The sequence below is a fragment of the Rhineura floridana genome, chromosome 15, assembly GCF_030035675.1.
Source record: "Rhineura floridana isolate rRhiFlo1 chromosome 15, rRhiFlo1.hap2, whole genome shotgun sequence".
Taxonomy (NCBI): domain Eukaryota; kingdom Metazoa; phylum Chordata; class Lepidosauria; order Squamata; family Rhineuridae; genus Rhineura; species Rhineura floridana.
The window spans coordinates 20028592-21182024 of NC_084494.1; the positions used below are offsets into that span (position 1 = coordinate 20028592).

Below are 1153433 nucleotides of genomic sequence, written 5' to 3' on the forward strand. Positions count from 1 at the left end.
ATCTTATTTTTTATGGCAAAAAGCAGGCCTGAATTTGGAAACTATAAAGATTAAAACGGATGAGGGGCAACTTACCCAAAGAGAAAATCTGATTTAGATGATTATTTGATTGATATATGTCTGGGACTACTTTTTCTTGGACTACTTTCTTTAGATGAATCTGCTGTTCGTGTATGTTACTAATTGTTCGGCGCTGTGAACCAAATTTGTTTTGCATTCTTGGACGTGCGGGAGATAAGAACTGTGCTGGCCAGATGTCAACAGGCCTGGAATATTAACTCCCTTATTGCTGGAAAAAGAAGCAAATTACTCTTTGCTTGGGAATTGTGGCTATATTGGAAATTTGAAGGGTTTTTTTTTTTCAGCTTTAAGAATGACAATCAAAGAAGTGGCAGAGACCCTGGATGTACCCCTGGAAGGGTTTTCCCCTCTGGATATGTTTCAGAAGATAATGGATGAGATTAAGATAACGAAACAAGAACTGGGACAGAGTAGACAAGAGATGGCAACTGAATTTGGTAAAGTGAAACAGGAGTTGAAAGAAATAAAGGATTATATGAGAAAAGAAGCAGATGGACAAGCAATAGAATATGAAAAAGAAATTAAAGGGAAGGAGCAAATTCTGGAGATTGGATCAGATATATCAAATGTGGAATTGGAAAAAGATTTGGACTTTATGGCAAAAATTGAAGGGAAGATGCAAGTCCTGGAGATTGGAACAGATATATCAAGTGTGGAACTGGAAAAATATTTGGAGTTTGTGGATCCTGGAGATAAAGATTACTGTTTGGAATTCGGCGTTATCCCTGGAGAAATTGATGAAGATATTAGAGATAAAGCTATCAATGTTTCGATGGAATTTCTGGACTGGAATGATTTGATGGAACTTGAAATAGAGAAAATTTATAGAATTAATTCCAGATATGTGACAATGGAAAAACTCTTAAGAGATGTGCTAGTGCATTTTGTAAAAAAGAGGAACAGAGATATGACTTTACAACAATATTTCAGCAACACATTCAGAATTGATGGCAAGGAAATATTTGTGATGAAGGAAATTCCCATCAGACTCTTACTATATGACTATGACAGCAAGATTATTATGGGTGCAAGGATGGAAGTTGGAAGATGGAATTAATACTGATAATGGAAAAATGGCTATTGAAATTACTGGTCCTAGTAGACTTGATGAGATGGATTAATTGACATGTTTATTTGAAGAAAAATCGAGGGATATATTTCTCAAGGAGTGGAAACCTCTCTTTGACTTTTTGCGGAAAGAATAAAGTGATGTTAATGAGATTTGATGATTAATTAAGATAACTACTGGAGGAAAGTGATTTTGTAATATATTAAGAGACAGGTTTGTCATATATCATAGACCTATAACTGATCTGCGACAAATCGGAAGTCAACATTTTATTTTATTGTTTAATTTGTTTCTTTTTTGTTTTGTTTTGTTTGAAAATTTGAATAAAATTAATGATAAAAAAAATGACTAGGAAAGATCTAAAAGGGGGATATCTCTTCCCCCACCTCCAGCTAAGGATGATGTGGTCCAGACACAGAGGAATGAGAGAGACAGACAGACAGACAGACAGACAGAGCCAGACAGACAGAGCTGAGTTTGGCTTACATAAATATCTTAGGGTGCTGACTGCAGAGATTCTGACGTGGAAGCAGTGATTGTCAAGTTGAGTGTTTAGCCTCCACCTATCCTCAACCTGTATATTTGTAAACATACTGAGATATTACAAAAACAACAACTCCTAGTGACCTTTTTCCAAAGGAAACCAAACCTCTAAGCACTGCATCCTTCTCACCACTCAGGGAAGTGGGGTGACTATAACAATATCTTTATTTCCTGTACAGTCCAGATAACGGATGAACCCTTCCTGCTGTTTGTTGGACTACAACTCATATAATCCCTGACCATTGGCCATGTTGGCTGGGTCTGATGGGAGTAATTGTCCAAGAATATCTAGAGGGCCACTTGTTCCCTAGCCCTGGTCAAGATGGGACCCAAACTAACCTGTACTGCTGCTGTGGACCAAATGGGGATGCATCACTCCTTATCACTCCGCTTCACTGCCTCCCTTTCGAGCTCTTCCAGTGAGGAAAATAGATGTATTGTTGATTTAAAGGGAATGAAATAAGTAAAGGCTGATAATTAGTGCTTTGTTCTGTAATTAAGGTTTAGAAAGCCATAAAAAGATGTTGGAAGGAGAACTTCCATGGAAACTTGCTGCAAGATAATAACATTGATGCAGTATTAACACATATTAAAATGAAGAGAGCAGAAAACAAGACGCAAGTCTGATTTCTTCCTGTACAAGTTACATAATGCTGTCATCTAAATTTTATAAGGGAAATATGAAATTCCATATATGCCTCACTATTAATCTGATAACTTTGAACTTTGCTTGTGTTTTGATCTCAAGCCAAGATGCTTATTTGGAAATGTAAAGTATCCTTTTATCTAACACTGGTTCACTGGGAATTTGCAGGCTTTCCCTCCCCCCTTTTCAAAACAGATCTCTATTTTTTTAAAAACCCATTGCTATCTTGTTTAATAAGCAAAAACCTGGCTATTGGCAAACCTTATTTCTCTCTTCCCCAACACTCAGTGACACCATTTGCTAGTCTGCTGTGATGTCATTAAATGCTCAGTCACCAAGCTCAGGGCAACCTGGTTTGTGGTAGACTATTGGCAAACTGGACTACTTCTTGACAGATTCACCCATTCCTAGCCAGGGATTGATGAGAGCTGTAATTCAAAACAGCCAGAAGGTACCAGGTTGGTGAAGGCTGGAACAGGGCATCAGGGCTAAGGTTTGGTTCCAAAGAGTTCTTGGAAAGAGTGAGTTTTGAGGGGAAATTCGAAAGAAGAAGAAAGACAGGTGGTTGCATGGAGATGTTCTTCGAGGATGTTCCAGGCACAAAGGGCAGTGAGGGCCCAGTTGTTTCAGGGAGCAGGAGACCTGATCTGAGGATGGTGCATCTGGCTGAGTGGACTCAATGACCTTACACTATTCTATGATTCTATGAAGGTCACAGGAAAGAATCTGAGTGCTTGCGTGCTACAGATATGGCCTAACGTATTCTGTCTTCCATGCTTCAATAGGGAAATTTTAAGTAGCCTAAGGGAATTGTTAAAAACACAGAAGAACTGTGCTGGATGAGACCAAAGGTCCCTCGAGTATCACATCCTCTTTCCCCCAGTGGCCAGCCAGATGCCTATAGCAAGCCTACAAGCAATACAAGAGGGAAATAACCCTTTTCCGCTATTGTTTGGCAATCTGATATTAAGGCATTCTGCCTCCCAGAGGTAGTATATACCATCATGAACAATTTTTATTTTATTTTATTTCATACAAACTGATATTCAGTCATTTGTTTCAGCAGAAATTCAAGCTAACTATCAAAAACAACAGGTAACCTAGTAGCTATCAATAGCCATTTACTCCACGAACTTGCCTAATCCCCTTTTAAAGTTGGTGGCCAGCACTGCCTCTTGAGGCAGCGAATGCCACAGTTTAACAATGTGTTGTGTGAAATATTTCCTCTTTTCTGTCCTTTTGTCTGAACATCTCCTATTGTTCAGCTTCAGTGGATGACCCCCCCCAGTTACTAGTATTATAAGAGGAGCAAAGCTTCTTCCTGTCTGCTTTCTCCATACCATGCAACATTTTATACATCTCTTATCATGTCCTCCCTTACTTTTAAAAATCTAAATTGTAACAGTCACTTGTAGGACAGTTGCTCCAGTCTGCTAATCATATTGGTTGCTCCTTTCAGCATCTTTTCCCACTCTACCACATCCTTTTTGAGGTACAGTGACCAAACCCATGTATAATTGCATTATAAAATTGTATAAAGGCATTACAATAGTAGCAGATTAATGAGGAAGAACTTTCCATTGGCCACACCTGGAGGATCAACAGTTTGATCTGCCGATCAGTTGCAAAATCTCTTTGAAGCGAATTAAAAAAACTTACTCGAGCTGATCCCACCACATTCTACAGTAAAAAGGGGCAGGGTTTGACTAGTGTTGTGTGCCCCGTTTTCAGAAAAAAAGAGGTGGAGATTCACTGGAACCAGCAGAACAGTAGGTGTGGCTCTACCCAAAGAGTAATGGTTTCTTATTACTCAATGGTTAGATCATCTGCCTTGTATGCAGAAGGTCCCACATCCAATCCCTGGCATCTCCAGATAGGGCTGAAAAGGGCTCCTGCCTATAACCCTGGAGAGCCACTGGCAGTCAGTGTAGACAATACTGAGCAAGATGGAGCAATGATTTGACTTGGTATGTTAATGTAGCCTGACAAAGACAGATCCTTCACTCACAATACTCACATCGCTCTGCAAGCCTCTCCCTTCTCATGGCGCCACAGGTGTATGTCTCCCATTCTTCTTCATGATCTGATTTATTAAGCATGCTGTGCTGCAAATGATGTAAGTGGCAGGGTAGAACTGGGAGACAATGAGAAAAGACAAGACTGTGAGAACAAATGGAAAAGGTACTGGAACTCTGGAAGGAACTATTTGTGTTTGTCCCAGAGATAATAATTGCCTTACCTAAGTTGTGATGTAGAGTCACTTCCAAGCAGGGATGGAAAGATCTGCCTGTTTTGGTTCTCTCAGTTTCTCATTTTCCCAATGTTAAATTCATTTACATTTCTACAGTGATCTGCAATTTTTTTTAAAAAAAATCCTCATGAAAATCCTCCACTATTTTAGTGCGAATTTCTCCACATAAACACATTTTTGTAGGCAGTTTTGACAAAGGTACACATTTTTGCAAACCATTTCTCATTTCATGCCTTTTTGCATGTTCTGTTCACTCATGTATTCATTTTAATGCACACTTTCCCCTAATATATGCATTTTTGTAAACTTTGTTTAGTTGGCGAACTGCATCCCAAAATTCTAATAAATGCGAATTTCAAAGGAAGGCTATGTTTTGGTTCTCATATTGTTTCAGAAAGTGCAAATTTGATAAATTCTGCTTGAAATGTGAACTGAATCGAAATTCTCACCCATCCCTACTTCCAAGTAAGTCGTACTGATCTCAGTGGCATTTCCTTCAGAGGACACATATCCAGGATGTTATAGAAATATATATATGCAGAGATACTCAGCGGTCTGAGCTGTGTGTGTGCCAGTGTGTGTATTTACCTTAGAAGCAGGCTTTTACCCTCCATTTAGATCACTGAGACTTAAGACTTCGTAAAATAAGAAAAGCTACTTTATGTATAGAAATACATAGTAGATAGGAAATGCATACCTAGTTCTAACTAACTAAGTTGGAGGTGCAATGCCCAGACTTGGATATTGCCCTCATGGCTCAGGAGAGAGAGTAAAGACAAAGATATCTCCTCTCCTTGGACAGTCGAAGAAGAGAACAAAGGAAGGAAGGGCAGGTCAGCATATCAGTTTACAACGGAAGGAAGTTAGGTAGAGAACAGCACAGGCAAATGTAGGCAAGCCTAGCCAGCTGGAGGACCCTAACTCTATCTTCCTTCTGGAATACAAACAAAAGAACCCAAACAGGAGTTGTTCTTGCTCCACTTCCAACACAGGAGTGGGATGCACCTTGCATTTTTATCCCAACATATTTCCAAGGCGGTACCAGTTGCAGTGGTGGCTGGTGCCCACTGGGGCTGGTGGGGCCAAAGTCAGGGAGGCCAACCATAGGTGGAGCCAGAGCGAATGGCAGGCAGAGCCAAGGAATCCTGGTTTTGTCCTCCTCCCTGTTGAGTTCTAGAAAGGCAACCCTGTGACTAAGGAGGAGGAGGAAGCTCACAGCCAAGGCCACCCCATAGACTGGTTATAAGGAAGGAGGTAGGCAGATGTAGGCTGGCTGAGGGTAGACAGAGCATGGTGGGGCAGTGCCCCACTTGCCCTAATGGAGCAGCATCTGCCAACCAGTTGTAATCCAGAAAAGCCAGTTTCCCCTTCAGTGGATAGAAATAAAGTCAGCTTTGTACCACAATGAGCTGTTTGCAGCCCGTTAATCAAAGATGGTTTGGACAGCTCTGTGCTTCTTTTATTTCTGCAGTGAGGTTTTCCCTTGGTTGGCTTTGCCCCAGCTGGCAAATACAGATTGTCTCTTTAGATAGAAACCAAAAGCCATTTTTGGCACTTAGGAATTGAGTATTCTAGAAATTGGTGCACAAAGAGCTTCCCCCTGTCAATCATGATCATGTCCAGTCATCAGTACAAACTAAAAACATCCACAGATTTAACATATTTCAGCAAACTCTTAACCAAGAACTCCCACAAGAGCTATCAAGGAAGCAATGTCTAGACATTTTTTTTGGGGGGGGGGATCATTCCATTTTGGATAAAAGCCACAGTTGCTGCAGGCCAAGTTCGTCACGCCAAGGCCAAGTTCATCAGAGCCTATGGATGCAGATTATCTTTCAGTAAATAAGTAAATAAGTTATTCTAAGTTATTCACTTAGCACTTTGGTATTGTCTCCACATTTCATTTCTTCCAGAATCGTGTACGTATGATGTTGGAACAATGTGCAAATCTGGAAAAGAAATCATCATCGTAATCAAGAACAACAATAGAGAAATAAGCGACCACAACATATAAAAAGAAAAAATTGGGGTATTTTAAAGATATGTTTACCATGTGATAATGAAATCCATCACAGGTGTAATATTTCCCACAGGAAAATTGTCTGTCTCTAGATGTTAAAGAATAGCCTGGGCAGAAAGTGGTCAGAGACAGTAATGTAGTGGCAAATTCAGAAGAGCAGAGTCCTTTCATGTTAGTCACAGCCACACCCTCTTCTCCTTTTTTAGCAGACTGAAGTGCCCAAGTGGACACATATGGGGTAAGGTGGTCCTGCAAGTAAACCCAAGCTGTTAAGGGCTTTATACATCAACAGTAACACCTTGAACTTGGCCTGGTAGCAAATCAGCAACCAATGCAGATCTCTGAGCAGAGGTTTTCTATGCTGATAGGGTCTCACTCCTGTCGGTAAACTGGCTGCAGCATTCTGCACCAGCTGCAGTTTCTGGGTCAAGTGCAAGGGAAGCCCCTCATAGAGTGCATTGCAGTAATCCTGTCAAAGTCACTGATGCTTGGACTACTGTGGTCAAGCTCTCCCGGACCAGGAAGGGTCATAGTTGACTTACCAAGCGCAACTGATAAAAGGCACTTCTAGCCAGTGAGACTACCTGGGCCTCCATTGACAGAGTTGGATCTAGAAGCACCCCCAGACGATGAACCTGCTCCTGCAGGGGAAGTGCAACCCCGTTCATCACAGGCAATTGACCAATTTCTTGGACACAGGTGGTGACAAGATCTAGGGCCTTCTCAGTGGTGGCCCCCGAACTGTGGTGGCTCCCGAACTGTGGAACAGTCTCCTCGAGGAGGTGCGCTTGGCGCCAATGCTGTTCTCCTTTCGGTGCCAAGTTAAAACCTTCCTTTTTTCCGAGGTATTTTAATTTAAATTTATCTAAGTTAATTTAATTGTTAAATTTTGTCGTAATTGATTTTGGACTGTTTTTATTGTTACATGTTTTTGCTGTATTATACTGTGTGATTTTACTGTATTTTTTATGTTCACCGCCCAGAGAGCTATTGCTAGTCGGGCGGCATATAAGTCTAATAAATAATAATAATAAATAACAATTACATGGAGCCAGTCCAGGAGGATACTTTGGTCAATGGTATTAAACACTGCTGAGAGATTGAGAAGCAGGAACAAGGTTGCACTCCCCCATCCTGCTCTCTGTAAAGTCACCCATCACAGCCTTTAGATAACCTGCCACCTTATTTAGACACATTCCTCTGTAATCCAGAAGGCTAGATTTATAAAAAGATAAAATTGGGATTCTTTTGATCATATATTGTTAGTTTTACATTTAGTTCTATGTACATTTTAGATGTTTTAGCACTTAACCATTTTTCTCCTGTTGATATCGTATTGATATTGTTTTGATACATTTTTTGTGTTATTGGATTGAAGGGTGGGGTTTTTTTTGCATTTTATTGGTTTTATGAATCTTATAAACTGCCCAGAGAACTTGGTTGATGGGCAGTATAAAAACGTCATAAATAAATAAATGTAATAGCTAAGCACATTTCCAAAGCTTCTGACTATAGGATAAGAATATAAGAACATAAGAAGAGCCTGTTGGATCAGGCCAGTGACCCATCTAGTCCAGCATCCTGTTCTCACAGTAGCCAACCAGATGCCTCTGGGAAGCTTGCAAGTGAGACCTGAGAGCAAAAGCCTGCAGAACATGACCAGGTTCTAGAACATCAGAAGGGATGGAAGAGAAAAGTGAATGTATGTGTTGAATGCAAAGACTTCTTTCTCTGTCTTACACTTTGCAGAGCTATTCAGAGTCGACAATACTAGTCTAGATGGACCAACAGTATTTACTCAGGCCGAGGCAGCATCATGTTTTCATATATGATTCAACATAGTAAGCTCTATTCTGCACCAATGTCCTCCAAGAAGACTCCCCTTAAATATTAGACAGACACTCTCTGTTGTCTTTTGGGCACCTGCTGAAGACATTCCTTTGTCAACAAGCCTTTGAAGGACAATCTGCATCTGCACTGGAAATTTTAAAGGATTCTTAAAGTTGTTTTAATTGTTTTATCACTTCTTTGCCACCCTGGGCTCCTTTTGGGGGGAAGGGTGGGAGGGATATCCACTTAAATAACAGCAGCAGCAGCAGCAGCAGCAGTAGATTGTCCCAACCTCACCCAGCATCATTCACATGGCCATTTTCAAGCCTGGTCTAAATTCTGATGCTTGTGTATATATATATAAACAAAGTGTATATACTGCTTGATTGTAGGAAATCTCTACGCAGTTTACAAATGTATGGCTTGTACAGGCATACATTCCAGCTGTCACCATTTACTAGGAACACTCCCTTTCCTTAAAGCAGGGGTGGGAAATGTTTTTCAGCCCAAAGGCACATTCTCTCAGGCAACCTTCTGGGCATCACATACCAGTGGTGGGTGTAGCAAAAGTGGGTGTGCTAGACACACACCATTCTCCACCCTCCATCCAGGCAAAAAAGAAGAATATAGTTCAAGGACACATTCCAGCCAGGTAAAATTATTAGAGGTCAAAGTATGAGAAGTAGGGAAGTGACGTGGGAAAGAGGCATGGCCAGAGCAGTCCAAGCACCACATTCAGCCCCCAGGCCTGAGGTTCCCCACCCTTGCCTCCAATAACTGTTCCTGTTAAAATACAAGACTGTGTTTTTTTATCTTTTGGGGGGATTCTCTACTAGATCTTTGTTAGCATTTGTCTTCCAAATTCAGCTCCCTCCCCAGGGTCTTTCAAAATTAAATCTCTAAGAGATGCACCTTCTCTCTAGTGAACTTGCACAAAATGCACATGCATGAACACTAAGATGCCATGCAGAGCCCAGTTTGCTACTTCACACCCTGCTGCCGTTGAGATGTACTTGGAATTGTTGATAACAATCATTGTATGATGACAGTGTTCTAGAGAACCACAATGTTGTCTCTCAGGATCAGGCTCTTAAGTTTGTGTGCGCGCTCAGCAAGAAAAATGGAAATGGACTGCCTTCAAGTCGATCCCGACTTATGGCTACCCTATGAATAGGGTTTTCATGGTAAGCGGTATTCAGAGGGGGTTGACCATTGCCTCCCTCTGAGGCTAGTCCTCCCCAGCTGGCTAGGGCCTGTTCAGCTTGCCACAGCTGTACAAGCCAGCCCCTTCCTTGTCCACAACTGCCAGCTGGGGGCAACTGGGCTACTTGGGACTATGCAGCTTGCCCATGGCTGCACAGGTGGCAGGGCACATAACTCCTGAGACACTCACTGTGGGGGTGATCTTTAGCTGGCCCTTGACACCCAGGAGACACTAGCGGGGATTTGAACTGGCAGACTCTGGACTCCCAGCCAGGCTCTCCTCCCCACCAAGCCTGTCAAACTACCAGTACTGCTAGGAGAAGGCAGGGAGGTGAGCAGAAGCTGCTGCTACTCACCACCACCACCGCTTTTCTGATTGAGCAAGTTGTGGACACCCAAGTAGTGCCAGGGAGCAGTGCTCAGTCATCGGTAGCGAGTTCTTCTGAAACACTGGTGCCTCATGAACTATCTGAGGATATTGCCCTCCAATACTGGCCCTGCTGCTTCTATTTCCACTGTTAAGAACTACAAGCAGTATAGGTAAGACTGATGTGGAAGAGTGATGCCAGTGCACTAAGATGAGGCCTAGACCTGAACAAAGACCAAAGAAGCTCATGGAGCAAGCCCAAGTCAGAATAGGCATTTTGAAACAATGTGTTTTATTCACATCTTCAGAACAAAGCAAAGATGGCAAAAAAGCAAGACGTTTCAAGGCCTTAAAAAAATAAGCAAAACAATTTTGAATGCAAAAATTCAAAATTCCACCAATAGCTTCCCTGCTTTGCACGAATCTCTTATTCAAGTAATAGGATGTTTCAAAAATAAACTTGCTCATTATAACATGATGGAGAATTTGTCAGAAATATTAAAGCTTTCACTGGCATATATCTCTTACCGGGGCATGGAAGCAGCACACATGAAGTCTCACAGCCAAACTTCCTTATCCCACAGGCTGAATATATTTTTTCTTTGCTTGCAATGATTCAGCTATCACCATCACCCAGTGTTCTGTGCAGCTTCTAGTATGATTAATTACCCTGAGCTGAAATCTACTACTTTCGGATTACGATGATAGTTTGTGATGGCATGGCCATTTTTTAACTAAGATTCCCTGATGAGAGGGAATTTGGGGGGGGGTGTAGAGGAAAAAACCAAATTTGGCTTTCTAAAACAAAGCTAGAAAGGCAGAACACAGCACATAAATTACAGCAATATTCAGAACTGAGACCTTCTCTCCTTGCTTTGCTAGTTCATGAAGAGCAGTCCTTAAACTGTGTCATTTATGGAGTGATAAGACATCATAGTGAATACATAAAGATTAATAAAAATGGTTGTTCTTTAAGACAAATATCCAGTCTGACTGAAATGAAAACCTTAGAAACAAACAGCAGCAGTTTTTAAAAAGAACTCTTTAAGGTCTCCCCAACCTTTCTTCAAAGGAGTTTTAAAGCAGAGACATGCAGTCTAATTATATTATTCCAGAGCACAACTTACATAGGATTGGTAGCATGTAAGGAACTAAACACTGCAGTAATTGAAATGGTTCCTGTGTAGCCATTGGACTTAAGAGGTAATGTGGCAACTTACTCTCTCTAGTGACTCTTGGGAGTTTTTTTTCTGCTATACTACATTAGAAGTGTGCTGGAAGATCTCCAGCCTAGAGCAGTTATAGCAAATATATGAGTTAATTTAATTCTATACTGAAATGAGCGGAATAACAACAAAAGAATAGATTGAAAAAGTCTGACTTTGCAAAACTATGGCCAACAGCAGAGTAGAATACCGCAATACCCTTCTGGGTCCTTTCCTGCTTGGCTTTTCTTTTCCTCTGCTGTTCACCATCCTGCCTTTTAATTTGTTCAGCATTGCAGCACTCGGGTTTTCTCCTACTCTGCTTCCATAACAGCCTCCTCCTGTTTGGTGAAATTTTATATCTAGATTCTGGCCGCTGCATTCATCACTCTTTAAAGATGTTTATGCCTTTAAATGCCATCACATTTGTTTTCTATATAAGCTCAGTGCACACTAGTTTTGGCATGTAGTAGTTAGAAAAGACAGCAAGCACAGCCTTGAGCCATAGAACCTGGATTTCATTTTTATGGCATGAAGCTACACTGCTGTGATTTCATCAGGGTAACTGCAAAAGGGAGACAGGATGTGTCCCTTAACCTGAAGCCTCCCTTTGGTGGATAATTTGACACTTGTCTCATGAGCCTTACAAAAATACATACTGGATGATATAATAATAAAAAACCACCTTGCTCACATCTATGCAGAGATGTTGGAATATAATTATTAGCACATGGGAAGTAACTTGCTGAACCATGCTGAATCCAGTCAGACATGAATGCAGTGGAAATGTAAGGGTATCAAGGACTGTCTTTCTCTTGGATTACAACATAGGGGTGTTCCATCTGATCACGCTGGGAGCAGCTTGGCAGTACTCACATTTTTTCTTAACAAATATTTCCATGCTACATTTCCAAATGCATGAATGATCTGTGGGGGTGCTCCTGTGTTTAGAAACTATAATGTGTCAAGTTGTCTTGAGAGTTAGTTCAAGAACTAGAGAACACCCCACCCCCTGGAGGCTGCTTCTACATTTCTTGCTTGCCAATCAGCCTGAGTGCTTGCCTCAAAAGTTATTTTGCAATGAACAGAAATCCTGAACTGTTTTACTGCATGAATGTGCTACTTGCAGTTGTAATTTGCATATATGTGACCTTCATTGTTAAAACATTTTGTCCTACAAAAAATACCCATTGTTTCTTCTCACCTGCCAGAGAAAACTAACGATGAGTATGTCCTTTGGCAAATAAACTTACTTATCAAATTAGAAATATATATTTCAAAATACTTATGTTACACGACACCATAAAGCTTTATGGAATATCTATTTTTCTGCAATAGTCTATGTGGCATCCTGTCTTCTGTTGTCTCGAGAGACGTAGCCTCAAGTACCAATAGAGATTCTCTCTATTACACTTCTTCAGTGATGGTTCTTCTGTGTAGAAGGCTTAAAACTCCTTAACTTTTTATACAAAAATAGACAGCTATGGGACGTATTGCTTCTGCAGATTTATTCAACACTGTTCAGACTCAGCAGCCTGGATTGTGCACTGTTTACAAGTCTTATGTCATCTTGACTTCAGGAAGGTTACAGAAACTCTTGAAAACTTGGGAGATTAAAAGTAGATAGATGTATGTGAAGTGGATGTAACTGAAAGCTCAACATCATTCTTCACAGTAATGTCACACATTTGCTTATAAGGTAAGTTAAAAGATTTCTTTTACAAGAAGACATTCCACGACTGACCAACAGACGTACATCCTATGCCAGCTTACATTCTTCCTGCTAATGATGTAAGACACTAACAATAGAGCAGTATTCTTGCTAGGCCATATATCCAGAAGTGCCCTGTCACTCCCTTGAATTTAAAAATACATCAACCCTACCAGTGGCTTTACATTAAATTAATAAAAGGCTTGGTTAGATTAAGATGAGATACTGATCCAAGGAACTCTATTGTTTGCCAAATACCAGGGCAGTGAACAGGTGGCAACTCCAGTGAGCATGTGGTGGGGAGGATTATGTGACAGAGTTCATAAGCTCCTTCACATCTGAAGGGAAGATGTGAGAGCATGTCTTCCTCCCAAATTATACTGCATTTTGAGGAGGGAAGATGAGGAGAAGTAGAAATGTTTGCCTATATTACAATGTTATTGTACCTTGTGGGTAGCTACTTAGAGAAATATGGCCAACACCTGCTTCAGCCATAAAAACATCTTCACGGACAAACTGAGTTTATTTTCAGAATCTGTCTTCCCCATTGAAGATCTCTGATGGACTGCTCTCTTTTCATATTCTTTTGGCACCTTGCATCCCCCCATTTATTTCTCCATCCACTGAAATGGCCCTGTGCATTTCAACAAAAACTCCCACAGAAGGGTCCACTGCACAGCAAAGAATGCAGATATTGTTCTAAAGACTAAGAAAACAGCAATTCAGGGCTGAATCTGTCCAATCTCCTTCAGCAACAGGGCATGTTGACTTCTTCATGTCCACTCCACAGACAAAATTTGAAGGCTGCAGGCTTGGGACATAAAGTACTACTGCTGCGTTGACTCCATTTCAATAGGGCTTGGGAATGTTTCCATAGAAGTTCTACTGAAACTGAAAGGAAGATGGAAGGCAGCAGTTCTTAGTGGCTTGTACACTGGGCTCATATGTGCTAAACATTAGAAGATATCCACACTGAATATACCTGTGAATAAACCAGCTGTGCTTTCAAAACAAAATGCCTCTGAGTGGAAATTTCATGTTCTTTCCAAGAATTCTTGCCAGGAAAAAAAAAAGTATAACTGCAGAGCTGTATGTGCCTCCACACCATCCCTGTATCTTCCTTGACCTGAACCATTTAAAAACATAGCCTAGTAGTTTTCTTATGGCTTTACAGAATTTCCTACAGTTCAGTTAGGGGACCCCTTCTCCCATGTGATTGACTTCTGTTCTGTTGGAGCCATCTCCAGTAGCCTTTATTAAACCTATTTTCATTTCACCTCTTAAACTCTGCAATTACACAGCTTGCAGTACAAGTGTAATAGTTTGACAATCAACATACATGGAGATGGACTTCATATGGACCTCATTCCTGCCACTCCCCTTTCCCTGTCAGAGGCTGCTAGATAAAAACATTAACTGTCATACTGGAATAGATGGACAATAAGAAAGAACAAGATTTAAAACTAGCTTGGAAAAAAACATGTTTGATGAAGAATTCAACACCATTGCTTTGAAAAATCTCCCTCTTCCCTTGTTCTCTCAAAGCCTACTCCCAAATTTTGCACACACAGAAGCTGTCAAGTACTCCGGTGAGAGCTTGGACTCTTTTTTAGGCACTATCAACAGGTTAGTCAGTTAGAGTTTGGCTCCCCACCAATAGCAATACTCGGGATTCCTCTTATAACCGGAGGCATAATCAAGATCTTCACAAAGATCAATATAACCATACCCATATTCAATCAGAAAAAAACATAATCTCTTCCTAGAAGGGAAGCCACTATATCCATTCCAAGTGGCAGAAGGGATTTTACTTCTTTGGGATCCTTTCAGCAGGTTCCACAGTCTGAAATGCAATTAGGCCACAGCCTTTCCAAGTTCCCAAACAGTATTTAGTAACAAAAGCTCTCTGCTGCTGAGCTGTTCTTTGGATATCATTCCCACTTCTGATCATTTGGCTCAGCCTGGTCTTGGAGATGCTGTTTCAGTCTTCTTCTGCAGTCTTGAACATGAGGATCGCATTGTATATTTTAAGTGCAGGTCCCAGTTTGATACTCAGAATTTTAACAATGTCTGACTGGTTCAGAAGAAGGAAGGCTTCACCATCAATCTGCTGGTGGATGGAAAAAGAAAAGTGGAGTCAATGTGATGGCTGGGAAAATCTAGCTTCAGTACACTTAAAATTAACACAGCAAGAGAACGGCATTGAGACTGACAATTGATAGCATCATCAGTTACATGTTTGGTAAGCTTTTTATATGAAGTGTCCTTTAGTATGCCTCCAACCTTTTGCTGGTGGCCCCTTTTTGTAAGAGAGGACAGGGTTATGGACTCCAAACACCTGAAAGGAAACTTCTACTTTAAAAGGTTATCTGTAATTGTGAGGAAGGGTCCAAGTCTACTGTTAGATCACATGCCTTGTTGTCCAGAAGACCTAAGATTCAGTCCCTGGCATCTCCAGCTAAAAGCAGCTGAAGAAGAAGGGTTGGGAAAGACCTCTCTCTAATCAGGGACCCCAGAGCGCTGCTGTCAGAGTAGATAATACTGGGTTAGATGAACCAATGGCCCCACCATTGGGGCTTCATGCCTTTCTTGGTTTGTGCTGAATAAGAACAGAAGTGAAGTCTAAGGAGCCTTTGCACTTTACAGTTCAACAGAGAATCAGTTTCTTCTTTTTTAAAATAAAGGCTTATGGTGAAATAGTTTGAAGGCCAGGAAGAGGGGACGGACTATTTTCAGTTGCATTCCTTTCAGGACAACCTTCTAGAAGTCCTGTGCCAGTGGTGGGCGGGGCCAGAGGCAAAAGCTGGTAGAGCAACATATGTGAATTGTACAATTCTTCACTGATGAAGAACCCAAAACCTGTTCTGATATTAGCGTATGTGCTGCTAAAACTCTACATTTATGATGCTGATTGGTGCTTTCAATGTATAGTTGATAGGAATGTTGCCTATGAGGCACTCTGTGAATAATGGATGGCTGTAGAATTGCTTAGGACTCCAGGGGAATGGTTGCTGCCTTTGCTACATTTGTCCTTCTTGTAATGTTAATTTAAAAAGCCTTTATCTTTTTCCAGATGCAAACTATGGAACCTTTCGTTGTTAGAGCAGAAGTGTAATATGCTTTGCCCATGTAGTCCAACAGGTATTGAGGAGCCTGCCCATGTATGAATTGTTTTGCTTCTACAAAAGTCCTAGTAAGGAATTGCTGGATCCATTTTTGAGCCAGAATGGGAGGGCTGACCATTGCTGTTTTAAGTTTACATATTTGTTAAATGATGTGGACGAATGCATAATTTTCAAAGCGGCTTAGTTTGCTGTTTCAGTGGCTTATCTTAGAGAAGGACTTTGTAAACAGGAATGCAGAGTAGACAGTAAGAGTGATAGTAAGAATACCAAAGTCCTGATGTTTTTCTCCCACCCTTTTTTGTTTTCAACTGTCGCTAGTAAAATATGTATATATGATGTGTTTGATGTTATATTGTGAAGGCTTCTTGCTTACAATAAACTACTGACTGGTGTATAATGTTGCTAGTGTGCTGTTGAACTGTTCCTGAGTAAGCATAGAACAATGACTAGAGTCTGCCATCAGTGGAAGAAGCAGCAGAGTGGTAGTGGGCTCAAGTTAGGACATAGGATTAGGCTACCATAAGAAAGTAACAGCCCCGCTGGATCAGGCCAGTGGACCCACCTAGTCCAGCACCCTGTTCTGACAGTGGCCAACCAGATGCCTATGGGAAACCCAGAAGCAGGACGTGAGCACAAGAGCACTCCCCCTTCAGTGGTTTCCAGCAACTGGTATACGGAAGCATAATGCCTCCAACCCATGGAGGCACAGCATAGCCATCATGGTTAGTAGCCATTGATAGCGAATTTGTCTCATCCTCTTTTAAAGCCATCCAAGTTGGTGGCCATCACTGCCCCTTGTGGGTGTGAATTCCATAGTTTCCTCACATAGAAGCTATTATTCCAATGTAGGTTCACACTTGTGACAGCTTTCTCTTTAAGTATGAAAACTGGTGTCAGAATCGTAGCTTCTGTTAAAGACTGAGCCTATAGTCTAAGCAAGTTAGGTGCCCCTGTGCTGGGGCTTGGACTGGTGGAACAAGGACAGGTTAGACACACACAAGAATGAGTAGAGAGGTACAACAGAATAATCTCAACATTATTTCATTTAACACAGAGATTACGAACAGTTACATTCAAAGATTGCAAATTTAACACTGGTGGTGTGCAACTGGGGACGGTTGAGCAGGACCAACTGCAGATAAGTTGCCTGCTCAATTTTCCATCTATATGTGGGAAATGGGAAGATGAACATGGGAAGATGCAGGGATACTGAGGAAATCAAAGGCACATTGTAAAAGACTAAAAAGTAGTGATGAACATTCACTATATAAGAACTTATATAAAATATTAATATAAAAATAATTATCACTACAATTGTTGTCCAATACAGACACACAGTGAGAATCTACTGCAGCTCAAGTAGAAGGGGTTGCAAAGCATGTGAGAATGGTTGACCAAATTCTACCCATGCTGAGAAAATTCTGCAGAAAGCTTTTGGATATATACTTTCATTCCTACTAATTCTTATTTCAGAGAGACCTCTTCTGACTGAGGCCTCAGATACAGGCATCATTCTCTGGTAATAGATCACTAGCAGGTTTGCTCAATCCACTTGGATTCCTTTTTACATAGCTTGCACAATTTGTTCTCACTTCCGCCTACCCTTTCTAGAATTACATACCTAAATATGGTGTGTCTGGGCAGCTTAATTGCTGCTAATGGATTATTAAAGCAGACTTCAGCAGTTCTGTCACCTACACCTTTTTCCTAGCCAGAGTGTAGCAGAGAGGGTATTTCTTTAAATTGGTTTAATTTCAGCCTGATTATCCACTACATGTCTAATGTGGAATATAGAGACTAACAGCCCATATCCTGGATTTCTGGAACCCGAAAGACATTTTCAGTAAACTGTTCCCCCCATTCATGAATTATTTATTTGGTAGGTTTATGTATTGCTCTATCCCACAGGCCCTCTTCCATTTCACAAAGGATATTTCATTCAGAAGGCTCCAGTTTTCCACTAGAAGTATATAACTTCTTACAGACAGTCACTTATAGTGCTTTTGCTATTGCAAAGATTTCCATTTGCACAGTGAAACTTCTTCTCCCTCTCCTCTCCCTGTGTGCCCCCTCCACACATCTGCTCGGGGGGGAGGGGGACCCAGACCAGATTTAGTGGATGCATGGAAGGAGGAGAACTTTCATTGCACAGCTAAAAGTCCTTGTCCTAGTGGAAGAACTTGGTTGCATACTGCTCATTGTGATGTTTTACATACACAGTCTATAAGACTATCTAGGGCAATGGGAAGCAGGGGGAGAGGCCCCAGTAACCAGGCTCCAACACCTTACCTCTTACTTCACCGGCACTCTGACCCATAAGCACAGCAGACTAAAGTTCTATGCTTCAGTGGTGTAATCTAGACAACTGCTGTTTAAAGCCCTGAGTACTCTGCCAGCTGGGCCATTCCCTGTTCACCAGACCCCGTAAAGTGGTAGTCTGAAAACTTGCTCCTTGGTGTGAGCAACTCATTCAACACAGAAGGCTTTGTTGGGCTAAGCTCCTTATAGAACCTAACACTCTGCCTGACTTGGATTGTACTTCTTGAATTTGGCCCTCTGCTTAAAGAACTGGACTTACTGTTCATCTTGGACCAAACTGTCTGTCCTCTTTGATCTTCAATTGCTGCTTCTGGAACTTGACCTATGCCCACCTTGGACCATGTTACTTGCTTCTGTCCCCTTGGATTGACAAGCAGTACCACCCATGGATCCTGAAATGTTACTACTTAGGGGCCTGACCTCCACCTTGCTCTGAAAGATTGGCACCTGAAGCCTATGGCCTTGCTCTGGTGAATTGTTCTGCATTACCAGTTTAACATTGTATTTTCTAATGCTGCACCATCTGTTAGAACTAGTTTGTATGAGAGACAATTCCTAAGAATGAAAACATATGGTATTGATTGTTTTTCTAGTAATGTTTATACATTTGACAAAGGTTTCCCAGGATTCAATAAGAACTTATGGGTAGCCATTCCCTGCTTTCCAAGATTAAAAAATGAGAACGCCAGTAAGTATTTTCCCACTTTTGACCACTGTGCAGTGTTATTGCTACTATATTTTTAGACTGATTAAAAATAACTCCATTATTTATACATCACTGGGCCCCTTCTCATGGACTTTCTGCAGATAATAACAAATGTATGATACTTTTTCTATAAGGTCCCTAATGCTGGTTGCTACAGAAAGAGCACTAAAGTTATAATCTGAGTAGAAAACAGAAGGTATAACCAGAGGACATACATGACCCCCAATGGCACTTAAAGGATGGGAAAAATTTACTAGTGGGATGCTTTCTTACTCCTGCTCTTGGTTTTGAATAATTTTCTCCTGCTTCCACAAATGGTAATAGTTGTTGTGGAGTTAGATGGCTTTTATGGATTACAGGCACCATAACAATTTGAGGAAGGGCTCAAACTTTAGAATGAATTAGGGAAGATTAGGAAAGAATTAGGAAAAGCTACAACCTACTAAGAAACAACTTATTTAGCCCATCAGAAAGATATCCCACTGGAGCAGGAAAGGTTGGAGTCGTTTTTTATTGTGGCTTGTTTGAAAAAGCTGCTACCTCAGTGGCCATGTTATCTGGCAAACTTATGGCCTAGCTGATGGCGCCATGACCTGCTTGAGTATCATCTGACAGCGGTACAAAAGTGGTCCTCCTCTGTAGTGGCGCCTAGCTTCTGGAATGCCCTTCCCTGTTATTCAGAAGACACTGACTGTCAGGTGCTTCTGTCATTTAGTAAACTCATCTGTATGTTTGGGCTTCCCCCAACCACTGACATTACCCCCTTCTTTATCTATGATTAGCTTTTCTGTTTTTAAATTGTTTCAGGATTTATCTTACTTCTGATAAACTGCCTTGAGATTTCTTTTAATGTCAAGCAATATAAAAATACAATGGCATAAATAAAATATTTTGGGATTGTGTTGAACTATGTCCTACTCAGAGTAGAAATCATGCCCATTAACTTCAATGGATTTACTCCAAGTAGGACTAGCATTAAATATCACCCTTGGAGTTTAAGTTTTTAAATATTTATTGGCAAGCACATTGATCCAAGAGTCAAACAGAGGCTTCTAAGGGACCATAATAGTGCCAACTATTTGAATAGGTGGGGCATAAATAATAATGCACAATTATGATTATCTGGTTGTGATTCCTAAGGTTGTTGTTTGCTGTTGCTTGGTAGCAGGAAGGAAATATGGGATATTGGTTGGACAGATGAAAGGGAAGGTGAACTATGGAAGTGTGTAAGTCTTCCAATACAAGGGAGATAAATAGCAGATGCCATTGTGAATTCCATGGGAAAGACCCTCTTAATGATAGTGGGAGATTAATTCCTCTTTATCTGGGGGTGTGACAGCAAGTGAACCTCCCTGAAGGGCACAGAACTAAATGGACTGCAAATGAAACAATGTGACAACTTGACCAGGCCATCTCTTTTGTCTTCAAAGTAACCAGCCAACCAACTTCAGGTTGACAAGGAACACTATCTTACTGTATTTTACTTTTGACTTGTTCCTCAAGATGGGCATTGTAAGATTTTGAAATCTCCAAGCTTGAAAACTATTATATCGGTCCAATAAAATGAATAATTTTAACCTATTCCATATCTCAAGTAGAACTCAAAGCAGAATATCCAATCAAAACTCCTGGGGGAATTTAGGAAGTTAAAGCAACTGAGCAAAGTAGAAATTAGATATTGGCTCTCCCAAAATGTCATGGGAATCTTAAAACTGTCATTCTTTAGCTAGGCAGGGTTCACCTTGGGCAGTACACATTCCATGACTTGTCATGAGCCACAACGTACACACATAAAGTGCTATAGGTACAAAATCCAGCATCCTGGGAATTTCAGCTTTCATTTTTAAAACAAAAAGCAATTTTCTAGTCCACATATTGCAAAGATAGGTTTGAAAGTTTGTGCAAGATGGATGGTAAAATTTCAGAAGCCATAGTGGTGACTGAGTAAGATTTGCAATGGTCAGGAGCAGGGCATCAATGCTCTATATCAGGGGTAGTCAACATGGTGCTGTGAGGATGCTGTTGGATTCCAACTCCCATCATCCCCTACTAGCATGGTCAGGGGTGGTCGGAGGTGTTAGTCCACCAACTTTAGGAGAGCACTGTGTTGCCACTATAATGCCTCAAGCTTCAATGAGTAATGAAAGCAGAATCGTAAGAAAAGCAAGAATATGCAAATTATTTAATTTGCATAATAAAAACACGACAGCAAGATGCTGTAGCCTGCCATTAGCATTACACAGACAGAACTGGCTCACCTCTTGTCGGAAAAGTGCAGCTTGATCTTTGCAACCTGGAAGACGCTGGACAAAGCCAGCCACCTAATGAAGTGTTGGAGACAATAGACAGAATTATTAAAGGGCTGTTCAGAAATCTACCAATAAAAGCCCAGTCTGAAAAACCAATTTTTCCTTCTATTTGGTCAACCATTTTTCATTCATTTGAACAAAATATTGTAAGCATTAAGATATTTATTTCCTTGTATCTAACCAAGAGAGGGTATTTAGTATATTTATTTTCATAAAACTTTTAAAAACACACTGTAGTTTATTGAAGTTTGATATATAAATAAGCATGGTGTAGCAGAGGACAGACAAGAACTGTAACACTAAGGAAAGAGGAGCCTTGAGGGTGGGCAAAATTAGGGCCAGTCAACTGGACAAGTATCATGGGTACTCACCAGCAAAGCAGCATGCAGTCCAAGAAATGTGCTCCTGGATCCCTTGCTTTCTCGCAGAGGATGCTGGGACACATGTCTTGGATTGCAGATGCTTGTAGATTCAAGTTAACTGCAACACAAAGAGAAACATAACAAAGATGAGTTTAAAAACAACAGAATGAATTTGAACCCACGAAGCAACAAAGCCTTCTACACCCAAGAACAACTGGCCTGGCTTGCACATGCAGCAGAATGAGGCAGGATCCTGAGGTGGCAGAATGGACTTAAGCTGAAGATGAGGGGGCAGTGGGAGAATGCCAATTTTAAGTGCTCCTCCATGGAAGAAACTCCTCATAAATAATATTTAAATTAACCAAGGAGAAAGGGTTTAACCCAGTCTGCTCTCTGCTTTGCTACTTTCTATTTGTAGGGAACTTTCTCATGGGGTGCATTCAGAACTAGTATTCCCCACCTGTAGCGTGAAAGAGGAGAGTTTATTCTATCACATCATTCTGTTGCATGTGTAGACCAGGCCATCTTCACAATGGTATTGGGCTTACGTGACATGAGATGAAAGAGAATGGAATGAGGGTACAAATTTCATCCCAACTCTCAACTTTCATAGCTCCAAAGAGAGAAAAAACATGCTCTGATCAAATAATTTTTAAGTACCTTGGTGTTCCCTGAAGGGATTAACTCTGTTTTACTAACCCTGAGCAGCTACAAATGTGATATTCCTATCACCAGTACCAAAGGACAAATAGTTACAAGGGGTCACTGTCAGAAACAATTTCCTGCTTTATAAACTCTTGGTTATCTAACTCCTTGCCTCTAAGCTTGAATAAGAATCGTATACTGCCCTTAAGAGAAGAATTTAAATTCCTCTCTTTTGTGTCTTTGCACAAGATCCTAACAACATCCCAGAAAGCAGGAGACAGTAAAGACCTACAACTCATGCTGATCTACTAATGTTAGTAATACGGGATCATTAAACGTAGGAAGCTATCTGACACCAGGTCAGCCTATTTGTCCATTTAGAATTGTACCGCTGACTGTGACTCTCCAGAGTCTCATGTAGGGGTCCTTCTCATCACCTGCTCCCTGATCCTTGTAAATGAGAGGCCAGGGATTGCACTGGGATCTTCTGCATGCCGGGCATGTGCTCTGTCTCTGTTACAGTCCCTCCCCAAGGACTGCACCAAAAGTTGCCACAGCTGTCCTCATACGAATTGCAACGTGCACAAGGAAAGAAAGAGTGATCCCAGGAGGGAGGCCATGTAGGGAACAGAAGTGGTACAGCTGTAAAGTTGGTGGGGGGGGGAGCAAGATTAGATTTGATTCAGATAGATAAGGGCAATTTCCAAAACAGTCCAACATATGCCCCATTAAGATATGTTATGGTCAAATGTGACAGGCAAACAATGGTTTAAAGAGTGGGGAAGTGAAACCTGTGCATTTGGCCTTGTTAAACACAACCCATTCTACTGCAGATGGTGCTGCTATCATTAAAAGGTTTCAAGTCCATCCAGTAAATGTTTTAAATGAAGTTTGTTTGCAGTAAAGGGGGTTCTTTAACTGCACAAAAGAAAGTAGGATTTGACATGGTCTTCTTGAAATTTTACAAACAGAAACTAGCCTTGCTAAGCTTTGGATTGGATTCCCATCCCTGCATTAGTACATCCTGCAGGATTAACTAACAGGGAGATAAAACTGTCACACATGATACAAATTCAGCCTCCCATCAAACATTTAGAAAATGTGTTAAGAAGCTTTTGACAAATAATCAACACTCAAATGACAGTTCTCACTAGAGGGAAAGAATCAGTGAGAACAAGGCTTCATTTGAGGTCTTGAGTGGTTAAAGATTGTTCCAGATGCTTCCAACTTGTGAAAATTAAATTAAAAATAACCTATTTGGTTTCATTTGTGGTGCTACTTAGTTAATGTAGGGGCCTCTTTTCCCCCCTTTTTTTGTACAGAGGTTGTGGGCTCCTAGCTCTAAGCACTCTTGGACTTCTAAATTCATAAACAAAGTTACACCCTGTCCATGTTTCTTTCCCTTTCCCTTGTCTAGCTGATGACTGAAATTGCAAAACTACTCTGCTACTTCCTTGAAAATCTAAATTTAAGTATGAAGACAGCTTCAAAAATGCAGCCCTTTTTAGTGACGCACAGGTTGTAATCCTATACATACTTAAAAGGGAATGGGTTCCCTTGAAAGTGCTCAGACTTCCTTCTGAGAAAGATGCATAGGACTGTACTGTTAAAGGCACAGAATTGCAAATGATCTCATCAAACCCACTGTGTAATGAATTTCCTTTGCTTTCAGTGCCCCGTATTTCCCCTCCATTGCATCAGGAGAAGTTATTATATTTAGAGTTTCAAATTGTACCATACATCCCAAGGATGGAAAACTGTGCACAGTGGCTCAGTTTCACCATTTTGAAAAAGATAAGATTAGCTCATCCCTACAGGTAAGGCACTAGCACTATGACACATTTGATAACCAAACACAGATGTGCACAGAACTGCAGCCTTTGCCTCTTACTTGAGAGAATGCCATTGAACTCAGTGGGACTTTATTCTGAGTAAACATGCATAGGATCAGGATGCAAACCTGGCAGCTCCTCAACAATTTCACAGTACTGTTCTGTCTAAGCATAAGGCATTTGTGATAAATAAATCAAATGTCACATACAAAGACATTTCACTTCCTATTCCAGGATGATGATTGGCTAGGAAATCTCTGTGCAGTCAGACCTACTAAGTAGTAGTGCTACAGCCAGGATGAGGGAAATTGGAAAAAGTAAATACAGATAAATTCAAATATATTTAAGAGGAAGAAAAGAGAACGAATCATGACCATGAGTTTAATCGACCCCCCTCCCTGCAAATACTACATAAAATAACAAATTGAACTAAAGCATCATGGTGGGCATAAAGAATACCACCATCGGGAATCATCAGACTAGTAATTTAAAGAAGAGCTCACCTATTTTATAGTGTTGAACCCTTGTCTAGTATTCTGAATACAATACATGCTTCTCTCAGAATAGTTGAAGAGGATCTAAGCTGGACAAACAAGTGTTCCCCTGTCCCACTCCCAATCAAATCCTCCAAGCTCAGTCACCTTGCTCTCTTTCTCCAGGCCAGAATGAGTACCACTATGCAACTGGTAAATAACAACAACAACAACAACAGTGCAGCATCTGCACCTGGGGTGCTTTATTTTTGGCAGTGCCCAGCCACCTGATGGGTAGAGCCTTGGGCCCAAAAGAATGCCACAGTACTACTGCAGCTGCCTCTCTTTGGATAAAAAGGGCTGAAAGGATATTCTTGGCAATTACTTTCTGGCCTAGGAAAGAGAACTATGACAACCAAGAGTAGAAAGAGGTACTGCCTATCTATCTGTAGATAACTGCGAGCAGGTAACTTTGCTCAAACATAGAGTTTTGTTTTTGCACACTGCCCAGTAGATTGGTTTTAATAAATCATAGTTAAAACCAGGAGTAGCCAATGTGCTACTCTACAGATGTTGTTGGCCTCCAAGTCACATTGGCCCCAGACAGCATGACCAATGGTCAGGGATAACAGGAGTTGCAGCCCAGCAATATCTGGAGAGCACAATGTAATGCTAAACGAAAGCCTATGATCCCCTCCTCATGGCTGTGGTGGAGCAGGAGAAGGGAAGGGGGAACGCTTGAACTCAAGGTCTGTTCATGTAATGGGAAATCATACTGTAACATATTATTATATTGTTGTTGTTGTTGATGATGATAATAATAATAATAATTTCCATCCCACCCTAAAGGAGCCCTTTTTATATCCAAACAAGGCCTGTGTAAGGCAGCTTCAAATGTTTGTATCCAGTATAATAAAAACCTTTTGAGTTTTACAGCAGTGACATTTAGCTCAAACTTTTAAAGTGTCAGTCTTTCATGATGTCATAATCAGATCATCAAGCATCTCCAAATTTTCAGGCTTAAAACAGGGAAGGCATAATAAACCAATTTTACAAATAAAAGGACTACTACCATTACTACTACTACTACAAAGCATAAGTCTTAAAAACTATAATTTCTAAGCTTTGCAAAACAGGGCCAAGTAAGGGTCAGACCCAACGCACCTACTTTCTCTGTGGCATAGCAATTTCTAACTCCCAAGGCAATTGGTGCAAATGCTGATGTATAACATGCAACTCAGATATGCTGTGTCATTCAACACCTGACTGCAGGAGAGGCATCTTGGCTTGTATCAAAGCATAACCTGAGCTTTGACTGAAAAACCATAGCCTTGGGAGAATGGGTCTGTCTGTCAGCAATCATGTCACACTGTGGGGATATTTTGTGACACAGTCATGCAAGCATGCGCAGGACAATTGCAATGTAAAGTGAGTCAGCAGCAGAGACAAGCATAGAAAAGACTATAGTCAGGAGAGGCCCCAAAGGGGACAGCTAGTAAAAGTGGCATGATTGCACACAGGATTAATGCAAATTTATCTATTCCGGGTATTGCTCTAAACTTCTGGTTGGACTGGCATCCCCCAGAATTAGCCACAGCTGAAAAGCATCACTGCCACTATACTGAAAATGCTTTCCAATTAGATTAAAGAAAAGCAGAAAGCGCGACTTACCTCTTCCACACTCCATTTGGCCACATTCTTGGCGGTAAGGCCAGAGACCTCTGGCAGCAGCTTGCAGTGTTGCTCCCAGCAGAGATGGAGGCGGTGGGTAGGGTTTGTGGAAAGAGAAGGCATGAAGACAGACTGGTGGAGGGCCTGCTGCAAAGCAAATGCTGTGTCTGGGGAGGGAGGGGGGGAGGGAAGGAAGGAAGGGGAAAAGATGAGTCAGTCCTTGTTCAGGTGCAATTTAAAAGTGCAGGCACTTTGTTCCCTGGGCTGGTTGTGCTGACAGCATCCTCCCCAAAAAGGTAAAGAAAGCCCTGTGCTGTTATAGATGCTCTTAGGGAAGAGATGCCCTGATGCTAATACAGGAGGAGTTGCCAGCATTCTATTGCCAAGGAGGAGGAGGTTGAGTAACTGCATCTTCAGTTGGAAATTAATGGCACCATTCCAGCCAACAGTCTGTATCAGCCTGCTAAGAGCGCTGCACACTAGATAATGACAGGCACTGGGCACCTCCCTGGAGAGAAGACTCCAAGGTCAGGAAGGTTGGCAGTTGCTTCCAGACGTCAGTATCAGTCTCCATTTGTCAAACAATAGAGGCATTAAGAACAAGCAAACATCTCCTGCCTGCCTGCCTGCCTCTACCCACCCTCCCTGTCCCTCCCACCCAGACACATATACAAGATCATTTGGTTATTGCTATGTCATGGTGCAGAAAGGATCTGTGGCTATTTATACAGCATATACTGCAGCCACTGATTAACATGGCATAGCACAATTTCTTTGGTTAACAACATTAGCAAGATTTCTTTGGTTAGCAACATAACATAATTACATTTGCCACTCCCCCTCCTCCACCGGGATACATGCATGAAAATAAGGTATCTCAAAACACTGGGACCTTTCGAGTGATGGTTATTGGAAAGGTCTGTAGTGCCATCTAGGGGCATCAGCAAATAACTAAGCTATACTACCGATGGGAGAACAAGCACTGAACAGCCAACGAATTACTGTGCTTCAAAGTTCAGCTAGAAAGCAAGACTTCAGAGATAAATGGCCTGATCCTTATATTTGTTGCACCAACGCAGAGCCAACAGAGCAGTGACACAACACTGGTAAGCTTATAGAACAATCACACGATTAGTTTGGGTTATGATTGATCAGAAGTCCATGAAGCTATCACAATAAAGAACAATGGATTGTATCCAAAGGTAGTTCTAGTCAGAGACCGACTGAAATTTATGGGCATGACTAACATAGCCCTATTAATTTCAGTAGGTCTACTCTGAGCTCACTAGATATATGATCAGTGGACCCCAGAAACAAGGAGTGTGGAAGGTAGCTGAAAGGTATATAGGAGAAGGAAAAAGGGTAGGTGGCCTGCTCAAGCCCATAACAGCTAACTGTATTCTGGAGGGGAGCATAAGGCTCAAAGGAGATGCTTATGATGAGGTTATACAACTCCCTCCCCTCCATGTGTTTAACAGGCAGGTTGACAGGGTAAGGGGAGAGAAGCGCCCACCCATACATAGCAATAAAGCCCCAGTGCTGTATAGCATAGCTTTTGGAAAGATGAAAAATGGAAAAGCTGTACTTTTTCCTTTCCCACTTCTGAAACCTCTCCTCTGCAAACACCAGATAGTGCTATAAGCTAGATAGAGCCCTAAAAATGAGCATTTAAGCACTGGGGATACACAACTATCTTTTTTTGTGTGTGTCCTCATTTTTTTTATACCGAAAACAAATTTGTAGATTTTTCTGAATTCAAGGAGAGAAGTCTGTCTAGTGAAGACAGCTCTATCTGGGGATTACATCTGTTACATTGACCAATGGACAGTGGAAAGAGACGAAACATTTATGGCTCTCCAGTGAGCAATCTGATCTTTGAAGAAGCAATTAAAATTTACTTTAACAGGGTTGTGAGAGGAAAAGAGGGAGAAATGTAAACTGCAGGAAACATAATAAATGGTTTCACCTTATCAGCAAAAGCTATTAAGCACAACATATTATACTTATTTCCAAAAAGCCAAGAACTCAATCATTTTCAAAAGCACAAACACCAAATTAACCAACCTCTTCCATTTGCATCCTGCTTCACTAGCTGGAGCTGTATATAGCTATGTGAGCAACCAATCCTGAAAACACAGATTTGGGTGATAAGACAAACAAGTACACATGAGAGACAAAACTGTTTCTCCAAAGAGAGTTTAAATTAGAGCATAGAACCATTAAAAACTTTAAAAGAGTTGTGTGGCACCTCAAAGACTAAAATATTTATTGTGGTATAAATATCTGTGTACTAGAGCCTACTTTGTCATATTTAATCAGCATTTAATACAATGACCACTAGTTTACAAAAGTGTATGCCACAATACATGTCAGTCTTTAAGGTGCAACAAGATTCTTTAAGTTAATGCTGTAAAAGCCTAACACATCTACCCCTCTGGAATAAAAAAGCTTGGGTACAGGATAATCTGATGGTAATTTTTAAAACTGGTTTGGAAATGGAGTCAATCACTTTGAACCAATTTTGAAATTGTTCAGATACGTTTAAGGGTATTCCATGAATTTGTTTAATCCTACTTTAAAGCTACCCCCTTCCATCTGTAACCAGTATCCCAAGGTTTCTTCCTTCACTTCAAACGTAACTTTTCCAAGTGAGAAACTTTATCACTAGTAGGTTCAACAAGTTGAATAGTTTTGCTTACCCCATTGATTTGATTTTGGTAACAGCAGACGATTCCCCTTCTACTGAGTCCTTCTCTTGGCTGGTTTCAGACTGGCCAGACAGACTGTGGACACTGCTTCGCCCTGACCTCTCCCCATCTTGTGTGGATGATTTTCTACTAAGAAAATTATATCTATAAAAGCAACTTTCAAACCTTCTAACTGAAAGAACTAGAACCCAGGACAAATCCACACAAATTAAGAAGTGTGGTTGTGCAGGTATAGGCTGGTTAAGATCTCAGGATGAGATGTTGCTGTGCAGATAGGACTGGTTTAGCTGTCAGTCACTCGCATGAAGTTTCTGTGAGGCAAACTAAATAAGTTTCAATCTCAGATGCAGGGGTACAACACACAAGTTTAACTTCTCTCCAGGCACTAGGATTACCCGTGGAAGGCCCCAAGTTCAATGCTCAACATCTCCAGTTAAAAGGAATAGGTAGCAACCAAAGGGAAAGTGGTTTGACTGAGACCCTGCAGAGCCAGTGCCAGTCACAGTAAACAATTGTGGGTTAGATGGACAGTCTGGCCTGGAATGAGGCTGCTTCCTATACTCCTATGAGCAGGGGACAAGGTTAGCCCCAATGACAACGGCACTTTTTCTTCCGCACAGAAATCAGTCACAAAACAGAAGAATCTTTCCTCACACAGTAACAAGGTAAACACAAACTACTATAAAAAAACCCAACCCAAAACTAACACAGTATCAGTGCCCAAATGCCTAGGAGAATAGGAACATCTTTACGTGGCAACAAAAAGATCATAATGTCGGTGCCAGCCAAGCCTCTCTAGATGTAGCATTCCACAGATTGGGGGGGGGGACAATTACTGAAAAGGCCATTCTCTCACTGCCACTCTCCAAACGTCCCTTGGAGGTGGCACCCAGAGAAGATCCTTAGATCATGATTGCAGGGTCCAGCAGAGGTAGAATGGAGCTGGGGCAAGCAGGAAAAAGGACACAGCCACAGCAGCAAGACTAGCACAAATGAAGTTTAGTAAATACGCCCAAGATTATACTAGGCCTTAAGGTTTAATCTAAAACTTCACCTGGACTGTGGAGAGTCTTCCTGCAAATCTGTAAGTCGTGCAGAAGCCTCCGGTTTCTTGGGTTTCTGAACACTGATACTGGGTGAAGGTTTTTCTCCACCAAGACGATCTTGTAAGGAACTTTCCCTGTTGCGATTGATTTCGGAATATGGGCAGCCAACTAATCTACATCAAAAGCAGAAAAATGTTTCCACAAGAAAAATACTATGCAACCTAATTATTCCACCTTTTCCCTCTGAGGGCTATATTAACTAGCAAAACAGTATAATTCAGTCACTCTGCAAGAGCAAAAAACAGCAGGTATGTAGAATGAAGGCTCTTGGGAAGTAAATGCTTAGCAGCCACAGGCTAAAGCAGAAATTCTGCGGAGAGATGCAGTTTTCAGGCAGAGAAGAATGGAAGGAAATCAGCTGCCAAAATGACTCTGATGTTCAATAACAATGAGTAGCTGAATAAGCTTGGGGCACTATAAATGAAAGTAAAATCTTGCCCAGAATTCAGCAAACAGGACACATAAAAATGTAGCCAGAGGCAAAGAATATGGAGAGCTGGCTTGAGAGAAGAGTGACTAAATGTCTCAATTTTAACTGCCCTTCTAATAACTGTTAATGCTGTTGCTTTTGTTCATTTTGTTAATTTTTGATCACTGTATACATCAATTTATGATGTTGTGAGCCACCTTGGGTGGGCTATGCCCCCAAAGGCAGAATATAAATAACTTTACATATAAATAAATATAAATAAAATTAGAAATAAATACACATCTTAAATAGGGAAGCAAAATGGGCAGGAGGGGATATGAGCTGGCACAAACACAGAAGTACAATTGTGAAATGGATTCTAGCCTTTGTCACAACATACAGAAAATACACTTCTGTTACCCTTTCAGTAGCCAAGATTCTCCAAGGCTGATCTAGTCTTCCAATAGAATCACATTACTTGTTCTGAGTGCTGGGCCATGTAATACTAGTATGAGAAGACGTACATTGGTGATCTTTTTTCCACCCCTGCCCCAAATTCAAATTGCTAGTTTCAACCTTTAAACATTCGTTTTTGCTTAAACATTCGTTTTTGCCTATCTGAAGGAACACCTCTTTCCATATCCGGAATTCCATCCACCTTGAGATTTGACAGGCATTTCTGTTGATGTTATTCTGAAGACAGCTTAAAACATATATGTTTACAAAGATGTTTGGGAACTGTGACTTATTTTATGCTGACCTGGTTGTTTTATTGCTGGTTTATGTATCCTGCTTTCTATTGGCATCATTAATTATTGAAGGTTAATTGTCCCTCACCCTGAGATCTTTGGATTAAAGGGCAGGACATAAATATTTTAAAATAAAATATATAGCCCTCCCCCACTGTGAATTAATATTATCAGGGAAGACTCTCTTGCAAGTGCCTTCCCCATCTAAAGTGCAGCAGGTGACTACAAGATATAGAAGATTTTCAGTGGTGGTACCTCAGCTGTGGAACTATCTGCCCAAGAAGTTTCACTTAGCACCCTCCCTGCTGGCTTTCAGGAGACAAATGAAAACCATTTTTATTTCAAAATGTTTAAATATAACTCCATCCAGAGAGCTTTGCTGTGGAGCAGTATATCAAAATAAATAAAATCAACAACACAACACTATTGCCACTCTGAAACATATGCATCATTTCAGGCATGTTTGTTCCCTCACATAAAAAGCTTACTGCACATAGTCAGCTAGCACATCAAGGCAGAAGGCTAGGTGAAAACAAGACCAAACTCCTTGCCCCAATATGCTAGTGTTTTATATTCCAGGAGTTTTTAATATGAGGAAAGATTCTAATATGCAATCCCCTACTAGCAATCTTAGTGGGATAGAACAGGGAAGAGCACCTTGGAGGCCTTTAAGAACCAGTCACTCATGAGGAAGTAGGCTATGAATCTTCTCTTTTTTATCTAGGAAATATGAAGCAGAAAGCAAGATGCAAAGCAGAGGAGTCCATGTTAACTTGTGTTTTTAATTTTTGCACCTGGGCTGCACAACATGCATCCCAGCAGAGCCCAAAATCTGCAGCCAGCTATTTTAACAGGCAATAATCCCATAGTACAGCTTGGTTTCAGGTCCATGTTTAAAAAAGCCTATGAGAGTGTCCCTGCACTATACACACACACTACTGCCTCTTTTATTCCTTGCACCCAGCAAGTCAATGGAGAAATGTCACACATGCAATGTCACTTTTACAAGTATCCAAGGTTCTGTTAATGAAACTGGGTTCTCAGTGTTTGCTCTGAGCGATGACAAGCAGGATGGGGAAAGGCTGCATATCCCTTTCTCATGTCATGCACCGTCCCTTAAATATATGCATTCAGAGCATCCACTTTAAGGTGGATGGCTTCAAGGCACAAGAGTGAATTAAAAAGAAGACTACCCTAAGAGCCCAGCTACACCTTGCAGCTGCAAATTAATCAAAAGGAGTATGAACAGCTCCATGCCTGAGACAGGGAGTCCTGCTGGCTGCTTTTTTTTTTTAAACTCATCTTATTGGGTTTAGGGAGCAGCAATTTAACAGCTCCTCACCCTATAAACACTGGAAGACTGAAAATAAAAAAATAAAGACAGCCAGCTATGAGACACAACTCAGACAGGAAGCTATTCCCTGCTCCTCATGTTCCTCCTGGGTAGGTAGAGAAAGTTGAGAGAGATATCTCTTCAAGCCACTCCAGGTTTCCCTTCTTGTTTGGCAGTTTGGGGAATGAAACCATGCGATTCGAAAGAGCTAGAGCTGCTTCCTCCCACGTGAATAGCAGTAATGCGTAGCCAGGTTCTGATGCTACTTTTCTGTGGTGTCAGTATTAAGCTTGTCAGTGAAGCCAAATACAAAGCACAAGAGGGAGCTACAAGCACAACATTTTAGAATGAAGACACACATTCATATTTGTAGTTCACTGAAGCTGCATTATTTGAAAAACAGGAGCTGGGCAACTGATACATATTGCCCTAACAATCCGCTGGGAATTACCCCATAACTCTCGGGCACACGTACGTGTAATGCGTTCCATATCTGGGTCCCCTGACATGACCCAATCCCTGACAACCAGGAGTAGGGCATCCCTGTCCTACTGCCCCTGATGGGTCCGAAGTCCCTGGAAAAACAAAACTTGTTCAGGTATAGATTTCAAAGTCTTGTTTTAAATAATTAGGTAAGGAGGGGAGGAAAACAAATACAACGTTATTCTTCATCTCACCTGGTGGGAGTTGCAAGGCATGTCCAGATTTTGCACACCAGCCCATGGGGTGAATGTCTGGACTGTCTGCATCAACCCAGAAATCAAAACTATGGTCCCAGCCATCAAAGTGTATCTAAAGAAGAGGAAACACATATTTGGGGGGGGGAGGGAAGAATTAAAGCTGTGAGAAAATATTTCTTTAACAACTCTAAGAGCCATTTACACTTGCGTAACTCCTCTGGGACTAGGGCTGCTACAATCTTTTGGGCAAGCCTATTTAGATATTTTGTTGGGTGAACCAAAGGAATCCAAGTCAAATTGGGTAACACAGAACCACTGGTCCATCTAACCTGGTCCTGTCTACATTGACTGGCAGTGACTTTCCATGGTTTCAGACAGGAATGTCCCTACTCCCTGCCTGGACATGCTATAGGGCCTGAATCAGGGACCTTCTGCATGAAAGTGCTCCACCACTGAGTTATGGACCTTTGCCAATATGATATATGCTCCGACTAAGGAAATGGGCTCTACTTTGAGAGAATGAGTTTGGAACAATCCTGGTGGATATCCATGTGGATATTTAGGAAAAGAGTTGGGTAGCAGGATCAAATACTTGTTAGCTTCTGCTTATGGAATTTTCCTGAAAACCCCATGGCAATCAGCATTCTGGAACTAATGCTTTCTGTTTGAATTTCTCCACAGGAGTATTTCATACAGGAGTCCTGTGGAGGAAAATATGCCAGAATATGCCATCAGAGTCAGCTTACACATTGATCGATGCCTCAATCAACATCAAAGTTCTCCTTTGCAGACAATTTGAAAAAACGGGCTACTGCTATTTCTCAGCAAAAACTAGCAATTCTGGGGTCCACAAGCATAAGCCCTCTTCTGTTGTTCCTCCGCAGCAGCTGGCATCTAGTGGCATACTGCCTCGGAAACTGGAGGTTGCATACAGCTATCATGACTAGTAGCTATTGTCTTCCATGAGAATAAGTTTGAATTGCTTTTGAATCACTTTATAAAACAGTTTTATAATTTTGTATATTGAATTTTAAACTGTATTACTGTAGTAAACTGCCTTGAGAACATTTGTGTGAAGAGGCAGCACACACGTGGAAAACTAAATACACAAACCAACCAACCAACCAGTAAATAAAATCTCACACAGCCCTCTCCCTTCATGACTTAAGATTTGATCCTGCACACTATGTTTTGAACCAGAGCAGGGTTAAGATATTAAGGATGTGGGAGAAGGTGGCAGAACTGTTTCATGTATCCTTTTCATAGCCCCAATAGAATCAAATGCATGACAACAGTGACTGCTGTTTTCCTTAAGACACTGGCTGGAAAAAGATTTGGATGACAGTTAAACCACAGACACAGGTTCATCATTTTGCTTACTATTCTTGCTATGGTGAGTGTTCCATGATAGCTACAGTGAGCTAGCATGATGAACCCAGGCTTCCTCTCAACTTTCAAACTGGGAAGGGAGGTTGTTCCAACAGTTGTCCTGTGTGTTAAACATCTTGGCATAATTGCAGGGGTGGCCCCTGCTCATTCCCCCTCACCAATTGCAAGGATGACAGAAAACATCGAGAGGGATTGGTGCTCCACGTCCCTCCAAGGACACCACGAAACCAACAAGCTCCAGCTTCTCTCTTCAGCTCTGAGCAAACCCACTGTCTTTCCCAGCCTAGACTCTGCTGTTCTGAAGAATTTGAGACACAAAGCCAAAACAACCTCCCACCCCACAAGCTTGGAGTGGATGGCAGAAGTGCTAGAACTTGTTTACATGATGGCTTCTACACAGTCCCAACCCATACAGAGGCCCGGAGAACAGTAACAAGATCCAGGGCCTTTTCGGTGGTGGCCCCCGAATTATGGAATGCCCTCCCAGATGAGATACGCCTGGCGCCTTCCCTGTCATCTTTCCGGCGCCAGGTAAAAACCCACCTCTTCACCCAGGCATTTTAATGTATTTTATGCTTTTAATCTTATTTATTTTATTTCTAGTTTTCTTTTACTTTGTTTATATAATGTTTTATATTGTTTGCGCAATACACACTTGCTGTATTTTAAATATTGTGGTTTTATCATGTTGTACACCGCCCTGGGAGCTGCTAGCTATAGGGCGGTTTAGAAATGCAACTAAATAAAATAAATAAATAAATAAATAAATAAATAATAAATAAATAATTCCAAGGCCAATCCCACAACCCACTTATCAGCTCCAAGCATGGAGCTGGGAAGGAAAGTAAGGAATTTTTCAAAAGGTGCAGTATTTTCCATTGTTATATATCCATTGTCATTCCATTCTTTATATCTATCAATAAGGTGCTTCTGGTTTTAATATTTGCAGTTGTGTATTTTGCATCATAGATAAACATTTATTGGAATTCCAAAGTGATACCATCATCTGATATTGAAACCAACAACATAGTTTTACTGGGTAATTACATCTTCATTTGTTTTGAGCCTAAAATGGATTATAGCCTGCAACTAGAAGCACATGAGAAAATTATGCTCTATAAACCACGTATCAAGTCATACTTCCATGAGATTTGGAGAGCACTGTTGGAACTCTTCACAAAGTAATACTACAACAAGCAGAAGAAATGGAAGGCACAATGCAGGGATAGAAACCTCTGGAATGTAATGGTTGGTAATCTGGGATCCAACACAGCATTGACATTCATTTATCTGAACCCTTATCGGAGCATGGATGTGAGCCTGAACACTATATAACATGGCTAACAACTGAACATTAGAAATGAAAATGCTGTAACTAAAAAAAAAAGACACAAGGGCAGAGGAAGGCAGAGGAGCTGGAAGGGAGGCTGGGGGGGCATGGAATAACGGACTGTGCTGTTTTATTGTAATAATGTGACACCCCTAATAAACTATAGATTAAAAAAATATTAAATAAACCACAGTAGATGCCCAAATGCAGACTCTCAGGTTTCCTGGTCTCTTGTATGCTTCCTTCCAAGGCATCTTGAATTAGCCACTCTTAGAGACAGAATACTGGTCTATGTGGAAAACTGCTTTGACCCAGTAAAAAGCTGTATAGTCTGAATCCAATCCTGCTAAATAAAAACTGAAGAAGACTACTAAAGCACATGGAGAAAATTCACTGCCGCTTCACCTATTTCATGAGCTGACGGAGATTTTCAATCTTTCTAGCTGACAAGCCTCCATTTTATACAGTGTTGAATGCAAAGTTGATGTTTTTATGCGCTCATTACGGGATAGTGAGTAGAGGTGTTCAGCATAAAAAAATTGAGGTTAACTTGATGTTGAGGTTCCCATTGCAAGTCACCCTCAACGTATGAGAGCTCTAACATGGCAAATTTATGTTAGATTCATACAGAGAAATTGCTCAAGGGGAAGAAAAATCAATTCAGCAAATGTCATTCCAGAATAAGCGACATTGCAATAGCATCCAGTAATATTGAGCAGGAATACTGCAATTCACGGGGGAACTAAGATCAAGCTGTCATATTAATGCTGAAGGTGCTTGCTTTCTTGAAAGCTTAAAAATAATGCTATTTTCATACCTTCAATGAGGAGAATTCTTAGAGCAGTACTGTGGCTTGTTTAATGCACATACCTTGACACGATGGTCATCCTTATCTATTATAGTTGCCACTCTAATTAGCATGGGATTTCTCTTGTCTACAGCCTCTAATTTCATGTTAGCCTGGAATCCATGAGCTGGACGCTGTAAAATAATGTATTGCAAATGCAGACAAGCATTACTGAGGGTAAGGTGATCATATATCAAAGGCCTAATTTGGATGTAACGCTAAACCATAGTTTAGTGTTACACAAATAAGGCTGAGTACAATTCACACTCTCTTTAATGCATGGCAGAGGATGTCGTAGGAAGCAGCTTCCTGGTTAACTAACCACAATTTGTCATTACATGTGAACTAACTGCAATTAGTTTAAACTATGGTTTCTAATGACAGCTTGTGTCAATAGACCATAGTTTAAATGAAGCACAATTTGGCCTGCTTCAGATGTAATAGGCTGCAGTTAGTTAGAAAATGAATGTTTCTAAATCTCGTCCTGCGGCACATACTGAAGGAGAAGAGGGAAGAGGGTAATGCTCAGTTGACAGGTTCCCCTAATGCTAAGCTAGAGTTTAGTATTAAATCCAAAGCAGGTCAAAACATATCCACAAGTTCACACGCTTTTACTGCAAACCAATTAATAACATCCACACTTCTGGTTCTGTGATTACAGTCATTTACAGCAAATCCAATACTTAGAAAGTAAGTTCCATTATTCAATGGGGTTTACTAAGCAAGCCTAACACAACTGTGCTCCTTTCTCATTCTTTAACCAGCCAAAGTTTGAGCAGAAATACTGGTCTGGAGGGCATGGATTAATCTAGGTCTAACTAATCTACATTAAAACAATTGTTTAGATGTTGAGGTATGTCTCAGTCAAATTGCGATTGGAAATAACACACCAGTGGGCTCCTACTGGGAGAAAGGGTGCGATATAAATCTAATAAATAAATAAATAAAATCTTAGCACAATGCATTTTTGTGCTGTATTCTTGACATTAAGATTTCCCATACTGATAAATCCAGTGCTATTTACTAGCTGTAAAATCTTACTAGTACCTTAAAGAATTCCAAGTAATCCACTTAGTTTACCTAGATCATGATTTCTAATGCATCTTGCACCCAATATTCCATAAATAATTCAAGTAGTAGTAGTGACAATAATAATAATAATAATAATAATACCACCACCTACAACTAAGAGCTGCACGAAAGCAAGATTATAGATTTTATTGTTGTGGTTCACCAATATAAAACCAGAGAAGATGTTGACCAACCAGTTTAAAAGCTCTTGCTGGGGCTGCCTGAGAACCAGTTTCCTCCAAGTATTTCTCCCATGAGAAGCTTTTGAAATCTTTGTATTCTGCAGAAAGATTTAGGAATATTCTCAGTCTTCAACTGCAAGCCATAGTATGTGCGGATTAACCAAACAATGCATGGCTATGCAAGAGAACTGAGTATTTGTGATAGCTTAAATAAGAAATTAAACCACTTGTTTATTTTTAAAAATGTGTACAAAGTTAGTGTAACCTTCCACTTGAGGTTACATGCATAGGCTTGGTTCACCTCTAACGCTACATCAAGGTTTGTTGTATGAGCTTCTGAGTCATGTGCTCTTTACTTCCCTTGTGAACTCCAATACTTTCCCTTTCATGGCAAATTGTAGTTTATCATTATATCCATACTGACAAATAATGCTTTGTGCTTGAAAATTCAAACAAAACTGCAAATTTTGATCCTGGTTTGTAATTCTGGTATGAAGGAGAAGCACAAACCATAATTTGCTAGTGTTTGCATGGCAGCAAGCTATGGCTTGGCACAAAACTAGTGGTCTGGGAAGGTGCAAGGGAAGGAGGAACTATGCAAACCAAAACCAGCTCATAGACTTTGATATGGAGTCTTAACATGAAGAAACTAGTACGGTTTATTTCTTTGTTGCACACTAAGTTGCTGGTCTCTTGAATAAGGCAGTAATGAGCCAGTAATGACTAACAGAACTGACATCACCAAATTCATTACTGACAAGGACTTTCCATTGTTGCCTAACTGTGGGAAATAGATTTAAATGAGAAAATAGAGCACTGACAGCTCTTGCAGTCTCAGAAAATTTACTAACTGGCACTGTCCACATCATAACAATGTCTGCCACATCGGTGTTTTCTGTATATAAGGTAACTTTCAAAGCATCCTTATTCCTTCTAAAACTTTACAAGATGAAATTCCATACCCCTGGAAATTAGTCAAAAGTAACCTCACTGACACAAGTGAACACTGACAGCTGCCCTCCAGACTTGTTAAGCCAAGATCAAGACATCATGGTGTCAATAAAGAGCTTATTTTGTCACCCAGCTGATAGTAACCCTTCTGATAATGGAATTGACACATGACCATCCATTCAAAGGCAGGGGGTGGATCTCATTCTGCAAATCAGAAATGAGGAGGAGGAGGAAGAGGAGGAGCCTGACTCCAGTAACAGTTCTAAGCCAGAGTACTGTGTTCCTTTAAACCCTTTACTGATAGGTGTAACTCTGGCAGTCAGCAGGCCCTTCTTGGAGATATAAGGATTGGTCTTTGGACTTTATAGGATTAACTTCTTGCTTTTCCCTGGGAGATACCCAGGTCCTACACTCCCTTTGTCTGATCAACCCTGCAGGTCAATTTTTACTCGTTGCTGCTGGACCTTTCAGCTACTCTAAATAATTTCCACAAATGTTGCCCATCACTTCATGGGCTCGCAGCCTGGCCAGGACAGGAGGAATTCTGAAAATATTCAACTGCCTTTCTATGAAGAATGATGCATTACAAGTAGAAACTGCTCCTCTGAAGCTCTCCTTTGTTTTCCCAGAATTTATTAAGCCCCACTGAAATAGGCCTCAGATCAAGTGAGTTCCAAATCACAAGGAGCAGATCACATCTTATAAATATGTTCAATGCAACAGGAAACTATGAGCTTTCAACATACCAGCTGGTGTTGTTAAGGGAGTTCCAGTTTCTTGGCAGTAACCAACAGGTCGAATATATGGGCTACTAGCATCACACCTGAATCAAAGAGAGACAACCAGATCCAGCCTCATCCAATACACAAAGGAATGAAACTATGTAACTTCGGTCTAAATGTTCTTTGCTGGCACTGAAGATCATACGTGGTAAGCTCCCTTGTTTACATTTATAAAACTGTATTTTCAGGAAGACCAGAACACTGGTACTTACAACAAAGGTTTCTTCTTTTTGGATATAAAAAGGTATCAGGGTGGGTTATAATCCCTCCTGGTACTCAGAAGGCAGGAAACCATGTGATTATAAAGGAAGCTTATGTAGCCTGTTTCCCTTGCTGGAGCCTCAGTTCTGCTCCATAGCAGAGAACAGACAGGCACAGGAGGCTGAGAAGAACATGAAAACAACATGACAGGGAGAACAAAGAAAGACCAGAAATGGTGTCTGGCCTGATGCTGGATGCCAGGGTTCCTGGAAAAGGTAGGGGAAGTGTGTGCCTACAGCAGAAGAGGCAGCTATTGCTAAGTGTGTGGTCTTGGATACTACCTTAAGCCCAATAAGCCTTGATGCAAGTACCAGTGCTTCATTCTCAGTTGGCTGTAGGAAGTATCCAAGTAAGATATTCTTCACTGACATGGAATTGGGTGGGAAGAGAAAGCAGCCGCCTAGGAAGGTGGGAGGACATGCTGGAACAACCTCTGTCCAAAAGCAGCCTTGGCAGAGGTGCAAACATCAATTTTGTAATGGGGTGCAAATGATCATGTATTAGCACAGCAGCTTTTGTTTATTGGTGCCTTGGAAGAAAGGAATGCCAAGGTGATACCCACCATGGTAAGCTGGGCTGTGACATACAGAAGTCTTGGCAAGTACAGAGGTTATTAGGCCTTTATCCACCTAGCAAGAGTGGAATTGGCAATGTCTGCCTAGTGTGGTTGGATGAAAGGAGACAAATAGTGTGTTGGTTTGCATAAAGTATCGGTAGAGAACCTGCGGCCCTTAAATGTTGGATTCCAAATCCCATCATCCCCGGCCAGCAGGGTCAATGCTCAGGGACGATGGGAGTTGTAGTTCAGTCACAACTGGAGAGCCAGATTCCCCGCCCTTGACCTAAAGGATTGCATGTGCCTGATGTAAATTTTGAACACCTCTCCAGCATGTGCCACACCGGCTTGGTTGGGTGAGATGGTTTCGACAGAAAAAAGACAGTATTAATTCTTGCTGTCTGTGGAAAGCTGAGTTAATCTTGGGTAGGAAGGTTGGAGCAGGCAGGAGGATAATTATGTCTCAATGCCCTATGGGCTATGCACAGTGGGCTGATGTGTGATACTCCCCATAGAAACCTCTTAGGGAGCGGGATTTTGGACTGGACAGGACAGAGGACATCAGTCTCCAGGTGGCTAGCTGGAGCCCAGTTTGGTCTGAGAGTAAAAATGGCCCCTGTGACAGGTGATTTAGCTTTATCAGTAGAAACCACACTGGGGACTCTGCAAGCTGGAGAATCTTGGAGAACCAGAGGCAAAGCGCCTTTAGAGCACTCTGAATGTGGCCTTGCCCGGTTGTCATTTCCCTGGTGGGACTTGCTGCCAGTTCAGCCGGTTCATTGTAGTGTTCATTATGCTGCTGCTATGTTCTGCCATCAGGGATGGAAGATGAGCCACATGCCACTCCAGCCAGTTGATGCTATGTGACATTTCTGAGGTTGGCCATGTGCCTTGGACTATCTGGTTATTGCAGTGGACTCCTCAGTGCATAAGTCTGGTATCTGTAACAATGGGATACTTGTTTGGCACTCTCTGGGCCAGGTTGGAGGTAATATTCCACCAGATGAAGGACTGCTTTAGGTGGTTGGAAAGATGGATGTGCTGCCAAAATCTGTGAACTATGGCATCCTGATGTAGGAGAGCCAACCAGAGGGGTCTGGAATGATGCCTGGCCCAAGGAATGATGTCTGTATAGGAGATCATAATCACAAGTGTCTATGTCAGCATCATGATGTCAGCTGACCTACTGGATGCTAGAGACTAAATGACTCATCAGATCTTCTCAATCTATTTGAGAGGGAGCTGGTGCCACAAGTGGTGCCTACTAGATGAGGCCATCCAAATATGGATAAACACATGCCCTCCAAAGCCTGAGGTGTGCCAACACAGTGACCATGAGCTTTGTGAAGATTCTGGGTGCTGAGGCCAGGCCAACCAGAAGTGCTCAATATTGGAAATGTTGCTTTTTTTTTTTGTGAACTGCAGGAAGCACTGGTGCATCTGGTAGATATGGACGTGGAATAAGCTTCAGTGATTTCTATTAATGCAAGGAGGTCCTGATGATATAAAGTTTCGCTGATGGAGACAAAAGTCTCCATCCTGAATTACTGGTATGTCATGTGTGCTTGAGAGAGGGGTCAGTGCGGCTTTTAGTTGCGTCTTTCAGAAGAGAATCTCCATCTTTATGAAGGATGTCTCCTGGTAGAAGAGCGGCAACTACTTCTACAATGTATCTACAATGGGGACCTAATGTTCCATAAACTATTGATCTAAAGTATAAAACGTAGCAAAATTGTTAGGAGTTTTTATTGTGTAAAAATATGGCCCATTCTGAGTTAACTACATTTTGAAAAATTACAAGGAAAAGAATCACTCTTGCTGGAGTCTTGAGTTCTGAGAGCACTGTGGCTACTCAAGTGGCTGATGGGGCCGGATTTTGCATTGCTGGGCATAGATCTATGGAGGACATTTCTTACAGAGGTAAGAAATCAGTATCATTAAATAGTCTAGTGTCAGAATAATCGCCCTTCTCACAACCCTCACTCATTTGCCTTCCTCTGGGTCTGATGGGTGTGGAGTGCAGTGCAGGCTAAGCTACTGGCTGCATAACTGATTGCTGGGTATGAGATTTTAAGGGTATTTGAATGATATTCAGATAGATCTCTGATGGTAGGGGTGTCTGATAAATTATCTACCTGATGCTAGGTAATAATTTCTGCTGGTGCTGCATTCTCTGTTATAGCCTCCTCCTCTAATTTGAAATTCTTCTATTTCGGTTGCAGTTTTTTGCGCCTCCTGGTGTCCCAGTTCCAGTACTGTGGCAGATACTGCGAGCACTATTGGCACATGATTCTCTATGCTGTTGAAGAGCTGATAGGGAGCAGCCACATCTGTTTTGGTTTCTTCAGTGAGTGGGGGCTGTCCACAGAGGGAGGTACGGTGGCAGGGTAATCTTTAGAACCCTGGTTGTAGCTACAGCCATGCCAACTGTGACCTGCCTGGGAGCTTTTTGACCTATGGATCTGCCCTGTCACTGGGGTCATCTGAAAGGCTTGCTGCAGCTATTGCCAAGCTTGCTTATGACGTCTGGACCATCTGCATGTGCCCAGGCAATATCTTTGCTGGTTCCGTGCTGGACGGAGCCACTGGAAGGGCAGATACAAGCAGAGAGGATTGGGGGGAAAAAGCCCAAAGAAACATGAAGCAGGAAAATAGGAATGGTTTTTTAAAGATAGCATACAGACATTGAGGACAGACATTGGGACAAACAAGGAAGAACAAACAATAGAGGTAAACAGGCCTAAGATGAGAAGGAAAAAACAATGGAGGAGAGGTATCCAAGTGGTTCTACTCTGAGCTAAGGCAGGAAACAAACTAAGGCACCATTCAGGGCAAGAGAGATTACATCAGCTTCCTTTTAATCACGTTTCCTATCTTCTAAGCAGTAGGAGAGATTATAACCTTGATACGCACAACTGAGAAACTAGATTCGAGACCTTTGTTCATTAAACCAAGACTTAGTGAGTGAGTCACAAATCTGAACTTTTGCCTGAATTTGAAACTAGAAGCAGGTTTATCTCCCCTTCTTTCAAAATGAATTATACAGAATTGTTAGTTGGAGAGAATATCTGAAGATCATATAGTCTACTGTGTTCTATCTGGAATATTTCCATGAGGATTCTGAATAAATTAACTCCCCTGGTTCCACAAGGTTTTTTGTTTTGTTTTTGCTTAGAACCTGCCTTGAGTTTCATTTGAAAGAAAGGTAGTGTGTAATTAAAAAAAACAATAACTTGGAATCTAGTACATGCAGCATAATTTGGTATGCTGGTGTTCTCAGTGGTCTTTTTCTCCAAGCATTCTTCTAGTACAGTGGTTCCCAACCTTTAGGAGCACGGGACCCCTTTTATAAGCTGAAAAAAATTCATGACCCCCTCCCCCCAGGGAGGCAGGCTGGGTGCCAGGAAGGAAGGGGGAAAGCAGCCTTGCTTCTTTTTGCTTCACAAAAAGCCCTCTCCTCTCATTCTAAGCAAGCGAGTTGCCAGTAGCAGCAGTGCAAGGAGACGGGAATCAGTGATAGTAATTCCCTCTTCTTCCTGGTAGCTCCACCCTCAGCCTCCTTTGGCATCTGGCATGTATTTTATAGGCAGATGCCTGCCCTTAGTGCGCCTGAAAGATGCTCTGGCGCTTCAGCAAAAGGCCTCCCCTCTCGTTTGGAGCAAGAGGAAGGTGTCATCTGCAGCGCCAGTGGAAAGCAGACAGTGTCCAGGGAGTGAAGACTTTTTTAAAAATAATAATAAATAATTCATTTCTTTACTGTTCACGGCCCCCTCTAGATTACTTCACGGCCCCCCTGGGGGTCCCGGCCCCCAGGTTGGGAACCACTGTTCTAGTACACAAGGTTACAGAAGACTTGAAATGGATATTCACTGAACAACCAATATATCCTTCTCACTTGTCAACTCCTCCCTAATCTCCTAAACCTTATGACAGAATTACACATTGACACAGCAATCAAATGTTTCCAAACTCACAATTACTAAGGGAATGTCAGTGCATGGGTGTGAGAAACATTTGTAGTTAAGCACTAAGGAATGTGAGAAAGGAGTGTTTAAGCCTTCACATACCTGTCAATTCACCCCTGTTAATGTCTCCCACAGCCATTTTTATATTAAAATCGTTAAAATAACTAATTAAAACATAATGATAAACAGTAAACATGCCTAAGTTTGCAAGTGAAACAATTATTTTTCTCTGGATTTTCAAAAAAATGTCAGCATGTGGCCTGCATGTAGCCCAACATGTCTTGATGTCACAAGGAAACTATTTGGTCCAAACATATTTATTTGGAAGCAGAGTTACACAGACCTTAATGTGATTTTAAGTGTGTTCAGGCTGGGGTTCAGAAAATTAAGAAGTGAGTAAGACCTGACATCTAAATATAAAACTACAACCTCACTCAACATTCAGGAATGGAGCCCCCACCATCCCCTCCAAACACCACTCTAGTTGGGTGAATACTGGAGATGTTTCTTTTCTTACCAGTAATCGTAACTTTCATTCCAGTTGTCAAAATGAACTAGCAGCCGATTATCCAACATATCTGCAATGGTTGCTACACACATTAAGGAAGGGTTCTTTTTGTCTACTGCCTCTAACTTCATTCCCACTCGAAAACCAGAAGGTGTGACTGGCTAAGGAATAGGAGAATAGAGAAGACATTGCAATTAGCCAGATTACTGAAACTATATGTTCATTAGTAATTATCTGGGTAATGTGAATAATGTATTATTTCAAAGACCTCACTTTCCAATGGAGGTTAAAGCCCAGAATTTGATTTATGCCAGTAAATTTCAAAAAAACTGCCTTATATCAGATCAAACTAATTTGTTCATATAGAGGTTGGATTAATCTGTCCATCTATAGAGCCTCAGATGTATATCCTTCACAGCCATAATACCTGAGATTGTTTTAAATGGGCATATCAAGGACTGAATTTGGCAAAGCATGTGCTGCAACACTGAGCTGAAGGATTTCTTCATCCAGAGAAGAATCTTTATATCCAAATCTCTACTCCCTCCTCTCAACTATAATCCACTATAACCCTGAGACAACAGAACACAAATACTATTTTTCACTTGAATCAAAATTCAGTGTTAGAGAATGAATCCTATGAAAATTCTAATACAGTAACAGCAGGTTCTGGCACATTACTGGACAAATCCTCTGAGACACAGCAGATGTTTCCCATAAACCTAGACACACTCAACTCATTCAGGTATCTGAAACTTCTCCATGCAGAGCGACTCTGCAGATGCAACTATGTGAAAGAAGTAACATTTTAGTTAGTGTATCGACAAATACAGTCACTGCTTCCTGACAGCAATTCATAGCTAAAAACGGGCTGGTTGCTCTCATGTAAAATGCTGCTGGGAAGCAGTTTCTGCATTCACTGAAAAGCTGGGTCAGATCTTACTTTCTCCATAAGGCTGCTCTGCATGGAAGCGTTACAAACGGCCTACTAATTTATCGAAATCAACAGAACTTGACAACCATTGCCAGGCTACAGATTGGACAAGATGCTATGCAAATGAACAAGCAAGCATACTTGACAGAGTGGAACGAGAAGCGAATTAAAGCCATTAAAATATGCTGGAGGTACAGATGGGGAAGATGAATACTTTTGTTCATATGAGCAGAAATGTGTTTGACGGAGGCACATGTATCAATAAATATTTTCCAGCCAAGGACTGAGCAAGTACTGGATATTGTGATAAGTGCAGCCAATGTCAGAGAAATGGTTTTAAAGACAAGAGACGTGCCATTATGTGTCAAATCATTTTGTTTTCATTGTGTCTTATATGTTTTGTGATTTTATTATTATGATGTATGTATTTTATCCTATTCTGTTTACCGCCCTGAGAGCTACTTGCTATGGGCGGTATATAAATGTAACAAAATTAATAAATAAATAAAAAATAAATCAGATGGTGAGTAGTCAGATGATAGTTGCTTCTTTGCGTGGATACTTCTCTGCTGTGTGTACATAAATACAAACACAGGCAATAAAATCTGTATACTAAATGCAATGTGAGAAACTAAATAGGTTTCCTATTTCACATCTGATTTTTACATTTCTTAGGCATTTATCTTCTGTTCCAAGCATTTGAAAAACGCACAATATCTTAGTTAAAGCTTTAGTAATGGCTTGAATTTAAAAAGAGTAAAAAAATCAGGACTGCCTCTTACTGCATTCAGGGCCTTGAAAAGAGTTTTTGGGGCAACTTGAGCTTTGCAGTTCTTCAAATATGAAGCCCAATTAAATTCCCCTTCCTTGTAACCTACAGAGAGAAAAAGAGAGAGGGAGAAAAAAGCATTGTTTTATATAGTGGCTGCTATGTTCAGATTGGTTTTTCAGAAATAGAAATGATGTGGGAAGAATTTGAACTTTGCATAATAGCTGCCCCTGTGAAATAGGCAGGAGTTACAGGCTTCAGTTAACATATTTCTCACATTCTTCTGTATTTAACATACATTATTGCAATTGCTAATCATTAATGTGAAACTTCAGAAGTCTCTAGGAAACAAAATAATAGGAAGGGAAAGTAGTGAACACATTTGCTAAGTTGCACATTAGCGAAATAAGTTCTAATTACTTTCAGATTTCCATTGCTTGACTCCAACAAAAACCCCCCAAACATTGTATTTTATCTTATAATAAAACTGCTTCATAAATTACACTAAAAATGAGTGCACTCCTTTCTGTCCTGTAAGATGTAAGATTGACTACATACACATACATTCCATTGCAAAAATACACAGCTCCCAGTAGCTTATTTTCATGGTGTACCCATGGTGAAGACATGTTTATTTATTTATTAGATTTATTAGTCGCCCATCTGGCTGGTTGTCCAGCCACTCTGGGTGACGTACAGAATAAAAACATACAAATACATTAAAACATTAAAATCTCCAACAGTAGTAATAAAACCTAACCCACCCCAAAAGCCTGTCTGAAGAGCCAGGTCTTTAAGGCCTGGCGGAAGTTCATCATAGCGGGGGCATGGCGGAGATCGTTTGGGAGGGAATTCCACAGAGTAGGAGCCACAATTGAAAAGGCCCTCTCCCTAGTCCTCACCAGTCTAGCTGTTTTAACTGGTGGGATAGAGAGAAGGCCTTTTGAGGCTGATCTTGTTGCGCAGCATCGTTGATGAAGCTGGAGGTGCTCTTTCAGATAGAAAGCCATCTCACATATCACAGGCTAGATTACATTTAGCATGTACCCATTTCTACTGTGTGAAATGGCCATTAGTTTGGATCTGTTATTTCTAGCCATTTTAAATAATTCAAGGTGTATTTAACACGAAATGATGCTAAAACATTTAATTAAGGTAGGTAGTCAATGGTTCAGACTCAATGTTAGTGCTATGGGAATGAGCCTTGGTGAGCCATGGGCTCCTCCTCACTTCTCTTCTGGAATGGCCACAAGGAAGACATTGGTTCATTGGCACTTACTGTGAAGGTGTCTTCTCTGGTGGATGAAGGGAGCCAGTCATTGATGGGTTAATGTCTCCAACTAGCCTAGACAGGAAACTCCTCAAGCAATTTTCATTAGTTCCTCCTCCTCTCTTCCAGGAGACCTCAGTTTTGTTTCTGGCCAAGCCTTGGAAGTTCGTTAAGCAAAACTACTAAACCTCATTAACAATCATAACTGAATACTAAAACCTTTAAAGAATAAAGTGAGACAGAATTGAGAAGAAGAACAGAGTTTCCAGTGTTGTGTGTGAGCAGCTTGCCAATGACTGGCTGCCTTCTTCCACTAGAGAAGGGACCTTCACAGTAAGTGCCAATGAACCATTCTCCTGATGGACTCAGGAGCCAGTCACTGATGGGACCTACCAGAGCTTGAATTTGTTGAGCGGGCAAGCCTAGAACCACTTACTAAACTTGAAGAACATTCTGAAGGATGAACCAGCCAAAGGCCGCCTCAGCAGAGGCAAAAAGGTCCAACTTACAATGACATTTGAAAGTTGAAGTGGAGGCCCAAATGGCTGCTCTGCAGATTTCGAGTACACTGGCTTTTGTGGCTAGAGCAGCTGGAGTGGCTGCTGCCCTAGTCGAGTGGGCTGTGACGTGGCCTGGAAAATGCTGAACCTCATGGGCCAAACAAATACATGTCTTAATTCACTTCATAATGGTAGCAGACAATGCCTTCTGTCCCAGGATGGAATGAAATGCAGAGACTGTGTGAGAGTCTGATGCATCTAGTCCATTTTATGTAAAGTTTTAATGTCTGTAATGACATCCAGATTGTGCCAGGCCTGCTCCACAAGGTGAACTGGTGAAGGACAAAAGTTCTTTTGCTCTATGATATAGAGTGTTCAACTTAAGAATGAAGGCCGGATCTGTCCAAAGAACCACTGAGTCTTCATGGAAAATACAAAGTTCTTTCCACACTGTTATGGCACTGAGCTCTGACACCCTCCTGGCAGACATGAGGGAAACAAGAAAAGCCACTTTTGAAGACACAATCCATAGAGAGACAGCCCCCAAGGCTCAAAGGGCAGCAGGGTAAGAGCCTGTAGCACTGCATGTAGCCTCCTGGAGGAGAACCTGTGGACCAGTGAAGCCGGGAGAGTTGCCCCTTTGAGAAATTGCTTAACCGGAGGGTGAGCACTGATTTCCTTGCCATCCCGTTATAAGAAGCACAGATCCCAGCGCTCACACCTGGCATTTGACCGGGAAGGTTTGAGGTCCTGAGCTAACCCATCTTGAAGGAATTCTAGAACCCGCTGGATAGAAGGATTTAGGACATCTATGTGTTTGTGATGGCACCAGTGAGAGAACGCCATGTGGCTTTGTAGATGCAGACAGTTAATTGCCTGCAAATTGCCATGATGGTCTTGGTGGTCTGCTGAGATAAAACCTGCCCAAGTAAAGTTTTCCACTCAATCTCCAGGCAGCTTGTTTGAGCTATGCTATGTCTGGGTGACGAATGGGACCCTGTGTGAGAATGTCAGCCTGCCCTTGCTGGACCTTCTTGAGTACTCTTGAGCAGGGGAAATGGAGGGAAGGCTTACAGTAGGCCCTTTGGACATGGGCTGTTGAGTGCATCATGACCCTCGCCCCCAGGTCTTCACCTGATGAAGACCCTCGGTGTCTGAGCATCCTGTGGAGTGGCAAAGACGTCCACTACTGGAGCACCCAGAGCTGCCTTTATGAGACGGAAGGTTGCCTTGCTGAGTACTCACTTCCCTGGATGTAGTTAGGAATGGCTGAGGAAATCCGCCTTTGTGTTGAGTTCCCCCTTGATGTGCTGTGCCATTATGGAGGCCAAGTTCTGTTCTGCCCAGGTCATGAGGCCCTAGGCCTCCTTCTGTAGTGACTGAGATTTTGTGCCCCCTTCATTGTTAATGTGGGCCCGAGTTGTGATGTTGTCTGTGAGGACCAAGACATGTTTGTGTAGCAGTCTATCAGAGAACCAGGGAGACTGCCAGGAAGACTGCTGTGTTTGAGTTCTGCAGGACTCCACTGCACTTTGGCAGTCAACTGCAGACAGTGTGTCTCACTGCCCAAGAGAATAGCATCTGTGGTTACTGTGATTCTCTGAGGGAATCAAAAATGGCATCCCTCCTGTGAGGCTGCAGGTGTAGAGAGCCACCACCGCAGGGAGATCTTGACTGATTTGAGTTGAGAAATTTGAATGTGATATCTGGCTACTACGTCATTCTGCTAGGCAAGAATAAGTAGGTCCTGGCCCAGGGTACTAGATCTATACAAGTTAAGAGCACGCCCAGCAGCTGCAATAGGACCATTCAATCTGCTGTGGGAATAGACAGAATCCGCAACATGTGGGACTGAATTTTGTCAATGTGCTCTGGAGCAGGAGAGGCCAGAGCCTCTCCTGTGTCGACCAGGGTGGCCAGGTGGAGAATCTGTTGAGATGGATACGGTTGGCTTTTGGCAACACTGATAAGGAATCCACGCCTCTCTAGACACATTGTTGGTCTTGGCCAGGTCTGAAACTACTCTGGAGATGGATGGAAACTGAATCAGAATGTCATCTAAATATGGGTAGAGGTGGATGCCTTGGAAGTGCAGGCAGGCTAGTAGGGCAACCATCAGTTTTGTAAATACTCTGGGAGCTGAAGCCAACCCAAAAGGCATTACCCTGTACTGGAAATGTTTTCCTGCCCCCAAACCTAAGAAATCTGTGGCATGGAGGGAAAATACATGAAGATAGGCTTCTTTTAAATATATGGAGGTTAGAAAATCTTGCAGATGTAGGGCCAAGGTCTCCATCCTGAATCTCCTGGAACAAATAAACAAGTAAATAATTTAACACACCCCTCTAACTCTTTTCATTTTTTGGGCACAAGGAACAGATGGGAGTACGCCCCTCAGTTCACCTCTGATCAGAAAAAAATGTTGGACTGCCTGTTGCAGTGCCAAGGCCTTCTCCGGATCCTTGGGTACAGGGATCAGGTAAAACACATCAGGGTGGGTGGGTGATGTTAGCTCCACCTGCAATCCCTCTGCTATGGTCTGAATCCCCCAGGCATCTGATGATGTATTATGCCAGGCCATCTTGAAGTCCTGTAGTCTGTCCCCATTTTTGTTTTCCTGGTGTCAGAACTGTTTGGACTGGTGAGGTTGAGATGGTTGCAGTCTGAAACTGGAGTATGTTGCAGGTCTAGTGAACTGTGATCTGTCCCAGATGGGCCCGGATGTGCGCAAGTCTCTGTAACGAATTGCTCCTCAAGAGGGCTGAAAGGAATTAGAAGGGTGCCTGTGGGTTCACTGCCTCAGTAGAGAGGGCCCCCTGAGACTCCCTCTCTGAAACCTCAGAAGAAAGCTGGACTATGGTCTTGAGTTTGGTCTTGGTCTTGCCTCATCCTTTCGAATCCAGTGGGGGGGGGGAGAATAAGAAAAAGAATAATGATGCCTGGGGCCCTTCTTTATATGCTTGCATCATTTGGCTTTATCTATGGGACTCCCCTAGATAAGTGAGGTCAAAATGGCGGGAACAGCCTGTTATGATTGCTGGTGATGTGCTATTGATAATTGGGATGCTAAGAATTGCTCTGGGTAAAGAACAGGGTTGAGCAAGGGACTTTATTGCACACTCATGACGTCCTCTGGCTCTCCCTGCTGGTCATTCTCAATATTACACTCCAGCTCTGAGATGGAAAAAGAATGCTCTGCTTTGCTTTGCTCTGCTCTGCTTTGTTGGAAGGAGCGTGGGGGGAAAAACTCTTCATGGGAGTTTCCTCCAAAGCAGTTCGCTGTGTTGCCTCTGAGATGCTGTGGACCATGAGCAGTTCCGATAAGGGTAGTGCCTATGTGTATAGTCTGTAGTCTGAGGCCACTTGCCCAGTTACAGGGTCTTTGCACACTTGCGTTGAGTGGCCTGCTTTTTGGAAGCAGCAGCAGACTGCTTAACTGCTGAAGTTGTTCTGCTCACGTGCAGGTGAGAAAAGAAAATAGCTTTCTTCCAAAGCAGTAGCTGAGCACCAGAAATCTGAGGGAAAAAAGGCAGCGGGGGGGAGGGAGAACTAGGGAGGGGCTGGCCGAAGCCAAGCCTCAGGAAGGAAAAAAGTTGGTTTTGCTTGTTTTCAAGGGAAAAGCAAAGAGGGTAGAGACAGAAATACTGAAAAGTAGGCAAAAGGAAAGAATTTTTCAAGATAGGCAGGAGAGAGAAAGGATTGCTAGAAAAGAAACTGAGGTCTCCTGGAAAAGAGGAGGAGGAGATAACGCAAATTACATAAGGCATTTCCTGCCTAGGCTAGTTGAAGACTTTAACCCATCAGTGACTGGCTCCAGAGTTCACCAGGAGCATGGAAGCATCCACTTCCATTTTTGAACTAATCACAATCAGAAAGGACATATTGTGGCAAGTTTAAACTATGGCTTGTTTCAACAATCCTGCTTGTTTCAACAAGCCAGAGTTTAAATTAAGCAAAGTACCCAGTGTGAGTAATACAAGAAATTCAAATCAGTTTTAACTAGGAACTGGATGCCTCTAATCTTCTCTTCATACCCATCCCAGAAAGAGGGGAGGGGGAGCGTGCAAGTCCAAGCCTCATCAATGCTTGCTCCCATAGTGCTAAAATATGCTTTAGTATTACATCCAAACCATGCTTGTATCTAGCAAACGTGGGCTCCTGCTGGGAGGAAGGGCAGGATATAAACCAAATAATAAATAAATAATAAATAAATGTGAAGATTTTATTATTTATTTAAAATAGTTCTATCCTGCCCTTCTACTCTACATAGGGCATTTAAAATAAATAAACAACATACCTTTTGGAGGAAATAGCTTGTGCCCTGTTTTTTCACACCATCCAACAGGGTGAATGTCTGGGGAATCAGCATTAACCCAAAAGTCATAGAACTCGGAATAACCATCGAAATGTAACCGTACTCTGTACCCTTGCACCTGGAAGCATGAGGCAACTCAATGTTATCTTTTTTGTGAATCAAACAATTAAAAAATGATCTTCACTCTGGACTGATTCTTTCACCTTATGTTAGCATTTAACAAAAGATACTAAAGTTTAAAAAGAGGGCATATCTATCTATAGCTGGAGTTGCAAATCCACAGGGCCTGTTCTTACGCTTATTGTTGCAGTGGAACTCGCGTCTCTGTAGCAATGGATGTCAACGGTCACAGGTGCAGGAATATATAGGATTGAGGCATCAAAACATATTCAAGTACACACCCAAGAATAATATAAAAAACAAACTGAAGATTGTCTTGCTTGATAATACCCTTTAAGACTACCAATATTTTTTCATGCTTTAAAACCAATTAAACTTTAATAAAAATGGTACAATCTAGACAGAAGATATTTTTAATTAAATGAAAAGTGAAGTGCTATCTTTAGACATCGTTTTAACTCACTGATCCAGGGCTTGCCCTATATCTTCCCTTTTAACTAGGAACTGGATGCCTCTAATCCCCTCTTCATACCCATCCCGGGGGAGGGGGTGCATGCAAGCCTGAAGCTCATCAACGCCTGCTCCCATAGTGCTAAACTATGGTTTAGTATTATATCTAAACCATGCTTGTATCTGGCAAATTTGAAAATCTAGTGCATCACCATCCAACAGGGTAAATGTCTGGAGAATCAGCATTAACCCAAAAGTCATAGCAGTTGGAATAATCATCAAAATGTAATTGTACTCTGTACCCTTTCACCAGTAAGGATGAGGCAACTCAAAGTTATCTTTTTTGCGAGTCAAAAAATTAAAAACTGATCTTCACTCTGGACTGATTCTTTCACCTTATGTTAATTTTACTATGGTTTATTTTTTCCCTGTAATCCAGAAAAAAGTTTAATAATTGGTTTCAGTACAAAGAAAGGCAAATACCTCGGCAACAGAAAGAACACAAAATAAGGATGGGTGTTCAGGATCTAGGCCCTCTAGCTTCATTCCAACTTTAAATCCGTTTTTGTTTTGTGGAAAGGACTGAGACTGTAATGGAAAGAACAGAGGGGAAACATTATTTTACACTTAAACAAAGAACATTGCAATAAGAGATTAATAGTCTATGGAGAAAATATTAAGAAAATGAACTACAGTTGTCAAGTGTATTCCCTTTTCCATAACGAAACTAACTTCAGGCATTGCTTACTTTGTACCTTTTTATATTGAGAAACAGAAGTATGATTATATCTATATCAGAATTTAAATATATTTGTTTAAAGTCTCTGACTGAATCAGAAGAGGCTTGCCTAGTGGGGCACAGCTTCAATGCTAGCTTCCTGGTAGTAGCATTGCTGCCACTTACCAGGAGGGAGAGGGGCAAGGCATTGGGGAGGTCAATGGAGATTGGGCACAATGATGGGAGTGCCAAATTAGCTCTGCTGGTGTGCCCACCCAGCTTTGACCTTCCCACCCCTCCTGGTAAGTGGTAGTGATGCCACTGCAGGAAAGTGGGCAAGTTGTTTCTGGGCTTAATGCAGACATCACTTTGCATGAAACCATAGTTAAGCTAAGTCTTAGCTGAGAAACCATGGTCTGTGACCAGCCAGCAAACCAGAACTGGAAACCATGAAGTGAATTTGCAAAACATGATTTGAGCTAACTATAGCCTGAAAAATGTCTGCATTGACAAACCATAATAATGGCCATCTCCAGAGGTTGTTGTTCTATGGAGGCAGGAGGAAATAGACAATGATTTGACAGTTGTACATTGGGAAACTCAGTTCATTGGTTTGTTCTAAATTATTGTGAGTGCAAACCTGACTTGGTGTGACATCTAAATGGTAACGTTGTGTGAGAGCTGAACTGAGCTGCTACGTCTGACTTTTGTCAGCTTGAGACCAAGAATAAAGTTTTGAGCTTTTACATAAAAAATAAGGCCCAGCAATGAAACCCTAGCTAAGAAAAACTAGATAATTAAAGGGAAGCTGATCTTTATTGACAGAACTGATCAAAACCTAGAGGTGCAACTGAAAAAATCATTCCCAATGTTCCAAGGTGCTATTCCATATCAGTGGAAATTGAGGCAATACAGCATCAGACAGGATGTGTGCTATATTCACACATTCTCTAGGGTTTGGCCTCTTGCATATTTTTAGATATGGCAATTGGCTACAACTTGTACCCTCGCTTGTAATGATTAGTTTTTAATAAGATAATCTACAACTTGCTAAAAGTCAAGGATCCAATTAATGTCAACACTACGCTAATTAGCAAAGTTAAAGCTGGCTTTACACATTCATTGGATAAGATATAATACCAGCGCTGAGCAATTTCACATACTTAAGACACAAATTAAAACGGGTTGGGTTCAAAATTAGAAATAATACAAGGATTAAACTATCTCTGAGGGATGATTCACATATTACCCTTTCAACAAGAGAACACGTACAAATGAAGCCCTCCTCAGTTCATTCTGATTTCCTTTCCTGGCAGCCAGTACAGAGAGCAACTGCTGAAGGTTTCCCAGCACTCCCTCACAATGAGAAAGCCCAAGCCAACCGCCATTCACCTATCTCTTTAGCTGCTCTGGGGACAAGCACTATGCTGGAACAACTCTATTCACTCTGTAGTGACTGTCTTTCCCTGACCAAATGGGCAAACTCTTCCTGACTACTCAGGAAAGAACTGCTGCTGCAGAAGGAATAAGAAACAGAACAAGGGAGTTCCTCTGCCACGTTCTTCCTAACATTAAAACAGGCAGACCTGGGACTTGATTACACATATCCACCTTAATTTTCAACAATGCTAAGGCCTGGCATCCCCATTATTTCAGTGGTGTTGGGGCTGCAGCATTGCACTCCTTCCCACACCAATGGGTAACATGAAAAATTGAGGATCATAGAGAAGCCCACTCTGCAGCTCCTCTCCTGCAAATGTTAATCTAGTACCAGGATTTACGTTCACATGGGAAGAAGCTGCGCTAAGGAATCCCAGTGGCATGGGAAGGAATGATGTACCAGAGTGACTTTGAAGACCCAAATAAGTAAGATAGTTAGACACTGCACCTCCACATTTTGAATGAAAGACTTCCCCTGCTCCCTAAACTATTTGTTTAAAATATAATTAATCTTTAATTAATTTAATAATGTCACTGAGGCAAAGAAAGTTTTATTTTCGCCTTCTTAGGATAGATTCAGATGACCTGCCAATAAACCATTCATGTGGTGATCAAAAATCAGGGATAGTCCCATAGCTCAGCGCTAAAGCACAGGTTTCGCATGCAGAAGGCCCGTGATTCAATCCCCTACATCTGCAGGTAGGGCTGGGAGAAGCACTTGTCTGAAATGGTGGGGTGCTGCTTCCAGTCAGTGTAGACGGTACTGGCTTACATGGACCAATGGTCTGTCTCAGTATAAGGCTTCATATGTTTATATTATTTTTACATTTATTGATCACCTACACAATCAAGGCAACTACCTTCTTGAGTGCCTTATCCAAAAAAGTGTTTGTGACAGGGCAGCAGTTGTCGAGAACTTCAGGGTCCAGGAAGGGCTTTTTCAGAAGTGGCTGTATTACCGCCTCCTTCAAGGCATCCAGGCACCACCCTTTGCACCACGACATGTTAACTACTCCCTGGATCCAGGCAGCCAACAGCCAACCACCAGTTCATCCAATCCTGGATTCTGTGTTGCAGCAGCACAGACTACAGAAAGCTACCCTGTCTGGTTCCTCCCTGTAGGAGAGCTCTTTTGCATTCAGGGTCTCTAGCCTGGTAGAGAAGATGACAACTCTCCTTCTACTGTACCCATAACAACATCTGGCTCTTGTCTCTCCCCTGCCCCCCACCATTCACGTGTAATTAATATGAACAAAATAAGTAAAATATCCAAAAACTGCCAACCTCTTTGAAGAATTTCAGTGGAGCAGGTGCCATTTGTTCTTCTTCTAAGTATGAGATCCAGTTCCATACATGCTTCTTTCCAGGAGTAACTGAGCAATCAAAAACAACATGAGGAAAAAATGTTTCTGCAGAACAATTGAAGCAGAGAGTCACACACATGCTCTTTCATTTGCTACATGAACAGTTCATTGGGTATCCAAAGGTAAACCTTCCTTTTACAATAGCTGCATAGCAGCCACCCCTTACTAGAGCACCTAGTATGGAACCAAAACAACAAGCAAAACTATCTGCTATTAAAAATTAAATAAAATGAAATGCAGGAAGAATCTGGTTCCTGGTATCTTTTTTTCTTTTAATTACAAAGATACAAAATGCAGGTATTTAGACATAATTATTTTTCTTTCTTCTAGATAGCTTGCAAATAGTAGAGTGGTCAAACAAAACAATAAATTCCCTTAGTCCTTCAAAATATCTTGAAAAAAGGGACAAGACAAGCAACCAGTAGCAGCAATGGAGCAAATCTAAAAGAAATTGAATGATCAACCAAACAGATCATGAAGAATATGAACAGGCTGCAATCTTAAACCTGGGAGTAAGTTCTACCAAACTCACCGGGGCTTACTTCTGAGGAGAAATGCACTGTAAATGACACAGGCTCTGGTTTTAGTACGAGAATTCAACAAATTACAGTAGGGCTCCGCTTATATGGCGGGTTCCGTTCCAGACCCCCGCTGTAAAGCGGAAATCAGCATATGGTGGAACCCCATTGACTTTAATGGGGCGCATCGCATGAAAATGACGCAAAATGCCGCATAATCGGCAAAATCGGCTTTTAAAGAGGGGAGGAAAGCCGCCGCATTAGCGGAACGCTGGTAAGCGGGGCCCTACTGTAATGCAAAACATGAACAATATTTGAGGATATTATTTATCTTCAAGAGCCCATAATTCATTACCAGTTTTATTCCAGTTTTATTTTACCAATGCTTATTTTAACATCATTTATCATACTTAGCTTGTTCATAGGAGGCATTCTAGTTTGATCATACCAGATTAAATGTTCCCATTGCCTTGGGGCGACGTGAACATGTTGTTAGATTGTTATTCATAACCACTGTTCTAGATATATTCCAGCCTTATGGGTCACAAAATTAAACACTATACAATAGTTTTTCAGGATTAAGGAGTGAAAGATCAAGTCTTCTGCCTACCTTGCTTTACTGGTTTAGCACTTCTGCGGTTTTTCAAATTCAATTTATTCTTTTCCTAGACATAGATATATTTTAAAAAATAAATGAAAATACACTGAGATTTTCATATATATGAATGACATTTTCATTCTTTTGCAAAATTGTAATTTGTTTTAGCATTTTAAATTGTAACCCACCATAGGTGCCTTTGGGTACCTAGGTAGAAAGGCAGAACTGCAACAAACAATTTAAAGTGCATAACCTGCCTTTTAGTTTGTATCTCACCCCACACACAAAAGAAAGCCTTTTAAAGCTGAAGTGTGATATCATCTGAACTTAAGTGTCTAATTAAAAAAAATATCAATATTTACATGTTGACACAGATTGTATTCAGGATGCTGTCAGCATGAGGATTATTGTTAGTGCAGTGGGACTCCTCCTTCCCCTGCATGCCCCCTAAATCTGTTCTAGGGGTTCCTCTAATCCTCCGGGGTAGATTTAGGGAAGGTGAGGGGCACACACAGGGCAAAGAGAGGGGAGGAAAGTCCTGTTGTGCAAGTGCTAAACCTTGCACTGATGGGATAAGTTAGTTGAATACTGCCCAAAGATCACTGCCTGACTCAGTGTAGGCTCTTGGTTACAAAACCAACTAAACCTGTAATACCTCATCATTATCTGCATTTTCTTCCTCATCTTCAGAATCCAAAAGCAGCTTCCTCTTTTTTCGTAGGCGCTTGGAAGGTCTGTCAGTTTCATAAACCTGGCTGCTATTTGTCTGTTTTCCATAGTCTGCTGCGGAGTCCTTAGAGGCTCTACTAAAAGGCATAAATTAAAATAAATGCAAAATATCTGTGTGAAGTAATAGTTATCCTTTCAGCCAGTTATTAATGGAAACGTGTCTGGGCTGGCAGCTTTAAAAGGCAATATGGTCTAGGGCTAGGATACCTCAAAGACCAGCTTCTTCCATAAAAAAACTACTTACTCACTTAGATAATCTTCTGAGACCTGGGTCTAGGGTCTCCCCTCCATCTGATGTATGATGGGTGGCTACACAAGACATGGGCTTCTCAGTAGTAGTGCTTATTTTGTGGAGCCGTTTTCCAAGGGTGACTAAGAGAGCAATTACATCCAGGAAGCTGGCATAACTTAAAGGCACAATCCTATAGGTTACCTTCAGCTGTATTAAAGTATGCCAGATCCTAACTCAGTTTAGGAGCCCTTGGGAGGGGAGAACACCAGCTGAGCAGGCAGAGCATTTTCCCAGCTTAATTTATGCCAGGACTGAAGGTCACATGACCATTCTGAATGGAAGTAGGACATGGTGTAAGTCCCCCTCCCATTGGACCCACCCCCTCCCATTGGTCCCACCCCACACACACCCAGAATGCACGTTTTTTGGGACTTATGCCAGACTCGGGTGAGCTGGCTGAGCCAGAATGAGGAGCTTATGCCAGTGCAGCCCAGCTGGGCCGGATCTGCCACATCCCATATCCCTTCAGCCTACCGTTAATACTAGTAGGATTGTGCCCTTAGTCTACATAGTAGATTAAAACATTTCTGTTATAGAAGGCACTTGGGATAATGGATAATGAACTGGCAATGATATGTTCCTTTCACTGATGCCAATTCTGCAATATTGCAATTATTTGCTTGCATATTATTGTTATGACACCTTGTGGGCCTGAAAGAATGGAAAAGTAGGATATAAATGTTTAAATGCATCAATTAAAAAAAAGGCAATGAAAGATACTGAATAGCTGGATAGCAAGAAACAAATGCTTATTTAATCTCCTGAACTGGTTCAACACTGATCCTCTCTGGGTGCGAGACAGGAGGGATCAGAAGTGCCCTGTGTGAAAGTACTGAGTGGGTCTGACTGTTCACAATTCCCTCAGAGGCCTACTGGGATAACTGGTTCAGGTAGGTATTGTTCGTGGGCTCTTGTGCCAATATCAGGTGTTTAGGAGGAGTCTTAGTAAGGAGGCACATGGGTGATGCCACCCCAATTCCAGTGATCATGGATAGAGGGAGGTATACCGATAGGGAAGTGTTGAGCTACCACAGAAGTTGAAGGCAAGGCTATCTACACCTTGTTCCTCACTCCCACTCCTCCCATGGACAGGTTTCTCATTGCTCATCTGCTACACCCACTGGCCTGTGTGTGCTGCTGTTTAACGCCAGATTGGTACACAATAAGACCACACTCATCCATGATTTGATCATGGACGAGGGTGCTAGTTTGGTGTGCATTACTGCGACCTGGGTGAGTGCACTGGGAGGAGTTGATCTGACCCAGTTTTCCCCACCTGGATACTTGGTGCAACACCAGCACAGGCTGCAGGGACAGGGGGGAGGGGTTGCTGTAATCTACAGAACTTCCATCACCAGGAAACCACTCTGTCTTGGAGCTGGCTATGAGGACCTGCACCTGGTGTCGGGCCAAGGAGACAGAAAACTAGGGTTGCTGCTGGTGTACTGTCCACCCTGATGCCTGGCAGCTTCTCTGACCGAGTTGGCAAAGGCCGTCTTGGCTGTGGTACTGGAGGAGCCCAGAATGACAGTCCTGGGTGATTTCAATGTCCAAGCTGAGGCTGCCTCTAGAGTTCTGGCTTGGGACTTCATGGCCTCCATGACAACTATGGGGCTGTCTCAAGTTGTCACTGGCCCGACGCATAGGGCAGGACACACTTTCGACTTGCTTTTTGCACTTGATAGAGTAAGGGGTGGTCTGGAGATGGGGGGTAATGGATGTCACTCCATTGTCATGGTCAAACCACTTCCTGGTAAAGTTTAGACTTACGGCTCCGAATTTCCTCTGCAGTGGTGGTGGACAGATTAAGATGGTCTGCCCCCAGAAACTAATGGAATCTACTAGATTCCTAATACCCTGGGGGAGTTCCCAGTAGACAGAGCAGGTGGCCCTGCTGAAGCCCTTGTCACACTGCGGAACGAGGCATATTGGGCTCTTAACACAGTTGTCCCAGAGCACCCTCTCCAGCATTGTGGAGCCCGGTTTGCACATAGGTGCACCAGTGAACTAAGGGCAATGAAACAGGCTGGATGGTGGCTAGAGCGCAAGTGTTGAAAGATGTGCTATCGGGCTGATTGGGCATGAGTAAAACATCATACTGTGATTATGCCTACTGTGTACCATGCCTACTGCGTGGTGGTGAGGGTAGCAAAGGCGGCCCACTTCTCTACCACCACTGCATCCTCAAGTAGCCATCCAGTGGAGCTTTTTGGTACTGTCAGGGGTCTGTTGGTGTCAACTCCATGAAATAGAGTTTTAGACCCTTTGGAGGCCCACTGTGAATTGTTTGTAAGGCTCTTTGAGGATAAAGTGTAGTGTAGCCCCAGTGAGATGTCCAGTGCAACGTCTGCTGCAACTTCTTGGGATCAGATTCAGTTGATGTGGCCTGATGATGTGGCCTGATGATATGGACAAGGTTCTTGCGATGACGCAGCCAGCAACATGTCCTCTCGACCCTTGCCTTCTTAAAGCTTGCCAAGGGGATTTGACCAAGTGGATCTAGGGTGTGGTCAACGTGTTGTTGTGGGAGGGAGTGGTTCCAGCCACCCTGAAAGAGGCAGTGATCTGAAAGCTCCTGAAAAAGCCCACCCAGGACCCACTGATTTGTGACAACTACCGCCTTGTTGCAAATACCCCCTTTTTAGGGAAGGTGATTGAGAGGGTTGTGGTGCAGCCATTTCATATACTCTTGGATGAAACAGATTATCCTGACTTATTCCAATGTGGGTTCAGGCCTGGTTATGAGTCTGAATTGGCCTTGGTCACCATGATGGATGACCTTTATCGGGAGAAGGGCAGGAGAAGTGCGACCCTGTTATCTTACTTGATATCTCGGCGGCTTTTGATACCATTGACCATGGTATCCTTCTGGGCTGACTTGGTGAGATGGATATTGGAGGCACTGTTTTAGAGTGGTTCCAATCTCATCTCCAGGGTCATTTTTAGAGAATGGCATTGGGTCATTGTCTTTTGGCCCAATGGCAGTTGTGCTGTGGAGTGTGGCAGAGTACCATCTTGTCCCCCATGCTGTTTAACATCTATATGAAGCCCTTCGGAGCAGTCATCAGGAGATTTAGGGCGAGGTGTCAGCAGTACACTGATGATACCCAGCTCTATTTCTCTGTAATGTCTGAATCGGGAGAAGTTGTGCAAGCCCTGGACCAGTGCCTGGACTTGGTGATGGGCTGGATGAGGGCCAATAAACTGAGTCTGAATCCTACGAAAAGGAGGTACTGTGCGTTAGTGGTTCCCGAGTTCAGAAAATTAGACAGTTGGCTGCTTTGGATGGAGTTATACTCCCTCTGAAAGAGCAGGTCTGTAGTCTGGGGGTACTCCTGTATCCACCTTTGTCGCTAGAAGCCCAGCTGACCTCAGTGGCTAGGAGTGCCTTTTACTACCTTCGGCTGGTAAGACAGCTGTGGCCATTTCTGGATGGGGATAGACGGACCACTGTTGTCCATGCACTGGTAATCTCCATGCTAGATTACTGTAATGTGCTTTATGTGGGGCTGCCCTTGAGGTTGGTCTGGAAGCTGCAGTTGGTGCAAAATGTGGTGGCACAACTGCTCATTGGGGCAGGGTATCGCCAACATGTCACCTTGATGCTGAAAGAATTACACTGGCTACCTGTTAGCTACCGTGCTAAGTTCAAGGTTTTGATGTATAAAGCCCTATGCAGCTTGGGACCCGGATATCTGAAAGATTGTCTTACCCCTTATGTACCCAGTTGATCACTAAGCTCTGCAGGTGAGGGCCTCCTGCAGGTACCATCTTATCAAGAGGTCTGTTCGGCACAACACAGGAAGCAGACCTTCAGTGTTGTGGCACCTACTCTTTGGAATTCCCTCCCCTTAAATATTAGACAGGCACCATCTCTGTTATCTTACTGGTGTCTACTAAAGACCTTTCTCTTTCAACAAGCCTTTTAAGTATAAACCTTAACCCAGTCTGCGTCTGTGTTGCAATTACTTTTTAATATATTTTTATTTTTTTTAAAAAATATGTATTAAAGATGTTTTGTTTTAACATGTTTTTAAAGACATTTTAATATATTTTAAATTCTATTTTTATAATGTTTTAGAGTGTTTCTAAGTTTTTGTTTGCCGCCCTGGGCTCCTACTGGGAGGAAAAGTGGGATATAAATTTAATAAATAAATAATAAATAATTTTAAAAGCACAGATAACAGTATTGGAAGCGCCCTTGCATCACTGTGACTTACAATACAATCCTATGCATGCATACTCGGATATAAGTCTAACTGTATCCAATGAAGCTTACTTCCTAGTATGTTCAGAACTGCAGCTTTAGATAGCTATTACTAATTGGCTCTTTAATTGGCAATTAACTAACGTTAAAGACATCAAAACCATGTCTGAAAATGACCTCTCTTGAAGTACAGGTCAACTGCATAGCCATGCAGATTTTCTTGATGCTAAAGCTTCAATCATATTAGGACAGAATACTTCGTATCAAAGAAAGATCTGAAAGCAAAGTAGAAACAGTGCTTGCATATTCATTCAATGTGAGTCACTTGGTTCCCCTTCAGAAAGACTCTTGTACATGGTTTTTTATTCTGCAGTGTGGCTTTCTTATGCTTTAGACATACAACCTACTATTCTAATATTTTCCTGTTACATCCTGCTTGATGACAGTTTTCATTTTGTTTTTGTTTTTATAAGGAACAACAATACTTCTTTTGTAATAGCCTTTGGCTATAAACAATAAACTCAACAAACTCAACAACAACAACAACAAAGCTTCATTGCGTATAGCCATAGGCCTTTGCAAAGTACAAAAAAAGTTTTACAATAAAAGTGGGTTAAAACATCAAATAGACTAAAATAGGCCGGAGTTAGAGGGAAATCACAGGATATTGTGGGTCTTGATGTGACTCGCTTGCAACTTCTTGGCAGCCAGCGCAAAATTAGCCACAGAAAGTGTTACTTGTTTAATGTTGTCACCTAGGAGTTCCACTATCAGCTCCCGGGAGCAGTTACCAGGGGGCAAGTGGATGTTTTTATAAGGAAACTGAAAATGTATTAATTTTTCTGCTTAGGCAGGGGAAGAGTCTTGTGAGGTGAATAGGAATATGCCCTCCTCATTTGAGTGAAAGGTTTGTTATCTTTCTATTAACTTTTATGGGCTACTTCAATGTTCAGCATGAACTTAAAATGCAAACTGGTGTATAAAAGGTGTGGTAAGAATCATTTGAGGTGGTAATACATATAATGTATAGTTAGAAGATACTAAATTAATGAAACTTTTTTGTATAGTAAGCCATCTGTTTAAAACAATCCAAAATATTTGAAATTGAGACAAATTAGTTATTTATTTATTACATTATAAACAAATATTACATTATTTATTTATTACATTTGCTTATATCCCACCTTTCCTCCAAGGAGCTCAAGGTGGCATACGTGGTTCTCCTCCCTCTCCATTTTATCCTCACAGGAATCCTGTGAGGTAGATTAGGCTGACTGGCCCAAGGTCACACAGCAAGCTTCATGGCTGAGTTGGGATTTGATCCCTGGTCTCCCAGGTCTTAAGAAAACACTCTAACCACTACATCATGTGGTATGAAGCTAGATGGGAAGGGTGCACAGTGCATTCAGATGATCAGAGGGAGAAAGGATGGAGAATTAATTTTCAGCCACACTGAAAGAAATGCTTTGAATGATGATCTGATCTTTTTAAATTTAGCAAAGGATATTGTTTAGATTAAAAAACCAACTGCGTTTTGAAGAATGTTAACTGATGGAAAAAATCACTACCTCTCTCAATCTGTCTTGGCCAGTGCCATAGCAAAACACGAGCCCAGCCTCTGCCCCAATTCCTACTATTGCTTCAGAAGATTATTTATAGTGTAATTCTATACACATCTACTCAGAAGTAAGCCCCACTGAGTTCAATGGTATTTACTCCCAGGTCCCAGGTATATAAGACTGCAGCCTTACTATTTAGTTACTCTATCAGCAGCTAGCCATTCTGCAGTTTAGGAAGTGTAGAGGAAGCAAAGCCATTTCCATCAGCCCATCTGTCTGAAGTACTAAATGATTCCTACCTCTTTTAGGCTCCAGTAGCAGTTACCTACTCTGCCTGGGATGGAAGGAGAAACAAACTCTTCCATTGGCTTGTTTTTATTCACCCTGGCTTTCTTCCCTAACATGTTGTGTCTTTACCTTTAGATCATAGCTTGAGGATATGGCCTGTATTACCTCTACATTTTCTACAACACCTAGCAATTTTAAGTGCAATCAGCACAGACATCATGCACGTACCATTACCAAGCAATCTCTTGGGCTTTTTGTTTTATTAGATGGAGAGAACAGAAGTCTCTCAGCTAAAGACATACCACTGAATAATTTCCTTATCTTCTTTTCTTACCCTCTTTCCAGTTTTCCAACATTCTTTTCAAAATATGGACATCAGATCTGGAGGCCAACTTTCACTCATGATCTCCCAGCAATAATTTTGTGGAGAGGTCAGAGACTGAGATTCTGAACCCGGAAACCTCTTATCTATTTTAAATTTATCCTTTCCAGCACAGTGTGGGCTACACCACCTGTACTGATCTTAGAGATGGGGAAGAATTTTGCTTGCTCCACATTTTTACGAAAACTGACCTAATTCACACTTCCTGGACTAATAAATGGAATGAAACAAGATTAACCTTCAGATTTTGTACTTCTCAAAATTTTGCAATACATCTCTTGGCTCAAAAAAAGTACCACAATACATGAAAATGTGTATTTTAGAATAGAATATATTTAGAAATATGTACTTTGAGATAAAATATGTACTCATGTATTCTGTGATTAAAAGTAAGTATTTGAATATCATCTAAATACAAAATTTCATATATATTTTTTTTAAAAATAATTCACAGATTAATGCTGATATAGGACAGAAGAGACTTATGAATAAGCATGAGTGAAACTGACACACACTGGAAATAGTCTGAGCCATGATACTTGCCCTTTTAATAAAGATAAATGTATACAGATTCCACTTGTGCCCCATAAGCATATTTGTGATATGGCATTTGAAAAATAATGAAACAAAGGAGGAGACCAAAGATGTTACCTGTCTTTATGTTCCTGGTGGGAATTCTCAAAGCAGTCCATTTCCTCAGTGTGTCTGTTACTTTCAGAAGTTTGGAGTTCTGATCTAGGAATGTTGCCTTTGCCCCCTGCAAAAAGGGATGATTGGCAATGATTAATTAAAAATAAAAATACTTTGGACTTGTAACACCTTTTAGGGAGTACTCGCAACACTTTTTACAGTCTCTCATTAATAGGATTTCATGACCTCCTGCAAGGGAACTGAACACCAAGGACCAGGTATTTAAAAAATGCCAGAGCCACAAGCCTCTGTGGGTATTTTTATTGTGGGTGAACTTTAGAGATGAGAAGAATAGTGCTTGGAATTTTGTTAAATGTATAGGCACCTGCTCCATTAAATTATTATTATTTATGATTCAGTGAATTTATATCCTTCCTCCTGACAAATGACAAATCCAAAACTTCATCTATATTGACGAATTCCAGAAGAGGAAACTATAGTTGTACAAGAACAGCCAAAAGAATCCACAACACCATAGACTAATAATATGAATTGTGACAAAAAAGGTATGGTACTATACACATATCCATTAAGGCCACATTCAAGAAAAGAAAGTTTTTGAAATATGATGACATAATTAAAATAATGTATTTTCTGCCTGAGAGAAACTTACGCGAGATTTGTTATAGCTGAAAAGAAACCAAAATTCAAGGCCATAAATGCCATTATGTCTATGTGTATTGAAATGGCTTTTGAATATATAGACTAGTTATATGCACCCTGTTGTTTTTACTTTGTGTACAACTTTATTTAATTTTTATTTTATCCATTGATAATGATGATGAAGTCTTGTAATAACCTAATTATTTAAACAATAAAGACTGATATTGATCTTATATGATAAATACAGTATACATACAATATACTGTCTATATGAACATCAGTGTTTTCTAACAGGCTCCTTCTGGGAGGCAGGACAGGCTATAAATTTAATAAATAAATAAATATGCTTCTGTTTTTAAATCTTAATATGGTGTACACATGGTAAATATATGCAAACAACAATGGCTTTATAAATAAACTATGCCTACAGCTAAGCATGTTTTAATGTGTACCTTAACTGGATTCAATCGCCTGGATCAAAAATCTTCAGCAACAATGTGTGGACAAAATAGAAAATTGTATCCAGCTAAGATAATACTCAACTATGCTTAGGGAGAAATGTGGAACATTACATGGTTAGTAATCATACAGCATGAGTTCATACTTGTTCATAAACTCTTGTAATATCCTGAAATTTGGCAGCTCATTGAATATCTCCAAATAGCAGCAGGTTAACTCTGATGGGAGGAATATAGGTTTCATGAGTGGCCAGGAAAGTAAGGCAGTCATGGGTATGGCTGCAGCTTACCTGGACAATGAGGGGGCAGAGTGGCAGCAAGGTTGAATCTACACAGGTATACCAGCAGGAGTAAGCGGCAGTGATGCCAATGTCAGTGGCTCTGCCCCATCAACTCCTGGTAACTTAGATAAAATTAAATGTTTTCAAACAGTGTGCTCATTCCCATGTATGTTTACTTGCGTTAAATGGCCCTAACAATATCTTGCAAATGTAAAAGTAGCAAGAACTAGCCATAAGAAACCACATCTAACCACCAGAATATCAGAAAGTTGCCAGCTCATATTCTCCTATTTTCTACTGAAAAATTCAGGATTGCTAATATAAGTTGATGTTAATGCATTCCTTAATTACATAAAATATCTTAGCCCAGCAAGCCTGTTCCAGAAACAATGTTTTGTCCTTAAGATTCCCTCTGGCACAAGATATCAGGCAAGAGACTGACATCATAAATAAAATTGTGCATTCCAGGGTTTCCTTCTGTCTGGGAGAACACAAGAGGCCGTCTTATACAGAGCCAAACCATTGGTCCATCTAGCTCGGTATTGCTTACACTGACTGACAAAGGTTCCCTGCCAGGATTGAACTTGGGACCTTCTGCATGCAAGACAGAGGCTCCACCATTGAGTACAGCCTTTCCCCAATAGTAGTCCTGATGGCTGAACCACAGTGTTTCAAAGCTCAAAGTAGTCCTACCATTTTATTATTGCAGTTCCTAAGGACATATATATGACTGTTAATAACGCTAAATGAGTAACTACTAGCAAAAATAGTAAGAATTTATTCTATTGACTAATTTTTAAATATATATATAACCAGTCTAAATGTTTTGTCATATAGAAACCTACTGCAAAACTCTTACCTTCCACATATCACTGAAGTTTTTTTTTTAAGTCAGCCTCATGCACTTGTTCCATTATGTATTCTACTCCTAGTCTAAGGCTCACCTTCAGAGTCACAGGCAGTTACGGTGTTGGACACAGAAGAAGTAGATAAGTTAAGGGCTGAACTGGTATTTATTGAGGATGTGGAGAAAGCTTTTGTAGCCTTTGCTTCAACTTCAGTAATGATTTCCAATGTCCCAAACTCAGTTAAACGAAACTGCAAGAGGGAAAAGTGAATGGAGTTAACATGTAACCACAGAGATTTTGGAAGGAAAGGTGATAGTATATGAGATTTAACATCAAATCAAAGTCGATTGGAGTAAAAAGGCACTATTGGCGAAGAAACATGCATTAAATACTGTGTTGATAACAATTGCTAGGGCATTGCTAGTAAAGAACAGACAGAGATTACCCATGGGTATTCGTTTACTTCAGTGTATATACAGAAAGCCATCATTTGTATAACATGAATCAGACATATGAAACTTATATAAATATACATTATACACATAGTCCATGATCTTCAAAACTATAGTGTTATTTGAGTGAGAGCAAGCACTCCTTCATAATGCCATGTGCTGGAAACCAACATCTAAAAAGAGAAAACCATGATTATCAGTATCTGGTGCCTTAGAAAGGTGTATCAGCAGGTCAAGCTGGCACTGTTATACTAATACTTTCCTACAGTTCTAGAGCACCATCCTCCTAAAGAGTATATGCAGTGATGACCTGTACATTCTTTTACTTCTGAGAAAAGCAAGGTACATGGGTACTAATAGACATTTCTGCTGTATCTCCCATTGTGTATTTCTTCACACTTATAACACTTAACCAGTATCTGCCACAAGTCACCAGACAGGGTATAATCCAGTCAACGGTAAACACCAGGGATGATATCTAATGGTAGACATACTCATTGAAATCAATGGACTGAAGCTCAATTGACTTAGCTGAATATCACCCTCAGTCCCTCTGAAGTCAATGTAAGATATTTAAGCATGTGCCAAACTGTCCAACTGAAATCACCGGGACTCAAAAGGGCTTCTTTTTGATTGGATGCTGCTCACAGTACACCTGTTTCAGTAACAGAAACCTGCATCTTGAGGAACTGAGACATTCACCAATTATGGAGGCAGAACAATATTTCAAACATGCAAACAAGATTGTAGGAATCCAAGTTCCTTGGAAAGCAAGTGAAGATTTGTTAAGCATCCTTAAGCACTTTATAAATAAACCTTTTTATCACTTGTTTTGTAATAAAATGGATTCATCATTATAAATCCCAGGACAACAGAGCATTGTTTTGACTTCTCTAAGAAAAAAATGCAAGCTAGCAAACAGGTTGATGAATAATTATAAACTGTCACAAAAAAAGAATAGATTATTAATAGAAGTGTTGTTTAGAAACACACAAGGTGGGTTACAATGTGAACCTCACTACAGATATTATGTATCATTAAAGGCAAGCAGATATCACATACTATTCATACTGATGAAGAAATACTGATTGTTTTATTAATGTATTACCATGTAAATTGTCTCTTTTAAAGTCATACCAAAAGTGACACTTGATCAGGCATTATTGTTGTATTGCAGTGTCATACACTATTAATTTCTGAAAAGAGGTGCTAGAATTCAAAACAACTTTAAAATCACACCCCTGGACTATAAACTCACTCTTGAATCCAAGAGGGAAAGAGAAGGAAAGATCAGGGATAAAGAAAATGCATTCCCCGTATGATGTAACCTGGTTATTACTTCACAGGATCTGATCCCTTAGAGCCATGTATCATATTAAATCCTTCAATAGCGTATAGCCCATTGAGATTTTAAAAACACACTTAGTACATTTTAATAAATATCATGGGTGAGATCACAACATACAGGTGGGATGCAGATAAGTCCATAATGGAAACAGTCTGGGTATAAGAAGCAGCATTCCAACAAACCATCTTTGCTGAGAACCATGTCAAATTAAATGCAGATTAACTGCAGAGCTGAGCTCTTCTTTCATCCCCAAAGGTGGAGCTAAGGCCCTGTTCCTCAACAGATGGCCCACAAGCAACATCAATCTTCAAGACCAGCCTCTCTGGTCAGCACACCCAGCCACAGTTTCTTCTGCTCTCCTTCCTATTGTCATCATATACTTCTGTTATTCCTCTTGGCTGCCAGCAACCCTCCTGGGTTACAAGTTTTCTTATAATGCATAGATGCACAAGGAAACCTGTTGGTGGGGGCTTGGGTGCCACCAGGTCCAAAGGACCAGGTAGCACAGTTCTTTTCTCTGTGACAGGCGGACGCATTTATTATTCCACTATCTAATACTGGAGAGCTAACTGACGAGTCAAGCCTGCAGAATAGAGCTTTCCTCTGCCTCACAAATTAGTTATAACTGGGTGTCCCTCCTTAGCAAGTGTACTCGTGTGGCTCAAAATAGTGAAACTAGTTCTCTGTTTTGGTGCATAACAAGTCAGTCACACTTCTTAGCTGACATTTTGTTTCCAGAAACTCCAGATTCACTGCACAGCAGGAAATAACAAATAGCTAAATCGGCAGGCATCCATAAATCTCAGCAAAATTTCACTTTTTTGGTGACAGCACCTCAGTTTGCTTGTGTCACCACGGCTGCAATTCATGTCAGAGGACAATACATTTCACAAGTCTTTTCTCTACCCTGACAAAAGAACATTTGGCAACTGTTACTAAGTTAGGGCCTTTGCTTACCCTATCCCTTTTTTTTCCTTACTTGTATGTTGCTACCCGGCAAGGTGGCAATGCCGTCTTTCCAGTCTAAGGCACCCATTACATCGAAGTCTGCAGTCTGGGCGATGGCTGGTTTTTTCTCCGAGATATTCTGTTCCATCTTTCAGCTTAGCCTTTGATTTATTTTTAAATTTTAAGAAACAAAACTAGGCTTGAAAACAAAACAAAAAGGCACAGAATCAACATGCCAGCAGTGTACATTTCATGAACCATTTAAGAGTGATGGTTATGCTTTTGGGGGAGGGGGCTTTCAAAGATGAAAAATTGTCAACTCCAACAAGGTGCATCTTCACATTGAAGCAATGGGTGCTAAACAGTGTTTTGTGACTTAACTGCATTATTTATTAAATTCATATCCTGCCCTTCCTCCCAAAAGGAGCCCAGAGTGGCAAACAAAAACTTTAAAACATCTTAAAAACAAAAGACTTTAACATATATTTAAACAGAACTGCGTGCTGCCTGTCTGCATATTTGCACAGTTTTCACATTATTGTGGGAGGTCTCTTCATTTAAACTTTTAGGGAGAAACCATGACTTTAAGATAAATCACAGGCTTTGTACAGAGAAAGCCCTTGGCATTCTCATAGGAAGCATAAGAACATAGGAAGCTACCTTATACTATGTCAAACTATTTGTTCATCAAGCCCAGTATTATTTTGTGTCATGAGCTGCATTATTCTAGAGTCCTAGGCAGAAGTCTATCATATCACCTGCTACATGATTCTTCTACGTGGAGACTAAGGGATTGTACCTGGAGCCTTTGACAAGGCATGTACTCTATCACTGTGCTATGGTCCCTCCCAGAGTTCTACTTAAAAGGCTCTCATGTAGCAGGCCTGGAAAAGAACACTGCCTATTACTCTAAAGTAATAGGTAGTGTTCTTTTCCAGTCTAAGAAAACTGCTGTCAGTCAGTGACAATGCTGGACGAACAGCTGGTCTTACTCAGTATAAGGCAGATCCTTATATCTCTATTTATTGTTGTTGTTTCATTTCAATACCTCAAACATATAAAATATATATCTACGCAGCATACAGAATCTCAATTAAAACCAAAATATGGCAAATAAAATCAAGCAGAATACATCAAAGAAACAGAAATACAAAAATAGATCAGAAATGGGTTACAAAACTAAATCATTTTCATAAGAACGCTTGATGAAATAACCAAGTCTTAAGTTGGTACCTGAAGTTCATTACAGACAATGCCAACTTGCTTTCATTAGGTAGAGAGTTCCATAAGCCTGGTGCCACCATACTAAATGCAGAATCTCTTGTTGTGGACAGTCTGACACTGGGAGGCACCATTCAAGCTGCCTCAGTGGCAGACTGCAAAGATTGGGTTGGGGTATAAGGAATCAGGCAATATTAAGTATAATAGCCCTATGTTGCTTAGAGCTGTATATACTAATAGTAAGATTTTGAAGACAGCTTTGTAGCATACTGACAGCCAGTGCAGTACCCTCAATACAGATGTTATAGGTTGAAGTTGCCAGCATCCAAAAACAGCACAACCTGCAGCTTCTGAAACTGTCCCGATTGTAGCCCTACACAGAGAGCATTACAACAGCCTATAATTGAGGTTATACATTCTTGAACCCCTATAGCCAAGCTATCCCAATCCAGAAATGGTTGCAGCTGATGCACTAGCCAAAGCTGGTACATAGCTCAATGCTAAAACATCTGGCTTGCATGCACAAGGTCCCAGGTTCAATCCCTGGCATCTCCAGATCAAGCTGGGAGACAGCTCAATCTGAAACTCTTGAGAGCCATTGCCAGTCAATGTAGACGTTACTCAGCTTTATGACCAATGGTCTGACTTGTGATAAGGCAGCTTCCGATGTTCCTAAGGTATTCCTACCCAAAGCTGGATCTACAAGTACCCCGAATGTGTACCTGCTCCTTCAGAGAGAATGCAATCACATCCAGAACAGGCAATTGGCCTATCTCCCAGATATGGGAACTGCTTGACCATAACATGTCTGTAATTCCCAAACCATGCAATGATAAATAAATCAAGAGTTCTGTGAACTCAAAGCACCTGTTTACCGAGAACACTCACTCCATCTCTAAATAAATCAGTGACCTGGTCTTCCATACAGCATCGCTGGTGTGGGTAATTCCACCATTTCTCAGCCTTGTGTGCAACTGAATCACTTGCCACACAAATATGCAACAGAATTATCCATCCTCAAGAAAGGCTTGCTGTGGAGGTGTCTGAGTGAATCACTTCTCTGAGCATTATCTCCTTTTAATTAGGCGGCACACTCAAAAGTGACTGCACAAAAACACAGAAGGTAGGCTCCTCTAATGATAAACCATACTCTTGAATTCTTTTCAGGTATGAGTCCAACTTTAAATGGGGATGGGGAGAGAATATTTCAGCTTTGGGACTTTGAATACTCTGATCTATATTTCATATTCTTGCATGAACAAAGCAAGAACTTGTGCAAGTTTGCACAAATTTCAATCCTAGAGCTCATGGACCTAATTGTGATGTGTGAGGAGCTTGAGCTATATTTCTACTTACACCCACTCTGCTAATGGCCTAATAGCTGTTTCATGATGCAGAATAAAGGCCCTCTGAACATATAATCTAATGAAAACTCTTGTTGCATAACTGTAATAGTAATTATATAGCTATTTCAGGAAAATAAATTAGGGAATACTTCTTACATTTAACAATAAGTCTAAAAAAAATCACCACCTTTGCAAGGAGCTCTTAACCATTTTTTTCTTGAAAACTATGTTAGACGAATCTAGGCATGAAAATATTGGCAGTCAATTCAGTTCCACAAGTTGCCTTGTGGAAATCAGAGTGCCATTTCACTTGTATGGTTCCTTTTTGTTTTTAACTATCCACTGACATAACTTTATGCCATTCAATTTAATAAAAGAAACCTTTTGAGAGGCAATAAGTCCTTCATGATATGATTCAAGCTGCTATAGGGAAACTCTCTTGATTAATGCTTTTACACACACACAATTAAACAGTCATAGCAAATAACACCTGAAGAAGATTATGACCTTTAGCAATGCCAGTACCCAACCTGAGGGCAGCACAACCCATCCTGAGCTAAGTTTCTCTAGGGTAACTTCCAGGTGACCTGTTTATTACACATTCATCCTAATTTGTTTGCACAAAGCTTGCACGGAGATTATGTGATGTCTGCTGTTTATTAAACATTCATTTTGATTTGTTTGCATTAAGTTTATATGACTTTCTGTCAATTGATTACCCAACATTTTCTAGTGCAGTTTCCTTACCACAGAAATCCAGAACTCTTTAATCTACTTTAATAGCACAAACCTAAATTTGCTGGTATGTGATTGAATCTCTTTTGCAAAATAGTTAGTCTGAAAGCAGCCTAGATTCTCTATTTTAAAAGGAACATACAGTTGCCTTTGTAACATCCAATAGTTAAAGAAACAAATGCTGCTTCCTTGAACCATCATGAAATCTTGTTATTTATAGCCTGTATTAAGGACTTTGATTGCAATCCAATACATGCTTACCTGGGAGTAAGTCCCATTGAACCCAATGGAGCTTACTTCTGAGTATTGTAGTGTACTGGATTGCAGCTTTAGTTTTAGATTTTACATTGCAGCCACTCCTCTGTCACCTCCCCAGAATGCCCCTTTTTCGGGTCTTCCGCTGGCTTCCACTGGTACCACTTCAGCTGGGCTGGGCTTCCTGGCTCCGGGACCCTGTCGGCTCAGCCAGGGTCCACCACATCCAACTTCCCTCAGCCTGGCCTAAATATGATACTGCACCCTAAGTTTATAAGGCTACCTTCCCTCCTGCTCTTTCATAGTATTTTGTGTTTTATACCCAAAATGTTAGAACACACTACTCAAATTCATCTTTTAATTGTTAACTAGTTTAATAGTTGATAAAAATGATGCAAAATGCCAGTATAGACCTGGGCAGATTTTTTTAAAATAATTTTTAATACTTGAATTGCATTTTTAAATTTTTAACTTATATTTAACTTTCTTTTTTGTAATTATTAATTGAACTTGTGTACCACTTTATATTTCAAGAATTTTCTAAGTGGTAGTAACAATATTATTATTGCCCATTTGCTACTGGTCCAAGTTCAAGGTTTTAGTTTTGGTGTACAAAGCCCAATACAGCTCGGGACCAGGATACCTGAAAAACCATCTTACCCCTTATATATGCAGTTGATCACTGCACTCTACAGGTGAGGGCCTCCTGCAGATACCATCTTATCAGGAGGTTCATTCTGCACAATATAGGAAATGGACCTTTAGTGTGGCAGCACCTACCCTGTGGAATTCCCTCCATTAGGCAGGCACCATCTCTGCTATCATTTTGGCGCCTTTTGAAGACTCTCCTCTTTCAACAAGACTTTTAGGTTGAGACCTATCCCAGTCTGTGTTTGCGTTATAATTGCTTAATATGTTTTTTAATGTTTTTCACCCTTTTTTAAAGTTGTTTTTTTTAATGTTTTTAATGCTGTTTTGTTTTAATGTATTTTAAGATCTGTTTTTATGATGTTTTAAAGTGTTTTTCGCGCTTTGTTTGCCGCCCTGGGCTCCTGCTGGGAGGAAGGGCGGGATACAAGTTAAATAATAAATAAATAAATAAATAAATAAATAAAATATAGCTATTTTCAGGAAAGTAACTAAATTAGGTAATACATTTAACAATAAATCTTAATAAAACTAGTCAAAGCCACAATTCACTGCAGCTTTCTGTTGAATATAATAAGCCTGAATTAGCTTTTATGCAATGTAGACAATGATTCAGACACCTTGGGTTAAAGATGCCCTACTTTTCTAAACAACAGGAATAATATCTTCTTATATGGCACAAAGTGAAAGTTGGACAGTTAAAAAAGCAGATAAGAGAAAGATCAACTCATTTGAACTGTGGTGTTGGAGGAGAGCTTTGCACATACCATGGACCACGAAAAAGTCAAATAATTGGGTGTTAGAAAAAATTAAACCAGAACTGTCACTAGAAGCTAAAATGATGAAACTGAGGTTATCATACTTTGGACACATCATGAGAAGACATGATTCACTAGAAAAGACAATAATGCTGGGAAAAACAGAAGGGAGTAGAAAAAGAGGAAGGCCAAACAAGAGATGGATTGATTCCATAAAGGAAGCTACAGACCTGAGCTTACAAGATCTGAACAGGGTGGTTCATGACAGATTCTATTAGAGGTCACTGATTCATAGGGTCGCCATACGTCATAATCAACTTGAAGGCACATAACAACGATGTGGCACAAAATATGTACTTCATTTATTACGACTTGATACTGAAATCAGATAAGCCAGCACCGGTGTTGGTTTCTAACCTCTGGGTCCCAAACTTCAGAACAATTGCACTTATCTGGTTGGTTTCGTACTTCTGTTCTATACCTCCTGTTACCTAAGCTCTGTAACTTGCTCATTTGTCAAGAGTATTAGGCTCCACCTGCTGCAAAGGGTCCTGTGCTAGGCCATGGCACAACAACCAAAGGGCTTCTGCTCCTTCTGTTAGGCTATCCAGCAACCATGCCCTAGGTAAAGGCCATAACTCAGCAGCAGAACATATGCTTTGCATGCAGAAAGTCTCAGGTTTAATCCCTGGCACTTCCAGTCAAAAGATTAGGTAGCAGGTGGCAGGAAAGACTTTTGCCTAAATCTCGGGAGCTGCTACCACAGACTAGATAATACTAGGATGGATGGACAAATAGTCTGACTTTGTAAAAACTAGCTTCATATACTTCCTATGTACACCTTAGTCCCACATGTTTTTCTTCTCACTATGGACCAAGAAGAAACTTTAAGTGAAATTAATTATTTTAAGTGCACACACTGATATCAATTTTGAGACTGCAAATAAAAATTTACAAGACCAATTAAAAACAGGTAATAGGTTTGAGGGTCTGGAGGGAGAAAATGGTAACTGTGATTATAGAGCCACGAGAGTGGCTGTATACTATAGCCAGTAGAGATTTTTCACGTTCTACCATGTTAAATGAAAATACCACACACACCTTTCTGGTGCTTTGTATAGTTCCAATTCAAAACAAAAACTTACAAGTCTTATACTGTTGGATTCAGAATTGCTTGCTCTACAACTCTGAAAGTTTTCTTGGTGATATGCAACCCCCCCACAGAGAATTCACAGGTTAAAAGTGAAAAACGCGAGAGAAAAAAACAAGAAGCCGTTTCGACTTTTTTCTTAGAAGTTCTCATAATCTGTTGCCGTTCATTAAAACTCAGAGATGACTGTAAGGTATCTCTAATCAAATCCCTGAGCTTGCCCCAAACACAGAGCTTCATCTTCAGTAGGTTTAAAGTGAAAAATGGCATGGTTTGTTTTTAATTAATAGATTAAAAAATACATTACTGTGGGTGATAACGTCACACAGGCGCAGTAGAAACCAGGAGTTCTTTCGTTTCACTCCCCCTCCCCCCTCCCCTTCCAGTTACTTGGAGGAAGCAGGGGAAGTCTTCTGCTCCTGTGATTGGTGGGCAACAGACATGTGACTCACACTGGCCTTCTGCTCCCCGTTGCTCTTCCTTCGTGCTCTGTGTGAGGAAGCACAAGGGAGGAAATGGACAGCCAGACGGTCAGGAGAGAGAGAGAGAGAGAAATGGACGGCGGAGGGAGAAAGCCAGAGGGCAAGGATGACGGAGAAGGCAGCAGCAGAATGGAGGTGAGTGAAGGTGATGTGTGTGTGTGTTCCCACCCTCGCTGTCTCCCGCAGCCTGCTCTTTCTGCTGGCTCAATTGCCCTGCCACCCCCCACCCCCTATCCTTAAATGGGTTTATAAATGACAAAAGCTCAAATACTTTTTGTTTGCAGTGTGTGTGGCTGTTTGACCTGTGCTCATAACATTGTGGTAGTTATTTTGAGATTGTATGAGACTCTTTGTAACACTTTAATCCTGAATTTAACTCTTGGTTCTTAAATCTCTCTCTCTCTCTCTCTCACACACACACACACACACACACACACAAGAGTAATATAGCCTTCCTTTGCAACACTGCTGTTGTCTGCTACGATTTAATTTTAATCAGTATTTTCCATACTGTGGACAATGTGACTCTTTTCAAGTTTAAGAATCTCAGAACACACAGTTGCTTCTTAAGTGTATAATCTGTCACAGTGAACCCTATGACTGGCATTCAGAGATTAAAGCAGAAGAGATAGTAACTGCTGATACTTTGCAAAGTAATATAGATTGCAAGATGCACAATGTTTAAAGAAAGGGTCTCAATCATATTTCTTTGTGTATCCCCTGTATAGGAAACATAGAAAGCTGCTTTATACCAAGTTGGACCATTGGTCCATCTGGCTCAGTACTGACTGACAAGGTTTCAGATAAGGATCTCTCCCAGCCCTAATTGGAGATGCTGGGTATTGAATGTGGGGACTTTTGCATGCAAAGCATGTTCTCTGCCACTAAGCCATGACCCTCTTGTAAAACTAAAGGCATTCTTGATGGTAATATAACATTTAAAATACACTGCTGAACTATTTCTGTTACTGCTGGTGCTAACTTGCGCAGGATCCCATCTCTTACCTCCCGGATTAAAAAGCAGGGAAATTCACTAATAGGCAAAAAACCTTGTGGTTTAAGAATGTACCACATGTTACCAAATTCTTCCAAGCTACACAGGAAGTGGATTGGACTGTGAAAGACCAACCCAAATGGTGTTTGCATTTTGACCAATTTGTAGGGCAATACAATATCTCAGAGAGGAGTTCAGGTCTCCTGCTCCCCTGGTGCATTCACTATAGTGGCCCAATTTCCCTGCTTTTTAAAGTTTGATAGAAATAGCTGCGGGCTATAGGTACATTCTTAAACCGCAAGGTTTTTTGCCTATTAGTGAATATTCTTTATATTATTTGCTGATGAAGTATTGTGGATCTTCAAATATAATGGGAAGTTTCAATAGTTCTAGATAGATTGAAAGATTAGATGAATAAGACACAGAGGAGCAACATTATCGTTTACAGACAATACGTTAACTTGTCTGACCAGTACAGATTCAGCATGCCTTCAGATTAGGCCTTTAAAAAGAAAAAAAAACTACTGAGAGCAGCAAAATTAAAGTACACAATGATGGGTTAAAGAATATTATTCAGAAATCTTGGAAGAAACAAATGTACAAAATAATCTAAAGTTCTCATCTTATCTCATCTCCTGACATGGTCAGAAAGCATAGAGTATCCTATAAACTTTTGCTTTGCAAAACAAGCTTGGATGAATCAGATGGAAATTCCCTTTTTAAAATGTATTTATTTACCTATTAGGAAAGTTGCCCTCTGTATATGTTAGGAGCACACACTGGACCAACCCTTCCTCTCTGAAGTGACCAGAAGAACAAGGAAGAATACAAACTACAAAAAACCTTTTTACAGGTGCACACTGTGAAAAATACAATCAGTGCAGTGGCAAATTCAGAAGTGCAGGGTCCCTTCGTGATAGACACAGCCACCTCCATCCCTCATTTTTGCTGCTGGGTGTGAATTAGATTCTTGTTAATGCCTTCTCCCACAACAACAGATTTCCCGAGGAGCCAATAAACACAAAACGGGGGACTGTTAGCTACTGAAAAGGTTCTTCTCAGTGGCTGACTCACCTCCTTTCACTCTGACTGGCTCCAGACAGCAGGCAAGGACAAGCAAGCATGTCAGAAGACTCTTCTCAGTGACTAACACATTTCCTTTTCATGGTGATTGGTTTGTAGGATGCTGGAGACATATGGACACTGCTGGGACCCTGCTCCCAAAAAAGTAAGACGTCTAAGACCCCTTGAGATCCCGGACGACTACACCTCTGAATGCAATATTAAAACTATCTAACATTGTAGGCTGAAGTGATATTGGGCCTGCTTCACAATCTACTTGAAAATGCCTACTGATTAATTTGACCATAGACATACTGGTTTTTTAAAATAAAAATGTAAGATTGCAAACATGAAATTCTAATCTTATTTTCTGTTTGATTTCACTGTAATTGTTTTTAGACAAGGCTTCTTCCAGGCTTTAATTGGAGAAAAGACATGTTTTGCCATTGTTCCATGGCCTTTCCCAGTCACTTATTCATATTTCTTCAGCTTTCATAAATAAAAATATTTTTGGTGATGCCAAATCACTTTAATTTCAATCAAACTATCTTGATCTCGACTCAACTGTAGATTCATTTGAAAAACGAGAAATGTGATTTTTTTTTACCCATTATACATTTTGCTGGTGGACCTACACTTATTCTTACACTAATAGCTTAGATAACTATTCCTTTTGTATTCACTTCCCACCTGTAATATATTTACCATCCGCTATGGTACCTATTGAGAATAATAATCTGTTGAGAAGAATGACCTAGCCACAGATTTAAATCTTTTAAACAAATGAATGAAGTAGTGGCCTTTAATTTACAACAGTACTATTTAAAAGCAACAACATTCATGCAACAAAGTTAACTCCAGAGAGAAAAACGCACAAGCATCTGTCACATTAAAATATATCTTAGAAGTTGTGAACACTTTTAAGCTCGACCCTATAAGTTAACCGTGCCAACCATCTGTTCAGTTGAGCATCATATGGTACACGAACTCTACATGCGGGGGCTCCTGCTGGGAGGAAGGGCGGGATATAAATCTAATAAATAATAAATAAATATATAAATAATATTCATGTATAACCCTCTGTTCTGAAAAAGGCAATTCATATGCAGAAGCCTATTTTTGTGCACAGGTTGCCCTTGATGGGTATGGTGCATCTTTATATGCAACAAAAGAACAGAAAAACATGTTAAAATTTGAGTATTACCAAGTACTCATTATACAATATAATCCAAACATACGAAACTACTGCTCCAAACATACGAAACTACTGCTATACTTAATCAAGACCACTAATCCAGCTAAAGGCCAGTATTATTTTCCCCATGTGCTGGTAAGATCAAATGAGGGCAGCCCATTAATGCACAAGCCTTCAGACAATGAATTTTCTGCTACACTAAAAACATGCAAAGCAAATTATTAATCATAGGAGCTTTAAAAACTCCCTTTCTCACCTTCTACATCATCTTAGAATTACACACACAACTTGTTAAAAGCGGACCAAACATGAACGCTTCCTCTTACCTCTCTGCAGGTAACTCTATGCCCTAGGATCAGTACTATGTAACATTGCCATCTCACCCTTGGAGTAAAATGAAGCACTGATAAAGAGAGACTTATTTGCATCACCATCAGTTTAGGGACTTACTGTGTTATTGAAGAAATCTACAAAGCAATAGTGGACTCCTCTTTCTATTCACAATGTCTAAATCACAGGAACCCTGAAAAATGTCCCTTAAGGCAGAAGGCTTATGCTATGATGATCTGGGCTAACAGCCAAGGTGGCATATATGGAGATACTACACTGTGATATCATAAAGATAACATGCTTTCCCCCCATATTTATAGGCTATGTCTCTACTATGGTAATGTGTCATCTTTATGCACGGTAGCCATTGAATATTGTCAAAGTCAGGACCTCTCCATATTTTATAGAAAAAGTTGCCATGGAGTTTCTGTCAAGGACAATATACTGAAATGATGCCTGCAGAATCTATAACAGAAGATTGAAATGGAACAATCATTCTTTAGAGACAAGAGACTGCTGTTTGAAAGATAAAGATATATTTAATGGAATTTGGTCTATGTCTATAAAAGGCACCAGGCTCTCTGCATGAATTACACTCTACCAAATTTAAGTGTGTTTCTAGAAAATCTCCCTTAATTTTGTTTTCATTCTCTTCCTTTGCACTCTTCTCTTCAATAAAGCCAGGGGTCAAAATTTTGCCCCAGTGCAAATAGCAGGTATTTTAAGCCAGCTGCCCCCTCTCCAAGAATTAGCTTGCCTCAAGGCAGAAATAAACAATTCCTGGTGTAGTGGTTAAGGTGTTGGACTACGACCTGGGAGACTAGGGTTCGAATCCCCACACAGCCATGAAGCTCACTGGGTGACCCTGGGCCAGTCACTGCCTCTCAGCCTCAGAGAAAGGCAATGGTAAACCCCCTCTGAATACCGCTTACCATGAAAGCCCTAATCGTAGGGTCGCCATAAGTCGGAATTGACTTGAAGGCAGTCCATTTCCATTTTGTAGAAACTTTGCATGCAAACAACAATGCTTTCTTTTCTAACACCTCAGTAGGGTTATTTATCTAGTAGCACACTGCCTGTATGAACTTGAGATCTGAAACAATCCATCTTTTCAAAAGCTGAAAAACTCATTTTCTATACTATCCAAGTCATCCCTCACAGCCTCTACTTTGAAAAAATGGGAGTATCAAGTATTTTAAAAATATACACAGCGTCCAGGGCACAGGAGAGAGATAAAAGAACTTGTTAGTGCAACCGATTTTCACATTTTGCCACTAGAAAGCCAACACATCACAACTTCTTTAATTGCTGAAAAGGAGGTAGCATCTAAAATAGTCAGTTTGCTAAAAATGTTACTTCCAGAAGTCCTACTGCTTGAGAAACCTTCTCCAGTCGGCAGCCATACTCACACTTATTCTAAACTTTGGTGTTGCATCAGAAGTAGTTGTTTGCACACCAACTGCATCTGCATAATTCTGTAAGACAGAGGTGGAGAACCTCAGACATGGGGACCAAATATGGTCTTCTAGGTTTCTTTATCTGATCCCCAGGACTCTCCCTTGGCCATGCATCTTCCCAGATCACATCCCTCACCAATCCTGCCCTGTGATCTTCTCAAATGCCTGGCTGGAATGTGTCTTTGAATTGCGATAATGTCTGCCTGAATGAGGGATGGAGAGATGTGTGTAGGTGTAAAAACCTTGACTTTTACATGGCTGGGATTTATCCTACTGTACAAAAATAAAGAGTCATAGCCATTGCTCTACCCACATTTGCTTCTGCCTATGACTACCACTGGCATGCAACCTTGGAAGATTTCCAATGAAGGAATGTGGACCTCAGGCTGAAAAAGGTTTTCCATTCCTACTATAAGCATACAGATCTAAGTGAGGCTTTTCAAGCCCTTAAGAGTCAATGCACACAGAACTGTATATTGGGCTGCACACAATTACTGTGACGGGTGATTTGGGAATCAGCCCTGAATGCGAAGCGTAGTCTATACACTTCATTGAAATTAGTGGTAGTTGGGAAAAAGTCCTGATGGAATCAAGTAATCCACCATTAAGAAGGCTTCACACAATTATTGTTTCACTCTAGTCATTATCATTTCAGCATAAAATGCAGCTTAAAATGTAAGTTCAGAGAATGGCCAGTTGATTATTATGGTGGGTGTTTCAGTCAACAATAATCCCCTTAACATTGTTTAATTACCACAATATTTATTACAAAGGCTTTGCCTTATTCCTAAAATTGTATTTTAAATAACTATCACAAGTGGATAATATTTATGCATTGCGGTACATAAGACGTTACTGAACTGACAGGTGCTGATTTTGGTGAAAACTGCAAACACCAATAGAAAATATCCTTCCAAACTTGCCATCTCCCATTTAGACTTTATTATAGCTAAAAGATTATTGGGATGTAAATCATCCATAAATAAAAAAGACGAGATTAATTCATTAGCTTGTATCGTAAGGGTGGTTAATTAAAGATTAAGAGCGCAAAGTGACTGTAGGAGTGGAAGGAGCCACAAGATTCCATGGCAGTGGGTCAGCAGTTAAGGATAGGAACTTAACCAATTGTTAATGCCCCGAATGGAAGCAGAACTGAGTTTGGGAATTTTTAGACCAAAACTTGAGCACTGCAGAAATGTGGTTTGCTATAGGAAGCAGTTTTCTTTAATGCTTATTGTAGTGTGATTAATTTGTAAGCCTAATAGCCACTATATTTTGGCAGTATCTTAGTACTTTTGTTGGTAAAAACACAGGATATATATGCATTCCCGTGCATACTTCTCTACCCTTTATTTTTTAATACCAACATACTTAAAATGCTGAAATTAAAATAGCATTCTTTGATGGGCACTGGGCTTCTTCAGTTTCCTTATCAGAAGTAACTAAAACATCAGGAATGAAGTTCATTTACTAAGATACTTCAGAAACAGACTGAACTTAATATGGAAGCAAATTAGCAACATGAATGTCTGTTTCTTCCTAGACAATAAGAACTTAAGACCAGGGGTGTAATCATTCAGGGTCTTGGGGTGTGTGTGTCTTAGGTCCCTTACTTTTTTGAGAGCAGGGTCCCAGCAGGGTCTCTATGTCTCCAGCATCCTATGAGTCAATAAGCAGGAAAAGGGAATGTGTTGATCACTGAGAAGAGTCTTCTAACATGCTTCCTTGTCCTTTCCTGCTCATTGGAGCCAATCAGAATGAAAGAAGGTGAGTCAGCCACTGAAAAGACTCTTCTCAGTAGCTAAAACACTCCCCTTTCATTCTCATAGAAGGTTATTTAATCTTAGAAAGGGAGGTGGCTATGAGGGGACATGGCTGTGACTATCATAAAGGGACCCTGCACTTCTGTATTTGCCACTATATTACTGCTTAAGACTGCAGATTTAAGCATGTCTAAGCCCACTGATATCAATGAAATTTCACAAAAGTCAGGCATAGGAAAGTGCTACACTACACCAATATCCACAACCATGGGTGAACACATATCTGAACACCACATTTTCTTATTATTGCCTCAAACTGCTCTGCTAACATAACCTTATATTCTTATGTTCATTCCACTTTAGAATTATAAATTGTCCTTAGCAGATCATAGTTCTTTATCCTGAGTTCAAAATATACTGTATTATTGTGAGTAAGGGCACCAAGTTCTTTGCTCTACCCTTAGGCCAGAAAGTCCTTCTGACCCTGTATAACTATTGCCTTTGGTCTGCCTTCTCAGTCAAACTATCATGTTGCTCATTATAGAATGAGCAACTTCAGGCTACTTAGAAGTCTTTATTGAGCCTACTAAACCATCAGCCTGCTTCCTAGCCACCAGTAATGACCATTTATTTATTTCATCATACAGAAATGAGTAAAATATCCAGATACTATAGAAGCCTTAATAATATAACTTAGTAAAGAGGATGTGGGCAACAAGTTTCAAGGGAGAAAGATGTTTATTGTCCATGACAACAGCTGGCTGTAATGTGCTCTCCTGTACATTGCCATTCATCCAATTTAAATTAACACTGTCACTTGCTGTGACAATTAAAGATAATAATATTCATAAAGTAAGAGATTCATGCTAATCAGAGCAAATGAGAAGCAATCTGCACTTTGACAAGAATTTATACTGGAATTCTTTGGAGTTTCAAATATAAAAGCCAGTTTTGCCGCCTTGATTCTTATCTTACAAGAAGCCCATTTTAGTGGAAAACATTTGAAGTGCGAGAGATTACTCAGTTCAATGATGTTGGAATACATGTTAGACAGAGCAGGATTACAGCACCAGTGGCTGAGCTGTGTGTGTGTGTGAATCTGCATCTGAAGTAACACACCTTTCCCTGGATACAGTCACATTCAGACTCTAGGCTCAAGAAAATAAGAACGCTTGTTTTATTATAGGAAATACACACTTGATAGAAAAATAGTTTTAGTTCTAACTAGCTAGCCAAGTTGGAGGTGCAAAGACCTCATGCTGCTGGAGAGACAGAGAGATAGACACAAAAGGAATATGTCTCTTCTCCTCAAGAGAGAATGAAGTAGAAGCAGGAACTGGAAATGAGCTCAGCAACCCTAAGAGTATTGGTCTACACTGAAATATAAGTCAGCATCGAAATCAAAGGACAGTGAGACAGCCTAGGAATCTTGGAGGCCCTTCTCTATCTGCTGTAACCCCATGCAAACCCACCCAAGTTTGAATTGCATTCCAGCACTTCCACTATATCCCTCCCCCGCCAAATCAAGGAATAAACTAAATTATTTCTGAGAAAAAACTGACACTTCCATACTGACAATGATGGTTGGTTTACCCATATACCCTCTTCTTTTGAGTTATATTTGTAATTATCTGGCTAGAATTCTCTCACTAAGTCCCAGGCAAACTCTTGACAATTTATCATTTGTAAATTTGAAGCAATACCCCTGTCAACAGATAAAACATGGCTTCTCCTGGTCACATAATCAGAAGAAACCTGCAGCATTTAAACTTTGAGAAGACAAGAAAAGGGGAAAAAATAACAGTGAACCCTGAATAGGAAACATGAGCTCTTTATAACAAATGTCCAAACGTATCACGTAACAACTTACACCACTGTATACTTTTCCATTTTTGCTTGTTAATAAATTGAAGGTATTGATACAATAGCAGTCTACTGTTACATTAGAAACAGGACACACAGCCTCTCTTTCAATCCTAGTGTCTATGCATGTTAACTAGGAAATAATTCCCACTGTTGTTCAATGGAGCTTACTCCCAAATAAATGCATAAAAGACCAAGCTGTACAGCACAATCCAATGCAAGCGTATCAGAAATCCAAGTTCAATGAGACTTCCTCCCAGGTAAATGCGTATAAAAACTGCTGCCTCTATCTTTCAGCTACTACACCAGGGATAGTTAACCTGTAGTCCTCCAGATGTTGTTGGATTCCAATTCCCATCATCTCAGCCAGCACAGCCAACCATCAGGGATGATGTGAGCTGTAGTTCAACAATATCTGGAGGGCCACGGGATCCCCATCCCTGTACTTTGACAGTGTCAACAAGCGTATAGAGGTGATCCAGCTGACATGGCTTTCAAAAAGCTTTTGACAAGATACCTCACCAAAGACTTCTGAGTAAGCTTAGCAGCCATGAAATAAGAGGAGAGATGATCTTGTGGATCATGACCCGATTAAGTAACAGGAAGCAGAGAGTAGAAATAAATCCCCAAGGACTGGTATGGGACTTGCACTTTTTAACTTGTTCATAAACAATCAAGAGTTAGGAGTATGCAGTGACATAGCCAAGTTTGCTAATGATTCCAAATTGTTCAAGATGGTTAAAACAAAAGGGGATTGTGAGGATGGTTAAAACAAAAGGGGATTGTGAGGAGCTCGAGGATATCTCCAGAAAGGGTCGATCAAAATGTTCAAAAGATTCAAGCTATTCCTCTCTAAGGGCTTTTTCATGTTGTTGTTCCCTATTAAAGCCTGTGTCCATTGCGCCTTGCTTAATTTTTGGGGATCTATAAAAAATGCCCCAGCTAAGCTAATTTTGAAATCCTGTTACGACATAGCTTCTACGGATAAATTCTTGTCATCCAGACTATCTAGTTTGTATCATCTGTATCATGTCTCTGCACAGATTTCTAACCTCACCAACTCAGCAAGGTTGCACGAGGCAATCTTTCAGCATTGTGCGTGGATAGATTGGCTACTATCAACTCCAAATTTTCCAAGTGGTATGGAGTATTTAAACAGGACCACTTCAGAGCAAGGTATCTGGCTTACCCTATATCGATAAATCTTATACAAGCTTTTACTGCAATCAGATTTCAAATGATGCCAAATGCAGTCCTGCTCGGATGCTACAATCAGGCCCCATGGTGTCAGCGGTTGTGCACCTGTGGCGCTATGGTAGTTGAAGACTTGCCCCATTACCTGTTGGAGTGTCCTTTGTATATCCACCCCCGGATCAAATTTTTGAGTGGCCTGTTAAAGCAGGGATCCTCTCAGGATCCACATACTATTTCTTTTCTCTTATCCGATAAGGATTTAATGATTACGTATAGGGTCGCCCATTTCGCCCTTGCAGCGCAAAAGCTCCGGGTGAGGCATATTGCAGAGCAGATGGGCAATTGTCCGGGGGTTGATCAAGGGTAAATGTCAGGTATTGCCTATGCGCTGGGTTATCAGAGCCTTGTTGGTGCTAACGCTTTGTATTTTATGTATTTTTTAGTATTTTAACCTGAAATTTTAAACTGTCTGTAGGTGTTGTTTATGTTCATGTGATGCGATGGTCTACGGCTATGCAATAAAACTGACTGACTGACTGACTGACATGTTGTTGTTTTTAAAAGCTATTAACGAGGGATATGATAGTGGTGCGTAAGATTACTCATGTTGTGGAGAAAGTGAATAGGGAAAAGCTTTTCTTCCTCTCTCCTATTACTAGAATTCAGGACCATCCAAAAAAGCTGAATGAAGATTTAAGACAGACAAAAAAGTATAGTACTTGTGCACACAGTGCATAGTTAAACTATGGAATTTGCTCCCATAAGAGGTCATCAACTTGGAGGTCTTTAAAATTGGATCAGACAAATTCATGGAAGATAAGACTATTTATGGCTACTAACCATGATGGTTATGTTCCACCTCCATTGGTGGAGGCAGTATGTCTCTGAATATCAGTAGCTGGGAACCATAAATGGGGAGAATGCTGTTACACTAATGTCCTGCTTTGTGGGCTACCCACAGGCATCTGGTTGGCCACTGTGAGAACAGGATGGTGGACTAGATGGACTTCTGGTCTGATCCAGCAGGGCTCTTATATTCTTATGACAGACAATGAAGGCCTTTCCTTGGTTCTCAGTACTCAGACCACCAGGGGCATTGTATATCTTCCTCCATTCCTACAGAATCAGCTTGTAGGGTTGTGAGCTTTGTTTTTTTCTAGCAAATCCCATTTGCCTTTAATGGCACTATAACAAAAATAAATTTAGCTGGTAACGCTTTTCCCAATCATAGCAATAAGTGAGGAGGAAAGCTTTATCTACTAATTTTTTTGCTTGGCGTCCAACTGTGAAAGACAGAGGAGCCCTGCCAAGAAACAAACAAACAGGCAATAAATAAACTGTTTCTATTGGCACAGGCCATTCACATAGGCAGAAACAACACTGGAAATTGAAGGGTGGAAATAACGTCCTGCTAGAATGGCCTTTGTTCCTTGCTTTTTTCGCTATACATTTTTCTCTACCAGCTGCTCTAATTCTTATTCAACTATTTCCCCGCACCAGATCTTCCTCTATTGCAAGAGTGAAGTTCCACAGGATGAGAGTAAAGTTCAAGAAAAGTTTGGTACACCTGATTTATATCATATTCCTATAACTACCTGAGAGAGAGTTCCAACGGAGGCTCTTTAAGAATAAATGGCTACAATGAAGTCGCACTCTTGATTTCTGTGGGATTTTAGTGTTCATAAATGCTGCCCTGGGCTCCTGCTGGGAGGAAGGGTGGGATATAAATCAAATAATAAATAAATGTGCACAGGAGCTTCCGTTGTAATTCTTTTGCAAGTAGTTATAGGACTATGGAACTCTATGCTGGAATGCAGCCCATTTCAAGACACAGTATGATTTTGGCTGAAAACATACAGCTCCATAATTGTTAATAACAATATTTGTGAGCAACAAAACAGCTTTTCTGGCTTATCTATTACTTCAAAGTAATTCATTTTAAATGTACACTTAAGTATTGTAAAGGTGCAGTTAACGTTTTTATTCAGCTATATATTAACTTCCACAGGGACTAGAATGATTTCAGTGGAGAAGGCTGAAGATTAGTCTTCTTCCACCAAGAGTCAATAATTCAGCCAAGCCAATGCCTCCAACAGTCTACTCAGTAAAGAAATAATACATAGTACACTTTAAGCACTTAAAGTGCTTAGAATATATTAACTCAGTTATCTTTAGAATAGATGTGTACGGTAGACCAGCCTTATAGCGCAAGAAAGGCGCTATAATAGTAGCTTACATAAAACCACCAAATAAGTTCATGGCTGGTGAAATTTGCACCTGTGGTTTTGGGGCTTGCATTAATACCACCTCTCTGTGGGATTATTTGGCCTCTCAATAGAAGAGATGGGAATGAGAGAAAGCACTACTTTCCTGGGATTCAGAGGTGGTCAGTGGAGTTGGCACAGACTGCGGGAGACAGGCATCCAGGATGTACAGCCCTCCTCTAGGGCTGAGACATCTTCAGGGACAAATTACAAGTTATATTTTTAAGGTGTATATCTAAAATGTTTTGAGCTTACATCTAATGTAATATGTGAATAAGACAAGCCCATGTTTAAAACTACTTGTTTCATATCAGTACAGTTGTCAAAGAACCATACAGGATAGGCTAGTGCTTCCTATAGGGTGTACATTTGTGGTGAACAACAGAGATCTTGTGGCAATTTAAAATAAAACCGGTGTATTTTGGCACAACTATTTGTGGCCCCAAGCCCATTTTGAGGTGGCAGATATACATATATATGGGTGTAGAGAACAAAATGGTAAACAGCGGAACCATGAAGCATCAGAGGTACAGTCTGTGGTATGTATACTTTTGAGCAAAGCTTGGAAAAGTTACTTTTTTGAACTACAACTCCCATCAGCCCAATCCAGTGGCCATGCTGGCTGGGCCTGATGGGAGTTGTAGTTCAAAAAAGTAACTTTTCCAAGCTCTGCTTCTGAGCTACGCAAAGAAATAAGGTCTGCCGATTGGCCCCATTGTTTACCATTTTTTTCTCTAAAGCTCTACACAAGTCAGACCTTGTCTGAAGGACTGTTTCAGGACACTGCAGTTAAGAAAACAACTCCTATCAGGAAAGGTAGAAGAAACTAGATATGTTTAGCTTGGCGAAGAGAAGATTGAAGGAGAGAATGATAAAACTCTTCAAATACCTGAAGGGCAAGACTTGTTCTCTGCTGTTCCAGAAGGCAGGAGTAGATCTAATGGGCTCAGTTACAGGAAGATAGGTTTCAATTGACCATTAGGAGAAACTTCTTAATGGTAAGAGCAGTTTGATAATGGAACCAATTGCCTAAAGGGCTGGGGAGCTGTCTCTTGCTGGAGGTGTTCAAGACTGGACAACCCTCTGTTGGAGATGCTCTAGCTCTGGATTTCCTATAAACAGAAAGATAGACTAGAGAATATACAAGATCCCCTGCATCTCCAGGCCCATAGTCAACTTAAAAGTTTTTTTGGGGAAACAAAAAAAATGGGGGGGGCAATTCTGTAATAAATTTAATTCTTTGTTTTTTGTAAAAGTTTTAGGAGGGAGGAAATTTTTTAGGGGAGTGCCCTCTGCCCCCTCAGCTACAGGCCTGTGCATCTTGACTGTTTTGTATGTGTATGTGTGCAACATATGCATTTTATGCACATAAGCAGGGGAGGACGGAGCACTGCTCAGCGACAGAACAAAAGCATTGCATACAGAAGGCCCAGGTTTCAGTTTCTGACATCCCGAATGAAAAGGATCAAGAACCATGTGATAGAAAAGGTTTTGGACAGAGACCCTGGAGGCGCTGCTACCTGTCAGAGTAGACAGCGCTGAACAATAGCAACATATAATCTGAAGGCAACTTCCTATATTCCTGACGTCACTAGGCCATGAAATGCAAGAGATACTGTTTGCAACACTTCCATATCACAGGCAAGCCAGGTATAAACATTCTCTCTTGCACATTTTCTCGTACTCACACATAGACATAGCTTTATTTCCAGATATATTTTACACACAGAATGACATGAGGGCTAATACTCCACAAAGTCAGCTCTAGTCCATAAAAAACTCTTGCCACAATAAATTTTAAAAGGATCTGCAGGATTTCCCCCCGTCTTTTTTGTTTAAATAGTTTAACAGTACAATCATAGATATCTCTAATTTAGAAATAAACGCCAGTGAGTTCGATTGGACTTACTCCCAGGCAAATGAGCATAGGATTGCAGCTTAACATGGCTAACTCTCTAGATTTTTTATTTTATTTTGGGAAGGGAAAGGGCAACTTCATCACACGCACCCAAATTATGGGATGCGGCGGGTGGGAGAGGGGAGGAGAGTTCAACATGACTTACTCCCAAGTAAGAGAGTATAGGATTGCAGCCTAACACAGCTACCCCTCTAGATTTTTATTTTATTTTAGATATATATACTTAAACCAGGATGGTGGGAAGGGATTTACTCCCAGGCAAATCAGCATAGGATTGCAGCCTAAAATAGCTACCCCTCTAGATTATTTTATTTTGGGGAGGGAAAGGGAAACTTCATCGCCCCCAAAATCATGAGATGCAAGAAGATGCGGCGGGTGGGAGAGGAAGAGGAACAGTAACTTGGCATCCTCCTCCTCCTCAAACTTCCCAGCCAGACTTCGGGAGCGCGACGACTGGAGCGATGGGTGCCCGCTGGGGAAGAAAGAGAAGAGCCGCTCCCGAGCCCCAATGAGGAAAGACAAAGAGACTTTGGGCTAACTCACTTACCTACCTACTCCCTCCGAATTGTGGGGTAGGGGGAGCACACTTAATGAGACAACCCCCTTCCTCCGCCTTCTCCTTCTCACTATTGTCTCAAAATGGCGGGAGGAAGCGCAGCCTAACGGTGTGTGCAGCGCACGCAAAGGGGAGGGCGACAAAAGGGGGGGGGACAAAGTGTTCCTACATTTATCCTGTTCCCGTCCGTTCCATTCGCTAAAGTGAATTTGAACTGGTCGAAGTAGAAGGACCGGCGACGGGGGGGGCGCGGGGGAGTAAAGCCCCCCTACTTTCCCCCTCGCTGGCTGGTTTGCCTGCCCCTCTCCCCTTTCTACTCACCTCCTCCCCTCGCTTGACTCTTCTCCTTTAAACTCTTACAACAGCCCCCCCCCGTTACCGGAGCGGTGCTTGAAAGGGCAAGGCGCATGCGCGGCGTAAGCGGGGTGCGGGCCGTTCCGGCCGGCTTCTGAGGGAACCAAAGGGATGAGGCCCGGCTAAGGGGGGGGCTATGGCAGGAGGAGGAGCGCGCGAGGCTGCAGGAGGGAGCGGGCACATTGGCGGCCTCCGGGGGGGGGAGAGCAAGGGGTAGTGTTTGGGCGAGCGACTTGTGAAGGACTTTTTCATGACACAAGTTACTACACGTTACACACACACAGAGGATCATGTGGCACTTTAAAGGCTTAGAGCAGGGGTTCCCAAACTGTGGCCCCTGGACTACTAGTGGTCCGGGAGCTTCGTCCAGGTGTTCCGTGGCTTGTCTGTGAAGAGCGCTTACAATGTGAACTCTGTAGAATTCTCTGGAATTCAAATGGTAGTACAACAAAATACAATGTATAAGAAATATAAGAAGCAATTACAATCATACAGCATCTAGCACAGTGCACTACAATCGCTGCAATAGGCAGAAAAGTGTAGTGGTCCGCCAAGACTCTCAGCAATTGGTTTAGTGGTGGTGGGGATTTGGGAACCACTGGCTTAGAGAGTTTGGTCTTTAAGTCAAGGATGGCGAATCCTGGCCCATCGGATGTTGCTGCTCTACAATTCCCATCATCCCGGACCCTTGTGGCCATTGACCGTGCTGCCTGAGGCTGCTGGGAGTTGTAGTCCAGCATCCTCTGGAAGGCCCCAGGTTCTCCACCCCTGCTTTAAATAATCATAGCAATATTATTATAATTCCTAGTTATTTAACATGGCAACAGGATTATTGTATTGTATTAAGACCCCCGTTGTGTTCACCACATACATGTCATATGATTACACTTGCAAGTTCTGCAGTATTACATGCCTGTTTGAAGTGTTAGGACTTGGAAGACAGTTCAAAAGATCCGAAAATGAAGAAAACAACTCAGGGCAGAGGAATGGTTTATTCAGAATCCAGATCCAATACCCTTGCCAAGTTTATGCTCAGGGCTTTTCTCTGATACACTACAGCTTTCATGATTCAAGAAGTCTGACATACCATCATGATTGCCTTGCCACTTTTAATGCGTAGTATTTTTGTTATATTTCCATTAGCTTAAATTGTTTGCCTCCATAATTGGAAATGCTTTATTGCTCAGTTATGTTTGAATGCTAAAACAACAATATTTTTTCTCCAATAAAATGATTTTTGTAGTTGGAGTTGTAGGATACATCTATAACCCAGAGAAAAACAAAGCCTCAAGCAGGCCTGAAGCTGCGACTATTTCAATGAAATGGGATCAGAGGAAGATGATAAATGAGGTTAAATGGTTCACTTGAAGTTCATGTACAAATAAACTTGATTGGTAGAGTGATGTACTTTTAAAACCAGCTATTAAAAGTCACTGAAAACAAGCACATCTTTTGCCTAATCTGCATGTCTGGTGTGGTGATAAGACCCTGACTGTGCAAATAGTTAGGCAATGTGTTTGTACATTTAAACTGCAATCCTATACATACTTACCTGGGAGAAAATCCCATTGAACTTAATAAGAATTACTTCCAAGTAGACATGCATAGGATTGCATTGGTGTATCTCATATAATACACATTTATGTGCACACATGTACAGCTTTAAGCCCCAGGACTTACAGGTTGTGCTGTACATGTATTATACATTTCGTTATTCAAATATGTTCTCAATAGATTTGTTATTGGCAGTCATCATCAATGTTTTTCAGTCAGGGCCAGCAAACTAGGCTATTATATCCCTGTTAAAGCTGCTTTTTTGTCATTCAGTCAGACTGGGATCTGCCCAATTCGGACAGTTTATACCATTTTCCTGTTTCTGTGTGTTTTGTTGGTTTGTGTCACTTTCCATCACAGGACTCTGAGTTATGTAATGCAAAACTATGCCTTGTGCTTGCATAGTCATAGGAAAATAGGAAGCTGTCTTTCTTATTTATTTATTTATTTATTTATTTATATCGCCCTTTTTCTCAGTAGGAGCCCAGGGTGACAAACAAAAGCATTAAAAACACTTTGAAATGGAAATGGATTGCCTTCAAGTAGATCTCAACTTATGGCGACCCTATAACACATCATAAAAACAGACTTTAAAATACTTTAAAACAAAACAACCATTAAAAACATATTAAAACAAAACATCTTTAAAAATGTTTTTAAAAAGCTTTAAAAACATCTTTTAAAAAAAAAAGCTTTAAAAACATGTATTTTTTTTTTATAAAAAAGGTTTAAAAACATATTAAAAAGCAATTCCAACACAGATGCAGACTGGGATAAGGTCACTACTTAAAAGGCTTGTTGAAAGAGGAAGGTCTTTAGTAGGTGCTGAAAAGATAACAGAGAAAACTCAGTCTTATACTGAATTAGGCAAAGGGGGAAAAAAGTTTCACTAGCCTTAATCAAATACAACTTGAAAAGAACAGAGTTAAGGTAGAATATACCTTATGGCTTTGCACTGATTTTTGAAAACTGTCCCGATGTCTACATTGGAATTCCAGTTTGAAATTTCTCCAAAGAAGCAGAAGGACTAAATGTTTGGTCACTGAAGAGGATAAAAATGTTGAAACATGTCTGGCCGTTAGGAGCACTTATTTTTAATTGTCAGTATATAAGTGGGATATAGAAGTGCTTTCCGTATATGTATTCATACTGTTTATTTTGTTCTGTGGAAAATTAAAAATCTATATTTATATAATTTATAATTTTATGTTATACGTCCACTCTGTTCTTATACTGAGCCAGACCATTGGTCCACCTAGCTCAGCATTGTCTATACTGACAGGCAATTACTCTCCAGGGTTTCAGGCATAATAATAATAATAATAATAAAATTTTATTTTTGAGTCGCCTATCTGGCCGGATTAGCAGCCACTCTAGGCGACGTACAACAGCACAATAAAATACAATATAAAACCACAACAACAACATTCAATAATTAAACTGCCCACTCTTAAATATAATCAGCAGCATTAAAAACTAACCCACCCCAGAAACCCCATAGGCCTGCCTGAATAGCCAGGTCTTCAAAGATCGGCGGAAAGCCATCAAGGAGGGGGCATGGCGGAGATCTAAAGGAAGGGAATTCCAGAGGGTGGGGGTCACAATTGAAAATGACCTCTCTCTGGTCCGCACCAGCCTAGCTGTTTTAACTGGTGAGACCGAGAGAAGGTCTTGTGTGGCTGATCTTGTCAGGCGGCATAATTGGTGATGCTGGAGGCGCTCCTTCAGATAAACTGGGCCGAAATCGTATAGGGCTTTAAAGGTTAATACCAGCACTTTGAATTGGGCCTGGTAAACAACTGGTAACCAGTCACTTCCGGGAAGGGTGACTTAGCCTGTGCCTGCTTTTGAGACGGGCTCCTGCCTCAAAAGAAGCTTATTCAGATATATCAGTCAGTTTTTTTTTTTTTTTTTTGACTGATTAAACTTCTCCCGGGTAGGGAGAAACGAAGAGATTAACCTCAAAGCCTATTTTTGTTGGGACGACCAGATCTCATTAATTTATGGGACGAGGTCCAGCCGACGAAGGTGGGACGGATTTTCAACAACAAGCTCTATCTGATAAAGCGAACGTTCATCTTATCTTCTAAGAGAGAACGCACTAACAGGCAAGCACCCTTCTTTCTATATTTTTCTTTTACTTGACTTAAATTGTTGCTGTTTAAAAGAGATTTGCCAGATTGATCGGTTTTTGACATCTCACTGGGGAGCCATAACTTCTCTCTGCTACTCACTAATTAATAGCTTATCTCTGTTTTTGTTGCAAAAAGCTGTCCTGGATTTGCATTCTAAAGATATACACAGAAGAGGGATTTCTATTCCAGATTTTTATTTTGAAGAATATTATATTGTCTGAGACTACTCTCTTTTTGGTCTATTTTATTTTGACGAATCTGTTTCCTGACGACCGCCATTAATTGTTTCGATCCTGGGAACTGCATTTTGTTTACTTAAGCATGGAGAGATAAGGCTGTCTGCTCTGTTTATACTGTGATGTCACCAAGTTTGGAGTATTAACCCAATTGTTGCTGAAATAAGAAGTGGTTTTCCTATATTTTTCTTTTAAAATGGCAATTAAGAAAGTGGCTGAGAATCTGGAAATAACTATGTTTCAGAAAATAATGGATGAGATTGAGATAACGAAACAAAACCTGCGACAGGGTTGTAAGGAGCTGAAAATTGAATTGAGTAAAATGAAGCAGGAGATTAAAGATATAGGGGTCCCTGTGAGAGAGGTGACCCTGGAAGGGGTCCCTGTGAGAGAGGAGACCCCGGAGATTGGAACAAACGTGGAACAGGAAAAAGATTTGGAGTCTATGGACTTTAGAAACAAAATCTATTGTTTGGAGACACAGGAGATTAAAGACATAGGGGTCCTTGTGAGAGAGGAGACCCTGGAGACTGGAACAGGGGTCCCTGTGAGAGAGGAGACCCTGGAGACTGGAACAGGGGTCCCTGTGAGAGAGGAGATCCCGGAGATTGGAACAAACGTGGAACAGGAACAAGATTTGGAGTCTATGGACTTTAGAAATAAAATCTATTGTTTGGAACTCAATGTTATCTCTGAAGAAATTAATGAAGATTCTAGAGATAAAGTTATCAATGGCATGGATAATCTTCTGGACTGGAATGATGTGATGGAGCCCAATATAGAGAAAATCTATGGAATTAATTGCAGCCATGTGACAATGGAAAAACTTTCAAGAGATGACCCAGTGTATTTTGAAAAAAAGAACAGAGATATGATTTTACAGCAGTATTTCAGCAACCTATTCAGAATGGATGGCAAGAAAATATTTGGGATAGAGGTAATTCCCATCAGACTCTTACTATATGACTATGGCTTTGACAGCAAGATTATTATGGAATACTGATAATGGAAGATTGGATACTGAAATTACTGGACTTAACAAGACTACTGAAGATGGAAGATGGAAAATGGAACTAATAGGGATAATAGAACAATGGCTACTGAAATTACTGAACCTAACAGATTCTGATGTGATGGATTAATTGAAATGTTTATTTTGACTATGGTTATGACAATAAGATTATCATAATTAGTAATGAGATGGATTAATCGATATGCTTATCTGGAAAAAAAAATTGATAGATATATTTCTTAAAGAATTGAAACCTCTCTTTGACTTTTTGTGGAAAGAATAAAGTAATGTTTATGAGATTTGATGATTAAGTAAGATAACTACTGGAGGAAAGTGATTTTATAATATGACTTAAGAGACAGGATTGTTATATATTATAGACTTATAACTGATTTGATCTTTGACAAATGGGAAGTCAATATTTTACTCTTTATTTTTTATTTTTGTTTTTTTTTTCTTTTTTTCTTTTTGTTTAACTATTTTTGATTTTGTTTTTTGTCTTTGAATGTTTTATGATTTCGTCTTGTATGTTTTATGAAAATCTGAATAAAAATTATTGAAAAAAAAAAACAAAAAAAAACTGGTAACCAGTGAAGATCTACTAATACTGGAGTGATGTGATCACAGCGACGGCTGTTATTTATCAAACGTGCCGCCGCATTTTGTACCAGCTGTAGTTTCCGGACCGTTTTCAAGGGCAGCCCCACGTAGAGCGCATTACAGTAGTCTAAGCGAGAGGACACCAGGGCATGTATCACTTGTGGGAGAAGATGGACAGGAAGGTAGGGTTGCAGCCTCTGTATCAGATGGAGTTGATACCAAGCTGCCCGGCTCACTGCTGATACTTGAGCCTCCATAGACAGCTGTGAGTCAAGAATGACCCCGAGGCTGCGGACCTGGTCCTTCAGGGGCAATCTTACCCCATTAAACACCAGGTCTATATCTCCCAGCCTTCTCTTATCTCGCACGAGCAACACCTCGGTCTTATCAGGGTTCAGTTTCAGCCTATTCCGTCCCATCCATCCACTAACGGCCTCCAGGCACTTGGACACGGTATCTACAGCCAACTCTGGTGAAGATTTAAACGAGAGGTAGAGCTGAGTATTATCTGCATATTGGTGACACTGCAGCCCAAACCTCCTGATGATAGCCCCCAGCGGCTTTACATAGATGTTGAATAGCATGGGGGAGAGGATAGAACCCTGTGGTACTCCACAATTGAGAGGCCAAGGGTCTGAAACCTCATCCCCCAATGCCACCCGTTGGTGCCTGTCTGAGAGATAGGAACGCAGCCACCGTAAAACAGTGCCCCCTATTCCTAATCCCTCCAGGCGATCTAAAAGGATACTGCAGGGTTCTCTCCTAGTCCTACCTGGAGTAGAGTTGCCAGGTCAGAAGGATCCCAAACCCTGAGATTTCAGGGGCGGGCCCTAGTGATGTCACAGGGGCGGGCCCTAGTGATGTCACAGGGGTGGGCCCTAGTGATGTCATGGGGCAGGTCTTAGTGATGTCATTAAGCATGATACATTAAGCATCAACCACAGTTGCTTAGAACATGCCACTCAAACAAACAAAAAATTCTCTGATTGGAAATTAAGATAGAAATCTTAGCTAAATGAAGGTGTTCCCAGGTCCAACTGAAGTGATAGGATCATTCCTTAGGGAGACTGGGTAGGGAACATTTAATCTAGCCTACGTACTTCTGGCAAGAAGGGTTTAAGTGCCTTAGGCCAGGCCAGTCACCAGAAGGCCACTGCAGGAAGAAAGGAGTCTAGTGTTGTGGAGATGTTAGATGGGAGCACTCAGGAGTAAAGATGGATGCCCCTGAAGGCTGCAATTCTAAACACACTTACTAAGGGACTAAGCCCCATAGAACTCAACAGGAGTTACTTCTGAGTAGATATAATTACGATTGTGATGTTGCTGAGGCTTGACTAGGGATCCTCTGCAAAGAAATTGATATCAAAGCAGGGTTGGCAACCCCCTGCCTGGAATGCCCTGCCTGCCTTTTAACATGGCTGCTTCTAACTTCTTGACAGACTTGACCTTTCACTGTAGAGAGAGGTCTGGGAAATGAGTAAGAGTTAAGAAGATTCTCTACCTGTTACTGCCTACTCTGTGGACTGCTATAAACTCACTTTGACAGCCAACCTAATTCCAGTGAGTAATAATTGACAGAGAGAAAATACCTTACCTTCACAGGCAGTAAGATGGGAACAACAGAAGTTGAAGTCACACTTCCCAGTATGTGAATTTCCTTTTACTACTATTGAGCAAGAAATAAACCATCATGCAAACAGCAAATTGCATCACCAGTGAGTTTAGGGGGGTTGAGCTGACAGCATGGAACCACTGTTGTTGCTTCTATGGATATAAGGGAGTGAGGTCAGAGATAAATGAAATGCAAATAGCAAAAAAACAAACAAAAGACAGTGATGATTTCCTAAATGCAATACCATACCAGCCACAAGATTCCTATGAGTAAGGCAGAAAACTCAGCATCCCACAACCAGTCAGGGTTCCTAACCCAAAACCGAAACTGACAAAACCAGGCAGCCAAGGTCAAAGAAATCCCCATGCAGCACACCTAACCTGGGGGCTGTAGTTAGTGCAAAATGCTGTGGCACTGTTGCTGACATGAGTGAGACTTTATCAGAACATAATATCTCTGCTCTGAAATCTGTACTGATTATTGATTTGCTATCAGGCCAAGTTCAAGGTATGCTTTCCATGTTATGGGTGCCACTAGAACTTGTTCTGCTCTTGTAAGAAATGGATCCTTTAGTGGAACTCCGTGACTATTGACATTAGGCAGTGACCCTTGGGTCTCTTTCCTCTTTTAGGAACAAAGGAGTCTGCTTAATACCGAGTCAGGCCATTTGGTCCTATCTAGGTCACTACTGATGACATGGGCTAGCATTGTCTCTCCAGGCTTCCAGGCAATAGTCTTTTCCAGACACTGAATTTTGGACTTTTGCATACAAAGAATGTGCCCTACCACTGAGCTACACTCCTTAAAAAAGTATATTTTAAAATTGTTATTTTCAGTGCATTAATGAATGCACAGCCATACCTAGGGCAAATCCACACCACTCATTTAAAGCACATTCAACACACATTTGAAGCACATGAATCCCACTGCAGAATCCTGGGAACTGTAGTTTGTTAAAGGTGGTGGGAACTATAACTGAGAGGGGAAACGACACTTCCTGCTATGCTCTATGTTATTGGATCTGATTGCTGTACAGGGAAATTGTGGATTCCTATGTTCATCTGACACGAAGGACTCATACATCTCTCTATGGAGAAAAGCTCTGTCACAAAAGATCTCTTCACTTGGCCCTTCTATTACAGAGTTGTGTAGGCTTAACAGCTTGCATGCTCAATTTTTGGTCAAGCAGAGAATTCTGGATATTGTCAAACCTATAGCCCTAGTACTAAATGTTCACCCTAGCAATTTCATCAAACAATCTGTGCCAAAGTATAGGAGAGCATTTTTTTCTGGCTAGGGTTAATGCCAGAATGATGATGAAAAGACACACCCCACAATCAGAGACTGTGTCCATGTGGTTCTGGTTCTGTGGAGTCTATAGTACATGCTTTTGTACTATAATTTTTATAAGGATGCAAGGGACAGGCTGCTGCATCCCATTTTGGAAAGCTTTCCTGGTTGATCTGATGGAGTTCTTTTGAAAGTATGTTTAAACTGTAATAGTCCCTATGCCATTTTAAATGTTGCCAAATTTTTAAGCATTGTTATTGACACTAGGGCTAAAATGCTTGCTGATTGGAAGTTTATAGAGCAACTGGTTTTAATGTTTGTTCAATTGTTTGTAATGGTCATTGGCTCAGTAAACATATTCAACTCAACTATATAAATAAAAGAAGCTATAAAAATAAAACTTAAAATGATACATCATCTAGCACAGTGCATTACAATTGCATTTCCAGATAGGGCTGGGAGAGGCTCCTACCTGAAACCGTGGAGAGCTGCTGCCAGTCAGTGTAGACAGTACTGAACTAGATGGACCAACGATCTGACTCAGTATAAGGTCGTTTCCTATGCTTCCAACCACAAGCAGAAAAACCATTAAGTGGTCTGCCAAGACCCTCTGCAATTTTCAAGTGGTCCATGCGGGAAAAAGTTTGGGAACAACTGCTCTACTTGGAAAGTTCACAAAGTGTGGAACTTTGGCACAGCTTTGATAGGTTTTCAAAGTGGTTTATCTTAATTCGAGATGAAAACTTTAATTTGGCAAGGTATCTGTGTGATAATAATTTTGTTCAAAATAAGCCATTATAGATCTTCTGCAAGGTGACAGCTTTGTGGCTAGTACAAAGCAATGAGCTTGTTGAGAAGGTATCCAGTAGTGTAGCAACAATGCTGTTGGAGATAATTGCTCCCATATATCTTCAGGCTCCATCTTTTAAAGCTGTGGTGTGGTGATAAGAGCTTAGCATAATGCATCCAAAATGATGGACAAGGCAGCTCCGCTCACCTCAGTTGAAGCCACCAGAAAAATCCTTTAATTAAGTATCACTGAATTAAAAGAAGGAGCTTCCTTAAGGAGTCTTTTTTTTTAAAAGCAAACTTCTTTGCCCCCATTTTCCCCAGCCAATTGATTCCCAAATGAGTCCTGTTTTTATTGGAGAGACTGGAGCTGAGCTTCCTTTACATTTTCTTTTGTGACAAAAGTTAAAGGATCGGGTGTAAATGGCTGTTAGATAATTGAGCATTTCTGGTGTCATACAAGTGCGTCTGTAGATGCTGTGAGATTTTATTCAGTTATGTGTATTAAAATATTTGTGTCCTGCCTTTCTGTCCCATTATGGGTTGATCAAGTTATCTATAGGGAATAATTTGTTTTGGTGGAAGAAGATACAAGATGTGTTAGGATACAAGATTTAGTTATGCATTTATTTCTGACAGCCATCACTGTTCTTCAGGAACATCCTCCAGACTAGTATACATGTATTTATGCTGAGTGCTCTTGGGGCCTTCCCAGCTGAAGAACAGAGTAAAAATGTTTTCAATAAAATTATTTAATAAAAAAAACCACATGTAAGTATGTTACATGTATATCCCACTTTTTACAAAGTGTTGAGGTGGTAACTATTAGATACCAAAAAAAGTCACCCTACAACAAAATATTTCTTTTGCTGTGCCTGTTGCCTTTTCAGTGCCTACTGAAGACTTCCCTCTTCCAACAAGCCTTTTAAGTAGAGATCTTTCCCAGTCTGCATCTGCATTGGCATTGCTTTTTGAAGTTTTAATTGTTTTTATCCTTTGTGTACTCTGTTCGCCACCCTGGGTTCTTTTGGGAGGAAGGATGGGATATACATTTTAACAACAACAACAACGACAACAACAATAATGCTGCAGAATAAAAATAGCAGCAAATACCAGAATTAGTAAAACAAAGCAAATGCAAGTAAAAACCACTAACCACCTAATAGACTGACTCCAGGCGGGAATTCTATCATTTAGGTGCCATCACTGAAAAGACCTTCTTCTCCAGTTCCCACCCATCTAACTGCAGAAGGAAGGATCTCTCATTACGATCTTAATTGCTGAGAAGGTTCTTGTGGTTTGGCTTAGCAGTATGCGCAAACTGGGTCACTGTCTTATTCCAAAATTCTACTGCCTTGCTATGAGCTGAATTCCCAGCATATGCACACAGGCAGAGAGACCTGTCAGTGGTGAGAAATAAGAATTCAAAATGAATGGGATCTGAGCTGCAGACCACAGGGAGATTCCTTATTCCAGATCAAACACCTCCATGTAACCCGATACAGTTTGCTCTCACTGGGTTTTACCCAATACTAGTTCTTCCCAGAGTGTCCCAGAGACACATTGAAGTGAACAGACATGACTAACTTAGGCTCATTAATTGCAATGAGTCTACTCTGAGTAGAACATCATTGGAAAGAACCCACCTGGCAGACCACTCTTCAGGGCAGGGGTGGGGAATCTCAGGCCTGGAGACCAAATGCAGCCCCAAAACCTCTCTGTCTAGTCCATGGGACTCTCACTAGGCTTAGCCCATTCTCCCCAGGCAACAGCCCTCACTGGCTCTGCACTGTGCCATCCTGAGACACCAGAAGGTCAAAAGCGAGGATGCCTGCTGCATCTCTGCATGGCACCAGGCATGGGACCAGTGACACTACATGCCCGACTTCTGCTTGATGCCAGTTGGGCTTCTGTAACATGGGGGACAACTAACAATGCTCCTTCTGATGATCTCACTGATCGAGCTGGGAAACAAAGACACAGGCAATCCTTAAGGTATCCTGGACCCAAGTTGTTTAGTGCTTTGCATATCAACATGTGCAATCCTCTTTCTTGCCCACAGCAAGGGTGGGCGGAGCATCTTTTGCACCCGGCCCATCACTGATGGGTCATGAACCCATACGGTCAGTTGCAGATTTTTAGCCGGCAGGGGGAAGTGTGAAGAGCCAGCTTGTTTTGCCCTGCCTCTTTCTCCTCCCCCTTTATCTCAGATTCTAGGCAGCACCTTCCTCCCCTCATTTTACTGTGGGTTTTGCCACTTGCTATCCAGTGTGGTGTAGTGATTAAGGTGTTGGACTACAACCTGGGAGACCAGGGTTCGAATCTCCACATAGCCAGGAAGCTCACTGGGTGACCTTGGGCCAGTCACTGCCTCTCAGCCTCAGAGGAAGGCAATGGTAAACCCCCTCTGAATGCCGCTTACCATGAAAACCCTGTTCATAGGGTCGCCATAAGTTGGGATTGACTTGAAGGCAGTCCCATCTTCTGAAGCCACATAGGATTTTTTTTTCTTTTCAGGGTCCTAATTGGCCTTGGACTTTATTGGGATGTTTTGTCACATACATTACAGGGATGTTGGGGTTGGATTGGTAGTAAATACTTTTTAATGTTGTTTGGCAGAGTCATTTTGGAGTTAGGAAAAACAGGGTTAAGAGGAAAACTGGTGAGCACCTTGAGACACCTTCTAGAAGATGAAGGTGGGCTTCTTCAGACCTACCCATCAATGCCTCAAGACTAAAGGAAGGGGCCAGGAGCCCACCTTCTGAACAGGCAACTGGCCTATCTTCCAGACATGGGAACAATCTACCCACAGAGCTTCCTTCTTCCCAGGATTCAAACTCAGTTTATTGGCCCTGATCCAGTACACCACAGCATTAAGGCACTGGTCCAGGGCTTGCACAGCCTCTCCCTATTCAGATGTTACGGAAATGTAGAGCTGTGTGTCATTAGTGTACTGATGGTACCATGCTCCAAGGTTTATGGAAATAACCCAGGGCATCTTCAGAGTAAGTGGCTAGTAGATTTCTTCTCAAGGTGTCCAGATACTGTTGTCACTTGAACTTTAAAACTGCAGACTGTGCATTTTTACAGGAGCAATTAAAATGGAAATGGACTGCCTTCAAGTTAATCTCAATTTATGGAGACCCTATGAATAGGGTTTTCATGGTAAGGGGTATTCAGACGTGGTTTATCATTGCCTTCCTCTGAGGCTGAGAGTCAGTGACTGGCCCAAGGTCACCCAGTGACCTTCCTGGCTATGTGGGGATTCAAACCCTGGTCTCCCAGGTCATAGTTAACCACTGTAAAGAATTCTGAAGAGGAGGTGTGTGTTTGAAACAGTTCCCTCAAATGGTTTGCCTAAGGTCCTGAATTAAATTGATGGCAATGACAGAAACTCTTCTCCCATATGGAAATATTTCAAATCATCCCTATGGGAAAACCAAGACAAACAGCTCTTTCATATACCAAGTTATGTCAGGTTTTAAAAAATAAAAATAACTCCACAGCGAAGTATTTCTTGCTGCTTTTTGAAGGCACAGGATGAACAAAAAACATATTTATTTATTCTTTTAAATGAAGATTAGTTACCCAGTAGGTAGATATAGAAGCAAAATGATGATTATTTTGCATCCCCCACCCCCTCCTTCCAGATTTGCTCTGCTTTGTCAAGGAACTGGGGGAGAAATCCTTTTACACTTGGCTACAGCTGCACTGCTGCACCTTCCGCACTATCAAGAAAGCACTTTCTCAAGCAATATTTTTTTCAAAGAGGAATTTTTGGAGCCAAGAGATAAGGGGTGTACTTTGCATCTATCTATACATAGGCTATTAAATTCTTATCACAGATTGTTTATAGGCACCGGGATTTGGAGCACATAAACAGGCAGATGCAAATGCCCTCCAAGGTTCTTGCTCTCCAGGGAGCACTGGGGAGACCACATTCTCTTAGATTTGCAGCCCATTCACTACCTTTCCACTCAGGTCCGACAAAAGCAGATGCATCTGTTTTATAATTAATATGTGTTCCCCATAAAGAGTGGAGGAAAGCTTATTGGCGTTCGAATGTAGGTGAGAGCAGTGCTAGCACTCCTTTCACAGCAGGAGCAATGATGTCATCTGCCAGAGTGCTATTTGCTAATGTTGTAAGCTTGAGGGGTTGGAGGGCAAGTCTGGCTTGGCCCACGAACCCTTGATTAGGAGAAACATAAAAAGAGCCTCCTTGATCAAGCAAAAGGCCCATCTAGCCCAGCATCCTGTAATGTCAGCTGACTGACAGTTAGGCATGGTTTTGGGGGAACAGCCAAAATTGGACCCTCCGGCAGGCCAAGACTGGTCCGCAGATCAGAGATTCCCTGCCCTTGTGCAACAAATCCACTATTAACAAAATGTTATTTTTTGAAGTTTGGAAAGTGATGGGGAAATGCGTTGAAAAGTGTGGAACAAACAAATGATTAATGAGAAGATGTGTAAACACCTTGCAAGCAAATAAAATGAATGGTCATTGTCATATAACCTTTCCATAAACAAACCATAACAAATGCTCATTAAAGACTGGACACAGTCTAATCACCACACAAGCTTTCTGCAAGCAAATCAGGATGAACGCTCAATCTGGAGGAAACAGAGGTTCTCCTCAGAGGAGACCCATTGAACTTAATGGACCTAAGTTAGTCATGTCCATTAATTTCAGTGGGTCTTCTCTGAGTATGACTAACACTGGACACAATTCAGTACTTTATTTTCCACTCACTAACATTTTCTTGTTGCTGTGACTCCTTTTACCTTATTTATTTTAAATCATTTCTGTACCGCTTTTCATTTAACAATAAATCCCAAGACAATTTACAACAATAAAATAATAAGAACAATAGTAGTAAAACATAACAATAAAACACTATCATAACTACAGTACCAGGCATCAATGGTTGGGAAACATTCATCTATTTATTTTATTTATGGCTTCAGGGAGGATTGGCCCAATCCCCGCTGGTGTAACAGCAGTAGCATCTGCACTGTAGAGATGGGCAAGTATGTCTATTTCAGTTTCACTCAGTTTCTCATTTTTCCATTCTTAAATTTATTTCTCCACATTTCCACATCATTTTTGAAAAAATCCCCTTGAATTCATCGGTATTTTTCTGTGACATTATCCTAATATACACATTTTTGTGTGCAGTTTTGCCTAATATACACGTCTGCAAAGTAGTTTCTCCTAATGTATGTTGCACCCTTTACCCAGGGCCAGTGCTATCAGTAGGCCAACTAGGCAGCTGCCTAGGGCGCAGACCTCAGAGGGGGGCAGTACTGACCTTTGAGGGGCACAGTTTTATACAGATTAGTTTTTTTAACCCTTGGAAAAAATGCAACTAAAATAAATTTAGCAGTTTCAAGTTTTGTGCTTTTCATTTTTTCTACAATACATCTGTTTTTGAAAATTGAAGTTAGCAGTTTTTTTTGGCGGGGTGCAAGTAGTTAGCCTTGCCTAGGGCGCAAAATAGCCTGGCACTGGCACTGCCTTTACCCTTGCATATGTGTTTTTGTACACACTGCTTGACTGGAGAACTGCATTGCAAAATTTGCAGAAGTGCGAATTTGAAGGGATGGCTGTGTTTTGGTTTCTGTGGTGGCCAGTGGCTGCATGTCCATGGGGCAGTGAAATCCACTCTCGGTTTTAATCTGAACTTTCAAGGAGCTGGCCAAGGTGTGTGCTGGCCACCACTGTTTGGTTCATGTATTGTTTTGGTAAATTCACCTTTAAATGCAAACTGGATCAGATTTCTCCCCTCTCCCTACTGTGCAATCCCTATCTTGCATTGTTTTAAAGATCAAGAAGGTGTTTGTTCTTCAGTTCATTCTGAACAGTCCAAAATAAGGCTCACTGCTGTGCAAAATGGCTGGCAAATGCATGCAAATGTACAGACAAGATGCAGCTGACCCACTCATTCAAAGAATGACCACACTAACCCCAACCCGAAAGGCAAAAAGGGGGACAAACAAAAAGGGGCAAGTGCCAAGGACAGGGTCCCGAATATAGGGACAGTTGAATTATACAGCCAATGTGGTGTCCTTCATGTGTTTTGGACAACAATTCCCACCAGCCCCAGCCAACATGGCCAATGGTCAGGAATTATGGGAGTTGTAGTCCACGATGTTTGGAGAGCACCATGCTGGCTACCTTTGACAGGTGTGGGGAACTTTTGGCCCTCTGGATGCTCCTGAACTACAATCATAGAATAGAATCATAGAATCATAGAGTTGGAAGGGGCCTTGTAGGCCATCGAGTCCAACCCCCTGCTCACAGCAAGAAGTCCACAGCTAGAGCATCTCTGGCAGATAGCTGTCCAGCCTCTGCTTGAAGACATCCAGCGAAGGGGATCCCACCACCTCCCTAATAGAATCATAGAACTCCCATTAGCCCCAGAAAGCATGAGCAATGGCCAGGGATGATGGGAGTTGTAGTTCAGGAACATCTAGAGGGCCAAATGTTCCCCACACCTGACATAAAAAAGTGGTACATGCCCATGATGGGGAACATTTCTACCATTAGATTTACAGAGACAATTTACATTGACATAATATCATAAGAACATAAGAAGAGACTGCTGGATCAGACCAGTAGCCCATCTAGTCCAGCATCCTATTCTCACAGTGGCCAGCCAGATGCTCATGGGAAGCCCGCAAGTAGGGCCTGAGTGCAACAGCACTCTCTCCTCCTGCAACTTCCAACAACTGGTTTTCAGAAGCATGCTGCATCTGACTATGGTGGCAGAGCACAACCATCCTGGCTAGTAGCCATTAATAGCCTTGTCCTCCATCACTGTGTCTATTTTTTTAAAGCCATCCAAGTTGGTGGCCATCACTGCTTCTTGTGGGAGCAAATTCCATAGGTTAACTATGCACTGCGTGAAGAAGTACTTTGTTTTGGCTGTTCTGAAACTCCAACATTCAGCTTCATTGAATGTTCACAAGTTCTAGTGTTATGAGATAGGGAGAAAAACTTTTTTCTATCCACTTTTTCCATGCCATGCATAATATTATACACTTCTATAATGTCACCTCTGTCTTGCCTTTTCTCTAAACTGAAAAGCCCCAAATGTTGCAACCTTTCCTCATAGGGGAGTTGCTCCATCCCCTTGATCATTCTGGTTCCCCTTTTCTGAACCTTTTCCAACTCTGTAATATCTTTTTTGAGGTGGGGCGACCAGAACTGTACACAGTATTCCAAATGCAGCCACACCATAGATTTATGCAACAGCATTATGACTTCAGCATCTTTATTTTCAATACTTTTCCTAATGATCCCTAGCATGAAATTTGCTGTTTTCATAGCTGCCCACACATTAGGTCAACATTTTCATTGAGCTATCCACTACGACCCCAAAGTCTCATTCCTGGTCAGTCACTGCCAGTTCAGACTCCATGAATGTACATCCACTACGACCCCAAAGTCTCATTCCTGGTCAGTCACTGCCAGTTCAGACTCCATGAATGTACATGTCAAATTAAGATTTTTTGCTCCAATATGCATAACTTTACACCACCTCTCCATTCTCATATTCTCCACCAAGGGGCTTCTCTGACCAAGATTCATTCATGGAGCCATAGAATAGTAGAGTTGTAAGGGTCTATAAGGCCATCAAGTCCAATCCCTGCTTAGTGCAGGAATCCAACTTAAAGCATACTCGGCAGGTGGCTGTCCAGCTGCCTCTTCCTTCAAAAAATGGAAGCCTTGTCCAAATGAGGAAAATAAAAAGGAACACAAACTCTGGCAAAAGCAATGCAAGAAGACAATAAGGGACGCTAAAAAGCATTTGATGAGCACATTGCTAAGAACATGAAAAACGGAAATGGACTGCCTTCAAGTCTATCCCGACTTATGGCTACCCTATGAATAGGGTGTTCATGGTAAGTGGTATTCAGAGGGGGTTGACCATTGCCTCCCTCTGAGGCTAGTCCTCCCCAGCTGGCTAGGGCCTATTCAGCTTGCCACAGCTGCACAAGCCAGCCCCTTCCTTGTCCACAGCTACCACCAATTACCTAGCACTTGAGGCATTCAAATGGCAGCTGGATGGCCACCTGTCAGGTATGCTTTAAGTTGGATTCCCGCATTGAGCAGGGGGTTGGACTCAATGGCCTTATAGACCCCTTCCAACTCTACCATTCTATGATTCTATGAATGAACTCTGGACAGAGAAGCCACATGGTGGAGAGTATGAGAATGGAGAGCTGGTTGCTTTATCTGGCCAGGATTAAGTTTGCCAAGCTGAAACTCTGAATAACAAAGGGATTACTTTTATTTTGAAATAATTCAATGCAAAGCTGGAACAGAATGAAATTGCACACAAGGTATGGGACTGGAGATAAATTGTGCCGGGGGCGCAAGCCTGTAGAGGAGCAGCTAGGGAGCGGGGGGGGGATTAAAAGATGCTTTGAATGGCTTTGCTGCATAAAGCAGAAGAGGCCAAGGAAGAGAAAACTAATGATTTGGGGTGTGTGTGTGTGTGTGTATGTATGTGTGTGTCTTAAAAACTTCTATGGAATCTTTAAACAGAAAGCAACAAAGCCTTTTATGTGCTAAATCCTGCTTGGAGATTTGGGCTGCTAATGCTGTTCTTTATTTTGCTTCTTTGTAGCAATCGAAGAGAGCAACGCTCTGAATGGCATAAAAGACGGAAAGGTTGAGACCCTTTAAATACACTTAGTTATGGTATTTTGGCAGATCTTTTGGAAGCGTTACCTTTTCATCCTTCTCCCCCCCCCTCTATTTTTTCTTTGGAGAGATAAAAAATTCTGTTGATGTGAAGGGTACACATCTAAGGGATTAGCAGGTAAGCCCCAGACCAGCCTTTTTTGACATGCTTTGATCAAAGCACTGCAGTGTCCTTTTTTTTTTTGCAAACAAATGCATCATCCTTTTGGGAAAAAACATAAAACAAAAGTCAAACTCATTGAGCTATATCAACCTTTCTTGGATCTGGACCTAGAGACACTACTGTTGAAAGTCCCATCTCATTCACAATTTTGTATCTATTGATATACTGCTCTCACATGGTTGTCTTCCTATTTGTCTGATATTTCTCTGTTTTCTGGAGGAAGCTCTTCCTCTGCATTCTCTCTCCATGTAGGGGTCCTGCAGGAACCTGTTCTTCCTTCCCTGTTTTCCTGACTTGACATGCTATAGCTGAGTGACCTCATTGAATCTCAGGCCTTCCAGTGCCACCTAAACCTGGGGTCACATTCACAGTACAGGAAGTAATATAAGATATAGTGAGTCAGACCGCTGGTTCATCTACCTCCATATTGTTGCGTGCCTCCCCAATTTCTGAGTGGTGCAAGACTTCCAGAGGTTCCAGTGCTTTCATGGGTTTGGTTTTCTTGGAAAGAAGGTCAGAGGAGACTGGTGTCCTTTTGAGATATGGTTTATTTACGCATATACGCAACCTGAGCTTAAGATAGAGGGGTTCATAGCATTAACAGTCCTTCAGATCCCAAGTGTGTGGCTTGAGAAAGAGCATTCTCCATGGCAGCCCCTAAGTTGTGGAACTCCCACTCCACAGAGGTGCACCTGTCAACTTCCCTGTATAGTTTTCTGGAAATGCATCTATTTACCCTGACCTTTGGCACCTGAGATGTATATTTTTAGGACCTGTCCTATTTGGGGGGATCGAATGTTGTTTTGTACTTTACAGTGTTGTAACCTACCCTGGGACTTCAGGGTAAAGGGCAAACCACAAATTAAAATAATAATAACAAAAATAATTTCCATAATAATTTGCATTTGCGTTATTGGAGGATTTTTCAAGGTATTTTTATGAATGTATTTAAATTGTTTTATGTTGTTATTTTAAACTTAGGGCACATCACCCTGAGCTGCATGTGATGGAAGGCTGATGCAAAGATGCAACAAATAATATTTAATATTATTTAAAATTTTAGATTTAATATTTAATGCATTAATAGGAAAGAATTCCTAGAAGCCTTACCTAAAACCTAGTTCAGTTAACAGGAATACTGAAGCAAGAACCATCATTAGTGAAAATTTCTTGCCACCTCTGTTCTCCCTCTTGAAGGAAAGGGATCACAACAAGGAGGGATGAATTATCCAAGTGAGATCCTCCATACCAGGGATGGGGAACCTCTCGCAGAATGAGGGGCCGCATTCTCTTCTGGGCAACCTTCTGAGGGCCACATGCCAGTGGTGGGTAGAGCCAGAGGCGAAAGTGACAGGAGGAATGAAGGTAATGTTTACCTGAGTACAGTATTCTACACACACACACACCTTTCATCAAGGCCAGGGATGGGGAACCTCAGGCCTGGGGACCAAATGTGGCCCTCCAAGCCTCTCTCTTTGGCAACAGTACTCTTGGCAGGCCACACCCCCTCTTCTCAGGACATGGTCCTCACCAGCCTTGCTTCACACCCTCCTGGAGTGTTTTTGCCTGGCTAGAACTCTGATCATGCCTCTCGCTTGCCTGGATGGAGGATGGAGAGGGGTGGGTCAGCATATGTAGAAATTAGCTTAGTGTAGAAAGGTACAATTTACCCTTGCTACTCTGCCCACTGCCTTCTCCCGAAGGGAATGTGGCCCTCAGGCTGAAAAACTTTCCCTACCCCTGATCTAGGCAATCAAGAAACACCAAAAGTTCAAGGGCACATTCTGGTCACGCAGAAAGCCTCAAGGAGTGTGCAAAGTGGGGCCAGCGAAGGCTCTCCCAAGGCGCCAAACAGAGAGGCCCGGAGAGTCAAATTCTGGGCCCGGGCCTGAGGTTCCCCACCTGTGCCCTAAATTGCACAGTAAAGCCTGGTAAGAGTGTCCCAGCACCATGTTCTTCTCCGTACTTTGTAGACATTTTATAGAGAATAATCTGAGCTGGTGTCAGGATTTGGATCATTGGGAACCGGCTGAGGCCCACACCCCTGCAAAGGGTCCACTGCCGACATCCAGAGTCCCCTAGCCCTGCTGCTGCTTTTAATTGTTGCTCTATGCCCCCTCTGAGCATGAAAGCAGTCTCAAGACCAGGGAGATGGTGCAGCATCCTTTGCTTGCCTTCTCCCCTCCCTCTGGATCCTTGTATGGAATGGGCTCCGGCAGAAAGCGGAAATTAACAGCTAGAAGTGATACTGGGGAGGAAAGGTTGAGCCTGCTGAGGGCAACTTGTCCAAGGGCCCAACAGAACCGGAAGCTAAAAACAAGAGGAAACAGCTAGAGATATAACTAGGCTTCAGGAAGCAAAAGTAGACTGCCTTCAAGTCGATCCCGACTTATGGCGACCCTATGAATAGGGCGGTCATGGTAAGCGGTATTCAGAGTGGGTTTACCATTGCCTCCCTCTGAGGCTAGTCCTCCCCAGCTGGCTAGGGCCTGCTCAGCTTGCCACAGCTGCAAAAGCCAGCCTCTTCCTTGTCTGCAACTGCCAGCTAGGGGGCAACTGGGCTCCTTGGGACTATGCAGCTTGCCCACAGCTGCACAGGTGGCTGGGCACATAACCCCTGAGCCACTTCCTGTGGGGGTGATCTTTAGCTGGCCCTTTATACCCAGGAGACACGAGCGGGGATTTGAGCTCACAGATTCTGGACTCCCAGCCAGGCTCTCCTCCCCACTGTGCTATACCAGCTAAAGTATATGTAATGCAATGAGCGAAGCGGGTTAGATGGGGTGGGGTGTAGTAGAGTTGCACGATGACCACAAATTCTCAAGACATGCGAGAATTAAAAGTCCCTGTATGCAGTATGAGAATTTGCCCTCTTTCTCATATGCAAACATATAAGGATTCAAGGTAAGTCAGTGTTGCACTAATTTAAGCAGCATGGTAGCAGTTCCCTTTGTGGAGTCTTTCTCCCTGCAGTGTTATCCATTGCTTTTATCCCCACATTGTAGGCTGGGCTGAGAGAGCAGTATGCAAGGGTGTGCAGTGACCACAAGGTTTACTGCGTATCTGTATCTGTAGTGTTTGGATGCAACTGATCTGTTTTTCAACTGCTCTGTGTCATGACAGCCAGTGTGGTACTTTAGAGCAGCCTTTCCCAACCAGTGTGCCTCCAGATGTTGTTGGACCACAACTCCCATCAGCCTCAGCCAGCATTGCCAATGGTCAGGAAAGATGGGGATTGTGGTCCAACAACATCTGGAGGCACACTGGTTGGGAAAGGCTGCTTTAGAGTGTCGGACTGGGACCTGGGACACCAGAGTTCAAGTCCCCGTTTGGCCATGAAACTAACTTGGGCGAGTCACGGTCTCTCCGTCTAACCTACCTCAGAGGGTTATTGTGAGGATAAAATCAGGAGGGGGAGAACCATGTTTGTATGCCACCTTGAGCTCCTTGGAGGAAAGGGTGGATATAAATGTAATCATAAATCAAAATTTCAATCTGCTGTTTTTGGTCCAAATCTGATCTGTTCCATCTGAAGCTGTTTCATGTATATTGTCTACAATGGGGAATCTAAAAATGCTATCACTTTGGTTTCCTTTTCATTTAAGTGGATGAAATTTGCAGGCAAAGGAATACCTCCAGAGTAGATTAAGCCTGCCAAATTTCAGGCAGATTCATTCAGGTCTATTAATTCAGAAACCCTTTTTAAAAAAGTTTTTTAAAAAATAATTTTTTATCTTCCACAATTGGATGCAAACTGCAGGCAGAATAATCCATTTTAAGGGGATGAAACCTGCCAAATTTCAGAAAGGTAGGTGTAGTGCTTCTCTCTCAAAACTTTACCATTTTGGGATGGAAAAATAGAAATCACATTTCCTCCTTTTTGCGGGGGTGGGGGATCAGTTTGAAAACTAGGGACATGAGGGAAGTGTCAGTGTTCGGACAAATAAGTCCAGGGGCTATCATGCTAGGTGATTTTACCTTCGTTATAACAAACTGGAAAAGTGGCATTTTTTTCTTGTTGCTTACCCCAACCCCTCTGTTCCTGGCCCTCCAAAAAGAAAAAAAGAGAGACAGCTATGATTTTCAATTGTTTGTTCAGTAAAAAGAACAACTGGGAAAGAAGCATGCCATTTTAATAGTCTAGCTCTGTAACTTGTACCTGCTCTCAGTCAAAATTTAGAGAATGGTGACCCTCATGAAGATCAGCTCTGCTAATTAACTTCAACATCCCTCCCCAAAATTATTGTGATTTGAGTGTTCTCAGAAAACAATCACTTGGACTAAAGCTAAACTTGTCAATTAACACAAATTATTCCCCACTTTGCCTCTCGAGCTCAAGGAATTTCCTCAGTCAGCTTAGTTTCATTTCTCTGAAAAGGAGGGAGGAAAGGGTGCGTGCTTTAACTTTTTGGAAAAATCTAAGCTACAAAGCAGTTCCAAAGCTTGGGGGTCCCTAATCCACCTCGTCTTGTTAATGGTGTGACCTGATTTGGGACTGTAAGGTCATGACCCAAATCACCCCGTTTTGCGTTGTTATTCACATCTCTGCTATGCACTTATACCCCTGTTGTAGGTAGGAGGGCAATGCCAAGGAAAAATAACTTACAGCAGCCCTGCAATGTAGTCCACTGTTAATATTACAGGCCAGAGATGGGGCTCCTGAAATTGTCCCTCAGACTTCATCCCAGGCTAAATCAAGCAGTTAATTGCACTGAGAAGCCTCATGTTCCACTGACTTGGATGCAGACTGGTTGCATGTATAAATGTTCAAAAATTTAAAAGGTTCCCACTTATGGGAGAGGAGAGAGAGGGACAGGTAGATAAGACACGCACATGGTAGTGCTGATGTTCAGTCTTGGTATTAAGAAGATGCAGGGTTGGGCCCAAGTGTCCCTAGCCATGGATAAAATGTTCAATGATTTTAAAAACAAAACTAGCTTTATTTCTGAAATGTAAGATAATTGGTCTTGTATTTCACACTCAACAGATTGAGGGAAATCAAACTGCTGAGATGAAAATAGTACAAAAAGCCACAGAATGTCAAAGACCCATTCAAGGAGTTTTACAAACAGTTGGCAATTCTTTTTGTTCCTGATGCGGCTCTGACCTCCTCCAGACTGGTGCGTGTGTGTGTGTATTCTGCAACATGCCGTTGAGACAAGAATAATGTATTTAGTGATGGATATATACTGGATTGTCCGCATATCAATCCATTTTATTAGATGTTCTGTGATGCTTCCCCATCGGGACTGCATTATTGCTGGCTGGAGATTAATTATTGCATGATAGCATGACAAAAGTGGGACACCCCCTCCAACACACAGATCATTTGCAATATGGAAAGTTACAGGATTTCAGGAGGAAACTACAGGACATGCACAGATTGGAAACAAAGTTGTATATTTGCCCAGAAATCTTTGCAGGCACCAATAGTATTGAAAGGGGGATCACATATAATTGCCCTAATACCAGTATGAGCACAAATCAGTATCTGCAACATGCACAATAAAAAGGGTGTCTGACAGGGCCCTCTGTAAAATGAACCAGCTTTCAAACAGCGCTGAGTGAGCAGCTTGAGGCATTTCCAGGAGGGCTTGTCATGCAAGCAGTTTCTTTTATATATATATGTGCAGAAAAACTATGAATGGAGAGGGCTAGGTATTCTGTATACTTTATAGAAAAATATGAAGATTTGGCAAAAAGTAAAAGACAGCCAACTGGCCCATAACAGGGCTATCCAAGGCAAAGGATGAGATGGTGCCCTTCGTCCTTTCTACACGCAGAAACTGGCTAAAGTGGTATAATTAAATCTTGCTTCAATACTGACAGAGAGGGCACTGCCCTCCAAGACTGAGGGAAATCAAACTGCTGAGGTGACAATAGTACAAAAAGCCACAGAATGCCAAAGATGCCTCACTCTGCGAAATGGTTAGAGCCATTTCTTCTGGACCAGAAGAAAACAAAATATCCAAAATACACACTAGGGGAAGAACTTTATTAGGCCAACCAGAATATCACAAAATAGCAGGCAAACTTTTGAGTTCTCCAGAACTCTTCATAAGGCTAAATGGTAAACAGAGCAATAGGGGTGGGGGGAATCGAGAGAGAGAGAAAAATGAATTGATGTTGAAGCCAGGAGCCACAGTCTTAAGAAGGAATTGCTGGGTGGGGGTGGAAAGAGAAGTAGCAGGCATTCAAATGAGGCTATTTAAGGTCAGGAGTGGGGAATTTCTGGCCCATGGGCAATCTTGGCCCACCGGGGAGTCCAATTTGGCTTGCAAGGGCATTTCCCCCAAACTGCACCTACCTGTCAATCAGCTGAGTGACAGGACAGGTTTCCATCTTGCTGGGTGCACCTTCACCAGGTTTCCTAGAGAATATCAGATGATTGACAGGTGCAGGGCCGGTGCCAGACATGACTAGGCCCATGGTCACCAGCTTGCCCTGGGCCCGCAGCACATGTCTGCACACCCCACCTACCTCTCCCATCACTTCATGTGAATGCCGTGTGCATTGCACGTGCATGCCTAACATCAACCAAGATGGCGACGGGGCTTCCCCAAGGGGCTGATGCATCCACCACCATCTTGGTTGATGGCATGCATGCGTGCTATGCTACACACATGTACATGCCTGCCATCAACCAAGATGGTGGCAGGGGCGTAGCACGTACAGCATTCACTGCAATAGGAGAGGTAGGTGGAGTGTGCATGCAGGTGTCGCAGGCCTACGCGGTCTGTATGGGGGGGTGCCTGGGTAGGGTTGCCATATTGCCCGGATAGCCGGGTTTTACCTGGATTCTATGCATGCCACCCGGCGCCTGGCTAGCCCCTTACGTGGCCCGGATTCTCAGCTTTAATTAAAAAAAAAAAGTTTCTAGGTGGTCCGGTTCTCAAGATATACATAAAAACGTCAGCCACCCCCCTCGACTGTTAAATCTTTCTTTAAACAGTACTGTACTATAGCACTTTGTAGCTTTAACCCCGCCCATTCAGCATTGCAGCCAATCAGGGATTGTGTTTCAGTTTCATTGACCTCAGGCAGTGTCTAGAAAACAAAATGGTGGTTTCACACACACACACACCCGGTTTATCTGAAAATCTCATAAATTGGGTAAGTATATACATTTCAGTTTTTTTTCCTCTTGTGTGCAGGAGTCAGAGCTTGGGCAGTGTTTTGAAAACCTTCCCAATACTTGTTTTTTGTAAAAGCAATGCTAATCCCATATGCCCAAAGTAAATCCCATTTAATTCAATAGGACTTACTTTGAGTAGACATGTTATTAATGTGCTGAAAATCAATGGGACTTTGGAGTGAATGTAAAAAAGAATTATGTTTGTGTTCTAACTCTTTCTGTTTCCAGTCCAATTTTAAAGCAAGTACGCAGGGCTTACTTAGGTATTACAGTTTTTATTCTGTAGGAAAGTAATACTGATTTTTTAAAAACTAATACTGATTTTTCTGCAATGACCAACTGGTTTGACAATAAACTATTATATGGGCTGTATGTATTTATACATCTGCTGTGTGTGCGTGTGCGTGTATGGAGTCTTTCCAACACCCCTGTGAGGTAGGGTTGGAAACCAATGTAGCTCCCAACAAGAAATAAAGCCATTTAAAATCCAATGACCATAAAACAAGTATAAACAGTTGCAAAACAGCGTGAAGTGGCATGATTCGGAATTTTGGGTTGTGTGAATGAAGTTGCTTATCACTTGAGGTTGCAGTTCTGTCCCTGTTTGAGTAAGCCCCACTGAATACGCTGGGACTTGCTTCTGAATAAATAAACTTAGGATTGCACTATAAATATCTTTACAGTTTGTGTAAATATTAAATATATTTGATAGTCATGCTTATATACATATTTCTTCATTTATCATATTTTTGGTTTTTGGTTAGGAATCCTGACTGGTTGTGAGATGCTTAGTTTTTTGCCTTACTCATAGGAATCTTGTTGTGGTTGGTATGGTATTACATTTAGGAAAGTGTTACTGCCTTTTTTTTTTTTTTCCTATTTGCATTTCACTTATCTTTAACCTCACTCCGTTACAGCCATAGAAGCAACAGTAGCATATGCAAGATAATTAACTCCCATTAGTGATAAGAACAAGAATTTATAATTATTATTTCAATTAAAACAAGAGGCTTATCAATACTTTGAAGAGGACCAGATATTTATTTTCTTTCTGAGCCTGGGACTGGGTCTTTCATGATGCCCGGGGAACAGGAGAGTAGTCGATAAGACAGACATCCTGGCATGGTAATCTAATTAGCAAGGTATGTGTGGGGTTGTTGCGCACTTCCAGGCCCAGTTTCATTTTGAGTATGGAGGTGGAACCTGTGTAGATGTGGTTGAGAAATTTTGAGTTAAGCAGAGCTCTGCTTTTATAAAACCTAAGAAACATACAGATACTTTGAATGTCTGAGTGCCTGCACCAGTGGAATACTGGAGGAACTTGTAAAACTTGCTGCAACAGTATTTAGAACTGAGCATGTGGTGTGAAAGACTCCTTTTCCTAACATTTTGGCTTGTTTTTCTCCACTCACCACCTCTCTGAAATATATTGTGTATGTTATGGTTAACCGTGCTGCTGCCCTGACTTACTTTATGTTTGTTGCTATTTTGTGTTTTTATTATGTTTTGATATTGATTGTGTATTTTTATTGTTTTTATTATATTTGTAAGCTGTGCTGAGCTCTGTTTTTAACAGCAAAAGGGCAGGATATAAATTCTCTTAATCAATCAATAAATACTCCATAGTGTTGGAAACTAGAGTCTAGGCATTTAAGGCTGAAACTGTTGCTTAAAAAAAAAAGATTTCTCACATCTTTCCCCAGTTTTTGGTGGTAATTCCTAGGCACAAAAACAAAACAACTGGACAATCCAAATATTAATATGCAAATATCGTTCACCCCCAAGCATGCTGAGCTGCTAAGTAGCAGAATGCCAGAAAATGAATGAGTGGAAGTTCTACCCCATTGAATTCTACAAATATTTCATTTGCTTGAAACTCATTTGGCCTATCCCTTTTTGTCTTTCACAGAAAGAGAGGCTTTAAAACGCTAGATGCCTCACAGCCTGCCTCTCCTAACATTGCAAGCCTTTTTGAAGTACTGCCACCACACTGTCACATGACGTTTCAGTGGGAAGGACTGGGGGGCAGTGAGGGTTGAGGGCTCCTTCTTCCTTTGCATTGCCTTCCGTCTCGCACACACCCTTCCCTGGTGAGTAGCCCCACTGCAGTTTCTCCATCGCACTATACCGAGCTCTCAAGTGCAGTCACGGGGAGCACATCCCACCTAGCTGTGGGTCTCCGTTGGGACATCATAGGACACTTCCTTATACTGAGACACCTTGCTCAGTATTTACTCAGACGGGCAGCGGCTCCTCGAGTTTTTTGGCACGAGTTGCTCAGAGCCTAGAATCGTCATGTAATCCCTCAATCCATTGAGCAATTGTGGCGTAGTGGCTGGAGATTCTGACTCCAATCAGGGAAACTCCAGGTCAGTTCCTTGCTCAGTCACAAAGCTTGTGGGGTGCCCCTGAACCAGTTACTCTGTTCCAGGCCAGCCTACTTCACAGGACTGTTGTGAGGCTAAGGGGACAAGAACATGGGCACTACTCTGAGATCCTTGGAAGAAAGCCAGGGTAAATATTTTACTCAGCTTTGTATTTAAGCATTAGTCTGGTAGCCACGGGTGACTGGAATTGCATACAGGCAAGTACATAGAATTCCATACGAGTAAGTGGACTGGCAAAGGAAGGACAGAACACTGGGGCTTTCCTCTGTACCCAGCACAGAAACAAACTGGACTACTAGAGAAAAGCCTCTTGCTCCACACTTAGCATAAAACTGCAGCTCTGTCTGTACTGTGCCATCCCATTGACATATTTTGCAGGCTAGTAAGTCTGGGAACTTAAGTTACAAGGCTGATGTTAATAAAAATAATTAAAAAATCCCTGGTGGGCTATGCAGTACAGATTTGGCATATGAACTACAACACAATGAGCAGTAGGAAGTTTTATTTTTGAACTGATCCACAGACAGGCATGTAATTCACACATATCCCTTCCAAATATTCTGTTGCTGCAGTCTAAATATACAGAGCTGTAGATGGAATTTGCTTCCATTGTAGCTCCAAGCAAAGATGGGCAAGTGTCAAGGGTGGTGGTGGCTGGCCGCACTTCTTCAAGCAGCTTGTCTGCATCCTCAGGCTGCAATAATCAAAAGTGATACAGTACAGAAGAAAAAGACAGTGCATTGTATACCCCCACTGGACTTGCTCTTAACTGCTGCAACTCTGAACCATTTTGTCCGTAAAGTGCCTTGCAAAATTGATACAGAAGGCTGCTGAGGGTGCCAGAGTAACGCTCTCTTGGTCAGATGACCAAAGCCCATTCAGAGCTCTGCTGCACAGATGCAATGGTGGCAGGTAAGCTTTTTTGTGACCTCACCTTTGTTCAGTTAGGTTCATAGTGAGATTTACACCACCTGTGCCTTAGCTTTCAACCCTCCTGGAGGGTTTGGTCATCCTACATTTCTTGCCACTTTTTTTTTTATCAATCTAAACATCTGGAGGGCCACAGGTTTGCCATCCCTGATCTAGGCGATATACTAGATCATTCAAGCAGTCTCCTCTAAGTCCCTGTTCATGTGATGTGTCAAACTATCTTCTGTCAGCAGCCAGATCCCATCTGTTCCTAAGAGGACAGCCAGCCTATTTTCTGTATAAATGTGAAGAAAGCACACACGTTTATGTCTTCGCCTGAAAAGGATTCAAGGCCCACATGGCTTCGATCAGGCGGCTGGGTTTAAAGAAAATTCGGGTGACCTTTACAAAAACAGGGACACTCGCAATGAACATAGATCAAACACTCACCTAGTCCAGATATAAATTTAATAATAAATGTTCTCAGTGGCCTATCAGACGTCCAAGGGAAACCTGCAAGCAGGTCGTGAATGCAACAGTGCTCTCCCCATTTGTGATTCAAGCAACTGGTATACAGAGGCACACTATCTTCAACAGCGGAGGTAGAATACAGCTTTTCTGGCTAGCAGGCATTAACAGCCCTATACTCCATGAATTTGTCTACTCCTCTTTTAAAGTTATCCAACTTGGTCGACATCACTACCTCTTGCGGGAGAGAATTCCTAAGTTTAACTATGCACCGTGTGAAGTACTTTCTTTTGTCTGTCCTGAATCTTCCAACTTTGTTTCACTGAATGACCCCCGATTCTAGTATTATGGAAGATGGAAAAAAACTTGTTTTCCATACCATGCATAACTTTATATTACCTCTTTATCTTATTCCCACCTGTCTCACCCTTATTCTAAACTAAAAAGCCCCAAGTGTTATGTTTCCTCATAGGGGAGATAGTCATTTGTTCTGGCCATTCCACATTTCTTACCAGTGTGTCATCAATCTATACTTGAAGACCGAGTTCTGAATAAAGCAGGAGCCGCTTCTCTAATGGTACGTTACTGCAGTTACCATTTGCCTGTGTACACTTCAATGCATCAACTGACAAATAAGAACATCAAATACCCTCGAGATCCACTCCGTTTCTACGTATCTACTAAAAGCTTCAGGGACTACGCCTGCCACGCCCCCTGCCACATTGACTGTATAATTATCAAGAGATTTTGTTGCTCATCCTGATGCTATATGAAAAACGCAAGTATGAAAATCTGTAAACAGACTCCTGGATGGTCTTCGACCGAAATAAACTTATTTCCATGTCAACAGACTTTTAGTCTTGTTCATTGCTAGTAAATTATATACAAAATATTTTTAAAGAGTGTCACAATAATGGCTCATATATCCCTGTGTGTATGTGTGTGTGTCAGATCAGGGATGCTTGCTTTGCTTTGATCAAAAGTCAAGCAGTGGAACACCTTGTCGGCACCTACATATAATACAATGAGGTCTGGATACTAAGAGTTTATCAGTTGGGATGCTTTTTTTGATGGAGATCTCGCCTGAATGGTTGGATTCCATGACCATCAAGTTCTTGATCTCCTATATTAACAAGCTTTTGAAACTTATGACCATCTCTATAAAGGGACAAATCAGCATAACTTAAAACCATTACAACGTGTGGTCAAGCAAAAATAGTCTTTATTCAAATTTAATGGAAACAGGGCCACTGTACTTTGCAAGACGGGGAAAAATAAAAAAATATAAAACAAGGATATTGTCACAATACCAGAATGTGGAATTCTACTTTTTTTACCTTCCCTTCCTATTGTTTACTGTAGGTATCTATTTTCCTGACTGCAAGTCCAAGGTATGAAACGAAAGTAATATGAAATTTAAGACTCTGCACTTTTCACTAAATGGCGTACATCAAAGGGCATCAATTTAAGGGCAAATTGTTGAAGTTACCATACCTACCTAGGAGTCATCATTCCAACCTTAGAAGCCCATCGAAATGCAGTGCTCATTCTCTATGGCTATTCTGGAAATACAGGATGATTATCTGTAGGGGCTCTCAGCCTCATGTACCAGAATGTGCAACAGAGAGGGAGCGCTGGACTAAACACTTAAGACACACCATGGGGGGAGGGTAATTAAAAATGTACAGCAGTGACATGTGTTCTACTCCAATCACTTGTGCTACAACTACCAAACATGTACAAAAGACTTCTCATAGAGCTCTAAGTGTGGTTGCAGCAAGTTTAGGATCTGGACCGAGACCTTGATCTAGATCGAGAATGCGATCTAGAGGCGGACCTCGACCTAGACTTGGACTGGGATCTTGGTTTTGAAACAGATTTGGATCTGGAGCGAGATTTTGATCTGACATTTTGTTTAGAGTTGGAATTTGACCTTGACCGGGATTTACAACTGGTGTCCATTTCTTCACCCTCGTCTTTTACTTCCTTTGTGTCGGGCTCTGCTTTTATATGCTCTTTTTCCTTGGACAGAGATCTAGACCTGGAACGCTCTTGGTCTTCTCTCTTTTTCTTCTTGCTACTAGACTTGCTGTCACGTTTACTCCGCCTCTTGCTTCTCTCACTTCTGCTGTGACTCCTGCTCCTGCTCCTGCTGGCATCCCTGCTCCTCTTCCTACCTTTCCTCTTGTCCTTACTTTTGCTACGACTCCTGCTCCTGCTCCCCTCTTTGCTCCTGCTTCTAGCCTTGCTGACACTTTTCTCTCTCTCTTTACTCCTACTGCCCCTCACACTTTCTCTCTCCTCTTCTGCTTTCTCTTTACTACCACTCCTACTCCTGCTTTTACTCTTACTCTTTTCCTTGCTGGGACTTCTACTTTTTGCTTGATCATCATCACCATCATCATCATTATTATTCTGAACCACATCCTCTGGCTTGTCTATACTTTTACTTAGGGACTTTTCTGCACTTCTGCTGCGGCTCCTGCTTTTATCATCTTTACTTGGACTCCTGCTTTTTTCCTTCTGGCCTCGACTTTTGCTTCGGCTGCGGCTCTTGCTTCTGGAATGAGATCTAGACCTAAGAAGCAAAACAAAAAATGGTATAGGAACGGTTATATAAATTTTCTTGCAATTAATGGCAGTGTTAAAATCAAGCCTCTGCGATTTGTGCAGCTCAAAACACAAGATTACAAGCGTTGCCATGTTGAAATAACTGAATTTGTCAGTTTTGTTCTATATGCTCAGTATGTTCCTGTGATGTTCCTATATATTAGTGTATATATGGTAAGTGCTGGTTGTTTAGAGTATACATGGTAAGTAGTGAAAGAGGAGGGGGAGTGAATGGGTAATAGAATGCTTGATGATTGGCTGAATGTTTAAAATGGCTGACAGTATAAATGAAAGGTGACAGGTAAATCTGGGTAAATGTGAGGTGGTGAATTGTGGAATCTGGGGGGAGAAGAGGAAGAGTGGATTGCTTGGTGGGGTTTGAGAGAGTTGTTTGCCAGGAGAGAGTGAAGAAGGAGGGGGGTGGAGTTCAGATTAGTATTGAGTAAAACCATATGCTTATGTGCCTTAAGAAGAAATCTTGTTAATCTTGTTAGCTTTGTTATCTTTAATAAATACTTAATTTGGTTTACCAAAGGCCTGATCCTTGGCTGGGGTTTCACAGACCAGAAGGGAGGGTAAGGTAATGACCAAGGCTGAAGGGGAACTGTAACAAATGGTGGCAGCGGTGAAGAGAGTAACAATACCAGTATTCAGAGTCTCTGGGAATACTAGTATTGGGACGTTACTGGTGGTTGCCTAGCAGGGGGATCTGTTGAGATCTGTGCTAGAGCGGATAGGTAAACCATAAGAGAGTGCGGTCCGGACTGGTGGAGTCCCTGGTGGTGCCTAGAGACAGGCAGTAACCACGAGCAGGTAGGAACCTGACAGGGAGAGCCAGGGAAGGACGCCTCACAGTTCCCTCTTTGCACATTTCCTTGTAAGACATTCAGTGCCTGTTCACATTTTAAGAACTTTCTATCTGATTGCTGCAAACAAAATTTGACTAACTTGTGTAACGCTCAAATGCATATTATTGCAAAGGAAGCAACATTCACAGCCATTAGCGATTGATATCTCCTGCTAACAAGTGAAACACACAGGAAGGGGTCAGAAATAAGACAGCTACAGATCAGTAACTAGATTTTAAAGCTAATGAGGATAACAACAGGATCTGGATTCCCAGAAAATAATAGAATGTATTTAAATGATCAATTTGATAATCTTTAGTGCGGCCATGTCTCCTGAGAAGTTTGCACAAACCAAATGGCTGCTCCAAGATGAAGCAAAAGATATCCTCGTCCCCCAGATAATTAGGAGATCTTAATTTGTCTGTCTCATATGAAATAAGAGTATAACCAGCAAACTGGCTATTTTTGTAACATGCAATGCAAGTCAGGGACCTAAGATGACAAATTAGGTTTGTACATGTGCTTTACATTTTGTGCCTGAGTAAGCAAGGTTTGTTATGTTGATATGGATTAACAAGACTCAATCACTATCCTCTGAAGTATATTGAAAAGTAAATAATGCTAGTTCACTCTACCTGGATCGTGATCTGCTCTTTGAATGGCTGCTTTTACTACTGGCACTATGACTCCTGCTTTTCCGAGAGTGTCTGCTTCGAGAGCGAGACCTGAAAGGAAAAAAAAGCAAACACATTGTTGCAGCTATAAGTCTCTATGGACTTTTGGGAGAATCCTTGAGCATGGCATAACAAATGCCTATCAAATTGCCCCAAAAAAGCACTTCAGTATTTGTTAGAGCCTGAGAGCATTTTTCAGGTAGTACAGTTCCATATGCATTTCCTAGAGTCCCAACAGAACAAGTGTATAGTTTCTCTGAAACTGTCAGATCACACCCCTCAAAACTGTTTTAATTACTGGGGGTAAATGCAAGCAAATCAAGTAAGGAGAAAGCAAGTGGAATCACTGGGAAACAACACATTAATCACTTACTATAAAAATGTATCAAAGTGACTTACAATTATAAAAGTATTCATGATACAAAATTTAAAGCACATCAAAAGAAAAACATTAATTGACTAAATAGGCTCATCTCACAATAACATAAAAAGGACAAATTCTACCTCACCCTGCTAAAAGATGAACACTAATACAGGTTTGAGTACAATCATATCATATGACCTCAATTAAGACCCAAATGTTTGGGTGAACAGGAAAATCTTGGGGCATTCCACAGCCAGGGAGCCACTACAGAGAAGGCCTGTTCTTGTGGTGCCACCCTCTATACCTCCCTCAGAGGGGGCACATGAAGAAGGGCCTCAGATGATGAATGTAGGGTCTGGATAGTTCATGTGGGGAGAGGCGATCCCTAAGGTATTCAGGTCCTGAGCTGCGCAAGACTTTTTAGGTCAAAACCAGCACCTGTATGTATAGGTGGGGAAAGAAGTCAGAACTAACATCTAAGTGTAGGGATTAGGGGGAAGAGTTGCTTGAGTGAGTTGCTCTAGCCATGACAGCACACACTAAAGGGGCACAAAGCTTTGATTAGTGATGACAAAGCAAGACAAGTAGTATACCCAATTCTATGCTGGCACAGAATGGTGAGAGAAGGACTGGACACACTGGTTGACTTGCTTTGCTCAGACCCTCTTAGGTGCTGAGATCAGCAGAGGGAGCCCTTTTGGTAGTTCCACCACCCTCAGAAGCTTGGGGGATGGCGGCCCAGGAGAGGGCATTCTTGTTGGAAGTGGGGCAAGAGCAACTCCTGTTTGGGTTCTTTTGTTTGTATTCTAGAAGGAAGATAAGAGTTAGGGCCCTCCAGCTGGCTAGACTTGCCTACCTTTACCTGTGCTCTTCTTTGCCTAACTTCCTTCCGTTGTAAACTGATATGCTCAGGGAAGCTGACCTGCCCTTCCTTCGTCTTCCTCATTGACTGTCCGAGGAGAGAGGAGACATCTTTGCTCTCTCTCCTGAGCCATGAGGGCAATACCCAAGTCTGGGCATTGCACCTCCAACTTAGTTAGTTAGGTAGAACTAGGTATGCCTTTCCTATCTGCTATGTGTTTCTATAAATAAAGTAGCTTTTCTTATTTTACTAAGTCTTAAGTCTCAGTGACCTAAATGCAGGGTAAAAGCCTGCTACTTAGCTAAATACACACACTGGCACACACGCAGCTCAGACCGCTGAGTATCTCTGCATATATATACATATTTCCATAACAATTCTCTGTGGCAGCCCCTAAGCTGTAGAACTCCCTCCCCACAGAGGTACATCTGGCACCATTACTAAACAGCTTTTGGGAAATGCTGAAGATGCACCTATTTACTCTGGCCTTTGACACCTGAGATGTATATTTTTAGGACCCACACTATTTTTTGTGATGGGATTTTAGGTTGTTTTCAACTGTTTTTAAAGATGTTGTTGTGACCCACCTTGGGACCTTTGGGTGAAAGGTGGGCAATATAATAATAACAATAACAATGAGGAGGAGGAGGAAGAGGCAACCAAGAAAAATTAAATGCATCTGTATTTTGCTATGCTACAACACAGGCCAAGAGTTCTTAAACTTTGTCAGAGAAGACCTCTCAATTGCCAAAGCCTACGCAAGCACAAGAAAAAGTTCTGCTTGTAGCATTCTCTTGTTCTGGGCTTGGAGCAAACAAATCAGTACGAAGGAGGCATCAGAAACCTTTTTGGGAAGGGAGATAAATGGATGCCCCACTACTTATTAGCATTTGGAGTAAGCACAAAAGGCACTAACTTCTGGTCCATCAAAATACACAGTAGGAGTGTTTCTCTGCACCTAACTACGGAAGCTCACATCGTAGTCTCAGAGGTCTACATAGGAATATCACCCAAGCAAAAGATCATCTCTCATGCATAACCTGTATATTGGATAAACAGGCACTATACTAAGGAATTCTGACCGCTTACTACTTACTTAGAAGTACTGCACAAACAATTATACATTTATATTCTAAATGCCACTGAAGTAATTATTCCTATTTTAAAGATAGAACTAAGGAGGGGAAGATATGGCTGTCCCAGGAATATTGCTACGATTCTCTTCTAGAACTGTAAAAATTGTGTCTCTCTGAAGTGGTTCAGATGCAACATCAAGCCATACTTTTTTTGGGGGGGGGTTATTATGGGGACTTGGACTTGATATTGATATGTGTGATTTTAATGGATATATTTTTATTATTGTTTTGTGTTGTAAGCCCCCTTGAGTTTCTTTGAAAATTAGGTGGGGCATAAACATGTCAAAACACAAAATAAATAGGTTGGTATTACATGAATGAGCAATCAGAAACTTTCAGCTGGCTCATATCTGCACTCCCTTCCTCCACTTGTGCATAATAATTCCTTGCCTCTGATCCTGGCTTGAGGCAAACCCGTACGGAGCGGTTTTGTTCAAGCTGGCAAACTACAGGACCACGGAAATCTGCTTTAGATCAAGTCAGACCACTGGTCCATCTAGATCAATAGTGTCTGCACTAACTGGCAGCATCTTTTCTACTCTTACTGTTGAGCCTTGGCTCTCCCTTCAGGGGCAGGAAGGGTGGAGGCATGAGTTGCAGGCGCCTCAGCAGTCTGAGGGCGCGGAAGAACCAGCAATTATTGAGTCTGAGCAGGACCTTGGGAGGGGAAGCGAGCCTGAACTTGAGCCAATTCCCACTGATAGCGGGATCTCAGAAGCAGAGAGTGCGCTGCCCCCAGTTGTCGCAGAGGAGCTGTTGGGGGAAGTTCAGGAGACTCTGCCAACTCCTCCCCGGCCAAGCAGTTCTCAGGATGCCAACAGCGTGATGCAGCCTCCTGACCTCGAGCCTACTCTGGAGCAGGTGTCTTCCGACGAACCGTTGGAGACCCGCCCCCGTCGCCTCACACCCGCCGCCGTGAGAAGCGGACAGGGCAGAGACAAGACTTGCGAAGGAGTCAGAGATTACGCTCGAAAACGTTCCCTACTTAAGCTGGCAGCGCACGAGGGGGGGTTGCTGAGTCAACTTTCTTCACACGTCGTAGAGCATGTGTAGAGTGTAGCTAGGGATTCCAGTATAGGTGTTTCTTATGAAGTGCAATGCCTTTGATGTATCCATTACTTTAATAAAATGAGATTTAATTGCACCCGTGTTTCAGTCTCTTGGTTCCGGCTCTGGACGGGACACTTACCTGGAGATGTCAGGGATTAAATCTGCATGCAAAACATGTGCTCTGCTCCTGAGCTACAGCTTCATCCAGGTCACATTGTGACTTCCAATTAGGGTTCGTAGGGCACAAGCGCATTGCTGTCTGCTGACTTGGATGAAATGGCTAGCTATGGTTTGCCTTAAACCAAGATCTGAGGTGGAGATTTGTCATGAGCAAGCCTAACTACCTAACCATTACGTTTAAATCACTCCTCTTTCTGACCCACCAACACAACCCATCAAGAGAACTGCAAAGTTCTGCAACTCTCCTCTGTTCCTGCAAGGACAGCAATGTGCGAGTGTGCTACATTATTTTTCAGCAACTGTACAAAATACTGACCTGCCAAGAAGTGCTATGAGCAGACGTACCTTGAATGAGTCCGACTTCTGGAATAGGAGCGGCGGCGCCTGGACCCAGGTCTGTCTTCCACTAGCCTTATCTTTCTACCATTTACTTCTGTCCCATCCAGCTTTTCAAGGGCTCTTTTCATGTCAGAATAGGATTTGAACTCAATCACACCTTCATTCTTTCTTCCTTTGTGTGCGTCAGCATACGTCACTTCACCTGCCTGACGCATATAATCCTAGAAGACAGAGCATTGCCTTTGAATACATCTATGCTTTCATTCTGATGTCCCTTATCATCCCCTTGGATGCTGCAACTGAAAAGCAAACCTAATTTTATATTTTTTTAAAAGTGCGCATGAGAAAGTTTAGCTTATTGAAGCCATCTTGATCCCCTCTCAGATATGCAAATTTCTAATAGAAATTTCTAGTCATCATAAACAATGGACAGTTTGGCCTTCAAAGTAGAACATCAAGGTACTAGCATTTTAGGTCGTCACTAGAAAATGACTGCACAGTACTCCAAGCCTCATCTATGGTCTAAAATACAGGCAGTACAGTGGCCTATTACCTAGACAATTCTAACCTCAGACATTCTGTTTGAAGACCATACTGCTGGGCAGGCAAAGGAGGAAAAATATGGTCCAAATTAGTAGTGAAAATGGGCAGAAAGGATGAGGCAGACATATACAGAATACTAGGACTAAAATAAGTAGGTGAGTGCCCCTGCACTTATGTCCTACTTGTAAGTTGTAGGCATTTGGTTGCCAGGGTTAGAATACAATACTGGACCAGAAAGGTCTTTGGTCTGAACCAGCAGGGCTCTTATGTTCTTACAAGTCACAAAGGCTGGGAATAGGATAAACATACAATAAAAGAAGGTTTGATGATCTAATGGAGCGGGGGCAGGAAGAGAGGTCAAAGGGTCTTTGTGGGAGTTACAGATGGAAGAAGGTTTGGAGATCCAAGTGGTACCCAGGCCAGGAGCCTGGGATAACTGGAAAGATATGCATGTTTTGAGAGAACATGAAAAGTGTGGGTCATTAGATTACTTGTAAAACTCATAAGCAACCTTGCAAGTGAAAATAACAGAAAACTGCTGTCAGAGGAGACAAAAATCCAGATCAGTAAGAAAAGAATTGTATATGGAACAGTCACCATTATGAATTGGTAATTCAGTAATGAATTGACACTACTAATTTATACAACACTCCCAAATTCTCACTTCCAACACTTTGGTGGGGCCAGGAAACTGAGGAAAGAACTTCTCAATCTCAACCCCACCCCGCCTGTTTGGCAAGTTCTCAAAATGCATACCCACATGTGCGATTAGGTGCATAACTATTACTTCAAAATAATTTATTTTCATTTAAGAGCATTAAGCATCTGAAATAGCAACATATTTAGTATGCATAATAAAAACTCCATAGGCTGTAGCCTCATGCTCAAGGAGCTTATCGCTTGTATTGTTCTTTATTGAGCTTAGTATGCTTCACTAAACGTTAACACAGTATCAGAGCTATACTGGACAGGGTTTCCATGAGAAATGAGTAATTATTGTGTGGACCAAAGGCCAAGAGTTAAAGCTCAGAACGGACCCACAATTTACATTTTCAAACCTTTATCAGCATTGGCAGAGGCACAGAGATTGCATACCTTCAAATCCTGCCAACTGCAACGACTTGACAGATTTTCAACGATCAATCTGTATTCAGTACGGGTCGGAGGACCGTACTTATCTCTTCCACTTCTTCTATAACCATATCCACCTTTAGAGGTGATAAGCAGATGCAATACTTCAGGAAAGGTAGTGGAGCCAGATGATTAATCTACACCCCCGAAAAAATAAAAACTAGTCTATCCAATAGCCAGTAAATACATTTAATTCCCCCTCCCATTAGTCTAAACTACAATCTCCATGTTTAAAATTTTATGTTAACAGCCAGACATTTAATAAGGTCTATATACGTATGTCTAGAACATTAGCACATAATTACAAGTCTGTACATTTTATATTCACTATTAAAATTAAACATGCAACTAAGTTTAAATTAATAAAAATTAACATTTTTGAAAACAATATAACCAAATCACTATAATCAGTTACTAATGTTACTTACATTGTTTTAAAGTTTTCTGAATATCTGACATGAATAAAGGTTTTCAGGCACCTATTTCAGTTTAATCACATCTGTCTCTAACCCTTGGGGTCCTCACCACCCAGGTCTAATGGGAAAAGGTTGCGGTCGTCACATGGCTTCCTTTTTGGGTCAGCCAAGGGCCACAAAGGTCAAAGAGCCACTCATGGAAAGGCAACCCAGGGTCAGCAAATGGAACAGGCAGTCATCTTAGCCTCAAAGGACTCTTAATTGAAACATTGAGGTCTTTGTTAAGTCTATGTTAAACAATCACATTACAAATAAACCATTCATATATTTACAAAATAAAATAATGAAAATTAAAGCTCATTTAGTTAATTACATTTTAAAAAGTTGAATACAAATTATTATCTAAATAATATTACTTTAATAAAAACTACAGTAGTCAAATTTTACATTTTTTAAAAAAATTACTTTTTAAATGCTGTGTTTTAAATAAAATTTTAAAAAATCACCGATACAATGGTATGTTAGTGCTTACTGCGTCCAGAACCATAACTGCTGTCGCGGCGAGGCCCCCGGGCATGCTCAACTATTACACGCTCCCCACAAAGATCTTTGCCATTTAGCTCATAAACAGCGTCATCAGCATCACGCACATCATCAAACTCAACAAAGCCATACCTAAGAGGAGACAAAAGCAGCTCCAGAATCAACCATGTCAACAATTTCCTCAGCAATTCCCACTGGCAGTGGCATGGGCCTTGACAGCCTACACTACATGGGAGCTGTTTACTTGAGCAAGTATCTCTCCCCACTTGTAAACCTAGAAAATCAATGGTGGCAAAAAAGGTATCCTGTACAGCCATAGGATAGTTGCCAAGTCTCCACCCCATAGGACAGAAGGGGTTAATATACCCTCAAGAAATGCTTTGTTGCAGTAAGATGTAGAAAACAATGACAGCCTCTCATAAAAACTTAAGCAACCACAAAAAGGAAAAGCACTCAAAAGCATATTGTTCTAGTCTTTTCAAGACTTTACTTTTCATTACCAGTTATTTGAAGTATATTATAAGGAATGTAAGTAATTTATACATGTAAACGGCTGCTTCCTTCATTTTTCAAATTTAAAAGGCATCATTCCCTTAGATAAAGCTGTGTGAGGATAGTAATGTAACTTTCAGTTAGCAAGGGCCTGTGAGCGCTAGGCTAAGCGATTCTTTAATTTTTAAATGTTATTTTTTACAGAAACAAAACAAACAACAACAAAATGTATACAACCTCTTATATTCTAGTTCCCCCCCCAAAAAAAGCTGAAGTTAATTATTTAAAGAAAGTGAATTATAGGGTAGGATATTATCATCAATTTTCTCATTCAAAAAAGGTATAAATGTTTTTCTTTCTATACATTTGTCTTCTTGAGGTTCACAAATTGTGTTTTTCATAAGTCAGCTTACTTAGCAATGCAATCTCCCATACTTTCCTCACCCATTCAGTTATCAGCCAAGAGTCGTTATTTTTCCAATATTGTACAATGCACAATTTTGCACAAGTCAAAAACAATTATAACCATTTGAAGGTCTACTTTTCTTGCTTCCATTTGCATCATACCAAGGAGAATAGTTTTCCTATTTTGTTGTACCCTATGATTTTTTGTACAGTATTCAGCTGTGTTTCAAAAAGGTTTTGTTTTTGCACAAGACCAGAATACATGCTTAATGTCTGCTTTTCTATCAGGGCTGTGGAGTTGGTACGTCAAACCTTCGACTCCTCTATTTTTTGACTGTCCAATTCAGACTCCTTCATAAATGGCAAATGTATATTAATTTATTAATATTAATAAATTAATATTAATATCAAAATGTTAAATTTTATTTTGAAGCCGGAGTCAGTACAATTCTACTGACTCTGACTCCACCCAAAATTGCTTCCGACTCCAACTCCACAGCCCTGTTTTCTATTACTTCATCGCCAACATGTCATATTACCACTCTGGGCTCCTTTGGATTGCAGTGAAGGGGGAGAAGTAAATTGAATAAATAATAATAAATATTAATTTGATACATTTTACTTAATTTGGAAGGAGTAAGGTTCCATTCAATCTTCTTTAAAGTTGGTACTTAGAAAAGATAGCACTGTTTTGAAAAGGCAAGTCCATTTGTCTTGTAATATGGGAGGACTGTAACTGGTTAGGTCTTTCCCACATTTTTTAAAAAAGTTGGATGTAACTGATTTTGCTTAATTTTTGATAGAATTTATTAGGTTTTACTAACTGATTTGTTTCAGTTAGGATTAAGAAAGACTTAAAAGGTACATATGTGAGTGGAGATCCTTATTTTTTCTTAGTTGTTTGATGTGTCTCAATTTAAAAAACTGGAAAGGTGGAGACTGTTAGATCCATTTGTAGTATTGCTTGTACATAAGATATTATTTGTCCATTTGTACTGAACCAACTAGAAAAGCACAGCATCCTTTTCTGAGACTAGACAGACATTTATACTATGTATTGATCTTCCTATGAATTCATTTAGTAGAGAAAAAAGAGGGGCAGTGTTAGGAGCCAGTTTTTGTTGAAATTTGCACCACACTTTCAAGATGAATTTGGTTGGTAACAATTAGTATCAAGAATATATTATCTCAGCTTGAACCACAATTAATTCCCATACATGTAGTGTAACAGATCTTGTTCAGCTTTGAATACTTTGTTTTCAAACGAACTACTAATAGTTACTAATTTTACTGCTAAATAATATATTGTAACATCAGGAATTCCAGGTCCCCCTTTATTGGCTTTTTAAATAAAGATTCTTGTTGGCAGCTCTACATGGTTTGCAATTTCCTTTTAGAAGTTTATTATATTCTATTTCCAGAGGCAAAGTTCCCAAGAACAGAATTTTTGGGAAAATAACCCTATTAACTGCAGCTGTCGCTCCTGACCAGAAAAGTGAATACTGTTGCAAATGTTCCAGATATTTTTCTATTTGTGGTGTCAATTTTTTGCAGTTGTAACCTGTTGTTATTTGCAATTTTGGATGCAACCATATTCTTAAGCATTTTATTGGAATAACTTTACCACTGTAGACGGCTGAATTTTACCATTATCTCTTGCAAATCTTGATATTAGCACTGAGCCATTCAGGGTTAGAAGTGTTAATTTTGTACCCATGTGCTTTACTATATACATATATTAAAATGCTGTATTTCAACACTAGAGTTCTCAGGATAAGTTAAAGACAATACAGTGTTGTCTGCATATAGTGAGATTTTAAATTCTACACCAGTGGATTCTTGAAATATTTTTATCAAGTGGTGAGAACAAGGCATGTAGCATAATTGTTTTATGCCAAGTCCTGAATAAAACTAAAGTCTTACTATTACAAGGAACTTATCCAGCAAGATTTGCAGGAAGTGAAAATCGTAAGATTTCCCCTCAAAGTCTAACCATTAACAACTACAGTTACCTTGCAACTTGAAATGTATGATTGCTTGACAACATTAACAGGCAAGAAATGTTCAACAGTCTCCAAAGACAAACAAGAGGAGGCAGCAAGTTTGCAAGTGACAGTCCAAATATATAAAATATAGGTTTAGCATTAATCCCTAGCATAAAGAAAGTGTAGCAACAGAAAACAAGATGAAATGGTAAGATGTGTGTACAGAACACCCTTCAGTTTTATAGGATAGTTCAGTTCATTGCCAATTCCAATAAGGTACAGTACAAATGCTTTCCATAAGGTGTGCACAAATTCCTTACATATGCAAATTAGTTCCAGTTTCCATTTGCTACAACTAGCCTTTTAGGCCTTCACTCTGACCTAATGCACTATATTTTCCAGGATGAAATCATAGGTCTCCTGTAGATCTCTGAGGAAGCCTGTTGGGCTAAATGCAAAAAGAGATGTGTCTCCATTCTAAGTGTCAACACCAGCAGTCTCTCCTGGATGCTTTATAACTCAAGTTACTACTCAGGCTCACAACTGGAAAATACCACACTTAAGTTTCAGATAACAAGACATTTAAATTGTAAGAATAACAAACCAAACTGTAAGGAACAGACATAGGATGATCATCTCTGCAGAATCCATCTGTTTTTTGCCCCTCTCCCAAGCTCTTTCCTCTACCTTCACCTCCTTTCCCTTGGTGAAGCTTTGCAGCCACCTGATTGTTTACTGCACTATTACTATTTTCTGCCCTCTGAACAGGGGGTAAAAAAGCAATGGCAAAGCACAAGGCAATGCACTCTGGTAGTTGCTAACCTCTAAACAGCACCACTGGTCCCACCTGGGTCTGTCCATGCTTGCAGGCTGGATAGCATGTAGATTCTACCTTCCACATTAACTCTACAGTGGTGTGTTCACATGTCACACTAAGCCAAGCAATGGGTTAGCACAGAGAGGCGACTGTGGTTGCTTTGCTCCTCCCTAATTGTTTTGCTGCTGTGCTGAGCTAAACTATTGTTTAGCTTGGCGTGTCATCCATATCTGGGCTTGTGGTTTAGCCCTCTTCAAATCAACCACAAGCTGTTACCAAGGTTTGTCCGATGGTTTACGACTCACAGTTTGCCTGAGGTTTGGATTAGTACGATGTGTGAATCAGTAGCCAGATGGTGCTGCTGTCATTGCTCTGAGGCAACCAGTCACTGAAGCAGTTTACTACACACTCCACTGAGAGGGCTACAGGGAGGCTACAAAATGCAGGATGCTTTAGCAGCTGCTAGCTTCTATATTGTCTTTATTGCTAATAGGACAGAGAAGTTACAACACTGCCCAGCCACCTTATAGTTCAAGGGTGGGAAACCTTTTTCAGCCCAAGGGCTGCATACCCTTCTGGGCAATCTTCCAAAAGCCACATGTCAGCGGTGGGCAGGGAAAGAGGCAAAAGTGGATGGAGCAGCAAATGCACGTTACCATTGTACAGTAGGCTAATAGTTTCTTCACACGCGCACTTTCTTCACACGCGCACACCCCTATCTTCATCCAGGCAAGCAAGAAGCATTATAATATTTCAAGGACACATTCCAGCTGCTGCCCCCCCCCAAAAAAACCTCAAGGTGTGAAGCAGGGCCAGTGAGGAGGGAGTGGCCCGTGCAAAATTCCAGGGGCCAGACAGAGTCCCAAAGGGCCACATTCAGTCCCAGAGCCAGAGGTTCCACACCCCTGTTATAGTCCCACCATATTTCCTAGCTTAGAAATATGACAGAGCACTCATCTCAGGAAGCTGTTAGCCTCTCCCTTCTCTGTCCTTTTGCCAGAAGGCTAAAGAGAAATAATAATGGGCTAGAACCTGTGCACAATTCTGCCTCTTTCTTCAGAATGCTGAATGCCATTTTTGCCAGCTAGGAGATGGGAAAGGCAGGCAAATCCACCTGCGTGGCCCTTCCTATCAGACTCACCAACCTTGAAGCCTGTGAGTTTTGTCACGACTAGGAAGGGGAAAGTAACCCCAGCTGTGGCTTATTGACTGACTTTCAGCCTAGAGATTCCTATTAAGGAGTGTTGCCACAGGCCCTTCTTCTGAGGATGCTAAATGCTGTTCCTACTGGCTGGTAGAGAGGTGAAAGGCAGAAGACGCCAACAAATCCATCTGCAGTTTTGTCCATAGCAGCTTTACTGACCTGGAGGCCTGTGAGTTTTGTCAAGACTGGGAAGACGAGAGCAACACCAGCTGTGGCTTACTGCCACCCTTTTTGTCTTTTGTGCATGTCTTCTGCTGTGTTGCTACTGTGGACAAAGGGTGGGAGGCTCTTGCTGTGGGAGGCTTGTGGGCAATTCATGCCACTTAGGGTGACAGCCTGGATGGGTATGGGTGGGTGAACGGTATTAAGCTGCTCAAAAGCCAATAGAATGAGAGCCTATTGGCTCAGAGTATAGCCCTCTTTGTGTGAGAGACAGAGGGGGAATGAGCACGTTGCCACAGGTGAAAAATGAGGTGGGAACTGTTGCTAAGACCATTGGTTGTTTAATCTTAATGTCCTGCATTTGGGGTTTTTTAACCTAGGTATTTAGTTAAATTGGAAATTCTAACTTTTGTCATGGTAGTTTTGCTTGTTTGTCTTATGACAATTATGTTTACTGCACCTGCTTATATGATTTTTTAACTTTTGTATATTGTTTACATTTATTACTATGTTAACAACTCTAGGATTGAAAATATTCAATGAAAAGCAGGCTATAAACACTTTAGAAAAAGCAAAAACAAATATAATTATTGCATCTTCTGGAAGGCTGGAAAGAGAGCCCTGGCATGCAACTGCCAGAATACAGTCTTGTTTAACACGAACTGGCACTTGGAGGTGGGGCTCAGGAATGTTTCATCCCTGCCTTCTGGAAGAGCAGCCTCAAACACAGCTTTTAAGCTGTTGAAAGAACCAGCAAGTTATTTCAAGACCAGAAATGCTTGCCTGACCATCTGGGGAAATTCTTACTTGCCACAGCTGACCAAGTGAGCTGATGTTTGCAAGCACAAGCTATAATCTGTGTGATGCATCACCTCTATTAAAGCAAACATTTTTATATCTGCTGAGGATAAATCATATATGCTTGGGAGGATGCTGAGGATTTGAGACCGGAAATGCAACTTGACCAAGTCTACCTTAATATTTTCTTAATTTTATTAGAAAGAAGACTAGGACGAGAATTTATAGCTGGAAGCTTCATCTTGCCAAATTCAGTCTTGCAATATGTTCCATTTCTAAAAGGATGATCACTCACTTCACTAGCTCCAGAATGAGGTCTAGCTCACAGAAACAGCAATGGTAATTATGTTTCTGGATTGTACCGCTCCAGATGATAAGGGGGAGGGAGGAGAGAAGAATCGCATGGTTGAACATTTTCCTATGAAATAAATTCCCTGCATTTCCAAAGGTACCACATTAGGGAGAGGGCTGGCCCATTAACTCTTCTCCCTGTCATCTACTTTTCTATATGCAACAAGTTTAATACAGAAGAACAGTCAGGTCCCAAATCTACAGTTTGAAGTGGTACAGCCCAGGAACTTCATTCTTATCTATAAAGCACCAAAGGATTTCTAGGAACTGCACAAACATTACTGAAAAACAGAAGTTCTGCCTGCAGGCTTGCAATCTACAGCGATAATAACAAAGGGATAGGGAGGGAAGAGGAGAACAAGCCATATTTCAATGGCCACATGAAATAACCATTGAGTAAGGCAGTTCTGGCTGGGGAAGAACCAGTTGGTTTCATCTATTCTTGACTTGCGTGTCACATCTGTATATTTAAAATATTGAACTGATAATCTCCTGCAAAGTGAGCAGTTATAATCCCCCATAATGGAGAACACAAACTGAACATACGGTCTGCAGTTCATTTTTTTTCTTTTGTTGTATTTGAATAAAACTGATACAATAACTTTGCTCACAAATCATTATGAACAAGACTGAACCAAAGCAAAACAAAACAAGTCAAGGCAAAGCAATCTCCCAAGATTCCAAGCTTAGATAGATTCAGTATGAAAACTGAATCAGCTTTATTCTCTACCAGCCAGTTCATGGCTACAAACCTAAATATTGTACAGTAAGGGGAACAACCTTTAGAAAGAGTGTGCCCAACTAGAGAGCCCTCTTGTTTCATATCAATATCCTCCTCCCTTCGTAGGAATGTTAAGTGTAATTATATTAGCCAAAGGTGAACAAACCATGAAGGAGGAGACTTGTGGGGTTCAGTCGTAAATCTAATGACGTAATACCAAATTGGAACAAATGAGTTGTTCTTTTTTTTGTCCTGCTGCTATTTTCCTCTTTTCCATCAATTTCTCTATAAGTACTGTCTGCCAGACCTGGGAATGTCAAACTTCCAAACTGAGTCCTTTCAATGATGGCTCATGCTGCATATGACTAATCAAGTCTTTATTTTAAGTCCTTGTTCTGCTTTGTGTAAATATTAAGGAGCGCTAGCTGGGACGAACAATCTTCTGTATTTTGAGGAAAACAACCTGGAATACTTGAATCTTTTGACATAGCCACCACATATGTAGATAGGATCCTGTATTCCCACACCCCCTCTAGCACAGATTGGATGTCATATTAATGAGAGCTTTTGGGGAGTCATATACCACCTGTGGACCAGCCTTAAATTTTGACTTCTAATTTGAGTAGAGTTAGATTTAAAGGGTGGTTTTGTCCACAAAGAAGACCACTGTTCTTCCTCAAACTCACAATCTCGATCCTTCTCTCATTGTGATTTTATCTTAACTGCAATGACTGTGTCCAAATTTATGAGAATTTTGGAAAGCTGGGAAACATGTCATCTATCCTATTCTTTAGAAAATTATGATCCCAGGCTGTTGAATTTTGAGTTGCCATTTTTTTATATGCCATGGTAGTAGAGTAGGATGTAATTTTCCCTTTATTTCTGGTTCTGTGAGCTGCCTGCCTTCTTTATAAAAATATCATAATGTATGAAGACATTTATTCTTCCAGCTATCCAGTTCAAAAGTCCGATGAATGCAGTACATTTTTATTGTTTACTAAGCACTACTAAAAAAGGCAGCCAGATCAAATAAAACATAAGTGATCTTCAGAAAAGGCGAAGTATTATTCTAGACCTGAAAATTGTTCAAGTTATTGAAACAACGCTGCTATATAAAAAAACTAATAGAGCGTATATAGCTGCAGTCTTAGACCTAAGCCAAATGAACTGTGGCCTGTTCAAAATTATTTTTAGATAGATAAAGAACATACACACAGAGAGAATGGAAGATAACTTCAGAATTCTACATTAAAGTTGGGATCAATTTAAAATTATTACATTTAGTACTGGTAAGGGGCTCAAAGATCTGGAGCTCATATTTTACTCCCAGCACTGAGATGCTCTGTACCAAAATAAGAATGAGTTTAGCTCAGCAGGCCGCAGAAAGGAAACAGGAGCATGAGAAGGGCTTTGTGTCAACAGTGTGCTTGTGAGACAGAGAACCATATTATAACAATATAGGTGGTTTAGGAAGTGAACTCCACCATGTTATCAAGAAAGCAAAATTAGTCCTTAAGTTGCCAGCCAGTGGGGGTTGGGGGGCATTAGGGTGCAGCAGAAAGCTTCTTAAATTTAGATTTGCTGCTTTTGCCATAAACATACCTATCAAAATGCTTACATGCTGTGCAAAGGCTCTGGCAGCTAAGGGATATGTTGCCCATAGATCTCTGAAAATGGGAAGGAGTTGTGGGAGGGTCACAGGGACTATGGGGTAGCAGCACACACCTGCTGGAGGCTAAGCAACCCCATTCTACTTAGGCCAGTGACAAGCATGCCAGAAATTGACACCAAGACACCGACAACAATAAACTGCATGTTAAACACTTTCTGTTCCACATGAGGATCTATTAATGAACTCTTTAATCCTACTATGCCATTTGTTTTCTGCCCATATATAATTAACTGCATGAACTACAGATCCATCATACTTACCACTGAAAGGACACATTACTTGGCTGTGCAGTAGTCGCTTAACTAGCTTTTCAGCATCTAAACTCTACATATATTCTTGCCTGAGAAACCTGTACTCTTCGGCAAATTATTAGGAAGTGAAGAATGGCCTTGCTGGATCAGATCAAGGTCCATCAAGTCTAGGATTCTGCTTTCAACAGCTGCCAGTCGAAGCCAGACAATGTGGCCATAAAAGATCACATGGATGTTTTGAACATAGAAGGTCCATTTAGCTATCATGGGTATTAGTATTAGCTATCTGTGAATTTGAGTACTCCTTAATGGCACTGTCCGCTACACAGAATGTCTTTCTGCACTGCAAGTTTTCAGTAGTCTTTCCACCATGACCCTGATATTCAGTAGGACAGTTTTACACAGTACAAAGTTCTGCATATCTCAGCTAATTCAGATCCATCAATACACTTTGTGCCTTTAGAACATTTTATTACCCATTTACCCAGTTTGGAGACATCATTCTGGAGCTCTTCAATGACCACCTTCAGATGATAGTATATTGCAGGGATGGGGGACCAGTAGCTCTCCAGATGCTCCTGAACTCATCACCCCTGACCATTGGCCATGCTGGCTGGGGCTGACGGGAGCTGGGACCCCAACAACATCTGGCCACAGGTTCCCCATCACGCTGCTGAATAAACCAAGACAGGAACAAGCCTTATGACCATGTACACAGCTCCTTTGCTTCCCCCTTCCGGCGAGCCAGCAAACAAGCCAGGAAGTTTTCCATTAAATATAGTTTCCCATGATTGACTATCTCACTGTTCAACCCTAACCCTAACTCCAGATAAATTATGAAGGAATATCAGGGCAGAAGCCTCTTTGATATATGTCAGAGCAGGAGTCTGTTTCATTTTCTGCCAGTTGTTAGAAACTTACGAGTGAGCAAGCATGGTCTTAATTAAGTAGGAAATTCCCAACCCAGGTAACGTGTGTGCCATACTGCAACACTGACCTTCATGCAAGAATTGTTTATATTTAGAGACAAAACGTGCAAAGGTCTTCAATATATAGGATGTTCCTGTGATGCAAAGTTCCTACAGGCCCTTTGAGTGAGGATTTGTACCAGTTGCTGGGAATTATGGGGTGGAGTGGGGTGGGGTGAAAGAGTGCTCTTGTGCTCAGGTCCTGCTTGCAGGTTTCCCATGGGCATCTGGTTTGCCACTGGGCTACTGGCCTGATTCAGCAGGCTCTTCTTATATGCAGTACATGGAGACTAATCAGAAAATCTGGGCTTCACACATGCTGGGATACCTATCACGGTTTGGGAAAATATCCCTAGATCAATTAGTTGCTGTAGCAGACTCTGAGAGCCAATTTCTTCCTTTGACCATCTATTTGAAGCAAGGATATCTGTACTCTGCTTCACTGCGCAAGAGTTTCACTACGTGCTTTTACAGCATTGCTTCATTCTTTCTGCAAGGAAATGCAGCATATAAAATTGTTCTGAGGCTGCAACCCCCTGCACAATAATAAACCCAAACGAACTCATGGGATTTATGTCAGCGTAAATATGACTTTTATAACCAAGTACATATGCCTAGGACTATGTTGTAAAGCACAGCAAAATCTTATATATACTTCAATATGGAGTCTAACTGTGTTTAACACAGTGTATTTAAGATTACAGCCTCAATCTCAAGATTTAGACTGCAATCCTAAACAGTGTAAGCACAAACACAGCAGGTCTTCTAAGAAAACATGTATGAAATTGCAGTGCTTTACAGAAATCAAAAAAGTATTTCAAATTCAAACTTGGCATTTGTGTTAAGGGAAGTTTCATAGCTCGGTGGCAGAGCAAATGCTCTGTGCGTTGAAGGTCCCAGATTCAATCTCCGGCATCTCCAGGTAGGGCTGGGAAAGATCCATAGGTTTCCCTGGGAAACCACTGGTCAGTCAGTATAGACAGTGCTAAACTACATGAATCAAAGGTCAGACTCACTAAATGGCAACTTCCTGTTTGCTGTAAATTTAGAAAAAGGGTCCTAAATCAGTCATAGAGCACATGCTTTGCATGCAGAAGGTTCCAGATTCAATCCCAGCACCTACAGGTAGGGCTGGGAAAGCTTGTCTGAAATCCTGGACAGCTGCTGCCAGTCAGTGTACAATATGGAGTTAGATGAACTGATGGTATAAAGAGGCTTCTTATGTCGTTGCAGGGATGAGCAACCATCTCAACATGGGGATTTCATTTTAATTTAAGGAAGAAGAAACTACTTCTTCCCCCATATGGCAGACCTAGACATGAGATAAGCGAGAACTTCCAGGCTTCAGGCATGCTTGAAACTCCCCTCTACAGCAGGTCCTCTCCCGCTGCCCAGCTAACCAGTCTAAGGGGTCTCACGTCAACAGCACAATCCAATAGCAGCGATGTCGTGTCGAGGCCCACCCAGAAGGGAGAAAGTTATTTTTTTGGGAGGGGGGAGAATGGGAGAAGCGCGCGCGGGAAAGGACAGAGAAAGGGCGCGCATGCGCTCTGAAGCCTGGCCGAGCTGACGGGATGAAATGAAGGATCCCCGGGCCGGGACTAGGCCTGGCGGGGGCGGAGAAGCCGGTACGCCTCACCCGTTCTTGAGATCCACCTCGAGGATTTTCCCGTAGCCCTTAAAGAACCGCTCCACGTCCCGCTCCCGGGCCTGGTGGCTGAGGCGCCCGATGTAGACCCGCGGCATTTCCCCCTCCGGCAACCTCGCGAGGGCCTCGCGCCGCGGATGACGGCGGAGGCGGCCTCAGTCACTGGATCCCTTGCTGAGCTCGGCGCTAGCGGGAAGGGAGGGGCCAAGAGAGAGTCTGGCAGGGGGAGGGGCAGGCGAGCAGGCAGGCAGAAGCGGACTTTTTTTCTCTTCCCCCTTCTTTCTCGCCGGCGTAGCACACGCACGCAAGCGCGTGCGTTCTGACGTCGGTGCGTAAATGACGCCGCGAAGTGAGCGAGCGGGCGGACCCGAGAAGCTTTTGCTGCGGTGGTTACGAAGTTCATTTAGGTCTCGGGATGCGCGGCGGCACGCCTTAAAGGAGACGCTGGGATTTGAGTTGACTCTGCATGGCATCTCTCTCTGTCAGTATGATGAGGTTGGGGGAGAGTCTCTCTAAGAGGTAGAAATCCAACAGGTGCGGTTCTCCCTCGTATGCGTTATGGAGAAAGCTTCACTGGTTTAATTCTTTGCTGACATATGTTTTTATTATATGGGTGGCAAAAGGCGTAGATCATCCTTTTTTATTGCTATGCAGCCAAGGGATGGCCCTTCACTGGAGTGCAATGCTAAGCAACGTTACTCAGTAAGCCCCACTGAGTTCAGATGAACTTGCTCTGTAAAAAGTGCCCCTAAGATTGCAGTCTACAGTATTGTTGTTATGTGCCTTCAAGTCGATTACGACTTATGGCAACCATATGAATCAGCGACCTCCAATACTATTTGTACTGAACCACCCTGTTCAGATCTTGTAAGTTCAGGTCTGTAGCTTCCTTTATGGAATCTATCCATCTCTTGTTTGGCCTTCCTCGTTTTCTACTCCCTTCTGTTTTCCCCAGCATTATGGTATTTTCTAGTGAATCATGTCCTCGTTATGTGTCCAAAGTATGATAACCTCAGTTTCATCATTTTAGCTTCTAGTGATAGTTCTGGTTTAATTTGGCCTAACACCCAATTATTTGTCTTTTTCGCAGTTCATGGTAAGCGCAAAGCTCTCCTCCAACACCACATTTTAAATGAGTTGATTAACAGTATGATCCTATGCTACAGTTCTTCCCCTAAACATAGGACCATGGAAAGCCTCCTTATACTAAGTCAGAATACTGGCCCATCTCACTCAGGATTGTTGACTGGCGGAGAATCTGCAGGGTCTCAGGATGCCAGGGATTGAACCTGGGATCTTCTGCATGCAAAGAAGATGCTCTGTCTCTGAGCTGTGGCTTCTCCCTTCATCAGCATGTTTATTCATTTTGGGTTTTGTTTTTTTTTACTCTGCTTCTTGGTTTTAAAAGACATCACAAAACATGGATTTGCACTGCTTTCTTCAACCACCAGAAGGCTCTGCTGTCTTGCCTCTCCCTCTGATCGCAACTGGGATTCCAAAAAGGCTCCATCTTATTATCTTCCTCTTTCCCAGTCTCCGTGCATCCATATTACTTATGGGAAGGGGCTCCACGTGGAGTCTCATTCCACCTGCCTGCATTAACATGTACTGTATGTGCAAATGTAATAAAATTCACATTGGTTGCCCTGCCCACTTGTGCCTCTTGCCCCACCCACCAGTAACACATGGCCCATAGAAGGTTGGTCAGAAGTGAATGGAGCCCTCAGGCTGAAAAAGCTTCTCCATTCCTGACCAGGAGCAGTATATTGTCAGAAAGGGAACACAAGGGAGAAACTTGCAATTGCTACAAGAGTTTGGAGAAGGGCCATAGCTCAGTGGCAGTGCATCTGCTTTGCATGCAGAAGGTCCCAGGTTCAGTCCCCAGCATCTTCAGGTAGGACGTGAGAGACTCCCTGCTTGAAACCCTGGAGAGCTGCTGCCATTCAGTGTGGACAATACCGAGCTAGATAGACCAGTCTGACTCAATAAGGCAGCTTCATTGTAAATGTGTCAGCCTGTGGATTGTGGTGGTCAGAGGGCCTGACTTGGTCTGCCTTTAATAGTTGTCTGCATCATCATCATTTCAATGCCTAAATTCAAAAGAGCCATTTTAATGTTTTACCTTCAAAGCTTCTGGATAGTAGATTTGCTAGAGTTCCCTTTAAAGAAAGATGTTGTCGCTTTAATCCCGTTAAGGGGAAAACGATTGTGCCGTGTGTTCTTTTCCTGTTATTACCAGGAGGGTAGAGAACATATAATCTAACCTCTCATGAGACTGTTTCCAGGCCAGTCTTTAAGGATTTTTCATAAGGGGCCTAATATTTTCAGCACTGAGCAGGTGGCAAAATTTTAAAACGTGTCAGACATGTTATGATTGCTAGTTCATAATGTGTTGTTCTTTATAATCAGCTTTAGTAAGGCTGTGAACTTCTGTTTTAGATTATTGGTGGGTTGACCGCAATATATGTTACAAATATTAATATTAACATTTCCTCAGCAACAATGATCTGCTGATGGAGTGATTCTGCATTTTCTAATGCCTATATTAAGGTAAAGGTAAACTTGCTAAATGTGATTGAAACACTAGCATCCAGTCAAGTTCTTTATAGATATTTGCTTATTTATTTAAAATTACATTTATATCCCACCTTTCCTCCAAGGAAATCAGAGTGACATAACTTACTTCTCCTCTCCCCATTTTATCCTCACAACAACCCTGTAAGGGCAATTAGGCTGAAAGAAGGTGCCTGGCCTAAAGGAACGCAGTGAACGTCATGGCTGAGTGGGGATTTGAACCCTGTCTTTCAGGTGCTAGAGTGTCCAGTCTGATACTCTAATCACTACAAGCTAGCACTTCTAACTACTATATGTGGTTAGACTACTACTTCCCTTTCTTTCTCTTCTTCAACATAAAAATAGGAAAGCAAACAAACCAAACATAATATACCTATCTATTCTTCTGCGTCTTTACATCAGTGATGGACAACTTGCAGCCCTCCAGATGTTGTACTGCATCTCCAATCATCTCTGACCTTGGCCATGTTAGTTTGGGCTTGATGGGCGTGCAAGCCCAACATCATCTGGAGGGCCACAGGTTCTCCGCCCTGCTCTAATTAAATCAATATATTCTATTAATTTTATTAATTTCAAGTCATAGTTAACATCTTAGAATACAAGTTCTAGGAATCCACTTCTGTCTTTAAAAAGTATAGCCTTTCCCTGCCCAAAGATGCTAACAGTGGGTATGTTTATTCAACAAAATGGTGACCCAGAGTTTTTGGCCTCAACTTTCAGGGATGGTACTTAGCCCATTTCCCATGCTTTCATCAATAAATGTCAAGCAATTGTCAACATAGATATCAACATCATAATGTATCCTTTTCTTGCTTGGCCCTTCAGGGGATTCCTAGGGGATACCACTAGTGAGGGATTTTGTACTTTACAATATTTTTGATATTGTGTAGACTCTACAGTGTAGAATGTCCTTCAAGTAGTTAACAAAACTACATTCTCTTCATATATGGGCAAATGATCATCTGGTGATTCAACAACATGGGCAGAAATCCAAAACATTCTAATCAGTTTTACATGCCATCTGTGTAAAAACGTGTACATTTTTTTTCTTTAGATGCTCATCCAAGGTCAGGAAACTGAACCAAATCTTCATATCATATCAGGCTCACATAAGAAACAGGGAAGCAATCTTCACTGAGCATTAGCACTTGCTCTCTTGAAGCTCATGGCAAAGATGGTTGTGGAACCTCCAGATGTTGCCAGACTATAGCTCCCATCACTCCTGACCAGTGGCCATGCTGGCTGGGGCTGATGGGAGCTGGAGTCCAACAACATATGGAAACCCACATGTCCCCTGTCCCTATGGTAGAGTCCTCAGAGAACTATGCAGAACCAGCTAAACTCCAGAGTTTCTCTCGCTCTTCATTTCCAGTCTTCACACAAAAAAAAATTTCTTCTAGCTTGACACATTGACAGCATTGGGCCCTGAGCATAGATTGCGGTGCTTTCTGTTGACATGCTTAAAAAATTGATACGATGGGAGAGGGGGTGCAGTGGGAGCAATCTGGACACAGTTATTGTGGGGGAGGAGAATGGAAGGTCTATTGAAATAACTATTTTCTTCATATGTAAAAAAATTCTATCTTTTCATAAGGCCTCAGGCTACTAAGCTTCATTAGCTACAAAGCCAGGGACATATATTCCAACTAAAGATATTTTCTCAATTTTACTTCTTTTCCTATGCTGTCCTCTAAAAAACAACCTAACACTTTTTTGTATGCATTTTCCCTAATATACACATTTTTGCAAAACAATTTCCCCCAATATAATGCTTCCTATTCTTCCCTTAAAATATGAGTAATGCATAAAAGGTATTTTTAATGATTACTGATCGTTTTTATCATGCCTTTTTATTGCACTTAGATTACACATTGAATTCTTAATATGATTTATTAATATACATACATAGTTATAGAAAAGTAAATAAAATGAGATTTATTATAAAATACTAGTGTGATCCTTGAGCTTGATGAGTTTTGGCTAACTTCACAATATCTGGAGTATATAAATCCATAAAATACACGCAAGAAACAAATTGCAGATATAGGAGTTGTTTCTTATTTCACAAATCCTAAAAACATAAGCAAAAACTAATTAAGTCCACACAGTATGAACCAATAGAATACACTGTGTTACTTAACAACAAACTCATTCAGTTTACCGGCATTGTTTCGTTAAACAAGTTCATTTAAACATCACAGAAACAATGGGTAGCGAGTGTGTCCCATTCCTGAAGAAAACCAGCGAATAACTGACTGTCTGCGTCACCCATTTGCACATGGAACTCATCCATTGGAAGAATGCACCCTCCACCAATACACCCAGCTTATCAAACACTCTCTCGTGATTGGTTCCAACATCCCTCAAGACAGCATCGGAACATTACTTAATGCCGGGGCGTGGCTAATATCCCCATTCCTTGATATGACACTGGCCGCTATTCAGAATTTCTTTACTAAAGAGCACACACTATTTATAGTGTTATTTCCATGAATTGAGACTATTAAATACATTCTAACTGGGGACAAAACAGTTTAAAAAATAATGATTTGTGTATTAAATAAAATTAAACTTAAATGCTTCAACTGTTGCATCAGACGGCCAAATGTCAACGCCCCCCTAAAGAACCCAAACGCCCCCCTAAAGTTTGTAGTCACGCCAACACCCCCCTGAAAGGCTGTAACGCTCCCCAGGGGGGTGCTACCGCCCACGCTGGGAATTGCTGCCTTAGCATCTTCCATAAGCATTCAGTCTTCATGTTGCTGCTCCCTCTGTGTGTATGTATCCTTTCCCACTCTACACCCGACACAATGCCTAATTACAGTGTAGGCCATTTATTTTAATTTCCCTTTAACTTTGTGCTGTTAGAAAACACATCTGACAGCAATTTCCTGGAATTTTAGGGGTTGTATCCAACATTAGTTATAGTCAGACTATAGCCACTGAAATTAAGGGACATGACCAACCTAGGTCCATTAATTTCAATGGATCTACTCTAAGGATGAACGTATCTGCCAAATTAAGTTTCTCATTTTTCAGTTCCTCACATTTCTAGATTAGTCTGTGAATTTCTTTTTTTTTAAAGTCCTCATGAACATTTCCAGTATTTTAGTGCACATTTGTCCTAATATACACATTTTTGTGTGCAATTTTCTCAAATGCAATGTGTTTCTGTATGTTATTTTCACAAATACTTCCGTTTTTATGAATGCTTTCCCCTAATAGATGCATTTTTGTACACATTTTTGGTTGCAACATTTGGAGAAATGCAAATATCAAAGAATAGATGCATTCTTGTATTGCTTCAGGATGTGCAAATTAAAATGTGAATGAATTAACATCTCCCCATCCCTTGTTTACACCGAGTAGGACTAATGTTGAATACAACCCTCTATATTTTATTGTTTGGTTTTTAAAAAAATCTCACCTTTTAGGGTGTTCATCCTCCCAGTGTGGCTTACAATATAATCAGGAAAACAACAAGATAATAATCGTAATCATTTCTTATTTATTTAATTTCACATACTTAGACCCTGCTGTCCTCCTCCACAAAGGAAGAGTTGCTCAACTAAGTGACTTAGTTGTTCTGGGTCAACTATGGGGATTGAGCTATGATGGACTGTATTGCAGTGGTTTCAGTCCTTCTTGGGTGGACTGTTATGGCCAATAGCCTCCCAGGTTCTACAGGGATTCCCTATGCTGTTTAATATCTACATGAAACCATGGGGAGAAGTCATCCAAAGGTTATCAATATGTTGATGACAGTCGGTTCTACCTTCCTCAGTGCCCAGGGAGGCTGGCAAAATGCTAAACTGGTGCCTGGCAGCAGCTCTGGGATGAGTGTGGGCCAACAAACTGAGTCTGAGCATGAGCAAGATGGAGGTGCTGCGGGTAGGGAGATCCCCAGCTCCAGAAGGTTGACTGCTGGTGTTAGATGGGGTGGTGCTCCCCCTGAAAGACCAGGGCTGCATAGACCATGAGGGGAGAGTTTTTTTTGTGCTCAGGTCCTGCTTATGAGCTTCCCATAAGCACCCATAGGTTTAGAATCAATCTAGATTGAAAAGAACATGTTGAGGATGAGCATGAATGATCCCTGATTGAGAAAAACTACATTTATCCGCTACAAACAGGTTACTGTGTATGCAACCTAAGTATGTAGTTTGGGAATGCTCCTGGATTCCATGCTGACTGGTGAAGTCTGTGGGGTCAGTGACTGTCACCCATGCTAATTTGCCCACCTGCCATAGGCCAAATTTGACAGGAGGGCATGGCTCCCCCCTCCAAAGTTCAAAGGGGCTCACTATAACCACTATTCAGGTGATTGGCAGTTATAGAGCGAGCCCCTTTGAAGTCCGTTTGCAGGTGTGGCTTGAACCTTAGATCTGAGGGCCAAATGTCACCCACCAGGTCTCTCTCTGCCCGTCAGGACTCTCCCCAGGCCACACCTCTTACCAGCACTGCTCTGCACCTCCTCAAGTCCTTTTGCCTGGCTGGAATGAACTACAATAATACCTCTTGCTTGCCGGGATGGAGAAATGGGTGTGTAGAAACCTGTCACTGACTGCAATGTAGCCTACCATACAAAGGTAAGAGTCAGATCAATTCTCCGTCCATTTTTTGTTTCTGTCTTTGTCCATCAATGGCATGCCATCCCCAGAGAGTTGCCAATGAGGGAATCTGGACTTTGGACTGAAAAAGGTCTTCTACCCCTAATTAAATCAACGAGCCTTAAAAAGGTAAAGGTGAAGGTGTCCCCGCACTTGTAGTGAGAGTCGTTTCCGACTCTTAGGGTGATGTCTTGCGATGTTTACTAGGCAGACAGTATATATGGGATGGGATTGCCAGTTCCTTCCCCGGCCTTTCTTTACCCCCAGCATATGCCGGGTACTCATTTTACCGACCACGGATGGATGGAAGGCTGAGTGGACCTCGACCCCTTTTACCGGAGATTCGACTTCCTCCTTCCATTGGAATCGAACTCCGGCCGTGAGCAGAGCTTTCGGCTGCGTTACCGCCACTTACCACTCTGCGCCACGGAGGATTTACTTCCTAGTAAATGCTTAGGATTTAAGTGATTATCCATCAGTGACAGATAGATTTTTGACTACCCAGGTTGACTCCCATTATTGGTTAACTGCCCAGCCTGGCAAGAGAGCAATGATCTGTAATAACTTTCACAGTCAAACTGTCTGGGGAAGAGCATACTTAAGCCTTCAAGGTTACTAGATGGCTTTTGTCAAGTCATTCAACCTGACAAAATTGTTGGGAGGATTAAAAACAGTAGATCACTTTGAATAGTGAAAAGTCGTCAAAGTAATAAATCACAGTTACATGGAACAAGCAGAACCAGCAAGAAAATGAGCTTCTTTTCAGGGTTCTAGCCAGCCAGCCAGCCATGCCCTAGATCACTCCACTCCATTCTCTCCCCACCGCCAGGGAGATACATTGGCCAGTGCTGATTCAAAAACATTCTCTTGACATAACAGGCTGGTATTGATTTGAGTTTGTTCTATCTCAGCCGCTGCTTTTACTGATCCGTTTTTCCCCTTTCAAAAACGTTAATACTGATATTTTAAAAGGAAATATTTATATTTTGAAAGGAAATATAGATACATGAAATATTGATAAAATTATCATTCTTAATATTGATATTTTAAAGGTGTTTTTTTTTAAAAAAAAATCCTTTTTCAATAATAGCCTCAGAAAATCGCTACACAAAAATAGAATCCGCAGCAATAGAGAATAAACGAATTAATGGAAAGTTTAGTACCAAATCTGAATTGGGTGGAATTCTAGCACATCCCTACCCTCCCAACCATTAGTCACCTTTTTTCCCCGACTGAGCAGTCCCCTGAGCTATTTTTAGGTGCCTCCCCTTAATATTTTTCTACAGTTGTTTTGTACTTCTGCACACCTTCAGGTTCCTCTGAGACTGCTGCTCCTTCCCTCTTGTGCACAGCCTGTAACCCAAGGGCAGGAAACCTTTTTGACCTTGAGGGCCACATTCCTGCCTGGGCAACTTTGGGGGGCCACATGCCAATGGTGGGTGAGGCCAGAGGCAAACATGGACAATGCGGCGGCCAGATTGCTGACAAGGACCAAGCGGTCCGAGCATATAACACCTGTTCTGGCCAGCTTGCACTGGTTGCCAATATGTTTCCGGGCTAGATTCAAAGTGTTGGTATTAACCTATAAAGCCTTATACGGTGCGGGACCACGATACCTTGCGGAACGCCTCTTCCGATATGAACCGGCCCGTGCACTACGTTCTGCTACGAAGGCCCTCCTCCGGGTTCCAACTCACAGGGAGGCCCGGAGGGTGATGACAAGATCTAGGGCCTTCTCAGTGGTGGCCCCCGAACTATGGAACAGTCTCCCTGAGGAAGTACGCCTGGCGCCAACTCTGCTCTCCTTCCGGCGCCAGGTCAAAACCTTCCTATTCTCTGAAGCATTTTAAGTTATACTGATTTAATTTTAAAAATGTTTACTGTGTTGGATTGTTGCTTGTATTTTAGTATTGTTTTGTTATTTATTGTATTTTTATGTTGTTTTATGTTCACCGCCCAGAGAGCTATTGCTAGTCGGGCGGTATATAAATTTAATAAATAAATAAATAAATAAATAAAATACATCATATGTGAATATTATTATTATTAATTGATTTATACAGTATGCGGCTTATATGCTGAAATGACCTCTTTGCTGTTTACTGCATAAAATCAATTATAAAATACATTCATAATTAAAATATCAAATTACAATGAACACTTCCTTAATAAAAATATACAATAAAAAAAAAGAAAAACATGACAATAAAAACAGTTAAACCTTTTTTTTACATTTGCACAGTAGGGTAGTTTCTACGCACTCTTCTATTCAAGTAAGCAAAGAAGCTTTATTGGAGTCCAGGGACCTGTTTGAGGCAGACAAAAACACTCAAGGAGAGTGCAAGTAGGGCTGGCAAGGGGTGTGGCTGCAAAGAGAGTATGGCCAAGGAAGAGTCCCAAGGACCAAATAAAAAGACCTGGAGGGCCAGATTTTGCCCTGGGTCCGAGGTTGCCCATCCCTGCTGCAACCTGATACATACATGGAAGCAAGCCCCAAGGAATGTAATGGGGCTTTCTTTTGAATAAACATGCAAAAGACTGGGCAGCTAGCGTACTGAAGGTGCTTCACTATATTGCCTTGTTGCAATCCTTACAATGGTAATCACAATGATTATCCTCAGGGCTGGGAGGAAGCTGAGAGGTGGCTTGCCTAAGGCCACTCTTGGAGGGCCAAACTGCATGGTAAGTTAAATGCACAATCATATTTAACGTGTCTTGGCTTGCTGGTTGGTTGTTAAACAGCAGATGGAGGTGAGTGTGTGTGAGAGAGAGAGAGAGAAAGAGAGAGAGAGAGGCGGATCATGCAGGGTTGAAGAGAGCTTTACCTCCCCATCCCCGTGCTCCCAAGTAAAAGTGTACCCCCTAAATTTGCTATTGCCACTAATAGTTCATTGCAGAGTTGCAGTTCCAACTCTTAGCTACGTACCCTTGGAAACACAATGTAGGATTAGATGGACCTTGCTCTGAAATATATATATTAAAAAAACACGATATCTGAATGCAGTCCCTACTGCATTTCATCTCAAGTTCTTTCATCTTCTTTCCAGGCTCAACAACTTTGGCACGTTAATCCCTTTTGAATTTAAAACGGAGCCATCTTACTCAAATCCCAACTATCTGGGTGAGTCTTGGTTTCAAGAGAGATCTTTAAGGCTCACATAGGTGGAACTGCCATTAGGAGATGGGGAGCATACAGGTATGAATATGATGCAAAGCAGAAAACCAAAAAGGAATGACCTCTGCGTAGAATAGGGTTGCCAGGCCGAGCCTCCAAGAGGTCTTCTGTATCTTTAAAAGTTGTGGAGGCGGGAGGGAGAATTCCACCTTGTGGTTTTTCCCAGTACAGAGTTGCAAGAACACCTGCACTTGGGTGACCTTCTCTTCTCCTAAAGATACAGGATCAGTCTCAGGCCATGGACCTGGCAACCCTAGATGGGACCAGTGAGAAACTTTCTGTTCAGGCATCCTTACTTCCCGCAAAAGATAAGCGTTTCTCCACCTCTGTTCTTAGACTGTGCAACATTTAAAGCTGCCTTTGGCAACTTGGTGCCCTCCTGATATTTTTTATGTATTTGAAAAGCTTTATAAATTACTCACATTATAAAACATCAGAGCAGTCTACAAAAAGCCAATTATAAGGGTAAAATTTACATCAGAAATAACACTAAGGGCACAATCCTACTGGTATTTGTGCCGGCTGGGGGGATACAGGATGTGGCAGATCTCTGCCTGAGCTGACTGGGTCAGGCTCAGCCAAGCTACACCAGCATACGTCTCTCATCTTGGCTCTGTGAGGGCACTGCCAGCCCAACCCAACTCAACTAGCGCTCAGCTGAGGCTGGCATAAATTAAGCCAGCGTAAATCCCCCAAAAGGGGTGTTCCAGGGATGTGACAGGAGTGGGACTTGTAACATATCCTACTTCCATTCAGCTTTGGCATGAGACCTCCAGTTTTGGCATTAGTTAAGCTGGGGAAAAGGTTTGCTGGCTCAGCTGGAATTCTCCCTTCCCAAGGACTCCTGAACAGAGTTGGGATCTGGTGTCCTTTAAAATGGCTTAAATTAACCTATAGGATTGTGCCCTTAAATTATGCTGGCTTCTTCAATGTAGGATTGCTCCCTCAGCAGTTCTGGCAAGCCTACCCTGACATATAATTTGGTTACATGTATCTGTTTGAAATTTTTCATTCACTGTATCTTTGTTTTTAATTTTTAATTCAATTTATTTTATTTATTAAAGTATTCATAAGCCATGCTTTCATGAAAGTCCATCAAGGCGGCTTAATTACGATGGTTTGTATGTATATTGCTTTTAACTGGTTTGTGGATTTTAGCTGTGTGCTTTACTGACAATTTTATTTGTAGACCACATGGAGAGCTCTTTGATCAAGTGTATAAATTTTGTACATAAATAAATAAAATACAGTTTAAATAACCATACAGCACCAGAAGATGCTGTGCTGGCTGGGGCTGATGGGAGTTGTAGTTCAAAACATCTGGAGGACACTAGGTTGGCAAAGGCTGATTTAATTATGTATTCTTTCCTTTCCTTCCTTCCCTAGCAAATGTGCTGTCGATGGAGACCACCTTTCTCACCAGCGGCCTTCTCTTTGCTGTGCTGTTGAAATGCTGGGTCTGGGATTATGCCATTACGGTCACCTTGGCCCATGTGCTGTTGACTTTTGCAGGTGAGTTCAAGCTATCAAGTGCCAAATGGGAGGGACCCTTAAATATATTTGGATGTTGTGTATCAATAATCAGGGGTATAGTCATCTAGGGTCTCAGGGGGTCTTAGATGTCTTACCTTTCGGGGAACCAGGTCCCTATGTTTTCGGCATCCTACGAGCCAAACATAGGTGTGTCAGCCACTGAGAACAGTCTTCTAACTTGCTTCCTTGTCCTTATCTGCTCGTTGGAGCCAATCAGAATGGAAGGAGGTGGGTCACCACTGAGAATACTCTAGCAGCGGGTAGATAAATGTAAAGACACTGAATTCAGTAATTCAAGCAATATCTCTGACAGTGAGAAAGGACAGTGAAATGGTGACAGTGATAGAGAAGCAGAAAGCAGTATTCAAACCTGGCCATATTCAAACCTGACCAGATTATTTTATAATCATGGAAGGTTGTATAAACTTAGAAGGGGGCATGGCTGTGATTATTATGAATGGATCCTGCACTTCTGAATTTGCCACTACACTACTGTGTGTCATGGTTTCTTTTTGAGGTTCTTAGTTGTTTTGCTTAGTATATTGTTTTAAATAAATCTATTTATTTATTTATGTTACTTACAATGTGGTGTTATTATGATGATTAGTAGTACTGTTTGGTACTGAATGCAGAATTTGTATTGTGTTGATTCCTATTTAGTGGGATTTGTAAAGTACTTAGAGCAGGTGTGGGGAACCTTTGGCCCTCCAGATATTGTTGAACTACAACTCTCATTGGCCTTGGCAAATATGACCAATGGTCAGGGATGATGGAAGTTGTTGTTCATCAGTATCTGGAAGGCCAAAGGTTCCCAACACCTGGCTTAGAGATTTTGGCTGAAATATGAAGTGGTATGTAAATTAACTACAGCTGGTATAGCACAGTTCGGAGGAGAGCCTGGCTGGGAGTCAAGAGTCTGTGAGTTCAAATCCCCGCTCATGTCTCCTGGGTGTCAAAGGCCAGCTAAAGATCACCCCCACAGTGAGTGGCTCAGGGGTTACATGCCCTGCCACCTGTGCAGCCATGGGCAAGCTGCATAGTGCCAAGGAACCCAGTTGCCCCCCAGCTGGCAGTTGTGGATAAGGAAGGGGCTGGCAATGGTAAACCCCCTCTGAATACTGCTTACCATAAAAACCCTATTCATAGGGTAGCCATAAGTCAGGATCGACTCGAAGGCAGTCCATGTAAATTAACTAAATAAAATAAAAATATGAAGCTGGGCACTGTCTGCTCCACTGTACTGGTCCATGAAAACCACTGCCAAGTGCAAAGGTTGTTTCTTTTTCCAACCTTGGTCTGGAGGGGCCCACTAGATAAACCTTGGAGAAATATCCAACACTATTTCCCTTTGATCATATAACATAGCAAAACAAAAAAGGCTGTGGGATTTTCTCTTTGAGAACCTAAGCCAGGGACAGGGAACCTTGTGACCTTCCAACTCCCTCCAATCTAGCCAGCATGGCTAGTGGTCAGGGAAATGGTGGGAGTTGAAGTCCATCTGGAGGGGCCACAGGTTTTCCACTGCTAAGCATTCAACATAGGAGACACAGCCAACTCTTCCACTTCTTCCCATAGCCACTCTACCAACCCTTTCGAAGAAGAAAAGCTAATGATCCTACAAAATCAAATTTGGAAACAGCTATAAAGCAAATATTAACATTACCAAGGAACAGAGAGTTATTTTTAAATGGCTTGCATCCGCCTCGTCTCCCATCCCCTTGCCTTTGCCTCCTCTGTTGTTCTGTCCCATTAATCCCTGTGCCATGTGGGACCAACTTTCCTTCTCTCTCATCATGGCAGCAATGATAACAGGGAAGAGCCTTTCATTTCTCTTGCACTACAACTGCAGCAAGACTGTCACTGCCATCTGCAGTCTGCTGGTGCTAATGGACTGGAAAGAGAGTCCCATCACTTCTGTGTCACCAAGAGAGGTACAGCGTGTCCCCCGCCCCCAGCATTAGTCAGGTTGCTGGAGGGTGTTTATGGAAAAAACTAATTGCTTATTCATAAACAAAGCAATTTTGCTAAAGGGGAGACAGACACATGCACTTTAGCAGAAAAGATGGTGTTGCTTCCGAGCCAGAGTTATCTTGCGCTTTCCTATTAGAGCCACTGCTTCAGCCTCCAACATGGGGCATGATTTGTGTGTGCTGGCTCGGGGATGATAAACTGCTGCTGCTTCTTTTGCAAAGCAAGCTGCAGTCTCTCTCTGTCTCTCCTCTCTCTTTAAATGGTGACTCGGGGAGAGGCAAACTTCTGTGCTCCAAGATTGAGATGGATGGGTGAAAGGAGGAAGATAGTCAAATTAAGAGATGATTGATGAGCAAAGCAAGGAACGGGGAAGAGTTGCACAAAGAGATGAATGGACTTGCAAACAGATAGATGAGACAGGATTATTGGATTTGCCATGCCGGAACTGTGCAGTACCCACCTGCTTTAGTGGCCCAGTAAGTGTGCATTGAAAGGAGCTCAACCGCTGTGTTCGAGTATGCTAAACTGGAAGGCAAGAAGAGAATCTGGACCCCAATAAACTAGGACTGGGGAACCTCAGGCCCAGGGGCCAAACTCTGGGCCTTGGGACTCTCCCCAGGCTGCCCATCCACTTGAGCCATACCCATTACCAGCCCTGTTTTGCACCCTCAAGTGTTTTTACCTGGCTGGAATGTGGCCTTGAATTCGGATTGTGCTTCTTGCCTGTCTGGAGGGAAGACAGAGAGCAGTGTGCAAATGTGAGCAGAAGCTAGTGGAGTAAGAGGCGAAAGGGGGCAGAGCAACAAATGTAAATGTTACGCTTGTACATCTGTTGCTTTGCCCACTTTCGTCTCTTACTCCGCTCACCACCAGCATGTGGTACCTGGAAGGTGATGCAGCTCAATGGTTTCCCCATTGTTGCAATAAGCAGCGGTGGCTGCTGCCAACTGGGTCTGGTGGGGCAGAAGGCAGGGAGCCCAAGTGAAGCCAGAGCCAATGAGAGGCAGAGCCAACTAATTCTAGTTTTGCCCCCCCGTCCTCCCCCCTGCTGAGTTCTACAAGGGCAACAATGAGGCTAGGGAGGAGGAAGGCATCAGGCAATGCCACCCCCTGGACTGGTGGTAACTGGTTAGTAGGAAGGCAGGCAAGCAGGCAGGTAGAGACTGGCAGAGGTTTATTTATTTATAAAAATATTTGTATACCGCTATTGTAAACTGGTTTTAAAAAAAATTTTAAATTGTGTTTTTAAATTGTTTTTTGTGTTTTAAAATTTGTATATTTGTTTTTATAGTTTTTAATTGCTGTAAACCACCCAGAGAGCTTCGGCTATGGGGCGGTATATAAATGTAATAAAATAAATAAATAAATAAATATTTTGTGAAGAAAACATCAAAGCTGTTTGCAACGTTTAAACAACCACCACCATAGAATAAAAACACATTAAAATACAATAAAAGCAAAGGTCAATTGTTGAGAAAAAAACATGTTCTTGATTGCCTGCATAAGTCTGGCAAAACAGAAAGGTTTTCAGCAGGCACTTAAGAGTTAAAACAGAAGGCACCTGCTGAAACTCTGTTGGCAGAGCATTCCAGAAAACTGGGCCGATGACCCTGAAGGCTTGATTTCGTGTGGATGTTAAATGAGCCTCCAGGCGGTCCCTGAGACACAAGGACAAGGGCTTTCTTGACTGAAAGAACTGGATATTTAACCTGGAGAAGAGAAGACTGAGGGAAGATATGATAGCACTCTTCAAGTACATGAAAGGTTGCCACACAGAGGAGGGCCGGGATCTCTTCTCAATCATCCCAGAGTGCAGGACACAGAATAATGGGCTCAAGTTGCACGAAGACAGAGTTCGACTGAACATCAGGAAAAACTTCGTGTTAGAGCCATACGACAATGGAACCAATTACCTAGAGAGGTAGTGGGCTCTCCGACACTGGGGGCATTCAAGAGGCAGCTGGACAGCCATCTGCCGGGAAGGCTTTGATTTGGATTGTTGCATTGAGGAGGGGGTTGGACTTGATGGCCTTACGGACCCCTTCCAACTCTACTATTCTATGATTCTATGACACTGAATCTGGCTCGGTAGCAGATGGGCAGCCACTGCAGATGTTTTAAAAGTAGTGTCACATGTCTGCGATGTGCTCCCATCAGCATTCTAGCCACCACATTTTGCACCAGCTGGAGCTTCTGAACCAGGGCCAAGGGCAGCCCCACATAGAGCACATTGCAGTTATCCAGCCTCGTTGGTAGAACAGTGCTACATGTGCCCTAATGGACCAGCCTCTATTGCTTCCTTTTGTTATGGGTTCCCTACCCATGAGTGGGGTTTTCGGTGTGGGTTGCCTTAAGGAAATCCTGGCCAGCAGCTCAGCCTTGACCAAATAGTTTTGATAGCCCATAATATTCAGGTGGCATGTCTCCATGGAGGAAATAAGATGGCCCAAGAAGGTCAGGTAGTGATTGAAGGACATGATACTTCCCTGTATTGAATTGATAAAGCTGTCTTTGATTATTTTATACTTTCAGTATTGTATTTTAGATTTGGGCTATAATTTTGATGTGTTTTTAAATTTACCTAGCCAGCCTGTGCACTATATGAGGAACAGCAAGATATAAGAAACAATGATAATAATAATAATTCCTCCCTCCTGGGGAGAGAGGGCAAGTTAGATCTGTGCGTGAAAAGAAATGAGAGCCAAAACTGCAGTGTTCACTCAATGTGTGTATTTTTAAATAAGCATACTATTAGGAAATTCCAACAAGCCTCCAGCACTTTCCTTCCAAAGGGAGGAAAGCTGCATCCCTGGAAGTTCTGGCTTCATGGAGGAGTGGGCAGAGGGGCATAAGGTGTTGTTTTGCAGGATGACCTGCTCACTGGAGCCAGAATCCTTTGCTCCAGATATGGAAGTCTTTGATCCTGTCTTGCTCAGAGGCCAGCACTTATCCAAGTCACCAAGCTCCTGGATGAGGTCGGCTATAATTAGGGATTGGATTTTAATGTAGCAAATTTCTGAGGTTACTTTTGGAAACTGACCTTTATTAAAAAAAAAAAATCCACCTCTAAAACATTGATAAGAATCACAATTTACAAATATAAATGCAATCTTTCCTGCCGTATTAGTTATCCCTTGCAGTATAATCATGTTGGTACTCTTTCTCCATCGTTTCAGCTGACTTTTCTGATCTGCTTTTTACAGTGATTAAAGAATTTTCCCCAGTCTGGCAGTGGTGGCTGGCACTTGGTAAGATTTTTAGAAGTAAACTCTACTTCGAAAAGGGTGGCATAATGACTGCAGTACTCCAAGTCAACACAACATGCATTTCTTCGGTTGGGAGTTCATAGTACTGTGCTCCTGGTACGGTTACTGAGGGCTGAGCCAAGCTGGCCCACCTTCACTATGCTCCCACTCATTTTGTTGATTTTGCAGGAAAGGGTCTGAAATCATGTTTCCTGTCTTCACTCTGCTTTGGCTTCATGCCGCTACCATATAGCTAATTCTCATTGGCTAGCTATGTGATTATGTCTGAAGCTAAATCACAGTGAAGGTAATACTCCCCATTCCTATTCTGCCTTCCTTTGGGTAAGAAAAGATGGTGGCCAGAAGTAGTGGATTTTCTATCAACAGGTGGCAAGGGAAGTTATATATGAGCAGAGAAGGGACTTTCAGAAAACTGTTCCCATCACCAACCCTTCTCTTTCAAGCTGAAAAGGTTAGAGAACATTTTGCTCAGACTTCAGTAATATTTACTGATCAGTCACCACTGCAATAGTCAAGAATCATAAGCTGTCCAGCTGCCCAAGAGTAGGTGCCCCACCCAATAAAATGTAGACATGGTGCTTCTCAGCTCTGGTTGTTAGATAGCTCCTCTCCACTAGAAGTGGGCTACTTTCCCTGTGGCCATTGGTGGGCTTTGAAAGTGCAGAAACTGGTGCAGCAGCACTAATATTGTTGTTGCCCTACTGCAGGGGTAGACAATGTGATGCCTTTTGGACAACAACTCCCACCAGTCCCATGCAGCATGGCTAATGATTAGGGATGAAAGCTGTAGTCCAAAACATTTGGAGGGTACCTTGTTGTCTACTACTACTCATTGCTTCAGTTGTCATTGCTGTGGGGGAACAGCCAACAGCCACATACTGTTCAGGTGCTCAAGAGGAGTGCTCCAGGCCAAAGGACAAAAGTGTATTTGTGAGAGAATTATTTGCCTGTGGTCGCTTAAAGAGCAGCAGCTGGAGCACAGTGCCTCTTTCAGCCACCACTGCCTTTAAAAAAAATCTTACGTGTTGTGTGCTATTATAAGCCACCCTGGAAACCTGTTATCAGTCAGAAAGGGGGGATATAAATAATCTTAAATAAAATATTAGCAGAGGATTACAGTAAATTAAGACAATATTTCATATACTGATTTATCTTCCCTCTGCAGCCAGTAGCCTCGTCATGATTTGCAGCAGAGAACTTGTGACTTACCTCGCTTGCTCGGACGTTGACAGCCTTTAAGTGTAATGGAGCCTCACATCTGCACACAATGCAAGACAAGCAGGTCTCCAAATGTTGACAGCACTACCCTGCCATGGGAAAGGGACCATGGGTTGTATTCAACTACTACTCCGAAGAAATACATTGAAATTAATGCACATCAGGCCCATTAATTCCAATGGGTCTACTTTGAGTAGAAGCAGCATTGGATACAACCCCATAGCCTAGCGCAGCCTTTCCCAGCTAGTGGGCCACCAGATGTTGTTGGACCACAATTCCCATCTTTCCTGACCATTGGCAATGCTGGCTGAGGCTGATGGGAGTTGTGGTCCAACAACATCTGGTGGCCCACTAGTTGGGAAAGGCTGGCCTAGTGGTAGAGCACATGTTTTGCATGCAAAAGGTCTCAGGTTTAATTATGGGCATCTGTAGTTAAAACAGAGATGGGGAACCTGTGACCCTCCAGCTGTTATTGAACTCCATCAGCCCCAGCCTGCATGTCCAATAGCCAGGGTTGATGGGAGTTGCAGCCCACTAACTGGAGGGTCACAGCTTTTCCATTTCAGAGTTAAATGGATCTCTGGTAGATGTTTATGTGAAAGGCCACCACTAAAGACCCTGGAGAACTGCTTCCTGTTGAAATAATTATACTGGCCTACATAGACCAATAGTCTGACCTGGTATATGGCAGTTCCTTCCTACGTTTGTTTTCAAAGAGACAGGCTGACAAAGGTGGAGCAGGCAGAAATTAGGTCTGAAGCATATAGCCGATAGTTGATTAAATATTTCAAATAACAAGGTGTCTTTGATTAATCAGGCAGATGGTAATTTTGCAGTAGCTAAAGACAAGGCACTCATTAAGAACTCACTGTATAGTTAAGTGACAGTACAATGATATAAATGTTTATTCAGAAGTAAGACTTTGTGTTTAATGGGGCTTACTCTCAGGTATGTGGGTACAGGATGGCAGCCTAGGCTTTGATTTAGGGTTGGCATTGGGGAAAACAGGTTTCTTGTGCCTTTAACAGCTGTATCGCCACTCTCATTTTGTGTTACACCATGCCCCCCATGTTGTTATGCCACACTGACATGGCAGCTGTTTTTTTACTGTCACCCACAGTACTCTCTCTAAATTCAAAGTGTGCCTACCAGTCCAAAAGAATTAGCAATCCCTGAGAGCATGGGGTATGCCAATATTGCAGAGTAAACCAGTGCTGTTGTATCCATTTTTCTGGGGGGTGGGTTATAGTACTACATGCCAGCTCTGAAGTGGAGTCCAGTGTTGTTTATCCTAGTTTTTGTTCCTTGGAGGGAAACACAGTGAGAGATGGGCTGTAAGCTTTATTGTAGCAGTAGTGCCATTAATTAAGGGCTGGAGGGAAAAAAAGAAATCATATGGATCATAGAATAGTAGAGTTGGAAGGGGCCTACAAGGCCATCGAGTCCATGCTAGGTGTATCTGTAGAAGTAAGCAGCAGGTCTGTCAAGAAACAATGGAGGGGTTGACCTAGAATATAAATTTTTCAGAGGCCAGGTCTACCTAGGCCTTGCTTCTGCTCAGTCACCAGATTGAAGAGAAATTGTTCTCTGATGTTAGATATGTACTATATATACAGTATTTGAATTATTTGTTCTGCCTCCCCCCAAATTCTGTGGACTCCCCTGAGAGAGAAGGGCCTTTCCTTCTGAAGTTAAAGAGTAGGCAGGTGATGCCTAAAGTATTCTGGACTTAAGGCATTTAGGACTTTAAACACTTTGAATCAAGTAATACTTTTAAGATTAAAGAAATCTTCAGCTGATTTTGCTAGGGCTGTCACCAATTTCTCTCTGGGCTTGAAATCTTTACATTGTTCTCTCCAATCTCTGTGGGACTGATCTGTCACTTCATCGCAATTAGCCCATGCACTGATACCTTTCATCAAAGACCAGCATAGCAGTTTGCATTTTATACTTCCATGTGTGCATATGTGCGCACACCCACACTGTCCTACACAGCCAAAGTCTAATGTCTGAAAGCACCATATAATCTATTAAAGTAATACCATGAAATATCCCAGAGGCTGACACAGCAACACTACCTGACTGAACAGCTTCAAGGATGCCATATCCTGTTACTAAGCTCCAGCAAAAATCTCATCACTGATCAGAGCTAGAGAACTTTATTGGAAATGAAAATCACTGGCATTTCAACGGCCATTACACGGTTCTGCAAGAACAGGTTTGCAATCAAATACTATTTGCCTTTATTTCAGTTACAACCATCTTGCTATAAATAACCAATTCAAAAACCATCTTTTCTATGCATTATATATACAGATTAGGAACAGGACAACTCTTCAGGACCACAGGCTACATCTGCCATGTCAAGGCTCAGACAATGTAGCCCTGAAACTCAACTGCAAACTGGCTACTCCAGGGGAACAGCCTTAGTGGACGAGACACAACCCCTTATGTTGCCTGCCTCTAACAGACCAATAATTGAACTAGGAGGCACAAGATACTATTAAGAGGTCTAGTAGTTAAGCCTCACCTTCCCTGAAGTCCTGACCAGATCAGCCTTCCTACATAACATTTTATGGCACTCATTTCTTGGCACTCTATGGCACAATCTCTTACGTGTCTAAATTTGAATGATGGGTGCATGTTACAACTTCTTAAAATAGATGTGTGTTTGATGAAGACACAGGAATGGCTTAGATGTAACAATATTTTGGAGGTGGTAATGTAAAGTTGGCTGCATCCTTGCAACACTTGTAGATACAAGAGTGACCAGGCAGAGCAGGAAGTGGAGAACAAAAGAAAAAAGAAGGTTCTGTAGGAAGCTGCCATAGATTTTGCTGTTAATGGCTCAAAAGCTATTTTCTGTCTAAAGTGGGGAAAATACCTTCTAGTTACATAGTAGTGATTCGGTCTAGAAAATGCAATCTATCCACATAATCAGGTTTCTGTATATACTGTAGATTAACTGTGCTTAACTGCAGCCAGCAAAAGTATGCTATAGGAAGAAAGAAAGTGACCCATCGCCAGGCAACTAGTGAGACATGTGCACACCAAACACAGTTCTACAACCATCTTGCGTCTGATCACAAGCTTTGGCAGTAAGTACTCTGAATGCAAACACACAGCAGCTTGCGTGCACCTACTTCACTGAAAACCTGAATCAGGGTACAGAACTGCTGAGAGCAGGATTGCCTAGCTTATTCTGCACCCATCTTTTGCTTGTGTTTCTTGGTTGTATCGAAACAAGAGCATTAATCTTCCATCACATTATGGCTGGACAGTGATAAAGTCTTGGCTATTTCCTTCCCACAATTCTGCCTCTCCCGAGTTATAGACATGGAACCATGAAAAAGTTCAATTCTCTAGTCCTGGAAGCACTCAGGCCAGCTGGTCCTGAACTCCTATCTGAACCACCTGTATACAATTTCCCATTGGACTGGTTTCACATGAGGAGGATCTGTTTAGTTGATACATAGGGTTTCATAGAGGCTTCCAAAGCAGCTTGGTAGTCTACCAATGGGACCTCTTGACAGGCTGGAGCTGTGAGTTGACCCTTACGAATGAGACTGCACAGATCTGCAATCATTCCTCTCAGTTCCTTCTTGTCTGTATATGGGAAACAAAAGCGGAGAGTACATAGTAAGTATTCTCAGAAACAAACAAGTTTAGATTAAAAAGGTCCTAGCATGAGAATGAAAATTCAATGATGCTAACAATTCTACTGCTACTAATAAACAGATTTCAGTTGTATAGAAGTGGACAAGTCAACAGTGAAACAAGCAACATGCAAACATTCAGTGCAGAGGTATTATTTATTAGTCACATTTTTCACTCAAGTGCCTCAAAGCAACCTACATGGTAAAACAAAACAAAGACATTAAAATCAGATAAAAACAGCAACAAAAATACTCACCTGACAATATATTTAGTCCTATATACCCCACTTAAAAGATGAGCACAACAAAGGCCACTGACGTATCTAACTTACCCTCCCAATTAAAAACCACAACTCTGGGTTAATGAAAATATTTCTGCCTGGCACCTAAAATAGACAGCGATGGTGGCAGGCATGCTTCCCTGGGGACAGCATTCCCCAAATGGGGAGCCACCACTTTAAAAGGTCCTTTCTTGTGTTGCCACCCTCCCTTGGCGAGGGCACACGTAGAAGAGGGAATTCCAACCCAATTTGGGATGCCTCTTTTTTGCACTGGGTAGGGCAAGGGTGGTTGGCTTGTTTTAAACTAGAACTTGGTGTTCACTGAGTCAGGTGCATAGTAGTGGCTTGTGAGGTGCCACTGGTGGCTAAAGGGGCAGAGCCAATCTCCATAAGATGCCAAATGGTGGCTCATAGGCAGAGCGAATTATCTACAACTTTTTTTTTTTTTTAAACAAAAAAAAACTTGTGGACAAGGATAATGCATTATAAGCATTGATTGCAATAATTCATTGGATACTGTATTATATTCAATTCATATTGAGAGCCAGTTTTATAGCCATTGAAAAAGACACTGTGTGTCGAAACGCGTCTGGCTGGACCATCTTGAAATGGCTAGACCTTCTTGAAAATATCCTTACAGCATAAGAATTTGATTAATTATTTCTGTTCCACACAAGAAGACAATATTCATATTTATATATTGTTCTTGTTATATACTTTTGTAAAAAGTTTTTTCATGATTTCAGCAATATTCTGTTATATTGATATATTTTTGCTTTATTTTATTCTATAATAAATACTTTCAGAATTCTCCCCATCACTTGCTATCCAATTCTTTCGACTGGCGATGCTAGGGATTGAACCGGACTAACCCTCACCTTCTGCAATGCAAAGCACATGCCCTGCTGCCAAGCTAAGGAACCATACCTCAACCAAGCTCTTTTCTCCCTAACTCAGTTTCACCACTGCACAGTATTTTCACTTACTCTGGGCATAGTCTCTTTTCCACTGGGTCATCCAAAAGCCGCGAAGTTTCACATCCTTAAAGATCAGTGCACTCTGTAGAAATAAGCAGTGGAATTAACAATTTGTGAAAGTCTTGCAGTACGTTTTCTTTTGGAACATATTTCAGATCAGAACATGGACTGACAGTAGAATGGTTCTGCCCTAGAGATGCTAAGAATGTGGTGCTCTGCAGAGGAAAAAGATAGCTCATTGCAAGAACCTTGGACAAACACAATAGGAGGAAGCTATTGCTCCCAGTCAAAAGGAAAAATGCACAAGAAAAAATGAAGTAGAATGCAGAAATCTCATGGCTACTCACCACAGGGACTGTCACGGGCTGCTTTGACATCCCCCCATAGGTAACCATGGTCCCTTTGTGCCTATAGGAAGAGTCAGCAATGAGATTAGAAGGTTAAATGACCAGGTGTTCCCATTTCCAGACAGCAAGCATATTGTCTTAGTTCAGACCTCTGGTCCACTCTCTTGGGCCAACTTTCTTCATTTCCTTTTTAGCTAATGTCACCAGGCTTAATTTGTAATAGTTCACCCAATAGTTCACTGCAAACAGTATTGCACAAACACTAGGATGCTGCTTTTTGTGAGAGTTCATAGTGTCTAAATTTAGAGCAAGCAAAATCCTGGCAAGCTGGGCTAGGGCAGAAAAGTGCATAGGGCTCCTTTTAAGAACATACGAGCCACTGGTTTAGGCCAATGGCCCATCTAATACAGCATCCTGTTCTCACAATGGTCAACCAAATACCTGTGGGAAGCCCACAAGCAGAACGAGTGCAACTGCACCCTCCACCTGCGAATTCCAGCAACTGAGATTCAGAAGCCAACCTGACTATTGTTTAAAGTCTGTCTGAGATAATTCTGTCCCTTTTCAGAAAGAAAGCCTGCAGGTTTGTGGCCCTGGTCAATGATCTGCCTTTAAGCAGTAGGGTGGCTTTCAGCAACATGTCTGCAGAACCTGGCAGGCCTTCAAGGTATTATCTAGTGGTTAAACTAAATTGTGGAATGCAAGCTGACTTTGATCTATAAAGCTCTGAACTTGTGAGGTCCTAATTAGGATACCAATCCCCTTCCTGTGTTCAATCATGAAAGCTAGGTTTGCTCAAGAGTAAAGTGAATACCATCCATGTTCTGTGTTTGAATGGCTACAGGGCACAGGAGTGTTTTGCGGCTACACCAAAGCTAAGGAACTCAATTTTTTGGAGACTGAAGCTCAAACATGTTCAGGAAGCAGCACAGGAGAGCCTTCAGCCTTGACTTGCATTTGGCAGTCTGTCAGCTGAGCAAGTAAGGTATTCTGACTTTTTGTATCTTTTAATTTTTCTCTTAAATTATACCCAAACTGAACCTCTGTGATAGTGATCAACATAACTACAATCAGGACTGCTAGGAGCTGGAATCTTGTATCCCTGGGAAGATATTCTTTTTACACTTAAAGTATTCCGTTCATCCACAATCTTGTTTCTTCAAGAACAGAAATATGAGGGCATATACACAGAACAGAATTTTGTGAATCTGCACGGCTAAACAGAGGATTCCAGCAGCAAGCAACACCGTTTAAATATTTATTCCAGAGCAGTTCGCAATACAAGTTAAAATTTAAAAAGATGAAATATACAAACAAACATTTAAAAACAGTAAGCCAAGGCAATTTAGCAAACAATTAACATTCAAACCACCAACAAATAGTGGAACTTACTGCAGGTGACGCAGCAACTCAGTTGCACTTTTCCCTCCTACGCCATTCAGAGCTAATACGGGCCTAGGAATTTTCTGGAGAACAAGAGATTGTGCAGAAAATAAGCTCTTTCTTGCACTGCCTCCCCCAAGTGTTTGCTGCTACTTGAGCTCCAAGATTTCTACCTCTCAGGACTTGAATTCTTGCAGTGTGGAAAGAGATGAACACCCTTTTCCTAACCCATTTTGTGTCATTCAATACAACTACAATCAAGGCTGCTAGGAGCTGGAATATTGCATCCCTGGGATGTTAAGGAAGTAGGGTCACAATTGAATGCATGAGATTCAAGGAGGCAAACACAGGTGGGGCAATGGAAGCGATTCTTTGTATAGTAAGCTATATGTCAGCCATGCAAAAATCAGGGGTTCCAACCAGGCATGTGCACTTCAAGGAGGGTGCAAGAGGAAGGCCAGTGAGAGAGATGGCCTGGGTACACTCTGAAGGACTGGGTAGAGGTCTGGAGGGTGGCATTCAGTCTCCAGGCCAGAGATTCCCCACCCCTGGTTCAACAGAGAGCTTCTTTGAAAAAGCAAAGAGGTTAAAACAAAGAGTGGCTGGGTAGCCAGCCAGATGAATGACTAAGAAATCGAATAAATAAAAATAAATTAAAGCAAGGTCTTCATATCAACACAGCTCTTGTATGCACTGCTATAAAACTATCAGGGCCACGAGTCAGATTAAATCCAGAAGTTAACTGATGTAAAATCTTAATCCATGTTTCTGAGAGGAATCCAGCAACCACTCAAAAGATGTTCTTATCTTCTGCCATATTTGCATCTTTCTTTGAGGTATCTGCCATGGCTGAGCAACAGCCACTTAGCTAGATGATCCGATTCACTGTGGCAACCCACATTTCCTTTGCCATCTCCATCTCCCAGAAATTGGATTCTCACCTATACCTTAAACAAGTCTTTTCCTTCTGGTTTTCTCAGCATCTCCTCTGTGATGACGTGGTCTGCTCCAAGGGACTTCAATCTATCTACAAGCTCCTGGAGGTTGGGTCTGGGAAGGAAGGACAAATGAAAAAGGGGTCCACAGTTAAAGTTAACATTTGCTGTTTGCCATGCCACATTGCACTGTAGTAAGGGAGGACATTTCATTGGTCTCAGAGATTATTGCACTCACTCTCACATGAACCCAACGATATAAGGAAGAGCCTCTCCTACCCTTCTGCAGTCAGTCACTGAAGCAGTTTCCTCAGAATAAGTAGCTTGGGGAACCATTTGCCAATTGCTCAGAGACTTTAGCCTTTCCTCCCCTGGGTTCCATCGTGCCTACTGGTGTTACCTATGTGGGGTCCTGTTTTCCATCTACTATCTAAACTAAGCATTTCTGGGGACATGTGGAACCATGAACCTATAAAACAGTTACTTGTTTTGTAAGTACAGAATTAGATAGATTTGTCAGATAGATTTGTTGTTTTGTTTCGTGACTGAACTCTCTGTATTTTACCTGGCCCCTTTGGGTGTGGGATTTAGAGAACCATTTTGCTGCTGTCTTTGTGCACTTACATTAGATTTAATAAAGCTACTTCGTATTTACCAGTGTGTGTTCATTTCAGGAGGAGTGTGGCTCTGAGTCTGGTACCTTGGCGATTTATCCACGGACTACCGTATATTTGGTTATTTGTCTACAGCTCCAGGACAAGGAGAGTAACTGTGGCTCTTGTCTTTGGAATCCTTGGCAGGTCTACTTCTGGCACTTTGGGCTTCCCCTTGGCCCAGGGTGGTTGACCAGTTTAAGGGGTGGTGGCAGTCTACCTACCTTGCAGGGTTGTTGTTAGTTACTCAGCCCTGGTAAAGGAGGCATGGCATGTGCCTGGCCAAAATCAATTGCTTTGGGTTTGGGAATTGAGTCCTGGGATGAACCGGGCCAAGTTTATGACAGGTTCATGACAGCACTTATTAGCAAGGATTAACAACTAACCTTATACATCTACAGGAGCTTAACTTTGTACACAGAGGTTGCCAGATGAACTAAAGTAGTCATAGTCAATGACTTTGGTAAGATCAGCGGTACTCTAAAGAGGTGAAACAGATGTAGAAAATGATGCATGGTATGGAGAAAGCGGCTAAAGGGAAGTTTTTCTCCCTCAGAATACTTAAATCCAATGAAGTTGAATGGTGGGAGATTCAGGATAGAGAAGAGGAAACAATGAACACAGTTCACTGAGAAACTACGGAATTTGCTACCACAAGATATAGTGATGGTGGCTAATTTGGACAGCTTTAAAGGGGGATTTGACAAATTCATAAGGCTACCAATGGCTGCTAGTCATGATGGCTAAATATTACTCAACTATCAGAGGCAATATGCCCCTGAATACGAGTTGCTGGGAATCATAAGAGGGCAGCATGCTACTGCAGTCATGCCCAGATTATGGGCTTTGCATAGGCATCTGGCTGGTGACTGTGAGAATACAACACAGGACTAGATGGGCCTTTGGTCTGACCCAACAGGGCTCCTCTTAAGTTATTTGTTTACTGGGGGGAGGAAGGGAGCCTTTGACCCTTTCCTCATGCTGCATTAACTTCACTGAAGAAAAAAGATACCTAAATTGTGTCTGTCTTTTGCCCCCAGTGGGGCTAACAGCAACCAGGATAGTAGATGGGGATTTCAATGGGGAAAAACAGCAGAGGTTAAAAGGGTTGTCTTGCCCCCTCCCAATTGTTATTATTTGCATCAGCATTTATATCCCACCTTTTCACCAAGAAGTTCACAGTGGCATATATGATCCCTCTCCATTTTATCCTCACAGACACCCTGTGAGCTAGGCTAAGACTCAGTGATTGGCTCAAGGTTAACTAATGAGCTTCGTCGCTTCATCTGAATCTTGGTCTCCTAGATCCTAGTCCAACCAACCACTATGCCACTTCAATTTTAAAAAAAACCTGAACATAAACAGCCCCCTGTGGCAATTTAAGTGTGTGTTTTTTTAGGTCAGGAATAATTTTTTAGGTCAGGAATTTGATCATGGGTCTCTTACATTGCACTTAGATTTGCCCTAGCAGCTGCAAACATTTGTAGAACAAACCAGCGTCTTCAATGCAGCTGAACAATCATCAAAAGGTTAGAAAGCCATGTATGTATGAGCGCCAATGTGATGCAGAGGCACAAGCTCTGGGTTTGAACACAAGATAATCTAGTTCAAATTCCCATTCAGCCACTGGATAACTATGGACAAGTCATTCTCTTTCTCAACCAGCCCTACCATACAGGGTTGTTGTGAGAACAGGAAGAGAGAAGAATACAAAGCACGAACTTCACTTACTACATTGTTAGTGTAAATTCAATTTCACTGCAAATAAATTCACTGTATGTACCTGCTGAAAAGTTATTTTTTTTTAAAAAAAAGTGTAGCCATTTAAACTACATTAGGATCATGTTGCAGGTCTATAATGCATTTACCTGCTAAAATGTAACTTTGGGAATTGCCTCCAGGAGAATCTCCTCTCCTGCCAAATCAAGCACAGCAGTAACTAAGGAAGCTGGTTGAGCCAAAGCAGAAGACAAAGGTTTTGAGATGAGATCAGAAAGCAGTTTCATTGTACACTCACCTATCTCTGACCACATTTATTGTTTTGATACCCTTGGCAGCTGCGATCTGGATAACAGCCTGACCCACTCCACTATTGGCTGCATTCTGGATGACTGAATCTCCTAAAGATAAACCGATGCATCTCTGGTTAAATTTTCCCTTTTCTCCACCTTTGGTGGAAGTTGCTACCTTTCACTACTGTCTGTTACAGAAATGTAAGAGGAACCCTGCTGAATCAGATTAAAGGTCTATCTAATCTACTATTCTGTTCTCGCAGTGGCCAACTAGATGTCTATGGAAAGCCCACAAAGCAGGATGTTAACTGCAACAGATTCTGAGCAGTCACAATCCATATTGTTCCCAATACTAATCCATCACCATCCTTCAGTCCTAATTTAAAAGGTGAGCCCTAGAAATGAGAAGATAGTAAAATGCCTGACAATTTAACTAAGGTTTTAAATGCTAATGCTTGTTATTTCTATTCCTATCCACTGATGGATTATAACAAGACCTGTTGGATTATAACAAAGGTCCACAGAGTTTTCCCCAGTGGCCAGCCAGATGCCCCTGGGTAGTCCACAAGGTTATAACTTTTGGTTTTGACGTCTGTGCTAAATTACTACCAGCTGAAAATAAATGAAACGTAACAGACACAGGAAGTGGGGAAGATAATGAAATGTGAACAAGGAAAAAGTCCGCAAGTGGCCATGCAGAGGTGCTTGGGGCATGGCAGCATGACAAGAACCATACAATCCCAGTCGCAATAATCCCATTATGCCATTGAAAGTAGTAGCTCTCTTTTGCTGGTCTATGTGTATGTATGTGTACACAAACACACATGGAAGACAGCAAGAATGCTGCGAGTGATTAAGGGAGTGTATAGGGGAGACAGAATGAATAGGCCAAATAATGTATGGGCGAAACCAGCATATATGAAGCACCTGAATTTTCTAGCTACAAGTGTACGGCAGTGCCCACTACTAAAGCTTAAAATCTGGCTCTGTCACAAGAGGTGATAAATTACTCTGCAGGTCAATCAAGTGTTGTTGTTAGGACCAGCAAGTCTCTGCAACTTGAACCAGAACCCAGAATAAAAAAACCCAACTGTCAATTCCCTTTGCCACTGAATACATCTGCTGTAGCTATATGGGCACCTAGATAATGAAATTAGGACAATTTATGATTTTATTCTATTTTATTTAAAACATTTATATACTGTTCAATCATTTGCATTTCTAAGTGATGAACATAAAAACATGCCATACATAAAATGAAACAATAAAATAATCATAAAACCAAACGCTACCTTAAAATAACTGCAGGAACTCATGCACCTGAAGTTCAGCAAGGAGGGGCCCTGTCTAATCTCAGCTGGAAAGAAGTTTCACAGGTTTGGGCCCACTACACTGAAAGCATGGCTTCCAGTTGTTATGAGCTGTGCATCTGACAGCAAACTCTTTTGCAAAGGATGCACTGCTAGTAAAATTGGCCATGATGTACAAACACTAAAGAGCATATCATCAATATTTACCTGGCTTCAAGGCCTCAAAGTCTGACAGCATCCGATAAGCTGTGCAGGGGTTGACACCCAATGTGGCAGCACAAGTCAGTGGGATATCAGGAGGCATTTTCAGCAAGGTTTCTTCGCCAAATATTGCCTCTGTTCGCCACGTTCCTATTGGAGAGACAAAAAAAAGGTCCAATTCAGACTATGAGAGCAGCTAGAAATAGGCAGGTTAAGTTAGAAGGTTCCAGCTCAAGAAATAGTTCAAACGTTACACATCAAATGGCTCGGAAAATAAAATTCCTAAAAGCCAGTGGTTTCAAAACTTTTGACATGCCTAAAAATAGTGAAAGAAAGAGGTTGAGTTTCTGCCTGCGTGCTAGGTCCCAAACATTTTATTTAGAAGAACATCAGGGGGTATTCTTTTAGGCCAAAGGAGGTTGGCATCATGAGACAACTGATTGGACCTCCTGCTTTTTGTAGTTGTTCAAGAGGTAAACATACTATGGGGACTCATGAAGCAGAACAGGGCAACAAAACCCTAGAAGCTTCTCTTTGTCCCTAGGGGAGGGAGGAGATACAAGCACTTATGCTTAAGGTCACATAATACATCCATGGCTAAGCGAGTTTCTGAAATCAAACACGCTATCCACTGAATACATGGACATAAATTCTCAGGTGATTGATGAGAGCAGGTTGGCACTACCATATATTCAGCTGAGATTTTCAAACTGAAATCTTTATGGATGAGTTGCTGGCAAAAGTGTAGAATAAGAAGGCTGTTTATTAATCTGGTGAATGAACTTCTGTCCCTTAATGAATGTTTCTTTTTCCTTCTTACCTTATCTAGTTGCGGAGCCAAGGTTTTTTTTTTATGGCCAATTTTTTAAAAAAAGTTATTCAAGCTCACCGAGCCCTGCATCAGCTGGGATCACCAAGTCCCCAGGCTTCAGAGAAGCCACATGGCTCCCAGTTTCAACCACTTGTCCAACTCCTTCATTCCCACCGACTGCAGGCAAGTCAGTAAGAATAGCATAAGTCCCTGCAAGACGAAGAGAGGACTATGTGATAAAGCATCCAAGCAGTTATTGGGAATAAGCTAATGTTCAGACTTCCTTTATTTTTCTTTTGATGTTCAGAAACAAGATCCCAGCATGCAACATGCACATGGGGATGTTATAGACCACCTTTCAGTCAAAACAGTTTCTAAGATTGTTTATAATAAACACAAACCAAAAGACAATTTACAATTTAAATAAATGAAAAATGATAAGATAAATTTGTTGCAGCAGCAAGTGGAACTCTCTCTACGTTACATCCTTCTCTCAGGTCTCTAGTTCAGGAACGAGAAACCTCTGTCCCTTCAGAAATTGTTGGGATTCAAATTCCCATCAGCCCCAGCCAGAATGGCCAATGATGGGAGTTGTAGTCCAACAACATCTGCAGGGCTACAGGTTTCCCACTCCTGCTCTAGACATTTTGGCTGCTGCCTTATCTTCTTCATATCCCCCATGTGTACCTAATGCAACATACAGGAGAACTTTGCCTTGCACCAGAAGCCCAAGGACTAGTTATTCCACAGTCCTTTTATAGTGCTGCTGCTGCTGGTGCACTCCCAAACCGAGAGTGGCAGCTGGAGCAGCTGAAAGGCAACTGGTGCCTCCTAGAATATCCTACTCTGTCAGCCAGTCAGGCTCAGTCTGGGAAGGGGGCATGTTGGGAGAGAGCCTAAAAGGTTGGAGAGCACAACTCTCCCTGCTACTTCTTACCTTAAGTAGCCTGGCAGCCTCCAAATTTACATGGGTGGCATCATTTATGAAGAACGCGTATGAATATTTGCATACTTCATGGAGCTTTGCTGCTTATATGTATTTAGCAGTCAAAACATGCAAAGTATTTAGACTTGCAACATTCATAACTTGCATGACACACAGGCATTTTCCATGCAGCAATCAGTTTCAAAATAATTTCTGAAGTAGCCCTAAGAAAACATTGTTTCTAGAGATGCACAATAGCCCAACCTGACTTGAACTGGTGAGGGTGCAAGAAGGAAAGCCAGCCCTATACACACTGTGTGCAATCTCATGAGGGCATATTATTGCATTCAGACCATCTATTTTGCCTTATTGCCATTTGACAGCATTATATGAAGGAATGATATGGGGAGCAAGAATGAAACAGTCTGCATGGAAGCCAAGGTTACCTTGAATCATGTTGATGTCTGATGGATTGATAGGGGCTGCAATCATTTTCACGTAGACTTCAGAATCACCCAGCTCTGCCAGATCTATGTCCTTTAGGCTGGAAGGAAAGCAGACAAAATGCAATGTTATGCTTGAGGCTCTCTCTCATCCATGTGATTCTTAAGCATTTAAGCGGAGTTTAATCTATCTTTTGAGGATTCATCCATCTGGTCCAACCTCTCATATAAAAGAGAAAACACATCTGGACTCATTTAACTGCCATTTAAACCATCTGTCAGTATCCGAACAACTCCTCCAGGATCAGCTGCGGGCCCTTTGTAGACTCTTAACCCACCAGCTGGGAAACCAGTTTTCTAAGTGACTAAGGCGCTTCTATACTGGGAAGGACATTACTAATTCATCTGGATAACTGAGTGATGTTGCTAACCTGTTACATTGTAATGTTTTCCATGTTGTTCTTCCATATTTTTTCTCACCCAATTTGTGGCAATTTCTTGCTGTTTAAAATGTTCTTGTAGCACCACCCTATCATGTACAAACTGGCAAAATACTATTGTGGCTTTGTAGGATACTGTCTCTTTAATTCAGGGGTGGGTAACAGGATCTGGCCAGCAGGCTGGATCCTGAGTTTGATGGGTGGGTGGGTGGGTGGGGGGCTGACCATTCATCAATCACCTGTTATTACCCTAAGGACAGATAATCCATTTCTCCTTGAGTTTAAGCTGCACCGCAAAGAAAAATCCCAGCCAGTCCAAGTAGGACTTGTAGTCACTGTAGATCAGCTGATTGCTGCAGTCTTCAAGCTCCATTTTTGGCAGGGATTGTGGCTACACAAGAACTCCAGTTGGAGCTCCTGAGTGGAACTAGTTCCAGCAGAGTTTGCATTCATCACCAAATCTGAAAGGCACCAAATACAAGCCCTGCTTACCAAGGAACAATTGGGAGCATATTTTAAGACTTCCGGTTTTTCTTTGCAGCTGTGTTTTATCTGCCTCACACCTGATGTCATAGATGACAACTCTGGAGTGGGTAGGCATGGCTTGGTGAAAATAGCCTTGCGGGCCTAATTAAGTCTGTGGGCTGGAAGTTCTCCACTGCTGTTTTAATTTGTCAGTTCCTCCTTGTCTCTTTTCACTCACTTGGCCATGGCATTCCTGAATTGCCCTTAATCAATTCCTGCTTTAAATACTGATTTTCTTTTTACACAGCAATGCACTTTTTAAAAAAAATAAAAAATAATTTTCAATTTCTCAATTACCCTCAAAAAATAAATGTTCCAGCTATAAAGAGAAAATCAGTAAATTAAAGCACACCCACCCACAAACTTTGTAGTGAACTAATTAAGGGGAATCCAGGGATACGACAGCAAAGAAACCAGACAGGAAGAATTGGGTTCCAGGGGCAGAAGTTGCTTTAAAAGAAAAGCAGCAAAAAGGAAAATTACTCATTAAAGGGAGTGGCAGGGAGAAGCGGCATCTTTCCTGAATAGGACTTACTTCTGAGTAAAACCACAGTAAGATCTTGCCAATAAGTCTGGGATTTGATGGATTTTAATGGGGAAAAGAGTGCTGCTTTAAGTGCTGTGTGGGAGCACTGTTATGATTCCAGCTGACTTTCCATAAGCAATGCCTCAGCGACAGTAAGGTGCCATAGCATGGAAACAACCAATGTACATCTAAAAAATGCACATGGAAGACCTAAAATGTGCCACCTGGCATTATTTTGATCCCTGTGCAGGCTTTGGCTGCCTTACACCCTTTGAAAAAGGAAGCCTTGATTTCCAGCTGTTTTCTCACAGTGGGCAGCCAAATTAATTTCCTAGATCCCCATGAAGGCCCTGCCCAACACATTGGGTTGATGACACACAAATCACACACACACAAACAACTGCTACATCCCAATGAAGTATTGGCGCAGCATCTGACTTGTCAGCAATTCTGTTGCCACCCCAGAGAGGAAAATGGAAAAGTTCAAATCTTTTGCCATCAAGTGAGACCGAAGCATCTCAATAATTACAGGGTAGATTCTAGAACACAATAATGAAAATTAGTTGCAGCTAATAAGGGACTTCCCCAAAGGCTTTGAAGAGTTGTCATGAAAACCCATCAGCAAAAAGTTCATCTATATTTAGATTTTTTTTACCCTGCTTTACAGCCCTAGAGCTTTCAAAGACACTTATAGCAGGAATATCACACAATAGTGTAACACAGCAAAAATGACCATACCACATTAAAAATTTCAAACCAGATTATAACAGTTTGAAAAAAGCGGCCACATCACACCAAGATCATCCACCTCCAATACCATAAAATACATGTTTCCAAAAACTGCTTGGAAAGGCAATTTAGAGAGCAAGTTGAATCTCATATAACTAGAGCAGGATGACAAACCCGCAGGTCTTCAAACATTGTTGCATTCCAACTCTCATCTAGAGATGTGAAGGCCCAGGAAGAAAACCAGAAAAATTAAGGGGGAAATGCTTTTTTCCAAATTTTCCTGTTTTTTTTCCTGGGCCTTCACATCTCAACTCCCATCATCCCCAACCAGCATGGCCATTGGTCAGGTTCCCTCCTCACTCCGTGAGCATTCCAGAGTACAGGTGCCACCACTGAAAAAGCTCTGTTCCTAGAAGACGACAGAAATCACCAGTAGTGATGTAGAAGCGGACATTTTTATCATTTCCACCCCCCACCTCCTTGTCCTCTTAAATTAGGCCTTCCTGCCAGAGATGCGGACAGTATGCCTGCTCAGGTGAGATGTCCTGCTCCCCAAGGACCAAAACATCTGGGTGATTTCTTAAGCAAGCACACACAAAGCTGACCAGGTTTTACTTGAAACTTCTTCTAAAGAGTAGGACCTTAATTCCTGTTGGGGATGGAGGCACAAGTGGGAGAATGCAATGAAAAATGGACTCTTGTTTATCTTATATCTCACTGGACCAAACCATATAGCAAGGAAGAGTAAAAATGAAAGGAAGTGTGGCATAGTGACTAGAACATTGCAGGTAGTTGTGGGAGATGCAGGTTTGTATTCTGTGTATTAGTGGCATGGGACAATGATTTTCCCTCAGCTAACCTACCTAAGCATAATGCTGATATGAGCAAACTGGAGGAAGGAAGGAAAAACAAATGTAACTAAGTACAAATATATATATTTAAACAGCCTCTGCTTTTCATGAAAGGAAAACTGAATGCTACTGCCTGCCCATGTGTCCAATCCAGAGATACAGAAGACATTTGACAAGATATGTAAAAGAGATCCCTATCAGGATGACTAGGAGTAATCCATAAAGAGTTTTAAAACAGCAGGATAATTTTAAGGTAGACTTAGAAGTGAGTTTCAGGATGACTGCCACAAACACTACTGTATCCTGTTCAATGTAACTCTTTGAATTTAGCTCTTTTAACAGAATGAGCCAGCGTCCTAAAATTTATGGTACCTAAAAGTAATTTTTGAAATAGACAGCACAAGTTGCAAGCGTTCAAGACTTAAGCACTTGGACATTAGCATTCTTTGATCATGCAGTTGAGGCACTCTGAAAAGATGTGTTGAGTCTCTAGCAAACAGAGGAGGAAAAAACGTGTCCATTCACCCTAAGTCCTTTATTGTCCCTGAAGGATTTCTGGCTGAATGCTGGGTAGTTCTGGACAAGGTTTCCAAGCTCTGACTATGCTTAAGAAACTTTTACATACACTCTAACTTTTTAAACCAGGAGTTACCCCCTATTTTCTGGTACCTGCCCCTGGTAAAACACTTCTGGGGATTTTGACTTTTAACTTCTGAGTTAATACGTCAGGGTGCAAGTGTTCATTCTAAAAAACAAGTTCACACCAATGCAGGACAGGCTATTGCAGAGTAAACCACTATGGTGTATAATAGACAGAAGCCTTCAGCAATGCTCAATGGGGATGAGGAAGAAAAGTGATATTTGGAGTGAGCATAGGGATGTTAATAATACATACTATTTTCAATGGTGACATGTTGAAAAGTATATTCTCATATAAAGAGTATATGAAACGACAGCCAATGTGGCAATGTGGTTAGAGTGTTGGACTACGACCTGGGAGACCAAGGCCCAAATCCCCACTTGGCAATGAAGCTCACTGGTTGACCTTGGGCCAGTCACCGCTTCTCAACCTAACCTACCTCATAGGATTGTTGTGGGGATAAAATGGAGAGGCAGAGAACCAAGTATGCCACCTGGCACTTCTTGGAGGAAAGGTGGGATATAAATTTAAATAAAATAAATAAGATTACGAACAGTACAGGCCTTTCTATATTGTCGCAAAGAATCACTATGCTCATAGTCCCTTCTCATCTAAAACAGGATATTGACTTCTTTATACTTTTGAGAAGGAAAACAAAGGGGGGAAATACTTTTTATTTTTCATTATAAAAACACCATTGCTGAAATGTTAAATTGGTACCATGCATTACCATAGAGTCTTGTACTATGATTCTCCAAGTTCTTCCTAAAGAGGTGGGGGAAAGTTGCAGAAGCATGCCCTTGCAGGAAACAGTGTGCCCACCCTTGTGCTGAATTCAAGGTAGCAAGCAGTATGATCAAGAGCATAGGTCATTTGCTGTGTGCATCAAAGGGAAAATCCTTTTTTTAAAACACAGAAATTTGAAATAATGCTTTGGGCCATGTGGTCCTGCTCCTGGTAAATGTCACCAGTCTAGATGAAGGCAACAGTTGCCATGAGGAGCCCATTTTAATAAAAGAGCTCTGTGTGGCATGCCATCTCCTTTATGGGACCTACACTGTGAAGCATACCCTTGTACCACATGTGGCTTTTTCCAGGGCGGTGGGACTTTATGGTGGGGGTTTACAAGCCCATCTGCAATACATTCACATAAACCTGCCTATCAATTCAGAATCCTTAGAGGCTCTTCTCCATATGCCAACACCCTCTGAAGTGAGGCAGATGTCTTTGAAACAGTTACCCTAAACAACTTGGGATCAAGATACACAGCTGACTGGCTCCTCTATTATGGATCAAATTGACCTTTACAGTCAGAGGAGATCCTGCTGGCCATATGATGGCCTGTGAACTGCCATCTGGAAACGTCTCAGAAATTGTCCTTTTCAGTTATAACACCAATCCTCTGGAATACTCTCCCAAAAGAGAATTCAGGAAGTTCCATCTGCTGAATGCTTCAAATGTCTCCTAAAAACTCTATTGTTTGATCAGGTCTATTTGGATGCTTGAGAGTCTTATCTTGTTTGGTTGCAGACTTCAGTGATAGACTTTTTTGCAACGTATTTATTATATTTTGATCTTCTTGTATTTTGTTGCATTTATTGTATTTTGATTTTATAATTTCTATAAACTGCTCAGAAATTTTTGTCAAAATATTAACTGGTATATACATTTTCTAAAAATGTTTAATTTATCTGGAAAGATGATTTTTTCTGTGGTGTCACCAAAGTTATGGAACTCAATCCCTAGCCATATTAATCTGGCACCATCTTTGTTATCTTTTTAGGCTCCAGACAAAGTCTGCTTTCTTCCTCTTGCTTAGTGGTGTCTGAGATCCTTTTTAATGATATTTTAGGTGCTATTTTTATTTTTAACCATTTTATCTGTTGTTGTGGCTGTTTTTATCTTGCCGTCCAGTTGTTTAGAATAGTATTTTATTATTGCAAGCCACTATAAAGTTGAGGTTGATTTCACTGCAAAAGGCAGGAAATTATTCTTAACAAAAATAAAATGTGGAAGGCAGTTCTAAAGTTACAATAAGACAATCAACTGCAACTCTCAGTGGAGGCCGATGTACAGGGCCCTATATATAGGGTATGGGGAAGGTACACTCCAAACTATGAGCCTTTAATCTTAATATTACATACTTTTAATTCATTTTCCCACATAAAATCATAGGGATCAGATTCTGAAACATGCATTTACAGGCTATAAAATCATTTTTAGGTTCAAGATTCCCTCTACAACAGCCTTTGGTACATCTTAGACAGAGTGAAATGTTTGCAACAATGCTATCCATCACCAAAGACCTCTAGCAGTGATAACATTGTTTATTTTTTTTCATAATGAGAAAAGCCACACGCAGCTGGAGCTGTTGGAATTAAAATAGGTTTGGCTGTTTCAACAGAATTGTTCCTGCCATCTCCTCTGAAAGCCTGAAGTGCTCTTCTTTTCAAAGGCTTTCCGATCCTGATGGTTTAAACCAACTGATCACAAACACAGTTGCTAATTTGCAGCCATTAATGTCATGGGAATTTTTGTGCAAGTACAAATACCGAGGCCCTTGTTCAAGTCCCAAGTAGCATCTGTGCTACAGTTAGGGAGACTTTATGGCTTAGCTCACCTTGGAATTATTGCTCATCTGTTTTGACTTAATTGGAACAGAGTTATCGATTATCCATGTGGCTTAAGTGGTCATATTCTGTTCACATCTAAGACCTTGCACTAAAGTTACAAACATAGGATATTTTACCTGCATGTTATTCCATCCCCCTCCTCCCGCGAAGAGCCCATCTCATTTTGCCTTCATTGATAACTGATACTCCCTTCTTTATAGTTGTCACACAACACTTTGGATGCTCTTTGTACATCTAGAGGTTTGTTGCTCATTCCATGTCAGTGACCTTCAACTAGTCCAGACTCGAGACTCACCTCTGACTTCCAACCAACAACATGGGATCCACTTTCACTTTTAATATTTAATCTTGCAACTAATGCACATTATTAATCCTAAAATGGCAATTCAGAAGAATATACATAGTGAGTTGTATTCAGCTAAGTTTTATTTAGAGTAGATGAAATCAATAAGTTAGCCATGCCTATTAACTTCAGTGGGTCTACTCTGAGCAGGACTAGCATTCAGTATCACCCCAGTGTTACTTAGGCATTATTACTATATCAAAACGAGTGATATTCTTAAAAGATTCACTCACAATTTCAGTGGGACACCTGGGCATATTTATTCTTCCAGATTTCATTCTAGTGAGGAGTGATATTAGCAAGGCTCACTTGCAACTCATTTCCTACAGCTAATCTTTTTGTTTTACTTTGAGGAGCACCATTCTTGAGAAGCCTTGTTCACAAAGATAGGTGTTACCAAATGGCAGCACACGGATGGTAGTTTCACTTGCTAATTGAAGACGTATGCTTTAAGTCAGAGTTTGAATAAAGTTTCCATTATGACTTTCTAATTCTGAGCTTCCCAGGTTTGCATAGCTTTACTCACATTAAAATATCTTGCCAGTGCCAAGCATAACCAAAGTGATTACAATCACATCCTAGCTGTCCCCCAAACTTGGGGGGGACACACACACACTGGAATTTAAAATGGTGGTGGATATTCTCAACTGAAAGGAGTGGTAGCTTTGCTGCAGCAGCCTACTTTTTAAGTACATGGGTGCTCAGGGATAGCACTCGGTGTGAAGGCTTACTCTGTCCCATAGTGTCGTGGAAGAAGAATGCAGGGGAGCATAGCTCTAGGACTTTCTTCTTAACAAGAGCGATGATAGCATCTGCTGGACAGGCAATGTAATTAATGGACTCTCCTTGCTCTGGCAGATGAATGAGGTATTAATGAGGATTTCAGGTTTGTTTTTAGCAGATTAGCATACAGGAAGTCAGAGAATAAGAGGGGACAATTAAACAGACTGGATACTTTTGTTTAATGTAGTTTCTACTACACACTAGCAGTTTAAATACCAATGTGTCTTTGCAAGATTGTTTTGTGTTTCTAGTTACCCTAATAAATTTGGTATTATGCCACATACTGCTGTTCTCTGGTGTGCATATATGTGCATGCATGCATTTAATATATATATATATATAAAATCGACAAAACTTTCTACATTTTGAACTTGTTTGGGAGGCATGGCTATGAGGGCTGTCATGATGAGCTCCTGCACTTTAAAATTTACCACTACACCACAGCTGTCATCCCCAGTCTTGGGGAGGAGGGGTGGGGAAGAACAGGATTTTTATACCCCACCTTTCCACTACCAAGTCTATTCAGGAAAATACAAATGAACATTAGACTAAAACCATCCAACTATAGAATCCTGCAAAAGAAATAGCAGTTGTGGTAAGAAAAAAAATCAGAAGAGTGGGAATCATGTACTGAATGCTATAGATATAAAATGAAACACAGTTCTGACTGGGGGCCTTAAAAATAATGAGCAGGTGCCAACCTGATATTTGAGGAGGGTATTCAACAAGCAGGGTGCCACCACAGAAGAGGCCTTTCCCCTGGACACCACTCCTTCAACTTCTGAAGATTAGGGTACTTAAAACCTCAGAAGAGGACCTTAAGGAACAGGCAAATTCATATGGGAGAAGGCCACTTCTCAGACTGTCAGGAGAATATGGCCCTTCAACTGCCTTGCCAACTGCAGTCCATTTGCTCACAGAACTCACCACGACTAACTGAAAAGAAAGCCAACTTCTCTTTGCACAATCTTGCTCCTTCCCCGCAGACCCGTATCTGGTGAATAATGATGTGTGAATATGCATGTATGTGTGTGGAGCGTTTGTATATTACCCAGTATACGCAGGAGTCTTTGTATCTCGACACACTTTGCACACAGAGAAGAAACGCTGCAAGATCCCTGTCAGCCAAGATGGGACCATCTGGTGTCAAGGTGGATGGGAAGTGCTATCCTCACCATTACAGCATCCATGAGTGCACCCATTCATTACTAAGAGAGAAAGTAAAGAAAGCCAGTGTAGCGGCTAACGTGCTGGACACAGTATGGAAAGACTTGGGTCAAATGCCTGCTCAACCATACAGTTTGAGCACAGTACATCCTCTCTGTCTAACCACTGTACTGTACTGTACCACCTCTGCTAAAAGAAGATGGGAACAGGGCTGCAACAGGCAACATCCAGAGAGAAACTGTTCTCTTCTCTCCCCCCACCAACCCATTCCATCCTTAAGAGGTACTGTCTTTGTCTGGAAGAGAGAAATAATATAACTCACACTGCCTCAGTAGTCAAGCATAAGCAGAACTCCATTACAGAGGCTATGAACAGGTCTTTGTCTCCCCTCTAATGTTAAAGCAGTGGTGCTAAACTTTTATTGACCTGAGGGCCACATTGACTGAAGGTCAATCCACTGGAGCTCCAGTGGGTGTGGTGAAAATGTGTGTGTCTTCTATAATCTACAAGACATCATTGTAATGGCCACACATGTGGTTCTTTCACTCCCCAACAGGGGAATTGTCAGATCACTACTTTATCGTGACTAAAGGCAGGTGGCTAATTACAAATCTCTCATGAGCTGCTGGATGAGTAGCTAGTCTGGCTGCTAATGAAGAACTTGAACAATAAAATCCAGTAGAGAAGATGGTTCAGTCTGAGCCCTTGATCTCAACATTTCTGCATGGACCAGATTTTTTTCTAATTTATAGCTCCCTTGAAAAAGTGATGTTATAATGGAAATGCTGACAGACCATTAATTATCGTATTGCCAGCAAAGTATAGCAGGAACCTAATCATCCAAATTTGCTCAAATGTATTATGCCATTCAGCTGAATAATGGTCACTCGCCTCAACTGATCAAGTAACTTGTGTAAGAAATCCATTGCTTAATCTACAAGATGCTGGACAGGAAATTTTATGGCCAATTGTCATATCTGATTTCCTTTCATGACAAATTAAATATCGCTATGGCACTTTCAAGAAGTAGCACCGGAATCAGAGAATAGGGCACAGAATCTAGAGTGAAGGAGACTTTGCTTTAACCAAGTCTCCTTAGCAGCACGTTCCAAAATCTTTACATCAACAGAGTGAGACACAACAAGGATTGTCTCCATCCTCCACTACTTCTCTCCATAGCCTCTGCTACCACCATTTCTCCCCACTGATTGTCCCAAATGGTTTTCTAGCCTTCTCCATCCCTAGCCAGACCACTGCTCCTCTCTTCCTGCAACAGCCCATGATCACAACTCGAGCTGAACCCTAGCTCCCTGAGATTGCATTATCAGCAATATTTCCTCCTTTGGGGCTTGATGCCCCAGCAAATGGGAAGGAAAATACTTTTCTGCTAAGCCCCTGGAATGCATGTATAGTAAACAAGTACTATCTCTTAAAGTTTATTTCTAGTCCCTTTAATTGTCTGGTAGCCACACGTGACTCATAAGCCATAGTTCCCTCACTGGATAAAATACCCTTCCATAGCTCGGGTGGGGAACTTGATTCGGCCAGTGGGCTTATCTTCCCCTGCTCCCCATGAGACAAATATGACAGGTGGGTGGAGTGATTCATCAGCCAATCACCTGATGAGTCCCCAAAGGTAACTCAATCACACAGTGATCCTTGCAGAAAAGAGGTTTAGCAGCCAGTGACTTCAAGCCTGCTTTCTGCAGGGATCAGGTGTGTGATCACATTCGCCATGGGATACTCACTCATGTGGCTGATCCAGCCATGTATGACAGCAGATTGGTGTGGTTTGGGGAAATCAGTCTCATGAGCTAAATTGGGATCTGTGGCGGGTCAAATCTGGCCTGCAGGCTGGAGGTTCCCTACCCCTGTTCTACAGGAAGCTGTCTCATGCAGTGTCAGACAAAGGAGTTACTAGATTGTAGTGGCAACACAGTTACAGCAGGGCCAAATGTTAGGCTTGCCCCTGAGGCCATGAGAGTTGCCCTGACCCCTTAATCAATGAGGAACAGGGAGAACGCACGTGACTTCAGTGGCAGGGCTAAGTGTGTGGCTCCACTGTACCTGTGTTGCCTCTTAAATCCAGTAATGCCTGAAGAGGGATTATTTATTTATTTATATATATCCCATCCTTCCTCCCAGTAGGAGCCCAGGGTGGCAAGATTATTTCTCTATCCAGGCCAGTATTGTCTACTCTGACTGGCAGCATCTCTGGCACAGGTCTTTCCCATCATCAGCGGCTAAAGAGACAGACTACAAATCAGGCAGTCCCCAGTCTGAATCACATCTCTGTTGTGAACTCACTAGGTAGCATTAGGCAAGGCACACTCTCTTAGCCTCAGCCCCTACATCTGCAAAATGAGGGAAACTTCTATCAGCTTACCTTAAAAGGTTGTTATAAGGATTACTACTAGGTAATGCACGTACCATCCTTTGAACAAAAAGCATTATAAAATGTTAAGTATTACAACTATCATCAATATCATCACTTGATACCAAATCTTGTTAGCTGGTGATGACAGGAGTTGAACTTGGGATCTTCTGCATGTTAAAGCATATACACTACCATTGAGCAATGGTCTGTCCATGGCCATGTTCAATATTATTATATTACACATCCTTCACCAGAATACAGTATGCCAAGTCAAATTTCAAAGCCCAATAGGCTTCTCTTATTGAAGGACAAGCTACTGGTGGCTTTCAATCGCCCATTCCTAGCTCCTTATTTTTTTTACAAGTCAGATCATGGTAGCACAGCCTTATAAATAAGCCCACAAAAATTATGGGGTTTACTTCGAAGTAGACATTTATAGGATTGTTGCCATCACTACAGCCAAATCGGCAAGGGGAAAAAAATGGGGGACTCTGTTAGAACCGGTTCCATGGCAAACAAACGCTTAGACCAGTCCATCTTCCCTTACTTTAGGACCTGAGCCGGCTCTCCATGCTGCTCATAGACCAGCCCCCGAGGCCGCGCCCGGCTCACTGCTGCCGCTGACAGAGCGCGAAGACCGGCGTCCAATAGAGGCCGAAACGGCCGAGCACGACTCCCTCGCGCTGCCGCCGCTAAACCCATAGCAACCATCACCGCAATTTGCGAGCGCGGGATGATGATGATGATGACATCTCAGCGTCCCGCAGGCCATACCAATATGCGTCATCAACGACGAGCTTTCCTCCCACGCACCGCCTCCCTCCGGTGAGAGATCTGACGGGAGGGCACGTGACCGGCTGGAGCTCTAGCATCCACGTGGCTCTTTTAATCACAAGGGCGGGAAGACTAGGGAGATTTTTCTCCTTTCCTTCTCTATTCATAATAGGGAGGATTTCAGATTGGAGAATCTGCAGGAGAACAGAAGTATTAAAGGGTTGGGAGTGAAGATCCGCTTGCCTTCTGGGCAGAGCTCTCTAGAGAAACCTTATTCATATTGACTCATTTATTTATTAACAGCATTTTTATTTGTTTATTAATTACATTTATATCCGAGCCTTTCTCCTAGAAGGAGCCCAGGGCGGCAAACAAAAACACTAAAAAAGCTTTAAAACATCTGAAAAACAAAAGACTTTAGAACATATTTAAACAAAACTTTATTTATTATTAATTTAATTTATATCCCAGCCTTCCTCCCAGAAGGAGCCCAGAGAGGCAAACAAAAACACTAAAAACATCTTAAAAACAAAACATCTCTAAAACATCTTTAAAAATAATCTTTACAACATATTTAAAAATAAATAAATTTAAAAACAATTCCAACACAGATGCAGACTGGGATAAGTTCTCGAAAGCCTTGTCAAAGGAGGAAGGTCTTCAATAGGTGCTGAAAACAAATTTAATAAATGTTTAATAAATTTATATTCCCCATTCAGCGGGGAAGGGAAAAAATCATCCTATATTCCCCCCAATAACCAAGTTCTCACAGTAACATAAAAATGAAAAATATTTATTTATTAATGTGTTTCTTTACAGCATTTATATTTTATTTATTTACAACCAAATTCTCTGGACGGCTTACAATAACATGAAAAAGGAGGATATATATAATACAGTGGGGACACACCAATCCCAGCAGCAGCAAATAAAAACAACAGCCTCAAACTCAAGCAACACCAATGATATTTTATTTAAATTAAAAAAAAACAACCCAACCCCTGTCCCACTGAATTGTAGTACCTCTTTAACAGCAGGTACTGAGCAAGTGGCTGTGTACAAAAAGCATTGCCTTTCAGGTGGCTTTTTGGATGTAGTTTATAGTGCAGGAAGAGTGTTTTGTTTTTAACAGATTTTATGTTTACAATGTCATCTGCAATTCATTTGGCCTCTTATCCTGCAAAGCACTTGACAGGGTAGAGTTAAGTGACTGTGGGAGTAACCAGCCTGTTGGGGAATATCCAAAAATAGTTTTGCAAGTTGCATTTTATTTAAAGATGCATATATCTTTAAAATTCATTGATACAATTTTTCAAAATTGCTGTAAAAAGCCCTAAAGGCAGTTTACATCTACAGTTAAAGTCATATATGTCAATAGTGAAGTCAGGTGCTGAGTTCTATGTTTTCTGTATAAATATGCTTTTGTTGTGAGACACCAAAGTATAACTAAGGAATGCTTGTAGTTCCTATCTTTGCTTCCATGGTGTGTGTTGTTTCTGAGGCGGTGAATCTGCAGTACTTTCAAGTTGATATCTCCCATTGTTGATTCAAGTATCTTTACTAATGTTATAAAATATGTTTATATTGGAAATGTGTAACCTCATATTGGGTATGCGTTATTTGTTACAGTTACTGAGATTATACTAGAAAGATGTTTAATTTCTGAAGAAGCTCCTGTTGCAAAAGAGGACTACACTGGGAATCAGGTAAAGATCTATGTTTACACCAAAATTCACATTAACATCTCTGTACACGTTATGTACACGTAGCATATTTGTATATAGCATGTTTTAAACTTGTTGCCTCATTGTGAGATTTTCATTAGCGTTTGCTATGTACGGTTCGGTACTTTGCTGGTTGTTTACTTTTCCCTATATTGTACAAATCCTACATTTGTGTATATGTCATTCTCTAGTTGTGTGCTTGTTAGCATTGGCGTTTTTGTTTTGTATGCATCTGGTGCCCCATTTTTGTTGTTAGTTGTAGCTTAGCAACATCTGGAGGGCCACAGGTTCCCCACACCTGCCCTAACCAGAGCTTGGAAAAGTTACTCTTTTGAACTACAACTCCCATCAGCCCCAGCCAGCATGGCCACTGGATTGGGCTGATGGGAGTTGTAGTTCAAAAAAAGTAACTTTTCCAAGCTCTGGCCCTAACCACTACACTGCACTGCCTCATTCAGGCAGCCTGTTATGGGTGCCCCATCCTCCTGCTCCCCCTTTCCCTTCCCTAGACCAATATTTTACTGTTTCACACATTTGCATGAATATATGCTGCTGGATCAGCTCGTTATACAAAGAAGATGAGTTATTGCTGTGGTTACAGTCTTTTACTTAGCAATTTCCTGAGTTATTTGGGAAAAAAAAATTAATGACCTCTTTTGCTTCTAAAATCGGCTCATAAACACATCATTTTCATAATGCTCCTAAATCTACTGCATGTTAATGCACTGCTTTCTTTGGGCCAAATGAGAGCCATTAGTGGAACACTTAGCACCCTGCCATAAGAAGAAGAAAAAGTTGAATGACAAGAAATATATATATTTTTAAATGTTGAAATCTGGTTTGCTCTTCCGCATATAGAACAAAAATGGTGCAGAGGAAGGAATTTCATATTTAACGCAGGACACTTGGCAATCATTTTAAAAGGCAAAGGCTTATTTCAGGATATTGTGCAGAGTTCTACTCAGGGGAAGATTCCAATTCATGCCTTGACAGGATGGGTCCTAGATGCCCTCTCTTAAGCGGAGCCTGTGCTGCACAGGTCAGAAACAGCTGAAGTGAAACTGGTGCAAATATCGCCATGATGATAATCAGACACGTGCTAGAGGGCATGATTGCATGGTGGTGAAGGTGGCAAAGAATGTTTTCTCCCTTTACTTGTCCCTCAGGTAGCAGAGTGGTGTGTGGACTATTAAAGACTGCCATTATGAATAAGAACACAAGAAGAGCCTGCTGGATCAGGCCAGTGGCCCACCCAGCATCCTGTTCTCAGAGTGGCCAACCAGATGCCTGTGGGAAATGCACAACTGGGACCTGAGTACAAGAGCACTCTCCCCTCCTGTGGTTTTCAGCAACTCAGATTCAGAATGAGATGCTTGAAACCTCAGATACCTGCTGTTAACAATTTACCATGCTCTTAGAGGGCAATGCTAATCTCAGGACCCCAACTCTACCTCTAGTAGATATGAACTGACTTAGACCCTTAGATCTTCATCTGAGGTCCTTCTCCGAGTCCCCCCCTCTGAGTGGGGCTGGGAGGATGATGACAAGGGAGTGGGCCTTTTTTTCTGTTACATCATCTGTTCTGTGGAATGTTCTCCTCAGCAAAGGCTGCCTGATGCCTTCACTAACATATTTTCAGTGTCAGGTAAAGACGTACCTGTTTCCCCAGGCTTCTGATTGAGTTCATGTTTTGTTGTTAGTGGGCTGCCAAAGCTTCCTGTGGCTGACTGTGCATGCATATGTATGTATTGTAGGTGTTTTGTATGGATTAGTTAACATTTTGTGTAATTGGTTAATAAATATGCATTTATGTGTATATTGTTAAATGTGTTGTAAGTCACCTACAGACCTTCGGGTAACAAGGGACTAACAAGTCTAGCTAATCATTATTGTCTCTGCCACAGACACTATGCTTGAGACAGCTCCTAATGAGGTATCCAGTGCAGATCTGGTCTGATACTGTGGAATCAGTTCCAGCTTTTGAGGCCTGGAGATGTGGTCTATTTATTTATTTATTTATTTATTACATTTATATCCCACCTTTCCTCCAAGGAGGTCAAGGTGGCATACAAACATGATTCTTTCCCTCCCAATTTTATCCTCACAACAACCTTGTGAGGTACATTAGGCTGTGAGACAGTGACTGGCTCAAGGTCACCCAGTGAGCTTCATGGCCAAGCAGGGATCTAAAACCTGGTCTCCCATGTCCCAGTCCAGCACTCTAACCACTATACCTCACTGGCTCAAGGTCAAGGTGTTTGGTGCTATCCAATTGACTACTTGTCCTCTCAAGTCTTGCCCTGGGTGTATCCAGGGTGTGGTGACTGCATCTTTGCATGGCACTGTAGTGTCTGCCATCCTTGAAGAAGATGGTGGAGTGCCCATTTCTCCAAAAATCCACACTGGACTTAGGCGTTTGCAATAGGTACTGCCTAGTCACAAAGGTCCTCTTTGGGGGAAGGTTCTCAAAAGGATTCAGGTCCAATTGCTCTTGAGAGAAACAGACCCACTGCAATTTGGTTTCAGGTGTGATAGATGATCTTTATCAGGAAAGGGACAGGGGTACACGGCCCTGTTGATTCTCCTTGATCTCTTTGTGGCTTTTGATACCATCAGCGAGAGTACCGTGCTGGATCAGCTCTGTAGCTTGAGAGTTGAAGGTACTGTATTACACTGGTTCCATTCCCACACCCACGGCCATTTACAGAAGGTAGTATTGAGGGGAGGATGTCTTGGTCCCATGGCTTTTATTCTGTGGGGTTCCGCAGGGTTCCATCTTGTCCCTGATGCTATTTAACATCTGTATGAAGCCATTGGGAGTGGTGGTTAGGACTTTTGGAGCAAGTTGTCACTAGTATGCTGATGACACTTAGCTTATGTCTCTGTGTCTTCACTTCTGTCAAATGAGGTTGTGCAGGCCATAGACTAGTACTTGGACATAGTGCTGGGCTGCGTGAGGTCCAGTGAATGTATAATTATACATAAGTGTTTAAAGAGCAGAATTGGCTTAAACTCTCTAGCAAAGCACCAGTAGTGGCTAGTGGCTCCTTGTCAGTGGAGCAGTGGAACCCGCTCTGGGTTTTAGTCCAAATTTTCAAGTAGCTGGCCAAGGTGGTTCAGAACCTTGGACAGCTCCTTGAAAGTTTGAACTAAACCCTGGAGTGGGTTCCACTGCCCCACTGACATAGAGCCACCAGCCACCACCACAAAGCACCCTGTTGCCAGGCTTAATGCCAAATGAGCAATTGGGAGTTGTCTGGCCTGCAAGTGCCAAAATTATCTGAAAAACCATGTAAATCCAGAAATGGGTCAAGGAAACAACCTGTTGGTATGTTAAATGCATCCAAGTTTTTTTTAAGTGTTTTGAGAGCTCTAATTAGCTTCCCAAAGGTTAATTAACAATTCGAATTGTAAATCCAAATCCCTCTGGTTCTGTTCGGCATTCATCAGAACACAATTCCTTTCAATGGTGTGGACTTGCAGAGGCCTCAGACAGTTTGTTTTTCCATCAGGCATGGCTTGGAGATCTAACTCTCAGCTCCCTCTGCTCATCAGAGATAAGTTTGCTGCCTAAGCATATCTCTTGACCTCTAAGGAAGGTTTCACACTGCCGTGGAGCTCTACAAAGAGACAGTGTTATGCAGTTTTTTCCTAAAAGTTCTTTTTGAAGTTTGGATGATGGGACAATTCAATAGTTAATTGAAGGAAGTGGTTCCCAAACTTGTTTTCCCACAGACCACTTGAAAATTGCTGATGATCTTGGTGGACTACTTATGCTGTAATCCAATACATATCTACTTAGAAATAAGATCTGTTGGGTTCAGTGGGCCTTGCTCCCAGCTCAGTGTGTGTAGGATTGCAGCCTTAACGATTTTTCTTAAGTCCGGTTCTCCACATTTCTACATCAGTTTGTGAACAGTTTTTAAAAAGTAATCTTCATAAAAATTAGCATTTTATTGCTGTTTTCTCCTAAAATACACATTTTGGTGTGCAATTTTGCCTAATATAGATATTTTTTGGAAGTAATTTTTTCCAGTATGTATTTTTGTATGTTATTTTCACAAATACATGCACTTTAATGCACACAGTATATTAATTTTTGTACATATTACTTGGCTGGAGAACTGCATTGCAAAATTTGGGGGAGTGCAAATTTTGAAGAATGACTAAATTTCGGCCCATATATTGTTTTGGAAAGTGTGAATTAGGGAGATTCACCTTTAAATGTGAAGTGGGTCAAACTTCTTCTCCATCTCTAAATATGATGGTAGACTGAAATAAGAAAACTGAATGCGTTTATGAAAATTAAAGGATGATGTAACTGTCAATCACAGATAACATCAAGAACTGGAAACATTTAGAAAACAGTTAGCTGTACCAAAAAAAAAAAGAATTTTGGCATGGAGATGGTGTGTATAAAGGATTGTCATCTGCTGGTTTGTGTAGCTGCCTCTTTGCCAACTCTCCTCTTGCCAGCCACTGTGAGGACTTGTTTTTGCAATTCCTCTGCAATGACAATGGAAAAAAACACATTTGCTGAAGCTCTTTGCTTCCATTTAAGCATCTGGAGGCATGCAAGGCATTTTGTCAAGAATGCGCAGCACCTGAAAGCTCCCGTCGCGACATTTATGGCCAGATTGCCCTGCTGAGCACTACTGAAATGTGGCCACTACACTCAGGTTCCTAAATTACAGTGGAGTGCTGTGTGGGGAAGTGCGGGAGGTAGAGAAAAAAAAAGACAAAATCAGTCCTGTCCTTTTGGGCACAATTCACTTCTTTGAAAGATGTAGATAATACATCCCTGCCTTCAAGTGGTGATGTGGGACTTAATGATTTGGTAAAGTCATTCAGGTTGGTCTAATGACCAGAGCACACACTGAAGGAAGCTGGAAGAAGGCCTATGCTGGGCCTTTCAAGCTCACCCTCAGAGAAATCCAGCTACATACTATGCCAATGGGTGGACTGTTAGGAGAAAAAAACAATAATTACTCTTTTTAGTAAAAAAGCACATTTCTATGCATTTCTTCTTCCTTCACGCTGGGTTTGCACACAAATTACAGTTTCTAGGGCAAAGCTTTTGTTTTCTGACTTGGACAAAAGCACACCTCCCTTTTTCTTTCATTCTCTGGCTGCTCATGAGGCTGTCCATTTTCAGTTTGTCTGAGAGACCTTTTAAAACATCCCGGGCGTTGTTAAACTCCGAACTTTCAAGGAGCTGTCCAAGGTGCATTACTCGAAACTTTCAAGTTCAGACTAAAACCCATAGCAGTTTCCACTGCACCAAGGTTTAACAAAAACTATTAAACTATCAGGACTCCCATAACAATGGTGGGGAACCTCAGGGCCAAATGTGACCCTGCAGGCCTCTACTTGGCACTTGAACTCTCTCCTCAGGCTATGCCCCTTAATGGTGCTGTTTCACCCCCTAAACGTTTTTGCCTGGCTTGAGTATCTCTGTGAGCTCTGATATTGCATCTTCTTTATCTGGATAGATAGAGAATGGTGCTGTGCTCCAGGTGGGTGCCCTCAGGGGCTAGGGCCTCAGTCCAAAGAGGGTGAAGCTTATCGTCTGAAGAATTCCACAGTACAAAATGGAACAGTGCTCAGCCTCTAAAGAAAAAAGTAACATAATCACACTATTATTAATAACACATTTTTAAGGTCACAAAATGCCACAGGTATCAGGGACAAGTTGCCATTTTCCCCCAAAGTGATGTTATAGGTATTAGCCAATATGTAGCCATGACACCTGTGCTTCCACAGTTGAAAATGTATCAATTGCCACAACAGCAAGATGGCAGTGCAGGGAATGAGAAGACTGATTTGCCAAGGACGAAAAATGGTTTTGGAGTGGCATTTCCCTATGATACCTGCATTTTCTTTATGGAAGATGCCTGCTTTTTTTTTATCATAACTGAGTAAGAACAACACATTTATCACATATAAAGGCTGGATCAATTTCAGTTTCTCTCCATTTCTCATACGTTAAATTCAACTCATCAAATTTCTGCAATATCTTGCTTTTTTTTTTTGAAGTCCTCACAAAATTTCACCTGCATTGTAGGCGCACATTTGTCCTAATATGCACATTTTAGTATGTAAAAGATACAGTTTGGGTTGGAGAGCCCTGCTGAACTGCTCAGACTAGTTCTTTTCATAAGGTAATAATTCAGGCCAGACCAGTTTGTGAGTCAATGGGCCTGTTAAGTGGCTGATCTACATGCCAAAGGATGCTATAGGAACTCTGCCAGGAAAGCAGTGTGTTGCCATAGGAATGAGGGTATCCCTCCCCCCTCACCTGGCTGGGGCAGGAGGTTGGTTTTGAATTAGTCTGATGAAAAGCTGGGAAGCTGGAACAGACACACAGAGAGGACTGTTCTCTGTGCTCAATCCCAAAGCTGTGGCTTTGGGAAACTCCCCTAGAAACTGGATGAAGAAACGGTCTGTTGGGCTTTTAATGCTGAGAACCCCTTTATCTTACACTCAAGTTGTTCATATGTGTAAATAAACCATATATCCTAAAAATACCATCGTCTCACCTGACCTTCATTCCAAGAAAACCAAACTGAAACCAAACCCTGGATAAGTGCAGGAACCCCTGGAAGTCTTGCACCGCTCAGAGACTGGGGTGCTGCAACATTATTCTTGTCCAGAGACTTGGCACTGAGCTTGACAGAGTATTAACAATTAAAGCTGCTTGCTGTTAAATTATTGATTTTGAATCAGTGTTTTAATCTAATCACAGCAATAAAAAGAGCATTTTAACTGTGTTTAAAAGGCTGAATTTCAAATGCCTCCATTTCTTTTTTTAAAAAAACTTAATTTGTTGACTGTGGGACATTAGTGCTCTTGTAAAGACTAGAAAAGGAATTCATTCCATGCAAGCAAGTGTGGAGAGGCCATTGTTTTGGTCACACCTCCTCTGGAGAAGTAAGGAATAGTTCAGACACACAATTTCCTGCGTGAGAGGAAATGTTAAAGCTGAAGTTATGTGGGCAATATGCTGGACTGGTTCTTTTGACATAGCAGGAAATATTTGAAAATCCCAATAAAATGACCCTGTCACACTTTCCAGCAGCGCTCATTCTCAGTTGATATTCCAAGCAAATCCAGCTATACCTTAGCATGCTTCCAGAATCCAGACTCAATAGCAACTCTGCTTCCAGACATCTATTATTCTGTAACCGAGTGGGCAGTTCCCCTTTCTCCATCTCCAAATGCTGAGGGAGGAGCAATTTGCACTGGGATTATTGTGTGTGGAGAAAAAAGTGAAATACTCTCTCCCCTCTCCCTCCTTACACTCCTCATCATGATTGCCCCTTCCTCCAGTTGCAATTGCGGGTTTTTTTGGGAGGGGGAGATAAATGGAAATTAAGGCAATACAATTTGGAAAAGGAAGGGTTAAAGTGGTTGAGTGGATTCTTAGAGCCAGACCATGAAGAAGGAAATGGCTAGAGCACAAGCTAGGATATGGCTAAGCAATCTATATAGGCCACAAGCTGACCAGATTAGCATTGGGATGGATCACCTACCACTCTGGAAAGGGCACAGCTATTCCATTAAGTTTTTTCTTTTTTTAAAGTAGGGCTTTCTGAATTATGGGGGGAAAATAGGAAGCTGAACAGCATGAACTGGCAGAACTTGGGCTGTGGCTTTGAGTCCACTGCTCTGCTCTTTCCCAACCCCACTTTGGAACTGCTGTGCCCATCTGAAAGAGGGTCAGGATGGCAAAATACTAGATGACTAAGACAAATGCCTTCCTGAACTACCTGACTAAATTGGGGATACTAAAGAGGGACCAGCCCTTCGAGACATATCTTTTGAAAGTTCTTGGTTTCCAGCCATTTCAAAAGGACATCAGCCACACGTTCCCCTGAGCTTTAAAGCAGCTCAGGCTCATGGCAGAACATTGCTACTTAAATGCTGGGGGAATACAAAGTATCTTCAGTAAGGGTACAAACACACTCACTGTTCTGCCGGTTCCAGTGCGTCTCCACCTCTCTTTAATGAAAATGGGGGCACACTACACTAGTTAAACCCTCCCTTTTTACAGTTAAACCTGGTGGAAGCAACTTGAGCGCATTTTTTAAAAAATCACATCAAGGAGATTTCGCAACTGATTGGCAGATCAACCCGTTCCTCCTCCAGATGTGACTAATGGAAACACTTTGCTCTGGTGACTAGTGTGCTCACAGCTTTAAAGTGCTACTTTCCTCATTGCATGTGGTTAGACTGAGTTTTAGGAACATCCTATTAGTGGGTTATTTTAAACTCTGGATCTAGGCTGCATGCACACCATGAATTTAAAGCACATTTCCCCTTCAAAGAATCCTTGGAACAGTAGTTTGCTAAGGGTGCTGGGAACTGTAGCGCTGAGAAGGGGAAACAACTAGGATTTTTTGGGGGGTGGGCTATGCCACAGCTTCCCCAACCCTGCTATAAAAGGTAACATGTATTATTTCACCGTCTTACCCCAAATGTTTTAAGCCGATCACTGAGATCGTCTGAGGGAGCATTATTAGTGGTCTGTCATGGATCAGAAGCCCAACTCATAGAATCATAGAATAGTAGAGTTGGAAGGGGCCTATAAGGCCATCGAGTCCAACCCCTTGCTCGATGCAGGAATCCAATTTAAAGCATACCTGGCAGATGGCTGTCCAGCTGCCTCTTGAAGGCTTCCAGTGTTGGAGAGCCCACCACCTCCCTAGGCCATTGGTTCCATTGTCGTACAGCTCTAATAGTTGGGACGTTTTTCTTGATGTTCAGCCGAAATCTGGCTTCCTGTAACTTGAGCCCATTATTCTGTGTCCTGCACTCTGGGATGATTGAGAAGAAATCCTGGACCTCTTCTGTGTGACTCATGTCGTGCCTTCAGTGTGGTGGGCCCAACTCTATGAAACTCCCTCCCATTTTAAATCAGGCAGGCACTGTCCCTGCTACATTTCAGGTGCCAGGTTAAAAGGATTTATTTCAGGAGATTTTTGTACTATGCATGTTGCTCTAATGTTTTCTATTTTCTCATGTTTTAATCCAAGTGTGTGGAGCTCAGATGTTGCTGAACTACAACTCCCATCCGCCTCAGCAAGCATGACCAATAGCCAGGGATGATGGGAGCTGTGGTCCAGCAACATCTGGAGGGCCAAAGTTTCACCATACTTTTGAAACTAATTTGTATATTTTAGGGTTTCCCCTCCCTTGTCTGCTGCTTAGAGACTTATAGTGAAAAGCAAGGTTTAAATTTCTTAAATAAAATTTCTCTTCAAAAAGTGGTGAGCCAGCCCTACGCTTGGGGCCCCTCCGTATTCTACTGGGGGTGGCCCTGGACCTCTGCCCAAATGTCCTATCCTGATGGTATTATGGCAGCCTAGGGATCTCTGCCAGACATCCCTTAATTTCATCTCAGGGAATTGAGATATTTGATGGAATGCTCCTGTTCCTCTGCTTCCCAGCCTTCCCCATTCAACAACGACGTGGCATGCATTGATCAGGATCATTGCATGCAAAAAGCAGAACACCCACTCTGTGCCCTTCCATCTGCCATCTGCTTCTCTTCCCCCCCCCAGAAAGGGTTAAAGAGCTAATTACCCTGGCAAAATGAGATTCTCTCGCATATCGGTCCAGACGTATGTGTTTGAAAATCGGGACTGGCAGACAATTTATGATTATTTTGTTAATGTTTCTCTCTCTCTTTTTCCCAAACACAATTTCCCATGATTAAGAGCTTTTTCATCTCTTGAAGCTACAATCTTTTTTTAAAAAAAAAGGACACACAAATCATGTTTGTGTTTCTTGTGGGAGGCTTTATTACTTTCTTTCTTTCTTTTTTTAGGTTAAAGAAAGGCGGAGGAGCACGACTCTTCAAGCAAAAGCAGCATTTCACGGCTTCATTAGTAACCCCTCTCCCCCAGCAGAGCTGCCTGGCCGGAAGGATAAATGAGCCTGTTTGCTCCTTTCTGTTTTGCCTGGCTAATAACCATTATTGTTAATTATGAAGCCATGATTTATCATGCTCATTGACTGATTTAAGTAATTCCTGCATGTCCTGCAAGCAAAAGTGTTGCCAATATGACATTGGATCAATTTATTATATTATTATTATTATTATTATTATTATTATTAAAAAAACCTGTTAAGCAATTTTAATGCTGGTAAGTTGAGCTAGTATGACAGAGCAATGAATCGGACTCCTTAATCTATGGTGTGGACAATGAAGCATCACACTGGCCTCAGCAATGCGCCAGGGTACAACCTGCCTTATGAAGAACTTCACTCTCCTTTCCCCAAGGAACACTCTGCTCCTCTGTCTCACTCTGATAGTAATCTTGGAATTTGTCAGGCTTCCACCCTGCCCAAACCTGGGCCAGGAACATAAGAGGAGTCCTGCTGGATCAGGCCAAAGATCCACCAGTCCCGCATTCTGTTCTCACAATGGCCAACCAGATGCCTAGAGGAAGCCCACAAGCAGGACCTGAGTTTGTGTTCCCCAGTAACTGGCATTCAGAGGCACACTGTCTCCAACAGTAGAGGTAGAACATAACCATTGTAACTCGTAAACATTGATACCCTTATCCTCCAAACCATCAGGAACTCTAAAGAGCCATTGGATCCTCCTGACATACCTGCCTCAGGAGTGGAGTGGAGGTCAGCATACTACCTGCCTGGGTTCCTGCCTGGCTCTTGGACCCCACTCATCTTCTCCAGGGCTACAAGAACAGAGGAGATAGTCAACATGGCATGGAAGATCCTTACTAGATCAGGGCCTATCTGAGAGACTGGAAGGGCGGAGCCTCCAGTTCCTATATAAGCTCCCACTCTCAGCTGCTTTGTTGCTGAAGGTCTAAAGTAGACAAAACTCTAGGGCCCACTCAACAGAGATGGCCGCATTTGTTGGAGCAACATGAGCTGCTGGGGGAAGGAACGTATTTATTTATTTATTTCATTTTGCACGATTGATATCTTGCTTAATCAAAAAATATCTCCAAGCTGTTTACATAACAGAAGGCATGAGAAGGAAGCAGTAAGGTGCTGGCGGTGGGGAGGTTTCAAACCAGGGCCCCCAGCAGCTAGGGTGACTATGATTCCTACTTAACAGAGGATTGTCCACTATTTGAAGGGCTGACAGAGGGCAGTCCTCTATTTGAGGTAATCCTCCATTTCAGGTGTGGGGAACCTTTGGCCCTCCAGATGTTGCTGAACTACAACTGCCATCATCCCTGGCCATTGGTTATGCTTGCTGGGGCTTATGTAATTCAGCAACACTGCTGCCCTTTGGGAGGAAGGGCAGGGTATAAATGTAATTATTTATTTATTTATTTATTTATTTTATTTTCATTTCTAGACCGCCCATAGCTAATAGCTCTCTGGGCGGTGTACAAAACGAGATTAAAATACAATATAGAATAAAATCAATAACAAAGAGGAACACATTAAACTAAAACATTAAACATTAAAATGCCTGGGAGTATAGCCAGGTCTTAACCTGGCGCCGAAAAGAAAAAACCGTAGGCGCCAGGCGTATTTCCTCCGGTAAGCTGTTCCATAATTCGGGGGCCACCACAGAAAAGGCTCTAGATCTAGTAACAGTCCTCCGGGCATCCTGGTGAGTTGGTACCCGGAGGAGGGCCTTAGATACTGAACGAAGTGAACGGGTAGGTTCATAGCGGGAGAGGCGTTCCACAAGGTATTGCGGTCCCACACCGTGTAAGGCTTTATAGGTCAACACCAGCACCTTGAATCTGGCTCGGAAACAAATAGGTAGCCAGTGCAAGCGAGCCAGGACAGGTGTTATATGCGCGGACCGATTGGTCCTCGTCAACAGCCTGGCTGCCGCATTTTGCACTAGCTGAAGTTTCCGAACAGTCTTCAAGGGCAGCCCTACGTAGAGCGCATTACAGTAATCCAATCTAGAAGTTACCAGAGCGTGGACAACAGAGGTGAGATCATCACTGTCCAGATAGGGGCATAGTTGGGCTACTAAGCGAAGGTGGTAAAACGCATTCCGTGCCACCGAGGCCACTTGAGCCTCGAGCGACAAGGAAGGGTCAAAAAGGACCCCCAAACTACAAACCTGTTCCTTCAAGGGGAGTGTAACCCCATCTAGAACAGGATAAACATCCACCATCTGGGCAGGGAAAGAGCTCACCAACAGTGTCTCAGTCTTGTCTGGATTGAGTTTCAGTTTATTAGCTGTCATCTAGTCCATTATCGCAGTCAGGCAATGGTTCAGCACATCAACAGCCTCACCTGAAGAAGGTGAAAAGGAGAAGTAGAGCTGCGTGTCATCAGCATACTGATGGCAACGCACTCCAAAACTCCTGATGACCGCACCCAGAGGCTGCATGTAGATGTTAAAGAGCATGGGGGACAAAACCGACCCCTGAGGGACTCCACAATGGAGAGTTCAGGGTGTCGAGCAATGTTCCCCAAGCACTACCTTCTGGCGATGATCCGCTAAGTAGGAGCAGAGCCACTGCCAAGCAGTGCCCCCAACTCCCAACTCCGCGAGCCTCCCCAGAAGGATACCATGGTCGATGGTATCAAACGCCACTGAGAGATCAAGGAGAATCAACAGAGTCACACTCCCCCTGTCCCTCTCCCGACAAAGGTCATCATACAGGGCGACCAAGGCTGTTTCAGTGCCAAAACCGGACCTAAAACCGGATTGAAACGGATCCAGATAATCGGTTTCATCCAAGAGCGCCTGGAGCTGGCCAGCGACCACCCGCTCCAAAACCTTGCCCAAAAAAGGGACATTCGCCACCGGTCTATAGTTGTTCAAAACATCTGGGTCCAAAGAAGGTTTCTTTAAAAGAGGTCTTATTACTGCCTCCTTGAGACTGCCAGGGACTACTCCCTCTCTCAAGGAGGCATTTATTACCTCCTTGGCCTAGCCGGTGGTTACAGCCCTGCCAGTCTTCACCAGCCAAGATGGGCAGGGGTCCAGAGCAGACGTGGTCGCCCTCACCATTCCAAGCACCTTGTCCACTTCCTCGAGCTGCACCAACTGAAATTCATCCAATAATAAAGGACAAGGCCGCGCTCTGGACACTTCAATGGATTCATCTGTCATAACATCAGAGTCTAAGTCCCGACGGATGCATGCAATCTTATCCTGGAAGTGCTCCGCAAATTCGTTGCAGCGGGCTTCCGATGTTTCCTTAGTATCATGAGGGCCAGAATGTAGGAGCCCTCGTACCACCCTAAAAAGCTCCGCTGGGCGGCAAAGGGATGATCTTATGGTGGTGGCAAAATAAGACTTTTTCGCCGCCCTAACCGCTTTTATGTACAACTTAGTGGAAGCACTTACCAAGGAATGATTACATCCATCAGGAGTTCGCCTCCACCTGCACTCTAGCCTCCTTCTCTCTTGCTTCATCACTCTCAGCTCCGGGGTATACCACGGTGCTGTATGAGTTCGGTACCAAAGGGGGCGCGCGGGAGCGATCATGTCGATGGCCCGGGTCATCTCCATATTCCACAGGTCAACCATGGCCTCAACAGGAGCACCAGTGCTATCAGCCGGAAAAACTCCCAGAGCCCTCTGGAAAGCTACAGGATCCATAAGCCTCCGGGAGCGGACCAACTTAATAGGTCCCCCACCTCTGCAGAGGGAAATGGCTGTCGTGAGTCTAAAACTCAGCAAGCGATGATCTGTCCATGACAATGGAGTAGATGAAAACTACCCCACCCTCAGATCACCATCTCCATGACCAGTGGCGAAGATCAAATCAAGAGTATGTCCCGATACATGTGTCGGGCCAGTAACAATTTGAGACAGCCCCATGGTTGTCATGGAGGCCATGAAGTCCTGAGCCACCCCGAGCAAGGTAGCCTCGGCATGGATGTTGAAATCCCCCAGTACCACGAGTCTGGGGGACCTCAACAATACCTCCGAGACTATCTCTGTCAGCTCAGCTAGGGAAGCTGTTGGGCAGCAAGGTGGGCGGTACACCAACAGTATTCCCAGTCTGTCTCCTTGGCCCAGCACAAGATGAAGACATTCCAAACCAGTCGCTGTCTGGACAGGGTGCTTGGTGAGAGAGAAAGAACTCCTATAGACCACAGCAACCCCACCTCCCCGGCCCTCAGATCTACCACAGTGCTGCACCGAGTACCCAGGTGGGCAGAGCTGGGAGAGAGCAACTCCTCCCTGCTCACCCACCCAGGTCTCGGTAATACACGCAAGATCGGCACCTTTCTCCACGATCAGATCGTGGATAAGGGGGGGTTTATTAGCAACCGATCTAGCATTTAAGAGCAGCACCTGGAGATCCGAGAGCTGGCTGACAGTACAACCAACAATCCTGTGGATATGAGGAGAACCGGAACAAGGCACAGACACAACTTGTCTGGGACGAGTTCCCCTTACCTGGCACGTTCTCCTCCCAACGCCATACCTCCCATTACCCGTCACTACGTTAATTGGGCCCCCCAAAAATCCCCTTGCTAGGGCCAGAGTATGTTCTCCCAGGCACATCTTAAAATAAATCTAATACGACAAACACTAAAACAACAAACAACACAAATACTCACACACATCCACTCAATCTCATTCACACAACAACCAACCAACAAACAGCAACAATTAAATACAGCCAAAGAACAACAATGAACAACAACATTAAAAGCCCTCCTCCATAACAAGCCTTGTCTACAGGAGATATCGTCAACAGTGCTGGAAAATAATAAATAAATAAGCATCTGAAGGGCCAAAGGAGCTCCACACCTGCTCTACAGTTTTAACAGAAAGAGCCACATCCAGTTTTAACACAAAGAGCCATAAGAAGAGAGAGCAGCAGGCACCTTGGAACTGCCCATCCGTGGGTAGCAACACCTGGATAGCAGACTAAGCCGGCACACGCAGGCCACCTGCTCCCTACCATGGTGAGATGCACTGTATTTCTCTTTAAATTAAAGCAATTAATTCTAAATGTACATTATTATTATTATTATTATTATTACATTTTATTTATACCCCGCCTTTCGGCCAAAGGCCCTCAAGGCAGCTTACAAGAAAAATAAACACAGGTATAAAAATTCCATAATATACAATATAAACAATACAATATACAAAAATTAAATTAAATAGAAGCAACATCTATGCAGGGAAATTACTACATGTAAATTCTCAGCCAGGGGTTTCCAGATTGTGGTCTGTGGACCACCAGTGGCCTGCAAGCTTTGTTCAGCTGGTCCACAGCATCTCTGTGGATTTGAGGTTGAAGACAGGAGGCAGATCACACTGAATAGTCATATTGATTTTTTAAATTGTACTTTAATTGCTTCTTTTATTTCTTATATTGTATTTTATTGTAGTTCAATCTGAATTCCGTGGAATACAATGACATACAACATATAAGATACACACACACACACACAATTAAAAACCATACATCTATCACAGCATGTTACAATTGCTACAACAGTCAGAAATACCATCATGTGGTCTGCCAAGACCTTCAGCATTTTTTGAGTGGCCTGTTGGGAAAAAGACATTTGGGACAAAGCATGCAACACACATCTCCTTCATTTTACTAAACAAAAAATAAAAATTTAAGAAAGAGCTTTTTAAAAAATGTGGTAAGGTTGTTACTGCATGCCTGTGAGTTTTAGGCATGCTGGTACAAGGGTACACAACATACATTTAAAGCACATTACATCTCCCAAAAAATCCTGGGAGCTGCAGTTTTTTAAAGGGTGCTGGGAATTGTAGTTCTGTGTTCTCAGGATTTTTTGGGGGGGAAATAAGGTGCTTTAAATCTATGGTGTGTATGCAGCCTTAGGTGCTTCTCTGCTTTACCTTGGATGCATGGAAAAAGCTCATGGCTCAGATCAGATACCCCTTCAAGATTTATATAGGAATCAGATCTTTAGTGCTGTGGCACCTACCCTTTGGAATTCCCTCTTAAATATTAGACAGGCGCCATCTCTATTGTCTTTTTGATGCCTACTGAAGGCCTTTCTGATCCAACAAGCCTTTTAAGTAGAGTATCCCAGGCAGCATTTGTGCTGGAATTGTTTTTGAGATTTTTTATTGCTTGTTTGTTATTTGCTGCCTTCAGCTCCTTTGGGAGGAAAGGTGGGATATAAATTAATTAAATAAATAAGGGGTAGGCTTTCTGTTTGCCACTCAATTATAAAAATGGAACAGTTTGTTTCCTTTTTCATTGCACATGTCAATTTCTGTACAGTTCTGTTTATGCCTTGCTAATTTAGCCACTCCAATGGGGAATGGAGTGATCGGAATCCTGAGCAGCAATGCTCCTGACTGCAAAATTTTGTTGCAGGTCTCACTTGTGATATTTATTGTCAGAGACTGAAAAGGTACTTGATCTACCACAACATTTTGTTGTAGGTCTCACCTGTAATACCTGTTGCTGGAGACTGAAAATTGTCTCAAAATATTACCACATTTCATTGCAGATCCCTCCTGTAATATCTATTCTCGGAGACTGAAAGGCTACTCAAAATATTGCAACATTTTGATCTTGATCTTGCTTGTAATACGAGAGTGAAAAGCTCCTACGCAGCACTAGGAAAAATCAAAATCAAAGCTAAAGTTTGGAAAAGCAGAAACCCACTATCCTCTCCTTCTCCCCACACCTTTTTTCACAAGAACAGAATCTGAAGAAAAGCGACCCCAGTAGTATGGGCAAGCATTTCACAACTCCACCCTCTAGATGGCAGTAGTGCCCCAGAGCCCCTTGGCTGACATCTGCACCCTCCGGGCCCTGGAACTGTAAGGACAGCTAAATGAAGCTAATCCAAGTAAGGAGATTAGTATAGCAGAAGAGGGAGCATTCAAATCACATAAGCTTCTCACTAAAGCTCTTCCTTCCTTCTGCTGCCCCTCTTCCTGCACACCCCCGCCCGGTTTTCCTACCAGTGCCCTTAAGGGCCGCATGACAGAAAGGCAGTGATGGTCACTTGTTTACTGGTAGGTACATAACCACTAAGAAGCAATATCCCCAAATCCTGATCTGATCAGTGTAACCAACCAGAGGAAATGCCCAGCAGATAACCTTGGCTAGGAAGGTAATTGCTTTAATCCAGTTACATTCTGACAGGTGATGCTCCTGCGTGAGCCATTTCCATGGTAGAGCCCTCCTGGGATAGTATCGCTTCAGGTGGCAGCCAAGGGAAATTTGTTTGAATGATCCTTTGCCTTAAAAGTAAAACAATATAACCCTCTGCCAGTTTATTGGTCTATGGCATGGGTGGGGAACTCGTGGCCCTCCAGATGTTATTGGACTCCAACTCCCATCAGCCCATCCAGCATGAATAATGGTCAGGGATGATGGAAACTGTAGTCTTGCAACATATTGAGGGCCACAGATAGTCCACCCCTGATACCCTGATAATGCATTATGATTAGTACATTAACATATGGCCAGTTTAACTCAGGGGTACTTACTAACCTTTGGCCCTCCAGAGGCTGCTGAACTACAACTCCCATCAGCTCCAGCCAGAATAGCTGATGGTCAGGGATGCTGGGAGCTGAAGTCCAACAGTGGCTGGAGGGCCACAGGTTCCCCTTCTGTGTCTACAGGTTGGCCTATGGCTTTGGGAAGGGTCATAGTTCAGTGGCAGAGCATCTGCTTTATATCCAGTAGTCCCCACTTTCAATCCCTGGTATCTCCAGATAAGGCTGAGAGAGACTCCTGCCAGAAACCTTGGAGAGCCACTGCCAGCCAGTGCAGACAGTGCCGAGAGAGATGGACCAATGGCCTGACAAGGTATAAGGCAGCTTCCTATGTTCTCTATGTTGGGACTCAAATGTCTGAAGGAGTGCCTGTTGCCATATCAGCCTACTCCTGTCTTGACATCTTTGGTCGAGGTGCTTCTCTGACTGCCTTCTTTAGTGGATGTTTGTTGTGAATGTACAAAAGAAAATGGCTTTTCTGTAGTGGCACACTTACTTTGGAAAGCCAAAGGGATTCAACGGACATTTCAGCCTTTTCAGTGCCAAGTATGGATGAACAAATCTGTCAATTTGGGTTTCTCTTGGTTTCTCAAGGTTCCAATCTCTGCTTCTGTGCCACGCATGCAGCATGATCCTCTGTGTACTTTCATGCATTCAGCCTCCGCTGCAGCACTGCAAGTGACCCTAAGTGCACACTTTCCCAATCATATCCTGCTTCATGTACCTCCCTAAAACCATTGGCCCCCAAGCAAGGATGGGTGAACCTGTCAATTTTGGTTTTCTTGTTTTTCCAATCTTAAATTCAGTTCTCTACATCTCCTCAACAGTCTGTGATTTTTAAAAAAAGTCCTCATGATATTGGCATTTTAGTACAAATTTCTCAATATACCTGTGTTGGTATGCACATTTTTTGAAAAGCAATTTCCCCTAATATAATGCATTTTTGTATATTATTTTCACTGATATGTGCATTTTAATGCACATTTTACCCTAGTATATGCATTTTTGTGCACATTACTTGGTTGGAGAATTGCCTTGCATTATTCGGGAAAGTGTAGATTTCAAAGGATGGCTGTGTTGAGGTTCACATCTTGTTTTGGTAAGTGCAAATTAGGCAGGCTCGCCTTTAAATGCAAGCTGTTTTGAATTTCTCTGCCATCCCAATCCCCAAACCATCGCTTGGGATGTTTGTGAGATTGGGGGAGGAGATCTGAGTAAAATACTCTTTATCTGGAAATGTAGTTAACTTTTCAAGGCTGTTCTTCCTCACTTTCTGTAAGAATGATTTCTGTATTCATACTATACAGAAAGCTACCTCTTTCTGGAGTAGAAGAAGATGACTTTGTCATATCATCCTGTTTGGATACCTCCTGCCCAGGATAGAACTATGGCAAGATCCATGTGATGACTGCAGTCAAGAACATAACAACATAAGAACATAAGAAGAGCCTGCTGGATCAGGCCAGTGGCCCATCTAGTCCAGCATCCTGTTCTCACAGTGGCCAACCAGGTGCCTGGGGGAAGCCCACAAGCAGGACCCGAGTGCAAGAACACTCTCCCCTCCTGAGGCTTCCGGCAACTGGTTTTCAGAAGCATGCTGCCTCTGACTAGGGTGGCAGAGCACAGCCATCACAGCTAGTAGCCATTGATAGCCCTGTCCTCCATGAATTTGTCTAATCTTCTTTTAAAGCCATCCAAGCTGGTGGCCATTACTGCATCTTGTGGGAGCAAATTCCATAGTTTAACTATGCGCTGAGTAAAGAAGTACTTCCTTTTGTCTGTCCTGAATCTTCCAACATTCAGCTTCTTTGAATGTCCACGAGTTCTAGTATTATGAGAGAGGGAGAAGAACTTTTCTCTATCCACTTTCTCAATGCCATGCATAATTTTATACACTTCTATCATGTCTCCTCTGACCCGCCTTTTCTCTAAACTAAAAAGCCCCAAATGCTGCAACCTTTCCTCGTAAGGGAGTCGCTCCATCCCCTTGATCATTCTGGTTGCCCTCTTCTGAACCTTTTCCAACTCTATAATATCCTTTTTGAGATGAGGCGACCAGAACTGTGCACAGTATTCCAAATGCAGCCGCACCATAGATTTATACAACGGCATTATGATATCGGCTGTTTTATTTTCAATACCTTTCCTAATTATCGCTAGCATGGAATTTGCCTTTTTCACAGCTGCCGCACACTGGGTCGACATTTTCATCGTGCTGTCCACTACAACCCCGAGGTCTCTCTCCTGGTCGGTCACCGCCAGTTCAGACCCCATGAGCGTATATGTGAAATTAAGATTTTTTGCTCCAATATGCATAATTTTACACTTGTTTATATTGAATTGCATTTGCCATTTTTCTGCCCTCATTTACCAATCCCCTCATTTTTGTGAAGTTTCCTCTTTTGAAGTCAAATGTGACCGTGTTGGATTTTCTTGGCAATTGGCCATTTCGAGCTTGCTGGATTCAATGCCTTCTTTCACGTATAGAGCGACTCCGCCACCAATACGTCCGTCCCTGTCCTTTAAGTCTCCCTTAAACTGATATAAGAAAACTTAAGCAATATAATTATCTAGACCAGCCTCCTGCATCCTGATGCCCTTCAGATGGTTTGGACTGCAACTCCCATGAGCCACGCTGGCTGTCATGATGCCTGAATTTAGCAGCGATCCAGACATGGAATTGGAGGCTGTAGGGGCATCAGATGGGCTCAGAGCAGGCTGCTGAAGATAAGGAGAACACCATACCTGAGGCTGTCGGAAATGAGCGCCAGAGGAATCTCCCAGACCACCAGAGCCTGTACGACCGGAGCCTGGACCTTCATGGGCATTTCCCCCTGAGCTTAAAAACCCAGATGCCTCCTACCGCACATCACCAGTCTGGCTGTGCAGGGAGTGCACCAAGCTATGGAATGAAGGAGAAGTGTCCATTTTCAAGTCAGATAGTTGGTCCTTTTGGGCTCTGAAGTTCTCTATGAGGAGGTGGAGCCTGGAGGAGGCAGTCTGCAGACAGAGGCTTAAAAGGCCTCAGTCTGCTCCCAACCTTTGGCAGAGCAAGTTGATCACCTGGAGTTGTCCATGGTCTGGCAACCTTTGACCAGCTTCACCACTTTTATCTGTGGGATCTGGCATTGGATGAAAACATGATACTGGCTGGGGTTGATGGGAGTTGTCCAAAACATCTGGAGGCTATCAAGGTGGGGAAGGCAGATCAAGGTGTTAGATCCCATTTCTGCGGTGGATGGCTTCCTGCCAGAGATGGTCCTACCACAAAGCAGGCACTTCAGGCAAAAGATTCCAGGCAGGGCATCATCTGGTTGTGTGCAGGAGCCCAAAAGTACATTTGGCTCCCCAAATATACTTGTTATGGACTTGTGCTTCTTCCTATAAAAGGTAACCTTGGAATGACCAACGCTACGAACTGCATTCTTGGTTACAGGCATTTTCAATTTATATCACAGTGGGCTCCCTTACATAAAAGGAGAAAAAGTCTTGCTTGAATTTCTCTATGTATATATTATGGTTATGTGTGTATGTGTTGTCATCTGTGTCAGATAGCAAAAATGTAACAAGAGAATAAGAATTCAAGCATATAAGATCCAAATTTACTAATTTTCATCCTCTATTGCACATGGACACATACAATCATAATCCAAATGCAGATCTGATTCTCACTGAAGTCTGGCCTGTGCCCCTTCTGATAGGGGTCCATGTGATGGAACAGCCCCCTCCCCAAATTTTACATATAGAATACTAGACTTTCAGGGAGAAGGCTAGATTGGGACCCTTCTCCATGTTATTTTAATTTTCTATGTAGATCTCTAAACTTTATTTTATTTTCTATGGAGGAACATTTTGTCTTGTGAGCCCTCACCTGAAGTCTGAACAGATCCAGGTCAAGGCATTTTGCAGCCAAAGGCAAAGACGCTGCCTCTCCTGCCATGTATAGAAGCCAGCTAGACTGGAAACTGAATCTTACTTTAACATTGGTGATGGGACAGTACAGATGTAAGAAGGTGCCTTTTCCCATTCTACTCGGCATTCATTGCATGCATCACTGTTTCTGTTCTGCTGCAGTTTGTCTTCCACCAAACTGCCTGCTGTGGGAAAAGCATGCAATTTACATAATTAATTTACATAATTATATAAGTTACGTTGTCATTACATTATTCCATCCCATTCATTTCAGTATAAGGGAAACACAATGCAAGTGGGGGAAAAGTAATCAACTACATATTGTTTGTAGACTGAAAGCAACAACAACAGTGAATACCGATTGTAATCCCTGATTGATTTCCGTTCTGCACGTAGGACAAATAGTGAACAGCAGCAGTTTCCTCTTCTGTTTCTGTTTTCATTGGAATTCTCTAACTGCTCCCATAGGACAGCATCCTCCATTGCCCTTGAAGGTAGGGATGGAAAGGTCTGTCAATTTCAGTTCTTTCAGTTTCTCATTTTTCTAATCTTCAATTCAATTCTTCCCATTTCTATAGAATTTTTTTTAAATCCTCATGAAAATTCCTCAACATTTTAGTATGAATTTCTTACAATAATCACATTTTTGAACGCAGTTGTGACTAATAAACACATTTTTGCAAGCCGTGCGTGTTATTTTCACTAATACATCCATTTTAAAGCACATTTCCCCTTAATATGTGCATTTTTGTAAACATTCTTTGGTTGGAGAACTGCATTGCAAAATTCAGATAAGCGTGAGTTTCAAAGAATGCCTGCATTTTGTTTCTCATGTTGTTTCAGAAATTGCAAAGTTGATAAATTCAGTTTTAAATGTGAACCAAATCGAATTTCTCCCTCATACCTATCTGAAGGCAGTAGATCCACCCTCCAAGCACTTCTGACTCTGCCTAACAACAGGGCTGACTCTGAGTCTGAAGTGACACAGTCTAGATGCATTGACCACCTGCTAGGGAGCAAGGCCATAGTTTATTCAGAGGCCTAAAAAGCTACTTCTTCCTTCTCTGCTCTGGTACTCAAATCAATGCATTTTTTCTTTGACTTCAACCGCAGGTAGCAAAGGAGCAAAAGGAAAGCAAGACCTGGGCTCTTGACATTTAAAAACAGAATAATGCACAACAGAAATAGTGACACTAAGTGGTAATGTAAATCCATTTATCTGCCTTTGGTTATGCAAGAGTGCTCAGAACACAGCATGCAAATGGAGGAAAAGTCCTAGAATTCAGAGTGCAGAGCATTTTATGTAAAAGTTTCCATCTGAAGTAGCCAAAGTTTGGAAAGTTCCTTTTGAAAAGGAAATAGTACAAGTTCCAAAAAGGAACCAGTTCCAGTTCATGCACATCCCTTTACAAAACAAACTAGTCTGGTTCATGTTCAGTTCATAGTTCAATTCAAGTTCATCCAAATGATCCCTGACCATTTTTTCACCAGCATTCAGAATGTTACAAGCTCCTGGGCTGAATCATAAAATGTACTTAGGAAGATCAAGAAAACATCGAAACACACACACAGGAATATAAATTGTTCATTTTCCCCAACAATTATGGACTTTAAGCTTAAAGGCCCAAAGATTCTAAAGAGTTAAAAAAAAAGTAAGAGAATGATCTTGAAGATGAACTAGACATCATTCCAAGTTCTACCCAAAGACACACTTAATTCATGTTTAGTTCATCTGGCAATTATGGGAACTGATTTTAGGTGTAGTTTAGAGGGTTTTTTCCCCCTAACGTAGTAAACTTTGTTAAACAAAGCTACTTCGTTCCAAGCACTGGAAGTAGCATCACTTCGTTCTTCATCTACACAGAGGTAGTCGTGTTAGTCTCTTGCAGTAAAAGCAATCTTGAAGGCTAACAAATTTATTCCAGCATCAGGTTTCAGAGACTCAAGCCCACTTTGTCAGATGGTAAGGAAATATCAAGAAGAGAATTGTAAGGTGGGAGTTGAATGGCAATGAGATGCAAAACTTACAATCATTGCCATGTTCATTTTTCACAATGTCCGTGCTGTTGTGTTGCTCCAGGGTATTGTAACATATGTAAATAGCAACAGCTCACAGAGCCAGCTGCCTGGTGCTCTTTGGAGCCCCATAACAAAACATATCGTTGCGTGCACTCCAATCTCTGAGCAATGTAAGGTTTCCAGGGGTTCCAGCACTTACTCAGGGTTTGTTTTCCTTGGAATGAAGGTCAGTGAAGACTGGTGTTTTTATGATATTTGGGCATATCTATCTATGCTACATATTTAGACCACTTTCATATTTAGATGCCTGTTTTACATATTTAGACCAGTCTGTTTTACTGCCAGGATTCCCTTATCAAGGAGTCTTGGGAACAACTATTTTGTTAAAAAATAGGGATCTCTAACAAATGTTCTCCCCAATGCTGTTCCAGACTACCGTTCCTAGGACTTTTTAAATACATGCCATGATAAACAAACTGGACTCATTATGTTTAATCCACCTGTTGTACAGGAGTGGTCAAGTGAGATCTGCAGTAAAATGTGGCAGTGACAAGTGCTCCAGTACAGTGTGCAGCCACCTAGCTAGCCATGCCCTCTTTGCCATGCCCTCTTCCAAGATATTCCATTCAATTCCCCTCTCCTCCTGGTTTTCCATTTTTGTCCTTAAGAAGTACAGAAGTACTGAACATGCCCAGTCCTCATTGGGGTTTGGAATGTGTGTATGTTTATCCCTTAGGTCTTATTTTTTAAAAAATATTTTTGTTCTTTTGCAAACATTGGGGTTCCCCTAAACCTGCTGATACCTCCTTCTTGTGCATGGGTGGTGACTTATTGTCTGTATAAGGAACGGCACTCATAGCCTGATGACTGGACATAGAGAGAAGGATTTAATGTTATGGGCTTCACCTGACAGATGATGACAGGCATTGTTGTATCTTCTGCCACAAGGAGCCGTATGCAGAACCTCCACTTAACAGCTGTAAGATGCAAAGCAGTTCTGGATGTTTTTGTGCCTGTGTGAAAGGCTGTATTTTTTTCATTGATAAGATGTGAAAAGGATACCCCCCCCCGTAATATTCTGCCATATATTTCCCAGTAGAGCAGCCCAACTTCTCTTGTGATTCTTTTTAAAACCATCCTGATATCAGGCTGTCAAGATGGAAATTGCTCAGGCTTGATTGTGATTTTATTTTAATTAAAGGACCTTTGAATGCAGCTGCACAGCATGACTGAAACAGCTGAATGACATCACCCTGGCAAGAGCTCCTGTTGTGCGGAGAGCATTGTTGAACGGCCTCTATCTGGAGTTGCTTGGTAAACAACAATCCCTGTTCCCCATAACCAGCATGGCTTGCAGCACATGCTTAGTATTTGCCTCCTGAAGTGGGCATCTCACTCTGCCCAATGGTAGGGCTGGTCCTGAGTCCAGCATTTATCTGAGGGTCACGTGTTGGAAATGTTGGACAGGGCCTTCTTCTCTGCTATATTCAGGGTCTGGAATTCCCTGCCCTGGGAGATTCATTGCACTTCCTCCCTCTTTTGCGTACCACATTTTAAGAAGGAGATGACAAAGAAGCAGTGGTGGCTGGTGCCTGTTGGGACCGGTGGGGCGGAAAGCGAGGTGCCCAAACAGCAGATGGAGCCAGAACCAATGGCAAGCAGAGCCAACCAATCCTAGTCTTGCCCCTATCCTCCTTCACTCTGCTGAGTTCTACAAGTGGCAACACTGAGACTAAAGAGGAGGAAGGGGTCAACTAATGTCACCGCCCTGGACTAGTTGAAAGTAAGAGGGAAGGCAGGTGGGGGGTAACTGGGGGAAGAGTGAGGTTGGTAGATCAGCCTCTACTGCAAATTAGAGTGTGTCCAGAGGAGAGCCAGCAAGATAGGGTTTGGAAACCAAGTCCTCTGAGGAAAGGTTGAAAGGGCTAGGTATGTTGCCCGGAGAAGAAAAGATTAAGGAGAGACAAAGGAATACTTTAGGCCGAGTGAGAGCATTGGTCAACCTAGCTCAGTACTGTCTATGCCAGTGGTTCCTTTAAACTTTTTTTTCCCCATGGACCACTTGGAAATTGCCAGTGGTCTTGTCAGACTACTTTCTGTTTTTTCTGCCTGTTGTAGCAAGTGTAATGTGCTGTGCTAGATGCTGTATGATTTTAATTGTATTTTTATTGCTTCTTTTGTTATTTTTATTGTATTACAATTTTTACCCCCCAAAATCCAAATTGTCGCAGCATAAAAAACAATATAAGGGATCAAAGATGCAATGAAATGCAATTAATATCAATCTGAATATTTAATGCAGATGTGCTGCGGACCACCTGAATGATGGTTGCAGACCACTAGTGGTCCATGGACCACCGTTTGCAAATTCTTGCTCTATACTGATTAGCAGTGGCTCTCCAGGGTTCAGAGAGGATCTTGCCCAGGCCTACCTGGAAATGAATCTGAGACCTTTTGCTCTACCACCAAGCCATAGCCCATCATCAAGACATGGGAGTTGTGTTCAAATAAAATCCCCAAATGGCCATCACGTGGAAGATGGAGCAGATTTGTTCTCCATGAGGGCAGGACTAGAACTGATGGTTGGAAATGGCAGGGAAGCAGATTTTGGACAAAACCTTAGGGAAAATGTCCTAATGGTGTGAAATGTATGACAGTCAGACTGCCTAAGAAGCAGTAGTGTAGTGGCAAATTCAGAAGTGCAGGGTCCCTTCATGATAGCCACAGCCACACTCCCCCACTTTTTTGCTGCTGGGTTGAGAATAAGATCCTTGTTCATGCCTTCTCCCACAACAATAGTCCCTAGGAGCCAATAAGCATGAAAGGGGGAGTTTTAGCTACTGAAAAGCATCTTCTCAGTGGCTGACTCACCTCCTTTCACTCTGATTGGCTCCAATCAGCAGGAAAGGACAAAGGAGCATGTTAGAAGAATCTTCTCAGTGGCCAACACACTCCCCTTCCATGTTGATTGGCTCAAAGGATGCTGGAGACATAGGGACATGCTGGCACCCTGCTCTCCAAAAGGTAAGGGGTCTAAGACCCCCCAAGACCCCAGTCAACTACACCCCTGCTAAGGAGGTGGTGGCCTCTCCTTTGCTGGCGGTTTTTAGGCAGAGGCTGGATGGCCACTTGTCAGGCATGCTGCAGTTGCCTTCTACATTGCGGATCCTTGCACTCAGAATGAGGTTGGATGAGATGACCTCCAAGATCCCTTTCTCCTCTAAAATTCTATGATTCGTTGTCTTTTGTTAGGAAGGCAGTGACTGTCCTAAAATCATGAGTAGGGAACATGAGTAGAAAGTTCCAACAACAATGGAAATGGGAGCAGAAATTGCCTAGATTTGCTTATTGGTCCCATTCCCAAAATGGAAATCAATCTGGTGAATAAGATCAGCATTCACATTTGTTATTTTCAGTCCACAAATAATATGTAATCAATTCAATTTCTCCCCATTTGCATTGTGTGTCCTTTGCATTGAGATGAATGGAGTGGAGTAACATAATGGCTACATAATGATGTAATTAATTACATAAATTATGTAAGCCCTGTAATTTCACTACAGTGAGACAAATAACATAGTTTTTGGAGGAAGGTGAACCGCTGTGGAATGGAAACAGTGCTGTAAATGAGGAATCCATGGAGGAATGGAAAGCAATGCCTTCTCACATCCCTAATCACGAGTACCTTATTGGGTAGTGCCTGTGAGAACCCCAACAAATCATGTTTAGAAAAGCCCAGGAGTTTAGAAAAGAAGCTCTCTCTCCCAGTTTTCGTCCTTTCCCCATATTTTCTGCACAGACAGTGCACTCATTCTGTCCAGCATTCAGGCCTACATTTTTTTTTAAAAAACCCGCTCCCACTTCCTGATTAGCTAAAGCCAACTGCTATAGGCTGCCTGCCCTGTGCAGGAGGGAGGGTGAGGTCAACCGTTCTGCATTTCTGGCCTGAGCTGAAATGCTGTTATTAAGGTTCCAGAGGAACATTCTCAAGCAAAGAATGGAGCTGGAGAAACACTGCTATTCAGAAAATAAAACAGAGCTTTAAGATCAATTGATTTTTTTTTCTTTTTAATAGGCATGAATGAATTTTCTAATAAAAGATTACATTGTGCTTAAAGAAGTACTTTCCCTAATCCGCGGCTTATTCCCGAATCCACATTTAACACCTCTTAAGGTGTTGGACAATCCCATAATTTCTTTCACCTCCGAGGTCATTTAGCCAAAGCCTCTCCACCCACGCATGGTGCTTCTGGTGCTGCTCACAAAAAATGCCAGGCTTTGTACAAAAGTCACTTCAGGGACTCACCGAACTTTGCTTTATTTTTTGAAAGTGGTGTGTTACAAAATGGCTATTTGCAACAATGGCTAAACAGAACCTCCAGCTTCAGAAGCAGTATATTGCTGAATCAGGATGGGGGAAGCATTCAATTCAGTTTGCATTTAAAGCTGAATCTATCAAATCTACACTTTCCAAAACAGTATGAGAACTGAAACACAGCCATCCTTTGAAATTCACACATATCTGAATTTTGCAGTGCAATTCTCCAACCAAAGAATGTTTACAACAATGCATGTATAACGGAAAACTCTGCATAAAAGTGAATATATTATTGAAAATTCACTAATAGGCAAAAAACCTTGCAGCTTAAGAACGTACCTATAGCCCACGGATATTTCTATCAAACTTTAAAAAGCAGGGAAATTGGGCAGCTATAGTGAGTGCACCAGGGGAGCAGGAGACCTGACCTCGTCTCTGAGATATTATGCTGCCCTACAAATTTGTCAAAATGCAAGCACAATTTGGGTTGGTTGTTCATAGTCCAATCCACTTCCTGTGTAGCTTGGAAGAATTTGGTAACATGTGTCTCTGAGCATATGGTGAGTGGTGGCAATGATGTGATATGGGTGGGGGTGCTGGTAGGTGTAGCCCTGTGTCCCCCCCCCACATGCACTGGATGTACTTGTGGAGGGATCATAAGAACATAGCAACATAAGAAGAGTCTGCTGGATCAGGACAATATCTCATCTCGTCATAAGGAGCACAAGAAGAGCCTGGTGGATCAGGCCAAGGACCCATCTAGTCCAGCGTTTTGTTCTCACAGTGGTCAATCAGATGCCTATGGGAAGCCCACAAGAAGGAAATGAGCACAAGTCTCCATTTGTGACTCCCAGCAACTGATATTCAGAGACATACTGCCTCTGACAGTGAAGGTAGAACATAGCCATTGATAGCTTTATCCTCCGTGAGGATAATTAATGTTGAAATATTTAAAGAAAGAGAACCCTTTATAGTGCCAGGCTTGTTGCAATGCTGCCTTTCCCCCTTACTATGTGAGCAATGCAGAGCAATGGAATGTCACAGTACAATGATCAGTATTGGAATTGTTATTCCATTTGCATGACTAAGATTGAGGTTGAAATGGGTAAAAGAACAGATTCTTGACAAGGATATTTGTTAGTGAAGTTCTGTCTGAGTGTAACAGGTGTTCTTGTTTATGATGTGTCTCTCGTTTTTTCCCCTGATCAGTGACTGTACACTGTAATTACCATCTTTTAAAAAAAACATGCATCTTTATGTTTCCCAATTTAGTGGAAGGACACTTATCTTCTGAATTTAAATGGGAAGCGTCTTTGTTTGCTGTAGGGCCAGCCCAAGGACTTTTGCTGCCTGAAACAAAGGACAAAGCGGCGCACCCTCCCCCATTCCACACACAGAAGCACACTGAATTGGCAGTTCAGTTTTACTTCAGTGTCATCAATGGGACAGAGTCCTCCACCACACTGGAGGGCAACAGTTTGCTGGGGGGGGGATAGGGCAGGTACATAGCATGGTTCACACAGCTCTGTCTTCCAATATCTCACCACCATTCCCCATCCAACAGTACCTGCCACCTGAGGCAGCTGCTTCACTCTGCCTAATAGTAGGGCTGGCTTGCATTGACCCTGGTGCTGGAGTGGTAATGTTTGACATGCAGAAGCTCATCACGACAATCCACAAAGCCACATAGTCCACAAAGGAGAGTCTAAAAAGGTAGGTGGCTCTCTTTCAACCCATTACACAAGCGGCAAGGAAACGTTTTCACCCCGAGGGCCATATTCCCTCATGAGCAATCTTGCGAGGGCCACATGATGGGCAGGAACAAATGTCAAGGGTTTTTTTGGGGGTGGGGGAGTTGGGACACAAAATGTAGAGCTGGAAAAAACTGTGCAGTTGGAAAGTTGATAATGTGCAGTCGGAAAAATGGGGCGGAGAATTAGACGTATTAGGTACATATGTTAAGCGCTTAAATGACAGATAAGGTCAGCCTCTACAGAAATTATTTAAGGGTAGAATGCATTCAGTTTCCATACTTAAACAAACTGTCCAGACCATATTAAAATACCTTCTTTCTGGACAGAACATCCTCTTATTCTCCTTCATCTTTGGGCATGTAACACTTCATTGCGTCCTTGTAAATACCCTTAAATCACTCCTCTTTTTTGTGCACAGTAGTTACTGAACTACTGTAAGGGAGATCCCTTAATGAATCATCGCTGTACAGTAGAGAAGAACTCCTGATTCTTATGGAGAAACTGCCACAGATACAGCAAGGAGCCAAGCACACGGAATTATTCATCCAGTCTTTTTTCCACTTCTTCATTGTGGGGTGTCTGATGGGGAATCTATGCAGTCGGAAAATCTCCTTTAAAAAAAAGTCCAGCAAAAGTGGGCAAGGCAATGGATGTGACCCTTGCCTTTATACAGCATGTTACATTTCAGCCCTGTAAAACCTTTCCGTTTCTCTACACGCAAACAAAAGACGCACATTGCCACCCTCCATCCAGGCAAGCAAGATGCATTGTCACAGTTCAGATAGGTGAAAGCACTCGAGGGGGCCAGTGATGACTGGTGGCTCCATGTCAGTGGGGCAATGGAATCCACTCTGGGTTTTAGTCAGATCTTTCAAGGAGGTTGGCCAGCTCCTTGAAAGTTCTGACAGATTCCACTGCCCCACTGACATGGAGCTACCAGCTGCCACTGAAGAGGTCATGGAGCAAGGCCAGTGAGGGGAGGGTCCTGGGAAAAACCTAAAAGGCTACATAGAGAGGTCTGGGGGGGTCACATTTTGCCCCTGGGCCTAAAGATCAAACAGAACTTCACCCACGCTTACTCTGGATCCTTATAAGGATTCCATTAATCACCTAAAAACATATGCACGTAATTGTGATTGACAAAACAGAGGTTTTTATTGTTCGGAAGCGGAAACGTTTTGTTAATCACAATTACATGTATTACACACACACATACAAAGAGCAGCAGTGCATGGCATACAACTCTGAACAGTCAGTTGCTGGATTACAATAACCAGATTAAGGGGTCATTTGTGTGGGTTTTATATGGTAAGCAGCTTTGAAAGCCAACCTTGGCTAAAAAAACAGGTTGATAAATTTATTTAACATAAATGTGAGCTTCCTGCATTGTAAAACACCACAAGGCATCCTCATGCCAAAGAGAACACCTCCCTTGTTGTGTCTTTCTTCTCCTGGGAGGAATCCTGTGTTGGCTTTCACTGGTTTGCTCACTGCGCTGCTTCTTGAAGTCTTCAGACACATCCAGAAAATATATGGCTTGCCTTAGCAATATTCTAGAACGTTACGTCACGTCACTGTTTAATTTGAAATATTATGCTGTTGCTTGGGAGAATTTTCTTGTCAATTTCAGAGCCCTGAAACTGGTATTGAAATTGATGAGACACACACTGGGCAACATGGAATTGCAATTTCAATCTTGGGTGGCACCTTGGCTAAAGGCTTCCGATGTATCATGTCACAAAGTCAGTGGATGAACAGTTACCCTTTGGCCTTCTTGCAGACTTTCATTTTTAATGATTATTTTTTGCTTCAACCTATTTTTTAAAAACTCTGTTATCGCATGGGAAATGCAATGCTAGGAATCCATCCATTCACATCTTGAGTTAAGAAACTCTATCCAGCTTGTCTATGGGCACTGCATTTTCTTTGTGAGCTTTTTGAATTCTGCAGTGCTGAAGAATTGAAGAGCCATGTTGTATCAGACCAAACGTCCATCAAGCCCAACATCCTGTTTAACACACTGGCTGACTATCTATTTATTTTTATTTATTGAACATGATTTATATACCACTTAATCATCTTAACACAATATAAAATATGAATTAAAATACAGGTAAAATCAGATGTAAAATGAGTTGACCTACAAATTTCCAAAATATAAGTAAAATCAGCAGGGTTTTTAAAAAATATATACATGTCTGCTTTAAATATTCATATTTATTTTAAATTGAATTTTCATTGCTTCTTTTCTTATTTTGTATTTTATTGAATTCTATACAATGCAAATGGGAGTATAATAAAATACACTGGCACCCAGTGTTCCCAGGTGGTTTCTCATCCAAGTACTAACCAGGCCTAACCCTGTTTAGCTTCTGAGAGCAGACAACATCAGGCATGTTCAGGATAGTATGGCCATAGCCATAATAGGCAGAAAAATCATTACACACTCCACCAAGATCATCATCAATTTTCAAGTGGTTTGGGGGGGGAAGTTTGGGGACCACTGAGATGAGATGTGTTTCTTCACACTAAGGATGTGTACACACACTAATCCATTTGTAGTGGACAAATGTTGTTTTTCTCAGTCTGGAATTATTCATCCTCATCCTCAACATGCAGCTATCAGTCTAGATTGATGTCTTGTTGTCCTATAGGGATGGGGGAGAAATTTGATTTTGTTTGCAAATCTGTCAAATTTGCACTTTCTAAAACAATATGAGAACCAAAACAGCCATCCTTCAAAATTCACACTTTTCTGAATTTTGCGATAGAGTTCTCCAGCCAACCAATCTTTACAAAAATGAATATATTTTGGAAAAATGTGCATAAAAATTAATATATTAATGAAAATAGCATACAAAAATATATTATATTTGGAGAAATTGCCTGCAAAAATGTGTATATTTGTCAAAACTATGTACAAAATGTGTTTAGTAGGATAAGTTTACACTAAAATGCTGGCAATTTTCCATGAACATTTTTTTTTAAAAAAATTGCAAATTGCTGCAGAAATGTGGAGGACTGAATTTAAGATTGGAAAAATGAGTAACAGAGAGAACCAAAATTGACAGAACTTTCCATCCCTACTGTCCATTGACATGGGTATGATTACTTGATACACATGTGAAAACCTCCCTTTGATTAGTTAATCCACACTTTTCCTCCCCGTTCATGCCCCAGATGAAAGAAGAAGGAAGTAGTGATGGCAATCTTGGTATACCCCACCCTGAATGTCATTGGGTAGGTGTGGATACACACACACCCCACTGCTGGGACCACCTAGATCTGCTTTCAAATGGACACACTGCAGGGTAATGCAGAATTAATCTGCAATTAGCTTTTAGTTTCAGAATGAAACCAGTTTTTCAAGAAGCGTTTTTCAGGGTCAACTAGACTGTATGGGGACAACGTAGAAAAAACAAGTAGTCTCCATTGATTCTGGAATAAAATGGCTGTGGAGTCCAGCAGTGACCTGGGCACTGAATCAGAGATGCTACAGGGCTGAGGGACTGGGCCAGGTTCCTGACTTTGAGCCTGATACTGGTGACTAGGGGTCCTTTGAACTGGAGGCAGCTGAGCCAAATTATACAGCACCCATAGAACCAGTGCTGGGACCTTCACATTCACCTTCTCTTAGGCCTAAGAAACCACATGCCTCCCACTTTATCCTGCCAGTCCAATGGTGCATGGAGCATTCAGCAGGTAGGATGGAATTGAGGGGAAGCACTTGTCTTCAGGCCAGAATGTTGGCCCTTTAAGAGTTTGCCCAACAAAGGAGGATGGAACATCAGAGAAGTGGACCACAATCAGTGGTTCCAATGCCTCACCTCCACTCGAGCAAGTTGCTCACTCAAAGCTCTCTACCTTGCTGCACTCTGTGGGCTCCTCAGAACAAGAATAGCACTCGAAGCCTATTCAGGGCCCAGTTGTGGTGATACTGCCATTAGCTTAGACACCTTTAAAAAGGATCAATTGAGTTTGTGGGTGATAGGTCTATATCAATAGCTGTTAGTCATGATGCTTTGGAACCTACGTGCTCATTGGCATATGACAGGGAAGGGAGGGTTGTAACCTCCATGCCCTGCTTGGAAGCTTCCCAGAAGCATCTTGCTGTCAGCTGTTGGAAATGTAATGCTGGACTTAGGGATGGATGAATCTGTAAATTTTAGCTTCTTTTAGTTCTCTCAGTTATCTCTGGCTCCATCCATCACGAACCCTGTTACCACTCATCATCGGCATGTGGTCCCCAGCAGGTTATGTCCGAGAGAATACAGCTCTCAACAGAAAAAGGATTTCCATTCCTGAACTGCAGTGTCCTTGGCAAATGGCCTTCAGACTCCAGGGCATACTCCCATGGAGGACCACTGACCAGCTGATACTGAAGACCTGGCCTGTGTATACACCATACGTTTAAAGCACATGGCTTCCCCTAAAGAATCCTGGGAACTGGAGTTTGTTAAGAGTAGTGGGAATGGTAGCTCTAGATTGGGTAAACTACAGTTCCCAGGATCCGAGGAAGTAATATGCTGTAATTGTGTGTTGAATGTGCTTTAAATACAGAGACCTGATTGATATGATCACAGGCTCTTTCTTTTTAAAAAATGCATTGATTACACATCTAGTCTTCATTTAAAAATTCCATATGGAATCAGCTTTGCCACTTATTTGCTTGTATAAAATATTTTTATCCCACTTCTCTTCTGTTCCTCTGAAGCAGCCCACAACAGCATAAACAAAGCACAGACTGTCTCATGAAAACAGATTAACATCTGTTAATAACATGACAGCTGACAACAAAGCAACAGAATCATCTGTGAGTTGGTGTACTATAGTATCTATGAAATGGAGCAGGGGAATCCCTTGTTCAGATTTCACCATAGCCAGGACTGGCCCAAGACACTTGCTGCCTGAGGCAAAGGACAGGATGGCAACCCCTCTCCCAATTCCATTTTCAGAAGCCAAATGGACTTGATGATGAATCTAGCTTTAACAACACAGGGCAGATCCACACCATACATTTACAGCACATCCAATGCACATTTAAAGGACGTGCTTTCTCCCAAAGAATCATGGGAACTGTAGTTTGTTACGGGTGCTGGGAATCATAGCTCTGTGAGGGGGAAACCACAGTTTCCAGGATTCTTTGGGGGAAAATATGTGCTCTAAATGTGCAGGGTGGATCTAAGGGCAGCTGTATCACTTAGAGGGCACAGAACAGCTCTCTCCTTCAGCACCTCTCTGCTGATATTCATCCCCTTGCACCTATCTGAGCCAGCTGTTCCATTCTGCCTGAAGGTAGGGCTGGTCCTAGTCCATCATCTCCTCACAGCGCTCTTGGGCAGCTGCTGGGACCCTAACACCCTGGCTGGGCCCCCATTTACTGGTGCTCTGATCAGTCCCACGCATCTGCAGCATTTAATTTTCCCACAATGCTCCTGCTGTAGCATCACTCCAGGGCATTGTGGGAAATGCAAATAGTGACATCTGTTTAGAATCCTACTGCTGCTGCCACTAAGTAATCCCAAGGGGGCCCAATGATGTGGGACAGGTCTTATCAGAAGGCACTTTGTTAAAAGGTTCCCTGAAGCCTAGAACCAAATGTGGCCAGGAGGAGCTCAATCATGCTTATCCATGACCTGGGGCCAGATATGGAGTCCTCAGAGGATGAACCAGACATACTCCACAGGTCAAGGACCTTGAGGAGCAGGCAGGGCCCCCTGAATCCAATGCTGAGGATCCATTCCAGGTTGATATGTGATGAAGAACCCCTAGAACTGTCAGAGGACGAGGAGCTGCTCCCTCCCCATCGTTGACAGCACTGGTACCAACAGCTGTAGATCCAAGCCACAGAGCAACGGCACAGTATGTGTCTATAGACTCAGTCATTGGTCTGCTTGTGAGTAAGGGTTATGAGTAAGCAATCACTGATACTCCACTTCCAGCAGCTGTGATTGGGGTGTGGTTTAAGAGGCCAGAATACATAAGACCTTCCTCTGAAGCTTCCTAATAGCTGGAAATAGCATATGTTTCTGATTCCTAGTTTTTGGGGGTCTTGGTCTAGTTGCCCTTCCAAGCTGCACCTTGCCCGAACTCCCTGAAATATTGACCCTAGACTGCTGCCTGATTTTCTTTTTGGATCATGTTTGGACCTGGACTAGTTCTCAGTACTTGACATGTGTTTGTTTGGACTGTGCTGTATCTGCAACTCTGTCCTCATTGGTGAGTACTTTGCTGAACGCTTATTTCTTCTATAACTAGGATCCTAGTTCCTGAGGGCATCTCCTGGAGCATGATATTTGCCCATATTCTTTGCATCTCTGTGGAAGGGGGTGGGCTTGGGAAGGATTGGTTAGATCATGATGTGCACATAATTATATCCTTTGAGGCATCGGTGCCTTATGTACTAGACCTATATAACCTGCAACAAATTGCTGCAATGGAGAGTGTGCATGTTCAGAATACTCCATGTCATTCCTCCTCCCCCCAGTTTTTTATGCACTTCCCTAATAGTCAGTTAGCACTCCATAATAACTAAGCCTGATCAGTGATCACTGAGGGGAGGGGGCATCCAGTCCAGGCATCCTTTTTATTGTGCATTCATGATGGCTTGTGCTCATGATGATATCAGGCAATTATATGCAATCTTACTTTCAATATTGTTTGTGCCTGTAAAAGTTTTGGGGCGGGCATACTCCTTTGTTTCCAATCAGTGCCATAACTTCCTGCTGAAATCCTGTATCTTTTGTCATGCCACTGTATCTTGTCATACCACAAGTGTTCCAGTCTTTCGTTGTTGTCCTGCTTTTGTTGCGCTACAGTGCAAGAGTGCCCCTTTGGATGACAATAATGCAATAACATTCACAACAGAACAAGTAACAAAGGAGAATGATGTGTGGATGGTCCAGTATAAATCCACCACTCATAATCTATCATTGCATCAGTGATGGGGGGGGAGGAGTTGCTGTGGTCTCCAGAACTTCCATCTCTGTCACCAGGAAGCCACTGTGTCTTGGAGCTGGCTGTGAGGGCCTGCACCTGGTGTCGGGTCAAGGAGACAGTAAACTAGGGTTGCTGCTGGTGTACTGTCCACCCTGCTGCCTGGCAGCTTCTCTGACTGAGCCCGCGAAGGCCATCTTGGCAGTGATATTGGAGGAGCCCAGAACGATAGTCCTGGGTGATTTCAGTGTCCATTCTGAGGCTCCCTCTAGTGTTCAGGCTCAGGACTTCATGGCCTCCATTATGACCATAGGGCTGTCTCAAGTTGTCACCGGCCCGATGCATAGGGCAGGGCACACCCTCAACCTGTTGTTTTGCTCCAGATGGAGGAAGGGGTGTTCTGGAGATGGGGGGGTGGATATCACCCCATTGTCATGGTCAGACCACTTCCTGGTGAAGTTTAGACTTATAGCTCCGATCCTTCCCTGAAGGGGGAAGGTAAACAGATTAAGATGGTCTGCCCCCAGAGACTAATGGAATCCACAGGATTCCTGTATGCCCTGGGGGAGTTCCCAGTAGATAGAGCAGGTGACCCTGTGAAGCCCTTGTCACGCTGTGGAACAGTGAGGCACGTCGGGCTCTTGACACAGTTGCCCCAGAGTGCTGTCTCCGGCATTGTGGAGCCCGGTTTGCACCTTGGTACACCAGTGAGCTAAGGAAAATGAAACAGGCTGGACGATAGCTAAAGTGCAAGTGGTGAAAGACGTGCTGTGAGGCTGATTGGGCATGAATAAAACATCATAACCGTGCCTACTGTGTGGCGGTGAGGGCTGTGGTGCCCCTGTAAATGTTGTACAGTAATTATGGTAAGTGTCGGTTTTGTAGGATAAATGTGGTAAGTAGAGTGAGTGAGAGGGGGGAGTACATGGGTTGGAATGTTGAAGAATGCTGAGTTGTGATTGGCTGAGTGTCTGGGTGGATGGAGGTATAAATGAGAGAATGACAGTTGGTTAGTTGTTGGTTCTGGGTTTTGAAGGGGTAGATTTGTGTTTAGGCAGGTAGTGAGGCAGGTTTTAGGACTAAGAGATATAAAGAGAAAACGATTATATGTAATCGCACTCATGTTGACTGAACTTAAAGTAATCTTGTTTAGTACTTGTGTTAATAAATAAATAGTTTTGGTTTAACATCACTCTTGATCCTTGGCTGGGATGTTACAGACCAGAAGGGTGGGCAGAGCAAATACCAAAGCTGGGAACAGCATCAATGGTAGCAGCGGTGAAGGGACAGTGTAACAGCAGCAGGTATCCAAAAGCAACCCAGGGCTGTAATCTTTAAAGGCAGAAAGATACAGGGGGGTTGTGGCCTGTAAGTGCACCCAGACACTACGTAGCAATCGGTGCAGGAGACTAAGGCACAGTCTCAGGGCAGTATTGCGTTACAGAGTGTCAGGTGGTAGCGCCTAGTAGTGGGATCGTGAGAGACCTGTGCTGGGGCCAGTGTGAGAGATCCGTTATGAGACCAGACCCTGAGTAGGGGTCTGACAAAGGCAGCAAAGAAGGCCCACTTCTCTGCCACCATCACATCCTCAAGTAGCTGTCCAGTGGAGCTTTTCCTTATTGTCAAGAGTTTGTTCACATCAACCCCAGGAAATGGAGTGTTAGACCCTTTGGAGGCCCACTGTGAATTGCTTGCAATGCACTTTGAGGGTAAAGTTGCTTGCCTTTGTAGCAATATTGATGCCCCATTCACATCTACTGTAGTCCCCAGTGAGGTGTCCAGTGCAAAGTCTGCTGCAACTTCTTGGGAATGGTTTCAGTTGATGCGGCCTGATGTGGACAATCTATGTAAACTGGGAGCTTCCACAGGACAGAGGTTGAATACTTATGCAAGCAACATATTTCAGTTGTTTATGTTTCTTACAAACATTTCCCAACATAAAACCAATATCACCATACAATAATTGATGTTGAGTTTCAGTGATTCAAAATAAAATATCATACGGAATGAAATTACAATGTACCATTTGTAATTCAGTGATATGAGAGCATTGGTCAGGGGTCTGATTTCTTTTGCAAGGCACTGTATATGGTGTTGCTGCTGCTGTGGGAGTGTACATTTATTTGTTCATGATCTTGTGCTCTTATAATTGCAGCTATATTTTATGGGTTGTGGTAAACTAATTCTTACTCAGAATAGACCTATTAATTTTAATACAACCCTATGCTCTGTTGTTTTTTCTATTTTATGTTGTGTGTGGCCTTTCTTTTATTATGGTGGGATACATTTGTTTAAAAAAATTGAATGAACAACTTTAAATGAAAATGGAATGAAGCTAACCTGCCAAGGTTTGCTTACATTGTCCATATAACACACACACCTCTGCTCACGGTCCATAGTGCCTGAGAGGATCACCTGAAATACAGGAAGAAAACTGCTGCACAACTAGAAGGATCAGAACCAAATCTGGCCCAGTGGAGCCAGCAGACTTGATTTTGAACTTGAACTTGGCCCAACCAATTCCTGAGTGTAGAGAGTGGAGAAATTTAATTCAGTTCGCATTTTTTTTAAAATTGATTTTTATTTATTGAAAAAGTACAGTACAACTTTTATCCCATAACCCTCCTCCCTCCACTTTTCCCCACCTCCCCGGTCTAATCAAACAGATTACATAGAGAGGATTATAATCATCCTTCACTAATGTTCAATTCCAAGCGATGCAGATACAAACTTATAATATCTTCAAGAAAGCCATAAATGGATTAATGCCTGTGGGGGAGCTCTGTCATGTTCAGCTAAGTTTACAAGCTCAAATTTCCACCAAGTAACTGAAAAAGTGTCCCTTGTTCCTGTCCACAAGCCATATGTAGCTTCTTCGTCAGTTTTTCCAGGAGTGCTAATTGACAAACTTTCTGATAGTCAATCATGGCATTTGCAAAATGTTTCCAAAACTGAGCAATGGCCTGTCTAGCAGCAGTTACCAGATATGAGATTAAGTCTTTATGTCAAAGCTTGCATTTATAAAGGAATCTACCTTATCTAAACTTTCTGAAACACTATGCAAACTAAAACATAGCCATCCTTCGAAATTCACACTTCTCTGAGTTTTGCAGTGCAGTTCTCCAGCCAAGTAGCATGCACAAAAATGCATCGACTAGGGTGAAGTGTGCCTATAAATGCATATATTAGTAAAAGTACCATACAAACATGCATTATAGTAGGGGAAATTGCTTTGCAAAAATGTATACATTAGGCAAAATTGCAGACAAAAATGTGTGTAAAGAGGTATCCACATTAAAATGCAGATGAATTCTCATGAGGACTTTTTTCTTTTTCTTTTAAAAAGCAAATTGATATGGCAATGTGGAGAACTGAACTTAATTTAAGACTGGAAATGTGAGAAATTGAAACTGACATATTTGCCTGTCCCTATGCCAGAGAGATAACAATTATCATTCCTTGACTAGAAGAATGAACCAAGAATGGTTAATAGTGGGGCTGAGCTGGCTTCCCTTTCAGTTCTGTGGTTTGCATGGCAGAAAGGCATCATTCTCAAAATGACAGCCAGAGCACATGAGGGACAGGCATTGACCTGTCCAAACAGGGGCAGCATTTTTGCTCAAACAGCATTGCTGTCATCACAGCAAGGTCAGCTATTAAGATACAATTGCCAGGCGGTCTGTAATCACACACTTTGCCTTTGAAAACATTTATCCTTGGAATGGAAGTGACAGTCTTGGAGTATGGAGCATTTGCAATCACTGAGACGCCTATATTTTTCCTCCAAATTACTGTACTTGGAGAGAGATTACTTCATTTTAACTTGAGTGGGTTTTTTTCCTTGTGTCAATGCTGATCCTGCCTGGGGAATAATGAGGTGTGGGAGAAGTAGCACTGGAGGAACCTGATTCTTTACACTTGATCACAGAGCTGGAAATGACTTCAGAGGTCATTTAGTCCAACCCCCTGAGCCATGCAGGAAATCCTTTGCTACATGAACCTGGTAGAGCACAGGTCAGCCTTTACTTAAAAACCTCTATGAAGAAGAGTCTGCCACTTTCTAAGATGGTGTGTTCCACTGTCATAAAACATCCTGTCAGGAAGTTCTTCCTAATATTTAGCTGACATCTCCTTTGTTGCGCTTTGAACTCATTGGTTCAGGTCCTCTGGAGCAGCAGAAAACAAATTTGTTTATTATTTATTTGTTTATTATTTATTACATTTGTTAGTCACTTTGCTTTTCCTTACAGAAGTGATCAAAGGCAACTTACATTAAAACCAATTAAAACAAACACAATCAATTAAAACCTAAAAGTACATCAATCCATATAAAGGACAAGTCTACAGATCTCAACCCACTAAAAGAAGCCACAAATTTCTAAAATCCTTATGGGCCAAAAGCCTGGGTAAAGAGGAAAATCTTTGCCTGGTACCTAAAAATAAATATTTATTTATATCCCGGCCTTCCTCCCAGTAGGAGCACAGTGCAGCAAGCATACCACCCTGGGGAAAGCATTCCACAAGTAGGGGCCACCACTGAAAAGGCCCGTCCTTGTGTTGCCACTCTCTGAATTTCCTGTGGAGTAGGGTCTCAGCTATTAATTGCAGGGTTTGGGTCGGTTTGTCAAACGCAGGGGTTCACAGAGGCATGCAGCTAATGAACAGATAAGGCCAGACCATAAATCTGCCAGGCAGGAGGAACCAGGGCATCAGCCAGCATTTGGGAAGTGTCGAAGGAGGAGGCAGAGAAGTCCTTAAGGGAGTCCAAGTGTCCAGAAACCAGATCTGATCAGGCAGGGCAGGGTTCAAGGCATGGGTTTAACAGGAGAGCTGGAGTCATGTCTGCAGCAAGGCTTGGCATTGACTCTAGCAAGGAGTCCCCCTTGCCTTCCAGCCTTTTGTACTCTGCATGCTGGCCCAGGTGCTTCCAATCAGCCTGTGTTCTTGCGAGTTCTCCTGCTTGCCTTCATTGCTGCAACACCTGCTGGTGTCTTCTCTCTGCTGGGGAAGGGGCAGCCTCCTGATCGCTTCCTGATTCTGGCAGGCAAGCTCCCTCAAGGGCTTGTCTCTGGTCTGGTGAAGGGTCCTGGGCTGTCTCCCAGCTTGTCCCCTCTCCTGGGTCTGCAGTCTCCCATTCCTCTTCCTCCTCGGACGAGTCCTCTGAGGGGGGCCTGACACGGTTCATGTGGAGAGACGCAAATTAAATTCACTTATATGCCACTCATAATTTAAAAAATCTCAGAGAGGTTCACAAACCACACTGTCAAATACATAAAGCAAAATGACACTATAAAATCATCTTCAGCCTCAAAAGAGGAGCAATGCAACAATCCTACAGACGGTTCTACAAATCAGATTTTTCCTGAGCCTAAGTGGCAACAACCTCAAGAAGGCCTGAGTGAAGAGGTATGTCTTCAAGCTCTGACAAAACTAGGATGGAGAGGTAAGAGTGGAAGCCATTGCTTCACCCACTTTTTGTCAGTGGACACCCTTCCCCATGTGCCTCTGGTCCTGCGCGCCACTGGCCTGTGACCCTTGGAAAGGCTTCAGGAGTTGAATCCAAAAGATATGCTCTGTGCATATCAGTGTTACATTTCACATTTCAGGCACATACCCCCAATTAGTGAAAGGGCTGGAAAATCCATGCCCCCCTCCCCAGCTTTCCTATGCAACTTTGTTAAAACTGGAGGTGTTACACTGAAGATATTGCTATGCAATATTAGTCATTGGGCAGTGAACGTTGAAAAGAGAGCTACATGGAATGCACAGCCCCGTGTGTATGCGTGTGCGTAGTTGGTGGGCCGTTCTCCAGTTTTTTTAAAGCAATCGCACAGGCTCCACAGGCACTCAGCTTCCCAACTCTGCTTCATTACAGTGCAGGTTTATTAAAATGTTCATCACGACAGGCCCACTGAGCAAAGGAGGGAAACACAATTAAAAATCCCCAGCACTTCATTAAATTGCATTCCAGCAGGAATTGCAGGAGAAATATGACACGTCGCTACTGTTCCTGCCACCAGCGCCAGGATGGTTACAAATGGGCCCGAGATCTCTTAGGTAGGCCATTCTTCCCCACCCGCTAAACTCATCAGCTGCATGCAAAGTTGAAGTCAAGCTTGTGAGCCTTGCTGCAGCTGCTACATAGGGATGGAAAAATCTGTCTGTTTTGGTTCTCGCAGGTTCTTATTTTTCCAATGTTTAATTCAGTGTTTTACATCTCTACAGTGATCTGCGATTTTTTTTAAAAAAAAATTCCTCATGAAAATTCACCATTTTAGTGCGAATTTCTCCAAATAAACACATTTTTATAGGCCGTTTTGACAAAGGTACACAGAGGAAGAGGACTGGGATCCTGGGAAGGGGCCTGGTGGTCTGTAAGATCATACTAGTCTGCTTGACAACAGCCCCACCCCTGAGGTACGGGCTGCTGGGCGTGAGACTGTATGCTCAGATTCAACCACTCACCTCAGGGAAGCATGTCAAATTGTTGTGACGATGTCTTCACTTGAGTAGCCATGCCTTAGAAATGCCTTGTAGAGACCAAGAGACCTGTGCTATCTGTAGTCTGATCTACGCACTGCTCACGTGTGAAGTTTCACATTAAAGGTAACAGAGAAAGACGTGTCAATGATCCTGAGTCCGATTCCAAGGGGGTTAGCCAGAATGCTTAGCTTGAATTCGGCACTGGAAACAATATGTTTCAGGCTCCTGTGACACTGTTCATACCTGGAATTGGGCTTTCATTTACCTCTGCAGCTTGAAGGACACCAAAATTAGCTTTAATAAGCACTGGAACTGATCCCAACAAAATGTGTGTGTGTATGTTCAATTATTTATTGAGCATCCATAGTGATCTAGGCATTTAGAAAAGATGAATCGAGAGACAGGCCTTGCCTACAGGCTGTCAGTAACCTTTCACTCCTGGGATAAAAATAACTGTCCTCAGTTGTGTCATTCATTGACTTGGGGCATGCCTCTTGCCTCTGTTAGATCAGCTGTCGCTGAAGAGAGTCGTGACAGATCCCTGTGCTCTGCTCTGTCCTCGCAGTCATCTTGTGTTACTGTCCTTCCCCACCCAGCTCTCACTTGTTCAGCTTCCTTATTGCAGTGGCGGAAAAGCCACTTGCTGGCTGCAATGCACCGAGGCTGAAAATTGCAGCCTTTGTCAATTGAGATGATTTCCTCAAGAAAGGAAGCCAGTTTCTCTCTCCATTGTTCTTCATGTTGCAATTGGTATTTTTGGTGCCTCACTGATGGTCCTCCCTTTTCTGAAGAGATGAAAACAGCTTCTGGTGCTTGCCTAGGCATCCCCTTAGTACAGGGGTGGAGAACCACAGCTCTGAGGGCTATCTATCTCCAGACCAGTCTATCTGACTCTTAGAACGTTCCCCAGGCTGCACCCTCCAGCGGGGACTGGCAGCTCCGATGTCAGTGGGGCAATGAATCTGCTCCAAGTTTTAGTCCAAACTTTCAAGGAGCTGTCTACGGTCATGAAACCCATTCCTAAAATAGGTTCAGCACTTGGACAGGTCCTTGAAAGTTCGGACTGAAACCTGGAGTGTATTTACTGCTCCACTGGCATTGGAGCTACCAGTCTCCATGCAGTCCTCATAAACCCACCTTCACACCCAAGTGGTTTGTGTAGCTGGAACGGAATGCATCCTTGGAAGGCTTCTTGCTTGCCTGGTTAGAGGACAGAGAGGAGTGTATGAATGTTTGTAGAAACTAGCCTACTGAATAAAGGTAACTCTTATGTTTGTTTCTCTGACCCCACCCACCTCTAGCATGTGGCCCTTGGAAGGTTGCCCCAAAGGGAATGTGACCCTTGGGCAGGAAAAGGTTCCTCCACCTGTTGGGTGGTATTAAATGCTAGTCCTACTCAGAGTAGACCCATTGGACATGACTAACTTCATTCTTTTCAGTGGTCTACTCTGAGCAGGTCTTGATTGAATACAGCCCATTGAATTGTATCCAACTGAGTTCTGCACAGAGTAGACCATGAAGTTAGTCATGTCCATTAACTTCAGTGGGCGTACTCTGAACAGGACGAGCAGTGGATCCAACCCACTGGCATTTCAGTATTTCTTTTCATATTGCTATCAAAATTGGGGGGATGTTTTGGAGGGGGAATTGAGTACGGAAGCCATATCAGCCCCCCAAAAAACTGGGGTTTAACCACCGTACAGGTCCTGTGCCTAGCCAGAGGCCCTCCACTTGAGGTGCCAGAATTTTCTGAAAATAAAAGTTGGCCAGACTAAACAATACATTCGCTCTGCATCTTTGTATTGAAAGCAGAATCACATATGACTATCCCTGTCAGGACAGACAAAAGACACAGTACTTCTTCACCCAGCACATAGTTAAAATATAGAATTTGCTCCCACAAGAGGCAGTGATGGCCACCAGCTTGGATGTCTTTAAAAGAGGATTAGACAAATTCATGGGGGAAAAGGCTATCAATGGCTACTCACTATGATTACTATGCTCTGCCACCATAGTCAGAGGCAGCATGATTCTGAATTCCAGTTGCCAGAAGCCACAGGAGGAGAGAGTGCTCTTGCACTCAGGTCCTACTTGAGGGGTTCCCAAGGGCATCTGGTTGGCCACTGTGAGGACAGGATGCTGGACTAGATGGGCCACTGGCCTGATCCAGCAGGGCTCTTCTTATGTTCTTACCTCATAGTGTCATGAGCAAAAATAATCAGAATAAAAAGAATGTCTGGAGGGGGCCCTACATTCCTGTCCCTAAAGTGAGAAGCTAATGCCAGAATTGCTTCTTGCTTCTTTCTCCCTTTTTCCCCTCTGGCATAAAGGTGTCCCCGCACTTATAGTGCGAGTCGTTTCCGACTCTTAGGGTGATGTCTTGCGACATTTACTAGGCAGACCGTATATATGGGGTGGGATTGCCAGTTCTTTCCCTGGCCTTTCTATACACCCAGCATATGCCGGGTACTCATTTTACCGACCACGGATGGATGGAAGGCTGAGTGGACCTCGACCCCTTTTACCGGAGATTCGACTTCCTCCTTCCGTTGGAATCGAACTCCGGCCGTGAGCAGAGCTTCGGCTGCGTTACCGCCGCTTACCACTCTGCGCCACGGAGGGTCTATTGCCAACATAAGCGCCTTTTAAATTGCAGTTAAGAAGAGAGAGTTAAGCAATCTCCTGTGCTGCAAGGTATAACACCGCAAGACATTTCATTGACAGAAAAAGAGGGACACGGCTGTGCCATCCCTGTTCTCCTATCAAGGTCCTCTGCCCAAGGTCTCCCTCCTGCCCAACTCCATTTCATATTGCTGGAGGTTCTACTCGAGCAGCTGTAAGCAGTGGCGGCTGGTGCCCATGGGGGCTGGGAGGGCAGAAGGCAGGGAAACCAACAGTAGGTGGAGCCAGAGCCAATGACAGGCAGAGCCTGTCATTGTAGGTAAGAAGGCAGGCAGGTGGGAGATGATTGAGTGGAGACTGAGGTTGGTAGGGCAGTGTCCCATTTGCCCTAATGGGCCAGCCTCCACTTGCTGTAAACTGCATTCATTTATCTTTCAAGAGCCTGACCTCAAGCTTACTCATAAAAGCAGCTTATAAATATTTTTGATAAACAATAAAAGAAAATAAACTCTAGGAATTTAGAATTTTTTGTTAAATTTGTTAGTCGCTTTTCTGTACACATAGGTGCACTCAAAGCGACTTACAGTTAATAAAAAATTAAAATAAAAAAGTAAACGATTTTTTAAAATATAAACAGTTAAAAACAGAACAGTAGATAAGGCAGTGGTGCAACCCTTCTTAAAATGACAAAAATGTGTGTAAACAAACAAGAGGAAAGAAGCAACTGCGGCAAAGAGCACAGGCTCCTATTCCAGAATGAAGTTTAGAGATTCTATGAGTTAAATCAGAGTGGAATGCAGGCAAGAAAAAATGACAGTGAGTGAGCTTTACTCCTAAAGGAAGCTTATAAATAGCTGTAATAAACAAATAAATAAATAAAATAAACTCTGGGAATTCAGAGTAACAAAAATGTATGTAAACAAACAGAAGGAAACCAAAACTGGACCACCGTTTAGAAATTCTGCGAGTTAAACAAGAAGCAATGACAGCGGAATGCAGAACAGAAGTGGGATGCAGGGTAGAATGAACCTGAGGGCCAATCAAAAGATGGAGTGGAGACACATCCTCTCATTCCTAAGATGGAGTGTCTGCAATATGTTATCTTAATGGCTGGGCTTTCTTACTATTGGAGCCTGCCCAGCTCAGCAGCAAATGCCTCCTTTTTCTTCTTCCTGCTCTTCCTTCCCTGCAAGGGAATAACTCAAAGTAGGAGCAGATTGCTGCAGCCTGGAACATCCTTCAGTTTTTGTTAAGCCTGCCTGGAAATACACTCTTATGGGTCAAATCTCTCTATTAATAGCCCTGGCTTGTAGACAGCCTCGGGAGAGAAAAGCATGGAACGTATGGAGCATCTCAGAAAATGCTGCTTGGGGGTACGAATAAAAAAAAAAATCTAATCTGGTCCCGGGAAGAGCAACTGCACTTTCTCTCTCTCTCAGTCCTCCCACCCTTTAACAGCCAGTTTTATTAATAACCCTAACGAAAATGTGAGTGCATCTAGCTGGATGGAGACAGAAGGGAGCAGCCTGTAGACTGCCAAAACATTTAAGAGAGAGAGAGAAGTTTACATTATAATTTCGCTCATGACTTTGATTCTGTTGCAAGAACTTTCCTTGCTCTGGGCAATTCAACCACTCTTACAGGTATACACTTTTGACAGAAAGAGATAGCAAAAGGCCCCCTCGATACAAGTAGCTTCCTGCGTAGTTGGCCAATTGCGAAAGAATCACATGGGTGTAGGGGATCCACACGTGGCAGGTTCTTTGGCTCCAATGTGGTTTGGGTGCTGATTTCATTCACGCTATTGAAAATCCTCTTTTGGGAAAATGGGAACTCAGGACACGGCCTATGTTAGGGTGGGGAACCTTTGGCCATCCAGATGTTGTTGGGCTACCACTCTCACCACCTTTGATGATCAGCCATGCTGGTTGCAGTTGATGGGAGGATAAAAGTTTCCCCAGCCTGGCCTATGTAGATAGGGTCATGATCAACCAGAGGCAAGGTGCAGAATTAGCTCGGATCCCAATGATTGCAGCTGTAGCTCAGTGGTAGAGCATTTCCTGAAACCCTGGAGACGGGCTGCCAGTCAGTGTGGATATTGAGCTAGATGGACCAGTGGCCTGAGTTGATATAAGGCCTTCCCATAGGCATCTGGTTGACCACTGTTAAGAAGAGGATGGTGGACTAGATGGAGCAGTGGCCTGATCTAGTAGGGCTCTTCTTGTGGCAGATGCTCTCCCACTGAGCTACAGCCCTTCCCTAACATGAGGGAGATACTCCATAGTCCCTGAATAATGACACAAAAGGGACTCCATCACTTATTTACCTATCTCCTTCCATTCAGTGCCTTAGCATGGTCAGCAGCTGAGCTCCTCAGATGTGGCTGTTGTCCATCCCATCCCAAATGAAGCTGCTCTCACCAAGAATTAAGATTTACCTTCTTCAGGCTAAATCTAAGGGTCTCTTTCCAGTTGGCATTTTCCTTAGGAATGTGCTGCTTTTTAACAAGCCAAACTCTTGCTAGTAGACAATTTCATAATGATTTATTGTTTTGTTGTTTGGTTTTATGTATGGTTCGTTTTTATGTACGCTACTTAGAAATGTGATTGATTAAGCGGTATATAAATGCATTAAATAAATAAAATAAATTGGTCTGCCTCGCTCAGTACTGTCAACACTGTCTGGCAGAGGATCTCCAGGGTTTCTGACAGGACTGTCTCCCAGATCTACCTGGTGATGCCGGGGATGATACCTGGATTATACCTGGGACCTTCTACATGCAGAGCAGATGCTCTACCACTGAGATATGCCTCTTCCCCCAATGTGATGCCCTACAAGTGTAAAGTACAACTTCCATCATCCTTCACCATTGGCCATGCTGGCTGCTGATGGGTGCGGTAGTCCACAAATACCTGGAGCTCACCATATTGGCTATTCTTGCTCTACTCTGCCAAACCAACAGCACTTTGCTACTCTTGCTACATCTTCTTGCCTTTCTTTGGTTGGACACATGAGCATAGGAAACTGCCTTACGCTGAATCAGACCAGCGGTCTATCTAGCTCGGTAGTGTCTACACTGAACGGCAGTGGCTCTCCATGGTTTCAGGGAGGGTTCTCTCGCAGTCCTATTTGGAGATTGCAAGGATTGAACTTGGAACCTTCTGCATGCAAGGCAGATTCTCTACCCTGAGCTACAGCCCTTCTCGAGATATCAGATGGTTCCTTTCTCTCTGTCTTTCTTCTCATTTCAAAAGGAATACAGGAAGAGGCAGTAAATAATTAAAACACACAGAGCGTATGGCAAAAGCACCAAATGTACCATAGCGATGTCAAAATCTAAAGCAGATGTGGGTGCTTTTATTCCCTGAGATGTGTGCTTATCGTATGAGTGTGTGTATATGTAGGGAAGAGTTAGTGGGGAGTTGTTTGCAGGCTGGAAATATTTCTTTCAGTTCTGTGTTTTGATGGATTCCACCCCACCATCACCCTTGGCTCATGACAGCCATCATTTCAAGAGTTTGAAATGGGGAGAAGAAAAATAATATGCTGTGAGAAGTGCATCTATAGGTGAAAGAAAAGTATGCCATGACTGAAACCACGGGTTCCTTGCTCATCTGCTGTGCCCACTGGCCTGTGTATGTTGTTGTTTAATGCCAGATTGGTACACAATAAGACCACTCTCATCCATGATTTGATTGCGGATGAAGGTGCCGATTTGGTGTGCATTACCGAGCCCTGGGTGGGTGAGCTTGGAGGAGTTGATGTGACCCAACTTTGCCCACCTCGATACTTGGTGCAACACCAGCACAGGCTGCAAGAATGGGGGGAGGAGTTGCTGTGGTCTACAGAACTTCCATCTCTGTCCCCAAGAAACCACTCTGTCTTGGAGCTGGCTGTGAGGGCCTGCACCTGTTGTTGGGCCAAGGAGACAGTAAACTAGGGTTGCTGCTGGTGTATCATCCGCCCTGCTGCCCGGCAGATTCTGTAACTGAGCTGGTGGAGGCTGTCTCAGCTGTGGTGTTGGAGGAGCCCAGAACGATAGTGTTGGGTGATTTCAATGTCCATGCTGAGGCTGCCTCTAGTGTTCCAGCTGTGGACTTCATGGTCTCCATGATGACCATGTCTCAAGTTGTTACTGGCCCAACGCATAGGGCAGGGCACACCCTTGACTTGGTTTTTGCTCCAGATGGAGGAAGGAGTGGTCTGGAGATGGGGGGGGTGGATGTCACCCCATTGTCATGGTCAGATCACTTCCTGGTGAAGTTTAGACTTATAGCTCTGATCCTTCCCTGCAGGGGTGGTGGACAGATTAAGATGGTCTGCCCCCGGAGCCTAATGGAATCCACAGGATAGAGCAGCTGACCCTGTTGAAGTCCTTGTCACGCTGTGGAACAGCGAGGCACATCAGGCTCTTGATACAGTTGCCCCAAGCTCCCTCTCTGGCATTGTGGAGCCCGGCTTGCACTTTGGTACACCAGTGAACTAAGGGCAATGAAACAGGCTGGACGACAGCTAGAGCGCAAGTGGCGAAAGATTTGCTGTGAGGCTGATCGGGCACAAGTAAAACATCATAACCATGCCCACTGTGTGGCGGTGAGGGCAGAGAAGAAGGCCCACTTCTCTGCCTCCATTGCATCCTCAAGTAGCTGTCTGGTGGAGCTTTTCCATATTGTCAGGGGTCTGTTGACATCAGCTCCAGGAAATGGAGTTTTAGACCCTTTGGAGACCCACTGTGAATTGTTTGCAAGGCACTTTGAGGGTAAAGTTGCTCACCTCCATAGCAGTCTTGATGCCCCCTCCACATCTACAGTAGTCCCCAGGTATCCAGTCCTTTTGAAGACTTTCCTCTTTCAACAAGCCTTTCAAATTGAGACCTATCCCAGTCTGCATCTGTGTTAGAATTGCTTGTTGATATGTGTCTTTTTTTAATAATATGTTTTTAACCCTTTTTTAAAGATGTTTTTAAGCTTTTTTAAAAAAAATGTTTTTAACGTTGTTTTGTTTTAATGTATTTTAAGGTCTGTTTTTATGATGTTTTAAAGTGTTTTTAGCATTTCTGTTTGCCGCCCTGGGCTCCTGCTGGGAGGAAGGTCGGGATATAAATCAAATAATAAATAAATAAACCATTATTGTCTGCTGGATTTGCACAGGAAGGTGAGCATCACTGTAAATGAGGCAAAGTTCGCTACATGAAATTGGACCCACTGATCAAGTGGATAGAGGACTGGTTTTGAGAAGTGAACTCATATCTAAGATTGTCTCATCTTCTTCACACAGCGCATATAGTTAAACTAGGGAATTAGCTCCCACAAGATGTAGCAATGGCTACCAACCAGGAAGGTTTTAAAAAAGGATTAGACCAGCCTTTCCCAACTAGTGGGCCACCAGATGTTGTTGGACTGCAATGTCCGTATTTCCTGACCATTGGCAATGCTGGCGGAGTTCTGCTTTTCGGCGGGGGTCTGGAACGTAACCCGCCGTATGAATGGAGCCCCCCCTCTCTCGCGCGCGAATTTGTCTAATCTTCTTTTAAAGCCATCCAAGCTGGTGGCCATTACTGCATCTTGTGGGAGCAAATTCCATAGTTTAACCATGCGCTGAGTAAAGAAGTACTTCCTTTTGTCTGTCCTGAATCTTCCAACATTCAGCTTCTTTGAATGTCCACGAGTTCTAGTATTATGAGAGAGGGAGAAGAACTTTTCTCTATCCACTTTCTCAATGCCATGCATAATTTTATACACTTTTATCATGTCTCCTCTGACCCGCCTTTTCTCTAAACTAAAAAGCCCCAAATGCTGCAACCTTTCCTCGTAAGGGAGTCGCTCCATCCCCTTGATCATTCTGGTTGCCCTCTTCTGAACCTTTTCCAACTCTATAATATCCTTTTTGAGATGAGGCGACCAGAACTGTACACAGTATTCCAAATGCGGCCGCACCATAGATTTATACAATGGCATTATGATATCGGCTGTTTTATTTTCAATACCTTTCCTAATGATCGCTAGCATGAAATTTGCCTTTTTCACAGCTGCCGCACACGGGGTCGACATTTTCATCGTGCTGTCCACTACAACCCCGAGGTCTCTCTCTTGGTCGGTCACCGCCAGTTCAGACCCCATGAGCGTATATGTGAAATTAAGATGTTTTGCTCCAATATGCATAATTTTACACTTGTTTATATTGAATTGCATTTGCCATTTTTCTGCCCATTCACTCAGTTTGGAGAGGTCTTTTTGGAGCTCTTCGCAATCCCTTTTTGTTTTAACAACCCTGAACAATTTAGTGTCATCAGCAAACTTGGCCACTTCACTGCTCACTTCTAATTCTAGGTCATTAATGAACAAGTTGAAAAGTACAGGTCCCAATACCGATCCTTGAGGGACTCCACTTTCTACAGCCCTCCATTGGGAGAACTGTCCGTTGATTCCTACTCTCTGCTTTCTGCTTCTTAACCAATTCCTTATCCACAAGAGGACCTCTCCTCTTATTCCATGACTGCTAAGCTTCCTCAGAAGCCTTTGGTGAGGTACCTTGTCAAACGCTTTTTGAAAGTCTAAGTACACTATGTCCACTGGATCACCTCTATCTATATGCTTGTTGACACTCTCAAAGAATTCTAATAGGTTACTGAGACAGGACTTTCCCTTGCAGAAGCCATGCTGGCTCTGCTTCAGCAAGGCTTGTTCTTCTATGTGCTTAGTTAATCTAGCTTTAATAATACTTTCTACCAGTTTTCCAGGGACAGAAGTTAAGCTAACTGGCCTGTAATTTCCGGGATCCCCTCTGGATCCCTTTTTGAAGATTGGCGTTACATTTGCCACTTTCCAGTCCTCAGGCACGGAGGAGGACCCGAGGGACAAGTTACATATTTTAGTTAGCAGATCAGCAATTTCACCTTTGAGTTCTTTGAGAACTCTCGGGTGGATGCCATCCGGGCCCGGTGATTTCTCAGTTTTTATATTGTCCATTAAGCTTAGAACTTCCTCTCTCGTTACCACTATTTGTCTCAGTTCCTCAGAATCCCTTCCTGCAAATGTTAGTTCAGGTTCAGGGATCTGCCCTATATCTTCCACTGTGAAGACAGATGCAAAGAATTCATTTAGCTTCTCTGCAATCTCCTTATCGTTCTTTAGTACACCTTTGACTCCCTTATCATCCAAGGGTCCAATCGTCTCCCTAGATGGTCTCCTGCTTTGAATGTATTTATAGAATTTTTTGTTGTTGGTTTTTATGTTCTTAGCAATGTGCTCCTCAAATTCTTTTTTAGCATCCCTTATTGTCTTCTTGCATTTCTTTTGCCAGAGTTTGTGTTCTTTTTATTTTCTTCATTCGGACAAGACTTCCATTTTTTGAAGGAAGACTTTTTGCCTCTAAGAGCTTCCTTGACTTTGCTCGTTAACCATGCTGGCATCTTCTTGGCCCTGGCGGTACCTTTTCTGATCTGTGGTATGCACTCCAGTTGAGCTTCTAATATAGTGTTTTTCAACAACTTCCAAGCATTTTCGAGTGATGTGACCCTCTGGACTTTGTTTTTCAGCTTTCTTTTTACCAATCCCCTCATTTTTGTGAAGTTTCCTCTTTTGAAGTCAAATGTGACCGTGTTGGATTTTCTTGGCAATTGGCCAGTTACATGTATGTTTAATTTAATAGCACTATGGTCACTGCTCCCAATCGGTTCAACAACACTTACATCTCGCACCAGGTCCCGGTCCCCACTGAGGATTAAGTCCAGGGTTGCCGTCCCTCTGGTCGGTTCCATGACCAACTGGTCTAGGGAATAGTCATTTAGAATATCTAGAAACTTTGCTTCTTTGTCATGACTGGAACACATATACAGCCAGTCTATGTCCGGGTAGTTGAAGTCACCCATTACTACCACATTTCCTAGTTTGGATGCTTCCTCAATTTCATATCTCATCTCAAGGTCTCCCTGAGCATTTTGATCAGGGGGACGATAGATCGTTCCCAGTATTAAGTCCCTCCTGGGGCATGGTATCACCACCCACAACGATTCTGTGGAGGAGTCTGCCTCTTTTGGGGTTTCGAGCTTGCTGGATTCAATGCCTTCTTTCACGTATAGAGCGACTCCGCCACCAATACGTCCTTCCCTGTCCTTCCGATATAGTTTATATCCAGGGATAACCGTATCCCACTGGTTTTCTCCATTCCACCAGGTCTCCGTTATGCTCACTATATCAATGCTCTCCTCTAAGACCAAGCACTCCAGTTCTCTCATCTTGGTTCGGAGGCTCCTAGCATTAGCGTACAGGCACTTGTAAGCAGTGTCTCTCTTCAAGTGTCTTTGGCACTTGTGGTTAGGCCTGTGGTAATTTTGCTCTTCTGAATTTATATCCTGTGCCCCTGCTCTCACAATGCCTACTTCTAGGCCTACCCCTTTTAAAATTTCATCATTTCTTTGGTTTTTATCCCAGGGGGGAGGTTTATTCTGAACCGGACCTTTCTCAGCTCCTGTCGGGTTTCCCCCCTCAGTCAGTTTAAAAGCTGCTCTGCCACCTTTTTAATTTTAAGTGCCAGCAGTCTGGTTCCATTCTGTTTCAAGTGGAGCCCGCCCCTTTTGTACAGGCCCGGCTTGTCCCAAAATGTTCCCCAGTGCCTAACAAATCCAAACCCTTCCACCCGACACCATCGTCTCATCCACGCATTGAGACTGCGAAGCTGGGCCTGTGTGGCTGGTCCTGCGCGTGGAACCGGTAGCATTTCAGAGAAAGCCACCTTGGAGGTCCTGGCTTTCAGCATCCTACCTAGCAACCTAAATTTTGCTTCCAGGACCTCATGGCTGCATTTCCCCATGTCGTTGGTGCCAACGTGCACCACGACCACTGACTCCTTCCCAGCACTGTCTACCAAACTATCTAAACGACGGGCGATATCCGCAACCTTCGCACCAGGCAGGCAAAAACACCTTGCGGTCTACATGCCCATCACACACCCCACTGTCTATGTTCCTAATGATCAAATCACCCACTACAAGGATCCCTCCACCCCCTGGAGATATATCCTCGGCACGAGAGGATAGCTGCTCATCCCCCAAGGAATGGGTCCCTTCTAAGGGGTCGTTTCCGTCTTCCTCAGCTGGATGCTCTCCTTCCCCGAGACCATCGTTCTCCATGATAGCAGGAGAGCTATCATCGTTGGAGTGGGACACAGCTATAACGTCCCTGAAGGCCTCCTCCACACACCTCTCTGCCTCTCTCAGCTTTTCCAGGTCCGCCACCTTGGCCTCAAGGAAATGAAGTCGTTCCCGGAGAGCCAGGAGCTCATTGCACCGAGAGCACACCCACGACTTCTGTCCAACAGGCAGATAGTCGTACATGCTGCAGGCGGTGCAAAACACTGGAAAGCCCCCACACCCCTGCTGGCTTCTTACCTGCATAGTTTTGTTTAAGGTTTATTACGTCAATGGGTTGGAGACTGCGGTTTAGTTGAGGTCAGGGAACAGACGGGCAGAGTGGGGGACCCTGGCCTCCTCGCCCTGCTGCCGAACTTGCTCTCCTGCTTAACTCGCCTTGACGCTTCGTCAGCTGGGGCTCCCTCTAGATCATGGAGCAGGCTCCCTCGCTAGGGTGCTCTGACTTTATATGTGTGGCTGGTTCCTCCCAGCTACTGCTGCCAGCCAATGATGTGTTACTTGAGGCTGATGGCTATCAGCTGAGGCTTAACTCTTTAGTATTCTCTCAGGCTTCCTTCCTGAGCGAGGGGCGGGGCTGTTTAAGCTTTTGGCTGCGCCTTCCAGGCAAGTCTTTTGTGTTTGTTGTTTTCCCACCTAGAACAGCCTGACCTTTCTTTAACCTAGGGAAACAGAGCTTGTGGTTGTGTTCCAGGAAGGCTGAAGCTGCCCTTTTTAGCAAGGACTGAGCTGACTCTCTCCCTGTATGTATCGGTGGAGTTTCCTTTTCCCCCTTCTCTCTGACTGGAATTTAGCCTTGTTTACAGTGTCCCCTGAAGCTTTCCTGCTAGGGTGGTGTTGAAAACTAGCTTTCTATGGGCTTCCTTCTCCTAGGATCTGTCTCCTAAGATATAGGTTCTTTCAGGATTTGGCTCCTAGCTCAGGGTGACCTTGGGCTGCCCTTATTAGTTATTGCTCTGAGCTGTTTTACTTCAATTAAATAATGGAATAAATGGGAGCTACTTACCCTCTTTTCGCTCTGCTGCTTAACTCGCCTTGACGCTTCGTCAGCTGGGGCTCCCTCTAGCTCGTGGAGCAGCTCAATCTCCTCCAGGTGTGGCCAATGAAAATGCTTTGCTGTAGGCACCTAGTGTGCTCACAGCCTAAAGTCTAATCCAATTTAAAGGGTCTGCCATTGCACCTTGTGTCCACCTTTCACTTTTCTTTTTGCCTGTTTTGTCAAGTGTCATCCAACATTAGATGAAACTAGATGACTTTGGCAGTGGGGATCTGGTATTGCGGGGGTGGAATCTATGATACTCACTTTCTCCATGCAATGCATAATTTTTTTTAAAAAAAACCCACTCTGTCATGTTTCCTGCACTGACCTCTTCCCTGCTCCCCACATGGAAAATGCTTTACAGTGCAATCCAAACCCAAGATCCGCTGGGATGAGTGAGTAGATAGAACTTGGGCTGTCCTGGATAAGCTATGTTTTATCCAGGGATACACTTGCATAACTTCCTCAACCTGCTGGAGCCAGTGCTGTGCTGACTCAGCTGGGGCTTAGCCAGAGGAATTTATGCTCGCTTAAGTCCCCTAAAAGGGGTGTTTTGAGGGTATGGCATAGCAAAGAGAGATTTACACCTATTCCAAACCTTTTTTAGCTCAGCCACATGATTTGGCACCACAGCAGAACTTATGCTGGCAAAAGGGTGTTGTTAAACCCTATTTTAAATGTTTTTTAACTCCCCCTTTAAAAAAAAATGTTTTTAACTTTTTTTTAAAAAAGTTTTTAAAGATGTTTTGTTTTAATATATTTTAAAGTCTGTTTTTATGATGTTTTAAAGTGTTTTTAGTGCTGTTGTTTGCCACCCTGGGCTCCTACTGAGGAAGGGCGGGATATAAATCAAATAAACAACAACAACAACAATAAAGGCATATTTTCCCTCTGCCAAACTTGGGCCAGCTCAGTTGGCAGTACATAAGAAGAGCCTGCTGGACCAGGCCGATGGCCCATCTAGTCCAGTGACCAACCAGATGCCCATAGGAAGCCCACAAGCAGGACCTAAGTGCAACAGCACTCTCTTCTCTGCAGTTGCCAGCAGCTAGTATTTGGAAGCAAACTACCCTGCTCCTGAACAAGTTGGAAATAGGGGCAACTCTCACTGACTTAACCCAAGCTGGCATAAGTTCCACCGCCTTCCTATACATCAGATTGCTCTATCTGCCTTTATTTTGGAGGGAAGATGCTCCAAATCCTTGATTATTTTGGCTGTCTTGACTTTTTCTGCACCATTTCCAGCTCTACAATTGGCAAGCGAGGGGCTCGCTGCATGCCTACCTTTGCTATCAGATGAGCAATCAAAAGGGAAAGTGTCTATGCCACTTACATAAGAGCATCTTTGAGTTCATGGAACATTTGACAATATTTGGCCAACATCTAATAATAGGCAGTCAACTGACAATGTCTCACTGGTCAATTGACTGGTGTCTCAGCACTATTTAAAATCCCCCTTCAGCCATGTACTTGCTGAGTGCCTTTCCAAACGATTTTTTTCCCCATGCAGTGACTGCGTCATGCTTAATCAGCTGCTGCATGCAATCTGGATAACTTTCTCCCAATTAATAATACCCACTGGGAAAATAATCACATTTTCACAAAACATGAAATAGGCATGGGTGGATCTGTCAATTGTTTCTTTCAGTTCTCATTTTTCCAGTCCCGAGTTCAGTTCTTCACATTTCCACATCAGTTTGTGATTTATTTAAAGTCCTCATGAAAATTCATCAGCATCTAGTGCAGATTTCTCCTAATATACACATTTTTATATGCCGCTTTGCTTAATATACGCATGAGCCCTGCTGAATTAGTCCAAAAGCCCATCTAGTCCAGCATCCTGTTCTCAAAGGAGCCAACCAGATGCCTATGGGAAGCCTGCAAGGAGGACCTCAATGCAAGAGCACTCTCCCCTCCTGTGGTTTCCAGAAACTGGAATTCGGAAGCATACTGCTTCTGACCAAGGAGGCGTTTTTGCAAAAAACCAATTTTCCCGAATATACACATTTTTGCATGCTATTTTCATCAATTTATGCATTTTTATGCACACTTTACCCTAGTATATGTATTTGTGTACACCTTACTTGACTGGAGAACTCCCTTGCAAAATTTGGAGAAGTACAAATTTTGAAGGATGGCTGTATATATGTATGATTTTGGAGGATTGGTTCACTGAATTAGGTAGGTTCATCTATAACTGTGAACATAATTGAATTTCTTCTTCTCTCAAATGGCATTATGGAATACATTTGTCAGCCAATTCCTGTGTTCAGCTCCATCCTCCCCCAAGATCGTGAAACTATTAGAACTGCAAATGCAATGTGAAATGTGGGTGTTTGCATGTTATGATGGTAACATACCATTAGGATGGTAACATCAAGCATCTGCAAACACCCATGCCTGAATAGGGAGACCATTGCCACTCTCAGTAGGAACTGGGTCCTCTCTTCCTCCTCACTGTTGTTCTGCCTGTTCATCTGCTTTCTTAGATGTCAGTCACTGCTATGACTTCATTGATTGGCTAAAGGCACTGATAAATGGGAACAGGTTAGTTTCCCAGAAAACCAATGGGCAGAATAGTACCTACACATTTTGCTTTGTATCTCTGATTCCATGAGGGGTAGAGACTTGCTTTTAAAAAAATAATAATTAAAAAAGGAAGTTGGAAATCTGGGAATTATGGCTTATCTGGGAGAGACAGCTTCTCCCCTCATAGATGCCCATAGCAACCTCTGCACTCTTTGACATCTCCGGTGGTATGGATCAGGCCCAGCGGGATAAGAAAGTGAATGGGCAACAGTGGCGAGGAGAAGACAGTGAGCATACTCAGGAGGGGGGCCGACTGAGAGCATTTCTTGAGGCCCCCCCAAAAATCTATGTGACAGGTTCTAGACAATAGATAGTATCACTGATGACTGGTGAACAGGTACAGTTGGAGAGTGTGAAGTAGCATAGGGATCGCCAATCTTTTTGGGCCACTCGACAAATGTGGAGTTCTGAGACAGTGCCGTGGAAACCAGTGACAATGTGGCCACAATAACACAAGATGGCTCCCACATCTGAAAGAGCAGAAGAGACAAGATCACAACATGGGGTGGTCATGCCCTCCTCAGTCCTCCTCCCAATGGGGGAAAAGGCACCAACATCAGCCATCTGTAGGCCACCACACTCTGTTCAGAACTGATGGGAAGATGAGCGTCCAATTCTGGCATCCAGTGAAATGTGGACAAATTTTAGGAGGCGTGTTCAACTTTGGAGAGGCTGAGCCAGGCTGAAACAGGAAATGAACCGGAAAAGCAAACCGTCTCTGACCTGTTGTGGTTTTTGAGAACATATTTACTGAGACCTTCCATGGGTGCCATAGGAGGTACTGGGGGGTATGTTGATGCCTGTGGGGACTGCATTGGCAACTCCTGGAGCAGCAGTAGGACAAGCCTCAAATGGAATAACGACCACAGATTGGTTTCCAAAAAATCCCTTAGATTCTTTAATTAAAACAGGCATTCCTGTTCAGTCTGTATATTGATATGCTCAGTGACAGCAACAGCCAGTAACAGAGTTTGGCACCAGCGTGTATACCTATTTTTTTTTCCCTATTACACATTGTTAAATATGCCCTTCATTCAACCCAGTCTATCGATTTCAAAGCAACGAGAGTTAATAAAGTAGATGGCAGAAGGTAAAGGGAGGGGAGGGTTATGTAGTCACAGTCAGCTATAATGAACTGCTTTCATTCACCCAGTTAGGCAACTGCCTTGTTAGTTTAGAAATGTTTAAAGTTTTCTTCTCTCTCCCCTGTCCCTTAAAAAAAACAGTCCCGTCAGCACACAATGAGCAAGAATCAGGACAATCAAGTACAATCTTGCTGTGTTTGAGGTTTCTTTGGCTTCTTATTAATTACCTTCCCTGCTTGAAATGAGAAGTCTGCTTCCTACACCAACTTTATGTTTTACATATGATCAGGAACCCTGTCCCCAAATCTGAAGATCTGTACAAAATGCATCGCTTATCAACAGAACTGTAGCAGCAAATGCATAAGTACAGGATCCCTTCACAGCCACCTCACCTTTTTTTTGCTGCTAGGCTGAGAATGAGATCCTTGTTACTGGCTTCTCCCACAACAACAAACATCCCTAGGAGCCAATCAGCATGAAAGGGGAGAGTGTTAGCTACTGCAAAGAGTCTTCTCAGTGGTTGACTCACCTCCTTTCACTTTGATTGGCTCCAATCAGCAGGAAAGGACAAGGAAGGATGTTAGAAGACTCTTCTTAGTGGCTACCACACTTGCTTTTCATGCTGATTCCTCCTGGGACCCTATTCCCAAACAAGTAAGACCCCCTGAGACCCTGGACGACGACACTCCTGCTTATCAACAAAACATGCATGGAGAAATTATGAGGCAAAGGTCTTTAGCTCCATCCATACTATACATTTACAGCAAATTTAATGCCCATGGTTTCCCCCAAAGAGTCTTGGGAACTATAGTTTACCCCTCACAAAGCTACATTTTCCAGCACCCTTAAAAATTACAGTTTCCAGGCCCAGAGGGATGAACCTTTAAATGTGTGGAGTGGATGAGACTTCTAACTCCTCCCCTTTGCTCAGAGGCATTCTGGGGAATGGAAAAGAAGTGGGGGGGCAGCTGGGGGGGGCAGCCTGCACTTCTGCTTTCAGCCAGATCAGCCACTGCCAAGGGTAAAATAGGGGAAGGACTTGGGACTGGCAGGGGCAATGGAGACTGGTGGCTCCAATGTCATAGGGCAGTGAATCTGTTTTGGGTTTTAGTCTGAACTTTCAAGGACCAAGTTTGGACTAAAACCTGGAGTGGACTCACTGCCCCACTGACATTGGGGTCACCAGTCTCCACTGAACAGGGTGGGTACTGAGATGGGTGTTGTCTGGGGGCCTTGGGGATCCCAGATCTTGGGACAGAGAGTGCTTCTGGGTATTAAGGCCAATTGAAGAGGATGAGGTTGAGGATGGTCAAAAGGAAGTAGTTACTTACACAGCACATACTTAATTTATGGAAGTTGCTACGGGCAGATGTGATGATGGGCACCTACTTAAGATGTCTTTAAAGCTGGATTAGATAATATGGGGGTAGAGTGTAAGGCTACAATTCATGATGATGATATGCTGTCTCCAGGATCAGAGGCAGAGTGCCTTTGAATACTAGTTGCTGGGGAACAGCTATGGGAGAGTGCTGTTGCGCTCAGGTCCTGTTTGCGGGCTTCCCATAGGCATAGTTGGCCACCGTGGCAAGAAGGATGCTGAACTAGACAAACATTTGGTCTGATCCAGCAGGAGTCTTTTTATGTTCTCCAGGATCAGAGCAACAACCTTTAGGAGCCAGCTGCGGATGCATTCCAAGATGGAATTTGGAGTTCAAAGTGGAGTCTACGTCAATGGGCTTAGTCAGACACAGCCGAGGCAGTCACCAATGGCCTCCACGTCAGCTACGTTACCCTTTTCTCATCCCAGCATTTGTGATTATTGTTGACATTTCTGCATTGCTCTTGAAGTTAGTCAAGAAGGGACTGAGGAGTTGTTTCCAGCATGGCCCTAAGGTGGCCATTAGGGATGGAAGGGTCTGTCCAGTTTGGTTCTGTAATTTTCTCATTTTTCCAGTTCTCCACATTTCTGCAGCAACTTGCCATTAAAAAAAAATCCTCATGAAAATTCTTCAACATTTTGGTATGAATTTTTCCTAATAAACACATTTTTATTATTTATTTATTATTTGATTTATATCCCGCCCTTCCTCCCAGCAGGAGCCCAAGGCAGCAAACAAAAGCACTAAAAACACTTTAAAACATCATAAAAACAGACTTTAAAATACATTAAAACAAAACAACTTTAAAAACATTTTTAAAAGCTTTGAAGGCTTTTTTTAAAAAAGGTTAAAAAACGTATTATTAAAAAAAGGCTTAAAAACGTATTAAAAAGCAATTCCAACACAGAAGCAGACTGGGATAAGATCTCAACTTAAAAGGCTTGTTGAAAGAGGAAGGTCTTCAATAGGCGCCGAAAAGATAACAGAGATTTATGCAGTTTTGACTAATACATTCATTTTTGCAAGCAATTTCTCCTAATATATTGCATTTTATAATGTTCACTAATATTTTATGCACACTTTCCTCTAATATATGCATTTCTGTAAACATTATTTGGTTGGAGAACTGCATTGCAAAATTTGGATAACTGCCAACTTCAAAGTGCAAATTTGTTAGATACGGTTTTAAATGCAAACTGAATTGAATTTGTCCCTCAAATTCATGTGCCCTACTTTACAGAGGACCATATGGAAAGGACTGTCCTCCAAGTCTGTCTGAAAGATAAAAAACCCGTGTCCTTTTTTGTCCCTTTTTGTGGCATTGCGTAAGAGGCCATTCTACAAGGTCAGTCAAGCCACCTTCTCCTGTTCTAGGGGAGTCTTTGTCAATCCTGTGCCCTCCAGATGTTTTAAACTACAACTCCCACTAGCCGCAGCCAGCTGTGAGAGTTGTAGTCCCAAACATCTGGAGGGCACAAGGATGGCGAAGGCTGCTCTAGGGGATCTATCGAGTTCTTATCTTGGCCCCTCCTGGCAACCCTCTTCTTCCTGCCCAAAATTCCAGGAGTCTTTAGAAGGGGTTGTGACATTCCTGTGTCTCTGAGATTACCACCTCCTGTTTCCCAAACACCTGGATCAGGAAATCCCCAGGAAGTCCACCTCAGCCTGGGTTAGTCCACCTCAGCCTGGGTTAGATATGTTCTCTAAACCACAGGCTTCAGCCCCATCACCTTTTCCTCAAAAGGTGACCACTGGTGTTATCTGTCTGTAAAAATGGTATAGGTATAGGTATAGAATAGGTCCTTAGTTGGGGAGCACGTGTGGGATTTTGAATCAAACAAATAAACTTTATTATATACAAAATGTTAAATGTGATAACAGAATAAGGTATTGTTCCTACTCTACCTACCTCACAAATCCCAATGAAATCATCTCCCCAAACCCCAGCCTTTCTAACTAGATGTTTTCTTCTGGACCCATAATCCTATCTAACTCTAACTGTCAAACTCCAACAGTTTTTCTCTTAAAAAATCCCCCAGGAATTCTCACAAATCCCCTGTCAGCCACACATAATCTGCACCTACTAACATTCTATTAACACTTTCCTACCAGAATACCATTTCAATATAGTTTTAAAGATATAAGTAATTCTGATTTTATTTATTTATTTATTGCACTTGTATACCACCCCATAGCCGAAGCTCTATGGGCGGTTTACAGCACTCTAAAACATTAAAACAAATATACAATTTAAAACACATATTTTAAAAACAATTTAAAACACAATTTAAAAATTTAAAACAATATAAAAACAATTTAAAACACATGCTAACATGCCTGGGAGAAGAGGTATGGTTTTGTTACAAGGGCTTCTTTCCTGTGTTGGCAACTAACGTTAATCCCAGTAAGCAAAACAAACATGAAAAATCACATGGGGCAGAAGGTAAGGCTTAGTGAGAGGGTGGACTATGAAGAGTTATTTCTCTAGTTACTGATCTCGCAGAGAAGGAGAGAGAAAAGCAAACCTGCCCCTAAAACAAGATCCATTGAGGTCGCTTCATACTGCTGATCTCAAGATTTATCTAATGCAGAGGTCATCAACATGGTGCCCACCAGTACCTCCTGTGATGCCCGAAAAAGGTTTCAGTAAATATCCCCTCAAAAACCCACAATGCATTAGAGACTTCGTTCTTCCTGCTGAGTTTGTGTTTCCACTGGTTCGGCTTCTCCTTCATTGAACACGGCCCCTTAAACATGCCCCCATTTCACTGGATGCCAGGATTTGGCACCCATCCTCCTATCTGTTCTGAACAGAGGAGAGGTCCAAAGAGCAGTAACTGGGTGCAGCAGTGGCTGATGCAGGTGCCATTCCCACACTTGAGGGGAGCATACCCACACCATTTTGCAATCTCTCTTTCTGCCCTTTTAGGTGTTGCAGCCATTTGTGTCCTGTCACACCCCCATGACAGCCATTTTGTGACTGGTGCCCATAACGCTTTCTCCAAAATTCCAAATGTGCCCACTGGCTCAAAAAAAGGTTGGTGACTCTTGATCTAATGGGTTGGGATTGTTGAATGGTGGGAGGTTCAGGTGAAACAGAAAGAACGTGCTTCTTCACACAGCACACAGTGAAACTATGGAGTTTGCTACCACAAGAGGAAGAGATGGCCACCCCACTTGGATGGCTTTAAAAGATGATTAGACAGATTTTGGGAGGATAAGGCAACCAATGGCTAGTCAAGATGGAGGTACGTTATCTCCAGGATCAGAGACAGCATGCCTCTGAATACCGGTTGCTGGGGACCATGAGCAGGAGAGGGCTAATCTGCTTATGCCCTGCTTAGAGGTTGCACAGAGGCATCTGGTTGGCCACTGTAGGAAAAGAATGCTGGGCTAGATAGGCCTTTGGTCTTTCCAGCAGGGCTTTTCTTATTTCTTGCTTATGGGACTTTCCCCCCCTTTAGTCTGAAATGTTATTTTTAGAAGTTATTCTACTGGTTTTTATGACTCTTGAGTTTTCCCATGGATAAGTTAAGAGAGCCTACTGCTCCAAGTATCATTTGATTTAGTTAGTGACGTTCCGTAGCTTCCCAAGTAAGAAAAAGAAAACAGTTCATTTTTTAAATGAAGCCGGGAATGATTAAGACAGTGGCAAGTGTCTTAATAGGAGATGGTTGTGAGCTGGTAGACTTGGGCAAATCTGCCGAGTTTGGTTTCTTTGTTGCTTATTCTTCTAATTTTTGATACTCCACAGTTTTCATTAAAATTCAGCTGCATTTTAATGCAAATGTCTCCTAATATACACATGTTTGTGTGGAATTTTGCCTGTTTTCTGTGATGTCATTTAGACTGTTTTAATTATGTTTTTAAAACTGTTATAACCTGCCCAGGGACCTTTGGGTGAAGGGCAGGAAATAAATAAATAAATAAAATGCCCATTCTTGCATTTGCTCCTAAAATAATACACTCTTGTATGTTATTTTCATAAGTGTATGCATAGTTGTCAGGGCTGGTTCTAAAGGGCGGCCAGGTGGGGCACTGGCCCCTCAGTGGCCCCTCCGCTCCCCTTCTGCGATCCGTGGCAATCCATGGCGATCCACAGCCCCCCCATGCCCCCTACTTACCTGTCTCTTGCCTTTTAGTATTGCCTTTAATGAAGATGGCGGCCGCAGTTTCCCTAAAGTACTGAAGCCCCTGCCGCCATCTTCATTGATGGCAGAGATGTGTGCACATAGCACGCATGCGTGCCATCAACAAAGATGGCAGCGGAGGCTTCATCCCCTTAGGGAAACCGCGGCCGCCATCTTGGTTAATGGCAATAGTAAAAGACAGGAGACAGACAGGTGGGGGTGTGGGGAGGCCATGCGCGTGTGAATGTGAACGCTCACACATGCTGGGGCCCAGGGCAAGCTGATGCCCAAGGGCCCCGGCATGCCTGGAGCCGGCCCTGATAGTTGTGCACACTTTACCCCAGTAGATGAACTTTTGCACACAGTACTTGTCTGGAGAACTGCATTGCAAAAGTTGGAGAAGTGTGAATTTCAATGGATGGCTGTATTTTAGTTCTTGTATTGTTTTTGAAAGTGCGGATTAAGTACGTTTGTCTTTAACTGCAAACTGAATTGAATTTATAGAATAGTAGAGATGGAAGGGGCCTATAAGGCCATTGAGTCCAAGTCCATGTTCGGTGCAGGAATCCAGTTTAAAGCATACTCAACAGACGGCCGTCCAGCTGCCTCTTGAATGCCTCCAGCGTTGGAGAACCCACCCACCTCCCTAGGTAATTGCTTCCGCTCTAACAGTTAGGATGTTTTTCCTGATGTACAGCCAAAATCTGCCTTCCTTTAACTTGAGCCCATTAGTCTATGTCCTGCACTCTGGGATGATCGAGGAGATATCCTGGCTCTCCTCTGTGTGACAACCTTTCAAGTACTTGAAGAGTGCTATCATATCTCTCAGTCTTCTCTTCGCAAGACTAAACATGCCCAGTTCTTTCAGTCTCTCCTCAAAGGGCTTTGTTTCCAGTCCCCTGGTCATCTTTGTTGCCCTCCTCTGAACCCATTCCAGGTCGTCTGCATCCTTCTTAAAGTGTGGTGTCCAGAACTTGAGGCAGTAATCAAGATGAGGCCTTACCAGAGCTGAATAGAGGGGAACGACTATTTACTAACTAGTAAATAGAGGAGAACTTCAAGGTTTGCAGAAGTACGAAAGAATCTTTTGAGGAAAAATGCTGCGGTGGTGGGAATGAACCTCAAGACAGTCCAGTGAGGACTAAGCACACTCAGTGACCCCAGAATACTGGCAGTGTTGTGGGGCAGAACTGAAAAATGGATGGGAGGGGAATAAATGGAATTGCATGGAAAAGAGCACGGCTGGGTGATTGGAATACTGAACAGTGGCCTCTGCACCACAACATACTATTGCAGATTCCAGCAGGGCTGGCCAATACATTTTGCTGCCTGAGGTAAAAGACAAGATGGTACTCTTGCCTAGGGTTGCCATATTCCAGTTCCACAAATCTGGGCATGTTAATTTGCATATTATGCAAATTATTTGCATATTATGCAAATATTTGCATATTAATATTTGGATTGTCCAGTTGTTTTGTTTTTGTGCCTAGGAATTACCACCAAGAACTGGGGAAAGATGTGAGAATTCTTTTTTTTTAAGCAACATTTTCAGCCTTAAATGCCTAGACTCTAGTTTCCAACACTATGGAGTATTTATTGATTGATTAAGAGAATTTATATCCTGCCCTTTTGCTGTTAAAAACAGAGCTCAGCACAGCTTACAAATATAATAAAAACAATACAAATACACAATCAATATCAAAACATAATAAAAACACAAAATAGCAACAAACATAAAGTAAGTCAGGGCAGCAGCACGGTTAACCATAACATATACAATATATTTCAGAGATGTGGTGAGTGGAGAAAAACAAGCCAAAATGTTAGGAAAAGGAGTCTTTCACACCACATGCTCAGTTCTAAATACTGTTGCAGCAAGTTTTACAAGTTCCTCCAGTATTCCACTGGTGCAGGCACTCAGACATTCAAAGTATCTGTATGTTTCTTAGGTTTTATAAAAGCAGAGCTTTGCTTAACTCAAAATTTCTTCTCCTTTTGATCAACCACATCTACACAGGTTCCACCTTCATACTCAAAATGAAACTGGGCCTGGAAGTGCGCAACAACCCCACACATACCTTGCTAATTAGATTACCAATGCCAGGATGTCTGTCTTATCGACTACTCTCCTGCTCCCCGGGCATCATGAAAGACCCAGTCCTGGGCTCAGAAAGAAAATAAATATCTGGTCCTCTTCAAAGTATTGATAAGCCTCTTGTTTTAATTGAAATAATAATTATAAATTCTTGTTCTTATCACTAATGGGAGTTAATTATCTTGCATATGCTGCTGTTGCTTCTATGGCTGTAACGGAGTGAGGTTAAAGATAAGTGAAGTGCAAATAGGAAAAAAAAACACAGAAGGCAGTAACACTTTCCTAAATGTAATACCATACCAACCACAACAAGATTCCTATGAGTAAGGCAAAAAACTAAGCATCTCACAACCAGTCAGGATTCCTAACCAAAAACCAAAAATATGATAAATGAAGAAATATGTATATAAGCATGACTATCAAATATATTTATTATTTACACAAACTGTAAAGATATTTATAGTGCAATCCTAAATTTATTTATTCAGAAGCAAGTCCCAGCGTATTCTGTGGGGCTTACTCAAACAGGGACAGAGCTGCAACCTCAAGTGATAAGCAACTTCATTCACACAACCCAAAATTCCGAATCATGCCACTTTACGCTGTTTTGCAACTGTTTATACTTGTTTTATGGTCATTGGATTTTAAATGGCTTTATTTCTTGTTGGGAGATGCATTGGTTTCCAACCCTACCTCACAGGGGTGTTGGAAAGACTCCATACACGCACACGCACACATAGCAGATGTATAAATACATACAGCCCATTTAGTTTATTGTCAAACCAGTTGGTCATTGCAGAAAAATCAGTATTAGTTTTTAAAAAATCAGTATTACTTTCCTACAGAATAAAAACTGTAATACCTAAGTAAGCCCTGCGTACTTGCTTTAAAATTGGACTGGAAACAGAAAGAGTTAGAACACAAACATAATTCTTTTTTACATTCACTCCAAAGTCCCATTGATTTTCAGCACATTCATAACATGCCTACTCAAAGTAAGTCCTATTGAATTAAATGGGATTTACTTTGGGCATATGGGATTAGCATTGCTTTTACAAAAAGCAAGTATTGGGAAGGTTTTCAAAACACTGCCCAAGCTCTGACTCCTGCACACAAGAGGAAAAAAAACTGAAATGTATATACTTACCCAATTTATTAGATTTTCAGATAAACGGGGGTATGTGTGAAACCACCATTTTGTTTTCTAGACACTGCCTGAGGTCAATGAAACTGAAACACAATCCCTGATTGGCTGCAATGCTGAACGGGCGGGGTTAAAGCTACAAAGTGCTATAGTACAGTACTGTTTAAAGAAAGATTTAACAGTCGAGGGGGGTGGCTGACGTTTTTATGTATATCTCGAGAACCGGACCACCTAGAAACTTAATTTTTTTTTAAATTAAAGCTGAGAATCCGGGCCACGTAAGGGGCTAGCTGGGCGCCGGGTGGCATGCATAGAATCCGGGTAAAACCCGGCTATCCGGGCAATATGGCAACCCTACTCTTGCCATTCTTTGGTTCATGGTCAAGCCGGCAGCTGTGGTTCGTGTCTCAGCAGGGCCAGTGCAATATATTTTGCCACCTGAGGCAGAGCAGCAAATGGCAGCCCACTCTCCCGTCCAATCCTGATCCATAGTTAGCAATGATGGTCAATTTTTGCACCGGAAGCAGAGAATCTTACAAGTGGTTCTCCTCCTCCCCAGCAGTAAAAAAACAGTGATATATTGAACATCACACAGTGTGCTGCCCTTTTATGTTAACCCAGATTCAGCTGCCTGAAGCAATTACTTGACTCTGCCTAATAGTAGGGCCGGCCCTGCCAAAGATGTGTTACTTTGGCCTGCCTCAGCATCTCACTAAATGCACGGTGTGGGTGTAAGCCACATTTCTAATATGTGGCAAAGAAGGCGGCAGATAAAAACTCTCAGGGCTTGGAAGGCAGATCTTTTAAGACCAGCTCTGTGGGTGGAACGTGATGCTTGTAGTTCCAGGGTGAGGAAGCTTTCTTTCAGTCTGAGGGCCACATTCCCTTCTGGACAACCTTCCCAGGGCCACATGCCAGTGGTGGGTGGGGCCAGAGGCCACAGGGGCTGGAGCAACAAATGTATATTTTTACCTTTGTATAGGAAGGCTAGTTTCTACACACACACATGCTCACTCTCTCTATCTTGCATCCAGGCAAGCAGGCATTATCAGAGTTCAAGGACAGATGCTAGCCAGCCAGAAACACTCAAAGGGGATGCAAAGCGGGACCAAGGAAGGGGTGTGGCATAGGGGGAGGAGGTGTGGCATAGGGGAGGGGTGTGTGACCTGTGGAGTGTCCAAGGGCCAGAAAGAAAGGCCTTGAGGACCACATGCGATCCCTGGGCCTGAGGTTCCCCATCGCTGGTGTAGTTCTTTAATTCGTTTGTGGACCTTTCTCTACCATGCAGTTATTAAGGCTGCTATTTTAGGTGGAAGACCAGCAGGGAGAGGGGCTGCTTCACTTCTCCCCATTGCCCCCTTTCTTTGCTGAAAAACCTTACCCTTAGCCGCTTCTATTCCTTCTAGGGAAAGGATACAAGTGAACAGGTTTAGGGAGTTCCTCTCCAAACTCCATGGCTGAGGACAGCTCGAGAGAATTTTGCTGCCTAAGGCAAAGGGCAATATGGTGGCCCCCACCACTCCATGAGCAGAAGTTGACGAGAATGGCAGATTAAACTTACTTATGCGATGGCATCTTCTAGCTAGCAGCAGGCTAGCTTAGGCGTTGTATTACAGGTCTATGGCACACGTAGCTCTGATCTCCAACTATGGGTGTTGAAAGAAATGAGAGTGGAAATTGCTGATGTTTGCTTATTCATCCAGTGTCTGGAACAGAAATCAATCCATCAATAATTTATATAGTGCTTAATTGCCCACTGGCTTCTAAGCCGTTTATAAGTACAAAACCAATTATATATATTCTGAATTTGCCACTTCACTGCTGTGTGGATGTGTATTTTAAAGTTTTGATGGATTTATTATATTGTGTATTATTATTGTGTATGTGTATTTATTATTAATAATAATATTTATTAGATTTTTTTCAGGATAAAACTCAAAGTGACTTTAAAAAAATCTCAAAAACATATACGGAATAAAGATCACAGTACCAAAACAAAAAACAAAAAAAACCCAAAACAGTGTACCAAGCAAAACTCAAAAAACAATACAATGAATAAATAAATCACAACACAATATGCAATACAATTTATATACAGTATAGCATACATTTAGGAGTATGTGTATAGACAGATAGACACATCATTATCATAATGTAACAAGCCCATCAAAACTTTAAAATACACATCCACACAGCAGGGTAGTGGCAAATTCAGAAGTCCAGAGAGCCTTCATGATACTCATAGCAGACGCCATCACAGCCGCACCCCTTTTCCACTTTCCCTCGTTTCCCTTGCTCTTCCTGTCATCTTGCAAGTCCACACTCCACTACAACAGATGTCCTTAGGAGCCAATCAGCATGAATGGGCAGGCTGTGTTAGCTACTGAGAAGAGTCTTCTCAGTGGCTGACTCACTCTGATTAGCTCCAATCAGCATGTGCAATAAAACAAGCCCATTAAAACAAACATTAAGTTGAAATGGGAATCAAACAGGAGGTCAGGGAAATGCTTGTCTAAATAAGTGTGCTTTCAGGAGCCGTTGGAATGCCAATACCGATGGGGCCTTTCGTATTTCAGCAGGGAGAGCATTTGACAACACTGGTATTCTGTTCTAACTGGGGGAACATAATGCTCCCCAAGCCTCTTATCTTTTGTAGATTCTTGAACAACAGCTTCTCCTCCATTAAAACATTCCGATCAGTTTAACCCATCCCTTGCCATGGAAAATTCAGAATTGTGGATGCAGAATTGTGGATGTGAATTGTGGATGCCGGTTGGCAAACCTTTGTTAAGCAGATCACTTGCTAATGGTCAGAAATAATTGGCTGATATTTCCTTCATGGGCATATTGGTGTTTTAAAGGACATTAATCTGCCTTCATGGCTGCAGAATCTTCTCTCCTCTGCTTTTAGAGGGTGACACTTCTCCAGCTGATAGGGATGGGTGGGCAGAAAAACTGTTTAAAGTCACCTGAGTTTGGAAAGATAAAGGAGACAAGAGTTTGCAGGCTGGGAAGTTTTAACTAGGATTTGCAGAAACAAAGGAAGCTACCTTTAAAGATGGGAGAGACATTCAATTTGGTTCACATTTAAAGGCAAATCTGCCTAATGTGTACTTTCCAAAACACTTTGCGAACCAAAACACAGGCTTAATGGGATTGTTAAATGATATGGAATGGTATTATGAAAGAATATTGAATTTATAGGAAATAAAACATGTAACTTGTTTTATCTTAAGGCAGGGCTTTTTTGTGACATTACTCACCGGTACAGAGTACTGGCACCTCTTTTTTGGCTGCCTATGCCAGCCATTTTATGCTGGTTCCCATGGTACTTTTATGAAGATATGAGTACCGGCATCTCATTTTTTAAAGCAAAAAAAGCACTATCTTAAGAGAAGACATTTGAAAATAAAGCAACTTACATAGGATGAAATTTAAAGCAACTTAAAGCAATTTGATATAATTTGCATAAATTAATTAATGGTTTGGTATAAACTAATAAACAATATTGACAAAATGGTCAGAGTAAATAACACATTTTCCTCCAAATTCCCTCCAGCCCATATAGTTATAAAATAGCTCAAAGTTCCCTCGCATATTAGATCAATAATATTCATAGCTACCAATGCAGGACAGTAGGCTTACCCCAGGTGACATTCAGCTGAGCAAAGGACATGAAACAAAGCAGGTAGCAGACAGCAAGCAAGAAAGATCCATACAAACTCCCCACCCCCAGAAGAACGAACTAACTAAATTTTTTCAATAAACCTTTTATATTGAACAGCATCAGGACCAGGGGTCTGGATTTTTCCATTAATTTCATTTCTCATGTGGGGGGACCATGAACTACCACCATCTATCTGGGAAGGGGAAAAAAGAGTAACTGGGGACCCTGTTTCGTCAGTGATTTTCCATGCAGGTGCCTTTGACACACTCCGGCTCTGCCTTGTCAAAAGACGTTATGCTCTCACCTTTGTTTTGGCTTCATGGCTGTTGGCTGAGGCCTTGATCATGATGCCAAGCTCTCCATTAGCTTTGCCTAAAGCAGCAAAAATATGCATAAAGGTCCAAGCAGCTTACGCAGAAGTGACGCAGACATGGCAGAGAGTAATCCGACTTGATCCATCATGGCTGCTGTACCGTGTGCATTAAGCTTGTCATACCTTCTGGGCATGATCTCATTGGATATGTCGGCTTGCAGCAGTGCGATAGCTGAGTGTATACCGGCCCCCACTTTATTAGAAATCATTAGTCCAATAATGTGTGCTGCAGTGCTGGTGAGGCTGAGCATGCAGCATTCAGATTTTTAAAAAAAAAAAATCAAGGGAAAATAGATTTCCCCCCATAAAGGCTAAATGTCTTTGCAAGCATCCCCTACTTTTCCTTGTGCTTAAAGAGTTGCAGGAGCCCCCCCCCCAAATCTGAGAATAATGAAGAATAACCTGCGATCTCTAATTTGTCAGGGGGGAAAGTACCCTTAAAAATGAGGTACAAAATGGTATGGGAATGAGAGAGGGACTTGTGACAGAGTGATGGCACAGGCACTGTCTAATAAGTGCCTGTGACAATCTTGCAGCTGCAATCCAAACGATGCTTGCAAGTGCAATTGTTATTGTGTGTGGGGAAATTGCACTGTCCTAGCAGTTCCACTTTGCTGATTGAGTGTTAGTGAAATGCTGTTTTCCTACAGGAGATAGCTGGATGGAGAAATGTCACGTGGATCGTGCACAATAGTTTGGCAGCTGTAGGGGAGGAGGGGGGGAGAACTGCGTTGTTTTTCACCAAGGCTCTTGCAGGTAGGGATGGGGAAATATGCCACTTTCGGTTTCTCGTTTTTCCAATCTCAAGTTTTCTCATTTCCATATCAGTTTTTTTTGGGGGGGGGAGTTAAAAAGTCCTCATGAAAATTTATCAGCATTTTAGTGTGGATTTCTCCTAATATACACAATGTCATATGCAAATTGGCCTAATGTACACATTTTTGCAAAGCAATTTCTCCTAATACAATGTCCTTTTTGTATATTTTCAGCAATACATGCATTTCTATGCACGCTTTTACCCTAGTATATACATTTTTGTACACATGACTTGGCTGAGAACTGCACTGCAAAATTTCAGAGGAGTGCAAATATTGAAGGACAGCTGTGTTTCAGTTTGCATATTGTTCTGGAAAGTGCCAATTAGGCAAGTTCACCTATAATGGAAACTGAATCAACTTTCTCCAGAATTGGTTGGGTCAAGTTCAAGCTCAAAGCCAAGTCTGCTGCCTTCACAAAATTCAGAGTTGTAAAATTCAGAGAAGTGTGAATGTTGAAGGATAGATGTGTTTCGGTTTCTGTTTGTTCTGGAAAGCGCAAGTGAACTGAATTGAATGTATCCCCCATCCCTGCTTGCATTACATTTCCAACCCCTCTCATCTCAACTGGCATCTTTCATCAGCCCCTCTTTCCCCCTCAGCATCTATCTTGAATTGATGTCTAGGTGGTGCACCCACACCACCAGGGGTGTAGTCGACCAAGATCTTGGGGTGTCTTAGACCTCTTATTTTTTTGGGAGCAGGGCCCTTAGCATCCTGCGAGCCAATCAACATGAAAGGGGAATGTGTTGGCCACTGAGAAGGGTCTTCTAACATGCTTCTTTGTCGTTTCCTGCTGATTGGAGCCAATCAGAGTGAAAAGAGGTGAATCAGCCACTGAGAAGACTCTTTTCAGTAGTTAACACTCTTCCCTTTCATGCTGATTGGCTCCTAGGGACTTCTGTTGTTGTGGGAGAAGGCGTTAACAAGGATCTTATTTTCAACCCAGCAGCAAAAGGGGGGGAAGGAATCCTGCATTTCTGAATTTGCCACTACATGAGTGCATGCTGTATCTCCTTGCCCTGCTCCCATCAGCCAATCCTTCTCCCTGCCTTCCTGTGTTTCTCTGTGCCATTTAGATCACTTTCCACCCCATTTCTCATCAGACAACAGGAGGTGGAAGGAGGACAGGAAGAAGAAAATCATAGGTGGAGGTAGCAGTGGTGGAAAGGGAGGGAGCCACTCTTTGAGAAAGAGATCAAAGACACTCCTGCCTACCAGTGAACTGATCTTGCTTCTCAAAGTGGCTCTCTGCCTATCTGAATCTCTCAGCTGGGCTGGATAAGATGTTGCCTGCAATCCTGGTATGTGAAGCGCCTGTGAAGAAGTGCCGTCTGGTTGCTGATCCCTTCCTCCCTCCCTCATTTTCCATTCCAAGGCGATGGAGATTTCCCTCTTTTGGTCAGCCCTGCTCTTTTCTTTGCCAGCTCCTAGTTATTTCTGCTTTCCTGCATCTGTATCTAATGAACACCAGTCACACGTCTGTGACACAGTGTGTTTGATTTCTTGTGCCAGCTTGTCACACTGTTGAGTTTGCATAGTACACGATTGCTGTGCACATCTCTTTATGGCTTGCCCGCGCCTTTCACCCCTCCTCTGCTTCCCCTCTGTTTTCTTCTCCTTCCAGCGATTCCTTTCTTCAGTGTGTGTAAATAGACTGTGTCCTCTATCTTCTTAACATGACACTGAAAGCCTGGACAAGCATCATTAGGGGGAGGGAGGGAGAGAGAGAGAGAGAGAGAGAGAGAAAATCAACCTTAGCAGTAATGGGCTGTTTTGTTTCTTCCCCTCATCCTTGTCTATGAGGAAGAAAAGCTTAGAAAATGATACTTGCTGAGCTAAACATTCCAACACAACATCCTCCTGTTTGTCTATCACAGTCTCAGGTTCCTTCTATTATTATTATTATTGTTATTAATTAGATTTATTAGTCGTTTCATGCCAGAAGGTCCCCAAGTGACTTACACAATGGTAAAACAAAAACAAATAAGACACACTATAAAACATATATATATATAAAACATATATATATATATATATATATATATAAAACAATAGCAATAGCACCCTCATGCAGCCACTGGAAGGTTTAGCAGCAATTAGAGAATTATGCCCCTCAATTCTTATAGAAGCCTTCCTCAGCCTGGTGAAGGGTCATAGCTCAGTGGAAGAGCATCTGCTTTGCACATATCTCCAGGTAGGGTTGGGAGAGAAATCCTGTCTGGAATCCTGGAGAGCCTCTGCTGGTCAGTGGCTAGATGGACCAATGATTTATTTATTTATTTATTTAGTTTCATTTATAAACCGCCCATAGCCAATGGCTCCCTGGGCGGTGTACATCAAACAATAATACAATAAAACAATAAATCAACAAAATCAGTCAATATAAAATACAAATACACTAGACAATATAAGAAACAACTAAAGCAATAACACATTAAAATACATAAAAATATATTAAACATATTTAAAATGTATTTAAAATGCAGTTAAAATGCAATTAAAATGCCTGGGAGAATAGGAAGGTTTTAGCCTGGCGCCGAAAGGATAACAATGTAGGCGCCAGGCGTACCTCCTCGGGGAGACTGTTCCACAATTCGGGGGCCACCACAGAAAAGGCCCTGGATCTTGTGATTACCCTCCGAGCTTCTCGATGACTCGGTACTCAGAGAAGGGCCTTAGATGTTGAACGAAGTGCACGGGTAGGTTCATAGTGGGAGAGGTGTTCCATCAAGTATTTCAGGCCCACACCGTGTAGGGCTCTGTAGGTCAATACCAGCACCTTGAATTTGGCCCGGAAACAAATTGGTAACCAGTGCAAACGGGCCAGAACAGGTGTAATATGTGAGGACCGACTGGTCCTTGTCAATAATCTGGCTGCTGCGTTTTGCACTAGCTGCAGCTTCCACACCGTCTTCAAGGGCAGCCCCACGTAGAGTGCATTACAGTAGTCCAATCTAGAGGTCACTAGAGCATGAACAACTGAGGCGAGGTCGTCCCCGCCAAGATAGGGGCGTAGTTGGGCTACCAAACGAAGATGGTAGAACGCATTCCGAGCCACCGAGGCTACCTGAGCCTCGAGTGACAAGGAAGGATCGAGAAGAACCCCCAAACTACGAACCTGTTCCTTCAGGGGGAGTATAACCCCATCCAGAACAGGATGAACATCCTCCATCTGTGCAGAAAAGGCACTCACCAACAGTGTCTCAGTCTTATCTGGATTGAGTTTCAGTTTATTAGCTCCCATCCAGTCCATTATCGTGGTTAGGCAACGGTTCAGCACATCAGCAGCCTCACCTGAAGAAGATGAAAAGGAGTAATAGAGCTGCGTGTCATCAGCGTATTGATGGCAACGCACTCCAAAACTCCGGATGACCGCACTCAGAGGCTTCATGTATATGTTGAAAAGCATGGGGGACAGAACCGATCCCTGTGGGACTCCACAATGGAGAGTCCAGGGTATCGAGCAATGCTCCCCAAGCACTACATTCTGGAGGTGATCCGCCAAGTAGGAGCGAAGCCACTGCCAAGCAGTACCCCCAACTCCCAACTCCGCGAGCCTCTCCAGAAGGATACCATGGTCGATGGTATCAAAAGCCGCTGAGAGATCAAGGAGAATCAACAGAGTTACACTCCCCCTGTCCCTCTGACTTGGTATGAGGCAGATTCCTATGGTGCTTTTCAGATGTTCTTGGACTACAATGCCCATGATCCCTGGCCATTGACCATTGGCTGGGACTGATGGGAGTTGGAGTCCAAAACATCTGGAAGGCATCAGCTTGGGGGAAGTCTTCTCTATACGTCGGGAGAAGCACACCGGAGGATTGTCCTCCTGTAAATTGATTTCCCCCATATTTTAGCCCCTCTGTTAGTTAAAGCCAAATGCTTTTGCATAGCCACAGCTCATTTATTTATCATAGTTGTATCCTGTCCTTCTTCTAGGGGCCCAGGGCAGCATACAGCCTCACAACAGTCTTGTGAGGTTGGGTTAAGGAGAGAGAATGATAGCTGAGCCAGGATCACCTGGTGCATTTCATGGCTGAGTGGGGACTGGAACTGAGTCTCCCTCTTGTCCTAGTCCTAGTCCAATGCTCTGACTCGAAAATAGCCAAGCTAATGTGGGGCCTCTTTGCAGAGGCTGCCACCTGCCTCTCTCCCACCTCCCATGTCCGCCCCTTAACAGCCCTGGATCTCTTTGTTGGGCTTAAATGAGACAGAAACAGTTTAGTAGTTTCTCTTAGCAGAGTATTTTAGCAAAGCAGAATGAGAATTAACCAGCCCACCTTCACCTCATACAGACTAGCTGAATAAAAGCAACAGAGACAGTCTTCTTCGAAGAAAAGTATTAAAATGTTTACTCAGGACCTTTCATATGTGCAGGAAACATAAGTAGGTAGTAGATTTAGTCCAGATGATTGGGATCATCTGGCAGAGAAGCCTGTAGAGGCTTCTCTGTCCTGTGGTTTAATGGGGATTATGCATAAAAGAGAACAACAACTCTTAACAAAGAAGAGGAAGAGAAGGGGGAAATAACACCTGGTCAACAGGAAGTTACATCACAGTAAACAAGTGTAGAGGTGTCCCCAAATCTAGCTAGAGGGGATATTTCCCTACTAAAGCATGCAAGCTTGCTTATCCCAACACACTTTGGGTGGGCCTACCCAAGCTGGGGTGATCCAGGGCTCTATTGATCTGGCCCAAGCCTGGATCACCCAAGTTGGACAGATCAGTTCAGGATTCAGGATTCGGCTAGATTTGGTGCATAGCCCTAATGGATACAAAGGCTTCCTGCTACATGCAGTCACCTTCCATGAGTTGGAAGCAGTAACTGGGTGATGCAGCTTGTGTGTGTTGTGTGTAAAAATACAACAACAGTTTATTATTGCTGTTGCACCAGTCTATTGTTCCACTAAAGGGTGACACACAAATATGCTGTTGGACTCCAACTCCCATTGGTTGTGCTGGCCATTGGTTGTGCTGGCTGATGCTGATGGGAGTTGGAGTCCAACATCCTTTAGAGGGTCCCAGGTTCTCCCGCCTTGATCCAGCCCAATATTGCCTATTCCATCCAGGAGGGCCTTGGGCAGAGCTTGTTACCCATTACCTACTACCTGATCCTTTTAACTCAGGGTTGAAAAACTCAAGGCCCTTCAGAGGTTGTTGGACTCCAATTGCCATCAGCCTCAGCCAGCATGACCAATGACCAGGGATGATGATGATGATGATGATGATGATAATAATAATAATAATATTTAATTTGTTTGTTGCCTATCTGGCAATTAGCCACTCTAGGCGACGTACATTAAAATGAGATAAAATACAAAAATTCAAATGCAATCACATAATAACAATAAATAAAATATTGGACAGTCATCGGTACATATAAAAACAGTTATAATAGCAGCATACGACAGATGACAAAATCATGGAGATTTACCCATCCCAAGGACCTCATAGCCTGTTGGAATAGCCACGTCTTCAGGGCCTTGCGGAATACGTCTAGGGAAGGGGCATGTTGGAGATCACATGGGAGGGAGTTCCAGAGAGTGGGGGCCACCACAGAAAAGGCTCTCTCCCTAGTACCCACCAACCTAACTGTTTTGGTTGGCGGGATTGAGAGAAGGCCTTGTGTGGCTGATCTAGTGGGGCGGCATAGTTGGTGGCGGTGGAGGCGCTCTTTCAGGTAAGCAGGGCCGAAACCGTTTAGGGTTTTAAAGGTTAATACCAACACCTTGAATCGGGCCCAGAAGACAACCGGCAGCCATTGTAGATCAAGTAATACTGGCGTGATGTGGTCCCGGCGGCGGCTGTTGGTAAGTAAGTGCGCCGCTGCATTCTGTATAAATTGTAATTTCCGGGTCGTTTTCAAGGGTAACCCCACGTAAAGCGCATTACAGTAGTCTAATCGAGAGGTGACCAGGGCGTGTACCACGAGCGAGAGCTGTTGAACAGGGAGGTAGGGTTGCAGCTTACATATAAGATGTAATTGATACCAAGCTGCCCGGCTCACAGCCGAAATCTGAGCCTCCATGGACAGCCTGGAATCAAGAACAACTCCGAGGCTGCGGACCTGGTCCTGTAGGGGCAATTTCACCCCATCAAACACCAGGTCAACATCTCCTAACCCTCCCTTGTCTCCCACAAGTAGTACCTCGGTCTTATCCGGGTTCAACTTCAACCTGTTCCTGCCCATCCATCCACTCACGGATTCCAGGAACTTGGACATGGTCTCCACAGCCCTCTCCGGTGAAGATTTAAATGAGAGATAGAGCTGAGTGTCATCTGCATATTGGTGACACTGCAGCCCAAATCTCCTGATGATCTCTCCCAACGGCTTTACATAGATGTTAAATAGCATGGGAGAGAGGATAGAACCCTGTGGCACACCACAATTGAGAGGCCAAGGGTCTGAAACCTCCTCACCCAATGCTACCTGTTGGCGCCTGTCAGAGAGAAAGGAGTGGAACCATTGTAAGACCGTGCCTCCCAATCCCAAACTCTCCAGGCGATCTAAAAGGATACCGTGGTCTACGGTATCAAAAGCCGCTGAGAGATCCAGGAGGACAAGGAAGGTGAATTCTCCCGTATCCAATGCCCTCCTCATATCATCAACCAGAGCGACCAAGGCTGTTTCAGTTCCATGTCCAGTCCTGAAACCCGATTGGTATGGATCAAGATAATCCGTTTCATCCAAGTGTGTCTGCAACTGATTTGCCACCACTGGAGTTCAGAGCTTGGAAAAGTTACTTTTTTGAATTACAACTGCCATCAGCCCAATCCAGTGGCCATGCTGACTGGGGCTGGTGGGAGTTGTAGTTTAAAAAAGTAACTTTTCCAAGCTCTGTGGGAGTTGCAGTCCAGCACATCTGGAGGGCCACCTGTTCCCCACCCCTGTTTTAACTGGGCTTGCCCAGGGATTGAATCTGAGACCTTGGGCATTCAAAGCAGGTGTTCTACCACTGAGCTGTGATCCCTCCCAAATCATAAAATACCAGCTAAGATTCTTCCCCCACCAACTTATGCTAAGAACCCCTTTTAAGCCTCGGTACTCTCACAAGTGATTTCTGTAATATGAAGCAAGTTAGAAGGCTAAAGAGAGGTAGTTTCAAATTGAACATATATTCTAGCTAGGGATCAATTTAGTTTGGTCTGAGTTTTTAAACGAACAGAGCTAATTTGCATCTTTTAGACTGACCATGGATTGTAACATAATTACTGTATCCTTCAGATTTTGCAGTGCTCTGAATTTTGCAATACACTTCTCAGCTCAATATATATAAAATAGAATATATGTAGAAATGCATATATTGGGATATGATACATATTGAAATCTGTATTTTGAGTAAAGTGCATATTTAAATCTGTATAATTTATAGTCTATAATTATATATATATTTAAATATGTATTTAAAACAATTTCAATCTTTGTGCATAAGTGTTACACATGTGTTTATACATAAACACATGCAAAATCGACATGGATTGAAAATAGATGGATCTCCCATCTCTAATTCTAGCTGATGTTGGTTTTGCATTTGAATGATAGATGGTTGCTTGTGAAGAGCAGTTCAAGAGCTGCTTGTGGAAATGACTTTTAGAGGGGCGCCAACTCGCTTGCATTGACTTGGCAGCAACAACAACCGTGGCTGTTGGTCTGTCTGTTTCCTCAGAGGAATAGGAACGTGTATGTTCCTGAACAATCAAGTGTTTGGATCAGACGGTGACAAATTGGGAAGCTTGAAACCTACAATGTGCTCATGTGACCTCCTTGTGGAAACAAAATAATACTTACCATAATATCATAACTGTTTCCTTTGTCTCTGATACCACTTCGGTGTTTACATTCATATGTTTGCAGCTACTCTGGAAAGGCCATGACTCAGTGACAGGACAGCTGCTTTGCATGCAGAAGGTCCCAGGTGCAATCCCTGGTATCTCCACATAGGGCTGGGAATGTCCCCTGCCTGAAACCCTGGAGAGCTCTTGCCAGTCAGAGTAGACCAGGGGTGAGGAACCTCCAGCTTGTGGACCAATATTAGCCCATGGGGGCGTTCAATTTGGCCCGTGGGACCATTTCCCCCAAGCAACATCCTCTCACCCGATGTCAGTCACGAGCAGGAGGGCAGGGTTTAGTCCTGCACAGGAAGATTTTCAAAGCCCTTTGCCACTTGAGGGATTTTGACAGGTGGACCTCACCTGTCCAAAGATGCCTGCAAGGCGGAACCTGAGACGGGTCTGGGTGGTGGAGCCAAAAAGGTTTCCTACTCTTGGGGTAGGCAGGACTGAGCTAAACAAACCAATGGCTGGACTCAGTATAAGGCAGCTTCCTTACACGACGGCGGGCATTGGTGGCTATGACTGCGACTCCTTGCAGGACTCGGTGGACTTTGACATGGGCCACTCCAGCTTCATTTCGTGCCACCACCTGGAGCTTGCCTTCCGCGCCCCACACTTCTACCTACGCTACCTTGGCAAGAAGGGTGTCCTTGTTGGCGGCACCTTCCAGCACAGGGGTGACCCAGGCCTCCAGCTGCCCCCGCATCCTTCTGTTTACCATTTTTGGGATCCCCTGGGAAGCTTGTGAGACTTTGGGGGCGATTTCTGTGTGTTGGACCCTGGGTGAGAGCCAGGGTGGATGGGTGGAGTCCTGGGTGGGAGCCAGGAGGTTGAGAGTTGTTGAGTGGAGAAATGCCAGGCAATTGTTTTAATATTTATTTGTTCATTTGTATTATGTGTGCATTTATATTGTGGCTTTATTGTATTTTTTAAATAATATTTGTTACTGTTTTATCTTCTGTACACCACTTAGAGATTTTTGTTGGAATAGGCAAATCTGAACAATTTTTATATAAATTAAGCAGTATAGAAATGGCTTAAATTAATTAGTTCATTAATTCCTGTGTTTCATCCTGCTTCCCCACCAAGGCCACTGGGGCCATTTTGCTGCCTGATGACAAGGATGGTGTTCTCCCTGCCCCTTTCTGCATACAGAAGCCAACCAGCCTTGCAGCTGAAGCTTACTTCAGCTCTGGTAATGGGCCAGCATCCTCCACCACACCTGGGAGCAGTGGGTGAGCTCGGTGAGCTTAGGGCAGGCCATGTGCAGAGCTTGGAAAAGTTACTTTTTTGAACTACACCTCCCATCAGCCCAATCCAGTGGCCATGCTGGCCAAAGGCCCATCTTGTGATGAGCCCTGAGGTTCTGACAAGGCCTAGTCTGGGGTGGCAGGGTTTGACCAGCGAAGAGGCGGGAGCAGAGGGTTCTAGTGAGCTGGGACCAAACCAGAAGGGAGGAGGAGGCCCCAGTCCCCTTGACTCTGGATGTAGGGGCAGCAGAGGCTCCGGCTCTCATCTCCTTCCTACCCCTAGAGTGGGATGCTTCACTGGCAACCAGGGAAGTCATTGACCAGTCTGAAGGAGCAGGAGGTCACTGTTTCATTGTCAAGGATTCGCCGCTGCCTTCATCGTTGCAAGCAGTTGTAGTCCCCTTGCAACAGCATCCGCCTGCATATGGAGTGTTCCCGTATGGGATGAGAGATGTGCAAGCGAGCTTGCTACACGTTGCTCTTTTAAAGCAAGGCGGGAAGGGTTTAGCTACTTGTTGGGACATTTTCATTGCTACTGCCCAGTCTTGAACTCCAGACCCTGCTCTTGGACTCTAGTATTTGTAACCTGAGATTACCACTGAACCTGTATTGAGCAGTCTTGAATAAAACTCTCCTTGTAACTTGGAAGAGAGTGCCTTTGTCATGACGCTTTTGGGATGGTGAGCCTGGACACATCTAGGCTATGAGCACGCTAGTCACCTACAGCAAAGCGTTTCCGTTGGCAACATCTGGAGGGGCAATGGGTTGATCTGCTGATCAGTTGTGGAATCTATTTGAAGCTGAATTTTAAAAAAATGCTCTTGAGCTGATCCCACCAGGTTTTAGAGTAAAAAGGGGCAGAGTTTGACTAGCGCCATGTGCCCCTGTTTTCAGAAAAGAGAGGTGGAGACACACAGGAAGTGGCAGAACAGTAAGCATGTCTGTACTCCTAATCTAGCATCCTGTTCTCACAGTGGCCAACCAGATGTCTATGGGAAGTCCACAAAAAGGACCTGAGAGCAGCACTCTCCTCAGTGTGGTTCCCAGCAACTGGCACTGAGAGATATACTGCCTCTGAGAGTGGAAGAACAACATAGCCATTGTGGCTAGTAACCATTGATAGCCTTATCCTCCATGAATTTATCCAAGGCACTTTTCAAGCCATCTAAGCTGGTGGCCATACTACATTTTGTGGTAGCAAATTCCATAATTTAACTATGTGCTGTGTGAAGAAGCACCACATTTGAGACAGGCTGTTCATGTAACCCAACAGAGCCCTTCTCGTGTTTATTATTATTATTTATTTATTAAATTTATATTCCTCCCTTCCTCCCAGAAGGAGCCCAAGGCGGCAAACAAAAGCACTAAAAACACTCTAAAACATCTTAAAAATGGACTTTGAAATATATTAGAACAAAACATCTTTAAAAGCATCTTTTTTAAAAAAAAAACTTAAAAAATATCTTAAAAAGCAATCCAACACAGACGCAAGCTCGGATAAGGTCTCAACTGAAAAGGCTTGTTGAAAGAGGAAGGTCTTCAGCAGGCGCTGAAAAGATAACAGAGATGGTGCCTATCTAATATTTAAGGAGAGGGACGTCCAAAGGGTAGGTGCCACAATGCTAAAGGTCCACTTTAGATATATTAGTATATGTTTAGATATATTAGTTAATTTATACCCTGGCTTTTCCACGATGACAGAAAGCAGATGTGAGGCTTTTGAATGGTCTCCCCTCCAGAGGCTGACCAGACCAGACCTGTCCCTGCTTAGCTTCAGCAAGATCGCTGCATCCTGTACCTTCAGACCATGCCCTGGGACCACTTTCATAGTCTTCTGCCGAAAATCCTATATGCCCTCTTCTCAAGCAATGCATCTCCAGTCCACAACCTTTTCATGCCACAGAGATTTCTGGTGCTGATGGTGGCAGAGCAGAAAAGGAATGCATTGCACAGTGACAACAAAGTCAAAGATCAGACTGTGGGGGAAGTGGCACGCACAGACTTTGCCCTGGAAAAAAAAATCCTTCCAAATGCAACAGGTGTGTGCCAAAACCATCTTTGCCATACTTTAGAACTGATCTCTGGCTTTACCCTAAGAGCAGGAAATGGCTGCAGGATGCATTTTGTCCTAGGTGTGACAGAGCAGGGCAGCTAACAGTGCAACCTTATATGAGGAGAAGGATGGTTGCACTTGGGTTCTTCTGCTTCCAGATTTCCCATAGGCTATGGTCTGAAGGCACATGAAGCCACTACCTTGCTGAAGCTAAGCAGGTCTGGGTCTGGTCAGTGCCTGGATGGGAGACTGCCTGGGAATCACATGCAATATCTCCGTGGGTCCTATGATGAAAGAAAGGTGGGGTATAAATGTAATAAATAAATAAATGATAAATACGTGTCTGATTGGCCATTGTGAGAACAAGATACTTGACATTGCCAAGGTGGTTGTGTTTTACCTCCACTGTTGGAGGCAGTAAGCCTCTGAATGCCAGTTGCTGGGAATCACAAATGGGGAGAGGTGCTGTTCCACTCAGATCTTACTTGTGGGCTTTCCATAGCCATCTGGTTGGCCACTGTGAGAACATGATATTTGGACTAGATGGGCCATTGGTCTGGTCCAGCAGAGCTTTTCCTATGTTCTTATGTCTGCTCAGAAGTTAGCTCCACTGAATTCAGTAAACAATGTTTACTCTTTGTCTTGAGGGTGTGGAACTTGTGGCTCTCCAAATGTTATTGGACTCCAACTTGCATCATCTCTGACCCACTGGCTGTGCAGTTATGATTTGATGTGTTTATGAATTGCTGTTCCTACTGCAGAGCCCAGAGTGATGTACAACAAAGGGTAACAGCAAAATGGCATCCGTGATAAAAATAAATGCAAAAGTAATCTATTCATAGTGTGTGCGCATGTTATGTGCTTTCAAGTCGCTTATGCCTTATGGTGACCCTATGAATCAGTGACCTCCAATAGCATCTGTTATAAACCATTCTGTTTAGATTTTGTAAGTTCAGGTCTGTGGCTTCCTTTATGGAGTCAATCCACCTTTTGTTTGGTTTTTCTCTTTTTCTACTCCCTTCTGTTTTCCCAGCATTATTGTCTTTTCTAGTGAATCATGTCTTCTCACGATGTGTCCAAACTTTGATACCCTCAGTTTCATCATTTTAGCTTCTAGTGATAGTTCTGGTTTAGTTTGATCTAACACCCAATTATTTGTCTTTTTCGTGGTCCATGGTATCCGCAAAGCTCTCCTCCAGCACCACATTTCAAACGAGTTGATTTATCTCTTATCCATTTTTTCCACTGTCCAGCTTTCACATCCATACCCAGAGATCAGGAATACCATGGTCTGAATGATCCTGACTTTGGTGTTTAGTTATACATCTTTGCATTTGAGGATCTTTTCTAGTTCTCTCATAGCTGTCCTCCCCAGTCCTAGCCTTCTTCTGATTTCTTAACTATTGTATCCCTTTTGGTTAATGATGTGCCAAGGTATTGATAATCCTTGACTAGTTCGATGTCCTCATTGTCAATTTTAAAGTTACGTAAATCTTCTGTTGTCATTACTTTAGTCTTCTTGATGTTCAGCTGTAGTCCTGCTTTTGTGCTTTCCTCTTTAACTTTCAACAGCATTCATTTGAAATCATTACTGGTTTCTGCTAAGAGTATGGTATCGTCTGCATATCTTAAATTATTGATATTTCTCCCTCCAATTTTCACACCTCCTTCATCTTGGTCCAATCCCACTCTTTATATGGTATGTTCATTTAAACAAATAGGGTGATAAAATACACCTGTGTCTCACACCCTTCCCGATGGGGAACCAATCGGTTTCTCCATATTCTGTCCTTACAGTAGCCTCTTGTTCAGAGTATAGGTTACGCATCAGGACAATCAGATGCTGTGGCACCCCCATTTCTTTTAAAGGACTATGATACTACTTTAAACAGTCATGGCTTTCCCCCAAAGCATCCTGGGAGCTGTCATTAGCTGAGAGTTGTTAGGATGCAGAACCCTATTCGCCTTGCAGAGCTACAAAAGCCCTGTGAGGAGAGACTGAAATAACTGGGCATGTAGAAGAGAAGACTGAGGGGTGATATGATAGCACTCTTCAAGTACATGAAAGGTTGTCACATAGAGGAGGGCCGGGATCTCTCCTCGATCATCCCAGAGTGCAGGACACGGAATAATGGGCTCAAGTTGCAGGAAGCCAGTTTTCGACTGGACATCAGGAAAAACTTCCTAACTGTTAGAGCCATACGACAATGGAACCAATTACCGAGAGAGGTAGTGGGCTCTCTGACGCTGGAGGCATTCAAGAGGCAGCTGGACAGCCATCTGTTGGGAATGCTTTGATTTGGATTCCTGCACTGAGCAGGGGGTTGGACTCGATGGCCTTGTAGGCCCCTTCCAACTCTACTATTCTATGATTCTATGAATTCCCCTGGGAAGAAGGAGTGACTGTTAAACCACTCTGGAAATTGTAGCTCTGTGAGAGGAACAGGGCTCACAGTTCCCAGGATTCTTTGGGGGAAGCCATGACTGTTAACTGCTTTAAATGTACATTGCAGATGGGGTCAAAGTCTATGAATCTAATATTTATATAAAATAATTCATTGCTTTAGCACACAGACACACACCTTTTCACTGTAGACAGGTAAACAACAGAAGTAGGTCAGGATTGTATTCCTTTGTACGTTTGCTCACCCCTCGCCTCGCGTTCTGCCTGTCCTTCCTCGTTTCGACCAGCAGGCGGCAACCTCTGCCTTTCCAATCCTTGCAGTCGCCTCCTGTACAGAATTGGCGTCCACCAGCTCCGCTTTTATGCCTTCCCTTCTCTGGAAGCCTGACGTCAGTTTGGTGCCTTTTTTTTTTTTTGGCGAAGATTTTCGGTTCCAATCAAGCTCCTGCTATTTCAGCTGGAACTGGGGAATCAATGGCTTCTCGCGGCAACTTTCCGGCGCGCCTCAGAGCAAAAGAAACGCTTTTCTGAAGACTTGGCAGCAGGATTTTTTTTTAAAAGGAGCGAAGGGGGGGGAAGAGAAGAGAGAAACGGGGGAGCGCCAAGAAGATTGAACGAAAGAGAAGAGGAGGAAGAAAAAGAACTTTTTTTGGGGGGGGGGTCTTTCCGCATTAATACAACATGCAGAATACCCGGGCTTTGATTTTCATGTTAACCTTCCAGATCTGTTCCTTGGAGACCGAAACGCCTACAGGTTAGCACACCGAGACCCTCGGATCTCTCACTCTTTTTCTCTCTGTCTCCCCTCCTCTTTTCTGTCGCCGGTCCTGTGTTTTTAAAATCCTGTGTTTCCTGGAGAGTTTAGCTAAGGCGTTCCGCGTGTGCTTGAGCGTGCGCGTAATTCTCATTGCTCAGCTTGTTTGTGCTCTCAGCCCCTCTCTTCTCGCTAACTTCGGAGGTTTATTCAGGAAAGGAGTCCAGGAACTCAAGCTCCGGAGGCAGCGGCTAGCCGGAGTCTGAAATTGACATGTTTGCCTTGTAAATTTCCTCGCTGGCTTTCGTTGTCTTTTGGCGTGTCCAGGGAAGACGGTGGTAGTTTGTATGTGTGTGTGTTTAAATTCCTGTCCGCCCAGAGACTGTAAAGTGAGCCACCGGGAAAACTCCCCCCCCTTCCATCTCCTTTTGCCTTCCCTGCTCTCGCTTCTGGGTCTGTCGAAAATGATTTGAACTGCCCGAGAGCCATGGATTTTGCTGACTAGTAATGGCACCGGGTCTATAGAGAGTTGAACGTGAAAAGAAATCCTTCACCTCCTAGACTTCCCCCACTTCTCCATATCCCCGCTGGCTTCCCAAGCTCTTTTTAAGATGCTGAAGAGCTGATGATTTCAGGTTTTATTTTTCTCTTTAAAAAAAAATTGAGGGTTGTTTTTTTTCCCCTTTAATCTGCGTTTCATCGACCCCCCTCACTTTTTTTCTTTCTCACTTTATCTGTGGTGGTTGACAGGGCAATCGTAGGCACGTTTGTTTGGAGGTAAGCCCCACTGCGTTCAATGGGGCTTACTCCTAGGAAGGGCTATGGAGGATCCTAGCTGGAGTCTTGTGTGTTAGCGAACACTTGGAAACGGTGTTCCGCGGGAATGAGGAGCTGACAAAACAAGATACGGAGGACCGATTCGCTGATGCCCTCAGTTTTCTCCCCCAAATATACGTTTGTGTGTGTGGTTTGAAAAGAGGATACCAGCGAGCGATGCTTCTCTTTCTCCTGCCCAGTGATGATGATGATGATGCACCTCTTGGTTGACCTGGATGAAAAGGGTCTCCAGGACATCTTGGCATTCTAAGTACTTGGCTCACAGCTCCCAATATTCCCTGTCTCCTTGCAATAAATTCTGGGATACACCTCATGGAGGATCCTGTTGCATGGGGACCTCTTGAAAATATCACTGCCCTAAGGGATCACTCCTGCTGCTTGTAGTGTTCAGCCAGCCCGGAGGCTCTTGTGCCGTTTGAGGTGCTCCTCCTGCGCCGTGCATGCTGCCCAAGTCCTGACAGCACTTTGTGGGGTGAGAAGTATCAGGAAAAGGAAGGTAGCTGGGTAATATGTTTTCTGGATTTAGCGTTATTCCCAAAGGAAAATCATTTCTGTAGAAAGAGATGCTCCCAAATGGGTCAACTTTCTGCCTCCTCCAGGCATTGCTGATGGGAAGAGGCAAAGCATGTAAAAGGCTGTCAGAAGGCAAAGGCTGGATTTTATTTTCCCTGGGGGCCTTTGAAGTCTTGAAAAAAGCAGCTGGAGATATCCACCTTTGACACATCAAACTTACCTTACCTCTCATTCACTAGGAATAGATCTGTGCTCTACATAGGTAACTTGCTGCGTTGTTGACCTGTGAACATCCAAACTTGCCTAGCATGATATTTGGTAGGCAGAGATGCGTGTTCACCATAGATGACTTTCTGTGTTCTTGACCTGTAAGCACCCACTTCAGTGATATTTGCTAGGAATAGATCTGTGCTCGCTATAAATGAATTACCATCTTGTTGACCTGTGAGCAGCCACTATGTGCCTTTTCTCTCTGGAATGAGAGTCATGTCCTTTCTTTTCAAACCAACAAATCAAAGAAAGAAACAAAATGTTGAAAAGTTAATACATTTTTAATGACACTCTAATTCTTAAAATTCCCAATATTGCATGCTCAACACCTGGCTTATGTGATGTTTTTGAAAATACATTGCTTGCAATAAAACCTTTAGGACATAAAAAGCAGGGGGATTTTGGAGATTTGTTTGCCTCTCCCTGAAGTGCTACATTTTAAAAATACAGTTTTTTTAAACTTTGTGAGGGTTTTTGGCTAGTGTTCCCTGGTGAAGGTTCCTTCTGGCTTGATGTTCAGGTGTATTTGTGAAATGCGTCTGGAAGGCTATAAATGTCAATTGACCTGATTGTGGGTGTCGCTGGGGAAGAAGCCTCGCATCCTCAACAACCTCCTGATTGCTGTGTTCTGGACGTACTTGCTTCCTAAGCCATACCTAGTTCGGCTGTTTTTTTCCCCCTTGTATAAATGCACAATGTTCAGTTTTGCTCTAAGAAGCTGCCTCTGTGATCTGAAATGAACGGGCTCTTCTTGTGACGGATGCCAGAATAGTGGATGGGCTCGGGCCGAAAGGGTTTGGCTGTTTTGCTTGTATAATAGTCCCAAGGGGTATTGAGAGATGCAGAGAAGGTGGGCCAGCTTCTGGTGGTTTCACTAGGATCCTTTCTGCTTCTCATTACTGGCAGTAGCAGGGGGAGAGTTGCTCCAGATGGAGCACATGGCTCTGGAATGCTGTTGGGGGGGTAGTGCATGCCTTATTGCCACCTAGCCGTTTCTCAGCTGTGACATCTGAATGAAAGAGAAGGGAGATTTTGCAGTCGAGGTGGGATCTAGTTCATGGAAAAACTCGTGATCTTTCAAATCTCTCCCCCCCCCCACTAGCAGAGAGTCCAATGTGCTGGCTGCATCGGTTTCTTTTCATAGAGCTCCTTTTCCATTAAAATAATACATAATAAACATTATGTTCTTCTTCTCTGGAGACAGGCTGGAGTTCCTAAGAGAGTTGGAATTGGACTGAGAGAGGCTTCCCTTCTTACGATGTGCACATGTGCTCTTTTGTTGTGCTAGTCCTATTGTTGCCTGTGGACACTACAGGTTTTTGAAATGCTGATAAAGTCTGCACAACACATTCGTCAAAGTGGGGTTTTGTACACGTTGCAAGCAGAGTTTTCTTTTTCAGACTGGTTCTCTTGGAGGATGGGGTGAGAAATTTGTCTCTCTAGGTTGAAGCACAGTTGTGGGGCTGGGGCAGGCCTTGCATAAAGAGGCCCCCTCCCCAGACTAAGATCCCCTGCCCCAGCAGTATGTGAAGCAGGCATGGGGAAACGGTTGCCTTCCAGATCTTACTGGACTCCCAGCAGTGGAGACAGTCGCTCCGATGTTAGTGGGGCAGTGAAAGTGCTCCAGGTTTTCGCCTGAGCTTTCAAGGAGCTGCCCGAGGCATGCACCTTGGATGACTCCTTGAAAGGTTTGACTAAAACCCAGAGTGGATTCACTTTCCCACTGACATCGGAGCCACTGTCTCCACTGACTCCCAGTTCCTACTAGTTTCGTTCGGCATGGCCGATGATCAGAGATGATGGGCAATGTAGCGCCGCAACATCTGGATGGCCCACAGGCTAAAGAGTGTTGTTAAGGTATGTCTCAGTGTGTGAAATGGTTCCAACAGTCCTGCTGTCTGAGAGGAAGCAATGTTTTTGCACAAGCTCCACATGAAAACACAGTCTCCTGACTCTTGCATCATCTGGCCACTCTACATTCTTCTTGTATTTCCTGCGGAAAATTTGCAGTGGAATTTCCCTGAATCTGTTTGATTTGGAGCTTTTAACTAGGTTGTTAAAGGGCCATAGCTCAGTGGCAGAGCAGGCAGAAGGCCCCAAGTTCAGTCCCTGACATCTCTGTGGACCTGATTCCAGTCTGAAAGCCTGAAGAGCCACTACTGCCAGTCAGTGTAGACAGTCCAGAGCTAGATGGATCCATGGTCCGACTCAGTATACCTTCCTCTTTCAACAAGCCTTTTAAGTAGAGACCTTATCCCAGCCTGAGTCTGTGTTGGAACTGCTTTTTAAGATGTTTATAAAGCTTTTATTTTTAAAAAGATGTTTTTAAAGATGTTTTGTTTTAACGTGTTTTTAAAGATATTTTGTTTTAATATATTTTAATGTCTGTTTTTATGATGCTTTATAGTGTTTTTGTTTGCCTTCCTGGGCTCCTTCTGGGAAGAAGGGCGGGATGATTAATAATAATAATAATAATAATAATAATAATAATAATAATAATAATAAAAGGCAGCTTTCCAGGTTCCATTTTTCATCTGTTCTTTCCTTGTGTGTTTATGGCTTTTCCTTTTCCTCTGACAACTGCAGTAGGGTTTTCTCAATGGCCTTTTTTCCTTCAGTTGTGCATGTCCTTTCTTGAACCGAAGGAAAGACACACATCCCTGACACTCCCCTCGGGCATTCAAAGACCCCAGCAACATTTAGAACACAGGAAGCTGCCTTATACTGAGTCAGACCACTGGTCCATCTAGCTCAGTATGATCTACAGTGACAGGCAGCAGCTCTCCGGGGTTTAAGACATACAGCATTTTCCTCAGCTCTACCTGGAGATTTTGTTGTTGTTATGTGCCTTCAAGTCAATTACGACTTATGGTGACTTTATGAATCAGTGACCTCCAGTAGCATCTGTTGTGAACCACCCTGTTCAGATCTTGTACGTTCAGGTCTTATGGAATCATTAAGTTATGGAATCAAGCTGTCTCTTGCTTGGTCTTCCTCTTTTTCTACTCCCTTCTGTTTTCCCCAGCATTATTGTCTTTTCTAGTGAATCATGTCTTCTCATTATGTGTCCAAAGTATGATAACCTCAGTTTCATCATTTTAGCTTCTAGTGATAGTTCTCGTTTAATTTGTTCTAATTATTTTTCTTTTTCGCAGACCATGGTATGTGCAAAGCTCTCCTCCAGCACCACATTTCAAATGAGTTGATTTTTCTCTTATCTGCTTTTTTCACTGTCCAACTTTCACATCCATACATAGAGATCGGAAATACCATGGTCTGAATGCTCCTGACTTTAGTGGCTGGGGACTAAACTGGGAATCTTTTGAGTGTGAAGCAACATGCTCTACCATTAGGCTGCAGCCCTTCCCTCGGGTGGTGGTGGTGGCATTCCCATTATATGAGCTTTGGTTATTCAGATGCTTCTAGTTATACAGCTCTGCAGTGTGCTTTCCTCCCCCCACCTACTACTCGCATGAGCATACATTCTGTGGCTAATGTTGTTTTGAATCCCCCGCTCCAGTGTCTGGATAAAACGGACGCTGCTATATGGCAACAGCCCTTCCTGTTCCCTTCTTGTGATTTAGATAGGTTACATGAAATAAACCATCTGTACCTATTAACAGATGCTGCAAACTTGTTCCAGATTACAGCTAGTTCCATCAAGCTGTAAGTGTACCAGGCAAGGAGAGTTGGACCTTCTTCTGAGGCTGTTTTTTTGCTTTATATATCAAAACATGGCATGCTGCCTTGAACTGAATCAGTCCATTAGTCCACCTAGCTTAATACTGGTTGCACTAACTGCAAGTGGCTTTTCAGGGTTTCAGACAGGGATTGAACCTGGAACCTTCTGCACTAGAGATGTGAAGACCCAGAGAAAGGGGGCATTCTATCCTGAATTTTTCCATTTTTTTCCTGGGCCTTTGCATCTCTGTTCTGCTCGTAAAACAGGTGTTCTACCACTGAGCGACATCCCTGCTATTGGAATGAGTTAGGTTCTCACCTTGAATCTTTCATAAGCCCCTGCTGGTGCATTTGTCACTTGATGATTGCAGACGTCACCAAGCAATGACTTCTGTGTAGGGAAAACTCCTCCTGCCAATCACAGACGAATTCAGCCTTCCCCAACCAGATGTTTTGGACTATGTTAGTGATGCTCCCTAAATATTTGTGTTGTATTTCTTCTAACTTCAAGGTTCCTTGACACCTCCCTTTCCTGTGTTTTTGGTGCTGTTTTGGCCCCATAAGCAATGGCACTCATGGTCCAAACATTACGAGTTGAGGAAATGAAATCTTGTTGAGTGATGGTGGTTGAAATGAGATGGTGTCCACTGGTTCTGTCTTCCATTGGTTGATACGAAGGACTGCATAGAGCCTATAAGCTGTGTATGCATAGATCTGCTTATAGCAGGACGGAGAGCCTTTTTCAACTCAGAAGCCACATTTCCTTCTGGGGAACCTTGGGAGGGCAATGTGCCAGTTGTGTGTGAAGCCAGAGTCCAAAGTGGGCAGAGCGAAATGTGGTGTTGTTTTTTTACCTTTGTCACAGATCCTTGTTATGCTGGTTGAGGTGGTGGTATAATTTTTATGAATGTATATATTTCAGCATACCTAGGGAGTCCCTCCAAATGTACAAACATCACTCCCTTGTGTTTGATTTGCCTTATTTTGCTTTCAGATAGGTACTTAACCACCCAAACTGGCTATTAGAAGGAAATAATAACTATGATAAATATTGTTATTTATGGCATTTTATAAAGTGCAAGAGGACAGAGTTCCTATCCCAAGCAGGATTGTGACATTTCATCCTGAATTTGTCACGTGTAGCATTTTTTCTGTCCTGCTGTTCTGCCAAAAAGTTGTTTTTGCTGTCTCCTGTGGCAAGATTAAGTAACATATGTAATTAATTACATTAATTATGTAAGCTACATTGTTGATACATTGTGCCCCCATATTACTTTAAATGTAAAGGAAACACAATGCAAATGTAGGGGGGAATGTAATCAGTTACATATTGTTTATGGACTGAATGCAACAAGAATAGCAAATACTGATTGTATTCACTGGATTGGTTTCTGTTCTGGACATGGGACGAATAACACAACATTGGCAAATTCTGCTCCCGTTTCTGTTTTCATTAGAGAATTCTCTGACATCCCGAGATGATGTGCTTCCTAAGAAACTTACAATCTAAAATTTGATGTGGGGAAAACAAACGGAGGAAGGGAAAGCATATGAAGGCAGTAGTAAAACATGAGTTTATTTCAGCTGCACGTAGTTGGGCTGCAATTCTGCAAATGCTTAATGTCTTAATAAGTCTCATTGAGCTCAGGGGATCATCCTCCTGAGTAAACTTGTATAGGATTGTGCTGCACATCACAGTAAGGTATGGGGACTAAGAGCTTACAGTTGGCTCTTTTAAAACCTGCAGATGCCTGGCCATTCGGTGGAAGCGAAGGTGAAACTGAGTTCCATGTAGAAAGTAGAGGAAGTTTTGTAGTTTTTAACCGTTGGACTCAAAGGCAGGTTACCAATTCTAAATGGAAGCCATTCCTTTGGTTGCACCCACCCTATTTATTTCTTTATTTCGGGTTGTATTCAGCTAAGTTTGACTCAGAGTAGACCCAGTGGAGTGACTGGACCTCAGTTAGTTATGCCCATTAACTTCAGTGGGCCTACTCTTAGCTGGAGTAGTTTGGATACAACCCTCTGGGTTGAAGACAGTGAACAAGTGTAGCGTCGTCCGCTTGCACAACAGAACTTCCTCCCCATCGGTGTGCACCTCCACACGCCTCCCAATTGTCTCTGGAGGTTGGGAGACTCCCCCCAGAGCAGGTGGAGGGTTCAGGAGTCACATGGGAGGAAAAGAGAGAAGGGATGTTTTGTTGGTACAAGCGGCAGTTGTTCTGCCCACACAATGACTTCATTGGCATGCAACCTGATTTGTATTTGTACCCACTCATCACCAAATGGCCCTTGGGCAGGCTGCAAAAATCTAACAACTAAAGTAAGTGCAACGTATGATTTAAAATGCTAAACTAAGAGGCACAAAAACAACTAATATGGGAATAGTGTAGCTCACTGGTAAAGCATCTGCCAGGCACACAGAAGATCCCAGGCTCAATTCCCGGCATCTTCGGGGAGGACTGGGAATGTCCCCTATCTAAAGAGCCTCAGCCAGTCAGAATAGGCAATACTGAGATGGTCCAATGGTCTGACCCAGTATAAGGCATATTCCTATGTTCTCCTGTGTCCTAACTGCAGTGCGCAGCAATGGTTTTTATGTTAGGAACTCCTCTCTATGCATCCTGCTGTGCCACACAGCCACATTATTGGGACAGCGCAGCAAGCGTATACGATGTGCATTGCATATCTGTATCACTGCAATATGTGTGATATTGCAGAGCACCTCCACAACCCAAACAGGAAATGAAATCCTGTTCCATGCATGGATGTGTTCCTTGTTTACCAGGACGGGAAATGGGGAAAACCAGCCAAGGTCTAAACACTCCCGGAGATGATGGATGTGCTAGAATAAACAATGCCATATTTCTGCAGTGACGTTCCTCAGACTCCTGCTGGGGGTGGTGTTAGCCAAGTCTTCTCTGGCTAATGTCACTTGGATGCAAGTTATAAATTCAGTGCCTGGGGTTGACTTTGGACTCGATTCAGGATTTGGAGGAAATGTGTGTTGGAGATTATGAAGTCTGCTCTAGTTTTTCATTGGCAAATTGTCGTCTGTGATCCATCAATCACCTTTACATTTCTATCTGGAGATGCCAAATTACCCCCCACCCCCACAAGAAGGGGCCATAGCTCAGTGGCAGAGCATCTGCTTTGCATGCAGAAGGTCCCAGGTTCGACCACCGGCATCAGCAGGTAGGAAGGATCTCCCCTATCTGAAACTCTGGAGAGCTATTGCCTGTCTGTGTTGTGACGATTCAGAGCTAGATGAACCTCCCGTGATTTTGTCTAAGGTGCTATATGTGTTGCTAGTTCAAACTTAAATCCCATAATAAAGTGTTAGGAGAGAAAAATTCACTCTTACATTGCAACTTGGCTCTTAATAAACCCCCTAAGAAAGGGCCTTGTTTTTCAAATAAACACATTTTATTTCTAGTCCTCATGGTTTTAGTCTTATACTTCAAGATCCTATATGTGACGGGTTTGGAGACAAAAATGTTTTTTTTAAAAAAGTAGACTAGATTTACTATCTCGCTCAAAATGTGTGGCGTCTAAACCCATACCCCTCAGTGTTTCACAGATTAAATTTGGGATTTGCTTGTACCAATTATATTCTCCAAAACGGGGACCACACAAGGCTTTGATGTACCAGTGGGCAGTGTCCAGAAAATAGGTACAGCTGGTGCATATGTGAACTCCTTCACAACTTCTGTGGAATTGATTCAATTTTTGGTTGCAAAGCAAGCCTATAGCAGAGTATGTCCAATTCATCCCCCAGGTTTGCACAAAAGACTGTCTTGCTGTTGCCCTTGAGTTCTATAACTGTTAGTTTCACACTTCTCTGTAAAACAGGAATAGCAGAGACTTACCTGGCAGCGTTGTTGCGAGGAGCCAACAAGGTACCAATTGCAAATTACTCTGCAGATTTCTTCTTCTTCTTCTTTAAAAAAAGTACTTTAAAGTCAGGAATTTTTTTATGACATTTAACTAAACATTAAAATTGGCAGCAGCCCTGACTCTCTCCCGGCTATGTTTCCAAGGTGCAGGAAAGCAGAGAGGAAGGCACACCAAATGCACCGCAGACAAGGAGAGAGGAACCCTCAAAGTGCTGAGCCTGCAACCAGCCAAAATGAAAATAATTGTTTATTGCAGCCCGACGCTTTTCGGGTATTGAAAGACCTTTTATCAAGGGCAATCTTGTGCAAGGAACACACTGCTGTCTCCTTGGTGTAAAAAGCTAAGCTTTTGTCTGCGGTATGTTTCCAAGGCGGCCTATGACCATTGCGCCCCTCCTTGTGATAGAACAGTGGTTCCCAACCTGGGGCCCGGGACCCCCAGGGGGGCCGCGAAGTAATCCAGAGGGGGCCGTGAACAGTAAAGAAATGAATTATTTATTAATTTTTTTAAAAAGTCTTCACTCCCTCGACACTGTCTGCTTTCCACTGCCGCTGCAGATGACACCTCCCCCTTGCTCCAAATGAGAGGGGAGGCCTTTTGCTGAAGCGCCAGAGTGTCTTTCAGGCGCAATAAGGGCAGGCATCTGCTTATAAAATACATGGCAGATGCCAAAGGAGGCTGAGGGTGGAGCTACCAGGAAGAAGAGGGGATTACTATCACTGATTCCCGTCTCCTTGCACTGCTGCTACTGGCAAATGCGCTTGCTTAGAATGAGAGGAGAGGGCTTTTTGTGAAGCAAAAAGAAGCAAGGCTGCTTTCCCCCTTCATTCCTGGCAGCCAGCCTGCCTCCCTGGGGGGAGGGGAGTCACAAAAATTTTTCAGCTTATAAAGGGGGTCCCGTGCTCATAAAGGTTGGGAACCACTGTGATAGAACATTGTGTGTTCTGTTTGAATGAACTTCTCTTGATTGTTTGGTCCTAATTAGACCATTGTTGGGGAACACCAGGAGGCTTTTTCCGACATTCCCGAAACAATGTTGGTGAGGAGACAGAAGCTGCCCCCTGCTAGGTAGGAAGAGGGTTGGGAAGGGATTCTGAAATGAGAGCCCCATGTAAAGAGGCAAGCAGCTTCACTTGGGAGACGACAGCAATGGGAAGGAGGCAGAGAGAGAGTGAGAGTTGTGGCATGGTGCGCTCCAGCTTCCTAGGGCATGATGAGTGGGTGTCGAGAGCTAGGATTGGTTTGAATATTAATCGGGTCAGTCACCTTTCCAGATGTGGCTAGAATGGTGGGTGCTCTAATTAGGAAGCCTGCTGAGATTCCATTCATGTATAAATGATGATCATCTCTGTGAATAGAATAACAGCTTCTTCTTTACTTATTTTCAGTCTGGTGCTTTTAAAATGCACTTAGTAAAGGGAGCAGAGAATGCAAAAGTCTTGTTTTTAGAACCTGAGGGATGCAAATGAAGACAATGGGGGGCGGGTTCCACATGGAGAAAGGAGTGCTCTGATGAACTGTTTATTCCTGTGCCAAGCCTAACAGTCTGATGTTGCTTGTCCTCTCACCCCCTACCTCAAAATGGCCCATCAAAATCCTCCACATTCCAGCATAATAAATGGCTATTGTGTAGCAGACCAGGTTTTTTTTTCTCACTCATCTTCGACCTCTTCATATCCAGGACTGTGGCTCAGCTTCAGCACATAGCATCCTTGGGCAGGTGCCGGGAGGCCAGTGACCTGGAAGGGCCCATTGCTATTTATTTTATTTATAAAAATATTTGTATACCGCTATTCATAAAAAAAAAATCACTGTGGTGTACAACAGTCATACGTATATACAATAAAAACCATGTACCAATTTAAAATCGGAGATCGTTAGTTTATTATTGCAGAAAGATATTTTCTTAATTGCCTGCATGTGCTTGGTGGCATAGAAATCTTTTCAGCAGGCATTTAAAGGTTAAAGCAGAAGGCACCTGCAGAGCATTCTACAGGACTGGGCCAGGAACACTACAGGTTCTATTTCTTGTTGTGGTCAAATGAGCTTTGCCAGCTTGGGGGGTGACCAGTGATGCTCCTGCAGATAATCTCAGTGACTGAGATGGGATATAAGGGTTTAGGTAGACCTAATCTATTCAAGGCTGTGTAAATGAATACAAGGACCTTGAACCTCCACTGTTGATGGTGGTCCTGGATCAGCTGTGTCAGCTGCCTGGGAAGTGCCATTTAAAATTTCCCCACATTGTCCCAGAGTGATGTCAGAGTTGGCCCACAGGGTGGGAGCAAAAATGAGTTGGGGGTTTGACCTGGCTAAGCCTCCCCCCCTTCCTCCCCCCTTTAGTCCTGGCTAAGGCTTCCTCTGTTTCCCCACTCCCACCCCCTTTAGACCTGGCTAAGGCTTCCTCTGTTTCCCCACTCCCACCCCCTTTAGACCTGGCTAAGGCTTCCTCTGTTTCCCCACTCCCACCCCCTTTAGACCTGGCTAAGGCTTTCTCCGTTTCCCCACTCCCACCCCCTTTAGACCTGGCTAAGGCTTTCTCCGTTTCCCCTCTCCCACCCCCTTTAGACTTGGCTAAGCCTCCTCCCACCCCACGAGGAGGAGGCAAGTGAGGGAGGGAGACAGAGGCCACTGGCCTAGGCAAACTATGAGACAAACTCAGGACAGTCTGGGGAAGCTCCTCTGAAAGCAACCTGCTGCCTTCTGCTTCCCTCCTCATCCTCCGCCACTGAGCCTGCAACAGTGTCATCGGCGAGGCAGGCAGCAGTGGTGTGGCAAAGCAGGACAGTAGTTGTGGAGCTTCCCTCACCTGTCATGAGTGTTCCTCTGCAGATTGCCTGTGCTGCAGCCCTCCACTGCCGCCCTTCTCTGCTGCTGTGGAGCTGGGGAAGCTTCCTTGGGGCTGGGGAGGGAAGCTGCCTGGAGGGAAAGGAGGCCTCACAGTAGCCTACCTGGCTAAGCCTACGTTTCACTTACCCACCCACCCCTTACCTGCTTTAGAACTGGGTAAGCCTCTTCCCCACATGAGGAGCTGGGAAGCGGCTGAAGGAGACAAAGGGGAGTCAGAGGGAAAACTCAGGACAGGCCACCTTCCTCCTTATCCTCCACCGCTAAGCCTGCAACAGGGTCATCAGTGAGGCAAGCAGCAGTAGCGCAGCAGAGCAGGACAGTTGCTGTAGAGCTGCCCTGGCCTTTTATGAGTGTTCCTCCATGGTCTGCCTGCATTGCCTCTGTCACCTCCCTTCTCTGCTGTTGCGATTAGCCGGGAAGGTTTTCTGGTGATGGCGATGAGGCAGTGGGATAACTCTTCCCCCTGGAAAGGAGGCGAAAGGAAGGCTTTGTGTGACCGACCTCAGGATTGCAACCCACGGGTTGAAGACCTATGGTGTGGACAATACTGAGCTAAGATGGACCAGTGGTCTGAGTTGATATTACGGATGGGTGAGAATTTCAATCCAGTTCGCATTTCGAGCAGAATTTATCAAATTTGCAATTTCTGAAACAATATGAGAACCGAAACACAGCCATCCTTTGAAATTCGCATTCATTAGAATTTTGGGATGCAGTTCGCCAACTAAAGAACATTTACAAAAATGCATATATTAAGGGAAAGTGTGCATAAAAATGAATACATGAGTGAAAAGAACATGCAAAAAGGCATGAAATGGTGATAAATGCCTTGCAAAAATGTGTACCTTTGTCAGAACTGCCTACAAAAATGTGTTATTTGGAGAAATTCACACTAAAATGGTGGAGAATCTTCATGAGGATTTTTTTTTTAAATTGGCAGATTGCTGTAGAAATGTAGAGAACTAGATTTCACACTGAAAAAATGAGAAACGGAGAGAACCGAAACAGACAGATCTTTCCAACCCTAGTTGATATCAGCACCTTCCTATTTTTCTTGTCATTTGGGGAAGGACTGGAGCCTGTTTTGCTTTTTAGGTAAAAGCAGCTTCGGCCCCTCATTCAAATCCGCCTTCCTGAGCTTGCTGCTCGGTGTAGCCTTAATTGATTTCAGCGGCGGCTAACAGCTACCTCTTAAAATTTATGAATGGAGACCCGGTAGCGATCCAAATAAATAAATACCCTATTATATCAAAGGGTACTTCTGGGGAATGATGGATCACCGTAAAATGAAGTAGTCAGGCCTTTTAGCAACAGGCAACCTGCTATTTAACAAATGTATGTGTATTGGAGAGGTAGACTGAGAGATTAACAATGTAAGAGTGACACTCCTGGCCTGGGAAGTTATGTGTGGTGGCTGGAGGTTGAAGAAGCATTATGGGATGGGGAACACTGCTTGCGGCTGGGTTCATTGGCTGAATCTGCTGCTTAGCAGACAGTGGGCTCTTCATTTTGCTTGCTGGTCTCTGGCTGTTTAACTATTAGTTTTTGTAAAATATTTTGTCTAAACCACCTTTAAGGGCACCGGCAGGAGATCACCAGCCCATGGGCATAAATGACCCACCAGAACTCTTCCCCCGTTTGCGATGCCGACTTGCCCTACACTTGACATCACATATGTCAGGTGTGGGGCAGGTAAAGATGCAAGGTGGGGCAGGTGAAGCTCACAGAGGTGCTCACAAGGGCACAGGGTTTTGCAAGCACAGGCAATTACCTGATTGCCAGTGCCTGCAAAACACTGTGTCTTCGCCCAAAGTTCACAAACAAAGGAAAATGGAACACCAGACATAGGAAGAGCCCTCCTGGATCAGGCCAAAGACCCACCTAGTCCAGCGCCCTGTCTCACAGTGGCAAACCAGATGCCTGTGGGAAGCCCACAAGCAGGACATGAGTGCAACAGCAGTCTCCCTGCTTGGGAGTCCCCGGCAGCTGGTATTCAGAAGCATGCTGTCTCTGACAGTGGAGGCGGAACATAGCCATCATGGCGAGTAACCATTGATAGCCTTATTCTCCATGAATTTTGTCTAATCCTCTTTTAAAGCCATCTAAGTTGTTGTCTCTTGTGGGAGGTAGTGACATTGTGATGTCAGGTGATTGACAGCTGAGCAGCCCCATCCATCTCTCAAAGATGGCCCATCGGGGGTGGAGGAGGTAAAGATTGGGACCGTCGACTGGGTCCAGTCCACCCCTACCCATGTTTTAGGGTGACTGCATTCACAAGGTGACTTCAGTACTGTTTGAAAATGCAAGAAAACTGAGGATGGTATTCAAGGAATCAGACCCCAGTTCTAGGGGGAGATGGTTCCAGAGTCAAGGCCCCACTACAAAAAAGGCCCTTCTACATGCCTTCTCTATGAATCCTTGTGAGGTCTGCAAAATGGAGTTCAGCAAGTTGGAGTTCAGCTTCCCAAAGAACTATAAACCCACTGCAAAATCAACACACTGTATGGTTTTATTTTTGCACAGGAAAGGCCCTTCTCCAAGACCTAGTTATGTAGTTACACAGCTCAGAAGCTGAGATCTCTGTATATAGCAGAGGGCTTTTTATTCTCTGGGTTGTGGCAGGTCAACATGTGGCTGGGTGACTGACCCGAGAGCCAGGCAATCCCTCTGGGAAATGCCTTGTCGTTGACACAGAGGACTATTGGGAATCTGAGGGTTTATTTTTACACACACAGAAAAAATAAGATAACACCAGCTGTTTACTTGGTGATTATGGGTGGATCCAGCTGTGTCTCTTCTCACCCAGCTGTGTGACTTGGAAAGCATCTCATTGTGCTGCTGTTGTAGAGACATTGCATGCTCCCAAGAAGAAATGGTTGACCTCCCCATCCTGGGCTTCTCTTCTGCCTGCCTTCTGGGCATGCAGGTCTTAGGTAGCCTTTGGGAAGGTTGGAGATGGGGCCACTGATGGTCCCTTTAGGAAACAGGTGGCGAGCCTTTTCCAGCCCAAGGGCCACATTTCTTTATAGGCAATCTTCTGTGGGCCATATGCCAGTGGTGGGCATGGCCAGACACACCCCACTCCCCATCTTCCATCTAAGGCAAGTGAGAGGTATTATCACACTTCAAGGACTCATTTCAGCCAGGTAAAATCATCAGAAGAGGGCACAGAGCAGGGCCAGTGAGGGGTGTGGCCTGGGGGGCCATGGCTTGGGCAGAGTCCTGAGGGCCAGGTAGAGAGGACCAGAGGGCCATATTCAGCTGCCAGAGGGGCCATATTGTGGTTCGCCACTCCTGCTCTACAAGCTAAAGGTTATGTGCTTATTGGCCTGGACTTCCTGCTTTGTGACGTTTCCTGCACACCCACCCCTTGTGGCATCTCTAATGAGAAGTGACCCAACTTCCATCCTCCACCAAGCCCGCCTATATCGATTCTGGGGTATTATTTTTAAAAAGTTCATTTTTCTATTTTAAACTCTGGGCAAACTCTGGCTTCAGTACTTCTCTGTCCCCCACAAAAGTCTAAAGCTGCAACCCAACACATCTACTCAGAAGTAAGCTCCACTGGGTTCAATGGAACTTACACCTAGGTAAATGTGTATTGGATTGCAGCCTCAGGCCATTTTATTTAGTTAAAGTACTTACATTTATTTATTCATTTTATTTAACAAAAATTGTATACCGCTTGAATGTAAAGACCTTTAAGAGGTTTACAAAATGATTAAAATTATCAATGAAACAGTTAAAAACGATTAAAATAGCTATTAAAAGATTAAAGCTGATCAACATCTATGTGTCTGTTTCACTCAGGCAGGCTATCCAGTTGTAAGCAGGTGTCAAAAGGAATACAGTGAAGATGTCTGTGTGATGTCAATAGGCAGGGAGTTCCAAATACTAGGTGCTGTCACTCTAAAGGAATGATTTCTTCCAATTGCAGAACAAGCATTACATGGCACCTGTCACAGTGTCCCCTTTTGAGGCAAAGTCCTCCCAGGGTAGCTCATAAAAGATATTTGACTTCATATATGTGGCAAGAGTGTTATGCTTCCAAATAATTTACAGGGTAATCCACTTGCAACGTGAGTCAGGTTCCAAAAAATCTAGAGGAGAATGGGATGTGCTTTTGATTTATACTATTTTTAACACCTTTATTAGTTTGTTTACATTGTGTGTGCGTATGTATTCTTTTGTATACATATCAGTTGAATATGTCAAAATGACTGTTCGTTATGTTGTGGCGGTCTATAGCTTTAAGAAATAAAGTTTCATTCATTCATCTTCACTTGCAATGATTTCTGGACCCCCAATGATTCACCTGCGATCCTTTCTGCCCTGTCTACGCACCAAAGTTGTACTCCAGGGCTGGGGAATCTCTTTCAGCCTGAGGGCCACATTTTCTTCTGGGCAATGTTCCAGGGACCACATGTCAGTGGTGGGCAGGGTCATAGGCAAAAGTGGGTGAAGCAAATAATTAAAATTTACTTTTGAACAGTAGGCTAATTTCCACACACACTTGCATACCCCTCACTTAGAATCATAGAATGATAGACTTGGAAGGGACCTGTAAGACCATCAAGTCCAACACCCTACTCAATGCAGGAACCCATCTTAAAGCATACCCAGCTGTCCAGCTGCCTCTTGAATGCCTCCAGTGTTGGAGAGCCCACATCGCCCTTTGTAACTGTTAGTTACAAAGTTTATCCTGAAATTCAGCAAAAAATCTGGCTTCCTGTCGCATAAGCCCATTATTCCGAATCCTGCACTCTGGGACGATCGAGAAGAGATCCTGGCCCTCCTCTGTGTGGCAGCCTTTCAAGTACTTGAAGAGTGCTAGCACATCTCCCTTCAGTCATCTCTTCTTAAGGCTAAACATACCCAATTCTTTCAATCTGTCCCTATATGACTTTGTTTCCAGTCCCCTGATCATCCTTGTTGCCCTCCTCTGAACCTGTTCCTGTCTACTTGCAAAGGGAGACATTCCAGCCAGGCAAGAACACTCAAGGAGGCTGGTGAGGGGTGTGGCCTGGGGAAAGGGTGTGTACCTGAGGAGAAGTCATAGCCTGAGGATACTCTTGTTGTTGTATGTGCCTTCAAATCAATTACAACTTATGGCAACCCTCCGATTCGGCGACCTCCAATAGCATCTGTCATGAACCACCCCATACTCATGTCTCATTTTGGATAGTCTATTCATAGGGTTTTCATGGTAAGGCATCAGCCTCTGGGCTTCCTTTCGGTGTTGACCCAGTGGTGTCATTAGTCACAATGCTACTCGTACTTGTCCTTTGTTCTTCCCAAGTAGCTCGGTGAGTGCCTTCTGACCTGGGGGTCTCAACTTCCAACACTATCTCATGTTGCATTGTGGATACTCTGTTCATAGGGTTTTTGTGGTAAGAGGTATTCAGAGGTGGTTTACCATGGCCTTCCTCTGAGTTTGGATGCATCTTAGTCTGGTGTCTTAGCTGTGACCATTCTGCCTTGGGTGACCCTGCTAGGAGTCTAGCGTCTTGGTCTAGACTTCTGACGGCATTGGTGTCAGCTTCTTCGACACTCTCAAGCCCCCTCACCACGTTAAGGTGTGCAGCCTAGAGGCGGGAGGAGACTCTTAAGGACCAGATAAAGAAGCCTAGTGGGTTGCATTCAGTCCTTGGGCCTAAGACCATCCAATACTGTTGCACACAAGCCGGATAACCCCCCCCCCCAATCTGATTCCAACTCTCTTTGGATGGTCCGATGCCTGCATCTGTGAAACTTTGTTGTTAATTCTGGAAATATTTTGGTATTTGAAGAGCACACCATTTCAGGTATGGGTTAGACCAGCGTAGGGATGGGTGTGAAATTTGATTCAGTTCACATTTTAAGCTGAATCTATCCAATGCACACTTTCCAAATCACTGTGAGAACTGAAACACAGCCATCCTTTGAAATTTGCACTTATTTGAATGTTGCGATGCAGTTCACCCACCAAACTATGTTTACAAAAATGCATATGTTAAGGGAAAGAGTGCATAAAAATGAATATAGGAGTGAAAATAATATTGAAAATGAATTATATGATGAGCAAAATGCATACATTAGTCAAAACTGCTTACAAAAATGTGTTTATTAGGAGAAATTTGCACTAAAATTCTGGAGAATTTTCTTGAGGATTTTTAAAAAAAAAAAGAAAAATCACAAATTGCTGCAGAATTGTGGCGAACTGGATTTAAGATTGGAAAAATGAGAAACTGAGAGAACTGAAATGGACAGAACTTTCCATCCCTAGACCAGGGCTAGTTAATGTGGTGTCCTCTAGATGTTGTTGGACTATAGCTCCATCCATCTCAGACCATTGGCCATGCTACCTGGGGTTCCAAGGTCCTTCATATCTGCGTGGCTGGTAGCAGTTCAGTAGGTTATGGAGCTGGATTTAAGCACTGCGGAGGGGGTTGCTTATTTGTCTCCCTCTGACAGCTTCAGCAATTACAGCTGGTAGCTGAAGGGAAGGGGCACTCTTGGCTGAATCTGGATCTAGGCACAATGGGAAAATATTTATGAACAGGCCTGAGGACTGAGCTACAGTTGGTGTTTACATGCAGTGGTGTTTCTTACACTCAGCTTGTGTGTCTCTCGTGAGTGCCCCCCCCCCGATTCACTGACTTGGAGTTCATTTCTCTGAATCTATATTTGTATTTTCCAGATTCTCTGATAATCACATCTATAATCCATTATAGCCTGTTTATAACGGGCTCATAAAAATATGATGATGAAAAAGATTTGCATCCTTACCATTGTTCAGAGGGTGGTTGAGGCGGCAGCAATACATACGAGGTGTGTGTGCACGCTTATATATGCCTACATCCGCTCATATGATATATGGCTTGTTTGCCTCCCTCCACCTGGGCACTTTTAAGTCAGTGGAGCAGAGCATCTCTTGCCCCACCCCTGGATCTTGCTGGGAGAGATCTGCATACATTCGGGGTGATGGAGTCCTTTGCCCCACACCCACTTGGGTTTCCCTTTGTAGGGATAGCCGCAGCAGCTGGTAAGGGCTGGGGAGAGACTTTCCCTGTCATATCGTCCTCCAGAGGTTGCCTTCACTCACTGCTGCTGACCCACGAACTGAGACCATTGGCTGAAGTAGGGGCAGAGTGCCTCTCCGTCGCCGGTAGCCCTGCCACTCCGTAAAGCCCTGCTGAGCTGAGGGGGTCAGGGAGAGCTAAGATTGCTCCCTAAACAATGCTTAGATAGTGCTTCTCCAGTCATTCCCAGCTGGAAGCGACCTGTGTTCTAGTTGTCAAGCCTTTTTTTTCGCAGCCAGCCAGCTTTGGTCTATGCATGCAGATGAATCAATTCAAAGTCAATTGACTGGCTGCACCATTTCAGAGTAGGAATGAGGAAGAAATTTGACTCAGTTTGCATTTCAAGCCGAATCTGTCAAAATCAGCCTTCAAAAATTGCATGTATGCAATGAAGTTCTTCAGCCAATGTATCTACTAGGGGAAGGTGTGCACAAAATGGATATATTAGTGAAAGTAACATACAAAATGCATTACATTAGGAGAAATTGCTTGCAAAAATGTGTACGTTAGTCAAAACTGCATACAAAAATATGTGTTTTTAGAAGAAATGTGCACTAAAATGCTTAAAATTTTTAATGATTTTTTTAAAAATTGCAGATGTGGAGAACTGAATGTGAGATTGGGAAAAATGAGAACCTGAGAGGGTGATACCCAATTCTAGTCCTACTCAGAGTAGACCCATTTACAGACTAACATTGGTTCATTAATTTCAATGAAACTACTTTGAGTAGGACTTAGCTGAATACAGTCGCGGGAGCTGAAATTGACAGATCCTTCTATCCCTATGTCATAGTGCAGGTGAGGTGTACCATTTTTGATGATCAGTTATCAACTCTGATGGGAAATGCACGTTTGGTGGAACTACCCAGGAACTACTAACATTTGTGTCTCATTGTGATAAGTTGAGGAAATTGAGGAAATAACACAATCCTGCTTTTGTCCTTTTGTTTGCAATGTTTGTCTTCTCCTCCCTTCCTGCCTCTTCTGAGTATTGCACTCATTGATTCATGTTTGTTACCTCTTGAAAAAGCAGGAGCTGTTCCCACTGGAGAGGAGAACCTTTTTAGGCCATGAATGGGAAGGTCCATGTGGCGCAGACCTGTGTCAGTTACACAGTGTGTAGAAGTATGCTGCAAGTGCAGAACAGATCAAGAAACCTTGGCCACTTCTGCCCTGCGCAAACATGACATTTTCAGTGCATTCATGGCAGTGGCACTGATATTGTCAGAGTATGGGGTACAGTTCTGGGATCCTGCACCCCTGGAGCTGCCTCCAAATGACTGTGCCACAGAGGCAGTCAACAGGACATCTTTTATTTTATCTCTTCTATCCCTCTTCTTATTTTTCACAGACGTACACGGCTGCCATAAGAGTGAAGCTCTCTAGACCATTGCTGAGAAATCTCAGCCTGAAGGCCAGATGTGGCCCTCCAAGCCTCTCTATCCGGCCCTTCGGAGTCTCCACACGCTACACCTCCTTCCTGCCATGCTTTGCACCTTCCTTGAGTGCTTTTGCTTGGCTGAAATGTGTCCTTTAATTTATTTATTTTATTTATTTAATTAAGCTTATATACCGCCCGACTAGCAACAGCTCTCTGGGCGGTGAACATTAAAAATACAATAAAAATAACACAAAACTGTACACAAAACTGTACAGTCTAAAATCAAAATATAATAATTTACAATTAACAGGAATTAAAATGCCTCAGAGAAGAGAAAGGTTTTAACCTGGTGCCGAAAAGATGATAGTGTCGGCGCCAGGCGCACCTCCTCGGGGAGACCATTCCATAGTTCGGGGGCCACCACTGAGAAGGCCCTAGATCTTGTCACCACTCTCCGGGCTTCCCTATGAGTCGGAACCCGGAGGAGGGCCTTCGTAGTAGACCGTAGTGTACGGGCCGGTTCATATCGGGAGAGGCGTTCCGACAGATATCGTGGTCCCGCGCCGTATAAGGCTTTATAGGTAAGTACCAACACTTTGAATCTGGCCCGGAAGCATATTGGAAGCCAGTGCAAACGGGCTAGCACAGGTGTTATATGCTCAGACCGCTTAGTTCTTGTTAGCAGTCTGGCCGCCGCATTTTGCACTAGCTGTAGCTTCCGAATCGTCTTCAAAGGTAGCCCTACGTAAAGCGCATTGCAGTAGTCCAGACGCGAGGTTACCATAGCATGTACCACTGATGGGTGGGCCTATTCAATGCCTCTTCCTTCCCTGGGTGGAGGATACAGTGTTTGCGAGTGTGTGTGTGGAAACTAACCTACTCTAGAGGTACATTTTACAGTTCATTGTTCTGCCCACTGTTGCCCCTGGCTCTGCCCACCGCTGACAGAAGGGGCTGTGGCTGTGGGGCTGAAACAGGTTCCCTAGCCCTGCTCCCTTCTTCGTTTCTCAGAGTGCCTCTGGGCTCCAGAATGGGAGAGATGAGTGCAGCGATGGGGAACCTGTGGCCCTCCAGATGTTGCTGAACTCCAACTCCATTTGTTCCTGATCACCGGCCATGCTGGCTGGAGCGGGTGGGAGTAGGAGTCCAGCAACATCTGGAAGGCTACAGCTTCTCCATCCCTGACTATCAGTGGCTCTCCAGGATTTCAGACAGGGGACATCCTGAGCCCTAACTGGGAGGTGCTGGGGATTGAACATGAGACATCCTGCATGCAAAGCAGATGCTCTGCTGCAGTGAGCTATGGCCCTTTCCCGTTGGCAACCATTGATCAATCAGTGGTGTGTACATGTAGGTTTGAGGATCAAAGCTGCCCTGCAATAGGCTGAGAGTCAAAGATGCTGTGGGGTGGCTGGGGAGAAAAGAGAACTGCTAGTTTGAGCCTGCTGTCCTTTCCTAAAGTTGAAGTGTGTTTGCGGTAATGTATTCTAGGCAGCCATGGTTAATTCATCCTCTGCCCTGGCCCCCATGTTGGCTCTGCCTCTCTCCTGCTGATAGTGCTATTGTCTGGAATACAGAACAGGCACGTTCCCTCTTTGAATGCCTCCTTGGGATTGGGGTCAGGGATTGGAACAAATCGGCTTCAACCTGCCAGATGCACCGCCTTTCCCAACCCTTTGCATCTTCATCAGAGCAGTGGAGTGTAAGGGTTGGTGGACGATGGGCGGGGAGGGGGAGGGGGAGAGGAAAGAGGAGGGGGGGTCCTGCCATGAGAGGGAAATTGCTCAGGAGAATAGAACTGTGTGGGATACGACTCTTCAGCATTGCTTCCTGCTTCCTATGATTTTTTCTTCTTTGCACCAGGAGGATTTGTTTTTGGTGTGAGTGATAAATGTCCGGTGAGACTGTGGAGGTCTCCAAAAACTATGCAGCTGGCTGCTCAAGACTCCCATAAATGTTATGCTTTCTTTACCCTGGCCAGGCCTGGCAGCAGCAGGTGGCTTGGCAAATGCTGGTCAAGGGCCCCTGCAGCCCAGAAGGGCCCCTTCTTAGGCTGGGAGGATGCAGCTCTCACTCCACAATCCACGCCAGCGTTGGGTCGCAGGGACCAGATGCTGTCATGGATTACAGAGTGGGAGCTTCACCCTCCTGGGAATCCCCCTTGCAGGCGGTGCAGGCTTGAATAGGCCCACCCACCCAGCTCCCACGTTGTTGCATCAGTGCGCTAGCATGCTCTGCATGCATGCCTACCATCACCCAAGATGCCGGCGGGATTGATGTGGGCCTGGGGCAATCTGGTCCCTGACCCTGGCCCCATCTGAGCTATATGTTTAAAGCACTATCCTACCACTTTACACAGTCATGGGTTCCCCCGAAGCATCCTGGGAACTGTGGTTTATCAAGGGTGCTGAGAGCTGTTACTGGGGACCCCTTCCCCCCCACAGTTACAGCTCCCACAGTTCCCTGAGAAGAGGGGTTGATTGTTAACCCACTCTGCGAATTGCAGCTTTGTGAAAGGAATAGGCGTCTCTTAAGAGCTCTCAGCACCCTTAACAGAAACTTCAGTTCCCGGGATGCTTTGAGGGACACCATGACTGTATGATAAGGCTTTAAATGTAGAGTGCTGATGGGGTTTTATAGGCTTGTTAACAAATGCAAACCGAGGAGCAAAAGCCATATAGGAATTTCTCTTGCCTTTGTACGTGCATGTCCCAACGTGTCCAAATGATGACGGACCTTACTTTCGGTAAGACGCCAAGAACACAAGGAGGCTTTGCCGCTGAACAGCCGATGTTAAGAACATAAGAAGTGCCCCACTGTATCAGGCCAAATGCTCACTTAATCTAATCCAGCATCATGTCCTCACAGTGACTAACCTGATGCCTGCTGGAAGCCTGCGAGGTCAACAGCGCTTTCCCCCACTTGTGATTCCTAGCAAGGGGTGTGCAGAGGTATACTGCTGTCGTGGCTAGCAGTCATTTATGTTGGGTTAATGACCTATCCAAGTTGGCAGTGGGCATCTATGGAACTGCTTCTTGGATGTCGGTGTAGAACAGCTATACAGTGATTGTATATTGATGGCGGCACCTACCCTGTGGAATTCCCTCCCCTTAAATATTAAACAGGTGCCGTTTCTGCTCTCTTTTTGGTGCCTATTGAAGACCTTCCTCTTTCAACAAGCCTTTTAAGTTGAGACCTTATCCCAGTCTGTGTTGGAACTGCTTTTTAATGTGTTTTTAAACCTTTTTTTAAAACAACAACAACAATGTTTTTAACCTTTTTAAAAATATGTCTTCAAAGCTTTTAAAAAAATGTTTTTAAAGTTGTTTTGTTTTCATGTATTTTAAAGTCTGTTTTTATGAAGTTTTAAAGTGTTTTTAGTGCTTTCGTTTGCCCCCCTAGGCTGCTGCTGGGAGGAAGGGCAGGATATAAATAAGTAAATAAATAAATAAATAGTGACTGAGGGCATTTTCTCCCAAACAAACAAACAAAAGCTGGATACTTTTTAAACAGGGTGTTTAAATTTCGCAGTGGATCTGGATATACTTATCGGATGATTGTGACTCGATGGAGGAGAATCCTTTTCAGCCTGATGGCTGCATTCCCTTCTGAGCAACCTGATTGCTGCAGGCCAATGGTGGGTGGAGCAAAACCGGGTGGAGCAATTGATGCAAATTTTACCTTTGTATGCTAGGCTAGTTTCAATGCACATTCACCCTCTCCTCTCTCCAGACAAGCAAGAGACATTATTGGAATTCAAGGTCACATTTCAGCCAGGCAGAAACATCTGAGTGTGGCCTGGAGAGAGGGGACCTGTGACCTGGCTTGGGGAGGGTTTCAAGGGCCAGCTAGAGAGGTTTGCAGCCATCCACTGGGCCTGAGGTTTCCCACCCCTCTTCTGTAACTTATGAGCAGGCATCCACATTCAAAGTTTCCTGTCTCGATGGACAGTTATGGGTGGGATGCAGTAAAGTGGCGATTGGTGTTGATGTGCGTGCTGTACCACCATGTGTGTCCACAATGGACTGTGTAATATGAGTCTTGGGGCTGCATCCTGGAGCCTGGTAAGCCTATTCAGGCTTCTGAAGGCGGAGTAAGAAAGAGAGGGAGGAATACCTAAAATGCTGGCCAAAGCAAACTTTGTCCACGCAGAGGGGAAAAATTCCATGCACTGTTCCTTTCTTTCTGTTTTCTTTGCAAGGGTTTGGCCCTTGGGGTGATGACAGCTTTGGTGGCGGTTGCAGGCAAGGAATGGCAGTGGAAGTTCCCTTGGGAGCTGTTTCAGAGGCCGCCACCTCTGCTCCTTTGCAGGTCACTAAAGCGTCACTAATGCCCATTGATTGGGGATCATGTTGTGTTTTCTCCTTGACTGTCTTGTGGGCCAGCAGGAGATTTGGGTTGTGAATCTGTCAATTTCGGCTTCTCTCTGCTTCTCATTTTTCTTGTCTTAAATCCAGTTGTCCACATTTCCACATCAGCATTTTTTTTAAAAAAAGTACTCATGAAAATTCATCAGCATTTTAGTGTGAACTTCTCCTAATATACACATTTTTGTATGCAATCTTGCCTAATGTACACATCTTTTGCAAAGCAATTTCCCCTAATAGAATGCATTTTTGTATGTTGCGTTCACTAATTGTGCAATCATATGCACACTTTACCCTAGTATACATTTTTGTGCGCATTACTTGGCTGGAGAACTGCATTGCAAAATATGAAGAAGTGCCAATTTGGAAGGATGTCTGTGTTTCAGGTTGCATATAGTTTTGGGAAATGCTGATTAGGTAAATTTCCTTTAAATGCAAACTGAATCCAATTTCCCCTCCCTCCCTCCCTCCTCCCTCCCTCACTGGGTTATCATAAGGATAAAACAATGTTTTGGACTACAATTACCATCCTCCCCAGCTGGCATGGTATGTAATTGGCTGCTCTAAGCAACACACTGTACTGACTGGGGCTCATGGAACTTGTAGCTCAAAATTTCTGGAGGGCACTGTGTTCGGGAAGGTTGATATAATCACACCACAGGCTGGAGCAAGATTGTTGTGATTCAAATATAACCGAACATGTCATCATCCCTGATAAGGAAGCTTTGGATTCCGGGGTGACCATACCTTGTTTGTTTCTCCAGCGGTCATCTCAAAAGACCAGCTTCCTTTCTGAGGTTTTCTGACGAAAGAAAGAAAGAAAGAATCTCTCTCCTTCCATGCTTCAAGCTCTCTTCTTTTTTATTGTTTTTATCTCTCATTACAACCATTGCTAATGGCCTCAATTAGTCTAATCCCTAGGACTTGTCAGTTCTTTTCCTCCAAGGGTCCTCTTGTACCTTATAGATATGGATGCGCACTCCCAAATTACTGTATTACTGGTTACATATTTTAGCTTCCTGAGAATGTCAACCATCTTTAAAAACAAAACAAAGCTATGCTAGGGGAGGTGTTGATGAGGGGGATTTGGATCAGGGCCACAGCACTGGAGGAGAGGATTATTCCCCCCCCCCTTCAAGCATAGTTTTCATGGCTCAAGTAATCCAATCCAGATACTATTATCTGTGTGTGTGCATGGGGTGGGGGAGATTATTTGTACCTAGGGATGGATGAATCTGGAAGTTTCACTTTCTCATTTTCCCAGTCTTAAATTCAGTTCTCCTCATTTCTATATGAGTTTACTAATTTTGTTTGTAAAAGTTCCCATGAAAATTCACCAGCATTTTAGTGCCAATTTCTTCCCCTAATATACACATTTTTTTACAGGCAATTTTGCCTTTTTGCACAACAGTTTCCCCCAATATAATTTGTATTTAATGTTTGTAAAGATAGTTATATGTTTCATCTTTTTTTCTTTAATTACTTTTGATTTGTATTTAATATGGGTTTATTATGTTAATCTCACTTTTGTTGTATGTTTAAATTGTTGATTTGATGATCAGGTGGTTTTTAAATTGAATGTAAATATATATTTTTTTATCCAATGTACACCGCCCAGAGAGCCTTGCTATGGGCGGTATAAAAATTGAATTAATTAAATAAATAAATAAATAAAATATAATGCATTTTTGAACACATTACTTGGCTGGAGAACTCAACGGCAAAACTTGGAGAAGTGCAAATTTCAAAGGATGACTTAGCTTCGGTTCTCATATTGTTTCGGTTAGGTCGGTTCGCCTTTAAATACGAACTGAATCAAATTTCTCCCCTATCCCTACTTGTGCCTATATTATACCTGTCCCCCTGGCTAATAATAGTGTCAGAAGGTTGATTCATGTTTCGTCAACAACCATGCAAGGGAAAGGGTTAAGTCCCCCCTTCGCCACCACTCTGGTTCCCTGATTCAGAAGGTAATCCAGCAGATGCTTTTAGGCAAAGAGAAACCTTTTGGGAGATCTAGTCATAGAGTTTGGTCTAATTCCCTTTTCACTCTAGAAACTCTATAGCCAAGGCATCCCCAAAAGATAACTGTTCAGCCTCTACTTGATGCCCTCTATCAAGGAAGAGGCCATTGCCTCTCTAGGCAATCGTTTCCATTTTTGATCTGCTGTTACCATTAAAAAGGTGCTAGAGTAGCCGGACTGGTCTTTATCTCCTGGCAACTGCAGGCTTAGTGGTGGTTGTAGCACAAAGAGCCAGTGTTGTGTAGTGGTTAGAGTGTCAGTCTAGAAACTGGGAAACCAAGGTTCAGATCCCCACTGGGCCATGAAGCTCACTCGGTGACCTTGGGGCAGTCATTGTCTCTCAGTCTAACATACCTCACAGGGTTGTTGTGAGGGATAAAATGGGGAGGGGGAGAACCATGTTTGTACACCACCTTGATCTCCTTGAAGGAAAGGTGGCATATACATGTAATAAATAAATATCCATGTCTATAAGTGTCCCTCCAATTTAGCATTTACAGAATTCTCACAGTGTGGCTCCTATAGCTTTTTATAGTCTCTTCCTAGCCTGTAGCCTGTATATCAGAAAAGTACTTCCAGTTGATTCAGCGCACTCCTCATTCTGCATTTCTGATACCATGTAATGGTTCTGGGCCACAGACTAACTAGAGTGAATGAGGAATGGCTTGAAAGTACTTTATTCTCCAGAGCCTCTAAGACAAAACTTGTGCAGCAACTTCTAGGTCTTTGGAACTGCTTAGATCGTGTGACCCTAGGTCATCCTCAAATGACCTACTTAATACTGCAGGCATATCTCAATCAAAGCTGAGAAACTTTTGGCCCTCCAGATGTTGCTGAACTCTGGTTCTCATCATCCCCAATCATTGACCACGATGGCTGAGGCTGATGGGAGTTGGAGTCCAACAATATCTGAAAGGTTGAAGGTTTCCCAGCTCTGTTCCAAATGATAAATTCCATCATTACAGGTACTTGACACCTTTTACATGAGAGATGGAACACCATTTGCTGCTCAGCCTCGAGCAGTGAAATATTTGGAGCTGGCCCTTCCCGTGTAGGCTGCCAGTGAAGGAAGGTATTGGCAAGCTCAGAGGAACCCCAAGGTTTACAGAACTTCAAAAAATCTCTCTGTGTGTGCAGTAGTGCAGTGGCAAATTGAGAAGTGTAGGGTCCTGTTTTGCTCCAGGTTGGAGGGGAAGGCTTTGAGGCACCAGATGCTGACATTGAGGACTGGGAAGACGAGGAGGGGACAAACAGCAATGATGGTCCTCAGAGCACGCAAGTCCCGGTCACTGACACTTTGACTCCCCCAATCCTGCCCCCCTGCTGAAGTGCAACTGGAACTGTCAGAGGCTGCCCCTTGGATGACTGTTCCGTTAGACACACACCTCCCTTGCCTGCTCCTACAGCGAAGGCGCTGCCTACTTCACCTGACGCTTCCCAGAAGGGTGCCCCACGGGTTCCCACAGTTGAGCAAGTTGGTTGCTCATCACTCTCGGAGGGGGAAGCTGAGAGCCAGGCCCCAGGCAGAAATGGGAGATTCATTACGGAGGAGCCAACGGCTTCGTGTGAAAGCCAAGCCTACTTAAGGGGGCGCAGAGGAGGGGTTTGTTGCTGAGTCAACATCGTAGCGCTGTGGAGTCATACTTAGTCAGAGTTAGTCAGGGAAAAGTTCCTAGAAAGCGTAGTTAGGTTAATGAGGCTCACTGCTTTTGATGTCACTGTAACTTTAGGAGAAAAAAATCACAGCCGCGTCTGAGTCTGGATCTCTCGACATTGGGCAGGACAGGTCCCTTCACGTTAGTCACAGCCACACACCCTCCCTTTTTTGTTTTTTGTTTTGCTGCTTGGTTGAGAATGACAACCTTGTTCATGCCTTTTCTCACAAAAACGGGTGTCCCTAGGAGCTAATCAGCATAGCTGATAGCTCCTTTTACTCTGGCTCCAGTCAGCAGGAAAGAACGAGGAAGCATGTCAGAAGACTCTTCTCAGTGGCTAACAGACTCTCCTTTCGTGCTGATTGGCTCATAGGATGCTGGAGACAGAGGAAACCTGCTCCCATAAACGTAAGAGGTCTAAGACCCCCTGAGATCCCGGATGACTACACCCCTGTGTGTGCGTGTCGTAACCCTGGGATTAGATTCCTCTTTTGTAGAGGGGATGAGAGAAAGGGAATTGCATGCTGCCCCAGCCCCAGAAGGAAGCCTGTAAGATGAGCCTGTGCTACTAGTGCCCCTTAAGCTTCAGGATCTCCTCTGACTCCGGAGTCCATCCCAGAAGCCCCAGTATAGCCATAGTCTGTGCTGCTCAGAGCAGCTGGAGCAGGCTGGGCCCCGTTACCCGACGAAGCATCTTTCACTAAAGGCGGAGTTTACAATTGAGACAGAGCTGCTGCTCCTACGTGAGGCTCAGTCCAAGGTTGACTGTTGCTGAATCAACATCGGAACTCTGCTCTTTCATAAGCATTTAGCATGGGCACTGCATCAGGCCTTGCTTTCAGCAAGGTCCATGCTTGCATAGTAACAGGGACCCACACAGTTGCTCTCATGGCTTCCAAACATGGTGGGTCACTGCCACTGACCAAGTGGGACAGGAAATGCATGGGGAGCTGGGCGCACTGCAATAAGGCCAATCTGCTTCTCCCCCCTTGATCAGCGGCAGGAACTCGCCATGTTTGGAAGATGGGAGAGCCACGAACAATCTAATGAGACTTGAGATGGTTCAGTGGAATTCTGACTGACTGTTGGGGAGTTGGGGATGGTAAACGGGGGAGGGGGAAATGGAACAGACTGGCTTCCATCCTGAACACTCCCACGTTGCAGCATTTTATTGTAGCTCCCACTTGCTACTTAAGTAATTTTTGCAGTGGGGATTCTGCATTCTTCTCATGTGCATAATTCCTATGGATAGGGGCAGTCCATGTTTCAGATGAAACTGTAACCTGTATTATGGAGACTTGACGCTCTTGTTTGCCTGCTAAGAGGTAGGTGGGCAGGAGATTAAGGCTGTTAAATACGTAGCAACCTAACCATCATGTTACACGCGTAATGCCAGCCAGCTGCTCAAGCTGGTCCTGTAACACATTTGCTAGAGCCTCTGCTGTGCCAAGCCCCCATAAACCACTTCCCAATAATCCTTTATTAACACACACTGCATAATTGTCTTGTTGGAAGTCTCTGGCAACCTTTCATTTGATTAAATATCAGGTTCCGAACTTGCGTCTGCCACAAGTGCTTAGCCGTTTGCTTTTGTCTTCTCACCTGGTCACTGCTTTTATTTTTTCTCCCATCGGCGAGTCAGTTTCTCATACTGCTGGTTTGAGTGTGAAGGAATTCCCCTTGCTTTTTGGCTTGGTGGAATGAATGCTCTTGCATTGTTGTCATAGGACACGGGCATCTTGCTGGCATTGTTGCAGGAGTGGGCAGCAGACCCAAATCTTTTTTTTAGGGGTGCTGCAGATGACCTGTTTAATGAGGTTTCATCCTGATTTGCTTTCACAAAGCTTATGCAAAGGCTAGATTATAGCTGGTCTTTATTGAGCATTTGTTCTGATTTGTTTGCAGGGAGGTCATATGACAATGAGCATTTATCCTGCATTACTTTGGGGTCATTTAATCATTCATGCTTTTCGAGGCACTTCCCCATCACTTTCCCAACCACAAAAAGTCAGATTCTTTTTTAAGGGCAACAGGGCACTTTAATTGCGTAAACCTAAATTTTCTGGCATGCACTTGAATCTGTGCCCTCTTTGCCCCAAGTGTTTTTTGGGTGGGTGTGGCTAACAAATCTGAGGCCAGATGTATTCAGGAGTGACCTGGATCACTGAGTAGTATATTAATTTGGGGAAGTAACATTCCTTTATCTACAGATGATTGTATTAATTGATGGGTGACTGAACTGGGCTCCTGCTGGAGGGAAAGGTGGGATATAAATCAAATAATAAATAAATGAACTAATAAATAAATAAATAAATAAAATTGATTTGGACAGGATCTGTTAGGCAATTAATTGGGCCTAAATGAATGGAAGAGGAACTGATTTGAGGCAAACTGGTTGTGATGCAAAATAACTGGAGAATGTATGTGGAGTGATTTGGGAGGGAGATTAGTTAGCTTGTTTTCTATGACATTTTAAATTCTAAATCTGCAAACTAGCATATGCAAATTTTATGCAAATGTGTACTGATGTCATCATGCCTCTAATAAGTACTTAGCAGTGTTCCTGCATCATTGTAGTTAAGGTCTGAACATCTTCCCTACCCATGGCATTGGAGAATGTTGCTCTTCTTCTGGGAAACTGTTAGCATAGGCAGTCCAAGTAATGTGGCCAGAAGCATGTGGCAACTTGGATCAACATAGTACTTAATCAATAAACTTGCCCTTCCATTTGCAGTCAGCAAATCTTTCCTCCATTTCAATGATTGTGGCATCGATTTGTCAGTAGCAAATGTCTCTGTGCATTGTGGAAGTTGCTTATAAACAAATAAAATAATTTAAAAAAGAAAAGACTTAGGCCGCTAATGATGAATGGAGCAAGGTGGTCTGGCAGATAAATGTGTTGGATTGGGTTTGAGCCCCAATCAGGCCATGCCCATTATAGCTTTAATTTTCCCTTTCTGTAAAATGGGAATTAACTTGCTAGAAGGTTACCCTAAGGGTGATGAAATTAAGGAAATCTAATTACCTATTTCATGTTCAACTGCCACTCAAAGCCTTGTGGACAGAGCAAGCAAATAATTAAGCCAAGAGTTAAGGGCTAATTACCCATTATATTCCAACTTGGACAGCCCCTGCACTGGAGGGCTGGTTCACATGCCGCTTTGCCACATGGTGGTGATTTTGCTACCATGCATGCAATTGTTGTGTGATGGTTGCAGCACATGCAGGAATTTGAATGTTTTATTTATTTATTTATTTATTTATAAAAACATCTATATACTGTACTCTCACAAAACATCAGAGAGGTGTACAACAACACAAAAACATTTCAAAGCGACCACAAAACAATAGTTAAAATGACTGGTGACTCAAAAAACATTTTAAACGTCAGCAGAAAAACATTTTCAAGAGACGCCTGAAAGTCAAAAGCAAGGATGCCTCCTGAATCTCTGCTAGAAGAGTGTTCCATAGCACGGGGCTGGCAACACTAAATGCCTGACTTCTGCTTGAGGCCAACTAGGCCTCTGTGACATGGGGGACGACTAACAGTGCTCCTCTGGATTATCTTAATGATCAGGCTGGGATATAAGGCCTCAGGTAGCTTAAGGCATCATAGACCCAAATTGTTCAGGGTTTTATATCATCCCATCATTCTAGTGGATATGCGGGTTGACTGTGCCAACTTGATGGTGTTTGGATGAGCTTGATTTACCATTGTGTGCTACAGGGACCATTCAGTATAAGAGAGTGGCTATGTGTTGGAGCAGTCTTCTCCAGCCTGGTGACCTTAAGAACATAAGAAGAGCCTGCTGGATCAGACCAACAGTCCATCTAGTACAGCCTTTCCCAACTAGTGGGCCACCAGATGTTGTTGGACCACAACTCCCATCAGCCTCAGCCAGTATTGCCAATGGTCAGGAAAGATGTGTATTGTGGTCCAACAACATCTGGTGGCCCACTAGTTGGGAAACACTGATCTAGTACAACCCCCCATCAGCCCCATTCAGCATGGGCGGTGGTCAGGACTGATGGGAGTTGTCATTCAGAGCATCTGGAAGGCACCAGTTTGTGGAAGGCTAAGAGAGTGTCTCCTTTGGTGTTGCTGTGCTTTCCAGAATTTGCACACTAAGGTGATGTTGGTATTCTGTGATATGCATTATGGGATAACACTAGGAGATTTCACCCATTACCTTACCTGGAGAAGAACATAAGAAGAGCCCTGCTGCAGGGCCCATCAAGTCCAGCATCCTGTTCTCACAGTGACCAGCCAGAACCCTATGGAAAGCCTCCCAACAGCACCTGAGCGCAACAGCACTCTCTCCACCTGCGATTCCCAGCAACTGGTATTCAGAGGCATACTGCCTTTGACAGCAGAGGCAGAACATAACCATCATAGCCAGAAGCCACTGATAGCCTTCTCCTCCATGAATTTGCCTAATCCTCTTTTAAAGCCACCACTACATCTTACTGGAGTGAATTCCATAGTTTAACTATGCGCTTCATTCAGAAGTACATAAAAGAAAGTCTGTTCTTAATCTTCTAGTGTTCAATTCCATTGGATGTCCATGAACTCTAACATTATGAGAGAGGGAGGAAAACTTTTCCGTACCACTTTCTCCACACCATGCATACTTCTGTGTACCTCTATCATGTCCCTTCAAATCGCCTTTTCTCTAAACTTAAAAAAAAAAAAACACCCAGAAAAATAAGGCATGCACTTGAGATGCCATGTCAACAAGACCAATCTCAGGGTGGTCCTAATTAGGGATAGAACAATGTGTCAGTTATGGCTCTCTCTTGTTTTTCTAATCTTCAATTCACTTCTCAACATTTCTGTAGCAATTTCCTATTTTTTTTTTTAAATCCTCATGAAAATCCTGTAGCATTTTAGTGCAAATTTCTCCTAATAAACATATTTTTGTAGGAAGATTTGACTAAAGTACACATTTTTTTGCAGGCAATTTATGCTAACATAATGCATGTTATTTTCACCAATATATTCATTTTGTGCACACTTTCTCCTAATAGATGTAAACATTGCTTGGTTGTAGAACTATATTGCAAAATTCAGATATGTGGGAATTTTTAAGGATTCCTGAGTTTTGGTGCTCACATTGTTTTGGAAAGTGTAGATTTGATAAATTTCACTTATGTGGATAGAATTTCTCACCCATCCCTAGTCATCACTCATCCACAAAACGGAATCCACATTAAAAAAAGTTCATTGGCTTTGCCAAGACAATATTTCTGGGAACAGGCTTTTGATGTGAACCAAAGGGAGTAGAGCATTTTTCTCTCTTGCTGTTACTTCCCCTATACTGTCTTGTTTAGGAGACAGACAAGGATGTTCTTATGTTTCTCTTCCATGTAAGAGAGGGTTTTGTGTCCCCCCCCCCATTGAAGGATGGATGATTAGAGAGGGAGCTGGCCAGTTCTGAAGTGATGTGAAAACAATACAGTTGGGAGCTCACGATCAAAGGCAGCCAGTTTATGCCTGAGAGCTGTACACACAAAGGCCTGTTTCATATGACCCAAAGATAGCCCAAAGACACATTCTCTGTACAGGGAAATGCTATCGGAAGCCAAAACCAATGGACAGCTGCCTTGCACAGGTTCCTGTATCAAATCACGTACTGCATGTTGGATTTTTTTTAGTACGAGCTAAAAATGCAACGTAGAAAGCAGTTCTACTAGAGTAGCAGTTGATGTTTCTTTTTCCCCTTTTTATTTGATGTTCTAAGACACTTACAAGCCCCCTTCAGACCCTCCTGTTGAATGCACAAAGATTGAGGGGTGGAGGAAGCATGTCCAGTGAATGCAGGGACACTGGGAGCAGGGCCAATATGTACCCTTATGTCTCCATATTGAGCTGTTGCACATTCTTGTTTGAACATCTGACAAGGACTTGTGTATAGATGCATATTTAAGAAATAATGACTATAACTTGAATTGAAATATAATACATTGCATCCTTGTGTGTAAAACCATGACCAGATGATGTGTCTGCCTTCTCAGTCAGCTGTCCAGGTTCTAACACTTCCTGCATTGAGCAGGGGGTTGGACTCAATGGCCTTATAGGGCCCTTCTACTATTCTAAGATTCTAATATTGATGGGCAACTTTAGGTCTCCCTTTTTATAGTTCCTTAGGCAGTATTCAACTAAATCCTACTCAGAGTAGACCCATTGAAATTAATGAAGTTACTCATGTCTATTAACTGTGATGGGTCTGCTCTGAGTAGGACTAACACTGAATACCACCCAGTATCTTTAGTACACACTGGAGAGCCAGTGTGGTGTATAGGTTAGAGTGCTGGACCTAGGAAAGCAGTGTTCAAATCCCCACTCAGTCACAAAGCTCATTGGGCAATTTTTGAGCCAGTCACTATCACAGGGTGGTTGTGAGGATAAAATGAAGAGGGGGAGAATGGCTGTACCCCACCTTGAGCGTCTAGGAGGAAAGGTGAAAAATAAATGCAATTTTAAATGCAAGGCTTGGAGGGTGGTGACAAGGGAGAGGGCCTTTTCAGTTTTGGCTCCCCGTCTGAGAAATACAATCCCCAGTGAGGTTCATCTGCATTGACATCTTTTCAGTGCCAGGTAAAGACTTTTCTTTTTTCACCAGACATTTGGTAGACTAAGATGTTGTTTGTATTAGTGTGCTGCCAAAGCTTTCTGTGGCTGTATGGGGGTTGTTGTTGTTTTATATTTTGTTTTATGATATGATATACTTACTTTCATTTTTAACAGTGTTTGAAGTCACTTGGAGACCTTTGGGTAACAAGCAACTAATAAATCTATAATAATAATAATAATAATAAATCAGACTTGGAGCAGACATCCATTCAAACACGAGTCCTTCCTAGAGGACTGTTCTCTGACAGCCCTTCAAAGAAAGGACTGTCCTCTGTAAAGCAGGACACAGGGGCACCTTAGAAAGGGCTCTTGCTGATGTCTTAAAGCTCAGCCATTGATTTCCTTTCCTCAGTGCTTCAGTGCAACCGCCACGCGATGCAGTAAAAGCAGGAGATTGACGCAGAGCTTGTGCATGTCTCCAGGGAGGGCCGGCCCTGGTAATTAAGGACATTTAAGGAGCTGCAGCAGGCCTGCCTTCCATGCTGAATTAACAGCTGAGAGCAAGACCTTCCCTGTTTAATGTTTAAACAGTGTTTTTCATGTTTATAAAACGGCTTCTGTTCTTGATACTTGAAACATGTTCCTTGCAGGCTTGGTTGCAGAAGGAGCTTTTGTGTGTGTGTGTGTGTTTGTATTGACAACTTCTTGCTGGGACAGTAGCAGAAAACTGCAAATCTATGCCGAACAACCCAACTTGAAATTCTTTATCCCAAAGCAGGCTTCAAGGGATGTTGTAGGCCGACCTGGCCCCAGGCATGCCGGGGCCCTTGGCTGATGGCCGGGATGTGTGCGCGCAGCATGCATGCCTACCATCTTGGTTAACGGCAGCGCTGCGTGCACAGCTGCACAACACAGCCGCGAAAGGTAGGCTGAGCAAGGGAATGGCAGGGGCTCCGAAGCTCCCACGCTACGATATGTGGCAGCGATCCTGCCGCGAATCACGGAAGGGGAGCAGAAGGACCCCTGTAGTCCCAGGGCCCTGGCCTGGCTGCCCTTTGGAGCCAGCCCTGATTGTAGGGCTTATGAGAGTAGACCTCACGAAAAGGACAACTGCCTTACATGGATTTCCTTATTTTGTCATAGCTGAACTCCAGTGCTGGTACTAAGTCAAATGGTACCCCAGGTCAGGAGCAGACCTTGGAAAAGTTACTTTTTTGAACTACAGCTCCCATCAGCCCAATCCAGTGGCCATGCTGGCTGGGGCTGATGGGAGTTGTAGTTCAAAAAAAGTAACTTTTCCAAGCTCTGGTCAGGAGTATCTTCAGTACCCTCCTCGCTCCTTAAACATCATTAATTACCAGGATTGGCCATCCCTTGAGATGCAAATAGGTTCTGTGTCCATCTCCTGCTTTTATTGCATGATGTGGTGGTGGCAGTGTTGGAAGAAAGCGGCAGCTCAAAGAAAATCAGTGATGGAGCTTTAAGACATCAGCAACAACCCTATTCCTTTATTCTCTTCTGTGGGTCTGGCTTGCTCTAACTCACTGAAGGGAACTATGAAAACAGGACCTTAAATCTGGCATTACGAAGTTTGATTTTTGGAATACCCTTTTAAATATAGTTTTTAAATTTGCATTTTGACTGAAAGGGATTGTTCCTGGCAACCTGGAGAGCACTGGATGGAAGAATGGAATGTTTTTCTGCTGTAACTGTGTTTTAGAATGTTTTTCAACTGAATGTTTTCAAACTGTTTTTAGAATGCTTTTCTTTTTGTTGCTGTTAAATTGTTCTGTTATGCTTGCTGACCTGGGTTCCTTCGGACGGAAGGGCGGGATACAAATTAAATAAAGAAAATAATTTGCAGCCCATTTTGCAAGATGCAATTTACGTGCACAATTTATCTCAGTCCAATGGTGGTTGGTGCCCACTGTGACTGGCGGGGTGGAATGCAGGTAGCCCAAACTGTAGGCAGACCCAAGCCAATCAGAGGCAGATCCAACAAATGCTAGTTTTGTCCCCATCCTCCTCCCGGCTGAGTTCTGCAACGGCAACTCTGGGACTAAGGACGAGGAAGCTGACAGCCAAGGCCATCCCCTGGACTGGCTGAAAATAAGAAGGAAGACAGGTGAAGGCTGGCATACTAAGGTTCGTGGGGCAGTGCCCCCTTTGCCCTAATGGACCAGCTTTGACTGTCTTGGTCATATAAGCTGATACATTTTTCACACATGGATCTGACAGCAGTCATTCACACATGCACCATTTTTTTTGAGGGTGCACACTTTCCCACAAAGCGCAAAAAAAAAAAAAGTTAATGCAATGCTGGATGTAGGGATTGTTGGTTGCTTGTACTGCCTTCAAGTCGATCTGGACTTATGGTGATCCTACGAATAGAGTTTTCATGGTAAGCAGTATTCAGAGGTGGTTTACCATTGCCTTTCTCTGAGGCTGAGAGGCAGTGACTGGCCCAAGGTCACCCAGTGAGCTTCATGGCTGTGTGGGGAATCGAACCCTGGTCTCCCAGGTCGTAGTCCAACACCTTAACCACTACGCCACACTGGCTGTCCAGTAGGAATAGATGGACCCAATGAAGTCTGGTCTGTCCTGGTTCTACATGTGGATGGGACAACATCTATCCTGTGAACGGATGAAGAAATGGGAAGTTAAAACAAACTTTTTTTTTAAAAAAAAATTAAAATACTCAGCTGGACTTGATATGACACAACTTCTGTTGCTCTCAGACTTGTTTGGAAAAAAGCATGCTTGCCCCCAGTTTTTACCCAGATAGAGGCAGCACTGGAACCCTTGGATGCCTTGTAAAGAGACTGCAGATTCTAAAGTAGGCTCACAAATAGAGCTGGGTCATGATCTGCCAGGATAGAATCAGATGAGTCCACTTTGGAATCAAGGTTCCGCCAATTCCTCCATCATCCCTAGCTGGCTGTGCAACTCAACTTTTTATACTTTTTTGTTTCAGTAGCTGAACTGAATAGCTGAACACATAACAACCAACATAAGAGGCTGGCTGGATCAGTCCAAGGGCCCATCTAGCCCAGCATCAGGGTCGACGCCAGGCATGACTGGGCCCTTGGAGCCCACCTGCCCTGCCTACCTCTCTCATTGCCTCACATGAATGCACTGCATGCACATTCCAAGATGGTGACAGGGGTGTCAGCCCCTTAGGTAAGCCTCCACCACCATCTTGGTGGATGGGAGGCATGCATGTGCAGCATGCACAGCATTCATGGCAATGGGAGAGGTAGGTGGGGTGTGCATACGGGCTCATTGAAGCCCGCACGGTCTGTATTGGGGGGTGTCTTGGAGCTCCCTCTCTGATCTGTGGCAGGTTTGGGAGTTGATGCTGCCACAGATTGCATAACGGGTGTGCTACCCTCCCACCATATGGAGGGACCCTTCAGGGGTCCCTCTGGGCTGCAGGGCCACTTGGCCAGGGCCCAACCTGGCCACCCTCTGGTGATGGCTCTGTCCAGGATCCTGTTCTCACAGTGGCCAACCAGATACCTATGGAAAGTATGCAAGCAGGACCTGAGTGCAACAGCACTCTCTCCTCTTATGATTTCCCAGAGAGTGGTAGTCATAGGTATACTGCCTCCAACAGTGACGGTAGAACATGGCCATCGTGGCTAATAGCCATTGGTATCCTTATTCTCCATGTATTTGTCTAATCCTCTTTTAAAGCCATCCAAGTTGGTGGCCATCACTGCCTCTTGTGGGAGCGAATTCCAAAGTTTAACTATGTGCTGCGTGAAAAAATATGTTATTTTGTCTGCCCTGAATTTTCTAACCTTCAGTTTCATTGGATGTTCCCAGGTTGAATTAAATAAATAAATAAATAAATAGTATGAGAGAGGGAGAAAAATGTTTCTCTATCAACTTTCTCCACACCATGCATAAATTTATACACGTCTGTCATGTCCTCCACCTTACTTACCTTATCTTGAAATGAAAAAGGCCCAGAGTAAAGTAGATACCAGTCTGGGTGCCTCACAATCCTGGGTTGCCTGCCCATAAATCTGGACCTGGATGAACTTGCCTGGGGTTGGAGGCAAGTGTATGTTGTTTGTTCGACTCTGGCAATCTCAGTGGCTCTGGTTACTGCTTAGCAAATGTGGAAGCATCTCCCATATCAGCTGGGATCATCTTGTAACTGAAGGCACATTGAACCCCCCATAATTCTTACATTCGCTATTCAAACCACAGATGTTGCTCTTCCCCACATAAGCGTCTGATTCTCACGTTGATATTTATGAGCTGTTTGTTCTCCTTTGTACCCTGAGGCCTTGAGTTCCACAGGTGGCTACGTAGGGAGAACGTTTTTGTTTTCAGCCTTGGTTTTTCAGTTGTGTCACCTACAGGATGATATAGTTGGCTCTTTGGAGGATTTCAGGGGTTTCACATCAGGGCAGAGTCATAAATCGGGGCAGGAAAAGCAACGCTGCTGCACCAGCTCAGCTGCTCAAGGGCAATGCTGTGTAGAGAGCAGAGGGAGATTCCAGGGAGAATGGAACTTGCAGTGCAGGACCCTGAGCGGAACACACAGTCTCGGCCTTGTTTACATTGGGTGGGGAATGTGTTAAGCTTTTGGCACAGGTGCAGTAAGGCATGCTTTGGAAAAAGCGCCAGTCATCTGTTGAGTGGCTCAGGGAGCTTTTAATAAATGTCTGCTATACTGAACTGCAGTTCCCTGCACTTACTCTGTTGACTGCAGACTAGGGATGGAAAGTTCTGTCAATTTTGCTTCTCTCAGCTTTTAATTTTTCCAGTCTTGCATTTGGTTCTCCACACTTCTACAGACATTTGTGATTTAAAAAAAAAATCCTTATGAAAATTCTTCAGAATTTTAGTGCATATTTCTCTTAATAAACACATGATGTATGCAGTTCTGACTAATGCACACAATTTTGCAATCTTTTTTTTATAGTATAATGCATTTTTGTTATGTTATAATATGCCTTTTAGGTGACATTGGTTGGAGAACTGCATTGCAAAATTCAGATAAATGCAAATGTCAAAGGATGGCTGTGTTTTGGTTCTCCTGTTTTTTTTCAGAAAGTGCCAGTTCTATAGATTCAGCTTTAAATGCAACCTGAATCAAAATTCCCACCCATCCTTACTGCAGACTCCAGGATGGTTGTGGAAAACACTTGATGTGGTAATGGGTGGTGTCTAGGGATGGGCAAATGGGTCAATTTTAGTTTCTCATCCTTCCAATATGAAGTTCAGACCTTTCCACATCAGTTTGCATTTTTTTAAAAAAAAAATTATCATGAAAACTCATCAGCATTTTAGTGCAAATTTCTCCTAATATACATATTTTCACAAAGCAGTTCCCCGAATATGACACACTTTTGTATGTTGTTTTCACACATACATGCATTTATATGCACATTTTACCCTACCACATGCATTTTTGTACACATTATTAGGCTGGAGAATGGCACTGCAAAATTTGGAGAAGTGTGAATTTTGAAGGATGGTTGTATTTTGGTTTGCCTGTTATTTCAGAAAGTATGAATTGTGTAAGCTCACCTTTAAATGCAAACTGAATCAAGTTTCTCTGCTATGCCTATCTCCAGGTCCCTCCCCACCTTTGTCATCTTTCTAGAGGAGGCAAAGGAGGAAAAAGGTCTCCACCCACCTTCTCTGTACTAGGGTTAACTGAGCTGTGGACTGTAGGCCATATCAAGCTCCTCCAAACATTTTCATGTGGCCCCCGACACCTCCCCATTTTTAAAAATTCAACGTATGCTTTGCTTGATCCTCATCCTCACAGTCATTGGCAGTCCAGGCAGGGCTGGGAGAGACTCCCTGCCTGAAACCTTGGAGAGCTGCTACCAGTCTGTGTAGACAGTCCTGCACTAGATGGACCAATGGTCTGACTCAGTATAAGGCAGCTTTCCCTATTCCTAACTATGCCCGATATTACTCCTTCCTTCTCCCAGCTGCTCAGAGTGGAAGAGTACTGCTGGACATAGAGAAAGAAAGTAGCTCAATGACTGCACCTTAAGGTAGCTTTCCATGCACAGGTTGTACGTGTATAAGCTCTAGGGTAGGGTACCACAGGGGAACTTGTGAGCCTCCAGATGTTACTGAACTACAACTCCCATCAGCCCTACCAATAATGGCCAATGGTTAGGGATGATGGGAGTTGTAGTCCACCAACATCTGGTGGGCTGAAGGTTCCCCACACCTGCTCTCGGGGAGAAGGGCCTCTGGGCATGATCCCCCTCCCCTATACAGATTAACTCTACAGCAGCCTCCACCAACCTAGTGTGTTCCAGGTGTTGTCAGACTTGAGCTCCCATCAGCCCCAGCCAGCATGGCCAATATTCACGGTTGATGGAAGCTGTAGTCCAAAATATTGGAAGGGCACCAGGTTGGGGAAGTCTGCTCTATATGCATGACTATGTACAGTCCTTTTTTCATGCTGACTTGACATCGAGCACCCATCATTGTTGAAATTACTCCAGAAAGATATTGGAGCCGACAGGAAGACACTTCTTAACATGTTTGGATAGTCAGAAATCTTGGGGAGTGATGTGCAAAGATGCTGTGAAAGATACTGTAAAACACACACTGCTGTAACTGAATGAGTGCTAACAGTTTAAAAATTGAATGAGTGCTAACAGTGTATTAATTTCAATGGGTCTACTAGGATTTGCACTGAATACCATCCCCATGTACTCATGCGCTGCGGTCACTTTATTTCTTATGATAACAGTTTCATAGTTGTTGTTTAAAAATGAGCGTTGATGCACTTTAATGCTTTAAGGCAGAATTTTCTTTACTAATTTCTGTTTTTGTAGCTATAAGAACAACAGATTTGTTTCACATAGCATCAAAGTGCAACACCCATTTTAAAACAACAACTATGAAACGGTTATCATAAGAAATAAAGTTACTGCAGCGCATGAGTACATGGGGATGGTATTCAGAGCTAATCCTAGTAGACCCATTGAAATTGATACACATGACTAACTTAGGTTCATTGATTCCAGTATTTCTACTCTGAGTGGGATTTAGTTGAATACAAGCCACACGTTTGTATATCAACCCTGCTCATCATTTCTTCCAACTGAAAGATCCTAGAACCATAGGCTGTATTTGCACTTAATGATACGCCCTGAATAAGCCATACTGCACATGAGGTGCATGCTGGTGGGCACAGCCAGATCATTCCTCCCTTTTGTGTGAGCAGGTAAGCAAATCTAGAAGTGGATAGCCTCTTCTTGTGTCTGAACTGGGGATTGTAGTTAGTTTCTCTCAACAACCCAGGATTTGTAAAAAAAACCCTTTGGTTTAAGGTTGGCAAGCAACTGTGGCTTGTTTCTTTGTTTATTGTATTTGTACCTCACTGTTCAGCCAAAAAGGCTCCCAGAATGGCTTACATACAATTTATTAATATAGGACAGTCCCTGCCTGCAGGCTTACAATCTAAAACACACGACACACAAGGGGAAAGGGCCAGGGAGGGAAGAGGAAAAACGCAAACTCGGGGACCAGTTCTTAAATAGTCATTCTTTTAATGATCAGCGGTCACAGAAACAGTTCAGGGGTAGGAGGTGCCTGATGGAGCTGGTCTTCCAGCAGAGCCAGTGGAACGAGCCCTGCTTCTGATCTCTTCTATTCCCTTATGGGAAAGAAACAAACCACAGTCCTGGTTTGGACCCAAGTCTGTCCCCTTCCTGGTTTGTTTAGCAGCTCATGCAAAGGGAGGAGCGAAGGGAGAGCAGTCAGGCTGTGTGCACCAGCCTGCCATTTGTTCACAGTTTGGTTTCTTAAGCCAAAGCTTATTGTTCCGTTTGAACGTGGCTAGATGGTTACATGGGAACACTTATGACAGAAGTGTCTCCTCCCGTCAAACTTTAAATATTTGTCTGTTCTGCCCACTAGAAGAAAAGGCATTGTTGCAATCAGACCGGAAATTCTGCCTGTGTCCCCAAGTTGGGCTGATTCTAATTGAGGGAAGGGGAACCAGGCCCATGGGCCAAATGCACCCCTCCAGGCTTCTCTGCCGGGCCGTTTGGACTCTCCCTAAGCTACATTCCTTACTGGTGCCCCTTTGTAGCTTTTGTGAATGTGTTTGCCTGGCTGGGAATGTGTCCTTGAACTCTGATCATGCCTCTTGCTTGCATGGATGAAGGACAGAGAGGGACGTGCAAGTGTCCGCATAAACTATCTTGCAGTGCAAAGGTAAAATGCGCATGTGCTGTTCCGCCCACTTTTGTCTCTGGCCCCACCCACTACTGATATGTGGCCTCCAGAAGGTTGTCCAGAAAGGAATGCAGCCCTTGGATGGAAAAGGTTCCCCACTCCTGTCCTAGGTAGATGGTAGTTCAAATTAGCATTGTTGCAGAGTAGAAAGATGTGGTGAAATCAGAGCATAGAGAAGTGTGTGTGTGTGCTCTTATATTATTGCCATTCTGTTCATCACAGCCTCCACTGGTAAGAGGCCATTTATTTATGAAACATGTACAATGAATAAATTTTGCAGAAAAAGAATTATTTCTGTTCCTTTTTGGAATGCAGTGCAAAAACCGAGCCCTCTGCTCTTCCCCGCTAGGGCTTTGAAGGTGCTTCATTAGATAGTCATTTTTTGGGTTTTTTTTGGTGTGCAGATGATTTCTGATGGAAGTGTTCCCTTTTGAAACCCCCTTCACAGAGGAGAGCCTCGTTTGGTGAGCTTTCAAAGAGCTCTTGGAATGAGAAAACAAACAAGGCTTTGGCGTTGACTGATGATTCCAGTTAGGAGAGGTGGTAGGGTGGCGGTTCTGGGCCGAGGAGGCCTCATCTGATGCATTGGCTCTGATGACTGGCAGGTGTCCCTAGCCTAGAAATGGGAGTGGATTATCCACCTGCCACTCTAATAGTTGGTAGGGTGTTGTCCTTATTAGATCCTACATGGGGTGGGGAGCAGCTGTTGCTGGATGGGGCAGATGTGCTTGTGTGATGCTGTTTTTCTTCTTCCCTTTGAAGGTTTTTGTGATTTACTTTTGTTTGCACACTGGGCAGAAAAGCTTTTGATCTCTGTGAGTTCAGAGTAATAATTCCAATCGATGGTAGGCGAGTGCAGGGAAAAACATGGTTTTATAGGCAGCAAAGGGGGGGAGGGAAGGGTTATAGGAGCCATACTAAAAAGAGAGATGTGCTCAAACATGCCAATGGCCATGTGGAAGCATTGCTCCCAGGATGGGCTAACCAAGGCTGAATTCTCACCTGTCTGCTAGCATAGGGATGTCAGACTATTCCAACAAAAATGGAAGTGGAAATTGCTGCAGTTTGCGTGTTCGTCTGTGGTCAGGAATGGAAATCAGTCAAGCAAATATGATTGGTATTCATTCACATGGTTGCTGGGTTGTTGTTTTTTAGTTTGTAAACAATATGTAAATAATTACTTTTCAAAGCAGTCTTTTGGTGTTTCCTTTAAAATGAAATGAATGAATGTGATGCATGTTATGTAAATAGTTACGTAAATTTACGTTAAACAGCAGACAGTGAGATGTGGAACATAGTACTTGGCAGAAACTGAACTGTAGCTGAACAGAAATGGCACTGATTGTGAAGAAGACAGGTTGGAATGGAAATCTTTGCCTTCTTACATCCCTCCTCTAGTGCTCACTTGTGTTCCTCAAATGCAGAGCCTACTCCAGGTTAGAAGGGGGCCCTGGAAAAGTGCCTTGGGGAAGCCCCCCACCCTCTTTGCCCACTCGCCCATGGGCTGAGCTGGTGGTTTACACTGAAACCAATGAACATGCCATGAGTACTAAATGAGTTAATTTTCATTGTTCCATTAATAGCCATTCACCACCATCTTACTTTCTCAGAATGTCTTGCATGCTATTATTCTGTGGCATTCTTGGGGGAAAACCTGGTGGCTGCCAGTGAGGGTCATCATTCCCCCCCCCCCCGAATAAATCTGAGGCTTTCTCGGTAAATAAAATGGTGACTGCCAGGTAACGGTTGCAGTAAAAAGAGAATAGAGAAAGGAGATGATAATGAAGTTGATAAAAATAAATGTCATTTAAATGAACAACTAATTAAACAAGTGTGTGTGTGTTTAAAAATGAATATGATAATGAAATGAAACTCATTTTCTTGCCCAGCTGCCATCACAGACACATGGCTGATGCTGTCTACAATAGGGTCATAGGAACATAGAAAGCTGCCTTATACCAAGTCATGGTCCATCTATCTCAGTATTGTCTACACCAGCCTTTCCCAACCAGTGTGCCTCCAGATGTTGTTGGACCACAACTCCCATCAGCTTCAGCCAGCATTGCCAATAGTCAGGAAAGCTGGGAATTGTGGTCCAATAACATCTGGAGGCACACTGGTTGGGAAAAGCTGGTCTACACTGAATGGCAGCAGCTCTCCAGGGTTTCAGGCAGGATTCTCTCCCAGGCCTACCGGAGATGTTGAGGATTGAACCTGGGACCTTCTGCATGCAAGGCAGATGCTCTGCCACTGAGCTATGGCCCTTCCTTCTGGATTCAACTTGCTAAGTACTGCTGATGCGCAAACTTGATTCCTAAAAAATGGTGATTGCCCAACAGCCCTGCATAGGGCTTCTAAATAGGCTAAGCATCTCCCTTTGCTGCAGCCTGGGGATGTTGGAGAATTCTGATGAAAACAGAAACAGGAGTGGAAATTGCTAATGCTTGCTTATTCACACCATGTCTGGAAAGGAAATCAATCCAGTGAATATGATCTATATTTGCTGTTGTTGCTTTCAGTCCGCAAACTATATGCATTTGATTATGTGTCCCCCCCCCATTTGCATTGCATTGAAATCAGTGGGGTGGAATAATAACCAAGTCACTTATGTAATTAGTATGGGGGGAGAGGGAGGAAGGGCAGTGGCTCACCACACATGGTGGCAGCATACAGATCTGTGTGCCCTCGGCCCCAGAGGTGCCCAATAGCATGTGTTCATCACTGGCACACCCATGATCTGAGGCAGGGAGAATAACTACAAATGGGAATAAAGATACGTCTCTTCTTTCTCATTCTCCTCCAAGTGAATAGCTCTTAGAAGTGAGCTCTGCAGAGCTCCCTACAGCCCTGGGGTTTTGTCTGCGAAATGTGGTTTGTGGTTTTCTCTCTCGGCACGGTCAGATGTATCCGATGGTGTGCCTCCACAACACATGTTTATGCATAACTCAATCCAAACTAAGGTCGATGAAGCCAGATCTCAGCAATTAGTGGCTTGCCTGGCGTGTTTGACTGGGAGGGTTCTTCTTTTCTCCCTTGTCAAATTCCCACAGTATTATCCATCTCCTCACTGATTTCTGTGGCTTTTGTGGGGAGAAGTATTTGTCTGTCTGGGCGTTCTTCATTGGGAAAACTTTTGTTTGCCCTTGGAAGACAGTCATGTGATGCTTTCTGCCAGCCAGAAATGGGGCCTGTTAGACAACACTCTCTCCCTCTCTGTACATAGGATGGGGGAGCAATTCAGTTCAGTTTGTATGTAAAAGTGAATCTACCTAATTTGCACTTTCGGAAACGATACACAAACTGTAACACAGCCATCCTTCAAACTTTGCGCATCTTCGAGCTTTGCAGTGCAGTTTTCCAGACAAGTAACATGTGTAAAAATGCATATACTGGGGCAGTGTGTGTAAAAATCCATATCTTAACAAAAATAACATACAAAATGCATTATACTACAAAAACTGCTTTGTAAAAATGTGTATATTAGGGAAAATTGCATACAACCATTTTAGGAGAAATTTGCGCTGAAATGCTGATGACTTTCCATGAGGACTTTTTTTTCTTTTTTTGAAACCTTTTGCAAACTGACGTGGAACTAGGAAGAACTGGAGTTAAGATTGGGAAAATAAGAAACCGAAATTGACAGATTCACCCATCCCTGTCAATACATGCCTATAACCAGGGCTTTTTTTTTTTGGTGACAGTACTGTTTTTTTGCTGCCCATGGCAGTCATTTTGTGCTGGCACCCACAGCACTTTTATCAACATTGGAATACCGCATTTCCCCCCTCAAAAAAGCACTGCCTATAACTATGCAGTGTGATTTTGTATTTCTTTCAGGCTTGTTGGGGAGGGGTGTCCAAACATGGCGAGCTTTTGACATGGGGCACTTCCAGACAACCGGCTGATTGAGCATTCACCCTCATTTGCTTTCAGAGAGATTAGATGATGCTGGCTTATTTAAGGAGCATTTGTTCTGATTGTGGGGAGGTCAGATGACATTGCATCAAAGCACGCGTTACCCCACATTGTTCAGTGCATTTCCCAGTCGCCTTTCTGATTGAAAAAATCTCTTGAGGAAATGGGGTTGTTGCATAAGATCTCCCCATCCACTATCACTGTGCACCCCGAGTTTGTCAGTGTGTGACTGAAACCCACCAAAACACAGTGACAGTCTGGAAGTGCCCATGTACTATGATGGTATGGCATCGCTGGCCTTTTAACATCATAAAGATACTTTTAATATCATTTAAACATCAGTATTTACACTTCAGCCCAGCGATGGGGAACGTCAGGCCCAGTGGCCGAATGCTGTTTTCCAGATGCCTCTGACTGGCTTAGGGTGTTCACCATGCAAATCCCTGTCTCCCCAGACCACACCCCTCGCTGGTCCTGCTCCACGCTCTCCTCGAGTGCTTTGACCTTGCTGGAGAGCAGTAGCAGCTGGGCTCCATGTCAGTGGGCCAGTGGAATCTGCTCCGGGTTTTAATCTGGACTTTCAAGGAGCTGTTCAAGGTGCTGATGCTATTTCGAGAATGGTTTTCAGCTCCTTGGACAGCTCCTTGAAAGTTCAACCTAAAACCTGGAGCGGATTCCACTGCCCCACTGACATGGAACCCCCAGCCGCTACTGCTGGAGAGTGCCCTTGAACGGTGATAGTGCCTGTTGCTTGCCTGGATAGAGAGGTGTATGGGTGAGTTTATAAGTGCCACACCAAGTTTGTTCTGCATTTGTGAGGAGTCATTCCTTTCGTGTGCTCTGGAACTTCCCGGCTATTGACATTAGGCAGGCACCTTCATTATCCTGTCTTAGGCACCTGTTGAAATCATTTCTGTTTCAGCAAGCCTATCCAGACACAAGCTTTAGTTAAGCTTGTTTTGAACATTTTATTGGGTTGTATTCAACTAAGTCCTACACAGTGGACCCATTGAAATGAATGAACCTTAGTTAGTCATGTTAATTAACTTCAGTGGGTCTACTCTGAGGTTGACTAACATTGAAAACCATCCATTGATTCAAATCTCCCGATGAACTGCATCCTAGAGTATTGAAGGAACTGGCTGAAGAACTCTTGGAACCACTGTCTATTATATTTGCGAAGTCGTGGAGAATGACTGAAGTGCCGGATGACTGGAGGAGGGCTAATGTCCCTATCTTTAAAAAAGGCAAAAAGGAGGAACCTGGGAACAGTCAGCCTAATAACATCAATCCCTGGAAAAATTCTGGAGAAGATTATAAAGCAGTCAGTCTGTAAGCACCTTGAAAACAATGCAGTGATTACTACAAGCCAACACGGATTTATCAAGAACAAATCCTGCCAGACTAATCTTATCTCATTTTTTGATCAGGTAACCTCCCTAGTAGACGGTGAAAATGCTATGGTCATAATATATCTCTACTTCAGCAAAGTGCCCCATGATATTCTGATTAGCAAGCTAGCTAAAGGTGGGCTGGATGGAACAACTATCTGGTGGATCCACAGTTGGCTACAGAATCGTACTCAAAGAGTGCTTATCAATGGTTCCTTCTCAAACTGGGGGGAGGTAACAAGTGGGGTACCATAGGGCTTGGTCCTGGGCCCAGTGCTCTTCAACATTTTTATTAATGACTTAGATGAGGAGGTGCAGGGAATGCTTGTCAGATTTGCAGGTGATCCAAAATAGGGAGGAATAGCTAATACCTTGGAAGGCAAAAACAAAATTCAAAATGATCTTAATAGGCTAGCATTGGGCTGAAAACAAGAGAATGAAATTCAACAGGGATAAGAGCAAAGTTGTGCAAAGTTTTACATCTAGAAAAAATGAAATGCACAGTTATAATATGAGGGTTACTTTGCTCAGCAGTACTACATGTGAGAAGGATATTGGAATTGTTGTTCACAGTGTGCTGTGGCTGCAAAAAGGCAAATGCTATATTAGGCTGTGTTAACAGAAGTATAGTTTTCAAATCAAGTGAAGTACTAGTTGCCCTCTATTCAGCACTGGTTAGGCCTCATCTTGAATACCGCGTCCAGTTCTGGACACCACACTTTAAGAAGGATGCAGACAAACGAACAGGTTCAGAGGAGGGCAGCGGGGATGATTGAGGATTGGAAACAAAGCCCTATGAGGAGAGACTGAAAGAAGTGAGCATGTTTAGCCTTGAGAAGAGACGACTGAGGGGAGATACAACAGCACTCTTCAAGGTTGAAAGGTTGTCACATAGAGGAGGGCCAGGATCTCTTCTCAATCATCCCAGAGTACAGGACATGGAATAACGGTAGGGTTACCATCATTTTGTCATTTCAAAAAGAGTACATTTGGCTTCGATCAGTGAAAAGTAAGAGTATGCTGTTGCACCATCTCAAAAAGAGTACATGTACTCTTAAAAGAGTACGGTTGGTAACCCTAAATAACAGGCTAAAGTTGCAGGAAGCCAGATTTTGGCTGAACATCAGGAAAAACATTCTAACTGTTAGAGCGGTACAACAATGGAATCAATGACCTAGGGAGGTGATGGGCTCTTCAACAGTGGAGGCATTCAAGAGGCAGCTGGACAGCCACCACTTAGGTATGCTTTAATTTAGATTCCTGCATTGAGCAGGGGGTTGGACTTGATGGCCTTATAGGCCCCTTCGAGCTCTACGATTCTGTGACTCTAGGTTATTGTTGCTTTTAATGGTGGTTTTATGTATCTTTGTTCTTAGTTGTATGTATTTTAGTTATGTTTTATATACAACAGGATGTGTACCCCAGCTGGAGATTTTTTTTTTAAGCAAGTGGCTTATAAATGTTCTAAATAAGCAAAAATAGTCTAGACTTCATCTTCTTTCAGTTTTTGAGGTCCCTCTCTTGGACCACTAAATTTTGTATTCTTCCAAACAAACAAAAATCTAAGGCAGAGATGGTAGGTTTATGGGTCTCCAAATGCTGTTAAGACTCCAACTGCCCTCAACTCTGACCACTGGCTTTGCTGGCTGGCTGACATGAGTTGGAGTTTTTACAGCCCCTGGGGAAGACATTTAAACAACAATTGGCCAAAATGAGTTGGGCTGTTCTGAAAATAAAATCCAGACACTTTTTCAGCATCTTGAGACACAAACTCTTTTGTTTGTGAGATGAAGTCCAGCAACATTCAGAAGGCTGTAACTTGCCCACGCCTGAACTAAAGCATGCATAGTGTCATCACTAGTGTCATTACTGGGTGCTTCCATGTTGTCAGATTTTCTTCCATTGCTATGATAGCTCCCTGCACCCTCTTTTACCTATGATCCCCCCATACCACTGGGCCAAGGCCCTTCCCCATTTCCCATTTATAGCCAACCTTTCTTCCATTATGCAATCCAAGGTGGCATATCAGTGGTTCCCAAGCAGTCTCCCATCCAGACAACGACCAGACCCAGACCTGCTTAGCTTCAGCAAAGTGATGACCTCGTGGGCCTTCAGACCATACCTTGGAATTGCAAAGCTGAGTGCTTCAGTTGAGATAATTTTTAGCACATATATACCACCCAATTAGCTATGTCCTTTGGGTATTTCACAAGTTAAGAATCAATAAAATACGGATACAATTAACAACAGTAAAAAGTCAATAAAATACAGATGAAACAATGAAAAACAATCAATATAAAAGCAGCACCAGCAGAAAATTAGTGTAAAGCCATATGAAGTGGCATAAAATCAATAAAGCAGCACTAAGACACAAGAGGGATGTTAGGTTGCTTTTTTTTTAAGGTTTGTCTTGGAAATTGATTGCAAAAAGTTTTATGTATGTGTGTTATTCTTGCTCCTTGTGGCTGTGTCCTGGACCAAAAGTGGTACCAGAGGCGGCTGGTGACTCCATGTCAGTGGGGCAGTGGAATCTGCTCAGGGTGTTAGTCCAAACTTTCAAGGAGCTGTCCAATGTGCCCCTTGAAAGTTTGGACTAAATCCTGGAGCGGATTATACTGCCCCACTGACATGGAGCCACCAGCTGCCATTGACTGTTACTTACGATGCCTTGGTGTATTATGTCTTTTGCATGCCTTTCCTGACATTAGCCTCAGTCTTTGTGTTTTATTCTGCTATAATGCAAGAGCTGAAGCCTATAGAAGTGAGCTGGAAATCCTGGAGAACCACTATCAGTTCAGCGTAGACAATACTGAGCCAGATGGACCACTGGTCTGACTTAGTAGAAGGCAGCTTCCTATGTTCCTGAGTTTACCAGGTAACCGTGCTTATATTGGATGGGTGGGTGACTGGCATGTGCAGCGGTGCCGTTAGGTAGAGTCAAGTGGCAGTGGCTGGCTGGGCGATCAGTGACCATTTTCAATCGGGCCCAGCTTGAAAGGAAGCTGACCTGTCTTGGAATGGGGCCACACATCTTGAGAGAGAGTGTATGTGTGTAATAGGGATGGTATCCCTTGGCCGCTGGTGTTTGAAAACATTCTGTTGACCCAACAGGCTGGTATCGATTCAAGTTGGTTCTTTGTCCACTGCTTTTCCCAATCTGTTTTTTCCTCCCAAAATGTTGATATTAATATTTATATTTTTAAAAGGAAATATCCACAATTTTAAAGGAAATACTGACATTTTGAAAGGAAATATCAATAAAATCATTGCTTTTAATATTGATAGTTTAGACGTGGACTTGTTTTCAAAAATAGCCATGGAAAATCACTACATAAAAATCCGATAGAGAATAAATGAATTAATGGAGCATTTGGTACCAAATCCAAATTGGGTGGAATTCTAGCACATCCATAGTGTGCAGGGGGTAAGGTTTATATGTGAGCTCTGTGCTGCCCACCAGTTAAAGTTTTGCACCATCCCTTGTAGGGAGAGACCATGGAAACATATGAAACAGTTTGGGTGCCTGTGAGTGTTGCCTTTCCAGAAAGCTGTGCCTGTTTTCAGGGAGGGGGGTGGCCGAGATGGAGAATCAGCTGCACTTCTGTTCCCAAAGAGGTTCTGACTTCCTGTGTAATTAGCTGAATAAATGCTCTTGACATAATAACTAGGTGCTGCTTGCGAAGTTGAGTTGGGATAATTGAATTAGTCTATGTGGGTGGCTCTCAAAAGAGTGTATGTATATGTGTATGTGTGTGTGTATCTCTCTCTCTCTCTCTCTCTCTCTCTCTCTCTCTGTATGGTAAGTGTGTGTACATATGGGGTGGATATCCCCTCCATTCGATGAAAATTAAGACCGAAGCCAAACTGCTAGAAACACCTGTCTTTCCAAACTTAGGATGTTGTACAAAGAGGAAAGGGATTCTCTGGACTACAGAAAAGTAGTTGGCACTTTTCCCTTGCTGGCATAGGAACCTGGGCATCTGCTTTAGAGCAGGGCAGGCTTTATCCATCTAACCCAGTTTTGTCTACTCTGACGGTCAGTGGCTCTGCAGGACACAGGCTGAGAAAGGCCTGTCCCATCACCCCCTCCCCAGTTCTTTTGACTGGAGATGCTGGGGACTGAAGCTGAGCTGTGTCCTCTGCCCAAATGGGTCCGCTTCTCTGCCTTCCTTCAAGCCTGTGCCACAGAACTGGGTCAAGGGCCTCAAGGCCAAATGCATCGGTCTGTCGCCAACAATGCCCCAGCACTCGTCCTGTTCTCTGGTGAGCATTGGTGGCAACGTAATTGGAACACTTGACTATACTCATAGAATCCCTGTTCTTACCCCAGCCCACAGACTCTCCCGCCCTCTGTTTGTGTAATTAATTAATTAATTAATCAATTAGTTAATTTTTATCCTGCTCTTCCTCCCAGTAGGAGCCTAGTAGGAGAAACGGCTTGCAAAAAATGTAAGGCAAAACTAGCACAGAAAAATGCATATATTAAGATAAATGCACTCTAAAAAAAATGCTTACAAATTTTTGTAAGGACTCTTTTTTTAATTGCAAACCAAGGTGGACATGGGGCAAATTGAATTTAAGAGTGGAAAAATTAGGAATCTAAATGGACAGATCTGTCCATCCCTAGTTCTATGCGGAAAAAGGCTATGGGAAGGTAAATACTGAAAGAAAGAAAGAAAATATATAGAGAGGGAACAAGAGGGAGAAGATGTTGTAAAGAAAAGGGGGGAAGCACATGTTTATGAAAGCCAAGGAGGGCAAGATAAGAAGTAACCTGTTTGAGCTGTGGCAGAGCAGAATGTGTCCAGATACCAGGAGATGCTACCAAAGCACAAGGATGCATGTCATTTGAAGAAGTGGTAGGATCTCCTTCCCTGGAGGCTTAAAGAAGCAGTTGGGTTTTCATCAAATGGGTCGTGGAGTTCATGCATTGGCAGAGGCTAACCTAGGACGCCTATTATGTGTATGCCATTCCTGCAATTCTTAGGGCTTGCTGAGACAATTCAGTCTGCCTGTACCACATTAGCCTTTGTGGGATAATCATGCTACTAGCCATGATGGCTATTTTCTCCCTCCACAGTTGGAGGCAGTGTCCCTCAGAATGACAGTTACTGTCCATCACAAGTAGGGGGTGTGTTACTGCACTCAGGTCTTGCTTACGGACTTCCATAGGCACCTGATTGGCCACTGTGAGAACAGGATGCTGGACTAGATGGGCCTTTGGTCTGATCTAGCGGGGCTCTTGTTATGTTCCTTATGACTAGATGGGCCTTTGGCCTGATGCAGAAGGACCGCTCTTAAAAGTTCAGTTTCAAAAAACAGCCACCAGAGCCAGTGTGGTGTAGTGGTTAAGGTGTTGAACTACGACCTGGGAGACCAGGGTTCGAATCCCCACATAGCCATGAAGCCCACTGGATGACCTTGGGCCCGTCACTGCCTCTCAGCCTCATGAAAACCCTAGTCATAGATTCTCCATAAGTTGGAATCGCCTTGAAGGCAGTAATTTACATTTACCCCCATTAGTGTAGTATCCGATCCTCAGGTAATGGATATAGATATTGTTGCAGGAATTATTGCTTTGTTGTTGCTGCTGCTGCTGCTGCTGCTCTCTCCCTCCCACATATTCTTTTTGTAACTCTGCATGATGCTTGCTCCAGCAGAAGAAGAGAAAGTTCTCAGTCTGCAATGAGGGGATTTGCAGAAGGCATGGAGCAAAGGGATTTATATATATGTTGGACTCCCAGCTGCTGCCTTTCCTGACACATTGGCTACGCTGGCTGGGGCTAGTGGGAGCTGGAGTCCAACAACGTCTTAGAGGGCATCCAGTTAGGGAAGGTTGATTTTATTCCACCCCATTTATTGGAACAGTTTTCCAGGGTGCCTTGAGTTCATTATAGTGCTGACTCCTGGATTTTGCAGGGTCTTGGGGTATGGCCTGCGAAGTGGTGCCCTCCTAATCTGGGAGAACTGGGACATGCAAACTGACTATTATTTTAGGCTGCATCTTATCTTCTTGGATACTCTGTGCAAAGTAGAAATGATAGCATTCTTAGTTCAGTGAACCCCTCTGCAGGTCTTGGGGCCTTAGCAAATGCCCTGCTTTGCCACCCTCTGAAGGCAGTTCTGAACAAACTCCTCCTGGTTAGGTTCAGAAATGGGCTCTAAAGGACTGAGCTCCCCCCCCCCATACTGGACAATAGTTTAGTTCTTTCAAACCCATTCCCAAGGCTATTTTGGACCCTGTTGCTGGGAACATAGCAGAGTGTGGTCCCCCCTTAAATTTCCATGGGTATCCAACACCCCTTAGCTGCCCACACATCTATCAGTTTTCCACTTCCAGGCCTCTTCCCTCTCATGCTCGCTTGGAATGATAGCACCACACCAGACATGAGACTGGGTACTGGATTAAGAAACCCAGTAGACATGCTTAGAAGCCCCCCCCCCCGGTCAGGACTCCAAGTCAGGCAGAGTTCCTGTTCACGGTGTGTGTGTAAACATGTTCAGGCAGACATGCTTACAAGCAGAACCAGCTTTAGAGGTAGGGTAGAGCCACTATGCTAGCTTCCTAGGAGGTGGGCCTCTGTTGCTTACTGGTGTCAAGATCACTGGGCCCTGAGAAGCAGCTCTTGCATCCAGCAGTTGCTAGCTGACCAGGGCTAGTAAACCCAAACCAACCTTGTAAGGTAGCATGCTGCCACCATTCCTTTTGTCCACAAGTTTGGGCAAAGGAAACTCCCAGACCTTAAATTAATGGACATCCCTGGGATTCCAAAGAAGCAAGTGCTAAAGACCAGACTCTCTGCATCCTGGAGTTCCAAACAAAACAGTAAAACAATAGCAAGTAGCCAAGTTTGGCCAAGATGCTGGACTTAGTACCAAGGTTTAAACCTGAAAGAGCACATATCAGAAAATGTGAGAGGCAGGGGTGTCACTAGGGGGGTGCAGGGGGTGCGGACCGCACCAGGTGACACCATCAGAGGGGGGTGACTCTCAGCTTTAATTTTTTAAAAAATTAAGTTTCTAAGTGGTTCGGTTCTCGAGATATACATAAAAACGTCAGCTGCCCCCTTTAAATCTTTTTTTAAACTACTGTATAGCACTTCGTAGCTTTAACCCTGCCCGTTCAGGATTGCAGCCAATCAGTGAAGTGTTTGTTTGACCTGTGGCAGTGTCTAGTAAACCTCATTGCAAGGCCAGAAAATGGTGGTTTCCCCCCCCCCCGTTTATCTGAAAATCTCATAAATTGGGTAAGTATATACATTTCAGTTTTTTCCCCTCTTGTGTGTAGGAGTCAGATCCTGGGCAGTGTTTTCAAAACCTTCCCAATACTTGCTTTTGTGGGGGTAAAAGCATTGCTAATCCCATATGTCCAGAATAAATCCCACTGAATTCAATAGGATTTACTTTTGAGTAGACATGGTTATGAATGTGCTCAAAATCAATGGGACTTTGGAGTGAATGTAAAAAAGAATTGTGTTTGTGTTCTCTTTCTGTCCCTCCCTCCTCCAGTCCTATTTTAAAGCAAGTAGACAGGGCTTACTTAGGTATTACAGTTTTTATTCTGTAGGAAATGAATACTAATTTTTTAAAAAGTAATACTGATTTTTCTGCAATGACCAACTGGTTTGACAATAAACTATTATATGGGCTGTATGTATTTATACATCTGCAGTGTGTGTGTGTGTAGTCTTTCCAACAACCCTGTGAGGTAGGGTTGGAAATCAAGGCAGCTCACAACAAGAAATAAAGCCATTTAAAATCCAATAACCATAAAGCAAGAATAAACAGTTGGAAAACAGCCTAAAGAGGCATGATTCTGAATTTTGGGTTGGGTGAATGAAGATTTATTATTTGATTTATATCCCGCCCTTCCTCCCAGTAGGAGCCCAGGGCGGCAAACAAAAGCACTAAAAGCACTTTAAAACATCATAAAAACAGACTTTAAAATATATTAAAACATCTTTGAAATATTTTTTAAAAGCTTTTAAAAAAAGAAAAGGCTTAAAAACATATTAAAAAGCAATTCCAACACAGACTCAGACTGGGATAAGGTCTCAACTTAAAAGAACAAGTTCCTTATCACTTGAGGCTGTAGTTCTCTGCACACTTCCCAGTTTGAGTAAGCGCCGTTGAATACATTGGGACTTGCTTCTGAGTAAACAAACATCGGATTGCACTATAAATATATTTACAGATTGTGTAATTCATAAACATATTTGAGAGTCATGTTTATATAAATATTTCTTCATACTGTGTCCCAATAAGTATTTGATTTCACACTATGGTTGTAGATGCTTTTTTCCTCTACATTTTAAGTGTGCCCTTCTTCCTGGGGGTGGTCATGGTTCTCCATTGTTTTCATCCTGAGGGGAGGATAGGCTGAGAGATGGTGAGTAGCACATTTAAGGTCTCTTCACCTCCCCCCCCCTTTTTTATTTGTATTTATTTTATATTTCTCCAATATCTACCACTGGCTGTTTTTATGTATTTTAAATATTTTTAGATTAAATAAATAGGAAATCATAATTGTGAACCTCCCTAAAAGCAATTTACCTATCCTTATGTTTTGGCAAAGTGATGGTGTGGAGGCATGCTGGTAGAACAAGAGACCATGTTTGAGGCATGTTATAAGGTGTTTGAGGACTTTGTCACACATTACTTTTTGAGACCTGTAGATTCATGTTGGAAAGAACACGTGCACTTATTGAATGGAGGCTTGGGTGCTGTTTTTTCAGTCTACGCTGCATGCGTTGGGAAGGGGATACATCATCTGGCAGCTAGCTTCATAACGTGAGAATGAAAAACATTTGGATCACCATTCACTTGTTTACTTTTCTCACTGTTGAGACCACTTCATATATTACTTTTTCATACACAGAAATTTAATCTTTGTATAGGAAAAAGTATTTTGTAAAATGTGAAGGACAGTGGCTGCCCAGTCAGTATAACCACTGTACAAGATCTACTCAGCCACTGTAATTACCTTTTTGTTTTGAGTGCCCTTTTGTCTGGGTTTCGGTTCAGGTGTGTATCCAACTTTGATGTGCTTATGGAAGGGGCGTGCAAGTAGTGCTCCCCCCAAGTTTGGAGGCTTGGACAAACATTGTGTTATGGAAAACCAAAGTCTGTGTGAAAGTACATATTTGGGAATGCCATCAGTGTAATCCTAAACACCCTTAATAAATAATATTGAACTTGCACTTTACAAAATATATTACGGTCATGTCCATAAGCACCAGGAGGGTAGTTGCCCAGGGGATCTTAGTCCCTCTGCTTTTTTGGGAGCAGGGTCCCTATGTCTCCAAGCATCCTACAGTCAGCATGAAAAGGGAGTGTGTTAGTCACTGAGAAGAGTCTTCTAATATGCTTCCTTGCCTTTTCTGCAGATTGGAGCCAATCAGAGTGAAAGGAGGTGAGTCAGCCACTGAGAAGACTCTTCACTCTCTCCACTTTCATGCTGATTGGCTCCTAGAGATGTTTGTTGTTGTGAGAGAATGCATTAACAAAGATCTCATTCTTAATCCAGGAGCAAAAAAGGGTGTATGTGGCTGTAACTATCATGAAGGGACTCTGCACTTCTGAATTTTCTACTAAACAACTGATAATTACCTATGTAACTTTGTGTCTGGAGACTTATTATTAAGAATCACTTTCCATAATTGTAAGGAGGTGTGTCCACACGCAAGCATCCCAGGCCCCTAAATGAGGGGAGAGAGCAGCATAGGGACATAAGCAGGTGTCTTATTCCAGGGGTTCCCAAACCTTTCTTCTACGTAGACCACTTGAAAATTGCTGAGGGTCTGAAAGTATCTGAAAATTTACTATGGGCATATGCAAGATAATTAACTCCCATTAGTAATAAGAGCAAGAATTTGGGCTGTGCGTATGATACTGTAACTTAAAGGTGTAATTTTAATTTTGCTAGTTGTTTATGTCACTACTATTGCCATTACATTCAGTGATATATGGGAATTACGATTTGCGAGTAACATTAGTACAAAAAACATTACTAAGGATTCTGTATGGTCTGGTACGGGAGGAGGTCCATGGGGGTGACACCATGAGTTACCGCACCGGGTGACACCAACCCTAGTGATGCCACTGGTGAGAGGTTGCTTTATTAAAAGCTATTCCTTGTGAAGAAGAGCATAAAAGAACCCAGAACATCCATACAAGTTACAGACATAAAACACCATAATTGAAGATTGTAAAACAAGACAAAAGAAAACTAAGCCTAGCTCTATATGAACCTGCATAACTTAGGAAAGTTAAGGTTCTTGATCCCACCAAGAACAAAAGAAACACATTGGCTCAGCTGAAAGCGCCTTGGACAGCTCCTTGAAAGTTCGGACTAAAACCTGGAGTGGATTCCACTGCTCCACTGATATGAAGCCACCGCCTGCCACTGATCAGGAGGCTCCCTGGATGGAACTTTCTAGGAGTCTTTTTGCCGTGGCGTACATGCATTTTCACAGCTAGCTAGCAGGCTCCAGCTTTGACCTTGAGCACTGCTCTCACCAGATAAAACAGGTGGCTTCAGTCATGAGATAATCTCTCTCCTAATGAGAATAGGCTTTTCTTCCCAGCAACAAGAATTTACTCACAATACAGCATGGCGCAGCCATATTCTTAGACCAGAGAAACAGGATTTCTTGGCAACCCAGACAGAGCAGGGTGAGGTGGTGGGCAAACTAGGCATGGCAAGATCTGTCAATTTCGGTTCTCTCAGCTTCTCATTTTTTCCAATCTTAAATATGATTATCCACATTTCTGCAGCAATTTGCAATTAAAAAAACCCCTCATGAAAATTATCCTGCATTATAGTGTGGATTTCTTGTAATAAAACATTTTTGTAGGCAGTTTTGACTAATGTAAAGATTTTTTCAAGCCATTTGTCATCATAGAATTTATTTATTTATTTACTATTTGATTGATATCCCGCCCTTCCTCACAGCAGGAGCCCAGGGCAGCAAAAAAAAAAAAAAAAGCACTAACAACACTTTGAAAAATGAACACTTTAAAACATCATAAAAACAGACTTTAAAATATATTAAAATAAAACAACTTTAAAAACCTTTTTAATGCATTTTGTATGTTATTTTCACTCATATATTCATTATTATGCACACTTTCCCCTAACATATGCATTTTGGTAAACATTGTTTGGTAGGCGAATTGCATTGCAAAATTTGAATAAGTGCTAATTTGGAGGAAGGTTGTGTTTTGGTTCTCAAGTGCAGGTCTGATAGATTTGACTTGAAATGCAAACTGAGTCAAAATTCTCACCCATCCCTAACCCAGAGACATGGTTGTGGATAGACATAAATTGGCTTGCAAGGTTTGTTTCCAGCAGAAGGGCTCATGTTTTTCAGGGCCTTCCCCTTTCTGGAAAAACAAAATCACCCCCTCCTTAGACACAATATTTACAATATGGAGGAGAAACCGCCCTGGGCCATATCTCGTTTCCATCCCAATAGCTGCACTAGCAGATGCTACTGTTGTTTCTGCTGTCAATATCTCCAGCTTCCTGCTGTGCCTGCTCCAGCCCTGGGCCTAGGCTGCAGGGAAAAAGTGCAAAAACAAGGTAGGCTGCTGTATCCTGTCACAGGAACATCATGCAACGTTGATGTGTGTCAGTGAAGCAACCTAAAGCAAGCCAAAAGCAAAATGAATCCTGGTAGCTTGTTCGTCTAAGAAGATTGGAACGTAGCGAGTCCCCAGGAAACCTTTTTTTAAAAAATATAGTCTGCCAGAGTCTAGGCATCAGTGAATTAAAGACACCACCACTCTCCTGCTCTAAATAGATTTCTGCAAGTGAAGAATTGGTGTCTTTCTCGCACAACAAAACATGCAGTTGTTGCTCATTTCTTGCACCAGAAACAAGATTCAGAAAAACGATAGGCCACAAATCTCTGAAAGGCCGCCTCCTTGAATACAGACCCCCTCGAGTGTCAAGATCACTCTTAATCTTAATCTTAAGGGGGCCTTCTTGGAAGCTGTGTCACCCTCAGAAGTTTGGAGGAGGATGGCCCAGGAGAGGGCATGATCAGTGGCAGCCCCTAAGCTGTGGAACTCCCTCCCCACGCCACCCCCTGATGCGTGTCTGGCACCTTCACTGTACAGTTTTAGGCGCATACTAAAGATGCATCTCTTTACCCTGGCCTTTGACACTTGAAATGTATGTTTTCAGTACCCACCCTATTCCTGTGATTGTAATTTGGTTTTAATTGTTTTGAATATTGATTTTTAAACTGTTGTAAATTGCCCTGGGACCTCCTGATGAAGGCTGGGTGGTGGTGGTAGTAATAGTAGTAATGCAATGAGGGCCAGTGTGGTACAGTGGTTAAGGCAGCCTTTCCCAACCAGTGTGCCTCCAGATGCTGTTGGACCACAACTCCCATCAGCCTCAGCCAGCATTGCCAGTGGCCAGGAAAGATGGAGATTGTGGTCCAACAACATCTGGAGGCAGCTGAGTTAAGGTGTTGGACTACGACCTGGGAGACCAGGGTTCAAATCCCCACACAGCCATGAAGCTCACTGGGTGACCCTGGGCCAGTCACTGCCTCTCAGCTTCAGAGGAAGGCAATGGTAAACCACCTCTGGATACCGCTTACCATATAGAGTTGCCATAAGTCGGGATCGACTTGAAGGCAGTCCATTTCCATTTTCAGTAGTAATACAACTTGTAAGAAATCTTTCTTTTAGTGGAGCAGCACCTACTCATTGGAACTCCCTGCCTATTGACATCAGGCAGGTGCCTTCATTGTATTCTTTTTAGCACCTGTTTAAAACTTTTTTCTTTAGTTAAAATGGAAATGGACTGCCTTCAAGTTGATTCCGACTTAGGGTTTTCATGAGGCTGAGAGGCAGTGACTGGCCCAAGGTCACCCAGTGAGCTTCATGGCTATGTGGGGATTCAAACCCTGGTCTCCCAGGTCATAGTCCAACACCTTAACCACTACACCACACCCTACCCAAAGTCCCAAACACATGTGTTTTAATTTTTTTAGTCCATTGCTGTTTAAATAGTTTTTTAAAATTAATTTCTTGTTTGTATCTGTTTTTACTGATCATTTTAATGTTTTTTTAGAAACTGTTTACAAGTTTTCTACAATCAAGCAGTATATACATTTTTTTAGATAAATAAATAAATGCCCCTTCTCAAGTAAACCAAACTTGCCACTATTTATTAACGCGCTGGCAACATCTAGGTTAGATTATTGTGATGTGTTGTACCTGAAGCCTACCTTGGAAGGCTGTCTGGAAGAAAATTAAGAAGCTGCTGTGCAACAGGTCAGAGTATAATCCTCAGGGGTTACAATGTTGTAATAATGCTGGAGATGTGGAGCCATGCACATCAGTTCCCATCCCCCAACCTTGAATCCCTCAATGGCAGAGGGGGTTTGGAAGCAGAAGCGACTTGCTCGGTGGAGTAGAACTGCCAAGCTAGCTTCCTGGCAAGTAGGCCACTGTTGCTTACCAGGAGGAGGGAGGCGGCAGGGAGGTCCCAGGCGGCAGAGAGGTTAGTGCTGTCCAAATGCACCAGCAGGGCCAATCCGGTTCTCCTGCCAGTGCATTTGTACTAGACATGGGTGAGAATTTTTTTCAGTTTGCATTTCAAGCTGAATCTATCAAATTCATGCTTTCTAAAACAATATGAGAACTGAAACACAGCCGTCCTTTGAAATTTGCACTGATCCAAATTTGCAATGCGGTTCTCCAACCAGACAAAGTTTACAAAAATGCTGAGAACTGAATTTAAGATTGAAACTGAAAGGGTCTTGCTTTCTCCTTACAGAGAGATACAGAAAAAGCAAAGTGAGACAGAAGCTTTCAGTAGTGCGCATTTTGTCCCGTTGCAAAAGCTCCTGGTATTCAAGCAACATCCTCTATGTATTTGTGTTGGCTGCTGTTCAGTCACTGTTTTACACTAACAATGATGTCGTGGCACGCTGCTCATTTGAGCAGGTAAGGTGAGGGAGATCACAGAACAAGGCTGCAATCCAACACACACTTACCTGGGAGTAAGTCCCATTGGATCCAATAGAGCTTACTTCTCAGTAGACATGTACTGGATTGTAGCCTTAATCAAGCCTCCACCCCATCATGGCACAAGGCCTACACCATTCTCCCGGCCCTGCAGAAGAACTGCTGAATAGCAAACCTGCTGGAGATGGCGATTGTGATCAAGCAACAACTGTTGTGTAGGAGTGTATATCCAATCCTAATGCTCTGCTCTATGTTATAAAGAAGCTGGTAGATTGAAGCAGGGTTGTATTTTGTATATCAGACAAATCCTGATCTGTTTCTACAATATTTAAAACATTTATTAAACCACACTGTTTTTAAAATCGCAGTTGCTTCAGCAGCAAGTATGGCCAGTGATCAGGGATGATGGGAGTTGTAATTCAGCCAAATCTGGAGGACCAAAGATTTCCCACACCTGCCTTAACAGTTCTTAGCCATTTTTAAAAGGCAGGCCTCGAGTCTATTTGCTGTATGGAAAAAAAAACATGCAGAAGATATATATCCTGACTTTTGCTCTAACAAAAGGATTGCACAAATGATCCTCAAGGTGGCTCATCATCGATTGTAACAACCCACACAAACGTGCATATCTCCAAACCCCAAACCCACATAACTCAGCAGCCATTAGTCTTCTCTGGCCAATGTATGTGGCCGCAGTGGAGCTTTCCAGCTCCACAGTTAGAAATGTGAAGGCCTGGGGGAGAAAAGAAAAAAATTGGACCCCCAGTTTCCCTCCTGAAGTGTTCTGTTTCCCCCCCCCCTGAAAAATGGGCAACCCACTCCCCAATTTTCCCACTTTTATTCCAGACCTTCATAACTCTATGCAGGGTCTCTGGCAATTGAGAGCTACATGTTTTTTCTGGAAGGGAAGGGGGAAGCAAACTTGATCTTTCTCTGGTCAATGAATGGGGCCAGGTTGCCCTCCCTCCCTTACCATAACATTCTTTCTGGGAAGCAGGAGGTGCAACTGGGGATGTTTGAGAATTCCGACAAAAACAGAAATAGGAGCGGAAATTGCTTATGTCCACTTATTTGTCCCATGGCTGGAATGGAAATTAGTCCAGTGAATATTCGCAGTTGTTGTTGCTTTCAGCCCACAAATGATACATAGTTGATTATGTTCCCCCCCATTAGCATTGTGTTTCCTTTTTGTTGCCCTGCATGGTGTAGAATAAAGTCATGACAACCTAATTTGCATAATTAATTATGCATGTTATATAAATTTGCCACAGTGGACAGGGAAACAAGTAATGTAATTTTTGGTGGAAGGCGAACTGCAGCAGAAAGGAAACGGTGCGGCATGTGATGAACACAGAGAGGAATGGAAAGTGATAGCTTCTTACATCCCTTGGTGCAATCTCTCAATGGTAGCAGAGGCCAGAATGTGCTTTCTTGCATTGTTAGAAAAACAAAAATAAACAATGTGCAAGGCCAGAAGTGCCCAATCAAATCATGACGATAATAAACAAACCCAGCTAATATATTATTCTTCATCAATCATATCAATTACAGAGTTAGTTTAATCATGAGATGCTTATCACAAGCAAATAATTCTAACAGCAATCAAAGACCCCATTATTCATTGTCCATAAGGCATCAACTATCTAATAATCCATTCTAATTCTACTTAAATTAACAGGCATGTAATTAAAACCCAAGGACCAGGAGAGCTGGCATTTCTCTTATTGCTCATTCTAGCTCCTTTCAACTGATTCTTACAACTTGTGACCTGCTTGAATGTACATATTATGGCTGAGCATATACAGGCATTGATATATCTCTTTTTTAAAACAACAACAAATAAATTCTCATCAGTGTAATATTTTAGTGCTGCCCTTCCCCAAAATTCTCAGGATGATTGACAATAGTCAGGGAAACCCCAGAGAGCTGGTGCCAGCCAGTGTAGACAAGACTGAGCTAGATACACCAGCATAAGGCAGCTTCCCACGTTCCTTTAAAAAAACCCACCAGGTAAGAGTAGAAAAAGCTCAGCTGCAGGAAATACATAAATTACATTGAAACTGCGGTCACATCACAGCTTGTTTGTGCCTTTTGGCTGTTCCAGAAAGTGAGTGCCACACCCCATACTGGCCTTACTTTGCACCCTCTGTAAGTGGTGTGGCCTAGCTGGACAGTGTCCCTGAACTCTGATAATGTCTCTTGTCTCCCTGGAGAGGAGGGATGTATGTGAGTGTGTGTAGTAGGACCTAGCCTACAATACAAAGGTAAAATTTACATTTCTTGCCCCACCCACTTTCCCTTTGGCCCTGCCCATCACTGACATGTGGCCCCAGGAAGGTCGCCCAGAAGGGAATGTGGCCCTTGGGCTGAAAAATTGTTTTCCCCATCCATGTTCTACAACCTTTGCAATAGTGTGGTTTTGATATTTTTAAAAAAAATATAACCCTGTTCTAGTATTTGATGGAAAGAAACATTAGCAAAAAGGATGGAGAGGGAGGGAGGGAGAATATTCAAGGGCTCCCCTGGTTCAATATTTCCCCCTCCAAATTAAATCAGAAACTTCCCTCCATTCACTAGAAAACAGGCCCCAGCAAGGTCTCTATTCCTGCTTAACTCCCCTTGCTGCTACTGGCATTTAACTTCCTCTATAATTTCCCAGCTCTCGCTTGTCAGCAGTATTTACTAAACACCACACTCGCAGGGTCGTTCAGTGGATTAGTGTTCAAAGCTAAATTCTACCTCTTGGTCCAATGCAGCAGAGAAAATGTTTCCTCTCTGGGGGAAAAAAAAGAGAGAGAAAAAGGAAAGAAATAAGGCTTAAAAGCTCAGATGCTTGGAGTTTGTTCTGTGTTGGAAATGTTTAAGATCTTTTTAAAGCTTTTTTAAAAAGATGTTTTGTTTAAATATATTTTTTAAGAAGTTTTGTTGTAATATGTTTCAAAGTCTGTTTTTGTGATGTTTTAGAGTATTTTTAGTGCTTTTGTTTGCAGCCCTGGGCTCCTACTGGGAGGATGGGCAGGATAGAAATCAAATAAATAAATAAATAATAAGAATTTGTCAATGAGATTATCAATGAGATGCTGCCACAGGATTCTGAGGGCTGAACAGCATATTTGTGTGGCAATAGAAGAAGCCTGTGTTAAGGGCTCATCTACACGGTGGTTTAGTGTGTGTTTGGTGCTACTCACATCTCCTTTTAATTTGCATAGTTCACATGACGTTACTGGCAAACAGAAGCTATCACACAGTTTCCCCCCTGTAAATCCATACTAACCCAATCCGCTGATAATATGAAAAGTTTAGAACAATACAGCTTCACTCTGCCCTGCACATCTTTGAAGACGGTTTGCTTTGATGGTTTTTAGTGGGCAGGTGAATCATCACTTTCAGCTATTCCCCTAATCCGCCCACTAACTCTCCCACAAATTCCATTTTGTTTCCGGTGGTTTATCTAGCAACTTCCAACTGCTCTGTCCTCCCCCATTCAGAGTTTGCTGCAGCCCTGCCTTTTTTCCTCCCTTTCTCCTCAAGTAAACTTCCTTCACTCCTTGTAACTAGCGATGGGAATTGGCACTGAATTTTATCATTCTTTCTTTCTCATATTCTCTGTCTTTGCAGAGAAAATTTTGAAGTAACATCTCTCCACACCTGGTTTCCGATTTTCCCCCTAAAAAATCTAAAGTGGATTTTTTTTTAAAAAAGTTGCCTTAAAAATATCAATATTGATATTTTCTCAAAATATTGCTATTTTATTTAAAATATCAATATTATATTGATTAGTTTTTCCAGCGGGGAAAAATTAACTCAGAAAAAGCAAGGGACAGTGGAGAAAGGGGAGGCAGATGACCCCACTTCTTTTCAACTGCCAAACTTCAGGAAGCAGTGGGGGCGGAGGGAATGGAAATACTGTCCAGGTCAAAAATATTTGCACATGCTGTAACTGAGCAACCGGACAGAGTAAAAATATAAAATTAGAGGGTGGGGCCACAAGGAAACAGTAATATAATATAATAATAAATTTTATTTCTAAGTCGCCTATCTGGCCGTATGAACAGCCACTCTAGGCGACGTACAAAAGAATAAAATAACATATAAATACAAATGAACAGCAACTCTACATAATCAAAACCCACCCACATCTTTACAGAATAAAACGAGATTACCCCAAAGTCCCATAGGCCCGCTGAAACAGCCAGGTTTTCAGTTCTCGGCGGAAACCTGCCAGGGAGGAGGCATGGCGGATGTTATAGGGCAGAGAATTCCAGAGGGTGGGGGCCACAATCGAAAATGCCCTCTCTCTGGTCCGCACCAGCCTAGCTGTTTTAACTGGCGGGACCGAGAGAAGGTCTTGTGAGGCTGATCTCGTCAGGCGGCATATTTGATGATGCTGGAGGCGCTCCTTTAGATAAACTGGACCGAAACCGTGTAGGGCTTTAAAGGTTAATACCAACACCTTGAATTGGGCCCGGTAAACAACTGGTAACCAGTGCAGATCTTCTAGCACTGGAGTGATATGATCACGGCGGCGGCTGTTCTTAATCAAACGTGCCGCCGCATTCTGAACCAGCTGTAGTTTCCGGACCGTCTTCAAGGGTAACCCAACGTAGAGCGCATTACAGTAGTCTAAGTGAGAGGACACCAGGGCATGTACCACCCGTGGGAGCAGATGGACAGGAAGGTAGGGTCGCAGCCTCTGTATTAGATGTAACTGATACCAAGCTGCCCGGCTCACTGCCAAAACCTGAGCCTCCATGGACAGCTGGGAGTCAAGAATGACCCCGAGGCTGCGAACCTGGTTCTTCAGGGGCAATCTTACCCCATTCAACACCAGGTCAATATCTCCCAACCTTCTCTTGTCTTCCACAAGCAGTACCTCGGTCTTGTCGGGGTTCAGTTTCAGCCTATTGCCTCCCATCCATTCACTTACGGACTCCAGGCACTTAGAAATGGTATCCACAGCCAACTCTGGTGAGGACTTAAATGAGAGATAGAGCTGAGTGTCATCCGCATATTGGTGGCACTGCAACCCAAATCTCCTGATGATGGCCCCCAGCGGCTTTACATAGATGTTAAATAGCATGGGAGAGAGGATAGAACCCTGTGGCACACCACAATTGAGAGGCCAAGGGTCTGAAACCTCATCTCCCAATGCCACCCGTTGGTGCCTGTCCGAGAGATAGGAACGGAACCACCGTAAAACAGTGCCCCCTATTCCCATTCCCTCCAGGTGATCCAAGAGGATACCGTGGTCAACGGTATCGAAATCCGCTGAGAGGTCCAGGAGGACGAGGAATGCATGTTCTCCCCTATCCAACGCCCTCCTCAAATCATCCACCAGAGCGACCAAGGCTGTTTCAGTTCCATGTCCAGTCCTGAAGCCCGATTGGAATGGATCTAAATAATCTGCTTCATCCAAGTGTGTCTGTAACTGTGTGGCCACCACTCGCTCGATCACCTTGCCCAAAAATGGTAGATTAGAGACTGGGCGAAAGTTGTTCAACTCTTGGGGATCCAAGGAGGACTTTTTCAGAATGGGCTTTATTACCGCCTCCTTAAGGGCTAATGGCATTGCACCCTCTTCCAAGGAAGCATTTACCACTGCCTTAATCCCTTCGCTCAGTCTGTCTTTGCAGCCCATAATGAGCCACGTAGGGCAAGGGTCAAACAGACAGGTGGTCGGCCTCACAGTAGAGAGCACCTTGTCCACTTCCTCAGAGGGAAGTGGCTGAAACCGATCCCACCGGACCGGGATGCAACTGGCCGACTCTGGCCCACTTCCTGTATCCACGGCGTACGGAATTGTGTTCTTCAGGCGCTCGATTTTATCAGCAAAGTGTTTGGCAAATGAGTCACAGGAGGCTTTAGAATGTTCCAAGGGTTCCTGTGCAACCGGACCGACCAGGCTTCGGACTACTTGGAACAACCTCCTGGGACAACACTCTGCGGATGCAATAGAGGCAGCAAAGAAATCCCTCTTTGTTGCCTTTGTTGCCACTTGATAGGCAGCTATTGCTGCTCTAACCAGTGTCTGATTGACTTCGGAGCGAGATTTCCGCCACCGGCGCTCTAGTCGTTTCACCTCCTGCCTCAGACCCCGTAAGCGTGGTGTATACCAGGGTGCAATCTGAGTTCTATTCAGGGGGAGAGGATGTTTCGGAGCCACCCGGTCTATTGCCCTGGTGATCTCCCTATTCCACTCTGTCACCAGGGTTTCAACCGGGCGACCTTCTGACGGCTCCAAATCTCCCAGTGCATTCAGGAATCCCTTTGGCTCCATCAGGCGTCTGGGACCGACCATCCTAATAGGTCCCTTTCCCCTGAGGAGGGTGTGCGGCAAGGAGAGGTCCATGTTCACCAGATAGTGATCTGACCATGACACGGGGTTCGAAGAAACAGCCTCCATTTTCAGAGCACTTTCTCCCCCTCCCGAGACAAACACAAGGTCAAGAGCATGACCGGCTACATGGGTGGGCCCAAAATTACTAAGGTGCAGTACCCAGGAAGTCATGGTTTCCATGAAATCCCCAGGAGCTCCTATGAGAGCTGCCTCGGCATGCAGGTTAAAGTCCCCCAAAACCAAAAGGTTGGGGGAGAGAACCCGCACACCCGAGATAACCTCGAGTACCTCGGTCAGGGAGGCAGCCGTGCAGTGTAGTCTGGCAAAACTCAAGGACCTCCGGTAGATGACTGCCACTCCCCTTCCCCGCCTACCAATCCTCGGCTGCTGCGCGTACTGGAAACCGGCTGGACACATGGCCTCAAGCACAGGAGCTGAGGCCTCATCCAGCCAGGTTTCCGTAATACACATTAGGTCTGCGTTCTCATCCACGATCTTGTCATGGATGAGCGATGTTTTCTGTACCACAGACCTGGCGTTACATAACAGCAGTCGAAGGTTGGATGGAGTCGTACATCCCCCAGTTGTCTTCTGGTGGTGAGCAGGCCCGGAACAGGGGATGGATATTATGCATCTATCCCTTGTTCCCCGAAACTGGCCTGGCCTGCCCCTCACACCCCTCCAGCATCTGCCGCCTAGCCTCTCAATATCATGGCCCCCCACCCTCCCCACAGGAGCCCTCTCCGATATGCACATGTCCCCCTCCCACCTGGGACTCGAGCAAAATCCCCCACCCCCAAACAAATCCACGTAAAAGTGTTAAAATGCTTTGTCGTCCTCCTCCCCTCACAGTCCTGTTCTTCTGGAGCAGCCAGAGCAACCGTAGCGACGATACTCTGTCTCCTCCTCTCCTCTGTGTACAAGCTCCAAGGGACAGGCAGCACCCAAACTCCGGTTGTTCTCCGCGGCGTTCTCTCACCGCCGTCGTTCCACGCAGAGGCAAAAGAGGCAGGCCACACCCAATCTCTGGCCGCTCACCGCGGTGTTCTTTCACATTAATTCTTCTCAGAGGAACATCTACTTGTGTGAATGGAAAACAAAGGATTTGAAGACACCATTAAGCATGAAGTGTGGACCTTGCAAATCTGTTACAACGGTAAAAACAGTGTATTTGCTACGAATAAATGCTCCCATGTGGATAAGCTGTAACTCCCAGGTGTAGTTAATTCCTTGCAACCCGATAGGAGCAATCACAGTTGTTTGCATCACTGTACAAGAAAAATGCCTGTTGTTATCATAGGTTGGGTATGTGCAGAGGGAGGATTTCCATAGTTCAGGATGTCCTAGCACTGGGGGAGCCAATGTGGTACTCTCAAGGCTTTGTTGGATTCCCAGCTTCCAGAAGCCCCGGTCAGCATGGGCAGTGATCAGGGATGATGGGAGTTGTAGTCCAGCAACAATCTGGAGGAAGGGTAGGAAACCTCTGGCCTGCAGGCCTGATTAGGTCCTTTTGTTGCCTCAAGAAGACCAAGTGAAGGAAAATATGCCAGGATTTACTGTGAACAGTTTGTTGAAGACTTTGATGAGTGGTTGATCAGCCAGGATGTAAGATCAGCATTGGTTGCTAAATCTTCATCTTGTCCTTAGACCTACCTCTGTGATTCTAGAGCAAGGGGAGGCAACCAGTGGAAGGAACCTGTGGCCCTCCAGATATTGTTGGACTGCAACTCCCATCAACCCCGACCATTGGCTATGTTGGTTGGGCCTGGTGGAGTCCCATCTGAAGGGCCCCAGATCCTCCATCCCTGCTAGAGAACAAATTTTGCTTTGCTGACTAATTCAGCCCTTCGATGGTGTGATGAAAGTCGGGAAACGATAACAGCATTGTTGGCTGTGAGTGATTGCTGTTCCTGGCGGCTAGTGCAGACCCAAGACTAATGAGCCTGGGGAGGACTCAGCTTGTGTGGCAGTTCTTTGCCTCTTATATTGGAAAGCACAAAATGAGACACAAACACAAAATACTTGTTTAATATTGAGAGCTTGTAACGTGAGCTATGGTGTCCCAGGAGAAAATCACTAATGGGCAAAGCATTATTCGTGTGTTAGAGTAGAGGTGGCAGAAAGGAGGAGAAGGATCACTACTCTCTTCCTATCCCATTTACTTTTATTCATATTCGGAAGATAATTGGCACAGTCTTTTCTTTCTCAACCTTCTCCACATTTTTCCTTTTGCATTGCCTGAAGGCCAAATCTCAAAGCCAATGGTGGCTGGTGTCCATTGGAACACTGGTAGGGCGGAAGGCAGGGAGACCAACAGTAGGTGAAGCCGGAGCCAATGACAGACAGAGCCACTCCCTGACTGGTTGTAAGTAAGAAGACAGGCAGGTAGGGGCTAGATGAGGACAGACTGAGGTTGGTGGGGCAGTGCTCTATTTGCCCTACATGACCCAGAGCCATAGACTAAAGGTCTCTCCTGACATATTTTCTCTTGTGATTTGTTTAGAGGCAGTTATACACTATCCTGATTTCAATATTGTTTGCACCTGCAAAGGTTTTGAGGTGGACATACTGTTTTGTTTTCAATCAGTGCATGTCCTGTAATCCATCCTGGATCCATCTTTGCTGCTAGAGGCCTGGGTGACCTCAGTGGCTAGGAGTGCCTTTACCAGCTTTGTCTGGTAAGACAGCTGCAGCCGTTTCTGGATGGGGATAGCCTGAACATTGTTGTCCATACACTGGTAACCTAACCTCCAGACTGGATTACTGTAATGTTGTCTATGTGGGGCTGCCCGTGAGGTTGGTCCAGAATCTGCAACTGGTGCAAAATGTGGCGGTGTGACTGCTCACTGGGGCAGGGTATCACCAACATGTTACCCTACTGCTGAAAGAACTGCAGTGGCTGCCCATTAGCTACTGGGCCAAGTTCAAGGTTCTGGTTTTGGTGTACAAAGCCTTATGCAGCTTGAGACCAGGATACCTGAAAGATCATCTTACTCCTTATATACCCAGTCGATCATTGCACTCTGCTATGTGAGGCACTCCTGCAGATACCACTTATCAGGCGGTCTATTCTGTACAACATAGGAAGTGGACCTTTGGTTGTAGTGGCACCGACCCTTTGGAATTCCCTCCCCTTGAATATTAGACAAGCACCATCTGTGTTATCTTTTCAGCACCTACTGAAGACCTTCTTTCAACAAGCCTTTTAAGTAGAGACCTTATCCCAGTCTGCATCTGTGTTAGAACTGCTTTTTAAAGATGTTTTAAAGCTTTTTGAAAATATGTTTTTAAGATGTTTTGTTTTGATTTGTTTTTTTAAGATGTTTTGTTTTAATATGTTTTCAAGTCTTTTGTTTTTAAGATGTTTTAGAGTGCTTTTAGTGTTTTTGTTTGCCACCCTGGGCACCTTCTGGGAAGAAGGGCGGGATCTAAATTTGAAGAACAGCAGCAGCAACAGACTTCCTGCTGAAATCCTGTATGTTTTTATACTACAAATGTTCTGGTTTATTTTTTGTGCTATAGGGCAAGAGTGCCCCTCCAGATGGCAATAATGTGATAACTTTGGGGAAGCGGAATGATGTGTGGATTGTTCAGTATAAAACCACCACTAACACATGTTTATTGCATCAAGGCACGCTCCCACTGCCCATCACCTGATCAGGATCAGCTGATGGACATTGGGACCATATCTTGGTCCACCATCACAAAGGGGTTTGCATTGAATTCACTGCTGCAATGGAGGTTCCTTCCTCCATTGAAGCAGGGGGTTCTGTGCAAAGCCCTTCATAATCCTCAAGCAAGGTCATCACCCATCACCTGATCAGGATTACACACACACACACACACACACACACATATGACATTAGCTGTGGGGCAGGTGGGGATGTTTTGCCAAGAACAGCCTGGCGGGCCAAATCGAGACCCCTGCTGGGCCAAAGTTGGCCTGCAGGCCAGAGGTTCCCCACCCCTTTTTATTATTTATTTATTATTTGATTTATATCCCATGCATGTAAGGCATGTGCTCCGTGTCCCTAAGCTCTGGTCCAACCAGTCTTACGGTAGTAATTCTTCATTGCGCCTGCTGCCTTACCAGCTTCTGCCTCTCTTTAGAATTCTGTCTGTTTCCTTCCAGCCTGCCCTTGCTCCTGCCTCCATGCCTTAGTGGCTACACCTTAAATACCTGGTGGCCACATTTGAGAAAACAATAGCATATGGTGTGTTGCTCTGCAACCATGTGACATTGCCCCGCTGTGAGCCTAGCAGCTTCAAATTGGCTCTGTGTGAATGCTAGCCCTTCTAAGGTTATTTCCTCTTCTTTGGGGGCAGGCAGGTGTCTGTCTGATACCATTTGCACATCTGCTGAAAGCAAGAGGATGGGATAACTTTATTCATGAGTGCCTGTGTCTGTGTCCTGCTCCGTTCTCCAGGGCCCAGAATTCTGAGCTGCAGGGAAGCACAGTTGGCTCCAGCTGAGAGGTTTTTGTGGGTTGGGAGCTTGTGGGGATTAGCATCAGCAAAATTTTGATTTTGCATCTTCCTTAAAACAATAGTGGCATTAATGAAAGCTAATTAGCATGCCTGGCAGCCTCATCTGAGTGGCACAATCATTTCCTCTGTGATGCTCTCGCTTGATGCCATGTGATACGCCAATGAGCAAAGGGTGGCTGACTGCCGTTCAGGAGGTTTTAGACTGGCAGGCTTGCTTCAGTGAGACTGACTTGATAAACCTTTGCTGTTGGTTCCCCCAGCAAAAGGATGTTAAGCGCAAATGCCAACCCTATTGGTAGCACCTAAAAACTCTTCAAGCATCGTCTAATGGATCTCTGGCATTCCAGATGAGCAGTGAGATCCATTGGACGATGCTTGGAGGGTTTTAGGTGCTGCTGATAGGATTGACATCTGCACTTAACAACCTTGGGCGCCTGCTAGGCCCTGGCAGGGGCCACAGCTGATGCTACCTCCTTTTATTTTGTTTTTTAGCCCAGTACTCTGAGAACATAAGAAGAGCCCTGCCGGATCATACCAAAGGCCTATCTAATCCAATACTTTGTTCTCACAGCGACCAACCAGATGCGTATGGGAAACCTGCAAGTGCCAGGTGGCTGGATCTAACCATCTTTTTAACTTCCCACAATTGTTGGACTTAGTGTTGATCTGGGAAATGTGAGCAATTAAAAGGGAGGCTAGTGATAACGATCCAGTTGCTTGGATCCCTCCAGGGCCCACAAATGGAGGAGGGGGCCTTCCAAAGGCCACTTTGCCCAGGAGCCCCTCAAATCTGGACCCAGCCCTGGCTTACAGATCAGGATGTTGATAGCCAGCTGTAGAGGAGTGTGAGAGGCTGGGGGAAAAGGCATTGGATATCCTGCAGCTCTGTGAGATGGAGGCTGATGTGCATAGAGATGATCCGACTGTAGGTTGGAGTGAAAGATCATAAGAACATCAGAAAAAGCTAGCTGGGTCAGGCCAAAGGCCCGTCTTATCCATCATGCTGGTCTCACAGTGCCTGTGGGAAGCCCGCAAGTCAACATAAGTGCAATAGCATTCTCCCCACTTGCGATTCCCAGCAGCTGATATTCAGCGGCATACTGACTCCAACAGTGGAGGGAGGACATAGCCATCATGGCTAGTAACTGTGAGCCTTGCTGGGTGAGGCCAAAGTTTCATCTAGTCCAGCATCCAAGTGGCCAGGCAGTTTTCAGGAACCCCACAAGTAGGAAGGGAAGTAGAGCTCTTCTCCACTGTTCTGTTCCAGCAACTGGTATGAGTTGCAATACCCTGCCACCAGTGGTGGCTGGTGCTGATTGGAACTGGTAGGGCGGAAGCCCAACAGTAGGGCGGCCAATGACAGGTGGAGTCTACTAATCCACATTGCATCTCCACCCTCCTCCTTGCTGAGTTCTACGAAGGCAAAAACTGAGACCAAACAGGAGGAAGCTGACATGCAGAGCCACCCCCTAGACAGGAGTCTGGTAGGTAGGGGTGGCTGTAGGCAGACTGAAGTTGGTGGGGCAGTGCCCCATCCACCCTAATGGACCAGTCTCCACTGTCTATCACGTCTGACACATGGAGGTTCCCTGTAGCTATCCTAACCAGCAGCCATTTGATCCATCTTCCCAAGGAAGGGTGAAGTATGAAGAAGGTCTGCCTTTCATCTGCCCTGAGTCTGCTCCCATTATATTTCAGTATGGCCCCATGTTTTAGTTGTAGAAGAAGGGAGCTATATGCTGCTGTTGGTGGCAGTGAAGGCTGCAGCCATGTAGGAAAGAACGGAGGAGAAACATAAATAAACAAATCCAAAAATATCCTTATTTGCCAAACTGGCCCTAAACTTTGCACCCCCTTCCATGCGAGGTTTCCATGAACATCATTAGCAGAAATGGTAGGCCACATATGGAACCATACTTTGGAGGGAAAGAGTGGCATAATTCATCTAACTAATTACATGGATTTCCCCCATGAATGCCTTGCATGCAGAAGGTCCCAGGTTCAAACCCTGATGGCAAATCCAGGTAGGGCTGGGAGAGAATCTTGCCTGAAACCCTGGAGAGCTGCTGCCAGTCAGTGTAGACAATACTGAGCTAGATGGACCAATGGTCTCACTTGGTAGAAGGCAACTTCCTATGTTCCTATGTATGAATCACGTATATTAATAGAGATCTCAGTTCTCCAATCTCAGTGCTGGTTATCATGTAGCCAAAATGACTTTAACTGCATGCAAGATGAAGATATCAGCAGCTTAGGGTACACCAGGATTTGCACCCCCCAAAAAAACTATGGCAAAAAAAATCTTAAAGGGGAGGGGACCCCCACCCCAGAGCTTGGAAAAGTTACTTTTTTGAACTACAATTCCCATCAGCCCAGTCCAGTGGCCATGCTGGCTGGGGCTGATGGGAGATGTAGTTCAAAAAAAGTAACTCTTCCAAGCTCTGCCCCACCCCCAAATCAATTAAAGACTGAGTGTGTTGCTGACTGTCCAACTGGGAGACAAAGAGCCAGGAAACTGGGGGTGGGAGTGGGAATGGGGAGTGTCTACAATTCTAAAAGGGAGTGTTGTGTGCTGCAACATTTTGTTGCAGACCCCCCTTTTAAAAATCCTGTTTCTGTGAATGCTGGCATTCTTTGAAGGTTACTGTGTGTATTTCAGGATAGTGTTCTATTTATTATACATAGTTTCACAGTCTGATGTGCAGATATTACCAGGTGGAGGGTAGGATATGGAGGAAACGAGACAGTGCTAATTACTCATCCAAGGTGTGAGAGGGTTGTGCATCCTCTTCCTAGATTTCAAGTAAAAATAACAGAAGTAACAGTGGCCACAGTCTCCCCGCCTTTTTTCGGAGAGTCAAAGTGGCATGTTGGATTTGTAGTCTACTCCTCTCTCTTTCTCTGTGTGTGTGTGTCTCCTGATTTTCCTCTCCCTGTATTTACAACTCTTTGTAGCAGACAGTTTTCTGGCTGCTTTTGCCTGAGCAATAATGTCTTATTGATTTTTACACCCAGTGATAATCTTGGTTGACTTTTTTGTTATGACAATATCAAGCAAGGATAGCCCGAGCTGGGGTTGCCCTAATGTGTCAGGAACCTTCATTTTATAAGTCGCTTTAAAAAAACACACCTAATAACTTGTTGCGAGTGCAAAATTACTCTTTTCAACTGATGGTGGCCATTTTCTCCTGCCAAGCTACAGTGGCAGAACAAAGAGAATGGGGAAGGGCAGTACCTCAGAGGTATGCAGTAGGTCCCAAGTTCAATCCCCAGCATCTCCAGTAGCTCTGGGAGAGACCCCGGCCGGAAACCCTGGAGAGCCACTGCCAGTCAGTGTGGACAATACTGAGCCAGATGGACCAATGGTCTGACTCAGTATAAAGCAGCTTCCTACATTTCTATGTTTCTATGAGGACAGTGAAAGTCCTGGCTTCCGTTGCACCAGGAATCTTTTGCATCTTTGAGGTTCTGTTGGGTGGGAGGATGGATGGGGAGCAGCTGATCAGGGAAGTTGGTTGCGCGAGTCGTATCTCTTCCCTCTCCCCCCCCCCCGGTTCTTCCTAACATGGAGTTTTATTTTCAAATGAAAAGGTAAAATACAGAGAGCACAGATGTAAGATGCCACTTTAGATGCAACAGTGATGCACACAACAAGCCACTGACTAAAGACTAGGGAGGGGTGTGATGGCGAGATCCCCTATACCAGTTACTAACCAACTGTAGGGTCCCTGATGTAGGACCCTCCTCCCCCATTGGCCCTACTAAGCCCCCTGCCCAGCCCTCTGCCCTTACACACACACACACATGTGTGTGTGTGTATATATAAATGTGTGTGTGTATGTATATGCTGTTTTTGCTTTGCTTTTTCGCGGGAGGGTGTTTCTGAGCATCACCAGTTTTTCTTCTGAGAAAGGGGTATTTTGTGATGGCCAGGACAGTTTGTTAAATTTCCAAATGTGCCTTGAGGCCCTAAAAGGTTTGTGACTCTGGACTAATCTCTGGATCATGGAGTTTGAGCTACACCTGCCCAGCCGCAGCGGTCCCTGGCAGCTGCAGGGGCCCTTGGCCAGTGCCCAATCTGACTGCCTGCTGGCGCCAGGCCTATTTATAGACAATTTTAGCCTAATTAACTCTAGACATTGCAGCCCTAATAAAGGAGATGTGGAATACAAGGATTAAAAATGTAATTCCAGAAACAGATTTAGAGGTAGCAATAAATTTATTTACAGCAGCAAAAATAATCATGGCTAAAATCTGGAAGAAAAGTACTGTTCCTTTCTTTACAGAAGGGAATGAGATAATATGGTCTATTGTGGTAATGATTAAATTAACACATTATAAGGAATTAAAAGTTAACCAAGTCAAACAGATTCATTGAAAGATGGCCTTTGTTATGCATGTTTTGGAATGATAAGTATCAAGAAAACATACTACCATATGTTGCTTTTAATTTATTGTATATATATATGAAAAGTACACGTACAATTATAGCACACATGTTATTAATTAAAATTAAATGACAATTTAAAAAATACAGGGGTGAGATCTATTTTACCTGATGCAATTATTATGAAATGTGGATTTTTGTGCTAATTTGTCTGCTTGGATGTGTGATTTGTTGGATCACAGTGAGAGGTGGCACACACCCTGGCCTCAACAGCATGCACAGTTGCCTTGTATCCTGGTGAAATTGGCCTCTACCCCCACCCCTGCTTCTGAAAGCCAGTTTTCAGCTCTTGCAATTCCCATTCTTTGTGATCATCAAACCATTTTCCTAGATGCCATGCTCTGTGGAACTGGTTAACACCATGATTTATCATTAACTAATCCATTAAATCTGCACAACAGTATATGTGAGAAAAGAAAGCCAGCATTCTAAACGAGGGGGGATCATACTTTGTTTTAGATGGTGCATTCATGTTATTATTAATTTTTAAATTATTATAATATATTATTATTTAAAAGATTTTATCTTGCTCTTCAACTAAACAAAAAAAAATCCAAAGTGGCTGACAAGTATAGGTGAAAATGGTGTGGTGTGTGTTTTTATCTAGTACTTACAATAGCTCTGTATATTCTCAATGGCATTCCATGTTACTTAGTTTGGGTTGAGTTTGAGTTACATTATACAGCACTTTGGATTATGGTTAGTGATGAGTGATTATTGCCTAATTTAATAGAGTTCATATGGTGTATTGTATTCTACTTTGTATACTTTTTACATTCTCAGCAACTACTTTTGGTTCATTAATATTTCAGTTTTTTTCTTTTCTCTGTTGCTTTATTGTATGATTGTTTGTGCTTGTATGTTGTACAACTTTTAATTTAAAAAAAGTATCAGTGATAAGACAACCCTTGTTCATAATGTAAGAGACATGACATAAAAGGAAAAGGGACTGGAAAGGAGGAGGAAAGAAAAAAGCAAACTCAGGTTCTAAGTTACAGCGTTCTTTTAGAGACCAGTTGGAATGGAATGATATGGAAAACAGCCAAAAATTATGTTGCAGCAGGCACAGTCCAAGAAGAGGGATTCCTCCTTCTTTTGTCTTGCACAGGGAAGAATGTTTCTTTTAAAATGGTGCCTGCCATATGATGTTTTGATACAGTATTTCAAATAAGAATTAAAAAGGAAAATCTACTGACTTGTGAACCATAGTTTATTCAGTTTTTTTATTTGAATTTGTATTCATTTTTATTATTTCATTATTACACTTCTATCCCACCTTTCCTCCAAGCAGCTCAAGATGGCATACATGCTTTTTCTCCTGCTCCATTTTATCCCCACTACAACCCTGTGATGTGGGTTAGGCTGAGAGTCTGTGACTGGCACAAGCTTCATAGCCGAGCAGGGATTTGAACCCTGGTCTCTCAGGTCCTAGTCCAGCACTCTAACCACTACATCACGCTGGCTCTGATCCAAAGTATTCAGTCCATATATTAAGTGTTTCCCTTCCACAACCTATCTCTTTCTTGTAAAGAAAGTTCCCCCCTTAAGAGTCCTACAACACCCTATCCCTGAGCCACAAACTCAGATGCCCAAACCTCTTAAGACACATTGAACTAAATTAATAAATAGTTAACAGGAATAGTTACATTAATAATAGTTAATAGGAACATAGGAAGTTGCCTTCTACCAAGTGAGACCATTGGTCCATCTAGCTCAGTATTGTCTACACTGACTGGCAGCAGTTCTCCAGGATTCTCTCCCAGCCCTGCCCGGAAATGCCAGGGATTGAATTTGGGATCTTCTGCATGCAAGGCAGATGCTCTACTGCTGAGCTGTGGCCCTTCCCCAAAGGGAAGTCATCTGGGGCCAAACATGGATGTGTGGATTAGCCTCATCTTAGATTTACCTTGCCTCCAACCTGCAGGTATGCAGAAAACATGGTAAGCTTTTCCAGTTTAAGAAAGCCTGTAGAATTTCTAAGCAGGAAGGCCTGTTTTAAGATCTAAGCCTCAGTCCCCTGTGGCGGATAACTCATCACCACACAAGGAAGGGGAGAAGCCAGTCTAGGAAGAGGGGATATTAAAACTGAATTGAGAGGCCAAGTGGGGAAGAGAAAAAAAAGAAGGCAGACTATTCTATTCCTATCAACTGGATCCGTCAGGTTCTCTGTGCTCATGAGCCATCTCATCTCAGCCACTAATGTTTGACGGAGGTGTGCTTGATTTGAATGTGCTCTGCCAGCCTATCTGTGGTGAGCATTTCCAAAATTAATTTTAAAGCACTTTTTTTTGCACCTGGAGAAGTGTGAGTCTTTGATTGTTGCAGTGCACATCACCCCCCCCCCAATAAACGAGCTGTTCAGCACATGTCGCAGCAAATTTGAGAAGGCCATTTTGCAAGTTGACATTATTTTGCCAGGAAAAATAAGTAAAGCTGACAAGCAAGCCCTGGGTTTATTTTGGGGGGAGGCAGAGGCTGAATTCATTTCAAAATTGGTATCCTGTACAGTTAATCTCAAAATCAGTTGATGTTGGGCTATAACTCCCATCTACCCTGACAATGGGCAAAGCTGAGAGCTGTAGTCCAACAATCTTGCTCGAGTCTAGACAAACCACAAGCTATGTTTTGCTAAAAAAATATTTAACAGGATTTGTATACCATTTAATCATCTATAACCTCATCTAAGTGGTTTACAAGGCTTGCTCTTGGTTTGCCACTCATGCCTTGTTGTCTAAGGGAGACAAACCATGAGTCTGGGTTCTGATGTAATACTAAGCCAAACCATGTGACTTAGTATGTGACACAGCAGCAGCAGGGCCGTAATCTTTGCTCCAGAGACTCATACATTTGCTTGTTTGCTCTAAGTTATGGTTTGGCTTACACGTGATCTTGGCCATTGAGTTGAAGATGGCCACATGCAAACGGGGGCATATTTTCACTACATGCTTCTATGTGCTATGCCAATGTCATTCTTCTTCTAAAGTATTCTGGGAATTGTACTTAGCGAGCGATTGTTGGAGATCCCTGACCCTGCTTCAAAGAACCACATTTCCCAAGGTGTACCCAAGGTGGAGAGTATGTTTATTAAACTCCTCTATTCAGCATTGGTTAGGTCTTATCACACTTTAAGAAAGATGCAGGGAAGGGCAATAAGAATGGTCAGGGGCCTGGAAACAATGCCCTATGAGGAGAGACTGAACGAACTAGGTATGTTTAGCCTTGAGAAGAGATGACTGAGGGGAGATATGGTAGCACTCTTCAAGTACTTGAAAAGTTGTCACACAGGATCTCTTCTTGATCATCCCAGAGTGCAGGACACAGAATAATGGGCTCAATTTACAGAAGCCAGATTTCGACTGAACATCAGGAAAAACCTCATAGCAGAGCAGTACGACAATGGAACCAATGGCCTAGGGAGGTGGTGGGCTCTCCAACAGTGGAGCCATTCAAGAGGCAGCTGGACAGCCACCTGTTGGGTATGCTTTAAGATGTGGAGGATGGACTCAGTGGCCTTATAGGGCCTTTCCAACTCTACTGTTCTATGATGCTATGAAACCACTTTAAGTCTGTAGTGTAGGCCAAACCTTAGAGAATCACAACTTGGTACAGAACTAAATGAGGGAGACAGATCAAGGAGATAAAATGACCCAGAAATTCTGGTTACTGGGCTACCTTAGCAAATTATTCCACATATATTGCTATTTGTTTTTCTCCTAAAGGGGAAAAAATTCCTCTCTGTCATAAATTCTTTGGAAAAGAATTTCTTTGCTGTTCTAGTAGTTTGTGATGGTATATTGCTAACCTGCTGCAAAACTGGTATATCACCTTTTCCCCTCCAACAAGACCTTCCTCTTTCAACAAGCCTTTTAAGTAGAGACCCTGTCTCAGTCTGCACCTGTTTTGCAATTGCTTTTTAAGATGTGTTTAAAGATTTTTTTTTTTTTAAAAAGATGTTTTAAAGATTTTTTTTTAGATGTTATTAGTATTTTGTCCTTTGTTTGCCGCCCTGAGCTCCTTCTGGGAGAAAGGGTGAAATAGAAGTTTAAATAATAATAATAATAATAATAATAATAATAATAATAATAATAATAAAAGGGTGAAATAGAAGTTTAAATAATAATAATAATAATAATAATAATAATAATAATAATAATAATAATAATAAAAGGGTGAAATAGAAGTTTTGATGATGATGATGATAATAATAATAATAATAAATAATGGAGTTTTTCCTAAGTCCTTGCCATTTTGTATTGCATTGTGGATGCTCAGTATTATGGTTGTGGTAAGTGGGTGTCTATAAGTATGAAGTTCTTCACTAACCAACTTCATATTTTTTCCATTTTTGCTCAGTTTTCCTTATAGCAAGAAGAGAGAGAGAGAGAGAGAGAGAGAGAGAGAGAGAGAGAGAGAGAGAGTGTGTGTGTGTGTGTGTGTGAGAAATACCCCTTAGCTTGAAGGACCTACCAAATGCTGGGCTGTGAGCTCCCTCTGGTGGTTGCACTTGAACTATTAATTTTTAACCTCCAAGAATTTCAGCAGTTTCAGTGCAAAATTGTAAATGAACGAAAGAGTCTCATTAATATTCAGAGAGGGAAGGAAAATCAATTGTTGACAAATGGCAAAAGCAATCAAAGCATATGCAAACGAAACTTAATTTCTCTGCCAATGCTTGGTGTTAGTGCTTGGAGCAATTGAATGTTGATTTTTTTAAAAAAACTAAAATTTTACAGTTACATGTTCCATCAAATTTTGGGAATAACAAAATTAGTTTTTCAAACAGTCTCTCTCTTTTTTTAATGTATGATTTCTGGATGTGAGAATCGGTGCTGGGGGGGAATGGGGTCTCTGTGAAATGCTCTGCCTATTTTGTGCAGTGAAAAAAGAAACATCTTCCAGTTTGGATCATTTTTTAAAAAAACAACCTATAACCATTCATATAATTTATTTATTTGAATTTACCCTGCCTTAAAAATTCTAAGGCAGTTTTCAACTCATAAGCACTAATGAAACAAAAATAGTCCATTGACATCCAAAGAATAGTTAAATGCAGCAATAGTCATGGTGGCTAGACAATTCTCAATGCCTTTGTGTCAATGACCAGTAAAGTCCTAGATCAGTGGTTCCCAAACTTTCCTCTACAGACAACTTGAAAACAGTTAATGGTCTTGCCGGACCAGTTAATGATTTTTCTGCCTGTTGTAGCAACTGTAATGCACTGTGCTAGATAGGGCTGCCAGATGTGTTTTTTGCCCGGAGACTCTAGATTTTTGGGGTCCTCTCCAGGTCTATGGGTGAGTCAGCTTAATCTCTGGACTCTCAGCTTTCATTTTTTAAAAAATTAAGTTTCTAGGTGGTCTGGTTCACAAGATATACACCAAAACGTCAGCTGCCCCCCCACAACTTTAGTGAAATGATCTCTTAGCTGGCTGTTATAACCACCCAGTAAACTTTATAGCTCATTTCCATTTAAAAAAATTAATTAGACCAGTGTTTTTTTCTGGCTTCTTAGCTGCCAAAGTATGTTCTCCATGTGTATGCCCCCCTGAAGGGCTGATTCATTCATAAGACTAGCAAATCTCCAGGGCCAATGAAAGAGCTGCTTCCATAATAATGTTGTTGGGTTGTTTTCAATAGGCTTGGCTCCTGCTTTTCTGCATAAAAATATTCAAAGGGCTTAGATTTTTCAGCCAAGGGTCGGATTTCCCTCTGGACAACTTTCTGTGGGCTACATGCCAGTGGTGGGTGGAGCCAGAGGCAAAAGTGGGTGGAGCAACAAATGTAAATTTTTATCTTTGTATAGTAGGTTTATTTCTACACTCACTTGCACACCCCTCTGGGTCCTCCACCCAGGCAAGCAATGGGCATGATCAGAGTTCAAGGACATACAGTGCCTTGCCAAAGTAATCAGACGCCTGACCAATGCTCTCATATTACTGAATTACAAATGGTACATTGTAATTTCATTCTGTATCATATTTTGAAACATTGAAACTCAAAATCAATTATTGTATGGTGACATTGGTTTTATGTTGGCAAATATTTGTAAGAAACATAAAAAACTGAAACATGTTGCTTGCATATGTATTCAGCCCCTGTTCTGTGGAAGCTCCCAGTTTACACAGATGAAAGAAATTGCCCTATTGAGAACACAATTACCTTACCATTGGCCTCTACCTGTGAACTATTAAAATTGCTGTCACATTGTCAGGATAAAAACCCCACTGTTAAAGGATCATTGGTCAGGCTGTGGATCTGAAGGAAAATGAAGACCAAAGAGCATTCTGCAGAAGTGAGAGATAATGTCATACAAATGCATAGGTTAGGAAAAGGGTACAAAATAGTATCCAAGTGTTTGCGTATCCCAGTGAGCACAGTTGGATCAATCAGGAAGTGGAAGCTGCATCACACCACCCAGGCACTGCCAAGAAAAGGCTGTCCCTCAACACTCAGCACTCAGACAAGAAGTAGACTTGTGAGAGAAGCCACAGACAGGCCGACAATCACTTTGAGGGAGCTACAGAGTTCAGTGGCTGGGAGTGGAGTAATGGTGCACCAGTCAACCATATCAGGAGCTCTGCATAACACGCCTGTATGGAAAGGTAGCAAGAAAGAAGCTGTTACTCAAAAAGTACCATCTGAAAGCATCTCTGAAGTTTGCCAGCAAGCATGAGAATGCCCCAACTGTGATGTGGGAAAAGGTTTTGTGGTCAGATGAGAGCAAGATAGAGCTTTTTGGGCAAAACTCAAAGCGCTATGTGTGGTGCAAACCTAACACTGCCCATGCCAAGATACACCATCCCTACAGTCAAGTATGGTGGTGGCAGCATCATGCTGTGGGATGGTTCTCATAAACAAGGACTGGGCAACTTGTTAACTCTGAAGGAAGAATCGATGGAGCAAAATACGAGGAAATACTGCAAGAGAACCTGCTTCAGTCCACTAAAAATCTGAAGCTTGGGAGGAAATTCACTTTTCAGCAGGACAATGATCCCAAGCACAAGGCCAAAGCAGCATTGGAGTGGCTCAAGAACAAAAAGGTGAATGTCCTACAGCAGCCCAGTCAGAGTCCTGATCTCAATCCCATTGGGAATCTGTGGTGCTATTTGATGGCCAAACAGAGAGGTTTGGAGGGCTTCATTTGACCTCCTGAGAAGATGAAGGGATGAAGCTCTGTTAGACCAAGAACTCCCACAAACTTATTCAGACAAGTCAAGCAATTGCACATTTCCCTTGCTCAGGACCATAGGAAGATGCCTTATACTGAATGAGACCAAAAGTCCATCTAGTTCAGTATTGTGGACACTGACCAGCAGCAGCTCTCCAGATTTCGGACTGGGATCTCTCCCAACCCTTCCTGGAGATGCTGTGAATTCAACCTGGGACTTCTGCATGTAGAGCAATTGCATTTCCACAGAGCTGTGGCTCTTCACCCACGGCTGTAGCCACAGGAATAGGCAAGGGCTGTAAGAAGTTGGACACCTCAGGGGTATTTGAGCCCCCCGCCCCCCCGTTCAGATTTCAGGTTTTTTAAAAAGTCAATCTCAAGCTGTTTCAGTTGTGGAAATAGGAGGAAAGCTTCCTACTTCCTACTACGGGGCAGGCTGGTTCAAATCCTTACATAACTGCTGGTGCCATGGTGAAGGAGACTGTGCTCTTTGAGTGGGACCATGTCTCAGTGGTGGAGCCCATGCTTCACATGGAGAAGGTCCTAGGTGTCTCCAGAAAGGAGCAGAAGACCCGTGTCTGAAACCCTGCAATATTGAGCTAGAAGAGCCAATGGTGATTGTAAGGCATCTTCCTAAGTTTCTGTGAATATGTTCATGCAGTATTGTACCCCATTGCTCCCTGTGATATAATACAATGAAACAATTTTCAACACATGAAGCTACTAGTATTTATGTTCTGGATGTTCGGCAGTGTTTCCCTGCCGTCGTTACCCCTGAGTCCCCTTTAACTAAATTTCTGGCAACACATCTGTTGGGAGCTTCAACAGTAGCTATGTGTCCTATTTTACAGAGTATAGTCCTTTGTTGGGCTCTTTGGTCCAAATATGGTTTAAAAATAGGCTGTGGGCACACTAGTTGCTTCAACAGCAGCAGGAATGGTTTTTCTGGCTGCATTTTGAAGCAATTCTGCCCTCACACCTTCCTTCCTCACTGCTAATTTTAGACCTTGCAGGACTGTCCACGCAGCAAAGTGTTGGACCAATCACTGTCTCTACCTGAGCCCACAGCAAAATGTTTCTATTGGCCACACCTGGAGGAGCAATGGGATGATCCACCAATCAGTTGCGAAATCTGCCTGAAGCTGAATTAAAAAAACACTCACTCAAGCTGATCTGACCAGGTTTTAGAGTGAAAAGCGGTGGAGATTGACTAGCGTCATGTGCCCCCGTTTTCAGAAAAGAGAGGTGGAGACACACTGGAACCTGTACAACACTAAGTGTGTCTCTACCCATGAAAAGCCATAAAAAGGGAGAGCAGGAATGGCCTCGAAATTGCCCATCAACAGACAGCAGCACCTGGACAATAGACTAAGCAGGTGCACAGGCCACCTAGTCAGAGTCTTCGCCACTAAAGTGAAATGTATTTTTCTTTAAATTGCAGTATTTATTTCTAAGTTTGCACCTATGCATGTACATTAGCATATGGGAATTTCATACAATTCTGTGCCCACTTTTGTCCTCTATTTGTGTGTGTGTGTGTGTGTAGGTGATGCATAAGTAGCCCCATTAGATGCTTCCCTGACCTCTAGCTAGCTTAGGGATTGTGCAGATATTAGGCATCCACCTTCTGTTGTGAAAATTAAAAACACACCAATGGCTTAGCTCTAATTTAGAATGCCAGATGTTACTCTCTGGAAGCCAACTCTTCACACCTGGTTATTTAGCTTTATAGTTTGTTTGTTTGTAAAGTGCTAAAGTTTTCTAGATGCCTTATAAAGATTATGAAGAATGTGCATTCCCTGCCCATGAGCTTGCAATCTTATAGGCGTGATTTTATAGGAAAGGGGGGGGGGAGAGATTACCGTTTGGAGAGGTCCTGGTGGGGACCCAGTTGCAGATCATAGAATCATAGAATAGTAGAGTTGGAAGGGGTCTATAAGGCCATCAAGTCCAACCCCCTGCTCAGTGCAGGAATCCAAATCAAAGCATTCCCAACAGATGGCTGTCCAGCTGCCTCTTGAATGCCTCCAGTGTCGGAGAGCCCACTACCTCTCTAGGTAATTGGTTCCATTGTCGTATGGCTCTAACAGGAAGTTTTTCCTGATGTTCAGTCAAAATCTGGCTTCCTGCAACTTGAGCCCAGTATTCCGTGTCCTGCACTCTGGGGTGGGAAATGGGGACAGGGAATGTGGATGTATGTTCCATTGGCATGCAAAGGGGGGCTTCACTATAATATCTAAGCCAGCTCCTCCCTCTTCTTTGCCTTCTTGTGTCTTCAGTTGGCCCCTGGTTCTTCCTCCCTGGAAGTTTCAATACAGGATTAGCTGGATGCCTTTTTCTTCACAATCACTCAGATTGGCTCTGTAGTGTGGATCTTTTCCTCCCTCAGGAAAAGGGGGTGATAGTTAGCAATGGATGCAGTGATTAAATAGGTCGATGGGTCACTTGGCAGGGATGTGCGGGACAGGTAACTGGGAAGAGGAATAGGTGAGTACCTTGGGGTCCTTTTCAGGTGAATGGGGATTCCTGAGACTTGCACTCAGGGCTTTGAGACCTGTGGGCAGGGTAAGGATCATTTTTTGGGCTAAACTGTGTCACTCACTAGGAGTTGTGGGGAGGGATGTAGAAATGCATTGTTTTCTGTTCTACCCTGTATTCGTTGCATGCAGCATCGTTTCCGTTCCACTGCAGTTCAGGTTCCGCAAAAATAAAGATTATTTGGTTCACTGTAGCCAAATTTAATCATGTAATTGATTATATTATTGTTACATGATTTCATGCCATTCATTTCAATGGGCCTGGGGGAAAGCATTATCAGTAATGCACTGGAAAAAATAATGACAGCAAATTGCAGACTGAAAAGATAATGATGACCGTGAATACCGGCTGCACTCACCTACCTGGTTTCTGTTTCTGTTTGCAGATGGACATGCAAACTGATGCAATTTCCGGTTCCAGTTGGGAATATCCCGTGCCTGAAGCCCTGGAGAGCCACTGCCAGTCAAGTGTAGATAATAGTGAGCTAGATGGACCAAATGGTCTGACTCAGTGTAAGGCAGCTTCCTATGTACCTATGTCATCCAGGGGATGGGCCATAATTTAGATGGGCTCCCATCTGACTCTCTGGAGAGCCACCACAAGTCACTGTTGACAGTACTGAGCTAAGTGGACCAATGGCCTGATCTCCGCATAAGGCAGCTTATGTTACTACTTCTTTGGAGATGGGTTATACCTCACGTGCATTGCCTGCAGAAGGTCCCAGGTTCAGTCCCCAGCATGTCCTGTCTTAAACCATGGAGAGCCACTGCCAGTCAACATAGAGATTATAGATGATGGCCCAATGGTCTGCCAGTATAAGGCAGCTTCCTATGTTAATTCCAAAGAACAATTTATTTGAGGAAGAATGTGACAAGTACATATCAGACAAAGATGTTCCTTCCCCATGGCTATGTAATTTCTTTAAGCCTGACTAACTGGGGTGCCTTGCAGCTTTCCAGCGCAAATATTCAAACTGTTCACTCTCTCTCTCTCTCTCTCTCCCCCCCCCCCACCTAAAGGCTGAAGGATTTCTTTGGCTGTTGGAAATTGACCAAGTCTTGTCCCATCCTGTCAAGTTTCATTGCATTGACCCTTCATTTTCCAGCCACAGTCATGCCCTCTGATTTGATCAAGAAATTAACAAGAGGCCCTTTTAAAAGCTTGATATTTTGTTCTGTATTTATTCCATCCCCCCTTCTCTCTGTCTACTCAAGACAGCTTAGTTTTCTTCTTCCCCAGAAAACTAATAAGTGACACTGTACGGTTCTTGCACAGGTTCATTTATTAACTATGGGACTTTGCTGTGAAGCTTTGGTAGGATGTTTTGAGAGAGAGAGAGAAAGAGAGAACAAATGCTCAGTGCTTGATTTATTTTTCACGCTCGGATGTTAAAATTGGCACTAGGAACCTACATTAACGGGCAACATGTAGAATCCTTCCTTATAAAGTCAGCGGTGCACATGACTTTCCTGAAAGGCGTTTTTGTAGGACTTTCTTTGTTTCCTATACATATTTATGTGCTTCATATTTATATTAATTGATGTTTTCCCCCCTGCTGTAGCCAGAAATTACTTCTGATTCATTACAAAAAAAGTGGACTATTAGCTTGTTTCTTGGCTCTTTTACTTACTTGAAAGGAAGCCTGAGGCTGTGATGCCTCAGTGTGATCCTTGGCTTCCTGCCATTGTGGTTTGAAGGTGGTTCTCTTTGTTTGCTTTGAATGAATGTCCAGATCTTCCTAGATTTTCCCTCCCAGGTTCAATCTTTTATTTATTTATTTAATTTAACAAAAGTTATGTACTGCTTGACTGAAAAAAAATAAGAATCTCTAAGTGGTTTACAAGAAACATTAAAATTATCAATAAAAATAGTTTTTTAAAAGTAATTAGAACAATTAAAAAATTACAACATCAATAAACTAAAAAATGTAAATGTGCTGCCTTCAAGTCGATTCTGACTTATGGTGACCCTATGAAGAGGGTTTTCATGAGGCTGAGAGGCAGTGACTGTCCCAAGGTCACCCAGTGAGCTTCATGGCTATGTAGGGATTTGAACCCTGGTCTCCCAGGTTGTAGTCCAACACCTTAACTACTACACCACACTGACTCTCAATAAACTAAAAAGAGATTAAAACACATTAACATGTGTGTCTGAGTAGGCTTGCAATAAATGATCACACACATTCAGAATACTATGTAAGAGAGGCTCATAAAAAGTGTGTGTGTGTGTGTGTGTGTGTATATGAAGATCACTGTGTACCAAAACCCTGAGAACCAGCTCTTGTAGTCAAACAGCAGTCGCCAGTTTACCAGGGTATAACACCAACCCTGCAAGGTAGCATTCCCTCCCTTTGAATATTACAAAGACACCATCTCTATTATCTTTTTGGCACCTACTGAAGATCTTCCTCTTTCAACAAGCTTTTTTAAGTAGAGATCTTATCCCAGTCTGTATCTGTGTTGGAATTGGTTTTTAAATCTGTTTTTAAAATATGCTTTTAAGATGTTTTGTTTTAATATATTTTTAAGATGTTTTAGAATGCTTTTTGTGTTTTTGTTTGCTGCTCTGGGTTCTTTCTGGGAAGAAGGGCAGCATATGAATTTAATAAATAAATAAAATAATCATCATAAATAATTACATTACCATCACTCCTTTTGTCCTCCAGTCTGGCTCAAGACAGCAGTAAACTAAAAAGAGATTAAAACACATCAACATCTATATGCCTAGATAGGCTTGCAGTAATGATTTGATCTTGCAATAAACAATCACACATGTTCAGAAAACTGCATTAGAGAGGCTCATTAAAAGTATGTGCATGAAAATAATTAGTGTCTCTTCGTCTTGCTTGTGTCTTCAGGAGTGATGCTTGTTTACCTTCTCAAAGAAACATAGGAAGCCCTCCAGGTATTGCTGAATTATAACTGCCATCAGCCCCAGCAAGCATGCCCAGCGGCCAGGGATGATGGGAGTTGTAGTTCAGAAAGAGTTGGAGCACCAAAGGTTCCCCATATCTGCCCTAGCATAACAAATCACTTAAAAAAACCACACAAACTTTTGCAGTTAGGAAAGTAAGAGGAAAATGCATTAAAAAGTGAGGGATGAACAAATGCTTAATGGGAATACATAGAAACAAGCAAATCAGGATGAAGAGTCCCAATTGTCATATTACTGCTTTGCAAACAAATCCGAATCAATGCTCAGTAAAGACCAGATATTGTCTAATCTCAGTATAAGCTTTGTGTAAGTAAATCGGGATGAATCCTGAATAAACAGGTCACCTGGAGAAGCCCACTGGCTCACCTCTCCCCTGGCTGCAGGCAGGTGGGATGGCTGGTGATGAAGACAGTTTTGCATTGAGTGGAGCCAAACGCCATTTGATCCCAAGTGGTCAGGTTGAAGGATGGGGCCTTGCAGTTTTACTGCTTTTGCCAGCCAAGTCCATGCTGTGGCAACTGGGAAAGCACTGACTTCTCACTCACCTGTACTTTGCAGGCCTGAGCCTCTGGATTCTGTCTGTGGATACAAAAAATAATATATGAATCAACCAGCCTTTGAATGCCTCTAAAAGCCACCAACTCATGCATTTTGCTTTCAGATGGAAGCCAGTGCAGGCCAGGACCTGTCATCACCAAACAAAGAATGCAAGTGTTCTTTTTCTTTATTATCCTCCAGATGAAATATGTCTATAAAGAAAACCCTTTGAACTTTACCAGGAAACAGTCTTGGCCTTTGGCCAGGCTTCCCATTGTGGTTTCTTATTTCATCCAAACTGGTTTGTCCAGGCCCGAGAGTTCAGAAGGCATTAAGTTTTGAAGTTCTCTCTCTGAGAGGTGAACTATCCAACTGAGGAGCCACTTTTCCCAGATGATTGCCCCCAACAATTTAGCCATGCTTTTCATCAAAAGGGCAATGGCTCTGATGATGATGGAGCAGGGGAAACTGCCTTCTGCCAGGCTAAAAATTGGTCCTGTTGACACAGTATTTGTTAGGGATGAGTGAATCTGTCAATTTTGTTTCTTTCCATTTCTCATTCTTCCAGTCCTCAGTTCAGTTCTCCACATTTCCACAGTAGCTTGTTGATCCCCCCAAATTTAACAATAAAAGGAAAGAAAAAAGAAAACAAAGAAAAAAATGAATTAAAATGCAATAAATAACTATGTTGAAGGTATAAAAAAGAAAGAAAACTGTGAATATAACTACTAATAACAATAAACCTTTAAAAATATTTTTAGCTTGTGGATTTAAAAAAAATCCTCATGAAAACTCATCACCATTTTAATGTGACTTTCTCCTCATATATACATGTTTGTATCCAATTTTCTCTAATATACATATTTGTTGCCAAGCAATTTCCTCTAACATAATGTAGTTTGGTATGTTATTTTCACAAATATATGCATCTATATGCACACTTCACCCCAGTATATGCAGTTTTTGTACACATTACTTGGCTGCAGAACTGGATTGCAAAATTTGGAGAAGTGTGAATTTCAAAGGACGGCTCTGTTTCAGTTCTGTCATTTCAAAAAGTGTAAATTAGGCAGGTTCACCTTTATATGTGAACTGAATCAAATTTTCCCCCAACCCCTAACCTGGATTGGCAGCAGGTCTCCAGAATCTCAGGCAGTCTTCCTCATTGCCTCCTCCTGATCTCTTCAGCTAGTTATGCCAAGGATTGAACCTTGAATACTCTACATTCAAAGCAGACTCTCTACCACTGAGCTACAGTTCCATGGGCTGAGATTCTCACTCAGTTTTGTAACCTCGAACGCTCAAGGGAGAAGGCTAGGCAGGGCTAATGAGCCCTCCCTTTTGTATGAGAAATAGGTAGGTTGTTATTATGATTCTTTAAAATATTGATACCCTGTCATTTGCGAATTAGCTTCAATAAGAAGCAGTTAGAATAAGCTTGGCTTAATTAGCTTTCGATAAGAAAAATTTAAAATCCAATAAAATATGCATTCCAAACAACGAGATAAAATAAATACACACGATAAACAGAGCAGCAGATAAAAGATATGGTAGATTAAAAAAAAAAGGCACTCAAGAGGGGGAAAAACCCGAGACAGAAACAGCAGAGTCAGATATTGTTAACAGCCTATGGAAGGCAGAAAGAGGATAGAGTTTCCCTGACATGGTGGCGGCTGGTGCCTCGACAGGAGGGAGACACACAGTAGGTGGAGCCAATGCCAGCGACAAACAGAGCCATGCCCTGATTGCTTGTAAGTCAGAAAGCAGACAGGTGGAGCTGGCTGAGGTTGGTGGGCCAGTGCCCCATTAGTTCGAATGGAGCAGCGTCCGCTGGCTTGGCACTGACAAGACAGTGTGGAAGGCTCCAGACCCACATGCCTAAGGAGGGAGTTGCATAATTTTGATGCCACCGCAGAAAAGATCCTGTCTCCTGCAGCCACCTACGGACATGGGAAACTACATGGTACCGAGACCATTGATCTACCTGGCTCACTATTGCGTACACTGACTGGCAACAGTCCCCCAAGGTTTCAGATGGGGGTCTTTTTCCCAGCCCTACCTGGAGATGCCAGGGACTGAACCGGGGACCTTCTCCAGCTAAAGCAGATGCTCTGCTATTTAGCAATGACCCCTTTGCTTGAAGTGGTTGGTATTTTCCATCTGTTCTCTTCAAACCCAGCAAGTCCAGTCGGCCTGTGCTTCCACATAGCAAGATTTAACCTAGATTTTGTGAGGGGTCTACTATGTATGTGTAGCTTTTTTTCTTTTAGAAATTCAGAATTGGGGAGCTGGTTTTAGGATTCCAGTTGTGTAAAGTTAGAAAAAAGCTGCCCTGTATTCTGAGTTGTCAGATTGTGCCTGTCTCTCACTGAAATGCACCTTGGGAACATAGCATATGTTGCGCAATGTTCTTTTTCCCCACCCCTGTGAGTCACGACATCATGTGTCGTGACGGGTCATTCTCTGCAGAGCTTGCAAAAGTTACTTTTTTGAACTACAACTCCCATCAGCCCCAGCCAGCATGGCCACTGGATTGGGCTGATGGGAGTTGTACTTCAAAAAAGTAACTTTTCCAAGCTCTGGTTCTCTGGTGGGCCATCATCGGAGAAGGGTGATCACTCAGTGGCAGAGCAACCGCTTTGCATGCAGAAGGTCCCAGGTTCAGTCTGTGGCATCTCCAGGAAGGACTGGGAATTTCCTCCTGTCTGAAGCTGTGTGGAGCTACTCCTAGTCAGTGCAGACAGTACGGAGCTAGATAGACCAGTGGTCTGTCTCAGTATAAAGCAGCTTGCCATTGTCACGCGTGTGAGTTTACAAACTAACTCGATTGACATGAAGTAACTGAGGGGTTAAAAGTAAGCAACATCTGAGCGGGCACAAAGATGGGAGTGTTTGGCTGCTTCGCCATGCCAGCCATGCATACTGCCCAGATGCAAAGAACAGAGATTAACTCGTAATAAGCTTTGGTTTTAATTATGAACATATTACAGTGTTGGTGTATCCGAGCCAGGGCTCATTATACACCTGGGGATTATGAACAGGCAAGATTTGTAATACGGATCAACTAACCAGAAGTTTCAGAAGCATTACTTTCCCCAACCGTGAGAGGCTAGGGGATATAACATTCCACAATCAATGCTAGCATGATGTCACCCTGAAAATGTATTTATTTGTTTATTATTTGATTTATCTCCAGCCCTTCCTCCTAGCAGGAGCCCAATGAGTGCCTGCTGATGAGTTCCTGCTTGCTTAATAAAGAAAGGAGATGGCTGTAGACAGGTTTGGCATACTTGCCTGCTATACTAGAATTGCTGCTGCTGCTGTGTTTGCCTGTCACTTTCAAGATATGGGGAAGGAGGGTGTGTCTATGACAAGGGCAACACCAAACCTTGCACCATGACAGGCAGAACTGATGTACATACTATGCTTTGTTTTGCTGCTCTTGGATGCTTATAATTTATGTTGAACTTTAAGGAGTTATTGGGGGGGGTTGTTGTGAAGTATTTTACTGTTCTTTTTCTTTGTGCTTGCTGTCCTGAAGGCTTGGATGGGGAAAGCTAGAGTATAAAGCTAGAGAGCTATTGCTAGTCGGGCGGTATATAAATTTAATAAATAATAATATAATAATAATAAACATTTAAAATAAATAAATGGCACATGCACATGTGTGTGTGTTTATAGGGGGTAGTGTATATGTCAGCATATGTGGGGTGGGCAAAGTTATATTATTTTATTAAATATTTATGCATTGTTTGGGACATTGCAAAGTCATACTGTTTATTATTTATCACCAACTACCATCTATCAATCACCATGTAATTCAAGGAATGTCCAACATTGCTTACATCATTCAGAATAATGTCTCTTCACTTTCTCCACCCCATGCATAATTTTCTAAACTTGTATATGACCCCACATAGGCTCACCCCCAAACTAAATAGCCTGGCCCAGTGCTGTAGCCCACAGGTTGTCAATGTGGTGCCCTCAATATGTTGTAGGACTCCAACTCCCAGCATCTTCTTTCCCTTTGTGTGGTTCCAGCCAGTCAGGGATCCTGTCGCAAACAAGTTGATATCACAGCCAAGCATAGCCAATAGTCAGGGATGATGGGAGTTAACACCTAAAGGGCATCCTGTTGGCTAGCCCTGCTTTAGACTTTCCTTGTAGGCAAGCATAATGTGGAGCCCCTTCCTTCTGGCAGTGTTAGACCACAAGAAATACACACAGAGCTGTGAGATGTTTTTCTGCCTGGGTCTGTGTAGTTTAAATTTTAAAGAACTGGAAGAAGCAGATGTAATAGCATCTCAACCTCCTTTTTGAACCTAGAAAGAGAATTGCTACATCTAAGAATCTGCTCCATTTCTCCTGCACTATTTTTTTTAAGGCATGAACAGTCTTTCTTCAATATTGTCTCAAGGTTCTTCAAGTATTTCTTGCTTTCTTGAATCTTCTAGAACAGGCTTCTCCAGTGTGGTACTTTTCAGATATTTTGGACTACAATTCCCATAATCCCTGACTGTTACCTGTGCTGGCTGGGGCTGATGGGAGTTGGAGTCCAACAACATCTGGAAGGCCCCAGGTTTCTCAATGTTGTTTTGAAGCCACTGAAATTAATGGAACTAAGTTCGTTCATGCCCATTATTTTTAATGAGTCTACTCTGAGTAGGACGAGCATTGAATACAACCCCTTTGGTTTTCTTCTTCTGTCTCTTCCCATTGCAAAAGCACATGTGCATGAGAGAGGGAATTTGAATAAAAATATTGAAGCTTGCTAGTATTATTTTTATTATTGTTCATAATTGTTGCACCTTTTACCAGACCTTGTCAGTTATTACTGTGAAAGCACAGAGCCTTTCCTTTCTATAATTAGTAAGTGCTGCTCTAAGTCCCGTTTACTTAGAGCTTCTTATCCAAGAAAAAAAAATCACAAGTGTTAATTAAAGTCTTACAATATCCAGGTCTGGGTGATAAAGATAATTACTTCCATTTTCAGAGTGAAAAGCCTTAGGCTTCAGAGGGACTGGAACAGGGACAGCGAGATGAAGGTGGGGTGTCTGAATGTAAGTTGGAACAAAAGCCAAGCTGGTTAAAACAAGGGAGAACAAAACTCTAAAGTTTGATTTTAATATCCTTGTTCACAACTTCTTGATCTTTTGTCGTCTTCTCCTGTTGGGGATGCAAGGCCTCTCAATAAGAAGAACATAGAAAGCTGCCTCATATTGAGTCACACCATTGGTCCATTGAGCTCAGTATTGTCTGCATGGACTGGCAGCAGTTCTCTAAGATTTCAGGCAGGAGCTTTTTCCCCAGCTCTACCTGGAGAGGTCGGGGATTGAAGTTGGGATGTCCTGCGGGCAAAGCAATTGCTCTACCAAGGGCTACAGTCCTTCCTTGCTGTACCTGTGCAGTTTCATTGGATCATTGTTGCATGTTCCTGCTAGCCATTTTCACCCTGTCCCTTGAAATATGAATTGCCCCAAACCTCACTCCTTTATCTGTAGGACTGGGAGGAAAGGAAGGGTTGTTTGGGCCAAGCTCGTGAGGCTGTTGAAGCAGTGTGTCGTATTTTTCTATCAGGGAGCCTGGCTCCATCTGTAGGAAAAACAATCATCACTTCCTTATCCCCTACAAAAATAAAAATCATAAGTTAACTTTTATAAATACATGCAACTCTGTTTTGAACATCTCTCTCTCGTCTAGCTAAGTATGGCTCCCTTAGCTGTTCAGGTCAGACATCTTAGTTTCTTTAATAAATTTATATGCTGTCTGCTCCACGATACAGTTTCCACAATATTTATTTTACAATAGATATCTATTTTACAAATCTTTCAGTATATAAAATAAAATTATAAAAACAAAAATATACTATTCCCGTAATTAATCTAATGAGTGTAGCAGCAAAGTGTTGCATTCAGAGGCTTGGGACCATTGGAAATAAGAACCTGAACTCAGGGTACACTTATTAGATTAAGAGATTTATCTTAGAGTTCTTTCCTTGCTCACAGTTACTTATAGACCAGTGTTCTCCCAGAATTCTCTTTATGTCCTGGGGTGGACTAGTCTATGGTTAGCCCAGAGCATTCTGGAATCCTGATCTGGATTAAGGAATGGATCTGCCCTAGACATTATACAAAGCAATTTCTTCCTTGTTAAATTGGTTGGTTTTTATATTTGCCACCCTGGGCTCCTTCAGGGGGAAGAGTGGGATATAATTTCAAATAACAACATAAACGTCAAGGACCCACGGCACAAAATCCCCAGCCACTGACAACTGGAGTTCCAAAATGCCAGTCCTTTTAACAAAACTGAGAAAAAAAAAAACCCTGGGGTAGTAGCATTCTGTAAAAACGTTTTCTCCTTGGAAAATACCCCCTCCCTTTCCAGTGAGTTTTGAGAGTTGTCTACAGGGGCAAAAGTGTCCATTGTGTAGTCATGGGAAGAGAATGTGGTCCCACAACTAGGCAATACACCCTCATTTAGGCACGGCTCCCTGGTTTAAGCGGCGCTGTCTGTGGCTGTTTTCGTTGCCTGGTCTCATGCACAGCAAGAGAGGGAGTCATTTGTTTCCCTCTTGAATGTACGGGCAAAGTCCCTCCTCCCACAAATGAGGGCAATGCTGTTGTGTTTGCCCTCAGTGATGAGGTTACATAGCCCAGTGCACTTGGCTGCATAGCATTGTGATGTCAATTTGCTTGCAACAGGATCCCTGACTGGCTGGGAATAAACAGAGTGGAAGAAGATGATGGTACTGGAGGAGAAGCTGAGAGGAAGCTGCCAACAGCTATTCAAAAGAGGAGTGTCTCTTTTATACTCAAACTGAAGACAGATAATAGTATTTTGTGAATAGTTATAATGAAAGATTCCACTAGGAAGGTTTCTCTTTGTGTGTTAGCATTCAATGAGGTGATGGCACTTTCAAACCACCAATGTTGCTTTTTCAGGGCTCTGCTTTTATTCACTCTGTCTGGGACACTTGGCCATGCCTGGCCCTGATGAGCCACCCCACCTCCCAAGGCCTAGACAGAACAGACCTTCCAAGGCCACGTGGAATTTCAGACCTCCTTGCTGTCATGCATAAAACCATAGGGAATGCCTATAGGGAAAGACCTAAGCCTGGTCTCAGTGGTGGCTGGTGGTGCCACGTTCATGCATTAGCACCTTCACCAGCTCCTTGAAAGTTCAGACTGAAACTCGGAGCGGATTCCACTGCCCCACTGACATGGAGCCACCGACTGCCACTGCCAGGTCTACACTCAGTGCAGTCCCAAGACATTTTGCTGCTTGAGGCAAAACTGCAAGTGGAGTACATAATACCCAAGGCTAGACATTGTCTGGCTCCAGAGACAGACAATCTGGCAAGCGCCTCCCTCCCTCCCTTTCTGGGAGTACAAATTCAACTGCACAAAGCACAATTTCCTGCCCTTTCATAATACCCAATTCATTATGCCTAATAGTAGGGCTGGTAAGTAAAATGAAGTGGTAGAGTGGCTGTACCAATTCAGGCTGCAGGTGAAGAGATGCCACTTCCAAATACTCGTCCACGTTGAAAAAAACTAACCACCACACCCTCACATCCGTAGGTAAACTCTCTGTAGGTGAACTTAGTCCACTCCCTGCTCTGTGAGTTTTCTACTTGCAGAGAGGAATTTTGCTTTTTTAATACAGGAGAACCTTTTTGAAAAAAGGCTGATTCCTAGCCCCAATACTGTGAAGCATTATTGCCCTTTTTACCTCTTTAGAATTTTACCACCTCATTCCTGCGTCATTCTACTAAAGTTTTTTTTTTTTTTTACCACCTTAGTTCTCTATCACCTCATTCTACTGTTGTCCTTTGTACCACCTCTGGAATCTTCCACCTCATTCAACTGTAGGGATGGGCAGATCTGTCCATTTCTTTCTCAGTTTCTTTCTAATCTTAAGTTCTTTTCTTCACATTTCCACATCAGTTTGTTGACTTTTATTTTTTAAAAAAACTTCTTTTGAAAATTCAGCAGTATTTTATTATTATTAATAGTAGTAGTATTTTTCTACAAATTTCTCCTAACATGCTATTTTGCCTAACAGACACGTTTTTGCAAAGCAAGTTCCCTTATTGTAATGCACTTATCGTAATGTTATTTCTACAAATATACGCACTTATATGCAAACTTTACCCAAGTGTTTCAGTTTGCATCTTGTTTTGGAAAGTGTGAATAAGGTAGGCTCGCCTTTAAATGTGAACTAAATCAATCCCCCTCCCTATTCTACTGTAGTTTTTTTCACCACCTCAGGGTTCAAGGACCCTGTTCCTGCCTCATTCCACTGTATGTAGGGCAAGTGCTGTAGCTGAGTGGTAGGACATCTGCTTTGCACCCAGAAGGTCTTCAGGTAGGGCTGGGAATGTACCTGGTCTGGACTTCTGATGAGCTGTTGCCAGTCAGTGTAGACAGTACTGAGGTAGATGGACCAATGGACTGACTCGCTTTAAGGCAGCTTCTTATGTTAAGGACATAAGAACTCAAGAACAGCCTGCTGGATCAGGCCAGCGGCCCATCTAGTCCAGCATTCTGTTTTCACAGTGGCTAACCAGATGCCTACAGGAAGCCTGCAAACAGGACCTGAGTGCAAGAGCACTCTTCCTCCCCCATCACAGTTAGTAGCCATTGATCCTGTTATCCTCCATGTATTTGTCTAATCCTCTTTTAAAAGTTGGTGGCCATCACTGCCTCCGGTGGAAGTGAGTTCCATAGCTTAACTATGCACCGTGTAAAGAAGTACTTTTTTCTGTTTGTCTGACTCTTCATTGGATGTCCACTAGTGTTATGAGAGAGGGAGAAAAAATCTCTCTATCCACTCTGTCCATGCCATGCATAATTTTAGGAACTTCAGTCAAGTTACCCCAACTTGCCTTTTCTCTAAATTAAATATCCCCAAATGCCACAACCTTTCCTCATGGGGGTATCACTCTGTCCCCTTGATTGTCTTGGTTGGCCTTTTTTGAACTTCTTCCAACTCGACACTATCCTTTTTGAGGTGAGGCTGCCAGAACTGTACACAGTATTCCAAATGCGGATGCACCATAGAGTTGTATAACAGCATTATGACATCAGCAGTTTTATCTTCAATACCTTTCCTAATTATCCTTAGCATGGATTTTGCCTTTTTCACAGCTGCCACTAGGTCTGCATCTATATTGGGCTGTCCACTATGATCCCAAGGTCTCGTTCCTGGTCAGTCACTGCCAGTTCAGACCCCATGAGCGTATATGTGACATTAAAATATTTTGCTCCAATATGCATAACATCACACTTGCTCACATTAAATTGCATTTGCCATTTTACTGCTCATTCACTCAGTTTTGGGAGGTCCTTTTGGAGTTCTTCACAATCTCGTTTCGTTTTAGCAACGCTGAACAATTTAGTATCATCAGTAAACTTGGCCACCTCACTACTCAGCCCTAACTCTACATCATTCATGAACAAGTTAAAAAGCACAGGTCCCAGTACCACTCCTTGGGAGACTCTACATTCCTCCCATTGGGAGAGTTGTTCATTTATTCCTATTCTCTGCTTCCTGCTGTTTAATCAGTTCTTGATCCACAAGAGAATCCTTCCTCTTATTTCATGACTGCTAAGCTTACTCTGGTGAGGTACTTTATTGAAAGCTTTTTGAAAGTCCAAGTACACTATGTCAGCAGGATCACCTCTATATGCTTGTTGACGCTAATAGGTTGGTAAGACAAGACTTTCCCTTGCAGAAGCCATGCTGGCTCTGCCTCAGCACTGCTTGTTCTTCTATATGTTTTTGTGGGACAGATGTTCAGCTAACTGGTCTGTAATTTCCAGGTCCCCCCCCGATCCCTTTTTAAAGGTTGGAGTTACAGTGGCCACTTTCCAATCCTCAGGTGTGGAGGCAGATCTGAAGGTCAAGTTACATAATTTTGTTAGAAGATCAGCCATGTCAAACTGCGTTCTTTCAGAACTCTTGGGTGGATGCCACCTGGCCCCAGCAATTTGGCAGTTTTATTTTGCCAATTAAACCTAGGACTTCATCTCACACCACCACTATTTTCCTCAGTTCCTCTGACTTCCTTCTTGCAAAAGTTAGTTCAAGTGCAGGAATCTGCCCTTTATCCTCCACTGTGAAGACAGATGTACAGAATTCATTTAGCTTCTCTGCAGTCTCTTTATCCAGTTTTAGCACACATTTGATTCCCTTGTTGTCCAAGGGTCCAACTGCCTCCCTAGATGGCCTCCTGCTTTGAATATTATATATTTTTTGTTGCTGGTTTTTATGTTATGGAGACAATAGTCAAGAAATCAGAAGGCTAGGACTGGGAAGGGCAGCTGTGAGAGAACTAGAAAAGGTCCTCAAATGCAAAGATGTATCACTGAACGCTAAAGTCAGGATCATTCAGACCATGGTATTCCCGATCTCTATGTATGGATGTGAAAGTTGGACAGTGAAAAAGACGGATAAGAGAAAAATCAACTCATTTGAAATGTGGTGCTGGAGGAGAGCTTTGCGCATACCATGGACTGCGAAAAAAACAAATAATTGGGTGTTAGAACAAATTAAACCAGAACTGTCACTAGAAGCTAAAATGATGAAACTGAGGTTATCCTACTTTGGACACATCATGAGAAGACATGATTCACTAGAAAAGACAATAATGCTGGGAAAAACAGAAGGGAGTAGAAAAAGAGGAAGGCCAAACAAGAGATGGGTTGATTCCATAAAGGAAGCCACAGACCTGAACTTACAAGATCTGAACAGGGTAGTTCATGACAGATGCTCTTGGAGGCTGCTGATTCATAGGGTCGCCATAAGTCATAATCGACTTGAAGGCACATAACAACAATTTTCTTGCATTTATTTGGCTAGAGTTTGTGTTCCTTTTTATTTTCCTCATTGACAAGACTTCCATTTTTGGAAGGAAGCCTTCTTGCCTCTAATAGCTTTTTTGACTCTGCTCATTAACCATGCTGGCATCCTCTTGGCCCTGGTGGTACCTTTCCTGATCTGCAGTATACATTCCAATTGACCTTCTAATATTGTATTTTTAAACAACTCCCAAGCATCTTGGAGGGATTTGACCCTCTTGACTTTGTCTGTTTCTTTTTACCTATCCCCTCATTTTTGGGATGTTTCCTCTTTTGAAGTCAAGTGCGAACATGTTGGATTTTCTTGGCAATTGGCCATTTACATGCATGTTTAATAGCACTATGGTCACTGCTCCCAATTGGTTCAACAACACTTACACCTTGCACCAGGTCCTAGACGCCACTTAAGATTAAGATCCACACCAAGCATTTATTCCACTTTAAACAGTCATGGCTTCTTCCAAAGAATCCTGGAAAGTGTAGTTTGTGAAAGGTGCTGAGTGCTATTAGGAAACTCCTATTCTCCTCACAGAGCTCCAGTGGCCACAGTGGTTTAACAGTCAGTCCCTCTTTCCAGAGAATTCTGGCAAATGGAGCTCTGTGAGGGGAATAATGGTCTCCTAACAACTCTCAGCACCCTTCACAAACTACACTTCCCACAATTCTTTGGGGGAAGCCATGACTGTTTAAAGTGGAATAAATGTCTGGTGTGGATGTGGCCAGGTTGCTGTCCCTCTGGTCAGTTCCATGACCAACTGTTCTAGGGTATAGCCATTTAGGAGATCTAGAAATTTTACTCTAGAAATATTCTTTCTTATGCATAGACAGGCTTTGCAGAAGGAATTATTAGGAAGGGCCTTCAGGCGATCCACTTTTTTTAGGCAATTCCTGTACTTGTAACATTTCTCCTCCTCCTCCTCCTCTCTCTCTGTTTGATGTAGTGAGTGCTGCCTTCTCTGTTCCTCCCCCATCTGCCCTGCCCTCTTTTTTTCAGGAATATGTTCCTTTTCTGTTCGCTGCCGCTATGCGGCTGAGCCCCACACCATGTGGGGCTACAGCGACTGTATCAACCAAGTTCCCTTCCTTTAATTACTCTGACAGCCTGCAAACCAATAAAGCCGTCCTGTGTTCTCGGGCCTTGTGAAAAACACCAAGACATCAATACTATGCCACTTCACTCCAGAGTGGTTTTTGTCTTGTAATTTATTGACATAAGCTCAGTGTGGAGTCACAGGGATGTGGAGATCCTGCATGGCGGGCTCTCACCTTTCCTCCTCACCCTTTCCCCGTTTGCATTTCCTTTCTTTGGAAGACTGAGATCCCGGATATGAGACTGGGGTGAGGTGACCTTGGGTGGGGAATCAAAGCTCAGGGGGTAAGTAGCTTTCAGACCATTGTCTTGCTGGTTTCTCCTTGTCCTTCAGGGCTGGGAAAGGGAGATGACAAGCTATAAATGAGACATCTCTCCCTCACCTCTTTGTTCTCTTCTTACCAGTTGTGCATCCATACAGGAGAATTAATTGCCACAACAGGGTGTGAAAATAACTGTGGCTGCTTTTAGAAAGGGCTGGGAAAAATTCCTAGGAATGTGTGTTATGCATTTGCAGGGTTTTTTTCCTGATTTTGGTTGGGTGACAATGACAGGAAGCCAGGATGGGTTCTGTAGCTTTTTTGAGCTGTCTCACACCTTGCATCAGTTCAGATCATAGGAAGCCATGGTTTGGCCCTACATGAATGAATGACGTGCTTATGAGCTCCCTGCTTTCTTTACTGCAGGCTGATACCCCCCCCTTTTCCCATTTAGTGGCAAACCATAATTTACGGTCATAACTGGTAAAACCATGGCTTGCACAAACCATATTCCCCTTCCCTCAAACCAGGATTGCATACCGTGTTTTCAGCTATTACATTCTCTGTGTGTGGGAAGAATGTGACTTTGTACAAATGATAGTTTGCCTGGCTTGTATGAAGTGACAATTGGCTCTAAATTAGGACAGAATTGGAACTTCTGTCTGTGTTTGACAACACAAGGCCAATAAACTGTCAGCTGGGATGGACCATAGCTCCACGGTAAAGCACATGGTTTGCACACACTAAGCCCCAGGCTCAACCCCTGGCATCTCCAGGGAGAAGGTCAGGTAGCAGGTGATGGGAAAGGCATTTGCCTGAGACCCTGGAGAGCTGCTGCCTGTCAGAGTAGACAATTTTGGGCTAGAATTGATGTGTCATGGTGTAAGGCAGTTTCCTCTGGCTGAAATAGTGGTTGGAATTGACTCAGTCTGTTGTTTTAAAACAAATGGTCTCCCAAATAAACCAAGATGAGAAGCTCCTGTTATGCAAAATAGTTTCCCCCCAACAGGTGAAAATCCCTCCCCCTTTTGGCAATGTCTTGAGAGGCAATCTGGCAGTGGCAGAAAACATTCACCTTGTCTACAGTGCTGTGTGAAGGTATTTCTCTCTCCTCTGTTATCCACACAGAGAGTTAGCAATAAAAGGGAGCTTCCATTACTCCTAACTCTGCATTCCTTGAAACATCACCTCTTCCTGCAAAAGTCCCCAAAAAACAAATTCCACTAATTTTCAGCCTAGTGCAATACAGAGTTGTCTTTTGGAAATGATGTCATTTCAGCTATTGTATTGGGACAATTTCCCCCCCTTTTAATAAAAGTATTAATCAATACAATTGATTTTTATCCATAAGAACATAAGAAGAGCCTGCTGGATCAGGCCAGTGGCCCATCTAGTCCAGCATCCTGTTCTCACAGTGGCCAACCAGGTGCCTGGGGGAAGCCCGCAAGCAGGACCTGAGTGCAAGAACACTCTCCCCTCCTGAGGCTTCCAGCAACTGGTTTTCAGAAGCATGCTGCCTCTGACTAGGGTGGCAGAGCACAGCCATCACAGCTAGTAGCCATTGATAGCCCTGTCCTCCATGAATTTGTCTAATCTTCTTTTAAAGCCATCCAAGCTGGTGGCCATTACTGCATCTTGTGGGAGCAAATTCCGTAGTTTAACTATGCGCTGAGTAAAGAAGTACTTCCTTTTGTCTGTCCTGAATCTTCCAACATTCAGCTTCTTTGAATGTCCACGAGTTCTAGTATTATGAGAGAGGGAGAAGAACTTTTCTCTATCCACTTTCTCAATGCCATGCATAATTTTATACACTTCTATCATGTCTCCTCTGACCCGCCTTTTCTCTAAACTAAAAAGCCCCAAATGCTGCAACCTTTCCTCGTAAGGGAGTCGCTCCATCCCCTTGATCATTCTGGTTGCCCTCTTCTGAACCTTTTCCAACTCTATAATATCCTTTTTGAGATGAGGCGACCAGAACTGTACACAGTATTCCAAATGCGGCCGCACCATAGATTTATACAATGGCATTATGATATCGGCTGTTTTATTTTCAATACCTTTCCTAATGATCGCTAGCATGGAATTTGCCTTTTTCACAGCTGCCGCACACTGGGTTGACATTTTCATCGTGCTGTCCACTACAACCCCGAGGTCTCTCTCCTGGTCGGTCACCGCCAGTTCAGACCCCATGAGCGTATATGTGAAATTAAGATTTTTTGCTCCAATATGCATAATTTTACACTTGTTTATATTGAATTGCATTTGCCATTTTTCTGCCCATTCACTCAGTTTGGAGAGGTCTTTTTGGAGCTCTTCGCAATCCCTTTTTGTTTTAACAACCCTGAACAATTTAGTGTCATCAGCAAACTTGGCCACTTCACTGCTCACTCCTAATTCTAGGTCATTAATGAACAAGTTGAAAAGTACAGGTCCCAATACCGATCCTTGAGGGACTCCATTTTCTACAGCCCTCCATTGGGAGAACTGTCCGTTGATTCCTACTCTCTGCTTTCTGCTTCTTAACCAATTCCTTATCCACAAGAGGACCTCTCCTCTTATTCCATGACTGCTAAGCTTCCTCAGAAGCCTTTGGTGAGGTACCTTGTCAAACGCTTTTTGAAAGTCTAAGTACACTATGTCCACTGGATCACCTCTATCTATATGCTTGTTGACACTCTCAAAGAATTCTAATAGGTTACTGAGACAGGGCTTTCCCTTGCAGAAGCCATGCTGGCTCTGCTTCAGCAAGGCTTGTTCTTCTATGTGCTTAGTTAACCTAGCTTTAATAATACTTTCTACCAGTTTTCCAGGGACAGAAGTTAAGCTAACTGGCCTGTAATTTCCGGGATCCCCTCTGGATCCCTTTTTGAAGATTGGCGTTACATTTGCCACTTTCCAGTCCTCAGGCACAGAGGAGGACCCAAGGGACAAGTTACATATTTTAGTTAGCAGATCAGCAATTTCACATTTGAGTTCTTTGAGAACTCTCGGGTGGATGCCATCCGGGCCCGGTGATTTGTCAGTTTTTATATTGTCCATTAAGCTTAGAACTTCCTCTCTCGTTACCACTATTTGTCTCAGTTCCTCAGAATCCCTTCCTGCAAATGTTAGTTCAGGTTCAGGGATCTGCCCTATATCTTCCACTGTGAAGACAGATGCAAAGAATTCATTTAGCTTCTCTGCAATCTCCTTATCGTTCTTTAGTACACCTTTGACTCCCTTATCATCCAAGGGTCCAATTGTCTCCCTAGATGGTCTCCTGCTTTGAATGTATTTATAGAATTTTTTGTTGTTGGTTTTTATGTTCTTAGCAATGTGCTCCTCAAATTCTTTTTTAGCATCCCTTATTGTCTTCTTGCATTTCTTTTGCCAGAGTTTGTGTTCTTTTTTATTTTCTTCATTCGGACAAGACTTCCGTTTTCTGAAGGAAGACTTTTTGCCTCTAAGAGCTTCCTTGACTTTGCTGGTTAACCATGCTGGCATCTTCTTGGCCCTGGCGGTACCTTTTCTGATCTTTTACATCTCGCACCAGGTCCCGGTCCCCACTGAGGATTAAGTCCAGGGTTGCCGTCCCTCTTGTCGGTTCCATGACCAACTGGTCTAGGGAATAGTCATTTAGAATATCTAGAAACTTTGCTTCTTTGTCATGGCTGGAACACATATGCGGCCAGTCTATGTCCGGGTAGTTGAAGTCACCCATTACTACCACATTTCCTAGTTTGGATGCTTCCTCAATTTCATATCTCATCTCAAGGTCTCCCTGAGCATTTTGATCAGGGGGACGATAGATCGTTCCCAGTATTAAGTCCCTCCTGGGGCATGGTATCGCCACCCACAACGATTCTGTGGAGGAGTCCGCCTCTTTTGGGGTTTTGAGCTTGCTGGATTCAATGCCTTCTTTCACGTATAGAGCGACTCCGCCACCAATACGTCCTTCCCTGTCCTTCCGATATAGTTTATATCCAGGGATAACCGTATCCCACTGGTTTTCTCCATTCCACCAGGTCTCTGTTATGCTCACTATATCAATGCTCTCCTCTAAGACCAAGCACTCCAGTTCTCCCATCTTGGTTCGGAGGCTCCTAGCATTAGCGTACAGGCACTTGTAAGCAGTGTCTCTCTTCAAGTGTCTTTGGCACTTGTGGTTAGGCCTGTGGTAATTTTGCTCTTCTGAATTTATATCCTGTGCCCCTGCTCTCACAATGCCTACTTCTAGGCCTACCCCTTTTAAAAGTTCATCATTTCTTTGCTCTTCTGAATTTATATCCTGTGCCCCTGCTCTCACAATGCCTACTTCTAGGCCTACCCCTTTTAAAAGTTCATCATTTCTTTGCTCTTCTGAATTTATATCCTGTGCCCCTGCTCTCACAATGCCTACTTCTAGGCCTACCCCTTTTAAAAGTTCATCATTTCTTTGCTCTTCTGAATTTATATCCTGTGCCCCTGCTCTCACAATGCCTACTTCTAGGCCTACCCCTTTTAAAAGTTCATCATTTCTTTGGTTTTTATCCCAGGGGGGAGGTTTATTCCGAACCGGACCTTCCTCTGCTCCTGTCGGGTTTCCCCCCTCAGTCAGTTTAAAAGCTGCTCTGCCACCTTTTTAATTTTAAGTGCCAGCAGTAGTGCAAAAGCATTATATGGGTGCATATTATCTTTATCTTTATCATTCCAGAATTTAATGACAAGTGACTGCCATTCACAAAACTTATTTGATTGTTCATTAGATGCTTTAGATGCTCTTCTAAAGTGTGTCATCTCAATTGTTACTGTAATAGATCAGATTTTATCAAACCGTTCTGTTACTGTTTAAGGGTTACCTTTCTTCAACTTTTTGGCTATGGAGATTTTCGCAGCTATTATTTCCAGGTCGATTTTGAGCACTTGTTTTTTTTACATAGTTTGAAAGCAAAGGGTTATATTCCACAAGTCCTACTCTGAGGAAACCCACTGAAATTAATGAAGCTCAGTTAAGCGTGTCTATTAAGTTAAATGGGTATACTCTGAATAGGATTAGCATTGAATACCACCCAACTTTTTGGGGTCCAGGGATCATTTCATTGATTGCATTCTAGTTTGTATTTTTTTTAAGCATTCCCAGAATATGTACAATTTTCTTTTTAAAAAAATCTGCCTTTGGGGTGGGATTAGGGATGAACAAGAAATCCAATTCTCTTCATGTTTCAAGCCAAAGCTATCAAATTTGCACTTTCTGAAACAATATGAGAAACAAAACACAATTATTTGAAATTTGCACTTTTTTGAATTTTGCAATGCAGTTGGCCAACCAAACAATGCTTGCAAAAATGTCTATGTTAAGGGGAAGTGTACACGCAAATGAATATAGCAGTGAAAATAACATACAAAAATGCATTATATGATGAGAAATTGCTTGCAAAAAATGGTACATTAGTCAAAACTACCTCCAAAAATGTGTTTATTCGGAGAAATGTGCACTAAAATGCTGAAGAATTTTATGAGGATTTAAAAAAAAAACTTTACAAATTCCTGCAGAAATGTGGAGACACTGAGATCTGAAACTGACAGAACTTTTCTTCCCTACTAGACTCAGGAGCAGGCTTGGAGGAAACGCTTAGGGCCATACCCAACTTTGCCACCACTTGCTACCTTTTGTCCCACATTCTCCAAACGAGGGGGCAAGCAGGCTTGTGGATGGTTTCATGCAGCACAGTTATCATTGGAACTCACTCCCACAGGAGGTGGTGATGGCTACCAACTGGGATGGCTTTAAAAGAGGATTAGACAAATACATGGAGGACAACAGGATCAATGGCTACTAGCTCTGATAGCTACTCTCTGCCTCCATGGCTGGGGGCAGCGTGCTTCTGAGTACCAGTTGGTGAAAACTGCAGATGCAGAGAAGGCTGTTGCACTCTAGTCCTGCTTGTGGGCTTCCCCTGAGCCACTGTGAGAACAGGATGCTGGACTGGATGGGTCACTGGCCTGATCCAGCAACAGGGCTCTTCTTATGTTCTTATGGCTACGATGATAGGCAGAGCTGTTTGTATTCTGCTTTCTATTTCTTCAAGACTTTCTGTATCTAGTTATTAGGGAATCAATAGTTTATTCCCCACTTGGCAGCTGGTGTGCCTGTGTGATTGATTTGCTTGCTTCAGCTAAATTGCCACCTTGCACCTCCTTGTCAATCTTCTAATGTTTTTTCACTTTGTTTGTTTGCACAGCTCTCCCCCTCCCCATGCTATTCATCAGCCCCTCTTCTCCCCGCAAAAGATGCTTAATTTTAGGATGTGTTAGAACCATGCACCATTCCTTACCAGCTGTTTTCCTCTTCCTTAAGGGGAGGAGAAAGGGGGAAGAAAGCTACAGAGAATATCGAGGTCTTTATTGTTCATGGAGCATAATGAGAGCATATGCAATACCACTCTCAACAGGATCAGACATGGTTTTGAACGCCCACTGCTTTTAACTGCAAGCACAGCGTTAAGAAAATGGGGCAGGGGGATGGAATACTGGAATTTAATAAATGAAATGTGGTGGCTGCTTTCAGATACTTAATGTGTGATGGAAAACAGGAGAGGTGTTCTGCGGGTTTTTTTTTGCAGGGGATCACACAGTACTAGGACAGTGGCACTTCAGAGCATAGGTTGGGGTGGGAGAAGGGTTCTAAGATTGGATGGTTCATCCTGTGAAAAACTCTCCAGCAGGAGAATTGTAGTCTAGCCTTCTCCCTGACATGCTAGCTTTCTACATGCAGTGCTCTTAAAAAAAAACAACCCTGAGAAACTGCAGTCATTTAGTCCTGGTATTTTCATTTTTAAAACAAATAAAATAGATGTGTGTTGATGGGGCAGAAGAGTGCTTTGTATGCCAGAGGATTAAAAAAAAGTACAGTGAGAATCAGCCCTAAGACCCTATGTACAGATACAACAGGCATTAAGGCTGCAGACCTCTACATACTTACCTAATGATGATGGATGGAAATGCCTTCAAGTCGATTCCAACTTATAGCAACCCTATGAATAGGGTTTTCATGGTAAGCGGTATTCAGAGGTGCCTTCCTCCTGAGGCTGAGAAGCAGTGACTGGCCCAAGGTTACCCAGTGAGCTTCATGGCTATGTGGGGATTCGTACCCTGGTCTCCCAGGTCGTAGTCCAACACCTTAACCACTACACCACACTGGCTCTCACATGCTTACCTAAAGTCAGTACAAACTTACCTGGGAGTAAGTCCCATTGAACCCAATGGAGCTTACTTCTGAGTAGACATGTATTGAATTGCAGCCTAAGGCCCACTGAACTCAGCGAGGGTTGGTTCTGAGTAGACAGTTGTAGTATTGTGTTGTAAGATGCTGATGTGGGGAGGTGGTTAGTAGTTTAACAGCTATGTTGCTGTTAGGTTCTGTTTCATAACTGTTATTAACTTATGTATATGTATTTATTCAAATATATATTTTACCTTTTAACCTGCAACAACAAATTAAAACAATAAACCAAAAGGTCCAACAGAAGTTCCAGCAGGAAAACACAGCTTCATAATGGGCGTGATCCCAGATGCCTTTGAAATATAACCCTGTCTTCATTTGATGTCTAGAGATTAATGTGGGTTTTTTACTTTTTTATCCCACCCTTCCTCCAAAGAGTTCAAGGACTGCATATGTTTTTCTCTCCCCTCCTACTTTTATCCTCTCAATAACCCCATGAGGTAGGATAGACTGAGAGATTGTGACTGACCCAAGATCACCCAGTGACCTTCATGGCAGAGTGGGGATTTGAACCCAGGTGCCCTGGATAGGAGTAATCTGTCAATTTTGGTTCCCTCAGTTGCTCATATTTCTAATCTTAAATTTAGTTCTCCACATTTCTGCAGCAAATTGCGATATTTTTTTTAAAAAAAATCATAAGAATTCTTTTTACTGCGCATTTCTCCTTATAAACACATTTCTGTAGGCAGTTTTGACTAATGTACACATTTTTGCAAGCAATTTATTCTAATATAATGCATTTGTGTATGTTATTTTCACCAACAGTATTAATTTGCCCTAATTTACACATTTTTGTAAACAGTGCTTTTGGATAATTTGGATAAGTGCAAATTTTGAAGGATGACTGTTTTGGTTCACATATTGTCTCAGCTAGTCTCCTGTGAGTTAAGGAATGCCCAGTCATGGATATAAAGAAGCTGTTTCTTGGTGTGTGTTTGGTCCATCCTCTAGCACCAAGAGATGTACTACCCTCGGGTTTCTGGGATGTGTTATGCATTATCCTAGGGTGGGAAGAGAAAGTTACTTTGAGTAATGATTTTGTTCTTGCATCTTTTAGCCTAGAATGCCTAGTGAGAAATTCAGCATTTTTTTTAGGGATGGGATGGCAATCCAGGAAAAAAACAACAGTTGAGGCTGCTATGGCAACAGCCAAAACTTATGATTCTCAGTCAGAATTGTAGGCAAACTGTTAGAAGAGGTGACACCGCAGATGGGATAGGTCTTGTAAAGAAAATTGGTTGTAAATAAAAGCTTTGTAATTTTCAGATGGTAGATGAGCGGAGACAGGCATCACGCTCTTAGAAGTGGCCACAGCAGTTTCTTCGCCCACCGCGTGAAACCAGTTTTGCAGCTTGCCTTACTCAAATACATGCACACAAGCAGAACTTTGGGTTTTTTTGTGTTGTATATTTTAAAGTGCCATGTATGCATTTATATATGTTTTATCATTTGGACTTTAACAATTATAGAACTGTTCAGAGGATTGATAGTGATGGGGCAGAAGGAGAGGAAAGAAGTATATTGATGACCACACAGATGCTAGCCAGTCAGTGGCCTCCATGTGCTCCACGATGTGCATATTTTTATATGCAGCTTTAATCGATATACACATTTTTGCCATTTCCTCTAATATAATGCATTTTTGTATGTTATTTACACAAACGTATACATCTTTATGTATGCTTTCCCTTGGTATATGCATTTTTATGCACATTACTTAAGGACATACAAACTATCGTCATAGCCGTAAGAACATAAAAAGAGCCCTGCTGGATCAGGCCAATGGCCCATCTAATCTAGCATCCTGTTCTCACAGTGGCCAACCAGATGCCTATGGGAAGCCCACAAGAGAACTTGAGTGCAGCTGCACTCTCTCCTCTTGTGGTTACAGCAACTGGTATTCAGATGCATACTGTCTCTGACTATGGGGTCAGAGCATAGCCATCATGGCTATTAGCCATTATTCTCCATGTCGTCTGGAGCATTGCATTGGAAAATTCAGAGAAGTGCAAATTTTGAAGGATGGCTGTGTCTCTGTTCGCATAGTGTTTCAAAAAGTGCAAATTTGGTTAGTTTGCTTTTAAGGAATCAAATTTCTTCCCCATCTTTACCGGGGTGTGGGCCCTTAGCAGGTGCCCAGCCATGCTGACTATTGATGGCAGCCCTGTTGAATGGCAGTGGCTCTCCAGGTTTGCAGGCAGGGGTCTTTCCCAGCCCTACTCGGAGATGCTGATGATTGAACCTGGGACCTTCTGTAGGCAACCCTTGTGCTGTGCCAGTGAGCTTCAGCCCTTGGACACTTTCTGAGAACAGTTTTCCCAGATGCTGATTCCAGATCACACCTAGGCATTGAGAGAGGGTGAAATGGAGGCACTATCTATCATCTGCTGTGCCCACATTCCTTTCCTACTGTGGCAAATAGGGTTTCAGCTTTGCCTCACAACAGGCAGGGAAGAATGTTTGTTTAAAGAGGCAGGAGCTCTTCTAGGTTTGATGATTGACAAGCCCACCAGAGAGCAAGGGCTGCCCATAGGAGGAGGAGTCATAAGGGAGCAGAACAGGGCTGAGACTCACTGTGCACCCATCTGTCTCTTTGGAGATCTGTCACCCAGGTTCCATGCTCTCCTTTTAATATTAAACATGGCACAAATGTTCATTATTCCCTATCTCTCAGAAGCACACATAAATATCTGGTCAATCCATTTTATATTGTCATGAACTGGTACACTGCTGTCCTCTAGTGGACGGAGTTGGACTGTCTCAACAGTGTCCTCAAGTAAAATTTACCATGGAATTTCTCCCAAAGCGGAACTTTGCAATAGATTTGAGGTCTCTCCTGCAAACATGGGTGGGGTTTTAGAAGACATGTGCTGGGACATTTGGGAACAGAAGACCTGTGAAGTCCTCAAGCCTGCTTGAGCTACGCAACTTCCTTGAACTTGCCTGATCTATGATTCTATAACTCTCTTGAACTAGGCCATGTTGTTGTTATGTGCCTTCAAGTCGATTACGACTTATGGCGACCCTATGGATCAGTGACCTCCAAGAGCATCTGTCATGAACCACCCTGTTCAGATCCTGTAAGTTCAGGTCTGTGGCTTCCTTTATGGAATCAATCCATCTCTTGTTTGGCCTTCCTCTTTTTCTACCCCCTTCTGTTTCCCCGAACATTATTGCCTTTTCTAGTGAATCATGTCTTCTCATGATGTGTCCAAAGTATGATAATCTCAGTTTCATCATTTTAGCTTCTAGTGACAGTTCTGGTTTAATTTGTTCTAACACCCAATTATTTGTCTTTTTCACAGTCCATGGTATGCGCAAGCTCTCCTCTAACACCACATTTCAAACGAGTTGATTCTTACCCGCTTTTATTTAGGAAACCTAATGGGTGGGAATTATTGGGTGGGTGTCCATCATGCTTGGTTAGCCCTCTGGAAAGTCTGTAGATTTTTAGGACGTGGCAGTGGCGCATTGTGGCTCCATGGCAGTGGAAAGAGTGGACAAGGTGAGATGGGAGCCCCAGGTTGAATTCAGCCTAGCACAAAAGGGGGTGGGCTCAACTGGAAATAGGACTGTCCTGTTCAGGTGTTGGTAGATTTTCATTCATTCCATTTTGAACGCCTGTTTCATCCTGAGAAATAGGTTAGTTGGAAGAAGAATAAAATCCATTTGTTTGGAACTAGACTTTGGCTGGAATCCCGAAAACTTTGCAGTGTCTTCTGTTCTCCTCTTCCTTAAGTGCCTTCCTGCATTGCATGCCTAGCTGTTTGATAAAGGGGCCCATCTGGTGCTTCTTGTAGGCATAAGTCCCATCCCCACAAAGCCCCAGACAGGAAAAATTTGGCTAGCCTTCTCCAACATTATGCCCTCCAGATGTTTGTGGACTACAGCAAGCAAGGGCAATGGTCAGGGATGATGGGAGTTGGAGTCCAATGATATTTGGCGGGCACCAGGTTGGGGAAGTCTGATCTAAGCAGTGAAAAGATCAAATCCAATAGACTGGGCTGGTCCAAAGCATTAGAAATATACAATGTGAGCCAGGGAGAAGTAATCCAGGACATGAGTCTGGGAAACCTAGAAAGCTGATTTAAACCTAGTCAGACTCTTTGTTCACCAAGCCTGTTACTCTGACTGGCGGTGACTCTTTGAGGCTTTGATTTGCAAGTCTTTTCACATAACCTGCTACCTGATACTTCTAAATGGAGATGGCAGAGACTGCATCTGAGACCTTCTGCATGCAAAGCAAGTGCTTTGCTCCTGAGATATATGGTTCCTCCTCAAGAGATGAGGAGGGCAGGAGAAGGAGGGATACCGGAAGCTGAAGCAGCAGCTGTTTGATTATTTCATTTATATCCCATCTTTCTTCCAAGGAGGTCAAGGTGGCATATATGTTTCTCTCATCTCTCTGATTTGTTTTCACAACAACCCTGTGATGTAGGTTAGGCTGAGAGATAGTGACTGGCCCAAGGTCACTCAGGGGGCTTCATGTAGGGATGTTGGAGAATGCTGACGAAAATGGAAAAGGAAAGCAGAAATGCCTGCAGTTCTCATGCCTGTCTGTGGTCAGGAATGGAAATCAGTCTAGCGAATACGATCAGCATTCGTTCACATAGTTGTTCTTTTTAAGTCCACAAATGATGGCTTTTTAACATTGTTTTGATGTTTCCTTTACACTGAAATGAATGTGAGTGGCATAAATAGTTGCATAACTTATCTACTTAGACAACGTATGTGCTGCTTAACTATGATAATCTCCAAACGGTGTAATTTATGTTAAATAGCAGACAGCGAGATTAATAGTATTTGGTAGAAACCAAACTGGAGCGGAACAAAAACAGAGCTAATTGTGATGAATACAGGTCAGAATGGAAATTGTTGCTTTCATACACCGCGGCTTCATGGCTGAGTGGAGATTTGAACCCTGGTCTTCCAGGGCCTAGTCTGACACTCTAACCACCATACCACACTGGCTCCCATGCCACACTTGCTCTAAAGAGGTGAGCTGGAGCAGGGGAACAAGGCACACAGAGCAGAAGCATCTGTTGTCCAGTACATTGGCAAAAGCCTCTTTCTGCTTTGGAACCAAGCCAAAGAAGCAACAATCTGGATTTAATTCCCATGATAATCTTCCCCACTGCAGGTGCGGGGCTGGGAGTAAGTCCTAATGCTGGCTTCCTAGAATTACTGAAGCTGTTGTTCCCTGTGGTTATCTCTTAAAACCTGACCCCTTTTGGAGGATCCCAGAGGCACAGGGCTGCCTTAAACAAAGTCCTACTCAGAACAGACCCATTGGAGTTATTGAGCCAGTCATGTCCATTCACTAGAATGGGTCTACTGTGAGTAGGCCTAGCATTGAATACCATCCAATGTATCACACTCCTAAGCTGGCCGCTCCGCAGACAGTTTTTCCTATGGCAGTAGGTGATGCCAGAGATTCTCATAACTGGAGAATGCCTGGGGAGCTGCATGAGAAATGGACTTTGTTTGGAAATGCAAATGGCATTGCTTTACATATTAGAAGAACATAAATAAGCCATGCCTGCTTGGCTTTATAAGCTCTGAAAGGGCCTCAGCGGATCCAGCGCATGTTCGATCATGGAGAATTTAGGCCTGCCACGAAGGTTTTTCTTTTTCTTTTATGGCTTCTTCAAGCGTGTCCCATCACTCATGAACCACGGGCCCAAATTAGCCAAGCTGCTTCCTCCTTCCTTGGGTGCTTTAGTCACTCTTGCAAATGCAGCAGCAGTCTCAATTATTTAGAAAAGCTCTCTTCTCAGCCTTCATCACTCTCCAATTAAGTTCAGGTTCTTAATTCTTTTAAGCCAGGCTCCCTGCTGGATGTAGGGCAAATTATTGAGGGGATGGGGGAGGAATATTTTTATGATATTCAAAATGAACTCACTTTTTACAGTGAAACATTTAAAACTTTTTTCTTTTCCTGTGCAGAAGGCAGTGTTAGCAATACACTTGCCAAAGGCTTCTTATCTCGGGGATGGGGAAACTGCGGGCCTTGAGAGGTTGTTGGACACAAACTCCCATTATCCCTCACCACTGACCATGCTGGCTGGGGCTGATGGGAACTGGATTCTGCAACCCTGTACTAGCCATTTGTTTACTCTGTTTCCCATCTCCTTTGTCCTTTCACCAGGGACATAGTCATTCAGGGTTTCGGGGGGTGTCTTAGACCCTTTACTTTTTTGGAAGCAGGGTCCCTATGACTCCAGCATCCTACAAGCCAATCAGCATGAAGGGGAGAGTGTTAGCCACAGAGAAGAGTCTTCTCACATGCTTCCTTGTCTTTTCCTGCTGATTGGAGCTGATCAGAGTGAAAGGAGATGAGTCAGCCACTGAGAAGACTCTTTTCAGTAGCTAACACTCCCCCCTCTCATGCTGGTTGGCTCCTAGGGGTGTCTGCTGTTGTTGGAGAAGGCTACAACTCAGTAGCCAAAAAGGGTGTGTGTGGCTGTGACTATCGTGAAGGGACGCTGCTCTTCTAAATTCGCTACTACACTACTGCCTTTCACTCAGGCTTCTCTCTCTTTCTCTCTCCTTCACACACTCTTACCTTTGGTTTCTGTTTCACAGTGACTCTCCTATTCTGCACTCTTTCTTTGGTGTCTTATCTCTAGGCTCTCCACCTGCAAGCTTCCCTTCATCCCAGGATTCCTTACTAGTGCTCAGCCTGCTTCACAAAGCTACTGCCCTCCAGGCTGCGTAAGATTTTCATCCCAGACAACTTTCCTTTCGCTTACAGAATCTAGTTTATAAACATTCCCACTTTATTCCTTGTGAACTTAGAATGTTTGTGAACATTCAGTGCCTGGCAAGGGCCGTGGGGAGTCCTACATAACCTGGAGAGCCACAGGCTAACCATCACTATTTTAAAGTGCCTTAAGTTTGCCAGTGTTTTGTGGGAGAGAAATACTGGAAATTTAGCTTTGCACAATTAGAGTGGATTAAAGCATTGTTGTTGTTGTTATTATTTAGACCATTTATATACCTCTTATATTTAAATAAACTCTAAGCGGTGTACAACATAAGTCAAAACATCTTAAAATTCAAAACTCAAAATGTTGCATTCTGTTGCAACAAATCCACTTAAAACACAGACAAACAGACTTTTTGCAGTTTGGAAAGTGACAAGGAAATGGTTAGAAAAGTGTGGGATGAGCAAATGATTAACAGAAAGATGTGTAAATGCCCGTAGTAGCAATGTCCATTCTGCTCCATATTCAATGCATGCAGCACTGCTTCCCTTCCACTGCCAAACCTACATTATGTGTCTCACTGTCTGCTGTGGCAAAATCATATGTTATTCCACAATGTTCATTTCAAAGCAAAAGAAATACAATGCAAATGTGTGTGTTTGGGAGTAATCAGTTAAGTATCATTATGTGTCATCTGCAGACTGAAAACAACAGCAACAGTGAATACCAATCACATTCACTGGATTGATTTCTGTTCTGGGCATAGGACAAATAAGACAACACCAGCAATTTCCATTCCCGTTTCAGTTTACATTGAAATTCTCCAACATCCCTATGCTGCAAGCACATCAGGATAAATGCTTATTCTCATATAACCACCCTGGAAACAAATCGGAACCAATGCTCAATATAAGATTGAGCTCAGTCTAACCACCATGTGAGCTTTGTGCAAGCCAATCAGGATGGAATGCTGAATCAACAGGTCACCTGGAGGAGCCCTTAGGCTATATTTAATTAGGGTCAATCTCGTTGTGATGGGGGCCATGTTCATTGGCTCCACATCAGCCCCATTCATCTGTAAAGCAGAGGGTGAGGTCTACCATTTTGAACTCGGTATCTCTCACTCCACTTGGTTTGGTTTACTGATCAACTGAAGAAAAGGTCTTAACTGCAGTATTAATATTTATTTTACCTTAAATTGGGCTTTGGGCTTGCAGCTGAGAGGAAGCAAACACACCCCTTCTTCCAAGCCCTGCTGTTTTACACTCGGTTGCCCTAAGCCAGGGATAGCAAAGTGGTGCTTTCCAGATGTTGATGGACTATAGCTTTCATCTTCCCTGACCATTGACCCTGCTGGCCAGTGGGGTGGATGGGAGTCCCAACAACATCTGGAGGGCAATGTGTTGGCTATCCCTGCCATAAGCACTTTTCTTAGTGAAAGGGCAAGGCCGTCTGAGAGGAAAGCTAGAGGTTATATAGCACTGGGAGACAAATGGGGAAAGCTCATCTCCTTTCACCTAGAGCCAGTGTGGTGAAGTGGTTAAAATGTTGGATTGGGATCTGGGAGATCAGGGTTCAAATTCCTACTCTGCCATAATCTCACTAGCTGACCTTATTTATTTATTTATTATCATTCGTTTTACCCCGCCCTTTTCCCAAAACTGGAACTCACGGCGGCTTCCAGATAAAAGCACACATATAATTAAAAGCATACAAAAGTCTAGATTAAAATACAATTAAACTATTTACAGTATTAAAACCATTCATACATACAGTTAAAATAATTCAATCTCAGTTTAAAATACCAGTCACTGCCTCTCAGCCTAACCTACCTCACGGGGGTGTATGTGTGAAGTTAAAATGGACAGGGGGAGAAACATGTGTACCCCTTTAAGCTCCTTGGAGGAAAGGTGGAATATCAAATGTAATAATAATAATAATAATAATAATAATAATAATAATAATAATAATAATAATAATAATAAAATAGATTTTTCCATCAAAAGGGGCAGACCCCTCTCCATATTCCACTTTCAACAGCAAAAGGACATATACATGAATGACAAACATGGTTGTCCCATCGTCATATCACATCTTGCTTAATAAAATGGGAACTGTCTCTTGGGAGCAGTGCTGCACTTTGATGATGCAAATGGTGTGTTCTGCAGCAGGTGTGGAAGTCTATTTTGTGTATGTGCATATATGCTTCTGGGAAAACAGGACTAGCCAGATTTCCCAAAGGTAGGTGCACAGGTGTTTAAAGTTTCATGTGCATGCATATTTTACTTCCACAATTTATGTCATTCATCCAGAAAAAACACCAGCATCGCATTGGTGCTTCCTGGAGCAATTCTAACCACTACTTTGTATTTGGAAGGATTGCAGCGAGGGATGTAAGAAGGCATCACTTTCCATTCTGTCCTGTATTCCTTGCATGCAGCACTGTTTCCATTCTGCTGCAGTTTGTCTTCCACCAAAAATGATGTTATTCGTCTTGCTGTCTGCTGTGGTGAAATTGCATAATGGTGTAATTAATTAAGTAAATTACATTGTCATTACATTACTCCACCCTATTCATTTCAGAGCAAAGGAAGGACAATGCAAATAGGAAAAATGTAATCAATTATCTATCATTTGTGGACTGATCCATATTTGCTGTATTGATTTCCATTCCAGACATACAAATAAGAAAATATTAGCAATTTCCACTCCCATTTCTGTTGGAATTCTCTTGACATCCCTAGGAAGCACTGTAGCTCAGAGTTCCTTTCCTTTTATTTAGAACAATGAGGACTGGAACCTTATTTTATTATTACAGGAAAGATCATTGCTCAATGTCAGAGCACATGCTTACATGCAGAAGGTCCTGGGTTCAGTCTCAGACATCTCTGGTGTAAAGGACTGGGGGATGGGAAAGGCCTGTCTGACAGCCTGGGATTGCTGCTGCCACTCAGAACAGTCAATATTGGGCATGACAGATAGTTTGATGTGGTATAAGGTAGCTTCTTATGTTCCTGTTGAATCTGTAAATGCTACCTTCTTGGATTAAAAAGCAATCTCATCAAAGTCAAGTTCTCACAAACATAATAAACTTGTTTCTAGCAGAACCATTTCAGACTGCAGAGGGGACTCATGTGATGAAATACTCTTTAGTATAAAATAAATAAAGTCAAAATCAGCACATTGGGGAGAAGGCTAAGTTATAACCCTTCTCCCTGACATGCTAATTTTCTATGTTGCAGGGATTTTTAATATATATTTATTTTTGTATGAAGGAGTTTCCACTTGTAGTCTATAGTGGTATAAGCAAGTGACAGGTTCTCCACCACAGGGAGATGGAGGCCTATGTCAGATACCATTTGGATCTTGAGCCTAGGTGTGGCTGGGTTCATTCATTTATTTATTCATGGATTCATTCATTCATGGCTACTAGCAATGATGGCTATGTTCTGCCTTTGAATACCAGTTCCTGAGAATCACAGGTGAGGAGAGTGCTGTTGCACTCAGGTTCTGCTTGCGCTGGTTGGCCAGAAATTACAGAATTGGGGCAAAGGCTATGGCTATGGAAACACAAACTCTCCACCTCTTCTCTAAAGTGTTCCGGAAGTCACAATGAGTATTTCAACACTTGCATGGTAAATAATAAGAGCCTATATATGCCCGAAGTAGTAAAGAACTGTGGGAGTTAGGCAGTTATTGCATGCTAATGAAGTGGAAGTTAATTATTAATGTAGCTTTATTGCCAGTTAGTAGCTGGTTAATAGCTCACTGCATGAAGAAGCATGGCCACTGAACAAACAGCACCCCCCACCCCCCAGTGCTGCACCCAACAAGCATCCAAAGCAAGGAAAAACACTCTTGTAATTGGGGATTAGGGCCAATTCAATAGCTACCACATTGTGTTGTGGTTTGTTCCCATAATGCTCTGGGGACATTTGAAAGCAGGAACCATGTGGACATTACCAGTGACGCGGCTCCCTCCCACACAGACGTTATCCAGCAGGGAGGGAGGGAGGTTGGCATCCCAGTTGTGTGGAATTGCATCACTAGCCGTGCCAGTGTGATTCCTGCTTCTAAATGTTACGGGAATGAGGAAGTGGTTCCTCTCCCTTGCAGTAATATAGGTCTCATATGCACTATACATTTAATGCAGTGTCATATCACTTGAAACAGTCATGGCTACCCCCAAAGTTCCTAGGAACTGTACTTTCTTAAAGGTGCGGAGAGTCGCTAAGGGTGCTGAGAGCTCACAGAGCTCCAGTTCCCAGAACAGTTTAACAACCAATCCCTCTTCCCAGGGAACTCCGGAACTGTAGCTCTGTGAGGGGAAGACGGGTCTTCTAACAACTCTTGGCACCCTTCACAAACTATAGTAACCAGGATTCTTTGGGGGAAGCCATGGTTGTTTCAAGTGGTATGATAACTGCTTCAATTGTATAGTTCAGATGGGGCCATAGAGAGCTGCAACTTTTCATCCAGGGGTACCCTAACGTGGTGGCAGAGCTGCGCCAGGGAATTAGAGCTGAGGAACACACAGAGCCATGTCAGGTAGAATCGCAGGCGAAACAGGAAGATGCAGCACTCGGGGCCTGGAGACCTGTCTTGGGAGTAGGTACTTGAACATCTGGATGCTTGCTTGCTCCTCTGGGTTGCTGTCTCTTGAGACAGCTGAGGTCCCTGCTAGGGGCTGCAAGGACTGGGACCCCCTGCCTGACTCTGAATCCAGAGTGAGGCTGCAGTCAATCTTGCAGCCGCTTGCATCAGCTCCTGGCTGGATCAGAGAGCATAAAAGCCCAGCTATCCTTATGGGTCACCCCTTGGGGAGCCCCTTAGGGAGTCCTGAGGGGAGGGCACTACCCCTTTCTATTTTTTAAAAATCAATCAAGAGGAGATTGGTAGTGGCGAGGGTGTAAGGCGATTGTGTAGTTCCTGTGCAGGGTGAGAGCCTGTGCAGTGAACTGAATGATAGGAGAAAGTCGCCACATGCCTTCAGAGTGAGAGTCTGCAACTGGCAGAAGGCTGGCCCTCCCTGGGTATGAGACAGGCAGGGAGTAGATGTGCCCTGTGTGAAAGCAATTGAGTGGGTCTCACTGTTACCAATTCTCTCAGAGGCTGGGATAAAAGGTTTAGGTAGGTTTTGTTGGTGGGCTCTTGCTGGGTTCATATCAGGTGTTTAGGAGGAGTCTTAGTAAGAAAGAACATGGGTGATGCCACCCCAATTTCAGTGATCATGGGTAAAGGGAAGTATAGCCATGGGGAGGTGGTGAGCTACCATAGAAGTCAAAGGCAAGTCTTTGTTCCTAGCTCCCACTCCTCCCATGGATGGGTTCCTTGTTGCACATCTGCTGTGCCTACTGGCTTGGATGAGGGTGCCGAGTTGATCATGGATGAGGGTGCCGATTTGGTGTGCATTACTGAGACCTGGGGGGGTGAGCTGGGAGGAGTTGATCTGCCCCAGCTTTGCTCACCTGGATACTCAGTGCAACACCAGCACAGGCTGCAGGGACGGGTGGGGGAAAGAGGTTGCTGTTGTCTACAGAACTTCCATCTCTCACCAGGAAGCCACTTTGTCTTGGAGCTGGCTGTGAGGGCCTGCACCTGGTGTTGGGCCAAGGAGACAGTAACTAGGGTTGGTGCTGTTGCCTGGCAGCTTCTCTGACTGGGCTGATGGAGGGTATCTCAGCTGTAGTATTGGAGGAGCCCTGGGTGATTTCAATGTCCATGATGACGCTGCCTGTAGTGTTCTGGCTCGGGACTTCATGGCTTCCATGATGACCGTGGGGCTGTCTCAAGTTGTCACCAGCCCAATGCATAGCGCAGGGCACACCCTCGACTTGGTTTTTGTTCCAGATGAAGGAAGGGGTGTTCTGGAGATGGGGGGGGTGTCACCGCATTGTCATGGTCAGACCACTTCCTGGTGAAGTTTGTACTTACGGCTCCAATCTTCCCCTGTAGGGGTGGTGGACAGATTAAGATGGTCCGCCCCTGGAGCCTAATGGAATCCACTGGATTCCTGAATGCCCTGTTGAAGCTGTGGAACAATGAGCTGCATCAGGCTCTTAACACAGTTGTTCCTGAGCACCCTCTCCGGCATTGTGGAGCCCGTTTTGCACCTTGGTACACCAGTGAACTAAGGGCAATGAAACAGGCTGGTTGATGGCTAGAGCCCAAGTGGCAAAAGACTTTCTGTGAGGCTGACTTGACATGAGTAAAACATCATAACCGTGCCTACTGTGTGGTGGTGAGGGCTGCGAATAAAGCCCACTTCTCTGCCACCATCGTATCCCCAAGTAGCTGTCCAGTGGAGCTTTTCCATATTGTCAGGGGGTTGTTGATATCAGCTCCAGGAAATGGAGTCTTAGTCCCTTCAGAGGCCCACTGTGAATTGTCTGCAAGGGATTTTGAGGGTAAAGCTGCTTGCCTCCGTAGTAATCTTGATGCCCCATCCACATCTAGTATAGACCACACTGAGGTGTCCAGTGCAACATCTGCTGTAGCCTGTTGGGATTGGTTTCAGTTGATGTGGCCTGATGACATAGACAAGGTGCTTGTGACAATGCGGCCAGCAGTGTGTCCCCTCCATGGTTGCCCTTCTTGGCTTATTAAAGCTTGGCGAGGGGGTTTGACCAAGTGGATCCAGGGTGTGATCACTGCATCATTGAGGGAGGGAGTGGTTCACTGAAAGAGGCAGTGATCTGACCATTCCTGAAGAAACCCACCCTGGACCCACTGGTTTATGACAACTACTGCCTAGTTTCAAATACTCCCGTCTTAGGGAAGGTGATTGAGAGGGTTGTGCTACAGCAATTGCAAGTACTCTTGGATGAAACAGATTATCTTGACCCATTCCAGTCTGGGTTCATCCCCTTAGTAATGGGACTGAATCAGCCTTGGTCGCCCTAATGGATGACCTTTATCCGGAGAAGGGCAGAGGGAGTGCAACCCTATTATTCTTGATCTCTTGGTGGCTTTTGTTACTATTGACCATGGTATCCTTTTGATCCAACTTGGTGAGATGGGTATTGGAGGCACTGTTTTACAGTGGTTCCGATCCTACCTCCAGGGTTGTTTTCAGAGAACAGCATTGGGTGACTGTCTTTTGGCCCCCTGTCAGTTGTGTTGTGGGGTGCCGCAGGGTACCATCTTATCTCCCATGCTGTTTACCATCTATATGAAGCCCTTGGGAGCGGTCATCAGGAGATTTGGGGCAAGGTGTCAGCAGTACGCTGATGATACCCAGCTCTATTTCTCTGTAACATCTGAATTGGGAGAGGCAGTGCAAGCCCTGGACCGCTGCCTGGAATTCATGGTGGGCAGGATGAGGGCCAATAAACTGAGTCTGAATCCTAGCAAGATGGAGGTGCTTTGTGTTGCTGGTTCCCAAGTTTGGATAATTGGTCAGTTGCCAGGTTTGGATGGAATCTTACTACCTCTGAAAGAGCAGATTCGTAGTCTGGGGGTGCTGCTTGATCCATACTTGTCACTAGAGGCCCAGGTGACCTCAGTGGCTACGAGTACCTTTTACCAGCTTTGGCTGGTAAGACAGCTGCGGCCATTTCTGAACTGGGATAGCCTGACCACTTTTGTCCATGCACTGGTAACCTCCAGGCTGGGTTACTGTAATTAACTCTATGTGGGATTGCCCTTGAAGTTGGTCCAGAGGCTGCAGCTGGTGTAAAATGCAGCAGCGTGACTCCTTGCTGGGGCACGGTGTCGCCAACATGTCACCCTGCTGCTGAAAGAATTGCATTGGCTGCCCATTAGCTACCAGGCTAAGTTCAAGGTTCTGGTTTTGGTGTACAAAGCCCTATACAGGTTGGGACCAAGATACCTAAAAGATCATCTTACCCCTTATATAATCAGTCGATCACTGCGCTCTGCAGGTGAGGGCCTCCTGCAGATACCATCTTATCAGGAGGTCCGTTCTGCACAACATAGAAGTGGACCTTTAGTGTAGTGGCACCTACCTTTTGGAATTCCCTCCCCTTAAATATTAGACAGGCACCACCTCTGTTATCTTTTCAGCACCTACTGAAGACCTTCCTCTTTCAACAAGCCTTTTAAGTAGAAACCTTATCTCAGTCTGCGTCTATGTTGGAATTGCTTTTTAAGATGTTTTAAAAGCTTTTTTAAGAAGATGCTTTATTTTGTATGTTTTTAAATATGTTTTGTTTTAATATATCTTGACATCTGTTTTTATGATATGTTAGAGTGTTTTCAGTGTTTTTGTCTGCTGCCCTGGGCTCCTACTGGAAGGGCAAATATAAATTTAATTAAGTAATTAATAAATAATACCTCTTCCTGCCTAGCAAGGCCCAGTGGTCAGGCCAGGAAGATGGGACTGGCCTATTGGCCAGGAAGATGCTCCAAAGTACAGTTCTAATGTCTCACCACATGGGGCAGATGCACACAATGATGGGAGACCCATTGGCTTCTGACATTAGACTTCATTGGTGCAAAAGGAAAACAAAAGTGTGGTTACTCTGATTTTTTTTAACTGAAGGGTTGCTATTGAACCTCTCATGTTTGCATCTTCACATGGTAAGGTTATTGAGGGTAAATACCGCATTATGTAAATCCTTTGTCTTTAATATCTGGCTGTTCTTCCGACTGGAATCAAATTGGCATAACCCCATGCATTTACTGGAATTGCTAATGTTTACACATTAGCTTCTTTGGTTTAATATACGAGCCTTCAAGTTGCAAATTGATGTTCCTTAGAGCTGAGCAAATTATTTTTCTATTAAATGCAATATTTAAAATGACTTAGAAAAAAGGAAAACAAATGACTGGCACGATTTTTAATATAGCCACTTCCCATAGCCCCCTAATCAGCTTATATCGGCTGCTGGAAACCGGTAATGGCTTTTTAAACATTTCTATTTTACAAGGGGTGGGGGAAGAGAGTAGTTATTGTAACTGGTGCTGCGTATAAATGTCAGGCTTCGTAGGTTTGAAATAATTTTCATTAACCTAGCACCTTTTCATCCTCCAATGTGTGTTATAAATACTAAGTTAATTAAAACTAACTGAAGACCTGCAGCCAAATATTTTGTTGGTTGTCAAAGCAAAAGAATAGGTGAAATTCAGCCAGTGGTCCCTGCTCAACCGTTTCCTTGGTTCAAGCCAGGAGCGGGGAACCTTTGGCCATCCAGATGTTGCTGAACCACAAGCCATCATGCCTGATTATTGGCCATTGTAGGATTATTGGAGTTGTAGTTCAGCAACATCTAGAGTGGCCTTTCCCAACCAGTGTGCTTCCAGATGTTGTTGGACCACAATTCGTATCTTTCCTGACCATTGGCAATGCTGGCTGAGGCTGATGGGAGTTGTGGTCCAACAACATCTGGAGGCACACTGGTTGGGAAAGGCTGATCTAGAGGGTCAAAGATTCCCCTCTCCTGATTAGCTACATGCTGCTCCTTTCCTTGTCCTTAGGCTAGGAGTGGGCTCTCCAGATGTTGGTGGACTGCATTTCACATCATTCTTGACCTTTGGCCATGCTGGCAGGGGCTGATGGGAGCTAGAGTCCCAGCCACATCTGGAGGACTACAGTGTCCCCACCTGTATCTTAAGCCCTATGTCACAGGTCACCAACCAGTGGGCATTAGGGATTTGCTCGAATTCTGCCCAATTCAGATTTGGTACTGAATTTTCCATTCATTTGCTTATCTGTAGTTGCGAATGGGGATGGGTGAGAATTCTGCTGAATTAGGATTTAGCACCAGATTTTTCAGTATCTGTATATCTGCATATTTTCCATCTTTAAGGAGCAATCCTGTTTGCTCTGAACTTCAGTGGCTTTCTCCTGACACTGTCCCCCCCGCCAACAGATATTCCCTTGAATAGCTTATTTTTGTACTGTTTTTACTCACAGGACAGCACAGCATAGCATTACATCGCTCTGTGTCTTTCTCTGCCACCCCCACCACTCCAATAATCCAAATGGCAGGAAAAAAGCCAAGTCTCTACCACGTTAACTCTAGGAGGAGGTGGGAGGGGCGCTGAAAGCTGCTTTCCTCCTCAGTCAGTCTCTGCTTGCTTGCTAACATGAAAACTGACCAGCCTCAGTCACAGCAGAGAAGGAGGAGGTGGCAAAACTGCTTTCCTTTCCTTTTATCAATATTTTCTTTCAAATTATCAATATTTTCTTTCATTCAAAATACTGGTATTTTCTTTCATTTATTGATATTTCCTTTCAATGTATCAATATCTGAAAGAAAATATCAATATTTTGAAAGAAAACATCAGTATTAATATCAATATTTTTGGAAGAAGTATTAGTATCTTTGGAGAGGTGAAAAATCAGACTGGTAAAAGCATCGGAAAGCGGACAAAGAATGAACTTGAATCAATACTGCATGTTAAGGCTTTCGAAGTGGCACCCATCCCTAGTTGCAGACTGGATTTTTTTGTAGCAATTTCCCGTGGCTATTTTTGAACATGGATTTAAGCTTGTGGGAATATTGGATTTTTGTTATCGATGTTTCCTTTCAAAATATCGATATTAAGATCAATGTTTATTGCAAGAAGGAAAATGGATTGGTAAAAGTAACGGCTAGCAGACAAAGAACGAACTTGAATCAATACCGGCCTGTTAGGTCAATGGAATGTTTTCAAACCAGCATTGGCCAATAGATCCCATCTCTAGTGGGCACATTTCAGAAAGTGCCATGGGTACCAGGCACAAAACGGCATGGCTGCCACATCTAAAAGAACAGAAAAAGACAGAGGGCCACAAAATCGTGTGCGCATGTCCCCCATTAGCCACCTCCATCAACTATCACCATGCTTGCTCACAGAAAGAAGCTGATTGCACCCCTAGGCAAAGTCAAGCAGAGGTCAAGATCCACGGCAGTAACCAGGGAAGAGGAGCAGTTGCTCAGAGCAGAAGTCATAACATGTAAAATAATAAAATATGAACTAACAATAACACAGTAAAAAAAGGAAAGGAAGGGATGGGGGTTAAAACATCAGGGCTAAATTAGGAGAAGGTTTGCTGGAATAATATCCACAAGGTGCCATAAGACTCTGTTGGTCTAGCTTTAATGGGCTAACGTGACTATCCCAGTGGGATTTGTCTGCTTTAATGCTGTTTGCCCTGCCCCAGTGATTGAGGATAATGCTTTTGTACTAACCCAGTATTTTCTTGGAAGAGGCCCCAAGGGTCATCTTAGCCACTGAGGTATGGTTAGAAACAGGCTAATTTGACTTCTGGGAGGACAGCAATGAGTTGGAGGGTTAAATAAGGCAGCAGGATCTAAAGCCAAGGGCTTGAAGGAAGAGATGTTGTGAAACTGCATCCGGGAAGACAAACGGAGAAAGCTGGCTCATTATTGAGGCAGGATGGGGCAAGGATTTGCAGGATTGCTGCCAAGGCAAAAAGCTGTAATTCCTGCCTTGTATTGATAGTAGTCTGTTTGGCACGTAATGCTAAGTCAAATCTGCAAGACAGGAACATAGGAACCTGCCTTTTAGTGAGTGTGACCATTGGTCCATGTAGCCCAGTAGTGTCTACACTAACTGGCAGCAGCTCTCCAGGATTTAAGGCAGGGAGTCTTTCCTACTTGGAGATGCTGGGAATTGAACCTGGGACCTTGTGCATGCAAAGCAGATGTTCTACCACTGAGCTACCAAATATAGCTGCATTGAAATTGATGGACATGATTAATCCAGGCCTATTCATTTCGCTGGGGTCTACTCAGAGTACAACTCAGTTGGATACAGCCTATTGTCTTTGACACCTGGCTCTGACTGGTAGATCTTGGGATTCTATTTTTAAAAAGTCAATCCAACAGATCTGAGGTTTGCACAGCCCTGCATTAAACCACAGACTTGTTCTATGGGAAGTTGGATATGGGATCAGTAAACCTGATTTGTTGTGATCTTGGTTCGGGGCAAGATGCACTTGACTGGGATCTCAGATGAGATCAGGTGGGTTTACTGACCACATCTTGTCAGTTTCCTGTAGATCTGTCCCATGGTTGAATGGTAACATGGAAGGGGAGGCAGGAGCCCACCTTGGAGAGGAGTGGCTGTAGCCCAATAACTACTGAAAACTGAGACTGTTGGAATCAAGGTCACATTCACACAGCACATTTAAATCTCTCTTAACTGTCATGGCTTCCTCCAAAGAATCCTGGGAACTGTAGTTTGTTAAGGGTGCTGGGAAGTGTAGATCCATAAGGAGTCTCTTAACAACTTGCAGCACCCTTCACAACAATGGTGGCTGGTGCCCACTGGGACTGGTGGGGTGGAAGGCAGGGAGAGCCAGAGCCAATGACAGGTGGAACCAACTAATTCTACATTTTGCCCCCTTCTTTCTCTATGCTGAGTTGTACAAGGACAACCCTGAATCTAAGGAGGAACAGCCGGCCAGCCAGAGCCACCCCCTGGGCTGGTTGTATGTAAGAAGGCAAGCAAGCTTGGAAGACTCAGCACTAAGCCTGGTGGGGTAGTGCCCCAGTTGCTCTAATGGACTGGCCTTCATTGCTTTGCAAACTGTGGTTCTCAGGATTCTGGGTGAAGCCATGACTGTTAAAGTGGTATAAGCGTGCTTTAAATGGACGGTGTGGGTGGATGTGGCCTGAAGTGCAAATTCACTGACTTGCATCATGATCCAATATATCAGAGGATGTTAAACTGTGGTCTGTAGACCACCAGGGGTCTACAACTTCATTCTGTGGCATATTATTATTATTATTATTATTATTATTATTATACATTTGTATACCGCCCCATAGCCGAAGCTCTCTGTGAAGCATATCTGTGAAGAACACTTACAATATGAATTCTGTAGAATTCTGTGGAATTCAGACTCCAATATAATAAGATACAAGGAATGAAAGGGGCAATAAAACTACCATTCAGGATCATACAGCATCTAGCACAATGCATTAGTAATGCTACAACAGGCAGGGGGAAAATCATTGTGGTCCGTGGGGAAAAAAAAATTGGGATCCACTGCAAAACAGGTGTAGTATGAATGAAGCCCCATTGAGTTCAATGGGACCTACACCCAGGTACGTAGGCTCGAGTGGCTGGTGGGCCACAGGGAGCTGTGTTTGTTACATTTAGGTAACTGCTACTCCATCCATCCAGAAGAGCTTCTGTTCCTGAAGACAGAATGCCTTATCTTCCTTCCACATTCTTCCTTAAAAGAAATTTTGAAAAATCTGCTGCTGAGGTTAACTGTTTCCGTGCCTTTCCAGGCTATAGCGGTCTTGGTTGTATTTTTGATCCTTTCACTCTTTCAGATTTGGTTCATAGCTCAGTCATTTTTCGTTGTTAAAACATCACTAACCTTTTCCTTTCTGTTGACTCTCCCCACGGTTTGGTTCACCTTTCTTTTATTTTGTCTCTTTGGGATTATCATAACACTCTTTCAAGAGTCAGTCTCCCGTATTCCCATGTTAAGCCTTGTGTTGCTAATCATGCATCCTGGCATCTATCTCATTATTATTTCTTCTTCCTATGAAAATGGAAATGGACTGCTTTCAAGTCGATCCCAACTTATGGCGACCCTTATGAATAGGGTTTTCATGGTAAGCGGTATTCAGAGGTGGTTGATCATTGCCTTCTTCTGAGGCTGAGATGCAGTGACTGGCCCAAGGTCACCCAGTGCGCTTCATGGCTGTGTTAGGGATTTGAACCCTGGTCTCCCAGGTCGCAGTCCAACATTCTAACCACTACACCATACTGGCTGTCTTTCTTCCTATGGATAAAAAATATTGCATTATCTGCTTTTGATTTCTTTGCACTGGTTATCTTTTCTATTACACATTAAATTTCAGATAGCTATTTGCTTTTAAATGTATCCATTCTCCAGTTCCTGCCTATCTTTCATTTTTTAATTTGGCCTGGAGTGGGGAACCCCTGGCCCCCAAGACTGCGTACCTCATGTCAGGACCACCTGCCTCACACCCACTGTCATATGTGAAACTAGGTATGCAACAGGTACAGACGTGGGTGCATAAAGTAGGATTGAAACTCTCGGCTCAATAGTTGATGTGCAGGTTCAGCTCTCTGTGGTTTGGGCTTGTCCAAACCCTTCAGAAAGCAGATTTGAACTCCTCATGCATCAGCTGATGTGCGGGGAGGTTAGGAACATAGGAAGCTGACCGACCATTGGTCCATCTAGCCCAGTATTGTCTACACTGACTGGCAGCAGCTCTCCAGGGTATCTCCTCCCTGCCTTTGCAGGCCAACTTTGACAAGTGGGTGGAACAATCCTCTTGTCAGTCACTCCCCCTGAAGGAGCAGGTATGCGATCTGGGGATGCTTTTGGATCCAGCTTGTGTCTGGAGGCTCAGGTAGCCTCAGTGGCTAGGAATGCCTTTTACCAGCTACAGATGATACATCAGTTATGGCTGCTCCTGGACAAGGAGAGCTTGACCACAGCAGTTTAGGAATTGGTGACTTCAAGATTGGATTCCTGCAGTGCACTCTGAGGGTTTTTTTTTTCCAGATCAAGACGTTCAGGCAGCCAGGGAGGCTGCAGCGTACTGGAGGGAACACTAAAAGCAAGCAAGCAAACAAAGCCACAGTCATAATACATTTAAGTCACTGGCAAGGTGCTGCCCTTTTATGTCACCCCTAATAAGTTGTTTGATGCTGTTACCTCACTTTGCCTAACAGGCAGTCCAGTGCAGAATACAAATGAAGGATGGACAGAATCTGTCAATTCTTGGTCCTCACCGTTTCTGTTCGCCCCCCCCATCTTAAAATCACTTCTCCATGTTGCCAGAGCAATTTGCAATTCTGAAAACACTGCATGAAAATTTGGCAGCATTTTAGTGTTAATGTCTCCTAATAAACACACTTTTGTATGCAGTCTTAACTACTACAGGAGTTCCCAAACTGAGGTCCATGGACCACCAGTGATCCGTGGTATACCTGTATTAAATATTCGTATTGATTTTAATTGTATTTTCTTGCTTCTCTTATTTCTTATATTGTGTTATTGTACTGCAGTTTGAATTGAATGGAGTGCAAATTGTAATACGACAAAATACAGTATAAGAAATAAAAAAAGCAATAAGAATACAATTAAAAGTCAAACAGCATCTAGTGCAGCACATAGCAATTGATACAACAGGCAGAAAAACCATGACGTGGTTTGCCAATACTCTCAGCAATTTTCAAGTGGTCCATGGGGAAAAAAAGTTTGGGAATTACTGGACTAAGATGCTCATTTGTGCAAGCAATCTTCCTAATATAATTGTCCAGAGCAGGATCCACGAGGCTGAGACTCAGGTGCAATTAAATCTTGTTTTATTAAAGTAATGGATACATGAAAAGCAGTGCGCTTCATAAGAATCTCTACGCTAGCTCACTAGATAGAATTCCCTAACTACACTCTAGACATGCTCTGCAATGTGTGAAGAAAGTTGACTCAGCAGCTTAAACCGGAAAGCTGCAGTCCTAAGTAGGGAAAGTCTTTGATCGTAATCTCTGACTCCTGCGCAAGTCCGACCTCTGTCCTGTCCGTTTCTCACGGCGTCGTGAGCGGGGTGATAGAGGGCGTGCCTCCCATGGATCATCCGAAAGAACCGGCTCCTTAGCAACAGGCTGTAGGTCGGGGGGCGGAGATGCACTTGGAGGCTCCCTCGAGCCGCTTGGTGAAAGGGGGAGTTAATGCACGCTCAGAGGCAACCTCCGATGGCTCCTCTGATCTGTCTGGGGGTGGCGCGCTCTCTTCTTCGGATATTGCGCCATCTGTGGGAATTGGCCCGAACTCAACCTCACACTCGCTCCCAACGTCTTGTTGAGACTCCACCACTCCTGCGTCTTCCGCGCCTTCTGGCAGCTGAGGAGTCTGAAGCTCCTGTCCTCCCTCTCCCAAGCCCTTGTGGGTGAGCAGAGGCTCAACAATAACACACTTTTTGTATGTTGCTTTCACTAATATATGCACAGTTCCCTCTAGTAATGCATCTTTGTACACTTTTCTTGGCTGGAGAAGCACAGTGCAAAATTTGGAGAAGTGTGAGTTTCAAAGGATGGTGGTGTTTCGGTTTACATGTTGCTTTAGAAAATGTGAACTGGGCGGGCTTGCCTTTAAATTTATTTATTTATTTGTTTATTTATATCCTGCTCTTCCTTCCAGGAATGGGAGCCTAGGGCGGCAAACAAAAATAAAAACAGACTTTAAAAATATATTAAAACAACACATTTTTAATGTGAATTGAATTGAATGTCTCCATCTTCCCTAGTCCAAAACAGTGTGTTCTAGATGGTAGTATAGCAGCAAATTCAGATGTGCAGGGTCCCTTTATGAGAGTCACAGCCATGCCCCCTCACAGCCTTACCCCCTTCTAAGAATGCACCCTTCTAAGATGATAGAGTAATCTGGCCAGGTTTGAATACTGCTTTCTGCTTCTCTGTCTTTGTTAATGCCTTCTCCCACAACAGGCATCCCTAAGAGCTAATCAGCATGAAAGGGGAGCGTGTTAGCTACTGAGAAGAGTCTTCTCAGTGGCTGACTCACCTCCTTTCACTCTGATTGGCTTCAATCAGCAGGAAAGGACAAGGAACCATGTTAGAAGATTCTTTTGAGTGGCCAACACACTCCCCTTTCATGCGGATTGGCTCATAGGAGGCTGGAGTCATAGGGATCCTCCTGGACCTGGCTCCCCAAAAAGTAAAAGGTCTAAGACCAGTAGTGTAGTGGCAAATTCAGAAGTGCAGGGTCCCTACATGTTAATCACAGCCATGCTCCCTCCCTGCTTTTTTTTTTTTTTGGCTGTGAGGTTGAGAATAATATCCTTGTTAATGCCTAGGGACCAATAAGCATGAAAGGGGAGTGTGCTAGCCACTGATAAGAGTCTTCTAACATACTTCCTTGTCCTTTCCTGCCGATTGGAGCCAATCAGAGTGAAAGGAGGTGACTCAAACACCAAGAAAACTCTTCTCAGTAGCTAACACTTTCCACTTTCATGCTTGGCTTGTAGGATGCTAGAGACAAAGGGACCTGCTGGGACCCAGCTCCCAAAAAAAGTAAAGGATTACTTTTACGAGACCCCACACAACTACACCCCTGTCTAAGACTTCCTGAAACCCTGGATGACTACATCCCTGGTTCTAGAAGCAGACATTGGTGAGGATATTCTCCAACGGAGCGTGGATGGTTCTGTAGATAGATATTGAAAGATAAAAGCTATATCTGGCTAATGCCTCTAGTGAACGATGTCTTATTGAATGCTGAATACCTGCGGTAAACCAAAGCCTTTTGTCTGCACAGTACATTGGACTGTGCCTCCAATTTGCCTAATTAGCTCTTGTAAGATTCAAAATGGACACATGTCCCCTCCCAGGCTCTCCAAATCCCACTTAATTATTTGAGTGGAAGACTTGATAAAAGCTTTTAGATGAGAAAATTGCAGTGCCCTGTCATTGCTACATCATGAAGGGTACAGTGATGCATTATGAGCTGATGAAGCTCTCCTCATCTGTGGGCTTTTTGCACTAGACAATCAGATTTCCATGTTCACATAAATGTTCCAGAAGAGTTAATGTTTGTAGCAACTGGCCATTGTAAGGAGCTGGTGTGTTATAGCCAGAGAACAGTGTGATATACTCATGGTCAGTGCTTGGAAAAAAGGGGGGGGTATGTGGATATTTGATATGATTAGGGATGGAAAGATCTGTCAATTTCAGTTCTCTCAGTTTCTCATTTTTCCACTCTTAAATTCAGTTCTTCACATTTCTGCAGTAATTTGAGTTTTTTTTTAAAAAAACCCTCACGAAGATTCTCTAGCATATTGTGTGAATTTCTCCTAATCAACACGAATTTGTAGGCAGTTTTGACTAATGCACACATTTTTGCGAGCAATTTCTCATAATGTATTTTTGTGTGTCCTTTTCATTGATATATTCATTTTTATGCACACTTTTCCCTAAGCATGTGCATTTTTGTAAACATTGGCTGCAAATTGCATTGCAAAATTTGAATAAGTGTGAATTTTGAAGGATGGTGTGTTTTGGTTCTCATATTGTTTTGGAAAGTGCAAATTTGACAGATTTGGCTTGAAATGCGAATTGAATTGAGGGCAGTAGGTGCTGGGGAAGGAGTGAGTTTGAGTGGGTTGAGAGAGTAGGCTGAAGGTAGAAAGAGGCCAGATATCTTTAGTGACAGGACAGAGTACATCGCTCGGTTTACTGTGTCATGCGGACCAGGCCTACACCTTAACTTGATTGCAAAGCAAAAGGAGTCACAGCTAGGTATGGGGAAAAATTTGATTCTGTTTGCATTTAAAGGCAAACCTGCGCAATTCGCACTTTCCAAAATAATATGTGAACCAAAACACAGCCATGCTTTGAAATGTGACAGCTTTGTCTACTCCAAGTCACAGCTGATCTGCCCAGATTAATGCCTGGCAAATCCAAACCTTGTCAGGGATCAAAAGCAGGTGTGGAATATGGAGCCTGTGATCTATGGTTTGTGCAGATTGCCAGCAGGTTCTCCGCTGCTTTTCATTTTGTGGGCCTTGACCTTTAGAATTGCCCCTTGCCTGGCTGAGAATGTCCCCAAGCAGTGCTGCTAAGTGGGAGATCAACAGATGCACTCACTTTTTTTGAGTTTTATTGCCTGAGAATAGACTGCTGGCTGTAGGCTCTCCAGCACAAGCGTTAGGAGCTTTTGATTGATTGATTTAAAGCATTTTTACCTAGGTCTTGCAAGAGCAGCTTACAAAGACAGTTCCTGCTCTCCAGGATACAGTCCAAAGATATGAATGGTATTGCCTGGCTGGAATGTAGTCTCGAACTCAGAGAATGTGTCCCACTTGTCCAGATGAAGGACACAGTGTGTGTGTGTGTATATGTGTGCCTGTGCTTAGAAAGAAGCGTAGTGGGCAAAGGGTTAAATGTACATTTGTTCCTCTGCCCACTTTAATCTCTGGCCCCACCCAGCAAGGGCATGTGGCCCTCATGCAGAAAAGAAGGAAAAAAATTGTGAGTAACCTCTGTCTGAGTCCGGAAAAGGGCAGGCTGAGGCATGCCCCCCTCACACAGTGTGTGTGTGTGTGTGTGTGTGTGTGTGTGAGTGAGAGTGAGAGTGAGAGAGAGAGTGAGAGTGAGAGTGAGATGCTTTGGGGATGGGTAGGAAGGGGAGATTTGGATATAAGGAAGAGTAGAGGCTGGCCCCTTCAGGCTAAAGGGGCAATACCCTATCAACCTCAGTCAGCCCCTTCCTGCCTGCCTTCTTACTTACAACCAGTGCAGGGGGTGACACTGTCTGTCAGCTTCCTTTTCTTTAGTCTAAGCCAGAGGTTCCCAAACTTGTGGTCTATGGACCACCAGTGTTCCACAAGTGTTATTCAGGTGGCTCACGGCATGCCCACATTAACTATTCATGTTAATTTTAATTGCATTTGTATTGCTTATTTTATTTCTTATGTTGTACTTTATTGTATTGCGATTTGAATTCTGTAAAATACAATGTAAGAAATAAAAGAAACAATACAAATTATGCAGCCACGAGAGTGGCTGTATACTATAGTCAGCATGGATTTTTTTGCATTCCACAATGTTAAATCGAAAATACCCCCCTGTGCCATTCTGATGCTTCCCATAAGCTCATTTCAAAACAGAACCTTACAAAACTTATAGTCTTGAACTCAGAAACACTTGCTTAACAACCCTCTAAATTTTCATGGCGATACACAAAACAGAGAGAATCAAGAGTTCAAAGTGTAAAGAAAGAAAAAAACCAGACCCCTTTTGGATTTTTTCTGCCAGAGTTCTGATAATCTGTTGAAAGTAATTAAAAAACATCCATGTTCACAGAGTACCTGTAATCCTATTACTGACCTTGCCCCATACTCTGACCTTCATCTTCCACAGTTTAAAAGTTAAAAAAAACAACAATGCCTGGCTGATTTTTAATTAATTTAAGAAATTTAGCATTGAACTGAATGATGATGTTGGGCATGCTTAGTAAGTGTCAGTGTTCTAAAAGCCAGACTCACAGCTGCTGGGCTTGGCTAATCAGGGGACCACACCCACACCAGACCTTTATTTCACTTTAGACAATCATGGGGATGAGAGGAGACTCCTATTCCCCTGCCAGAGTGGCCACAGTGGTTTAACAGTCAGCCGCTTTGATTAAAGCTCTGTGAGGGGAACAGGGCATCTCCTAGCAACTCTCAGCACCCTTCACTAACTACACTTCCCAGGATTCTTTGGGAGAAGCCATGACTGTCTAAAGTGAAATAAAGGTCTGGTGTGGATGTGGCCAGGGAAAGCTTTGGTTTATATTTGGTTGGGAGGCTACATGTGCCTGCTGTAGAATAACAAGGTGGGGGAAACCCTGAAAAAGTATGATACTGTTCACAGTGTTTTCCTTTTGGAAAGGAAAGGGGCTTCCCCTCTGTCCAGTGCCCACCCATCCAATCTCCTCGCCTCCCCCAGGTCAGTTTCACCTATCTTAAGCATCATTGTACAGGAGTAAATCCCACTGAACTCAAAAAGCATGCAAATGATCAGACCTGCCCTCCCCTCCTCCTCCCTCCTATCCCCTCCCACTTGCCTCTTCCCTCCCCCTTCCTTAACCCCTCCCTCCCCTTCCAACCCCCTCCTTCCCCCTCCTCCTCCTTCCCCTCTCCTTTCTCCCTCCGCCATCCCGCTCCCCCTTCCCCACGGTCAGTTTTACTTATCCTAGGACTACGACCTGGGAGACCAGGGTTTGAATCCCCACACAGCCACGTTACCAAATTCTTCCAAGCTACCCAGGAAGTAGATTGGACTGTGAAAGACCAACCCAAATTGTGTTTGCATTTTGACAAATTTGTAGGGCAGTACAATATCTCAGAGAGGAGGTCAGGTCTCCTGCTCCCCTGGTGCATTCACTATAGCTGCCCAATTTCCCTGCTTTTTAAAGTTTGATAGAAATATCTGTGGGCTATAGTTACATTCTTAAACCGCAAGGTTTTTTGCCTATTAGTGAATAAAATTAAAAATCATACAACACCTAGCACCACACATTACAAGGGCTGCAACAGGCAGAAAAAATCATAAAGTATTCTGCCAAGACCTTCAGCAATTTTCAAGTGGTCCGTGGGAACCCCTGGCCTAAGCATTGCCCTTGTAGAACTCAGCAGGGAGGAGGATGAAGACAAAGCTAGAATCAGTTGTCATTGGCTCTGGCTCCACTTACTGCTGGGCACTAGCTACCACTGGTGAGGAATAGGTGCCAGAGATATGGACGTTCGCCATCCATTGGGTTTATTAGCAGGCCTCCGTATCACAGGCAGGTACTTTCCTAATTGCAGACACGATGAACTTGTCTTGTCTCAGCACTGAAACAATTAGAGAGCCAGTGTCGGCTGCACTTGGCTTCCCTTGTGTGGAAGAAGCCTTGCCTGTTATTAAATCAGAGATGTCCATGGGGAATGTTGAAGAGTTGCTGGCAGCAGGACTCACGTGCTAGGAGGAAGCAGTCCTGCATTTTGTCGCCCGTGTGTGTTTTCCCTCCTGGAGCCATCTGATTCGTAATGAATAGTTGTGGGTTAAACAAGCTGGAAATTGGCAATGGATGCTGCTAGCTTGGCTGCCTGAGGCTGTGACAAAGCAGAGACATTTGGTGCCCTGTTCTCAGTTCCCTGTTGGTCTTTGCTGGTAATTTATTCCTCTACAGCTTGTCTGCCCTGTGGTTTTGGCTCAGAGCTCTAGCAGAGGAGGGGTCTGAGAACTCAGACCTAAAAGGTGTAGCTTGCCTGAATGAAGCAGACTGGATCTGGAAGGAGGCTGTGGAGGCTGAGGGCAGAGGGCAGAGTTTAAAGCAGAGATGGAGAACCTTTTTCAGCCCAAGGGCTGCATTCTTTTCTGGGCAGCTTTCCAGGGGCCGCATGCCGCTAGTGGGTGGAGCCGGGGCAAAACTGGGCAGAGCAACTGATGTAAACTGCATCTTTGTATGGTAGGTCCGTTTCTACAAACATGCATACCCTTCTCTGTCCTACATCCATGCAGGCAAGACGTATGATCAGAGTTCAAGGACACAATCCACCCAGGTGAAAGCACTAAAGGAGGGGGCAAAGCAGGGCCAGTGAGGGGTGTGGCCTGGGCGGAGGCGGTGTGGCCTGGAGAAAGTCCCAAGGGCCCGATAGAGAGGTCTGGAGGGCTGCATTCGGCTCCTGGGCCCAAGGTTACCCGTCCCCAAGAGTAATTCTGTCATGTTCACGGAGGGAGGAGATACAATTGGGTATAGCTGCCACAGCAAGCCAAACCAGCATATCTTCCAGATTTAGGACATACGGGCATTCCTTCCAACTGTCCTTATTTATTCTTAAAGAATGAATGGGCTCCTGCTGGGAGGAAGGGTGGGATATAAATCAAATAATAAATAAATGAATAGATAAATAAATGAACCCATGAAATAGTCAAGAAGTGCTTCACTTCACAATTTGAGTCCTTAACATACGAGATTTTTTTAATACTCGTTTTCTTCCCACTGTAAGGAACCATACACTTGTTTCTTCTGACTGTAAGAAATCAGATGTATTTATATATGTGACTCTGCCCAGACCCTAAGATTGGTATCAGAAGGTCTGTTTGCTGGCTAGCATTTAAGATCAGTCACTAGGGACAGAGCCTTCTTGGTGGTACCCCAACTACAATCTCATGAGCCAGAGTCAGTGTGGGATTATGGGAGTTGTAGTCCAACATCTGGAGAGCACCATGTTGGCTACCTTTGGCCCAAGGGATATACTGCTGGCTCTGTCAGTTCTGACCTTCAAGAGGGATTTGAAGACCTGTTTGTTTTGAATGGCTTTTAGGTGACATGATTCTAGCTTTTGGAGCTGGTTTTAATTTCTTTAAATTGTATTTTAAGTTATGGTTTAATTTTAGGTGTTGCTTAGCTGGGCCTTTGACATTTTTGTAAATACCTTTTTAAAAAAATGCTGGTTTGTTATTAATAATGTGTTTCTTATTTCATGCAAGCTGCCTTGAGAACTTTGTGTCCTAACAAGTGCCCCAAAATAATTAATAAATATATATCTCCTGCAACCTATCCTATTTGCAAGGGATCTTCTCTTTTTGGGGGACTCCTGGTAAATCACTGTACCCTTTTCACTTTTTGTGGAAGCCTTTTTTTTTTTTTTAAAAATGACTCACTAGCTTTCTATCCACAGGGTTCAGAATCTACCCTTAAAAAGGAAACTCTTACAAATCCTTTTACTCATGTACCTTGCTTTTGCAAGATGCTGCACAACAGGCTGTTAAGAACATAAGAAGAAGGGTAGTTTAAAAGTTGGCAACCTTCCCCACAGTAGGCACTGTTTGCAATAAGGAAAGGAGGTGGAGGCAGGTGATGGGGAGATGCTAACCAAGTGACCTTTGCTGTCAGAGCGGGAATTTGACCCCTGATTTCCCCGGTCCCAGTTCAACACTCCAACCACTACGCCACACTAGTCCTCAGTATTCAATATTGGCATGGAGTTTACTGGGTGGACCTGGATGACTTGATTGCATAAGGGAACAGGCAGGGAGGAAGGCATCTTCATATTCCAGAGGTCTTGTGCCTCTTGTACAAGAAGTGAGAACCAATCCTATGTTCAGTGTTAATGAAGGACAGCCAAGGTGTATTCACTACTTTCTTGCCCTGGGTATCTAATACTCAGCTTAGTATACCTCCACCAGCAACATGGAGATTTTGGAATCAAGATGCTAGCAATATGCTCAAAATGGCCATGAAGCAAAGCCTTTTACTAACAATTCAAATCTCGCTGGAGAAACTAACTAGGTCGCTAAATAAATCCACAAATCAATAAAATATGCACACTAAAAACAAAACAAACATATGCGCAAAATCAGATAAGTCAAATAGCAGAATAGTCAAAAAGTCTATAGGTCTGTTTGCTGAATGTTAGATTAATTTGCTCTGCAGTCACCTGTTCTCCACCAATTTAAAAGCTAAGAGGGTGTTTGTGCTTTGGCTAAAGATAGACTAGAAAAAGCATCATTGTCCCACAGTGTTATTAATAGTGCAAAATATACCCCAGCAGCTGCTGTGTGTGGAGTGGCATGTGCACTGCATGGTGTCTTGATGTTCAAAGGCATGCATTGACACCAGAGATGATGCATCTGCTCCCCACTCAGACATTTAATTACTAGAGAGGGGTGGGGTGGGGGCCTCAAACACTGTATAATGACAACTCCAGCAGCTCATGCTAACAACATTTTCACAAGTCTTCCCTTAGAGATGGGTGAGGTCTCAGGAATTTACCTTAGAAACACAGAAAGCTGCCTTATACTTATTATGAGTTTTTCTCCACCTCTGCCTGGAAATGCCAGGGATTGAACCTGACACCTTCTACAGTAAAAACATGTGTTCTATTGCTGAGCTGTGGTTATATGGATTAACTCGGGAATTATCCAAGTTCTTCAAAAACACAAAACACCTGGAAGAACTTGGTGATTTTTCTGTGCCAATTTCAGGGCTCAGAAAAATAAACCCCACCCATCTTTGCCAACCCTCCTCCAGCCCTAAAATCCATCCTGCCAGCCCCCACAACATACTGCTATTCCTTTTTTTTTAAATTACCTATAGTAAGTGAGGACTGTTGGGAGAAAAGAGAAGGGATTTCTGTTGCCCCAACATACTGGTTAACAGCTAGGGATGGAATAATCTGTCCATTTCAGTTCTGTTTATGTTGCATTTTTCCAATCTTAAATATGGTTCTCCACATTTTTGCCTCATGAAAATTATTAGCTTTTAATGCAAGCTTTTCTAAACAAATACATTTTTGCGTGCAGTTTTGACTAATGTACGCATTTTTAAAAGCAATTTCCCCAAATATAATGGATTTTTGTATGTTTTTTTCACGAATATATAAACTTTTATACACACTTTCCCTTAATATATGCATTTTTGTAAATGCATGCTTTGGTTGGAGAACTGCATTGCGACATTCGGAGAAGGGTGCATTTTGAAGGACGGCTGTGTTTCAGTTCTCATATTGTTTCAGTAAGTGCAAATTTGATAGATTCACCTTTACATGTGAACTGAATAAAATTTCTCCCCCATCCCTAGGAACAGCACACCAAGGCATTTTCTCCAGGGCTGTTGCAGTTGGTTTTGATCCAGGCCAGAGAAAAATTGGGAGAGCTTTAAAAACTCAATTCTTATTTGAAGCAGATTTTTTTTAAAAAAACAAACACCAACATATATTCATTTTCCTGGCTGCAGAGGACTTTGCCAGCAACCACAGTCATCCCCAAAAGGCAAAATTAAAGATGAAAGTTAAACAGTGATTTACAAGGAAATAGGAACCGTTGGAGCACATGTGTATCTTACTGAAAGGTGGATTCTCTTGCCTTTGCTCCCATTGCACGGCTCCACTCCCTTCTGTCGGTGTTGGCGTTAGCCAAGTGTGGGAAGGAAGGTGGCCTTCTGTGGAGTAGAAACCTAATCTCCTTCCATAGTATTGTATCTTCTGCTTGGCTCTGCCAAGGTGTATGTTAGCCAGGCTCATTAATGGATGTTTTACACTGTAAATGGGCCATGTGCGCTTCCTTGGCGTTCATGTTATACTCTCTCCTGGAGCAGCAAATACCAGTATAAGCCAAGCAGCTGAAGTTGGGTGTGGTGGGCTCGCCAGCCAAGGACTGCTGGTGCAGTAGCAACTGAGCACTGATCTATTCCCTTTCCCAGTTTTACAAGGATGGGAGACAGGGAAGAAATAAAAGCAGGGCAAGAGTTTCCAACCCCAAATGGGCCCCCAGATTACGGTGGTCATGTGACCTACACCTACTTGACAGAGGACAGTCCTCAAGACATTTTTTAAATAATAGTTGCATGTCCCAATGGACATCCAGTCCTAGCTTTTGGACAGCCAGTGGACACAAACAGGCACATAAAATTTAATCACTGAACCAAGAACACAAATTCAGGTTGGAAGTCACTGAAACAGTGACTAGAGGTATGAAATTTTAGTGAAATTGAATAGAAACAGTGGAATGCCTGGGTACATTACACAATGATTCTTAGGGTTCTTATAAACCACCAGTCTTTCTGAAAAACTTCTTAACAAAATCTCTTTCCCAGTACACTGTGATGTCTGGCCCTCTGTGTCTTTTTTTGGTAAGAATTCTGCTACAGCAGGGCATGGATCATAAGCATCAGTTTTTAATTTTAATTTTCTGTTTAATTCATGTATTTACTGGTGATGGGTGCACAGGCTAGTAAGAATTTTGCTAGGCTACTAACTTGTGTAAATGTATTCACAAGATTATTCACTACCTGTTTTTGACCTTGAACCACTTTCACTTCAATCCAAATGTCAGAGCTTGTTCGTGATAGAGAGGCTTTCATGTGCAAGCCATTTGAATTGAAACTTGGATGCCCAGTAACAATATCTTAAAAAAATGCACTGTCAGTCCTTTATTTGAAGGAGTCCTCTATTTGAAGGGCTGTCAGGTCCAATCATAAAAAGAGAGTGCAGGGGTCTTGAAGTTGCCCTTCGACAGTTGACAGCAACTGGACAGCAGACTGAGCAGGCACACTGACCACCTAGTCACTGTCTTCCCCACCATGGTGAGTGAGATGCATTGTATTTCTATTTAAATTATAGTGTTTTCCCCCTAAACGTGCTTCTCTATATATCTAAATTAGCATATACACATTTTGTTGCAAAACCGTGTCCTTTCCCCTGTTTTTTCTTTTGCTAATTCATTTCTTCCTTTTGCAATGTTAAGTAGCCACCTTACCCCCAGTGCTTGAATTCAGGCCAAGCCATTCACAAAAATGAACATTCAGAGCATGTGATGGGGAATTCTGGGATTTGTTGGACCGGGGGTCCTAGATGAAATTGAAGACACAGGCTTGCAGCAAAGTTAAGTCTTCATTGGTTATGTGTGCATGGTCAGGTCTCCCATGATGTTACTGGAGAGCTGCCCCATAGCACTGCTTGCCTGGGTTTTTATACATTCCAGGACAATAGCGATAATGAATCAGGAGGTTACACATCAGCATTACATAGACATTGCATAGGCATTGCATTGGTATTGCATGGGCATGCCATATCCTTACTGGGTCAGCAGGTTTCCCCTAGCAGGCAAGACGGGTTGTCTTCCCCCTTTCAACCACTCAGCAACATGCACTCACAACACTCAGGCCCGAGTAAGAGTTCAAACAATACCAGCAACAACAGAACTGCAGTAATGAAACAGTAACAAAGAAAGCCCAACAATGCCCCCCTTTCCTCCTTAAACAGTTTGCTACAAGCCTGTATCAATAAAACATAGGAATGGACTCTTACTGCCAGTGAAAATGGAAGCCTGGAGGAACTGGGAGGAGCAGACAGCAAGGAATGAGATTTTGGAATGGATCTCTTACCAGTCCTTTCTCCCTTGTTCCATTCCAGTCTCTGCATTTCACCTGGTGTCCCAGTCACATCCCACTGCTAACACCAAACTGATGGGGAATTCTGGGTGTCGTTGGACCAGGGGTCCATCTAGGACCCCCGGTCCAATGAATCCCAGAATTCCCCATCACATGTCAATAAGTAACAGATGAGCATCACTGCCTTGAAGGGGTAGGACAAATCGCCATATATTGACCAACACTGGTAGGAAAGAGTTGGGGGCCACAGATGGTCCAATTGCTCAGGTGATGTCAAGCTCTGCCCTCTGATGTGTTGGCTATCCCTGCCATAAGCAATGAAGATGAAGAGGTGTGCCAAATGTAAACCCTTGGTTGAGCCTTTTGTGGATGTAGTAATGAGTGACAAGCAGGGACAAAAGCCACCATAGGCACATAACTCCCTTTGCCCAAGCCCTGGCCTATCCATTTTTGGTAGCAGCTAAGGCAGGAATAGCTAAAGTGATGCCTTCCAGATGTTGTTGGACTTCAGCTTCCATCAGTCCCAACCAGCCACCATGGACCAAAATGGAAGACAGCAGTAGAAAGGTCCAGCTCTGTGCAAGGGCAACTCATTTCAGAATTATGGGGAGAGGAAATTTCTGCACAAGCTCCGTGGAATAAAAAAATAAAAATAAAAATAAAATTTAATTTTTGTGTCGCCTATGTGGCTGAAGCCACTCTAGGCGACGTACAAACTAAAATTCAGTAAAATACAATACAATACAGATAAAATACAATAAAGTCAGTACTATCATTAATCACAGCAGCATGAGATCAGTTAGGGCAATCAATAGATAATAAAATATCCCAAAAAAGTTAGCCCTCCCCGGAATTCCTGAAGGCCTGTCCAAAGAGCCAAGTTTTTAATGCCCGGCGAAATGTATCCAGGGAAGGGGCATGGCGAAGATCGAATGGGAGGGAGTTCTAGAGAGTGGGGGCCACCACTGAAAATGCCCTCTCTCTAGTCCCTACCAACCTAGCTGTTTTCGTTGGTGGGACTGAGAGAAGGCCCTGTGTGGCTGATCTGGTTGGGCGGCTTAATCTGTGGTACTGGAGGCGCTCCTTCAGGTAAACTGGGCCGAGACCGTATAGGGATTTAAAGGTTAATACCAACACCTTGAATTGGGCCTGGAAAACAACTGGAAGCCAATGTAGGTGAAATAATACTGGCGTGATGTGATCACGGCGGCGGCTGTTTGTAAGCAACCGAGCCGCCGCGTTCTGCACCAGTTGTAGTTTCCGGACCGTTTTCAAGGGTAACCCCACGTAGAGCGCATTGCAGTAGTCTAATCGAGAGGTGACCAGGGCGTGTACCACCAGTGGGAGCTGATGAATAGGGAGGTAGGGTTGCAGCCTCCGTATGAGATGTAATTGGTACCAAGCTGCCCGGCTCACTGCCGAAATCTGTGCCTCCATGGACAGCTTGGAATCAAGAACCAGCCCGAGGCTGCGGACCTGATCTTTCAGGGGTAAACTTACCCCATTAAACTGTAGGTCAATAGCACCCAACCTCCCTCTGTCACCCACAAGTAGCACCTCGGTCTTATCAGGATTGAGCTTCAGTCTGTTCCTTCCCATCCACCCACTCACGGATTCCAGGCACTTGGACACTTGGCACTGAAGTGTGGAGGCTGAAGTGTGGAGCGGCCACCATGATGAGCAGGGAGTCTCTTACTATAGATGTGAAAGGAAGATGATTTCAGCCCCAGTGCAGTTATGAACTGGTGGTTAGGCAAGAGAGATGCCTGGCTACCTCCTTTTGATAAAGCCCTGAACCCCTAGAAGCAGGGCCTTGAAGTTTCCTTTTCCTTTGTGGAGCTATTGGTAGCTGCTATGGGACAACTGTCTTGGTATTCCAGCAAATGAACCTAAAGTCACCTTTTCCTCTTTGTGGCCAGCAAGGCCAAGATGCCAAAAAGAACTTTTGGAACCGAGAGTCAACCTAGTAAATGAGATTCAGGTTACATCCACGCTATACCTTTAAAGCACATGCCTTTCCCCAAAGAATCCTGGGAATTGTAGTTTGTTAAGGATGCTTGGGAATGTAGCTCTGTGAGGGATAAACTACACTTCCCAGGATTCTTTGGGGGAAACAAGGTGCTTTAAATGTACATTTTAATTTATGGTGTGAATGTGACCTCTGCGGTAACAGTCTGGAAGAGAGAGAACTTTTTAAGAGGATGGTAATTTAATGTTTGATTATGGCATTTACATATATAATCGAGACAGGCTATTGCTTGAGGGATGAGTGTTACATTCCATTTGTATTGGGATCCCTCCTTTGCTGAGAGTCCCTCCAGAGACCCTGAATAAAGAACCTTGATTTGAAAATGTATAAAAGCAGCGTAACATTTTTGTAAAGGGTGACATAAGATGCTTGGAACTTTTGCCAGAGGGAAGTGACAGCCAGTGCAAGACCTTAGCTACTGGACCGACGATAAGGATGCAAAAAGCATTTCTGATAAGGGGCTGGGAAGAACATTTTCAGGTGTCTCAGCAGAAGGTGAAATCCAAACATATCGGTTGTTTTGCAAAGATATGAAATGTGCCTACGTGAGCTATGCAGGCAGGTTGGTCAAAGGTGATGGCAAATTGTGGGGCACCACTAGAGATGGAATGATCTGTCAGTTTCAGTATTCTCTGTTTCTCATTTTACCAATCTTAAATTCAGTTCTCCACATTTCTATAGCAATCTGCTATACCACCCCCCCAAATCCTCATGCAATTTCTTCTGCATTTTAGTGCAAATTTCTCCCAACACACACATTTTTGTATGGTGTTCTGACTAACATACACATTTTTGCAAACATTTCTTCTAATATAATGCGTTTTGTATGTTATTTTCACTGATATATTCACTTTTATGCACACTTTCCCTTAAAATAGGTATTTTTGTAAACATTCTTTGGTTGGAGATCTGCATTGCAAAATTCGGATACTGTATGTATGAATTTTGAAGGATGGCTGTGTTTCAGTTCTCATATTGTTTTGGAAAATACGAATTTGATAGATTTAGCTTTCAGGGCAAACTGAATCAAATTTCTCCCCATCTCTAGACACCACATATCCTCGTAGAAACTCACCACTTACCCTAATCCCAGGAAGATTTCAGACATCTCTGGAAAGTGGAAATATTCTAGAGTCCTCCTCTGGGTTTAGTTCCCTAAATCCCAAGTTAACAAGAATTAGTGCACAATCACTCATACCTCAAGTCTATGTATGCAGGACAACCTGAATAACTCTGAAGTGGTGGTCATATGTTCAGTTATATTTATTTTTATTGATTTAAATAGTTATAAACTGCACTTTCATTTTAAAAATGCAGTAAAGTAGTGTACAAAAGATTAGAATAACAGCGATAGAAACTTCAGTAGAAGCATCAATACTTGCTGGTTGGCAAAAAGAAATTCACACTGCAAAGGCATGCCTGAATAACATTGTGTTTAGAAGGCGTCTAAAGATGGCAGGCACAATGCCTGCCGAGCCTTTACTAGTCATGAGTTCCACAGTTAAGCTATGGAATTCATTCCCACAGGAGGCACTGATGGCCACCAACTTGGATAGCTTTAAAAGAGGATTAGACAAATGCATGGAGGCTAAGGCTATCAGTAGCTACTAGCTATGATGGCTATGCTTTACCTCCACAGTTGGAGGCAGTATACTTCTGAGCACCAGTCGCTGGAAACCGCTTGAGGGGAGAGTGTTCTTGAGTTCAGCTCTTGCTTGTGGGCTTCCCATAGATGAGAACAGAATGCTAGACTATTGGCCTGATCCAGCAGGCTCTTCTTATGCTCTTATGCAGAGGGCAGGCCTTGCCAGATGAAACACCAAGTCCCTAGTAAAGGCCAACTGAACCTCAGAGGCATGGGGCACTGCAAGATGTGCCCCATGAAAGAATCTCAGTGATCAAGGTAGAGCATAAGGGATGCATTCATAGACGTGCTAACAACTGAACGCACAGTAATCCCATATCTGTGTATGACATTGGTTTGTGTGTCATGGGAAGTCAAACTATGGTTTACCACACTGTTCTTCAGCCTTGGGTTCCCAGAAGTTGTCGGACTACAACTCCCATCAACCCCAACAAACTTAGCCAATGGCCAAGGATGATGGGAGTTGTAGTCCAACAACATCTGGGGGCCCAAAGTTGAAGAACAGTGGTTTATCTGGACCATGCAAACATGCTGACTTCCAGAGAGGAGCCTGCGCCCACTTTGCTCCTCCCCTGTCCTTTTATCACAGTACAGCGCAGCCACTAAGCCAAGGTTTGGCTCAGCATTTTGTTCCAATGTATGATCATAGTGAAGCTCTCTCTTCCTTAACCATGATCTGTAGCCAAGAACAATATTAGCTACACTTTTTCTTTTTCTTTTTCTTTTAATTGCATACACTCTGAGACAATCATTTTTGAAAAGACAGGTTGCTTTACAAAACATTAGGCACGAGTCTTTCTGAATAGCAATCAAGGAAGTGGAGCCACAAAAATAGATACAGCCACTCAGTGTAACAATAGGGAAAAATGCAATAACAAAGAACAACAAATCAAAGCAGAATCAATAATCAAGTACACATCTGGCATACATCACAGCACTGAAAACAAAAGAAATATCTAAAGTTCCTAAAGAAAAAGTCCGCGAAACGTTGAAGGAGGTGTGCTTTGCTTTATCATCTGAGGCTTTAAATTGCATTTAAAATGCATTTTCTTTTGATGACGATGAAGTCCTTAAATTGGAGATTTTTTCACTGGAAAATCAAGTTGTTTTATTGGAGATTTTCATGCATTTTCTTCTGACAGTAGGGGAAGAACTCTTCTACTCTGATTGAATGGGGGAAATTCTGGTCTCACTGGGGCTTCTGTGATGGAGTTCTCTGAGTCAGAGGATGGCCATGTGGCTCTGGTACTGCAGGATTGTCTTGCAGAAGTGCTTCTGGGGTTGGCCCTGTGTTCCCTTCTGATTCAGTGTCCTCAACTTCATCTCCTGAAGAAGGAGAATCCGACTCCAGGGTCATGACACTAGGATCTCAACTCTGTAGACTCTCCAGGTCCAACATCTTCCACGGTAGCAGTCTTGAGGAGTCTGTACTGTGTGATCCATAGTGGAACACAAGCTAGTCCTATGTATGTGTTTATGTTAGGGATGGGTCAGAAAATAAATTTTGTTTGCATTTCAAGCCAAATCTATCAAGTCCACACTTTCCGAAACAATACAAGACCAAAACGCAGCCATCCTTTGAAACTAGGACTTATTCAAATTTTGCAATACATTTCACCAACCAATGTTTCCCAAAATGCATATGTTAGGGAGTACGTAAAAATGAATATATGAGAGAACTTAACATACAGAAATGCATTATATAATGAGAAACTGCTTGCAAAAAATGTGTACGTTTGTCAAAGCTGCCTAGCAAAATGTGTTGATTAGGAGAAATCTGCACTTAAATCTGGATAATTTCCGTGAGGATTTAAAAAAAAAATGGAAATTGCTGCAGAAATGTGGAGAACTGAATTCAGATTTGAAAAAATGAGAAACTGAGAGAACCGAAATTGACATATCTTTCTATCCCTAGTGAGGCACAAGCTAGTCCTACATATGTGTTTATGTGTATTTGTGCATGCATATTAGGGCTGTTATGTTTAACTTTTTTAACTGGTAGATTAATCAATTTTTTTTAAAAAACTGTGAATCGCCTAAAAAAGTGTCCCAATTAATCATGCAGCAGATATTTTTTAAACATTTTTTTAATGCAAGTGTTAATAAAAACTGTAGCTGGGAAGCACGATCTTAAAAGAATCGTTAACACGCAGAAGGGAAAGCCTCATTTTAGCTGATGCTTGCTACTGCAGATGTGTGTCATCTAAAAACAAAGAAATGCTCCTTGGTTCAGAAATATTTTTACCCATCTGTAAACTTAACCGATAGATAAATGGATTAGTTGACAAACAGTGCAATCCTATACAAACCTACTCAGTAGTAAATCCCGTTGATATCAGTGAGGCTTACTCCCAGGTAAATGGGTATAGGATTGTAGCCTTAAATTTGTATGATCAATTTGTAGCATTTAATTAATGGAGTTGGAACTTCTCTCTCTGTCTTGCACTCATGTGTGAATCTTGCATATATATAACCATGAAGGTTGTGTCAATTTGTTTTCAGTGCTGTGAAGTGTGTCCAGTCTGTATTTGGTTACTGAATTGGCTTTGATTTATTCTTTCACTTTATTTTCCCCTCTTTGTTAATACTAAATTGTAATATCAATGGTAGTTTTCCTCAGGAATGTAAGAAACTGCTTTATATTGAAAAAGACCATTGGTCTATCTAGTCTAGTATCATCTGCACTGACTGCCAGTGGCCGTCCAGTGTTTCAGACAGGGGACATTCCCAGACCTCTCTGGAGATGCTGAGGACTGAATCTGGGGCCTTCTGCATGCAGAGTAGATGTTCTGCCTCTGAGCTACAGCCCTTCCTTGTTTGCAGGTGTGAGTATGTGAGAGGTAGTATTTTTCCTCTGGTCATTTTATGCACAAGCTTCTCTGGCATCATATTAAAGAAATTGCCCGTTTGCTGGAGATTATCATGGTCTGCAGCACATGGAGTTTGACCAGCAAGAATGAATTGCTATTATTATTACTGTTGTTGTTATGCTTGATTTTTCTGTCCTCCATTTTAAAGCAATCAGACATCATTACTGCTTCCTTTGCTACAAGTCTAGCTATATACGTCAGTCACCTCTTTTCAGCCTTCGCAAGCTACAGGCCTCCCAAGTGGTTGTTGGCTTTTATAAGTATCCCCCCCCCCAAAAAAAGATAGTGTGGCTTAGATGCAAAGGACACTATTCCCCTCCCTGAGGGATGTTGAGGGGTTGGGTGGCATATTAGATATGCCACTGCAATGTCTCCTATTGTATTCAGATTTAAGAAAGTTAATGGAACCAGGCTTGGTGGGACCATGGCTGGGGCTGTGATCTAAATGAAGTTGAAATAGCCGGAGCAATTTGTTCAAAATCAATATCTCAGGTTGAAAAAAAAAGATGCGAGGCTGAATTTCCTTGTTTGTCAAAGGAACCAAATATATGAAACTGAATCTCAAGTGAGAAGAAAAAATACTTTTGTCTCTCAGACATTTTTACAGTTTTTTTTTTAAATCCCTTTTGCCTGAAGACATGCCTGTGCTAGAGCGCCCTTGCTCTTCTTACTCTGTAAACAACAAGCACTTAAAACCTCTTGGCTCCCTCTTTGTTTTTTGCATCTTATTCCATCCAGCACAGGAGTAGTCAGCGCTGACATAGGAACACAGGAAGCTGGTTTATACTGAGTCCTTGTTTTGCTGTTATGTGCCTCCAAGTTAACTACGACTTATGGCGACCCTATGAATCAGTGACCTCCAAGAGCATCTGTCATGAACCACCCTGTTCAGATCTTGTAAGTTCAGGGCTGTGGCTTCCTTTATGGAATCAATCCATCTCTTGTGTTCCCTACACCTTTGCAAGCACATTTGACGCGGACACGAGATAGGGCCTTTTTGGTGGTCGCCTCTAGGTTGTGGAACTCCCTCCCGAGTGAGGTACGATCAGCTCCCTCCTTGCCGTCTTTTCAGCGACAAGTAAAGACTGTTTTATTTCAGCGGGCATTTGGGACAGAGAACGACCAGGATTAATGTCTTTTAGGGTTGGTGATCATATTATATGATTTTATTATTTTAAATTGTTTGCTGTTTTAACTTTTATCTTACAGTTTTTAATTTTCCCTTATAGTTTAATTCTTTTTTAATAATATACTCTGTATGTTTTAATGATGTTGTTTTTAGTTGTAAGCCGCTCTGAGTCCTATTGGACAAGGGCGGGGTAAAAATAAAGTTTTATTATTATTATTGTTGTTGTTGTTGTTGTTGTTGTTTGGCCTTCCTCTGTTTCTACTCCCTTCTGTTTTTCCCAGCATTATTATCTTTTCTAATGAATCATGTCTTCTCATTATGTGTCCAAAGTATGATAACGTCAGTTTCATCATTTTAGCTTCTAATGACAGTTCTGGTTTAATTTGTTCTAACACCCAATTATTTGTCTTTTTCGCAGTCCATGTTATGCGCAAAGCTCTCCTCCAACACCACATTTCAAATGAGTTGATTTTTCTCTTATCTGCTTTTTTCACTGTCCAACTTTCACATCCATACATAGAGATCGGGAATACCATGGACTGAATGATCCTGACTTTAGCGTTCAGTGATACATCTTTGCATTTGAGGACCTTTTCCAGTTCTCTCACAGCTGCCCTCTCCAGTCCTAGCCTTCTTCTGACTTCTTGACTATTGTCTTCATTTTGGTTAATGACTGTGCCGAGGTATTGATAATCCTTGACAAGTTCAATGTCCTCATTGTCGACTATAAAGTTACATAAATCTTCTGTTGTCATTACTTTAGTCTTCTTGACGTTCAGCTGTAGTGCTGCTTTTGTGCTTTCCTCTTTAACTTTCATCAGCATTCGTTTTAAATCATTACTGGTTTCTGCTAGTAGTATGGTATTGTCTGCATATCTTAAATTATTGATATTTCTCCCTCCAATTTTCACACCTCCTTCATCTTGATCCAATCCTGCTTTCTGTATGATATGTTAAATAAATAAAAAGTAAAGGTGTCCCTGCACTTGTAGTGCGAGTCGTTTCCGACTCTTAGGGTGACGTCTTGCGACATTTACTAGGCAGACCGTATATATGGGATGGGATTGCCAGTTCCTTCCCCGGCCTTTCTTTACCCCCCAGCATATGCCGGGTACTCATTTTACCAACCACGGATGGATGGAAGGCTGAGTGGACCTCGACCCCTTTTACCGGAGATTCAACTTCCTCCTTCCGTTGGAATTGAACTCCGGCTGTGGGCACAGCTTTCGGCTGCGTTACTGCCGCTTACCACTCTGCGCCACGGAGGGTCTGATTAAATAAATAGGGTGATAAAATACATCCCTGTCTCACACTCTTTCCGATGGGGAACCAATCGGTTTCTCCATATTCTGTCCTTACAGTAGCCTCTTGTCCAGAGTATAGGTTGCTCATCAGGACAATCAGATGCTGTGGCACCCCCATTTCTTTTAAAGTGTTCCATAGTTTTTCATGATCTACACAGTCAAAGGCTTTGCTGTAATCTATAAAGCACAGTGATTTTCTTCTGAAATTCCTTGCTCCGACTCTATTATTCTATGATTCTATATTTGGATGCCTGCATTGAGCAGGGGCTTGGACTTGATGACCATGTAGTCTCCTTCCAACTCTACTATTTTATGATTCTATGAGTCAGACGGTCCATCTAGTTCAGTTTGTCTACACTGACAGGGCTTCAGGCAGGCTAGAGAAGGGTGTGTGTGTGTGTGTGTGTGTGTGTAGAAACTAGCTTACTGAACAGAGTGAAAATTACATCCATTGCTCCACCTACTTTTGCCTCTAGCCCCCCCCCGGCATGTGGCCCTCGGAATGTTGTCCCGAAGAAAATGCAGCCCTGAGGATGCAAAAGGTTCCCCACCTCTGTCTTCGGCAATCCTTTGCCACAGGGATGGGAAACTCTTGGCTTACAGACCAGTTCCCACCCCCCACCCCCGTTGATGAATTGCATCCAGCTGATGGGTTCCAAGGACAGTCATGCCCCAGCCCACCCACAGGAACATAGGAGGCTGCCTTTTTATTGAGTCTGCAAAATGGTCAGCAAAAATGTATATAATAGGCAAAATTGCGTACACAAGTGTGTGTGTATTAGGAGAAATATACACTAAAATGCAGATTAATTTTTGTGAGGATTTTAAAAAAGAAAGCAAACTGCTGCAGAAACGTGGCAAACTAAATTTAAGATTGGAAAAGTGAGATGCTGAGAGGAACCAAAACTTACAGTTTTGTCCATCCCTAGTTGTGGGCCAGACTTAGCTCCATTATTCATCTCTGATTGCACCAACATGTGTGTGTGCCTCTCTATGTTTTGTCTGCACATGTTTGCACACACATTTCATTCTCAGGAGCTCATGTGGAACATAATCAATCCTGCTAAGGAGCTAAATTTCTCTTAGCCTCTGTTTTCCTGCATAATTAAAGGTTTGGGAAGGAGAGGGCATGATACATTCCAGTAAAGGTAAGGAGAAGTTCAAGTGGTGAAAGGCATTATAGATTGTTGACTTTGTGGTTGACTTGTTCTGCTTCTTTGTTGTGATTGCCTTCTCTGGATAGAGATCTGAGCAAGTGAAAGGAGCCAAAACCAACCAACCAAACAAGGTGCTCTATGCACATATTTGCAGAATAAATATGTGATCTCTTTTCAGAGCTCTGCATTAGTGTTTTTAGGAAAATGGAAACAAGAATGCAGATAAAAAAAACCTAGAAAATAATGGAAGTTGTGTTTGTAAGGTGATTTTGCAAATGAGGTGATTTTGAGTCATGATCAGAGCTGTGAAGGGTTAAACCTCCCCTCCCAAATTCTGTGGTCCCAACAAGAATTCCTCCCACCGCAGTGCTTACTATTGCATTTTTTTTATATAAAAAACACCCAGATGTAGTTACTTTTCACAGTATTAAAGTAAGGTCTGATCTGGCTGACCCTAGGTAAGAGATGATTCCATGAAAATGAAACAAGGAGTGTCTTCAAAGAGCTCTTTCATATGATGTTTTGTGATGATTTCTTAAATTAACGTGGTGGGGTTTCTCTTTCTCTGTATTGATAGTTGGCTTTATTTTGTTTTTATTGCTGTAGCCCACCCTGGGAACTTATGGCGAAGGGTGGGTAAGATATCTAATTAAATATCACCATGCTCACCAAAAACATATGGTACAGTTATGGATCACAAGGCCATCTCCTAAAGCATACAAATGGAAGATCTCATGTTTACATACCACCATCCTTAAAAAAATACTTGCACATAGAAAACTAAGATGTCAGGAGGAGGACTAGGTTACAACCCTTCTGCCTCACACTTTTCCGTCTGCAGGGTGTCCTAGGATGCTGGAGATTTCCCATTCCTGTATATTTGGAAGTGGTCTGTTTCAAGGAGGGCTGTATAGGGTGATTCATCTATAAGTCTGATGGGCTCAATGTGATGCAGCCACAAGCTCTGCAATTCCAGGCAACACCTTTTAGAAGGTTTGTTGATGTCATTCTTCAGCATTTGGTTTGCTGGGCAGAATCCTCCCCCCACCCCCAAAGATGCATTAGGAGTGGGCCAAAGCCCACATTTATTGGTATAGGATGATTGCAGGAGCTTTTGTGAAAGGCCAGGGATGAAAATTTAATCACAGCTGTGAAAGGTTACCTGTATTTGCTTTAGTGGCTTGTCGTTTACGTGGAGGTATTCAGTCTATCAATTGTTCAGCCTATCGGCTTGGGAGAAAACACAGCAAAGACGGGGGCAGTGATGCCAGGAAATGTAGGATGCTCATGAAGCAAGCAGCCATCTTGGAGGCTTGACTGGCGTCAGCTTTCTTTGAGCTACTTTATGTTTAAAAAATATTGGAATCAAGCAAGTTGCCTCTGTTCCTCTTCCTCTTTCAACACTAGCCCTGTTCCCATGACATGCAGAAATTGAACAGAAACCTGACACACAGAAATGTTGTAACGTTCAACCATTTAACCAAAAAATAGGGATTTATTTGCAATAGCTTCTGATGCCCCTGTTGTCATATTAGTAGGATGGGATGGACTGCCTTCAAGTCGATTCCGATTTATGGGCGACCCTATGAATAGAGTTTTCATGGTAAGCGGTATTCAGAGGGGGTTTACCATTGCCTTCCTCTGAGGCTGAGAGGCAGTGTATTAGTAGGGAAACCACTTATGCATCACCCCACAAAATGACAATTTGCATAAAAATTACAGATGCTAATTTATATGTATAGATGCAGATTTGGAAGTTATTACTATAACTGCCATAATTTGATTGCTCAGGAGTACTTTCTGATGGATAGGGTGGCCAATTACGCATTGCCCCCAAAAGGAGACAAAAATGCAACCCAGCTTTGCATAGGATGTGCATAAGCTAATGCATATGGAGAATTGCAGTTTGGAAAGAATTACTGTGATTTAAACAGAAATACGAGGCATCACACTATAGTGGGGGAGACTGTGATCAGAAGATCTTTGTGTCTGCTCAGTCTGCTTAGCTGTATGAATGGATGTGGGCACTAGCTTGCCCGTAGTTCCATCAGATAGAGAATCATCCAAGTCAAGCAGCCTCTGAAGAGTTCCAGAGAGCCTGATATGACTGGTAAACTGCCCAATGGAAATGGTAAGGGAATTCATAATCAGGGCCAGCCCAGCCATTAGGTAGAGTGAGGCAGCACAAGGGCTTGTGTTGGACCTTTCCACAGCAAGAGAAAACAACTTAATTTAGGCTGCAATTCTCTACCCGCTTTCCTGGGTACAAGCACTGGTAGTCAGTGGCTCCATGTCAGTAGAGCAGTGGAATCCACTCTGGGGCTTTCATCTGAATGTCCAAGGAGCTGTCCAAGGTGCAGAACCCTATTCCCAAAATATGGACATGACTAACTTAAGTCCATTAATTTTAACGAGCCTGTTCTGAGGATGACTTATTGGATATAGCACTTTGTAGCTGTCTTCCTGGAAGCATCATATCAATATCCAGCAATGGTCAAAAAACCAATTAGGGCAAGGAAGTAGTACACGAAATGTTATGAACACCCCTGTGTGGTGGAAATGGTTGTTTATAATTGTACATTCTGTGCTGCTGTCTGGGAACATTTTCTGTACATGAAGCTTAAATTGGCTTTGAGCCTCTCCGATGACGTCTGCTAACTTCTGAACAGTGCAGAAGAGGAAGTGCAGGACAGGCATTTGTTCTGTGAAAGACCTTTCTGATCCTTGTAGGTGTTAAGTTTATATTACAGAGCCGATCAAAACAAGAGCACCTCTTTATAAAAATTGCCTTTGGATGTTTCCTTTTAACCTTTGTTCTTTCCCAACCTGGGCGTAAGACCGTGGGAGAGCCCCTGCTTTGCATTCAATCCCTGGCATCTCCATTTAGGGTTAGCAGGTGATGGAGGAAGCCCTGGATAATTTCTACCAACCAGAATAGATAATGGTAGGCTTAATTGAGAAATACTTTGATCTGGCATGAGGCCATCTTCCTGTATTCTTTTGACCAAGGGTGGCTGGTGGCTCCACTTCAGTGGGGCAGTGCAATTGCTCTAGGTTTTCGTCTAAACTTTCAAGGAGTTGCCCAAGGTGTTGAACACCACATCTTTTGGCCTTTGTTAGTGTTAGGGCTGGGCACTAGGCAGCATAAGCCAGAAATGAGAAGCCATGGGACAATGCAGTCATCGGGGCCAAAGAGTAAGTGTGAGCCAAAGGACAAACCAGGAGGCAGGATTGAGGAGCAAGCAAAAAGTCAGGACTGAAGAATAACCAAAGGATACAGAAAGGGCTGTAGCTTAGTGGTAAAACATCTGCTTGGTATGTAGAAGGTCCCAAGTTTGATCCCTGCCATCTCCAGGTAGGACTGGGAATATCCCCTGTCTGAAACCCTGGAGAGCCATTGCCTGTCAGTCAGTGTAGACCATACTGAGCTAGATGAGACAGCTTCCTACTTTCCTATGAATGTACCAGAGCTCAGGGCTAGTTGCTTATGCAAGTCTTACATGGAACAGGAACCCCTCCCACAATCCTTCATGTACAGGATGATTCAGTAGCCAACTGGATGAGGAGGATCAGTCCAGGGCTTGAGGATACTAAAATGAGTTCAGCTGAAACTGAATCCAGACAAGATAGATGCTTTGTGGGTGGCTGGTTCCCAGATCTGGGAATTAGGCACGGTGCTTGTTCTGAGTGGGGTTGCACTCCCTCTGAAGGAGCAGGTACACGACTGAGGTGCTCCCTGGATCCATCGTTGTCACTGTAGGCAAAAATGACCTCAGTGACTAGAAGTGTCTCTCACCAGGTTCAGCTGGCGTGCTATTTACAGCCATTCCAGAAGAGGGATAGCCTGATCATAGTGACCCATGCGTCAGTAAATTCAAGACTTGGTTACTGTAGTGGGCTCTATGTGGGGCTGCCCTTAATGCTGGTTCAGAAAATGCAGCCAGAGCAGAATGTGGTAATGGCTAGGCTGTGGAGTGTGGCAGTCTACCGCAAATACATTTCACCAGTTCCGAAATAACTGAACTGACTATTCATGAACATGTTGCTGCCACAGGAGGATTGCTTTTGATGAGATCTGATTGCCCAGGTTGTTTTCTTGGAAACTGCCTCTTTATCTGCACCCCCTTCACTATGTTATTTATCATGGCAGGCTCCCACTGCAGCCCTCCATTTGCAAATTTTTACACTTTCCAAGAAATGATGCGAAGGCTTGTGCGTCGGGGCTTGCTGCTCAAGGTCGTTTTAGAAGGCAGTTTTGCCTGTGAGGCAGTGGCCTACCACAGCCTGGCAAACAAAACCCTTTTCAGAATAAAGAGGTTCATGGGGTCCAATTAACAGGGCATTGAGCTTCCCTCCAGCACGGGAGTACTTTGAAAAGATGCTTGATACCAAGAGGGGGAGAAGAAGGAGGAGGAAAAAGGCCCATGGAACATTTCCCATGGTGCATTAGCTTAAACAGAAAAGGTTTAAGTGTGTAATTAACTCTGAAGCAACAGACCCACAGACAAAACAGATCAAAAAGCACCAGGCAGACTCCTGGGCAGCCATCCATATCCCTGAGTTACTGTGGAGTATTTAATTAGGCCTCTCTGGCAGCACCAGATCATTCTTTTTTTTTTTAAATTCCTTTCTTCCCACATTTCGTCTCGATGTCTGTCTCTCCCTTCCCTTTCCTTCCTGTGCCATCCCAGAGAGCTTACAAAGAGTCCTCTTTCTTCTGCACTGAGCATGCAACATCTTGGGTTGGACTGGAAAGCATATGTCCAGAACACTCCCCTATGCACATTGGAGGGAGAGCATGCCCCCACCTTGCAAGACATGTGCCCCACATCTGAGAGCGCCTCCAGACTGTCAGAAATTTGAGGAAGGGACTCAATTGCATACCGGGACATTTGGGTTTGCACAATTAAAGGCCCTTGAAGGGCTCTGTTGCTCTAGTGCAACAGGTCCATTTTAAAAAAAAGAAACAGACATTTTGTGGTTAGGAAAGTGAGAGGGAAATGCATTGAAAAGTGAGGGGCTTTGCAAGAGTAGAGAGCAAGCATGCAGAACACCCCAAGGTCCTGTGTTCCATTCTGCCCTGTTTCTATTCTGCTGCAGTTCAGCTTCTGCCAAAAAATATGTTGCTCATCTCGCAATCTGCTGTGGCCAAAATGAATGTTATTAATTATGTAATGAATTACATAATAATTCAATGCATTTCAATGAAAGGGAAACATCAAAAACAGTGCAGAAAATAATGTTTTTTTTAAAAAAAATAGCAAATACTGCTCACATTCGTTTGCATGATTTTTGTTTCTAACCTTGGACAAACATGTAGACTGCTACAATTTCTGCTCCCATTTATGTTTCTGATGGAATTTTCCATCACCCCTAGTCCTGCCTCCAACAGCTGGCCACACATGAGCCCTGAAACTAGAACCCCTATACACACTTTTTCCTGTGTAGGGCAGTCAGAGGCAGCAGCAAGAGCAGAACTATGCTTCTAGCCCTTCTTCCAGTGTTGTATCCCCAGTGCCAGTAACTAGTCTGACAGCAACTCATTTCCCCTAATAAACATATTCTTGTACTCGTTATTTGGTTGGAGAACTGCACTGCATAATTCAGAGAAGTGCAAATTTTGAAGGATGGCTGCGTTTTGGTTCCCGTGTTCTTTCAGGATGTGTGAATTACAGAGCTTCACATTAATATGCAAACTGAAAGGATTTTGTCCTCCGTCTCTAACACCATTGCCTGGAATGGGCTTTTGTGCTGGCACTTGGGACCCAAGACACAGAATGGCCATGCAATTCCACTTAGGGCACGAATGATGTTGAACTGCCTATTGCTCTCCTAACTTGGCAGTTCAGTTCTGTGTCCCCCTCACTCCTGCTGATCACACAGAAGCCATTAGTACCCCAGCTTGTTTAATTGCTTGCCAAGGCAGGCTATCTGTTGGCAGTGCCATTTTTTCTGCCTTTCCCCTCCTTTCAAAGTACAGTTTCGTCCTTGGAGTATCCTTGAAGGGATTAGCAGTCCCTCCAGCAGTTCCTAACTATATATGAAGCAGCAACCCACAGTGTCTTGCAGAAGTGCATGCCGTCCAGGGCCTGCTTGGAGATTGGCATTAGCAGCCTACCATGCCAGGCTGCCCTCTGAGATGTGGGCTGTTTTTGCCAATGAAATAATGCCTTCTTGGTGCATGAGTTTGTTCATTTTTATTTTTTTAACGAAGGACTGTTCCGAGCTTGCAAATGGGATATGTTGACCTGGTGTGTGTGTGGAGGTGGCATTCTGGTGCCTGCTCATGGTGGTACTCAAGGTGGCTCAGTTCTGATTGCTACTCATGTGTTCTCTGGCATGTTGCTTTCTCCTTTGCCATGTTGGGGCTTGCAGGGACAGCCTGGACATGGACAGACAGATCAGGCAAATGGTCAGGACCATGGCTAGCTCACTAAATGTGAGCTAGCTGCATGATAAGGCTAGATAAAGGACTCACTGATAGGCAAGTGGTGTTGTAATGTTGCTGTTAATTAATTAAATTTCTATCCCACCCTTCCTCCCAGAGGACGAAGACAGATAGCAGGACCTTAATTGGCCTTGATGGCCAAAACTCTCACTAGCCTTAGGAATGTTGTGACCTTCAGCTGGTGGGAGGGGAAGAGAAACACCCGTTGCTGTTTGAATTTGGGAGGGAAGAGAGACAGGCAGAGTGAGTGTAGCTGGACTGGGATTTGCAGGGACGTGGCTCAGTGGTAGAGCACTTGCTTGCCATGTGAAAGGTCCCAGGTTCGATTCCTAGGTGTTTCTAGGTACGGCTGGGAAAGACTCTTCTCTGAAATCCCAGAGAGCTGCTGCCAGTCACTGTCGACAGGACTGAGCTAGATGGGCCAATGGTCTGACTGGGTTTAAGGCTTGTCCTATGCTGGAAATGTGAAACAAGATCTGCAGTTGTGCTGTTTGCTTTAGGGGCCTGCTTCCATCCAATATGTGTTTGTGTTTGTTAAGGACATTTATAGCTCATTTCAGTGGATCTCCAGGATATTTTCTTGTGTCAGAGCTGAGCTGTAGGCAACTGTCAGAGAGAGGCTGGGATCCAGGTGTAGTGCCAGAAAGGCAGACCCAAAGATCATGCCCTGGGCTCCTTCTGGAAGGAAGGGTGGGATATAAATTTAATAAATAATACAATTAATAAAAACTAGGACAGAAGTTGCTCAGGCAGAATCCGAGCCCAAATAGGTAGAACCCTTCCTGTCTAAGATGGTCCAGTGACAGCCTGGATGGGCAGGGCCAGTCCAAAGGTTAAGAATGCTTCAATGCCAGGATGATGTCCCATGCTGCACTTTCAATACCTTACTACACAGGGCTACTCACACAGAGCCATTGCTTCCTCTTTCTAGCCCCATTAGTTTCTGACAACATGTGTATTTTATGAATAAACAGATATCACTATTTAGGTCAGGTATGCTTTAAGTTGGATTCCAGAACTGAGCAGGGGTTGGACTTGATGGTCTTGTAGGCCCCTTCCAACTCTACGTTTTATCATTCTATGATTCTAGGTACCAGGCAAAAACATCTTTCAATGGGGTGGAGATGAGTTGGATCATGACTTAATGTTTGTTTTGGTCAGTCACTTTAAGAAGGGCCATAAGAAAGAGCCTGCTGGATCAGGCCAATGGCCCATTTAGTTCAGCATCCTGTTCTCACAGTGGCCAACCTGATGCTTTGAGTTCACCTTTCTGGAAAAAGTGACTAATTGATATAATAACTAATAAATAACAACAAGGGCATTCCTTTTATTTATTTGCAAGATTTACCTACCTTTCACCCTAAGGTCCCATGGCAGGTTATGACAATATAATATACAGTTATAAAAACAGATTAAAACTGTAACAATTCTTTAAGAAAGCCCAAGACTATTAAAACTGTTCTGAATGGAACAGTAAAGTCTAAATTACAATGACACCATAAATCTTTAATGTGCTGTTTCATTACATGGAAGTAGAGACTCTGTAAAGAGAACCATACCTGCAGCGCCCTAATGCTTGGAGGAATGGGGTTGAGAGTGCCCCTTTTATTGTAACAGGATTTACTGCCAAAGAGAATAGTCCTCATGTTTTCAAGGCTCTTCAAATTTCCAGGTTCCGAATTTTTATCCACTGTACACTACAGAGATGTCACTCCAAAGATAAGGAGACCTTATTTTCCTTTCCCATCTGCCAACAGGAGCGATCCCTGATTTTATTTGTAGTGGATGCCACTTGTTACAATCCAAGGATTTTTTCCCCATCTCCCTTTATTAATCTAATTAAAGGCCAATTTATAACACTGCTCTGAAGATATTTTTTTCTCTCTTTTTCATTTTGCAAAGCTCCCCCCCTTCTGCTTGTGTGCTTCGAACACCAGTGAGGACAAATTGCTGGCCACCCCTCCGCAAGCTGTGCATGATAGCACACTGCGTGTTCAGTACTCTTTGCGCTCATCTGACAAGGGGGCTATTTTCAAAGCTGCTTTTATTTTGGGGGATATACAAATGGCGGTCAAATTTGTCATTAAGACGAAGCATCCTATCAGAGGTTGGATCCTCTTTCTGTGACCGACAATGAAGCGGAAAAAAAAAAAAGACTGAAGGCCTTGCACGTAAAAAGCAATAACACTAAATCTGTCCAAAGGGAAGATATGGATTGCCTCAGACAGCTTTGTCTGTGGGTCGGCGAAATATCCCCTTCCACATAATTGCATTTTAAGCTTCCGCTGGTCACTGGTCAAAATTGTTTTATTATGGCAGGGTATTAGAACAAACGGCAGGCTTTAGTAAAATCTTGAAACGGAGACGGAAGACTGTTTTTTTCCCTTCTCCTCCTCTTCTAACACTGAAGGTGGCTTAGGAAGCAAGGAGCAGCGATGATTATCTTCCCAGAAAATGTTTTCAGCCAATAACCTTCTGGTGCCCCTATCTGAGAAAGGCTGCACTTCAGCTTTAAGGGCATTTTGTGGGGAGGGGATTAGTTCTGTGATTTCAGCTGAACATGCATATAAAGCCCAGGTGGGTAATCTGTGGCTCTTAGGCTGCATGTGGTCTTCAGCCCAGTTTCATTTGGCCCCTGGTCTAATTTCTTGTGGGTGGCAAGGAAGGAAACAAAGGAGGGGAGAAAGGGTTAGCAGAGAGAGAGAGAGAGAGAGAGAGAGAGAGAGAGAAAACCACCCACTCTTAGACCTGGCTCTGCGCAGCTTTGACTTAACCTCCACCCACGGCTGATATGGGCCCCACCCACAGCCCCACAAGAGGCAGTGATGGACATAAACTTGGATGGCTTTAAAAGAGGATTAGACAACTTTGTGGAGGAAAAGGCTGTTTCCAGGTAACCCAGGTGGCTATGTTCTACCTCTGTTGTCAGAGCCAATATGTTTCCGAATATCTGTTGCTGGAAACTGCAGGAGAGGAGAGTGTTCTTCCACTCAGGTTCTGCTTGCGGGCTTCCCACAGGCATCTGGCTGGCCACTAGTTGGATCTAGCAGGCTCTTCTTAAGTTCTTATGATATGCATCTCCTGATAAGTTTCCCCCTAGGGAATGGTGCCCTCAACAGAAAAAAAGTTGTTCACCTTTGATATAAAAAGTGCTCAGGATAACCTCAAATTCTCCTGTGAGCAAGTTAAGGAGCTTTAAGAGCATGTTGTTATGTGCCTTCAAGGCGATTACGACTTATGGCGACCCTATGGATTAGTGACCTCCAATAGCATCTGTCATGAACCACCCTGTTCAGATCTTGTAAGTTCAGGTCTGTGGCTTCCTTTATGGAGTCAATCCATCTCTTTTTTGGCCTTCCTCTTTTTCTGCTCCATTTTGTTTAACCAGCATTATTGTCTTTTCTAGTGAATCATGTCTTCTCATACGTCCAAAGTATGGTAACCTCAGTTTCATCATTTTAGCTTGTGGTGATAGTTCTGGTTTAATTTGTTCTAACACCCAATTATTTGCAATAGGGATCTTTCCCATTACCTGATACCTCATCCATTTAACTAGGAATGTCTGGGACTGAACCTGGAGACCTTCTGCGTGCAAGGAGTGTGCCCAACACCAAGACACCTTTTTCAGCTTGAGGGCGGTATTCCCTTCTGAGCAATCTTCTGAGGGCCACATGCCAGGGGTGGGTAGGGCCAGAGGCAAAAGTGGGTGCATCAGTGAATGTAAATTTAACTCTGTAGAGTAGGCTTGCACATACTCGCACACCCAGACAAGCAAGAGACAATAGCAGAGTACGAGAACACTTACAAACCAGAAAGAAAAACTGGGTGTGAGGCAGGGCCTGTGAGGGGTGTGGCCTTGGGAGAATTCTGAGGGCCAAACAGAAAGGCCTGGAGGACCGCATTTGGCCCCCCAGGCCTGAGGTTCCCCACCCTGGGCCTAAGATCTACCACAATGGAAGGAAGGCTTAACCATCTTATTATTCCCTCAGCAGAAACTGAACTTGCTAGGGAAGTCTCTTTTGATGAATTTAAAGAATGGCATCACTAAATGAAAGCAATGCAGAAGTAATCCATGCAGGCTATCTGTTTAACTATCTGATGATTCATTAATTATTGTAATAAAGGACATTTTGTTGGAATCATGCAAATGTCTAATAGTTACTGTTCTTCATTTTAATAATAATAAACAATGTTTATTGATACCATGACGATTTATAATTTCCTGAGATAGTAAAATATTCCTTTTGCATTCTATATTTTATTTATTTATTATTTGATTTATATCCCACCCTTTCTCACAGCAGGAGCCCAGGGCAGCAAACAAAAGCACTAAAAACACTTTAAAACATCATAAAAATAGACTTTAAAATACATTAAAACAAAATTTTTTTTAAAAAAAATTAAAAAATCTTTCAAGACATTTTTAAAAGAAAAGGTTAAAAACATAAAAGGTTTTTTAATTTTTTTTTGTAAAAAAAAATATTAAAAAGCAATTCCAACACAGACGCAGACTGGGATAAGGTTTCAACTTAAAAGGCTTGTTGAAAGAGAAAGGTCTTCAATAGGCGCTGAAAAGATAACAGAGATGGAGCCTGTCTAATATTTAAGGGGAGGGAATTCCACAGGGTAGGTGCCGCCACACTAAAGGTCTGTTTCCTATGTTGTGCGGAATGGTCCTCCTAATAACATGGTATCTGTAGGAGGCCCTCACCTGTAAAGCACTGTGATTGACTGGGTATTTAAGGGGTAAGACAGTCTTTCAGGTATCCTGGTAGTTTCCCCCCTCACAGTTATTGTTCCCACCACCCTTAACAGACGACAGTTCCCATGATTCTGTGGTGGGATTCACGTGCTTCAAATGTGTGTTGAATGTGCGTTAAATGAGTGGTGTGGATCTGCCCTATGTATGATGTGCATTCATTAGTGAATTGAAAAGAACAATTTTAAAAGATACTTTTTTTAAACTGGAGGGGCTGTAGCTCAGTGGTAGGGCATATGCTTTGCATGCAAAGGTCCAAAATTCAATTTCTGGAAAAGACTATTGCCTGGAATCCTGGAGAGCCAATGCTAGTCCATATCATCAGTACCGAGCTAGATGGTACCAAATGGCCTGAGTTGGTATAAGATAGATTCCTTTGTTTCTAAAAGTGGAAAGAGACTAAAGGGCTACAGTGACTCCAAAATTTATTTATGTATTTTATTTACAACATTTATATACTTTATTGTAAAAAACCTCAAAGCGGTTTACAGAACGAATTACAACAATAAAATTATTGGCAAAAACAGTTAAAGACAGGAATTTAAAAACATTCAAAATAATAAAACCAACAGTGGGTTAAAAACATAAAAAACACAGTAGCTTCTGCCTGCTTGGATACTCTTGCCTAAACAAAAATGTTTTTAGCAGGTGCTGAAAAGAGTACAATGAAGCTGTCTGCCTAATGTCAATAGGCAGGGAGTTCCAAAGCTTAGGTGCTGCCACACTAAAGGACTGATTTCTTACAAGAGCAGGACAAGTACCATGTGGCATCCATAACATGGAAAGCACACCTTGAACTTGGGCTTGTAGCAAATCAGCAACCAGTGCAGATTTCAGAGCAGAGATACTATGTGCTGATAGGGTCTCACTCATGTCAGTAATCATGCCACAGTATTCCAAACTAACTGCAGCCCCTTAGTCAAGTTGTGCTGCATGGGGATTTCTGTGACCTTGGCTGACTGGCTGCCAGGATTTCTTTAGTTTTGATTTTGTGTTAGGAATCCTGACTGGTTATGGGATGCTGAGTTTTCTGCCTTACTCATAGGAAATTTGTTGTGGTTGGTATGGTATTGCATTTAGGAAATCATCGCTGTCTTTTGTGTTTTTTCCCCTATTTTCATTTCATTTACCTTTAACCTCACTCCCTTACATCCATAGAAGCAACAACATTGGTTCCATGCGTTCAGCTCAACCCCCTTAAACACACTGACGATGCATCTTGTTGGTTGCATGATGGTTTGCTTTGTGCGTAATAGTGGTAAAAGAGAATTCACATACTGGGAAGTGTGGCTGCAATTGTTTTTGTTCCCAAGCTGCTGTCTGTGAAGATCAAACCATGTGTGTTTTCTCTCTGTCAATTATTACTCACTGGAATTGGGTTGGCTGTCAAAGTGAGTTTACAGCAGCCCACAGGGGAGACAGAAATGGGTAGAGAATCTTCTTTTACTCATTTCTCAAACCTCTTTTTGAAGTGAAGTGTCAAATCTGTAAAGAAGTTCGGAGTAGCCATGTTAAAAAGTAGCAGCAGGGCATTCCAGGCAGGGTGTTGCCAACCCTGTTTGGATAGGGATATCTTTGCAGGAGCCGCAGATCACAGGACAGGAGGAGCTTCCGAGCCGCCCGCCATCCCCCCGCTTCACCTACCTTTCTCTCTGCTGTTTTTTCCAGTGTGCGCAGGGTTGCCATCAATCAAGATGGCGGCTGAGGTTTCCGTACGGGACTGAAGCCTCTGCCACCATCTTGGTTGATGGCAGCAATGCGTGTGCATATTCAAAAAATAATGTTTTTGAAAAGTCGTTCCGTACATACTGTTGGTGGAGTTAAAACCCCCAATAATAATAATGTTATGAATGAATACGGATCTTGTTTACTTGACTGATTTCCATTCATCTGTGATCAGGAACATGTGAATTGCAGCAATTTCTGCTTGCTTTTTTTGTTTTCACTGGAATTCTCTCACATTCCTGCCTGAGGGGCCCATCAACCTAAGAGAGGTTCATCAGAAGGCATTTTTCCTAGAGCCCCCTCAAAGCTAGACCTGATCCGGATTGGGTGAATTTGGATTCCACTCCTCTAATAGGAGGGGGGAGGGTATTCATCCCAGCTTGTTTTAACAATATGTTGGGGGTGAGGTGGGGTAATCCACCCCATTGGGGGGGAGGTGGGAGAGAAAATCAAAGACCTTTCATATGTGTGTGTGGGTCCTACCTTTAATAGGAGGCACCACGAGCTTCATTTTCTCTTCCCTTGTTCTTGGCAAAAGCCTTGCTGTCACTTCACATGGCAACTTGGCTGGCGTGCAGCAGCCTGGCAGCATTCCTAATCAGAAAACCCTAATGGGAGTGACAACACTGCATCATGAATGGCCTGTGAAATGGGAGATTATGCAGCCCAGCATTATTTAAAACTGTTCAGCAGTCGTTCTGGTCGCCTTCCAGCCTCTAAGCTATTGTCACTCAGTGTTAGTGCCTACTGTACAAATGTGAGAGTCACATCTTTTGCCCCTGCCCTCACCCACCATAGGCGTGTGGACACTGAAACATCGCCCAGGTGGGAATGCAGCCCTCAGGATGGAAATAGGTCTCCATCCCTGCTTGAGAGTGACACTAGAATCCTGTACACAAAGACGTCACTCCCACAGGTCAGCTAAATGTATGGAGGGGAGCAGTCGACATTGTTCCCCCAATGTCCACATTGCATCTGAAAAGAGGTTCACAGACTCGTGAACCTGTGTGTGTATAAATAATATGTTTCACAGAACAAATGTCTAGGGGGCTTGTTTATGCGTTGCCAAAAAAGAGGATATCACAAATATATTCATTTTAATGCACAATTTCCCAGTACATGCATTGTTATAAACATTGGTTAGACAACTGCATCACAAAATTCAGCTAAGTGCGAATTTTGAGGCATGGCTGTGTTTCGGTCCTCACTTTGTTTCAGAAACTGCAAATCTGATACATTCAGCTTCCAATGCAAACTAAATTGAAATTCTCCCCTTCCCAACTTCCAGGCAAATGGGGTTAAATTGCAACCAAAGTCATCAACGCGACTTTATGAAATGGACTTATTACTTGGGTGTGACGCCCCTTTTAAGGTGACTGCTGCTCATGTGTGTGTTGCTGCTTTGGCAATCCATTTTAATTCCCAATCGCCAAACCTACAAATGAGTGCTTATTAAGTCATGTAAAACTTGCCTGCTTCATAAATTGCGCCGAAGGTGACATCCAGCCGGCAGGGGGTCTTGCTTAGAAAGACTGAGGCTTGAGTAGCTTTTCTCACCGTGTGGCTTTTTGTCATATTAACATTCCTGACAGACGTTGCCATTTGTAATCCTATCAGAAACACTGAAAAGAGGTAGAGAGGGAGCCATAATGCTCAGCTAGACAAGACCCTTTTCAAAGACCTTGTTTCACATTGTGCTGCAGTGATGCCTGATTTAACAATTGCGATTTTTGTTTTCATGCTTCTTGTTGTAAGCTAGCTGGGCTCTGTGGGTGGAGGCTAACTTCTCGGTGGTGTGAGTGCCACGGCTCAGTGGCAGAGTGCATGCTTTGCTATGCAAAAGGGCCCAGGTCGGGATGGACAAATATGTTAATTTTGGTTCTCCACCATTTTTCCAGTCTTAAACAATTTGCCAATTCTTATTTTTTTAAAAATTTTATGAAAATTCACCACCATTTTGGTGTGATGTTCTCCTAATAAACATATTTTTATATGCAGGTTTGATTAATACACACATTTTTGCATGCAATTCCCCCCAATATAAAACATTTTTCTGTGCTTTTCTTTTACTAATATATGCATTTATATACATACTGTACCCTAGTATATACATTTTTGTACACTTTACATGGCTGGAGAGCTGCATTGCAAAATTCAGAGAAGTGCAAAATTTGAAGCATGGCTATGCTTCAGTTTGCATACAGTTTCAAAAAGTGTGAATTTCATAGGTTCACCTTTAAATGCAAACTGAATCAAACTTCTCCCCCATCTGTAGTCCTAGGTTAGATCTTTGGCATCCCTGCTCAGAGTGAATCTCTGGAGAGCTGCAGGCAATCTTTGTAGCCCAGGGGTAACCAATGTGATTGGACTCCAACCCGAATCAGCCTTAGCAAGGATGGCCAGCTATCAGGAATGATAGGGGTTTTGACATTTGGAGGACACCACATTGGCTAACCATGGTGTAGAAACACTGAGCTAGATAGACTGATGGTCTGATCTGGCATAAAGTAGTTTCCTGTGTTTTGTTCTGATCCTTTCCTTGGGAAGTGCCTCCCACACACCCAAATGTCTTCTCTACACATAGTTCTTGGCAAGCACATATTTCCACAATGGTGCTGTGTATCGTAAGTCACCAGCAGCTAGGGATGAAGGAGAATTTTTTGTTTCAGAAAGTGAGAATTATGAATCAAATACATAGCCTCCTTCAACTCAAGGATTCTATAACCCCTCTGATTATAGTGAAACACTTTTCTCTAAATTGCATACACATTGTAGGACCATTTCCCTGTGTGGTTTCATTAGAATGAAGGTGGGAGAACCTTAAGACCTCCAGAAGTTGCTGAACTACATTTCCCATCAACCCTAGATAGCATGGCCAATTGTCAAGGCTGGTGGGAGCTGTGGCCCAACAACATCTGGAGGCCAAAGGCTCCCCACGTCTGCACCGGAACACGGCTGGTTTTGACCCTGCCTGGTGCTGGCATGTGACCCCCAATAGTTTATCCCTGAGGGAATGTTGCTGTCTTCAGAGAAAAGTGTTGTTCATCATGCTAAAGAATAAGTTTGGTTGTGGGTATGTTTTGTATATTTATAGCAATTTGATTTCAAATAAATGGGGTGTGGCTTCTTGTGTTTCTATGTCTTCAACTGGGGAGAATAATCATTCTAATTTCAGAGGGAAGGAGACACGAGCTGTTGGCTGCCCTGCCCCAAATAGTCAATTGTCTGTTTTACTTTCCCCAGCCACCTTCCACTCCCAAAGTGTTTTTATTGGCTTTGAAATAAGTTGCAATTCCCTATCCCTCCCCCCAAAACCCAGCAACCCCGGGCATTGTGCTAATGACATTTCCCCTGTTCGGAATAACTTCTGAAATGGCAAATGGCCTTCCATTTGAGATGACTGTATGGCCCTGTTTGCCTGAACTTGCTTGGTGCCTTCATCCCAAGCCAATTGAGAGGTGGAAATTAATATACTTGTTTTGCACCAAGCGAGCAAATGACTGACGACGTAAGAGTGAGTCAAAGAGGAAGAGAAGAAGCTGCTTCCTAGGGGAAGTGGGCAGTCATCCCTTCAAAGAATGTGAAGCCAGGTGTCAGTTTGTTGTTGTTGTTGCCAAGCTGCATGGAGAAGGAGAGGCAGTTGCATGCCATTCTCTCCACAGCAGGTGAGGAAAGGTGGCAGAAATTAGAATATGAATTCCTACTTGCTACAGTTGAGTGTGTGTGTGGAATGGAAAGGAATGGAATGAAGTAGCAGAGGCCAAGAGACATTATTCCTGGTGCAGAAATTCCATCTCCTGCCCTGGCTTCATGCTCTTTCCTCCACTGGCTGCTGCGAGACTTCATTGCTGCAGCTGCTGGCGGCTGGATGCAGGAGAGCTCTTGTTCCCCACATTATACGATCAGAGGCTTAAAATGTTCCCCTCTTCATATTACTTTATTTATTTATTTATAAAATTTATATCCAACCCTTCCTCTCAGCAGGAGCCCAGGGTAGCAAGCAAAAGCACTAAAAACACTTTAAAACATCATAAAAACCAGACTTTAAAGATATTCAAACAAAACATCTTAAAAAACATTTTTTTAAAAAAGTTTTAAACACATCTTAAAAAGCAATTCCGACACAGACTGAGATAAGGTCTCTACTTTAAAGGCTTGTTGAAAGTGGAAGGTCTTCAGTAGGCGTCAAAAAGATAACAGAGAGGCACCTGTCTTATATTTAAGTGGAAGGAATTCCAAAGGGTAGGTGCCAATACACTAAAGATCCTCTTCCTATGTTGTACAGAGCAGACTTTCAGATAAGATGGTATCTGCAGGAGGCCCTCACCTGCAGAGTTTAGTGATTGACTGGGTATATAAGGGGTAAGAAGATCTGTCAGGTATCCTGGTCCCGAGCTGTATAGGGCTTTGTACACCAAAACCAGAACCTTGAACGTAGCCCAGTAGCTAATGGGCAGCCAGTGCCTTTGGGTGCTTTTCCAAGTTCTCTGCTTCAAACACTGATTTTACAATGTACTATCATTGTGAACAATAATAATGTATGGCACCATTGCTTAGATCAGCCTTCCCCAACTTGGTGCCCTCCAGCCATTTTGGACTACAACTCCCAGCAGCCCCAGCCAGAGTTGTAGTTAGGGGGTTGTAGTTAGGGAGTTGTAGTTAGGGACGGATTAATATGTCAGATTCAGTTTCTTCCTGTTTCTCATTTTTTCTAATCTTAAGTTCAGTTCTCCACATTTCCACATCAGTTTGCAATTAAAAAAAAAAAAAAGTTCTCCTGACAATTTGTCAGTGTTTTTGTATGGATTTCTCCTAATATACACATTTTATGTGCAATTTTGTCTAATGTAAACATTTTTGCAAAGCATCTTTCCCTAATATAATGCATTTTTGTATGTTATTTTCACTAATATATGCATCTGTACACACACTTTATCCTGGTATACACATTTTTGTACCCATTACTGTATTCAGGGCCGGCTCCAGGCATGCGGGGGCCCTTGGGCATCAGCTTGCCCTGGCCCCCTGGTGTGTGTGTGTGTGCGTGCATGTGCACATGGTCCCCCATGCGCCCCCACAGCCCCCCTACCTGTCTAGTCTTTACCACTGCCCTTAATGAAGATGGCGGCCACGGTTTCCCTAAGGGGAATGAAGCCTCCACCGCCATCTTTGTTGATGGCACACGTGCGTGCTACGCGCACACATCTCTGCCATCAACTAAGATGGTGGTAGCGGCTTCAGTACCTTAGGGAAGCTGCGGCTGCCATCTTCATTAAGGGCAATGCTAAAAAGCCGGCTGACAGGTAAGTGGGGGGCATGGGGGGCGCAGATCGTGGAAGCGGAGCGGAGGGTCCCTCAGGGGCTCCTGTAACTCCGGGGCCCTCGGGCCAGTGCCCACCCTGGCCGCCCTTTAGAACCGGCCCTGACTGTATTGCCAAATTTGGAGATCTGCAAATTTCGAAAGATGGCTGTTTCTGTTTGCATAGTGTTTTGGAAAGTGCAAATTAGGCAGATTTGCCTTTAAATGCGAACTGAATCACATTTCTTCCCCATTCCTAATAGGAATATTTGAAACTGTCTTATGCTGTGCCAAACCACTGGTCCATCTATCTCAGTATTATCTACAATGACTGGCAGCAGATTTTTACAGGAGTCTTTCCCCACCTTAAAGATGCTGGGGATTCAACCTAAGACCAGGACCAGAGTAAGGCTGCTTTTAGACATGGGTCCCCCCCCACATTGGTTTAATGGATTAAAATGATAACACTTCTATTCCAATTTCTAAAATTCCTTTCAGATTGTAGTATCTGTTGTGTTAAAGAATAGTATCTTTTTCAGCTGATATACTGGCATTTCGTGCAAGTGCCTTTCACACGGTTGCAATGAAATCTTTTTTTTCTTCTCTCACCTGTTATACACACATGCACTGTAGTTCCCCACTGTATAGGAGGTCTAAGATCTCATCCCATCACCGTGCAACCCCTCTCCCTTTAGCATCTGACACATATATAGATATAGATATACATATATATTAGTTGTATAGACACAGGTGTGTGTGTGGGGAAATGCTGTTGCTACCTGCATCTAAGCCGGAATACTGGTACAATTTTCATGAGGCAACCCCCCCCCTGCACATCTCAAGGGTGGGAGCGCACTGCATGCTGGCATGCCTGTTATGTGAGCAGGTGCACCTAGTGAAAAACCCTGATTTTCTGGATTCCCAAGCTTGCAAACGCATTATTTCTGGTATTATTTATCACGAAAATTAGCACTAAATTTGCAGTATATTCCACAATATTGTACAATATGTGAAAGACAGATATAATATGCAAATTACCGAGTATGAAATCATCAAAATAATGGAATAAAGTGCAGTGTGAAAGCAACCTAAGACATGCTAAGGCTATAAGCCATGTCAAGATTTAGAGGCCCCATACTATAAAAAAGAGAGAAAAAAGGTGGCGGCGATGAAGGGATTAGCAGCAATGATGCCTAGTGTGGAACGGGACTTATAGAATGTGTTGGTAGGCTAGCCCCCATTGTCTCCTCTTGAGGTGAGAGGTGAGGTTGGGCTCCTTGCAGATAATGCAAGTAGTCCTGCAGCCCTGGAAGGGAAATAGATGGGTTTGGGTGTGGATTGGGACAGGGAGATTAGGCTTCAGAATGTTGGTAGTGGATTTTATATGAAAGGTTATTTAAGCCAAAGCTATTTCAATTATAATAATTGTTTTTAGTTATCTCCAACACATTTAAAGGCCCCTCATAATGTGAAGCCCTAAGCCATGCCTGATTTAGCTTGTTCCTAAACCCAGCACTGCCTGGGACCTTCTGCATTACACAACCCCTGAGCAATGACCCTTTCCTTCCTAAGAACCAGGAGTGATGTTCCACTTGCAGAACAGGAATTTCCTGCTAAAGCTCTTAGCACACTCACCCAAAGGAATATGATCAACCTTCAGGAATGCTGTGGGAGTATGGTACAGGGTGATACAGATGGATGGGGTGTCAACAGAAATCACAGCCCCCATTTGCATGAGCAGAAGCACCTTTCCACTTATACTAGGTACTTTTGGGACCCACACCATAATTCTGTGTTACACAAACTCCTCTGCAGTGCTGAGTTGTAAATATGTCTAATTGAAGTTCTTGGATTAGAGGGCTATAAACTTAAATGAACAAACCAGCAGTCAAGTAGGAACACTTGGGAGATATAAGGAGAACCCATTTGCGGGCCATGTATCATTGCTGAAGCCTTGTTCCTCCACAATCACATTCGGTTCAAAGATAAATTGTAATTGTGGGTCAACACAGCATTTAATATAGAACTTGGATCTTCCATGAACATCCTGTAATGGGCATCCTCACTGCAGAGGTGAAATCTCAGCCTTACAGCGAGAGCCTAGAAATGTTTACTTAAGAGTAGGTCCCATTCAGTGTAATGGGACCTTCTTCCTGGAAAAGTGAGTAGGGTCTAGGAACACAGGAAGCTGCCTTATACTGACTCTATCTCCCATCAGCCCCAGCCAGCACAGCCAATGGTCCAGGAGGATGGCAGTTGTAGTCCAACAACTTATGGAGGGCACCACGTTGGCTACCTCTGCTAGTCTGGCTCACAGTGATAACAACTTTCACCTGCATGGGAAGCAACCTAGTTCTGTTGTTCTTTTGGAACTTCATGAAATGTGATTAACCTCTACTATGATCGTGGATCAGTTTGCTGGCTAACCTGTCTCTCAGTATCAGCACTTCTGGTTCCTTGACTGCTGGCACAGCCCCTTGGGCAGGTGCCAGGTGTTGCATATCAGAATAGGTGCACTCACCTTGTTTCTGGCCATGTTTCTTCCCCCCCCACAATAACTATCTTGTCCTTCCACAAGCGAATGTGTTAATGCACATTCATTTTGCCCTACTGCAAGCTATGTCTTCTTGTGGGCTGTGTTAGCTCGTATATAGCTATATGTGTATAGATATTTATATTTCCAAAATAATTGCTTGACATACAGCACAACAGAAGCCAATAAGTAATGAATAGACTATCGGCTGGAACATACCCAGTTGCCTGTGTCACCCTCTCTATAGGGCTAGGTCGCTTTGATTAGGGCCGTCTGGAGCCAAGTCACAGTGGGCAGATGGATATAACTGAATGTTCAATACATTATTGGGTCAGCTGTGTCCTCTCTCTCTCTCTCTCTCTCTCACTCACTCACTCACTGTGTGTGTGGTTTTGTGTGTGTGTGTGTAGAGTCTAACGGAGAGAGTCACCAACAGGCCTCACCTTTATGTTACCTTTGCTCAAGGAGGCAACATTCAGAGGTAGAGATGGAATGATCTGTCAATATTGGTTCCCTCAGTCTCTCATTTTTCTAATCTTAAATTCAGTTCTCCACATATCTGCAGCCATTTGCAATTTTTCTTTAAAGAAAAGTTGTTGTGAAAGTTCCTCAGCATTTTAATGCAAATTTCTCTTAAAAATACATGTTTTTATGCAGTTTTGAGTAATGTACACATTTATGGAAGCAATTTATCCTAATATAATGTATTTTTGTATGTTATTTTCACCAGCATGTTCATTATGGGCATATTTCTCCCTAATCTATGCATTTTTATAAATATTGCTTGGTTGGATAATTGCATTGCAAAATTCAGATAAGGGCAAATTTTGAAGGGTGTCTGTGTTTTGGTTCTCATGTTTCGGAAAGTGTGAATTGGATAAATTCAGTTTTAAATGTGAATAACCTCTGGCCCTGTAGATGGTGCTGGACTACAACTTCCATCTTCCCTGACCACTGGCCATGCTAGTGTCATGAATCAGCACCTCCATCCTTCAACTGCTGGAAAACAGACCCCAGACAGAAACAGTATCTCAGACCAGGAAGAGGATTGGGTTTGGAAACAGAGCTTGGTATTCCTACCTCTCCAGAACCCCAGTCACCTACTGGGTGACTGACCTACTACCCTTAGTCTCTGAGGATTCCAGCTCTGAAGCCATCATGCTCCATAGCTGCCTCCCCATTGCCATAGTCAAAGGTTTATCGAGCAAATGGGATCAGAGTGAAAGTCTCTTTCATTGTGGGGGCAGAGCCAACAGATTGAAGGAAGCCCAAAGCTTATTTAAAGTTCAGTCAGAGTTGGCTAGTTGCTGGAGGAGCATCCAAGTTCACTTTGTATAAGATCCAGCATGACTTGAAGTGTGTAGGGTGTGCCTACCTCTGATTATTCGAGACTTGATCTCTGCTTTCTGTGGCCATGTTTCTGGAGCCTCCTGGATGCAGACCATCGTGGATACTGGCCTTTTGCAGTCCCTGATAATGGGCTATAACTCTGCTGATCTGCCTTTTTATTAATTAATTAATTAAATTTCTGTCCTGTCTTTCCTCCCAGAAGGAACCCAGGGCAAATTCTCTTTTGGGAATTTGACCGTGGATTGACTTAACTGCTCACCAGATCCTGGATGTGGATTTGATCAGTATTTTGATCCCCTGGAATCAGGACCCACCTGGGCTAGACTCCTTTTCCTAAGCAGGGATTGCTGCTTGAAACGGAACAGCTGGCTAGGCGTGATGGGAGAGTCCAGCCATGTCTGGTGACCCTCAGATTTCCCAACCCTGCTCTTCATTGTCCACAGAGTCTGATGTTGGTTGTTTAATCTCTTTGAATGTCCTGTTTGGTTTGACCTAGGTTAAATGGAAAGTTTTACTTTTTGTCCTTATTATAGTTTTGCCCATGTGCCTTCTAACAGAATGGCTAATTTGTTTACTGGAGTTGTTTATGTAATGTTGGTTTTTTTTTATATATATTTTTCTGTTTATCTTAATTATTTTGTTCCCGTCTCTGGGATTGAAATTATTCAATGAAGAAGAGTGGGCTATAAATACTGTAAATAAAAAATAAAGTTGGCCCACATTATACTGACCCTAAACTAATAATATTGGTCGGCAACTCATTTCCAAGCTCAGTTTGGAGTGCAAGGGTTGACCTTGAAAACTGTTTATCTGAAGGATCTCTTGGGCCAACATGAACTGACTTGAGACCTGAGATTGGTTTTGGAGATCCTGTTCTCTGGGCCATCATTGTGAAGGATTTAATTGGTAGGTATGAGGGGCAGGGCCTTTTTGCTGGTGATGCCATAATTCTTCAATTTTGCCCCTAAGGAGACCTGCTGAGACTCCTCTCTTTCAGACTGATTATGACTGATCTAGACTTTTTTTTTTTAAAAAGCTAGTTCTTGCATTTTTGTGGATTGCGCTGGGTCCTCCATGGAGTCTTCCAACTCTGAGGATGGCCGTGCCACATCCTGTAGCTGGAAGGGGTGGTGGGCACTAACCCTGCAAGATCCTCAGGTAGCAACTGTTCTGGGATGTGCCTTGCATGCCCTTCCTCTTCTGTTTTGGAGTCCTCTGCTTCATCACCTGAAGAAGCCCCTGACATGTCCTCAGTTAAGGTTGGCCATGAGGCCACCCAGTTCCTGGTTTCTTCTTTACACAATACAATTGTATAAATTTGTAAATGTATATAATTCTCCATCATAGTTGGACTTGGATAGCAGCCAACTAATTGTTTAGTGGCAAACTTCAACTGGTTGTGCGTCTCTTTAAAACTTGAGCAGAGGGCCTTTGGGGTAGTAGAGCTGACCGATGAAACTTGGGGTAGGGGGAAAGGATAAATAACTAATTAATAAATAAGTTCTGAGGGTTGGCTGGCCCATTAAGGGAATGTTTGCCTTTGTTCATTCTGCGTGCTCAGAGTTTTCTTAATGTGCCCATTCTTGTCGGCTCAGGGGGCCAGCATTAATTATTACTGAAGCAATGCCCTGCTTGTAATCTGTGGTTTTAATAGAACAATAGGTCAGCATGCGACAACCTGGGCTTTACCAGTTAACATGCCATACAGTTCTCATATGTAGATGTATCCTTAGAGCCTCTGGGGCTTGGCCAGAGTAGAGAGCTGCAGAGCACCCAAAGGTGTCAGGGAAAAGCAGAAGAGGTATGTTTGTGAGTACAAAACATTCACTGCATGAAACCGCATAACTGTGCTGCTAAATCCCGACAGCTTACAGGAAGAGCGTTTGATGGATTTAGGAATGACTTTCCTTAATGTGTCTGAAGCCAAACCATAAAGCTTTCCACCTCGCAAATTGCTATGGGCATTTTCAATCCCCTCCAAAAATCATTTCCTTGTTGCTGATTCTCCCATAGCAGTTTTTCAAAAAAAAATTCCTCTTGGAGGGAAGATGTGCAGCCCAATGAGCGGCGCTCAGGAAATCCTCCTGGTGCGTGGATTCTTTTCAGATTTTATATTTTGTATTCTTTGTACAAAGCCAAAATAGAAGCATGGCTGGCCCAGGACATATTTTTGATAGCATGCCTTACACAATCAAAGATGGGTCTCCCCAAATTCTTTGCAGTGTCCTAAGAGGACATCACGGTGTATGCCAAGTTTTTAGGGGCATCAAACAACTACCCGGATGACTTGTAGGGATCTAAGGAAACAGCCATTTCCCTCCCATCCTGGATTTGTCACAACCAGTGCCATTTTTGTTCCATTACAGTTCAGCTTCCACTAAAACCTACATTATTCATCTTGCTGTGACTATGGCTGAATTTCAATACATTTCAGTAGAAGGGTAACGTCAAAAAATGTCAATAATAATGTAATTTGTTGCGTAACCTTTGCAGACTAAAATAAAATGATAGGGAATACTGCTTATATTTGCTTGTGGGATTTCTGTTCCTGACCTCTGACAAACATGCAAATTGCAGAAATTTCCACTCCTGTTTCCTTTTTGACGTAACTCTCCAACATCCTTCATGATTTGTGCAGCCAAGCTATCCTTTAATACAGGAATGAGGAACCAGTGGCCCTCTAGATGTTGTTAGGCTCCAGCTCTCATCAACCTGAGCCAGCATAGCCAGTGGTCAGGGATCATGGATGCCGCATCCCAATAACCCCTGGAGAGCTACACATTCCCCATCCCTGCTTTAGCAGAAGCCTGAGAAGTCTCATGTGTTTTCCTCTTTTTCTTCTTCACTGTTTTTCTCGCATCCATTCAAGAAAGATTATTCTTGGTTTTCTGATGTTATTTTATTTATTAAATTTATATCCTGCCCTTCCTCCTGAAGGAGCCCAGGGCAGCACACACAAAAATTTAACAACAAAAAAATAATAAAAATAATAAAAAACATTTTTGCAGATAAAAACATTCTTCTCTCTGGTGATAACCGAGTTGCCAGGAACAGTCTCCTCCAGCCATCAAATATCTGAGTAAACAGGGATGTTTTCAGATTCCTCGTAAAAGTTGCTAACATTGGAGACAGATGCATCTCACTGGGGAAGGCATTCCACAAGCAAGACGACACCACTGAAAAGGCTGTGTCATGGGTCAGCGTCAATTGGGCACCCCCAGTGGTGGCATCACCAAGGCATTGTCACTCGATATGACTGACGCTCTCCACAACTTTCAGAATGACATCTCCGACTCTCTTTTCTTTTCTAGGGGATATATCCTATTTCCGAACATTCCTTTTCTGATCTTTTTGGAAAAAGTCAATCCTTGGATCCATTAAGCTCCATGGAAGAAATACTGGGGGACGGGCTATAGCAGGGGTGGGTAACCTCTGCCCAGGAGGCCAAACTTGGCCCACCAAGTCTCCCCATTTGGCCCGCAAGGCCACTTCCCCCAAGCTCCTCTCACTTCCCCGGCACCTGACATCAAATGTGATGTCTGGTGTGGAGCAGGTGGAGATGTGGATGCAGAAAGCAGGAATAACCCCCCCTGTGCTGATACGTGGGGAGCCCAATCCCACTTGGGAACTATCTCCCACACCCCTGTGGGCTAACTTGGACAGTTGGGCAGAACAATATGCCTGCCAATCACCTGGCATCATCATAACATCAGATGATTGACAGGTGGGTGATCCTGCCCACCTGTTGAAATAGGCCCATGTGGGTGAGGAAGAGAAAGATCTGGCCTGCTGAGCCAATAATTTTTCCTACCCTTGGACTATAGCTCAGTGGACATCCAGTGCCAGTCATGGTAGACAATATTGGGCCTGATGGACAAACAGTTTAGAGGAAGGGCTGTAACTCTGTGGTAGTCCCAGGTCTAATGCCTGGCATCTCTAAGTAGGGCTGGGAAAAGCACCTGCCTAAAATTTTGGAGACCAAGCCAGATGGACCAAGGGCCGTGCTTCCTGTGTTCCTACATTCTCTGTTTTATTGGAGGAAAAGCAGATATACTGGGCTAGACAGGGACATAGGAAGGTGCCTAATTGAGTCAGTCCATTGGTATATCTAGTTCAGTATTGTCAACACTGACTGGCAGTGGCTTTCTAGGGTTTCAGGCAGAAATCTCTCCCAGCCCTACCTGGAGATGCCGGGGATTGAATCTGGGACTTGCTGCATGCAAGGCAGATAGTTTCCAACCCTCTGCATGCAAAACAGTTGCTCTACCACAGAGCTGTGGTCTGTCCCTTATGCAAATATGTCCCTAGCTTTACTCAAACTCTTACGCATAGTTCTTTTCAAAGCTCAGCTCTTGAATGCGAATTGCATTCACTTCCCTCCTTTTCATTAGTGGGCTCATTGGTTAAAAAAATCACCATTGCATGAGAAAGCAATGACAGTTGGGTTTACAAATCATGGAAGACAAGCAAATCGCCATCTGGAATATCATATCATGGAGATTTGCAGAGCTGGGTTTAGCAACTTTCTTGCTGCTGTCAGTCAAAGGCTATTCAGTGGCAACAGTAGTGATGGTCAAATGGGGGGGGGGGTTGTAGCCTCTCTGTTTGCTGCTGCAAGTTGGTGCTCTTCTGTCATGATACCAAAACATGACTGAAATGAGACTGATAAAAATCATCCATCCCTCATTTGACAGTTCAGAGGCTGAGTTACAGTGTAAGGATCAAATCTCTACAATTTTAACTTTTTGCTGTTGGGGGTTGCAATCTTATACCTGTTTATTTTGGATTAAGTCCGGAAGCTTCAGCTAGTGCAGAACGCGGCAGCTAGACTATTGACGAGGACCAGTCGGTCTTCGCACATAACTCCTGTTCTAGCTCGGCTACACTGGCTACCTATTTGTTTCCGGGCGAGATTCAAGGTGCTGGTTTTGACCTATAAAGCCTTACACGGCGCGGGTCCGCAATACCTTGTGGAACGCCTCTCTCGCTATGAACCTACCCGTTCACTTCGTTCTGCATCTAAGGCCCTCCTCCGGGTACCAACCCATCATGAAGCCCGGAGGGTGGTTACTAGATCTAGGGCCTTTTCTGTGGTGGCCCCCGAGCTGTGGAATAGCCTCCCCGAAGAGGTATGCCTGGCGCCTACATTACTATCTTTTCGGCGCCAGGTAAAGACCTTTTTATGCTCCCAGGCATTTTAACCATTTTAACTATTTCAATTTTTAATTTTCAATCTTTTTAAATGTATTTTGTTTTTAGTTTGTGATGTTTTGTTTTTCTATTTGTGTCTTGTATATGTTTTCATTTTTACCATTATGATGTATTGTATTTTACCCCTGTTTGTTCACCGCCCTGAGAGCTATTTTGCTATGGGCGGTATATAAATTGAACGAAATAAATAAATAAATAAATAAATAAAGTTCTACTGAATCTAATAGGTTTATTTCTGCTTAAACATTCTGTAGCAGGGGTGAAAAACCCTTTTCAGCCCAGGGGCATCATTTCCTTTAAGGCAACCTTCAAGGGGGGGGTGCGGAGAGGATTTGCTGGTGGTGCTTGGGGCTAGACGCAAAAGTGGAGAGAGCAATGAATGCAAATTTTACTTTTGTACAATAGGCTTATTTCTGCACATACTCACACCCACCTCTTTCTGCTCCCTCCAGGCAAGCAAGAAGCATTCAAGGGCAATTCCAACCAGGCTAAAACATTCAAGGCAGGTGCAAAGCAGGGCCTGTGGGAAGCATAGCCTGGAGAAGAGGGGAATGGCCTGGGGAGAGTCCTGACAGTGTGGCCTGGGGGCCACATTTGGCCTCTGGATTCTCCATCCCTGTTATGTCAAATGCAGCGGCTAAGCTGCAACCGTCTGCACACTTACCTGGGAGCAAGCCCCAATGGAACATATTAGAATCTCCTTCTGAATAAATGTACACAAGATTGCACTTTTCATTTTAGCTTTCCTTTACATATATTTGTGTTTGTTTATGATGTGCTTAGAGGACTTAGAGATTTACATCCCAATTCGAACCACACTTAGGTTGAAGTTCCATTTTAATAAGATTTACTTCTGAAGAAATATACACAGGATTACAGCCATCGGCACATCTTGAAGCTGTGTCTAAACAGCAGCTTCCCCTCCCTCCACAATGATAGTGCTTATTAGGAATGGGTGTTGGGTGCTGCCAAGCTTAAAGCAGGAACCTGTGGATCACACACATTGGTTGCCTGCACCCAGAGGAGCAGCTGGTTAGAGGAGGGAATTACAGGCATACCAGCTGAGGCATATGATCAACACAAACCTAGTGGCTAAATATTGGAAGCAACAACAAATGCCAACAATGCATGGAATGGAAAGGGGATATGTAGCAAAGGATTCCTCTGATGGACAAAATTCTCATTGGAGTTCATGTCATGGACCCAAATCCCACAAGTTTTCTTTGAAATGGTGCTATCCCTTTATAGATCATTGGAATAGGTATGATCTTGGTGAGAATGTAAGAAAAGGTGGAGTGAATGCAGTCTACTTTGCTGTCTGAGATAATGTTTATTTTCTTTCTGTCTTTTGGAACAATATGAACTATATTAGAAAATAGGAAGCTGCTTTATACAGAGTCAGATCATTGCTCCATCTAGCTCACTATTGCCATAAGGGGTTGACTGGGATTAATCAGGGAGTGATTAATGCTTCACTGGAAGAGGGAGAGGTACCATCTGCCTTGAAGGAGGCAGTGGTGCATCCCCTTCTTAAGAAGACCTCCCTGGACCCTGAAGTGTTAAACAACTGTCACCCAGTGGCAAATATCTCCTTTTGGGTCAAGGTGCTTGAGAAGGTGGTGGCGGTCTAGCTTCAAGCATGCATGGAGGAAACTGATTACTTGGATCCATTCCAGTCTGGCTTCAGAGCTGGCCATGGCACTGAAACTGCCTTGGTTTCCCTGGTTGATGACATCTGTTGGGAGAAAGATTGGGGCAGTGCATCACTGCTCTTTCTCCTTGATATCTTGGTGTCTTTTGATACTGTTGACCATTATATCCTTCTGGAGTATCTCAGGAAGATGGGAGTTGGGGGCACTGTACTTTAGTGGTTCCACCTGTACCTCCAGGGCCACTTCCAAAAAGTAGTTATGGGAGGCTGCTGTTTGGCACCATGGGAGCTGTCTTAAGGTGTTCTGCAGGGTTCCATCTAGTCCTCCAAAGTATTTAACATCTATATGAAACCACCAGGAGCTGTCATTAGGAGATTTGGAGTGAGACATCATCAATATGCAGATGACACCCAACTCTGTATCTTTGTTCCATCTGAATTGGGAGAGGAAATTGATGTGCTGGATTGGTGCTTGGAGACAGTGATGGGCCGGAAGTGTGCCAATGAACTGAGGCTGAATCATGAAAAGACAGAGGTGTTTTGCGTCTAGAGTTCTCATGTCTGGGAGGTGGGAAGACAGCCTGTTCTGGATGTGGTTGCAGTCCCCTGGAAGGAGCAGGTTGGCAACTTGGGGGTTTGTCCTGGTTTTTTATCCATTATAAAACAAATGCAGATTCCTATCTGTTGTTCTCCAGGTGATGGCTCAAGAAGGTGTCCGTTCAGAACTGATAGCTCCAAGAGGAGCTGGAGCAAGCTCTGAACATTGCTTCTGCAACAGATAATGCCAGGTGGTGTTTGATTGGCCACAACATATTAAAAACCTCTCTGCCTGGTATTCATAGTATATATTCTAACCCAGTTAGGTGACAACTTTGTGCCTCTAACAAAGTAGTCTCTGCCCATGAAAGTTTAAGTAAAACTGCACCTCAGTCTGAATGGTTAGCATAGTCTCACCCTCCACCCCTTGGAGGAGCTTCTTTAGTTAAAGGAGCTTGGCCTGTTCAACAGCCATAGACTGTTATGGTGCAGGAGAGGTGGTGGTTCTGTTGGAGCTCCTGGACTGGAGAGTAGCAATGGAACCTAGGAAGCTGCCTTCTACTGAGTCAGACCATCAGTCCTTCTAGCTCAGTATTGTCTGTGCTGACTGACAGCGGCTCTCCATGGTTTCAGACATTCTCAGCTCTCTGTGGAAGTGCCAGGGATTGAACTTGGGACCTTCTGTATGCAAACCAAATGCTCCGTCACCAATTTTCTTATATTCTTACCCTTCTTAGGCCAGAAAAGTGTAGGTCAAATCTCTCCTTGCCCTGCTGGAACTTGTGGGGAATTGGGGGCATTTGGGGCTGGCTCTGAGGACAATTCTCTCTTTGGGGGATTAGGTGGTAGAATTAGAGGAAGAACCAAAGAGACAGTTGGACCCCTTTAGGCCATGTCACTGCCAGGATTTTGCTCCGAACACTGTGAATGGATCCCTTCTCAATTTCCTCTCCTTGAGCTGTTAGTCCACTGCTCAAGTGGGGTTCTCCTGTAGTTGGAGCATCCCCGTTACCAAGACTGAATATGCCAGCATTCCATTCCAGAGTATGACCATGGGAAAAGGCTCTTTATTATTTCCAGTGATGACTGATGGTCTGTGAAGAAACTAGTGAGAGGGCTGCCCCCCCCTTTTTTTTGGTCGGACCGAGGGCTCACATAAGCTCCTGTCACTGTGGTTTGTTCTTGCTTTACTTGAGTTCTTCCTGACTTCCCTTGGTTCTTCTCAGTATGAAAAATCATTTTACAATCACTCACATGCCGTTTTTATGTTGCATTTAGACAAAAATATGACTAAATTATGTCTTTAAATCTCTGAAATGGTGCTTAAAATGAGGAAGTTGCTGCTGTTCGTACTAAGTACGAACGTGCACTCTAGAAGCATTCTAGAGGTCTCCCATCACCCAAGGTCTTTTCAGACTAAATTACTTGCACATGGAATCAACATGGGAGTGGAGAGTGGGGTATGTGTGTGCTCCAGCCTCCATCATTGTGAGTTGAGTGCAGGTGTTTAAAAAGCCTATGCATATAGATCTGTATCTACTTAAGCTTCCATATGATTGGGATTCCTAATTGCATAGAGTTCTGAACTGGGTGGAAGTTTACATGCATAGACTTTCTCTTTTCAGATAATTTGTTGTGACTCATGACCTGGGGACCTTACAGTGCAGAGATGAAAATGAGGTTCAGGCTATTTCCCTGGGAAGGGTGGTGAGACAACTATCGGTACCTTATTCAGGGCCCTCCTGACTGGAGGTGATGACCCTGTCACCAACCTCTGATTTAGAGGCTGAATCGCCTGCAGTACCTCTTGTCTACCCAGCCTCACAGAAGATAAAGATTACAAAATGATATGAGGAGCCTTTAACCAGCCAGTTACTCCAGGGAGGTGAGCCTACCACACTTCAGCCCTGGTTGGTCTACATAAGGCTTTGGTTTGTTTCTAGCTGCTTGCAGAGACAACATCTCTTGTAGTTGCCTTGAGCTGTCCAAGGTCCTGTATATTTTCTCTACACTATTTGGTGTTATTTTCCTTATTGCAAAAAGTCTATTTTTTAAAAAGTGAGTTTGTTGTTCAAGAGCATCGACTCTGTGTTAATTACACACCCTAACTTAGTAGTGCAGGACTGAATCTCACCTGCAAAATAGTGACAGTCTGGAAGTGACCTAGGTTTCAGTTGAACATTTACAGTAAAGAAATACCTTGAGGTGAGAGCAGTTTCACAATGGAACCACTTGCTTATTTATATATTTTGGATCATGTACTATCCTGTAACATAAAGTTTCTTACAATAAATTGTGTGTGTGTGTGTGTACAATATAAATTTAAAATGAAATGAGGTGGTGGGCTGACCTTCACTGGAGGTCTTCAGGAAGAGACTGGGCAGTCATATTGTGGGGATGCTGTAGCTCTGCATTTCCTGCACTGAGCAGGGTCTTGACCTAGATGATTCAGAAGCCCTCCTTAAGCTCTTTAAAGTAGGCGCTGTGAGATAGGATCGATCAACCTTGGAAATATCTACAGATTGTATCCTTTGTGTGCTTCCTCTGATGTTTTCTGTGTCCTCTTAAGATTTGTTTTGGGTCTTTCTTTCTGGGCAAATGTACTGTTCTTCATACTGATGTTTCTTTTTGCCTGTCTTCCACAGCTGGCTGTACTTTTGAGGAAGATGGGGACTTAAACCAGTGTGAGTATAGCCAAGGTGTTGAGGATGACTTTGATTGGGAGCTGACTCGGAGCTACCTCCTGCCCCATCTGACATCTGATCTTCCTCATGGTGAGTTTGAACAATGAAGAGTCTTGTGACATCTTATAGGCTAAGAAATGTATCTGGCACAAATTTCATCAGCTAGAGTCCATATATGTGGTTACATGAAGTAGCCACCTAAGGATCAAGGAATTCCACAAGGCTCAAGAAATTCTGTAATAGGTGTATCACAGTGCACTATTTGTTAGTGGCTTGTTATGCAAAGTGACTACCAATACTGCTAAAAACACAAATAAATATATTATACCATAAAACAATAACAACCCCATGACAGCCACAGGAAACTTTTATAGCACATTAATAACAAACAATATCACCTTAGTCTGTCAAAAGCATGGGGGGAAAAGATGTCTTTATTTGGTTCTGAAAATATGTCAACAAAGATGCCAGGTGGACTTCATTGGGAAGCACATTCCACAGATGGGGAGCCACAACTGAAAAGGCCCTCTCCCTCGTCACCACCCTCCGAGCCTCCCTCAGAGGCTATGCAAACAAATACATAGGAAGCTGTCTTATATTGATTCAAACTATTGGCCCCTCTAGCTCAGTATAATTGACACTGACTGGCATTAGCTCTCCAGGATTTTAGCCAGGTAACATTCCCAGCCCTACCTGGCGATGCTGGGAACTGAGCCTGGGACTTTCTGCTTTCAAAGCAGATGCTCTACCACTGAGCTACAGCCCTTCCCCAAGATCAATACAGGGTCAAACCAAATGAATGCAAGATCCCATCAGGATGGGAGTGACCCACAGTCAACTAGCAAACTGTTTTGATGAACATGCACAGCATGATAAGTCAGTGTGCTCACCCTCCATCTTTGCAGAAATAGATTTTAGCTAAAGGTTCTCTAATATTAGAGGTTGTTTGTATGGAAGGTTCTTTTGCATACAGTTTGGTGCTTTGGCTCCAAATCCAGATATTTTGGAGAAATACCCCACAAAAGAGACAATCTGTTCCAGCTAGAGCTGAAATACATCTCTCTCTCTCTCTCTCTCTGTACCGCTCTTATGCAAATTCAATTTTTTACAAGCATCTTTAAATGAAGGTATTGTATATTATTCTCCTCTTTGGATTCCTTGCCTCTCCCATATTCCCAATAAGGGATGCTGTTGGATTTAGGGGTTTAAAAATAAGATCTAAAAGATCTAAAGGTACCTTCCTTAAAATTCATAATGCGTTGTAAGATGTATATTTTTAAAAGTATCCTGTAAAAGTGGATTTTAAATCAAATATGACACTGGTGAGAGTTGTTAGGAGACCTCTATTTCCCTCCTAGAGCTACAGTCTCCAGGATTCTTTGGGAAAAGCCATGGCTGTTAAAATGGTATAATAGTGATTTAAATGTATGGTGTGGACATGGCCTTAGTTTGAAACTGTTTCAGTCTCTTGTAGCACTGTGTTGTTGTTTTTAAATCCTGCATTATACTTTTATCTTCTGTTTTGATATTGGATTTTAATTAGTTGTATTCCTTGTTGTAAAGCCCACAAGCAGGACGCGACTGCAAGAACACTCTCCCCTCCTGAGGCTTCCGGCAACTGGTTTTCAGAAGCATGCTGCCTCTGACTAGGGTGGCAGAGCACAGCCATCATGGCTAGTAGCCATTGATTTCTTTCTGAATTGTTAGTGAGATGCATTAGATCAGCCTTCCCCAACCTGTTACCCTCCAGACGTTTTGGACTGCAACTCACCACTGGCCAGGCTGTGGCTGTTGGAAGTTGTAGTCCAAAACAGCTGGGGGGCAACAGGTTGGGAAAGACTGAATTATATCCTGGTTACAAGGAACAGTTCTAATATACATGCATACATTTTGACAAGGGTCTGGAGCAATTTGCTGCTGCATAAAAGTTTTTCAGATGACGTAAAGGTAGGGGAGATTGGTGATGAATAATGACGAGGACTTGGCAGTCATGCACAGCACTACATGGATTGCTTGGTAAGCTCAGCTTGTTCCAACAATACATGCATTAAGACAGCGAAATGCCAAGGTCATACATCTAGGAATGGCAATGTAGGCAATTTCCTGGGGTGGTGGTGGTTGGGTGGGAACTTTATCTTAAAAAGCAGAGCCACTCTGGAAGGGACTTAATGATCATCAAAATTTGGCATTTACAGAGTTTTCTCCCCCACCATACCAGGCATTTGTTCTCCCCAGCTAGCAATTAGTTTCTTCCCTACATGGGATGCCTTCTTCCATTCCAGCAGGGTTGCATTTGGAAAATGACCTTGGTAGACTTCTACGTTAGAGACAAATGAAGTTGCCACATGCAAGGTCATATTATTTGCCCAACTAGCCCAAAAGGATAGATGGGCCTCTGAAAGGCAGAGACTCTCCAAGACCTTAGGCTACATGGGCCTTTGAAAGGTGGAGATTCTACAGGGCCTTGTGGGTTATGCAAGAGAACCTCTTCAGACAATCTTAAGGGATGGGTAGAGTTATTTGGGAGGTGATGTTCCTTTATATACAATGGTCTGGACATTTATTTAGAACCTTTCTAAACAGTTTCATCTACAACATGGATTCCAGAGTGGTGCACATCAAGCATCAATTCAATATTAAAACATTTTTGTGAGCAAGGGGTGGGGCTGTGACCCCCCTGATGGCTCCGCTTGCCAGCCCTCTGCCAGCTCTGCCTAGTTTCCCACCGTGACAGCTCCCCCCCATTTGAATCCCCCCAATACCCCCCCATTCCCACCTATGCAGGCAGACACAAACATAAGCAGAGCGCTCTCCCTCTCCACCCCCCTTCCTCCTCTTTCCATATCCCCTTTACTGACCTATCCAGAGCTGGCTTGAGGCTGCTGCTGTCCTCAGAAGGAGCACCAAAACTGCAGCGCATGTCCTGTAATGTCTCCCGAGTGCAAGCACATACACACCTGTGCACTCTCTTACTCACCCCCTGGAAAACATCTGAAATGGGAGTCCACAAGAGAGAGGAGGTGGGTAGTGAGCCCACGGTCAGTTTTCTTGTGCAAGATGACTTGTGCACAGGCACGTGCAAAATAGATAAGCAGGCAGGCAGGAGGTAGAGATGTGGAGGTCTGGAAAAAAACCTGGAAAATGGGGAGATCCCTGGGTTTCCCCCCCAGTTTTTTAAAGGGACCCCCCATGGATTTCCCCCCTGTCCTCCCCCCAGGTGTTCATACCTCTAGTTGAGAGCCATATGGGGAGACAGCACTGGCCTTTGCACAAGCATGGTCAAGCTTGGTACAAGGAAGCATGATTACAATCTCGTACAGCTGTGGGAAATCTTTGGCCCTCCACATGCCACTAAACTACAATTCCTATCAGCCCCTGCAAGCATGGCCAAAGCGGAGAGATGATGGGAGTTGTAGTTCAGTGGCATCTGGAGAGTCAAACGTTCCTCACACCCTTCTAGTGCAAATACAGTACAGAGAGAAATCAAGACAATGTAATAAAATTTGAGAAATGTAAAGATTTCAACTGGCTACTGATCAGTTTCCAGGCTCAATTCAAGGTACTGGTTATTACATTTAAAGTAAAGTTAATAATAATCAGCACCTTGGATTGAGCCTGGAAATGGACTGGCATCCAGTGCAGATACTTGGGTCCCAGGCCATGAAGGGGTTTAAATGCCCAAACGAGCTAAGGATGGGCAAATAAGTCATATTTTGGACCATATAACTTTTGTATCTGTTCTTCCCTGTTTCTGCATTTATCTGTAATTATCTGTGATTTTGTTTAAATCCACACAAAAATCCACATTTATATACATTTTTTAAAAATATGCATCTGTTAACCTATTTGAGCAAAGAACTGCAATGGGGCATTTGGAAAGTGCAAAAGCTGGTAGAAAACTGGTAAAGCTGGAATTCTAAACTCACTTACCTGAGAGTAAACCCCACTGAATTCAATAGTACTTACTTCTGAGTAGACATGGTTAGGATTGCTCTGCCAGTTCCAATTCTCATGCCAGTCCCAGAAGTACTTATGTCAGTCCACACTGGAATTTACAAACACTGAATTTTTCAAGCATCTCTAAAACCACTAACTTGAATTGGGTCCCAAGCATACTGGCAACCCAGTATAGCTGACATAAGCCAGACTGGGGGTTGTATTCAACTAAGTCCTGCTCAGAGTTGACCCATTGAAATGAATAAATTAAGTTAGTCATGAATATTAACTACTACGGGTCTACTCTCAATAAGACTAGCATTGAAACTGCCCAGAGTTTCTTGCATTGAGCAGTGGGTTGGCTAGATGACCTCTAATGACACTCTCAGTTCTAAAATCCAATGTTTCTGTGATTCTGTGTGTGTGTGTCCCCATCTCCCAAGATTTATAAGGAGATGATTAGCTGTATTCTGCATTGACTGAAGATTCTGAGTCATCGTCAGGGGTAGCCCCATGTAAAGAAGATTCTAGCAGTCATACTTGGCAGTTACAAAATGCATGCATCAATATAGTGAAATAGCACACTACATGCCAAAATGGAGCTGTCGAGGACACTGTGCTGAATCCACTCTCATGTGGATTTGGCACTCACAAGACATGGTTGGGGAAAGGGAAATGACAGTCCCAAGTAAGCAAATGACAAATGTCCAGCAAAGGGACTCCAATCAGTGCACAATGGATGGTTTTCATAGCTGTAAATCCAGCAGCCTTATAGTCTCTCCATTATTTCTGCGAGATAAGACATCTGACCCAAGAAATGGAACCAAGGACAGCCCAGGATGATAAACTGCATCCCCAGTGATAAACCTTTATCACTATCGAAGGCTTTTAACCTGTTCTATCTGGGGGGTTCAGACCACGGTAAATATGCCACTTAGAGAAACCTTTGCTCATCCATAGCTGCTAAGTGCCTGTCTAGATACAGAGGTTTTGCTTTCACTTAGGAGGCAATATTAGGCAATACATAAATGACAATACATTGGTGATGTCACCAATCTGCATTTTATGAAAGTCCGCATTGCAGAATTTCCCTCCTTGTTGTTAGCGATGGGTGAACTCCTTCCCAACTTCAATTTTCAGTTGGTTCAACAGTTATGAGCATTGTTGAAGGACTCTTGTGGGGAGGGGGGACATACATTCTTCTCCCATCTCTGTAATTCTGAATGGACTTGCAATGCTCAGGGTTGGCATCAAGGGTTGGCATTGTTGGGCATCTGCCGAGGCCCACACCCCTGCAGGGAGCCCAGCTCCAGCCTCCAGGCTCTGCTGCTGCAGTTCCTTGTGACTGCATCTTGTTAACTTGTCCCTTTCCAAGTGCATGAGCAACAGCAAGAGGAGGAGCAGATGCCTTTTGTAAGCCAGGCAGAAGGGAGGGGGCTGGTCAATGATGAGTCAGAAGATGAGGGCTTGGACTGGGAGCCCCAGGAGGGGGAGGACAGTGGGATGGACTTGCAAGGTGCCCCAACCATCTCGGACAGTACAATTTCCCTTGCTCCCGATTTCCCTGCTGAAACACCACCTAGCTCAGCGGACACTCCCCAGTGGGTTGTGCCCCTACCTCCCGCCTCTGAGATGCAGACGGGCATGTCAGATTTCCCCTCCAAGTGCTGCCTAGTTTCCCATGTCCGAGCAGACTGTTAGGAGCCCCCCCTCCCTCAGAGGGGGAGCCGGAGTTCAAACCACCTTCACCCTGCACGGAGGCCCCAGAGGCAGGAAGTTCAACAGGGGAAGTTGAGGAGGAGCCTCTGTGAGTGCACGCGATCCAAGCCTACTTAAGCTGACTCGAGGGGGAGCCCTTTTGCTGAGTCAATGTCTTAGTGCCGTGTTAGCATGTTTAGTCAGTGTTAGTTTAGGACTGAAATTCCTAGCAAGCTTAGTTGCTGAGTGAGGGACACTGCTTTCAATGTATCCATAACTTTAATAAAAAGAGAAACAATCACAGACTCGTCTACGACTGAGTCTTTCGACAATGGGCAGGACAATGCTCCACTTTACCTTGACTTCTCCTTCTGGGTGGTGTTGTGTACTCTGCCTCAGGGTTCCAGTGGTGGCCTGAGGGGTGTCTCTTGATTCAGATGATGCACCATTCCACCCAATAATGCCTTCAACATTGCCTTCTAGGGCTATGCACTGTATTTGTACAAACCACAAATAACAAATCAAATAGGGCTGATTGGGGCCAATTTGTATCCTGTCCAAATAGGGTTGAAGCAGCTGCAAATCTCTACAGAGTGGATTAGTTTATCCTAAATCAGTTTGTAGAAATGTGTACAATTCTGTAGGTCCAAACAGTCTGTAATGAACCCAGACAGGGTGACTCTGAAATGGAGCAATTACAACATCATAAAAGAGATCATCAGAATGGGGAGAGAGGAAGGAAGGCTAGAAAGCTATCACTGCACCCAACATACTTCAATCACAATACTTGGAAGGGGTGGTAAGTCTTTAAATGCAGAAATCTTTGTAAGTTCTTTCTCTCAGAAATGTTTGGTGGGGCTTGGGTAGTATTTGTTCATCCTGTGTATAGCTGAGACTGGCACTGCTGGTCGAAGGTTACCCTGTTTATTAACAGGATTTATATACGGCTCAGTCACACTGTTCTCTGAGTGGTTTACAAAATAAGAACAGCATACAAATTAAATAATTAAAATACAGCCTAACGTTTTCAACAGCAGAGTAAAACAGAATAGAAAAACACCCTGTGACACTAAACATATGTAGTTTGCCTAAATTAAGTGAATTGAGAAGTTCTCAATTTCAAGGTATAGGAGAATCGGAGAAGATTTTAACCTGATGCTGAAAAGATTGCACAAAAGGTGCTAAGTGAGCCTCTCCAGAGAGGGCATTTTATAACTGAAGGGCCACCACCACCAAAAAAAAAGAGAGACCCTTTCTCCTGTATCCCCCCATCAAATCCTACTAGCCAGGGGCACTTGGAGAAAAGTCTTTCAAGGCGATCTCAGGATCAGGGCAGGTATATATGGGAGGGAGTGATCCTTTGGATACCTGGTTTCAAGTCATTTAGGGCTTTAAAGGTTATGGGAAGTTTTAATGTTTCATATCATAAATTTTTGTGTAATGCTGAGACTTTTACAAGAAAGGCTTTTGACAATACTGTAAGATCAGGAAAATTCTGGGTAGAGCAAGAGCTAACAGACTGCAATGAGAGTCCATATTATCAACGGTCCTGTGCCGTGAGCCTCCTGGCCTGCGGGCTGGAGCATTTCTCTAAAGCTTGGTTAGACAAGCTCAGGGCCCAAAATTGGGAGCATCAGTTGACTTTCCCACTGTTCCTGAAACATGCCATTTTGGATGTTTGCTTATCTCTGTTTGAGTGGGCCAGGAGTTGGACTAAATAACAGTCAAACTGAAATTTGATTCTGGATGTTCATGGAGTTTCAGTTTACATCCCAAGCTGCATAACAATGCTCAGGGGATAGAGAGACCTGGGGTGGGCACATTTGGCCCCTGTGCCTGAGATTTCCCATCCCTGCTCTGCAGGTTGGGATATCGTCCTGGATACCAGAGTGATGCTGCTTGCCTAGTGTGGCTGTTGGCTCTTTTCACAGGAAAGGACAAGAAAGTTTTCTGTCTAGACTGGGATTTTGCCTGAGAAACAATGGCTTTTGCTGGCTTGGATCTCAATTTGTTCTCGTCTCTAACCTCTTTTTTCTAGCTTGAACTCTCAGCTCTGGCTGCTGCTCAATTACTGCCTCCAACTCAGTGATCTCTTGGCAACCAGCCACAACACTCCAATGTACAGAACATGGCTGGCCCTTGCCCCCCCATAACAAAAGAAAAAATCACCTCACTCCTCTTATTCTGAATAACTGAAAGCTGACTTTATGTCTCTGCAATGAAAATATACACTGAGAACCAGCTTGTGAAATAGCTGTTTAACCCTAATGTAATTGTCGACAAGATAATTGTTTTTGGTTTTTTACTCTCCCAAAATTAGTTTTGAAGTAATTATGGAGCACCACAGGAATTTGAATTTCACATGCAACATGGCAGATCATTCCTAACGAGAAGACAACAGAATCTAAATATGGGCTTCTGGCTGATATCTAGCACTGCTTACAATGCAAGGCATGAATGCGCTGGAATGATTGCCCTGAAATACCATGTGCATATGTCCTATGTAGAATGGCCTTAATAACTCTGTAAGTTGGTACGATTGGGAACTTTGGCTCAGAAACTGGTAAAGAAATACTACTATTACTACTGCTAATAATAATAATTTTAAAAGACAGATCTGGGTTGATTGGGATTCCAAATGAAAGGCCCAAACCTAATGCTGTAAAGATTCTTCCCAACTGAAAACAGAATCCAAGTTATTTCTTTAGTCCATTTCCAGCTTCAAGCTGGAGCCCATGAGAATATTCTGCCCAAGTGTGACAAGGTGCAGGTCAGACAACAGAGACCCAGGACCATGGAGCGCTCCTTCTGCAACAAGCTTCAGATTGGCCCATTACCAGACTAGATGAGAAGCATGGAGGTTGGAGTGTTGCTCCAGAGTAACATCTATGGGATTGTCCTGACAGTGATTCCGTTGTCAGCATGGGAAAAGGGCTAGAGCTCATTAGTAGAGCATCTGCTTTGCATGCAGAAGGTTGCCGGTTTAATCCCTGCCATCTCCAGGTAGGACTGGAATGCCACCTGTGTTATATCCTGGAGAGCCACTACAAATCAGTGTAGGCAATACTAAGCTAGATAGACCAACAGTCTGATTCAGTATAAGGCAGCTTTCCATGGGTTATATCCTATGCTCAGAATAGACCCATTGAAATGAATGAAGAGGAATAAATTAGGTCCATTAATTTCAATGGGTATGCTCTTAGTTGGATATAATCCTATGCTTTTGTATTGAGATCGATTGACTATGGATGTTTTCGCAAGTGACTCTGGCACATCTGAACTTCCTCTGTGCTTTTTATATCCTGTACAAACACAGTGTGGGGAAGAATGTGGTAGAGCAACTGAATGGCCATTTATAGCCACTGCAAGTTTCTGTTCTGCTTAAGAGACCATTGAACACAGAGCTGATCCAGAACTGATGGGTGAAGCCTCCTTTAATCTCTTCAGCCAGAGAGCTTTTTTCACTTGCTATCATATTCCTCTCCTCTCCACCTCCCCCCACAAGTGGTCGTGTTCAGTTGCAATGGCGGCATAGTAGGAACGTTCCATCCTAAGCCACAGAAGTCCCCTTCATTTCCCCCCAGACTTTGAGAAATGGGACAGAAAAGCTAGATATAAGACCTGGGCAATGTGTCGCTGCAGTTTTTTGGGATTTGTTAGTGCTTGAGCAGAACACTCTATTGGTATGATGCAACCAGCTTTGTGTCACTGGAGAGAGCTAGGATCTCTGTGACTTTTTTTAAGGTTTGAGGGATAATCCTCATTTCCTGCCTCTTGGCTTGTTGGCTGTGAGTGGACAAGGAAGGCTGGAGGGAGCTGCTGCAGTCTTATCAGTCCTCCGCAGTCTATCTTAGCTGTTAGGTAGATGAAAAATATTTCACATCACTGTGGCCTCTCTTGGGAGCGCTTTGCATCAGAGACTTGTGGTCTTAGATTAAAATGAGTTTTTACTGGATATCTGCCAATTCCAGAGAGCACTGAATTTATTTGAACAGAGATTGGCTGTTGGCCATCGTTCCTCCAACTTCTTTTCCTATATTGTTTTATTTTTTGTTGTTGTTATTTCAGTTTGTGTTTCCTTCTCTCCCTTCACTTCATAAAGATAATTTGTCTTTTTGACTTTGACGGTTGCTCATTGCCCCCCCTCTTTAATTTAAAGGGATGATTTATAAGAGGTTATATTTTCATATGTAGAACATAAAGCAGACCTTTGTAACAACAACAAAAAACGCTTATGTGTCATAAGCCAGCAGCCTTTACAGGGAACAGAGAACTGAAAGAAAAAGGAAAGGCCAGTCCAGGTCTGATGTAAATGACCTTCATAAAAGCACATTCCAATTCAGGGATCTGTACAGTTTGAGAATCCTAATTAAAGGGCTCTCAACCCATGTGCTGGTCTTGACATTGACACAATGTAGACTGGATGGCAGCCAGGTTGGTCTGCAAATGATATGTATAAAGGGTGGCAGGGATGGTACCAGGTTTGAGAGGGTCCTAGAGAGATGCTTTGTGTGCCCCCTCATAATGCTGGTGGCTGCCTTTGGTAAGCTTACTAGGTAGTGGTAGCAGTCCCTTCTTTTGTTTATATCAACAGTTTTATTAATTTATTTATTTTCTTACATTTATATCCCACCGTTCTTTCATCATAGAACCCAAGGTAGCATATGTGATGTTCCCAGGTGATCTCCCATCCAGGCACTGACCAGACTTACACCTGTTTAGCTTCAGCAAGGTGGCCTCGCCTGCTTTCATACTATACCCATACAGTGGCAGGTACACTTAGAGGAACACAGGAAGCTACCTTAACACTGAATCAGAGCAAAGGCCCATCTAGCTCAGAACTGCTTACACTGACCAGCAGCGGCACTCTAAGATGCCTGATGAGATTTCTCCTAGCCCTACCTGGAGGTGCTGGGAATTGAACCTGGGACCTTTTCCATGAAAAGCACATGCTCTGCTTCTCAGCCACAGCCATTTTTATTTCCCCAGGATGCCTTCGGGCCCTGACATAGTGGGACCTAGCGGCACTCTGGGGGAGTAAAGATGGAACTGGCTTCAAATTTGCCTGGTGTTTCACTTTGCGATGTTATTGCTGTGCAATTCCTTAAAAAAGAATTGCCAGTGAGCCCTCGAGGACCCTCTTGGGGCTTGGGGACCTCAGCATTTGCCCAACCATGCTGGGAGATGGTGTATGGCTTAAGAAACCTTCATTGTGAAGCCAGGTCACGTGGAAATCTTTATGTGTCAATTAGGGATGGGATCTGTTGGCTGGTGCATTCCATCAACCTAACAGGCTGGTATCAATTTGAGTTCATTCTTTGTCCATTATCTGCTTCTTTTGCCAATCTGTTTTTCCCTTGCAAACAATATTGATTTTAATATCAATGCTTTTCAAGGACATATCAATATTTTGAAAGGAAATATAGATAAATGAAAGGAAATATTGATATAATTATTTTTGATATTTTAGAGGTGGCTTTCTAAAAAAAGTTTTCTAAAACAGCCATGGAAAATTGCTACATAAAATTCCAATTTGCAATAGAGAATAAACAAATTAATGGAAAATTAGGTACAAAATCTGAATTGGGAGGAATTCTAGCACATCCCTAGTGTCGGTGCATTACATGTTTTAATTTATCATCTGAATTACACCTGAGCTCTAACTTGTGCCATGTTAAGAACTGCCAATGAAATGCCTGTTTCTCTTCAAGGGATGTATTCATTCTAATGCTAAAGTCAAAATACTCTTACTCCATTGTAGAGAACTAGAACACAGAGATGGAAAACTGAGGCATTGTTTAATTAGAAGTCAGTCAGGTGTTTATTATGGCAAAGTGACCCACAAAAGAAAACACAAGGTATAAAATCACAGCCACAATAAAACCAAATATTTTTTAAAAGGGCAAGCTAAGAGCTAACAATCACAGTAGGTCTAAGAGATATGACAACATTCAGATATTTTGTCACCTGCTTGGTAATAAATGTATTGGTCTCCTCAAGGAAGATGCTTAGAAGGGTCTCTAGAGATCAACCAGGAAACCATTTCATAAGAGCATATATTATGTGTTCTCTGGCCTCCTGATTTAAAAAAAAAAACTACAGTAAAAGAACACATGAGACCGTTTAATTCTCTGAGTGGTTACACAGATGATATCTGTCTTGAAAGGGAGTTCTAGAAAATCTGCTGTCTAAAATCTTTGAAGGTGAAATATTAATATGGGTCAATAATAACCAATAGCTGTGTCAACCCTGCAATTTAGCAGGGTAAAGCAACCTGCTTCAAGCCACATCATGCAGGGAGAAAAATGAAGGCAGGAGCTGGTGTCTAAAGGGTGCACCAGAACTTTTTAAAGTGTTGGTGGAAGGGCATCGTTTGAGTCTGATCCAGGCAGCAAAATGTCTTGGGCTAGTAGTTCCACACATTTAGAAAATGGGGGACAAAATATAAAAGGTGGAGAAGTCTGTTGTAGTTCACCGCTTCTACACTCTCCCTCTATTTCCATAGCCCAAAGAATGGGGAACCTGTGACCCTCCATATGATATTGGACTACAGCTCCCATCATCCCTGACTATTGACTTTTTGGCTGGGGCTGATAGGTGCTGGAGTCCAACAACATCTGGAGGGCCACAGGTTCCACCATCTCTGCTACAGCATTTGGTTGTAGTCACTGTTAGGTACAACATAATGGATTCAGTAGTAGATACCACATTTGAATTCACCATCTGCACCTAGAAATCATGGAGCATTGTATCCAAAATAGTGCTATGTGAACGTTCCATCAGCGCATGGATTGCTGCATGTGCAACAAAAAGGCCTATGCCTATCTTCCCCCTGCATATCCCCTAAATCTGTTTTAGGGGTTCCCCCAACTCTCCAGAGCAGATTTGGGGAGCAGGGAGGGAAACGTTCTATTGCCAAGCACAAATCCTTCACTGGTTCTGTTAAAATTGGTTCTCACCCTGAGCGATTAATAGGGATGGGGAAGAAATTCGATTCAGTTCACATATATAAAGGTGTATCTATCAAATTTGCACTTTCCAAAACAATATGAGAATCAAAACACAGGCATCCTTTAAAATTCCCACTTATCTAAACTTTGCCTTGTAGTTTTCCAACTAATGTTTACAAAAATGCATATATTAGGTGAACATGTGTATACAGTTGCATATATTGATGAAAATAACATACAAATAAAAGCATTATATTAGGAGAAATGGTTTGTCAAAATGTGTTCGCTAGTCAAAACTGCATGCAAATATGTGTTTATTTGCCACCCTGGGCTCCTGCTGGGAGGAAGGGCGGGATATAAATCAAATAATAAATAAATAAATCAGGAAAAATGCACTAAAATGTTGAATAATTTTCATGAGGATTTTTTTTTTAAAAAAATGCCAATTGCTGCAAAACTGAATTTAAGATTGGAAAAATGAGAAACTGAGATAAACAATATTGACAGATCCTTCTATCCCTAGTGATTATTTTGTTTTTAATGGTACCTTCTCTGGGTGCAAATTGCTTCTTCAGTGCATTCAGCAAGCTGTGCACATTAATCCAGAGGTTTTTTCAGAATAATTTCCCCCCACCCTACTGCAATTCTAATTTGTAAGTCTTGCAATATTTGTATTTTTTTCAGTACTTCATTGAAAATAGAAATGGGAAACCTTTAGCTCTCCAGATGTTGCTGAGCTGCAACTCCCATCAGCCCCAGCAAGCATGGCCAATGGCCAGGGATGATGGGAGTTGTAGTTCAGCAACATCTGGAGGGCCAAAGGTTCCCCATCCCTGGTTTAAAGGATTGCTTATGCTGAACTTCTTAGGTTAATCTCCAGCATCTGCCACTGTCCACATTTCACCTCTATTGGAAGAGGAACATTGATGCTGCAAACCTGGTTAGGAAATGGTCCACCTTTCATTGCCAAGATGGTGGCAAATCCATCTTCCAGCTCATTTTGCAAAGGCAAGACAATCTCGATGCAGAGCAACGCACAGTATGAAAACAACATTACTGGAGATTGATGGATGCTGCTTGACCTCTCTACATTATGTAGCAGAATCAATGACCTGATTCCACTTTTTTTTAGAGAGAAATGTCAGGGCTTTATTGATCCAATATTTTTAATTTTCTGAAGAAGCTTGAACCCAAGGGCCACATCTCTCTTCCTTAAGAAACAAATAACAAGGATCAGTCCTCTCTATCTTCTTCAGTGGCTAGATGCAATTATAGCTTATGTCCAGTCACTCCCTCTAAAAGAGAGCTGATATGGTCTGTGCAGACAGAAATGGAGCCGAAGAGAGTTCATAGAGAAACAAGAGGCAGATATCAGCATGCTTGGAGGATCCCCCAAAGTTTGCAGAAGTACGAACATCATTAAAAATAAATAAATAAATAAATAAATCAGAAGTCAATTTTTTAAATATTTTTTTTATATTTTTTTTCTTTCTTTTTTTGTATTACTTATGGATTTGTGTTTTTTCTTTTTGTATTGTTTTGGTTTTGAAAATTTGAATAAAATTAAATTGAAATAAATAAATAAATAAATAAATAAATTGAAGGGGACAACCCCCTCCCTTCAAAAAACCAAGCCCAGTAAGAATTGAGCATGCTTGGTATGGAATATTGAAAGTCATTAGAACAGGGGGAAAAAGGAAAACCATGGTGGTGGGAGGAATGGCATGGAGTATCCTGAAGGAAGGCATGGCTGCCTGAAGTCCCAAACAGGAGCACTCCTGTTATAAAGTAGGTGTACAGCGCAACATTTTGTTGCAGGCCTCACTTCTTATAGTACTAGGCATGGAGTAACAACAGTGCCGTGGACAATTTATTTGGGGTATTATCAGAATGTTATCCAGCTTTTTACAATGATGTTATTGTAATGCACTGGAAAGTTCAAAGAACAATACATGTAGAGATGAGTGAATCTTTTTTTTTGGTCCATGTCATTTTCTCACCCCACTCACCCCATAAAATCCCATTTCATTCTGTTTCTTCATTAATCTGTGAATTAAAAAAACCCGAATCTATTTTCTCTTAAATTTCAACCTGTATTTTTGAAATGTTTAAAAACAGCGTAGAGCTTTGTCTCAACATTCAGAGAAGGCCTGTGGATACCTAAGTTCACATGCATCTGAGAGCTACAGATCACATCATTGTGTATAGCAATTCTTAAACAATGAATTCCTCAAGCATCCCAGAATCGTTACAGCTGTGAATCTGTGAAGAAGTTTCCACTAATCCTTTTTTCCAACCATCTTCAAATCATGTGAAAATGTTTCATAAGCACTGATTTGTGGAATCTGCAAGAGTTTCATTGTAGCTTTGCTCATCCATGTGTGAATTTTCCCTTTCAGTTGGCAGCTGCAAGAACTGGATTCCTAGATAGATAAATGGCCCTGGAGGGGAAATGACTTGTCTCTCCGGAGAAAGGCATTAGCTAATTGAGTGACAAGGTGCAGGTGTTGAGAGGCAGGTAAAACTCACCCCAAGGGCAGAGAGCGAGAGAAAGAAAGGATGTCTGAACATGGTATATCCACCCATCAGGTGCATTCCATTCTTGAGAGCCTTCCATAGTGATGTCATTATTCCATCCTCTCAGCTTCTTAACTTGGAGGACTTTAAAAGAAAATTAGACAAATACATGGAAGATAAATCAGTGGCTACTAGCCATGATGGCTATGCTGTGATCCCACAGCTGGAGGCAGCATGCTTCTGAACAACAGCTGCTGGAAACGCAGGTGGGGGCAGAGGGCTCTCTTGCTCAGGCCTTGCTTACGGGCTACCCACAGGCATCCGGTTGGCCACTGTTAGAACAAGATGCTGGACTAGATAGGGCATTGGCCGGATCCAGCAGGGCTCTTCTTAAGTTCTTATAACAGGATTCTGAAACTACTGGAGAGATGTGATTGTCTCAATTATTTCATTTTTATTTTTGTGTGTTTTATAATGGCCAATAGCTACCTACAAAACTAAACCCAGAAACTCATATGAGGGAACATTACATCTAGGTAAAGAGCTTGGTAATCAAATCATTTGAAAGGTTGAATGCCACATTTAAGTTGGTTTTTATGGATTTATGCTGAATTTGGTTTTAATTCTTGCCCCATTTATTATGCCTGTCCCTCCATTTTATTGTTTTATGTTAGGGTAGGGATTCCCTGGTTCATGGGCTTAATTAAGGTTGATTCAGGCCCTAATTTGGCCTGTGAACCATCTTCCCCAAGCCATGCCCAGTTGTCCCACACTTTTTGAAGCCTCTCAGACTTCAAAGGGGTTTGCTATAAACACTAATCAGTTGATCAGTGGTTACAGTGAGTGGAGTGAGCCCCTTTGAACTTTGATGGGTGTACAAGCCTGCCCACCTGTCAAAATTGGCTCACTGTGGTGGGGGAATTAAGGATCTGGCCTTGCTGCTGGATTCAATTCCTCACCCCTATTCTACATTGTGAGGAATTATGTTCACAAGCAACAAATCTGAATTGAATTGAACAAGATTTTTTGCATCCCCTGCCCCAAGCTTTAGTGCTGGTTTCAGTGGAGAAAGTGCAGTTGAATTTGCTAGGATAGGGTTGGGGAACCTTGGCCCTCCGGATGTTGCTGAACTACAACTCCCATCAGCCTTTGCAAAACAATTGTGCCCTTTTCACTTTATTTTTAAGCGATCCTTTTGTTGCTGGTTCCGGAATCTCATCCTACATACATCTGACGCAAATTCCGAAACTCAGGGCAAGCTGACATATGGTCCAGATTAAGGATGGAATCCTCCCACCACCAATTCACTGCGGATCCACTCCATGCCTGCCCATCCCCGCCACCATGGAGGAGGAGGTGGCAGGAGAGGAGCCCCCCGGGACAGAACTATAGAGCGGAGGCCCTTGGCAGGGGGTCGGGCTTTGAGCAGATTATTTGCCCATCCCATCCTGCAGTCTGTCATTTGATCTGTGGTGTGTCGTCTCCTCCTCTGCTTTTCTGGCCCTGCTGGGGAGGCTTTACTGAGGCTTCCACTATATGGTTCAGTTGGGGGTGGGGCTCCTCTCCTGTCTCCTCCTCTGCCTCCTCTTTCTCGGTGGTGGTGGTGGTGGGCAGGCACAGAATGGATTGCTGGCGGATCATTGATGAATTGACGGCGACGGAATCTATCCCTAGTTCTGATAAGGTTAGGGATCTCAGGCCTGGGGGCCAAATGCAGCTCTCCTTGCCTCTCTATCTGGCCTTGCTTGACACTCTCCTGTAGTGTTTTTAGAGTTCCTGGCTGGTACTCTGACAATGCCTCCTACTTGCTTATGTAGAGGGAGAGAGAGGGGCGTGTGAGTGTGTGTAGAAGCTAGCTTGGTGTACAAAGGAAACGTTTATATTTGTGGTCTGCCCGCTTTTGCCTCTGGCCCTGCCTACCACTGGCATGTGGCCCCTAGAAGATTGCCCAGAATGGCATGTGGTCCTTGGGCTTAAAATAAAGGTCCCCCATCCCTGAGATAAGGAATACAGAGGCAGCCTAGTGAATATAGTACTGTTAATATTGTCTGCCTGTGATGTAAATGAGTGAGGAGTAGATAGATTTTTCGGGAAGGAACTAGTAGAATTCAAAGCTGTTAATAGTTGGGCTAGGCCCAATACAATGGGGGTCCAAGGAAGGGGGCTGAAACTTGAGCTAAAAGTCAGATATCTTCATCTAAAGATCTTCATCATCACCTAAAGGAAATCTATTGTTTGGGACATGTTGGCAAAGAAATATTATTTCCAGATCATAGCTGGGCATTAATAGCTAAAAATGCTGAACTTCCTTGCTTTGTGAACTGTTATGTAAAAGCCCATTAGAAATTCATAGTGTAATTAGGTTCTTCCAGCCCAAACCCCTCTGGTTCTTGTGCCAGCACATCTCCTTCCTGGTTCATGTTGGCATCTTCTCTTCTCTACTGGGAGGACTCAGAAATATAATTTTGGGATAACTTTTTGAAGAGCGGCAAGCTCTTTCAGATTTTTAAAAAGCTTTTGAAATATGTTTTTGCTTATTACAACTACAGCTATATTGTCTTTTTAAATATTTTCTGTGTCCCAGTATCATATTTAGCTGTTGTCTAAATGTTTGAGAGCTTAAAGCAAATTGCTTTTTATAAATGTCTTTCCCCAAGTCTTTCTGGATTTAAGTGTTTGTCAGTGAAAATCCGTTCAGTACCCTCAGCGAAGGGCAGACAGGTACACTTTCTTCATGAGAGAACTTTATATTTCCTAGTTAGCTGATAACTTTGGATTTTCTAAATACCAGGGCACAAAACTCCCCAAGGGTGGGTGGGTACATGAGAGCTATGCCCAATGGAAGGGCCAGCCCTGCAGAGCAAAAAAAAAAGCATCATGTTTTGTTAGTCCAGACAGAATCCATCAAACTGTGCTTGAATACTTTGTTTCTATTGATTTTAAAGGGGCCTTGCAACAGGATATGGCACAACATTTGTGATGGGAGGAACAGCCATTTCCCTTTTGTAATTCCAGTGTAGGGATGGTGAGAAATTCAGTTCAGTTTGCACTTAAAGGCAAATCTATAAAATCTGCGCTTTCCAAAACAATGAGAACTGAAATACAGCCGTCCCTTGAAATGTGCACTTATCCAAATTTTGTGATGCAGTTCTCCAACCAATCACTGTTTACAAAAACGAACATTTTAGGGGGAAGTGTGCATAATAATGTATCATTAGTGAAGATAACATACAAAAATGTATTATATTATGGGAAATTGCTTGCAGAAATGTGTGTGTTAGTCAGAACTGCATACCAATGTTTATTAGGGGAAATTCGCACCAAAATGCTGATGAATTTTCATGAGCTTTTTTTTAAAAGTTGCAGATTGCTTCAGAAATATAGAGAATGGAATTTAAGGTTGGAAAAATGAGAAAGGGACAGAACTGAAATGGACAGATCCTTCCATTCCTTTCAAGTGGCAATCTTGCCTGAGAGAGCTGTGGAGCATGCTTAGCTATCTTTCAGGCCTGGGCTTGGATGCTCTTCTGCACAGCCTTCTGGTCAACTCCAGCCCTTGTTCTCTGCTTCTGCTATATGCCTTCCTTCCATTGTCCACTGGCCTTGTTGTAGGAAACTGCTGCTCCTCTGCCCCACTCCCCCTTGAGCCTGGATGGCATCCCCCCATAGTGTTTGTAACCTCCTGGTTGCCAGAAGCTGCTTGGCTTTGTTGACTCTTTTCAAGATGCTTGCTAAGGTAAGGAAGACCTTGTTAATGCGCTCAGTAGAGGATTTTCACAGCAGCGCTTTGTGGAATTGAAAGAGATTTGCTGTGCTGCAGCTTTCCGACAATCTGCATGGGGGAGGAGAAGCACATGTTCTTTGCACTGGACATGAGTCGCCCTGGAATTAAAACTTGATTAAAGACTGGGCTTCCCTTACCCCTTCTGTTTTCTTTGTAAGTGACCTTGGCTCTGGTGAAACATCCTAGTTAATTTCCTTTCTTTCTGAGCTGTCTTCTTTTGTCTTGCCTCGTAAACAAGACAAGATTCTCTGCACACATTACTACTCTGTTATGAATGGCACTTCTGATACTACTTTTTTGTTGTAGGTTCATGGGAGTGCCCTGTAAGAGACTCCCCTGATAAAAATGCCAATATCTGAAGAATTAACAACTGTTTACCCTTGAAATACTATCACTACTACTGCTAAAAATAGATGTAGCCAGAGTCTATAGAGCTGTAGCTTAGTAGTAGAGTATCTGCCTTGCATGCAGAAGGAACCAGGTTCAATTCTCCAGCATCTCCAGGTAGGACTTGGAGAGATTGCTGCCTGAAACCCTGGAGAGCTACTGCTGTCAGTGTAGACAATACGGAACTAAATAGACCAATAATGGATTTCTATATTCCTGGAAGATATCCTAGTAAAGTTCTTAATTTACTATGAGAGGGGTGGGAAGTTGTTGTGTCTTGGCTGTTCACCTGGCAGTGTTTTATGGCAGAATGCTACATGTCTATGTTACCGAATTCAAGTAACTCTTGTGGACGAAGGGTAAATTGCTCGAGTCTGCATTTTAAAGTGAACCAACCTGGTCATGGACTTATATGGGGATCAGAGCGCAGCTATTGGTGAATTATGCACTTCTCTGAATTTTGCAATGAAGTTTTAGATGAAATGTATGTTCATAAAAATGTTTATTTTATGAGGGAAAATGTGACTATATAGGTTCAGCTTGAAACACACATTAAGCTTTAACAAATGTTTTTCAGCCTGCTGAAATGCAGCCTTTAGCTTTTAATTAGAAATGCAAACAATCATGCAACAAAGTTTTCCTCATTCTCTGGCTTACTCCACACCAGGTGTGGGGAACCATTGGCCTTCCTGATATTTGCTGAACTACATCTCCCATCATGCTTGTTGTGTCTGATGGGAGTTGCAGTTCAGCAACATCTGGAGGGCCAAAGCTCCCCCCACCTGCTGTATACTAACCTGTCACGATGAAACTCGAAAGCCTCCTCACCTCCTATACTTGCTAGAGAAAGGCAGACCATTTATCTACTGTGGCGCTTTGGCAGAGGATGTAATCCCCTCCTGCTCTGAAAAAAGGCCTAGATCTGTTCTTCCTCTACTGCACCACTGCCTCAGAAGTCTATCTGATGTAGGCTTAACCCTTGTATTCGAGTAGCTTTGCCTTATATTTAAAAGAGATTGGGAAAAGAGTTGTTGGGGTTGAGTGAATGACACTAGGAAACACACACACTGATATACACATGCATGCTTTCTCCCAGCAAATAGAGCACTGGAAACAGAGAGTGACTGATCCCTGTTGCTGAGTGTCAATTAAAACTGCCCTCAAATTGTATCGAGCTGGGTGAGCACTCTGGAACAAAAGAAGCAGTGTATTGATTTGCCTGTTAATGAACTCTCTTCTCAGCCGGAGATGGGAGCAGTGCCGCCACTTCTTTCCAGTGCTGTTCTCCCAGCATGGCGTCAGTGGTGGAAGGAAGAGCTAGTTATCTGCAAGATCAGTCCCCTTTTCATTTGTGAGGTGTGCAGGACCAGGGGGATGCTTTTTCAAAAGTTAAGCACCAATCTAGATGTGATGGGGAAGGTCAATGATTAGATCCAACAGCATATTTTTTCTAATTTGGGTTGGGGCTATGAAGCTGGAGGCATGTGTGTGGGGAGGGAATTAACCCTTTCCCTCTGTGCCATGCTCCCAGTGTAAACCATCTCCCTGAAGCTGCTAAAAGCCTCACTGGAAGAAAAAAAGAATAGTGCAATGCAGGTACCTATCATTTCCCCCCTCTGTGGCTTATTGCAGCTTGGGAAAGGACTTGGTTTCAACTGGGAAGTGGTGCATGTAAAAAAGATTAAACCCTCCTTCCCTCATTGTGAGGGCCCCAATCCAATCCCCCCTCTCTGCAACTACCAATCCAATCATGGGAGATCATAATGGATATTCCATGTCAGATCTGATTTATCTCTGACTGCTTCAATTGAGGATAATTGAAATGTAAGCAAATAGCACCGGGTACAGCCTTTTTGGGTTTACACCACTTTGGATAGCAAGTGGGATACTGCTGGGTGCTTAGATGCTGCTTTGTTTTAAGGGCCTTCCTCCTCTTACTTTCTGTAGTGGTATAGTTGCTATTTTTTCCAGATTTTTTTGTGTGCTTCCACATTATTCCGTTGCTGTAATGTACTCAGAAAAACACTTTTTCTTCTGCCACACACACAAAAATCAGACATTGGTGAAAGATCTGGAATGAATCCTCGATATTTTCATTTGTATGGAATGCACGAGAGCATTGTCCTGCTTTCTGTGTCGAGGGGGTAAAGGGGGATTTGGTGTGGTTTGGAAAACATCTGTTTTGCACCACTTCAGATGATCAGTTTGGGCTGGGTGTTGTTCTGTGGAGAAAATGGCAGTAATGGGTATTCTAGGACAAGCAGTAGCTGAGACAGACATATGGGTCCCAGACTATGGTCTGAAGGCCCATGAGGTCTCCACCTTGCTGAAGCTAAGCAGGTCTAGCCAATGCCTGGATGGGACACCGCCTGGGAACCACATGCGTGTTGCCTTGGGTTTCTATGATGAAAGAAAGGTGGGGTATAAATGTAGTAAAATAAATAAATAAAAATGTAGCTTCTCTTGTCTAACCTCTTCTCATCTCTTATAATCCCAGAAGGTTAGAATTCCAGAATACTAGGCATTATATATCCACCCACCCACCTCAAAAATCCTCACAAAGGTCTATCCTGGTGTGTATGCTCATAACTCTGGCATTTACTGGCTGGAGGAACATGACGGTATGTACGGGGTGTGAAGACAGCCATGGAACTTTTCTCAGTTAGGACATAACCATCTTTAGCATGGAAGGGAAAAGTTGCACTTGTTCTCTAATAATGGTGATGTGTGATCAAAACTGCAGACAATCGGCCTCAGTTTTGTTGAACAGTTTTTGTCAGATCAAGCATCAATTATGCCAGTATGATTAAACTTAGTCTCTCTCTCTCTCTCTCTCTCTCTCTCGCCCTCTCTCTCTCTCTCTCTCTCTCACACACACACACACACACACACACACACACCCTCACTCCCTCACTTCTCTGCAGTGAGATCTGCCTGGCATCTTCACTGACATTTTTTCAGCATTAGACTAAGGCTGCAATCCAATACATGTCTACTCAGAAGTAAGCTCCCTTGTGTTCAGTGGGACTCACTCCCAGGCAAGTGTGTATTAGATTGCAGCCTACGATGATGATGTTTATATGAGTGTGATGCCAAAGCTTTTTGTGGCTGTATGGTGGTGGTGGTTGCTTTATTATTTTGTTTTATGGTATGACATATTTACTTTTGTTTTTAATAAAGTTGTACGTTGTTTGGAGATCTTTGGGTAACAAGCAACTAATGAATCTAATAAACAACAAGAACAACAGCTAGGATGGCAGGAGAGGGATTGTAACCTTGCCTTCTCTCTGATGTGCTCAGTAGAAGACTTCAAACACATAGTCCCTTACAGGCAGGGCAATATGGAAGGCAAATTCTTACAAGGGGAAGCAGAGAAAACATCCAGCTTGCCTATCCTTTCCCAGAGACCAAAGTACCTTCCTTTTCTCTGTCAAATCCCACTCATATACACACATAGCATGAACCAAGTGACGAGACATGTGAGAGGTTGGAATAACCTTGAAAGTTTGGACACAGAAGGACCCAAGACCCCAACTGCCAAATTTTATGAAGTTATTAAGAATAAAAAAGAAAGGAAGGGGTAAATGGAAGAGACAGAATGATGGTCCAAGAAAATACCAAAAAGAGTTCATATCTGTATTGCCTAATGTAGCTACTTACAAACAGGCTTCTGCGCTTCTCATGTGTAGCAACATAGATGGTCAGTTGCAAGACTTTGGGGGGCAAAGGACTGTATAGTAATAGTCCACTTTTAAGAATTTTAACCCAGGTAGGCCTTTGCTTGACCAACCACTCCTAGCTAGTTAGTAGCTAGGAGAATGCCCATGGTCTAGAAGCTGAAATAATCAAGGTGACAGTGGGCTGGAGATAGGACATCCCAGTGGAAGTAGGCTGGAGATGAGCCATTAAGGTGGGGAATAATAGCCTTTCTTCAGTGCTTGGGCACCAACTCCTCCATTTACAGATGATGGAGAACTGGGGAGAATAAGCAATGTTAAAGGGACAAGTTGGGAGAACAGAACTGCACCACAGAGATATCTGAGTAGGTGAAACAATAAGCAGTTTATGGATGGGACAGCCTGACTTGGGGTGGTGATGGTCAGAGGGGAGGGATGTACCAATGTTGATTTGAGAGATCTAAGAGATGAGCTAAAGGAAGCCACAGACCTGAACTTACAAGATCTGAACAGGGTGGTTCGTGACAGATGCTCTTGGAGGTCGCTGATTCTTAGGGTCGCCATAAGTCGCAGTCGACTTGGAGGCACATAACAACAACAAAAAGAGATGTGCTGGGCTTTTCCCTGCATTTTACCTCTGGTTTAACTGCATGAGATGCCTGAGTACCTAGACTGCCCATGAATAGTGGGCCTTTTCATCTTCCAGTGCAGGCTGAACTCCCTTCTAGAAAGGGCCAGGCTTTTTGGAATGACTCAATTCTTTCAATGGCTAGGGGACAACCTTCTGTTTTCTCATACTAGCCCAGTTCAAATAGTAATTGTGCACAAATTGAATGCCTGGAAACAGGAGCATAATTAAGTCCATTGTCCTTGTTGCCCAATGTCTGTGTGATCAGTTGAAGGTCTGAACAGAGCCTGTGTGTGACTGGGGACTCTGCCTTTTGCAGGATTCCCAATGGCACAGAGCCTACACACGTGCAATGTGTACACACACATAGGGTGTAGGTCAAGGTTGGGGAACCATAGAACAGGGACCAAATACGGCACTTCAGGCCTCTCTATTTGTCCCTTGGGATTCTCCGCAGGCCATCTCCTTCCCCAGACCACACCCCTCACCAGCCCTATATCATCCCCTACTTAATTGTTTTTGCTTGGCTGGAATGTGCCCTTGAACTTTGGTTGCCTGGATGGAGGACTGAGAGTGGTGTGTGAGTGTGTGCAGAAACTAGACTACTGGTCAGAGGTAACATTAGTATCCAGTGTTTTCCCCACTTTTGCCAATGGCACTGCCCATTGTGACGCCCTTCCCTGGCTCTCCCTGTCAGGTTCCTACCTGCTCGTGGCTACTGCCTGTCACTAGGCACCACCAGGGACTCCACCAGTCCAGACTGTCCTTTTTTAAGGTTTATCTCTCCGCTCTAGCACAGATCTCAACAGATCCCCCTGCTAGGCAGCACCACCAGTCACGTCCTATAACCAGTATTCCCAGAGACTCTGCCTGAGTCTCTCTCAATCAGGTTACCTCTGTGACTGCGTGCTTAAGCTGTCCCAATCCCTTTGATCTATATAGAATGCATATAATTCTGGGTTGCTCTGGATACTTGTGGTGTTATATTCTTCCCTTCACCGCTGCCACCAATTGTTACAGTTTCCCTTCAGCCTTGGTAAGTACCTTGCCCTCCCCTCTGGTCTGTATATTCCCCAGCCAAGGATCAGGCCTCCGGTAAACCAAAATAGTGTTTATTAAATATTAGAAATAACAAGATTACTTTATAAAGGCACATAAGCATATGGTTTCATCTATTCCTGTGGTACTTGTCTTAGTATTAATCCGAACTCCACACTTTCCTCACATCCACCAACTCTCCACACAATCTCCTCTCAAAAACCCCACCAAACACCTCTCAAACAACCCACCAACGTCCACACAGATTCAACTGTCATCCTTCCATTTATACTCTCAGCCATTCAAACACTCAGCCAATCATCCAGCATTCTACTGCTCATTTACTCCCCCCTCCTCTTTCATTCCACTTACCATGTATCTTCTATACAAACAGCACTTACCATATATACATTAATACAGGAACATCACACCCATCATTGGCATGTAGTCCCCAGAAGGTTGCAAAGAAGAGAATGTGGCCCTTGGTCTCAAAAAGGTTCCCTGCTCCTGATGGAGATGGATAACAATCATGATCTTGTTTCCCACTTCCATACTTACAATGAATGTATGAAAGCAGCTGCAGTATATCTCCATTTTGGACAACAGGGATGGTTGATACAACCATGGGCTGGAATTCAAGTTAGCATAAGCATCTTCTCGCATAGTTGAGAGCCAAATGACTTAATATGTTGCTAAAAGTAATTGTGGGTCTTTTCATGTTTTTAACATGCAACATTATTAAGGTATTTGTGTAACAAATATGCAGTTGTTGCTATTTCCACAACAAGGCTGCCCACCCATTGCATGTGGACAGATTATCATGTTGTTGGTTGTTGCTACTAATCAATTAAATTTATATCCTGGCCTCCCTCCTGAAGGGCCCAGGGCGGCAAACCTAACAAAACAATTTAACAGCAAAAGCATTCTAAAAACAGCTGAAACATTCTAAAATGCCGTTACAAGTTAAAAATATTCTAAAACCCAGCGACAGTTTAAAAACATTCTTGCTGGAGTGGGGTTTGGAGGAGTTTCATGCAAGGGATTGCTTTGCCCACTTGTGCAGAAAGTCCACACACCCAAGAAGTCTGCATACTTTTTATTTTTTAGAAACGTTAATAATGAAAACAAATGGCACATATATTGGTATGGGCCTACCAGGGTCTCTTATGAGACCATTGAGGATGTTCTCATACAGTTAACAGTCGTTTATTTTCTTAACAGGCATAGCAGAAAACACAGATAGCATCTTTACATTATCCTTCTGAGAGATCATTGGATGAGGAGATCTCAGTACATTTCTAGTGGGTTGCCTGTCCGTTTCTGTGCCCATTTTAAGGTGCTCATGCTAGTGTTTAAATTCCAAACAACTTAGGCCCCAAATATCTGAAAGACCACCTCCTTCCCTACAGATCCTCTCATGTATTAGGATCAGCAGAGGGGGTTGTCTTGGTAGTTCTGTCACTCTCAGAAGTTTGGAGGTGGGGGACGGTGGTCCAGGAGAAGGCATTCAGCAACCCCTAAGTTGTGGAATTCCCTTCCCACAGAGGGAGATCTGGCACTTTCACTATACAGTTTTCCACGAATGCTGAATATGCACCTCTTTGCTCTGGCCTGCAACACCTGACATATGTGTTTTCAGGACCCACCCTTTTCCTGTGTCTGTAATTTGTTTTGACTGTTTTTAATACTGAATTTTAAATTGTTATAATCTTCCCTGGGCCTGCTGATGAAGGGTGGCTAATACTACTACTACTACTAGTAGTTAGGCTGCAACGCTTTTGATTTTGATGTGCATCACATTATGGTGTGGCTACATTAGGGTTGCCCCATTTTTAGTCTGAACTTTCAAGGAGTTGTCCAAGGTACTGAAAATCACATTGGACAGCTTCTTGAAAGTTCAAAGTAAAGCTCCACTGACATCAGAGCCAAAAGTCTCCACTGGTTCTTTGAGATTCCAAAGTGAATTGGTGAGAACAGCCCCAAATTGTCCCTTCCTGATGCTCTTTGCCACTGCTTTTTTGTCTTCAGGCAAAAAAAAAAAAGTAAAGAAATTTTCCTCTCTAGAGGAATGTCATTAAAGCGGCAAAGAAGTGAGAAGCTGAATAAGTAAGGTCTCGGTGAGCACAGCGTGTGTGCATCTTCTGAAATGAATGCAATGTGACTGCCTGGCACAGTGGAAGTCCTTGAAAGGAGGTTAAAGGCAAAGCTGCACATTTCTGAATGCTTCACTTCTGTGTTGTTTGCCTTGAACATGATTCTGGTATTGTTCCGATTTTGCCCAGCAGGCCAATGGGCCTGCTTGATTGGAAAGTAACAGCAAAGATGGACGATGGATCTCCCCAGGGAATAACATGTATTTATTTATTTATTTTTGGCCTGTGCTGGACTTTTGCTGAGAAGCACTACCACCTCCCTGTGAGGCTTCATAGCCAAGCTAGAAGCCTTTTCAGCTTTTTCCCTCCAGGGACCTGAAGTCTAACAGCAATTGCTTTGGAGTGACACTCATTTGCTGCTTCTAGGCCTCTATCTCTTTGCCTATGAAGTCTGTTAACACTCTCACAGTAGATTTCATCCTGATGTAGCTCAACCACCACCTTCTGCTTTTTAATTATATTTTCCTTCCAGTTGCTGGATTGATTACTCTTATGGATAGATGTGTATATACACACATATGGATATATATTCAATAACAGGCAAAAAACCTTGCAGTTTAAGAATGTACCTATAGCCCACAGATATTTCTATCAAACTTTAAAAAACAGGGAACTTGGGCAGCTATAGTAAATGCACCAGGGGAGCAGGAGACCTGACCTCCTCTCTGAGATATTGGACTGCCCAACTAATTTGTCAAAATGCAAACACAATTTGGGTTGGTCTTTCACAGTCCAATCCACTTACTGTGTAGCTTGGAAGAATTTGGTCACATGTGCCTCTGAGCATATTGTGAGTAGCGGCAACACCTGCCATCTCCAAAGATGGAGAATTGCATGTTTGTATGTTTGTTGGTGTTCTTACTTTGCTTCTTTCTTGTGTTACTAATGTTTCTACATTAGTAGAATCTAATCTAGAAAATTTTATTTTCCTCATTATTCATCCTAGAAATCTGTGTCAAATTTATTTTTATTAATTTCAAAGCCTTTTTATTGGTCAATGTCATCTGATGGCGAAGACAGCCTTTTGTGTTTCAAACTGGAGGTTATATTCTAGTTCTATTTGGGGCGCATTAACAGTTGAATCTGAAACTGCAGTTTGATGTAAAATCTGACTGATTACTATATGCTGCTACTTGAACAATGACTCCAGCTGTTGGGAAAAATATTGGCCTGCCCAAGATGCATGTTTTCCACCTGCTATGCTTAAACTACTCCACGTAAGGAAAGGTGGGCATGGTCAATTAAAAACATAGAGCACACCTAGAATTTTGCTAGAATATATTTCACCTCCCACTGTTTTATCTTGTGCAAACTGAGACACTCCTCATGTCCATTGGAAACTATTCTGCAGAACAGTCAGTGCCATTATTGTTTTTGAAGCTTTTTTTTAGTGTTGCAAAGTGTTGCTGTACTTCACATATTCACAGAAACAGAAGTCACCCAAGCTTTGCTCAGTGAACATGGTGTTTCTGAGCTTTGGTGTGTTCCTATGTCCTTGGTTATTCTTTGATCCTGACTTCTGGCTTGCTGCTTGATCCTGCTTCTTGCTTTCTCCTTCAATCTTGACTTGTTCTTCAGTTCTGACTATGCGTTTGGCCTACAGCTTCTGGTTCCTGGCTCACCATGGCCCAGCCCTGGCAGAGGCCAATAGAAAAGGTTTTTCTCTCCTACTGAATTGCAGAGTTGCTGGCTGCTGATGAAGTTTTGAGATGGGTGGGAAGACATTATGAAATCTGTAATGTCAAAACTCCTCACCATACAGAGAGGCGCATTTCAGTATCCTCCTCATGGCAGCCTTAATGTGTGCTTTGCTAGTAAGGAACGGCTAGTTCATATTATTATTATTATTATTATTATTATTATTATTATTATTATTATTATTATTATTATTATTATTATTATTATTATTATTATTATCATCATCATTATTATTATTATTATTGTTATTGTTATTGTTATTATTGTTGTTGTTATTATTGTTATTGTTATTATTATTATTGTTGTTGTTGTTAATATAATAATAATAATAATAATAATAATAATAATAATAATAATAATAATAATAATAATAAAATGAGGCAGTAGTATTCATACCTTAATAAAGTGCTGTGGGTGCTAGCACAAAACGGCTGCCATGGGCAGAAAAAAAAGAGAGGTGCTGGTACTCTGTGCTGGTGAATACTGTCACACACAAAAAACCCCACTCACTATTATTATTAAAATTATATCCTACCCTGGCTGGGGAAATGCATTACAAAATTTAGAGAAGTGTGAATTTCAGAGGGTGTCTGTGTTTCCATTCGCACATTGTTTTGGAAAGTGCAAATGAGGTAGGTTCTCCTGAATCGAGTTTCCCTCCCATCCTTACCTGTGGAGCATGGAGGTGGTTAAAACGCACTTCCACAAGGCCATACTCCACACTGCAGGAGGTAATATTTGTATTGGGCTTTCTGTATGAGCTGGCCATGTCACAGGGAAGATTTCTGTGACAGTGGCATTTTCTGGCAAGTCTGCTGGCTCTGCTTTGGAGATGGCCTACTTGCATGCAGCCTGAAACTCCCCACTCACTGCTGCCTGTGGCTGTTAGGGTGCCTGTCCTATATCACTGGAATGAGTTAGAATAAACCCAGTGGAAACTTTTGAAACTATCTCATAGAAGCATCCTCCCCATGGCCTCCACATAGACTGAATAACAGCGTGTGAAACAATTTTGACCTGATCTCTTAATGACCCAAATGGGTCGGCACAATTTGATAATTAAGGCCCCAAGGTCATTTTTTTTTCTTTTGCCAGGCCACCCCTTTGAGAAATATCCTGACTGAGACTTTATGCCTTTAATTAGTTTCCTGACAAGTAGAAATCCACTGGGTGCCACATTCCCCATTAGGATAACTGAAGAAGGGGGTTCTGTACCTTTAATAGGTGCATAGAAGCTGAAATTGCTTGTAGAAGCTGAAAAAGGCCGAATGAGAAAAGCTGTACCCACGGAAATCCCCGCTATAAGATAATTAGGCTACACTGCATGCGACATCGTCATTACAGCTCCGTGATGGAGAGGGGAACACAGGCCTGATGAAATTCAGAGTTCTTTGAAACTCTTAAAAGTGTAATATACAGAGGTGACTACTGGGGGGGAAATAGCTTCTACGGAGCCCTCACACAACCCTACCTGGTGTGAGTGGATATGGTCCTTGTGGTGCCCTCTCACACAGCCCAACTAGGAGAAATAGGCAATTATGATACACCTGGTTAGTGACTTGTTTGCCAGGGGGATGCCACCTGGAGCATCTTGGTGCCGTGTGAGATGAATATTGCTTCTGCTTAATGAAAGGCTGTCCCATCTCATGGCATTTTCTTATTTATTGTTCTAAAAAAAACCCTGCACTTTTCCATATATAAAATTCTCATGACCCTGCAGCAAAATGTGCCAGTCAGCCATGCCATTTACCAGGATACTCCATTCCATTTCCCCTCTGACCTGGTTTCCAGGTTCCCCCCACCCCCTCCAACCTTCAGTCGGTATTCTGGTGGCATTGAGCACGCTCTACCCTCATGGGAATGTTCTGGGACCACCACTGATCTTTATATTTTTTTTCTATTTTTTTCTGTATTCCCTCAGACTTTGGGGTTCCCCTGAGCCTTCTGTGATCCCCCTCTTTTTTGCATGGATGGTCCATTCTTGGCTACATAAGGAGCCACTTTTGGGGAATGAGTTCACAGTTTGTGTACGGCAGCCTTCCCCAACTTGGCACCCTCCAGATGTTTTACCAGCCCCAGCCAGCACATCTGTACTGATGGCAGTTGTATTCCCAAATTTCTGGAGGACACCAGCTTGGGGAAGGCTGGTGCATATAGGATTTGGAGCTATACAGATTTGTGTGTGTAACAGTTCTTGAAGGCATGCCAAAATGATGGAAAGAGGGTTTTAATATGAAAACAAGAATAGCCTAAAAGAAAGGAACAGATGTTGGCTGCAGGAATAACCATTTGTACTCAAAGCAAGACAGGGTGGGTCATTAAGGCAGGGGTTGCTAACATGTTGGACCTCCATAAGAACATAAGAAGAGCCTGCTGGATCAGGCCAGTGGCCCTTCTAGTCTAACATCCTGTTCTCACAGTGGCCAACCAGATGCCCATGGGAAGCCCACAAGCGGGACCTGAGTGTAACAGCACTCTCTCCTCCTGCAGCTTCTGGCAACTGGTTTTCAGAAGCATGCCACCTCTGACCATGGTGGCAAAGCACAGCCATTATGGCTAGTAGTCATTGGTAGCCTTGTCGTCCATGAATTTGTCTAATTCTCTTTTAAAGCCATCCAAGTTGGTGACCATCACTGCCTCTTATGGGAGCAGATTCCATAGTTTAACTGAAGTGAAGAAGTACTTTCTTTTGTCTATCCTGAATCTTCCAACATTCAGCTTCATTAAATGTCCACGAGTTCTAGTGTTATGAGAAAAGGAAAAAAAAATCTCTCTATCCATGCCATGCACAATTTTATACATTTCTATCATGTCGCTTCTGACTTGCCTTTTCTCTAAACTAAAAAGCCCCAAATGCTGCAAGCTTTCTTCATAGGGGAGTCTCTCCATTCCCTTGATCATTCTCTCTGCCCTTTTCTGAACCTTTTCCAACTCTACAGCATGCTTTTTGAGGTGAGGTGACCAGAGCTGTACACAATATTCCAACTGTGGCTGCTCCATAGATTTATACAACGGCATTATGACATCGGCAGTTTTTTCCAGTACCTTCCCTAATGATCCCTAGCATGGAATTTGCCTTTTTCACAGCTGCCACGCACTGGGTTGACCAGCTGATGTGCTCAAACTCCCACCAGCATGGTCACTGGTTAGAGATAATGGAAGTTTTAGTTCAACAACAGCTGGAGCACCACAGGTTCCCCACCCTTGCAGAGTGGGCAACTGTTGCCCTACACATGTTGCTGAATAAGCTCCCATCAGCTCCAGCAAGCATGGCCAATGGCCAGGGATTATGGGAGTTGTAGTTCAGCAACTTCTTGAGGATCACCATTTCCCTTATGAATTTGAGAGAGCTGCTTTTCCCCAGCTGAACTGCAGGAGAGTTTGAGTCTGTCTCTCTCCCCGCCCCCCCCAGCTGTGACAGGATATCATCGCTCTGAGGTCCCCCGCAGCAGTTTAATTTTCGTCTCATTTTGGCTAGTATTGCAAGAAGGAAATATCTGTCATTAATAAATGAGACCCTGTGAGATTGGACTGCGTAAAGGATGGCTTTCTAAAGACATCTCTTGGCTGCAATTCAGAGGAAGGAGCAAACTCAAAGCTATGTTGTTGGAAATAGTGTTTCTTGGGCCAAGTGCACCCAACCTCATTAGCACATTAATAATTTCACCAGAGGATAAAGGAATTAGAGCCAAAAAGGGAATCGACATATCAGTCAGCATGTGGCTAGGTTCCACTTAAGAATGACTTTTCTCTCTAAAACGTTAGAAGGATGTTGACTCTGAGGCAGTGATTCTTGTAGGGGAATAGGAATGTGGAAGATGGCGGTGAATAAATAGACCACAGCCTTTCATCAGCAGCGTGAGCTTCTGTGTGGTCCAAAGGATGTAATGTTGAACTTGGAGCTGGGCAACCTGGAATCAGGCTCCCATATTAATTCTGTTAATTTGCCACACATAGTTGTAGGAGATCTCATTAGCATATATCTTTGATTTTGCAGAAGACTCTAAGAATGCACAGTCATTCCATTGCTTTGCTAAATTCTGTCTTTGTCCCTTTCTTTCATCTTCCAAATTGCACTTGTCGCCAGCCAGAGCTGTTGGAACATCATCAGTGCGTTTGACTCAAAGAGTCTGTTCTCTTAGATCCTGCAAGTCATTATATGTCAACTGTGCTGTGATGGCATATACTGAAGCAAACTCTTGACCATTTTTCATGTAGAGATCTCTCATGGCCATAAACTGTTCCATTACTGCTGTGTCTAAGATTTCAAGCATACATTGTTGTGCATCTACTTCATCTTGGTTTTGGTAGGAGTCTACTTTTACAAATATTCAAATAAACTGAACAGTCGATGCAGACTTTCCAACTCCTCCTGAACCAAGAACCACTGGTTTATAGTCATGCATGGTGCAAGCATTGAGTCACCACCTCAATACCACATGGTGCTGCCACTTCCTGTGCCTGTCACTGCCTCCCTGGCTGAACCCTCTATCCCCCCCCAAAAAAATGCACACACAGACTCCCTTCTGTCTGGCTGGGCAAGGCATGAAACCATTGTCATGGTGCTGCATGCCCAGCCTCACTCTGTTTTCCCTTGCTCAGTCTGGTGGCACTGGAGAGAGGAGAGGAGGGCAGGAGAGAATTATCTCTGCTCTGCTCTGGCTCCCATATTGGCAATATAGTCATTGGATGACCTTGAGCAAGTCACAGTCCCTGATACTGATAAGTACATTAGGCCAATAGTCCATCTAGTCCAGAATCCTGTTTGTGATCAGATGCCAATGGGAAGCCCACAAGCAGGACAGGAGGGCAAGCGCCTTCTTTTGATGTTGTTCCCCAGCAACTGGTATTCAGAGAGACATGATACCTCTCATCCTGGAGATAGCCTATAGCCATCACGACTAGTAGCTATTAACTTGAAGCATCCTCAGTTTCATATCTGAAAAAATAGAAATGTTATTTACTTTTCCCCTAGGATTCTTATGAGAATAAACATGGCCTTTTTTGTTTGTTTGTTTTGGCACCCCAGTGGAGGAATGCCCTCCCAGAATTGACTTCAGGTTTTAGGGGACTTGTTGTTATGTACCTTCAGGTCGATTACGACTTATGGCGACCCTATGAATCAGCAACTGCCAATACCATCTGGTATAAACCACCCCATTCAGATCTTGTAAGTTCAGGTCTGTGGCTTCCTTTATGGAATCAATCTATCTCTTGTTTGGTTTTCCTCTTTTTCTGCTCTCTACTGTTTATCCCAGCATTATTTTCTTTTCTGGATAATCATGTCTTCTCATTATGTGTCCATACATCCACAATGCCCTCTCTGACTGCCATTATTGCCGGGTGCTGCTGGTGCTCTACCTAGTCACTGAGCAGAGGTTAAATGATCAGCCTGTGACTACTTTTTAAGAAATCAAAGTTTGGCACTCCTTTGAAATTACTTTTTATTTCTGGAAGGATCCAATTTTTGGAAAAAGCAACTCTTGAGAAATAGGAACAAGTTTCAACATGCTTGAATCCTAAATCTGAAGGAAATGATGTTAGGGATAAGAAACTTGCCAGAGCTTGCACATTTGGGGTGGGGGAACCTTGAAGTTGCTGCAGAATCTACTCATTTGAATTTTGGTTCCAGCCTGGATGATTTTGCTGTGATAATTATTCTGGAACTCAGCTGTAAAGGTACTGGAGATTCTCTAGGATGCAGCAGGCTAAATGGGTGCTGGTGCTTGAAGACAAAACAATTTTGGAAGATATTCCTAGCTTGATACACAAGGATGTGAGACACCTTTTTAGGCAGAACCTAGTAGGAGTCTTTAAGTATTAATAGTATAAAGATGTCTTCAATAAAACAAGGCTGGCACATTCCAGCTGTCATTCTGCATTATATCATCAGAAGAAAGTACAATTCCTGCCTGAATAACAAGAAGGATCGAGCTTGTACTACTAGCTCAGCTGATTTCCCATTTGGTGCCAACAACTGAGACTCCATAATGTTGAGAGATTAGGGTTCTATTCCAAATCTGGGCACATTCTGTCCTGTTCCTAGAATGTTTACTGTTATTATTGTTGTTTAATTAATTTAATGCTGAAATAGGCTTCTAAATGTTTTACAAAGAATGAAAACCTGTTACACAAACAGTAAAATATAAACATCCATAATTGAAATACACAATACTAATTAATTAATGTTTATTGCTTAGTCCAAAGACCATTGCAGAACAGAACTAAATACAAGACATTAAGACAATGCAACAATCACATTGAAGCATTTAAATATAAACATCCCTAATTAAAATATTCAATAAAACAATCCCTTTAGAACTTCACAAAAATTCAAACAGGACACTCAGGTAGAGAGATCGAGGGAAATACAGAGTTCTCTTGATATTCTTGTTTTCTACCCAAATGGAGACCACTAAGCATTGGCAGACATGAAAGGACTTACTGACTGATACTTGGTATAATCAGATATGAGGTGCATTGGATGCAAAACTGACATGTCAGATAAGGGCAGCCTCAGGAAAAAATGGATTCGGACCAATTTTATGGAACATGGTATAATGGTATAACTTATGTGCAAAGTGGAGAATACGTCCCAACAGTATGGACGGTTATGGAATGACTTATTTCAATAATTAGATGCATTTGTACTAGCTACTGCTGATTAAATTGTTCTGACTAGTGGTGGCTGGAGCCCATTGGGACTGGTAAGGTGGAAGGCAGGGAGGCCAATGATAGGTGGAACCAGAACCAATGACAGGTAAAGCCACTCCCTGACTGCTTGTAAGAAAGGCAGGCAGCTGGGAGTTGGCTGAGGGCAAACTGATGTTAGTGGAACATCAACCCATTCACCCTAATGGACCAGCCTCCACTGGTTCTGACTCTGACGTCACTCATTATTGTATATGTTGATAACTGATGAGCTAATTATGCAACAGAAAAGATGGATTTGCTGGAGTACAGCAGCATGTTGTTTACCTGTGGCAGGTCTCTGGTTCCATCTGCACTGTACATTTAAAGCAGTATCATACCACTTTAAGCAGTCATTGTTCCCCAAAGAATCCTGGGGATTGTAGTATGTTAAGGGTGCTGAGTTGTTAGGGGACCCCTATTCCCCTTAGAGAGCGACAATTCCCAGAGTGGTTTAACAATCAGTCCCTCTTCCCATGGAACCCTGGGAATTCTCAGTTCTGTGAGGGGTCTTTACTGCTATACTGCTTTAAATGTATAGTGCAGATGGGCCCCCTCTCTTTCTTGATCTGAGTCATGCATTGAAGATCATCGTTCCTTGAGTTTGAACAATGAAGAAAAGAACAAATCCACCCTCTTCCTCTCAGCTCTGTTTCCTCTATTCCCCTCCCATTCTAGATTTCTTTGTGCTGGCTTCCTCTCACCTCCTTTACCCCATAGGGGTAAAGCTGATGAAATCACAAAGATGACTTGCACTACATGAACCCAACCCAAAAGCAAATAAGCGTGAAAGCAGGCTGCTACTAAGGAATGATGTAGGATTTTCCTCCCAGCTGTGATTCGATTTTGCTGTCTTTGGGCTCTAAGTGTGGAGCCTCTGAACAGATTTGATTTGTGACTAGGGATGGGCAAGAAATCTGATTCAATTTGCATTTTAAAGCTGAATTGAGCAAATCTGTACTTTTTGAGACAAACATGAGAACTGAAACACAGCTATCCTTTTGAAATTTGCAATTATCTGAATTTTGCAGTGCAGTTTTCCAACTAAGCAATATTTGCAAAAATGCATATATTAGGGGCAAGTGTGCATACAAATGAATATATGTGCAAAAAAACCATACAAAATGCTTTACATTGCGAGAAATTGCTTGCAAAAATGTGTCCATTAGTCAAAACCACATACAAGAATGTATTTAGTAGGATAAATTCTAATTAAAATGCTAGAGAACCTTCATGGGGATTTTTTTTTTTAAAAAAATAGCAAATTACTGCTGAAATCCAGAGGACGGAATTTCAGATTTTGAAAAACGAGAAAGGGAGAGAACAAAAAATGACAGATCCTTCCATCCCTATTTGTTTTTTTTTTATATATATATGAAATATATAAAGATTGAATATTAAATGTTCACATAATACAGAAACCATATACGCAAAGAATAGTACATTACATATAAAAGTACTACTCAGTCTGTCACTATCCACATACAATACAAATTACTTAACATTGGTTATTAGGCAGTTTTAGATAATAATTAATTAACAAGAGGACAGATCCCAGATCTCCAGAGAAACTATTGTAGCCATAAGCTATTAAAGGCAATTGGAACCTGTATTGGTGCAGATGTTTTCTTTGTATGTGTAATAAAACACGACCATTCTGTAGCAAAACTATCTTTTTTCTTTTGTCCTCTTGCTACTCTCAAACGTTGAGTAAGTTTCTCTGAGAGCGCTATTTCCCATACTATGCTATACCACTTCCCAATGTTTAATCCTTTTGCCTCTTTCCAGCATTTAGCTATCAACATGCGTGCTGCTATTAAGAGATACTCAATTTGCTTTTTATGTGATATGGTTTGGTTTTGGTCATCAAATTTATTAAGTAATCCCAATTCCAGTGTTTTTATTACTTTCATTCCCATTATAATGGATATTTCTTCAAAAAAATCCGTCCAGAATCTTTGAATATGTTCACAGTCCCACCACATGTGAACATAGGATCCACGGACCCCACATCCTCTCCTCCATCCCTATTTGTGAGACAATGGCCAGCAGTTCTTCCCTCACCCAGCAGAAGGCAGGGATAGTGCACTTGTTTGTTTGCCTGCATTTGATCACACTGGTTTAATTGCTCTGTTTTCGTTCTATTGAAACTGGAATTATGTCCAGTGAGGACTCTTGTAAAAAACAAACAAATCAGAATGTTCACGTGGCTTCGTCGAAATTAAATGAGTACATGCGATTAAAAATTGAAGGGGAGCTGTCACGATAGCCATTTCAGACATGAATAAATGGGATCATTTTACTTTTTTACATACAAGATGCAGGACTATTAAGATGGATAACATATTAATACCCTAGTTTTGTCTTTTTGTCTGTTGAGTCTGAAAGTTATTTTGGCTAGTGGCATCTTTCGTGTGCTTTTTGGAATGCTGCTGCCTCTGAGAAAGTTGTGTTCTAGTGGGAGAGGATGGATTTGCATCTTGTATCCAGGTTATGACTAGCTTGGAGTGAGATGAATGAGGAGAGCCAGAATTGGATAGTGGCCTATAGTGTTGGATTTACTCTACAGAGATCTAGGTTCAAATCTCCAACCACCATAAGCTCACTGGGTGACCTCGGACCAGTCATAATCTCCCAGACTAACCTACCTCACTGGATTTTTGTGAGGTTAGAAGGGGAGCAATCATATATGCCACCATGTGTTCCTTGGACGGAAGCCCAGTATAAACATAAATGCAAATATTGCCACCCTGGGCTCCTGCTGGGAGGAAGGGCGGGAAATAAATAAATAAATAAATATGTATCAATATTTTGTTTGGGCCTGTTCTCCCAATGCTTTCAGAAGCAGTGGAGCAGTAAGGCAGCCTTCCTCAGCCTGAGGCCATCTAGGTGTTTTGGGCGACAGCCACCATTATCCTTCACCATTGACCATTTATCAATTTACTGTCCACATTTATCAATACATATTTATTGATCCATTGTTGGAGGTAGTGTGCTTCTGAACAGCAGTTACTGGAAACTATAGGAGGGGAAAGTGCTATTGCGCTCAGGTCCTGTTGTGGGCTTCCTGTAGACATCTGGTTGGCCACTGTGAGAACAAGATGCTGGATTAGATGGGCCACTGGCCTGATCTAGCAGGCTTTTCTTACATTCTTATGTTCATGCTGGCTGGGGCTGATGGGAGTTGTAGTCCAACAACATCTGGAGGTCACCAAGTTTGGGAAAGCTGCAGTCAGATAACTTTAGATGCTAGACTTAATGGTCTTATAGCCCCCCCAATGGCCTTATAGCCCCCCCCCTTAGATAGCAACATGCATTAACTTCACTCACTTCAGATTGTGGCAAGTTAGTCCTGCGGTGTTTGGGACATTTTTGTTCATTCTGATGATTGGGACCAGCATTTAAATTGGGCCCAGAAACACATTGGATGCCAGTGCAGTTGGGGCAGCCCTGGGGTTACTATGACTGGGTTGCTTGGTCCCTGTTATCAGTTTGGCTCAGAGTTCTGCCCTAGCTGCTGTTTCTGAACTGTCTTGGAAGGCAGCCCAACATAAAATGCATTGCAGCAGTCTGGGGCTTTTTGCCCCAAAGTCCTGCCCTGATAGCATCATTGTTCAAAAGTCATCTTAGTTTCAGTCTATGAGGAGGCGTTATAGTTTAGCAGTAGAAGGTCCCAGATTCAATTCAGGCTTTTTAAAAAAAAATCTTAGTAGCGCTGGGAAAGACCCACTGGAGAGCCACTGCATCTGAGAAGACAGTGCTGGGCTAGACAGGCCAATGGTCTGACTCAGCATAAGGCAATGCCACATTACATTGAAGGGATTGGGTATATTTATCCTGGAGAACAGAAGGTAGCCCATAGTGCAGTGGTGGAACATCTGCCTTGCATGAAGAAGGTTCCAGGTTCAATCCTTGGCATCTCCAGGTTGTTTGGGGAATGTCCCCTTTCTGAAACCTTGGAGAGAGGCTGCCAGTGAGGATTGACCAATGGTCCGACTCAGTATAAGATAGCTTCCTATGTTCCTAAGTTTGAGGGAAAGGAAAGGAGACATGGTAGGACTCTTCAAATACCAAAGGGCTGTCATATAGAATAGGGCAGGACTAGATCTCATGGGCTTAAGTTATATTTTGGTCAAACATTAGCAGAAGATTCTTAATAGTAGGGACATAGGAAGCTGCCTTATACTGAGTCAGACTATTGGCCCATCCAGCTCAGTATTGTCTCCAGTGACTGTGAGTGGATATCCAGGGTTTCAGGCAAGGAACATTTTCAGCCCTGTCTAGAGATGCCGGGCACCAAACTTGGGGCCTTCTGCATGCAAAACAAATGCACTACCGTTGAGCTACAGTCCTTCTGACAATGGAATCAGTTACTTAGAGGGGTGGTGTGCTCTTGCTTACTGGAGGTCTTCAAGTAGAGGCTGAACAGTCCTCTGTTGAGAGTATTCTAGCTCTGGATTTCCTGCACTGGGTAGATGGTTGTACTCAATGGCCTACAATATCCCCTCCAACTCTGTGATTGGGTGGATGCTCCAAACAGCTGTGTGCTGATCCATACAAGTGACCCAAAGGCTAGTAATACAATAAACCCACTTATTTAACACAGGAGTACTAAGCCTGCCCCAGTGCCCATGTCCCCATCTCCTCCACCCCTGACCATTGCAGATGGAGCAGGAGAGTCTGAAGGGGGGACCTTCATGTGTCCAGCTAAACTTGCTTGGAATTTTGTAGAATCATAGAATAGTAGAGTTGGAAGGAGCCTATAAGGCCATCAAGTCCAACTCCCTGCTTAATACAGGAATTCAAATCAAAGCATTCCTGACAGATGGCTTTCCAGCTGCCTCTTGAATGCCTCCAGTATCGGAGAGCCCACTACCTCTCTAGGGAACTGGTTCCATTGTTGTATGGCTCCAATAGTTAGGAAGATTTTTCCCACTAAAGCCCATTTGCCCAGGATTTCTGATCGTGTGGTGGATTCTAAGATTGTTCAGAAGTCTCCTGCTTCAGACATTATGCTGCAATGGTCTGAAACTGCAGCTGGCAGGAACAGCTATGTTGGGAGTGGGGCTCAGGGATGGGGGAGAAATTAGACTCAGTTCACACATCAAGCTGAATCTCCTAATTTTGTACTTTTTGAAACAACATGAGAACTGAAGCACAATCACCCTTCAAAATATACACTTATCCAAATTTTGCCATGCAGCTCTCCAACCAAAGAACATTTACAAAAATGCATACTCTATATTAGGGGGAAATGTGCATAAAATGAACATATTAGTGAAAACAACATACAAAATTGCATTATATTAAGTGAAATTGTCAGATCCTTCCACTTCTAGTAGGGCTGGTGTGAATGGCTCTGTGCGTTTTGAGAATGCATGGAGGTGATTACCTGAATAGGGCTAGTGTCAGCATAGAACCTCACATACATAAAGGAGAGCCCTGCTGGGTTACATCAAAGGTACCTCTAGTCCAGCATCCTGTTTTCTACAGTGGCCAACCAGGTGCCTCTGCAAAGCCGTAAGGAGAACATGAAGGCAACAGATTGTTGCTGCTATTTCATACTGAGACCTAGAGGTTGCATAAAGCCATCATCACTAGGAACATAGGAAGATATCTTGGGTGACATTCAGCTAAGTCAGGGGTTCCCAAACTATGGTCTCTGGACCACTAGTGGTCCTTGAGCTTCATTAAGGTGGTCCGCGTTATGTCCACAGTAAACATTCATATTTATTTTTAATTGTATTTGCATGGCTTCTTTTATTCTATTTTATTGTGTTGCAATTTGAATTCTATTGAATGCAAATTTTAATACTATAAAATACAGTATAAGAAATAAACAAAGCAATAGAAATACAATTAAAAAGTGTGCATTACAGTGCATTACAATTGCTACAACAGGCAGAAAACTGATTAGTGGTCCGCCAAGGCCATCAGCACTTTTCAAGTGCTCCGTAGGGAAAAAGGTTTGGGAACCTCTGAACTAAATCCTACCCAGAGTTGAAATTAATGGACGTGACTAACTTAGGTCCATTAATTTCAGTGGGTCTGGAGGGTACCAGGTTGGCTACCCCTGGTCTTCACTGACTGGAAGAGGTTCTCCAGGGTTTCAGGTCACATCCACACCATATAGTTAAAGCACACTTATACCCCTTTAGCAGTCATGAAGAATCCTGGGAACTGTAGTTTGTTAAGGGTGATGATCTCACAGAACTACAGTTCCCAGCACCCTTAGCAAACTGCAGTTCCCAGGATTCTTCATGACTGCTAAAGTTTATGGTGTTAAATGTATGCTGTGGATGCAACCTCAGACAGGTGACATTCCCAGTCCTACCTGGAGATGCCGGGACTGAACCTGTAGCCTTCTGTATGGAATGAAGATGCTCTACCACAGAGCTGCAGCCCTTCCCCGGGGCTGTGCTGGTAGCCATTTATAGACCTTTTTGTCTGTGAGTTTGGCTAGTGCTTTTGTAAAAGCCAGTTAAGCTAGTGGCCTCCACCACATTTTTGAGAATGGATTTCCAGAAATTAATTACGTGTTGTGTGAATGAATGCTTCTTGTAGGCATCTGCTTGGTCACTGTGAAAACAAGATGTTGGACTAGATGGGCAATTGGCCTGATGCAGCAAGAATACGTTATGTTCTTCTGTTCTTTTTGGCTTTTGTATGTCTCCTGTCAATCAGTTTCACTGGATGACCTAACTGCTAATGTGGACCACCATGCTTTCTGAAAGCCATGGAGGTACCATGATGTAAGGTAGAGTGGGAGATAACATAGGAAAAAGTTCTGCAAATATTGTAGCAGTGTGATGGGAGAGGGACAGTAGCTGCCCCATCTCTCCCCCAAGCTGAGCTGCAGAGATGCAATGGGGTACGCTGATGGTAATAGCCCCTGAACTGCCTAACAGCCCTGCTGAGCACATTTTAAAGTCAGAAGCATCTATGTGTTTAATGATTCAAAGAACTGGAACTGGAAATTAAATGGTTTAAATCCAGGTGGAGATAGGAATGTCAAGGTAATAAAAGCTGAAGGGATGCAGCTAGCAAGTTTCTAGGCAAGTTGTAAATAGTTATCATGGTCTACTTGGCTATGATACAAGTAGCAATAGTACTGATAAGATGGCACTCTGTGTGTGTGTGTGTGTGTGTGTGTGTGTGTGAGAGAGAGAGAGAGAGAGAGAGAGTGCTATATGGAGGTCTCTAAAAATGCAAAAAGATGGCATGGGTGTTTGAGCCCTTGTGCAATAGATACAAATTCAGTTATAGCTGCCATCAAATATATTGCTATAAATACCTAATATTTCAATTTTGGACTGCAGGAGAGAGACAGTGATTAATAGGATGCAGCTATGTGTGATTATACTTACAATCATTCTCCAAAAAGAGAGAGACCTAATTTATCCATCTGACGGCATCCATCACCTACTTGTTTTGCTTTACATCTGTTTTATAGGTTGTTTTTGTACTATTTTTTTCCTTTTATGGTGATTTTGCAAGCCACTTTGTGGCTCCCGCGTGACCAATAATATAGACTTACAATTATTATGTTGTTGAATAATGGCTTTTTCACATGCAGCAAAACAACAACAACAGTGCTATCTGTTCTGGGTTCCAAAGTTATCCCCTTCTGTTGCCTTCATTTAGCTGCCTGTAAGCCATGCTTCAACTGCTGTGTAAATGTGGATTTCTAAGGGCTCACCAGACTAACTAAGTCAAGGACATCAGCTCACAGGAACATGAACAGACCCTGTTGGAATAGATCAAAGGCCTATCGACAGTGGCAGCTGGTGGTTCCATGTCAGTGGGGCAGTGGAATCTGCTCTGGGTTTTAGTCCAAATTTTCAAGGAGCTGTCCACTCTCCTCTTTACCATTGTAACCTGCCTGCTTCACCTCCTGCCTCTCACTCTGGCCCAGATAACAAGTGGTGAGGAGGAGGAGCAGCAGCAGATGCCACTTTCTTCTTGCTGCTTGGCTCTCTGCCAGTCAAACTAGCAAGTGGGAACAGTGATGAGGAAGAGGAGTAGTTGGGCTGGCTCCCACCAAAGGATTCAGACTCGGGACTCTCAGCTCAGTTATTGCCAATGGCTTTAATCCACAGGTTAGCACACACTTGAAACATAGATCAGATTGCAGGTCACACAGTTTAGATCACAGCAAGGCACTACTTGGCATAGCTACACAAGGGAAGACATTATCGCAACACTTGACACGCCGTCGGAACCCACCCTTTTGCAGGATGGGGCAGGCACGACTTCTTGTGTAAGACTTTTCTCTCAGTTCAGGACTGGGCAAGCAAGTGGGCACTCCTGTGATCAGGCTGGTTAGTGAGCTCAGTCTGTTTGTGCCTGCGCATTCTCCCATGCATCTGTGGCAATAGAGACGGAGATGACTTGGCAGATCAGCAGTAAGATGCTGGCTGCTGAGAGTTGTTAGGACACCCTTATTCCCCTCACAGAACTACAGTTCCCACAGTTCCCTGGGAAGAGGGATTGATTGTTAAACAATTGATTGTTCCCCCCTGATATATGCATTTTTGTACATATTGTTTGGCTGGAGAACTGGATCACAACCATTGGGGAAGTGCACGTTTTTTAGGATAGCTGTATTTCGGTTCACGTATTGGTTTGAGAAGTGCAAATTGAGTAGTTTCTCGTTGGAATGTAAACAAAATTGAATTTCTCCTCTACTCCTGTTCCTGTGAAATATGAGAATTGAGTCGTGAGACAATGTAAGAGTGCTTTGTCAGATGTGCCGTGTACCCGCTGGCTCATGAAGTGGGAAGAACAGGCAGCATTATAGTGGACCCACGTGAAGAGCTTGTTAGTCCAAACCTGGTCTCTGATCCATGTCCTGCTGAGTGAACACTCTGTGTTCTCCTTCTCTCTTTTCATTGTAGGCTCCTACCTGATGGTCAACTCCTCCCAGCGTGCTCAGGGTCAAAAAGCTCATATCCTTTTTCAGACATTGAGTGAGAATGACACCCACTGCCTTCAGTTCAGCTACTTCATGTACACCCGTGATGGCCACAGCCCGGGGACTCTGAACGTCTACGTGAAGGTGAATGGGGGCCCGCTGGGCAGTGTGGTGTGGAATGTCTCTGGATCCCATGGGCGCCAGTGGCACCAAGTGGAACTGTCCGTCAGCATGTTTTGGCCCAATGAATACCAGGTGAGTGCAGGATTACCTTTCAGGACAAAGCTAGTAGGAGGTTTGGGTTGGGACTTGGCTGTTGAGGGACACGGATCCTGACAACAAGACTGTAACAGAGAGATGTGGGAGTACATCAGGGAAGATAACACAGAGAAGGCGAGAAGCAGACAAATAGGTCACATCCACACCATATATTTAAAGCAATTATACCACTTTAACAGTCGTGGCTTCCCACCAAACATCCTGGGAACTGTAGTTTGTTAAGGGTGCCGAGAGTTGTTAGGAGACCTCTATTCCCCTCAGAAAGCTACAATTTCCAGAGTCAATCCTTCTACAGTCAATCCCTCTTCCTATGGAACTCTGGGAATTGTAGCTGTGTGGGACATGAAGGTCTCCTATCAACATCCTAGTATTTTCTATTCCTGTTATTTTTCTTCCTGTGTTTTTTCCCCCTCACACATGCATTACTTTTATGATGGCTTTTAATAGTTTTTTAACCTGTGGCCTTTAGATAAAGGACAAGTGAGTTATATGTTGTCAAATAAATAAATAAAATGATGAATGCCACCTCATGTTCCTTGCAGGAATGGTGGAATAAAATGGTAATAAAATGATTTTTTTTTTAAAAAAAATGTAATACTTGCTACAAACCCAGGGATGATGCTTGTAGAATTTTGTGATGTTTTAATTAGGGTTTTTTTTAAAAAAAATCAACCCTATTCCCACTTATCTAGGAGTAAGCCCTGTTGAATTCAGTAGGACTTACTTCTGAGCAGACTTGTCTAGGGGTAGAGACACACTTACTGTTTTGCCAATTCCAGTGCGTCTCCACCTCTCTTTTCTGAAAGCAGGGGCACATAACACTAGTCTTTTTACTATAAAACCTGGTGGGAGTAGTGTGTGTGGTTTTTGTTCTTTTTAATCGCTTCAAAGAGGTTTTGCAACTGTTTGGCAGATCAACCCATTCCCCCTCCGGGTGTGGCAAAGGGAAACGCTTTGCTATAGGTGGTTAGTGTGGTCACAGCCTAAGGTTGTCCTGTGACAGTGCTCTCTGGTCTTTATATATGGGATGGGGAATGTGTGGCTTTCTAGTTGTTGCTGGATTTCAGCTCCCATAATCTCTGATCCTTGGCCATGACAAGGGGTCAATAGGAGTTTGACAACACCTGGACGGCCATAGGTCCCCCACCCCTGCTTTATATGCAAGGCACACAAAACCCTCTGTATTACAATTCTCTGACAAGGCAGATATATTTGATTCCTCCACAGGTCCTGTTTGAGGCAGTGGTCTCCAGTGAACACCGAGGCTATCTAGGATTGGATGACATTCTGCTCTTGAATTATCCCTGCTGTAAGTCGTTCTGTATCCTGATCACCGTTCCCTTCTGACGGCAGCCACTGACCTGTCATAGATCCCTTACACCAGTAGTGGGCAGGCGTCAGACTTGCAGGATCTTTAAAAAAACCCAAAAACTAGAGCCCTGAGGTTTACCAGCTGGAGCCAGATGCAGAACAGTGACTTGACTGGCCAGACATTTTAGGGATGGGGGAGAAATTCAGTTCGGCACACATTTAAAGGCTAATCTAATTCACACTTTTTGAAACAATATGCAAACTGAAGCACAGCTGTCCTTCGAAATTTGCACTTTCCCCAATTTTGCAATGCAGTTCTCCAGCTAAGTAATCTGTACAAAAATGCATATATTGGGGTAAAGTGTGCATTAAAATGCATATGCTGGTAAAAAATAACAAGCACACAATGCATTATATTAGGAAAAATTGCTTTGCAAACAAGTGAATATCAGGCATACAACTGCATGCAAAAACATGTACATTAGGAGAAATTTGCACTGCTGACAAATAAACGAGGACTCTGTTTTTTAAAAAGTCACACATGCTCAGTCCAGGAGTTTCTGATGAGGGGCTGAACCAAGCTTACAAGTCCTTTTACACAAAAAAAATCCACTCCTTGTTTTCTCCCAAGCGTTCCTTTTCAACAACATAATATAGGAGCAAAAAGCAAGCTTGTTGTTGCTATTGTTAGGCAACAAAGATGGCAGCGGAGGCGTCATCCCCTTAGGGAAACCGCCATCTTTGTTAAGGGCAATGGTAAAAGACAGGAAAGAGGTAGGTGGGGGTTGGGGGGTGCTGCACGCACGCACACATGCACACAGGCTGGGGGCCAGGTTAAGCTGATGCCCAAGGGCCCTGGCATTCCTGGAGCCGGCCCTGGAGCTAAACTAACAAGTATTGGTGGCAAACTATGCATTACATGCTTAAATGAATGACTTTTATGTTGGGGAAAAAGTGGCTGCGGTGTCCTGATTCAGAATGGGGCCCAAGTCGAGATCAGAGGCTTGTCCCAGTTTCCAGCCAAAAATCCCCCCCTCGGCTATTGGCCTCTGCAGCATATGTGTGTATGTTGGGGAGCAATGTTCATCAGGCAACTGGCAGGGCCCCCCAATCCAAATCAGGAGTGTGCTTCAGATTGGGATCCCATTGCTGCTGTTTCTTCAGAACAAAAGTGGCCTATTTATTTATTTATTTATTTTATTTTTTGTATTTATAAACTGCCCCATAGCTGAAGCTCTCTGGGTGGTTTACAATAACTATCCTCTTCTTGGAAAAAAAAAAGGACAAGTAATGTAATATGTAGTTTAGCTGTTAGAAACCGGCGTAGAATCTCAGGCCACAGGGGCCTCTCTATCTGGCCCTTGGAACTCTTTCCAGGCCACACCCTCCTTCCCCAGGCCATACCTCTCCCTGGCCTTGCTTTACACCCTCCTTGAATGTTTTTGCCTGGCTGGAATGTGTCCTTGAACTCTGATCCTGCCTCTTGGCTGCCTGGAAGGGGGAGAGAGAGGAATGGTTGAGTGTGAGAGACACTAGCCTACTGCACAAAGGTAAAATGTACAGATGTTGCTTTGCCCACTCCTGCCTCTGACCCTGCCCACCATTGGCATGTGGTGGCCGAGAAAGGCTCCCCAACCCTGGCTTAGAAGCACAGTGGTTAGACCAGCAAGCAAATGAGGAGACAGTTGTCTAATGGCTAGCAAAACAGAGCTTTTTCCTCACCTTCTGCATGCAAACAAACACGAATCCCATAATAAGAAGAAAATCACCAGTGGAAGCATATTTGTGTATGCTTGATTGTTTTGCATAATTATATACTTCCAAGATGCAAGTTCTCAGATAATTTGGAGTCGTCTGATCCAGCAGGGCTCTTCTTAGGCATGCAGAAAGCCCGGTTAAAATGTATTTCAACTGGCAAAGACCTCTGAGACATTGCGAGTCAGAGTAGGCCACTCTGGGCTACATGGACCAATGTTCTGATCCAGTAGGAGGCTGCTCTGTATGTGACATTACACCACTGACTCGGGAGTCTGCTGCAGTATATAATAATACTCAGCAGGAGTTCTGGAACGAGGTTGCTGTTTATTGCCAGGAATTTCTTTAGCCACATTCCAGTCAAATACAGGTAACTCCTACAGCTCTGCTTCTTCATTATTTTGGACCTAACAACCCTGGATTTCTGCACAAAGACCTTTTAAAGCAATTGTATACAGCAGTCAGATCATGTGCAGCATGTAATTGGAAGTCTCCCAAGCAACCTGATTAACAGCTGAGGATTGGTGAAATTTGGGAGACCATCATTATGTACATAGTTACTCAACAAGTGCAGCAAGCAAGGAATTTCAAAAAAGAATTTGCAGCACCATAGTTTCTATTTTTTTCTAATGGGATAACCCTTTATAAACTGCTGATCACATTCCAAAAATACAGAGGGATATTTTTTTCCTGACTAGGATTCGGCCACTTAATATATACATCTAAGCTCTCTTAATGTTTAGCGAGTTTCTTCATTACTTTGTGTGTCGTTCAAATGCAAAATACCTTTTGCATTCTTATGTATTGTTCTTCCTTTTTGCTTGCCTGAATTTCTATTTTGAAATAAAATAAAATTCTCTGTGATAACAATACCTGGCATTTATGTAGTGCTTTTAATAAGTGCTCAAAATGTTTTATCTATTTTATCACGGGGCTAAACATTTGAACTTCGGCTCAAAATTGTAATACTCAGAGTTGTATCCAATTATGTTCTACTCAGAGTAGACCCATTGTTATTAATGAGCCTGTTAGCCATTTCCATTGATTTCAGTGGGTCTGCTCTGAGTAGGAATAACATTGGATGCAACCCTTAACATGTGAAAAATGTATTTCATAAGTGCTTAAAGTGCTTTATATATTCATCTTAGCGGTAAACATTTTAACTTTTGATTTAAAATTTGGAGTGGGCAAAAAGTCAGAAATTCAATACCATTTTCAGGGGGCTTATTGTTTTTTTCAGCTCACTGTGGAGTATGCCAGTGGTGACAGTTCCCTTTTCTTTGACTTTTTTTTGCCACCTGTGGCCACAGCTTTTGATATCCTCTTGGTGGCTGCTGGCTAATGGCCACTATTCTTCCTTCCCAGACTGCTCATGGGAAATTGCCCCTGCCACCAGTTGTAATCACTCTATGAACCTTTTTTTTAAAAAAAGTTTAATTGCAACCCCCCAAAAAATGCATCCCTCCATTTTCATAGCCTACAAATGAGGTGATGAATTTGGAGAGGCAATTTCATCACAGCTGTACTAATGCTCTCCGTATTACTTACTATGGCTCTAAAGTTGGCCGGAATTGCTGTGTGCATATTATAGAGGACTGAGAAGGCCCAGCACAAGAGATTTTGGTGTCTGAGATGAAGGACAATATCGTGTCCCCTCCTTATTCCATGTACAGAAGCCGATTGGACTGCAATCTGAATCTTATTTCACCCCTGGTGATGGGATAGCATCCTCCATCCATCAAAGGAACATAGGAAGCTGCCTTATAATGAGTCAGACCATGGATCCATCTTGCTCTGTACTGTCCACACTGACTGGCAGTGGCTCCTCAGGATTTCACCCAGGAGTCCCTCCCAGCCTTATCTGGAGATGCTGGAAACTGAACCTGGGACCTTGTACATACAAAACAGATGTTCTACCACGGAGCTACAGCCTGTCCCTAAGATAGAAGGCTAAATTAGAGGTCCCAGAAATGGCCATGTAGCAACAGAAAGGCATGGCTGGGGTGTTCAGGAGGAGTAGCCTGGGGCAGCTGCTGCCACCCTTGAGCACCTGCCACTTGTGGCAGTTGTCTCACTCTGCCTAACAGAGCAGGCCAGCTGCTGGCTGGTTGCAACAACTCCAGGCTCCTGTTCAGAGTATTCAGCAAAAAATACAACATGGCACACAGGAAAGATCCAATATTCAAGATAGTTCCAAGGCCTACCAAAAATGTCCTAAATGCCGTCTTTGGGATCCTGTAGGAACCTTCTTTCTCCTGAGACTTTGGGGATGATTTGTGTCTGTTGGGCCCTGGGTAAGAGCCAGGGTGGAGAGCCAGGAGGCTGAGAGATGCTGATTGGGGAAGTGCAAAGGAATTGTTTTGGTATTCATTAAGTTACACTATTATATATGTATTATGGTTTTGTTGTATATTTGTATAATTTGTTCTTGTTTTACTCTTTGGCACACTAAACAAATAATGGTACTGAGGCTGAGGAATACTGAGGTCATCAGCTATACTGTCTGTCATGGGCCCCAAGCAGAAACTCTGGCGAGGCTGGGAGAATGGAGGAGGGGTTACTGACATTGGGGAGGACATTGCCAGCAATGATGAATGAAGGGACTACTGAGGATGTGTCTCCAGAAGATTCAAAGCCAGCTGTTGGAGATATTGAGGAAGGCTCAGGCAGCCTTTCCTTGTCTCAGCCAGCTGGTGAGGACCTTCTGCAGGCACCAAGGCCAAGCATAACAGTGAAAGAGATAAGTGCTGCTAAAACACTGAAACTTCTCAGGCAGAGGGAAATGAAAGCGACTCAGCAGAGTCAGCCATTTCTCCAAGGTCATGGGGACAGAGAAGAGATTGTTACAAGTATCCCAATTGCCCCCCCATCATAGCCCCCATCTTGCAGCTCATGCTAAGAGCCTGTATTAATTCATAGAGTTGAATGCCCACCCTTTTTTTGATATATCAGAAATAGCACTGCTTGTATTTGCTGTTGCTATAACTTATCTGCTGTTGCTTCCAACATCTAGTATGCCTGTTCCTCTTTGAATCCTGGTTTAGGCCTAGCATGAGGTGCTAGATCCCTGTTCTGATTTCTGGAATAAAGCTTTATGTAGAAAAACCCAGTCTCTGAGTCCTGAGTCTGCTTCTCTAGTTGGGAGCCAGGACACCGTGTGGGTATGGGAGGGAGGAAGCGAGAAAGAAATTCCATTTCAGAGATTGCTGTGGATTTATTTTTCTCTATATATTTTGGCAGCCAAAGCACCTCATTTTTCCCGCCTGGGTGATGTGGAGGTGAATGCTGGGCAGAATGCCACCTTTCAGTGTGTGGCTGCCGGCAAGGCATCTGAAGCAGAGCAGTTCCTTATGCAGGTAAGTGGTGGTTGGAGCTTACCATGATTACTCCTCATGGATTAACCTGCAGTTTTTCTGTCCTGTTAGTTCCTTCTTGAATGTTCAGCTTGGCTCTTTTAAGATGCCATTTTGTGGCTATAACCAGTGGCGACTGGCAGGGTAGAAGCCAGAGATCCCAGCAGTGGTGGAAGCCAGAGCCAATGACAGACAGAGCCAAATAATTCTAGTTGTGCTCCCATCCTCCTCCATTCTGAGTCCTACAAGAGCAACACTGAGATACAGCAGGAGAAAGCTGACAACCACTGCCACCCTCTGGGCTGGTGAATATAAGTAAGAAGGCAGGCTGAGATTGGTGGAGCAGTGCCCTGTGGACCAGCCTCCACTGGCTATCACTGCAGAAGTATAGAATGTATACAAGAATACTCAGAGGGAGTTGGAGGTGGGTTAGCATAGGCTTTCTGTCCTGATGTATTTCAATAGTAACCTTCTTCCCATAAAAGTTAAGTTGACCATCTTTCAGCTGAGATGGTCCTGAAACCCAAAGAACCTGTTTTAAGGTATGTTTTTTTTTTTTTGCATGAAAGGAAGACGTGTTTCAGTTTTACCTGGCCCAAACACTCTTTGGCTCCTTCATCTTTCGTTCATACCATTCCACAAAGAGATAAGCATTCTAGTGCTATTTGTTGCTGGAGGAATGCTGAGAGGAACAGCAAACTGTAAAATGAGGGTGAATGACACCCTCTTTTTTATTTTTTGTCTCCCACACGCATCTTAAGGTGATGTACAAAATGCAATAAAAACAACTAAGAACAGTTTAAAACAATACAGAAAGTAGCAGCAGCAGATACAAAACAATACCAAGTAGACATCCATGGATAGACCTTTTTATCCAGCTGGATGCCTGTCATACCTTGACTATCATAGGCAGTGCTTTTTTGGCAAAATAATAAAAAAATGAGATGCCAGTACTTATATCTTGATAAAAGTGCCATGGGTGTCAGCATAAAATGTCTGCTATGGGCAGCATAAAAACAGTCACCAGTACTCCATACCAGTAAATATATCACAAAAAGGAGGTGGTGGTCGTGCGTCCCCTCCTTAAGAACTCCTTGGATCCAGAAATGTTAAATAACTGTCTTCTAGTGGCAAATATCTCTTTTTGAGCAAAGTTCTCAAGATGGTAATGGCAGTCCAACTTCAGGCATGCTTGGAAAAGACTGAATGTCTGGATCTATTTCAGTCTCTGGCTTCAGGCTTCATCATGGCACTGAAGCTGGCATGGTCACCCTAGTTGATGGCATTTGTCAAGAGAGAGATGGAGGGAGTGCAACCCTGCTCATTCTTCTTGATCTCTTGGTGGCTTTTGATACCATTGACCACAGTATCCTTTTGGAGCTGCTCAGGGATGTTGGGATTGGGGGCACTGTATTTCACTGGTTCTGCTCCTGCCTCTAGAGATGTTTCCAGAAAGTAGTTATGGAAGGCTTCTGTTCAACTCCATGGGAGCATTCCTGTGGTGTCCCACAGGGCTCCATCTTGTTCCCCATACTATTCAATATCTATATGCATCAGGTGGGAGCAGTCATCAGGAGTTTTGGAGTAGAGTATCACCAATATGCAGATGACAGTCGACTCTCTCTGTCTGTTCCATCTGAATTGTGAGAGGCGCTGGAGATGCTAGACAGGTGTCTAGAGGCAGTGATGGGCTGGATGTGAGCCAACAAATTGCAACTGAATCCTGAAAAAACAAAGGTGTTACGTGTTTCAAGTTTTCGAGTCCAGAAGGTAGGAAGATGGCCTGTTCTGGATGGGGTTGCACTCCCCTGGAAGGAGCAGGTTCATAGCTTGGGGGGTACTCCTGGATCCAGAAGTGTCACTAGAGGCTCAGGTGGTCTCTGTGGCTAGGTGCCTGTTTCTAACTCCAGTTGGTTTGCCAGCTATGGCCGCTTTTGGACAGAAATGACTTGCCCACAGTACTCTGGTAACTTCCAGATTGGATTACTGATTGTGCTTTATGTGGGGTGCCCTTGAAGACGACTTGGAAACTTCATCTGGTCCAAAATGCAGTGGCCAGATTACTGACTGGGGTTCCTTTTATAACTCATATAATCCTTGTTCTACAACAGTTGAATTGGTTGCCAGTTCATTTCAAAGCCCACGGTACTCATGTTAGTGTTTAAAGCCCTAAACAACTCAGGCCCCAAATATCTTAGAGACTGTCTCCTTCCCTACAGACCCTCATGGGTGTTAAGATCAGCAAAGGGGCCTTCTTGGAATTCTACCACCCTGTGAAGTTTGGGGGTTAGTGGCCTAGGAAAGGGCTTTCTCTGTGGCAGCCTCTGCATTGTGGAATTCCCTCCCTAAGAGGTGCACCTGGCACCTTCTTTATATAGCTTTCAGCGAATGGTAAAGAAGCACCTCTTTACCCCGACCTTTGGCACTTATGTATCTTTTTAGAACCCATCCCATTCTTGTAAAGTAATGTTTTTTCACTGTTTTTAATACTGTATTTTAGAACTCTGTAATCCACCTTGGAACCTGCTGGTGAAGGGCAGGCAATACTAATACTAATACTACTAATAATCCCTGATGATAGGGCTGAGCCGAAATGATTGTGAGTGTGTTTGTGAAACATGAAACATATCTCCCTCTTGGGTTATAGTTTGGTGGAGGTTGAGAATGAAGTGAAAATATTCAACTATTCATAGTGAGGAAAGCAAGCACTGCCATCACTCTAATCTGGCTTTGTGACATTGTCCCATAGCCAAATCTGATTGGCTATGTTAAGATCAGTTGACTGGCTACATGATCCTTGTTTGGTTATCATGTAGTCACCAAGAAGAACTCTCTTTAGAAGGGAGGAAGGAAAGCAGTTGCTAAGAGTGGGGAAAAGAGAAAAATAGTGCAAAAAAAAAAAAAGAGGGGAAAGTGTTTGGTGGTGGCGGGGAATGAAGAAGACTTTGATATCTCCCTTCAAAACTCCCCTTTTCATGCTGAAAATGTTCACCCATAAAAAAGGGGTTGCATCCTAGATTAAGATGTGTTTCTCATGTGTGGCAATGCAGTGAAGTTAAGAAACCACAGCACTGAGCTCACAGCAGGAAAGCTTGAAAGGCAAATGGAGAAAAAGGAACAGTGTGTGGGAGCCAATGAGATACTAAGCCCGTAAGAAACCTAAGAGAATCCAATAACTTCTTCATGATAACATCATTAAAAATATGTATTATTTTGCTTTCTGGATGGCAGAGGCAGAATGGAGCGATTGTACCAGCAGCTTTCGTGAAACACATCAGCCACCGAAGATTCCTGGCTACCTTTCAACTGGATAAAGTTTCCAAGGGGGACCAGGACTTTTACCGCTGTGTTACCCAGTCTGGCAGGGGCTCTGGTGTCTCCAACTTTGCAGAACTGATTGTGAAAGGTATGCAGAAATGTGTGTTGGGAGGGCTGACTTTGGCTTATGTTAATGCTGGGAGAGGAGAGACCTGGAAAGCTAAGACTTTTGACTCCGAGTCAGCAGCTGATGCTGATTTTTCTAAGCCCTAAAATCATGGCCTGGTCACTGTCCGCTAATATATGCATTTTTGTAAACATTACTTGGCTGGAGAACTGCATCACATGGTTCAGATACGTGCACATTTGAAAGGATTGCTGTGTTTTGATTCTCAGATTATTTCAGAAAGTGCAAATTTGATAAAGTTGACTTTAAATGTGAACTTATTGAATTTCTCCCTCATCCCTAGTGTTAACTAACCTCTTAACAGTTAGTAGCGTTGAGCCATTTGTTGGATAGGGTGAATGACTCCAGGCTTCTGGTGAGCCAGACATCCAGAACCACAGAGATCTTGAGACTTCATTTCCATTGCTGCTTTTGAGAAGATAAGGAACATCAGGGCCCCCTCCTAAGGAGCAGGGAAGACTCCTGCTGTTTCTTACCTGTGCATTATCCCAATGCAAAATTATTGTCCCTTATCTAGTAACCTCTTGATAACCATCTGAAGTTGGTGGGATGGTCTTTTCTTCTAACCATTTCTCTCTCCTTTTGAACAGAGCCTCCTACGCCCATTGCACCCCCACAGCTGCTGAGAGCAGGCTCGACATATCTGATCATCCAGCTCAACACCAACTCCATCATTGGAGATGGTCCTATTGTAAGGAAGGAAATTGAGTATCGGATGACATCTGGCCCATGGTCAGAAATTCACGCTGTGAACATGCAGACCTACAAATTGTGGCACCTGGATCCGGACACAGAATACGAGATCAGTGTCCTCCTCACCCGGCCAGGAGATGGAGGGACTGGCAAACCTGGACCTCCCCTCATCAGCAGGACAAAGTGTGCAGGTATGAGCTTTCATTGCCATCATGGTTTTTCAGTGAGTTTTCTTGTATCAGGAAAACAAGTTGTCCAAACCTCTTCAAATGTGTCTACCGCAGAACAGAAATGGGTTGTGTATAGGGAAATATTCCCTCTTGTTAAGGGGATTACATAGGAACAACAAAGCTGCCTTATAATGAGTCAGACCACTGGTTCATCTAGTTCAGTACTGTCTATAGTGACAGGCAGTGGCTCACCAGGATTTTAGGCTAGGTGTCTTTCCCAGCAGTACTTGGAGATCCTGGGAATTGAACATGAGACCTTCGGCATGCAAAGCAGTTGCCCTATCATTATGCAATAGCCCTTCCCTCAAAACATAGCTAAGTAGGACGGTGCCTTATAGTGAATCAGACCATTGGTCCATCTAATTCAGTATTGTCTACGCTAAGAGTTTGGCAAACTGGTCTCCTAGATAAAGGGTTCTGTATTGTTTCCTCTGACTGGGAGCAGGTCTCCAGAGTTTCAGAAAGGGGACATTCCCAGCCCTAGTTGAAGATGCTAGGGGTTGAACCTGGGACTTTCCATATGCAAGGCAGATGCTCTACCACTGGGCTATGGTCCTTTCACTGCAGACAGAATGGTGACTGAAAACCCCATGCATGCTTCAATATTCTTTTTCTGTGCAACCCTGCTTTCTGCACTTCCAGTGTGGAGGTAAAATCAGCAGCGTGCAAAGCTGCCAGCTAGGCGCAGCTTAAAGAAAAAGAGGAGCAGGACTTCAGCCTTATTTTGGGTGTTTGTGGAAGAGTCCTTAGCAAAGCAAAAGGCTTGAGACAATAGCAGCTTGCACACTAATCCTAGCAATGCATAACATGAACAGCAAGCATCATCCATCAAATGGAAAGATTCCACAATCACTTTGGTGATTTGAACGGACAAGTGATCGTTGGAAAGCCCAAGGCATCTCAGCAATACTTGTGCAGTTTAATTTAATTTAATAAAGGTGGCAAATGGACCATAGTCCAGTGGTAATCTAGGTTGGATCCCTCACATCTCCAGTTAAAAGTTCCAAGTAGCAAGTGCAAGTAAAGACCTTTGCTCTGCTCTGCCACGCTACTGCCAGTCAGGGTAGACAATACTGGGTGCGATGAACAAACAGTTTGACCTGGTATAAGGCAGCTTCTTTTGTACCTAAATTGGAATTCTAAGATCTTCAACCACAGCATAGCTGCCTGAAATCAGGCTGCGCCGAAGAACTGTGACAACCCTCCTTGCCAAAGTCCACTGTGATGTCATGTTGTGGCATCGAGAGAGGTAGGGATGGTGAAAAGAAGACTGCAAGAGTGAAGAGGTCAGGGTGAGAAAGGGTGTGTGAGCAGCCCATCATTCTGATAGGTTCTTTGCTAGTTAACCAATAAAAAAATGTAGGATTTGGCCCTCTGTGTTGCAGAAAATAAGAGTGGCTGTAGCTAGCATGTTACAAGAGAAGACCCTGGCACGAGCTTGTGTTGTCATGCCTGCTTGACACATTAAGAATCAATAGCTGGGTCACTTTGAGTGTTACAAGTGTTGTGGTTCACCAGTGACTTAGGCGACAATCCAATACATGTCTATTCAGAAGTAAGCTCCATTGGGTTCAATGGGACTTACTCCCAAGTAAGTGTGTATTGGATTGCAGCCTTAGTCTAGTAGTTGACTGTAGGGTTGTTCTTTGTTCGAGGCTCAAGAAAGCTATTTAAGTACCGATACACCTGTCTGAAATGGGATGGTGTTATGAAATTCTTTAAGTCCTTGGCTGTCTCCAAGGTGGATATGTTTACTGTCACCGATGTTTGCAATTAGGCAAGTGCTAATGACTGACTGGAGACTGCAAAGGGAAAGAGAAGAAATCCATTTCAATGTAATGCCTCTTTCTGACTGAAGCCCGCTCTTGTGATCTAGATTTACGGTTGTGTTCACCAACAGGGGCCATGTTAAGCTGACAAATGATCATTGCTTCAGCAACTGAGTAAAGGAACAGTCACAGCTTGTTGGCAGCATGTTGGATTAATAAAAGGCCAGGGACGAAGTGGTTTAGCAGCCACTGACACCCATGGTCTATAATTCACTGCGAGGAGTGCCTCTGTTTAAATCTGAAAGGGGATTGGAAGATGGGTATGGCTGCCCCGAGGCCTCAAGTTGAGAGAGCAGGTGAGAGAGCTTTAGAGATAATGCAGATGTAGTTGTCATGTTCCAGGATTGGTACCTGTTGTGACCCCTGAATCTGGTCCCTTGCACTACCCTGAGGAAGGCACAGATGAAGAGGAAGTGCAGACAGCTCCATTTGGTGGTAGGACCATCAGCGTCACCCTCTTGGTTTAAGGAGACAGCACTTCCGCTTTTCTCCCATTTGTGGAGGAGGAACCTCTAATAATATTTCCATCTGTTCCACAGCACAGAAATTAGTCCCTGCAGAACTGGATAAGGGTCTTTTAAGCTGGCACAGCCAGCTCCTTAAGGAGGTGGGGCCAGGTGCAGCATAGGCCTTTGCAGGCTACATAAAGTTTCAGGTGGCTTCAGCTCTTGACTGAGACAACATCTTCCAAAACTCAGCCAACAAGGCCCAATGGGAGTTGGCTAGCGTCCTGATCTGCTTAGAGAGATCTGCCTGGACTTGAATTGATCTTTGTCCAATGTAATTTTGCCTGCCCTTTCCCTGACCTGCATGTCTGGCCTGACTTGACATGTGTATTAATTCTGCTTCCCTGTGAGCCCCAGGCCCCCGCAGAATAAGATACTCCCCAATTCTATACGGTGAGAGTTCAAAGACTTGAAGAAACTTCTCATAATAGGCTTGAATCAAAAGGCCAGCATTGGTTGCTTAAACATAGGTATTATTATATCAATGGGAAGACAAAACCTAACCAGACATTAGATACCTGGATCTTAAAGTTAGTGAACCTAGAAGACAAGGAGGAAGGAGCCTATAAAAAGCAAGGTATGGAAGAGAGGTGTAAAGAAATATGGGGACATTTTGTGCAAATATATGCAGCATAAAAAGAAGGCATTATTGAAGACCATCTGGTGTATTTCATTTGTCCTCTCTCCCACGCTTTTCATTTTTCTTTTCTCCCTTTTCTTCTCTATCACCTTTCTTTCCTTATTCAGGTTTTATTGTTTATTTAATGATCCCTCTTTTGGGGGAATAAGGTGGTATGTATGGATATTTAAAAGGCTCTTTCAACAAAAGAGCCAGGTTTATAGGGACATGTGGGGCTGGCCTTGAGGATAACTCCCTCTCTGAATACTTTAAGAAGGTAGGAAGCTGCCTTATACTCAGGGCCGGATTATCCATTAGGCTTAGTAGGCTGAAGCCTAGGGGCCCGTAGCTCTTGGGGGCCCATGCATAAGCTAAAAATTCCTAATGCATCAGCTGCTCTTTGGAAACCAGACCAGGAGAGATTCTAGTCTCCAGGAAGAAAACTGGATGAGGAAAGTTCCAAACAGAAACCTCTCCTGGAGGCTCTGTACTTCAAAGTGTCTCATCAAACAGGGCTTGAGTTTCTCCCTTATCTTGGCAATTCTTGATTAGCTCGACTTCTGAACTCTGTTGGGTGATGATAGTTCACTTGATGTGAGAGGAGCTGGCATTCTTGAGTAGCTGTTGGTGCCCATGTACTAGCAGAGGCCTACCAAAGACCAGAAACCCCTGAAATTGCTGCTGGATGGTATGAGCTGTCCTCCTTCTCCCTTACCTGCTGCCTGCATCTGTCAGGAATTGTTGGATCTGTGGGCAGCTCTTTCTCCACGTGGTGAACCTTTGAATTGCAGGTGGAGCTTCTCAGTGTGCTCAGCCCATGGCCTGACTCTGCCCACCCAGGCTGGCCATTAGATCCTCCTGGACCAGAAGGGGTTTAAAAGGGCTTTCTATCTTCAGCTGAGCCTTGCTGGAACAACTAGTTCTTCCTGATCTCTGGTGTGTTCATATCTCGTTGCATACTATTCAATCCTGACCTCTTCTTTCTCTGCCTCCTGATTTTCTCTGTGGTTCTGACTTACTCTTCAGTCCTGATTCCTAGCTTGTCCCATGGCTGCTGGGTCATCTCACATAGGGGCCCACAACCCAGCCCCGACATCATCTTCTCCCTCTGGCCCAGTCCAATGGCACCTCTTCTTTGCCATACAGACAGTCTCTAGGAGGAGGACTGTAGCTCAGTGGTAGAGCATCTGATTTGCATGCAGAAGGCCCCAGGTTCAATCTCCAGTGTGTTTCCCTGTTTGAATGCTCCCTGTTTGAAACCCTGTTTGAAACCCTGGAGATTTCCTGCCAGTCAATGCCAACAATACCGGGCAAGGTGGCCTAGTGGTCTTGACTCAGAATAAGGCCATTTCCTATGTTCCTAGCTGTTTCCCTCTCTCTCCCTGAGTTCTCATCAGTACAGAAAAAAAACAGGCTGCATTTGCAAGGCAGGAACAGCACAAGCCGACTGACCTTCTCTGCCTCTCTTCAAATGCTACACTAGTCTTCCGCCTTAGGTGACAAACCTGTCCGTGACAAAGACGGGAAATGGAACTAATTTCCACCATTGAAAAAGGAAAAAGAAAAGAAACCATCAAGCTCTTCTAACCTAGCCGCTGAATATGTAACTTGCGGCTGCCCGTGTCTCCACAGCTGTAGGAAGTGTGCGCTCTGGTGGTTAATAATAGTGTCTCTTGAGTTGATTATGACAGGCTTGCTCTCTTGTCTCCCTGGGCTGTGCATTATGATTGCTTTTAAGTGAAAAGTGTCCTCGGTAGAGGAGGCCATTTCAGTGGGAGATCGGGGAAACTGCTGCACACGATGGCACAAATTGGAAAGGGGGTCCAGAACATTAATTGCCACAAACCGTGCCGGATTAAGCGCATGGCTCTGTTTCCGGCTGGCTTTCTTTTTCTTTTTTCGGCAATAGTCTCCTGCAGCTCTGCTGTATTGTTCCTCATCCTTTTCAGGCAGGCTGCTGGCTCAGTTGATGCAAATCCTGTCTGTCTCTAGAGATGACTCAGAGCACCGCTAACTGGATCGCCACAGTGGAGGCATGACCTGAACCGTTCCAGGTGACTTGGCTGGGAATTCCCATGCGGCTCTTGGTAGCAATGTAGGCTTCATTAGCAAGTGCTCTTTGCTCTTGACCTCTCTGCCTCCTTGGTCCAAATTCAGATCCAGGCCACTGTCTTCCCTCTCCAGCAGGCTCAATGCTCCTTAGTTAGCAAACATGACCCAGACCCCTAGCTAAGGCTTTCTGGTGAAGCTTGTGCACTGATAGCAGGGAAAGGGTCGTAGCTCGGTGGTAGAGCATCTGCTTTGATTGCAGAATGTCCCAGGTTCAATCCTTGCCATCTCCAGGTAGGGATGGGAATGTCTGAAACCCTGGAGATCTGCTGACAGTCAGTGTAGACAGTACTGAGCTAGATGGACCGGTGGTCTGACTCAGTATAACACAGGTTGCTATGGTTCCTAATGCAGCCTTCCCTAACTTGGTGCCCCCCAGATGTTTGGGACTGCAACTCCCAACACCCTCATCAGCATGCCTAATGGTCAGGGAAGATGGGAGTTGGGAGTCCACTATATCTGGAATAGTTTCCTCCAGGGAGGATGGCTTGGAAGATAACAGTTCAACATGAGCTTTCTTGAGCTCTGAGCTCTTGATGTCCTGCTGCTCAAGAGAGTTGGATTTCAGGGGGGATACCTCAGCCCCTGGTGCTGCCGCTACTGCCACACCCACCTTCAGTAGTTGTCCTGAAGGCCAAGATGCAATGCTTGACAGAGTCCAAGGCAATGGCTTGGTTCCAAGAAGCAGCCCAGCCCTCCTAAGGCCAGATTATGGGTTATATCCAACTATGTTCTATTCACCCATTGAAATGAATGGACCTAAGTTAGTCATGTCCATTAATTCCAGTTGGGATTTTCCAAGTAGGACTAGGATTGGGTAAGGCCCACAGGTTTGAAAGGGGGGAATAGTTGAATCTCCTCTTCGTTTACCATTCCTTTTTAATGGCCCTGAACCCTACAGATAGCCTTCTGGTTGCTCCTCCAGCTGCGCTAGCACCAGGCTTCCACTGGAGTGTCCCACTGCTAGATGAGGCCTCATCGGAGGAGGACCTGGCAATACAGAGGAACAGGGAGGGTCAGGAAGCAGCAAGGCTGAACCAGGACCATTAGGTATGGTATCTCAGCTTATGGCATCCTAGCTGCCTCCTACAGAGAGCCTGGGCTCTCAGTGGCAGAAACTGATCCATCTCCAAGCCCAAGAGTGTGCTGGCACATGAAGGTGCAGGACCAGACAGCGTCCAGGCACCTGAGTGCGTGTCTGAAAGTCAGTATCTTCTTGAGAGTAACTGCTTTCTCACAGCTAGACCCAACTCCATAGATAGCACTGATGACCAACAGCTGAGCCTAGCCTTAGCAGGTTGCTGGATAAAAACCTCTAGTCCCTTCAGACAGCTGCAGGAAGAGGTTTCATATTCTAGCTTCTTGAGTGGGTGTGTTTCCTTGCTGCAAGCTTGACTTCCCTGTGTATATGACTTCAGCCTGTCCTTGGACTTTACTTCTCTTGTTGACACCCTTCCCCTAACCTGGCCTTGACTGTGACCTGACCTCCCTCTCTGGATCACTCTGTAAGTGGACTCTGACTCTTGGCATTCTTATTCCCTGAAGCAGGACATGCAAGCGTCTGGATGTTTTGTCAGTTCTGTGCAAGTGGGGGAAAGAATGCAACTACTGTTGCATTGCATCCCTTCCCTTGATGAAGCTGCCAGATGAATGGCACTTACTGTGTGGATGCCAAACGCATAACTGGCTGTGAGAGGGCTCTAAGCTACCAAGACACAATTTTCTTTATGTTGGCATCTTTGCCTCATTCTGCCTTGGTGGATTTTACACGCTGGCAAGGGCAGTGTTGGTTTGGGGGCTCCTACTGTGCTAAGTTTTATTTCTTGGTTTTAGCTTTTATGGATTTTTGTTCCTGTAATTCTGCCTGTTTATGCTGCTTCTGTGTCATAGCTTTTATTGCTTCTTCAGTGAAAATGCATACCCCATCCTGTGCTGTGAGGTTGGCCAGTAAAGCCCCAGCTGAAGGTAACACATTTTGTGGATGTAGGATTAGTATTCAGTAGGACCAAGGCCTTCTCAGTTGGCACCCTGTTCTCTGGAATGCCCTCCCCTGGAGCTTTGCTTTGTTCTGATGTGCATCCCTCTTTTTGTCCTAGACAGGGAAAAACATTTTTTTTTGTGGTTCATTTGAAAATAAGCCTCTGCATAGGTACTGAGGCTTTATTGAACTCTTTTGAGATTTGGTTGGTTTCCTTACTTTTTAATGGGGCTGTATTTTGTTCTGAATGTTTTGAACCACTTGATAAATCAGGCAATTAAAACATGATATAAACACATGATAGAGTGCCTTTCTCCCCGTTTGAAGTATATCTGGGGGTCACCTGGAGTTAGGCAGGTGGGGGGAACTTTTGTTGCTGAACTACAATTCCCATCTTCCCTGGCCATTGGCCATGCTAGCTGGGGCTGATGGGAGTTGTCGTTCAGTAATATCTAGAGAGCCTAAGGTTCCCCACATCTGGAGTAGGGCCTTCTCTGTGGTGGCACAATAGCTTTGGAGCTTCCTTTCAGGAGAGATTCATTCTGCTCATTTTCTGTTAACATCTCTGGGGTATGCTATCTGTTTGAATAGAGTTTTTGGAAACCTTGAGCATGGAAGAGAGTTTTTCTCTCCCTCTGGCTTTGATATTGGTCTTTTTGTGCTGCTGATTTTTTTTTTATACCGCTGCTTGTTTTACTCTTCTGGTTCATATGTTTTTGATAGCTCAGTTTGGTTTTTAGTGGTGCTAGCTGCCTTAGGGGGTCTTTGGCACAAAAGGCTAAGATATAAACATTTTGATTTATTTATTTTTTAAAATATCAAATTTAATTAATAAAACATCCCCAAGAAAATTATGTATTTAAATAAATAAATGGCTTATTTATTTATTTATTACATTTATACCCTGCCTTTCTTTTCATGTTTGAAACCCAAGGTGGCTTACGTATGGTTTCCAGGCGGTCTCCCATCCGGGCACTGACCACACCTGACCCTGCTTAACTTCAGCAGCTGCCGGCCTTGGTTCCTTCAGAACATAGCCTGGGACCTGTAGCCCATTAAGCTACTTTGGGGATTCATTGAATCAAAAGACAGGGTAGAAAACACTTTAACAAATAAATGAATAAAGAGAAGGGGTGGGGGAAATTCTCTGGTGCGGCCAGTAAAAACTGGAGTAGCTGTATCAGGATCCAGGAAGATGCCTTGTACCAAATCTACACTGACTGACTACAGCTCTCCAGGGTTTCAGACAGGAGACACTTCCAACACTACTTGGACATACCTGGGGATTAAACCAGGGATCTTTTGCATGGAAAGGAGATGCTCTATCACTGAGATACCCACCCACCCCCCAAAAATAGGAACATAGGAAATTACCTTGTTCCAAATCAGACCATTGGTCCACCTAGCTCAGTACTGTTTACACTGACTGATAGCAAACCTCTAAGGTTTCAGACATTCCCAGATCTACCTGGAGATGGCTGAGAAATGAATCAGGGACCTGTTGCTTGCAAAGCAGATGTTCTACCACTGATCCGCATTAAGGATCTAGGCACACACCTGCCTTTTTCCAGATTCTTGTCTGATCCGTTGTCTGTGCTCATTGATACCCCTTCCTTTTATTGACTCTCCCCCCCACACACACTTTCTCCATCTCCCCTTTGCTCTTGTTGTCTGACTCATTTTTTCCTGGGCAGTTTCCTGCCATGTGTTCACTGATCCTGACATAGTTCAGTGAGTCCCTGTACCTGTCTCTCTCATACACAGTCTCTATCTTCAGTGGGAGTGCATGTTTCCATTTACTCAGCAAAGGAAGAGGATGCTGCTGTGGGATTGTTCTCTGCACTTCCCACATGAAGACTGCTGAGCTGTCCCTGAGAGGCACACAGAAATGGAATTCCTCTGCAGAGTTTGCCTGGTTTTGCCTCCTCACCTCTGCAGGAGCATCTTTTTTCTCTGTGGGCAGCAGGAGGGCACCCAGAGAAATGCTGAGGACATAAAGGCATAAGGGTGGACGCTGGAAGCAGAGTCAGCTTGCCCTGTTGCTATCACTTTGCTCTTCTTCTCTTGGGGCACTGTGTGAATGCGAGAGAGGAGAGGGGGCTTGCTGTGCTTCCTATCTGAACTGCATGACCTTGTGGAGAACAGATGACATCACTTGGCATGGCATGTTGCCTTGCAGCACTGGTGCTGTATGAAGGGAGCTTAGCTTGTGCCACTGTGACAGCATCCAGTGTCCCAAGGTCACCCTGATTGGTATTTTGGAGGTCAAGGACATTGCCTCTTTATTTTTATTTTCTTGAGCTGGAAGGGGGTGGTCTGAGGTGGCTAAGATTGCTTTTTCTTCTCTTTCTGTCTGCAAAGTCACAGGGAGGTAGGGGTGTTGTGTTCCACCACTTCCCTCTCAGGACCATCCTGGGACCAGTGGAGTTCTCCTTGGAGAAGGAGGATCCCACCACCAAGATTATGGCAGTGGACTCTGACACACACACACATCCCTCCAAGATCTGCACTCTGGAAGATGTCCCACCTGGAGAGTTTGCAGTGTTACAGGACTGAATGTATTCTGGAGTTTCTTATACCTACCAGGTGTTGATGCTACACACTTACTCTTGGGAGGTGCAGTAGATTATAGCTCAGGGAAAGTGGTCATAGCTCAATGGAACAGCAGTGCTATCTGTGTAGAAGGCCCCTGGTTCAGTCCTAAAAAGAGGAGCAGGTCAGTAGATGACCGGAAAGACTGAGGCCTTGGAGAACTGCTGACAATCATGAGTAGATAGTAGTGGGTTAGATAAGCAAATCGTTGGACCATATTTGAAGTATCTTCCTGTGTCCCACTGGCAAGGAGTCTGATCCCAGGCCCATATCAGAAGGTGCAATACATGTTTGCCAGGACAGTGACTTCCTTCTGTGAGCCCTCCCTGGGAAGAGAAATCATGAATTGAAGGGAGAATGTATGGGACAGCAACAATCTCCCACTGGTGCTCTAGGAAGAGATGGGGCAGAAAGGACACACATAAAACCTTTCACTTGCAGCCAGGCTGTTGCTGATGCAATGCCTCATTCTACCCAGCACCTAGTTGGACATGCTAGTTCTAGATCCTTGTTTGGACAGCTCCCATGCTGTTTAAATAATGTTAACATTGGCCTGCTCCTTGCCCTGCTGGACAGCTCCCCAGCCTTACAAATACAATGGGGAATCCAAGCCATACCAGAGTATAGCTCATATATCTCCAATTACCAGCCTCTGTGTGTTTCAATGAAGTAGCACAGCTGCTGGACGAAGCATCAGATGTTGAGGAGTAGTGCATGACATAAGAACCAAACTCCCTGCCCTCAGATCTTCCATCATATGATTCACTAACCCTCATGCTCTTTCTTGTGGGATTCCTGGAAGCATCTGGCTGGGAATCAGAATGGACTGGATTGGGGAAATGATCCAAATTCTTTGGAAGAACGCGAATAATTTCTGAGTTAATTCAAGGAGAGCTAGGGGACAGCTTGGCTGCTTCTGTAGCTAGTCATTAGTGACTGCCAATGCTCAGGAGCTGAGCATATTCAGAAAAAAATGCAGTGCAACTTCTGCAGTATTCATAATCATAATCCTCCCTTTGTCTCCTCCAGTGGGGAGCAGCATCCCCCACAACTTTCCATACAGGCAGAAAATCCTTCTGTATGAAAATAGCACATCTATCTGTGCCAGCCTTTTTCTGATGTGCATGCTTTCCTGTTTTTACAGGAGGCAGGCCTGGAGCACAGGGAGATTCCCCCTATACCGTAGCATGTTGCTGGCAGTGATTGACATAGATTGAGCTGCTGTATCTGGGTGTATTACAGCGGCGTTAGCAACTTACAAGCCCAGGCAACTCTTGTAGTGGCACTAATTGTATGGATATATTCAGCAATATTAATGCTTTCAGACATCCTTGTTAGATGGTCTTTGACTGAAGCACTCATGAGTCTGCTTACATTGGCCCAGGGGTGCCAGCTTGTCTGTGGGCACTGATCATTTAAATAACACTGAAATTAAAAAGGAGATTGAAGCTTAAAGCCTGGCCCTTTCCCAGTTCTGGCTTATGCTGCTTCTGAAAGATCCATCGGAGTGGATTGAATCTAAAGTCCATGAGTTGAGGATGGGGGGGCAGGGATTCTTGTACTATGTCAGATGTCGCCCAGCAATTCCTCTTAGTCTGTGTCATACTGTATTGATTTCCTCCCATCAGATTAGTTTAAGGCTGTAATCTCTTCCCACTGAAGCTCCTTTGGGTCACAAGATCCAGATGGAGGGCACTCAGTAGCTGGAGTGCTCCTCCATTGGGCCTAACGTAAGAAAAGCCCGTCTAGTCCATCATCCTGTTATCTCCCAGTGACCAGCCTAAGAGAAGCCAGCAAGCAGGACCGGAGGGCCTCTCCATCTGTGTTCTCTAGCAACTTGTGTTCATTTTAAATGCCGCTGGCTACTTTGGAAAGCCATTGTTTGGAAATCAGGATGAAGATTCAAGAAAATCCATAAAATTAAATTTAAACGACCAAAAAAGGATGACCCCTTTGAAGCTGAGAAAGTTCAGATACACCACCCAGACTATCTGGAATGGCAGGGATCTGGAACCTTAAGCTGAACAACAGATGGGGTGTCAGATTGTTATGGGGTTGCTTGGGATGCTAGAATGCAAATAAAAAGTTTTGCTGTTGCACCTAGGTCAGCATTTTAGCTGAGCCAATGGGGGCAGAACCGTGAAACAAAGCCTTCAAGTTCCCAAAGACATTTTAATGCCTGATGTAAAGGAAATGAAGGCTGGTCCATTAGGGCAAAAGGGGCACTGTCCTACCAACTTCAGTCTGGCCTCTGCTTATCATTGGTTCTAGTGTTGGTCTCCCTGTCTTCCACCCTACCAGACCCAATGGGTACCAGCCACCACTGAATAAGGACATCATCACCACCACCTCTTCCTATCCATGTGCAGAAGCTGGTTGGAGTAGCAACTGAATCCAGCTTAAACACCGCCTCTGTCCTCCACTGCAACTGAGGGCAACAGACTAGTTCAGGGGGGCACAGAGCAGGCTGTGTGGGATGCACAGCTCTCTTGTCCAACACCTCACCATTGCTCTGCACTTTCCAGCAATTGCCTCACTTTGCCCAATGGTAGAGCTGGCCTTGACTACAACCAATCCTGATGCCAGTGTAGCACATCTCCCCTGGACTGTGTGAATGGAACCCTTGGCAGTTCTTTCCTCTGGTTCGCTTAGTTGTCTTACCACAATGATCTCCTCATTAATTAATAAAATGCTTCCATTTCTTTTCAGACATTCCCATGTTTGTTTTCCCTCCTTCCATTGTAGTGAAAGTACAAGTTAATTTTTTAATATCCTACTAATTTTCCCTGTAATTCTCTCTCTGGTGTGTGTTCAGTGTGTGTGTAGGTTAACTCCAACCTAGCCGTTATGATCAGGATAAATTACAATCTGAGCATGCAGCTGCAGTAATCTAAATCAGCTATCCCCAACCTGGTGCCCTCTAGATGTTTTGGACTACAAGTCCCATCAGCCCTAAGCAGTCCAAAATATGAGGGCACTCAGCTGGGGAAGGCTAATCTTAAAAATAAAAATCCATGCAACAACTATGTAGTGAGCAATTTATTTATTTATTATTTGATTTATATCCCACCCTTCCTCCCAGCAGGAGCCCAGGGTGGCAAACAAAAGTAAAAACACTTTAAAACATCATAAAAACAGACTTTAAAATACATTGAAACAAAACGTTAAAATATTTTTTTAAAAAAAGCTTTAAAAAATCTTTAAAACAGGGTTAAAAACATTGGGTTTTATTAAAAAGCAATTCCAACACAAACCCAGACTGGGATAGGTCAACTTAAAAGGCTTGTTGAAAGAGGAAAGTCTTCAAAAGGCTCCGAAAAGATAACAGAGATGGTGCCTGCCTAATATTTAAGGGGAGGGAATTCCGCAGGGTAGGTGCTGTCACACTAAAGGTCCGTTTCCTATATTGTGCAGAACGAACCTCCTGATAATATGGTATCTGCAGGAGGCCCTCACCTGCAGAGAGCAGTGGTTGACTGGGTATATAAGGGATAAGATAGTCTTTCAGGCATCCTGGTCCCAAGCCGTATAGGACTTTGTACACCAAAACTAGTACCTTGAACTTGGCCAGGTAGTAAATGGGCAGCCAGTGCAATTCTTTCAGCAGCAGGGTGACATGTTGGCAATACCCTGACCCAGGGAGCATACTCGCCGCCACATTTTGCACTAGCTGCAGCTTCTGGACCAACCTCAAGGGCAGCCCCACATAGAGCGCATTACAGTAATTCAGCCTGGAGTTTACTAGTGCGTGGACAACAGTGGTCAGGCTATCCCAGTCCAGAAATTGCCGCAGCTGTCTTACCAGCCAAAGCTGGTAAAAGGCACTCCTAGCCACTGAGGTCACCTGGGCCTCTAGCAACAAAGATGGATCCAGGAGCACCCCCAGACTACGGGCCTGCTATTTCAGAGGGAGTACAATCCCATCCAAAGCAGGCAACTGACCAATTATCTGAACTTGGGAATTACCAACCCGCAGTGCCTCCATCTTGCTAGGATTCAGACTCAGTTTATTAGCCCTCATCCAGCCCACCACCGAGTCCAGGCAGCAGTCCAGGGCTGGCATGGCCTCTCTTGATTCAGATGTTACAGAGAAATAGAGCTGGGTATCATCAGCATACTGCTGACACCTTGCCCCCAATCTCCTGATGACCACTCCCAAGGGCTTCATATAGATGTTAAACAGCATGGAGGACAAGATGGTACCCTGCGGCACCCCACAGCACAACTGCCAGGGGGCAGAAAGACAATCACCCAATGGTGTTCTCTTAAAACGTCCTTGAAGATAGATTGGAACCACTCTAAAACAGTGCCTCCAATACCCATCTCACCAAGACGGTCCAGAAGGATACCATGGTCAATGGTATCAAAAGCCACTGAGAGATCATGTAAGAGTAACAAGGTTGCACTCCCTCTGTCCTTCTCCCAATAAAGGTCATCCATCAGGGCGACCAAGGCCGATTCAGTCCCATAACCAGGCCTGAACCCTTGGAATGCGTCAAGATAATCTGTTTCATTCAAGAGTACTTGCAATTGCTGTGCCACAACTCTCTCAATCACCTTCCCTAATATATAATTTATAATTATGTCATTACAAAAGGTAATATGAAAAAAGGCTTTCATTGCCAATTCACTCTCAGACCATGCCACTGAAGCCTGTTCTTCAGGTTGCCAGGAACTGTTCTCTTCAGCCATGGCTGGGTAAGCAATAATGTTTTTACTTCCTCCTGAAAGTCAATTTTGATGGAGACAGATAAACTTCACTGGGGAGGGCTTAATCTTAAAAATAAAAATCCATGCAACAGCTATGAAGTGAGCAATTTATAATTATGTCTTTATAAAAGGTAATATGAAAAAAGTCTTTCATTGCCAATTCACTCTCAGACCATGTCACTGAAGCCTGAACAGATGCCGAGGTGCTTATAGAGCCTCAGGTGGCTAGGCCATATCTTGAAGGTGCCTCAGGTTGCAGTCCAACCCCTCAATCTGCCAGGCTGTGATGTGTGTGTGTTTCAGGTAGGGGAGGGGGCAGAGCTAAAGTGACAGAGGATCCTTTGGATCCTGAGCCAGAACTGCTGCCCTCACCTTTCTTTCTTTCTTTCTTTCTTTCTTTCTTTTTCTTTCTTTCTTTCTTTCTTTCTTTCTTTCTTTCTTTCTCTCTCTCTCTCTCTCTCTCTCTCTCTCTCTCTCTCTCTCTCTCTCTCTCTCTCTCTCTCTCTCTCTCTCCCTCCCTCCCTCCCTCCCTCCCTCCCTTCCTTCCTTCCTTCCTTCCATCTTTCCTTCCTTCCTTCCTTCCTTCCTTCATATCCCAGCTTTCCTCCAAGGAACTAAAGTTGGTGTACATGGTTTTCCCTCTCCCCCAAGTTATCCTCTCAGCAATGCTGTGAGCTAGATTAGGCTGTCACTCGCCCAAGGTCACCCAGTAAATGTCATGGCTGAGTGGAGATTTGAACCCTGGTCTTCCTGGTCTTAATCCAACATTTTAAGCAATGCATCAATGGTGGCTAGTCCCCATTGAGACTGGTAGTGTTGTTCCCATCTTCCTCCCCACCGAGGATAGCACTGAAACTGAGGAGAAAGACAGCTGACAGCCCGCCCACCAGACTGGTTGTGAGAAGGTGGGCAGGTGGGGGATGGCTGAAGTTGGTGGGGCAGTGCCCCCTTTGCCTTAGCAGACCAGCCTCCAGTGTATGCTGACTGGGGAGCTGGTGTAATGAAAATGCAGCTTTTACTTGCTTCCTTCCTTCCGACCTGGTTGGCAGAAGTGTTGAGTCTGTGGATGCTGCAGAGTGTCCATTAATCCATGTCACTGCTAGCTAGGAGTCTGGATTGCTCTGTAAATCCCATCCCACATACACATCACAGTCTGGCTGACTGGGCCAAGTTCAAGGTTCTGTACAGCTTGGGACCAGGATACCTGAAAGACTGTCTTACCCCTTATATACCCAATTGATCACTATGCTCTGCAGGTGACGGCCTCCTGCAGATACCATCTCATCAGGAGGTCCATTCCGCATAACATAGGAAGCAGACCTTTAGTGTAGTGGCACCTACCCTGTGGAATTCCCTTCCCTTAAATATTAGACAGGTGCCATCTCTGTTTTCTTTTCAGCACCTGCTGAAGACCTTCCTGTTTCCACAAGCCTTTTAAGTAGAGACCTTATCCCAGTCTGTGTCTGTGTTGGAATAGCTTTTTACTGTGTTTGAAACGTTTTTTAAAAATGATGTTTTTAAAGATATTTTAAAGTCTGTTTTTATGACGTTTTAGAGTGTTTTCAGTGTTCTTGTTTGCCGCTCTGGGCTCCTACTGAGAGGAAGGGTGGGATATAATAATAATTATTAATAATAATAATCCCTCAGTCTAACTAGTTCCAGCTTCAGTTGCTGCTTGGTTAGGAGACTGTGAACCCCAAATATACCACACTGAGCACCATGTGGGATGAACAGGATGCCAGTGTAATTCTCAGAGCCACAACTGAGGTGTGTACTTCATTAGATAGGTTTGTAAAAGTGCGGATCCAGCAATTGTATCTTATTACATAGGTCTGTAAATTGTGGAGCAAGCTCCTATGGGGTTGTGAGTAGATAAGTGTTCTGGGATTGATATGCATGTGTGTATGTGTTTATTATATTAGATTATGTGACCACCCATCGATAAATATTTCCCGGCTGGCTTACAAACAAGACAGTATTAAAAATATAATATACTGTAATTAAAGTGAACAATATGCAATTATAGTCAGGATAAGTGGGATGGAGAAATTGTGTTCCATAATTGTTCTGGGACTCTGATAAGTTAAACATAAGAAAAGCCTTGCTGAATCAGACTGAAGGCCCAGTTAGTCCAGCATCCTGTTTTCACAGTGACCAACTAGATGCCTATGGGAAGCCCAAAGCAGGTTTTGTGTGCAACTGGGCTCTCCCTGATTATCAGTGGCTGGTGTTCAGAGGCATACTGCCTTTGGCAGAAGCAGTAGAACATAGCCATCCTGGCTAGTAGCGACTGTTAGCCTGATCCTTCATGAAAATCCTCTTTTAAAATCAATAGTGTTGGAGCCCAGGGCAGCGCACACAAAGCAATAACAAGAAGAAAAAAGTACTAAAAACAGTTTAAAACATTCCAAAACACAATTAAAATGTTGTAAAATGCAGCTTAAAAATGTTATTTCATCAGTGATCTTCAGGTTGCCAGGAACAGTTCTCTTCATCCATGGCTGGGTAAGCAAGAAAGTGTTTAACTTCCTCCTGAAAGTCAATTTTGATGGAGACAGATGCACTTCACTGGGGAGGGTATTCCACAAATGGGGAGCCACCACTGAAAAGGCCCTATCTTGAACCAGCTTATCCCAGCACAGAACCGGCATTGATCTTATTATGCTTCTCCTCCCATCATTTGCTCAACTCCTTACCTCTGCTGTGAGGACCTTGACCTCAGCCAGCTGTCAGCACCCTCCTTGATTGAAATCAACCTTTCACCTTGGAATGAAATCCCATGCTTGATATTCATCTTGCAGTTCAGTTCTTAAAACAGTTGCATTGCTTGTTTTGGATCTTGCCCCAAAGGCTGCCGTGAGTCCCCACTTGCCATCCTCAAATCAACAGGGGTTTCCTCCTTAAATATGGTAGTTGGAATGCCTTCATATGCATCTTGAGAGTACCAGTTCAGTTCTCTGTCTCCACATACGTCACTCTGGTTAGTTTATGCTTGTTAGGCAGTATTTCCATTTACCACACTTAAACGTTTGCGCCAGTGTTTGCGGAGCCATGTTTCCAAAGTATCTGTGAATCAAATAGTTAAAATGAATCATGTTGATAGCATCTTCCAGTCTGATAATACTAATGATTCTGATTAATATTCTCATTCATGATTCTTAATAATAAAGGAGAGTTGACTCGGCAACCTCATATCCCGTCCCCCCAAAATGGGTTTATACGTACGTATTTTTGTTGTAATCTATAAACACTTATTTATCTTTCTGTCATTTCCCAGATTTTGTTAATGAATGTAGAATCCTTGAGGAATCCAGTCTTTGTGAATTCTGATGCAAACTGACCTCCTGGGCTAGCAGTGTATGGTTCAGAATTCAGTTATTTACTGGCTTTCACACTTACTGAGTGTTCCCATATAATTCTTGGCTAAAATAAAACACACATGCATCTTAAAATGTGTCTCTTGAAAGAGAACGCATTTACAAATACGTATCTAAAATATGCATTTAAAAGTGAATTTTTGTGCCATGCAGATTTTTTAACTATCTTCAGAATGCAGAAATGAGAGGGAAAGGATTTATGACTGAACATATGTGAAATTATTATGGACTGGAGATGGACTGATTTGTGGTGTCATGTGGTGTGGGGGACATATTTGAAGACCCTGAATCCTTCAACCTAAAACAGCTATGGAACTGTGGCTTTTTGACCGATATTCCACCATTTCCTACTGAATTTCATTCCCTGCAGTGGGTGTGGTAAGACACAACAATGAACATCATTGGACATGTTGCTTCTTCACCACCCTTTTTGCACATGCACACCTCTGGTCCCCAATAAAAATGGCGGGAAAGAACTATATGCTGGTATCCCACTTCAAATTTCATCATTTTACTCCCACAATTTTCTGGGTTAATGGGATTGCAAACAGGTTTTTTCTGGAAGCAATTAACACAGAAATGAGTGCAAAACCTCCATTCTATTCTGCTGAGATTTCCAGAAGCAGCTTTTACCTAATCTGAAAGATCAATTAAAATGCAGAAATTATCAGGTAAGGAAACATCAGGAAAATGGAATAAACTGCTGTCTGAATTCAGGCTAGGGTAAAGTGTGCCTATAAATGCATAGTGAAAGTAACATACAGGGAATATTGCTTTGAAAAAATGTGTACATAAGGGAAAATTTGCATTAAAAGGCTGATAATATTCAGGAGTAAAAATATATATTTTAAAAAAATATAGAATGAAATGTGGAGAACCGAACTTTAGATTAGAAAAATCAGAAATGGAGAGAAAGTGAAATTGATGTATTCATCCATCTCAAACTGCAACATTTGTTGCCGGTCCCACTTTTCTCCTCCTTTTGATTCCCTGCCGTATAGGAATCTGAGTCTATCCTTCATTATTGAGATAAGCAATATGTGTGTGTGATAGTGGCAATGGTGTTAGACTCCTTATTAAAGCTGACAACTGCTGTTGACATGAGTTATAACTAATTAAGCCTCTCCTGACTCTTGCATGTGCATGTCCCTTTCAAGAGTCTGACACTCAACCTGTTGAGAAGGTGAGAGCATCTGTCCTATTATGGTTGTTTGGAGCTCTCTGGAATGCCCCTTCTCCTTACACAGTAGAACTAATCAATTTTCCCTTGATGCCCTTGCTTAATGAGTCCACATCAAAGGCAAAAGGCTGATGCTGAATGAGAAAAAACAAGGCTGCTGAGAAGATTTATGGATCCCAGAGAGAACATGATTCATGCCCCTCCTGCTAATTCTGAATCAGTCAATATTGTTCCTTGACATCTATTCCAGGCCACATTCACACCAGACATTTATTCCATTATTATTCCACTTTAAACAGTCATGGCTTCCCTCAAAGAATCCTGGGAAGTGTAGTTTGTGAAGGGTGCTGAAAGCTGTTAGAAGACTCCTGTTCCCCTCACAGAGCTACAATTCTGCGTTTCCTGGGAAGAGGAAATGGCTGTTAAACCACTCTGGCAAACTGTAGCTCTGCAAGGAGAATAGGGGTATCCTAACAACTCTCAGTACCCTTCACAAACTACATTTTCTGTGATGATTCTTTGGGGTAAGCCAAGCCAATTTAAAGTGGAATAAATGTCTGGTGTGAATGTGGCCCCTATTAGGAACATAGAAACACAGGAAGTTGCTTTCTGCTGAGTCATACCATTGGTCTTTCTAGCTGAGTATTGGGAGTGGGGTAGCTGTGACTAGAGATGTACTAGAATTCCACCCAATTTGGATTTGGTACTTGGGTAATTTTCTTTTTCTCAGTCACTGACGATTGGATTTTAATGTAGTGAATTTGTGACTATTTTTGAAAATGGACTCTAAAAAAAACTCTGCCTCTAAAACATTGATTGTAAGAATGATGATTTATCAATATTTCCTTTCAAAAATTGATATTTCCAAAGCATCAATATTTTTAAAGGAAATGTCATTATTTCCTTAAAAATATGATATTAATATATTGATATTTTTTCCAAGTGGATCAGTAAAAGCAGCGGCAAGTGGATACAGAATGAACTGTACTCGATGTCAGCCTGTTAGGTTGATGGAATGCTTTGGAACTGCACCGGCCAACCGATCCCATCCCTAGCTGTGGCCTTCCAGATGTTGCTAGACTGCAACTCCCATTACCCCTGACCTTTGGCCATGCTGGCTTGGGCTGATGGGAGTTGGAGTCCAGCAACATATGGAGGGCCACAGATTCCCCAGTCCTGGTCTACAGTGACTGCCAGCAGCTCTCCAGGGTTTCAGAAAAGAGTGTTTCCCAGTCCTACTCAGAGATGCCACAAATCGAGCCTGTACCCTTCTGCTTGCAAGATATGTGGTGTACTGTAGCGTTTCTGTTACTGCCTGGGAGCTCATCCAGACCTTTTTCAAAAAAATTAAGCAATGTCTAGAATCTATTATGTTTCCCTGACCTTCTGGTTTCTCTGCCTTTCCTTGGGGAGCTTTGGTTAGGGTGATGTATGAAAACCATCCTGGATTATTTCTGCAGTCCAACAAATGGGTTCCTCTGGACCCCAATTTCTGCAGTCCAACTTCTCATAGAGTGGCAGGCAGTAGTGTTGTGGCAAATTCAGAAGTGCAGGGTCTTTTTATGACAGTCACAACACACCCCTCACAGCCACACCCCCTTTTCCACTTTCCCTTGTCTCCCTTGCTCTCCTTGTCATCTCATGAATCTACACTCCATTACAACAGATGTCCCTAGGTGCTAATCAACATGAAAGGGGAGGCTGTGTGTTAGCTACTGAGAAGAGTCTTCTCAGTGGCTGCCTAACTTCCTTTCACTATGATTGGCTCCAATCAGCATGAAAGGACAAGGACTTTCTCAGTGGCTCCCTTTTCATGCTGAATGGCTCATACATAGGGAGCTGGCTGGGACTCTGCTCCCAAAAAAGTAATGGGTCTGTGATCCCCCACAACCCCAGATGACTTCACCCCTGGTGGCATGTCTAGTGATGTGTTGTTGTTGCTTTGTTATTGATATCTTTCTAATTAGTGGTGGCTGGCACTCATTTGTGACTGGTAGGGCGGAAGGCAGGGAGCCCAAGCCGTAGGTAGAGCCAGAGTCAATGACAGGCGGAGCCAACTAATTCTAGTTTTATCCCCATCTCCTCTCTGCTGAGTTCCAGGGCAACAGTGAGACTAAGGAGGAGGCAGTGCCATCTCATGGGGTGGTTATAACAAAATAGACAGATGGGACCTGGCTGAAGGCAGCGTGAGGTTGGCAGGGCAGTACCCCATCTGCCCTAATGGATCAGCCTCCACTGTTTCTAATACTAATAATAATGGCTGGCTTGTATTGGGTGACTTTTAAAAAACATTTTAAAAATATTTTAATCCCATCTTTTGTCATAAGATCCTTGTGGTGCAGGGCAGGATTAAGACAGGGTGAGGTATTAAACTATGCCAAGTTAAGAGACCCCATAGCATTACCCCCAAAATGTGTATTATTCTGATGGAAAGGACAATGAAATTAGAAATAACATTTGCATATATATCTTTACATAGGCAAGAATGCAACTAGAAATATCTTCCAGAATGCCTCTCTTGATACTGAACCTACCCAGACCCTTAGATCTTATTCTGAGGCCTTCTTAAGCTCCTCCTTCTATGAGGGAAGCTCAGAGAGTAGTGACAAGGGAAAAGGACCTTTTCAGCTGTGGCTTCCCATCTGTGAAATGCAGTCTCCAATGAGATCTGCCTGGTACCTTCATTGGCATCTTTTTGGTGCCACGTAAAAATTCATTTCTCCTGCCCTGGCTTTTGACAGTCTAAGACAGCCTTTCCCAACTAGTGGGCCACCAGATGTTGTTGGACCACAATTCCCATCTTTCCTGACCATTGGCAATGCTGGCTGAGGCTGATGGGAGTTGTGGTCCAACTACATCTGGTGGCCCACTGGTTGGGAAAGGCTGGTCTAAGACAATGCTGTTTGTTATTACTGTGCTGCCAAAGCTTTCTGTGGCTGTTATGGGGTTTGTTGTTTTTGTTTTTATGGTATGATATATTTATTTGTGTTTTTACCAATGCTGTAAATTGCTTGAAGACCTTAGGGAACAAGTGACTAACCAATATAATTAATAATAATATAACAATCTATGTAAAACAGATGTTTTAGAATCTGCTTTCCCTGTTTCCTTTCTTTTTTATCCAGTTACAAAACGCTTGAAATTTAGTCGTGTGTGTGTATATTTAGTGGTCCTTCAAAATACCTAGGGGTCCCAAACTGTAGCTTACTTAGCTTGTGTGTAAATCTGGCACTGCCGAGGTGTGTTATTGAAGCAGTGACTACTGGCTGGGGTTCCAATTACATGTCTTATCACCCCTGTTCTAAAATAGCTGTGTTGGTTGCCAGTTCATTCTCAGGCCCATTTCAAGGTGCTCACATTTCTGTTTAAAGCCCTATGTAACTTAGACTACAAATATCTGAAAAACTACCTGCTTCCCTACAGTGTTAAGATTGGCGGTGGGGGAGAGGGGCTCTTAGGGCCATTGCCCTTGGAAATATGTGGGGGTGGCTAGGGGGTGATGTGGCCCAGGAGAGGGCATTCTCGGTGGCAGCCCCTACGTTGTAGTATTCCCTCCCCACAGAAGTGCATCTGACACTTTTTCTGTATTCAGGTGTCATATGCTGAAGATGACCTTCTTTACCCTGTTCTTTAACATCCGAGTGATATTTTTGGGGCCCATCCTATTCTTCTGACTGTAAATTGTTTTAACTGATTTTAATCTTGTATTTTTTATATTGTTGCAACCTTCCTTGGAACCTTAGGATGAAGGGTGGGTAAGAAATCTAAATAACATTAAAAAGACCCATTTAACAAAATGTCACAAACATCCACCATCAGCATAAGTCACTGAACATTAAAATCAGTCAAATGCAGTTAAATATTGGGGGGGGAGCATTTTGACCTATCCACTAAAATAACCAGATTCCAGTGAAGCTTAGTGTTGAAGGTGTGTGTGTGTGCGGGAAAATGGTAGCCAAAAACTCCACAAAGAGCATCACCCTCCCCAAGGTGGTATTTCAAAGGAATGTCTTCCTTCGATGTTGTCTTTTTGGTGTCACCCAATTGGTTTAATGCCAGCGCAGCCCTTGCCTACTAACCCTACATATTCAACACACACACACATCATTGCCAAATCTGTTGGAAATATTTCTCTTGCCTCAACATACCCCTGAGAATGTGATTGCTGTGTTCCAGTATAAGAGACTGGAATGGAAAGTTCCATCATGATAAAGAGGTACTGATGACCCTTTGGTGTTGGATTTAGTTGGTGTGATTGCGACTTCCTCCAATAGAAAATGTTATCCCCTGCTCTGGTTCTTGCTGTGTGACTAAGCTAGCTGAAGAATTCAAATTGATTTGCGAGTCGTTGAGTATTTGGGTTCCACTTTGAACAAGAAATTATAGTGTGGCTTTGTCTGTGTTTCTCTGGGCTTGAAAATTGTGCTAGAATTTAAGAATGTAGTCGTTTAACACTCTCTTCTGACATCACTGACAATTGAATCACTATCCATGCTCTCTCTCACACACATACATATGCCCACACCATTTATGACTTGTGCAGTGTCTTTGGAAAATAAGACTGGGACTTCAATTCGTAACTGTGTAAGGCTCCAAAATTGCTGAATTAGACAGTGATTTCCGCTACATGAGTCAGTGCAACTATTTGCAACTTCCTGCTATCTAGTTGTCTTTTTGTCTCAAAAGTCTTTGATAAGAAGCAATCACTCCTTCCCTATTTAAGCAAAGTTATGCTGGGCTGCCATTACCAGCGAATCATAGTTTTCATATGCATAACTTTAGGTTTAGTTTTGACATCCTTATTTTCATATGTTCATCCGAAAGAAATTGGCCAAATTAAAAATATCAGCTTTATTTTATAAAAGTATTTCTATATTGCCTATATCATAAAATATCAGTGTGATCTACATTATTAAAACAATATTAAAAGATAAAACACCACTTAAAAATAAAAAAAAAGATCATTAAGATGACTGGCTAATCAAAATAATTTTCATTTTAAAAACAGCTGCAAACTCCTCTCAGCACAAAAAAGTCTTCAAGAGATGCCTGAAAATAAAAAGTGAGGATAACTGCTGAACCTCTGCTGGAAGGGTGTACCATAGCATGGGACTGGCAATACTAAATGCTGATTTCTGGTTGAGGCCCATTAGGTTTCTGTAAGATGGGGGACAAAAACTCCCCGTCCTTCAGTGCTCCTTCAGATTATCTCAGTTATAAGATAAAAGGGCTCAGGCGGTCCTTAAGGTATCCTTGACCCAAGTTATGTCATTGTTCATGGTCCACTCTGGAAAATATGCCTGTCAAGCCCAGTGGCAAATAGCATGGTCTAATCAGGCCCATGGTCGGGGTCTGGAGCAGGCAAACAAAGATCAAAAGGGGCAGATGACATGATCTAAGACAGGCTATGGTAGTCATATTCCAAAGCAGATTGGGCTGATTAGCCTTCTCATGGTAACTTCCTCAGTCTGAGGAAATGCTTCAAACAACACTTATATAGGGCCAGCCAGGCTGCTATTGGTTCCTCGGGTCACCTGGTTTTGGCAGGCCTGACAAAGTTGTAGTACCAACTCTGGCCAATACAGAGGTGGCACTACAGTGCAGCAGAGATCTGTTGTCCCCTAGTGAATTGGACAAATACTGACTGAGAGTTGACTCCTTCTGAACTAGAGGTAGCATATATAAATGCCATGACTAATAGTAGGGATGGGATCAGTTGGTCGGTGCCTGTTTGAAAGCATTCCATCAGTCTAACAGGCTGGTATCTATTTGAGTTCTTTGTCCACTAGCTGCTGCTTTTACCAATCCATTTTCCCTTCCAAAAATAGTGATACTAATATTGACATTTTGAAAGGAAAAGTTGATAAATGAAAGGAAATATTGATAAAATTATCATTCTTAACATTGATATTAAGAGATTCACAGCCTTCACACCCCAATAGATACAGCTTCTTCATCAGATTTCTAAGGGAATCATCAGCACCATAGGACTCTTGCAGGAAGCAACTCAGCTCTCTTTGTGTCTCTTTTAGTCCTCCTCGAAGAAGGAGGTATATGAATATAATAAATAAATAAATGTAAGCAGGTGTAGGGAACCATTAGCCCTCTAGATGTTGGTGAACTACAACCCCCATCATCTGCAGCCAACAAGGCTAATGAAGAGGAATGATGGGGGCTGTAGTACAGCAACATCAGGAGGGCCAAAATTTCCCCTCCCCCATAAAGAAAGGTATGATAAATTGTGTGAGTGTGCGTCAGTGGCTGAATTTGCACATGTTGTTATATTCAGGAAACAAAGGTACAACAACTTTATGCAAAGATGGATCAATTTTATTGAAGATAGTAAAAGATACAGGTTATTGCCAAATGAATGCCATAGGTAGACAATGCTTTGATAATAAAAATATTACATAAGACAAAAACTGAGTTCACTTTTATTTTTAAATACTACACAGGAAAAATAGTGTATTATTAATTATAAATGTGATATTAATTAGAGTAATTTTCAAGCCCTCCTCCATATATTTTCATGTATCTTCTGTTTGTTAAGCTTTTTGTATTTTACGTTATTAGAATATATATATAGAAAAAATAAGTATATTGCAGGCTATCTCCAGTAATTTATCAAGTTTAAAAAAGTGTTGCCTCAGGTCAGCCCACTCTGATATCTCTACTCACAGAACTCTGACCAGAAACCCATAACAATATGTTGGCACAATATATTCCGAACCGGTTGGCAATTGTGAGGACAGGGTGCTGGGCTAAATGAGCCATTTGCCTGATCCAGCAGGGCTCTTCTTAGGTAGTTAACGCCAATGGGGCCTCTCATATTTCATCAGGGAGAGCATTCCACAATACTGATCTCAACAGTGAAAAAGCCCATCTCTGTGTTAACACAAGCCAATAATCATCAGGCTGTGCTTTTCATTATAACTGGCTTCCATTTGCTGATCTTGATGCCCTTACTAGACTTTTAGGTACTCTGGTCCAGAGTTGTTTAGGGCTGTATTTGTAAGTAGCAGGACCTCCTTCAGATCTTCACTTGACCTCTCTTCTCTCTTTTTGGTGCCAGGTTCAATGTGTTCTATTTCAACAAGCCTTTAGAAAGCGATAGGATAAGTCTACTTTCTGTTGCTTTACTTGCTATGTAATTTTGACTTTAATCTTAATTTTATCTGTGGCTTCTTTAGCTTGCTCCATTTGATTTTAGTCTCGCATTTCATTTTTTCAGTATGATGTGCCTTGGAGACACATTGGTAGGAAGGTAGGAATAGCAATACTTTAAATAAATCACACACAAAGCAAGCAGGCAATAAGGTCTTTGGTTGGGCCAGAGCTTGGAAGTAACTAGTTACAAGTAACAAATTACTTGTAATTTATTACTTTTTTGAGTAATGAGTGGGTAACTTCATTACATTTTGCTAGTAATAGAACAAGTAGTAACTTCATTACTTTTGAGGAGTAATTGTAATGTTTCCAGCATTACTTTTGTGCATTACTTGGGGGGAGGGGAGCAGGGGAAGTCTTCTGCTCCTCTGATTTGTGAATAAAAATCATGTGCTTCAAATTGGGCTTCTGTGCAACGTTGTTCTTCCTTCATGCTCTATGGGTGCTTAGGAGGCAACGAGGGAGGAGGTGGAGAGCGAGACGGCGTGGAGAAAACAGTTGTTTAAAAACGGATAGGAGTGGAAGGAGAAAAGAGCTGGAGGCAATATAAATATACAAAAAATGTGTGTGTTGGGGTATCATCATTGCTGGGGGTGGGGTGAGGGGATGTGAGATTTTGTTATGCTATTCTGTTAATCTTATGGATAAAAAAAATATTCTACTACCCTCTGTGTGTGTGCGCTTATTTTTAATGTTTTAGGCTACTTATATGTGCAGCAGCCAAGGCCGGCACCGTGTAGACATTTTTTTAAAAAAATAACTAAAATGTAATTGTAGCAATTACTTTTGAGTAAAAGTAAAGTAATCAGTTACTTTCAGAGCAATTGTAATTGTAACGGTAATTACTACTTTTGGGGGGCCATGTAACTGTAATTTATTACTTTTTAAAAGTAATCTTCCAAGCTCTGGGTTGGGCAGACCCTTCTGTGGGGGAATTGCTCCTGCCAGATGTTGAGATGTTTCTAAAATGGTTTTTCTTCAAATTTCCCTCTGGATTTTGGAGTCCCAAATTACCTGAGTGTTGTTTCTGAAGTAAAGCAATGCATTCAACATTTGTTATGGTTCACTTTTTATTTCTGAATATTATATGGTATACTGTACATATTTGCTGTAGCTTTCAATTCTTTCAGTTCATTGGACGTTTTCTCTCTCCTATATATCACCAATGTGCATGTGGCACTACTGATAGAACTGATAAAACACCGTCTTGATATTTGCATCAACACTGTTGTTTACTGAATTTCATGCATGCTCATGTGCATTGATTAAAAAAAAACTACCCAAAAGCAAACTTGATGTATAAGCCTGCTTCAAGATTCTTTTGCATGCTATTTCAGTATTGTAGCATTTAGCATTTTTAGTATTTCAGTATTTTAGTTTAGTATAGGTTTATTTGGAAATTTAATGAGTTATGTTTTAAATTGATTAATGTGTGGTTTTAAATTGTATGTTGATATTTTGATGTTGTGAACCGCCCAGAGAGCTATGGGGTGGTATAAAAATTTAATAAATAAATAAATAAATATTTTACAAGTTTGCAGGATATCTCAGCAGTAGAGTGCATGCAGAAGGCCTTTAGTTAAAAAGCACCAGAGATCAGGGCTCAGTTGCCTGACAGAGAAGCAGTGTGGGATAGTGGTTAGAGTGTTGGACTAGGACTTGGGAGACCCTAGTTCAAATCCTCACTGGATCACAGAGCCTACTGAGTGGCCTTGGGCCTGTCACTGTTTCTTAGCCTAACCTACCCCATAGGGTTGTGTCAAGGATAAAACAGGAAGGGGTGAATAGTAGTGTAGTGAAGTTAAGAAATGCATGGTCCCTTTATGATAGTCACAGCCATAGCCCCCATTTTTGCTGCTGGGTTCAGAATGAGACCCTTGTTAATGCCTTCTCTCATAACAACAGAAATCCCTAGGAAGCAGTAAGCATGAAAGGGGAGCATGTTAACTACTGAGAACAGTCTTCTCAGTGGCTGGCTCACCTTTCACTGATTGGCTCCAATCAGCAGGAAGGGACAAGGAAGCATGTTAGAAGACTCTTCTCAGTAGCTAACATGCTCCCCTTTCATGCTGATTGGCTCGTAGTATGCTGGAGACATAGGGAACCTGCTGCCAAAAAAAGCAAAGGGTCTAAGACTCCCTGAGAACCCGGACCACTACACCCCTGGGGGTGGGGAGAATCCTGTATGTTGCTTGCAGTCTTTGAAGGAAAAGCAGTCTATACATGGAATATATGTAGTCAATACAGGGATAGATAGGCCTGTTGTCTAACCCATCTAAGATCATATCCACACCATACATTTAAACCAGCCTTATATCATTTTAACAGTCATGGCTTCCGCAAAAGAATCCTGGGAACTGTAGTTTGTTGAGGGTGCTGCGAACTGTAGCTCCCTGAGGGGGTCTCCTAACAACTCTCAGTAATGGGGATCTGGAGCGTCTCCTTCCCTTTCCCCTGCCCCACTCCTGACTGTATGTTTAATTAGTGTTTAAAACAACCCTTATTAAGCATTAGCGCTAATTAAGCATTAGCCCTAATTAAGTATTACGGGTAATTCAGCGACCCAGATTGAGATTGGGAGAAAGCTGTCCCTTGTAGATATTAGAGAAAGTGCTCTTTTCAGTATTTAGGTTCCAAACCATTCTGGGCTTTGTACAGTACTGTACACCAGTACTAGCACCTTCAATTGGGCCTGGTACCTTATAGGTAACCAATGCTGTGCTTTATAGATTGGTGGCAGAAGGTCCCATCAAACTGCCTCACCTATCAGTGGCATCCTACACCAGCTGCAGCTTCTGGACTGTCTTCAAAGGAAGCCCCAGACAGAGCACATTGCCTTAGTCCATCTGGGAAGTTAGCAGAGAATGAATAGCTGTAGTCAGGAAATCTTGGTCCAGGCACACCAATTCTCACCACTGAGGCCTGAAATCAAGAGGTAACCCCAGACTACATACCTGTTTCTTTGGGATTGGAAGGAGTCCTACCCTATCCTACCCAAAATGGGCTGTCTGGCAAGTTCCCAGACCTCAGAGCTACCTACCCAAAGTGTATCTGTTTTTTCAAGATTCACAGTTTTGGCTCTGGAACTCTCTCCCCAGAAAGGCTTGCACCAAGTTTGTCTTTTCCATGCCAAGTGGAAGCCTTTATATTTGTCCAGGCCTTTTAAATTTCTACTCTGAATTTGGATTTTAGCTGGTCAAGCTGTTGTTGTGTTTTGTTTACTGTTGTTGTGAATTTAAATTTATATTATTTTTTTCTGTGTTAGAAGCTGCTCTTGAGAGTGCCTTTAAAAAAACCAAAAACCTCTAAGAGTGGGCTGTCAAACAAGCCAATAAACAAAACCTTGTGTGAACCACAAAGATGACATCTGAATAAACAGGCAAGGCCTGTAAATCACCCTCTAAAGAGCTCAAGAGGTTCTCATGTATTTTCAGTGCACAATCAGACACGTTCCGATTTCTACAGAACAGCTTTGCAATATGGAGATAAATCCAGTGGGACACCATTTCCATTTTAACACCTGCACCCACCACTACCTCTCTCTCTCTCTCTCTCTCTCTCTCTCTCTCTCTCTCTCTCTCTCACTCACTCACTCACACACACACACACACACACACACACACACACACACACACACAGAGAGAGAGAGAGAGAGAGAGAGAGAGAGAGAGCTGTGTAAATTCAGGCTCTATGTGGATAACTAAAATAACTTTAAAATAACAGTTACCGAAGAACAATCCTTGTAAAATTGATAGATTTTTCTCATTATAGGAGAGAAAAAAGACAGAGCGATTAAGTGGATTGGTCTGGGAGCACTGTTGAAGCCCTACAAGGGAAGCTACTGCTGCATTTTGCTTAGTCTGGTATTTCATCCTTTTCTGAGGATGTTTATGAAAAATTCCAAATATTTAATCCAGAAAGAAGTGTTATGCAGACATAAGTGAGCTGTCGCTGCCTGTAATATTAAGAGAGTTTTTGTGGCCCTCAATGCTTTCGTTCCATCCTAGACGCTGCTGCAAGAAGCTTGAAATTGTGACCGAACAGGAATGACCATAGAGCTCTCCTGCGCAGAAAGAAAGAGGATTATTTATGTCCTTTATAGACTTCTTACTATCAAATAGATCTTGTAGCAGCTCACATCAGAAAATGCACATATAGAAGTATACAATTTCAACCATTTAAGAAAAAAGAAATTCCAAGTACATAGATATACAATATGACATAATATCCATGTATGTCACAATAGTGTCCTGGCTTACCCATCCCAAAGCACCACGACAAGGCTTTTCTTTCAGGTAACAGAGAGGCCTTTATTCAAGAGGGCTTGATACAGGTTCAGTAGCAGGGTTTGCAATACAGGAGTCTAAGAGCAGGGTCTGGGATACAAGACTGGATCCCTGACAGATCACCACCCTCTTCCTGCCTAGCCTTAAAAGAGTGAGGCATGGCAAGATCACTCTGGAGGTGTGACTCTTGTTCTGCATGAGAAGGCTGTGCTTGTAGGTGGGTGCTGTGAGGGGGCTGCAACTGCTTGCATCGAGCCGTTGGTGACAGAATAGTGACTTGCCCCCTTGGCTCCTCCTTCTCCTCCTGCTCCACTGCCCCTCCCATCTGTTCAATGCCTTCCCCATTAGCCAGTGTAGCATCCTTCTCTGGGGCACGGGCCAAGGATGAAAGCTGGAGACTCCACTGTTCCTTCCCTAACAGCCAGTTAAGAGGGCTGGGTCCCCCACCTTCTCTTCTGGCTGGCCCCAATTTACTAGCCCCTCTGCTGCCACCTCCTCATATGCCAAACACTGCTACCTCCAGCCCAGACCTTGTAGAAACTGTGGGGCTCATGGCAAACAATCTTATCAATATAAAATTCTAATATATATATATATATATATATATATATATAGGTGTGTAGAGTTGCTACAAGCTACTGAGACTGAATCTGTCCAAATTTTGATAAGAATTTGTCAACAAATATGGAAAAGACTGGAAGCGTTCCATATACATCCCAATTCCAAAGAAAGGGGATCCCAGGGAATGCAGTAATTATCGAACTATTGTCTTAATATCCCATGCAAGTAAAGTAATGCTCAAGATTCTACAACAAAGGCTCTTACCATATATGGAGTGATAAATTCCAGATATCCAAGTTGGATTTAGAAAAGGAAGAGGTACCAGAGATCATATCGCAAACATACGTTGGATAATGGAACGGAGCAAGGAATTTCAGAAGGAAATCACCCTGTGCTTTATAGATTACATCAAAGCCTTTGATTGTGTAGATCATGAAAAACTATGGAATGCTTTAAAAGAAATGGGGGCGCCACAGCATCTGATTGTCCTGATGCGCAACCTATACTCTGGACAAGAGGCTACTGTAAGGACAGAATATGGAGAAACCGATTGGTTCCCAATTGGAAAGGGTGTGCAACAGGGATGTATTTTACCACTCTTTTTAAAAGACCTATACGCAGAACATATCATACGGAAAGCGTGATTGGACCAAGATGAAGGTGGTGTGAAAATTGGAGGGAGAAATATCAATAATTTAAGATATGCAGACGATACCATACTAAAAGAATTCAGAAGGAGGCTAGGACTGGGGAGAGCAGCTATGAGAGAACTAGAAAAGGTCCTCAAGTGCAAAGATGTATCACTGAACACTAAAGTCAGGATCATTCAGACCATGGTATTCCCGATATCTATGTATGGATGTGAAAGTTGGACAGTGAAAAAAGTGTTGGAGAAGAGCTTTGCGCAAACCTAAGCTCCTGCTTGAGACCCTAGAGAGTCCCTGCCAGTGACAGTAGACAATACTGAGCTAGATGGACCAACGGTCTGACTCAGTATGAGGTTTGTTCCATTTTCCCCATGTAAATGAAACTGACCTGACCACTGGCTTCCCTCTCCAGCAGACTCTGCACTTCTTAGTTAGCAAACATGACCCAGAGCTAGCAAAGGTTTTCTAGTAAAGCTGATAGCTGGGGAAGGGCTGTAACTCCATGGCAGAGTATCTGCTTTGCTTGCAGAAGGTCTTAGGTTCAATCCCAGGCATCTCCAGGTAGGGCTGGGAGAGAATCCCTGCCTGAAATCCTGGTGAACCGCTGCCAGTCAGTGTAGGCAACACTGAACTAGATGGACAAATGTTCTGACTTGGTATAAGGCAGCTTCCTAAGACTCCGCTGAGCTTCACAGTAGTTGGGAAGGGGGATGCATGAAGCAACACATATATGACAAAATAAGTTTGCAGCAGTGTTGAAGAACAATGTGATGGTATCACAAGTGCCTGGGCTACTGGCACAGAGCACAGCAGTGAGAAGCTCCCAAGTTGTAAGGCAGCTGTGGGGAATTGTTGCCCTTCCAGATATACCGAACTACAACTCCCATCAGCCCTGGCAAGCATGGCCCATGGCCAGAGGTGATGGAACTGCAGTTCAGCAACATCTGGAGGGCTAGTGGTTCCTCGTATCTGTTAAAAGGACAAGGAAGCTGTGCAATCCCTGAGCTTCTTTAACTTAGTTTGTGGAAAATCTCTTCTCTGAATAACCTGAAAAATAGGAAGAACTGCTTTATATATTATATATTCTCATCAACCATCCCTTCTAGCCCACATGGCTGTAATTAAGAGGTAGGGGTGGGGTTCTTATCATGTGCATGCTTGTTTTCCCATTCACAGAATCCTGTGGGCAAGACACTTCTCTTCTATAGAGGGAAGGGTCCCAAAGACAGCACTCCGGCTGTCTTTGCCACAAAACATCTTGTTAGAACAGCAAGAGCATCACCAAATTGGTGTCCTCTAGATCACTGTTCTTCAACCTTAAGTCCCCAGGTGCTGTTGGACTACAATTCCCATCATCCTTGGCCATTGGCTAAGCTGGCTGGGGTTAATAGGAGTTGGAGTCTGACAACATCTAGTGACCCAAGGTTGAAGAACAGTGCTCTTGATCTTGTTGGACTACAATTCCCACCAGCCAGCATGGTAGTCCAACAACATCTGGAGGGCACCAGGTTTGCAGAGGCTACATTATAAGATCACAGAAGGCTACTCTTCAAGCAGGTCTTTGGGGTCTGTGGCGGAAATCTTTCCCAGCACCTGCTAGCTGATCCATTTAGAATTAGAAATGTGAGGGATTTGACGTGGGGCCTTCAATTTGCAAACCAGGCATTCTGCTACTGAGGTACAGTCTTTCCCCTTGTTCGCCAGCGTCGGGGAAGGGCCATAGCTCAGTGGAAGAGCATCTCCTTTGCATGCAGCAAGTCCCAGGTTCAATTCCTGGCATCTCCAGGTATGGCTGGGAGAGAATCCCTGCCTGAAACCCTGGAAAACTGGGCTCATTCACACAGGAGCTGAACTCCGTTTTAAAGACAAAGTTTTTCTCATCGCGATAGAGTTTAAAGGTTAACACTCCTACCTTCCAATACACTGTTTTCTGTTCATACTGAAAGGGTCAATCATGCAGCTCCCTAATGACCACGCCATCTCATACTTCCTCTGGTTACCTTGGCAACTGAGCATGCTCAATTTGTTCCAATCCTCAAGTGCGAGTATTTGCATTTTCAGAATCCAGCAGAAATACAAATACTTGTTTGAACAATGTTGTGCCTTTTTGCACAAGTTAGGGGGGGAAGAAAAAAAAAAGCACTGGTTGCAGCAGGCTTGCAGAATGGGAGCCAGCAGGAAACGACCTGAACAAAGGGAGAAGGAGGGAGTGGGCGGGGACTCACAAAAGCATCGGAGCTAAGCGTCTACAAGTCCTAGAGATATGAAACAAAGATGGTTTTTCCTTCCCTTTTTGGATTAGAATTGGATTGATCTGATGTAGATTTAAACGGAAAAGCAGCGGCATGCCTTTGCATTCACAGAGACGTCATGTAAATCCTGCAAATTAAACGGGGCAGCAAGTAGCACCTGATTAACACTAAACGTCTGTGTGAACCAGTCCTCAGTATAAGGCAGCTTCCTGTGTTCCTTTGTCTTGTTCTCTAGGATGATTGATATTTCTTGTGTCATCTATTCATCCAGTTCTTTCTGTTTTCTATGACAGAACCCATGAGAGCTCCCAAAGGCCTTGCTTTTGCTGAGATCCAGCCCAGGCAGCTGACTCTTCAGTGGGAACCTCTAGGCTATAACCTGACACGTTGTCACACATATACTGTCACGCTCTGTTATCGTTATGCTGTGGGTCCAGGCCGCAATCAGACTTTTCGAGAGTGTGTGAAGATGGAGCGCAATGCTAACCGCTACACCATCAAGAATCTGCTACCTTACAAAAACATCCATGTCAAGCTTATTCTCTCCAACCCTGAGGGACGGAAGGAAGGCAAAGAGATGATATTTCAGACTGATGAAGATGGTGAGTTCTGCATCTTGAGTGGTGATGGGAGAGGGTGGAGAGAGCTTCGTTCTCTGGGACCAGTATGAATGACTCTAATTTATTGAGAATCATTCATGGAAATGTAAGCAAGAGGTGCAGTGGATGAGATTTTCCAGCTTTCATCACTTTCAGACTTAAGACGTGTTTGGGCATTTGGCTGAATGTGTAAACAGTTAAACCAGGTCTGGGGAACTTTTGGTCTTCCAAATGCTGTTGGACTCCAGCTTCCATCAGCTTCGGCCGGTGTGGCCAGTGGTCAAGGATGATGGAAACTGTAGTCCAAGAATGTCTAAAGGGCTACAGGCTCCCCATCCTTGAGTCAAACCATTGAAAGGGGCATGCAGATTACCTCCATCCATTAATATCCCCAGGCAAGTCCCTGACCTTCCCTTGTTAAGCAGAGAAGATCTTTAGGGGGATCTTACTTACATCTGCTTGAACACAAGCAGCAGGTCTCTTTAGATATCCTCTCCTCATCATGTGAAGGTCAGGGACTGAGTGTGCAGGGCTGGAGATGTTGTTGGCGGGGCCAGCAGCTGCAGCCTTCTGCTTCCTACACTGAAGGGACTTTCCTATTAGGAATAATGCCTGAGTAGGGTTTTAATGGAGAGAGGGGTGCAGGGAAACATGGCTGGAGGTGTTCACAACTCCCAAAGCATACTCAGTAGTATTGGATGGATGAAGATGAATACAGAAGCTTGGTAGGTTGAAGGAGACTCATCCCTCGCAACCTTTCTCCAATGATTGCAACTTCTCAATTGTATTGGAAAGTAAGTTTCATCACCCATCTCCTAACTGGGTAGGCTTGAGTTAGGATGTTATCCAAACCGCCCAGAGAGCTTCAGCTATGGGGCGGTATACAAGTTTAATAAATAAATAAATAAATAAATAAATAAAACTTGTGGTTCTCAAGATATTCTTGGATTCCAGTTCCCATCAGCCCCAACCAGCATGACCGATATCCAGAGATGATGGGAGCTGGAGTCCAGCAACATATTTGGGGGAGAGGAGAGAGACAGGTTAGCCCCTCTTATATACACAATCACAGTGAATGTGTTATAAGAGCCAATTCCTGGTAGTACTTCTACATGTGGGCATGCAGACTGATGAATGCCATAAGTCATGTTCACTGGTATTTGCCTGAATATGCATATGTTGTATCTATGGATGAGAGGCAGAGAGGCACACACCAGCCCAGCCCACCACACTGCCAACCTATCTGTTGTGTCCCCAGCCTTCTCCATGTTGAGCAGGGCCAGTCTGTAAGGGACATTATCAGGGTTGCCTTCATGCAGAGGATTCTATTCATGAGTAAAATCCCCTTTCAGACCTTCCATGCCCAATACAGGGAAGATCAGGGACTGAGCATGCAGGATGATGCACATGAGCCAGGATCAAGGTTCTTGTGTTGATACACAAAACCCTGAATAACTTGGGTCTAGGATATGTTAAGGACTGCCTGAGCCCTCATATCCCAGCCCAATCACTGAGATCATCTGGAGGAACGCTGTTAGTTGTCCCCATGTTACAGAGACCCAGTTGGCTTCAATCAGAAGTTGGACATTTAGTATCACAGGTCCCATGCTGTGGAACACTCTTCCAGCAGGCATCCTTGCTCTTGACTTGTTGGTATCTCTTGAAGATTTTTTTGTGGTGTCAGGCCTATGCAACTGTTTGGAATGTTTTCTGAATAGCCAGCCATTTTAATGATTGTGTTGTATTGTTTTAAAAAATATTTTTATGGTGTTGTTCACCGCCCTGATGTTTTGTGAAAACATGGTACAGAAATGCTTTTATAAATAAATAGAATGGGGATTTTGGGAGTAAAGCTTGCATGCACACCCCTGCCCCCCTAGACATAGAGCAAATGTCTGGACATGCTTGTTGTCTTTATGAGTGGCTGTGATGGTGAGATGCAATTATTCACTTGCAGGACTGTGGTATGTGACACAACCTTTGTTCTAGCAATATTTGCCAAAGCCTCTGATTAGGAGCTGTCTTTTATATATAGATGGCAGTGATTATTTTTCTGTTGGAAGCCACTTTGAACATGATAAGGAAGCAATGAAATGCAATAGAAAAGGAGGGATGAAAAAGACTGAGACCAGTACAAGAGGTCCTGCAAACCATTTGGGGAATTTTGTGTGTTTGGATATACCATATAGCTCAGTGGTCGAGCATCTACCTTGCATGCAGAAGGTCCCAGGTTCAAGTCCTGGCATCTCCAGGCAAGGCTGGGAGAGGCTCCCTGCCTGAAATCCTAGAGAGCCAATGCCAGTCAGCGTAGACAATACTAAACTAGATGGACCAAGGGCCTGACCTGTGTTTTCATAGGAGGGTGGTCTTTGTCCTAGTGTCAGACCAGCTTTCAGGGTTTAAACCAGGGATGTGAAACTTGTGGCCCTCCCAGATGTTACTGGACTCCATCTCCCATCAGCTCCAGCCAGCATGGCCAGGGATGATGGCAGTTTTAGTCAACCTCTGGAGAGCCACAGATTCTTCATCCCTGGCTCATAACTTCAGCTCTGTATTGACTGTTTAGCAAATACATTCATTCAAGGTGAGCTCATTGATGAGAAACTAGAAATATGGGATGCTGCTGTGGTGCAGGACAGCAATTCAGCAATGTCACCATGGTTACCAATGGGACTTATTTATACATGCATGAGACTAGCTGATTAGTGTTCTTTTCACCTTCCCTGTCCTGCTTTTCTTACCTCAGGGTTATTATAGCACCTGAATGCAGGAGTGGGGCACAGATACAAGAACACGTGGGGATTTTATTTATTTAAAGCTTTTTTTTACACTGCTCTTTTAGCCAAAAAGGCTCCCAGGTCAGCTTACAAGATCAATAGTTGGACAGTAGGCCTACTGTCTAAAAGACACAGCACATGAGGAAAAGGGAATGTGGAGGGAAGAGGAAAAAAGCAAACTCAAGGGCCAGTTTTTAACGTTACTATTCTCATAATGACCAGCTGGGATGGAGACAGTCTGATGGAATGCCCACCTCTAGGTGATAGCCGAGAGAGGGTCAAGAGAGAAGAGATAGGACATGACTGGCAGGGAAAGGTTGGAGGAAATGGCAACTGCTGGGTTCTCTTCTGATAATTCAGAACCTGACTTAAAATCAGTGGTGCAATTAGGTAATTTTAGATTCTGGACTTATGCCAGCCCTCTTAAGATAGTAACGTGTGTTCCTTTACTTTGCTCAAAATGTGATAGGTAAGCCCTGTTGTGTTTGAGGGCTCAGTTGCACATTCTTCCAAGTGGGGCCTTGGACCTCTTCCTCAAGGTCTTTGAGTGCCACTGCTTCAAGTAGATGAGCATGGTGCCACTGCTTAATTTAGCAATGTAGCACTGGCAATGGTGCCACTGCTTAAAGCAGATGAACATGGCAAGCATTTCATGTCCTCACAGACATGGGTTGTATATGCAATGTACATTTAAAGCACATGACCGCCCAAAGAATCCTGGGAACTGTAGTTGGGAATTGTAGCTCTGTGAGTGGTGAACTATAGTTTCCAGGATTCTTTGGGGGAAGCCATGTGCTTTAAATGTAAGGTGCATATACAACCATGAAAATGAAGAAACGAGAGATGGGTGTTGTGGGTTGGCTCAGCTTATCTGCTTTTTCCAAACTCACTGGTGCCTGATCTATACTTGCAGCAAAATGAGGAGGGAATGAGATGCTGGAATCCCAGCAAGCCAGAACAGATGGTGTACCACTTCAGATTAGAGAACAGGGGAAATTGCAGTTTTAAATGATTTTAAATTAAATGTTTCCTAGAGAGAGAGAGAGAATCACCCTTCCTGCAAGTAGAAAATCAATACATCGGAGGGGTTCCCCTAATGAGCTAGTTTCTTCTTTTACTTGCAAGAAGCTTCAACATGAAGGGAGGGGGTATCTGACAATGGCATACACTTCCTCGTCTGCAGGCTGGATAGGTACAGTCCACTCTACAGCAGTCTACCCTCTCAGTCTGCTTTTATGTGTGTAGATCAGGCTTGAAAATAAATGTTAGACAGTTGTGGGTGTTAAACCCCCATCAGCTTTTCTATTTTTGGAGAGTTTATATTTCATTATTGGGGCTTCTTTTCAGAACAAACCATTTTTCTTTCATCTTTTTTGCAAGTCTATCAAAGCTTAATAACAATAACTAATTACTACCTTGTTCTCAGCCAGCCCCTTTCATCTGTGGATCTCAAATACCAATAAATTAAGGCTCACAACACCTCCATGAGGTAGATATTCATGGTGACAAAGGGCCCAAGGATCAGTCTGCCTCTGATGTCTGCTCAGTGTAGATAGTTCAGGCCATCACTGACCTGGATAAATGCTGTTTCATATCATGAAGAATAATTTCCCAGTGCTTCTGATGATAACTGGGGCATGGCACTTGATCGGCATTTCTTAATTTAAAAACTTCCTGTGCTGCACCTGTTTCTACAGCCCCCTTGTGCAGTCATTGTGTGTCAAGGGTCATCGGATCCAGATGATGCTTTTCTACCAGGATGGTGAGCTACATGTAAGGATGGGTGAATCTGTCAATTTCAGGTTCTCTGTCATTTTTCCAATCTTACCTTCACTTTTCCAAGGTTCTATGTCAGTTGGCATTTGTTTTTTAAAAACACACACAAGTATTCATCAAAATTAATTAGCATTTTAGTGTGAATTTCTTCTAATATACACTTTTGTATGCAATTGTATGCAATTTTGCCTAACAGAATATATTTGTGCTAATATATGCATTTTTAGTGTATGTGTTATTGTACATATTATTTGACTTGACAACTGCACTGCAAAAAAGTGCCAATTGTGGACTGTGCTTTGGTTTCTGCATTGTTTTGGAAAGTGCAAATTAAGTGAGTTCATCTTTAAAAGAAAATGGAATCAAATTTCTCCTCCATTTTTACACATTGCTAAGGATGGGGGAGAAATTTGATTTTGTTTTCATTTAAAGAAACGAAAACTTACTCACTTAATGATGAACTTAATTAATTTGCACTTTCCAAAACAATATGAGAACTGAAATGCAACCGTCTTTTGAAAGTCATACTTGTCTGAATTTTGCAATGCAGTTATACAACCAAGTGATGGGTACAAAAATGCATATACTAGGGGACAGTGTGTATAAAAAGGAATATATTAGTGAAAACATACAAAAATGCATTGTAGTAGGAGAAACTGCTTGAAGAAATGTGTACATTTGTCAAAACTGCATATAAGAATGAGCTTATTCCAAGAAATTCTCACTAAAATGCTGAAAAGTTGTAGGTATTTTTTTAAAAAAATCACAGATTTTTGCAGAAATGTGGAGAAGTGAATTTAAGTTTGGAAAAACAAGAAACTCAGAGAACCAAAATTGACAGATCCTTCCATCCCTGTCTGCTCCTGAACTAAATCAGTGAGTGTGATGGCTAGTTTGCTACCTGTAGGATTACCATCCTACTTTATTTCTGCCTTACGTTTCCTTCCAAAAGGAAGCCCAAGGTGGCTAACAGCATCATACAAAAATGAAAACAATAATATTGAACTACAACCAAATGATATAAAAATTCTTGTTTGTTGTTTTAAAAAATTATTTCAATAATCCTGTAGAGTTCCAAACTGACAGCACAAAACCGAGTACATGATAAAGATTCCAAATGCTTAGTACTGATGTAGCGATTTAAAGCAATTTCAGAGACATTCTCTCAGCAGTCTTTGCAACAACCTGGTGAAGGTGGGGCCCAGAGTTGTTTGTTTTTGTTTACTTGTTTGCTTGTTTGTTTATAGATTTATATCCCACCCTTTCTCCCAGTAGGAGCCCAGGGCGACAACATCCAGGGAGGATGTTGTCATCATCTCCATATTGCAAGTTGAATGGCTGCAGTCGAAAAAGAGAAGCTTGACAAAATGCTTTGTAAATGAGTCCTGGTCAAGCCAAGATTTGCACTAGGCTCTTCCCAATCCACATTCTGGGTAACTGCTAGAGCTGAACCTTTTCTCCCTATCTGCCAACCCCTTCTGTCTCCTCCCCCTTTTCCCACCCAATGGGTTACCTGTGGAGGAGCAGATCACTCTTGCCAGAGCTCTGAACTTGTACAGAGCTTTCCCCCTTCCATTGTTTCACCTGTTATGGCTCCCCAATTTTTCTCGTCCACCATGGTTTCATCCATGGTCTCCTGCCATCCATCCACATGAGGTTAGGCTGAGAACTGCAGGTTGTCCTCTTCTGTTGTAGACAATTCTGAGCCAAGTGGGCTAATATCTAAAAGATCTTCTCACCCTTTATATACCCAGTTGGTCACCATGCTCTGCAGGTGAGGTCCTCCTGCAGATAGTTATCAGAATTGGGCCTACCCTTTGGAAGTCCTGCCCCTTAAATATTAGGCTGCATTCACACCATACATTTATTCCACTATTATTCGACTTTAAACAGTCATGGCTTCTGGGAAGTGTAGTTTGTGAAAGGTGCTGAGAGTTGTTAAGGGACTCCTATTCCACTCACAGAGTTGCAATTCCAATTCTTCCCCAGGAAGAGGAAATGACTGCTTAAACCACTCTGGGAATTGTAGCTTTGTGAGAATAGGAGTCTTATAACAACTCTCAGCACTCTTAACAAACTACACTTCCCAGCATTCTTTGGGGGAGGTAATAAATATAATGTGTGAACATGGCCTTAGACAGGCAACATCTCTGTTGCCTTTTTGGTGTCTACTGGAGAACTTCCTGTTCCAGCAGAGAATTCCATCTGTGTTTTTTTTGAAGTTTTATTTTTTAAGATGTTTTATTCTATCACTCATTGTTTGTCACCATGGGATCCTCTGGGAGGAAGGGCAGGATATAAATTTAATAATAGTCTGAGTCAAAATAAGGCAGAACCCTATGTTCTTTGGGTTGTATCAAATGCTTGTCTTACTCACTGTAGACCTGTTGAAATTAATGGCCACGACTAAGTTAGGTCTATTAATTTCAGTGGGTCTACTGTGAGTAGGATTTAGTTGGATGCAGCCCATAGTGCCTAGAATTTATGGAGCTGGGTCTTTTTATTTTTCACTTGCAAAGGCAACAGTCTTTAGAAGACCTGAGATGGTAATTTCTCATGTTAGGATATTTCTTCTAGCAAAGTGGAAAGAATAGGTTTAATATTATAAAACTATTAAGGAGATGTTTCTCACCTGCTTCTCCTCCATCAGTTAATCAGTCTGGAAGGACATCCTTATATTCAGACATTTTTGCCTTGCTTTGCCACCACTGGTTCCATGGTGAACTCTGGAGGGCCATTTGCAATGTTCTAAGAGCTGGGGTTTGTGGTGGAGCCATTAATAAATTGGTTTTTTTTCCCTTCAGTGTTTTTATTGTTGTCAAAACCAATGCCATATTATGAAAATCAGAGGTTGGCCTGCTGAGAAGGGCCCCTTTAACTGATAATTTCTTGGGGAAAAATTAGTAGACCACACCAGTGCCATAGTAGCAAGGCTAGAGCCTTATTAGCCTGCTTGATAAATCCAGCCCGAGTCAAAATGGCCTCAGTCTCCATTGTCAGAAAAATCAAGTCCTGGGTCAATCCAGATATTCTTGATTGTTCCTCATCCTTTCCGTGGGCCGCCTATATGGAGTTCATGGGCCACCAGTATGACAACTTCTGGTATACCATAGAGGGGCTAGCTGCAGGAGATGTACTGTGTTCCCAAAGACAGCGATGGGAATAACTTTCCTCAGTTAATCTCCCTTTTCATTCACCAATTATCTCTCCACACATATGCCAGGATGACTCAGGTTCTGAATAAGGCCTGTATTAATAATAGCTTTAGCTGCCCCACAGCTGGGAGAAGTGAAGAGTGAGCTGTAAAGGGTGATGTGGAGGGACCTCTGGGGAGAATGTTCCCAGAAATCTTACTATGCTAATAGCTGCAAGCTAGTTAGGCATGTGAACTTAACCTATACTATACAAAATGTTAGCTGTTTAACATTGTACTATTCATGTCAGGATTGAAAAAGCTGCCTTGTTTAAAACTTCCATCAAAGGCCAGGCCTCAAGAACAAAGCTTTTCACTACATTCATGCCATATCTTTTTATCATCTGTTAGCAGAATATGGGACTTTTTATACAGCACATTTCTTGCTACGAGTCTTTCATACTGTGTGAAACGTAATGCCATGTCCCTGTTTGCATGAGCTTGTCTAAGTGTCTTCTTAACATGGGTGGATTAGCTACTTTTGTAGATTTCCTTCTTTCCCTCTGGATAAATTGATAACTACATGAATTATTCAACCTGATTTACTGGAAATCAATTGTACTGTGATCCATTGGAATTGATTAGAACCCTTGATTACAACATATTAGAATTAATTGTACCCCTTGATTTTAAAACCAAACCAGACTGCCCTTTCCTCCTTTCCTAAACTTGCTGCTTGTTAAAGGGGCCCTGGTTAGACAAATTTAAAAGTAGTTATGCACAAGGTTCAGAAAAAAGTATCCTCTGGCTCCTCTTCTGAGGCACAAGGACCAACAGCCGTGGGCACGGCAGTGCCAGTGAACTGTTTTTCCTCAAGTGCCAAAGCCTCGAAAGCAAGCCTCCCAAGGTGCAAAAGCAGACAGCCACCATATTATCAAGAATGGGGGCTCAAAATGCCTGAAAATTGAACTGAGCAAAATGACGCAGGAGCTTAAAGAAATAAGGGATCCTGTGAGAGAGGAGAATGAGATCAGAGATGAGAAAAGAAAAAATAAAGGGAAGATACAAGCCCTGGAGATTGGAACAAATGTGGAATTGGAAAAAGATCTGGAGTTTATGGATATTAGAAATAAAATCTACTGTTTGGAATTTAACGTTATCTCTGAAGGAATTAATGAAGATATTAGAGATAAAGTTATCAATGGCTTGGATAATCTTCTGGACTGGAATGACGTGATGGAGCTTGATATAGAGAAAATCTATGGAATTAACAGCAGCCATGTGACAATGGAAAAACTCTCAAGAGATGAGCCAGTGCATTTTGTAAAAAAGAAGAACACAGATATGACTTTACAACAATATTTCAGCAACTTATTCAGAATTGATGGCAAGAAAATATTTGGGATAGAGGAAATTCCCATCAGACTCTTATTATATGACTATGGCTATGACAGCAAGATTATTATGGAATACTGATAATGGAAGATTGGACACTGAAATTACTGGACTTAACAGGACTATTGAAGATGGAAGATGGAATTAATATGGATAATGGAATAATGGCTATTGAAATTATTGGACCTAACAGATTTTAATGAGATGGATTAATCGATATGTTTATTTGGACTATGGTTATGACAATAAGATTATTATTATTATTGAGATGGATTAATCGACATGTTTATTTGGAGAAAAATTGATAGATATATTTCTTAAAGAATTGAAACCTCTCTTTGACTTTTTGTGGAAAGAATAAAGTAATGTTTATGAGATTTGATGATTAATTAAGATAACTACTGGAGGAAAGTGATTTTATAATATAATTTAAGAGACAGGATTGTTATATATTGTAGACCTACAACTGATTTGATCTGCGACAAATGGGAAATCAACATTTTATTTTTTTGTTTAATCATTTTTGTTTTGTTTTGTTTTTTGTCTTTGAATGTTTTATGATTTTGTTTTGTATGTTTTATGAAAATTTGAATAAAAATTATTGTAAAAAAAAAAGAATGGAGGCTCAAAATGCAAGGAGCAGAGTCTGAATGGTTCTGCAGTAGCAGTGGAGATGGCAGGCAATGAAAAAGTGAATGGCGGGCAAGGAGGTGGCTCAAAGTTCAAGCATCCCCATGCTAGTGGTGGCAGGAGCCAATGGGGACAGTCTATCTTATGAAGAACGGGTTGTGCAGATGTGCCAGATACATTGCGGAAGGGCAGTAGTCAGAGAGCTCTCACAAAGAGGAAGAGTTATCAAGGGATGGAGGAGGATTGAGCATAACCAAGAGAACCAGCTGGTTCCTATATCTGCCTCTGATAGCTCCTCCGTTAAAACCATGTAAAGGAGAGGACATGGATCAGATAAATTCACTGGAAAAAATGAACATATTTATTTATGAACCACTGGAATATAAAATCTCAAGATAGCATACAGCGTTTACGTATGATTTTCACTGATGTAATTGGATGGTTGAAAAGGTTATTTTCTTTCTTTTCATTGTTACACTTTTGTGTGAAATATTTATATTAAAGAAGCGTGAAACCTGCCTAGAGTCAGGCTCCTAGCTGACCATGCAGCTAGGAAACAAACCAGCAAAGATTGGATGATGGCAGTGACATCAACAAGAAAAATGCAAGCAGTAAAATGAGCAATTTTCAGGATAAAGCAAGCACATTATGCCTCTCCGCTTTCAAACAAGGCAGGAGATGGGAGATGGATGTCCAGAAACCTGACAGAAAGAGTCAATTGGAGGTTGTTATACAGCCACAAGAGTGGCTGTATACTATAGCCAGTGTGGATTTTTCACATTCCGCAATGATAAATTGAAAATATCCCCCCATGCCATTCTGATGCTTCCCATAAACTCATTTCAAAACAAAACCGTACACAATGAAACACTTGCTTAACAACCCTCTACATTTTCATGACAATACAAAAAATAGACAGAATCAAGCGTTCAAAGTGTAAAAAGTGAAAGAGAAACAGATCCCTTTTGTAATTTTTTCTGTCAGAGTTCTCATAATCTGTTGAAATTCATTTAAAATCAGCATGTTCACAGAGTACCTGTATTCCTATTACTGATCTTGCCCCCTACTCTGACCTTCATCTTCTGCAGTTTAAAAGTTAAAAAAAAAATGCCTGGCTGATTTTTAATTAATTTAAGAAATTTTGCACTGAAGTCGATTATAACGTCGGGCATGCTCAGTAAGAACCGTCAAGTGTTCTAAAAGCCAGACTCACAGCTGCTTGGCTTGGCTAATCAGGAGCCACACCCACGCCAGACCTTTATTTCACTTGAGACAGTCAAGCTTCCCCCAAAGAATCCTGGGAAGTGTAGTTTGTGAAGGATGCTGAGAGGAAACTCCTGTTCCTCTGACAGAGCTCCAGTTGCCAGAGTGGTTTAACAGTTAGCTGCTCTGATTGAAGGTCTGTGAGGGGAACAGGACGTCTCCCAGCAACTCTCAGCACTCTTCAGTAACCACACTTCCCAGGATTCTTTGGAGAAAGCCATGACTGTCTAAAGTGGAATCAAGGACTGGTGTGGATGTGGCCAGTAATAGGTTTGGTTTAAATTTGGGTGGGAGGCTACATGAGCCTGATGTAGAATAAAAAGGTGGGGGAAATGCTGAAAAGCAATGATATTGTCCACAATGTTTTCCTTTTGGAAAGGAAAGGGACTTCCTCTCTGCCCAGTGTCCACCCACCCAATCTCCTCCCCACCCCTTCCCCAGGTCAGTTTCACCTATCCTAAGCTTGATTGAACAGAAATAAATCCCACTGAACTCAAAAAGTATGCAAATGATCAAACCTACCCTCCCTTCTCCTGCCTCCTATCCCCTCCCTCTTGCCCCTTTCCTCTCCTCCTCTTGCCCTCCCTCTCCCTCCCCCTTCCCTTCCAATCCCCTTCTCCCCCTCTCCCCCCATGGTCAGTTTTTCCTATCTTAAGCACAGGAGTGAATCTCATTGAACTCAAGCATGCAAATGATCAAACCTGCCCTCCCCTCCTTGACACAGATTTCTGGGATGAATAATGAAAGAAATATAATTTTCTAGATTAGGTTCTCTGTAGAAACAGTAGTAACACAGGAAAGAAGCAAAGTAAGAAGAACACCAACAAAATACAAAAAAAATGTAATTCTCCATCTTTGGAGATGTAATTCTGATTGCAGGTGTTGCCACCACTCACTATACGCTCAGAGGCACATGTTACCAAATTCTTCCAAGCTACACAGAAAATGGATTGGCCTGTGAAAGACCAACCCAAATTGTGTTTGCATTTTTACAAATTTGTAGGGCAGTACAGTATCTCAGAGAGGAGGTCAGGTCTCCTGCTTGCCTGGTGCATTCACTATAGCTGCCCAGTTTCCCAGCTTTTTAAAGTTTGATAGAAATATCTGTGAGCTATAGGTACGTTCTTAAACCACAAGGTTTTTTGCCTATTAGTGATCTAAACACAAAGGTCCAGTTTACTTGGAAAGAGGACACTGCGAGAAAATGGAGTGGTTAGATGAAAGAGAGAAAATTCTGGTCGACGATCTACAAGCATGCTGTCCTGTGGTATATCAAGGACTGAAATGTAGGTTTGATAGAGTGGAAGAGAAAATGGGGAACAACTGAAGACCAATGGAATCTAGTATGGTTGGGGAATGCAGAACAACGTGCAGTACAGCAAAGCGTTTCATCCACTTCTAGCTGCTGTTTTGTCTCATTCTCTTGAAGGAACAAGAAAATTTTGGTTAGAAGATTAGGCTCCTATTATCAAGATTAGGCTCCAATCCAACTGATGGAGTTGGAGTCCAATAAGATTTGGAGGGCCAAAGGTTCACCCCTTCATTATCCCAGCAGTGTCCCTGAATAGTATTATGTCTGTCTGTCTCTCTAATCACATCAACTCCTTAGGAAAAAGTATATATAGGAATCTGCCAGATCATTGACTCATCTAGGTCAATATTTTCTACACTGACTAGCAGCAGCTCTCCCAGGTCCCAGGCAGAGATCTTTCCCATCACCTGCAACCTGATCCTCTTGAAACTGGATATTGCAGTGCCCTGTCTTCACTGTGCTGTGTCCCTCCCCCCAGTGTTGCACTTGGTGATACAACTGCAGTGGGGGAGGCTCCTGTTCTCCACCTACAGCCATAAACAGGATCTCTCTCTTTCTATCCCCCACTGCTTGTCATAATTGCATACATTTTCCTAGCACTGAATATTCAAGCTATTTGTAGGAAAGACCTCAAAGGACCCATGTAAATATGCCCCTGCAGCATTTGTTGTGGGCCCAGTGCATAAGCATGGGCATAGACCTTGTGTGTTCCACTCATAATTTGCAATTAACTCCACTTTGCAAGTTCAGGGTAAACACTAAAATTCAATCACAGGGGAATTGTTTAGTTTCTCATCCAGAGTCTTATCATAAGACTTTACAGCTCCAGGTTACATTGTAATTAATCTCCACATTTTTTAAGCTTTAAGTATTCACAATTAACCTGAAGGAGCTTGTTACTGCTGAAGACTCAATTGGGTGGAGGATATTAGTGAGCTTAATTTCAGTGTCACCAAATCCCTGTGTAACAGTTCTGACTCCCTAGAAGTCTAGGACGTATTGGTGGCGGAGTCACTCTATACGTGAAAGAAGGCATTGAATCCAGCAAGCTTGAAACCCCCAAAGAGGCAGACTCCTCCACAGAATCGTTGTGGGTGGTGATACCGTGCCCCAGGAGGGACTTAGTACTGGGAACGATCTATCGTCCCCCTGATCAAAATGCTCAGGGAGACCTTGAGATGAGATATGAAATTGAGGAAGCATCCAAACTAGGAAATGTGGTAGTAATGGGTGACTTCAACTACCCGGACATAGACTGGCTGCATATGTGTTCAGTCATGACAAAGAAGCAAAGTTTCTAGATATTCTAAATGACTATTCCCTAGAACAGTTGGTCATGGAACCGACCAGAGGGACGGCAACCCTGGACTTAATCCTCAGTGGGGACCGGGACCTGGTGCGAGATGTAAGTGTTGTTGAACCGATTGGGAGCAGTGACCACAGTGCTATTAAATTAAACATACATGTAACTGGCCAATTGCCAAGAAAATCCAACATGGTCACATTTGACTTCAAAAGAGGAAACTTCACAAAAATGAGGGGATTGGTAAAAAGAAAGCTGAAAAACAAAGTCCAGAGGGTCACATCACTCGAAAATGCTTGGAAGTTGTTTAAAAACACTATATTAGAAGCTCAACTGGAGTGCATACCGCAGATCAGAAAAGGTACCGCCAGGGCCAAGAAGATGCCAGCATGGTTAACGAGCAAAGTCAAGGAAGCTCTTAGAGGCAAAAAGTCTTCCTTCAAAAAATGGAAGTCTTGTCCGAATGAAGAAAATAAAAAAGAACACAAACTCTGGCAAAAGAAATGCAAGAAGACAATAAGGGATGCTAAAAAAGAATTTGAGGAGCACATTGCTAAGAACATAAAAACCAACAACAAAAAATTCTATAAATACATTCAAAGCAGGAGACCATCTAGGGAGACAATTGGACCCTTGGATGATAAGGGAGTCAAAGGTGTACTAAAGAACGATAAGGAGATTGCAGAGAAGCTAAATGAATTCTTTGCATCTGTCTTCACAGTGGAAGATATAGGGCAGATCCCTGAACCTGAACTAACATTTGCAGGAAGGGATTCTGAGGAACTAAGACAAATAGTAGTAATGAGAGAGGAAGTTCTAAGCTTAATGGACAATATAAAAACTGACAAATCACCGGGCCCGGATGGCATCCACCCGAGAGTTCTCAAAGAACTCAAAGGTGAAATTGCTGATCTGCTAACTAAAATATGTAACTTGTCCCTCGGGTCCTCCTCCGTGCCTGAGGACTGGAAAGTGGCAAATGTAACGCCAATCTTCAAAAAGGGATCCAGAGGGGATCCCGGAAATTACAGGCCAGTTAGCTTAACTTCTGTCCCTGGAAAACTGGTAGAAAGTATTATTAAAGCTAGATTAACTAAGCACATAGAAGAACAAGCCTTGCTGAAGCAGAGCCAGCATGGCTTCTGCAAGGGAAAGTCCTGTCTCAGTAACCTATTAGAATTCTTTGAGAGTGTCAACAAGCATATAGATAGAGGTGATCCAGTGGACATAGTGTACTTAGACTTTCAAAAAGCGTTTGACAAGGTACCTCACCAAAGGCTTCTGAGGAAGCTTAGCAGTCATGGAATAAGAGGAGAGGTCCTCTTGTGGATAAGGAATTGGTTAAGAAGCAGAAAGCAGAGAGTAGGAATAAACGGGCAGTTCTCCCAATGGAGGGCTGTAGAAAGTGGAGTCCCTCAAGGATCGGTATTGGGACCTGTACTTTTCAACTTGTTCATTAATGACCTCGAATTAGGAGTGAGCAGTGAAGTGGCCAAGTTTGCTGACGACACTAAATTGTTCAGGGTTGTTAAAACAAAAAGGGATTGCGAAGAGCTCCAAAAAGACCTCTCCAAACTGAGTGAATGGGCGGAAAAATGGCAAATGCAATTCAATATAAACAAGTGTAAAATTATGCATATTGGAGCAAAAAATCTTAATTTCACATATACGCTCATGGGGTCTGAACTGGCGGTGACCGACCAGGAGAGAGACCTCGGGGTTGTAGTGGACAGCACGATGAAAATGTCGACCCAGTGTGCGGCAGCTGTGAAAAAGGCAAATTCCATGCTAGCGATCATTAGGAAAGGTATTGAAAATAAAACAGCCGATATCATAATGCCATTGTATAAATCTATGGTGCAGCTGCATTTGGAATACTGTGTACAGTTCTGGTCGCCTCATCTCAAAAAGGATATTCTAGAGTTGGAAAAGGTTCAGAAGAGGGCAACCAGAATGATCAAGGGGATGGAGCGACTCCCTTATGAGGAAAGGTTGCAGCATTTGGGGCTTTTTAGTTTAGAGAAAAGGCGGGTCAGAGGAGACATGATAGAAGTGTATAAAATTATGCATGGCATTGAGAAAGTGGATAGAGAAAAGTTCTTCTCCTTCTCTCATAATACTAGAACTCGTGGACATTCAAAGAAGCTGAATGTTGGAAGATCCAGGACAGACAAAAGGAAGTACTTCTTTACTCAGCGCATAGTTAAACTATGGAATTTGCTCCCACAAGATGCAGTAATGGCCACCAGCTTGGATGGCTTTAAAAGAAGATTAGACAAATTCATGGAGGACAGGGCTATCAATGGCTACTAGCCATGATGGCTGTGCTCTGCCACCCTAGTCAGAGGCAGCATGCTTCTGAAAACCAGTTGCCGGAATCCTCAGGAGGGGAGAGTGTTCTTGCACTCGGGTCCTGCTTGCGGGCTTCCCCCAGGCACCTGGTTGGCCACTGTGAGAACAGGATGCTGGACTAGATGGGCCACTGGCCTGATCCAGCAGGCTCTTCTTATGTTCTTATGTTCTTGTTCATCAGCAGAGAGTGTAGGCAGTCTTGAATGTTAGCAATGGCCAGGGCGAAGGCTGTTCCAGAAGAATGGGAGGGAAAGGGAGTAAACTTTGTGTAGAAGAGGGAATTTTTAATAGTTGTGTTGAAGGATGTTTAGAAAGTGTGACTTGTATGACATGCTATACATGTTGAAATGTTCTCATCCTGAGCAGTGGCCAAAGGTCAAGGAGTCCTGACCTCTTTTGCCACTCAAAGACCTGGACACTCAAGAGTAGGGATGAGCGAATCTGTCCATTTCAGTTTCTCATTTCTTTAATCTTTTCTGCACCAGTTTGCTTTAAAAAAAAGCCAAAACTCCTTGTGAAAATCCATCAGCATTTTAATGCAAACTTGTTCTAATAAGAAACATAGCTCTGTATGCAATTTTGTCTAATGTACACGTTATTTGCAAAACAATTTTTCCTAGCACAATGCATTTTTGTATGTGTTTTTGGCCAATATATGCCTTTTAATGCACATTTTGCCTTCCATTTTTGTGGACATTACTTGGCTGGGGAACTGCATTGCGAAATGTGAAATACACATTTTAAAGGATGGCTGTACTTCAGTTTACATTTTGTTTCGGGAATTGCAAATTAAGAAAGTTTGCCTTTAAATTGCAAAGTCAGCTGATTTTTCCCTCCATCCATACCGAAGAGTTGTACAAAACCTTGTTAAATAAACCTTGTACAGTGCATTCCTGTGCATGTCTGTTTAGAAATAAGCCCCACTGAGTTCTAAGGTATCAGCACTATCACCCTCAGAAGGTGTTGTGCGCCTCACACAATGAGGGGATGAGTGGGGATATACTCTATGTGCTAGTCCTATCATAAGAAAAGCCTGCTGGATCAACTAGTCCAGCATTGTGTTCTCACTGTGGCCAACCAGATGCCCATAGGAAGCCCATATTCCCTGTGTTGGACTCTTGCCACCTGTCCTCACTTCCCTCCATATATTGGGGTCTGAGTGTCTGCAGTGGGGAACTTTGTCTACTCGTATGAACTCCCTGTGCAATTTGGAAATTGCATGGGGAGCCTACACAAGTATAAAAAGCTCTCTACTAAAGACATTCAGCCCCAACTCATGGAGGGCAGTTGGAATGGATGGCTAGGGCACAATGGAGTGGGTAGGGCCAACAGGTTCTTGCCTCTTCACTCTCCCTGTAATGTGATCACGTGTGAGTGGGGCTCAATAGGGCTGGTGTGGACTCTGAGTTTAGTAGCAAGGTTACATAAACAAGATAAGAACAAACATTTTCGTTACATGTAAACTTTTCAGATTTACTCAGTTATCTGTTTAATCGACAGTTTAATCAGGATGCAGACCTAGTTATTAGTGTTCCTGAATGTACAGTTCCTATTGTACAGTAAATCACTGCAACAGTATTAGAAAAAACCTGCTTTATATGTCAGCTATAAGAACATGATTAGTTGAAATTGTTATTTTTCTATTTTTCCATAATACTTTATATATTTACTTATTTTATTTATTAAATTTATATCCCACCCTTCCCCAGTAGGAGCCCAGGATGGAATATACCACCTTTTATGTGAGTGTCTCCAGATGGTGTACAATGACAACACATAAAAGACAATATAAATAAAAATATGCAATATAGTTAAAATCAGAATATGATCTGGTAGTCAAAAATTATGAGAAAGCTACAATGGAAGGCATCAAGAACCAGTAAAAGCTAAGGTAAATAAAAAGGTTTTCAGCAAGTGTTAGAATTGTGGGGATGTTGGTGTATTCATTGTGTCTGGAAGGAAACCATTCCAGAATATGGGCATCACCACAGAAAAGGCCCTCTTTCTGGTTGTTGCCAAGTGTGGCACAACCAGGCGGTCCTCCGAAGAGATCATAGTGTCCAGATGGGTCTATATGCAAGGCAGTCTTTCAGGAAACCTACTCCTGTTTAAATTTTGAGTCTCATAAGTTAATGTTAAAAACTTAAACCTGGTGTTCCTTTGGCAAAGGGTACTACTTGACAGCCTAGCCACAGCATTCTGCACTAACTGCAGCTCCTGGACCAAGAATAAGGGCAGCCCCACATGGAGCACATTACAGTAATCAAGATGTGAGGTTACCATGTGTGGGTCACTGTGACTAAGCTGTCTGTGTCCAGGAATGGCATACCAGTGAAGCGGAAATAACCAAATGATCACCAGATAGTCCCAAGTAATATCAAAATACACACGAACGATTAGCCTTTTGGGTCTCCAAAGGAAAGAGAGCAACCCTTCCTTCAAATCCAAAGGTTGAGCCTTGCCGATTTTCATGTGTCTGGCTTTGCATTCCTAACCTATTTTTCTCAACCTGCAATTTCCCCCACTGTTTTTAACCACACGATAATTGCTCCAGCTGTTTTCTTCGTGTACCCTCATACAGTTGCTCCAGCTGTGCTTTTGCTGTACTGTAACCACTCCAGCTGTTTTTCTGATTAACAAAGCTTTCTTCTTATCCTTTTGAGTTGAATAATATGATGTCTAATATAGTGTGCTGTCTGTGCTTCTCGGGGGATCGATACATCTTTGTCTGAGCAGGGTGATACTGAAATTGTACGTGTCTGTTTCAATTATCTGCCTATCCAATTTATTTAATGTGGCTATCTGAATCTACCCGGGACTGCTTTATGAAGCTCTATTTCTGATATATTGCTATTGTCCTGGAGTGTTCATTAGAAATTCATGTTTTTGTGGGTTGGTTAAATCTTTTTCATGTTAAAAACAATCAGATAGAAAAGTAGCTTTGATCTGAAGGTTGGGGCAGACTATTAAGCAAACCTCTTTTTTATATACTCTGGATTGCTAAGGAGGAGGCAAAGTGACTTATTCTGCTGCCATTTTTGCAGTTTTCAGATTCCATGATTATGACTCCAGCAACCAAATTAGGTCGGTGATGTTTGCTGTTTGTCTTTGTTTCTATGCAGTTGTGGCTGCATAAAGCTGCTTCACATATTTACTTATTTATTTATTAGATTTGTGTCCCGCCCTTTCTCCCAGTATAAGCCCAGGGCAAGATTACAGCAAGATATGCATTCCCATCATTCCGCCACAAATTGACATAATCTGTTCTGTAATATTTGAAGGGCATTTGTGTTTTTGAATACATGGCAAGGCCCAGGAACCTCAGCCAGGTTATAGTTCCCAGAGGGTGTCTTTATTATATGCCGTTGGACATACACATGACTTCAAATGTTTCAAAAGAGGCACAGTCTACCCAGAGTGTGTCGGTATAGTGTGAGCTTTTGTCAAAAAGCCCACTGCATCAGATAAACTGAAGCTGTTGTGCATTACAGGGGTTCCGAAACCGTGGTCTGTGAGCTTCATTCCAGTTGTCTGTGATGTATCTGTGGCAGAAGGTGGCAGACAGCACATCTATCGTATTAAATATTCATGTTGATTTTAATTGTATTTTATTGCTTTTATTTCTTTTATTGTATTTTATTGCATGGTAATTTGAATTCTGTGGAACGCATATTGTCATACAATGAAACGCAATATATCAAGCAAGCCATTTTTAAATTGCTTTTTAAAAATGTGCTTTTGAATTTGTACATTTGTTTTTAATTGTTGCAAACCGTCCAGAGAGCTTCGGCTATGGGGCGGTATACAAATGCAATAAATATATAAATAAACAAAACCAATCAGTCAATCATTGTTGAAATGCTGTATGTAAGAAACAAAAGAAGCAATAAAACCACAATTAAAAATTATACAGTGTTTAGCACAGTGCATTACCATTGCCACAGCAAGTAGAGAAATGTTAAGCGGTCTGCGAAGACCCTCAGTAATTTTCAAGTCCTCCATGGGGAAAAAAGTTTCCCATGTTATCATACTTTAGACACATCATGAGAAGGCATGATTCATTAGAAAAGACAATAATGCTGGAGAAAACAGAAGGGAGTAGAAAAAGAGGAAGACCAAACAAGAGATGGATTGATTCCACGAAGGAAGCCACAGACCTGAACTTACAAGATCTGAACAGGGTGGTTCAGTACAAATAGTATTGGAGGTCACTGATTCATAGGGTCGCCATAAGTCGTAATGAAGGCACATAACAACAATCCATGTGAAGGATTCCAGGCAGTGTCTCATATTCTTTTCCACGATATTCCATTTCTCCCTCCGTTTTCTGTCCCATCCCACAACAGTGAGCTAGCATTCCAGGGACAGTGACCACACTCAATCATCACTGGGCTGTTCTAGTTTTTTTGAGGTGCGGGGAGGGACTTTGTTTTTCCCCTGCCCCTAAATAGTTTTTGTACTTCTTCAAACCTTGGGGTTTTCCTGGGCATATTGAAACCTGCCTCTTATTTCAACATTTTGGCCAAAATCCTTTTGGCAGTCAACTACCTATGATCACTATTAGACAGAATGGTAAGTTCAGTGGTGGTGTGGACACTGGGGACGCAATCTTCATCTGTAGGTGAATCGTAAGTTCAGTGGTGATGTGGCATCTGGGGACAGAATCTTCATCTGTAGGTTCTTATTGGCAGTAATTCACATTTAAAGAAAATTAGCTCATTTCTCATATTCTAAGGGTCAAATTAGGCATTATGCTAAATCCATGAGCATTTAGACTGATCTGTGTGTGAGTGTGAGTGAGAGTAACAATGTGAGAGAGCACAATCAGGACCAAGATTGTGGCATGCAGGGTTTTCAACCTACCAGAAATTGCCCCCAAAGCTGCTATTTAGTTCACCCAGGAGAGTTCCCATTGGTGGTACCGCAGATTCTGTCTTGTGAAAATAGCAGCTTGCTTGTGTGATGAGATCATACACAGGGGAGAAGGGTTCAAACCTCCCTCCTCATGTACCATGGTCTTGATCTTACTTGTCCACCTGGCTATTATTTTAAAATTACAATAACATATTAACTGCACTCATACATTTAACACATTATCTAATGTGTCCCTAAGGGATCTTTATAGAATCTTTCTTTGAGTTGAAGGTGCAAAGAAAAAAATAAAGGATCTAGGCCTTGAGAGAGAGCAAGAGAGCGAGAGAGACCTCCTAGTTCAGAGGTAGTCAGTGTGGTGCCCTCCAGATGTTTTGGCCAATGGTTGGGGAAGATGGGAGTTGTAGTCCACAACATCTGGAAAGCATCACATTGGCTACCTCTGTCCTTGTGACTACCACCACTGCATAATGTGCAACTGAAGGGAGAGCAAGGCAGGGCTCATGACTTGTGGGCTTGTGGGGGTACATTGCATTCTAGATGTCATAAGGGCTTCCAGATTTTAGAATTGTTGCTTGGGAAGAAATGAGCTGCTACTTGTTTTGTTTTTAGTTTGAAAATAGCTTGGATGGTTAAGATCTATTTCTGAAATGAAGCGAGGTCACCCCTCTCTATGAAATGCATTTTTTTTTGCACATGTACTCTAAACCAGGGGCAAGCAGTGGAGTTGCACTGCTATGGTTCATGTGATCACAGCTAAGTTTAAGTCAGGGAATGGGAAGCTTTGGCTCTTCAGATGTTGTTGGTTTACAACTCCATCATTCCTGGTCTTTAGTGGGAATTGATCCAATAACTCCCGGAGGGCCACAGGTTCCTCATATCTCATTTAGCAGAAGATATCCAGGCAATCCTTGGCATTGGGGTGGGAGGTTGCCTGTCCCATCCTATCTGCTAACTGTCCACTTACCACATTAAATAAACAGTTCATCTTGTAAAGTGGATCTGCATGACCAATGTAGAGTTAACATGCTCTTATGTTTATTATTATTATGGAAATTTACTACATTGCTATCCATTCAGTGACATAAGTGACTGTGATCTGATCCTTGCATACATATTTATTGCCTTATATGACAGGATAAATCACTCATACAAATCATTCATTAAAGTTGTGAAATGGGCAATGGCTATAGTTTACAAAAGCAATTCAGGAGTTGATCAAATTCAAGCAGGGGGAGCACTGAATCTGCTACTCTCCTGGGGTGCAATTTTGAGGGCAGGTCCTCGTGTGATACTGGATGGACTGTTAGCAAGGTACACAACTCTGAAATGGGGTTAAAATGGCATGAAAGTTCTGTTTTAAGCTTTTCATCCAGACCTTTCTTTGTGAGAGGGATGATATGGGATGAATGAAAATTTCCCCTTTTTCAGGAGGGATATGAAAATGTTACCATTTTCAGAAGTGTGTGCTGTTCCAAGTGATGGCCAGGTATGGCAGTTTTGGCCAAAATGGGAGATGGGGTGCATTCAAGGCAAAATTCTGGTTCCAGAAAGCCAAGTAAAAGGAGGGAAATTAATGCATATTCTAGGTTATGGAGAGAAAGACTACAGTATTTGGACAGCTCCATGTGGCATCTAGGCTGGTGATATAAGATCAAGGCTCAAACATTGCTTCAGCACCAGGCAAACTCACATTGAGCCTTAAATAGTTCCATCTGGGTGGCTTGCTCTGCTTTCAGTAAGAGAAGCCTTCTGTTAAAAGGGACTCACCTTGCTTTAACAGTCATCAACTCCAGTGGAGAAAATTGTAATTCTTCTGGAACTTCTGGGTTGGAGTCAGAGGAGGGGAACATGAACTTCTCAAGTCAGATTGGTGCTGGGACAATGAGCTGCTCATGCACCAATGTTTCCAATAGAGTAGGGTTGGCTAAGGCTGGCTCTGGAACCAATTTCCTCTCCCACTCTGAAGCCTCAACTGAATCCCCTGATGACAGAAAGTCAGACTACAGGAAAATGTCAGAGGGCTCACCAGGAAAGGTGGAGGGAATAACATTTGTTTATACACTGTACTTTAAAAACAACAACAGAATATTTCCTGGTCAGTGGGGACTGCCATCTTTTCCCTCCCAGAGTGCATCTCGAATACACTACACTGTAGTATAGCATGTGTCCAATTGTGACATTGTGAGATGGTGAGCCAGGTTGCCATACACTGCTGTTTTTCCCAGATGTTTGGGCAGTGGGGTCATCCTGTCCTTCTCTAATGCCACATCATGATATAGCATTGTTCCAGCAGCATTGACAAGATAGTGGCCCCCACTGGCCAGGAAATGTTGTGTAAAAATAAAATAAAAGAACAGTGTAAAATGAGACACTGGTGCCCCCTGACTCCACTAGAACATAGGAAGCTACCTTACACTGAGTCAGATCATTGGCCCACGTAGTCCAATATTGTTTACGCTGACAGGCATCTAAGGATGGGATCCATTGGCTAGTGCCGGTTTGAAAGCATTCTGTCAACCTAACAGGCCGGTATCAATTTGAGTTCATTTTTTGTCTGCTAGGTGCTGCTTGTACCAATCTGTTTTTTTCTCACAAAAAATATTGATACAAATATTGATATTTAAGATCAGGAAGGAAATGTTAAAATCATCATTCTTAATAGCAATCTTTCAGAGATGGCTTTTTTTAATTAAAAAAAATCCATTTTCAAAAATAGCCATGGAAAATTGTTACATAAAAATCCAATCCGTGTTGATAGATAATAAACAAATTAATGGAGAATTGGCTACCAAATTCTGGCACATCCTTACTGACAGCGGCCCTCCGGGATTCTTTCTCTGCATCTGGAGATGCCAGGGACTGGAAAAAAAAGCAGTTTTGGCATGGGCCAAGGAATATAGGAAGCTTTGTTATACTGGGTCAGACTGTTGGCCCATCTAGCTCAGTAATTTTGACACTCTCCAGGGTTTCAGATAGGGATCACTCCCAGCCTGACCTAGAGATATGAGGGATTGAACCTGGGACTTTCTGCATGCAAAAGAATCCCCTTCCACATTTGTGGTCTGTGGATAGCAGCTTCCATTGTATTGACTGCATCTTGTGCTGGTGGAGATTTAAATCCAGTTGGAGGGTCCATGTTATGCCTTTGGATTCAGATCTTTGGGGGGTGAGGGAGGGGGATGCTGCATTTGGGCAGAGCCTCCCTTGCAATGGGAAGCCAATACAAAATGTGATCCTACATTACAGATCCCAGTAATCCCACTGAGGTGTCAGGGAGTGGAAGGTGTCAACTGTGCTAACAAGATTTCAGTAAAAACTTTCCTCTGGGGTTGCTGTGTGTTGGCAAAGGAGCACCCCTGATAAGTAATGGCAGAGCAGAATCAGAGACAAAGAAGTTCTCTTTCAGAGTGCTTGTGGGGTGCCAGCTGAAACCAATCCCCTTTTCCTCTCTGCAGGCAGCTTCTCTGAGCTTCCTTCCCTGTATGAGTGCCTCTTTGATCATCAAACTGGTTGCCAGCTGTGGGAAACTTTGTAAAGTTTTCTTGGCACTAGCAGGGCAGCTCAAAAGCTGAGCTGCTCTGAGATCAACCCCTTTCCTAGTTTATTTGCTTCCTACAGAGATCAATGATATGGAGAAAAAAGACAGCCCTGCTGTCATTTGATCCCTCAAAGGTTGTTCCAAAACATTAAATAACGGAAGCATTTTCCATTAAGAGATGGAACGGTTCATTAACAGGCAAGCCTCTGCTGCCCAGGCTGATCCTTCCAAGCAGATGGGAGCCTTCCAGAGGTGAGTGGTACTTCTTAAATTGAGTTTACCAGCCTGACACTGCAAATGGTCCCAGCCAACATCACGTAACAAGGTAAGAAGAACCTGTTGGATCAGGCTGGTGGCCCATCTAGTCCAGCATCCTGTTCTCAGATATGTATGGGAAGACTACCAGCAGGACCTGAGCACAAGAGCACTCTCCCCTCCTGTGGTTTCCAGCAACTGATATTCAAAAGCATCTTGTGTCAGACTATGGAGGCAGAGCACAACCATCATGGTTAGTAGACACTGATAGCCTTTTCCTCCATGAATTTGTCTAATCCTCATTTAAAACCATCCAAGTTGGTGGCCATCACTATCTCATAGTTTAACTAAGAGCTGTGTGAGGAAGTCCTTTCTTTTGTCTGTCCTGAATCTTCCAATATTCAGCCTCATTGGAAGTCCACGAGTACTAGTGTTATGAAAGAGAGAGAGAAAAAAACTTTTCTCTGTCCATTTTCTCCATGCCATGCATAATTTTAAACACTTCTATCATGTCACCTCTTAAAAAGTCCCCAATACTGTAACCTTTCATCAATAGGGGAGTCACTCCATCCCCTTTATCATTCTAGTTGCCTTTTTCTGAACCTTTTCCAACTGTACAATATCCTTTCTGAGGTGAGGCAATCAGAACTGTGCTCAGTATTCCAAAAGCAGCAGCATCATAGCATTATAATATCAGCAGTTTCATTTTCAATACCTTTCCTAATGATCCCTAGAATAGAATTTACCTTTTTCACAGTTGCCGCACACTGGGTCAACACCTTCATCAGGCTATCCACCACAACTCCAGGATTTCATTCCTGGTCTGTCACTGCCAGTTCAGACCCCATGAGAGTATATGTGAAATTAAGATGTTTTGCTCTGGTATGCGTAACATTTACACTTATTTACATTGAATTGCTTTTGCCATTTTACTGCCCATTCACTCCTTTTGGAGCTCTTCACAATCCCTTTTTCTCTGAACAACTTGAACTATTTAATGTCATTTAATGGCCAACTCACTGCTCACCCCTAACTCAGGAGCGTTTAGGAACAAGTTATAAGGCACAGGTCCCAATACCAGTTCTTGGGGGACTCCACTTTCTATAACCCTCCATTGAGAGAAGTGTCCATTTGTTCCTACCCTCTGCTTCCTGTTTTCTAGCCAGTTCCTGATCCTCAAGAGGACGTCTCCTCTTATTCCATGACTGCCCAGCTTTCTCAAGAGTCTTTGGTGAGGTACCACACTGTGTCAACTGGATCACACCTATGGACCTACCCTTGCAGAATCCATGCTGGTTCTGCTTCAGTGTGGCTTGTTCTTCTATATGCTTGGTTATTTTATCCACAAGTACAGTACAGTATGCCACAAGTACAGTACAGTATAGATTTCTTCACTGAAATCCAAGCTCTGCACATGCTAAAGTCACCCCCCTTGCTCCCATGCATGTGTCAGGGACCACGAGGCTCAAACCAACATGTAAAGAAACCAACTGAACTGGCAATTGAGTCTTCTTTCAATACTGAAAAGTGCCCTCTACTGCACCCAAGGTCAGCAGACTAGTTAGGGTGGTGCATGGAAGGCTATGTGTCACACACACCGCTGATCTCTAACTGAAGGGCACAGCCAGGATGCTGCTGCTGCTGCCCCCCAATATCTGTCACCTGAGGTGGTTGCCTCACTCTGCTTAATGGCAGGGCTGGCTCTGATTACAGGTCACATTTACACCATGCATTTCAAGAACATGGTTCCCCCAAAGAATCCTGGGAACTGTAGTTTATGCCTCAGATAACTATAATTCCCAGCACCCTTAACAAACTACAGTTTCCATGATTCTTTGGGGGAAGACATGTGCTTTAAATGTATGATGCGGATGAGCTCAGTGAGACTCCAGAGTAAACACCAGGGAATGAATGAAAATGAATTAGTGAAACAAAGGGGTTGGAGGGGGGGTAGTTCATGAAATTGTTTACCTGGGTCAATTTCATAAACTTTTGGTTCAATCCCTGTTTTGTGCAAGATCTAGAATCTAGTCATAGCTGCCAAGTTTCCTGGCAGTATTATTATTTTTATTAATATTTCTCAGATCCCTGTTACATACCAGTCTCAAGGCTACCTGAGAGCAATATTAAATACAGGAAAAGCTAAAAACATAGCAGTAGCAAACAACAGTGTATTTGTACAATGCTAAAAACCACCCCATTCCCCATCAATGCCTAAATTGTCACCTGCACAGTAGCCAGCTAGCAGATGCCAATAAAAAATTAATGACCAGAACATATGGTCATATGGACATATTTTGAGTGAACATTTTTACATTGCTGTCCTAGGATTAAGGTTGCTGGGACTGTATTGGCGTGTGTGTGTCTTGTATAGTTTTCTGAAGCACACTGGAAAAACATCCCTTAAAAGTTTCCAAAGTGTAGCAGTGTTTATAGCACATCATTCTATCCTAGATAGGTAATGCAAACAAGATGGAATATCCTGAAAATTGGTTCCTTTTTGTCTTCTCAGTGTTGATGCCTCAGGTGTATCGCAAACACTTGTAATGAAATGGAACATTTGCATAGTGCTGAGCACAGATGAAGGCTGCACATCTGTTTACATGCACAAATACATATATCTGCCCCAAAGGTTTCCATAATTTAATAAGTACTTTGTGTAGGGCACCTCACCTTGGATTAAATTAGCTTGTAAATCAGGCAGAAATGTTTTATTTGCATGGTGGGTTTTGCTTTTGCTTTTTCTTCCCAGTGGAATAGCTCATCTCTCACACCTTGCCAGATATTGAGTCTGCATGAGCATTGCAGTGATTAGCAAGGATATTCAAAGTGTCGCCATCAAGTGGAAAGTTGGAAATGTATATATAGTGCCAGGGGAAGATAGGAGAAAGATCCAACCATCACAAGAGTAATGAAACTTTGGGGATTGGTTTCTCCTCTCAGCTTTCCCTCCCAGTCTGCCACTTTCTCAACAGTTTCACCAAACAGTTCCAAACCAGTGAACTCCCTCTGACATTATACAGCATCTGTGGAACAGTTTCTTCTTCAAGTTCCAAAGATCTCAGGAGCCACTCCACAGTAACTCTGAGCAGGGCGTTCTGTGTGGCTGCCCCTGTTCTGTGAAACAAACTGGATGAATAGGCCTCTGCCATAGATATCCACTTCGAATTGCTTTTGAGGATGATCTGCTCTTATTTGCTTTGTTGTTTTTAACTGTTTATAAGCTGTTTCTATTGTGTTTGTACAGCACCTTAAGATATGTATATGGAAGCCAAGTTTTGTATTATTGTTAGTGTTGTTGTTGTTAATATTATTACATCATCATTATCATCATGAGCAGCAGCAGCAGCAGCTGCAGCAAATTCAGGAAAATGCTTGTAATACCCCAATTCTCACACCAAAGATCACTTCCGGAGCTCCATACTTATGTTCTGTGCACTGTTCTCTGTGTTGTATTCATTAGTTTGCCATCAGCTGGCATGCATTGATTTAAAAGCCAGGAGGATGTTCATTTGATTAGTGATGTCCTAGAAATGCATAATTACCCCACAGGTGGCTATCAACAGTTCGAAATACACCTCTACAGCTGCTGTGTGTGAAATGGTAGTCCACACACTCCATGATGCTTTACGGAAGGGCTGTCATTCAATGGTAGCTTTGCCTGCAGAAGGTCCTGGCTTCAGTCCCTGACATCTCCAGGCAGGGCTCAGAGAGACTCCTGCCTTGAAATTTAGGGTTGGAAGAATATGTCAGTTTCAGGTCTCTCAGTTTCTCGTTTTTCTAATCTTAAATTTGGTTCTCCGTATTTCTGCAGCCCCCTTTAGGATGCACACCTTAATGTGGTAATGGGGTTTGAGAGTGTTGAAGAGGCTGAGAGCAATGCCATCAGGAGTCGAGACCAAGAGGCTAGACTCCTAGCAGGGGCACCCACAGCGGAATGGTCAAAGTTGAGACACCAGACTAAGATGCATCCAAACTCAGAGGAAGGACAAGTATGAGTAGTGCTGTGACTAATGATGCAGCTGGGTCAAAGCCGAAAGGAAGCCCAGAGGCTGATGTGCACAGATGCGAAAGGAGAGTCTAGAGTTGTACGACACATACAATAGGAACATGGAATGTGAGAAGCATGAACCAGGGAAAGTTAGAAATTGTCAAGCAAGAAATGGAACATATCAATATTACAATACTTGGCGTGAGTGAATTAAAATGGACGGGAATGGGGCATTTTCAATCAGGCAACTACAAAATATTTTATGCAGGAAATGAGAAATCAAGAAGAAACAGGATTGCTTTAATAGTGAGAAGTGATGTAGCAAAAGCAATTAGGAGCTACAACGTAAGTTCTAAGTGATATCAATGAGATTAAATGGGAAACCTGTTAACATAACCATCATCCAAGTCTACGCTCCAATGACAAATGCAGAAGAAGAAGAATTGGAGAGATTTTATGCAGAAGTACAGGAGGAAATTGATCACACACCAAAACAAAATGTGCTTATAATCATGAGGGACTGGAATGCAAAAGTAGGGAACAGAGAAGAACTAGGAATTGTGGGGAAATGGGGCTTAGGAGACAGAAATGAAGCAGGAGAAAGACTTATTGAATTCTGTGAAGCCAATAATTTGTTTCTTGTGAACACATTTTTTGAGCAACCGAAAAGACGACTGTACATGTAGACATCACCAGATGGTCAATATAGGAATCAAATTGGTTATATAATTGGTAACAGAAGATGGAGAAGTTCCATAGTTTCGTCAAAAACAAGACCAGGAGCAGACTGCGGTACAGATCATGAACTGGCGATATCGAAAATCAGAGTAAAGCTAAAGAAGAACAACAAAGCAATCATAATGCCCAAATACAATTTAAATAACATCCCAGGAGAATACAAAGTTCAAATAAGGAACAGGTTTGAGGCTTTAAACTTAGTTGACAGAGAACCAGAAGAACTATGGAGTGAAGTCAGAGACATTATCAGGGAAGAGTGCAAAAAGACAATACCTCTAGTTAAAAAGAGAGAAAGACCTGAATGGATGACTGAAGAAACTCTTAACATGGTTAAAGAGAGAAGGAAAGCAAAAGGAGATAGAAACACGGTCAGAACCCTAAATGCAAGAATACAGCGACTAGTACGTAGGGACAAAGAGAACGATTACAATAGTTATTGTATAGAAATAGGACAACAAAAAGGGAAGAACAAGAGCCCTATTCCAAAAGATTAGAGAAATGAAAGGGAAATTTGAACCATGAGTAGGGATGTTGAATAATCAACAGGGGAACACACTGACTCACTGAGACAAAATAAAAGGAAGATGGAATCAATACACTGAAAAACTCTGTAAAAGAGATGCCAGGATGACAGAATCATTCACGGAGGAACCATATGATGAAGAACCAGAAATTTTAGAATGTGAGGTAAAAACTGCTCTTAAAATGCTTGGAAGAAACCAATCACCAGGAACAGATGGCATACCAGTAGAGTTGCTAGAAGCTACTGAGACTGAATCTGTCCAAAGTTTGACAAAAAATGTCAAGAAATATGGAAAACTAAACAATGGTCCACAGACTGGAAGTGTTCAGTATATATCCCAATTCCAAAGAAAGGGAACACAGTAATTATCGGACTATTGCCTTAATATCCCATGCAAGTAAAGTAATGCTCAATGCACATAATGAGAAGACATGATTCACTAGAAAAGACAATAATGCTGGAGATAACAGAAGGGAGTAGAAAAAGACCAAACGAGATGGATTGATTCCATAAAGACCTGAACTTACAAGATCTGAACAGGATGGTTCATGAAGATGCTCTTGCAGGTCACTGATTCATAGGGTTGCCATAAGTCATAGTCAACTTGAAGGCACATAACCAGATTTCTGCAGCAATTTGCTTTTTTTAAAAAAAATATCCTCATGAAAATTCTTCAGTATTTTAGTGCAATTTCTCCTAATAAATACATTTTGTATGTAGTTTTGATTAATGTACAAGTTTATGCAGTTTCTCACCATATAATGCATTTTTGTATGTTATTTTCACCAATATATTTATTTTGTGCATAATGTTTTAATATATGCATTTTTGTAAACACTGCATGGTTGGAGAACTGCATCACAAAATTTGGGGAAGTGTGAATTTCAAAGGATGGCTGCATTCTGATTTGAATATTGTTTCAGAAAGTGTGAATTTGACAAATTTGGCTTTAAATGTAAGTGGAATCAAATTTCTCCTCCATCCCTACTTTAAACCCTGAAGAACTGCTGTCAGTCGTTGTAGACAGTACTGAGCTAGATGGACCAATAGTATAAGAGAACTTTGTAATCTTCCTATATTTAGTATTCATATCCATGCATTTAGATGGTTTAGAAACTGTGTGTGTGCGTTCAGTTGCATGTGCCCTAGAGACAAAATGAATCACTCACCCGTCCAAGAGATTTAAGTTCTGGAGATTCTAGTTGGTATGTGTGTGTGTAGCTGAGCCTTGAATAATGACTGGGAATGGAAGGATCTGTCAGTTTTGATTCTCTCCGTTTCTCATTTTTTCCAATCTTAAATTCAGTTCTCCACATTTCTGCAGCAATTTGTGATTTTTTTTTTTTTACAAAAATCCTCATGAAAATTCCTCAACATTTTACTGTGATTTGTGGACATTTTCGGATGCAGTTTTGAGTAATGTACACATTGTTACAAGCAATTTCTCCTAATATACTGTAATTTTGTATATTTTCACTAATATATTCATTTTTATGCATACCCTCCCCTAAAGTATGCATTTTTGTAAAGTTGGAGAACTGCATTACAATATTCAGATAAGTGTGAATTTTGAACGATGGCTGTGTTTCAGTTCTCATATAGTTTTGGAAAGTGTAAATTTGATAGATTTGGTTTTAAAGAAATCCATGGATCAGAAAAAGCAGTAACTAGTGGATAAAGAACAAACTTGAATCAATACCAGCCTGTTAGGTCAACAGAATGCTTTCAAACTGGCACCAACCGACCAACCGATCCCATCCTTACTAGGCAGCACCTCTCTGAGGAAGGAGTTCCACAACTTAGGGACTGCCACAGAAAATGCCCTCTCCTGTGCCAACATTCCCCAAAAATCTGAGGCTGGTAGAACTTCCAAAAGGGTCCCAAGAGGATGTGTAGGGAAGGAGGCAGTCTTTCAGATATTTGATAGAATCATAGAATAGTAGAGTTGGAAGGGGCCTATAAGGCCATCAAGTCCAACCCCCTGCACAATGCAGGAATCCAAATCAAAGCATTCCTGACAGATGGCTGTCCAGCCTCTTGAATGCCTCCAGTGCTGGAGAGCCCACTACCTGTCTAAGTAATTGGTTCCATTGTCGTATGGCTCTAACAGTTAGGAAGTTTTTCCTGATGTCCAGTTGAAATCTGTCTTCCTGCAACTTGAGCCCATTATTTGGGGTTTGTCGTTTAGGGCTTTAAACACTAGTGTGAGCACCTTAAATTGAGCCTGGAGATGAAATGACAGCCAAGGCAACTGTCATGAACACCAAGCCTGTCCGACTTCATCTTTTCTATTAAGGCTCTGATGCAACTTAGTTAAAAGGGGTGGTGGTCTCCTGGCCCACATTCCAGTCAGGTTATGTTCTTTAACTCCTGACTTGTTAATTGGATGTTTTTATGGAACCACATGTGAGCCAAGGTCACAGCCCAGCCTTTGGATAAATAAATGCCTTGAAGCTGAGAACTATCCTGATCTCAGAGGCCTAGAGGTTTTCATCTTTTCTGGGTCCTGATTGGTCATCCTCATTACTATGGCTGTGGGTCAGTAACCCTATTTCAGTCCAGCTATGGGCCCCTTATGGTGTTTGTTATCCAAGCCATGGGTTCAGCATTATGCTCGGCGATTATCCTGGCATGAGGACATGAGGTCCAGGTGAGATCTGGAAGTACGGACTGCTGCCCTATTTGGATTTTATTAGCTGAAATGCCTGAAGAGCCTCTAAAGGTATTTTGACCGGAGGGCAGCTAAGTTTTGTTACTTTGCTAGTTGCTGTACTTCCTTAAGTAATGGCTCCAGTGGGTTTGTATATACTGGATTGTGATTCTTTTATTCTGTATTTCTTTTCTTTAATAAACCTTTCTCGTACTTAGTGGGGACAATTATTGTTTCTTTGCTCTACAGGAGGGCAAAATCCCTTGGTGCCTTTGACCTGCTTGCTGCTAAGTAATTATTTACCTTAAGGCTTGCCCACAGTGAGTGGTCTCTGGAATGTTATGGCCGAATCTTGAGGTTGCTCAGTTTTAAGGGCCAGTTTTTCCTCTTCTCGTTCTCGTTCTCGTTCTCTCTCTCTCTCTCTCTCTCTCTCTGTGTGTGTGTGTGTGTGTGTGTAGCGGTGCTACCATTGCATAAGAAAGTGGGTCGGTAAGTTGGCAGCTTTACTTGTCAATGTTTGGACTGAAGGGTGTTTAGGTTAGAGCCTGGGAGTTTGGCCCTAACCCTTGACCTCTCATTCCATTGCAACAACTATTTTAGAACAGGGGTTATATGAGTTCTAAAAACAACCCCAGCCAGTGTCAGTCTTTGCCAGCTGCACTGAAGTTATTAATGGCACTGTAAAACAATTAGCCGGCAGCTGGCCAGGCAGGAGCTGGGTTGTAGCTCAGTCAAGGCTTGAGGATAATGAGGGTAAGCAAGGAGGGATCTAGGATTTCAAGCTCAGCATACCAGTTCGTCTTCCAAAAACAAGGTCTGTAGCAAGTCAAGGCTTCAATGGTCCAAGAAATCAGTCCAGGATGGACTCGACAGGGTTTGGCACGTCTGGCAAGGGTCTGAAGCTGGTGTTTGATGTTGCTTCCAGTAGAGGGTAAAAGGGCTCTCAATGCCTTTTAAACTCCCCTCCCTGGTTCAGGTGAGAGCAGCCAGCCCTCTGACTCCCAGGAGCTTGTAGCCTTAAACGGCTAGAATGCCTTTATTGCTCTGCTACTCACAGGTGTCTTCGCTCTGCAGGGGGCAGAGGGGCATCCTGTTCACTCTCTGAGTCTGACTGAGGGGCTTCAGCTATGTCCTGAACAATTTCCAGCAATGGGAAGCCTGGAGCTGCACCTTGGGTGATTCTGCTTGTTTCCTCTCCAGGGTCTGCTGTGCCAATCCACTGTTCCTCATCTTCCTCTGAGGACTCATCCGATGAAGGCATGATAGCCAGTAATCTGGGTGCTGCATTTTGTACCAGTTGAAGTTTCCCAGTTGTCTTCAAGGGCAGCCCCCCCAGATCATGTTGCAATAATCTAATCTGGAAGCTACCAGAGCATGGAGTATTGTGGCCAAGTCATCTCTTTCCAAAAGGGGCCATAGCTGGTGAACCAGCCACAGCTGAAAATAGGCACTCCTAACCACTGAAGCCTCATGACAATATTAGATTCAAGATTAGATTCAAATCTGCTCCTTCCAAGGGAGTGCAACCTCATCCAGAACAGGTTGTCTTCTCATTGCCTGGACGTAAGAACCTGGAACACATAACACCTCTGTCTTTTCAGGGTTCAGTTTTAGTTTGTTGGCCTACATCCAACCCCTCACTGCCTCCAAACACTTGTCTAGCACCTCAGCCACCTTTTCTGATTCATATGGAAAAGAGAGATAGAGATGGGTGTCATCCACATATTGGTGACACTTTACTCCAAAACCTCTGATGACCACTCCCAGTGGCTTCATATGGGTGTTAAATAGCATGGAGGACAAGATGGGACCCTGTGGGACACCACAGGAAAGATCCCATGGTGTTGAACAGTCGCTTCCCATAACTACTTTCTGGAAATGTCCCTGGAAAATTAAGAGTCATTGGGAAGCCCAGTCATTTTATTCTTCCTCCCTAGTCTCAGTGTTGCCCTTCCAGAACTCAGCAGGGAGGAGGATGGATGCAAAACTTGGTTGGTTCTGCCTGTCATTGGTTCTGGCTGCACCTACTGGTTGGGCTCCCTGCCTTCCACCCCACTAGTCCCAGTGGGCACCAGCCACCCCTGGACATACATGATTCTTCTCCTCCCCATTTTATGCCCATGACAACCCTATGAGGTAGGTTAGGCTGAGAGACAGTGACTGGCCCAAGATCACCCAGCAAGCTTCATGTAAGTGGAGATTTGAACCCTGGTTTCCCAGGTCCTAGTCTGGCACTCTAATCACTACACCACACTGGCTACCTGTGCAAACTCCATTCATTTGCCTGAGTAAACAGGTATATTTGAGACTGGACACCCCCCACTCACAAATTGTAACATTTTTTTAAAAAAAGATAAAATAATATTTCATTTTCAGGGACTGTTTTGCTTGGCCCGGCAGACAGATTACAGTCCTTTAGCCTTTGCATTCTGACATTGAAGTCTGACAAAGCCCTAATGATTACAATGAAGTGAATAATAGCTTTAATGCAAGCAATGTTATTAACGTACCCACCCCGAAGCCTGTTTCCACTGAAGAGATTTCAGAAAGGTGCTGCTAATGGTTGCAAATAATGCCTTTGGACTGAGCCATCCCGCTGCTTTTTAAGAGCCTAAGAAGAGCTCTGCTGGATCAGGCTAAAGGCCCATATAGTCCAGCATCCTGTTCTCAGCGTGGCTAACCAGATCCCTGTAAGCAGCTCGTAAACAGGACCTGTGTGCAAGAGCACTCTCCCCTCCTGCAGCTTCCAGCAACTGGTACTCAGAAGTGTACTGCCTCTGACTACGGTGGCAGCCTCTGTCCCTGTCTGTGGAGGGTAATAGCTTTGCTCCCCCCACCTTGCTGCACCCTACTCTTTTTTCGTCTTCTAAAACTATATATGTAATTGCTTTATTCTGCCTCAGATTAGAGGGTGCTGTACAGGTCGTGTGGCAAATGATACTGTTTGTGAATGGTGATCTTTGTAAAGCAATTGCCTGGTCTGTTCCTCCTTAATGATATCTTTGAGACGGGAGAATAAGAGGAGAGATCTGTGCTAAATCAGTGAATATTGATCCTAGTTGTGGCTCTCTTTTTTGTCTTGTTTTTGGTGGTGGTTTGTCATTGTTATTATTGTGGGTTGTTGATAATTAGAGGGAATGACAGTGCTCCACTAATCCAGCCAAATTGCCTGGAGATTAGATATTTACACAAGGCTCTGTCAGTGGGAGTTGGAGCAGCTGGTTGTGGAAGCTTCAGGCCTGAGTAAATGGCAGACGTCCGTCCTTCCTGGCAGAGTCTGGTGTTTGTGTAAGCCAAACGCCAGGTGCTAGTATGCAGCATCCAGACTCAGTTCACAAGAGAGGATAACAAATTGATTAATGTGGATGGAGACCCCTGTCGAAACCATCTGATGGAAGGTATGGTAGTGATGGCTGGTGGCTCTGTGCCTGTGTTTTCTGGGAATAGGTTTCAGCACCTTGGACAGCTCCTTGAAAGTTTAGACTTAAACCCAGAGCAGCTTCCACTGTCCCACTGATATGGAGCCACCAGCCACTGTTGAGTTATGGTCAGGGCCAGCTCCAGGTTTGTAGCTCCCACCCCCGCGAAATTGCCATTTGGTGGCTCACCTGACATCATTCTCTCTCCCCTCCCCGAAGGCTTAGCAGTGATGGTCAGAAGCAGGTGGCTGACTGATTTAAAATTATGTCTGCCTCCCCAGACTTAGCCTCTGCTGCCAGATAAAGTCACGGCCAGAGGGACTGGTGGGGGGGGGAGGAAGGAGAACATCCGTGTTAGTGGGCCCTGCCAGAGCACTTGAGCTTTCAAAGCTGCCTGAGTGGGCTGGGGTTTCCCACCAGCCCTGGATAGCAGGACTGGCTACAGATTTGTGAGGGCCTTGGGCAAGATGCCCTTTTCAGGCACCCTTCCTGAGTCGACCTACTTTCTCGTTACTGTCACCACTGACCATTCACTTGCCTTTTTCCTTTAGGCCAGGGCTGGGAAAACTGAGGGCCACCTTCCCTTCCAGGCAACCCTCCAGGGACCACATGCCATTGGTGGGCAGGGCCAGAGGCAAAAATGGGTGGAGCAACAGATGTACATGTTACTTTTATACAGTAAGTCTCATGCATCTATCTACCCTCCATTCATGCAAGCAAAAGGTGTTATCAGAGTTCAAGGGTACATTCCAGCCAGGCACTCAAGAGGGAGAGCTTGAGGAGGAGGTGTGGCCAGTCAAGAGTCAATTAAACACATGGCCACATTTATTTATTTATTTTTAAGAGCTGTGGAAGGCTTGATCACGTTTACCCCTTCGGCTGCAATGAGTGACTTTCCGGGCAGGAAGTTGTTACCTGCCCATTTTCCTTCCTGATCCTCCCTTTTGCAGCTGTTGGTGAGCTCTTTGTCATGGTATAACTGCAAGAGGAACCAGCTTTTCAATCTTTTTTTATTTCTTAAGCGCAGCCCGTGGGGGCTGATCTGTTGGGGAGTGGAGCGCTGCCCCACCAACCTGAGCCTGCCTTCAGATGGCCCCTGTCTGCCTGCCTTCCTACTTACAACCAGTCAGTGAATAGCTCTGCCTGTAGTTGGCCTCCCGCTTAATCAGTCCCAATGGGCACCAATCACCACTGAGTGCAGCTGCATTGCTGCACCTTGTAAAGTATCATGGAGTCCTTTTTTCCCCCTTTTTTCTTCTTTTGCACCCCAATGCAGGTTGTACATGGGATTTTCTGACACCCCCCCCACTTTTGCACCTCCAGCACAGGTATGTGTGCATTTAGCTGACTAAAATTGAAACAGTCACATGTAGGGATGGAAAGATCTGTCAGTTTACGTTCTCTCATATTTATTTATTTATTTATTTATTTGCTTTATATCCCGCCCTTCCTCCCTGTAGGAGCCCAGGGCATTTTTCACTCTCAGATTCAGTTCTCTACATTTCTGCAGCAATTTGCATTTTTTTAAAAAAATCCTTATGAAAAATCTACAGCATTTTAGTGCGAATTTCTCCTAATAAATATAGTTTTATATGCAGTTTTGACCAAGGTATACATTTCTGCAAGCATTTTTTTTTAAATTTTTTAAATGTTATTTCACTTGTGTTCATTTTTATGCCCACTTTCCCCTAACATATCCATTTTTGTAAACATTGGCTGGTTGGAGAACTGCATCGCAATATTTGAGTAAGTGCAAATTTTGAAGGATGGCTGTGTTTCCAAAACAATATGAGAACCAAAAGTGCAAATTTGAAAGATTTGGCTTGAAATACCAGTTGAATTTAATTTCTTCCCCCTTTCCTAGTCGTGTGAGACAAAAACCACATCCTGCTATTAAGCAAATTCCTTCTCTAATCAAGAGATTACAGTAAAGCGAGGGATTATGGATTAATTTTAGCAGAGGAAATGCATTGTCTCACAACATGTGGCAGCCCCTAGTGGCAATTCTGTTTGTAAAACAAAACTCTGCAACGATGCCTCAGCGTTGTTTAGTGCAGATTGCCTGTAGTCTAGATGAGCGGGGGGGGGGGGATTTAGTCCCTCCAGATGTTTTTGCTAGACTACAATAAGGGCAAGATATAGATTTAATAAAAAATAAGTAAAATAATAATAATAATAATAATAATAATAATAAATAATCCCTGACCATTTGCCATGCTGGCTGGGGGCTGATGAGAGTCGGAGTCCAATGACATCTCTAAGGCCACACTGGTTTCCCATCCCTGGTGCAGATCCCACTAGGAAACTGCCTTATTTAGAATCAGTCCATCAGTCCATCTACATTGTCTGCACTGACTGGCAGCAACTCTCCAGCATTTCAGACAGGGGACACAGCCACTCTTACCTGGAGATGCCAGGAAATGAACCTGTGACCTTCTGCATACGAGGCAGATGCTATCCCACAGAGCTGAGTAGTCCACTGTTTGACCCAACTGGTACAGCAGGAGAAAACAGAGCTGGGATCCAACCAGTGGCTGCATGCATCTGACTCTTCCTGCTACTGCTCAGATATACAGTCTCTTTCTCCCGTCTCTTCTCAGCCTCTCCTAGTTTGCCTTTTGTTAGTGGGTTGACTGCCTTGGATCAGCAAAATGCAATTAAGCCATCCCCATAAAATATACATGAGCAAGAGTCGCCTGCAGATTCACTAGGCATGTATTTGCCTGAGTGCTAATTTGTGGAAGATTGAAGGCTCAGTCTGCTGTAATCAGCCCAGAGTGCTGTGGATTATGCAAACACATTCAGGTAATGGTGTGATTCCCCCATCCTTTGGCTGCAGAAATTTCTGTTCTCAACTTGTCTAAGTCTACACGAAAGTTCCATTCCCCTGGCTCAAGATTAGTTTCGCATAGCCTGTGGAGTGTGAGGGGTACAGCAGGGGTAGCTCACATGGTGCCCTCCAGATGATGCTGGGCTACAACTCCTTTCATCCCCGACTACTGGGTGTAGTGGCTAGGGGTGCTGAGGGTTCTAGTCCAACAGTGCATGGAAGCACCATGTTGGCTATCCTGGGTTAGGGTCAGGGGTGTGAAATGGACTGCCTTCAAGTCGTTTCCGACTAATGGTGACCCTATGAATAGGGTTTTCATGGTAAGCGGTATTCAGAGGTGGTTTTACCATTGCCTTCCTCTGAGGCTGAGAGGCAGTGACTGGCCCAAGGTCACCCAGTGAGTGTCATGGCTGTGTGGGGATTCGAACCCTGGTCTCTCAGGTCGTAGTCCAACACTCAAACCACTACACCATGCTCACTGTCATCCAGGGTCTCAGAGGATCTTAGACCCCTTACTTTTTTGGGAGCCAGGACCTAGCAGGATCCCTAAGTCTCTAGCATCCTATGAGCCAATCATCATGAAAGGTGAGTGTGTTGGTTACTGAGGCTTTTAACATGCTTCCTTGACCTTTGCTGCTGATTAGAGCCAATCAGAGTGAAAGGAGGCGAGTCAGCCATTGAGAAGATTCATCTCAGTAGCTAACACACTCCCCTTGTATGCTGATAAGCTCCTGGGGACGTCTGCTGTTCTGGGAGAAGGCATTAACAAGGATAGAGAAGCAGAAAGCAGTATTCAGACCTGGCCAGATCATAATATTAGAAGGTTGTATAATCTTAGAAGGAGTGTTGACTGTGAGGTGATGTGGCTGTCACCATCATGAAGGGGCCCTGCACTTCTGAATTTGCCACTACATTACTAGTTAGGGCAGAGCTTGGAAAAGTTACTTTTTTGAACTACAACTCCCATCAGTCCAATCCAGTGGCCATGCTGGTTGGGGCTGATGGGAGCTGTAGTTCAAAAAAGTAACTTTTCCAAGCTCTGAGTTAGGGTGTCAGACTAGGAGCGGTAAAACTTGAGTTCAAATCCTTGTTCAGCTCCACAGTTCACAAGGTGCTCTCAAATCTAGTCTTTAGTGAATAGAGAAAAGCGTTTCTCCCTCTCTCATAACACTAGAAGGTGTAGACATCCAATAAAGCTGAATGCTGGAAGATTCAGGGCAGACAAAAGGAAATACTTCTTCAAACAGCATAGTTAAACTGTGGAATTTGCTCCCACAAGAGGCAGCGATGGCCACCAACGTGGATGGCTTTAAAAGAGGATTAGACAAATTCATGGAGGAAAAGGCTGCCAATGGCTTCTAGCCATGATGGTTATGCTCTGCCTCCATAGCCAGAGGCATTTTGCTTCCAAATACCAGTGGTTGGAAAGAGCAGGAGGGGAGAGTGTTCTTGCACTCGGGTCCTGCTTGCGGGCTTCCCCCAGGCACCTGGTTGGCCACTGTGAGAACAGGATGCTGGACTAGATGGGCCACTGGCCTGACCCAGCAGGCTCTTCCTTTGTTCATTTATCTTTATCTCTCGGCCTAACCTGCCTCTCAGGGTTGTTGTGACAATAAATTCCAAGAGCAAAGGAAGAGCCAATCTGTTGTACATGGGTCCTTGGAAGAAGGGTGGGTGTTTGTTTTGTTTTTTAAAAGGTAAAATGGATGGGGGAATCAAGTGCTTTCATAAAGTTGTCTCTCGTGTTCACGTGGGGTTTCAAAGTCATTTTGCTGCTAGATCTTGTCTTTGCCATTGGATGCTGTAGCAGCCATTTCAAACATACTTCTATGTGTGCATGCAATACACATTCTTTTGGGATAAGGCTATCAATGGCTACTAGCCACGATCACTATGTTCTACCTCCACTATCAGAGTATGTTTTGGAATATCAGTTGCTGGGTATCACAGTTGGGGAGAGTACTCTTGTACTCATGTCTTGCTTGCAGGCTTCCCACAGGCAGGATGCTCGACTAGATGGGCTTTTGGTCTGATCCAGCAGGGCTTTTGTTATCTGCAATATATTTTAGAAAGTTGCTTGTCTGTTCGTTATGCATTTGGACACCTCTTAAGATATTGTAACCTGAGACCAAGGAGCAGGCTTTCTTCTATGTTTGCATACAGTTGGATACCAGTTTGAATCAATATTGTGGACTGTATCTTTCAAAACTGCACTGAGTTTTTGGTTTCTTAGAATTCCGAGCAACATTGGATATCAGGGTGCTAGCATTCTTATGTACTGTGTGTGGAAGACAGGATGTTGCCATCATTCCATGACTTCCTGCACTGTTCTGATTTCTGGATTCCGGTGCTGCGTACGGTCCTCACAAGAACGTACAGTACAGAAAATAGATGGGGTGTGTGTGCATGTGTATATGTGTGTATAGGTTGGGGCTTGTGTATTTAAATGCTTCCTCTTTCATATACAATGCCCAGAATATAGAAAGCTTAACACAGAGCTGGGATGCATGCAACTTTGAACACAGTATTTCCCATTTTGAAGTTTGATTGTGTCCCATGATATTCCCTGTTGTAGTTATTAGGCTGCAAATACAAAGCTTCTGGGTATGCAACTTTGAACATTGTTAGTTTTGGGGTACAGCTGTGCTCATGATTTTGCCTTGTAGTTAAGGAGCTGTGAAAAGAAGCTGAGTTAATGAGACTGCCTTTTGATTCTTTTCCAATTTTCTCTTCCCCACAACCCCTCCTCATTCCAGTCCCTGGAGGCATTGCTACAGAGTCCCTCACATTCACCCCCCTGGAGGACATGATTTTTCTGAAATGGGAGGAACCAGTGGAGCCCAATGGTCTCATCACTCAGTATGAGGTATGTTGCAAAGCCCTTTTGGGGATTTCCTAACTTTCCCTACCCCTCAAGAGGTGCCACCCAGTGAAAGAGATCTCGTTTTATTTTCTTTGTTTTTAATTCCACTTTATCTTTATAAATATGCTCATAAGTGCTGCCATACAAAGGATAACAACAGTTACGTATCAAATGCAAAAAAACCAAACAAACACAGATCCACAAAATCCATTGCAGTGGAGATGAACACAAAATAAAATAAAATGGAAACAGCTATGATGACCAAAGTGAAATTCAACAGCAAAACAGAACAATTTAAACAAATGCAGTTGATTCAGAATGCCTTCTTCTGAAGCCAAGTCTTTATTTGGTGCCTGAAAGCATCAACTGAGACACCATCGAGAATGCATATGTACCTGCAGAGGCTTTCTCTGACATCCATAGTCCCCTTCCCCATCACTGAAATTAAACTTAAAAGATGCATTCTGTTGCATCCTATGAATAGGCTGCAGTGTCACAGTTATGTGTGCAGTTCTACAACAGCTTCTCTGATTTGCAAATGTGCCCCTTCTGTGGGAAGGCATTCTGTATAGTTGTTGGCCCCCTTGCAAAATTCCTCCCCCAATAGATATCCAAGCCAGAGAGGGCACCCAAAATCAGATGATGATCAGAATGCAAAAAGAGTATAGTCATTTGGATATCATGTAGAACTCTAAAGGTAAGAAGCAGCACTTGAATTGTGCCTGAAAACAAACTTAAGGTGCCATACTATTTTCAAGGGCAGCCCCATGTACAGTGTGTTGTGGTAGTCAAACTAGGTGTATTAATTGTGTGAACTTTACTCCATTAAGATATTAATTGATCAATGAAATGTCCATATGAATATCAACAATATTTCTGAAGCAGCAGATGTACTCTTTTAGATGATGCACCCCTGTGTTGTAGAGTGTGGTGATTTCAGAAGATGACTTTAGAGCCAGTTAGGTACATTTGGGAAGAGGCGATCCTTCAAGTAACCTGGGGCCAAGCTGTTTAAGATTGTAAAGGTTATTATCAGCACTTTGAACTGGGTACAGAAACAGACTGAAAACCAATGCAGTACACTAAGGTCACATCCACACCATCAATTTAAAGCACTGGTATACCACTTCAACAATCATGGCTTCCTCCAAAGAATCCCACAAACTGTGCTTGCTATGGGTCTCTTAAAAACTCTCAGCACCCTTAAGAACATAAGAACATAAGAAGAGCCTGCTGGATCAGGCCAGTGGCCCATCTAGTCCAGCATCCTGTTCTCACAGTGGCCAACCAGGTGCCCAGGGGAAGCCCGCAAGCAGGACCCGAGTGCAAGAACACTCTCCCCTCCTGAGGCTTCCGGCAACTGGTTTTCAGAAGCATGCTGCCACTGACTAGGGTGGCAGAGCACAGCCATCATGGCTAGTAGCCATTGATAGCCCTGTCCTCCATGAATTTGTCTAATCTTCTTTTAAAGCCATCCAAGCTGGTGGCCATTACTGCATCTTGTGGGAGCAAATTCCATAGCAAACTTAACAAACTACAGCTCCCAGGATACTTTGGGGAAAACTATGTCTGTTAAAATGGTATAAAAATGCTTCAAATGGATGGTGTACATGTGACCTAAAGGGAAGAAACAACAACTTCTGCCTGATTATTGTGAGCTCTTATAAATCAGTGTTTTTAAAAAAGTTTTTTAATCTGATATACTTAATAAATGAAATGTAACAGCCTTACCTTATACTAAGCGGAGTTCCAACAAAATAATTCTGAACCAGTTTATTACGGAGACATAAAGGCTTCATCAGCTTTGTTTTCACCAGCTGATGTTGCTGATCTGAGTCGCTAACAAAAACAAACATCTTGTTTGAGCATTGATTGCATTCAAAATACTCAGGAAATGGGAAATCAGCCCAAATAACAGAAACAAGACATGTGCTGTGCTGATGTTGTTTTAGCAAGAAGGAAGCAACAATATTGACAGTTTATATAGTTCAGATAGTCACTTTAAATATGTTTGATTTACTTTGAAATTTTAGTAAAGTTTCCTATAGTAAACCATTTTCTTTTGCTTCTGTTTCTGTGAATATATGAAGTACAGCAACACTTTGCATAATTTACACTAAAAAAAATCCAAAAACAATTGTGGAATTATGACACTGACTGTTCTGCAGAATGATCTCTAATGGACATGAGGTCTCAGTTTGCACATGATAAAACAGAGGGAGGTGAAATATATTCTAGCAAAATTCTAGGTGTGCTCTGTGTTTTTAATTGACCGTGCCCACCTTTCCTTAAGTGGAGTAGTTTGAGCATAGCAGGCTGAAAACATGAATCCTCTTTTTTCCAACAGCTAGAGCCATTGCTGAAGTAGCAACATATTGTAATCAGTTTGATTTTACATTAAACTGCAGTTTTAGATCCAGCTGTTAATGCACCCAAAATAGAAATAGAACATAACCTCCAATTTGAAAAACAAAAGGCTGTCTTCACCATCATATGACATTGACCAATAAAAAGGCTTTGAAATTAATAAAAATAAATTTGACACAGATTTCTAGGATGAATAATGGGGAAAATAAAATTTTCTAGATTAGATTCTCTGTAGAAGCATTAGTAACACAGGAAAGAAGTAAAGTAAGAAGAACACTAGCAAACATACAAAGATGTAATTCTCCATCTTTGGAGATGGCAGGTGTTGCCGCCACTCACTATATGCTTAGAGGCACATGTTACCAAATTCTTCCAATCTACACAGAAAGTGGATTGTACTGTGAAAGCCAACCCAAATTGTGTTTGCAGTTTTACAAATTTGTAGGGCAGCCCAATATCTCAGAGAGGAGGTCAGGCCTCCTGCTCCAGTGATGCATTCACTATAGCTGCCCAATTTCCCTGCTTTTTAAAGTTTGATAGAAATATCTGTGCGCTGTCTGTTGGTTCTTAAGCCACAAGGGTTTTTTGCCTATTAGTGAATGTACATATTTTTGCAAGCAGTTGCTCACCATATAATGCATTTTGAATGTTATTTTTACTCATAGCTTCATTTTTATGCACACTTTCCCCTTACATACGCATTTTTGTAAACATTGTTTGGTTAGCAAACTGCGTTGCAGAATTAGAATAAGTGCGAATTTTGAACGATGGCTGTTTTTAGGTTCTCATATTGTTTTGGAAAGTGCAAATTTGGTAGATTCAGTGTGAAATGTGAACTGAATTGAATTTCTCACCCATCCCTACCCCCAAGTCATGGTATACAGTACCCAAGTCCAGTCAGCTTATTTTCTCCCTGAGGGTGAAAATCCAACACACACCTCTCCCTGGGTTTCTGGAGGTCAAAATACAATAATGATATATTAAGTAACTCAGGGATTCTTAACCTGGGGGTCCTTTAGGGGATCTGTGAATCCAGTGGAAAAAATCAATCTCCAATGCAATAAAATGAATTGTATTTATCTATGGGGGGGGTCCATAGCTTTCATCAGATTCTCAAAGGGGTCAGTGATCCCCAAAGGGTTAAGAACCACTGAAGTAACTAACAATTTGCTATCCTTCTTGTGACACCCAGCCAAAATCAGCTGCTTGAGGTGGCCACCACACCCTGCCTGAGGAAAGACAGTAATCTATTGAGGGCCTAAGATCTGCGTTAATATAAAGTACACAAAAAATATGCCCATGGACAAAACTGAATACATCCTTGGCTGGCATCTGCATAGTTTTTAAATGTTTTTAGCTGCTCTCTTTTTAAAGTTAAGATTTCTTAATTGCTTTTAAATGCTGTAAATATATTTTGTTTTATTTTGATGGTATTGTTTTTTGTGCTTTGTTTTTTGCCGCCACGGGCTCCTTTTGGGAGGAGGGGCAGGACAGAAAAGTGATAAATAATAATAATAAATACTAATATCCTTTTGTTTCTCTTGTTCGCCACATGGGTTTGATGTTCTGGCTGCACAAACTTGTGTGAGAACTCAGGATTTCAGTTCAGTTTGCACTGCAAGCCGAATCTACCAATTTTGCACTTTCCGAAACAATATGAGAACTGAAACTGCCATCCTTCAAAATTCAAATTTTGCAGTGCAGTTCGCCAAGCAAACCATGTTTACAAAAATGCATATACTACAGGAAAATGTGCATAAAAATGAATAATTGAGTGAAAATAGCATGCAAAAATGCATTATGCGATAAGAAATTGCTTGCAAAAATGTGTACGTTAGTCAAAATTGCCTACAGAAATGTGTTTAGTAGACATTCACACTAAAATGATAGAGAATTTTCATGAGGATTTTTTAAAAAAAAAAAATTGCAAATTGCTGCAGAAATGTGTTGGACTGAATTTTAGAGTGGATAAATGAGAAACTGAGAGAACCTAAACTAACAGAACTTTCCATCCCGAGCAAGAACATAATTATTGTTAGAGATTAAAAATGAGTGAGACACAGGAATGTCAGAGAAAACAGAAATGGGAGCAGAAATTGCCAATGTTTATTTGCCCTCTGCCCAGATGGAAATCAATCCAATGAATAAGTGAATAAGATCAGTATTCGCTGCTGTTCATTTTCAGTGCATAAATAATACATAATGATACATGATTGATGGCTCCCCCCTCCCAGTTACGTTACATTTCCTTTGCTTTAAAATGCATTCTGTGGAATAATGTAATGATAATGTAATTAATTACGTAATTAACAAATAACAGTTTTTGTGAGAAGCCGCATTGCAGCAGAGTAGAAACAGTGCTGCATGTGACAAATATGGGGTGGAATGGAAATGGATGCCTTCTTATATTCGTAGTGAGTCAGGGTGTTTTGTCTTCCCTCCCACCAATACTGAAAACAATTTCATCTTTTCAAGCATTTCTTTCAAACTTTCAAAAAAGCCCAAGTAGGAGAAATATGGTTCCTCTTCCCTCCTTTCAAGTCTCCTGCCATCCATTCCCTCTTGTCTGGTCTTTGACTGTAATAAACTTTTACGTCCATTCCTTCAGCATAAAACCAACCAACAAACAAGGAAATGAACATTCAAAAAAGTTGAAAATGGAAATGGACTGCCTTCAAGTTGATCCCGACTTATGGCGACCCAATGAATAGGGTGTTCTTGTTAAGCGGTATTCAGAGGGGGTTTACCATTGCCTCCCTCTGCGGCTGAGAGGCAGTGACTGGCCCAGGGTCACCCAGTGAACTTCATGGCTGTGTGGGGATTCGAACCCTGGTCTCCCAAGTCATAGGCCAACACTCTAACCACATATAATAAAAAACAAAACAAGCATTTTTTTGTGGTGAGGGGGAAGGTGTAACAGGCAGCAGGTCCTTTTGAAGCCTCCCCTGTGCAGTTTCTTTCAGCCAGTTCTTTGGGGAAGGCAGTGTTGCTGGAGGTTGGGCTAGCAGGGAGAGATAGGTAGCAAGAAGGTTGGCTGAGGAGACCTTTTTGTGTGAGGCTCAGCTCATAGAGCTCTAGCTATGACTCAAAACAGGGCCAAACTTTCTGAGCAGGATGAATGTTCATTTTGAGCTTTACATTCAAAGTCGTGCAATTAAAAGTAACAGTAATATAAGACAACGATGTACAACACAGGAAGATGCCTTATAAGTAGAGTCATTGTAGTTAGGGATGTAAGAATGCTGTGATTTCCATTCCAACCTGTATTTTTCACAATAGGTGCTGTTTCTGTTCTGCTGCAATCCTCTTTCCATCAAGTCCTATGTTATTTGTCTCGCTGCCTATTATTTATCATAGGATACATAAGTTACATAACTATTTACATAGCTAACATATCTTACATTTGATATGTCAAGGACGTATCAAAACGATGTTTTAAAAAGGCAATAGTTAAGTTATTGTTTGTGGACTTAAAAACCACAATGATGTAAATGAATATTGATCGTATTTGTTTGACAGATTTCCATTCCTGTCCACAGATGAACACGCGAACTGCAGCAATTTCCACTTCCTTTTTTGTCAGACATCTCCGACATCCCTACTTGTACACTTCTCCAACCTGGTGCCCTCCAGATGTTTTGAATTACAATTCCCCTCAGCCCCAGGCAGCATGGTATTGCAGTCCAAAACATCTGGAAGGCATCAGATTGGCAAAGGCTGGTGCACACTGACTGGCAGCAAGCTCTCTAGGGTTTCAGTCTTTCCCAACTCTACCTGGAGATGTCTGATATTGAACCTAGGACCTTTTGCATGCAAAGCTATTGTCCTTTGCCCAAGTGGTTTCTTTCCACAAATGGTCCCTATGGAGATTTATCATGCCAGGTTCCTCTAACAACCTCCATTATGTATAGACTTGTGGGGAGGGAGTCAGTGGATAATAAGCTTGGAATGCTGAGCATGACATGAATGTGGAACTCCAGAAGTCCCACAGGGTGTCATGCCGGAGCAGACCTCACGAGCAACAGCACACCTGGTAATCTAGGAGGGCCTTGCCATGTAACACCAAGCAATTGTTACGAGTTTGCTCTTTTTTCTCCCAGCAAGGCATCATTTGCCCCGTTCAAAGTGGAGAGCAAAGGGATACATTGTCATTGGATAGTTTCTTGAATAGGACTCTCTCTCTCTCTCTCTCTCTCCCCCTCTGTGTGTGAATTTGGTGTCTGCCATGTTCCCTCCCAAATGCAGCCAAGCAAAACTCTCTGTTATCTCTTTTTTGCTTTTCATCCTGTGCCTCTGCCCTCTCTGGCATCAACAAAAATTATTAGAGCACAGAAACAGCAGAGTGAAGAAAGCTGATGCTTATCTGTGCACTGTTCTGCCTGCCGTGCCGTGGGCTGAATGCTGCCTCCTGGAGAATTGACACAGGCTCCATTATAATTCCGAAGACATGTTTTACAATCTCGGAGATTAAGGACAACTTTTTAGTTCCTTCCAAGCCCCATTGTTTAGAATGCAGAATGCAAGCGGCTTTTCATTCTCTTTTCTAAAACTTCTCAGGGTGGCCCAGTTCTCACCACGGTGATAAATTGCTGTCTGGCTGTACCACTTGAGACTTCAGGCAGGAGCTCACAATTAACTGAATATTCCTCTGTACAAAAAGCATACAGAGTGGGGACTGGGAGTGGGAGAGGACTCTTGAACCCCTCCCCAGCTCCTGATCACCTTTACCAGATGTACTGATTAACACCAGGTAAAACAGTCAGAGTCTCCTCTGTTGCTCCACCCACTTTTGCCTCAGTCCTTGCCACAGCTGGCATGTGACCCTTGCCTATGAGGAAACATGGTCCCTGAGCCCACACTTGGAATCTGAAGTGGTGCAACACAGGCAGTGGCCCCCATCTGCACTGTAAATTGAAAACAGTTATCATGCCACTTTAAACCATCATGGCTTTCCCCAAAGAATCTTAGGACCTGTCGTTTGTGAAGGGTGCTGAGAGTTGTTGGAGACCCCTATTCCTCTCAAGAGAGCCAGTGTGGTGTAGTGGTTAGAGTGTTGGGCCACGACCTGGGAGACCAGGGTTCAAATCCCCACATAGCCATGAAGCTCACTGGGTGACCTTGGGCCAGTCACTCCCTCTCAGCCTCAAAGGAAGGCAATGGTAAACCCCCTCTGAATACCACTTATCATGAAAACCCTATTCATAGGGTCGCCGTAAGTCGGGATTGACTTGAAGGCAGCCCATTTCATTTTTCCATTCCCCTCACAGAGCTACAATTCCTAGAGTTCCCTGGGAAGAGGTTGTTAAACCACTCAAGGAATTGTAGCTTTGTGAGAGGAACAGGAATCTCAACAGCACCCTTAACAGTTCCCAGGATTCTCTGGAGGAAACCGTGAGTGTTTAAAGTGGTATGATACTGCTTTAAATGTATAGTGCAGATGGGGCCCTAGTTTTCTTTTCCCCACAACCACCTTAGTGAGAACTAGGGCACGATCTTTCAGTGAGTCTCTAGAGTTGGTTTGTTATGGTTTTTCAGGTGAGTTGATCCTCTGCTCTGCTTTCCTTCATGAAAGAAAGAAGGAAAGATATCCAATAGTTTTTTTAAAAAAATGAAAACCCTTTGGAAACACCAGAAGAGGGGCCTTTTGTTGGTTGGTGCACTAAGCATGCATACTACCATTTTATGAGCATAGGAAGCTACTATATACCAAGTCAGACCACTGACCCATCTTTCCCTGTCTTGTCTACTCTGACTGGCAGCAGCTCTGCAGGGTCTCGGATAAGTGCAGGAACAGCCCATCCATTAGGCAGAGGGAGATGGCCTCTTCAGGCAACTGATATGTGGTAACATGAGAGGGTAGCAGATTATTTATTACTGCTAGGGAGCGGGAGAGGCACTTGTGGGATTCTCTGCTTTAGGTGCCAAAATACGTTAACCAACCTTGGATATTTTGTACCATGACTTTGTGGGTGGGTGCCATTTGCTCTTCTGTCTGAGTGAACCTGCATAATGGTTAGATGTGATAGCAAACTGACTAGTGACGAGGAATGCGCACCAATTACAAATTTAAGTTCAGACCCTGATTTGGTGCTTCGGAATGGAGCCTGCTTCTGCCTGAAGTGCTTTGGAGGCTACTCAGTTCAGCTCGCAGTCCAAGGTTAAGTCCACCTTTTGGGGGGGAAAATCATTGTCCCCAAATTCACAGTTGAGAAAATAAAAAAACAGCCAGCTATAACTCCCCCCCCCTTTTGATCGAAGTGGATAATATTTGTAAGCATGATGTCCCCTTGGCAGTGTATTAAGCCTGCCAAATTATAGGCAAACAGAAGATTTTTTTAAAAAGGAAATGACTATTTATTTTATTTTTTGACAGAATTGGATAACAATTTGAGGCATGGTAGCCCCACCTGGTGGTATAAATCAAGCCAAATTTCAGAAGTTTAGCTGCAGTAGTTTTACCACAAAGGCAGCCTTTATAGTGTTGGGGAATTAAAAAAGGAATTCTGGAGAGTTTTTTGAGCAATTGGTCTGGAAGGAGCAGCCATAAGAAAGATGCCCCTAGGTAAAACACCTGCCAAACTGCAGATAATGCATCTAACAAACACCTTTGACATTGATTTTTTTTATTTTTTTTTGGTGGGACAGGGTGAACTAAAATAGATTCTCATTCCTTCCCCAAAGCCCTAGGCTTGGAGAATCTGGATAAAATCATTTCCTTTGTTCACAAGCTTGACCATTCAGTCACAATGGGTCTCTCTGGTCTCCCTCTCCTAACTCTAGTGTTTACCAAATACAATCTACTTTCCCCCTCCTCACCCTGACATTTTTCATATATGATAAGCTTAGAGACATTACGTTCACTTTTAGCAGACGCATATTGCATTTTTCTGACATCCGAGTCACTGGGGTGCTACAAGACCTCAGTGGGAAGGCACTTTAGATTGGGACACCTTGTTCAGCTCCCATTTCATTTTAAACAAGCCCAGTATCCCTCCAAAACACACCACTCAGGATTCATTTGACACCACTGCTTACCCCTACTAATGACTAAACGGAAGAATAACATGGAAGGCTTAGCCTAGCATGTGGCACAATAGCAAGCTGCTCAGTGCTTCAAATGAAGGTCCACACTAAATTCAGTGACATTCCCCTGCTTTCCTATAATAGTCTGCCCATTTTAAACAAAGGACAAGCGGAAGAATTATGCACTTAAATGCATAAGACTGTCTGGCCTCTGTGCCTTTATGTAAAAAGGAAATAATGAACTAATATGAAAAACAACAGCTTGGAGAATCCTATCCTTGTGAAAATTGCACACATGTTCATGTGGATATATGCCACAGACATAACGAGGTTACCTTTGGATGATGCATGATTATTGGTGAAAATAGAATGGGAGGTTCTGAACATGCCAACATTCTATATTCATTTATTTGTTTCTATATTCTGATACTGGCATTGCCTTAAAGTATATCCCTTTCTCCTAGATCAGCTACCAGAGCATTGAATCCTCTGACCCAGCGGTCAATGTGCCTGGTCCACGACGCACTGTCTCCAAGCTCCGAAATGAAACCTACCATGTTTTCTCCAACCTGCATCCTGGGACAACCTACCTCTTCTCAGTGCGGGCACGAACTGGCAAGGGTTTTGGTCAGACAGCTCTAACTGAGATCACCACTAATATCTCAGGTGAGTGGCAGGAAGAGGGAAAGGGCTTTTCTTTTTCTTTCCGTGAGAAATCTAGGCTTTGCCCAAAGTTAGTACATGACCCTAGACTTCAGTTTCATCAGTTTGCTGTGGAGACACCCAAAAACACAGATTGAATGTAGTGACATCTGGCAAGCTAATGGAAATAATTCTTTATTTTCTTTCTAAAAGCTGGATGTGTGTGATGAGCTGGTTTTCTGCTGACAAGGACACCCGTATGTGATCATGGCACTGTTGTCAGGCTTCATGCCAGCTGCTGATGCAAAGGAATTGCATTAACTATTCCAGCTCTCTCTCCCTGCCTTGCTCCTATTTCCAGTTGGATAAAAGTATTTGTCACTTCAAAAACCCACATTAAAATACCAAAGGTTGTTCATGTGGATTTTTTTGGTAAAAAAAATTGCAGATTGCTGCAGAAATGTGGAGAGCTGAATTTAAAATTGGAAACGTGCAAATCTGAGAGAACCAAAATTGACAGTTCCATCCCTCGTTGGGAGAAGGCATTTGGACTCTGTCTTTCTCTTAATTACAAAATCAGCAGTGTAATAGCTTCTAAATTTAGAACTGGGCTCGGGGGAAAAAAGCAAGCTATATTCCATGCAGCCTCCAACAGACTGAGGCCAGGCTATGTAGCCTTATGTAGACCTTGTTCAAGCCTTGTAAGATGTCACCAAGTCTTGCAAAACCTTACCACAAAAGCTTGGCAAAGTCTCAGGGAATCTTGGGAACATCTTATGAGGGTTGGGTGCATCCACTTCCAGTTGGTCCAGCTAGATGGAGCTATGGAGTGTTCGGATGGGCGGTGGATGCCACTGCCTTTATCTTCAGCACTGCAGCACTTAGCCTACTACCAGTCACTAGTGATGAAACAGCAGTGTGGTGTGTGTCCCATTTGCTGTTCTACCTCAGGCAGCAAAATGGTTAGTCCCTTTCTCTAAAGCAGGTGTAGGGAACCTTTGGCCCTCCTGATGTTGCTGAACTACAACTTTCATCAGCCCTAGAAAGCATGGCCAATAGCAAGGATGATGGGAGTTGTGGTTCAGCAATATCTGGAGGTCCAAAGGTTCCCCACACCTGTGCTACGTGATATATTTTCATATTTTTTTAAATATTTTATCCAATTTGTGTGCTGCTTTTCCACAAAAATGCACCCAAAGCGTCTCACAACACAACAGGAAAAAGTACATATCAATGTAACATTATAACGACAATCGAATGTCTGTTCAACCACAATATAATAACCCAAACAAAGAATTCATTTTGATAATATAAATGTTATAACATTTAAAATACATTATTTATTTATTTTATTTATTTCTTACATTTTTACCCTGCCTTTCTTTTCATGATTGAAACCCAAGGCGGCTTACATATGGTTCCCAGGCAGTCTCCCATCCAGGCACTGACCAGACCTGACGCTGCTTAGCTTCAGCAGGGAGCTGGCCTTATGTGCCTTCAGCCTGGTATAAAATAAGCTATCAAGACATATATGAACCAGAGCCAGATATGAAAAAACCCCAAACATTTTCAGAACAGTACAATATCAACAAAAATATAAGCGGTGGCCAGTTCTTCAAAAATGCCAAATGCTGGACACAGCAAGCCGATTTCTTCAAGCATGAAGTAAAATATTTTCTCTCCACCCGCGGTGTAAAGGCCGGTGTTACCAGGTGTTACCAGGCAGAGAGGGTTTGAGGAGAGCGAGAGAGTGCAGGCAGGGCTGGATGGTTCCAACTGCTGCCTCCCATCCAACAAGCTGTCAGTCCAAGCAGTGAGGGCGATTCCTCTCCTCCCTTGGTGGAAAGGCTGGTGTTCTCAGGCAGAGAGGGAGAATTCCGGGAGAGCAACAGCATGCAACCAGGTCTGGGTAAATGGCTCACCTGCCCAGCTGAGTGGTTCCAGCCAGGGGTGTAGTCGTTCAGGGTTGTGGGGTGTGTGTCGCAGAACCATTCCTTGTTGGGCAAGCAGGGTTCCAGCCAGGTTCCTATGTATGAGCCTATTAGCATGAAAAAGGAACTGTGTTAGTTACTGAGAAGAATCCTGGCCCTTTCATGCTGATTGGAGCTAATCGGAGGGAAAGGAGGTGAGTCAGCCACTGAGAAGATTCTTCTCGGTAGCTACCACACAGCCTCCCCTTTCATGTTGATTGGCTCCTAGGGACGTCTGTTGTAGTGGGGTTTGGACTCGTGAGATGACAGGGAAAGCAAGTGAGACAAGGGAAAGTGGAAAAGGGAGTGTGGCTGTGAAGGTGTGTGACGTGACTATCATGAAAGGACTCTGCCCTTCTGAATTCGCCACTATACTATTAGTTCCAACTGCTGCTTCCCATCTAACAAGCCTCTGGTGGTCTTGATCTTTTTTAGCTGGACCTGCGACCTTCTGCAACAAAGCATGACTTGAGTGTGAGCCCATCATTACAGGCAATCCACTTATTTTGGTTGCTTCTTCTGAAAGGTTTTATACAGCTGTAGATCTAGAACTGTTTTAAGTTCTTTCATTTAATTTATAATAGTGTGTTGCTGTCTTGAATGATTTTTAATTGAAATATTTTATTTATTGCATAAGAATATTTATAAATGCCAACTCATAAAATATATTCTTGGCAGCATACAATAAAATAATGAAAATGTCATAAAATTGTGAAATGATAAACTACAGCCCCTATCAGCTGTGGCAAGTATGGCCAATGGCTATGGATGATGGGAGTTGTAGTTCAGCAATATCTAGAGGGCCAAAGTTTCCCTGCACCTGCTCTAAAGTTAGAATGCAGAAGCAAATCCTTGGGAAAAACAGCCATGAGTAATGAGATCAGGAGATCCTGCTCATGCCACTACGCAGTGCTGGCAGGTTGGTTTGAGCAGTGATGTGGAGTGGACATCTTTTCCTTGGAGAATTTCCTCAAAAGGAAAATTTCCCAACATTTTACAGTCCTATATTTTCTGTGGAAGATTCTCCATTTCAGAAATTTGTTAGTAACCATGTTAGTAACCTTTTGCCCATTGCAAATGCAATTGAAGACCTGCTTAATGGTTTCAAAGTGTTTAGCTTTGTTTACTTAACACAAATAGTATAAACATGCTGAACTGGAGTACTATCTAGGTCATCAGAACATTTTCCAAGGTAAAATAAAAAAAAATTCCAATCCAAATTAACCTGTACAAATTTACATAGGGATATTTTCTGGGAAATTTTTCTAATTCAAACTTTTCTGGAAAACCCACATCACTGGGTTCAAGTCAGCTTAAAACAAGAAGGAGCATTCAGTGTCAAAGTGGGAGTACAAAGGGTTGCAGCCAACTAAGCATTACTCAGTGTAGACCCATTGAAATTGATGGACCTAACTTAGTCATGCTCATTAATTTCAACAAGTCTCAACTAGCATTGGATACAACTAGGGATATCTATCCATTTCTGTTCTCTCAGTTTCTCATTTTCTTAACCTTAAATTCAGTTTTTCAGACTTCTGCAGTAATATATGTGGATATATATATATATATATATGCATTTTTGTTTGTTATTTTTACCAATATATTCATTTTGTGCACGCTTCTGTAATATATACACTTTTGTTAACATTGCCTGGTTGGAGAGCGAGCTGCAGTCCAAAATTCAGATGGGTAAATTTCAAAAGATGGCTGGGTTTCAGTTCTCATCTTGTTTTGGCTTTAAATGAAAACTTAATCTAATTTGTTGTCCATCCCTACATACAACCCAAAATTCTGGCGTATGGATTTATTTCCATTCATTTCATGTTTTTACCATCTGACCTAGGTCCTAACAGATCTAATCATTGGTAGAACATTGATGCCCTTGTGGTGTTGCAGGCTCAAGTTCTTCCCTCAGTGCTGGACTGAGGACACAGCTGTGCAGACCACAGACCCTTCTCTTCACACCAAAAAAAAAAAAAAGCACAGCATGTGGAATTGCTGTACACATTTCATAATGCACAGGGAGTGAGAGAGAGTGAGTGAGAGAGAGTGAGAGAGTGGATAGTTAAGACTTTGCAGCTTCTTTGTTTGTTGGTCTGTCCATGGAATCTATGGAAATATGCAGCTGGTTAGTTGCCAAGCGGCTTCAGTCTGATGGCTGGCAGCCCACTGAGAACTGTGCTTGGAGCCAGGATTTTGTCACCATAGCCTTTGCTGTGCGTACTTTGCTTTGTATGCAAGAAGCAAGAGGCAATAAACTTGGTATGCGCAAGCATTCTGCAATCCAAGTCCTAGAAATCCTCTTTTTGCAGGGGATTGTGGTCTCTTGTGGTCTCGTCCAGCTCCACCATTCTGTGATTACAGGCTTGCCAACAGCCACTGAATGCTAACCGTTTGTGCTCTGATGCTGACTGCAGCTGAATTTAAACCAGCAAAACGCCTCTGTGTAGTGCTCTCAGAAACCTTTCCAGATCCACATATAAAGCTCACTTCTTGTTACAGTGCACCTTCAAACATTTCCAAATAACGAAAGTGCACCCAGTTCCTTCCTCCCAAACACACTTTGCATAGTGTTCCCACTTACTTTGATCAGGGATCAGCTGCTAAATAATTGCAACCCCTCATTGTGGGATAGGGATGATGATGAACCTTTGAACCTCTGGATTATATACAACCCAGCCCTGACACCACTACATTCTCCACAACTACTGGAATCTTTGGTGGGGTCCTGCTGAACATCTGAGAATGCAGAGTCCATGATGGGGCAAAAAATGCCCTGTGACTCAGCATCCTCCTCTCCAAGGATGTCCCTTCTGGATCAGCCTCTGGTTAGTGGGTCATTGGGATGGAAGAATCTGTCAGTTTTGCTTCTCTCAGTTTCTCATTTTTCCAATCTTAAATTCAGTTCTCATTTCTGCAGCAATTAACAATTTGTCAGATTATAGTGTGAATTTTTCCTAACACAATTTTTTGTATGAGTTTTTGACTAATATGCACATTTTTGCAAGTAATTTCTCTGTGCATGATGCATTTTTGTATATGTTATTTTTGCTAATATATTCATATTTTATGCACACTTTCCCCTAATATATGCATTTTTGTAAGCATTGTTTAGCTGGAGAACTGCAAAATTCAGAAAAGTGTGCATTTTTGAAGGAAGTGTTTCAGTACTCCGATTGTTCGGGAAAGTGCAAATTTGATGGATTCGGTTTTAAATGTGAATTTAATCAAATTTCTCCCCCATCCCCATTGGGTGATGACACCTGAGCGCATGAAACTACCAGTGGATGAGCTGCATTTTCTGAGCAACAAAACATTATGATTTTGAGAACTAGTGTCTAGTTCTGTGGGTGCTTATGACTCTCAGGGGAAAGTAGGCAGTGTCTAGTCACGTGCCTGAGTCATGCAGAGAGCACTTAGGACCTTGGACAGATCCAAGGGGCTCTTCTAAGGCAGCTACAGGAGATGTTGTCTCTGCAGGGAGATGAGTCAACTGAAGCCTTAAGTAGATTAACCAGACCTGAAGTGTAATAGGCTCTCCCTCACTCTGGTTAAAGGGCCCTTTCCTAATGTTTTTGGCTTTCATGAGGCCTGTGTCAGGGGGGAGGTACTGCCTGAGACTCATTCCCCAAGACAGAGGATTCTAGTGGCAGGGCTGTGTCTTCCAACTGAAAGGCCCTGAATAAGGTGCTGGTGGTTCTTCCCCTGTAGAAGTGGCCCTCATCCAAGGCTGCTGTGGTCTGCAAGGTCCTAGGTCATGGGTAATGCTGTAAGAAAGTGTAATTCATTTGCAGCAGATGTGCTTTCTCAAGAGAAGACATAGGGCTTTCCTGGAGCAGTGAGTAGCAACTGAGCAATTGTTGCATAAAAAAAATGGATCATCACAGTGTTTTGTTGCTCAGAAAATGCAGCTCATCCATTGATAGCTTCATGCACCCAAGTGTCTTCACCCAATGGGGATGGGGGATAAACTTGTTTAAGTTCACATTTAAAGCCAAATCCATCAAAGTCCTTGGCTTTTTCCAGATGATGTCCCCTTTGTGCTTTACAGCTGTGGCATGTGCATTAGGACAGGACACTCTAGAACTGGGCAGGTTGCAAGAGAGAGATGTCACAGCCCCAGCCAATTTCTGGCACTCAGGACAAGCGGCAACTCGGTGCAGCTGATCTGACAGGGTAACCACATATCCCACTGGGCTGATTCCTTTAAATATGCTCCCCTTGAAATGGATTCTTCATGCTTCAGAGGTCCCCTCCTCCTTTTCCCAGCTACCCTGCAGTCAGAATTCAAATAGAGAAAAAAAGTATGCATTACATTTTACAACCCTGCTGGATAATTTACTTGCCTTGCGGTCCAAAAGCTGCCTTGTTTACATTACGGAGGCTCCGGCGCTGAAACACATTTCCTAACTCAGTGGAGCGGCTTTGATGGGATCTATTAGTGGGGGTGGACTGGGAAAGGAGAAATTGAATGCTGTTGGCCCTGTGTCTTGCTACAAGTGGTCTCGGAGAAATGATATTATCTGCATGAATGGGAAATATTGTCTGAGGTGGAATAGATAAGGTGGCATTGCTGCACAAGGAGGGTTTGTGTTTTTCATTAGACAATGCAGGACCGTGAGTGTGTCTTTTCTGTACTGAAGATGAAGATTCAGGGAGACAGATCTTGCATAAGGCAGATGGATGATAATGTCATAGATGCAAAGAATAATATTTTGTGGGCATGTAACCAGATAAGACCATGGTGTGTGTGTGTGTGTTTGTACATAGGCAGCTGAGATAGACCACTGATCTATCTGGTCTAGTGTTGTATACTGTGATTGGCAGTGGCTCTCTAGGGATTCTTGCTGTGGTCTTTCCAGAGGTGCACAAAGGTTTGGTCAGTTTACTATGCAACATCCATGAAGCATCCCTGCAATTCACAAGCAGAATTGTGTGAATATAATTATAATTGGAATGTTCTCAATTAACAAAACAATACAAACATGAAAAACCGGTCATTGGTTGGTTGGAGAACTGCTTCACAAAATTCGGGTGAATGTTAAATTTGAAGGATGGCTGTGTTTCAATTCTCATATGGTTTTGAAATGTTCAAATTTTAACTGTGAACCCTATTTAATTTCTCCCTGTTTTTGTCTCACATGTGTATTGCATTCATCAAACAGAAAACAGTCTTAGTTTTGGAGTTTGCACAATCATTTGCCATCTAGTTTTAGACATTTCTCATAGCGCTCTATCCCAGAACCTCTCTACCTGTGGGCCTCCCCTCCCCCCAAAACAATGTCCCCTTCCTCTCATTCCTTTCCAAAGTTTGGACAGTCATTTCTCACCTGCTCAAAAGCTGCAGTGGAAATGAGCCCTGCTGGGAATGGATCTGTGTAGTGCTGAGTGTCCAGAGGACCCCGTGCACTCACCCCTGAAAAAGCTGGCAAGTGGATTTGTGGATGCTTGACCTGCTACGCAAAATTCTTTTTAACTGGAGATGCCAAGTATAAAATTTCAGACTTTCTACATGAAAGCATGCACTCTTGTCACTGAGCTGTGGAAGAGCAGGTGTTTTTCTGGTATAAACTTGTGAAAGGAAAGTCAGCTATCCCACAAATAAAGAGATGCCCCATCCCCAGGACATCGGATTAACACTGCCTGAAGATGACAAGATCAGTTTTCAGTCTCTCTCTCTCTCTCTCTCTCTCTCTCTCTCTTTCTTTCTTTCTTTCTTTCTTTCTTTCTTTCTTTCTTTCTTTCTTTCTTTCTTTCTTTCTTTCTTTCTTTCTTTCTTTCTTTCTTTCTTTCTTTCTTTCTTTCAGAAGCAATGCTTTCATAGTTTTTAAAATCCTGGATCTAAATCCTGGATCTCTCAGCCATAAAATGACAATTGAGAGGTGGGATTCATTGTAAATATGGTTGTTGCAATCACAGAAATTCTGCAGTGAGGTGTTTTGCAGTACAACCCTATTCCATTGTATCCAGTATGGCTTACTCCTTGGTGTAGGATTGCATCCTGAATGGATTGAGAACTGATTCAGTTGACATATAGAGAGGCTACAGCACAAGATGTAGTGATAAACAGCAACTTGGATTCATGGAGGACAGGGTTATCAATGGGTACTAACCCTGATGGCTATGTTCTACCCTCACTGTTGGAGGCAGCTTGCCTTTGAATACCAGTTGCTGGAAACTGCAGGAGGGAAGAGTACTCTTGAACTCTTATCCCACTTGCAGACTTCCCATAGACATCTGGTTGGCCACTGTGAAAACAGAATGCTGGACCAGATGAGCCTTTGATCCAATCTAGGAGAACTCTTCATATGTTAGAGACAGGGCTATAGCTCTGTGGTAGAGCATCTTCTTTGCATGCAGAAGGTCCCAGCTTCTATCCCTGGCATCTCCAGGGAGGGCTAGCAGAGACTCCTGCCTGGAACCCTGGAGAACTGCTGCCAGTCAGTGTAGACAATACTGAGTTAGATGGACCAATGGATGGTTCAGTGTAAGGCAGCTTCCTGTTATTATGACTGTGTGTGCAACTGTTCTAATTCTTTCCTGCTTCAAGCTGTTTCCAGTGAGGGTTGGCTGATTGATTGATTGACTCACTGATTTAAATGTGTGCCCCACCTTTGACCTAATGTAGCTAACAGCATATATAAGCATACAATACCATCCACTTCAGAAATGTGAACAATAAAACTATCAGGTCAGATAAACTGAAAGCAGGAGATGGGGTATTAGTATGTCTCCCTGCAGCTTGCACCACTTTCTTGTCATCTGCTCAGCCTTTAGTGAATCCAAGCAAGAAAAGTGTCCTCAAGATGTTCTGTCAGTTTCCACAAACAAAGAAATCCAGAAGTAAGTCTTTTGCTAAATAGCCTTAATTTTATTGCTGGAATTCTTTGGCTTATGTTGTTGCAGTCTTGCCTGGCTGAGGTAGTCCTTCCCCCTTCATATTCTTATTTTTTAACCTGGAATGTTCCCTAAATAGCCATAACAAGCATGTGAGAGAGTGGACAATGGGGATGGAGAGCAAATGGAAGGAAGGGGACTAGGGATGGAATGATCTGTCAGTTTCTCATTTTTCTAATCTTAAACTGTTCTCCACATCTCTGCAGCAATTTGTAGGGGTTTTTTTTCCTCATGAAAATTCTTTAAAATTCCACTTTAGGGCAAATTTCTGCTAATAAATATTTTTGTATGCAGTTTTAACAGATCTACACATTTTTTGCCAGCTATTATTCTATTTTTGTATTTTCATTTTGTGCACACTTGCCCCTAATATATGCATTTTTGTAAACACCGCTTAGTTAGTTGGAGAACTGCATCACAAAATTCAGGTAAGATGGCTGTGTTTCAGTTCTATTGTTTTGGAAAGTGTGAATTTGATAAATTTAGCTTGAAATGTGAACTGAATCAAATTCCTCCCTCATCCCTAGAGGAGACATATCTGCTTTCTTTAGTGTTGCACCAGGAGATGTAAAGGTCTATACATGCAGAGAGGATAAGGCTGGCAACTAGTTGTGATGGCTTCATTGCCCAGAAGTGTCTTGGTGGGTGGTGTGCAGCTGCTAAGCTAGTTTCCCAGCAGCCAATGTTAGCTGGTGCCCATTGGGACTGGTGAGGTGGAAGGTGGAATAGATGGAAGCAGAGCCAATGATAGGTTGAGCCAAATAATTCCAGTTTTGCCCTTACCCTCTAGACCGCTGGGTTGCACAAGAGCAAAGATGAGACTAAGGGCTCATCTACACAGGGGTTTACTGTGTGTTTGGAGCTACTCACATTCCCTTTTAATTTGCACGGTTCACGTGATGTTACTGGCAAACAGAAGCTATCACACAGTTTCCCCCCTGTAAATCGGTACTAACCCAATCCTCTGATAATCCAAAAAGGGAAGGAAAAAACATCTTCACTCCGTATCTGTAGGGCTTGCAGACACTTTGCTCCGATGCTTTTAGGTGGGTGTGTCAATCATTCCCTTCTCCACGCCCACTCCCTCCTCCTCCCTTCTTTTGTTTCATCTCCTGTGGGCTGAAGAGAAACGTCCATTGCTCTCTCCCGTTCTGCAAAACTCTTCTATGTTACAGCAAATGGTGCCTTATTTTTCTTTCCCCGTAACTTGTGCACAAAACCATAACAGTACTCAAACAAACATTTGTATTTCATCTGTATTGTACCAGTGAAAATACAAATAATCATACTTCCGGGTTGTTTTTTTTAACAAATGAAACTTACTGGTAGAACAAACTGAGCATGCTCGGTTTCCAGGTAACCAGAGGGAGTGGAAATGTTAAATCAGAGGGTGTGGTCTTTAGGAAACTGTGTCATTGATGCTTCCCCTCAAGTGTGACTAGAAAACACCATGTTTGCAGCTGGCATTGAACCCTTACTGTGGACAGTGCAAACAGAAAACCGAGGTAAAAACAACATGTTTAGCACAAAATTATGCTCCGATGTGGATAAGCCCCAAGGAGAAGGAGGAAGCTGTCAGCCAGGGCCACCTTGTGGAATGGCTATAAGTAAGAAGGTAAGCAGGTGCAGGGTGTCTGAGGGCAGACAGAGGTTGGTGGGGCAGTGCCCCACTAGCCCCAGTGACGAGCCTCCACTGCCGGCAGGTGGATTGGTGTTGCTTACCAGGAGGGAGAAGGGCAAGGCAGTGGGGAGGTCACTGAGGTGCAAACTCACTGGTGGAGCCTATGTGATGCTCCTGCAGGTGCATCTGCACTGTGCCAATGTTGCCACTGACTTGCCTCTCTCCCTCTCAGTAAGCAACAGTGAGCCATCTCCTGGGAAGCTGGTGTAGCAGCTCCACTCCACCTGGTGAGCTGCTTCTAGTATTGCCTCCAGTATCAGTGCCCATGAATACCCGGAGGAGGCCTATTGCCTTTGTGGCCTGCTTTTTGGCTTCCCATAAGTATGTGATTGGCCACTGTGCAAACAGAATGGTGGACTACACGGGTCCTATGATCTGATCCATCAGGTCCCTTCTTATGTTTGTATTTCTGGTGTCAGAAGAGCAGTACTTCTAGGAACATAGGGACCTGCCTTAGACCAAGTCAGACCAATGGTCCATCTAGCTCACTGACTGGCAGTAGCTCTCCAGGGTTCCAGGCAGGGTTCTCTCCCAGCCGTACCTGGAGATGCCAGGGATTGAACCTGCATGCCGCCTACCGTTTGTCTGTGTATCAGGGATGAAATATGTACGTGTGAAATGGCACACTGCTGTAAAGCCCTAGGAAATGTACACTTTTCCCAATATGGCAGTGAATCTGTGTGTCAGGAAAAGTAGTAAGTCCCAAGTGCATGCTTTTTCTGGATGGTTCCAGGATTAGGGATGGGTGAATCATTCTTATTTCCAGTTTGTGTCACTTTAACATGGGTTCATCCGTATGTGTGTTCTGTCCTGTTTTTGCATTAATCTGTGATGTGTGTGTGTGTGTGCGTGCAAATTTACATTTAAACATATCTTTAAATGTGTGCCTTAAAACTTATTTGTTCGTAAAATACACTTTTTTCTCAAAGTGCACATTTTAAAACTTATTTTGGTGCTTTGTTGAGTACTGAGGACTGCATTGGAGCATTCGGGAAATGTGAAAGGTGGTGGTTGACTAAATTTTAATCTGTCCGGGAGGTGCGGATCAGGACCATTTGTATTGAAATTTGCAAAGATTGAATTCCTCAAGCATGAAATTCCAATCAGGAAATGCAATGGGATCCCAGAACTTGAAATAGTGCCAGCTTTCTCAGTGAAATGTTTTTGCCAAATGAGCAGATTATTCCTAATGCTATCCATTGTTTTCTTTCTTTCTTTCTTTCTTTCTTTCTTTCTTTCTTTCTTTCTTTCTTTCTTTCTTTCTTTCTTTCTTTCTTTCTTTCTTTCTTTCTTTCTTAAGTTTTGTCAGCGAAGCTAATCATGCCAATGCCCAGAATTTGCAGTATGATCTCCTAAACATTGCAGGGAAATCTACCGGTGCCAAGGCTGGAGAGCTGGAAGGAACCCTTCTGCAGCCTGGCCTGTCTGCATGCAAATATATTCCAAGTACAAGGTTTGGGTCTGGAGTCATCCAGCCAGGCAGTTCTGGGAGAGAGAGAAGGCCAGGCTGGCTCTCAGGAGGAGGCAAAGCTGGCATTCTTTAGAAGCGTTGGTACTGCAGAGATAACAGACCCCCCCTCCATCCCTAAATATATGCCAGGGGGAAGATTAAAGACAGGAAACAAAATACTCTGTCTTGCAAAGGCACAAACAAGGGATTAATTGGGCTTCATTAACAAGCCATACAGTACTTAGGGCTGTTTGCTAATGTCTGTGGTGTAGCTATTAACAGTGCTGAATGGGCTAAGATGTTTTTTAATGGGGACACAGGAATTAGGAGCCAGCAGGAGGTGGACCTGAGTGACTGCTGATTAATCAGGGCCTGCAGGCTATAAGCTAAGGGAGAGAGGAGGGCAGGGGTGGTTTTGAGGGAACTGTGGGAAGTTTTTCCTGCATCAGCTGGATGGCATTTGGCAAAGCAAGGTCTGAGGTGGTGCATTTCCACATTTGTGTTCCAGTTAGCTCCTTTTCCAGTGGTTGCTATTGGCTGTTGTTTCGGCCGCAAGAACAGAGGAGTGTCCCAGGGCCTGGGAGTGCAGATCTATCTACTTCTTAGGCAGAACTCTAGAGATGCCCTTACCACCCCAGCTAAGCTCTGCTCCCCCAGCTCCTTTTCCAGTGATTCCCATTGGCAGTTGCTGCTGCTGCTGCTGCTGCTGCTGGAGAAGAGGAACATTCTAGGGCCTCTATTTATAGGGAAGGGCCATAGCTCAGTGGCAGAGCGTCAGCTTTGTACGGTCCCAGGCTATGGTCTGAAGGCACATGAGGCCAGCCCTATGCTGAAGCTAAGCAGGGTCAGGTCTGGTCAGTGCCTGGATGCGAGACCGCCTGGGAACCATATGTAAGCCGCCTTGGGTTTCTTTCATGAAAAGAAAGGCGGGGTATAAATGCAATAAATAAATAAATAAATAAATAAATAAAATGATGTTGTAATTGCTCCATTTCAGAGACACTCTGTCTGGACAGAGACACCCTGTCTTCATCACAGGCTGTTTTGAGCTACAGAATTACACAAATCTGAAGGCACATAAGGCTAGCTCCCTGCTGAAGCTAAGCAGGGTCAGGTCTGGTCAGTGCCTGGATGGGAGACCGCCTGGGAACCATATGTAAGCCACAGTGGGTTTCTATCATGAAAATAAAGTCGGGGTATAAATGTAATAAATGAAACAATAAATAAGGTACTGGGTTCAATCCCCGGTGTCTCCAGGTAGGGCTGGGAGAAAACCCTGCTTGAAATCTGGGAGAAGTGCTGCCAGTTAGTATTGTAGACAGTATTGAGCCAGATAGACCAGTGAACTGACACAGTATCAGGGAGTTTCCTATGTACCTCCAGGGGAATACTCCAGATTGAGTTCTGCTTCCTGCGAACACAGCTGTGTGTTTTGCCTAAAGATGGAGCCAGAACTGAATAGCAACTGGTTGCTGTACTTGCAGAGATGGAGAATCAGCCCTTATGGGTTTTTTCCCTTCCCAGCAGCCCCGGCTGCAACCTGAGACTTGCAAAGCACCTGAGAGGGCTTCGTTTGCATTTCTGCTCCCTCCTCCCATGGACCATTTTACGATTCTTACCAGATGCAGACATGGATGGCTTGAACAACAGCCACCCCCCTGACCCTCTCTTCTTGCATTTTTTTAACCATCTAGCTTTATTTATTTATTTATTTATTTATTTATTATATTATTTATACCCCACCCTTCCTCCCAGCAGGAGCCCAGGGCGGCAAACAGAAACACTAAAAACACTTTAAAACATCATAAAAAGACCTTAAAATACATTAAAACAAAACAACATTAAAAACATTTTTTTAAAAAACTTTAAAAACATCTTTTAAAAGAAAAGGGTTAAAAACATATTAAAAGACATATTAAAAGCAATTCTAACACAGACGCAGACTGGGATAGGTCTCAACTTAAAAGGCTTGTTGAAAGAGGAAAGTCTTCAAAAGGCGCCGAAAAGATAGCCTGCCTAATATTCAAGGGGAGGGCATTCCACAGAGTAGGTGCCGCCACACTAAAGGTCCATTTCCTATATTGTACAGAACGAACCTCCTGATAAGATGGTATCTGCAGGAGGCCCTCACCTGCAGAGTGCAGTGATCAGCTGGGTATATAAGAGTATATGATAAAGAGTTCTGGAGAAATGTGGATTTTGAAGGAAACCTGCAATGCAAACCTATCTCATTCTCACTTCCCAAAACGATACACAGAATGCAGCTATCCACAGTGTGAATGTAACAACCGTCTCTCAGTATGCTCAGTATGGGGCTTGCTGTTCCAGATGGAACATTGCTGTGCTTTGAAACCATCACAGCCTCAGGACTGTCCTGCTTGAAATTAGGGAAGATCTGTCAATTTCAGTTCTCTCTGTTTCTCATATTTCCAGTTCTTCACATTTCTGTGGTAATTTGCATTGCTTTTAAAAAAGTCCACACGAAAATTCTTCAGTGTTTTAGTGCGAATTTCTCCTACTAAACAAATTTTTGTATGCAGTTTTGACTAGTGTACACATATTTGCAAGCAATGTATCCTAATTCATTTTGTATTTTATTTTCATTAATATATGAATTTTATGCACATTTCCCCCAATAATATATTATTATTATTATTATTATTATTATTATTATTATTATTATTATTATTATTATTATTATTATTATTATTATTTATACCCCGCCTTTCAGCCAAAGGCCCTCAAGGCGGCTTACAAAGAAAAATAAACACAGGTATAAAAATACAATATAAAAATACAATAAAAATACAATAAAAGCAATACAATTTACAAAAATTAAATTAAATAACAAATAACATTATAATAACAAATAAAATTAAATAACATTATCAAATAACATTATAATGAGTTAAGTTCTTTTTTAAAACAAAAACTATTGTTCCATCTTTTAAAACATTTCATTGTTCTGGCACACATCTTCATAGCTGCTAAGGTAGGGACACAAACAAAATAGAAGAAAAACTTACACATCTACATATTCATTCATTGATTATAATATATGTATTTTTATAAAAAATTCTTTGGTTGGAGAATGGCATTGCAAAATTTGGATAAGTGCAAATTTTGAAGGATAGCTGTGTTTTGGTTCTCATATTGTTTTGTTAAGTGTGAATTTGATAGATTTGTCTTTAAATGCAAACTTAATCAATTTTCTCTCCTATCCCTACTGGAAATTATATCCCTCCTTACCGTTGTTTCTTTGGTTTCCTTTTTAGCTCCCAGCTTTGATTATGGGGACATGCCGTCCCCCCTGGGAGAGTCGGAGAGCACCATCACCGTTTTGCTGAGGCCGGCGCAGGGCAGAGGTGCCCCTATCAGGTACAGGAAATCCCATCAACTCATGCAACACCTTTGGCCTTTGAGACAACACAAATCCTTTTCCCTGAATGGAAGGGGATTATGCCTTGACTACTTCTACTACTACTTGCTTAAAAAATAAAAAGAATTGTAGTTGCAGAAGTGGGTTGACTTTGGATCAGGACTACAGTGCTAGGAAAGAGCTGAAACTTTCCACCTTGTGTCATTTCCCCAGTTAAAATCACACCTTCAAGTTGCTATTCGTCTTGTAGAGCCAAGCATTCTGGTATCATACTAATACTTGTATGTTCTGTTCCACAGGAGAATGGGGTGGTGATGTTGTTGTTGGGGAATTGTACAGGTTAAAGGGGTAATCCAGAGGTGGGAAACCTTTTTCATCCCAAGGGCCACATTCCCTTCTGGGCCACAATCCGGGGGCCGCATAAAAGTGGTTGGGGTAGCAAAAGTGGGTATAGCTAGACATGCCCCACCCTCTATCCTCCATCCAGGCAAGCAAGAGGTATTATCACAGGGGCTCACTTCAGTCAGGTAAAAATCACTAGAAGAAGGTGCAGAGTATGGCCAGTTCTGCAAGCATTGCTTGTGATTGGTGGTGGCTGGTGTCCCTTGAGATTGTGGGGCAGAAGGTAGAGAGGCCAATAGAAGATGGAGCCAGAGTCAATGACAAGCGGAGCCAACTAATTCTGGTTTGGTCCCTATCCACCTGTCTGCTGAATTCTATCATGGCAACACTGAGACTAAAGAAGGGGAAGCTGACAGCCAGTGCAACTCCCTGGACTAGCTGTAAGTAAGAAGACAGGCAGGTGAGGAGTTGGCTGGTGGCAGACTGAGGTTGGTGGAGCAGCACTCCATTTGCACTAATGGGTCAGCCTCCACTGCTTGTGATGGAAGGAGGTGAGCTGATAGCTTCATGTCTCTTCCAAGGGCAGCTTTATTCTTCCTTGTGCATGCAACCAGCAGGCTGGGACTTCATTCAGACCCTTGGATGGGCACAGACGCTTTGTCATGAGCCATCCACGTCCAGAGCAAGAATGGAGGTGTGACGGTTGTGGTTGTCTCTTTGCCATCACTGTAATTGAAGGCCTGTATTTCTAAGAGTTGGTGAGCATGACAAAATTCAGTCAACACCTGGGATGGGGGAGAAATTTGATTTATTTCACATTTCAAGCCGAATTTATCAAATTCGCATTTTCTGAAAACATGAGAAGTGAAACAAAACCAGTCTTTGAACATCTCCGAATTTTGCAATGCAGTTCTCCAACCAAAGAATGTTTACAAAAATGCACATATTAAGGGGAAATGAGCTTAAAACCTGATATATTAGTGAAAATAACATACATTGCTTGCAAAAATGTGTGAATTCATTGAAACTGCATTCAAAAATGTGTTTTAAGGAGAAATTTGTGCTAAAATGCAGAAGGATTTTCATAAAGATTTTTTTTTTAAATCACAATTTTCTGCAGAAATTTGGACAACTGAGTTTAAGATTGGAAAAATAACACACACACACACATACACACACAGACTCCTCACCCCAAACATCTAGATGGAGAAGGTTTGATTATAATTTAATGCATTTTTTAAGAGCTGGTTTTAACAAGGTATGTGCTGAAGTGTGATATCTGCCTGTGAATCCTGTCGGATATTTAAACAAGCCCCTCTGACATGCTGCTATTAGCCTTTCTTATCTTGGCTGAAGGATAGAGAGAGTTACAAACAACCCCTCTCACTTGGCATCTTCAATTATAACCTTCAGAAAGCTGGGCCTGACTTGTGCAAAATTAGCTGGGCTTGGCATCCGTGATGCCTTCAAGTTGCAGGGCTGAGGCTGGAGAGAGTTCCTGTCTCTGTAGATTTCCTGGGGCTTTCTCTTGGATGAAGGGTCTGAGCAGCTGTCTTCGTGTGCCAGGTGCACCTGTTAGATGGAACCCTTTTCCTTGAGTTCTGGGAGCAAGAAAACACAAGAGCAGCAGTAGCAGCAAAATTCTGCTTCTAAGTTTGGCAGCTGCCTCTTCTGAGATGGCTTATATGTGTTTATTAGGAGAAATTCACACTTAAATGCTAAAAGAAATTCACAAGGATTTTTTTAAAAAAACCTTGCAAATTGCTAATGTGGAGAACTGTACATTAGTCAAAACTGCATACAAAAATGTGATTGTTATGAGAAATTCACACTAAAATGCTGAATAATTTTTATGAGGATCTTTTTTACAACCCCCCCCCCAAATTGCTGCAGAAATGTGGAGAACTGAATTTAAGTTTGGAAAAATGAAAACCAAGAAAAACCAAAATTGGCAGATCCATCTCTGTGTCTTGTACAACATAGGCATGGCACATTCTCAGAAAATGCCCTGGGAAAATGCTACATCTGCATAATTTCTGAGAATCAAAATGGGCTTATTGCCTATCCTTCCATGCAAGTCCAGGGGTGGGGAACCTTTTTTCAGCCCGTGGGCTGCATCCAGGGAACTTTCTAGGGGGACACATGCCAGTGGTGGGTGGGGCCAGAGACAAAAGTGGGTGAAGCAATGGATGCAGATTTTACTTTTGTATAGTAGGCTACTTTCTTCACATTGACACATCCCTCTTTATCCTCTATCTACACAAGCAAAAGTGAGTGCAAGGACACCTAGCCAGGCAAAAACACTTGAGGAGATGTGAAGCAGACATAGTGAGGGGTGTGGCTGGGAAGGGGCTGTGGCCTGGGAGTCACTAGAGCCAGATGGAGAGGACTGGAGGCCCACATTTGGCCCCTGGACCTGAGGTTCCATTCCCATGTCCTAGGCAGATGATTAACAGACAATCAATAGAATAGGGATGCAGTGTCATAGGGTAGAAACACACTTACTGTTGTGCCAGTTCCAATGCATCAGTACCTCTGTTCTCAAAAGGGGGTCACATGACGCTAGTCAAACTCCTTTTTACTCTTCAAACCTTGTCGGATCAGCTCCACTGCATTTTTTTCCAGCTTCAGGAAGATTGATTGCTAGATTGACTCCTTTGTCTTCCAGGTGTGGTCAATGCAAGCCCTTTGCTGCAGGCTCAGGTAGAGACAGCGATTGGCCCAGTGCTTTGCTGAGGGTGGTCCTGAAAGGTCTGAAGGCAGCAGTGATGGAGGGAGATGTGGCCAGAAGAGGACAAAGTCAGTTCAAAACACAGCCAGAAAAACAATTCTGTCTGCTTTTGAAGGGATTAGTATGCCCATATCCATAGATCCATAGTGCTCTCACCCTGTCCCACTACAAAATTATTTAAAAGCTGGAGTATTCTCCAAATAAAGGCAGCAGTGGTGCAGATGCTTCTCTTCCCTCTGAATATTACAGCTTAGTGTGGACTCCATCTGATTTTCCCCTTTCATGTTCTGTTCTCTTCCCAACCCATTTCCTTGACTGTGTTCCCAGCACGTACCAAGTCGTCGTGGAAGAAGACAGGCCCAGAAAGGTCAAGCGGGAGCTGGGTGGCCAGGAATGCTTTCCAGTGCCACTAACCTTCGACAACGCCATGTCCCGTGGCTCAGTTCACTACTTTGGAGCCGAGCTGCCCCCCAGCAGCCTCATGGAAGCCAAGCCCTTCACCGTAGGGGACAATCAAACGTACAATGGCTACTGGAATCCCCCCCTGGAACCCAAGAAGGCCTATCTCATCTACTTCCAGGCCATGAGCAACCTCAAAGGGGTGAGTAGCAATGTGTTGGTTTAAACTGTGACAGCTGGCAACCTTCCATAACCTCCAGATATTTGTGAGCTCCATGGTTACCACTGAACAGGCACGCAGGGAAGTCTCGCTTCCAGGTAAGTTGGAACATTAAGAGGGGGGGACACCTTACATTGGCCAGTCTTAACCTGATTCACAGCAGCATTTTGGGGCCAGCTCAGCCTCCTGGGATTCTTTTTGATCAAAGATGCTGGGGATTACACCTTGGACTTCATACAAGCTAACACAACATGGCTGTCTTAATGCAATTTGAAGTAATATTATTATTGAAAAATGATATCCTGCTTCTCACCACCTACATCTCAAAGCGTCCTACAACAATAAAAAAATGCAATATACAAAATTTAAAACATCAGTGAAACCCTAGACAGAAAGCCTCCGAAATTGTTTGGGAGCTCTGGGGGCTAACAAGAACAGGAGAAAACATCAGAGAGAGATTCATGATGCAAGGTCCTCCTGGAATAAAATGATTTTAACAAGGTGCTTGAACCTCAGTAGAGATGCTGCCTGTCTGACTTCTAGTGGGAGAGAATTCCACAGAGTTGGGCCCACAACACTGAACTTGTTGACATTCGTTTTGCTTCTAGTCCATGGGGGAGCATTAATAGTGCTCTCCTAGATCTCGTTATCAACTTGAGACATAATGCACATTGCCATCTAAAAAGTGTGTGTGTCTGTCTGTGTGATGGGAGGAGGGGTATATAAGATAATTAATTCCTGCGTCTATAAAAATTACGTACATAACTGCACCCCTGGAAATGAGATTGCTTGGATTTTCTTCAGGGTGGCTACAGAGAGAGAATGGTAGAGATCTAGCAAAAAGCATCTCAGCAAGAAGCAATTTATTTGACACCTGTCCTTGCAGTGACTGCTTGCATCTGCTAATATTAGGAGATGTCCTCTGAGGACTCTAGGGCTGTCCCCTACAGCTGCCCAAGTGGGCTGTACTGTCCTGAGCTGTGAGAAGATGAAGCTTGGCCTGGCTTCAGCTGTCCAACAATCACTGCAGAAACAAATCTGATCTGACTAACCCTAGGTTGTGTTCCATGTCTTGGCACAGCTGTTTCAAGATGATTGCTGGGGCAATTGAGGCATCCTCCAGAGGATCCCTTGATGCCTTGAGTTGACATGTTCCAGCAGCTCTGATCCACTTGGGGGTTGGGGATGCAGAGGACAGGCAATGCATTATTACACCCTGAGAAGCCGAAGCCTGTAGAGTTCTGAGGATGAGTGTCCTTACAGCTGTGGCAAAGAAGCAAAAAGGCTGCCACTGAGTGCAAATCAATAATTTCAAATAGAAAACATAGGAAGTTGCCTTAGACCAAGTCAGTTTATTTGTCCATCTAGTCCAGTATTGCTTCTCTGACTGGCAGCAGCTCTCCAAGGTCTTGGATCAAGACAGCTTCCCACTATCTGCAAACCGATCATTTCTATTAAAGACGCCAAGGACTGAACCTGGGACCTTCTGCGTGCAAAGTGTATGCTCTACCACTGAGCCATGACCTTGCTGCTGATACAGGAAGCCTCGCAATGGCGTTTGGCCACATAACGTGATTTGCAACTGCAAATCATGCCCCGCAACTTGATGCTGAATGCAGATCGCTCCCAAGGGGCCCATGTCTAGATCTACAGACTGGGGCAGGGAGGGTGGAGTTTTGCAATCCACAACAGTGCTGGGTCACGAAGTGTGATTTGTGATTGCAAATCACACCCCGCAACCTGTTGCTGCTCGTGGAATGGGCTTTCCACCTCCCTTCCAGACAACACCCCCCCACAGGTGTCCACATGCGGAGAGGCAGTGTGCTGATGTCACAATGTGGGAGGTGTGGCCGGCTGTATGTGTTGGTGCCTGAAGGCCCACCCTGATCTGGTGCTGGCTCTCATCAGATGTTGGGAAGCTGGGCAGGGGTTGGGAAAAAGGACAGTGTGGTTGAAATTGGGACCCATGCTGGGCCTAATTTGCTTGCCTTGGATGGGGGTGTACTCCCTCTGAAAGAACAGGTTCATAGCCTGGGGGTTACTTATGGATATCTTTGTCACTAGAACCCAGGTGACCTCAGTGGCTGGGAGTGCCTTTTCTCAGCTTTGGCTGGTAAGACAGCTGTGGCTGTTTCTGGACCAGGATAGCCTGACCGCTGTTGTCCATGCACTGGGAGCCTCCAGGCTGGATTACTGTAATGTGCTCTATGTGAGTGGCCTGGAAGCTGCAGCTGGTGAAAAATGTGGTGGTGCAACTGCTCACTGGGGAAGAACGTCACCAACATGTTACCCTGCTGCATATTAGCTACTGGGCTATGTTCAAGGTATTGGTTTGGGTGCATAAAGTTGTTTATCGCTTGAGACCAGGATACCTGAAAGATCCTCTTACCCCTTATATGCCCAGTCTATCACTGTGCAATGCAGGTGAGGACCTCTTGCAGATACCATTTCATAAGGAGGTTCATTCTGCACAAGAGGAATCAGGCCTCTAGTGTTGTGGCACCTCCTCTTTCGAATTCCCTCTCTTTAAATATTAAACAGGCGTTGTCTTTGTTTCCGTTTTGGCAGCTGCTGAACACCTTCCTCTTTCAATAAGCCTTTTAAGTAGAGACCTTATCCCAGTCTGCATTTGTGTTGAAACTGTTTTTAATATGTTTTTACCTTTTTTTTTTAAAAAAAAAGGGGTTTTGTTTTTATGAAATTTTATAGTTTTTTTTAGTGTTTTGTTGTTTGTTTGCCACCCTGGGCTCCTTCTGGGAGGAAGGGTGGGATGATGATGATGATGATAGACCTGGCGTAGATAGTACTGATTTAGATTGATCAATGGTCTAACTCAGTATAAGGCAGCTTCCTACGTTCCTATATCCTTTGGAGCATCAGAGAGCAAGTCTTCACCCTCGTCGATGGGACAGCCTTCGTTTCTGACCACTGCTGCCAGATTTATAATGTTATCTTTATACAACTCTGGTGTGACCTTAGATTGGGTTGGAATACTATGTACAGTTGTGATTCCTTCACCATGTTTCGAAAAGTAGATTGTAGAGCTGGAAAAGGAGCAGAACATGGCAAGCAAAATGTTTATGTGACTGAAGCACTTTCTCTTTGAGGAAAACCGCCCGAAAAGCATTTGGGGCTGTTTAGCTTGGGAAAAAAGACAACTGGGGTGTGTGTGTACATGATAGAGGTTTCTAAAATTATGCATGGTGTAGAGAAAGGGGATGAGAGAGATGTGTTCCCCCCTACCTGATCCATAACGCAAGAAGGCTGCATACAGACCATAGGTTTAAAAGACATGGCTTTCTCCAAAGAATCCTGGGAACTGTAGTTTGTTAAAGGGGCTGGGAATTGTCGCTCTGTGAGGGGTAAACTGCAGTTCCTAGGATTCTTTAGGGGAAGCCATGACCTTAAAATGTACGGTGTGTATGCACTTGAACTTGGGGTCACCCAGTTACACGGTTGGACAGTAGATTTCAGGACAGACAAGAGAAAATACTTTCTCACACCATGCATAATTATCAGTATTGCAAAAAGTGGTGGCGGCAGCAGCCACAAGCCTAGATAGCTGAAAAATGGGGTTAGACAAATGCATGGAGAATAATTCAATTAAAGACTATTGGCCATGATAGGTGAATGAGACCTCCAGGTTCAAAGGTAGTGTCAGTTCATCTAATAGCAAACTTGGGTGGTGAGTGCCAACAGGAATGGAGCCAAATGGGGCCACCGTGAAACTAGAGGAAACTATTGGCATGCTGATGGAGAACCCCAGAATATCCAGAATGTTTTTTTAAAAATCCCTTTAAACAAACAAAAAGAAAACTAACCCTCCCCCCTCTATTGAGCATGCTCACTAACCCCTAAACCTTGAATGCTGGTTGGAAAAGAGAAATGGAAAAGTGGTGGACGTAGGAGTGGAAGAGCTCCTTACAGTTAATAGCATCCTAGTGGAGAGCAAGGTTAGCTGGCTCGAACTCTGAGCAGGAACAGTCTGTCTGGGAGATGAGGATACTCTGCAACATTTTGTGGCAGGATGCATCTGACTAGCCAGTGTAGGAAGCAGAAAGCTGTCATATGTGAGTAGTCAGTCTAATTCTTAGGACTCACTAAGGCCCCATCTGCACTATACATTTCAAGCAGGATCATGCCACTTTAAACAGTCATGGCTTCCTCCCCCCAAAGCATCCTGGGGACTGTAGTTTGTTAAGGGTGCTAAGAGTTGTTAGGAGACCTGAATTCTCACAGAGCTACAATTTCTAGAGTGGTTTAACAGTCAGTCCCTCTTCCTGGGGAGCCCTGCAAACTGGAGCTCTGTGAGGGGAATAGGAACACAGGAAGCTGATTTATACTGAGCCAGACCATTGGTCCATCTAGCTGAGCACTAACACTGGCTGGCAGCAGCTCTCTAGGGTTTCAGGCACGAGCCTCTCCCAGCCCTACTTGGAGATGTTGGGATCTGCTGCATCCAAAGCAGATGCTCTGTCATTGAGTTATGGCTCTTCCCCAACAACTCCTAACAACTTTCCGAGCAACTCTTGACACCCTTAACACACGGCAGTTTCCCATATTCTTTGGGGAAAGCCATGCCTGTTTAAATGCTATAGTAGTGCTTTAAATGTATAGTGCAGATGGGGCCTCAGTCTCTCATGAGCCCAGGATGGTAATGTTTGAGAGAGGCTGTTGATTTCACGGTCCAGCTGCAGGGAGGCTGGAACAGCTGCAGGGAGAGGGGGTGTCTTGGAAAGCTTTTCTGCGCTGGCTGGGATTCTTTCCATCCTCTGCCTTATTGATGCAGTCTGATTCTGTGCGCTCGGCGTCCAAATGTTCCAAATGGCACAACAAGGAATCTGAACATCATAAGTAGATACCATGCACATTAAGGAGAATGATGCCCATTTGTTTCATCTTCATTCCCCCATCTGCAGCGCTTGCATTGTTAGCATGTCATTTTGGCAGGTGTGCAGACAATGCAGGGGAACGCTTTTGGGGATCCCTTGGGCAGAGGAGACTAAGAGGGAGGAGGTGGACAGGGCAGGGAAGAAAGTGAATGACAAAACAGTCGCTTGGCTTGGCAAGAGAGATGACTCGAACTCCCTAGACTCTTGCGCTTGAGGCACTGCCGAGCCTACAGCCTGTCTGTTTCTCAGGACTGGCCAGGGAGGGGACTCTGCCAACCTGGTAGGTGAGATTCTTCTCAATCCATAAGGCTTAACTCTGCAGGGATTCGGTGCCAAGCAGCAGATTCTTCTGTAAACAGTTGTGATTGCCAATGGCAGCATTACAGTTGAAGAGCTAGCTTTTAAATCAGCGATGGGGAACTTCTGATGTTGCATATGTTGTGGGGCTGCCAGCTTCCATCAGCCCCAAATCAGCACCCCCAATGGCCAGGTGATAGGAGTTTATAGTCCAACAATATTTGGAGGGTCACAGATTCCTCATCCCTGATTTAAATCAATTTCTGTGGGATGCAGTGTGTGTGTGTGTGCATACGTGCATGTATGCATATGCACATGGCACAAATGAATAGGTGAGGCTGCCTTATACTGAGCTGGATCATTGGTCCATCTAACACAGGATTGGCAGTGAGTCTCTGGAGTAGTGGGCAAAGTTCTTATCAGTTCTATGACTTGATATGCTTTTGTATGTGTGCATATCTGTGAACTTCTGTATGGGGAACCTTTGGTCTTCCAGATCCTGCTGAACAACAATTCCCATCAACCCCAGTAAGTATGGCCAATGGCTAGGGATGATGGGAGATGTAGTTCAGCAACATCTAGAGAGCTGAAGGTTCCCCATACCTGTTCTATATTCTAAGTGCATAGTCTCTTGTTGAATGATGGCTCCTTTCCTAACTTCTGGGCCAATGATAAGCAGTTGACAAGGCTAGAGGCATTCACACATACAACCATGGCTTACTCTAACCATAATTTCCTATGCACTATTGTCTTACATCTCGGTAGCCAGGTGAGCACCTGGGACAGGGAGCCAAAACAAACCAGGATTAAGCCAGGGTAACATATTCAGACATAATGGGAAACCATTATTAACCCAACTTGAGATTCCAAAACCAACTTCAAACCATGATTTCTTATTCTGGTTTATTGACCACAGACAAACCTTAGTTAGTTGGCTGGCGTGCCTTTACCAAACAAGCCACAGTTAAGCTAAACAAAGCACATATTTGTGTTACATGTGAATCCACCTCTGTATACAGAGAGTTGCTTTAAGGACCACAGTCCTTAGTGGTAGGGATTCTGTTCACACCTACTCTTCACCTTGCAAATAAATTGGAATTTTTTGAGCATTCATATTGATCAATTGAGAAGGTGTGATGGGATATTTGAATGTTTGGTTTTTGAAATTTTTGGCATGAGACTGCTATGACGGCATGCAAATGGGCAGAAAATTCCCATTGTAAAAATACTGAGTAAGTTTTCACTGGGTTTTGTCCTCCCTTCCCTCTTATGAAGCAGAGTTGGTAGAAGAAACAATTTGGCTTCATGGACCAGTAAGATCTGCCTCTCTTCTCTTCTCTCATAGGAAACAAGACTGAATTGCATCCGAATAGCCCGGAAAGGTAAATGTTCTTCTTAGTATGCTTTGTGTATTTTTCTCTGTTGCCAGCTGGCCTTTCTGATTCATGCTCTCTTGCTGAATAACACGCATTAGTTTTCATTTCCATAGGCTAGGCCAGAGGTTCCAAATTATGGTCTGAAGTTTAAATCAGACAGTGACATTTAAAAACCAAACATTCAGAGACATAGCAAATGCATTTTTATGCGCGTGTTCTCCTGGTATATGCATTTTGGTATGCATTACTGGGCTGGAGAGCTGCATTGCAAAAGTCAGAGTAGTGCGAATTTCGCAGGATGGCTGTGTTTAGGTTTGCATATTTTTTCAGAAAGTGCAACTCCCCCCCACCCTTTAAATGCATACTGAATGGAACTTCTTCCCATCCCTAGTTCAGACAGCCCAAGCCTTTGGTCTTCTGTGCTTGGCATTGCTTTTCCTACTCCTTACCTCTTTTTTTAAAACAACTTTTTTTTTAATTAAAAAAAAACACTTTGTTTATATGGTGACTTGGTGCCCTACAAGGTATAAATGCCAGTGACACCCCGTCCACCAGCAGTCTTAGTTTGCCCAGATGCACTTGTGTGAGCTTTAAAACAGTATGGATGTAAGCAGCAGTTCTTACCAAGATATTGCAGTGGGGTTGAGGCCCAATCCACATACACCCAGTTGACACGCCATAGCGTAGAGTAAGCCCTGACAGCCAGCATTTGGGTTGTAGCCAGCTAAGAGCAGACACATTGAAATTTATAGACCTTGGTTCATCACATTGGTTAACTTCAGTGGGTCTGCTCTGAATAGAACTTAGTTGGATAGAACCTGTTGGCTTCTATCCAAAGTAGTGCTCAGCCTCTCATTCTGTTAGTGCAAGGATTTATGCTTGCACAATGGGATTTTCTCCCCCCTTTCTCCCCCCCGTGCCCCCTAAATCTGTTCAGGGTTTCCCCCCAACCCTCCAGAGCAGTTTTGGAGAGGGTGTAGGTTGTATGCAAGGAAGGAGGGGAACAGTTCTATTGCACAAGCATAATTCTTTGTGCTTGTAGAATGTGGGCATTGGATCCAGCCCTTGTCTTCCCCCCACTCTGGAAGTCAACCTAAATTTACATATATGTTAGCATATGTAAATTTTATGCAGCTTTGTATCTAGAAAAACACCTGAGAAAAAAATCCCACAAACACCTCTTGTCTTCCCTGGGAGTAAAAACACAGCGATAAATCAAACAACCATTTCCTGGCCCTTTCATGAGATCTGAATTAGGGTGCCCAAAGCAGCCATCCACTGGAGGCTAGTGGCTCTGATGTCAGTGGGGCAGTGAAGTTCCTGCACCGTAGACAGCTCTTTGGAAGTTTGGACTAAACCCTGGAGGGGATTCACTACACCGCTGGCATTAGAGCTACCAGCCTCCACTGGAGCCATCCCATGCTGCATAATGGCAGGGCTGGCCCTGAGCTGTAGAGCCGTGCCCTTCCCGTCTCTGTTCGATTTGCTTGGTGTCTGAACCTGAGAATGGTGGTTAAGTCCTACCGAGTTATTTACCAAGGTTATCTCTGGCCATCAGGTCAGCCACTGCATGAAGCTCTTTCCAGAAATGGAAGGGGCATGGAGAGAAGTGGAGGATTGGGCAATAAGAATCTACACATACCCTAACACAGTCTTCTGGAGCCTGTGGCCCTCCAGGATGTTGTAGACATCAGCTGCCATTTTCTCTGGCCGTTGGCTACGCTGACTGGGGATGATGGGAGTTGTAGTTCAACAGCATCTGTGTACCCAAGTTGAGGGATGTGCTAGTATCAAAGACTAACACTTCCAGGTGACTTGAATGGGCCAGATCAGATGATACTTTCTCCAGGCACTCAGTATCCATGGTAGGGAGTGAGAATGAGAGTATGACTTCTCTCTTTGCTCACCCATTGTAGCTCCCCCTACCCGCCCGGATCGTTGGATGATGGAGAAGAGAAAATGTGATACAGGGTAAATGCACGTACATAGGAAGTCAGACCCACTGGTCTATCTAACCTCAGTGACTCTCCACCTCCATTTTCTGAATGCGGAAACACACAATGCTAGTAAAACTCTGCCTCTTTTTACTCCAAAACTTCAGAAGTTGCAGCTTGAGTGCATTTTGCTTTGAAATCAGCTTCACATAGACTTCAAAAAAGATTGGCCATCAACCCCATTGCCACTCCAGGTCCTTCTAATGAAAATGCTTTGCTGTAGGCTCAGGCAGACACAACAATCAGCCCCACCCTTTGCTGTGGGCAGTCCTAATCAGCAGTGGGGAAGGGAGATATTTCCAGTCTTGGGCAGAGTCATTTCAAAATGCAGCCAGAGAAAATGGTCTGGCTGCTTTTGAAGTGACTAGTGTGTCTGCAGTCTAAGCCTAAAATATATGAGCTCTAAAACAAACAGAAATGTAGATGCTCCTCAAATTGAGTTTTTTGTGTAGATGTTTTTGTACCATAGCAACATGCTCAAGGCTTAAATAAGAAATGAATTCTTCCCAGGCACCTGGATAATCCATTGTCCTTTGCTGCTGCAGAACTGAAACATTTGTTTTGGGCTAAAAATAGCACCGCCAAATAAAGAATAATGTGGTTCTTGTAGGAGAACAAATTTCTGTTTTCTAAAGCCATGTCATATTTGGGGGGCTTTTTTTTTTAACCTTGCTGACATATGTTAGTACCTGGCAACGCAAACAATTGATTTGGTCTGCCATGAATTCTGGACATGTTTGGCATTTTATACCAGCGGCTGGCAATATCAGCCAGAGCAATTGTGTTGCTGGCCATCACCACGAGTGACTCCTCTGAGTAAAATTTATCAAGGAGATTTCTCTCTCTCTCTTTCTCTCTCTGGCTCCTGGAATTTCAACAAATAACAAAATGCTCCATTTTTCAGGGAGATTAAACTTCAAGGGCCCCGTGCATTTAATAAAATTCATTGTGCTTGGCTAATATATTTTGCTCCCTTTTGGATTCAGGAATGGGGAGAGGATTGGGATAAACCCATAATAAAGCAAGTTTAAAAATTGCAGCTCAGTGAGAAGTGAAAAATAGGCATAACTGTGTAAGTACAAAGCTATAAAGCTACAAAGATATTGTAGAATATCAAAAGACAATGGGGATTCAAAACCTTGTGATCAGGGATGGAAATGGAAATTTGTCAATATCTCTTCTCTCAGGTTCCAGTCTTAAATTCAGTTCTCCACATTTCTGCAGCAATGTTTCTTTTGGAAAAAAATCTCATGAAAATTATTCAGCATTTTAGTGCAAATTTGCCCTAATAAACATGTTTGTATGCACTTTATCTTTGCAAGCAATTTCTCCTACCATAATGCATTTTTGTATGTTATTTTCACTAATGTATTCCTTTCAAGCACACTTTCCCCTAATAGGTGCATTTCTGTAAACATTGGTTGGTTGGTGAATTGCATCACAAAATTTGGATAAGTGTGGATTTCAAAGGATGGCCATGTCTCACAGTTGAGGAGAGAGTGGAGCAGAGATGTTGGACTGGTTCTCATACTGTTTTGGAAAGTGCAGATTTGATAGGATTCGGCTTTAAATGCAAACTGAATCAAATTTCTCCTCTCCCCTACATGCAGTCGTTTTCTAGGGACTTGTAGCAAAAAGAAAGCAGTAGATGGAGAGACTCCTTTTTCGTTGTAGGGGTGACACTCATGTTACGCAGCCCCATTTCCTTAAGCAGTGAGAATTTGAAGGGACAGTGCCAGGTTTACAGTGCCATCCTATGCGTGTGTACTTGGAAACAAGTCCCACTGAATTCAATGGGTCTCAGTGAGGCAAGTGTTTATAGCAGAGGTGAGCAGAAGGGATATTGGGATGTACTGGTAAGTGATCAACCAGCAGCCCCAACAATCCTAAAATGGCCTTTCCGGTACCAGAGATGCCGATTGGGTAAGTTTATGCAAAACTAAGCAAGTCACAGGTGAGCATATCCTGATTATTATGGCTTGTTTATGCTTCCTACACTTCTATTCTATGATGCATTTCAGCTCAAAGCTCCAACCAGTTGGGACTGTGCTGCTTCAGATGATATTCCTTTCTCCTTGATATGCAAAGTTTTCTAAGTTCAGGGAGTGTTTCTCTTTCTTTCTTTGTTCAGCACAATCAATCTCCAATACGCATTCCGAAGCAGTGCTGTCTCAACAGGCTGTGTGCCGCTTTAGGCTGGAATTTGTTTATCTTGTGATAAAATGGTACCTGACACAATGGTATGTGCTAGAAATAAGCCACAATTATCAGGATTTTCCCACCAGTTAGAGTTGGCACCCTCAGACATCCTTCTTAATGCTCACTAAGGCCCCCTGCTCTTGGAGGTAGGGTATTAGCATTATTGCATTGTGAAGTCTGAATAGCACTTGCTGGTAACCGCAAGAGGGGAGAGTTGGTGAGACCCAGTCTGCATCTGTGCAGGAATTGCTTTTTAAGATGTTATTATTTTTTTAAGGTGTTTTGTTTTGATATGTTTTAAAGTCTTGTTTTTAGGTTGTTTTAAAGTGTTTTTGTTTAACACCCTGGGCTCCCTCTCAGAGGAAGGGTAGGATATAAATTTAATGAATGAATTATTGAGTAAAAGAGGTTTCCATTTTTTTCTGCCTCATTCTCAGGGCACTTTAGAATTTCATCTGAATTTTGGTGGGTGTCGGGTTTTGAGCTCACTTGATTGCTGTGAGATAGCTGAGGGTGCTGTGCTTTGTGTGTGTGTGTTTCTTTCCAGTAAGCATGTCCCCAGCACTCTGCAGCCTCCCCAACTGCCCCCATCCTGACCCGATAAGGCCCCATGGGAGTAGTTAACTCATGACATCTTCCCCTGGGCTGTGATTGAAGCACACGCACCTGGGTAGGCTGCAGAATGCAGACCACTGGTGAGATGATTTGCTGAATGAAAGAAACGACACTTGCATGCATCCCTTTTACACCTCAAGAAAAAGGTAAATGCAGCAAAAAAAATGTACCCCACCCATGAGAACTTTAATGAAATGTTGACTCCACTTCAATAATTGTTGAATGTTTCTCATCAATTGATGAAGAGTGTTTCCAAAAAAAAGAAAGAGAAGAAACCACAAAGGGTTGCAGGGGGCTGAATTCAACTAAGTTGGTGTGCTAGTGGAAGCCAGTGCAAGGCTTCCCACTTGTGCAATGGGACTTTCCCCCTTCTCTTCCTCCCCGTGCCCCTGCATCCTCACCAGATCTACTCCAGAGGGTCAGGAGAATCCCTGGAACAGCGCACAAGGGGAGGAGTGGAGATATTGTTCAGTCGGGCAAGTAGAAATGCTTGGACTGACTGAACAATCTCATTAGTACTATGTTGAAAATAACCCAGGATAATTTTTCATCATCATCATTATCATATATTTCAGAAATAATAACTTTTAAAATGTCCATCCTCCCTACCCAGCTGCCACCCTGCCTTTCTTTTTAAACTATTGTTATTGTTTTATTGTGTTGGGAAATGTATCTCATTTTATCCTGCATTTTAAATGAATCTGTTGTCAACGGCGAGCCACATCAGAACTGATAAGCATGCCAAGTGTGGTGCTTGAAGATAGCAGCCCTGTTCTTAATTTTTTTATATACTTTTCCAGCCAGTAGCAGAGCAGATGGGTGGCTCTGGAGGATTGGGTGGTCTTCCACACCTCTTTTCATGTTTGTCTGTAATCCTGGCATGTCCTATCCATTGGTCTGTTAAATAGGGATTGCAAAGTGTCCCTTTTCAACTGAGTAAATGGTGTGTGTGGGAGGGGGGCAGGAAGTATGGGATGGCATTCTCTGGAAAGCAGAACTGGAGCTGTCTGGAGTTATGCACATGAATCAAGCTGGCAGGAGACTTGCTGGGAGCAAACGTATTGTGGAAGTCACACTTGCACACAGTGTTAGTTTCAGTTTAGTTTATTGGTCAGCCAAGAAGGCTCTGTTTCTTCCTGCAGCGACTGACATGGGAAAAACAACAACATGCTGCAAAATACAGTGTAAAGCAACAGTAAATCCAGAGACAGACTGATGATGATGATGATTTATTACATTTGTATACCGCCCCATAGCCAAAGCTCTCTGGGTTGTTTACAACAATTAAAAACATTAAAAACAAATATACAAATTTAAAAACACTTAAAAAAAACAAATTAAAAACACATCCTAAATTGATGGCTTGAATCTCTATGAAAACTCCCTCTTCAAGTTTCTGGGCCTGGATAGTGTAGGCTTATTTTATTATTAATTAAATTTATATCCCACCCTTCCCCCCGAAGGAGCCCAGGTAAGCAAACATAACAAAACAATTTAACAGCAACAAAAAGCATTCTAAAAATGGCTGAAAAACATTCTAAAACACAGTTACAGTTTAAATACATCTTTCCATCCAGGGATCTCCAGGTTGCCAAGAGGAGTACCCTTTAGCCATCAAATGCCTGAGTAGACAGCAATGTTCTTAACTTCCTCCTGAAAGTCAGTAGTGATGGAGACAGGCACACCTCATTGGGGAGGGCATTCCACAAACAGGGAGCCACTACTGACAAAGCCCTATCAAGACACCACTGACAAGGCCGTACGGATCAGCACCAACTGGGAAGCCCCCAGTGGCACCACCACCACCAAGGCCTCGCCTGTTGATTGTAGGGTCAGAGATGGTTGATGTCCAATGCTAGTCTTTCTCAGGGTAGACTAAATGAAGTTAACTTAGATTTGTTAATTTCAGTGGGTCTACTCTGAGTAGAACTAGCATGAGATACAGTCCTGTGTCACCATGAGATCCCCCAGGTTGGTTTCCATTGATTCCACAGAATCAAAGCACACTCCTGTGCTGGATGTCAACAAGTGATGCTGCTGAATATTATCTGAGCATACTTTGAAAATGGAATGTAGCTAGTTCATAATGCTTGCCAAAGTGCATGGCAAGTATTATCACCTCAAAATATTGTTCCCTGGCTCAGATTGTGACGCCCTTCTACCCTGCCTTCTGACCACCTACCTTCAAGCCCCTTTGCTTCAGCTATTCCTTTCATGCTGGTCCAGTGGTGGCAAAGGAACGGAGGAATGTTTCTATTCCTGCTCCCTCTCTCCTCTTTGATGCTTGGCATGCTGCCACGGCTGTGTGTCAGGTGCCAGGACAGGGGCATTGCTAGGCACATAAAAGACTGAGGGCACAGAGCCCACCACAAATTTGCATATGCTAAGTTATAGTTATAGATGCAAATTTAGGCTGACTTTTAGAGGGGGGGGGAAACAAACTCTGGCTCTCAGGGCTTATTCAGAGCTATGGAATGCCAAGAGGATTTTCTGGCCCCAGTACACTGTGTTATATTCAGTGTTGTTCTAAGTTAAAGTCACTTTAAATGTTTTGCTCCAGCAGAATATTGTTGCATAAGGGAATGAATGAATTTATTTCGGTCATGGACCAGCCAAAGGATAAGGGAATGCCTAAACTGGTTGCTGGTAACTTCATTGCACAATAGATGGCAAAATCTATTGTGCAGTGAGTTTCCGCCAGTGCAGCTATTGTGTTGGATTCCCCTGTTGTGCAGCATTAAAACTCACTTGTCTGCTAGCGGAAGAGCACTTGTGCTAATTGGCAGGGAATATTGGATGCAGTTCACTGTGTGCGAACTGTACCCTCCACTCCACCCATAATCTGTTGGTAAGAATTGCTGCTTATGTACAGATTAAAACTCATACAAGGGCTTCTGGGCAAATGAAGATGGTGGGTGGTTAGTTTTTTCACCAGCACTGAGCCTTGTGGTGCTCCCAAACAATTTGCAAGATGATATTGATAATGGTAATATTATTAGTGCTTTTTGGTAAAAAAAAGAAGTGTTGTTACTAATATCTTGATAAAAGGGCCATGGGTGCCAGCATAAAGCGGTTGCCATTGGCACAAAAAAAAAAAGAGGTGATGTACTCCATACTGGTGAGTTCTGTCACAAACAAGCTCTCCTCCCCTTCTTCCTCCAACTCCTTCTTCTTCTCATTATTATTATTGAAAGAGAGAAGCAGCAGAAGATCTAGGGCCTGGCAAAGAACACTGAAAGCTCTGACTCTGATGGCTTCCCCGAACAATGTCACTGGCAGGGAGCACTGGGAACTGTCATTTTCCCAGTGCTACTGACATGCGTTAATAGCAATGAGAAAACAACTCCTGTTGGTGTTCCTTGTGCTTGACATGCAGCCAAAACAGCATGCCAGCATAACAGGAACAGCAAGAAAGGCAGGTGTGTACTGGGGGTACAGGGGTAAGGGGAGGCAGGCAGGTGGGTGAAAGTGAGGATTCTGGGGACTTTCAAAGAGGGTTTGCAGGGGGGATTGGATGATACTGTTTCTATTATTATTATTATCATTATTATTATTATTATTATTATTATTACTACACAGTTTTAAAATACATAATTAACAAGATTTAAAAACAACTTAAAATCACATCGCAAAAAATAAGGTGGGTCTTCAAAATATACATCTCAGGTGTCAGAGGTCAGTTCAGGAGATGCGTCTTCAGCATTCGCTGAAAACTGTATACAGTAGTGAACTTGCCAGACACACCTTGATGTGGAGGGAGTTCCACAACTTAGGGACTACCAAAGAGAATGCCCTCTCCTGGGCCACCACCCTTCAAGCTTCTGAGAGTGGCGGACCTACCAAAAGGGCTCCTCTGTTGATCTCAATGTCTGAGAGTGTCTGTAGGGAAGGAGGCGGTCTTTCAGATATTTGGGACCTAAGCCATTTAGGGCTTTAGACATAACATGAGAACTTTGAATTGGGCCCAGAAATGAATTGGCAGCCAGTGCATTGTGGGCACACCAGCATCTGGACTAGGTTGGAATTGGCATTGGGGGGGGAGAGCTATTTTCTGATTTGGGGGAGAATATTTATGTGTGTGTGCGTGTCCACATGTGTGTGCATTGTTCTCAAGCCTGATTGGGGGAAGGTCACTTGTCACTGAAGTTAAACTATGTAGGTAAGGACAGGGGATGAGCAGGAGTGACAGGATTTTAACGCAGAGCTGAAAGCTGCCAAGGCCCACAGTTATATCGGTGCAGACAGAGCATCAGGGAATGGAACGAGCACTGCCAGAACCCAAAGCATGTTTTGTAGTGGTTTTTTTGTGCAATGATTGCTTGCCATTTTAAAACAGGGGAACCTCAAGCCCGGGGGCCTAATGAAGTTCTCTGGGCTCCCCTATCCAGCTCCCCCTACTGCCCATGTCTCTCCACAGGCCACACCTCTCACCAGCACTGCTCCACACTAGGGGTATAAGGAGGCAGCGGTTTCTGTTCTGTCCTGCGTTCATCGTGATCTGTGCTGTTTCCATTCTGCTGAAGTTCAGTTTCCACCAAAACCCATGTTATTCGTCTCACTATTTGGCATGGCTGAAACAAATGTAATTAACTGCATAATGAATTACATAATTAACTGCAATGGAAGCAGTAGTGTAGTGGCAGATTCAGAAGTGCATGGTCCCTTCCTGATAGCCACGGCATGCCCCCTCCCAGTCACACCCACTTCTAAGGTTATAGAACTTTCTAAGACTATACAATAAAATGAGCTTTCGGTCTCTTTGTTGGGAGTTCTGTTGACCGAAGAATGCAGGATGAGGGTATGCCTTTTTGAGGTTCAGCAAGAAGAACATGATAGCTTCTAGAAGACTCTTTTCAGCAGTTAACACATTCTCCTTTCATACTGATTGGTGCGTAGGCTGCTGGAGGCATTGGGATCCAGCTGGGATCCTGCTCCTAAAAAAGTAAAGGGTGTGCAACCGCTGGACAACTACATCCCTAAATGGAACATGAGAAATAATGTAGAAAATAATATGATTTATGTAACATTTGCAGACAAAAAAAACACCCCACAGTGGTGACTATTGCCCCTTGTATTTGCTTGTATGATTTCCGTTCTTCACCTTGGACAAACCACCCCCGTTTCCATTTCCAATCGAATTCTCTGACATCCCTGATTTGCAGTCTGCCCAAGTTGTTTTGCCTGGCCGGAATATGCCCTTGAATTGTGTCAATGCCTCTTGCTTGCCTGGTTGGAAGTGTGTGTGTGTACTCTGATTTATGTGGCTGAAATGCAGCCTGCTGTACAAGACTAAGAGTCACATCCGTTGCTGCACCCACTTTTGTCCTCTGTCCACACCCTCTTTTGCCTCTGGCCCCCTCTCCACCAGCGTGCAGCCCCTGATGGTTACTCACAAAGTAATGTCACCCTCAGGCTGAAAAATATCCCCTATCCCGTTGTAAAACAAGGTTTGTTTTTTTCATTTTTCTGCCTCACCCACCGGAATATACTCTTGGGCGTCTGGATTCTTATTTCTTCATGTAAGGGCCACTTAATATTTGTGTAACAGAGCTAGCACAGGGGATTTCTCCTTGTCACAACGTGGCCCATTCTTTGGTGAACGGAAGACCAGGTATTTTTGGGGTAGAGAACTTGTATTTTGTGTATGTTTGATTGGATTATTTTTATTTAATTCAGGATATGCAGAAGACTCTTTTTTTAATGTGGAATTAGATTGGATTGTTTGCTAGAACATTAAACAGGCATTGGGTATGCTTGGCTGAGAATGTGCTTTGAATGGCCATGAAACTCTGTCCAGCCTTTTCCAGACTGAGCTGTAGGAATGACACACATGCCTCTTTGTGGCTTGGCCTAGCTCACGTTGCACTCAGCTGGGTAACAAGCATACTGCAGGGCGTGGCTGGCCTAACGTCTGCCCAGGGGGCAACAACTGATTGGATTTTTGTCTTGCTTTTAATTGCAAAGGCCACACAGACAGATGGGACTGTCAGATTTCCACAAGGGCAGTTCAAGATGTCAAGGATCCGTTCCCAACTATTGAGTAGGGATGTCAGTCATTGTGTTGTAAACCCACATCAGTGCATGAAGACATCATTCCTATACTAAATGTAGGAAACGGCCTTATACCAGCTATTTTACATTACCATATTTTTTTTCTTTTGGACTGAATATTTCTAAATATAATAAAGAAGAAATATCAGTACTATTTCTCCTTCTAGCTCAGTATTGTCTACTCTGACTGGCAGCAGCTCTCCAGAGCTTTCAGGAAGAGTTCTTTCCCATCATCTACTAGCTGATTCTAAATTAAGGAAAATAATACAAAACTGAAAATTTCAGGGACTGAACCTGCATGCAAAGCAGGCGTCCCATCAACGAGCTAAAGTCCCTTCCTAACAGTTTCTAAGCTTCTGTCCCAAATCTTAACAGATTGCCCTTCTTCTTTTTAGCTTGTGTCATGCTTTCTCAGGAGTAGGGATAGGGGATGAAATTGATTCAGTTTGAATTAAAGGCAAACGTATCAAATCTGCACTTTTCAAAACAATATGTGAACCGAAACACAGCCATCCTTCAAAATTCGCAGCTCTCCGAATTTTGCAGTGTGGCCCTCTAGCCAAGTAATGCCTATATTAGGGGAAAGTGCACATAAAAATGCCTATATTCGTGAAAAATAACATACAAAAATGCATTCTGTTAGTGGAAATTGCTTGCAAAAATGTGTATATTAGTCAAAGTGTGCATGTTTATTAGGATAAATAAATTTGCACTAAAATGCTGGTGAATTTTCATGAGGATTTGTTGCAGAAGTGTGAAGAAGTGAATTTAAGATTGGGAAAATGAGAAATGTGGAGAACCGAAATTGACAGATTTGCCCATCCTTAGTCGAGGGACATTGGGTCTAGATCTACAAAGTCTTGCCTCCATGTGTGGCTATTCTATGTCGTGAGCCAGCAGGGCTGTTGTTGTTCTCTTTCCTCAGCAACAGGTATTCACTGGCATTGTGCAGCTGATCATAGAAGGTTCTAGTTTTCATTGCCATGCCCAACAGCTACTGATTGGCCTGTCTTCCATCACTTTGGTCTAATCTTCTTTTAAGAGCAGTCAGGTTAACAGGCACCAGGGACAGTGTCTTTTCTGTAGTGGCCCCACACCTGTGGAATTCATTGGCAGCAGAGGTCATGGCAGGGCTTTAGCAGAGCCAGAAAGACCTATTTGTTTTCGCTGGGTTGTTTGTTTTGTTTTCCCCATGATTTTGTTTCTCGGTCATTGCTTTTTGTTATTGCTGATGGTTCTGGATTGTATTTGCATTGGTCTTTTTGTAGCTTGAGGACTGTAGGGACATCTTTAAGTACTGAAAGTTTTTATTATGTATTTTGAGATTGTGACTGCATTGTAATTTACTTTGTAAGTTGCCTCAAGATGGCATAGAATACATTAAAAGTCTTTAACATAATGAATAACAAAACCCATGTAAGATAGTATCCCAGGCCATCCACCAGTGGCAGTGAATTCTATAAATTAATTACACATTGGTTTGTATTCAACTAAGTCTTACTCAGCTGAAATTAATGAACCTAAGTTAGTCATGTCCCTTAACTAAAGTGAGTCTACTGTGCGTAGGACTAGTGTTCAATGACACACTTTCTTTTTGACCACCTTAAATCTATTGTCAGTCACTGTTTGGATGACTGGCTCCAGGTTTTAGAGCTATGGTAGAGCTATGGGAAAGGAAGTGTGTATGTGTAATATTTTGGAATTTAATAGCATTTTATTCAGCAACTATTAAAATATTTGTGGAAAGAGTCTGTTGGTTGAGCAGAAACATTGTCAGTTAAGGACTGAAGCTTTCCCACCTGATGTACATGATTGGTACATAAAAACATAAGAAGAGTCTCCTGAATCAGGCCAGTGTCTAGGGTTGCCAGGTTCAATCCCTGAGACTGATCCTGTATCTTTAGGAGAAAAGAAAGTCAGCCAAGTGCAGGTGTTCTTGCAACCCTGTAATGGGAAAAACCACAAGGTGGAATTCTCTCTGCCCCCTACACAACTTTTAAAGATACAAAAGACCTCTTGGAGGCTGGGCCTGGCAACCAAGAGTTCTTCTATATCGTTAAAAGCAGGGCTGTGGAGTCGGTACGCCAAACCTTCGACTCCGACTCTAATTCCTCTATTTTTCTACTGTCCGACTCCGACACCCACTCCACCCAAAATTGCTTCCAACAGCACAGCCCTGGAAAGGGCTGTAGATGTCTTTTTAAATTGGAAGCTCTCATAGGAGCATTTTTATCGCTGCCTGAATATGCGCTGATCTTGGCATCACAGCATTTGTCTTCATCTGGGTCCTGTGTCATACACTGACACACAAAATGTTTTCCATCTTGAGTTATGGTGAAACGCTCAACTACAGCTGACTTCATGGGAAGCTTCTTTGATATTTTGAATTTATATTTTAAAAAAATTGTCAATCAAAATTTATTTTGAAGTTGGAGTCGGTACATTTCTACCGACTCCACCCAAAATTGCTTGCGACTCCGACTCCACGACTCCGACTCTGACTCCACAGCCCTGTTTAAAACTTGTGGAGGGGGGAGGGAGAATTCCACCTTGTGGTTTTTCCTATTACAGGGTTGCCAGAACACCTGCACTTGGCTGACTTTCTCTTCTCCTAAAGATACAGGATTAGTCTCAGGGATTGAACCTGGCAACCCTACCAGTGACCCATGTAGTCCAGCATCCTGATCTCATTGTGGCCAACCAGATGCCTGTGGGAAGCCCACAAGCAGGACCTGAGCGCAAGAGCACTCTCCCCTCCTGCGGTTTCCTGCAACTGGTATTGAGAAACATACCACTTCCGACTGTGGAGGCAGAGCATAGCCATCATGGCTAGTAGCTATTGATAGTCTTATCCTCCATGTATTTGTCTAATCTTCTTTTAAATCCGTCCAAGTTGGTCACTCTCTCTGGTGGGAGTGAATTCCATAGTTTAAATAGGAGTAAAGGAGTTGTCTGTTTTTTGTCTGCACTTTCTTTGATATGCAGGGGGAAGGAGATGATTCTACTTATACCACTATGTCAGGCCAGAGCTATTTTTATTTTTAGCCCACCTGTTCTGTGTTTATCCCCTGCAGCTGCCTGCAAAGAGAGCAAGCGTCCTCTAGAAGTGTCCCAGCACTCAGAGGAGATGGGCCTCATCCTGGGCATTTGTGCCGGAGGACTGGTGGTGCTGATCATCCTCCTGGGGGCCATCATTGTTGTCATTCGGAAAGGGTAAGGAAACTTTTAAAAATTGCATTTGCTGTTGCTTCTGGCTGGGTTGCAAACCCTCTGCCCTCCCACAGACCCCCTTCTCCTGCTACAAAGTCCATTTCACCTCATTTGGAGCCTGGTTGCATTGCTCTGGTGGATGAAGAGAAATGGCTAAGAGGAAGGAAATCTAGGCCGTCAGCAATAGCTGGAGTCATAGGCCATTTTTAAGAATGTAAGAAGAGCCCTGCTGGATCATGCCAGTGCCTGGCTAGTCCAATCTCCTGTTCTTACAGTGGCCAACCAGATGTCCATGGGAAGCCCGCAAGAGCACTCTCTCCTCCAGCAGTTTCCAGCAACAGGTATTCAGAAGCATGCTGCCTCCAACAGTGGAGATAGAACATAGCCATCAGGGTTAGTAGCTACTGTTCTCTCCTTCTGCATCCATAGTCCTAATGAGCCTTTTATTCTAACCTGGAGGAATCTTCTCCCTCCTCCAGGTGCATAACCTGTGCTGGTGAGAGGGCATAAAAGCAAGTAGAGGGGATCCCGGCAGCACAGACAGAACAAATAGCCTAATATCTGGTGTGGGCAACCACTGGCCTTTTGCCCAGTCTCAAAGGCCCTCAGCAAGCGATCAGTTTAGACTTTTGGCAAGAGTGATTTTATAGCATTTGAACTGGATGCTGGCAGAAGCTGAAAGCTGAACTGTAACAGAGTCCCTATTGAAGGAGCACACTTTACACTGGATATAATTACAACTGAGACTCTGGGCTTAGAAAACCAAGAAAGCTTACTTACATTTATTGTAGGAAATACATACTGGACAGGAAAGATCCTAGTTCTAGCTCACTAACATTGGAGATGCTTGCTCAAGTCTGCTTTCTGCAGGCCTTCTTTCCCAAGGTGCGAAGAAGGAGAAGGGAGGAGCTGGAAATGAGGTCAGCAACCTCAAAAGTATCAGTCTAGCACCTTAAGAAAGGTCAGCACAGGTTAGGCCAGAAGAACAGTCTAGGAAGCATGGAGATTCCCCTCTCTAGCTACCCTTTCCCCTGCAAACTCCCATCAAGGTGAGTTGCATCCCAACACTTCCAACTGATCTGTCCCTCCCTGACAGCCCACTCTGTGTGGGGAGGAAGGGGGGAAGAACAAAGCAGCCCCACCTATTTTTAGCTCTGTCCCCACCGACTGCCGGCATGTGGCCTACAACAGATTACCACTGAAGGAATGAGGCCCTTGACAGAAAAAAAGAGGTTCCTCACCCCTACCATAAATCTTTTAGGGCCTGATGGGTCCTACGTTTAGATGGCTAGGCAGGACTGCTTTCAGCAGGGACTAAGGGTGAGTTCATCTGCATAGTCCCTTCACAGGGATTAAAGGACGAATCCATGTGTTCCTTAACAACTGGTGGCCAGAAGCTGGGCATTAATGATTTAGAAAGAAAGTCCATATTTCTTTTACATCTCTTCCTTCAAATGCATCTGATAGTGATTTCACTTAAGGCACAGTTCGGCTCAGCGTGTTGAGTTTCTGAGTGATGTAAGAAGGAAAGCTTGTTGATCAATCAAAATATCTGAAGTAGTGCCTCCTCCCATATAAACCTGCCTGGGCATTGAGATCTGATGTTCACAGTGCATGAGAGGGCCTTTTCTGTGGTAGCTCCCAGACTGTGGAATGTCCTCCCCTCCAAGGTGCATCTAGCCTCATCATTGCTGGATAGATTTTGACATCAGGCCAAAACGCACCTTTTTGCACAGGCCTTTGGGAGTGGAAGATCTTGCATGATTTAATTGTATTGAGCTGTATGTAAACTGCCCTGGGACCTCATGGTGAAGGATGGGCTATAAATGCTAGGACTGTGCACTGGATCCTTCCAAAGCCTGGATTCTGAGTCAAATCAACATGATTTGGGCCAATTTGGGCTTTGGTGAGTGGAAGGTTCAATTCTGCTCTCTGCAGGGGGCTGCTGCACCCACAGGTTTCCTACAAGGAACATTTTGGTGAAGCAGGACCCAGCAGGATTGAGCACTGTATCTCCCCCCCCCTCCGACTGCTTAATTAAACATTAGGGCTACCCCCAAATTGATTCAGGGCCACGGATCATCCTGGGTTTGATTGGGGCCAATCCAAAGTGCAGAATCAGGCCCTGGATTGTATTGGGTCATCAACAGTCCTAATAAATGTCAATCAATCAGTCAGTTCAGAAGTTTGGAACTGTGTGTAGCAGAGAGAGACCAGTGTGAGCTTTTGCATTCACACACCAGATCTATCCTCAGGATGATTTCCAGTGGCACCATCATGCTGTCATTGATACAATCCAGGTTGCTAATGGACTGGACAGCTTCTTGGCACGGGTCCCTCAGAGTACTCTGAACTTATTTCATTTTACTTCATTAAACTTATAGACCGCCCCATAGCCAAAGCTCTCTGGGCGGTTCACAAGAAAAAAACAACATTAAAAATACATAAGCATATACAATATAAAAACATGATTTAAAAGTACAAAATATTAAGAATTAAAACACTTCCAATAAATGCAACATGATTAAAATAATTAAAATGCCTGGGCGAAGAGGAAAGTTTTAACCTGGCACTGAAAAGATAGTAACGTTGGCGCCAGGCGTATCTCCTCTGGGAGGGTGTTCCACAATTCAGGGGCCACCACTGAAAAAGCCCTTTTTCGTGTTGCCGCCCTCCGAGCTTCCCTATGAGTAGGCACTTGGAGGAGGGTCTTCGATGTTGAGCGTAGTGTACGGGCAGTTTCATATCGGGGGAGGCGTTCCAACAGGTATTGTGGTCCTGTGCCGTGTAAGGCTTTGTAGGTTAAAACCAGCACTTTGAACCGGGCCCGGAAACATATAGGCAGCCAATGCAAGCGGGCCAGAATTGGTGTTATATAGTCGGACCGTCTGGTCCCCGTTAACAATCTGGCTGCTGCATTCTGCACAAGCTGCAGTTTCCGAACCGTCTTCAAAGGCAGCCCCACGTAGAGCGCATTGCAGTAATCTAATTTCGAGGTTACCAGCGCATGAACTACTGAAGCGAGGTTCTCTCTGTCCTTAACTTCAGAGTTAAGGCTAGCAGGGGGACAGGGAAATAGATCAGCAATGCCAGCTTCATCTTCCATCTCTATTTCATTAGTTACCATTCTACCTGGACAGGTGTGAGCCTTCTGCTCTTTAAGGAACACTAAGTCCCAGTCAAAGGAGCTGTCCCCCCCCCCAAGCAGCCCACCAGGGAATGGCAAGAGTCAGCAAGGCACAACAGGTAAGGCCAGCAGGAAGTATAGCAGGGGCTGCTGAGGTTAGGTAGAGTCACATAAGCATGAGTCTCTTGTGGGCTGGCTTCATGTTTTCCATCCCATGTATCTTGTGTTTTTGTGGCCACTCTGTGTTCACTGCCTGACAGTCCTCCATGGCTTTGAAGGAGATGAAATTGTGAACTGCCATGAAACTGTTTTCCTTCTAAACAGTTTCTTGGCATTTTCCAAGAAGAGAAAGAAAAGTGAGGAACAGAAATGTGAATTGGAGAGTTGAGCCAATGATCACATGACTTCCCAGTGGCAGGATTAGGGATAATATTATCACAGTCCTCATTCTTTTGTTGCAAACATACATGCTAGTTTGTGGTTAAATGCAGTTTACCATGCAGAGACCAGTCTAGTGTCGGAGGTCACCAACTTGTTATCCATGGGCACCACAGCTCTTGTGAAGGCTATCAGTGGTGCCCCCAGCAGCTAGCTCAGAATGTGAGCCTTTTTGTTGTTTGAAGTAATTCTCTAGCCCTCCTAGAGAGAAAGTTATGGAGCAAAATGTGCAGGTACTCTTCTAAGTGATTTATGTAAAATGAGCCAGTCTGGCTCTTGTCGGTGTTATTAGCTGAAGAGTGAAGTTAGAGCTATGATTGATAAGTGAGTTGTTTGGCAGCCACGGCTTTGGCTCAGGTTTGGCATTGGGGAAAAACATGGTTCTGGTGCCTTTAACAGCTGTATGGCAGGCAGAAATACAACAGGTCAAGCCTCTTCTAGTGTGGAAATACAATGGTGGGGAAAGTTTCACCATGATTACTTTCTAACTTTGTATTATGCTGTTCCCCCCATGTCAGCCATTTTGTGTTATGCTTTGCCCATTTTTGACTGTTTTCCCCAGCACTCTCTCAAAATTTAAAATGTGCCTTCTGGTCCAAAGAGACTGCTGACTGCTGGTACAATCTGTTTCAGTATAATCTAATAACACTGACAGACAGGAGCAGCCAGGTTGGCTCATTTGACATAAACTACTTAGAAGGGTACTTGCACATTTTGCTCCATAACTTTCTTTCTAGGAGGGCTAGATAATTATTTTTTTTAAAAAAATGAAAGCTCAGATTCTGGGCTGCCTTCTGCAGTGCAGACCCCTGGATTATACAGAGAGGTACAATCCCAGATGGTATTTCTTGCAATGGAGGGAGTTCTGGTTTGTTTCTCCTGACAAAAGCCAGTTAAGACCAAACAGCTGGAAAAGTGTTGGGATCTTCTGCCAACTTCTTGTTAAATATGTTGTACCCTCTTGCAGTTTCCAGAATTGTGCCACTATTTAACTATTACACACCATACATTTAAAGCAATCCTCCCCCAAGAATCCTGGGAATGGTAGTTTACCTCTCACAAAGTTGCAATCCCCAGCATTCTTAACAAACTACAGTTCCCAGGATTCTTTAGGGGACAGGAATATGCTTTAAATGTATGATGGGGAAGGGGGAGAAATTCAATTCCGTTTGCATTTAAAGCTGAATCTCTCAAATCTGCACTTTCTGAAACAACATGAGAATTGAAACACAGCCATCCTTTGGAATTCATACTTACCTGAATTGTGTAATGCAGTTTTCCAAACAAGCAATGTTTACAAAAATACATATATTAGGGAAAGTAACATACAAAATGAATTATATTAGGAGAAATTGCTTGCAAAAAATATGTACATTCATCCAAACTGCATAAAAATGTGCTTATTGCGAGAAATTTGCACTACAATGCTGAAGAATCTTCACAAGGATTTTTTTAAAAAAATCACAAATTGCTGCAGAAATATGGAGAAATGAATTTATCTCTGTTATCTTTTCGGCGCCTACTGAAGACCTTCCTCTTTCAACAAGCCTTTTACATACGGACCTTATCCCAGTCTGTGCCTGTGCTGGAATTGCTTTTTAAGATTTTTTAAAAGTTTTTAAATATATATATATATATATTTAACATATTTTGTTTTAATGTTTTTAAAGATGTTTGGTTTTAATATATTTTAAAGTCTGTTTTTAACATGTTTTAGAATGTTTTTAGTGTTTTGTTTGTCGCTCTGGGCTCCTTCTGCGCGGAAGGGTGGGATATAATAAAAATAAAATGAGAAACAGAAAAACAAAAAGAATGACAGATCCTTCCATCTCTAGTGTGTGTGTGTAGCCTTACCTAAACAGATCTGAAAGGAGTAACTCATGAAGCAGTGTTGAGTTTTAACAGAACAGAGTTTGGAGTGGATTTCTTTACTCTTATATGGGTAAAGAAGGGGGAGTTTGTTTTCTTTAACTGGGGCTCTGTGCTGTGCTAGCTGATGTGGCAGCAGAGATGAGATGGCAGCTCCACAGGGATATGCATATCAACCAAGGAGACTTCAATTCCTTTACAGATTTTTTTTTTTAATATTAGTTATCTAATACAGTGTTCTTCAGCTTTCGTTCCTTGGATGCTGTTGGACTACCTTGACCATTGGGTAAGCTGGTTGGGGTTGATGGGAATTGTAGTCCATTAATGTCTGGGGAAGCAAGGTTGAAAAACACTGATGGAGTATGTGATGCGTCCTTCCCTGGCTCTCCCTGTCAGGTTCCTACCTGCTCGTGGTTACTGCCTGTCTCTAGGCACCACCAGGGACTCCACCAGTCCGGACCGCACTCTCTTATGGTTTACCTATCCGCTCTAGCACAGATCTCAACAGATCCCCCTGCTAGGCAACCACCAGTAACGTCCCAATACTAGTATTCCCAGAGACTCTGAATACTGGTATTGTTACTCTCTTCACCGCTGCCACCATTTGTTACAGTTCCCCTTCAGCCTTGGTCATTACCTTACCCTCCCTTCTGGTCTGTGAAACTCCAGCCAAGGATCAGGCCTTTGGTAAACCAAATTAAGTATTTATTAAAGATAACAAAGCTAACAAGATTAACAAGATTTCTTCTTAAGGCACATAAGCATATGGTTTTACTCAATACTAATCTGAACTCCACCCCCCTCCTTCTTCACTCTCTCCTGGCAAACAACTCTCTCAAACCCCACCAAGCAATCCACTCTTTCTCTTCTCCCCCCAGATTCCACAATTTACCACCTCACATTCACCCAGATTTACCTGTCATCCTTTCATTTATACTGTCAGCCATTTTAAACATTCAGCCAATCATCAAGCATTCTATTGCCCATTCACTCCCCCTCCTCTTTCACTACTTACCATGTATACTCTAAACAACCAGCACTTACCATATATACACTAATATATAGGAACATCACAGAGTACAACACAATTGTTAAAAAAATATATGAATTGATAATGTACAATGTTGCAGATAATGAATACAACACAATTAGGGACAGGCCTGGTATTAGCACCCAGGACCTTTACGCAGCTACTGGGATGCCTGTGCCCTGTCAGAGCTAGGGATGGGTGAGAATTTTGATTCAGTTCGCATTTCAAGCAGAATTTATCAAATTCTCACTTTCTGAAACAATATGAGAAACGAAGCACAGCCATCCTTCAAAATCCACATTTATTAGAATGTTGAGATGCAGTTCGCCAAATAAACAATATTTATAAAAATGCATATATTAAGGGAAAGTGTGCATAAAAAGGAATACATGAGTGAAAATAACATGCAAAAAGGCATGAAATGATGAGAAACGGCTTGCAAAAATGTGTGCCTTTGTCAAAACTGCCTACAAAAATGTGTTTATTTGGAGAAATTTACACTAAAATGGTGGAGAATTTTCATGAGGATTTTTTTTAAAAAAATCGCAGATTGCTGCAGAAATGTACAGAACTGAATTTAAAGTTAGAAAAGTGAGAAACTGAGAGAACCGAAATTGACAGATCTTTCCATCCCTAGTAAGAGCCCACTAGAGCTAATTGGTACCCAGTCATGGGCCTGCCTAGTGTCATCAGAGATGGGCAGCTACTTTAATTTCCATAACGTCATAGAGCAACACTAATCAGTCACTATGGAGGATTGTGAGGAAATGAAAATGTAAGATCATGTAACTCTCAAAGTCACCTAATAAGGTTCATGAACATGCCGGGGATTGAAGCTGGGGCCTTCTGCATGCAAAGCAGATGTTCTACCACTGAGCTATGATCATGTGGAATATTGGAGAGGAATGAAATGGGGTAGATTTCCTTATAGCATTAAGGGCTATACAGGAATATCCTCATTCACAATCTCTGCATGGAGTAGATCTGCTGTCAGTGTTACTTTGACTGTTGCAGCCTATCCTCCACAGGTTCAGAATCATTTAGACATCCATCTCTTTGCTTGAATCAAGGTGTTTGGCTGATCCAATTTTAAATGTCATGGTTGATTAAATCCTTTCACTTGCAATTCCTCACAAAACTGTGGTCAGCCCCTCCCTGGATTCAGAGTGTAAATAAGCTGCAGATGGTTGCTGTTTGTGCTACAAAGAAATTGTCGGAGACCCCAAACGGTGTTTCTTTTCCACCCAGAAATTCCATATTTGGTCCGTTATTGGACTTTTCTCAGGGCTGGCTCCAGGTGTGAAACTCCCCCCACCCAGGAAGGAGTCCCCTGGTGCCTTCCCTAATGGCAGCCCTGAAGACAGTGGCTGGGTCTGGAAAGATGCTTGATTCTTTGAGGCCCCACCTGCACTATGCATTTAAAGGAGTGTTATACCACTTTAAAACTGTCATAGCTTCCCGCAAAGAGTCCTGGGAACTGTATTTGTTTATGAATTTTACCTCTTCAAACTGTAGATTGAGATCACATTGTTGAATGCTCCTACAGGTTCTAGCCCAACTCATTCCCCGCTGAGCTAATTTTCTTTTTGCAGGGAGCTTTTCACTTGCTTGGTTTCTATGTGGGGTAGCATTGAAAAATAATATTATTCCACCTGCAGTCTGAAATGGTACAAGCCACTCTGCTACTTAAGGATTTTATTACCTCACTTTGCTTCCTCGTCTCCATGCATCTGCAAATAACCTGAAACAGAACTTTTGAAAAGGAAAGGTGTGAAATTAATAGGTTGTAGGAAATGTTAGTCCTACTCAGAGTACATCCATTGAAATTAATAGACATAACTTTTGGTTGTGGTTGTTGTTGTTGTTATGTGCCTTCAAGTCGATTACGACTTATGTCAACCTTTTGAATCAGTGACCTCCAATAGCATCTGTCATGAACCACCCTGTTCAGATCTTGTAAGTTCAGGTCTGTGGCTTCCTTTGTGGAATCAATCCATCTCTTGTTTGGCCTTTTTCTTTTTCTACTCCTTTCTGTTTTTCCCAGCATTATTGTCTTTTCTAGTGAATCATGTCTTCTCATGATGTGTCCAAAGTATGATAACCTCAGTTTCACCATTTTAGCTTCTAGTGATAGTTCTGGTTTACTTTGTTCTAACACCCAATTATTTGTCTTTTTTGTGGTCCTTGGTATGTGCAAAGCTCTCCTCCAACACCACATTTCAAATGAGTTGATTTTTCTTTTACCCGCTTTTTCCACTTTCACATCCATACATAGAGATCGGGAATATCATGATCTGACTGATCCAGACTTTGGTGTTCAGTGATACATCTTTGCATTTGAGGATCTTTTCTAATTCTCTGATAGCTGCCCTCCCCAGTCCTAGCCTTCTTCTGATTTCTTGACTATTGTATCTCTTTTGGTTAATGACTGTGCCAAGGTATTGATAATCCTTAACAAGTTCAACGTCCTCATTGTGAATTTTAAAGTTATATAAATCTTCTGTTGTCATTGCTTTAGTCTTTTTAACATTCAGCTATAGTCCTGCTTTTGTGCTTTGTTCTTTAATCAGCACTCATTTCGAATCATTACTGGTTTCTGCTAAGAGTATGGTATCATCTGCATATCCTAAATTATTGATATTTCTCCCTCCAATTTTCACCCGCTTTCCGTATGATATGTTCTGTGTACAGATTAAACAAATAGGGTGATAAAATACACCCCTGTCTCATACCCTTTCCGATTGGGAACCAATCAGTTTCTCCATATTCTGTCCTTACAGTAGCCTCTTGTCCAGAGTATAGGTTGCGCATCAGGACAATCAGATGCTGTGGCACCCGCATTTCTTTCAAAGCATTCCATAGCTTTTCATGATCTACACAGTCAAAGGCTTTGCTGTCTTCACAGAATTCAGTAGGTCTTTCTCCTGCTTCATTTCTGTCTCCTAAGCTCCCATTTCCCCACAATTCCTAGTTCTTCTCTGTTCCCTACATTTGCATTCCAGTCCCCCATGATTATCAGCACATCTTGTTTTGGTGCGTGATCAGTTTCTTCCTGTAGTTCTGCGTAAAATCTCTCCAATCCCTCTTCTTCTGTGTTTGCTGTTGGAGCAGACTTGGATGATGGTTATGTTGATAAGTTTCCCATTTAATCTAATTGATATCGCTCGCTCAGACCTTGCATTGTAGCTCCTGATTGCTTTTGCTACATCACTTCTCACTATTAAAGCAACACCATTTCTCCTTAATTTCTCATTTCCTGCATAAAATATTTTGTAGTTGCCTGATTGAAAATGTCCCATTCCTGTCCATTTTAATTCACTCACACCAAGTACTGTAATGTTGATACGTTCCATTTCTTGCTTGACAATTTCTAAATTTCCCTGGGTCATGCTTCTCACATTCCATGTTCTTATTGTGTGTGTTGTACAACTCCGGACACTCCTTTCGCATCTGTGCACATCAGCCTTTAGGCTTCCTTTCAACTTTGATGAGCTGTGTCATTAGTCACTGCGCGACTCATACTTGTCCTTTGTTCTTCCCCAGTATTTATTATTTATTTATTTATTAAAACTTATATACCGCCCGACTAGCAATAGCTCTCTGGGCGGTGAACATAGATACAATAAAATACAATATAATACAAAAACATCAGTCTAAAATCAAATTTCACAATCAAAAAACAGCAAAGGCTAAAATCAAATTACAAACATTACAATCATTAACAAAAAAATTAAAATGCCTCGGAGTAGAGAAAGGTTTTAACCTGGCGCCGAAAGGATGATAGTGTCGGCGCCAGGCGAACCTCCTCGGGGAGACTATTCCATAGTTCGGGGGCCACCACTGAGAAGGCCCTTGATCTTGTCACTGCCCTCCGGGCCTCCCTATGAGTCGGGACCCGGAGGAGGGCCTTCGTAGCAGACCGTAGTGTACGAGCCGGTTCATAGCGGGAGAGGCGTTCCGACAGATATTGAGGTCCCGTGCCGTATAAGGCTTTATAGGTTAATACCAACACTTTGAATTTGGCCCGGAAGCGTATTGGAAGCCAGTGCAAGTGGGCCAAAACAGGTGTTATATGGTCAGACCGCTTCGTTCTTGTTAGCAGTCTGGCCGCCGCATTTTGCACCAGCTGTAGCTTCCGAACCGTCTTCAGAGGTAGCCCTACATAGAGCGCATTACAGTAATCCAAACGTGAGGTTACCAGAGCATGAACTACTGATGTAAGATCCTCCTTACTCAGGTAGGGACGTAGCTGGGCTACCAATCGAAGTTGGTAGAACGCATTCCGTGCCACCGAGGCTACATGAGCCTCAAGTGACAGGGAAGAGTCTAGAACGACTCCCAGACTACGAACCTGTTCCTTTAGGGAGAGTGTAACCCCATCCAGGACAGGATATGTATCCACCATCTGATTGGAAAAACCATCCACCAACAGCATCTCAGTCTTATCAGGATTGAGTCTCAGTTTGTTAGTTCTCATCCAGTCCATTGTCGCGTCCAGGCAACGGTTCAGCACATTGACCGCCTCACCTGAGGAAGATGAAAAGGAGAAGTAGAGCTGCGTGTCATCAGCATACTGGTGACAACGCACTCCAAAACTCCTGATGACCGCACCCAACGGCTTCATATAGATGTTAAAAAGCATGGGAGACAAAACCGAACCCTGCGGGACCCCACATTGGAGTACCCACGGTGTCGAGCAATGTTCCCCAAGCACTATCTTCTGGAGACGGCCTGCCAAGTAGGAGCGGAACCACTGCCACGCAGTGCCTCCAACTCCCAACTCCGCAAGCCTCTCCAGAAGGATACCATGGTCGATGGTATCAAAAGCCGCTGAGAGATCAAGGAGAATCAACAGAGTTACACTCCCTCTGTCTCTCTCCCGACATAGATCATCAAACAGGGCGACCAAGGCCGTCTCAGTGCCGAAACCGGGCCTGAAACCCGACTGAAATGGATCTAGATAATCGGTTTCATCCAATAGCGCCTGGAGCTGGTCAGCAACCACTCGTTCCAAGATCTTGCCGAGATATGGAACATTTGCCACTGGTCTGTAGCTGCTGAAATCCTCTTGGACCAGGGAAGGCTTTTTCAGGAGTGGTCTCACTGCTGCCTCCTTCAGACAGCCAGGGACCACTCCCTCTCGCAAGGAGGCATTTATCACTTCCCTGGCCCAGCCAACTGTTCCCTCCTTGCCAGTTTTTATTAGCCAAGAGGGGCAAGGATCTAGTACCTAAGTGGTTGCACGTACCTGTCCAAGCACCTTGTCCACGTCCTCAAACTGAACCGACTGAAACTCATCCAACAAAACATGATAAGACTGTGCACCAGACACCTCACTAGGGTTAACTGCTATAAAATGAGAGTCTAGGTCCCGACGAATGCGTAAGATCTTATGTTGGAAGTGCTCAGCAAACTCATTGCAGTGGGCCACCGAAGTATCTACAGTGTCCTGAAGGCCTAGATGGAGTAGCCCTCGGACAACTCTAAAAAGCTCCGCTGGGCGGGAGAGAGATGCCTTAATAGTGGCGGCGAAATATTGTTTTTTCGCTGCCCTCACCGCTCCTATATACCGCTTGGTGAAAGCACAAACCAGCGTATAGTTGCATTCATCAGGAGTTCGTCTCCATCTCCGCTCAAGCCGCCTCCTATCTTGCTTCATCGCCCTCAACTCTGGAGTATACCAAGGAGCTGAATGAGCTCTGCAAAGGAGAGGGCGCGCAGGAGCGATCGTGTCGACAGCCCGGGCCATCTCCGCATTCCACAGATTAACCATGGCTTCAACAGGCGCGCCGGTCCTATCAGCCGGAAAATCCCCCAGAGCCCTTTGAAAACCTTCAGGATTCATTAGTCTCCGGGGGCGGACCAATTTAATAGGTCCCCCACCCTTGCGGAGGGAAAAGGTCGCTGAAAGTCTAAACTTCAGCAAGCAGTGATCTGTCCATGACAAAGGGAGAGATGTAAAACTCCCCACATCCAGATCACTATCCCCATGTCCAGTAACAAAAATAAGGTCGAGTGTATGCCCCAATATATGTGTTGGGCCACTAACATATTGGGACAGTCCCATGGTTGTCATGGAGTCCATGAAGTCCTGAGCCGCCCCAGACAAAGTAGCCTCGGCATGAATGTTGACATCCCCCAGTACTAATAGTCTAGGGGATCTCAACAATACCTCCGAGACCACTTCTGTCAACTCAGTTAAGGAAGCCACTGGGCAGCAAGGTGGGCGGTACACCAAAAGGATTCCTAGTCTGTCCCTCTGGCCCAACACAAGGTGCAAACATTCCAGACCAGTAGTTGTATGGACATGGTGCTTGGTGAGTGAGATGGAACTCTTATAGACCACAGCAACCCCACCTCCCCGACCCTCAGATCTACCATGATGCTGAACGAAATACCCCGGTGGGCAAATCTGGGAGAGACTAACTCCTCCCTGTTTGCCCACCCAGGTCTCAGTTATGCATGCCAGATCGGCTGCCTCGTCCATAATCAAATCATGGACGAGGGTTTTTTTATTATGAACTGATCTGGCATTAAAAAGCAGCAGCTGGAGATCTGAGAGTTGGCTGAGAGGACAACCAACAACCCTGCGGGTATGAGAAGGACCGGAACAAGGCACAGCCACAACATGTCTGGGCCGCGTTCCCCTTACCTGGCACGTCCTTCTCATAACACCATACCTCCCTCTGCCCGTCACTACGGCAATTGGGGCCCCCTCATGTCTCCCTGCTAGATGGAAAGATCTCTTCCCCAGGCACATTATAAACTATAAATACAAAAAGAAAAATACAAAAAACTCAAATACATAAAATACACACTCTCACAACATGCATTCATATAAGCACCCAGAAAGAAAGCAGCAGCAGCAGCCTCTCCTGCCCTTGGGCGATGGTCTCTTCCTGCTGCAGGCCCTGGGTCTCCCAGGCCACCTCAGCCAGCCGGCTTATGTATCCCTCCAGAGAGGGACAGATGGTAAGAATCAGTCCTGGCTGGCTGGGTACCTGGGGCCTGGTCCTGCCAGGCAGAAGTCCCTCAGGGAAGGGTGGTGGAGGTGGTGGTCCCGCAGCAGCAGCAGCAGCAGCAGCAGCAGCAGCAGCCTCTCCTTCCCTTGGGCAATGGTCTCTTCCTCCTGCAGGCCCTGGGTCTCCGTGAGTAGCTCCGTGAGTGCCTTCTGACCTAGGGGGTCTCATCTTCCAGCACTATCTTGTGTTGCATTTTGGATACTCTGTTCATAGGATTTTTGTGGTAAGAGGTATTCAGAGGTGGCTTATCATTGCCTTCCTCTGAGTTTGGATGCATCTTAGTCTGGTGTCTCAGCTTTGACCATTCTGCCTTGGGTGCCCCTGCTAGGAGTCTATCCTCTTGGTCTAGACTCCTGACGGCATTGCTCTCAGCTTCTTCAACACTCTCAAGCCCCCTCACCATGTTAAGGTGTGCATCCTTGAGAGGGAGACAAAACTTAAGCCCATTAATTTCAATTGAACTATTCTTAGTTAGATACAACCCATTAAATTTGGCAAATTAATATTTGATACTATTGCCTTAACATTCATAAATATCATTTTGATCCCCAATTTACAGTCTGGGAACTGAGGCAAAGAGACAGTGGCTTTAGTGTGTGTTAGTGTGGAGTATTTCAGCTAGGCGCAATAGAAGTGTCTGCCTGCCATCATGGAGGATGGAATAAAGGTCTATGAATCCACCAAATGCCCTGAACAAATACAAGATATAAAAGCAAATCTCTCTGTAGAAAAGGCTGCTTGTATTAGCATTTGCATTTTTTGGCCATGCCCCCACCCTGTTAAATGGTGCTTACTCCCAAGTAAAGCTGCATTGGAATGCAGCCACACCCTGTTGCCTGGCAGAGCCTCTGTTCAGCAACTCAGAAAAGGCTAAAAGTATTTTTGACACATATCCTTGTTCAAAATGCCTGTCAGGCATCTCCTCATCAAAGATCATTTCCTCCTCAGGGATGGATGAGTGTGTGTGTGCACACATGTGCATATATACATACACACAGAGAGACTCTGTCTATCTATATTCAGTGCAGTGGGGAGATATAACCTTTCCCCCCTTAAGATCAATAGAAATGAAACGGCTGCCCTGACTAATACTAGCACAGCTTGCCAGGGCTCTATAATTCATTGTATGTTTTGTTTTATTTTATTAAAAAAGAGGTGCCAGCACTCAAATCTCCCATCAAGTTCCAGCCTTTATCATAGAAGGCTGTGTTTCCTCTCTCCCTGATCTGGTATGTGAGAATCAGTGTACCAAAGACACTTCTCACATGTTCAGAGACTACTCCCTTTAGGTAAGATGGTTGACTGATCTTATAATATTGAAATCTTAATTTTTATCTGTGTTACAAGTTGTAGTGGTGTGTTCATTTCACAGTTGCTAATTGTTGGTGCAGACAAACTATCAGTCACAATATTGCTTTTAATTAATGCTTTGCTGGCTTTTTTGTTTTATGCTGGCTTTTTATACTGCTGCATTGACTTGTTTTATGCTTGTTTCTATTTTGTGTTTTTATTATGTTTTTATATTGATTGTGTATTTTTATTGTTTTTATTATGTTTGTAAGCTGCCCTGAGCTTTGGTTTTAACTATGGAAGGGCAGGATATAAATCCTCTTAAATAAATAAATATTCCATAGTGTTGGAAACTAGAGTCTAGGCATTTAAGGCTGGAAATGTAAGGTTTTTTTTTTTAATTCCTCACGTCCTCCCCCAGTTTTGGATGGTAATTACTAGGCACAAAAACAAAATAACTGGACAATGCAACCATTATTATGTTTAATTTGCATAATTAGCAAAATGTGCATAATATGCAAATTAACCTGCCTGGATTTGTGGAACTGGAATATGGCAACCTCAGATAAGCTGCATCTGCTGAAATCACTCCCTCTAATAGCAAACTCATGTGGTAAGTGATGACAGGACTGTCACCAAAACAGGACCCCCGAGAAACATGGGGAAGGTATCAGATTGCTTTGGGGAACCCCAAGGTTTACAGCAGTGGAGGCTTGTCCTTTAGGAGGAATGCGGCACTGCACCCCCCCAACCTCAGTTTGCCCCTCTGCCAGCCCCCACCTGCCTGCCTTCTTACTTACAATCAGTCCAGGTGGTGGCACTACCTGTCAGTTTCCTCTACTGTTGCCTCTCTGCCTTCCACCCTTCCAGTCCCAATGGACACCAGCCACCACTGCTTTACAGCCACAGAATGCTGAGTGTGGGAAGGGAGGGGTGAATAGGGGGGAGTAGAAGACATGGAATGGAGTAACCTGTAAGAGTGGCATGTCTGTCTGTCTGGACCACTGAAGAGGAGCACTCCACACTGCAACATTTTGTTGCAGGCCCCACCTGTTTTGTGCACAACACTATTAAACGTACAGGAGCCACATTGCTAGAAGTTGTGCTAGATTCAGGGAGGCCTCATGCATTGCTTTGCTATACTTCTCATGTGGTGAAGTTGACAATAGAAAGCTAATGGAAGCAAACAAATTGCCTGAAAAATAGCCAGCTGTTTCTGGCTAGGACTATAGGTGCTTCTTCCCAGACTGATGAGCAATACCTGTTGCATCCCTGCAGGTTTAACTGTCACAGGAAGAATAGAACTGTTGGGAAGGATATCAGAAAACACATTGGCTGTGAGAGGTGCAATATTTAGTCTGCTGCCTAGGATTCTTTTGCCATCTGTGTGCCTTCCAGATGCTTTGGACTATAACTCCTATGAAAAATACGCCATTTGTATCTCTGACCGTCTGATCTCAGGAACTCCATGGCCAAAATTCATGGCCACTGCAGCACCCTCAGACGTACCCCTTGGTGCTCCCTTGCCCTTCCCAATTTTATTTCCTTGTTTAAATTGAATTGGGGGTGGCTGGTTGGTTGGGGGGTCTGTTGTCAGCTTTTTGTTGGTATTTTATTTGTTGGGTGTGTCTCTGAGCATCACCAGTTTTTCTTCTGTGAAATGAATATTTTATAGTGCCCATGACAGTTTCTTGGATACCCAAATGTGCCCCCAGGCCCAGGGCCAGCACCAGGCATGATTGGGCCCTTGGGCACCAGACTGCCATTGACATGGATCATCATTATCCCCCACATTCCATCCCAGTGCTGGTGGTGCAGGCTTAAATAGGCCCCCTGCCCCCACCTACCTCCTGCGTTGCCACATTACTGCATCAGCACATGGCACACACATGCCTGCCGTTACCCAAGAGGGCAGCGGGGGCATCCCTAAGGGGTTCATGCCCTGCTGCCATATTGAGTGATGGTAGGTGTGCACATGCAGTGTGCTGATGTGGGAGGTAGATGGGGCGGGTGGTCCTATTTAAGCCCATGCCACTTGCATTGGCAGGAGGTGTTGCCTAGGAAGGTGGAGATCCTGCTCCATGATCCATGGTAGCATCGGGTCACTGGGTATGATTTACCCCATGACCTCATACCAGTGTGGGTCACAGAGTGGGAGCTCCACACTCCTAGCCTAAAGAGGGACCATTGGTCAGTGCCCAACCTGGCTGCCCACTGGTGCTGGCCCTACCAAGCCCCAAAATCTTTGGGAACCCCTGATCTATTATCTACATTGCCCAAAGAACCCCAGTTATAACTGGGGCAACTCAGATATATGAAGGTAAAGATGTTGGCTTATCTTTGATTCCACATGAATTCAAATATTGCCATTGGGGGAGGGATAGAAGGGTTAAATATAAACACATTAAAAGTCCACAAATAATGATGAGATTTGTCCTTCACAATCTGCTGTGGCTGTGGGATTTGAGTGAAACATAAGGACAGCCTGCTGGATAAGAGCGTGACCCATCTGGTCCAGCGTTCTGTACTCACAGTGGCCAACCAGATACCTATAGGAAGCCCGTGAGCAGCACCTGGGTGCAACAGCACTCCCCCCTTCTGTGGTTTCCAGCAACTGATATTCAGAAGCATATTGTCTCCGACCGTGGAGGAAGAACATAGCCATCCTGGCTAGTAGCCATTGATAGCTGTATCCTTCATGCATTTGTCTAATTCTCTTTTAAAGCCATCCAGGTTGGTGGCCGTCCCTGCCTCTTGCGATGAGGGAGTGAATTTCATAGTTTATCTATGCACTGTGTGAAGAAGTACTTTCTTTTGTCTGTCCTGAATCTTCCAACATTCAGTTGCATTGGATGTTTGCTGGGAACCGGGAAACCATCCTGCTAATCAAACCATTGTTTTGTTCGGACAAGCTTCCTGGCAAATCTTATTCTCCGGATTTAATATCTGATTGCGGATAAAGCCTAGCACGAGAGTCAGCGTCACATCGCTATGAGTATACAGCAAGTCGGTTTGAGGAGTGCCATTCCATACAGTCTGTGGCTGAGGGCTATCTTTTCCTCACAGGATGCCTTGCAGGCCTGGACTGTTGCTTCCAATTTGCCCTTACTTGAAACTGGGCTACCCTATAAGAGACTGTAGCTCCTCTAGTAACTCCCTCCCCCTGGCCTGGAAAATCTGTATCTTATTCATCCCTTTGGGCTGTCTCAAAGTCAGGGGAACCGTAGGGTGGGAAGGGACATTAAGGGTCATCTAGTACATTGTTCTTCAACCTCCAGTTGCCAGATGTTGTTGGATTACAACCACTATCCGTTGCCTAAGTTGGCTAGGGCTGATGGGAGTTGTAGTCCAACAAAATCTGGGGACACAAGGTTGAAGAACACTGATCTAGTAGCAGGAGCTAGTAGAATTTGTCTGTGTCTGACCTGTATGGTTAACTGCTAAACTTCAAGTGGCAGCTGTCGCGGGAGAGAGGCTTGTGGATCCATTCCACTCATCCAAACTGACCATTGTATCTTCCTGGTCAGGAAGCAATATAAAGGGCTTCCTTTCCAAGCTGAGCCTTGCTTGAGCAACAAGGTCTACCTGAGCTCTGGTGTGTCTCTGCGATTCTGATCTCTCCATGGGTCCTGACTTCTGGCTTGTTCACTGTTTGCATCTCTCTGTGTGCTTGTTCTTCATTCCTGCCACTGGTTTGCCCTCCAACCCTGAATGCTCTTGGAATCGGATTCCTGGTGCCTAGCTTATTCCAGACTGCTGTCCATGCCCCAGCCCAGCTAGCCATCTAGTCCAAGTCCTTATAGATGCCTGCCCAACCTTTCCTTAAATACCTCCAGTCATGGAATCTGTGACATCTATTTGAAAAGCAGTGGTGTAGTGGCAAATTCAGAAATGCAGGGTCCCTTCATGATAGTCAGAGCTACACACACCCTTTTTTGCTCCTGGGTTGAGAATGAGATCCTGGCTAATGCCTTCTCCCACAACAACAGACGTCTCTAGGAGCCAATCAACATGAAAGGGGGGATTGTTAGCTACTGAAAAGAGTCTTCTCAGTGGCTGACTCTCTTCCTTTCACTCTGACCAGCTCCAATCTGTAGGAAAGGACAAAGAAGAAGATTAGAAGATGCTTCTCAATGACTAACACACTCCCTTTTCATGCTGATTGGTTTATTTATTATTTAATTTATATCCTACCCTTCCTCCCAGCAGGAGCCCAGTTTGTAGGATGCTGGAGACACAGGGGCCCTGGTGGGACCCTGCTCCCCAAAAGGTAGGGGACTAAGATCCACCTGAGACCCTGGATGACTACACTCCTGGTGAAAAGGCAGCTCTGTTGGAGGCCTCCAGAATAACCCCTCGTTTCTATATTGCATTAGCATCCAGGGAGTGCATGCAATTTGGCAGAATTAGGGTTGCAAAGACACAGGGAGGGAATGCCTGGGAGCTAAGGGGTGGAAGATCAAGGGTGAAGTGTGGTGAGATGAGGCAGAGCTGAGGGGTGCCATAGTTCCTTTATCAGTAGGGCCATAGCTTAGTGGTAAAACACATGCTTTGCACACAAGACTTCTCAGTTCAATCCTTGGCATCTCTAGTTAACAACAACAACAACTTATTTTTGTTGTCTGCCTCTCACCTGGAATGCACGTCCTGAGACGTATTAAAAAGATTTAAAATTGCAAAGCACACATAAAAACCATACAGAAATTTAAAAATACAAAAACGTACAAAGAAACCATACAGAAACAAATCCATAAACTCCTTAAAATTCTTAAAAAAAGTCAAAACACAGGGGTGAAAATTTAGTCAAATACTTGTATGAAAAGATGGGTATTCAGCAGCCATCTAAAAATGGGAAGAGAGGGGGCTGATCTTACTTCACAGAAGAGAGCATTCCATAGTCTAGAGTCACAACAGGGAAGGCTCTGTTGAGAGTATTCACCAGTCGGGCTTCAGATATAGTAGGCACTTGCAACAGGCGAGTTGGAAGGGTCAGGGATGGGAGAGACCTCTGCATGCTACATTGGAGACCCTCTGCCCCTTAGAGAAGATAATACTGGGCTAGATGGTTAAATAGCTGGACCTGATAGAAAGCTTCTTCCCATGTTCCTGGGCCTGGTGGGCAGGGGATGGCACCTTGCCAGTTAGATGAAGAGCCTGCTGTGCTTGCTGTTTCATGAATGGAGAGGAGACTAATAGAAAGTATTTATGTTTTGCACGGAGGGTGGTGGTGATGTGGATTAAATCTCTCAACCCAAATGCAAAACAACAACAACCTGCCCCTTTGATTCTCTCTTTACATTTTAAGATTTTATTTATTTATATTTATTTATTCAAATGTATATACCGTTCTTCCTCCAAAAAGGAGCCCAGGGTGGAAAACAAACGATAAAACAATAAAACATCTTTAAAACAGTTCTAATACAGATGCAGATTGGGATTTGGCACCTTCTTCTGGAGTTTTGCCTTGCCTAGCCTAGCTTTACCAAATGAAGGGGTCTCCCCACTCCTAGCCAGCATGGTCAATGGGTCAGGAATGATCAGAAGGGAGTCCAGCAACATCTAGAGATCTGGTAAAGCATATGCAGGCTAATGGGGGTTCATTCACTGTGGATATATATCTGTGCAAGCTCATTGTTTTTATGGTAAACACACAGTTTTCTATTCTCCAAGTGCCTTCATTTTAGTGTGAGAACTTTGAAATGATAGTTACCTTGGGGATATCATTAAAAATATCTGCTTCAAATACTAAACAGAAACGTAAGTAATTTAGCTGTCCAGCATGGCATGGAATCTCAACTGGACTAAATCACTGGAGCATCATTACCTGAATGTCTTTATTTGATTCCAAAAGTATTTTAGCTCCTGGATGAATCTGAACCAAATCTAAATAGGTCAGATCATTAAAGTTTTAGTGAAGTCCTGTTGATGTATACTAAAAAAGGTTTCAGAGCACACTTCCTTCACTCTTAGGATCTCTCTAGATCAGGGATGGAGAACTTGCAGCCCTCTAGTTGTTGTTAAACTACAACTCCTATCAGCCCAAGCCAGCATAGACTATGGTCAGGGATGATGGGAGTGTAGACCAACAACAGGTTCTCTAACCCTGATCTAAATTATCTGTTTATAGTACAACCATTGCTCACTGGTTTTCTATCAGACCTATACCTTCTCCCTCACAGTAGTTGTTCAGTTTGAAAAAACATTTCCTCACCACTCAAACAAGGGTAGCAAGTATGGTGTTTTCCAGATATTATTGGACTTCAGTTTCCACCAGCCCCAGCCAGTATGGCCAACGGTCAAGGATGATGAGAGATATTGTAGTCTAGCAGCATCTGGAGGGCACTCTGCTCTACTTCTGCCACAAACCAATAATATAATGTTGCTGTGGAAAATGTGGGTCCTTCTGCAGTGAGTGGGTTCATTACAAGTGGTGGTCCAGTGTCTCCGCCTTCTGTACATATGTCTGGTCGAGGGACTTGTCTACACCAGGTATAGGAAACATGTGGCTCTCCAGATGTTATTGGACTCTTACTCCCATCAGCCTCAGCCAGCATGGCCAGAACTCAGGAATGATGGGAGCTGTAGTCCAACAGCATCTGGAGGGCCACAGGCTCCCCATTTCTGGTGTACACAATAGGCATGGGCAGCTTATCTTTTTCTCTCTCTTTTGTCATTTACACTGTGCTATACCAATTAAAAGAATCTAGAGCAGAAGCTGGGAGCCAAGGAAATGCTGTTAAAGATTTCAGAATTACAGAGACTTTGGCAATGGTTGATCCCCAATTATGAAATGTGTATCATCTTGGACGCTCTCCCTCTTATTTCCCCTTTGTGTTGGCCAGTTCCTCAGTCAGGTATAGTGTGCTCCTTGGTACTTGGCACATTGAGAAATAGGTCCTCGTGTCAAGGGGCTATTTCATACTTAGGTTGTATGGTTGGCTTCATTTCTATGTATTGTTTTGTTCAGCCATTGTTGTATGAAGAGATGTCCATGAACATGCCCGACCTATGAGCAGGAGTAGGAGCATGTTTTCATTGCTGTTTATTCCACAAAAATGTAGGTCCCCCATCCCTACAATCCTGGAGCATGCATTCCTTTTTCAGTGAAACAATGAGGTGTCCGTACATCTATCTTGATAAAAGTGCGGCAGGCGCCAGCACAAAATGGCTGCTGAGGCAGCAACAAAAGAGTTGTCGGTACTCTGTACTGGTGAGTGCTATTACAACAGCAACAACAAAGCCCTGAGCACATACATTATAATCAGTGAAAGTGCATACTTCTATACTCTTGTTCACAAGAGTTATTTTCGGATCTGATTTCGAGATATAGGGTGGTAGTCAACTAACTTTTACTCAGAGTAGACCCATTTTTGTTTAAGATTGTTTTTAAGACGATTTGTTTTCAAGGTGTTTTCAACTGCTTTTAGTGTTTTTGTTTGCCGCCCTGGGCTCTTACTAGGAGGAAGGGTGGGATACAAATTTAATAAATAAAATTGAAACAAATCAATATGACTAAGATAGGTCCGTTAATTTTAGTAGATCTGCTCTGAGTAAAACATAGTTGAATACCATCCATACATTCCTACAGTTAAATGCTCTTCCCTGGTGTCATTCTTTGTAATCCTATCCACCGACTCTTGAGTGGAGTAGCTCTTTGAGGAAGAGGCGAAAGGTTGGGGAGCTTCCTTAAATGGACTTGTGAGGGAGTCACATAGCCACAGTTACCACCTCTTCCTATAAACACTTGTTTCACCTCCCAGTTACCAGCCCGGGGAATGGGTTTGGTTAACAGTTAATAGGAATGGCTGCCAGTTAACAGTCCCTACCCTGAGGGCATGATCTTGGATTTTGAGTTCAAATGTCTCTTGCATCCACCGTTGTCTCCATGCACATCCTTATTAACCAGCTCCTTGTTTTAAACTTGGCAAGAGCAAACTTGTTCAACAAATGCCACAGAGAGTATCTGCTTCCCGGGTCACGTGGAGCTACCCCAGACTTCAGTCCCAAACAATATATGTAGCAGTCCAAATGAGCTGATCCTCAGTTGCCAGTGTGTGGGTTCCAGGCTATCTGAAATTAGATGTGCTGTTTTCTTCAGAGTGTACACTAGAGAGAGGAGGAAGAGGCATTCTCCTCTGGCATCCTTGCCTTCCCTAAACCTTTGGGTTGGCAGGTGACCTTGCTTGTCCTCAGACCAGCAGGGAGGAGCATGTACGAAAGCTGCTTCCCATTTCTAGCTGACCGCTTTCTCCGTCTCCCTGCTCTTCCTTCCCTCTCTGTCTCCAACCCCCTTCCTTTGCATGGACAATGGATTGGCCTCTGGTCTGTTGTTATTTGAGGCTCTAAACACCCCATCTTCTCCTTCCTTATTTGCCGAGAAAAGCTGCTTATGCAATCTCTGCTGTTTCTCTTTGTTTGCACGCTTGCCAGGAGGAACTACTATTCCTATTCCTATTACCCGTAAGTAATTCTCATTCACTCGTGCTCGCTCCACTGCACCCTGCTCCCAACTTGTTCCTGTTCCTTGTCGCGTCAGTGTTAAAAGTACCTTTTTTTGGGGGGGGGGTGCTAAAATAAAATGTAGAGACTCCAAAACAAAAGGGGGTGGGGAAGGAGTTTGCTGCTTGAGGGGATCAGGACCTGAGATACCCTTTAGAGTGGTTGGATTCATCCAAAGTAAACAACCTACTCAACTTCCATTATGCACTTCTTGAAATCTGCCCTTTGACCCCTGCCCTTTTACTAGAACCATCTGAGTTCATGTTGATCATGGGTGGGGATCATGTTTAGCTGGAGGGCTTTGTACCCCTCTGGGCAGTCTTCCAGCGGTCATATGCTGGAGATGGGAGGGTCAGTGGCAAAAGAGGGTGGAGCAGCTAATGTAAATTTTACCATTGCACAGCAAGCTTGGTTCTGCACACACCCTTCTGTTACCCTCCATCCAGGAAAGCAAGAGGCATTGTCAGAGTCCAAGGACCCCTTCCAGACAGACAAAACACTCAAGGAGGGTGGAAAGCAGGGCAGGTGGGGTGTGTGATCTGGGGAGAGTGGGTGTGGCTAGGGGAGAGTGGGTGTGGCCTAGAGAGAGTCCCGATAGCCAGATAAAGAGGCCTGGAGGGCTGCATTCGGCCCCTAGGCCTGAGGTCCCACCGCCGGTGTAGATAGTAGGGAACTTTCCCAAGTTTGCCTCTGATTAGCTCAGAAATTAGCTCAGATCTGTTCTGAAAGAGGAAGAAATTTTTACAGCCAGTCTGCTGCAGTTGCATCAGCCCTTGAGGGAACAACATTCCCCATATTCCCCTGGGCCATTACTGCAGGGATGCGGAACCTGTGGCCCTCTGGATGTTGTTGGACTCCATCAGCCCCAGCCATCATGGACCTCTTTTCTCCTCTCTTTTAACTGTACATCACTGTTACTGCTGCTGCTCCCCCTGCTGCTTCTTGCTAGGGAAAGGAAGGGGGAGGGAGCTTTCAGGGGCTGGCTATGAGGGCGTATAGGGGAAAAGGAAGCCAGCTTTTCTTTTCTGCCTTGGATTTTATTCCAAGCCAGAGAAGTGTTCAGGGACTTGAAAAACTCACTTCTGCTTTTACTGAATCATAGAAACAGTGGACCTTGTACATTCTAATAGTGAAGCCTTTTCTAGCATACACAGAAACTAATAAAGCAATTGTCAGTAAGCACCAGCATATCCTTTCTCTATTTAATTATTCAGTCCTTATTTAAATCATTAGTAAGATGCTTATCAGACCAAGACTGATCCTGATAACATTTTATGATGTGCTGTCAGAAGAATTTTTTTTAAAAAAAAAATGAAATGAATTATTTAAATTTGTGTTCCATTCTTATTTCTATGAATTGTTCATATATGGTGTCATGTTTAATACATGGAAATTAATAAAAATGTATTCATTAAAAAGTGGAACCATTTCAAATCCATTTGGGAATCCTGCCCTACATAATGATTTGACAGGTGTAAAAATATGTCCCAGTTTTAGGAAGAAGGTTTTAAAATGTATGGTCTACAAGTTTTGTAAATAACAATACAACCCCTTTTTAAACAAAGATCTCAGGTTGTTCATCTCATTGATTTGCTTACAATGTTTCTAAACTTTATTTTTTTAAAAAAGTTGGTCAGTGTAGTGGACCACAAAATCAAATGATAAGAAAAAGGATTTAGACTAAATGTTTGGAGGAATTTCCTGTTGGCAGAAGCTGTTCAATAGGGCACAGACTGCCTTCAAAGCTTGTGGACTTTCCATTTTTAAGCAGGAGTTGGATGGCAACCCATCAAGGATGTTGTAGCATCTGATTCCCTACATCAGCAGGAAGTTGGGCTAGATGACATTTGACATCGTTTCCAATTCCACGATTAAACATCATGAAACCAAAGAGCAAAAATTTATGGCTTGTAACCAAAGAGCCTTAGTGTAACTGGAAGATACTTTGCTAATGCAAGGGGAACTTTGCCAGTTTTCTCCCCCCTCTCACTATTCCCCCTGTTCTTCTTTGCAGTCCATCCTGGAGAGTCCCCCATTTTCAGGAATGGCTTGTCAGCAGGAACAAGAGACTGCAGGGGGAAAAGGGTCAGGAAAGCCTCTTTGGTATGAGCAAAATGCTACTCATGGCTCTTTGGATACAAACCAATTCACTACATTTGCTAAAACTGCATCGTAATCATACTAGTAATTCATAAAATGAATGCCCATCTGTGAATTAAGCATCCAAAATTTTCCTCTTCCAAACTTTCCAAAAGCACACTTAGGCATTGATAAAACACCAGAAAGAGAGAGTGACTTGATGTGAACATACGCTGCATCAAGATTCTTTTTTGTGTGGTGTCTGATGTCTACATTCAGTTGTGTGTACAGCACAAAAACAATATGATTTTACATACAGTTATACTGAGATGCATTTTGTGCAGTGTTTATCAGGGTACATGTGGGGAAGGGTAAGGGTACATGTGTTAAAGCAAGAGTGGGGAACAGGATACGGTTGGTCGGCCAGATCCTGAGCTCCCTCTACTCTGTGTGGGCAGTTTTTACGAGTGAATGTCAGGTGACTCATTTTTCCTTTGCAGAGTAGCTAAAACTGAAGCCACACTGCAAAGGCAAAATAGCTCTTTTGCAGGTACAGGTTGAATTCAAATTATTCCTGCAAAGAAACTCAGTGGGGTTTGATTGGCAGTTACTTCAAGCTCTACATTTGACAGGGATTGGCTGCACTCTGGAGTTCCCAGTCAGGAACTCAGAAGCTTAGCCAATCCTAATGGCGCTTGCATTTAGTGCCAAATTTAAAGGGTGTTGAATGCAACCTTCATTTCCCAAGAATCATTTGGGTGTGAACTTTAAGGTCCCTGAGTGTTTCTTTACAGCTGCTTTCTTCCTGACTTCATATGTGACATCAGGTGTGGGGCAAGTGGGTGTGACTTGGGGAAAATGCCCTTGCAAGCCAAATTAGGACCCCTGCTGGGCTTGATCTGGCTTGTAGTTCAGGGGTTCCCCATGCCTGTGTTAAAGTGTAAAACACTGTACAACAAAAAAAAGTAATGTGATGCAATCATACTATGATTGCTTTTTTGCAGTGTTTTATGAACATGGATTGGCACATGGGTAACATGGGAAGTGGAAGGGAAGATGCAAATCAGCCAGAGGAACTGAAAGTCACAGCATACCCATTTTCAGAATAAACAAAATTCCACAAGGAGTGGAATGCAGAACGGAGAAGCAGACAGCCAGTAAAACAAGGGATTAGGGAAATTTCTCTCATCTTTAGCCTTAATCTCCAACTGTGTTTTATCAGCATGCATTCCTGTGTGCTCATACAGTATTTTGACTTTCCACTTGATATCTTCAGCCTGCAGTGCTTTTGTCCTGAGAACTGGAACAAAAAGCTTCCCCCTGCCCTAACTATTGTTGTTAGGAGCAATTAAAGGTAAATTATGTGGCATTGTCTCTGTGATGGCACATAGCTGAACAACTAAAAGTCCTACACTTAAAATCACATTGGGGGACTGATCAATAGTATTGATCAGATGTAAGTGCAGCATCACAAAGATAGACAGTGCTATAGATTTTGCTTTGTTTGCGAAGAGGTGTCTGTTGGCTGAGTGTACCTAAAAGACCAAGGGAGTGAGGGGGGGGTATTGCAGTAATTTTCCTGCACTGGCTGGGAGAGTTGCTAAAAAAAAAATTGAGAGAGGAACTTTAAACCTTCACACTTGTTAATAGTAGTTCTGCCAAAATGCCAATTAAGAATGAGAGCGGAATGATGTTTCATCAGAAATTAAGTTTCTGTTCAGGAAAGGTCACTGTCAACATAATTTTCCATGGGGGAGTTTCACTTCCAATTGATCTCTACCAAAGAGAACAACATCTGATAAATCTGCCAGGGGAGGGATACTATAAGGAAGGATAAATAGGATGGGCGTGGGGAGGCTAATAATCTCAAAATAACTGCATTTTCTGTGGAACAGAAACATTTTTGAGTGGTTCTACATGCTGATTCCTTATGACAAGAAGCAGGCCAGTAGCCAGAAATTTTGTGAGAACAAAGAGGTGTGGAGTCATGCAGAGGAGCCAAAATAGACATGCATATATTAATTTCAATGAATCTACTCTGAGTATAACGTAGCTCTCACCCTAGGCCCTTACTTGTAAATGTTACAAAGTAATTTTTTATTAAGATGTATGTGTGTGTGTATACCTCTTAATAAAATTTTAATTTTGTAACATTTATCGTGTATGTGTGACGCATACACACACACATTTTTATTTTATTTTTTTATCCCACCTCTCCTCCAAGGAGCTCAACGTGGTGTACATGGCTCTCCCCCTCTCCATTTCATCCTCACAACAATCCTGTGAGGTAGGTTAGACTGAGAGACAGCGACTGGGCCAGGGTCACCCAGCAAGCGTCATGGCTGAGTGGGGATTTGAACCCTGGCGTCCCAGGTCATAGTCCAGCACTCTAACCATTACACCACACTGGGTCTCACACACATACATCTTGGTTGTGAGCTGAAGAAGTTGTCATAGTTGCCCTACTCTTATTATCACTGCCAAGGTTGCAAAAGTAGATTGGGGAAGGCCTAGTGAATGCAGGTTATGCTTATTATTCACATCTTGATTACATTTGTGTGCTGGTTTTCTTCCAAGGAGCTCAAGGTGGTATGCATGGTTTTTCCTGTCCTTATTTCATCCTCACAACAACCATGTCAGGTGGGCTAGGCTGAAGAGATAGTGATTGGACCAAAGTCACCCAGTGAGCTTCATGGCTGAGTGAGGATTTAAACCCTGGTCTCCTGAGTCCTAGTCTGGCACTCTAATCACTACACCACACTGGATCTCTAAGCTTAAAGCAGGTCATAAACTGAAGCAGTCAGAGCTGCTTCAGCATATATCCAGCTTCTTTAAATGCAAAGCCAGTTAGCACGCTTCACGATAGTGTATCGTGTCATTTGCTCCTCACTTGGTAGCCAGCGGTGCTATGTTGGATCTGTTTTTTATGTCTGTTTATATAGAAGCAAAGGGCCAATCTACCTTTGCTCACATGTGCTCATCACTTTATTTCTTATCACTTGATTACTTAGCAGTTGATAACTTGGAGCAGAACGTGTAAGCTATCTTCCATTGAAGTCGTTGCTTTGTAAATGCATGCATGATTTCTAATAATAGTCCTCCATCCAAGGACTTTGGCACACTGTCTCCTCTCTTGACATTGATAGCCTGAGGTTCATGTAAGCATGTGGTGTAGTCCTGCATGAGACTCTACCATCCATAGATTGCACACAGTGGAATGCTTGCTTAATAGTCCCTTCTTCCTCTTCCCCCACTCAGAAGAGCCTCTCAGCACATTGGAAACTCATTCATCAGAGAAAGCTACTTTGGATGCTTTGGAACCATTCTGGAACTTTAGGGAGGCAGTGGGGCAGATTTGTGGTTGGAAAACAACAAGCAGGTTATTGGAAGAGAGCAGGTTTCCTGGGATGACACTTCCTCTGGGTTGGCATCAAGGGTCTGCATGGTTGGCCAGTTGCTGAGGACCCACACCGAAGGAGGGAGGGCCCACCAACAAGAACCCCTGGACCTGATCCTCCTTGGTTTGATTGTGCATGAGAATATGACATTGAAGGGGTGTTGCGTGGAAGCTAGGTTAACTGTGGAGCTATTTTTCTTTGAGCCGCCCTTGAATGGCCTCTTAAAATCAGCCATGGCAGAAAAATTGAGAAGATCGTTTCACCAAATTCAAAGGAATTCTCCAACAGTTTCCTACTGTTTTGTGCTGATGCTGACGCTGCAAATGACATCATTGTTAGCAACTGTGTTGGCAGCCTGACCACCATTCTGCATCCTTCACAAGGGGCAAGATGGGGCTATGCTGCTTACCTGATTTCTTAAATGCTCCCTGCCAGTTACAGAGAGGGGAAGAGGGGAGGCGGCAGGGACGTCAGTGTGAGTGCAGCAGCAGGATGTTGGATTGGCTCCACTGCTGTGCCCAAACTGCACTGACCTCCCTGTCACCTCACCCGTTCCTCTCTCAGTAACCAGCAGTGAGCCTGCTCTCCAATTTAGGGAAGCCAGGTAAGTGATGCAGCCTTGCCCCACTGACTGCTACTGGCCCAAGACCTAGCATTGTGGTGGTAGTGGTGGAAATGGTGGCCATCACACACAAACACATAACATACATATGGAGTATTTGGAGAAAATTCTGCAAACAAAAATTTTTTTTCTAGCAGGATGGAAAAAGACAAATCCCAGGAATTCTCTCAAGGAAAAAAAAAATTCTTCTGAGAAATGTTGTCTCAGCTCTAATTACATTGGTATAATATGTGAGCAATCAGGGAGCTAGATGTATTGATTACTATAAGATGTATGCCCCTGGTAGGGATGAGTGAGAATTTCGATTCAGTTCATATTTCAAGCAGAATTTATCAGATTTGCAATTTCCAAAACAGTATGAGAACTGAAACACAGCCATCCTTCAAAATCAGCATTTATTAGAATTTTGGGATGCAGTTCGCCAACCAACCTACATTTACAAAAATGCATATATTAGGGGAAAGAGTGCATAAAAATGAATAGATGAGTGAAAATAACATGCAAAAGGCATGAAATGATGAGAAATGGCTTGCAAAAATGTGTACGTTTGTCAAAACTGCCTACAAAAATGTGTTTATTTGGAGAAATTCACAACAAAACAGTGGAGAATTTTCATGAGAATTTTTTTAAAAAGAAATCACAGATAGTTGTAGAAATGTAGAGAACTGAGTTTAACTTGGAAAAATGAGAAACTGAGAGAACTGAAACAGACAGACCTTTCATTCCCTAGCCCCTGGCAATATAAGAAGTTTCATCTGCTAGATATATATGTGTCTCTTTTCATCCTCCTGAAATCTAGGGCAGTGCCTGAGTGGATTCCTTAATATAACGTGTGCCTGCTTTCCTTCTTTGTCATTTTACACCAGGAAACCGGTCAACATGGCCAAAGCTACAATAAACTACCGCAACGAGAAGACGCACATGATGAGTGCCATTGATCGGAGCTTTACAGACCAAAGTACCCTGCAAGAAGACGAGAGGCTGGGCTTGTCCTTCATGGACACACACAACTACAGTAACAGAGGTAAGTCTTCAGCAAGCAACTACAGAGAGTGAGTTGGCGTTCAGTTCTGCTCAGGATGATAAGGCAATGGAACTTATGCACAAGAATAAAAAGGAAGTAAGCTGTACCTGTAGTTTTTGTTTGTTTTAAACGCTGCATTACTTTAATGGATGGATTGGGGAAATCATGTTATTGCCATCCATGGTGAAAGCCTATAGGTTTTGGAAATAAATAATAAATAAAATAAATGATTCAGCCAAGAGAACCTTGCTGCAAGCATTTTCACACATGATGCAGAATATTCTCTTGTTTGACCCTTGGGAGAAACAGGATGCTGGACTAGACAGGGCACTGGTCTAATCCAGCATATATTCTTACATGGGCTCTCTCTTTTAGGCTGCAGCAAATCCATTCTAAGTTTATTAAAAAAAAGATGGGGGAGGGCTGTAGCCACATGTCATGTAGGTGTTTGTCCCCCTCTGAGATATTTTCAGAATAGAAGGAAGTGTTTAAGGCCCTGGTTTATTCACAACCCTTCAGATTATGCTTTGAAAGATTGCTTGAAGACATCCAGCAAGTTTCATATTTTTATAACAGGTTCTATAGCCCTTGAGCTCTGTGACTTCATGTGTCAGAGTTTTCCACAGGGTACATCATCCCAAACACAGTATGCCCATACTATCATGATTTCACCTTCATGTCAAGTAATCCAAGCCAGTTTATAAATGCTTTGAGATTCCAGGGAAGCCCTTGTAGCTATCTCTGGATTTTAATATCTGCCTGGGACCAGTGGAGCATCACATACAAGACGTTCCAGACCTATATCCACAGAGATAACAGTTTACCTTGTGTATATGCATATGGACAAAGAAGGATTGAGCAAAGTCCTGCTAAATGGAAGGGAGAAAGCATGATTGTTTGTACAATTTGTATTTAGGTCCATTGCAGTTATTTTCTCCCATAAGCGTAAACACAAAGAAAATTAATTATTGTTGTTCCATGGCATGTAACTAACAGCACACCTGATGTGGATTTTAAGTAGGCTTTGAAGTGGGCTCATACGGCAGTGTTTAGATCTCAAAAGATATCTGCAGTAGTACTAGTTTTGAAATGCCCTGCACAATTTTATTCCAAGGTCTTGTTTTACAATCTTGGGGACAAATAATTGATTGGACTAATGGGATTAAGAACAGACTGCACTGCATGTTTTTTTTTTATACTTGTGTTTATTTTTTGTAAGCCGCCTTGAGGGCCTTTTGGCCAAAAGGCGGGGTAAAAATAAACAACAACAACAACAACAACAACAATAATAATGTTTATCTTCTTTCTGAAGCATTCCATGCAACTTGCGCTGGGTAGATCTTTGCTACACATAACAATACGTGCTTTCTGTCCCTTGGACATGCTTGGCGCTGGTTTACTTCTGTTCCATGTGCTTTCCATTTGTAGCACTACAATTTGATTTGATGGTGATAGGATATTTTGACATTTTTATGTAGTAATCTTTTTTTTAATGTTTGCCTAGGTCCAAGAACAGGGTCTTTAGGGTCCCCTTCCGTTTCATAGGAGTAGGATTCTGTGTTCTCACTAGCTTGCATTTGGCTGTAGCTTGACCTAAATCAGGGATGGGGAACCTGTGTCTTCCAACTCTCATCAGCTCCATCAAGGATGATGGGAGTTGTAGTCCAACAACATCTAAGAGCATGGGAAGAGCCCTGCTGGATCAGTCCCAAAGCCTATCTAGTCAAAGTGGCCACGAGCCAGATGTCTTTGGGAATCAAGAGGGCCAGAGGTTCCCCATCCCCCTGGGTTAAGCTTTGGCTTTCTCTTTGCCTTCAAAAAATCTACTTTGCATTGAGGCTGAGGCCAGTTAACGAATTTGGCTACTGGTCTTAACCCATAGATGTATCACAAACTTGATTCCTAATTACCTCCCAGAAAGAGACATTCAGAGCAACAGAAAAGCATTGTTCCTATCCTGAATATGACCGAGTGTATTCAGAAACCATAATGAGTGTGCTTGGCCTCCTGCCTCTAGTCTTTAGCATCTCATCTCTAAGTGCAAGGCAACCCATTGTTAGAGCTGGAGCTGTGGGATGGGCAGACAGCACAACCCCACCTGCAATTCTTAGGAGCTAATGAAAAACTGGTCTTTGGCACAGATAGCTGAGGATGTCCTTTTTCTTGCAGCACCTCTCATGAGCAGTGCCACAACAGGCCTGCAGGTGCTCTTGTGGTACACTTTGCGTCCTTTCCCATCTTTGGGCACCTCAATTTTCTGGGATTGTACATCAGGCAACACCATGACTACAGGAGGCTTTCTGTCCTTAGTTGCCCTTCAACGAATGGTAGATGCTAGGGTTGGCACAAGGGGCATGGAGCTAACATGCTCATCCCTCTGCCACCCACCCCCAATATATGGAATATTTAATAAATCCAACAGCAAAGTGCTTTGGTAGAAAATCAGTATATATTGCAGGAAGCCCCAACAGCAGATGAGCAGGAGCCAACTCATTTCAGAGCCAACTCATTTTGGGCCCATCTGGTGGGCTGGTTGCCAGCAGAAAGGCAGGCAGGTGGGCTTGGAGGAACCAAGAAGGAGGTTGCTGGGGCGGTGCCCCATTTGCCCTCACGAGCCCACCTCCACTGCTCCAGATGACCTCTGCCTTTTTCAGCGCAGGTGACGCTCGGAAGACGTGCCCCACAAGAGGCCTCACCTCAGACTGTTGAGGCTTAAGCTGCTGCTGTTGTACACCAACAACTGCTGTGCAAGGCTGCGGGAGGGGGGGCGGAGCTGGGCGGATGGCAGGCTTTGATGGGCTGTCTGTCTGGGAGCGGGTGGCCTCGGAGGGCGCTGTACTTGCGACAGAGGGCCTGAGTAATGTTGAACCTCTTCCGAGACCTGCGGTCTCTGGGGGGCTTTGAATGGCAATGTATGGATGTATGGTGATGTATGTATGGATGTAGCAACTAACAAATAAACATGGACTCCTTGTATTTTCACATATTTTTGGTGAGCTTCCCCCCCCCGTAGTTGACTTCTGATTGTGCCTGAGGTGTTGCAAACCTTGAAAAGTTAACTTAGCTTAGCTTAGCTTCCTCATAGAGAGCCAGCGTGGTGTAGTGGTTAAGGTGTTGGACTACGTCCTGGGAGACCAGGGTTCAAATCTCCACACAGCCATGAACCTCACTGGGCGACCTTGGTCCAGTCACTGCCTTTCAGCCTCATGAAAACCCTCTTCATAGGGTCGCCATAAGTCAGAATCGACTTGAAGGCAGCACATTTACATTTTTTTTTAGCTTCCTCATTAGGCCAAGACTGATAATTTCACACTGGTGAATGGATTTCTATGCTGATTTAGTTGTAAAGTAATTCTTTTGGTGCCCCAGTTTCAGCCATATGCTAATAACATCTGTTATTGGAACTTCAAGATGCTGCCTGGCTCACATCTTCCCTCAGCAGACTTTCAAGATTAATATGGTTCGTACCATTGTCTCGCAGACAATAGAAGCCCAGAGGGCAAGCATTTCCCTCTGTTATATATCTCTGCAGGACTATTATTTTATTTTAGTTACTGCACCATTGCGGTTTCTTAGAATGCTCTTAACAAGACCAGTTTCTTTGAACATTTTGTCTTCCATGAGCATCTGAAAGAGCTTTCAGCCCAAATTTGTTGCTGTTACTTTACATGTATTGAAGGCAGCACGATGTCACCTGCTTTGACTGCCAGCAGATTTAACCTTGTTCTTGGGAGGCTCATGGAAATGCAAGTTTTCCAAAGCACTTGCCCGAGGAGCTGCAGCCTCTTTCCACATGCGCTGGGTGGAAAACCAGAGGCTTGTTCCTAATCAGACACCTGCATTAAATTAGAAGGAGAATTCAGCCCCCGACACCTGATGATCTATGTTTAAATGCAGCAATGAAGACTTGGGACAAAGGCGGTAATTCACGCACAGATTGCCATGGAAGCTCCATAGAAGACTGATATAGGGCTTATCCACATGGGAGCATTACTTCATACTAAGCTGTTTTTACCTACGTTTTCTATTGGCACCGTCCACAGTAACTGCTCAATGCAAGCTGCAAACACGGTGTTTTCTATTCATACTGAGGGGAAGGATCAATCGCACTGTTTCCTAATGACCATGCCCTCTAATTTTACATTTCCAGTCCCTTTGGTTTTCTGGCAACCAAGCATGCTCAGTTTGTTCTACCAGTTAGCTTCATTTAAAAAAACCAACAACCCAGAAGTGTGATTATTTGTGTTTTCACTGGTACAGTACCACTAAAATACAAATCTTTGTTTGAGCAGTTTGATGCTTTTGCACACAAGTTAAGGGGGAAAGAAAATAAGGCACAGTTTGCAGCAACATAAAAATGCCAGCGAAATGGGAGAGAGCAGCCGGAAGCTGCTCTTCAGCCCACAGGAAATGAAATGAAAGAAGGGAGGAGGAGGGGGTGGGCGTGGAGAGGGGAACGATTGACACACCCACCTAAAAGCATCGGAACACAGTGTCTGCAAGCACTAGAGACACAGAGTGAAGACCTTCCCTTTTCGTATTATCAGAGATTGGGTTAGTCTGGATTTGAACAGGGGAAATTGTGTGATACCTTCTGTTTGCCAGTAATGTCATGTGAACCATGCGAATTAAAAGGGGATGTGAGTAGCACCAAACACACAGTAAATCACTGTGTAGATGAGCCCATAGAAATCTTTTAAATCATGGGTGAGGAAGCTTTTTCTGCCCAAGGGCTGCATTCCCTTCTGGCCAGTGGTCGGTGGGACCAGAAACAAAAGTGGGTGGAGCAATGAGTGTACATTTCACCTTTGTGCAGTACATTAGTAGTCACACACACACGCACACACACACTCCTGTCCCCCCATCCAGGCAAGGAAGAGGCAGCATTCAAGGACGCATTCCAGTCAAGCAGTTGAGGGGTATGGCTTGGGGAGAGTTCTGAGAGTCAGATGGCAAGGCCTGAAGGGTCACATTTGCTCCCACACTGTTTTGAATGAATAAGGCTGAAATCCTGTGCTCCCTTTCCTGGGAGTAAGCCCCTTTGGACTTAGTGGGGCATACTTCTGAATAGACATGCACGGGATTACACTGTAAATATGTCAGAGCTACACCTAAGCTAATTTCAGTTTTCTTTGCCTCCTACCTCTTAGATGAGAGTAGTTGCACATGGATATGTATATCTGTTATAGTTACACCTCATCTTTCTTTCACCATCACCACCCTATTGCAACCTGTAGACAAATGAAGCAGGGCCTCAACTGGGTCTTCAACACGTGTCTGGGAAGTAATTAGAAATAAGGATATGCAATAAAACATTCCCTTTATTTCTGTAGAGTTTTCCAGTAGATGGTCCCGGATATCCATGGAAAGTCCCCAGAGAGTTTCGTAAAGCTTTGCTTTTAGAGACTTGCATAAATTCACATTTGAATCTGTATTCAGCTGTCGGTGCCACTTTATTATTTTAATTGGATGTGCATTCAAATATGGATGCTGTCTTTTGCTTACAGTGGGATATGCACATTTGGATATGCAGCCCTGTTCTCAAGCTCCTGAATAATTTGCATAAGTGTTTGCACATCCATCCTGCAAAAGTAACTCAAAGAGAATTTGTTAGAAGGTGAATTTGGGATAATCTTCGGCATCAGTAGACTTGCATCATTTGGGGCGTATCCAACTAAGCTCTTCCTGGAGTAGACCCACTGAGATTAATGGACCTAATGAAATTAATTTAGATAGTCATGCCTACTAATTTCAATGGGTCTACTCAGATACACACAATGCGGTACACACATTGGGTACAACCCTCACTCCCTAAATCAAGCGTGATGGATAAATGCCACATCCCTCATTAGATCTAAGGCATATCCTAGTCTACAATCAGATATAAACAAATAGTTATTTATATTTCCAGCCAATCATTATTATCAGCTTCCTATTTTGCTTAATGCTGCACACAATAATCAAACCTCAGTTTATTATGCCCAACAGAGCAGCCTATTATTCTAATCCAGGGTTGGCACCAAGGATCAGCATTAATAGGCACCTACCGAAGCTCATGCCTCAGCAGGGGACCATTGTCAGTCACTAGAGTCCCCTGGCCTTGCTCCTCCTCCTTGCTGTTGCCACCTCTTCTCTTCTGAATGAACAAGCAATGGCTGAAGGAGCAGCCACCTCCACATGCCTCTCCTCCTCCCTCTGAGTGGCCTTGTAGGTTAGGCCTGGAGCAGGGGTGGGGAAGCTGCATCCTCCAGTTGCTTCTGGACTGTAACTCCCATCATCCCTGACCTTTGGCCATCCTGCGTGGGGCTGATGAAGTTAAGAGTCCAACAACATCTGCAGGCCCACAGCATCCCCACCACCGGCCTAGAGGCCAAGGCAATGAGCAGTGACAACAGTAGCAAGAGGTAAGGGGGTCCATTCAGAGAAAGGGGTCTACTAACAGCACCATCCTACATGCTAGCAGTGTGGAACCTCTGACTGTACAGATGCTGTTGGACTCCCAATTCCTTTCTGTCTTGGCCAACATGACTAATGGTCAGAGATGATGGGAGCTGTAGTCCAGCAATATAGGGAGGGGCACAGCTTCCCCACCACTGTTATATAGTATGTGTTTACTCAGAAGTAAGTCTGGTTTAATTCCTCCCAGGTAAATGTATGTAGCAGTGATTCCCAAATTCCTCCCCCCCATGGACCACTTGAAAATGGCTGAAGGTCTTGGCAAACTACTTAATGATTTTTGTGTTTCTTGTAGCAATTGTAGCACACCGTGCTAGGTGATACATACTTTTTAATGGTATTTTGATTGCTTCTTGTATTTCTTATATCTCTTGTATCTCTTGTATTTTATTGTATTCCATAGAATTCAGATTGTAATACATTAAAATCACTATAAAAATAAAAGAACTAATTAAAATACACTTAAAAATCAATATGAGTCTTTGGGCCCATCCACATGCCAATTTAGTGTGTGTCTGTTGCTACTTGCATTCCCTTGTAATTCACATGACGTTGCAGGCAAGGAGAAGCTGTAATGCAATTTTCCCCTTTAAATTCGTATTAACCCAATCCAATTATAATGCGAAAATGTTGCTTTCATTTTTTTGTAGTGGGCGGGCTCTCTTTTAATGCCCCATCGCCCACTCCCTCTCTCTCTGCCGCCTGCAAAAGTTGCTGCAGCCGCTCCCTACTTTGCCTTTTCATTCACTCCCCCTCCCCCATACATCTGGGCTGGGACAATGGAGACGGGGGCTTGTCAGTTTCATTCGTTCTTGTCAATTTCACACCAACCCGCTCTCCGGCTTCAACCTTGAACTGGAGGAAGTAAACATGTAAAATTAGAGGGCGGAGCCACAAGGAAACAGTGATACTGATCCCTCAGAGAAGAATGCCTGCTAGTGTAAATGGAAAACAGTGGATTTGAAGCTACCAAGTGTGGACCTTGCACATCTATCACAATGGTAAAAGCAGCATTTTTAGTATGAAGGTATGCTCCTGTGTGGATAAGCCCTTTAACACAGTGAATCTGCCATCTCCCATCTTCAATCATGAATCGACACATATGTTGTGGATCATCTGAATGAAGCCTGGGAACCCCTGATGTATAGGATTTCAACCTAAAAGCAGCTCCACCACCACTCCATATCTATCTATCTATCTGTCTATCTATCTATCTATCTATCTATCTATCTATCTATCTATCTATCTATCTATCTATCTATCTATCTATCTATCTATCTATCTATCTATCTATCTATCTGTCTGTCTGTCTGTCTGTCTGTCTGTCTGTCTGTCTGTCTGTCTGTCTGTCTGTCTGTCTGTCTGTCTGTCTGTCTGTCTGTCTGTCTGTCTGTCTGTCTGTCTGTTCTAAGCAGCAATAAACTATTTGCCTGGAAATGGACATCTAAGCTAAGCTGCTTTCATAGACACAACATGGATGTATTCCATCCCCAGGGAAGCTCTGAACAGCTCATTCCCAAAGATTGGGAAAGGTTAATGTTCCTGGGTTCTCTGGTTGTGGTAGTGGTTTCTGCATGCTATCTGAGCCCCTTTGTGCATATCACTCTTTACACATTTGTCTAATTTGACTCTGTGGGCTTTTAATTACCAGTGCATATGTTGCCTTCTGGAAACCACAAGCAAAAGGGCTGGGAATGAAGCTATGTGGTGGCATTTCCCAGAAGATGAATAGATGCTGGAGCGTTATGTTTGAGCCCAAAAGGATTATTATTCTGAAATGTTGTTTGAGCAACCATTTCCAGAACTGTCATGCAGAGGAGTTACAACTCTGCAGTTGGCAAGCAGAGCTTTCCATACAAGGAGATGCTTAGAAAGAGTGTGTGTGTGTGTGTTAGACACACACAGAGAGAAAAATACTAAGCAAGATGAAGAGAACATTAGAATAAAGGAGGAGGGCAAAAATCAAGAGCATTTAGCAATATTAGGATGCATTCACAGGATCACTTTAATACACATTAGCTACCATGGATGTTCCTCAACTAATTTACCAAACTTAAAACATGAGGATGAATTTCCAGTTATACTTTAAGTGGGTGGCCACAGGTAAAGCGGGGATTCTAATCAGCGATGCTGCAGAAGATCAAAAATATCAGGCTCTAAATACAAAGTTATGAATTTTGGGGGCTCTGAAGACAAAAATACACAGTACACACTGTATTTCAAGAATAGCTCTCCTGCCTTGATGGAAATGATCTATGGCTCATAATTTAAATAAAACATATCAATGAACATTTGTGCCTGATTTGCACTTGCGCTGTATACAGCCCTTATTCTAGGTGCTCAGAAATGCAGAAGTAGTGATTACCAAAATAGACTGAACATATATATGGATATAGAATAGTGTTGTGCATGGATTCCAGGATTCACCTTGTATCTGTGTTTTTTTTAAAAAAATCTGATCTGTTTCTTAGTCACACTCTGTCCATTTTGATCTATGTTTCAGATTTTATACTCTATAAAATGAAGCTGTTGTCCCTGTTCACTTTTATGGGGCATCTAAAAATGGCTATAGCTTTTTTAAAATTTTGGCAGAAGTAGATGAAATTTGCAAGCAGAGGAGCCACTCCAGTGTGGATTAAGCCTGCCAAATTGCAGGTCCAGAGGTTTTTGTGGGGGAAGTGTAAGGGGTTCACTTTTCTCAGTAATTCTTGTCATGATTACTTATCAGTGCAATACCTTTATTAGGCCAGCTGAAACTCCAAAATCTATATTAGTTTCATATTGGGTGGGGAGAGCATGGGCTTGTCTCGTTCTTTCTTACTTTAAAATAATTAAAAGGCTGCTGTGTGGTGTGTATTCTTGCTTCCATATATATATATATATTTAAAAAATATTAGCTTCACGCTGGCTGGTTAGCTTTCCCTGGGCTTATTTGTTGTCAGGGGGAGGATGTCCTCCAATCATCATTACAAGATGAGGCTGCCCCTAATACTGCATGTGGAGTGCTGAAGAGTTCCGGAGAAGTTTGTTTGTTTTTTAATTTGACATTTTTTTATTTAAAAAGCTAAATTAAGCTTTTGACTTTTTAAAAAATCATCTGTTGCTCTGCTTTAAGAAAAAAAAATCTGGAATTTTTTAGTGCTCTACTGGCAGCACTTAGGTAGCATTCTTGCAAAGCCCATGGACATAGAGAAAAGAAACATAGAGAAATAGAAAAATATATAGATAGTGCACATTAAAGTAGATAGTACAAAAATAAAATAGAATGAGAGTGACATGAGACTTTGCAGGGGCCCTGATCCAACTCGGTGTTTTTGCTGACTTTGTGGTTCAACTCTGGAAGGGGTCAAATCACCCCAAATCACCCAATTCACCTCATTTTTGGCCCCAGCACCAAGCAGTTGCACACCCTTGTATATAATTTACAGAACAAAAAACCCTGGCTCCCTAGTCCTAACCTAAGCAATGAATTTGGTCAAGAATGTCCAAGTTGGAACCCCCCCAGTATACTCCAAGAATAAGGCATGCACAATGTGAGTGTCCATTTGTGTGTATGTGGATGTTGAGCCCAGGCCCTCTCATGAGGAGCGGGGAGGGGGAAGGCATGAGTTTCAGGTGCCACAGCAGTTAGAAAGCATGGACATTCCAGTTGTTGTTGAGGGTAGTTCCGACCTTGAGGAGGAGAGTGAGCTTGCCGCCCCATCAGTTCCCACGGATAGCCCTGCCCTCTGAGGAGAGAGCCCTCAGCCTCCAAGCACACCCCTGGGACCATTAAGGGATGCTCCTGAGAAAGCAGTAACTCCTCCTTCAACAAGCAGGGTCCTAGAGAAGCCCGACACTTTCCCGCCCGCTGCTCCCCAACCTGCCAATAAGGAACCTGTTCTGTCTGATGAGGCTTTGGATGTTCACCCCCCTTCACCGCGCACACGATGTCTGAAAAAGCGGACGGGGCAGAGGGCGTGTGTGTGCAGGAGTTAGGTTATGCTCGAAGACCTTCCCTATTTAAGTCTGCCATGTTCAGAATTGGGCGCTGAATCAACTCCTTCCACACGTTGCAGAGCATGTCTAGAGTGTAGTTAGGAAATTGTAGTGAGTTAGCATAGGGTTTCCTATGAGGTGCGCTGCCTTTGATGTATCGATTACTTTAATTAAACAAGAATTGATTGCACCCTCGTCTCAGCCTCGTGAATCCCGCTCTGAACAGGGCAGTGTATGGGAGCCTTGCCTCATTTACAACAATGGTTTTCCCTGCTACTGAGCTACGCTTCTGAAGAGGCATTGCAAGAACGTGCACGAGTCCTGGAAAGGAACTGCACATGTGCAGTAATTGTTCTCCAATTTAGAACTCTTGAAAAAGATCCCTCCTCTTTTTTTTTAGTATTTTCCCATTCAACCTATTTTTCTTTCCCTCATTTCTGAATTACTCTGAGGGCAGCTTGCCCTTCTCTAATTGTAATTTGGGGTAATACCGAACCAGTGTACATGTGTGGCTTATGGAGAGCTTTCTCCCTAGTGATATCCCATTTCTGTATAATTGACTTAAAAGCCCTGGTGTACCGTGTGTGTCTGTGTAGAAGCTGAGTTAATTCCATTCAAGATGAGTGGACATTGACATCAGTGGCATCACATTACCATTATCGGAGAGATCGGTGCTTGATCCCCAAGAAGAAATTGCATTTGTGAGCATCTTCATTCATTTTCTTTAAAAACCCACTACTGTATATTAAAATGCTATTTTACCAATGTAAACATTTCTGCAAGTTGTTTTGGGTTGCCCATTGGAGAAAGGTGACAAACCAGTTGGAGTTTCTTTGTGGGGCTCTTGGTTCTTTTCAGCAGTTTTCTCCTCACATACTTAAAAACAGTACTTTTCAGGTAGCTTCTTTTCAAAATGTATCAGGTAGTGTGAGTAGGACTGGTAGAAAAGCACTGGTTTTAAATCACCAGTTGGTATAGCGCATAGCTTGAACAGTGAGCACACTATAGATCCTGTCAGGGGCCAGTATTTGGGCCAGCTCTACTGTGACCTTTGCCACTGATGCTTAAAATATGGCTGTGCTCTCATCTATGTCATGATCCAAATTGTGTGTGTGTGTGGGGGGGGGGGTCATGACTATCTGTAGCAAAGGGACTGAATGCAGTGAGAGTGTTAGACATTTTAGGCCAGGTGTGGGGAATCTTTGGCCCTCCAAATGTTGCTGAACTACAACTTCCACTAGCCCTGGCCATTGGCCTTGCTGGCTGGGGCTAATGGAAGTTGCAGTTCAGCAATATCTGGAGGGCCAAAGGCTTCCTATACCTGGCTTAGGCCCTATGTTTAGTTCCTACATTTGTATTCAGTGTTCCTATAGGAAGCTCAGACTGGCAGTTGTTACAGCGTTCCCAACTTGGCTTCCATTGAAGCACTGGGTGTATCTAGAGCAGCCTTTCCCAACCAGTGTGCCTCCAGATGTTGTTGGACCACAATTCCCATCTTTCCTGACCATTGGCAATGCTGGCTGAGGCTGATGGGAGTTGTAGTCCAACAACATCTGGAGGCACACTGGTTGGGAAAGGCTGATCTAGACCAACAGAGCTTCACACAGGGAGCTTTGTCAGTTCCTGTTGTTTTTGGAATCCCTTTCCTGCCACTGTATCACATCTTCTTCTATCATTCCCAGGTGACCAGCGCAGCAGCGTTGTCAATGAATCCAGCAGCTTGTTAGGGGGCTCCCCTCGACGGCAATGTGGGCGCAAAGGCTCCCCCTATCACACCGGGCAGCTTCACCCTGCTGTCCGAGTGGCTGATCTTCTCCAGCACATCAACCAGATGAAGACGGCAGAAGGCTATGGCTTCAAGCAAGAATATGAGGTGAGAACTTGGTCCCAGGTTGTGCCTAATTTATAGTCCATGCTAGTGATGTGCAAAGCCCATCCCACTCTTCAGATTAGCTTTGAATAAACTGAACTATTCCCCCCAAAAAAACTGGGAAATAGACCAGATTGTCCTGAACCAATCCAACTGGACTCCACCTGATCCTTCTTCCCAAGCTCCCATGAATCTCCAAATGCCTTCCCACGCAGAAACTTGCTTCCCATTCTCAGTGGTGTCTGATGCCCATTGGGACTGGAAGGGTGGAAGGCAGAGAGCCCAAACAGTAGGTGGAGCCAGAGGCAATGACGGGCAAAGACAACTAATGCTAGTTTTGTCCCCATCCTCCTCCCGGCTGAGTTCTACATGGGCAAAAATGAGAGGACGAGGAAGCAGATATTCAGGAACCCCCCCTCGACTGTTTGTAAGTAAGACGGCAGGCATATAGAACCTAGCTAAGAGCAGACTGAGACTGATGGGGCAGTGCCCTATCCGCCCTGGTGGACCAACCTCCACTGCCATTCCCCTATTCACCCATCCATCTCCAGTGTCCTCTCTGCCCGATTGCTCATTCATCTGGTTGTTCACTAACAATGGAATGAAATCCAAGCCAGAGCCCTTCACAGAGCTACAGTTCCCAGCACCCTTAACAAACTATAGTTCCCAGGATTCTTTGGGGTAAGCCATGTGCTTTAAATGTTGATGATGGGGAATGCTAGATCTATCAATGGCTATTAGCCATGTTCAGAGATTGTATGCCATTGAACACTTCTGGAGGGGGGTGGGTCATGTTGTAAGCATTACACCTTGCTGAAGTTTGTATTAACAGTCAAGAAATTACAAAGCTCTCTAATCTGTGGTGACTGAACTGTTTCTAATATGCAACCGCCAGGTTCACAGATTACATGGCTCTCTTGTGTACCAGTCTGGGGAGCAACAGCAGAAAAGAGCGATTGTCTCACTGGTCTGCTTGTGGGCTTCCCAGAAGCAGCTGGTTGGCCACTGCAGAAAACAGGATGCTGGACTAGATGGAACTTTGGTCTGAGCAAGCCAGGACTGATTTTATGTTCTAATGCCATGGGGTGTATGCTGGGCTGGTGGAGAGGGAGTGTGCCATTGCCACAGCATATTCATTGATAACCAAAAATCATCCTTGAAGCCCCCTTCCCCCGACAGGAAGTTGATTCAGTGTCTGAGAATCTCTGAACGTGACTAATAGCCATTGATAGACCTAGCATTCTCCATCAATGGTCGCATCGACTTTTAAAGCATGTTTAAAGCACACGGCTTCCCCAAAAGAATCCTGGAAACTGTTTGTTAAGGTGTTGGGAATGGTAGCTCAGTGAGGGATAAACTACAGTTCCCAGAATTCTTGGAGGGAAGCCATGTGCTTTAAATTTATAGTGTGGGTGTGACCAATGGATTTAATCTTCTTTCAAACCTGTCTTGTTGCAGTGAGCTCCATAAACTAATTCTTTGTTGAGTGAAGATAATCTTCCTGTCACCAGCCCTTGCATGAAGAAGTGCTCACCTTTCTTTTATGCTCTGCTCTGCTGAGTTCAGAAGGGCTGGAGACCAAAGCCCTAGTTAGGCACTGTAATCCCTTGTGCAATGAGGGAGATTGAGGGCACGTTTGCTAGCTCCACAAGCACCCCATTGCCATCTATCTCCATGTGTTGGAGGGATGACGTCTAAAGCAGGAAGCCTTTTGTAGTAAGGTAGGGTCCCACTCAGCAGTGTAATCATCTTGGGTCTTGGGGGGTCTAAGACCCCTTACTTTTGGGGGAGCAGGTTCCAGCAGGTTCCCTGTGTCTCTATGAGCCAATCAGCATGAAAGGGAAATATGCTAGCCACTGAGAATAGTCTTCTATCATGCTTCTTTGTCCTTTCCTGATGATTGGAATCATTCAGAGTGAAAGGAGGTGAGCTGACCAATGAGAAGACACTATTCAATATCTAACACTCCCCCTTTCATGCTTATTGGCTCATAGGGACGTCTGTTGTGCGAAAAGTCATTAACAAGGATCTCATTCTTGACCCAGCAGCAAAAAAAGGGGGAAGGGAAGTGGCTGTGACTACCATGAAGGGACTCTGCACTCATGATTTTACCACCATGCTACTTCTCCCAATGAGATTTAGAACCCTGATCTTCCAGAGTTCTGTTTCACATAGGGAGGCTTGATAAGTAGAACAAACCCCCATTACAGAGGTTTGCCTTTAATTCACAGAGGGCAATGAGGATAGCAGTCCTCTGGAGGCGGAGCTAGCATGCTGGTCCCCACTTTCTGTTATTTAATTCTAATCGTGTGTGGACGGGTGGAATTAGAACACCCAAACAGAGATCTAGTTCTCTGGCGTTCCTGAGTTGCTGTGGCATGGCGCATAAGACTGTGGCTCAGCCTGGGAATTCACATGGAGATTGTCTCCTATCTTCTTCTTCTTGCTCTTTTGTTTTTGATTTGTTTTGTTTTTGCTGAAAGGACATTCTGCCCCTAAACCATGATACACCATATTACACCATATCAAAATGGGACATGTCCAGCACCTCTGCTTTGTGGCAGTGTTATAACAATACGGTCTACATGTCCCACAGGAGCTGCCTATTGAACATCCCTCCTTTCCCTGCCCTCCCCATTACTATCTCATGTTCACTTGTTTCAGATGTCTGAAACTCTCTTCTCTCCACTATTATGAGTTTGACAATCCCGAGCTAGTTACAATAATTAGGGGCCCTCGAAGAGCTGTTGTACATGTTCCAAACCAGTTATTTGAAAGGCACTTGGATATTAGGAACAAGGAAGGAAACATATCATTTTCTTCCACTTTCACTCTCTTGCTCATAGCAGCAGCGTGGCTGTTCTTTCACGCGTACAGAGAGAGGCTCTGCTTAATAAAAGAGAAAAAAAGAACCCTGGGAAAAAAGATTCCATAATCCAGTGGGAAAAAAATGAGTAATTTCTAGAGGCAACGGGGATACAGATGTAGCGCAATGAATCCACTTTAAAAGTCACCCCTTGGGGAATGAATGCATTTAATGAAAATAGATGTCGATGAAAAGATAGTTCCAGTCTACCATTGTGTGTGTGTGTATTATCCCAGAGTGGTTTGTAATATAATTAAAAACAAAATAACAATAAAATATGCACTAAACCAGTTAAAAGTAATAAACACACAACATAATCAGCACAACACACAAATTAAAATCTCAATTTAGATAGCAAAGTTTTTTTTAAAAAAAGCTGAAGCTCCAAAGTTTGTAAATACAGCATTCTCCCAGTACTATGACTGCTGCTACCTGAAGGATACAGTTTGGAAGCCAGCAGTCCTGCCCCCTCCTCACAAATGTATGGAGCTCAAGGACTTGACTTTTGAAAATATAGACCTTGCTCCCTAATTTAACGCTGCAGCAGAAAGCATAGAAAAAAGGGGTGCAACACTATTAAGGGTGCAATTCTGTACAATCATCAAGTCCTATTTAACTCAATAGTGCTTACTTCTAAACAAGTACTGGATTGTACGGGGGGGGGAGCTAACAGTGAAATCCTATGCATGCATATTCAAAAGTAAGTCTTGTTATTTTTGCTGGAGCTTACTCCCAAGGCAAGTGTGCATGGGATTGCAGCCTTTCTTGATTAATCAAATGAGTTTTAGTGGTTTGATTGATTAAATCTTCATTATTTTTATTGATTAGCAATCTATCTGCTACTGTCTTTGTGCAAACTTATATTCCAAAAGGACACATATCCCTCCTGTTTCAGTGGGGAATCATGAGGGGGGAAAGGATGCGTTACTTATTTATTTTTAGATGATCCACCCGTATGTTACAGCAGGCATCATCTTGAAGAGGCATTTACCTTTCTTGCGCAGAAAGAAATGCTTGTAAGAACATAAAGAGAGCCCTGCAGGATCCCACCAAACATCTATCTAGTGTATCATTATGCTTCCACAGTGGCAAACTAGATGCTAAGATGGCATTTGGCACCTGTAGTTTTTATAGTACATGTATTAAAAATCTGCTGGTTATCAAATATTTTAATGGATTAATCTAACTGATTAACTGATGAAACACTGCAGCCCTAATTACAGAGTTGGCCCCTGCATCCATGTGCAGTGTTATCCGAAGGAGCACTTGGATTCATAGAAGTCATCCCACTTGGGGGGGGGAGCCCTCAACACACCCTTCTACACACCCTAGATCAGCCTTTCCCAACCTTTGGGTCCCCAGATGTTGCTGGACTACAGTTCCCATCATCCCTGACCATTGGCTATGCTGGCTGGGGCTGATGGGAGTTGTAGTCCAACAACATCTAGGGACGCAGTGGTTGGGAAAGGCTGCCCTAGACTGAGGATGCAGTTCTCCCTTCATTCTGAGACTTTGGGGATGACTCCCCTGCAGCTTCCCCAGATTACGGTTGGGCAATCAGCTGTGCATAGGGATGGGGGAGAAATGTTATTCAGATTGCATTTAAGGCAAACTTACGTAGTTCACACTTTCTGAAATAAACTGCAAACCAAATCACAGGCATCCTTCAAACTTCACACTTTTCCGAATTTTGCAATGCAGTTGTCCAGAATGAGTAAGATGTAGAAAAATGCATATCCTATAAATGTATAATGAGTGAAAACAGAACATGCAAAAATGCATTCTGTTAGGGGAAGTTACTTTGCAAAAATGTGTCTATTAAGCAAAATTGCAAATAAAATGTGTATATTAAGAGAAATTTGCAGTAAAATGCTGATGAATGTTCATCTCAAACCAGTGTGTAAATGTGGAGAAATGACTTTAAGATTGGTAAGATGAAGAACTGAGAGTAACCGATATTAACATATTCACCCATTCCTACCTATGGGCCCTTAAAGGATTGCATACAGCACTACCCTCTTCTGTATATCGATTCCCTTTTGTCATTTCCCTCTGGCCCTTTTTGGGTTGGATAAGGTGCTCTTAGAGGAGTTCTCCCTGTCCCCTTTTTGGATCTTTTTTTTTAAAAAATGTGGGACATCTTGTATTCCCAAGGGACATATGCACTTCCTCCTGTTTGGATCATTCAGTGGGGAAGCCCCTGTGAGCACTGCACTGAGGCAGTGGGTCTTGAGGCAGTGTGGTTGAGCCCACCCCTAGGGAAATGTCAGGTATCTGTGCTGTCATAGGAAATTATGTGTGCTTGTTCCCCAGGTGTTCTTTATGCAGATAATAGACTTCTGTTCCTCCTAGAGTTTCTTTGAAGGCTGGGATGCTTCAAAGAAGAAAGACAAGACCAAAGGGAGACAGGATCACATGCCAACCTGTAAGTGTCAGATACAAAAGCTTTTTTAAAAACAAAGAGGGGGAAAATCAATCTCTTTCTTTCATTTCAGATGTTTGAATGGCCTGAAACCCTCCAGTGCCTGGAAGGTATGCATTTGGCTTGCAGTTTGCCAGCAACTCAGTCTGTCAAATGCACAGAGGTTGGATTTTGCTCCAGTCTTAGTTCAGTTTGCAAAAGCAATCAGTTCATTAAAGCCCACAGATCTTTCCACCTTGGGGATTCCATTTAGTTTAACATGTGTCATCTTCTGCAAATAATTAAGTATGCTGCCAGAGTGCACAAGTTGGTAGCAGAGGTTTTGTGGGCTGGACGGTTACAGCAGGATAGAATTCTGCATGCCAGGATCAAAGAGTCAGGACTGCAATGCGATCTCACAATTCTGAAGGGAATGAATACAGATGCTCAACCAACATTTATTTATTGAGAGCAGTATGGTGTACCTGCTAGAGCAGCCCTTCCCAAACAGTGTGCCTCCAGATGTTGTTGGACCACAACTCCCATCAGCCTCAGCCAGCATTGCCAATGGTCAGGAAGATGGGAGTTGTGGTCCAACAACATCTGGAGGCATACTGGTTGGGAAAGGCTGTGCTAGAGTGTCAAACAAAGACCTGAGAGACCAGGGTTCAGGCCCCCGCTTAGCCATGAAGCTCACTGGGTGACCTTCAGCTAGTCACTCTCTCTCAGCCTAACCTACCTCTCAAAAGGTTGTTGGGCAGATAAAATGGAGGGAGGAGAACCATTATTGTTATGTGTTGTATATGGGGCTGCCCTTGAAGATGATCTGGAAGCTTCAATTAGTGTAAAATATGCTAGAGGGCATAGAGACGAGCAGGCAAGCAGGGAGGTGGCTGCATACATATATGTTCAGGCGAGCAGAGCAGGCCAGGCCAGACTTGTGTGTGTGTGTATGTAAGGGAGGGTCCAGGATTTTTCCTGCCCATTACAGCACTGGGGAATGAGGTTCTCTTTCAACCCCAGCATTGTAATGGAAACAGAAAACAAATCAATTCAAATGCTTTCTTGCTTTGCAAAGGAACCTCTTCTCACTGTAGTGTGGTGCCATTGTGCAAAGGTCTAGAATCAGAGTTGAAAGGGGCCTATAAGGCTACCAAGTCCAACCCCCTGCTCAATGCAGGAATCCAACTTCAAGCATACTGGAGAGGTAGCTGTCCAGCTACCTCTTGAAGGCCTCCAGTGTTGAAGAGCTCACCATCTCCCTAGGTCATTGATTCCATTGTTGTACCGCTCTAAGAGTCAGGAAGTTTTTCCTGAGGTTCAGCCGAAATCTGGCTTCCTGCAACTTGAGCCCATTTTTCCGTGTCCTGCACTCTGGGATCAGTGAGAAGAGATCCTGACTCTCCTCTATGTGGCAACCTTCCAAGTACTCAAAGAACGCTATCATATCTCCCCTCAGCCTTCTCTTCTCAAGGCTAAACGTGCCCAGTTCTTTCAGTCTCTCCTTATAGGCAGGGCCGGCGCCAGACATGCTGGGGTCCTTGGGCTCCAGCTTGCCCCTGGGCCCAGTGCACGCATACACACATGTGCGCACATGTGCACCTTCCTGTCTCTCACAGGGAGGGAGCTTCTTCCGCCTGCCCGTTTACTGGCTCTGTCTCTCCTTTGCAGCTGCATGGGCTGCTGCGCATGCATATCGCTGCCATCAATGAAGATGGTGGCAGAGGCTTCAGCCCCTTAGGGAAAACTCAGCCGCCATCTTGGTTAATGACAGTCCTGTGTGTTCAGTCTGCGGAGCCTCAAAAGACAAGAGAGATGGGTGGGTGGAGCCAGCAAACGGGCGGGTGGAAGTAGCTCCCTCCCTGCGATCCATGGCAGCTACTCTGCCGTGGATTGCAGAAAAGGGGCGCTACTCCTCCCCCACCCTATAGAGAGGCCCCTATGGCTCCAGGAGCCTTTGGCCAGGGCCCAACCTGGACGCCCTTTGGGACTGGACCTGCTTATAGGGCTTCGTTTCCAGTCCCCTGATCATCTTTGTTGCCCTCCTCTGAACCTGTTCCAGTTTGTCTGCATCCTTCTTAAAGTGTGGTGTCCAGAACTGGATGTAGTATTCAAGAACGAAGCCTAAACAGTGCTGAATAGAGGGAAACCAATACTTCACACCGTTTGGAAACTATACTTCTGTTAATGCAGCCTAAAATAGCATTTGCCTTTTTGCAGCCACATCACACTGTTGGCTCATGTTCAGCTTGTGATCAACAACAATCCCAAGATCCTTCTCGCATGTAGTATTGCTGAGCCAACTATCCCCCATCTTATAACTGTGCATTTGGTTTCTTTTTCCTAGGTGTAGAACTTTGCGCTTGTCCCTGTTAAATTTCATTCTGTTGTTTTCAGCCCAATGCTCCAGCCTATCAAGATCACTTTGAATTTTGTTTTTGTCTTCCAAGGTATTAGCTATCCTTTCCAATTTTGTATCATCTGCAAATTTGATAAGCATTCCCTGCACCTCCTCATCCAAGTCATTAAGGCCTCGTTCTTTCATCTTTTTTGAGCACTAAGATCTTCTTGCAATGGTGCCACACCAGAGGGAGAAGAGGTGCCCTCTGAAGGTAAATAGAGGCAGAGGTGTCCAGTTTTCATAGGGTTGATAGGCTACTCAAAACACAATGATGGGGGAATACTTCAGTAGACAAGAAATGGCCATATTGGAAATTGGAGAGCAGCACAAAAACATATTGGAGCTCCAAAACTAGGCCACAGTTACCCCCCTGTCCGCTGTAGCCTCTTGTCTTTCTCAGCAGTTGCCAATTAGCTACCAGGCTAAGTTCAAGGTGCTATTTTTTGATGCATACAACCCTATACAGTTTGGGACTAGGATACCTAGAAGATTGTCTCATCCCTTACATACCGAGTTGATCACTACGCTCTGTAGGTGAGGACCTCCTGCAGATACTATCTTATCACTTCCACACTATATAGGAATCAGGCCTTTAGTGCTGCAACACCTATCCTCTGGAACTCACTCCCTTTAAATATTAGATAGGGGCCATGTCTGTTGTCTTTTCGGTGCCTACTGAAGATCTTCCTCTTTCAACAAGCCTTTTAAGTAGAGATTTTTCCCAGTCTGCATCTGTATTGGAATTGTTTTAAATATGTTTTTATTGTTTTATCACTTGTTTGCTGCCCTGGGCTCCATGGGAGAAAGGGCAGAATATGCATTTTTTTCTTCTTATTATTATTTACTTACCTGGTGAGGACAAGGTGATCTTGCTAGTGCAGAGCAAAGAGTTGTGCAGAGGTTTCTGGTGTGAACTCTCCATAGAAGGGAAGTGTGGAAAGGAGGGATCATATACAGCAAATAATACGTATACAAGTAAGGAAGTCAAATCAATCCACATGGAGTGCTCTTATTCAGGATTTAAATCAGCTCCATGCTTTTTTCCAGGTTACTCCATTCCATTTCCCTTCCCTTTGGCCTTCTGTTCACCCCACCTGTCTTGAAAACAATTCAGCATTCTGTGCCATTATGGATGCTAGTCTTCATTGAGCTGGCTTATGTGTGTGTGTGTTTACCCATAAGCCTGCTGATATCTGCCATTGGGAAAGGGATGGGGGAGGAATTCAATTCAGTTCATATTTGAAGGCACATTTCATCCTTTGAAATTTGCCGTTCTCTGAATTTCGATATTTAATTCTCCAGCTATACTATAGCCAGCATGGATTTTTTTGCATTCCACAATGTTAAATTGAAAATACCTTCCATGCTATTCTGATGCTTCCCATAAGCTCATTTCAAAACAAAACCTTACAAAATGTATAGTCCTGAACTCAGAAACACTTAACAACCCTCTAAAATTTCATAGCGATACACAAAACAAAGAGAATTGAGAGTTCAATGTGTAAAAAGAGAGAAAACCAGTCCCCTTTTGGACCTTTTCTGTCAGAGTTCTCATAATCTGTTGAAATTAATTAAAAATTAGCCGTGCTCACAGAATACCTGTAATCGTATTACTGACCTTGCCCCATACACTAACCATCATCTTCTGCAGTTTAAAAGTTTAAAAAATGCCTGGCTGATTTTTAATTAATTTAAGAAATTTTGAATTGAACTGAATAATAATGTCAAGCATGCTCAGTAAGAACCAACTGTCAGTGTACTAAAAGCCAGACTCACAGCTGCTGGGTTTGCCTAATAAGGGGGCCACACCCACAGCAGGCTTTGATTTCATGTGAGACAGTCATGGCTTCCCCCAAAGAATCCTGGGAAGCATAGTTTGTGAAGGGTGCTGAGAGGAGACTCCTGTTCCCCTGAGAGAGCTCCAGTGGCCAGATTGGTTTAACAGTCAGTCGCTCTGTGAGGGGAACAGGGCATCTCCAGCAACTCTCAGCAGCCTTCACTAACTAGACTTCCCAGAATTCTTTGGGGGGAGCCATGATGGTCTAAAGTGAAATAAAGGTCTGATGTGGATGTGGCCAGGGACAGCTTTGGTTTAAATTTGGTTGGGAGTCTACATGTGCCTGTTGTAGAATAAAAAGGTGGGATACTGTTCACAGTGTTTTCCTTTTGGAAAGGGGCTTCCCCTCAGGTCTCCTGCTCCCCTGGTGCATTCACTATAGCTGCCCAATTTCCCTGCTTTTTAAAGTTTGATAGAATTATCTGTGGGCTATAGGTACATTCTTAAACCGCAAGGTTTTTTTGCCTATTAGTGAATAATTAATGAAAATAAAGTGCATATGTTAGTGAAAATAACATGCAAAAGTGCATTGGGTTGTATTCAACTTACTCAGAGTAGACCCATTGAAATGAATGAGTCCTGTCTATTAACTTCAGTGGGTCTACTCTGAGGAGGACTAGCAAACTGTTTTGCAAATATTTCTGTATAGTAGGCAAAATAGCATACAAAATGTGCAGAATATCTTAGGAGAAACAGAGTCGCCGTATATATTACACAATTTTTTCCTGTGCCTTAAAAAGACATTTGTAACACATTCTCCTAATATTGGTAACATGCTTGTAACATCTGCTAATGATTCATGAACATCATATAAACCATTTATGAATAGCTTTTTAATATAAACCGTGACTCAAAGAGCATTGCCGCAAGGACATCCTGATTTTGGAACCTGGCACTTTTTGCCATCACCAAAGGGGCCACCTGTCTCTTGCCTCTCCATAGAAGGAAGGAACAGATCAACAAGGTTCACCTGAGCCAGGTAAAGCCCACCATCTGCCTCCTCATGGAACACTCTTACCAGACTGAAAGCCAGACCCAGGCCCTGCAGGAGAAAGAAAGCATCACCCCAAGGGAAGGAGAGGCTGCTGCTGCTGTGCTGCTGCTGCTACTGTGGGACCACCATCTCCACCACCCTTCCCTGAGGGACTTCTGCCTGGCAGGACCAGGCCCCAGGTACCCAGCCAGCCAGGACTGATTCTTACCACCTGTCCCTCTTTGGAGGGATACATAAGCCGGCTGGCTGAGGTGGCCTGGGAGACCCAGGCCCTGCAGGAGAAAGAAAGCATCGCCCCAAGGGAAGGAGAGGCTGCTGTTGCTGCTGTTGCTGCTGTTGCTGCTGTTGCTGCTGTTGCTGCTGTTGCTGCTGTTGCTGCTGTTGCTGCTGTTGCTGCTGTTGCTGCTGTTGCTGCTGTTGCTGCTGTGCTGCTGTTGCTGCTGTTGCTGCTGTGCTGCTGCTTTCTTTTCTTTTTCTTTTTTGTTGGTGTGTTGATGCAATTTGAGATGAATGGGTGCCTGATTATATGAATGTATGTCTGAGTGAGTGTGTATGTTTATATGCTGTATATATGGCTGTATATATGGCTGTTTTTATACGTTTAATTGTTGTATATTTTAGTTGTATTATGTGCTTCGGAGAGAGTTTTATCCATCAGGCGGGGAGACTTGAGGGGGCCCCAATTACCGTAGTGACGGGCAAAGGAAGGTATGGCGCTGTGAGAAGGACGTGCCAGGTAAGGGGAACGCGGTCCAGACATGTTGTGGCTGTGCCTTGTTCCGGTCCTTCCCACACCCGCAAGGTCGTTGGTAGTCCTATCAGCCAACTCTCAGATCTCCAGTTGCTGTTATTAAATGCCAGATCGGTATATAATAAAACCACCCTCGTCCACGATTTGATTGTGGATGAGGCAGCCGATCTGGCATGTATAACCGAGACCTGGGTGGGTGAGCAGGGAGGAGTTGGTCTCTCTCAGCTCTGCCCACCGGGGTACTTGGTTCAGCATCATGGTAGATCTGAGGGTCGGGGAGGTGGGGTTGCTGTCGTCTATAAGAGTTCCATCTCACTCACCAAGCACCATGTTCATTCAGTTACTGGCCTGGAGTGTTTGCACCTTGTGTTGGGCCAGAGGGACAGGCTGGGAATCCTTTTGGTGTACCGCCCACCTTGCTGCCCAATGGCTTCCCTAACTGAGCTGGCGGAAGTTGTCTCGGATATATTGTTGAGGTCCCCCAGACTAATAGTACTGGGGGATTTCAACATTCATGCCGAGACCACTTTGTCTGGCGCAGCTCAGGACTTCATGGCTTCCATGACAGCCATGGGGCTGTCTCAATATGTTAGTGGTCCAACACATGTATCGGGGCACACTCTAGACCTTGTTTTTGCTACTGAGCATGGGGAAAGTGATCTGGATGTGGGGAGTTTTACAACACTCCCTTTGTCATGGACAGACCACTGCTTGCTGAAGTTTAGACTTTCAGTAACCTCTTCCCTCTGCAAGGGTGGGGGACTTATTAAAATGGTCCGCCCCCGGAGACTAATGGATCCTGAAGGTTTTCAAAGGGCTCTGGGGGATTTTCCGGCTGATAGGACTGGCGCTCCTGCTGAAGCCCTGGTTCGCTCTGTGGAATACGGAGATGACCCGGGCTGTAAACACGATCGCTCCTGCACGCCCTCTCCTGTGTAGAGCTCATACAGCTCCATGGTATACTCCGGAGCTGAGAGCGATGAAGCAAGATAGGAGGAGGCTTGAGCGGAAATGGAGACGAACTCCCGACGGATACAATTATGCGCTGGTTAGTGCTTCGACTAAGCTCTATGTAGGAGCAGTGAAGGCAGCTAAAAAACATCATTTTGCTGCCACTATTAAATCATCTCTTTGCCGCCCAGCGGAGCTCTTTCGAGTTGTCCGGGGGCTTCTCCATTCAAATCCTCCGGACAGGGTGGAATCATCGGAGGCCCGCTGTAATCAGTTTGCCGATCACTTCCAGAATAAGATCTCATGTATCCGCCAGGACCTAGATTCTCAAGTTATAGCAGTAGATCCTAGTGAGATGTCCGGAGCACAGTCTTGTCCTGTTTTGTTGGATGAGCTTCAGTTGGTTCAACTCGAGGATGTGGACAAGGTGCTTGGACAGGTACGTGCAACCACTTCGGTACTGGACCCTTGCCCCTCCTGGCTGATAAAAACTAGTAGGAATGGAACAGGTAGCTGGGCCAAGGAAGTGATAAATGCCTCTTTACGAGAGGGAGTGGTCCCGGGCTGTCTGAAAGAGGCAGTGGTGAGACCACTCCTGAAAAAGCCTTCCTTGGACCCAGACAATTTTAACAGCTACAGGCCAGTGGCGAATGTTCCATTCCTGGGCAAGGTCTTGGAACGGGTGGTTGCTGGCCAGCTCCAGGCGCTATTGGATGAAACCGATTATCTAGATCCATTTCAATCGGGTTTTAGGCCCGGTTTTGGCACTGAGACAGCCTTGGTCGCCCTGTACGATGACCTATGTCGGGAAAGAGACAGAGGGAGTGTAACTCTGTTGATTCTCCTTGATCTCTCAGCGGCTTTTGATACCATCGACCATGGTATCCTTCTGGAGAGGCTCGCGGAGTTGGGAGTTGGAGGTACTGCTTGGCAGTGGCTCCGCTCCTACTTGGCGGGTCGTCTCCAGAAGGTAGTGCTTGGGGAACATTGCTCGACACCGCGGGCTCTCCAATATGGGGTCCCGCAGGGGTCAGTTTTGTCCCCCCTGCTTTTTAATATCTACATGAAGCCGTTGGGAGAGGTCATCAGGAGTTTTGGAGTGCGTTGTCATCAGTATGCTGATGACACGCAGCTCTACTTCTCCTTTTCATCTTCTTCAGGTGAGGCTGTCGATTTGCTGAACCGTTGCCTGGCCTCGACAATGGACTGGATGAGAGTTAACAAACTGAAGCTCAATCCAGACAAGACTGAGATGCTGTTGGTGGACGGGTTCTCTGATCAGATGGTGGATATATACCCTGTCCTGGACGGGGTTACACTCCCCCTAAAGGACCGAGTTCGTAGTCTGGGAGTCTTTTTAGACTCTTCCCTCTCACTTGAGGCTCAAGTAGCCTCGGTGGTTAGGAATGCGTTTTACCAACTTCGGTTGGTAGCCCAGCTACGTCCCTATTTGAGTAAAGAGGACCTTACATCAGTGGTACATGCTCTGGTAACCTCATGTTTGGATTACTGTAATGCGCTTTACGTAGGGCTACCTTTGAAGACAGTTCGGAAGCTACAACTAGTGCAAAATGCGGCGGCCAGATTGCTGACAAGGACCAAGTGGTCCGAGCATATAACACCTGTTCTGGCCAGCTTGCACTGGTTGCCAATATGTTTCCGGGCTAGATTCAAAGTGTTGGTATTAACCTATAAAGCCTTATACGGTGCGGGACCACGATACCTTGCGGAACGCCTCTTCCGATATGAACCGGCCCGTGCACTACGTTCTGCTACGAAGGCCCTCCTCCGGGTTCCAACTCACAGGGAGGCCCGGAGGGTGATGACAAGATCTAGGGCCTTCTCAGTGGTGGCCCCCGAACTATGGAACAGTCTCCCTGAGGAAGTACGCCTGGCGCCGACTCTGCTCTCCTTCCGGCGCCAGGTCAAAACCTTCCTATTCTCTGAAGCATTTTAAGTTATACTGATTTAATTTTAAAAATGTTTACTGTGTTGGATTGTTGCTTGTATTTTAGTATTGTTTTGTTATTTATTGTATTTTTATGTTGTTTTATGTTCACTGCCCAGAGAGCTATTGCTAGTCGGGCGGTATATAAATTTAATAAATAAATAAATAAATAAACATATTGGTAAGGGGAATAATTGCAGAACAGGTACCCTAGTATGCTTTTGAAAATTGTGTTAAAATATAAATACATTTAAATTTCATTTTTTCCCATTATTGGCCAGAACACTGAAGGACAGGAGCAACTTTGCTTCTTAGGAATCATTTGAGTAGTTTACTGCCTGAATGCTTTTCCTTCTGCCTGCACAATCAAAAGAGATCCGCCTATTTTACTGATGAAAATTCAAGGAGGGGGCAAGAATATATCAAGGGCACCCATAGCCCTGTTCCCCCATGGCTATAATCCTTTCAATTATATTGCTAAGGTTGCTGTGATGTGCTTTATGGTGTGACCAGAGCCAGCACCAGCACTTGGCATCCTTGGGCTGCTGCCAAGGCTCACCGCTGATACGTCCCTTAGGACTCCCTTTTTTAAATGTCGTTCTTGGTTCTCTGAGCAGCACTAGATTTCTGGATCTAGTCACAATTCAAATTTCCCACAATGCCCCTCATGTAGAGTTGTTTAGAGTGCACTGACATAGGCCATTGTTCTTTACTGCCATCGCCATCATCCGGGCTCAGTAATAGAGGAGGGGTTACACCAAAGGGCACTTGCCTGTGGAGTTGTCCTGATAGTAATAGCATTCCCCTACACGCTAAGCAACATTTCAACACTTGTGAACTATCCAAGAAGTCTAACACATGGCTGAATGAGGTCTGTGTCTGTGTCTGTGGGAAAGTGTAGAGTTTGGTGTTTAGGAGACTTTTGGAAAAAGTTGGATGAGTAACTGGGAACATCCCCATAAGAACTGAGAGGATGGCTGCATCCTCGCTGACTATTTTTATCACTTCTAATTATAGCTGTCCACTCCCTCTGTTTTGCAAATTGAAATTGCACGTGAACATGATGACAAAAATGAGTGCAAATTGTTCAAAACAGCTTAGTAGGAGCCAAACGCTGATACCGCCCCCTCCCCAACCAGATGTCACCAGAAGATGGCTGAGAAGAGACTATAGAAGAAGGTTTGAGAAGTGAGCTGCCCATTGTCTTAACACTGCACTGGGGCAGCTTCAACTTTCTGCTGTGGATTGAGCAAAACTGTCTGTCTCATTCTAATGCTGCCCTTTTCTCAACTCTGCTACGTGATACCAGCTGGTGTGCTGCAGCAGCTGCCTCTTTGGGTGGTGGCATATGTTCTCCATTATTTACTTATTAGATTTATATCCCGCCCTTCTTCCCAGTAGGAGCCCAGGGCGGCAACATCTAATCCATCGTATCTCAATTAACTATGACCTAGCAGTAGGGATCCTCCATGGCACAGAGTGGTAAGCGGCGGTAACGCAGCCGAAGCTCTGCTCATGGCTGGAGTTCGATTCCAACTGAAGGAGGAAGTCAAATCTCCGGTAAAAGGGGTCGAGCTCCACTCAGCCTTCCATCCATCCGTGGTCGGTAAAATGAGTACCCGGCATATGCTGGGGGGTAAAGAAAGGCAGGGGAAGGAACTGGCAATCCCACCCCATATATACGGTCTGCCTAGTAAACGTCGCAAGATGTCACCCTAAGAGTCGGAAACGACTCGCACTATAAGTGCGGGGACACCTTTACCTTTAGCAGTAGGGATGAGGGAGAAAATCAGTTCAATTCACATTTAAATGCAAACCTACCTAATGTGCACTTTCTGAAACCATACAAGAACCAAAACACAGCTATTCTTCAAAACGCTCAATTCTACGAATTTTGCAATGCAGCTCTCCAGCAAAGTAAAGTGCACAAAAATACAGCTACTGGGGTAAAGTGTGCATAAATAAATGCATATATTAGTGAAAAATAATGCCCTAAAATGCATTATATAAGGGGAAATTGTTTTGCAAAAACAAGGCAAAATTGTATACTAGCAGTGTATATTAGGAGATACATGCACTAAAATGCTGAAGGATTTTCTTGAGGACTTTTCTTTAAAAAAAATCACAAACTGAACTTAAAATTCTGGAGGAAGGGTGGGATATAAATTTAATAAATCATCATCTTCATCATCATCATGAGAAACTGACAGAACCTAGATTCATCCATCCCTAACTAGCTGTGAAGTATGTAGATGTTGCAGAGTGAATTAATGCAGATGGAAGGGAATTATTCATGCTCAGTGTAGCCGGCTGGTGGTGTGAGTACTGAGGATGCCCCTGATCAAAGAAATCTTAATGAATTGATTAATTCAATCTGTATAAATATTGATATGAACATAAAACATCAATTTGGAAGGGGAATATGCATTCTTTGTTTTGGATGATGTACTCATGTGTCTCAGTTGATACACCCCCTCTGTTTCCAGTGTTCAGGCTGTGAGTGTCACTGTTTATGTAGCCAGCATGGCACCTCCAACATCTAAGAGGGAGACATCAACAGAATGGGGAGAAGTCCAAGGTTTACTGAAGTAAAAAAAAAACCTAGTGAAGGAAAAACACACACCCTCCCCTCAAGAATAGGGATTTCGAAAACAACCCATTTGGCATTTATAAAAATGTATTAGGCGTTCATTCAAAAACAACCCACTGAGTACTGACAGATTCAGTGTGTATGGAATACTTACTGATTGTTGGGGGGAAAATGAAAAATGGGGGAGTGAAGGAGGGGGCAATGGATCAGAGTGGCTGGAATCCTGAACAGGAGCACCCTACATCGCAACATCCAGTAATGCTTGACAGGGTGGTGTGGGCAGCAATTTGGCATTGCTCACCTGGCTTCCCAACACCAAGTTTCTTTTCCAGTTACCGAGAGAGGGAGGTGGTGGAGAGCTTGCCATGGGGTGGGTGCAGTGGGGAAGCCAATCCAGTACATCTGCACTGCACTGAGCTCCCCCTCCCACTTCACACCTCCCCCTCTTCGTAACCAGCAGGGACACCCACTGTTGGGAAGCCAGGTGAGCAATTCCATCCTGCCCATCCATGCTGTCTTGCCTACTGTTACCGGCAATAGCCAAATCTTTCTTGTTACGGTCAATGACCAGCAAAAAACAAAAAACATAAAGACACTCAAAAGAGAACATTATCCAAACATATGCAGAAGAATGAAATGGAGTAAAACAGGATAATATGGAACAAGATAAAATTGTGAAAACAGCAGTGTTATAGAACTTCAACAGGAAATGATTATGAAATGGCTAGGGTCAACAACTTGTTGCAGATCCCACTGGTCAGCTCCAAAGAAGCATTCCCTTCTTTGTGAGAGATAGGAAAAAGGTACACCCCTCCTAAGGAGGCATCTGCTGCCCATAACACTTCTACCTCATTACTTGGAGGACGATTTTTAACAGCTCAACAGAGTTTTAATAGCTTGATCAATTAATTGTCTAAATGTTGCAGCCCTAGCATGCCTATCCTTGGTTTCCACCTTAAAGCCAAGCATTGGGCTTGGCTACATTGAGGTAAACCTGGAGGAACTTCTCAGGCATGAGTGATCCTGTGAGTTTTGCAATACAGATTGAAGAATCTAATTGGAGAAACTTAGGACATTGCTCTGTGTTGTTAGGGAGGCCAAAGGCCTGGATCAAAAATAAATTCTGCAGTGAGTTTGAAGCCCACAGGCAGGCTAAGGTGTAGATTAGCACAGTGATAGGGGGTGGGTGGGCTACAGATTAGAATAGGACATTTCTGCAGCTCTGTGACTGTGCACCAGAGCTTCATTAGCACTTTTGCAACTTGCCATTGATGATCAGTGAACGAAAAGTAATATGATTGTTCAAGACTGAAAGAACAGTGTTGTGCTGCATATCAAGATTGTAAAGTACCAGCAGAATGACATGAGGGCTTGTAATCCAAGGCTGAATTGCTCTGTTGGAGTCTGGTGCTCATCTACCTTCTTTCCCGTAAGCACTTGGAAGCTTAATGGCAAAACATCCTGAACTTAAGATATGAACAGTCAAGAAATTATAGGTTACTCTGGCTCTTCCGCCGGTTCTGAACTGATGGTCATTTCCGATTTTGTTTCCAGATGATCGACATAGAGTTAAGCTTCATCCACTGCTTGGTGATCCCAACTCGGACTATATCAATGCCAACTACATTGATGTAAGTGCATAATTGCCCTGACCTGTTTCCATTGCCTTACCAACTGTCTTCTCTTCTGCAAAATCTGAGTCATGGTTTTTGTCTCTTAAAAACCTTCTTGGTTGTGTGATCTAGAATTATCTGTGTCTTCCATGTTCTCCTTGTCTCTCTCTCTCACACACATGCACCTTTAGAAGTTGCACACCCCATGCAACCTGATGTTATATCTGTTCCTGTTCTTTTTCAGAATCCTCGTCAATTCCAGGGGCAAACAGTTCCCTTCCTTTTTTTTTTTTAACCATCAATGCATTTTGCTCCAGGAATGGAACATTATAGTGCAGCACTAGATCAGGGTACAGTTGCATGTACGTGCAGGACTACATGTAGCCTGTATCAGGAAAGGGAAATCTATGGCCCTCCAGGTCCATAACTTCCATCAGCACCAGCCAGTATGGCCAATGGTTAGGGATGATGAGAATTGTAGCCCCCCCCCACAAAAAAAAACACACAGGAAAACCATGGATTCACCATCCCTGGTCTAAACAATCCAAGTTGTGTCTAGAGATGGGCTGGCTTCCCAAAGCTCCCCTTGGATTATTAATTTAGAAATTGTTCAACTTCTTCCAGGAAACAGAAGAAAAGAAAATCGGTTGGTCTCTGGTAATTCTCCTGAGGCAATCTCCATAAAGATGGCAGTGCATCAAAAGAACTGAAAACTATAGTAAACTGCACATATTTCAATTCAAAATTAATTTTATAAATTATCTGATTGAAACTGAAATTAAGGCAAACTAGAATGCAGTGCAGAGAAAAAGTTGTGGAACAATCAAGAAACAAGGAATCCAATTATCCCTGTTAATATGTGGTGTAAAAGTGAACATTACAATAAATACGAAATGGTGTGATGTCAATAACTATACAACTAGAAAGGGAAGACATGGGTGAAATCTAATGCTGTTTGTCCCCTGCTGGAAGGAATCCATCAGCAGAATGAGGGAGGGAGGCAATTTTTAATGATATCGCCACACTACCTACTAAACCTGCATTGGAGGGTCTCTAGTGAGGCTCTGGTTGTGAGATTGAATTGCCAAAATTTGCTTCCCTTTACTGTTCCCCTTACAGACTGCATTGGATACCACCCAATATAGAGTTGCATAATCATGTACTATAATGGTCCACATAGTGGCAAAGGTACAAACTTTATCAAATGCTTGTTGGAAACTTGTGCCTGATCTGCTACACATTTACAAAGGTGCTCATTTTCTGACCATCCACTAAGACATGATTCTGAAAACTGAATAGGCGAAACATAACAACAGAAGCGATCTCCAAATCCCACCACAAGTGCAAAGCTTTGGAAAAAAACTGCTCCCAATACTTCACAGACTTTTCCCCCCTGCCAATTTTGATGTCAAATATTCACTGGGTATTCTCTGGATATTTGAAGATTTGCCAATGGTTTTTGATACTTATGTTTAACATTCAGTTAACATTTGGTTTCAATATTTGACCCAGTATTTAACTTTGGTAGTTAATGTCTGATGGTATTTGACAGCCAAGAAGCAATGATATCTCCGTATTTGACAAGTGACAGCTTATCTAATTTTTTTGGGACCCCTGCCTAAATCAGAAGATGCCAGTTTGTTGAAAGCCCTCACATTTCAAACACCCGGTTCAAAATGCAAATTTGAATTTAAGATTCAAAATGTGGTAAAACAACTGACATGGAATTTTTGCCAAATTTCTCGATGTTTCTGAACGTTTATTTCAGCTCTAGTCTGTTCATGGCTGTCCAAATGAGTTAAGTCAGGTGAAAGAAACCATGCCAGTCCCAGTGTCATTTGCTGCTCCCCCCTCTCTGCTCACTCTGTGTTGCTGTCTAATGTACTCCCTCTGCTAAACAGTCTGGTCTTCCTCAGATTGTGTCTCACTAATCTGTCTGTCTCTGATCTCTTTTTCTCTTGAACCTGTGTCCAATTGGGCTTGCTAAGATTCGGATAAACCGAGAAGTAAGTATATGTTGTGTCGCTCTCCTCTTCCATCTTTCCTCCATTTATGACTTCTTAAATGTTTACCCAGGGATGGGGAACGAAACAGGGTAGTTTCCTCTAATGCAGCACTTCCCAAACTGTGGTCCACGAGCTTCATTCAAGTGGTCTGTGGCATGTCTGTCGATTTGTGATTGAAGACAGCCAGGAGATGAGCACATCCATCGTATTAAGTATTTATACGGGGTTTTCATTGTATTTTAATAGCTTCTTTTATTTCTTATATTGTATTTTATTGCAGTGCAATTTGCATTCTATGGGATAAAATAAAATACAGTATATAAGAAATAAAAAGCTATTAAAATACAATTAAAAATCATGCAGCATCTAGCATAGCACATTACAGTTTGCTACAACAGGCAGAAAAATCATTGTGTGGTCTGCCAAGACCGTCTGGTCCACTGATCTAATCCACATTGTCTTCAAACAGCTGAATGGCTATCACATAAAAGAAGCAGCAGATGTGTTTTCTGTCACTCCAGGTGTAGAAATGGTAGAGAAGCGGATTTTGGCTAAACATTACAGAAATTTCCTTCCAGTTAGAGAAGAAGGCTGCAGGAGATCATGGCCTCTTCTTTGCTGGAGATATTCAAGCAGAGGCTGGACAGCCATCTGTCAGGAACGTTGTAACTGCAAGATTCCCAACTAGGCAGGGGCTGGACTAGATGACCTCCGAGGTGCCTTCCAACTCTAAAATGACATGGGCTGTGCCCAACTAATTTCTACTTGGAATAGACCCAATGAAATTAATGGAACTCGGTGAGTCATGGCCATTAATTTCAGTGGGTCAACTCTGAGTAGAATTAGCATTAGATACAACTCTGTGGTTCTGTGTTGCTGATGTTAAGACAACAGCCCCTTCTGGTTAGACCACAGAGCAAGGATGGATCTTATGTCCGCAAACAGGCTTTTGCATTGCCAGAACTGATGGCTTCTCTCATAAAATGCAGAACGAGAGAGTACGTGCCACACAGGAAGCCTTGTGTTCAACTTTTCAGCCTTCCTGCTGTGTTATTGGTTATTAGCCTTGTTACATCTTTCTTGACTCTTTGGGCTGCTGCTTCCCTGTTAGGAGTTACTAATGCATGCAGTAAGTGGCTTGGATGAATGAATGCATTCAAAACCATTACTCAAGCCCATCTGGCTTCTGTGAACTGCAAGGCTACAAGCAGGGCTCTTGTGCTCCTCGCATTTCACCCCTGTCTATGGACATTACTCAGGGTTGCCTGTGTGTACTGGGAAGCACTTGTATGCTACTGTTGCCCTCCAGGTGATCCATGTTCAGGATAAATCCCAATATCCTGGTTTTCTGGACTTGGGTACACAGTACAATGGTGTGTGTGTGCTGGGGGGGGGCATCAGTTCTTTCCAGGCAATTTCCTGAAAACTTGTGGCTGCAGCTGGTGCAAAGCACGGCGGCTAAGTTGCACGTGGGGGCAAACTGTAACACCTTGCTTGAGGGTGCCCATCTGCCACTAGGCCAAGTTCAAGGTTTTGGTGCTAACATATAAGGCTGAATACAGCTCAGAACTGGGTTACTTGAGAGATTGCCTTATCCCTTATATTCCCACTGCAGTCTGTGGGAGAGTTTCTCCTGCAAGTCCTAAAGATCTCAGAACCCACTCCACAGTAACTTGGAGCAGGGCCTTCAGCGTGGCTGCCCCTGTTCTGTGGAACACATTTCTCATGAGATATGACAGGTGCTCACTATCTGCACTCCCTGGAAACAATTGAAGACATTTATGTTCTGACAAGCTTTTCCAACTGGATGAAAAGGTGTCTGCCACAGATGCCAGCTTTGTATTGCTTTTCAAATTATCTCCTCTTGCTTTCTGTGTTATTTTTAAGCTGTTTTAAAGCTCTTTTATTGTATTTTGTACATCACCTTGAGACATGTGTGTGGAAAGCAACAAAAATGTGGGATAAAAGTGGGGAGTGGTTAGGGTCATGCTTGCATGCCCTACCTCCAGTATCTTCACCATCCCTGAATGCACCAGCAACAATGACCTTCCCACATTGGTATCTAAGTGTGTTCATGTTAACATACATAGAACTGCCAACACACCTTGGAAGAAGACATGCAAGACAGAGGAATGGTGGAAAGGTCATATTTATTCAAATATAACAATAAAAGATTCTGCCAAACAATTACTATGATTATTGTAAGTGCAGACAGGAGAGTGTTGAATTAACATATATGAGGGAAGCATCTCTCCACTCCCCTGGGCATGTAAACAATCACAGTCCGTGGCTCCCAGCCAAGGATTGAGGAAAAATCCTCCCTGCTAAGCGAGCCTTGGGTATGTGAACCCAGCATGTGTACCTGGGCCCCTCTGTTCAGCATTCACTAAGATTCACACGCCAGGCCTCAAGAGCAGCCCCAAGGAACCTCCAAGCCAAAGGTTGTGGAAGGTGACTCAAGAGTGCCCTTCACCCAATGGTGCTTCAGGGTGCATGTCAATTTCAAACATCCTCTTACCTGCCTGCATTGAATGCCAAATAGACCAAAGAAGTACATACATCAAAAGCAAATAAAAAAACCCTGCAGTGTTGATAGGCAAAAAAGAAGAGTCCCATGCACAAATCAGAAGCTCCCTCCAAAGTTCCTACTCAGCATCCGGAAAGGGTGACTAGTAAAAATCCACACTGGAGGGAGAGAGGGTGGCTGCTGCAAAAGAGAAGAAGGAAGTGGAGGGGTCAAAGCAGGCTTAAATAGCAGCCTGGTTGCCCCTTTCGAATTGGCACTCTAGCCTATGAGATTGCCAAGATCCTCTCCTCCAGGGAGAGGCCAACTTGCGTCTTTTCCCAAAAAAGGGGAGAATGTGGGAAATTCACCCCTGCTAAAGGGCAATGGTGGCATCCCCCCCACATGATAATAAACTCTGCCTTATTGGGCTTCCTGATCATAAGGAAGATCAAGTTGTGTTCAGCTGAAGGTGCTTGGAAACCCCCTTCAGACCTTCTGTCTCAATGTGGGAAGGTCTGAAATCAGGATGTTGGGAGTGGGCCCTGCGTTTGTGTGCGCCCCAGCCCCCTCCTCACTTTTAGCCCACACACTTTAGGGAGAATGTCTGAAGAGGGCTATGGCTAGAGAACATTTTGACACCCTGTGAAAAGGGCCTCCTACTTCTGGTAGATTTTTAATGATGCTCAAAAGGAGGATAAAGTATTCACCTGTTTTGATGGTCTTGGTACCAGGAAAGGAAGAGCATAAGTAAGAAGAGCGTTACTGGATCTGGCCAAAAACTCATCTAGCTTAGCATCCTATTCTCACAGTGGTCCAGGGGAAGCCCACAAGTAGGACCTGTGCGCAACAGTACCTCTCCCCACGCGTGATTCCCAGCAACTGGCATTCAGAGGCACGATGCCTCCAACAGCAGAGGGAGAACATAGCCACCATAGTTAGTAACCACTGATAGACAAATTCGTGGAGGATAAGGCTAATACTCTTTTGAAAGCCAACCAAGTTGGTGGCCAATGCTACCTCTTGTAGGACCAAATTCCATAATCTAACTATGCACTGTGTGAAGAAGTACATTCTTTTGTCTTCCAACATTCAGCTTTATTGGATAGCCCCAGATTCTAATATTATGAGAGAAAGAGAGAAAACTTCTCTCTAACCACCTTCTCCACACCACGCATGATTTTATACACTTCTGTTCTCTTCCTCATTCACCTTGTTTCTAAACTAAAAAGCCCCGAATGCTATAACCTTCCTCAAAGAAGCAATGTATCCCTGTTGCTTTGGCCTTCAGAGTGAGGGCAGCGAGAGGGCTGTATTTGCCATCTGTGATGTCACCAGGTAGCCTGATATGATTGGCTGTGTGATGCTATGTTGTGAACTTGCTCATGACCCGATCCTCTGTTGACTAGGATCACTGCCGTGAGCAGGAGCAAGCTCTTGGTGGTGGTGGTGGGTTGTTTTTTTTACACTGGAGGGGAGCAAGATTAATACTGAGCTGTGGCACCACTGGAAATTGTCCTAATGAATATATTTTTGCATGCAGTTTTGACTACTGTACACATTATTGCAAGCAATTTCTCCTAACAATGCATTTTTGTATGTTAATTTAATTAATATAATCATTTTATGCACACTTTTTCCTAATATATGAATTTTTGTAAAGACCGGTTGGAGAACTGCATCACATGATTAGGATAAGTGCATATTTTGAAGGATGGCTGGGTTTTCATTCTCATATTGTTTTGGAAACTGTGAATGTGATAGATTCAGCTTTAAGTGCAAACTGAATCGATTTATCTCCCATCCCTACATGTGGCCTTACTGGAAAAACTCACCCGGAAGGTCAAAGTGGCAAGGGCTAAAAAAAAAAGAGAGATACTTTTGAATTGGCTTGGTTTGATTTGATTAACTTTGTTAATACCACGAACATGGCTGCTCCTGCCCAGTGGCATATCCATGCCTTTGGGCCCAATGACTTTACCAGCAACACCTTTTGCATACATTGCCTTACCTGTAAAATAATAGAAGATTATATAAAAACTTTGGTGCTGATTTATCAGATTTTCTTTTTGTCTTTTGTATTAAATGACCCCTCTGTTTTCAAGTTTTTAAACTTGTGCCTTTTTGTGAAAATCAATTAAAAAGTGTGTATACAGAGAGAGAGAAAGAGAGAGAGAGAGAGAGAGAGAGAGAGAGAGAGAGAGAGAGAGAGAGAGTTTTCCCCCTCCCTGGGGATAGGGATGGGGGAGAAATTATATTCACTTCTCATTTAAAGCCGAATTTATCATATTTGCACTTTCCGAAACAACATGAGAACCGAATCACAGCCATCCTTCAAAATTTGCACTTACCCAAATGTTGCGATGCAGTTCTCCAACTGAGCAATGTTTGCAAAAATGCACATATTAGGGAAAAGTGTGCATTCAAATGAACATATTAGTGAAAATAACATTCAAATATGCATTGTTAGGAGAAACGGCTTGCAAAAATGTGTACGTTATTCAAGACTGCATACAAAAATACGTTTAGTAGGATAAATTCTCACTAAAATGCTGGAGAATTTTCACAAGGATTTTTTTTTTTTTAATGCAAATCGTTGCAGAAATGTGGGGAACCAAATCTAAGATTAGAAAAATGAGAAAGTGAGAGAACTAAAACTGACAGGTCATTCCATCCCTTCCTGAGGAAGGCATGCTCCCCCAAACGCCATTTTTGCTTGGAAAAATGTCACATGTAAAATTCAGCGCAGTCCTACATTGGTGGATGGGGCCAGGCAAGAAACCCCCAAAGCATCGATTTGAGCAGGAAAGTGGGATGCAAGGGCTGTGGAATGACTTTGGCTTTTTTTTTCAGTTGAGAGGCTTTTCTTGCAAAGTGACCTTTGGACATGTGCTAACCATGTTGAAAGCTTGTGTTTTGCTATGTGTGGTTTAAGGGCTAGCAAGGGAGGACTGCTTAAGTCAGCTAGCCTTGGGACAAATGAAGCTGGTGGCATTCTATGTGTATGCAAGTATTCTTTCCGCATTTTTTTTTCTTCCATAGGAGCTTAACAGTTTCTCCAGTCTATGTTGAAGTCTGGCGAGGATCAAAGTATTTTCGATCTGTTTAAATTACATGTGGTCAAAGAGAGAATGAATAAGGAATTAAATAAGGGGAATCCAGACCAGGTTTTTCTTTTCTTTTACTGCAACCCCCCCCCCGATATATATTGGTCCTTAGACCCAGTAGAGACATTTAAAATTTGCTTGGAAATGATTTGTACATGTTCCAATGCTTCTGTTTCTTAATTTGATTTTTGTTTTTCATATATATAGATTATGGTTTTGTTAATAATCTCTGTAGATGAATGTTGTCATTATGTATTATTAAGTGTAATGCCAGGAAGGATTAATAAAATTACTTTTTAAACATTTTTTTTTAAAAGGAACATAACACATGATTTTATTCCTTCGCAGGGTTACCACAGATCCAACCACTTCATAGCCACCCAAGGTAAATCAATTTTATAATCTACTTCCTGTCCACCACAGGCCCAATCTGCACTATACATTTAAAGCAGTACGATACCACTTTAAACAGTCATGGCTTTTCCCCATAGAATCTTGGGAACTGCAGTTTGTGAAGGGTGCCAAGAGTTGTTAGGAGATCCTATTCCCCTCACAATGCTACAATTCCCAGAGTTCCCTGCGAAGAGGGATTGATTGTTAAACCACTGTTTCCTACAGACTCTGCCAGCTGTTATGAGCACTGGAGGGAATGCTCTTGGCAGTTCCGCTGCCCTCAGAAGTTCAGGGTAGTGGTGGCCTGGGAGAGTGCAATGTCTGTGCCAACCCTGAAACTGTGGGATTTGCTCTCCACAGAGATGCACCTGGTACCATCATTGACTTGTAACCAAAGTAGCTCTAAGTTTCCCATTCTTTTATAGCACAATGATTCATGCTTGTGCACAGAAGTCCCCCTCTCCTCCCCATGCTCACCCCCTAAATCTGTTTTGGGTTTCCCCCCCAACCCTTTGGAGCAGATTTGGGGAGGGTGCAAGGCATGCACAGGGAGAGGAGTGGGATGGAAAATTTGGTTGCACAAACATAAATTCCTTGTGCTAATGGAACAAGAGGCTTAGCTCTACTTTGGATGCAAGCCAATGAATGATGGTGTTGGATGCCCATTGTATAGTTTTCATCATTTACTGAAGACACATTTCTTTACTGTGGATTTCAGCAGTTAAGACATACTTTTAAGACCAGTTCTATTTTTAATGTATTTTTAATGTACTTTGTTTTTAATAGATGTTGAATATTGTGTTATCATTCTGGTGCAACTCACCTGTGGGATCTTGTGGTGAAAAGCAGACAAATCCCTGAATTAGCTAACTAAATAAATAGCCACTGTATGTCTGTGCATGACTCCCTTCACCAGGTGTTGCAGTTGCTGTGGCTTCTCAGTTCTGTCTGTCTCTGTGCTTCAGGCCCCAAACAGGAAATGATCTATGATTTTTGGCGGATGGTGTGGCAGGAACACTGTTCCAGCATAGTAATGATAACGAAGCTGGTTGAAGTGGGAAGGGTAAGAGACCCGTCTTGTTCTCCTCTCTTCCCCCAGTGGGCTCCGGATGGGTTTATTTTATGGCTCCCAGCCTCACCAGACAGACACACAAACCATGGTCTTGTTGCAGGTAAAGTGCTCCAAGTACTGGCCAGATGACTCGGAGATGTATGGAGACATTAAAATTACCCAGGTGAAGTCAGAGACGTTGGCAGAATATGTTGTGAGGACTTTCACTCTGGAAAGGGTAAGCTCTTCATGCTTCAAAGATCAGCATGGTTTTGTCTGGTGAACATGTCACTCTTAATCCTAACTGGTACATCGGCTGTGATCTTTTTGCAGCAATGGGTGGATTTTGTATGGTAAAGATGTCCCTTGCTGAGGCCTCCCTAGTAGTGAAAATGTTAGCAGAACAGGGGGATTGCAGGAGGGCTCTTAGAAAACTAAACTGTAGTAACTAACCACTCAGCTCCTGAGATGCCATTCTGAATATTAGGATGTCTTTAGAGAGGCTGGGGCTCCTCTCTCTCTTCTCAACTTATACCCCCTCAGTCCTTGCTCTTGTTCAACTTGCACCCCCTCAGTCCATGCTTGTCCCGGGAAAAGTGAAACATTCATGTGCAAAGTGTACCACTCGGGTGAGGAACCTGTGGCCCTCCAGATGTTGTGGACCCCAACTCCCATCAGCCACAGCATAGCCAATAGTCAGGGATGTTGGGAACTGTAGTCCAACAACATCTCTGTCTAGAGCAGACTTCCCCAACCAGATGCCCCATCTACATCTACGGTAGTCCCCAATGAGGTGTCCAGTGCAACGTCTGCTGCAACTTCTTGGGAACGGTTTCAGTTGATGTGGCCTCATGATGTAGACAAGGTGCTTGCAATGATGCGGCCAGCAATGTGTCCTCTCGACCCTTGCCTGGACTCGGTGGTGGGCTGGATGAGGGCCAGTAAACTGAGTCTGAATCCTAGCAAGACGGAGGCACTGTGGATTGGCGGTTCCCAAGTTCGGATAATTGGTCAGTTGCCTGCTTTGGATGGGGTCATACTTCCTCTGAAAGAGCAGGTCGGTAGTCTGGGGGTGCTCCTGGATCCAACTTCATCGCTAGAGGCCCACGTGTCCTCAGTGGCTAGGAGTGCCTTTCACCAGCTTTGGCTGGTAAGACAGCTGCGGCCGTTTCTGGACCGGGATATCCTGACCACTGTTGTCCATGCACTGGTAAACTCCAGGCTCAGGTTTTCTGTTCTGTCACCCAAACCCTCTGTTGCTTTTCTCTAAAGTCCACCCTGTCATCCTCCTTTGCTAAACAGTACTCTGTGTTCAGAATCCCTCCATCTGAGCCTTCCTCGGTTATGCACGCTCTTGAGGTATTCCACCTAAGGACGTTCTCTCAGTAAATAATACTGCAGAGCAGCCTTTTATTTACGTGGTCATTCCTGATGGTTTAATTTCAGGCTAAGCACCATGTAATTGCACAGGGAATGGACAATTATTTCTATCTTCTAGACAGGAGTTGAAAGCTTCATGGCAATTATTGAGCAGTTGTACTGTGTCTTGGGACATCCACAACTGTAATTCACCCCCCTAATCTAGAGGAATGTTAAATCACAGCCTTGTTACAAGTGAAGTACCCAAGAGCCTTAGGGATCTAGTTGCCCTGAAATCATTCCAAGGCACTTACTGCAGCTCCAGTCCTTGGTAGAAGGGCCCCTTAATCAGGGGTCTGGGATTTCTCCACCAAGAAATACTGAATCTATTAATGAAGAAATTTCAGAGCCAGTGTTCTGAATGTATTAAAACATGATACGAGCTCAGCAAAACTTAGCAGAGATGCATGATCGTATTGATGATGGGTAATTTAGGGTGAAGACAGATGTAATCCAAAAAGGAGAGCATAAGAACATAAGAGCAGCCTGCAGGATCAGGCCAGTGGCCCATTTAGTTCAGCATCCTGTTCTCACTGTGGCCAAGCAGATGCCCATGGGAAGCCCACAAGCAGGACCAGTAGTATTGTGGCAAATTCAGAAGTGCAGGGTCCCTTCATAACAGGTACGCCATACCCTATCACAGCCACATCCCATGTTCCACTTCCCTTGCTCTCCCTGTTGTCTCGTGAGTCCACATTCCACTACAACAGACGTCCCTAGGAGCCAATCAGCATGGAAGGGGAGGCTGTGTGTTAGCTACTGAAAAAAGTCTTCTCAGTGGCTGACTCACCCCCTTCACTCTGATTGGGTCCAGTCAGCACAAAAGGACATGGACTCTTCTCAGTGGCTAGCACACTCCCTTTTCATGCTGGTTGGCTCATACATAGGGAGCTGGCTAGGTTCCTGCTCCTACAGAAGTAATGAGTCTATGACACACACACCCAACCTTGGATGACTACACCCATTAGCAGGAGCTGAGCACAAGAGCACTCTCCCCTCCTGCAGTTTCCAGCAACTGGTATTCAGAGAAGCATGCTGCTTCCAGTAGTGGAGGGAGGACACCACCATTGTGCCTAGTAGCCACTAATAGCCTTAACCTCCATGAATTTGTCTAATGCATGTCTTAAAATAAATAAATAAAAATAAGTCTCTTTTAAGCCAGCGGTCATCACCACTTCCCATGGAAGCAGATAGTCCAGCCATGTGCTGTGGGAAGAAGTACTTTCCCCTCTCTGTCCGGAATCTTGCAACATTCAGCTTCATTGGATGTCCATGAGCATTGAGTTATGAGCAAGGGAGAAAAACCTCTCTCTGCCCGCTTTCTCCATGCCATGCATCATTTTATGCACTTCTGTCATGTGCCCTCTTAGGCAGACTAGATGCCCTTAAGTCATGGAGTAATCCTGTGAGTTAGACATAGGTGAATCTGTCTGTTTGGTTTCTCTTAGTTTCCCTGTTTTCCCATCATGAATTCAGTCCTCCACTATTCTACATCAGTTTGTTATTTTGTTTGTTAAAAATTCCTCCAAAAAAGTCCTCATTAAAAATCAATATTTTAGTGTGCATCTCTTCTAGTATACACACTTACATATGCAGTTTTGCCCAATATACACATTTTTACTATCAGTTTCTTTAATATAATGCAATTGTGTATGTATTTTCACAAATATATGCATTTTTATGCACACTTTCCTCCAATATGCACATCTTGGGGGTTGCAGAACAATATTACAACATTCAGAGAACTATACATTTTGAAGGATCGCTGTGTTTCAGTTTGTGTATTGTGGTTTGCATTAAAATTCAAACTGGACTGAATTTCTTCCCCTTTCCCTATCTGAGGATTGGCCCCATGCCACCCCCAGAAGCCTCCTGATTGCATTGGGAAGGCAGCAGTATAGAAAATACTCAGATATTTTCTGGGATGAATCTCTCAAAGTGAAGTCATGGCACTGGAGTGGGAACGTTGTTCAGAAACGTTCGCACTATTACAGCTGTTTAGTGTCAGAAACAATGTGTTTATGTGCTTAACTCATGCTGCCTGCCATCACAGATAAACTCTAGCATCTGTAATTACTTGCAATTTGGTATCATGCCACAGCTGAAGCCAGAAAATTCCTGACAGTTTCTCCTACTTCAACACTTAGAAGCTCTTGGGTGCATAGCTGCCAAAATACGAGAGGCCCCATCAGCATTGGCATTCCGCTGCTCTTAAAGACACACCTGTTTAGAGAAGTATTCCCTTGAACCTGAACTTCCTGATCTGATTGTTTTAATTGCTCATTCAACTGTTTTAATTGTTATGCTTTTTTAAATGGACTTGTTTAGTTGCAAATGTTAATGGTGGATGTATCAATGGATTTTTTTTTACTGTGTATTTTAATTATGTATGGATTGTATAATTGATTTTATACTTGTAAACCACTTAGAAGGCATTTTGACATGTAAGTGGTATATAAATAAATTAATAAATTATAATCATTATTAGATGACCATCCAAGCTCATCTTAATTTGGGTGTGTTGGCTGGTTTTTTGAAGCGGTTAACATCTTTTTGTAGTGAACTTTATTATTTCATCCAAAGTTGAGAAGTCGCAGCTTCCAAACTGCTCGATCCTATAAAACATCCTTCTATTTTCTTGTGAAAATCCCTTTGTAAGTGAGGAGCTACTTCTTTTTTCCTTACGTACTCATCAACTGTAATCAAGTCATAGTCACACTCCTGCAGCAAACCATGCATACACAGTGCTCCTTACAACATTTTTAAAAACAAAACAAAAACAAAGGTTTGATTTTGATTTGGTTTAATACTTGTATGTCACCTTACAAACAACAGTGTTGACCTCAAAGCAGCTTGCGTTAATAAGAAAGCATTAAAAATTAGCAAATACCATTTCCATCAGTATAATCATAACCACAAACACAACAGCATATAAGTGAAGCTAATGCAAGCAATTCAGTAACCAATTGATGTAGTTCAATACAAACCGCTAATAATTTTTTTAAAAAAGGTGAAGACTCCTAATGGTTAATTGGAGGTGGAGCTGGGTTTCCTGCTGATCTCATTAATGTGCTGTATTGTTGCTGAGATTTTAAGTAACATTGGCTGGTCTTGGTGATGGTGAGTTTTTTTGTAAACCGCTCTGAGATTTATTTTTAAATGAGGAGTGGGCTATAAATTCCTCTAAGAAATAAAGTAATGCATAGATCCCACTTTTAAACACAAGGACAGACAGTTTGGAATCCCAAAGTGCAAGGAAGAAATTGGGATGTCGAGAATTTAGAAGGAATCCTGAGTCTTGACCTGCATCTCCAAGGGGAAACATCTGTAGGACTAATTCTCTCTCTTTCTCCTCCACTTCTTGCAGAGGGGCTATTCAGCAAGGCATGAAGTAAAACAGTTCCATTTCACATCATGGCCAGAACATGGGGTGCCTTACCATGCAACTGGACTCCTGGCATTCATTCGCAGAGTGAAGGCTTCTACACCTCCTGAAGCAGGACCCATTGTTATTCACTGCAGGTAGGATCAAGACTAGGGATGTAAGAAAGCATCATTTTCTGTTCTTCCCTCTATTCATCACATGCAGCATTGTTTCCATTCTCCTGCATTTTGTCTTCCACCAAAGTCAAAATCTTATTTGTCTCACTGTCCACAGTGGCAAAATCATGTAAATTATGTAATTAAATTATGTAAGTTATGTTGTCATTACGTTATATTCCACCCTGTTCATTTCAATCCAAGTGAAATGTAATGCAAATGGGGGGAAATGTAATAAATTATTTATTGTTTGTAGACTGAAAACAACTACCACAATGGTTTGTAATTGTTTTATTTGTTTAGCAGTATGCCATTACAAACATAGATCGTTCAAAGTTGAGACACAAAATTAGCTCTTAATTTCCTGGCTGCCAGCACAAATAAGGAAATACACATTGAGATATAATTTTCCTTGTCCGATAGCAAGAAGCACACAAACTCACTTGGTGTAACAATTTTTTTCCTACAACTAAATTAAGACAGATATTTCTTATGAGGATCTTTATATACTGGGTAATATAATTAACATCCTCTATAGCTGTTTTACAAAACATACAAAACCAGTGTTCTAAGGGAAGTTTCTTATAGAGACCATTGAGAAAAGCGGAAGGCATGACATTAACCCTTAACTCTGTAAAGGCAATTCTATGTGGAGCTAAAGTATTTACCTCTAAATAGTTAGCTTTCTGGTGATCTGTTTTAAAGCATGGATAACATCCTAGAAAATCTTGAATTGATAGTTAACATGTCAGTTAAATAAGTTCTCCCATACACAAACAGCTTTAACTGTAATGTGGACAACAACTGAAAGTCAACTCAATCAAATTCTCTGGCAAGTGTATGTAAAGCGGCAACTTGCTTTTGAGCATTTAAGGGTGAGCCATAAGCTATGGAAACCAAGTGAGAGGGTGGCAAAGCTAATATTCTGTTATGAGAATTTAGGAGTTGAACCTGCATTCTGACAACAACAAATGCCTGTTATATTTGCTGGATTGATTTCTGTTCCAGACATGGGACAAATAATAATGTATGTCAGCAATTTCTACCACAACCCCATTTCTGTTTTCATTTAAATTCTTCCTAATCAATACAATTAATTTTTGTGTAATGCACAATGAGCCTTCCTTAATATAACTTATGAAAACATACATTGCAGAGCAATAAAAAGAGCAAGAGTAGAAAAAAAGGATTCTATTATGAACAGGATCCTTACCCCATGGATCAAAAAATCAGCAAAAAATGAGGACATTATCTGGAAATTAGTGGTAAGATGGGTATCACAGAGAGTGATGAATTTTGCCTTGGAAGCAGTGGAATGTTATCAAAATGAATTAGATGCCCACTCTGTGATTGTATGGATAAGCATTAGAGGGGTTTTTGATCTGGTGCCCTTTGGCTTAGAGTGCACCCAATTCTGTGTTACTCTTTAAACATCAGTGAAATATGAAATCTATACATTGGCTTGGTTGGAGGGAATGGAAGGGAAGACAAATGAGCCAGGTAAAGGAACCAGTGTTTTATGGCTTACACTTTCTTGCTTAATGTCCCTGAAATCACCATTAAAGGTTATTACGAGGGATGGGAGAGAATTCGGATTTAGCACTGGATTTTTCAACGATCTTCATATTCTCCATTTTTGCAGAGTGATCCTGTTTGCTCCAAACTTCAGCAACTTTCCCCTGACACCAGATTCCGCCCCCTCGAATAGTCCTTCAATATATTATTCTTTTTATTAATCATATCACAGCAGTAGTGTTCTCTCTCTCTCTCTCTCTCTCTCTCTCTCTCTCTCTCTCTCTCTCTCCCACTTGAATAAGCTAAGCTCCAAGCAGGGAGGAAGCAGGGCAAGCCTATAATAGCCTATAATATTGGAGGAGGAAGAGATGCAGCAGCATTCCTTTCACATATCAATATTTCCTTCCATTTATCACTCTTTTCCTTTCAAAATACTGATATTTCCTTTCAAAATATCAATAATTTGATTTTTGGAGGGAGAAGAAAAATTAGACCAGTAAAAGCAATGGAGAGCAGACAAAGAATGAATTCAAATCAATACTGCCTGATAGGTCAACAGAATGCTTTCAAAGCTGCACCAGCCAATGGATGCCATCTCTGTTATTACATAGGAAGCTGCTTTGTACCAGGTCCACTGTTTGTTCACTAGTCCAATATTGCCTGTTTTGAACAGACAGTGGCTCTCTAAGATCTCGGATAGAGGACTTCCCAATCACCTGCTATCTGGCTTTTTACACCAGAGAACATCAGGGTGTGAACCTGGATCTTTCCATGTACAAAGTATGGTCTCTGCCAGTGAGCTGCGGCCTTTCCCCTGCCTACATATGACTCATATAAGTCTTTGCATTACTATTTATTTATGAGATTCCTATCCCAACTTTCCTCCAAGGAGCTCAAGGTGATGTACATTCTTCTCCCCCTCCCCATTTTATCACAACAACCCTGTGAGGTAGCTTAGGCTGAGAGACAGTGACTGCCCAAATGTAACACCCAGTCTGGTTTGTGAAGGAATGGGGATTTGAACTTTGGTCTCTCAGCTCCGAGACTCACACTCTAACCACTACACCACACTGGCATCCCTGCAGTTACATGACCTGAGTTGCTACACTGGCTATTCTGCTGAGATTATGGAAGACCTTGCTTCATGTGATGTTGCACTTGGGCTCTTGCATCCGCTCGTTTTTTTATTATTTTCATTTTGCTTGCAAAGCAGCCCCCAGCTACCACAGAACACGCCAGTACTGTTCCTCTCCTGTCTACATTCAGCCACGCTTTACAGCCATTCTTTATAACTTCTGCATTATGGGTTCTTTCTGTGTTAGATAAACAAAAAAGGACTGATGAATGAAAGCTGGGGGAATTTCTCCCCATCACCACTCTTTCTTTCTTTCTTTCTTGTCGATCGCTTCATCAGTATTCATTCATCAGGGACAACAAGAGTAATTAGTTTCCCCAGCTTGTAATCACTGATAATCACAGCAAGTGATTCATCTGCCCCAGAAATTAGTATATACAGTATGTTTAGAAGCTTCAGAGGAAAGGAGGAGGAGTGGTTCCTCTTTGCTGCAGTTGGGATTTTGACAGGGCTTGGAGGTGTGGATCCGCTGACAGGAGGGGAAATCTGGGGTCAGCCCTTTGCTACAGGCAAGCTTCTGATAAGAAAGGTGGGTACTAATGTAACTAGCTTTAGAGTTGCTGTTTGGGTTTTTTTAAGCCTTTAACAGAGCTTCTTCTCTCTGCATGTATGTGAGTGTGTGTGAGAGAGAGAGCTGGTTATGCCTAAAGCAGGTCTGTGCAGGGACTTTGGCAGAAAACTTCTGGCTAGTGCTAAGCCATAGCTTAGTGTTATGTGATTATGCTCTTCCCCTTTGGTACAGCCTTGAAGAGACTGGGAGCATTTGATACAGTTTTCATCTAACCATGGTTTGTTGTTATGTCTGAAGAGGGACAAACTGGTTAGTTTTAACTATAGTATAAATCAACTAACTGCTGTTAGTTCTTAATGAACCTGTCACATTTGAATAAACCATAGTTAACGTTAATTATAGCTCCCAGTTCAAAAACAGTCGCAAACTGTGGTTGGTTAAAAAGCTAATCAAATTGCTCCCAATCTTCCTATGGAGATGCTAGAGAGGGGGACGGGGGAAGCTTGTGCATATCACCTGGTTTTAATAGCACTGCTAATACTAACAATACTATTAAAATATTAGTAGTATTATATTATTAACATTTATATCCCACTTTCCTCCACGGAAAGTGTACATGGTTCTCCCCCTTCCGATTTAATCCTCACAACAACCCTGTGAGGTAGGTTAGGCAGAGAGACAGTTATTGGCCCAAGATCACCCAGTGAGCTTCATGGCTGAGTGGGGATTTGAACCCTGGCCTCCCAGGTCACAGTCTAACCATTGCACTACACTGACTAAATATGGTTTAGCTGATATATAACTTCATGTGAACATGCCTTTGCCCTGCATTTCAGAAGCCACAGACCACACAGGATTATGGTTGGCAAATGAATGAGACAAAAAGCAATAACAGGCTTGCCTCCTTCTGTGCCATTAAGCCAGTGCTTGACCCATGAATTAAAATAGGTTGAGGATTTGAACTCAATTCTCTCAGTCCCAGGTGACACTCTAACCACCACACCACACTCGATCTCAGCACTATATACTCACTCTTTCAATAATGATCTTTTATCTATTTAAAATATTTATAAACCATATTTTCATATAAAATATCACATGGCAGTAAGTATGGAGGGAGAAATTTGATTCAGTTTGCCTTTTAAAGCAAATTGATCAAATCTGCACTTTCTGAAACAATTTGAGAGCCAAAACACAGTCGTCATTCGTAATCTGTACATATCTGAATTTTGTGATGAAGTTCTCCAACCAAATAATGTTTACATAAATACATGTTAGGGGAAAGTGTGCTTAAAATGATATATTAGCGAAAAATAACATAGAAAATGCATTCAATTGGGGGACATTGTTTGCAAAAATGTATACATTAGTCCAAACTGCATACAAAACTGTGTTTATTAGGAGATATTCGCACTAAAATGCTGATGATTTTCATGAGTATTATTTTTATAAAATTTGCACATTGCTGCAGAACTGTGAAAAACTGCAAAAATGAGAAACAGAGAGAACCAAAACTGGCCTACCCTTCCATCCCTTCAAAGAAGTATACAGCCTAAAAACACTGTATTGCAATAAAACATCAAACACATCAGTAAGAGCTGGCTGGCAAAGAATCTCAGATTTAAAAGGCCTGTCTGAATATTACAGCTTAAGAGGACATCTAAAAACAAGTAGGAATGCTTTTGCTGAACCTTTATTGGCAATGAATTTCACAGGGCAGGGCCATCCATATGAAAGGCTTGGCCCCCTAGTAAAAGCCAGCTGAACCTCAGGGGCACGTGGGGACCACTAACAGCGCTCCATCAGAAGACATCAGCAATCAAGGCGGAGCATAAGGAATCAGACAAATTAAATTCCCAGCTCTCTATACAAAACTCTACTTAATTTCTTTTAAACGATCCACAACGGGCGAGCTTTCTTCTGTCTAATCTTATCATTTGACTTAAATTACTCCAGTAAAAGGGATTTGTTTAAGAATCAGCAATTAAGATACCTGGGTGAGTTACACTTCTCTCTTTTATACAAGGAATTAAGGAGGAGGAAAGAAAATTTAAAAAGCTTATCTTACTTTTTATGGCAAAAAGCAGGCCTGAATTTGGAAACTATAAAGATTAAAACGGATGAGGGGCAACTTATCTGAAGAGAAAATCTGATTTAGATGATTATTTGATTGATATATGGGACTACTTTTTCTTGGACTACTTTCTTTAGATGAATCTGCTGTTCGTGTATGTTACTAATTGTTCAGCGCTGTGAACCAAATTTGTTTTGCATTCTTGGACGTGCGGGAGATAAGAACTGTGCTGGCCAGATGTCAACAGGCCTGGAATATTAACTCCCTTATTGCTGGAAAAAGAAGCAAATTACTCTTTGCTTCGGAATTGTGGCTATATTGGAAATTTGAAGGGTTTTTTTTTTCGGCTTTAAGAATGACAATCAAAGAAGTGGCAGAGACCCTGGATGTACCCCTGGAAGGGTTTCCCCCTCTGGATATGTTTCAGAAGATAATGGATGAGATTAAGATAACGAAACAAGAACTGGGACAGAGTAGACAAGAGATGGCAACTGAATTTGGTAAAGTGAAACAGGAGTTGAAAGAAATAAAGGATTATATGAGAAAAGAAGCAGATGGACTAGCAATAGAATATGAAAAAGAAATTAAAGGGAAGGAGCAAATTCTGGAGATTGGATCAGATATATCAAATGTGGAATTGGAAAAAGATTTGGACTTTATGGCAAAAATTGAAGGGAGGATGCAAGTCCTGGAGATTGGAACAGATTTATCAAGTGTGGAACTGGAAAAATATTTGGAGTTTGTGGATCCTGGAGATAAAGATTACTGTTTGGAATTCGGCGTTGTCCCTGGAGAAATTGATGAAGATATCAGAGATAAAGCTATCAATGTTTCGATGGAATTTCTGGACTGGAATGATTTGATGGAACTTGAAATAGAGAAAATTTATAGAATTAATTCCAGATATGTGACAATGGAAAAACTCTCAAGAGATGTGCTAGTGCATTTCGTAAAAAAGAGGAACAGAGATATGACATTACAACAATATTTCAGCAACACATTCAGAATTGATGGCAAGGAAATATTTGTGATGAAGGAAATTCCCATCAGACTCTTACTATATGACTATGACAGCAAGATTATTATGGGTGCAAGGATGGAAGTTGGAAGATGGAATTAACACTGATAATGGAAAAATGGCTATTGAAATTATTGGTCCTAGTAGACTTGATGAGATGGATTAATTGACATGTTTATTTGAAGAAAAATCAAGGGATATATTTCTCAAGGAGTGGAAACCTCTCTTTGACTTTTTGCGGAAAGAATAAAGTGATGTTAATGAGATTTGATGATTAATTAAGATAACTACTGGAAGAAAGTGATTTTGTAATATATTAAGAGACAGGTTTGTTATATATCATAGACCTATAACTGATCTGCGACAAATCGGAAGTCAACATTTTATTTTATTGTTTAATTTGTTTTTTTTGTTTTGTTTTGTTGGAAAATTTGAATAAAATTAATGATAAAAAAAACCTCTACTTAATTTAACTACAGCTGAAAATGCATCCCATCCAATTCCACTCAAGGGCACCCTTACATGATCAACACACTCACGTCAACCAAACACATCAACACTCTAAACCAAAGCTTACTATTTTATCACACCCTCAAACCACACTCTGGTGCCCTCCAGATATTTTGGGCTTCTGTTCCCATTATCCTTGACCATTGGCCACTCTGACTCGGGCTGATGGGAGCAACAGTCCAAAAACATACGTAGAAAGTACCAGGTTGGGGAAGGCTGTGTTAGGTCTGGGCATTTCAGCATCTACCATTCTCTCCCCCCACATCTCCAACCCTCTGCAGTGCTGGCACAGGGAGGACAGGCTGCTACATCGTTCTGGACGTGATGCTGGATATGGCGGAATGTGAGGGTGTTGTGGACATTTACAACTGCGTGAAGACACTGTGCTCGCGGAGAATCAACATGATCCAGACTGAGGTGCGATTTGGAGCAGAGGGAAATGGTCCCAGTTGGTCCTCAGTCCCTTCTTTGCTTTTCATACTCTTTGTGGTACTCTTTGTTTGTTTTGTTTTTTGCACACTTAGAGCAGTGATGGTCTGTGGGCTGTTTTAATGGCATGGTTAGCATGCAGAATTTTGGCAAAGCAGCACCCCAGTGGATCAATATCATGATGACATCCCCTTCTCTTCCAGAAGTTCATCTGCCTTGCACCAACTTCCCATTCTGCCAAGGTCCCAGTAAAATTGGATTGTTGTTTTTTATCCTTTAATTTCCATTGTCTCCTCCTGTGGAACCCAAACTGCTCTCACTCTTCAAAGAACTGTCATTAAGCCTTCAGAACCCTCAGTCCCGATAATTCACTGCTATATCTGTTCCACATAACTGCCATGCTCAGACATCACACTAAATTTTAGTTTAGCACAGGGGCAGCCAATGTGACATCCTCCAGAAGTTGTTGGACTACAACTCCCATCATCCCTGACCATTGGTCATGCTGGTTGTGGCTGATGGGAAGGCACCGCATTGGTTGCCCCTGGGTTTAGTGTGCATGGAAAGCCTAGGCTTCAAGTTGCCTTGTTTCAAGCAAACCATAGCTAATATTACCCACTGTGTGCCAGTTCAGACGAAATGACAATCCATGAGCAAAAACAGAAGCAAAAGTGACTCAGCCCAGATTGTTGAGGTTCAGTCAAGCAATAATTCTTAGGTTTAATTATGCTGTAAGCTTCCTCAAAAGATACCATAGTGAAGTGGTATATGAATATATTAAATGCATAAATACATAACACTTTCACTGTCGTTTCTTCCTGCCAAAGGAGCAATATATCTTCATCCATGATGCCATCTTGGAAGCCTGCCTGTGTGGAGAGACCAGCATCCCTGTCAGTGAGTTCAGGCCTACATACAAAGAGATGGTCAGGATAGATCCGCAGAGCAACTCATCACAGCTGCGAGAGGAGTTCCAGGTGAGTCAACGAACACTGAAGGCTTCCCTGGAATGAAGGAGACTGTAGTCCCAGGCATGCACCTTACATGATATTTTTTTTATCATTAATTTTTATTCAAATTTTCCAAAACAAAACAAAACAAAAATAATTAAACAATAAAATAAAATGTTGACTTCCGATTTGTCGCAGATCAGTTATAGGTCTACAATATATAACAAACCTGTCTCTTAAATTATATTACAAAATCACTTTCCTCCAGTAGTTATCTTAATTAATCATCAAATCTCATAAACATTACTTTATTCTTTCCACAAAAAGTCAAAGAGAGGTTTCAATTCCTTGAGAAATATATCTATCAATTTTTCTCCAAATAAACATGTCAATTAATCCTTCTCATCAAATCTGTTAAGTCCAGTAATTTCAGTAGCCATTCTTCCATTATCAGTGTCCCATAATAATCTTGCTGTCATAGCCATAGTCATATAATGAGAGTCTGATGGGAATTTCCTTTATCACAAATATTTCCTTGCCATCAATTCTGAATGTGTTGCTGAAATATTGTTGTAAAGTCATATCTCTGTTCTTCTTTTTTACGAAATGCACTGGCACATCTCTGGAGAGTTTTTCCATTGTCACATGTCTATAATTAATTCCATAGATTTTTTCTATGTCAAGCTCCATCACATCATTCCAGTCCAGAAATTTATCCAAGACATTGATAACTTTATCTCTAATATCTTCATTAATTTCTTCAGAGACAACGTTGAATTCCAAACAGTAAACTTTATCTCTAATATCCATAAACTCCAAGTCTTTTTCCAGTTCCACATTTGTTCCAATCTCCAGGGCTTGCATCTTCCCTTTAATTTTTCTTTTTTCATCTTCTAATGCTTGTCCAGTTGTATCTCTGATCTCATCAACCTCCTCTCTCACAAGATCCCCTATTTCTTTAAGCTCCTGCTTCATTTTGCCAAATTCAATTTTCATCTCCTGTCTACCCTGTCTCAGGGTTTGTTTCGTTATCTCAATCTCATCCATTATTTTCTGAAACATAATTACTTCCAGGGTCTCAGCCACTTTCTTGATTGCCATTCTTAAAACCACGAAGAAAAAAAACCCACTTCTTATTCCAGCAACAATTGGGTTAACATTCCAAGCCTGATGACATCACAGTGTAGACAGCACAGCCTGCCTTATCTCTTATATGTTCAGAAATGCAAAACAAATTTAGTTCACAGCATCAAAACAGTTAGTGGCATCTTGAACAAGCAGATTCGTCAAAATGAAATAGACCAAAAAAAATAGTCCCAGACATATAATACTCCAAAGTTCATAAATCAGATTTATTTATTTTTCTCCTCGGAATAGAAATCCCTCATCCGTTTGTATCTTTAAAATGCACAATTCCAGGCTAGCTTTTTGCAATAAAAACAAAGATAAGCTTTTTCAATTTCTTTCCTCCTTAATTTCGTGAATGAAAGAGAAGAGTTATAACTCACCCAGGGGTTCTTTATAGCTGATTCATTGACAAATCCCGTTTTTGCTGCAACAATTTAAACCAGATGATAAAAATAGAAAGGAGGATGCTTGCCTGTTAAAATCCGTTTTTCTTTAAAAAAAGGATAAACGTGTCGCTTAATCAGTTAGAGCTTGTTTGAAAGTCCATCTGGCACTGCTGGTTGAACCTTCTCTCATAAACTAATGAAATCCAGTCCTCCCAACAAACACAGGCTTTTGTGGTTAATCTCTACGTTTCTTCCTGCCCGGGAGAAAGTCTTTACCAGTCAAAAAAAAACGTTCTGACTGATTTTAAAACTGAAAAAGCTTCTTCTGAGATGAGAGCTCGTCTCAAAGGCAGGCACAGGCGAAGTCACCCATCCCGGAAGTCCGCATCTTACCTGATATTGAAGGATGCCTTGCCTTAATTCCAGGTAAGAACACACAGGTATGCAACTAGCAAATGTTCAAAAGTTTCCCTAAAGTGGAGTCCATCCATAAAAAAGGGCTGTTTGCAGCCCTGATGTCAGGGGTCAGTATCCCTGGGCACTTGCCAAGGCCCACACCCCAGTAAGGGGTCACTGTCAATCCATGATGGCTCCTGATGGTACTTCTCTTCCTCCAAGCTATTGCTCCCACTACACCTGCCCTCTACAAGCAAATGGACAATGAGAGGAGCAAGAAAGGCCACAGTTCAATGGCAAGTGTATCTGCTTGCTCCAATTCAGTCCCTGGCATCTCCAGGTAGGTAGGGAATGTCTCCTCTCTGATACCTTGGAGAGCCGCTGTCAATCAGTGTAGACAGTACTGAGCCAGATGGACCAATGGTCCAACTTGGTATAAGACAGCTTCCTATGAAGAAGCAGTAGCCTCTGGCTGGTATTCAGTGCTAGTCCTACTCAGAATAGACGCACTGGAAAGAATAAACGTGACTCACTTAGGTTTATTGATTTCAGTGGCTCTACTCTGCATAGGATTTAGTGGAATACAACTCTCTGTATGTGTTGTCCTCTTCCTCTGGCAGGTGGTGTAGATGGAATCCAATGGAAGAGGCAAGTGAATGAATGGGCAATAGCAACACTGAGGAGGTGGGCCCAGGCACCCTTCAAAATCTGGAATTTGCACTGATTTAACTTGGCAGTAGCCAATAGGGTGTCACAGTCCCAATAAAGCATGTTTTCCAATGCTTGTCCTCCAGTTAATGAACACTCTGAATTTAAATGGAATTGAATTGAAACTTTATTTTTACCCCGCCCTTCTTCCAAACTGGAACTCAGGGCGGCTTACAAATAGAACTACATGTAGTTAAAAACATAGAAAAACATACAATTAAAATACAATTAAACTATGCACAACCTTAAAACCGTGAAAGGCACTTAAAAATCTAAAAACAATTTAAAATAATACAAATAATAACATAAAACAATAAAACAAGCCTTCTATTATTATTATTATTATTAAATTTATTCGACGCCTATCTGGCAGGACAACCTGTCACTCTAGGCGACATACAAAGGAATAAAAATACAAAAACAACATCAAAATATAAATCAACAGGTACATAATAAAAATACTGTTCACATAAGACCCCAAAAATCAGACCACCCCCTTAGCCACCTAACTGTGGCATGTTCATTCATCTGACTGTACAAAAAGCCATGTCTTCAACTGCCTCCGAAAACCCAAAAGTGAAGGGGCTAAGCGAGTATCAACTGGTAAGGTGTTCCATAGCGTGGGAGCTACAATGGAGAAGGCTTTAGATCTAGTACCACTTAATCTGGCCGCCCTGATAGGTGGAACCACAAAAAGTCTAGCGGCTGAGGACCTCATACGCCCATCTGCTCCAAGAAGCCCAATCCTAAACACCTTCTATCCCAAAAGCCTGATGGAATAAAAAAGTCTTTACTTGCCGACGGAAGGATGGCAAGGAGGGGGCCATTTGTGCCTCCCTAGGAAGGGAGTTCCAGAACCTAGGAGCAGCCACCAAGAAGGCCCTATCTCACGTCCCCACCAATCGCACTTGTGAGGGTGTTGGGACTGAATTCCAAGGGGAGCCAGACAGTGATGGTCAAAGGTCAAAGCTTGCCTTGATTTCCACTCATTTGGGGGGGGGGAGGACTTTCTTTGGGAGCACTTGCAGGACCTTGAGTCCTTTTGAGGGCTCACAAGGAGCTTGGGAAGGGATTGATTAGGCATGGCCCCTCCTTTGCTGCCAGTCCATCTGCCACTTTCCCAAGTAAAAAAATGGAGGAGAGGAACACTGTCAATGGAGGAGGACTGCCAGGTGGAGGGGGACTAGCAGAGAGGGCTGGCTAGAAGTGACAATGGGAGTAAATCCCATTGCCAAACTGAACCTGAATTTGAAAGGGTCTGACTTGGGTCTGACTTGGATCTGAAGTGAGCCTGTGCTCTGAATTCCCCCCAGTTCAAATGTCGCTCCTATTGCTAACCCCAGCTCAGTGCTAGAGAAGGAGTTTTTTTCATGCAGAAGATCCCAGGTTCAATCCTTGGCTTCTCCAGCTAGGAAATACACTTTTTCTGACCTGGAGAGCCACTGCCTGTCAGCATAGACCAGGGATGGGGAACCTATGGACTTGCAGGTGTTGTAGGACCCCAACTCCCATAGTCCAGCAACATCTAGAGGGCCACAGGTTCCCCATCCCTGGTGTAGACAATACTGAGCTAGGTGGGCCAATGGACTGAGTCACTCTAAGGCAGGTTCCCATGTTCAAACGGGTATTTCTGGCTGGATTTGTCTGCAATACATCAAACTTCAAGTCAAAGGAAAAACCAAAATCTGGGACCTCCTGCCTTCAAAACATGTGCTCTGCCACTGAGCTATAGCGCCTCCTTTAGTAAACTTGAATCACAAAACTATATTAAAAAGTGGTTGGAAACCTCAGGCCTGGGGGCCAAATGCAGCCCTCCAAGTCTCTCTGTCTGGCCCTTGAGGCTCTCCTAAGGCCACACACATCCCAACCACGCTCATTACCTGCACTTCTTTACACCCTCAAGTGCTTTTGCCTTGCTGAATTGTTTCCTTGAACTCTGTTAATGCTTTTTGCTTGCCTGGAACAAGGGCAGAGCTGGGTGTGTGAGCTGACTGTGCAAAGGGGAAAAAATGTATTGCCCTACCCACTTTTGCCTCTGGCCCTGCCCGCCACTGGCATGTGCCCCCCAGAAGGTTGGATGGAAGGGAACACAGCCCTTGGGCTGAGAAAGGTTCCTCAGCCCTGATACAAAAGGGTGCCTGTTAGCATAACTCTCAAACCCTCTTGTCTCTGAGATGATGAAATGCTGCCTAACCTGGTTTCTTTGTGTCCAGCAGACTCTGAATTCTGTAACACCCCACCTGGACGTGGAGGAGTGCAGCATTGCCCTTCTGCCGCGCAACCGGGAAAAGAATCGCAGTATGGATGTGCTGCCTCCAGACCGGTGCCTCCCCTTTTTGATCTCCATGGACGGAGATAGCAACAACTATATCAACGCGGCCTTAACTGATGTAAGTGCATTGCGTGGGTGTTAGAAGCAGGGTGGAGACAGAGGAGCCCAAGCCTGTCTCTGTCCTGCACCTGAGATGGTCAAATACAGGCTCTGAAGCTGCGGAATGAGAATGTGGAATCAGGATCGGGGAGGGGGGGAGGGTTGTGTGTATAAATGTTACTGATTTTCAAAAAAAGGAAAGAAACACAACTAAATACACTCAATGACCAACCATGAAAAGCATATAAAATAAAGCTTATCTTACAATTGGTGAACAAAGGAAAATTTAAAAACAGGCTATAACAAAAACAAAGCTATTCCCCAACAAGTAATCTAGGGGCTGACGGCATCATAAGACATGTAAAGAGGGAAAAAAAATCAATGGTGCTACAATCAATTAAGGATATGGCTGTGTGATGCAAGAAAGGTAAGAAAAAGAGAGAAAAGAGCTGTCTTAAAGTGTTCCAGTTTCTAGCGGAGTCAGATGAAGGGTTTTGATTGTGTTTTGATTAATATAAACAATAAATCGATACAATACAGAAATAAACTTGACCAGTCATCGAAATCCCACACAGAACCCTGTGTTTATGTGTCAATTTTTCCATAAAGGTAATATTCCATATTTTATGGTACCAATATTTTAATGTGGCACCATTCAAGACTTTCCAGCATGCTGCAATTGCAGCCAAGGATCCAGCTTTAAAGGGCTTAAAGAAAGAATGAACGGCTAAGTTTTTGTATAAAAACCAAACCAAAATGCACAGCTGCAGGAGAAACTGAAGGTGTTATAAATTGATTTATATTTTTGCAAGAAAGATGAACTGAACATTTCCCCCCAAACATGGCAGCTGTAGGGGAGGAGGAGTGCAAACCATCCCTTACAAATTTCAGGGGATGGAAAAAAATCTAAACCTTTTCAGGGCCTGGGGGCCTTTCTCAGACAAATCTCTGCTGCCTCCTCCTCTTTTCAAGCATAGCTTGATAGTCCCCCAACAATGCCACCCATCATGACCTGTGATGATTATAATTTAGCATTTAATATACAACCTTCTGCTGTTGATCATTAAAACCTCTTCAGCATGCACCTGCATTTCCCAGGAATGATATGAGCTCCTTTGCAACCTGTACATTGATTTGGAATCAAACATCCCCTAATGAATCTCTCCTCTCCTCTTTAATAAGCAGTTTAAGTTGGCCAATGTTCTATCTACTTTCACTCTCAATGTAGCTTAAATAGATCCCTGAATGGTACATCAAGTGCTCTAGGACCATTCAGTAAGATAGGTTATGATGATAACCAGGCCTGGTGTGCAATCAGATACATGCTCAGAGGTAGCTGCTTGAAAAGTTTGGTTAAATGTTATATAAATAGCTTGAACAAATGTCTAGTCAGAAGTCAATCCTGTTCAATGGAGCTTGCTTCCCTAATAAGTATGTATGTTGGAGAAATAATGAAGCAGATGAACCAGGGAAACTGGGGTGGCCAGTTATCAAGCAGACAGAATCAATGTGCTTGTTAATTTTGTTTTTATGGAAATCCTTCCTTTTACCTTTTTTCACTTTCCACACTGATTTTTTTTTAAAAGTAAAAGGACTTCACTTTGAAAATGCAACACAAGTAACAGTAGGCAGCCTCTCCAGCTTCTTGCAGTGATGGGAAATCCAAGGATCCTAGGGTTTTAAAGATGCACAAGCACCTGGGAAGGCTGAGGGGGAAGGGACATAGCTCAGTAACAGAGCAATTGCTGTGCATGCAGAAGGCCTCAGGTTCAATCCCTGATATCTCCAGGTAGAATTGCGAATGTCCACAGTCTGAAACCCTGGAGAGCCGCTGCCAGTCAGTGTAGACATTGCTGAGCTAGATGGACCAGTGGTCTGACTCTAGCTGCTTCCTACGTGCAAATGTTTTTCAGAGGAATTTGACTAAAATAAAAAGGAAGAAACTTCTTGATAGCACAAGCTGTCTCACAATAGTTCAGACTGCCATTGAAGGTATGGCTGCTCCATGTTGGAGGTTTTTATGTAGATCCTGGATAGTCACCTGTCAGAGATGCACCTGCAGTGGATTTCCTGCACAGACGGGATCAGGGATAGCTAACATGGTACCCTACAGCACATAGTCAAACTATGGAATTTGCTGCCACAAGACTTGGATGGCTTTAAAAGGGAATTAGACAAATGTATGGAAGATAAGACTCATGGCTGCTTACAGGCTTCACCTAGGTATTTTATGGCTGCCATTCTGGGCTAGATAGGCCTTTTGTCTGATTCAGCAGACAAAATTTTGTCTTTCTGTGTTCTGACACTCCCATCACTGTCAGCCAGCATGGCCAGTTGTTTAGGATGATGGGAGTTGTATGCCAACCAGAAAAAGGAGAGAAAAATCCCAAAATGCTGTAAGCAGACATGTTTCTTAAACAAGCCCAACATGTTTTGACCTCTACTGTGTTCGGTTTTCATCAGGGGATGAAATGAAATCTGTTGGTAGAGATCTCTAGCAGCAAAAATGCTTAATGACTTAATGTCCATTTTTTGTAATCTACAGGTATAAGCCAACAACATATGGAGAACACTATGTTGGCTACTCCTGGACTTGATTTGAGGTCCTTTCTAACTCAGTGATTCTGTGTTACTGGTTCAATGGCAAATAACACCTAATTTGAACACATTTTCAAAGTGTGTGAAGTCTGCTTGTGATGGGGGAGTAGGATATTTTGCATCTCTGTGTCTAAACAGGGTCTGTGCTCCAATAGCCCAATGATAAAACCTGCGTAGTTCAAGCCTATGCACATTAGACACTAATCATATAAAACTTGTGCCCAATACAGTGATACAGTGTGATCCCAGAGGTGCAGTTTGTACTATCCTGATCCCCCATCACATGTAAATTGCATGCTCTGGAGGTATTTCATTCATCCTTTATTTATTTTGGGGTATGCATCTGGGCTATCTGGGCTGTCTTACCTTTTAACCAGTTTGGTCTGCAAGGCAGCTCTGCATCACAACAATACAATCAAAACTATGTCAATACCATTTAACAAAGCAAAGGTCTGCAAACTGAACAGTAAAATAGAAAAATCAAAATAAGTTAAATGCCTCTAAAACAAGAATGAGGAACCTATGACCATCCAGATGTTGTTGAACTCCAACTCCCATCATCCCAAGTTAGTGAGGCCAAAGGACTAAATGCTTTGGAGAACATAATGCTTTTTGTTTGTTGCCTTAGAAGTTTCACAAATGGGCCTCCCACCTTCCTTCTGAAGATATAGCCTCTTGGAGCATGGCCCTAGCTAAAAATCGTGATGCTCAGGCAGGTTCATATGGGAGCAGGTGGTCCTTTGGTATTACCGTCCCAGCCTAGTTCAAGGCTGTATAGATCAAGACTGCTTTCACACTGCACTGTATTCCATTATTCCGATGATTCCTTACCTGGTAATTGGCACCTTTCATCTGACCTTTCACATGATATAAAAGCTAGTTCCAGAAATCTAATGGAAATTTAGTGCTCATTTCTGTGATAAACGATTCCAGAAATAATCTGTTTGCAAGCTGAGGAACCCAGAAGATCATGGGAGTTTTGTGCTAGCTGCAGCCACTAATGTGACAGGCATCCTGACATGCAATGCATTCCCGCCTTTGAGGCTCGTGCTGATTATTTTTGCCTGACAAAACCTGTGCTGGTATTCTGGTGTAGGGGCAGGTAGCAGCTTCTCCTTCCTCCTTCCCAGCCCCGTGTCCAGACACTAACTCAAGCAGTGAATTATGGGGGAATACAGTGTGCATGTATATAATGTGTGAGGGACCCAAACAAGACATTCGTTGTTGCAGCAATGTGAAAGATAGTTATGTGAAATGCCTGTATATTGGCCAAAAAAGCCACGGTCCTTTAACGCAGCAGGTACTGCAGTGTGAAAGGAATTTTAGAAACTGAGACAGAAGCCCTACCATCTTTATCCATTAAACAAAAGCAGTAAGCCCCATGTCTGAAAGCAGCCTAAGAGTAGCACTTTGAATTGCATTCAAAATTGCACTGGAAGCTAGCACAGACCTTTAAACACCGGTAAGATGTTGATCAGTTCTGCAGTTCCCAGTTTAACAGCCAAGGCACTGTAGTTGCTTCTGCTGTTGGAGCATTGTTCAGAGAGGGACCATAGCTCCCTGGTCATTCACATGTTTTGCATACAAAAGATCTCAAGTTCATTCTCTGCCATCTTCTCCATTTAAGAGGAATCAGGGAGCAGGCAAAGTGACCATTCTCTACGCTATGTGACACTGGAGAGCCGCTCCCTGTTAGAATTGACAATACTGCCTTTGGCAAACAGACAGAGCGGATTTTAGGCAGCTTTGCGTGATCTCACTCACATCTTCCTAGGTACTTCTGTGCAGTGTAACTAGATTTTTTTTCAGTTTCAGTTATTCAGCTCACTTTGTATTTACACCTGTGCTATAAAAAAAGAGCCACAAAACAAGCCCCAAACCCCCTCTACTGATGGGCAAGAGAAGACAGTGATGTAAATTCAGCAACTGCTTCTTAAACAATTCTTCCTGTCTCTCATCTCTCTCCTCCCCTGCAGTCCCTTTTCCTTTCCAAGCCAGGGGAAATAAATTCCATTATGCACAGAAGTTCTTTTATGAGTGCACGAGCTGAACCGACATGCTGTGTTATTGTAAATATGTCTAACAAAGAACAGGGAAAAGAGGGAGCCAAGAGCATCTGAGCTGGAAGCTGCCACTACATTCCTATCTCAAGAACATCAGGAGCTAAGTGGTATCAAGGCAGAGGGAGCAGATAAGCAACTTTTTCACTTGTTCCCTCCACACGTATGTTGGGAAGGATGGGGGAGAAATTTAGTTCACTTTTCATTTTAATGCAAATTTCCGTAATTCACACTTCCAGAAACAATGCTCAAAAAGAAACAGCCATCCTTCAAAATGCATATTTTTTTTCAAATTATGCAATGCAGTTGTCTGACCAAACAATGCTGACAAAAATGCATATATTAGGGGGACATGCCCATAAAAATAAATACATTAGTGAAAATAACATATAAAATTGTGTTATATTAGGAGAAAATGCTGGCAAAAATCTGAGTCCAAATTGCCTACAACAATGAGCGTTAAGGAGAAATTCACACTAAAATGCTGAAGAATTTTTGTGAGCTTTTGGGGTTTTTTGCGAATATTTTCAGAAACGTGGATAACTGAATTCAAAATTGGAAAAACAAGAAACTGAGAGAACTGAAACTGACAGATCTTTCCATCCCTAGTATGGATCAAGACCCCACTCCAGTTCCCTGTTCTCAGTTATCTGTTCCCTCTACCCCCAGCTGCTTTTTCTCCTTTAAGATGCTGTTTGTTGTTGTTGTTTTGCACACAATACCTTCAGGAGCCAAAAGCAGCAAGGGAGGAAACCGATGGAGGGAAGAGCAATAATTAGTGATAGTGCTTTGCATGCAGAAGGTTCCTTGTTCAGTCCCCCACAACCTCAGCTAATAGTGGGAAAACTCCTGCCTGGAATCCTGGAGATCCACTGTGAGTCATTGTTGGCAGTACTGACCTCGATGGACCAATGCTCTGACTTGGCCTAAGTCAGTTTTCTATGTTTGAATGTCATATCCAGTTCAGGGGTGCCTTCTGGATTTGGGGGGCACAGCAACTGCTCTTTTTCTTCAAAACAAAAGTGGTCAGTTTAAGCACTTTCAAAGAAAAAGGTAGAACTGACATATCGTTTGACCCTCGTGCACCTCTGGGATTCATTTTTAAATGAAATGCAGAGCCCCACAAACTACTTTGAAATAAAAGATCTGTTCCTCCCCACATTGCGTTCAGATTTATAATAGCATAGGGTGGTATTCAATGCTAGACCTGCTCAGTGTAGATCCACTGAAGTTAGTAGACATCACCAGCTTAAGTTCATTCATTTCTGTGGGTCTGTTCTGAGCAGGACTTAGCTGAATACAACCCATAGTGTTTAGAGCACTAAGGCAAGACTCCAAAACACGAAAAGCTGTTTCTGGTCTCATGGCTGGCCCAAGATATTTTGCTATCTGGAGGAAAGGACAAGACGTTGAGACCTTTCCATTCCATGTACAGACTTTGACCACATTCACACCATACATTTGTTCCACTTTAAACAGTCATGGCTTTCCCCAAAGAATCCTGGGAATTGCAGTTTGTGAAGGGTACTGGGAGACTCCCTATTCTCCTCATGGAGCTGCAATTCTCAGTGTTCTCTGTGAAGAGGGACTGACTATTAAAACCACTCTGGCCTCATCTACATGGTGGTTTAGAATGTGTTTGGTGCTACTCACATCTTTTAATTCTCATGGTTCATACGATGTTACTGGCAAACAGAAGCTATCATGCAGTTTTCCCCCTGTAAATCTAATCCTCTGATAATATGAAAAGGGAAGGAAAAAAGTCTTTAGTCTGTATCTCCAGTGCTTACAGACACTGTGCTTCAATGCTTTTTGGCGGATGTGTCAGTCATTCCCCTCTCCACACCGACTCCTTCCTCCTCCCTTTGTTCATTTTATTTCCTGTAGGCAGAAAAGCAACTTCCGGCTCCTCTCCCCCATTCTGCTAGCCTTTGTTATATTGTTGCAAACGGTGCCTTATTTTTCTTTCCCCCCTAACTTATGCGCAGAAGCATAACACTGCTCAAACAAAGATTTGTATTTCAGCTGTATCGAACCAGTGAAAATATTTATTTATTTATTTATTTATTTATTATGAGATTTGTTAGTCGCCCATCTGGCTGGATAGCCAGCCACTCTGGGCGACGTACACGATAAAACAGTATATAAAACAGTTAAAAATTTAAAAACACAGTAAAACTAGCCCATTCCAAAAGCCTGCCTAAAAAACCAGGTCTTCAGGGTCTGGCGGAAGCTCATTATAGACGGGGCATGGCGTAGATTATTTGGGAGAGAGTTCCATATTTATACAAATAATCACACTTTCGGGTTGTGGGTTTTTTTAAAAAATGGAACCTACTGCAGCTGGTAAGCGGTATTCAGAGGTGGTTTACCATTGCCTTCCTCATAAGAACATAAGAAGAGCCTGCTGGATCAGGCCAGTGGCCCATCTAGTCCAGCATCCTGTTCTCACAGTGGCCAACCAGGTGCCTGGGGGAAGCCCGCAAGCAGGACCCGAGTGCAAGAACACTCTCCCCTCCTGAGGCTTCCAGCAACTGGTTTTCAGAAGCATGCTGCCTCTGACTAGGGTGGCAGAGCACAGCCATCACAGCTAGTAGCCATTGATAGCCCTGTCCTCCATGAATTTGTCTAATCTTCTTTTAAAGCCATCCAAGCTGGTGGCCATTACTGCATCTTGTGGGAGCAAATTCCATAGTTTAACTATGCGGTGAGTAAAGAAGTACTTCCTTTTGTCTGTCCTGAATCTTCCAACATTCAGCTTCTTTGAATGTCCACGAGTTCTAGTATTATGAGACAGGAAGAACTTTTCTCTATCCACTTTCTCAATGCCATGCATAATTTTATACACTTCTATGATGTCTCCTCTGACCCGCCTTTTCTCTAAACTAAAAAGCCCCAAATGCTGCAACCTTTCCTCTTAAGGGAGTCGCTCCATCCCCTTGATCATTCTGGTCGCCCTCTTCTGAACCTTTTCCAACTCTATAATATCCTTTTTGAGATGAGGCGACCAGAACTGTACACAGTATTCCAAATGCGGCCGCACCATAGATTTATACAACGGCATTATGATATCGGCTGTTTTATTTTCAATACCTTTCCTAATTATCGCTAGCATGGAATTTGCCTTTTTCACAGCTGCCGCACACTGGGTCGACATTTTCATCGTGCTGTCCACTACAACCCCGAGGTCTCTCTCCTGGTCAGTCACCGCCAGTTCAGACCCCATGAGCGTATATGTGAAATTCAGTTTTTTTGCTCCAATATGCATAATTTTACACTTGTTTATATTGAATTGCATTTGCCATTTTTCCGCCCATTCACTCAGTTTGGAGAGGTCTTTTTGGAGCTCTTCGCAATCCCTTTTTGTTTTAACAACCCTGAACAATTTAGTGTCATCAGCAAACTTGGCCACTTCACTGCTCACTTCTAATTCTAGGTCATTAATGAACAAGTTGAAAAGTACAGGTCCCAATACCGATCCTTGAGGGACTCCACTTTCTACAGCCCTCCATTGGGAGAACTGTCTGTTTATTCCTACTCTCTGCTTTCTGCTTCTCAACCAATTCCTTATCCACAAGAGGACCTCTCCTCTTATTCCATGACTGCTAAGTTTCCTCAGAAGTCTTTGGTGAGGTACCTTGTCAAAAGCTTTTTGAAAGTCTAAGTACACTATGTCCACTGGATCACGTCTATCTATATGCTTGTTGACACTCTCAAAGAATTCTAATAGGTTACTGAGACAGGACTTTCCCTTGCAGAAGCCATGCTGGCTCTGCTTCAGCAAGGCTTGTTCTTCTATGTGCTTAGTTAATCTAGCTTTAATAATACTTTCTACTAGTTTTCCAGGGACAGAAGTTAAGCTAACTGGCCTGTAATTTCCGGGATCCCCTCTGGATCCCTTTTTGAAGATTGGCGTTACATTTGCCACTTTCCAGTCCTCAGGCACGGAGGAGGACCCGAGGGACAAGTTACATATTTTAGTTAGCAGATCAGCAATTTCACATCTGAGTTCTTTGAGAACTCTCGGGTGGATGCCATCCGGGCCCGGTGATTTGCCAGTTTTTATATTGTCCATTAAGCCTAGAACTTCCTCTCTCGTTACCACTATTTGTCTCAGTTCCTCAGAATCCCTTCCTGCAAATGTTAGTTCAGGTTCAGGGATCTGCCCTATATCTTCCACTGTGATATGCAAAGAATTCATTTAGCTTCTCTGCAATCTCCTTATCGTTCTTTAGTACACCTTTGACTCCCTTATCATCCAAGGGTCCAATCGCCTCCCTAGATTCCTCTGAGGCTGAGAGGCAGTGACTGGCCCAAGGTCACCCAGTGAGCTTCATGGGTGTGTGGGGATTCGAACCCTGGTCTCCCAGGTCATAGTCCAACACCTTAGCCACTACTTGAAAGCAGTCCATTTCCATTTCGAGAGCCAGTGTGGCGTAGTGGTTAGAGTGTTGGACTACAACCTGGGAGACCAGGATTCAAATCCCCACACTTCCATGAAGCTCACTGGGTAACCTTGGGCCAGTCATTGCCTCTCACCTCAGAAGAAGGCAATGGTAAAACCACTTCTAAATACCACTTACCATGAAAACACTATTCATAGGGTCGCCATAAGTTGGAATTGACTTGAAGGCAGTACATTTACATTTTACTACAGCTGGTAGAACAAACTGAGCATGCTTGGTTGCCAAGCAGCCAGAGGAAGTGGAAATGTTAAATTAGAGGGTATGGTCATTAGGAAACTGCGTGATTGATCCTTCCCCTCAGTGTGAATAGAAAACACCATGTTTGCAGCTGGCATCGAGCCCTTACTGTGGACAGTGCAAATACAGAATGGAGGTAAAAACAGCATCTTTAGTACAAAGTAATTCTCCCATGTGGATAAGTCCTCTGGCAATTGTAGTTCTGTGAGGGAATAGACATCTCCTAACACTCTTAGTGCTCTTCACAAACTACCCTTCCCAGGATTTTTTTTTTGGGGGGGGAACAAAGACTGTTTAAAGTGGAATAATAGTGGAATAAATGTATGATGCAAACGTGGCCTTTAACTGGATTACCAGTTGATTTTTTTCTTTGCCACTGGTGACAGGCACACCTCGAGGCACCAGGCTGGGGTGTGCTGGACAGGCCCCATGGTACACACAGCTCTTTGTGCTAGAATACTTTGACACCATTTCCTGCTCCTCAGTATCTGCTGGCTGAGACGGTTGCCTCTTTTTGTGCAATAGTAGGGCCAACTTTGTTTGGATTTGTACTCTCTGTGGGTCTTCTTATGAGATACAAATGTGCCTGTTCTGACTTTCAGAGCACATCTGCCCAGACAATAGAGCCCATCTAGAATGAATACATTTATGCACCATCCTTATGTTCACACAATAGAAGTGACTGCAGCACTTTATGCAAATGAGTGAAAACTACAATGCCAGTTTTCAGGTAAAAAGGAAAAGAAAAGTAGGTGGGCTAAAATAATCAGTGACCTACTTCAATTAGTCAGAGAGGCCAACTTGCTGGGGGAGATTGCTCTGAAAACAGAGAATGATGTAAAGCTTCAAAGGAAATGGAATTGTCAAGGGTAAAGGGCTTCTTTTGTAGGTTTGTCTTTTGCCATCAAAGCATGAAAGGATTTGATTAGATCATGATGTGCTATGCACTCATTCGCTGTCCAAAATCAATAGATGCTGTTTTTCAAACCAACCTTTCTTTTACCCAATGAGCCCTATGAATATGACATTGGGGGGGGGCAGCTGCCCATTTTATTCATGGGCACTTTAACTGGGCACTACTGTACATCTAGGCATAGGCCTGAGACAAATGTCACAGTCAGGCTGTGGTTTCAGAGTCCTTAGGTCAGTGCCCCAGGCTCCCTCCTGTGGTGGGTCTTCTCTGACGTAAGCAGGTTCCCACACACACACATACAGAAGGGCAGCCTGTGGTGGGCACCAGTGATAGCACCACTGCATTGTGGCATTTCCCCATGGTATTGTTGGGCATTTTATTTATTTGAAAGCATTTATAAAGGAGTGATTGTAAGTGATGTATAGTACAAAAAAAATAATGTCATTAAAACAGAAATACAACAGGAGGTGAGGGCCTCCTGCAGATCCCATCTCATCAGGAGGTCTGTTCCACATAACATAGGAAGTGGACCTTTACTGTTGTGGCACCTACCTTTTGCAATTCCCTCCTCTTAAATATTACAAGTGCTGTCTCTATGCTTCTGTATGTGGAATGGGGAGAAGGCATTGTTTATCCTTTATCTTAGGCAGCCTTAGGGCAGGCCTGCGGGGAATCATGCATTGAACCAGGTTTCCCTTTCTGGTTTACAGGCAAACTGGTCTGTGGCAAACCATAGTATCTTCAATTCAGACGTGATGGCAAACGATGGCTACCACAAACCAAGAAGTGAGAGTGAGATATAGAGTATGTGAGGGGAAGAGGGAGCAAATCAGTTGAAGGCACAGCCCCAAAGGGCAAAACCAGGTTTTGTTGCAATGTCTGAACTGGGCTGAAAAGAAGTGACCAGGGCATTGTTAAAAAGTCAGGTGTGAAAGCAACCCCTCACCTTCCAACTGCAGGGAGGAAGAGGCAGGCTGTCATGACTTTGGCATCAGATTCCTCATCTTCAGGGGATGAGGACCCTGAAGCAGAAGTGAAAGGGCATGCATGCCCATCCCCAGAAGTGCTCTCAGATGAACAGCCGCCGCCCGCCCCCCCCTCCCTCCCTCCCTCCCTCCCTCCCTCTGATGCAGCACAACCATCCTCAGGACTCCACAGCAGAAGACCCAGAAAAAACTGAAGCTCCCCAACTTGCACCCTGTTGCAGCAGGAAACTACTGGAGAAGGCCCCTTAAGTGGAGCAGCATGTTGCAGCACAGGTGGTGCTAACAATTAGGCTGCAGCTGCTGTTGCTACTACTACTATATAGGGGCTCAGTTTCAGCTTGTTCCTTGCTGAAGCAAATTAATGGCTCTGTGTTCCCTAGAGTACAATCTGAGTCTTGTAGTGCATCCAGCCTGAGCTTAGTTGGGCTTGGCTGTACCATACAACACAGGCTAGGCAGATCCTGGTGGTCTGTAGGAGGAGAGAGCACCAAAGGCTTACTCCAGTAACTGACTTAACTGTGCCAGTTAATCAGTTAACACCACCTCTCTTAGTTTCCTGCGCTTGCTCTTCTTTCTCTCCCAGTCAGGTAGCTAATTGCTACAAATCCTTTCATGCAAGTGGTGGAGCTGAAGTATGAAACAAATTATGCTTGTCTCTCCATTAAGAAACAGTCCAGGAAAAGGATGGTGCTCTTCAATCATTTGCCTCCCACTTTGCTGCCTATTTAATTTTTTAAAACAATAGGTTTTAAGAAGGAGTATGTGTAAAATAAGAAATGTGGCTGGAGATTCCCTTTGTCCAGTTTCACTCTCTTTACAGCAGATTTTCCAGCTGCAGAAATATGTCATCAGACACCCCGACACTTAAACAAAAAAAGGGAAACAAACACAACGTTTTATTTGCCTCTTGCTTACATCCTTTATCAGTGGCAATTTCTCAGTGGGAGTTACCTACTCCAGTGATGATTCATTTATGAATCTCCCTTAGTTCAGTAACTAACAGGCACAAAAAGTGCTCCCCTTTTTGAACAGGAAGCCCCAGCCAAAAAGAAGTTGTTTTAAGATGGGTTGGACATTTTTTAAGTATAGGAATCAGCGAATCTGTCAATTTTGGGTTCTCTCCATTTCTTATTTTTCCAGTCTGAAATTCAGTACTCCACATTTCTGCAGCAATTTGACTGACATGCACGTTTGCAAGCAATTTCCCCCCAATATAATACATTTTGCATGCTATTTTCACTACTATAATCATTTTTATGCACACTTTCTTTGAATCTATGCATTTTTATAAACATTTGTTGGTTACAGAACTGCATTGCAAAATTCGGATACATGTGAATATCAAAGGATAGCTGTGTTTTGGTTCTCATGTTGGTCTGGAAAGTGCAAATTTGATCCATTTGGCTTTAAATACGAACTGAATCAATTCTCTCCCCCATCCCTAATGAAAATGGAGCTACCCTTTGTGCATTTGTATACATGCTGTCACTGACAATGCCTGTCATTTGAGTGCTAAATAGACACATATGCCTAATGCGTCTAATCCCCCCAATTTTTCAAAAGGTTCATAATCAGCTTTTTGACCGTACAGTTTTTCCCCAATTTCATATTTTGTGTCCAACTGCACGCTAAAACAAAAACATTTGCTGGAGAAGCTGATCTGAATCATCAGGCTGACTGGAGAAAGGGACTCAAAGCGAGATCATTCCCAGTAATGGGGTTCAAAAGAAACTGAAAAAAAGCTGTGAGTGCAGCTTTTCTAAGTGAAGGGAACCTGCCACTTGAGCTCCTAAGTGTTGTTTTAAGGACTCTTTAGGAAGGCAAAGAGCCGACAAAGACAAGCTCTTCAGCCTTGGATTGTCTGTTCCTTCTCTGGCAGATGCCTGTAAAATCCCTTGCTTCTTTTGAAGTACTAGCAAGCCTTGCTAAGTCTTTACCTGGGCAAGGTCCTAGAGCGTGTGGTCGCTCGCCAACTCCAGGCTCTCTTGGATGAAACTGATTATCTGGACCCATTTCAATCGGGCTTTCGGCCGGGGTTTGGTACAGAAACGGCCTTGGTCGCCCTGTATGATGACCTCTGTTGGGAGAAAGACAGAGGGAGTGTAACTCTGTTGGTTCTCCTTGATCTCTCAGCGGCGTTTGATACCATCGACCATGGTATCCTTCTGGAGCAACTTACGGATTTAGGAGTGGGAGGCACTGCTTGGCGGTGGCTCTGCTCCTATCTCGGGAATCGTCTCCAGAAGGTGATGCTGGGGGAACATTACTCGAGTCCCTGGGTACTCCAATATGGAGTCCCACAGGGTTCAGTTCTGTCCCCCATGCTTTTCAATATCTATATGAAGCCGCTGGGTGAGGTCATCAGGAGTTTTGGAGTGCGTTTCCAGCAATATGCTGATGATACGCAGCTCTACTACTCCTTTTCATCTTCGTCAGGTGAGGCTGTTGATGTACTAGACCGCTGCCTGGCCACGATAATGGGCTGGATGAGAGCTAATAAACTGAAACTCAATCCTAACAAGACTGAGATGCTGTTGGTGGGAGGGCCCTCTGCCCAGATGGTTGACGTTCGACCTGCCCTAGATGGGGTTACACTCCCCCTAAAGGAGCAGGTACGTAGTTTGGGGGTCTTATTAGATCCGCTCCTGTCACTTGAGGCTCAGGTAGCCTCGGTGGCACGGAATGCATTCTACCAGCTTCGGCTGGTAGCCCAACTACGACCCTATCTGGACAGGGAGAATCTCGCCTCAGTTATCCATGCTATGGTAACCTCTAGATTGGACTACTGTAATGCACTCTACGTGGGTCTACCTGTGAAGACGGTTCGGAAACTTCAGCTAGTGCAAAATGCTGCGGCCAGAGTTCTCACTGGGACAAAGAAATTTGACCATATAACACCTGTCCTGGCGCAGCTGCACTGGCTACCGATATGTTTCCGGGCCAGATTCAAAGTGTTGGTTCTTACCTATAAAGCCCTAAACGGCATCGGACCGCAATACCTGGTGGAACGCCTCTCTCGCTATGTACCTACCCGTTCACTACGCTCGATGTCGAAGGCCCTTCTCCGGGTCCCAACTCATAAAGAGGCTTGGAGATCAACAACTAGATCTAGGGCCTTCTCGGTGGTGGCCCCCGAACTATGGAATGCCCTCCCAGACAAGATACGCCTGGTGCCTTCTTTGTTATCTTTTCGGCGCCAGGTAAAAACCTACCTTTTCGCCCAGGCTTTTTAAACATTTTAAATTTAATTTTAAACCCAATATGGATTTTAATTTATAAACTCATGGCAATTCTATTTCGGATTTTTATCATGTTATATTTTTCACACTTGCTCATATTTTAATTGTGATTTTATTTGTTGTACACCGCCCTGAGAGCTTTCTGCTATAGGGCGGTCTAGAAATGTAATAAAATAAATAAATAAATAAATAATACCTTGAGGTTAAAGGTCTTTTTCTTCCTTTCAGTCTATCTCCTCCCTAGGAAATGTTTGTTAGAAATAAGGCTTGGAGGTGCCTAGCTTGCTTTTGTATATCTTTCTGCTTCCCGTCCCTCCCTCCCCTGCTTTGTAACCACAAATGATATCACTAGGCCAAGCTGGCAGCACAATGGTTAAGAGCTGAGAGCTGCTTTCTGTGCCCTTATTATCCAGAGCATATAACTGCCTATGGGGGAAAAATGATCAATTGGGCAGACATTTCTCATGCTTGTTCTTAGATCAAAGGTGACTGAATTCTATTCCCCTCCCAAAAAAAAGAGATCTGAGAGCAGAAAGTGTGGGGTTTTTTCTCCATTGAACAATATTCATGGACAGAGGCTCTTTTTTTCACCTTTCCTCCTTCTCCCACTTTGTGTTTGCTGGGAATGAGGTCCTCAGTGGGGATAAGACACTTTTATATATCTGTACTTATTCATCCTTCAGTGTAGTCTGATCCACATTGGGCCTCTGCACTGTCTCACAGTGGAAGGGTTTTTTTTCCTCTTAAGAGAGGCCTTATAACAATCAGGCTGCAAAATGATTTAAGATTAGAGCTTCTGATTTTTGAGGCTGAAAAAGGATTTAGCACACTCAAAGATCCCCAATGGAACCGCTTATATACATAACAGAGAGCATCCAACACTCCTGGTGCTGTGTCCGTACTGTGCCAAACTCCCTCCTCCCTTGCCCTTCTCCCACTTGGCAACTAGCAGTGATGCATGGCATTGAGAGCTGGGTCGATAACACAGCCCCATCCACACTTTCCTGCTACCTGCAACTGAACATAAGAACAGCCCTGCTGGATCAGGCCAAAAGCCCAACTAGTCCAGCAACCTGTTCTCAGAGTGGGGTCAGAGCATAGTCATCATGGCTAGTTGCCATTGATATCCTTATCCTCCATTTATTTCTCTAATCTTTTTTTAAAGCCATCCAGGTTGGTGGCCTTTACTTAGGGTTGCCATATTGCCCGGTTAGCTGGGTTTTACCCGGATTCTTTGCATGCCACCCAGCGCCCAGCTAGCCTCTTAGGTGGCCCGGATTCTCACCTTTAATTTTTTTTAAAAATTAAGTTTTTATGTGGTCCGGTTCTCGAGATATACATAAAAACGTAAGCCGCCCCCCGACTGTTAAATCTTTCTTTAAACAGTACTAGCACTTCGTAGCTTTAACCGCGCCCGTTGAGCATTGCAGCCAATCAGAAAAGCCAGGATTATTTCAGTTTCATTGACCTGAGGCAGTGTCTAGAAAACAAAATGGTGGTTCTCCCCCCCCCCGTTTATCTGAAAATCTCATAAATTGGGTAAGTATATACATTTCAGTTTCTTTTCCTCTTGTGTGCAGGAGTCAGATCTTGGGCAGTGTTTTGAAAACCTTCCCAATACTTGCTTTTTGTAAAAGCAATGCTAATCCCATATGTTGCTTATCACTTGAGGTTGCATTTCTGCCCCTGTTTGAGTAGGCCCCACTGAATACACTGGGACTTGCTTCTGAATAAATAAACCTAGGATTGCACTATAAATATCTTTACAGTTTGTGTAAATAATAAATATATTTGATAGTCATGCTTATATAAGTATTTCTTCATTTATCATATTTTTGGTTTTTGCTTATGAATCCTGACTGGTTGTGGGATGCTGAGTTTTCTGCCTTACTCACAGGAATCTTCTTGTGGTTGGTATGGTATTACATTTAGGAAAGTGATACTGCCTTTTGTGTTTTTTTTTTCCTGTTTGCATTTCACTTATCTTTAACCTCACTCCGTTACAGCCATAGAAGCAACAGCAGTATATGCAAGATAATTAACTCCCATTAGTGATAAGAGCAAGAATTTATAATTATTATTTCAATTAAAACAAGAGGCTTATCAATACTTTGAAGAGGACCAGATATTTATTTTGTTTCTGAGCCCAGGACTGGGTCTTTCATGATGCCCGGGGGGGGGGGAGCAGGAGAGTAGTCAATAAGACAGACATCCTGGCATTGGTAATCTAATTAGCAAGGTATGTGTGGGGTTGTTGCACACTTCCAGGCCCAGTTTCATTTTGAGTATGGAGGTGGAACCTGTGTAGATGTGGTTGATCAAAGGGAGAATAAATTTTGAGTTAAGCAAAGCTATACTTTTATAAAATCTAAGAAACATACAGATACTTTGAATGTCTGAGTGCCTGAACCAGTGGAATACTGGAGGAACTTGTAAAACTTGCTGCAACAGTATTTACAACTGAGCATGTGGTGTGAAAGACTCCTTTTCCTAACATTTTGGCTTCTCGCTTTTCTCCACCCACCACATCTTTGAAATATATCGTGTATGGTTAACCGTACTGCTGCCCAGACTTACTTTATGTTTGTTGCTATTTTGTGTTTTTATTATGTTTTTATATTGATTGTGTATTTTTATTGTTTTTATTATATTTGTAAGCTGTGCTGAGCTCTGTTTTTAACAGCAGAAGGGCAGGATATAAATCCTCTTAATCAATCAATAAATACTCCATAGTGTTGGAAACTAGAGTCTAGGCATTTAAGGCTGAAAATGTTGCTTTTAAAAAAAAGATTTCTCCCATCTTTCCCCAGTTTTTGGTGGTAATTCCTAGGCACAAAAACAAAACAACTGGACAATCCAAATATTAATATGCAAATAATATGCAAATAATTTACATAATATGCAAATTAGCCTGCCCAGATTTGTGGAACTGGAATATGGCAACCCTACCTTTACTGCCTCATGTGGGAGTGAGTTCCGCAGTTTAGCTATGCACTTTGTGAAGAAGTACTTTCTTTTGTCTGTCCTGAATCTTCCAACATTCAGCTTCTTTGGAAGTCTACAAGTTCTAGTGTTATGAAAGAGGGAGAAAAGGTTTTCTCTGTCCACTTTCTCCATGCCATACATAATTGTATACCCTTCTAATGTGTCACCTACTGATACGGGGTTGTATCCAATGTTAGTCTTTCTCAGAGTAGAGCTGCTGAAATTAATGGACCTGATTAACTTAGGTTCATAAATTTCGGTGGGTCTACTCTGAGGGCCCATCTGCACTATACATTTAAATCAGTATTATACCACTTTAAACAGTCATGGCTTCTCCCAAAGAATTCCCAGAGTCATTTAACAGTCAGTCCCCCATCTCAGGGAACTCTGGGAATTGTAGCTCTGTGAGGGATATAGGGCCTCCTAACAGCTCTCAGCACCCTTAATTAACTATACTTCCCAGGATGCTTTGGGAGAAGCCATGAGTGTTTAATGTGGCATAATACTGCTTTAAATGTCCAATGCAGATGGGACACCCTTTGTGTTTGTCTGCTACTTTAATACTGATTTTGATGGATTGGGTTTTATTTATTTATTATGTTTAATTATTATTACTGTGCTTTTATGGTTTTTTGGTTTTGACTTTTGCTATTGTAAATCATCTTGGAAACGGTCTTGATAAGGTGTAATAGAAGTACGCTAGATACATAAATATATATGTATAACACGTAACAAATGTCCCTAAATAATGGTTTTAGGGTTTCTAACTGCCTTTCCATTAGGTTTTGGCCAATACGCATACCCCCTTCAACTGTTGACAAGGCACTGTAGTGTAATGGCTATAGTGTTGAACTAGGACTGAGCAGGCCCAGATTCAAATTTCCACTCAGCCAAAAAATGCACAGGGTGACCTTGGGTCAGTTAGAACCTCTCATCCTAATCTACCTAACAAGATTGTTGTAAGAATAAAGGAGGTGGAGAATCATGTACATTGCCTTGAGCTCCTTAAAGGACAGGCAGGGTATAAATGTATATGAGCCAAAGCCAACCGAGAAGATTCAAATGGCAGAGTAGCCGGACTGCTGATGTGATTGCTCAGCCAGGATTTCCCTGGGAACAGTGAGTGATATCTAATGTTAGTCATTTTTAGTATGACTAACATTGACTATCACCCACTAGTAAGTAGGGATGGAAAGATATGCTCAGTGTTGGTTCTCTTAGTTTCTCACTTTTCCAATCTGAAATTTAGTTCACTGTATTTCTGTAGCAATTGGATAATTTTTTAAAAAATCCTTGAAATTGGCAAGGCAATCTCTTTCTTATGAATGCACAGGATAGAGGGTTCTTATGTTCTCCCCTTTCCCCTTTTCCTATTTAGAGTCCTTATATGTCAGACGTGGTGTTCACATGAGTTACAGAGTCTACAACAGCAGTCATGTGAACAGGCAGGCTAATGCTTGGAATTTCCACCCAAAAGTTCTTGGGGCTTGGGAGATTTCAAGAAAATAATAGGAGTTCAATGGCAGATTATATTATTTATTTCTTAAACATCTCAACACTTCTTAAACATTTTACATGAATACATATAATAATAATAATAATAATAATAATAATAATAATAATAATAATAATAATAATAATAATAAAATAAAATTTTATTTCTAGGCCACCTATCTGGCCGAATTAACGGCCACTCTAGGCGGCGTACATAGACTAAAATATAACATAGAGTAAAATATAACATATAATACAAAACAACAATAAGTATACTCAATCCAAACCTACCCCCATCATACAAAAATTTAAACTAAATTAGACAGAGGTCTCGAATGCCTGCCTAAAAAACCATGTTTTCAGTTCTCGGCGGAAGCCTGTCAGGGAGGGGGCATGGCGGAGATCATAAGACAGAGAGTTCCAGAGGGCGGGGGCCACAATTGAAAATGCCCTCTCTCTGGTCCGCACCAGCTTAGCTGTTTTGACTGGTGGGACTGAGAGAAGGTCTTGGGAGGCTGATCTCGTTTGGCGGCCTATCTGGTGATGCTGAAGGCGTTCCTTTAGATAAACTGGACCAAAACCGTGTAGGGCTTTAAAGGTTAAAACCAACACCTTCAATTGGGCCCGGTAAACAACTGGATATATATATATATATATAGTTGGCCTTAGCCAATAAGTCAGAATCAAACAAGTTACAGTATATCTTAAGGCTATCATCCAGTTCTTATCCAGAAAATAAATTAACATTATCTCATCCGCAGTATGTTGCCAGTGGTAGGTCTTCTTTGACCAAGTCCAAAAGATTGCCTATCAGCAGTAGCAGTACACTGGAGAAGTCAGAAAGATGGGTAGCTTATTGTCTAAACTTTCCTTCTTTTATAGGAGTTTTAAGGCTATAACCTATGCCACAGCTCAGACTGTTATCTGACAGGTAGCTGCATGAGGTCACAACTCAGGCTGAAGTATGTCAGTTTAGTGACCTTGCAGGTGTTTCAGAGAGGACATTCCATTCCCATATCAGTTCCGGCTACCCTTATCTGGCAGACTGCCTAGTTAAGTTGGCTGCTGCAACTTAACATTTTCTGTGTCTCCGTATAAGACATTTCCTCTTAAACAGCGTTTTAACACCAGACTTCATACTAATGATTATACGAAACACATTGTACTGATACATTGATACGTAATGCATAATAGTATTTATCTTGCTAATGAAGGATCTTGGGGGTAAACAATACATAAGAAATGGGAGGAGCCCATAATATCCTCATAGAAATTCTTCAACATTTTAGTATGAATTTCTCCTAATCCTTCTGCATGCAGTTTTGACTAATGTACACATTTTTGCAAGCAATTTCTCCTGATAGAATGCATGTTTGTATGTTATTTTCAGTAATCTATATATATTTTATTGGCATTTCTCCCTAATATATGCATTTTTGTAAATGGAGTTTGGTTGGAGAACTTCATCACAAAATTCAGATAAGTGAAAATGTTGAAGAATGGCTGTGTTTTGGTCTTTGTATTGTTTTGAAAAATGTGAATTTGATAAATTCAGCTTTAAATGTGAATCAAATAGAATTCCTTCCACATCTCTAGTAGTAAGTCTGGGCAGTTCAGCTTCCATATTTTAAAAGCTCATGTTTGGTGTTGATGAATGGTGCTCCTTAAATTTCCTTAAATTGCTTCTAGGGTTATGAAAATTCTATGTCGTTTGGTCAATTAAAGAGGGCTGTTTCACATTCTATAGCTGTCACTTGAGGTTTCAAACAACTGGTGAACAATCATAAGTAATTTAGCCTGTTTTAATGAAGCATGTTCTTTAGTAGGCAACAGTCTGATCATGGCAGAGAAGTGGCCATCCTTCTACCACTTGTTGGTTTCACTTATGTTTTTTTCAGAATATCCTGGCCAAAGAGAACTTTATTAACCTTGCACACAATCCCTTATTTTTTCGTTGCTTTTAGAATCTCAGAACCTGGATCCTCATCTTCCTCCCAGTTACTCTTGGAGATGCTGGCTGTGCTTTGCTCTGGCCCCTGCCTCTGTTGCTGTGCTCTTATTCTGTGACTCTTTGTTCTCCTTTAGAGCTACACAAAGAGTGCTGCTTTCATTGTGACCTTGCACCCGCTGCAGAACACAACCACAGACTTCTGGAGGCTGGTATATGATTATGGCTGCACCTCCATCATCATGTTGAACCAGCTCAACCAGTCCAACTCTGCCTGGGTGAGTAACAACTGGCTGGTTATTGCTGTTGTTTCTTGAAGGGGAGTTTCTGTTTGAGTTTGCTTTATGTGTCACGCTGCCTTTGAGAAGGCAGTCTGGTCCACTTGCATTTAACTAACACACACGCTCTGTGGAATTAAGCATTTAAGTGAGATATGAAATTGGAATAGTCAAACGTTTAGAGCAGGAATGAGGAAACTTTGGCCCTCCAGATGGCACTGGCCTACATCTCCCATCATACCTTAACATTGATCATGCTTGCTGGGTCTGATGGGAGTTGTGGTTCACCAACTTCTGGAGGGCCAAAGGCAGTGGTGGTTGGGACCCACTGGGATTAGTAGGGCAGAAGGCGGGGGGCAAACAACAGGTGGAGCCAGAGCCATTAAGAGGCAAAGCCAACTAAATTCTAGTTTTGTCCCCATCCTCTTCCCTGCTGAGTTCTATAAGGGTAATAGTGAAACTAAGAATGAGGAAGCTGACACCTAGGGACTGGTGTCATACTTTTTTTGGTAAAAACTGAGCCCCCTGCATTCGTATCTTGAGAGAAGTGCCGTGGGTGCCAACACAAAATGGTTGACAGGGACAGCAATAAAAGAAGGGATGGTACTCTGTACTGGTGAATACTGTCACTAAAAAACACTGGCTTTTAGTAAGAAGACAAACAGGCGGGGGCTGACTCAGAGCAGACTGAGGTTGGTAGGGCAGTGCCCCACTTGCCATAAATGGGCCAGCCTCGATGGACCAAAGGTTCCCCATCCCTGATTCAGAATATAAAATGGGCTAATACACAGGGTAGTTCTGGATCACAAAATATCCATATGGGAGAAAAATCCTGGTTAATGTGGTTTTGACAAAATAACAGTATATTTTGGAAGTCCACTGAAGGCCAACGTGAACTGAACCAAAGACCAATTTGATCTGGATACACTAAAGACTGAACTGATGAATTGATGGCTGATGGAACTAAAGGGATGGTTAGCCAGTCATCAGTTCTGTCTCCATGAAATCATCATCAGGAGTGATCCTCAGCAATCTGTGTGCCTACAATAACCATTGTGACAACAGTCCTGCAGTTCTCAGCACTGCCCAGGACTTTTCAGGCTTCCAGTTTCCCCAGTCTGTAGAACTCTTATAACAGCCTTGCATTTAAGCAGTAGCCTGGTAGTCATAGATGTCAGGGAATTAAATGCAGATGAGTGAGCAGGCTGACCCAAGTGGGACAGAACATTCCATCCCAAATCTGTACCCAGCATAGGAACTAACCAGGCTGCAAGAGGAGAGAGACCCCCTTTTCTATACTCAATGTAGAAGTGTGCTGGATTATTGTGGGAAAGACAGAGCGACCCCATATGGTATGGAAGGACCATAGCTCAGTGGTAGAGCATCTGCCTTGCATGCAGATGGTTCCAGACTCTATCCCTGGTGTCTCAAGGTAAAGCTGGGAAAAGCTGCTGACTGAAACCCTGCAAAGCTGTTGCCAATCACTGTACTGAGCTAGATGGCCCAATTTGGTCTGACACAATATAAGGCAACTTCCTATGTGTCTGGGTTTTTCTGCCAGCCCATAGCAGGCAAGTAGATTTTTTTTGTAGACTACTAACTTTTGTGGGCTTGCTTCCAAGGCTGTCTTGCAAGCCCAGAGCCCAAGTATAACCACAAGAAGCAAACTTCAGATCCCAAGAGTCCACAGTTTGCAGCAGAAAAGCTTTCCCGAAACTAGAAAGCATCCAAACACAGCTTCCACAGTGAATGGGAAAACCAGTTCCCTTGTCTTCAAACTACCCCCTCACACATTTCTCCCTCCTTGAATTAACTATCTCCAAATATGCCTTTTTTAAATTGACACAGGACATGATTGACTCATGTAACTCTTAACTGATAGCAGTAGCGGTATTATAAGCAACACTCATCATTCCAAAAATGGCTAAATAAATATTTGGAAGATATTAGGTTTCCTTAATACTTCAGCTAACATAGATGGGAAATGGATGGCTGGGAATCCTTAATGAAGCTATAAAGCTGCTATAAATGCAACACAAAGCCTAAAGTTGCAGACCTGTGCATTTCTCTGCATGGAAGTTAGCTCCATTGAATACAGTGGATCTTACTTCTGAGTGAACACACATGACAGTGTGTCAGTGATGTTTTTCAAAACCTTGAAAGTTGAGGAAATTGAACTGGTTATTCTGCATTGTTTCCAGGAACAGATTATGAGTTTGAACATCGAACCTTGATAGAGCCGCAATAACCATCATTATTATGCAGTCATAGAGACATTAACACCCATGGTTAGTGATGGGTGAATCTTGGTTTCTCTCCATTTCTCATTTTCCCAGTCTTAAGTTCAATTCTCCACATCACGTTTTCATTTTATTTTTATTTTTTTAAAAGTTGTCATGGAAATTCTTCAGTATTTTGGCAGCAATTTCTTGTTGTGCCCCAGACTGAGGGAGAGCTAGATCGGGCAGTGGAGTCAGATGAGGACGAGGTTCCTTGGGAAGTGGGAGGAAGAGAGAGTAGCGGGGAGGGTCCAGGCAGACCCCAAACTCCCCTGCCCAGCGGAACAACCCATGGATGCGGTTCCTGCCCCTCCCGCGAGTTCCATACCAGAGCAGTTGGGAAGTGACTCCCTGATTGTGGCATCCCCAGCTGCACAGGAATCCCCGCTGGATGCTTCAAACACTTCCCAGCCAATCAGTGTTCGGTTTCCAGAGCCCACACTGTCACCTAGTGAAACCCTCCGTCCAATGTGCCATCTGAGACTCGCCCCCCCTCGCCCTGTGCAAGGCGGTGCGAAAAGAGAGATGTTCAAAAGATGAAGCTCAGGCGGAGCCGCTGCTTATGTGTGAAAACTTTCCCTACATAAGTCAGTGCTTTCCAAGACACAGTGCTGAGTCAGCTTCCCCCAAACGCTGCAGAGGCTGCTTAGTTAGGATAGTTAGGAAAAGTAGTGAGTCAGAATAGGCAGGTGAATGAAGCACACCGCTTTGGATGTAACCATAACTTTAATAACAAGAGAAAAAGACATCACTGCGCCTCAGTCTGAATCCTTCGGCTCTGGGCAGGACATTTCTTCTGATACAGGCCTTTAGAATTCAAATTGTAATACAATATAAGCACTAAAAGAATCAATAAAACACAGTTGAAATGAATACTATGGACCATCTGAATGAAGCTTGGGGACAACTAGTGGTCAACAGACCACAATTATAGAACTTCTGCTTTATAGTACTGATCTCATGGATAGAGACTCACAAGGATCGTGGTCTGACCTAAGTTGGATCACACCAGCAGGACTATAAAGTTTGTTATTTCTTTTCTGTTTTAAAAGTGAAGGGGTAAACAGAGCTGGACCGAAATTCCTTCCCCCATGAAAATGGGGAGGAAAATTCTGCTCATTACAGAGAAACAGAAGAAATATTGCTAAGTTGTGTGTATTTGTGGGTGTGGCTTGCCTTTTTGGATTGTTCTTTTAAGCTGTGAAACATTGAGCCCATAATTTACATGCATGCTCGTGGAATCAGGGCCACCAACAGACAGGTAGAAAGGATCTGTTTCTACCGGACCTGGGGCCAGCAGGGCCCCCAGACTCTTAGTTTTCATTTTTTAAAAAGTAAGTTTCTAAGTGCTGTGAAACAAAAGAAATATGCCTCCCTCCCCCTTTTTTCTTTGCAACAACCCTGTGAGGTAGATTAGGCTAAGAGTTGGTTATGTCACCAATGTTGTACATACTTTGACTATTTTTGTCTATTGTAGTTATTATCAGGTATTTAAAATATATGGTAATATATGCATGTAAACAGTAGTTCTTGCCAAGAGATAGGAGTGCGTGGGAATGTTGGGGGCCCAATCTACATTCAGTGTTCCGGCCCCAGGAAATCCTGTTGGCTTCCCTGCATGGAACTACTATTTTGGGGGGTTTAACTGGAAAGGATTGTGTGCTCCAGTCATTATTGCAACAAATACAATTATTTTAGAAACACTAGAGTTCTTTTGCTTATTTTGAAATTAGGAATAACCTAATGTCAATGCTATCTTGCTCACTTAAAGGAATTAGCAAGAACCGCACAATATAATAAGGACATTCTCTGGCCATCAAAATTTTCTCTGTGCGAAAGGGAACTGTCGGAAACGGATGCCTGGAAGGGTTTGGAACTCTGATTTTCCCTTCTCAGAGTTCTTAAAGCATTATTGTCAAGTTCACGGCAGTTTTAAGAGGCCATTACAAGTCTGTAATGTTAATTTGCCTGGAAAACGTATTGGTTTCCCTCCTTTTTTCAACATAAAATTAGTATTACAGAGTCTTAATGGATGTCTGGAGAAGACTTCATTAACTGGATTATTTTATGAGTCGAGATCAGACAGTTTAGTGCAAATGACCCAAACCTACAGTTGTAACACTGACAGGGGAAGTAAGCAGAGAAATGAATTAAAGGCATCCCTTAGGTGCAGGGAGCATTCCTTTGTCAGCCACACTTGCTGAGTTAAAGAGGACTGCTGTGTCCTTAAATAACAGGATGAGAAAATAAACATTATCCCTGGTGGTTCCGCACCTAGGAAGCCCGGCAATTCTGCAAAGCCAGAGGGAGTTTATTCAGGAGTGAAATTAACTCTGGAAGCAGTTGACATAGAGGGAAATCCAAGCAGCTAACTCTGCTGCACCAAGGCAGAGTCAGAGCTTGGGAAGCTTAAACTTAGGAGGAAAAAGCTGTTCAGTGGTGCAGGATGGCTAGATCTGGTGCTCCCAGCTTTTCTTTCTATTCTTAGGGTAGCTTCCAGAGTTCTCTTCATCCTAGGGATGGAGGCAGTGGTGGCTTGCACTCTCTGGGACTGGTGGGGCGTAAAGCAGGGACACCGCTGACAGTCAGAGCAAGAGCCTATGAGAGGGAGAGCCATCTCCTTCCAGTTTTGTCCCGAACCTCCTCCCTGATCAGTTCTACAAGGGGCAATACTGAAACGAAGGAGAAGGAAGCTTACGCCCAGCGCTGCTACTTCCTGGGCTGGCTGTATGTCAGTAGGTGGGCAGGTGAAGGCTCTATTTGCTCTCATGTAGACCAGCTTCTACTGGATGCAGGAATCTGTCAATTTTGATTTCTCTCCATTTCTCATATTTCCGATCTTAAATTTAGTTTGCCATGGTTCTGCTTCAGTTTGTGGCCGAAAACAAAGTCCTCAGAACAATTTGTCAGCATTTTAGTGCACATTCCTCCTAACGTACACGTTTAAAATGCAGGTTTTTCCTGATATACATATTTTGGCAAGCCGTTTCCCCCCCAAACACAATACATTTTTGCGTGCTGTCTTCACTTACATGCAGTTTTTATATGCATTTCACCTTTTTGTACAGCTTTTTGTTTGTTTGGAGAATTGTATTGCAAACTTCAGAGAGGTGCATACTTCAAAGCAGAGCTGCTAAATCTGTGCTCTGGATTTGGCTGAGTCTCAAGTCCTGAGCCAAATCGGGCCCATTCAGACGTTTTCGGGGCTCAGCTGAGTCGGGTTCTGACAGCCATGGATCTCTACAGGTTGGATTCAATGACCCAGAGTGACCTGGGGCTGTCAGGGGGTGGGACATCAGACAGGAAGAAGAAACAGCTGCGGCTCTCCTTTCTACCTGAGGAGAAGCAGCAATCCTCTAGAATTGTGGGTACTGTTTTGCGCGAGCCAAGAGAACAATCCTGGAGGGTGCTGTTTTGCAGGAAATCCGCTTGCAAAACAGCATCACGCAGTGTAAACTGACCCAGCTGTCGGTCTCAGGGAGGGAAGGAGATGCACCATCTCCTTCCCCTCCCCTCCCCTCCAGATATTTAATTAGGTTTTTTTTACCCTAATTAAACATGCGTCCCACCCCTGAACCTATTTGGGAGTGGTCTGAGCAGGGCAGGTAGTCCCCAGCTCAACTGAGGACAGGTTGGCTTGATGTCCCCCCTATAGACTGGAGCCACAGGGCAGATAAGGGCAAGTGTGCACAGCCCTAGTTGCTATTTTCAGTTCCCATGTTGCTTCAAGAAGCGCAAATCAAGTAGACTTGCCTTAAAATACAAGCCGAACCACATTCCCCCCCGCCGTTCCTACACCCTGACTTTCTCCCCAGACTTCAGAGTAGCTCTTATTTCCAAAGCATTATAATGCAGTTAGGATTCTTTTCCCCCTCCCCCTGTTTCTCAGTCTCAGCTCCGAAAAGAGGTAGTTGCGGTGTCTTAAGAGCAGCCGTGGTTCATCCTCTCCCACCACCGCCACCAAATTAGTATTCTGCTGCTTAAAAGCAGCAGAGGGCTGGATGGGAAGATTCTGGGCACCAAAGAGTCCTTCTCGGTTATGCTTCCTTTAGTGTCTTTCAAGCTCGGTGACCATACTGCATACCTAGCCTTGAAGCAACTTCCTTAGGGGATTGAGAGAATTATTTATTAGATTTGTATCCCGTCCTTCCTCCTTGTAGGAGCCCAGGGCGGCACTTCTTTGGGGGAAAATATGACTGTTTAAAGTGAAATAATAGAGGAATAAATGTCTGGTTTGATAGTGGCCAGAGAGAGAGAGAGACTCCCTTTGCCACTTGTTCATGATCATGGCAGTGACTGCATTCCGTCATCTTGCTGGGTGTAATTTCCCCCCTCATTTTTCCTGCCACTACTCCAGTTTGGCTGCATTCCAATGCCAATTAACCAATGAGATCTCACTACCTGATGGATTCTGAAGCCAACTCAGAGAGAGTGCAATACTTTCTACCTTCATTCTGCTGACTGGCTGGGGAAAATAGAGGGGGGGGCAACTGAGAAGGGCCATCGGGAACACTGATGAGCAGGATGAAAATTGCAGGGCCCTTACAAGATCACTCCCTAACATCACAGCCTGGAAACAGAGTGGCCAAGCACAGAGAGGGGCATTATGGTTCAGCCCTTTGTAATCCCTTCCATTGCCTTGAATCTCATGTTCCATGCACTGAAACCAGAACAGGTATTATCATGAATCACTTATCACATTGTCTCCAACTGGAATCACTTTAAAAGAGGAACAGACAAATCCATGGGAGATAAGGCTGCCAGTGGCTACTAGCTTCAGTGGCTATGTTCTACTTCCTCTGTCAAGAGGCAGTATGCCTCTGAGTACCAGTTGCTGGGAATTGCAGATGAGAAGAGCACTGTTGCATTTGAGTTCTGCTTGCAGGCTTTCCATGGGTTGGCCACTGTGATAACAGGATCCTGGACTATAAGTGTGACTTTGGCCTGATCTGGCACAGCTCTTCTTAAGCTTGTTAACTGTGAAATAATTAACTACAAGAATATTTGTATCCTATCACTTTTTATGGTGTGAAAAGTTCTGTACTTTTTTCTCTGCACCCATAGTTTCAGATCCCCAACACCCGCACACACCTTTCACTCTCCCAATATGACTTCTGGTGCAACTCTCTGCTTATAGTACTTCTTCATTACCTTGTTCTTCCCATCCCACTGGGCATCTTATTCTTCAGGGATGTCTGCCTAAGGCTGAAGCTGAACCCCGACAAGACTGAGGTATTACTTGTGGGAGATAAAAGGAAGTTAGGAATTACTGACCTGATGCTTGATGGGGTAAGTTTACCCCTGAAGGACCAGGTCTGCAGTCTTGGGGTCATACTTGACTCCCAGCTGTCCATGGAGGCTCAGATTACAGCAGTGAGCCGGGCAGCTTGGTATCAATTACATCTGATACGGAGACTGCGTCCCTATCTTCCTGTTCATCTGCTCCCTCAGGTGATACATGCCCTGGTCTCCTCTCGCTTAGACTACTGCAATGCGCTCTACGTGGGGTTACCCTTGAAAACGGTCCGGAAACTACAGCTGGTACAGAATGCGGCGGCACGCTTGATTACGCATAGCCGTCGCTGGGATCACATCATCCCAGTGTTATTAGATCTTCACTGGCTACCAGTTGTCTACCGGGCCCAATTCAAGGTGTTGGTGTTGACCTTTAAAACCCTATACGGTTTCGGCCCAGTATATCTGAAGGAACGCCTCCAGAATCACCGATTGTGCCACTTGACGAGATCAGCCTCGCAAGACCTTCTCTCGGTCCCACCGGTGAGAACAGCTAGGCTGGTACGGACCAGAGAGAGGGCCTTCTCTGTTGTGGCCCCCACCCTCTGGAACTCTCTCCCTTTTGATCTCAGACATGCTCCTTCCCTGTCCAGCTATCGCCGAGCCTTGAAGACCTGGCTGTTCAGGCAGGCCTACAAGATTGGGACAGATTAATTTACGTTATAATTGAATTAATGAATGGTTTTTTAGCTTAAAATTTGATTATATTGATGTATATATATTGCTTTTATTCTTGTTGTTCGTCGCCTAGAGTGTCCCTAACCCGGACAGATAGGCGGTTGAAAAATAAAATTTATTATTATTTATTATTATTTTAGTAACCAGATTATAAAGGTTTACCAGTTTAACATCAACAGCTAATAAATCAGCCTTTACAACAAAACAGCCTTGGAAAAGGTGACTTAGAGGGTATATCCCTCACTTGAACTATGCCTTGCCGATGGAAGTTTTAATATCCAAATTACAGCTCCGAGTGGAAGGCATTGGGAGCACAGAGATTTATAGCCCCTATTAATAACCAATTATTTCTCAAACACATTTGCCATGTGGTAAGGCCTGAGCTGTTGGATGGCCCGAAATGCTAAATGTTCTGTTAAAGTGCAATGACAAACATCATATATTTTGAATTGATGCTGCCTTCCCGGCTGTCACAGCATAAAAACAATCGCATCCATGACCCTCGCATTGAACAATATATCAGCTGTGCTACCGGATGGAAGACAGTGGGAGCAGGATCCCTTCCTATCAGTGATCTTTCTCTGGCTCTTCTAATGCTTACAAATATTAAATCTTGTGTTGATATTTCCAAGTTAGAAGGGGGGAAGGGAGAAATTTTGGTTGAAAGAAAGACAGTTAATGTTGAATTATTTCCCTACAAGAAAAGATTAAAACATATGTGGCTTTTTCGTTTAGAAAAATACAACTAGAAGGGGTGGGATGCAGTGCTTGGGAAGCTCATTTTAGAAAGCAATTAGTTCCAGTTGTCCTCTCCAAAAAGGAATTAACTCCAGTTTGTTTGTTTGTTTGTTTATTAAATTTATATCCTGCCCTTCCTCCAAGAAGAAGTTGAAGTTCACTCTCATCAAAAAGGAACTAGTTCTGTTTCAGTTCATTTTGCAATTCATTCACATGGTCCTTGGCGTTCTCCCACCCCTTGCCAGCCTTCAGAATTTTACAAGCTGCTCTGCTAAAATATAAAATATTCACTAATAGGTACAAAAAACCTTGCAGTTTAAGAACTTACTTATAGCCCACAGATATTTCTATCAAACTTTAAAAAGCAGGGAAATTGGGTAGCTATACTGAATGCACCAGGGGAGCAAGAGACCTGACCTCCTCTCTGAGATATTGTACTGCCCTACAAATTTGTCAAAATGCAAACACAATTTGGGTTGTTCTTTCACAGTCCAATCCACTTCCTGTGTAGCTTGGAAGAATTTGGTAACATGTGCCTTTGAGCATTTGAGCACATGGTGAGTGGTGACAGCACCAGCAATCAGCCAAAATAACAGAAACAAGACATGTGCTGTACTGTGCTGATCTTGTTTTAGCAGGGAGGGAGGGAGGGCTAGAGTGGATAGGGGAGGAGGAAGGAAGAGGGGAGAGGAGGCAGAAGGGAGAGGAGAAGGGAAGGAGGGGAAGGGCAGGTCTGATCATTTGCATGCTTATTGAGTTCAATGGGATTTACTACCGTGCAATCATGGTTAGGATAGGTAAAACTGACCATGAAGGGGGGGAGGGGAGAGGAAGGAGGAGGAGGGGGGAGGGGGAAGGAGGGGGTTGGAAGGGAAAGGGGGAGGGGCAAAAGAAGGGGGAGGGAAGGTACAAGAGGAAGGGGATAGGAGGGAGCAGGAGGGAAGGGCAGGTTTGATCATTTGCATACTTTTTGAGTTCAGTGGGATTTACTCCTATGCAATCATGCTTAGGATAGGTGAATCTGACCTGAGGGAGGGTCAGGGAGAAGGGGAGGGGAGGAGATTGGGTAGGTGGGCACTGGGCAGAGGAGAAACCCTGTTCCTTTCCAAAAGGAAAACATTGTGAACAGTATAATACTTTGTGGGTGTGGCCCCTTGATTAGGGAAGCCCAGCAGCTGAGAGTCTGGCTTTTAGAACACTGACAGTTGGTTCTTACTGAACATGCCCGACATTATCATTGAGTTCAAGCCAAAATTTCTTAATTAAAAATCAGCCAGGCATTTTTTTAACTTTTAAACTGCAGAAGATGAAGGTCACCGTATGGAGCAAGGTCAGTAATAGCATTACAGGTCAGTAATAGGATTACACTGATCACAGCTGATTTTTAATTAATTTCAACAGATTATGAGAACTCTGACAGAAAAAAGTCCAAAAGGGGTCTGTTCTCTCTCTCTTTACACTTTGAACTCTCAATTCTCTCTGATTGTTTAGTGTATCGTCATGAAAATTTAGAGGGTTGTTCTGAGTTCAGGACTATACATTTTGTAAGGTTTGTTTTGAAATGAATTTATGGGAAGCATCAGAATGGCATGGGGAGTATTTTCAATTTAACATTGCAGAATGCAAAAAATCCGTGCTGTATAATACTTAATAGAAACAGCACTGCATGTGATTTTGAAAGCTAGTCCTACTTAGAGTAGACCCATTGAGATTAATAGACAGGACTAGGCTTCATTAATTTCAGTGAGTATACTCTGAGTAGGATTTAGTTGAATGCAATACTAGGAAAACATCAGAACACACACAGGGTAATGTGAACAATTGTTTTATTTCCCCCCCCCCAAACAATTATTATATTTAGGTTTAAACAGCAGCATCACTTTTCAGACAGGTAAAAATGGAAAGTGCAATGGCCGCAATCAAACACAGAGTTGTTGTTATGTGCCTTCAAGTCGATTACGACTTATGGCGACCCTGTGGATCAGGGACCTCCAAGAGCATCTGTCCTGAACCACCCTGTTCAGATCTTGTAAGTTCAGGGCTGTGGCTTCCTTTATGGAATCAATCCATCTCTTGTTTGGCCTTCCTCTTTTTCTACTCCCTTCTGTTTTTCCCAGCATTATTGTCTTTCTAGTGCATCATGTCTTCTCATGATGTGTCCAAAGTATGATAACCTCAGAGTTAAGTGAGATGAAACCCCTGTATTTACAAATTATTGAATGAAAATGGAAATGGAATTGAATTAAATCACCCAAAGTTCCACTGCAAAAAGAACTTAATTCAGGTTTAATTAATTATTAATTAATTCAGTTAATTGGTTAATCTGAATTTGTTCATTCCAAACCACTGGTGGAATGATAGAGGATTATAGTACATAGCTTGCATCTACATGCATTGATATATTCTTGGCTGCCACTGGAACCCTCCTTCTCTCAAAGTTTGGATCTTCCAGTTATTCATGTTTCTTGGAAGTATCCTGACCATTTAACATTTCCCATTTGAGGATGAAATGGACCAATGTCCTGTTTTCAGATGTACCTAGTAATCAGGCTGTCATGTCTTGTATTCCATGCTGGGTTTTGCACTATAGAAAGCACCTCTACTTGTGCAAGGCTGGACACTTGATCTTTGCTGATCAATTTTATCCATTGCAGCATTCCAAAGAGCTGCTCGTGAGCTGGGGAACACTTGAACACTATGGAATATAGCATGGAGGGCTGCAGTAGACAGGGAAAAATAAGTGAAAAAAATTATATTAGTGAAAACTACTATTGGAAACAACCCAATGTGTGTACTAAATGCCAGCTTTCTGGGCTGGGTGGAAATGCCAACAGCTTGGAAAAGTTACTTTTTAAAAGTACAACTCACATCAGCCTCAGCCAGCATGGCCACTAGATTGGGTGATGGGAGTTGTAGTTCAAAAAAAGTAACTTTTCCGAGCTCTGGAAATGCCACAATAATGTTGATGTTTCTGTGAATGAGTGTATCTGTCAGACAGTTGTAAGAATCTGTCTATGTACACAATAGTGGGCCAGGGTCATTTAATATTGCTTGGCAATGGGTTCAGAACCTATGTCTCAGTTAGGGATGTCAGAGAATACTGATGGAAATGGAAGCGGAAATAGCTGTTGTTTGCTTATTCATCCCCTGTCCAGAATGCAAATCAATCTAGCAAAGATGGTCATATTTGCTGCTATTGTTCTTGTTGTCCACAAATGATATGTAATTATTTGCAAAACAATGATTTCCTCCCCACTTTGCATTGTGTTTCCTTTACAATGAAATGAATGGTGTGGAACAACGTAATTGTCAGCTCTACACTGCATCAGCAGTGTCAGGGGGGGCTGGAAATTCCTGGGTCTTTGGCAGGGAAGGAAAGTCCTTAGCCAGCAGTCGGGTTGTAAATCTGCCAGGCCTATCCGAAGCGTACTTGCCGAGTCAGAAGTCCAGAAGCGAGGTCAGTGGAGGTCCGGGATCAATTGCCAAGGAGGTCAGTCAAAGAGATGCTGCAGGGAAACTAGATCTACACAAGCCACGCCTGACGTTGCAGTCAGCAACAAGCTGCAGCCAAGGTGTGCCTTATAAAGAGCAGGATGGACAGCAGGTGTGAGCCCTCAGCGTTTGGGCCTTAAGGAGACAGGCCTGCCTCTCTTCTGCCTGACCTTCTGCTGTCTACGTTCTGCAGGTGAGGGGGGAGTATCCTGTTCACTGTCTGTGTCTGGCTGCAGGGCCTCTGCTGTATCTGGGGTGCTCTGCAGCTGAGGGGCAGAAGGAGCTGGATTCTCAGGAGGCTCCTCCGTGTCTCCTGCTGCTCCTGGGTCTGCTGCTGTTACTCTCGAGTCGTCCTCATCTGAGGAGTCCTCTGACGGGGCCATGACAGTAATGATAATGTAGTTAATTACATAATTAATTATAACATTTCACCATAGTGGACAATGAGATGAATAATGTAGTTTTTATGACCACATAGTTAAACTATGGAATTTGCTCCCACTTGGAGATTACACAAATACATGGAGGATCAGGCTATCAGTGGCTCTTAGCCATGATAGCAGTGCTCAGCTTCCATGATCAGAGGCAGTATGGTTCTGAATACCAGTTGCTGGAAACCACAGAAGCGGAGAGTGCTGTTGCGCTCAGATCCTGCTTGCAAGCTTTCCATAGGCAACTGGTTGGCCACTGTGAGAACAGGATGCTGGACTAGATGGGCCACTGGCCTGATCCAACAGGCTCTTTTTTATGTTCTTATCAGAAAGCTGAACTGCAGCAGAACAGAAACAGCACTGCATGTGACAAGTATGGGGTGGAACTAACATCAATACATTCTTACATCCCTATACTCAACCCATGCATTAAGATATCCAGGGGAGGCCCTCCTCACTGCACTGCTGATGGGCAAGACTTATCACCCATGAAATGGTGGCATGGAGCAGGGCCTTCTCTGTGGCAGCCCTCCATTTATGGAACTCCTATCCAACTGAGACTTTATTATTATTATTATTATTATTATTATTATTATTATTATTATTATTATTATTACTACTACTACTACTACTACTACTACCACATCCTCCCAGCAGGAGTGTCCTCCCACATTAGCAGCATTTAGGCACAACCTTAAAACATTATTTCACCAGGCAGTTACTGATTAACTGTACATTGTTGCAGAAAGAGTACATTGTTTCCTGCTGCTTTTTTATAGTTGCTATGAATCTGTTGTAGTGGTTGCTTTATGATTTTGTATATCTGTATCATTTTAAGGATAGCCATTAGCTGCCCTGGGCTCTGACTAGGAGGAAGGGTGAAGCATAAGAACAATTAATAAAACAAACTGCCCCTTTGTGCAAGGGACAATATATAAATAACTCATGAGATACACTACCATAAAATATAGTGATGGGCACCAGCTTTAAAAGCTTTTAGAATAATTCAGTCTTCCAGTAAATGGAACTGGGATATTCCGGATGCTTGAGAAGAATGTGGGAATGAGGTCCTCATCTTCCTGCCCTATTGGGGAGCTTCTAGAGACATCTTAGCAGGTGTTAGTTGGTAAGGATGTTGGAGGAATTCAATCTTTCCAAATTCCAATGCAAACTGACCTCCTCCTGATCTGCATCTCCTGGATGAATGAACAGATCAGAACATAATTATCCACCGGCTTTTGCACTTCTCAAAAGCTCCAAGGTAATTTTCAGCTTTAAAAAATACAACAAATTTTAGAAGTGTATTTTGAAGGATATGTCCAAATAATGTATTTTTAAATGTAATTCTTCTCTATTTAAAATGCAAATTAATAGGAGGTTGGATGGAACAGACTTAGGGAAGAACACATGTAAAAGTAGCATGGGTCATAAACAGATAGATTCATCCAACCTTAGCTTTTGGCAACTGAAAGCTGGATTACATGAATCTTTGGTCTGATCCAGCAGTCAATTCACAGTTTGATTTTCTGTACCTGTGAACCTTGTTATTGTGTTGGGCATGACCTCTTGGTGGGCTTTCAGATGCAATTTCATCGTTGATGTAACTTAATGGAAGGTTTTGTCTTTGTTTTGTGAGTATGTCTTGGCAATGCATTGGGGCCTGAATAGATGTAGTCCTATGCTTATTTACCTGGGAGTAAGCCCCAGTGAACTCAGTGTGACTTTCTTCTGTGTAGACACGTATAGAACTGCCCTGCAAGGCTTCTACTATAAGCAATGATTGATTGTACTCTTAAGACACATGTTCATGCCTCTGTACTCTTCATTTCTCTTTAGCCTTGTTTGCAATATTGGCCTGAGCCGGGACTCCAGCAGTATGGACCCATGGAAGTGGAATACGTTTCTAGATCAGCTGATGAGGATGTTGTCGCTCGTCTTTTCCGGGTTCAGAATGTAACACGGGTGAGAAGCTTGAAAAAATGCTGTTTTGAGAGTATGTTGGTCTTGGATGTACATTTTCTCCTCTCTGTATTAGGGGTGTGCATAGGCTCTGCCGAGGAAAATCACGGTGATTTGGGGAAAGGTTTTTGAGTTAGATGATGCTGTTAACAAGATGTTTCGAGCCAGAGCAGAAATTCCCTAAATTTCCAAGTGGCTTTGTGGTTTTAGCTCTCAAAAGAATAAACAAAACAAAATGGCTGCTTTTTGTTTGTTTTCTGATAAATGAAACGAAGCTGATGGGGAAATGTCCAGAGCTTGAAAGGAGAGCGGGGAGGAATCTTGTTTTTATGCACAGGTCTAGCTTTTAATCACAGTGAATTATTTTTTTGGTAAACTTTTGTTGCAGTAATTTGAGAGAGGGATTAACAACTTGTTCTTCACATTTATCTGTGCCAGAAGTGGGGAATCTCTGGCCTGTGGGCTAGTCTTGGCTCTCTGAGGGTCCCAGTTTGGCCCATGAGGCCATGTTTTTCAGAATCATGCCTACCTGTTACTCTGCTGACATCACTCTGATAGGCGGGTGATGTCAGCTGATGGAGGGAGGGTTGATTCTGTGTTGGCTACATGCTCCAGTTTCCCACTCATCAGCTGATGAAGAGTGGGGTAAATCCTGCTCAGTTTGGCTGCATGTATGGGGAGGAGAACTTGGCTGGGAGTCCAGAGTCTGTGAGTTCAAATCCCCGCTCGTGTCTCCTGGGTATCAAGGGCCAGCTAAAGATCACCCCCACAGTGAGTGGCTCAAGGGTTACGTGCCCTGCCATCTATGCAGCCGTGGGCAAGCTGCATAGTCCCAAGGAGTCCGGTTGCCCCCCAGCTGGCAGTTGCGGAAAAGGAAGGGGCTGGCTTGTGCAGCTGTGGCAAGCTGAGCAGGCCCTAGGCAGCTGGGGAGGACTAGCCTCAGAGGGAGGCAATGGTAAACCCTCTCTGAATACCACTTACCATGAAAACCCTATTCATAGGGTCGCCATAAGTCGGGATCGACTTGAAGGCAGTCCATTTCCATTTTTCAGCCATTCCCCACATATCAGGATTTAACTGCCTGCTCATTGGCTAATGACCTGAGGGTTAAGTCCTGCTAAGTTTGGTTGCACTAGCCAGTTCCCTGTGGGGAACTGGTGCATGCAACTAATGTAACAGGATTTAGTCCCCTGTTCATTAACTGAGTGGGGAAGTTAAATCCTGCTCTGGCAGCATTTGTAAACGCCTTCATGATCAGGAAAGGGTTTGTACTGAAACCCCTGGTATAAATGAGGGGGGAGCTTAATTTTACCATGGTTTTTCAATTTATTTATTTATTTATTTTATTTCATTTTTAAACCGCCCATAGCGAATAGCTCTCTGGGCGGTGTACAAAAGATTAAAAGTACAGAAATACAAAATATCACAATAAATAAACTGAAACAAAGAGATTTAAAATTGTAACATTAAACGCTTTAAAATGCCTGGGAGCATAGCCAGGTCTTAACCTGGCGCCGAAAAGATAGAAGCGTCGGCACCAGGCGTATTTCTTCGGGGAGGCTATTCCACAATTCGGGGGCCACTACAGAAAAGGCCCTAGATCGAGTAACTGTCCTCCAGGCTTCCCGATGGGTTGGTACCCGGAGGAGGGCCTTAGACGCTGAGCGAAGTGACCGGGTCGGTTCATAGCGGGAGAGGCGTTCCACAAGATACTGCGGTCCCACGCCGTGTAAGGCTTTATAGGTCAAAACCAGCACCTTGAATCTGGCTCGGAAGCAAATAGGTAGCCAGTGCAAACGGGCCAGAACAGGTGTTATATGCGCTGACCGGCTGGTCCTCGTCAGCAGTCTGGCTGCTGCGTTTTGCACTAGCTGAAGCTTCCGAACTGTCTTCAAGGGCAGCCCTACGTAGAGCGCATTACAGTAATCCAACCTAGAAGTTACCAGAGCATGAACAACTGAGGCGAGGTCATCGCTGTCCAGATAGGGGCGTAGCTGGGCTACCAACCGAAGGTGGTAGAATGCATTCCTTGCCACCGTGGCCACTTGCGCCTCCAGAGACAAGGAAGGATCGAAAAGAACCCCAAGACTACGAACCTGCATGCTTCTCCCACTCCACTTGCACCCTCACAACATCTCTGTAAAGTAGACAAGACTGAGAATTAAGGCCCATCCATACCTAACTGCAAAATCCACATTTCCCATATTCGGTTGGTGGCCTTGTGAACCATACACGTCTTGTTTGTGGTCCAGGTATTGCAAAAACCTGATTATCAAGCATCCATACGTGTGGGCTTTTTTTTTTTTTTTTGCTTTCTTGTTGGCTGCTCCCCTGAGTCCATCCCTTTTCAGTGATTGGTCCATAACAGTCATTCACTTTTTGTGCAGTTTTTCAGAAGAGCTCAGAAACATCCACTCTTGCTTAGGTTTGTGGATGGGCAAAATGGCAACGTTATTCCCCTCCCAAGTGCAAGCAAAATAAAAGTTTTGGTTGTTACATATAATATAGTGCATACTAAGGATGGAAGCTGATGGTTACTCCCGATTCCATTGAATTTGCCGAACTGAGAGGCAAATCCCTTTCCTTGTTCAATTGTTTTCCACTATCTCCTGTTGTTACTTTCTGCCCAGTTCACCCACCAAATCTCCTTTTCATGCCTCCTCCCAAATTGTATTAGATCCTCCACTGCCCACCACTGAAGAAACCAAGAGATAGTCTCTTATTCACTTTCAAGTTAGCAAAGGGAGGAACCAGATTAGTCAGTTTCAGGCTTGGAGGACAAGAACACAATTTACAGTGCATGCACTCTCTCTCTCTCTCACACACAGAGAAAGATCTGGCTTCTTGGAGGGAGAGAAGCTGATCTCTCCTTCCTCTCATTCCCCAGTTTTTGGCTCTTTGGTGTCTTTGGCTCCCCCTCACATCCCCATCAGCTGTTGGGCAGGAAAAGAGAGGCTTCACCTGCTGTTGGATTGGCTACAAGATCAATGCCGAATCAAACTACTAGAGCTTGTTCCCCTCCCCCCCTTTCCCCCTGTCAGCCCAAGGAAGCTCAGTTAAAAGCTTCCTTTAAACTCTGTGTTTTCGATGAATTGTTTGTGTAACATCACAAAATAACTTTTAAGTAGAAACATTATTAATTAAACATTTGATTTTACATTTGATTGCAAAATAATAGTTTTTTTTTTAATTTAAAAAATATGATACAGTTACAGAAGCCAGAAGGAGGAAGTACCCCAGTTCACTACCAGAAGCAGGAATGAACTGTAAGAAAGAAGGAGGAGACATGGACAGAGGGTGGGGGGGAAGAGAAGAGGCTTGCATATGACAGAGGAACGCCCATGGATTGCTGTTGAAGGAAAGTCCGCAGCATTGAGTCTGAGCCCGCAGACATTAATGCAACTGATTTTTAGTTTAGGAAAACTTCTCTGTTTTTCAGGGTTATTTCTAATATGGATTTGTTAATGTGAAAATCAGTACTAGTTTGCAGTGTCATATGGATGACAGTGAATTAGTGAGAACACAAAGCAATTACATTGCAGATTATACAGTTGTATGGATGGGCCCTTTATGTCTAGCCCAAGGGAACCCGGTGAGCTTTATGGCTGAGTGTGGATTTGAACTGTGGTCTCTCCAATCTGTATCTTACACTGTAACCCACTCTAACTCTAGGTGTTGCTGGACTACAACTCCCATCCACTGCAGCCAGCATGGCCAGCAGGGATGACATTCCCCACCAATGCTCTAGGCACTACACCACACTGCTTCTGTTAATATATTCTGGAAAAGGAGCAGAACAAGACTAGGAGTTGTATTCAACACAAGTCAAATGTTCCAGTGGAACATTCTCTCCCCCCCCCCGGCCGTGCATCTCCTAAATCTGTTCTGGGTTTTCCACCAATCCCTTGGAGCAGATTTGCAGTTCTGCTAGCACAATTTAGTTGAATATCATCCTAGGGAGTGGATCCAAACTAAATCGGTTACACTAAATTCTCACTGAAATCAATGAATCTTTAGGTGTGTCATGACTAACTTGTCCCATTGATTTCAGAGGTATCCAAGTTCAACTAACTTATACAGGATACAGCTTGATTTCTCTCTTGCTTCATGGGGCTTTTCACAGTAGTGTGATAAAGGTGTTATTTGGGAAATCTGATTTTGACTGCCCATAGTGGAATAGCTCTTACAATATTCCTAGCATCCCAAGGTATGGTGTGAAGGCACATGAAACCACCACCTTGCTGAAGCTAAGCAAGTCTGGGTTTGGCCAGATCTTGGATGAGTGACTGCCAGAGAACTGCATGTATGACATCTTGGGTTCCATTATGGAAGAAAGGTGGGATATATTTATGTATGAGAGATTAAATAAATAAATAAAATAGCCACCAACTTGGATGGCTTTCAAAGAGGATTAGACAAATTCATGGAGGATAAGGTTATTGATGCCTGCTAGGCAAGATAGCTATGTTCTACCCCCACTGTCAGAGGCAGTATGCTCTCAGTTGCTAAGAATCACAGGTGCACTCAGATCTTGCCTGGGGGCTTCCCTTGGGTACCACTGTGGGCCACTGTGAGAACAGGATGCTGGACTAGATGAGTATTTGGCCTGATCCAGCCTGATTCTCCTTGTGTTCTTAAAATGCCTCCTTTCCAAACATCACTAGGCTTTGAAAAAACTTCCTTTTTGGGGTTTGCAATGCCTTCCCATCCCACGTTTGGCAGAATAATGCAAATTCTCCCCCCCTTCTCCCAAGCCTGTTCAGAGAGCCAAGTCCTTTAAACCACTCTCTTTGCCTTTTGATTCCGCTTCTCAATGTCTTGCATAATTGGCTTGGCATAAAGATGACACCAGTCGTTCTTGTCTCATTCCCATGTTGAAGCTGCAGGGGCTGTTTTTTGTAAGTATCAGATGCCACCACATTATCCAGCCCCTGCCAACAGTTGTCTAGCAGGTAACCTCATGAATAATTACAGGCAGCCACTATGATAATGGGACTCTCAGGGAACTAAATGTCAACAACAGCAGATTCTCCCCTCTCCCAATAAACTCAGCAGCCAGTATAATCAGCTTGACTTGCCTAAAGAAACAGGGGAATGGATTGGAGCTTTGTGGAACAGCACATGCTTTACATGTAGAAGGTCCTAGCTTCATTCCCTGGTGTCTCCTGTTAAAAAGATCTTAACATTACTAGTTAACAGGTGATGGGGGAGGAGGAACTCTGCTGAAAACCCCGGAGGGCCATTGCCAATCAGAGTAGATAGTCCTGAGCTGGATCGACAAATAAAGCAGCTTTTACCTTTTCCTCTCCCCCTTTACCTAGCACATTTAGAAAGGAGTGTGATTTCATAACATTTAAAAATGATGTTTGATTACCTTTTGTATTTTTAGTAGTCTTTAGCCTTTCTGGGCCTGGGACCCGCTTTTAGCCCAAGCATGCATTTGGGGACCCATATCACTTTTTTACCATATATTTGCGGTAGTACTGCAGTTGGGACCCACCCACCCTTAGATTAAGCTGTGATCTTGTAGTGGCTGACCCATCAGCTGAAGACCAATAGTCAAACACTCAATATCTGTTTTTATCCGCTGTTGTAACAGATTCTATATTTCATGTTAATCTATTGAGGCTTGTAGTGGGGTATGGTGAAATCTTTTCCCATAATCCCCACCTCCGACCCCTCTCTCTGAAAGATATATGTTTTATTACTATTTACAAAGGCTTCTGACTCATTGTTTTCTTTAGCCTTTTCTTGCCTCTGATGTTCCTGTATCTTTAATGTATTTGATTAATATTTCATCTGTTTCTGTGTTTTTCTACTTTCTGAAAATAAAGAAAAAGGGGGGAAAGAAACAAATGGGGAATGTGTGTGTGTTCACACACATATTAGGCTCTTAAAGCAAAAAATGTTAATTTCTGGGGACTGGGAAGGGGAGGGAACCTTTCCATTACAGAGACAACCCTGATGTGTGTCAGCACACACACACACACACACACACACACTTGTTAAAGCATCAATCATTAATTTAGACAAGTTTGCTCTAGATCCCAGAAGGATGCAGTTAATCATTAAAACCAGATTTATTATACTGACACACAAAACAGAGATATTAAAGTCTTAAAGCAAAAAGTTTTGGCTTCTGCTTCTTCAGCTGCTCTAATGGGAATTAAATTTTGCTGTAGCCAGGGTTGTCGGAGAATTCTGGTGAAAAGAGGAATGAGTAGAAATTGCCGATGTTCACTTATTTGTCTCGTATCCAGAAGGGAAATCAATCCAGTGAATATGATCAGTATTCACTGTTGTTGGTTTTCAGTCACAAATGATTCGTAGCAATATGTAATTGATGACTCTCCCCCGCTTCCATTTGCATTTTGTTTCTTTTGCCTTGAAATGAATGGTGTGGAATAATGTGATGGTAATGTAATCAGTTACATAAAATTTCACCATAGCGATTATTGAGATGAATATAGTTTTTGTCAGAAGTCAAACTGCAGCAGAATGGAAACAGTGTTGCATGCAGCAAATATGGGGTGGAACAGAAATCAGTACCTTCTTATATCCTAGCTGTAGCTCAAGTGGCAGTTAGAGAACACTGAAGATGGAATTTTCAGAAATGTTGCATTTGCTGTAAGAGAATGATGTCAGGTATTATTCTCCAGATTGAGAGCATGTGGTGTTAAGGTGTCAAGTGCTTTGCAATGGGTTGTTCCAATTCTTTTGTCAAGATTGCAGATTTATGCTTCTTAAAATGTGTGTGTAGGTCACTTATTGTTTTACCCACATACTGAATATGGCATCCCTGGGTGTTTGCACTTAATGATGTAAATTACATTGCAGGACCTGCAGGTGATATTGTTTGATATAGTACAAAACACTCAAATTCAGATAATCACAGACTCTCTGATTCATCAGTTGCTGCAATAAAGGTGGCATCTGACCCAAGAACATTGGAAACAAAAGAAAATGTCTGGATATGTAGAGACATGTCACCTTAGGACAGCCTTTCCCAACCAGTGTGCCTCCAGATGTTGATGGACCACAACTCCCATCTTCCTGACCATTGGCAATGCTGGCTGAGGCTGATGGGAGTTGTGGTGCAACAACATCTGGAGGCACACTGGTTGGGAAAGGCCGCCTTAGGAGTATAGGGAGCTGCATTATCCTGAGTCAGACCATTGGTCCATCTAGCTCAGCATTGTCTACACTGATTAGCAGCAGCTGTCCAGGTTTCAGGCAGGAGTCCTTCCTAGCCCTACATGGAGACACCAGGGATTGAACCTGGGACCATACAAAGCAGATGCTCTGCTACTAAGCTATGGCCCATCACATGGCCTCATCCTTGAGGTAGGAGCAACTGGTAGGGCACCAGCAGCAGCATCACTGCCACTTACCAGGAGAATGTGGAGTGGGACAGGGCACCAGTGAGTTCAGGGTGGTGCAGTGCACTGATGGGAGTGTCTGATTCACTCTGTTGGTACATCTACACCACCTTGAACTTGCCAGTGCCCTCCCCTGTCCCATCCCAGTGATGCTGTTGCTAGAAGGCCTGTGCTACAACACTGCCCCACCCTGCTTGGGCACTCCTGACTGGAGGGTTGTACCTGACATCACTCAGCCACGGCAGATGCCACACTTCCGAATAGTCTACCCAGAGTGTTCTATAACTGCCACTGTGGCTACAGTACCTTTTAATTCACATCATAGCAGCTAAAGAAGGCAGCAGCTGATTTTTTAAAAGACTTTAATATCTCTGGTTTTCTTAGTCACTATAATAAATATATAATTTTAGTGATTAATTGCCTCCCTTGAGGATCCAGTTGAAACTTGTCTAAAATGTCTGATGCTTTAAATAATGTCTGTATTTATGTACAAATCACAGTTGTCTGAGCAGTGGCCAGATTCCCTTCCTTCTCCAGTCCTGAACTCCTTTCATCCAGTATTCGGGTGTGCCCAATTTTGTCAGAACATTTTGGAGGTGTCCACACTACCATCATTCCTAGGAGCACTCCGGGAATGAAGGATAGTGACAGTGGCCAGAGCTGCCAATAGTTTAAGCAAGTTTTTTTTAAAAAAGGGGGGGGAGCCCTGCCACTCTGATACTATTTTGGGGGTCAGAGTCTCCCAAGCTGAGTATCAAAACAGTAAACAGCCAATCCCAAATTGCAGGGATGGTGAATTAAACATAACCATTTTAGCTCTAGCCCTATTTTAAACTAAGGGCAAAGCATTCTGTCTGTTTGCTGTCTGTATCATTGTGACCATGTATCCTGATCTGATTGACTATCTGCTGCCAGGACTTCATTGCATTGCTTATGCAGTCTCTGATTGGTTGGGATCATCCTGGGAAGAGGGAACCTAGGCAAAAACAAATGGTGCCTGAGCAACCACAGAGTGGAAATACAAACAAAATGAAAGCTGCATATCGCTTGGGGAAGAGATCATTTGAGAGTTTTTAGGGGACTGTGTCCCTGTTTCACCTTGAAAATTTGGCTAACCTCATCCAAGACCTCATGGTTGGGTAAACACATCCAGCCTTCTTTGCTGATTGCTCAGAAATCTCTCATTGATCATCCTCTCTCTAGTCCTGTACCTCTCCTGCCCCCACCTATTAATAAAGCATTAAGGACAGCCCCAGAGATTCATCCTATAAGCCTGTCTTGATTCTCATAGTATTTTCATCCTTCCCTCCCAAGCCTCTGATTTGGTACTGAGCTCTCCATCCACCTGCTTAAACCCTGAGCTCACTTAGCTGTGTGCACATAATCCCTCTCCTTCCAGAGCCCTCTAACCACATTAGATTGCAAAACTAACCAGATTACCAGAGTATTAAAGAGCATCCTTTTCCTCTCCCTGCCTTCTTTCCTTTTCAAGATTTTTTTTAGTTTGCTGCAAATAGAAAAATGAATAAAAGTAGGCGCTTCTGCCAGCCATCACTGTAACTCTTGATTGTGTAAGTGTGTGAGGGGCACAATGAGGGTAAGATCTAGGAATAAGCCCATTGTGGTGACAAATCACAACTATGGATGAGCAGATATCTCTGCTTCCATTCAGCCGTTGTTCCATGAGTTCACGTGACCCAACGTTACATTCTGCCTTCCGATTTAACATGGAGAACTTCTAAAAATAATTCTGAAGCTGGTACACAAGCAGCTCACCACAGATTTCTGTTTGTTTTTAATCTTTTTCTCCTTTATCAACACAGCACATACAAGGAATATTCTTGCACTTGTGTGCTCGATTGATTGTGCCTCATCATCCAATGTAGGAATGTTCTAGTTACAGAGACTGCAGTTTGTTACCATCCAGTCTACAAGGCCTATAGCTCAGTGGCAGAGCATCGAAAAAGCCTGAAAACATCTGATCTAAGCAAGCTTACCCTAAAGGGGAAAAAATGATGTGTTTTCTTTAGTTACAGGAGGGCCACCTGATGGTTCAACATTTCCAGTACCTGCGGTGGTCAGCCTACAGAGACACCCCTGATTCTAAGAAGTCTTTCCTGCATTTATTAGCCCAAGTGGAGAAATGGCAAGGGGAGAGTGGTGATGGAAGGACAATCGTCCATTGTTTGTAAGTATTGCCCAGGGTGGGGAAGGACAGTAGTCTGCCTTTCACAGCTGGAAGGAGAAGGTATTCACATTATCAGCCATCTCTACCAACAATACCCTGCATTGTAGTTTTATTGCCTCTCAGTTTTATTGTTATGCAGGATGTGTAATGTTGTGTTACACTGTAAGTGATGTTTTTGTTGTTGTAGTATGGTATACCAAATATTTGAAAAGCAAAAGCAATATGACTTTCCATCTTTTAGCTTAAAGAAAATCTGCCCAACTCTCAGAAAATTATAATCAGATGTTTGGCAATTATACACATAGGACCTGTTCAGATATAATGGTCCTAGGCCAATAAACCATAGTTTATCAGTTTGAGTAACAGCTGTAGGCCTGCATGCTTCTGTCTCCTCCTCCCTTTGTGGCTTATTTAAACCACAGTTTCTTCTTATATTCATACCAGGAAACTGTGATTTAATTCCTGCTTACTGACTCATTAGGAGATAGATATAATAAAACCAAGGGTTCCTTATTTGTTTGGATGGAATGGTAAATGGTGGTTTAGCAAAACCATAGTAATCAGCACTGACGCCAGTCATGCAGGCAATACAATGGCCATTCTCAGTGACCTAAGAGTCAGACCTGTGTCCCTGGACTTCTCTGTGCTTAGAAAGGGTATTAGGGCATGCTGGTGGGTATTTCTAATGGCCAGCTATTTATCATTAACTAGAAATAGCTCTGTGTAGGTTCTTAAGAGGTGCTTGACAATTATGATGTTCCCCATATCTTTATGTTTTTTTCTCCCCACCAACTAGGGATGGGCAAGAAATTCAATTGTTCACATTTCAAGATGAATCTATCAGATTTGCAGTTTCCAAAACAATATGATAACTGAAACATGACCATCCTTCGAATTTTACACTTATTCAGAATTTGCAATGCAGTTCACCAACCAAGCAAAGTTTACAAAAATGTGCATGTTAGTGGAAAGTGTGCAGAAAAAAGAATACAGGAATGAAAATATCACAAAAAATGCATTATATGACAAGAAGTTCTTCTAAAAACATGTACATAAGTCAAAACTGCCTAGAACAATATGTTTATTAGGGGGGGAAACCCCTAAAATGCTGGAGAATTTTCATTTTTTTAAAATTGCAAATTGCTGCAGAAATGTGGAGAACTGATTTAAAGACTGGAAAAATAAGAAACAAAGAGAACCATAACTGACAGATCTTTCCATTCCTACCACCCACCCAACAATATATGTGTGTATGCATTTGTGTGTGTGTATTTATATGTATGTATGTCCAGTTGCAAAACATTTCAACATTGAGGGTCACAGCCTGTTGGACGTTTCTCTAACAGCGATAGAGATGCCAACAGATCCAGCAGCATTGACTAAAAGGAAGAACTTTTGGATTTACTCTCTGGACACATTGGCACCACATGGCCTGAACCACTATTTAGCTTCTGCCAATGAAGCCCCTCTGAGCATTCCATCCTCAAAGCTCTATAACTGCCACCTTGGTAACAGCATTTGTATGTTAGCAGCTGATGAAGGCGGAAGCTGAAACGTTTTGTTAATACAATAAAAATCTCTGTTTTGTTAATCACAATTACGTTCATATATTTTTAGGTGATTAACGGAATCCTTATAGGGATTCAGAGCAAGCTTAAGTTCTGTTTGTTGCTTTCAAAACTGTCTGTCTGTCTGTATGTGTATATATATACATATATCACACACACACACACACACACACACACGTGTGTGTGTGATATGTATATGTGTGTGTGTGTGTATAAACACATTTGGAAATGTGTTATTCTATATATATGGACAAACACATTTCCAGATTGACAGGGGCACCTAGCAAGCTATTCATCAAAACTAAATTACCTTCTTGTTTGTCTTCATTAGCCTAAGGATAATTTGGTAGTGTCTTTGCAACATCCAGAGCTCTTCAGAGGGCAAGGATGAGGAGCTCTAGAGGGGGTGGGGGAGAAGTAGCAGCAGCAGCTTCTGGCTCACAAACAGCAATCTTGTGTGTGTCTGTCTAATTTGATTATATCAAGTGTAAAGGATGTATTAGCTCTGATGGGAATCCATGCTCTGACGAATTTATAGTGTGAACTGGCATCATGCTTGTACATGACTGGGGAGGCAAGACTGATCTTCATTGGGTCTCACCACTTTACATAAAACATAACAGGTGCTTGAGAAGGAATAGTTGAAGTTGCTCAAATTTACTCTGGGAGCCTGAGACAGTGTCAGTGTGATTTGCAGGTGTTTAATCAGGTTCATTTGAAACTACTAAAGCTTATGCCTTGGGATGGGGGAGAAATTCAATTCAGTTTGCATTTAAAGCTGAAACTATCAAATGCACACTTTCCAAAACAATACAAGAACTGAAATACACGGAAATACAGCAGTCCTTCAAAATACTCACTTATCTGAATTTTGCAATGCAGTTCTCCAAACAAAAATGTTTGCAGAAAAGCATTTAGTAGGGAAAAGTGTGCATGAGTGAAAGCAGCATACAAAAATGCATTATATTTTGAGAAACTGTTTGCAAAACTGTTTACGTTAGTCAAAACTGCCTACAAAAATGTGTTTATTAGGAGAAATTTGCACTAAAGGGTTGAATAATTTTCACGAGGATTTGGTGTTTTTTTTTTTAAAAAAATGCAAATTTACTGCAGAAATGTGGAGAACTGAATTTCAGATTGGAAAAATTAGAGACAAAGAGACCCAAATGGACAAATGCTTCCATCCCTTTGCATGCCATAATTTTAAAGCAAGAGTGGAAAACCTCAGGCATGGGACTGAAGGAACTTCCCCAAGCTACCTCCCACTCTCCCTAAGCCACACCCTTCCCGGGCTGTGCTTTACATCCTCCATGAACATTTTACCTGCTGAAATGGGTCCCTGAACTCTAATAATGCCTCTTGCCTGCCTGGATGGGGGATAGAGATGTTGTGCGAGTGTGTAGAAACTAGCCTACTGTAGTTGCTCTGCCCACTTTGGCCTCTAACCCTGCCTATCACAGGCATGAGGCCCCCAAAAGGTTGTCCAGAATGGAATGGGGTCCTTCAGTTGAAAATGGTCACCTGTCCCTGCTTTAAAGAGCTCCTTTTCCAACTATCATTTGGTCAAACCCAGAAGGGATCTGACTACATCATTTATTTATTTATTATTTATTTAATTTAATTTATATACCGCCCTAAGCCCGAAGGCTCTCTGGGCAGTGTACATAAAAGATAAAACAAGCACAGTGTATAAGTACAATAAATACAATAAATTAAGAACCAAAACAAACAAACAATAAAAGAACCAAACAACGTCCAAAATACAAGATAATAGTGAAAGACTGTTAAAATACACTTTAAAATCATGAGATTGACTCCGATGTCTGATGAAATAGCAAAGCAGGAGAGATGCTGGCAAAATTTGCCAGGCTCAGAAATAAGCTTTGGGGGAGGGGTACCCTTCTGCGTGCCTCAAAGGAGAGATGAGACCCTCAGTTCTTCAGCTTCAATTAAAACTGGTGCTGGAGGAAAAAGACCACCCACCACTGGAGATCCTCTTGCTTCCCAGCAGCAGCCTCAGGGTTTTTTTTTGAGGGGCAGAAGAGCTTGATTCATTTCTGAGCCAATCTTATGTGAACCAAAGAGAGCTTGCCCATCAGTAAAAGGCTATGGCATTCTTTAGCTCTAGAATAATTGTCAAGGACGTAGTCAGAAACCATCCAGTTGTACCATCAACCCATGGCCAGTCCTGGACGTTTTTGTAAAAAAATAGAAGTGCACATAATGTGCATTGAATGGTATCTGTAAATTCATCAGTGGGTACACATAAGAAGCATGCTCGCTGCCATTGCAACACTCATATAGCCTTCTCCCACAGATTGGGCTCAGGAGGAATCACTTTCCCCCCTGTTACGGGAGAAGTTAGGTAGCCACTTCTCTCACCTCAAGCCTATTTCAGAGTGCAAAATGTGAGAGAGCTTTTATAAATAATAACACATTATATAAACATAGCAAAAGTGCCTTATACAGAGTCAGAACATTTGCACTGCAACTCCCATCAGCCCCAGCCAGCATGGCCAATGGTCAGGACGATGGGAACTGTAGTACAAAAAACCATATTGACTACCCCTGGTCTACATTGACTGGCAGTGATTCTCCAGAATTTCAAACAGGGGTCCCCCTCCTCCAGTCTTACCTGGAGTGAGCATACAATCTTGCCTACTAGCACTGAGCTATGCCTCCACCTTTTTCTTGCCACTTATCCCCTGCAAAAATGGAGCAGGTGTTTTTTGTGACTTTTGGAATCATCACATACTGTCATTCCTGGGGGCAGGTTGGACGGGAATAATGGCTGCCCCCCATTGGCCAATGTGTGTACCCCCCCAATGCTGTTAGGTAGAATGCTAGTGTTCTTCCTATCAGGCTATTCTGCAGCAGATGAGAACAGCTCTATGCTGCTCCAAAAGCAGGTCCACTGAAGAAATGGCAACGCTTTTCTGCTTTTTGTTAATGAAAGAAAGAAAAGAAAACCAGAAAAACTCTCTGCCATGTTGATGCATACCCCATCCAAAAATTAGTAGATTCTGGACAACCCATAAAAATTATTCCTATCTTTGGATGTTGCATTTGCACAGCAACCTGAAACTGACCAAAAAGTTGAATATTGTCCCATGCACTAACAACAATGCAATGCTTAGTATTTATATAATATTTTGTCTAAGACATCAAAATTCTGCATTACCACAATGACATAATAGTGCCAGTATTATCTCCACCAGCAAAGTGCTCATCATTTGGGTGGGATAAGGAGTCCCCCACCTCTCTTTCTTACTGTCTTTAGTCTCCCTTGTGTATTTGCATAGGAACAACATACTCATTCCAAGCCTGCTCACCAATTTAATTTCTTAGCAAGGATTATTTTTCAATCATTGCCCCCAGCTTGTATTTAATTATATTAGAGAGATAGCAAACCCCTTGATCCAGAGCCTTCAAAGTGGCTACTCCAAGAAAGCTCAGAGTAATCTTGCATCATGGGGAGGTGAGCCCATTCCAAACAAAAGAGCTTTTTCATAGGAACATAAGAAGCTGAAGAACTAGATTTCCGGAAGTGACTTTCATGTCATGTGAAAGATCTAATAAAATGTGGAAATTATTAGGTAAGGAAACGTTAGGGAAACGGAATAAACAGCCATCTGAATGCAGCCTTAATTTTGCCTCTCTGAAGTTAACCTGCAGGTCTCCTTATAACAGTATGAAAGAGTTGGGTACATGAATTTTGCTTCTTCCTTCCCCACAGCTGGATTAAAGGGATGTCACTGTCCTCTTGTTGTTATATTTGTATCCCACCTTTCCTTCTAAGGGCTTATGGTGGGTGTTCATGGCTTTCCTTCTATTTTTCCCCCCTCTCAATAAGTCTATGAAGTTGGTTACACTGAGAAGCAGTGGCTGGCCCAAGCTCATCCAGTGAACTTCATGGCCAAGCAAGGATTTAAAATCCCAGGTCTTAGTCCAACACTAACTGCAAGACTACTTTTGTATATTGACCATCCCCTTGCATTTTATTTTTCCTGCAGGAATGGAGGTGGCCGGAGTGGCACTTTCTGTGCCTGCACCATGATCCTGGAGATGATCAAGTGTCACAAGCTGGTGGATGTTTTCTTCGCTGCAAAGACCCTCCGCAACTACAAGCCAAATATGGTTGAGACCTTTGTAAGTGTCAAGCACCATTTCCTTTGCCTGCCTCTTCCAACACCCTTGCAGCTCTGTGGAATTGGCAGGAAATGATGGAATTTTCTGCCCCAAACTGTGATGGCAGCTTAAATGGAAGTGGACTCCTTCAAGTCGATCCCGACTTATGGCTACCCTATGAATAGGGTTTTCATGATAAGCGGTATTCAGAGGGGGTTTATCATTGCCTCCTTCTGAGGCTAGTCCTCCCCAGCTGGCTAGGGCTTAGACCACTATGAAAAGGGGTTTAGAGGATAGGTCCAACCATGATGGCTCTCAGATCTTGGAAGATTACTTTTAAAAAGTAATAAATTATAGTCATAATTACATGGCCCCCAAAAGTAGTAATTACCATTACAATTATAATTGCTCTGAAAGTAACTGATTACTTTTTCTCAAACATAAACACTACAATTACATTTCAGTTACTTTTTTTAAAAAAAAGGCTGCTGCACATCTAAGTGGCATAAAACAACATTAAAAATAAACACACACGTACAGAGCTAGTAGAATAATTCTTTTTATCCATAATATAGCAATGGTGGTCTCTCCGCTGGTAAGAGAGATGGGGAGGGAGGCAGAGGCCACTACTCAGATCTTTGCATGTCAAACCAAGTGCAACCCTCACCCCCCTCAGCCAGCAAGCATAATCTCTCTCACTTAACCACCTGCCAGACCCTGCCCTGCCAGCAACTAAGGGACACTCAGCCAAGCAAACATTTTCCCCTGAGATGCAAAAAAGTTAAAATACTGCAAATGCAGCACAGTAGCCAGAGAGGGTGGTGGAATCAACTTTGTGTGCCAAGTGCAAACACAGTATTCACACACACACACACATTGTGTTCTTGCCCTCTGGCTCCTTTTTCCCTCCACTCCATTCTTCACCACCACTGTTCATTTTTTAAAACAATTGTTTTCTCCACTCCACCCCGTCTCACTCTCCACCTCCTCCCTCGTCACCTCCTACCCACCCACAGAGCATGAGGGAAGAGTGACGCTGCACAGAAGCCCAATTTGAGGCACATGATTTTCATCCAGAAATCAGCAGAGCAGAACACTTCCCCTGTTCCCTCCCCCCCCAAGTAATGCCCAAAAGTAATGCTGGAAACATTACAATTACTCCACAAAAGTAATACAATTACTCCCAGTTCTATTACAATCAAAATGTAAAGGAATTACGCACTCGTTCCTCAAAAAAGTAATGAATTACAAGTAATTCGTAACTTGTAACAAATTACTTCCAAGCTCTGATGGCTCTGTGGAACTTCCTTGTTCAGTATCATGATGCTGCTGAATACTGTGGTAGAGGATGTTGCCTTCATGACCTGCTACTGGGCTTCCCCGGTTGGCCAACATGAGATACAGTATGCTGGGCAAGATGTACCTTTGCTCTCATCCTGCAGGAACCCTTATTAGGGGTTGGTATTATACTCTCAACCAGGAATGAAATACTTAGCCTTGCTGTTTTTAACTGGCAGGGGGTTGGAGTGATTATAGGAGGCTACCAGGAACGTCCATTTGAAGAGGGCTTTATGTTGGCATGGAAAACCCTGGGAGGACATCCAAGGATCCCCAGATATAAAGATAGCAGCAAGGACTGATGGCTTAGGATTGACCCAGTCCCTTCCCAAATAGTTTCTAAGTTTACCTTCCAAATGCCACTCTCTCTCTAGCTTGATTCATGCTTGTCAGGAGCCACCAGGACTAAAACCCATCACCTTTTACTTTAGTTAAGAGGAAAAGTGAGTAAGAGGAGACATGATAGAGGTGCATAACATTATGCATGGTGTTGAGAAAGCGAATAGAGATGAGTTTCTCTTCCTCATAACACTAGAAGTCAGGGGAATTCAATGAAGCTGAATGTTGGAAGATTCAGGATAGAAAAAAGTACTTCTTCACACAGCGCATAGTTAAACTATGGGCATTCTTTCCCACGAGAGGAGGTGATGGCTGCCAACTTAGATGGCTGTAAAAGAGGATTCAGCGTATTAATGGAGGATGAGGCTATCAATGGCTACTAACTAGAAATGTGAAAGCCCAGGGGGAAAAAACACAGAAAAATGGGGGGGGGATGTTTGCCGTTTTTTCCTAATTTTCTGGGTTGTTGTTTTTCCTGGAAAAAGTGAGGGGGAAAAACTTAATTTGTGGTTTTTTCCACCTCGCGCCTTCACATTTCTGCTGCAAACCATGATGGCTATGTTTTATTTCCACAGTCAGAAGCAGTATGCTTCTTTCTACCAGTTGCTGGAAACTGCAAGAAGGGAGCGTGCTGTTGTGCTCAGGACTTGCTTGCAAGCTTCCCACAGGCATGTAGCTGGCCACTGTGAGAATAGGTTGCTTGACTAGATGGGCTATTGGCCTGATCCAGCAGGCTCTTCTATGCCCATGGCCTGGTGGCTCACATGGGGAACTACCAGGACTGCTGCTGTTCCATGCCCCTAATTTGACATGTTATACATTGAGCCCAGCACAGGAAGAACAGGTGGTATAGGATGATGCTACATAAGAGCCATGACACAGAATTGGGGTGGGGAACCATTTTCAATCCAAGGGCCACATGTCATCATGGGAAACCTTCTGAGTGCCACATTTCAGTGGTGAGCAGGGCCAGAGGCAAAAAAAATAGGCACAGCAATGGATGCAAGTCTTACCTTTGTTCAATAGGCTATATTAGAGCCAGACAAAAGTCAGGGATCCAGGCAGGCAAGCCAATGGCAGCTGGTGGCTCCATGTCAGTGGGACTGTGGAATCCGCTCCGGGTTTTGGTCTGAATTTCTCCTTGAAATTTTGGACTAAAACCCGGAGCAGATTCAACTGACTGACATGGAGCTACTGGCTACCATTGAGGCAAGCAAAAGACATGATCACAGTTCAAGGCGCTTGAGGAGGTCATGGAGCAGGGCCAGTGGAGGGTGTGGCCTAGGGAGAGGGGGGTTGGCCTGGGGAAAGTTCCAAGGGCCAGATAGATGCCTAAAGGGCTGCATTTGGCTCTGATTCTCCTCACGCGTGAGACAGTGCCACACATTGAGGGCTTTTTATTTATTTATTTAACAATATTTATATATCCCTTGATTGTAAAAAAAAAAAAAGTCTAAGCGGTTTACAATTTTTTAAAAAATTATCAATGAAACAGTTAAAAACAAGTAACAAAACACATTTTTAAACCATTTGAAACAGCAACAGACAAGAAAGATTAAAACACATCAATATCTATGTATCTGGATAGGCTTGCCGGGAAAAAAAGGTTTTTGAGTGGGTAGAGAAAGGAATACCACGAAGGCGCCTGCCTGATGTCAATAGGCAGGGAATTCCAAAGGGAGTTCTTGGCTCCAGGGCAAGGCCTGAGGGCACATGATTCAGCCACCTTGCTAATGCGAAGCAGATCTAAGGCTGCACATGCACCATACATGTAAAGCACATGGGAAAGAATCATGGGAACTGTCATTTGTTAAAGAGTGCTGAAATTGTAGTTCTGTGAGTGGTACACTACAGTTCCAGGATTCTTTGGGAGGGGATGTGCTTTAAATGTGTTTTAAATGTATTGCGTGTACACAGTCTGCAATCTTAAGAACACACTATGGAGTAAAAAAAATGTAAATGTACTGCCTTCAAGTTGATTCTGACTTATGGCGACCCTATGAATAGGGTTTTCATGAGGCTGAGAGGCAATGACTGGCCCAAGGTTACCCAGTGAGCTTCATGGCTATTGGGGATTCGAACCCTGGTCTCCCAGGTTGTAGTCCGATACCTTAACCACTACACCACACTGGCTCTCTGCTATGGAGTAACCCTTCTTTAAACAGAGTCGGTGCCTGGATGAATGACCCCCTGCACGTTGCCACGACTTCTCTAATGGCCAAAAGGCCATTCTATATAAATATACTAAAAAAAATAAATGGTGTTGCCTGCTGGTGACTGCCAAGAGGGGCATTGCCACCATGGTGCTTATTGGTTACAGTGTGTCATCATAAAGCCAAGTCGGGATGAGGGCAGGTATAGGAGTGTGATTGCTGGTGCAGTGGGTGGGATATAAATGTTGCCTCTGTTCATAGCACAATACACCCAGGAACATGATCAAAGAGGAAAACCTTCTTCACAGCTTGCAAACAGGGCAGTAGAGTTGGGACTCCGAAGGGTGCATTTTGGCACTGTTCATTTGGCTTCCCAAGCACACCAGTTCACAACACCGGCAATCTTATTTTCTGGCTTTAAGGAGAGAATGATGTCAGGAACAGAACTGAGCAGAGGAAATACAGCATTTGCAAAGTTGGGATTATCAAATGTCTACCTTGCAAAATGAAATGTCTTTTGTGCTGGGGAGGGGGATGTGATTGCATTAGGAATTAAAAACACAGTTGGAGTAGGGGGCTGGGCAGGGAGAGGATGGGAATTAAGAAAAAGCAATAAAAAATGTAGGAGCTGGCACAGAGTTGGGCAACCTATTGGGCTAAATTGCAAGGTATTAGCAAATGCAAACTAGTGTTTTCATCTGGAACACAATCTTTCCCAAACCTCGGCTGAACCTGCAAAGTCTGTTTCCTGAAGACTCAATTTAATGATCCGCCGCAGGAATAAATGAGATCTTGTCTGTTTTGCTATTAGTGGCGTTTTGCTGATTTGTACCCACAGAGGATTTGGCCCCTGTGTATATCCTTTCTGCTACAGAACCTTTACGTTCCGACTTTGCCATCAAGTAAAGCAGTTCTTTTCTTTTAATCCAAAAACATTAGGGTATTTTCAGTCACTCTCATAGTTGACTTCTCTCTTTGATTCTCTTCCCCTCTGATGTTCCACCCACACCTGAGGCTCTGGGCTTGGGTTTCTCAGACCCAAAACAAACAAATAAGATTCTTGAAACATTTCCGTCTGCTTTGGAATTCTATGTACACACTTGGAGTTTGGATGCAAGGCCTTCTCTGCCAGCCTGCTAAACCCCTGTTGTTGCCCCTAACTTTGCTCCTCTGGCATGTCAGGGTGGGTGGGTCATTGCATGAGTCCCCACCCACAATCTGAAGTGGTATAACCCAGAGCCAGATTGACCAGCTCACTGAAAATCAAGAACTTTTAGAGCAATCCGAACCCCTAGCAGGCAGCCACCATAGGAAGCTGCCTTACATTGAATCAGACCATTGGCCTATCTACTTCAATATTGTCTTACACTGACCGGCAGCAGCTCTCCTGGGTGTCAGGCAGGGGACATTCCCAACCCTACTTGGAGAGGCCATGGACTGAACCTGGGAACTTTTGCCTGCAAAGCAGATGCTCTACCACTTAGCTACGGCCCTTCCCCAAATCTGCCACTTCCAGATCCTTTCTGCCGGCAGAGGTGGGCAGAAGGTAGGGATGAAAGAGAAATACAACTTGATTTGCATTTCAATGAGAAGCTACCTAACTGGTACTTCTCAAACCAATGCACAAACCAAAACACAACTATTCTTTAAATTTTACAGTTCTCTCAATTTTGCAATGCAGTTCTCCCAACCAATGTGTACAAAAATGCATTTATTGACGGGAAATGTGCACAAAATAAAACAGAGGGAGGTGAAATATATTCTAGCAAAATTCTAGGTGTGCTCTGTGTTTTTAATTGACCATGCCCACCTTGCTTTAAATGAAGTGATTTAAACATAGCAGGCTGAAAACATGAACCCTCTTTTTTCCAACAGCTAGAGTCATTGCTGAAGTAGCAACATATTGTAATCAGTCTGATTTTACATTAAACTGCAGTTTTAGATCCAGCTGTTAATGCACCCAAAATAGAAATAGAACATAACCTCCAATTTGAAACACAAAAGGTTGTCTTCACCATCATATGACATTGACCAATAAAAAGGCTTTGAAATTAATAAAAACAAATTTGACACAGATTACTAGGATGAATAATGAGGAAAATAAAATTTTCTAGATTAGATTCTCTGTAGAAGCATTAGTAACACAGGAAAGAAGTAAAGTAAGAAGAACACCAACAAACATACAAAGATGTAATTCTCCATCTTTGGAGATGGCAGGTGTTGCCACCACTCACCATATGCTCAGAGGCACATGTTACCAAATTCTTCCAAGCTACACAGGAAGTGTATTGTACTGTGAAAGACCAACCCAAATTGTGTTTGCATTTTGACAATTATTGTACTGCCCTACAAAATCTCAGAGAGGAGGTCAGGTCTCCTGCTCCCCTGGTGCATTCACTATAGCTGCCCAATTTCCCTGCTTTTTAAAGTTTGATAGAAATATCTGTGGGCTATAGGTACGTTCTTAAACCACACATTAGTGAAAAATTAGCCATTAATGGGAGTCATCCTGCTATAACATCATTCTCTTCCTAGGCAGGGTTTCATTATTTTTGACAATTAGTGGCAGCAACACCTGGGGAAAAGCTGCCCCATCTCTGAGAAAGACATATTTTCCTGCGGGAAATGACTCTTCCCATACATGGCTGAAATTTAATTTAGACCTTTCTGGAAATCAGGCTGTTGGTAGGTAAGGCATTCCCTCCTTTCTGATGACAAAGGCTCCCATAAGTATATAAGAACAGCCCTGGCTATAGCTCAGTGAAAGAGTGCCTGTTTTGCATACAAAAGGTTGCAGGTTCAATTCCCAGCATCTCCGGGTAGAGCTGAGGAAGACTCCCTGTCTGGAATTCTGGAGAGCTGCTGCTCGTCAGTGTAGACAATGATGAGCTAGATGGATCAGTGTTCTAATTCAGTATAAAACAGCTTGCATTATCTCATTGCCCTATCCCTTTCCCACAGTAGCCAGTCAGATGCCCGTGGGAAGCCCACACACAGGACAGGAGGTTAATAACCCACTCTCCATGTTGTTCCCGATGACTAGCACTCAGAGGCATAAGCTAAGTTCTACTCAGAGTAGAACCATTGAAATGACTGGTCTTAAGTGAGTCATGTTCATTCGTTTCAATGGGTTGTAGCCAATGTTGGTCGTACTCAGAGTAACATTTGCCTGCTCTCATCTCTACTTTTTCTCCTCCCCTTTCAAGGAACAGTACCACTTCTGCTATGACATAGCCCTGGAATACCTGGAGTCCCTGGAGACAAGATAGCACCTTGCCAGGAGTTCACAGGCAAGTGTTTGTTTCAGGTTTGTGCCAAACATGCATTTTGCACCAAGACTTTTGAGTAAGAGCAAGAGGGAGGAGAGAGAAAAAGAAGAAAACAGAAGGAAAAGAGTGATTTATTTTTAAAGCAAGATATGGGGCCACATCGTCCATCCCCCTACTTTCGTCTTTTCTCCTAACCTTCTGCTCTGACCTGTCTAACTGCTGGCAGAGCACAGTCTATACAAACCCATCCCATGTACACAGCAATGTGTATGTGCCAGCCAGGAGTTTGGCACCTGTGTGTTGTTTGTACGTGTATATGCAGGAAGGACACCAGACTCAATCTACTGGTGATTATGCCAGTCACAGCCTTGAAGGGACCAATGTCACTGAGAGCGGGAAGAGAAGCGAAGTCCAGCATCTTTCGGCTGCAGGAGATCCAAGGAAGCAGCAGGACTCGCTGGTGTTCTGAAAGCTAATAAGAAGCTCTTGGAAGGAGACAATGTAAAATATTTGCAGTCATCATTCTTTGGGACAGCATGGACTGCAAGTGCAAACTGGGACCTGTACAGTTTCCCCCTCTGTTTATAAACATACATTTCTTGTTTCCAGCCTAATGCCGGCCTCCAAAGAGAGCTTCTGAATTTATCCCTGCCCAACCTTTGGTAGGAACCCCTGCCTGTAGGAAAACACCAACAGTGAGTGAATCCTGGGGGTTATCTAATAGGAAGAAAGCACACAGGCTGCTTGATCCAAGGCTAATATAGCCTGATCATATTTCGTAGCAACCACCATGTCTTTGTGCCTGGATACTCCACTCCAAACTGCAGAAGCTTTGGAAGGGGCTTTCTTTTCAGAGTATTCACCCTCCAGCCCTTTCAAGACATTTTCAAGAGGGCTACACAAACACTGAAGCATCCCAAATGTCCCACCATTCTTCAGAATCTTAGCCACTAGAGCTAACTCTGTCTCTCTCACACATAAGACACACACAGTGGCTTTGGCCACCACCTGCAAGCAGTTAAACAGAAAAGTCTCTCCTCCAAATAGGTTTGTCCATAGAGTATTTCTAAGGATTGATAGACTCGTGGAGATGAGTGGGAGTGTGTGTGGGATGGCAATCCAGATCCATTATCTTTAAGGGCCAAGCATAGACCCCAGGGTGCTGGCTGGCTGTGGTTTTGAGATGGAAAGAGGTCACCTATAACGTGACAGGAATTTATTTTATCTGGAAAGGTAATCCCATTTTCCTCATGTTTGGGAACAGATAGTTCCACATTTCCTTTCTGTAGCTTGGTTCGGCGAATCAGAATTGAAAAGGTATCAGTTACGATGGTTACCACCATAAGCGAGTTGGGTGGGTGGGATTTTTGTTCTCATTTTGTGCCCTTAGCCTGCAATGTTGCATCTGCAGCTGGAGATCAGAATTGGTGGGAGGCTGTACATGCAGTACCTTCTTTTCCTTTGCTCCATTGGTCACCTCCCACTCTGTGTATTAGACATTTCAGTGATAATTAACAGAGGAGTATTTAATCCTGACCAGCTCTGGGGCATTGAATCAGTGGGTAGAAACACACTCACTGTTCCTCCGGTTTCAGCGCATCTCCACCTCTCTCTTCTGATAGGGGAGCACATGATGCTAATCAAACCCCACCTCTTTTTACTGTAAAACCTGGTGGGAGCAGCTTGAGTGCATTTTTTAAAAAAAATCAGCTTCAAAGAGATTTCACAACTGATTGGCAGATCAACCCATTGCCCCTCCAGGTGCGGCTAATGGAAACACTTTGCTCTGATGACTAGCGTGTTCACAGCCTCTTTTGCAGGGAAACTGTTGTTCCACATTTACTTACAGCAGAGCTGGGGATGGCGGAAGACCTAGAAGTTTAGGTAGAGGCTAATTTGCTGAAATACACTTGATAAGCTTGTCTGACCAATCTTTTAGCGTGGCTCTGCCCATCTACTTACAATGCTCAAAGCTTCCAGTTTTTGGACTGCATGATGCAGACAAGTGCATGTGTGTGTGTGTGTACTGCCTTCAAGTCGATTCTGACTTATAGCGACCCTACAAATAGGGTTTTCATGGTAAGCGGTATTCAGAGGGGGTTTTACCATTGCCCTCCTCTGAGGCTGAGAGGCAGTGACTGGCCCAAGGTCACCCAGTGAGCTTCATGGCTGTGTGGGGATTTCAACCCTGGTCTCCCAGGTCATAGTCCAGCACCTTAACCACTACACCACACTGGCTCTAGACAAGTACATATGCAAAACAAAATCCCCTCCACTTATTTTTGTTAACGCTTTACTATGTATCACATCATTGAAAGGCAGCTGCAGTCTGCCCTTGTGTACATGGTCGGGAGCACTAACCTAACCAATAGCAGTGGATTTCAGCCTGGTAAGTACACTTCTTGCAGAGCCGCTTTTCCTCCCACCACTGAAGACTCAAGCTGTTGTCGCAATTGCTCCCATAAAACCCTTATGGGCCAAAGCACTGGTTTTTTTACATTTTATATTTTAAAAAGCGGTTGGATGGCACTACACATATCAATAAGGCCAAATAAAACAGACAGCATTAATAATTCCTGCAAACCGCATGTGAAAGGTAGGATTTTCCAGTTTTGCAACAATTCCATTTCCCATTCTAGTCCTCCTCGCAGAGCCTGAGGAATGCCCCCATCATTCCAGTTGCAGGTCTATGCTCTCCAACATAAACCACAAATCTGTCCCATACTGCAGAAAAATCTAACGCTGACCATTTTCACTTTGCTACTTGCAATTTGTAAGTTTTTCAGCCACTGCAACATGTGGGTGATCCAGTTGTCTGTTGTTAAATGAGCAGCTTGTTTCCACTTCTTTGAAATCTCCCCCCTAGCAGCTGCTCACATGAAGCAAATCAAAGGCTTGTTGAAAAACTCACCATTTTCTTCCGTATGTTTAACAATGCGAAAGCACTGATTGAACTAACAAAAACAAGGGAGAACTCTTGGTGCAAAATATGTTAGGGGTATGCATTCACCCCAAAACAAATCTGAAGGACTGCTGTTCCATTTGGGAGGGTTACCTTCTTAGGCAGCCACTCCCAGCAGCTTCCATTTTGTGGTTTCCCAAAATATCCCAGATTTTGCATCCATCCAGGGTACTCTGGGGCCAGGGGGGACTGTGGCCACCAATTGTATTCCCCTCCCCCTCCACAATGCCTTGAAATGGCACAGTGTTCTCGACACTCTGGGGTCCTTACACAACCCTAATGGGTATAGTTTTCTGGCCATGTGATAGGCACTGACCATCTTTTTTTTTTTATATAGTTTTTATTCAAATTTTTCCAAAAAACAAACAAAACAAAGTAAGAAAAAACATAACAATACTACAACAAAAAATAAAAATAAAATGGTTGACTTCCGATTTGTCACAGATCAGCTATAAGTATATAATATACATCAAACCTGTCCCTTAATATGTACATACAGAATCCCTTTTCTCCATAAGCTGTCTTAATTAATCATCAAATCCCAGTATCATCATTTTATTTTGATCTTTCGACAAAAAGTCTAAGAGAGGCTTCCAATCCTTAAGGAATGTATCTGTCGATTTTTCTCTAAGTAAACACGTCAATTTATCCATTTCTACTAAGTCCATTAATTTCAGTAGCCATTCTTCCATTGTTGGTATTGATTCCATTTTCCACTTTTGTGCATATAATAATCTTGCTGCCGTAATCATATATAATAATATTCTTCCATATTTCTTTTCTATTTGTTTATCCATAAAACCCAGTAAAAAAAATTCTGGTTTTGACTGAATATTTATCTTTAAAATTTTTTGCATCTTCCTACCTATCTGTGCCCAGAATAATTTCGCCTTTTTACATGACCACCACATATGATAAAAAGATCCTTCTTGTTGTTTACATTTCCAACAAACATTAGAGACATTACTATACATTTTTGACAGCTTTTCTGGAGTCATGTACCAACGGTACATCATTTTATAAAAATTTTCTTTAAGATTATAACATAATGTAAATTTCAAGCCTTTTTTCCACATATTTTCCCATTGATCCATTTGTATGTTATGACCAAAATTTTTTGCCCACTTTACCATGCACTCTTTTACTTGTTCTTCCTCCATATCCATTTTCAATAAAAGTTTATACATTTTTGCAATTATGTTTTCATCATTTGTATACAAACCTATTTCAAAATCAGATTTACTTATTTCAAACCCATACATTTTCTTGTCCATTTTATATCTTTCTAACAATTGTAAATAGGCAAACCAATGAAAACTATATCCTTCCTTTATCAATTGTTCTCTCTCTTTCATTGTGTATTCTCCATGTACATTTTCTAATAATTCTTGATAAGTTAACCATTTCTCTTTTCCAGACATTTCTCTTCTATAAAACGCTTCTTGACTTGAGACACATAATGGTATTTTCGAATAAAACCTTGGTTTGTATCTATTCCATATTTTCAACAGAGAACGTCTTATAAAATGATTGTTAAAGTCTACGTTTACTTTTACTTTGTCATACCATAGATATCCATGCCATCCCCACTTCAGATTGTGGCCCTCCAAATCCAATAGTCTTTTATTCCTCAATAAGATCCATTCCTTTATCCAGACTAAACAGCAGGCAGCAAAATAAAGTCTCAAATTTGGTAATCCCAGTCCTCCTCTTTCTTTAGCGTCTTGAAGTAATTTAAATTTAACTCTTGGTTTTTTTCCTTGCCATACAAATTTAGAAATATCTTTTTGCCATTGTTTAAAAGGTAAATCAGAGGATATTACAGGTATTGTTTGAAACAAAAACATCATTCTCGGTAATACATTCATTTTTATCACAGATATTCTACCCATTAATGACAGTTGTAGTTTATCCCATCTTAGCAAGTCTTTCTTAATCTCTGTCCATAATTTTTCGTAATTATTATGAAACAGCTTTGAGTTTTTATTTGTCATGATGATGCCTAGATATTTCAACTTTTTTTCTATTGTAAAATCTGTCTTGTCCATTAACTCTTTCTGTTCCCTTAAAGTTAAATTTTTCACCAACATCTTTGTTTTTTGATTGTTGATCTTAAATCCTGCTAACGGTCCAAATTCTTTTAATTTGTCCATCAATATATGAATTCCTTCCAAAGGGTTTTCTAGTACAATTATCAAATCATCAGCAAATGCTCTCAATTTATATTCTTCTTTTTTTATTTTTAATCCCGAAATCCTTTTATCTTGCCTTATATCTCTAAGCAGCACTTCTAAAACCAGAATAAATAAAAGGGGAGATAATGGACATCCCTGTCTTGTACCCTTTTGTATTTCACATGAATCCGTTAAGTCTCCATTAACAATTATCTGGGCCTTCTGTGATGTATAAATCGATCTGATCCATTTTATAAAGTTGTCTCCAAAATCCATTTGCTCCAAAACCTGGAACATAAATTTCCAATTCAAATTATCAAATGCTTTTTCAGCATCTAAAAAAATCAAAGCTGCTTGTTTATCATTTCGTTGTTCTAAATATTCCAACACATTCAAAACATTCCTGACGTTGTCACGTAATTGTCTTTTAGGTAAAAACCCTGATTGATCTTCCTGAATAAATTGTTGCAATATTATTTTCAATCTTTCAGCCAAAATCATTGTAAAAATTTTATAGTCATTATTCAGTAGAGATATTGGCCGATAATTTTTTGTTTTAGTTAAATCTTGGTCCTCTTTAGGTATTAATGTTATATTAGCATTTTTCCAACTATCCGGTATCTTTCCCTCTTGCAAAATAGAATTCATTGTAGACTGTAAGGGTAGCAAGAGTTCTTCCTCCAAACATTTATAATACATTGCAGATAGCCCATCTGGTCCTGGCGCCTTTCCTAATTTAATTTTATTTATAGCTTCAGATATCTCTCTTGACGTAATAGGGCCATTAATAACTTGTCTCTGAAAATCTGTAATTTTCGGCAAATTCTGTTTAGATAAATACTCTTCTATTTTTTCAGATGGAATTTCTTGACACTTATACAATGTTGAGTAATATTGATGAAAAATCTTTTTGATTTTTACATTATCTGTCAGCGTCTCATCTCCTTCTTGTATCTTTAAAATAATATTTTTTTGACGTTCTTTTCTTAATTTATATGCTAACCATTTCCCAGGTTTATTTGCAAATTCAAAAGTCCTTTGTTTAGCAAAATTTAATTTCCTTTCAATTTCTCTAACTGTCAACATTGATACTTGCTTCTGTAACATTTTAATTTGATTTACAATAGAAACTTTAGCTGGATTCTTTTTCAATTCTTCCTCTTTTTGTTTTATTTCTTCCAAAATTAATTGCATTTTCTGTTGTTTCTTTTTTTTTAATTCAGAATTACATTTAATAAAGTATCCCCTCATAAATGCCTTACTAGTATCCCAAACAATATTGTCACTTGTTCCTTTATATAAATTATATTCAAAGAACTCCTTTAATTTCTTCTTACATTCTTGTACTACTTTATCATTCTGTAATAAAGATTCATTTAGTCTCCATCTAAATCCAAGATTTTTTTTTTTTAAAGTTAATATCACAGGATTGTGGTCCGAAAAAGTTTTTGGTAATATATCCATTTTAAAAATATCCTTCGCTAAAATTTTTGACATCCAAATCATATCAATCCTCAAAAATGTTTTATGTCTTTCTGAAAAATAAGTAAATTCCTTTGCATTATCATTTATATATCTCCAGGTATCCACCAATTCTAAATGTTCCATGAGTTCAAAACAAATCTTCGGTAATTTACCTTGTGTCTCTTTGATATTTTTTTCAGAAAGCCTATCAATTTTTGGTGAGATTACCCCATTCCAGTCACCCATGACACACCAATGCTCATATGAAAACTCTGACAATTTTTCCATAAGTCCTGTATAAAACCTTGTTTTATCTTCATTGGGGGCATAAATACCCACTATCAAAATGTTTGTACCTTGTAAAGTAATTTCAACCCCCACAAATCTACCACTATCGTCCAATAATACCAATTTAGGAAGCAATTGTGGGTTAATATAGAGAACAACTCCATTTTTTTTTTTTGGTCCAGCTGAAATAAATTCTTCACCCAAATTTTTACAAATCAAATATTTGGAATCTTTCTTCTGAATATGAGTTTCTTGTAGACAAATTATATCCAATTTTAATTTTTTCAAATAATGAAACACTTTCTTTCTCTTCTGCGCCGTGTTGGCTCCATTTATATTCCAAGTTAGGTATTTGTAATCCATCATTAAGCGTGTATTTTAAAATTTGCCTGATGCTCCTTTTGATCCATCATCTTCCTTCCCCTCCTCTGCATATCCTTGTTGACTTTGTTTCCCAGGAACTATATCCATATCTTTGAGTTTATCTTCTTCCATATCTTTTGAAGCTTTTCTCAAGAAGTCCCTTGCTTTTTGAACAGTATTCAGTCTGTATTTCTGTTGTCTGAATGCAAAAATCACTCCTTCTGGAACGTCCCACCTAAATTGAATTTTGCATTGCTTAAGTTTTTCTGTAAGGAAAGCATATTCTTTTCTCTTACGTAAAAGTCTAATAGGAATTTCCTTCATCACCAGTATTTCCTTACCATCAATTTTAAAGGTATATTTAAAGTGTTGCTGTAAAACCATATCTCTGGTCGTCTTCTTTACGAAATGAACAAGCACATCTCTTGGAATTTTTTTCATTGTTGCATATCTGGAGTTAATTCTATAAACTTTGTCTATTTCAAATTCCATCCTATCTTCATTCAAGTCCAGAAATTTTACTAAAGCATTAACAATTTTATCTCTAATGTCTTCACCTGTTTCCTCAGGGATTGCACGGAATCTCAAACAATGCTCTTTATTTCTCATTTCAGTCACAGCTAAATAGTCCAAATTTTTTTCTAGTTCCAGATTTAGTATATCTGTTCTATTCTCCAAGGTTTGTACCTTTTCTTTAGTATTTTTTGCATCTTCCTTTATTTGCCCAATTGTCCCTTTAATCTCATCCACTTGTGTTTTAATATAGTCTTTTATATCTGTCAATTCAGTTTTCATTTCCTGTTTCATTTCCTGTTTTATAGCATTAATCCCTTCCATTATTTTTTGAAACATTTCTGGGGGTATATCCTCTTCCTGTGTATCAATAGAACCTCTTCGCCCCTGGGCCTTGGTTGTTTTTTTAGTTGTCATTTTCAAAAAGAGGCCTTTAATTTCTAATATTAATCACTGTTTCAGAACCTAAGGGCAGTCTATTTCTTTTCTTTTTTTCCCTCCACCAAAAAGAAGAGTTAATATTCCAGGCCTATTATTGAAATCCAGCCAGCACAACACAGTCCTTATCTGCTTCCAAGAATGCAAAACAATTCTGGTTGCCAAGACTAAACAATTAGTAGCATATACGAGCAGCGGATTCATCCAACAAGAAATAGTCCAAAGAGAAAAATAGTCCAAAATATAATAATTACCTCTCATCCGTTTTTAAACTTTAAAAGTCCAAATTCAAGCCAGCTTTTTGTCGTAAAAAAAGTATATAAGTTGTTTATATTTTCTTTCTTCCTTAATTATATTTAAAAGAGAAAAAGTATGACTCACCCAGGTTTCTCAATTGCTGATTCATAAACAAATCCCTTTTATTGCAGTAATTTAAGCCGAATGATAAGGTTTAGGCAGAAGTGGGCTCGCTGGTTAAGAACGTTTTTTTTTGAGAGAAGAAAAAACGCTTCGCTTTATTCCAGTTCAGCTTGCGTGGAATTCCTGACTCCGTCTTCAGCCGATCGGCTTGCCTTCTTATCTCAGGAATTTCCTGATCAATTCCAGCCGCCGACAGCTCAACGAAGTCTTGTGGAAGATCTGATCGGTTCTCCTATACCTTGGAGAACATTTAAGCCAGTCCAAGATTCCTCTTGGCTGGCTTTTAACCTGAAAAAAGCTTCCTCTGAGGCAGAGCTCCCTCAGAGACAACCACCAGCCAGCACCACTTCCCGGAAGTCCCCGGCACTGACCATCTTTTATATTCAATCACTTTGCTTGTGCATCCAGCCTACCAACAGTGCCTGCAGGGAGATTTAGGATATCATTTTCCTGCAGTGGTCAAAGAATATTCAATAAGCCACTGTGCAAAAATAAGAACCAAAATTGTTCCTCCTAGCTTAAGGGGAAGCCAGCCAAAGCATAGGACACAATCCTGCACTCATGCAGGATACGAGTACCAAGGTAGTAGGGGAATTATATGAAGATGGGACTGATAAAAACATGCTGAATCTAAAGGGCTGCTCTGCATGTTTCTTTTTTTTTCTGGATGTAGAGCTCAGTACTGATAAATGTTAGTTTCTGAATAGCAACATGTGACTTCCTGTGTTCAGAGCAAAGGGAACCACCATTCTTTCTTTTATAGACTTTTTACAAGAGTATTACAAGACTGTGCTGATGGCACAATTTCACACGACTAGAGAATGTGGTACAGAATTCTGCTTGCGAAGGATCATAAATTTACATGTTTAAAATTAAGAAAAACAGCAACAAAGGTCTAGCCTTCATGGCTGCAGAAGTATACTTTAAATGCCTGCTGAACTTTCTGAAGGCGAAAGCTTAGCTGAATAAAATTTCCAGGGGTTGGAGCTGGTGCTTCAGAGCTCTGCATAACTCCCTGCCACTCCCCAAAACTAGGAAAAGCAAAATAGATTATACAGAATTGTAAAGATTTCCAAATTCTGCAAAAAAAAAAATCCCCCAAACCCCAGGCATTGTGTAAATTTAGTTGGTTTACAGAAGGGATGTTGGTTGCTGGATCCAGCTTCAAATGGTGCATGGTGTTAATTCACACAGCCTGAAATGTTAAATCTCATAGTTGAAAAGTAACATGTGAAGTGGCTGAAATACCACAAAAGGGTCACCTACATATGGCTTAGAAAACCTTAACTTTGCACATTTAGTTTGCAAGATATAAGTCAAACAACTGTTTTGAGGATGCTTGCTAATATTCATTGCTTTCATCACTGAGCAGTGCAGTGTATGCAGCAAGCATGCGTAAACTCCAAAGAAACTGCTTTTGTCATGTGTCTCCTCTGGATCTTAAACCCTTGCACTTAAGGTGCATCCAAATGCAAATGTGCCCACTCACATGGCATTTTCTTTGAAAAGTAAAGAAATATATTTTGTTTTCTTTGATGATGCACACATGTTGCAGCAAGAATAATCTCAGAAGCATAATTTCCCATTCTCTCACACACTGGTGGGAATGCCTCTTGTAAAATGGTGCTTGCCATCAGCAAACGTTGATACGCACTTGTATTTTTAAAAAATAATTCCATAAAAAATTTAAATCTGCTCTGCAATTGAACATAGCTTTTTAGGTTCTTTTGAAACAATCTCAAAGCAATTGTAGCCCCAGTAACTAACTATGCATGACTAAAGCTGAACTGGGGTGTCTGTCCCTTGGAAACTTTGTATCAAGGAGGCTGGCAATGCAATCCTGTGCATGTTTACTTAGAAGTCATTCTGACTGTGTTCAAGCAGTGAGGTTATGCAAATATGCATACGGTTGCAATCTGGATTTTTAAAAGGGATGCTAAAAGTTCAGGCCTTGATTGAAGCAATGTTTTCCAACCTGTAAAATGACAACCTGTATGGTGGGGGGAAAAGGAACAGCAATTCATTTTAGAGAGGAAATAAATGAACCATCCAGCTCTCTTGTGCTGAAGACATGTTGATGACAATGAAACTTTTGGGTTTTTTATTTTTTATTCTTATTTCTTACTTTTCATATTATGTTTGTTTGATACTTAGCTGGAAATGACATTCCACAGTCCAACCTGCTCTGTCTATCCACACCTAGCCGTGTTGCTGATGCTTGGAAGCTTTAACTCTGTGTGTGGACTCCTGGTGATCTGAGTAGAAGTAACGGGCTGCTTCATTATCCTACTGGAAAAACATATTTTGTATGAAAATGCTAATGCCTTCAATAAAGTCAAGACAGTTCCTACAAAACCCATCCTTCCAAGGAATTTATACAGAAATTAACCTCTGAAGAAGCAGATTATGTTGTAAATCTCATGTGCCATGTTCTATCAAACAGACCACAATGGTGGTCACTGTTGGCTTTGGCTGGGCAGTCTGTATGGTGCTAATTGTCAGTGTGTGTGTATATGTCTTGGCTAAGGAAACCAATGAGGGATTGGATGCAAATCTTGGCGAGTCACAGACTCTATCATGGTGTTGGTCAATTTCACTGTAACCACTATAAGAGGCTCCAGTACTTTTTCAGGTTCTGTTGGATTAACTTGAAATTTAGGAGAAACTTTTCTAGAGTTGGGATCCAAAATTGCCACTGAGATAGATAATCAAGTAGAGAATCTGATGGGTGGTATAGAATAACACTGAGGAAGAGAAGCTCTGAAGTCCCCTGATGAATGTGTTTTAAGAGGTGCTTAATTTTTTTATTTTATTTTTAAAAGAGTAGCTTCATTTTGCACTCAGGCACATGAACTTCACTGCATGTGAGGCACATCAGTTCTTGAAGGGTACATGCAAGTAGAATTGGCCACTTCTCCCTTCTTTACTTTTCTCTATTATAAAGGGGAAGCAGTTGTCTGTACAGATATTGTAATTTTGTTCCTCACTCTACAACATGAACCTTGCAATGCTCACCGCAAACATTGTGAGCCTGTAATTCTTCTGTGGTTCAGATAAAAGTCTGAGCCAACTAATATTTCAACGCCTTCCACCCATCCTCCCCACCCATCCTCTCCTAACACCAACCCATGATCTTCTAAGTCCCTTCCCGTTTCCTCCCACCCACTTATCTACAGATGGCTGTTGCAGCTTTGGTGGTGGGAAGCAGGAGTGAGTGAGGGAGAGAAACCTCTTTCCCTTCCAGTGCTTATTCAGCATACCAGATACAAATGAACCAGGGAAATCTGGCAAGTGTGATTTTCAAATGTCAGTTACTCTTGGGAAACTTGCATTTCCCAGGTCTACTTATACCAACACCAAATGGGGAAGGGAGTGGAAGCTTGCATTGAGTGGGGGTGAGGAGGCAGGAGGCTCATGGGTGAATTGGTGGGAAGGGGAGAGTGCAAGAAAGTCCAACCTTTCTTCAGAAAGGTCCAGGAACAATGAGTTTTCCCAAGGATCTGTTGATTACTTATTATTACTGCACGCCTGCTACCTTCAAAACAAATAAGATTGAGCATGTGTTTTGTAGTTGAGTATGTGTACCTAAATTATTTATTTAAAATATTGTTGTCTCACTTTTCCAGAGTTTATGCTCGAGTTAGCTTCACAACACAAACTTTAAAACATAGCTTTAAAACACACACACACTGCGGATAGGATCCATTGGCTGGTGCCAGTTCAAAAGCATTCCATCAACCTAACAGGCTAGTATCAATTTGAGTTTTTTCTGTGTCTGCTAGCCACTACTTTTACCAATTTGTTTTTTCCCTCACAAAAAAAAGATATTAATATTCATATTTTTTAAAGGGAATATCGATAATTTTAAAGGAAATGTTGCTATTTTGAAAGGAAATATCAGTAAATGAAAGGAAATAATCAATAAAATTATTGTTCTTAATAACAATATTTTAGAGATGGATTTTTAAAAAAAGAAATCCATTTTCAAAAAGAGCTGTAGAAAATCGCTACATAAAAATCTAATCTGCAATGATAAAGAGAATTAATGGAAAATTTGGTACAAAATCTGAATTGGATGGAATTCTAGCACGTCCCTAACAGAGAGAGAGAATTAAATAATGTAATGTTATCTATCCAGCTGCAATTAATAATAACAGCAGAAGCAACAGCGGCTGAACAGCACAACATAATGTAATTAAAACAAATGCCTGGATATATATGGTAGTATTGCAAAAAAAAAAAAAAGGCAATTTAACTATCAGTAGAGGAAACATTTTTTTCCAAACCCAACATGCGGACTGGAAAAATATATATTCAGTTTTTCCTTAAAAGCCCACTGTAAGAAAGTCATACTTTTTTCCCTGGGAAGGGAGTTCCAAATCATCATCATCAAATTTCATTATTATTCCACCTTAAGAAGGGGCCAATAGCCACAGTCTTTTCTCTTGTGGCTTAGGAATGCTTGAGGAATTCTGCCTCTGTGAATTCCTACACAGAAGTACTTGATCTGCACCGCTCAGACTCACGTGTAAATGAGAATTTAGGTGTCCACTGGATTTTGTCTTTCTCCAAACGATGCCCTAATCAGAAGTTTAAATGTATCAAAATATGCAATTAAATACATTTTCTTTTGAAAGAAAACACACATTTAAACACATTTTGAGAGAAAATATGTATCTAAAAATGTAATTGGAAAGGTTTTTTAATGCAGCTAATGCAGAAATAGAAGGAGATAGTGAGTTTAAAAAAACAGCATGACACAGATCCATCACCTCTGTGTCAATGCCATTCATCGGGAAATGGCAGGCTGAAGGCAGAGCAGCACACTGGATTCCACAGCCTTTATTCCATTGGCTACATTCATATATGGGCACAGTCAAATAAAATGGAGAGTGAGGTATATGCAGTATGGATCTACGGATAGGTGGTAGGTGAGTTAATTGATTTTGAAAGGCTGGTGTGACCTAATACAACAGAAACTAAGGATTTCCAGGGGATGCTGAGGTTAATGAAATGTAGACCTGGTTTCATTTATGGAAATTAACATCAAATGCCTGCATTTTTGATGAGCCTGATGTCACATCTCATTTTGGAGATAAGCTGCATTTGCTAAACGGTACCTCTTGGCCCATCCGCCGTGTCTTGTTGCTCTATCAGCCACAGCCAAACAATTCTGACTAGAGGGGAGGTGGGGTGGGAAGAGACTACGGAGTTATTTTCTACCGATTCATGCAGGAGCTCGTAGGTGAATCATCACTCAAATCATATGCAAAAAAGAAAAGGGAAAAGGTAACTCACACATTGACTCTTTCAGTCTTGGAGGAAAATTCAGAGGCCAAATGTTGGCAGTGGAGGAGAGCTTCATCTTGCTGGATGTTTAATAATTTTACTCTTATCTCTTGACAAGGGCAAGCATTTTTGTTTTTTTAAAAAAATCCAAGTGCTATAAAGGGTAACGACTTTCCAGCTCGCTTCGAGATACTCCTCCAAGATAAAACAAGAATCCTGTTTATGGACATATGTACACAGAGACCTATGTATATAGAGGTGTATGTGTAAATATATAGAAACACTTGTTCATATGGATAATGTTTATCAGTATTAAAAAATCAGTGGTGCTTTCTCCCCCTTCCTTTTTAAAACAAAACAAAACAATGAAATAAAAACATTTTCAAATAGCAAAAAGCAAAGACCAAAATCTTATTGATGTGTTTTTGGGGTGCTCTTTGTTTAAAAATTAAAAAAAATAAATAAACTTGCTGGTTCCCTTGCAGCTATTGAAGGACTCATGCTTATGGAGTTTTCTATCCTTATGGAAGGCAGCATCTTCACAAATCTTTGCATTAACTGTGTGTCATGCCATGGTGAATAGGTTGCCATAGGGCCTGGTGGCTGGGTGGGACTGGGTTGAGTGTATGAGAGAAAAGAGTGCTCTTACGTAGACTGTGGAATCCCCAACACACATGTGCTTGGTGGTGGTGAATTTAGGATGGGAGGAACCTAGGAAGCTGCCTTATACCAAGTCAGATGGTCTGTTTAGCTCAGTATTGTCTAAGCCAGGTGTGGGGAACCTTTGGCCCTCCAGGTTGCTGAACTACAACTCCTGTTATCCCTGGCCATTGGCCACGCTTGCTGTGGCTTATGGGAGTTGTAGCAACATCTGAAGGGCCAAAGGTTCCCCATACCTGGTTTACATTGACTGGCAATGGCTCTCCAGGATTTCTAACAGGAATCTCTCCCAGCCCTACCTGGAGATGCCTGGGATTGAACTTGGCACTTTCTGCATGGAGAGCAGATGCTCTACCACTGAGCTATGCACATATGTTATGTACTTTTTGAGAAATCACTCAATAAGAAGCAAATGTTTGACATATATGCTGGCCTCTGATTTCATCTGTTCTCCCTTAAAAACAAGAAGAAGCTGGAATTGGATGTCTTTTAACAGCATTGGGTCTTTTTCTACTGGGGGAGTGGGGAGGGGTGGCTGTGACTGGTGGAATTCAGGTAAGCTAGATGTATGATGGGAAGGCTGAAGAGCTTGTTCACAAGTAACCAAACTTAGAAATAAGCCAAGACTTTTGGGGGGGGACCAAATCCCTGGTAGGTGTGAAGGAGAAATTTGATTCAGTTTGCATTTAAAGGTGAGGCTCCCCAATTCACCCTTTCTGAAACAATGTCCACACCAAAACACAGCCATCCTTCAAAATTCACACTAGAGTAAAACATTCATATAAATGTATTATGTTCCTGAAAATAACATGCAAAAATGCATTATATTAGGAGGAAAATGTTTTGTAAATATATAGACATAATACAATTACAATAAAATGCTGATGAATTTTCATGAGGACTTTTTAAAAACAACAACCATAAACTGATGTGGAAAAGTGGAGAACTGAATTTAAGATTAGAAAAATGAGAAACTGAGACAAATTGAAATAGACAGATTTGCCCATCTCCAATCCCTAGACAGCAAAGTACAACAGGCAGTTTCAGATTGCAAATGTAGCATCTCATGAGTGTCTGCCTTTTATTATTGAGTTTTTGTGGTAACGTGAAAATGTCACAGGAACATTGGTAGCTGCCTTAGCCTAAGTCCGATGATTTGTCCATCAGGCTCAGTATTGACTACAATGACTGACAGCAGCTCTCCAGGGCTTCTGTGCCAGCCCAACTTGGAGACAACCTGGGACCTTATGCATGCAAAGCATGTGCTGTACTACTGAGCTACCCTTGCAATTTCTCCATCCTGTTTGCAGGCTGAAAATTGAGGTGGGAGGGGCATTTCTTCTTTGTAATAACATTCTACTGTTGTATTCTTTTAGGGACTTATATCCTGCTCTTTCCCAGATCTGCATCTCACAAACAAAAACAGAAGGGTACAATGTAAGATACTAAAAATCTAGAGGAAGGGTTGTATCCAACTATGTCATGCTCAGAGAGTGACTTGGATTAGTCATTGATTCCACTGATTTCATTTCTATCATTTCAGTGGGTCTGACTGAGTATGACTTAGTCAGAAACAACCCAATAAAACTACTACGGGATCTAAAAATGGTACATGGCAGAGCTGGATCACAAGCCCAGTACCAGAGATAAAACTCACCATTAAAATCCTGGAGAAGGTCTCTTCCTCTAGCACTGCAACCACATCAAAATGGGTCCCAAATGAGTGTCCCTGGGGAGAACATTCCACAGCCAGAGTGCCACTATTGAGAAGGCCCTATTCTTATATACTTGGCACCCACCACTTCTATAACAGCAGGGCCTCCTATAATCTCAGTGAAAGCAGGGATGTGCTAGAATTCTGCCCAATTCAGATTTGGTACTGAATTTTCCATTGATTTGCTTATTGGCTATAGTTGTGGATCTGATTTTTATGTAGTGATTTTCTGCAGCTATTTTTGGAAATGGATTTTTTAAAAAAAATAAAAATTGGTGTCTAAAACATTTCTGTTAATATTGATATTTCCTTCAATTTATTTAAATTTCCTTTAAAATATCAATATCAAAAAGTCAATATTAATATCAATCTTTTTTCTAAGGGAGAAAAAGTGATTAGTAAGGCTTGTGGACAAAGAACAAACTCTAAGAATTTCTGGTTCTTCATCATACGGTTCCTCCATGAATGAGTCTGTCATCCTGCCATCTCTTTTATAGAGTTCTTCAGTGTATTGCTTCCATCTTCCTTTTATTTCATCTTGGTCAGTCAGTGTGCTCCCCTGTTGATTATTCAACATCCCTACTCATGGTTCAAATTTCCCTTTCATTTCTCTAATCTTTTGGAATAGGGCTCTTGTTCTTCCCTTTTTGTTGTCCTCTTCTATTTCTATACAACAACTATTGTAATAGTTCTTTGTCCCTACGTACTGGTCACTGTATTGTTGCATTTAGGGTTTTGACCGTATTTCTATCTCCTTTGCTTTCCTTCTCTCTTTAACCATTTTAAGAGTTTCTTCAGTCATCCACTGAGGTCTTTCTCTTTTTTTAACTAGAGGTATTGTCTTTTTGCATTCTTCCCTGATAATGTCTCTGACTTCAATCCATAGTTCTTCTGGTTCTCTGTCAACTAAGTTTAAAGCCTCAAACCTGTTCCTTATTTGATCTTTATATTCTTCTGGGATGTTATTTAAATTCTATTTTGGCATTATGGTTGCTTTGTTGTTCTTCTTTAGCTTTACTCTGATTTTCGATACAACCAGTTCATGATCTGTACCGCAGTCTGCTCCTGGTCTTGTTTTCACAGAAAGTATGGAACTTCTCCATCTTCTGCTACCAATAAATTTGATTCCTATATTGACCATTTGGTGATGTTCACGTGCACAGTCTGAAACACAGCCATCCTTTGAAATTCACATTTATTTTGTGATGCAGTTCTCCAACCTTTACAAAAATGCATATATTGAGGGGGAAGTGCGTAAAAATGAATATATTACTGAAAGTAACATAAAATGTTTAGGAGAAAATGCTTGCAAAAATGTGTATATTACCCAAACTGCATATAAAAATGTGTTTATCAGGTGAAATTCACACTAAAATGCTGAAGAATTTTCATTAAAATATTTTTTAAAAAACACAAATTGTTACAGAAATGTGGAGATCTGAATTTAAGGGGGGAGAACAGAGAATGGAAATTGATAGATGCTTCCATCCCTAGTTATAGCTATTTTTAAATGCTCCGTTGTAGCAAATTGGGGAGAGGGAGCAGAGCTTTGTTTTTAACAGATCAATTTTTGGTCCTGAATGAGTTGAATTGGAAAAACATAGAGTGGCTCTGAAACAGATTGGGCTGCTTCTCAAAGCTACAGATGCAAGCTGAATCTTGTGGCTGGTGCACATCCCTTAGATATAGATACACACACACTCTTTTGTTTGCTCGCCATTGTGAAGGCAATGCATGAACAACCTGTAGATTTTCATCCGTATGGATATGTCAGTATCTGAATGGGAAGGCCATGAAGAATCTGTATGATTAAAAAAAAATCTCATCCACCATAACAAATGAGGAACATGTAATAATTCCACAACCAGGCAGTCAAACAGAGTTGAGAATTTTGTCCGAGCCAATGCTAGGCTTCCTCTGGGACCTGCCCAGTTCTAGCTACCAACTACAAACAAAAACAAAAATGAAACTAAAGTTAAGTCATCATTTCATCATCATTATTGGCGATCACTCACGGCCGTGTAAGATTGAATGGTCTCTAAGAGATCATGTCACAGTTACTAAATTGTGTAGTTACGGAACATCCCCAAATTCTCAAATGCCAACAAGAAATATGTGTCACAATATAACAGACCCCATGAGAAGTAATGGAGGTTTGTTGGGTAAAATGAGCCATCGTACAAAGAGGATAGGCTCTTTATGCTTTGCCTGGCTGGAAAATAAAATTACATTGTGACCAGGGATTTCTGAATAGGAGCTTGCCAGTTTTTGTCTGGGGTGATTTATTCATAACAAAGCAAGCCATTGGTTTAATGTGTTCCGATATTAAAGACTTCCAGTAAAAGTTGAACCTTAATTTAATGGAGGCACACACCAAAATAAAACTTTAAAAGGCCCTAATTGAGTCATCAAGCCTGTTTTGAATCTTTAATTATGGATGGTGAAGGATGTGGTAATTAAATGTTGCCAATAAATAATAAAAAAGAGAATAATGCAAATTAAACTCAAGAGCTCTGTTTATAGTGGAATGTAATTACGGCAGTTGTCCTTTCTGTGTGTGTGTTGAGGGAGAAAACTGTTACTATGCTTCCTCACTAACTATATTCATTAAGATGTCATATGACCACAGGAGTTGGTAACAGTTGGGAGGAAAAAGACCTTTCTATTGGCTCACCTCCAGATTCAATGGACAATCAACATCTCTTTCATTCATGCTTCACTTGTAGAGAGCTCCTATGGAACTGAAACACACAGCTACCCTTCATTCATCACTCCCATGTGAAACAAATGGATGTGATAATCAAATGAAAAATATGCATTTCATATGGAGATCTGAGTGTTCAAAGAACACTTTCAGTCTTCACCTGACTGCAAAAATGGGCATAATAATAGTGGGCATATACCATGGGTGGAAAATATCAGGCGGAGGAGGAGCCGAGAGGAGACTTCCATGGCATCCTCATCGCCTTCATAGCGCTCCAATGGGCCTGATCCAGGTAAGATTTCTGTCCGCCTAGTGGCTGGCAGAGTAAAATTTCCATGTCTGTCAATGGGGAGTGCTTACTTGTGGAAGCCAGCTTCTGCTTTTCCAGGCCCTGCGCATGGCTCCTGACTGAGCCGGCATTTAGCCTGAATGGAGCCCCCCTCATCTGGCTTCCCATGATTTGGACTGCTTGGTTAGTGAGGTTTGAATCAGAGATGGATGTGATTATGTTTATGTGTAATCTGTTGTAAGCTACCTTGGAGATAATTAGATCAAAAGGTAGGGGTATACGTTTTTTTAAAAAATGCTCATAATGCAGTCTCTTACCCTACAGAAGCTCTCAGTCTTGCTGATGATAACAACACAAGAACAGTCATAGGCCCATCTAGTCTCACATCCTGTGAGAGACATCATCTAGTGATTGATGGGACTGAACTGATTGATTGCATTTATAACCCATCCTTCACCACAAAGGTTCCCTGGGTGGTTCACAACATTTCAATAAAATACAACATATCAAATATTACCAAAAGACCCATAAAAACAGAACCCACCACGAAACAGCAATCCAGCATCAGAGGCATCGGTTCTATACATCAGCCTCCTCCATAGGCTTGAAGGAAAAGCTACATCTTGATGTCAAAAGGCAGGTGAAATGACTTATGGGTATATGTGGGTATATTTGCATAAATAAGCTTATTTTGCATGTCATATGAAATATACAAGGTGTTCATGTAAGATAAGGTTATGTCAATGACTACTAGCCATGATGGCTATGCACTATCTCCAGTATCAGAGGTAGTATGCCTCTGAATACCGGTTGCTGCAGAATCACAAGTTGGGAGAGCACTATTGCACTCAGGTCCTGCTTGTAGGCTTCTTAAAGGCATATGTTTGGCCATTGTGAGAACAGGATGCTAGACTAGATGGCCCTTTGGTCTGATAATCTTAAGGATATTGATGGGGGGCAACTGTATGTCCAATGGGAGGATGTTCTGTATCCAGGGTACCATAACCGAACAGGCCCTACTTTCATTGTCACAGTGAACCACAGCTGGTGATGGAATTACAAACTGGGCCTCTCCTGGAGATCTTAAGGCATGGCAGAAAATGGGAGCAGCACACATTCAAATATTTGGGTCCCAAGTAGGGATGGTGGAGAAATACTATTCATTTTGCATTTAAGGGCAAATTTATCAATTCCCACTTTCTGAAACGATATGAGATCCAAAACACAGCTATCCTTCAATATTTGCACTTATCTGAATTTTGCAGTGCAGTTCTCCAATGTGTTGCAGGATTGTAGAGAACTGGATTTAAGATTGCGCAAATGAGAGACCAGAAATGGTCAGATCATTCCATCCATAGTTCCATACTTTATAGACCACAGTCAGCACTTTAAATTGGGCCCAGTAGCAAACAAGAAGCCAGTGCATCTCTTGAAGGATAGGTGAAGTATGTTACCATTTTGTGGTGTCAGCGAATAATCTGGCAGCCACATTCTCTGCTCACCTGCCATTGTTTCCAACCAACTGCTATTCAGAGGTATGCTGTCTCTGAACCTGGAGGTAGTACAGCCATCATGTTCATGATGGATGGATGAAGACCTACCATCATGTTTAGAATGGATAGTCAAGTTAGGACCTACCTGACCTGCATGCTTAGGCTCTTTTTGAGATGCTAACATTAGTTTTATTTATTTATTTTTATAAATATATTTGTATACCGCTATTTCACTTTTTTAAAAAGACAACACCACCAAAGCAGTTTATAATAAATAAAAAACCAATATAGCGTTGTGGAGTTGCACTCCCAAAATTCTCTGTAGCCTAACTATCTGAAAGGCAGTTGGAGTGCTATGCAATATGGCAGAGGTGAGCAGAAGATAGAGTGGGATCTATTGGGAGATCCATCTGGTTTGCAGTAGACAAGCCAGGGTTTCTGGCTCCCAACAGCAGCAGCAACAAAACTTTTTTCCCCAGCGCCTGATTCTTACTGGGCAACATCCCCCACAGTTTCATAGGAGTCTGGAAGTCGTTTTCCCCAGGCTTTCAAGATATGTACTCAGGGGTCACAGAAAGGCTATCTCCCAGGAATCTGCCGTTGTAGGTTTTTCCAAACTCTGGTTCAGTGAGGTGAATCACAGATTAAATATCACCAATATTTTATTCCTCATTACATGCGAATTTTATGCGAATTTTGAAGGTTGGCTTTGTTTCAGTTCTTTTATTGTTTCACAAAGTGCAGATTAGGTAGGTTAGGATTTCAATATTAAAAGAATTAATTTCATGCCTATACCTTGGGGGAGGCGGGTTGATGGACATGGCTGGGCAGAAAATAGCTTTTCCCTAGTAAGGAACTGCCAAGACTAAAACCCTATTGTTCTCTCTACCCTGTTGGAGGCAGTATGCTTCTGAATACCAGCTGCTGGGGATCACAAATGAGAAGAGTGTTTTTGCATTCAAGTCCTACTTGCAAGCTTCCCATAGACATTTGGTTGGCCACTGTGAAAACAGGATGCTGGACTAGGTGGGCCTTTGACCTGATTCAGTAGAGCTCTTCTTATGCTTTCAACTAGGGATCCTTGGCTCCTGTTAGGACTGAGCAGGGCTGACTCTACTGTTAGGTAGAGTGAGGTAGCTGCCTTACCCTCTTTATTTTACTAGGAAAAGCCACAGTAGTGTAACTCCAGCCATCAGCATCTTCCACCATCATGTCCTAGCCAAAAATGCCCCCCCCAATTAGGCAAATTCCCAGATGGGGAGAAACATAACCATCCCTGTTGCAAATATACTGTATGTTGTAAGATTATTAATCACATTAAGGTGGTGATTCTATGTGCACACTTACTGGAAAGTCAGACCTCATAAACCACAGTGGGACTTATAGACATAAAGCAGCTTGAGCTGAACGGTTGCAATCTCCAAAACACATCCAGTGTAGCATCCGATTCTAGTCCTACTCAGAGCTTACCCAATGGAATTAATGAACCTCAGTCATGTCCATTAACGGCAATGGGCCTACTGTGAGTAGGGTTAGCATTGGATGCAATCCTCACTTTGGAGGAAATTCCCATTGAACCCAATGAGTTTTTCTCCTGAACATACGCTCTGGTTGCATGATTGCAACCCTAAGCACATTCATTTGAGAATAATACTGCAAGTTGAACTCAATGGGTCTTGCTTCTGAGTAGACATATATAGGATTGCATTGCCCTACTGCAATCAATACGGCATTTTTCTGTAAACATGGATAGGATCAGGTTGTATGTTCAATTTTCTTAAGGTTGCTCCCTCTGAACTAATTTTCAATGAAGTACATTGCATTTGTAAGTTATATCTCTGACGAAATCCAGTTTTATAAATAGCAGCTTTCTCTTCACTTTAACCAGCCTAGCAACCTCGACTTAAAGCTAAATGCATAATTTGCCGCAAATTAAACATAATGGGACTTGAATAATTATGTTGACTTTTGGAAGCACTTACGGATAAACACATGATTAGGTATTTTGTATACTGCAATGGAATATATATATATATATATATATATATATATATATATATATATATATATATATATATATCTCCTGGCCCTCCTCCTCTTTTCTCACTGTCACTGCCTGTTCACCTGATCTCAGGATCCTCTGGGGGAAGCTATGACTACTGAAGTGGCATATATGTGGTTTAAATGTATGCTGTGGATGTGGCCTAACTTTTCACAATAATTTTCAGTTAGGGTACAGCAGGGAGTAGAAAAAGAGGAAGACCAAACAAGAGATGGATTGATTCCATAATGAAAGCCACAGACCTAAACTTACAAGATCTGAACAGGGTGGTTTATAACAGATACTATTGGAGGTTGCTGATTCATAGGGTCGCCATAAGTCATAACCGTCCTGAAGGCACATAACAACAACAGGGTGGTCATGTGTCCTACTTTATGAAGGTGAGTGGTCTGTTTGAAGGTGTTTTCTGTTTGAAGGTTACATTCCTTTTTATTGAAGACAGTTTAAAGTTGAAGAAACCTAAGAAGGGAGAGCAAGGGCCGTGAAGTTGTCCACCAACCACACCTGGACAGCACCCTGGTCACTAGGTTGCAGTCTTCTCCAGTATGATGGGATTATTATATTTCCATTCAAGTTATATTTTATTTGTGCATTTTATTTATTTATTTATAGAATTTCTTACATAATCCTTCTTCACTGTAAGGTTCCAGGTGTTGTGTATTGGCAGAGATCGGCTGTGGTACAGCATTGTCAGCAGAATGCAGAACATGCATGTGTGTGATTTACCTGTAAAGGAACAGGCTTTTACTCTGCTGTAAATCACTGAGATGTCAGACTTTGTTAAAATAAGAAAAGCTACTTGATTTATAGAAATATATGGTTGATAGGAAAGACAGTCTAGTTCTAACAAATAAGTTGGAGGCACAATGCATAGGCTTGCACCCATGCTACGGGGGGGGAGAGAGAGAGAGAGAGACAAGATGTCTTCTCCACCTTCGGTGGTCAGAGATGGAGGAGGAAGGAGAATCTGGAAGGAGTGGTTAGCTTCCCTGAGAGTATCAGTTTACAAAGGAAGGAAGACCAATAGATAAGTATAGATCAGATGGGCAACCTAACCACCTTGCAGGACTATCTCTCTGTCTTCCCTCTGGTATGCAGACTCCAATCCCCAAATCTGAGTTGCAGTCTTCCACACTTCCGACACTAGATAGGGTCTCAAGCAGTGGTGGCTGGTGGCTGGTTGCAACATGGTTGCTTAATGCTTGCACTGGCTGCCCATATGTTACTTGGGCAGTGGAATCCACTCCGGGCTTTAGTGTGAACTTTCAAGGAGCTGTCCAAGGTGCTCAGCAGACTGTGCCCTCTTTTTTTGGTTGCATAAATAATCACCTTATTTTCAGTGGGATCGGAAATGCTTCTAACCAGTACTTTCTTTGGTAAAAATTTAGGTGCCGGTACTATGGGTGGCAGCACAGAATAGCTGCCATTGGGAGCAGAAAAGGAGGTGCCAGTACTCTATACTGAGTATCATCGCACACAAAAAACCACTGCTTACAGTAATTATTAATTATAAATTTGCATTGCTATATACAAATTAAAGATCCTTTATCAGGATCGGTTGTACCCTTGCAGAGATGAAGTTGTTGAATTATTGGATCACTTTTTTTTTGCATGTAATTTTTATAGGGAGGAATGTACCAGACCACTTGACCCTATTATGAGGAGCTTTCCTGGTAGGACATTGGATTGGTATCTGAAATATTTTTTGGCTGATACCAATAAGCTTACAACAGAGTTCAGTGGCCAAGTTCCTCTTCTCTGCCCAAGGAGTTGTAAGAGGATTTTTTCCCTTAATTGTAATATCTTTTATGTTTTATCTTCTACATTTCTGTATTTTAACTATTTTGATGTTTTATTATTTTATTTAATAAAATAAAAAAAATTTTTTTAATGGGTCTGTGACCTTCTATCAATAAACTAACTAACTAAGCAACACATGAAAATGTTAGGGAAGTCTGTGCTCTCTCTTTTTTTAATTGGATAAGTGACCACTTTATTTTTAGTGGAATATAAATGCACCTAGCTGAATCTGGATCTAATCCATTGAAATGCTTCTAACCAGTGGTTTTTTGGTTTAAAAAAAAGGTGCCAGTACTGATACCTTGATAAAAGTGCTGCCATAGGCAACAACAACAAAGGAGGTGCCAGTAGTCAGTACCAACGAGTACTGTCAAAAAAAAGCCCTGCTCCTAACCGATCTATTGTCAACAAAACCAGCTGGTGTTGTGATTGTTCACTGAAAACTGAACACATCAACCAACTGAGCAGTTGGCCCATGGGCCCTTGCAACTGTATAATCAGAGCAGAGAATGACATGGAAAGGGAGCCAGCCTCAGCCAGCAGCCTCGCAGGTGAGTCCAGATGTCACCCAAAAGGTAGACCCATCAAGGCAAAGAGAAAGATAATGATCTCGCTGCGTGCTCCACGGACAGGCTTTGACCTAGCAGATAAATCATCTGCAATATATTAAATAGGGCACCAGAACTAAGTGAATTTAGCAGCTTACACTTTGATGAATTCATGTGCCTCTATCTTTCTTCCTATTCCCTCTTTTTCTTTTGCAATTTGGGACTAACTGGAAGGCCCCGAAGGGCCAAATGAAACTTACACCCCCTCCCCTTGCTGCCCACATCAGAATGATAAAATAGGGCAAGAGAAGGCTATCGGAACAGGCTGGTAGTTCTACAGATAATTGTGGAACAGTTTATTTATATGTATAGATGTATGTTTTGAAATAATTACTACAAGTTTATATAGAAATGCAATCCATCTCACCATAGCGGAGGTGACCTGTATACCTGCTCAATTGGTTGTCCAGGTGCTGCTAAGTGGTGAGGGGCAACTTTAAGGCACCTCCTGCTCTCCCTTTTTAGGGTTGTTTATTTTTGAACCAGACTCAAGCCAGACAGCCTTTACTGACAGAGGACTCTCTCTGTAAAACAAGACTTATGACCACTGTGTTAGGCTTAGGGAGCAATCTAAACCCTGGCCCAGGAGCTCCAGCTGGTGCAAAAATTTATTGTGGCTAGCAAATTGATGGGGACAGACTACCGCCAGCATCTCCAGTGCTTAAAAGGTTGTATTGGCTGTTCATATGCTACTGGGGTATGTTTAAGGTTCTTGTATTAATTTACAAGACTCTTAACAACATGGGTCCTGGATATCTTAAAGACTGTCTGATCCCTTCTATCCAGGCTTTATAACTGAGATCTTTGGAGGTCTTTGGAGGAGTTTCTGTTGGTGGTCCCCCATGACTCAAATGCACAGCTTGTAATGAGTAAAAGCTGTGATTTCAGTGTAGTGGGCCCAACCCTGTGGAACTCCCTCCCAAGTGAGATTAGACAGGGACTGTCTTTGTTCAGTGTCAGTTGTATGACTAATGCTTTCTTGCTCCAGCAGGCATTTTAAAGTAATGTTTGGTTTTATAATGATTTCATTGTTCTATTGCTTATTTTATGCATGGTTTGTTTTTATGTGTACTGCTAAGAAATGCAAATGATTAAGCAGTATATAAATGTTAAATAAAGATCCACCAGGATGAATCGAGTTTGGAATAGACAGAACTCCAGCTGAGCCAACTGAGCCTGGACTCAGATAGGGCTATGCTGGCATAAATCATAGAATCATAGAATAGTAGAGTTGGAAGGGGTCTATAAGGCCATCAAGTCCAACCCCCTGCACAATGCAGGAATCCAAATCAAAGCATTCCCACAGATGGCTGTCCAGCTGCCTCTTGAATGCCTCCAGTGTCAGAGAGCCCACCACCTCTCTAGGTAATTGGTTCCATTGTCGTATGGCTCTAACAGGAAGTTTTTCCTGATGTAAAGTTGAAATCTGGCTTCCTGCAACTTGAGCCTATTATTCCGTGTCCTGCACTCTGGGATGACTGAGAAGAGATCCTGGCCCTCCTCTATGTGACAACCTTTCATGTACTTGAAGTGCTATCATATCTCCCCTCAGTCTTCTCCAGGCTAAACATGCCCAGTTCTTTCAGTCTCTCCTTATAGGGCTTTATTTCCAGTCCCCTGATCATCCTTGTTGCCCTCCTCTGAACCTGTTCCAGTTTGTCTGCATCCTTCTTGAAGTGCGGAGACCAGAACTGGATGCAGTATTCAAGATGAGGCCTAACCAGTGCTGAACAGAGGGGAACTAACACTTCACGCGAATCCTCCATTCTGGCTCTGGATGACCCCAAGTCTGGGCGAAGTCCCAAAACAAGGGGCATTCCTGGGGTGTGGTGGGGGCATGGCAGGATGGGACAGGTGGCAACTTACCCCAATTCCAAGCTCTATTTAGCTCAGTCATGTGACCTAGCAAGTGGAAGCTACAGTGGCAAAAAGGTTGGTATGAGTCGCACTCTATTTTGAAAGCTTGTTCTCCCTATGCCAGGCATGGGGCAGCTCTGCCAGAAGTAGTCCCACTCCTGAACAAAAGGATAGGGGCAAATTACACTGTCATAATATACCCTGGTGGCAATTTAAGCTGGCTTCCTCTAATTTCGATTGCTCCTTTAAGTCTTGTAGCGTTATTTTATGTAGGAAGAGTGGGAGTTCAGTAGTAGAGCAGCTGTTTCTCATGCACTTCCTGTAGCAGAATGCATTTTTGTATGTTATTTTCACTACCATATGCATTTATATGCATGCTTTATCCTAGTATATGTATTTTTGTACACATTCCTTAGCTGGAGAACTGCACTGCAAACTCTGAAGAATCCTGGGAGGTCATCAGGCCAATCTGCCCTAGATTGACCTCAGGACCACCCCCTGCTCCATCTTGGATTTAATCCTGAATAAGTTCGGGGACAGGGCTACTGTTTACTTAGAGTTTTAAAACCCTAACTAAGCATGTAGCAGGGAGGTGCGGGGAAAGTGCTGCAATGATGCCTCCCCCTGAATAAATGCCTCAGTGGAGGGGAGAGGGCATTGCAGTAGCCTGCAGAATTGCCCCCTCTGCTGAACAGCTGATCAGCAGAGGGGGCAATCCTGTACTACATGAAAGCTGTTTGCCGAACTTTACCTGCAGTATGCAGAATCGTCCACTCTACTGAATAGCGGATCAGTGGGGGGCGATTTTTGCTGGTGATGCTGAGCAATTGCTTTTTCTTTAGGAAAGCCAGTTGTACAGCATTTCCTTTACCATGCAGCATCATGGAGGGATTCATCCTGCTGGGAATGGGGGGGAGGTGGCAGGCATCCAGGAAGCTAGGCTTACCTTCTCCCAGAAGACACAGCCAGGGATCCAACGTAGTCCTTGGCCTTTTCACGATGCTTTCTTTCTCTGCCTGCTTCTTCATCCTGCCCTACGCCCCACCCCCTGACAGTCATGGATTGTTCTAGGTCACCAACCTGAACCGTAGTGATCCTTGGCTGTCTTAACTGAACTTGGCTAAGGCCCAAATGCCTCCAAAGTGGATCGATTCATCTCAGACCTCATGGAGCACAGCCCTAATCTCTACCCATGTGTCGTGTCCAGGACTGGACTCAGGAATCAGACCAGTGGGTGAAAGCAATTCAGTCTTTATTAAAGTAATATCCAAACAGAAACTACGTCTTCTCATGAATCAACAATAACACATGTCCAGCGACATGCAAGAGAGTTGACAGAACAAGGAATCCCTGCTCCCCCTGACTCTTATAAAGGGGGCTTTCTGGCACGAATTCTCTCACTCCGCCTCAAGGTGCTCTCTTCTACACCCCTCCTCTCTCTCCCCCTTGTTCTTTTTTGTTTTCTCCTGGTTCGTGGTGAAGGGGGAAGCGCTGCCCCCTCCCCTTCTGATGATTCTGTCTCTGGTATTGGAGAAAGAGGGGGGTGAATGTCATGCCCATCAGGCGGGCCTTTCTCTGACTGAGGAGGGAGTTGAATTCCCCCTCTTTCCGTTTCTAACTGCTCTGGCCCGGGAAGGGGGGTGAGCGTGGGAAGTTCCTGGGAAGAGTCTGTGTCGGCTAGAGTTTCAAGGTCTTCACTGCTGGGCAAAGCTAACTCTGGAATTCCTGCTCCCCCCTCTGGTTCTTCTGCACCCAACTCTGGGAAAATGATCTCCTCCCCCTCCTCATCCTCTGAAGTGCCAGGACCCCAATCCTGCATCCTGACACCATGCCTACATGGTGCTAGTTCTCCAGGGTTTCATGCAGGGGACATTACTACTAGGGATGGAAAGATCTGTCAATTTCAGTTTTTTCTATTTCTTATTTTTTCAATCTTAAATTCAGTTCTGCACATTTCTGCAGCAATTTGCATTTAAAAAAAATTCTTCTAGTGCGAGCTTCTCTTAAAACACTTTTGATATGCAGTTTTGACTAATGTACACATTTTTGAAAGCAATTTCTCCTAATATAACGCATTTATATATATACTTTTCACTAATATATTCATTTTAATGCACACTCTGCTACGATATGCATTTTTTGTAAACATTGCTTGGTTGGAGAACTGCATCGCAAAATTCACATGTGCGAATTTTGAAGGATGGCAGCATTTCAGTTCCATAATGTTTTTAAAAAATGCAAATTTGATCAGTTCAGCAATAAATGCAAATAGAATAGAATTTCTTCCCATTCCTAATTCTTACCCCTACCTGGAGATGCCACAGATGCAACTTGGTCCCTTCTACATGTAAGGAAGATAACATATTGCCTCCTCTCCCCAGCTCTCTCTTTCTATGCTACAGAAAGATTTTGCTTTCATCACCAGGGCAATCTGAGTCTGTGTGTGTGTGTGTGTGGGGGGAATGGAGCCTATATAGTCTGTGCTGTGTCTTAGCAAGGATTAAGAGAAGAATCTATGAATGAAGGAGGATGAGGTAGGTCACTTCCAACAATACCATGACATTGGTTTTGCAAAATCATTAGCAGCCATTTTGAAGTATCAGTGGTGTCACTAGTGGGAGTGCGGGGGGGTGCAGACCTCCGGTGCGTGCCCTCCCAGGGGCATGGACGAGGTGGCTGTGCTTGCGCACGTGCACTTGCGTGCATGCACTCAACGCCAGCCACCCTGTCTATGCCCCTGGGAGGACGTGCACCGGAGGGGCACCCAGCCACAGAAGGCCTGGGAACGCCGGTGTGCCTCCCTCGCCCCGCCGACACTGCTCCCGCTCCCGCTCTCGTCCGCCCGCCCGCTTCCAAGGAGGAGTCGGCGCAGCCTTGCCGGGCAACGGTGCGGGGCGGGGTGGCTCTGGGTGTCACCCCCCTCATGGTGACACCCGGGTGCAGGCCTCACCCTCTGCACCCCGGTAGGGATGCCCCTGTGAAGTATGTTTGCCAAAGATAAGGGTATAAGGAAGAAAGTTTTGTACATTGTTCCCAAGGGGCTCTGAAGTTGGAGCCTGGATAGCATGTTTGGATTAATCATTGAAATGCAAAGCATGCCTTTCTCGAGGCAGCACCAATCCATCTATGTCTTCCAGCATGAGGCACCGGGAGGCAGTGAGTGTTATAGCATCCCTCAGGGAATCGGAGCCCCAAATAACCATCTCATAACCACTGCCTGCTCACCTTAGCTAACCCGCTATGCATCATTCTCATTGGGCAAAGCAGCACAGGTGAGGAGGAGTTTAGAACAGAAATGGGCCTTAGTTATCACTGAGTATTGGAATGGATGTCAAGCATGTTCTGATGCAGGGATGGGAAAACCTCTGGCTCTCCAGATGTTGTTGAATTATGACTTCTGTCATCCCTGACCCTTCACATTGACTGGGTCTCATGGGAGTAGGAGTCCAACAGCATCTGGAGTAGGGACAGGGGAGAAATTTGATTCAGTTCTCATTGAAAGCTGTATCTATCAAATTCATACTTTCTGAAACAATATGAGAACTGAAACACAGCCATCCTTTGACATTCACACTTATCTGAATTTTGCATTGCAGGTATCCACCCCACCAATGTTTACAGAAATGCATATATTAGGGGAAAGTTTGCAAAAGAAAAAAAAGAGATTTCTTGCACAATTGTGCTCCTAAGTCAACATTTCATTAAACAATGTGTTTATTAGGAGAAATGCATACTAAAATGCTGATGAATTTTCACGAGGATTTTTTTTTTTAATGCAAATTGCTGCAGAACTGATTTTAAGTTTGGAAAAATGAGACACTGAGAGAACCGAAAACTGACAGATCATTCCATCCCCAATCTAGTGAGCCACAGGGTCCATTCCCCATCTCTGCAAGGCCTAGGTTTGTAAGTCAGGATTCACAAATGTACCATCTGGATTTTCCTGAAAACTCCAGCAAATCCACAGTTGGCTATTAGTTACTTTAATGCTTTATAGTAGAGAAAACATGGTTCTGTCTGTATTAGAGGTCAGTCCCTGATACATTGCTCCTGCTTACCTCCTTGGTGCTGGGAGACAATCAGAATGCTTGCTTTTATAAAACTAGAAATATTTGGGGCTTTCATCCCATCATTAGTGCTTGACCAATGTTATTGACTAATGAGCTATAACTGAAATATTACCTGGCACAAGAGCTGACATCCCTGTTCCTTCTGCATTAGCCCCATGTGAAGCATTCAAATGGGATCAGCCCTGCTATTACAGAGGGAAAAGCAAACTCCCCCTCCCCAAATCAATTCCTTATAAGCTGCCATATCAAAACAGCAGGCAGTGTTAAGTGGGCGGGGATGGGGATGGACCATTCTTGCCTTTTAGATCATTGTGCACTCTCCCTTCTCTGATTGCTGTTCCAGGAGCAGTAATATCAGAGTTTTGTTTCCATTTGGAGGAAGAAAGTACTAGAGGCTTAGAGCATCTTTGTAACTTTTGCTTTATTTAAAAGAAGAACATAAGAGGAGGTGAACAAGCACTCCAATAAGCAGATAGCACAGTTAAGTGTGAGCCAACATGTCAACTTTTCAAGTGTGTGACATGAATTTGGGTGAAATCAGCTGGAGGGATTTTGGGAGGTGGCGGGGGACTTGCTGGTTGGTGGCTTTTCTGTCTCTTTCTGGCTGTCATTGCCTCTGCAACAGTGGTGGTAGTCAGAGCTTGGAAAATTTACTTTTTTGAACTACAACTCCCATCAGCCCCAGCCAGCGCCATGCTGGCTGGGGCTGATGGGAGTTGTAGTTCAAAAAAGTAACTTTTCCAAGCTCTGGTGGTAGTGGAGCTTTTTTTGGTGGCTAACAGGTAGCAGTGCCATTTTAAAAACTCAGAAGGCCTCAAGTGTCATATTTTCCCAGGGCATTCTGGAGGGGAACTGGTGGGTCCTCCACGAATGATACCATTCTTTGGGACAACAGTCATTTCTTCCTCAGATTGCTCCAGACAGAGTGTCATTCTGAGCAATCCTGTTGCAGCTAGAGCTGCAGTCTTTATCTCAGAATGCCTTGGAATGACACAATATCCAGGGCATTTTGGGGTGGTCATGGCAACCACCACTTGGCAGTCCATGGGACAGAAAAAAGGGATGACATTTCAGCCTGGCCCTAGCACAACTGCTTATCTCATGTCAGATTCCCAGATAACTTGTGCAGCTCCACCAAGGCTTCACCCCTCCTAGTTTCAACTAATTCAAGCTTTCCCCAATTCAAACTAACTTTTAGAAAATATTAGAACTCCAAGATCACAGCTTAGGGGTGTTTCATACAGCCCTGGTTGAGGGATTGTTAACTCCACGATAAATACTTAAGGGGAGGAGAGAGGCATGCTTGTTTTCACGGAAAACATACTGCTTGGGAGGAAATAGGCCTGATGGTGGATTCTTGAAAATTCTTCACACATTAATATGATCCTTTTCTCCTTGGGATGCCAGTCGGCCAGAAAAATACTAGTGTGGCCAGCTATGCATTACCCTCACCTCCCCAGGACATGGATCACCCAAAAGAGGATACAGATTTGCATGAAATGTGTATATGCTAATTTATATGTCCAGGTGCCAATTTAGAAATGGTTAGTGTAATTTAAAGAGAAGTACAATCAATCTCACCATCATGGGGAGAAATTTGCCCAGGTGACCTCACTCTGCTCCCCAGGTGCTAACTATTGATGGACAACTTCAAGGCCCCTGCTCTTGCTTCTGATCTTGTAATAAGGAATGGAAGGATCTGTCAATTTGGTTCTCTCAGTTTCTTATTTTTCCAGTGTTAAATTCAGTTCTCCACATTTCTGCAGCAATTTCAGTTTTTGTTTAAAAAATCCTCAAGAAAATTCTTCAGCATTTTAGTGCAAAGTTCTCCTAATAAACGCATTTTTGTATGCAGTTTTGACTATTTTTTGCAAGCAATTTAGCCTGATATAATGCATTTTTGTATGTTATTTTCACAAATATGTTATTTTTATGTACACATTCCCTTAATATATGCATTGTTGAAAACATTAATTGGTTGCAGAACTGCACTGCAACATTCAGATATGTGAATTTTGAAGAATGGCTTTGTTTCAGTTCTCATATTGTTTTGGAAAGAGTGAATTTGATAGATTTGGCTTGAAATGCTAACTGAATCAAATTTCTCTCTTATTCATACTTTCAACTGCATTTTATCTAAAGATGGCTAAAGCCATCAAGGGAGGGATGTTCTCTGACAGCCCTTCTAATAGAGGGCTGACCGTTGTAAAGGAGAACACATGGAGATACTAAAAAAAACAAACCCCAACCCTGTTCCTTTAAGAGAAGTTGTTGTGCAGAAAGCAGCAGGCAAAGATTTTCATAGCTTGGAGCAGAATGCTCCTTTGCTAATTGCTGCAAATCAGACTGCTAATTAAAGGTAGTGGTGGCCAATGGCCCTTAGGACTGGTGGGGCAGAAATCAGGGAGGCCAACAGCAAGTGGCGCCAGAGCCAATGAAAGGCAGAACCAATCCTCTTCTCTGCTGAGTTCTATAAGGGCAAACACTTCGGAAGAAGGCAGGCAGGTGGGAGCTAGCTGAGGGCAGACAAAGGTTGGTGGGGCAACACCCCATTTGCCCTAATGGACTCACCTTCTCTGCTTAAATGGACAGCTATATGGGCCCAGTTCAAAAAGTTGTCAACCCTAAGGTAAAGGTATCCCCACACTTGTAGTGTGAGTTGTTTCCGACTCTTAGGGTGACGTCTTGCGACGTTTACTAGGCAGACTGTATATATGGGGTGGGATTGCCAGTTCCTTCCCCGGCCTTTCTTTACCCCCCAGCATATGCCGGGTACTCATTTTACTGACCACAGATGGATGGAAGGCTGAGTGGACCTCAACCCCTTTTACCAGAGATTCGACTTCCTCCTTTCGTTGGAATCAAACTCCAGCCGTGAGCAGCGCTTCGGCTGCATTACCGCCACTTACCACTCTGCGCCCTACGCCCATCTTATCTTCATGAATTCAATTTGCCACATACGACTCCCTTTGCGTGATTTCCCCTTTTATATGTCCATAACCTAATATTATAAAGCAGTCCTCTTCGACCTGGTGTCTTCCAGACATTTTGGACTACATCTTCAGCAGCCTTGGGCAGAGTAGAATTATGTTTCAGCAATGATTTGTGGTAGCAGTGAGCACAAGGCAGATGGGAGCCCACTGGGAGATTTGCAGTGGATTGGCAAGGGTTTCTGATTCCAAATTGATTAGTAATAGCAACAAAAAAAGGTGCTAGAATCCCTTATCTGTAGTAATTCAGATGTAGGCTTGTACTTTTAGATGCAGGTTTTCCCAATGCAGGGGCCACCAACATGTTGCCCTTGAAGGGATCTTTCCCTGATGCCCACAAAGCCTCTGAGGCCCTTTCCTCATGACAGCCTTGGTCATGACATGGTGGGGGTGGTTACTTTTTTTCTCCATAGAAACATAGAAAAAGCTGAAGCAGGAAATTGAAGAAGTGACCCTCTTCATCTTTCAACTCTATGTTCTCTTCAAAGCTGATTAATTCTATTAGTTCCAATGTTTACTCAGATCCCTCAGAAAGTGTTCATCTGCACACTCTCTCTTTCTGTCTCTTGGAGCGGGGGGGACTAATGTGGGGAAGGGGGGAGAGAAGTGACCTGAGAGGGTGGAACCCACAAAATTCACTAAAAAATCCAGGTAGAACCAGGGAATATCAAGGTAGATCTAGAAAGCCTGGCGCCTTTCCATGCTTAATGTATGGACATTTAAATAATGTATTTCTTCTTCGACTGACATATGATGGTTGACTGCTAAAGCATTAAATGCATTATTCATTTCTTTGCCACACAACTAGTGGAAGACATAATCAGACTCTGGCCAGGCAGCAATAGTGTTTTTTCAATAGTTTCTTGGATTGTATGATATTCATTCCTGCACATGGTGAGCCAGCAAGCAGAATATTTTCTCCTGTGTAAACAAAATTTCCATGCCTGTAACTGCCTATGACTCAGTTCAACTAAAGCTTCACTTGAAATGTGGGGCGGCAGGGAACCCGCCAACAAATGTGCAGTGACTAAGGGAAAATCAACACATTTAGCTATATCAAAATTAATTTGATCACAGAAAGGATTAATTAGCTTTTGAACTGACACTTAGAACAACTTCATGGCATACCTTCAATGCTAAGGAGTATCCTGAAAATATATTTTATATATATATATATATATATATATAAGAGGGTTAATCAACACACTTTTTATAATATATATATATTTAAGAGGGTTAATCAACACACTTTTTATGATGGAAAGAACTGCAAATGATACAATAACATAGTTCACTTCTCTTGCTTTTCAATGAATTCTACATCGAGGAAGCTGGCATAATTTAAGGGCACAATTTAAGGGCGCAATTTAAGGGCACAATCCTACAAATTATGTTACTGTCATCTCCTTGATACCTCCTTGGTGTGGTTTAGGCCCACTGGGTGTGACGCTTGTTTGCTCTCTCTCCATGCGGGAATGAAGGAAAGGTCACACCTGCTGCTCTGCTTTGCTTAGGCCAGTGGCCCATTTAGCCAAGCATCCTGTTCTCCCAGTGACCAACCTGATGCCTACTATGGGAAGCCTATAAGCAGGACCTGCATGCAACACCACTCTCCCAAAAGTTTAAATGACAGAAAAGTTGGCTTGGGCCAGACCTGTAAACAGTTCCCAAGAATATATATGTATGAACAAGTGTTGTTTCTGAAACCTTCAGAACTTTCTATAATAAATATTGCAAAAACACAAACAAAACAGCTGAACACAGCAAGGTGCCAAATCTATTATCTCCATCTTGATGTACAAAACCTGTTCCTAGCAGGGCTGGCTCAAGAACGTGTTAAGCTCAGCTGGTGAAAGCTGTTTGAAGCGATGAGAAAGAATAGGAGCAGCAGAAGACAAGCATAGAGGGAGGGAAAGAAGAGAGAGATAGTGGTTTCTTGTGTTGACATTTTGGGAGGCAGGGTGGGGTACTGTCATGGGCCGCATAGACGACTCCTGGCAGAGTGATTGGGAAGAGGAGGAGGAGGAGGAGGAAGAATGGAGTACCGGAAAGGAGCTCAGTGAACTGCAGCAGGAGGGGTCTGAAACAGAATGCTTCAGCAGTTTAGACAGCAACAGTTCTAACCCCTTTGTTCCAGTTAAACTGAAGAAGCACTGTCTGACAATAAACCAGCCCTTGTCCCTGCTCTGAGCCCTGTCTTGTCACCCAAGCCTCCGCTTGTGCCTCCTTCCGAAGAGGAATCAGAGGCTCAACCAGAGGCGTGTCAGAGGAGGATCTGAATGAAGTGTCACCATTGCCAAGGATGCACTGGCAGATGCACATGTGCTCACTGATAACACCAGCTGTTCACCCCATTTGTAGGAGTGCTTGTTGGCCCATGTAGTCCCATTCAGAGAAACCTTCCCCACACAAATAGAAAGCCCACCCCGAGCCTACTTAAAGGGTCTCAAGGGGCATGTCTAATTGCTTCAGCAACGTCGTAGCTTGAGTCGTCATATCTAGTTATGTTGTGTCAAGACACACAGACCTGTCTAATCTGTAAACTGCTTTATGAAACACTCTAAAATGAGATTTCACATTAAACATAATGGAGAAAAACATGCCAGTGAGTCCACATCTGAACCCGACGGGTTTGGTCAGGACAGGTATACATTCACTGAAATATACATCTGAAAATTAAATAGTTATAGCTTTTCAGTTCCCAATGCAGGGATGCACTGACAAAAGTTAAGGGCTGTAGCTCACTGCAAAAGCATCTGCTTTGCATGCAGAAGGTCCTAGGTACAATCCTCCACATCTCCGGGCTGGAACTATCCTATGTCTGACATCCTAGAGAGCTGCTGCCAGTAGACAATACTGAGTTAGATGGACTAATGGTCTGACTTGGTTTATATATTCCTATATTCCTAATTGGTGGGTAAGCCCAGGCCTATAGGGGTGGGGAGAAATTTAATTCACATTTTAATGCTAACCTACCTAATGGACGCTTCCTGAAATGATGTGTGAACTGGAAAAGTCGCTACCTGTAGAAATCCACTCTTCTCTGAGTTTAGCTATGGAATTTTCCAACCCAAACATGAATACAAAAATGTATATATTAGGGCAAAGTGTATATAAACATCCGGGGGGAGGAATGCAAAAGTGCATTATGTTAGGAGAAATAGTTTGCAAAAATTTGCAAATTAGGCAAAAATGCATGTAAAATGTGTATTTAGAGAAAGGCACTCTAAAATAGTGACAATTTTTGGGGAAGATTTGTTTTAAAATTGATACCTGACAAATTTTCATGATATTTTTATTTATTATTGTTGCTATTGTTATTACTATTGTTAGCATTAGCCTTAGCATTTATTCCCCACCTTTCACTCAGAAGTCCCAGGGTGGGTTAAAACAACCTTAAAACGTTAAAAACAATAAAAAAACCCCAAACAAAATAGGATGGGTCCTAAAATTATATTCCTCAGGTGCCAAAGGCCAGGGTAAAGAGATGTTTCTTCAGTATTCACCTAAAGTTGTACAGTGAGGTTGCCAGGCACACCTCAGTGGGGAGGGAGTTCCACAACTTAGGGCCTGCCACAGAGAATGCCTCTCTTGGGCCACCCCTCCAAGCTTCTGAGGGTGGTGAAACTACCAAATGGGCCTCCTCCGCTGATCCCAACACCCGAGAGGGTCTATAGGGATGGAGGTGGTCTTTCAGCATTTCCAGGGGAATGAATATAATCACAGAATCAAGGAAGGCATGTGTGAGCAACCTTTGGCTTTACAGATGTTGCTGAACTGCAACTCCCGTCATCCCTGGCCATTGGCCATGCTTGCTGGGGCTGATGGGAGTGATAGTTTAGCAATGTCTGAAGGGCCAAAGGTGCCCCATACCTCATGTAAGGGGAACCAGGGAATCAGAGCCAAGAGGCCAAGCATGGTATCAGAGCCAGGCAACCTATTATTGCTCAGACAAAATCTCAGCCCTTCTTGTCTAGGGGGACCAAACTGCCAGCCTGGCTGGCCAGTCCAAATTCTGAGAGAGACTCAGGGCAGGCAATTCTGTGGCTCACTAAACAGTGTTTCTGCCTGACATGTGGCTTCTGCTGATTGTCTCTGATGAGATTTTTCTATTTATTTTTTTAAGAAAAAGAGAAAGAAAAGCTGAGTACTAGAGGGATTAATAGGGAGCAAATGCTCAGTTAAAACTAGTGATGCTCAGATTTGTTAATGGATTGCTGTTTAAAATAACTAAGACGCTATAGTACTGGAAGACAATTTGGAAATGATACAATCTTTTGACTGCTGCAAGGATAAATATTGCAAATGCTTGGAAACAGAAACCACCTCTACCTGTCTTAGGGTACAAACCAAGGAAATCGAGGAAGCTGGCATAATTCCTCCAAATTGAGGAAGCTGGCATAATTTAAGGGCATAATCCTATACCTTAAACTGGTTTAAAGTTGCCAGATCCTAACACCATTCAGGAGCCCTTGGGAGGGGAGAACGCCAGCTGAGCTGGCAGAGCTTTTCCCCAGTTTAATTTACACCAGGACTGGAGGTCCCATCACCATGCTGAATGGAAGTAGGATATGGTGTAAGTCCCCCTCCTGTTCGTTCTGCCCCCACCACACCCCGCAAACATCCCTTTTTTGGGACTTTGCTGGCTTAATTTATGCTGGACTTGGCTGAGCTGGCTGAGCCCCAGCTGAGCCAGGTTGGGCTGGCTGAGCCCTAGCTGAGCCGAAATGAGTGACGTGTACTGACAAGCCCAGCTGAGCTGGACCCAGCTGGCTCAGCCAGAGATCTGTCACATCCTGTGTCTCCTTAGCTTGGCATAAATACCAGTAGGATTGCACTCTTAGATTGGTACAGGATTGGGGATATTGTAATATTAACTAAATTGACTTATTAAAAAAAGCTTTTTAACAAAAAGATGTTTTTAAAGATGTTTTAATATGTTTTTAAGAATGTTTTGTTGTAATATATTTTAAAGTCTGTTTTTATGATGTTATAGCGTGTTTTTGGTGCTTTTGTTTGCCGCCCTGGACTCCTACTGGAAGGAAGGGTGGGATATAAATCTAATAAATAAATACATTATAATAAAGAGAAGAAATGGCCCGGCAAATCAGTTTCTGGAACGGTGATTTTTTTTTTGTTATGCATGGGAACAACAAGTTTCAAAATAACGTGCATCCATATAGTTTGTTTACTTTATTGTACGAAATTAATATATTTATGTACATTTATGGAATTAATTGCCTATTAATTTTTCTTTAGCTGTAATATTGTTTTAGTTTGGTAACAACAGCAACAACAACAACTAATAATAATATCTTCCATGTTCAGAATAAAAAATAAAATAAAACAACTATTTTCTTGTTCCCCACCCTGAAATCTTAGGGTAAAGTATAGGCTATATGGAAGTAGGATATGGACAGGGCTGAATGGAAGTAGGATATGGTGCAAGTCCCCCTCCTGTCGGCCCCACCCCCACCACACCCCCAGAATGACCCTTTTGGGGGAACTCATACCGCCGGTCTCAGCTGAGCTGAGTTGGGCTGGCTGAGCCGGGATAAGGGACTTATTCCAGTGTAGCCCATCTAGCTCAGCTGCAGAGCTGCCACATCCTATATTCCCTTGGCCTGGCATAAACACCAGTAGGACTGTGCCCACAGCAACTAAAAATTGTGAGTGATTTGGAGCACACTTCCCTGACAAGTGGTTTTGGAAAAAGGATTTATGTTTAGTGGTGTATATGACAAACAACACCAGCTTCTACTGGACCATCTGTTCTTGGTTTATATAGAAAATGAAATGGAAAAGATAGGTTGGGTTTTGTTAATTGTAGCATCCTAGATTGTCCAATTTTACATGGATTTTTCCAGTGCTATGGTTCTTGCCATAGGGCTTTTCAAACTAAAACAGGTTGGAGAGAAATATAATTTAAAATTATGTTTGTTTTTTCTTTACTAATAGTTCTAGTAGGAATATGGCTTATTCGATAATGTGCAAATTCAGTCTTTTATCTGGGCAAAACCCAGCGTTCGCTCCCAAGATTAGAATTTCAGAAGTAAAATCTAGTTTGAAAAGCCTTTTGGTTCAGTGTTTTATGAACGGCAAACATTTGGATGCCGACATTTTATAGAACAAACTGAGATAAGTTATGGCCGAGGCATGACACATTTCGAAGTTTTCATATAGAACACTGAGAACCGCAATGAAAGGCTTGACTTTAAAACTTTTCTTTAAGGAGCTATTCTGGTCAGTAGTCAAGTTGTGTTTCTCCTTGCTCAGCTAAGAACCTGGATCAGAAAAAAAGCATTCATGTAGTAGAATTCTGCCTGCCCCTATATAGACCTGTAAGATCACTTAGATTATCTGGGGAAATTCTGCTTATGGTACTGCACCTTATGGAATATCATAGGCAGTGACCTGAAAACAGGCTTCTCCCACTATTATCCCTGAACTATGGAATGCCCTTCCCTCTGCCATACAACCACTACCTGCTTCAGATGTCTTGCAAAGACATTTCTTTTTTTTTTGCCCAGCTTTTCCTGACCCATAAGGCTGGATCTTGTTTTTCAATTTGTTTGAACTCCCTGCATTCCTCTTAATTGTTTTTGCATTGCTTTTATACTACTGTTTTCCCCCTCGTTTTATGGTGTATATTTGTTTGGATAATATTGTTTAGCGTTTTTATGTTCTACACCACTTAGGGACACTTTTAAATAAATGCATAACGTCAATAAATCCCAGGGCTTCTGTATGTGGAACGGGCTGTGTGTGTCTTTTTTTGTCTTTTACCCAGGGCTGCTCACAACATTTTGCTGCTTCAGGCAAAGGGCAAAATTGTAGATCTCTCTCCCCCTCCAATTCCGTATATTATTATTTATTGGATTTCTTAACTGCCCTTCACCATATGTTCCCAGGGCAGGTTACAACAATATAAAAACAGAATATTTACATCAGTGGAAACATTTACCATCAGAAGAATGGGGTGGTATAGTGTCAAAGGCCAGGGTAAAGAGATGGGTCTCCAGCATACAGGGTCTGCACCGGAGGGCGGCCAGGGAGGGCCCTGGCCAAGGGCCCCTGAAGGGCCCCTCAGGGTGGGAGGGTAGTGCTCCCATTCTGCAATCTGCAGCAGTGTCGGCTCCTGACCCTGCCATGGATCACAGAGAGGGAGCTCCCAGGCACCCCCCATACAGACCGTGGGGGCCGGCAACACCCTCCTGCACATTCCACCTACCTCTCCCATTGCAGTGAATGCTGTGCGTGCTGTGCGCACATACCTGTCATCAACCAAGATGGTGGCTGAGGCTTTCCTAAGTGGCTGATGCCCCTGTTGCTATCTTCATTGATGGCAGGCATGTGCATGTAGTGTGCATGGCATTCACATGAAGCAAAAGGAGAGATAAATGGGGTGTGCGGGTGGGCGCTGCGAGCCCGGGGCAAGCTGGTGCCCAAAGGCCCATTCATGCTTGGTGCCAGCCCTGACAGCATATGACAAAAGCTATACAATGAAGGTGCCAGGTGAACCTCTGTGGGGAAGGGAATCCACAACATAGGGCCTGCCCCAGAGAATGTCCTCTTTCACCCATCCCCTGAACTTTTGAGCAGGCCAAGAGGGCCCCCTCTGCCCATCGTACCACCAAAGGGAGTCTGTAGGGATTCAGCCCCAAGTTGTTTAGGGCTTTAACACAAATGTGAAAACCTTGAGTTGGGCCTGGAAACATGTAGAAGCTGAGAGGACTGGCAGCTGAATGTTGCTTCAGCTCTGGTGATAGGATGACATCCTCTATTGCATGTGTGGGGAACCTTTGGCCTCCGTATGTTGCTGAATGACAACTCCCATCACCCCAGCAAACATGGCCAGTGGGTGGACCCTCTGCTCTCATATGCATGTTTAATTGGAAGTAAGGCACATTGTGTTCAACCAGGCTTACTTCCTAGCAAGTGTTTAGAATTGCAGTCTTCATCCCAGCAACCTGCTTCACACAGTTGGTCAGTCAGATGCTTCCAGGAAATCTACAAAGAAGGTGTTAAAGCAATAGCCCTTTTCCACGTTGACCCATAACAACTGGTCCTTAGTGACATAGTATCTCTGAACTATGTTTGTAGGCTTTCATGGCAAATCACTGCTGAAATGATACACCCCCTCCTTCATGAATTTGCCAAATTCCCTTTGACAGCTGTTAAAGCCACTGGCCACCACTATAGCTTGTGGAAGTGAATTCCATAGTTCAATTTTGTGTTGTGTGAAGAAGCACTTTCTTTCATCCCTCGCACTCGCTAATAGTGGACTCAGATAGTGAGTGTCGACAGAAATGGTGCCCAAATGATGCCAGTGGAAAACAAGAGGGAAATATCAGCATGCTCAGGAGAACCACAAGGTCACACACACATGTATATGTATATATATGAATGAATGAATGAATGAATGAATGAATGAATTGTTTTATTACGGTCACAGACCAGATATTAAAAAAGAAAAACAGCAAGAAAGATTAAAACATTTAAAAAACAATACATATATGTGTGTGTGTATATATATTTATTACATTTATACCCGGCCTTTCTTTTCATGATAGAAACCCAAGGTGGCTAACATATGGTTCCCAGGTGGTCTCCCATCCAGGCACTGACCAGACCTGACCCTGCTGGCCACATGTGCCTTCAAAATATATATAGGGTGTGGACATTCATTAATATCGAAAAAAGAGAGAGGGGATGTCCCCAGAATGTCAAGGAGGGAAGTTCCAAACTGTATAGATTTATTTGTTTATTTTCTTTAAAAGAGAAAAAAATTCTTCTTAAAATACCCAACGCGTTTCAGCCTTATAACTAGGCTTTCATCAGGGGCTACAAATCAAATATAAAGAACATCATATCATTTTGACAGACATATGTAGGTATAAATTTTCGTTAAAATATCTTGAAAAAACATTCTTCATTTGATACACTTATAATCTTTATATATGCACAAATAATTTTTTTGTTGTTATAAATAACTCCTTAAAAATATCATTTTGTTTACCTTTAGACTATATATATATCTAGGTGCACAAATCCATATAAGATACCTTATCTTTCTATACAGTATCTAAAAGATTTTATATTATCAGAAACACTTACATTTATGTTGTTGAAATGCTTTATTCAATAGAGTACTTCTCCCTTTCACTATGGATGGCTTCAATATCTTTATGACTATTTCAAATCAGTGAAAACCCTTTAAATCTTTTTTTCATCTTTTTTTCATTGAACTACCATATGACCAGAAGGATAATTTTCTTAACCTTTTAGAAGTATAATAGAAAACACCTGTAGAATACTTATGAGTAAAAAAAAATAAAAAAAATTTTTGGACTTGAGAAAACCTTTACAACATAAAGGTCGTAAAGGTTTTCTCAAGTCCAAAAATTTTTTTTTACTCATAAAGACCTTTTTATGCTCCCAGGCATTTTAATCATTTTAATCTTTTAATTTTCTTAATCTTTCTACTTTTAACATGTATCCTTCTTAATTTGTGTTGTATTTCGTTTTTGTTGTGCTTTCTGTTGTTTGTACATGTTTTTGTGATTTTTTACTATGATATATTGTATTTTATCTTGTTTGTTCACCGCCCTGAGAGCTATTCTGCTAAGGGCGGTATATAAATTGAAATAATAAATAAATAATAAATTTGTAGCCCCTGATGAAAGCCTAGTTATAAGGCTGAAACGCGTTGGGTATTTTAAGAAGATTTTTTTTCTCTTTTAAAGAAAATAAACAAATAAATCTATACAGTTTGGAACTTCCCTCCTTGACATTCTGGGGACATCCCCTCTCTTTTTTCCACATGTGCCTTCAGACTATAGCCTGGGACATAGTGTGTGTATATAAACCCTATCTACTCTATAAGCATGCCCAGCAGCCATGAAATGTTATTGGAAACTGGAAAATGTGTGGATGGTGCAATGGCGTATCCTGGAGGAAGGCATGCCTGACTAGCTGAACTCTGAACAGAAGCACTCCTGGTAGAATGTGAGGCTCCACTGCAACATTTTGTGGCAGGTCTCATTTGTTCTCAATTTAATTTAATTGCCTTACAAAATCGGGATCACTGGATGGCATGCAAAACAATATCATAGGATGACTCCAAGTTCTAGTACCGTGAGAGTATTTTGATGTTTTGATATATACATTTCTTCAAGGTCGGTTTTTCATTCAAATACATCTGTACACAAAGCTGTCAATTTCCCCATGTTTACTAATTGTATTGCAGGCTGTTGTAAGGCGAAGATGGATCCTTGAAACTGAAAGCAGCTACTCATTCATTCTGGTATAAATCTTACAAAGTTAACTTTGAATAGACTAAGTGCCTAGAGGGGCTCTGAGAGAATGGGTCTTTATTTGATTATCCACATATTATCTAGTATTTCTATGCCTATGATTACAGGCTTTCATTGGGATAAAACTGATTCTTTTAAGTTAATAGGCATCCCATGGAGCATGTATGGATTTTTTTCCCCACAGTGACTGCAGAAAAGCTGCATTAGGAATGTTACTTTCAGTGATTTTTTATTTTTTAGTGAGTATCAATAAAGTAGTTATTTATTTGAAAACAATGGTAATATATTTTGAATTGCTAGTTATTCTTAGCCCCTGAGAATGTTCTTTAAAGGAGGGGTGTCCCTCAGATGTTGTTGAACTATCACTCCCATCATCCTTTTTTATTATTATTGTTTCCAACAACATCTGAAGGGCTCCACATTGGCTACCCCAATTATTTATTTATTTATTAGATTTATATTCTATACTTCCTCCCAGTAGGAGCCCAGGATTTAAAGATTCCAGTGCATATGGAAGATACTGTTTTGTTTTCATCCATGACTGGACCATAATATGGATGTTGTATCTTCCTTTTACTGTTTCCCATGAAAACATGAACAGGGGACTCTGAAACAGACCGATGGATTGTCCTTGTGTTAAAATTCAGTTGGAATTCAGAGAAAGGCTGCATCCATTCATATGATTCTGAAAACTCTGTTGTTGTTATGTGCCTTCAAGTCAATTACGACTTATGGCGACCCTATGAATCAGCAACCTCCAATAGCACCTGTCATGAACCACACTGTTCAGATCTTGTAAGTTCAGGTCTGTGGCTTCCTTTATGGAATCAATCCATCTCTTGTTTTACCTTCCCTTTTTTCTACCCCCTTCTGTCTTTCCCAGCATCATTGTCTTTTCTAGTGAATCCTGTCTTCTCATGATGTGTCCAGAGTATGAGAACCTCAGTTTCATCATTTTAGCTTCTAGTGACAGTTCTGGTTTAATTTGTTCTAACACCCAATTATTTGTCTTTTTTGCATTCAATGGTATGCACAAAGCTCTCCAACACCACATTTCAAATGAGTTGATTTTTCTCTTATCCCCTTTTTTCACTGTCCAACTTTCAAATCCATACATAGAGATCAGGAATACCATGGTCTGGATGATCCTGACTTTGGTGTTCAGTGATACATCTTTGCATTTGAGGACCTTTTCTAGTTCTCTGATAGCTGCCCTCTCCAGTCCTAGCCTTCTTCTGAATTCTTGACTATTGTTTCCATTATAGTTGACTGTGCCAAGGTATTGGTAATCCTTGACAAGTTCAATGTCCTCATTGTCAACTTTAAAGTTACATAAATCTTCTATTGTCATTACTTTATTCTTGATGTTCAGCTGTAGTCCTGCTCTTGTGCTTTCCTCTTTAACTTTCATTAACATTTGTTTCAAATTATTACTGGTTTCTGCTGGTAGTATGGTATCATCTACATATCTTAGATTATTGATATTTCTCCCTCCAGTTTTCACAGCTCCTTCATCTTGGTCCAGTCCCGCTTTCTGTATGATATGTTCTATCTCTTTTTGCATATTCAGTATTCTCCTTTTTATGTTACATATATTTCACTGTTATTTTTATGTATTCATTATAATGCTGGTTTAAATTCTGTGTTATTTTATTTTTCCTTTTGGTTCTCATTTATTCACATTTGGGGGGGGTATGAGGGGTGGATCCCTCTCCTGCTTTTTCTCTATTTTGCAATTTTCTTTATTGTGTGATGTCAACAATTCACTGGCAGCCATCCTTACTCATTACTCTAGCCAGTATTTTGGGCTGGCATTGCAGATTTGTGTACCCCATTTATTCTGACACTCAGAATGTGACACAATAGAAAAATCTGTGGCTTAGCAAAAACAGACAAATTTGATGATGTGTGGTACCCATTCATAGTTTATATTAACAAAACTCTACCAGTTTTCTCTCCCCCAATATCCCAGGTCTCCCTGTGGAGAGGGTCTATCTTTCACACTAACACAGAGAAACGTATAGAATGACAGAGAGAATAAAGTCAGTGAGTGAAAAATAATTATAAAATGCCATTTTATTTTATTTTATTTTATTTTTATTTATTTATTGAATTTCTATACCGCCCGACTAGCATAGCTCTCTGGGCGGTGTACAACAGAAAAAATATAAATATATACAATAAAATCCTATTGGGTTGAATTATCAACATCATTTGTATATACAATGTACTCCATGTTTGTTGATTAACTTTTCATTTTTCTGTATATTCTGAAAATTAAAATAAAAGATAATTATAAAAAAAAGAAAAAAGAAAATCCCCAGAATTATAAAACCAATAATAATCCAGTATAAAAACAACCATGACACCATTGAAATTGACTTACATAACAACATATGCCTATGTCCTTCCTGCCAAAGCTCTCAAAGCAGCTTCCAGTTTGCAATATTGGCAAATGATTCAAAACACAGAAGGGAAGAGGACAAGAAGCAAATGTAGCTATTAACATTTTCATGATGTTCCATAATGGGGAAGGGTTGTAGCTCAGTGCTAGAGCAACTGCTTTGCATGCAGAAGGCCCCAAGTTCAATCCCTGGTGTCTCCAGGTAGGACTGGGAGAGAAATCCTGAAATCTTAAATCCTGGAGAACCACAGTCAGTCAGTCCAGACAATACTGACCTACCTGAACCAATGGTATAAGGCAGCTTCCTAATGGCTAACTGGAATGATCAGTTTGTGCTACAGTTCTGGGAGCTGACTAAGGCCACATTCACACCAGACATTTATTCCACTATTATTCCACTTTAAACAGTCATGGCTTCCCTCAAAGAATCCTGGGAAGTGTTGTTTATAAAAGGTGCTGAAAGCTGTTACAAGACTCCTGTTCCTCTCACAGAGCTACAGTCTCAAGAGTTTTCTGGTAGGAGGAGTGACTGGCATCCGAAGGATGGAGGTGAGGGAAGGGAGGGGGGAAGCCCCAAGATGCCGGAAGGAGAGGAACGCAGATGATAACATTCCAAATGAATTTATTGAGAAAATATAATAAGCCCAATCATTTATTTCATTGTGCAGTATTAAGCTTATTTGCAGTATTTATACATTTTGATTAATAAGACAACTTTGTGTACAGATTCCACATTCGCCCCTGACGAAGGCTGAGTTTTATGTGGCTGAACGGCGTTGGGCTTATTATATTTTCTCAATAAATTCATTTGGAATTTTATCATCTGCATTCCTCTCCTTCCAGCATCTTGGGGCTTCCCCCCTCCCTTCCCTCACCTCAAGAGTTTTCTGGAAAGAGAAAATGACTGTTAAACCACTATGGCAAATTGTAGCTCTGTGAGGAGATTTTTTAGGGGTGTATGTGTGTGTGTGTGGGAAGCCATGATGGTTGAAGTGGTATAAAAGAGCTTTAAATGTACAGTGTGGATGTGGCCAGTGTTTGGCCTAAAATCACCAGGTGAGCTTCATGGCTGAGTAGGAATCTGAATCAGGGTCTTCCTGGTCATAGTCCAGCTCTCAAACCAAACTGGATTCTACATTGGCTTGCACTCCCCTCCAAGTCTAAGTAAAACATTTTCTCCTCTGTTTTAGTTGTTGTGCTGGTTGTGTAGTTTCCTCAGGTTGTTGCAGCTGGTCAGAATTAATTAGCCTGCCGATATGTTGAGGGTGCAGCTCTTTAGACAGCCCATGTTCCCACTTGCTGTGGTTTGGAGCGTAAAGTGCCAACAACAGAAAGTGAGTCAAATGCCACTTCCTCGGTTCATGGTCTGTTTGTCTCACCCAGCACTTTGCAGTTAATCATTTGAAAGAATGTGTTTGTCAGATAGCAAGCGGTAGAATTTATGCGATGAGAGCAAGATTTGAAAAAATAATAATCAAGAGGCTGTTGGGAAAGGGCCATAGCAGTGAGTGCAATAATTTTTTTAAAAGCAGGGTAGGCCCACTGAAATTAATAGAACTAAGTTAGCCATGTCCATTCATATCAATGGGCCTACTCTGAGTGGGACTAACATTAGCTACAACCGTTTATATTTCACCACCACCATCACCCCAACCTGCTGGAGAATTCTGCCGCACAATAATATTTGGTAAAATCCACCCACCATTTTGCAACTCAGAAATATGGGGTGGTGCATTTGGGGAGAACTTTTGCCCATTTTTTTTCACTCCAACATCAAAAGTCAAAATTATCTTGTCCAAGAAGCCCCCCTTCTTTGCATCTTGTCACCCTAAGAAGAGTAAAAATGTGCATATATTATAATAAATAAATCCATGTGTGACCTATGACAGTTGGGAATAAAAGTGGGCTCTGGCTTTGAAAACTCCTGGGTTACAGGACCCAATTGACTACTGCTAGTTCTTGACGGACAACCAGAGTTGTTTACTATGGTTGGTTTCTAGGGCAGAAACAAATCATAGTATTCTTTGAGGTAATTTGTAGTACATGCAACTTGCTGTAGAAATATTTCTATTGCACAATCACTCAGCTTGAGTCTGTTAATACTACAGCAATTAATGCTGATTCTGTTAGCAACAGGATTCTGGATGTCACTCTGATGTTCACTCTCAGGCATATAGGAACTATAGACCCCCACGCCAAAGAAAACTGATTACGCTGTAAGATGTTTGCACATATGGTCACCTGGAAGGCTTAGTAGCACATATTGCAGACTGGAAGTGTCCCCACTCACTACAGTAATTTTAGAACAGATGATTAAATGTTGATAGAACTTTGTATTTGCCAATAGCAAAAACCGGGGATTCCTTCTCTATTGCCAGCTGGTTATCTGAAGTCATTGTTGCCTTTGGGCATCAGGATAGATGGCCAAAAAATAAAAATAAAAAGCTTTGTGAAAAAATAGCATTTGTGTCATTAGAGAGCTCCACTCATCAAGGAGAGAGACAGCTGGAGTCATTCTCCATGCTGGGTCTAGAACAATTCCAGTGTTAATGTTACGTGAACGTTACGTGAATTCAAGGAACTACCAAGTGTATAGTTGGACAATGAAAAAGGCGAATAAGAGAAAAATCAACTCATTTGAAATGTGGTGCTGGAGGAGAGCTTTGCGTATACCATGGACTGCAAAAAAGACCAATAATTGGGTGTTAGAACAAATTAAACCAGAACTATCACTAGAACCCCGATAAGACCGAAGTGCTACTCGTGGGGGACAAGAGAAGGTTGGGAGATGTTGACCTGAAGTTCAATGGGGTGCGTCTACCCCTGAAGGACCAGGTCCGCAGCCTTGGGGTTGTGCTTGATTCCAGGCTGTCCATGGAGGCTCAGATTTCGGCAGTGAGCCGGGCAGCCTGGTATCAACTACACCTCATACGAAGGCTGCAACCCTACCTTCCTGTTCATCAGCTCCCACTGGTAGTACACGCCCTGGTCACCTCTCAATTGGATTACTGTAATGTGCTCTACGTGGGGTTACCCTTGAAAATGGTCCGGAAACTACAACTTATACAAAATGCGGCGGCTCGACTACTTACCAACAGTCGCCGCCGGGATCACATCACACCAGTGTTGTTTGATCTACACCGGCTTCCAGTTGTCTTCCGGGCCCAATTCAAGGTGTTGGTATTAACCTTTAAATCTCTATACGGTCTCAGCCCAGTTTATCTAAAGGAGCGCCTTCAACGCCACCAATTATGCCGCCCGACAAGATCAGCCACACAGGGCCTTCTCTCAATCCCGCCGACAAAAACAGCTAGATTGGAGGGAACTAGAGAGAGGGCATTCTCAGTGGCGGCCCCCACCCTTTGGAACTCCCTCCCACAAGATCTACGGCACGCCTCTTCCCTAAATGAATTTCGTAAAGCCTTAAAGACCTGGCTCTTTCAACAGGCCTTTGGGATTTCCGGGGAGGGTTAACTTTTATGACTGAAATGCCTCTTACCCTGCACTAATATTGTTGTTGCTGCTGTATTGTTTATATATTGTATTAATGTATTTTATCACATTGTGTTTTAACTGTTTACACGTACGTCGCCTAGAGTGGCCATCGGCCAGATAGGCGACACATAAATTAAATTCTATTTTTATTATTATTATTAAGCTAAAATGATGAAAATGAGGTTATCATACTTTGGACACATCATGAGAAGACATGAATCACTAGAAAAGACAATGCTGGGAAAAAGAGCAGGGAGTACAAAAAGAGGAAGGCCAAACAAGAGATGGATTGATTCCATAAAGGAAGCCACAGACCTGAACTTATAAGATCTGAATAGGGTGATTCATGACAGATGCTCTTGGAAGTCGCTGATTCATAGGGTCACCATAAGTTGTAATCGACTTGAAGGCACATAACAACAACAACAAACTAAGTATATATACAGATAAGTGATGGCTTAGATGAAAAGCATTCCTAAAAGAAAGATATTACACCTGTGCAAAAAAATTCCACATTATATTTTTAACAGGAAAGGGGGGTTAGTAACTTGTTCATGCATTGATCATTACCAGTTTTCAACTGCTGCTTTCCTTGATAAAGAGATTAGGTACTATTTTTGATTTTCTTTTTTAATGTGATAGCTCTTCCTGAAGCAGTCCCAGCCAATCAGGAATCATATTGGCAGCATTATGACATCATATCATCACAAAGAAAATCAGATTTGGCTTACATAATAACTGCAGACACACAAATCAGGGTACTGTGATTCTTGCTATCACTGTGAATTAATGAACACTTCCCAAATATTTTCTTGTATATTCAGTGGGACATTCCCACCCACAGTAATCTTTCCATGTTTTGGCTCAGCTCCAGCCTTAATCTGTCTGAAATAACTGAAGTGAATATCTGAAGTGGATTGTTCAATCTAGTTTTTTTTTTCTTTTAAGGAGAGAGTTCTATACTTTGAGTGTGCTATCTCACCAAAGGGATTGGAATCACCACTTACCAAACTTCATATGGCCATACACTACAGAAGGTATCAAATAGGGATGGAAGGAGTTGTCAATTTTAATTCTCCCAGTTTCTCATTTTTTCAAGCTTAAATTCCATTCTTCACATTTCTGCAGCAATTTGAGATTTTTTTTAAAAAAAATCCTCAGGAAAATTCTTCAGCATTTTAGTGTGAATTTCTTCTAATAAACACATTTTTGTCTGCAGTTTTAACTGATGTACACATTTTTGCAAGCAATTTCTCCTAATGTTATGCATTTTGTATGTTTTCACTAATACATTCATTTTTATGCACACTTTCCCCCATTTTATAATTTTTTGTAAACATTGTTTGGTTGGAGAACAAAATTTGGATAGGTTTTCATATTGTTTCAGAAAGTGCAAATTGGATAGATTCAGCTTTAAATGCAAACTGAATTTGCAAAATTTGCAAAATGCAAGTTTCTTTCCCATTCCTAGTCTCAAGGCAAGCATGTGGGAGGAGGAATGCTTCAACTACCCTGGCCCCGATTCATTCAGCAAAGTCAAATGTTTTAGCAACTGGGCGATCATGCTCACATGCACAACAGTTTGGAGGACCACAGAAATAATACCAGACTTTGAACATACTGCTCTGCAAGCACATAAGAGCCAATAAACTGAATCTGAATCCTGGCAAGATGGAGGTGCTGTGGTTAGGTGATCCCTGAATCTGGATAATTGGTCAATTGCCTGCTTTGGATGGGGTCTTACTTCCTCTGAATGAGCAGGTTTGTAGTCTGGGGATGCTCCTGGACCCACTTTTGTTGCTAGAGCCCAGGTGACCTCAGTGGCTAGGAATGCCTTTTACCAGTTTTGGCCAGTAAGACAGCTGGGGCTGTTTCTTTAGAGGGATCGCCTGACCACTGTTGTCCATGCACTGGTAACCTTCAGGTTGGATTACTGTAATATGTTTTATGTGTGGTTGCTCTTGAGGTTGGTCTGGAAGCTTCCACTGGTGCAAAATGCAGCAGTGCAACTGCTCACTGGAGCAGGGTGTCACCAATATGTTACCCCACACTGGCTGCCCATTAAATACTGGGCTAAGGACATGGTGTTTGGTTTGGTGTATAAAGCCCTATACAGCTTGGGACCAAGATACTTGAAATATCATCTTACCCCTTATGTATCCAGTCGATCACTGTGCTCTGCAAGTGAGGCCCTCCTGCAGGTACCATCCTAGCAGGACGTCCATACCTCACAACATAGGAAGCAGGCCTTTAGGGTAGTGGCACCTACCCTTAGGAATTCCCTCCCCTAAACTATTAGGCAGATGTGGTCTTTTTAGCACCTAGTGAAGACCTTCCTCTTTCAACAAGCCTTATAAGTAAAGACCTTATCCCAGTCTCCATCTGTGCTGCAACTGTTTTTAAAGATGTTTTTAATTGTTTTTTTTAAAAGACTTTAAAAAAGATATTTCATTTTTAAGATATTTTGTTTTTAAAGATGTTTTATAGATATTTTTAGTGTTTTGCCATTTGTTGGCCACCCTGAGCTCTTTCTGGGAGGCAGGGCAGGATATACATGCATTTTTCTGCACATTACTTGGCTGAAAAACTGCATTGCAAAGTTTGGCAAAGTGCAAATTTCAAAGGATGGCTGTGTTTTGGATGGATCGCGTCTTGTTTTGGAAAGTGCAAATTAGGCAAGTTTGTCTTTAAATACAAACTGAACAAAATTTCTCCCCCATCCCTATATTCTGGTCACAGCCAACTGAACTTCTAAAGATTGCACTACCATGGTGGGGGGGTGAGAGGGAGGGGGCTCACCAGATGAATATAATAATTGTGCAGGCCTGTAGGGCTAAAGGCACGTGTGTAGGCAACTTGTTCCCAAGTTGTCCCAGGTTGTTGTTGATGGTGATGTCCCCCCCACCTGAATCTAAGATTGATTTCCAGGGCAGAAGTGGATCAATTTTTGTACTGTACTGTACTGCCTTCCAACTTATGGCGACCCTATGAATAGGGTTTTCATGAGGCTGAGAGGCAGTGACTGGCCCAAGGTCACCCAGTGAGTTTCATGGCTATGTAAGGATTCAAACCCTGGTCTCCCAGGTCGTAGTCCAACACCTTAACCGCTACACCATACTGGCTCTGGGATCAATTTTTTAAAATATATTATTTTGATAGTAAAGGCTTTGAGAACACTTAGGCTAGGTCATCTCCCACCATTCCTCTTGTCCTGTGGCCCAGGGAGCTGTCTGAACTCAGAGGCCTTTAAAAAAAAATCCCTTCATTTCTGAGAAGCTTTAGAGGGCATTGAATGAAATAAAAGGCATTTGCAAGGTTAAGAGACCCCGCGTCTCATTTTATCATATAAGGTTCACAGCAATTTACAGGTATGGGAGCAAAGAACTCTTCATGGGGGGAAGTGGAATGCAATTTGAGAGGCCAGAATTAAATAGGATGCTGTGGCAGCCCTCACACTGCTTCCGATTTAATCCCTGACCAACGTCAAAAGATTTATTTCCTTATCTGGCAGGTTGCTCGCCTCAGGAACCCCGGAGGTTAGCTGCACCTGGGACTGCTATTGCAGGATGCTTTCCACTGAGAAATCGCACAGGAGCCGAGCTTGAACAAATATACCAGATGTTGACTGATAATTTTTTTTTTAAGAGTATGGAACTACTCCAGGACACAGTTTTCAATGTGAAGGTAACCTTGTTTGCTAGCACCACGGGCCCAAGGTGATTCTTTGTTAGGGAAGATAGCTGTGTTTGTCAGCTTGGCAAGTATGAAAGGGATGTCATATAGGCAGTCAGTGATCAGGTAATGTTGAACTAAGCCCAATGCTAGGATGGGCCAAATCTCCTACTTCCAGCCATATTGTAGGTCAAGGGTGAGGAATCTTGACCTTCCAGATATTGTTGGACTTCATCTGCCATTGATCCTGGCCAGTTTGGCCAATGGCTAGGGATGATGGCAATTACATTTCTGACTTCCTCCCACTGCTGCCGGTGCTTTGAAGTAAGGCAGGGCAAGTGCCTCAGCAACAGCTCTGACACTCATGGGAGCCATGGTGGAAGATTGAGGGGGAAGGACAGCTGTCCCCAATTTGGACTGACAGCTGTACCAGCTCCAGGTTGGCACAGCAATTGGGCCTGGATCATACCTAATGCCATTGCATGATATCAGAGAGACCGACTTGGGATCCAGTGGATAACATACTCTCCAACACCTCTGGGACACCCCGTTTTGAGGCTGTACATGCAAATAATAAATACAGGTGTTCTGTCAGACATCATGGTCACAAGACCTATAAGACTTCATAGGTCAACACCAGCACTTCCAGCTTGGTCCAGAAATGTATGGGAAGTCAGTGCAGTTGGGTCAGAACATGGTCTGATCATCTGGTCCCAGTTATTAATTTGAGTGTAGCATTCTGCACTCGCTACATTTTCTGAACCATCTTCAAAGGCAGCCCCATGTATAGTGCATTGCAATGATCTAACCTAGAAGTTACCAGACCATAAAGACCACTAGGGTTTTCCCTGTTCAGATATAGCTAGGCCACCAGAAGAAAAATGGTCACCATCATTGGGGACCACCATTTTCTCCATAATGCCCCTTACAATGCTATATTGTTATATGAGGCAACTTTCAGGGGCATTATGAGGATTTCAAACTGTTCTGATCATCCTAAACTTCTAGATCAGATCTAGAAGTTGGCATTCATGTCGAATGCAGTGTTGTTGCAGAAAAGCAGTTGCATTTGATCACTCTCCTTGAAGGAACTGTGAAATGAACTAAAGGCATGTCCTGGAATTAGTCCTGATTGCCATTCATTTGCTCTGATATATGATGATCTGTTCAAACAGGTCTATGGATTTAATGCCACTTCCACAATGGATTTTCTCTTGTAAATTGCTGAGAGATGTTGATTTCCACTGACTGGAGATAAAGTTACCTGAAGGGTTCTGTGCCTTCCAGAAAGAGGGTGCAAGCAGTGATTGTTCTCCTCCCATAAACTTATATTGATATCAGAGCCAATTCTGGTGGCATAGAAAGTGGCGAGCACAAAGTAGAATGGCATTTGTGTGGAGCATCCATTGATAATCGACCCCAAACACCCCCAAAGAAAGGGCTATGTCTCAGAGAACTAGGGTTGCCCTGTTCAGGGCCTGAGACTGATCCTGTATCTTTAGGAGAAGAGAAAGTCAGCCAAGTGCAGGTGTTCTTGCAATGCTGTAATGGGAAAAACCACAAGGGAAAATTCCACCTTGTGGTTTCTCCCATTACAGCGTTGCAAGAACACCTGCACTTGGCTGACTTTCTCTTCTCCTAAAGATACAGGATCAGTCTCAGGCAATGAGCCTGGCAACCCTACAGAGAACAGAAAGGCAGCCCAACAGTGATAGTAAAAGTGTGCTTTATTGCAGAGGCAGAGAACCTCAGGCCTTGGGGCAAAAAGTGGCCTTCAAGGCATTTCTGTCTGGCCCTCAGGATTCTCCTCAGGCCATGCTCCCTCTCCCTTGAGGTTTGGCACCCCTGTTGTAAGTTAGCCCACTATTACATTTTACAGGTAGGTGAATGCTGAAGCCTTCTTTGAACGTCCCGAGGGCCAGACAAGAGGGGCCACAGTTGGTCCCTAAGCCTGAGGTTCCCCAGTCCATTTGATTTATCTATCTCTATTTTTTGAAAGGGTATATGTTGGCTTTCTCCACAGCAGGGAATGCATGTCACCTCTTGAACAGAATTATGGCATTCAAGGTGGCTCCTGCGTTAAAATATACAGAGATCTGTTAATGTCCCTCTCCCTTTAAATATCTGAAGAGGCAGAGCTAACTTGGAACTCTGTGCTATTGGGTAAATTAAAATGTCAAGTCGGCGTCCTTTTGATTTAGATGGTGAAAAAGAAAACGTATGAGCGGGGGAGGGGGACCCCCCTCCCTTTGAGGATTAGACGCAGTGAAGAGGCACAGATTAAAAATGATCCCACAGGGCACCTACAATACATTTTCCCTCCTGGTGTCTTCCCTTTTCATTCCCTGCAGCCCTGAACACCATTTCCGCTGGCTTTGAAAAATGTCACCGTGTGTATTGACTGTTTTTCCTTTCACCTGCCGGCTGGCTGGAAATGATAAAAGGAGAGTATTGAAGGTGGCATCTCCTTTTTATTTTATTTTTTATTTTTTCCCCTCTTGGCGAGTTCATTGCTTTGCTGATGAACTGTTGCTTTTACATCTGGGTGCTTTGTCTTCTCTCCAAATGCCACATAATTATTTATTCATTCAGCATATGCCATCTTTATATGAGAATTGCCTGGGAGAGCTTCCAAAAAAACCCAAAAACACCGTGAGGAAACCCTCCTACGCGGGCAAAGACAAGCGCACCGGGGGGGATGGGGAAGGAGGACCAATTTATTCTTAGAAAGAAAACTGATGACAGCCAACCCATGCATAAACAGAAACAAGCTCACAGATACAAAAAGGAGTGATAAGTGGTGGCCTTGGAAGAATGTCAGAAGACCCAATTCCTCTGAATGCAGCCTTGCATTTAACAACACTCATCTGGTCGCCAAAGGTGAGCAGAAATTCCAAGCAGTTGGGTGAATGGGCTGGTAGGGCTTGCTCTGTTCCTCCTTCACTAGCAGAGTGATGCATTCCTCCTCCACCAGCCTGCTTGGTAGCTTAAGAGAGTAATAGCCTTTGTTTCCATGCTAGACACCCAGGAGCAGTGGAGGCTAATCCATTTGGACAAATAAGACACTGCCCCACCAGCTTCAGTGTGCCCTCAGCAATCTTCTACCTACTTTCCTTCTTACTGACTTACTTGTGCTCTTACGTACATCCAAGTCCAGTGAGTAGTGCTGCCTATCAGGTTCCTCCTCCTTGCCCTTGTAGAATTCAGTAGAGAGGAGGATGGGGACAAAGCTAGAATTACTTGGTTCTGCCTGTCAGTGGCTCTGGCTCCATCTACTATTGGGCTCTCTGCTTTCCGCCCCACCAGTCCCAAAGGGCACCAGCGACCACTACTCAGGTGGGAGTGCACCAGCCATGGAAATGCTGGCTACTAACATCTTATAGTTGGAAGGGCTCACCTTGCAAAGGATGCTACTACAGCATTCCTGACAGATGGCCAACCTTTGCTGAAAAACCTCCAGTGAAACATAGTCTGCCACTCTGTCCCATTGCTGACCAGCTCTTAGCACTCTGAAGTTTCTCGTAATAATCAGCTGAAAGCTCCTTCCCAACAGTTTCCATGCAAGTGATTCTAGTTTTGCCCTCCATAGCAAGAGAGAACAAATCTGTTCCATCTTCTGCAGGGCAGCATTTCAGATATTTGAAGACCACTATCATGTTCTCCCCTCCTCCATCTTTTCTTCTGGTTAAACATGCTCACCTCTTTTAACCTACCTTATAGGACAGGGCTGGGATACCTTTGGCCCTCCAGATGTTGCTGGCTCCAACTTCCATTATCCTTGACCAGTTGCCAAGCTGGTGGGAGCTGATGGGAACTGGAGTCCAGCAACATTTGGGGGGGCCGAACATCTGGACTTGCCATGGCTACTATCCATGATGGTTATGCTGTACCTCCATGGTAGGAGACAGTATGCCTCTGAATAGCAGGTGCTGGAAACTGCAGGAGGGGAGAGTGCTGTTACACTCAGGTCCTGTTAACAGGATTCCCACAGGAATCTGGTTAGCCACTGTCAGAACAGGATGCTCAACTAGATGAGCCATTGGCCTGATCCTGAAGACTTTCCTTATGTTCTTATGTATGTTCTTATGATTTGGTTTCTAGACATCAATCTCCTCTAGACCTGCTCCAGTCAGTCAATGCCATTCTTAAAATATGACACGGAGAACTGGACACAGTACTCCAGATGTGGTTTGATAGTGCAGGACAGAGTAGATCTATTACCTCTCATGATATGGACACTGTGCTCCTGTTAATGCATTCTAAGATTATTATTTTTTGGACTGTTGGCTCATGTTCAGTTTATGATCAACTTTAGATACCAAGATCCTCTTCATATGTACTGCAGCCAAGCTAGGTCTCTGCCATCTTTTGTGTCTTTGATACCTGATACCTAAATGCAGGATGTTACATTTATTTCAATTTTATAAGCATTCCCTCTATACTTTAATCCAGGCCATTGGTGTGATCTTGCAGGTTCCTTTATATGATATTCTTAAAAGTTTTAGAAAATGGGGAATAAACAGTATTACATCTCCCATTCTCTCTCCACACTCCACTTATAATAATAATAATAATTTATACCTGAGCTGCATTTCCCTTAGAGTTGTTGAATCTACCCAATTAGGAATGCTATTTGTGATTCAGTAAGTTTGGAAATTTAAGGCTTCAAAGCAGACTGTGATGGTTTTTTGTTTAGTGAAGTGTTGTGATCTCTCAAAAAGGCAGAACCTTTTGTTGAAAAAGTACCTCTCTCTCTTCATCTCTCTCCTTATCTTTCTACCCCAACCACCACCTTGGGTGATGGCAAACATGTGCACACAGCACACTGACGCAGCACTGTGGTGCTGCTGGACGTTGCACAGCCAGCCCACACCAATGGGAGGGGGGGCCTGGGAGGGTGGCTGCTGCTCCACAATCCATGTCAGGATCGGGTCACAGGGCACACACTCTCTGACCATATGCTATTGCAGATCACAGAGTGGGAGCTACACCTGCCCAGCCCCAGCAGCAGGGTCCCCTATCAGTGCCAGGGGCCCTCAGCTAGTACCCAACCTGGCCGCTGACTGGCGCCTGCCTGTGTGTGTGTGAATCTGACCTATGTGGTGTGCAAGGATGACATTCAGAAGGCACAGTCAAACCATCTTCTCAGCCTCACAAATAATAACCATGAGGATGGTATGTTAGCCATGGCTCAGCAAAGGCAAAATGGCTTGATGTGGGGCTTTGAGCATCTGGTCCATGGAAGGTCCTGCCTGATAACACAGCTGCAGGATGGGGGACTGGACAGGAAGTCTTGGACTCCCTTCTTTCTGTACAGTTCTAAGGCTGGGAGCATCTTTTAAAGTTTTTATCAAAGCAGTAACAGTTTGCTACCCGCCTGTCTTTTCCTCAGGGTGTCCCGTGCCCCTGTTGCTGCCACAGCCTCCTTTTGTGCTCTAATCAGGCCACATGTTCATTCCATTGGTCACACTGCGTTGCATGCATTTGGGCCAGCTGGGTGAGTCAGCAGCACTGGAGGATTTTAGCCTACAAAACTGCAGGTTTGATTTAGCTGTCGGGTCAATGGCTTCACACTGCTGAGCTCCACAGAGAGGTTTCAAATCTAGGAGTGAAAAGAAAACTCAGCAGGACAAGTCAGATGATGTTCTTGCCAGCCCTCCGGCTAGATACGGTGCATGTAACAAAAGCCTGACCTACCAGACTCCTGCTGAGTGTGCTGTCTGTGTCCATGAATTACCACTTGCAAGCACTACATGCTCAACAAACCTTGTGTGGCATTGGGAACATTCTTTGGCTGGCCTCCAGGCTCTCTTTCAGTGTCTGTGAGGCAAATCAGTAAGGATGAGAGAAGAAGAAGAAGAATCTTCTGGTCTGCACTTTTCTGATGTTCTGTTGTTGTTACTGCTGATGCTATTGTTAAGAAGTCAAATAGTTTCTGAGTTAATCCAAGGTGTGCTATGGGGAGAATTTGCCCATGTCTAACAGCACCCAAATTTTGTACTAGGTCAGAACAAAGATAAACTTCATCTAAACTAAATCCTAACCTGTTTCAGGGGTGGGAAACCATTGGCCCTCCAGACACTGCCAGATTACAACTCCATGTGAACATAGGAAGCTGCCTTAGGAAGCTATCATGGAGATATAGCCCTTTCCCAAGGTGCTGTTGGACTCCAACTCCCACCATCTTTGACTGTTGGCTGAGGGTGACGGGAGGTGGATTCCAACAACATACTGAGAGTCACATGTACCTCACCCTTGGCCTAGGTCGTACCAGCTGACAATGCCAGGACTGAACTGTGAATCGGTTCCAAATTCTAATATACTACAAAATATAATGAAGAAAATGTAGAGAGGAATCTCAAGCATGCTATCAGTTGTTCATCAAGGCCTCTTGCACCAGGATGGTTTTTAGCTGCATTAAACACATGGGCAGTTTCAGGTACTAACGTAGAAAGAGAGTATAAGGAGACATGTCATTAGCATAGCAAATGTTTAGACTTTTAATGCAAATGGGAATGTAAATTGAGTTCCTAAGAGCTCTGAAGTCTTGGACATCTTTAAAAGAGGATTAGACAAATTTGTGGAGGACAATGTATCAACTGCTACCAGCCACAATGGCTATGATCTGTCTCCAGTTGGTGGCAGTATGCTTCAGAATATCAGTTGCTGGGAACCACAGGAAGGGAGAGTGCTGTTGTGCTCAGGTTCTGTTTGTAGGTTTCCCATGGGCATCTGGGTGGCCACTATTAGAACAGGATGCTGAGCAAGATGGGCTACTGGCCTGATCCAGTGGGGCTCTTTTTATATTCTTATGAGAAGATCCAGCTCTAGATGTAGAGCAGAATGATACCTAATGGGATCTGTGGTATCTGCAACACTCAGAAAGCACCCATAACAGGTCCTGATCCCACAAGGAAGAAAAGCTAAGGACAGCTTCCCAATGTGGAACAGCCATAGGACATTGTGTAAGGAGGATGAAGAAAGCCCTGCCCCTTCCTATCCACTCCAGAGCAATTGTTGCATTGTGCACCCATGCTGTAGGAAGAGCAGGAGAGGCCACTGGTCTAGGAACACACATAGAAAATAATCATCAGCACTGTTTCTTCTAACCCAAATTCTAAGCCAAACTGAGAGCATAGCAAAGTATGGTCCTTCCCAATAATTCTGTCTCGAGTCTCCATGCACTGGTCTGACACTAGAGTGGAAAACAGGAAGAGAGGGAGGTATTAGCTTGAGTTCCATATTTGAAAAATGTGAACAACAGTGTCCGGCCTTTCAGGGTTGTAAGGATGCACTGGGGGACAGAGAGAAGTTAGAGTTACTAGAAACTTAATCCTTTCTGATAGGGATGGGAGACCTAGTGGCGACAGTGGTGGACTGGCCAGGGTGTCAGCTTGCCCGATGGCAAGTGGGCCCTGTGAGCCCCTGATGAAGTGGGCCCCCTTAAACATTAGACAATATGTTAAAAATGTTAATGACCTTTTAGTAGCTTGAAAATATAATAGAAGTTCCAATGTTATTACTGTATGCAACTAAAATTTACGTTGTGTTACTATTTTAATAAAAAAAATTAATAAAATCATTTTTCGAGGATACTTTATATTTAAGAATATAATAAATAACTCTGAAAAAATAATTCTGATTCGGGTTATGTGAGGCCGACGCATACGTTATATAGGCTCGGATCTTTACTATTGCGACTGCGCAATGAAGCTTAGCTGGGAATCCCAGCCTGGGATCATGACGTGCAGCCGGAGTCAACTTTGTGTCGAGCTATTGCATACATTGCAAAGACAGCAAATATTTTTCATTGCGTCGGCCTCAGTTTGAGTGTGCTTCGTCAGCTCTTCACCTCGTGCTTGCTGTGTTTTATGTGTTTTATAAAAGGTATGTATTTAATTAATATTTTTTATAAACTGTGGCCCTATGCCCTTTAATTTAAATATAATGTATTTTCTTTCATTGTATAAAATTAGTATAAAAACAACAAAATGTTGCGTGCCTGCAGTTTCTTTTTTCAATTTGCTCCAGAATTTAGCAACTTTTGTGAAAAAATCATACAAGAGAATGGCTGTATGGATAGAAGTTGTTGGAAAACATCTAGGACAAGAAGAAATGAAACGATTAAAGCTAATTGGTGAGACAAGATGGTCAGGAAAATCCAATGCAGCAACAACTATATGTGGGCGTTTTGATGATGCCGCTGTCAGTACTTTTGTAAATCTATTGACATGCTTATCAATGATACAAGATTCAGACAAGTTTGATGCAAAAACAAAACAAGAAGCAAATGTTTTACTTCAAAGTCTTCTAAAGTTTGAAACAATATTGACAGCATTTACTTACTTGTATATATTTGAAACTACAGCCCCGTTATCAAGTTATTTACAGACAAGTGGTTTAGATATGTTTACTGCATGGAGTTTAGTAGATTCAGCTACAACAAAGCTGAAGGAACAGACAAGAACATTTGATAACGTTCACAGCAAGGCATTGGAATTTGTAAATAAATGTAATGACAAGATTTCACAGTTGAATATGGATGAAAATCAAACATTGGAAATTGACTCTTTGGAAACAGCATTGCCAGTTAAGAGGCAGAGGAAGAAGAAAAGAATGGCAGATGAGCTTATAGATGATGAAGGAAATTCCTCAGATTCTCTAGCTGATTTTCGAGTAAATGTGTTTAACCTAATAATGGACCGCATTGTCCAGTCACTAGATTCATGCTTTGTACAACAACAACAGTTGTATAAAGATTTATCCTGCTTGGACCCAGCAAAATTTAAAACTATTGCAGAGAAGGGCCTTGAAGACGAAGCATTGGAAGGTATTATTAAGCTGTCTCCACAAATCAGCAAAGATCAAGTAATATTGGAATTGTTTTCTTTTGCTTCGAACTTTGATGTATTAAAGCTATTGCTTAATGATGGTGAGAATATGGATTCCAGTTGCAACAAGTGTAAAATTTGTAGCAGTTGCCCATCGTGTGTACTAAAAATTCTGGCATCCAACAGACTTCATGACAAGGCATATGATAACCTTTATGAACTTTATAAAGTCATCTGGACACTATCAGGTACTCAAGTCCAATGTGAGAGGACATTTTCAAAGCTAAAGATCATAAAGACAAGGCTGTCTGAGGAGAACTTGGAATCATACATGTTGCTATCCAGTGAAAAGGAATTGTTAGATGAATTGGATGCAGAAGCAATTATTGACAGATTCGCACAATCATCTGGTGAATTCAAACGATTGCTCTTAATATAGTGGACTGCATGAAATATGCTTTTGAACTACCTGTTAATATGTAAAATGTTCAGTACAAGCAAACTATTTAAAAATATCCACCATTTATTTAAAATTATTTTTTTAAAAAAAATCAATTATAACAATCTGTATTTACATTTAGTATCTACTATATACTGCCAGTAATATGTACAATATATGTACACTGTAATTACTAAAAAATATACATTTATTTTGCAAAAAATTTAATTGTGCCTTTTTTCCACTTATGTATTTTTTGAAAATTTTATTTATTTCTTATAAAAATTAAATGATAGCCTTATAGTTGTCAGTGGGCCCCCTTTGTCTCCTGGCAACCAATATTTTTAGACCCAGTCCGCCACTGAGTGGCGCTCCAGGTATTGATGGGCTACAGCTCCCATAATCCCTGACTATTGGCTGTGCTGACAGAGGCTGATGGGAACTGGAGTCCAACAGTATCTTGAGAGCTGCAGCTTAACTGTGCCTTCACCAACAGCTCTTACCTCATGCCTTTGCTTTGCTTGCACTGCTCTTTATGCATTTATTGAGCACATACAGGGTGGTGAACCTTTTTCAGACCAAGGTCACATTCCCCTCTGGGCAACCTTTCAAGGGCCACATGCCAGGGGTAGGCAGGACCAGAGGCAAAATTGAGCAGGGCGATCAATGTAATTGTCACCCATTGTACAGCAGGTTAATTTCTAACACAGTCATATACTCCTCTTTATCCTTTATCTAGGCAAGCAAGCAAGTTCAGAGTTCAAGGATGCATCCCAGCTAGGCAAAAATATTTGGGGTGTGAAGCAGAGCCACTGGGAGGTCTCCCTAGGAAGAGTTCCAAGGGCCAGTTAGAGAGGCGTGGAGGGCTACATTTGTCCCCCAGGCCTGAGGTTCCCCATACCTGATCTAGGAGCCTATTGCTGGTTGCTAGAGGCTGGAGAGCTGACCAGTGGAAGGATCTTCCAGTGAGTAGTGACTGGGCTAACTCCTGCAATCAAACTCAGACTTGGCTTATTCTGAGCCAAATTCCAAGTCAAACTGTGAGCACAATGCAGCCAGATCTCTTCCCCAGTCTTCTTCCCAGCAAGCCTGCAAACCCTTTCCTACCCATCGACTCATCTGGCCTGATGCTCTGGCAGTAGCTGCAGTAGGGTGGAGGAGAAGCATCTCTTTCTCTCAATTGTGCCTCCTGGCACAGATCATGAGATGCAGTGGTTAGATTGTTGGACTAGGGCCAGGGAGGCCTGAGTCAACTTTCCATTTGGCCATAAAGCTCACTGGGTGATCTTAGGCTATCTCTCGGTCTGACCTACTCCACAGACTAGTTTTGAGGATAAAGCGGGGGAGGGGACAACATACACTTTCCTGAGCATCTTGGAGGAAGGGTGGGATAGATAAATTATGTTATTGGGCTAAGTGTTTATATTAATTTACAATGCTCTTAACACCTTGGGTAACTACAGGACAGCCTGATTCTTTATATCCTTGCTCAGTCACTGAGATCTTTGAGGGGGGGAGTCTCTGTTAGTGGTCCCCCACCCCTTGGCTCAGATGCAGAGCTTGTATCTACCAGAAGTGGTGCATGCAGTATTGTGGACTCAATTCTGTTGAATCCCCTCCCGGCTAAGATCAGAGAGCCCCCCCTCTTGACTTTCAGGTGCTTGACAAAGAACTTTCTGTTTTAGCAGGCATGTAAGGGACATTTTCTGTTCTTATGATTAATTTTAATGGATGTCATCAAATGTATGCTTTGGGGAATCTTTATGTACCCCGCTTAGAAACTCTGGTGGTTAAGTGGTACATAAAGAGCTTGCTTAAATGACTACCTAACCAAACAATGGCTGAGGGCCAGGTGTCAGGTGTCTTGGGGATAGTTGTAACAATCTGGCAGAAGAACTTTGGCAGCCCTAATGTTCTCCTTGCATTTGAGGCAAGCACTATAATACGCCATCAATATTATGTCCAAACCAGGAAACATAAAACCTGCTGATATCACTACAACTACTGCACGTGCCCTGGCCTGCCATTTCAAATATCAAGTTTTGCGGGATGAGGGTAGTGGAGAACGTTGCTTATGATATCCGCAGAAAACTAGTACCACTCTGAGAAATCAACTGCCCTCCAAGAAAAAGAAGAAAGCAGAACCTTGACTGGGGATACCACCCAGAATGCAGTGCTGCCTCCCAGCTGTTATCAAGATGTCCTAGGAAGTAGCTTATAAAAAAAATGGGGAAGGACATAGCTCAGTGGTAGAGCCATTTCTAGCATCTCCAGGTAGGGCTGGGAAGGCTCACTGTATGAAACCCTTGAGAGCTGCTGCCTATCAGTGTAGACAGTATTGAGCTTGATAGAGCAATGGTCTGCTTCCTATATTCCTGTGATGTAGACCCACACTTGAACGGGCAGATCTGGGTAAGAAAGCTTTTGCTATGTGAGTTAGTACATGTGTGTGTTGGGGTATGTGTGTTGGACAAGCTGCAAGTTCCCTCCATGTGATACGATAGGTGGAAACCTTCCAAATATTTTGTGTTCTCCATGGTTCTTCTTCATCTTCTTCTTCTTCTTTTAAAGAAGGCTCTGGGCTATCTTCAGTTCCAAAGGTTTCTTTTCATAGTTAGTTGCCAATGGCTACTTAACTTCCCTGCTGCCTAAACTATTAAAGAAAGCTACCTAATACACACACACACAAACACACACACATTAAACACCTTTCAAAGCAATGCAGCCATCCTCCTGATCCCTGAGCCACTGTTATGATAGGAGAGAAGATGCCTCCTGTGTACTTCACTGTCAGATGCTATAACTTCCTTTTCCAACAAGATGGCCACCAACCTCAGGTGAGAGTGTCTGCGGGGGTGGGGGCACTGATTTTCTTTCTTTTTTTAAATGAAAAATCTCTTTGGCTTCCAAGTTTTTCCTTGCTTAGCAAAGAGCACCGCGTGAAGTGTCTCTCACTGTAAAGGGTGCAGGGAGGATGGCATTGTCAGGTAAGATAATTAACTTCCACCCGCCAATCTCACTGCCAAACACACACACACACACACACACACACACAAACAAAAGTCAGAGAGAATAAACAAGAGTCTGAAGAACAAAGCCCTCCTAATTGGCTTTTACATACCAAATTGCTCAGAGCACTACCCTCGTTGCCTCTTGGAAGGGAAGATGCAATCAGAAGCCAGCTTGTTCTAAACATCGCAAACTTCAGTTGATTTCGTGACTGTAGAGCACCCTTGTCAAATGGCTTGGTGTTCGAGATGCATGCTCCCCGCTGTCAAGAGATTACAGGTGCAAAATGATGTGATGTTTTTCTGATTGCATCCTTGTCGGCAGGTATATCCCAGTGTCCTTAGGCTTAGATAAGAGGAAAGGAAGAGATTGGTGAGCAGGAGAAAGTCTTCCAAATGTTTTGATGCTATGGGGAGTTTGCACAGGCCAGTTTGCACTAGCCTGGCTTGGAAACAAACATCTAGGATTCTTCTTGGTATGGGAGAGGGAGGGATTTGATTAAGTTCACATGTAAAGCCAAATCTGCTGAGAGTAGACCCACTAAAAATAATGGACATTGGTTCCATTAATTTTAATGGGTCTACTCTGCATAATGGGTTTTAATGGGTCTACTGTCCCCCCACTCTCCCCCCAAAGAATCCTGGGAACCATATTTTGTTAAGGATGTTGGGAAATGTAGCTGAAAGAGCAGTAAACTACAGTTCCCACAATTCTTTGGGGGGAGCCATGTACCTTAAATGTATTGGGTGGTATCCAACTTCAGTATGACGGAGATGTGACCTTTGTTTAACTCTGCCTCCTTTTGTCAGCCCTGAATAGGGATGGAAGAATTCTTTCAGTTTCTCATTTTTTAAATCTTAAATTCAGTTTGCCACATGTGAATTTCCCCTAATAAATACATTTTTGTATGCAACCTTGACAAATGTACACATTTTTGCAAACAATTTATCCTAATACAATGCATTTATATAATATAATGTGTTTTGTATGTTATTTTCACTAATATATACATTTTCATGGACGCTTTCTCCTAACAGGTGCATTTTTGTAAACATTGGCTGGTGGAGAACTGTGTTGCAAAATTTGGATACATGAGAATTTCAAAAGCTGGCTGTGTCTCAGTTCTCATATTGTGTCAGAAAGTGTGAATTTGATAAATTTGGCTTTAAATGTGAACTGAATTGAATTTCTCCCTCAACCTTAGACCTGAATCTTGCAGCGTTTAGCTTCATTGGATGGCCCCAGGTTCCTGCATAATGAGAAGAATTCTACAGAATTCTTAAAGAAGCATGAGCCTTGTCCTCTCTTGTATTTAGCCACCCTAGTTCGGATCCACAGGCACCTACACTCCTCTTTTCTAGCAGCCAGTATAGCCGGCTTTGGACCAGCAAAAGAACTATCTTCTCAAGCAGGAGAGTAATTAGATCCTCATTTGCGCTATAGTTTAAAAGCTCCATTGGAGGCCCTGTGGGGCAAACATTTTCTTTGTTAATGACACTGTAATAGATTAAGACAAGGCCTGTCTCCCAGCAAACATTAAGCAAGAAGAAATAGATTAACCTGGGGGATTAGAAGGGTTAGGTCTCTCTCACATGGTTTGCAGCTGCAACCAGATGCAGTAGCCACATTAACACTTGCTCTGAGCTTGTGTATATAGGTTGAGAAGGAGCATATATATGCTTTATCCTTATCACTGCTAAATCACTTACCCTATATTTTGCACCAGAGATCTCATGGGTGCCATCGTTTTCACCAGTACCTCCTATGGCACCCATGAGAAGTCTTGGTATACATACACAATGCTGGAAAGATGGTTTGCTCTTCCTGCTCACTTTCTTGTTGCACGGGCTCAGCCTCTCCTACACTGAATGTTCCCCCACAGACCTATCCCTATTTCATTGAATGCCAGGACTGGAGAGGTGGAAAGAGCTTCTCTCTGTGAGTGCGTGCTTTGGTGGCTGATGCAGGTGACATCAGAAAATTCAGACAAGTTTGAATGTCAAAGGATAGCTATGTTTCTGGCCATGTATTGTTTCAAAAGTGCAAATTGGGTAGGTTTTCATTAAAATTCAGACTGAGCAGCATTTCTCCCCCATCCTTAGGGATGACTCTAATTTTTGGAACAAATAGTACACATGGGAAAGGAGAGCAGAACCCTCCCCCTCCTTACATCCCTATATTTTTGTATATGGTGTCCCTATGGCCTATACTTGAGGTTCTTTTCTCCTTAGTCCAGTTAATTTCCAGTAACGAAAGGATAGGCTAGGAGAAATGTGCCTGCAGCAACGGACCATGAAGGGGAAGGGTTCAGCCCTTGCACACATTTTATTGTAAAACAGGGATGGAGAACCTGTGCCTCCCCTTCCCCCTCCATCCAATGTTGATGAACATCAGCTCCCATTGGCCCATTGGCTCCCATTGGCCATTCTGGCAGGGGCAGATGGGGGATGGGATTGAATAATATTTGGAGGGCCACAGATTCCCTGTGATAAAAATTAGAGCCCACTCACTATTTTCTGAATGAACAGGGCAAGCACATTGACAAGAAACAATCCTGGAGCAATCACTGATGAGGATTCTATTGCACTGAAGTATTTCTATAATACACAGAAAGCTAAAATTTGGTGTATAGGGTCATCAGCAGTGGCCAGCAGGGAGGGGATTCTATGTGAATGTGGCCTTTCTACACCAGTGTCACTGCAGCTTACCAGGAGGAAGGAGAGGTGGTAAGGAGGTCAATGCCATGTGGATGCATCACTAGATTGACTCCATCAATGCATCTGCACTGTGTCACCACCCCTCCCTGCTGGCCACATTGAGAAAGGTAGGACCGAAGGTAGTGAAATCAACAGTAGGTGAAGCCAAAACCTATAACAGGCACAACCAGAGCCGAAGAAAGGCAGAGCCAGCTCTTTCTAGTTTTGTCTCCATTTTCCACTTGCTGAGTTGTATACATGGAACAACACTGAGACTAAGGAGGAGGAAGCTGGCAGTCCACCCCTTGGACTGTTTATAAGTAAGAAAGCAGGCAAGTGGGGGCTGGCTGAGGGCACAGTGCAGTTGGTGAGGCAGTGCTCCATTCACCTTAATGGACCATCGTCCCCTGATGCCATGCCCAGCTCTGATCCGGAGCCAGACTCTGACTCTTCAGAGGGGACAAACTGGACCTTCAGCTGACCAAAGACTTGGGGGAAGCAGGCAGGGTCCGCCATTCTTTCTGAGTGTAGGGGCAAATAGAAATTCAATATACTATGCTTACCGGGCGAGTCTGAAAAAACTCTGCATACCCCTCCCAATTTGATTTGAGGCCTGATCTGACACTTCTGTTGACAGGTGGGTTCTATCCTGCTGTTTGACTATACGTGCCTGTTCCCCTGCTGGGAAGAGGCTCACACAGCCAAAGCACAGTGCGGGGCTGTTTGAAAGCCCTTTTGCAAACAGCTCCATGTTGCTTTTTGCAAAGGTCATCTACCTCTCCTCTCCCTTCCATCTGGCTCCATTTTTTGGCAGCTTTGGATTGCTCCCAATGGGTTGATCAGATCTGGGGTAATCCATGGCTGTCTTAATCCAGCTGAAGCTCAGATCCCCCTGAGTTGGCCCAATTGTTGGTGCACAGCCTTAATTTTATCACTATGCCTTGAAACCTTGTATTGTAAGCTTCCCGTTTAAGAAGGGTTGTTTTGTTATATAGCACAGACCCAATTCCATCTGGTCTTAGCAAGAGAAACTATTAGGCTGGCTTGCAGAAAGACAATTATTGTTACCAGCAATACAAGCAGTTTAATTTGAAGGCTGTCCCCAGTTTAATCAATCAGTCAGGGTTTTGTGACATGACGTGGAATCAGAAGGGAGTGCCAAAACAAAAATGCTTGATTAAAAGAGAGCATATGTCTGAGAAACACCCAAAGAAATGAAGTTTGCAAGTCATACTGCAGAATTTGACAATGCCATAATGGAGATGTAGAGGCAGCAGGTTATGATAAGAAAGAAAAGTGGGTCCTGAATATTGCAGGACCAGTGAAAAGTTGATTTTTTTTCATAGCATGTGACTAACCTATGCTGAGAAGGCAAGCTATGAGACAGTTATGGAGAAGAGTTTTAGATTCCCAAGGAAAGTGAAACATTTGAGAGCCTTAACATTTCACAAAGACTTGGAGGGGGTCAGGTTTGTTTGAAGGGTTTTTATCAGAGAGGCTGAGGAACACAATTTGCCGTGACGGGCAGTTCATAGCCTCCAGTATAAGGGATCAGACTGCAATCAGCCTTGGAGACCCAAAGCTTCAAAGAGGACTCTTAGAACTGGATCTCAATTTAGACAACACTAGCAGCAGATGTTAGAGTGCCAGTTAGAGAGCCAGTGTGGTATAGTGGTTAGAGTGTTGGACTAGGACCTGGGAGACCAGGGTTCAAATCCCCACACAGCCATGGAGCTCACTGGGTGACCTTGGGCCAGTCACTGCCTCTCAGCCTCAGAGGACGGCAATGGTCAACCCCCTCTGAATACTGCTTACCGTGAAAACCCTTTCATAGGGTCACCATAAGTCTGGATCAACTTGAAGGCAGTCCATCAGCAGATGTGACAGGTATCAATGACTAGCAGCACCAGGCTAAAGATAACCGAAGACCCGATTGAAGTTTGATAAGGGGGGGGGGAGACTCTTCCCTTTAATCACTCAAGAAAATTCTTAAATTATTGTTACAAAAGCGAACAAATCTAGACTTTTCTTCAGTTATAGCTGACCTTATAGTTTGTCCTCTCTCCTCCCCAGTTAAAATAGAGCTACCTTATTACCAGGGGCAAGCAGTGATATGTTTACTTCGACGTAAATGTATTCAATGTCCCCCTAGTACAGGAGTGGAGTGCCTCAGGCCCAGGGCCAAATGCAACTCTCCAGGCCTCGCTCTCTGGCCCTTTGGACTCTCCTCAGGCACACACCTCACTGTCCTTGATTCAAACCCTCCTCAAGTGGTTTTGCCTGGCTGGACTGTGTCCTTGAACTCTGATCATGCCTCTTGCTTGCCTGGATGGAGGATAGAGAGAGAGAGGTGTGTGTAGGTGTTTGAACTGTGCAAAGGTAAAATCTGGCATTAAATGGTCCACCCACTTTTGCTTCTGACCCCTCCCACCACTGGAGTGTGACACTCTCCCTGCCCCCCCCGAAGGTTGTCCAAAAGGGAATGCAGCCCTTGGACTGAAAAGGGTTCCCTCTTGCCTGAGTAAGAGTCTTTAGGATTGCAGCTCAACGGTCTTAACTTCTTCTGACTAACTGTATAGAATTGTACATGGTCCTCTAGCAATATATCTTTGCTTTCTAGAAGCAGCTGGCAATGTATTTCTTGAGAAGATTAGCTTGCATCGGTATGGAAATGACTACAATGAATATCCACAATTTTAATTTCTGGGAATGAAAGTCTTGCGGCTGTTGAGGAACTTTTCCAAAGTGTTCTGAACTATAACTGTGATCCCATGAAGAAGGTGGCATTGCACAGTCTCAGAGAATGGAGAAGAATGTGCAATAGGAAGCCTATCGGCAATTACGGATTTACGGATTACTTATAAATTAGATTACTGCAATGCGCTCTATGTGGGGCTGCCTTTGAAGACTGTTCGGAAGCTGCAGGTTGTGCAAAATGCAGCAGCTAGATTGGTAACAGGGACCAGACAGTTCGAACATATAAAACCGATTCTGGCCCGCTTGCATTGGCTGCCTGTATGTTTCCGGGCTCAATTCAAGGTGCTGTTTTTAACCTATAAAGCCTTGCACAACTTAGGACCACAATACCTGATGGAACGCCTCTCCCAACATGAATCCCAACTATGCTCAACATCCAAGGCCCTCCTCCGGGTGCCTACTCGTAGGGAAGCAGGGAGGCTGGCAACAAGGGAGAGGGCCTTCTCAGTGGTGACCCCCAAATTATGGAAGAATCTCTCTGATGAGGTGTGCTTGGCGCCAACACTGTTATTTTTCCGGAGCCAGGTCAAGACTTTCCTCTTCTCCCAGGCATTTTAGCATGTGTTTTAAAATTGTTTTTAAATTTTTTAAATTGTGTTTTTAAATTGTTCTTTGTGTTTTAAAATTTGTATATTTGTTTTTAATGTTTTTAATTGCGGTAAACCGCCCAGAGAGCTTCGGCTATGGGGTGGTATATAAATGTAATAAATAAATAAATAAATAAATAAAGTGTTTTCACCTTGCTCTTTAGCCAAAAAGACTCCCAGAATGGGTTACAACTTTTAGTCCCAGCCCTCAGGCACACAATCTGAAATACATGATACACAAGGGGGAAAAGGATGGAGAGGTGTGGGTGGGAAAATGCAAGCCCAGGCACCAGTTCTTAAAGTTGCAGTTTGTTTCATGACTAGCTGTAATGAAAACCCATCAGGTAGTGTGATGGAATGGCTGCCACTTGGTGTCGGTTAGGGAGATCCATTTTGGGGAGATCCAAAGGCAGCTGCTTTCTCAGCAGAGATGACAGAGTAGCCTGGCTTTGTTTCTCTTCCTGTGCTTTGCACCACGCAACCCAACAGCCCTTAGTTCTCTTGCCAGTTGATGGAACCAGAGTGTGCTTCCCTTTGGAAATGATGAACACTAGTTAGATTTTAAAAAGGTGCCCAGTTGCTAGCCAGTCTTTAAATAGGGATAATGGTTGGCCATACCATTAGGCGGAGAGAGGCAGTTGCTAGAGACAGGAGAAAAAATCAATCCAGTTTGCGTTTAAAGGCAAACCTACCTAATTCACACTTTCCGAAACCATATGTGAACCAAAACACAGCCATCCTTCGAAATTTGCACTTCTCTGAAGGTTGCAGTGCAGTACTCCAGCCAAGTAATGTGTACAAAAATACTTACATTAGGATAAAGTGTGCATAAAATGTGCATACTAATGAAAATAACATGTAAAAATGCATTATATTAAGGGGAAATCCTTTGCAAAAATGAGTATATCAGGCAACATTGCATAGAAACATGTATATCCAGAGAAATACAAACAAATATTCCAACGAATGCCTATGTGGACTTTTTTTTAAAAAAAATTGCAAACTAATGTGGAAATGTGAACTGAATCTAAGACTGGAAAATCCGAAACTGAGAGAACCGGAAATTGACTGATTTGTCCATCCCTAGTTCAACCTCAGGAAACTGAGAGAAACCGAAATTGATAGCTTTTCTGATCCCTAGTGGCTGCACAAGCAGGGAACCCTGTGCCCTTCCAGCTGTTGTTGGACTCCAACTCCTATCAGCCCCAGCCAGTAGGACTAGTGATCAGGGAAGGGCCATAGCTCAGTGGAAGAACATCTTCCTTGCATGCAGAAGGTCCCAGGTTCAATTCCTGGCATCTCCAGGTAGGGCTGGGAGAGACTCCTGCCTGAAACCCTGGAGAGCTGCTGCCAGTCAGTGTAGACAATACTGAGCTAGATGGACCATTAGTCTGACTCTGGAGAAGGCAGTTTCCTAAGTTCCTATAATGATCAGAGTTGTAGTCCAGCACCATCTGGAAGGACATAGGTTTCTCTACCACTGCAATACAGGAACATAGACTGCAAGAAGTGACTTTTAGTTTTGTCTACAAGGTTGTTTTCTGTTCTGATTTTGAGATATACATTCCTATAAATTAGATGCTCTCCATATGATAGGTTGGCTGGTGTTTCTCCCTGTAAACTCAGGGATTATGGTGAGTTGCAGTTCAACAACATCTGGAGGGCCACAGGCTCCTTGTCCTGCTTTACAATAAGATGGAAATATTCACATCAAGAATAATTAAGGTTCTCCATCCAAGTACCAACCAGGCCACTTACATTGGAAAGCCAGTCAATTTATTCTATTAAACTTTTTTTGATTCAAATAGTGTAGTGTTTGGCACTGATATAAGACCTCTCACACATGAGCCATTTAACAAGGGAAACGGGCTCTTTTTACAGTACAATCTTATGGATGTTTACTTAGAACCAATGTGGGGAAACCTTGGCCCTCCAGTCGTTGCTGAACTATAACTCCCATAATCCCTGGCCATTGGTTATGCTTTCTGAGACTGTTGGGAATAGTTCAGCAACATCTGGAGGGCCAAGGATTCCCCACACCTGACTTAGAAGTAGGTGCCTTTTTGTTCAATGGGGCACATTCCCAGGTAAGTGTGCACAGGATTGCATCCTTATTCTGCTTATACACTCATCAATTTTGTGGATCAAAATAAATGGGTTGAACCCGTTTATACCTCTGTGTATCTTTTTCTAAAAAGATCAACTTTGTTAAAATATGGATACATTTTACTGCATACAAAGGACCTCTTTTAATTACTGCTTTCTGCGACTGCATTCGGCAATTTTGTGATAATGTATTTCTATATGTTGAGTCCTGTCATTTTATATTACGGTGCTGCCTTTTGATTTGTAAACTGAATGATGATGGCTTAAAAACCACTGGGGAAAAGAATAAGCAAGGCTTCACACATCCCCACTGTTTGCTTCACAAAAGCTTTATATGCATGAATTGCCTCTCCTGTCAATAAGATGCCGTCTTACTGCAATGTCAACTTGGAGGCAACCCATTTGAATCAGCAGATAATAGCAGGGTGCTTTTTTCTTAAAACCTGCTTATACTCAAAATAGAGAGATTGCTGGGCACCAGACGCCACATTTTAATATAAAATTCATCCCTTGGTGTCTTTTTTTAAAAAAACGGGCTGCTATAAACATCGTTTTTTGGTAGGTGAATGGGAAATAATCTGAGTGTTGAACTTCCCATTGCAACCTTCAGCTCTTTATTAACGGTTTATACAGTCTCCTAGGATGTCTTGAAAACCTCTATCATTTTTTTTTAAAAAAGGAAGCTCTGTACTCTTTAGTTCTGTTAGCTCACCAGGGATCATGTTTAGCATTTGGCTTCATTGGGATTTTAAATCCTTCTGTTTACTCTTGTCATATTTAAGCATCTTAGTAATTGCCCTGCTTTTCATGATATTCCTGGCATGGTTGGAAGTAGGGATGTACAAAGGCTTCATTTTCTGTTCCACCCTGTATTCATCACAGTGAAACATCATAGTGAAACAACGTAACTTACATAATTAATTACATGAATTAGATAATTATGTTGTTATTACATTATTCCACTTCATTCATATTAGCGCAAAGGAAATGCAATACAACTAGGGAAAAATGTGATCAATTACATATTGTTTGCAGACTGAAAGCAACAATAGCAAATACCAGTAGTATTCCCCGGACTGATTTCTGTTTTGGACATGGTACAATTAAGCAAACATTGGCAATTTCTGTTCCTATTTTTGTTTTTGTCAGAATTCTCTCACATCTCTGGTTGTTCTCCTGGATTGAAGGGCCAAATGATACAGCACATATTGGCATTTAAAAACCTTGACAGCTGCTTCTTTTAGAGGAAAGCTTTGGGAAAGGGTGATTTTTAGTGTGGTGTGTTTGTGCACATGCATGTCAAATTTGGTTTCTCTCAGTTTGTTTTTCCAATCTTAAATTCAATTTGAATTCATTTCTACATCAGTTTGAGATTTTTATATTTTTGCAAAACATTTCCCCTTAATATAAAGCATTTGTATATATTTTTTTCACTTCCATATGCATTTATATGCACAATTTACCTAAGTATATGCATTTTTGTACACATTCCTTGGCTGGAGAACTGCATTGCAAAGGTAAGAGAAGTGCAAATGTTGAAGGATGGCTGTGTTTCAGTGCACATATTGTTTCAGAAAGTGCAAATTAGGTAAGTTCACCTTTACATGCAAACTGAATTGAATTTCTCCCCCTTCCCTAAGAACCATGGTGCATGGCTAATGGCTGCACAAATGCCAGATCTAATAGCAATGGAGGCATGCCAGTGGTGTTACAGTTAGTGTTAAAAATGTTTGGGTAGAGAAATCCAAGGGGATTACTGCCCCCTTTCCATACGGGGTATATGTGTGTATGTGTGAGAGGGGATAACATTCTGTAGACTCTATGTGCAGCAGAGAGGGTGATGAGTGTTAACAGAATCTGAGATCGATAGATGCTTCTGCAGATCAGTTTTTAAGAGTTGCCTGCAAAAAGGTGAAAGGCCTCATCCCAGGGATTAAGATAGCAGGTAAGTATGTTCTTGCAGAGGCAGCTGTCAAAGGAGGTGCAAGGAAACCAAGGCTGGGATAATCTAAACAGTAGAGGGAGATGGGAAGGAGAGAGAGAGGGGGGGGTTGATGTGAAAGACACCAGAAAGGAAGTATAAGTGTTTAGCAATCCCTAGTACTGAAGGGAGATTTCTCAGAGTTAGTTCATATAGTTCCTTTTGTCTCCATAGGCGTAGCCACAGTCCACTGGCAGCCATGTGGGCAGCCTCTGGTCAGTGTCAGTTCTAAGCAAGGCCAACCCGTTGTTAGGCACAGTGAAGTGGCCACCTCAGACAGCCACGTTTTGGGAGCTTTTTTCCCCATCCATAGAAAATGGGCAATGAAACCAAATGCGATTTTAAAAAATGAAAAGCTGCCCAAGTCTTCTATATGTGTGTCTATCACACCTGTTATTCTAAGTTATCTTCTGGACTATCTTTTTCAAGGGAAGTCTTCTTTAAAGAATATCTTTCTGCTCTTAGTGCACAGGGAATGGGACAATTTGTTCTAAATCAAAACTATGAGCACACGTGATTTTTTTTAAAAAAATTTTTTGTTTTTGTTTTTAGGGGAAAAAATAAAAAGATAATTTGACCATATGGATGACAGGGATGGGTGACTCTTTTCGGTCTGTTCCATTATGCTTCAGTCTGTGAATATCTTAAAATATATTGTTGTGATATATATAGGCATCATCTGAAAACAAGGAACGTATGGTGCTTCTCCCCCCCCCCATTATAGTGTTAAAAGGAGGACCTGCAACAAAATGTTGTGGGTGGAATGCTGCTGTTTGACATTCTAGCCAATGCATTCCTCTTTCCACCTCCACTCCAGATTTCTGATCTTCTTTGCCCAAGAGTCAGCCAGCACTCTGATGAAATCATATTTTAACTGCACTTTACTTTTAACTGTGTTAGCATATTTTCCTTGTGTTTAGAATATTTTAAATTGTAATTGTTTTTTGAATGTTTTAAACTGTTTTTAGCATGCTTTTCTTTTTCTTGTTAAATTGTCTTGTTTATGTTTGCTGCTGTGGGCTCTGTTGGGAGGAAGGGTGAGATGAAGATGAAGATGAAGATGATGATGATGAAGATGATGATGATGATAATAATAATAATAATAATAATACTTCACCCAATGAGCATGCTCAGTTTCATTGGACTGGCTTTGGTGGGGTTATCCCTTTTAGTTTTCTGTCCCTTTTTGTAGTTCTGCAAACTTTGGGGGTCCTCCAAGCCTCCTGATACTTCCCTCTTGTGCATGGGGGATGCTATTTTGGCAACCTGCATGACAACACTCAGAGCCTGAACATCGGAAACATAAGGAACGATAACCATGTTGCTCTCTAAGCTGCAAGCAGGTGACACAGTGCTTTGCAGTGGACTATAGTAAATGTAATTCATTTATTTCAATCCTCTTGTGAATGGGAGATGTTGTTTTGGCTATGTAACAATGGGTACTCACAAAAAACCAGAAAGGAACACACACGCACACTTACTTTCAAGTGATTGATTTATAGAGATGGATCAGTTTCAGTTTCTCTCGGTTTCTCATTTTTCCAATCTTAAGTTCAGTTCTTCACATTTCCACACCAGTTTTCTTTCTTTCTTTCTTTCTTTCTTTCTTTCTTTCTTTCTTTCTTTCTTTCTTTCTTTCTTTCTTTCTTTCTTTCTTTCTTTCTTTCTTTCTTTCTTTCTTTCTTTCTTTCTTTCTTTCTTTTAAAAGGCCTTTTAAAGAAAGGCCTGAAAATTACCAGCTTTTAATGTGACCTTCTCCTAATATACATATTATTACATATACATATTATTGTATGGAATCTTCCCTAAGATACACATTTTGCGAATGATTTTTCCCTAGTAAAATGCATTTCTGTATGTTAGTTTCATTATACATATCCCTACTATTGTTTTGAAAAAAGATGTGATTTATCTTAGAATTTTGAGCTAGGATTAGAATTGTCCTCAGACAAAGTACTGGATAAATGCTAGTGATTTGCATCCTCCAAAGATTGCTGTTTTGTGGTCTCTGGTGCAAAGATCTTGAAAGAAGAGAAGATCCTCATGCACTATCTCTGGATGGTGGCCCAACCCATCATCACTGCCAAGTGCAGCTGAGTGATTAATTTCCCTGCCTGTGCATAAACAGCTGTGTTAAAACAAATGTCCAGGAACAGAAATTTCCTCTCCGGCTTGCAGCGTGGAGACAGAGAGAGAACATTTCGTTCTGGAACTCTGTCATCACAAAGCTTTCTCAACCTTTAATGCCATCCTTACTTTATAAACTCTATTTATGCACATCTGAAGGAGGTACCAAACCTTTCTTTTTTTCAATATGCTGTATCCTGTTATGAAAATATACCGGGAATAAGAAAAAAATCTGCATGCCAAATTGTTTTAAGAAGATGGAACTAGAAAGGTAAACACAGAAATGTGAAAGGGGGGACATAGCTCAGGTCTAATGGATTGATACAGCACAGCTTTTTCACACAAAAGGTCCCACAAAAGATCCCCACAATCTATTTCCAGATAGGAATGAAGGCCATAGCTCAGTGGTGGAACACAGGCTTTGCATGTGCTAGGCTCCAGATTCAATTCTGGCATCTTCAAGCAGAGCTGAGAATAAATTCTATCTGAAAACCTCAGAGAGCCACTACCAGTCACCATAGACAATACTGAGCTAAATGAACCAATTGTGTGACTCTGTATAAGGCATGTTCCTATGTAAAGACAGCCTGGCTAAAGGTTTCTTTTTTAATAATCTGATGTAGATCCATGGTTGTCATGCTTTATAGAGTTCATAAAACCATGGTATCTTGAACCACACATGATCAAGCAGCCCCAGCATGAATCTTGAAGTTTCCTGGGACCACTACTAGTCATGATACCTATGTTCTACCTCCATTGCCAGAAGCAGAATACCTATGAATATAAGATGGACATCTTTCGTGGGGAGAATGCTGCTGCATTCAGGTCTTCCTTGTGGGCTTCCCACAAGTATCTTGGTTGGCCACTATGAGAACAGGATGCAGGACTAGATGGGCATTTGGCCTGATCCAGCAGGGCTTTCCTTATCATTTCATGTTTTTATGTTCTTATCTGTTAGAGATCTTCTAACTCCGGATTTCTTGCATCAGCCAAGGGTTAGACTAGATGTCCTAAACAACCCCCTCCAACTCTTTGATTCTAAGTTTCATCTCTTCCTTTTCTCCTAACCAGGATTTGGTGATACGTGGCAAATCCTCCTCCTCCCAGAACAAATCCTGGACAATGATAAGGCACAAATGAAACCAAATGATAATTGCCTCCAACAATAAAGAAGGCATTTCGTTCAAATGAAAGTGGAATGCATTAATCTGCATGTGGTTAGAGCCAGAAATGTCAGCACACCAGCAAGTGGGAGCCTGATGGGTAAGCTGACCAGACACATTGAGTGTTTTCCTTCCATTAATACCCATGGCAAGAAGCTGACCCACTGGGGAGGCAGGGAGTAAAATCCAACTGGCTGAGGAACCTTTAAAAGTAAATTAAACTCAGTCCTCTCCAGTAGCATACATGTTATAAGGGTGAATAAATTGCAGCCCTGACAAAAGGGGTCTAAAATTCATTTCACTGAACTGGACTGCTATTGATAATTTTATTAACCATAATGGGAACAGCAAGTGAAATGGTTTGCGCCCTCCAAGCAATCAACAGGGAGCACTACCTTCTTGAATTGTTTTCCAAAGCAACTTCCTTCTACTGCATCGCATGTTCACATATTGTTGTTGTATTAACAATAAGGATGTGGTGAAACCCTGGCCATCAGGCTGTTCGGTGTTTGAATACCAAGCACTGCTCATCTAATTTGAAAGTGTCTCCTTGCAAATCTTCATGTGATTTATGTCCCTTGCACCCCCAAACTAAACACATTTATGTGGCAATAATTAGTCTGATTAAGTTCAGTGGAATCTTTCCTTGTTCTTTTTTACAAGCAGGCGTACTTTGGATCTGAGATCACTGGAACACAGGAACATAGAAAACTGACTTACATTGAGCCGGACCATTGGTCCATCTAGCTTAGCATTATCTATAGCAACCAGCAGCTGCTCTTTATGGTTTCATATAGGGATCTCTCCTAGCCCTGCCTGGAGATGCCAGGGATGGAATCTGGGACCTCATGCATGCAAACCAGATGTTCTACTACTGAGCTACAATCCTTCCCCAACAACCTCTTGATTTTTTTTTCAAATCTTGCTCTCTTCACATAAATTCCAACACTTGCTAACTGACAAACACATCCTTTCAAGAGATCAACTTCAAAGCCCTGGGTGAGAAAAACAGACCATGAACTGAGGAGGTGGTCCTTCCCTGAATCCATCATTATACTGTTAAGGAAGAAAAATATTTTGGCTTAGTGATAGTTACCAGCAACTAATACACAGCTTCACTCAGCCAATGTCTGTAAAGCTTCCAGTAGTTACAACCATCTGTTTCTTGTACCTATATCTCATGGGTGACCTTGTTGCCTAAATGTATGGGTGTATATGAGTCACTCAGATTTCCATAGAAATGGCATGGACACATACGGATGGTGTTTTAACTTGACACTTGCCTGTTTCATTTCTTTTTACAAATCTTCCCTTAAGTTCTTTATAGTTTTGTGTATTCATATTGTAATGATTGAAAACATTGAACTGCATGATGGGACCCTTTCAATTCCATTTTGTTTACTTATTACATTTATACCCCACCCTTTCTCCCAAAGGAGCCCATAAATAAATAAATAAATACATATAGCAAGCATTTAAAAAACTGTTAAAAACATCTAAAATCAATTAAAAACCAAATGCAACCAAATTATGTCTCAGGATAGGCCTGCTTAAAGAGAAATACTTTCAGCAGCTGTCTGAAAGAGTACAGTGATGCTGCCTGCGTAATGTCAATAGACAGGGAGTTCCAAAGTACAAGAGCACCAAAGGAATAACTCCTTACAAATGAGCAATGGAACAAATGTGATCCATTGGATGGATGGATGATCAGGGGACTGGAAACCAAGCCCTATGAAGAGAGATTGAAAGAGCTGGGCATGTTTAGCCTTGAGAAGAGAAGACTGAGGGGAGATATGATAGCACTCTTCAAGTACATGAAAGGTTGTCACACAGAGGAGAGCTGGGATCCCAGAGTGCAGAACACAGAATAATGGGCTCAGGTTACCAGAAGCCAGATTTTGGCTGAAGATCAGGAAAAACTTCCTACCTGTTAGAGCGGCATGAGAATGGAGCCAATTACCTAGGAAGGTGGTGGGCTCTCCAACACTGGAGGCAATCAAGAGGCAGCTAGACAGCCACCTGTCAGGTATGCTTTAAATTGTATTCCTGAATTGAACAGGGGGTTGGACTTGATGGCCTTATAGCCCCCTTTCAACTTTGCTATTCTATGAGTCAATGATTCTATCAAATGGATGACAAAGTAAATACAGTTTTTAATTACAGAGACAAAACAAATTCTGGGCCATAGCCTGGATATCATCATCATCACATTATGATTTCATTAATTTATATACAGCTTGATGCCAAAGTAGGCTTCTAAGTGGTTTACAATGTACACAAAGCTGCTATGCAAGCATTAAAATATAAGCACCCACAATTAAAATACCCAATAATATAATCCCATTACAATGTAGCAGTTAATATAGGAGACCCCGGTACAGAGAGATCAAGGGAAGGTCTGTGTAAACAAATTTAAAAGCCAAACAATGCTATATACTAGAAAACCATCATCATTGTATCATGCTTCTAAGTTCAGAATAAGCCTCAATATCTTTAACATGTGAAATAACACACATTCAATGAGCCCTTACATGTTCAATGAGGATGCAGTAGAGGAGGGGGAAATAGGATCTCACTTCATAGCTATGTTACTCTAGAGTCAGGAAAGCCACTGGTCAACAGCCATACAGGCAACATTAATGAGAAAAGAGATTTACAGACAATTGGGTGTTCATGAAGTGGTGGCTGGTGATCATTGGGACTGGTAGGGTGGAAGGCAAGGAGACCAACAGTAGGTGGCGTCAGAGCTAATGACAGGCAGAATCACCCCCTGACTGGTTGTAAGTAAGAAGACAGGCAGGTGGAGGTTGTCTGAGGGTAGACTGAGTTTGGTGGGGCAATGGCTCATTAGTCCTAATAGATCAGCCTCCACTGTGTTCATGTTTGGGTTCTTCCATGTAACTGGATACCAAAGCCAATCATTTCATTGGCATTGGAAGACTTCATTAGCAAGCCCAGTCCTGCTCCCTTTTCACACATTCATTAAACATCTGCTGTGGGAATATGCAAACAAGAAATACTCCTCGGTTTATCAGTAATTGTCCACAGCTGCACTGTGTGGAATGGAAATTTATGGCCACTGTGAGAACAGGATGCTGGACTAGATGGGCCCTTGGCCTGATCCAGCAGGGCTGTTCTTATGTTACATACTTATGCACTGCGTGCTGTTTTATTGTCCATGCACATGCATTTAATATACATGTACATTCAAAACAAGATGCATCCCCTCTGCACTTGAACAGAATTTAAAAAAAAAATACTACTGGTCAAATGACGCACACAGCAGATTTCTTTCCTGGCTTACAGTTTTTTCTCAGAAATGTATAGTTGGAAAACATTTATTGCAGTAAATGACAATTCTCAACAGCTATCTTGCATATCACCCTGTTTTTCTTCAATGTTCCCAGAAATTTCATCACGGTCACTTGGGCACATGTTCATCTAGCTGCTTCTGATGTACAGCCAGAAGAAATCAGGGGGGCTGATTAGTGGGGAGAGTAGGCCAAGTCTGGGAGCGATTGCCTTCTCCCCATTCTATGTACAGAAGTGGACTGGATTTGCAGCTGACTCTTACTTCAACACTGGTGATAGGGTAATGTTTACCACCGCACCTGAGGCAGATTAGGGAGCTTAGGAGAGGCCATGGTGGCAACAGAGGGGTGTGGCTGTAGGGCTCAGGAGGAACAGCTGAGGGCTGCTGCTATCTCCCAGCATCTGGCACTCCCAGCATCTCCCAACATTGTGTCACTCTGCCTCCTGGTAAGGCTGGCCCTGCCTATCTATTAGCAAGCTTGACTTAAGAGGCAGGTCCAGAATTTAAGATTGCGGTTGGAGAACATTTTTTCAGACTGAGGGCCGCTTTTTCTTCTAGGAAACCTTCTGGGGGCCACATTCTAGTGGTGGGTGGATGCCAGAGTCAAAAGTAGGTGAAGCAATGAATGCAAATTTTACCTGTGCATAGTGGTTTGGTTTCTGTACACACCTACCACCATCCTTCTCTATCCTCCATCTAGGCAACATAACTGTTCAAGGGCACATTCCAGCCATCAAAAAACCCAAACCAAACAAACAAGGAGGTTGTGAAGCAGGACTGGTGAGGGCTGCAGCTGGAGGAGAGGGGGTGTGGCCTGGGGAGAGTCCCAAAAACCAGATAGAGAAGCATTCAGTAAGCATAATATGATTGGGTTACTTTTTTTTAAATAATTTTTATTCAAATTTTCAGAAAACAAACAAACAAAATCAAACAACAAAAACATAATAATACAATAAAAAATATTGACTTCCGATTTGTCGCAGATCAGCTATAAGTATATAATATATATCAAACCTGTCTCTTGGTACATACAAGATCACTTTTCTCCATAGGCTATCTTAATTAATCGTCAAATCCCATTATCATCATTGGGTTACAATGTAGTCCAAGGTTAGCCAAGGTGGTGCTCTCCAGATGTTACTGGGCCGTGTCTCATAATATTGCCATTGGCCATGTTGACTGGGGTTGATTGTCCTGGCCAAGCCTGTTGGAATCAGATTCAGACCCACTGGTGTTTTTCTTTCCAGTATGTTTAATGAGAAACCAGTCTAGAGCACCTCATGGATCAGCTGAGAGGCCACAGAGGATTCTCCATCTCTACACAGCATAACTAGGCGTGACTAAGGCGTTCTTGCAGCAATTAGACACACACCCCTAACACCCTTAAGTAGGTTCAGAGCAGGCTGTTTCTATTGCACAAGCAAATATTCCTCCTAAAGTTAATTGGAAAAGTGGGGGCCAGCTGAGCCTACCAGCACAGCTGTCTGCATGTCTGGTGCAACAGTGGTGGCACCTCATTGAGATCTGCCTCCTCTAGAGGAGGTATGTGTGGTGGTAGCAGCTTGGATGAGGAGGGGTGGAGGAGAAGGGAGGAGAAAGGGCTGGTTCCTGGTCAGCGAGTGTTCCCTCTGTTGTAAATGGATCTAAGGGAGAGGAGCTGTCAGTGTCAAAAGTGCTGAAACCTTCTGCTTCAGCACTTCCTTGTTGCAACCACTGGGCCCCTTCCCTGGGCCCTATTCTGTATGTTCTTTTGATCACTCCGGAATTCTCCATGGGGCTCATGACACTAATTAGAGTTGGAGTCCAGCAATATGTAGGGGGCATCACATTGGCTGCCCCTGCTTTAGACTTTCCTCTGAGATGGTGAGGGCTAGAAACCCATTTCTCTTTGAATGATTTCTCTTTCCCCCCTCCTTCCTTCCATAGTTTCAAAAAAAAGATAGTCTTTTAATGGATGTGCTGATGCTGTGAAGATCTCTGCAAAACCATTATCAGAAGGGGAGGGAAGTATAAGCACTGTAGTGAAGGTGGGTGAGGGATGGGTGGGCAGTGGACACATGACAGAATTTACAATAGGAGAAATGGAAGGTCGGGGAAGATTTCAACTGGCTGCAGTGAACAATTTTAGAACAGTAATGGCTGTGGGTGTTTCAAGTCATGAGTGGAGATCATTGCAATTGGGGGAGAAAAATGTAGATGGAGGAAGTTCAGGGTGGGTGGGTGGAAAATCTGTAACATGTGATTAATTAAAAGGACCCGTCTCCATGCAAAGCTCCTGTTCAGCTGAAAACAACATTTGCTAGGGGAAGCTTTAGATGCTACCAGACTGTGGCAAGTGCAGAGAAGGGCAGTGTGTTCTCTTGCACCCACTGCACATCATCGCCTCCACCTTGACCTATGAGATTGATTTAAACAACAAAAAATCTTCTAGCAACAATTAATTAGATTAAAATGGCAACGGCATATTTAAGTATGTTGGTAGGCTAAAGGCAAAGACGACTCCTTCAGCCAAGCAAACTCCATGTTGCTAGAGACAGGTGAATCTGTCAGTTTTGGTTTCTCTCCATGTCTCATTTTTCCAGTCTTGCAGTCAGTTTTCCAGATTGCAGGGTTGTTTCTTTTAAATCCTTCCTCGTGGAAATTAATCTGCGTTTTAGTGTGAATTTTTCCTAATACACACATCTATATACACATTTTTGCAAAGTGGTTTCCCCTAATGTAATGCGTTTTTGTATGCTATTTCCCTTACCAGACCAATTCTTAGGCACACTTTACCACAGCGTATGCATTTTTGTACACATTGCTTGGTTGGCAAACTGCATTGCAAAATTTAAAAAAGGGCACATTTTGAATTGCTATTATTTTATTGATCATTTAGTAGATATGCTAGTTGCTTGCTACCCAAAGGTCTCCAAGCTACTTACCACAAACAAAAACAGACACATCATTCCATAAAAAGACAATAAAACAGCAACAACCACCACCCCATAAATGATTCATTTATTTGTTAACTTTGTATCCCATCCAACCTCTTAAAGGAGCTCAGGGAAGAGCCTAAGATGGCTGTGTTTCAGTTCTCATTTTGTTTTTGAAAGTATGAATCAGGGAAATTCACCTTTAAATGTGAATGGAAATTAGTTTCCCCCCAAATCTACTCTATGTGCATGCAAATATTGTTGGTGTGCAGGACTGTATGGATACTTTGCACATCCAACATTTGCGCGTATGTTCCAAGTAGTGGTGAGTTCACAAGAGCACATGTTTGTTTGTTTGTTTTTGAGAATATTTACATCCAGCTTTTTATGTATATATTAAGTACCATAGGTGACTTATGGGGAGGGAGAAACTAATAAAATAGAAAAGCAGAACCAATCAAACAGTAAATCACAATAATTACACAGCAAAGCTGCATAAAACAGGACAAAGAAGCAATAAACTTCAGCAACACAGAAAACATCCTAAGCTGCCATAAAACAATACCATTTAATTAAAAGCTCTGAGGGGAAAAGTAATTGTTTTAACCTGGCACCTAAGAACCAAACTAGACACGACACTAACAGCACAATCCTATGTGGCTCTGCTCAGAAGACAACATGATCTTATGTGGTTATACTCAGACGTACGTCCCAATTAGTTCAATGGGGCTTACTCTCAAGCAAGAGGGTGTGGAATTTAGGGATGGGTGAGAAATTTAATTCAGTTTGCATGTCAAGTAAAGTATCATATTTGCACTTCCAAAACAATATTATTTATTACATTTATACTCCACCTTTTCTTTTCATGATTGAAACCCAAGGCGGCTTACATATGGTTCCCAGGCGGTCTCCCATCCAGGCACTGACCAGACCTGACCCTGCAGGGCGCTGGTCTTATGTGCCTTCAGACCATAGCCTGGGATGCGAGTACTGAAACACAGCCATCCTTTGAAATTCACACTTTTTTGAATTTTGCAATGCAGTTTGCCAACCAAACAATGTTTACAAAAATGCATATGTTAAGGGAAAGTGCATTGAATATATGAGTGAAAAGAATATACCAAAATGCATTATATGTTGAGAAATTGCTTGTAAAAATATGTACATTAGTCAAAACTGCCTATAAAATGTGTTTATTAGGAGAAAGTTGTACTACAAGGCTGGAGAATTTTCATGACTTTTTAAAAAAAAGAATCACAAATTTGCTGCAAAAATGTGAATTGAATTGAAGATTAGAAAAACTAGACATTGAGAGAACTGAAATGGACAGGTTCTTCCATCTCTAACTTCCCTCATCCTTGGCCCTTGGCCATGATTGCTAGGGCTGGTGGGAGTTGTAATTCAGCAAAAACCAGAGATCCAAAGGTTCCCCACACCCATTCTAACAACTAATTCTACCTTGAAGCTGTGACACATCTGTGTCTGAGATGAATCTAAGATGACTCAGAAGCTTCCACTGATCTATAGCTTGAGAGGCCCACAAACTGGGGCTCCCAGCAGTCAGGTTCTGGTTCCATCTTTCCTGCACCATCAGTAGTCTGGTCCCACTACAAGCCTGGCAGACTGAACTGGGGCACCTTCTCTGCTGCCATACCAGCTGGCCTGGGCACTGGCACTTCCTAACAGTTTATTTTTCAGTCAGCACTTGGGAAAGGGCCATAGCTCAGTGGTAGTATATAAGCTTTGCATGCAAAAAGGCCCAGGTCGAATCCCAGGAGCTGTAGCCAATTACATATACCCAATGAAATTAATGGCCCTAATTTAGTCATATTAATGGGTTTACTCTGAATAGGACTAGCATTTAATACAACCCCAGGTGGTTTCTTGGTACAGTTCGAGAGGTCTACTGCCTGAAACTCTGGAGTGCTGTTAGCAGTTGATGTAGACAGTACGGAACTGGATGGACCAATGGTCTGACTCAGTAAAAGACAGATTTCTGTTTTTGATTTGGATGATCTATGTGATTTTTGTGGTTACTCATTGTGATCTCTACCATAGTTGCTTTGTTAATGTATCTATAATGTTGTGGTGTGTGTGTGTGATTTTAAATGGTTTTAGTCTGGGCAAGGAAATAAATAAGTACTTTTTAAAAAAAAATGAAAATGATTTATTACTTTAGTTTTTTATCTGTGGGATTTGCAATACACCTTTCACCAAATGGACCAGGGGTGGAAATATTTATTTATTTATTGCATTTTATATCCCACCTGTCCTCCACAGAGCTCAAGGTAGCATAGACCCTTTTTCCCCTCCTCATTTTATCTTCACAACAACCTTGTGAGGTAGGTTAGGCTGAAAGACAGTGACTGGCCCAAGGTCACGCAGTGTGCTTCATGGCTGAGTGAGGATTTGAACCCTGGGCTCCCAGGTCCATTCCAACACTTAAACTGCACCACACATCCATACATAACTCCATTAAAAGAAAATACCGTACAAACCAAATCATATACACAATGGTACTTTTTAAAATCTTTGAAATGCACAGAAGCAAATAAAAGTCTGAAGCAGACTATGGGATTGTAATTTATTTCTGGTGTTCTAGTTAAGATTTTATGGAGGGTCATTTTCCATTTTGCTTTTCATAGCCACAATTGTGTCTAGGTTTGTTTGTTTGTTCTCTAAATAATGGAAACTAATCAGGTTTCAGACCATAGCCCTAGAAGAGGTGGCCAGCCCTAACCCTGACTATGGCCCCAATGAAAATACCTTCCCCCAAACTGCTATTAATCCTGGGAGGGAAGCTTCCATTTTGTTATGGCCTGAAGTTCTGAGGAGGAAGAAGAGTAGTCAGCCACCACCTGGAGATTTGGATCAGGCTCTGATGCTCCTGTTTCAGAGTCAACAGGGCCCAAGGCTAGTGGTTTAGAGCCTTTAGAACCTGAGGCTAGTGAACCAGAGCCCACAGAGCCTGTGCTAGGACCCTCACAGTTTCTGTTTTTGGAGCTTGTCTCATCAGAGGGATCAGGTGCATCCTGTGCTAGCACACCTGCCCAATGCTGTAGGGAGCATGTCAGGCACGAGGCTACAGAAAGTCAAAGAAGGGCTCATCTGCAAGGTGTGTGTGTGTGTGTGTGTTTAAGAGCCAAAGTCTTTAAGCCAAGATGATGGAGTTTGGGGAAGGTGGCCTGAAAGAAAGGACCTATAAGGCCTCAGTTCATCTCTTGCCTTTGTCAGAACAAGTTGCACACTTGGAGCTGTCTGTGGTGCTGAAGCCACTGGCATGAATGCCTGATACAGATGGGTCAAACAAAACACACTGGTCCCATCCACATCATATATATGAAGCACATGGCTTCCCCCCAAGAATCCTGTAGCTTCACCTCACAGAGCTACAATTCCCAGGACCCTTGTCAAACAACAGTTCCTAGTATTCTTTGGGAGAAAACATGTGCTTTAAATGTATCAGGTGGATGTGACTATTGCTGCCGATGAAAGCATCACTCCTGGAAACACAGGAAGTAGCCTTATAATGAATCAGACCATTTGTCCATCTAGTTCAGTGTGGTCTGCACTGCCTGGCAGCAGCTCTGTGAGATTCCAGACAAGGGTCTCTCCCAGCCCTTCCTGGAGAAGCCAGCAATAGAACCTGGGACCTTCTGCGTGCAAAGCAAATGCTCCACCACCAAGGCTGATAGAAGCTTTGGGGAAGGTGATTTTCCATTGGGGATGTGATGAAGAATGAAGGGATAAACTACACACATACACATCATTCTCCTGACCCTCATCCCCCTCCCCACCAAATGCACACAGCTCTTATTGGAAAGAGAAATATCAGACAAGCAAAAGCTGACCACACATTTTCACTGCAGTTCTGTCGTGGGGGTGGGGAACCTTTTCCAGCCCGAGGGCTACATTCCCTGAAGGGGACACATGGCAGTGGTGAACAGAGACAGAGGCAAAAGCGGGCAGAGCAATGAATGAGAATGTTACCCTTGGACAGGAGGCTGCTTTCTACAGACACTCACACATCCCACTCTATCCACCGTGCAGGCAAGCAAGAAGCATTATCAGAAGTCTTAGGACACATGCCAGCCAGACGAAAACACCCAAGGAGGGTTGGAAGCAGGACCATTAGTGGTCTGGTTAAGGACAGGGTGTAGCCTAGGGAGAGTCCCAAAGGCCAAGTTGGGAGACTTGTTCCCCTTCCTTGCCTCACATTGGCTGTCAGCCATGTGGGTGTAGAAAGGCACATCGTCATGCTATTTATGCATTGCTTCCTCCTCCTCGCCCTCCTCCTCGTTTACATTTGCAACCCACCTTTCCACTGAATGGCGCTCAAGGTGGCTAACAGTAATAAGAAAAAACCCCAATAACATTCAATGTATAATATGCAAAGAAGCAAAAGTAAAAGTTCAGTTAACACTATCTTCAATGAGCTTATGGGCCACAGACCTGGATAAATAAAAATGCCTTTGCCCGCCTAAAGACAATGCTTAGAGATCATAGCACACTTCACCAGGAAGAGAGGAGGGGAAAAGCACAAAATCTCTAATTTCCACCCAGTCTCCAATCTCCCCTCCCTGCTCCCTCTCTGTTGGTTTTCCGGACACTTCTGAAAACAATCTTGTTCCAGAGAGCCTTTGGGAGGGACTGAAGGTAGAGCCTGACACTGATTTTATATATTGTATATTATATACAATATATATTGTATTTTATGTATTTTATTTTAATGTTTTTGTGATTTTACTGCTTACAATTTCATTATGTAGATGTCTGATTTTATTTTTGTAAGCCGCCCTGAGTGCCCTATTATAGGGTAGAAGGGCGGGATAGAAATATTTTAAATAAATAAATAAAAATAAAATGGCAGCAGTTGTGTGGTGTTTTTTTTTTTAAAAAAAACTATCCACTTATGTCCTCAGAATATATCCTTTGATTCTACATTCAAAGATTGTTGTCATAGCAGCTTTTTTTTTAATGCCCATTACATTTACATAAATAGTTGGCTGGCTGATAATACAGTTCATGAATTATTCAAGGAAGTCCCCAACTACTTCAGTCAATGCCCAATTATAGCCTTCCTCACAATATTGACATGGAAGTAAGTAATAGTTTGGGGCTCCATTCTTTTCCAAGCACTTTGTTCCCCAAACAGTGACATATGTGCTTTTGATTTTTCCCTGTTGCATCTAGACACAGAATACCCAGTTTGGGCACTGAACCCTCAGGGCTTGCTCCAGAATCTCCATGCAGAAAGTCCCAGTTTCAGTCCCTGTTGTCTCTAGGCAGGGCTGGAGAGACACCTGTCTGAAATCCTTGGCAGCCACTGCCATCCGGTGTAGACAGGACTGAGCTAGATGTACAAGTGATCTTACTCAGTATAAGGCACTTTTGTATGTTTCTAATCTCAAGCCCTCCTAATTCGTAGGATGATCAGGTAGAAGAAAAAAAGAAAGAAAGACAGGAATGATAGAACAAGCCAGTGGTCAGAAGAAGCGCATGCCCAGAAACACTAGCACTCAGGTAAACCTTTTTGCTCAAGCAAAGCACCACTGATATTGGAAGCCTTTTTATACTCCTTCCAGCTCAGGAGGAGCCAATGGCCAGACGGGGTGCAGGGCAGGTGCCAGAGGGCAGCCAGGTCGGGCCCTGGCTGAGGGCCTCTGGGTCCCAAGGGCCCCCCGAAAGGCCCCTCCTTAGGGTAGGTGGGTAGTGCTCCCTTCTGTGATCTGTGGTAGCATTGGCTCCTGACACTGCCACAGATCGTGAGAGGGAGCTCCCAGGCACCCCCTACTGCTGCACAGGCTCATGACACCCACCTGCATGCCCCACCTACCTCTCTTTTGATGGCAGCCAAGAATGATGCCTCTGCCATCATCTTGGTTAATGGCAAGGATGCGTGCAGCATCAGCAGCATTCACCAAAGGGAAAGATAGGTAGGTGGTGTGTGTGTGCATGTGCCAGGGCCCAGGGCAGGCTGGGGCCCAGGGCAGGTTGGTGCCCAAGGGCCCCGGCATGCCTGGCACCGGCCCTGATGGGGTGGGTGGAGCCAGACTAGGTCTGGATGGTTTTCACCTGAGAGGCTGCGGTGCTGGGGTTCACCACATGGCGCAAGCAATCGTGACTTCTGACGTCAGTCTTGTAATTCCATAATTGGTGGCTGGTGCCCATAGTCCCAGTGGGGTGGATGTCAGGGACACAGTAGATGAAGCCAGAGCCAATGACAGGCAGAGCCAACTTGTTCCAGCTTTGCCTCCATCCTCCTCCCTGCTGAGTTCTACAAGGACAACACTGAGACTAAAGAGGAGGAAGCTGACAGCAAGTGTCACACCCTGGACAGGTTGTAAGTAAGCAAGCAGACAGGCAGGTGTCTGGCTGGCTGAGGGCAGCCTGAGGCTGATGGGGGATTAACCCCATTTGCAATTATGACCAGCCTCCACTGCATATATTCATACCTCAGATAAACATCTGGAGATTGACAGATGTGGCCATGCAATCAGTGAATTCATGTGAGGACTGAGTAAACAGGGTTACAGAAATGAAAGCAACAGTCACCCCCAGATATCCCAATGGAATGATGTCAGCCTTTAGTGAAAGACAATCGTGTCATCCAGTCTCAGATGTGATTCCTCTGCACTGCATGGCTTACAACGGGAAGTTGCATTCTGATGCACGATATATATTGATGTATATTCTGGAGAACGTAGATAGTGATGATGGTAGCTCACCTCTTTATTCCTCTCATAATATTAGAATTGTTTGGCCATAGTTTAGGGAAGATAAAAGCCCTCTCCAGGTTCAGCCTGAACACACGAGGAAGGAAAAAGTGAAGGGGGCTGAGGATGTGCGTGCTTCTCCCTGCCCCTCCATGTCAACCTGAATGCCAGGTGCACCCATTCCACCTCTGCGTTGAGCGGGAAGCTGTAAAAGGGGCTTCAAAATACATTCAGCTCAATGCACTTCAAGGCCTCCTTGTGACCGGGGGATTCATAAGGCTTCCTCTTCCCATGGGGCCAATGATAAGGGCCTCCAAAACCCAAAAGAACTTCCACAAGGTAGCCGATGCGGTGCCTTCCATATTTGGCCGAACTACAACTCCATCATCCTTGAAACTTGGCCATGCTGGCCAAGGCTGTTGGGAGTTGTAATCCAACAACTTCTGGAACCATGTCGGCTTTCTCCTTGCCTGCGTTAAAGGTTAGAGAAATTTAGGAGGAATGGCCCAGAAGAGTGCTGCTGGTGCCCTGCCCCCCCTTGCAATATCTGCTGCCTGAAGCAGCCACAAGGGATGGACAACTCTGACAGTTTCTCTCAATTTTTCATTTTCCCCCCTCTCTTTTTTCCCTATCATTTTGCGTCAGTTGATTACTTTAAAAAAAAAAAAATCCTCACGAAAATGCATTGGCATTTCAGTCTGTTGCCCTGGGCTCCTACTGGGAGGAAGGGCGGGATATAAATCAAATAATAAATAAACATAAATAATAAATAAATAGTCTGCTATATATTATTTCTCCTAATATACATGTTTTTGCAAACATATTTCTCTAAACTAATGTGTTTTTAATGTAACTTCACAGATATAAATTTTTATGCACACTATCTTATAATAAGACAAACAGTGTGGCAGTTAAGAGTGTCAGACTGGGACCTGGGAGACCAGGGTTCAAATCCCTGCTGGGGCATGAGGATCACTAGGTGATCTTGGGCTAGTCTCTGTCTCTCAGCTTAACCTACCTCACAGGGTTGTTGTGAGGATAAAATCAGGAGGGGGAGAACTGTGTGTGTTCATCGCCTGCAGTTCCTTGGAGGAGAGGTGGTATATAAAGGTAATCATCCATCCATCCATCCATCCAACCTTTCGACACATTTTTCTGGTTGGAGAACTGCATCACAAGATTTGAAGACATACAAATTTTGAAGGATAGTTTTTCGGTTTGCATATTTTTTTTGGAAATGCAATTTAGGTAGGTTCACGTTATGTCGTTCCCACCTTCTGCGGGAATGTGTTTGCCCCACCTTCTGCTTCTAGCAAAGGAGACTCAGGAGGGTCCCTCCCAATGGGAGAGAGTTTTCCTGGGCCATATAGGGGCTTCCCGCCTTTTGTGCAGAAGTGGAGCTTGGCTTTTCTAAGCTCGGAGCCTTCCTCTGCACTTTTGTTGCACCCTCCCTCCCTGCATGCAGTATGGGCTTCACCAGTTGCTGCTTAGGGCCTGAGTAGGATTTTGTTGTTGTTGTTGGATTCTGCTTTTAAGGGATTCTTCTCGTTTTGACTACATCATACTGCAAGGGTTTGAATTCAGTTGGCTTTTGGAGAAGTTGGGTGCTTGCTTGTGGCATTGGATTCGTGCAGGTGAGGAAATTGGGGGGAAATAGGAAATATACTGAGGCATTTAGGGTTAAGGGGCACCCTTTAGGGAACTACATGCTTCATGCCTGGGAGGAACTGGGGGCTGCCCTCATGACCTGACTTGTGCATTAGGGTGAACACCAGTACAGCGGGGTCCTGGTGTGCAGGCTGGTGTGTATCCTAGGCTCATTTAGCAAGGAGGGAGAGATTCCTTCCCCGTTCTTTGCTAGGGAGCTACAGCTTTTGGCTGAAATACATGCCCACAGGGCTTGAGGGATACTTCCCTTCCAGATAGAGAATTTATCCTCACCTGCCCGTTCAGTTAGAGTTTGGCTATTTTGATTTATTTGGTCTGCAAGTTTTAAAAAAATTGTTATATTTTAATAATTATAACATTCTTCCAGTCTTCTATCTCCCAAGCCTTCTTTGGGGCATGAGGGCAAAAATGCAAGACAGACCAAATTTCTCCCCCAACCCTAGCAGTCACCTCATCACAGCAAATGGTAGGGCTGACCCTGAGCCCAGGACAAACATCCCATCTGTCCAGTGGGCCTGGCCTAAGTGTTTATGTGCAAGGTGAAACTGATTGAGTTGCTGCTTGTGGTGTTTGGTCTAGCTATGCAGATTCTGTAGATATACCCACAGGATCTGTGCCATGCAGTAATTTCAGCATTCACCTCTTTCCTGGTTATTAAAGTTTAAACTGAAGACACAGCATCCCCATGTGGAGCATTTGCAGATAGTAAGACAGCAGATGAATGCACAAGCAGGAAAAATTCTGCATCGAGGGAGCATTGATTACAAATTGCTGGCAGCAGCCATGGAGTTGTTCTGCATGGGAAGTGGCTCTTTACAATGTGGTGTCCAAGGAGGCATTCTGAGGTGAACATGCATTGGAAACAATCAGACAAGTGTATAGATTACTTTTGCCAATGAATTTAAGATGTGGCTTTCTAGGTCCATTAATTTTACATACTGCAAATTAAAACATCAAATCCCTTTGGCACAACAATGTCATCCAGGTGGGGAAAATTCACTTTGGCACTTATCTAGGAGGTGTTCTGAAAGAAAAAAGCTAAAGGTTCGCTCAGTGTTACAAGTTCACTTTTAAATTCTTCCATCCCCTAATGCCAGTTTTTGGACTGAGGGCTACATTCCCTTCTAGGCAACCTTTTAGGGGGTGGCGGTGGCCAGTAGGTTAGTTTCTACACACATATGCACCCCCTTCTATTCTCCATTCAGGCAAGCAAGGGGTATTATCAGAGTTCATGGACATGTTCCAACCAGGCAGAAATCCTCACGGTATGGAGGGTTTGTTTTCCCTTTGAAGCATGGCTTGAATTCAGGCTGCACTACAAAGGAAGATCATAGCTGATCCAAGCATGGCTTGACATCAGTGCAAATCAGCTGAACTGTGCTGACTTCAAGCCCTGATTGGTTTTGCAATATTCTGAACTTCCTGATTGGAAACTCCAGAGTGTAGCCATTCCTGGTCAGACTTGATGCCACAGCTGATCAGCTGACTGGTGCTGTCTTCAAGCTCCACTTTCGGCAGTGATAAGCTATATTCCAAAATTTACAATTAGAAACTCTGCAGTATAGCCAGTCCCAATGGGGCGTGAAGTCAATGCCAGTTAGGTGAGCAGAGCTGATTTCAAGCCCTGCTCTCAGTAGGGCTTGGCTACACTTGGGAGCCCTGATTGGATGCTCCCAAGTGGAACCAATCCCTGTGGGGCTTGCATTTGGCACCAAAATGACAAGGCACTGAATACAAATCCGGCTTGCTGAGACTCAAATGGGAGCACATTTTAAGGTTCCGAGTTATTCATTAGAAGCTATAACTTTACCTGCCCCACACCTGGTGTTATATGTCATCAGGTGTGAACATGATTTGAGGAAATGGCTTTGTGAAACAAATTAAGACTACATTTCCTATCAGCCCCAGCCAGCATGGCCAGTGGTCAGGGATGACAGGCTTTTCAGACATAGGCTTTTCCTAGCTCTGCTAACTGAGATCTTTTTGACAGGGAATAGCAGCTACCCCCAGCCTAGTGCCTTCTAGAGGCTTTGAACTTCAACTCCCATCAACTCTAGCCAACATAGCCAATGATCAAGGAAAATGCGAGTTGCAGTCCAAACATCTGGAGGGTACCAGATTGGGAAAAGCTCTTCTGCAATGCATTCTGCCATGGTGCTTATGGGAAAGGCTATCGCTCAGTGGTAGAACATCGGGTTTGCATGCAGATGGTACTTGATTAAATCCCCAGAATCTCCAGTTAGGGCTGGATGAGATTCCTGCCTGAAACCCTGGATAGCTGCTGACAGTCAGTGGAGTCAAGGGATGGGGGAGAAATTCAGTTCAGTTTGCCGTTAAAGCCAAATCTATCAATGTCACACTTTCCAAAACAATATGAGAACTGAAACACAGCCATCCTTCAAAATTTACATTTATCCAAATTTTGTGATGTAGTTTAGTAACCAAGTTTTATGACTGAACTCAGAACTGACTGAGTTCTGGAACAAAACAGTGTTTTTAGAAATGCATATAATAGGGGAAAGTGTGCATAAAAATGAATATATTAGTGAAAATAACATAAAATGCATTATATTAGGAAAAACCCTTGTAAAAATGTGTACATTATTCAAAACTGCATACACAAATGTATTTATTAGAAGAAATCTGCAAATTGCTGCAGAAAGGTGAAGAACTGAATTTAAGATAGGAAAAATGAGAAACTGAGGGGCCGTTCACACAGTGACTTACTGTGAGATTGATGCTACTTGCATCCCTGTTTAATTCACATGGTTCACATGACATTGCAGGCAAAGAGAAGCTAGGACACAGTTTTCCCTTTAAATCCGTAGTAAACCAATCCAGGGATAATGCGAAAAGTGAAGGAAAAACTGTCTCTGCTTTGTTGAGTTACTCCATGTGTAGGTGCTTTGCTCCAATGTTTTTTGCTGGGGGGGGTGGATTGTCACTTTCAGGGAGTTTCCACAAATACAGGAAGCTTCCAAACTACCCTTCACAAGTTGGTGAGCAATGAAGGGGAGGAGCTTAACTTGCTCAACCCCATTCTGCCTTCTCACATGTAAGTTTTACACAAGCAACCAGCTTGGACAGGATTAAGGAGAGGTATCTATTGGCATAGAGACAAGATGCACTCAGGGTAAAATGCATCTGAATACCAGTTCCTGGGTATCACAAGCTGGAGAGTACTATTGCACTCAATTCCTGTGTGTTTTCCATAGGCATCTGTCTGGTCACTTCTGGACTAGATGGGCCCTTGGTCTGATCTGGCAGGCTTCTTTTTATGTTCTTATCGTAAGCTATTTATTTTGTTTTGTTTATTAAATTTGTTAATTGCTTTTCTTCATAAAAGTGAACAATCAATAAAAAAGTGAAAACCAGTATAAAAACAAAACAAAATAAAAAGTAAAAAAACCCCACATAAATATAACAGTAGTGGAACAACCCACCCCCTAAAAGAAGCTACATCATCAAGAGCCTTCCAAAATTAAGAGCCAAATGACTGGGAGAAGAAAAATGTTTTTGGCTGGCATTTGTTTGGAAACAAAGTTCTATGAGAAGAGCCTGAAAGAACTGGGCATGTTTAACCTGGATAAGAGAAGACTGAGGGGAGATATGATAGCACTCTTCAAGTACATGAAAGGTTGTCACATAGAGGAGGGCCGGGATTTCTTCTCAATCATCCCAGAGTGCAGGACATGGAATAAAGGGCTCAAGTTGCAGGAAGCCAGAGTTTGACTGGACATCAGAAAAAAACTTCCTAACTGTTAGAGCTATATGCAATGGAACCAATTACCTAAGGAGGTAATGGGCTCTCTGATACTGGAGGCATTCAAGAGGCAGCTGGACAGCCATCTGTCAGGAAGGCTTTGATTTGGATTCCTGCATTGAGCAGGGCTTGGACTTGATGGCCTTGTAGGACCCTTCCAACTCTACTATTCTATGATTCTATGATCAAAAAATAGATAATGATAGCACCAGGCATGCCTCCATGGGGACAGCATTCCTTAAGGGGCAGGGGGAAGTCCCGCTCTTGTGTCAACACCCTCCGCAACTCCCTTGGAGGGAGCACACAAGAAAGGCCTCAGATGCTGAAGGCAGGATCTGGGTTGATTCATATAGGGAGAGGCAATCCTTGACATATTGGGGGTCTGATCCACATACGGCTTTATAGGTCAAAACCAGCACTGAATTGAGCCTGGAAACTAATTGGTAGCCAGTGTAGTTGTACCTAGTGTTACGTGCCCAGAACATCTTGCCCAGGTGAGCCATTGGGCTGTTGAATTCTGCACCAGCTGCAGTCTCTGAACTGTCTTCAAAGGCAGCCCCATGCATAATGCACTCCAGTTATTAATTATTTATTAAATTTATATCCTTCCCTTCATCCCAGAAGGATCCTAGGGTGGCATCTAGCTTAAACACTGAAGCCATCAGCTTCCGTTCTCTCACACCATTCAGGAGTTGTGATCCTGTAGTTAAGATATGTACAGCATGATCCTCAGTGACTGTTCTATCATGGCAGAATGTTCCAGACCCTGGCAGAGTGTCATAACTGATGCTCAGTTTAAGGGTCTATTAATAGATGTGACTGTTACTAGGGGTGATTGCCCAGTCATGGTGCCAGGCCTCCTGCACAGCACTTCCAGTCAAAGTCATGAGAATTGACACACAGCTGAATCCTTTATTATCTCAAAACCTGGCCTTTCTGAACTGACAAAGATAAGATAAAAACTCAGAGTAACCTTCTTTCTCTAAGGAGTTGTTTGTTGCAGATTACTGACAATGAATCTGAGGGAAAATAGTTTTCCAGTACAATTGATTACATTGTGCAGGGTAGAAGTTGAAACCCTTTGACTGATTTGGAGTGGGGATGGGAATTGCTTATGATCCCAGTATGTGGATGCCTCATTTACAATAAACACATACCAAAAAATACACCCCAGCCAATTCTCTTAAGCACCGGGAGTCATAAGCTGGAGAGGCTGCCTTGAATTCCGTATTTTTGTTCAGCTGGCCTTTAACTTTATGGAAACTGTAGCCAGATATATACATTGTGAATAGCAGGTTTATGGACCTTGTCCAAAGCACAGCAAAGGCAATGGATTTGCTGAGACTCAAATTAGTCCATGTAACATTAAACAGGGAATAGATAAAGATCAGATATAGATATATTAGATATAGATATGCAACAGCATCAGTAGGGATACTGCATGAATACAAAACTGCATTTGCTTGGCTCAAGACCATACCTATTCATATTCCTTTACATGAACAATAAAGCAAAAATATTTTACTGGCAAGAAATGATGACAAAATGAAGGCATTTGACTCAAATGCTGAAGTCCATTAATGGGAAATGAATGATAAATTTGCAAACCCATGGGTACACTCAGGAAACTGTGTTCTAAGAGCTGTGCTAATCTATTCAAGGAACAAAAAGTTGAACTGGCATGACATGCATAACCCAACATAAGCCGGATGATCAGATGTTGAGCGCCAGGATTGTATAGTGGATATACATTGGAATCAAGGTGACCTGTGTCCAAATCCCTGTTCAGATATGAAGCTTTCTGAATGACATATTATGCCAATTTGTACTGTCAAATCATTTATTTATCTTTCCCAGTATTGTTCATTCTTGTAGTCAGTGGCTTTCCAAGGCCTCAGTGAAGAATCTTTTCCAGCCCTGCTCTCAGGGCTGGGTTATAGCCATCAGTCTGAAGTAAAAAAACAGGTGCCATGGGACAAGCCATAGTAGATATGGCAGCAGTAGATGACATGGTGGGGTTGTGCCGCTCACTTGACCTCTGTCCAGTTGAATCTCTGCAGCACACTAGGACAGAGATGGGGAGTGGTGGGACTGAGCTGGTGTTGTGCACATGCACTGGTATAGCCAATCCAGCAGTCCTGCTGTCATGTTTGCACTATGCTGACCTTGCAGCCTCCATGCTCATACCTCCCTCATCCTGGTATGCTGCAACTACTTAGCTGGATGAAGATCAGTTGGGTGGTGCAGCCCCACCTGACGTTCTGCTGCTAGGATGTGCCTTTGCTTCAAAAGCAGCCTGAAGACACCGATTCAGCCCCTGCCTGTGTATAAGGTGATGAGTAGGACAGGGAGAAGAGAAAAGCAGACAGAAGGAAAAATAGCAGCTGCAGAAAACAACAAGAGCTACAGCAAGAGCTTCACCTCAGCCTGAAAGGCAGCAAAGAAAGTTGAGAAGAGGAAGACTTAAGGTTCAGGAAGGAGTAAAACAGAGACCTATGGGTGGAGTAAATATGCAGTCCTGGGCACTGGAGACACCCTGTGGAGAGGGGAAAACTTTGGATGATGATTGAAAAATGGAAATGGACTGCCTTCAAGTGGATCCTGACTTATGGCAACCCTATGCATAGGGTTTTCATGGTAAACAGTATTCAGAGGTGGTTTACCATTGCCTTCCTCTGAGGCTGAGAGGCAGTGACTAGCCCAAGGTCACCCAGTGAGCTTTATGGCTGTGTGGGGATTCGAACCCAGGTCTCTCAGGTCATAGTCCTAGGATAGGTAAAACTGACCATGGGGGAGGAGGAAGGGGAGGGGAAGGGGGAGGAGGAAGGGGAGGGGGAAAGAGGAGGAGGGGGAAGGAGGGGATTGGAAGGGGATGGGGAGGGGAAGGAAGGGGTGAAGGAAGGGGGAGAGAAGGGGCAAGAGGGAGGTGATGGGAGGGAGGAGGAGGGGAGGGCAGGTTCAATCATTTGCATGCTTATTGAGTTCAATGGGATTTACTCCCATGCAATCTTGCTTGAAAATGAAATGGACTGCCTTCAAGTCGATCCCGACTTATGGCTACCCTATGAATAGGGTTTTCATGGTAAGTGGTATTCAGATGTTTTTTTACCATTGCCTTCCTCTGAGGCTGAGAGGCAGTGACTGGCCCAAGGTCACCCAGTGAGCTTCATGGCTGTGTGGGGATTCGAACCCTGGTCTCCCAGGTCGTACAGCAACCACTATGCCACACTGGCTGTCTGGATGATGATTAAACATGTGTAAATAAGCCTCATAGGAACCTTATTATGAGAAGAGTCTCAGACTCCCCCTTACCAAAGGATAAAGAGACTCTATAAAAGCGACTGTATATTACATACCATGATTGCTTTAAGGAATGCTATCCCATTGCTTCCCATAATGATTAGTTCATTCCACCTCCTTTGCATGACATGTAGTTCTTAATACATAAGTGAGGTTAGTCCCGCTCTCCAAAAAGATCTTAGTGGCTTGAGAAGGTGAAACACACACATTAATTCCAGGAAGGATGCCACGGGAGCCATAAACAAGGAACACCAATGTTAACTAAACAGAACATGGTGTTGCTGTGCCAGGATTTAAAGATGTTACAGTTTCTCATCAATGGCAATAAAGCGCCGCTTTCTCCTGCACATCCCTGGAAAGGCATAAAATCTGGTTTAGTGGGACTTACTACCAGGTAAGTGTGTATCTCTATAAGAACTATAGGAAGATCATTAGATTGTCAGAAAACTCTGGCAATGCAAATGAAATCCCATGCGACTGATCATTTTGTGCGGGAAGAGCTCCACTCTAAAATGGCAACTAGAAACCTCCTCAGATTGGTACCTTACTCTTTTGGAACAGAGAGAGAGGAAGTGTATTGCTTACTCTCTCTCTCTTTCTTTTTTTTTTTTTAAAGAGGGAAGGGGGGATATGTGGTTTTGTTCCAGCCCAAAGCCAGGAGTTAGGGAGGGAAAGAGAGACAAAAATAAGTTGGGGGAGGCGTGTGTGTGTGTAGTTCCATCTTGGAAAAGTTACTTTTTTGAACTATAACTCCCATCAGCCCAATCCAGTGGCCATGCTGGCTGGGGCTGATGGGAGTTGTAGTTCAAAAAAGTAACTTTTCCAAGCTCTGCATATAGCTGGGTGTGAGTTTGGAAGTTTCTGTTGTGGGGAGTAGTTATGTTCCTGTAGGTCTTTCACCGGCTCATCTTACACTGGCAATACTACATTCAGTGCCCGATCAGGCATTGTGTTTCAGATGGAGGGGGTTGTAAGTGATTTAAGATTTATAGCAGTTCTGTTCAGATGCTCATGCTGGGATTAATTCAAGATTTATATAGCTAAAAATCAAGCACTGATTCTTTTGTTGTGGTTATTTGTTAATACAATACTTCATAATAACTACCACATTTCCCCCCTTCTTTTTCACTTTTGAGCAAAAAGGATTTGAAATCCCCACTCAGCCATGAAGCTCATTTGGTGCCCTTGGTCCAAACCTACCTCACAGACTTGTTGTGAAGATATAGAAGGAGGTGTAAAATGGCTGCAAAGGGGTACTTAGTGCTTGTATCATAGGCATTAAATTTTACTGCCTTTAACCAAAATGATGCATTTTTGTAAAGGAAGGGACTTTTTTGTTCTCCACCCCCTTTCCCCCTTAGTATACCTCCAGGCGTCAACCAGTCTGGCATGATTATTGTGTGTTTAGATGCATGCATAAATTTCAACTGTATTCCGGCATGCTTACTCCCAGGTTGGTGTGTACAATGGGCCCTCTCATCATGAACCCTCTTCTGCCTCTTCCTCACAAGATATCCTAGGCTCCCTTACTTAGGAGTAAATCTCATTAAACACAAAGATACTTGCTTCTCTGAATAGATGTGTATACCATGGGATTTTTTTACATCCACCCACACTTAATGTGCAGTAGAATCTGTAGAATATAACTTATGAGTACCTGATCTCAAATGGAGATTACAAGGAGACAGAAGGCACTAGCTAAGTGCAGGGAAGGGGAAAAGAGCAACTCTTTAGGACTTCACGGATTCCTGTGTCCAAACAACCCACTTATCAATCACAGAGACTGAGAGCTCATTTTTACTGAATAAAATACAATATTATTGTATTACTGCCTTGGGCTCCTTCGGGAGTAAGGGCAGGATATATATTAGATAAAATAATCTTAGAAAGTTGCATAATCTTAGAAGGGGATGTGGCTGTGAGAGTATGAGGGGGTGTGGTGTGACTATCATGAAGGGACCCTGCACTTCTAAATTTGCAACTACACTACTGCAGGTGACATCAGGTGTGTTATAGAGAGATGGTTGCATTTCTGCTTACTGGGACTGCATATTCTGGTTTACCTCTGTTTATTGTTTTGGGACTTAGATAGATTTGCATTAAAATGTGAACCATACTGAATTTCTCCTCCATCTGTATTGTAAAGGCCGATCAGAGCTGTAGGCCAATGTCATAATATCATTCCCTCTATTTCAGAAGTTCAGGGGTGAGTGTGGATCCTTATGTTGCCTAAATGACACCACCCCTACAATAAGTACGTATCAAGGCTTGGGTAAACTCCAAGGGGTTGTATCCAGCTAAGTTCTACTCAGAGTAAACCCATTTAAATGAACGAACCCAAGTTAGATATTGGCATTTATTTCAAAGAGCCTACTCTGAGTAGGACTACATTGGGCACAACTCAAGGTTTGCAGATGTACAAAATATCTTTAGGGGAAAAACCCTTGGGGGGGGAAATCCCAGAAAAGCCTAATGGCCAACAACACAGAAAACCAGGAGGAAGAGGAACTCAATGGAGTATCCTGGAAAATGACGTGGCTGGCTGGTTGGAATCATGAACAGGAGCATTCCATGCTACAACATTTTGTTGACAGGCCATTGTATACTATCAACCTTCCAAGTTGTACTGAAGGCTCCGCTCCATCTGCTTTACACTGTATTCATCATTTGCTCTACAACAGCCAAAACATTAGGTTAAAAGATGCTAAAGGAAAGATATACTTGTTAGACAATCTACTATTAACAATTTAAAATGAGTCTTCCCAGCATGTGTGGTGGCAGGCTGTGCATTATGTGGCAACTAAATATCCATATGAATGTCAAGTGCATTTGCATCCTTTCCCCATCAGAGTTTTAATTTCTGGAGACCCTGGGGAGAAAGCTGAACCTAGAAAAATGACAATTTTAGCAACTCAAAGTAGCAGAACATTTTTACAAGCCACTCCCAAAAGGGAACACCCAGGAGATGTGATTTATCAGAGGCAGATTTCAGAAGACATGGGGAGTCACTGGTAAAGAGGGGCAGTTGAATTGTATAGGCCAGGGGTGCAGAATCTTTGTACTATGGGCTTAAATAGGCCTATCAGGCCTCCCCATTTGCTACATGTATGGCACTTTGCAAGTCCTGATGATCAGCTGATTATTTATTTGTTTATTATTTGATTTATATCCTGCCCTTCCTCCCAGCAGGAGCCAGGGAGGATTGTTGGTGTGGAGAAAATGGTGTGATGTCATTGAGGTGTCAGGTGATTGACAGATAGGTGGCTTCATCTACCTGTCATACTTTGCCCATGATGGATGTGTTTTTGTGTGTTTGTGTTTGGAGGAAGGTGAATAAGGATCCTGCCAACCAGCCAGATTTAATTTCCCACTCCTTATATGGACCAACTTTTTAGCACAGTTGTCAAGCAGATTCTATCCCTGCCACTATGGTTGTGTTCCTCTCTCAGTCTAATAATTTTTATCAGCTGCACCTGGTAAGACAGCTATGACCTTTCCTGAACCAGGAGAGCTTGGCCACAGTAGTTCAGGCATTGGTGACTTCAAGACAGGATTACTGCAATGCACTCCTTGTGGGACTTCCCTTGTACTTGACCTGGAAACTGCAATTAGCGCAGAATGCTGTAGCCAGATTGCTGATGAGAATGAGATACTGTCATCACATCTCTGCTCAGAGATCTGCATTAGCTGCCAATTTGTTACTGGGCCAAGTTCACGGGGTTACTACTGGTATATAAAACCCTTAACAGCCTGGGACCAGTTTACTTGTGAGACTGCCTTACCCATATGTGCCCACTCAAGTGATTCAATCTGTGCAACTGGCCCTGCTACAGGTGCCTCATAATACTCATTTCACCCTTGTAAGAAATTATTCTTTTAGTGTGGCAGCACCTACTCTTTGGAACTCCTTGCCTATTGACATCAGGCAGACACCTTTGCTGTATTCCGTTCGGTTCCTGCTTAAAACTTCTTGTTTATATCCAGACATATAGATGTTGATGTGTTTTAATCTTTTTAGTCTAATGTTGTTGTTCTAAGAATGGTTTTAATTACTTGTTTTTTTAACTGTTTTATTGATAATTTTAATTTTTTTTGTAAACTGCTTAGAGGTTTTTACAATCAAACGGTATATAATGTTTTGTTAATTAAATACATAAATAAATAAATACAAGAGTTTGGAGGCTACCCAATGAAACTGATTGGTAGATTATACAGGACAGCAAAAAGGACATACTTCTTTGCACTGTACACAGTTCGCTTATGGAATTCACTATCACAGGATGTGATGGTGGCCAACAGCTTAGATGGCTTTAAAAATGGATGAGACAAATACATGGAAGAGTCTATCAAATACATGGAAGAGTCTATCAATGGCTGCAAGCCATGATAGCTTATATATTCAGCTTCCAGGATCAGTGCAGCATATCACTGACTGCTAGCTGCTGGGGAGCCACAGTCAGAGAGGGCTATTGCCCTCACGCCCCACTTGTGGGATTCCCAGAGGCTTCTGATTGGCTGCTGTGGGAAACAGGACACTGGTCTGATCTAGGAGGGCTCTTCCTTCTAATTCTAAGGGCTCATTCACAAATTAAATCACCCCACAGGATGATTGTTGGAGAAAACCCCTTTAGAAGTTTCTTTACATTTGGTGGCTTTCTGCAATGATGATTTGAAACAAATATCTCTGTGAGAAAATGAGGGGAAAACTCTCCATGTGGGAACTTTTAGTACAGCAGATGTAAGCTTGGAAACAACCCAATGTCTCCAAAAGTGCCCTCAAATGTTTTGTCATGATCTGAAATTCTGTGGCCTTTGGCAGGATCCATTTAACATAGCCCGAGCCGTTGAAATCTCCAGATACTATTCTTTGATGAATCTCATGAGGGTTACAAGAGGTCATGCTGAATAGGAGGTAGCCTCCCCCACCGCTATAACTGCAGACAGATCAAAACAATACATTTCCATGGAAACCACAGTTCATTTTCCCACAGCCCACTCAGACCTTGGTTAAAATGGATTAAATTAATGAGGAAGGCCTATTTGGGGGACCAGCATATTTGTACCAAAACCTCCTGCCTTTTCCTTTTGAAGCTTTATGTATATATGCTGTGATAAATGCACTGTACATTTAAAGCAATATCATGCCACTTTAAACAGTCATGGCTTCTCCCAAAGCATGCTGGGAATTGTAGTTTGTTAAAGGTGTGTTAAGAAGACCCCATAATTCCCTCACAGAGGCACAATTCTCAGTGTGGTTTAGCAATTAGTCCCTCTTCCCATGGGGTCATAGGATACATGAGCTCTCTCTCTCTGGGAAAATCCAATACTGGATCCTCCCTCCTACTACTATAGCAATGGAGATATACAGGATTTTAGCTCAATCCGATGGACACCTCTACTTCCCCCCACCTGCAACCAAAAGGATAACAAGGGCAGTATTTCTTGTCTTTTACATTCAGTATGAACTGGGAACTTTCAGACAATGAGGTAAGTTACTCTAGTTTTTTTCTATGGTCTGAATTGCTATCAGCATTCCAGCAATCTTGAAACCTCCTTGGCCCTGCTTGGGCGTCATTAGTTTGAAAGTTAATTATGGTTTTGATATAGTTTGGAGACTCAATGGAGAAGCATATTAATTTCAAACTTATATGCTTCTGTATGCTCAGGGAGTCCCTTAAGGATGGGGCAGACATTCAATCTGGTCTGCATTTAAAACCATATTTATCAAAATGTGTGGTTTCTGAAACAATATGAGAACTGAAACATGGGCATTCTTCAAAATTCACACTTCTCTGAATCGTACAGTGCATTTCTCCAACAAACCAATGTTTACAAAAATTCATATATTAGGGGGGGATGTGCATAAAAAGAAATCTGTTTGTGAAAATAACATACAGATATGCATTATATTAGGAGAAATTGCTTGCAAAAATGTGTATGTTAGTCAAAACTGCAGACAAAAATGTTTTTAGTAGGAGAAATTTGCATCAAAATGCTGAAGAATTTTCATGAGGAATTTTTTAAAAAATCACAAGTTGCTGCAGAACTGAACTGAAGATTGGAAAACTGAGAAACCAAGAAAAATGAAATTGATAGGCTTTTCCATCCCTAGAACCCCCATAGTATATTGAAACCTTAGTGGTTCTTTTACACTTCCATAATTATCAGCACTCCGCCACCCAACTTCACTGTTAGAAGCGGTGGTGGTGGTGACAGACAGTACACAGATAGACCATGTTGCTGCTGATGAATAAGTCACATGCCTTGGGCCTGAAAGAACATAAGAACATAAGAAGAGCCTGATGGATCAGGCCAGTGGCCCATCTAGTCCAGCATCCTGTACTCACAGTGGCCAACCAGGTGCCTGGGGGAAGCCCGCAAGCAGGACCTGAGTGCAAGAACACTCTCCCCTCCTGAGGCTTCCGGCAACTGGTTTTCAGAAGCATGCTGCCTCTGACTAGGGTGGCAGAGCACAGCCATCATGGCTAGTAGCCATTGACAGCCCTGTCCTCCATGAATTTGTCTAATCTTCTTTTAAAGCCATCCAAGCTGGTGACCATTACTGCGTCTTGTGGGAGCAAATTCCATAGTTTAACTATGCGCTGAGTAAAGAAGTACTTCCTTTTGTCTGTCCTGAAAGTTTGTGGGTTGTATATATGCTGTTATTTTCCAAGTTAGTTTATGGGGGAAGGTGAGGAAAAGTGTAGACCTGAATGGATTTATCTATTTTCTCTGATCCGTCTTTTCCTGCCCTGGCTTTCTGCTGTGTATGCAGCCCACTTGTGAGTCGGCTTTTTTTCTTTTAATTGGCCCCATTCAAAGAAGCTCAGCTCTGTGCTCGGATTGATCTTAGTGCTGCACCAAGTGAACTCATTTATAAAACTCAATGAAGACTCTGTGTATGCCAATATGTCGCTTGCCTTGCTTCCCCCACAACTCCCCTTTAGAAAGTGAAGACGGCATACTTCACTGCCAATCCGTTGGTTTTGCAAACTCTGAAGATTGTGGCTTAGAGGAGAAGAGCATATTTTGTCCACAGGTAGATTCCAGCAAAAGCGACAGATGTCTTTCATTAAACCTCTCCAGAATGAGCTGTTCAAGAAGCAATATGTATTCAGACAATATCAATATTTCATTAAGCTATAATAGATGTTATCATAGATCCTCCATCAAATATTTATTGTGCCCATCATCTCTGATACATTGCACTGGGCCATGCATTTCCTCCAGCTCAGACACCCAGGTATGTCAGAGACTTGAATGGAGCACGCTCTGAGAGCTGCAGTAAATTTGTATTAAAAGCCTTGGAAGCTGTTTGTTACTTCCAGCACTTTTTTCTGATGATAATGAAACAAATCTGTTTGTCTATATATGGGTTTCAAAGCAAACAGGCTTAGTATAAATCTCCTCCGTTCTTAGGCCATTAGAAAACATTTCAACTGCAGTTTCATGACCTAACAAACTTGCACTGCAAATTTCAAGATGTGTAAGTAACAGATATAGGATTCCTCTACAGCAAGAGAACTAGGGGCATATGCCAAGCTCTCCTCTGATTTTCTCTGTGGATGCTGGAATTGTGAACGTTCAGTCCTTCACTTCCATGCCCATGCATAAAAGGACTATCATCACAGGAAAGGTTACTCTTCCCTGTGTCTGTTGCTGATCTGCACCATTACTTCTGTGTCTCTGGGCAGTGATGGTTGACTGAAGGCCAAATTGGACATTCTGTTTTATGCAGTTAACAACTGTATAATGATGAGAGCATGATCCCATTTGCTGGCCCTTCAGCTGGTGTGGTGCCTCCAGCCCCTGTCACCGCCTCTTCACAATCTGAGCATTGTGGAACACATCTTTTGGGAGGAGCCTGCTCTACACACATAGCCTCCTCCTATGAATTAGAACAGGAATGGGTAACTTTGGATCTGTGGGGGAAATGTGGCCCTTCAAGACTTTCTGTCTGGCCCTTGGGACTCTCTCCATGCCACGCATCTCACCAGCCACACCCATCACTGGCCCGGCTTCACACCTTCCTTGAGTGTTTTTGCCTAGCTGGAATGTGCCCTTGATCTCTTGACAATGCTTCTTGCTTACCAGGATTTAGGATAGAGAGGGACGTGTTGAATGTGTGTAGAAACTAGCCTTCTTTGATGCTCCACCCACTTTTGTCTGTGGCCCCAACATAGCCATCCTCTCCTCCTCATGTGGTTCTTACGAAAGAGAACACCCAAATAGGGCTTAAGGTAATGCACAGATTAAAAAACAGCATAGCACATAGGAAGTTGCCCTGTGCAGAGTCAGGCAATTGGTCCATCCAGCTCAATAGTGGCTACATTGACTGGCAGTGGCTCTACAGGGTTTCAGGTAAGAAACATTCCTAGCCTTACCTCGACATGCCAGGGATGAAACCTGGGACCTTCTGCAAGCAAGGCAGATACTGCACCACTGAGCTATAGCCCTTCCCCTAAAAAAAGCATGAGGATCAGAAACTGGACAGTGTGCTGAGCAACAATTCCCAAGCAGTCCTTCACTAGGATGCTTGCTGTCTGTTGACACCACTAATCTCTCAATCTACCATGTAGGACTAACTGGGAATAGCAGTTCTCGTGTAGCTTGTATGTGCCAATGTGATGAATGTGAAGTGTGCAGGAGATGTGGAACTTTATTTGCAAGTTCATGTCCATAAACTAGGAATGTTGTTGGCACACAGGTGTAATCAGTGATACTCTGAGACAATGGTTTCCTCCCTGGTCTACTCGCGGGCAGCAGTGGTGTGCGTGTGTGTGTGTGTGATTCCTTTCTTCACTTTAGTCTGACAGTACCTGATAAAGATCTGAAACCCTTGGAAAAGGAAAGCCTGACAAGCGGCAGTCTACTTTGACACATTTACAACAAGGGAGGCATTCATTGCATTAGGCAAGTTGATGCAGCTCTCGAGTCAGGAAAGGAATGACACTTCAGAGTGGCACATAGACCTCTTCCTTTTTTATTATGTTATCTCTCACTAATCATTCCTAGGCACTCCCCAGTAATATTAATCAAAGGCTCAAGCATTACTCCTTCGTGTGCTAATGATTCATTTCTGCAAAAGGAGGAACTTTGAAGAGCCTACAATTGTGCGGCAAGCAGGAGGAAGAGAATTTACTTGAAATGCAGTTTTCATAATATGAATGTCTTTGTTCCTGCAGATGTTTCCCAGGGATCCTTTCAATACCCTAGGAGACTGAAATCTTTGATTGCAATCCCGTATATGGTTGGGATTGCAAACATCACACAAATGGAAGGCCATCTGGGCTTCTGTCAGGCCTGCTACCAGTGCCTGGTACCCCTGGGCAGCTGCTGGAGCTCCATCACCTGAGGAGGACACAGCACTGGAGTCTGCCCTGCCCTCTTTTAAAACCAGCATTCTGATCTGTGCTTGGTGTTTACCCTTGTAATCTCCCACAATGCCCCAGAGAGATGCTACATCAGGGCCAGCTTGGGGGAAGGACATTTTTGTAACTTTCACTTCTGTGTTACTGTACCCAATGGCAGGTGCTTGCTGTTGACTGGTGCTGTTGACAGCTACCATTGTTTATCTGCAGGAAAGCCCACCAGGGTTCCACTGATATTGAAAGGAGCCCACCAGATGGGACTTTACTGAGCATCTTCTCATACCTGGACCAGACCCTGGCCACTAGACAGAGTTCCTTAATTTCAGGTATTCTGGATGGAATGCTCATATGAGAAAAAGAGAGTTCTCCATGTCAGTGACAATAATAACTGATAACAGAGCTGTGATATTCAGTTGATGAAGCAGTTAATTTGCAATACTGGGTTGTATTCAATAAAGTCTTACTCAGAGTAGAGTGGCTGAAAGTAATGAACCCAAGATAGTCATATCTATTCACTTCATTGGGGCTACTCTGACTAAGACTAGTATTGAATACAACCCATTCTACAAAAATCTCCAAAAGTTTTAGTTGGCTCAAAATATCACTGACACAGAATGGGAAAGTTTGAATTTTGGAAAGCGGAGAAATTTGTCCATTCCACTTTTCACAGTGGATTCAGCCAATAACTCTCCAAAATCTTCTTGCAGATCAGAACACAACTCCCAGTTGGATTGTGAACTTTTCCACATTTGGTGATAATGTTTTGATGTGGAAAAAGTATATACACAAATATTTAGTTTACATTTTAAAAAGTGTGCATCACAGCAAAAAAGTGTTGAAAAGCATTTGAAAATGTTGTTATGTGCCTTCAAGTTGATCACGACTTATGGTGGTCCTATGAATCAGCAACCTCCAGTAGCATCTGTTATGAACCACCCTGTCAAGATCTTGTAAGTTCAGGTCTGTGGCTTCCTTTATGGAATCAATCCATCTCTTGTTTGGCCTTCCTCTTTTTCTACTCCCTGCTGTTTTTCCCAGCATTATTGTCTTTTCTAGTGAATCGTGTCTTCTCATTATGTGTCCAAGGTATGATAACCTCAGTTTCATCATTTTAGCTTCTAATGATAGTTCTGCTTTAATTTGTTCTAACATCCAGTTATTTGTCTTTTTCACGGTCCATGGTATCTGCAAAGCTCTCCTCCAACACTACATTTCAAATGAGTTGATTTTTCTCTTACCCGCTTTTTTCACTTTTCAACTTTCATATCCATACATAGAGATTGGGAATACCATGGTCTGAATTATTCTGACTTTAGGGTTCATTGATATGTATGTAAAAAAAGTGAATACACAGCACATACAATTTAAATGTGAACTTTTGTGGATACTTTCCAAAAATCTGCAAAAAATCGGGATGGAACAGAAAACCTGAAATGGGATGGAATTAGACTGTAAAGCTAATTAGGCAGTCACCCAAGTGTAATTTGATTGACAAAATTCATCAGCACTTTAGTTTGAATTTCTCCTAAAGTATACATTTTTGCATACAGTTTTGATAAATATGCAGATATTTTTTTCACATGCTTTCCTCTTATATAATGCATTTTTGTATCAAATTTCACCAGCGTATGCATTTTTTGTGCACATGATCTCCACATATGAGCAGTTTTATATACGTTGGTTGGTTGGAGAACTACATTGCAAAATTCGGAGAAGTGCAAATTTTGAAAGATAGCCATGTTTCAGTTCACAGTTTGGTTTGAGAAGTGCAAACTAGGTAGGTTCTCACTAAAATGCCAATGAAATTGAAATTCTCCCCCATCTATATTTGTGCCTCTGTTGGGAGGGCTGGGACTCATCTCATCATCAAGTCCTGCTATTATTACTTCAACGTGTCCTTTGTTCCTCAATACTCCCCCTGAATGATCCCCACTATTTTATTTATTTAATTCATTTATATCCCGCCCCTCCTTCCAAAAGGAGCCCAGGGTGGCAAACAAGTGAACATCTTTTAAAACATCTGAAGATTTCCTCCATCTGCCTTCCACTTTTATGTGCCAGTGGGGGAAGTGAGGGCATCCTGTGCAACCCGCCATCATTAGGTAGCATTGCTTCTAGCCCGTCTGTGTTTATGTCCAGTCAGGCTGGCCATGCCGACATGTGGAGGCCTGCACCAATGAAGTCCTTCCCACAGGTCTCTATAATGGCAATAATTGTTTTAGTTGTGGCACTAGTGATTAACTTAGTGTGTACAGAAAGTGGGGACAAACACATTAGCTCTACCTGTTCCATCCTTGTCCTTATTGCTCTCCGCAACTTGGAAGATAACTGTCTGCAGTGGAGATCCTGCTTTACTCATAAAAACTAGCACAGTTGGTTCTACATTGAATGGAGAACGTACACAAACAGAGAAAGGTCTCTGCTACAAAATTCAGCCCTCCAGCTCTTGGACAGTGATGTGGACAGGGTTGCAAAGCTAGCAGATTGACCCCCACTTTCTCTCCACACAATTTTAATTGTGGAGAAAGAAATGCCTAATAAGGGCTTTTGTGGAATGCACTTTCAAGGGGGACCTGCCTAGCTTCAACACTTGATTCGCCTTTGCATCCTTGCTTTCTCAGTTGTGCTTTCCTTTTTCATCCTTGTGGGATTGTACATAGTCACTTGCATCCCAATCTCCTCACCCATGGGAAGCATATCAATCAGCTACAAGGTTACTATGGGAGTTTTCTACCTGCCAACAAAAACTAACACATCAGAACTGATTTTCAGCCTCGGTGGCACGGAATGCATTTTACCATCTTCGTCTGGTAGCCCAACTACGCCCCTATCTGGACAGGGATGACCTCGCCTCCGTTGTTCATGCTCTGGTAACTTCAAGATTGGATTACTGTAATGTGCTCTACGTAGGGCTGCCCTTGAAGACAGTTCGGAAGCTTCAGCTGGTGCAGAACGCGGCTGCCAGACTATTGATGAGGACCAGTCGGTCTTTGCATATAACACCTATTCTGGCACGTCTGCACTGGCTCCCTATTTGCTTCCGGGCGAGATTCAAGGTGCTGGTTTTGACCTATAAAGCCTTACACAGCGTGGGACCTCAATACCTTGTGGAACGCCTCTCTCGCTATGAACCTACCCGTTCACTTCGTTCAGAATCTAAGGCCCTCCTCCGGGTACCAGCTCATCGGGAAGCCCGGAGGGTGGTTACTAGATCTAGGGCCTTTTCTGTGGTGGCCCCTGAGTTGTGGAACAGCCTCCCCGAAGAGGTACGCCTGGCGCCTACACTTCTATCTTTCCGGCGCCAGGTAAAGACCTTTTTATGCTCCTAGGCATTTTAATCTTTTAATTTTCTTAATCTTTCTACTTTTAACATGTATCCTTAATTTGTGTTGTATTTCGTTTTTGTTGTGCTTTCTGTTGTTTGTTTGTAGATGTTTTTGTGATTCTTTACTATGATATATTGTATTTTCTTGTTTGTTCACCGCCCTGAGAGCTATTCTGCTAAGGGCGGTATATAAATTGAAATAATAAATAATAATAAATAAATAATAAAAGATATGGGTTAAAACGGTTTGGTGCTTTTCTTCATTAAACCTTCTACTGCAAAGGAGTGCACCCTCTTTACCCCATCATTTTATTTTATTTCCCTCTGCTTCTAGGTAGGGCAGCACCAGTGTGATTGCTATTTGAGAAGTTAGAGCCTTGGTACCCATATATGGATAATCTTTTCATGTTAAATATAGATTAATAATTCCCAGAGGGAGACCATGGCAGTGCACTAGAACCTCATTACTCCATTCGTGCCTCGGGCATGCAGGGCCTAGGAAATAGGAATTCACCTCAAAATGGCAAAAATAAATTTCAAGCTATACTTTTATCAAAGCCATTCAAGCTGGAGAAGGCAAATGAGCTGGCCTGGACTGTAGATACTTGGTAGGAGCTTACAATTAGCTGCTTTATTTCAGTGCTGGGCCCCTTAACTCCTAAAGAGTCCTTTAGGGTTGTGAATAGGTGCATGATCCAAAATCCAACATTCAGGCCAAGATCTCTTCCAGCTGCTTGCACATTCTTGTGAACTCTATTCTTACTCCAGAAGTCATGAGACAAGGAATGACTTGAGCAGCACAAGCATATTTTCCCACACACACACACACATTAAAGGGTTTCTGTGGGCAGGAGGGACAAACTGAATCCTCTGGGGAGAATGTGGATGCATGCAAATAACGCTGCAGTGGTTGTTGATTCTGAATATCAGAGTGCTGCTCTCTTGGAAGACAACAAGATCACTAGAAACAAAGTTTGCAGTCAGTTCCCAAATAATGATGCATCCTCCACCACTAACCTTGTCTTCCCATTTTTCTTTTGCAAAATGTCTGGTTTTTTCCCATTCCACCTTGGTGTAAGTAGTGAAATATTTACCTTGGTGCGTATGTATATTGGCATATGAAAAATAGCAGATTAGGCATCCAGGTTTTGCATCAGGGAAGGTTTTTTTTAAGTCACTTTATTGTGTTACCAAAGTATGACAGTCAAATATGCAAAAATCTACTGAGCACATTCGCACACACATAGATATAAACAATAGGCCTTACCAGCCAGTGTCCTGTACAAAATACTACTAAGCAGAGAACAGCAAAGAAATTGCTCAGACACTGAATTTTTGAACATATCGAACACTAACATACGTTGGATAATGGAACGGACCAAGGAATTTCAGAAGGAAATCACCCTGTGCTTTATAGATTACAGCAAAGCCTTTGACTGTGTAGATCATGAAAAACTATGCAATGCTTTAAAAGAAATGGGGGTGCCACAGTATCTGATTGTAGTGATGCGCAACCTATACTCTGGACAAGAGGCTACTGTAAGGATAGAATATGGAGAAACCGATTGGTTTCCCATCAGAAAAGGTGTGAGACAGGGATGTATTTTATCACCCTGTTTGTTTAATCTATACACAGAACATATCATACGGAAAGCAGGATTGGACCAAGATGAAGAAGGTGTGAAAACTGGAGGGAGAAATATCAATAATTTAAGATATGCAGACGATACCATACTACTAGCAGAAACCAGTAATGATTTGAAATGAATGCTGATGAAAGTTAAAGAGGAAAGCAAATAGCAAGGCTACAGCTGAATGTCAAAAATACTAAAGTAATGTCAACAGAAGATTTATGCAACTTTAAAGTTGACAATGAGGACATTGAATTTGGCACAGTTAACCAAAATGGGGACAATAGTCAAGAAATCAGAAGAAGGCTAGGACTGGGGAAGGCAGCTATGAGAGAACTAGAAAAGGTCCTCAAATGCAAAGATGTATCACTGAACACTAAAGTCAGGATCATTCAAACCCTCTCCCATGTGCAATTCGCAGCAAATGGTATTCAGAGTCATATTGTCTCTGATACTAGAGGTAGAACATAACCATGATTGCCAGTAACCAATGATAGCTTTATCCACCATGAATTTGTATAAATCTCCTTTTAAAAGTACCCACACTAATGTATGTACTGCCTTCAAGTCGATTCCGACTTATGGCAACCCTATGAATAGGGTTTTCATGAGGCTGAGGTGCAGTGACTGGCCCAAGGTCACCCAGTGAGCTTCATAGCTATATGGGGATTCGAACCCTGGTCTCCCAGGTCATAGTCCAACACTTTAACCACTACGCCATGCTGGCTCTCCCACACTAATATGCTCCCCAAACTAGCTCAACGGCAAGAATGCCTGCAAACTCCTTTTCACTTATTGTTCTCTGGAAAAGTCTACACTTTCTAGCAGCATCAAATAGTTACATAGAAGAACAACCTAACATTAACTTAACCTTGTCTGCTGCGGTCCCTGTCAGTTCTCACATTGAACAGCAAATATCTCCAGTAGTCAGCTTACTATAATCATGGAGGCTCACCAAACAATTTAAATTCCTGAACAAGAGGACACCTGAATATTGTTTTAATCATTTTTATACATGAAATTGTTTTATATGTTTTTATAAACATTGTATGAGAAGCAATTCATAAATGGAATTAAACAAACAAACAGGGCTTATACTTGGGAAAAATACTTGTCAGTGATAATTTGTAGGGATGGAGGAGAATTTCATTTCAACTACATTTTTGCACCTTCCAAAACAATAGATGAATTGGGGGGTGATATCCTTCAGATTTTGTCCTTCTTTGAAATTTGTGATACAATTCTTAGCCAAAAAAGGTACCAAAATACATAAAAAGTCATATTCTAGGATATTTGTTTAGAAATGCTTACATTGGGGTACAATACATATTTAGATTGTATCTTTAGTGATAACGTATGCATTTAAATATCAATATTTACTTAAAAAACAGAATTCTATGTTAATGTGAGAATGGAATGGAATGGATGAATAAATATGAAATTGACACATAGTCTAAAAATAGACTAATCTGTCCATCCCTCCCAGTTTAGGATCGGGAGCAGGGGTGTAGTTGTCTGGAGTCTTAGGGGGTCTTAGACCCCTTACTGTTTTGGGAGCCAGGTTCCAGCAGGGTCCCTATGTTTCCTGCATCCTACGAACCAATCAGCATGAAAGAGGAGTCTGTTAGCCATTGAGAAGAGTATTCTGGCATGCTTCCTTGTCCTGTCCTGCTTATTGGATCCAATCAGAGTGGAAGGAGTTGAGTCAGTAATGCTGATTGGCTCTTAGGGACATCTTTTTTTGTGAGGTAAGGCATTGACAAGGATCTCATTCTCAACCTAGCCAGAAAAGAAAAAAAGGAGAGGGGGTGTGGCTGTGACTATCATGAAGGGACCCTGCACTTCTGAATTTGCCACTACTCTACTGATCAGAAGAGACACTCTGGTGTGTGATATCACACAAGCAATATTATATGTGACCTCCCCAAATTTATACACTATCTCACAAAGTCTCACAAGTCAACTTCAACATGATATGTGAGAGATAATTATGAGTGTAAGTCAAGTCTCATTCCGTTAGACATAAAACCACACAGGCCAGGCTATTTATTCATGGTGTCATTAAACATTCCCCGCCTTTCTATGCTTATATTTATGGGCACAGAAGGGAGGACAAAGCATCTTGCCTAGTAGAACAACTTCAGAATGATTCATGGATTATGTTTTTTTATCCCCTGAGTTCTGGCCTCTCACAGTACTTTGTTAGTGCACATTGATTGCATTTTGAAGAGTTTATTGCTGCACTAGTAAATCAGGGAAAGATTTACTAAGCTGGTTTTAAATAATTATGGTGATTTAGGACCTTCAACCTCTTTGTGATGGGGTTGAACCCTGTAAAATACATAGAAGGGGGCAAAGATCACCACTAAGAAGTGAGTGTAGGAGGATGGGAATTATTATTCCAATAGACTCATCCCATTAACTTTATTTATCTGAGCTTCACTAGTAATTCAGTCATCAATCCAAAACTAGTGTGAATCAGTGTTAATTCCTTTTCCACTCTATGGGGCTTAATAATGATAACAGTAGAATGGCTATGAGATGTTTGAGTAGACTGAGGATGGTTATGTAATTCAAAATATCAGGGAGAAGGGTCTTTTTGAAGAACAGAATAGTCTAGGGAGTTCTATTCTTCTTTTCATGACTTTTCAGTGTTCTAGATTTTCTAGTTTATTGTAAGATTTATATTGTATAGCAGATGAGCCCAAGGTACCAAGCTTGAGAACAGGGTCATAGTCATGGTAGGGCTAGTTGGTGCAGTGGTTCACTTAAGGTGGGGGAGAGTTTGTTACATAATAGTTCCCTTTTAGTGAATGAGAGCTCATTGTTAGAACATAAAATTTTATGGTTTAAAAGCTTAGTCATAAGAAGAACAAGACCATAAGAAGGGCCTGCAGGATCAGGCCAGTGGCCCATCTAGTCCAGCATCCTGTTCTCACTGTGGCCAAGCAGATGCTTATGGGAAACCCACAAGCAGGACCTGAGCACAGGAGCATTTGCCCCTCCTGCAGTTTCCAGCAACTGGTATGCAGAAGTATACTGCCTTTGACTGTGGAGGCAGAGCGTAACCATCATGGCTAGTAGCCATTGATAGTCTTCTCCTCCATGAATTTGCCTAAACCTCTTTTAAAACCATCCTAGTTGGTGCCCATCACTGCCTCTTGTGGGAGTGACTTCTATAGTGTAAAGAACTACTTCATTTTTTGGTTCCCCAATGTGGTAGTGCACCAAAAGAGCATATATGACCCAACTGGCTTTGCCCATCCAAGGTTCTCCTTGGTTCAGGCCCGATTTTTCAAGATCTCTCTTACCATATTTCTCAACTGGAAAACAATAACAATTCTCCTTTAGCTACTGTGATTCTGCTATGACTGGCAGGATGCTTAAAGGAGGTTAGGGCAATGTGGGAAGGAACATAGCACAGTCGTAGAGTACATGCCACATTCAATTTTGAGCCACCTTCCAAAGATCACATACCAATAGTTGGTGGTTCCAGAGGCAACAGTGGGTGGAGCAATGCATCTCTGTTGTACTTGTGTACTGTAGGCTAATTTCTGCACACACTCCCACACCCCTCTCTACTCTCCATCCAGACAAACAAGAGGCATGATCAGAGTTCAAGGCAAAAACACTGGAGAAAGATGTAGAGCAGGGCCAGTGGGGCCTGTGCCCAGGGGAGGGTCTCAAGGGCTACAGAATAGGGTTGCCAGGTTCATGGCCTGACACTGATCCTGTATCTTTAGGAGAAGAGAAAGTCAGCCAAGTGCAGGTGTTCTTGCAACTCTGTAATGGGAAAAACCACAAGGTGGAATTCTCCCTTCCCCCTACACAACTTTTAAAGATACAGAAGACCTCTTGGTTGCCAGGCCCAGCCTCCAAGAGGTCTTCTGTATCTTTAAAAGTTGTGTAGGGGGAAGGGAGAATTCCACCTTGTGGTTTTTCCCATTACAGGGTTGCAAGAACACCTGCACTTGGCTGACTTTCTCTTCTCCTAAAGATACACGATCAGTCTCAGGCTGAGGACCTGGCAACCCTACTACACACACAGAGAGAGAGGCCACATTTGGCTCATAAGTCTGAGGTTCCCCATTCCTGGTATGCACACTTACTTGCAAGTAGGCCTCATTGAATTAGTGGCACTTACTTCTGCATAAGCACGCCGAGGATCAGGCATTGGCTAATCATGCTCAGCCTCTTCCTTTATTACAAATAGCCCAGATTTGCAAAGCCAAGAGACTGCTGAAGCTCCCAACTAAAGCTTTTCAAATGGAGTGGAGATTGGGCAGAACTCTATACCAGAGCCATTAATACTAGCCCTGGGAGTTAATGATTCTTAAAAGAAACTGCTGCTTCACTGTCCATTTGTCAGGGGCCGGCAATGGCTAGACCTTGGCTGCTTAACATGAGCGTATTTAACTACAGTCTTTCTTGCTTCTTTCTTCTTCTTTTTTCTTTTCTTTTTTAAAAATCCCACACTATTAATATTTTATGTACATCTGTAGGGCAAAGAATTAGCTTCCTTCTTCCAGACAGATTTTAATAACTTGCCCACCACTTTTATCATTCTCTAATTGCTTTACTGGGAAGCAGAGAAGATCCTTCTAAAAGCTCCTTCACCGTAACAGTCTGGCCTAAGATGAGTTAGTCCGGGGGTCACCAACGGTCACACATGTGCACACAGAGGGCTTCCCTGGGGCCTACCGGGTCCCCACTCCCTTCTTCCCACTGAAATTAGGCTTGAAAGAAGTGTTCTATTGTAGGCAGTACAATAGGTTGTGGTGTGTTCTTGGTTGGAGTCTTTTTGTGTGCGTGCATGTGCGTGTGCGTGTTGCTCATGATAGTTTTTCCAGTTTGCAAATGTGCCCACAGGCCCAAAAAGGTTGACAACCCTTGGGGCTAGTCTCTTCAATTTAGCATTTAGGATTGGGTTCTACAAGGTTTGTTTTATTGTTTTATGCCATTATTTGTATTATTTTGATTTTTTTTTTTTACTATTTTAAGTGCCTGTTTCATGGTTTTAAGATTGCATATAGTTTAATTGTATTTTAATTGTATGTTTTTGTATGCTTTTAACTACATGTTGTTTTATTTGTAAGCCACCCTGAGTTCCAGTTTGGAAAAAGGGCGGGGTAAAAATAAAGTTTCATTCATTCATTCAATTCTCCCCTACAGCTGTCTTTTGGAACTCAGCCCTTTGCCTGCCTTGAAATTTGTAAAAAGGAGCAGGTGGGCAGAGATGAGTGCTTGGGGGAGCAGAGTGAACCCTCCCTCATGCTCTGATTTTGCCACTGAAAATCATCCACCCACCATGGTTGCTCTTCCACAAAAATGTAAAGAGATGGGGCTCTTTTTAGAGGTAGGCAAAATGCCTTCCCCAGATTTTGCAGCCCCATTTACTAAAAGGAGGGCGATTTAGCAATCCTTGGGGGGAAGACACAATATTTTGCAAGGTGGGATTTATCAGAATTCTTCAGAGTTACTGTCAGGCTTGTGACCTGTCACAGCTCAGTTGTAGGTAGCAGTCTGAGATGAACCAAGATCTGTCCCAGGGAATCAGAGTCAAGGGCCAAAACCAGAGGTCAGGAATGAAGAGCAGTTCAGGACCAAAAGACAGACCAGGAATCAGAATTGGATTTCTACAAAATATCACAAGAAGGTGACCCAAAAGGGGGTTGGACTTGATGGCCTTATAGGCCCCTTCCAACTCTACTATTCTATGATTCTATGATTTCCCACTATTGCCCCTGCACTGTGGAATGCCCTCCCTTTTGCCATACATGAAGCATCATCTGTTAAGTTGTTTCAGACATCTCGTGAAGACATATCTTTTCCTCCAGGCTTTCTCTGATCTATGACTAGGCCCTGTTATTTCTGAATACTGGTTTTTAAGCCTGATTTTATTATGCAGCTTTATTGTTTTTGGTTTTATACCACTTAGGGATTCTTCTTCTCTCTTTTTGTGTGTGTGGAAAAAAAGCAGTATGGAAATGATTTAAATAAATAAATAGATAGATAAGGAACAAGCCTGAAGTGAGGACCAGAGAACCATCCAGGGATACGTGAACTCAGCACAGCTTAGGGAGACCACGCTGCTTGTGCAACACTCCAATGGAACAGGAAACTGTCCACAGGGATCCAGCTGCCAGCTTGGGTGTGGCAGGGCCAGTCTAGGTCCTGAGCAGAGCTTGGAAAAGTTACTTTTTTGAACTACAACTCCCATCAGCCCAATCCAGTGGCCATGCTGGCTGGGGCTGATGGGAGTTGTAGTTTAAAAAAGTAACTTTTCCAAGCTCTGGGACTCCTGAGGATATGTTCCTGTCAAGTTAAATGCAGAAACCTGGCAGTTCACCACATGGGGCAGCTGCACAGAGATCCAGATTGAGTCCAAGCGGCTCCTGACATGGCCACCAGTTTAGATTTCCCAGAGTGTCTGCTCTGAATGGTATTGGGTGGGATGGTGGCTGCCACAAAAATGTTTCTCAGAATGCGGCCCTCTGGGAAATCCAGACTGGTGCCAGCAGCCCAACAGAGCTTTGAAGAGCTTCAGTATGTAATGCACCTCCCCAATGCAGGGCTGGATTTAAACTTGTTGTGGCCCTAAGCTATAACATGAGTGAGTCCCTTCCCTCTTCAACAAGTATGTGCGTTACTGATAGGGTTAGCGCAGTTGATGCCGACACCGACACGCGGTCTGTTTTCTGCAAGAATCCAAAAGGCCACATGCGTACGACATTCTATATACTTGTTTGTTTACTGTTGTTGGCAAGCGAGCCGCAACAATGATATTCAATACCTACCAAAAATACTCTTCATTTTGTATTGTGTTTATGGTTTCCCCGTGGCAATGTTGTAACCATTCTTTCTTTCTTTCTTTCTTTCTTTCTTTCTTTCTTTCTTTCTTTCTTTCTTTCTTTCTTTCTTTCTTTCTTTCTTTCTTTCTTTCTTTCTTTCTTTCTTTCTTTCTTTCTTTCTTTCTTTCTTTCTTGTGTAACACAAGGCCCCTCATAATGTAAGGCCCTAAGCTGTAGCTTGTTTAGCTTGTACATAATTCCAGCCCTGCCCCAATGTTCCTCATCTGCTAAACATATGAAATACTTTTTCTCCTACTTTCACTGCCACTGCTTTTCAAGTCTGGACTAAACATTCAACCTTACCAAAGTATGGCCCAGCACTAGATGAGAGATTCAACTATAGATTTCCAACATTTCATCAGGTTCGGCCCTGAGTTGTTTAGAGAAGACTTCATTTTTTGCTGGGGTGAGGAGCACTTAATACCCCTTATTATTCACATATCCACCCAAGTACAGATTTCATTTCCAATTCCGTGGCTTCCATTTTGTGAATTCTAGATGTCGGTATCTCCTGTGGCTCCTCCGGAGATACACAGGCATGAAATCTTAATTAAAAAGCAGGAAGAAATTGTTTCATGCAAGACTGATATTTTGACTTTCTTGTCCTTTGTGGACAGTTCCTAGGCAAACCCACGCTGTGAATGCGGAGCTGCTAATTTAACAAATGCCATAGAGCTCTTTGCATTTATGAGCTTGGCATCAGCTAACTTCAGCATAGAGAGAGATTGAAGTAGTGGCTGCTGATCGCTTTTCTTAAAAACATTCCTCAGCACCTGCTGTTTAAAAATCACCAGAGGGAATGATGTTGGAAGTGGACACCTGCGGTGCAGGCAGGACTGTCCAATGAAGCATGAATTTAGAAAAGTAACATGATTATCGCTATTGCTACAAATGCTGTGATGAACATTCTACCCCTCCTCACTGTCCCAACCATTCTCCGTCAGTGAGTGTCAAGAGAAATGGTGTTCAAAAATTATTAAAGGGGAGAGAAAATGTTGGTGAAGTTCGCAATTTGAAAATGTGTGAAATCAATTGCATTCACAGAAACTCAAGATCTTGTGATGTCTGTACTGAAAAAAGTGAGATTGCATTACATGCTTTCAAAATAAAAGTATTTTGTTCTAGTGTTATATCATGCGCAATTTATTTAAAATGTAATAACACTGCTCATATCATGCATATATTGCATTTTTATTTATATATTACATTTATATTCTGCCCTGGCTCTCAAAGGAGTCCAGGGTAGCAAACAACAAGTGATAAAATGATAAAACATCCTTTAAAAACATCTTTTAAAAGTCTCAAAAAAGTTGAGACTTTCAGTGGGTCTACTCTGAGTAAAAGTGAGTGGAATACAGTTCAAGGTCTTCAGTAGGTCCCCAAAAGATAGTGCCTGTCTAATTTTTAACTGGAGGGAATTTCAGAGGGTAGTGCCACAATGCTAAAGGCCCAATAACTATAAACCAAATAGTTTTGCAAAGAATTCTTTAAAAGAATTATTTACAGAATTATAATTAGAGAACCATTTGGTGAAATTCTCATAAGGGGTGCAGAGGTTTTTCGTTGCACTTACCTTACTTTTAAGGTGGCCGAGGGCTGTTTGTGAGTGTCCTTTCTTTCATTCTACAAATCATCTCACCTGTGGTCTGCACTCTGCAGCCTTCCTGAGTGCCCACACTTCAATTAAGGCTCCGAGGAAGACATCATGAGGTGACTCCTCTCATGGGTCTTTTTCTGATCAGAAAGCATGGGCAGCCAGGGAGGCTGAGGAATACTGAAGATATGTTTACTGGAAAGGAAAACACAAGCACAGCACCCTTACTATGATAAGGTAAGCTCAAATCCGTGTGCCTACTGAAATTCAAAATAAATTTGAAATTGCTCTGAAAATGAGGCAGAGAAATATAAACCCCTTTTGTAGACAAATATTTTGAGAAATCGAGCAACAGATTTTGTCTCAGCATTAATTGCTACTATTATGATGCATCTATGAACATAGATTTCTAGAGTAGTTTAACAATTAATCCCACTTCCCAGGGAACTCTGGGAACTGTAGTTCTGTGACAGGAATATGTGTAGCCTGGGATTCTTTGGAAGAAGCCATGACTGTTCAAAATGATATGACACTGCTTTAAATGTATAGTAGAGATGGGCTTAAGACACCCATCTACCCCGCTTGAGATACATGAAAACACAGTCACCTGTAGTTTGGCCCTAAAGTGATCAGGGCCATTGTGGGAAATTAAAATGGCAGCTAGACCCAACTGCTCAAAGCATTGCGCCAGAAAAATATTTTTCAAAAGAGGTTCCTAGTAAAAATACTGATAGAAACTGGAATGACATGCACTCAGAAAATGAAACACTCTCAAGCCCCGTCTACATGGGAATGGTTATTGAAGGGTCTAGATTTGGCAGGAATGGACAAACTGACTGATGTGGTTCATAAGAGGAATGAAAGTTTCCCCAGGATACAAAACTTACCAAGAGGTGCTTATGTTTTGCAAACCATTGGACCATGAATGATGGGAATAGGGTACTTGGAAGAATTTTATTTCTGTAATCCATGGATTATGAATACAATTTATTTATTTATGTATTCATTTATTAAAAAGGAGGCTCCAGAGCAGGTGTTAGTAGTGGGCCCCATTAGGTATTGGGACCTAGGCAGCTGCCCAAGATTACCAGATGCTGATGGCAGCTGTCCTTGTCTTAGTCCTGCCTGCTGCAGTTTGAGGAGATATACTTGCATGGATGAGCATCCCTGCTTCAAATGCTTACTCAGCCTCTAGAAATTGCTGGAGACTGTGGCAAACTGTGCCTTTTCCAATATGGGAATTAATTTTAGAAGCCCACCTACTTAAACCAAAGTTCAGGAGGAGTGGCAGGCATGACTGAGAAAATGAGGAAATACGGAAGGATGTTAGCAGGGGCAATTTGCTCATCTGTCTACATGTAAGCTGTCAGTTGCTATTGCAGTCATTGAGTGATAAATTTGCAGGCACCAGCTCATGGTATAATGAAAAATCAGTTTCTTTCTGATTGCACATTAGGGGGTAAACTTTGAAGCCATCTCTCCAAGGGTGGCCAGCTGTGAACACCACTAAAATGTATGACAGTGTCATTGCTCTGTTTCCTGATTTTCCCCTTAGCTCCCAACAATGTGAGGTCCCAGGGCATGGTCTGAAGATATATGAAGCCACCACACTGCTGAAGCAAAGCAGCTCTGGGGCTGCTCAGTGCTTGGGTGGGTGATGACTGGGAAACTTCATGTATACCCCCTTAGGTTCCATGACAGAAGAAAGGCAGGATTTGATCAGATTTATTTTTACATATATATCCCATCTTTCCACCAAGGAGCTCAAGGTAGCATCCATGGATTTGTATGCGCTGCTAGTCCTTCTCAGAGTAGATCCACTGAAATCAATACACATAACTAACTTAGCTGATTAATTACAATGTGTAGAACTTACTTGGATGTAACCCATGGTTGTCCCCCTCCTCATTTTATCCTTACGACAACCCTGTGAGATCAGTTAGGCTGAGGAACTATGCCTGGGCCAAGGTGAGCTTCTCTTGGGTATGCTTTAACTTGGATTCCTGCATTGAGCAGGCGGCTGGACTCAGTTGCCTTATAAGCCACTTCCAACTCTTCTTTTCTATGAGTCTATGGCTTAGTGAGGATTTGAATTTGGATCTCCCAGGTCCTAATCCTACACTCTAACTCAGCCTTTCCCAACCAGTGTGCCTCCAGATGTTGTTGGACCACAACTCCCATCAGCCTCCCATTGGCAATGCTGGCTGAGGCTGATGGGAGTTGTGCTCCAACAACATCTGGAGGCACACTGGTTGGGAAACGCTGCTCTAACTATTACACCACACTGAGTCAAAACATGCTCCTGTTGCTGTTGTGTGCTTTTAGAATTGCACTTGCCATGTTTGGGTCCATAAGGATATACCAGGATTGCAAGATGACTAGGAAAACTGTCCCCCAACCACAACTGGACGGAGTTAGGAGCTCTGGAGGTTGTAATGGGAAACAATCAAGTCTGTTCATTTCAGTCAATTTCTAATATGTTATGCAAAAGAGAAAGAACAGGGCTGTGTGGTGCTCTGGCTGGAATTCAGCTCTGAAGTGTGTTAATTATGGGAATTCCAATAAAAGATGTGTCCACGTGACACTCTCCCGAGCCAATGAATCCACCCCTGGCTATGCTCTGTAATATGTTCATTCATTATCAGAGGGTACATAATATCAAGTGTCACCAAAACACTGTGGGGCTTGTGAAGTGCTCAAAGGCATCAAACCCATTATGTGGAGGGAAACCAATGAAGGCAGCTCTTCTACATAATGCTAATAAAAAGTATCTGAGGCTATGTGCAAATTAATTGTCACCTGCTTTCTCAGAGAAAGACCAGACAGTTAAAAAAAAGAGTGGCATTTATGGGAACCCCTTTTGCTTGATGGGAATCCCTCAGTGTGGTGCCAATACAAACAGGATCCTGCAGTGTACCATTGCCAGGCATCTAAACAGAAATATGGAAGGTCCTTTTCAATATTGCCCATGTGGAAAGCTTTTATCTGTAGTAAGCACTAATTGGGAGATCTCTCCTGGTCAAACACAGCACTGGGTCTGAGGTCCTATTGTCCCCAAATGCTAAAAATAGTTCAGTTTATTCCAAAGCCAATTCTGAGCCCAGATCATACTCCTCGTTCAAAAATATGCTTGATCAGACCAAAACCTTACCTCTAGTGCAGTCTCCTGATTTTCCACAGTAAAACACAGGCACATAGGAAGCTGTTTTATACTGAGCTGAACCATTGATCCATTTAGCTCAGCATTGTCTACACTGACTGGCAGCAGTTCTCTGGGATTTTATACAGGGATGTCTCCCAGACCTACCTGAAGATGCCAGAGATTGAACCTGGAACCTTCTGCATGCAAAGCAGATACTCTACCACGGAGCTATATGGCTCAGCCCTCAGTGGCTAGGCAGATGCCTTTGGGAAGCTCTTTAACAGGGCAAAGGGAAAAATGGTGGTTTAGCCAAGTAGGCTGAAAGAACACACAATCACAAGTAAAAAAATGTGCCATACAAGAGCCACAAGTTGGTGCTCATCATTCTAGAGGACAGCAATAGGTGAAGCCTTTGGATCAAATGCAGCCTGCTGAAAGGTATCATCCAATCATTGCCCACGAATGGTGTCTCCTCTTTCATGGAAATGTCTGTTATTTTTCCCATGCACTTTTCTGACTTGTGGAGATGAAAGATGGAAGGATGAAGAAAGGCATAGACATAGAGGCAAGATAAACACAGATGTACATGCAATAAGAGACACAAGGGTGTGTTTGACTCTTATGTAGAGGAAAGGTCTGGATTATGGGGAAGGATTGTAGCTCAGCAGTAGGTCAGTGGAAACTTGCATTCAGGAGGTCTCAGGATCAATCCCTAGCACCTCCAGGTAGGGCTGGGAGGGAACCAGGTCTGAGATCCTGGAGAGCTGCTGCCGGTCAGTGTAGACCAATGGTCTGACTCAACATAAGGCAGCTTCCTATGATCCTGTGATTATCACATGGATTCATACTATTTCACAGCCATACTACCCTGAACACACCGATCTCATCTGATCTCAGAAGCTAAGCAGAGTCAGGCCTGGTTAGTACTTGGATGGGAGACTGCCCGGGAATACTGGCTTAGAGGAAGGCAATAGTAAACCACCTCTGAATACCTCTTACCATGAAAACCCTATGAAATGTGTATATATATATATATATATATATATATATATATATATATATATAAGATTCATAAGATCGCCATAAGTCATAATCGACTTGAAGGCATATAATAACAACTCATACTATTTCACACATGGAAACCTCTGTAATTCTGTAATATGGAAAGTGACTCTGAATCCAAGAGTAAATAAAGTATTTCACTCTTTGTGTTTGGACACCAGACCAATTGGCACAAAAACTAGATGATGTTTAGAAAGGGTCCTTGCATCACACCATGAGATGAAAAGCACTCAGCAAACATGATGAAGACATTTATTTTCTTTGCTTCTGCTTAATTCCAAACTCCAGTGTAAGGAGCTATAACAAAACTAGCGATAAATTTGATTCAGGTCACATTTATTTATTTATTTGATTTATATCCCGCCCTTCCTCCCAGCAGGAGCCCAGGGCAGCAAACAAAAGCACTAAAAACACTTAAAACATCATAAAAACAGACATTAAAACACATTAAAATGAAACAACTTTAAAAACTTTAAAAACACTTTCTGAAACAATAAGAGAACTGAAATACAGTCATCCCTCGAAATTCACACTTATTTGAATTTTGCAGTGCAGTTCACTAACAATGTTTACAAAAATGCATATGTTGTGGGAAAGTGTGCATAAAAATGAATATATGTGGAAAATAACATATAAAAATGCATTATATGATGAGATATTGATTGCAAAAATGTGTACCTTAGTCAAAACTGCCTATAAAAGTATGTCTATTAGGAGAAATTTGCACTAAAATGTTGCAGAATTTTCATTAGGGCTTTTTTAAAAAAAAATGCAAGTTGCTGCAGAAATGTGGGGAATCTGAATTTAAGACTGCAAAAATGAGAAACTGAGAGAACCAAAACTGACAGATCTTTCCATTTCTATTAGCATTATCCTCTGTCCTGCGCTTGTTAGTGGTCCTGGATGGATGTCTTTTTTCATTGGTCTTCAAGTGGTGAGCTGGTAGGACCCACTAGTGATTTCTTCATCCTGACCTTAAGTGGGTTGCAGCACTGATGCTGCCACCATTTTTCTTATTGTTTTGCTTTTATAAAAAGAGAAGCATAATTCTATTCCATCAGGCTGTAGCAGAGGAAAAAATGGGAAGCAGAACTACTCCATCAGCTGTGCTTAGAGACCAGTTGCCTTGGGCTCTCTTTCAACTGTCAGCTAGCAAAAGCCATTCCATCCAGCTATAGCAGAGGGAGGTAAGGGAAGCAGGCTGTTCCATCATTACTCCACTGAGAGACCAGCTGCATTTGGCTCTGCTTATTTGCAGTTTGTCACCTAGCAATGCCATCAGGCTACTCGAACTATTTCCATCCCCACTGATAAAAACTGCATCTATAAGGTAGAGACAAACTTCCTGTTGTGCAAGTCCCAGTGCGTCTCTACCTCTCTTTTCTCCAAAAGGGGGCACATGATGCTTGTCAAACTCCACCCCTTTTTACTCTTAAAACCTCATCATATCAGCTCCAGTGCATTTTTTAAAAAAAAATCAGCTTCAGAGAGGTTTTGCGATTGATTGGTAGATTGACCCCTTTGTCAATGGAAAATCTTTGCTACAGGCTGAGGCAGAGGCAGCAATTGGCCCAACATTTTGCTGTGGGTGGACTTGAAAGGTCTGAAGACAGCAGTGGGGAAGGGAGGTGTGGCCAGCCGAGGGCAGTGTCGCTTCAAAACTCAGCCAGAATTCTGGCCTCTTCATAACTTGTGTGCTCATCGCCTTAAGAACTGGTGCCTGAGCTTGCTTTTTTTTTTTTCCCCTCCTCCATCCCCATCGCTTTTTCCTTTTGTGTCATGTCTTGGGAAAATCTGACATCAGGGCCTGTACCGTGTTTTTAATTGGTCTGTAAGTTTCTCTGGGAGCCTTTTTGAGAGCACAAAATGCTTTAAATAGCTAAATAACTAATTAAATAAAATAATATTGGTAGCAAAGCAGAATAAGGGATCCTAAAGGTTGTATAGCAAAGTTGATTCAAGATCTGTAGCATTAACAATTCAGGAATCATTTGTAAGCCAGTTAAATTGTTTTATTCTTTTTTTTAATGCACTTTTTATTATTTACTTGCAGCCAAATGTTGCTTGGTATTGTACTGCTTTTTGTTATGTCTCAAAAAATGAAAAAATGGGGGTGGGAAATGTGTCAGGCTTTGCAATAAGTGCTCAATTAATCGTTATTACAAACCTTCAGCATTTTTCCGTAATAGCAGCGATCATAATGAATTGATTTCAGTTGAAATGGCATATGAAAATTTGCTGATCTTTTGTGTAGATGGATGATGTTTTCATTTCAGTTGCTTTGGATCCTGGCAAGCCCACTCCCACTCTGATGATTATATTGCCAATCTTCTCTTGAACTGGACTTTTTGTTGTCTGCAGGAAAAAAGAGGGAACACCTCCTGCAACATAGACAACTGCCTTATACCAGGTCATACTATGGCCCCATCTGCACTATACCTTTAAAGCAGTATCATACTCCTTTAAGCTGCCATGGCTTTCCCCTAAAGAATCTTGGGAGATGCAGTTTGTAAAGGGTTCTGAGAGTTGTTAGGAGACCCCTATTCCCTCCTTAGAGCTACAATTTCCAGAGTTTCTTGGAAGAGGGATTGACTCTTACATCACTCTGAAAATTGTAGGTCTGTGGGGAGATTAGAGGTCTCCTAACACCACTCAGCACCCTTAACAAACTGCAGCTATCAGGATTCATTGGGAGAAGCCATGATTGTTTAAAACAGTATCACCTTGCTTTAACTGTTTAAAATTATCGCACTGGGTGAATACTGGAATTACCAGTAATTAGGGATGGGTGAGAATTTTGTTTCAGTTCACATTTCAAGCAGAATTCATCAAATCTGCAATTTCTGACACAATGTAAGAACCAAAACACAGCCATCCTTCGAAATTCACATTTATTAGAATTTTGGGATGCAGTTTGCCAACTAAACAACGTTTACAAAAATGCATATATTTGGGGAAAGTGTGCATTAAAATGAATACATGATTGACAATAACATGCAAAAATAAACTCTGTCATTCCCCAAGTTGTGCAGGAAAACATTGCTCAGTTTTTCGAACCCAACTACCGGCCTAACAGAAAGAGTTTGCTCCATCAATACTTCCTCCTTGCCATTCTACAAAGCTGTACTTTAGAAACATTATTTTTTGGAGGAATAAAACAAAAAATAACATATTTAATTAGTGGGAAATTTATCTTGTTTATGAGATCCTTGCTGTTTGATGGGTGACATAAACCTGAGAAGTGTTTATGAGCCCAAGAGGGTATTTGCGCAGGGTTATAGGGGATGGCATGAAGACATTGCTATAATGATTAAAGGACAGATTGTTAAATATGGGACACAGTCAACTGCTACTTTAATTTACTTAGGCCAGGAGTCCAGGACAGGGTGTGATCATGTGGGAAACATGGCCACATCAAAGGGTTTTGTTTGTGCTTGGAAAGGGAAGGGCGTGGTTACTACTAGCAAAGGAGAGTATCAATTAAGATAGCAGCAATTCCAAATAAAAAACACAAAATGTAATGGTGCAGAGCAATCCTAACTTATCCTAGGTAACATGACAGACATATATAAAATTATGCATGTTATGGAGAAACTAGACAAAGGAAAGCTTTTCTTCCTCTCTTATAACACTAGAGATTAGCCTGCCCTGTAGCCAGGGTGGCACAAATGGGTGCGCCCCCCCCAAGCTGTGCTTCCCCCCCAATTTGTTTTGGAAATTGTCTTTTTAATTTGTGACATGATAGACAATGGCAGCCTCCATGTAAAGAATCACAGCTAGTTATTATTTTTATTTATTACATTTAAAATATTTCCACCCTTCCCTTCAACCTGAGAATAGGGCACTCAGGGTGGCTCACAATAAAATCACACACAGTAAACACACACACACACACACACACAAATAAAATTGATAAAAATACAAAAACTACCATTAAGAAATCTAGAGGAGTGATATTAAAAGGGTACTAAAGAGGTGAAGCTAAAAAGAGGGCAAACAAAAAAGAAGCATATTTGTTTGCCTGCAGTAAGTAGTAAGAGTGTGTTTATTCTGCAGTTATTATAATGAGGATTGGGTATCTATTGCTAAAGGGTGAAATAAAGAGATTTCTTAAAGTGACCTGAAAAAGTATATACCCACAGTTAGACTTTACTCTTTAAAAGCACTCCGTATACTCCCAATTATAGTGGCTATTTTTTTCTTTTTTTTCTTGAGTACTTGATGGCAAAGGATGAAATTAGCCCTAGAAGAATAGAAATATTGCTGTGTACACTACAGATTGTAACTGAGGCTTAATTCCTGATTTTCTCAATGTTGCAGCTTAACATGAGGCCTTTTCAGGGTTTCTGGGCAGAAAAACAAATCCAATAACCAGTAAAAAAAAAATCCAATTGCTTTCTAGAATTGGTTTCCAATTGCCTTTATATAATAACCAGTTAAAAAGGTTTTTCTTGATTGTCCAACAGGAAGTAAAATGTAAAGTTCAGGAGCCAGACTAGAAGGAAAGACCCTGAAGGAGAAATTAACAACCTTGTTTATTGTATCCTTAACATCCTTTTTTCTTATGACACAAAAATTATGCCAGTTCATTTAATTCATTGTATTCATACTAATTTATTTGTTAACTTGACCTTTGCATAGCCCATTATGTAAGTTAACACTCTTTCTGTATGGAGGGTGAGTGAGGGAAAAGGTCACTGCCTTTCCCTTTCCCTGGCCTGGCCCTCACATCCTGTCCACCAATGAGTGGGTGATGAGCAACTGGCTGGTGCTATGCACCTTCCCCTAAAAAATGTCCTTCTAGAAATATGGCTCCCCTCCTTAATAAGGAAGGCTGGCTACAGGGCTGTCAGGGACATCCAATAAAGCTGACTGTTGACAGATTCAGGACAGACAGACTTCTTCACACAGCACAGAATGTAAACTAGGGAATTTACTCCCACAAGAAGTAGTGATGGCCACCAACTTGGATGGCTTTAAAAGAGGATTAGATAAATTCCTGAATAATAAGGCTGTAATTTGACTATTGACCCCAATGATTATTTTCTACCTTTACTGTCAAAGGCAATATGTCTCTGATTACCAGTTACTGCAAACCACAGGAGGGAGAGAGCTATTTCACTCAGGTTCTGCTGTTGGGCTTTCCACAGATGTTTGGAGATAAACACATCAAAGGTACATTCCTCTGTTCGTTATTTTTGTGTTGAATCCCTCCCCACCATTGATTAATTCTCTATCTTCTTGTTCATATTCAGTATTTTAAGTATTGTTATGAGTCTTGATTATTGTGAATGGGCCTCTCACAAATTTGTACAGACGCCACCACAGTAAAAGGTAGACAAAAGGCTTCAATGATCCTTTGTGGCTTGAAAACTCTCCAGTCTTTAGAATGCTACACCCATCCAGAGCTTGGAAAAGTTACTTTTTTAAACTACAACTCCCATCAGCCCCAGCCAGCATGGCCACTGGATTGGGCTGATGGGAGTTGTAGTTCAATAAAGTAACTTTTCCAAGCTCTGCACCCATCATTATTTGGGGAAAGAGAGACTGAAACAGGTTAAATTTGGGAAGAGAGAGCCAGAGATCATTAACTGGAGTAAGTAAAGCTGGGATGCATCCCTTGGAGAGCTGGAACTGGTCTTTTTTGGAAATCTGATGCTAGATAAGCTGCTGTACTGCCTGCTTAATGGAGACCTTGCTCTTAATAAACTCTGCTGCATACTTGGAAAATACACAGATATTACAAAGCCACCATATGTTGCCAGTGCTCCCTCTCATTACACCCACATGTAAGCAGAACTGCTGCATTAAATCTCCATTATTCTGTTTTGTTTATTTCTTCATTTTGCAAAGAACATGGTGTTTACAGTTTGTCACAGATTTCAGTTCTTTTCAGTGCTGTTCCCTCCCTTCTGCATCACCAGTATACATTGAGATGTTGCTAAAACACTGCACACCCACCCACCTGCCCACAAGACAATCCTGATGTGATTGTATGCATGTTTGCCTCTTGATGTGATTGCATGCATGTCTGTGCTGTGCATTACTGATGTGTACATAATATTGTGTGCACTAATAAAACACTGCAAAAGCAAACTTAATGGGATTGCCCATATAGCAGCATCAAGATTATTTTACCATTCTGCAAGAGCAGATGGGCTCATCAGTGCAATGCCACCTGAAATAATCTTGATGCAGACATACATATGATCACATCAAGATGGCTTATTTTGCAGTTGTTATTAAATGGATGTGAACACATTGGGATGGTGGAGGAGAAAAAAGTTGCAAGTGAGCTGTAGGAACTGAAACCAGTGGCTAACTGTGCGGACTTCAGTTCCAGAATTAATTTTCAAAATGCTCTTGTTCGTGCAGATTTCTCCACACATTTAGTGTCTCTGTGCAGGGCTTCTGCCAGCTACACTTCTAATGTGATGCTCCTGCTGCTGCTGCTGCTCCTGCCGTTGCTGATTTCAATTTATTACCCTCCCTTCACCATAAAGTCTTACAGTAAGTTACAACGATTTAACACACAATATTAAAATCAGTTTAAAGCAAATTACAGTCACAAGAATCTATCTATCTATCTATCTGTCTGTCTGTCTGTCTGTCGCCCGTCTGTCGCCCGTCTGTCGCCCGTCGCCCGTCGTCCGTCGCCTGTCTTCTATCTATCTTCTATCTATCTTCTATCTATCTTCTATCTAATCTTATCTAATCTATCTGCATCAGGTTTCAAAGGCCAGGACAAAGAGGTGCATCTCCAGCATGCAATGGAAACTGCATAATGAACATGCCAAATGCACATGCCAAACTTAGAGGCTGCCACAGGAAATGCCTCTCTTGGGTCACCACCTCTCAAATGTCTGAGGCCTGTGGAACTATCAAAAGGATCCAGCCATGCCCCCAAGATGCCCACCCCTTTCGTGCAATGTCTGAAAAGGGGACCCTGTGCATGTATCACAAGAAGCACTGGGCTGAAATCTGGCCTTCAGGTTCTCAAACGTTTTCTTTCCTTGCAAAGAGTCTTCCATTTTTTCTTCCTCAGTTCCAGGATACTTGAGAATTTCTTTAGAATGTCAGCAGGTGTGGGGATTTGAACTTGTTTTTTCATTGTGAAGTGGCCAAGGATGGTGTATGAACCCTCCTCCAAATTTTTCCAGTGCTTCCCAGCAGTGACGGCTGGTGGCTTCATGTCAGTGAGGCAGTGGAATTCTCTCCAGGTTTTAGTGTGAACTTCCTCTCTGGTTGCTTGTGCTTCCTGATTTGGAAAATCCCCATGGGAGGACTTACCATATGAAGTCTTCCCCCATGCTTTAATGAGATCATAGACACCCAGGAATGCTGCAGAGTGCACATTAGGGATGGGGGAGAAATCCAATTTAGTTTGAATTTAAAGGCAAGCTTGCCTAATTCACACTTTCCGAACAAGATGCAAACGAAACCACAGCCATCCCTTTGAAATTCACAATTTTCTGAGTTTTGCAATGCAGTTCTACAGCCAACACACACACAAATGTGTATATTAGGAGAAATTTGCACTAAAATGCTGAAGAAAGTTTAGTAAGGGTTTTTAAAATTATTTTTAAAAATAGCAAATTGCTGCAGAAATGTGGAGAACTGAATTTAACATTGGAAAAATGAGAGAGAACCAAAAACGGAAAGATTCATCCATCCTAGGGCAGGCCATGGTTTGTAAAATAAAAGAAAGGATACTCACAAACACCCCTTGACCAACTCAAAAATCAGGTAAGCACAACAAAAACCCTCCACCTAACCAGTACGAATTTTACTGAATTTTTCTCTAACAATAACTCTGTAAAATCCTTCAAAGATGCCAGTGCTCATATATAGATAGAAGTGCTATAGGTGCCAGGACAAAATGGGTACCCTGGGCACCAAAAGAAAGAGGTGCTGGTACTCCGTACCAGTGAGTATTGTCACAAAAAAACTCCTGCTTATAGCTATATATATGATGTATTTTGACATTTCAAAGTAACTGTGCACATAACACCGGAACAGAATACTTTTATTTCAAAAGCAAGTAATGCCATCTCATTTTCAACGCAAACATCACAAGGTCTCGAGTGTCTTTAAATGAAATTATTTTCACACATTTTGAAATTGCAAACGATTAAATCACCCTCAAAGTATCTGCTCTCACTATTAATAATTCTTGTTACTAATACAATATGTGGCACCTTCTGTCTGTGAAGCTTTGTCCCCACCCCTCCAATTTTTGCTATGTTCTTCCTAACAGCCACCTTGCATGGTACGTTAACAGGATGAGACAAATAGCACAAAGTTCAGCAGAAACAATCACAATTTACAAGTATAAATAAATATGGGTGAATGCTGGGGGAAAGAATAACAAGAATTTAACAGGCTTCATTTGGTCAATCTGCAAGCCCTTAAATCAGCTGATTTAAGGGGAAGTGTCCGTGCAGGTCCTTAAATCAGCTGATTTAAGGGGGACATCCATGTTAATATGTTATTGAAAATCTCATTTCTACCATGCTGTTCCTGTAATGAGCTTGGGGGAGACAAAGGTAGATGGGGTTTACATCACATTGTTTTCACAACAACCCTGCTAAGCAGGTTAGATTGAGAGATGGAGAGGACAAGTATTAGGAACACAGGAAGCTGTCTTCTACTAAATCAGGCCATTTGTTATAAGCACCATGGAACGTTTCCGGAGTGATGATGATGAAGAAGATACAAAATGGGACCCAGGGGAGGGTCCTAGTGACTTGCAACAAAAAGGTGTTGTAGTAGAAGACTTCAGTATTTTTGACAGTGACAGCTCCTCTCCCTTAGCTCCAGTTACAACAGAGGGAATGCTAACTGACGAGGACCCAGCCCCTTCTCCTCCCCTCCATCCCCCTCTTCACCCAAGCCACAACCACTGTGCACACCTCCTCTAGAGCAGGAGGATCTCAATAAGGTGCCACCAATGCCCCAGACAACCTGACAATTGCACTGGCATGCTCAACTGGCCCCCACTTTTCCAACTAGGAGGAGTGCCCGTGTGCACTCGCATTCCCAATCTGTGGCACCTTCCTTACGCAAGTAGAAAGAGCCCACCTGAACATACTTAAGGTTTGCAAGGGTGTGTGTTTAATTGCTGTGACAACTTCTTAGCTTTGAGTAGTCATGCTTAGTTATGCTGTGAGAGATGCAGAATTTTGTGTGACCTGTAAGCTGATCCATGAAGCACTCTCAACTCATTAAACATACGGGAGAAAAATATACCAGTGGGTCTGAGTCTGATTCCAATGGGCTTGGCCAGGGCACCATTGGGCTTGGCCAAGGCACTGACTCAGCATTGTCTACACTGATTGGCAGCTGCCCTCCAGGATTTCAGATTGTGGTCTCTCCCAGTACTACCTGGGGATGTCAGGGACTGAACCAGGGATCTTCTGCATGTAAAGCAGATGCTCTACAAATGAATAGGGATGAGGGAGAAATTCAGTTCACCTTTAAAGGCAAATCTATGAAATGTTCACTTTCCAAAACAACATGAGAACTGAAACACAGCCATCCTTTGAAATTCAGACATATCTGAATTTTGCAATGCAGTTGTCCAACCAAATAATGTTTACAAAAATGCATATATTAGGGGACACTGTACATAATACTGAATATATCAGTGAAAATAACATACAAAAATGAAAAATGATTAGGGAAAATTGCTTGCAAATGTGTGTACTTTAGTCAAAAATACATACCAACATGTGTGTGTCAGATGAAATTTGTGCTAAAATATTGATGAATTTTTATGAGGACTTTTTTTTAAAAAAAAATAGCAAATTGCTGCAGAAATGTAGACAACTTAATTTGAGATTGGAAAAAAATAAGAATCTGAAAGAACCAAACTTGACAGATCCTTCCATCCCTACCACTGAACTATTTTGAATGCTACGGTGCATCTTCCAAATATCATTGATGAGTTTGTTCATTTCAAAGCAAGAATGAAGAATGTGTGCATTTGAGTTGAAAAGCTGAGGATTTTCTTTGAAAAAGCTTAGCATTATTAATGTTTAAAAAATTGTTGTAATATTCTAATATATTTTTCCTCATGCCAGTTAATATTACATCTATTTGTAATGTATATAGATGCATATGCGTTCTGAAGGTGTACACTTCATTAATTTGTTCTTCTCATAATAAATGTTTCATCTCCAGTCAGACATTATGTAACTAGATGCTGGTGTATGATCAAACTAAATTGGGTGGTAAAGTGCAATGTATTTTACATAAGAGCTCACAGTGGAGAATGTTCACCATTGGCCTCCTCTGACATGCAGAGAGTCCGCTTTGGCTAGCAGTCCTTTGTTGTTTTTGTGGGCACAGCCACTTTGTCCCCCCAATGGAAAGCACATTCACCCCAAAGGATCCTTTTGCCTAAAGGGTCTTTTGCAGGAAGGGTGGGCTCACTCCCAAGCATTTTTCACAGGTTTAGCTTGTTTGTCACAAATGCTTTGTGTCACAGGGAGACCTCTCTCCTGGATGCAAAACTAATGTTGTGTTGGACAGCCAGGGATTGAACCTGTGAACTTCAGCCACCTGCTTCAGCAGCAGCAGCAGGTAGGTGCGTGGTAGTGGCTGAAGCATTCACCGTAAGCAGAGCAGGCAGGCAAGACGAGCGGCTGAAGCAACTAAACAGAAGGGTGAATGCTTGGTAACCTGGGGAAAGGGGATGGGGAAAGGTGCCTTGTGACCTAGAGGAGGTGTGGAGTTGCCTTGCTGACCTGGGGGAAGGGGAATGGTTGGTATGTGATGCATACAGAGATGGAGCCCCCAGTATTTGTATAATTACTACAAAAATCGTTCATTGATGCAAGTGCCTAATAGTAAATCAGTTGTGCAGAGATACAGGGACAAATCCATTGTAAATTCCTTATGGATTCCAGTAGCACACTCTATTTACATTTGCAGAAATTACATGAGAAATTAAATGAGAACAGCAGAGATTCTCTTTGAAATAACTTAAGTGTACCTTAATATGCAGGCAGTGTTTTAATTAAGATGGAGAGCAGAGGCTTGGGGTCTGTGTGTGCATGTGTGGGGAGAGAGGGGTCATGAAGGCTAAAGCTATCCCTGGCTACTAGCCACAATGACTGTGTTCTTCCTCCACGGTCAGAGACAGGGTGCCTCTGAATTCCAGTAGCTGGGAATCTGAATCAGAAGGGTGGAGAATGCTGTTCTACCTGTGAGTTTCCCATAGGCATCTGGTTGGCTGCTGTGAGCACAGGATGCTGGACTAGATGTGCTTTGGCCTGATCCAGCAGGACTGTATTATTATTTTATATGAGAGGGAGGGAGGGAGGGAGAAAGAGAGAGGGAAGTCAGGTCCCTTAGATCCAACTTAATCTGTTTATGCCTGTTAACAAGTACCCCTGGGCATAATAATGCACTCTGGTCCCTCTTTCAGGAAAGTTTATTTTGTGTCTTGCTAGTTTATTTCTTAAAGTTTATAGATACAGCCTTTCCATAATTCAGTGCACATACCTGGGCAGAGAAGGGTATATAGACCTTTCAGTTTGGAGGTCCGGGAATAATATTTCCAGAACTTCCAATGTTTTTTTTTTTTTAAGCATTTTTAGAAGCAACTAGCAATCCAACATGACATCCAAAGCTAATTTGCAGAGGAAGTTTTGGGTCAACTCTTGAAAACTGTCCATCTCTTTCTATCCTCCTCCTCCTTTATAAAATAATTTCAGCACACAAAACGGAATGAAGGAAATGGTAACCATTGGCCCACAAATATCAAGTAGAATAATAATAATCAATAAGACATTAATATTAGCTTAAATTAATATTCGTATCAATGAGTACATTAACCATAAGTAATACGTTTTCCATTTCTGTCCCCTTCTCAGATGCTGAGAATCCTTATGGTTTCACCCATACAGGAGTGGTCAGAGGGCAGGGTGGAGTGGGGATGCTTCGTGCACCTGACTTCCCAACACGGGGAGCATTGGCAGCTACCAAGAGGGGAAGGCGTGAGGCATCAGGAAGCTTGGTGCGGTGCAAGCATAGTGGCAGAGTCCATCTACCATTCCTTCTGCTGTGCCCACACCACCTCACCACCACCTTGCTTCTCCCTCCTCCACTCAGTAACCAGCAGCAACCCTGATGTTCGGAAGCCAGGTAAGCAATGTAGCTTCTCCCTGCCCTGCTGGCTGCCACTGAAATGAAAGCTGAGTGGAAATGGCCTTTCTATACTCTGTGGTTATAGCCAACTAAGTTCCACTCAGAACAGACCCATTGAAATGAATGGGGCCACATTAGTCATGCCCGTTCATTTAAATGGGTCTACTCTGAGTATGACTGACATTGACTACAACTTTGTGGATGGGCAGTTCACCAAATATTCTCCATGGGCCTTGAATTTTTGAACAGTTCAAAACGAAGAAGAAGAATCTCACTGGAGACCTAACAGGTAGTATTGATGCAAATTTGTTCTTTGTCTGCTAACCGTTGGTTTTACGGGTCTGATTTTTTTCCTCCCAAAAATATCTATATTAATATTGATAGTTTGAAAATGAACTATTAATATTTTGAAAGGAATTACCAATATTTTGAAAAGAAAGCAGCTTTGCATCCTTCTCCTCTTCCTCCTCCTCCTCTATTATAGGCTAGTAAAGGCTTGGCTTGCTTCTTCTCACTTGGAGCTTAGATTATCTGAGCAGAGGTGGCGGCAGAGCGAGCGAGAGAGCGAGAGCTGTACTGCTGTGTTGTGCTGAGAGTAAAATCAATAAAAGAACTATATATTTGAGGGAATATTTTTTTGAGGAGGGGATCCAGTGTCAGGGGAAAGCCTCTAAAGAGCAAACAGGATCGCTCCGCAAAGGTGGACCATTGAAAAATCTGGTGCTAAATCCAAATTCAGTGGAATTCTCTGGGTCATGCTAACAATGAAGGAAGCAACAGGCCAAGAGGGTAGGACTGGAAGGAGTAGAGGCCAAGCACATGGTTTCTTTGAACAATATTAAAACACACTGGCTTAGGTCCACAGTTACAGCAGAAATTCTCCACCCTATTCACATCTGATGAGTGTGTGTGTATGTGAAGGGCTCACCAAACATTCTTTACCCCCTTTCCCAACTCTTCAGCTGTTTGAGTAGAGCCTGAAAAGGCAAATTCTTAGAAAATTTTGTTCTGAGACATTTCAGCTCAACTCTAGTTTCATCACCATGCTCTCTTGCTCAAACAAACAAACAAACAAAAGATCTGGTCCACAGATTCCCAAAGAAATAAAGCAATTCTCTCTAACTGCTACCACATAAATAATTCCAGAACCATTTGGTGGGATTTTTGAGCAATCCAATCCCCCTCCCTTGCTCCAGGCTGGTGGGAGAATTGGAGGTGTCCCTCTGCCCACCTCTTTCTATTAGTGCAAGACTTCCCCTTTCACCCATTGAAAACAGGTGGGTGGGAGTGTCACTGATGGGATGCCCACTGGCAGCAGCCAAAGTAAGTCCCTGAAACAGAGTGTTCCAGAGGCAGAGAGGGGCTAAGATGGTCTGGGATCCACTAAGTTCCACTCAGAACAACTCTCACTGCCATTGTGTGATGGTATCAGGCCCATTATGGGTTTGATTGCTCTGTCAGTTCCAGGCTGGCACAGCAATCTTACTGTCCCCCTTACTGCTCCAGCCACATGTGCAACAAATGTGGTGGCCCTACTGTTCTGTAAGGCCCTACTGGTGGGGAGTTTGGTTTGCATTGCAGCCTAAACATTGCAAGTTATGGGATACAGGCCTAATCATTTTAATAGATCTCTCAGCTATTAAATTAAGTGCTTGCTTTGGCTTTGGTAGACCATGGCCATTATTTCTGGGGATTATGTCTTCTTGGTGGCCCATCATCCTTATCCAAATACTTTCTCATATTTCAACTTCTGGAGCTCACTTAACATTCAAAGTGAACCATCCATACAGCAAGCAAAGCCATTGAACTAGCAAGGCATAAATCTGCCACAATTCCCCTAGTGAAATAAATGGTTGCAAGTTAGAATAAAATACATAAGATACTATCATGCAGCAGTGATGATCTTAAATACAGCTGTGGATCAGCAGACTTTGCTTCTTTGCTGAGTAGTGGAGTAGGTACTTGCTTCCTCCCCCCCTCCAATGGTCTTGTAACCCACCAGGGAATGGAATAACTCTGGCCATAAAATTGCTGTAATTTTATCTTCTCACTTTTGGCCTCCTTAATGGGAATACTGAAGGTTAAATATTTAAACAAAGGATTGTATTCAACTAAATCCAACTCAGAGTAGACCCCTTGAAATTAATGAACCTATGTTCATTACATCCATTAACTTTTATTGGTCTACTCTGAGTAGGACTAACATTGAACACTACCCAAAAGGGGTAGGTTTTAAACTTCAGAAGGAAGTAATTGTGGAGCCTCCCATGCTCTCTGGTGATGAATGGTGCCTGATGCTTCTAATCATGACACGTATCAAGGATGAACTTCGAGTTGTTCTATGTAGTATCCAAAAAGAGTTGTCAACATGGTGTCATCAGTAGCCTATAAGAGGGGTAGCCAATGTCATCCCCTCCAGTTGTTGGATTACAACTACCATCATCACTGAGTATTGGCCATGCTGGCTGCGGCTATTGGGAACTGAAGTCCAACAACCTCTGCAGGGCACCATATTGACTATGGCTGTGTACACTCCTGTTTACTCTGCACCCAGTGCATTCCCATGGCTGGTTTGGTAAGTGCTGTGTACACTTGATGTTAGCCACAATCCAAATCTATCCTGATGTTTCTTATAAAATGCTGTTTTTTGATATATTTTCTCCCAAACCACCTTCGATATGAATTGGGAAAAGAATGACATAGCTGCATTTTAGGTCGGTAATGTGTACACAGCTTACTTTAGCCTAGAAGAATCAATGGCGGAATTCTGTCCAACTAATATTGTGGTTCCATCATTCCCAAACCTTTCATCTGTATATATCCTAGGTGCCATTCAGAAATGTGCTTTACACTGATATAACAGATTCAGCCAATAGTTACAGCCAGGGTCTCAGAATAAGAATATCTCCTCTTAGCATTCTGTGTAGACCCTCCCTGTCTTTTGGCTCTTCCTCTGTCTATTCTTTGCTTCCTCTTCCTCAAACAGCCTATGTGTGAACATTACTTATGTCAAGTCACATAAACTACCAACCAGTGGAGACTGGTGGCTCTGAAGTCAGTGAAGCAATGAATCCACTCCAGGTTTTAGTCCAAACTTTCAAGAAGCTGTCCAAAGTGCTGAAGCTATTTCGGGAATAGGCACCTTGGATAGCTCCTTGAAAGTTTGGACTAAAACCCAGATTGGATTCACTCCCTCACTAATATCAGAGCCACCAATCTCCCTTGCTACCAACAGGTCAGGAGGTGCTAAGGTTGCAGTGGCAAAATGAAGGCTTGAGTAGCCCTTATTTTGCTGATTTAGGTTAGAGTTGGACACCTATAACTGAGAACAGCATAACCAAGCACCCATTGTCCCTAATTAACTGGGGTTGATCCCTGATAAATAAATCTCTGTCCTGATTTTAGGGTTAGACCCAGAAGAAGTGAGAGAGGCTTTTGTTCCATTGAAATGGATAGGCTAAGTTAGCAGGACAGTCTCATTGATATCAACCAAATCAGAAGCACCTCGCTGGGTGGGATACCCAGAGCTTGGAAAAGTTACTTTTTTGAACTACAACTCCCATCAGCCCCAGCCAGCATGGCCACTGGATTGGGTTGATGGGAGTTGTAGTTCAAAAAAGTAACTTTTCCAAGCTCTGGGGATACCACTGCTATGCTAGCTTCCTGGTAGTTGGGTCTCTGTTGCTTGCCAGAAAGGGCGAGGCAGTGGAGAGGTTGGCGTGGTGCAAACATACTTGTGGAGCCAATTTGGTGCTCCTGGAAGTGTATTTACATTGCATTGACCTCTCCACCACACCTCCCTTCTGGTATGGAACATCAACCTAGCTGCTGGGAAGCCAACATAGAGAGTCTGCACCATCCAGCTTGCCACTACTGAATGCAACTAAAGTGTTTAGGAACTTTGCTTAGAAATGTCAGTGATTCAGTGGTATACAATAGGGATGGAGAAGAAATTTGATTTTGTTTGCATTTAAAGGTGAACCTACTTAATTTGCACTTTCCAAAACAAGATGTGAATTGAAACACAGGCATTCTTTGAAAATCACACTTGGCAGAATTTTACTGTGCAGTTCTCCAGCCAAATAAACTGTACAAAAATGCATATTCTAGTCTGAAGTGTGCATGTAAATTAATATGGTAGTGAAAATACTGGCCCCGTGGCTCTTTCCTCGCTGATGTCGTCATCATCGCCACAGCCCGCTGTGGGAGGAGGAGGCGGCCTGCCTGTGCGAGACTCCCCCAGCCGAGCCGCTCCTCTCCCGGCACCATGCCACCCTGGTGTGCTGGCTGGAGGCCCGCCTGAGCTGCGGGGAGCACGCCATCAGCCTCAAGCAGTTCTGTGAGGCCCTTGAGGCCCATGCCAGGCCCGCCCAAGCCGCCACCACTCCAGGCGGGGCAGGAGGAGGCGCAGGAGCCGGAAGGGAAGCCGCAGGACCCACAGCCACAGCCGCCGAGGAGCGAGTCCGGAGCAAAGAGACTGGTGCCATTTGATGATCTGGGTTGGGGCAGTCGGTGGTGGCTGGACTAAAATCCACTCTGAGTGGCATGCAAATGAATGGAAACGAATGAGCATGTCCAATGAAGCCTACAGCTCAGCCATTCCCACATTGTTGCTGCTGAGGTTTTTGAACTGCTGATAAATCTGTTTTAGGGCTATTTTGTTTTCTAATATATCTTTAACCCAGGATGGGGCATCTGTGGCCCTCCACATATTGGTGAACCACCAAGTTCAACCATCCCTAGCCATTGGCCATGGTGCCTGGGGCTGTAGAGAGTGGGAGTCCAGCAACATCTGGAAGGCCACAGGTTCCTGCCTCTTCTTTAACACAAAGTTTCCACATTATCCCTCTTCATGCATGATTTATTTATTTATTAAATTTATTAGTCGCCCGTCTGGCTGGTTGTCCAGCCACTCTGGGCGACGTACAAGATAAAAAAAACCCAATACATTAAAACGTTAAAATTTAAAACCATAACTGTAAAAACCTAACCCACCCCAAAAGCCTGCCTGAAGAGCCAGGTCTTCAAGGCCCGGCGGAAGCTCATCATAGAAGGGGCATGTGGGCCTCATGTGAGTTCTGGGGAGTGGAGCCACCCTTCTGCCCCATCTATGGCATCAGAGCATGCTGCCTGGCCCCATTGCAGATGATCACAATAATATGTGGACATCTAAAGGCAGAATCAAGTACTGTGTTCAAAGAGAAGAAGAAGCAAAAAAGAGGGGTCATGATAGAGGTGTCCCTTTCTAGGATGCACACCTTAACGTGGTGAGGGGGTTTGAGAGTGTTGAAGAAGCTGACAGCAATGCCGTCAGGAGTCTAGACCAAGAGGATAGACTCCTAGCAGGGGCACCCAGGCGGAATGGTCAAAGCTGAGATACCAGACCAAGATGCATCCAAACTAAGAGGAAGGCAATGGTAAACCACCTCTGAATATCTCTTACCATGAAAACCCTATAAACAGAGTATCCAAAATGCAACATGAGATAGTGATGGAAGATGAGACCCCCAGATCAGAAGGGCACTCACCGAGCTACTGGGGAAGTACAAAGGACAAGTACGAGTAGTGCTGTGACTAAGGTCGCAGCTGGGTCAAAGCTGAAAGGAACCCCAGAGGCTGATGTGCACAGATGCAAAAGGAGAGTCTGGAGTTGTACGACACACACAATAGGAACATGGAATGTGAGAAGCGTGAACCAAGGAAAGTTAGAAATTGTCAAGCAAGAAATGGAACGTATCAACATTACAATACTTGGTGTGAGTGAATTAAAATGGATGGGAATGGGACATTTCCAGTCAGGCAACTACAAAATATCTTATGCAGGAAATGAGGAAATAAGAAGAAATGGGGTTGCTTTAATAGCGAGAAGTGACGTAGCAAAAGCAATTAGGAGCTACAACGCAAGGTCTGAGCGAATTATATCAATGAGATTAAATGGGAAACCTATTAACATAATCATCCAAGTCTATGCTCCAAAGGAAAACGAAGAAGAAGAGGAATTGGAGAGATTTTATGCAGAAGTACAGGAAGAAATTGATCATACACCAAAACAAGATGTGCTGATAATCAGGGGGGACTGGAATGCAAAAGTAGGGAACAGAGAAGAACTAGGAATTGTGGGGAAATGGGCCTTAGGAGACAGAAATGAAGCAGATTTATCGAATTATGTGAATTTGTTTCTTGCAAACACATTTTTTGAGCAACTGAAAAGACTGTACACATGGACATCACCAAATAGTCAATATAGGAATCAAATTGATTATATAATTGGTAGCAGAAGATGGAGAAGTTCTACACTTTCGGCAAAAACAAAACCAGGAACAGACTGCGGTACAGATCATGAACAGGTGGTATCGAAAATCAGAGTAAAGCTAAAGAAGAAAAACAAAGCAATCATAATGACAAAATACAATTTAAATAACATCCCAGAAGAATATAAAGATCAAATAAGGAACAGATTTGAGGCGTTAAACTTAGTTGACAGAGAACCAGAAGAACTATGGAGTGAAGTCAGAGACATTATCAGGGAAGAAGGCGAAAAGGTAATACCTCTCGTTAAAAAGAAAGACCTCAATGGATGACTGAAGAAACTCTTAAAATAGTTAAAGAGAGAAGGAAAGCAAAAGCAAAAGGAGATAGAAACATGGTCAGAACCCTAAATGCAACAATACAGTGACTATTACGTAGGGACAAAGAGAACTATTATAATAGTTATTGCACAGAAATAGAAGAGGACAACAAAGAGGGAAGAACAAGAGCCCTATTCCAAAATATTAGATAAATGAAAGGGAAATTTAAACTAAGAGTAGGGATGTTGAATAATCAACAAAGAATCACACTGACTGACTGAGATGAAATAAAAGGAAGATGGAAGCAGATAACAGATTCATTCATGGAGGAACCGTATGATGAAGAACCAGAACTTTTAGAACATGAGGTGAAAGCTGCTCTTAAAATACTTGGAAGAAACAAATCACCAGGAACTGATGGCATTCCAATAAAGTTGCTACAAGCTACTGAGACTGAATCTGTTCAAATTTTGACAAAAAATTATCAAGAAATATGGAAAACTAAACAATGGCCCACCGACTGGAAGCGCTCAATCTACATCCCAATTCCAAAGAAAGGGGATCCCAGGGAATGCAGTAATTATCAAACTATTGCCTTAATATCCCATGCAAGTAAAGTAATGCTCATGATTCTACAACAAAGGCTCTTACCATATATGGAGCGAGAAATTCCAGATGTCCAAGCTGGATTTAGAAAGGGAAAAGGCACCAGAGATCATATTGCAAACATACGTTGGATAATGGAAAGAACCAAGGAATTTCAGAAGAAAATCACCCTGTGCATTATAGATTATAGCAAAGCTTTTGATTGTGTAGATAATAAAAACTATGGAATGCTTTAAAAGAAATAGGGGTGCCACAGCATCTGATTGTCCCGATGCGCAACCTATACTCTGGACAAGAGGCTACTGTAAGGACAGAATATGGAGAAACCGATTGGTTCCCAATTGGAAAGGGTGTGAGACAGGGATGTATTTTATCACCCTATTTATTTAATCTAAACGCAGAACATATAATATGGAAAGCGGGATTGGACCAAGATGAAGGAGGTGTGGAAATTGGAGAGAGAAATATCAATAATTTAAGATATGCAGACAATGCCATAACCAGTAATGATTTGACATGCACGCTGATGAAAGTTAAAGAGGAAAGCACAAAAGCAGGACTATAGCTGAACGTCAAAAACACTAAAGTAATGCCAACAGAAGATTTATGTAACTTTAAAGTTGACAATGAGGACATTGAACTTGTCAAGGATTATAAATACCTTGGCACGGTCATTAACCGAAATGTAGACAATAGTCAAGAAATCAGAAGAAGGCTAGGACTGGGGAGGACAGCTGTGAGAGAACTAGAAAAGGTCCTCAAATACAAAGATGTATCACTGAACGCTAAAGTCAGGATCATTCAGTCCATGGTATTCCTGATCTCTATATATGGATGTGAAAGTTGGACAGTGAAAAAGGCGGACAAGAGAAAAATCAACTCATTTGAAATGTGGTGTTGGAGGAGAGCTTTGTGCATACCCTCGAATGCGAAAAAGACAAATAATTGGGTGTTAGAACAAATTAAACCAGAACTATCACTGGAAGCTAAAATGATGAAACTGAGGTTATCATACCTTGGACACATAATGAGAAGACAGGATTCACTAGAGAAGACAATAATGCTGGGAAAAACGGAAGGGAGTAGAAAAAGAGGAAGGCCAAACAAGAGATGGATTGATTCCATAAAGGAAGCCACAGACATGAATTTGCAAGATCTGAACAGGGTGGTTCAGGACAGATGCTATTGGAGGTTGCTGATTCATAGGGTCGCCATAAGTCGTAGTCAACTTGAAGGCACATAACAACATGATAGAGGAGTATAATATTATGCATGGTGTAGAAAAAGTGGATAGATTTTTTTTCTCCCTCTCTCCTAATATTACAACCTGGGGGCATCCAATGAAGCTGAATGTTGGAAGATTCAGAACAGACCGAAAAAGGGACTTCTTCACATAGCATGTAGTTAAAGTATGGAATTTACATACAAGATGACGGCCACCAACTTGGTGGCTTTAAAAGAGGATTAGACAAATTCATGGCTAGTATGGAATTTGCTCCTACAAGATGACGGCCACCAACTTGGATGGCTTTAGAAGAGGATTAGACAAATTCATGGCTATAGTCTACCTCAACTGTTGGAGGCAGTATGGCTCTGTATACTAGCTGCTGGAAATTGCAAGTGGGCAGAGCATTGTTGTGCTCAGGTTCTACTTGTGGGATTACCATGGGCACCTGGCTGGCTATTGTGAGAACAGGGTGTTGGACTAGATGGGCCTTTGGCCTGATTAAGTAAGCTCTTCTTGTGTTCTTATGAGGGCACGGACAAGAGTGCGACCTGACTCCCCAGAACTCATGTGGTTCGTCCTTTCTGCAAGTGATGCATGAAAGGGCTTCTCTTGGCTTTTAAACTAGAGGAAGGTGGGTTATTGCAGAGCAAATGAATATGAAATAGACCCTTCAGCAATGTGTAATGATGTTGGCGGTGACGGCCAACCTTGGGGAGTGATTCTTGGCATGAGAATAAATGTGTGCTTCCATTTGCATCTGTGAAATGTGGGAAGATCACATGGAATTATGCATAGACTGATAATGTGAGCAGGTACATAAGAATATCTAATATTAGTTTTCCTGCACCAGGGAAGGGAAAGTTGACCTGGCCTGCCATACATTTACTTTTTTTTGGAAGAGGCAGCTAATGACCATTAGTATTCAAGCCAAAGTCTTTGAAATATTATATGGCTCAATCTTTTTTTGGCCCTCTAACAAAGGCAATCTATTTTCCATGCACTCTGGAGGCTCCTGACCTTTTGTTGCTAGAGATTCTTTAATTTTTATCTCAAAAATCAATGCTGGAATTGGAATTCCACATCTCGTTTTATGGAGAAAGACAAAGAACTGGAGGGAGAGAAAATTATTATAGCAATGTTGGGAGTTGAGGGCTGGGTGGAGGGCACAGGAAGAATCTAGCTCAGCTTGTAAATTCTTTAACAATTTAATTACTATGCATTTTGTGTTTGAGTTTTAAAGCTTTGGATGTGATTCGTTCTCTCTCTCCCTCCCCCTTCTTCTTTTTTTTTTTTTAATTTCCTGGCATTTATAGAGCTGCTTGCCTTCTGCAGTTGATCTTCCTGCTGAAAGGAATTATTCTCCATCCAATTAATCTAATTAGAATGTAATCAAGTTGTAGAGATCTGTGCAGCAGTGTGAGTGATTAGGAAAAATTACCTCCCCGTGAAGAGTTTAAATTTAATTTTGGTTCTATAATCTAAAGACCAAATAAAGGGACGTAAAATTTATTCTGTAAATTCCACTTTGTGCAGGACATTATATTCAGGGGGTGAGATGCAGTGAGGGGTGGACATGGTAACTTCCAAACATTTCCAACAAGGACAAAATGGAAGAGCAACAGCATGTAGGGAGGGATTAGATTTCCATATAGCACTGGAAATCACCCACCCAGGTAGCTGAATTTGCTGTGCCCCCTGCCCTGTATTTGTGTTACCTATATCATGCCCGGGGCCAGAGCTTGGAAAAGTTACTTTTTTGAACTACAACTCCCATCAGCCCCAGCCAGCATGGCAATTGGATTGGGCTGATGGGAGTTGTAGTTCAAAAAAGTAACTTTTCCAAGCTCTGCATGCCCCACAGGAGGAAGAGGCTGTTAGCTGTGGCTCAGACTACATACTATGTGATTATTTTCTCCACACACACAACGCAGCTGAGGGCAGGCTGTAACTCAGGCAGGAAGAGGGGCTGTGAGGAGGGACTACCTAACCTCTTTCCCTGCATTTGTTTTCTGGCTCAAAATCACACTCCCCAGGATACTTTTTTCTCATGGGTGGGAAGAAGGGATAAGAGATCTCCATATAATCCCCACCTACCCCCCTCCATGAGTGATAAACCAACTCAGATACGGTGATTTTGAGCTGGAAAATGGAAGGAAAATGGAGGAAAGCCTCTTTCCCACCACACGCACCCTTCTTCCGTTCAAATGCAGCCTGCCCCAGGCTGCTTTGTGTTTAAAATAAATAAATAAATAAATAGGGGAAAGAATCATTCCACCATGTAATGTGTAGTTTGAATGGCTCCTTTGCTTAGTTTGGAGCCAGTGTGGTGTAGTGGTTGGAGTGTTGGCCTAGAATCTCGGAGATCAGGGTTTAAAACTGCACTCGGCCATGAAGCTCACTGGGTGACCTTAGGCCAGTCACTGTCTCACAGGGCTGTTGTGATGATAAAATAGAGAAGAAGAGAACCATGTGTGCCACTTTGAGTCCCTTGGAGGAAAAGTGGGTTATAAGCCTAATACAGAAGCAAATAAATGCATTCTTCGTCAGGATTTAACTTCTAGCTTTAAGCCTGTATCTGGACTTAACTATTGTTTCTTTGGTTGAGATGTTTTAGACCAGTCTGTTCCCATGGACTAAGACTCAGTCTCGCACCCCATCCACATGAATTCTACATTCTGCAGAGATTTCAGCCTCTTAAGTGGGGCTCTCCAAGTCTATAAGGAAATGCTGCTTCCGCACACCCAATCCCATGCCAAGTGGGCCTTCAGAGATGGTGACATGCAAACTCACTCATTGCCAGGTATGTAGATCAAGACTGACCAGTTATGTAAGTCACAGCTTGATGCTGTATGCCAGGGATGGGGAATTCTCATCAGCCATGTTGGCTGGGGCTGATAGTTAGCCATCCCAGCTTTGTGCATACTGCAAGTTGGGCAGAAGAATATGAGATCCTGAAAGAGCCCTGCTAGATCTGACCAAATGTCCCTCTAGTCCAATGACATAGTTGCAAAATTCTTGCAAGAAGCTCACAAAGCAGGGTCTGAACGCAACAGCTCTCCCTTGTTGTTTAACCCCCAGTGATTGATACTTACAGGTGTATACAATTTCCTATATTTGATTTATGTAAATGACAACAAATGAGATTGCCAGTCACAGTCTCTGTGGAAAACATTCCAGCCCAAAATCAATTATTTTGACAGGACCAACCCTACCATTAAGTAGAGTGAGCAAGCAGACTTGGGGGGGGGCAGCAGTCCTAGCCAACATACCTTCAAGCTCCCTAATCTGGCTTGCTCTACACCTCCAAACAAGTCTACTGCCACCATTTATTTGCATTTTAATGAGAAATTGCCTAATGCTCACTTTTTCAACCAATGCATGAAACAAAACATATATTCTTCAAAATTCTTATCTAAATTGTGCAATACAGTTCTTCAACCAAACAATGCTGAGGGGGAAGTGTGCATGAACATGAACATGAACATGAACATGAAGTGTGCATGAACGAGAGCGGCTGTATACTATAGCCAGCAAGGATTTTTCACATTCCGCCATGTTAAACTGAAAATACCCCCATGCCATTCTGCTGCTTCCCATAAACTCATTTCAAAACAAAATCTTACAAAACTTAGAGTCCTGAAGTCAGAAATGCTTGCTTAACAACCCTTTACGTTTTTATGGTGATACACAAAACACTCAGAGAATTGAGAGTTCAAAGTGTAAAACAAGAGGAAAAAATCCAGACTTCTGCTGGACTTTTTCCTGTCAGTGGTCTCATAATTCGTTGATATTAATTAAAAATCCGCCATGTTCACAGAGTCTCTGTAATCATGTCACTGAACTTGCCCCATACTCTGATCTTCATCTTCTGCAGTTTAAAGTTTAAAAAAATGCCTGGCTGATTTTTAATTAATGTAAGAAATTTAACATTGAACTCTATGATAGCACAGGCATGCTCAGTAAGAACCAACTGTGAGTGTTCTAAAAGCCAGACTAACAGCTGTTTGGCTTGGTTAACCAGGTGCCCACACCCACGCCAGACATTGATTCTACTTCAAACAGTCATGGCTTCTCCCAAAGAATCCTGGGAAGTGTAGTTTGTGAAGGGTGCAGATAATTGTTAGGAGTGCTGAGAAGTGGGTTGGACTGTGAAAGACCAACCCAAATTGTGTTTGCATTTTTACAAATTTGTAGGGTAGTACAATATCTGAGAGAGGAGGTCAGGTCTCCTGCTCCCCTGGTCCATTTACTATAGCTGCCCAATTTCCCTGCTTCTTAAATTTGATAGAGATATATGTTGGCTATATGTATATTCTTAAACCACAAAGGATTTTTGCCTATTAGTGAATATTAGTGAAAATAACAAACAAAAATGTATTCTGTTGGGAGAAATTGCTTGCAAACATGGGTACAGTTGTCAAAACTGCACATACAAATATCTTTATTAGGAAAAATCTGCACTAAAATATAGAAGAATTTTCATGAGGATTTAAAAAAAAAAAGCAAATTGCTGCAGAAATGTGGAGAACTGAATTTACAAATGGAAAAAGGAGAAATGGAGAGGACCACAATGGACTGATCCTTCCATTCCACTTAGAAGCCTCCTTCCTGCTCAACTCAAGAAGGCAGGAAGGTTGGGGGTGGAGCTTGTGTGCACAGCACACGCAGGGACTCTGGGGCATTAAGATTGCTACAGACTCACTGTGTTCAATTTGGCTCACCTCTCCCACCCCAGGTAAATGGGCACAGGTCTGCAGCCTTACAGTATAATCCTAAGCAAGTCTGCTCAGAAGTAAGTCCACTGAGTCAAACTGACCTTACTCTCAGCTTCAGGTAAGTGTGTATAAGACTGCAGCCATGCAATGCAAACCTATGCATGTCTACTCAGAAATAAACCTAACTCTGTTTAAAAGGGATTTACTCCCTAGTATGTTTTTTAGAATTGCAGGCTGTGTATACACCATGCATTTATGGTCCCAGGCTATGGTCTGAAGGCACATGAGGCCACCACCTTGCTGAAGCTAAGCAGATCTGGTCAGTGCCTGGATGAAAGACCACCTGGCAACACCATGTATGCCACCTTGGGTTCTTTGATGGGGTATAAATGTAATAAATAAATACTGAAGATACATGTAAGGCACATTTAAACCACATGACTTTAGATAGGAACCGTAGTTTGTTAAGGCTGCTGAGGATTGTAGCTCTGTGAGGGATAAAATACAGTTCCTATAATTTTTGGTGGGGGGGTGTTCATGTGCCTTAAATGTGCTTCAAATATGTTTGAATTATATGGTATGCATGCAGCTAAGTTTCCAGTAAAATAAGGAAGGGGAAAGAAAGAGGAGAAACACCCACTTTTCCCATGCTAGGACTCCTTAGCAAATAATTTTCTCTCGGGGTAGGTACATTCTCTGCTCTCTATTGAACCGTGACTATTAATTCAGGTTCAACACATGTGTTGGCAACTCAACAGGTTTATTTAAAGGGTTTATGTGCAGCTCTCTGGCAGACTTTTGTAATGCAGGCTTCAGCAGGGGTTCTCCTAAGGGAGATGATATTCTGGAGGCTGTGTTGTGTTTAATGGGACACAGCTAATTCAGTCTGCTCAATATGACACATGTTCAAGCAATATTGCATGAGTCTGAGGAATATTTCTCTGACCCGAGGATGTGTCTGCAGAAAAGAGCCTTCCATGTGTTGCATTTCCAGATGATACAAAGACAGCTAGCTGCCTGGCCACTGTCACCAATGTAATGTTCTGCAGAAGGCAAGGCATTTGCTCAATCCATACATTCAGCTGGGGGCAGAAGGGGAATAGCATGTTGGAAGAGTTCACCGTGCAGATAAACTAGCTGCAGGAGAGATAAGATCGGGGAACAGCAGGCCTGACTCCATCAGCTCAGCCAAGACCCGCTTGGTGTCTCTTCCTAATAAATTGCCAGGCATACTCCCTGGCAGTTGCTGAGACAGCAGGACCCACTCTATCAGCTCCATTCAGAAAACAGCTGCCATTTGGCTCCGCCTCTCTGTGAACTGCCATTAAGGATGGGGGAGAAATCCAGTTCAGAGCACCTTTCGCACCTTTTGCATGCAAAATCCGCACCTATCTGAAGGTTGCGATGTAGTTTGCCAACCAAATATTGTTTACAAGAATGCACATATTAGGGGGAAATGTGCATTAAAATGAATATATTGGTGATCACAACACACACAAATGCAGCATTTATTTTTAAAAAATATTTCTATCCTGACCCTCTACCCCACCATAGGGCACTCAGGGCAGCTCACAATAAAATCGCACACATACATAATAAAATTATACACAATAAAAAACACAAAAACGTTAAATTAAAATACAATGGAAATGCATTGTATTGGGGGGAAATGCTTGCAAAAATCTGTACTGCATTTAAAATGTGTTTATTCAGAGAAATTTGCTCTAAAATGCTGATGAATTTTCATGAGGCTTTTAAAAAAAATAGCAGATCGCTGCAAAATATGGAGAATCGATTTTGAGATTGGAAAAATGAGAAATTGATCGGGACCAACGAGCATCAGCAGTGTAGTCAGTGGAGGCTGGCTCATTAGGGTGAACAGGGCACTATCTCAACAACCTCAGCCATTCCTCAGGCAGCCCCTGCCCATCTGCCTTCTTAATTGCAACCACTCCGGGGATTGGCAGTGCCTGTGAGTAGGGATAGAAGGGTCTGTCAATTTCAGTTCTGTCAGTTTATTTCTTTCCCCCCCAATCTTAAATTAAGTTCTTCACATTCTGTAGCAATTGATGGATTAAAAAAAAAACCCTCATGAGAATTCTTCAGCAATTTAGTGTGAATTTCTCCCAATAAACGTGTTTTTGCAAGCCGTTTCTCCTAACATAATGCATTTTTGTATGTTATTTTTATGCATATACTCGTTCTTTAGGAACACTTCCACCTAATATATGCATTGGAAGTGTGATTTTTGAAGGATGGCTGTGTTTCAGACCTCATGTTATTTTGGAATCTGTGAATTTGATAGATTCTTAAAAGCAACCTGAATCAAATTTCTCCCCCATCTCTATCTGTTAGTTTCCTCCTCCTTAGTCTCAGCATTGTTGTTGTACAACTCAGCATGGAGGAGGAAGAGGGACAACATTGGAATTAGCTGGCTCTGGCTGCCATTGGCTCTGGCTCCACCAGAGCTGGGGCTCCCATCCTTCCGCCCCATTAGTCTCAACGGGCATCAGCCAGTGCTAGGGATGGGGGAGAAACTCAATTTTGTCTCCACTGGCACTTCCCACAGTGCTCCTGTAATGTATAAAGGACATCTTACATAGTTCACTCAAAAGCAGTGACTGTGTGGTGAAGCTTCATGCCTTTCCCCACCCCTTCTTCAGACTGAGACAAATCTCCAGGAAAATTCATTATGTGGTTTAAGTGACAGGATTTATCATTCTATTTGAATGTTCAGACTCACAGCTCTCCTTGCTATCATGCAGGCATAGCCATTATAATTTGTAATGTTCGTATTTCCCCCTGAAGTTAGGCTCCAAAAATGATGGGTAGAAAACAAAGAACAAAGCGAGGAGGAGTTTGGGGCTAAAGGCACAACAATGGACTAATCTATTTCCTAGTGCTTTGTTTCATAGGGGTGGGGGATGACAACTGTAAACTATGAAACAAACTGTGGTCCCTTCAAAGATCATCATTTTGTCACAGGACAAGGAAGAAGGCAAAACAACTCCTTGCCTCCCAATGGCTGACCACATGGAATGCTTTTATTAGTGGTTCCAATTTATTGTATATATTTTAAAAAATCTTGTTCAAACTAGATGATATCCCAAGAATATTTAAGAACATAAGAAGAGCCCTGCTGGATCAGGCCAAAGGCCAATCAAGTCCAGCATCCTGTTATCAACTGGCCAAACTATGGGAAACCAAACATCAGGACCTGAGCACAAGAAAGCTCTCCCCTCTATCCAGCAACTGGTACACAGACTCATAGGGGAGAAGACATTCTTCAGGTATCCAGGGCCCAAAACACAAGACAGATTTAAAGGTCATCAGGAGCTCTTTGAACTGGGTTTGGAAATGAACCAGCTGTTTCAGCCAGGGAGTTGCATGCTCCAGATATGCAACGCGAGTTAACTTGGAAGCTGCATTCTGGACAAATTAAAAGTTTTCAGACATTTTTCAAAGGCAGCTTTACATAGAGCACATTCCAGTAACCCAGACATGATATAACCAATTAGTAATGCTCCACCTCAGTATTTTACTCTAGGCATAATTGTCCTTAGATGGGCCATGTACAATCTGCCCAGTGCCCCTGGTTCTCAAGCTATATTGGGCAGGTGATGGCTTTGTTTTTTCATTCCTTCGCATGGTTGTTTAGGTGCAGCTTTCTTTTCTCAGGTGCACGGCTGTACACAAGTGTCCAACCATGGATGCACAGCACATCCATCATGGCTAGTAGCCATTCAGAGTCTTATACTCTATGAATTTGCCTAATCCTTTTTAAAAGCCATTCAAGTTGGTGGCCACCGCTGCCTCCTATGGGAGTGAACTCAATAGTTTAAGTGCTTGCTGTGTGAGGAAGTACTTTCTTTTGTCTCTCCTGAATCTTCTAGCTTTCTGCTCTGCTTCATCGAATGTTCCTGAGTTCTATTGTTATGAGAGAGGGAGAAAAGGTGTAAAGTGAAGTACATTGGGGCAATAAAATAAAATAAAATAGTTTTTCTTCCTCTCGCATAACACTAGCAACTGAGGGATATCCAATGAAGCTGGATGTTGAAAGATTCGGGACCAAGGGTGTAATCGTCCAGGGTCCCAGAGGGTCTTCCACATTTTTGGGGGGCCAAGTCCCAGCGGGGTCCCTATGTCTCCAGCATCCTATGAGTCAACCAGCATGAAAGGGAGGTGTGTTAACCACTAAGAAGAGTCTCAATGTCAATTGAAAGCAAGCCTTTATGAGTTCCTACTTCAAAAAGCCAAGACAAGTTGCAGAGAGTGTTGCTGTTATGTGCCTTCTTGTTTTAATGGTCTAATGATCTATTGTTTGTTTTTAGGCAGCATGCTGCTTAGAGATTTTTTGAAATGTTAAGCAGTTTATTTGTTGTTGTTATGTGCCTTCAAGTCGATTATGACTTATGGCAACCCTATGAATCAGCGACCTCTAAGAGCATCTGTCATGAACCATCCTGTTCAGATCTTGTAAGCTATGGAATCAATCCATCTCTTGTTTGGACTTCCTCTTTTTCTACTCCCTTCTGTTTTTCCCAGCATTATTGTCTTTTCTAGTGAATCCTGTCTTCTCATTATGTGTCCAAAGTATGATAACCTCAGTTTCATCATTTTAGTTTCTAGTGACAGTTCTGGTTTAATTTGTTCTAACACCCAATTATTTGTCTTTTTCACATTCCATGGTATGCACAAAGCTCTCCTCCAACACCACATTTCAAATGAGTTGATTTTTCTCTTATCGGTTTTTTTTCCTCTGTCCAACTTTCACATATATACACAGAGATTGGGAATACCATGGTCTGAATGATCCTGACTTTAGTGTTCAGTGTACATCTTTGCATAGTGAGAATTCTATAATCTCAGAAGAAGATATAGTGAATCCTCTATGACAGTGATTAACATGACTAATTTGAACTTTTGAATTTGTCACTGCACAACCATTCAGGACAGAGAAAAGAAAATACTTCTTCACGCAGTTGTCTTTCCTTCTAATTTCCAAGGTCTTTGCTAGCTCCTTGCCTTTGTTGCTGCTTGTATCTTAAAATGTTTCCACCAACAATACTTTGTTCTTTTCTTCCTTCCCAGCAGATCCTCCACTTCCAAAAGTGGCTGCAGCTCTGAATGTTACATGCTTTGGCAATTAGGTCATCACTTTACATTGGAAGGCCACCCATGAACTCTTATACAAAGGCAAACTCTCACTGCATCTGTAGCCATGAGGTCCAGGAAACCATTAATTCCCATCAATGTTATCATCTGTCACCATCAGATAGTTTCAAAGATCAAAGCCTTGCAGACCCTTATAAACCTCTTGGTAGAAGAAGTTTTAAGATCCAAATCCAAGTTCTTTCTTTTTTTATGAAGCTGGTGAATTATTTATAGGGGATCGTACTCTTGGCTTGGTAATTTTTTCTTTAAAAGTGCCTTTAAAGCTAATCCATAAAATATTAATCCCCCCCCCCAAAATGCTTGCATGTAAATTCCAAACATGTGCTGTACTGTATTAAATAAATAGTCAATAAATAGGAGGAAGATGCTGGGATCTAGCAATCTGTTCTAGCTGCAAAAGTTTAAATGTGCGGATGGAGCCACCCACACCCAGTCATCTCAGGGAGGAGAGTTGCTGTGTGCACATATTTTGTACTTGCAGACTAGTGGGCCCTCCTTTGAAATTGGAGGGGGAGACCTGCATTCATAGGAGATTCATGTGCACCTCAAGGTCTTTCTGCACAAGTAGTTTATTCTGTAGTAAATACACATGACTCAAACCATTGGTCCATCCAGCTCAGTATTGTTCTACATTGACTAGCACAGGCTGTCCGGGGTTTCAGGCTAGGATTCCTAGCCTTACCGGGAGATTCAAATCAATTCCCAACAGTCTGAGCACTTCCAAAGGGGGAAAAAAACCCATAAACCAAAACCCTGTGAGATATCTCAAGCTCCACCTCCTGTAATGATTTTGAGTCCATGAATCGCAGAATAAAATCTGATATAAAACGCAGCTTTACAACACAGTCCTTTGCATGCCTGCTCAGAAGATCTGCTGAGCTTAACAAGACTCACTCCCAGGAAAAGGTGTTTAGGATTGCAACCTTACCCTGCAGAGTCAGTCAACAGTTTGTACAACAATCTCAGGTGTTCTTCTGACCAACAGCCCTGTGTAATGACTATTTTCTAAGGAATTGTTAATAAGTAAACAAGTGAGGGAATGTCTCTAATTTATAAACAATGACTGCCCCTCCTGCACTAGATTTCCATTAAAGAACATGTTCCTGCAAATCACTTCCATTTGGGAAGGAAATAAGAAGAGGAGGAGGAAGAGGAAGAAGTAGAAGCTAACTGATTGTTGCTTGGGTTTCACAGGAAAAAAAACTACTCTGGAAATCAGCCAAGTCCTGGAGTTTCTTTTCAATGCATGATGTACAAGACCATAATTAAGCTGTGAGTGCCTTTGAGCATGCATAGAGAGTTTTTCTCTCCATCACCTCCACACATGGTTGATGAGGGTTCAGACTTATTAGCAGGGGTGTAGTTGTCCAGGATCTCACAGGGTCCTAGACCCTTTACTTTTTGGGGAGCATGGTCCCAGCAGCGTCCCTTTGTCCCCAGCATCCTACGAGGCAATCCATGTGAAAGGCGAGTGCGTTAGCCACTGAGAAGAACCTTCTAACATGTTTCCTTGTCCTTCCCTGCTGATTGGAGCCAACAGTGTGAAAGGAGGCGAGTCAGCCACTGAGAAGACTCTTCTCAGTAGCTGACACTCTCTTCGTTCATGCTGATTGGCTCCTAGGGACGTTGGTTATTGTGGGAGAAAGTATTAACAAGGAACTCATTCTCAACCCAGCAGGGAAAAAAAGGATGGGAGGGGCATGGCTGTGACTAACATGAAGGGACCCTGCATGTCTGAATTTGCCACTACATTACTGCTTACTAGAGGTCAGAAGGTATGACTTTCAGGTTAGCTTGAGGCTTTATAAGAGCTGCAGAAATCCGCTACCAAGTGAGGCTTTTCAGGGAGAAACCTTTGTGGACATCTGTTCTTTTTATTTTTTTAATTCCATCCTTGTCCTTGACTCTTTTAGAATGATAGATGGGAGGGGGGCAGTTCCTGTAGCATAAAGGGGAAATTCTTTTGGATTTTATGTCAATTTCCCAAGAGAGAGGGTGAAGGTCCTGTTCTGTCTGAAATTGCCTAAGTGGAAGGCACCCTCTGATGTGTCATAGTAGTACATTACCTTCCTGCCTGTAAATCTCACTAATATTATAAACTGGAGCAGCGGAAAGGTCAAGTCGGTGAAATGTTTCTTTTGAGTCCCTTTGACAGAACAGTAGGCAATCGTTTTCAATTATTAACACTCAACTTGCAAAATTGGGGCTCCTGCGGGCTGCTGCAGCAATCATAGCTCTATGCCAGTCTGGCTCACTCTGGAACTACCTCATCAGCATTCTGTCTGTTCTGTGCTACTCTCTGCTAAGGTCACCACATGGCTTCCCTGTCTGGTCTCAGTAAGGATGGTCCTATTGGTCTGTTTCTGGTTTGTGTCAATTTTACTTGTCCATTCCAACCTGTTTCTGCATTAATCAGATATGATTTTTAAAAAATAATCCACACAAAAATTGTATTTAGATACATATTTAGATAGAACACTATTCAACACTAGTCCTAAGAGTAGATCCATTGAAGTTAATGGACGTGACTAAGGTAGGTCCATTAATTCCAATGACACTAATCTGAGTAGGACTTAGGTGAATACAACCCATAGTATTTAAATGTTTTTGTGAGTCAGCATTTGTCGGCATCCATGTGCCTCTGACTCTGGCCTGTCCAGAAGTAAACATGGACAGGATAGGGTAATAACAGGAGGTGATGAATGAGTGATGCACATGTCCTCTTCTCCCTGACCAGCATATAGAATGGGAGAGTGGTCAGGGAAGAGAGAACATGGCTCAGACAAAGAAACAAACCACAATTATTATTGTCCTTTATTCAATTTATATCCTGAAGTTCCTCTTGAAGGAGTCCAAGCCAGAGACATCAAGCATAGGACACAATACTCAGAGACCACAAACCACATATGGAATGGAATCTAAAGAAAACAGAAGGGATAAACTTATTTACCTAACAGGTGAAGTGAAGCTTACCAAGTATGCAGAGCTGAAGGGTTCTAGAAACAAAAATGAGTTAGAAGGCATAGCTTACACCTGGGGTGAGGAATCTGTGCCCCTCCAGATGTTGTTGGACTCCTTCACCCAACAGAACCAGTCAGCATGGTCAATGGTGAGGGATGGTGAGGGTTGCTGTCCATCAATATCTAGAGGGCCACATGTTCCCCATTGCTACCCTATACTATTTTTAAGGTGGGCCCTATGATGGGCTGAAGCTTAATCCTGATAAGACCGAGGTGCTGCTTGTGGGTGACAGGGGAAGGTTGGGTGTTGTTGACCTGAGGCTTAATGGGGTGAGTTTACCCCTGAAGGATCAGGTCCGCAGCCTCAGGGTTGTTCTTGATTCCAAGCTGTCCATGGAGGCGCAGATTTCGGCAGTGAGCCGGGCAGCTTGGTATCAACTACACCTCATACGGAGGCTGCAACCCTACCTCCCTATTCATCAGCTCCCACTGGTAGTACATGCCCTGGTCACCTCTCAATTAGACTACTGCAATGCGCTCTACGTGGGGTTACCCTTGAAAACGGTCCGGAAACTACAACTGGTGCAGAATGCGGCGGCTTGGTTGCTTACAAACAGCCGCCGCCGCCATCACATCACACCAGTGTTATTTCATCTACATTGGCTTCCAGTTGTTTTCCGGGCCCAATTCAAGGTGTTGGTGTTAACCTTTAAATCCCTATACGATCTCGGCCCAGCACCTCCAGTACCACAAATTAAGCCGCCCGACTAGATCAGTCACGCAGGGTCTTCTCTCAGTCCCACCAACGAAAACAGCTAGGTTGGTGGGGACTAGAGAAAGGGCATTTTCAGTGGTGGCCCCCACTCTCTGGAACTCCCTCCCGTTTGATCTTCGCCGTGCCCCTTCCCTGGATACATTTCGCCGAGCCTTAAAAACTTGGCTCTTTGGACACGCCTTTGGGATCTCCGGGGTGGGCTAATTTTTCTGTGATTGTTTATTGTTTCTGATTGCCCTACATAGTTTTACGCCTGCATTAGTGTTGACTGCATTGTATTTTATTCTGTAATTATATTGTATTTTATTGAATTTTAATATGTACGTCGCCTAGAGTGGCTTCGGCCAGATAGGCGACACAAAAATTAAATTTATTATTATTATTATTATTATTATTTTATTATTATTAAGAGTCCTAGAATTCCTGTTTAAGGAATAAAGGACTTACCCAAATCCCTCAGTTGATGCCAGAGGAGTTTGGGTCACTGAGGGCATTCTAAATGCCTTATACTGATATATATTATCTCCGGATAAGTATGGCAGAGAATTTTGTTCAGTCTACAGTAATCTAACTTTATTTTATCACAAAACACATATTTAAATACATCTTCTATCTCAATGCATGAATTTCTAAATATATTCTATCCCAAAATACACGTGTTACTGCTTTTGAGGCAAGAACTGTATCACGAAATTCAGAGAAGTGCAAAATCTGAAGGATAATTACATTCTGATCCATGTTGTTACCTGGGAGGTATGAGTTAGGTTGGTTCACTTAAAAATGTGGATCATGCAGTATTCTCCTCCCTCCCTAACTCTCAGTACCTCCTGCCACATTCCACAGTTCAAAGCCATCATTAAGTTCACTGTACTGAAGAGTGCCAACAAAACCTTCCCTAGATGATCCAGGAGACTTGGGAAATTATTATCAATAAACCTCTTGTTCTCATGGAAGGTCACTGAGTGGGAAGTATCAATAAAGGTCCAGAAATTCTTTGCTGAATCTGATTGTTTCCAACCTGTACTAAGTAGGAGTTCACATGGCTGCCCCAGGCAACAGATGCTTTGTGTGGGTCTGGAGAGCAGTGGTGAGGTTCTTGAGAATAAAGCTATGTCTGCCACCTGGCCTGTCTTGAGCCACCTAAGCCAAGCCATTACCTTCAGATGCACTGGAGGAAACTGTCCCATTGCTTATGCTGAAGTAAAATTCAGCTACCAGTCCAATCAGCTTCTATTTGTGGGACGGGAGGGTGCCCTCATGTCATTTATATCAGGCAGCCAAATGTCGAGCCTGCTGTGAAGGGTAGATGGGAGATCATGCAGTATTCTCCTCCATCCCTAATTCTCAGTACCTCCCACCACATTCCATAGTGCTTTTAGATTTCCCATGAACATTGATTCATGTGAATGATGAATGGATGACAGTGGGGCGTACCATTTAATGGTTCCAAAGTGCAGCATTGGATTATTGTTGCTCTGCCTTCACATTTTCACCTGTTTTTATTTAAAAATCTATTATGCAGCTTCTAGGTGAGATGATCCAATGTTTTGGGATTCCCACCTCTATTTTTCTTTTAAATCAGATTTGGAAACAGTGATGACATCTTTGAATGAGTGCCTGGGTGAATGAGTGACTGGATAAAGCATTAAAATAAAAAAGGAAGTTCAGTCCTGGAGAGAGAGAAATGTTGTTGGTTTGCAGGTTTGCATGTTTGGTTATGCTCTGCCTCCATGGTCAGAGGCAGTATGCTTCTGAATACCAGTTGCTGGAAACTACAGGAGGGAAGAGTGCTCTTGCATTCAGACCTGCTTGTGGGCATCCTATAGGCATCTGGTTAACCACTGTGAGAAGAGGATGCTGGAGCAGATGGGCTACTAGCCTGATCCAACAGGCTCTTCTTATGTTCATCCTGGCTCCAAGAGGATGTAAAGGCTTATTTATAGCTCAACACTTTATTCTGATAGTGTCAACATCTCCCCCATCTCTTTTCTAATTTTTCCAGTCTTAAATTCAGTTCTCTGCGTTTCTTCAGCAATTTGCTATTTTTAAAATAAATGAAAATTCTCCAGCATTTTACTGTGAATATCTACTAATAAACACATGCTTGTAGGCAATTGTGATTAATGTTCACATTTTTGCAAGCCATTTCTTGCCATATAATGCATTTTATATGTTATTTTCACTCATATATTCATATTCATGCACACCTTCCCCTAACATATGCATTTTTGTAAACCCTGTTTGGTTGGCGATCTGTATCGCAAAATTCAGATAAGTTTGAATTTTGAAGGATGGCTGTGTTTCAGTTCCCACGTTGTTTCAGAAAGTGCAAATTTGATAAATTCGGCTTTAAATGAGAAGTGAATCTAATTTATCCCCCATCCCTATCCCCAGGGAGGGGAATAACTCCCCAGCATAACATAAGAACTGAATCAAATTTCTAGCCAATTCCTAGCCTGCACTCCTTCCCTTGAAGTTAAGTGTCTTGTATCTTTGTTTTAGTTTTAAATCTGAGGGCATGGCCTTTTTAAATATTCATTTATGTACAGTGCCTACCACCAGTACTGCACTGCAATGCTTCCTTTTACTGATGTGAGTTGCTTTGGGACACAAATTATATCTGATGTTAAGGTGGGATAAAAATATAATTGGATGGCTATATGAGACATTTACTACTCTTCACCACACTGCTAGCAGAAACCAGTAATGATTTGAAATGAATGATGATGAAAGTTAAAGAGCAAAGCACAAAAGCAGGACTACAGCTGAATGTCAAGAAGACTAAAGTAACGACAACAGAAGATTTATGTAACTTCAAAGTTGACAATGAGGACGTTGAACTGGTCAAGGATTATCAATACCTTGGCACAATCATTAACAAAAATTGAGACAATAGTCAAGAAATTAGAGGAAGGCAAAGCCTGGGGAGGGCAGCTATGAGAGAACTAGAAAAGGTCCTCAAATGAAAAGATGTATCACTGAACGCTAAAGTCAGGATCATTCAGACCATGGTATTCCCGATCTCTATGTATGGATGTGAAAGCTGGGCAGTGAAAAAAGTGGATAAGAGAAAAATCAACTCATTTGAAATGTAGTGTTGGAGGAGAGTTTTGCAGATAACATGGACTACAAAAAAGACAAATAACTGGGTGTTAGAACAAATTAAACCAGAACTGTCACTAGAAGCTAAAATGATGAAACTGAGGTTATCATACTTTGGACACATAATGAGAATACATAATTCACTACAGAAGACAACAATGCTTGGAAAAACAGAAGGGGGTAGAAAAAGAGGTAGACCAAACAATAGATGGATTGGTTCTATAAAGGAAGCCACAGACCTGAACTTACAAGATCTGAACAGGGTAGTTTATAACAGATGCTATTAGAGGTCACTGATAGGGTCACCATAAGTCATAATCAACTTGAAGGCACATAACAACACCACCTTCCTCCATTTTTTCTTGGAGGAATAGCTTCAGGGATGCTACACAGTAAGATCGGGGATACTTCTAGAATTCCCAGCTTTCCTCCCTGGTTTTATTTATTTATTATTGGTTTATTTAGAAACATTTCTGGACTGCTAATTATTGAAACAATCTCTTTAGCAGTCTGTAACAAAAGACATTAAAAGGACCACCATGGAGCTTATAACAATCAAAACACCATTCATCTATACAAAAAATATAGGGTTCCAGCATTAAGAGCCAGGGCAAGCTTGAGCCAAAAGATATCTCTTTTTCATTTACAACTTGGACCTGCATCAAACTGTTGCAGTCTTGAGTGCTTCTGTTACAGGCCATTTTAGGTACATAGGAAGCTGCCTTATACTAAATCAGACCATTTGGCCATCTAGCTTAATATTGTCCATACCAGCTGACAGAAGGTCTCCAGGGTTTCAGGCAGGGGACATCTCCAGCAAAATGAATCAAATTTGCACTTTCCCAACCGAGAACCAAAACACAGACATCCTTCAAAATTCACTTATCCAAATTTTGGATTGCAGTTCTCTCCAAACAAAGAATTTCTACAAAAATGTGTACAAAATATGTTTATTCATGAGGACTTTTTTTAAAAAAATCAACCTGCTTCAAAAACATGGAGAACTGAATTTAAGATTTTAGAGTCTGTTTTTATGGCGTTTTAAAGTGTTTTTTTTTTTGGTGCTTTTGTTTGCTGCCCTGGGCTCCTGCTGGGAGGAAGGGCAGGAAATAAATAAATAAATAAAATTGGAAAAAATGAGAAATGGAAAGATCAATCAGGGGCAGATCCTTCCATCCCTGGGCAGCAACGATGTGTCTGAAAAGAAGGTGAGATCTTCCTCATGAAGCAGAGGTGGGTCCTCATGCCCTTGTGACCAATCTTCAAGCAAAAGTAGGTGGAACAATGGAAGTGATTCTTTCCTCTGTACAGCTGTGAAAACGCAGAGGTTTCTACACAAAACCATACTGCTACCCACATATACACTCCATCTGAAAAAGCAAGAGGCATTATTGCAATTCATGGGCACATTCCAGCTCCAGACGAAGGAACTCAAGGAGGGTGCAGAGCAGTGAGCAGTGAGATATGTGTCCTGGAGAGAGGGGTTGTGTCCTGGAGAGAGCTCCTGAGGGCCAGACAGAGAAGTCAGAAGGGCCACATTTGGTCCCTGGCCTGAGGTGCCTCACCTTGTCATAAAGAGCAGCTTCAGAGAGATTATTCATGAAAATTCATTAATCACTTAATCTCTAGACAATTCAAAATCTGCCAGATTTTGAAACATCAGCATACAATAAAGCAAGTCACACAAATGAACAGCGTGTATGGCTGGGATCGATGGATTTGTCTAAATAGAAAAAGTCTTCAGTAGCTATGGGAAACCTAATACAGTCGGCACCTGTCTAATGTCACCAGGGTGGGAATTCCATGGGACAGGTGCTCAGTAACAGCTGGTAGGAGTCACAAGTGCACCCACACAGCCCAAATCTCCCCACCACCTCACTGCTCCCCCTGCTGATAAATGAGAGTGATGCTGTTGTCAGGAGGCAAGGTGTCCCCTCCCTACTGGCTGCTCTTGCAGGTGCTGCAGCTCTAAAGTCCCAGCTCCAGATTGTCATGGAGCAGACTTCAGAAGCATGAAGTACCACTCCTGTTTCTTACAGGCTGCAGGGAACTCTAAGATGCAACTAGTGCATCAAGACAGGACTCTGCGATGAGCATCAGGCAAACAGTTTGAACAGTTTAAACAAAATACAGTTTTACAGTTCATTTCAGTTAATCACAGACTCTATGTTCCGAACTGATCTCTCTAGAATTGCCTATAGAACAGAGCAATGGCTGATTGGCATTCCATTATGACCCTGCTCAACCATTCATAAGGCAAAGAGGAGTGGGGGAACGATTTGATGGAAAGATTTGATTCCGTTTTCAAGCTAGACTAATTCAAAGCTCTGTGCATTATAAATCATAGCAAATGTTCTTTATAAAAAATGTATGCTTCAAGCCCATGTGCTCTAGTATCAGATCTGTGATTTATGTCTGTACCTTATTAAGCTGAAAAGCAAGTCAGGGAAGACGGAACCGCCACTGCCCGCCAATGAACATCTCCTACCCATAAAGGGAGCAAAATCACATCCTGTAGAACATTCAGAATATGTATATCTATAATGTAAACGCTTTCTGGGTGGAATCATAGATTAATCTTTCCAGCTTCCTAGAAATAATCCCAGAGCAAATGACAAAGGTGGCAGTGGGGCGGCGGGAGAGACAGGAAAAATCCATCTTCTGTGTCTAGGGGGCCAAACACTTGGACAAGCTAGCACTGAAGGAAGACCAGAACCCCCCTCAGAGGCCAGAAACAGCTTTTACTCTTGGCTGGGGGTGGGGGAGACCACACATTTCTGGTGGTCACAACAACTAGGCCAGGGGTTATATCCAACTAACTTCTGCTTTGAATAGACTCATTGAAATGAATGGACAGAAGTTGGGGAGTAATCCAAACCCAATATCTGCTGGGATGAGCAAGTTAGGATCTGGTGGATCTCCACCTCAGCTGTCCGAGCCAAAGCTATGCCAGCATAAATCCTCAACCCCGCTCAGATGGAGATACACAAGTGTAAGTCCCTCATCCTGGTACAGCTGGAGCTGGCATAAGTCCCCAAAAAGGGGGCATTCTGGGGGCAGGGTGGGAGTGGGACCAGGCAGGGGGGACTTATGCTGGATCCTAACTCCATTCAGCTCAGTCATGTGACCTGGCAACCTGTCAGAACTTACACTGGCAAAAAGGATGCTGTGAATCAAACTCAGTTTTGCCAGTAATAGTCTCCCTCCTAAATGGGATTTGGTTCTGGTGTATTTTAAGCCAGCTTAACTTCAGCCCAGTAATGTAGTGGCAAATTCAGAAGTACAGGGTCCCTTCATGATAGTTGCAGCACACTCCTTCCTCCTTTTTTTTTCTTTTTTGCTGCAGTGCTGAGAATGAGATCTTTGTTAATACCTTCTCCCACAAAACAATATGTCCCTAGGAACCAATCAGTATGCTTGACTCACCTTCTTTCATTCTGATTGGCTCCAATAAGCAGGAAAGGACAAGGAAGCATGTCAGAAGACTCTTCTATGTGGCTAACAGACTCCTCTTTCATGTAAATTGGCTTGTAGGATACTGGAGACATAGGGACCCTGTTGGGACCTGGCTCCCAAAAACGTAAGAGGTCTAAGACCCCCTGAGACCCCCGACAACTACACCCCTGCTTCAGCCATTGCAAATTACACTGGCTTCCCATAGTTAGGATTGCTCCCTTAGTCATGCTCATTCATTTCAATGACTCTAATCTGAGTAGAACTAACTTTGGACAAAGCTTCAGCTATCTAGACCTATAATGGCATAGAGTGGGAAAGTGTCTGCTGGGTGCCAAGGGCTGCCATGATCTGCACCAGAGGCTTGAGACACATATGAAGCTTGCTAGGGGATACTTTTGTTTGGTGTGCATTTCAATGTGAACCTACTAAATTCATATGTCCCAAAGCTATACTTAGAATGAAATGCAACTGTCCTTTGAAATGTTGCACTTCCCCAGATTTTGCGACCATTCAACCAAAACTGTGCACAAAAATGAACATTATTAGGGGAAAGTGTGGATGAAAACAAAGATGCTAATGAAAAGCCATTATGTTAGGGGGAATTGCTGGCAAACATGTGTACATTAGGCAAAATTGCATGCAAAAAAAGTGTATATTAGGAGGAATGCACACAAAAATGCATATGAATTTCCATGTGTACTTTTTCTGAATGCAAAAATATGAAAGTGAAAGTGGGGCAAAGGGAAGACTGAATGAAAGAGAAACTGGGATAAATTGAAAGTGACAGATTTCCCTGTTCCTAGGATTGCCATGCTTAATTTAAATGCTGGAGGCTGGGATGGGCTGATGACAAGCAGAGCTTGGAAAAAATATTTTTTTGAACTACAACTCCCATCAGCCCCAGCCAGGATGGCCACTGGATTGGGCTGATGGGAGTTGTAGTTCAAAAAAAGTAACTTTTCCAAGCTCTGAGAAGACATCCTGAGGCTTGGCTGGTTGATGACGCTGAAGCCCAGCAAAGTGGAGGGGGAGCTTGTGTGCAATTAAATCTTTTCCCCACCACAACTGAGGCCCCAGATTGGCTCATCTCAATGCTCCCACCTGTGCCAGAGGGAAGGGCTGTGGCTCAGCAGCAGAGTAGCTGCTTTCCATGCAAAATGTCTCAGGTTCAGTCTCTGGCATCTCCTGGTTGGGCTGGAGGAGACTATTGTCTGAAACCATGGAGAACGACTGCCAATCAGTATTGGCAGTACTTAGCTATATAGACCAATGATCTGACTAAGTATAAGGCAGCTTTCCATGTTCTTATGGAGCTCAGAGAATGACATTCATTGACAATGTCCTTTATGCTGCTCTAGTGAATTTGATTTACAAGTTCTTGTCTTTTGAGTTAAAGGACAAACGTTTTTCAATCAGTGGAGGGCAGGCTATTGCACAATATTGGATGGTCAATACTGGATGGCAGAGTATAGCCTTAAACACTGGGTAAAAAACAAGACACTGTGTAATAGTCAAGTGACCCTTGGCTTGAGAATAGGGGTGTCCCCAGCATGTCCCTATTGCCATCCCTGTTTGTGGGTGGGAGAGCTGGAGGAACATATTGCTTAATATTGGAGGGATGTTAAATTCTTCAACAGATTTTCTCAGAAAATTCTCTTCTGAAAAATTTCAGCTCACTTAATGTTGAATGGAATCAATTGTTTGTTTGTATTGGTGAATGAAGGAAGCAATGGGCTAAGAAGGGGTGGCTAGAAAGAGTAGTGACCAAGCCTATTGTTTCTTATGATCATGCTAAAATGACATTGAATAACATTAAAATTGGATCTGCAGTCATGCCCAAAATCCATGGATTGAAAAAATGGGGTGGCCATTTCACTAAATACTCTCCAAGGGAGGATTGAAATTCTCCAATGGTTCAGGAGGAACTCGAAAAAGAAAATTACATGACAGTTATGTGCCATGAGCCCTGAGATTATTATTTTCTGCTCATCAGTAGTAGGGATGCACTCACTGAGTAATAAGCATGGATATATGAACACAACTTTATTCCCAGCATTCTGGTAGGTCTAGATGACCCATGAGCCATTCGCTCCTTGCCCTCAAGCTCTAGGGCAAGCAGAAAAAGATTAGAAGCTCCTTCCACTTTTTTATGTCTCCATTCTAGATCTATAGCTTTAATAAAACAAGATTTATATATATATAAAAGTATAAAAGTGTCCAGTAAATCTCACTGATGGCTGCAGGTTGCAGAAGGAATATACCACCAATATCCTGTCCCCACCTATATCAAAATACTTTCCCCACCTCAAAACTACTTTATGGACTACTTTATTTTCTCTTGAGTTACAGTGCAATCCAAACCCAAGATCTGTTGGGATGAGTGAGTTTGGAATAGGTGGATCTTGTGCAGTTCTGGCTGATCCAGGGATATGCTAGGGTAATGCCCTCAGCCCAGCTCAGCCAGGGAAACAGCAGAGTAACTCCCTCAGCCCAGCTAAGCTAGGACTAAGCTGGCTCAGCCATGGCTCAGCTGGTGGAACTTAAACTAGAGGAACTTACACTCATGAAATTCCCCCCAAACGGGCTTCCATGAGTGGGATGGAGGTAGGATGAGTCAAAGAGAGTCTTCTATCTATTCAAAACCTCTGTCAGCTAAGTCACTGAATCCAGAAACCCGGCAGTTTAATGCCAATAAAATAGGCAGTCTAAGTCAAACTCTCTTTAAAAGGCTTGATTTTCCTCTCCCAGGCTTGGGTTGGCTCAACTGGCAGTAGCACCACTGCTGAACAGAGTTTGCAATAGGGGTAACTTACACCGTCTTAACTTAAGCCATTCCACTGGCTTCCTATACTTAGGATTGCTTTGCCCAATGACTGGTGCACATATTTGGTACTGACTACTCTGGCTGGCAGTGGCTCTCCAGGGCAGTTCTTCCCCATCGCCTGCTTGAATTTCTTTCTTTCTGGACTTCCCTGCATTTCACCTTGGAGTGTTTCTGGACCTTGCCTCTCATGTTGCCCCTGTGTTTTGCCTTTGGACCATGACCAGACCTTTCTTTTGGGATCACCCCTGCCAGAGTACTTGGAACTACTGGACTTGGTTTCATCTGAAGCAGGACAGTAGCCAAATTCTGCTGGATGGTTTCTGAGATCAAGGAGCATTGTTTTTTTGGTCTGTTTGGATACAACTGGATGCCATTTTGAATCAAGATGGTGGGCTGAACCTTTCAAAATTGCACTAACTTTAACCGTATTTGGCCAGAAATAAACAAATGGCATTATCCATTCATCAATCTCACCTTCCCCACCCCCTTAGAATTCATAAGCAATGCCATGGAAACTAGCAGCACAATGCTGCTGGTAAAGTGTATTAAAGATTGATATATACTGAGAAATCAAGAACAACCACTGGATAGGGACTGGGAAGAGGTCATAAATGCTTCAAATGTAGAAGGTTCCACATTCAGTTCCTGGTATCTGCAGATACAGAGGATCACTGATGGGAGAGCTGTCCAAGGTCCTAGAGAGACACTAACAGATGGGGAAGACAGCTGAGCCTGATGAAGCAATGGAAAGATTGACTATAAAGTAGATTCATAAGGTTACAGTATTTCTTTTCTGGAAGATTTCCCTTGCGTGTGGACAGCTGCATGATAAACAGAAATCCAACAGGTGAAGCTTTTCCATTATTGTGGAATAATGTGGTAATATTCACTTCTGATTTTCTCCTTATCTCTGGATGTAGAATTAACATATATTTCAATTTAGCAGAGGCAAAATGGCCACCTATCAGGGATGCAGTAGCAGTGAGTCTTCTGGATTAGCAGGAGGTAGATGACCGTTGAGGTTCCTTCACTCTATGATGCTATGTCATTTTGCCATTGTTAAAGGCTCAAGAAAGAGGTGACAATCCCAAGGGCACTTTATTGGCAGCTTCTTCCCACCCCCTCCTGAAGGTTTAGCTTGAGGCTATGGTCTTGAAAAGTGAGAGCAGCACTGATTAATAAATTAACAACTTTCATTACTATTTTTAAAATGTAGCTCCGTGACACTGAAGATGGAGATGGGTTGTCTACAGCAATTTGAAGCTTGTACACACTCTCTCTCTCTCTCCAGGACCTATCAGTAACATTTGAGATCCATGAACAATTAAAAGGCAACACTCACCCCCCGCAACCTTGCACACTCGCATTTTCCTGCTCTCTAAAGCATTTATGCATTGCAGTCACAAGCCAAGATGTACATGTTGATCCTGACAGGAAAAGCTACTATTAATGAATAATGGAGCACTAACAATATATTGCTGCCAGGCTGAGTTGTTGTAATTCAATCCAAATAGTAGGAGCTGGTGAGTGCTTGCTTAGAGGATCTAAAAAGCAGTGCAATATTAAGCAAAATAAAAAGATGATAGTTTATTATTATCTTTTTGCAATTCCAAGTCTTTTGTGCTTAGAGAAGGAAACTGCCTTGACAACACAAGGAAAAGTTTAAATGCAAATTAATCTGTCCTTTAGTTTTTGCCCTGGAGGCTGATAGTGTGGGTTTTACTGCATTTTGAAAGTAGGAGACTCTTTCCAAGCTACTCTTGGAAACTCACAGAACCTTTTTCACATTTCTGTGAACACGCTGTAACTCGGTGGTCAAGCTACATGCCTTGCATGTAGAAGGTCCCAGGTTCAATCCCTGGCATTCCTACAAAGGTTGGAAGAGACTCATGTCTGAGACTGAGAACGTGGTGCTTTTCAGATGATTTGGACTGGGGCTAGTGGAAATTGTAGTTCCTAATATCTGATGGGTGCAATGTTGGCTATCCCCAGCCTATGCTGGCAGTTGCTCTGCAAAGGTCTCAGACACAAGTCTTTTCCAACCTATCTGGGGATGCCAATGTCAGTCACCTGACATCATTATGATGCCAGGTAATTAATAGGTGAGTCATTCTCACCTGTCTATGCCATACAGAGAGCACCAATTTGTACATGTGCAGCTCTATTCTGACTGAAAAATAAAGGTGTGTAAATTGGGGGTGGGGATTGCGGTTTGCTTTTGAAAGAAGTTGGTAAGTTTTAAAATTGATTATTGGAAAATAAATACACATATACCTTTAAGTAATGAAAGCCAAGGTAGGTTTTATTTTGCAACTGAAATCCCAGTATCATGGTTCTGGCAAGCATCCTCAGGCATTCCTGCTGAAATCTTATGATAATGGTCTGATGATGTTAATTCAAAGATTTGTTTGGCAGAAATCAGACCTTACAATGAATGATTCTTCTACTCAGATTTGCCTGACATAAGCAGAAATGCTTAGGGCATGGAGACTTTATGAGATATTTGGCATCTCAGCATCAGCAAAGAGAAATATTCATTACAGGTGCAGGTTCCCTTCTAAATTAGCAGTTTTCTCTAAATGCAAAATTGTTTATGTGCACATCCAGACGAAATTGCATCCTCTGAATTGTATCCCCTGCTTTCTCTGTGTGATGCCTGATTAGGGAATGTAGGGGGTATTGGAGGTGTACATTCCAGACCTTTAGCAACATTCCCACATGTGCCACCCCCCCCCACTCTTCTCCTTGACATCCCATGTTAAGCAGAAAGGTCTGAAGGGGGATTTTAACTTTCATGCAGACTTATGGGGTACTTTTTGACCCCGGGTGCACTTTTCATTGTTTAATTTACACATAAGTAGACCTACTGGACTTTAATCTGTGCAATGTTCCTAAACTTCAGTCAGTTACTATTTACCTTCTGGAAAGAAAAAAATGACAACCACCACTGGAGGCTGAAAACTACCACAGCAAAAAGCCTTGGGGGCAAATTTCTGCCTTTTATTTTGTAATTTTCACATGAGTAGACCTACAGGGTTGTCCTTCCAGGACATTGTCACAAACTGTCACCCGTACAACATCCCCAAATTTCATCCAGTTACTACTTACTGTTTTCCTTCTGGAAACAAACAAAAAAATCCCACTGAGGTCCAAACATACTCCAGTTTACTCAATATACATGCAGAAGGGGCCAACGTAGACTCCTCAGAAAAATTCTATTTCCTCTGTATAAGTGTTTTTTTGGCTCAAGGTGCTTTTGTAGTGCCAAGCACACTTGGGGTAACCAAAAAACAGTCTCTGGAGTACAAAATGATTCCTTCCATTGATAACCTCAATTATTCCCTGATTATTCCCAAATATTCCCTAAAGTCAACCAGTGTGATTTTTTTGCCAAGTGTGCATGAGGGTTAAGCTCATTCAGTGGAACATGCTTAGAAACCCTCATGCACATGGGTACAGTGCCTCATCAGACTTAGTTGGAGGCTTCTAAGTACATCCCATTGTATGCACTTAGAAGCCCCCTTCAGACTCACCCAGTTCAACACAGGGAGGCAGGGGAGGGGCGTAAATAGGCCTGGTAAGGATGTTGGGGTGAGTGTGGTATAAATGTACCCATAGTCTCCTTTCTTGAGTTTGCATTGCCTATTCAGGCAATGCACCTGGACTTCTATTCATGTTGTTTTGTCTTAGAATTGTTTTAAGTATTTTATATTACTGGAATTTTGCTGGAAAGTTTGAATTACGTTTCTTCATTTGAATGGTCTTTCTTCATTGATTGGTAGGATTTAAGTTTCAGAGCCATTGGTGTACTAGGTTGCATCCAAAGTAGGGATAGGATCTGCTGGCTGGTGCTGGATCAAAAGCATTCTATTGACCTAACAGGCCGGTATTGATTTGAGTTTGTCTTTGTCCATTAGTAGCTGCTTTTAGCAACCCATTTTCCCCCTTTCAAAAACATTGGTATGAATATTGATTTTTTAAAGGAAATATCAATAGTTTGAAAGGAAATAGTGATAAATGAAAGGAAATCTCAATAAATAATGTTGGTATTTTGGAAGGTTTTTTTTTTAAAAAAAAAATCTGTTTTCAAAGATAGCCATGGAAAATCACTACATAAAAATCTGATCCACTACAACAGCAAATAAGCAAATTAATGGAAAATTTAGTACCAAATCTGAAGTCTGCAGAATTCTAGCACATCCGTAATCCAAACGTACTCTTCTGTATGCAAAAGGTCTCCACTCAATATTCTTCACCTTGTATGGCTGCACCCACCATTGGAATGTGGTCCCTGGTAGATTGTCCACAAGAGAATGTGTTTTGGGGCTGAAAAGAGCTCACCCTAGAACAATATGCAAGGGAAGTGAAATTAAGCCCAAAGATGTTCTTCTATTAGACACAAGAGCTTGGCAACCTTTGACATAACACAACCTCTTGTGTGAGAAGAATAAGAACTGCTATAAAACCTATGTAGCACCGCACTGAATTCATGAACTCTTTGATCCATCTCTGTCACTAGAGGCCCAAGAGACCTCTGTGGCCAGTAGTGGTTTTTATCAGCTCAGGCTGGAATGCCAGCTGCAACTGTTCCTGGACCATGACAGCCTGACCATAGTGGTTCATATATTGGTAATCTTAAGGCTTGACTATTGTAACACACTTTACATGGGCTTACCCTTGTATCTGGTCCAGAACCTTCAGCTAGTGTAGAATGTAGTGGCTGGACTGCTCATAGGAAGAGATTATTGGCAATATGACACTCCACCACTGAAAGCGCTGCACTGGTTGCCAATTTGCTATTAGGTACTTGTGTTAATTCACATAGCCCTAAGCAACTTGAATCCAAAGTATCTTAAGACTGACTGATTGCTCATGCTCCACCTCTGCCACTGAGATCCTCTGATCGGGCACCTTTGGTGGTTCCCCATGCCCCTGCAGTTCAGTTGGCCTTTACAAGGACCAAACCTTTGGCGTGGCAGATCCTGATCTGGAAACTATATTGGTTAAGCAGGCCATTGCAATGCAAATGTTCTCTTTTGAACCAATCTGTATTTATTGGTGTTTTATTTATATTTTTTGTCCCCCATTTTGTTCCCCATGCTGGTTAATATGAAACCCTTGGGTGTGGTCATTAGGAGATTGGGGGCAAGGTGTCAGCAGTACGCTATGATACCCAGCTTTATTTCTCTGTAACATCTAAATCAGGAGAGGCCGTGCAAACCCTGGACCACTGTCTGGACTCGGTGGTGGACTGGATGAGGGCCTATAAACTGAGTCTGAATCCTAGCAAGATGGAGGCGCTGTGGGTTGATTGTTCCCAAGTTTGGATAATTGGTCAGTTGCCTGCTTTGGATGGGGTGGTACTCCCTCTGAAAGAGCAGGTCTGTAGTCTGGGGGTGCTCCTGGATCCATCTTTGTCACTAGAGGCCCAGGTGACCTCAGTGGCTAGGAGTGCCTTTTACCAGCTTTGGCTGGGGCCATTTCTGGACCGGGATATCCTGACCACTGTTGTCCATGCATTGGTAACCTCCAGGCTGGATTACTGTAATGCACTCTATGTGGGCCTGCCATTCAGATTGGTCTGGAAGCTGCAGCTGGTGTAAAATGTGACAGCGAGACTGCTCACTGGGAAAGGGTATTGCCAATATTTCACCTTGCTGCTGAATGAATTGCACTGGCTATGTATTAGCTACTAGGCTGAGTTCAAGGTTCTGGTTTTGGTGTAAAAAGCCCTATACAGCTTGGGACCAGGATATTTGAAAGATTGCCTTACCCCTTATATACCCAGTCTGTTACTACGCTCTGCAGGTGAGGGCCTCCTGCAGATACCATCTTATCAGGAGGTCCGTTCTGCACAACATAGGAAGTGGACCTTTAGTGTGGTGGCACCTTCCCTTTGGAATTCCCTCCCCTTAAATATTAGAGTCACCACCTGTTTTATATTTTTGGTGCCTACTGAAGACCTTCCTCTTTCAACAAACCTTTTAAGTCGAGACCTTATCCCAGTCTGTGTCTGTGCTGGAATTATTTTTTTTAAAGCTTTTTTTTTTTTAAAGATGCTTTTAAAGATGTTTTGTTTTAATATATTTTAAAGTCTGTTTTTATGAGAATTTTTAGTGCTTTTGCTTGCTGCCCTGGGCTCCTACTGGGAGGAAGGGCAGGATATAAATCTAATAAATAAATAAATAAATAAATGTAAATGATGTTTTCATGGTTGTTTTTGCAGATTTTAATTTGACATATTGTATACCACCTTGACATTTGCTTATGAAAGTACAGGTTATAAACATGTAAACAAATAAATAAATCATGATAGCTATTGACAGATCCACACTTCATGAATTTATCAAACCCCCTTTTAAAATCCTTGTTTGCTGTGTGAAGAACTTGATAAGAGGAGGCAAGGGGGAAAATCTCTCTATCCACGTTTTCCATACTTTCCACAAATTCTTGTATGAACAGGTGCAGAGCAGCGCTGGAGTCTACTGACCTTTGGCTTGTGGTTCTTTGGATCCAACCTGGACTCCTTTGGAAGAAGGGTGGGATATAAATTCAACTAACAACAACCACAACAACAAACTGTTGTATTTTGGGGGTACAATCATGTAGTGAGTAGAGACACGTCTGTCTGTCTACCCACCCGCCTGTCTGTCTTTCTTTCGGTCTGCCTCTCTATCTCAAAGTAAATAAATTTAAATAAAAGTCAAATTAAGAATAACCTCAGGGGAAGGCATACATTTACATGTGCAAACTACATAAGCAATCAATCCATCAATATGAACCAGTGTGAGACATTAGCAGTGCCATTCATCATTCATATCCCATAAACAAACACATTCATAATTAGTCACTGAGCTCAACGAGCTGTAAAAACAAGTGAAGGAACGCACAATTTGTTGTGTTCACCAGGGAGAGGAATGAAGGTCAGAGCAAAGAGGAGATCATTTTCATGCTCCTTCTCCTTTTCCTCTCTGCTGCCACATCCGTGTTTTCTGGCTCCAGAGTGTCCAGTGTGAACAAAGGGGCTTGGATAGAACTTCATGAAACCGTTGTGAGGAGGGACCAGGGAGGCTTCCTCTCTGGCATGATGAGGTACTGGCAGTCTGGCCAGAAGGTGAGCCAATTGGACTGGAGGGACCAAGCGGGGAGACCATGCTGAGAATGCAGCACCAACCAGCCTTGCAAAAGACAAAGATGGGATGAGAGATGCATTGAGGTGGGTCCCAGCCACTGAGAAAGGGAAAGGAGGACAGGAAGGAAATGGGAATGTGTGAGTGACCATGAAATGGAGGCTGAGGAACAAGCAGAGAACCAGGAAGTGAACAAGGGGGGGAAAACAAGGGGAAGTTACAAGGGATGAGATCAATATAATGACTTATGTAGGAATAAAGGAAAAGCACATCCCCTGAGGTGAATTAAAAGAGGAGGGGTTACAGCTGAAGAAAAGGGACTGGCATGAATTATCAAGAAGGGAGCAAACAGAGAAGAGAGGAAGGAAGTTTGTAAAGGATGAGTCAGCATACCCCAATGGTGGGCATGAGTATAAATAAGTAAACCTGAATGTGCCTGGTGATGAGAAGAGCCCTAACCTTGAAAGATGGGGGTCTCCAAATGGTTCTGAACATAAGAGACTCATTGGGGCTCTGAAGGCCCTTGGGACCCACAGGGAAGTAAGAGAGAAACCTTCTTTGGAGATACCCATCACAGCTGCCTTATCTCCATTGTCAGTACTGTCTACACTTACTGGTATTAGCTCTTCAGGATATCAGGCAGGGATGGACAGAGCTAGCTTGTGATGTTCTTCCCTGCCTTGAATCAATTGTGAGGTCTTGTCTTGAACGCAGGGAATGACCATGACCAGCTACAGTACTCCATGAGCACTAATGTGCTCCTGCTGGGAGGAAGGGTGGGATATAAATTAAATAATAAATAAATAAATAAATAAAATGTGGCTGGTCACGCTCATCCCTGAATCCTTGGTGCTCCATCCTTCATGATGACTTCAAGTAATGAAAGAGAGGGGAGCAAGCCAGGATCAGAAGAGCCCACCACCAATTCCTGGCATGTCATTGCTCTTTTGCCTATTTGCTCAAGTAGACAAACAATCATGGTAGTGAGGTACAGCAGCTACTGTTCACTTGTCTCCTGCACCACTGAGCAAGGGAGCTCAGAGGTTCAGTGAATACTTTTAATGCAGGAGGTCCCAGGTTCAGTCCCTGGTATTTCCATTTAAAACTGGATGGTGGGAAAGGCCCCTGCTTAAGACTCAAGAGAGCTACTCTGAATCAGGGGAAGCAGTTTTGGTGCTGATGGACACGTTCTCTTTCTTTTCTGTTTTAATTAATTTTTTTATTTGCAAATTTAACAAAAAAGGAAAAATAAAAAATGTTAAAAATATAATATATATAAAAAAAGAAAATATAAGTGGACACTACTAATAGTAACAATAAACTATGTCTATATGCAATACGTTCCAATATAGCCAGGGCAATGAGGTCCTCAGACCACTGCATAATAGACTATAGAGATTTATCCTTGCAAGCCTGAAGTATAAGTCTCCTAGCAACCATACTGGCTTGTAAAACACACTTTTGTTGTCCTGCCGTTAACCCCCATACTATTGGAATACAATTTAAAAGTACATAAACATCTGTAAAAATCATGGACACAATCGCTGATCTGTTTTCAGTCAGCTTTCTATGCCTTCTAAGGGCAACAACAATGATTTGGCCTTCGGTGAAGAGGAGGGCTATTATGGTGTCCCCAAAATGAAGAGCTGGTATTGGCATGAGCTTACTTTTCAGTGCTTCTCTAGATGAGAACTCTTGTGTCAACCTTTGCACCTGAGGTGGTCCATTTTTTGCCTTGCACCACAAGCCAGATGAAGTCTGGGTCAAGTTGGCTGGACATAGACAAATCTGGCCTGACAAAAGCAGGGCTTTTTCTCTGAATCTAGGTGAAGCTTTAAGCTTATGCTTGCAGTTAACAAAAAAAGACCAAAAGGGTAATATTTGTAAATCATGTCGTGACTAATTCCTCTTCTCCCAGGCATTTTAGCATGTGTTTTTAAATTGTTTTTAAAAAAATTTAAATTGTGTTTTTAAATTGTTTTTGTGTTTTAAAATTTGTATATTTGTTTTTAATGTTTTTAATTGCTGTAAACTGCCCAGAGAGCTTCGGCTATGGGGCGGTATATAAATGTAATAAATAAATAAATAAATAAATAAATGCTGACAGGGTGATTTTTTGTTTAAAAAAGGCAGAATCTGGAAGGAAAAAGGAAATGATGCTAAGTCGGGGGTGGGGGAGGTCAAGAGAGCAACAGGGAGTATTGAAGCTGGATGATCGGGGTATTAGGAAAGTTGGTTAAAGATCATGGCTTTGTTCCATTTTGGAGGGGGCAGACTTCCTCTTTGGCGCAGAAGTAAGTCCCATTGAATTCAATGGAGACTACTGCCAGGTAAGTGGGGTGAGCAGGTCTCAGCTAAAGAAATGATAGAGGGGTCATGGGGCCATCCACCAAGGATTTAACCCTAAGGCTGCCAAGCTGACCCTAGGGCTGAGTGAAGCTGTCCATTTCAGTTTCTCTCATTTTTCAGATCTTAATTTCAGTTCTATACATTTCCATATCAGTTTGCATTTATTATTTTTTAAAAGTCCTCATGAAAATTAATCAGCATTTTAGTGCAAATTTCTCTTAACATACACATTTTTGTGTGCAATTTTGCCTAATATACATGTGTTTGCAAAGCACTTCCCCCTAATATAATATGTGTGTGTTATTTGCACAAAGATAAGCATTTTTATGAGCACTTTATTCTAGTATATACAGTTTGCACCCAAAATTCAGAGAAGCGTGAATTTTGTAGGGTGGCTGTACTCCGGTTTGCATATTGTTTCAGCAAAGGCAAATTAGGAAGGTTGGCTTTTAAATGTGCACTGAATCCAATTTCTCCCTCCATCCTTAACTGACCATTCTGCTTCCATTTTAATTCTTTGCCATTTTGATTCCAGATGAAAAGTTAACTAAAAAGGACACACAAACATACACCACACACAAAAAAGGAAATGGAGTGGGAGCAAGGCTCTGCCAGAGCTTTGTGGCAGGCCAAAAGGATAAGTGTCGGAGTCAACCACAAAGAGTTTATGGCCAACATTTGAAGAGGTTTTTCACAAGATGTAAGTCTTCAAGCTTTGACTGTTCATGTATTTTCCTTAAAAAAAAAAAATCAAAGCCCATTTGTTCAGAATATTCTTTCTAATTCCACTGAGACAAAATTTATGTTGAACTCCTAGGAAAATATGTTTGGCGCTATCTTGGTCCCCAGCCACAGGCTTCTCTCTCTCTCTTTTCATTCCATCCTGCTAATGGAATTATTGAGATACTTTTAAAACACAGAATAGGGCCTTATCTTAACCTTTGCTCCCCTGGTGTAAGTGATTTAGTGTTACTGCCTTATCTGGGCAGAATGAAAGGTTGCTCGTCTTCTCTTTTTTTTATCCCTTCTCTCACCCATCCCTCCACAAATATATATATATATATATATATATATATACAGTCTAATCATGAGAAAGGAAAGGAGAGGGGTCCACCTTTCAGTCTGAAAGCAGAGCTTATTCCTGAGAAAAGCGGATTGGTAAAATACTGTCCCTTTTTGTGTGCGTACAAAGGGGGTTGTCAACTTAACAAACGTTCCCGAGGTGGCTGGCAATGAAATAAAGAAGAAAGATGACGACAGTATTGGTGGTTCTGGAAAGTGTCACTTGAAAAAACAAAGCATTCCAAATTGCCGATTCAGTCTAGTCCTTTTGAGCGCATTCAAATTTAGACAACTTTGGCTGTGTACGTGCCAATAAGTTGAAAGCACACTGAAAACATATCCCCCCCCAAAGGACCCTGACAACTGTAGCCGGTTAAAGGTGCTGGGAATTGTAGCTCTGGGAGGGGTAACTACAGCTCCCAGGATTCTTTGGGTGATCTATGCGCTTTAAATGTGCTTTAACTGTATGGTGTGTACACAGCTGATAACTGCATCAGACAGGAGACTCGGGCTGTGTGCATTTGTTGTGCAGGCATTCCTGTGCCCCACACCACCCCTTTCTGAATTATATCCATGCCTTGGGAGTCTTGTCTCCAAAGGGAGAGGCATGCCAAACATACATTAGCTGTCCCCGTGAGCTGGAACTTTTTGGTGGTCCCTACACAGGATGAACTATACGATGTGGTGCTCTAGGGAAGGGTCTTTTCAGTGGTGGCTTCTCCCATGTGGAATTCCTTACCTCCCTACTGAGGTGCTTCTGGCCCCATCTCTTTATAGTTTCAGGCAGTGCTTAAGACACAGCTTTTTCTCAGGGCCTTTGAGAGGAGGAGAGCAGTATTAGTTTGCTGAGGCTGCTGCCATTAGTAATTGCTATCTAGTGCTTGCAATGAGCTGTTATGCTGTTATTTTTTAAGGATTGTGCCATTTTATGGTTTTTATATATTCCTTTTGCCATACTTGATTTTGTTGTAAACTGCCCTGTTGCTTCTGCAAAGGGTGGTATATAAATCACCAAAATAAAGAATAAACAGTGAGCACTCTGGGTTACAGCTCACAGGGGCAGCTGACACACATTTGCCCAGGCTTTGCCTGACCCGTAAGACTGGACCTTTTTTTATTTGTTTGAATCCTCTGGTTTTCTGTTTAATTTGCTTTTATAGGTTTTTAAATGTATTTTATATTGCTCTTTTATTGTTTTTTAGGTTGTGTTTCTGTTCTTGTTTTTATGGTCTAATGATCTATTGTTTGTTTTTAGGCAGCATGCTGCTTAGATATTTTTTGAAATGTTAAGCAGTTTATTTGTTGTTGTTATGTGCCTTCAAGTCGATTATGACTTATGGCAACCCTATGAATCAGCATTGTCCAACAGCATCTGTCCTGAACCACCCTGTTCAGATCTTGTAAACTCAGGTCTGTGGCTTCCTTTATAGAACCAATCCATCTATTGTTTGGTCTCCCTCTTTTTCTACCCCCTTCTGTCTTTCCCAGCATTATTGTCTTTTCTAGTGAATCCTGTCTTCTCATTATGTGTCCAAAGTATGATAACCTCAGTTTCATCATTTTAGCTTCTAGTGATAGTTCTGGTTTAATTTGTTCTAACACCCAATTATTTGTCTTTTTCGCAATCCATGGTATGTGCAAAGCTCTCCTCCAACACCACATTTCAAATGAGCTGATTTTTCTCTTATCTGTTTTTTTTCACTGTCCAACTTTCACATCCATACATAGAGATCGGGAATACCATGGCCTGAATGATCCTGACTTTAGTGTTCAGCGATGTATCTTTGCATTTGAGGATCTTTTCTAGTTCTCTTATAGCTGCCCTCCCCAGTCCTAGCCTTCTTCTGATTTCTTGACTATTGTCTCCATTTTGGTTAATGACTATGCCAAGGTATTAATAATCCTTGACAAGTTCAATGTCTTCATTGTCAGCTTTAAAGTTGTTATTACTTTAGTCTTCTTGATGTTCAGCTATAGTCATGGCTTTTGTGCTTTCCTCTTTAACTTTCATCAGCATTCGTTTCAGATCATTACTGGTTTCTGCTAGTAGTATAGTATCATCTGCATATCTTAAATTATTGATACTTCTCTCTCCAATTTTCACACCTTCTTCATTTTGGTCCAACCCCGCTTTCCTTATGATATGTTCTGCATATAGATTAAACAAACAGGGTGATAAAATATATCCCTGTCTCACACCCCTTCCAATTGAGAACCAATTGGTTTCTCCATATTCTGTCCTTACAGTAGCCTCTTGTCCAGAGTATGGGTTGCGCATCAGGACAATCAGATGCTGTGGTACCTCAATTTCTTTTAAAGCATTCCATAGTTTTTCATGATGTACACAATCAAAGGCTTTGCTGTAATCTGTAAAGCACAGGGTGATTTCCTTCTGAAATTCCTTGGTCCGTTCCATTATCCATATTGTTTGCAATATGATCTCTGGTGCCTCTTCCCTTTCTAAATCCAGCTTGGACATCTGGCATTTCTCACTCCATATATGGCAAGAGCCTTTGCTGTAGAATCTTGAGCATTACTTTACTTGCATGGGATATTAAGGCAATAGTTTGATAATTACTGCATTCCCTGGGATCCCCTTTCTTTGAAACTGGGATAGATATTGAACACTTCTAGTCTGTGGGCCATTATTTAGTTTTCCATATAAATGCATTTAAATCAATCCAGCAAGCTGTCTGTTTAGGGGCAGACATGCCTCCAATCTGTGAATAACACTGGGGAAGAGTGTAAGGCATGTCCTGGGCAAATGTACAAATGTGCACAGCCCCGTTTTCCTTCTTCCCATGATGACAGTCAGTGCAGGCTGGTCTGTTAGGGCTAATGGGGCACTGCCCCACCAAATTCAGTCTGCCCTCTACCATCCCCCACCTACCTGCTTTTTGAGCTCGATCAAGCCCAGGGGGTGACACTGCCTGCCAGCTTAGTGTTACCCTTGTAGAACTCTGCAGAGAGGAGGATGGAGACAAAACAAAAAGTGGTTGGCTCCATCTGCTATTGGCTCTGGTTCCACCTACTGTTTGGGCTGTCTGCATTCTGCCCCCCAGTCCAAATGGACACCAGCCACCATTGATTATAGTTGTGTGAGCCTGAATGCCCAATGAATGCTTGAATTTGTTCTTTATTATGGATAGTGTTTCCAGTATTGAAGTGCAGTCGACAAGGCTTCTGATAGATGGTTTGAGTTTTATGTGTATAACTTTCTGGAAAGTCTATCTTTTTACCAGTTTTGTGTTAAGTTTTGTCTTTTGTCACACACCCACACATGTAGCTCTTGTTTTTTTCTGAAAGTTTGACAAGAAAAGAAACTTGGGGCTGAACATCATCATCATCGTTATTATTACTATTTCTTACCTGCCCCTTAACCATAAGGTTCAGACGGAGCTTGGAAAAATTACTTTTTTAAACTACAACTCCTATCAGCCCCAGCCAGCATGGCCACTGGATTGAGCTGCTGGGAGTTGTAGTTCAAAAAAGTAATTTTTCCAAGCTCTGGGTTTAGAGCAGGTTACAATAATGTAAACACAATATTAAAACCATTTAAAAACAATGCACAATCAGAAGAATAGGGTGGTTCCAAAAAATTTATGGGTTGTATCCAGCTACGTTCTAAGTAGACTCCTTGAAATATAATGGACTTAAACTAGTCACATTCTGCTCAGAGGAAGGGTAGCAGTGGATGGACTTAAACTAGTCACATTCTGCTCAGAGGAAGGGTAGAAGAGGGCAACCAGAATGATCACGGGGATGGATCGACTCCCTTACGAGGAAAGGTTGCAGCATTTGGGGCTTTTTAGTTTAGAGAAAAGGCGGGTCAGAGGAGACATTATAGGAGTGTATAAAATTATGCATGGCATTGAGAAAGTGGATAGAGAAAAGTTCTTCTCCCTCTCTCATAATACTAGAACTCGTGGACATTCAAAGAAGCTGAATGTTGGAAGATCCAGGACAGACAAAAGGAAGTACTTCTTTACTCAGCGCATAGTTAAACTATGGAATTTGCTCCCACAAGATGCAGTAATGGCCACCAGCTTGGATGGCTTTAAAAGAAGATTAGACAAATTCATGGAGGACAGGGCTATCAATGGCTACTAGCCATGATGGCTGTGCTGTGCCACCCTAGTCAGAGGCAGCATGCTTCTGAAAACCAGTTGCCGGAAGCCTCAGGAGGGGAGAGTGTTCTTGCACTCGGGTCCTGCTTGCGGGCTTCCCCCAGGCACCTGGTTGGCCACTGTGAGAACAGGATGCTGGACTAGATGGGCCACTGGCCTGAGCCAGCAGGCTCTTCTTATGTTCTTATGTTTATGTTAACCTATAGCTCAGGCGTCAAAGCCCAGTCTAAAGAGGTGACTATAATGAAGGTGGCAGACACATCACATATGATGTGGGAGATCCGATCATGGATCTTCCATTATCTTTTCTTGCCGTTAAGACTGAAAGCTGCCTTATACCAGGTCTGTCCATTTCTGCAATGACTCTCAGCCCTTCTGGAACTGGAGAGGCTATGGAGATGCTATAGACTGATGGAGATGCTATGGACTGAACTTGACCCGTTTGAACACAGAACATGCAGCTTACTCCTGAGCTAAGGGTCTCTCTGGGAGAGACAGGATAGTGAAATGCTGCAAACTCACCAATTTTATTTAACCACATCCGACGACATTTGACGCTGTTTTGAAAAAGGAGTCTCCTGTCTTGCACTCTTTCATTTTTAAAACAGTAAGGGACTCACAATTAGTGATGTTTTGGTTGTGCTTTTTCTCTCCTCCATTAGGTAGCAACTGCTTATTTTGAACTCTGAAAACATTAATCAATTAATCCCTGCAATTCTTGGGTTAATGGCTGGATGATAGACAGATGAAAGGTAGAGCCCAGATTAATCTCAAGCAGCCTTCAAGGCTCTCCTGTTGCTGCTGCCAGAGAATAACTAGCTCATCCCCCCTCTCTCTTCTATGCTTCTCTGAATCTGGAGGTGGTTATAGGACATGGAATGTACAGCCTGCCAGTGGTGGCTGGTACCTTTCTGTCAATAGGGCAGTAGAATCCGCTCCAGATTTTAGTCCAAACTTTCAAGGAGCTGTCTACCATCCACCACTGCAGCCTGCCAATGTTTCAGACCACTACCATGAAGGGGGTGGAGTGTACCAGGAGGAAAGGAGGGCGTAAGGACACTGATAGGTTGAATTTCTTCTTAATTGGGATATCCTGTCCTGAGTACAAGTAGTTGCCCACAGGGTATGAGGGAGCATCTGAAGATGATAGAATCCAGAATAGGAATGGGGAACCTATGATTGTCCAAATGTTGCTGGACTACAATTCCCATCATCCCTGGCCATTAACCATGCTGGCTGGAGCTAATTAGAGTTGAAGTTCAACAACACATCTAGAGAGGTACAGGTGCCCCATCCCTGGATCACACCAACAGGCAGCAGCTCTCCAGGATCTAGAGCAGGGATCCTTCCCAGTGCTACTTGGAGAAATCAGGGATTTAACCTAGGACCTCTTAGCAAGGCATTTGCTTGACTTATGGTCCTTCTCCAATGGACTAGGAACCTAGGAACATGACTTCTACCACATCAGACCATTCTAACAAACTGGTTGATCTTTCTCAGTGCACTGGCTGCCAGCAGCTTTCCAGGGGCTTAGGTTCTCATTATAGGATTCTCAATATAAGGCAACTTCCTATGTCAATGATTCACTTGACTCGGATGAAGTAGAGCACTAGGAATCTGAAACTTGTGGTTTTCCACATTTTGCTGAACTACAACTCTTATAGTCCCTGAACATGCTGGCTGAGGCTAATGGGACCTGCAGTCCAGCAACATTGTATGGTTTTGTTACTTTGTTGTTTGCCTCCCGAAGATTCTTTGGAAGGGCAGAAATTTAATAAATAACATTGGAAGAATTGCTCATCCTACCTTAATCACTATACCAACTTGCTGTCTGACAATATTGTTGTAAGGAATTGAACTTATAATGTGGCAGCACCTATGCTTTTGTTGGAAGTGGGGCAAGAGCAACTCCTATTTATGTTGTTTGTATTCCAGAAGGAAGATAGAGTTTGGGCTGTCCAGCTGGCTAGGCTTGCCTACCTTTACCTGTGCTGTTCTCTACCTAACTTCCTTCTGTTGTAAACTGATATCAGGGAATCATATCAGAGAAGCTGACCTGCCCCTCCTTCCTTTGTCTTCTTCTTCAACTGTCTGAGGAGAGAGGAGACATCTTTGTCTTTGCTCTTTCTCCTGAGCCATGAGGGCAATACCCAAGTCTGTGCATTGCGCCTCCAAATTAGTTAGTTAGTTAGAACTAGGTATGCCTTTCCTATCTACTATGTATTCCTATAAATAAAGTAGCTTTTTCTTATTTTACTGTGATTTAAATACAGGGTAAAAGCCTGTTTCTTAGGCAAATACACACTGGCACACAGCTTAGATGCTGAGTTACTCTGCATATTTCCGTAACAGCTTTGGAACTCCCTGCCTATTGACATCAGGCTGGAGCCTTCACTCTATTCTTTCCACCACCTGCTTAAAACATTTTTTATTTAGGCAAGCCTGTCCAGATATGTAGACATTATGTGTGCTTCAATCTGATTTTAGTTTATTGTTGATTTTAATTAGTTTTTGGATGTTTTTAAATAACTGTTTTAACTGTCCTTTATTGATAATGTTATTGTTTTATTTTATGTTCTTTGTAAACCACTTACAATCAGATCGAACATAAATTTTGTAGTTTGCCTGCACACTTTAAGGCACATGCCTAGAAAAAATGTTAGGGTTGGAAGGCAGCTTGGAGGTCATCTAGTCCAACTCCCTACTCAAAGCAGGATTGACAATGCATGATGTAACTACATCAGGGGCAGGGAACCTGGGACCCTCCAGATGTTGCTTGACTACAACTCCCATCAATTGTGAGCATTGGCCTTATTGGCTGGGGCTAATGGGAGTTGGAATCCATCAGCATCTGGAGGACAACAGGTTCCTCACCACTGAGCTAAAGCAAAGTGTATCCAGCTTCTGCTTAAATACCTCCAGCAAAGGGGACCCCATTGCCCACCACCTCTGAAGGTAGCCTGTTCCTTTATGTTGCCTATATGGGGAAACTTTGGCCCTCTAGATGCTGCTGCAGTACAACCCTTCAGCCCCAGCAAGCATGGCCAATGGCCAGGATGATGGGCGTTGTAGTTCAGCTACATCTGGAGGGCCAAAGGTTCCCCACCCCTTCCTTAGCCTATAGCCCAAGCATTTCCCACAATATCAGTTCCTATTTCCTCTGCCATCTAGGTCATGACAGGGGAACAAAATCACTATCATTGAACTGCTCAGCGTTGTTGTTTGTCTTGGTCACACACACCCTCAAAACTTTTGACTTGCACACTTTCTCAAGGTGACTGACAGGGCTGGAAACAGCATACAATTTACAGATCTGGTGGCTTTCAGCTGTGCCTCTGAACCACAGGCGAGCTCTGCTCTGCAGGAAGAAAGAAGGAATGAATGCATGCAGAGTGAAGGAAGCTAATGTTCATTAAACACAAAATACCCCTCCAGGAGAGTGACCTGCTCCCTTTACATAACTCACCAACCAACCAACCAACAAACTCACAAAAAGCCCCAGAGCTATTATCTATTAACTGTCATCTCCAAGCAGATCCAGAGCAATAGCAATCTGCGTTAAAGCCCCACAGATAGCATCCTGACAGCTCCTGAGCCGTTAGTAGGGGACTGCGTTAGCCCAATCTGTCATCTCTCTCTCTTGACTCGTGGTGCTGTAACTCACTGCGACAGTTTTCCCTGTCATCTCTGAGCAGGATGTAGGTTATGGAAGGAAACTTATTACTTATGGGAGCACCGTGGCATGTGGGACTAGTGCCGCATAATGAAATCTCTGCCTGCCATTCGCATCATGTATCACCACTATATAAACAAAGAGGGTGTGTGGAGCAGGCTTTAACCCAGCACTCCTTTATGTAAAGGGAAAGGCCTGCTGTAGCTAAGAAGGGTGATTGGACCTGGCACAGGGGTAATCTCTAGGCGTGCTTTCACATTCCCCATGGAGTTCAGGCTAGGGATGGAAGAAACTTTTTTTGGTCTGCATTTTGGAGACGAATGACTTCATTCACCAGTCCTCGGCTTATACGTGGATCTGAATGCAGCCATCAGTTGGTTTACCACTCTTCTCTGAGTGTTGCACTGGAGTTTTTGTTTTAAAATGGACACAAAAATGCATACTGTACAGAGGGAAATGTGTACCAAGTACACATTTTAGGGGAAATGAATGGGAAACACACACAAAATTGTTTTAGAAGAATGTGTAAAATGCATATAATTTAAATGCATATTTGTGCATTAAAATGGATAAACAGCGGTGGATGGACTTGAGTGCATGGGAAAATGGCATGAATGGAAATAGGGTGATTCGACTATCCCTAGTTCTGGCAGTAGTCACTAAAACAGGCCTGTGCAGATGAGTACATGCGATAATAACTGTGTTGAGATGTGTGTGTGTGTCCTGTGCTCTGGAGCTATCAGTTGATCAATTAGCCTATCAACTGAGATATTATTCTTATGGTCATATCAAACGTTCAGAGGCAGCGTGCCACTGAATTCCAGGTTTTCAGTCTAAGTACCATGTTTCAAAGTACTGAAGATTATACAACCACAAGAGTGGCTGTATACTATAGCCAGTGTGGATTTGTCGCATTCCACAATATTAGATTGAAAATACCCCCGTGCCATTCTGTTGCTTCTCATAAGCTCATTTCAAAACAAAACCTTCCAAAACTTAAAGTCCTGAACTCAGAAACACTTGCTTAACAACCCTCTAAGTTTTCATGGCTATACACAAAACAGTAAGAGAGAATCGAGCGTTCAAAGTGTAAAACGAGAGAGAAAACCAGACCCTTGCTGGACTTTTTTCTGTCAGAGTTCTCATAAGTTGTTGAAATTAATTAAAAATCAGCCATGTTCACTGAGTACATGTAATCCTGTTACTGATCTTGCCCCGTACTCTTACCTTTATCTGCAGTTTAAAAGTTAGAAAAATGCCTGGCTGATTTTTATTTTCAGAAATTTAGCATTGAAGTCAATGATAAGCCCGGGCATGCTCAGTAAAAGCCAACTTTCAGTGTTTGAAAAGCCAGACTCACAGATGCTTGGCTTGGCTAATCAGGAGGCCACACCCACACCAGACCTTTATTTCACTTGAGACGGTCATGGCTTCCCCCAAAGAATCCTGGGAAGTGTAGCTTGTAAAGGGTGCTGAGAGTTGCTAGGAGACTCCTATTCCCTTGACAGAGCGCCAGTGGCCAGAGTGGTTTAACAGTCAGCCACTCTGATTGAACCTCTGTGAGGGTACAGTGCATCTCCTAGCAACTCTCAGCACCCTTCACTAACTACACTTCCCAGGATTCTTTGAGAGAATCCATGACTGTCTAAAGTGGAATAAAGGTCTGGTGTGGATGTGGCCAGGGACAGCTTTGGTTTACATTTGGGTGAGAGGCTACATGTGCCTGCTGTAGAATAAAAAGGTGGGGGAAATGCTGAAAAATGGAACTGTTCGCAATGTTTTCCTTTTGGAAAGGAAAGAGGCTTTCCCTCTACCCAGTGCCCACCAACCCAATCTCCTTCCCTCCCCTTCCTCCCTCCCTCCCCTTCCTCCCTCCCTCCCCCTCCCCTCCCTGCCCCTTCCCCAGGTCAGTTTCACCTATTCTAACCATGATTGCACAGGAGTAAATCCCATTGAACTCAATAAACATGCAAATGATCACACCTGCCCTTTTCTCCTCCTCGCTCCCATCACCTCCTTTGCCCCTTCCCTTCCCCTTCCAGTCCCCTCCTTCCTCTCCTCCTCCTTCCTCTCCCCTCCCTTTCTCCTTCCTTCTCCTCTCCTCTACCTGTCCTCCTCCCCCATGGACAGTTTTAACAATTCTAACCATGATTGCATGGGAATAAATCCCCTTGAACTCAATAAGCATGCAAACGATCAGACCTGCCTTTCCCTTCCTTCCCCTCTCTTCTCCTTTCCTCCTCCCTTTTTCTTCTCCTCCCCTCTTCCTTTTTCCTCCTCCCTTGCCCACTCCAGCCCTCCCTCCCACCCTCTTGCCCTCCCCCCCATGGACAATTTTACTTATCCTAAGCACCATTGCATGGGAGTAAATCCCACTGAACTCAATAAGCATTCAAATGATCAAACCTGCCCTCCTTCTCCCCTCCCCCTGTCCTTCCTTCTCCTCCCCTACCCACCCCCTGTGGTCAGTTTCACCTTTCCTAAGCATGATTACAGGGGTGTAAATCCCACTGAACTCAATAAGCATCCAAATGATCAATCTATTATCAGCAAACTTGCACAGGATCCTATTTCTTACCCCTGGATTAAAAAGCAGAGAAATTCACTAGAAATTCACTAGAAAAAAAACCCTTGCAGTTTAAGAACGTACCTATAGCCAACAGATATTTCTATCAAACGCTTTGGAAGAATTTGGAAACGTGTAACCAAAGGGACAGAGTTGATAATGTGGAGCTTGTATATTAATATTAACATATACTTGCTTCTCATGACTTCTGTGGGTGATAAGAGTCTCTGATGTGGTGCTGATTTGCATGCGCAACATAGAATCATAGAACAGTACAGTTGGAAGGGGCCTATAAGGCCATTGAGTCCAACCCCCTGCTCAATGCAGGAATTCAACTTAAAGCATACCCATCAGGTAGCTGTCCAGCTGCCTTTTGAATGCCTCCAATGTTGGGAGAGCCCATCACCTCCCTAGATAATTTGTTCAATTGTCCTACTGCTCTAATAGATAGGAAGATTTTCCTGTTGTTCAGCTGAAATCTCTCTTCCTGAACCTTGAGCCCACTATTCTGCGTCCTGCACTCTGGGATGATTGAGAAAAGATCCTGGCCCTCCTCTGTATGACAACCTTTTAAGTACTTGAAGAGTGTTATCATATCTCCCTTCAGTCTTGTATTCGCAAGGCTAAACATGCCCAATTCTTTCAGTCTCTCATAGGGCTTTGCTCATCCTCTTTGCCCTCCTCTGAACCTGATCCAGTTTGTCTGCATCCTTCTTAAATTGTGGTGTCCAGAACTGGATGCGGCCTAACCCTCTGGAATTTACTTCCATTTGACCTCCGACATGCCTCCTCCCTGATGGTTTTTCGCCGAGCCTTAAAGACCTGGCTATTCAGGCAGGCCTATGGGATTTCTGGGGTGGGTTAGGTTTTTATATTGTATTATTGAAGGGATGGTCTTAGATAATGTGATCTTAATACTGTGATTGTTGATTTTATATGTTTTTATTATGGCTTGTATTTTACATTGTTGTACGTCGCCCAGAGTGTCCGTTAACTCGGACAGATGGGCGACTAACAAATAAAATTTATTATTATTATTATATTATTATTATTAACCAGTGCTGAATAGAGAGAAACTTGTACTTCATGCAGTTTGGAAACTATACTTCTGTTAATGCAGCCTAAAATAGCATTTGCCTTTTTTGCAGCAACACTGCACTTGTTGACTCATATTCAGCTTGTAATCAAGAACAATTCCACTATCCTTCTCACATATAGTATTGCTGAGCCAAGTATCTGCCATCTTATAACTGTGCATTTGGTTTCTTTTTCCTGGGTGTAGAGCTTTGCACTTATTGCTGTTAAATTTCATTCTGGTGTTTTCAGCCTAATGCTCCAGCCTTTCAAGATCACTTTGAATTTTGTTTCTGTCTTGCAGGGTATTAGCTATTCCTCCTAATTTTGTATCATCTACAAATTTGATATGCATTCCCTACACCTCCTCATCCAAGTCATTAATAAAAATGTTGAAGAGCACTGGTCCCAAAAGCTAAGAACTTTCATTGGTGTTTCAGGGTAGTTTAAAAGGTCACATTGGAAAGCACTCTGAGACATCACCATGCTGGGGAGATATGTCAGCTTGTGAACAGGAGGGGCAGTCTTAGACTATGTTAGCTTGGAGAGGGAAATCTTGGGAATCCTCTTGAACTAGTCTGTGTTGCTCACTCGGGATTTATTGCAGGGAATGGTTCCTCTAGAGATTGTTGGACTACAGCTCCCATCAGCTCCAGCCAGCGGGGACATTTGGAGGGCACCATGTTGGCTTTCCCTGGCCTATTGCCTTGGGGTGGTGTTTTATGGTTCCCCTCAGCATAGCTTGAGGGTGTAGGCTAAAAGAAGTGAGGAATGGCACCCATGGATGTCTCAAGGTTCTGATCCAAACTGTGGTTGCCAAGAGAAGGTGAGAGATGCAATCTTCCCTGCCTTGCCTAAGAGTACATAGTTGCCCATACAGGGTATGTTAGGAGATTAATAAATAAGGCTGTCAAGCCATCACAGTTCCTTGTATTCAATAAAGTTGCAGCTTTAACTTATCCTAATCTTGGCTGTCATGTCTTTCCTCCAGCATTCAGGGGCCAATAAACAAATATCTTGACAGCTAACATGAATAAATGAATTATGGCACTAGAACACAATGGCCTGGTTTTTCTGCTCCTTTGTCGTGCCAGATTTGACATGAGATTGGAAAGCACCTGAAAACGTTAGCTTGACATCTGAGCAGAAGGTATACAGGGGTTGATTTAATTAGAGTGCAACATTTAGCAGGGGTCATTTGGAGACATAATGAGATAAATCTTAGGAAGAGGTCATGGGAAACATTCCTTGGGCTGCAGGAAGTGGCGCTCTTTGTTTTCAGACCACCATCACAGGCACACTGAGGAACATTGGACCCACTTTACCATTTTTATTTATTTACATCCCCGTAACTATGAACAATTAAAACAATTTAAATTCACAAATTTGATAAAATGTCAAGCATATAATAGCACAGAAATTAAAAAAAATTAAAGCAGAGAGCAGTCATAAAATTAGTAACAAAAGAGTCAGGGATTCATCCCCATAGTGTGAGGATGAGAGAAGCCTGTGACCCTCCAGGTATTGTCGAACTTCAACTTCCATTGGCTCCAGCCAGCATGGCCAATGGAAAGAGATGGTGAGAGCTGTAGTCCAGCAACATCTGGAGAGCACAGGTCTCCTATGCCTGTCACAGAGCTAATATCACATCTTAATGCTGCTATTTATATAAACAACTTCCAAAGGCATGGGGAAGAAAAAAAAAGAACTGTTTTATTTCAAGTGATGTCCTCAGCAGTGGTATGAAAAGGCAAGGCAAGGCAGTAGCACCCTGGACAGTTCCAGGCAGGGCTCAGGATAAACACTCCATCAGAGCAGAACTCAAATGTTGTTTCAGCAACAATCATCCTCAGACTGGGCCTTAAATAGGATCTGCAGCAACTCTGTCACAGTTGCTAGCTCTGCCTTTGCTGAAAGGAGGTCTCAATTTGAGGGGTTCAGCTGGCATTATCAATTGTTGACTCCTATGGAGTGGTTCCACTTGGGCTTCTACGTTGAAACCCTCTGTCTTAGGAGGGTAACATGATGCTCTCAGGCTCAAGAGATACTGACACAATGGGTCTATCTTGTGCACATGCTTCTCATTGGTTAGGTACATCTGGGGCTAGATCTGAGGGCAATTGTCTCTCCTATTTCAAATCCCTATCCTCATTCCATGGAGGAGGAGAGTCTGGCCTCTGAGTCATGACAAAGTATGTCTATGTGAAGGAATCTTGACACTACAAGAAGAAATATATACTTATAACTGCATCTTGAACTAACAATCACCCTGTGATCACGTGAGTCTGGGAGTCATAGAGCAGTCTGAGAAAGCTTTGCATCTCAAAAGACTAGATAACCATGCCTAGAGGTGCCTATCCATGAACTGAGAGGACTCCTAGGAGATTTTCTCCTAGGAGGAGTCACCATTGGGGAAAAGAATACTTGAGCATTATAACCAATTGCTGAGGATAAGTTACAGAAGCAGCCTTTAGGTACCAGCTTTGTATGCATTAGTGTGCAAAATGGAAATGAAAAGACTAGGGCCAGTGTCCGAGTATCAAGGCTAAGCCATAGTGAAGTGTGTAAGTCAGAGCTGAAGGTAGGCTTTTGTTCCTGATTATTTTATTTCTTACATTTATATACCACCTTTTCTTCCCAGAAGGTCAAGGTGGTGTACATAGCTCTTCCTATTTTATTCTCACAACAAACCTGTGAAGTGCATTAGGCTGGAGATAGGGACTGGCCCAAGGTCACCCAGTGAGCTTCATGGCTGAGTGGTGATTCAAGCCCTGGTCTCCATGGTTACATTCTAACCATCACACCATACTTGCTCTCAGTTTGCTCACACTGATGAGGGTGGTGGCTGTGGAAAAAAATGGGGACATTTAAGGGGAGAAGGTCTTTAACCTTCAGGTGAGTCGGTTGTAGTACCTACAAATAATATTAAAAGATCATTTGGTCAATTCTTTCTCTCCCCTCCCAAACTTAAAAATAAATAAAAACGAAGCCATAACTTGCCGGAGTGCACCAGCAGTGTAACTGATGCGTACATTGAATATGGTGTCACTAATGACCCTGGGAAACTAATACCCCGGAAAATGGTGCTGGGAGGTCCCATTTTTACAGCACATGGCAGCCACACTGCCTGTTTCCTGAGCTTAGCTGCAGCTTCATTTTTAAACTTTTGCAAAAAAAAAAAAAATTGCAAGAAGGAACTACCTTCACAACACACACAATGTCCCACCTCAGAAAACATTCACCTTCTCTGTCTCTTCAGAAGGGTTTTTGATCCCACAGACTCCATTAAATGCAGATGAAAACATTCATCCACAAACATTAGAGGTAGTACTTATTAGGAGTGGTTGGATTTGTCCTTCTTAATGTGTTATTGCATGAATATTTGGGGTATTCTGTATTGTAGCACACTGTTCCACAGAAACACACCAGAGTTAGGAAGACATTTTTGCTCAGTCAAGGTCCTGGCCTAAACGAGCCTCCTTTTCTAGCCCTTACCATCCAGGAGGACCCATTGGTCAGTTCAGAGCCTGAGAATATTTCATGGCCAGGAAGATATTCCAAGGTACAATTCTGATAGCTCACCACATGGGGAAGCCACACACATGTGAGACACCCAGTAAGCCATGGTCTAGACCAGCCTTTCCAAACCTTTGGGTCCTCAGCTATTGTTGGACTACAATTCTCATCATTCCTGACCATTGGCCATGCTGGCTGGGGCTGATGAGAGTTGTAGTCCAACAACAGCTGGAGGCCCAAAGGCTGGGAAAAACTGGTCTAGACCAATGGGTGGAAATGATGGGAATTGTAGCTCAGCAACTTCTGGAGAGCCACACCTGGTCTAGCAGGTTCCCTCCTTCCCACAGGCTAACAATGTTAGCATGTTGTGAATTCAGTGGCATTGCCCAGCTCATAAATCATATTCTTGGCAATATATTACATCAGTATCGCTTGCAAACATTTAATATTTTCCCCACTGTTAATCATTATAGTTTGATGTGCCAGTAAAACTTGCCAAAAGATGAGGACCTATTGATATTTGTGGCAATGGTCCAATTTTGAGTCCCCTTAAAAGTTGCCCTATGACCAACCACATCTTACTTAGCCCTGGCACAGACACAGGGCAGCACAGAATGATCTTTGCAAGAGCACTTTACCACATTAGTGGAGAAACATGGTGACAGGGAAGCCAGAAGGTTCATGAAGAAAACCCTTTAAATGTGAGTGATGATTGGATGAGACAGCGAGACAGGATGCCAAGGGAGTACTTGGGGGGGGCAGGAGTCAAGAGACTTGTGTGGGGAGCATAGGAAGAAGAGAGTCAAGCAGATGGAAGAGTCAGATGAAACTGACAACAGCAAGAGACAGCAAGGATCATTTCTTGCACTGAGTTAACCCACCCATTACACCAGTGACACTTAGAAACTTGAAAATATGCATGCTATTTCCCATTCCAGGAAATGTTTCTGTTGCTTAAACATTGTTTCTTGATGCAAGATGAGTTTTAGTTATATTATATGGGTGTTACTAAGCAAAGCAGTTCTAGCCAGATTCATGCCAGCCAGTAACTTGCTTAAAGGGCACCAAGTATGCATACACACAGTTTTGGAGGGGAAAGCACTAATCAGTGGTGGCTTGTGCCCTTTGGTACTAGTAGGGCAGAAGGCAGGGTGATCAACAGTAGAAGGATCTAGTGCCAATGATAGGCAGAGCCAACTAATTCCAATTTTGGTCTCCCTGCTGAGTTCTACAAAGGCAAAACTGAGACTAAGGGGGTGGAAGATGACAGGCAGGACCATCCTCTGGACTGGTTGTAAATAGGAAGGGAGGCAAGTGGCAAGTGGCTAAGGGAAGACTAAGGTTGGTGGGGCCATGTCCCATTTGCCCAAATGCACCAACTTCTACTGGCTCTAATGTGGGATTAGGGAGAGAAGCTAACATTATGATGCAGACACATGTAATGCATCTTACCAGAATGGTGTGCTAGTGCATGCGTGCGTGTGTAGTCAAAAGATGATGTGAAAAGAATGGAATAAGCTACTGCAGGAGCAAACTGCACATACAGCACTAATTCTAAATAAATTATAGAAATTATTTATGAACAATTGGAAGAAATGGTGGGATGCCAGTTGCAGCCAATCCACAAAAGATTTATAGGACGCAATGTAGAAAATCCAACCCTAACAGAGTTAAATGGGGCTTCTTTTCGAGAAAGTCTGCTTAGGATTGCAACCACAGGCCTTGCTTCTCAGAGCACAATTCCTATTTTATGCCCTTGCAAATACATATTTGAAAGAAGGGGGAAGCTATATGGAGGGGGTATCAAAGGTATGGGGAACCTCAGGCCCACAGTTCAAATGCAACCTTCCAAGACTGTCTGTCATGAACAAGAGGCAGCAAGAGGCTTCATAGGTACCAAAGGAAGATCTCACGAGCACCATTGCACCCATAGGCACCATATTGGCATCCCCTCGTCTACTTACACATTTTAAAATCACAGATCTGACCAAAGTATCATGACTCTCCCATACCCTCATCCACAGCAAACTAAACATAGTAGTGTTGCCCTTGGAGCTTCTCAGTGCTCAGGGAAGCAGGCGCATACAACACTACTATACTAATCTCTAATGGTTGTATGGGAGAACCCAGACATTTCTACCATCTTCTCTCCCAGTATTGCCAGCTGGGGATGGAAAAATCTGTGAATTTTAGTTTTCCCAGTTTCTCATTCTTCCAACCTTAAAAATTCAGTTCTCTGCAACTGAATTTTTGGCAACAATTTGCATTTTTAAAATGTTTGGCAACAATTTGAATTGTTTTTAAAAAAGATCCCCATGAAAATTCTTCAACATTTTCATTTGAGTTTCTCCTAACAAGCACATTTTTGTATGCAATTTTGGCTAATGTGCACATTTTTGCAAGCAATTTCTCCTTTGGGGGGAAGGGCCATAGCTCAGTGGTAGAGCATCTGCTTTGCATGCAGAAGGTCCCAGCTTCAGTCCCCAGCACCACCAGGCAGGGCTGGGAATGCCTCCTGCCTGAAACCCAGGAAAGCCACGGCTGGTCAGTGTAGACAATACTGAGCTAGATGGATTGATGGTCTGCCTCAGTATCAGGCAGCCTCCTATGTTCCTAATATAATGCATTTCTATATGTTGTCTTCACTCGGACGTTTGGGGTAGTGGAGGCCCAGGAGAGGGATTATCTCTGGCAGCCCCTAAGCTGTGGAACTCCCTCCCAACTGAGGTGTGTCTGGCAACTGCATTGTACAACCTTTGGCGAATGCTGAAGACGCACCTCTTTATTCTGGCCTTTGACACCTGAGATGTACATTTTTAGGTAAAAGGTAAAGGTGTCCCTGCACTTGTAGTGCGAGTCGTTTCCGACTCTCAGGGTGACGTCTTGCGATATTTACTAGGCAGACCGTATATATGGGGTAGGATTGCCAGTTCCTTCCCCGGCCTTTCTTTACCCCCCAGCATGTGCCGGGTACTCATTTTACCGACCATGGATGGATAATTTTTAGGAGCCACCCTATTTCCTGTGATGTTGTCTAGGTTGTTTTTAACTGTTTTTAATTATGTGTTTAAAATGGTTATAACCTGCCCTGGGACCCTGGGTGAAGGGCAGATGATGACGACAACGACAACAACAATAACAACAATGCAGACTTTCCCCAAATATATGCATTTTTGCAAACATTGGTTGGAGAATTGCATTGTAAAATTCAGATAAGTATGGATTTTGAAAGATGGTTGTGTTTCAATTCTCACATTGTTTCAGAAATTGTAACTTTTTTGACAAACATTAGTAGGAAGCAGCATAGAAGTGTGTCCTGTTTCAAGCAGGGGACTGGGCTCGATGGCCTTATAGGCCTCTTCCAGCTCTACTATTCTGTGATTCTATTAATTTGGCTTTAATTAAAAACTGAATTGAATTTCTCCCCCATCCCTATTGCCAACCTTTCCATGGGCTCTGCCAAAAATCCCCTCTCTCCACAGTCAGGTTAGGTTGTATGACTTAGCATTGCACCAGTTATGTTGTCAATGCAGCCAATGAAGGGGAACCTATCATTCTTTGCAGTGGTACATTGCCTGCAGTATATCAGGCTGGAAGCATGGGTTACTCTAAGAAGACTTGACAGTTGAGCTCAGCCTCCCTCTGACAATGAATCCTTCTCCCCTCTGATTGTGTCGAGAGCTAGAAGTCTATCACATCAGCTTAATGGAGCATCATCAATGTACTTCAATGAGGCATTTAATCGAAGGAACATTTATACCACTTGGATTGCTAGGCACACTTTATGATAGCTCTTTGTGTAGGAGATGTCATTGTGCACTTAGCTCTTTGTTGGATAGGCTGACATGAGCGAGCTCAGTAAGCCCTCCCATTCAGAATGAGGATCTGGGCATTTTCTTTCCAGGGAGAAAAAGGTGGTGAATGGAAAAGGAGAGGGGTGCAGCACATATTTTGCAAGCAAGAGGTCCTACATTCAGCTCCTGGGATGTCCAGTAAAAGGATCATGCAACTGGGGATGGGAAAGACCTTGGCTGGAGAGCCATTGCCAGTCAGAGCTGATAACACTGGGTGAGATATAGATCAGAAGTAGCCAATATGGTACCTCCCCAGCTGCTGTTGTGTTCAGGATTCCTCTTTCTGTAGTGTTTTACCGACTTACAGGGACACATCAAGATTACTTTCCTGTGGTGTTTAAGGATGGGCTAGTCTATCAATTTCAGTTTCTCCATTTCTCATTTTTCAAATCTTAGGTTCAGTTCTTCACATTTCCACATCAGTTTGTGTATTTTTTAAAGTCCTTATAGAAATATGTCAGCAAATTTCTCCTAATATGTACATGTTTGCAAGTAATTTTAACATACATATTTTTTTGCAAAGCAATTCACTAATATAATACATTTTGTATGTTATTTTCACTAATATATGCACTTCTATGCACCCATTACTCTAATATATGCATTTTATACCCATTACTTGGACAGAGAACTGTATTGCAAAAATCTGGCAAGTGCAAATTTTGAAGGGTGGCTGTGTTTTGTTTTGTATATTGTTTCAGAAAGTGTGAATTAGGTTCTTCTTTAAATGCAAAGTAAATCAAGTTTTTTCTCCCATCCATAGTGGTGTTTGACTACTGAGGACATATGCTGCTGTACATTACCAAAACACTAAACAAAAAGATACAGTTCATGGTAATGCTGTTGTTGTTTCTTTGGGTTTATCAGCATAGATGTGTCCACCTTTAAAATAGAGGGATGTGGGATAAGTTGGGAGGCATCTGAAAAGTCCCAGGATCCATTGTGTCATGCTCATTCTTAAAGAAAATGCACAGCATTCAAAAACATTCAGAATGTGTGTATGTATATTCCCATGCGTTGCTGTACACCCAGATCTTAAGAATCCTTTCCCAGATGATATACAGGTAAGTAAAGTCCACAAATGGCTGACAAATCTCAGTAGCATGAGAACAAGTCCTTTTCATCTACTTCAAACTCCCCCTGTTCTGTACAGGCTTACAGAACCATATCCATGGTAGTTTCAATGGGTACAGGACAGTATGGGTAAGTATATCAGGGAATCAGGCAAATTCAGGAAGGAGGGGAAACAACCTCTAGAGTAGCTTCATCATGGACTGTTTGATATTTTCCCCAAGCAAATAAGTTCATTTCTTGGGGGACTTGGTATGGTTCTGGGCATGGCTACATCTAAGACTTGGAACTTGCCTCCAGCTGTTAAAGGCTCAAAGGTCTTTAGCCTTGGATCTGGACTAGCAAAACTCTAGCCTACAGGACACTTGAGGTGGGGTGAAACCTCTTAATAAAGAACTGCATGGTCTTGGGGCTGTTCCTTAGGTTTTCTGTCCCAGAAGCAGCTTCTGGAGAAGTTGGTTGGTCCCTTCTTTCTCTAATTCTCTTCCATGTTGCTCTAGCTCTCCTCCCTTCCCCTTGTGCTACTGGGCTATTTAAGCATCTGGGCTCCAGGAGCCTTAATTGTGGTTCATTGGCATCAGCTGGTCCCAGTCCTGGTCCTTTGCCTGTGGCTGTTCTAGAGGTGCAGCTTCCCACCCTGGGTCTGGAGTAAAAGCAGCTCTGGCTCCTGGTAGGGTGGAGCATGGCTGCCTTAAAGGGGAAGTCGCATTGGACTCAAGAGCAGGATGGGTGAGCCTTGATAGCTCCTAACCTGGGGTGAAAAGACATGAATACCCTGAAGATATGTATAGCAAACAGCTCATGTATCAAATTGGAAATCTTTTTAAAAATGGGGAAAAATTATTCTATCTCAGAAACAAAGCAGGCTAATTTGGAATTTATCAGGAAGAAATCTTGACAAAAAACATTTGTTTTGACAAGGAGGAGTGTGTGTGTGTGTATGAGAGAGAGAGAGAGAGAGAGAGAGAGAGAGAGAGGAGTTTGTATGTCTCTCTGTTAAAGGCATTTCTCTTCTGCACCATCAGATTTTTGCTCCCACAATTCTGCACAGCATTCCAGGCCACAGTTTTGCCTATTTTTTAAAAAAAATTGCTTATGCTTAACTCTTTTGTAATATTAACTGATCTCAAATAGCATTTGCCTTGTCAGGGTAGAATTCAGATTTTATCATATTTGACAGAGGCGTTTATGATGTTAATACTGGGCGGGGGCAGTATATGTGAGTGGGAACCCTGTTTAATTTGAGAGTTCTGCTATTTTGTCACAGCAGTTAAGACTGTGCTAATAGATTCTGACTTCATGAAAATTATATGTTTAAAGAAATGGGATTTTTAACAGACAAGATCCTCCTGATAATAATACAATAAATATAGCATACTGAATTGTCCCTGGGAGCAATTTTCTGCTTGTAATGTACAGGCTGCACAGCCCATATACTAACCAGTATGCAGATATCAGACTACATTTCTTAAATTACCAGATGCTGATGAATGTCAGGTTGCTTGGATAGGGGCTGAGAAAGGTTCTTTAAAAAAAGAAGCACATCTGGTTTTTCTCGTTTCCTTGCTGATGACCTCAAAGCACCTTGTTGCAAAGATGGTGGAGTTAATCCTATAGCTCTTATCAGATCAACTTCCCATTTGGGTTTGCTTCACATAGATGCCTCTTTCATGTGTTTCTCTGTATGTATGCTCAATGAATGGAAGGGTGGGATTGCACCCTACTGGTCCAGCCTTTGATGTTTCCATGCTCCATTGTCCCCGCATCTTACAATCACACGTTGAGCAGGATGGCTGAAAAAAAAAAGACCCTGCATTCATTGGTGCAGGGATCGGTACCACTGATTATGCAGAGGTCCCCATTTCATGGTGCGATGATCATGCACACAATTATAGGTGCTCTTTTTCAGATGAGAAGTGCAGACATCTGGGGCAAGGCCTGTAGGGTGTGGCAACACTGGTGCAGACACAGTGGAGCATGGTCCTGCCCCCCCTTAGTGTACATGTGAAAAAAGGTATGACAGGGGCTCAATGCTATAACAGCAATCAAAAGTAATAATCACACTCTTTATATAGCATTTTCCCCAAGCGTTCAAAGCATTTATTTTCATATAACACAAGCCAGCATTATTGTCCCCATATTATGAATGGATGCTGGAAGAGGCTGGGAGATAAAAGCCTTCCAAAGGCCATAGCTCCTAGATTATGCTCTTGATGCTGTACAAGCTCAGTGTGGTTAGCTCCTAAACCAAGGGAGAGCTTCTGCTCCTGCTGACATGGATAAATTGTGCTTAGTGATCCTTCTTTCTGTCTCCACAATAACCCTCCATTTTATACATCAGGCTTGAAACATTATTATTAATTTATCGTTCACCTCATACAAAACACCTTTAGGTAACTAACTTGCATGCACAAAGGAGGATAAGGTTATCAATGGCTACTAGCCACAATGGCTATGTTCTACCTCCACTGTCAGAGGCAGTATTCTTCAGTATCACAAGTGGAGAGAGGGCTGTTGCACTCAGGTCCTGCTTTCAGGCTTCTCGTAGGCATCTGGTTGGCCACTGTGAGAACAGGATGCTGGACTAGATGGGTCCTTGGCCTGATTCAGTAGGCTCTTCATATGTTCTGATTTTCTTTAAAAAAAAAAAAGTCAAATTGAACATGAAAACAATACCCCGTACACAAACAAACACAGAAGCAGCAGTAACCATGTTGATCATTGTCCCTCAAAAGCCTGGGAGAAGAAACATGTTTTAACTTGGTGACAAACGGATGTTAATGCTGATGCCAGGGAGGCCTTGCTTGGGAGATCTTTCCATAAACTGGGGGTGTATGCCACAACTGAAGACACCCCCCTTTCTTGTCACCACTGTCTCAACTCTCTCTGGGAGGGCACCTGGAAAAGGGCTTCCAATGTTAAATGCAGGGTCCAGGTATGTCCAAATACATTGAAGCCAATTTGTGTTTCCAAAAATTGGGCTGAATGTAAGTCCATTGCCACTGAGCACACTCAGTCCTTATTGGACTGCTTGGAGGATTTCCCTCTCCCTCGGACTTCCCTAAAGATTTCTTTGTACTTGTGCAAACCTCATTGTTAGGTCTCTTATTATGAACTAAATAAATTGCTTAATGCAATGGTCATTTTGATAATAGTGGGACTGGATATTGTGTGAACTGATTTCTATTGGTAGGTTTCATGTCGTAAGGAGCTGTTGATGGGTGACGCCAGTCTTCAGCCCTCTCTGGCCTCATCACTGCCAAGGATAAACACAGGCAGGCTGGAAATGGTCTGGCGTGGTGATGGGACAGGGATGGACATGTCAACCCCACCATATTTATTTATTTATGTATTTATTAAATGTATATACTCCCCTTCCTCCCCATAGAAGCCCGACAGCAAACAAAAACACTAAAAACACTCTAAAACATCACAAAAACAGACTTTAGAATATATTACAACAAAACATCTTAAAACATTTAAAACAAAAAGGTTTAAAAACATCTTAAAAAGCAATTCCAACACACATACAGACTGGGATAAAGTCTCTACTTAAAAGGCTTGTTGAAAGAGGAAGGTCTTCAGTAGGTGCCAAAAAGATAACAGACAGATAAAGGCCCAGACAAACAGCAAGAGGGGAAGCTGCACCTCCACAGCCTACAGAACCTGGCAGTTGGAAGCCTGTGCCACCACGGGGAAGGAAAACTAAACAAAAGAGAAGAGATAAATATTTCTGGGCTCTGGGGAAAAAGTCAAGCAGAGACTGAGTGTCAGAACTCCACAGCTCTGTAGAGCAGGAGAGTAAGAGAAAAAGTAAACTTTGGGACTATATAGGAATTGATTCAATGAAGTGGGTAAGCAATGTTATTTGAAACTCAAGTTCCTGATGATGAGATGAGCCTGGGACTTTCTGTAGGGATAACAGACTCGCCAGGTCTCCTCTAAAACCCTGAGGCAGACACGGGACTATGAAGGAACCCAGGCTGATGAAGAACCAGCAAACTCTCTTAAAAGGGAAAGTCAGTGTGTGACACATGTTCACTAAATTTTTTGCATGTTTTACATGAATTGTAATTGTTGAAATATCAGTAGTACTATTTTTTGTTTGTTTGAGCTATTGTGACACTGTGTGTAAATTGTGCTCTGCAAAACTCTTTGTGCACAATGTATTTGTGGGAAATGTGGTATATAAATAGACTGATTTTGATCTCAGCATTACCCCGAGTCTGCTGATAGGAGGACAGGAGGCTATCTTATACAGAGTAAGACCACTGGTCTATCTAGCTCTGTATTGTCTGCTCTGACTGGCAGGAACTCTCCAGGGTTTCAGATAGGTAGTCTTTCCCAGCCCTACTTGAAGATGCCAGAGATTGAACTTGGGGCCTTCTGCATGCAAGGCAGATGCTCCACTCCTGAGCCATGGCCCTTCCCAATACCTCTTTCTTGTACACCGATGGTGCTGTTTTAGCTACAAAAGTGATGATGCTCATGCTTGATCATCAGAAATAGAAGAAATGAAGTGTGGCAAGAAGAGCAGTCCCTCATTTTCTCCTCTTTTCAGTAGTAATTTATGGTGAAGGAACTTGTAACATGATGCCATCACACTCTGCATTTTCCCACCTGACTCTTGGTTTCCCACCTACACTTCACTTCCTTGGCTGAGCATAATGGTGTCATGTCACTTGTTTTATTTTACCTGCCATGTCTGGTGAGAGAAGAGGAGAGACAGGGGGGGGGTCTGTCTTAGCAGCCATGCCTTTCCTATCATATTTAGTTCCATCCAGAATATCTCTCTCAGAGGTTAAGTCTAAGAAATCTGGCTGCTGAAGGGGCTTTCTGAGCTTGATGATTCATACTTCCAACTCAACGATTCATAACAACATGAGGAAAAGCTGTGTGTCTGTCAGAGAGAAAAGTGTGTTTGGGGCATGTACTTAATAAGGCTGTGCACAAGCTGTGGCTGAATGCCAGACCCAAAATCAAATTGGGATTCAGCTAGAGCTGGTTGAGGCAGTGGAGACTGGTGGCTCCATGTCAGTGGGGCAGTGGAATCCTCTCCTCTCACTGTATCGTCGCCTTGTAGCGGTGAGTGGGCTTGCATGTTCCAATGAACCCTGTGAGCGATGCCGTTGGGAGTCATGTACTTCCAGCAGGGTCACCCATGGCGGTAAGGTCAAGGGAGAGGAACCAGACAAAGAACGATCCAGGAAAGCCCTCAACAGCAGAACAGGCAGAGGATAACAATGTGTACATTACAACAGCTGTGAAGGCGGATGAAGGCTGCAGCAGATAAAAGACTTCCAATCGTCATGGTACCCATGCCATTGGATCAAAGCCTTTTTCTGTCAAGATTGTGTGTTGATTGTTGTGCGCCAATCTCCCCACATAAAACAAATTCATGCACAGGCATCTTCCAAGCAAACCAAACCAAACTGTGGGAGGCTGTGTGGATCCAGAATTGGCCTCCACAGTCACTTACGGACCCACTGTTAAAGACCTTATCTTGGAAGACAATCTTACTCGGCCGCAAGTGATCGCCAATGATGGAATCCTCTCCTGGTTTTAATCTGAAATTTGAAGGAGTGTCCAAGGTGCTTTCACACTGGGATGTGCTGTGTGGTTTATAATTGTATTTTAATTGCTTCTTTTATTTCATATATTTTATTACATTACATTTTGCATTCCATAGAATTCAAATGGTAACATAATAAAATGCAATATAAGAAATAAAAGAAGCAATAAAAATTCAATTAAAACCAATATAAATATTTAATGTGCTCATACCGCAGACCACCTGAAGGAAGCTCATGGACTACGGGTGGTCCATGGACCATAATTTGGGAACACCTGCTCTAGAGAGTCACATTAACAGTTTAAGGAGTAGCCCATAGCTGTGGTCTTTAACGATACATAAGGGGGTTGAAGCTTTCTGGATATCTGAGCAAGGACAAGCTGAAGCATTGCTTAGCTGTAGTGTGTGTGGTAAAACGTATCCCTTCCTGCTAAAGGCAAGGTGGTGGGAACTGTGGGAAGGGAGGAGATTCTGAAGACAGAGAAAGGAGGGTTACAACAGTGGTGGTATCCTGGTGTACAGTATCTTATTCAGAGGGTTGTATCCTCTGTAAACCGCTCAGAGAGCTTCGGCTATGGGGCAGTATACAAGTTCAATAAATAAATAAATAAATATCCAACTAAGTACTTCCTGAAGCCAGCTCACTGAAATTAGTAGACCGAAGTTGATCATGCCCATTAATTTCAATGGGTCTACTCTGAACATGACTAACACTGGATACAGTTAGTAGCATACTGGCAAATACTGCATGGCTCCTTCATGATAGTCACAGCCCCTCTTTCTTTTTTTGCTGCTGGGTTGAGAATGAGATCCTTGTTAATGCTTTTTCCCACAAGAAGAGACATCCCTAGGAGCCAATAAGCACAAAAGTGTTAGCTACTGAAAAGAGTTCTGTCAGTGGTTGACTCACCTCCTTTCACTCTGATTGGCTCCAGTCAACAGGAAAGGATAAGGAGCATGTTAGAAGACTCTTCTCAGCGGCTAACACACTCCCCTTTCCTGCTCATAGGATCATAGGATTCTGGAGACATAAGGACCCTGTTCCCCCAAAAGTAAAGGGACCCTGGATGACTACACCCTTGGATACAACTCAAGATTTCTAGCTCTGTTAGCCTAGCACGCTAGGGTGAAGAAAGGGTTCTATACCCACTCTGATTTATGTAGCCCATGAATTGTTAACAGCAGAATGTTCCTCACTGAAAGGATATCTTTCAAGTCTGGATTTGGCAAGGCCTTTTTTGCTTAATATTTCCCTCCCATGACAGATAAGCTCCACCGGCGAAAACAGTTGCTCAAATAGCCTTGTTAGCATGTGTAATTTTTTATTTCTTTGAAGCTGATTAATTCTTATCGCCAACGCCAGCTTTTTCCATCCATTTGCTAGATAAATATTACTCCCCATTAACACTTGGATCCCATGGGAGTGTGGCAGAGTTGTGGTACATTGGTTTGATCTAATATAGATTTACCTTGGCTAGTGGCCAATTCTTATAGCATTGGCCAGGAAGATACCGGGTGTCTCTCTGTGTGCCTTTAGCATTCCAAACAGGTTAGGTGGGTAGTACTTGCCAGATGTTAAACATCATCTTCCTCTCCATCATTTTCCCTTGGGTGGGGAAAAAAATAAGACAGGAGCAACTGACTATGACTGTAGTTTATCAAATGAGAATACAAGAGCAAATTGTGAATGCATTACTCCAGCAAAATGCCAAAAGTTTGGAATGTGCGAACTGCATGCAAGTATGAGAGACTCACCTCGGTAAAAAAACACAAGCACAAATTTCTCTTTGGGCTGCCACTAAGTGGGAGTTTATCCATTAGAAATCCTGTACGTAGAGGAGATTGTGGGCCCCCCTCAAGGGTTACAGAGTGCTGGACGTTAATACTCAAGGGATAGAAATGCTTTTCCAGGTGACCACAAGGCAACAAGAGCACGAAGAGGACCAGCAGCAAAGGCAACTAGAGTGCCAGAAGGACCAGCGACAATTTGAAGAGAGAATGGAACGTCTCTTTGAAGAGAAAAAGCAGATCCCATGTGAGGAAGTGAGAGCCATGCCTGATCAGCCACTGCAAGGGGTTGAGAGTGAACCGCTTTATTTACCCAGCTTTATTCACCCATCTCTAATCTTAATGCAAGCATTTTCTGAAGCTTTTTTGTAAAATCCCTTTAGTTTCAACAGTGCTTTTAAACTGTATAATACCTACTGCAAGAAAACATTTTGACCATAGGAAAGCTGAGAACAGGAGAATGGAGAGAGCTGGGGAATGGCGTTCCTTTTAAGGGGCGTATTTGCCCTCACCATAATTACAGGGAACGCTTGTGAACATTCTAGAATCAAGAGTTAGGAGCCACGTGAGATCAATCAACCAATAGATGAAGGCGCGGAGCAGCAGATATAAGGCTGCTCCGTCCTTCCCGCGCTTGCCTTTTTCGCCTTGCGGCAGCTGTGTTTCTTCTCCTTACACGTTGCTCCGTTTGCGGTTTGGGCGTTCCTGCTAAGTATTTTCATCGCTAGAGCTTCGTTTGCCAATTGTTTCCTTGTTTAAGCCTCTTCAGTTGCTTTATCTGATCTCCGATGATCAGCTGGGCGGCGGGCTCCGCCCACGCGCCCCACAGCGCGGGCCGACTCGCAGGCTTTATTATTTCCTTGTCGTGCTACCGTTACAGTTATTGCCTTTTAAGTTTCAGTAAGAAGGGTTGGAGTTGGTTGATTCTTTGTTCTTGTTACAGTTTGCGTGCATTTAAGTAATTGTGCCCTATCTATCGTTAACGTTATAATATTGACCCCCCCCATACGTTCTTGTTGAGTTCCTTTAGTTTGCTTGGTGATCCTGTGGTTTAGTTGGCAGTTGCCTCATCTTACTTTGAGTAAACTTTTAAATATATTCATAATTATTGCTTAAGTTAATTTCATTATTAAGGTATTGCATTAGTTTTAAATTACATTTCATAGTGCTTTATTGTTCAGTTTATTAGAGTGTAATACATTACCCCACCCCCACCTCCCACTCCCCTTTGCCTTAAAAATTCCCCCCCATATCATAGTCATATATACATAAATAAATAAAGAATAAGTTAATATATTAGAAATAATAATAATAATAATAATAATAAAAGTCAAATTTATTGTTATAGTGTAATTAGCACTTATGTGTGCCATTTATTATTAAATTTGTCAACTTTATAATCTAGTAGAGATTGCATTTTGGTACGTTGCATAATTGTGTGGATTGGTTTTTACAAATATGCCACCCAGGAAGGCTCAACAGAAAAAAGGGGTGCGGGTTGTGAAGCAAACGACAAAGCATCCTCAACCCCAGCAGAACTTGTCTTCTGACGAAGAGGAAGATTTGGAGACCATCCATGCCTTGGTGGCTAGGGTGGAGGCGCTGGAAAAGGAACGCAAGCAGCCGCTTGATGCTGAAGCTGGCACAAGTTCCGCTCCTGCAGGTAAGAAATCTGCAAGGTTGGCTTCCAGAATGCCTACAAATCGTCTTCTTGCTGATTTAGTTTCTAGGATCGGAGTTCTGGAAGCGGCAGCGCACTGTGAGGAGCCAGCTACCCAGACGCCTTCCGCTCGTTTGCCAACTGTTCCTGCCTCCGTTTCTTCTGTCACGCCTTTTTTTCAGCCGGCTGTTGGGACTATGCAAGATCAGCTGCCGGTCCCGCATGATGCTGCCGCGTTTACTCTTAGGGCTTCCGGGTTGGTAGCACAGCCCGGAGTTGCCTCTCATGCTGCGGATACAGGTGAGCTACTTTTGCACTCACGAGCTCACAATACACATGTACAAGATTCCAATGCCCTTAACAGGGAGGTACAAACGACTGGCTCTCCTTTGTCGGGAGATGCTACGCACCCAGTAGTTTTTATGGGAGGTGTTTTGGTCCCCCAGCACCCACAGCTTCCGTGGCCGGTGGCTGCCGTGAGTCCTTGGCAGCTGCCTTCGACTACCTCTTCTCTGCTTATTTGCCCCTTCCACATGGGGTTTATCCGCAGGCCGATATTTCCCTTCCGTTAGGTGATCATTTATTGTTAGCAACAAAAGAAAAAAATATGGAGGGGAGAGTATATCGATCTGTTTACTCTCCTGTTTCGTGAAAATGAGGCTAAGATTAAGGATGGTCAGGAAGTTAAAGAGCGTGAGGCAGCGATAAAATGAAAGATTGATCATGTATGGCCTAATTGGTTGAACGCCTATACGATTTATATGGGCGTTATGACACAGGCTTATCCGTCTAGGGCTTTGTCCATGATAAAATATCAGGATATTGTGCATAGGGCCTTCCGAGAATTCTCTGGAACCGCTTGGTTGACATATGATACGAATTTCAGGCAAAGAGCAGCATTGGATCCCACCCGTCGTTGGGATATTGAACATGCTGGTCTGTGGCTGAGATCTATGACTTCCGCCAGGCCCACTACAGGAGAGAGAGCCGATAGTGGGCATTTATTGGCACGTGCACAGACTTCCGCCTATGGCTCCAGCCAAGGCGGGCATTGGGTTCAATCCCAGCAAGTCTGCTGGACATTTAACAGCAATGGACGATGCTGTAGGCGTCCCTGTAGATTCAGACATGTCTGTGCATTGTGTGGAGGAAACCACTCTAGTTCCTCTTGCCAGAGGGCACGTACTGCTCGACAAGGTACAGGGGAGCATCAACAGCCAAAACGTGGGTCTGGCAATAGCGGCAGTACATATCAAGGCCAGTAGCCAGATCACGCTGGCTCCTTTAGCAAAGCTGTTAGAGCTCTATCCCAATAGGCAGGCTGCTACTTTTCTACTTCAGGGTTTTACGGATGGTTTTCGTATCCCTTTTGAGGGCCCTAGGATTGCTACATCATTAGTCCATCAGCCCACTCTCAGTAATTTAGCGTCTGTAGTGCTGGCCAAGCTTAATAAGGAGATACTTGCCGATCGTATATCAGGCCCCTTCAGTTTTCCTCCTTTGGAAAATTTGAGGATTTCCCCTTTAGGTATTATCCCTAAGAAGCAGGCTGGGGAATATTGCCTTATTCATAATTTGTCTTTCCCGAAGGGAGCCTCAGTCAACGATGGTATTTCCCCATTATATGCCTCTGTCAGATATACTTCTTTTGATGAGGCAGTGAGAGTAGTTAGGAAGGCTGGAAAGGGTGCTTTACTGGCAAAGTGTGATATAAAATCCGCTTTTCGCCTTTTGCCAGTACACCCTGCAGATGTGATTTGCTTGGTCTTAAAGTTCAGGACCAGTTTTATGTAGACAGAGCTATGCCAATGGGTTGTTCGGTGTCTTCTGCTGCTTTTGAAGCATTAGCACATTTCTTGAATGGGCATTGAGGAGGAAAGCAGTATCCTCCTTCTCTGCTCATTATCTTGATGATTTTTTTTTTATTTGTGGGGCCTGCTGGGTCTTCTCATTGCTTACATCTCATGCAAGCCTTTGATAATTTAACTGAGGAATTGGGAGTCCCGCTAGCACCTGAAAAGTCAGAGGGCCCTACTACTTCCCTTATTTTCTTAGGGATCCAGTTAGATACTGTAGCTCAGTCTTCCCGTTTGCCGCTAGAGAAGTTGGTGGTACTGCGTCAACTGCTTCATTCAGTCATAGGGCTGAAGAAGATACCATTGGCCCAGTTACAGGAACTTGTGGGCCATTTAGTTTTTGCTTCCAAAATTATTTCACCAGGTCGTGCGTTCCTCAGGCGTTTATGTGACGCCATGAAGGGAGCTCGCTCTCGCTTCCATTTCATAAGGATGACGTCAGGGATGAGGGAGGATTTGCATATGTGGCTGGAATTCCTGATGGATTTCAACGGCCTTTCCTTTTGGCGGGAGGAATTGCTCTTAGAAGCCGAATTACAGGTGCATTACGATGCTGCCGGAAGCATTGGCTTCAGAGTAATATTTAGATCCCAGTGGTGCGCTGAGCGATGGCCTGAAAGTTGGCAGGCTACCGGAATTACTTCAGATTTGACATTTCTGGAATTTTTTCCAATAGTGGTAGCGGTTCATATCTGGCCACTGGCATTTCAAAATCGCACAGTGCGTTTCTGGTGCGATAATTTTGCCACAGTTAGCGTTATTAATGCCCAAACTTCTAAGTCTCCTCATGTGATGCGCTTGGTGTGTGCTTTTGTATTGCAATGCTTGTGATTTAATGTTTTATTCCTGGCCAGACATGTTCCAGGTTTGCAGAATACAGTTGCTGATGCACTTTCCCGATTACATATGGCGCGCTTTCAGGAGCTTGCACCTGGCACGGCTCCGGATCCAGTACCAATCCCTCCTTTCCTGTGGAACCTTGGCAACTAGAAGTTGGGGTTGCTATCGCAGCTGCTCTTGCTCCCAGTACTCAAAATGCGTATAAGCGATCTTTTGCGAAGTTCCAGGCTTTCCTCATCGGCTTGAAGCTGCCATTCGACTGGCCTATTCCTGTGGCTCATTTATTGCAATTTATGATATATTTAAAAGGGCACAATAATTCTGTTTCCACTATCGCCGGCCACCTCTTGGCGCTAGCCTTTAACTCCAAGGCAAGGGGGCTGCTGGATCATTCTGTAGATTTTAGGGTCAGAAAGGTCCTTGTGGGTTGGTCATGTTCCGCTCCCAGGTCCGCTGGCCGGAGGAGGCCAATCACGCCCGATGTCCTCCTCCAGATCCTGGCACTATTTAATTCTTTATGCTCATCTCAGTATGAGTCGCACCTGTTCGCCGCAGTAACTCTGACGATGTTTTATGGTGCTTTTCGCCCTAGTGAAATACTTGCCCCTTCTAAGCGTGATGTGACTAATCGAGCCTTATGCTTTGGCGATTGCACATTAGGTGCGGTTATAGTGAGATTCTCCCTGCGTGTCTCTAAGACCGATCAAAAGGGCCGTGGCAGTATCGTGGTTACAACGATGCTGGGTCCCAGTATTGTGCCCTGTGTCTGCAATGCGGCAATTTTTATCCATTCGGCCAGCGGGCCAGCGTTATTTGTTTCTACATGCAGATGGAACTGCCCTGACTCAGTTTCAATTTTGGGCCGTTGTTCGGAGGCCTTGTTGGCCAGTGGTTGCGCTGTTGGAGTCTATGGGCTGCATTCATTCCGGATTGGTGCGGCTATGGCCGCAGCCCTCGTGGGCACGAGTATAAGCGATATACAGGCGATTGGCAGGTGGCGTTCCGATGCATTCAAGTCTTATGTCAGGTTTTAACAGAGGAATTTGTTTTTGTTTCCCATAGGTTTGACAAACATCCTAATTCCTGTGAGGATCGTCTTGTGTGGCCACTCAATTTTGTTTTGGGCTCACCGGAGGGCATCCTCCTCTGTTCCGGGCACACAGCTGCAGCTGTCGGCCTCAGCTACGGTTCAGTGGGATGCACGGAGGGGCATGTTATGGGATGCGTTGTTGCCTGCCATGTGCCGAATCATGTCCTCTGCTAATAGGCCACACATCGTGTTGATTCATTTGGGAGAAAATGATTTGGTGCAGCGTCCTGCATTGGATTTGCTGCTGAAAGTTATGCGTGATCTCACGTGGCTTATCCACGTATATCCCAATCTTATAATTGTATGGTCCGAAAGGCTTGTTAGAAGGACCCCAATAAGATAGATAGATCTAGGAAATGGGTTAATAGGAAGGTAAGGGAGCTAGTTTTGTCCTTGGGTGGGGCAGTTATTCCTCATGAAAGGATTAAGTTCCATGCCCCACATCTGTTTCGTGATGACGGTGTTCATCTTTCTGAGAAAGTGTGTGACATTTTTTTGGAGGATCTTATGGGGGGATTAAGGGATTTGTTATCTTCATTGGGTGGAGGGGACCAAGCTTAAGCTGATCCCCTCTTGTGGCATAGAATTCGGGCAGGTGAGGTATATGGGGGTTAAAATTAGGCGGTTAAGGCATCCTGAAAAAGGGGCACTCCACAGGGAACCATCAGGGTTTGGTGTCTGGTGGCGATCTGGGTTGTGTCCTTGTGGGACCTGCTTGCGCATCAGGGTGAACGCCTGTACGGCGGGGCCATGGTGTGGAGGTGGCAACCACACAGCTGGCTCCAAGAGCAAGGAGGGAGGAATTCACACACGTCCTTGACTCTTGGGTTACGTAATGACGTGAATGGATGCCTTTAGAAGGTGAGGGTGTAATCCCTCATTGTTAGGTTTAGCCTCACCTGCCCGAAGAGTTGGATATTTGAATAATTGGCTGTATTGCATTTGATTTACGATGTTATATTTTAATAAATATAACTTTATACCAGTCTGGTGTCACGAGTCTTCCTTGTGTGGGGGCAAAGAGCTGTTTTCTCTGATTATGTGTGTGATGGGTCAGTCACAGCAGAGCACTTCCTCTGCACTCTCTCCTCCCGATCTTGGTGTTCTCTTTAAGCTAGAAGCATACCTTTCAATTTTGCACAGCTTCTCCCTCTCCCCCCCCTGCACCTACACCCTGGTATTTTTCTTATATGGAAAGCTTTGAGACATAATTTTGCTTGTAGTAAACCCTTGTCTGCAATATTTATTTTTTTATGTCAAGATCACCAAGTTTCCACAAAGTGCATCAAGGGTCTCTGCTTTGACTCATGCATCCTTGCAAAGATTCCACTTTGCTTCAGATAAGCCAAACATCTCTCCTAGGTACCCCACCTCAACACGGAATTTGTCCAAATCTGATGTACAACAATAAAGTCATTCTCAGTAATAATAAATGGTGGTCGTGGTTGTCGCAATAGCAGTAGTAGTATTTTTCTGCATGCCTCTTGAGACAAAGTCTCATTGTCTCTGCAGATCTTCTGCATTTTTCCAGGAGTAGTTGCTGGAAAAACTGTACAAGGTTGCAGTTTAGGGAACAGCATGCATTACATGGCAATGTGTCATATTGTTAGACAGCCATTGATACTGAAGAAATTGCATTAGACTTCAAGCTGTGCTCTTGGGATGATGAAACGTCTATTACTTGGGACACTGAGAGATTGTCTGGATGTAAAGTGAAATGGTGTCTACTCTTTTATATTGCTTTTGAATACTGGTCCCCAAGCCATGGTCTTTTTATCCATAGCAGTATTTTTCAAAAAATGCCAGAGGATAATTGAGAAAAATCCTGTAATGGCTGCTCACTTTCCTCCTGTTCTGCATCTCCTACATACACACGTATGTTTAGCCTATCCTTTCATCTTCCCAAAAACACTTTTCAGGTAGCTCTGTTTCACATGGATCCATTCAATTCTTCAGGCACTCTCAGATAAATGCTTGGCAACAATTTCCACTGCTTCACTGGGAGTGGGGTTACAGCTGCCTTTCCCAATTTGGTGCCATCCAGATGCTGTTGGACTATAATCCCAATCATCCCTGACATTTGGCCAGCCAGCATATTGGAGTCCAACATCTGGAGGACACCAGGTTGTGGACATCAGGATTACAACTGTACCAATCCCGCCTCTGTCTTTATGGTTCTGAATTTTGTCTCCCCTTCAGTCATTGGGCAATCTGCTGTTGGATCTCTCGGTTGAATAAATTGACCCTGGACAACTCAGGCCCATCTTCAAGAGGCTTGTAGTTGTACTTCTTGCTAGTTTTGACTGTGGGCCCTGGCCCAACTGGTCTTGGCACACCACTTCTGGTTGCACCAATCATTATATCTAGGCCTGTCTTTCTCCCACTTCTCCTTCACATGTACTTTCTCCTCTGTGTCTTCTATCACCACCTTGGACAGCTCTTTGAAAGTTCAGACTAAAACCCCTAGATGATTCCACTGCCCCACTGACATGGAGCCACCAGCCGCCACTGGCTGTCAGTCCACTTAGACTGACAAGCAGTGTATTTCCTGCTCTGAAACAGACTTTGTGTGGGCTTCAGATAACACCACACGGAATGGCACCCCTAAGTGCTAGTGATTGATGGGCATACTGATCTAGTTGGATGAATGACCTGACTTGGTCTTAGGCAGCGTTCTATGTTCTGTAGTCCAGTATTGCCAACTGTGACTGGCACTGGCTTTCCAGGGTCTAAAGCAGGAATACTTCCCATGATCAGGTGACCTTTTAAAAAAAAATCTTGGAGAGTCTAGACATTGAACATGGGACCTTCTGTTTGCAAAGCATGTACTCCACCACTGAGTTATGGTCCCTTTCCATGCAGGAATTAAATCATGTGTCCTCTTGATGCTACAAACAACTCTTTTGATTTTCCTCTGTCTCCTTGAGCCATAAGGAGGGTCCATAGCTCAGTGGTACAGCACCTATTTTGTCTACAGATTAGCAGGGGTGGGGAGCCTCTGGCCTGTAGGCCAACTTGGCCCACCAGGCCTCCCCATTTAGCCTGTGAGACCATTTTGGGGAAGCCATACCCATCTATCCTTTACCTGACATCATCCTTAAAGTGAACCCGACTGTTCATTTTCTGGAGCAAGGCACATTCCCAACTGTCCATTAGCTGATCAGTGGTAGGAACATGCTTTGCACAAGGAGTGGGAAGCAAATTCCCTTGAAAGGAAACTGCTTCCCCCTTCCAATGTGGCTCTTTGAAGTCGACCCATGTGGCTGCTTTTCACCTTGAGGATGGAAAGGAGAAGGGTGGGGAGGCTCACAAAGGGCAAGGGATTTTAACAGATGGGCAGAACAACACACATGTCAATCATGTGATGTCATAACGATGGCATGTGACTGGTGGGTTGCCTCACCCACTTGTCATTGTTGGCCCATGGGGTGGGTCCAGATTAAAATCTGGTGCCTGGAGCCAAAAAAGATCTCCCCACCCCATAGAAGGTTTCATGTTCAGTGTTTAACATCTCCAAGTTTGTTTGTTGTTTTAATAGGTTCAGATAGCAGGTGATGGGAAAGATCTGTGCCTGGAACAAAACATTTAAGGCAGGGGAAAATGCACTTATTCAATTGCAGAGTGAAAGGGTGAAGCAAAGTAGGATTTCATTTCCCATAAATTTGTTCGGGCCTTCAGTGCAGATTGCCGATGAGCATCAGTTGAACTGGAGAGACCTTGTGCTTGACTCCTGCTTTCTGAACTCATACCTCCCAAAATAATCCTTTTGACCTTTCTAAAAGGCTGCGCTTGGCATTTGCTTCAACAGCCCCTCGCTTCTTATTCTGTGACTATTCCATTGCCAATTCGTAGGTGAGGTCATGCACAAATTTCAGTTTTCTTCTTCTTCTGAGGATGATGCTTCGAGGAATGACCTTCAAGGAGACACCTCTCAGGGGCTCAAGAATCAAACCACCTCAGGCTCAGAGTGGCCTTTGACATGCTATTTTTGAAACCAGCTTTAATCAGGTTGCTGCAGTCCTTGTATTTTTCTGAATATGTATCACAGTGCAGGCACAGAAGGGAGACTTTGTACTGCAGAGGTAAGAGCTGCAAATGTTGCCAGCTGTCCCTGGAGGATAACTTTTCATTATTGATGTGGAAAGTGGAAAATAAAATGGACTATTATGCTTCTTTATCTTCAGGGAACATTTCTCTCTCTCCCCCTTCTCTTCCCACCCCAAGATATGAACGCATTTGAATTTAGAGAATGGTTTCCAGCACAATGAAGAGAAGTCAATTCGGAGAGCACCGGGCATATTTATTTACTGTGTGGGTGACTTGTGATGGGTGTCTTGGTTCTTCATGCTTTTATTGTCCTCAGCCAAGCCATGAGAGCAGATATCTCATACTGTAGCTGCCACAGCTATTCTGTCCTTGACCGCCATCGAAAAAGGCAAGTTCCCTTCCATTCAAAGAGACTTTTTTTAAAAAAAAAGCAGCACTTAAAAGGAATTTTATTTGTTTAGCATGAGATGGTGGGTTGCTTCTTACAAGATGTTTTATTTTCCCCCATGGGAGTACAGGTGCCCATGTTTCTTGCTTCCATTAGGACAAGGGTGGGCAGTCACAGTCCAGGCCTCTCTGTCTGGCCTTCAAGACATTCCCCAACTCACACCCCTCCCTGCCCCTGCCCTTTGCCTCCTTCAAATGTTTTTCCCTGGCTGGAATGTGTCCTTGAACTGGGATAATGTCTCTTGCTTGTCTGGATGAAGATGTGTGTCTGTGTGTCACACATAAGGATAAGAGTCATAGGCATTGGTCCACCCGCTTTCGCTTCTGGCCCCAGGGCCGGATTAAGCTGAGGAGAGCCCCTAGCCTGATTGGTGTTTGGGCCCCCTATCCCCATGCTTCACCTACCTTTCTGTTGTTGTTTGCGGCGCGCACAGGTTTGCCATCAAACAAGATGGTGGCCGAGGTTTCCCTAAGGAGCTGAAGCCTCTGCAGCCATCTTTGTTGATTGCAGCAAAGCGTGCATGTAGCACACATGCGTGCCATCAGCCAAGATGGCGGCAGAGGCTTCAGCCCCTTAAGGAAACCTCGGCCGCCATCTTTATTGATGGCAAATCTGCACGCTGCAAAAAACAACGGAAAGGTAGGTAAAGCGGGGGGATAGCAGGGGATGGTGGTCCACGGATGCTTCCAAAGATCGTGGAAAGAGAGTGGAGGGCCCCCTGTAGCTCCAGGGGCTCTCGGGCCAGTGCCCCATGGGTCCCCATGGGCCACCAAGAGCTCTGGGCCCCTAGGCTTCAGCCTACTAAGCCTAATGGATCCGGCCCTGTCTGGCTCCACTCATCCTTGACATGCGGCCACTGGAAGGTTCCCCACAAGTGAATGTGGCCCTCAGACTGAAAAAAAATTCCCCACCACTGCTTTATGAAGCATGCACACACATCCTCATAAACCCTGTCTTTAAATGATCACAGTAAGACCATAAGAGACTCAGGTGCTAAAAGCCCTGCTAGAGCTCTGCTTGCTTACATACCCACTTTGGAAAAGCAAGTCCTAGGACTGAGGACGAAATGAGAAAGACACCTTACAGAAATAATGGCTAGCATAGAGCCTTGAAACAGTCATGTGATTAAATGTAAATGTACTGCTTTCAAGTCGATTCCGACTTATGGTGACCCTATGAATAGGGTTTTTATGAGGCTGAGAGGCAGTGACTGGCCCAAGGTCACCCAGTGAGCTTCATGGCTACGTGGGGATTCGAACCCTGGTCTCCCAGGTCATAGTCCAACACCTTAACCATTACACCACACTGGCTGTCATGTCACGTGATTAGCAAAGCTGAAGACCAACAAGGGGGTAAAGGAGACTTGGAGAGGATCTGACCTCTGACATGAATCTTACAGCAGATTGGAGGTATCCAGGTAGGTAATAAATCAGAACTGGCATATCAGGACCTGGGACATCTCTCAGTGGGGGTCCTATGACTCTCCAGGTGTTGCTAGGCTACAACAGGGAGCTATGGCTCTCTAGGTGTTGCAGGGCTACATCTACCATCATCCCTGATTTAGCAGGCTCTGCCTGTATCAGCATAGACATCAGTCAAAGATGATTGGAATTGTAGTTCAACAATGTCTGGAAGGCCACGTGTTGTTCAACTGTGACCTTTACAGTGAAGCAGAGCCCCTAGTGCAGGCAGTCCCATCTCCCGGGTTCAGTCTTTGACATCTTTAGTTAAGAAGGACCCAGTAGCAGTCAATGGGAAAGACTCCTGCCTGAAACCTTGGAGAGCTGTTACCAATCAGAATGGACAATAACAGGATAGCTGTACCAATAAAGGGAATGGGGGTGGGTGGGGGAGAGATGGTATTTCAATAGTGCACAAAAATGGATTTATTGGCCCAAGTACATTTCCCCTTCAGGGTCACTAAAAATAAGAGCAATGCACATTTTATCTGGTATAATACTATTAAAAAGATTATACAATATGATAACGGTGCTTGGAGACATTGCTGCGTGGCCTTCAGCTGTAACTCTTTGCCTCTTTTCTACTGGGGGCTTGTGAAGCCTATAGATGTGATGAATCTGTAGGCTTCTGGTTCCCTGTCTGAAGTGGAGCTGAGCTAAAATTCCCCAGAATAGAGTGCAGAGCTTGGAAAAGTTACTTTTTTGAACTACAACTCCCATCAGCCCCATCTAGTGGCCATACTGGCTGGGGCTGATGGGAGTTGTAGTTCAAAAATGTAACTTTTCCAAGCTCTGATAGAGTGTATGGAGAAAATGTCTAAGAAACATTTTTGTGTGTAGTGACCACCATCCCCCCCCCCGACACACAATCCCCTGTAAAGGTAAAATGTGAATTTATTGCTCAGCTCACTTTTGCCTCTGGCCCTACTCACCACTGGATTCCAGAAAGTTGCCCAGAAAGAAATATGGCTGTTGATCTGAAAAATATTCCCCAGGTCTGTCCTAGAGGCATGGACAGCTTAGATAATGTTGGGATTTTGCCGCGTGGTGAAGACTTTTTTGTTTTCCCAATCCTTTGGTGACTATGTTGAAGTTGCTTCTACTCTAGTCCCTTTTTGATTTGATTTGGTTACTGTTATCAACATGGAGGATAAGTCTTTCAGTGGCTACTAACTATGATGGCTATGTTCTATCTCCACTGTCAGAGGCTGTATGCTTCTGAATATCAGTTGCTGGAAACCATAGGAGGGAAGAGTGCTGTTGCAGTCAGGTCCCAATTGTGGGCTTCCAACAGGCATCTGGTTGGCCACTGAAAGAACAGGATGCTGGACTGGAGGGCCATTGGCCTGATCCAGCAGGCTCTTTCTGTTCACACAGCCATCCTTTGAAAGTCACAGTTATCCTGATTTTGCAATGCAGTTCTTCAATCAAACTAAATGGGGGAAGTGTACATTAAAAAAAATTAGTGAAAATTCATACAAAAATTCATTATATTTGGATAAATTGCTTGCAAAAATATGTGCATTAGTCAAAACTGCATAGAAAGTTTTTATTAGGAGAAATTTGCACTGAAATGGTGAAGAATTTTCATGTGCATTTACTTTTTTTAAAAAAAAATAACAAATGGCTGCAAAAATTTGGAGAACTGAATTTTGACTGGAAAAATGAGACACTGAGAGAACAAAAAATAACAGATCCTTCCATCCTAGACACATACTGCCTCCAACCATGGATGGAGAGCATAACCATCATGACTAGCAGCCACTTTATCCTCCATGTATTTATCTAACACTCTTTTAAAGGCATCCAACTTTGAAAGCCATCCAATCAAATTTTTCCCCCATCCCTAATCCTGGTCCACGCTTGCTGGGACCCTGTAGCATGTTATTCTATGACCCAATTCAATGATGCATCCCCAAACATAAGGCAGGGGAACACAGATGAATGAACGCACACAACCATGTATGTATCTTTGCATGCTGAAGCAACAGTGGAACTTTGGTGCCATTCAGCCGAATCTCCTTCAGCAGCAAATTTCACATTTAATTGCAAATGAGGAGGCCATCACATACTGAACTAGGAGATGAGAATGTTAATGAATGCTCTTTCGGGCTTTAAGGTAAAAATATTGCCCAACACTGTGGAAAATTAAAATTTGCTAGTAATATGCATGGTAAATTTAATGTTAAAGACTAAAGACAAATGGGAAGGGAGCGTAATCTGAGCTGACCCCATTTTGCTGGTATGTTATTTATATATCTTTTACCTCCCTACAGGAGGCAAAGGGGGAGATCAAATTAGTTCTGGCATGCTGACTGTAAATTAATGTTCCTGGAAATGTTTTTTAAAAATGGAAAAGGAGTCTGTTGGAGAAATCTAGAGGATGTTAAATGGTCAGATGTGCCCCAAGACATTTGAATGCTCTGGGGTGAAGACTCAAAAAAGAAACCCCTTCTCTAAGGGAGTGGGATAGAATACTATATTAAATAACCGGTAATTTAATAGCCTTTAATGGTGCTCAAAATCTGCCGACAGAAGTAGGCTGTCTTGGTTTGCTTAATGATAGGTCCAGCCTTGTAACTGAACTGAGGGGACAGAACTATGTGAAAGAAAAGATGTCATACAATGTAATCTGTGAGTGGCTAAATGGTGTTGCACTGGGAATGAACCACGTACCTAAAAGGTTGTCTTCCCCCTTATATACTCAGCTGATCACTGTGCTCTGCAGGTGAAGGCCTCCTGCAGATACCATCTCATCAGAAGGTTCATTCCACACGACAGAGGAGGTGGAACTTTAGTGTTGTGGCACCTACCCTTTGGAATTCCCTCCCCTTAAATATTAAACAAATAATAATAATAATAATAATTTGATGTACACTCTGTCTAGTATATGCAGAGCTTGGAAAAGTTACTTTTTTGAACTACAACTCCCATCAGCCCCAGCCAGCATGGCCACTGGATTGGGCTGATGGGAGTTGTAGTTCAAAAAAGTAACTTTCCCAACCTCTGAGTATATGTACAGATTACTTGGCTAGACAGATGCACTGCATCATTCATTCGAAGGAGGGCTGTGTTTTGGTTCGTGTATTGTTTCCGGAAGTGTGAATTAGTCAGATTTGCCTTCAAATGTGTATTCAACTGAATTTCACCCCCATTCCTACTCTTGGGTGAGGATGAGCCCCCAAATTTGAGTGGGTCTCACAAGGGAACCTTTTCTTCAGGGTCCCAAATACCTTTAGAATGTGTGTGGGAACTCCCCTGTTGCCATAGCGGGTATATAAATTAAATGCATAAATAAACAAATAAATAATAAAGATACCCCAGAGTGCTTCCCAATGCTTCCATTTCTGCTATGATCCCACATAGAGCCCTGCTGTTGTGAACAGCCTATTCAATGTGACCTCCACCCTGTAATCAATCCTTCCAGATCTCCTAAAACAATGGAGTAGGTGGAAAATCCCACCAACGAAGACCAATCAGGCTGGTTTGGGGAAAAATATCCTACTTGGACACAAATAACCAGTTACACCTGCATTGCTTCCTGAAGGGGGCGAGGAGGGCAGCACCAAGACCTAAATGAGGATTGGCTGATGACAGAGTGAACTGTAGTCTGCTAGTCCCATTGTTGTCCCCTCTCACTGACAGTCAGTTGTCAGTACAGCTGCAGAGTGTGTCTGCACAACAGACCACATGCTCACTTCTACATTAAAGGCCATAATGCAATGATAGAGCATCTGTTTTGCATGCGAAGGCTCCAGATCAGCCTTTCCCAACCAGTGTGCCTCCAGATGTTGTTGGACCACAACTCCCATCAGCCTCAGCCAGCATTACCAATGGTCAGGAAAGATGGGAATTGTGGTCCAACAACATCTGGAGGCACACTGGTTGGGAAAGGCTGATTTAGATTCTATCCCTGTCATCTCCAAGTAGGACAGGGAATGGGCCCTGCCTAAAAAGCCCGAGAGCCACTGTCAGTCAGTGTAGGCAATATTAAGCTAGATGGACCAGTGTTCTGATTCAACAGAAAGCAGCTTTGTCTGCTGTATGCACGAGCCTGGTGCCTCCCTCACCAAATGCGGCTTGGAGAAATGGGAGGTGATAGTGGTACATTACAAATGCAGATAGGGAGAAAACGCTGGAGAGAATATGGAAATGTTACTTCCTCAATGAGTGATATCAGTTCCATTCCATCTTGATGGACCAGTTGACTCTGAATAGAGTTTGACACCCCTGCAATTGACTTACCAGTATCTCTGGTCTGTAGGGTAGATGAAGTCTTTGTGAATGGAAATAAGCTTGCCTTTAGCTTGGCAGGAGCTCAAGAGAAACTCATCAGCTGATGATCAAAGTCGGGAGTTCAGATGAAAGGGCCTTAAAACTTGTCTCAGGGAACTGCTGGGCCCATCATGCCCCGTTGATGGAATTTCATTAGCTTGTAAATGTGACAGGTTATAATCAACCTGTCCTGTTTTAATCTCTGCAGCAGCAGCTCTGCTTCCGAGTTTCAATATGTAGGTATAAATTTAAAATTACTTATTTGAATTGTGAATATGCCCCTTTTAAGCAGAATATTTTCAAGCTAAATTCCCCAAGCACAGAGGCTGGGGGGGGGGGGGAAACACAAGCACACACACACACACATTCATACATGCCAACGCAGGAAGCATTTATGTTTGTGTTGACACATAACTAGCAAGAATAGACAAAAAGTTAATGAGTGTGGTCACTCGTTACAATCAATTAGTAGCTGCTAATGGATTGTTCAGCAAGAAAGCTCTATTAGACCACATTATTATTTGCAAATGGAAAACCTGAGTGAAATTTTGTGGGGAGAAATGTGTATGGTGTCCTCTTCTGAAGTTGCCACTGCCTGCTCACTCGTCTGCCCTTTCTCTCTGAGTAGCGGTGGGATGTGGTCCCAGGGAGAGACCAAGGTCAGAGAGGAGGAGAGCACAGTGAGGCCTCTTCCCAGAGGGCCACCCAATACCTGGATCTGCCATTGTTCCAGGGTACCTTTCCCCAACCAGCTGCCCTCCAGAAGTTTGGATCCCAGTTCCCTTCAGCCCTAGCCACCAGGCTCAATGGTCATGAATGACATGTGTTGTAGTCCCAAATCTCTTGAGAGCACTAGAATTGGGAAGGCTGCTCCAGAGGGCTATTTTTGTTTGTTCATTGATTTTCCAATTTGGTCCTTGTGCTTTCAGAACATTAGCTATTCAGGGAACAGCTCCATGGCTAAGCAGTTGATCTGAGAAGTTTAACATACTGTCCCTAAATCTTCTATAGCCACCATGCAAATCAGATTCTGTGGGTGATATCTAACTAAGCCATACACAGAGCAGACCCACTGAAATCATCTAAGATTGGTTCTCACTCTGGGTCACTCACTGTTTCGGACTGTCTCAAAGAACTAAGTGGCTTCCTTTAGCCCACCGAAAGGTGTCTAAGTAATGGCTATGCCATGAAACTCCAGAGCATCTTAGACTTCACAGACAATTCTGCACATCTGGGTTTCTGCAGATTCATTTCAAATTGGAATCCAATCCATGTAGCATCTTTAAAAAATGAAGTTAGATCCTTAAATGACGTGAGGTGATGGTGTGATTGGTACACATCAAAGAGCTGCAAATCTCAGAATTTCTGGACCAACCTAGCCACTCAACTTCCACTTTGTAATGGGATGTGTGAGAGAACCCAATTCATGATATAGATGCTGTAGGCTTCACAAAAGATTTTAATATGGTTCCTCCCTATTCTGTGGTGTATCCATAGAAGCTGGAGATTGATCTCCCATGATCCACCATTTTTATCTATGCCTTGCACATATGTGGAGCACTGTAGGCTTCAGTCAATCCTGAAACCTCCATATCCTGGACTGCATCCTCCCAGCCATCCACTCTACCTCTAGTAGTGATGCAAAGTAGGAAGGGAACAACAGGAGAGCAGCATCCATGGCATGCAGGTGGCAGTTGGATGTGGAACAGCCTACAGATCCTCATGGCTCATAGCAATGTTGTGCTTATGTCATATCAGGGCACAGAGGATTCTAAGCACTAGAGGTATGAAATGAAACATAAGGGGACTGAGAACATTTACTCACAGCACGGTCATCTGTTTTACTCATGGTATGTCCTTTACTTCAAGGGCTGTCAAACAGTAGTGCTCTATTTAAAGGAGGTATCTATGTCTAGAAACATAAGAAGGGGCCTTGGAGTTGTCCATCAACAGTGACAGTAGACTGAACAGGCACATAGATAACCTGATCACAGTCTTTTCTTTTCTTTTTTGCAATAGTGAGATATGCTGAGATCCAGTGTGATGTAATGGTTAGGGTGTTGGACTATGACCCGGGAGACCAGGTTTTGAATCCCCACTCAGCCATGAAGCGTCACTGGGTGACCTTGGACCAATCACTGCCTCTCAGCCTAACCTACCTCACGGGGTTGTTGTGAGGATCAAATAGGAAGGGGAGAACCACGTATGCCACTTTGAGCTCCTTGGAGGAAAGGTGGGGTATATATGTAATAAATAAATAAATATTGCATTTCTATTTAAAATATAGTACTTATTTTTAAATTTACATCTGTACATATAAATTAGTCCTTTTTTGTCCTCTTATTTGGAAACAACAATTGGTCATAGACATGAGACTCCATTTCTAAGGTCAGGTTTATACAATGTATCTGGAGATACATAATAATAATAATAATAGTAATAATAGTAATAGTAGTAATAATAATAGTAATAATAGTAATAATAATAATAATAGTAATAATAATAATACATCCAATGTTTACATTTTCTGAATTTGATTTTTAAGATGAAAACAACAAACAAACAAACAAACAAGGGCCATTGGCCACATGGGAAGAAAGAAAATGTGATGGCAAAACTTTCCTGACTCTTTCCTGACATTCTGTGCAGTTCCCCATTATTTTGCCCCTTCTGTGGGTCTCGTTGCTTACAAAAGTTAGACTCTGTGAAATCTCCTCCCCTCAATGCCAGTCTCCAACCTATCTACCAAAATCTCTATAAGGAACTTTTTTAAAAAAATTTTTGCTCTAATGAATAGGCTTAGAGGGCCTTGTCAATTGCAGAGCATTTGCAATAGATGTTTTGTAGGTTATCAATAGCAGTGGGTTGCTGTGCTCCATAGCAATATCCTGGCTGGCACTCTCTCTGTCTGTCTCCTGGAGTAAATGATTGAAGAGAACATATTTGCTAGCTATTCCAGCTTGAGTGAAATCCTTTAATATGAGATACCTGAAGCAAAATTATCCTGCTAACTTTTATCACCCAATGGAGAGACTCCAAGCAGCTTTGATTTGCAAAGCAGAAATAACACCAAGTAAATTGATTACTGTTGTTTATTATGAGCAAGATGCCTGTGACCTTTGCAACAAGCCATTTGGCCAGGGATGGTTTTTACCAATTAAGCTATGAAATTAACAGCCCAGTCCAGAATGCTGTGTAATACTCGTTCAGGGAACCCTTTAGCTGGTATGAACCACATCTGATCATGCTGTGTCACTATTAGACATTTCTTCAAGAATTACTTTTGGCATTCTGGGGTCCCTGGGTGTTACAATCATGTCCGTGTTTATATCCATGAAATGTTGGAGGGCACACATTACAGTAGTGGTTCTCAAACTGTGGTATCCCCCCCCCTGAGAGAGTACTACATGTTTAGGAGCATAGAAACCTGCCTTATATTGAGTCGGCCCATTGGTTCATCTAGCTCAGTATTGTCTACACCACTGTTCTTCAACCTTGGGTCCCCAGACAACATGGTCAATGGTCAGGGATGATGGGAGTTGTAGCCCATCAACATCTGGAGACCCAAGATTGAAGAACAGTGGTCTACAATGACCGGCAGAGGTTCCAAGGTTGAGCCAGCCCTACCTGGAGATGCTGAGGATTGAACGTGGGACCTTCTACATGTAAAGCAGGTGCTCTACCACTGAGCTACATTTCTTCCCCAGGTGGGGCATGAAATCTCAGGGAGGGTGATGTTCCTGCTGTAGGCAGAACTGGATATACTTTCCTCCCAGAGTATCAACTGTGATAGTGGGCTGGTCCAATCATAGAAGCAAACTAGGCAACATCCAGTGGGATACCAATATTTCAAGGTTGGTTGACTCAGCTATGTAAATGACTCAGAGAGAAAGCCACGGCCTTGATTTTGACATAGAACTGACCCAAGCTTCTTTGTTTCCTACACCTGCAAAGAAAGAGGACTGTGCCCCAAAGAACAGGGGAAAGGGTGAGAGCTTGGAGGCTAAACTATAAATGAGCACCAACATGAGACTCTGGAAGAGAGGTGGTCAATGTGGCAGCCTCCAGATGTTGTTGGACTGTAATTCCCATCAACTCCAGCCACAACAACCAATGGCACGGGATGGTGGATGTCATAGTCCAACATCCAGAGGATATCACCTTGGCATGCTACCCCTGTTGCAGGATGTGTTTGAGGGCTCAGTAAAAATTTCCCACTCTACTTGATGAAGGGAATAAATAAATAGATTGGCAAGGAGTGTGATATTTTGCCAATTGTTCTCTGGGACAATGGGTAAATTCTTCAACAGCCTGAAAACAAAATTCCCAGAAAATGTCTTGGTTCTCTTCTGAGACACTTTGGCTCAGTTAATACTGAATGAAATGAAGTGTTTCATACTGTTGGCTAGGGTTGGGATCCAATTGCTGGTCCCAGTCCATTAGCATTCTGCCTAACCAGAATGCAGTTCCGAAGAGTCTTCGTTTGTAGCCTCTAACTTTGGATTTCACCCTGTTCAAATCAATTAGGAACAAGCTGGAAGGACATTTATAGGATTAATACCATAGAGATTAACAGGGAAGCCTAGAGAGCCTTGCCTACATTTTCTAGGTTTGCTTTAACTTGGGTGACATTATCTCTTGACTTCCCTTTTAATCTCTAGTATTAATCTTATAAATACAGTACTACACACACCCTTTGAGAAAGGCAATAATATCCCAGACTGACATAACACATCCTTCATTATATGCCTTCCTCCAGAAGTTAGTAATGCCTCAGCTTTCTTCCCTCCACCCCACTTTGCTCCCTCTCTGATCAGGAATGAGTGGAACTTCTGGGAGTGAGAGACCTAGAGTGGCTTGGAGCAGACAACTGCCAGTGACAGAGCAATCTTCTTTCCATGCAGCTCCAACCTTTTCCAGCTTCTTCTAGCAGTTTTAGGGAGCTGTATAAAATCTCCTGGTTTTTCATTGCTGATTATCCTCCAATAAAACATTCTGTTGCTAATGAGATCTTGATCACCCCCCCATTTCTTTCTCTCCCCCTGGTTGGTCTGTGTATGAGTATATGTGTGAGAGAGCAGGAAGCTGGAGCAGGCAGACAGAGAACCAATTCACTTCTTTTCCTGCTTTATTTCCCAGGCACCTTTTTTTCAGTCAGTGTAAAGTATTGCTGTAGTTTTTAAAAAACAAAAATTCTGTGGAAAATCCATGGAAACTTGAAACAGTCAAGACTGGTCTGCAGAAACAGCTTACATATGGATTTAAAAAAAAAATCAGTATCAAATCCAATTTGAGTAAAAATTTCTGTTGCCTGAAGGAAGCAGTGATGTAAGGGCAGAGGCCAAATCTATTGCTTTTTTAAATAGCATTGATTATACATTGGGTTGGATCCATAGCTGCATGTGATTGATTGATTGATTTCATGTAAGATTCTCCATCTTATTTACAGGCAATGAAATTCAGAGAGCTATTATGCTGAATGTTCTCCAGCAGTTCCACGGGGCCCAAAAATAAGAGTCTTAGATAATGTCATTCCTCAGAAAATAGTTTTCTGAGAAATGTTAGCTCAACTCTGTTGTTTTCTGCTTACATGGGGTAGATCAGCCTTCCCCAACCTGGGGTCCTCCTGATGTTGGACTCAAGCTCCCATCACAGCAATAGTTAGCATGGCCAGTGGTGAAGGATCATGAAAGCTGTAGTATGACATCAGGAGGTCACCAGGTTGGGGGAAGGCTGGCATAAAAGTTAAAGCAAACGTCTTGTGGTGTAGTAGTCAGAGTGTTGGACTAGGACCTGGAAGACTAGGGTTTAAATCCCCACTTGGCCATGTAGCTTTCTGGGGCCAGTCACAGTCTCTCAGCCTAACCTACTTCACAAGGTTGCTATGAGGATAAAATGGGGAGTGAGGAGAACCATGTATACCACCTTGAGCTCCTTGGAGGAAAGGTGTGATATAAATGTAATAATACATTTCCGAGCCTTTTGTTGCATCAATGAACAAAACACTGAAAAAAGGCCATCTTGACATGCTTATTGTAAGAAGTCTTTTTGTGTAGTATTTTATTAATACCTAAGGCTTGTGTGCATAAGTTAAACAGCATTCATCCATACTTTTTCTCTATTATTGTTTTAATCCACCAGAAGGGTTCAAACAGAAATAGTGTTTGATTGCTGAATGATGAATATTAAAGAAGCAAATGAGCCAAAGTATGTTGAGTAGCTATAAAATGAGTTAAATGCAAGCCATGCATCAGTTTGTTTTGCCATGATATTGAACTGCTTCTCTCTCTCTCTCTCAAACAACTCATGGACTGTTCCAAATTAATTTCACAATGTCGCTCCACCACAGTTTACACTAAACATCTCTTAAGGCTGTTCTTGGTCCTTTCCACCAAGCAGTTAACTGTGCTGTATGTATATCATCATCTCAATGACTTGGAAAGCTTTTCTTCAAGAAGTTAGTTACAGCTCACAGGGGTAGAGGGGTTTTTCCCCCCAGTGGCAACGTGAAGCTGTCCGTCATCATTAGGGCACTTTGTTTTAAAAGGCAAGTCTGACAGAAGCATTTTGTTCTGAGAAGGAGGAGATGAAGTGAGAGGATGTTTCACCAGAATCCCTAGGGGATCCTTGAGCCCCTTTCCTTGATCCTCAGCATGCTCTCGTTGCAGCTGAGGATATTGGCGTTATGCAAATATCAGTTAATAATTTATCATCTTCCCAGCTTCTTTGTAGGAAGATGGCTTTGGGATACATCTGTCTGGCAGCAGAGAGATCAGAGGCACATTGGGTATGCCAGGCTATTGTCTTAACGGTGACAGGACAGAGATGGGGAAATGGTATGCATTTGAAAGGTCTACCTGTGCAATTCAAGCTGAAACTTCTGAACTACATGTTTAGCTTATAAGGGCTGGCTGAGCTGATGGTGATGTGAGCCAGGAGGGTGTGAGAGGCAAAAGTTACTTAAGATGAAATCTCAGCCATAAAAATTAAGTACTCCTGTGGTTTGTCACTCAAGATTCAGTCTCCCAAAGGTCCTTGCGACTTCAGGAAATACCCCGCAGTGATGCAGTGACTGTGCCAGCATGCCTACCTCAGACTCCATTTTCTAAAAAGTGTGAATTTATTATTATTATTATTATTATTATTATTATTATTATTATTATTATTATTATTATTATTATTTCATCCTTCATCCCAAAGGAGCTCTGGGCAGCAAACACCAACATGTTAGAACAACATGTTAGGCACTTCCAGGATAAAATCTTTCGCATCCGCCAGGACTTAGACTCCAGTGTTATAGCAGGTGAATCAAGCGAGGTATCCAGAGCACAGCCTTGTCCCGATTTCTTTGATGAGTTTCAGCTGGTACAGCCTGAGGATGTTGACAAGGTGCTTGGACAGGTTTGTGCAACCACTTCTGTGCTGGATCCTTGCCCTTCTTGGCTAATAAAAGCTAGCAGGGATGGAACAGCCGGCTGGGCCAGGGAAGTGATTAATGCCTCTCTGCGAGAGGGGGTGGTCCCTGGCTGCCTGAAAGAGGCAGTAGTGAGACCACTCCTGAAGAGGCCCTCCCTGGACCCAGAAAATCTTAATAACTATAGGCCAGTAGCAAATGTTCCATTCCTGAGCAAGGTCCTGGAACGAGTGGTTGCAGGCTAGCTCCAGACACTCTTGGATGAGACCGATTATCTGGATCCATTTCAGTCGGGTTTCAGGCCTGGTTTTGTCATGGAAACAGCCTTGGTTGCCCTATATGATTACCTTTGTCGGGAGAGAGACAGAGGGAGTGTGACTCTGTTGATTCTCCTTGATCTCTCAGCGGCTTTCGATACCATCGACCATGGTATCCTTCTGGGGAGACTAGCTGAGTTGGGAGTGGGAGGTACTGCATTGTGGTGGTTCCACTCCTACTTGGCAGGTCGCCTCCAGAAGGTAGTGCTTGGGGAACATTACTCGGCACCCTGGACTCTCCAGTATGGGGTTCCGCAGGGGTCAGTTCTGTCCCCCATGCTGTTCAACATCTACATGAAACCATTGGGTGCGGTCATCCGGAGCTTTGGAGTGCATTGCCATCAGTATGCTGATGACACGCAGCTCTATTTCTCCTTTTCCTCTTCTTCAGGTGAGGCTGTCAATGTGCTGAACCAGTGCCTGGCTGCGACAATGGACTGGATGAGGGCTAATAAACTGAGGCTCAATCCAGACAAGACTGAGATGCTGCTAGTGGGTGGTTCTTCTGACCGGATGGTGGATGTCCAACCTGTCCTGAATGGGGTTGCACTCCCCCTGAAGGAGCAGGTTTGTAGTTTGGGGGTTCTCCTAGAACCATCTCTGTCACTTGAGGCTCAGGTAGCCTTGGTGGCACGGAATGCCTTCTACCAACTTCGGTTAGTGCCCAACTACGTCCCTATCTGGACAGAGATAACCTGGCTTCAGTTGTCCATGCTCTGGTAACCTCCAAATTAGATTACTGCAATGCACTCTGCGGTTCGGAAACTGCAGCTTGTGCAAAATGCAGCGGCCAGATTGGTAACAGGGACCAGATGGTCTGAACATATAAAACCAATTCTGGCCCGCTTGCATTGGCTGCCTGTATGTTTCCGAGCTCAATTCAAGGTGCTGGTTTTGACCTATAAAGCCTTACACGGCTTGGGGCCACAATATGTGATGGAACACCTCTCCCGATATGAACCCACCCGTACACTATGTTCAGATCAAAGGCCCTCCTCCGGGTGCCTACTCCAAGGGAAGCTCAGAGGGTGGCAACAAGGGAGAGGGCCTTCTCAGTGGTGGCCCCCAAATTATGGAATGATTTTTTTGACGAGGTGCGCCTGGTGCCAACACTGTTATCTTTACAGTGCCAGGTCAAGACTTTCCTCTTCTCCCAGGCATTTTAGTATGTGTTTGAAATTGTTTTTATATTGTTTTAAATTTTAAAATTGTTTTAAATTGTTTTTAAAATATGTTTTTTAAATTGTATATTTGTTTTAATGTTTTTGATTGCTGTAAACCGCACAGAGAGCTTCAGCTATGGGGTGGTATACAAGTGCAATAAATAATAATAATAATAATAATAATAATTTAAAATATTTTAAAAAGTTAAAACATCTGAAAGCATGAGAACAACTAAACACATTTAAAACAGTCACAAACCCTCATAGCTAATAATTTCAAGTTGTCAGGAACAGTATATTTTAGCCATCAAATGCCTGGGTAAACAGGAATGTTTTTAAGTTCCTCTTAAATGCTAATGATGAGGAAGACAGGCACAACTCAAAAGGGAGGGCATTCCACAAAAAGTGAACCACCACTGAGAAGGCTCTGTCACAGGTCAATGCCAACCAGGCAGCACCAAGCAGCAGCATCACCAACACGGCTTCCCTTGCCAATCATAAGGCCCAATATGGTTGATATTAGGGCCGTGCAACCAATCTGGCCAATGTCTGGATCCTGCATTGAATTGACCTAATTAGGGCTGATCTGGGCTCCCTCTGGATCGGGTTGAGCCAGCTTTGGATTGGGCCAGCCCACCCTGAGTGTTCCAGGGCTGTCAAAAGTTGGGGGTGGTCAGGTGGGGGGGGGGAGAAGTCAGGTAACCTGTCCAGAGTCTACTTCCCTAGTACAGTCCCTGCAGGGAACATGCTGGCAAAGCAGCATCCAATGGAATTGAACTCCACTCCACAGAACTCTCCATTGAATTCTGCTCCACAATGGTGAGCAGAAGGTTGAATCCTTGAATCTCTGCAAGGGGTCTGTTTTGCCAGTGCATCCCCACCCCCACCCCTAATTGATATTGGGGAGGCACTCTGTTAGGTCCCTGAATTGGTTGATTCATCAATTATTTGGCTTTGAAATTCAGATGATCAGACTTTCACACACACTCCAAATTTCATAGGCTTTGTTTTTGGAAACACTGGATACAATTCACACAAATGCCAAAACTATAGCTGTGAATATATGTTTTCAAAATCAAACTCTACTTTCTTTCTTTCTTTGGTGCCTACCATGCAGACATATTTGTTTGCTTGTTTACTTGCTTGTTTTATATGCTGGCTTTCTGTTGACAAATGGAAGGTAGTTCATGGCTTGCAATGTAATGGACATGATACAAACGGGAAAAGGCACACAGGAGAACAGGGTGGGAGGGTTAATTTGGCTATCACTGGAGGACTGTTCTGGGAGGGGAAGAGCCAAATGGTAGTTGGCCCCAGTCAGGCCAAATGGAGGAGGCGTTATTGTATCACCTCTCCCTCTGTTACACCCAGCAGATATTCCATCATACTATGCAGCCAAAGAGTTGCTGCCTTCCCCACACATGAACCACTATTTCATTAGAAATGGCAAGGAACATATTCTTGTAAGTGTAATAGGGCCACACATACAAGTAAGATGGCCTTGTTGGATGGGTGTCTTTGTGCTGATGAGCATTTGGGCTCTCCCTGGTGAACTGCCTAGTCTATTTTTATTGGGAGTGGCTGATGCTTAGCTTGTGCTCTCAGGACATGGGAGGCTGCTTGTCTCTCATCGCTAGCACATGATGTTGTTGTGCAGTCATGCTGGTGTATTTATTTATTTATTATTTTATTATTTTATTTCTATTCTGCCCTAGCTCTCAGTAGGAGCACAGCACAGCAATGGGGTAGTGGGACTCTGGAACTGGGATGCCAGTGGGGATGTTGGAGAATTCAAGTGGAAATGGAAATGGGAGCAGAAATTGCCACAATTCAGATGCCCATTCAAGGTCAGGAACAGAAACCATGCAAGAGAATATGAGTGGTATTAGCTATCTTTTTTTTAGTCTGCAAATGTTACATTAAAATTATGTTATTTTCTCTGTTGCTGCAGCTGCTGCTGCTATTTAGACTTGTTAGCTGCTTGTTACCCAAAGGTCTCCTAGCAACTTACAACACATTAAAAACAAACATATAAAATACATTAATACATAACAACAGAGCGAACAACCCACACGACAGCCACAGGAAGCTTTGCAGCACACTAATAACAAAAAAGACATCAATTACGCTTGTCAAATTGTCAGAGCCTGGAAGATTACTTTTAAAAAGTAATAAGTTACAGTTACAATTAGATGGCCCAAAAAAGTAGTAATTACTGTTACAGTTACAATTGCTCTGAAAGTAACTGATTACTTTTTTCAAAAGTAATCACTACAATTACATTTCAGTTACTTTTTTTACAGGTGCTGGCCTTGGCTGCTGCTCATCTAAGTAGCGTAAAACAACAATAAAAATAAACACACACATACAGAGGTAGTAGAATAATTATTTTTATCCATAAGATAATGATGGTGGTCTCTCCGCTGGTAAGGGAGGGAGGGAGGCAGAGGCTCTCACTACTGCACATCAAACCAAGTGCAACCCCCACCCCACTCAGCCAGCAAGTATAATCTCTCTCACTTAACCACCTCCTGGACCTTGCCCTTTCACCAACTAAGGGACACTCACCCAAGCAAACATTTTCCCCTGAGATGCAAAAAAGTTAAAATACTGCAAATGCAGCACAGTAGCCAGAGAGAGTGGTGGAGGCCACTTTGTGTGCCAAGTGCAAACACACACACACACACACACACACACACACACACACACACACACACACGTTGTTATCTTTCACCTCCACAGTTCTTTATCTCCATTCTGCTGCTGCCTCCTTCTCCTTTATCCATGTTCTTGCCCTCTGGCTCCTTTTTGCCTGCACTCCATTCTTCACCACCACCATCCATTTTTTAAAACAATTGTTTTCTCCACTCCACCCTGTCTCACTCTCTACCTCCTCCTCATTGCCTCCTACCCACCCACAGAGCATGAGGGAAGAGCGACGCTGCACAGAAGCCCAGTTTGAGGCACATGGTTTTCATCCACAAATCAGAGGAGCAGAAGACTTCCCCTGCTCCCCCCCCCAGTAATGCCCAAGAGTAATGCTGGAAACATTACAATTACTCCACAAAAGTAATAAAATTACTCCTGGTTCTATTATAATAAAATGTAAAGGAATTACCCACTCATTACTCAAAAAAGTAATGAATTACAAGTAATTTATTACTTGTAATGGATTACTTCCAAGCTCTGCAAATTGTGGGCATATTCACCCAAGGGGTTTCACGCAGGGACACTTTTCAGCCAGACTTGGATGCAGGCATGGACACTCCTTCTGAGGGGATAGCACGTGCCACATTTCAGAATGATAGCAGCAGTGGTTCTCTTGCAAGAACAAACTTTACAATTTGGGGGTGGATAGTAATGCTCAAGATTCTACAACAAAGGTTCTTACCATATATGGAGCGAGAAATGCCAGATGTCCAAGCTGGATTTAGAAAGGGAAGAGGCACCAGAGATCATAATGCAAACATACATTGGATAGTGGAATGGACTGAGGAATTTCAGAAGAAAATCACCCTGTGCTTTATAGATTATAGCAAAGCCTTTGACTGTGTAGATCACGAAAAACTATGGAATGCTTTAAACGAAATGGGGGTGCCACAGTATCAGATTGTCCTGATGCGGAACCTATACTCTGGACAAGAGGCTACTGTAAGGACAGAATATGGAGAAACCATTTGGTTCCCCATCAGAAAGGTGCGAGACAGGGGTGTATTTTATCACCCTGTTTGTTTAATCTATATGCAGAACATATCATACGGAAAGCGGGTTTGGACCAAGATAAAGGAGGTGTGAAAATTGGAGGAAGATTTATGTAACTTTAAAGGTGACAATGAGGACATTGAACTTGTCAAGGATTATCAATACCTTGGCACAGTCATTAACCAAAATGGAGATAATAGTCAAGAAATCAGAAGAAGGGTAGGACTGGGGAGGGCAGCTATAAGAGAACTAGAAAAGGTCCTCAAATGCAAAGATGTATCACTGAACACCAAAGTCAGGATCATTCAGGCCATGGTATTCCCAATCTCTATGTATGGATGTGAAAGTTGGACAGTGAAAAAGGCGGAAAAGAGAAAAATCAACTCCTTTGAAAAGTGGTGTTGGAGGAGAGCTTTGCGCATACCATGGACTGCGAAAAAGACAAATAATTGGGTGTTAGAACTAATTAAACCAGAACTATCACTAGAAGCTGAAATGATGAAACTGAGGTTATCATACTTCGGACACATCATGAGAAGACATGATTCACTAGAAAAGACAATAATGCTGGGAAAAACAGAAGGGAGTAGAGAAAGAGGAAGACCAAAAAAGAGATGGCTTGATTCCATAAAGGAAGCCACAGACCTGAACTTACAAGATCTGAACAGGGTGGTTTACTATTGAAGGTCATTGATTCATAGGGTCGTCATAAGTTGTAATTGACTTGAAGGCACATAACACACACAGTAGGAATAATAGCTGGTAGGAGGGTGGGAAGCCTGAATCCCATTGAAAGACTGGTTGGGGAAAATGCCACCTCCTAGCAAGGACCCTGTTACCCCAAGGGCCATTGGTGGAGAGTAATTTCTCTGTCCCACCATGTTTGTTGGGGGGAGGTTGCATCCTTTTCTCTTTGGGAGACAGATATTTCTCCATTGACTTGCATAGGGAAAGAGGGTGGGGAAAAACAAGTTTCCCGAGGAAAGACAGGGGTGGCTAAAATGTCCACTTCTGGGAATGACCCTGCTACCTCACTGATGAGAGCGGGCTTCTGACCCCCATTTATTTTTGAGGATACAATATCTTCATCCTGGGAGAGAGATCTCTCTCCATTGACATGCACAGAAGGGCTGGTAGTTAAAAAAAATCCCATGGATCCCCAGGAAAGTTGGCAGGAGGGGAATGTCACCTCCCACCCAGCAAGGACCTCTTAATCCAAAGATTATTTGGTGAGGGTGGGGTTCTTCTCCCTGGGAGAGAGAGATCTCTGAACTGACTTGCAAACGGGAAGGACATGTGTATGGGGAAGCAGCATAGATCCCAGTGAAAATAAAACAAGGTTTTTAATATTTACTTTAACATTCCTCCCCCAAATCACTGTGCCTTGGGAAAATAATCTGCTGTGATTAAAACTTAGACCTGTCAGTCAAAATGAAAGATCCCCCCCCATGTCTCCATCGCCTCCTCATTCCAGCACAGGGTGTTTTCCTACTCAGCTTGGTTTCATTTTAGTAGTAGTAGTAGTAGTACTAACAACAACAACAACAACGTTTATTTATAATGCCCCTTCCACCAAAGGGTGGCACACCAAATATATACAATTAAATTAACAACAACAATGCATAAATAACATAACAATTCCTACTGGGAAGAAGGGCAGGATATAAATCTAATAAATAAATAATATCAACCATCGTTGTAAAAGCCCCTCTTTTCTCCCCAAAATGCATTGGTTGCTTTAAAAATGCAGTGTTTTATTTATTTAAAATATTTCTATCTCGCCCTTCTACCCTATAACAGGGCACTCAGGGCAGCTTACAATAAAATCGAACATGTACATAATAAAAATTGTACACAATAAAGATCACAAAAATATTAAAATAAATTAAAATACATAAAATGCAATGAATATACATACAATACAACACACACATACACATAAATACATATATATAGGGAGTGGTACTGAAGGGACTACAGAGGTAAAATTAACATAAAAGGCATAAAGTCAGTGCCAGGCTCTACCCTCAGTCCCTCCCAAAGGCTCTCTGGAACAAGATCATTTTCAGAAGTCTCCAGAAAACCATCAGGGAGGGAGCAGAATGGGCTTCTTGGGGTAGGATATTCCAAAGCTTGAGGGCCACAGCTGAAAAAGCTCTGTCCTACGTGCCTGTCATTCTAACATCTTTCATTCCAGGCACACAGAGGAGACTAGAGGCAGATGATCTTAAATCCCGGGCAGGTATATATGGATGTTTTTTAGGCACCCAAGTCTAGACAGGACTTTAAGGAGTACCTAATTTGACTCAAGATGACTTGTTAACCATGCAATCTGACTTGGCAATGTGAAGACCTCATCCCAATCACCCCTACTCACCTGGTAATTCAGGAAGTACACAGAGCCAATGCACATCCCTATTACCTAGTAAACAAGTAGATATCAACTAGATCATATTCTTAATGTAACTAGTAACTCAATGTCACTATTATTAGAGGCAAAAGTTCAAGCCTACAATGATCCAACAAGCAAGAAATTCACATTTACAGTCTTTAAATTGTTTCTTTTAATTAATGATTCTCGGATGCTCTGCAAGGATGATTCTGCATTGTATTCAGCTAGGCAGCAAGAGGTCCTGGAGCTCACAAACAATTCACTTCTTATCAGATTGCACATTTAATTGGAATTAAACATGCTGTTTCTGAGCCTTTGAGCAATGGCTCCAAATGGTGTAAAGCTTTCAGAACAAACAAGGCACAGTTTTAATAGCAGGGGATTTTTATATCAAGCAACGGAGGCTGGTCCATTAGATCAAACACGGCATTGCCACATGAACCTAAGTCTGTTCTCAGTCAACCCCTACCTGCCTGTCTTCTTTCTTACAACCAGTCCAGGGGGTGGCACTGTTTGTCAGCTTCCTCCTTCTCCTTAGTCTCAGTGTTGCCCTTATACAACTCAGCAGGGAGAAGGATAGGGGCAAAGTTGGAAAGAGTACGCTCTGCCTACCATTGACTCTGGCTCCACCTTCTGTTGGTCACCCTACTTTCTGATCTACATCTCAACAGGCACCAGGCACCACCACCATCAAGGGCAAGCGAGGTACATAAGAAGAACCCTTCTAAATTGGACCAAACCTTTCAGGCCAGTGCTTTCCCAAGGTAGCTTTGCATCCTAAAATAAAATGAAATGAAGTGAAATAAAATAAAATAATCTCCTTACAACAAGGGTGGGGAACTTCTTTCAGCCAAAAGGTCATATTCCTTTATGAGGAACCTTCCGCAGACTGCATGCCAACGGTGGGTGGGGCCAGTGGCAAAAGTGGAACAATTTGGTATAGTAGGTTACATCCCAGCCATTCAACAGTCAGAGGTTTCTAAACCCACCCACACATCTGTCCATCCAGGCAAGCTAGAGTTCAAGTTCACATCCCAGGTACACACAAGCACTTGAGGAGGACACAGAGCAGGGCTGATGAAAGTGTATGGTGTAGGGAGGGGACATGACCTATAAAAAGCCCTGCAGGCCATATAAAGAGGTCTGGAGGGCCACACTTGGCTCGTGACCCCAACTCACAATAAAAAACCTAAACCAGCAGCCTAATAAAATCATTATATAGCACACCGCCCTGATGAAATCAATTTACACCAATTTAAATGGAAGCATTTTTTAAAAAACAAAATCAGCAGGAATGCAAATTATTAATAGAGCAATGCAAAGGGGCAGGGAAGGAAGATTCCAAAGTGGATGTGCCATCAAATCCTGAGCCCTACCATTCTTGCCCAGCCAGGGAAGCAGATTGAGGGAAGAGTGGCTGGAGGGAAAAGAGGTACTTTTGCCCAGTGCTGGCATCATTTTATCCCTGTTCCAGGGATATTTACGGGGAATGGGCGTTGGATCCAGTGTCTGCAAAGCCTCCCCTGAACCATCCCAATACACCCATACCATGTTCTTTCCCCCCTCCTATAGCTCCTGGGGCACTGTCGGCAGATGGGGGGCTACTTGCAATGAGGAGGCCTCTGAGGATTAACGTCCTGCTCCCTGTGCAGAGAGAGGACATAAGAACCTAAGAATAGCCTGCTGGATCAGGCCAGTGGCCCATCTAGTCCAGCATCCTCTTCTTACAGTGGCCAACCAGATGCCCCAAGGAAACCCACAAGGAGCACTAGAATGCAACAGCACTTTCCCCACCTGTGATTTCCAGAAGCTGGTGATCAGCAGCATACTGCCTCCGACAATGGAGGCAGAACACAGTCATTATGGGTGCTCCATGAATTTGTCCTCCATGAATTTGTCTCATTCATGGCCTGACCAGAGGGCCTGATCCTCTTTTAAAGTCACCCAAGCTGGTGGCCATCACTGCCTCCCATGGGAGCAAATGCCATAGTTTAACTATGTGCAATGTGAGAAAGTGCTTTGTTTTGTCTGTCTGGAATCTCCTACCCTTCAGGTTCACTGGATGTCCCCAAGTTCTGGCATTATGACAGAGGGAGAAGCCAGTGTGTGTGGAATAGGGAGGTTTAACCACTTTCCTTATGCCGATTTCTTGCCAAAAACATCCCCTCTCCAAAACTTCTATTTCCCCCTCTTGTTTAATGTCATTTATTTCAAACCAGGCAAATAGTAATTTCAGACGGGGGGTGATTTTTGCTGAGAAAATTGTGCGTAAGTAGAAGACTAACCTCCCCTCCCCCTGCCTCATGGTCCGGATCCAAGTCAGGGGGGGCTGTGTCTGCTTTTAGATGTAGAAGGTGTGTCCAGTGCCAAGCAGGAGCTCTAAAATTATTCTTAAAAGCCCATCTCATTGGAACTACAGATCAGGATAATGTCTGCAATGACAAGAAAATGTTTGGTGTGCCTAGCTTTGTGTGTGTGTGTGATTATATATATATATTACACTTTTACAGATATATCATACCAAGAAATGGCATTACAAATGCCACAGAGATCCATCTCCAATTCAGTTCAAGGCTCCATTTTTTATAACAACCTATAAAGTGAATCCCTTATTAACTTGATATGCTTTACTAAAAAAAAACCCTTAAATGTGATAAAACAACACACATATCGATAAAGGAGCAACAAGATGTCCTTCAGAATAACAGGCATATTCAGCAATGTCATTATTTGACTTCCAAATATTCCACATAACAATGTGAAATAAATTCTGAAATTCTGACATGCTATATGTAGCTGACCTCTCTTGACAAATATTAATCGTCTCCTTGTACTTTCTAAGTTTGTTTGCTTTCCCAGCAAGCCAGTAGCATAGAGTTGTTCCAGGCAAAATGGAATTTGGTTGCTTTTGTTCATCCTGTTGTCTGAGGCTTCAGCTTTGCAACTACTTAGGAACATTCCCAAGATCCTCCGTGGCGCAGAGTGGTAAGCGGCGGTAATGCAGCCGAAGCTCTGCTTATGGCCAGAGTTTGATTCCAACAGAAGGAGGAAGTCGAATCTCCGGTAAAAGGGGTCGAGGTCCACTCAGCCTTCCATCCATCCGTGGTTGGTAAAATGAGTACCCGGCATATGCTGGGGGGTAAAGAAAGGCCGGGGAAGGAACTGGCAATCCCACCCCATATATACGGTCTGCCTAATAAACGTCGCAAGACGTCACCCTAAGAGTCGGAAACGACTCGCACTACAAGTGTGGGGACACCTTTACCTTTAGGAACATTCCTACTTGTTGCACCATGTTAATGTAGCACTTATTAAGGCTGTGCAGAGATCCTGGATCAGGCAGACTTGCCTTATGCCACCCTGGGGGCCACCTGCCCCACCCCATATCAGGCCCCAGATAAATTTGGGAGCAAGGGTAATAATTAATTAAACATAGGGGGAAGAAGACCATGCGTCTCCTCCTCCCCTCTCTACCGAAGAAGAGTTCTGCTGAATCAGACCAGATGCCTAGAGCAGCTCTCTCCCTTCTTGTGATTCCCAGCAACTGGTATTCAGAGGCATACTGTCTCCATACAGTCACCTTTCCCAACCAGTGTGCCTCCAGATGTTGTTGACCACAACTCCCATCAGCCTCAGCTAGCACTGCCAACAACATCTGGAGGCACACTGGTTGGGAAAGGCTATAGCCTTATCCTCCATGAATCTGTCTAGTCTTCCTTTAAAGCCATCCAAGTTGGTGGCCACTTCACTACTTCTTGTGGGAGCAAATTCCACAGTCAGCTATGTGCTGTGTGAAGAAATACTTTCTTTCATGTCTTGTGAGTCTTCAACATTCAGCTGCATTGGATGGACCCAGATTCCATGTGTAAACATATACATCTCTTTCATGCCCCCCTCCCACTTTCCTAATCTCTAAATGGAAAAGCCCCAAATGTTGAAACCTTTCCTCATAGGGGAGTTGCTGCAACCCCTTGATCATTTTGGTTGCCCCTTTCTGAAACTTTCTGCATGCTCCAGAAACAGGCATGACTTTTATCCCAGTGGCTAGAGGATGATTTGGGGTGATCAGGTTTTTTGTATACGTATTGTGTATGTGGGTGGGTGAGTGTGTGGGAGCTGCATGATTAAATTGGTTACCGTGAGAATGTTTTGGGAGAGCTGCAATTTCTCAGACACATCATCAGGCTTCATTGGCTCCTCAAATGTGGAGAAACTGAAAATGAGCAATTGACAAAACAGTTAAACTGGTAAAAACGTACGTGCTCCTTTTGCCTGTTGAGAGAAACAAGAGCCCATTCAAGCCATTGACCCCTTGATAAATAAATATTTTTGAAAAGAGGAATCTCTTTTGAGTGAGCAATAATAGTTCTAGACATTTTTACTGTGTGTGTGTGTGTGATTTTTTGGGGGCGGGAGGAGGGAAAGAGAAAGGATAGGACTGTGGATTTCAAACAAACACATGAAAAAGTGTCCTAAGGCTGTTAAAGGCCAATATATTTCCGGTGTTGACTAAGAGAAGACACCAGAAAGACTTTAGCATAAATCTTGGCTGCAGTTCGACAGCTCTGGTAGTGTGTTTGGTGCAATGTGTCATAGCATGCTGAGGAAAACTGTGTTTGGGTGGTAGTGGAAGGGCCATAGCTCAGTGATAGAGCATCTGCCTGGCATGCAGGTCCCAGGTTCAACCCTGGGATCTCCAGGTAGGGCCGGGAGAGATTTCTTCCTGAAGCCCAGTAGAGCTGCTGCCAGTTTGTATAGACAATACTGAACTGGATGGACTGATGGTCTAATGTGGTATAATGCAGCTTCCTATGTTCCTATGTGGTGGTGTGTCCGACTTAGATGTACAGATAATTTCAGAATAACAGCCATTAGCTACATTTCTGCACCACATCACAAATATGCACTGAGTTCTAAATACAAAAGGCCTGCTAAACCTCACATTCATGTGTAAAACCCGTGCTCATCTAGACAGCCAGCATTAACCTTAGGCATAGTGAAAAGGCTACCTCAAGCAGCCAGTGGTATATTATCCCTTTGTAAGATCAGAGTAGCTGTGTATCCCGTTGGAGTGGGATAGCATGCATGTAACATTTTTACAGTGGTGAGGCTGCTCTGCAGGTGCCCTTACTATAGTGTGTGTATGGGGAAAACCATAAGACCTGAAGATCTCACTTAACAAGCTTAATTCCTCATGAAAAGCAAGGGAAGCATTTACAGCCACTTTTCCCAACCTGGTACCCTGGGCATTAGACTGCAACTTCCATCAGTCTAAGCTAGTATGGCCAATAGCCAGGGATAATTGGAGCTGTATTCCAACAACTAAAGGGTACTAGGTTGGGAAAGCCTGATTTACAGTAGCCACAAATAACCCAATTCTATGGTCTACGATACAGGGGGTGGGGGAGTTGATAAACACCAGGTTTCCCACCAACACCACTAATTCAGTGCCACTATTTGTAATGTTGCACTGTTGCATCAAAGCGTGCAGCCCTTTGGTGAAGCAACACTAAACTGTATGTGTTGTGTTTACTAGTGCAAGATCTTAACCAACATAGATGCAGGCAAGGAGACAGCTTGGTGAGGATTAGGGATGGAAGGATCTGTCCATTTTGGTTCTTTCAGTTTCACATTTGTCCAGCCTTAAATTGAGTTCTCCACATTTTGTAGCAATTTGTTTCAGAAAGTGAAAGTGAGTATCATGCATTTGGCTTTAAATGTCAACAAATTAATTTCTCCCCCATTCCTAGGGAGATAGGATGGAGGCGGGGCAATGGAGGCAACCTACCCAATCCCACAGAGCCAAGAATCCATCCTTTCCCCAGTGCAAATGTATGGCTTCAGTTCTTTTTAGCATTCATTCAAAATATCCATGCCCAAATAGCCAAACGTCAGTGGAACAGTAATTGCTCCTATGCAAGTAAACGTAAGGCTGGGCTTCCGATTTGATTGCCTAGTGTGGTGCTGCCAGAATTTGAACATAATGAGTACACAACATACGATTTACCAGTTCGCTAGGCTTGATTGCATTGCAAGTCAAGCTCCCTTGCCCTGAAATTCTATTGTCAGTGCATGCACCAATTTTGTTTCTGGATGGTCTGCTCTCTTCAGAATAAGCATCAAAGCCTGACAACTGCTGTTCATGTATGCTTAGAAGCTGATGATCTTAACCCCTTGCTTTCTAATTATAGAAGTGTCTTTGATTTCTGAAATTGACTTGAACTTTTAAAATGGGAATGCAGGACGATAGGAACCTGACTAATATGAGGTCAGATTATGCATTTATCTATAGTTGTTGCTGTTGCTACTGCTGTTGCTATTGTTAAAATTTATATCCCACCTTTCCTCCCAAAGGAGCGAAGGGCAGCAAACAACAAGTGATAAAACAATGAAAACATCTTAAAAACAAATCAAACACAGTTGGAGACTGGGAAAGATATCAACTTAAGAGGCTTAAGAGGAAGGTCTGAAAAGATATCAGACGTTGCCTGTCTTATATTTAAGGGGACAGAATTCCAAAGGGTAGGAGCCAGAACACTAAAGGTCCACTTCCTATGTTGCGTGGAATGGACCTCTTAATGAAATGTTATCTGCAAGAGGCCCTCACCTGCAGAATGCAAAGATCAACTGGGTATATAAAGGGTAAGATGTTCATTCAGGAATCCTGGTCCCAAGCTGTATAGGGCTTTATACACCAAAACCAGCAGATTTTACTTAGTCAGGACTTGGAGAGCTCCTTGAAAGTTCAAACTAAGACCCAGACTGGATTCCACTGCCCCACTGACATGGAACCACCAGCTACCACAGGACAGAGGACTTGATTATTGAACCACTCTGGGACGATCACTACAACAACAGCAGCAGCAACAACAACAACAGAAACAACAACTGCTGCTGCTGCTACTGCTTACTACTACTACTTTATTATTATTATTATTATATCCCACCCTTCCTCTCAGAATGAGCCCAGGGCGGCAGACAAAACACTAAAAACGTTCTTAAAGCATCTTAAAAACAGACTTTAAAATATGTAAGACAAAGCATCTTTAAAAACATCTTAAAAAGCAATTCCAACACAGATGCAGACTGGGATAAGGTCTCTACTTAAAAGGCTTGTTGAAAAAGGAAGGTGTCCAGTAGGCACCGAAAAGATAACACAGGTGGTGTCTGACTAATATTTAAGGGGAGAGAGTTCAAAAGAGTAGGAGCCACAACACTAAAGGTCTGATTCTTCTGTTGTGCAGAATGGACCTCCTGATAATATGATATCTGCAGGAGGCCCTCACCTGCAGAGCGCAGTGATCAGCTGGGTATATAAGGGGTAAGACAAACTTTCAGATAATTGTATCTCTGTGAGGGAAACTGGGATCTCCTAACAACTCTCAACACCCATAACAAACTACAGGTCCCAGGACTCTTGTTTGGGTGAGAGCACTATGACCACTAAAGTGTTATGTGAATGTTTTAAAGGTATGGTGTGAATGAGGCCTTGGTGGCAGTTAGAAACTTCAGAAGAGGGGGCTCCTCTCTTGCCAACATCAGGAGTGGTTCTGGCTGTCTTTTACCCATATTATAATTCAAAGGGGGTTCCGTCTAACCATTTGAATAAAGAACGATGTGGCGATGTGGGGGAGGGATGTATCCCGAAATACACTGCAAGTTTTCTCAGCAATCAAGCTTCTGCATCCCTTTGCCACACTGAGAAGTGAATTATAGAATGCAATGAAACATTTCCCGGTCACATCTGGCTCAGAGGGGAACTGGGTTGCCTTCCACAGCTCTGGATGCTCATTAAATCTAGAAAGATGTAATAGGCCAGTTTGATTACACTTGCAATCCCTACCTATCGCATGTGTTAATTATCCATGGAAGGTGGAGGAGGATGGGGGGAAGGAGAAAGTCAAACAGCAGAATGCAAGGGATGTCATTTAAGGAAGAGAAGGGAGGCACCGTGTTGTTTACTTTGCAAAAAAAAAAAGTGGGGGAGACAGAGTTGAGTCCTATCTGGTGAAACATCAAGTTAAAGGAATCGCCTGCCTTCATTTGTACCTTGGATCAATTAGCAGGCTGCAATGTTGTTTTAATAATTAAATCCTGGCTGAACCGACAGAAGCGGCAGCTGGATTTTTTTGCATTCATAACGCCATTCCTTCTTCCCCAACACCCCAAAAGGCTCCACACTTGGCAGGCAAAAGTTGGAGCCATAACCAGGCTCTGAGTCTCATGTTTCTGTGCCAGCTGTACTGTGCAATTTCTGTGGTGTATTGCTAGGTGAGAGAGGCAGCATTTTGCAGGTCTGAAAAGGTTGATTGTGATGTTGCTGTGTGGAGAAGTTTCCCCCCCCTAAAAACAACAACTGTATAAAGGACACTGATTAAACATGGATCCTGTGATTCGGTCAGCTGGAGCTTGAGTCACCACACTTGCCAATAAAATGAATGGTTTGATCCGCAGCTGCCCAAACAAAGTGATTGGCTTCTGTCTCCATAGTCATCTGCTCAGATACCTTGCTTTGCCTGGAGAAAGAACTGTAGCCTGTCATTTCTTCAGAATAGTTGCTATATGCCGTACTTTTACAGAGGACTGTCCTCACCTTGAAGGCCTACCCTGGGCATAAGCAGAACATGTGAGAGAACTGGGTAATACTGTTTCACTATGACAGAAAAGATCTGTGAGAGGGGTTGGACCTAAGGACGAGGGAGAAAATCTATTCAGGTTGTATTTACCTAATTTGCACTTTCCAACACAACATGAGAACCAAAAATACAGCCATCCTTTGAAATTTACACTTCTCTGAATTTTGATATGTGGTTCTCCAGCAAAGTAATGATCACAAAAATGCACATACTAGGGTAAAGTTAGCATATAAAAGGTAAAGGTGTCCCTGCACTTATAGTGCGAGTCGTTTCCGACTCTTAGGGTGATGTCTTGCGACGTTTACTAGGCAGACCGTATATATGGGGTGGGATTGCCAGTTCCTTCCCTGGCCTTTCTTTACCCTCCAGCATATGCCAGGTACTCATTTTACCGACCACGGATGGATGGAAGGCTGAGTGGACCTCGACCCCTTTTACCGGAGATTCGACTTCCTCCTTCCGTTGGAATCGAACTCCGGCCATGAGCAGAGCTTCGGCTGCGTTACAAAAAAACCCTGCTTTACAAAAAAAATTGCCTACAAAAATGTGTATATTAGGAGAAATTCACACTAAAATGCTGGTGAGTGTTCATTAGGACTTTTTTTTTACAAAAAAATCCACAAACTGATATGAAAATGTGGAGAACTGAATTTCAGAGTGGAAAAATAAGAAACTGAAATTTGATAGCCCTGGTTGGCCCTATGTAATCTCTTCTGGAAGCTGAACAATTCTGGCCCCAGTTGGACCAACTGGGGCAAATTGCTACAGAAATGTGGAGAACTGAATTTAAGACAGGAAAAATGAGAAACTGAAAGAACTGAAACTGAAAGTGGTATTCAACTAAGTCCTACTCAGAGCAGACCCATTGAAATTAATGAACCTAAGTTCATCATTTCCATTGACTTCAATGAGTCTTCTCTAAGCAGGACTAGCATTGAATATCCCTCTGGCAGTTTTGTCCATCCCTAGCTAGAATCATAGGTGGGATGCTCCTGTGTCCAAACACTGCTACAAGGGAGAGGAGACGTGGCTGCCTTAAGCAGCACAACAGCACAACCATCCTTGATTGACTAGGCTACATGAAACAGGTCAGCTGGCCTATGCCTCTTCCTCTAAATCCCAGCCTCCCTGCATGAAGTGGGCCCAGATTAGGGATGAATGAGAATTTTGACTGTTTGCATTTCAAGCCAAATTGATTAAATTTGCACTTTCTGAAACAATATAAGAACTGGAACCCAGCCACCCTTCAAAATTCACCCTTATTCAAATTTTGCAATACAGTTCTCCAACCAAACAATGTTTACAAAAATGTGTATGTTGGGGGAATAGGGTTGCCAGGTCTCCGTTTTTCTGCCGGAGTCTCCAGCAAAAGGGGGCCATCTCCGGCCTCCGGCAATATTTTGTTTAAACTGGAGGATCTCCGGCTTTTCATTGGCCCCCTCAGCCACACATGCGTGATTGACACACTCATACTGTTGGGCTGTAGCTGGCCGCCTTCCCGCTCTTTCTCAGTCAGGCAGCAGGGACTGCAGTGCAGACAGACAGGAGGACTTGAGCAGCCGCCGCCCCTGCAGGGACCCCCCCAGCAGTAAAAAGTAAAATCGCTCACTCTCCCTACCCCCACCCCCATTCCCTACCCCCGCCTGCCCTCCTAAATGGTTTAAAAGTAAGAGATCAGATCGCTCACTCTCCCTGCCCCCACCCCCATTCTCTCCCCTCGCCTGCCATCCTAAATGGTTTAAAAGTAAGAGATCAGATCGCTCACTCTCCCTGCCCCCACCCCCATTCTCTCCCCCCGCCTGCCCTCCTAAATGGTTTAAAAGTAAGAGATCAGATCGCTCACTCTCCCTGCCCCCACCCCCATTCTCTCCCCTCGCCTGCCATCCTAAATGGTTTAAAAGTAGCGATGCCAGGTCTCCGGCAAACAGCCAGAGACTCCGGCCCCGCCCCTGCTTTTCTCACCTCCGGCCAGAATTGCCTCCATGTTGTTTAATCTCCAGCTATTGTGGACTCCCAGGAGCGAGGAGCCAGTCATGCAGACGCCAATTTTCCCCTTGCTTCTTCTATCTGCTTTGCCTCCTCTCTCTCTCTCTCTCTCTCTCTCTCTCTCTCTCTCTCCTTTGCATGCAGACGTGCACACCTCAGGGGAAGGACTCCATTTGCCTTCCCAAGCACCACCTCTCATTCTCATTCTTCCGTGGCGTGGAGCAAATTGGAGCAAGTAGGAGGTGAGTTGGCTGGCTGGCAAATGCCCCGGCTTTGAGGGTTTTAGGGAGTTCTAGCTGCTCTAGAGCTGATGAGCAGCTGTGGCCGGGGAGCAGTGGCATTCCAAGTGCAGGCAATAAGAGGATGACACATCGGGCGCTGCCTCTTTTCCAGCTCCAGCTCACCCAGGATAGCGTCCCACCTTCCCCCCCTGCATTTAGAGGCATCCTCTCTCCCTGTCCTTGACTTCCCTCCCCTTTCTCCCCTCCCCCTTTGATTTCTTTGTCTGTTTATTTATTTTTATTTTGCATGAGAAACATTGGTATTTCTCTCCCTCCCCCTTCTCTATCCCCCCTTCCGCTTCTTTCCCTCACTGATCCCAGGGCTCCCTCACCTCTTCTCTTGCATGCTTGGGAGCCTTTTTCTCCCAAGCACCAGCAGCCTGTAGCAGACTCACTCTCTGCTCGGGGTGGAGATACATGGGCTGGTGAAACCAGAAATTGCTCTCCACCCTTTCTTTCTTTCTTTCTTTCTTTCTTTCTTTCTTTCTTTCTTTCTTTCTTTCTTTCTTTCTTTCTTTCTTTCTTTCTTTCTTTCTTTCTTTCTTTCTTTCTTTCTTTCTTTCTTTCTCTCTTTCTCTGTAAGTGTTCATTTACTCAGAAAAACTTGCTGCAGCCTTGTGCCCCCTTTGGGAACCTCCTATGACAGTTACTTCCAAGAAAGCATGTTCTTCCTCCAGGATGAAGACTGCAATCCTAAACACGCTTGGGTGGGAGAAAGCCCACTGAATTTCGTGAGGATTGCTTTGGAGTAACTAGGCTTGGGATGGGCTTTAGAGTCTTTTCCTCTAAAATGAATTGGGTCAACCAGAAGAAAGACTTCATCTTATTTTTCTGTTCTAAACATCTCAGGGCAGAGACCCGTCTTTTTTGCTTGCTATAAACTGCATTAATTATTATTTATAATAATCTGCAACCGCTAGGGGCATTATCAGGGGAAGTTGAGCCCTGGGTCTTTTCTGCTAGACCCAGATCTGCTACTCCCCACTTTTTAAAAACACATGTTTATTTTTATTTTGCTCATAGGGCAGCAAACTACAGTGCCAGTGAGATCCCAGGCTGCATACACACCGTACATTTAAAGTGTGCGGCTTCCCACAAAGAATTGTGGAAATGTAGTTTACCCCTCACAGCTAAAATTTCAAGCACCCTTAACAAACAACAGTTCCCAGGATTCTTTGGGGAAGGAGAAACATGCTTTAAATATATTGTGTGTACACACACTATTTTAATTTGCCCAGAAGCACTGTATACATTTATGCAGATTGTTGCCCAGAGTTTTTCAAGAACTTAGCAACAAGGGTGTAGTCGTCCAGGGTCTCGGGGAGTCTTAGATGCCTTACTTTTTTGGGAGCAGGGTCTCAGCAGAATCCCTGTGTTTCCAGCATTCTATGAACCAATCAACATGACAGGGGAGTGTGTTAGCCACTTAGAAGAGTCTTCTAACATGCATCCTTGTCCTTTCCTGCTGATTGGAGCCAATCAGAGTAAAAGGAGGTAAGTCACTGAGCAGACTCTTCTCAGTAGCTAATACACTCCCCTTTCATGCCTATAGGCTCCTAGGGACCTCTGTTGTGGAAGAATGCATTAGCAAGGATCTCATTCTCAACCCAGCAGCAGAAGAGGGAAAGGTGGGAGGGGTGTGTCTGTGACTTTCATGAAGGGACCCTGCACTCCTGAATTTGCCACTGCATTGCTGCTAGCAACACCCTCGGCCATTATACAGCAGACGCAAGTAACAGTCTCCCAGCCCTTTTGGCTAAAGGGTGGGGTATAAATGCCTTAAATAAATAAACACAAGAAGCAGCTACTCGGAGGAAAATTCAGCAGAGGATTAAGGGTTGTTTTCACCACTGCCATCCAATATAATCATCCCCCACTTCTTACTACAAACCAATACATGTCTACTCAGAAGTAAGCTCCATTGGGTTCAATGGTACTTACTCCCAGGTAAGTGTGTATTGGATTGTAGCTTAGTTACAAGCTTTGAACTAACTTCAGCTATTTAATTGTTTACACATGATCAGGTGTGTAGGTGTATAAATTCCTTTAAAATGTTGTGGGTTTGGCTCTGGTAAGTTTACCACTGGCAACCTTATGTTCTTTTATTATTTCAATTTTTTTTAAAAAAAGGGGGGGCTTTGCTTGTTTTTTTTTTTTTAGGCCTTCTGGATGGCTCTGAATTGCAACTCCCCAGGACCAGAGGCATAACTGGAAGTCCTATGGTTCCCTATGCCTGGTGTATTCCTTCCATATTTTTTTGTTTTGGTATTGGGGCCCTACTTGTTAGCTTCTAGAGGAAACTAAAGCAGCTCACAGCAAGAAATAATGCACATCCAACTCACATTTAAAGTGCATGACTTCCCCCAAAGAATCCTTGGAAGTGTAGTTTCCCCCTCGCAGTTAGAGTTCCCGCCACCCATGACAAACTACAGCATCCATCTGTGCTCCCATCTAACATCTCTGCAACACTAAGCTCCTTTCTTCCTATAATGGCCTGGCCTGAGGGCACGTAAACCCTTCTTGCCAGAAGCAAGTAAGCTAGATTAAATGTTCCCTAAAAGTGTTGAACTATGACTTGGCAGACCAGGGTTTGAATCCTCAGACAGCCATGAAGCTGACTGGGTGACCTTGGACCAGTCACTGCCTCTCAGCCTCAGAGGAAGGCAATAGTAAACCACCTCTGAATACCGCTTACAATGAAAACCCTATTCGGGACCGACGAAGGCAGTCCATTTCCATTTTGCATCCATGCTCCCTAAGCTTGTGAGAAGGAATGACCTTGTCACTTCAGCTGGACTTGGGAACACCCTCTTTTAGGTAAGATTTCTATTTTAATTTCCAATCAGAGAATTCTTTTTTAATTGTATGCTCCAAGCAACTGTGGTTGATACTTAATGTATCATGCTTAATGACATAATTAGGGCCCACCCATGACATCACTAGGGCCCACCCATGACATCACTAGGGCCCACCCCATGATGTCACTAGAGCCTGCCCCATGACATCACCAGGGCCCGCCCCGTGACATTACTAGGGCCCGCCCCCGTTTTCTCAGGTTTTTGGATGGTTCCGACCTGGCAACCCTACTCGGCAAGTACGCTTCGGATAGGCCTGGCAGATTTACAACCCGACTGCTGGCTAAGGACTTTCCTTCCCTGCCAAAGACCCAGGAATTTCCAGCCCCCCCTGACACTGCTGATGCAGTGTAGAGCTGACACAAGGGTAGGCCCACATGTTACTAATGCATGAATCACTGTGGCCAGACTATCCTTGTCTAAGTACAGCCAAAGTTGGTGTACCAGACATAGCTGGTAAAAGGCACTCCTGGCTGGGCCTCTAGTGACAAAGATGGATCCAGGAGCAGGCCCAAACTGAATTTGTTCTTTGAGAAGGAGAGTGGCCCAATCGAGAACAGGCAACTGGCCAATCTCCTGGACATGGGAACCACCAACCCACAGTGCCTCTGTTTTTCCTGGATTGAAGCTCAGTTTATAGGCCCCATTATTAAGTGCTGGTCTTAACCATTTAAGCCTGGCATGGTTTACGACTGAAAAATCTGTTTGATCACTGTCTCCTGCATCAGTCTGCCCATCCACTGAGATTGTCATCTGATGTCTTTCTCTAGATTCCCAGCACCATCTAAACAGTGGTGGGTGTGACCAGAGAGAGACTGAGAGAATATTTTCTATGGTGGCTTCTTGTTTTATTTATTTATTAAATTTATATCCCGCCCTTCCTCCCAGCAGGAGCCCAGGAAGGCCTGCCTGGCACTCTGTTGCTATCCTTGAGGTGTCAGGAAAAAACCATTTCTGCTTCCCAGATTTGTAAGACCTGATAACATTAGTATTTAACCTAGAGTAGCCTCTATTTGAATGGTTTGCTGCCATTTTTTGTGTTATGTTAATATGCTTGCTTTATTTTGTGTGTGTGTTTATTGTTTCTTCTAGTACCTTATTAACTTTCCTGTGAACATAAATGTATGTTGAAGGTGCATGATTTAAATCATGCAAATACATTAATTAAGAAATAAATACTCCCCTCTCAATGGGGATTTGGAAATAAACAAAAGATCTCATAAAATGCCTATTCCCTCTTCTTCATAAGAAACTTATATTGCTCAGAGAATGACACTGAAATAATTTATAAACATGCCTCTTTCTATGGTGAAGAGTGAAGCAGCTTCAGAGAATCTTTATCCCCATAAAAACAGGCATCCCTCCCCTGACTCTCAGGAAAACAAAGGCCTCCCTGGTAGATTTATTCATTTTAAGTGACAGCAGTGGGTTTGCAAAGAAAACATATTTAACCTTTCCCTTTATCTGTCTCTGTGTTAACCTGTCAGTTCTTGATGGGGTTGTTAATCAGAGCTTGGAAAAGTTACTTTTTTGAACTACAGCTCCCATCAGCCCCAGCCAGCATGGCCACTGGATTGGGCTGATGGGAGTTGTAGTTCAAAAAAGTAACTTTTCCAAGCTCTGTTGTTAATAACCTTGCAAAAAGCTGCTCAAAAAAAGAACTTTGCTATTTCAAAATTAAATGCTAAGCTTGGGCAGGGATGGGAGGTAAATTCAATTTGTTTCACAATTTAATGTAGGCCTATCTAATTCACATTTACAATATGCAAACTGAACCACTGTTATGCTTTGAAATTCATACTTCTCTGAATTTTGTGGTGCACTTTTCAAAGCAAAAACTGGGTACAGACAAGTTCATATTAGGGAAAAGTGTGTCTAAAATGCATATATTTGTGGAAATAGCATACATAAATCCTTTATTTTAGGTGAAATTGCTTGCAAACATGTTTACAGCATTCTTCTCATGCACGTGTGCATTAGAAGAAAAGTGCACTTAAGTGCTGACAATTTTGGGGATGACTTTTTTTTTAAAAAAAACTTACTCAAACTGATGTGGAAATGAGACAACCTGAAGATTGGAAAAATTAGAAACAGAGAGAAACCTTAATTGTCAGATTTGTCCATGCCTAGTCTTGGATATAGTCAGAGAAGGAGTAATGGTGAAACAGTGAGCTGTTTGCTTGTTCATTTAAATTATATCGTAACCACCCTTCACATCATATATTCCAGGGCTGGGTTCAAAAGTGGGGATAAAAAATTCACGCACAACATGTAAATACTGGGGCTCTGTGTGCAGCCCAAAATACAAGGCAAATAGGAGCGATTTGGGTGAGGTTTTCACATGGGTTGGATCGCACCATCAGCAAGGTGTCTCATATTAGCACAGAGACTTCTTAAGGTCCTGAGTTGCTCTGTGAACTCGGGTGCCCAACAATTTTGCATTTTGCTGTTTAAAATGAAACCAAGTTGACTAGGGAAACACCCTGAATTCGAGTGAGGAGGAGTTGAGAGGACCTGCTTTGATGGACAGGTCCAGGTTTTAATCACAGTGATTACGTTCCCAAGGCGCTCAAATCACAGTGACTTGGAGGAGGGGAAGTTGGCATCTTTCCTAATGTCTTTCTGTTTTTTAACAAACAATTCAAGCCAATCCTTCGGTCACTTTGTTTTATTCTACTGGCAAAAGCCTACAAATTGTCAATCATAATGCTACTAATGAACCTTTTCTCCACATACCCCTTTTTATTTAGCCAAAATGACATCATCTATGCACTAGAAGGAAGAGTCAGCAGGTTTAGGAGAGCCCAAGGTTTGCAGAAGTGCTTTTAAAAGGGGGGGGGAGGGAAAAAAACCTAACAAAAAAACTGTCCAGTGAGGATTCAGTGTGCTCAGTGAGCACAGAATACTGACTGACTGTAGGGGCAAAAATATGGAAAACTGAAGGAGATGGAAAGGAATGTACTGGAAGGGGGCATGGCTGGCTAGCTGGAACCCTGAGCAGGAGTACATCAGGCTGTAACATTTGCTGCAGGTCCCACTATGGTACTCAGCTTTACCTCTCTACATTTCCTCATGATCCAGCCCCACCTTTCCATCTGCTCACCTGGCATTTCTGCTTGACAGTCTTATCTTTCCAAGAATCCACGTCTTGTGTTTCCTATCAAGCTTTCTTCCTTTAATTGCTCACTATTCCCATTATCATCTAGTGGGTGGACTCCCCTTGACTCCATCTAGAATTGAGTTGGCAGTTACAAATGTCACTGAAGAATGCTAAAAGCAAATGCCTATTTTTGAGATTAATGCATTATTTGTAATTCCTCATGCATGCATGTGTTCTTTCAAGGTCAAGCTTTGATGAGCTCTCCCAAGAACTTTTAATGAAAACCTACAGAAGTGGAGCTGGTTCCCATTGATCTAAGGATCATTTCTCCACAGAAGAATATACAAACAGCCCTACTGGATCGGGTCAATGGCTCATCTAGTCCAGCATTTTTTTTGACAGTGGCCAACCAGATGCCCATGGGAAGCCCACATGCAGGACTCCCACCACTATGAGCAACACACCAAGTGTGAAGAACTTACACAAGGGACTAGAACTCCAGTGGGACATTCTCCAAGACCAGCTCTTTATTTGAAGGGAGTTTATTTATTTATATTGATTCCTATTGTGTCCCTAACCTTATACAAGAAAGATGAGCTTATTGTGGTTCTCCCGCAAATTATCCTCCAGTTGAATTAGTACAGCCATCAGTATGCTAAGTCAACATTCCAGGTAGGATAATAGATTTCATTCCTTTATCTTTCTAGGGCCAGGCATATTTTTATAGCCTTTGATATCTAGCTCTCGTGCGGTTCAGCTGCGCTCCATGCAAGCTTGAAATGGGTCAGGGATTGGCATTCCACAGGGCTTTTTAATCAAACAATGATTTTGCTGCCTGCCATGTATGTGTCAGAATGTGGGCAATGGTGTCAAGGGACAGCCACAAAGAGCAAATAAAGTAGACCAAATGATATGTGGTAATTAAGTTATTCTTCATTTCCAGGATTGCTGGCGAAGATGAGATTGTAACAATGAGCCCCAGGCATTTTTCCTGATTAGTTGTCTCCATCTCACTACCTTATGACATGCAAGATGAATATGCAGAATTTTCTATTTGTGCTGCTAAACTGCCCATTAACTGCCAGCAGGGGAAAGGCATGTATTAAAATCCCAGCATTCCTCTACTCTCTCTTTGTCTCTCTCTCTGTCTTCTTTTGAACAAAGGAAATGGCCCAGCTCCATCATTTAGAGAGCATCTCACTCAGTTGATATTAGCACTGAATCATAGAACTACAAGCTTCTGGAAAGGGCCCCTCCAAGGCCACTTAATCTAGTCCCTCCATTCAGCAGGCTTTTATATATCATAATCATCCCTGCCAGTGAGGGATAAGATTCCCTAAACCAGTCTTCCCCAATTAGGTACCCTCCAGATGTTGGTCTGAAACTCCCATCATCCGAGATAATTGGCCATGCTAGCTGGGGTTGATGGGAGTTGTAGTCTGGAACATCTGGAGGGTACTAGGTTGTGAAAGATGCCCTATCCAGCTGGTTCCAGCATCCAAACTTAGGGATGGATGGATCTGTCTATTTCTCATCCATGTCACTTTTTCACATGTTTGATGGTAAGTATATTCCACCCCCTTTCTGCATTATTCTGTTTGTTTTAAAAAAAATCTGCATACAATGCACATTTCAATATACATCAATATATACTTTTGAACATATTTTCTTCACAAAATGTGGTTCAGACCTCAATTCAATGTTTCCTAAAAAGAGCCCAGTTCAGCTCAGGCCAATTCAGAGACTGCCCAATTCAGTTCAGGGCTCCAGGTCTGCTTCTCCCACCCCACCTCCCATTCACGATTTGGGTTTTTCAATAAACAGTTATAACAGTTTCCCTCTTTTTGTCAGAAGTGAATGAAATTTGCAGGCATAGTAGCCCCTCCAGAGTATATTGTGCAAAATAACAGAACATTATAGAATGCCCCTTGACAGAAAATTCCCTCCACATAGAAAAAGAGAGTTCAGGAAAATGGGTTCTAGGCTAGACCTTTCCATGGCATGCTAATTTTCTGCATGCAAGGAATTATATTATTGTGAAGGAGCATTCTCTGTAGTATGATGTGGCACAGCTCAACATCAAACTACACTTGATTTTAAACATGTCATTTACAATTGTGTGTCTGCCAATCAAACAATACTGGGTATCACATTTTCTCTCTACCTGTAGCATAGCCAGCTGATCATTGCGCTGTACAGGTGAGGGCCTCCTGCAGATACCATCTAATCAGGAGGTCCGTTCCACAAAACATAGGAAGTGGACCGTTAGTGTTGTGGCACCTACCCTTTGGAATTCCCTCCCCTTAAATATTAGACAGGCACTATCTCTGTTATACTGCTGTCTACTAAAGACCTTTCTCTTTCAACAAGCCTTTTAAGGAGAGACTTTATCCCAGTCTGTGTCTGTGCTGGAATTGCTTTTTAAGATGTTTTTGAAGTTGTTTTTTCAAGATGTTTTGTTTCAATCTGTTTTAAAAGATGTTTTGCTTTAAAGTCTTTTGTTTTTAAGATGTTGTAAAGTGCTTTTAGTGTTTTTGTTTGCTGCCATGGGCTCCCTCTGGGAGGAAGGGTGGAATATAAATTAAATCAATCAATTAATAAATAAAATGTGCTTCAGCCTAAACCGAAACTCTTCTGTCTTCCTTCCAGACTAGGTATGTTCATCGTGGGAGCTAAAAAACAAAGCACTGGCAATCTTCCCTCCTCCTTCACCACCCCCATATTCCCCATAGTGATGTCTGATCTTGAGTGTGGGGGGAAATGTCTGTTTTCTAGTACTGTTGTCTCTCTTTTTCAGCTGCCTGCTGCCAGCCCTTCTCTTCTTCCCTTGCAGCTCTTTCCACTGCTTACAGAGTGGAATTGAAAACCCAGCAGTGATGCTTCTCCTCTCTCCCTCATTCCACCCCACTCCAATCCAGCTGTGTTTGCCTCTTCTGGATCAGAAATAGTGAGGACTCATGCTGGACAGCAAACCCTGATTCATCACACTGGACTAGATGGACAAGCAGACTTCCCTGCTTCCTGAGTTTCTTGCTTCCCATAAAGTTCTTCTGAAACTGTCCCCAGATTCCTTTGTTATAATTACATACACATCGTGGGATTCTATCCAACTTGGAGCCAGCTTTGAGAATGCCCTGATGTCATTCAGCAGAGGGCTTATGATGATGATGATCAGGGGACTGGAAATAAAGCCCTATGAGGAGAGGCTGGCCATGTTTAGCCTTCAGAAGAGAAGACTGAGGGGAGATATGATAGTACTCTTCAAGTACTTGAAAGGTTGTTACACAGAGGTGGGCCAGGATCTCTTCTTGATCATCCCAGGGTACAGGACACAGAATAATTGGCTCAAGTTACAGAAAGCCAGATTTCGGCTGAACATCAGGACAAATATCCCAACTATTAGAGCTGTACAACAATGGAACCAATTATCTAGGGAGGTGGTGGGCTCTCCAACACTGGAGGCATTCATGGGGCAGCTGGACAGCCATCTGTCGGGTATGCTTTAAGTTGGATTCCTGCAGTGAGCAGGGGGTTGGACTCCATGGCCTTATAGGTCTCTTCCAACTCTACCATTCTATGATTCTATGACCACATAAGAGACCATACTGGCAGATAAGGTGGCACAAACCACTAGATGTGTGACTAGTTCTGTTAGATCAAGTAGTAACAATTGGGATCATTTGCCAGTAGGGATGGGATCCACTGTTCAGTCCTGCTTTGAAAGCATTCCATCGACATAACAGACCAGTATTGATTCGAGTTTGTTCTTTGTCTGCTAGCTGCTTCTTTTACCAATCCATTTCCCCCTTCACAAAAAAAAGAAATATCAATATTTTGAAAGGAAATATTGAAAGGAAGTATTGATAAATGAAAGGAAAAAATAGATTAAAAATATAAATATTTTTATCAAAAAATATCACTCTTAATATAGATATTTAACAGGTGGCTTTTAAAAAATGTTTTCAAAAACAGATGTGGAAAATTGCTACGCAAAAATCTGATCCGCAACAATAGAGAATAAGCAAATTAATGGAAAATTCAGTACCAAACTATACAGAATTCTAGCACATCCCTATCTGCCAGCCCAACACTAAGTCTTCTGTGGCAAAATATACAGTCCAAAATATACAAACCATTTAAAAATATGTATGAATTTGTTTATCCCCAATTTTTGGAGGGCCAACAGCAGGCCTGAAAAAAAAGAAAAAGAATGCATGTGCTTAATAAAATTACATCTCTGGGACTTCCGGGAAGGGTGACTTAGCCTGTGCCTGCTTTTGAGACGGGCTCCTGCCTCAAAAGAAGCTTATTCAGATATATCAGTCAGTTTTTTCTTTTTTTTTTGACTGATTAAACTTCTCCCGGGTAGGGAGAAACGAAGAGATTAACCTCAAAGCCTATTTTTGTTGGGACGACCAGATCTCATTAATTTATGGGACGAGGTCCAGCCGACGAAGGTGGGACGGATTTTCAACAGCAAGCTCTATCTGTTAAAGCGAACGTTCATCTTATCTTCTAAGAGAGAACGCACTAACAGGCAAGCACCCTTCTTTCTATATTTTTCTTTTACTTGACTTAAATTGTTGCTGTTTAAAAGAGATTTGCCAGATTGATCAGTTTTTGACATCTCACTGGGGAGCCATAACTTCTCTCTGCTACGCACTAATTAATAGCTTATCTCTGTTTTTGTTGCAAAAAGCTGTCCTGGATTTGCATTCTAAAGATATACACAGAAGAGGGATTTCTATTCCAGATTTTTATTTTGAAAAATATTATACTGTTTTGAGACTACTCTCTTTTTGGTCTATTTTATTTTGACGAATCTGTTTCTTGACGATTGCCATTAATTGTTTCGATCCTGGGAACTGCATTTTGTTTACTTAACTATTGGAGAGATAAGGCTGTCTGCTCGGTTTATACTGTGATGTCACCAAGTTTGGAGTATTAACCCAATTGTTGCTGAAATAAGAAGTGGTTTTCCTATATTTTTCTTTTAAAATGGCAATTAAGAAAGTGGCTGAAAATCTGGAAATAACTATGTTTCAGAAAATAATAGATGAGATTGAGATAATGAAAATTGAATTGAGTAAAATGAAGCAGGAGATTAAAGATATAAGGGTCCCTGTGAGAGAGGTGACCCTGGAAGGGGTCCCTGTGAGAGAGGAGACCCCGGAGATTGGAACAGGGGTCCCTGTGAGAGAGGAGACCCTGGAGACTGGAATAGGGGTCCCTGTGAGAGAGGAGATCCCGGAGATTGGAACCAACGTGGAACAGGAACAAGATTTGGAGTCTATGGACTTTAGAAATAAAATCTATTGTTTGGAACTCAATGTTATCTCTGAAGAAATGAATGAAGATTCTAGAGATAAAGTTATCAATGGCATGGATAATCTTCTGGACTGGAATGATGTGATGGAGCCCAATATAGAGAAAATCTATGGAATTAACTGCAGCCATGTGACAATGGAAAAACTTTTAAGAGATGACCCAGTGTATTTTGAAAAAAAGAACAGAGATATGATTTTACAGCAGTATTTCAGCAACCTATTCAGAATGGATGGCAAGAAAATATTTGGGATAGAGGTAATTCCCATCAGACTCTTACTATATGACTATGGCTTTGACAGCAAGATTATTATGGAATACTGATAATGGAAGATTGGATATTGAAATTACTGGACTTAACAAGACTACTGAAGATGGAAGATGGAAAATGGAACTAATAGAGATAATAGAACAATGGCTACTGAAATTATTGAACCTAACAGATTCTGATGTGATGGATTAATTGAAATGTTTATTTTGACTATGGTTATGACAATAAGATTATCATAATTAGTAATGAGATGGATTAATCGATATGCTTATCTGGAAAAAAAAATTGATAGATATATTTCTTAAAGAATTGAAACCTCTCTTTGACTTTTTGTGGAAAGAATAAAGTAATGTTTATGAGATTTGATGATTAAGTAAGATAACTACTGGAGGAAAGTGATTTTATAATATGACTTAAGAGACAGGATTGTTATATATTATAGACTTATAACTGATTTGATCTTTGACAAATGGGAAGTCAATATTTTACTCTTTATTTTTTATTTTTGTTTTTTTTTTTTTCTTTTTTTCTTTTTGTTTGACTATTTTTGATTTTGTTTTTTGTCTTTGAATGTTTTATGATTTTGTCTTGTATGTTTTATGAAAATCTGAATAAAAATTATTGAAAAAAAAAAATAAAATTACATCTCTGTGTAGGCTTGCCTAAAGAAAAAATGTGTTCCAGCAGGCCTCCTGCAAATAGTGTAATGAGTTATTTGGCCTTTAAAGTTGTCCTCTGCAGCTCAGTTATAATCATAACTGAAATTGTTTACTGTGCAGGCCCACCAACATCATGCTGTGATCTTATCTAGATCTCCTGTTCGATTATTGTGCAGTATATGCACACAGAGAAAAAGGTACTCTTGCTGCTGCTGAAAGCTATAAACTTATTCAACTTGTGATATGCAGATAAGCAGGAAAAGGAAGCTATTTTCAGGACTTGCAATGGGTTCTAGCTATTGCCTGGAAGTCAACAAATCCCTCATCAATCACAACCCTGACTTCATTTATTGGCTAAAAACCTGAAAGAGTAGGGATTTGAACAGCTGGCTCTGACCTCATTTAACAGAAGTTGCGAGGAGGCTGACATTTTTAGTTATTATTTATTTATTTATTTTTATTATTTGATTTATATCCTGCCGTTCCTCCCAGCAGGAGCCCAGTTTGGTCTATATCACATATATAAACCTATACACATTTTGGTGTATATGTCTTGAACCAGACCATCTAGCAACATTAAAAGAAAGAAAGAAAGAAAGAAAGAAAGAAAGAAAGAAAGAAAGAAAGAAAGAAAGAAAGAAAGCTAACAGTCTGGAGATTGGGGTGTCTCGCCTGGAGACCCAGAGAGTACCTCAAAAAAACAACAACAGAATCTCCAGGTTAAAATTGGAGACCTGGCATCACTAGACTGGTCCCATCTGACACTCATGAACATTCTAGCAAACAGAATACAACTCCCAGCCAGATTATGTACTTCTCCAGATTTTCTGTTGCAGTTTCATTACGCAAAAAGTGGGCACAAAAACATATCTCTTATGTTAAAAAATGCATACCAGATGCGCATTATGGGAATAGGATTAAAAAACATTAAAAGCATGTATTTACATAAATAGTGCATACAAAAATATGTACTTTATGGGGGGAAAACAACCTCAAATACAGGAACATATAAGTATTGGAGTTTGGTATATATTGCAGTGGAGTGCAGAAATGAAGTCTGGTAAGACTGTTGGTTGAAAGAATAAAGAAACCTAAGGTTTATAACTACTGGGAAATGAAAGTCTGACCACAGGCAGACATGTGGTAATTGAAGAGTCATGAGGCTTACACTCACAGACACTATCTCTGACTGACTAGAAAAGGAAGAGGAAGGAAATAACGTCTGAGGGGGAAAAAACACAAGTAGTTACTAAAGAAGGAATCAGCAAGGGAAGAATAGGTTGCTTTTCTGTCTGTCAGCCCTCACTGGTTCAGGTTACTTGTTGTAAGTGTTGGTGCTTTACTCCTAACAATAAAAAGTATAGGAAGCAGCCTTACACTGAATTGGACCTTTAGTCCATCTTTCTTAGTATTGTACACACTGATTAGAAGTGGCTGTCCAGGATTTCAGACTGAGGTCTTTCCTCGCCCTACCTGGACATGCTGGGGATTGAACCTGGGACCTTCTGCATGCAAAGCAAGATGCTTTATCACTGAACTATGGCCCCTTGCCCAATATAAATGTGGACAGTTTTTTAAAAAAATATTATTTTACACAATTTAGGACAGAACAGACCTATAATTGAGTGCCAGTGAAACTGAAACAGGTTGGGATTAGAATGTTCAGTCCAGAGGGATCAGTATTTGCTATTCTGCCTCAGACTGAAAAATGTCTTGGGCCAGCCTTTGTTCCATAAGATCAAAAGAACATTACATGGGCATGAACCCACCCTGGCTATCTCCTTCTAAGGCAGGTGTGAGGAACTTTTGGCCATCCAGATGTTGCTGAACTGCAACTCTCATCAGTCCCAGCAAGCATGGCCAATGTCCAAGAATGATGGGAGTTGAAGTTCAATAATATCCAAAGGGCCAAAGGTTCCCCATACCTTCTCTAACGAGTGGACTCAAGAGAACTCTCTATTTTAGGGAAGAACAAACTGAACAAGTTCCATCCTACTACAGTAAATTCCATTTACCTGGAGTGGTGAAAGTGAATTGCCTAGGAAATGGAATTATTTTGGGGATTAAGCGTTCTGGCCTATCACCTCTATGGTGGCAAGAAGACAGACATTGCATCAGTCTTCCATTATGAAAGCATTTAATATAATAGCACTTAACCTACACAACAACAAAGGCAATGCCCCAGAGTATGATCTGAAGGCACATGGAGACACCACCTTGCTGAAGTCAGGCAGATCTCAGTTAGGTCAGTGCCTGGATGTGAGACCTCCTTAGAACCACATGAACATTTCCTTAGTTTCCATGACAAAGGAAAGGCAGAATGTAAAATGTAAGGACAATAAAAAACAATCCATATAGGTGAGATGCATGACTACATGCACACATGCAATTCTAAGTGAACTTGTTTTGAAATGAGGTTTTGGGTCTTCCACAAATGGAGTCTAACTCTTAAAAAGGCAGCTTAGGTTCTCAACAGTTATCCCTACCAGAGCTTGGAAAAGTTACTTTTTTGAACTGCAACTCCCATCAGCCCCAGCCAGCATGGCCAGTGGACTGGGCTGATGGGAATTGTAGTTCAAAAAAGTAACTTTTCCAAGCTCTGACCTACCTACAGTGACCATCCTACCTGTCATTATGCAACTTCATAATTAGAGATGAGGAAACTGTCGGTTTCAGTTTCTCATGTTTCCAATCTTAATTTCAGTTCTACACATTTCCACATCAGTTTGCTTTTTTTAAAAAAACACACATCATGGGAATGCATCAGTGACTTCAACGCAGATTTATCCTAATATACACATTTTTGCATGCATTATCCCCCTAATATAATGCATTTTTGTTTGTTATTTTCACTAATAGATGAATTTTACCTTAGTATATGTATTTTTGTACACATCACTTGTCTGGAGAAGTGCATTGCAAAATTCAAACAAACGCGAATGTCAAAGGCTGTATTTCGGTTTGTGTGTTGTTTTGGAAAGTGTGAATTAGGCAGACTCACCTTTAAATTTCTCTCCCATTCCTTTTCATAATATAACAGCATAAAAGAGGCAGTATTTGAACTTTTGTTGTTTCCTCTTCCTCCTTACTTACTCTTTTTTTCTCCCTTATTTTGCATCCTATCTCTTAGACTGTAATCCATTATTATAAAAGGAAGACCACCTTGAGTGCTTAGGCAGAAAGGTGCTATTATATAGCCTTCAAGGTACAAAAAAATTGTAGGTTAAGAGTAGGTTAGGCTCCCTAATTTTTAAATGCTGAGATTTTTCCACCATCACCCTGCCACACGTGACACTTCCCATTCTCTGACAAAACCATTAGCAAACATTGCCATTGGGACAAAATGAATCCTCCTAAATAGCCAAACATACTGAAAATATTTACATTTATTCTCATTTATTATTATTGAAAATATTTCTGCCCTGCCCTTCTACTCTACAATGGGGCACTCAGGGTGGCTCATAATACCATCATTATATGATCATACCCAGTAAATAAAAATACAATTTTTAAAAAAATTGATAAAAAATACATAAAATACAATTCAAGGGGAGTGATACTAAAAGGGGACTAAAGAGGTAAAACTAGTAAAGGGAAAAAATAAAACCTGTGGCATAGTTGCAAAGGGACCAGCAAGTTAGCCAAGGGCTGCTGGCTGTACATCATATAGACAAAGCCACCGAATCACAAAAAGGAACATGTGTTACCGCACTTGCCCATTAAAGCCACCTGTGCAAACAGCCAGAAGATAGTGGCACTTTGCAAAGCAGCAGGGGATAAAGGCAGATAGCTAGATTGTCTTTGAAATGATGACTACCATTTTTGTCCATGCAATCTCAAACAGGCGTTTGGTGGCTGAAAGATACTGTTCTTGGCAACTTTGAAAATGGTCAGCTGTCAGAATATGCAATCACAACCACACAGGGAAATAAGGAGATAAGACACAAAGGTTGGGGTGTATTGGGTCACATTTATAAATTTAACACCAATGATCTGCAGATGGAAATCAAGGTGAGGGATACTAACTGCACATAACCAACTGGGTGAGCTGCTCCTGCCTAGGGATGGGAGAGACATTCAATTCAGTTTGTATTTCAAGCCAAATCCATCCAAATTCGCACTTATCCTGCAGCCCTGAAGGCAAATCTGGTAACTGCACCCTTCACCCCTAAAGATGCTCACCAAACCTGAACTACCTGACAACATCCCCCTACATATCTGCCAATATGGCCAATTAAGCTATTTCACAGCAACCACCCGCTAAGGACATCCGCCACAAAACTAGAGCAGAGTAGACACACACACACACACACACACACACACAAAAGTCAGCAAGGCCAATCAGCTGACAGGCAAAAATTTCCTACTCAGACCTACAAATGCCTATAGGGAATAAAGGGCAGGAGGGTGAGTGCTGCAAAAATGTGCAGAAGGCTGGTGGAAGGCTTACGTTGCCTAACATCCATATGGCACCAGTGCAGTGTGCAGGTTCATGCATGAGCCCAGATGCCAGGCCTCCATCCCCTAAGTGGATGCAAAGGCTGGCCATTCCATCGCTTTGGGTGTGGTGGCAGGGGGATTGTTCTACATCTTTGTAGTGGTTTTTAGATGTTTTACATATCTTTATCCTTTTGGTTGTATTGCATGGTAATCCTGCTCAGAGTAGAAGACAACCTTTTATTTTTAATGGTATTGGGCTGTACCCAAGAAACGTTCACTCAGAATAGGGTCATTGAAATGAATAGATCCAGGGGTTGTCTTAACTAAGGCCTACTCAGAGTATGAATGGACCTAAATTAGCCATGTTCATTAATCTCAATGAATCTACTCTGAATAGAACCAAGATTGGATAAAACCCATTGTTTTAGCACTTGTGTATTCGCCACCTGGGGTTCCTTTGGAAAGAAAGAAAGAAAGAAAGAAAGAAAGAAAGAAAGAAAGAAAGAAAGAAAGAAAGAAAGAAAGAAGGATGCTGCTTAGAATTAAAATGTGACCATGAAGCAGCAGCAGTGTGTGTGTGTGTGGGGGGGGCAAAGTGGCGGTGGTGCCCTCCTGTCAGTGCTTCATTTGGCTTGAGGAGAAAGCAACAAAGTCTGGAAGGGGCAGGCTGGCAAATCAGCCTCCCACTGCAGGGTACTGATGGCACCAACCCAGAGCTCCCATGGCTGACTGCTGGCTCACCCCAACCCTGTTCCAACTAGTGCAGTACTTCCACCAGGAGGGCATCGCTTGGTCCCCTGTCCCTGTGATACTGCTATCAAAAAGCCAAGGACATGTGCATCTCTTTCTCCTAGAGATGGTTCCTAAATACACTGTCTAGACAAGAAAGGGGCTTGGGTCAGTGGTAGAGTATCTGCTTTGCATACCAAAGGTCATACCAAAGAGCTGGGAAAGACTCCTGCCTGGAGAGTTGCAGCCAATCAGTGTAGACAATACTGATGGACCAATAGTCTGACTTATAAGGCAGCTTCCAATATTCCTAAATCTGGCATTGATGTCCAGTATGTTTCCATTTTCTTACCTGGGCCAGTTGTATTATTGCTCCTTTGAGGTTTGGCTACAATGATCTTTCTTAACATGTTTCTCTCTGTCTCTTCCAACCTCAGGAGCTTTTATTATCCAACTTAGTTTGCAAAGAGGAACAGCTGCCAAAGTTTTCCTCACAGGTTATCAAACCACATTTATTAAATGACCTTTGGCCAGAAGATTCTTTTTGTTTGTTCCTTTCTCATGAAATTAAATCTAGCTTTAGTGGAAAATACCAGATTCTCTATTGACTTGATATAAAGTTGTGTATATAAGGAACTGACAATCAAACCATCCTTAGGCTCCCATGAAGGCTACTTTCATTCCCAGTTTTAGGAGAATAAATAATAATAATAATAATAATAATAATAATAATAATAATAATAATAATAATAATAATAATAATAATAATAAACTTTAATTTATAGGCCGCCTATCTGGCCAATGGCCACTCTAGGCGGCTTACAGTAAAATATGATAAAATACAATAAATAAGATATAGTCAACACATTACATACAAGTTCAGTATAATAAATTATCAGCATTTCAATACAAGGCTAATTTATCCTAGAAGTCTCAGAGGTTGTAAAGGCCTGGTTAAAGAGCCAAGTCTTCAGGCCCCAGCGAAATATTTCTAGGGAAAGGGCATGTCGAAGATCTATTGGGAGGGAGTTCCAGATCGAGGGGGCCGCCACAGAGAAAGCTCTCTCCCGAGTCTTCACCAACCTAGCCACTTTAGTTGGCGGGACTGAGAGCAGGTCCTGTGTGGCAGATCTCGTGCTGAACATTGGAGATCAAGGAAATATGTGCACTTAACACAAACCTGTGTAGGTTTTAGTGTCCAAGTTGTGCAATGTGCTGACATTTATTAAATTATCTTTGTCCAGTGGCGGATTCTAATTGTTTGTTCCTTTTCTCATGAAATTATAGTTTTAGTGGAAAGTACCAGATTCTCTGCTGACTTGATATAGAATTGTGTGTGTGCGTGTGCGCACACACACACATGTATATACACAAACAGGAAATGACAAACCATTCTTAGGTTTTCATGATGACTATTCTCATTCCAAATTTTAAGGAGAATGTTACCCTAAGGAAATGTTATGTGCATATTGTCATGAACCGCTCCCGGTTCAGTCCCAGATCTCAATTCCCAAACCCAGGGCAATTGATCCTGGCAAGGCACAAACCCATGCCTCCCCTTACTAAGGCTAAGCCAACAACAACTCTGTAAGGTAGGTAGACTGCTACCACCCCTTAACCTGGTCACCCACTCTGGGCCAAGGGGAAACCCAGAGTGCCAGAAATAGACTTGCTAAGGATTCCAACAGACAAGAGCCAAACTACTCTCCTTGTCTTGAAGCCTTAGGCAAAATATCCAAATATACGGTAGTCCATGGTTAATTGGCCAAGGTGCTGGATTCAGAGCCAAATCCCATCCTGCAATGAACACACACTGGTAAATAAGAAGTAGCTTCATTAAATAAAATATAAGCACACACTTACAGCAGCAAAAATGGTTCCTTAAAACCCACACCCCTGAGGCCTAGGTAAAATGCAGAGAGTTAGAGTCACAAAACAAAATAACAAAACTGTCTAACCTAATCTATACTTGCAAAGAGGTAAACAGCAAAATAGCTTAATGGTTCCACATCTCCCCTGAGATGTACAGCCTGGATAGTGGAGGGAAGATGGAACCCCACCTAGGTAGCATCAGCAACCATAGGGAACAGTGAGGAAAAAAGACCTAAGGTCTGGATCCTATTCTTATGGGGAAATGCCCAGCAACAGCCAGGAATTAATTAGCCTATCAGGGGGCTTTCAGATGATGAAATTTCTAGAGTTTTTATGCCTAACGGTCATGCACACCCCAACCTTCCCAGGCCTGTGGCCTTGAATACCAGTCTCCACTGATAAGCGGGTGTTCTTGCTTGCAGCCTAATTAACTAGCTTCAGTTGTGAGAACTGCAAAGTCATGCCTCTTAGAGGCCCCATCTCAGACAAGATGTCTTCCCCCAGAATTCTTTGCCTCAAAGCCATTTTAGAAATCAGGCTTTCTTGACACATATATCACAAAATTTGGGTAGATTTGGTACCAGTGTTGTGCAATATGCCCATTGTGAGATTCATATTAAGGCTCACCTTACCCTAACGCCTTCACACTAATGCTTCAACCCCCCCAGAACACTCCGAGCATAGGACTGTTTGGGGGATTGGGAAGGGAACATCCCCCCCCATACTGGCAGCTTCCATTTCTTGGATGGTATATACATATAGATCAGGCCTGCAGAACCTTTTTTCATCCTAAGGGTCACAGTACTGTGATTCCAGAATTAATTTGAGATATTCTCCTAGTTAAGCCATAATCCAGGAGGAATAAGTGGGACCTGCAAATGCAACTTTGTCAATGTGGTGTGCTCCAGATGCTGTTGGACTTCAACTCACATCAGCCCCAGTCAGCATGGCCGATGGTCAAGGATGATGGGAGTTGTAGTCCAACAACATCTGGAGGGCACCATGTTGGCCACCCCTGCCTCAGGCAATGTGGTCCAATGCATTAAGGACATGAGGCCTTGCAGTGCACCTGGGGGAAGTTTATCCTTTTTGCCCTACTGTTCTTCTGCACCTCTGACAAGTTGACTACAGAACCAACCTGGTTCCCCATGTGAGATGAACCCCTATATTCTGATGTAGTTCAACAGTGCCACCTATGGCTACTGGGATTTTGGACCCTCACCATGAAGCCTGAATAAGCATCAGTCCTGGGCTTTGTCTCTGAATAACATCCAGGAGATTAGATTCCCCCCCCCACAAGTGCTGCATCTAGTTACAAACTGCTAACTCGCCCAGTCTATCCCCCACTCCCAATAGTCATTTAGAATACTGTGACCAGTAGTCAGAATTCAGTGACTCAGTCCACATTGGGCTTTTGGGGAGATTCCATCAGGGTTTTTATACTTCTACAAACCTTGAGTTTTCCCCAAGCCTGCTGATATCTCCTTCTTGTGTCATACTGGGTACATGTGCATTGACACTCACAACCACAATGTTGGAAATAGAAGGATTAATGATTTGGAGCAGCTCAACAATAACAGGTCAAACACAGAGGAAATCCTCTCATATCTAAAGGAAGAAATTTTCAATGAAAAAGAGAGAGAAAAATCTTCACAATCTTCTTCTTGGTGATCACTCATGACTGAGTAAGATTGTCTTCCAAAATATAGTCTTTAACAATGGATCCGTCTGAATCTGTATCCACCACCGATGTACCAGTCCATGACTAGGGGCTTCTGGATTTTACAGTCCTGCCCCTGTCGCCATTTGCCAATCGCCATGGCATTTTTGTTATGGAAGACACCTGTGCGTGAATTTGTTTTATGTGGGGAGATCGGCGCACCACGATCAACACACAATCTTGACAGAAAAAGGCTTTGATCCAATGGCATGGGTACCACGACAATTGGAAGTCCTTTATCCTCTGCAGCCTTCATCCACCTTCACAGCTGTTGTAACATACACATTGTTATCCTTTGCCTGTTCTGCCGTTGAGGACTTTCTTAGATTGTTCTTTATCTGGTTCCTCTCCCTTGACCTTACCGCCATGGGTGACCCTGCTGGGAGTACATGACTCCCAACGGCATCGCTCACAGGGTTCATTGGAATATGCAAGCCCACTCACTGCTACAAGGTGACAATCCAGCGAGGGGTCTTCATCATAACTAACTAATAAATGAGGAGGAAATCTTGAAAATGGCAAGTACTGATTATCCATGGCTCAGTGCTCCTTAAAATGGAGGTACTAAAGGATCATTTCTCTTTCTTTTGTGCCTTATTTGATGTCTTTCAACAATGATGTGCAAAGGACAGTTCTGAGCAGAGCCAAAACTCAGCCACTGTTTTCTTAAAGCAAGGAACACTAAATTTCTGATACTTTCGAACTTCCGGGCTTTGCAAGTTCACCCTGCTTTCAGACAGAATCTGGAAGTGAAATGCTTGCTTAGACATCTATACTTCTTCTACCAATGCCTCTTCAGTACATCTGGTCATAAGCCTGGGACACTGAAAAATGCAAACAATCATGCTCTTCAAGTACTGCACCAGCAGCTGGTGTGAAAGAACTTAACTGTGACAATTTGCTTCTCCAAATTCACTCATAATGGTCCCACAAAGAACAATCTCTTCAATTTCTTTCCCTAGGCTAAAAGACAGGGAGGATTATGGAAAAGCAGCATTGCCTACTGAAAAATTGCCTCCAAGCCATTAAAAAAAACATGCATTGGGGGAGGACAGAAAAGAAGCCTCCCATTATAGGAAATTATTCCCACATTCTTCCATTTCCAATAATGAAATGCAAAAAAAAATGCTCTTCCGTCATTCTTAGCCTTGCTGCTAATTTCTATCTCACGGTTCTTGCAACGACTCCAGAGAGGGATTTCAGGGGATATCGAAGAATTCTGATGTAAACGGAAACAGAAGAGGAAATTGCCAATGTTCGGTTATTCATCTCATGTCTGGAGCAGACCCCAATCAGAGAATTACAATTAGTATTCACTGTTGTTATTGGTTTCAGTCCATAAACACTACGTAATTGATTTGCCTTCCATTTCCTTTGTATTAAAACGAATGGGGTGGGATAACAATCACAATGTAAATTACATAATTTATGTAATTTTCACCACAGTGGACAGCAAGATGAATAACATAGTTTTTGGTGGAAGACAAACTGCAGTGGAATGGAAACTGTAACAAATATAGGGCACAACAGAAAATGATGCCTTCTGAGATTACTAGGCATCCGAGCCTTGCAAAAAAAAAAAAACCATGTGAACTGATTAGTTGATCACTACTACCTGTTGGGCTACTGAACCCAAATTGGCAATCCAATCCCATGCATGTCTACTCAGAAAAAAGTCATAGGAATATAGGCATAGGAGTGTATAATTGAATGGCTATACCAAAGGCTCCACGAGCTAGAGGGAGCCCCAGCTGACAAAGCGTCAAGGCGAGTTAAGCAGCAGAGTGAGTTCGGCAGCAGGGCGAGGAGGCCAGCCCCCCCCCCCACTCTGCCCGTCTGTTCCCTGACCTCAACTAAACCGCAGTCTCCAACCCATTGACGTAATAAACCTTAAACAAAACTATGCAGGTAAGAAGCCAGCAGGGGTGTGGGGGCTTTCCAGTGTTTTGCACTGCCTGCAGCATTTACGACTATCTGCCTGTTGGACAGAAGTTGTGGGTGTGCTCTCGGTGCAATGAGCTCCTGGCTCTCCGGGAATGACTTCATTTACTTGAGGCCAAGGTGGCGGACCTGGAAAAGCTGAGAGAGGCAGAGAGGTGTGTGGAGGAGGCCTTCAGGGACGTTATAGCTGTGTCCCACTCCAACGATGATAGCTCTCCTGCTATCATGGAGAACGATGGTCTCGGGGAAGGAGAGCATCCAGCTGAGGAAGAGGGAAACGATCCCTTAGAAGGGACACATTCCTTGGGGGATGAGCAGCTATCCTCTCGTGCCGAGGATATATCTCCAGGGGGTGGAGGGATCCTTGTAGTGGGTGATTCGATCATTAGGAACATAGACAGTGGGGTGTGTGATGGGCGTGTAGACCGCAAGGTGTTTTGCCTGCCTGGTGCGAAGGTTGCGGATATCGCCCGTTGTTTAGATAGTTTGGTAGACAGTGCTGGGGAGGAGTCAGTGGTTGTGGTGCACGTTGGCACCAACGACATGGGGAAATGCAGCCATGAGGTCCTGGAAGCAAAATTTAGGTTGCTAGGTAGGATGCTGAAAGCCAGGACCTCCAAGGTGGCTTTCTCTGAAATGCTACCGGTTCCACGCGCAGGACCAGCCAGACAGGCCCAGCTTCGCAGTCTCAATGCGTGGATGAGACGATGGTGTCGGGTGGAAGGGTTTGGATTTGTTAGGCACTGGGGAACATTTTGGGACAAGCCGGGCCTGTACAAAAGGGACGGGCTCCACTTGAACCAGAATGGAACCAGACTGCTGGCACTTAAAATTAAAAAGGTAGCAGAGCAGCTTTTAAACTGACTGAGGGGGGAAACCCGACAGGAGCTGAGAAAGGTCCGGTTCGGAATAAACCTCCCCCCTGGGATAAAAACCAAAGAAATGATGAAATTTTAAAAGGGGTAGGCCTAGAAGTAGGCATTGTGAGAGCAGGGGCACAGGATATAAATTCAGAAGAGCAAAATTACCACAGGCCTAACCACAAGTGCCAAAGACACTTGAAGAGAGACACTGCTTACAAGTGCCTGTACGCTAATGCTAGGAGCCTCCGAACCAACATGGGAGAACTGGAGTGCTTGGTCTTAGAGGAGAGCATTGATATAGTGAGCATAACCGAGACCTGGTGGAATGGAGAAAACCAGTGGGATACGGTTATCCCTGGATATAAACTATATCGGAAGGACAGGGAAGGACGTATTGGTGGCGGAGTCGCTCTATACGTGAAAGAAGGCATTGAATCCAGCAAACTCGAAACCCCAAAAGAGGCAGACTCCTCCACAGAATCGTTGTGGGTGGTGATACCGTGCCCCAGGAGGGACTTAATACTGGGAACGATCTATCGTCCCCCTGATCAAAATGCTCAGGGAGACCTTGAGATGAGATATGAAATTGAGGAAGCATCCAAACTAGGAAATGTGGTAGTAATGGGTGACTTCAACTACCCGGACATAGACTGGCTGCATATGTGTTCCAGTCATGACAAAGAAGCAAAGTTTCTAGATATTCTAAATGACTATTCCCTAGATCAGTTGGTCATGGAACCGACCAGAGGGACGGCAACCCTGGACTTAATCCTCAGTGGGGACCAGGACCTGGTGCGAGATGTAAGTGTTGTTGAACTGATTGGGAGCAGTGACCACAGTGCTATTAAATGAAACATACATGTAACTGGCCAATTGCCAAGAAAATCCAACACGGTCACATTTGACTTCAAAAGAGGAAACTTCACAAAAATGAGGGGATTGGTAAAAAGAAAGCTGAAAAACAAAGTCCAGAGGGTCACATCACTCGAAAATGCTTGGAAGTTGTTTAAAAACACTATATTAGAAGCTCAACTGGAGTGCATACCGCAGATCAGAAAAGGTACCGCCAGGGCCAAGAAGATGCCAGCATGGTTAACAAGCAAAGTCAAGGAAGCTCTTAGAGGCAAAAAGTCTTCCTTCAGAAAATGGAAGTCTTGTCCGAATGAAGAAAATAAAAAAGAACACAAACTCTGGCAAAAGAAATGCAAGAAGACAATAAGGGATGCTAAAAAAGAATTTGAGGAGCACATTGCTAAGAACATAAAAACCAACAACAAAAAATTCTATAAATACATTCAAAGCAGGAGACCATCTAGGGAGACAATTGGACCCTTGGATGATAAGGGAGTCAAAGGTGTACTAAAGAACGATAAGGAGATTGCAGAGAAGCTAAATGAATTCTTTGCATCTGTCTTCACAGTGGAAGATATAGGGCAGATCCCTGAACCTGAACTAACATTTGCAGGAAGGGATTCTGAGGAACTAAGACAAATAGTGGTAACGTGAGAGGAAGTTCTAAGCTTAATGGACAATATAAAAACTGACAAATCACCGGGCCCGGATGGCATCCACCCGAGAGTTCTCAAAGAACTCAAAGGTGAAATTGCTGATCTGCTAACTAAAATATGTAACTTGTCCCTCGGGTCCTCCTCCGTGCCTGAGGACTGGAAAGTGGCAAATGTAACACCAATCTTCAAAAAGAGATCCAGAGGGGATCCCGGAAATTACAGGCCAGTTAGCTTAACTTCTGTCCCTGGAAAACTGGTAGAAAGTATTATTAAAGCTAGATTAACCAAGCACATAGAAGAACAAGCCTTGCTGAAGCAGAGCCAGCATGGCTTCTGCAAGAGAAAGTCCTCTCTCAGTAATCTATTAGAATTCTTTGAGAGTGTCAACAAGCATATAGATAGAGGTGATCCAGTGGACATAGTGTACTTAGACTTTCAAAAAGCGTTTGACAAGTTACCTCACCAAAGGCTTCTGAGGAAGCTTAGCAGTCATGGAATAAGAGGAGATGTCCTCTTGTGGATCAGGAATTGGTTAAGAAGCAGAAAGCAGAGAGTAGGAATCAACGGACAGTTCTCCCAATGGAGGGCTGTAGAAAGTGGAGTCCCTCAAGGATCGGTATTGGGACCTGTACTTTTCAACTTGTTCATTAATTACCTAGAATTAGGAGTGAGCAGTGAAGTGGCCAAGTTTGCTGACGACACTAAATTGTTCAGGGTTGTTAAAACAAAAAGGGATTGCGAAGAGCTCCAAAAAGACCTCTCCAAACTGAGTGAATGGGCAGAAAAATGGCAAATGCAATTCAATATAAACAAGTGTAAAATTATGCATATTGGAGCAAAAAATCTTAATTTCACATATACGCTCATGGGGTCTGAACTGGCGGTGACCGACCAGGAGAGAGACCTCGGGGTTGTAGTGGACAGCACGATGAAAATGTCGACCCAGTGTGCGGCAGCTGTGAAAAAGGCAAATTCCATGCTAGCGATAATTAGGAAAGGTATTGAAAATAAAACAGCCGATATCATAATGCCGTTGTATAAATCTATGGTGCGGCCGCATTTGGAATACTGTGTACAGTTCTGGTCACCTCATCTCAAAAAGGATATGATAGAGTTGGAAAAGGTTCAGAAGAGGGCAACCAGAATGATCAAGGGGATGGAGCGACTCCCTTACGAGGAAAGGTTGCAGCATTTGGGGCTTTTTAGTTTAGAGAAAAGGCGGGTCAGAGGAGACATGATAGAAGTGTATAAAATTATGCATGGCATTGAGAAAGTGGATAGAGAAAAGTTCTTCTCCCTCTCTCATAATACTAGAACTCGTGGACATTCAAAGAAGCTGAATGTTGGAAGATTCAGGACAGACAAAAGGAAGTACTTCTTTACTCAGCGCATAGTTAAACTATGGAATTTGCTCCCACAAGATGCAGTAATGGCCACCAGCTTGGATGGCTTTAAAAGAAGATTAGACAAATTCATGGAGGACAGGGCTATCAATGGCTACTAGCCATGATGGCTGTGCTCTGCCACCCTAGTCAGAGGCAGCATGCTTCTGAAAACCAGTTGCCGGAAGCCTCAGGAGGGGAGAGTGTTCTTGCACTCAGGTCCTGCTTGCGGGCTTCCCCCAGGCACCTGGTTGGCCACTGTGAGAACAGGATGCTGGACTAGATGGGCCACTGGCCTGATCCAGCAGGCTCTTCTTATGTTCTTAAAGGCAAAGAAAAATTGTGAAACTGCTTTGGAAGGATTTGGAGGGAGTAAGCAGGTGGGGATCTGGGTGAAGTGAGATGAGACAGAACAGAGAGAAGTTGAAGCCTAGGAGGGAGAGTTCACAAGAGAACATTTATGAGATAAATTGATGCACTGTGTTTCTTCATGAATATACATCAGGCTCTCACCATAGCTGTTAATTGACTTTCACTTACATGCACTCAGCATTATTAGTATGAAGCCAAAGGGCATTACCAATGGATGTGACACTGTTTCCTACCAAAACTTAAAAAATGTTTTAAAATTACTGACAGAAGGGGGATGGCAATGGCAAAGGTAGTGTTTCCTGGGATCCCTAATGTTAAATCAGGGATTCCAGGAAAAGTTAAAACTAATGATTTTCTTCAGGGGGCAAAAGACAGCTGTAATGGGGGACATTTAGAGCTACAGTATATCAGAACCGAGGAGCAGGATCAGAAACAAACTCCTCCCACTTTGGAAATCATGACCTTTTAACGATCGCAGCTAAACTCCCATTGAATGTTGGATAGGGTCACTGGTTTCAGGTCCCCAAGTCACTTGAGGACCCCAATTGGTTCCCCCCCCAGACTGTGAGAGGGAGAAGAGTCCGTATTCTTGTTGCAGTGCAAATGTACACCTGTCGCATCGGTGCTGCCCAGCTGAGTCAGGGTGTGGGTGGAGTCACCTCCAGGGAGCTAATGAAGGGCTCCAGCTGGCTTCTTGGAGGCAGGGCCCAGGGATGGACTAAAAGGGAAGAATTCTTTCCTTTGGTCCATACCTGGTCTATATATTCAGGCCCAGCCCTACAGATTTCCAGCAGCTTCCACAAAGACTTCCCCACCCCTCATTTTAGTTTTTTTAAAAAATATATATATATTTGGGGTGGTGGTGTTGAGGTATATTGCTGTGGACATTGTCAAGCACTGCTTTACAGGGCTGGGAAGGAATTTTATGCACAGACACAACTGAGCCAGGCTCTGTGTTTCGCTTTGCTCATAACAATTACTGGTGAGTACACAGGGTATAGCACAGTGGGGAGGAGAGCCTGTCTGGGAGTCCAGAGTCTGTGAGTTCAAATCCCCACTCGTGACCCCTGGGTGTCAAGGGCCAGCTAAAGATCACCCCCACAGTGAGTGGCTCAGGGGTTACGTGCCCTGCCACCTGTGCAGCCGTGGGCAAGCTGCATAGTCCCAAGGAGCCCAGTTGCCCCCCAGCTGGCAGTTGCGGACAAGGAAGGGGCTGGTTTGTGCAGCTGTAGCAAGCTGAGCAGGCCCTAGCCAGCTGGGGAGGACTAGCCTCAGAGGGGGGCAGTGGTAAACCCCTTCTGAATACCATTTACCATCAAAACCCTATTCATAGGGTTGCCGTAAGTCGGGATCGACTTGAAGTCAGTCCAGTTCCATACACAGGGACATCTAGGTATGGATGGGAAAGTTGGACAGTGAAAAAAGCAGATAAGAGAAAAATCAGCTCATTTGAATTGTGGTGTTGGAGGAGAGCTGTGTGCATACCATGGACTGTGAAAAAGACAAATAATTGGATGTTAGAACAAATTAAACCAGAACTATCACTAGAAGCTAAAATGATGAAACTGAGGCTATCATACTTTGGACACATGATGAGAAGACATGATTCACTAGAAAAGAGAATAATGCTGGGGAACAGAAGGGAGTAGAGAAAGAGGAAGACCAAAAAAGAGATAGATTGATTCCATAAAGGAAGCCACAGACCTGAACTTACAAGATCTGAACAGGGTGGTTTACTATTGAAGGTCATTGATTCATAGGGTCGTCATAAGTTGTAATTGACTTGAAGGCACATAACACACACAGTAGGAATAATAGCTGGTAGGACTGGGGAGGGCAGCTATAAGAGAACTAGAAAAGGTCCTCAAATTCAAAGATGTATCACTGAACACCAAAGTCAGGATCATTCAGGCCATGGTATTCCCAATCTCTATGTATGGATGTGAAAGTTGGACAGTGAAAAAGGCGGATAAGAGAAAAATCAACTCATTTGAAATGTGGTGCTGGAGGAGAGCTTTGCACATACCATGGACTGTGAAAAAGACGAATAATTGGGTGTTAGAACATGATTCACTAGAAAAGAGAATAATGCTGGGAAAAACAGAAGGGAGTAGAAAAAGAGGAAGTACAAAAAAGAGATGCATTGATTCCATAAAGGAAGCCACAGCCCTGAACTTACAAGATCTGAACAGGGTGGTTCATGACAGATGCTCTTGGAGATCACTGATTCATAGGGTCGCCATAAGTCATAACTGACTTGAAGACACATAACAACAACAACACCACAGGGACCTAGGAAGCTGCCTTATACTGACTCAGACCCTTAGTTCATCCAGCTCGGTATTGTGCTGACTGGCAGCGGCTGGCTGGCTTGGAAGCATTTGAAATGGGTGAGGCCTTTCTGAGATTTCAGAGAACCACAGAAAAAAGAACAGGGAGCTTTTTCCTATACATTGTCTAAAAGAGGGGTTCCCAAACATTTTCCCCCACAGATCACTTGAAGATTGCTGAGGGTCTTGGTGGACCACTTACTGATTTTTCTGCCTGTTGTAGCAACTGTAATGCACAACTGTAATGCACAATTAACTGTGATGCACAATTAAGTAGGCTTGATGATGCATGATTTTAAATGGTATTTTTATTGCTTCTTTCATTTCTTATATTGTATTTCATTGCACTACAATTTGCAATAATTAAAAGAAGCAGTAATAATACAAATAAAAATCAGTATGGATATTTAATGTGGGCATGCTGCAGACCACCTGGATGAGGCTCATGGACCACTAGTGGTCCACAGACCCTAGTTTGGGAACCTCTGGTCTTAAAACATCTCAGAATGAACCCATTACGAATCAAGAATGGGGAGAGTTTACCTAGTTCTGTTCAAAGAAGATCTATTCCCTCACATACACACAAATAACATGCAGACATGCTTGAGTATATTAGCATGCCAGATTTTGACAATTCTGCCATTTATAATAGGCCAGGTTAGTAGAATGCTTATTGGGCTTTCCCCTCAAAGGAGACTCATTTCCCCCCATTCCTGCTCACTCCAGCTGCTGCTTTGGTCCAGGGTTTGGGGCAGAGCTCCTAACAGAAGTCAGTAGTGGTGGCTCTTACCTGCTGGAACTGGTAGGGTAGAAGGCAGAAGGGTCAGTAGGAGGTTGAACCAGTTCCAATAACAGGTGGAGCTGGAGCCAATAGCAGGCAGAGCTAACTCACTCTAGTTTTGTTGCCATTCTTATCCCTGCTGAGTCTGCAAGGACAACACTTGAGACTAAGGAGGAAGAAGGTGCTGATAGCCGGTGCTACCACCCCCTGAACTGAATGCAAGTACAAAGGCAGACAGGAGGGGGCTGGCTGACAGCAGACTTAAAATCAAAGCCACGGTGAGGTCTGGAAAACGACGCCGTCATGTTTACCCATGTTCCTGTCATGTTGTTCCTCGTGGCTTTTAAAAGTATCCCCACCCCACATCTCATGAAAATGCCCACCTCCAAATTAACCACCTGCAAAATGGGATGAGAATTTTGTGGAGGCTATTGCCATTCAGCAGTACGAGCACAGACACTTCAGCTCAGCAAGTCTTCCCTGCCGTAACCAACACCCAGAAATGTTTGCAAGATACGATTAGGGGGTGCGGGAGAGAGAGAGATTTGTCGCACATATATTAAATACAGATAGGCAGTGGTGAAATCTGCATTCTCGGTTCACAATTTTGTCAACTTGAAAAGGAGCTCATATTCTGACAAAGAACTAAAACGTGTGGTTTCTTTCTTTTTTCTTTCAAAAACAACAACCCTGAAATGCAAATTCTCTGAAACGTTTCATTTTTAAAGCTGACACATTCGTGACATTCTTTGATCTAGTCAAACTGGGGGGGGGAAGTTTTTGGATTAATAGCCTGACATAAAATAATTCCTTCATTGAAAACAAACCCAGCTGTGAACAATACACACTAAATCCAACTGAACGGGTGGTGGTGGGAAAGGATTTCTTTGGACCCAGGGACATAATCAGGAGCCCCAGGTTTTTTTTTTTTACTGTTGGACTAGCTGACAAATCCTTGTTGAGTTAATGGAACATTAGTCTCTATCACATGCTTGCCCTGCTCTTCAAGAGCTAGCATTGTTTATCTTGAAAGGGATGGGAAACTTATGGGTGTTGCTGTACTACAACTCCCTTTATTCCAATGATTGGCTATGCTGGCTGGGGCTGATCGGAGTTGGAGTCCAACATCCTCTGGAAAGCTGCAGGTGCCCCATTTCTGCTCTGCCATCATGGTGGGCCAGTAACAACAACGTGCTGCAAGAGCTCCAGTGGCTAGACTTCATGGGATGGAATGACATGCTGACACTCTCAGGAACAATAAATGCACCGGTTGGCCATTGGGAAGATATCTGGTGAAGTCTAGTCCAAGCACAACTGAGGCCACATTCACACCATACATTTATTCCATTATTATTCCACTTTAAACACTCATGGCTTCCCCCTGAGAATCCTGGGAATGGTAGTTTGTTAATGGTTCTGAGAATTGTTTGGAGACCCCTCTTTCCCTCACAGAGCTACATTTCCCAGAGTTCTGTGGGAAGAGGGACTGACTGTTAAACCACCCTGGCAATTGTAGCTCTGTGAAGAGAGTAGGAGTCTCCTCTCAGAGCCCATCAGGGTGACTGTTTTACAGTGGAATAATAGTGGAATAAATGTATGATGAGAATGTGGGCCTAGTGTAAACACAACTGATAGCTGGTTCACCACAAACCCATGGTGTCCTGAAACAGGCAACGTAGCCCCCTGTACAAAATCCTCATTATTGGTTTTTGGTAGGGTGGATGGGGAAATTGCCAAAAACACATAATCGACCTTCCTTTAGTTAAATAAAGTTATCAGTTGGTTATGCCTCACTCTGTGTGACTTCTCTTCATGATACATAAGAACACCTTCACTACAATGCAAAAGCTAAAGCATCTGGGATTTCTTTCTTTTTCTTTCTTTTGGTTTAGAAAAAGGATGAATGGGGGGCTAGAGAACATGATGGAGATTTACAAAATGATGCATGGGGAAAGGGGAGAGAGAGAGAGAGAGAGAGAGAGGAGTCCCCCCAGCTTGTTTTCCCATGACAAAAAACAAAAAAGAGCACAAGACCTTTGGAAACTGACATACCATTGGCTTAGTATGGTCTGTGCTGGCACTGGCACTCCAAGATTTACAGTCTGGGGGAGTATGAGTCCAACAACACTGAGAGGGTCACAAGTTCCCCACTGTTGTCCTAATGAGTTTGAGAGCAGGGCCAAAGGATTCGTGTAGGTCACTGGAGGTGCCATTTGGTGAGATTCTACTCCCTCAAGGTAAGGACAGGGCTAAGTTATGCCCTTTACCATGCTGGGAAGGGCCTTCAGTGCTGCAGCCAGCCACCAATGGAAGGTAGCCCTAATGCAAGGGCTGTGGAACCTGTGGCCCTCCAGATGTTGCTGGCTTCCAACTCCCATCAGCTGTGACTATTGGCCACACTAGCTGGGGCTGATCAGATTTGGAGTCCAACAACATTTGGAGGGTTACAGGTTCCCCACTGATAACCTAAGGCATCTGTTTGCATTTTCTGTCCTCATTTCTTGACTGCCCTTCATCTTTTGGTGCATTTCAAGTATTGCATTTACAGTTTTCTCCAGCCAACATTCCCTCACCCCAGGAGCTGAGAGGTTTTTCCCTTTCATTTCCTGGTACAGCTTTCTATATAAATGTGGGGGGGGAGGGGAGACCCTTCATTTCCCTCAAAGGATGGCTACATTTCTTTTTAGCATGTATTCATTTATTTATGCATTCACTCATTTATTCAATGTCAGTCACAGTTGCCGGTTGATCCTTTGTCTCCATTTGTCATCAATGTTTATTTGTGAGCTGGCAGGCTGTTGCTGCGGTGTGTGTGCTCCTGACACTCGCTGTGCAGAGTCTCTCTCCTTGCACTAAGGATTGTTTACCTTCACTCTTTATTCATTCCTTTGGAAGAATATAAAAAATACCTCTCTCTTTCTCTCTCTCTCTGAAGAATCAAACTATCCCTGCATTAGGCTATTATATTTATATTTCATAAAATTAATTTTTTTATTAATATGGAGTTTTATTAAATAACTTTAAACATTGGAAGTATATGGTGGTGTTCAGTGATAGTCCTACTCAGAGTAGACCCACTGAAATTAATGCACCTAAGTTGGTCATGTCTATTAATGCAGACTATTTTCCAATGTTAGCACTGGGAGATTGTGAGGACTGGATCATTAGGGATGTATTCAGCTAAGTCCTACCCAGAGCAGACTCACTGAAATTAGTGAATCTCAATTAGTCATGCCAATGAGTCTGCTCTGAGGATTGAATGCCACCCATAGGTAGTTTCCTTATACCAAGTCAGGCATGTGGGAGAGGGACTACTCCAGGGGTGGTTATTCCAGGCGTTGGGAACCTTTTACAGCCCAAGGGCTCCACTCCCTTCTACGTAATGTTTAGAGGGCCACATTCCAGTCCTGGGCGGGGGCAGAGTCAACAATGGGTGAAGCAACGTAAGCAAACTTTACCTTTGTACGGTGGGCTAGTTTCTACAGACACTCACACTATCCTCCATCCAGACAAGCAAGAGGCAATATAAGAGTTTGAGGGCACATTCCAGCCAGGCAAAAACTCCCAAGGAGGGTGTGCAGCAGAGCCAGCAAGGTTGGTGGCCTGGGGAGAGTTCCTATAGTGAAGACCTGAGAGCCGTCTTTGGGGGATGGGCTTAAGGTTCCCCACCTCTAGACTATCAGAGAGTGGGTCTTTTCAGTGGTGGCCCCCCACTTGTGGAATACTCTCACCAGGGAGGCATGCCTGGCACCACTTTTAGGAACCAGGCAAATAGTTTCCTCTTTGTCCAGGCCTTTGGCCTTTAATTTGAAGGGTTTTAGGCATTTATGGCCTCTTTTCATGGGGCGGGATTTGTAAGACCTGTCTTTTATCTGTGTACAGTAGATGTGTTTTAGGCATTACATCGGTTCTGTCTATTTCCATTGGTTTAATATAAATTAGTTTGGATCTGATAAACCTACCTATTCCAGTCATTGGAAGGTGGAAGACATGTGCTTTAGGGGCCAGCCAACCATTCCCCTCTTTCCTCTGCTGTGCCCATATGACTTTGGCACTAACACAGCTCCAGGTTCAGTCACTGGCATGTCTAGCTAGATATCAGAAAACAGGTTGGGGAGAGACCCTGGGGAGGCACCGCTGCTCAAAACAAACTAAAAAAATTGGCTGAATGGAGCAACAGTTTGACTCAGCATTAGTCAACTTCAGATATTCACCTAAAAAAATGGTCACAGGGAATGCAGGGGTGAGGGACCTCGTGCCCAGGGTTCTGCAGGGGTCTCTATCTGCCCCTATGACTTTCCCCCCTCCCCAGCCACCACCATCTCGCCTCAGTCCACGCCTCTCACTGGCCATGCTTCATATCCTCTTTGAGGGTTTTCTGCCTGGCTGGAATACATCCTTGAACGCTGAGAATGTCTCTTGTCTGCCTGGACAGAGGATAGGGGTGGGTGAGAATTTCAATTCAGTTCGCATTTCAAGCAGAATTTATCAGATCTGTACTTTCCAAAACAATATGAGAACCAAACCATAGCCATGTTTGAAATTTGCATTTATTAGAATTTTTGGATGCAGTTCGCCAACTAAACAATGTTTACAAAAATGCATGCATTAGGGGAAAGTGTGTACAAAATGTATATATGAGTGATAATAACAGGCAAAAAGGCATGATGTGATGAGAAATGGCTTGCACAAATTTGTACCTTTGTCAAAACTGCCTACAAAAATGTGTTTATTTGAAGAAATTTGCACTAAAATGATGGAGAATTTCATGAAGATTTTTTTTAAAAAAATTCTCAGATTGCTGCAGAAATGTAGAGAGCTGAATTTAACATTGAAAAATGAGAAACTGAGAGAAGCAAAACTCACAGTCAATCACTAATGGAGGACAGAGAGGAGAGTGTGAGAATGTGTGTAGAAACTAACCAACTGTACAAAGCTAAAATTTTGCATTCATTGTTCGCCTCTGGCCCTATGTGCCACTGTCATGTGGCCCCCTTGGAAGGTTGTCCAGGAGGGAATGTGGCCCTTGGTCTGAAAAAGGTTCCCTGCCCCTTAAGTAATAGCTGGCTTTTCCTTCTCTTCATAACTAGGGCTTGCTCTCCATCTGAGAAGTGCAGTTTACATCAAATTCTGCCATCAGAGGGAACCCATTCGATTTTGCAGCTTCTGCAACTTCTGCCAGGTGTTTATTTTATGCTTGCTCTCCTTTTCTTCCCACCCTCCGTGCCCTGCTTTCTCAAAGATAGATGGAGTAGTGTTTTCTAATTAGGCACAGGAGATATGCTGATGCCCTCTTAGCTTATTAAGATGAGACTATATTTTTAAAGAAATGCTGACCCTTAAAACCACAGCCGCTTGTTTGTCCCAATGAAGATGTGGATACTCCTTAGAGGTGTTATTTGTAAATCATTAGTACAGGGATAATAGCCACATACTTAAATAATTCCCATGTTTACAAAATGCCATCTGGATTCATGCTCTCAGCAAAAGTTCATTGGTTGATGTAAGTGGGTGAAAATCTACCAAATTCAGTTATGTTTTTGCTGATTTACACCTGCAGTAGGATCAGGGCTCATCTCAGAGGTACAATGTTCCCTGTTTTTACATGGGCTTCAGATCCATTCCTGGATATGAGCCATCAAACCAAGGTCTTCCGCCTAAACAGAAGGGCTCCTATTAGTGAGGCATTAGTCTCATTTGGAGTGTTTCCTTTTGCAAGGTGGGATTTATAAGCATTTGCAGGCCAGAATGTCAGATCTTCCTATTCTGATAAATAAAACTTCTCAGGAAATATCCCACATTGGGAAAAATGCAAATTAAGCTGAAGCTTTCAGATCGGTTGTTGTGTGTGTGCTTTATTCTATAAATTGCAAAAGAAGGAAAAAGATACATTCTTAGAAATAAAGAACAATTCACAATCAAATTATCTTCATTATTAAGTGGATTTTATTATTATTTGTTAAATGTATATCCTGTCCTTCCTGAAGGAGCCCACAGCAGCAAACATATCAACAGATCGATTTAACAAGGAAAACAAACACATTCTAAAAATAATTAAAAACATTCTAACATATCATTATACTTAAAAAATACCCTTTCATCCGTAATGTTCAGATTTAAGCAGGAGTTCCCAAAATTTGATTGCTGAACTCAAATATATAGAATCACAGGTCTAGAAGGGAATTTGGAGATCATCTAATCCATTGGTCTTCACCTGGTGGATCAGGATTTGTTTCCAGATCATAGCCTGAGCTAAGGTGGGTTGCAACAGTAGCACTGCCACAATAGATTAAAAAACAATTAAGAAATAAGGCCCCAAATATATCTTTTGGGTTAAAGGTGGATCTCAGTTCTGAAAAAATCAAAGATCACTGATCTAGCCCTTCGATGAGCAAGGCTCAGTGCAGGAACGTTGAGGCCACAGCACTACTAACATATGGTTATGCAGTCTCTTCTTAAATATTGCCAGTGAAGGACCGTCCACCTCCTTCTCCAAAATTAACTTCTGTTTGGATAAATATTTTTCTTACAAGCGTTCTACCAATTAATGCAAAAGTATATACTATATACCTGTGACCCTTCAGTTGTTACTGGGCTGAAGCTCCCATTGTCCCTGACCATGGGTTATACTGACTAAGTCTCATGGGAGCTGAAGTCCAACAACATCTGGAGGACCACTTGTTTCCTGACCTTGTTATATATGGAACTATCTATTCAGGATTAGACTCGGGTCAACAAACTTGAGGAAGTGCTGAGGCCCCAATATCATAGAGAGGATCGACTTCGTGTTCTATGATTGTTGTAGTGATTATGCAGGATTCACTCCGTGGATGATCCTCACCACTGTGCCTTAAGTACCAGCAGTTCCACAATTTATTTATTTATTTATTTATTAAATTTATATACCGCCCGACTAGCAATAGCTCTCTGGGCGGTGAACATAAAACAATAGCTGATCTCAAGTTTTATACTAGACCTGAAGGTAGTCATCTGAGCAGGGGTGCTTGCATTTTCAAGCACTCCTTCTCTGAATGCTCATTGCATCCCAAAGTGGAAGTGATGCATTAGGAATCCTCCGTTGTTCCATTAACAAAAGAAAATCCTGAATTTTGTATAGTTCTGTACACAATTTGCCACAGCTCCCAGTTCCATTGTATCTTCTCCCCACCCTATGTTACCAATGTGAAAACCACTGAAAGAAAAAGAAAAAAGGAAGGAAGGGGTGAAGCAACTTTGATGTGGTTGTACAAGTGGTTACATTAAGATTCTTTTCATTTGGTGTTTTACTGATGTCACATGCATTTCTGTGCATTGGTAAAAACATTGCCTAGAATTACATCACCTTTACCTTTCGGCAGGGTTTGATCAATACTCATATGTGCATGGGAATATCAGCAAGATACGAAGAAAAACAAATCCTGAAGCAACTGTAGATATGATAACAACAAGACCAGGGGGGAGGGTCTTGCCATGCTTTATCATGTGCACATTACAGAACAGGGGGATGAAAGCATTAGTTAACAGAAAGCCGCAAGAAATTTATACACACCAATTCTGGAGTAAAATCCTGCTCTGACGGCACCACTGGACAGATGCAGGCTATTTTCCAATGTTAGATTTCTACAGTGATCTTTCAACTTCACCTGGAAGTTGTGTGGACTGGAGAATTAGAATTGTATCCAACTAAGTCCTGCTCGGAGTAGACCTGTTAAAGTTAATGAACCTAAGTTAGTCATGTCTATTAACTTAAATGGGTCTATTCTGAGTAGGGTTAACATTGAATATCACTCTTAGATTTTGGGTTTTTGCAGGGTTTTATATATATATTCTAGGCAAGAAAATAGTGAATCAATACATATCACGCATTTGCTCCTTGTTTTGAATTTTCCAATTCTTCATGGATGAGTGGCAGCAACAGCCCATACACCTCCTGTTCTCTCTCTTTAAAATAATGCCATGTTCTGGTGCTTTTGTCTTAGCGATAAAGCTGAGCAAACCCTGCAGATTAATCTGGGGCAGGCTCTTTTCTCTGTGTGTCTTTCTTAAGGGCATTTCAAGATGTGGATATTTGTACAAGGTGCAGTGTCCATGCCGGATAAGCCAAATGAACAAATCTATCACCTCTCCCATTCTCTTCCTCTGTGGTGCACCTGACAGTTCCAGAGTCATAAACCTGGAAAGAACCAAGCTCTCCCATTGACATTGCAGCCTGGACAAGGCATTCAATACAGCGTTGATTCTCCTTGTGACCACAGCAAGCTTATCAGCAGGGAGCCAGAGGCACCAAGGTCACTGGTGGACAGGGAAATCAAACTTCTTTTCACTTATGAATGAATAGCAGGACTGCTTTGTTCTTTGTGTCTCCAGTCATGATGTTGCTTTGTAAGTAAGACGATCAGGCAAAAGCTATTCTACCTGGCTACAGTAGGGGGAGAGATGAGAAGCCAGCCTGCACCATCACATCTGCTGAGAGACCAGCTCCATCAGGCTCTGCCCTCTTTCTATTGTCACCTGGCAGCAGCTAATCCAGTAAGTCAAAGTGAGGGAGAGATGGAAAGCAGGACCTGTCCATTGGTTCTGCTGAGAGACTCCTCCCCAAGCAGAAGCAGAGGGAGAAATGGAAAGCAGGACCACTCCACAGGCTCTGCTAAGAGACTGTTCCCACCATCAAATGCTTCCATTCTAGCTGGTAATTAAAAGAACTGTTGTGTAAGTTAAAGAACTGAAGGCTGAGTTTGATTGTTTTCTGCTTAACTCATCATCATCATCCCTTTTTTCCCCTTTTGTGTAATGGCTCTTAGATTGCAAGCCTGCGGGCAGGGATTTATTCATTGTGACATTTTGTTGTGTGAACTTGAAAGTACTGTATTTGAGTTAATGATGGATGATATGATGGCTTCATCTTCAATATTTGAACTTTGCACAAGGCCACACTGACCTCATGGGTGCAAAGGGATTCAGACCCATGTCCTTTTAGTTCAATATAACATGTACGCCAAGACTTCCCAATTTTTAGTGAAATCTGAAAGCAGGATATTTGTACAACTCATGCTAATGAAAATAAGAGAATGACATTTTAAAAATGGGGATATGCAATATAGCCCCCAAAGTTTAAGGTATTTCCACACCAACTAGAAATCTGGTTCATATAGTAGACTGCTGTTTTCTATAGTATCAATCTCAATTTTGAGGAGAAAATTTCACAGAAAAGATGCCTGCAGAATGAAGGGCTTCCGGCAATGCTGGTGATATGTTGAAGCTACTGGCGATTAGAACAAGATAATATCAACTCAACAATATGCATCTAGAGTACTATATGCACTTGGAAGTTATTTGGGGGAGAAAGAAGGAGCTCTTGTGAAAAGGAGATACTGCATTTTTAGAAACATGAAAATCCTGGAATCTGGAAGCCACTTAGGCTGGTACAACAAAGTGAAACCAGACAAATAGAAGAAAGCTGGAATCCAAATAGCCTCATTCAGTAGGGAACATCAGATAAAAAGGAACCAACAGACTTAAGAAGAGAAAGCAAATGCACAATTGCACATTATGGGTCTCCGAACAACAGCGCACCAATGCCCCTGACAATAATAAACCATCAAATAGTAGAAAGTAAAAAAGACAGTTGCACAAAGCATTGGCTGTTTCCACTTCCCTGTCTCTCAACAGCCTGAAAAGAAACTTTCTCCAATGGCTTTCAGATTGTTGCAAATGTAAACTCCCTGTATATAAATGAAACAAACAATGAACCATTGCACCAAAAGGACCATTACAACTTCATTCCCGACGATTAACGGAGTTTGACAAAATCATGCACAGCACGGGAGTTTATTTCCATCCCTTTTATTCTCTCTTTATAGCTTCTCAAAGAATGTGCTTTGCTGTCCCCTCAGGGCCTCCTGCTGTGCGGCAAATGTGGATTCTCCACTCCTTTACAGTGGTGTAAAGGCGCAAATGCTTTATGTAGTCTTTCAGGTTGAAGTGAGGAAGGAGTCAAGAGAGTGGATCATTTTTTGATATCAGCTCTCCTCCACAGTCTGATCAGATAAGCACAAGAGGAGGCAGATGAAGACAACTGATATACAACTATCATTAAAATTATAAGATCTTTATTAAGACTAATTCATGTCTCAATGCAGTTATGGCAGCTTTGAAGTTACACAGAGTTCTTCTGTGGATTGATTTTCAAGGGGGGAAATCTTAACAAGGGGGAATAATAGACCTTTTTGAGTGAGTATATGATGTTAATGTGGGTTTCCCAAAGGTATCTGGTTGCAGACAACACAATGCTGGATTAGGTAGGCCTTTGATTTGATCCAGTAGGGCTCTTTTTATGTTCTTATATTATGTTCTTGCCTGCAATCTGGTTCAGTCTTAATATGGTATGGAGGACCTTTTTCAGAACTAATTAGGGTAAAAGATCTCAAGTTGCATGAATGCATGATGGGGCAATGGAAGAGACACACTGATGTCTTGACTTTCATTACAAATGGATTAAGAAATTTAGGGCAAGTTTAGGACATGTAATGCAACTTAGTCTTCAAAACTAGGAAATGAGTATTCCAGGCCTCTTATTTTTAAACTTTGACGATATCACTGGATTTAACAAAAAATGAATATCCCTGTCTTTTGTTTTTAAAGTAAGGAGATTTTTTTTCCCTTGCATTTTAGCATATTGCCCCAAGTCTTATATGAAATTGCTTTTCTTTTCAGTAATGTGCTGAATCAATGGGGCCATTTCCCTTTCATATTTCTCTAATTAGCTGGTTTTAAACCCTTCACTGGCTCATTGGAAAGATGTTGATTATTTACAGTATTTGCCATTTTCAATGTCACTACATTATTAACCTTTGTTGTGTACTTTTAAAAATCTGCATTATTTGATAGGCGGTTGGCATCCTGTGCTGCAGGCTTTAAAAATATATATCAAAATTCAGCATCATCGTCAACAACTAAAATAAACCCACCCCCTCCTATCCCCTCCCAGATGATGGCTAAATGAAAGGGGAGAGAGAAATATATGATTCCTACTAATATTATTTGCCTTTTAATAGCTGCCTAAGGCCCAGCTCAGATAAAGGTCCCATGGCATTTGGATCTGTACAAAGCATGTAGTAAGAGGCAGCTGAAAGTAAAGAGATTACAAAAACAAAATACTTTAAGGATCCCACATTCACAGGGTTGCTGTAGGAATGGGGGATAAATTTGGTTCAGTTTTCATTTAAAGGCGAACTTACCTAATTTGCATTTTCCAAAACAATACACGAACCAAATCAAAACTATCCTTTAAACTCTGCACTTCTCTGAATTTTGCAGTGAGGTTCTCTAGCCAATGAATGTGTACAAACATTCATATTGTTTGGTAAAGTGTGCAAAGAAGCATATATTACTGAAAACAACATACAAAAATGCATTTTATTAGATAACATTGCTTTGCAAAAAGGTGTATGCATTAGGAGAAATTTGCTTTATAGAATCATAGAATGGTAGAGTTGGAAGGGGCCTATAAGGCCATTGAGTCCAACCCCCTGTTCAATGCAGGAGTGCAAATTAAAGCATACCCAACAGGTGGCTGTCCAGCTGCTTCTTGAATGCCTCCACTGTGGGAGAGCCCACCACTCCCTAGGTGATTGGTTCCATTGTCGTACCGCTCTAACAGGAAGTTTTTCCTGATGTTCAGTGGAAATCTGGCTTCCTGCAACTTGAGCCCACTATTCTATGTCTTGCACTCTGGGACAATCGAGAAGAGATCCTGGCCCTCCTTCATGTGAAAACCTTTCAAGTACTTGAACAGTGCTATCGTATCTCCTGTCTTCTTCTCCAGGCTAAACATGCCCAGTTCTTTCTGTCTCTCCTCATAGGGCTTTGTTTCTAATCCCCTAATCATCCTCGTTGCCCTCCTTTGAATTTGTTTCAGTTTGTCTGCATCTTTCTTAAAGTGCGGTCTCCAGAAATGGATGCAGTACTCAAGCTGAGGCCAAATAGCAGTGCCAACAGAGGGGAACTAGTGTTTCACACGATTTGGAAACTATACTTCTGTTAAAGCTGCCTAAAATAGCATTTGCCTTTTTTTGCAGCCACATCACATTATTAGCTCATATTCAGCTTCTGATCAACAACAATCCCAAGATCCTTCTCGCATGTAATATTGCTGAGCCAAGTGTCCCCCATTTATAACTGTGCATTTGGGTTCTTTTTCCAAGGTGTAGAACTTTGCACTTATCCCTGTTAAATTTCATTCTGTTGTTTTCAGCCCAATTCACAATTTCCAAAACAAGATGAGAACCAAAACACAGCCATTCTCTAAAATCTGTCCTTATCCAAAATTTGCAGTGCAGTTCTCCAACCAAAGTTTACAAAAATGAATAAAGTGTGCATAAAAATGAATATATGAGAGAAAATGACATGCAAAAGTACATTATATTAGGAGAGATTGCTTGCAAAAATGTGCACATCAGTCACAACTGCATACAAAAATGTGTTTATTATACAAAACGTGTCTATAAAAATGTGTTTATTTTATTTGCACTAAAACAATTCTCTTGAGGATTTTTTTCAAAAAAATAGCAACTTGCTGCAGAAACGTAAACAACTGAATTTTAGATTGGAAAAAATAGAAACGGAGAGATGCCTACGTTGAGCAGGGGGTTGGACTCAATGACCTTATAGGCCCCTTCCAACTCTACAATTCTATGATTTTATGATACTAAACATCGAAATTGTCAGATCTTTCCATCACTACCTTAGGATGGTATGTCATATCTGTTACTTCTTGTTTTCTGAGAAACAAAAATTCTGCTCCAAGAAAGAACATGGAACAAAATATAGCAAACAAAAGTTTTGGAGTAGGATTCAGGAAACCCAGCATTTCAATATTGATGATAAATTCATTTTTTGGGAGTGGGTGAGAAGGCAAGAGGATATGAGTGTCAAGTCTATTTTAATCTTCTTTTTCGGTGATCATTCTGTCTCACCTGGGGGATCTATAGAACTCCATGCCTTTGTCCTTTCAAATCTAAGGGCTTTGAAATTCCCAATAGCAACATGCTGCCTGTACTATATAATAAAATTCTCACCTCTGCTTCTTCTAAACCTGAATCAGATGGTCTGCCTGTGAAATATATCAGATCCATCTACGCTCTGAACCATCCACTTTGCAACCTTGAATGGCTAAAAAGGGAGTATTCCGCTTTGAGTATTCAAAGTACAACACGAGATAGTGCTGGAAGATGAGACCCCCAGGTCAGAAGGCACTCACTGAGCTACTGGGGAAGAACAAAGGACAAGTAAGAGTAGTGCTGTGACTAATGATGCAACTGGATCAAAGCCGAAAGGAAGCCCAGAGGCTGATGTGCACAGATGAGAAAGGAGTTGTATGACACACACAATAGGAACATGGAATGTGAGAAGCATGAACCAGGAAAAGCTAGAAATTGTCAAGCAAGAAATGGAACGTATCAACATTACAATACTTGGTGTGAGTGAATTAAAATGGATGGGAATGGGACATTTTCAATCAGGCAACTACAAAATATTTTATGCAGGAAATGAGAAATTAAAAAGAAATGGGGCTGCTTTAATAGTGAGAAGTGATGTAGCAAAAGCAATTAGGAGCTACAATGCAAGGTCTGAACGAATGATATCAATGAGATTAAACAGGAAACCTATTAACATAACCACCATCCAAATCTATGCTCCAAAGGCAAATGCAGAAGAAGAAGAATTGAAGAGATTTTACGCAGAAGCACAGGACGAAATTGATCACACACCAAAACAAGATATTCTGATAATCATGGGGGACTTGAATGCAAAAGTAGGGAACAGAGAAGAACTAGGAATTGTGGGGAAATGGTGCTTAGGAGACAGAAATGAAGCAGATTTATCGAATTCTGTGAATTTGCTTCTTGCAAACACATTTTTTGAGCAACTGAAAAGACGACTGTACACGTGGACATCACCAATTGGTCAATATAGGAATCAAATTTATTATATAATTGGCAACATAAGATGGAGAAGTTCCATACTTTCTGCGAAAACAAGACCAGCAGCAGACTGAGGTACAGATCATGAACTGGTCATATAAAAAAGCAGAGTAAAGCTAAAGAAGAAGAACAAAGCAATCATAATGACAAAATACAATTTAAATAACATGCCAGAAGAATATAAAGATCAAATAAGGAACAGATTTGAGGCGTTATTTTTATTTATTTATTAAATTTCTATACCGCCCCATAGCCGAAGCTCTCTGGGCGGTTCACAACAGTAAAACTTCAATATACAATAAGCACAAAGAAAACTATTTAAACACACTAAACTACGAAAATGCTGGTATACTAAAATGCTGAATTAAATGTTAAAAAGTTAAAACATAGATGTTAAAATGTTAAAATGCTAAAATGCCTGGGAGAAGAGGAAGGTTTTAACCTGGCGCCGAAAAGATAGTAATGTTGGCGCCAGGCGTACCTCAACAGGGAGATCATTCCACAGTTTGGGGGCCACCACTGAGAAGGCGTTAAACTTAGCTGACAGAGAACCAGAAGAACTATGGAGTGAAGTCAGAGACATTATCAGGGAAGAATGCAAAAAGACAGTACCTCTAACTAAAAAGAGAGAAAGACCTCAATGGATGACTGAAGAAACTCTTAAAATAGTTAAAGAGAGAAGGAAAGCAAAAGCAAAAGGAGATAGAAACATGGTCAGAACCCTAAATTCAACAATACAGCGACTAGTACGTAGGGACAAAGGGAATTATTGCAATAGCTATTGTACAGAAATAGAAGAGGACAGCAAAAAGGGAAGAACAAGAGCCCTATTTCAAAGATTAGAGAAATGAAAGGGAAATTTAAACCAGGAGTAGGTATGTTGAATAATCAACAGGGTAACACACTGACTGACTGAGATGAAATAAAAGGAAGATTGAAGCAATACACTGAAAAACTCTATAAAAGAGTTGCCAGGATGACAGATTCATTCATGGAGGAACCGTACGATGAAGAACCAGAAATTTTAGAATATGAGGTGCTCTTAAATTTTAGAATATGAGGTGCTCTTAAAATACTTGAAAGAAACAAATCACCAGAAACAGATGGCATACCAATAGAGTTGCTACAAGCTACTGAGACTGAATCTGTCCAATGTTTGACAAAAATTTGTCAAGAAATATGGAAAACTAAACAATGGCCCACAGACTGGAAGCGTTCAATATACATCCCAATTCCAAAGAAAGGGGATCCCAGGGAATGCAGTAATTATCAAACTATTGCCTTAATATCCCATGCAAGTAAAGTAATGCTCAAGATTCTACAACAAAGACTCTTACCATATATGGTGCGAGAAATGCCTGATGTCCAAGCTGGATTTAGAAAGGGAAGAGGCACCAGAGATCATAATGCAAACATACTTTGGATAATGGAAAGAACCAAGGAATTTCAGAAGAAAATCACCCTGTGCTTTATAGATTACAGCAAAGCTTTTGACTATGTAGATCATGAAAACCTATGGAATGCTTTAAAAGAAATGGGGGTGCCACAGCATCTGATTGTCCTGATGCGCAACCTATTCTCTGGACAGGAGGCTACTGTAAGGACAGAATATGGAGAAACCATTTGGTTCCCAATTGGAAAGGGTGTGAGACAGGGGTGTATTTTATCACCCTATTTGTTTAATCTATATGAAGAAGATATCATATGGAAAGCAGGATCAGACCAAGATGAAGGAGGTGTGAAATCTGGAGGGAGAAATATCAATAATTTTAAAAATGCAGACAATACCATAATGCTAGCAGAAACCAGTAATGATATGAAACAAATGCTGATGAAAGTTAAAGAGGAAAGGAAAAAGCAAGACTACAGCTGAATGTCAAGAGGACTAAAGTAATGACAACAGAAAATTTATGTAACTTTAAAGTTGACAATGAGGACATTGAACTTGTCAAGGATTATCAATACCTTGGCACAGTCATTAACCAAAATGGAGACAATAGTCAAGAAATCAGAAGAAGGCTAGGACTGGGGAGGGCAGCTATAAGAGAACTAGAAAAGGTCCTCAAATTCAAAGATGAATCACTGAACACTGAAGTCAGGATCATTCAGACCATGGTATTCCCAATCTCTAAGTATGGATGTGAAAGTTGGACAGTGAAAAAGGCGGATAAGAGAAAAATCAACTCATTTGAAATGTGGTGTTGGAGGAGAGCTTTGCGCATACCATGGACTGCGAAAAAGACAAATAATTGGGTGTTAGAACAAATTAAACCAGAACTATCACTAGAAGCTAGAATGATGAAACTGAGGTTATCATACTTTGGACACATCATGAGAAGACATGATTCACTAGAAAAGAGAATAATGCTGGGAAAAACAGAAGGGAGTAGAAAAAGAGGAAGGCCAAAAAAGAGATGGATTGATTCCATAAAGGAAGCCACAGACCTGAACTTACAAGATCTGAACAGGGTGGTTCTTGACAGATGCTCTTGGAGGTCGCTGATTCATAGGGTTGCCATAAGTCATAGTTGACTTGAAGGCACTTAACAACAACAATGCAGAGCACAGAGAGCAAAGTTATGGGAGAGAGTGGAGGAAACAAGGGTGCCAAGAAAGTGCAGAGTTAAGATGCTTCACTCTTAGGGTCAAGCAACACATTATGGTAGGGGTGAATGAATCTGTCTATTTTGGTTTCTCTCCATTCATTTTTTCAATCTTCTCCTTTGCCCTTCTCTTTCTGAAGGGGAGAGGGTAACTAGCGATAGAGAGGGCAGCTCATTATAGGCCTGCCTGCCTGTTCTGAACCTGAAATGAGGACCATTTCCTGGTAGGATCATGGGGATTTGTGCTTTTATCTGCTCAGAGACAAGTACAAAACCTATGATCTTGTCAGAAAATGATGCTTTGTTTCCTCTAACAGAGAACATTGTCAGAGGAACACAGGACCATAGAGTGTTGCCTTATATTGTTTCAGACCCAGTGGTCTGGCTCGCTCAGTATTGTCTACCCTAACTGGAAATGGCTATCCAGGGTTCCAGGCCCTACCTTGAGATGCTGGGGATTGAATATGGGACCTTCTGAATGCAAAGCAGATGCTCTGTCATTGAGCTATGGCACCTGAAGCAAACCTGTTGTGAAACCTCTCCACTGATTCTTACTCATCTCTGGAGATGGAGGAGAAATCCGAATATTGTCTGCTCGGACATAGTACTTTCCTTGGAGAAAGACCTGCAACCTGTCATTTCTTTAAAAGAGTGGCCAAGAGCCCTACTTTTACAGAGGATACTCCCCACTTTGATGTACTGCCCTCCCCATAAGCAGTGAGAGAACTGGGTAGCACAGTTTCAGATTGACAGCAGAGATCCTTGGAAGGGATTGGGCCTAGGGATGGAGGTGAAAGTTGATTTAGTTGGCATTTAAAAGCAGTCTTACCTAATTTGCACTTTCCAAAACAATAAGCAAACTGGAATACAGCCGTCCTTTGAAATTTGCACTTCTCTGAATTTTGAAACATGGTTCTCCAGCCAAGGAAAGGGTACACTAAGGCGTCATGTGCATATAAATGCAAATATTAGTGAAAACAACAGACAAAAATCAATTATATTAAGGAAAATTGTTATGTGAAAATGTGTGTATTAGGCAAAATTGCACAGAAAAAAATGTATGATGAGAAATTTACACTTAAACTGCTGATGAATCTTCATGAGGACTTAAAAAAAAATCCACAAACTGATGTGGAAATGAGGAGAACTGAAGTTAAGATTGAAAATACGAGAAACTGAGAGAAACTGAAACTGACAGATTTACTCATCCCTACTCATCTCCCTTTGCAGTGAGATGATGCTGGATTGCAACTGACAGCTGATGAGTAGCAAAAGGAAGGATGGCAGGTAGCCCCATTTTCAGTTGACCTAATACTCAAATGGGGTTGGACTCAACTCAAAATGGGACACTTTTTTTGAGTGGGAGTTTACATTCCAACCCATCCCCCTTCAAGCTTCATCAGTATTGCTGATCTTACTGTTCATACACCATTCACTATATACAATAACCATTAGCCTAATCCAGACCTACTGGCATTGCTACCAAAGAGCATTTTCACATGACCAGTGAATGCATGAGGTTGGGTTGGGATTAGTCCAGTTATCTCCATTCCAGGGCTCCATGTGTTTGTCTGATTGTCAGAAGAACCTCCACACAGCCATCTGATCTTCAGCTGATAAAAAGAACAATACAGAGGTCAAGACCAGGAACTGCAGGTGTGGCCTTCAGTGGTTCTCCACTGCCAAACATCCACACATACAGAAAGATGAATAGAAAAGATGGCTTCAAACCCTTGGTTTAATGATTTACCCTGCCATTCTTCTTGGAGATGCCCACTGACCCTGCTAAAATCGCCTTGTGGATTATTGTTTTCAGACAGAGAGAAGAACAAGGGTTATCCCCGTCCCTCTCCCCCCCCCCCCCAAAAAAAAGAAAAGAAGAAGAAAGGCTGGGATTGTTCTGGAGCTTGTTTTAACTTCATGAAATTGATTTTTCATTATAGTGAGAAGCTGCTGCCTGCTTCCACTTTAATCTTTGCCTGCCGATGTGCAATATATTTGTCTCAGCTGATAACAGAATTTTTAATTATTGTAATTATCACTTGGAAATTGGTTCCCTGCCACAGACAATTTAAATTAGAGTCTGTTACTTTTTTTAAAAAAAAATACCTTATTAATGTCTTTTAATATGAGAATCTATCTCTGATCAGTAATAAAATATTACTGTTCATATGCAATGACATGTTGGTACACAAACACATTCAAACATCCATATTCATGTTCAAGCAGTATATTTAGTGTTGAGTAGATCAGTGGGAAGGGAATAGACACTGGGATGTGCATCAGCTCTGTGTGTGGGCTGAATAACAAGGCAAACTGAGGCTACATTCACACTGTACATTCATTCACTATTGTTCCACTTTAAACAGTCATGGCTTCCCCCAAAGAATCCTGGGAACTGTAGTCTCACCAGGGTGCTGAGAGTTATTAGGAGACCCTTATTCCCCTCACAGAGCCACAGTTTTCAGAGTTCCCTGGGAAAAGAGGTGTATTGTTAAATCACTCTGGGAATTGTAGTTACAACTCTCAGCATCCTGGGAACTGTAGCCTGACCATTGTTGTCCATGCACTGGTAACCTCCAGGCTGGATTACTGTAATGCGCTCTATGTGGGGCTGCCCTTGAGGTTGGTCCGGAAGCTGCAGCTGGTGCAAAATGCGGCAGCAAGACTGCTCACTGGGGCAGGGTATCGCCAACATGTCACCCCATTGCTGAAAGAATTGTACTGGCTGCCCATTTGCTACCGGGCCAAGTTCAAGGTTCTAGTTTTGGTGTACAAAGCCCTATATAGCTTGGGACCAGGATACCTGAAAGACCGTCTTACTCTTATATACCCAGTCGATCACTGCACTCTGCAGGTGAGGGCCTCCTGCAGATATCTTATCACAAGGTTCGTTCTGCACAATATAGGAAACGGGCCTTTAGTGTGGTGGCACCTACCCTGTGGAATTCCCTCCCCTTGAATATTAGGCAGGCACCATCTCTGCTATCTTTTCAGTGCCTTTTGAAGACTTTCCTCTGTCAACAAGCCTTTTAAGTTGAGACCTATCCCAGTCTGCTTGTTAATATGCTTTTTTAAATAATGTTTTGAACCCTTTTTTAAAAGATGTTTTTAAAGCTTTTTTTTAAAAAAAATGTTTTTAATGTTGTTTTGTTTTAATGTATTTTAAGCTCTGTTTTTATGATGTTTTCAAGTGTTTTTAGCACTTCTGTTTGCCGCCCTGGGCTCCTGCTGGGAGGAAGGGCGGGATATAAATCAAATAAATTGTAAATTGTATTGTTATTATGGATGGTTTTATTGCTGTATTTTATATTTGTGTTTTTTGTAAGCCGCCTTGAGAGCCTTTTGGCCAAAAGGCAGGGTAGAAATAAACAACAACAACAACAGCAATCAATCAATCAATCAATCAATCCCCCACAGTAATTATTGAGTTAACTCCTACTGATATGTGGAAGTACCACTAGGAAGATTCAATGGATTCCAAAATGGTCTAGAACAGAAAGGGTTTGGAATATAAGTCTAAGGACCACTTTTCCTTCTAGGCAATCCTCTAAGGGCCACATGCAAGTGACTGTAAATCTTACTTTTGTGCAGTAGCCTAGTTTCTTCTCTCTCTCTCTCCTCCATCCAGGCAAGCAAGAGGCCTTATCAGAGTTCAAGGCCATGCCCAGCCAGGCAAAAAAAAAGAACCTGGGGGTGTAAAGCAGGGCCAGTGAGGGGCATGCCTGGGGGAGAGTTCCAAGGGCCAGATAGAGAGTCCTGGAGGGCTGCATTCAGACCCCAAACCTTAAGTGCCCCACCCCTGGTCTAGAAAAGTATCTACAAAGTGCCCTCCTGTGCTGGGGTACACTAAACCTGGACCAGTCCTGGTGCACTGATGCAGGCTAAGGACATGGAAAGTATTGTGGCTCATGTGACCCAGGATGATCTGTCAATTATATTCTCAGATGAGCCAAAAGGAGAAATAATTATCAAAGAAGGGCTTTTAAAAAAAACTTTTTAGAGAAACAAACTAATCTGGATAGCTTCTCTCCAAGCTAGAAGGACAAAATCTCATCGCTTCCCATTTCTGGTGTGTTTTCTTTTAAATCATATAGTCAGACCCGTTTGCTCTTCTGGATACTTATCACAGAGAATATGCCTCTCAAGGTATGTTTTTTCAGATGTCTGTCAATCCATACTTATCAAAATAATGTTGAGCTCTAGTGCCTGCCCAGGCAAGGCAGAATTAGCTTGCTGCACAGGACACAGAGGTTCACAACCAAAACAGGTCCAGTAAGGCGGCAAACAGGAATGAAGAACTCCGACACAGTCCAGCTTCGTGCCAGTAACATAAACTTTATCAAAGTGCAGTCAACAAATATAATCACCAACATAAGACACTCCTACTTTCCCCCCACACACAGTCTGGCTCTCTTGGCTTCTTATTTATAGCCAGCCCCTTAGATCAGTTGCAGCTGTGTGTCCTTGACTTAATTGTTCTTCAGTTAACCCATTCCCAACATGGGGAATGACTCAGTTTAACATGAGCTAACAGCCCCCACCTCATTCCACATTGTTGGGAGTTACTGTTGCTCTGCTGTTACGGTTTGAACTTTTCATATTACAGTGTACATACCTTTATACATTTACATGTTATATTAACGTCTGTTTATTACATGTCTAGGTCAGCATTTCTAAACAATTTTATGTAACTTATCTCGCCAATCTTTACCCCCATCCAGCATTGCATACCATTCTTGAAAATCCTGCTCGGTCCAGTAATCTTCCTCATTTTGACACTTTGCTGGTGTTTTGTGTTCCTGTTTTACTTTTACAGTCGTCACTTTAAACCTTTCTGGAGGTTGCCCCAGATTATCTCTTTTTGATCTCCTTGGTATGGGTGTAGGTTCTTCTATTGGTACTTCTGGACTCTCTGTCTGTGCAATGTTTTGTTCTATCTCTTTAACATTCTGACATTCCTCTGTTCTTTCCTCTGCCTCTTGTTTAACTTCAGTTTCTGCAGTTTCTACTATTCCCCCTCCCCTCTCTTCCTGGGGATCACGTTTTATGTTTATTTCCCGTTTCTCATCTTGTGTGCTATCTATGTGCATTTCTACATGTTGAATGCTGTCCTGTGTCTCATCTTGTGTGCTATCTATGTGTATTTCTCCATGTTTTGTACTGTCTTCCCAGTCTTGCTCCTGTGTTTTAACACTTCTACACACATGTAAACGTTTTTCTTTCATTAACCAGACTCTGTGATATGCTCCCTCAAAGCCGATATAGTAACCCTTTAACGCTCTCAGACCTTGTTTGCCTTTACGTTGAGGCTTGGGAATATGTGCCCAACATATTGCTCCAAATTTCTTTACATGATTGAGATAAGGCTTTCTGTTAAACATCTTTTCATAAGGTGTACAATCCACAGTACTTTTATATACCCTGTTCAACGGAAAATTAGCAAAAATTGCACATTCACCCCAGAAATTCCTGGTAAGTTTAGAGTCTGCTAACATTGCTCTCACAGTGTCCTGTAAAAATCTATGATATCTCTCTGCAACACCATCCTGATGTGGCGCAAAAGGAGCTGTTAATTCGTGTTTTACTCCTTTTCTGTAAAGATAATTTTGCAGAGTTGAGGAGAGAAATTCCCCTCCTCTATCCGACCTGATTGTAGCTATCCTGGTTTTGAATCTCGCCTCTACCCATTCCACAAAATGCTGTAACTTCCCAGCGGCTTGCGTTTTGTTATTCAATAGGTAAACAAAAGCATATCGTGAGTAGTCATCGACCAACACATAATAAAACTTTGAATTCCCTTTTGACTGTTTAAAGGGACCGGCCAGATCCATGTGGATTAACTGAAATGGCCTTTGCGTGCTAATTAGCCTTTCTTTGTGTATGGGAGCTGCAGTTGATTTCCATTCACTGCAAACGTCACAGTCCTCATACTGCTTACAAAGTTTGAACTGTAAGTCTGCACTATGTTTCATTGTTTTTAGTAGAGTAGCATAACTTACATGTCCCAATCTTCTATGATACAAATGTATACATTTTTCATGCTTTTGTTTGTTTCTTACTGTGTTTACACATTGTGGGGCTTCATCATTTACTATGAACAAGGCTTCTTTGAACTTTCCTATCACACAAATCTTTAGAAATCGTGCATTTCCCTTTGTCAAAGTGAACAACATAATTCATAGCATTTAACTTTGCTACTGACATAATATTTCTGTCCATACTGGGAACGTAAAGCACATTTGTAATTAGCGTTTTTAAACATTTTAAATATATCACTCCTACCCCTTTAACTTCGCGACAGCTTCCATCTGCCAAGTAAACGTTCTGGTTCTTTGTTGGGGTCAGGATTTTAAACTGTTTTTCATTATTTACTAGAAAATGACTTGCTCCCGAGTCGACAGCTCAGGATGTGTTATTTAGTTCATTGTCCTTGTCTTTAGTGCCAACGACATGCACTTTAAACGGGTCTTTCTCGCTTTGTTGCAATCTTCTTTTCGTCTCTGCCTGGCATTGTCTGCGTAGATGAGTTGTGGAGCCGCATCTGTAGCAACATTTCACTCCATACGCCAATGGTCCTTGCACATTCCGCTCCGGGTTTTCTTTGTTGCTCTGTTTACTTTTCTCTTGTCGGCGTTCTGCTTCTTGAAGTAGTTTGTTTGTGATGTACGGCATACTGAGGTCCACGTCCAGGAGACTTTCTAACGCACTTATCACTCCTTCCCAGGAATCATTTAGAGTAGACAGCATAATATATGCCATCTGTTCCTGTGTATGCTGCATGTCCATTTCGTGCAGGTCCACAAACAAACGTTGTAAGTTCTGTAAATGCCTCTGCATGGACTCTCCCTCTTTGTAACGGGTCTGGTACAGTCTTTTAGCAAGTAAAACTTTAGAGCCTGCAGTTTTTCTCACATGTACAGCACATAAAACATTCCAAACTTCCTTTGCTGTGTTTAAGCCTCCGACATGTATTAACTGTTCATTCTCCAGAGCTAGGATAAGCAGAGCTTTAGCTTTCTCTGCTGCTCTTATCCACTCTGCCGGTGGGGCTGCTGGGGGGTCTTCTGCAACAGTGTGCCAGACACCCTCCTTCACCAGCAGCATTTCAGTATTTACCTTCCAGTAGGAGTAGTTGGTGCTCCCCAGCCTCTCCAAGGGAAAAGACACGCTTCCAAACGCTGCCATTCTTCTCACCCTTCTCAGCTGTACTGTTCTGGTGCACTTTGTAATTCTTTGCCTGTAGCACAACCTCACAAGATCATTGTGTCAGCTGCAATGACTGGGCCCATAACCCTTTGTTGAGCTCTAGTGCCTGCCCAGGCAAGGCAGAATTAGCTTGCTGCACAGGACACAGAGGTTCACAGCCAAAACAGGTCCAGTAAGGCAGCAAACAGGAATGAAGAACTCCAACACAGTCCAGCTTCGTGCCAGTAACATAAACTTTATCAAAGTGCAGTCAACAAATATAATCACCAACATAACACACTCCTACTTTCCCCCCCCACACAGCCTGGCTCTCTTGGCTTCTTATTTATAGCCAGCCCCTTAGATCAGTTGCAGCTGTGTGTCCTTGACTTAATTGTTCTTCAGTTAACCCATTCCCAACATGGGGAATGACTCAGTTTAACATGAACTAACAAATAATCCCCTCCCCCCGAGCTTGCTGTCAGTCATATCTCTGCCAAACAAACAAGGGGGGGCATCCTGAGATGTCCTCAGTTACATTTGTTTCTTCCCTTCAATCCCATCACAGGCGAGAGGTGGCAATACCAAATGTTTTTCAAATATTTAATATAGGGAGGGAGGGACTGGTTAAAAGGGGATCCATTAATGCATTTGTAATCCACATTGAAACTCATGCAAAGACCCTGAATATTAATGTGGTAATTTCCGTTCCGAGGAGGCTGGGCATATCATTTCATCCATGAGTTTCCTACATTGTTCAAAATAGACAAGGCCAGGGAAACACCATAGGAAAAGGTCTGGCTCTTGGGTCCATAACCCAGAGGTGTGGCATGCAAATCAGTATCTCGTATGACTGTGCTGGTATTTTTATTCTCTTTCCCCACACATATACACACAACTATTCCCTGGGACAGAGGTGGGCTACCTTTCCCAGTCTAAGGACTGCATTCCCTCGTGGGCATCCTTCCAGGGGATGCCAGTGTTGGGTGGGGCAGAAGCAAAAAATGGAGCGGTCCCAATGCAAAAATGGGCAGAGACAAAAATGGGCAGAGCTACAGTATGAATGTGATTTTTAGCTTTTGTACAGTAGGCCAGCTTCTACACGCAGTTGCACATCCCTCTCTGTCCTTTATCCAGGCAAGCAAGAAGCATTATGAGAATTTACGGACACAGACTAGATAGGAAAAAAAACATTCAAGGAGGGTGCAAAGCAGGGCTGGTAAGGGGTGTGGCCAGGGGAGAGGGTATGTGCCTAGGAAGAGTTCCAAGGGTCATATACAGAGATCTGGAGGGCCACATTTGCAACCCAAGACTGAGGTTCCCTATCAATGTACTGCGAGAGGGCTGAAAATAAACCTGTCCTGAATTTTGGAGAAAGAGGTAAATTTCTGAGATATTCTGTGGTCTGCATGCAGGGCTTTTACATTTGCTGTACTGCCATTATGAGGTGGCTGAGAGGGGTATGTGTCATTTTCCTTTAAAAATCCATCCCTTCATTGGCTCCCTGGCTGCCTAGAAAGTCCAAGGAAAGGCTTTACTGCAAGTGGAGGCTGTTTGCAAAGCACCGGAAAGTGGTGCACGTTTGTTGTTGTTCTTGTTTTATTGACTTTTTTTTTTCTTACTTAGGGTGGGGATAGGATTTGTCCTTTTTATGCTATTGCAAGATGAGCACTTTTAGTCAATAAAGTTCTTTCATCTTTTGGATATATTTTAAATGTTTTACTATGCACACTTTTATAATTGTAAGTCGCCTTGAGACATTTGATTGTACTAAGCAGCACATAAACGGCAATAAATATTGTATTTTATTTAACACTTGATTGGAACAACAAGGCAAAGAAACACTGGACTCTTTTTATATAGTTTGGCATTCATTTACTGAACACACTTCTGAAGTTGCACTTGTTCAATGCCCTTCTATGGAAGCCTGGCAGACCTGGAAGCATGTTTAACTATAGTAGTTACTCTTGTGTAAATCAAGTGGACCATTTTCTCATAAGCTGGACACTAATGTTATGTTTATTTCTGGCCATGTATCTTGAGAGATTTTGTTCTATGTTTTAATTTTGTTCAATTTTGTTTATACTTGTTTGCATTGGTATCTAGTTGCTCTATATTAGAAATCTTATAGTTCCACAATGAAAAGATGCCTGCAGAGAAAATAAAATAAAGATTATACAAAAACAAACAAACCTCTAACCGATTTACAAGAAAAATATTAGTAAAAACGGTTAAAAACAAGAACATCATCACCGTCTTCTAAAAATTATTGCACAGCTCTCAAGCAGAGGTCCCAGATAATTTAACCCATACCTGGAATAAGCCTCAGGAGGCTCACATTGGATAAAAGGATATATTTATTAAACTATAACAACTTGGAGGAACTGCACTCCAACTAAAACCAATTAACCCATAACATATATTACAGGTAGAGAAAGATCCCTCCAGCCCCCTGGGCTTGTGTTGCAGCCACTGGATGTGGACTCCTTTGCAAAAGATGGGGAAGAACCAGAGCTTGGAAAAGTTACTTTTTTGAACTACAACTCCCATCAGCCTGATCCAGTGGCCTTGCTGGCTGGGGCTGATGGGAGTTGTAGTTCAAAAAAGTAACTTTTCCAAGCTCTGGGAAGAACTGACTTCCTCCTTGCTATGTGATCCCTGGTGCAGTGTACTGGGTCAGTGTTATTATGGCTGTGATTGCTTGAATATGTCTTTATTGTTCTGCCAGTGATTGTTTAGGACTGCCTGGAAAACACATTCAGGCATGCCCCCTGTGGGTTTTTTTTCCTGTTCTTTCTTCTTGTTCTGGAATATTCAGCAAAGAAAAAGCTGGCAGCAGAAAACTCTGACTCCTGTGTCTTTTTGGGTGAAGGGCAGCAGGAGGACTTAACACTTGGGTATGTACCCCACATGCACAGCAAGTCCCTGCTGTATGCGTGTTCACCAAGATGCCCATGTCAGGTTGAAAGCACACCCACCGGGTCCCACCACTCGTAGAGTACTGGTAGATCACTAAAGGGTGCGTTTCACCTAAATGATGCCTTAGTATACCTAATGATCCCCCCATTACTTCATCTGCCTGTATTCTGTGCCCAGTGGGCAACCAAGCCATGTCTGTCCCCTAGAAACCAAACAGATTCATCCCAACAGTTGAAGTAGGTCAAAAGGGATTGGCTCCCACAGCCAATCAAGGAATCAACCAAAAAAAAAATCCTACTTAGGCCCTTGAACTGGCAGCCGGCCAAGCCCACACTGCATGCAGGGAGGGAGGGTGCAAGGATCACACAAAGAGGGAGAAGTTGGGGGACGAGCTGGCTTATAAATCCAGCTCCTACCACCTCCCATTTGCCACCTTCATCCACATGCTTCCCCATTTCAGCCCGCCCCTCTCTTCAGAAGACAACCTCCCAGGTCTTCTTCAAGAAGGGAGGGTTGAGGCAAGCCCATCCTCCTTTAAGGGGGGGATACTATTCTCCTGCATTCTCGTGCTCCGTTTGAAAGAGGAAGAAAAATGTCAGCATATAAATAGGACACAAATGCAATGGGTCATGTGCCTGGTCTGAGCAGTGATTTGGAGAGAAACAGGAACTGCGAACTAGGCCACAGGAACAATCAGGATCTGAAGCCAACCAGAAAGCAGGACTATGGAACAAACCAGGAGTCAGGACCAAAGAACAAGACCAGAAATACAAAGTATACTAGATCTTAGTTGGCCCTTGTTGCTCAAGAAAGACTCAGTGAGAAAAATAGTTCTTTTTACTACTTCCTGCTCAGGTGGAGCCAATGGCCAGCCCAGGTGGGGCTATGCCAGTACTAAAATGATCTTCCCTAATAGGCTGTGATTACATGGTTCCTCACAGGGTGCAGTGGTCACCTGATGGAGGGTTCTTTGGTGAGATGCTGCAGTTATGCAACTCACCATGTAAGGCAGAGGTCAGCAGTTCCCGACACCTTCCTTCCTACTCCACTGGAGGTTCGATATAGCCATCATGGCTAATAGCCTTTGACAGACTTATCCTCCATAGATTTATCTAAGCCACCCGGTGGCCCATAATAAGTACATAGTGCGGCAGAGACGTCCATAAATTTTAAGACATTATAAATTGTTTTCCATCACTGAATCTCTCTCCCTTCCCCCAAAGGAACCAAACGTGTATCTGTAAATATTAGCTAACAAACTCTTGCTCTTACTGTATTTCAAGGGTTGTTTTCAGACTCTTATCATTTAGAAAAGGTGGTATCATCGACACACTGAAGGCAAATGCTGTTTATCCAAGGAGTTGGTTTTTAAGCCCCTGGAGCCATGCACGAGGGCAAGTAGTAGAACACCCATTTGGAGTGATTTATTTCCAGCCTCTGGCAAGATCCAATTATTTGTTGCCTTTTGTTTTCTTGCTGTAGTTGCTCTACTCTTGCAATCTGTCAGGGATCATTTTTCAATTGAACAAGCCCTTGAACCCCCACGTTTAATTACTAATCAGATACATACAGCCCCATCGGTAAACCTGCCAAGAAGAGTCAATATTTATTGTGCCAATAGAAGTACTATCAGCTCAAGCAGAGAAGATGAGTTCTAATGAACACACCTAGGTTGTATCCTTAGGGATTCCCACCATGGAGGGGCTGAGGCATCTTTTCAATTCCACAAGCAGGGGGAGGAGAGGCATCACTCAAGGTCACCCACCCTGTCACTCTTGACACTTCCACTGTGTTCAGGCATTTGACTGAACACATGTAGGGTTAACCCTGCCCCCAAGATCCCTGGGTACACCAGATGTTATTTCAATCTCTTCAGAGCTGAAGAGGATTTTTGTATTTTAAAATGTCGCTCCTTTTTGCAAGTGAGCTTGATGAACCAGACCAGACTGTATTTATGAGCCAGACCAGCTTCAGAAGCAGAAACTTCAACAACATCAGGATTGGAGATAGGTGAAGCTGCACAATTTGGTTCCTCTCCGCTTCTCATTTTTCCACTCTTAATTTCAGTTCTCTACATTTCCCATATCAGCTAAGACCTCGTGAAAATTCATCAGCATTTTAGTGCAAATTTCTCAAAATATACACATTTTGTATGTAATCTTGCCTAATGTACTCATATCTTTGCAAAGCAACTTTCCCTAATGCAATGTAATGCATTTTGTATGCTATTTTCACTGTGCACTCTTATGCACAATTTACCCGAGCATATTCACTTTTGTGCACCTTACGTGGCTTGAGAACTGCACTGCAAATTTCAAAGGATGGTTGTTTCAGAAGAATGTTCCCATCTATGCGGGGCTGTGTTTGGCCCCACCCTTCCTTTTGAAAGAAGCCTTGGGTGGTTTATTCCGAGGAAAGAAGGGAGGTCACATAGGGCCTGCTGGCCAATCCTGGAGGGGGGGGCAGAAGAAAGCATAAAAGCCATCTCCACCTCCAACTCTCCCTCTTTGCTTGTTTGTGGCACCCACCCACCCTTTCAGTATGAGCTTGGCTAGTTGCTGTTTATGGTCTGAGTAGGGATTTTTTAGAGGGAGGTGTATTTAACCTCCCCTTTGGTTTGCCTTCTCCATGCTGCGGGGCCGAATTCAATTGGCTGCAGCAAGGGTGTGGTGCCTTGCCTTATGGTGTGGAGTCCAGGCAGGTGATGAGGTTGGGGGGGTAAGAATTGGTGTACTGAGGCATTTTGGGTTTGGGGGGCACCCTCTGGGAATCACCTGTTCTTGATGCTGGGGTTAGACTTGGGGGCTGCCCCTTATGGTCTGGCTTGTGCATTTCCAGTACAGCGTGTACAGGTTGGGTGCACACCCAAGGCTGACCTAGCAAAGAGGGAGGTTTTCCTCCTCATTCTTGTCTGGGGAGCCTCAGCTGGTGGCTGGTTACATGCCCAGGGGGCTGGGGGGGAATCCCCCCCCAGAAGTAGGCTAAGGCCTCACCTGCCTGGATGGTTTGAATTTGGATAATTTGGTTCATTTGGCCTGCATGTTCTCCAAAATTTTGTTATATTTTAATAAATATAACATCATTCAAATGAATGTGTTCTGAATCTTCTTTCTGGGTGTGGGAGCAAAATGTGCATTAGGTAAGTTCATTTTTAAAGGCGAACTGAATTGAATTTCTCCCCCATCCCTACGTAGGATCAGCCATTTGTTCACTGGGACTGTGTACGCAGCAAAGATGCTGGGACTTCTGATGTCACCAGTTCAGACCTGCAATTTCAGGAAAATGTTGTTTAAATGATCTTCCATTGAACTACCTGATGTCAACAGCAAGTGTGAAGGAAATAAAACAAGAACAGAGAAATAGATTTCGGGGAAGGATGTAGAACTCATTAAAGCTGTCATATTGTGTGCATTGCAGGTGTTTAAGCATACATTTTGGAATAATATAAAATTTTGAACTCATTGTGGAACTGATGGGTGATCTGAGTTTATGCATCCTTTTTACAATAAAATATTCTAGAGATAAAAGTTCCCAGAGCATGTTAAACAGTGGGTCGATGGGTTTCTATTGTTTCTGTTTACTGAGGATAGACCTTGATATCCTGGTCCCTGTCTTTTACAAGTAGGGATGTGTTAGAATTCTTCCCAATTAGGATTAATTAGCTTTTTTTTAAAAAAAAAATGTTCCGCCTCTAAACTATTGATATTAAGAATGATCATTTTATCTATATTTCCTTTGATTTATCAATATTTTCTTTGAAACTATCAATATTTCCTTTAAAATTATCATTTTTCCTTTAAGAACATAGATATTAACATCAATATTTTTGGGAGGGGAAAGATGGACCAGTAAATGGACAAAGAACAAACTTGAATTGATGTCTGCTGGTTAGGTTGATGGTGGAATGATCAAGGGGACGGAGCGACTCCCTTACGAGGAAAGGTTGCAGCATTTGGGGCTTTTTAGTTTAGAGAAAAGGCGGGTCAGAGGAGACATGATAGAAGTGTATAAAATTATGCATGGCATTGAGAAAGTGGATAGAGAAAAGTTCTTCTCCCTCTCTCATAATACTAGAACTCGTGGACATTCAAAGAAGCTGAATGTTGGAAGATTCAGGACAGACAAAAGGAAGTACTTCTTTACTCAGCGCATAGTTAAACTATGGAATTTGCTCCCACAAGATGCAGTAATGGCCACCAGCTTGGATGGCTTTAAAAGAAGATTAGACAAATTCATGGAGGACAGGGCTATCAATGGCTACTAGCCATGATGGCTGTGCTGTGCCACCCTAGTCAGAGGCAGCATGCTTCTGAAAACCAGTTGCCGGAAGCCTCAGGAGGGGAGAGTGTTCTTGCACTCGGGTCCTGCTTGCAGGCTTCCCCCAGGCACCTGGTTGGCCACTGTGAGAACAGGATGCTGGACTAGATGGGCCACTGGCCTGATCCAGCAGGCTCTTCTTATGTTCTTATGTTCTTTTTTTTTTTTTTTTTTTTCAATAATTTTTATTCAGATTTTCATAAAACATACAAAACAAAATCATAAAACATTCAAAGACAAAAAACAAAATCAAAAATAGTTAAACAAAAAGAAAAAAAGAAAAAAAAAACAAAAATAAAAAATAAAGAGTAAAATATTGACTTCCCATTTGTCAAAGATCAAATCAGTTATAAGTCTATAATATATAACAATCCTGTCTCTTAAGTCATATTATAAAATCACTTTCCTCCAGTAGTTATCTTACTTAATCATCAAATCTCATAAACATTACTTTATTCTTTCCACAAAAAGTCAAAGAGAGGTTTCAATTCTTTAAGAAATATATCTATCAATTTTTTTTTCCAGATAAGCATATCGATTAATCCATCTCATTACTAATTATGATAATCTTATTGTCATAACCATAGTCAAAATAAACATTTCAATTAATCCATCACATCAGAATCTGTTAGGTTCAGTAATTTCAGTAGCCATTGTTCTATTATCTCTATTAGTTCCATTTTCCATCTTCCATCTTCAGTAGTCTTGTTAAGTCCAGTAATTTCAATATCCAATCTTCCATTATCAGTATTCCATAATAATCTTGCTGTCAAAGCCATAGTCATATAGTAAGAGTCTGATGGGAATTACCTCTATCCCAAATATTTTCTTGCCATCCATTCTGAATAGGTTGCTGAAATACTGCTGTAAAATCATATCTCTGTTCTTTTTTTCAAAATACACTGGGTCATCTCTTAAAAGTTTTTCCATTGTCACATGGCTGCAGTTAATTCCATAGATTTTCTCTATATTGGGCTCCATCACATCATTCCAGTCCAGAAGATAATCCATGCCATTGATAACTTTATCTCTAGAATCTTCATTAATTTCTTCAGAGATAACATTGAGTTCCAAACAATAGATTTTATTTCTAAAGTCCATAGACTCCAAATCTTGTTCCTGTTCCACGTTTGTTCCAATCTCCGGGATCTCCTCTCTCACAGGGACCCCTATTCCAGTCTCCAGGGTCTCCTCTCTCACAGGGACCCCTGTTCCAATCTCCGGGGTCTCCTCTCTCACAGGGACCCCTTCCAGGGTCACCTCTCTCACAGGGACCCTTATATCTTTAATCTCCTGCTTCATTTTACTCAATTCAATTTTCGTTATCTCAATCTCATCCATTATTTTCTGAAACATAGTTATTTCCAGATTCTCAGCCACTTTCTTAATTGCCATTTTAAAAGAAAAATATAGGAAAACCACTTCTTATTTCAGCAACAATTGGGTTAATACTCCAAACTTGGTGACATCACAATATAAATAGAGCAGACAGCCTTATCTCTCCAATAGTTAAGTAAACAAAATGCAGTTCCCAGGATCGAAACAATTAATGGCAATCGTCAAGAAACAGATTCGTCAAAATAAAATAGACCAAAAAGAGAGTAGTCTCAAAACAGTATAATATTTTTCAAAATAAAAATCTGGAATAGAAATCCCTCTTCTGTGTATATCTTTAGAATGCAAATCCAGGACAGCTTTTTGCAACAAAAACAGAGATAAGCTATTAATTAGTGCGTAGCAGAGAGAAGTTACGGCTCCCCAGTGAGATGTCAAAAACCGATCAATCTGGCAAATCTCTTTTAAACAGCAACAATTTAAGTCAAGTAAAAGAAAAATATAGAAAGAAGGGTGCTTGCCTGTTAGTGCGTTCTCTCTTAGAAGATAAGATGAACGTTCGCTTTAACAGATAGAGCTTGCTGTTGAAAATCCGTCCCACCTTCGTCGGCTGGACCTCGTCCCATATGTTCTTATGTTCTTATGGAATGCTTTTGAACCAGCACAGCCAATGGATCCCATCCCTATTTACAAGCCACTGTTTTGGGACACCATATTAAAACTTTGTTAGCTCACACTATCATTCTTCAAGATTCTGCTATCTTCTCCAGTCTCTCCTCTCCATCATGTACAGTAGGGCCCTGCTTTACAGTGATTCGCTTTACAGCAATTTGCTTTACAGCGATTCGCTGATACATCAGTCTCAATTAGATGCAATTAGACTAAAGCCCCACTCATATGGCGCTTGTTCCGCTTTTATGGCGGTTTTTGGGCATCGCACACCATTCTATTCAATGAGTTCCACTTTACAGTGGGGGTCCGAAACATAACCCACGGTATGAGTGGGGCCCTACTGTATTTAGGATGTTAGCATTTAAAGGATCCCTGGAGATCTCTGGAGTTTAAAGGATCCCTGGAGATCGCGTTGTCCAAACCCCCTGCTCAATGTAGCAACTGCAATGTAGAGTCCAACAACAACATCCCCAAGAGATGGTTGCCCAATCTCTGCAATACTACCACCTCCCAAAGCAAGATGTTCCACTTCAAAGTGACTCATATCATTAGGAGATTTCTTCTAATGTTTTTGTGAAATCTGCTTCCATGCCATTTCCATCCATTTGTTTTGTCTGGCCCTCTGGAGCATTCATACCATACATTTAAGGCACATGGCTTCCTCCCAAGAAGTTTGAGAACTGCAGGTTATTAAGGGTACTGGGAACTGTAGCTTTGTGCTAGCTGGATTTGTCAGTGGCAGAGAGTGAGTTATGTGGCCATGCACAAGCCTATTCAAGTATTCTTTGGTGGCTGGTGCCCATTGGGACTGGTAGCGCAGAAGGCAGTAGGTGGAGCCAGAGCCAATGGCAGGCAGAGCTTTGTCCCCATCCTTCTCCTTGCTGAGTTCTACCAGGGCAACACTAAGACTAAGGAAGAGGTGGAATCTGAAAAGCTGTGTCACTTCCTAGACTGATTGTAAGCAAGAAGGCAGGTGGCGTTCAAGGCCAAAGTTGGAGCCTGCTAGCTAGCTGTGAAAATGCATATACGCTATGGAGGACAAGACACCGGACAGTTCCATCCAGGGAGACTCCTCTAGTCGCTATGCTTTTTTTTCTAGAAAAAGTCCTTTCTCTGTTCTAGCACCTCACGTCTTCCCTGACCTAACATCTTGGGTAATGTGTTATCCTGTTCCTGGTGAGGACAAGATCCTTAACGTTCCTAAGCTATGCTGGTCTCTATAGATCTAGGCTTCGTTAATTTTCTTGTTCTATTTTATAATGTTCAATGAGCATTATGAGTGTTTTATATCTGTAAATTTTATGGGTATTCTGGGTCCTTTTATGCTGTTATTCTTCATTAGCCATTTTTAATAAAGCTACATTACATTTACTAACCTGTGTTAGTAAACCTAAGATTTGGGAGTGTCCTGGCCTATACTGGTGGACAGAAGGAGTGATGGCAGTGTACTACCTTACATGGTTGGTTTTGGTTCTTTTCCAGCCCTGATAATATTTATTTATTTATTTATTATTTGATTTATATCCTGCCCTTCCTCCCAGCAGGAGTCCAGGGCAGCAAGATTGGCAACTGCAGGGTGCCATACAAGAGCTGGTTTGCAGGATTTTGGTATCCAGTGATCTTGACAAATGCAATGCATTTTTGTATTTCCCCCCCCCCCACTCATATTTTCATTTTTATGCACACTTTACCCTCATATATGCATTTTTGTAAACATTTATTGGTTGGAGGACTGCACTGAAAATTCAGATAAATGCAAAATTCGAAGGATGGCTGTGTTTTGGTTACCGTATTGTTTTGGAAACTGCAAATATGATTCAGCTTTAAATGTGACTGAATCTAATTTCTCTCCCATCCCTAAGTGCAACCAAAGCATTCTTTCATTTTGATTTCCATACTTCTTTCACGCTGCAGGGCAAGAGCAATTTGGCACATTTATCAATTCTCATCTTTTTACTGAGACTTTTTTACTGAGACTTTTGACTGAGACTTTTTACTGAGAGTAAAGAGACTACACCCATGTATCCAGCAGGAGTACATTTTGATTAAAACACCAAGTGGAAAAAAATCTTGAAGTAGTCTTGCTGTCATAATTCTGTGGAAGGAATTTAAGGCCAGCATCAAGGGGAAGCAAGATCCTCCAATTTGTTCTTGGGAATAGATTTCTAAGATCATATGAACAGCCTGCTGGATGAGGCCAAAGGCTCATGTAGTCCAGCATTGTCTTTTTACAGTGGTCAACCAGATGCTTATGGGAAGCCAGTAAGTAGTATCTGTGCACACTAGTATTCAGTGGCAGACTGCCTCTGACAGCGGAGACAGAACATAGGTATTGTGGCTAGTAGCCATTGACAGCCTGATCATCTGTGAATTTGTCTTGTCCTCTTTCACAGCCACCCAATTTGGTGGCCATCACTGCTTCATGTGAGAGCAAATTGCATAGTTTAACTATGCACTGTGTAAAGAAGCAGAGTTTTGCCAGTTCCAGTGTTTCTCCACCTCTCTTTTCTGAAAATGGGGGCACACGACGCTAGTCAAACCCCGCCCCTTTTTACTGTAAAACCTGGTGGGAGCAGCTGAAGTGCATTTTTAAAAATTTGCTTCAAAGAGATTTCGCAACTGATTGGCAGATCAGCCTGTTGCCCTTCCAGGTGTAGCCAATGGAAATGCTTTGCTTTAGGAGACTAGTGTGTTCACAGTCACACATTCTTTTGTCTGTCCTGGGTCTGCCAACATTCAGCTTCATTGGATATCCATGAGTTCCAGTATTACGAGAGAGGGAGAAAAACTTTTCTCTAACCAACTTCTCTACACAATGCATAATTCTATAGACTTCTACCACTCACCTTTTCTCTAAAGTAAAAAATCCCCAAATGTAACTTTTCCACATAGAGAAGTTGCTGCATCCCCTTGATCATTTCACTTGCCCTATCTTGAAGGTTTTCCAGGTCGATAATATCCTTTTTGATGTAAAGTGACCAGCACTGCATTCCAAGTGTGGTTGAAACATAGATTTGTAACTCATGGCAGGGAATGCAAAGATTTTTTTGTAAAAGAAGTGGAATGTTTAAGGCTTATGCAGACCTCCCACAAGAACACAGATTCTGAGTTATTTAGCGAGAAATAAAATATAAACAGCTGACAACAAGAAATTCTCAGTTTTTGACACAAATGACAGGATACAAAAAGATTTGGTATGAGAAGGCAGTTGTACAGGATATTCAAGAAGACCAGAGGGGGAGAAGATTGCAATTTTAATACATAAATCCCTTCCTGATGTCCTTTTATCTTCCCTCATTGATCTGGTAGGAATATATTTTATATTACTTTCTAAATATGAGGGAAGATAGCTTATTCTTGCAAATATTTATACACCTAATTGCGATGAACCAGATTTATCTTTTTTTTTTAAGGTTGTGTCATTATGTCAGATATTGATCTCTTCCCTCTTATTTTAGCCAGTGATTTTAATAAGTTTTTCAATCCAAGACTACAAAGACATTGTAAAATGCTGCCCCACCTTCTAAGTCCAGGGTTTTAATTGAAGGTTAGATGGAGGACTTGGAAACAAAATATAGTTTGGACAACTCTCAGTTCAAATGGGAGTAATTATGGGTTGTAGCCAGTACTAGCACTACTCAGAGAAGACCCATTGAAATGAATGAACATGGCCAAATTAGGTCTATTTCCAATGGGTTTACTCTAGATAAAATATAGTTGGAGGAAACCCTATAATTTTACTTTAGGGCTAAAAGATAAAAGAAGCATAATAAGGGGGGGACAAAGCTTCTGTCTTGGCAAAGGCTTGTACTAGATGACCTCTGGGGTCACTTGCATTACTGTAATTCTAAGTAACTCATCAACAGGTAGCACCTTGACAGCAAAACATAGGTTGCCTGGTTACAGTGTTCCCCACCATGGTAGGATATTTTGTATTTCTCTTTACATTATAGTAATTATTTTCAGATTTGCATCTATACATATAAATTAGCTTATAAACATCCATGTCCTCCTTGTTGGTGATACATAAGCATGGAACAGCAAATTTGATAGTTTTGGTTTCTCTCCGATTCTCATTTTTCCAATCTTAAGGTTTTTATTCAGCTATTATAAGTTCTAAGAGGAGACCGTTAAAATTAATGAACCTAAGTTAGCTGTGTCCAGTAATTTCACTGGGTCTGCTTTGAGAAAAAACAATCATGTTTTACAATCATGTAAAACCCTTACATCAGTGGTACATGCTCTGGTAACCTCACGTTTGGATTACTGTAATGCGCTTTACGTAGGGCTACCTTTGAAGACAGTTCGGAAGCTACAACTAGTGCAAAATGCAGCGGCCAGATTGCTGACAAGGACCAAGCGGTCCGAGCATATAACACCTGTTCTGGCCAGCTTGCACTGGTTGCCAATATATTTCCGGGCTAGATTCAAAGTGCTGGTATTAACCTATAAAGCCTTATACGGTGCGGGACCACGATACCTTGCGGAACGCCTCTTCCGATATGAACCGGCCCGTGCACTACGTTCTGCTACGAAGGCCCTCCTCCGGGTTCCAACTCACAGGGAGGCCCGGAGGGTGATGACAAGATCTAGGGCCTTCTCAGTGGTGGCCCCCGAACTATGGAACAGTCTCCCCGAGGAAGTACGCCTGGCGCCGACTCTGCTCTCCTTCCGGCGCCAGGTCAAAACCTTCCTATTCTCTGAAGCATTTTAAGTTACACTGATTTACTTTTTAAAATGTTTATTGTATTGGATTGATGATTGTATTTTAGTATTATTTTGTTATTCATTGTATTTTTATGCTATTTTATGTTCACCGCCCAGAGAGCTATTGCTAGTCGGGCGGTATATAAATTTAATAAATAAATAAATAAATAATCATAAGTTTGTTTCTCCAGATTTATACATCGTATGCATTTTTTTAAAAAGGACTCATGAAAATTCATTTGAAATTCAATTTCTAATATATACAAATTTGTATGCCATTTTGCCTAATATATACCTTTTTTGCCAAAGTTTCCCTAACATAATGCAGTTCTGTATGTTATTTTCACTGATACATGCATTTTTCAACACATTATTTCGCTGGAGAACTGCATTTGCAAAATTTGAAAATTTTAGCTCTGGGAGGGCAATAGGGATCCTTACAACTCTCAGAACCCTTGACAAACTACAGATCCCATGATTGCTTGGGGGAAGCCATGATGGTTTAAAGTGGTATAACAATACTTGAAATGTGCAATGCAGATGGGTCCTTAAACAAGCAGTGCCTTAAAGAAAAATACAAAAAATGCTTAGCTTCTGGGGAGGGCATATGTCAAGATGAATTACAATGAGTTAGTGCAGTGGTGGGGAACTTTTCATTTATTAAAAATATTTCTATACCATCAAATGATAAAAGATCAAGGCTGTGAAGAATGATGAAACATAATCAACCGGAGGGACACCAATGTTGGACAACCTTGTGAGGGGTAGAACAGTAGATATGACTCTTATTTTTGTACAGTAGGCTACAGTCTGTTAGCTTAGTCATAGTTAGGCCTACACACACAAACAAGTATGGCATGATGTGAGCAGAGCACCTCCATAGCAATCTTGATGCCCCATCCACCTCTATTACAGTCCTCAGTGAGGTGTCCAGTGCAATGTTTGCTGCAACTTCTTAGGAATGGTTTCAGCTGATGCGGCCTGGTGATGTGGAGGTGTTCGCAATGATGTGGCCAGTAACCTGTCCTCTTGATCCTTGCCTTCTTGCCTTATTAAAGCTTGCTGAGGGGGTTTGACCGAGTGGATCCAGGGTGTGGTCAACACATCATTGCAGGAGGGAGTGGTTACAGCCACCCTGAAAAAGGCGGTAATTTGATCACTCCTGAAAAAGCCCACCCTGGACCCATCGTTTTGTAACAAATACCCCCTTCTTAGGGAAGGTGATTGAGAGGGTTGTGGTGCAGCAATTGCAAATACTCTTGGATGAAACATACATAAAATAGGTTTAGTTTTAATCTGTTTTAAAGTCTTTTTTAAAGATGTTTTACAGGGCTTTTAGTGTTTTTGTTTGGTGTCTTGGGCTCTTTCTGGGAGGAAGGGTGGGATATAAATATAATAAATAATAAATAAATAAATAATAAATAAAAATGATCACACAAGGCATTAAGTCTAATTCACATATTAAACTATTCACCAGTTTCATATGTATACATATTGAAGTGGACAAACCACAGTATTGCTTTCATCATTTATAAAATGTATAAAATTAAACCATTTCCTGATCAAATAATCCATTCCTGACTGACCTCTCACCCAGGCAGAGTATGGTAATTCATGGTATATGTGTGAATACCTTTCCTGAAAGAAATGTGAGTCTTACTGGATAATTCTCACTTCCTGATCAGGTTTGTTGGTTAGTATAAAAAGCATTCAAATTTTGGGTTATTGAGTTCTTCAGGGGGTGGGAGAATGCCTTTGGATTACTCTTCTTTTCTTGTTGTTGTCTGCCTTGCTTCCTGCTTTTGTGTGCTTTGCCTAAGCTTCAGGCCTACCTGCTCATAGATAACTATGTAAAGAAAAACATCTAATATTCTAGGAAACATATTACTAAAATACACATATAGTTGGGTTGGTGGGAGTTAGGAGGAAAATATGATTTATCTTGAATGTTTGCTTTGTTAATGCTATTTTTAATCATCTTGTCAATGTAACGTGTCCATATTTTTATTATTGTATTGCTAATGCATCTCATTATTAATCATTAATTAGTTTATTGGGATATATATATACAGAGAGGAGATATAACATGGGAATAGAGATGGGTAAGAATTCTGTTGAATTTGAATTTAGCACAAGATTTTTCAATGGTCTGCATATACTCCATCTTTATGAAGTGTTCCTGTTTGCTTCAAACATCAGTGGCTTTTCCTCAAAATTGGATTTCCTACCCCAAATATTCCCTTGAATATATTGTTCTTTTATTGATTTTTCTCACTGCAGAGCATACCAGTACATGTCTGTGTCTCGCTTTCTCTCTCTCTGCCACTCCCTCCACTTGACTAATCAAAGCTCCAAGCGGGGAGGAAGCAAGCCAAGCCTATAGTAGCCTATAGTGGCAAAGGTGAAGGGGGACATGAAGCCACTTTCCTTTCAAAATATCAACAATTTCTTTTAAAATATTGATACTTTCTTTCAAAACACTGATAATTCCTTTCAAAATATTGTTTCTTTCAAAATATAAATAATTGCTTTTAAAATATTGATAGTTTCTTTCAAAATATTGATGATTCCTTGCAAAATATTGATAGTTTATTATTAATATGTATATTTGGAAGGAGGACAAAATTGGACTGGTAAAAGCAATGAATAGTGGACAAAGAATGAACTCAAATCAATTCTGCCTGTTAGGTTGACGGAATGCTTTTGAAGCAGCACTGACCAACGGATCCCATCCCTACCTGGGAAGAATCCCAAGGACCAGATAAAGAACCAGGAGGGTTGAATTTGGCTCCTGGGCCTCAGGTTCCTCACCTCTGATTTACTGGCATTACAGTATGAAATAAGTGCTAAGTCTTATATCCAATGCCAATCCTACTCAGGGTAGACCCACTGAAATGAATGAGCATGAGGAAGTTAGGTCTATTAGTTAGGTCTAATGACTTAAATGTCCCTAATTAAAGGATTCTGGATCTCATATTACAGATATTAGGACCGCCAGGGCTCATCCCACTGTCCCCTTGGCTTCCCTCCTTTGTGGATGCAGGATCAGGACCCCAGTCAACAAAACTTGCTGGGGAAGAAGGGCTAGGAAACAAGACAAATAAGGAGCAGCTGTGGAGAGACCCAGCTGTTGGTAGTGAGCCTTCAGAGGTCCATATAACAGAGGGCCTGACTGGCGTTCAGGGATGGTGGCCAAATGCACAAGGGTATGGCTGAGAACCTAGTGCCTCAGCCTAAACTTCCCATACTGTGAAAGAGTATTAATCAGGGGAAGTGTGTGGGTGCTATAACTCCCTGTCGCTAATAAAGAAAAAAGACAACCCTTTTGTTTGTGGCTTTTTGTGAGCACTGAAAGAGGAAGACTAGGACATTTTGGTGTTTCCTTGCCCATGGAAGCCCAACACCTTAGGAGATTGAATAGGATTTCCTCCATCTCGGTATTTGCCCCATATTTTCAAGAATGAGAACATTAAATTTCTGCTCTTCTAATGCTACCTTCAAGCCTTATGGCTTAACCATTGCAGAGTTTGCCATCTCTCCAGTCTAAAGTGGTGTTTCCCCTCATTCTTCTCTGGTCTAAATAGTCTTCACCCCACAAAGGTGCTATTCGACCCACAATAGAAAAAAAGAGAGGTCCCTGTATCATGCCTCCCTCTTTTTTGTTGTTGAGATAGGGCTTGTAGCGGTCTTTGGGCAGAGGAAACAGTGGGAAAGGATTAAATATTTCCACCCACAGCACCACTGCTCTGATCAAAATCTTCAAAAACTTTACAGTGAAAAAGTTGGTGATATTCAAACAGCAGTATCAAGGGAACTGATGATATTGGATAATATACTGTCAGCAAGATTGCAAACCAATATATTTCATAGGTTGATGGTAGAACTCATTTTGACATTTCTAAAACTGTCACATTGTTTCTCCCTTTTCCTTCACCACCACTGGCATTGGATACAAGCCTGGGCACTTATTTCTTAAGTGCAGCCACAGCCATTCTGAAGGACCTTTTCCTAGAAACATAGCATCAGAAGGGACCTCAAGGGACATCTAGTCCTGTGGTGGCTAACCTGTGGTATTTCAGATGTTGTTGTACTGTAACTCCCATAATCCCTGACCTTTGGCCATGCTGGCTGGGACTGATGGGAGCTGCAGTCCAATATTATCTGGAGGGCCACAGGTCAACCACCCATTATCTAGTACGACCCCTGTTGATGCAAGAAACCTATAACAAGCATACTCTTTTTTATCAGTAGTAGAAGCCACAATGTGAATGCACACAGTAGTTTTGAGTTTTCTTACTGTGCTGACTCCAGCCAAGATGAGTCAAACTGAATTATTTGAATGGATTGGGTGGAAGGCAGTGCTACATCAAAATCTGCCCTCCAGTTCCTTGAAAGTTTTCTTCCACTGCAAAAGAGACAGAGTGCTGACCCCTGGTCAGATGACAGGTAGAATAAAATATAGGATGCTCACACACACACCGTGACCACCTCCAAAGTATGATAAGCAAGATAAAAACCCTGCAGCCTTCCCATGAGAATTTCACTGAAATTTTCCCTCCCCTTTGATAATCCTCCTTCTTTGACTTGTTAGTTGTTTGTTACCTGAAGGTCTCCAAGTGATTCACAACACATTAAAAACATAAATATAAATACATAATACCATAAAACCATAAAACAGAACAAATGCAATTTATTTTCTCATTAAGAAATGGAGAATGGTCAGAAAAAGCACAGAAAGGAATTTTAGCAGCACACTAGGTGTAGGGATGGGGGAACATTTTGTTTGGTTTTGATTTTAATGCAAATATACCTAATTCATACTCTCTGAAACAAGGCATGAACCGAAGCACACCTATCCTTCAAACTTGACACTTCTCCACATTTGGCAATACAGTCCTCCAGCCAAATAACATGTGCAAAAATGTTTATATTAAGGGAAAGTGTGCCTAAAAATGCATCAGTGAGAATAGCATATAAAATGTGTTATATTAGGAAAACATCATGGGAACATAGGAAGCCACTTTATCCCAAGGCAGACCATTGGTCCATCTGGCTCTGTAATGTCTACACGGACTAGCAAGTGGCTCTCCAGGATTTTAGACAGTTTTTTTTCCCCCAACCGTACCTGAAGATGCCAGGGGTTGAATCTGGGACCTCTGACATGCAACACAGTTGCTCTGCCATTTAGCTACAATGAAAATTGTAGGGCTGTGCACTAGATTCGTCTGAAGCCTGAATCCCCAACCAAATAGGGAGGGATCTGGGCTTCACCTGAGTCAGGTAGCAACAGCCCTTGATCACCCCAGAAAAAAGACTAGGAGGCCTCAGCTTTTGGCGGAGGCGTCTTCCTGGGAGAAGGGTCGGTCCTATGTTTCCTTTGCCCCCTCCTGCTGCATTTCCTCCCCCCTCCTGACAGAGAGGAGGGGGCTTGCAAAACAGCATTCTGCAGGACTGAACCCCCTGCTCTTAGTTTGTAAAATATCCTATTTAAATATTAGACTTAACTTGGAAATAATTCAGAAATGGGGGTGATCCCCAGGTCAGGTCAGCCCAATCTGTGGGCCCCAGGATGGGGATGGGGGAGCTGTGCATAGTCCTAGAAAATTGCATGCAAAACCGTGGGTATCAAGCAAAATTGAATACAAAAATGTATAAATTAGGGGGGAAATTAAGCTAACATGGCAATTTGAAGAAGAGAATTTAAGATTGGAAAAGGAGAAACCAAAACTGACAGATTTGCCCATCCATAACTAGGTCCCATGGACACATAATCTACCCTGAACATGCCCGATCTTGTCTAATCTCAGAAGCTAAGCAGGGTCAAGCCTGGTTAGTACTTGGATGGGAGACTACCTGGGAATACCAGGTGTCATAGGCTTAGAGGAAGGCAATGGTAAACCACCTCTGAATGCCTCTTACCATGAAAACCCTATGAATACGTCCAAAAGATTCATAGGGTCGGCATAAGTTGTAACTGACTTGAAGGCATATAACAACAACAACAACAACAAATGGACATAGAATAAAAATAAATTGTCCACCTTCTCTCCCTTCACCTCACTGTTCCCTTCCCTTTCTTTAACTGATCCAAATGTTTGGGGGAAATTTTGAAAAAAAATATGTGTCCCCTAAAGTCTTAGGAAAACAAACAAACAAATGGAACACACTTAAAACATATTTCAGTTACATGTTTGGGCACCAGCAACGATGACAGTATTAAAATGCACCTTACAACAAGCCTGGCAGTTGCAAACCTAGAAACTGTAGAACAAAAAGGTGAGAGGACATGAAAGCAGACTGAATAAGGAGGGTGAAATGTGTTGCCATTTTGAATGCCAGAGTGGCAAATTTTAGAGACATCTCTGGTAACTAGCCAAATATCATGTATCCTCCATTCCTTGGACAGCCAGACAGAGAGAGGGACACAGTTTTGGTCCCTTCTCTTCTCTGCCTGTCAAACATGCACTGGCACTTATACAGATTGCTAGTTTTGTTCTTCCTAGCCCCCAGTGTCACACAACTGCTTTTATTTTCAAACCTACTTGGCTTCAATGTTGTCCAGCAGTTCTGTGCAGAGGTTGGAAAAGTTACTTTTTTGAACTACAACTCCCATCAGCCCCAGCCAGCATGGCCACTGGACTGGGCTGATGGGAGTTGTAGTTCAAAAAAGTAACTTTTCCAAGCTCTGGTTCTGTGTATTATAGTAGCATCGCCCACAGAAAAACAAAAGCCAGTTTGGGTGAGTTTACATGATCATGTTAATTTGTTTAAGTTCTCTGTCTTCCATGTGGGCCTGATTGTTTCTCTTCAGTGCCATGCAGGGGGAAATGCCTCCTACCACCCTTCAAAGCAATCTGTTTTCTACTAAAAGTCCTCCCACATAATTGATCTGTTCTGCTTTGCTTCCTACATAATCGCTCAATTGTGTAAAAGAGTTTCATCTTAGAAACCTGTAGAAGTTTCTCCTGAAACTCAGTTCCTATCACAACAGAATAAATGAAAGACTAGTCCTTCTTCTTTTGTGTTTGGTTCTAGGACCTAATAATGGTGGTTTCCCACTAGGTGCTATGATAGTATTGTTAACTGTGTAAACAGTGGTAGACTGACACCTATTGACAGAAACAAGTATTATGCATACAACAGGGGAGGGGTAAATGAAGGATCTGCTTTAAACCTACCATTCACTTACTCAGGACTGGACAGAACAAAGCTCAGTGTGTGATGTGGTACGTGTGTATTTGTGTGTTTTAGAGAGAAAGTTACCTTTACGATTATGATGCCTATTTCGCCCACATTTTAATAGCAGCAAATTAAAACTGGTCTATTAGCATTCAAAATTAGACAAAGGATGTTCAAATAATGTGCTATACTAGATGGATTTAAGAGGAAACCACATTCTTTTAAGGGATAATTTAGGGAAACAATTTCTATCACTGTCTCATGTTTTCTTTCCCTCTAGTGTACATTTCTGCATTCAATTATAAAATGCAATTATCGCAAGCATCAATTTATGCCAAAATTGCCCTTGTTAATAGTTCTAATATATTTCAGTATATCTTTGGTTTTTGACATTATATCATAAAACTCTTTACATGCCCAATTGAAATTGGCTTTAACTTGATCACTCTGCCTTAATGAAATCAGTGCTAATTACTTGGTTTCTATGGTCTCTAAGGCAGTGTGACTCATTCTGTTAATGTGCCAGCGAAGAGGCTTTTTTTGTGCTGACACTTGTAGGTCAAAGGTGAGGGGGGAAAGGAGAGAGAGATCAAGTGGGAGGAAAGAAAATATGAGTGACTGTGAAATTTCACCACTAAAAGCATATCCTTCAGCTTGGGTGGAGAGTGGCAGATGGGCAGTGCACAAGAAGGACTTGAGTCCCATTCACAGGGCTGGTGCCAGGCATGCCAGGGCCCTTGGGCACCAGCCTGCCCTGGACCCTGGCATGAGTGCATGCATGCTCACACACACACTCACTCACACACACACATGCACACACACACACACAAATACCACCACCACCTACCTGTCTCTCCTGTTTTTTTTGCAGCTGTGCATGCTGTGCACACAAGGCTGCCATTAACCAAGATGGTGGCTGAGGTTTCCCTAAGGGCCTGAAGCCTCCGCCGACATCTTGGTTGATGGCACACTTGGTGCTATGTGCACACATCCCTGCCATCAACCAAGATGGCAGCAGGGGTATCAGCACCTTATGGAAATGTCAGCCACCATCTTGGTTAATGGCAGCCCTGTGTGCACAGTGCACGCAGCCACAAAAGATGGGAAAGACAGGTAGGTGGAGCCAGAGAACGAGCAGGTGGCTTGCAAATTGCTGCCCTGCCATGGGTCATGGACGGGGAGTGCTATTCCTCCCCCACCCTATCAAGAGACCCCTCGGGGGGGCCTGTAGCCCCAGGGGCCCTCAGCCAGAGCCCGATCTGGCCACCCTTTGGCACCGGCCCTGCCCATGTAGATGTCTTCTTCCACAGGTTTGCACTATGTGTGTAGGAGGGAGTGTGGTTGTACCTGGTGGCCCTGCTCACAGTATTGAACATCTCACCTGCCTAGCCCTGAACATCTACACATTTGGCAGAACACCAGTGAAGGGCGACATGCACAAACAGCTGTATATGCCTAGGATCACAAATAACAGGGAATCCTAATCTCACACAGTTCCTGGTCTCAGGACAACCAAAACATGTAGAATACCACAGAAGGGAAACATGGAATGCCAGACGTTGCTGGATTTCTACCTCCCATTGGCTGCAGCCAGGATAGCCAATGGTCAGGAATGGTGGGAAGTGGGGAACAGCAATATCTGCAAGGCCACAGGCTCCCCATCCATAGCCTACAGTCATTCAAGTAGACCTTCCTTTTGCAGGCATTCCATAGAAAGCTGCCTTATACTGAGTCAGACCATTGGTCTACCTTGCTCAGTATTGCCTACACTGACTGGCGGCAGCTCTCCAGAGTTTCAGGCAAGGTTCTCTCTCCCAGCCCTACTTGGAGATGCCAGAACTTGAGCCTGGGACCTTCTGCGTGCAAAGCAGATGCTCTGCCACTGAGCTACAGCCCTTCCCGTTCCCTGCTTCCAAGCTGAATCCCATGTTGGTGCTCTCAGCCCTACTGACCCTTTTTTGTGTTCATGGGAGGAGAATGTCAGGGGAATAGACAGCATGGCCCTCCTTCCTCCTTTTTTCTTTCTGAACTAAAAAGCACCAAATGTTGTAATCTTACCTTGCAGGGGAATTACTCCAGCCCCTTGATCATTCTGGTTGACCTTTTCCAGCTATGCAATATCCCTTTTGGGATGTGTTAACCACAACTGTACACAGTATTGCAAGGGTAGGTCACACCATAGCTTTGTGTAAGTACAATATTGGCAGTTTTATTTTTAATCCCTTTCCTCAGATTCCCAGCACTTTCCCCCCTGCTGCTATACACTGGGTCAGAATTTTTCTTGAGCTATGTACTGCAATCCTAAGATCTTGTACCTGGTCAGTCACAGCCAGCTCAGGCCCTATCAGTGTATATGCAAATTTAATTGTTCTTGATTTTCCACCAATGTACATCACTTTACACTTACACGGAACTACTACATTGGTCATTTTATTGCCCATTCACCTAGTTTGCAAAAATCCTTTTGAAGCTCTTTGCAATCCCTTTTTGTTTTTAACCACCCTGAATAATTTGGGGTCATCCACAAACTTGGCCATCTCACTGTTGCCCCTTCACTGTACACCATTTTGAAGGAATTAAAATGCTAGGGTCCCTGTACAGATTTTGGGAGGAACCTACTACTTACATAAGTAAAACCTGTAGTAGTGGGACAGGAAACCACTGTCCGTATTAATGCCAAAACAGATAGATATAATTTAGTGGTTTCATACAATGGTCATTCTTTGAAATTCCTCTGTTGGTAGAAAGGCATCTTATCTGGTTTTCTCATTTTTGATTTTTTCTAATCTTAAATTCAGTTCTCCACATTTCTGCAGCACTTTGCACCTTTTTCATCCTCCTGAAAATTCTTCAATATTTTAGTGCAAATTACTCCTAATAAACACATTTTAATCATTTTTATTTCCAAAAATAAAATTCCCAACGTAATATTTGGCCTTAAACACACTACTAAAAGGGGGGGGGAGGAAAAGAAATATAAATTTAAGTACAACTAAAGAGAATTTCATTGACAATTATTTGCATAGATATATTAACTTCTTATAATAATATAAACAAATTATATGGATGCACAGTATCAAAGTTGTTATTCCAATACATCACAAAGATTGTCCAAAAACTGATTAGCCTGCCCATACTTCTGTTTTGTATGCAATTTTGACTAATGTACACATTTTACAAGCATTTTCTTGAAATATAATGCATTTTGTATGATAAATTCACTATGACATATACATTTTATGCACACTTTCCCCTAATGTATGCATTTTTGTAAACATTATTTTATTGGAGAACTGTATTGCAAAATTCAGAAAAGTGCAAATTTTGAACGATGGCTGTGTTTCAGTTCTCGTATTTTTTAATGTGTAGATTTGATAGATTCAGTTTTAATTGTGAACTGAATCAAATTTTTCTGCCATCCCTAGAAACAGTCTGTGCTCAGACTTCCCAGGAGGATCCCTCCGCCTGTGCAGCCTCTGAGACGGGCTCCAATCTTGGATGAAAATTTTTCAGCTTTAAATCCAGTCAGAAGGGTCTTTTTTGACTGGGGATAATTTCTTCCGGATAAGGAAGAAACGTGAGATTTCCCACACAGCTTTGTTGTGATTGTTGGAGACTGGAATTCGTCAGAATTGTCTGTGAAAGAAGGTCTTCCAGCAGCTCGGATGGAGCGAGGATTTCTAGCTAGCTCAGCTGAATAAGTGACCCGTTTTTTTTCTCTTTAAAGAAGAACGGACCAACAGGCAAGAATGCTCCTGTCTACATTTATTACTTTCTTATCTATACAGCTAAAGAGATTTGTCAGAGAACCAGCAATTAAGAAAACCTGGGTGAGTCAAAAATTTCCTTCTCTTTTACTCACGGAACTAAGGGGGAAGAAAATAAAAATAGCCTATCTTTTTTTATTATTGCAAAAAGCTGACATGGAAAATAGCATTATAAAGATTACAATGGATGAGGGGTTTCTGATTGGAAGAGAAAAGAAAATTCTTTTTGATTTATAAGACTTTTGTGTAATATATGTCTGGGACTATTTTTTCTGATCTACTTTTTTTTGACGAATCTGCTCATTCTTTCTGCTACTAGTTAATTGGACGCTGTGAACTAAAGCTGTTTTTGCACTTCTGGGCATATAAGAGATAAGGGCTGTCTAGAGTGTGACGCCAGTTGGTTTGAAAGATTAACTCCTTTGTAACTGGATAAAGAAATAAACTGCTCTTTGCTTGAGACATTGAAAATTGAAGGAGTTTTGTTCCTTTGGCTTTAAGAATGACAATTAAGAAGATCATGGATGTACAAGAAGGGACTTTATCTTTAGACATGTTTCAGAAAATAATGAATGGGATTAAGTCAATAAAACAAGAACTGAGAAATAATAGTCAAGTGTGGAGAATTGAATTTGACGAAATGAGACAGGAGCTGAAAGAAATTCAGGATTCTATGAGAAAGGAGAATAAAGATAGATCTGGAAAACCAAAAAAGGATGAAAGAGAAATTAAAGGCAAGGTTCAAACTATGGAGATTGGATTAAATATGGACATAGAAAAAGATTTGGATTTCCTGGCTGTGATGGATCCTGGAGACAAATATTACGGTTTGGAACTCAGCGCTGTCCCTGAAGGAATTGAAGAGATTGGAGATAAAGATATTATCAGTTCAAAAAAATTCCTGGACTGGAAGGATTTGATGGAACTTGAAATGGAGAAAGTTAACAGAATTAATCCTGGTTTTGTGTCAATGGAAAAATCTTCAAGAGATGTGCTAGTGTATCATGTAAAAAAGAGGAACAGAGATGCGGCTTTGCAACAATACTTCAGTGATACGTTCGGAATTGATGGCAAGAAAATATCTGTGATAAAGGAAATTCCTATCAGACTCTTATTATATGACTATGACAGTAAGATTATTGGGTGCGTAAAGATGGAAGATGGAAGATGGAACCAATACGGATAATGGAAGAAGAGTGATTTGAAATTACTGGACTTAGTAGACTTGATCAGTTGGATTGACATGTTTATCTAGAAAAAAAATGATGGACATATATCTCAAGGATTGGAAACTTCTCTTTGACTTTTTGTGGAAGAATAAAATGATATGATGTTAATGAGATTTAAAACCAATTAAGATAACCGCTGGAGGAAGGTGATTTTATAATCTATTAAGAGACAGGCTTGTTATATATTATAGATTTATAGCTGAACTATGACAAATCGGAAGTCAATATTTTTATATATATATATTTCTTTTTTTATTGTATTAGTTATTGATTTGTGTTTTTTCTTTTTGTATTGTTTTGGTTTTGAAAATTTGAATAAAAATTAATTGAAAAAAAGAAAAAAAAGAAACAGTCTGTGCTTGTGGTGCATTCTCCCCGAGAATGATAATCATGCTATTAGTTAGCACTCTACTACTGCTATTATTTGGGATGAGGGAGAAATCCAGTTCAGCTTGGTTTTCTTTTTATATGAACCTAACTAATTTGCGCATCCACACAGAAATATACAAACTGAAACGCAGCTGTCCTTCAAATTTTGATGTCTCTGAATTTTGTGATGCATACAAAAATGCATGATATTAAGGGAACTTGCTTGCAAAAATGTGTATGAGAAATGCACACTAGAATGCTGACTTTTAAAATAAATTTCTCACACTTCCGCAGAAATATGAAGTGAAAAATGAGAAATTGAGAAAAGCTTAAATGGACAAGATTTGTCTATTCCTAGTTCCTATTGCCAAAGCCACCTTCTGGAGAAGAAGCAATATTGCATGGAAAAGTTGGTTTCAGTGGGAAACAGAGCTCCTGGTATCTGATCTCTCTCTCTCCTCTCTCTATACTCACACACACAAATAGTGACACAGCACTGGCCTCACTCTCAAAGAGCCAAATGAATTGTTTGCTTTTTCATTGGTCTTCAGAATGCAATTGTAGTTTGATGACATTGGCCCTTGTAACAAGACTGTTATTTGCATATGAAGTTAAAGCAGGCCTCTTTGCCATCACTTTGGACAACTTCTAACAATGCCTCTCATGCAAATCACCTCTAAATGCCTCCTCAGTCCCACTATTTCTTATCTCCCACACACCTTCAGTGTGCTTTAAATGACACATCAGCCTGCTCATGAAAGCTGACATTTTCAAACTGGATTTCTAAATTGTAAAATATGTGGCACGTGACTTTCCAAAAATCAGATGAAATCAAGTTACAATTGCAAATGTTAAAATTACCATTTATATTTATTGAAAAAATTAAAGCACCTTTCTAATACAATTGGGGAAAGAAAAAAGAGGGGGGACCAGGTCGGCCATAAACATGCGAAGACATAATTTTAACTTTGCTGGTTCAGTGTCTTAATGTATTTGAAATATTAAAAGTGACATTAACATCAAAAGAGCAAGAGGTTTCAAATCATCACCAGGAGATAATCTCCAGACAGGCATCTTATCTTCCTTTATGTCATTAAGAAAGCCAAGTGTCCATAAAACAGAGAGAGCAGGATATACTTCTCCAAAACAATGAATTTGTAAAAGTGCATTGCAACGTTTAGCTTTTCCATTTTTACCAGGAGCATGGAGAATGCTAGGAGGTTTGTGAAGATTTCAGGGCAGGAAAAAGAATTCTTGTTTGTTCTGTAATCTCTACAGTTTCAAAAATTGAGGAGAAAAGCCCACCCAGAAGTGATCCATGTGACATATCTTCATCTCGATGGGAAGCACCATAGCTCAGTGGAAGAGCATCTGCTTTGTGTGCTGATGGTCTCAAGTTCATCCCAAGGTAGGGCTGGGGGAGACCCATGCTTGAAACCATGTAAACCTGCTGCCAGTCAGTGTAGGCAATACTGAGCTAGATGGACCAGTGGTCTAAATCTAGATTTGTGAGAAGGCAGTGATTTCCATTCTGACCTGAGTTTGTTACAGTGAACACTGTTTCCATTCTGCTGCAGTTTGGTTTCTACCAAATACTACATCATCCCTCTTGCTGTCCACTGCTTAACATAAAGTTTGTAACATGTAACTGTTTTGTAACGTAGGTAAAGGAAATGTCAAAACAATGTAAAAAACTCATTAATTGTATACTGTTTACAGATTTCAAAACAACAACAGTGTGAACTAATATCCATCGTATTTGCTTGAGAGATTTCTGTCCTGTTTTTGTCAGAATTTTCTGACATCCCTAGGTCTGACTCAGGATAAGGCATGGAATCTGCCTGCCACAGGCTGATTCCTCCCCCCCCCCGCCTACCCACACACACACAACGGAGAAAGAAAAGGCAGGAGAGAAGCCCTCCCCAGTCTGAATGATAGAGTGGAGGCCTCAGTAATAGCCTCTCCAAGCAGGACCAGACCATAGAGGAGGAACAGGAAGAGGAGGCACCACACTGCAGGGCAAACAACAGGCTGAAGGCTGGGATGGGTGAAAAATCAGCTTAATTCCATCCTCTACTCTATCATCCCCATGGAGGGACCTCTTTCCTGCCTTCTCCTCCATGGTGGTGGGAGGGGGGACAAAGAGCAGATTGGTGGCAAATCCACAGCAACTGCAGATTCCATCTCTATTCAGGGTAAAGCAGCTTCCTATGTCCCTAGACTACTTGCCTAGACTATTACAATGATCTCATCTCTTGTCTTTAGTTGTCTCACTTTGGTACTTTCTCCTCTGAATAGTATTCTGCTGCTGAGATCCTTCAATTCTCTCAGTGTCTGATAGTAATGCTCTCCTTTAAATCCCTTCTCTGGCTTCTTGTCCTCTCTGGGATTCAGCGCAAGCTTCTTGTCCTCATCTCAATACATCCAGCCCGTGATTTTGCTCTTACACTCTGAGCCATCAAAAAGTCTCCTGCTCCCCAGAAGATTCTGCTTTTTCTCCTTTGCTGCCATGTCTGTATGCTTGCAACTGCTTCCCAGAATAACATCTCTGTGTTGTCATCTTTCTTGCATCCAACAAATCTCTCCTCAAAAACACACCTTTTCCATGATGGAATAGTAATCACCCCCAACTTTTCATGCCCAAATGGGAGCAGGGTTCAATATGTACATATTTCCCCCTCTTTACTCCTGCCTCCATTCCTCCCTTTTTCAGTTTTCCCTAAGCTGAACTGTAGATGTGTAATCTTCTTGGGGCAGGAAGCTATTCTCTTGTACTCTGTAAAGTGCTTTACACACTGGTAAGGCTTAATAAAAATGCCAGCAGCTGCGGGGAATAGGAAGAAGCCCCCAAACCAGCTGCTCCCTCAGCTGTAACCTGAAGAGCAATCATCTGCCCTGTAGCTCAGTGGCAGAGGATCTGCTTTGCAAACAGAAGGCTCCAGGTTCAAGCCCCACCATCTCCAGGTAGGGCTAAGAGAGATCCCTGTCTGAAACTTTGGGGAGCTGTTGCCGATCAGCATAGACACTACTGAGCTTGATGGAACAATGATCTGACTCAATGTAAGGCATCTTCCTATGTTCAAGCAGCCTAGAGTTGGGGAAGGGTGTGGCTGTTGAGATACAAGCTCCCAGTGGCTTACAACCTCAGAGGAAGTTATGGAAAGATGAGAGGAGGTGTAGAAGCCTGGAGAAATCAGAGGCATACTCTCGAGGAAGCAACAGGCAGGTCAGGGAAACAACTCTAGGCCTGGGGAAAATGGCACAAAAGTTGAGTAAGTTGGGGTGTCTCCTTTCTGCCTCCCCCTATTCTATGCTGAGCCTGGTTACTTCTCTCTGATGGTAAGTCAGCAGAATTGCTACCAAATTACTCCTTAAGAGTTAAGAGTAAACAATTCCCACTCTAGGATGGCTGAGGCCAGGACTGGATCAAGACATATTGTTGTTTAGGCAAAATACAAGATGGCACCCCAACTGACTGGATTGGCAGTTGAGTCTTACTTCAGCATTGGTGGTAGGACAACTTCCTCCACCACACCAGAGGGCAGCAAGCTAATTTAGGGGGTGTAGGACAGGCCATTTGGCACACACTAATAGTAAGGCCAACTTTGGTTGAAACCCTGGAAATTGCAACTAGAATGTGAATTACATCAAAAGACCCATTCACTATCTGGGTTCTGTGGTGCAGAAGTACCATAGGCATATGCCAGTGAACCCACATTGCAGCCAGAGCTGTGTCGCAGGCAGCAATCTGATCTGAGGGAGGCAGAAGCAGGAGCCATGGGATAAGACAGAATCAAAGAAAAAGCCAGGAGCAAACGAAGACCAAGGATGCTAAAGTAGGCTGGACCTGAAAGAAGACCTTACTGCTTCAGCAAGGCTCAAGTGGAACAGGAAGCCCTCTTGTACTCATGCCTGCCCAGAAAGCTCCAATGAGCAGGCTTGGTGGGTGGAGTCAGTCCAGGGCTGAAAAGTACTTCACTGAGAATGTGCCACCTGCAGGTCTGTAGTAACCACAAGGGGCAGCTGTCCACACGTCCCAGCAACTCCTGACAGTTGCAATATACACCCTATGTTACTGATTGAGAAGTGACTACTGCCTTTTCAGATGACATGGAGGTCAGAAGAAACATACATGGGGGTGGGGCGAGGACTGCTGTGGCAGGCTACACATGTCCTGTGTATTAGCTCAAACTAATTGGATTAAATCCAAGTGTTTCTGCTTAATTAGCCTAGAGGATTAGATTGCCCCCTGGACTTCACTGATCTATATCAAAAGGTTTTTGAAGCAGCAGGACATGCTATGTTAGCTTTTAATAGGAAAACAGTTTTGTTTTGTTTTAAAAATGAACTTTTAATTTGCTTATGGTATGCAGACGATTGCTTATATCAACTTTTTAATACTTGACAAGAGAAGCAATGATGATAACAGTTTTGTTATATGCCAGCTTCCTATATTTGATCAGTGGTCAACAGTGTGATGAATGCTTCCCTTCCCTTTTCAAGGCTGCTTAGACATTTAAAGGCATTTATTTATTTATTATTATTTATTTAATTACATTTCTAGACCGCCCTATAGCAGAAAGCTCTCAGGGCGGTGTACAACAAATAAAATCACAATTAAAATATGAGCAAGTGTGAAAAATATAACATGATAAAAATCCGAAATAGAATTGCCATGAGTTTATAAATTAAAATCCATATTAGGTTTAAAATTAAATTTAAAATGTTTAAAAAGCCTGGGCGAAAAGGTAGGTTTTTACCTGGCACCGAAAAGATAACAAAGAAGGCACCAGGCGTATCTCGTCTGGGAGGGCATTCCATAGTTCGGGGGCCACCACCGAGAAGGCCCTAGATCTAGTTGTTGATCTCCGGGCCTCTTTATGAATTGGGACCCGGAGAAGGGCCTTCGATGTCGAGCGTAGTGAACGGGTAGGTACATAGCGAGAGAGGCGTTCCACCAGGTATTGCGGTCCGATGCCATTTAGGGCTTTATAGGTAAGAACCAACACTTTGAATCTGGCCCGGAAACATATCGGTAGCCAGTGCAGCTGCGCCAGGACAGGTGTTATATGGTCAAATTTCTTTGTCCCAGTGAGAACTCTGGCCGCAGCATTTTGCACTAGCTGAAGTTTCCGAACCGTCTTCACAGGTAGCCCCACGTAGAGTGCATTACAGTAGTCCAATCTAGAGGTTACCATAGCATGGATAACTGAGGCGAGATTCTCCCTGTCCAGATAGGGTCGTAGTTGGGCTACCAGCCGAAGCTGGTAGAATGCATTCCGTGCCACCGAGGCTACCTGAGCCTCAAGTGACAGGAGCGGATCTAATAAGACCCCCAAACTACGTACCTGCTCCTTTAGGGGGAGTGTAACCCCATCTAGGGCAGGTCGAACGTCAACCATCTGGGCAGAGGGCCCTCCCACCAACAGCATCTCAGTCTTGTTAGGATTGAGTTTCAGTTTATTAGCTCTCATCCAGCCCATTATCGCGGCCAGGCAGCGGTTTAGTACATTAACCGCCTCACCTGAAGAAGATGAAAAGGAGAAGTAGAGCTGCGTGACAAAAACAACACAGCTCGGTTCAATTTTCTACACAAATATAAATTCTACAAGTAAAGTGTGGTACCCTCCAGATGTTGTTGGACTCCAGCTCCTAACAGCCCCAGCCAGCATGGCCAATGGGCAGAGATGATGGGATCCCGCAGTCCAACAATATCTAGAAGGCCACAGCTTCTACCTCACCATTTGGAAAGCAAATGGAAAGCAGAGTGCACACAGGAACATAAGGAGAGCCATAAGAACATAAGAAGAGTTCTGCTGGGTGAGGCCGATGGGCCATCCAGTCCAACATCCTGTTCTCACAGTGGCCAACCAGTTGCCCATGGGAAACCCACAAGAAGGCCCTGAGTGCAAAGAGCAGTCCTTTTTCCTGCGCTTTCCTGGAGCTGGTATATGGAAGCATACTGCCTATGACTATGGAGGCAGAAGACTATGGAGGCAAAACATAGCCATCATGGCTAATAGCCATTGATAGCCTTTTTCTCCATGAACTTGTCTAACCCTCATTTACAGCTATCCAGTTTGGCTCGTGGGAGCAAATCTCATAGTTTAACTATGTACTGTGTGAAGAAGCACTTTCTTTTCTCTGTCCTGAATCTTCCAACATTCAGCTTCTTTGGATGTCTACGAGTTCTAGTGTTATGAGAGAGGGAGAAAAACTTTTCCTGCTTCATCTGATCAATAGTCCTTCAAATCCAGCAGTGTGTTACCTACAATGTCCAACCAGATGCCTCCAGGTCAGAAAGGCTACCCCAAGGCTTGAAGTCTGTAGCTCCCCCACTGCAGTTGACCTCTAGTCTGTGAACATGGCCGACCCACTGAGTAATCATGGCTAATGCCATTTATAAGCCTATTGTGTCTGAGGAAGTGGAGAACCTGTTGTCCCCAGATGCTGTGTGTCTCTGTCTCTCATCATCCCTGGCCATTGGTCATGCTGGCTGGGCCTGATGGGAACTGGAGTCCAGCAACATCTGGATGGCCAAAGGCTCTCCATCCCTGCTCTATGATTTCATCTAATCCTTTGTTTTGACATGTTCTACTCCAGTAGCCCCCACCACATCATGTGGCAGTGAATTCTATAAGCGAATTATATCTTTATGTTGTGCAAAGAAGTTCTTTCTTTTGTTTAGCCAAAATCTACAAACAAACTGTTTAACTGGGTGACCGTGACTTCAGCTATAATTAGAGAGTGAGAAGGAGGTTGCCTCACCAACTTCTTTCTTCAGACCATGCTTAATGTTATGAACCTGTATCATTATTCATTACCTGTTTTAAAAATAAATAAAGATAAGGCATCCAAAAATTAGGGATACTTTTTGGAAAATAATCTACGTCAAACTGAATAGTGTGCATTCAAATTCCCACTCAACCATGAACTTTGGATCATCCACGTTTTCTCAGTCTAACCTCCCTCACAGAGCTGTTGTGAGGATAACATGGGGATAAAGCCTAAGTAGACTGCCCTGCACTTCCAATCGCCAACCTAAAATCTCCAGATTAAATATTTCTCCAAAATAAATAAACCAGGCATCTGGTCTGGCTGGCCCTTTATAATAATTAATTAGGCACATTCTCAGATTCCTGACATGACTTTCTGACAGCAGAATCTATATATCTATACATATAGATATATATTCTATGATTCTATATATAGATATATATGTTTAGGAGAACCAATGTGGGAGCTGCAAGTGCCCACATTGATCCACTGCCCTCAAATTTTGTGTGGGGAGGCTGAAGCTGTACAGGAGTATTATCTTACTATATTTTTTTTTTGGTAAGCATCACGACACCCGTGAGCACTTCTGTGCAGGTGTGTGCTTTTAGTGAAGCATTCACAGGTAGCATGATGCTTACAGGTGAGGAGGGCAAGAAGAGGCAAACCTTGGCTGCAATGGTGTGGTGAGGAAGGAAGAGGTGGCGATGATGATGAAAGGGGTGGTAGGGACACTTAGTGGGTAGGACCTAGCTGGGTTAAGCTGGGGCCTAGGTAGGGCTAGCTGGGGTTTAGTGGGTGAGTGAATGAGCAAGTGAGTGAGCAGCAGCAAGGCCATAAGGTAAATAGGGAGCAGAGGGAGGTTTGGAGAACTGTGGAGGGAGCAGAGGGAAGTTTGGAGATTTGTGGAGGGGGAGGTTTAGAGACCCTTGGAGAGAGAGGGGAAAGCTTGGAGACCCATGGGGGGTGTGGGGGCTTGGAAACTTGTGGGGAGGAGGGGAAGGTTTGGAGACCCTTGGAGAAGGAGGGGAAGGTTTGGAAATCCATGGAGGGGGTGGGGGAGGTTTGGAGACCTGTGAAGGGAGTAGGGGGAAGTTTGGAGATTTGTGGAAGGGGAGGCTTAGAGACCTTTGGAGAGAGAGGGAAAATTTGGAGATACATGGGGGTGTGGGGGCTTGGAAACCTGTGGGGAGGAGGAGTAGGTTTGGAGACCCTTGGAGAAGGAGGGGAAGGTTTGGAGATCTGTAGAGGGGGTGGGGGAGGTTTGGAGACCCTTGAAGGGGGGAAGTTTGTAAATCTGTGGATGAGGAGGGGTAGGTTTGGAGACCAGTGTGAGTGGGGGAGGTTTGGAGACATGTGGAAGGGGAGGGGGGCTTGGAGATCCTTGAAGGGACAGGGGGATAACTTCAGTGACAAGTGCACATGCAGGGGGGATCTGGTGACCCGGGTGGTGAGGGGGTGGGGGAACAGCTAAGAGCACCTGACAGAGGGGATGGAGAGATGGCTAGGAGGTGCCTGGCAGAAGGGTTGGAGGGAGACCTTGGGGGTGCTGTAGGGTGGGGTATAGGTGGGTTTGGTGAGTGAAGTGAGCAGGGGTGTCAGATGAATATCCCAATCACAGGGAGAATTCTAAGCATGTTCAGCTGAAAGCACAGAGAATCTCTCAGTGCAGGAAGGTTGGGAGCAGGCATTGTGGGTGAAGAAGGCACATTTATTTATTTATTCAATTTATATCCCACCCTTTCTCTTGAAGGAAACAAGGACAGCAGACACATTAATAATAAAACATTTTAAAAAGCATTCTAAAAACAGTTAAAGATTCTAAGTAGAGTTAAATACATCTCAGCCTGTGATCTCAACATTACCAGGAACTGTGTCTTTCAGCCATCAAATGCCTCAGCAAACAGGAAAGTTTTAAAATTTCTCCTGGAAATCAATAACGAGGGAGACAGATGCACGTCGCCAGAGAAGGGGAACCACCACTGAAAAGATCAATGCCAGCCGGGCAGCCCCCAGTAGTGTCAGCACCAACAGCCCCCCCTGCTGATCATAGGGACCAAGATGGTTGATAATGGGGAAGGAGCTCCTTTAGGTATTTGGCTCTCAAGCCATTTATTATTACTATTATTTATTGCATTTATACCCCACCTTTCTTTTCAAGAAACCCAAGGAGGCTTACATATGGTTCCCAGGTGGTCTCCCATCCAGGCACCGACCAGACCTGGCCCTGCTTAGCTTCAGCAAGGAGCTGGCCTTATGTGCCTTCAGACCATAGCCTGGGACATCTTGGTGATTTTGTTTAGACTGCTGCATGAACCAGCCTGCCAACAGGGAGCTGAAGATAACAGCCCTACAAAGGAGGTAAGGTTTTGTGCTAATTGTCCAGGCAAAGATACACTTCGTAGAAATATGGCTACACACCTAATGGTTGCAGCTTCACCCTTTACCTGTGTTACATACAGTAGTTGTAAATCTATTTTGCCATTGTAGTTATTAAGGCATCACCACTGTATGCCATGCAACGTATTGAGGGCTCTATATGCTAGTCTTAACACTTTGAATTGGGCCTGGTAGCTCACTGGCAATTGGTGCTGTGTTTTCAGGACCATTGACACAAGTTCCCATTGGGCTGCCACAATTACCAACCTAGCAGCTGCATGCTACACTAGATGCATACTGCAACAACATGAGGCCCCCCACATTTTTATTTCCACATGTACTGAAAAATCCCTTGATAAAGTCTCTCTCTCTTTTCAGTCTAAATGTCTGTTTCAGTATGCATGTCATTGCTGACTGGTTGGAAACCAAAGATGAACTTCCAAGTAGCACTTTAACACTCCCAATAGCTCAGTGCTGATCCCACATCTTAATCCACATCATCTTCGCTTGATCAGTTAAGCAAAGATCACATGGATTAAGATGTGGGCTTCAAGAAGAGAAATAGAAAGTAAAATGTAGTCTTCAAAGGTTTACTTGACTATGTGTAATTTCAAGGGAAGAGGCAGACTGGAAAAGAAAAGAGTGATGCCACTCTGCATGCAAAAGGAAAAGCATGAAAAACTATTCAGCAAGAACACAAATCAGGGAGCTCACATCTTCTGCACTACTCTAAGTGGTAATGAGGCATTTCCAAGTGCAGTGAACTTGTGCCAGCTCAGATTTTGTAGCACAGCACTCATCTCAAGCGAACATCCAGGAAAAGATTGGCTGTCTTCAGACAGAATGATAAACTAGGGCAAAATCTGCACATCACAATCCAATATGCTAACCAAATTGCAGCTATCCTTTGAAATTCACACTTCTCCAAATTTTGTGATGCAGTTCTCCAACAAAAGAAGAATGGCATCCAGTGAAATACCTCTGCTAGTGCAAGGACTTTAGCTGTGCAATAGACCTTCCTCGTTCCCTCCTCTCCCCATGTACCCCGTAAGTCTATGATGGAGGGTTGGAGGGAAAACCTAGAATAGATGTAGAGGTGCAGGGGGCATGTGTGTGTGTGGGAGAAATCAGAAAAGTGCTATTGCACAGCTAAAAGTTCTTGCACTAATGGAGCTGTTAAGTTGAATACTGCCCAATGTTTACAAAATGTTTATATTAGGGGAACATGTGCAAAATGCATATATCAGTGAAAATAACATAGAGAATTGCATTTTTTTTCAGTACAAAAAAGGTGAAATGGAGATGACAATGTATATGAATTTTCATGTACATCTTTAAATTAAAAAATGACAAACTGATGGAGAACTAGTGAGCTGAGCTTAAGATTGGGAAAAAATGGGAAATGGAGTGTATTTGACATTTATCCAGCCCTAAAATAAACCATGTTGTTGTTTGATTTCATCATGAGAATGAGCCTCTGCAAGCCTTGCAGGACCCCCTTTCCTCCTCTGGCATGTCTGTGAGGAGGAGAGGAAAAGGTTTTGCTTCCATATTTTTAACTAACTATAGTTTAGTGATGGCCAAACTCAGACAAACTGTGGTTAGCCTGAGCTATGCAGTCTTTGCCTTCCAATGAATGGAGGTCCCCTTGGATCTCTGGATCCAAGCAATTGAATGCTGTGGAAAGAATGCTCCAGGATGATTAGGAAAGGGGTGGGGATGCATAAGGGCCATATCCCCCCATGAGCAACCTTCCAGGGGCCACTTGCCACTGGTGGGTGTGACCAGAAGCAGGTGGAACAACAGATGTGACTCTTCCCTTTATACTGTAGGCTGCATTACAGCCACACACACACAAAAAAGCCAGTGATCTACACACATAAACACACACACTCTTCCAAGCAAGAGACATTATTACAGTTCAATATCAAGTTCTTATGATACAATAGCACTCAAAGAGGGCATGAAGCAGGGCTGCTGATGGGGGTGGCTTGAAGAGAGAGCGCATGTCTTGGGAGAGTTCTGAGAGTTCCCCTGGCGCTGAAGCTTACTACCCCTAGATTAGGGCATGTAGACAATGTCAGTAATAGGGATGGGGGAGAATTTTGTTTCAGTTCACATTTAAAACCATATCTATCAAAGTCACATTTCTTGAAACAACATGATAACTGAAACACAGTGATCCTTTGAAATTCACACTTAATTTGCAATGCAGGTCTCCAACCAAACAACCTCTATATATTTGTGAAAATAACATACAAAATGCAATATATTCGGAGAAATTGCTTGCAAAAATGTGTACCTTAGTCAAAACTACATACAAAAATGTGTTTAGTAGTGAAAATAGATGGAGAGGAGAAACTGCTGGAGCTCTTCAGAAGAATGAATGGTATAATGTTTCTCTTTATTGTTACTGCCCCTTCATTTTATTCTGGGAAGTCATTCTGGAGTCTCAATTTCCTGTCTCCAGGGTTATTGAGTAATTCCCCCCTACACACACATCTTTACTTGGTGAGATGCTCTTTTATGGCTTTGTTGAATTAAAGGAAGGGTATTATTTTGGCTTGCTTCTGGCTAGGACACTAGAGGAAAAGGTGTCTTTGATTATTTCATTTCCTCACACACCCCTAACACACACCCCACCTCCAGTCATGTTGGGAATGCAGTTAGCCCCCCCTCCATTTGAGAGAATGTTTCAAACCTAACATTTGTTTCTCAAAGTGGGTTTCAAAATCAAGCAATAGGTGAAGTACCTTTAATCTTGCCTGGCACTTGAATACTGCTGGGAGGAACACTGGGGGAATGTCAATAAAATAAATAAGCTGTTCCAAAGTGGAGAGAGATCATGATTGCTTTAGATCCACTGTGTTGGCAAATTAATAAAAAGAATCTGGAAAAAGCAGCCAGCATCAGAATGGACTATATGACAGTGCCAGGACTGATTATGTAACAATTGGAGATCGAAGGATCTGTCCGTTTCAGTTTTCTCAGTTTTTCCTTTTTCCAGTGTTAAGTTCAGTTCTCCACATTTGTACAGCAATTTGCATTTTTTTTAAAAAAAAAAATCCTCATGAAAATTCTACAGCATTTTAGGGCAAATTTATCCTGAGAAACACATTTTTTTATGCAGCTTTGACTAATGCACATATTTTACAAACACTTTCTCCTAATATAACACGTTGTATGTTATTTTCATGAATATATTCATTTTTATGCACACTTTCCCCCAACACATGCATCCTCGTAAACATTGCTTGATTGGAGAATTACATACCAAAATTCAGATAAGTGTGAAATTTGAAAGATGGCTGTGTTTCTGTTCTCATAGTGTTTCAGAAAGTGCAGATTTGATAAACTCGGCTTTAAATGCAAACTGAAACAAATTTCTCCTCCATCCCTACCCATGATCCACATTTTTTACAACCTTCAAAAGAAGAAAATAAAAAAACAGTGATTCTGGGATTTGTAGCCAAATCCTCACTAGCCAATTGTTCACCATTGCTTTCCATCCCTATTTCTGAGAGTTGGCAGAATGAGTCTTCTTTAGAATTAGATCTGAGTATGCTTTGGACCTAAAGATCTGCCAATTGTGTGATTATCAGTTTGTCACAATGACAAATGCTTCAGTTACAATTTCCTTTGGGTCAACGGAGATGAGACGTCCATACAGCTGTTTTCATTGTTTGTTGTTTTCTTATGGAAAAGGGAAACACAAGAAACAGCCTTATAGTAAGAACATAAGAATATAAGAAGAGCCTGCTGGATCAGGCCAATGGCCCATCTACTCCAGCATCCTGTTCCACAATGGCCAAACAGTTGCCCATGGGAAGCCCATAAGTAGGACCTGAGTGCAAAGAACACTCTCCCTTCCTGTGATCTCCAGCAACTGGTATTCAGAAGTATGCTGCCTACAACTATGGAAGCAAAGCATAGCTAGTAGCCATTGGTAGCCTTGTCCTCCATGAATTTGTTCAATTCTCTTTTAAAGCTATCCAGGTTGGTAGCCATCACTGCCTTCTGTGGGAATGAATACCATAGTTTATTTATGTGCTTTGTGAAGAAGTACTCATGAGTGAGCCAGGCCATTGATCCATCTACCTCAATGTTGTCTACACTGACTAGCAGCAGCTCTCCAGGGTTTCTGATGGGAGTTTTTCCCCAGTCCTACCTGGGAATGCCTGGGATTGAAACTTAGACCTTTTGCATGCAAATCAGATGCTGTACTGCTGGACCACTAGGCTATGGCCCTTCCCCGCAATATTTGGAAGACACACACACAGACCAGTGAGGAACTTTCAAGGACAAAATAATTTCATTGTGAGCTATAGGAAGGAGATTATAGTAGTTTCTCTCAATCTTCTTGGGACAAACAAAAGCAGATTGCTCCTCTTTGCCCTGTGGGTCTCCTGGGAAATTACTCAGAGTTATATCAGTTAGCCTGCCAGGATCTATATAGGAGATGCCAGCTTATGAAATGTCAGGCAAAGGGTGAGAACCATCGGGGAAGGTTTCATTGATTGGAAGTTGTTTAGAAGTTGACCTCTGTGGGCTGTGCTGGAAAAGAGGGGGCAGGGAACCACATCTGAATATACCAGAGGACAAAGGAAGTAGATCTGATAGCTTTGATTTCAGTTCCATGGCACTTTGACAGCCAACTGTGATTATTTTCATTTCCCGATATACACACTGTATAGGGCTGGCTCCAGTGGTGAAATAATAATAATAAAAAAGATAAGTACAGGAGCTTATCATAACAGTCTTCCATAGCCCCTCCTCCCAAGGAGTATCCAAAAATATAGACAGCTATGCTGATCCACTTTATACACCACATGCACACAGACAGCATGGAGTACATTGGACCATGTACGTAAAGAGTACATTGCATAGTGCTCAAATTAGGTTCAGCTAACAGACACTGAATATTAAGCTGGCGTCATTCTCTTCCTTGATGCTAATACATCACCAAACCTTAAAAGCCTCGTCGTCACCTCACTCACTTGCTAGAGCAAGGAAAGTGCATTGGTTGCCCTGGCACTCCAACAGATGACATCATCACTCCTGCACTGACAAAGCTCCTAGATCTGTGCTCCTCCATTCTCACCCTTTGCTACATCACTGGCCAGCTCAAGGTGTGATGGAGAGCCCAGCAAAAAGTTTCCCCTTGCTGGTCCTCTCTGACATCAGTAGGGTTCCCTCTCACTTCAGTAGGCTTACTGTTGGTTGTGGGCAGCAGCAGTGCTGTGGTACTGTGGCGAGTGGCTGCAAACCACCTGCCATTGTGGCTCATAATATTCCAACATAACGTCACTCCAGGGCATTGTGGGGAAATGCAAAATGGCAGCTTCTTAGCTTGGTGAGCTTGAGCCCCAGAGACAGGATAATTGAAAGCAACCCCCTAAAAAAACCAAGGTATCAGTCCCAGTAGTCCCTGATGGGTCATTGGGGTCCTGTCAGCTGTCCATGATGCTGATGCCTGTCAGCAGCCCAGTGTTGAAGCCTGGTCTGCAGCTACTTAATAAAAAGGTTCACATATGTGTAACTTGGGGTTCATGCGGAACCCAAGAATAAACACCCGTATGTGGAAGGCCACAACACCGACACATTTTGGGCATAGCTCTATAGTGGAGTGTCTGCCTTGGATGCAAAAGGTCCCAGATTCAATCCCTGGCACCTTCAGGTAGAGCTGGAAGAGACTCCTGCCTGAAAACCGAGTCAGACCACTGGCCCATCTAGCTCAATAGACAGTTCTGAGCTAGATGGGCCAGTGATCTGACTAGTATAAGGCAGCTTCCTATATATTTATTCTAGGGTTTATGGCTAGGGTCACCAGTGTGTCATTTCCAACTAAGGAAATATGTGGAAATCAGCCCTTTACCACCTGTTGCCCTCCCTCTTGACAAGCCTTGTTGCTGGATGAGGGGGATCAGTGGCTACTAACCATTATCACTGTGTTTTACCTCCACTGTTGTAGGCAATATGCTTCTCAATAAAATCACAGGAGGGGAACATTGCTGTTGCAATCGAGTCCTGCTTGTGGGCTTCCCACAGGCATCTTGTTGGCCACTGAAAACAGGATGCTGGACTAGATGGGCCATTGGACTGATCCAGCAAGCTCTCTTATGTTCTTAAGATGAGGTGAGTGGCAGGGAGGGCAAGGCTGTGGCATAGGCAGAGTGCAGATGCATTTTGAGACAGGCTGAGATAGAACCTGGGAACCCTCAGTTCTCGTGTGGTTGGTCTGTTTGGTGAGATTACGACAGATTTGTGTTAGCAGCCATATTTTCTGCCACATAATATTCCTGAGAGAATAATGACACATCATCACATCACATCACTCCCAGCCAGAACTGCAGGAAGTTGATCAACATGTGCAGCAAAAGCAGCATGCGCTAGCCATTCCAGTTGGCTCGTATGTGTAAATATATATACTGTACATGAAATTCAGTTCAGTTTGAACTTAAAGGCAAATCTACCAAATTCACACTTTCTGAAACAAAATGTAAACCAGAACACAGCCATCATTTGAGATTTGCATTTGCAGGGTAATTCTGTAGCTAAGTAACGTGTACAAAAATTCATATACTAGGACAAGTGTGGGGAACTTTTGGCCTTCCAGATGTTGCTGGACTACAGCTCCCATCATCCCTGGTCATTAGCCATGCTTGCCTGGGTTGAAGGGAGCTGTAGTTCAGCAACATCTGAAGAGCCAAAGGTTCTCCACACCTATACAATATATGCATTTCAGTACATAATACTTAGCTGGAGAACTGCATTGCAAAACGCAGAGAAATACGAATCTCAAACGATGGCTGTGTTTCGCTTTACTAGAGCAAAGTGTACATCCAGATATGTATATCTATGAAAAAAGAATGAATTATACTAGGGGAAATTGCTTTGCAAAAAAAAGCATTAGACAAAATTGCATTGAAAACATGTGTACACTAGGAGAAATTCACACTAAAGCACTTATGAATTTTCATGAGGACTTTTTTTGATCGCTAACTGATGTGGAAATGTGAAAAACTAGACTTAAGACTGGAAAAAGGAGAAACTGAGCACCACCAAAATGGACAGATTCACCCATATACAATATGTATGTATGTATACATGTATGTCATATATATATATATGACTGGAAGACCTCAGCCCCCCCTTGTAATGAAGGAGTGGGGACCCTTTTTTCATACTGAGGACCACTTTCCTCATGGGGAACTTTTTGGGGCCACATCTGTCTGTCTGTCTAATCTAAATCTAACAGGTCTCAGGGTCTGAGTGAGACTCTCTAGGCATCTCTCTTTGGCCCTCTGTGCTCTCTATAAGCCACACCCCCACTCCCCAAGCCATGCCCTTCACTGGCCCTGCTCTGCATCCTCCTCCACTGCTTTCACCTGGCTGGGATGTGTCTTTGAACTTGGATAATGTCCCTGTGTGGGCCTGGATGGACTGACGTGTGTGTGTTTGTGTATGTTTGTGTGTGTAGAAACCCCTGACTTTTGTGTGGCTGGAATGTAGCCACCTATTCAAAGAGTCACATCCATTGTGCTCCACTCACACTGAGATGTGGCCCCAAAAAGTTCCCCATGAGGGAAAGTGGTCCTCAGTATGAGCAGAGTGCAGAAATAACTAGACTGGTAGTTGAAAGAATAAAGAAACTTAAGGATTATTACTACAAAGAAATAAAATAATAGATGCTGTTGCAGCCATTGTGGGGCCATAAGGCTTGCACTCACGGCAGGAAGGGAAGGATGCCAAGAAAAACAAACAAGTAGTTTATAGAGGAAATCAATGAGGGAAGAATAGGTTGCCTCTCTCTCCCCCTCTCCGTCTCTTCCTCCCCTCCCAGTCCAGGTTACTTGTTACATGCATTGGTGCATTACTTCCAGCAAGCCAAAGGTTTTCTACCCCTGATGTAACAGAAGCTGGTTTGAGTGTGAATTCCAAAGTATGCCTATGTCCAATCCTCATGTTGGTTCAGAAGGTGTGGCTCATGTGAGTTTACTTCAGAATGCAAGCTCATCACAGTCCTCTCCTATCCCTAGTGATACTGGCCTTCCTGACTCTTGCTACGGTTTGGTTTCTCCTTTGCCTGTGACTCCCAGCTTGGTCCCTTGGCTCTCCCAGCTGCCTACAGTTCAGCCCAGATGGAAGCATCCATCATAACTCTCTCCAGATGTTTTTACCCCCAGATCCATTGTGCATTTTTATGTGGCAATTAATCCTGGAGCTTTTGACTTCCCAGCCCACCCTAACCCAATAGAACCATCTAAATAAATCTACCATGCTAGTGATAATATCATCAAGCAGCCTTATGTATGAAACTGCTGGCAGAATGCCAACTGGTGCATGGGAAATGTTTCATTAATTACCATAATTGACATCAATAGCAGATGCCGGATCTAAAGATTCTGCCAGTAAAGAAGGCAAAAAAAAAATCTATATAGAAGTCTTATATATGACTTCTCACTTGGAGAACTTGAAGCGAAAGGGGGAAAGTTGCTGAAGTCTGAACTCTCCAAAAATCCACAGGAGGAAGTGATGAATGTGACAGTTAAAAGTGAACACTGAAATGTATTTGAGAATGATTCAGTGTTACAAAAACATTGGATTCAGACAAGAGTCTGTAAATCTCAGTTCTCTCAGTTTTTCATTTTTGTCAATCTTAAATTCAGTTCTCCACATTTCTGCAGCCATTTGTGTGTGTGTCTTTAGGGTCCTCAGGAAAATTCATCAACATTTTAGTGCATATTTGTAAACATTGGTTGGTTGGAAAACTGCATCACAAAATTCAGAGAAGTGCAAATTTCACAGGAAGGCTGTGTTTTCGTTCTCATATTGCTTCAGAAAGTGTGAATTTGATAGATTTGCCCTTAAAAGTGAACTAAATCACATTTCTCCCTCATCCTCAATCCATACTTAGTTATGTTTAGAGAAGACCAATTGAAATCATAGCCACTCATAGTTTAAGTCCTGTTGAATAAAAGGTGAGGTGGGGAGTGGAAAAGGGGGAAAGAGATCTGCTACCCTTGAGTTCCATGGAGGAACAGCAGGACAAATAGAAAATAAAAGTAGTGATATAAAAATATTACTGTTTTTGATAGTAACTTCTGTTTCAAAAGTGCTTTGCCCTCATAAGAACATAAGAAGAGTTCAGAAGGATCAGGCCAAAGTGATTTCACCTGGTGAACTCTGAACTCTGGGGATATATATTGCTTGCCTGAATTGAGATTGGAGTGTGTCTGGCCACACCCACTTTTTGCCACACTCACCACTGAGTGTATATGGCTCTCAGAAGGTTGCTTATGAGGGAATGTGGCCCTTGGGCTGAAAAAGGTCTCACACTGCTGCTTAAAATGATTACTTGGCAGATATGTGTGAGAAAGAGAAGAGGAACAGGTGAGTATCCTCGAGCATGTTGTCCAGGTGAATGGAGATACCCAAGACTTGTGCTCAGGGCTTTGGGAGACCTATTGACAAGGTAAGAATCCAATGCGCATCACCCACTTGGAGTTGTGGACAGGGAAGGAAAGATCTGTCACTTGCAGTTTTCTCACGTTCTCATTTTTCCAAACTTAAATTCAGTTCTCCATATTTCTGCAGCAATTTGTGATTTATTTATTTTTAAATCCTCATGAAAATACTTCAGCATTTTAGTGCAAATGTCTCATAATAAACACATTTCTGTATGAAGTTTTGACTGATGTACACATTTTTGCAAGCATTTTCTCCTAATGTAATGCCTGTTTGTAAGTTATTTTCAGGAATATATTCATTTTTATGCACACTTTCCCCAATATACGCATTGTTGTAAACATTTTTTGGTTGGAGCACTGCATCACAAAATTCAGAGAAATGCAAATTTTGAAGGATGGCTGTGTTTCAGTCTGCAAATTGGAAAGTGGGGAATTGATAAGATTCAGATTTAAATGTGAACTGAATCAAATTTCCCCTCCATCCCTAGTTGTGGGGCACCAAGAGAATGATCATCATGAAGGTCTTGGGGAAAGTGAGGCATATCCACCTTATTTCTGACCAGCAGGGTGACTTGCCCACAACATCAAGCTTAGTAGCCTGCAGGAAAGATTCCTGTAGAGTTGTCATTTCCATGCTGATGCCTTTGTTATGAATAATGTGGCCCTAGCTAAGTCTCTTCACTGTTTGCTGTATTCATTTCCCAGCTCCGTGCATAGTACCCTGTTCACACATTTATCTTTATCATTATCATTATCATTATTTGATTTATATCCCACCCTTCCTCCCAGCAGGAGCCCAGGGCGATACTTATGTGAGTGTATACACAAGGATGGTCAGAAACTGGAGATGCTTTTGTTGAGAAATAAATGCATTGGTCATGTCACATGTCAATGCCCACAGCAAAGGGACACTCGGCTGCCTTGCTCTTAGGGAGAGGGCAAAGAAGTAACCATGAAAAAGAATTCGGTTTGCCAGCTTCCATTGGCTGAGTCATGTAAAACACAAGCTACTTTGTGTCCACCTCTTTCTCTCTCCCCTCCTATGATTGGCTGAGAAGCAGAGCCATATAGACTGGGATAAAATAGTATTTTGTTACATCAGAGGTGGGGAATTTGAGCTGGCCAGCAGGTCAGATACATATTTCACCCAGCCTGCATAGGCCAAGTTTGACAGGTGGGCAGGGCCAGCCACCTGTCAATTGCCCAATGTCACAATGATGTCAGGTGGCCCATTTTCCCCATGCTGTTTGAAATGAAGTCATGTGTGCAAAGGCACAGACCTTTTCTTTACAAGCCCTGATGATCAGCTGATGGCCTGCCCTTGCAAAGTCCGATGCACAATTCATTGCAAGTCTCAATAATCAGTAGATTGTAGGCTTGCACAGCCCTGTGCATAGCACTTTGCAAGCCCCAACAATGAGCTGATCATCAGCACTTGCAGAGCCTGGTGCAACCCCCCTTTTGGCTCAGTTGTGGCATGACCTGCTCCACACCTGACTTCATCGTATGGCAAAACAGCCTCATGGGCCAAAATAGGGAGGCCTGGTGGCTCTAATTGGGCCACAGGTAGGAGGCTCTCTACTGCTGTGTTAGCCAATGGCCCCTTTTAAATTCCCAATCAATGCAGAAGGGAATGGAAGCAGACACTACATCACTCCCCAAAGTCTCTTCATTCAACTAAAGATCTGCTCTACATTGCACAGATCAATAGTAGCCAAGGGTACCCTCCAGATGTTATTGGACTGGGACATGCTGGCTGCGACTAATGAGAGCCAGAGTCTGAAAAATCTGGAGAGCATTATGTTGGCTATCCATGGCATAGAACAGATGTGTATTCACCCATATATGCATAGGGCTCTCTTCATGGAACCAGAGATGCTCAAAAAGCTGCCTGAAACAGGGTTTAAGAGGCACCTAGGGCAGTCTTTCAGTAAACAAACATTGGAGCTTCCTGCTGCTACCAGCAAAAAGAGATTATAAAATTACTTTTAAAGCAAGGAACCTGACAGCATCCTTTGGAATCTTCACAAATCACCCCTCCACATGATTATAAATAGACAAGTTTTTGCAAAGATTCTTTTTCTTTGAGCTAAATGACTTACAACTGGCATTGTTCAGGCTGTCTCTACACGTGAATAAAGGCTGCATCCATTCTCAGTCGCCTGTGGGGGTTCTTTCACTTCTCTTTTAAAAAGCAGCACAATAATGTTCAGACCAGGTGGAAGATGTGAACCAGAGATGCTGTTAATAAAATTAATCCTCCTATAAAATCTTATCAACACCCCAACAACCAAGGTGCTCAATCTTGTGTCCTGGGCAGCTCTGAATTCTTTCATTATTAGGTTCACTGGACCAGAGAGTCTACAAGCCTGTATATCTGAATGTAGATGATGTACAATTTACTGGTCCATAGGCCACACATTTAACCTGGGTTACTGGCCCATGCTACAGTTTGCCAACCTTTCCATTTTAGGAGGTGCAACATTTTAAAAGCTGTCAATTTAGCAAACTCCTCTCCCCCCTGCCTCTCCCACACACGAGGTGCATTCATTAATCATCTGAGCTGTCTCCTTAGTGATGTATGTTAATTTTTGTAGTTTGTAGCCAGTGAGTTTTGGACCTAAGGATATTTTACAGACAGTGACAAAAGAGTGCCTTTGTTAGATGATAACTCAGTGGTAAAGCATCTACTTGGCACATAGAAGGTCCCAGGTTCAGTCCCTGACATCTCCAGATAGGGCTGGGAATGTCCCATCTGAAAAAAGCTAGAGAGCTACTATCAACCAGTGTCAACCATACTCAGCTAAATAGACCACTGGTCTGAATCTGTATAAGGTAGCTTCCTACGCTCCTAGATGATTGGTTGGCCCATGTTGCAGTGGGTTTCATAGATACCCCTTTTCATATCTGTTTGATGCATCTGCCATGTGCATGTAATGTATTTGCCATTGTTGGCACAGTATAATATGAAGTGATTCTATTTATAGAATCAGAGAATGATAGAATCTATAGATAGATAGTCAACTCCTCTACTCAAAGCAGGATCTCAAATGAAGAATGCAACTGCAGCAGCCCTGAGAGATGACCGTATAGACTATGCTTCAATGAAAAGAACCCACCACCTTCCAAGGCAGTCTGTTCCACTGCTGAAGAGTTCCTCGTGTTTAGCTGAAATTGGATTCCCTGAAATTTCCATCCATTGCCTTCTGGAGAAATAGAGAACATGTCTACCCCATCTTCTGTGTGATAGTCCTTCAGATATTTGAAGACTGCTATCATGTCCCTGCCCCACTTGATTTTGTCTTCTTCATGCTATACACCTCAGGTTTTTCAGTCATTCCTCATAGGGTTGGGTTTCCAGATTCCTAACCAATCCTCTACTCTGCATCCTCCAAAAGTCTCCTTGCCACAATTTCTCCCTGGGGATTTTTTGAGTTGTTGTCTCCAATGTGGAACTGAAGCAGCCCTCCATGGATAGTCTGAGAAAGCTTTCAGATCCTTCCACTCATTCATGTCTTTTTCCTAACTCTACATTACTCATCCACATATGCACATTGATAAAACAAGGTGCAAAGAAAAGCACAGCTTTGATATAGTCATATGTTGAACTACAGCACGTTTTATTTTGCATGGTGTTTTATCAAGTCCATACTAGTCAACCAAGCAGGATTCCTGATGCAAAATGCTACTTTGTTGCCGTGTTGCAAGAAATAAAGGAAGAGAGGATGAAGGCAGGGAAGCATGTCATAAAATATTTGGTGCCAAAACCTTGAAAGCTTTGACTATACCTCTTTTCCATGGACGTTCTACTAAGTTCTAGAAGCCACACATAGAAAAGGGTTATTCTGTTACAGTCTTCCGCAACCTGGTGCCCTCCAGATATTTTCAACTACACTTTCATCATCCCTCTCACAATTGGCCTTGTTGGCTGAAGATGGTGGGAGATATTGCATATCTCTAGCTAGCTAGCTTGCTATATGATGACAAATACTTCACAGTAATAAAATGCATTTAAATGCTGCCCCATAATAATATCTTTCCAATAAAAATCTTGCCTTATTACTAGTTGCACAAAACTATTTATGGAGTTTGATTCCACTTGAAGTTAGGCAAGATCCACCCCTCAAGAGCTTTCAATGGGCATTTAAGGGCCAACTTTTTTTTTACTACTGCTTTTAATGTCCATTCTGTGTCTGGGTTTCCCCACCACCACCAGTGTGGTCATCTCAGAGATGGAAAACCTGTGGCCCTCCAGATGTTCAGCTCTCATCATCCCTGGCCATTCGCCATGCTGGTTGGGGTAGATGGAAGCTGGAGCCCAGCAACATCCAGAGGGCCACAGGTTCCTTGCCTAGGCCTCATGCTGGTTTTAGTAACATCTTGTACTGTTTTGAAATACCTGCTTTTAACTTGATTGCAAAAAATGTATTATGGTTTATTTGCTTGTGTGTAGTTGTGTATACCACTTGGCAAAACATTTTGTTTGAAATAATGATGGCAATAATGAGACAAATACTAAAAACCACATTTTCAAAAGGGCAAGCACCCTTTTAAAGGTTCTACTTTTATTTTTTTAAGGTTCTGCTTTTAGAACATTTTGTATGAAGCTGGGAAAGAACATCAAAGCCCACCTAACGCATTGCAGTAGGCCAGGAGTCACCAATATGGCATCTGTGGTCACTATTGCCCCCTTGAAGTCTTCCCCAGGTGCTCACTTAATCTTTGAGTTACACACACACACTGCCCCTTTGCTCATGAAGTAGTGGTGGTGGGTTTGTTAATGTTTTCTCCCTTGAAAAGCAGAGAATTCAAGGAGGAAGTTGGAGGAATGAATTAAGTCATCACTTAATTTGGCTTCTTCCCACTTCCTCTTTTAGCTCTTTGAGCTTTTCAAGTCTCCGCTTAATTCTGCTGGATCTGACTTTTTACCCCATTCCCTTGGAAAAGTGAACTGCTCTCTCTCTCTCTCTCCCCTCCCAAATCCAAATGTGCCCATGAGCCCAAAAAAGTTGGTGATCACTTCTCCAGGCTCTGAAGACTAGTGGATTCTACCATATAAGTAGGTTTAACATGACAGTCATCTTGGGCTGGGTTTTGACACCCATTCATCACAAGAATCAGTATATACAATGCAATTGGAACATGAAAGAAATTGCCAGACAGGACATTGTGATTTAGAATGTCTGGCCCCTGGAAATACAGAAGAAACAAATCAAGCAAAAGTCCTTTTTTGGGGGGGGTCTTCTCCAGGGCCGGCTCCAGGAATGCCGGGGCCCTTGGGCATCAGCCTGCCCCAGGCCCCTCTGCTCCCCTTCTGCGATCTGTGGCATGAGCTGCACCACGGATCACAAGAAAAGAGGTTCCGAGCTACCTGCCGCCGCCGCCCGCCACCATCCCCCACCACCATCCTTTCTCTGCTGTTCTTTGCGGCTGCATGCACTGTGTGCGCAGGGTTTCCATCAATCAAGATGGCGGCAGAGGCTTCAGTCCTTTATGGAAACCTCGGCTGCCATCTTGATTGATGGCAATCCTGCATGCGCAGTGTGCACAGCCGCAAAGAACAGCAGAGAAAGGTAGGTGAAGCGGGGGGGATGGTGGTGGGTGGCGGCGGTGGCGGTGGCACTGGCGGGTGGCTCAGAAGCTCTTGTCTTGCTATCTGTGGCGCGGCACATGCCATGGATCACAGAAGGGGAGCATAGGGCCCCTCAGGGGCCCCCCAGGGGCTCCTGTAGCTGTAGGGCCCTCGGGCCAGTGCCCAACCTGGCCACCCTTTGGAACCGGCCCTGGTCTTCTCACAGCTTAAGCCTAAATTTATGCTCATTATTTTTTAACGGAGCTGCAACATCTTAATACAAATATCACTTCTCTTTCCCCTTGGTGGTAGAGGTAAAGTTAAGGTCAGGGTATTTGGCAAACATAAAAATGAGCTTATTAAACTTGTCAAAGAGCGATGGGAGCTCAGCTCTGTTGTTTAGCTAAATTTCCTTTGGAAATGTCACTTGCCCATCCAGGCATAGAATCAGAAGGTCTCTGCATAAATTATGTATTCAGCTTCCTGATAATGATGTACCCTGTGGAATATCAGATTCATCTATAGACAAAGGCTGCAGGGTGGAGGCAGAAGGGAAGTTTGGAAAGAGTGCCTGATTTGCAGAGAAGAAACAGCTGGTGTCATATGTAATTCAAGGTGATGTGTTGGTTTAGGCTTTCATCTGCATCAAATGCAACTGGTTATTATTTTCCCTGTTGCATAGAATCAGAGGCAGGAGAACTCCCCTAGGCTTGATTCAGAATTCACGAGCTTTTTCAATGAGTATTTAGGGGAAAAGGGATTTCCTAAGAGTCCTTTCCCAGTTCATAATGTTAGTGTATGTATACTAACGATAGAATATGGCTTGGGCCCTTGGGATCATCTCCTCCTATATGAATTTGCATGTTCTTTAAGAACTTTAGTAGAGGATATCTTGAAAGACTACTTCCCCCTATATGGAATTACATGTTCTTTAAGGTCTACAGGAGAGGATACTTGGAGGACCATCTCCTCCTATATGAACTTGCATGCTCTTTAAGATCTGCAGGAGAGGGTAAAATGAAGGACCATCTCCTCCTGTACAAGCTTGCATGCTCTTTAAGATCTGCAGGAGAGCATACATTGAAGAACCATCTTCTTCTATATGAGTTTGCCTACTTTTTAAGTCTGCAAGAGAGCCCCCTCCATCCCCACTAAGGGTGTGCATTCATTTGTAAAATGAACCATTTCACTCTTTATACTGGCCACTTGAAATTGGGAGATTAGCTTATGCATGACTACTAGTTCCTACAGCTGTCATGGATATGCTAACCTGCCTAGTTTGCAAATGACCAGAATGAAAGGTAAACAGGATTCTTTCCTGGGGAGTTGGTCTCCCTACCTTGTGCACAAAACACTCAGTTCAAGTGTATTCGTTTGTTCTAGGAGTAAATGAATATTGGTCTAAAACAGAGCTTGGAAAAGTTACTTTTTTGAACTACAGCTCCCATCAGCCCCTGCCAGCATGGCCACTGGATTGGTCTGATGGGAGTTATAGTTCAAAAAAGTAACATTTCCAAGCTCTGGTCTAAAACAAAGGTCGGCAAACTCAGACCTGGGGGCTGAATGTGGTCCCCCAAGCCTTTCTATCTGGCCCTCAGTACTCTCACCAGGCAAATGGAAATGAAATGGACTGCCTTCACTCTGATCCCGACTTATGGCGACCCTATGAATAGGGATTTCATGGTAAGTGGTATTCAGAGGGGGTTTACCATTGCCTCCCTCTGAGGCTAGTCCTCCCCAGCTGGCTAGGGCCTGTTCAGCTTGCCACAGCTGCACAAGCCAGCCCCTTCTGCCAGCTGGGGGGGCAAATGGGCTCCTTGGGACTATGTAGTTTGCCCATGGCTGCACAGGTGGCAGGGCACGTAACCCCTGACCACACCCCCTTCTTTCAGTGCTCTTGCCTGGCCAGAAAGTGTCCTTGAAACATCATCATTATCATCATCGTTATTAAAATTTATATCCTGCCCTTCTTCCCAGTAGAAGCCCAGAGGGGCTTGTGTGCAGATGCCTTCTGTGCAGAAGTCTTTGGTTTTTGCATGGTAGGAATGCAGCCAACTGCATAGAAGTAAAAGTCATATCCATTGATCCACCTACTTTTTCCTTTGAACCCACCCACTACTGACATACCCCAGAACGCTACCCATCTGGCAATGTGGTCCTCAGGCAGAAAAAAATTCCTTACCCTTGGTCTAAATTAGAGATGGAATGTTTGACCTGTGCTGATTTGAAAGCATTCTGTCAACCTAACAGGCCAGTATCGATTCAAGTTTGTTCTTTGTCCGCCAGCCACTACTTTTACCAATCCATTGTCCCCTTCACAAAAATATTGATATTAATATTTTAAAGGAAATATCAATAATTTAAAAGGAAATATTGATGTTTTTAAAAGAAATATTTATAAATGAAAGGAAACACCAAAGAAATATTATTGATATTTCAGAGGCTTTAAAAAAAAATCAGTTTTTGAAAATAGCTGCAGAGAATCGCTACATAAAAATCCAATCTGCAACAATAGAGAATAGGTAAAGTAGTGGGAAATTCAGTACAAAATCTGAATTGGGTGAAATTCTAGCACATCCCTAGTCTAAACAGACCACACATGGAGAGCCTATGTTGTTGGACTCTAACTCCCATCAGTCTCAGCCAAGAGTGGTCAAATGATCAGGGATGATGAGAGGAAGTTGTAGTCCAACAAAATCTGGATGGCCACTGGTTTTCCATCCCTAGATAGACCAGTCATCTGACTCAGCTAAATGAAGCTTCATACGTTCAACCATTTTAATTCCTATGAAACAGCATAAGGAACAGGTATATGCCACATTCACAACAGACATGTATTCCAATATTCTTCCATTTTAAACAGTTGTAGTTTTCCCCAAAGAATCCTGGGAGCTGTAGCTTGTGAAGGGTGCTCGAACTTGTTTGGAGGCACTAATTCCCCTCACAAAGGTACAATTCCCAGAATACTCTGGGAAGAGTGACTGATCAATAAACCACTTTGTCAGTTGTAATCTGTGAGGAGAATAGGAGTCTCCTGACAATTCTCAACACCATTCACAAACTACACTTCCCAACATTCTTTGGGAGACAACCATGATTGTTTAAAGTAGAATAATAGTGGAATAAATGTATGGTGTGAATGTGGCCATAGCCTGGCATTTTGTAGCATTCCAGATACATCTTTACATTGTAGCTCCTACTTTCCTTTTATCTTGATTTAGGAAATCAGTAAGATATCCTCCAGATTGACTTAGCCATTCAAAGCCGGAAACCAACGCCAAAAGTGTGGAGTGGGGTGTATATAAGATAGATCATTCTACTATATTGTCTTGATTTCCCATTATATCTCTTTATCCGTCTTTTGCACTCTGACAGCTCTGTTTCCTCTTTTGTCAAAACATCTGCCTTGATTTAAGCCTAGCAAAATACAAATTGGCATATGATTGACAGCAGCTGAAACACTTGATACAGACAGCAAGGGTTATGAAGACTGAATAGATGGTACAGAAAACAGATGCAAATATGGGGGCATCATCAAGCATCTGCTTGTGAGCTCTAGAATGCAAGCCCACTATCAAAGGTAGGGGTGTAGCTCAGTGGGAGAGCATCTGCTTTGCATGCAGGAGGTCTCAAGTTCAATCCCAAGCATAGGGCTAAGAAAGTTCCCTTCTTGAAGCCCTGGAGTGGTGCTGCGAGTCAGTGTAGACAACACTGAGCTAGATGGACCAATAGGCTAGGGGTGGAAGGACCTGTCCATTTTGATTCTCTGTTTCTCATTTTTTATTCTTAAATTCAGTTCTTATTTCTGCAGCAATTTGCAATTTTTCAAACAAAAACATTTCTTATGAAAATTCTTCTGCATTTTAGTGTGAATTCCTCCTTTTCTGTGCAATTTTAACTAATGTACATACTTTGGCAAGCAATCTCTCCTACTGTTATGCTATTTTCACTATGCACTTTTATGCACAATTTACCCTGTGATTTTGTACACATTATTTGGCTAGAGAACTGCATTGTAAACTTCAAAGAATGGCTGTTTCAGAAAGTGTAAATTAGGTAAGTTCACAGTTAAATGTGAATTGAACTTTCCCCCCATCCCTAGCTAGGATTCAGCCCTTTTATTCACCAGGAATGTATACAGCAACAATATTTTTGTTTGTTTGATTGATTGATTTCTATACCTCCCTTCCTCTCAGTAGGAGTCCAGGGCGGCAGTTACTAGGACTTCTGGTGTCACCAATTCAGTCATGTTATTTTTCACTAATACATTTTATTTTCATACACACTTTCCCCAACTACATGCATTTTGTAAGCATTGGTTGGAGAACTGCCTTGCAGAAACAGGATAACTGCAAATTTTGACGAATGGCTCTGTTTCAGGTCTCATAACATTTTGGAAAGTGCAAATTTGATAGTTTTTACTTCAAATGCAAACTGAATCCAATTTCTCCCCCATTCCCAGGTCTGACTCAATATAAGGCAGCTTCCTGTGTTCCTTTAGTGGGCCCACACCATGAGGCCATTGATGCCCTCCTGATACTAACCTTGGGTTCTGCCCAACATTACAGCCACTCCTGCCTGATGCCATCAAGCCCCCATCCAGAAATGCTGTCGTCACTACTGCCAGTCATGCCCTCTTCCTTTGGATGTGCTTTTCCGGTGTACGGAGATGGCAGCACTTTAGATGGCAATCAAGCCGCAAATCAGTGGAGGCAGAATATAGCCATCATGGCTCATAGCCATCAATAGCCTTGTCCTCAATCAATTTGTCTAATCCTCTTTTAAATCAACCCAAGTTGGTGGCCATTACTGCCTCTTATGGGATCACCATATTTCCACTGCCCCGACCCCAGTGTTTACTGTCCCCTGCACATAATGCCTGAAGAGGGCTCCGGACATTCTGAAATCTAAAATCCAGGGGAAAATGATGATAAGGTTCAGCAGCATTCCTGTCTCCAACAGAGACTGTAAAGCAGGAATGGGGAACCTTTGGTCCTTCAGATGTTGTTGGAACAACTCCCATCACCCTCGGCCAGCATGACTAGTGATGAGGGAAGATGGGACTTGAAGTCCAGCAACATCTAGAGGACTACAGGTTCCCTATCTCTGCTGTAAAGTGATGCCCATTGGGGCAGAACAAAATCCTAACCACATATATATATATATATATATATATACAGATGAAGCCTGATCTGGTGATGACTGACCAGAAAAGGGAATTTGGGGAAGGGGAGTGGGTGGCCTTCCAGATGTTGTTGGACTCCATCAACCAGGGATGATGGGAGATGAAGTCAAACAACATCTGGAGGCCTGCAGGTTCCCCATCCTTTCTGTAGAAATGGACATGGAAGCTATGAAGTGCTTTGTTAATGAATAAACTTACATTATAAAACATGCTCAGAGCGATGGCACCTCTTTTATTTCTTGCTGGCACAAAACCAAATTGCAAGAAAATGTAAAACAAGAAATATTGACTCATTTAAGATATGTTAAATGGGGAATGTTTACACTCCCCACTTTCTTTCTGTGGTGTTTATAAGCTTTTAATAACATCGGGGGGGGATAGGAACACAGGAAGTTGCTTTATACCAGCTTACACCATTTGTCCATCCAACCCAGTATTTTCTGCTCTGAAGTAAGGAATAGCCTTAGCTCACTGGTAGAGCATCTGCTTTGCATGCTGAAGGTCTCAGGTTCAATCCCAGGCACTTCCAGACAGGGCTGGGAGAGAACCCGTCTGAAATCCTGGAGAGCTGCCAGTCAATGTAGACTGGGCTAAATGGACCAATGGCCTGACCCTGTAGAAGTCAACTTCCTGAGTGTCTGTGAACTGTAGCCATTCTCCAGGCTCTCAGGCAAAAGTCCTGCCTGGAATCCTTTCAACCAGATATAGCAGGGATTGAATTTAGGACCTTCTGATTGCAGAGCTGGGGCTCAAGCAACTGAACCATGACACCTCCCCAACTGTATTGAAGACCTAGGTCACATCCATACTATACATTTAAAGCATTATACCACTTTAATGGTCCTGGCTTCTTAAAACTGGG

General features: G+C 42.8%; 5 protein-coding genes and 1 pseudogene across 25 annotated transcripts; 2 read left to right on the forward strand and 4 right to left on the reverse strand.

Moving 5' to 3' along the window:
* Positions 1–12169: 12169 nt before the first annotated feature.
* Positions 12170–92931, reverse strand: LOC133370395 (lethal(3)malignant brain tumor-like protein 4). 14 transcript variants are annotated; one of them, XM_061596655.1, is made up of 23 exons: positions 92459–92613; positions 90883–91105; positions 71308–71475; positions 68625–68778; positions 66300–66405; positions 58847–58994; positions 58204–58258; positions 56996–57084; positions 54037–54141; positions 52966–53101; positions 46912–47003; positions 45205–45356; positions 39870–39946; positions 38185–38270; positions 36943–37053; positions 33351–33465; positions 33149–33248; positions 30131–30295; positions 29068–29205; positions 28433–28494; positions 26369–26535; positions 21335–21397; positions 12171–15036 (listed from the first exon to the last, which is right to left on the reverse strand). In XM_061596655.1, the coding sequence occupies exons 3-23, from the start codon at positions 71422–71424 to the stop codon at positions 14908–14910; spliced, it is 2367 nt and encodes a 788-aa protein (XP_061452639.1). In that variant the 5' UTR covers positions 71425–71475; positions 90883–91105; positions 92459–92613; the 3' UTR covers positions 12171–14907. The 14 variants fall into 14 exon arrangements, with proteins under 14 accessions (XP_061452642.1, XP_061452639.1, XP_061452640.1 ...); XM_061596656.1 differs by having other exon boundaries at positions 12171–15033; positions 58847–58997; XM_061596646.1 differs by lacking the exon at positions 92459–92613 and adding an exon at positions 92789–92931 and having other exon boundaries at positions 12172–15036; positions 58847–58997.
* Positions 92932–123026: 30095 nt separating this feature from the next.
* SRSF4 (serine and arginine rich splicing factor 4) lies at positions 123027–144338 on the reverse strand. Its single transcript, XM_061597678.1, has 6 exons — positions 143983–144338; positions 132507–132649; positions 131523–131635; positions 129891–130105; positions 125915–126004; positions 123027–124399 (listed from the first exon to the last, which is right to left on the reverse strand). Exons 1-6 carry the CDS (start codon positions 144087–144089, stop codon positions 123604–123606), a joined length of 1464 nt encoding a protein of 487 aa, XP_061453662.1. The 5' UTR covers positions 144090–144338; the 3' UTR covers positions 123027–123603.
* LOC133370817 (putative transmembrane protein 244) lies at positions 144332–168220 on the forward strand. The gene is made up of 5 exons (XM_061597683.1): positions 144332–144510; positions 154220–154293; positions 155734–155859; positions 161055–161099; positions 162283–168220. The coding sequence occupies exons 1-5, from the start codon at positions 144458–144460 to the stop codon at positions 162354–162356; spliced, it is 372 nt and encodes a 123-aa protein (XP_061453667.1). The 5' UTR covers positions 144332–144457; the 3' UTR covers positions 162357–168220.
* MECR (mitochondrial trans-2-enoyl-CoA reductase) lies at positions 164464–188143 on the reverse strand. 3 transcript variants are annotated; one of them, XM_061597679.1, is made up of 10 exons: positions 187831–188141; positions 176273–176370; positions 174980–175111; positions 174097–174240; positions 172585–172687; positions 169927–170029; positions 168989–169062; positions 167597–167657; positions 167259–167331; positions 164465–165941 (listed from the first exon to the last, which is right to left on the reverse strand). In XM_061597679.1, exons 1-10 carry the CDS (start codon positions 187992–187994, stop codon positions 165778–165780), a joined length of 1116 nt encoding a protein of 371 aa, XP_061453663.1. In that variant the 5' UTR covers positions 187995–188141; the 3' UTR covers positions 164465–165777. The 3 variants fall into 3 exon arrangements, with proteins under 3 accessions (XP_061453666.1, XP_061453663.1, XP_061453665.1); XM_061597681.1 differs by lacking the exon at positions 187831–188141 and adding an exon at positions 184791–184920; XM_061597682.1 differs by lacking the exon at positions 174980–175111 and having other exon boundaries at positions 164464–165941; positions 187831–188143.
* Positions 188144–225204: 37061 nt separating this feature from the next.
* On the forward strand, positions 225205–805715 carry PTPRU (protein tyrosine phosphatase receptor type U). Of its 6 annotated transcripts, none has more exons than XR_009759096.1 (32): positions 225205–225425; positions 253417–253524; positions 463886–464014; positions 507978–508249; positions 509501–509582; positions 514580–514695; positions 517924–518098; positions 518728–519021; positions 553167–553475; positions 594989–595098; positions 604950–605151; positions 620401–620503; positions 623905–624178; positions 630731–630767; positions 644695–644833; positions 675071–675228; positions 687345–687535; positions 692751–692823; positions 705826–705902; positions 713849–713885; positions 714859–714956; positions 715066–715182; positions 719731–719885; positions 726948–727083; positions 727923–728072; positions 732877–733053; positions 754098–754238; positions 768988–769113; positions 778520–778677; positions 784259–784394; positions 791410–792167; positions 802249–805715. XR_009759096.1 is itself a non-coding variant. In XM_061596132.1 (32 exons), the coding sequence occupies exons 1-31, from the start codon at positions 225380–225382 to the stop codon at positions 791470–791472; spliced, it is 4389 nt and encodes a 1462-aa protein (XP_061452116.1). In that variant the 5' UTR covers positions 225205–225379; the 3' UTR covers positions 791473–791510; positions 802249–805715. The 6 variants fall into 6 exon arrangements, 5 of the variants coding, with proteins under 5 accessions (XP_061452116.1, XP_061452115.1, XP_061452117.1 ...); XM_061596132.1 differs by having other exon boundaries at positions 791410–791510; XM_061596131.1 differs by having other exon boundaries at positions 791410–791493.
* Positions 496308–496796, reverse strand: LOC133370819 (ras-related protein Rap-1b-like; annotated as a pseudogene).
* Positions 805716–1153433: the final 347718 nt, after the last annotated feature.

Coding starts and splice junctions, on each gene's coding strand:
- LOC133370395 (XM_061596649.1), bottom strand. CDS start 71,424: ATGGAACAGAATATCTCGGAGAAAAAACCAGCCATCGCCCAGACTGCA. Junction 58,259..58,846: donor AAAATGCAGATAATGATGAG/GTATTACAGGTT, acceptor ATCTATGTCTAG/GAAAAGAATAAATTGAATTT. Junction 30,296..33,148: donor AGATATGGAACGCATTACAC/GTACGTGTGCCC, acceptor CTTTTGATGTAG/ATTAGTTGGCTGCCCATATT.
- SRSF4 (XM_061597678.1), bottom strand. CDS start 144,089: ATGCCGCGGGTCTACATCGGGCGCCTCAGCCACCAGGCCCGGGAGCGG. Junction 132,650..143,982: donor GAGGTGGATCTCAAGAACGG/GTGAGGCGTACC, acceptor GTCTCCTCTTAG/GTATGGCTTTGTTGAGTTTG. Junction 126,005..129,890: donor AGAAGTCGGACTCATTCAAG/GTACGTCTGCTC, acceptor TTTTCCTTTCAG/GTCTCGCTCTCGAAGCAGAC.
- LOC133370817 (XM_061597683.1), top strand. CDS start 144,458: ATGGCATCTCTCTCTGTCAGTATGATGAGGTTGGGGGAGAGTCTCTCT. Junction 144,511..154,219: donor GGGGAGAGTCTCTCTAAGAG/GTAGAAATCCAA, acceptor TCTTCTTTCCAG/GCTCAACAACTTTGGCACGT. Junction 161,100..162,282: donor GCAGTGGTGGCTGGCACTTG/GTAAGATTTTTA, acceptor TTCCCTCTGCAG/CCAGTAGCCTCGTCATGATT.
- MECR (XM_061597679.1), bottom strand. CDS start 187,994: ATGGTTGCTATGGGTTTAGCGGCGGCAGCGCGAGGGAGTCGTGCTCGG. Junction 174,241..174,979: donor CCCAGCTGATGCAGGGCTCG/GTGAGCTTGAAT, acceptor TCTCTCCAATAG/GAACGTGGCGAACAGAGGCA. Junction 170,030..172,584: donor ATAAATGTGGTCAGAGATAG/GTGAGTGTACAA, acceptor CTTCCTTCCCAG/ACCCAACCTCCAGGAGCTTG.
- PTPRU (XM_061596132.1), top strand. CDS start 225,380: ATGTGTTTGTTTGGACTGTGCTGTATCTGCAACTCTGTCCTCATTG. Junction 519,022..553,166: donor CAGCAGGACAAAGTGTGCAG/GTATGAGCTTTC, acceptor TTTCTATGACAG/AACCCATGAGAGCTCCCAAA. Junction 624,179..630,730: donor CCATGAGCAACCTCAAAGGG/GTGAGTAGCAAT, acceptor CTTCTCTCATAG/GAAACAAGACTGAATTGCAT.